The sequence below is a fragment of the Callithrix jacchus genome, chromosome 3 (genome assembly GCF_049354715.1).
Source record: "Callithrix jacchus isolate 240 chromosome 3, calJac240_pri, whole genome shotgun sequence".
In the NCBI taxonomy this organism is placed as follows: Eukaryota; Metazoa; Chordata; class Mammalia; order Primates; family Cebidae; genus Callithrix; species Callithrix jacchus.
Window position 1 is genome coordinate 139,887,220 of NC_133504.1, and position 1,153,433 is coordinate 141,040,652.

Sequence of the window (1,153,433 nt, forward strand, 5' to 3'; positions counted from 1 at the left end):
GGAACTACAGACATGCGCCACCATGCCCAGCTAATTTTTGTATTTTTAGTAGAGACGAGGTTTCACCATGTTGACCAGGATGGTCTTGATCTCTTGACCTCGTGATCCACCTGCCCCGGCCTCCCAAAGTGCTGGGATTATAGGTGTGAGCCACCGCACCCGGTCTGCAAAGGTGAATTTTCTTATAAACATTTAGCATATAATCCAGTCTCCCATTCCTAGATATTTACACAGGAGAACTGAAAACCTGTGGTACACAAAGACCCAAAAGGGAGGTGTCTAAAAGCTAGAAACAACTCAAAAGTCTCATTAGTAAATTAAAAGCAAATTTGTATCTTATCCATACCATAGCATGATAGTGTTGGGGGGAAACTTTTCCTCTATCCTCCTAGGTTTAATCACTGGGAGCATGCAAATCAAATTGACAAAAGACATACTGGCAACAGAAAAGACTGTGTGTGTGTGTGTGTGTGTGTGTGTGTGTGTGTGTGTGTGTGTGTGTGTGTTTATATATTTTTGAGACAGAGTCTTACTCTGTCTCCAAGTCTGGAGTGCGATGGCATGACTTCAGCCCACTGCAACCTCCACCTTCCAGGTTCAACTGATTCTCATGCCTCAGCCTCCGGAGTAGCTGGGATTATAGTTGCCCACCACCATACCCAGCTAATTTCTTTGTTTGTTTTTTGAGATGGAGTCGCGCTTTGTCACCCAGGCTGGAGTGTAATGGCGAAATCTCTGCTCACTGCAACCTCTGCTTCCCAGGCTAAGCGATTCTCCTGCTCAGCCTCCCAAGTAGCTGGGATTACAGGCACCCGCCACCATGCCTGGCTAGTTTTTTGTATTTTTAGTAGAGACAGGGTTTCACCATGTTGGCCAGGCTGATCTCAAACTCCTGACTTCGCATAATCTGCCCACCTCAGCCTCCCAAAGTGGTGAGATTACAGGCGTGAGCCACCATGCTCAGCCCAGAAAAGACACAACTTCGTCATATATTAAATGTGTGTAAAAGATTTGACCAGAAAATCTTATTCACAGGGCAGTTAGAATCTGGGCCTATTTACAAACTTAATAGGGGAAGGAGAGGGGAAAAAGGGTACGTACGGGAAAACAAATGAATTTTGGAAAGACAAATGGGCTTTTAGGAGAATAGCTGGGAGATATGATAGCTTTGTGACAATGTCTTATACATGTGGTGTGCAGACTTCTCTCTCTTTTTTTTTTCAATCCTTGCTTAGTTGAAAGAGACTTCTCATTAGTTGTGATAAGAGTCAATTGTCCCTGATTGCTTTGCTGGGAAGGGATTTATGAAAATTGAATTCTTTTGGGAGGCTCTCCTTTTAGGGAGATAAGAGATTTTAAGACCTCTGATGCCTTGTACTCAAAATAATTTTTATGCCACAGCTGTGTACTCTGGACTTATTCAATAGCAATAAAATAAAAATAAGGCTGGGCTTGGTGGCTCATACCTGTAATCCCAGCACTTTGGGAGACCTACACCAGTGGATCACGAGGTCAACATGGTGAAACCCTGTCTCTACTAAAGATACAAAAAAAAAGTTAACTGGGCATAGTGACACATCCCTGTCATTCCAGCTGCTCGGAGGCTAAGCTGGAGAATCACGTGAACCTGGGAGGCAGAGATTGCAGTGAGCCGAGATCGTGCCACTGTACTCCAGCCTGGGTGACACAGCAAGACTCAGTCTTAAAAATAAGAAAAATACAAAATACAAAAATTAGCCGGGCGTGGTGACGAACACCTGTAATCCCAGCTACTCAGGAAGGCTGAGGCAGGAGAATTGCTTGAAACTGGAAGGCAGAGGTAGCAGGGAGCTGAGATCGCACCACTGCACTTTAGCCTGGGCAACAAGAGTGAAACTTGGTCTCAAAAATAAATAAAATAAAATAAAACTAAAGTAATTGCATATACATGCAATCATATAGACGAGTCTCAAAAGCATTATGCTAAGAAAAAGAAGCCAGATGCAAAAGGCCACTTACCTCATAATTCCATGTATATACCATTCTGGGAAAGGCAAGCTATGGAAATAAATCAGTGGTTGCCAGGGGCTGGTGGAAAAGGAAGAGGATTGACTACAAAGGGCACAAAGGAATTTGCGGGGAGGGAGGGGTTATATAATTGTTGTATTTACTTATTTTTTTATTTAGAGACAGTGTTTCACTCTAACACTCAAGCCAGAGTGCAGTGGCACAATCATAGCTCACTACAGCCTCAAACTCCTGGTCTCAAGTGGTCCTTCTGCCTCAGCCTCCCAGGTAGCTGGAATTAAAGGCAATCATCACTCTGCCAGGGAGGTAGTGTAATGATCATCTCAACTATGGTAATGGCTGCACCGGCTGTATAAATTTCTCAAAAATTGTAAAACTAAACTACTTACACGGGTAAATTTTGCTGAATGCAAATTATACCCCAGTAACACTGCCTTTTTTTTTTTTTTTTTTAGAGACAGGATCTTGCTATATTGCCCAGGCTGGAGTGCAGTGGCTATTTTTTAAAATTTATTATTATTATTTTTTAAATAAGACAGGGTTTCACCATGTTGGCCAGGTTTGGTCTTGAACTCCTGACCTCAGGTGATCCGCCCACCTTGGCCTCCCGAAGTGCTGAGATTACAGGCATGAGCCACCAATGCCCAGCCTGCAGTGGCTATTTACGGGTGCGATCCCACTACTGATCAGCATGGGAGTTTTGACCTGCTCCATTTCTGACCTGGGCCGGTTCACCCCTCCTTAGGCAACCTGGTGGTCTCCTGCTCCTGGGAGGTCGCCATATTGATGCTGAACTTAGTGTGGACACCCAGTTGGCATAATGCACTATAGCCCAGAACTCCTGGGCTCAAGCGATCCTCCCACCTCAGCCTCCTGAGTAGCTGGGACTACAGCCACCGTGCCCAGCTAAACCTGACTTAATAAATTTAATTATAGGCCAGGTGAGGTGGCTCACGCCTGTAATCCCAGTACTCTGGGAGGCTGAGACAGGTGGGTAAATTGAGGTCAGGGATTTGAGATCACCCTGGCCAACATGGTGAAATCCCACCTCTACAAAAAATACAAAAATTAGCTGTGCATGGTGGTGTGGGCCTATGGTCCTAGCTACTTGGGAGGCCGAGGCACTATAATTGCTTAAATCCAGGAGGTGGAGGTTACAGTGAGCCGAGATCACACCACTCTGTCTCAAAAAATAAATAAACAAAAAACTATAAACAGTAGATACTAGTTTTTGTGTGAGTGTTTTGGGCATTTGCATTGTTTTGGTAAAGTGTTCAAAATCATTCCATAAAATGTCATATCTAAGACTATCTTCCCTCCTGATACAGTCTATTAACTTATACTAAAAAGTCACTTCCTATCCTTAACACTGTTTATCCGGCAGGTATTTATTAAGCACCTTCTCTGTTTAAGGTGCAAGGGTGGTGCAAGGGTGGGTAAAAAAGTATAAAATGGGTTTTGACTTTCACCAGTTCATTATCTAGTTGAAAAAATAAAATATATCCTGATTTAGTAAAAGCACACTCAGGAAGAGGGTTTCAAGTTTGAAGGTGAATTTGCTTCCAGCTAGTAGACTTGGGTAAGCTTCAAAGAGGAGATGGAGTTTGTTTTGCCAGAACCCATGCAGCCCTTGGCTGGGCATGATGGCTCAAGCCTGTAATCCCAGCACTTTGGGAGGCGGAGGCAGGCAGATCATGAAAGGTGAGTTCAAGACCAGCCCGGCCGACATGGTGAAACCCTGTCTCTACTAAAAATACAAAAATTAGCCAGGTGTGGTGGCATGCGCCTGTAATCCCAGCTACTCAGGGGGCCGAAGCAGGAGAGCTATTGGAACCTGGGAGACGGAGGTTGCAGTGAGCTGAGATCACATCATCGCACTCCAGCCCAGGCTGACAGCAGACTCCCTCTCAAAAACAACAAAAAAAGTGATGCAGCCCATGGGCACACTTTACATGGGGAGAGTTGAAAGTATAGAGATCAGTTACCATACTGTCATTCCAAATGTGTCACTCCAAGAGAGACAGAGAAACTGGTCCTCCTGAAAGATGAAAAGGCAGAAGCAGCAATGCAGGAAAAACAGCTAAACCAAGATGGTACACCAGTTGGAGATGGAGCCAAAGAAAATTGAAGGCCAAGTGCTGTGGCTCACACCTGTAATCCTAGCACATGGGAGGCCAAAGAGGGCGCATCACGAGGTCAGGAGTTCGAGACCAGCCTGACCAATGTGGTGAAACCCTGTCCCTACTAAAATACAAAAATTAGGCCGGGTGCGGTGGCTCATGCCTGTAATCCCAGCACTTTGGGAGGCCTAGGTGGGTGGATCACGAGGTCAGTAGATTGAGATCAGCCTGGCTAAGACAGTGAAACCCGGTCTCTACTAAAAAAAAGAAAAAAAATTATTAAAAAAAATACAAAAATTAGCCAGGCTTGGTGGTGCCCACCTGTAATCCCAGCTACTGGGGAGGCTGAGGCAAGAGAATTGCTTGAACCTAGGAGGCAGAGTTTGCTGTGAGCCAAGATAGTGCCACTGTACTCCAGCCTGGGCAACAGGAGTCAAACTCCATCTCAAAAAAAAAAAAAGTCCATACTCATCAAGTCACTTAATGGTTAGTAATATGCTCTTCCCAGTATTTTGATTTCTAGCCACAATTAAGTCATTTATCAACTGGTATTCTAAATTACACATCTCCTCCTACTATTCCCTAATATCTTCTGCCATATCACTTCCTTTTCTCACAGTCACTCACTAGACTTCAGCCACACATGCCAGCATTTGCAGATGCAATCATTGTTATTATTGTTACTATTTTTGAGACAAGATCTCGCTCTATCACCCAGGCTGGACTGGAGTAGTAGGATCTCATCTCAATGCAACCTCTGCTTCCCAGGATCAAATGATCCTCCTGCCTCTAAACATGTGACACCATGTCCAGCTAATTAAAAACATATATATTTGGCTGGGCGCAGTGGCTCATGCCTGTAATCCCAGCACTTTGGGAGACTGAGGTGAGCAGATCACCTGAGGTCAGGAGTTTGAGACCAGCCTGACCAATATGGTGAAACCCCATCTTTAAAAAAAGAAAAAATCTTATATATGTATATATGTATATTTGTAGAGACAGACTATATTTCTCAAGCTTGTCTTAAACCCCAGGCTCAAACAATCCTCCGAATCGTAGCCTCCCAAAGTGCTAGGATTACAGGTGTGAGCCATGAAGACTGGCCATATTATCATTATTTTAGAGACAATGTCTTGCTGTCTTGTCCAGGTTGGACATGGACTCTGGGTTCAAGGGATCCACCCCCCTTGGCTTCCCAAAGTGTGTTCAGATTTATAGTTGTGAGCCATCACACCTGGCCGAGTTGTTAATTTTGATAAACTATTTTATTTATTTATTTATTTATTTATTTATTTATTTATTTATTTATTTGAGACGGAGTCTTGCTCTGCCACTCAGGCTGGAGTGCAGTGGCGTGAACTCAGCTCACTGCATCCTCCGCTCCTGGGTTCAAGCAATTCTCTTGCCTCAGCCTTCCAAGCAGCTGGGATTACAGGCATGTGCCACTACGCCTGGCTAAACTTTATATTTTTAGTAAAGACAAGGTTTCACCATGTTGGCCAGGCTGGACTTGAATTCCTGCCCTCAAGTGGTCTGCCTGCCTCAGCCTCCCAAAGTGCTGGGATTACAGGCATGAACCACTGTGCCTGGCCCTAAACTATTTTAGTTGGTTCATAGTGACATAGTCCATCAGCAAAAGTTTCATACAATTAAAGCTAAATTATTTTTGCCAAATCCGAGAACTATTTAGTAGAGGAAGAGGAAAATGTTTGTTCACAGAATTATTTAGCACAGAGACAAGAAAGTTAATTTCAGTTCTCAAGGTAAGCAATTTTTTTTTTTAGAGTCTCACTCTTTTTTTTTTTTTTTTTTTTTTTGAGATGGAGTTTCGCTGTTGTTTCCCATACTGGAGTGCAATGGCACGATCTCAGCTCACTGCAGCCTCCGCCTCCTGGGTTCAAGCGATTCTCTTGCCTTAGCCTCCTGAGTAGCTGGGATTATAGGCATGCACCACCACACCTGGCTAACTTTTGTATTTTTAGTAGAGACAGGGTTTCTCCATGTTGATCAGGCTTGTCTCGAACTCCTGACCTCAGGTGACCTGCCCACCTCGGCCTCCCAAAATGCTGGGATCACAGGCGTGAGCCACTGCAATTTTAAAATACACATTAAGGGATTAGATTAACAATTCATGGCCAGCACAGTGGCTCACCCTGTAATCGCAGCACTTTGGGAGGCCGAGGCAGGCTGATCATGAGATCAGGAGTTTGAGACCAGCCTGGATAATAACATAGTGAAACCCTGTCTCTACTGAAAATACAAAAATTAGCTGGGCATGGTGACACGCCTGTAGTCCCAGCTACTCGGGAGGCTAAGGAAGGAGAATCATTTGAACCCAAGAGGTAGAGGTTGCAATGAGCTGAGATCACACCATTATACTCCAGCCTGGGCGACAAAGCAAGACTCCATCTCAAAAACAAAAACAAATGAAAAAAAAAACAATTCATTGGAGGGATGTGTTGGCTCATGTCTATAATCCCATCGCTTTGGGAATTCAAGGCATGTGGATTACTTAAGTCCAGGAGTTCAAGATCAGCCTGGGCAACATGGCAAAAACTGGTCTCTACAAAATATACAAAAGGTAGCCAGGTGTGGTGGTGTGTGCCTATAGTCCCAGTTACTAGGGAGGCTGAGGTAGAAGGATCTCTTGAGTCCAGAAGGTGAGGCTCCAATGAATCATGATCACCCCACTGCACTTCGGGCTGAGCCTGAGTGACCGAGCAAGACCCTGTCTCAAAAAAAAAAACAAACCAGAAACCAAAAAAACCCGTGGTACATCAACAAGAAAAAAATATTATCGCTGGGTGAAGTGGTTCATGCCTGTAATCCCACCACTTTTCGAGGTCAAGGTGGACAGATCCCCTGAGGTCAGGAGTTCGAGACCGCCTGACTAACATGGTGAAACCCCGTCTGTACTAAAAAATACAAAAATTAGCTGGGCATAGTGGTGAGCACCTGTAATCCCAACTACTTGGTAGGCTGAGGCAGGAGAATTGCTTGAATCCAGGAGGCAGAGATTGCAGTGAGCCAAGATCATGCCATTGCCCTCCAGCCTGGGTGATAGAGCGAAACTGTCTCCAAATATATACCTATATATATTATCAGCCATTAAACAGGAAAATTATTTAAAATACTGAAAAATATGTTTATATTATGTCTTATAATGGTAAATGGTAAAAACAGAAAATATTAACTTGTGCGGCTATAATAATGTCAAAATATGTGAGCACTAGAAAAAAGTATGCTGGCCGAGAACAATGGCTCACACCTGTAATCCCTGCACTTTGGGGGGCCCAGTGGGGCAGATCATGAGGCCAAGAGCTCGAGACCATCCTGGCCAACATGGTGAAACCTTGTCTCTACTAAAAATACAAAAATTAGATGGGCATGGTGGCACACACCTATAGTCCCAGCTACTTGGGAGGCTGAGGCAGGAGAATCGCTTGAACCCAGGAGGCAGAGGTTGCAATGAGCCAAGATTGCATCACTACACTCCAGCCTGACAACAGAGCAAGACTTCATTTCAAAGAAGGAGGAAGAGGAGGAAGAGGGGGAGGGGGAGGGGGAGGAGAAGGAGGAGGAGGAGGACGAGGAGGAGGAGGAGGAGGAGGAGGAGGAGGAGGAGGAGAAAGTATGCTAAAAAAAAATTAGGATGGTGGAATGATCAGCATGTCAGTCAGGGTTCTACTAGGAAACAATTTTTTCAAAGTACTTAAAAGAGGGAATTTGAAACAATGAATTATTTATGGAGATAATATAGTTTGGCTGTGTCCCCATCCAAATCTCATCTTGAGTTGTAGCTCCCATAATCCCCAAATGTCATGGGAAGGACCTAGTGGGAGGTAATTGAATCATGGGAGTGGGTTTCTCTGTGCTGTTCTGGTGGTAGTGAATAAGTCTCACAAGATCTGATGGCTTTGTAGTCAATAAGGAAACCCAGATACCACTGCTGCTTTCCTTTTTTCAGGCAACCTGGAAGATAGCGGACATTCAAACCAAGCATGCCTACAAAAAGCAGCCAACCATCTTTCAAATCAAGGAGAGGGTCCTGCTCAGAGAAACTGTCAAGGAGAAGCTCCTGCGGTACTACAAGAACATCGGTCTGGGCTTCAAGACACCCAAAGAGGCTACTGAGATCACCTGCATTGACAAGAAATGCTCCTTCACTGGTCATATCTCCATTCGAGGGTGGATCCTCTCTGTCATGGTGACCAAGATGAGGGTGCAGAGGACCACTGTCATCCGATGAGACTATCTCTGCTACATCCACAAGTACAACCACTTCCAGAAGCGCCACAAGAACATGTCTGTATACCTGTCCCCCTGCTTCAGGGACATCCAGATCAATGACATCATCACAGTGGGCAAGTGCCAGCCCTCGAGCAAGACTGTGCACTTCAACGTGCTCAAGATCACCAAGGCTGTGGGCACCAAGATGCAATTCCAGAAGTTCTGAGGCTGGACATCAGCCCACTCCCCACAATGAAATAAAGTTATTTTCTCATTCTCTCCCACCAAAAAAAAGAGATGATGGTTTTATAAAGGGCAGTTCCCCTGAACACACTCTCTTGTCTGCCACCATGTAAGAAGTACCTTTGCTCCTCATTCACCTTCTGCCATGATTGTGAGGCCTCCCCAGCTATGTGGAACTGTGAGTCGATTAAACCTCTTTCCTTTATAAATTATCCAGTCTTCATTAGCTTTGAGAGAATAGACTAATACAAAAGGCAATGAAAGTGATGAGTATTCAAATGGGGCAGTCAAGTAGTTGGGGACACTTGACAGACGTTGGAACCACCCCAGACCTGTTTACCAGGAGGTGCAGCCATAGAAGAGCTGGAGCAAAGGAGGAAGTAACTGCCCTTGCAATAGACACTGCCCAGGACAATCTCTTCCCAGCGCTTTCCACTGACCAAAACCATCCTGATGCCAACTAAACGAAGCCTGGAAAATAAAGGTGGCAAAGAGCAGCCCTGCTCAGATGCAGAGGAGTGCAGGGACCAGATCTGAGACCATATTGACAGCTTTTTGTTTGCTTTAAAAAATATTTATTTAGGCTGGTGGATCACAAGGTCAGGATATCGAGACCATCTTGGCCAACATGGTGAAACCCCACCTCTACTAAAAATACAAAAATTAGCTGGGCCTGATGACATGCACCTATAGTCCCAGCTATTCTGGAGGCTGAGGCAAGAGAATTGCTTTAACCTGGGAGGTGGAGTTTGCAGTGATCAAAGATCACGCCACTAAATTCCAGCCTGGCAAGAGAGTGCGACTCCATCAAAAAAAAAAAAAAAAAAAAGACTATCATAAAATGATGGCCAATGATTGGATTACAGTTTCTTTCTGGGCCAGGTGCAGTTGCTCACGCCTGTAATCCCAGCACTTCGGGAGGCCAAGGTGGGCGGATCACGAGGTCAGGAGCTTGAGACCAGCTTGGCCAACATGGTGAAACCCCGTCTCTACTAAAAAATACAAAAATTAGCTGGGAGTGGTGGTGCACACCTGTAGTCCCAGCTACTCGGGAGGCTGAGGCAAGAGAATTGCTTGAACCTGGGAGGAGGAGGCTGCAGTGAGCCAAGATCGCCCACTGCACTGTAGCCTGGTGACAGAGTGAGACTCCTTCTCAAAAAATAAAATAAAATAAAAAATAATAATAATATTTAAAAAAGAAATTAAAATAAATATTTAAAAAAGAAAGAACAATAACATTTTATAAAGAAAAAAACTGACTGGGCACGGTATCTCAATTCTGTAATCCCAGCACTTTGGGAGGCTGAGACAGGCAGATCACTTGAGGTCAGGAGCTCGAGACCAGCCTGGCAAATAAGGTGAATAAGTCATCAAAAATGAGAAAGGTCATGTAAAAAGACCGTCACAGCCTAAGTAGTCATAACACTAAATGCAATAATGTAGGTGCCCTGGATTGAAGTCTGAAACAGAAAAAAGGACATTAGGTAAAAAACCGAAGAAATCTAAATAATCTAAATAATCTAAATAAAGTTAATAATAATGTACTAGGCTAGTCCCAGTGCAGTGGTGTTTACAATTAATTGATCACAACCAGTTACAGATTTTTTTTTCTTTTTTTTTTTTGAGACAGAGTTTCACTCTTGTTACCCAGGCTGGAGTGCAATGGCGCGATCTTGGCTCACCGCAACCTCTGCCTCCCGGCTTCAGGCAATTCTCCTGCCTCAGCCTCCTGAGTAGCTGGGAGTACAGGCACGCGCCACCATGCCCAGCTAATTTTTTGTATTTTTAGTAGAGACGGGGTTTCACCATGTTGACCAGGTTGGTCTCGATCTCTTGACCTGGTGATCCACCCACCCCGGCCTCCCAAAGTGCTGGGATTACAGGCTTGAGCCACCGCGCCCGGCCAGTTACAGATTTCTTTGTTCTTTCTCCACTCCACTGCTTCACTTGATTAGATTAAAATAATAATCAGGATGATGATGGTATACCAATGTTGGTTTATGAATTGTGACAAATGCACCATTTTAATATAAGATGTTAATAATGGCCGGGTGTGGTGGCTCAAGCCTGTAATCCCAGCACTTTGGGAGGCCGAGGTAGGTGGATCATGAGGTCAAGATATCGAGACCATCCTGGTCAACACGGTGAAACCCCGACTCTACTAAAAATACAAAAAATTGTGGCGTGTGCCTGTAATCCCAGCTACTCAGGAGGCTGAGGCAGGAGAATTGCCTGAACCCAGGAGGCGGAGGTTGCAGTGAGCCGAGATCACGCCATTGCACTCCAGCCTAGGTAACAAGAGCGAAACTCTGTCTCAAAAAGAAAAAAAAAAAAAAAAGATGTTAATAATAGGAGAAACTATGTATGTGTTTGGGGGTAGGATATACGGGAACTCTCTGTGCTGTCTGCTCAACAGGACTGTAAATGTGAAACTGTTCTAAAAAATAGTCTAGGAGAGGTAGCTCAAGCCTGTCATCCAAATACTTTCAGAGGCTGAAGGTAGAGGATTGTTTGAGGCTAGGAGTTTGAAAACGGTTTGGGCAACATATTGAGACTCCATCTCTACAATTAAAAATAGAGAAAAAGTGGGCTGGCTGTGGTGGCTCACGCTGTAATCCAAGCACTTTGGAGGCCAAAGTGGATGGATCTCCTGAAGTTGGGAGTTCAAGACCAGCCTGACCAACATGGTGAAACCCTGTCTTTATTTAAAAAAAAAAAAAAAGAGAGAGAGAAAGCGGCCAGCTCATGCCTGTAATCCTAGCACTGGGAGGCTGAGGGGGGCAGATCTGGAGGTCAGGAGTTCAAGACCAGCCTGGCCAACATGGTGAAACCCCATCCCTACGAAAAATACAAAAATTTGCTGAGTGTGCTGGCAGGTACCTGCAATCCCATGTATTCAGGATGCTAAGGCAGGAATTGCTCGAACCCAAGAGGCAGAGGTTTGCAGTGAGCCAAGATCATACCACTGCATTCCAGCTTGAGTGACAGAGCAAGACTCAGTCTCAGAAAAAAAAAAAAAATAGTGTGCCTATACACAGTCTCAGCTACTCAGTAGGCTGAGGTGGGAGGATTTCTTTTTTTCTTTTTTCTGAGACGGGGTCTTGCTCTGTCGTTCAGCTGGAGTACAGTGGCGTGACCTTGGCTCACTGCAACCTCTGACTCCCTGGTTCAACTGATTCTCCTGCCTCAGCCTCCCGTGTAGCTGGGATTACAAGTGCACATCACCACACCTAGCTATTTTTTTTTTTTTTTTGTATTTTTAGTAGAGACAAGAGTTTCACCATGTTGGCCAGGATGGTCTTGATCTCTTGACCTCGTGATCCACCCACCTTTGCCTCTCAAAGTGCTGGGATTACAGGCGTGAGCCATTGTGCCTGACTGATGGGAGGATTTCTTGAGCCCAGGAGGTCCATGCTGAGGTAAGCAATGATCACACCACTGCACTCTAGCCTGGGCAACCAACTACAAAATAAGACCCTTTCAAAAAAAAAAAAAAAAAGGAAGGAAGAAAGAAAGAAAGAGAAAAGAAAAGAAAAATAATTTCAGCAAAATAGGTCAATTTAAAAAGAAAATGTATCTGTTGTTTTTTTTTTTTTTTTTTTTTTTTTCAAATTTTTACCTAAAGTGATTAAGGAAATGAAGGGGGGTGGGGGAGTGGGATTCCTCTCCAGATTAAAAGTCCCAGAGGAATTTTAGAGATCACTTTGAAGAGATTGGCATATGCAAACCATTGTTCTTTAGTTTATCTATTTGGCCAAAACTTTATCTCCATTTAAAGGCCTCCTTTCTGTAAATGAAGTTTTCACCTTACCCATGAAACTGCATATCACAAATTCACCAAGTTAAAAAAAGAAAAAGAGGTTTATGGAGCATTCCCTTTATTTATACTTCTATACTCACCTTTTGGACCCTTTTACTTCTGTCCTCAGAACCCCACTGTAGGGAGATGTCTCCAAGAAATTCAGTTTGGTCATTGTGTACATGAAGACCTGATTTTTGTTTGTTTGTTTTTGAGACAGATTCTCACTCTGTTGCCCAGGCTGGAGTGCAGTGGCATGATCTTGGCTCACTGCAACCTCTGCCTCCTGGGTTCAAGCGATTCTCCTGCCTCAGCCTCCTGAGTAGCTGGGATGATAGGCATGTACCACTATGCCCAGCTAATTTTTGTATTTTTAGTAGAGATGAGGTTTCACCATGTTGGTCAGGCTGGTCTCAAACTCCTGACCTCAGGCAATCCCCTGCCTTGGTCTCTCAAAGTGCTGGGATTACAGGTGTGAGCCACTGCGCCCAAGAAGACCTGGCCTTTATGTCTTTATATATGTAAAGCCTCCACATCTGGTGGATTTCTGGGAAGTTATTTAACACACTGGATAGATCTTTACATAAAAACAGATTCAGGGCTGGGCATGGTTGTTCACAACTGTAATCCCAGCACTTTGGGAGGCTGAGGTGGTAGGTTGCCTGAGGTCAGGAGTTTGAGACCAGCCTGACCAACATGGTGAAATCCCGTCTCTATTTAAAAAAACAACACAGATTCAGGCCCTGTTCAGTGGCTCATGCCTATAATCCTAGTACTCTTGGGAGGCCAAGGTGGGCAGATCACTGGAGGTGCTCCTTGAGCACATTCTCTAACGAAGGCTGCCAACCAGCCACTTGGAAAAAGGAACTCTTGCTAAAGCTGATTAATCTTTTTAACTGTCCACCAGTAGCCTCCAAGACCCAGAGATTTCAGATCAAAAGCAAATCTCCACCAGTCACCCACCTTCCACATCATTGCTTTAATAACTGTAAACTATTGCCTCTGCTTTCTATATGGTGAGGGTTTATGATGAATAACAATCCCTGAATTTAATAAAAAATAAAAATAAAAACATAGACCCTCTTCAAGGCTAACATGTAATATAAGTCATGTATAGACAACTATGCCAGCCTGGCCAACATGGTGAACCTTCGTCTCTACCAAAAATATAAAAATTAGCTGGGTGTGGTGGCAGGCGCCCATAATCCCAGTTATGGGGGAGGTTGAGGCAGGAGAATCCCTTGAATCTGGGAGGTGGAGGTTGCCATGAGCCGAGATCATGCCACTCCACTCCAGTCTGAGTGACAGAGACAGAGTTTGTCTCAAAAAAACCCACACCACTATGTGGTTACTCTTGGTGGTTTATGCAGACAGCTGTGGTGACATTATCCAATTTCAAGGAAAGGTTTTTGTGCCGGGCACGGTGGCTCACACCCGTAATCCAAGCACTTTGGAGGCCAAGGCGGGCGGATCACCTGAGGTCAGGATTTCAAGACCAGCCTGACCAACATGGTGAAACCCGTCTTTAAAAAAACAAAAAAGGAAAGGTTTTTGTAAAATAACATTCACTGATCAGAGAATGAGGGGCAGGCGGGGACTTGTAAATATTCACTTCAGTCTCACAACACTCCTTGTGTTGTAGGCATAGACTCCCATTTTACTGAAGATCCAAAGAGAGGTTCTGTGTCTTGCCCAAGGCAAGTGTCATGGAGTCCAGCAATCTAACATTGTGTATGACTGTGGCAATAGGTCCAAACGCAGCTCAGCTGAGTCTACCCTGCTGGGGATTAGTGAGCGCCATGTAAGGATGTGAGTGCCAAGAAGCCCTGGACTTCTTTCCTTTCCCAAACTGTTTGAAAGGCCTTGAAGTAGCATCTATGCCACAACAGTTTTAAAGTATTATAGGAGTCCTACACTGTTGCCCAGGCTGGAGTGCAATGGCACGATCTCAGCTCACCGAAACCTCTGATTCTTGGGTTCAAGTGATTCTCTTACCTTAGCCTCCCGAGTAGCTGGGATTACAGGCGACTGCCACAACACCTGGCTAACATTTTGTATTTTTAATAGAGATGGGATTTTTCCATGTTTGCCAGAACTGGTCTGGTCTCAAACTCCTGACCTCAGGTAATCTGCCAGCTTTGGCCTCCCAAAGTGCTGGGATTACAGGGGTTAGCCACTGAGCCCTGCAAATTATTGCTTCTTATAAAACTCATTACTATTGACATTTTCAAGCATATCAAAGTAGAGAGAATAGTGTGGTGAACTTCATATATTCATAGCTTGATAAAGCACTGCTTTTTTTTTTTTTTGGAATGACTGAATCCCAAGCAATGCTTTTTTTTTTTAATTCAAAAACTACCTGAGTCACATAGGCAGGTCCATGAAAAAAGAGGAAAAGACACAAAGTGCACTACTGAACTGTAGCTCCAACTGTGCTGTGGCGTCAGTTGTGGCTCCACTCTGGGACTCAGTTTCCTACTTAATTGAGATGGGATTTCTGGGGACTTTCCAGGCCTTGCATCCTACACTTCGGTTCTGAAGTTCATTATTCACTCCACACACACTCATGAAGCCACCATTATCTCTTGCCTTAACTAATCTCCCTTTGCCCATTCCTGCTTCTCTACATTCCATTCTCTTAGCAGCCTAAGAAAGGTCAACTTTCAGAAATGCAAATCTCATCGTCTGATCATATCATTCTCTGCTAAAATCTCCTCAGTGCCTTCAACATTTCTTTTACAGCAATGCTCGAACTGCTTAAAAAGGCTATGAGGAATTGCCCGATCTTGACCTCTCTTCTCAGCAGCTCGACCACACTGATGACTTCCAGCTTCAGCCTCCTTCTGTGTGTTGTTCCGACTACTTGGAGGATTTTTCTGGGCCTCAACACCCTACCTATCCTCATGCCAACATGGAAACACTTTGCTTGGGCAACTTGCTCTCATTTTTCAGGAATCAGCTTAAATGTCACATCCTCCAGGAAGCAAAGTCTGAACTCAGCCAAGTCCTGCTAAAGCTATATATATATATACTCTGTTTGCTCCCAGTACTTGGATTCAGTGAGCCTAAGCACCATCTTAATTAACTAGTTACTTGTGTATTTTCTTATGACTGATTCCCCCAACAGACAGTAAATCCCATAATGTCAGTATTTACTGTTTTGGTCACAACTGCAACTCCAGCACCAGCACAGTGCCTGGAATAGCCATTCAAATAAATATTTGTGGACACATGACTAGGACATGGACATCCCTGCTAGGCCTTAGGGATAAAAAGAAGCTCACAAATGAGTGAAGAGTACTGACCGAGAAGTCAATGGAAATGAAAACACATTTCTAGAAGTGCTAGGTGGGCAAAGAATGCACAGTAGCTGAGGAGACCCATGAAAGGGGCACTATATACAGGCTGGGTCAGGATAGGCCTCCAGAAGAGGAGACAGTGACTTTGTGGAGGAAATCCATCCATAAGCCTCAAATGCAGAGCTGTATCTGTAGGGTGGGGTGCGGCGACCCTTTAAGAATATTTAGAGATTCCTACTTGATATTCGCTCTGACTTATTTGGTCCATGATCAGGTGCTATCCATTAGAGAATAATCACTGAAAATTGGTCTGCTAGCAAGTATAAGGTCATCTTACACTGAAAGTCAAAACAAAATGGACTTAAGTGAAATAAGCCAGTCACAGAAAAATAAATAGTCTATGTTCTCACTCATACATGGAAGCTAAAAAAGTTGATCTCAGCTGGGCACGGTGGCTCACGCCTATGATCCCAGCACTTTGGGAGGTGGGTGGATCACGAGGTCAGGGGTTCAACACCAGCCTGGCCAAGATGGTGAAACCACATCTCTACTAAAAATACAAAAATTAGCCACACATGGTGGCAAGTACCTGTAATCCCAGCTACTCGGGAGGCTGAGGCAGGAACATTGCTTGAACCCTGGAGGCTGAGGTTGCAGTGAGCCAAGATTTCGCCACTGTACTCTACTGGGTGACAGAGTGAGACTTCATCTTAAAAAAAACAAAACAAAACAAAAAGTTGATTTCCTAGAAGTAGGGAGTAGAGGCCGTGTGCAATGGCTCATGCCTGTCATCCCAGCACTTTGGGAAGCCAAGACAGAGTTCAGGCCAGGAGTTCCAGACCACCTTAGCCAATATGGTGAAACCCAATCTCTCCTAAAAATACAAAAAATTATCCAGGCTCCAGGCGCAGTGGCATGTGCCTGTAGTCCCAGCTACTCGGGAGGCTGAGGTGGGAGGATCGCTTGAGCCCAGGAGTTCTGGGCTGTAGTGCGCTATGCCGATCGGGTGTCTGCACTAAGTTTGGCATCAATATGGTGACCTCCTGGGAGCGGGGGACCACCAGGTTGCCTAAGGAGGGGTGAACCGGCCCAGGTCGGAAATCGAGCAGGTCAAAACTCCTGTGCTGATCAGTAGTGGGATTGCACCTGTGAATAGCCACTGCACTCCAGCCTGGGCAACATAGCGAAACCCCGTCTCTAACAACAACAATAAAAAATTAGCCAGGCATAGTGGCATGTGCCTATAGTCCCAGCTACTTGGGAGGCTGAGACACGAGAATCCCTTGAGCCTGGGAAGAGGAGATTGCAGTGGGCTTAGATTGGGCCACTGCACTGAAGCCTTGGGGATAGAGCGAGACACTGTCTCAAACAACAACAATAACAAAAACAAACAAACAAAAAGAAATAGGAAGTAGTAGTTATTACACCTGGGAAAAGGGTACAGGGAGGGAGGAATAGCCAAAGTTTGGTTAATGGATTCAAAAGCATGCTACAGTGACTGTAATTAACTACAATTTATTGCATGTTTTCAAATAGTGAGAAGAGCAGAATTTGAGTGTCCTAACACGAAAAAAAGATAAATGTGTGGATGGACATGTTAATTTCCTGGATTTGAGCATTTTACATGGAACTGAAGACCCACTAGGGTATGCCTCTTTCACATTTTACATTGTGTACATGTATTGCCATATCACACTATACCCTGTAAAGACATACAATTATTATATGTCAATGAATAGCAATAAAAGCAGAAAGAAAATGGATCTTTCACATTCAGAAATAATTTTTTTTTTTTTAGTCAGAGTCTCGCTCTATCGCCCAGGCTGGAATGCAGTGGCGCAACCTCTGCCTCCTAGGTTCAAGCGATTACCTTGCCTCAGCCTCCCAACTAGCTGGGATTACAGGTTACTTTTTGTATTTTCAGTAGAGATGGGGTTTCACCATGTTGGCCAAGTTGGTCTTGAACTCCTCTGACCTCAAGGGATCCACCTGCCTTTTTTTTTTTTTAGAATGTGGTTTCACCAAGTTGCCCAGGCTGGTCTCAAATTCCTGACCTCAAGGGATTCACCTGCCTTGGGCTCCCAAAGTGCTGAGATTACAGGCACGAGCCACCACACCTAGCAGTGAGCCTGGCAGTGGCACACACTATAATGCCAGCTACTCTGGAGGCTGAAGCAGGAGGATCACCCAAGCCTGGGAGGCGGAGGTTGCAGTGAGCCAAGATGGCACCACTACACTCCAGCCTGGGCAACACAGTGAGACTCCGTCTCAAAAACAAAAAACAAACAAACAACAAAATAAAAACCCTATGTGCTCAGGAAAAAAAAGAAGCATGGAGATTCTGACACTTGTTAAACACTATACAAAGCATGAAGAGAGGCAAGAAAGAGGGTTGTGTGTTTTCAGTGTCGTACTTGAGTTCTGTATGACAGGCCTACTCAGGGATGATTGAATTCTCTAAGGAAATGATGGTTTTTGGCATGCTATTTACTATTGACTAGGCCCAGACTCTGTGAAGTTGCATGTTAACTTGTAAATTTTTGTCTGGTAAACATGCAAATGACTTCTCTTTAGTAGAAACAAATATTCCAAATGGCCATAATGCCCTGTAGGACATCAACTAGTTTCAGTCTCTAACTTAGCAAATTTACTCCAGCATATCTTTCCTAGAGACCTTTATAAATCTCTATTACTCAATTGCTCTTTGAACCAGCTTTACTATCTGCTGATTTCTTCAAATCTTTCTCTTTTTTTTTTGAGACAGAGTCTCACTCTATCACCCAGGCTGGAGTGCAGTGGTGTTATCTCCGCTCACTGCAACCTTCACCTCCCGGATTCAAGCAGTTCTTCTGCCTCAGCCTCCTGAGTAGCTAGGATTACAGAAGCGTGCTATCACGCCTAGCTAATTTTTGTATTTTTAGTAGAGAGAGGGTTTCACCATGTTCGTCAGGTTGGTCTCAAACTCCTGACCTCCTGATCCACCCACCTCGGCCTCCCAAAGTGCTGGGATTACAGGCGTGAGCCACTGCACCTGGCCAAACAAAATCTTTCTCTCTCTCTCTTTTTCTCTCTCTCACACATACTAACACACACATATGTATATATTTGTCTGGGAACCATATTTTAACTTTGGGCAAGGAGCTAGAAAGAAATTATTTAGGCAGATGGTGGAGGTAGGAGAGTCCTTGGTAAGGTTTCCTTTTAATAAAAAGCAGCCCCCAAAACATTTCTTTTCGAACAAAAAGTAGCCTGAAAAAAATTAAGCTTCAAGCACAGATAAATGAGCTAAAAGCTTGCATAGGTAAATGCTGGCATCTGTGCCAATAGAAAAAGGATAGCTGAAAGCCAGGTATATTCAAAATGGAGGTTCCCTCCTTCCTTTTTTTGTCACCATGTGTGTAGTAAAAAAGGAGGCAATAAGGCACTGGCCAGGTAAAGACTCCATCTGCATAGTAAAAGATTAGGGTAGGATGGCCAGCTGCTTTGCATGCTATGCAAATGACACACCTGGTCTGACCAATCTCCCGTGCCCTATGTAAATCAGACACTGCCTCCTCAAGCTTGTCTATAAAACCCTGTGCATTTCACCATGGAACTGAAGACCCACTAGAGTGTGCCTCTCTCACTGCCAGGGATGGAGATGTATTCTCTTTTCTCTTTCTTTTGCCTATTAAACCTCCGCTCTTTATTGAGACAGACTCCCGCTCTGTCGCCCAGGCTGGCGTGCAGTGGCACAATCTCAGCTGACTGCAACTTTTACCTCCCAGACTCAAAGCGATTCTCCTGCCTCTGCCTCTTGAGTAGCAGGGATTACAGGTACCTGCCACCATGCCTGGCTAATCTTTAGCTTTTTAGTATAGATGGGGTTGCACCATATTGGCCAGGTTGGTCTCAAACTCCAAACCTCAGATGATCTGCCCACCTCAGCCTCTCAAAGTGCTGGAATTACAGGCATGAGCCACTGTGCCTGGCCTAAACCTCCACTCCTCCACTCTTAAACTCACTTACTGGTGTGTCTGAGTCCTCGATTTCCCTGGTGTGAGACAACTAACCTTGGGTATTTACCCAGACAGTAACGTTGCTTCATTACTAATAAACATAATTTTCCTTATCCATTAGTTTTCTCCGGTAGTCAGTACCATATATGGGAAAATACCCTTTTCTTGGTAAGAGATTTGTCCAGTCTCCATAGCTACCAGATGTTTTATTTCTCAGCTCGTACTTTACAATTGAGTTTTGAACATGGGAGATTTAAGAAAGATGTCCTTGAAACATGCCAGAGGAAATTTATTTCATTTTATTTTGTAAAGATGGAGCTCTCACCATGTTGCCCAGGCTATTCTCAAATTCCTGGGCTCAGGTGATCCACCCTTTTTGCCCTCCCAAAGTGCTGGGATTACAGGCATGAGCTGCCACACCTGATCAGGAAATTTCAAGTAAATTCTGAGTTTGGAATTCAGGAGTAGGTCTGGGCTGGCAATATGTTTGGGAGTCATTGGCATCATCAATAAGATATTTAATAAAGTCAAACGGGGCCAGGCGCAATGGCACATGCCTGTAATCCCAGCACTTTGGGAGGCTGAGGCTGGTGAATCACTTGAGCCTAGGAATTCAAGAACAGACTGGGCAACATGGTGACACCCTCCTCATCTCTACAAAAAAATATTCCCTGGACATGATGCATGTGTCTGTAGTCCTAACTATTCAAGAGACTGAGAAGTTAGGATTGCTTGAGCCCCGGAGGTTGAGGCTGTAGTTAGCCCTGATCATACCACTGCACTCCAGCCTGGGTTACAGAACAAGATCTCAACTCAAAAAACAAAATAAGAAGTGAAATTCCCATATCGTTTATTTCTTTCTTTTTTTTTTTTTTAAAGATGGGGTTTCACCCTGATGGCCAGGCTGGTCTTGAACTCCTGACCTCAGGTGATCCACCCACCTTGGCCTCCCAAAGTGCTAGGATTACAGGTGTGAGCCACTGTGCCTGGCAGTTAATTTTCTTTTACTTTTTTTTTTATTTTTTTGCAGAGACTCTATTGCAGAGATATTTTTCATTTTTCCTTACAGAATCAACTGAAGCCAGTTTTTAAAATCTTTTTCTATTTGTAAAGAGCTCATCTTACATTGAGTAAGTTACCTAGCATTCCCTGTGTCAATTTGTTCTTGTACTATTTCACATAATTAAGAATTTGCTGTTTGTTTGTTTTTATAGAGACAAGGTCTCACCGTGTTTCCAAGGCTGGTCTCAAACTCTTGGGCTCAAGTGATCCTCTTGTCTTAGCCTCCCAAAGTGCTGGTATAACAGGTGTGATAGGCTGGGCATGATGGCTTACGCCTGTAATCCCAGCACTTTGGGAGGTTGACAGATCACGAGGTCAAGTGATCGAAACCATCCTGGCTAACATGGTGAAACCCCATCTCTACTAAAAAACAACAACAACAACAAAAAAACAGGTGTGACAGGCATGAGTCATTGCACCTAACCTGTTTGTTTTTATGATAAACGACTGTTTTTTTTTTGAGACAGTTTCACTCTGTTGCCCAGGCTGGAGTGCAGTGGTGAGATCTCAGCTCCCTGCAAACTCTGCCTCCCGGGTTCAAGCAATTCTCCAGCCTCAGCCTCCCAAGTAGCTGGGACACAGGCATGCACCACCACGCCCAGCTAATTTTTGTAATTTTAGTAGAGACAGAGTTTCACCATGTTGGCCAGGATGGTCTCGATCTCTTGACCTCGTGATCCGCCCACCTCAGCCTCCCAAAGTGCTGGGATTACGGGCATGAGCCACCGCGCCTGGCCAATAAACTACTTTTTATTTTCTGTGATCTTCTTGGCTTCATGGAATTTTTTTTTTTGTAATCACTTTTTTCCACAAATCTTTGTCAGGTTTCCAAATACATTTTTAATATCATTTATAGGAAACACTTTGTCAGTTTTAAATAATGCTAGGACTGGGCTCAGAAAGACATTGAGAATGATAAATGTAACTTAAACTACTTTGGCATGCTTGAAGTGTAATTAATATTGGAAGATGATGGTAGCAGAATACAACCATATTTAATATATCCAGAGGCTCTGGTTATCCTTAAAGGGAAATGACCAACAGTGGAAACTGGAGAGCAAAAATCAGCAAACAGAGCCTCTCATCCTTCTAGATGCTTTCCCTGACTAATTGGCTGTGATGGCCTGGAAATTAGGATATTTAGTAAATTGTTAAAAAGTTCATAATGAGGTTTCTCCAAAAAAAAAAAAATGAGGTTTCTTCAATAGTCTTTTTTTTTTGAGACAGAGTTTTGCTCTTGTCTCCCATGCTGCAGTACAATGGGGCGATCTTGGCTCACTGCAACCTCCTGGGTCCAAGCAATTCTCCTGACTCAGCCTCCTGGGTAGCTGGGATTTCAGGCACCTATCACCATGCCCGGCTATTTTTTGTATTTTTAGTAGAGATGGGGTAACACCACGTTGGTGAGACTGGCCTCAGATTGGTGACCTCAGGTGATCCACCCACCTTGGCCTCCTAAAGTGTTGGGATTACAGGCATGAGCCACCGCCCCCTGGCTGAAATATCTTAATCCTTCAAAAAACGTTGCTGAGTGTGGAAGGTGGAAATGGTTTATGGAGGGCAGCCTCTGGGGCAGTGTGATCACTTTAGCCAAGATTTCCTCTTTTCCCTACTCTGTCCTCTGAATTCCCCAGCTGCAGTTGGGCAATGTTAAGAATCACTTTGTGGCCAAGCACGGTGTTTTACACCTGTTATCCCAGCATTTTGGGAGACCGAGGCAGGCAGATCACCTGAGGTCGGAAGTTTGAGACCAGCATAACCAACATAAAGAAACCCTGTCTCTACTAAAAACACAAAATTAGCCAGGCACGGTAGCACATGCCTGAAATCCCAGCTACTCGGGAGGCTGAGGCAGGAGAATTACTTGAACCCGGGACGCAGAGATTGCAGTGAGCTGAGATCGCATCATTGCACTCTGGCTTAGGCAACAAGAACAAAACTCTGTCTCAAAGAAAAAAAAAAAAAAAAAAGAATCACTCTGCATCGCAGGCACCTTGGGGATCTGGCTGAGATCTGAGATTGAAATGCCACCTAAAACCGTGGGTCAGTGCTCATACACAGTAGAAATGAAAATCATAGATTTCAGGGAGATCAACGCCTTGGAAGTTCCCTTAGCTCTCAGTGTCGTTCTTAGCACAGCCTGCAGCCACTTGGCACCACTGATACTGAGGGCCTAGGGGGCTGTCACCGAGGCAATAGTCTCCATTGTTGCATGCAGCCTCCCAGGGTAATTGACAGCGACAGGGGTTAGGCCAGGGAGAAAGACCAAAGAACAGACATCAGAGGCAATTACCGCAAAACCCAGCTTGCCTTAATGGAGGTATTCACTCAGAATGTCATTTTGGAGATAAATTCCTGAGACCGATTAAAAATTTTGATAGTTACCAAGGTAAAAATAAAACCCTAGGGTTTTCTATGAAAAAGATGTTTTCGCCAACAGCACACCAGCATCTGTTTCCTGGGGTTAGATATTTCCTGGCTTGCAAATACACTCCTCTCCAGTACCTAAAACACCGTTTGATTACATTTCCGAAGTGGTCCCATCTGTTTTTTTATTCCTCAGTAAATTTATACATTCTTTTCTGCCAGCTTGCATTGAACAGTTATGCAGCATCTACTACGTGCAAAGCATTGCTTCAGTCGATATGAAAATTCTACCTTGGACATGGGCAGGGGAACACATTAATGTGAGATCTTGCTTTAATGATCACCCTGCCAATTATTTTTGTCAGTATTGGCTCCAGGCCATCAGGAAAAATTCCTCTCCAGTGGCCGAAAATCTGATAGACCAGATGTTTTGATGTTTCCTGAGAATTAAGCTCTTCCTATTTTTCTCCCTTTTTTTTTTTTTTTGAGACGGAGTTTCCCTCTTGTTACCCAGGCTGGAGTGCAATGGCGCGATCTCGGCTCATGGCAACCTCCACCTCCTGGGTTCAGGCAATTCTCCTGCCTCAACCTCCTGAGTAGCTGGGATTACAGGCATGCACCACCATGCCCAGCTAATACTTTGTATTTTTAGTAGAGACGGGGTTTCACCATGTTGACCAGGATGGTCTCAATCTCTTGACCTCATGATCCACCCGACTCAGCCTCCCAAAGTGCTGGGATTGCAGGCGTGAGCCATCACGCCTGGTCTCTTTCTTATTTATTTATTTTTTTTTTGAGTTGGAGTCTCACTCTGTCACCCAGGCTGGAGTGCAGTGGCATGATCTCGGCTCACTACAGCATCTGCAAGTGATTCTCATGCCTCAACCTGCTGAGTAGCTGGGACTACAGGTACACACCACCATGTCTGGCTAATTTTTGTATTTTTAGTAGAGATGGATTTCCATTTTGTTGGCTATGCTGGTCTCAAACTCCTGAGTTCAAGTGATCTGCCTGCTCAGCCTCTGGAAGCGCTGGGACTACAGGCATGAGCCACCATGTCCAGCCTCTTTTCCTTAATATTGGGAAATAGATGCCAAATTCAAATGCCTTCATTAATATATGTGTGTGTGTGTGTGTGTGTGTGTGTGTGTGTATTCTTTTTTCTCTTTTCTTTTCTTTTTTTGTTTTGAGGAGGAGTCCTGCTCTGTCACCCAGGCTGGAGTACAGTGGTGCGATCTTGGCTCACTGCAACCTCTGCCTCCCGGGTTCAAGTGACTCTTCTGCCTCAGCCTCCCGAGTAGCTGGGACTACAGGCATGTACCACCACACCTGGTTAATTTTTGTATTTTAGTGGAGATGAGGTTTCATCATATTGGCCAGGCTGGTCTTGAACTCCTGACATTGTGATACACCTGCCTCAGCCTCCCAAAGTGATGGGATTACAGATGTGAGCCACCGTGCCTGGCCAAAAAAAAATATTTTAATATACTTATATTTTAGTGTATGTACTTCTCAACGTTTGTTTCTTGGTAATACACATGCATATTAACTCCCCTTTTTTTGTGAGACAGGTTCTCACTGTCACCCAGGGTGAAGTACAGTGGCATGATCTCAGCTCACTGTACCCTCAAACACCTTAGCCTCTCAAAGTGCTGGGATTACAGGCATGAGCCATAGCACCCAGCCCCATTTTCATTTAACAGTATACCCTAGGCTGGGCACGGTGGCTCACACCTGTAATCCCAGCACTTTGGGAAACTGAGGTGTGTGGATCACCTGAGGTTAGGAGTTCGAGACCAACCTGACCAACAAGGTGAAACCCTCTGTCTCTACTAAAAATACAAAAATTAGGCCGGGCATGTTGGCAGGTGCCTGTAGTCCCAGCTACCTGGGAGGCTGAGACAGGAGAATTGCTCGAACCCAGGAGGCAGAGGTTGCAGTGAGCCAAGATCACTCCACTACACTCCAGCCTGGGCGATGGAGCAAGACTCCGTCTCAAAAAAAAAAGAAGGAAAAAAACCCTAAGAATTTTTTTATGCCAATAAAATATCCAAATTTGTGTTTTTTTGTTCATTTCAAATAACTAATTGATATTATTTTACTATATTATTTATCCTTAGTTCTTAGATGTCCTGCCTAGAGCATTTAAAAAAGGGGATAAAAAGACAATTAATATTTTTTATAGATCTTCTCTTACCTCTGCTTATTGTCACGTTTTCCACCATAATACAAGATCTGGAATGCAGAGACCTTGTCCAGTGTATTCCCTGTGTGTGGAACAATGCCTGGCACACAGCAGAAATGTCACAAATATTTGTTAAATGAATAACTGAAAAAACAAGTCACAAAAATCTTTTACTTTTATTTATTTATTTTTGAGGCGGGGTCGAATTCTGTTGTACAAGCTGGAGTGCAGTGGTGTGATCTTGGCTCAAAGCAATCTCTACCCCTCTGATTCAAGCGATTCTCCTGCCTTAGCCTTCTGAGTAGTTGAGACTATGGCCTCCCGTCACCATGTCCAGCTAATTTTTGTATTTTTAGTAGAGATGGAGCTTCTCCATGTTAGCTGGGCTGCTCTCCAACTCCTGAGCTCAAGTGATCCACCCACTTTGGCCTCCCAAAGTGCTGGGATTACAGGTGTGAGCCACTGTGCCTGGCTATTATCATTATTTTTTAATTTTTGAGACAGAGTCTTGTTCTGTCACCCAGGCTGTAGTGCAGTGGTGTGATCTTGGCTCATGGCAACCTCTGCCTCCAGGTTAAAGCGATTCTACTGCCTCAATCTCCTGAGTAGCTGCGACTACAGGAGCATGCCATGACGCCAGGCTGATTTTTTGTATTTTTAGTAGAGATGAGGTTTCACCTTATTTGCCAAGCTGGTCTTGAAATTCTGACTTTAAGTAATCCACCCACCTCAGCCTCCCAAATTGCTGGGATTATAGGCATGAGCCACTGCACCCAGCCAAAAATCTTTTACTTTAAATGTTAAGATGTAGCTACTATTTTATTAAATATTTACTATTGGACTTTTCTGAACTTTTTTGTTTTTTAAATAAAGATGGGATTTCACCATGATGGCCAGGCTGGTCTTGAACTCCTGCCCTCAGGTGATCCACCCACTTCGGCCTCCCAGAGTGCTAGGATTACAGGCGTGAGCCACTGTGCCCAGCCAACTTTTCTGAACTTTTAGTTTACTCCACTCACCATAAAAGATACACTCTTTCGTTTTTTTGTTTTTTTTGAGATGGAGTTTCGCTCTTGTTGCCTAGGCTGGAGTGCAATGGCATGATCTCAGCTCACTGAAACCTCTACCTCCTGAGTTTAAGCGATTCTCTTGCCTCAGCCTCCTGAGTAGCTGGGATTACAGGTATGTGCCACCATACCTGGCTAATTTTGTATTTTTCGTAGAGATGGGGTTACTCCATGTTGGTCAGGCTGGTCTCGATTTACCATGACTTATTGAAAAGAACATAAAAGATTTCAGATTGTTCTGGTTAAGTTTATTAGGATGCCTTATTTTATTTTATTTTTTGAGGCAGGGTCTCTGTCAACCAGGCTGGAATGCAGTGGCACAATCATAGCTCTCTGCAGGCTTGAATTCCTGGTCTCAAGGGATCCTCTCACTTCAACCTCCCAAGTAACTAGGACTACAGGAATGTGCTACCAGGTCCAGCTAATTAAAAAAAAAAAAAAAATTAATAGGGGTGGGGTCTCACTGTGTTGCTCGGGCTGGTCTCCAATTTCTGGGCTCAAGCAATCTTCCCACCTCTGCCTCACAAAGTGGTGGTGGGATCATAGGTCTCAGCTGCCATGTCCAGCAGAATAGCTTTTTTCAATTAAATTCTCTACATTTCCAAATTTATATTTGGAGGTAGTTCATACTTTTCTTTAAGTTATGCCCCCAAAACCTTAAAGGAATTTTCTCCAAAATGTTTACGTCACTTCCTAAAGTTTTATAAGCTGTTAGGAATATATCTTTTGGAAGGACGCAATGACTTATGCCTATAATCCCAGAACTTTGGGAGGCCAAGGCAGGCAGATCACATGAGGTCAGGAGTTTGAGACCAGCCTGACCAACATGGAGAAAACGCATCTCTACTGAAAATACAAAGTAGCCATGTGTGGTGGTACATGCCTGTAATCCCACCTACTCAGAAGGCTGAGGCAGGAGAATCACTTGAACTCGGGTGGCAGAGGCTGTGGTAGGCCATGATTGCGCCATTGCACTCCAGCCTGGCAACAAGAGAGAAACTCTGTCCTGAAAAAAGAAACAATTACTGTGGGCATTCTCAAGGTGGGGAATTTAAAGGTGTCCATGACAGGATCTTAGCCCTGGGTCTCTGCCTTTATAATTTTGGGATAAATAAATCTGAAAGCCAAGGCCAATATAAAATGAAAATGTGGGCCCCCTTGTTAAATTTTTTTAAAAAGAGAATCTCAAGACAGCGACAGTAGAGCATTATATCCAGCACAGGGTGCTTCTAACTGTGGGGCCCCATATGGCTATACATGTTGCATACTATATGGTTTGGATATATGTTGCCTCCAATCTCATGGTGAAATGTGATTTCCCCTTGATGGTGTTATATGAGTTCTCTTTCAGTGAGTTCACGTGAGATGTGGTTGTGGAAGAGTCTAGAATCTGCCCCACACTCTTTTTCACTCTCACTTTGGCCATGTGACATGCTGGCTCCCCATCACCCTGCCTCATGATTGGAAGCTTCCTGAGGCCTTGCCAGAAGCTGATGCCAGCACCATGCTTCCTGCAAAGCCTGCAGGACCGTGAACCAATTAAACCTCTTTTTAAAATTACACAGTCACAGGTATTCCTTTCTAGTAATGCAACAACTGACTAATACACATACCCATGAAGCTGTTCCTAAAGAAAACCACTAAGATAAAATAGAGGCCGATGAGGTGGCACATGCCTGTAATCCCAGCACTTTGGGAGGCCAAGGTGGGTGGATCACCTGAGGTCAGGAGTTTGAGACCAGCCTGCTCAATATGGTGAAACCCTCTCTGTACTAAAAATATAAAATCAGCTAGGCACAGTGGCAGGCGCCTGTAATTCCAGCTACTTGGGAGACTGAGGCAGGAGAATTGCTTGAAACTGGGAGGCAGAGGTTGCAGTGAGCTGAGGTCGTGCCATTGTACTCCAGCCTGGGCAACAGAGTAAGACTCCATCTCAGAAAAACAACAACAACAAAAAGATAAAATAGAATACAATAAATGCTAAAGAAATACAAGGATGCTGAGGAAATAAAAAGGAGGAAACAATTATGTACCTGCACTACAGAAAAGGGTAAAAGGCTGAACATGGTGGCTCAAGTCTGTACAATCTCAGCACTTTGGGAGGCCAAGGAGGGTGGATCACCTGAGGTCAGGAATTTGAGACCAGCATGGCCAACATGGTGAAATCCCTTCTCTACTAAAATTACAAAAATTAGCCAGGCATGGTGGCACGCACCTGTAATCCCAGCTACCTCAGGAGTTTGAGACAAAGGGATCACTTGAATCCAGGAGGCAGAGGTTGCAGTGAGCCAAGATCGTGCCACTGCACTCCAGCCTGGATGACAGAGTGAGACTCTGTCAAAAAAAAAAAAAAAGAAAGAAAAGGAGCTAATAGATTATAGACAAACATGTTGCTACCTCTCACTTCCCCCTCCTAGGGGTCTCTAACATCTCTGTCAGTGCACTTACCACCTCAAAGGGTAATTTTCTGTTTAGGAGCCAGCTTGCCCCACTACAACACTAAAACGCCTGGAGGTCCTGGCTGTGCACTGCTCCATCTCTGGCCTTGCACTAGCACAGCGGCAGCCATAAGCATTATAGTGGCAAGAGCTCATAAACGTTTCTCTATGGATGTAATTATGCATCTGTCTGGGAGTGGCAGGAAAGTTTGACTTCACTGAGTAGGAGACATTTGAACAGGTCTTAACGAGTGGTTCAAGAGAGGAAAGTAATTTTTTTTTTTTTTTTTGAGATGAAGTCTCATTCTGTCTCCAGGCTGGAGTGCAGTGGTGCGATCTCGCCTCACTGCAACCTCTACCTCCCAGGTTCAAGTGATTCTCCTGCCTCAACCTCCCGAGTAGCTGGGACTACAGGCACGTGCCACCATGCCCAGCTAATTTTTGTATTTTCAGTAGACACGAGGTTTCACCATGTTGATGGTCTCCATCTCTTGACCTCGTGATCCACCCACCTTGGCCTTTCCAAGTGCTGGGATTACAGGCAAGAGCCACCACGCCCAGCAAAAGAAGTGAAGACAGGTAAGTGTCTTCTTCTTAAGAAGAAAATCATTAGGTATAAGCAGCAGTACAGCTGTTGATTCTTTGCCTGATGAATGATCATGATCTGCTTTTCTTTTTTCTTTTTCTTTTTCTCTTTTTTTTTTTTTTTGAGACAAAGTCTTACTCTCCCACCAGGCTGGAGTGCAGTGGTGCAATCTTGGCTCACTGCAATCTCCATCTCCCGGGTTCAGGTGATTCCCCTGCCTCAACCTCCCGAGTAGCTGGGACTACAGGCACACACCACCATGCCCGGCTAATTTTTTGTATTTAGTAGAGACAGGGTTTCACCATGTTAGCCAGGATGGTCTCTATCTCCTGACCTCGTGATCCACCCACCTCAGCCTCCCAAAGTGCTGGGATTACAAGCGTGAGCCACCGCGCCCAGCTTCATGATCTGCTTTTCTTAGAAGTCTGTGCTGCCAGTCAAGATCCTTTTGGCTGCAGATGGCAGAAGCCCACCTGGAGGAGAAACAAGGAAGAGTAGAGGTGCAAGTGGGTCCAGGACTGCCTGAAATTCGACTGTCATGTCACAGGAATCTGTTTATCATGATTTCCCCCACTACTCTGCCTGTGTATGGGCTACATGGCCTCTGGGAGGCCTCCAAAAAGGAGTCTTTTTCTTGAAGAATGAACAGAAAAATTCCAGGAAAGGATTCTGCTTGGTCTAGATTGAGTCACAGGCTTGTGGTGATGGTTGGAAGTTGGAGGTACCACACAAGAACCCCTGACTTGAGTCAGAGTAGTACTACTTCCCCCAAAAAAGCAGGATGTTATTACTAATGGAAAGAGGTGTGCTGTGTAAAGACTACAAAATGGTATCTACTGGACCAGTGTCTTCCAATCTTTTTGATCTTGATTTCCAGCAAGGAATGCATTTGATCACTAAAACTTGCTATACTAGCTGGCTGGCCTCCCTGGGAAGCAGATCTGGGCTGGGGAGCTATATGCAGCTTGTTCACTGGGGAGCACCCTAGGAGCAGCCCCTATCAGAGAACAAGGGAAGCAGGACTGAGTAGAGAGAGAGGTTGAACTCTGATGCTCTTACAACCCAGGGGAAGCCTCAATTGATCCCACAGAGAGTTCTGAAGGTGGGTCATCAATGGTGTCCCAAATTGAGGCAAGAGCAGGGTGACCAATCATCCTAGATTATCTAGTTTGGCTCAAAAGAAGGCAGAAGTATCTTGGGTTCTAAAGAACATGGGATCAGGTATTTGATAGACTTGGGCTCCGAATGGTGTCCAGTTAATTTAGCCTTTATAAAAATGTTTCTAGAGGGGGCGCGGTGGCTCACGCCTGTAATCCTAGCACTTTTGGAGGCTGAGGTGGGCAGATCACAAGGTCAGGAGTTCAAGACCAGCCCCCAACATGGTGAAACCCTGTCTCTATTAAAAATACAAAAATTAGCTGGGCATGGTGGCCCGCATAGTTCCAGCTACTCAGGAGGCTAAGGCAGGAGAATCACTTGAACCCGGGGGGCAGAGGTTGCAGTGAGCAGAGATCGGACCACTGTACTCCAGCCTGGTGACAGAGTGAGACTCCATCTCAAGTATATATATATTTTTTTCTATGGCCAGGTATATATATATAATTAATGCAATATGTCAATGATAATATATTTATATTATAATTAATTATAATATAATTATATAATTAATTAATGATTTTATATATATATATATATATATATATATATATTTTTTTTTTTTTTTTTCCTGTGGCCAGGTATTGTGGCTCATACCTGTAATCCCAGCACTTTGGGAAGCTGAGGCAGGCAGATCACTTGAGGTTGGGAGTTTGAGAGCAGCCTGACCAACATGAAGAAACGTCATTGCTACTAAAAAATACAAAAATTAGCTGGGCATGGTGGCATATGCTTGTAATTTCAGCTACTCAGTAGGCTGAGGCAGGAGAATTGCTTAAACCCAGGAGGCAAAATTTGTGGTGAGCCGAGATCGTGCCATTGCACTCCAGCCTGAGCAACAAGAGTGAAACTCTGTCTCAAAAAAAAAAAAAAAAAAAATTCTGTGCTCGCTTTGGCAGCACATATACTAAAATTGGAACGATACAGAGATTAGCATGGCCCCTGCGCAAGGATGACACGCAAATTCGTGAAGTGTTCCATATTTTAAAACAAAAATTTCTTAAGCCCTTGCTCTGTACTAGCATTTTAGGTGAACAATCTCATCTGATCATCAGAACAAACCTGTGAAGTAATTTAGTTACCAGTGCTGTCTCTGTTTTAGAGATGACGAAATGAAGGACTGGAGATCTTAAATAACCTGCTGGAGTTCCCAAAGTTCGGTTTCTTTAATAGCGTTTATGAATGTCTAACGATAGAGGCTGACATATTACTATATTTATTGAGTTGTCTGAATAAATGGGCAAATTTCAACTTGAAAGACTGGAAATATGGATACAAAGTCAAAAACGGAAGAAAAGCTTTATCCACCAGTTTTAGGCAAGGGCAAAGTCAGGTCAGGAATCTATAAGCCTGGGGTTTGGGTTTCATCTTTCTTTTTGACTTGTCTTTGTCTAAGTTGATTCATTTCAGTATATATATATATATATATATATATATATATATATATATATATATATATTTTTTTTTTTTTTTTTTTTTTTTTTTTTTTTGAGATAGGGTCTCATTTTGTTGCCCAGGCTGGAGTGCAGTGGCACAATCTCAGTTCACTACAACCTCTGCGTCCTAGGTTCAAGCAATTTTTATGGTGCTTCAGCCTCCCGAGCAGCTGCAGCTACAGGTGTGTGCCACCACACTCTGCTACATTTTTTTTTGAGACCAAGTCTCTCTTTGTTATCCAGGCTAGAGTGCAATGGTGCGATCTCAGCTCGCTGCAATCTCCGCCTCCTGGGTTGAAGCGATTCTCCTGCCTCAGCCTCCTGAGTAGCTGGGATTATAGGCATGCATGAGACACCATGCCCAGCTAATTTTGTATTTTTAGTAGAGACAGGTCAGGCTGGTCTCGAACTCCCGACCTCAGGTGATCCACCTGGGCCCCCCAAAGTGCTGGGATTACAGGTGTAAGCCACCATGCCCAGCCTAACTTTTGTATTTTTAGTAGAGATGTGGGATTTTGCCATGTTAGCCAGGCTGTTCTTGAACTCCTGGCCTCAAGCAATTCACCCACCTCAGCCTCCCAAAGTGCTGGGATTATAGGTGTGAGCCACTGCGCATGGCCCAGTTTTCTTTTCTGTTGTTACCTTTGTTTTCCTTCTACAAATAACTTGTTTCAGAGGAACAATTGTTAAGAGTTCATTCTTTCTTCTGATCTTGGTATGATTAACTTCCTAGTATCATTCAGATCTCTGGTCAGATGCTACCAGCACAGAGAGCTCTTTCCCAACCACCTTATATAAAAGATCCTTTTGGTCACTCTTTAACTCCTTTTATTCTTCTTTATTTTTCAGTGAAGTACAGTAAGCCCTCTGTATCTGTGAGTTTCCTATCTGTGAGTGCAACATCTGTGGATTCAACCAACAATGGATCAAAAACATTCAACAAGAAAAAATAGGTGACTGCTGCTGTACGGACTATGTACAGGCCTTTTTTCACTTTGTCATATTGTCTAACAAGAGAGTATAAAAACTACATATATAGCTGGGCGTGGTGGTTCAAGCCTGTAATCCCAGCATTTTGGGAGGCCAAGGTAGGTGGATCATGAGGTCAGGAGTTCTAGACCTGCCTGGCCAAGATGGTGAGACCCCATTTCTACTAAAAATACAAAAATTAGCCAGACATGGTGGTGGCATCTGTAATCCCAGCTACTCAAGAGGGTTAGACAGAGAACTGCTTGAACCTGGGAGGTGGAGGTTGCTGTGAGCTAAGATTGCACCACTGCACTCCAGCCTGGGCAACAGAGTGAGACTCTGTCTCAGAAAAACAACAACAACAACAAACTACTTATATAGCATTTACATTGTATTAGGTATTATAAGTACACTAGAGATCATTTAAAGTACACTAGAGATCATTTAAAGCACATAAGAGAGGGCAGACCGGCTTATGCCTATAATCCAAACACGTTGGGAGGCTGAGGTTGGAGGATGACTTGAGGCCAGGAGTTAAGACCAGGTTGGGGAACATCAAGAGACCTTGTCTCTATAAAAAATAAATAAATAAAAATAGCCCTATATGGTGACACATGCCTGTAGTCCCAGCTACTTAGGAGGCTGTGACAGGAGTTTAAGCCTGGGGCTTTAAGGCTGCAGTGAGCTGTGTTTGTGCCACTGCACTCCAGACTGGGAGACAGGGTGACATTCTGTCTCAAAGAAAAACCCGAAGTTCTTTTTACTAAGAAAAAATGTATGCAGGAGGATGTGTGTAGGTTATATACAAGTACTATGCCATTTCATATAAGGGTCTTGAGCATCTATCAATTTGCTTATCCAGGGAACCAATCCTCCATAGATACCGAGGGACAGCTGCAATAATCAGTGCTTGAAATCTTATTATTTACTTGCCTATTCCCTGTCTCACCCATTATAATGTGAGCTTCATGAGGGTGAAGATTTGCCTGCTTTGTTCACTCAGGATCCCCAGTGCCTAGAACAATGCCTAGAAAAAAATGTGCTGGATATTCCATTAGTACTGGGAAAGGAATGAAAGAATGAATGAGCTGGGCGCAGTGGCTCAGCCTGTAATCCCAGTACTTTGGGAGGCCAAGACGGGTGGATCACGAGGTCAAGAGATCAAGACCCTGTCTCTACTAAAAAAATACAAAAATTAGCTGAGTGTGGTGGTGCATGCCTGTAGTCCCAGCTACTCAGGAGGCTGAGGCAGGAGAATTGCATGAACCCGGGAGGTGGAGGTTGCAGTGAGCCGAGATGGCACCACTGCACTCCAGCCTGGTGCCTGGCAACAGAGAGAGACTCTGTCTCAAAAAAAAAAAAAAAAAAAAAGAACGAATGAAGCATGGAAAGAAGGAAAAAAGAAAGAAGATGGAGAAAGAGGAAATGGGGAGGAGAGAGTGAGAGAGAGGGAGGAAAGAAGGGGCTGATGTAAAGACATTCAAAGACTGGGAGATGGCATTTTGTGTTTGAGGTTGTATTCATAATTCTCGCTGCTAAAGCAAATACCTCCCCACCCCATCTCAGTAGCTTAATACAGAAAAGCTTATTTCTCACTCACAATGTAGTCTAACACAGATGTTCCTGGTTGGGCAGTTCTCCTCCAGGAGTGATTCAGGGACCCACACTTCTTCCTTCTAGCTTTTTTTGCCATATTTAAAATGTAGCTTCTGGCCAGGTGCTGCGGCTCATGCCTATAATCTCAGCATCGTGGGAGGCTGAGGCAGGTGGATCACCTGAGGTCAGCAATTCGAGTCTAGTTTGGCCAACATAGCAAAACCACGTCTCTACTAAAAGTACAAAAATTAGCTGGGCATGGTGGTGCGTGCCTATAGTCCCAGCTACTCAGGAGACTGAGGTGGAAGAATCACTTGAAACCGGGAGACAGAGGTTGCAGTGAGCCAAGATCTCACCACTGCACTCCAGCCTGGCGCATGACGACAGAGCGAGACTCTGTCTCAAATAATAATAATAATAACAATAATAATAATAATAATAATAAAGTAGCTCCCAGGATTGTTCTGGGAGTTATGTTTATTCCTTCTATCCAGAGGGTTAAACAGCATGGAGTTCTAATGGGCCAGGTCAGGAAGTTATACATCTATATGACTTTTTCTTTTTTCAGGAGAGAGCTGGAGTAATTACTTTTTTGTTTATTTGGAGCCTGAGTCTTGCTTTGTCACCCAGGCTGGAGTGCAGTGGTGCAATCTTGGCTCACTGCAACCCGCGCCTCCTGGGTGTAAGTGATGCTCCTGCCTCAGCCTGCCGAGTAGCTTGGATTACAGGCACCCACCACCACGCCCAGATAATTTTTGTATTTTTAGTTGAGATGGGTGTCGCCATGTTGGCCAGGCTGGTCTTGAACTTCTGACCTCAAGTGATCCTCCCAAAGTGCTGGGATTACAGGCGTGAGTCACCGCACCTGGCCTTTTTTTCCCTCCTGACTCTGTGGCACAAGCTGGAGTGCAGTGGTGTGATCACAGCTCACTGCAGCCACAACCTCCTGGGCTCAGTGATCCTCCTATCTCAGTCTCTTGAGTAGCTGGGACTACAGGCATATGCCACACTGCCCAGCTAATTTTTGTAATTGTTGTAGAGACCTGGTCTTGCTGTGTTGCCCAACTTAGACTTGAACCCCTAGGTTCCAGCAGTTCTCCTGCCTTGGTCTACAATAGTGCTGGGATTATAGGCATGAGCCACCTTGCCTGGCTGTATGTCATTTTTTACCACATTCTACTTGGCACATCCTAAGTGCAAGTGAAGTTGAGAAATATAGTCTAGCTGCGGTGCCCAGGAGAAAAACAGGTTTGGTGAATTGCTAGCCAATATCTGCCACTATGGTCAAATAAATTGGTCCCCAGGTTTCTGTAAATAAAGAATTTGAATTGAAGTAATCCACCACTCTGTATTTGTACTGTATTTATAAAATCTCAAAATCATTTATTTCAGATAATTTCTCAAGTCTCTGTCTATGATAAAACCATTTCTTCTTTTTGAGAGCTGCCTTTTCTGTTGTCTCAGGAGAGGAAAGAAAAGAGAAACTTGAACCTGATTTTGTAAAAAATCTATTTGTATCTAAATTGCTTTACAAGATTGTGAAAGTTTAAATATAAGATGCAGTTTTGACTTGATTTCAAAACCTGTCAGAGTTGCCCCCAGATGGATTTTCTCACAGAGGGGATGCCAACACTGCGAAATACATTTCAGAGGGTTTGAACATCTTACCACATGGAAAGGAATGGATTTTTAGAAAAATTCCAAATTCTAGTTTAGGTACAGGTGAAGCCGGTGTTCCGACTTAGATTACCTTACCATAATGCTTCTTTTCTAACTTAATACTGGTCAAGACCATAAGCTCCAAAAGAATGAGTTTTAGGTCATTGGCCATGGGGTAGAAAGGTGATAATATCAAAGGAACTAACATTTACTGAGCCTTATTGTCAGGACAGTGCAAGACATCATGCCCATAGTTGATTTTCTTTCTTTCTTTTTTTTTTTGAGATAGAGTCTCACTCTGTTACCCTGGCTGGTGTGATCTTGGCTCACTGCAACCTCCACCTCCCGGGTTCAAGCAATTCTCCTGCCTCAGCCTCCCAAGTAGGTGGGATTACAGGCACCTGCCACTATGCCTGGCTAATTTTTGTATTTTTAGTAGATACAGGGCTTCACCATGTTGGTCAGGCTGGTCTCGAACCCCTGACCTCAGATGATCCACTGGCCTTGGCCTCCCAAGTGTCTGGATTACATGTGTGAGCCACCACACCTGGCCTAGTTGATTTTCTTTAATCCTCACTTCAACACTGACAGGAAGGTAGAGGAGGATAGTGTGCTCCTGGTCTTATTGGTGGGGACCCTATCACGAGGAGGTGAATTCACCCGTGATCCCACAGCCAGCAAGGGACAAACATGGATGTGGCTAAGGTTCATCTGTCTCCAAAGCCCACATTCTTGACTAGACCAGACTAAGCAAGAGAATGAAAATGAAGAACTTGGGAAATAAGCTGGAGACTCACACTAAGAAGCCATGAAACTCAACTCCTCTGTCTTTTCTTTCCTAAGAAATCTCCGAGGATGACTAATTCCTTTGTGTCTCTGTTAGCCACTAGCACTGTAGAAAGACTCAAGTCAGATGTGTGGTTAGAGCTTCAGATCCAACACGTATCAGCTCTCTGATGTTTCTCATCCCTTATCAAAATTGCCTTGCAAGGAGTTTTTCCAAACCAGCTGTGTGTGGGAGCAATTCAGTCCCAATCCTGATTCTGACGGTGAAGGTCTCGCTGTCCTGACCACACCTCCACGGGGAAAAACTGAAACTGACAGATGAAGGGAGCAATTCCAAGAATAATTTTGGCTCTCGATTTAAGACTGGAAAATAATTTTCCTTCTTATTTGGGCAAGGAAAATGCCTCAAGGACAGTAAGAGCCTGCAGGAGCGGTCCTGGAGAGAGCCCTTTTTCCTCTTCTCTGCCAGGACTCAGGTCTATAAAAGAGCTGAACTATTTGCCACCTTTCTGAGTTTTGCTCTCTTTAGTTTATAGTGCAGCTGGAAACAACTACATGATTAAAATAAAAAATTAAGCCAAAGAGCAAGACTTTGGAGTATTAGAAACAACAATCTTTACAAGTATTGTACAAGAATCAAACTAAAATTTCAGTATCTTCTATGAGGTAAGCTGTTTGAACCCTAAGAATTTTATATTTTGCAATATCAAATGTATCATTTTTGGGAAAGCCACTTCTTTAGAATCTTCTTTTTGAGTCAGTTTCAAATTTCCTTTCTCACAGCCATTGAATACAGCTTAAAAGAGATAAAGAAATATCTAGGCTAAATTTGTATAATTGCTGTTGAATCTTGATAAAGGATATTTTGACAACACATCAAAATTATAATCTTTTTGACTCAAATTTCACATTTAGAAATTTATATGCATGAATTGATATATATACATGGTTATTCTGCAGATAGTTTATATAAAGGCAAAAGAATGGAAACAATCTAAATGTCAACAGAGGACTAGCTGAATAAAGTACAGTAAGTGTACGCAATGCAGCCATCAGAATCAATAAGGAAGCTGACACTTGGCCGGCATGGTGGCTCATGCCTGTAATCCCAGCACTTTTAGAGGTCTGGGAAGATCACCCGAGGTGGGCAGATCACCTGAGGTCAAGAGTTTGATACCAGCCTGACCAACATAGAGAAACCCTGTCTCTACTAAAAATACAAATATTAGCTGGGCATGGTTGGTGGGTGCTATAATCCCAACTACTTGGGAGGCTGAGGCAGGAGAATCACTTGAACCTGGGAGGCGGAGGTTGCAGTGAGACAAGATCGTGCCACTGCACTCTAGTCTGGGTGACATGAGCGAAACCCCATCTCAAAAAAAACCCAAAACAAAAAAAACCTGAAAAGACTAGCTGGGCATAGTGATATGAGCCTGTAATCCCAGCTGCTTAGGAGGCTGAGGCAGGAGAGTTGCTTGAACTCGGGAGGCAGAGGTTGCAGTGAGCCAAGATCACACCATTGCACTCCAGCCTGGGCAACGGAGTGAGATTGCATCTCAAAAAAAAAGAAAGAGAGAAAGAAAATGTGGTATATATACACTAATGAATACTACTCAGCCATAAAATGAAATAAAATAATGGTCTTTGCAGCAAGTTGGATGTAGCTGGAGGTCATTATTCTAAGTGATGTAACTCAGGAATGGAAAACCAAATACCATAGGTCCTCACTTACACGTGGGAGCTAAGCTATGAGGATACAAAGGCATAAGAATGATATAATGGACTTTGGGGATTTGGAGGGAAGAGTTGGGGGGTGAGGAATAAAAGGCTACACATTGGGTACAGTGTACACTGCTCGGGTGACAAGTGCACCCAAATCTCAGAAATCGTCACTAAAGAGCTTATCCATGGAACCCCAAACCACCTGTACTTCAAAAGTTATTGAAATAAAAAAAAGAAAAATTTATCCATGGTTTATACCTTTTCCTTATGGGTGTCATTTTTTCCAAAGGTTAACTTTTTTTTTCTTTTTTTTTTAAGAGACGGGGTTTCACCACCATGTTGACCAGGAGGCCAGGATGGTCTCGATCTCCTGACCTTGGATCCTCCCGCCTTGGCCTCCCAAAGTGCTGGGATTACAGGAGTGAGCCACTGCACCCGGCCAAATTTTTTTTTTTTTTTGAGACAGAGTCGTGGTCTGTAGTCCAGGCTGGAGTGCTGTGATGTGATCTCACTGCAACCTCTGCCTCCTGGGTTCAAGCGATTCTCATGACTCAGCCTCCTCAGTAGCGAGAATTACAGGCACATGCCACCACACCCGGCTCATTTTTTTCCTGGCCTCAAGTGATCCACCCACCTTGGCCTCCCTAAATTCTGGGATTACAGGCATAAGCCACCATGCCTGGCCCAAAGTGACTTGCTTCTAACAAATAGAATGGGGCATGAGTAATGGGATGACACTTCCAAGATTAGCACACAGAAAGAAGATGTAATTTTCATCTTGTGTTCTCTCTCTCTTTGCCTTCATTCCGGGGAAAGTCAGCTAACATGTGGTCAGCAGCCCTATGGAGGAACTGGTGGCTTGGGGTAACAGCCAGGGAGACCCTGAGACCTGCTAACAACTACCGACTAAGCTTGGAATGGACTCTCCCCTAGTAGAGCCTTGAGATGACTATTGCCCTGGCTGACACCATAATTGCTTCCTTGTGAGAGACCTTGAGCCAAAGGACCCAGCAAAACCATGTCCAGAATCCTAACTTGCAGCAACAGTGAGATAATATTTCTTGCCCCCAAAACAGTAATCTGTTTAGCTTCAGCCTAGTCAACTCTCATCTGGATAACTTCAGTAGCCTTTTTTTTTTTTGAAACAGAGTGTCACTCTGTAGTCCAGGCTGGAATGCAGTGGCATGATCTCAGCTCACTGCAACCTCTGCAAGCCTCTGCCTCCCATGTTCAAGTGATTCTCCTGCCTCAGCCTCCCAAGAAGCTGGGACTATAGGTGTGCACCACACCTGGCTAATTTTTTGTATTTTTAGTAGAAATGGGGTTTCACTGTGTTAGTCAGACTGGTCTCAAACTCCTGACCTCAGGTGATCTGCCCACCTTGGCCTCCCAAAGTTCTGGGATTAGAGGTGTGAGCCACTGCACCCGGCCTAACTTCAGTAGGCTTCCAGCTGCCTCCTCATAAAGAAATAGTCATCCATTTCCTGCGTGTGTCAAACCCTGTGTAAGACCCCTTCACTCTAGCAGTCCCCTCACCTCAACCAATGCATTCATCATATAACAGAGTAATTTTCCTGAATGGCTTATCTGCCTAAGGGGTCAATGCCAAATTCCTTAGCATGGCTCATAAGCTCCTCCATGCTTTGGTCCTGCTTTTCTACTCCCTGCTTGCCCCTACCCTCCAGGTGAGCTGACCCATTAGATTGAGCTCACCCTCATTTATACTCATTCATTCAGAAAACATTCATGAGGCCAGGCCTAATGGCTCAGGCCTGTAATCCCAGCAGTTTGGGAGGCCAAGATGGGAGGATCCTTTGAGCCCGGGAGTTCAAGACCAGCCTGGGTAACATAGTGAGATCCCATCTTTATTAGAAAGAGAGAGAGAAAGAAAGGAACCATTTATGAGGGCCTACTGAGTGCATGGAGCTTTGAAAGGCACTCGAATTTCAGGATGAAGAAAATGGAACAGTTCTATGCCTAAGGAACTCCCACATTACTATATAGTAGGTAATATCTCTGGGGTGTTCTCCAAGTACCATGGAAAGTTAACCCAGACTTGGGGGTCCTAGAAAGGCTTTCTGGAAGAGAAATGAGGGAGGGCATCCCAGGCAGGCAGAATAGACAAAAGCCTAGACAAAACTCCTGGCCTCTGCCCAACTGGGATAACTTCCTCAGGTTTTGTTTTGTTTGTTTAGAGACAGGGTCTTTCTCTGTGGCCCAGGCTGGAGTGCAGTGGCGCAATCATGGCCTATTGCAGCCTCAAACTCACTATCCATAGAGCCAATCCTGAAACATATATCACACATCTCTGCCTGTATACGCACTTATCCTTGAAGGAAAGAACTGCAATGATTTTTAGAATGAAGCAATATTCCTGTTCTCTCTCCCTCTTTTTCTTCCTCTTTCTTCCTCTCCTCTCCTTTTTTTACTTTTCAACATCCTAGTTCCTCACCTCTACTCAATAAAAAAAAAAGAACTGCAATGTTCTTTCTTTATTTGTGTTCAACTGTTTTAAGATGGCTCCAAATGCCCAGGGGACGGAGAGGGGCAGAAGAGGGAGAAGGCCCCAGAGAGCATAGCAGAGGAGGCAGTGGCCCAGGGCTAGAGGCACTGAGCTCCTCCAAAACCAAGTTGCTAGAAGAATCCCTGAATCTCCAATTGTCTGATTCTTGGAATCTGTACATACTTTCAAGCTGGAAGGGGAATTAGCCCCTTTATGGTGCCTCTAAACTTGTTTGCTCCCTGGGGGCAGTTCTGTGATGGTCAGACTTTGAATATTTGCATATGAATGAGAAACAGAGACAACGGTTACAGAAACCTCCAGGTGGGCTGATTTGGGAGCTGAATTAAAGAAGGATTGAACTTTAATTCCTCTGGAAATATGTAGAGCAACTTAATAGACTGCAGAGTCTATTCTGGGCTGGATGGGGTCTGAATGCTTGAATTCTCTTTTATCCGCGTTTCGACTGAGAGAAGCTAGGGGCAGATGGAGCTTCTGGAAGGCCTTTGCACCATGGCCCTCACCTTCTCATTTAGACCCTGCACACTGCACTTTACTCCATAACCCAGCACTGGAGCCCCTGCCTCCAGTTCACATCAGATGTCGAATTTTCCAATGGGCTGAGTTTTTGTGGTTGTCCCTGGTCTGTGACTATATCGCAATACCAAATCTCTCTTTTTTATTTTTTATTGAGACAGCGTTTTGCTGTCACCCAGGCTGAAGTGCAGTGACACAGCTGCGGCTCACTGTAGCCTCAACTTCCCAGACTCCAGTGATCCTCCCACCTAAGCCTCCCACCTCAGCCTCCTGAGTAGCTGGGACTACAGGCATGCACAATGCCTGTAGCATGTACATAGTAATGTAGCATGCCTGGCTAATTTCGTTTTTTTTGTTTGTTTGTTTGAGATGGCATTTTGCTCTTGTCGCATAGGCTGGAGTGCAATGGTGCAGGCTTGGCTCACTGCAAACTCCGCTTCCCCGGTTCAAGCAATTTTCCTGTCTCAGCCTCCTGAGTAGCTGGGATAACAGGCACCCTCCACTACACCTGGCTAATTTTTGTGTTTTTAGTAGATACGGGGTTTCACCATATTGACCAGGTTGGTCTCGAACTCCTGACCTCAGGTGATGTGCCCATCTTGGCCTCCCAAAGTGCTGGGATTACAAGCATGAGCCACCACTCCCAGCCAAGTTTTTTTTTTTTTTAATTTTTTGTAAAGACGATGTCTTGCTATGTTGCCCAGGCTGGTCTCAAACTCCTAGATTCAAGTGATCCTTCTGCCTTGGCCTTTCAAAGTGCTGGGATTGCAGGCGTGGGCCACCCTGCCCAGTCCTTCAGCACCAAGTCTCTAACCTAACCCCATGTTTTAACCCCTTCAACAACTCGTCTCACTCAACATTGCTTCAGAGACCCAGTGTTGTCGCCTCATACAGTGGTTACTGACACTGTCAGCAGCGGTGGCTCCCACGGGTCAGAACTCCATTCTTGCCTCCTCAAAGGAAATAGTTCAGCCGCCCGGCATAAGGCAGAGAGACAGACAGAGGCAAGTTTTAGATCAGGAGTGAAAGTTTATTAAAAAGCTTCAGAGCAAGAACAAAAGGAAGTAAACTACACTTGGAGGAGGTCGGAGCGAGTGACTTGAGAGATCCAAGAGCTCCAGCTGACCATACACTGGCACGGTTCTGGGGTGTGCATTCCTCCTCCCCTGATTCCTCCCTCGGTGTGGGCTGTCCTCGTGCTGTGGCCTGCCAGTACTTGGGGAGGAACCACTTGCGCAGCGTAGTCGCTGAAGTCATGAGCATGCTCATTTGAGGCGTTCTTCCCTTACCAGTTGAGCGTTGCTAGAGAAAGGTCAAATACCAGTTAAAAGCTGCCATTTTGTCTCTTAGTGCACATGCTTGAGCCCAATCGCCCAACTCCAGAGATCTTATCAGGAAGCTGTTGATCACCAGTGTCAGGTGTTTACTATCTATTGGGAGACTGCCTTTCCTTGGTGCCCACTATAACCAATTTTTATTTTTTTTATTTAGTTATTGAGACAGAATCTCGCTCTGTCACCCAGGCTGGAGTGCAGTGGCACGATCTTGGCTCACTGCCACCTCCGCCTCCCAAGTTCAAGCGATTATCTTCCCTCAGCCTCCCAAGTAAGCTGGCATTATAGGCGCTCACCACCACACCTGGCTAACTTTTGTATTTTTAGTAGAGACAGGGTTTCACCATATTAGCCAGGGTGGTCTCAAACTCCTGACCTCGTGATCTGCCCGCCTAAGCCTCCCAAAATGCTGGGATTACAGGCATAAACCACTGTGCCCAGCTTATTTTATTTTATTATTATTTTTTGAGATGGAGTCTTGCTCTGTTGCCCAGGCTGGAGTGCAATGGCGCAATCTCAGCTCACTGCAACCTCTGCCTCCTGGGTTCAAGCGATTCTCCCACTACAGCCTCTCGAGCAGCTGGGATTACAGGCATCCGCCATCATGCCTGGCTTATTTTTGTAGAGACAGGGTTTCACCTTGTTGGCCAGGCTATCCTTAAACTCCTGACCTCAGGTGATCCGCCCACCTCAGCCTCCCAAGGTGCTGGGATTACAGGCATAAGCCGCCACCCCTGGCCCAATTATTATTTTTGAGAGACAGTTTAACAACTGCCTGGTCATCACCTGAGGGTTGCCTGATGGATCAGGGAGGGGAGTCCTCTCCTGCTCTGCTCACATCTGCCTGACTACCTACTCTAACAGTATGGTGCTGTTTTGGAATTTTAGGGTAACAATTGAACTCCCCAGTGATGGAGAAATGAAGAATGTTTCCATTGTGAGGAAAACTGGTGACCAGATACATGTGTATCTTTCTTGAATTGGGCCTCATGTAGAAAAGATTATTCATCGCAAAGCCCACGCCTGTTTCACTGCCTTCTCTCAAAGTTTCACAGGAGAGGCACAAAGCTCCCTTAGTAGTCAAGACCTTGAAGCTCAAGGCTGTGTCCTGTTTATTCCTGCAGCTGCCACACTGCAGACATTCAGTAAACATGATTGTCTATTTAGGAGACAAGAAACCACCCACATTCTCTGGGTCAATTTCTCCCTCATCCCTTTCCCTTTCTGTATAACTCCATAGCTTCTGGGGTCACACCTGCAAAACCAAACCAAACAAGCGTCCCCATAAACCACCCCTGCCCCACTTTCTTTTTCTCTTTCTAGAAAAAGAGATTAGCTCCACTTCCCCTATTCACTCCCTACACCCCAACATTATGAAATATTTCAGCTTCTGTTATTCACAGAAACCATATTTACGATATTGATCAGTAGCCTTTTTTTTTTTTTTTTTTTTTTTTTTTTTTGAGATGGAGTCTTGCTCTGTCGCCCAGGCTGGAGTACGGTTGTCCAATCTCGGCTCACTGCAACCTTACCTCCCAGGTTCAAGAGATTCCCCTGCTTCAGCCTTCCGAGTAGGTGGGACTACAGGCAAGTGCCACATGCCTGGTTAGATTTTTTTGTATTTTAGTAGAGACAGGGTTTCACCATATTGGCCAGGATGGTCTCGATCTCCTGACCTCATGATGCACTGTGTTGGCCTCCCAAAGTGCTAGGATTACAGGTGCTAGCCACCATTCCCAGCCAGTAGCAGCCTCTTAATTGAGAAACCAGTAGGGCCCTTTATCGTCTCTTAGCTTGTATTGCTGTTGACAATTTTACCTTGAAATGCTTTGATAGGCCGAGTGCATTGGCTCACACCTGTAATCCCAGCACTTTGAGAGACCGAGTAGGGCAGATCACCTGAGGTCAGAAGTTCGAGATCAGCCTGACCACAATGGCAAAACCCTGTCTCTACTAAGAATACAAAAATTAGCTGAGCTTGTTGGCGCACCTGTAATCCCAACTACTCGGGAGGGTGAGGCAGGAGAATCACTTGAACCTGAGAGGCAGGGGTTGCAGTAAGCCGAGATCGCACCACTGAACTCCAGCCTGGGTGACAGAGCAAGACTCTCACTCAAAAAAAAAAAACAAAAAAAAACAACAACAAAGAAATGATTTTGTAGTATCTTTTCCAACAACACTGTACTGGTTCTCCAAGGACCTTTTCAGGCCAAATCCCCTCTAACCTCCAGGCTCCTTCAGAGCCTCTTTTTAATCCCCCTCCTACCCTAATAGGACCTTAGGTGTTACTAAAGTTCCTAGTAAATTGAACTAAATTTGGCCAGAGACTGCCTCCATACGTTGAGTTCCTACTGAAAGAACTGCAACCTGACTTCAGCAGATAAACTGAAGCCTAATATAGAAGTTTTGTTTTGTAACCAATAGCTGAATCTCAGCCAAGCACAGCAGCTGATCTTCAGTTAGTCACAGGCTACCAACTGATCAGACCATGTCTCAATACTGAGCTGTAACCAGTCAAGCTGTTTTCCGCACCTCACTTCTGTTTTCTATAAGTGATCCTGCCTGCATTGCAGAGCGGAGCTCTCTGAAGCTCTGCTTGTTCCCAGAGCCACCCGACTCAGGAATTGTTCTTTAGGCTGGGCATGGAGGCTCACATCTATAATCTCAGCACTTTGGGAGGCTAAGGCAGGAGGATGGCCTGAGGTCAGGAGTTTGAGATCAGCATGGGCAACATAACAACATGAAAATAAATAAATAAATAAATGAAATCTGGGAATCATCACATGTGTCATGTGGTTCTAGCCACTCAGGAGTGTCCCTTGAGCCCAGGAGTTTGAGGCTGTGGTGAGCTATGACTGTGCCACTGCACTCCAGCCTGTGCAACAGAGTGAGACCCATCTCTAAAAGCAATTTTTTAAAGGAATCAGTCTTTGTTCAATTACCTTCTGTTAAATTTAATTTGTCTAGAGTTTTTCTTTTTCTTTCTTTCTTTTTAACACGGAGTTTCGCTCTTATTACCCAGTTTGCTGGAGTGCAATCGCATGATCTCAGCTCACCGAAAATTCAGCCTCCCGGGTTCAAGCAATTCTCCTGCTTCAACCTCCCGAGTAGCTGGTATTACAGGCATGTACCACTTTGCCCAGCTGATTTTATATTTTTAGTAGAGACGGGGTTTCTCCATGTTGGTCAGGCTGGTCTCGAACTCCCAACCTCAGGTGATTCACCCGCTTCAGCCTCCCAAAGTGTTGGGATTACAGGCATGAGCCCCTGCACCCAGCAGCATTTTTCTTTAAACAGTTCTAATGCTGCTCTTCTCCCTCTACTTGCCCCAACTTTGCTCCTCAAAGTGTGGTTCACCTTGGCCAGCAGTACTGTCCTCACTGAGAGCTTTACAGAAATGCAGAATCTTTGGCCCTACTTCAGGCTTTCTGCATCAGAGTCTGCATTTCTTTTCTTTTATTGAGATGGAGTCTAGTTCTGTTGCCCAGGCTAGAGTGCAGTGGTGTGACCTCGGCTCACTGCAACTTCTGCCTCCTAGGTTCAATTGATTCTCTTGCCTCAGCCCTCTGAGCAGCTTGGATAACAAGTGTGTGCCACCATGCGAATTTTTGTAGTTTTAGTAGAAACGAGGTTTCACCGTGTTGGCCAGGTTGATCTCAAACTCCTGATTTCAAGTAATCCGCCCGCCTTAGCCTCCCAAAGTGCTGGGATTACAAGCATGAGCCATCACACCCACATTCAGCCTTTGGGTGTGTGTTTAAAAAAAAAAATTTTTTTTTGGTAGACACATGGTTTTGCTATGTTGCTCAGGCTGGTCTTGAACTCCTGAACTCAAATGATCTACCCACCTCAGCTTCCCAAAGGGCTGGGACTACAGGCATGTGCCACCATGTCCAGCTACTATATATATATATATATATATTTTTTTTTTTTTTTTTTTTTAACAGAGATGGGGGTCTCACTGTGTTACCCCGGCTGGTCTTAGAGTCCTCTCACCTTGGCCTCCCAAAACACTGGGATTATAGGCATGAGCCACTGTGCCTGGCCCAAGTTATAATAACTTTTTAAAAAATAGCTTCCTGGTTGAGAACATAGGCTCTGGAATCAAACTTCCTGGATTCCAGTTCTGGCTGTGCTTTTCACTAGTTAGTGACCTTGAATATCTTGGTTAATTCCTTTGTACCTTGGTTTCTTCATCTACAAAATGGGAATAGTAATTATACTTCGTACATTTTTGTTTTTGTTTTTTGAGACAGAGTCTCACTTCTGTCACCCAGCTTGGATGCAGTGGTGCGATCATGGCTCACTGCAGTCTCAACTTCCCAGGCTCAGTTGATCCTCAACCTCCTGAGTAGCTGGGACCACAGATGGGTGCTACCACACCCAGCTAATTTCTTGCCTTTTTAGTAGAGACGGGGTTTTGCCACATTGGCTAGGCTGGTCTCAAACTCCTGACCTTAAGTGATTTATCCACCTCTGCCTCCCAAAGTGCTGGGATTACAGGCGTGGCTGTAATTACAGGTGTGGCCCCACTGCACCCAGACTGAATGAAATAAATCGTATGTACCTATGCAACAATCCTGCATGTTCTGTACATGCAGAACCTAAAGTGCAGTAAAATATATATGTTAAAAAAAAAGAAATACATGTCCATTAACTCCCAAAAAGTTTTCTGTGTCCTTTCTCTGTCAAGTTCCCATTTCTATCCCCAGGCAAAATCTGCTTTCTATAACTACAGGTTAGATTTGTGTTCTAGAGTTTCATCTCAATGGAATCATATAATAAGTACTCATTTGTGTTTACTTCTTTTGCTCAGCATAGTATTTTAGAGTTTTATCCATATTGTAACATCAATCAGTAAGTCATTTTTTTTTTTTTTTTTTTAAGATGGAGTTTCGCTCTTGTTACCCAGACTGGAGTGCAATGGCACAATCTCGGCCCACTGCAACCTCTGCCACCTGGGTTCAAGCAATTCTCCTGCCTCAGTCTCCCAAGTAGCTGGGACTACAGGCGTGTGCCACCACGCCCAGCTAATTTTTGTATTTTTAGTAGAGACAGGGTTTCACCATGTTGACCAGGATGGTCTCAATCTTTTGACCTCATGATCCACCCGCCTCGGCCTCCCAAAGTGCTGGGATTATAGGCGTGAGCCACCCCGCCCGGCCAGTAAGTCATTTTTTTTTTCAGTAAGTCATTTTTTTATTGCCAAATAGTGTTCAGGTTTATAGATAAATTACAATTTGTTTAATCATTTTCCTGTTGATGTGCACTTAAGTTGTTTTAAGGTTTGGGCTATTATAAATAAAGCTACCATAAGCATTCATGTACAAAATAAATAAATGAATAAATAAATTAATTAATTAAAACAAACTGAACATCAATGTCTATTTCACAGGTTATTGTGGACATAAAATGAGAGTAATTTGAAAGCTTTAGCACTAAATGATGCACTAGTTATGTCAATACATTTCCACTAGATGGCAATAGACCTCGCCAAAAACAACTCAGCTCTACAGGCTGTTGGAGAGCACACATTTTCAGCAAATGACTTACCTAGTCTTGGTTCTGTGATTATATTGAAATGTGGTTGGAGTTTTTGTACGATTTCAAATGAATGATCTTAGAAACATTTGTCTTTGATGTGGATTGCGAAAAATGATTATTCTTAGTAATAATCCACACTCCCCTGTTCCACACCCCTCTCCCTCAGGTTCCTTCTTCATCTTTGAATGTGCACATCTTTTTTTTTTTTTTTTTTTTAATTTTCATTTTTGAGACAGAGTCTCATTCTGTTGCCAAGGCTGGAGTGTAATGGCGTCATCTCTGCTCACTGCAACCTCTGCCTCCTGGGTTCCAAAGATTCTCCTGCCTCAGCCTCCAGAGTAGTTGGTACTACAGGTGTGCACTACCATCCCTGGCTAATTTTTTTTTGTATTTTTAGTAGAGATGGGGTTTTGCTATTTGGCCAGGCTTGTCTCAAACTCCTGGACTCAAGTGATCTGCCCGCCTCAGCCTCCCAAAGTGCTGGGATTACAGGCATGAGCCACTGTGCCCGGTCTCATATTCATTTCTTCATGTGCACATCTTTGGAAGTACTTTAACCTACCCCCTTGTTATTCAACCTATAGTACAAGGACCAGCAGCAGCAGCCTCACCTGGGAGCTTGTAGACAGGTGGAATTCTGGCCTTGCCCTAGACTCACTGAATCGGAGTGATTCAAACGGGCATCACAGTTTGAGAAACACCGCTTTGGCCACATGGAATCTCTTGGAATTCTCTAAAGGAGTCATGCTGGCCTTTGCACATGCTGGTCTTCCCAAGTCAGAAATACCACTTTCTCTATCTGCTAGGCAAGCTGGCCTCTTATTTACCCTTCTCATTTAACTCATTGTCAGGGAACCAGCAAAAGAAGAAAGATAGAAGAGACTGGTAAATATATAGTCCATGGGAAAAAGAATGCTGGGATAAGACTGCCAAATGAAATATCATTAACACTGCTTAATATTCACAGGGCAATGAAATGGTAACCTTTGGAGATATCTTTTCTACCCAACAAAATCATTTGCCACCCTCTGAAGCCACAGCCTGAGCTGTATGTTGCCACCTTTCACCCATGGCTGGAGCGGCCAGGACACAGGACACCAAGTCCCTAGGCTCCACACAGCACAGGGATCTAGGCCCAGCCCACGAAACCACTTTTTCCTCTTGGGCCTCCAGGCCTGTAATGAGAGGAGCTGCAGTATCAATGTCCCTGACATGTCCAGGAGACATTTTCTCCATCTTCCTTGTGGTCTTGGGGATTAACATTAGGCTCCTTGCTACTCATGCAAATTTCAGTAGCTGGCTTGAATTTTCCCCCAGACAATGGGTTTATATATATATATATATATATATATTTTTTTTTTTTTTTTTTTTTGAGCTGGAGTTTTGCTCTTGTTGCCCAGGCTGGAGGGCAATGGTGTGATCTCAGCTCACTGCAACGTCCGCCTCCCAGGTTCAAGCAATTCTCCTGTGTCAGCATCCTGAGTAGCTGGGATTATAGGCATAAACTGCCAAGCCCAGCTAATTTGGTATTTTTAGTAGAGACGGCATTTCACCATGGTTGGTCAGACAGGTCTTGAACTCCTGACCTCAAGTGATCCATCCTCCTCAGCCTCCCAAAGTGCTGAGATTATAGGTGTGAGCCACTGCAGTCAGCCATTTTTTTTTTTTTTTTTTAGACAGAGTTTCACTCTTGCCAACCAGGCTGGAGTGTAATGGCGCCATCTTGGCTTACTGCAACTTCCACCTCCCAGGTTCAAGTGATTCTCCTGTCACAGTCTCTCAAGTGGTTGGGACTATAGGTGTGCATCACCATACCCAGCTAATTTATGCATTTTTTGTAGAGATGTGATTTTGCCATGTTGGCCAGGCTGATCTCGAACTCCTGACCTCAGGTGATCAGCCTGCCTCAGCCTCCCAAAGTTCTGGGATTACAGGCATGAGCCACTGTGCCTGGCTGGGTTTTTCTTTTCTATCACATAGTCAGGCTGTAAATTTTCCAAACTTTCATGTTCTGCTTCCCTTATAAAACCGAACACCTTTAACAGTACCCAAAGCACCCCTTGAATGCTTTGCTGTATAGAAATTTCTTCAGCCAAATATCCTAAATCATCTTTCTCAAGTTCAAATTTCCACAAATCTCTAGGGTAGGGCAAAATGCCGCCAGTCTCTTTGCTAAAACATAACAAGACTCACCTTTACTGTAGTTCCCAAGAAGTTCCTCATCTCCATCTGAGACCACCTCAGCCTGGACCTTACTCTTCCTATCACTATCAGCATTCTGGGCAAAGCCATTCAACAAGTCTCCAGGAAGTTCCAAACTTTCCCACATTTTTCTGTTCTCCTCTGAGCCCTCTAAACTGTTCCAGCCTCTGCCTGGTACCCAGTTCCAAAGTCCCTTCCACATCTTTTAAATCATTATTAGTTTACTATATATTAGTGAATACACCAGACTGCATTTTCTCAAATGGGAAATGAGGCACATTTCTCTTTGATTCACCCAGGAACCTCAGCATCCTCTGTCTTTTGGAGGATTCGGATTCTTACATCTGCGATGCCGTCCATAGGGATACCAGTGGTGCTTAGTAGTAAAGAACATTTTGCTAAGTTGTTCTACCATAGGTCCTTGCTCAAGGCATTCAACTTTTTCTTCCAATCTGGTTTTCAGGATTTGATCGTGTGTTTCTTCATTATTGTGCACAGGATCTGGCCGAGGGACAGGTTTTGTGTGTTCATATGGAATGTCATATGGAATCATATTGTCCTGCCATCAGAAGTCAGAGCAAGCTCTACTTTGCAATTATAGCCATCTGGCAGAGGAGAGTATGTAGATTTATGACAAATACAATATAAAGCTCCGTTTGGGATTGGAAATAAATGTTTCAAGATAGTTTTCTTTGACATCACCCATTTTACTGCAGCTACAGCCATGGTGTTTCAAGATAGCTATCAAGCGGCATGAAAAAAGATGATCTAAAGAGAAACTGCTTTTAAAATCTGCTTCTAGGCATACTAATTTCTACTCCTGCTTCACAGCTTCTCACCACAAGCCCGCCATCTTGTTTCAAGCTGAGTCCCCAAATTTTGGTATTTTTTCAGCAATGCCCCACTCTACTGGTACCAATTTACCATATTACTCCATTTTCACACTGCTGATAAAGACATACCTGAGACAGGGAAGAAAAAAAGGTTTAATTGGACTTATAGTTCCACACGGCTGGGGAGGCCTTGTAATCATGGTGGGAGGTGAAAGCCTCTCTTACAGGGAGGCAGCAAGAGGAAAAATGAGGAGGAAGCAAAAGCAGAAACCCCTGATAAACCCACCAGACCTTGTGGACTTATTTACTATCGTGAGAATAGCATGGGAAAGCCTGCTCCCCCATGATTCATTACCCTCCACACACCCCTCCCGTAACACGTGGGAATTCTGGGATATACAATTCAAGTTGAGATTGAATGGAGACACAGTCAAACCATATCACCTGTCTCTACAAAAAAATTCAAAAAATTTAGTTGGGTGTGGTGGTGCATGTCTGTAATTCCAGTTACTTGCAGGGCTGAGGTGGGAGGATCTCTTAAGCCCAGAAGATCAAGGCTGCAGTTAGCTGAGATCGCGCCATGCTACTCCAGCCTGGGTGACAGAGCAAGACCTTCTCTCAAAAAAAAAAAAAAAAAAAGAATCATGCCCATTCATTGCATTACACTCTATGTCTCCTTTTGCACTGCAATGACAGAGTTTAATTGCGACAAGAAGTCAGCAGTATTTACTATCTGGCCCTTTACAGAAAATGTTTCTTGACCCTTGTTCTTGGCTCACAAATGCTGAGACAACATGAAAAGCACCTTGATAGAAAACATTTCTAAGGTATAATTATTAACTTTTTCTTTTTCCTTTGGAGACAGGGTTTCATCAGGCTGCTCTTGAACTCCTGACCTCATGATCCATCCGCCTTGGCCTCCCAAGGTGTTGGGATTAGAGGCGTGAGCCACCTCACCCGGCCAACTTTTCTTTTTAACACAAGTTCTCACTGCCATCACCCAGGCTGAAGTGCAGTGGTGCAATCATGGCTCACTGCAGCCTCCACCTCCCATGCTGAAGTGGTCCTCCCACCACAGCCTCCTGAGTAGCTGGGACTACAGGGGCGCACCACCACACCAGGCTAATTTTTGTAATTTTTGTAGAGACACGGTTTTGTCGTGTTGCCCAGGTCCAATTCCTGGGCTCAAGTAATCTGCCCACCTCTACCTCCCAAAGTGCTGGGATTATAGGCGTGAGCCACCCTGCCAGCCAGTAACAACTCTTTGAAACAAAATAACCTAAAGGCAGCCGTATCCACACACACATTTCTAAGAAATCTGTCTTGAGGGGTTATTGGCTTTTCTTTTGAAGCTGAAATTCCTACTCGCACATCTCTGAACATTGCCCTGAGTCTGGGGTCACATTTGTGTTCCCAGAGCATCAAAGATGTTTGTAAGCAAGTGCACATGTCATTTGGTAACAGACATCCAACACAGTTGAGAAGGGCTTTATATGTAAATTCTATTTTATCAGTCCTTTATAAGAATCTTCAGCAAAGCGAGCCATGTCCATTTTGTGACTGTTGTTCAAAGAACAGAATGTGATGTGACTTAGAAAAGTACTAACACTCATTTCATATTTACCACTCGGCCTCAAACAGGATACCAGCCAGAACTCAGCCGTGTATGGCACCTTGTGGAGTTGAAAACTGCACAGTGTCTTCTTGTTCCAGCCCTTGAGGTTGTTAAGGTCAAGAGGTAGGGACCACGCCAGTCACAAGGTGATTCTACATCAGCTCTGAACCCCCACTTCCATGCTCTGCTTTGTGATGCCAGTTGGCTTCCAGGTTCTGCCCATAGTGTGTGTGAGGGGGACACCAGAAGGCAGGAGGAGGGAGAAGGGACTGGCTCCTGCCTGCTGGCTGTTTTTTTCAGTAGTGCCACAGCAATAGCCTTTCATTACCCTGACAGAATCAGCTGGGTCCAGTCTCCAGCAATTTTTTCTTTTTTTTTTTGAGATGGAATCTCACTCTGTTGCCCAGGCTGGAGTGCAATGGTGTGATCTTGGCTCACTGCAATCTCTACCTCCCAGGTTCAATAATTTCTTCTGCCTCAGGCTCCTGAGTAGCTGGAATTACAGGAGTATGGGAACATGCAAGCTCATTTCTGTATTTTTAGTAGAAACAAGGTTTCACCATGTTGACCTGGCTGGTATCAAACTCATGACCTCAAGTGATTCACCCGCCTTCGCCTCCCAAAGTGCTGGGAGTATAGGCATGGGCCACCGTGCCTAGCCCCAGTCTTTGGCTTTTTCACATACTCTCAGTGCCACCAGCACAGCCAAGCAGCACCCCCTTCCCAGGGGTCTGAGTCCCAGCTTTCCAGGACCTCTCTTCCAAATTTCTGGTTCTGAGAATTCCAACTTATTCCCTTTGTTCCCCTAGAGTGAGACATGATGTCTACTTCCTAAAGGTTTTATCTCTGTGTTACCTCATTTTCCCTTTCTGCTCTTTTCAGTTCTCCCTACTAGATTAGCCAATCCCTTATATTAAATTATCTCTGGTGAAATGCCATTAAGCCTTGTGTTTTCCAGACTAGACCCTTACTAAGTCTACTATGTCTAGTAAGGGTCTAGTCTGGAATGTCACAGAATCATTTGACAAATAGGCATAAGAAGCAGAAAAAAAAAGTGGATCTGCTAATGCACTAACTGTTTTTTTTTTTTTTTTTTGACAGAGTCTCACTCTGTCACCCAGGCTGGAGTGCAGTGGCACCATCTTGGCTCACTGCAACCTCTGCCTCTTGGTTTTAAGCAATTCTTATGCCTCAGCCTCCTGAGTCACTGGGACTATAGGTGTGTACCACCATACCCAGCTAATTTTTGTATTTTTAGTAGAGATGGAGTCAGGCTGGTCTTGAAATGCTGGCCTCAAGTGATATACCTGTCTCAGCCTTGCAAAGCACTGGGATTACAGGCTTGAACCACCATGCCTGGTCAAGTGTTTTTTTAAAGATGGGGTTTCACCATGATGGCCAGGCTGGTTTGAACTCCTGACCTTAGGTGATCCACCCACCTTGGCCTCCTAAAGTGCGAGGATTACAGGCGTGAGCCACCACACCCGGCCATCTGGTCAAGTTTTTTTGGCATGGTCTCATTTTGCCACCAAAGCTGGAGTGCAGTAGCTCAATCTCGGTCACTGGCCACACCTGGCTAAGTTTTGTACTTTTTGTAGAAACGGGGTTTTGCCATGTTGCCTAGGTTCCTCTCAAACTCCTGAGCTCAAGTGATCTGCCGGGCTCAGCCTCCCAAAATGCTGGGATTAGAGGCGTGAGCCACCACACCTGGCCTTAATGCACTAACTTGCTCAGCCTCTTTGGCAAAAATTATTTCTTACAGAAATAGTGAGTAGAATAGCAGTTACTAGAGGCTGGGAAGGATGGGGGATAGGGAGAGGTTGGTTAAAGTATACAAAGTTACAGCTAGGTAGAAGGGATAAGTGCAAGTGTTTTATAGAGTTGTAGGGTGCCTACAGTTAACAATAATTTATTATGAAGGTAAAGCATGGTGGTTCAAGCCTGTAATCCCAGCACTTTGGGAGTCCGAGGTGGGTGGATTGCTTGAGCCCAGGAGTTTGAGACTAGCCTGGGCAACATGGTGAGAACTCATCTCTACAAAACATGCAAAAATAAGCTTGGCATGGTGGCATATATCTGTGGTCCCGGCTACTTGGGAGGGAGGCTGATGTGGGAGGATCGCTGGAGCCCGGGAGGTGGAGGTTGCAGTGAGCTGAGACCGTGCCACTGAACTCCAGCCTCGGCAACAGAGAGAGACCCTGCCTGAAATTTATAATAATAACTTATTATGTATTTTCAAGTAGCTAGATGAGAGGATTTTGAATGTTCTCAACACAAAGTAATAAATATTTGAGGTGATGAATATGCTAATTATCCTGTTTTGATCACTACACATTGTATGCATCCAAATATACCTATGTACCCCATAAATATGTACAATCACTGTGTCAACTAAAATAATTTGAAAATATGTTTAAAAAGGGAAAGACTGAACGCTTCCTGAGAGCAGGCACCTCCTTTGTCGAGGTCAGGGCTGTGTCATCATCAACAAAACACTTCCTGGGACCTAGTAGATGCTTAAGAAATAGGAGTTGATTGACAGAACTCCCAAGAGCTCCACTAGGGCTCCCTAGGACTTTCACAGGTTCTTGAATGCTGGAGGGAGAGGTCTATCTCGGCTGGGAGGAGAGGAAGTGGGGGAACAATCGTCCCCTCCTCTACCTCTCCGACTCCCTCCTTTCCCACGACCCCCTCCGCCATCCTCCTACCTTTCCCCTTTCCGGCTCTTCCCGGTTCTTCCCCGACCCTAGGGAAGAGGGGCTCCTCTTCCCGCCGCCCCTCCTGCCCTAGCCACCTACCGCTGCCCTGCCTCCCACTCTCGCCCCGCCCCGCCTTCCTCCCTTCCCCGCCCTCCTCGCGCCCCGTCGCGGGAGCGCCCCCTGCGAGTGGCGCAGGCACCAGAGCGCAGGGGTCCGACGGCCGGCGGCGGAGGATGGCGCAGGCGATGCTGCGTTTGATTCTGCTGCTTCTGGCCGTGACTTTCGCAGGTAGCGCTCGGAGCAATCCTGACGAGCCAGGACCTCCGGAGGAGCGCGGGAGAGGGAGTCACGCCGGCGGCGGCCCCTGCCCGGCTCCGGGCGGCCTCGGCGACGGTACCCCCGCGTCCGTTACTGGCGGTTCCCCAGCGTACTTGCTAGGTGGAGGGGCACGAACCCTGGGGTGTGGGGGTGGCTTTGTGGAGTCAGCCACCCTCTTTAGTTCTTGCTTGGGCTTCGCTCCCAGCTCCAAGGGACACCTGCTGTCTAGGGGGCTTTCTCTGTTAAAGTAGATTTTCTGGTATCCAAGATGAGGAGTTGGGTTTTAAGGTATGGCCCCCATGGGACCCCAGCGGGAGATGAGCAGGAGTGAGGAATTGTGGATGCTGACAAGAAAGGGGCTTTTGTCTAACCACACTGGACACCTCTCTTAAAATGGTAGTTTAAATGCTTCTATCTTGTATTAAATTTTGTATTTGTTACCCCGGTTGCAAAGGAAAAGAACGTCATGAACTATTAAGGGTTACTTCCTGGGCCGGGTGCGGTGGCTTAGGCCGGTAGTCTCCGTTACCCCGGAGGCTGAGGTGGGAGGTTCACTTGAAACCAGGAATTGAGGTTGCAGTGCGCGCTAGCACGACTTTTATTCCATAGCTTCAAAGTCCTTTCTCAACCAAACCTAAAGAGAACAGAAGAACCAAATGTTATTTCTATGTGCTTGTGGAGAGAAGTGCCATAAAAAACGGAATATCCTTTCTGGCCCTAGTAGGAAGGGAACAGTTCAAAGAAAGTAGGCCTTGGAGGGGAAAATAGAAGATGTGACCTGGATAAATCCCAAACTGGACTTTAAAACATCCTAATGAGGCTGGTCGTAGTGGCTCGCGCCTCAAATTCCAGCAGTTTGAGAGGCCTTGGGAGAAGGCTCGCTTGAGCCCAGGAGTTCAAGACCAGCCTGGGAAACATAGCAAGAACTTACTGAAAAAAAAGAAATCTTATGAACAATACCTTCCCTTGATCCCATACTGCAAAATGTCTATGCTTCCTTCTTGCAGGCACTCAGGCCCCTCGATTTGGTCAGGCTTCAGAATATAGAACGGTAAGTAGGAAACCACTTGCACTGTTTCTAATAATACAGTGAAGCCCAAAACCGTTTGGGCGGGAGGCTGGTTTACAGGTCTGACCTACCGCTTTTGAAAACAATTGAGGACTGCATTTAAATCTAGCTTCTCAGGCAGGCCTTTTGATTCGGAGAAAAGTGTACATTTTAGTTGAAAACTGCTCAATCTTTGTTTGGGTTAACATTTCCTTTAAAGATTCAAAAGGTCCTTGGAAAAAGAGTTATGCCTTGTACTAGACGTTTTATGTACTTTATCAAATTAAATTCTGAGGGTGTATATGGAGACCAACCACATCCTACAGTGGGATTTCCATGACACCTTTTTCAACCTCACACTCAAGCAGGTGCTGTTCTTACAGTGGCGGGAGGTGAGGTGTGCCGACACCAGCTTCGTGCTCAACGGGGATGATGACATCTTGGCACACACGGAAAATATGGTCTCCTACCTGCAGGGCCATGACCCTGGCCGCCACCTCTTCGTGGGGCAACTGATCCGAAACGTGGGCCCCACCTGGGTTTTCTGTACACCAACTGAGAACAAGCAAAGGCCATTTTTTTCAGGGCTTGGTAAAGCAAGGAGTCAGCCACTGTCCCTTGCATTTCGTTAGGGACTTGAGTCAAAGAGAGAAGTGGGAAAACTATAGTGAAAAATAGGAATGGTTTCAGGTATGGCCTGATTGGAGGCTGTTGGCACAGGGATGCTGCAGTTGGGCGAACTAGAAGCAGGACATTCTGTGGTATTGTTTAGGGGTGCATATTTGGTTTTCTCTGATTGTTTTAAGTTGGAATCCAGGACAGAAATTAGGGAAGCTGTCAGTTAATAATCAAGTCCTAACCATTTTGCAGCCGGGCACGGTGCTCATGCCTGTAATCCCAGCACTTTGGGAGGCTGAGGCGGGTGGATCACCTAAGGTTAGGAGTTTGAAACTTCCCTGGCCAACATGGTGACACCTTGTGTCTATTAAAAATACAAAAAAAGTTAGCTGGGCGTGGTGGCACATGCCTGTAATCCCAGCTGCTGGGGAGGCTGACGCAGGAGAATTGCTTGAACCCAGAAGGTGGAGGTTCCAGTGAGCCAAGATTACACCACTCCACTCTAGCCTGGATGACAGAGTAAAACTCCATCTCAAAAAAAAGTCCTAGCCATTTTGGGCTGATGGTTAAAGGGATTATTGTTTGGCTTTCTGGACTATCACTAGAGAGAGCAATCTGATTTCCTACAAGTCTGACTTACAGCCTGCTGACCTCCTGGGCTGGTTATTCTGAATAATGGTTTGGGTTCCTGGGCAGGTTGCTGCAGGTTGTGGGTCAGAGTTCTGTTTTATATAAGGTCTAGTCATTGTCTGTATATTCGGTCTCTCAATTTTCACAATGCTGTTGTAAGATAGACATTATTTGATATATGAGGGTATTGACTTCAGTAGGTTAACTTTGAGCGTTCAGCTCACAGTAGTCCTCTTCCAGGAAGCCTTCCCACCCTGTTTCCTTCCTCCAAAGCAGAGATATATACACACACATTCTCTGTGCTTACCTATACTGCATCATCATCACCATTTTAACAGTAAATACTTAGATACCTACATGCCACACCAGTGTTCTAAATGCTTCATGTATAATGACTAATTTCATCTTTCACAGTACTGTGAGGTAGAGAACATAATTTGATTATTAGCCCTTTGGTCAAGGTCACATGGAAGTGGTGGAGCTATGCTTCAAATCCAAGCAGCCGGACTCCAGATCCAGCGCTTTTCTCTATCCCATCATAGATTGTAATTGCCTGTTTGCCTATTTCTTCCAGGAAACTGTGTGTACCTGTTGTCAGGGATAATGTCTTATTTGCTATTCAGTGCTCAGTCTTCAGCATCTCATGGATGCCCAGTAACACTTTTAGCCAGTGATTCAATTTGCTTGGGTTTGATTTTCTTTTAGAAAATGGGAATTATGGCCAGGTGTGGTGGCTCACACCTGTAATCTCAGCACTTTGGGAGACTGAGGTGAGTGGATCACGAGGTCAGGAGTTTGAGACCAGCCTGGCCAAGATGGTGAAACCCTCTCTCTACTAAAAATACAAAAATTAGCTGGGCGCAGTGGTGAGTGCCTGTAATCCCAGCTACTTGGGAGGCTGAGGCAGGAGAATCGCTTGAACCCAGGAGGCAGAGTTTGCAGTGAGCTGAGACCATGCCATTGCACTCCAGCCTGGGTGACAGAGCAAGACTCCATCTCAAAAAAAAAAAAAAACAGAAAGAAATAAAGAAAATGGGAATTATGATACCTTTGTTTCAAGGCTGGGATTAGGGTGACTGAGATCCTACATGCAGAATTTAAGAAGGCACTCATACTCAGGAGCTAAGGCAAGTGCTATAGGACCTGCTGTCTTTTTGTTTTGTTTTGTTTTGTTTTTGAGATGGATCTCACTCTGTCACCCAGGCTAGTTTAGTGGCGGGAGCTCTGCTCACTGCAACCTCTGCCTCCTGGGTTAGAGCGATTCTCCTGCTTCAGCCTCCAGAGTAGCTGGGACTATAAGCGTGTGCCACTACACCCAGCTAATTTTTTTATATTTTTAGTAGAGGCAGGGTTTCACCATGTTGGCCATGCTGACCTCAAAGGATCCACCCGCCTCAGCCTCCCAAAGTGCTGGATTGCAGGCGTGAGCTACCTCCTGGCCTGGACCTGCTTTCATTTGACAGGATTGTTAAAAGGATGACCTGCACAAGAGACCTTTGGTTTGGCTGGTTTTCGTGCAGTGGTGTTTACAGCTAATTGATCACAACCACAGATTTCTCTGTTCCTTTTCCATTCTTCTGCTTCACTTGACCAGCCTTCAGAAAAAAAAAGAGAGAGAGAAAGATGTTTGGTTATCTTCCTTCCAACTCCCCTCCGCCCCCCCCATTTCTGTTGCCACTGCTCTAATTTAGGGCCCCCATTATCTCTCACCTAGATTAACATAGTGGCTTTTCAATGGGTTTTCCCCAGCCTTTTGGTATCTTCACTCCAGTTCCAGTTCCTGCTACACACTGCTGCTACAATTAGTCTCTAAAACCTTGACTGAGTGTAGCATGTCTCTGTGTAAAATCTTCAAGGACTTCTCATTGCCTGCAGAGAAAGTCTAGCCTCATTAACACAGCCTGCTTTTCTACCTGTACCTTCTGGTGCTTTCTCATAGTTTATCCTCCTCTATCCTTACTGCCACACTGTTTGATTATTGTATTTTTTTTTTTTTTTTTTTTTGAGACAGAGTTTTGCTCTAGTTGCCCAGGCTGGAGTGCAGTGGCACTCGATCTCAGCTCACTGCAATCTCTGCCTCCCTGTTTCAAGTGATTCTCCTGCCTCAGCCTCCCAAATAGCTGGGATTATAGGCATGCACCACCATGCTTGGCTAATTTTTGTATTCTTAGTAGAGATGGGGTTTCACTGTGTTAGCTAGGCTTGTCTCGACCTCCTGACCTCAGAAAATCTGCCTGCCTTGGCCTCCCAAAATGTTGGGATTACAGGCGTAAGCCACTGCGCCCAGCCTGATTACTGTAGTTTTATAGTAAGTTTCAAAATGAGGAAGTGTGAATCCTCCAACCTTCTCTTCTTATTCTTTCTTTTCTTTTTGTTTTTTCTTGTTTTTTGAGACAGAGTTTCATTCTTGTTGCCCAGGCTGGAGTGCAATGGTGCAATCTTGGCTCACCGCAACCTCTGCCTCCCGGATTCAAGTGATTCTCCATCCTCAGCCTCCCAAGTAGCTGGAATTACAGGCATGTGCCACCACGCCAGGGTAATTTTGTATTTTTAGTAGAGACAGGGTTTCTCCATGTTGGTCAGGCTGGTCTGGAATTCCTGACCTCAGGTGATACACCTACCTTGGCCTCCCAAAGTGCTGGGATTACAGGTGTAAGCCACCACACCTGGCTTCTTTTTCAATAATGTTTGGCTATTTGGAGTCCCTTACCTTTCCATCTGAATTTTAAGATCAATTTGTCAGTTTCTGGATGCAAAAAAAAAAAAAGACATCTAAGATTCTGATAGGGATTGCATTGAATTTGTATAACAATTTGGCTAATATTGCCATCTTTAAAGTCTTCTGATACATGAACATGGGGTGTCTTTCTATGTATTTAGGCCTTTAATTTCTTTCAACAATGCTTTACAGTTTTCAGTATATATGTCTTAAAGTTTGAAAATATTTATATTTAGGTGTTTATTATTATTATTTTTTTAAGGCAGAGTCTCACTCTGTTGCCCAGGCTGGAGTGTAGTGGAGCTATCTCGACTCACTGCAACCTCCACCTCACAGGTTCAAGCAAGTCTTCTGACTCAGCTTCCCAAGTGGATGGATTACAGGCTCCCGCCACCATGCCTGGCTAATTATTGTGTATATAATCACATAATATTTATTTATTTATTTATTTTTTGAGATGGATTCTTACTCTGTAGCCCAGGCTGGAGTGCAATGGAATGATCTTGGCTCACTGCAACCTCTGTCTCCTGGGTTCAAGCAGTTCTGCCTCAGCCTCCCAAGTAGCTGGGACTACAGGCACCCGCCACCACGCCTGGCTAATTTTTATATTTTTATATTTTTATTTTTTATTTTTTAGGAAGGGAGGAAGGCAGGAAGGGAGGAAAGGAGGGAGGGAGGGAGGGAGGGAGGGAGGGAGGGAGGGAGGGAGGGAGAGAAGGAGAGAAGGGAAGGAAGGAAATCAAGCAATGAGAGAGACATTGCCGACCTGGATCTAGAGGTCTACAAGTCGATTTCTTTTTTTTCTTTTTTTGAGAGAAGGAAAGAAAAAAAAGGAGTGAAGGAGAGGAAGAAAGAGGAAGAAAAAGAGGGAGAGAGAACGGAAATGTTGCTTTATTCTAAAAAAAATGGGTATTAATAATGACCAATCAATGTTTCATTTAAACCTATGAGTAGGTGTGATGTGGTATTGACAAGAATGTATATTTTGTGTATTTAAAGTGGAGAGCTCTATAAATATTAAGTTTACTTGTTCGGGATCTGAGTTTGAGTCCTTGATATCCTTATTAATTTTCTGTCTCATTGAGTCTAAGTCTCTATGTATCTGGGTGTTAGGATCATTAGCTCTTGTTGTTGCATTGATCCTTTTACCACTATATCTGTGTTGCTTTAAAATCTATTTTATCAGATCCGAGAATTGCAACTCCTGCTTTTTGTTTATTTATTTACTTTTGCTCTCCATTTGATTGGTAAATCTTCCTCCATCCCTTTGTTTTGAGTCTTTGTGTATCCTTGCATGTGAAATGGGTCTGGATGTAGCATACCATTGGGTTTTGGCTGTATCTTTTGATTGGGGGATTTAGTCGATTTAAATTTAGGATTACTGCCATTTGATGTTAACTGGCTGTTTTATCCATTCGTTGATGTAAATTCTTCTTTATGTTGATGCTCTTTACTTTTTGGTATATTTTTAGAAAGGCTAATACTGGTTGTTTCTTTCTATGTGTAATGCTTCTTTCAGAAGCTCTTGTAAAGCAGGCCTGGTGGTAATAAAATCTCTGAGTACTTGCTTGTTCATAAAAGATTTTATTTTTCCTTCAGTTGTGAAGCTTAGTTAGGCTGGATATGAAATTCTGGGCTGAAAGTTCTGTTCTTTAAGATGTTGAATATTGGCCCCCACTCTCTTCTGGCTTGTATAGTTTCTGCTGAGAGATCTGCTGTAAGTCTGATAGGCTTCCCTTTGTGGGTAACCTGACCTTTCTCTCTGGCTGCCCTTAGTATTTTCTCCTTCATTTCAACCCTGGTGAATCTAACAATTATGTGCCTTGGGGTTGCTCTTCTTGAGGAATATCTTTGTGGTGTTCTCTTTATTACCTGGGGTTGAATATTGTCCTGCTTTGCTAGGTTAGGAAAATTTTCATGAATAATATCCTGGAGAATATTTTCCAGCTTGGATTCATTCTCTCCGTTGCATTTAGGTACACCTATCAAACGTAAATTTGGTCTTTTCACATAGTCCCACATTTCTTGGAGACTTTGCTCATTCCTTTTTATCCTTTTTTCTCTAATCTTGTCTTCTTGTTTTATTTCATTAAGTTGGGCTTCAACCTCTGATATCCTTTCTTCTCCTTGAACAATTCGAGTGTTTAAGCTTGTGCATACTTCTCAGAGTTCCTGTATTGTATTCTTCAGTTCCATTAATTCACTTATATTCCTAAGTTGTCTATTCTCATTAGGATTTCATCAAACCTTTTTTCAAAGTTCTTAGTTTCTTTACATTGGGCTACAACATGTTCTTTTAACTCACAGAAGTTTCTTATTATCCATGTTCTGAAGCCTGATTCTGTTAATGGGAAGCACTCGTTCTCCATCAAGCCTTGTTCCCTTGTTGATGAGGAACTGTGATCCTCTTTAGAGCGAGAGGCATTTTGATTTTGAGTATTCTCAGCCTTTTTACGCTGGTTTCTTCCCATCATTTTGTAAATTTATCCACCTGTCGTCTTTGTAATTACCAACTTTCAAATTAGGTCTCTGAGTGGACGTCCAAGTTGTTAATTCCCAGGGCCGAAATAGGAGCAAACCACTGTGCTGGCCAAAACAGCAGCGTTAAGACTGATGGTGCTTTTCTGCCCGGGAATCTCCAGTCTGGCGTCTTTCTTGAGTCCGTAATAGGCGACTCTGCCTTCCCGGAGCTCCAAACCTCAGTCAGAAGGGGAACCAGTCCCGTTTACTCTGCACCAAGAGCTGCTGCGCCAAGGTGCCGGCACAACCGCTGCACTGGCCACAGGAGTCGCGCTGGCGACCCGTATGGCTCCTCCAAACCTCGGTCAGAAGGGGAACCAGTCCCATTTACTCTGCACCGAGAGCTGCCGTGCTGAGCTGCCAGCGAAACCTCTGCCGGCTACAAGAGTCGCACTGGCGACCCGTGCAGCTCCTCCACTGGGAATCTTCTGCTCCGTGAGCAACCAAAATTTGTCTGAAAGTGTGGCGTCCTTTCATTCTCTGTGCTTTCACTGGGAGCTGCAATCCCGAGATGTTAGCAATCAGCCATTTTGGATCATTCCCCAATTTTTATATTTTTAGTAGAGATGGGGTTTCACCATATTGGCCAGGCTGGTCTTGAACTCCTGACCTTGTGATCTGTGCACCTTGGCCTCCCAAAGTGCTGGGATCACAAGCATGAGCCACTGCACCTGGCCAAGAATTATTTTTACTTTTTTTTTTTGAGACAGAGTTTTGCTCTTGTTGCCAAGGCTGGAGTACAATGGCGCAATCTCAGTCTCAGCTCACTGCAACCTCCACCTCCCAGGTTCAAGCAATTCTCCTGCCTCAGCCTCCCGAGTAGCTGGGATTACAAGTGTCCGCCACCATGCCCGGCTAAGTTTTTGTATTTTTAGTAGAGACGAGGTTTCACCATGTTGGCCAGGCTGGTCTCGAACTCCTGACCTTAGGTGATCCACCTGCCTTGGCATCCCAAAGTGTTGGGATTACAGGCAGGAGCCACCACACTCTGCCCTTCTATAAGAATTAAAATGACATTAAGGAATAATAAATGTGCAGTGGCCCTCTTCCAGAGAGTGGAGAGGAAGTTTTGGGGAAATGTCTGCCTGGATTGAACTCTCTTCCTGTAGTTAGTATCTTGTGGCATGAAATTTGGAGCCTCCATTGATGATGAGCCTGTTTTGAACATTTTTCCTTTGGCACAAATTTGCTTCAATTGTGAATCTCCTGCTATCTTTAATGTTTTTGGTTAAATGTCAGTGTCTTAAAAATTCAGACTGAAAGATGAGATTCCTGTCTTGGCATTAAGCTAAGGGATTAAGGTGGAATTTAATAGAACATCCACATGGAGATTTTAGTGAAGTGTGGATTATGAACCTAGATGATAATAAAGTAGATACGGTGAAATGTCTCAGACTTTCATTTAAAAATCAGTCAGATTGGCCGTGTATGGTGGTTCATGTCTGTAATACCAGCACTTTGGAAGGCCAAGGCGGGCGGATCACAAGGTCAGGAGTTCAAGACCAACCTGGCCAATATGGTAAAACCCCGTCTCTACTAAAAATACAAAAATTAGCTGGGTGTGGTGGTACGTGCCTGCAGTCCCAGCTACTTGGGAAGCTGAGGCAGAAGAATTGCTTGAACTTGGGAGGTGGAGGTTGCAGTGAGCCGAGATGACGCCACTGTACTCCAGCCTGGGAGACAGAGCAAGACTGTCTCAAAAAAAAAAAAAAAAAAAAAAAAATCAGCCAGATTGAAGCCTCTGAGATCCATTTTTTTTTTTTTTTTGAGACAGAGTTTTACTTTCGTTGCCCAGCCTCCACCTCCTGGGTTCAAGTGATTCTCCTGCCTCAGCCCCCCGAGTATCTGGGATTGCAGGCATGCACCACCATGCCCAGCTAATTTTGTATTTTTTAGTAGAGATAGGGTTTCTCCATGTTGCTCAGGCTGGTCTCAAATTTCTGAGCTCAGGTGATCCGCCTGCCTCAGCCTCTCAAAGTGCTGGGATTACAGGTGTGAGCCACCATGCCCAGATGAGGTCCTCTTCTTACATAGTATGTATTGAACCGTCACACCAACATTGTATCTGATTTTTGCATTATAAAATTTTTTTCTGGAAAATAAAAATATTTTTATTGAATTAGTCTAGGAAATCAAGGGAGATCTGGAACATATTCTCCTCTGAGCTATTTTATATGAGTGTATCTCAAATCATTCTCGAATTTCGCTGTCTCTTTTTTCCAGCCAAACTGTGCTCAGTATAAATTGCCAGGATGTCCCAGGGACTTTGACCCTGTGTGTGGCAGTGACATGTCCACTTATCCCAATGAATGTACTCTGTGCATGAAAATCAGGTAATGTGATTTTACAACTGTAAAATTTTTCTTCATTTTTTTTTTTTTCGTTTCTTTGTTTCTTGAGACAGAGTCTCACCCTGTCACCCAGGATGGAGTGCAGTGATGAAATCTTGGCTCACTGCAACCTCCACCTTCTGGGTTCAAGCAATTCTCGTGTCTCAGCCTCCCAAGTAGCTGCGATTACAGGCACCACCATGCCCGGCTAATTTTGTATTTTTAGTAGATATGGGGTTTCACCATGTTGGCCAGGCTGGTTTCAAACTCCTGACCTCAAGTGACCCACCTGCTTCAGCCTCCGAAAGTGTTGGGATTACAGACTTAAGCCACCGTGCCTGGCCTCTTCATTTCTTTTGTTGGATTTTGATTACTTAGGAGGTAGTGTCTATTTTCTTGAATATAAGTATCAAAAGTGACATGGTAGTTCTCAGTTTTCAGAGTAATGGCTAAAAAGATGCAAAATCCTCAGTGCATTTTTCAAGTCAAGTTAAAGAATGAGATGTAATCAAATTATATTATTGCCCATGAATTCAAAATTTCCTAAAATTAAGAGTCTATTGAGAATTTAAACTCTGTGGAGTATTAAATTTTATTTTTAATTCAAAGGGCATGTGTGGGTGATCTGCACACCCTGTACTACTAGTCGGGAAGTAGGACTTACTGACTCTACTTAGTGGAATGCTGAGTAATGAGTGTAGCACACCTGACCAGGTCACTGTGACTGCTCCTTCAGGTATGCAGCTTTGTGTAGAGCAGGGATTCATTATCTGACTTCAGTCGGTCTTCTCTGATTCTTTTTTTTTTTTTTGAGACTGAGTCTCACTTGCCGCCTGGCTTACTGCAATCTCATCCTCCCAGGTTCAAGTGATTCTCCTGCCTCAGCCTCCCAAGCAGCTGGGATTACAGGCATGTGCCATCACGCCTGGCTAATTTTTGTATATATATAATATTTGATTTGGAATTTTGCTCTGGTTACCCAGGCCGGAGTGCAATGGCACGATCTCAGCTCACTGCAACTTCCACCTCTGGGGTTCAAGAGATTTTCCTGTCTCAGCCCGCCGAGTAGCTGGGATTACAGGCATGAGCCACCATACCCAGCTAATTTTTGTATTTTTAGTATAGACAGGGTTTCACCATATTGGTCAGGCTGCTCTTGAACTCCTAACCTCAGGTGATCCACTCGATTCGGCCTCCCAAAGTGCTGGGATTACAGGCATGAACCACACCTGGTCTAATTTTTGCATATTTAGTAGAGATGGGTATTCACTATGTTGGCCAGGCTGATCTTGAACTCCTAACCTCCAGTGATTTGCCTACCTCAGCCTCCCAAAGTGCTGGGATTACAGGTGTGCTCAGCCCTCTGAGTGATTCTTTGGGGTTAGTGTCCTGTGCCTTAGGGTTAGGGAAAAAATGTCAGAGTGGGGACTTTCACCCTGTTTCCTAGATTTAGCTTAAAAAAAAAGATTAAGTGTAGCCCTGAAGGAATCTAATGTATAATTACATGGGTGCTTTTAGTACCAGTAGTGAGGCAGTTTCAGTATGAGAGGTAATAATTGTGTTTCTATGATTGTTCAATTTGCAGGGAAGATGGTCATGATATTAAAATCATCCGAAATGAACCCTGCTAATGGAGCAGTTTACAGAAAAGAAGATGGAGAGACCACCTTGACTGGCACACTAGATAAATTGCATTTCCTTTTTTTCTCTTTTCCTATGTTTCTTTGCATGAGATTTGTTAACCCACATTTTCTAAGCGGAGATATGGAAGACAGCCATATGTAGTGATGGATAATTTAAAGAAAAAAAAGAATCTTCGTTTCTTAGCTTTTGCTCCTAGAGTTAAGCTTACTGCCTAGATGACTTGTGCATTGGTTTATTCAGCTGAAATAAAATCAGCATTGAATTCAGTTCTTACTGTTGTCTGTCAAAAATGCTGTTCTCATTTCAGGGGAGGCAGAATTTTACCTCTATCCTTTAAGAGTTTTTCAGCTGGGTCAGAGAATTAAATGAGCATGAGACAGATCAACAGGAGAAAAGCATTCAGACTTATTTAATACAAGTTTCACTTGTATTAAAAAGACATCCTATGGGAGTCTTCATAAAGAAACGCTCAAAGACACAGAGTTGAACACTTATATGCTGAATTAGACAAACTAGTGAATTATGAAAGTGTGGCATGGCAGAGGGGCTTGGGCTGAGTTAATTGGGTGCAGAAGTAGCTGGGAGGATAAAGTCTGTTTGTACACATTTCCCTTGACCTCAATTTCCAGTTTTCCCCAGTCCTTGATGATAAGAATGTTACTTTACTTCTGGCATAGGGAGGACATCTTTCACATGGGAATTTTATCTCCTGCTTTTAAGAAACAGAAGGAAAGTCAGAATGACCTTCTTGCACCTGCTGTTCTTCAAGTGTTTTTAACACAAAATAGTCAGTATTGCCAGGGCAGCGTATTTTGGGTTGGCGTGTTCTTAACACCTTCATCACTCAGCAGCCTCGCATGGCTCTGTTCCTCTCAGGCATGGATGAATTTCAGTAGGGTGAGAAGTGGAGTTGTTGAGAGGGTAAGATCTAACTCCTTTTCCTAATTCTTGGATAATTTTATGTGTAATTGGTACAGTGTTCTGCACATGGCAAGTAACTGTAAGATACTTGGATCTAACATTAACCCAAATTGGTAAACAATCAATGGAGGTACAAATATTTATTAGATTAAAAATTTCCTTTCAATACAGTTTCCATTCTGAGTTCACACAGGCTTTTCTTAAGTCAGTGGTTCTCAATCCAGGGTGATTTTCCCCAAGGGGACATTTGGCAGTGCATCTGGAGGCATTTTTGGTGTAACAGCTGAGGTGTGGAGTGCTACCCAGGGATGTTTCTAAACAACCTGCATTACATAGGCAGCCCCAAACAGCAAGGAATTTACCAGTTCAAACCGCAATAGTGCTAAGGTGAGACATCCTGGTTTAGAGTTTGATACAGCATAAGCATTTTATAATAATAACATAAGTGACCAGGGATTCAGAATGATAGCATTTTTCAGGTAGAGAATTTTGAGTTATAGGGCCTGGGTTTAAGTATGTTCCAGCACCAGGACGTGGTGAGACATGATGCAAGAGGTGGCTGGAGAGTGGTATAGTGGGAAGAACATGGCTTTTGGGGGTGAGCTAAATATGAGTTCATTTTGATTCCAATTCTTGTGTTTCCGTTTTCAGATCTGAAAATGGGGTTGATGCTTAGCTCCTGGAGCTATGGTGAGGAAACTGCTTAGCATAGTGCTTGGCATATAGAAACCACTGAAATAGGTGCTACTGTTGCTTAGGCACCTCTCCTAGAGAGAAGAAAACAGGCCCACAAAGGCAAACACATTTGCTTAAGGTGATAGAACACATTTAAAACTGAGCCCGGGCCTCCTACGGTGGCTCATGCCTGTAATCCCAGCACTTTGGGAGCCTGAGGTGGGCGGATCAGGAGGTCAGGAATTCAAGACCAGTCTGGCTGATATGGTGAAACCCCATCTCTACTAGAAATACAAAAATTAACCAGGCCTGGTGGTGTGCACCTGTAGTCCCAGCTAGTCAGGAGGCTGAGGCAGGAGAATCATTCGAACCCAGGAGATGGAGGTTGCCAGCTGGGGTGGCAGAGTGAGACTCCATCTAAAAAACAAAACAAAATAAAAAAAAAAACAAAATTCAACCTGGTCTAAGAACCTGGACCTGCAAATTTTAAGTCCTCTGTTTTTATACAAAATAGGGGCATTGAAGTGGAAAGCTGCATAACATAAATGTACCACAATTATTGTCCTGTAATTATTTTTGGCTTAAAATTTTTATGGACGTCATATATGCTTTTTGGAAAATTAAAAAGAAAAATACGGACCAGGTGCAGTGGCTAATCCCAGCACTTTGGGAGGCAGAGGCAAGAGGATCACTTGAGACCAGGAGTTCAAGACCAGCCTGGGCAACATAGGAGACCCCGTCTCTATTAAATAAATAAATAGATAGATAGATACAGAAGGATATAAAAATAGAGTGAAAGTCTTACCCATTCTAGACTCCAGAGACATTTAAAACTGTTTTGAAATGCCTTTTCTCTCTAAATACATGTGTATACAAAATTACACACATACACACAAACTGTCCTGTAAACTTGCTTTTATTCTTAAATATTGGGTTTGTTTTCATGTTGATATATATTGCTTCTTCTTCTTTTTAAAAAATTTATTATTATTTTTTTTTGAGACTGATTCTTGCTCCGTTGCCCAGGTTGGAGTGCAGTAGCGTGATCTCTGCTCACTGAAACCTCTGCCTCCCAGGTTCAGGTGATTCTCCTGCCTCAGCCTTGCAAGTAGCTGGGATTACAGGCATGCACCACTACACCCGGCTAATTTTTCTATTTTTAGTAGAGATGGGGTTTTACCATGTTGGCGAGGCTCATCTAAAACTCCTGACCTCAAGTGATTTGCCCGCCTTATTGTCCTCCCAAAGTGCTGGGATTACAGGGGTAAGCCACCATGCCGAGTCTTTTAAACAGCTACACAGTATTCTGTTACTGGACCATAATTTATCCACTTTCTATTGACCTGTATCTGGATTATTTATTAGGGTTCTCTTGATTGAAAGTGGGAAATTCCAACTCAAACTTATCTAAGCTAAAAGGGGAATTAATTACCTCCTTGATAGAGTGAAGTGACTAAGCACAAGGGCTCAAAGCTGGATGTCTACATTCACTGACCAAGTTACTGCATAACTCAGTTTCCACATTTATAAAGTGAGGAAGATAATAGTATCTACTTAAGATAATGCATGTAAGGTACTTAGGACACTTGAAATGTTGGCTGTATTATACTAAACTATACTTTAAAAAAACAACTTCCTTTTTTGACTTAATGAATATTTTTCCAAGTCTATACATTTAGATCTATGTCATTAAAAACACTTGCATAGTATTCTGTTATATGGACATACCATAATTTGTTTATTCAATCTCACTCTGATGGACATTTAAGTTATTTCTCATTTTCACTATCACAAATAATGCTGAAATTATGTCTTTTATTTCTTTATTTATTAAATGAAAACTTTTCTTTTAGTAGAGATGGGTCTCACTATGTTGTCCAGGCTGGAGTGCAGTGGCTATTCACAGGTAAGATACCACTACTGATCAGCACCAGAATTTTGACCTGGTCTGTTTCTGACCTGGGCCAGTTCACCCCTTCTTAGGCAACCTGTGGTCCCCTGCTCCCAGAAGGTCACCATATTGATGCTGAACTTAATGCAGACACCCATAGACATAGCGCATTACAGCCCAGAATACCTGGACACAAGCAATCCTCCTGCCTCAGCCTCTTGAGTAGCTGGGACTATAGGCATGCATCACCACACCTAGGTTTTATGTCTTTGTACACATGCCCTTCCTTGTTTGTGCACACTGTGTAGGATAAATTCATAAGATTGGCATTACTTTGTCAGAAGATACATAAATTTAAAACATTGAAAAGGATCGCAAAACCTTTCTGAAAAGGATACACCTGTCTACATCCTCCATGACAAATAAGTGCTTGGTTCTTCTTTCTACTACCATTGAATTATAGAAGCAGTGCTGCCCTGAATCTGCTCAGTCAGAGTTTTCTGCAAACTCAGTTTGCATCCATTCTTTTTTTTTTTTTTTTTTGACACAGAATCTCTGTCAGCCAGGCTGGAATGCAGTGGCATCATCTTGGCTCACTGCAACCTCTGTCTCCCCTGCTCGAGCAATTCTCCTCCCTCATCCTCTAGAGTAGCTGAGATTACAGGCGTGTGGCACCATGCCTGGCTATGTATTTTTAGTAGAGATGGGGTTTCACCATGTTGACCAGGCTGGTCTTGAACTCCTGACCTCAGGTGATCTGCCTGCCTTGGCCTCCCAAAGTACTGGGTTTACAGGCATGAGCCACTGTGCCTGGGCAGCATTCATTCTTTATTGATGAATTCTTTTTTCCCCCTTAATGTTCTTCTTTAAAAGTGGCATAGTAATTATAGTTGTCTCAATCAAGTAAATGGTGAGAAGAAAGTGCAACAATCTATGGATAGTTCTAGAATAGAAGCTGTGCAAGGATGGAGATCCTCCAAGTCTTGCTCATCATGGTATTTTCAGTGCTCAGAATAGCACCTAGCACAGTGCATATTTGTTGGTTGACGAAATGAAAATACAGCTTAGGAGGCTCACAAAATAATGACAATAAAACCCCTAACCTCCATGAATTTCCTTCCTGCAAGAACAGGCAAGATAACTCAAACCAGAAACCCACACACCACAAAGAAAACAAGGTTTTGACTTGCCCAACAGTCAATTTCATTTTTTCCTATGTTACTCTGAAAAAGATAACAATGCTACATGCCCAGATGATCTTGAACAGTTCCAGGAGCATACCTTAAACTGGTTTAGAGTCTTCCTTTAATTTTATTGATTTATTTATTCATTTTTTAGACAGAGTCTCGCTCTGTCGCCCAGGTTGGAATGCAGTGGTACAATCTCAGCTTACTGCAAGCTCCGCCTCCTGGGTTCAAGCGATACTCCTGCTTCAGTCTCCTGAGTAGATGGGATTACAGGTGTCCACTGCCACACCCAGCTAATTTTTAAATATTTTTTAGTAGAGATAGGGTTTCATCATATTGGCCAGGGTTGTCAGGAACTCCTGACCTTGTGATCCACCCACCTCCACCTCCCAAAGTGCTGGGATTACAGGCCTGAGCCATTGTGTCCGGCCCTTTTTTCAATTTTAAAAATTATTCTTAATTTTTGCAGAGACGTGGCTTCTCCGCATTTCCCAGGCTGGTCTTGAACTCCTGAGCTCAAGTGATCTGCCTGCCTTGGCCTCCCAAAGTGCTAAGATTACAGACGTATGCCTCAGCGCCCGGCCCTGGCTTAGATTTGTTAAATGATGAATAAAAAATCTTTACGTCTGATCGGTCACTCATTTCTGTGGTACACACTTGTAGATATCTACTGTGTGGTAAGCATGGGGTATACAATGACAAATGAACCTTAGCTCCTGTATATGCAGAATTTATAGGATCATTCTTTTTTCTCTGAAAAGCAGAACAACTCTCACTTCTGAAAAACAAGAATCTGATGTCTGCTCTAGACTGCGAGTTCCATGAGGGTAAAACCAGTATTTGTTGTGTCCCCTACTGTGTTCCCAGCACTTGGCACAGTAAGTGCTTAATAAGTACTTGTGAGCTGGCTTAGTTTCATTCTGTTGAATGAAGACAGTTTCATTCTGTTGGCTTCTGCATTCTGTGGCCAGATTTACAATAGAAAGAGTATTTTGGATAGAAGGAGAAGCTGAGCTTCAGGCAGCAAAGCAGGTGGTGACAGTTAGACATAAATCACTCTCATTTAACCTTCAGGGCAGCCATTTCCTCACTAGGTCTTGGAGGTGGGCTCACCCAGGCCATAAACCTCAAAATAAAATAAGGGGACTTATATCCTAGTTTATTGAACATTTATTTGCTGAACTATATCTATCTGTATATACACACTATAAAAAATAGTATATATATATATATATACTGTGTGAGTGTGAGTGTGTGTGTGTATACATATACAATATATATATATATATATAATTGGGATATATATATATATGTTTTTTTTTTTGAGACAGAGTCTCTGTCACCAGGCTGGAGTGCAGTTGTGCCATCTTGGCTAACCTCCACCTCCACCTCCCAGGTTCAAGTCATTCTCCTGCCTCAGCCTCCCGAGTAGCTGGGATTATAGGTGTCCACCACCACACCTGGCTAATTTTTGTATTTTTAGTAGAAACAGGTTTCACAATATTGGCCAGGCTGGTCTTGAACTTCTGACCTTGTGATCCACTTGCCTCGGCCTCCCAAAGTGCTGGGATTACTGGCATGAGCCACCAAGCTTGGCCTCTATATAGTGTTTATATATTTCAGACATGGTCTCATTGTCACCCAGGATGGGGCGAAGATTATGGCTCACTGCAGCCTTGACCTCCTGGGCTCAAGCAATCTTCCTGCCTCAGCTTTCCAAATAACTGCAACTACAGGCATGCACCATCATGCCCAGCTAACAGTTTTTACATTTTTTTGTAGAGACAAGGTTTTGCTATATTGCCCAGGCTGATCTTAAACTCCTGGGCTTAAGCAATCCTCCCATCATCCCATCTCATTCTCCCAAAATGCTGGGATTACAAGCATGAGGTACTGCACCTGGCCAACACTGTTGGTTTTATTTGTCTCTTTTTTTTTTTTTTTTTTTTTTTTGAGATAGAGTTTTGCTCTTGTTGCCCAGGCTGGAGTGTAGTGGCACGATCTAGGCTCACTGCAGCCTCTACCTCCCAGGTTCAAATGATTCTCCTGCCTCAGCCTCCTGAATAGCTGGGATTACAGGCATGTGCCACCATGCCTGGCTAATTTTGTATTTTTCGTAGAGACGAGGTTTCTCCATGTTGGTTAGGCTGGTCTCGAACTCCTGACCTCAGGTGATCCGCCCGCCTTGGCCTCCCAAAGTGCTGGGATTACAGGTGTGAGCCAAGGCACCTGGCAGTCATATTTATTTTTTTAAGATATAAAGTTATCGTAACACTGGGGTTTTTTCTTGACTAAACAAAACAGTTTTTTTTTTTTTTGCCTGGGAGACCCAAGTATATATCACAGACTCTTAGTGTTTGAACTGGGGCTGATTTAGGTATAACTGATCCAACTTTCTCATTTTACAGATGAGATAACTGAGGAGCAGATGGGTTAAGAGATTTGCCTCAAACAACATTGTCTCTCTGGCTCTGGTTGCTAGAGATCAAGTTGATAATTATAGTTAATGGCTGGCTTACAGCTTTGTAATTTTTCCCTTCCCTCTTAAGTAGCAGACAAAAGTGGCAGAGATCTAGAGATGGGAGATAGAACTGCCACATTTCCTTGGGGAGTGTGGAATTCTTTCTCTCTGTCAGAGTAAAGGTGCTCAACTGAGGTGGTAAGAGAAACCAGCAGCCAGAATGATTAGAGCTGAGAACATGATATAGGCACCTGTGACTTGGTTGGCTTTTTGCCTCCTCAGCTCTGCTGAGCTGCTTCCTGAAATATGTGGGCCTCATTTTTTTTTTTTTTTTTGAGACAGAGTTTCACTCTGTCACCCAGGCTAGAAGGTAATGGCACTATCTTGCCTCACTGCAACCTCCCCCTCCTGGGTTCAAGCGATTCTCCTGTCTCAGCCTCTGGAGTAGCTGAGATTACAGGCACCTGCCACCACGCCCGGCTAGTTTTTGTATATTTAGTAGAGACAGGATTTTACCATGTTGACTGAGCTGTTCTTGAACTCCTGACTTCAGGTGATCCACCGCCTCAGCCTCCCAAAGTGTTGGGATTACAAGCGTGAGCCACTGTGCCCTGCCAGGCCTCATTTTAAATTCTGCCTTCACACACCCTACAGTAGAATATTCTATGTTACTACTTTTTCACTTTCTTTCTTTTTTTTTTTGAGACAGAGTCTCGCTCTGTCACCCAGGCTGGAGTGCAATGGTGTGATCTCAGCTCACTGCAACTTCTGCCTCCTGGGTTCAAGTGATTCTTTTGCCTCAGCCTCCCAAGTAGCTGAGACTACAGGCATATGCCACACCACCTGGCTAATTTTTGTATTTTTAGTAGAGATGGGGTTTCACTATGTTGGCTAGGCTGGTCTTGAACTCCTGACTTCATAATCCACCTACCTCGGCCTCCTAAAGTTCTGGGATTACAGGCATAAGCCACGGCACCCAGGACTTTCTTCTTCTTTTTGAGACAGAATCTCACTCTGTTGCTGAAGCTGGAGTGCAGTGGTGCAATCTCAGCGCACTGCAACCTCCCCCTCCCAAGTTCAAGCAATTCTACTGCCTCAGCCTCCTGAGTAGCTGGGATTACAGGTGCGTGCCACCACACCTGGCTAATTTTTGTATTTTTTAGTAGAGACAGGGTTTCCCCATGTTGACCAGGCTGGTCTCAAACTCCTGACCACAAGTGATCTGCCCGCCTTGGCCTCCCAAAGTGCTGGGATTATAGGTGTGAGCCACCGTGCTCGGCCAAAACCGACTCCAGTATTCTTAATCCATAGTATTGAAATTACAGGCACATGTTTGAGGGCCTGTGATCTAAATGCTATCCTTTATGCTTTATATTGTTTAAGAGGAAAAAGTCAACTCTGTTTCTTAGTAGTCTAGCAGATTCAAAAACTGGTTTTCTTATTGTGCAGAGGATTGTGTTTATGTAACATTTATGACAAAATTAGAATTCATCGTTCTTGTAGCATTTTTCTGTCCCCAAGTAAAATTAGATTTCCTTATGTGTAGAAAGATTTAAAAATTGGGGAGGAAATACATTAAAACATGAATGAAGTTAAATAATTGTACTCAAATTTTCTTCAAGGAGCCTACACTGTTTTGCTAATTATAATAAAATGGGCGTTATTAAAAATCAGAGTGGGGGAGAGGAGGAAGAAAGGTCTGATTTTAAAAGCCATGAGATGAAGGAAACCTTATTTGAACCAACAAATCCACGAGTCAGAAAAAGCCCAGCAATAATCTTTTACAGTTGATGACCACAAATGCTTCCTGGCCCGTGCGGAGACACCAGGGGGCAGTGGTTCCCTGAGAACTGCTGCTGCTCCCAGCTCAGGCGGCTCAGCCTGCGTCACCAACCTTGGGAGTTACATTGCACTTACACGCTGCTTCGGAAGGCTCTTATGCTTCGATTTGTGAAGGCACCGTTTCTGTGAATAAAACCTAACGGTGCTCCGGCAGGGGTAGCGCGCAGTTGAGGGCCTGGGTGAAAAGATGGGACATAAACTGAAACCATTTTGCCTTCTGGAGTAGGAGTCAGGGAAATGGGTTTGAAAAGCTGCCACTGTAGGTTTCAAACATAGCGGCCCAGGTTGACCTAGCTCCCACAGACATCGGGAGGAGGGGCGTGCTTCTCTGTGGGCGGCACGTTGAGGAGGACGTTCCCACTTTTCTTCTCCAGCTTTTCTGCCTCAACGCCACGGCTGCCTGCCCCAACCCTCCAGTTCGCAATCTTACATTCTGGTGAAAACTTCTGCCTTTATGCATGATTTCAGGCAATGCATGTGACATTCTATCTTTTCTTGGTTATACTGTTTATAAAGTTGTTGATGCGTTATAAAACACTTTCATGCGTGTTTTCCACCCATGAATTGAAACGGTTTGGGTTTTCGACTCCCACGCTGAAGACCTTCACTATATTAGAAATGAGTACAGTGTAAGTGACTAAAGAAAGCCTTGGATTACTGGACCAAGCACCGATGACATCACATTGACCTGACAACACTGACCAGGCTGATGGCTAAAGCTCCTGATGTGGGCATAGTGGAAAGGCCAAAATCTCAAATGTGGAGCTTGGCAACGAATTTCTTTCTGAAAAGGAAGAGCAAGGCAATGCTGTAGAAACATTTGGTATTCAAAGACTTTCAGAGGCATCTGTGCACATCAAATTGGCAATGAATATGTGTGAGACAGATGACCCTCATTTTCAATGTGGTTTGGAGGTCTTTGGAAGAGAGAAGAATTCCTTTGTTTGCCACAGGTGATTTATTAGGGAAAGTTGTCTTTCTAAACCATATATTTTCAAAAGTTGCAACAAGTCTTACTCATGCAGAAAAATCTTTCCAAAGGCACATTTGCTGCAGAGTTTTTAGGGTGGTGTGGTTTTACACACTTGATAAATGCTTGTAAATAGATTTGGGATTTGTTGTGATCAATACGACCTTTGTTTCCTCTCTTTGCAGTGGATTTAGTGGCTACCATTACTGTGGGAAGTAGAAAAGTTCCTCTTTAAAGTTTCCTTTCTTGTTAAAGAATAAATCATAAGCGTGCTAATAACTCTTTATTAAGCCCTATCTATGTAGCCGTTAGACATGCCATGCTTACAGGCATGTGGTATATTCTATGTCCTTGTACTTTAACCACAGTATCTGAGTTGGACATGCTCACAAGCATGTCCCAGATCACCATTGCTTTTACCTGTTTAAAGAAGTTTTAAGTTGTTAGCTAATCATGTTTTAGTTTAGATTGTGATGTCTGGCTCTAACCAAGGGAGATCAGACACAGCGATAAGGACAACCCCAGATGCATAAGGGATAAATAGGTCTACTTCTCCTTTATTCATTGTCCTCTCGTGGCAAGATGGCTAGTGAGAGTACCCTTCCTGCAGTCCAGGAAGTAAAAAAAGTAAATATTGTTTGCTGAGAGATCCTTTGTCTCAGTGCTGATTTTTCTTTTCGGCACCAAGCATCTGCTTTCTTTTTTTTTTTTTTTTCTTTTTTTGAAACAGAGTCTCGCTTAGTCACCCAGACTGGAGTGCAGTGGCTCGATCTCAGCTCACTGCAACCTCTGCCTCCCAGATTCAAGCAACTCTCTCGTCTCTCAGCCTCCAGAGTAGCTGAGATCACAGGTGTGCACAACCACGCCCAGCTAACTTCTGTATTTTTAGTAGAGACAAGGTTTCACCATGTTGGCCAGGCTGGTCTTGAACTCCTGACCTCAAGTGATCTCCCCACCTTGGTCTTCCAAAGAGCTGGGATTACAGGTGTGAGCCACTGCCTCATGACCTATTTTCCATTTTGAACATAAATAAGGTACTGAAAGGATTTAGTTCTCAGTGCTGCTGAGACAGGAGCTTCTCATTTAGACTCTACTGGGGAAAAACCTCGTCCCCAACAAGGTGGCAGCACTTGGGTGGTTTATTATTTGTTGAGCACCAAAGATGTGCTCAGTTGAGTAAGAAAATCACATATGGTACCTTCCATGCCTTCTATAAGCCCACTGTCTCAGGCATCTTGGCTCACATCAGACAAAGGAGAATAAAATAAATGATTGACCCAGGGTATAATATGAAGCCTGGAAAGCTGTTGTTTTTAAAATAGAAACCATATTATTTGGCAAAATAGATCATAGCACCTTGGACACATTTTATACATTTAACCAGAATTTTGAGGAAATATTAGGTCTATAAAATGGTAGGTAGTAAGGCTAGGATAAGCAGTTTCTCTCTGCACCCTTTCAAGCTGATTCTTTCTTTTGGAACAGATGTTCCTTCCACTTTCTTCAACTCTCTCTATGGCTCCTGCAAAATGTATTTAATATATCCCACTGACCCTCTACGAATGTCTGAGCCTCCGTATTTCATCAGTCTTTTAATAAATGTTTGTCTCCTTCACATTCTTCTTTTGACATCCAAATGTCCTGTAGAAATATAATATATTAAGTTTTTAACATAGGAATGGCAAATTCTAGGCAAGTTCGCAGGCACACTGCCAATTGACGGCAGGTGTTACTAATTTATCATCACGTGCTTTTTTTACAGAGTCTGGAGTTAGCCTTAGAATCCTCAACGAGGCTGGGCAGGTGTTGGGAGGCCGAGGCAGGTGAATCACCAGAGATCAGGAGTTCAAGACCAACCTGGTCAACATGGTAAAACCCCATCTGTTCTAAAAATACAAAAATTATCTGGGTGTGGTGTGGGGCACGTGTAATCCCAGCTACTTGGGAGGCTGAGGCAAGAGAATCACTTGAACCCAGGAGGCAGAGGTTGCAGTGAGCCAGGATCGTGCTGTTGCACTTCAGCTTGGGCAATGAGAGCGCTCCATCTCAAAAAAAAAAAAAAAGAAAAAAAGAAAAAAAAGAATCCTTAATGCAGTGCTGCTGGCAGCTATGCAGGCCAGTCAACTGTGGCATATGAGAAGGGGCCTACATGGTTTCCCTCCCTACCTTAGTGCCATAATCTGGATGAGTTGCTAATATAGTATCTTCTGGGTCAGGGTTCCAGAAACCAGCAGACTAAATGATAAGGGCCTAAGGAGGACAGATATGAAAGTCAATCTTGTTCTACATCACAATTGCATCTTAAGCTCTTTGCGTAACTCTATTTTAATGGCAGAAATAAGAAGGGTGGCAGACCTATGAATGAATATTTTAGGAATATTTACTTTAAAATAGTTGAACGTTTTCAGGCCTTCCTAAGGGTAACTAGCTGACTTCAAATAGCTCATTTATCAAGTCTTGCACACAGGTAGTTTTCTATCCCTTGAGTCAGTGAAGCCTACCCATAGTGGGCATGAATCGTTGTAAGGGGAAGTGTTGAGGAGCTGCTACCAAGGAGAGTTGGATAGTGCCACCCGGAAAATAACAATGAAGTCAATGTCTCCGCACATTGCGGTAGGCTTTCCAGGTACTTCGGGTGAACTACTAGAATTGGTTCTTTTCCCCAGAGTCAGTCTACATGACCTCTCGGATATAAAAGCAGAGCAAAACTCACACATGGTGTCTGCTACCATCCCCGGCTACCTTTTGTATTTTTAGTAGAGAAGGGGTTTCACCATGTTGGCCAGGCTGGTCTCAAACTCCTGACCTCAAGTGATCCGCCTGCTTCAGCCTCCCAAAGTGCTGGGATTACAGGCGTGAGCCTCCTCTCTGGGCTGATCTGTGGCTTTTAAACACTAGCCTGCAGCCAAATCACCTGGAGGGCACACACATTACTGACCCCACCCCCAGAGTTTCTGCTTTAATAGTTATAGAAAGGGCTTGAAAATCTGTATTTTTAACGAGTTTCTTGGAGATGCTGATGCTGCTGGTCAGGGAGCACATAAGAACCACCAGCATAGAAAGTTTTCTGGACCATGGGCTCCTTAGCTGAAAGATCCTATAGACCAAATTATAATACAAGATAAGCAGCCCCTTCCATAAGATAGTATCCTAACAAGGTACATTCCTGGCTAGGGCCCTGGGCTAGTTTGCTGGGGCTGTTGTAACAAACTACCAGAGACTGGATAGCTTAAACAACAGAAACTAATTTCCTCACAGTTCTGGAGTCTAGACAGCCAAGATCAAAGTGTTCTGGCGCTGCTTTCTTCTGAGGCCTGTCTTGGCTCTGAAGATGGCCATCTTCTCCCTGAGTCTTCACATGGTTTTCTCTCTGTTCCTCTGTGTCCAGATTTCCTCTTTCTCTCTCTCTCTCTCTCTCTCTCTCTCTCTCTCTCTCTCTCTCTCTCCCTCTCTCTCTCTCTCTCTCTTTTATTTTTCAGACAATGTATCATTTTGTTGCCCAGGCTGGAGGGCTGTGGCACAATCATAATTCTCAGCAGCCTTGAACTCCTGAGCTCAAGCTGTCCTGAGTGTGGTGTGGCGATGTGAGCCTATAGTTCCAGCTATACTATAGGCTCACATCGCCACACCATGCTCAGCTAATTTTAAATTCTTTCTAGAGGCTGGGTTCAGTGGTGCATGCCTGTAGTCCCAGCTACTTAGGAGGCTGAAGTGCGAGGATTGCTGGAGCCCAGGAGCTCTGGTTGTAGTGTGCTATGTGGATCAGGGGTCCACACTAAGTTAGACATCAACATGTGACCTCCTGGGAGCAGGGGGGCCACCAGCTTCATGTGGGGTGAACCAGCCCAGGTTGGAATGGAGCAAGTCGAAACTCCTGTGCCAACTCAGATGAACCAAGATGGCTGATCGCTAACAGCTTGGGATTGTAGCTCCCAGTGAAAGCACAGAGAATGAGAGGACGCCATGCTTTCAGATGAATTTTTGTTGCTCACGGACCAGGAGATTCCCAGTGGAGGAGGCCCACAGGTCACCAGCATGACTCTTGTGGCTGGCGCGGTGGTTCTTGGTGCAGAGTACATGGGATTGGTTCCCCTTTCGACCAACGTTTGGAGCTCCAGGAGGGCAGAGTCACCTATGCAGCTGATTGAAGGGTGGACTCAAGAAGGAAGCCAGACCAGAGATTCCCGGGCAGAAAAGCACCATCAATCTTAATGCCACTGTTTTAGCCGGTGCAGTAGGTTGCTCAGATTCTGGCGCTGGGAATCAATAACTTGGACGTCCACTCAGAAACCTAATTAGAAAGGCGGTAATTACAAAGACTACAGATGGATAAATCCATAATGAAGGAAAGAAACCAGCCTAAAAAGGCTGAGAATACCCAAAATCAGAAAGCCTCTCCCCCTACAGAGGATCACAGTTCCTCATCAGCAACGGAACAAGGCCTGATGGAGAAGGACTGTGTTCCATTAACAGAAGTAGGCTTTAGAAGGTGGATGACAAGAAACTTCTAGGAGTTAAAACAACTTGCTTTAACCCAATGCAAAGAAACTAAGAACTTTGAAAAAAGGTTTGACGAAATGCTAACAAGTATAGACAATATGGAGAGGAATATAAGTGAATTAGTGGAGTTGAAAAACACAACGCAAGAACTTTGCAAAGTATGCACAAGTTTTAACCGCCGAATTGATCAAGCAGAAGAAAGGATATCAGAGGTCAAAGACCAACTTAATGAAATAAAACGAGAAGACAAGAATAGAGAAAAAAGGATAAAAAGGAATAAGCAAAGTCTCCAAGAAATATGAGACTATGTGAAAAGAACCAATTTACGTTTGATAGGTGTACCTGAATACAACGAAGAGAATGAATCCAAGCTGGACAATACTCTTCAGGATATTATTCAGGAAAACTTTCCCAACCTAGAAAGGTGGGACAATATTCAAATCCAGGAAATACAGAGAACACCACAAAGATATTCCTCAAGAAGAGCAACCCCAAGGCACATAATCGTTAGATTCACCAGGGTTGAAATGAAGGAGAAAATACTAAGGGCAGCCAGAGAGAAAGGTCAGGTTACCCACAAAGGGAAGCCTATCAGACTTACAGCAGATCTCTCAGCAGAAACCCTACAAGCCAGAAGAGAGCGAGGGCCAATATTCAACATTCTTACAGAAAAGAACTTTCAACCCAGAGTTTCACATCCAGCCAAACTAAGCTTCACAACTGAAGGAAAAATAAAATCTTTTATGAACAAGCAAGTACTCAGAGATTTCATTACCATCAGGCCTGCTTTACAAGAGCTTCTGAAAGAAGCATTACACATAGAAAGGAACGACCAGTATTAGCCTTTCCAAAAATATACCAAAAAGTAAAGAGCATCAACATAATGAAGAATTTATATCAACTAATGGGCAAAACAGCAAGTTAACATCAAATGGCAGTAATCCTAAATTTAAATCGACTAAATCCCCCAATCAAAAGATACAGCCAAAACCCAACAGTATGCTGCATCCAGACCCATCTCGCATGCAAAGATACACAAAGACTCAAAACAAAGGGATGGAGGAAGATTTACCAACCAAATGGAGAGCAAAAATAAATAAATAAATAAAAAGTAGGAGTTGCAATTCACGCCTCTGATAAAATAGATTTTAAAGCAACGAAAATATAATGATAAAAGGATCAATGCAACAAGAAGAGCTAACGATCCTAAATATATATGCACCCAATACAGGAACACCCAGATACATAAGACCTATAAAGAGACTTAGACTCCTTAGACTCCCACACAATAATAATGGGAGACTTCAACATCAATATTAGATAGATCAATGAGACAGAAAATTAATAAGGATATCCAGGACTTGAACTCAGATCCGGAACAAGTAAACTTAATAAATATTTATAGAACTCTCCACTTTAAATACACAGAATATACACTCTTATCAGCACCACATCACACCTACTCACAGGTTTAAATGAAATATTGGTTGGCCATTATTAAGAACAATTATTGGCATAAAAGAGGTTTTCAATACCCATTTTTAGAATAAAGCAACACTCCCCTTCTCTCTCCCTCTTCCTCTTCCCCTTTCTTCCTCTCCTTCATTCCCTTTTCTTCTTTCTTTCTTTTTTTTTTTCAAAAAACAAACAAATTCCCAAGAGAACAAAAGAATGAGGTGGAGGCCTCATTGTTGTCTCCCTATGTACAGACTATGATCAAGAGCTAAAGGTAACTCTGAGTTTTCCAACTATGGAGAGAAGGACCAGTTGAACAGTCAGTCAATCATTGCTCTCCCAGAGGCTGGTCTGATTCTGACACTGTCCTGGCCAGCTCAGTGTCCTCAATAGCTCTTTCCTCACTGCAATTAAAGCAGTGACACCTTCTGAAACATGCCTGCACCCCAACTACAAAATCACTTGACACAAGTTATTCATTGAAGTGTCTCTGTAGTAATGAAAGACTGAAAACAACCCAAAGGTCATCAACAGAATTGGTTAAATCTATCTATTTACATCTACACAATAGAGTACTGTGTAGCAATAAAAGAAAAGAAAAGTGAGGAGGCTCTCTGAATTATCATGAAAAACATTTCCAGAGTATATTAATTAAAAAAAAAAAAAGGCTGGGTGGCTCATGTCTATAATCCCAGCACTTTGGGAGGCTGAGGTGGGTGGATCATAAGGTCAGGAGATCGAGACCATCCTGACTAACACAGTGAAACCCCATCTCTACTAAAAATTAAAAAAATTAGCCAGGCATGGTGGCACACCCCTGCAGTCCCAGCTACTCCAGAAAAACAAAACAAAACAAAAAAACTCCTGTGCTGATTAGTTGTGGGATTGTGCCTGTGAATAGCCACTGCACCCCAGCCTGGGCAATACAGCAAGACCCTGTCTCCAAAATAAAAAGTTCTATAATTTTTTAATAAAAAATTTAAAAAATTATTTCTAGAGGTAAGATCTCACTATGTTGCCCAGGCTGGTTGCAAACTCCTGGTCTCAAGTGATCTTTTCACCTCGGCCTCCCAAAGTGCTGGAATTACAGGCATGAGATACCACACCTGGTCAACACTTGATGTTATCTCAGGGTGCCTCATTATCGCAGGGCACCTCACTCCTGGCATTCAGATGTTAGACTAAGAATTATCGATTTGAAGATGATGTATTGAACATAGAATCAGAGTAAATGGAATTAATAATCTTATGGAAATGGTGCCACAGTTTCTGATCCCTAAATCCAGATGTATCATCTTATGCATAATTTGACATGTTTTGAAAACATGGCAGAATGTTTTAAATTAGAACTCCCCAAGAATATCCTGGAATGTGAAAATGTGAATGTTCTACAAAAGGGAATCATTTACTCACTTATTTTTTTTTTCTTTTTTGACACAAAGTTTCAGTCTTGTTGCCCAGGCTGGAGTGCAATGGCGTGATCTCGGCTCACCACAACCTCTGCCTCCTGGGTTCAAGTAATTCTCCTGTCTCAGCCTCCTGAGTAGCTGGGATTATAGACATGTGCCACCATGCCTGGCTAATTTTGTATTTCTAGTAGAGACGGGGTTTCTCCATGTTGGTCAGGCTGGTCTCAAACTCCTGACCTCAGGTGATCCACCCTCCTTGGCCTCTGAAAGTGCAGGGATTACAGGCATGAGCCACCATGCCTGGCAACTTGTTTATTCTCTAATAAATACTCTATTGAACATCTACTTCATGCCAGGGATGGGGCTAGGTGCTGTAATACAATAAATAAGGACTAGGCAGGATTATGTAGTGATTAAAACACATTCTGGAGGTCAGGCTTCATGTCTCATGCCTGTAATCTCAACATTCTGGGAGGCTGAGATGGGAGGACCACTGGGAGGCCAGGAGTTTGAGATAAGCCTGGGCAACATAATGAGACCCCATCTCTATATATTTTTTTTAAGATGGCATCTTGCTCAGCCACCCATGCTGGAGTGCAGTGGCTTGATCTCAACTCACTGCAACCATTGTCTCCTGGGTTCAAGCAATTCTCCTGTCTCAGCTTCGGAGTGACTGGGATTACAGGCACCCACCATCATGCCCAGCTAATTTTTTATTTTTATTTTTTTGTATTCTTAGTAGAGATGGGGTTTCACCATGTTGGCCAGGCTGATCTTGAACTCCTGACCTCAGTTGATCCACCTGCCTCAGCCTCCAAAGTGCTAGGTGTGAGCCACCACAACTGACCTTCTATTGAAATTTTTTAAACATTGAAAAAAAAGGAAAAAAAAACCACATTCTGGAGCCAAATTGCCTGAATTCAAATTCCAACCCTACCATTTAGTAGCTTTGACAGTTGCTTAACCACTTTGTGCCTCAGTTTCCTCATCTGTAAAATGGGAATAGTAATTGCTCCTATCTGATAAAGGTCATATGAGAATTAAGCGAGTCAACATTTGTAAGAAAGCACAGTCAACTGGTGTTTAACAAAATTGACAAGAACATACATTGGAGAAAGGACATCCTTTTCAATAAATGGTGCTGGGAAAATTGGATTGCCATGTGCAGAAGAATGAAACTGGACTCCTGTTTCTCACCATATACAAAAATCAATTCAAGATGAATTAAAGACTTACATGTACCTGAAATTATAAAAATACTAAAAGAAAACCTTGGTAAAACTCTTCTGGACATTGGTCTAGGCAAAGAATTTATGACTAAGACCTCAAAAGTACAGGCCAAAAAACTAAAATAGACAAATGGGACTGAATTAAACTAAAAAGCTTCTGCATAACAAAAGAAATAATCAAATAACAGAGTAAACACACAACCTGCCAAATGGGAAAAAAAGATTTTGCAAATTATGCATGTGACAGGGGACTAACAGCCAGAAGCTGCAAGGAACTCAAACAACTCAACAATGAACATATAACCACATTAAAATGTGGGCAAAGCAGAAGTTCAAGGTTATAGTGAATTATGATCATGCAGCTGCACTCTAGCCTGGGTCACAGAGCAAGACCCTGTCTCTTGCACCACCAGGCCCAACTAATTTTTTTGTATTTTAGTAGAGACAGAGTTTCATAATGTTGCCCAGGGTCGTTTCAAACTCCTGCGCTCAGGCAATCTGCCCACCTCAGCCTCCCAGGCATTTTTCAAAACGAGACTTACAAATGACCAACAGGCATATGAGAAAATGGTCAACATCACTAATTATCAGAGAAATGCAAATTAAAACCACAGCGAGAGATCATCTTGTATTGTCAGAATGGCCATTACTAAAAAGATGAAAAGTACCATGTTGGTGAGGATGTGTCGAAAAGTTAAGGCTAATACACTGTTGATGGTAATTAGTGTGATCACTATGAAAAATAGTATGGAGATTTCTCAAATAACTAAAAATAGAACTACCAACCAATCCAGCAATCCCACTATTGGGTATCTACCCAAAGGAAAAGAAATCATTATAGCAAAAAAGACATCTGCTCTCACGTGTTTATTGCAACGCTATTCACAATAGCAGAGATACAAAATTGACCTGTCTATCAATGGATAATTGGATAAAGAAAATGTGATACACACACACACACACATTGGGATACCCTTCAGTCATAAAAAGAATGAAATCATATCTTTTGCAACAACAAGGTTGGAACTGGAGGCCATGAAGTGAAACAGCTCAGAAACAGAAAGACAAATACTGCATGTTCTCACTTATTAGTGGGAGCTAAATAATATTGACACATGGATTAAAGTGCAGAATGATGCAGTTTTCTCAATGGAGACTCAAAAGAGGTAGGGAGTGGGAGGGGCATGAATAATGAGAAATCACTTCATGGGTACAATATACGTTATTTGGTGATGGACCCTCTAAAAGCCCTGACTTAACCACTAAACAATCCATGCATGAAACAAAATTACCTTTGTACCCCATAAATTTATACCAAAAAAAGGCAAATGTAAGCATGCTTTCTTGAAGATGAATCAAAAGCTATTTTCAGTTAGTGAACATAAGTGTTTGACAGAGAAACATCTTTGGAAGCAAACTTTGAGAACATGTTACTACAACTTGTTTCTTACATACACAAAAAAAAAATTGTAAAAAGCAAAGAACATTGGTACACTGTATGTGTTTTATAAATGTTGTCATATAAATACACCAGCCCTTGGCTTTAAGAAGCTCACACTAGGCCGGGTGTGGTGGCTCACGCCTGTAATTCCAGCACTTTGGGAGGCCGAGGCAGGCGGATCACAAGGTCAGGAGATTGAGATCATCCTGGCTAACATGGTGAAACCCCGTCTCTAAAAATACAAAAAAATTAGCTGGATGTGGTGGTGCACACCTGTAGTCCCAGCTAATCGGGAGTCTGAGGCAGGGGAATCGCTTGAACCCGAGAGGCGGAGCTTGCAGTGAGCCGAGATGCGCGACTATACTCCAGCCTGGCAACGGAGTGAGACTCTGTCTCAAAAAAGAAACTGATAGTACTGGGAAGTAAAGAGTGACGGGTAAGTGTTTCAATACAATGTAGCAAAAGGTCTAACTAAGGTCTTACTAGAGCCGTGAACTTTCTCTGCAGCAGGATGGAATACAGTAAGACTGTCTGGGGCCAGATGACATGTGCTTGCCACATACAGCTTCCCTCCAACAACCAAGCTGGAGAAAATCCAGCAAGTTTTTATCCTTCCTTTTTATAGCTTCTACTATGAAAACAACCTCCATTAGGATAACGTATAATTATCACAAATGATTTTCAAAAACCTATCAAATTTAAATGACGGTGAAACTTGTTTAGGAGACCACCTGTTTGAACTTACAGAACTTACAAGAGTAATTTATGTGAAAATAGGGTTGGGCAACGTTCTGCTGTTTGAAAGCCTGGGCGGAGCACCATGTGAATTAGATGAGGCAATAACCGTATAAGTAGGATAGCCAACTTGTCCTGGTTTGCACGGGACAGTCTCAGTTTTATTTAATGTAATTAATTAATTAATTAATTTTTGGGACAGTCTTGCTCTGTCACCTAGGCTGAAGTACAATGGCACAATCTCAGCTCACCGCAACCTCTGCCTCCCCGGTTCAAGTGATTCTCCTGCCTCAGCCTGCAGAACAGCTGGGACTACAGGTGCGTACCACCATGCCTGGCTAATTTTTCAGTTTTAAAACTGAAGGTTCTCATTCCCAGAAATCCCCTCTGTCTTGGGCAAAAGTAAAAAATTGTTACAATCATTTTGATAGGATGTGAGAGCTTTAAAAAGAAAACTATTAGGCTGCTTGGTCTAGATGGAACTGGTAAGTATAGTTAAAATCAATAGATATTTACTGACTTTCTAATGAATGGATGACCACATATATTCCTGTTCTTTTTTTTTTGAGATGGAGTTTTGCTGTTGTCCCCCAGGCTGGAGTGCAATGGCATGATCGCCACCTCTTGGGTTCAAGCAATTCTCCTGCCTCAGCCTCCCAAGTAGCTGGGACTACAGGCAGGAACCACCATGCCCAGCTAATTTTTAGTAGAGACAGGATTTCACCATGTTGGCCAGGCTGGTCTGCAACTCCCAACCTCAAGTAATCTGCCCACCTTGGCCTTCTAAAGTGCTAGGATTACAGGCTTATGCCATCTTGCCCAGCCAATATTTCTGTTTGTTTGTTTTTTCTTTTGAGAGGAGTCTCGCTCTGCCACCAGGCTGGAGTGCAGTGGTGTGATCTTGGCTCACTGCAGCCTCAACCTCCTGGGTTTAAGTGATTCTCCTGCCTCAGCCTCCTGAGTAGCTGGGACCATAGGTGCATGCCACCATGCCCAGCTAATTTTTGTATTTTTAATAGAGATGGGGTTTCACCATGTTGGCCAGGATGCTCTCTATCTCTTGACCTCATGATCTGCCTACCTTGGCCTCCCAAACTGTTGGGATTACAGTCATGAGCCACTGCACCCAGCCCAATATTCCTGTTCTTAATGAGCTACGATCTGATTCAGGGAACAAGAAACAAACCACTGTAAAGTTAAATCAAGGTACATTTACATATTAGTTCAAGACAATAAGAGAAATGATGTCACAAAATGACTAATGGCCAAATCAATTTTCCACTTAGCATTGCTTTGGGAATGGATGTCAGAGGAAAGGAGCAGCTTTTACCAGGGTTGAGAAATTCATGGAAAACTATTAAAGTGGTTATACCTAGGCCGGATGCGGTGGCTCACATCTGTAACCCCAGCACTTTGGGAGGCACAGATAGGAGGATCACCTGAGCCCAGGAGTTCAAGACCAGCCTGTGCAACACAGTGAGACCCCGTATCTAAAAAAAAAAAAAAGGTTATATTTTACAATGGTTTAGAAAAACTGGAGTGATTTTGATACACAGAAATGAAGGCGGAGCGTTGCAGGTGGATGGCACAGAACAGGCAAAGTGACAGGAGTGGGAAGAAGCAGAAGGCAAATCCAGGGTGCACAGGGGATCAGCTCATTAAAAGGGAGAGGAGGTCGGGTGGGGTAGCTCAAGCCTATAAACCCAGCACTTTGGGAGGCTGAGGTGGGCAGATTGCTGGAGCCCAGGAGTTTGAGACTAGCCTGGGCAACATGAGATGAAATTCTTTCTTTACTAAAAATACAAAAAAATTAGCTGGGCATGATAGTGTGCAGCTATATTCCCAGCTACTCAGGAGGCTGAGTTGGGAGAATCACCTGAGCTCAGGAGGTTGAAGCTGCAGTGAGGCAAGATCATGCCATTGCACTCCAGCCTGGGCAATCGGAGTGAGACTTTGTCTCAAAAAAAAGGTTGGGGGTGGGTTGGTGGAGGGAGAAAAGGAGCCAGAGGAGAGAAATGCAGTGAGAGGAAGTCAGCATTTGATGATGCTTTGCAGTGTCATGCATCCTCTTACACATGGGAGACATCGTTAACAACCACTCTCTTTCCCAGTGAGAAGAAACACTACCTGCTGGATGTGGTGGCTCACACCTGTAATCCCAGCACTTTGGGAAGCCTAGGCAGGTGGATCACAAGGTCAGGAGTTCAAGACCAGCCTGGCCAACATGGTGAAACCCCATCTTTACTAAAATTACAAAAATTAGCTGGGCATGGTAGCACATGCCTGTAATCCCAGCTACTGGGAGGCTGAGGCAGGAGAATTGCTTTAACTGGGACCCAGTAACTGGGATCCAGTCATGCCACTGCATTCCAGCCTGGGCTACAGAGTAAGACTCCGTCTCAAAAAAAAAAGAAAAAGAAAAAAGGAAATGCTACCTTCTCCCCTAAGCTGTTGTTCCCCTAAGTTGGAAATACAAGCCCTAAATATAATGCAGTATGGTGGCTGTTTGTTTGGGTTATCTAGTATTCATAACAAACCACTGTAAAATCGTTTCGTGCTTTTTCACAGCAGGCTGGGCTTAGGGCAGTCATCTTTCTACAGGACAGCTGGCTTCCCCCAGAGAGCCAAAGCGGAAGCTTCCAGTCCTCAAGTCCCAGGCTCCAAACAGTACCCCTTCTGCCTGCTTCAACTGATTAAAGCTGGTCATTGGGACACTGAAATTCCAAGGCAGGGGAGTATACAAGGAGGCATAGCTCAGCCGGGCTCACAGATGTGACAGCCTACCACATTCCTTCTTTAACCTCTCCCAAAACACAGAGACTTTAGGTAACATTTAATTTTATGCACTTCTGCTTAGAGGAAGAAAGCAGCCAGCAGTCTCTCCTGAGGGAAAAGAGAACCTAAACAGGAAGTTAAGTCTATTGAGTCCTAAAATGGACAGCTGTGTGAAGATAAGATGAATCAAGGATCTGACGCTGGGCGCACCCCCCACCGCCTAGGACAGAGGATCTGGAAAGGGAATGCATGTTTGGATTTGAGATATAAGGGCTGGCCAGCAGCCCATGTCTTTCCTGCAGAACAGCCCAGGACTGTTGCCCACATCTTCAAGGAATGCTAGTGGAAGTGGAGAGTTCGCCTCTTAATCACCCACAGAGCAGAGGCTGCTGCACCACTGCAGGGTTTCATATGATTATTGACCACAGCTTTTGGCTGTGATTCTTTGTCTCTTCTCTCCCCATTCCCCCTCCCTTCCAGGACACAAAGAGAAGATAGTTGAATTAAATAAAAAGACCCATAACACCTATTTTGGAAAACATTCTTAACAACAGTCTGTACAGAGCCCTTTTTTCAATATATATATATTTTTTTAACAAGGTCTCATTCTGTCACCTAGGCTGAAGTACAGTGGGACTATCAGGGCTTACTGCTGCTTCGAACTCCTTCCTCAGCCTCCTGAGGAAGCTGGGACTATAGGAGTGCATCACCATACCCAGGACTGCAGGCACACACCACCACACCCAGCTAAATAAAAAAAAATTTTTGTGTGTGTGCAGATGGTGTCTTGCCATGATGCCTAGGCTGGTCTCAAACTTCTAGCCTCAAGCAAGCCTCTACCTTGGCCTCCCAAAGTGCTGGGATTACTAGGATTACAGGTGTAAGCCATCCTCCTTTTTTTTTTTTTTGAGACCGACTCTGGCTCTGTTGCCTGGGCTGGAGTACAGTGGTGTGATCTCACTGCAGCCTCTGCCTCCCAGGTTCAAGCAAATTTCCTGCCTCAGCCTCTTGAATAGCTGGGACTACAGGTGCCTACCACCAAGTCTGGATAATTTTTTTGGGGGGGGTACAAATACACACTTAATCACTTGACACTTTATTGAATGCAAAACAAGATTTAGCATTTTGCCTTTGTCGTACACAGCTGCAGCGGGAGCCCAGGGCAGGGAGGACTGGATGGTTTTCCTTGGCGGGGAAGGTGTGCACCTTGCAGTCCTGCCATGTTGTGGGAAGATCAGCCCATGTTCTGTGGGTCACCACAGCCCCTCAGATGGGTATCCTTCCAGCCATCCCACTCCCAAGCTCTGTACAGTGTTTGTTCATCATCCTCTTCCTCCTTTTCTTCTTGATCTTCCTGTTGCTGAGCTGCTTTTCTTAATTCCTCCGCTGTTGCCTTGATCTCTCCCTGGTCTGGTAATGCTCCATATTTCTGATGTTGCTCGTACCAGTCACCATCATAGTTGCCAGGTTTGGATAACTAGCTCCAGATACTTAGACTTGGGCCATGTTCCAAGTGAAGGGTTTCACTGGAGGCCTCTTCTGGCAAGATAAGTTAGAATTTGATGCCTCTCTTAAAGAGCTTCTTTCTCTCAGGAGACTTTATTTCCTGGTCAATGCTCTCAATCTCTTCTAAGCTGATATCAATCCACCTCCAAAGGTGAAGATAAGATTCATGAACATGCTCATCATCGGCTCAACCACTTTCCACAGCAGATTTCATTGCAGACGACTTATGCTCCAAATCATTCTTCTGCTTGTATCTCTCTATTTTAGCCTGTCTTTGAGATGCCATAGCAACGAGGCTAGGATAAGCCATAGAGGAATTAGCAGTGTGATTTTCAGCAGAGTTATTCTTGGCTTTGGGCAGCTCAGACTCTGCCACATGATAGCAATGGCACTGAGTTAAGTAGTTTATAAAGTGTTCTCGAGCCCACTGCAAATGATCTAGACATTTGCTGGGGTTGACTTATTTCATAGTGAGGGCTCCTTGAAATGCTCACACCAAATAGGTACTTCAGGTCGGTGGAAGCAATCTCTTCCAAATCTTCATTTTGGCTGAATAAGTCGAGCTACAATTACATTTCGGAAGCCTTCTCAAGGAGGTCCCGGCCCTTGAACACCTTCTCCGGGACTGTCCGGGAACCGGCAGTTTCAGTCACTATTTCTACTACGTCCAGAAGCTGTTTACTGGTTTCAAACAGCTTGGGGAGCTGCAGCAGCAATAACTCACCTTCAGCAGCCATCTTGGGGAGGGAGGAACCCCAATTTTTGTATTTTTGGTAGTGACGGGGTTTCACCATGTTGGCCAGGCTGGTCTCGAGCTTCTGACCTCAGGTGATCCGCCCGCCTCGGCCTCCCAAAGTGCTGGGATTACAGGTGTGAGCCACTGCACCCGGTCTGATCCGCCTTCTTGACCTCCCTTCTCTTTTAAAAAATTTACTTTTCAATTAAAAAAAGACTCCCTATTCTATAAATGGTGCTGGGATAACTGGCTAGCTATATGCAGAAGATTGAAGCTGGACCCCTTCCTTACACCATATACAAAAATCAACTCAAGATGAATCAAAGACTTAAATGTGAAACTCGAAACTATAAAAACCCTGGAAGATAACCTAGGCCACACCATCCTGAACATAGAAATGGGCAAAGATTTCATGATAAAAACACCAAAAGCAATCACAACAGAAGCAAAATTTGACAAGCGGGATCTAATTAAACTTAAGAGCTTTTGTGCAGCAAAATAAGCTATCAACAGAGTAAACAATCTACAGAATGGGAGAAAATATTTGCAAACTATGCACTTGACAAAAGTCTAATATCCAGCATTTATAAGAAACTTAAACAGATTTACAAGAGAAAAACAACTCCACTAAAAAGTGGGCAAAGGAAATGAACAGACACTTTTCAAAAGAAGACATATATGTGGCCAAGAAGCATATGAAATAAAGCTTAATATCACTGATCATTAGAGAAATGCAAATCAAAACCACAATGAGATAACGATTGGGTACTGGGCTTAATACCTGGGTGATAAAGTAATCTGTACAACAAACCCCCATGACACGAGTTTACCTATGTAACAGACTTTCACATGTACCTCCAAAACTGAAGTAAAAGTTGTGTGTGTGTGTGTGTGTGTGTGTGTGTGTGTGTGTGTGTGTTTAAAGATGAGCAACTTTTTGGACATGAAATCCCCCCCACCCCTCCAAAAAGTTGCTTTTCCCATTTATACCCGCCACTTCCTCCCATTGCTTGTCTCCTGCAGGCATCCCACTCTGGCATGATTGAGATGTGCTCTTGAATATACATATATCCTTGCAATGTACATAGTGGTGCCGTGTTTGTGCTTAGTATGAATAAGTAAGAAAGGGGAAGGGAAAAATATTAAGGGGCCCACAGATGAGCCATTTTCCCCTTTTAAGAAGCTTTACAGATGTTCTACTCAACAATTTCTATTCCCATCTTGCCAGCCAAAATTTTGCCACTTGCTCATGCCTATTCACCTGGGAGACTAGGAAAAGTAGTTTTCTTAAGCTGGTCATATTGACATTTGCAATAAAGTAAAGGTTTCATTGGCAAGGAAGAAAAGAGAAGTCTTAGTTTGGGCTTAGTCTGATTGTGGTGCTGAATAAAAGTCTTTTTTTTTTAATGTGCTGTATAAAGTTAGTCTATTCTGAAGCCATCTTGGTAAATTTCCCCAACAGTGTGAAGTTAGAATTCTTTCAGGGTGATGCCAGGTTCTATTTGGAATTTATATACAACCTGCTTGGGCGGAGAAGCCATTGTCTTCAGAAATCTTGGTGTAGTTGAACAGATAGTTATGGTTGTGACCTGAAGTTCACCATTAAAAGGGATTATCCAAGCAAAAATAATAATAATAATAGAATATCATAGACTATATGCTATAATGGAATATAATAGACTGAATGGTTTAAACAATGGAAGTTTGTATCTCACAGCTCCGGAGTCTAGGAAGTCTCAGATAAGGTGCTGGCAGATCCAGGTCTGGTGAGGGGCCACTTCTTGGTTTGTAGATGACTGTCTTCTATCCTCAAATGTTGGTGAGCAGAGAGGAAGATTCTGTGCCTCCTCCTCTTTTGTTTTCTCTTTTTTTGAGACAGAGTCTCACTCTGTCAACCAGGCTGGGGTGCAGTGGTGCGATCTTGGCTCACTGCAACATCTGCCTCCCGGGTTCAAGCGATTCTACTGCCTCAGCCTCCCGAGTAGCTGGGACTACAGGCACGTGCCACAACACCCAGTTAATTTTTGTATTTTTAGTAGAGACGGAGTTTTACCATGTTGGCCAGGCTGGTCTTGAACTCCTGACCTCAGGTGATCTGCCCGCCTTGGCCTCCCAAAGTGCTGGGATTAGAGGGGTGAACCACCATGCCCAGCCTCTCTCTTTTTTTTTTTTTTATTCATTCAAATATTTATTGAGCAGCTGAAAAGATAGAAAGGGGATTTAAAACATGGTCAGAGGTGAGGCAAATGCACAAGTAATAGAAAGCAAAGGGCAAGGTTCACTGAATTGCAGCAATCAGAAGAAAGTGCTTTAGGGAACCAAGAGTGAGATTGTTTCCTGAAGAGGCATGGGTGACAAATCAGAAAAGCGGATTGAGATTAAAATAGACTTCCGTCTGGATTGTTGATGACACTCATTATGGACTACATTTGTCTCTCTTTTTTCTTTCTCTCCATCTTTGGGCTTAATTTACCAGTAGTGCCCAGGATTGTTCGATGTGTTTTTTCTATACTTGCTTGCATTTTTGCTTGAATGTCTTCTACAGAACTAGGTCCTTTTGGTGTTTTAGGAGTTTTTTCCTGTTTTTTGAAGGACTCTTGTCCTTTTGATCTTGGTGTTGATGATGGTTTTGAGTTTTTTCCATTCTGATTTGACTTTCGTGCATTTTTGGCTGGAGTATCTCATATAGATTTCTTCACTGGCGCTTTTTCTTTAGTTTCCTCATCATCAAAATCATCATCATTATAATCTTCATCGACATCATCTTCATCAGTAGCAAGTTTTATTTTTTTCTGTGGAAGCTGGCTACAAATGAGATTGCAGAGATCTAGCTAGCCCCTTCCACCATGTGAGGATACAGTAAGAAGATAGCCCGCTACCGCTGGCTATGAGCTAGAGGACAGGCCTTCATCACACATCGAACCTGCTGGCATCTTAATCTTGGACTTGCCAGCATCCAGAACTGTGAGAAATAAACTTCTGTTGTTTATAAGCTACTCAATTTATGGGATTTTGTGACAGTAGCTTCAATGGACTAAGACAATGGCTATGTATTTGTTTCTAAGCCGTACCAGTGTGTCCATGACTCAGTCACTTGAACAGAAGCACAGCAGAGATGAGTTTAGATCCTTTTCATCCTGGTTGAGAAGACTCAGTTAAATGGGGTGAAGAATGGGCTCCCTGACAATCAATCTTTCCAGAACATTCTCAGACCTTCAGACTGTGCCTTTTACATCTTTGCCAGCACTATCACTGTTTCTTTGCTTTGGCAAGTGACAGCTACTTCCTGCAGTCATTAGATTTCACTCAGCAATGTCTTCTCATCAGGAAAACCAAGTCTCTAAGATGCTTACATCCATAAAATCCATTTGGCTCCAAAAAAATCTATCTTACCTCATTGCTCCTAGCAATTTGGTTTATGTGTCTAATTTCCTCAAGCCAATTGACAAGCATTATAGTCTCATAATTACATAGTTCTCTGTATCCCAAGCTCAGGAATCAATTTGGTGAGTTGGTGCATGCCCCAGGGTTTACTTCTGCTGCCATCCATCACGCCTCTCTTTCTTCTTAGAAAAGCATCAATTCATCCAAGACAGAAAACTGCTGCTAAGTAGGCCAGGACAATTCGCAAGGTGCCAATGACTAGCGTGAGGCAGTGGGGGATGGGGAGCTCCTCTATTTTCTTTCTCCAATTCTCCCAGATCCAGAACCACAGCCTGTTCTTGCCTAAGCATAGAAGGCCCTATGCAGAACTGCAAAGCCTACAAAGACTCTGTACCCCGGGCTTCTCTATTCTGTCTTTTCTCCACTCAGGCAGCCTCCTTCCCAACTTCCCTGTACCTGCTACTTTCTATCTCTCCATCCAGCCTATCTCTTGTTTTAAAAATGCAAAGCCCGGGTGTGGTGGCTCATGTCTGTAATCCCAGCACTTTGGGAGGCCAAGGCAGGAGGATCATGAGGTCAGGAGATAGAGACCATCTTGGCTAACACGGTGAAACCCCCCTCTCTACTAAAAATTAAAATTAAAATATTCCTTCGCTCTTTTGGTCAGCTCAAAGGATAAAAGGCTGATAGTAACTCAAAATATTTCTTTTTCTCAAATCTGTCTCCATTTTAGCAAGGAATAAGATTTCAGGCTAAAGAAATGGAGGGAGAATTGACAGTGGAATACCAGGTATCACCCAGCAACAGCAGATGGGGAAGATTTGCAGGGAGCTGCTTGGGTCTCTAAAATCACAGGTGGAGGCAAAGGTAAAATCCACCTACTCTAAAATCAGCCCTGTCTACAGGCTTTGAAGCAAAAATGCCTGACTTTGTTTTGGGTTAGATCCTACAGAGATGCCTCCAGCCCTGAAAAAATTCTCCATGGTTTAATAACCTTATAATCTCTAGTGATAATTACACAAAGGCACCTCTTGGGATTTCCCACAGGCTGCCTCCCCACTGCCCCTATTATCTCCTCTTTTCAGTTCCAAACGCATATGAATCCCTGGCTAAATAGATTGTGCTCTTGGAATAGTTTACCCCCCACCCCCAGGGTGTTTGGCAACATTGGATATATCATGCTTGGATAGGCATCAAATGGCTGAATCCACTGACCATATATTCAGCCTCCGTTTCAGTCTTTATGATATGCGCTAGGGATATGCTCAGTCCCTACCATTGATGAGTTTATAGCCCAGTGGGTAGGCAGTCATGTGAACAGATAAAAACTAGTGTAGCTTGAACAAATTTCAATACTCATAATTGGGTATGCAGGAAACAAAGCTTTTCTAATTTTTGTTCTACGTAAACTTGATTATTATTACTGTTACTTTTTGAGATGGGATCTCACTATGTTACTCAGCCTGGTGTCTAACTCTTGGGCTCCAGCAATCCTCCCACCTCAGCCTCCCCAATTAGTAGGTGCGCACCACTGTGCCCAGCTCAATAAACTTGATTTTTAACTTGAGTCCCCATTCTGCCTAGTGGTCAAAATGTAATTTTTAGCCAACAGGGCTTTCTCAGCCAATCAAATTCTTGCCTTTCTCCTCACCACAGGGTTGCATCTCAATTCTGGGTGCTATGTTGATGCATGCTGGTGAGGTAGGGAAGAGACTAGGTAGTGTCTAGGGCTCAATTGCCACATTTCTATTTATTTATTTTAATAAATGTTAATTTTAAAATTAGACACAAGGGTCTTGCTACATTGTCCAGGCTGGCTTGAACTCCTGGGCTCAAGTGATCCTCCTATTTCAGCCTCCCAAAGTGCTGGGATTATAGGCCTGAGCCACCATGCCTGGCCTCAATGGCTACATTTTATCTGGCCTTTGGTTGTTCTTCATCTTTTTCACTGGAATCTGTTGAGATGTTTATTTTCTCATCAGATCTCCGGTCAGAATGTTCAGGGGATTATCTGCTACCATTTCCTTCTTCCTAATCCTAAATCATCTCTCTCTCAGTTGCCTTCACATCTCTCCCAGGGAATGGAAGATATTTGGCTGCTTGTTCACCTGCCTGAAAGGCTGTTAGCTAGGGTAGTGGGGTGGTTTCATGTACTCTTGGCTTCAACATTTATGACCTATGCCCAGTCCATGCTGGATGCAAGAAGCCTATATGAGACTGACTTTTGTTTTGTTTTATTTTTTTGAGACAGAGTCTTGTTCTATTGCTCAGGCAGGAGTGCAGTGGCAGATTATGTCTTACTGCAGCTTCAATCTGCTGGGCTCAAGCCATCCTGCTTTCTCAGCCTCCTGAGATTAGCTGAGACTACAGGCACATGCCACCAGGCCTGGCTAATCGTTTTATTTTTTGTAGAGGTGGGATGTCATTGTGTTGCCCAGGCTGGTTTCAAACTCCTAGCTTCAAGCAATCCTCCCACCTTGGCCTCCCAAAGCACTGGGATTGCAGGTATGAGCCCCAAGCCTGGTGGAGACTGATGTTTAACAACAGCTTCCCTCCACTTCGGAGACCCCAGCCAATTTGGAGTTTCTTTTATTTCCCCTTGCTCCTCTTCAGGCTTGGAATGGTGCAAGAAAGGATACTCATTGGAATTGTTTCTGTTCCTCCACCTTGTCAGGGGATTTTATATCCTCTAGAGTGGGTAAACTTTTTTTTTTTTTTTGAGACAACAGAATCTTGCTCTGTTGTCCAGGCTGGAGTGCAGTGGCATGATCTCCGCTAACTGCAACCTCTGTCTTTCAGTTTCAAGTGATTCTCCTGCCTCAGCCTCCTGAGTAGCTGGGATTACAGGCACTTGAAACCACGCCTGGCTAATTTTTGTATTTTTAATAGAGACGAGGTTTCACCATGTTGGCCAGGCTGGTCTGGAACTCCTGACCTCAAGTGATCCATCCATCTCAGCCTCCCAAAGTGGTGGGATTACAGGCATGAGCCACCGCGTCCTGCCCTGAGTGGGGCAAACTCTTATATGAGCATGTCTTCTTCCAAACTTATTGATGATAGAAATACTTTACTGCTCTAAATTCTTTGGGATTTTAGCTTCTGATATTCAAAAGCCAGATTCTGATGCTCGAAAGAAAGGATTTTTAAACTAAATATATTTTCCTTCAGGCTACTGTTTCTGGAATGAGTTTCATAGTCTATTTTTTTTTTTTTTTTTGAGATGGAGTTTCACTCTTGTCACCCAGGCTGGAGTGCAATGGCACAACCTCGGCTTACTGCTGCCTCCGCCTCCCGGTTTAAGTGATTTTCTTGCCTCAGCCTCCTGAGTAGCTGGAATTACAGGTGCCTACCACCACACCCAGTTAATTTTTGTATTTTTAGTAGAGATGGGGTTTCGCCATGTTGGCCAGGCTGGTCTTGAATTCCTGACCTCAGGTGATCCGCCTGCCTCAACCTCCCAAAGTGCTGGGATTATAGGCATGAGTGATTGCGCCCAGCCTCACAGTCTACTTTTAAATGGAAAAACTAAGAAAACTATCCTTTCTTGTCTGCATTTTTTTCTCTACCAACCCTATGCTAAGGGCAGTGAACACAGAACATCATCACTACTGCTCAGATAGGAGTAGCGGGGAGGGGGCAGCAGAAAGTGTCAGATAGTCTCACTGAGATGCACTAACACCTCCACTGTATGAGCTAAAATTTAGGCCAGGCATATGGCTCACTCCTGTAATCCCAGCACTTTGGGAGGCCAAGGTGGGTGGGTCACTTGAGGTCAGGAGTTTGAGACCAGCCTGGCCAACATGGCGAAACCCTGTATCTACTGAAAATACAAAAATTGGCCAGGCGTGGTGGCACACACCTGTAATCCCAGCTACTCAGGAGGCTGAGCCATGAGACTTGCTTGAACTAGGCAGGCAGAGGTTCCAGTGAGCTGAGGTTGTGCCATTGCACTCTAGCCTGGGAGACAGGGTGAGATTCTGCCTCAAAAAAGAAAAGTAGCTGGGTGTGGCAGTGTGTGCCTGTAATTCTAGCTACTGGAGAGACTGAGGTAGGAGGATTGCTTGAGCCTGGGGGTTAGAGACCACCCTAGGCAACATAGTGAGACTCAGTCTCAATTTAAAAAAAGGAAGGGAGTGGGCCAAGAAGAGACCAATAACTGCAATACTTAAGAAGTGTCTAATAGAAGAGACACTTACTGTAAAAAGATTGGAAAGTGAGCTGAGATGGGAAGAGAATCAACAGTGAGTAGTGGAAACTAGGAGAGTAAAAAAAGATACATTCCCAGTATCTAGGAGCTCACCATCCATGGAACCAGTTAGAGCAGGAGGAAAATGTGTCTCCAGTTACAGAGAAAGAATAATCTAAGCCAAAGAGTTAGAAGATCTAAGAGTTTCTTTCTGGTTTTTCCACTTTTGCACAATTCTTTTCCCAAGGCCGGAACTCTCTTTCTATAAAACAAGCAACTAAGAAATTAGTTTATTATATATAACAATATAATTATATATAATATGTATAATATAATTAGCAGAGTTATTCTCTGAGATGAATGGAGTTATGTCTACAGGATTCTTTGAAGTCACAGGAACACAGAGCACTCTCGTTTTCTTTTTCATCATTTTTCCATCATCTCTAAAATTAACAGCTTTCAACACTTGCTACCTTCGCGCTGGACTGAAAAACAAAAATAGATCTTAAGTTTCTTGACTCCTAGATATAGCCTCTGAGGGACACATTTCAAATGACTAATATCATGCACCTCCTTATATCAAATGCATTCACGTTATTTTTCATATGTGAAAATAGCCACATTTTGGAAAATACAATGTTAATGCCTACATTTTATATGTAAGAAATTCACACTAGCCTTTTGTTTTTTAGCCCTGCAACTTCTAGAATTTATCTATTTTTATGAAATATTGGCTCACACCTGTAATCCCAGTACTTTGGGAGGCCACGGTGGTGGATCACGAGGTCAGGATTCAAGACCAGCCTGTCCAAGATGGTGAAACCCCATCTCTACTAAAAATACAAAAAAAAAAAAAAATTAGCTGGGCATGGTGGTGGGTGCCTGTAATCCCAGCTACTCAGGAGGCTGAGGCAGAGAATTGCTTGAACCAGGGAGGTGGAGGTTGCAGTGAGCTGAGATCGCGTCACTGCACTCCAGGCTGGGTGACAGAGCAAGACTTCATCTCAAAAAAAAAAAAAGAAAGAAAATATTGCTGTGTGTTCAAATGCTTTTCTTAGTACTAATCAAATATTTAGTATATCATTTGTTGCCTGGGTCTATTCAATAATTTAGCAGGTCCACCTAAGGAAATTTGCACATTGTCCTGAGGCATGGAGCATGAAACTGACCACCTTGTGAAAAATTCTGAGAAGTATTCAGGAACTAGAAAGGAACACCTGAGAGTGTAGCTGCCCCACCACCATTTTCCACCCACATTTAATATGATATAATTAGGTATTTATAAAACACTTATCATCATAACACACTGGTCACTTATTTACTTATGTCAGCTTGTGCCATTTCTGTTATTGAGAAGCGTACTTAGATTTCAAGTGCATTGTATTATTCATAAGTGGTGTTTTTGGAATAGCATCATCACCTACATTTATGACCACTTATTGATGAGAAACTTCTATTAGGCCTCTCTCTTTACAGAGATGTCACTATCATTCTTTACATTTGAAATAATTCAGGGCCACAATAACCATCATTACATGGTGCTGAAGTTATGAAAACAAATCTTACCAACCTTTATGGATGGTGGAAAGTAGCCTTATCTTCTTTTGGGAATTTTAAGGTTTTGGTGACCAATTTGATACATCAGGAGAAATAACTCTGTAAACTAAAAAAATACTCTATAATTGTTGCAGCAGTGACAGGACGCCTAGAATTGAGTTCTGAATGTTTTGAAGAGTATCTGTCCTATAATTGGTACTCATTGACTATTTGTTGAATAAATGGATGATTGAATGAATGAATAGATACACATTTTCTTTCTATAGACTTTTTTTTTTTTTTTAGACAGTCTTGCCCTGTTGCTTAGGCTGGAGTGCAGTGCCACGATCTTGGCTCACTGCAACCTCCATCTCCTGGGTTCAAGTGGCTCTCCTACCTTAGTCTCCCAACTTGCTGGGACTACAGGTGCATGCCACCATGCCCAGCTAATTTTTGTTGTGTTTTGTTTTGTTTCTTTGAGATGGAGTCTTACTCTGTGGCCCAGGGTGGAGTACAGTGGTGCAATCTTGGCTCACTGCAACCTCCACCTCCCAGGTTTGAGAAATCCTTCCACCTCAGCCTCCTAAGTAGCTGGGTCTACAGGTGCATGCCACCATGCCCAGCTAATATTTGTATTGGCAGAAGAGACAGGGTTTCATCACGCTGGCTAAGCTGGTCTGACACCCCCGACTTCAAGTGATCCACCCGCCTAAGTCTCCCAAAGTTCTGGGATTACAGGTATGACCCAGGGTGCCCAGCTTCCTCCTGTAGACTTTGAGTTGTGAGCTAGAAGTAGAAGGCCATTATGAAGACCAAGATGATGCGTCTAGTGTTAATGAGAAGAAACTAATTGGCAGAAGACAATTTGACAGCAATGTATGCTATACCCTTGCTACTGCACTTGGGTAATTAGGAATTGGCTATACGTGCATTTATTTGGACAAGTGGAGATGAAGTAATATCCTTTTGCTCTATGTTGTAAGAACATATTTTAGGTAAGACAGCCATATGACGTAACCATTGCCCCAGTGACTATTACCCTTAGGTGGTGGTCAAGATGGACTGTCTTACACCAAATGCCATGTTGTAAAATCAGATTAAAACAAAATTTTAATTTAAATTTAGTTGCTCAATATATTGCATTTTTCTATCTTTACATTTATTCCAAACCAATGTGAAATATTTTCAAATCTCTTGTCTCTGTGTATGTATTTTCTTTTCTTACCTATTTTATACTTGAAAAACATTTAATGTAATGCATGCTCTTTCCTAACTACATTTGTTTACTTGGACTTTATCAGCTTGTGTCATTTTGCCCTTAGACGAAGCATAACTATGCCCACTTGCTTCCTTTAATGGAGAAAGGCCGTGATCCTTGGAGTTATCAGTGGAAGGAAGAAGGTCTCCCATGGCCCTAACTTCAGGCCTAAACTCTCCTGTGAAAGCTTTGAGCTACACTGAGACTGACAAGGGGATTAGAAAGTGATGGTACCTGGACTTGAGCATTAGTTATAAATGAGTTCTAACATATTTGAAGTATCAAAATGGAAAAAAATATTTTGCAAGTTAAATGGCTTGGTTGTGTCCCCACCCAAAATCTCATCTTGAATTGTAATCCTCATAATCTCCATAATTCTCATATGTCAAGGACAGGACCAGGTGGAGGTAATTATATCATGAGGGCTGTTTCCCCATGCTGTTCTCATGATAGTGAGTGAGTCTCATGAGATCTGATGGTTTTGTAAGTGTCTGGAATTTGCCCTGCTTGCATTCATTCCATCCTGCAGCCTTGTGAAGAAGGTATCTGCTTCTCCTTTACCTTCTAGCACGATTGTAAGTTTCCTGAGACCTCCCCAGCAATGTGGAACTGTGAGTCAATTAAACCTCTTTCCTTTATAAATTACCCAGTCTCAGGTATTTCTACATGGCAGTGGGAGAATGGACTAATACACAGCTTTAAGCAGATAAGAGATGAGAGGTAGAAAGCTCATCTTTGGGGTAGCCTATCCTTTTTCTCTGTGAATTTCATATAGGACAACATGCTCTATTTCAATGATCAATAATCACCTAATAAGACACTTGAAACATAGTGGCTGAATAAGGTAGTCAGATGGTGGCATGGCTGGGACCTTCCAGATGGCATCATTCATATGTCTGCAGCCTCGGCAGGGATGACCAGGGACTGGGACCTCTCTCCATGTGACTAACCTCTCTATGTGGTCTGTTTGGTAGGGTAGCCTGATTTCTTCCATGCTGTTTCTGGGTTTTTTTGTTTGTTTTTTGAGACAGGGTCTCACTCTGTCACCCAGGCTGGAGTGCACTGGCGTGATCTCAGCTCACTGCAACCTCCACCTTTCAGGTTCAAGTGATTCTCCTGCCTCAGCCTCCTGAGTAGCTGGGATTATAGGCACCTGCCACCACACCTGGCTAATATTTGTATTTTCAGTAGAGACGGTTCCACCATGTTGGCCAGGCTGGTCTTGAACTCCTAACCTAAGATGATCCACACACCTCAGCCTTCCAAAGTGCTGGGATTACAAGTATAAGCCACTGCACCCAGTCGCTTCAGGGTTTTTATAAGTACAAAGACGGGCTGCCTGCGGTGGCTCATGATTGTAATCCCAGCACTTTGGGAGGCCGAGGCGGGTGGATCACAAGGTCAAGAGATCGAGAACATCCTGGCTAACATGGTGAAACCCGATCTCTACTAAAAATACAAAAATTAGCTGGGCATGGTGGTGCATGCCTGTAATCCCAGCTACTGGGGAGACTGAGGCAGGAGAATCAGTTGAACCTGGGAGGTGGAGGTTGCAGTGAGCCGAGATCATGCCATTGCACTCCAGCCTGGTGACAGAGACTCATCTCATAAAAAAAAAAAGTACAAAGACAGAAGCTTTCTTTAGGCTTAGGCCTAGAATTAGTATAATGTCATGTCTGCCATGTTCTATTGGATGAGTGAATCATGAGGTTAGCCCAGATTCTATGTGAGAAGACCACACGGATATTTAATACCAGGAGATGTGGTTCATTTTGCGCTGTCTTCAGAGACTGGCTACCATACCTTCTAGAGTGAATGGGTTTTTTTTTTTAATTTCAAAATATTTCTTGAACAAAAGAATAAACATAAGCCCCAAAGAAAGTATGACAAACTTTATATATAAAATGAAATTTTCCCCTAATTAATATAATTGCTTTCTGTTCGTGGTTTACAAAATGACTGATGCCTTCTATCCCTTTGTACCTATGTGTATCTAGCAGAAACGTTCTTAGCTCTGGCTACAGGCACACGGAAACTTGCTATCAATGATTATGTTCAAATGTTTATTTCCTTTCCCCAGAATAAACTGGGGGACTGGCACTGTCTGGATTGATCACAGGACAGATACTCAGGAAGCTCTGATCATCTTGAGTTTCACGTTTATGAGAAGAAAATGGACGCAGAGACTCAATAACAGGAGTGTCGCTGAATGTGTAGATATGGCACCCATCACTAACATGGGTTCATTTTGGGCTGTCACTCTACCACACCTTCTAGAGTGAATGGGTTTATTTTGGGCTGTCTTCAGAGACTGGCTACCACACCTTCTAGAGGGAATGGATTTGATAAGGAAATAAACTATGTAAAGATATAGATAATATATTATTCTTATTTTTGGTAAAAGTATACACACGTATTACTGTACGAACAGTTACTTACAAGAGATCAAGAAACAAGACCCTGAAAATAGCCGGAGAGTTGTCCCTTTCAATTAAAGGAGATTCTAAAAATTAACCTGGATTGAGTTTTCCATGTCTAACCCCGTTCTAGACTATGATCCTATAAAATACTGAGTTCCCTGGATCTCTTGAGAAACTGTCCAACCAGTTGGGTCCAGAATAGCCTTGCTGTCAGGGATGGCCCATTTCTGCTGTCAGTCATTCTGGGATAAGTTAGGTCCTGAAATGCTAAATGAGGCTGTTGGAAGGAGGCCTTATACTGGCATGAGTGGGCAGATCCTTCCACTCCTTGGGGCTGGACGCTTAGAAGAGAAGACATACCCAAAGACTCACTGTGAGGTCAGGGAAGGAGTGAAGTTCAGTGGCTTTACTACATGACTGCAGGCTCAGGTTTAAGCAAAGCTGCGTTTCACTGTGGGAAGTCCTAGATCTGTGAAGTTTCTAGGCCTGTGTTACAATTCCCTTATGTTAACTAGCTGCTTCTAAAGAATCTCCATGCAACACCACAGCCGAGTTCTAGTTAGTCCTCTGGAAATAAGGGCAAGGTCTGTGTCGAGTGAAGCAGTACAGGGGAGATCATCAGCTCCCGGAGGGAGGGTATTTTATAATAAAAGCCTCCAGGGCAGGCCAGGACCGTGGCTTATGCCTGTAATCCCAGCACTTTGAAAGGCTGAGGCTGGCGGATCACATGAGGTCAGGAGTTCAAGACCAGTCTAGTAAACATAGTGAAACCCCCATGTTTACTAAAAATACAAAAATTAGCCAGGGATGGTGGCAGACACCTATAATCCCAGCTACTAGGGAGGCTGAAGCAGGAGCATCGCTTGAACTTGGGAGATGGAGGTTGCAGTGAGCCGAGATGGCACCACTGCACTCCAGCCTGGGTGACAGAGCAAGACTCCACCTTAAAAAAACAAAACAAAACAAAAAGAAACCCCCAGGGCAGGGCTATGGCAGAGCACATGGTGGTCCAGGTGGTCCATGGTGGCTTAAAATAGATTGATCATTGCTGACAAGGCAAGGGGCAGCTGAGATGGATTTCAGATACAAGTTAGCATTTTCCCACTACTGATCAGCATGGGAGTTTTGACCTGCTCCATGTCCAACCTGCGCCGGTCCGTCCCTCCTTAGGCAACCTGGTGGTCCCACGCTCCTGGGAGGTCACCATATTGATGCCAAACTTAGCGCGGACACCTCATCGGCATAGCGCACTACAGCCCAGAACTCCTGGGCTCAAGTGATCCTCCCACCTCAGCCTCCTGAGTAGCTGGGACTACAGGCACATGCCACCATGTCCAGCTTTTTTTTCTCTTTTTTGAGACAGAGTCTTGCTCTGTTGCTCAGGCTGGAGTGCAGTGGCACGATCTTGGCTCACTGAAATTTCTGCCTCCTGGGTTCAAGCGATTCTCCTGCCTCAGCCTCCTGAGTATCTGGGATTAGAGGTGCCCACCACATGCCCAACTAATTTTTGTATTTTCAGTAGAGATGGGGGTTTCACCATGTTGGCCAGGCTGGTCTCAAACTCCTGACCTCAAGCAATCTACCCACCTTGGCCTCCCAAAGTGTTGGGATTACTGGCATGACCCACTGCTCCTGGTCATCTTTGAACAGAGATAGTTTTCCTTCTTTTTTTTTTTTTTCCAATCAGGCTGCCTTCGCTTTCTTTTTGTTACCAAATTACATGGGCTAGACCCTCTAGTATGATACTGAATAGAAGTAGTGAGAATGGATTCTTGCCTTGTTCCTGATCTTAGGGGGAAAAACATTCAGTCTTTCACCATTATGTATGATGTTAGATGTAGGCTTTTTGTAGATAACCTTCAGTTATCCTCCTTTTGGCTGAAAAACACAGAAAACCCTAACTTAAATGGACTAAAACCATGAGAGCTTTCACTGTCTCACGGTAAGTCCAGAGTTAGGATGGGCTCCGGTAACTGCGTGAATCAGCTTTTCAACATCATTAAGATCTCAGGCTTCTTCCACCCCTCCACCGAGGTGTCCTTAGCATCATCCTAAGGTTGGTTTTTTTTTTAGGCTATAAGATATCTGCCAAAATCATCAGAGTCTATAGTGCTTCCTTACTGAGGTTTTCCTGGAGAAACAGAGGGATATAAGAGTGGGGCCAGGAGAGAGGGAGGGAAAATCTCTCTCCCAACCACAGACTCTTTATCCTCTGCTCAGTCTGTGTAGGCTGAATGCCCAATCAGATTACATGGCCGCCCCTGGGTCATTAACAGTCATCAGGGAAGCAGATATCTTCTATTCTTCTAATGATCACTCTGCTTAGTATAATAAAGAACAAGTGGCCAGGCATGGTGGTTCACACCTGTAATTCTAGCACTTTAGGAGGCTGAGGCAGGTGGATCACTTGAGGTCAGGAATTCGAGACTAGCCTGAACAACATGACAAAACCCCATCTCCACTAAAAATACAACAAAAATTAGCCAGGCTTGGCAGTGCACGCCTGTAGTCCCAACCATGCAGGAGGCTGGGGCAGGAGGATCGCTTGAATCCAGGAGGCAGAGGTTGCAGTGCGCTGAGGTTGTACCACTGTACTCCAGCTTGGGAGACAGAGTGAGAATCTGCCTAAAAAAAAAAAAAAAAAAAAAAGAACAGTAAATAAATACAGCAGGGGACTTTTAGGGGGGTTGGGAGAGGACTGCAAATACGACTTTTCTGTTAAAATTCTATCAAATGTCATGATGATGGAATAGTTTTGTATCTTGAGTGTGATGGTGGCTACATGAATATGTCCATATGATGAAATTGCATAAACCATAAACACACACACACACACACACACAGAAGAGTGCAAGTATAATTGATGAAATCTGAGTAAGGGCCATGGCTGTACCAATGTCGATTTGATGGTTTTATAGTTACGAAAGACGCCAATACTGGGGGAGGAGAAGAGAGATGGGACTTCCCTGTATGCTTATTTAGCAACTTCCTGTGGCTCTATAATTTATTATTATTTTTTCATTCTATCAAGTAGATTATACATTGGACTTTCAGGCAGTGATCAGCAATATGTAAGGGAGCTCCATGGTAGAGCTGGGTGTAGTGCAGACACCTTTTAATTCACAGTATCACTATCAGGTAGCTTGTCTCACCCAATTCTAAAAAAAACCTGGGGTATAATCTACATACAGCAAAGTGCAAAAATCTGGTGTGAAGCTTGGCAATTTTACACACATGCACGCACACACACACTCCCACCCTCTCTCTTTACCACATGAAGGCACCCATTATTTTGACTATCACATAGATGAATCTTACTGAATGGTTCATTTTTACTTATTCATTTTTATTTATGATGGAGTCTTGCTCTTGTCCCCCAGGCTGGAGTGCAGTGGCATGATCTCAGCACACTGCAACCTCCGCCTCCCGGGTTCAAGCAATTCTCCTGCCTCAGCCTCCTGAGTAGCTGGATTACAGGCACTTGCCACCCTGCTAGTGTGTGTGTGTGTGTGTGTGTGTGTGTGTGTGTGTGTGTTTAGTAGAGACGGTTTCACCAGGCTGGTCTTGAACTCCTCAGGTGATCCACCCGCTTTGGCCTCCCAAAGTGCTGGGATTAAAGGTATGAACCATTGCATCTGGCTCATTTACATTTATATTTATTGGCACCTTCAGTGCTAGGCTGGAAAAGGAAAAGAAAACAAATCTATTGATATTGCTGCTTGTGAGAACTCTGGTTAAGAGAGGGGAAGGAAGGAAGAGAGGGAGGGTGAGAGAGTAGAAACAACCTAGGAAGTGACACTCTTCTAAAAGGAGATTAGGAGTCCCTTGCTTCCTGCTACGAAGACCAGCCTTCCACCGGGTTGTGCTGATGGGGAAGAAGAGCTCTGAGGCCTAAGCCCCACACTCAGGACTTTCACGTGCAATCCTTGATTCCATTGCTTTTTCGACGCTGGCCTGTGCTCGTAATCCCTGTGGCACATCAAACATCTGGCTCTGCTTATTTTTTTTCTTAAACACAGCAGTACAAAAAGCTGATGGCATAGCTTCCTCAACCATAGAGAGGTGGTCATTAGTGGTGTCACGGACTTTGGGGAGCCATATGGTATGAGACACCAACTGAAAGGTGTGCACAGCAAAGCCTCTTGGTTTCTTGGCTTCACCTGTCATCCTCTCAGCTGCAGAGGCACAGAGCATCTTGTTTGGGGCCGGAAATCCCAGCTGTTTTCAATGTTTTGGAACCAGAAAGCTGAATGGTAATACAGTGACTCAGTGGTATTTATTTCTGCTGACTAGGGGCTTTCCCCTCTCAGCGGCAGGTGATTGGATGTTCTCAGGAATGGGTTCAAGCTTCTCATTCTTGAATAAATATTTTAAATCCAAAGAGGTAGAGATGATACTAATGGGAATTATCTACTCTTTAAACTTCCTGCAGCTCATTCACAGGTGCCCTTGACTGTGCACAGGATCTAAAGCCAGAAAAGCAGGGCAGGGTTGCGTTCTTCACTGACTGGAAACTCAACTGTCAAAGCCAAGGGGCCTGAGGCCTGAATTGGGCCCTGCTTTTGCTTGGTGATAGGCACTCACAACTTAGGTGTTAGAGTCTTCCGCAAGAGACAGACGCTACACCTACAGAGAGCAGCAGAGGAGGGATTACTAAAGGCTGTTTACAAAGGGGTCAAGAGAAACCCATAAGGGATGCTGAGGCATGCCAGGTCTACACTATCACCTCTAGGTCAAAAGGCACTGAAGGTAGTTACAAAGCTCAGAGAGAAGAACTGAGAAAAGAAACTGACCACTTAGGTTAACAGCTGACCTGAAGCCCAGCTGGAAGGGAGGCAGGGACGCAATACTGTGACCTCCCTCTTCTCCCAACCTCTGATTGCCTGTTGTTACCTCCCATTTTCCTAACCCAATTGGAACACAGGGCTGCAGGGATCTTGGTTGATAGAGTTCATGAAGATCTGCTGACTAAAGCACAGAGCAGGGAGCAGAGATGATCTGATGGGACAGAATGAAAAGTACCTACACACTACCGTTTTCCTCATCGTGGCATAGCTGGTTCCTCAGGGGAGCAGTGCCTGCCTAGCAGCCACCCAGTGGGTTCTTCCTGCCCCCTGCACAGACAAAAACCAGTCACTGAGATGATGGCATTGCAATAAAGAAAGAGTTTAGGCTGGGCACAGTGGCTCACACCTGTAATCCCAGCACTTTGGGAGGCTAAGGTCAGGAGTTTGAGACCAGTCTGGCCAACATGGAGAAACCCAGTCTTTACAAAAAATATAAAAATTAGCTAGGCATGGTGGCAGGCACCTGTAATCCCAGCTATTCAGGAGGCAGAGGCAGGAGAATCATTCAAACCCGAGAGGCCAAGGTTGCAGTGAGCTGAGACCACGCCATTGCACTCCAGCCTGGGTGACAGAGTGAGACTCCGTCAAAAAAAAAAAAAAAAAAGTAAAAGAAAGAGTTTAGTAGGCACAAGGCTGGCCATGTTACATGGGAGTCAGAGTTATTAATCAAATCCATCTCTCCAGAAATTCAAAGGCTAGGGTTGCTCAAAGATAGGCAGTGGGGGATCCAAGAGGCCCAGGAGTGGAAAGGAAAATGGGAGTTTAAATCTACTGTGACCCTATGTGGGAGACTGGACTGAGGTTCTCAAGAAGTACTGTTGACACATTTACTTTCTTCTTTGTTTCTTTATGGCAGGTGGGAAGGAAGGCCTCCTCCTGGTGGAACTGCCTTTGCAAAAATTATAACAGTGAGACAAGGGGTAACTAGGCAGCCGTGTTTGCTGCTGATTGGTTGGGGGCACAATCGTAGAGTTGTGGCAAATGGTCTTCATCCTCCCTGAGCCCCTTCTGGGTGGGGCCACAGGAACTGTGGCCAAGCCCAGGTGAAGCCATCAGTTGCGACATGCAAAAAACCTGAAAACGTATTTCCAAAGGCCAATCTTAGGTTATACAATAGTGATGTTATCTTTAGGAGTAACTGGGGAAGTTGGATGTCTTGTGACCCCTAGAATAATGGCTGGCAATCATTTATGTCTCCACCTTAGCAGAATTCAGGCTCCTCTACTATCCCAGTCTTGTGGTCTCTGATTAGCTTTACAAAGGGGATTGAATTTTTGGGAAGGGCTACTATCAGTTAAACTCTAAACTAGATATCTCCCAAAGTTAGCTTGGCCTAAGCCTAGAAATAATTAAGGGCAGCTTGAAGCCAAAGGCAAGAAGGGGGTTGGCCAGATGAGGTCTTCTTCACTGCCATAATTGTCTCACTGTTATAATTTTTGCAAAGGCAGTTCCACCAGGAGGAGGCCTTCCTTCCCACCCGCCATAAAGAAACAAAGAAGAAAGTAAATGTGTCAACAGTACTTCTTGAGAACCTCAGTCCAGTCTCCCACATAGGGTCACAGTAGATTTAAACTCCCATTTTCCTTTCCACTCCTGGGCCTCTTGGATTCCCCCACTGCCTCTTCACATACTGGTCCTACATTCAGGTTTGATGAAACAATTCTCAGCCAGGTGTGGTGGCTCATGCCTGTAATCCTAGTGTTACTGGAAAGGGGTCCCGATCCAGACCCCAAGAGAGGGTTCTTGGATCTCTCACAAGGAAGAATTCGAGGCGAATCCATAGAGGAAAGTGAAAGCAAGTTTGTTAAGAAAGTAAAGGAACAGGCCCAGCATGGTGGCTCATGCCTATAATCCCAGCACTTTGGGAGGCCGAGGTGGGCGAATGACAAGATCAGGAGTTTGAGGAGTTCAAGACCAGCCTGGCCAGCATGGTGAAACTCTGTGCACCTGTAATCCCAGCTACTCAGGAGGCTGAAGTAGGAGAATCGCTTGAACCCGGGAGGCGAAGGTTGCAGTGAGCCAAGACTATGCCACTGTACTCCAGCCTGGGTGACAGAGACTTCATCTCAAAACAAACAATAAAAGAAAGTAAAGAAATAAAGAATGGCTACTCCATAGGCAGAGTAGCACCGTGGGCTGCTCAGCTGCTTATACTTATTGTTACTTCTTGATTATATGCTAAACAAGGGGTGGATTATTCATGAGTTTTCTGGTAAGGGGGTGGACAGTCAATTCCTGGACCTGAGGGTTCCTCCCCTTTTGAGACCAAATAGGATACTTCCTGACGTTGCCCTGGCATTTGTAAACTGTCAGGGTGCTGGTGGGAGTGTCTTTTAGCATACTAATGCATTCTAATTAGCAATATAATGAGCAGTGAGGATGACCAGAGGTCACTTTCATGCCATCATGGATTTGGTGGGTTTTGGCTGGCTTCTTTACTGCAAACTGCTTTATCAATAAGGTCTTTGTAAACTGTATCTTGTGCCAACCTCCTATCTCATCCTGTGACTTGAGTACCTAACCCTCTGGGAATGCAGCCCGGTAGGTCTCAGCCTTATTTTACCCAGTCTCTATTCAAAATGGAATTGTGCTGGTTCAAATGCCTCTGACACTAGCACTATGGGAGGATGAGGCAGGAGGATCACTTGAGCTCAGGAGTTCAAGACCAAACTGGGCAACATAGCGAGACCTTGTCTGTACAAAAAAAATAAACAAAATTACCCAGGTGTGGTGGTACATGCTTGTAGTCCCAGCTACTTGGGAAGTTGAGATAGAATTGCTTAAGCCCAGCAGGTCAAGGCTGCAGTGAGCCATGATCGTGCCACTGCACTCCAGCCTGGGTGACAGAATGAGACCCTGTCTCAAAACAAAAAACAGCAATTGCACATATTTGAAGCCTCCAAAGAGAATGGGGTAAGGGTGAATTCTATCTTTACTTAACATTTTGGTTATTTGTTCATGATCAAATTTTTGTGCATTAATTTTGATTTGCTAAAATACTGCATTAAAATACCATTTATCCTAATTACCAAGAGTCTAGGCCTTCCCTTGCTTACCTCACCCTAGGGCCAGCCCTTCAAGTGCCTCAATTTATAAGACTTACTGGTAAGAGCCCTTCAGTGAGCTCACCTGTTGCATTCTGAATAGGGATCAATTTTGTGTTTGTTTGTTTTTTTGAGATGGAGTCTTGCTCTGTCGCCCAGGCTGGAGTGCAATGGCGTGATCTTGGCTCACCACAACCTCTGCCTCCTGGGTTCAATTGATTCTCCTGCCTCAGCCTCCTGAATAGCTGGGATTACAGGCACGTGCCACCACGCCTGGCTAATTTTTGTATTTTTAGTACAGACAGGGTTTCACCATGTTGGTCAGGCTGGTCTCGAACTCCTGACTTCTGGATCTGCCCACCTTGGCCTCCCAAAGTGCTGGGATTACAGACGTGAGCCACTGCGCCTCGCCAGGATCAGTTTTTCAATGTTTTCGTATACCTTTTCAGGAAAACATTTAGTATGTAACAAAAGGAAGGCTCTCCTGCGTATTTTTCTTGGTGTTTTAAAGCCCATACATAGAAACAGATGTTGCCAATGCCACAGAATCTCCAAGTCCAGTTGCAAATCCTCTCTCACCTAACAGGCACTCTTTATTCTGAAGACAACTTTCTTTAACCCCAAGTAGGAACTAAAATTCAAGTCATGTAAAAACAACACTTTTCAAAAGTGCCAGTATTTTGCTTTCTTCCTGTCCTCTGGTATTTGTTCAAAGTGCTTTTTTAACAAACTAGTCTGACCGAAACTGCAAGTGCAGGAAGCTGGAGCCCAAAACAAACTAAGTTAGAAAAAAGAAGCACTTAGGTTCAGCTCTTAAAGAGCTAAACAGGATCACAGCAAGTAAAACCCCGTCCTCTGCAGTAAAACCGCCTACCTTCCTACCTTATTGCCAAAAGTCAAGCCCCTGCCCTCCTAACCTAGACTTTCCATCCTAAGAATCCCTCCTACTTCAAAGCCAAACGCACAGCTACAGAGATGCCTGGCTTGTCTCTGCTTCCTTCCTCCTGGAGGGCCACAGTAGGGGTTCACACTCACAGGGTGACAGAGCAGCACAGGACAGAATGACTCAGGTGGCAGGAACGCTCTGGTTGCTAGATGAACAAAGCATGTAGGGGAGGAGGAAAAGGCTTCGATCCAGCAGCGGATTAGCAGGGCAGGCCAAGAGGGTAAAAGGGAATCACATAATTCATATTTGTACTTTAAGGAGGCCAGGCACCGTGGCTCATGCCTGTAATCCCAACACTTTGGGAGGCTGAGGCGGGAGGATCATGAGGTTAGAAGATCGAGACCATCCTGGCTAACGCGGTGAAACCCTGTCTCTACTAAAATTACGAAAAGTTAGCTGGGCATGGTGGCACCCGCTTGTAGTCTCAGCTACTCTGGAGGCTGAGGCAGGAGAATCGCTTGAACCCAGGAGATGGAAGTTGCGGTGAGCCGAGATTGCGCCACTGCGCTCCAGCCTGGCGACAGCGCAAGACTGTCTGAAAAACAAAACAAAACAAAAAACCACAACCCAAACCAAAAAAACAAAGCTCAGATTCTATTTAGAGATCTCGAGACTTGCCCACAGATACTCAACTGAGTGTTCAACAATGTCTCCACCCTGCCCGGGCCAGCCGGGGTCTCTTCTCCAGCCCCTAGCTGTCAGGCTGTTTTATATGCTGGTGCTGCCTGCAGGGTCTTGGTATGGGGGGCGCTGCTGGACGACATCTTAATGTGTGTTTACTGCACAGGCTGCCTGAACAGCCTGCATTCTGGCTCTGGCCTGGTGTACATCCTCAGTCTCTGCTCATTTCCATCCTACATCTCCCAGAGCCCATAGATACCCAGGGGTGGCCTTTAAAACTGGGGCCAGGCTGGGGCTGGAGCGTACCATCCAGAGCCAGAACCAGCCTGCAGGATCCGGCCGCCTGGGGTTTGGGAGAGAAGCCTTGACAGACACTAAGCTGGCCATTCCTTGTGAATCAGAGCACACTGTGCTGGGAGCTGCATCCCTTGGGATGGGTTGAACAGTCACAACCAGAGGATACAGAGAGTCTCTTCCTTGCCTCCTTCGAGCCAACCACAGGCATTGTGTATTAGTTTTTTCATATACAAAGCTGTTAGAATAGTATGGTCGAAAGGTATTCCTTGTACCCTCTTGCTAATGCAGGATTCTAGCACTCTGTGCTTCTCATCTTAGATATATCTGAATGCTCACAAAAGTTTCTCTTGCATCCTTTTAATTAAGTCAGTTCAATTTCATTTTTTTTTTTTTTGAGACAGAGTCTTTTTCTGTCACCAGGCTGGAGTGCAGTGGCGCGATCTCGACTCACTGCAACCTCCACCTCCTAGGTTCAAGTGATTCCCCTGCCTCAGCCTCCCAAGTAGCTGAGACTACAGGCGCACGCCACCATGCCTGGATAATTTTTTGTATTTTTTAGTAGATACAGGGTTTCACCATGTTGGCTAGGATGGTCTCAATCTTCTGACCTCGTGATCCGCCCACCTCAGCCTCTCAAAGTGCTAGGATTACAGGTATGAGCCACTGGACCCAGCCTAATTTCAACGTTATGTCCTGGACTCTGTTGCCAGCGTCTGGCACTGCCACCCTGTGCTACTAAAGTGCAGGCAAAGTAGGGAGACAGCACTGTCCCCCTTTTTATAGGTTTCACTCTGTTGTTAGGATATAGGAGTAGTACAGTAGACTAAAAAATGACCCCCCAAAAGATATCCACATCAAAACCCCATATCTGTGAATGTGACCTTGTTGGGGAGAAAAGGTCTTTGCTGCTGTGATGAAATTAAGGATGTTGACAGGAGATGCTTAGTCAGCATTATCCAGGCGGGCTCTAAATGCAATCACATGCATCCTCACAAGACACACACAGAGAAGAAGACACAGACATACAGAGGAGAAGGCACTGTGAAAACAGAGATTTGGAATGATGCTGGGACAGTCCACAGCAGCCGGAGGAGACTAGGAACGGATTGTCCCCTAGGGCCCTGGAGAGAGTGCGGTGCTGCTCCCTAAATTTCAGACTTCTGACCTCCAGAATGCTGAGACCATAAATTTCTGTTGTGTGAAGTTTAGTGTGTGGTAATTTGTTACTTCAGGAAAGGAAGACAAGCAGTGTTGTTTATATTCTCCAGTGCCCCGCAGAGGTTTCTTTTGTGTCTGTTGTCTAATTGGGTGAGTGTTCTCAACTGAAAGAGCTCTTTTGGTTATTGCCCTCATAGGACTTGGATATGAATAGACGGTGATCCTGGGCTGGGACAACTGGCAGCCACCAAGCTCTCCTTGAGATCCTGTCTCCCCTCTGTACAAACTCATTCTGTCTGGTTTCCTCTTCCTTTAGGAGCGTTCTGACCACAGGGTTCCTCGGGCCCTCATGGACTAGACTTCAGATGCGCCACCCAAAAAACTCATATGGAGATCTTAATGACGGAAGGAGACTGGACTCACCTTGTAAATAACACGTTGTATAGGCATGTGTAGATGTAATGTACAAAACTTGGCTGCCTGGGTTCCTACCAGACTCAAATGCATTTGGAAAGCAGGATAAGATTTCTTTTTAGCTGGCATAAGGTAAAATTCTGTTACAAACTGCATTCCAGTTAGCCACCAGCTTCTGCTCCTCCTCCTCCTCCTTCTTCTTCCTCTTTTTGCAACAGAGTTTGCTCTGTTTTCCAGGCAGGAGTGCAGTGGCATGGTGTCTGCTCACTGCAACCTCCCCCCTCCCTCCCCTCATCCTTGGGTTCAAGCAAACCTCCTGCCTCAGCTTTCCATGTAGCTGAAATTACAGGCACTTGCTACCATGCCAGGCTAATTTTTTTTGTATATTTAGTAGAGACGAGGTTTTGCCATGTTGTCCAGGCTGATCTCGAACTTCTGACCTCAAGTGATCGCCTGCTTCGGCCTCCCAAAGTGTCAGGATTACACATGTGAGCCACTGCTCCTGGCCTTTGCTAGCTTTTTGAGTGGCCTTCATTGCCTAAAATACTCTCCTCCTCAACTTCAACAAGATGCTAAAGACTGTACTGTGAAAACCCCTTTTTTATGTTACCAGTTTGTACCATAGCATATTCTTCACCTGGAGAACCAGTTATCTCAGAGGACTGCAATTTTAAATAAAGAAACCTCAAGCCACCATTTATGATTATCTTCTTCTGGGTGCTATAGAAAATTCCTAAACAAAATGTTGTATTTATAACAACAGATTGCATTGGGAAGCATGCCCAGTGGAAACTTACTTTCTAAAAAGTAAAAAAGTGCCAGGCTCGGGGGCTCACACCTGTAATCCCAGCACTTTGGGTGGCTGAGGCAGGCGGATCACAAGGTCAGAAGATTGAGACCATCCTGGCCAACATGGTGAAACTCCATCTCTACTAAAAACGCAAAAATTAGCCAGCTGTGGTGACAGACTGTAATCCCAGCTATTTGGGAGGCTGAGGTAGGCAAATCACTTTAACCTGGGAGGCGGAGGTTGCAGTGAGCCGAGACTGTGCCACGGCACTTTAGCCTGGCAACAGAGTGAGACTGTCTCACAAAAAAAAGAAAAGAAAAAAGGCTATTGGCCAGATGCAGTGGCTCCTGCCTGTAATCTCAGCACTTTGGGAGGCCAAGTGGGGAGGATCACTTGAGATCAGGTGTTTAAGACCAGCCTGAGCAACATAGCAAGACCCCATCTCTTTTTGGTTTTTTTTGGAGACAGAGTCTTGCTCTGTTGCCCAGGCTGGAGTGCAGTGGCACAATCTCAGCTCACTTCAGCCTCCACCTCCCGGGTTCAAGTGATTCTCCTGCTTCAGCTGGGACTACTGGGATTCAGCTACTGTGATTCTCCCGAGTAGCTGGGACTACAGGCACACACCACCACAGCTGGCTAATTTTTGTATTTTTTGTAGAGATGGGGTTTCATCATATTGGCCAGGCTGGTCTCGAACTCCTGACCTCATGATCTACCCACCGCAGCCTCCCAAACCGCTGGGATTATAGGTGTGAGTCACTGCTCCCGGCTACAAGACCCCATCTCTACAAAAAAATTTAAAAATTAGCTGGGCATGGTGTTGCACTCCTGCAGTCCTAGCTACTTGAGAGACTGAGGGGGAGGATCACTTGAGTCCTGGAGTTTGAGGCTGCACTGAGCTATAACTATGCCTCTGCACTCCAGACTGAGTGACAGAGCAAGATTCCGTCTCTTTAAAAAAAAAAATGTTCTTTTTAAAAATTTTATAATATATCTCAGAGAGTTTTTACATCCATATATTGAGTGTTCTTGACCTTTCTTTGTGTCAGTATTATTCATTGTGTAGATACAACATCAGTTTTAAAAAATCTTATCCCCTGTGAGGAACATTTAGCAACAATCTAAATTTAAAATTAGGCTGAGCGCAGAGGCTCACATCTATAATCCTAGTACTTTGGGAGACTGAGGTGGGTGGATTACTTGAGCCCAGGAGTTCAAGACAAGTCTGGGCAAAACCCCATCTCTACTAAGAATACAAAATATTGGCCAAGAATCATGGTGGGTGCCTATAGTCCCAGCTACTTGGGAAGCTAAGGTGGGAGGATTGCTTGAGTCTGGGAGGCAGAGGTTGAAGTGAGCCAAGATTGCACCACTGCATTCTAGCCTGGGTGACAGAGTGAGACCCTGCCTCAAAAAATAAAAAACAGGCTGGCTCAGTGGCTCATGCCTGTAATCCCAGTACTTTGGGAGGCTGAGGGAGGTGAATCACTTGAGATCAGGAGTTCAAGACCAGCCTGGCCAACATGATGAAACCCTGTCTCTACTAAATATGCAAAAATTAACTGGGCATGGTGGCACATGCCTGTAATCCCAGCTACTCAGGAAGCTAAAACAGGAAAATGGCTTGAACCCGGGAGATGGAGGATCAGCCGAGATCCTATCACTGCACTCCAGCCTGGGCGACAGAGTGAGACTCTGTCTTAAAATAAATAAATTAATTAATGAATTAAATTTAATTAAAAAATAAAAAATTAATAAATCTAAAAAACAGGAACTAATTTCACAGAGGTCTTAGTATATTAGTAAAATATTTTCCAATGAAAAATTTATTTTTAATAGTATCTTATTTTAGAACACATACATATATATATACATATTTACTTATAATAAATCTATATGTTTTACAGAGCAACCAGATTCAGTAAACCTCCAAATGTCCCATCGGATGGGGCCATGAGGGCAGGGAAGCCATGTGAATGCCCCACAAGACTTGGGGAAGGATTGCACAGAGGGGGTGGTGCAGAGCCTGAAAAGCAGGTTAGTCCTGATCGCAGGGCTGCACCATTATCCTGGACCAATTCCAAGGCCATCTGCTTTGCCTGACAAGCCTAATGGTTTTCAAGTTTCTGTTGTTGAACAAGTAGGAATAGAGAAACTCACTTGTTAACTCCAGCTAATGAGGAAACGTTGATGTTCTTTTGAAGTTGGGTCATAAACATTTGATCATGAAGAGGAAATATATTTGTCTTAGGTAACATTGATAAAATATCCTAATCCTTTGATGTCTGTGTAGGAAACAGCTGAGTAATTTATTAGCAAGCTTATGCTTTAAGCACAAACAATTATTGTAGGAGAAAAAATGTTGATATCTGAATTTTGTTCTCAATTGCTCTCAAAGCAGTTTCTCAAGTTTATTAACAATCATATGTTTTAAAAGTTTATCTTGAGACAACATATAGATGGCATGATGAAAATGAACCAAATGCTTCTTATCTACTATGTATTTTACACATAAAAATGAGCCATTAGTTTAGATATTCTGATTCTCTTTCCACTTCACAGAAAAATGATCTATAATTGGTTTCATTTTACCAAATAAAGAATGAATTTGAAAATACTCTTTCCATCCTCCTTTTGGTAGAATGTAGAAATGTAGAGAAAAGAATCTTCTATTCCTGCCTTAACTTCTTTTTAATCATAACCTTTGCATTTGTGTGGTACAAGATGTGATATTGCAAATGGCTGAGCCTCATGCTTCCAACTCCAAGGGAATCCCTGGGTGTAGCAGAATCCTAGATCCCCTTCACCCTTTCAGGGTTCATCGAAAATCAACTAATTAACTTTACAACAGGCGGATTAATAAGAGAAAAGATATGCAAATTTGTATTAACGTGCACGGAGTGAAAACCACAGAGTGATTATCTCTCAACCCAATGGGATACAGATACTCATATACCTTTCTTCTTTTGGGGGGTAGTAAATAATTTTTAGGGGAATTCAATGGACTTGAAGAACATAAAATGGCCTGGCCAAGTCTGTTTGGGCCTGCAGAGCAGACAATGGTTTATGACAAAAGTCTATCCAGGTGTGTGGAAAGACTTCAGTATTTCTTCCTGTGATAAGAGTTTTCAGTTAATGAAAATTCAGGGAAAGGACCAGAGATTATTGTTTTCTTCTTTGGCGGGTTTGAACTTTGGGAAGATAAGGGAACTTCAGAGAACAACTTCATTCTGTGCTTTGGGAGAGACAGGAAATTGACAGGAGGGTGGAGAAAGAAGGTTAGAGAGAGCTTGAGCCTTCTTTAGTTCAGCATGTCAAAGCACCATAGTTTGGGCTATTTGTTTCTGAACTGCAACGATTCCAAATTATGGGAGTCAAGTTGCCCTGACTCAGTCAGGTTTATGACTGCTATGCTCCTGTTTTGAAAGATAGGCTGTGACTTTTCTTTCCCTGCTTAGACAAACTCAGTGTGTCTTCCCAAATAACAGAATCCTCGGTAGCTAGTGCATTAGTCCCATGATGAGGCTTTGTGTTATGTGAAAGCAGCAGTCAAACTCTCACCATCCTTCAGATTGTTTTACTGTTTCCAATTCTGTAATTGTAAGTCCCTGTTCACCGTGACTGCTAACTCTTCCTAAGGGGGATATGAATTGAATAGTGTGATTTGAATTTAAGTTTGTAAACTCATCTTCAGTGAAACTTGTTTTTGCTGTGAATTTCTCATGAGGCTCTGATGGGGAAAGTGTCTCTACTGAGCAGTTTTCTGTTTAGTTCTGCCAGACCACTGAGGATTTCAACAGTCCTGACTAGTTTTGTATTAATTTGTTACCTTACATGCTTAGAGTTTCTGCAGCACAATGGGAGTGTAAAGATCAGGTCTTAGGCTTTGTTTTCTCACAAGTGATATTTTCTTTTTTCAAGACAAAGTCTGGCTCTGTCACCAGGCTGGAGTGCAGTGATGCAATCTCAGTTCACTGCAACCCCTGCCTTCCAGGTCCAAGTGATTCTCATGCCTCAGCTGCCCAAGTAGCTGGGACTATAGGCACCCACCACCACACCTAGCTAATTTTTATAATTTTTGGTAGTTGCCCAGGCTGATCTCAGTCCTAACCTCAGGTGATGTGCCTGCCTCAGCCTCCCAAAGTGCTAGAAGAACAGGCATGAGCCACCGTGCCCAACCAACAAGTGATATTTTCTTAATGCCCAGGGTCCCAGACAGTGGGCATGTGGTGGGATCTACTTCCCCAGGAAAGTGGGAAGAGTTTTTATAGGCCATGATTTCTGGACCGAGTAGCTCCTTAATGTTTCAAGATTTATTCAGAGTTCAAATTCCAGCTCTCCTATTCCACATAAACAAAAGTCATCATATTTTCTGTCCCTAGCCCAGTCTCTAGGGCTCATAGTTGAGCCTAAAATCCATCCAGAATAATTTTGGATGGAAAGCAAGCAATAAATAGTGAAATCAAAGTTAAGCCAGATGTAGTGGGGCGTGCCTGTAATCCCATTACTTGGGAGACTGAGGTGAGAGGATTGCTTGAGCTCAGGTGTTTGAGACCAGCCTAGGCAATATAGCAATGCTCAGTCTCCAGTAGAAAACAAGCAAATAAATATAAAAGGAAAATCGGGCATAGTGGCTCATGCCTGTAATCCCAGTAGTTTGGGAAGCTGAGGCAGGCAGATCAGTTGGTGAAGGCTTAGGCTTTAATTTTTAATTTAAATTTAATTTTTTATTTTTTTTGAGACAGAGTTTTGCTCTTGTTGCCCAGGCTAGAGTGCAATGGAATAATCTTGGCTCACCACACCTCTGCTTCCCAGGTTTAAGCAATTCTCCTGCCTCAGCCTCCCAAGTAGCTGGGATTACAGGTATGCGCCACCATGCCTGACTGATTTTGTATTTTCAGTAGAGACAGGGTTTCTCCGTGTTGGTCAGGCTAGTCTTCAACTCCCAACCTCAGGGTGATCCACCTGCTGCAGGCTCCCAAAGTGCTGAGATTACAGGCGTGAGCCACCATGCCTGGCCAGGATTTTATGTTTAGTTCTCTGTGACGTAGAAATGGATTTAGGTCTTGGAAGGATGTTTAACCCAGAGCCAGACCATAGCAGGGACTCAATAAATGTTGATTGAGGTGATGACCGAGGTAGAAGAGACAAAAGAAATACATAGGAAACTTTTTTCCCACAAAGTGAGACCACATATCACCAAAAGCTACATTGTATGGCACAGCCGAAATTATGTAGGAGATTACATTGGCTATGCTACTGCAAAAAAGAAACTCAAAAATTCAGAGACTTAAAAAGGATAAAAATGTATTTCTCTTTGATAGGACAATCTGATTAGCCTAGGCTATCAAGACAGCTCTACTCATGAGGCCATTAAGAATCAATTGCTTCTTCCACCATTGCTTAGGGCTACAGTTCCTAAACTGGGTGCCAAGTTGTCCCACGGAGCTTCAGTGAACTGCTAGGGGCACCATGGAATGTTTCAAATTTTTAACAAAAGCACAGTGATCCTCAACATCGGACATGCTACAAAAACTGCTAGCTACTAGGTAGTTCACAGTATCAACTTTAGACAGCACTACTTTCCTTTTGATGACATCGTATTTTTGTAAGCTAAGTCTTTTGTGTCTGTGATGATAAAAAGTAAATATTATGAGAAAATCAGTGTGAAACAGTAAATAAGGGTGGCAGTGTCCAATGTGATTCCACGGTCTGAGGACTTGTATAGTACCCATGGGTGCGCTTCCCATTACCAAGTAATTGCAGTTGTTTAAAAGTGAAACAAAATGTTTTTATTTCAATTTATGCAAGTTATTTTTGCAAATTGCTACTAAGTGTTGGGAGACAATTCTCCACGGATTTCTCATGGGTTTGCACATGTTATAACTAAAGGCCCTAGCTGCCTTTGATCCAGATTAACTTTTCAAGATGTTTGTGTAGCTAATAGACTCAAGAGGCGAGATAGTAACTTCCTCTAGAGTAAAGAGCAGATCTGTTTACTCTCTAGTAATAAAGATAATGTCTCCCTCCAGGGCAACGATCAGGCAGACTTACTGATATTTTTTTTAGATGAAATCTTGATCTGTAGTCCAGGCTGGAGTGCAGTGGTATGATCTTGGCTCACTGCAACTTCCACCTGCTGGGTTCAAGAGATTCTCCTGCCTCAGCCTCCAGAGTAGCTGGGATTACAGGCATGTTGCCACTGCACCTGGTTAATTTTTTGTATTTTTAGTAGAGACAGGGTTTCACCATGTTGGCCAGGCTGGTCTTGAACTCCCAACCTTGGGTAATCTGTTCACCTCGGCCTCCCAAAGTGCTAGGATTACAGGCATGAGCCACCGTACCTGGCCTTACTGCTGATTATAAAAGATTCACGTTACCAAAGCTTGGTAACCTGAGATTCAGGTTACCTCTCCTATAACACAACCCACGGTGTGTGCAGGTGCCATATGACCCTCTTCATATAGCACTATAGGAATCAGGGCTCAGAAAACCAGAGCTAATGAGGACACTCTGGCTATTGCTACAAGAGTAATAAATTCCTTAGTCTCTGACCCAGGAGTCTTGTGTTTTCTGCCAGCATCCATAAAACTGTGGCAGGCTAACTTGCTAGTTTACAAATAGGATGAAATCTCAGGCCTCTCACAGTTTTGACATTAAGTTGTTAGAATATACGAACTTATTAGGTTGTTTAGATAAAACTACTCAATAAACAGAACTGTTGAGTATTTCTTTTGGCCTGGGAGCTCTGTAATAAAATTACTGAGACACTAAGGGTGCTGTGAACTGAGAAGTTTGGGAATTTCTGGCTCTGTGCAGTGTTCTCATCTGTGAGTGTTTTTGTTTGTTTGTTTTCTTTTGTTTGTTTGTTTGTTTTGAGGAAGAGTGTCACTGTGTAACCCAGGCTAGAGTGCAGTGGCATGATCTTGGCTCACTGCAACCTTTGCCTCCCAGGTTCAGGTGAGTCTCATGCCCCAGCCTCCCGAGTAGCTGGGATTACAGGCAGGCACCCCCATGCCCGGATAATTTTTGTATTTTTATTAGAGATGGGTTTTCACCATGTTGGTCAGGCTGGTCTTGAACTCCTGACCTCAGGTGATCCACCTGCCTTGGCCTCTCAAAGTGGTAGGATTACAGGTGTGAGCCACTGTGCCCAGCCTCATCCATGTGTTTGAAGATGACTGGGAAGTCATCACTTTTCAACTGGCAGAGAAGTCAAAGGGAAAAAGACAAGGGAAGCGATTTCTTTTTAAAAACAAGCCAGGCACTAGTCACACACATTTCTGGCTCACATTTTAGTTGGTGAACTTAATTGTATATCCACAGCCAGCCACTAAGGAGGCTGGGAAGTGTAATCTCTAGATAAGTGTCCATGTGCCTAGCTTAAACTCTACATTTCTGGAAGAAAAGGAGATAGATTTTGGTGGACAATTAACATTCTCCACCACAGAGATACTTCCCTATGGTTGGTTATTGCTGCTTAACTAATACTCCGAATAGAGATGTATAAACAGTCTTTTAATATCTTCACTGTGAGTTGGCACTGTGTGGTTTTTATCTGACAGGCATGTGCTTGGTTATCTCTGTGGTTTTCTTCCTGCTTTATCCTCTTTTGGCTTTCTATACTAGCCCTAATGCTCAAAACCCATTAATGAGAATCTTTGCTGATATGGTTTGGCTGTGTCCCCACCCAAAACTCATCTTGAATTGTAGCTTCCTATAATCCCCACGTGCCTGGAAGGGACGTGGTGGGAGGTAACTGATTTGTGGGGGTGGGTTTTCCCATGCTGTTCTCATGATAGTGAATAAGTCTCATGAGATCTGATGGTTTGATAAAGAGCAGTTCCCCTGTACATGTGCTCTTGGCTGGCACCATATAACACCTGCCTTTGCTCCTCCTTTGCCTTCCACTATGATTATAAGGCCTCCCCAGCCATGTGGAACTGTGAGTACATTAAACCTCTTTTTCTTTATAAATTAGCCAGTCTCAGGTGTGTCTTTATTAGCAGTGTGAGGATGGACTAATACATTTGCCTAGGCAGATTCTGGGATGCCCAGCCTACTGGGTGGCAGGTGCTGGGACCTGTGATGTGCATTCTTGGGTTTTAGAGCTCACAGTGGAGGGTGGAGCAGTGAGTAGGGCATGAATCCTGGACTCATGTCTACAGCAAAGTGGGGCAGAGCAGCCACATTTGGCACCAACCACAGGCAGGAGTGGATCCAGGCTTCGAGGACCTGAGGCTTAAACAACTTGGGGATTCTCTTTAAGAAAAAAAATGATATAAAATTAAGTATGTATAAGTAATATTTACCATGATTAAATATTAATATTAACACACATATTTATTCTTTATTCAAAATATTCATTTGGAATAAGCTAAGAAATAATAGTAATTTTTTTTTTTCTGAGATGGAGTCTTGCTCTTGTTGCCCAGGCTGGAGTGCAAGGGCGCGATCTCAGCTCACTGCAACCTCCACTTCCCAGGTTCAAGTGATTCTCCTACCTCAGCCTCCCAAGTAGCCGGGATTACAGGTGCCCGCCACCATGCCTGGCTAATTTTTTGTATTTTCAGTAGAAACAAGGTTTCACTATGTTGGTCAGGCTAGTCTTGAACTGGTGATCTCAGGTGATCCACCTGCCCCGGCCTCCCAAAGTGCTAGGATTACAGGCATGAGCCACCACACCTGGCTGAAATAACAGTACTTTTCAAATGTAGAAATGCTGGCAGATATTACAAACATTATCACATTTTTAAAAACTGTAATACTTTATTCATCATCTGTCCAACACACCTCTATACATTTTTGGTAATTTCTATATGATTTCTAATTCTTAAAAATACATAAAACTAATCTGAAATTAAAATACACATTTTTTTTAAGATGGAGTTTTGCTCTTGCTGCCCAGACTGGAGTGTAATGGCATAATCTCAGCTCACTGCAACCTCCGCCTCCTAGGTTCAGGTGATACTTCTGCCTTAGCCTCCCCAGTAGCTGAGATTATAGGCAACCACCATCTCGACTGGCTAATTTTTGTATTTTTAGTAGAGACGGGGTTTTACCCTGTTGGCCAGGCTCGTCTTGAACTTCTGATCTCAAGTGATCCGCCTACTTCAGTCTCCCAAAATGCTGGAATTAGAGGTGTGAGGCCACATCTGGCCTCAGAAGAGCAATTTTAAATTGCTTCTTGTATTGAACTGTAATTATAATCTAATTATAATTATGTAATCAGGTTACTTTACTATTACTTACGTTGATTTATTAATGAATACATATAGGACTTTTGATATAAAAAAATTCCTAAGGCCATTTTGCCATTTCTGTGTCAACGTTGTGTGCCCTTTCATCAATGAACAGACCTTGTCAGCCCAAAGAGCATCAGATGTGCTAAGAGGTAATGTGATCTGATCGAATGCATAAAATGTGGGACTTCCTACACAGATAGGCTTGCTGTTGGTGGTACTGCTACAGTTTATGCCCTATGAATCCAGGAATTGTGACCAATCCTATTTTGTGAAAGTCTCATCAAAATATATACGTGTCTTATGTGTTCATAATCGTGTACACTCTACTATCAAGTATATTTCTGATAGTAGCAAACTTTTGTCTTAACCAGGTATTCAATGAGAACTGAATCTTCCATTTACAACTGCATACATCTGATGATTGGAAACATTTTCTGAAGACTAGCTTTTGGCTCCAGGCATTTCAAACTGTGTTTTCCCTCCATTACTTATATGTATTTCTGGTGGTGGGCACTGTGGGACACGTTCACAGCACAGTTTGGCCGTTGGCTCTGCAATTTGGTGTTATGACACTAGATGAGTTCACTCGATGGCATTAGAAGTATTTCTGGAAGCCATTCCTACATCAAGAGAGCTGGTGACAACCTAACCAAACATAAAAGCAACTGCAAACCACATGAATATATGCCACTCAATCCAAACTTCATGTGTCCCCAACTCAACTTCTCCTTAGCCAGATGTCAAAAATGCCTCCTACCAACTCATCACTACTCAATAAAAGATCGATGGTGAGAAGGTCAGAAAGGAAAGACATAGTGATTTTAAACAATTGCTGTTAAAATATTTTTATTTACCAAATTGTATAAAATCACATGGTCATAGGAAAACATTCTTAGGGCTGCTCAAGGAATGTTGGATAGGGCACATGAATGTAAAGCTTAATCTCCAATAGCGTCTGTTGGCAATACTAGGTTATGAGTGACCACAGGCAGATCCATGTACAAACCAAGGCAATAGCCTCAAAAAACAACCATCATTTTGAAGCACTTTACAAAGCATTCATATTCATATTCATATTTGATCCTCAAAGCAGCCTGTAAGTTGTCAAAGCAGATACCAAGATTTTGTGAAGTAAAATAACTTGTTCCAGAAGAGCAAAACTTCTTGGACCCCAAACTGAGACCTTCCAACTTCACAACTCACGCTCTTTCATTCTACCACACCAGACAAGATTTGTACAACTCTTTGCCTGACATATATTAACAGCTCAAGAAAGATTCGTGGAACAAATGAAAGAAAAGGAAGAAGTAGAGAGGGAACCAGGAATCCTTTAAGGACCAAGGAAAGACAATCCTTTAGTGGGAAGGAAAACAGGCCAGAATCTCAGCCTTCCCAGCATCTTTTCCAGATGTAAACCTGTTTTTCTTGCCCAGCGGCTCAGTCCAGTGTAATGAGGGAACAGAACACAGATGATTACTCTATAAATGGGCTCTGGGTCCATGTGCTCCCATAAAACAGTTTCTATTTTTCTGGGTTACAAGTAGAGAGTGAGCTGGGTTTTCCTCTGTAGGTGGGGTGGGGTAATGGGGAGCAAATGGGTGAGTTTTAATTAAAGTTAATTGTGGCTTTGGTAAATGAAAAAAATGATGATTGTGTCATCTACCCATTGCATGGCTGTTGCTTCACTTGAGTTGTGTGGTGGGAGGAGGCTGGGAAGAAAATCTGGACTTTTCATTTAAATACCTGAGGTCCTGATCTTCATTCCAGATGTGGTGAGATCAGTGATGGGCTCTCAAGTTTCTCTTCTGCTTTGTCAGACTCAGGCAGGAGGAGGCTCTTCATGCTGAGTTCCAACACCTAAAAGCAGACGAGGGGATAGAAACTTATAAAAGTTGATTAAATGGGGGCCCAGTCCATTCGGGAATATTGCCGGCCTCTGGAATTTCTGACAACCCAATTTCTTTCTGTTTTTAAATTATTATTTCTTCTTGCTCCTCTTCTCCTCCTCCTTCTTCCTCTTCCTCTTCTTCCTCCTTCTCCATCTTCTTCTTTCTTCTTCTTCTTTCTTCCTTTGCAGGGGTCTGTCTGACCCATGGTTGATGCTTAATAAATATTGAGCAAAATAGTTTCCCTGACTCAGTGATGGATGAATAACCTACACTGACTCAGATATTTTCTTATCAGTCCAGCTGAGTGTCCAGGCCACTTAGTTGCAGCCATGGCCATGACCAGCCAGTGAGACTTGTGTTTCTTCAGTAAAGATTCATTGACAATGGCTTGAGTCAACACTACTAAAGGGTAATCAACACTGTGGACCTCCAGAGTAGAAAGCAATTAACCAGTAGAAAGCAATTATCCACCCACGGTAGAACAAAGGTTAGTCTTAGGACCACATGAGTAAACAAGTTAGTTAGATAAACTCCCCATATTCCTATGTTTCCACTCTAATTTATTTAACTAAGAGGACAGGGCTGCCTTCAGCCAAGTACTATAATAAAAACCCTCAGGCCTTCCAAAAGAGTTTGTGTATATTCTCTATAACTAGAATTTCTCCCACCAGTCTGACTGAATCCCCACATTTCTTCTTCCTTCTTAATCAATAGAGTTGAGGTATCTCTATGTTGCCCAGGCTGGTCTCAAACTCCTGGACTCAAGTGATCCTTCCATCTTGGCCTCCCAAAGTGCTGGGATTACAGGTGTGAGCCACGATGGCTGGCCATTGACAGCCCAATTTCTGCCCTTTTATCAGGAGTGAAGAGAAGGGCTTATTTAAAACTAGGGCCCAGTAATTTGGAGAGTTGAATGGTCAGAGAAATGAGTAGGGAGGTGTCAGTCAAGGAGGTGAGGTCCGTTCAAAATCATTTCCATTTATGTTTGAACCTTTCGTGGCCTCCTGCTGCCCTCAGAATAAAAGCCAAAGTCCTTACTGTAGCCCACCAGGCCCCAGATGTCCAGGCTCAGACCTCTTTCTCCCTTGCTCCCTTTGCTCCAGCCTGATGTCTCTCCTGGTTCCCTCCCTGTCCTGCAGCCTTTGCATATGTTGCTTTCCCAGTTCTTCATATATTTGGCTTCTTATAATCTTTCAGGTTTTTTACTTAGATTCGCCTTCTCTGTGTGGCCTTCTCTGACCACCTTATCCAAGGCAGCAGCCTCACCCCACCCTTCCAGCCACCCTTACCTACCATCATCTCCCTAGCACTTCAGTCTATAATGTTCTTGTCTATTTAGTTGTTTCCTTACTTATTACCTGCTTCCTAACTTACTAGACTGTAAGCTCCATGAGGGCAAAGGACTTGATTCTCTTATTTCCTCAGCATAACTCCAGCTCTTAGCACAGTGTCTGCCCCATGGTTGATGCTTAATAAATATTGAAAAAAATAGTTTCCTTTATGGCATTACCTGAACTACTCGTGGAAGGTTCATCTCCACAGTCAGAGTGGTTTTTCAAACTCTCAACCCCGGTCTTTGCTTTTCTATCTTAGGTTAAACCTTCTGTCCATCAGGATTTGAAGACCAAATTTAAAAAGGCTTGTCTTGGGTGGCTCTGAGGACTCTCCTCTGGTCCACTGATTAGACTGGGAAAGCAGATGTTTTTGAAGCTGATGAAACAACCTGGCTCCCAAGGGTGTGCACTCTCTCAGGCCGGACAGGACATACCCTGAGAGCTTACTAGGGCATGCTCTGTCAATAATGGAGGCACCGTTCAGGCTGCATGGGCAGAGCCCCAGGAGGATGGCAGCCAGCAGCATCCATGGGAGGCAACCCACAAGTCCAGGAGAGGTATACATAGAAAAACAAAACTTTTGCAATAGGAGCCAACCCAGTGCTGAAAATGCCACTTGGAATGAAATCCCAACAGTTGAGAGCCAAGAGAGTTGGTAAATATGGAAAAACTCCCATCCACACATACATTCTCCACTGGAGCCCATTCCACCTGCATTGGCTTCACCAGGGCCTTGCCATGAGGATGTTACCTGCATTGACTGTCAACAGCGTCAGTTCAGGGAGGAAAAAAAAGTGAAAGTGGAATGAAGACAGCAAGGCTATGGACAAGGAAGAAGGGCTGCTGTGGAAACACTTCCTGACTCTAGAGGGTGATGATCTCAGGAGTTCCTCTGGCATCTCTCCAGGATCCTTCATTCTAGAGGGGAAAGACTGTCTTTTTTTTTTTTTGAGATGGAGTCACTCTGTTGTCCAGCCTGGAGTGCAGTAGCACAATCTTGGCTCACTGCAACTTCTGTCTCCTGGGTTCAAGCAATTCTCCTGCCTCAGCCTCCTGAGTAGCTGGGATTACAGGCACATGCCACCATACTCAACCATTTTTGTATTCTTTAGTAGAGATGGGGTTTCACAATGTTGGCCTGGCTGGTCTTGAACTCCTGACCTCGTGATCCACTTGCCTCAGCCTACCAAAGTGCTGGGATTACAGGCATGAGCCACTGTGCCTGGCGAGACTATCTTTTAATGAGGACGTTGTAGCCTGATGGCCAGTAGAACTGGGGTATAGTCCCAGCTGTGCTACTCACTTTGCTGAGTAACTTTGGACAAGCCACTTTGCCTTGAAAATCAGGTTCCTTTTTCAAAAAGTGAAAAATTAATTAATTAATTTTGAGACAAGTGTCTCTCACTCTGTTACTGAGGCTAGAGTGCAGTGGTGTGACCAGAGCTCATTGCAGTCTCAAACTCCTGGGCCCAAGCCATCCTCCCATCTCAACCTCCTGAGTAGCTGGGACTACAGGTGAATGCCACCACACTCCAAGAGTTTTTAGTAGACACAAGGCTTTGCTATGTTTCCCAGATCTCAAACTCCTGCACTCAAGTGATCCTCCCGCCTCATCCTCCCAAAGCGCTGAGACTACAGGTGTGAGTCACTTGCCTGGCCTAAATTTTTTTAAATACGGTAAAATATTCATGGCATAAAATTTGCCATTTTAGCCATTCTGACAGTTCTGTGGCTATTAAGTACATTCAAATTGTTGTGCAATCATCACAACCATCCATCTCCACAACTTTTTCCATCTTCCCAAATTAAAATTTCATACTGATATGGTTTGGCTCTGTGTCCCCACCCAAAATCTCATCTTGTAGATCCCATAATTCCCAAGTGTTGTGGGAGATAATTAAATCATGGGAGCAAGTCTTTCCTATTGCTGTTCTCATGATAGTGAATAAGTCTCAGGAGATCCGACGGTTTTAAAAATGGGAGTTTCCCTGCACAAACTGTTCTTGTGTCAGTTTGCTGAGAATGATGGTTTCCAGATTCATCCATGTCCCTGCAAACAACGTAACTCATCTTTTATGGCTGCATAGTATTCCATGGTGTGTGAACGTCTATTAGCCAGAGAATCCATCTTTGGAGGAAATATTCCAGGAAGCTCTACACACAAACGACATTAGTGTAGAGGATCCAGAAGCAGTGGGGTCAGGGACCCCAACACACCCTACAAGCATCTCTAGGGAGCAAAATGAAACCTGGGTAAGGCACCCTCTAAGTCTCCTCCACACATTAAGCATTGATTATTCTACATTCATGTGATATGTTGAACTGCCAATAGGTTCAAGGCGTATTTTCTTTACCTGTGCATTACTTGTGCCACAAAGGGTGTGAGAAGACTTGAAAAACTCACACAATAGAAAAGGATAAAACACACAGTAGGGAGTATCAGGGAAAGGAAGGCAGGAGAGATGCCTGTGAGATATATGAGCAAACAGCCACTGCCTCTGCCCACAAGCTACCTTGTCTGTGAGTAATGTAGGCGAAGGAATGTTGGAGAAATCTGGGCAGAGATTACTTTATACAAATTCGGAATCTGCAGAGGCAAAGAAAGGCAAAATTGTTTATGTCAATTTCATATCCGCCTCACTCAAAGCCACACTGCAAGACTCAAAGCATGAAGGGAACAGGGAAAAATATAGCATGTTGAGGAGGCAAAGCTGGCGCTTCTAAGAATGAACTCAAGCCATACAACCTTAGGTTGAAATCCTATCTCTACCACCTGCTAATCCAGGGCAAAATACTTAACCTCTTTTAGCCTCCATCTTCCCATCTACAGAAGGGTGATGACAGAAAATGTTGTGAGGATTAAGAGAGAGAATGCATGTAAGACACTTAGTCCAGGGCCTGCTGTAGTCACTATCAGTGTTGGCAGCTACTCTTACTGAAATTGTGTGTCGGAGGTGTCCATGCCACATCTGTTTTGTTCACCCTTCTGTCCCCAGCACTTAGCAGAGTGCCTGGCTCTTAGTAGGCACTGAATGGATATTTGTAGACTTGAATTGATGTAGCTATCTCTCCTGTTGCACATGCCCTGTGACACACCCCCTCTGACAGTGGTGGGTGACAGGGTGGAAGAGCATGAGGTCAGGCTGGATAAAGGCATTGCTCATCGGGTAACACCCAAGACTAGATGTTCATGGGCTTTGATGAAACCAAGCTACGGGGTGTATGTGACCCATCCCAAAGCTTGATTTCATCATAACCGCCCAGGTCAGGCCCTGTCTCATGCTATCCCTCATGCCCTCCCTCTTCAAAGGAGTGTGTCTTGTACCATCCCCACCTGTTCCAGCAAAGTATGTGGAATAATAAATTAGGGCAGGACAGATATCAGTTCTGCAGACTTCATTTTAAATCAAATACTATTTATTAAATGTTAAACATGCATGTGATTAAGGCTCTTTGCTGCGCACTGCAGGAAATTCAGAGTTGAGCAAGAAAACACCTTTTCTCTCAGCATATTTTCTAATAAATGGGGGAGAATATTAATATATAAGAAAAATGCCAGACCGAGAGGATCAATTAGTGATATGGAAAATGAAAGGGAAGAATTCACACTCGGCTGCAGTTATCTGCAGATGTTTCTCATGGGAGGTGGCTTTTTAGATGGTCTTTGAATTTGGTAGGTGGAGGAGAGGTGAGCCAAGGGAATCGGAAGGTTTCAGACGCAGGAGGAATGATAACAGCTTGGAAGCAGAAGAGTATAACGTGCATGGCAATCAGCATCATTGATTTTGGGTGGAGGCATATGTCTATAGTACCAGCTACTGGGAAGGCTGAGGCAGGAGAATTGCTTGAACCTGGAAGGCAGAGGTTGCAGTAAGCCTCGGTGACAGAGACTGTCGCAAAATAAATAAATAAATAAAAGAGAAAAAGGAAAACATGTCCAGAAAGGGAGCTTCGAGAGTCTTGAGGTTTAGGCAAGGAGAGTAACCGAGGAGTTTTTAATGGGGAAATGTGTGATCAGACTGGTGTTTGGGAAGATTAGACTGGCAGTGACATGTGACCAGGACAACAGGGAGAGAGATGGGAAGTCGAGGGTGACTTCATGGACAGTTGAAGTGAGTCTGGGCAGAAATTATGAACAATGTGCGCGCAGCAGGAATGGATAGAGGACCTATGGAGGCACTTTGCTGAGGTGGCCGCCACGTGCAGAATTTAAAAGTCTGTTCCCTTAGGCTGGGTGCGGTGGCTCAAGCTTGTAATCTGGCACTTTGAGAGGCCAAGGCTGGTGGATCACGAGGTCAGAAGTTCAAGACCAGCCTGGCCAAGATGGTGAAACCCCATCTCTACTAAAGATACAAAAAGTTAGCCGAGTGCAGTGGCAGGCGCCTGTAATCCCAACGACTGGAGAGGCTGAGGCAGGAGAATCGCTTGAACCCGGGGTGGGAGGAGGCAGAGGTTGCAGTGAGCTGAGATCACGCCATTGCACTCCAGCCTGGATGACTGAGTGAGACTCCATCTCAAAAAAAAAAGTCTGTTCCTTGTTTTACCCTGAGAGAACGTGAAGTGTGGCTTCTCAATCTTTCCTGGAGCAGTTCTCACAGCCTTTCTGTGAACAGACCTCTGGCTTGAAAGCAAAGTGTGGATCCTGGGTCTGAGGGCTGGCAGCGGGGCTTGGTGAGCTAGCTGGAGCTGAAGGCATCTGCCCTTCCTCTCCCACCCCCACCCCCACCCTCCCTCCCCCACTCCGCCCCCACCCTCCCTCCCCCTCGACCCTCCCCCACCCTCCCCCACCCTCCCCCACCCTCCGTGAGCTTTCCCCCATTCACTGCTTCAGAGGAAACAGCAGGCTGAGCTGGATCAGGGAAGGGAAGCTTCCTTGCCACGCCCAAGACCCTCTGTGCTGTTGGGTCAGCCCACTCTGCCTGGCCCTCTATGATGATAAGGACATAGCACTTCAGTCATGCATCCCTGGGAATGTGCCAAAGACAAGAATAATTCTCTTAATTTGCTCAGCTTCTCCCTCTGCCCTACTCTCCAAAGAGAGTAGGTTTTCTGGTTTTCTTATGATACAGAAATGGGAAGAGAGAAGGCAGACTTGAGCGTTAGGAGGATAAGGGGTAAAATTCTTGGTGGCTTGGGTCAATGCTAGGATTACCCTTTTGTGTATAAAGTTCAGGCAAGGGGCTACATGAACAGGACACTAAAGAATGAAGCCAAAAGACAAAGTCAGCCTATATCATAAGGTGCCAAGAGAGAAGTACGGAAAAAGGAAAATGAAAAATAATCTGGGCTGGGTTTCAAGGAACAGTCACAGAGGAAAGCTGGCAAATGAAAGGCTCTGAGACCCAAGATGTGTTGCTGTAGGTTATAGGTTGAATCTCTTTTAATGCCAATTAAATGTTGGAATTTTATTTTGGTTGCTTAGCTATGCTTCAAATTTTTTTTTTTGAGACAGAGTTTCACTGTTGTTTACCCAGGCTGGAGTGCAATGGCCTGATCTCGTCTCACCACAACCTCCGCCTCCTGGGTTCAGGCAATTCTCCTGCCTCAGCCTCCTGAGTAGCTGGGATTACAGGCACACGCCACTATGCCCAGCTAATTTTTTGTATTTTTAGTAGAGACGGGGTTTCACCATGTTGACCAGTATGGTCTGGATCTCTTGACCTCCTGATCCACCCGCCTCGGCCTCCCAAAGTGCTGGGATTACAGGCGTGAGCCACCACGCCCAGCCCCAAATGTTTTATTTTAATGTCACACTAGGCCAGACTGGACAGTACTGTATTCCAGCTTATCTGTGCGTTGTAACAATAGCATAATGTTTCACAACAGGAATTCTGGAACCAAACTCCCAGCTCCCAAATCCCACTTCCACCACTCAGTAGTTGCATTACCTTTAGCAAGATATAATAATACTTGTTTCTCTGTAGCTCAGTTGCTTTGTCTGCAAAATAAGTTGATGAGAGTCTCTACTTCCAAAGAGCATTGCGAGGATTAAATGAGTTACTACTTGTAAAGTTCAGAGAAAGCTCATGCAAAGCCTGGCATGTAATTGGAGCTCGAGAAGCATTAGCTATTATTACTACAGGGAAATCTAAGGTCATGAGATTTTTCTGTCTTGGTTCAACCAAGGTTCACACCACTGCACTCCAGTGGTCTCAACCAAGACAACTGTCAGAAGAATTATCTTCAGCAGAGCAGATCTTAAGTTTAGGGGAAGTTTGGGCCGGGCGCAGTGGCTCATGCCTGTAATCCCATTACTTTGGGAGGCGGAAGTGGGCAGATTACTTGAGGCCAGGAGTTCAAGACCAACCTGGCTAACATGGTAAAGCCCTGTCTCTACTAAAAATACCAAAATTAGTCGGGCGTGGTGGTGCATGCCTGTAACCCCAGCTACTTGGGAGGAGGCTGAGGCATTAACATCACTTGAACCCAGGAAGCAGAGGTTTCAGTGAGCGGAGATTGTGCCACTCCACTCCAGCCTGGGTGGCAGAGTGAGACTCTGTCTCGAAAAAAAAAAAAAAAAAATTTAGGGAAAGCAAGGATTTTCTAGGCAGTTGTTGAGTTGTGACAGGCAGACTTCTCAAATGGTCCCCAGTGAACCCCACCTCCAGGCACTCGCCCTTGTATGATTTGTTCACCCTGAATGTGGCTGGACCTGCTGACTTATCTGTAACTCATAGAATACAACAATGATGACCAGATATCACTACTTTTTTCTTTTTGGAGACAGAGTCTTACTCTGTCACTCAGGCTGGAGTGCAGTGGTATGATCTCAGCTCACTGCAACCTCCATCTCCAGGGTTCAGGAAATTCTCCTGCCTCCAAGTAGCTGGGACTACAAGCACACACTGCCATGCCAGGCTAATTTTCTGTATTTTAGTAGAGATGGGGTTTCACCATGTTGCCCAGCTGTTCTCAAGGCAATCCACCTGCCTCGGCTTCCCAAAGTGCTGGGATTGTAGGTGTGAGCCACTGTGCCCGGCTGCACTTTCTTGATTTGGTTACAAAAGGTTGTGACTTCACTCTTACTGGCAGACTCTCTTCGAGTCTCTTGCTTGCTTTTTTTTTTTTTTTTTTTTTGAGACAGTGTCTTGCTCTGTTGCCCAGGCTGGAGTGCATTAGTGCCATTTTGGCTCACTGCAGCCCTGTCCGTCTGGGCTCAAGGGGCCCTCCCACCTCAGCCTCTTGAGTAGCTGGGACCACGGGTACATGTACCAACAGAGCCCAGCTAAATTTTTTAAATTTCTTGTAGATATGAGGGCTTGCTATGTCATCCAGGTTGTTCTTGAATTCCTTGGCTCAAGTGATCCTCCTGTCTCGGCCCCCGCAGCGTGCTGGCATTACAGGTGTGAGCCGCCGCACCCTGCCTCTTGCTAGCTTTGATGAGGCAAGCTGCCACGTTGGAGAAGCCCCTATGGTTAGGAACTGAGGCCAGCCTGTGGCCAACAGCTTACAAGGAATTGAGGCCTTCGATTCAGTATCCCCTGAGGAATGGAATCCTTCCAACAACCACTGAGTTAATTGGAAATGGATCCTGCCTCAGCTGAAAATTTGATGGCAGCCTTGTGAGACATCCTGAACAGAAATCCTAGCTAAGGGATCCTGTCTGGATTCCTGACCCCAGAGATTGTACAATAATAAATATGTGTTGTTTTCAACCATTATGTTTAGAAGTGACTTTTTACACAGCAGTAGATAACCAACATAACCATATACCAAAGTAGGAACGTGGGAGCTGGATTAAGGGCAGAGGTTCAGATCTAGGACTTCAGGGTGGAAGTAGGGGAGGGCTTGTGGGTAAGACCCACTATAGAAGGAGCATCCGCTGGTGCCACCCCAGGTCCTAGTTGGGAGGAGAGCGACTCCGGCTGCACCCTCCAGGATGGCTGGCAGCTGAGGCTGTTGTAATGCTTCCTGTCTCAACTGCAGATCAGTCTGGGAACATTTTGTCCTCATCTTGCGTCATCAGCCTCCCCCCAGCACTGGAGTATGTACCTTCTGGAAATGCCTGCTTATCTTTATGACACCAGTCTCTTTGTTTATTTATTCATTTGTGCAACAACTATGAGCTGGACACTTCTATATAGAGCGGATCCACCATGAGTAAGAAATCACCCTCACACAGTTAAGAGTTTCTTCAGGCTTAAGAGTTCCCTTTTTTTTTTTTTTTTTTGAGACAGAGTTTCACTCTTTTTGCCCAGGCTGGAGTGCAATGGCTATATCTGGGCTCACTGCAACCTCTGCCTCCTGGGTTCAAGTGATTCTCCTGCCTCAGTCTCCTGAGTAGATGGGATTACAGGCACCTGCCACCACACCCAGTTAATTTTGTATTTGTAGTAGAGATGTGGTTTCTCCATCTTGGCCACCGCCTCGGCCTCTCAAAGTGTTGGGATTACAGGTGTGGGCCACCGCGCCCGGCCACGTTCCCATCTTTTAAATTGTTCCTCTACCTCCACTGGGGTGCCATTTCACCACACACTCCTTAAAGGCTGGGGTTCTCCATGGCATTGTTCTCGTCTCTAATTTCTTCTCACCTCACACAGTCCTCCCCGGTTACACCAGACTTCACGATTCTTCATCACTTCTAATGATCGGAAATCTACATCTCTAGTTCAGAACTCTCTCCAAATGTCAGACTGTCGTGCTATTTACATATTCCACAGACACTTAGTTCTGGGAAAAGCATTGAACAATCAGTAAGTAAGTATTAAACAATAAATAAGATCTGTTCCTGTGCTGAAAACCAGATGTGCCAGATTAATTGATAAACTGAATATCTGCATACTGTCCTATATAGACGTTTTAAGGAATTTTCAGGGGGCTGCTCTTAACTTTATGTGATTTATACCATATGGGATGACTTTACCAAATTACAAGCTCGAATAAACTCACTTCCTCCATCTCTTCGTTCTCTTGTCCTGCCCAAACCTTCTTTTTTCCAATCTTTCCTCTCCTAACTAAGAGTACCATCATCCACCCAGGCAATATATGGAGTCATCCAAATTCTTCCCCAAGGCTTCCCTGACATCCTCCAATCTCGTTAAGTCTTGTAGAATTTACCTCCTAAATACTCATTTCCTTTTCTCCATTACCGCTGTCCTGGGCTCATTTTAAGCTTGCATCTTCTTTTACCAGGTCTGAGGTAATAACCTTCAAACTGATCTTGCTGTCTCCAGGCTCACTCCCTGTGCTTTGTCCGTCACACCAGTGCCAGCGCAGTGTTTCTCACTGCTGAACTATAACCTTCTGACTCAGCCTGTAGTGCTGCCTCCCACTGTCCACCCGGTAACGTCTGTATTCATTCACTTGGTGTTTGCAGCCCTTCATGATCTGACCCCAGCTATTTCTCAGCCTCATCTGACCTAGGCTACTTCCGCACACAAACTCTATGCTCTGCCCACAAGATTTGCAGTCTTCCTGCCATAATGTGACTTGTTCCTGTTTGCTTGGAAGGCCCTCGCTTGACCTTGTCTACCAGGTAAAGTCCAAAGTAATCCTTCAAGGCTCAGCTCACACATTTCCTGGACATTCTCAGATAGAATTGATGTGTCCTATTGTCCTATGCATCACCTTTATTGTAGCACTTTTCACACCTTCTTTGCATCCAACTCTTCCAAGTCAGTGTTCTCTACTTGTCTGTCAGCTCCTTAAAGACAGAAACCCTGTGTTTTATCTTAAATTTCAGGGATTGGCCCTCCACTAGGCATCCAGTGAAAGTGTGCTGAATGAGCACTGTTCACAACAGCAAAGACACAGAATCAACTCAAATGCCCATCAATGATAGACTGGATAAAGAAAATGTGGCACATATATATCATGGAATACTATGCAGCCATAACAAGGAATGAGATCACATCCTTTGCAGAGACATGGATGGAGCTGGAAGCCATTATCCTCAGCAAACTAACACAGGAGCAGAAAGCCAAACACCGCATGTTCTCACTTATAAATGGGAGCTGAACAATGAGAATACATGGTCACAGGGAGGGGAACAACACACACTGGGGCCTGTCGGGGGGGCGGGAGGAGGGAGGACATCAGGATAAATAGCTAATTCATGTGGGGCTTAGCAACCAGGTGATGGGTTGATAGGTGCAGCAAACCACTATGGCACACGTTTACCTATGTAACAAACTTGCACACCCTGCACATGTACCCCAGAACTTAATAAAATTAAATTAAATTTAAAAAGGAAAGTTTGCTGAATGAGTAAGTGAATGAATGAATAAGTGAATAGGTAAATGACTAATGCAGGCCTGAGTCTGCAGGTGGAAAGACATATGGGCCCTGACATGGGGACTTCTAGGAGACCAGGAGAGTGAAGCTGTTTCTCTCTGTTGTCAGAGCCTGCAGCCCAGACTTATGCTCATCTCACTACACACACACACACACACACACACACACACACACACACACCTGCCACAAAAACCTTCTAATTTAGTGAAGTCATCCCATACGGTATAAATTACATAAAGTCAAGATTAGCTCCCTGAAAAGCCCTTAAGATGCCTATTCAGGACAGTATGCAGATATTCCGTTTCTCGGTTAATCTGGCACATCTGCTTTTCTCTTTAGCACAGGAACAGATCTATTTCTTCAGCTGAGAACCACACTAAGTAGCTGGCTTGCATTCAGTGGCCCTACAGAAGAAAAATACCTATCACACTCATCACGGTGAGATACTCCTGACTACGAGAAACAGAAGGAAGCAAACTGCGTGAGAGACCAGTTGACCCTCATCTAATATATCTCACTCCCACTGGGGGCTGTATGTACTTGGTAACACCCCATTCCCCTCCTCCACCCCAATCACCCAAATCCCAAGCCCGCTCCTTGACTTCAAGGTCCCCAAGACTGGCTCATCCTTACCAATCCAGCCACATGCCCTACTCCTCCCCAGGGGCACCCTCTGGGGTGAGGTCAGCTTTCTTCCTTCTCTAGTCCCAACTCTTTCCCTCCTCTCTTTGCTGGAGCTCTGTCTTCCTTTTTCCTCTTCCTCTATTCAAATCCCACTGACAGGTCAAAGCCCAGCATGTTTCAACCTTTCCAAAGGCTCAGTTCTCTCCATATCTACATTGATCTCTTATTTTCCAGTTCTTTTTATCTTTAGGGCCAGAATCGAACCTTTAAGCTAAACCTTTAATGGTTGATCTATGAAAAATTTTCCATCACAGGGCATTTGGTAGTTCACTGACAAATATCTGCATCTCTCTATGGAAGGGTAATTGACAAATCAAGACAAATAAGTAATTAGAAGGACTCACAAAACCATGTTGGCAGCCTACATAACTAGCAGCTGAATTGCTCATACACTTTTTCTTTTTATGACATGGTCTCACTCCTGTCTCTCAGGCTGGAGGGCAGTGGGGTACTCTAGGCTCGTTGCAGCCTTGAATTCCCAAGCTCATATGATCCTCCCATCTCAGCCTCCAAAATAGCTGAGACTACAGGTGCATGCCACCACACCCAGCTAATTTTTTGTATTAGACAAGGTTTCACCATGTTGCTCAGCTTGGTCTTGAACTCCCAGGCTCAAGTGATCTGTCTACCTCAGCCTCCCAAAGTGCTAGGGCTCCAGGCATGAGCCACAATGCCTCTCTTATATACTTGTGATGAGAGTGAAAACAGTCTGGCAGTACCTACTAAAGCTAAATATTCATATATCAGCTGGGCGCTGTGGCTCACGCCTGTATCCCAGCACTTTGGAAGGCCAAGGCAAGCAGACCACGTGAGGTCAGAAGTTCCAGAACAGCATGGCCAATGGGGTGAAACCCTGTCTCTACTAAAAATAAGCCAGGCATGGTAGTGCATGTCTGTAGTCCCAGCTAATCTGGAGGCTGAGGCAGGAGAATTGCTTGAACCTGGGAGGCAGAGGTTGCAATGAGCTAAGGCAGAGGTTGCAGTGAGCTAAGATCATGCCACTGCACTCCAGCCAGGGTGACAGAGTGAGACTCCATCTCAAAATAAATGAATAAATAAATATTCATATATCCTACGATATAGCAGTTCTATTCATAGATATACACCCAAGGAAAATGAGTGTTTATATCCACCAACAGACATCCACAAATGTGTCCATATAACTTCCTTTATAAAGTCAAAAAGTGGAAACAATTCAAATGTCCATCGGTAGTCAGTTAGGTAATATTCTGCACAATGAAAAATTGTATGTCCATGAAAAAGAACAAACTGTCACTACACATAAAATATGGATGAGCCTCACAGACACAATGAGTGAAAGAAACCAAACGCAAAAGAACATGTACTATATGGTTCAATTTATATGAAGTTCAATAACTGGCAAAATGAATAATCTATGGTGTTAGAGGTCAGAATAATGGTTATGTTTGGAAATTTATGACTGGGAGGGGACACAAGGGAGCCTTTGAGGGTGCTGAAAAATATATATATTGTTGCCTTAGACTCCCAAAATGCTGGGATTACAGGCATAAGCCACCACACTTGACCTGAATAATTAAAAATGTTGATTGGGTAGTGATTACCCAAGTGTACATGTAAAAAGTTATTAATTAAGCTGTATACTTAAGATTTGAGCTGTACATGTCACTGCCTCTAAGTCATACCTGGCTTCCATTGTCCACAGTATATTTCTTTATTTGCTCAATCCTAGAATAATTAAGTCATCTTTAAAAGGAGGTAGTAACACCTGCCTCTTGGGTGTTGTTGATAGGATAAAAGAAATAATGCGGGTGAAAATGCATAACATGAAGGGGCTTGACACGCTGGGATGAATGACTGTTCCACAGACATCCAGAGACACACCCAAGTTCCACCAAAGCCTTTCCTTGACTGCTCTTCTTTCTCTCCACATCTCATTCCCCTATGATGTGGACTGGCTCTGTGTCCCCACCCAAATCTCATATTGAATTGTAATCCTCAATGTTGGGGGAGGGACCAGGGGGGAGTTGATTTGATTATAGGGACAGCTTTCCCCTTGCTGTTCTTGTGATAGTGAGTGAGTTCCAATAAGATCTGGTTGTTTGAAAGTGCATGGCACTTCCCCCTTCACTCGCTCTCTCTCCTGCTCTACCATGGTAAGATGCATATGTTTCCCCTTCGCCTTCTGCCATGATTGTAAGTTTCCTAAGACCTCCCAGCCATGTTTCCTGTACAGCCTGTGGAACTGTGAGGCAATTAAACCTCTTTTCTTTATAAGTCACTCAGTCTCAGGTAGTTCTTTATAGCAATATGAGAACAGACAGATATACCTCATAAAGGCCCCAGTCCTCCAGCATGTTGATCTCAGCTAGGTGCAAAACTTGCTAAGCGCAAGTCTTGTGGACTAGGTTCACATTTACTAGTTTGCAGACCAGGAGCTTGGGAGAGGAGGTGTCATCCAATTTGCCCCTGGCTCAGGGCTCTTCATAGTGCTCAGCTCAAATCAAGCTTCTGGATGAGTAGGGCCTAGGGCCCGCCTTAGCAAAGTGAGGAGAGCCAGCAGGTTCCAGGGAAGAGGGGCAGTTTACTGGATCCTTTAACCTACCAAGAGAACTCCAACTCCAGACCAATAATTGCTAGTTGGGAAAAAAAAGCCTTTTCTGGCAATCTATATTGTGAGAGCTCCAAGGGGAAATCTTCTCTTGAGTTGCTAACAAACTAATCCTCTATCAATTGTCCCATAAGGAGGAGAGAACAAGAATTATGGTTCCAATGTGCCACTAGGTGAACTGTATCCCTGACTGGTTGTATCTGATATTTTTAGGCCTTGTCACCAGCACTGCTCACCAGAGTCCCATCAAGTGGGCAGAGAAGTCTTCTGCTCCTCAGGGTGTATGCTGGTTTCAGGAGCTGTGATAAAAATGTAAAGTGAAACTTAATGAAAAAGAGAACATAAGAAATGGGTATGTGTATATAACAAAACACGTTGAGGTTTACCCTATCAATTTCCATAGAAAACTTATCCCAGGAGACTACATTGTTTTTCCTCAGTTTGTCTGTGGATTCTCTCTTGCCTACTCTGGTGCTTGGTCCATTTGTAGAGTGCAATGGTAGAGGGGAAATGTCTATTTCTCTCTCAATCCTCATTGTTTTGGGGCATTATTTTTCATTTAATGAAAGTAAGTTGATGCCAGGATATGCCACAGTACAAATAAATCCCAACATATAAATTGCTTAACACAACCAAGGTTTATTCTTTACTCACACAGGTCTGATATGAATTGATGTACTCTACAGGGCAGAGTCCTCCATGCAGATTGAAGAATTACATGACCACAACCTAGCTGCAAGAGAGGCAGGGCAATGTAGGAGCACTGTAACAACCATATCACATCCCCATGGCCACTTCTGATCTCAACCATGGCTACAGCGGACAGTTGCCCTATGTGAGCCCAGATGCTACTCTCACTGACAGCATCCCCTCTGTGTGAAGTAGCCTGTTCTTCAGCTTTCCACTCCAGGCTCTTCTCCAGCACCCTGGATCCCACAAGTCTGTCTAAGTCTGTTTTGTGCTGCTATGACAGAATGCTACAGATTGGCAAACAATGGAAGCACTGGGGCTCCTGGTTCTTGAGACTGGGAAGTCCAAGATCAAAGTACCACATCTGGTAAGGGCCTTCTTGCTGTATTGTAACATGGGAAAAGGCATCACATGGTGACAGAAGGCATCCAAGAGAGAGAGGGAAGGAGTCTGAGCTCACCCTATATAAGGACACCACTACTGAGATAATAAACCCACTCCTGAGATAATGGACCTAATCATCTTTTAAAGGTCCCATCTCTCAATAATGTTGCATTAGGGATAAAGTTTCCAGCAGATGAACTTTGGGGAACATATTCAAACCATAGCACAACATATTTTCATCTTTTTTTTTTTTTTTAGAGACAAGGGTTTACTATGTTACCCAGGCTCTTGAACTCCTGAGCTCAGCCTATCTACCTGCCTCAGTCCCCCAAAACGCTGGAAATACAAGGCATGAGCTGCCATTCCTGGCTATTTAAGGGATTTTATGTAGTGATTAAAGATGATGTTTGCCAGGCGCGGTGGTTCATGCCTGCAATCTCAGCACTTTGGGAGGCCAAGGTGGGTGGATCACCTGATGCCAGGAGTTTGAGATCACCTGGCCAACATGGTGAAACCCCGTCTCTACTAAAAATACAAAAAAAATTAGCCAGACATGGTGGTACACACCTGTAATTCCAGGTATTCAGGAGGCTGAGGCAGGAGAATTGCTTGAATCTGCGAGGTGGAGGTTGCAGTGAGCTGAGATCGTACCATTGCACCCCAGCTTGGATGACTAAGTGAGACTCCATTGCAAAAAAAAAAAAAAAAAAAAAGGTGATGTTTAGTTCATGGGAGAAAAAACCTTAGATTCTAATTTTATACTATGCATGAAGTAATTTCAGATAGACTAAATATTTAAACTCTAAAAATGTAAAACTCTAAAAGAAAAGATAGCAAAATTCTTTTAAATCATATTGAAGTGAGAAGGCCTTTTAAACTAAACCACGAAACTAAGAACTCATTAAGGGAAGGATATATGACTTTAATCATATAAAAAATAATTTTAAAAAATGATTCATTTCAAAAGCATAAAGAAAGAAAGAACTTATAAGTTGGGATGAAATATCTTAAAAATAAATAACAAAAGGTTTATATCCATTGTGTGTGTGTGTGTGTGTGTGTGTGTGTGTGTGTGTGTGTGTGTATAGTGTATATCTATCTATCTATCTAGATAATTAAATATAAAGAGTACTTAAAAATCAATGACCAGAGGCTGGGCACAATGGCTCATGCCTATAATCGCAGCACTTTGGGAGGCCAAGGCGGGCGGATCCCAAGGTCAAGAGATTGAGACCATCCTGGCCAACATAGTAAAACCCTGTCTCTACTAAAAATACAAAAATTAGCCCGGCATGGTGGTTTCAGCTACTCAGGAGACTGAGGCAGGAGAATTGCTTGAACTCAGGAGGTGGAGGTTGCAGTAAGCTGAGATTGTGCCACTGCACTCAGCCTGGCAACAGAACAAGAGTACATCTTAAAAAAAAAAAAAAAAGCCAGGCAAGGTGGCTCACACCTGTAATTCCAGCACTTTGGGAGGCTGAGGCAGGCAAATCATGAAGTAAGGAGATGGAGACCAGCCTGGCCAACATGGTGAAACCCGTCTCTACTAAAAATACAAAAATTTAGCCAAGGGTGGTGGCACACAACTGTGGTCGCAGCTACTCAGGAGGCTGAGGCAAGAGAATCACTTAACCCAGCAGGCAGAGGCTGCAGTGAGCAGACGTCATGCCACTACACTCCAGCCTGGGCAACAGAGCAAGACTCCATCTCAAAATAAATCAATGACAAAACAACCCAACAAAAAATTGTTACATGGGAATAAATAATTAGGAAAATAAATGCAAAAAGATGATCTGTTTTACTTGTAATTAAATAAATTAAAAGAAATAAAATATATTTTGTTCATTACACTGGCAAAAGTAAAAGTTTTTAATTGGATAATATCCAGAATTGATGAAAGTTTGGAAATTTTGTGTTTCTCTTTTAGAGAGAAATCTAATAGCATCTATTAAATTTTAAATGTTTATATCCTTTGCTCCATCATGTCCACTTCTATAGAAACACTTTTGTAGATTAATAGCAATATGCAATTTATATTATTTACAATACTGTTTCTACTAGTGAAAAACAATTACAAATAAATCAATGTCCTTCAATATAGGAATGGTTAAATAAACTGTATATTTTCACCGGATTTTTTGGGGTGTCAGTTTGTTAGCTGGAAACCTCTGTGGCCGGTGGCACCTTCACCCAAGTTTTGCTTGGGCCCACTGGGCTTGTTCCACTCACTCAGCCCAGAAGGCTGCCCTTGGCTTGTGCTACCGGCCTGGATCCCATGCCTGCCAAGGGTTAGCCAGGTGCAGAGCACCAAGGGGTGTGTGGGCAAGTGCGGGGGCTGGCCATGTGTACAGCTAGGCTTATCATCTGTGGCAGGGCAGGCAGGTCCAGGCATCAGCACAGGCACTGACTCCATGCCAGGCTGTAGCTGGACCAGGCATACTGCAAGTGGCTTCTACTGTAGGTGCTGAAGAACATGGTGGAACTCAGAAGCTTGGAGAAACCAGGCTTGGAGAAACCTGGCTCAGGGCACCCATAGGTCTGGGTTCCCTGATGGGCCACAGCTCTTCTCACTGCCTGCAAGGTGGGCAATTGTGGGGGTGTGTTTCAGTTCTGTTTGTGTTATAGTTCTTTCAATTCTGCCATTTGGTGGGTCCTGAGTTCTTGCCCCACATCCAGGAAGAATAAGGTGCATGGAAAACTGGAGAATGAATAAGGTGAAGAGGTGCTTTATTGAGTGACAGTACAGCTCTCAGGAGACCTGAAGTGGGTAGCTCTTTCCCACAGGCAGATCCCCTGTGGTCTCTGCAGCCCTCAGCAAAGAGGAGACCCAGAGTGGGTAGCTCCTGTTTACAGGCAAGTTGTCTCTGTGAGTCTAGCTGAGTCCTGGGTTTATATGGGCTTCAGAAGGGAGGAAGTACTTGCTGATTGATCCATGAGTGTGACCAGAAAAAAGACCGTAAGTTTTCACTTGGGTCCATGGAACTGGCAGCCCAGCCCCCAGGCTTCTGGCCATCCCTGCCTTGAAAGTGCGGTTTCATTGCAGACCCACCATTTTTTGCCCAGGAGCCTGTCTGCCTCCTGCTGCTGTTCATGGTGCTCAGGCTGTTCGTGCCAAGGGGCTTCTGCAGGCCTGTGCTGAGCTGCCTTCAGCACCCCCTTGGTCTCCCTCCCATGTTCTTCAGTGCCCAAAGTCGAGGGGGGACTGAGGTGGCAGAGGGCTGGCGTGTTAGCACTGCCCCAAGCATATGCACACCAGCTGGGTCTTGATAGCACCTGGGCTTGGCCACAGCTTTGCTCTGAAATTGGAGTGCGTGCCAGGAATGAGGAGAGGCCAGGTACTTCCAAGTCTGTAGGGGCAGGGGGGCTTCCCAGGCACCCAAGAGCACAGAAATGTCCTGGTCCACAGCTACAGCTGGGCGGCTGCAGTTGTGCCCGGGAGTGTGGGGCTCACCCCCCACCAACTTGGAAGCAGGTGGGGCTCCTGTCTGTTGCCAGTTCCCACCATCTCTGCAGAGTGAACAGCCCCAGCTGCACCTCTCCACCTGTGGCTAGTGCCTTTGCAGCAGCTGCTCCAGATGGGCTGCTGCCTTTATCAATATTTACAATGAAATTTCATGCAGCCACTGAAAAGAAATGTTTAAATCTATAAACATTGCCATGAAAAGAACAACTTAAAGGTGGTGTGTATAATATCCTTTTGTTGTTGTTTGGTTTGTGGTTAAAAAAGAACAGAATAATAATATGCTAGTAAATGTCTAGAAATAAAAGTGGGGAGGTCAGGGGAGAGGAGAAATATACACCAAACAGATAGTAAGTATCTTAAGTGGTGTGGATGAAATTATGGAGAATTTCCCCACTTCTATCATGTTCAAATTATTATTATTATTTTTCCTTTTAATTACATTTATTTTAATGCTGAATTTACTCCCGTGCCATAAGTTTTTTTTCTTCAGTTTCTTCTCAGGTATCTTTTTCTTCTGGGCAATCTCCACTTCTGGTTTAGGAACAATCTGGTTTTTTTTTTTTCAGTAAGGATCATCTCGATGTGGCAGGGAGAGCTTCTGTATGTGTTAATCCGACCATGAGCTCTGTAGGTCTGGCAGCGCATCTTGGGTCCTTTGTTCACTTGGATATGCCCAATGAACAGATAATCTACATCTAAACTCTTAAGTTCAGCATTACTCTTTGCATTTTTAAGTGCATGCAGCAAAAATTCAGCACTCTTTCTGGGCCGCCAACCTTGTGTCCAGCCCCACTGCTTGGCCTGGGCACCCCTGCCAACTCCACCATTGTAACTTTGGAATGGCATGCACTGTTTCTGTAAAGTGACATCTTTCAGATACTTTGTGGCTTTTTGTATGCATACCCTTGATGGCCTGGGCAGTTTCACGAGTGTCCTTTTTTTTTTTTTTTGAGATGGAGTTTCACTCTTTTTGCCCAGGCTGGAGTGCAATGGCATAGTCTGGGCTTACTACAACCTCCGCCTGCTGTGTTCAAGTGATTCTCCTGCTTCAGTCTCCTGTGTAGCGGGGATTACAGGCATGGGCACCTGTAATCCACCACACCCAGCTAATTTTGTATTTTTAGTAGACAGGGTTTCTCCATGTTGGTTAAGCTGGTCTCCAACTCCAGATCTCAGGTGATCTGCCTGCCTTGACCTCCCAAAGTGCTGGGATTACAGGCATGAGCCACCAAACCTGACCTCACAAGTGTTCTTAAAATGACATGAAGATTGGAACCTCTTGATTTGCATAATTTTGTGGGGTTCTCCTGGTCAAAAGAATAACAAACCATTTTCACAGACTACCTCAGGCTGCTTAGGAAAAGAGAGCATGTTCCAATTATTACAAACTGTAAAATTTTGTAATAATAAGAGCCAATATTTTATTGCTACCAGACAAGCTCTGTTCTCTGCATGCATTACTGCCTTTAGTTACCTCAATAGTCTTTTGAAGCAAGTTCTGTTATTTTCTATGAGGAATATGAGGCATAGGTGAGGTTGAGTGTCAGATAGCAAGACAGTAAGTGGTGGAGTTAAAATTCACACCCAGAGCCTGACTCAATAGCCATTATATTATGAGGACACACACACACACACACACACACACACACACACACACACACACACACACAAAGAGTGCAGTTAAAATCTTTCTTTACAGGGGCAATTACAAACAAATGTGTGTACCCACAAAATGTGTGTGCACTGTGATTTGTAATTGTTCCATACATAACATGAATCTGCAAAGGGGCTACAATCATCTGTATGATGGCAATCTTTTTCTTTATTTTTTAAATTGCAAAAGTAAGCACCAACCATGAACTCAGAGTTGAGCTCATTCATACACAGTTCAGATGGCCAGGCTGGATCTACTTTCCTCCTTCCTACACCACCACCCTGGGTTTATCATGGCATGGCATCACTGACAGTGTCACTGACAGCCTCCCCAAACAGTACCACAAATTTTTGAGGGAACTGAGGATCAGAGAGGTAAAGTGCCTTGGACAAGGCGGCACAGCGAGGAAGAAGCCAAGCATGGATTTAACCCAAAGATTTCTAGGTCTGGCCCCAGTTTTTCTAATTCTTACTACAGTTGCTATTTCATTTCATCATATTTCTTCCTCCTCTATCTAGGAGCAGGAGGCTATTCTCTCATGTTCTTTTCTGAGTTTCTCTGTCTCCTCCTACTCCTCCTCCCTCTGCATCTCTCCTTTCTCCCTCCTTACCTGGCTCCACTGCTTCATTGCCCTGCACATGCCCACAGTGGCCACCTTGGCTCACAATCCACATAATTTAGTATGCACCTGAAACTTCACTCTGCTTACATCCCAACCCATGTATTCATGTCAACCCCTATATCACATGGGTGTTGGTCATTGGATGTTGTTAACAGTTGGGCCTAGTTTCCATCCCAATCAACACTAAAATATATCATTACAATGCTTCTGGTTATTACCACAGAAATCTCTATTTATCTATGATACAAATTTCCACAGATTTTTAACAATAGCTTTGTTAATATTCACTCATAAAAAATTAAAGGGAGGTGGTGGGCAGAGCATGGTGACTCACACCTGTAATCCTAGTCTTTGGGAGGCCCAGGTGGGTGGATCACCTGAGGTCAAGAGTTCAAAACCATTCTGGCCAACATGGCAAAACCATGTCTCTACTAAAAATACTAAAATTAGCTGGGTGTGGCGGCGCATGCCTGTAATCCCAACTACTTGGGAGGCTGAGGCAGGAGAATCGCCTCCAGGAGGTGGAGGTTCAGAGAGCCAAGATTGCACCACTGCATTCCAGCCTGCGTGACAGAGCGAGATTCCATCTCAAAAAAAAAAAAAGGAAAATTAAAAAGGAGATCATCAGAATGGAAGTTTTAATTGTTGAGAGAGAACTAGAAGAGAATAAAATCTCCAGGCATTATTAAACACAGAGTTGCAGATACTCTACTTCAAAGGATTTTGGAGAAAACGCCAGGAGGTCAAACATTTCCAGTTTCAGTGGAAACAGAATTTAGCTAATTTCCTAGAAAAGAAATCCAAATCTGCTAATTAATCTAATAGAACACATTGGCTCTCGATGGCATTTCCCCCTTAGGGAAAGGAAAAAATAACCCTGCTTATAAATTAATGTTTTCTTAGACAGACTGAAATTTACTGCAGCTCTTCAGGGATTTTCAGCTTCAATAAACCAGTGGGAAAGTTCTTTGCTTGCATATATATGCTCTGTTGCCCCATGGGCAGAGGCCTCCCTCTCTACTTTCTCTTCATCCTCTCTTCCTTCTCCTTTCTTTCTCCCTTTCCTCTCTTCCTTCATTCCTACAACAAATACTTATTGAACACCTACTACATGCCACATACTGTTTTGTCCTGGTAATACCGCAGTGAACAAAAAGTAGTAAATAAATATGTTAGATTTGTTAAGCACTTTGGGGAAATACAGAGCAAGAAGGAGTCAGGGAGTGCTGATGGGGTGATTGGCTTGGCCATGTCCCCTCCCAAATCTCATCTTGAATTGTAGTTTCCATAATCCTCATGTGTCTTGGAAGGGACCCAGTGGGAGGCGATTGGGTCACTGGAGTGGTTACCCCCATGCTGTTCTCATGACAGTGAGTGAGTTCTCACAAGATATGATGGTTTTATAAGGGGCTTTTCCCCTTTTGCTCGGCACTTCTCCTGTCGCTACCATGTGAAGAAAGATGCGTTTGCTTCCTCTTCCACCATGATTGTAAGTTTCCTGAAGCCTCCCTAGCCATGCAGAAAACAGTGAATCAATTAAACCTCTTTCCTTTGTAAATTACCCAGTCTCAGGTAGTTCTTTATAGCGATGTGAGAACAGACTAGTACATGAGGGCACTCTCAGATTTTAAATAAATGGCCAGGAAGACTCATTAAGAAGGCAACATTTGAGAAAAAACCCAAGCAGGTAAGGGAGGAAGCTTCGCAGATATCTGGGGTAAAACCAATCAGAAAAGTGCTTTCATCAGAGTGTGGCTGGAAGTTTCAGAGCAGCTAGGACCAGGCCTGGAATTAGAGGGAGGCAGAGGAGGTGAGTCAAGCAAGTGCAGGGTTAGATCTTGTCTTTCTTTCAAATTTTTGTGATTTGTATATCATGGATTTTTTCACATTAATTTTGATATTGCATTAAAATATGACTGATTGTGACTACTGAGGTTTTGGCATCTCGAAGCTAATATTCACTAGCTTCACTCTAGTCCAGGCCCAGGAGCTGATGTAGGGGAGGAGAGCAGAGATGAGGGCGTGAGTTAGGGAGAGTGGTAGGAAATGAAGTCAGAAACAAGCAGGGGAAGATGCTGAGGAGCTTGGCTTTTACTCTGAATAGGACAGGAAGTCATTGAAGGGCTGTTTTCATTTTCTATTGCTGCCATAACAAATCACATGAATTAGTGGTTTAAACACACAAATGTGTTACCTTACAGTTCTACAGACCGGAAGTCCCACACAGGTCTCTCCAGGCTGAAGTCAAGCTCCCAGTGCTTCCTCACTGGAAGCTCCAGGTGGGAATCTGTCTCCTTGCTCTTGTAGTTTGTCCACAGACTTCAGGGCCATGCAGTTTAGAACTGAAGTCCCCTTTCCTTTTCAGTTCACTTGTGGCTCCCTTCCTCCCTTTTCAAAGCCAGCAGTGGAGGTTCAGGCTCTTTTCATGTCGTATCCCTCTGACCCACTCTTCCGTCTTCCTCTTCTGGTGTTGAAGACTCATGTGATTAGATTTGGCTGCCCTGGATAATCCAAGTTACTCTCCTCGTCTCAAAGTCCATACCCTAAGCACATGTACAAAGTCCCCTTTTTATGTGAGGTAACATCTTCACGGGTTCCAAGGATTAGATTATGAACATCTTCGGGGGTTCCAAGGATTAGATTACGAACATCTTCGGGGAACTGTCATTCTGTCCACTACAGGGTCTTTGAGCAATGGAGCAACTGCTCACTCTGCAGCTGAGAATGCGTCCCTCTAGTTGCTCTGTTGAAAATAGTTGGGGGTGGGAGGAGGAAGGCCAGGGAGGACAGGGCAAGAAGCAGGAAGCTGGTAGAGGCTAACATGATAATTCAGGGGAGAAACAGTGGTGGTTTGGATCAAGGTGGGGGTGATTCTGGAGGAGTCAAGGCTAGATAAGGTGACAATAGATTTTAGGTGTAAAGTTGGCTAAGCTACAGACCTCAGTTATTCAATCAAACCCTAATCTGGGTGTTGCTGTGAAGATATGGACGTGATTAAAGTTCCTAATCAGCTGACTTTCAGCTAGGGAAGTAATCCTAGATTCAGGGTGGGCCTGATCCAATCCGCTGTAAGGCCCTAGAGGAGCTGAGGGTTCCCTGATGAAGAAATTCTGCCTGTGGACTGTAACTCTGCCCACGCCCAGGAGTTCCAGCCTGCCCCTTCTGACAGCCTGCCCTATGGATCTCCCACTCGCCTAACCAGCCCCAGGATGATGTGAGGCAGGAGAATCAGGCCTGGAGGCAGGGAACCTAAGGACTTCCTAGAACTAAACCAAATGGAAACACTTCAGCTGTGACAGGAACTATACTTGTCATTTACATAGAATGTGCACAAAAAAGTAAATTTGTAACTTCACTTTAGCCTCTTCATTTACATAGGGTGTATACCAGGTAACCAAGGGCATTTAAACCCTAAAAAATTCTGTAACTGGCCCTTCAGCCCCTATGCTCATGCCCGCTCCTATCCTGTGGAGTGTACTTTTGTTTTCAATAAATCTCTGCTTTTGTTGCTTCATTCTTTCTTTGGTTTGTTTGTGCATTTTGTCCAATTCTTTGTCCAAGATGCCAAGAACCTGGACACCCCCAACCGGTAACATATATAGGGCAATTCCTTGCAGTAGATCTCTTAATAGGACTCTCCTACTGGTTTGGTTTCTCTGACTGAACCCTGACTGATACATCCTGAATCAGTTTGAATGTGGAGCTGACCGGCTAAGCTAGTGTATTGGAAGTGGGACATGAAAAAGGGGAGTCCAGGATGATTCCAAAGTTTTTGCCCCAAGCAGCCAGAAGGGTGGCTTAGGAGTCTCCTTAGGTAGAAATCACGAATGCAAAAGCCACCTACAAGAGCCTGTTCAAGGGATGGTGAAGGTAGATGCCCAGTTTCCCCCAAGGAAGTCCTTTCAGAGTGGGGATGTGTATAGGCAGGAATGGTGGGAGTGCCTTGCCAGCCATGATGTGGGCAAGCTCCAGTTTAGGGGAGTGAAATAGAGAATAAAGTCAGTGCTGTGCTCCATGCCACTCACCCAGAAACACTGCGGTTTTCCATTGCATTCTGGAATCCTCAGGAAATCTAGAGCAGATTTTTTTACTGTTCTTTGCTGTGAACCCCACCTTCTCTGCTGCTGTGTGCTCTGGGAACACGCTAGCTGAACCCTGAGCCAAAACCAGAGTGATGAATAGAGACTTTCTGGATCAATGTTCTCTGTGGGCTTTTTTTCTTGTGAAGGAACAGGGTGTGCTTGAAAGTAAAAAGTGAGTTCTTTTGTTTTGTTGTTGTTGTTACTGTTGTTTAAATCTTCCTAGAAGGAAGAAAGAAAAAGGAAAAAACAGCATTTGTCACTTGTAGTGCTCTGGTTAGCACAGTAACTGGGTCCCAACCCCTCTCTCTGCAGGCCTCCCAAGCTGGCACTGAATAAAATGTGAGAAATGAAAGGAACTTTTCCATGAGCCTGGCAGTGCAGACAGACACTGAGGTGGCAGAGAGGTCTGATCCCAGCCCACATGCAGAGGCCTGCAGCTCCTCCTTCCAGCCCACATCCTCCAGAGCTTCTGGGACAAGCCATGTCCCAAGAAGGACGTTACCAATGCAGATGTGTGAGAGGCTTGCCGATGAGCCAATCAACAGAGCAGATTTAATCTCAAAGGATCCAAATATTGTGCTTCTTTGGACTCATATAAATGGCGAAAGATTTAACATCAGGAAGTACTTCTTTAAGTCAGCTAATTTCTAGATTGCTCCTCCTTGTCACTCGATTCTAAATTGGCTCACCATTTAGACATCACAACCAGATCTTTCTATCCAGAGAAGTACCAGCTGGTTGTTTTTCCTTCCAAAGCCAAGTCCTCGAGTTTCAGGGAGACTTCAGTTGAATTCTGCAAGGTCTTTGCTTTCTTTCCACCAGAATACTCACTGCCGAGGAAACTGCAGAGGAGGTCCTTGGAGCCTGAGATTGGTATAGGAAAGAAAGTGAAAAACTTTTGTCTCACAGCTTTTTGCTGCTGATCCCTACAGGAAAGCAAAAACTCTGAAGAGCCCGGCTTGGAATAAAAGCATGCACCATACAAGATTTTTATAAGTATTAAATAACTTGGGCCAAAATATTTTGGAAGCTGCCAAGGGCTCTACAGATGAGCTATCCAGAGGCATTTGCTGAAAACTGCCTGGATTGACAAACACAGTGCAAACATAAGGAGCAGAACAGCCTCTGCAGTCCCCTGGGGGATGGCAGCCAGACAAGGCATGTACGATACTGGGATGATGGGAAAATGGGTGTCCCAAGAGGAGACTAGCAGAGATTCTTGGCCCAGCAAAAAAGTTAAAGAGGGGGAGAAATGGCAAATAACAAAATCAAACATAATAGTGATGTAAGATCTGTGAGGTTTCCCCTTTCTATTCACTAGGACTGTAGATGTATGAGAGACACATTCAGGGTTAAGGTCGCATTGGAGGGCACACCCCAGAGGCCTGTGCAAACCCAGCCCAGAGGAGTCCTTGTCACCTGCATCTCAGAGCATGCATGGGTGGCAGACATGCAGACGTGTGGAATTTAGGGCGTTTCTAGATATATTTCCAGACTTTCCATTGGCCAGACTTCTTCTCTGATTAAACTGGTGGTATACAGGCTAGCAAGAGGCCTGAATTGGCCATGTCTATCTCACATTTCAGCTATTCCCAGGAGTGCTTGGCGAAGGAAAATGTGGGTGAACAGCATGATAGCAAATCGCCTTGGAAGCCTGCAGAAGGGAATACTCCTAGGGAGGATGATAATAAAGCTGGTGTGTACTTATTGATTATTATGATGTGGGTTAGGCACTGTTCTAAGTATTTTATGTGTGTCAATCCATTCGATCCTCAGTACAATCCTAAGAAGTAGGATGATTGTTTTTCCCTTTTAATGGATGAGGAAGCTGAGGCACAGTAAGTAATTTGCCCTAGGTCAGACAGGTAAAGCCAGATTTCTTTTCTTTTCTTTTCTTTTTCTTTTTTGTTATGAGAGGGAGTTTTGCCTTTGTGACCCAGGCTGGGGTGCAATGGCACAATCTTGGCTCACTGAAACCACTGCCTCCCAGGTTCAAGTGATTCTCCTGCCTCAGTCTCCCAAGTAGCTAGGATTACAGGCATGTGGCACCAGCACCACACTTGGCTAATTTTGTGTTTTTAGTAGAGATAGGATTTATCCATCTTAGTGAGGCTGATCTTGAACTCCTGACCCCAGGTGATCTGCCTGCCTTGGCCTCCCAAAGTGCTGGTGGGATTACAGGTGTGAGCCACTATGCCCGGCCAGCCAGGTTTCAAACTCAGATGGCCTAGCTGCATTATCGTCCATTAAGTGGATAGCACATACTTTCCAATCAGAAAATGGAGCAGTAACAGCTAACAAGGGTGAGATGTATTTGTCTGGACTAAGGTGGCCTGTAAAGATAGGATGTTACAGCTTAGAATGCTAAACTGCTTCTGGCCACTGCATCAGTAAGGATGATTTTGGCTGCTAGTAACAGATTTATGAACCAAAAGTAGTTAAACAATAAGAACATTTATGATTTCACACAGCAATAAGCCTGGATGCAGTCCAACCTTTTAAGGTTAGGGATGTCATCAAGAATCCAGGTATTTTCCATCTCTTGACTCTGCATTCCTCAGTGTGTCTGCCATGTCGCCCTCACACTCACAAGGTGACTACAGCAGTTCCAGGCATCACATGTCAACAAGATTATATCCAGTGAAGAAGGAATTTCTCATAAGACACTCAGCAGACTTTGCAGGTAAACTGGCCAAAATCAGATATCATATCTATGTCCTAGCCTCAAGGGAGCTCAAAATGTGAATAGCTAGAATTCTCAACTCTATAGAAAGAACAAGCTATTCCAACAAGCAAGAAGAAGGTAGGGTGAGAGGTGCTGGGCTACTGATTTGACCATTTACTTACTATATTTCTTTTTCCCTTTTATGTATGTCTAAGGTGAAGATACACAAAGGATAGGTTGAGGTCATGATTTAATGCAGAATGCTGAGTCATGACAAAAAAAAAAAAAACAAAAACATCTGTAGTCAGCTCCAGCCATATTTCTGACCCAAGGCTGGGCTTGAGGTCTACACAGCTGGAAACATTCATTTCTGATGCCAGCTACATCATTCCCTAATAAGAACAGTGCCAGCAGTGAACCCTCAACACTCCCCACACCGCAGCCCCACCTCAGCATCCCCAGTTGTGTCAACCTAGAGTCCCTGAGTTTGTTCTGGCTCTGCCCCTCTCCCTCCCCATTTAGAACGAATCTATTTCTGGCCAGGTGCGGTGGCTCATGCCTGTAATCCCAGCACTTTGGGAGGATGAGGCGGGTGGATCACCTGAGCTCGGGAGTTGAAGACCAGCCTGATCAACATGGAGAAACCCCATGTCTACTAAAAATAAAAAATTAGCCAGGCGTAGTGGCAATGCCTGTAATCCCAGCTACTCGGGAGGCTGAGAAAGAATTGCTTAAACTCGGGAGGTGGAAGTTGCAGTGAGCCGAGATCATGTCATTGCACTCCAGCCTGGTAACAGAGCCTGTCTCAAAAAAAAAAAAAAAAAGAATCTATTGCTTTTTTTCTCTCTCTCTCTCCTCTGCTTCAATCTCATGTCCTCCTGCTGATTCTAAAGAGACAGCTGACCAGTGTGTGAAAGATTTAAATTGGGTTATTCTCTCTTATTAGAATTTTTGTAAAATACTATACGTGAATTTCTTCATGGCCACCAGAAAGAAGTGCTACTATTTCTAGCACCAGACTGATAGGAATGGTGCCTATTAGGATTAAGTTCAGCTGCAATGGGGACATTAAATATGGCTTAAACAAGACTGGGCTGTATTCCTCACTTATATAAAAGTCCTGGTGCAGAAAGGCATCCTGATCCAGACCCCAAGAGTGGGTTCTTGGATCTTGCACAAGAAAGAATTCAGGGCAAGTCCGCAGAGTAAAGTGAAAGCAGGTTTATCAGAGAAGTAAAGAAACAAAATAATGGCTACTCCATAGACAGAGCTGCCCTGAGGGCTGCTGGTTGGCTACTTTTATGGTTATTTCTTGATCATATGCTAAACAAGAGGTGAATTAATCATGAGTTTTCCAGGACAGGGGCAGGGAATTCCGGGAACTGAGGATTCTTTCCCTTTTTAGACTATATAGGATAACTTCTGGATGTTGCCATGGCATTTGTAAACTGTCATGGCACTAGTGCCAGTGCCTTTTAGCATGCTAATGCATTGTAATTAGCATATAATGAGCAGTGAGGACCACCAGATGTCGCCATCTTAAGTTTAGTGGGTTTGGCGTGCTTCTTTACCACATCCTGTTTTATCAGAAGGGTCTTTGTGACCTGTATCTTGTGACACCAGTCCTGCTGATCTCTTATCCTATCACTAAGAATGCCTAACCTAGGAATGCAGCCAGCAGGTTTCATCTTCGTTTTCCCCAGACCCTATTCAAGATGGAGTCACTTTGGTTCAAACGCCTCTGACAGTGTAAGCAACTTATGCTAGTGAGAGGGCTCCACAGTCATCTGACCTCGGGCTGCTCTGGCTTCTGCTTTATGGCTATATCGCAGTCCACAGAAGCCCTTCAGCCATCACATCTGCCTTCCAAGCAGCAGGATGGGTGAAGGAGGGATGACAGGCCAAAGAGCGTATACCTCCCATCATTTAAGGAAATTTCTTGGAAGCTATCACACAGTTTGCCACTTACATTCTGTTGGCCAGAACATAGTCACATGGACACATCTTGCCATAAGGGCAGCTGGGAAATAACACTGCATTAGTCAGGGCTCCCCCCAGAGAAACAGAACCAATGGGTGTGTTATATATATAGAAAAAGATTTATGATAAGGAATTTGGGGCACATTATTAAAGAAGCTGGCAAGTCCAAATCTGCAGGGTGAACAGGCAGGCTGGAGACCCAGGAAAGCTGGGTCCAAGTTCTAGTCCTCTGTAGAACAAGAAAGTACTGCGGATGAAGTCTGAAGGCAGGCTGCTGGAGAATTCTCTCTTTCTCAGGGGAGGAAGAGAAAATATTCTATTTTATTCAGGCTTTTTGATCTATTCTTTTCTTTTTGGTCTATTCAGATTTTCTACTGATTGGATGAGGTTCAACTACATAATGGAAGACAGTCTGCTTTACTCAAACTCCCATCAATTTAAATGTTAATGTCATCCAAAAGTACTCTCACAGAAACACCCATAATAATGTTTAACCAAATATCTGGGTACACTGTGGCATCCAAGATGACACATAGAATTAACCACCACAGGCATCTGTATCTGAGGCAGCCCATGGTGTCTGCACTCCAGGTGAAGGGTCAGCAAACTACAGTCCACAGGACAAATCTGTTTTTGTAAATAAGGGTTTTGGGAACTCAGCCACACACATTCATGTACATATTACCTATGACTGCTTTTGCACTACCACGCCAAAGCTGAGTCTTCTACTGAGACTACATGGCCAGCAAAACAGAAATTATGTACTGCATTTGACTCTGTACAGGAAAGCCTAGCTCATCCCTGTTTTAGGCAGTTATGTGCCCAGCTAAATACTGGGAATACCAAGAGAGAAAGGAAATTGTGGTGGGCAGATAGCAATCTTGACCCACAGCAGCATACAGGATTTGCTGGTGAGATCCTCTTAGAAATCTCCCAGCTATTCAGCAGCAAATGTTTTTGTGCGATCTATGAGATACTGAAGGAATTATAAAGAAGTACACGCCATTTCCCCCAGTCTCAGGAATTTAGTGGATTAACTGTGTGGAAAGCAATGGTCTTTGGACCCAGAGAGGGCTGAGTTAGGCTGAATTATTAGCCATGTGACCAAACTTTTCAAAACTCTAGTTTTCTCATCTCTAAAATGAGCACGATCCTATTACCTCATCAGGTTGTTACATAAATTAAATAAGGTCATTTATGTGGTGTGTAGCATTATCATAAACCCTTTCTTCTTGTCTTATAGTGAAAAAAACGATAACTAATAGTAATTAAGCTTCATCTGTGTGCCGGGCTCTGGGCAAGGGTTCTTCATGTGTTAATCCATTTAATCCTCATAACAGCCCTACGAGGTAGGAGCAATCACTATCTTCATTGTATGAATGAGGACACTGAGAGATGAGGTATCTTGGCAAAGAGTGCCTAGTTAGAGCAGAGCTGTGATTCAAACCCTGCTTGCCTGATTTCTGAACCCAAGAGCCTACCCATCAGGCTGTCCCACAGCCTTCCCATGTCACAGCCTTCCTGCCATCATCTCCTTCCCACTCTGGCTGTAAGACATTCATAGTGTAACTGAGAAAGCAGAGCATATTCAAATAAAAAGCAAATTTGTATCATAAGGCGTTGGGGACGAAGTGCCCAGTGAGTGGTATTGCTCAGATAAGGAGAGATTCCACTCCCCAAGAGCGGTCAGGGGAAGTATCACAGCAGGGCTGGGGCCAAGTTGGGTCATTTAGAAGACTGGAAGACACGGTGGCAGGTTGGGGAGTGGAGTGGGTAAGGGTTGGAGGTGGGAAAGAAATAGCAAAGTTAAGGAATAACAAGTAAACAAACCTGGCTAAATCACAGGATTCTTACTGGGAGTCCTGAGAGAGCAATCGAGAAATGAAGATTGGGATTAAATGAAGGAGCTTGAATGTCCTTCTAAAAAGCTTCACTGTATTTGGTAAACACTGAGTAGCCACTGGAAGGTTTCGAACAGTGAAATTACGTGATGGCAGCAGTGTCTTTAGGAATAACATGGTGATTTTGGGAGGGATGACTGAGGCATGGAGGCTGGGAGACTAGTTGAGAGGCTTTTGAAATGATCTAGGCATGAGGTAATGAGAACTTGGAGTGTTAGCACAGGCGTGGATGGAATGGCAGGAAGGTAGGAGACATGATGTGAGCAGACATCACGGGGCACTTGGTGACTCCATCTGGGAGCGAGGAGAGGGAGGGGCAGGATGACTACCAGGCTTTCAGCCTTGGTGGTGGGAGAATTTTGTTCTAAAGAGAAGCAGAAGGGCAGAGGGGAGCTCCGTCTGCCGCCCCATCTCCATAAGGTCTCTGTCTCCACCGAGCATCTTCTCTTACTCAGCCGTCACCAGATACCTGCGAGCAGCCAGCCATCTCCTCTTTCTTCTTTGCAGCAAGGTGCCACTTCCACCAAAGAGGAACCTAGGGCAGAGAAGAAGCATGAATAGGAATTTACATCTGTTCTGTCCACCGCTGGCACTGTAATCATGAGCACATCTCAACTTCCCTAAGATGTAGTCTTTAAAACAGGGATGACAAGTTCTAGTTGATAGAGTACTCGGGAGTTACATAACAAACACAAAGCCTTTAGTGCTGTGTCTGGCATGGAATAGATGCCCAATTATAACGGCTAACACAAATGAGCTTGAAACAGGCACTGCTCTAACTGCTTTACATGATTCACTTGTCTACTCCTCTCAACAATCCTGCAAGGTAGACACCACTCTTAATGCAACTCACAAAGGAAGGAGGTATACAGAAGACAGAACTCACCAACATCACAGGGTCTAGGCGAGGATGAACCAGGCTGCATCTAAGCAGTGCGGCTTCCGGGTCTGTATTCTTTGCCACTACCCACAACGTGTACACACACACACACACACACACAAACCCACACACACACACACACACACACACACACACACACATATATATATATATATATATATATATATAATTTTTTTTTTTTTTTTTTGAGACAGAGTTTTCCTCTTTTTGCCCAGGCTGGAGCACGATGGCATGATCTCGGCTCACCGCAACCTCCGCCTCCTGGGTTCAAGCAATTCTCCTGCCTCAGCTCCCAAGTACTGGGATTACAGCGAGTAGCTGGGATTACAGGCATGTACTACCACACCCAGCTATTTTCATATTTTTTCATAGAGACAGAGTTTCTTCATGTTGGTCAGGCTGGTCTCGAACTCCCAGCCTCAGGTGATCCACCCATCTCAGCCTCCCAAAGTGCTAGGATTACAAGCATGAGCCACCATGCCTGGCTCCCACAATGTATAATAAGCAAAACTATTGTTTGCAATAACAGGAGGCAAAAATAGCAAAAAGTTCCCTCTAAGGAGGAGTATTAATATACTTAACACCCAGAATGGCTAAAGCACTGATCTATGAGAGCAGCTATTGGTCATAGCTTGGAGCTGGTCCTTTAGGTCCTCTTTGGTACTGGATCCTGGGAGGATGGACAAGGAAGTGGTCTCAGGTAAGGGGTGAGTTAAGTGGCAGTGGAAGGTACTTAGGAGGCTCAGGGCAGCAGCGTTTTTTCCTCCTAAACTTTTATTTTAAGTTCTGGGGTACAAGTGCAGGATGGGCAGGTTCATTACATAGGTAAACATGTGCCATGGTGGTTTACTGCACAGAAAACACCATCCCTTATGTATTATTAGGCCCAGGATCCATTAGTTATTCTTCCTGATGCTCTCTCTCTCCCCAGCCCCCACCCCCCACCCCACAGGACCCAGTGTATGTTGTTCCTCTCTCTCTGTTCTCATTGTTCAGCTCCTGCCTTATAAGTGATGTGGTGTTTGGTTTTCTGTTCCTTCATTTGTTTGCTGAGGATAACAGCTTCCAGCTCCAACCACGTCCTTGCAAAGGACATGATCTCATTCTTTGTCATGCATAGGACTCCATGGTGTATATGTACCACATTTTCTTTATCTAGTCTATTGTTGATGTGCATTGGGTTGATTCCATGCCTTTGCCATTGTAAATAGTGCTGCAATGAACAAACACGTTCATGTATCCAATAGAATGATTTGTATTCCTTTAGGTATATACCCAGTAATAAGATTGCTGGGTCAAATGGTATTTCTGCTTCTAGATCTTTGAAGAATCGCCACACTGTCTTTCATAATAGTTGAACTAATTTACATTCCCACCAACAGTGTAAAAGCGTTCCTTTTTCTCCAAATCCTTGCCGACATCTGTTGTTTCTTGACTTTTTAATAACTGCCATTCTGACTGCTGTGAGATGGTGTCTCATTTTGGTTTTGATTTGCATTTCTCTAATAATCAGTGATGTTGAGCTTGTTTTCATGTTTGTTGACCACATGAATGTTTTCTTTTGAGAAGTGTCTGTTCATGTCCTTTAGGGCAGCAGCTTTAAACAACTCACACAGAAAGTTCAATATCTTAACATCCAGTGTGGCGCGATGGGTGTGCCCCAGCCGAATACCAGAACTGGCTGTCATTTTTCAGTGTTCTCCGATCAACCTGTGGACAAAACAAACTGATTTTTAAGGACAGTCTCAGAGTTGAATATTATATTGATTTTTTAAATATATTTTATTATGAACACCATGCTTAAATTATTTTTTACAAAAGACTTCAGACACCTTGTAGTTTAAAAAAAAACCCTTAGAAATAAAGTCATTAAGATATGGGTCATAATAAAAGTGTATGTAAAAGTTTTTGTTATGGGCTAAATGCTTGTGTCCCATAAAATCCTTAGGTTGCAATTCTAAGCCCCCAACGTGACAGAGAGGGGAGATGGGGCATTTGGGAGGTGAGTCAGTCACAAGGTTGGAGTGCTATGAATAGGATCAATGTCTTTATAAAAGAGACCCAGGCTGGGTGTGGTGATTCACGCCTGTAATCCCAGGACTTTGGGAGGCCAAGGCACGTGGATCACAGGTCAGGAGTTCAAGACCAGCCTGGCCAAGATGGTGAAACCCCATCTCTACTAAAAAAAAGTATAAAAAAATAAATTAGCCAGGCGTGGTGGTGGGCATCTGTAATCCCAGCTACTCAGAAGGCTGAGGAAGAGAATTGCTTGAACCCAGGAGGTGGAGGTTGCAATGAGCCAAGATCTCGCCACTGCACTCCAGTCTGGTCAACAGAGCAAGACTCTGTCTCAAAAAAAAAAAAAAAAAAGAGAGAGAGAGAGAGAGATCCAGAGAGCTCTCTAGCCCTCATTCTGCCATATGAAGACACAATAAGAAGACGGCTCTCTAGGAGCCAGGAAATGGCCCTCACCACACACTAAATACTCTAATTCTTTGATCTTACACTTTCCAGCTTCCAGAACTGAAAGACATAAATGTTTATTGCTTATGCCACTCAGCTGATGGCATTCTGTCATTGCAGCCTGAACTAAGACAGTTTTATTCTTGAAAACTTAAACTAAGAATGCATCATGAAACTGAGCACTAAATTTGTCTCTGAGTTTCTTAGTTTTAACTATGCAAATAAACCTAAATGCTTCAATCTTTATGCCTAGGATTTAGGGGTGCAGGACCAAGATGGCATTTTGATGTGAAAAAGAAAAGCTTCAACTTATTATATTCTTTCTCAAAAGCAGGTCCACTCTGTCTCCTGCTCCACATGAGAATCCTATCACCAAAGCAAAACTCACCAGCTATGTCTCTGCTGAGCCAAAGGCCAATCCCAGCTTTAAGGTAAATGAGTATAGGTTGGGCATAGTGGCTCATGCCTGTAATCCCAGCACTTTGAGAGGCCAAAGCAGGCAGATCACTTGAGGTCAGGAGTTTGAGACCAGCCTGGCCAACATGGGAAAACCCTGTCTCTACTAAAAATATATAAATTAACCAGGTGTGGTGGCCAGTGCCTGTAATTCCAGCTACTTGGGAGGCTGAGGCAGGAGAATTGCTTGAATTTGGGAGACAGAGGTTGCAGTGAGCCGAGATCGCACCACTGCACTCCAGCCTGGGTGACAGAGTAAGACTCCATCTCAAACAAATAAAAATAAAAAGTAAAAATTTTTTTAAAACGTAAATGAGTAAAGAAAAAATTAGGGAAAGAGAAGCTTGGTATCAGCAGAGGAGAATGTGATTTTGAGGAGGAATTTTGCTTCAATGACCTGCCTAAGTGTAAAATGCTAGTCTGGATGGACACCTTAAAGAAGATAATTTCCATTCCATTGAATTCCCCTCACTCAAGTATAGGACCAGCCAATTATATGCAGTCTTATTTCACCAGAGTAAAAAAAATGAGAACTTTGCAAACACTGAAAGGTGATCTGGTGCCTCTCAGCATATCTGGGGAGGCAGTCATATTCATGCCTATGATTCTTTCTTGCAGTGTCTTCCTAGAGTTAAGGAAAGTCCTTAAAGTTTGCTATTAATGCCTACTGGCTTAAGACTAGAGTGTAGGGTCTCAGGGAGCTTGTTTCTGACAGATCCTATGATGGAGAGGATTACAGTTTAGGACCAAAAGGAATACCTTCTACATCTTTTTCATTATTGTTTATGTGACCCAAATTTCCCCGATCTCACCACCCTGTAGTACAAAAGAGAGGTCAGGAGCGGTGGCTTAAGCCTGTAATCCCAGCACTTTGGGAGGCCGAGGCGGGTGGATCCCAAGATCAAGAGATCGAGACTATCCTGGTCAACATGGTGAAACCCCGTCTCTACTAAAAATACAAAAAATTAGCTGGGCATGGTGGTGCATGCCTGTAATCCCAGCTACTCAAGAGGCTGAGGCAGGAGAATTGCCTGAACCCAGGAGGCGGAGGTTGCGGTGAGCCAAGATCGCATCATTGCACTCCAGCCTGGGTAACAAGAGCGAAACTCCATCTCAAATAAATAAATAAATAAATAAATAAACAAACAAAAACAAAAGCGATTGCCCTGGAGTCCCATCTGCTGATTCAGGGTTTCATGTCCTAAAGGTTTGCCTTAAGATTTCTGAGATCTCCAGGGAGCTTTGTAAGCACTAATAACATGCCTGCTCCCAGTGGGTATCTGCTGGCCACGTGTGCTTGGCATCTGCTAACCCCTGCCTGTGTGCTGCACCTCCAAGGGCAGCAGAGAAAGGGGAAAAGTGGGCTTTTGGCTTTCTGGAAGAGGAGAAAGGGATAAGGCCGTGACAACCTTCCCTGAGTTTACACAGGACAAACTCTTACTTCATAAAATGGCAGCCGCCTGGATCTGCTTCTGATTTGTTCTGCACCTTGCGCAGGTCACCTTGGTGCTTTCTACTTCAATTTTCTTTACTGAAAATGGCAAGAATTCTCACATCTCACAAAGATATAGTGGGAACTGGCTATTTAATGATTGGTTGGTATTTTGAAAACATCAAGTGCAAGGTAAGTGCCAGGGTAGGAAAGCCAAGTATTTGTGGCTTCCTTGGTGAGCAGCTGGTTGTACCTTTTTTTTTTTTTCTATAAACATTCACAGGAAATAAATTGAGAGAGAACAATCTCAAATGCCCAAAGTCAATACATTGCTCTTTAAGCCTCTTTACTAAACTAGGTTGCTGCACAGGTGAATCCCAGGTTACGAGGGGACAGTCATAAAACAAAAACAAAAACTCCTAAGCAACCTGAAGTTATATAACTAGGAGCACTAGGACTGTGGAAAGTTTGGGAAGGGATAAGGCTTCATACCAACATTTGATAATTACATTTTAATTAAAGGAACATTTAATCCTAAACTACTCTAGTGACACTGATTGCCTTAATGAAAACCTTTACTTAAAATGTAAAGAAGGTATTTAGGAGGTTGAAGAGAATGACAAATGTCATGAAAAGGAAAAGACAGATATAACATTGGAAAATTTTACCTATTCCAATTCATGCTTTCAGAAACCATTATCAAAAGAAGCTTCTTCCTTCAGAAAATAAGAGGCATGTTGTGGGTCACCTTAAAAATCATTATGTTGAAGTCTTAAAATGCTCATACCTTAGAATGTGACCTTATTTATAAATAAGGCCATTGCCGATATACTTAGCTGAGATGAGATTACACTGAACTAGGCTGGGTGCTTAATCGGTATGACCGGTATCTTTATAAAAAGGGGAAATTTGGACACAGATGTACACATTCAGGGAGTACACCCTGTGAAGATGCCAGCAGAGATCAGGGAGATGATTTTACAGAACAGGGAATGCCAAAGATTACAAGCAAACCACAGAAGATACAGGAGAGACACGGCTTCTCTCAGAAAGAATCAGTCCTGAAAACACCTTGATCTCAGGCTTCAAGCCTCCAGAGCTGTGAGACAATACATTTCTGTTGCTTAAGTCACTCAGTCTTTTGCACTTTGTTATGGGAGCCCTAGGTGACTTACATTATTTCCCATTCTTCTAAAGAATCAGAGATAACGAGAAGAAGGGATTATAGGCAGTTGACATGGGTTCTTCAATACCTAATCTACTAGTTTAAAGATTTGCTTGGGTGAATATATTATTTTCTTAAAATATAAATATTTCCTTAAAAGGTTATGATCATCAGTTATTTACACCTGATGGCAACTGTATTTTCAAGAGATGGCCACAGTGATAGCTCTTACCCCACGTTGCCCTTCTAGAATATTATCATTCTCTATTAAGTAACTTCAAATTCCCTTCTCTTGAATCTATGTGGGCTTGTAATTCGCTTGTAACCAGTATCTTCTGAGGCTAGGTCGCCAAAGTGGATGCAACTGCTGCATTGGGAGCTGAAATGCTTGCACTGGAGCATTTCACTACTCTGAGGCTGCCATATTGTGAAGAGGCTCAACTAGCTCTTACGGAAAGACCGTCTGTGAAGAGAGAGATGCCTAGCAAGACTGCAGCTTCTTCAGCCCCTCTGCTGTCCTGGCTCCAGCCTCTCTTCTGACAACCACTTGAGGGACTCCAAACCAGAATCTCCCCACTGAGCCCTCTCTGAATGCCTGACCCACAGAAACTGGGAGAGGTTAAAAATGACTGTTGTTAAGTCACTATGTTTTGGATGATTTATTAGGCAGCAATATATAATGGACACACCTTAATGCATTATTCTGATAATCAAATTTCTTGACTTTTAAATTAACTGTTGTAGAATTTAATTTTCTCTAGGAAAGAGTGAAAAGCCCAAGGAAAAAACGATGACTTTGGTAACCTAAAAACAACGACTTTGCAGATGTCCCCACAGCCTCATGGGCAATTTTGTATAGCACTAAACACCATCAGTGTTGCTCCCCTTGGCATTTGGCCCTGTCATTAATCAGAATGTGAATGACAAGGAAGTACCTTAAGAGTTGAAACCACTAATCACACTACTGTTTATGTAAATCAGTCAATTCCAGATTGGAGGGTCCTTTTTTACTCCCTATTGCCAAAGGTGTTCTTATGCAAAATTGTGTCATCAACTGTCTTTGCCAAGAACAAGATAATTATCACTTGTGCCAGTCTTGCATGTTGAATTTGCCAACTTCTGAAGACCTCTATTTTCAATCAGAATCTGGCACTTACTCTAATGATTCTTACTTCATTTGTGATGGGGTGGGAGGACCCGGATAATAAAGGTGTTTGCACTTTGAATAATCCCCAACCCTTGGCACATAGCGCTGACATAGCTCTGCTCAATTATGCAAGGCCATTTCCCCCAGTCATTTCCTTCCCTTCAGAACAAGCCTGGATCCTTTTGACACTCTCTTGTTCCAAATATTCCCTATCTGCCTGTGGCTTGTTTTCTATGGTGTCTTTGATTAGGCCTTCTTCTATCAGGGCATTTGAATAAATAATCGCCCTGCCTCTCTTTTGTTAAGGGAGTTCTTGCCTGCCACTTCTGGTCACCAAGACAGCCCACAGCGTTTCCTGCCAGGAATTAAGATGCCTGTGAAATCCACTCTCACCCTTCAACTGCCTTGCAATGGAGTCCTTAGAAAACTTGACTTCTTTTCCTTTTTCAGCCACGAAACAGTGGTTTCTGGAAAACAGTCATTTGCAACATGGCTATTAGTTAAGAATCTCTGCAGACAATAGCCAAGGGGCAATAAAGAAAATGAAAAGAAAAGATTTCATAATCTCTTATTTGTGATTTGCAAGTGGTAGCTGCTAAAAGTGACTTCTGTGAGCAGGCAGCTGCTTCTGCCATTTACAGTTAACCACATGATCACAGAGCTGAGAGAACCCTTAATTCATCCTCTGCATTTGCCAGGGCCTGCAAGGCTGTCTGAAGAGTGTTCCAGAATCCTCAAGTGCTGTCCTCACACCTACAGTCAAAACACACTGGGGAGAGGAGACATCTACTCCTTGTCAGAACAGAAACAGAAAGACGACTTTGTCACCTAAACTTTGAATTTTCTTGGTGAACAATCTTTGAATGCACATTGACCCCAGTTCTCAAATACCATATGATGTTATCATTCCCCTCATTTCACATATGAGGAAACTAAGGCTCGAAGCGGGGAAAGTACTGGCTAAGGCCTGAAAGAGCTGGAACAGGGTGAACAAGCACCTGGGTTTGCCCAGGGCTTAGGGATTTTCTCAGATTTAGGACTTGCAGTGCTAAAATCAGGACAGTTATGGGAAAGAAAAGTTGATCACCCTAGGTTTGAACCTGGTCCAGCTTGTCCCCAAAGCCTTTTCCTCTGAACTCTGACACCACCCTAAGTTGTCTTCAGGCTGAGATTTGGGTCTGGCACATATGGGGCATTGAATGGCTGTACCATGAAGAGTCCACTTTCCCCTGTCAGAGAACAAAGTCAGGGGTGTCAGCCTCACAGGATCAACCCAGGACACCAGGCCCTCTTGCAGGTTATTCAGAGCCCACTAGAAAGACTAGTTTGGGAGCTGACTCTCTAGAGAGATGAAAGGCAGGTGCAAAAGTGTGCACCACCATTACATAATGTGCCACATCAGAAGACATTCTATAAGGGACCCTAAATTATCACCCACAGCACTGGCAGGCCTGCCTGGTTGCAGAAATCTCAGAGATGGCCATGAAGGAGGCAGGATTTTCCTGAAATATACAGGGAAGAATTTCACTGACTTAGTTAACAAAAGCTGACTAGAGCATATTTTTGCCAAAAGCAGAAATCAAAACCTTTAGACATTTTTCAGTGATGATCTATAGCCTTCCCTCCCTCTCTCCTTCCTTCCTTCCTTCCTAGCCCACCCCAGTTTTCTCTTTCAGGTTGTCTCCCTGGTCTGCAGTGGAGACCCAGGCACTGAGCAAATGCACTGTTGAGAGGGTTGTGGCTAGAGCAGAGTCCTGGTTGCCCACTTCCCTGCACATGTACCGTGCCAGGTGTTGTCCTTTAGTTCCTGGACCCTAGGAGGTCTGGGGAGGGCCAGGAGGTTGGGGAGAGAACTGGGAGGGAGGCATGGGGGTGGAAGTAGTGTCTCAATGTTGAAACAAACAGCTGGGAAAGCTGTACCCGTGCATTAGGCTTTCTCAGCCCTGAATGGGAACAGCTGTCCTACTTAGGTAGCGCTCTGAGGCCCTCCTCCCCATTCACCTGCCCCTCACCCTCTCCCCTGACAGGACAAGAGATTAAGACTAAATGGATCTCAGAGATATCACCTCTGGTTCATCACCTGGCTTGACTTTTTCCTTGTAGAGTTGAGGGACTGAGGCATGGAGAGAAGTAAGATTTTCGAGGTCACGCATGAGTCCACTTTGATGCTCTGGGGTAGAGGAGGGAGGAAGAAAAGAGTCTATAGATTCAAATCAAAACTCTTTCTCTTCCTTCAGCTGCTCCATGATATTAGCCCAAATACTTTTCAGCCCTCTCTTTCTCCACTGTGTCATGTCAGGCAGGCAATTTTTTGTTTTGTCTTTGAATTATATTTTTGCTAGCTCAGTCCTCTTTTCTGTCTCGTCTCTGTATCCAAGTAAAATCATTCACAGTAGTCAGTGTCTTAAACAGACAGAACTTGGGGTTGGGGGCACCTTGTGCAGAGGAGGTGGTACCTGCTCTTCCCTCCTACCTGGGGCTCCCGTGACACTGTTAGAAGTGGCTGCAAAGGCCATGCAGTGCAGTGGTTAGACCATGAACTGTGGAACCAGAGTGCCTGGGTTTAGTGCCCAGTCAAGCAAGCTTTTTAACCAAGTGATTTTGTTTTTCTTGTCCCCAGCTCCCCACCCCCTAGTTTCTACCAGCACAGGGCCCATCCCTGAAATTTCAGTGGTGGGTGTGAGGATTCTGTCCTCACCCTGTGTATTAGGGAATTACAATCAGGCCAAGTGGCCTCAGTCTGCAACATCTTTCCATCAGTCATGGAAGAGGCCACCTCTTAAGTGAGACACCACCCCCACCCCTCCTGAGAATGTCACCACACTGCTTCTCAGGCAGCCCCGGCTGACAGCTGTGAAGTGAAGCATTCATTCATAAGCAAAGAAAGAGGCCTCCTCCCCAACTCCTTTCACAGATGAGTGATGCCACCCCCCACCGTTGCCAAGGGCCATCCCCTTCTCTAGCCAATCACAGGAAGGGGATCAAGAAGGAAAACAATACTTGTGACCTCCTCATTCATTAAACCCTGGACAAATCTAAATGGAATGAGGAGAAACTGTGTTTCTTCAGTAGAAGAACAAATGCAACCACACCAGATGCGACAACCCTACCCAGATACAGGTGCTGTTGATGGGACAGAACGTATAACTCCAGGTCATCAACGCACCTAACACTCCATAGGACCACAGATGAATTAGAATCCACAATTAGAATCTAATATACACAGGAGTCCAGGTGCAGTGGCTCATGCCTGTAATCCCAGCACTTTGGGTCAAGGTGGGCAGATCACTTGAGGCTAGGGGTTCAAGACCAGCATGACCAACATAGCAAAACCTCATCCCTACTAAAAATACTATAGATAGATAGATAGATAGATAGATAGATAGATAGATAGATAGATAATAGATAGATAGATAGATAGATAGATAGATAGATAGATATACACTTTAGCTGGGCATGGTGGTGGAGGTTGCAGTGAGCCCCAATCGCCCCACTACACTCCAGCCTGGGCGACAGTGCAATACTCCGTCTCAAAAAAAAAAAAAGGATCTGGTGTATAGAGTTCACCAAAAGGATGACTTTATCATTACCATGCCTACAACAAACCACAAAGAATACAGAGTGTGACGATGTCGTAACTTCCACTCCCTCCTCACCAGGGAGCCTGAGAAATCCTCTTCCAGGAGGAACCAAGGGAAACGTCTCTATCCCCAGTTGGTTGGCATCCTCTTCTTTGTCTAAGTTCTCTGTGATCCTCTTGGCTGATTCTCTTCTGCTTCCCCCACCATTCTAAGTTCCAGCCAGGTTGAGCCAGGAAGGGCTCTCAGGGAGTTGGAACTGCCACAGCATCTACAGAATTCTCAACCTCTCTGCTTGCAAGTTCACACCTTGGGGGCAGAACTCTCAGCAACCTTGCCTCTGTCCTCTGCTTACCCTCTTCCTCATTTGTTCTTGTACAGGTCAGATTTGTGTCCTTGGGAGGCTTAGAGTCTTCATTGTGAATTTACTGACATGTCATTGGTAGTTTTGTGTTCCCCAAGGAATAGCTTCTCTCTCTTTGCATCATTTCTCAGGTCCATATGCTCCCTATTCATAAATCAAATTCCTGCACTTCAATAATCTCTAGTCTTTTGTAGGAAGAGAACAGCTGTCCTCACTATCCAGACATCCCTGCATTATATGTGGCTCTACCAATGTCCTGCTCGCTGTGGCACCTGGAGGTTTGGGTTTAACTAATTTGCCCAGGCTCCACACAGACGACCAAGGGTGGGAAAATCCAGCTGCTTCTGGGAACTTTTATCAGCAGCTACCATTTATTTGGTTATTGAGCCACTACTATACTCTGGGTATTATTCTAAGTGCTTTACGTATCTTATCTCTAGTACAACACTGTGAGATAATTCTTATTGGTCCCATATTACAGAGGAGGAAACAGAAGTTATATAAGCTACCCTTGATCAAATTGGTGGTAAGCAGAAGTGGTGCGACTTCATGCAAGTCTGCAGGATTGAGAAGCCCACACTCTTTCCTTTCCACCATTCATCCAGTCACAGTAAACACTTACTGAGCACCTTTCTTCTCCCAGGCATTGTTCCCCTCTCGTGGAGGAACATCTCACTACCCCATTCTTCCTCCTAATTCTCTTGATTTGAGACAATGAAGAAAAGAGTTTCTAAAACCCGTGGCAAGGAAAAGATTTAGAACAGCAAATAGAAGGAAAATAATGCTTACTGTGTGGGGTAATTTGAAGTTCGTGAATCACCAGGAGAGAAAGAACTGTGTGAGAATTACCGTCTCGGCCATACGTCTCTAGTTTACATAACCCAGGTGGCAGCTGGAGCTCTCAGGCAGAGGCAAACGTGGGATTCTGGAATTCCACTGAAATAGACTAGACAACAGGAGGACCAGGAAAATGAGTCTTAAACCCCTATAAATTGTTTTTCTTTTGCCACGTTTTTATAATTAGTTGTGGTCTTGGACTCAACTTCTCTAAGAAATCAACAGGAGCATCCAATCCCATCTGGTACAGGAGAAGACGAGAGGCTGACAGATTGTATGTGAGTTCCTGGAGACAGTGGTGATATAAATACCTAGGATCTAAACCTGCAGGAAGAAAATCAGTGGCCAATTATCTCCCTTATTTGCAGTGTTGAAATAATCTTAATTTTGCTGAGAGCCAAAGCAACTTTATCTCATTGGAAAAAAAAAAAGCACAGAAAGAGAGAACTGACATAGTAAAACCCAATTGCCACGGCTGGACTGGTGCCAAACATGAATGCAGTTTAGACTATTGTATTTTGAAGGCTGTCTTAGACTGGCAAAATCATGGGTAGCACTTTTCTGCTTCTTCACTAATAAATGAATCCTGATTTCATTCAGATATCAGAGTAATTTGTCTGGAGAAGGTGGATTCTTCCCTTAGGCCCAGGAGAGGAACCATGATCAGCCTGATCCCTTTTCTCTTTGCAAATGATGGATTTCGCTAATGTGTTGGGTAACATAACCCCATGCTCAGCAAGGAGACATAACTGAAAGACTCCTAGTGACTTCTGAAAAGATTTTCACCTGTCTTTGGATATTTTGTTTAAAGATATGATGAATGGAGCTACTGTAGCCACCTTACCACCATGAAGAAGGACAATGCTGTCACTCTGAGAGCTACAAAACGAAAGACAGAAAAAGCTAGAAGTCTTGGTTTCACCAGTGCACCCCTGAACAGTGGGCACCACATACCTGCAGAGGTGTGTGAGGCAAAAACTGCTTCATGGTTTCAACCACGTTTAGTTTCATCTCTGTGACACACCGGATATAGAGAAATAGCTTGAAGCAGGCACATTATGCAAGAGAAAAAGAAATGTCTCATCTGAACCAGGATGAGACTCTGTTGATGCCAGGACCTCTATCTTTTGGGCTGTACTGCCTCTGAAGGAATCTAGAAACTGAGCAAATGACACATATTCATTGAGCACCTACCAAGTGCCAGTCATTGTGCTGGATCACAGGAGTAGACAATGCAGAAAGGAAATTGTCATCATGGAAATCACATGGAAAGACAGGTGACAAACAAGCAAACAATTAAGGATAGGTGAAAACACTCCTGGGCTACTTTCTAAGTGTTGGTTCAAGTCAGTCCTGAGTGAAACCCTGACTCTGGAATCAGACAGAACTGGATTCAAATTCCACCCCCACCATTCACTGTGACCTTGGGAAAGTTATTTAGTCTTTCTGAGTATCAGTTTCCTCATCTGTAAAATGACAGTAATAAAAAAACTAACTCAGCCGGGCATGGTGGTAACACAGTTGTAATTCCAGCACTTTGGGAAGTCGAGGCAGGAGGATCTCTTGAGCCCAGGAGTTTGAGACCAGCCTGGGCAACATGGTGAAACACTGTCTTTACAAAAATTACCAAAATTAGCCACGTTTGGTGGTGTGTGCCTGTGGTCCCAGGTACTCAAGAGACTGAGGTGGGAGTAGCTGGGAGGTCAAGGCTGCAGTGAGCCAAGATGGTGTCGCTGCACTCCAGCCTGGGTGAAAGACAAAAAACAAACAAACAAAAAGCCTCCTAGGGTTATTGTGAGGATTACATATTAAATAAGCAAATACACTCTGTAAGTGCCTTACATGGAGCCTGACACACAGTCAGTCTAACTAGATTATAAGTCATCACCTTTGTCATCATCACAATAATTTGTGCTGTCATAATAATAATTTGTACAATAATAGTAACACAGTGGGTATCAAATGATAAGCAAGACATAGACCCTGCATTCAAGAAATCATGGCGGCAAGAATCCAGATCTGGCCATAGAACAGTCAGAAGTTAGGCAGTGAATTAGGCAGGAAACAAAAGAATTCCTCTGGTAACCAAGGTTGGGTTAACCTGGGTCCCTGTCTCAACTCTTTCCCACACATGTTTTATAACCATCACCCCCTTTTCTAAGAGGGAAAGAGATATTCTAAATGAGCACTGCTCTTCTTTCACATATGGCTACTGTTCCCAAGAGATTCAAGTGGGCTTTTTCTTTCTCCGGTGAAGTGAAAAACACAGGGTGTGGTTATCGGGATGGCACTCACTGGGTTGTGCTGCAAACCAGCAAATGCACACAGATACTCCCAGAGATGATCTCACCAGACCTCGTCTCCCTTCCCTCATTCCCTCAAAATCATACCCACCTAATAATGTGTTTAGTGCACTGCAATTGAGTATTAACTCCCATATCTAGCTAATAAAATAGATAAACATCAAACAGCTGGGCCCTCACACCCACACACATACCCTCGCCTTTAGAAACTTTTCCACTGACTGTCACCCGAGCCCCTGAACTCTCCGTCGCACTCTGCATGCATCTTCCCACAGACTTGCTCACACAGTGGCTTTTTATTTGCAAGCCCATGGGGAATCTTTCACCTCTCAGACAGGAATTTCATTAACGAAGGGGAAGGGAAGGCAAAAGAAAAGCATAGATGCCGGGAAAGAAATGAGAATCATTTTTGAAGGAAACCTAAAATTGTATCGTCCTAGCCCAAATATCTCCCTTTTAACTGTTCTTTATTTGTACATTCTGTGCCCAAAAGAAAACAACTTTTCATTAATTGGGCAATTGTCCAAGCTCTTAACTTGGCATCCAACCCACAGAGCTGTGAAATCAACCGCACCAGATCTACGCTCTGAAATGAGACAACACCTAACTGGAAACCCGTTCAAAGTAAGGAAGTGGGCGAAAAGACTCAGGGTCCCTTTTCTCTTCCCCGTCTTCTCTCAGCCACATCTCTCTTATCCAATCTTGGTGAAGAAGCTTGCTTGGCTGGGAGAGAGGTCAAGGATGAGAAGGTAGTGACAAGAAAGTTCCATGAAACTCTCAGAGGTCCCAACCGGAACATCAAACCTGAATAACCAGGAGAGACGTAACCTCGGCATACTTTGAGTCGTTTTCCTCCTGCCCATGCTGCAGGTTTTTCAGGTCCTTGCTCGAGCGTGCACTCACAGGCGTAAACAAACGTGCTATCGCAGCCTGCGTCAGCCAGCCCCAGCTATTTAAGCAGGCGGGCATCAGCAAGCACAGCTTCCAAACCGCACTTGTCTTTGCCTTTTCCACGTAAGTACCTTTCAAAGGTCTGCCTTTTATGCAGAGGAATGAGTTTGTGTAAGAGCTAGACCAAAATACTCTCGTTAACCGTATTTGCTCTTCTGTTGGAAAACGGTAGAGGTAAAAGGGAGAATAGGAATGAAAAGCTTACCCCCCAGCAGAAGCCAGAAAATGCTGCTGGGTGTAAGACATCAGCCTCTTACAAACAAATCTGCATGGGGTTGAGGGGAATTTAGAGGAAGGGGAGTCCGTGCTGGTCTTTTGGCCAGCAGGTGAGATGTTTTTCTTTCTCTCTCCTATTTCGGAAAGATAACTTTGAAACCAGCACTTGTGTGACTGTGTCAGATGCCTATGATTTTCTCATTTAGAAGCAGATTATTGTTATTCTAATCCCAGGCTTTTATCCAAAACCAGACTTAATATCATTTTAAAATATGTTTTGTGTTTGACTCAGGGAAGTGAGGGAGGTGTCTCTGGATGGAGAAGTGACTTGATTCTGAATTTGCAGTGCTGTTTATTGTTACTTCTGGTATTCATAATACTTATTTATAACAACAAAAACATTGTTTTTTTTTTTTTTTTAGATGAAAAGAGATCCCAGCCTCTGGGGTTTAGAGGAAATATAGGTTTGTGATATCTGAGTGGCATCTAAGTACTCAGGGTAAACTGTTAAGTAAAGTGGAATAGGAGTCATTGAATAAAAAGGTAGAGTCTATTGCACAGTTTAGAGGAGAAACTCTTAAAGAGAAGAGGAATGCAAGCAGTTCCCATGCAGTGGCACTGCCACGGGACAGGGCCCGGGAGTGTGTTTAGTTAAGCAGGGTTAAGTATAACCAGGGCAGGCAGAGAACAAAACAAAGGTGCTAGAGAGGAGGGAAGGGAGGAAAAGGCAGGAGCAGATTGTAAAGGATTTATAATTAGACATCAGAGTCATAAAAAAGCAGAGAGGAAATTATAAGGAATACAGCAGGGCATTAATTCCATAGTCTATCCCTTTGTGTCAAGAATCTGGTGAAACCCAAGGGCCTTTCCCAGGTATTCATTCCCTGCATCCTGAGCCTTTCCCTCTACCCCACACCCCAACCCACACCTTGACTCTCACTTTCTGGACTCCTGGAAGTCCATGGACCCTAAATTAAACTCATGTGCTTATTTTTTAAACTGGGCTGAAGCTGCCCACTGAGGAGTCTCTCCGGAAGTGGTGGGGAGTTAAACACCTTTAACATGGCAGGCACTTTTTGGCCACGAAACGGTTTTAAGTTCATGAAGGTCTTATTTCAATCAAGCAAATAATGAGCAGTATCTGAGCAAAGATAAGTTGAGCGCCAAGAGGAAGAGAAAAGAAAAAGTGGATCCTAGTCTCAAAGAGCTTGAAATCTAAAGTCCAGGAAGATAATTAGAAGTTCTATCCAGGCACAAAATAGGATGTGTTGAACGATTACATTTGTATAAAATGATAGAAAATGCAAACTAATCTATAACAAAAGAAAGACGATCCATGGTTACTTGGGAAGGTGGGGGAAGAGGAAAAAATGGTTGGGGGGATTCCCAAGGGGAAATTCCCAAGGGGGATTCCCAAGGGGAAACTTTTGGGGGTGATGGATATGTTCATTGTGGTGACTGTGACCATTTCTTATATGGGAAGATTAATCAAATTGTATAAACATTCAATATTATAGCTGATTACCCCCAACAAACAATACTTTAACAATATAATTTTTTCTTTTTTCTTTTCCTTTTTTTTTTTTTTTTTTTTTAGACAGAGTCTTGTTTTGTTGCCAGGTGCCAGGCTGGGGTGGGGTGGTGCAATCAATCTCAACTCACTGCAAACTCTGCCTCCCGGGTTCAAGGAATTCTGCCTCAGCCTCACGAGTAGCTGTGACTATAGGCGCACGCCATCACACCTAGCTAATTTTTGTATTTTTAGTAGAGATGGGGTTTCCCCATGTTGGCCAGGATGGTCTCGATCTCTTGACCTCATGATCCGCTTCAGCCTCCCAAAGTTTTTACTTTTTTGAGTCAGGATCTCACTCTATCACCCAGGCTAGAGTGCAGTAAGTAGCATGAACTCGGCTCACTGCAGCCTCTGCCTCCCAGACTCAAGCAATCCTCCCACCTCAGCCTTCCGAGTAGCTGGGACCACAGATGTACGCCACCACACCCAGATAATTTTTTGTAGAGATGGGGTTTCACCATGTTGCCCAGGCTGGTCTCAAACTCCTGAGCTCAAGCAATCTACCTGCCTTGGCCTCCCAAAGTGCTGAGGTTACTAGTGCGAGCCAGTGTGCCCCACCAACAACATAATTTTTAAATAAGTAAAAGCGTTTCTAAAGCTCAGCCTATGAAAAAATAAATAAATAAATAAATGAAAATAAAATTCAGCCTATGTAACATGCTAAACATAAATGATGAATATTTATGAAAAAAATAATTCAATAAAGCACAGAGACCAGACAGTAAGGATAACAGACTTTTATAGAACTGGGTGTGTTGCTGGAGATTATCTAACCTAGTGTTTCTGGGGCCTGGAGAACTTTAAAATTAAAAAAAAAAACATCAGCAAGTTGGGTGGGGCACTGTGGCTCATGCCTGTAACTCCAGCACTTTGAGAGGCTGAGGCAGGTGGATCACCGAGGTCAGGAGTTTGAGACCAGCTTGACCAACATGGTGAAACCCCCATCTTTACTATAAATACAAAAACTAGCCTGGGCATCGTGGCAGCCACCTGTAATTCCAGCTACTTGGGAGGCTGAGGCAGGAAACCCGCTTGAACCTGGGAGGTGGAGGTTGCAGTGAGCCGAGATCGTGCCACTGCACTCCAGTCTGAGTGACAGAGCAAGACTCCATCTCAAAAAAAAAAAAAAGTGACTGGGCCCCGCTGTGGCTCACCTCAAGGCAGAACAGGGTAGCAGCACACACCTCCTGCTCCAAGGAAGACAGCAGCCACTGGGAGTGTGCCGCTTCAGCAAGATGACTGTGCTTTATTTATTGCAATTTTATGCTGTGATTATGCATGTCAATCTATGCTGAAAATGGCAACTGTGCCCACTGTGTCTCCAAAAGAAAAAAAAAATTCTGACCAATTAAATCAGAATCCCTGGGTGTGCAGCCCTGGCATTGGTTTTTAAAGTTCCCCAGGTTAGTCTAATGTGCACCTAGCGATGAAAACCAGTGAAATCAAAACCATTCACTTGACAGATAAGGACAGTAAGGCCCATAGAGAGGATGGGGATGGCCCCATGGCACCTGGCCACCAAGTCTGGGGGCAGGATGAGGCTGGGAGGCTCAGGGAATACAGCAACAGAAGCTCAGAGGTAGTAGAGAAAGAGGCTGCTTCTGGGTCCTCAAAGTCACACTCCCAGCTCCAGCTAGGATAGGGTATCCAGAACCTTCCAAGCAAATCCGTGGAACCCAGACATGCTCCAGGGCAGCAAGCCAGAAGAATTACTCAGGGCCTCCAAGGTGCATTATTAAAGGATTGTGCTGAGTGAGAAGAGATATTTCAAAACGATAGCTTCCTTTTGTTCCCTATTAATATCTGGCATAAGCAGAGGATTAGAATTATTGAAAGGAATCTCAGTGTACACACCAGGCACTCTGCTCTGGGAGACAGCCAAGTTGTTCTTTCAAGAAATAGCATGTGTGCATTCCCAGCATCCGGATGAGTCTATCTGGCAGTACAGGGTCCTTTAATTAGGACTTCCAGGTCAGGCCCAGGCAAAAGCATGAGTGGGTGAAGTTCGTCTTTGTGACTTCTGTCCTTCCTGTCTGCAGCTCTTTAGCTCTCTCTCAGCACCTGTATGGGTGCAGGCGTTGGTTCAGAGGTGTCTGTGCGACCACAGAGCCTCACTGGCTCCACGCTCCCTCTGCTTCCAATGGGTTCTCATCTCCCCTTCAATCCAAATGTGGCACTTTCCAGGTCTCATTCTCTCAGGGCTTGTTTTATCCATCTCTGGAAAACTAATTAAACTTATGATGTTAATAGATAATACTTGTTTAATGAATTATGTCCCTCCTTGGTATATTAAGTAGGTTCCAGCAAGATCACATATCTAGGAGTTCTTTGAAATGTCATATAAATATAGGTACTATTTGACTTTTAAAATGGGGCAATCAGGAGAATCCAAGTTTTATGCAAAATGTATCCTCCTTATTGGTCAGAATTCCAAGCAACTTGCTGGGGAAAAAAATACCAAGATTGTCGGTTTTCAGTATAATTTTTCAAACAATATCCAGTAGGCAACCATCTACAGATTGTGGGCACTGTTAGATTTCTTTTTCCGAATTAGTCCATTCTTAAATCAATGCAGTCGAACTCATCAGAAGTAGCTGTATTTCCTGAGTCTTTCTGAAAAACAGAGAGCCACCTTAAGGTTACTATAATGGAGACAAAATGTCAAGAAATTTTGCTCATAGGATTTTAAAATATTACCTGCTTCTTTCTTGGGAGCAGAAGGCTGGCACCAGCAGAACAGTTTAGCTAGTCTTAGCGGCCAGGAGCCTCATTCTTCGGGAACCCAGTTTTGTAGGTGGGGCAGGGCCCCCCCTCTACCAAATTCATGTGGCTGTGGACCCATTCTAGTACTTTTGTCCTGTTTGAAAACCAAATTGCTGCAGCTCTTGAAAGCAAGTGGCAGCTGCCTGTGGCCAGTCCTGCCTCTGAAGAGGGGCATGGCTGGGTGTGTAACTAGCATCTCTTCTGGGGAGGCGGAGTCTGCTGGCAGTCAGAGCCCAGAGTAGCCCTGTAACCAAAGGACACATTGTGGGAGCAGCAGTGGGGAGGAAAGGGAGAAGGCGAGCTCCATCCTGGCACTCTAGCTCTGGGTAAAAGATTAGACCGTTGGCATCAGGGCAGCAGTCAACACCAGTTTAATGCCCCTGTTTGGAAGGCAAATGCTTTTTCCTGTTATTCAGAGTTTCCCCCAAATTTAAGAACAAAGAAAAATGAATGGCAAGTTTGCATGACTGATAAAACAAGTTTGTATGACTGACAGAATTTCTTCCTTCCTTGGATGACTTTTCTTTCAACATTTCCCCTTCATCTTCATTTCCAAATTCTCTCATTATACAATAACTTAGTTCAAGAGGTCACCTGGACATTTTTAAGGCTGTATTATGACCTAACAGCTTAATTTCTGGATGTTGTTGATGGCTTCCTTAGGATTTTTGTTGTTGCTGTTGAGATGGAGTTTCACTGTCACCCAGGCTGGAGTGCAGTGGCACAATCTTGGCTCACTTCAACCTCCGCCTCCCAGGCTCAAGCCATCCTTCCACCTCAGCCTCTAGAGTAGCAGGGACCATAGACATGCACCACCATCCCTGGCTAATTTTTTGTAGTTTTGGTAGAGACAGGGTTTCGCCATGTTGCCCAGGCTGGTCTTGAACTCCTGAGCTCAAACGATCTGTCCATCTTGGCCTCCCAAAATGCTGGCATTAGAGGTACAAGCCACCGCACTCGACCGGCTTCCTTCAACTTTTAAAACATCAAGTGAATAGGGACAGTGAACAGGGCTAAGGAAAGAGGAAATTGTTGGCAGAGGGTAACCTGTAGCTTGGAGTGGTTTATAAAGCAGTAACTGCCCTTTTAAAAACCAACACCTGAGGATCCTGTAGCAACCCCTGTTCTGTCCTGGACCACAGCCATCCTGCACACTCCTTGGGGCATCGCCTGGCAATGGGGAACAGGTTCGACAGAGGGGCAACAAGCCTGATGCTGCAAACGGAAGGCTCCTGTCTCCTGGCGCAGGAGGTGCATGCGTCTGCTGTCTTCCCGGGCCAGGGCCCTGATGTGTTTTTGGCCTTCCAGTGCTGTTGAGTTTGAACACACAGTGCAACCAAGCAGGTGCAGGTTAGGCTGTCCTTTTTAGATGCTGGGAAAGTGCCTACCTCTACCTTTTACAATATGCTGAACAATCGTCCCCAGAACTCCAGGCTGAGCTATCTCCTGGGAAGCAGAGGACAGGTCAGGTGAGCAGGAACCTGGGTCCTATTTTCTCAACTGTAATGGAATTTTTAAGCAGCTGTGAGCCTGAAAGATTCGTTGTCCCAGTGGAATTATTAACAGCACCCCCTTTTACTCTAAAAAATACCTGACCTGAGCAATAAACTATATGGTCGCCTGTGAGTGCAATCCATGAAGATTCAAGATCATAAAGTGACTTGCTGGGAATCTCAGGGTAAGTTGGTATCTGAGCTGGCTCTTAAACTCAGGCAGCCCCAGGCCTCATTCTCACCTCTGTACCAAGTCATTTACTCTCCCTGTGACTCAGGGTTCCTGTGGGAAGCATTGTATCCCTCCCACCCAGACTGAGAACTAGTATGTTTATGTTGGCTAAACCAAAAAGAAGTTCGGTATAAATGTTGGGCGTTCAAGGAATTGTTTATCACAAGATCAGGTTACTCTGATATTTGCTTCAGGCTCTTATTAGCTCATGGCCATATTTAGATAGAAATAGAAGCTCTTTTAAACGTAGAGAAGTTAGCTAGGCATGGTGGTTTGTGCCTAAAGTCTCAGCAGTTTGGGTGGCAGAGGTGGGAGGACTGCTTGAGCCTCATCTCTGCATTTTTTTTTTAATTAGCCAGACGTGGCAGCACAAACTTGTAGTTTGAGCTGTTTGGGAGACTGAGGTGGGAAGATTGCTGGAGCCCAGAAGTTTGAGGCTGCAGTGAGTTATGATCATGCCACTGCCCTCCAGTCTGGGCAACAGAGCAAGACCCCATCTCTAAAATAAATAAATAAAAAGTAGAGAAGTTGATTTTACCCATCTCCATATAATTTCTTGTAATTTGCTTCTGGTAGTTTTGATAAAATGTGACCTAATATGAAAACTCTGCCAGACTTTTTACAAATGATCTATTCTGTCCTTGTATGTTTAGAACAAAATGAAACAAAAACTTGAGGCAGACATTGATTGGTTGTAATCTCTTAGTGTATACTGGGCAGGAAACTAGCAGCAGTCATTCTGGCTGTTTGATCTAGTCATTTCATCTAGGATCAGGAGGAAAATTTCCTGGATTCTTAAGGTCATGAGAGACCTGCTTAGATAGTCTAATCATTGTTGTTGATGTATTTTTATTTTCTTCCTGCGTGGCTTCTCCCCAAGGAAATGTCTGTTAATAAACATCTTTCCTTAGCATTGATATCCCCATCAACCCTTTCCAAATTTTCAGTTTGCTGGCGCCCAGGAGTGAATCTGTTTTACAAAAACTTTAATTTAATTCAGTGGCTAATACTGAATTCAATAACTAATGTTGGAAGTATCTATCACTTTATTATATATGCTCTACGCTCTTCCTGGGAAGTACACTGCATCTTTGGAGATGGCTGGAACTGGGATTTATGAAGCAGGAATGAAGACAGCAGGAGATACCCCTACTTTCATTAACACACTGCACCTGGCTCAGGGTTCCACAGTTGAAAAGGGAGGAGAGTCCTTGAAACTAACTCAACAGTTAAACAATAGGCGACTAAACAATAGTAAAATTAGGGCCAGGTGTGGTGGCTCATGCCTGTAATCCCAGCACTTTGGGGGGACAAGGCAGGTGGATCACCTGTGGGCAGGAGTTCAAGACCAGCCTGGCCAAGATGGTGAAGAGAGACAGGAGTCTCTACTAAAAATCCAAAACAGCTGAGCAAGTTGGTGCATGCCTGTAATCCAGCTACTCAGGAGGCTGAGGCAGGGGAATCACTTGAACCAGAAAGTGAAGCTGCAGGGAGCTAAGATCACAGCACTGCACTATGGAGCCATTGAATGATGGTACTGAAAAGCATAGAAGGAGGTCGTGGAGGTCAGTCTTTTCCTTTTGAGGAAAAGATTTTAAGCCCGGGGTTGAGGGGGGCTGCATTATAAAGGACATTAAATAAGCCATGAAGTATTCTTTCATTATACAAAAAATATAGTGGAAAGAATTAAGCATACCTGAAAGATGGGGCAGTCCATCAATCTTAATTTTTTAAGCCTTTTTGTTTGTCTTTAGGCCTATGATGAGTTAACATAGTCTTCAATTAATGGCATACACGCCCCCTCTTAGGTTTTATAACTCATTCCATTTCTCCTGCTCTCCCATTCTCCCTCTTTTCTCTCTTTCTTTTCACTGAACACTATAATTTTTAGGTCTATCTATGTTCTTGATGATATTTCTAATGAATTATGATCAGTAGTCTGTTAATTGTATGTATCTTTTACTTATTAACTCCTCCAGTAATGGACATCTCTCCTGCCTACAATTCTCTGAAATGATGCTGTAATGAATATTCTCATGTATATGTTCTACCACCCTTTAGATCTGGGTGGTGGGAAATAGAGGAAGGGAAAGAAGTGGGCTAGAAGGCTTATGTTTTCTTTACACAGTATGGAATATTGAACTGTCCATGATAAAAGGAGACATAATGTAACCAGTTCTGGTTTAGTATTTCAAACATTTACAAGTTTCTCCAGGTTCTCTTGTACTTTAATAAGAGATTGAATGACAAATAATTTTCTGGAACTAAAAGAGCACAATCTTCAGTAATCTCCCCTCTCAATATAATTTTCTTTTCTTTTTATTTATTTATTTAAATTTCTTTTAGCCAGTCAGGCCAGGTGAAGTGGCTCACACCTGTAATTTCAGCATTTTGGGAGGCTGAGGTGGGTGGATCACCTGATCCGGAGTTCAAGACCAGCCTGGCCAACATGGTGAAAAGTTGTCTCTACTAAAAATACAAAAGTTAGCCAGGCATGGTGGTGCATGCCTGTAGTCCCAGCTACTCAGGGGGCTGAGGCAGGAGAACTGCTTGAGTCCGGGAGGCAGAGGTGCAGTGAGACAATATCAATGCCACTGCACTCCAGCCTGGGTGACAGAGAGAGACTCTATCTCAAATACAATAATAATAATAATAATAATTTTTTAGGTAGTCAAATTTAGCAATGTGGAGTTGCAGTCAATGTCATTTTCTTTCCTTTCATTCTTTCTTTTTTTTTTTTAGACAAAGTTTTGCTCCATCATCCAAGCTGGAGTGGAGTGGCACCATCTCAGCTCACTGTAACCTCCACCTCCTGGGTTCTAGCGATTCTCATGCCTCAGCCTCTAGAGTAGCTGGGATTACAGGCATGTGCCACCACACCTGGCTAATTTTTGTATTTTTAGTAAAGACGGCGTTTCTCCATGTTACCCAGGCTGTTTTCAAACTCCTGGCCTCAAGTGATACTCCATCCTCTGCCTCCAAAAGTGCTAGGATTACAGGCATGAGCCACCGCGCCCAGCCAAATGTCGTTTTCTTAAATTTGGCTTTATCAAACTAGAAGCATTTTATTTCTCGATATTGGTCATTGATTACCCAGAGAAAGCAAATGAAATGTTCTAAGAAATCTTATTAGTCATAAGGTTGAGTGAGGTTTCTAAAACGTTTTGCCATTTTAATGATTGCGAAACCTGATGTGATTCAGTTGCCCAATTATATCCTGAGTCACTGGGAAAGCTATATTAGAACCTTAATGATGGTACCTTATATTTAGGTAGTGTTGATAACTTATAGTGCCATTCATAAACATAATCCATCTCATCGAATCCTACTACACTGTGGGATAGGTGGGGCAGGATAATACCTTCAATAGTAAATGAAGAAATGGAGGTCTAAAGCAATTAAGAAAGTTATCCAAAGTTACTTGGAGACTATGTAATAGAGCTGGCAAGAGACTCCAGGCCTTCTGAAGCCTCACTCAGTCTCTTTCTGCGGTATCACAGCTGATGCTCAGAGAAGCAATCTATTGTAGGTTCAAAGCTATTCCCTGAGCTGGACATTCTAGTGTATCTCTGTCCTTTTCAATTATTTCATGACGTTAATGAGTCGGCTAAAGCTGCTATTTGTCCTATTAGCTGAACACCTGCTCATCAAAACTACTCAACTAGGGGAAAAAAATTAGGTCCATATCACTGAGTAGCATGGCCACAAGCAGCATGGGTGACTGGACTTTGGCATAATTTGGAGCTCTGCAAGGTACCAGCTGTGGGTCATTTTATCTGTGACCTAATTATAGTCATAAAATTGTCTCTTTGCACAAATATATATTAATAGATTATTATTTTAATGGTTGGACCATTAAAATAATAATCTATTAATATATATTTGTGCAAAGAGACAATTCCATTCTCTCAAAGACTCTTTTCTGGACTTTTCAAAATGCACACCTAACCTGAGGAAGTTCTGCCTGCTTGCATTAGACAGGGTACAATGGCCTAAGGAAAGGCATAGGACTGGGCAGCCTAAAAATCTACTGATGGTGCATGAGCAACACCACACAGGTCTCTAATGTATCTTACTACGGAATTTGAGCTCAGGCAAAAATACTGTAAACCCAGCATATATTTTCAAAAAAACCAAACATGATGTCACATCTGCAGAATTACAAACAGTTCTTTTCAGAGTCAGGCACTGGGAATGAGAACATTTTTAGAAAGAACATTTTAGCATTCTAAGTGATTGGATGTCTATAGAGCAATATGACAGTTTTATCTGCTTGATTCTCCATTGCCTGTGTAGCTTATCAGTATTTGATTTTTATTTGTTTATTATTTTTTGCACCCGGGCTGGAGTGCAATGGCACGATCTTGGCTCAACCTTTGCCTCCCAGGTTCAAGCAATTCTCTTGCCTCAGCCTCCTGAGTAGCAGGGATTACAGGGGCCCACCACCACGCCTGGCTAAGTTTTATATTTTTAGTAGAGACAGGGTTTCACCATGTTGGTCAGGCTGGTCTCAAACTCCTGACGTCAGGTGATCTGCCTGCCTCAGCCTCCCAAAGTGCTGGGATTACAGGCGTGAGCCACCACACCTGGCCTAATTAGATTTTTTAAAAATACAAGACTGATTTCTACCATCAGCATTTAAGTTTCTGAGCACTCTTCCTCTTCCATGCAACAAATACATCTCCTTATCCTTCAGTGTATTGAGCTAATTAATATTCTCCCGAACAAAACATAAGAAGTTAAATGGGCAACCAAAAATTAATAACATACTTCAAAACACAAAAGGAACATTTATTAGCTGTCATTTAAACATATTTGGGCCATTTTTCCTCTCTACAAACTATTTAGAAAGTTGATCCTTTTGTTATTTGCTTCCAAGCTTAGTAGTACACATTTCTCTTCTGGTTTAAAAGTTCTCTTTAGAAAATATTGAGACTTTCCCCCATATCAGAAATCTATTTGCCTCATTTATTGGTATATTAGGACAATAGACATTTTCAAAGAGATTTGATAATTCAACTTGTTTGACTAATCTGCCCCCTTCTCTATTATCTGGTTTGAAAAGCCCTGAGCGTGTGGCTGTGCCCAACAGAAATCTCTAGAACAAACCATTTTTGTTTCTCTGTTTATGTTTGATCACAGGACTGACTGTTGGAGATGTAATGGATATTCACACTTACTAAGCATTAGCACAACCATAGCGACAATAACCAAAGCAGGCAGAGGCCCAAGCACAACTCTATCTACCAGACAGATTCCTACCCTACACATTCAAAGTGCAATAAAAATGAAAGATCGAGAAATTTGAAGCTAAAATGTTTCCTCTTACCTTTAACCGTAGAGCTGCAACAGTATGTGTTTTTAAGAGTAAAAAACAGCCTACTGTTCATCACTGTGATTAAGTATATGTTGCTCTGTCCTCCAAGACCCTAACAGATCTGCATTTTGCTAATGTATAACAGCAGTAGCAATACCTAGGATCAACAGGAGCATTTTTGCTATTCTGTACCTAAGTGAGACATTTAACATTTTATGTATAATAAGGGGACCAGATGTCCAGGTTTGCCTGGGACACTTCTGATGTATGCCTGTTTTACTGGTATAATGGACACATTCCACCTGCATACAGGTGGACCTGTACACAGCTGTACCTGGCTACATCGAAGTCGCACTATAAATCTGTGTAGTCCTCAACAGTTCCTTGAAACCCTCTTCAATATCTGCACCAAAACCTCATTTCCCTAAGCAAGATTTTAATTCAAACTACATTTTCTTAAGTATTTTCTTTTAAATAACTTATTAAATTTCATCAGGATATTTCAATAGGATCATTTTCTACTTTTTTCCATTACAGATATAAAGCATTTTAGTATATAAATAATCTTTAGTGGGTTAGCCTAGGATCCTGTCTATAACTTATAATATTCTTTCTTGAGAAAACTTTTTCTGAATTCATAACATTCATTGTAGGGCTCGACTAGACCTTTAGAAAAGCAACCTGTTTACAAAATGCAGGACTCCTATAAGGAGATTATGGAAATGGAATTGCCTTCTTTTGTTTGCTCATTATTTCTACGAATGTAGACTAAATACTCGACTTATTTCATAGCACATTCAAAGAAGAAGCCTGAGGCTTTATGAGCATCTTTGACCATTTCCCCAGGTTTCCATATACAAGATTACAACATGAGGTGGGCTATCAATGAGAACTCAGTGCATATGCAGAATTTTATGTCCAGGGTTGACTAATGATTCATTCACTGCTGGAAGTAATTCACAGACACCCTTTCCTCCAATAGCTTTTCATAATATCTTCCTGTTTTCAGTAAGTGGCTACAGAAAGTCTGGACCACTGAGAGACTTGTTTCAACATTTCAGGAGGATCCTTAATTCAACAAAGCTCTGTACCTCTAGGGATTAAGTGGTAGCAATCATCAGTAAGCTCCAGCTGGTCTGGTTGAAGCCAGGCTTTCTATTCTATGAGGTGGTGTAACTTTTCTTGTTTGTATTCCGTATTATTCACATAATGCCATCTTTCAATGATGTCTGCACCAATTAAAGAAGAGCATATGAGAAGGAAAGCCAGCCTGGCTGGTGGTGCCAGTGGTTTTAACTGAAATCACTGGCTAATTCATTGAGTTAGGGCAGAACCATGTATGGTCACCAACACTGAGAAACATGCCACAGGGAGGGAAATACTCAGACTGGCCCCACCCCATGGGGAGCCAGGGCAGACACAGGGCACTGCCTTCCTTCTATTCTTTGAGCCAGCCGGCTCTACTGCCCCTTTTACCACAACTTCCCATCAAGGATCTGCTGTCTGCGGAGCTATTCAGTGCAAAGAGGAAAGATTAGGAACATGGATGCAGAAGTTAGATTTTCTGGGTTTGGTCCCTGCTCTATCACATACTAGATTTGTGATTTGGAGAAAACTGTATCCATCTCCTTGGGAAGGGTATATAAGTTTTCATCTGTATAAGTTTCTACATGTGTAAAATGAAAATAATAAGAACACATAGTGTTGCTGCTCCTCTGATGATAAAATGAATGAATGCATCTAAGGTACTTAGACAGGACCTGGCATATAGTAATTATTCAATAAATATGTTGTTGCTGTTTTTATAATAACAGAGGATGGGTTTCTGTAGGTGATTCAGCAATAGGAATCAACTCTGAGTTGTTTGGGGGCACTGAGGATGGTATCAAAAGGCTGGAGAGTTATTTTCTCCAATTTTGCATTGTGGCTAGTCCTTGTTGAACACAGAGCAGTCTTTTCCCAAGTTATCCTAAATCAAATCATGTCAAATACCATTAGTTAGGTTCCATTCAACGAGTATCCAAGGAGTACCTGTTAAGTACCAGACTCTTCTAATGAATACTGGGGAGATTTAAATGTATAAGAAATGACACAGCCCCGTAGGAGAGCATATAATTTAGTGGGGAAGACAGGCCCATGAACAAATCATTTCAAAACAATTTCAGCCAGGTGCAGTGGTTCATGCCTATAATCCCAGCACTTTGGGAAGCCAAGACATGAGGACCGTGCTGAGCTCAGGAGTTTGAGACCAGCCCGTGCAACATAGCAAGATCCCATCTCTACTAAAAATAAAGAAAATCAGCTGGGGGTGGTGGTGCTCACATGTAGTCCCACCTACTCAGGAGGCTGAGGTGGGAAGATCGTTTGAGCTCTGCCGTTGAGGCTGCAGTGAGCCGTGACAGGGCCATTGCACTCCAGCCTGGGTAACAAAGCAAGATCCTGTCTCCAGCAAAACAGAGAATATCCATTACTCTCTTAGGCCATGGCAATCTCAAAAAATTGACTCACCAATTTATAAAATATTTGTTCCTGCTTGTTATCAATTTCCTCACTGCTCATCTTCTGTCCTATTAATGTCTCCTCACTAACAGATGAGAGAGGATAAACTGGGGAGTGGTGGTGAGGACGGAGCAGAGAAATTATTATTTTAGTGAAAATGCTAACAACTACATACAAACCAATGCACAGTATACAAGTGCATAATGAGAAAATATACTTAAGACATCACATCCCTTCCTGCCATGCCATTCTTGAGAAAATCCATGCAGGGATACATTTTATGATCAAGCAACATATATGGCATTTGGATTTTTTAAAGGGGTCTAATTTCAACCATTGTGCTTCACCATTCCAGAAAGACAACAGATTGTAAACCAGAAGGAATGAAATTTACAAGCTCTTCCTCTACTGGTTTGCCACCCAGGGGATACTTTACTAAAATCCTAACTCATAGCTATTTAAAGAATAGTAATATCAGGCTGGGCATGGTGGCTCATGCCTGTAATCCCAGCACTTTGGGGGGCTGAGGCAGGCAGGTGGATCACTTGAGATCAGGAATTTGAGACCAGCCTGGCCAAAATGGAGAAACCCAGTCTTTACTAAAAAAATATTTTTTTAAATTAGCCGGGAGTGGTAACACATGCCTGTAATCCCAGCTTCTAGAGAGGCTGAGGCAGGAGAATCACTTGAACCAAGGAGGTGTAAATTGCAGTGAGCTGAGATCACATCATTGCACTCCAGTCTGGGCAACAGAGTGAGACCCCATTTCAAAAATCAATAATATCTTCCAAGCAAGCACTTTACAGTTGAGAGACATGTTCCCTATAATAACATCATAAGAACTTTACTAGAAAGCTGTGAACTAGGCAGAGGTAGACATCATTATATTCCTTCTTTACATAAATGAAATGGAGGCTGGAGAAAGTGACATTTCAGGTAATTAGTACTGAATACTTCTCATTATTTGACCTTCTTTCTACATTAATTCCAATTTCCTTTTGTTCTTAATTCTGCCATGTTTCTAAAACAGAGTGTGGTTCCTAAGGCAAGAGGAAAGCCAACTTAGAAAGAAGGACCTGGGAAATAGAAAGCTGGTTTAGCAACCACACAGAGTACCTATAAAAACACACATCATATATGCAGAACTGAAAAATCTAAAAAGACAGCATTTTGTATTTTTAAGAGATGTATTAACTACGAGACATATGCCATTCCATAGCAGGACTGAAACATCAAAAACCAAACCTGATGACATCTTGACCTGACAAAACTTGCAGAAATAAGAGGTACTTAGGAGGGTGTGGTCACTGGTGACCAGCGGGAATGGCATGAATTCAAGTATAGTTGTCATCTCTGTCTTCCTGCCTCAAGTCAAGTGCAGCATGTTCTAGGAGAACAGCATGCTTGCTTGTCCTGAATTAGCAAGTGGTTAGGTATGTACCTATAACTGTTACATGAGGTCAAAAGTTAAGAGCTCAGACTTTACAGAACCAAGGAACAACCTGCATAAATTGTCTGCATTTCAATGGACTCTTATGAAAAATGGAATCAGGACAAAACTCGAAAGATTTCATTATCTTTATTGCCTAATGTCAAGTAGATGTTAGGGCTTTTAAAGAGATGCATAAAAGTCTGAAAGAATGCCGCCCCAGTAGCCAAGGTCGTGAAGCAGGAGAAGGTTGACAATGGCCTGTCCCCCAGTGAGAAAGAAAAAACTGGCTGCCTCCAGTCCCAACTCTTCACTAAAGGGACACATGATGATTAAGTTAGAGCTTTAAGATTCAAATAGGGCCGGGCGCGGTGGCTCAAGCCTGTAATCCCAGCACTTTGGGAGGCCAAGGCGGGTGGATCACGAGGTCAACAGATCGAGACCATCCTGGTCAACATGGTGAAACCCCGTCTCTACTAAAAATATAAAAAATTAGCTGGGCACAGTGGCGCGTGCCTGTAATCCCAGCTACTCAGGAGGCTGAGGCAGGAGAATTGCCTGAACCCAGGAGGCGGAGGTTGCGGTGAGCCGAGATCGCGCCATTGCACTCCAGCCTGGGTAACAAGAGCGAAACTCCGTCTCAAAAAAAAAAAAAAAAAAAAAAAAAAAGATTCAAATAGGTGATTTGGGGATAGCTTAGAACCTCTGATATCAGTAGGCATAAGAATGTATATGCAGGGCTGGCACAGTGGCTCATGCCTGTAATCCCAGCACTTTGGGAAGTGGAGGCAGGCAGATCACTTGAGGTCAGGAGTTCAAGACCAGCCTGGCCAACATGGCAAAACACCGTCTCTACTAAAAATACAAAAATTAGCAGTAGTGGTGGTATGCACCTGTAATCCCAGCTTCTCGGGAGGCTGAGGTAGGAGGATCGCTTTTACTAGGGAGGCAGAGGTTGCAGTGAGCCAAGATCACACCACTGCACTCCAGCCTGGGAAACAGAATGAGACTCCATCTGAAAAAAAAAAAAAAAACATTTGGATGAATAAATCAGTCTTGATGCTTATGAAATCAAGAGCCTTTGCTGCTATAGCAAGAATGAAAGGTAGAATTGTGAGTCTTCCTCTGATGCTGTAGACAAATTAATGTTTTTTAAAGAAACCTCAAAACAGAATTAATTCCATTCTGATTTCTAAGAGAGGATTGTGAGAGAAATGATGATAACTAATATCAAACTACTTTTGAATTGTCTGTCAGCTGTTTAAACATTTAAGCACATTATTTGAGTTTACATGTATATCCTATTTTAAACCCACAGCCTAAGAGTTTTCTCTTACAGTTTCTTTTCATTTTTCTTTTATACTTTCTGTCCATCTCTCCCTTATTTCTTCTTCTTTAATTGGTCATTTTCAATCTATCTCTGTGGTTCATTTGGAGACTTTGATATTTACTTTTGTGGGAGGGATCAATAATATAGCTGACATATTTTAAAGTGCAAAATCAAATCCTGACTCTCAGGACTTCTGTAGAAGGGGAAATGGTAACATTTTTAGCATGACACAGACAAAAGGTCTTAGTAATTAATTTTCCATACATTTTATTTGTATTATTCTTAGTTACCAATGGAAATAACTGGGCTAGCCTGGAAACAGTGTCCATAACTCTCACAAAATACCTCCACTCCCCTTTTGGGCTGCAGCAGGAAATACTTCTACACAGTAAACAGCAAACGTGGAAACTTTTAGCCCCAAGACGTCATGCAGGCTGAAAACATAAATAGCTTCAAGAAGGCTTAGATACTATTCATGGATAAAAAGAATACAAAACAACTTTGACAAAAACTAACTTTGACCTACAAGTGTTGATGAGAATTTGGAGCAAAGGAAATAGTATGCACTGATGGGCAGGGGGTAGTTTTGTTCAACAACTTTATAAAACAAGTTGATATTATATTGTAAAGCTAGACAGCACACACCCTATACACCAGGAGTTCTACCTCTACTATATATCCTAAAGAAATCCTCATAGGCTTCAGAAGGCATGCACAAGAATGTTCAGAGAGGCAATGTTCAAATAGAAAAAAAAAACAAAACAGAACCTAGAGATCCACCAGTGGGAAAAGACATCTACTACATAAATTTTATATTCACAAAATGGAAACAGCATTGAATATGAATGAACTTCTCTATATGCAGAATGTGGATGACTTTTGGAAACACTGTTAAGTGAAAAAAGCAATTTATAGAAAAATTATATATGGTATGACACCATTTTTATAGAACTGAAGAGCAAACCTAAAACAAAAAAAGGGGGGGTTCTATGCATATGTGATAGAAATAATTTAAAGAGCAGTGGCATACCTGCAATCCCAGCTACTCGGAAGAGTGAGACCTGAGGATCACTTGAGCCCTGGAGTTACAGTGAGCTATGATTGCACCACTGCACTCCAACCTGAGGGAGACAGTGAGACCCCGTCTCTAAAAAATTAAATTGAAATGAAAAGCAAAGGAATTATTAATACAAAATTCAGAATTGTGTTTTTTTCTGGGGGCAGGTCAGCAAGGGGATGGGACTCAGGGAGAAGAACAGATAGCTTCCATAGTCTTAGTAATGCTTTAATTCTTAAATTGAGCGAGGTTCACTAGCATTTATTTAATCAATTTATGCTTCATAAGTTACATGTACATTACATCTGTCCACTTGATACCTAAAAGTGTTTGCATGAAAAATGAAAATATTTACTTCCCTAATCTTCTAAGTAGTCTTGGAAAACAACTCTCATACTTTTCCAAAAATGTTATTTGGTATCAATAATCAAATAAAACTTTAAGCAAGGTGGACCAGCTGATCTGATTGAGGACATTTTTATATAGGGAAAAATTTTTTTTTTCAAATCCCAAAGTCATAAATTCTTATTATTGAAAATTTGAAAAAGCAGAAAAATATAAAGAACAAAATGTTTAGATTATCCATAGTTACACGTAGATATAACCCACTGTTAGCATTTTGTGGGATTTCTCCCCAGTTTTCTAAAATATGTAAAATTGAAATCAATATAGCGTTTTAAAATGCATTTTCCTATTGAGATTTGGGATCTTGTTCCCATAAAGGTAGCAGCGATGCTATGTATTTGGGATGTATTCGAGAGTAATGTTCAATTCTAACTTCTATTAAATATATTTTGTGCATAAATAATAATTTACATTTTAGCATTTCCCTCATTGGGAAACCTAAGGAATTAGAGGAGAACAATCACACTTAAGATTACCAAACCTTTTCCATTGTGATTTCTGGCTTCTAAGTCATTTACTTGAAATATGTGTGATAAAGTGGAAGGAGTTTTCCTTCTGATGATTTGCTTTCTTAAACTCTGATCTCAACACATGAATGCATGAGTGATCTCAACACAGAATGCATTTTCCTGAAAGATTTTTGAAAGTGTTTTACTTCATTTCTGAACTTTTGAAAGCATAGGAGAATCTCTGTTTTCTTTTGCTAATTTATAATTTTAAAGGCATTTTCCCCATTTCTGACCACATATACAAAAGATTAATAGCATTAGGCTTAAATTAGTCACTCCAATATCTACTTCTTTTTTTTTTTTTTTTTTTTTGAGACGGAGTTTTGCTCTTGTTGCCCAGGCTGGAGTGCAATGGCACGGTCTCGGCTCACCACAACCTCCGCTTCCTGGTCTCAAGTGATTCTCCTGCCTCAGCCTCCCGAGTAGCTGGGATTAGAAGTATGTATCACCATGTCCCGCTAATTTTGTATTTTTAATAGAGATGGGGGTCTCTCCACGTTGGTCAAGCTGGTCTTGAACTCCTGACCTCAGGTGATCCTCCCGCCTCGGCCTCCCAAAGTGCTGGGATTGCATGCATGAGCCACTACATCCAGCCTCCAATATCTACTTCTAAAAGTTTATTCTTTTAAAACAACTTCAACCTACCATCTACTTAAATGTTAAGATGATATATAGCATTAGAGCAGGTATAAGACATCAGAATATGTATGATTGATTTTAACGATTAAATTACAAATCTTTTAAGAGCTGAAATACTTTTTGTGTCTCTCCTGTGCTAGGTTTCTAAAATGCACTTCTGGTTCAAGAGGTCTATGGTGGGCATAGACATTTCCACAGGTAATTTTGAAGCCAATCCAGGCTTGAGAACACTGCTGTTAGGTTAAGGATACCAACCACCAAGTTTATACTTAAAAGAACAATTCTCTCTCTCTCTCCAGCTCTTGTGCTAGCCTGGAGAGGCAGATCAATGCTCCACTTCTGTTTTTCAATTTTTCAATTTCTGGGGGGCCTTGATAGCCTGAGTGATGCCCCCTCCTACCTACTTCAGAGTAATTGAATAAGTGACGAAGGGGAAAATCCCCACCCCTTCCCAAGATCCACCAGTTCTCTTGTGGAACTGGCCACACATCATTTTTCTCAGGAAAATACAGAATGTTTCAAGAGCCCATTGCTTCCAGGAAGTTCACAGTGAACATAAAAGAAATACAGGCTGAAGAATAATCCACCTGCTTGTTTCCCTTTTGGCCAACTTACCACAGGACTCGATTTATGGGGAGAATCTGCCACTGATAATCTTTTTCTCTTGGTTTGATATTAGTGCTATTACAAAGCAGTCAGAATGACTGGAAGAGGCAAGATAAGATGGCAAATGTGAGCCCAACGCAATTTTTTGGTTACTACATAGGTAACCAAAGATTCCGTTGATAGTGCTTTTCGTGAGCTAGTTTATATAAGTGGATACTTTAAAAAATATATGATTATGACACAACTGTGTACCCCAGGCATTGGAATTTAGAAAAAGCCAGCAGTTTGCATTTAACTTCTTGGAAATGCTCACGCAATGTCTTCCCCCAACCACAAAGGAAAAATACACCGGACAAATTACTCTTTGAATGTTTGATGAGATATGAAGAGCCACAACAATAAAACTTGTGCTAAGATTAACATTTGAGTAGCTTCAAAGTATTTTTAGTTCTTTGAATCTGAAATTGTTTAGACTATCTTCAGAGAAATTTCTTGACTGTTGTCTTGCTGGAAATCGTTGAGAAGTTTTGTAAGGCCAAGGTTACCCAGGCAGTTTGATTTATATCTCCTCCTTTAAGAGAGACAGAGTGAGAGAAGAAACAAAGTTACAGCAAACACTTGTCAAGCAAAGGGCTGAGAGGTTTGCAGATGAATAACAGATACATTTGACTGTAGAGATATTCCACCTTTGTTTCTAGAAATCAAGTTTGTTTGGTGTACCTTGGAGAAGTAGGCACTTTCAAATGGTCCTCCCACGCGTCTCCTTGGCAGCCAACCAAGGCCAATGGTTCTCGGCCAACTAACCCAAGGAGTTCTTTAAAGTCAACCCGGACCTCCCCACAAAATCTCACACAAACTCCTCTAACAGGAAGCCATAGAAATCTAATAAAATATAATGCACTAAATTAAACATAAGACCAGTAGCAGCCCTTGTGTTTTATAATAGGAATTAAATAACCAAAAAAGAGGGGGACGTATATGCAGAATAGTCGGTTTAGAAATCTAATATTTCTGAAGGACTGAGGATTCTACAAAGGAAATGCCAAAATTTTCCTGGAATAGCCAGCAAAACTATGTTAAGTGAAATTAACTGGAACCTTTCTAAGGCCAGAAGTAAAATCGGAGGCAGCTGTCTCCCAGCCCTTGCGTTCTTTCAAGCAAAGCAAGCAGTGGTGGGTGGTTTCCATGTGCGACTTTGGCTAGACTTTGTGTCCTATTAGGGCAGTCCATGCCCATTCAAAATGGCAATGAGCTCCTGCCTGCATTATGACAACTGCCCTCCTGGTTTTTCCTACCACACTAAAGACAGACTGCCCTGCGGAGTGAGAAGGGTCTAGCGGAACACAGGTCTCTAACTGGGCAATATTCAGAAAGTTAGTTTTCCTATGCTCATTTTCCTGGGCTGTTAGAGAAGAGGACTGGAGGAGGTAATTTCCAAGGTTCTTCCCAGCTCTGAAGTTGTGTGTCAAAGGAAGGGGCAATGGGTGCATACAGAAGAGGAAGGGCTTCTGACCTGGTCTGACCCTCTCCTGCCTCAGCACCGCTACAGGAATCAGTGCTACGGATTTTTAGGTGGGAAAGCATAGAATCCCCTAAAAACATGGGATTTCATGATGGCTTGGCAAGTGCCTTCAGCCGGACTCTCACAGTAGAATGACTTCCTGTTGTGCCTCAAAGCCCCTTCAAAGTGACCTAGAGGAGAGGTAAAGACATTTATTTAGGAAGTAGAAAATGCAGGTCACAGTGGAGAAGCTTATAACAGCATTGGGTACATTCTCCTGGCCCATCAGTGAAATGTGGCTCAACCCAGGCACAAACCATATCACAACCTACTCAGGATTGTGCTGGATGGATGATTTTGCAATTGTTTGTTTAAACAACAAACCAACGTGATTCCCACACTTGCGCATGTCTTTTACTGTGAGCGGCAGTCAAGCCCTGACAGGTGTGTCAAACCCACAATCAAGAATATCTTGAAGACTCCAACTTTCTACACCTTCCTGCGTCTTAAATTAGGAGGAGGAGGTGGATGGGGGCGTTACATCTGCAAATTTTTAAAATTTTAAGTTTTTGGTCCCAATTCAGAGACCAATTCAAAGAACCCAGCAGGAAGTCATGTTGCTTTAAATTTGCTAGAGTAACGTTTGGCTCTAAAGTAAGGAGATACTAGAGATCTTGAAGCTTGCAATGGGCCCATTTTCCTGACTTTATAGTACATTTTCGTACGATCGCAAGGGAAGTCTGAAATTATAAAAGACGGTTGACTGGATCCTCCTCATTGGGTTTTGGCTCCAGCCTGCAAGTCCTCCCATCCGGGAGCAGTCAGTGAAGCAGGCTCTTTGCCGTAAATTGTGGAATAGCAGGGACTCACTAAAGTATAGTTAGAAAGAGCAGGGACAGAGGATTGAAGGAGGAGGTCGCAGATCGCAGAGTGACCCGTGAAGGCCCCGGAGGTGAAAATTTCTCCTATGGTTCAATTCCCCACCTTAAATCTCTTCTCTGCGGACCTATCTCCAGCTCTGTAAAATGGAAAGACATTAAAAGCACCTCCTCCATCTCCCCAACTTTGAGAAGTAATTGTCTTGCGGGGAACATTTTTTGGAGGAAGGGTGGGGTGTGCAGCCCTTCCTGGAAAGGGCCCCAAACCGCCAACCCACTGCACAGGCATAAGCCCGCGTACCGGGGAGCCCGGCTAGCCGCGGACTCCGGCGAACCCACCACCCTCGCGATCTGTCAAGTCTGTCCCCAGGGGAGGTCCCCCTTTCGGGAGGAAGTTTTTAAGGCAATTTCTCAAAATCATCCCCGTGCCTCCTTCACTCCTTCTTTAGAGCCGGAGGGAGGTGAGGGCACGCGGAGTCATCTTCCTCACCCAGGTCGCAGGCCGAGATCCACGGCGAGTTGCTGCAAGGAGTTCCCGGGGGGCGCGGGAGGTGCCGCACGCTAGGCTCTGCAGTCAGCCCGCAGCATCGCTCGGTCCCGAGAGGGAGGCCTGGGTGGGGGCAGTCCTAAGTCCCCCTCAGCCTGCAGCCGCCGGGGACTCGCACGGCCGTGGCACCGCGGGAGGGGGCGGCCGGGGCTGGAGCTGCACGGGTGGCGCCGCGACCGCCTCCCTTCGCTGCGTCCCGCCCGCCGCCTCGCTCACCGCCGCCGCTTCTCCCCGCCCCGCAGCGCGCAGGGACCATGTCGGCGAAGACGGCGAACGGCCCCACGGAGGACCAAGTAGAGATCCTGGAGTACAACTTCAACAAGGTGCACAAGCGCCCGGACCCCACCACGCTGTGCCTCATTGCAGCCGAGGCTGGCCTTTCGGAGGAGGAGACCCAGGTGCGTCCCCGCACGCGCCCGGAGCGCCCGACCCCTGGCCGGGCTGGGCCGTCTCGGGGCTGGGGGGTCCCGATCATCCGCCCCTCCCGCCGGGCTGCCCTCCCCGCGATCTCCCATAGCTTCGGCTCACATCCCTGTGGCCTGGACCCTGCATGGCTCCCCCCGGCGCCTCCCCCTTCCCCGCTCCCATGGGCTCCCAGTCTCCCCGCCACCCCCAGCCAGCCGCGGTTCCCAGGGAGCTGCGTAGAAACCCGGCAGTCGCCGGTCCTTGCCTGTCCCCAGCAGCCTAGGATATGGGATACACGCTTTCTCCCCCTCGGGGTCGGGAGCAGAGTCTCTCGCCTGTCCCTGTCTCGCTTTCCCGGCTCTGCCCGCTCTGGTCTGCCTGCGAAGCCTCCGGGAAGATCTATTCTAGGCGGGAATGTCAGAGCTGGACGGCACCCCAGAGACCAGCTAGCCGTAAATTCAGTCCTCCGGTTTTGGCGAACCAGGAGGCTGAGGCCGGGCGGGAGGGCGCCGTCAGGATGGCAGGAGCCGTGAAGCATGCTCTCTCCACCACATCACACTGCAGCGTCCCCGGAGCTGCAGAACTCACACTGCACGAAGCCAGGGAGATTTGGTTACCATTAAAAAAAAAAAAAAATTACCCGGCTCTAAGGTTTAGAGGCCTTTCCTGGAGTTTTATAAGGCGGCAGATAGCTGACATTACTGCTGATGGGAGAGGCTGACAGTGTCCCCCTAAGTGCATTCATTGATTTACCTATATTTTTAATACTCCCATATTGTCCCCCAAAATGCCAGGTAAAGAATACGACACTGCCTGTGGTTGTTAACCACAGGTGCAATGCTGGAGCCGTTAGCTGACTTCTCAACGCCGTCTAAACTCTGACTTCTCTTTTCCCTTTGGTCATGGAAAGACAATCCTTTATGCATGATAGACTTCTTGGACCTGATCTAGCATTTCTCCTGTTTGGCCCCAAAGCACTTCACACCTCTAATCTCAGCTCTAAAGCAGAGATGTTCTTATTTTTCCCATTTATATACCAGAGCATCGGGCACTTGATCTGTCACCACGAGTCACGCTCATTTGAGGTTTAGAAGCTTGTAATGGAGCCAATAGACCCTACAACCAAGACACTGGACCCCAAGTCCAAAATTATTTTTACTAATCAAGCCAGAGGCACACGGAGAGTCTGTCTGTAGATGATCCTGTTATTTGCAGGTCAAATAGAAAGGCAAAAATATCTATTTTTAGCAAATGGATCAGCTGTCTGACCAACCAGAACCAGAACTTAATGGAAGGTGATTTACTGTAATCCAAGTCTAACAGCTCATGTTTCTTTGCATCCCTTGGGAAGGCAGCCTGCTGAAATTTTATCATTTGAAATCCCATACTATGCTTAGAAGAGAGGAGTGATCACAGAGGCAACTTATCTTTTAAAAAGAGGGCTGTGAAATATTGCGGGTACAGCACCAACAGGAAGTCCAACCCCTTCTCGGCCCCTGATTGTCCCCGACAATTGTCCCTGAATTGCCATCAGTCGCCTTACCTATAAAGCAGCATAATTACATTGACCTTTGTAATGGCTAATACTTGCCAGGCATTTTTCTAGGCACTGTCCAAGTAGTAAATCATTTGTTTGTCCCAACAATACTGTGAGGGTAGATGCTATTAGCCCACTTGTCCAGATAAGGGAACTGAGGCACAGAAGGATTAAATATACTTGCCCAAGACAGCAGCTAGAAGGCAGTAGGACCAGGATTTGAAGCCCAGACTCAAACCACCATGCTATGCTCTCTCCACTAGGGAGGAATAGAAATCACTAGACAGAGCAGGAGGAAAGACCTGGCAACTCACTTGGTGCCATCTTTCCTCTGCATTAAACAACAGCCCTCCTAGGCTATATTCAACCTTTCCTTGAAATTTACCTGACATTAGAGAATTGAAATAAAATCTGGTTAGGGGTAAGAAGAAGGAAAGGGCACCTGAGTTTTTTTCTGTGACTGAGCTCAGCCAATTCAGATCTCTGCATAGCAGCTCCTTCTGCCTTCTCAGGCAGTCTTTCTCCCACTTCCCCTCTTCTGCCACCCTCAAAAAAACAAATGGTAGACCCAGCCCCAAAATGAGTGGATGTGGGGTGAGTCAGCCTCTTAGCAGGGCCCCTGGCTTCCTCTTCCTGCCACAAAACCAACACCTCTTTCCTCCCTACAGCGACCACAACTTGGCTTGCACCTCTGTCTTCCTACCTCAACCTGCAGGGGAGCATCTAGAACCCCAGAGCTTAGACACAGGCAGCACTTAGCAAGCTCAGGGAAAGAGACTTCCTAGGAACCTCAGGCTGCCTCCCTGCCCTTACGGGATTGGGTCTCCTCTTTCAATTTCCCATTCTTTCCCCTCCCATCCCACTACCCCATGGGCACTGGTGAATGAGAATGATTTCTTCTTTCATCTTCTCAAACAACATTTATATATTTAGAGTATCTTCTAAGAAAAAGAAAGTGTCTGGCTGGCTGGATGTGGTGACTCACACCTGTAATCCCAGCACTTTGAGAGGCTGAGGCAGGAGGACTACCTGAGGTGAGGAGTTTGAGACCAGCCTGGGCAACATGGCAAGACCCTGCCTAGCTCTAAAAAAATAAAAATTAAAAAGTCAGCCAGGTGTGGTGGTGCATGCCTGTAGTCCCAGCTACTCTGGAGATTAAGGCAGGAGAATCCCTTGAGCTCAGGAGTTCAAGGCTGCAGTGAGCTATGATCTTGCCACTGCACTACCCAGCCTGGGTAACAGAGGGAGAACCTGTCTCAAAATAAGTAAATAAAAATAAAAATATTAAATATTTTAAAATATTACAAAAAGAAAGTGTCTTCTGGAGGTATATGCTCAATGATGAACTTTCAGTCATTAAAATGATTTTTGTTTACAGCAGTTCTTGTAAGAGCCCTTTAAATAACTCCACGGAGGCCAGAGCCTGCTGGGCCTACATATAAGTAGTGTCTGGTATTGACACTTTGCCTGTTTATTTCTTTTCTTTTTTCCTTTTTTTGAGACAGTGTCTCACTCTGTCATTCAGGCTGGCATGACCAGTACAGTGGCATGACCATGGCTCACCTCAGTCTCGACCTCCCAGCCTCAGACAATCCTATCTCAGCCTCCCAAGTAGCTGGGACTACGGGCATGTACTACCACCACGCCTGGCTGATTTTTAAAATTTTTGTGGAGATAGGGGTCTCACTATGTTGTCTGAGCTGGTTTCGAACTCCTGAGCTCAAGCAATCCTCTTGCCTTGGCCTCTCAAAGTGCTGGGATTACAGGCGTGAGCCACCACTCCCAGCCTCCCCTCTGTTCTTACTAGTGTTGCCCCTTTCCATGGGAAAGGGTCACCAAAGCCAAACTAACATTTGTTTCACATGCCTGAGTCCCCATCCCACCCAGGACCACCCACCTCCAAAATGGGATCATATTCTTGACTTTCCTAGAACAAGTAATACTTCAGTACAAGAAAAATAAGCCTGGGCTGCCCAGTGCTCTTGCAGGATAGTTACTACAACTGATTCACAGGGCTGATACTTGGGCAGGGACAAGTGGGACTAAGAAGTTGAAACATTCTCTGTCTTGGGAGCTTTGCTGACCTCTTTATAACTGCAGGACAGAATTATCTATGGGGTTGGAGGTGGTACCTATAAGAACTCGAAGTAAAGTGAAGGGTGCTGTAATTGAAATAACTTTCTAAGTAGCATTTACTGGGATGTTAGAATGGGTTTTTCTCATGACAATTATCTCCTACATTTAAGTTAGATGAAAACTTACAGAATCCCAGCCCTATGTCTTTTATTTTGAAGTCAATGTTAGAAGAGGCTGGGAAGGCTCCTTCTTCAGCCCCCTGGGAGGCTGGGATGATCTGGTATATTCTATTCTCTCTCTCTCTCTCTCTCTCTCTCTCTCTCTCTCTCTCTCTCTCTCTCTCTCTCTCTCTCTCTCTCTCTTCAATTCAAGCACAATGTAACTGGAATCGGTTCTTAGGGAGGTCTCCAAGTATTTTTATCTCCTCTTGATGTACTGACCTTGTTCCCAGAACCCAGTGGTTTTAGTCACTGGGTGTTTTATCAGAGGAATAAAGACCTCTAAATGTCTCTCTGTGAAAAGAATGAAATGTTAGTTACTAGAGAAAAGGACAGGGACAATGTTCCTTTGCCCAAGCCCCTTCCCATCACAGTGTCTAATTATCATCTGTTTACTCCGAGTAAATAAATCTCCATCCGTGGGCAGGGGTAATGAGGGCATTCATTTATAAGTAAGCAAGGGATGAATGTCTTTCCCAGTGGATGACTGAAACAAAGAAGAGAAGGATAAAGCCAAGTGGAAAATTAGCACTGATGTGAGTGAGATGTGATCAGGTACAGCTCTAAAGGGAAAAAAAAGCAAGCAATGTATTTAATGATTTCTGCTGGACTGCAACTGGTTTTGCTAAATTATTACATATATACTTAATTTAAAATATGCATCTTCAAAAAATAGTGAAGCTTTTCTTGACCCTCCTCCCATCCCCCAACGCTAGGGCTCAATTTGTTCAGCATTTGGGTACCAACTCACAAAACCACAAATTGTCCCTGCCGAAGTTATTTTCACAACAGTCCATCAATATTCTGCTTCATGACATAGTGTAAAGATGTGGGTGGCTCTTTTAAATGAGACCAGCTCAACCATTTTGTCTTAAATGAAATCTGATAGAAAGTGAGATTTTCCTCCTCCAGATTTTAATTAGTCAGTCTTTACAAGGCTGCCATTTATTCAGCTCTAGTAACTGGAAATCCTATTTAATCAGACCTTGTATCCTTGAAACCCCTCACAGAGCTGCCTCATTAATGAAACTGCAGCCTTGCTGCTCTCATACCAGAATCCAGAGTTAGCTAAATACACACACACACACAGGTTACAGAAGAAAATGGGCCCCACCCTTAACAGTAGAATTTCTGTTGAAGATGCCAAAGTTACATAAGTTCTCTCTTCTCATGAAGGTTAATGATCACTAGGAGCAAAATATGGTACCCAGAAAGCAGCCCTCAAAGGGCCCCACGATAGCCTGCTGTCCTTGGCTTTAGATAACTTTTCTCTGCTGCCACCCCAATGTAAAGGTATATAAGATCTTGACAACTGGATAAGACATTTCAGTGTGTAAACTCTGCTGTACAGGTGCGTGAGGTATAGGTGTAGTCCCATGCTGTTTAGCCAGCTTAGCATTGATTGGAGCCCAAAACAGCCCTGAAGAGCCTCATCCCCATTCAAGCTCAACAGCTCTCCTCTAGGACTTGCTCCTTCTTCCCCTGTCCTTCTTACTCTTTCTTCTGATCTTGGGCTTATGCTGAATTGCCTTTCAGAGTATCTGGACAGACATCAGCCCATGCTACGTGGGGAGCCCTCTAGAGGTTTCCCACCATCTCATCTCCATCAGCACATCCCAGATCTGGCATCTCATAGCTGTGATCTTTCTGCATTCTTCCTGTTCCTGGTCCGCTTGCCCCTAGGACAGGTGAATTACAGAAGAACCAGAAGGGAGAGTAGAATCCCCTGAAGTTTACCTTTTTATTTACAGATGACTGGTGCTGTATTTTTAGGGACTTCCTCAAGTTCTCATAGCCAATTAGTTACTCCGGAGCTTCCTGTTGGCAGGGCCCAGGACTGCAGAGCCCTGGCGCGGGGAGGGGAGGGATCACCTATCCACACAGACTGCCTACACACCAGTGACACACAAATCTCATCCTTCTCAGTGTACCCCATGACATGTGAATGGTTGGGAAGCACAGGAGAACAGGGCCTGCGGGAGGTGCTGACGTTCCATAGAGCTCTCTCCTCATCCTCTCCAATGGAGGTCATTGCTTGCTGCTTCTGTTTCCTCAGTAGTCTCGCTTCAAAGTTGTTTTGTTTTGTTTTGTATTCCCAGTGTCCTCTTGGAAAACCTGGTTCAGACCCTGGCCCTATCCCCAGAATGGTTCTCCTACTCTCCTCTTTGGGGAGCTCTGTACCACCCCAGTTAGCAAGATAAAGGCAGCCATTGACGTCTCAAGTGTATAACACACTGCCTGACAACATATAGACGTAATCTGGGCCTCACATGATATTGAGTCTAGAAACATCCCATCTGAGACCTTCTGTACATCCCTTTCCACTTCCATGAAGTGTGAATATTTGAGTCCCCATACACAGTCTGAGTAAAGTGGGAAGCCCACTTTAGCTTCTCACACTGCTCAGTGGTCCTGGGGCAGGATAGATGAGGCTGACCTAATCCATGCATCTCCCAGGGAGTGCTCTGAGCTTGTGCAGTGCTCAGTTACCCATTAATCTTATTCAACACATTCTTACTAACTGCTACCAATGAGGAAGGCCTTTGGTGAGATGAACATACATTGATGAAATATAGCAGCCATAGAGACCTATCTGGGGCATTAAGAAGATGCTTTTACTTCTTTTATTTATTCAGCCAATACTGATTAATGTCTAACTCTTAAACTTTTGTACTAGGGGCTAAGGATGCAATGGTGATAAGATGAATACTGTCTCTACTTTCATGGACCTTACATTCTAGAAGGGAATATAGATTAAAAACAAGTGAATCCATAAGAAAACCATGGCAGATGCTAAAAGTTCTGTGCAAGTAACAAAGTGCTAAATTGGGAAGTAAGGAGATGAGTGTGAAACCCCCTTCAGATAGAGTGGTCAGGGAAGGCTTCATTGAGAAGGTCCTGCTTAAGCTGACATGTGAGGATGGCAGGGAGATCATCAGATAAAGAATAAAGAGAACATTCTAAACATAGCAAATAGCATGCGCAAAGGTCCTGAGACAGGAAAGGTTAGTGTCACAGTGCGAACCATCCCTATGGACTCATTCCTTCATTCTCTCCTCTCCACTTGTGCCACAGAGACTACCTTTTAGAAAGAGAATGGGCATTTCAGTTTTTCTGCATGTGATAAATACTTTTGCTCATTTCTCTCTTCCAGAAATGGTTTAACGAGCGCCTGGCCGAGTGGCGGCGGTCAGAAGGCCTGCCCTCAGAGTGCAGATCCGTCACAGACTAAGGAGATGGCCGGCATTGACAGCTTCACTCCATGAAGACCATCTGCCGTTTCTCTCTGCTTAACCAAGCTGCTGTGGTTTTTCAGTGTAGCACTGTATGTTTCATTGCTAGCTGTCCTGCTATTTAACACAGTGTTGTATTTTTTTCTAAATGTACATAACTAGGAAAGAAAATAACAATAGGAAGCTATGTGTATCTTCTGAGTAAAGCAGTGGCTTGGCTGGAAAAGTGGTGTGGCTTGCATTTCCCTTTGGGTCATGATGACAGATGGTGTGAAAACCATCTAAGTTTGCTGTTGACCATCACCTCCCAGTAACAACTTGCTTGCATAACCCATTTAGAGCAATCCAGGCAACTGTTGAAAAGATAATATGAGGGAGAAGGGAACATACTTCCTTCTGAACCTACTTCCCTAAGTTGTTTCCTTATGTTGTGTCTAATACAATGATGGTTGAGTGAGAATACAGATGGGGTGTTTGAGTATTCAGATTTCATGAAACACTTCTTTGGAATATAGCTGCATTAACTTGGAGAGAACCCAGTTAGACTTGAAGACAGAAACTCCAACTGGCAAAAAAGCAAGCATCTAAGAAAAAAATCCACCAAAGATCTTGAATTTACTGTATTTAAATGCATTGGTTAAATTAATTTTGCTAAATAAAGTGAACTGCTTTTTGTCTCTAAAATGATATTCTAAATAAAAACTTAACTTTTTGTTGAAGATACACTGAGTGAGTCCTCTACAGGTTTTTAACCAAATAAGGAACATATCAAAGAGAAACAAAATAGCTCCTATGTGGTAGGAGCTGATTGACCAGAAGAGCTGCCATTTTCTAAATCTTTGCTACTCAAAGTGTGGTCCAAGACCAGCCTCATCAGCATTAGCTTCAAGCTGGTGAGAAATGCAGAACCTCAAACCCAATTCCAGACCCAGTGAATCAGAAGCTACATCTGTAACAAGGTCCTCAAGCGGTTTATGTGCACATGGAAGTTGGAGCAGTGCTGTTCTAACAAACTCTACAGTCAACTTGCATCCATTTACTATCACAACACACTAGATGTCTGCTATGCCCTGAATGTGCCCCCACCACACCCCACACTATTCATATGTTGAGACTTTATCCCTAAATCCCTAAGGTGATTATATTAGGAGGTGAGGCTCTTGGGAGGTGACTAGGTCATGAGGGCTCCACCCTCATTAATGGGATTATTGCCTCATAAAAGAGGCCTGAGCAAGCTTATTTGTCCTACTGTGATGGGAGGATACATAGAAGGCACCTGGGAGGAATGGGCCCTCACCGACTTGAGGGTTCACCATAGCCTGCTGGTGCCTTGATCCTGGACTTCCCAGCCTCCAGAACCATGAGCAATAAATTTATGTTGTTTGCAAATTACCCAGTCTAAGATATTTTATTATAGCACCCAAACAGACTAAGACACCATTTTAATAGTCTGTCAGTTAAAATTGTGCTTATTTGCATGGAACAGTAACTTGATTACAACGGATTAAACAAATAGGCTTGCTTCTTTGTTTTCTTTTCTTTCTTTTTTTTTTTTTTCAGTGGAGTCTCATTGTGTCGCCCAGGCTGGAGTACAGTGGTGCGATCTTGGCTCACTGCAATTTCTGCTTTCCAGGTTCAAGTGATTCTCCTCACTCAGCCTCCTGAGTAACTGGGTTTACAGGTGCACATCACCACACCCAGCTAATATTTTGTATTTTTAGTAGAGATGGGGTTTTGCCATGTTGGCCAGGCTGGTCTTGAACTCCTGGCCTCAAGTGATCCACCCACCTCAGCCTCCCAAAGTGCTGGGATTACAGGCGTGAGCCACCACACCCAGCCACTTCGTTGTTTTCTTGATTGCTTTTACATAAGACATCACCAGGTAGGTAATCCCGGGCTATTAGAGTAGCTCCCTAACGTTATCAAGGAACTGGGGTAATTCTATCTTCCCACTCAACTATCTACAGCACACAGCTTCTGTATTCATGGACACCTGGACACTGGGCCTGCATTTCAAGCAAAACAGAGAGAGAGGGAAAGCATAGGGCAAATGCCAGCTAAGACTTTCCTCTCTAAAAAGATTTCCTGGAAGCCCCCACCTAGCACCTTCCACCTACATCACATTGGACAAAGTGGGTCACATGGCCACATCTAGCTGCAAGGGAGTCTGGGAATTGGAGCATTGGTAATGAGCATAGCAGTGCCTTGAGCAAAATTAGGGTTCTGTTAGTAAGGAAGAAGGGAAAGGTGGATATTGGAAAAGTTACTAACTACACCTGCTAATCCAGCCTGGAATGACACTGGTATACACTTCTGAACTCTTACCTCCAGTTCAGGAACAGTTTTTCCGGTTCTCTAAAATTAAGAGCCCAAAAGTGGAAACACTAACAATTATTTAGAATACAGATGTTTACAGGATCCTATTAAACATCCCCAGGCAAGCTTCCTCTTCCTGTGTCTTAAAACATTTCTTCTGAAAACAAATACACAGTGCACCAGGGTCTAAGCAAAACAGCCTCATTCCTAGCATCCTCTCCTGCAACCTAAGTAGTGGTGATCTGAATTGTGGACAAAGCAGACTGCATATGGTGATTAGTCCATGTCAGGCAATGAGGAGAATGCTAAACCAGGTCTAAGATCCAGGTCAGAAGTCTTTCCAACACACCAGAGACATGATTCAAGAACAGTCCAGAACAATTGCCAGGTGTGGTGGCTCACACTTGTAATTCTAGCACTTTGGGAGGCTGAGACAGGCAGATTGCTTGAGCCCAGGAGTTCAAGGCCAGCCTGGACAACATGGTGAAACCCTGTCACTATTAAAAACACAAAAATTAGTAGAGTAGTGGCATGTGACTGTAGTCCCAACTACATGGGAGACTGAGGTGGGACGATTGCTTGAGTCTGGGAGGCAAAGGCTACAGTGAGCTGAGATCATGCTGCTGCACTCCAGCCTGGACAACAGAGTGAGATCCTGTATCCAAAAAAAAAAAAAAAAAATCCAGGACAAAACCAGCTGGGCAGAGAGTATGCCTTTAGCTTGGGGCACAAAAGCCCCATTTATGGCCGAAGAGTCACTTCCTCTGCCCAATAGTCTAGAGTCCTTGAATGGCATGTGATGGGAGGAATGAGGGGTCAGCGTCCTTTTAAATGCAAATATGTTACCAGAACTAATCTCCTTGAGTTTGCTTTTTCAACTGTGAAACACTGATAGCAATATTCTACTAAATCTTAAAAAGCACTTTGTAAAGAGAGTCACAATAATTGCTACTGCTACAAAGTACCAATGGACAGGGCAAGGTTACTTCGATGCCTGTGCTAAGTCTTCACAAGAACCTAGAGCTCTAAGTTTGATTGTCAGGAGTCTCTTTCGGACACCCAGGGTCATACACCAAAGCAATAATACCCACCCTAGACTGAAAAAAACTGCACAGCGCCCTCTCTCTCCACCTTGTATCCTGCGTGTGCGGTTGCAGACACTGTTGGTTAGCTGGACTCATCATCATACCCAAGCCCCTTCTCTGTTGCCACCTTTCTCTGAGACTTCCAGAGAAACACTGGAAGGGCTGGAAACACTAAACCCTCCCTTTTCCATTCTCCCTTGAAGCTGTGTGGTCATGTGACACAGTCTAGCCAATAAGGATCAGGCCGAAGGCTCGAGGTCAAAAAGTCTTTGGGGAAGGCTGTTGCATTTCTTGATAAAAGGGACTTAGGCAGCAGGTTCTGTTCTTTACTCCTTTCTTGCCTTGTACTATTTTCATGTGTTCGTGGTAGAACTAGAAATAAGCAAAAAAAGAAAAGGAAGGCAGGGAGGGAGGAAAGGAGGGAGAGAAGGAAGGGAGGGAGGGAGGGAGGGAAAGGAAAAAAAGAAGGAAAGGAAGGAAGGAAGGGAGGAAGGGAAAGAAGAAAGAGAAAGAGAGAAAAAGGAAGGAAGGAAGAAAGGAAGGAAAGAAAGAAAACCCCAAACCCATAAAAATCACCCATGATAGGGCTCCAAAAATTAGGGGGAAGGAAATCCCTGCATAATGAAATTAATAAATGTTTAAAGCACTTTAAAAAAATTACCCATGATCCCACCGCACACAGAGGTAACCTCTTACTTACCTTAATATAACGCTATATCATATTGGGGGAAGGCATGTTTTCTATCCATAAATATACTTGCAAAGAGGAGAAGAAAATTCAGAAGCTAGCAGCAGACTGAACCATTGTTCTGAGAGGATGGAAGGATGCTTCCTAAGAAAAAATTGGCTGCCTTGTTCAAGAAAACATTTTTTTTTTTTTTTTTTGAGATGGAGTTTTGCTCTTGTTGCCCAGGCTGGAGTGCAATGGCTTGATCACTGCAACCTCCACTTCCCGGGTTCATGTAATTCTCCTGCCTCAGCCTCCTAAGTAGCTGGGATTGCAGGTGCATGCCCCCACACCCAGCTAATTTTTGTATTTTAAGTAAAGATGGGGTTTCACCATGTTGGCCAGGCTGGTCTCAAACTCCTGAGCTCAGGTACCCACCCACCTCAGCCTCCCAAAGTGCTGGGATTACAGGCATGAGCCACCACACCTGGCCAAATTCTGTTTGCCTCTTTTCTTTACATTTGGGGAACTACTTCTACTTCATGTGGTCCTGGTATAGAGCCATTAATCACAATGCCCCAGATTCCTCCCCCTGTGACAGTTAGACCCAGACTGGTCAATGACAGTGTCATATCCCTTGGCAAACATGAACTGACAAAGTATGGGCTCTCAACCTCCCAGGTTCAAGGGATCCTCCTGCCTTAACTTCTCTAGTAGCTTGGGTTACAGGCACATGCCACCATTCCTAGCTAGTTTTCTTTTGTTGAGACTGAATCTCACTATGTTGCCTAGGCTGGGCCAAAGTCCTTTGCCAGAATTGTTGCAACTGGACCTGGAGGGATGATTCTGTTATCACCTTTCATGGAGAGTTGTGAAGATGGAGGGCTGGGGTTGCAGGTAGCCTTCGACTCAGCCTCATGGAGAAAGCCGTTCTGTAAACGAAGGCTTTCGCTTACAGATGAGATAAATGAAGCCAGCCAGATGGAAATGAGGAGGTCCTGAGGCCTTGGTTCCCACTCTTCCCTGGGCTACCCCAGCCTTCCTGGCTCTGTGAACTACTGAATCTCTTTCTTGGTGTATCCGTCATTTGTAATAATAATAAAAAAGAGCACTGGCTAATTAGGGTGAATAAAGGAAGAGAGACACGCACGGAGGGAGGAGTCTCAGCCCCTAGGGTAATTAAGAATACAGAGGAAACAGAAATTCATAGTAAAAGGTAACCAGAAGTAGCACTAGATTTTTCTCAGCCAAAGGGAACTTGAGAAAAATTATGTTTGCATACCGAAAGAAAAGATAACCACTGACAAGTAGATAATTTATGGACCTCAAGAGTTACATAATTTTTTAAACTATATACAAATGTATGGCAGATATGTTACCCTCATCTTTATTTTAAGAGACTAGATCTCAGCTGGGCATGGTGGTTCATGCCTGTAATCCCAGAAATTTTGGAGGCTGAGGTGGGCAGATCACTTGAGCCCAGGAATTTGAGATCAGCCTGGGCAACATAGTGAGACCTCATCTCTACTTCAAAATTTAAAATTAGAAAACAAATAAAGACAGAATCTTGCTCTGTCACCCAGGCTACATAGAAGATGGTGGTGCAATCATCGCTCACTGCAGCCTTGATCTCCCTGGCTCAAGGGATCCTCCTGCCTTAGCCTCCTGAGTAGCTGGGACTACAGGCACCTGCCACCACACCTGGATATTTTTTTTCTTGACATGGATTTTATCTATGTCACAAACTTCTGGGCTCAAGCAATCCTCCCGTCTTGTCTCCCAGGGTGCTGGGATTACAGGTGTGAGCCACTGCACCTGGCCTGTTACCTTCTTGGAGATTTTTTTTTGCTACTCTCTCTTAACTCTTGTGCTTATGTGTAAACCTTGTTTCACATACCCTATTGTCCACTGAAAGGTCCTTTAAAAACCTCATATCAACTGTTCAAATGTATCATTGTCTCAACTCCATGCCAGAGTGACTAGCAACAATAATGGTAATAATACAAATAATTTGAATAATTCACATTCTTTTCCTATGATGGAAGTGCTAAAAGGTAGTGAAGTGGACACAAGTCAGGCAGGGAGCTGGGACATCAGCCACCACTTACATTGGCAAGGCAGGAGATAAGATATTTTGGTTTTATGAAGCCTGGCAGTATGAGCCTGGTTTGCTCTATAGAAACAATTACAGAAACAGAGGAGCAAAGGTTCCTACAGACCCTCTCCTCTAACTTCACCAAGCCAACTGTAGCGTTACAAACAACGAGTGCTCCTGCATGAGGAATGTTCTCCTGTAAACAAATGTCGATGTGGCTTCTTAGAAGAGCCTGCCAACTAAACTTAGAAAAACATAAGAAATGTTGATTTGAATCTCAACTTATGTAACTCATCCAACTACATCAATGCAATGACCAACTGACTCATAGCTCATATGAATCATCCCTAGCGTTCCAGATTAGTAATGCAGAAGGAGTTTCTTTCTTCTTTCTTTTTCTTCCAGATAGAAGCTCCCTCTTCCCACTCCTATTTAAAAAAAAAAAAATCTCTTTATATAGAAACTTGGCATTCTCTGGGAGCGAAGAAGTCAAGTGTCCTGGGATAATGACCCTAAGAGGAAGAATCCTCAGGGGCATAGGAACTGAAACCCAGAGGCATAGTTTTTTCATGTATTCATGTATGAAAAAGAGACTACATGTATATTTATGTAGCTAGAAGAGCAGGCTGAGGGACAGAATTCTGGCTGACCCCTAGCCCTTCTTCCCTTCTTTCAGTAGTTTTATCTGGGAGATGGCTGTCTGTCTAATGGCTAAGTTTTCTCGCCTATTTTATAGTTAAGTTTTTGGGTAGCCCCCAGGATGCCTCCAACAATCTCTCCCTCCTGGTATTCACACCTTTGCATAGTCCCTGCCCACATTGTGGCAAAAAGTGGTCTGTGTGACTAACACAATTAAGCAGAAATAATTCTAGGTCACCTCTGAGATTAGGTTCTAAAGGACACTAAGCTTTTTCTCTCTCTTTTACTTTCCCTCTCCCTCTCCCTCTCCCTCTCCCTCTCCCTCTCCCTCTCCCTCTCCCTCTCCCTCTCCCTCTCCCTCTCCCTCTCCCTCTCCCTCTCCCTCTCCCTCTCCCTCTCCCTCTCCCTCTCCCTCTCCCTCTCCCTCTCCCTCTCCCTCTCCCTCTCCCTCTCCCTCTCCCTCTCCCTCTCCCTCTCCCTCTCCCTCTCCCTCTCCCTCTCCCTCTCCCTCTCTCCCTCTCCCTCTCCCTCTCCCTCTCCCTCTCCCTCTCCCTCTCCCTCTCCCTCTCCCTCTCCCTCTCCCTCTCCCTCTCCCTCTCCCTCTCCCTCTCCCTCTCCCTCTCTCCCCCTCTCTTCCCCCTGGTATTACTTGCTCTGGGAGAGGCCAGCTACCATGTTGAGCAGCCCTACATGTTGAGAAGCTTATGTGGCAAAGAACACAGCCAGTGAGGAGGTGAATTCTGCCAACAACCATGTAAGTGAGTTTAGAAGTACAACCTCCAGCCCCTGATGAGCCTTCAGATAACTGCAGCCCCTTAGTCACAACAACTCAGCTAAGCTGCTCCTGAAATTACTTGATATCATAAATGTTTATTGTTTTAATCTGCTGAGCTTTGGGATAACTCGTTATGCAGCAATAGATAACTAGAACATTACATGTAGCCAAGAAAGCAACATATGCCAATTCAGGGTCATGCCTCTAAAAGGAGTAAGTATGCTCTCCTGTTTCTCCTTCCCACTTCCTAGGACGCAAGCACGGTAATGAGCCGTGGGGTGACACGTGGGTGAGAGCAACACCTTAGGGTTGGAGGAGAGCCATGCAGAACGAGCCTGAGCCTCTGCATAACTCAGGAAATACTGTGTTTAGCTGCACTAACAAATAACCTCCAGTCTCAGTGTCTTCAAAGCAGTGGTTTATTTCTCTCCCTCAAATCTGCAGCTCTGGGCAATTTTTCAGGATAGCTGTCCTTCATGTCAATAGTGCTTACACAAATCTCAGCAGAGGGGAAAAAAGAGTGAGAACGTTGCACTGGCAACAAAATACTTCCATGACACACCTCTTGCTCCCACACACACTTCATTGGCCAAAATAAAAGTTGCACGACTATCTCTAACCCAAAGGGGGCAGATATGTAAAATTCTCTTTTATTTCAGAGGATGGAGAATTGGAAACACTTTTTCAGTAAAACTGATATCTACCAAATAGCTCAACACCATCAAGTTACCACACCAGCCCTGGGCTCTTATCCAGGAAGGGACCTAGATGGAGAAATAAACTTCTGTCTTGATTAAGGTGCAGTGTTTGGGAATCTCTTATTAGAAAGCCCAACCTATATCTTAAGCAATAAAGGCATATAGCCATTAAATAATTCATCTAGGGCCCGCCTACCTACTAAATGGTTCTAAAGTTATTGACAAGGAAAAATGAAGGTACACAAATGAATTATCTCCATTTGCCCTCCCAGATTCACTCTCCATCCTTTTCACCCTGTTATGTGGCCAAGGAGACTGACATTTACAAATTGCTCCAAGCAGGCTTCCTTGCCCTCTGACTTCTGGTTAGGTTTAGCCAATGAGAGACACTAGCAGGGGTTCACAGGATAAAAGTAGATCAGTGTCAGGATAATTTTTTCCTGATTCTGTCCATCTAGAGTTGCAGTTTGACAGTGACTACGTTCTTCTTCCCAAGACAACAGCTTCTATCAGAAGCACCCTCTACACAGCAACAAGTCTCTCCGGCTTTCAGTAACACTTCCTCCCTTGGACCCTCCCCTTGACCCAAGCCCAGAGGTGGTAACTGTTGTTAGCCCCAATGCTTCACCGTCCCTTGTGGGTTTCCCTTAATATTCTTCATTCCTTTATAAAGTTCCTTTATTAAACCGTCTTCGGCCACCAGGCTCGCGCCGCAGAGGCCGGTGAGGCGCCGGCGGCCACGCCGAGGAGGTCGCTGGCCGAGCGGAGCCGGGCGCTGGGGCCTGAGCGCGCATGGAGGTGGCGCTGGCGGCCCCCTGAGGGCAGCTAGGAGACCCGACCCGACGACCTCGCGCATCCTTGGAGCCGCCACGCGCTATGGGCGCTGGGCGGCGGCGGGCCGCGGAGCCAGCGCAGCCATGGCGACCGACGGCCGGCAGAAGGAGAACACGCTGCTTCACCTCTTCGCCGGCGGGGGCGGAGGCACAGTTGGTGCCATTTTCACTTGTCCACTAGAAGTCATTAAGACGCGGTTGCAGTCTTCGAGATTAGCCCTCCGGACAGTCTACTATCCTCAGGTTCATCTGGGGACCATTAGTGGAGCTGGAATGGTGAGACCAACATCCGTGACACCTGGACTCTTTCCGGTTCTGAAGCCGATCTTGGAGAAAGAGGGACCAAAGTCACTTTTTAGAGGCTTGGGTCCAAATTTGGTTGGAGCTGCACCGTGAAGGGCTGTATACTTTGCATGTTACTCCAAAGCCAAAGAGCAATTTAATGGCATTTTCATGCCTAACAGCAATATTGTGCATATTTTCTCAGCTGACTCTGCAGCTTTTATCACAAATTCCTTAATGAATCCTATATGGATGGTTAAAACCCGAATGCAGCTAGAACGAAAAGTGAGGGGCTCTAAGCAGACGAATACACTCCAGTGTGCTTGCTACGTTTACCAGACCGAAGGAATTCATGACTTCTACAGAGGATTAACTGCCTCGTATGCTGGAATTTCCGAAACGAAAATCTGCTTTGCTTTTTATGAAAGTTTAAAGAAGTATCTGAAAGAAACTTCATTAGCCTCTTTGCAAATGCGACTGAGAAAAATTCCACAGGTTTTTTTGGTTCTTATGGCAGCTGCTGCTCTTTCTAAGGGCTGTGCCTCCTGCATTGCTTATCCACACGAGGTCATAAGGACGAGGCTCCGGGAGGAGGGCACCAAGTACAAGTCCTTTGTCCAGACGGCGCGCCTGGTGTTCCGGGAAGAAGGCTACCTCGCCTTCTATAAAGCACTCTTCGCCCAGCTCATCCGGCAGATCCCAAATACTGCCACTGTGTTGTCTACTTACAAGTTAATTGTGTACCTGTTAGAAGACCGTATTCAGTAACAGGCCAGAAAATTGTGCTCTAGAAGAATAAAACTGAAAAACTCTAGAGAAAAAAAAAACTATCTTCGATTACCTCTGCCATCTATTTTCTGTCGATATGCTGACCAATCCAATCCTTCTTCCTCAATTGATAGCTAGTAGTCAAAACAGCCAATGACATGAGAAATGGAAAGACATGTAAGTCCCAAAGGACGATCTTTTAAATTAACTGTGCAGTAAGCAGAGCAAACATGCACTAGCACTCAAGTCTCACAGTGCAGAGAAAAGATGTCTCCTTGGTTGTCATCATCAAGACAGTGAGAAGCAGTGGCATCTAAAATATTTATGAATCTAGGCTAAATTATTCCAGTAAAAAGCTATTTGACCTACTTATTTCAAAATGAAAGCTTATTCAAAAATATTTTCAGTATTCAGTTCAAGTATCATTGACATACCAACTTAATTCCTCACTGATTTCAGGCAGGAAGCTCTAAATTAGGGCATGAAGTTTGCCAGGTTTCTATTTGAATAAGTGTATTAGTCCATTCTCACACTGCTACAAAGGCACTACCCGAGACTGGGTAATTTATAAAGAAAAGAGGCTTGATTGACTCACAGTTCCACATGGCTAAGGAGGCCTCAGGAAACTTACAATCATGGCAAAAGGCAAAGGGGAAGCAAAGACCTTTCCATTACAGCAGATAAGAGAGAGCTGGCAAGAACGAGGAAAACTGCCTTACAAAACCATCAGATCTCCTGAGAAATCACTCACTATTATGAGAACAGCATGGGGAAAACCACTTGCATGATCCAATCACCTTCCACCTGGTTCCTCCCTCAACGCCTGGGAATTACAATTCAAGATGAGATTCGAGAGGGTACACAAGGCCTAACCATATCAACAAGGTTCAGCGAGGCCTCCAAAAATCTCCCGGCCACAAAGTATAGCTCACAGTCCAACTTGTTGTATAGTGAAAAACAAAGAAACAAAAAACGAAATAAACAACAAAAAAATGAAAGAGGGAGAAAGAAAGAGAGGAGAGAGGGAGGCTTATAAGGTTCATAGAAAGAAAGATGACTCTTCAAATGAGGAGACACCTCTTCTACATTAAAAACAAACAGAAAAGCCTCATTTGGAAGCGCTCCCTGAGGGACCACAGGTAGGGGACCTAGAGAAAGATAACCTCATCTAGCATAGAGCATGTGACTTTCCTCCAAACGCTTCAGCTTCCAGTAGGGAATCTGCAGCGGCCAAAGTGGGAGCTGACAAGATCATGGAATATGATTTTTGTCCACAAGCTGCCTGGGAAAGAAATTCCTGTAGGATCAACAATACAGCTAGGAAGGAAATGAAAAAGTCAGATTCTTCATCCATTTATTGAAATATTCACCCAGGCTGCATACAGTGGCTCATGCCTATAATCCCAGCACTCTGGGAGGCTAAGGTGGGTGGATCTCCAGAGTTCAGGAGTTGGAGACCAGCTAGGGAAACATGGAGAAACCCTATCTCTACAAAAAATGCAAAAAAAGAGAAAAATTAGCTGAGTGTGGTGGTGCATGCCTGTGGTCTCAGCTACTTGGGAGGCTGAGGTGGGAGAATCACTTGAGCCAAGGAGGCAGATGCTACAGTGAGTAGAGCTTGTGCCATTGCACTCTAACCTGGGTGACTGAGTGAGACCCCATCTCAAAAAAAAGAAAAGAAAAGAGAAGGAAAGAAAGAGAGAAAGAAAGAAAGAGAGAGAAAAAGAAAGAGACAGAAAGAGGGAGGGAGGAAATAAATTCCCCCATTCTAATCCACAACAAACAATGAAAACAAAACCCAAAATCATGCACACTTGTTAAGATGCTTTTTGCGGCAAGTGACTGAATATTCAAGTGAAGGTGATGTATTAGGTTTTCTGTTTCTCTGTTTTCCTGTAGGCCATTCCAGGTTTAGTTAATTCTACAGCCTGACTAGGCCAGAGCTCTCAGTCATCCTTTCTGGATTCTCTTCTCTTTTTCCTCATGGGCCTTAAAGGATTGCTCCAGTTCCAAGCATCACATCCCACATGACATCATCCAAACACAGGAAGGAAAGGCCCTGGCTTTATTTTCAGGCATCTCTCATTTTAGTTTATTTTCTGGGAGCCTTTTCCCAGAAGCTCCTTAGCAGTCTTCCCTTAGCTCACAGTGTCTGGAGGTGGGCCACATGCCCACTCCATGCCTATGATTGGTAAAGACAATCAGCACTGGGAACAGACTGGCACATAGCAGGAGACTATTAAATATGTGTCGAATGAATGAAAGGCGAACTGGATTACCATGGTTGGCTTAGACCAATTATAACCCATTTCCTAGAGCCCATTTTCCTAGAACTCATTGTTGCTTAATGGCTGAAGAAAATTGGCATTTTCTTACCAAGGAAGAAGGAAAGAATGGCTATTGGGCAGTCAATAGTGTATGCCACATTATGCTATTTCTTAAAGCAGGGAACCAGAGTAGACCCATTTAAAAGGGCTTATTATTTTCTATTGGTTACTTTGTAAAAAAAAAAAATGTTTTGGGATTTAAACAAATTGTTCATGCAAGGAGTATCTTATTAGCAAACAAGCTACAATATTCTAAAAAGAAATGGACATTTTTTTTCCTGCCCCAGCTTAGAGATCAGTTTGTACAGGATATTCTCCCTGCCTAAGCCCCATCTGGGTTGAGTATCCTTCCTTTATGTTATGAGGCACTCTACCTCCCCATGTTACAGGAGTTACCACACTAAATCACATCAACTTATTTATTCTTCTCTCCTGCAGTATAGACTGTAATGTGTTCACCAAATCCTGTTTGTGCTACCTTCTCAATCCTCTTTGCAGTTAGGTGTAGCCATGTCATTGAGTCTGGTCAATAGAATGTGACTAAAGTAGTGTATACCACTTCCAAGTCTGGCCATAAAAACCATCCATGCAATCTCCTGGCTTTCTCTTTCTTAATCTGCTGGCTTAATGGAGAAAACTGTGGACATAAAAAAAATGTGGAAGGAGGCTGGGACCCTGAATAACTGCATGGAACAGAATTCCTGTCTTCTCAGCAATCCACACTATTCTAAGATGAAATTAGTGAAGAATGCAGTTTATTGTGCTAAGCCACTGAGAATTAAGTATTTATGTGTTTCTGTTATGGCCGTTATCCAACTGTAACGAATACAGTTCCTCATTAGGATAAAAACTTCTTGAAAATATAAACCTCCTCTCCTTGTTCACCACACTCTTCTTGCCCTAGCACAATGTCCATCGCATAATAGGCATTTAAGACATTTTCAAAAAATGAAATAAACATGATTATCCCAACATGAATCCAGTACCTACTCAATGCCAAAATTGCTTGAACTTCGTAATGCCATTGAAAAAAAAACCAAAATATTTCTCCCCAAAACTTTGAGTAGTTAAGTCAAAGACACCGAAAACACGGAGGAATGCTCTGCCTCAGCCTGCATCTGCCTAGTGGCAAACCCTTCTTTCCTTACTGGGGTCCAGAGAGGGTACCAGCGGGCACCAGAGAATTCTGGGAACAGATTTTACGATCTTCCCACATTTTCCTGGCTTTTAAAAGACTGGGGCCACTCTTTCCTTTGTTTTGTCACTGTGTCGGATTTATGGCTCTTTGTAAATATACAATTTAATCTAGGCCCCAAGCTAGCTTGAGAAATACTTTTAAACCGAGGCCTCTCCTGCATGGTGGGTGCAGCATACACTAATGAGCTTCTGCTTGTTTTCCTTTTGTTAATCTGACTTTTGTTTTCAGGATAGTGTCTCAACTAAGAAATTAAAAATAGAAAAAAAATTGTGTTTTTCTCCCCTATACTATATTGGTAAATTTTGATATCACTTCATAGCTCAACACTGAAACAAATGTCAACAGAAGAATGGTGAAGTTCATAATTCAGAAAAGAGAGCTTTATTTCCTTAAAAAGTTTGCATCCTGTGGGGTGGCCATTGTGATGAGCCGGGAGCCGTAGCAACCAGCCAAGGGCCAGAAACAGCCACCTCAAGGGTAGAAAGAATAAGAAGAATTTATGCTGAGCAGGATGGTCAAATATACATATTCAATGAGGCACAGGAGGAGTGATGAATATTTATGACAGGAGGAACTTGCGCTCAGGAGCAACTGAGCTTCCTGTCTCTCCATGGGACCCATGTTCCCAAAACGGCAGTGTTAGCATTGATCTGAAAATGGAGAGAGAGAGAGAGAGAGAGAGAGACAGAGTGTGTTTGTGTGTGTGTGTGTGTGTGTGTGTGTGTGTGTGTGTGTGTGTGTGTTTGAGACGGAGTCTTGCTCTGTCACCCAGGCTGGAGTGCAGCGGCACTATCTCTGTTCACTGCAACCTCTGCCTTCCAGGTTCAAGTTATTCTCCTGCCTCAGTCTCCTGAGTAGCTGGAACTACAGGCATGCACCACCACTCCCAGCCAATTTTTGTATTTTTATTAGAGATGGAGTTTTTGGCATGTTGGCCAGGCTGGTCTTGAACTCCTGACCACAAGCGATCCACCTGCCTGTGCCTCCCAAAGTGCTGGGATTATAGGCGCGAGTGACAGCACCTGTGCCAAGAACGGAGTTTTCAGTCCTCTGAAGTCAAAAGATGGAGGAGAAGAGAAGGAAAGCCTCACTATGCATTCTCCATAGACTGGACAGACCCAATCTGTGCTCTAGTGAGGCATGTCCCACCTCCCCATCCAGTCTTGGCCGAGAACTCAGCTTCCAAGGCTTCACTGGAGTCCCCTTGGCTGAAAGATAGTCCATCCAGTCAATTAGGAGGCTTAAGATTTTATTTTTATTTCTCATTTGACAATATATCCCTTGAAAAGAAGGGCTGAGAATTATCTATCGTCATTGTCCTTTTTGGCAAAAAGGAGGGTAGGAAAAAATCTGCATCTCGTTTTTTAACCTGTAAGTGGGAATAAGAACTCCAAGGGACAAAGTGAATGGTGGAAATTTTCACCAGTTTTCATGTGTTTAAAAGGACACTCAGCAGCGCGTTTGTTGATCTGTCGATCCGTCTCTTGCTTCAACGATGCTTGGATGAAACAGACCAGGAACTCCCTCTCTTCCAGCCTCTGACTGCCCTTCCATCTCCTCTCCACCTGCAACCTCCAGAACCACCTTCTCCACCACCTCTTGCTTCTAGGGCTGTTGCAGATCTTTTTCTCAGTTCAGCTAAAGATGGGGAGGTGGGGCATCTTTGTCCCATGGCCATGAAAGTTTAGGCTTACAGACGGTTTGAAGGGTGAGTAAAGCAGGGGTTTATTGGGTGAACAAGAAAAAAGGAGGGGGAGCAGGGAGTCTCCGCCAGGCCAGAGTTCCTATTGGTGTGCTTCCCGCCTTGCAGTTTGAATCCCAGGTCCACCCAGGAAAACGGGGTCAGGCTCTTCCCTGTTGCAAACTGCGCGAACTTCTCAAGGCTCTGCCCTAGTGCACAGGCTAGTTGGAGTTTTTCTGGGAACCGTTTCCACCTGACTGTGTTAGGACCAGCCACACCATTTTTGTGGTTAGCTCCTTATAACTGACCAACCAACCGTGAGATCCCAGATGCATCAAAATTACTCCACCTAGGTGGAGGCAGCCATCAACTGCATCTGTGGGCTTTCTACAATTACTTCTCTCTGGGCTTCTATTTCAACCATAATGATATGGCTCTAGAAGGTGTGGGCCCCTTTTTTCTGGGCGGGCAGGGGGTTGGGGAACAGGGTCTCCCTCAGTTACCCAGGCTGGAGTGCAGTGGCAGTGGCACAATCATGGCTCACTGCAGCCTGACCTCCTGGGCTTAAGTGATCCTCCCAACTTAGCCTCTCAATTACCTGGGACAACAGGTGTGCACCACCACACCCAGATAACTTTTTGTTTTATTTTTGTAGAAAGTGAGTCTTGCCGAGACTGGTCTTGAACCCCTGGGCTCGAGTGATCTTCCTGCCTCACCCACCCAAAATGCTGGGGTTATAGTCAAGAGCCACAGCACCCCGCCTACTTCTTTCACAAATTGTTAGAGGAGAAGCACTAGGGTGCCCAGTGTCTCTTGAAGATGCAAAACCAGTTTGGCGGTCCTCTTCCAGGACGCCCAGAGCCATGTAAAGATAAGTCAGGTGGGCAAATGCAGTGGCTCATATCTTTCCTCCCAGCACTCTGGGGGACCCAGGAGGGAGGATCTCTGAGGCCAAGAGTTTAAGATCAGCCTGAGCAACATAACAAGACCCTGCCTCTACAAAATTTTTTTAATGAGCAGGCATGGTGACATGCACCTGTAGTCCCAGCTACTTAGGAGGCTGAGGTGGAAGGATTGCTTGAGCCCAGGAGTTCAAGGTTACAGTGAGCTATGGATCACACCACTGCACTCCATCCTGGGTGACAGTGAGACCCTGTCTCAAAAAAAAAAAGTTAAAAATACAAATCAAATTTGTCCCACCACTAGGATTATTGAGTTAGAACCTCTGCAGGTAAGGCTTAGGAATCTATATTTTTAACCAGCTCCCTAAACATCCTGATGTCCAGTGAAATATGAGAAACATTGCTGCGTACCCTGCCTATGTTTGCGTGTTTTTCCATAAGTTAATTGAAAACAATTTTAGCATCTCCCATTCCATCAGATCCCTTTCCCTTTTAACTAGCTAAGGTCCATGCTGGGAAACTGCCTAAAAATAGCTTAGGTTTTCCTTCCTGCTGGCACTGGTGGGGGTAGGACCGTTGCAGACTTCCCCTCTGACCTCTGTCTTTATTGTTTGTCTTTCATCAGTCAGCCGCAAAGCATTCTCCATATCTCACAGTTCCTTGAAAATTTCATACCAGGACTTGGCCAAGGTTAAGGTAGTGTCTGACTTTCTTTTCATCTCAAAAATGACCACTAGAATTCTCACTGTTGATGAAAGTGTAAAAATGATACAATTTCTTTGGGGAAACTGTTTGGCAATATCTACTAAAGTTAAATATGTACCCGCCCCATAACTCGGCAATTCCACTCCTAGCTATATACCCAAGAAAAGTGAATGTGTACATCCACCAGAAGGCATGGACCCCAATGTTCACAGCAGCTCATTCATAATAACTGTAAACTCAAAACAACCCTCTGGGTTTGTCCAGTAACAGGAGAATGGATAAATGTTATGACATATTTATACAATACTATATGGAAATAATTTATTTTCATATAGCAATATAAATGGACCTCAAAAACATCTCATGCAAGAAGAGCCATCTGCAAATGAGTATATACCGTATTATTCCATTGATATGAAGTTCAAGAACAGGCTAAACTAACCCATGGTGATAAACTAGAATAAGATCTATTTATAGGTGAGGGGGCTATTGAACTGGACAGGGTATGAGAGAATTTTCTGGGAAGATGGAAATGTTCCATTGATAAATCTTGATTTGGCTAGTGCCCTCAGAGGTGTATTTATGTAAAATTCATTGAGCTGTACACTTAAGATGTGTGCATTGTACTGTAATTCTAGATAGATGGCTGGATTCCATTGCTATCAAAAGACAGATCTAAAAGCACAGCTTGTTACTTCCCCACCCTTTCTTGTCTGAATTTCTTTCACTCTACAGGCCTCTATAGTTTTTTGTGTTCTTATGTACTTGCCAGACATTTCTTGCAGCCACAAGTCTCTTCTCTATCTCTCTTCTAGAGTTTTCTCTCCTTGTAGTCACCATGAGCAGCACCAAAACTGGTCCTCTGTATCCACCCCCTTTTCCTCCCACCAAGGGAGCGAAGGGTGGGTCACTAGCTACCTAGAACCCTGCAGGCGTGGCCTTTCTATAACCCGAAGTAGCTGTTGCCACTTTTTTTGTTGTTGTTATTGTTGTTGAGATGGAGTCTCTCTGTTTACCCGACTGGAGTGCAGTGGTGTGATCTCAACTCACTGCAACTCCACCTCCTGGGTTCAAGCAATTCTCCTGCCTCAGCCTCTTGAGTAGCTGGGATTACAGGCATGCATCACCATGCCTGGTTAATTTTTTTGTATTTAGTAGAGATGGGGTTTAACCATGTTGGTCAAGCTGGTCTTGAACTTTTGACCTCAGGTGATCCACCCACCTCAGCCTCCCAAAGTGCTGGGATTACAGGTGTGAGCCACTGTTCCCACTCTTTATGGCTCTTTAAAATCTTCCATTTCTATTTCTTTGCCCATTTCCATCTTTTTCACAAATTGGCTCCAGCTTCTGGGGATGAATGAAAAAACGTTCTGCTTTGATTGGTAGATTTAATTAGGACCACTGTTTTTTGGGACACAATCTTATCAAACACAGTGAATGTGGCAGCAAAGCAACTTGGTGAGCTGCTAACAATGGAGGATTTAGAACACCAAAGCTGGGAGGCCAAGACTAAAGATAGTTAAATGAACTGCTAAAGTTAGATGTTCAACACAGAAAAAAGAGCACAGGCATGTGTAAAAGTCCTCACATGTATGTCGTATCTTAATTTTTCACTCAGAACTTTACAAATGAAAAAATTCAGGTTTTTCAGAGCAGAGGTGCCAACATATTTGGACAGAATGTGACTTTTATTCCAAAGTGGACTGAATGAATCTCTGCCCACAGTTGAATCATAGCAACCTAATCCAAAAGGAGAAAAAAACTGTAAAGCTAAACTACTGAACATTTCTGAGTCACCCACAAAAGTGAAAGTATCAGTTAAACCGGAGAAATTAAGGAGCTGTCTTGACTTGGAAGGGGAGTTTGTACTTTATAGCATGCAGCTGTCTTTGCAGATTGCTGTTCTTGGATAAAAGTAGGGAGAAAGAGCAGTTACTTTTCAAGTGGCCCCAACCTGTTAAGAAGGCATGATGCTCTAGGCTGGTGGTGCTCAACCTCGGCTGCATCCTGGAACTACATGGGGAGCTTTAAAAACCACTGTGGCCTGGATCCCACCCCAGAGATTCTGATTTAAATGGTCTGGGTGTAACCTGGGCATCAGGATTCTTAAAAGCTCCCAGGTGATTTTAATGTGCAGCCAAAGTTGAGAACCACTACTCTAGATTCTAGAACCTAGACTCAGCAGGGTACCTCGCAGGCTGCTAAACATTCAGTAAATATGTGTTGTACTGGTAATAGTAATTTTAAATGTTTTCCGTTGAGATGTAATTCACATAGCAAAATCCACCATTTTAAAATTTGATTCGCTGATTTTTTGTCCATGCATCATGTCATATAACTATCACTCCTATATAATTCCAGAACATTTCCATCACCCCTGCTATAGACTAAATATTTGTGTTCCTCCAAAATTCATATGTTGAAATCCTAACCCCCAATGTGATAGTATTAGAAGGTGCCTTTGGAAGGTGACTAAGTCATGAGGGTGGAACCCTCATGAATGAGATTAGTGCCCTTACAAGGAAGAGACACAAGAGTGCTCTGCTCCCTAGTATATAAGAATACAATGAAAAGACAGTATCTACAAACCACTGACTGGGCTCTCACCAGACACAAGACTGCCAGCTCCTTGATCTTGGACTTCCCAGCCTCTAGAACTGTGAGAAATAAATGTTTGTTGTTTAAGGCACCCAGTATATGATAATTTGTTATAGCAGTCTGTATTAGACTGTTCTTACACTGTTGTAAAGAAGTACCTGAGGCCAGGCACAGTGGCTCATGCCTGTAATTCCAGCAGTTTGGGAGGTCAAGGTGGGTGGATCACAAGGTCAGGAGTTCAAGACCAACCTGGTCAAGATGAAACCCCATCTCTACTAAAAATACAAAAGTTAGCCAGGCTGGTGGCAGGTGCCTGTAATCCCAGCTGCTGGGGAGGCTGAGCCAGAGAACTGCTTGAACCCGGGAGGTGGAGGTTGCAGTGAGCCACGACAGCACCACTACACTCTAGCCTGGGCGACAGAGAGAGACCCCATCTCAAAAAGAAAGAAAAAGAAGAAGAAGAAGAAGGAGAAGGAGAACCTGAGACTGGGTAATTTTTAAAGAAAGAGATTGTATTGGCTCATGGTTCTGCAAGCTTTACAGGAAACATGGTGCCGGCATCTGCCTAGCTTTCAGAGAGGCCCCAGGAAGCTTACAATTATTAGGAAGATGGAGGGGAACAGGCACGACACATGCGAAAGCAGGAGCAAGTGAGAGAGAGTTGAGGGGGAAGTTGCACACACTTTTAAATGATTAGAGAGAGAGCTCACTTATCACCAAGGGGATGGCCCCAAGCCATTCATGAGGGATCCACCCTTATGATCCAAACACCTCCCACCAGGTCCCACCTCCAACAGTGGGGACTACAAGTCAACATGAGATTTGGGCACAACATCCAAACCCTATTACAGCCCAATATGGGCTGTGTCTCCACCCAAATCTCATGTTGAATTGTAGTTCCCATAAATCACATGTGTCAGGGGAATGACCAGGTGGAAGGTAATTGAATCATGAGGACAGTTACCCCATGCTGTTCTCATGTTAGTGAGTGAGTCCTCACAAGATCTGATGGATTTCTAAAGGGCTTTCCCTCCTTTGCTCAGCACAGCTCCTTCCTTCCACCATGTGAAGAAGAACGTGTTTGCGTCCCCTTCCACCATGACTGTTTCCTGAGGCCTCCCCAGCCCTGCAGAACTGTGAGTCTATTCAACTTCTTTCCTTTATAAATTATAATTACTGTAGGGCAGCTCTTTATAGCAGTGTGAGAATGGACTAATACACAGCCCAAACTAAGGCAATTCTAAAGAGAAACTTTATACCTATTAGCAGTCGGCCTCCATTCTCTCCTCCCCTGAATCCACAACCACTTACATATTTTCTGTCTTTGTGAAGTTGCCTGTAATAGAATCATAAGATACCTTATCTCATGTCAGGGGTTTTTTTTTTACATCTTATAATGTTTTCAAGACCCATCCATGTTGTACACCACAAGGTCAAATAGTAACCATTTGGAATCTTCTGCAGGTTTAGAGAATTCAATTCCTTTTCAATTAGGTGTTAAACAAAATTTATAGGAAGGCATTGTTTCGGACTAGCCTCCTGCACTAGGCCCCAGCAGACCACACCAAACTAAAATGGAGTCATTTATGTTAACTGAAGCAGGTAAATCCCCAGATGGACCAGTGTTTTCCTGAGAGCAAAAGACTCACAGCAACCAGAAAAGGCCACGTTTGCCTGAGTTGGCATAACGAGGAATTTCCCTCTACTTTAACCCTTGTAAGAAAAGTGACCCGTAGTAAGCTTATGTTAACCATCTACTTTTTAAAATTATTGTTTCCTTTGTTCCAATTATGTACTCTGAAAAAAAAAAATCACAAAAATTATTGTTTCCTTGTTCCCACTTACAAAACCCATTCTGCCATGCCCAGGAGAACACCCATTCTACTCTGTAGATTGAAGTGTTGCCCAGTTATAGAATAGCAAATAAAATTCATTTAGACTTTTAAATTAAATGTGTCATAATTTTATCTTTTGACATAAGTTGTTCCATTTGTACCAACAATTGAGAATTGTGAGTGAAAACCCCACCAACAGTTTTAGATTCTGTAATTAGTAAATAAATCATAGGAACTTTCAAAACAATAGCAGCAACCTAAGAGGTCCTGTGTACAGGATTAGCTGAACTAAACAAGGATAATAATCGGGGAACTTGCTTTACACTGTTGGGGCAAAAAGCCACAATAGAGAAGATCTAACACATATCCCAGAGAGGATTCCTTCTGCTTTAAGGAGCTGAATAGCTAGCCAGAGGGAAGAGAGAAACTTCTGTATTTTTTCCTGCTCTGGCCAACATCATCATTCCTTTCATCTTCTCTCATAAGGAATCCACCATGTTGTCCAGTCCCGGTACAAAATACTTATTCCATAAAAGCACATGAGTCTCCAGCCTGACAATCAGAAGGGACTTTCCCTTCACTCTCTCCTCTTTTGCGCTCTGCACTCCTTAATGCTTGGGGGATGTGGAGAGCAGTAAGAAAAGCAAAATCAAAGAATTAGGATCCCTGGGTCATTTAATGAAGCTAGTTTATTTATTTGTTTATTTATTTTACAGCCTGAGCTTTACTTGAAGATATTAAAAAGTCTGAGTTTATCCAAATTCCACAAATGTGGACTAAATGCAGTTTCATTTCAGTACAGTAAACATTGCCAGAGTCGCTACAAGGTGGCAGACACAGGGCTGGGCACTGGGGTGCAGGGACAAATGGGGCCTTGACCCTGCTCTCACTAGATGGGTTCACTCAGCATCTGGCCCGAGAATTTAAGCAGATCTCCCAGGGGCCGTGTATTTCTGTCTTATACAGTACAATTGCTCTCCAAGTCTGCGTGCACCTTCAGAGCTGAACTCAGGTTAAGGATCAAGCAGAAGCTCAGATGTGGTTTGAATAAGGGTGTTGGCCTTCCATGCTTAAAGGTGTAAAACCAGACGTGTATAAAGCTCACCCTGTGGTGAGACATCCCTGCAGAGCCTCCTTAGTTAGTTTTCACCACATTTTGATCAGGACACATCTTAGAGCCACTTACTCAGGAGGTGGAGAGGGAAAGGCTACCTCCCCCTGCCAATTCCTGCACTTTCCATTCCCAGTGAGCAACAAGAGGCTGGGAACCCATACGGCTTATCTAGGCCCAGCTGTGAGGCTAAGATGATATACTGTCATCTCTTTAGATAGGAAATGCTAGAGGACTGGAAAGGCTGATAATAAGAGTGTTAATGGCCTTGACACAGTTTAGAGCTGCAACGAACTGTGGAGAGTCCTGAGCAGTGGAAGCAGGAGGCGAGTGGTGAATGGAATGACCAGCTGGAGCAAAGAGCTTGTTGCCATTGTCCTTCTTCTCCATGGGCATGGCGCCTCCCAGTGGTGGGCCACCCACCTGGGCCCTGGGACTCCAGCCCACACGGGAAATCCTGGAGCCAAATAATGCTACTGAGGTCACCCTGCTTAGTTGAGTAGAGATCGAATAAAGTTTTCATCAGACAACTCACAAAAAAGAAAGTCAGCAGGCTCACACAATCCCCTTTCCACAGAAGCAGGGCCTATCTTGGACAAAATTATAAATTTTTGGACTGGTTTCTGAGATCCTTTTGTAACCACCCAATGGGTTCATCTTGCTGGCTGCTCAGATAGAGCCAATTTATTAGGACAGGAATTGCAGTAGAGAGTTTCATACACGCAGAAGACCAGAGTTTTATTATTACTCATATCAGCCTCCCTGAAAATTTGGAAGCTAGAATTTTTTGAAGATAGTTTGGTGGATAAGGGCTGGAAAATGGGTACTGCTGATTGGTTGGGGACACCATTCTTAGGGTGTGAAAATGGTCCTGCTGCACTGAGTCTGCAGCCACAGGACTTGTTGAGTCAGGAGTGGAGTCATCAGGTTGTCAGAAATGCAAGTCGGAAAGGACATCTCAAAAGGCTAATCCTAAATTCTACAACAGTGATGTTACTTATAGGAGTAATTGGGGAAGTTACAAATCTGACCTCTGGAACAAAGGCCGGTTATCATTTAACTATGCATACCTCTTAGCCGAATTCAAGCCCCTCTTGTAATCCTAACTTTGCAGACTTTAATTAGTTTTACAAAGGGAGTTTAGTTTGGGGGAAGGTTGTTACCATCCTTGCTTTAAGGTTAAACTATAAACTAAATTTCTCCCCAAGTTAGGTTGGCCCATGCCCAGAAATGACCAAGGGCCGTTTGGAGGTTAAAGTCAAGAGGGACTTGGTTAGCTCAGATCTCTTTCACTGTCATAGTTTTCAGTTATAATTTTTACAAAGGCAGTTTCACTTTCATATTTTATTTCTCATCCCAGTCACCCATGGGAGACTATGGTCTTTTCTTTTCCCTATCTTCGTCTTCTTCCATCAAAACTTATCTGTCCTATGTCTCATTCCTTCAGTTTCCTTTCTGCTGAACTGTGTTGAGAGGTATCTAATGTCTTCAAAGGTGACCACATATGTAATGGTTGGCACCAGCTTGGAAGGGAAGTCTTATGATTTAGCAGCAAGAACCAGTGTGACTGACCCACAGAGTAGCCACAGGCTTTCTTGAAAGCTTTGTGGAAAAACACCAGATATTGTCAGGGAAACACACCTTCTGACTTCACTCTGTTGAGAAATAACTCCTGCCATCTGGAAGCTGAAATTCTACTAGGTGAGATAAGAATTACATACAAATAAAATATATGGCCTATATTAGTCCGTTCATACTGCTAATAAAGACACACCTGAACTTGGGAAGAAAAGGAGGTTTAACTGGACTTACAGTTCCACGTGGCTGAGAAGGCCTCAGAATCACAGTGGGAGGTGAAAGGCACTTCATACGTGGCAGCAGCAAAAAGAAAATGAGGAATAATCAAAAGTGAAAACCCCTGGTAAACACATCAGATCTTGTGAGACTTATTCACTATGACAAGAATAGCATGGGAAAGACTGGCCCCCATGATTCCATTACCTGCCCCTAGGTCCCTCCCACAACCTGTGGGAATTATAGGAGATACAATTCGAATTGAGATTTGGGTGAGGACACAGTCAAACCATACATATCATTCCACTCCTGGCCCCTCCAAATCTCATGTGATCACATTTCAAAACCAATCCTGCCTTCCCAACAGTCCTCTAAAGTCTTAACTCATTTCCATATTAACCCAAAAGTCCACAGTCCAAAGTCTCATCTGAGATAAGGCAAATCTCTTCCTCTTATAAGCCTGAAAATCAAAAGCAGCTAGTTACTTCTTAGATACAATGGAAGCGCAGGTATTGGGTAAATATAGTCATTCCAAATGGAAGAAATCGGCTAAAGCAAAGGGGTTACAGGCCGCAGCAAAGGTGTTACAGCAAAAGGGTTAAAAGTCCAAAATTCAGCAGGGCAGTCAAATTTTAAAGCTCCAAAATAATCTCTTTTGACTCCAGGTCACACATCCAGGTCACCCACAAGAGGTGGGTTCCCATGGTCTTGGGCAGCTCCACCCCTGTGACTTCACAGGGTAGAGCCTCCCTCCTGACAGCTTTCATGGGCTGGCGTTGAGTGTCGGTGGCTTTTCCAGGCATGCAATGCAAGCTGTTGGTGGATCTGCCATCCTGGGCTCTGGAGGATGGTGACCCTCTTCTCACAGTTCCACTAGGCAGTGCCCCAGTAGGGACTCTATGTGGGTGCTTCAGCCCCACATTTCCCTTCCATACTGCCCTAGAAGAGGTTTTCCATGAGGGCCCCACCCTGCAGAAAACTTTTGCCTGGGCATCAGGCATTTCCATACATCTTTTGAAATCTAGGTGGAGGTTCCCAAACCTCAATTCTTGACTTCTGTGTACCCACAGGCTCAACACCACATGGAAGCTGCCAAGGTTTAGGGCTTCCACCCACTGAAGCCACAGCCCAAACTCAATGTTGGCCCTTTCAGCCAAGGCTGGAGCAGCTGAGACACAGAGCACCAACTCCTTAGACTTCACATAGCATGGGGACCCTGGGCCTGGCCCATGAAGCCACTTTTTCCTCTGGGGCCTCCAGGCCTGTGATGGGAAGGGGCTACCGAGAAGGTCTCTGACACGGCCTGGAGACATTTTCCCCATTGTCTTGGTGATTAGCATGAGGCTCCTGGCTACTTATGCAAATTTCTGCAGTTGGCTTGAATTTCTTCTCACAAAATGGGTTTTTCTTTTCTACTGTATCATCGGGCTGCAAATTTTTAGAACTTTTATGCTCTTTTTTATTTTTTAAAACAGAATGCTTTTAACAGCACCCAAGTCACCTTTTGAATGCTTTGCTGCTTAGAAATTTCTTCTGCCAGATACCCTAAATCATCTCTCTCAAGTTCAAAGTCCCACAAATCTCTAGGGCGGGGCAAAATGCTGCCAGTCTCTTTGCTAAAACATAACAGGAGTCACCTTTGCTCCAGTTCCCAACAAGTTCCTCATCTCCATCTGAGACAACCTCAGCTTGGATTTCATTGTCTGTATCATTATCAGTATTTTTGTCAAAGCTATTCAACAAGTCTCCAGGAAGTTCCAAACTTTCCCCCATTTTCCTGTCTTCTTCTGAGCCCTCCAAACTGTTCCAGCCTCTGCCTGGAATCCAGTTCCAAAGTCACGTCCGCATTTTCAGGTATCTTTTCAGCAATACCCCACTCTACTGGTACCAACTTAATGTAGTAGTCAGTTTTCATGCTGCTGATAAAGACATACCCGAAACTGGGAAGAAAAAGAGGTTTAATAGGACTTACAGCTCCACGTGGCTGGGGAGGTCTTAGAATCATGGTGGGAGATTAAAGACACTTCTTACATGGTGGCAGCAAGAGAAAAGAATGAGGAGGAAGCAAAAGCGGAGACCCCTAATAAACCCATCAGATCTTGTGAGACTTATTCACGGTTATGAGAATAGCACAGGAAAGACCAGCCCCATGATTCAGTTACCTCCCCCTGAGTCTCTCCCATAACACATAAGAATTCTGGAAGATACAATTCAAGCTGAGATTTGAGTGGGGATGCAGCCAAACCTTATCATGGCCAAATAAGACATTGAAATGTGAATTTCTTTCTTATTCTCTCTGTAGGGCTCCTCTCCCTTCCTTTGAGAAGGCTCTGGCTTCATTGCCTAGGGGAAGGAATGCAGCAAGGGAGAACACAGATAAAGGTTGAAAGTGGTTTTTTGCTCCTTGTTCCAAAAGCTTACACCCTTAGGGAATCCAAGGGGTGGGGCACTGTGGAGGAGATTAAAGAAAAAGAATCTGTGTCATCTCTAGATTGGAAAGAGTTTTCCATGGGTAGGGGTAAAGAAGAAAAAAGGAGAGGCCGTGGGTTCTAGGAGCAGAAAGGAACATGCCTGGCTTTGCCAAGTGGTCACTACTTAGGAAAAAAACCCTAGAGAGAAAATGGCTGTGTCTAAGCAGAGAGAATTAAAGGAGCTTCACCAAAGGCTCCTACATCCTGGGCAGGCTAGAAAGGCAGCAGGAAGCTGCAAGACCCAAAGGGAATATATATAGTGAAGAACATATCCTAGCAGGGTATGTGGACCAGGGCTCATGCGGACCAGAGCCCAGAGGATCATCCTGATCCACCTTCCCTCCCATAATCTCCTAATCCCAGCCCTCCAGCCCCACCGCTCAACATTTTAGCACTTGGGAGGTTCTTGAAAATTCAGAAAGGTTGGAGGCTGTTTTTCCACCAACCGGGTGGGCAGAAAAAAGGCTCAAAGTCAGAAATCAAACTGAGTTATGGAGAATAAAGTCATGCTTTTCATAGACCTGAGTTCACGACCATGATTCAAGGCAGAGAAGGCAGTGTGTGGCAAGGGGTAGAAGGATATGGGTGGCTCTCAGCCTGGAGGAGGTTGGAGTCTGATTGTGGAGAACCAATTTGAGTTCTCCTGAATTAGCCAAACTCCCACCACAGGGAGGGAGTTGAAGACTTGGTTCTTTGCCTGAGCAAAACTGTATGTTCTCAGAACAAAATGAAATGTGTTATTGCTGATCAACAAGATATTAACAATAAAGCACTTTGTTAAACACCTTCATATATGTTTGTTGATATGGTGAATCCTGTAGTGAGAATTGCTAAGATACAGTGTTTACTTAATAAATAAGCTGAGGGAGATTTGGAACTTTGCCTATAAAGGGTGAAATAGATTCATCTGGATAGATTTAATGTTCATGATAGTCAACCAAATGAGAAAGCTTATTTTGGCAATGAGTGCAAGGTATTTTTATTGCTCATTTGGTTCTTATTCCTTATTGCTCTTGCAAAATAAATAATGCTGCTTCATGCAAAATAAACTTCAAGCATGTTTTAACCTGATTTGTGTGGATGAGTCAAGATTTCCCCAAGAATCTATCCTGCCGCAGTCTCCTCTTCCACTAATGTATTTTTGTAAAAAAATTAATAGGCTTTCTTTGCTGTTTTAGCATTTTAGGTTTACAGAAAAACTTAGCAAAAAACGTAGAGTTCCCATATACACCTCCGTTCCCTACCCCCCAATTTCCCTTATTAATATCTTGCATTAGTGTGATACAATTGTTAAAAAAAAATTTGATGAGCCAATATTGATCATTATTATTAACTAAAGTCCATAGTTTACATTAGGGTTCATTGTTTGTGGTGTATATTCTATGGATGTGAATAAATGTATGATGACATGTTTCTTCCATTACAGTATCACACAGAGTGATTTCACTGCCCTAAAAATCTTCTGTGTTTCATCTATTCATTCCTCTCTCCCTTTCACCCTCCAACCCTGACTACCACTCCAATTTGCGTTTAGTAATCACACAAACAACTATACAGCAAATGAAATGAGAATCCACTGAATACACCTTTACATTGTATGTCTAACCTTTTACATCAGTTTACATTGTCCCTGTCTTTATCAGTAGGCAAACTTATTTTTTTCCATAGCTGTAATACCTGTGCATTTTATTTTGAATTCTAATTGTGTTCAATCAATTTCACTTCACAGATCTATTCCTATGTACAAGTGGAGTCCACACATATACCATCTTTTATCTTGACATAATGACTAAGAATGAATTACCTTATAGTTGTTATGATTTTTCAGGATCAATTGTCTGCCCTACAGTTACGTTTGTTCAAGTTCTAGCTCTGCAAAATGAACAACTGGTACCACCATACAATTTGATTCTTGTGAACTAAATGGTCTCATACAGAGAGGGTCATTTTTTTTTCAAAGAACAAGTTTTTGGAGCGCTCTCATAATTCAAGATTTATTTTTCCCTAGGAATAAACAAACAGTATGAGAGATGCATTCTTGGAGTACAAAAATGCATAACTGTCGGAGCACATGTTTGCTTTAATGTAGCTTTTCCTTTTTTAGCACTATTTTTAATTTTTCCTATAGGGCAGTCTCCTAAATTAATAGCACAGTAATAATTTTCCCTATTCATATCATTTTATCATATGTAACTTTTATGCTGGACTTTCTGATTTATGGTTGCATTTTTTTCAGTCCAGTTTTAGCAACATCATCACTTGAATAACATTTTTACAAGATGTGTAAAATCTTTCAAATTATAGTAATAGTAAATATTAACAATGTAATAAACACTAATCTCACAGAATTTCATGTCTGAATAATCATGGCTCTCCTGACATGGAGAATGAAGGGTTACTCTTTGCTAACTGAAGGGGCACTCTCAGATGCTAGGCAGCAAAAGAGAACAGTTTACAAGTCACTTCCTTACAGTGAGACTTAATATTTTTATATCATGCTGGATTTACATTACTTTAAATAGAGGGCATTTCCACAGCAGAATGGAGGCAGCTTTTAGCTGGCCCCACTGAATTGCCTGCACCTTAAAAACAACCAGAAAGTGGTTCTGTTCCCTTTAAGCTGCAACTCACTTTTTATCTTATCGTCCACAAAAAACAAAAATCTCTTTTGGAATATAAGCTTGGGGTTTTCTCTTCTTTCAATATAAAAACTCCTAAGGAGCTAGACAACAGTAACTCATTTAAAGAGGTTTCATCCTGGCTGTGCAAACCTCAGTCTGATTCTTGGGTCTTGACTTTCCTTGTGAAGTGACTGCAGAGTGTGGGCCAGGCTGTGGCCCTGGTCTGGCATTTCACACGCATGATTTACAGCCTTGCTGCTGAAGGGATGCCCAGTGAGATGCTTTGAAACAGCTTGTTTAGGTAAGTGTAGATGCTGCTGAGTCCCAGCCAGCCAGCCTTAGCTGTGACTCTGCAGTGCCTGGTAGAGCTGCCTATGACATTTCGCAAGTCAGTCCTGCAGACCATCCTACAATAGCTGCTCCATGGAGATCAAAGCTATGTAAGCTAGTTTTTTTGTTGCTGTTGTTCAGTTGGTTTTACTATTGAGTTGTAGGAGTTCCTTCTACATGTTGGTTTAACCCCTTATCAAATAGATAGTTTGCAAATCTTTTCTCCCCATTTCATGGGTTGCCTTTTCACTCTGCTGATTTTGTTCATTGTGCAGAAGAAGCTTTTTGTTCATTGTAGTTTCACTTACTTATTTTTTAGTTTGGTTGCTTGTGCTTTTGATGTTACATTGTGAAGATGTGGAAACAGCCTAAATGTTTATGAACAGATAAAGATAATGTGATATATATATACACACATATATATATACACATATACACATATATATAATATATATATACACACATATATATACATATATACACATATATAATATACATATATATACATATATACACATATATATAATATACACACATATATACACATATATATAATATACATATATATACATATATACTTATCTATATATATGTATATATATATACACACACACAACTGAATATCCTCCAGCCTTAACAAAGAAGGAAATTCTGCCACATGTGACAGTATGGACAAAGCTTGAGGATACTGCGCTAAATGAAACGAGCCCAGCACAGAAAGACAAGTACTGTATGATTCCACTTACTTGAGGTATCTAAAAAGTCAAATTCATAAAATCAAAGAGTGGAAGAGTAGTTGCCAGCCACTAAGGGGAGGAGGAAGTGGGAAGTTACTAACAACAGGCATCAAGTTTCAGTCTAGCCAGATCAATAAGCGCTAGAAATCTGCCACATTGTACCTATACAATGGTTCCTCCTTAACTGCAGTTTTGCTTTTAGAGATTTCAGTTACCCAAGGTCAATCACAGTCTAAAAATAGGTGAATAGGGTACAGTGCGATATTTTGACACACACAGACACACACAAAAATACATAACTTTTATTATGGTATTTTATCATAATTGTTCTATTTTATTATTAGCTATCATTGTTTATCTCTTATTGTGCCTAATTTATAAATTAAACTTTATGATAGTTGTGGTGTCCTAATTCGGGAAAAGGAGTCAGGCTTGTGGACCAGGGAAAAGCAAAGAGAATGAGCAAATAAGCTATATGTCTGCCTTTCTTCGTGGTACAGAACATATAAACAAAAAACAGGAAGCAGATAAGCTACAGGGCTGGTTTTGTTTATGGCCCAGGACATATGGCCCTCCTGCACGATAACTTACAAAACTCCTAAACTTCCTGCTTACCATCAAACGCTTCAATTTATCAAACACTCCAGCTGGCAGAAGAATGCAAGTTAAGCTCTCTGCTGCCTTGACATTATCAATCAGCCCAAGTTTCGTTCTATAAAATCCTCAGCAAGCCTTTTGACATGGTTTGGCTGTGTCCCCACCCAAATCTCATCTTGAACTGTAGTTCCCATATGGGAGGAACCCATGGGAGGTAATTGAATCATGGGGGTGGTTACTTTCATGCTGTTCTTGTGATAGTGAGTTCTCACGAGATCTGATGGTTTTATAAGGGGCTTTTCCTTTTTTGCTTGGCACTTCTGGGTTCTGCCCCACCCTGAAGAAGGACATATTTGCTTCCCCCTCCACCATGATTGTAAGTTTCCTGAGGCCTTCCCAGCCCCAAAGAACTGAGTCAATTAAACCTCTTTCCTTTATAAATTACCCAGTCCCTGGTATTTCTTTATTAGCAGCATGAGGAATGGACTAATACACCTTCATTTCCTTGCAGTCCACTCCTCTTTTGCTGGTTCTGCCTGCTGCACCCTGGCAATGTATTTTCATACTTTCTTTAATAAATCTGCCTTTCTTATCTACAACTGTCTTGGTACATTCTTTTATCCCTTACTGGTACGGGAGTGCTGGGAAGGGAAGAGCATGGTCCCTTTAAATAAAAGGGAAGTGGAGAAAGGAAATGCTAGGTAGAGGAGGGTGTGGTCCCTGGCTAGGGCTCTACCCTCACAGACCCTGGTGAGGACAGGCACTTCTGCCTTCCCACCCAAATGTTGCATTTTCCAAGACCTCGCAGGCCCTGTAAAAATCCGAGACCCTAGCAAAGCAGAGACACAGCAACTGGACGTCTTGAGGAAAAGATTGGCAGAAATCACAAGCGGCTGGCTGTCAAGAGCACACTGGCAGAAGAGCCCGCTGACAGGCACCGGCATACCAGCAGGCCATTGGCCAGCAGAACCAAGTGGAGTTTGCCCAGAGTAAGAGCCATCATTGACAGGGCTGTTCTTCTTTCTGTTTTACAGATGAGAAAATTGAAACCCAGAGAGGTTAGTTAATTTATCCAAAGACATAGATCTAGTAAGTGGTAGGTCCTGCATTCAAATCCTTTCTCATTCCGGAATGTACAATTCTAGTCACATGTCTATACTGCCTTCCCTGTACATCTGAAATCTTATGATGCAGTCACTTGTTCTTTCTCCACCAATAGTCAATCATGTGGTAATAATCCAGGAGAAGCTGGAATTTGAAATGTTTCCCTGACTTTAGCCATATTTTAAGGTTCCTGAAGCCAGCATGGTGGTGTTTTCCAATGGTCCAAGCTCCGGGACATTCCTGCCTGCTGAGATATTACACAAAAAGAGTTGTGCTAGCTGAGGTCTGTTATTGCTTTCCTTTGATGTCCACCTGCTGAGTCACAGCCACCCTTGCCTTTCCACAGAGCAGCTGCCCATCTACCATAATGATGTCCCAGCATCTGGAGGGGGTGGGGAACATTGAAGTCTACAGTTTCTTTCTGCTCCCTCCATACCAAGCCACTTTCTCCATACCCAGCCCAATGCCTGCCTTGTCTTGCAATCCTACCCAGGATGCCCAGCATCCTGGAAGCCCTAGCAGACCACACCTTGGCAATAGAGAGCAGGCAGGCAGGCAGATGCATGCAGCTGGTGGGTGGGGAAGGCACCTGGCAACCCCTCCCAGGTGGAAAAGAAAGAGCAGTGCAAACTATGGCAGAATATGTGTCTTCAGGCTCCCTCCCCTTATCGCCTGTGACATGTCTCTGCTACCAAGGGTGGCCATGGGCCAGCACCTCCTCAGACAGGCCCTTAGGAAGTAAAACCCTCTGGGAAGAAGGGGGTGAGTTACATAAGGGAGAAAAAGGCTAACCACTGAAGACAGTTAGGGACCCTTAAGGGCCTGGATGTGATGAGATGGAACAGGGACCCCTCTTAGCAGTTTACTGGGCACTCCAAGCATGGAAATAAAGAAAAGATTTTGAGTCCCTTCAAAATGCCTGGGATATTCCAAGCACCTAGCTAGGCCTTGCAACCAGCAATTAAAAAGGTAAACAGGCTGAGCATGGGGGCTCACTCTTATAATCCCAGAACTTTGGGAGGCCGAGGTGGGCAGATCACTTGAGGTTAGGAGTCCGAGACCAGCCTGGCCAACATGGTAAAACCCTTCTCTACTAAAAATACAAAAATTAGCCAGGCATGGTGGCATGCACCTGTAGCCCAGCTACTCAGGAGGCTGAGGTAGGAGAATTGCTTGTACCTGGGTGGTGGAGATGGCAGTGAGCTGAGATCAAGCCACTGCACTCCAGCCTGGGAGACAGAGTGAGACTCCATTTCAAAAAAAAAAAAAGGAAACAATTCAAGCAAGACGATAACAATCACTTAACAATAGTCACCCAAATAGGTTAGAGTCACAAGATGTTAGGTCCCAAGATGAAAGATACCAATTTGACATATGTCCTTGAGTTGTTTTTCAGAAGCTTGGACCCCCAGCAGTTGGAAAATGCTGACCACTGTCATGTAGACCTCAGGTAAGAGGGAACTGAGGACTGAACTCTGATTGCCAGTTTTTGTTCTAAATTTCTTCCTGATGGGCCTGGAGATGTTTCCAGAAAGGGGTTCTTCCAGACCCCAAGAGAATGTTCTTGGATCTTGCATAAGAAAGGATTTAGAGTGAGTTCACAGAGTAAAGTGAAAGCAAGTTCATTAAGAAAGTAAAGAGGACGGGCACAGTGGCTCATACTTGTAATCCTAGCAGTCTGGGAGGCTGAGGCGCGTGGATCACCTGAGGTCAGAACTTTGAGACCAGCCTGACCAAAGTGTTGAAACCCCATCTCCACTAAGAATACAAAAATTAGCTGGATGTGGTGGTGGGCGCCTGTAATCCCAACTACTGGGGAGGCTGAGGCAGGAGACTCGCTTGAACCTGGGAGGCAGAGGTTGCAGTGAGCTAAGATTGCACCATTGCACTCCAGCCTGGGTGACAAAAGCAAAACTCTGTCTCAGGAAAAAAGAAAAAGGTAAAGAAACAAAAGAATGGCTACTCCATAGGCAGAGCAGCCATGAGGGCTCCTGGTTGGCTGCTTTTACAGTTATTTCTTGATCATATGCTAAACAAGAGGTGGATTATTTATGAGTTTTCTGGGAAAGGGGTGGGGAATTCACAGAACTAAGGATTTCTCTCTTTTAGGCCATATAAGGTAACCTCTAGAGGTTGCCCTGGCATTTGTAAACTCTCATGGCACTGGTGGGAGTGTCTTTTAGCATGCTAATGCAGTTAATTATCACATAATGGGCAGTGAGGACAGCCAGAGGTCATTTTCATCACCATCTTGGATTTAGCGGGCTTTGGCTGGCTTTTTTTTCCTCTATCCTGTTTCATCAGCAGGGTCTCTGTGACTTGTATCTTTTACTGACCTCCTGTTTTATCCTGTGACTAAGAATGTCTAACCTCCTGAACTGTGACCCAGTGGGTCTCAGCCTTATTTTACCCAGTCCCTGTTCAAGACAGAGTTGCTCTGGTTCAAACGTCTCTGACAGAGAGTCACAGCCACAGGCCAAAACTTATCATTCCTTTCTGTTGACCCCAAGGTTTTAGACAAAGCAATGCTTCCTTAACCAATTGCAAATCAAAAAAATCTCTTTATCTATCTATGACCTGTTAGCCCCTGCTTCAAGATAGCCTGCTTTTTGGACCAAATTAATGTAAAACCTCCGTGTGTTGACATATGATTTTGTCTGTAACTTCTGCTTTTCTAAACTGTACCTCTGCCTTTAAAAACTCCTGCTTGTAAGCCATCAGGGACTTCAAGCCTTAAGTGATTCTCCTTGCTTAATGCAAGGAGACATAAGGCATCACTAAATACATGGTAAGATGTACATTGATTCAGTCCAGAAAGGCAGGACAACTGGAAGTAGGGTCTTCATGTTATAGGCATATTCAAATTTTCTAATTGGCAATTGGTCGAAAGAGTAATTATCAATAGAAAGGCATGTCCCCATTACACTCAGGGGTTGTGAGGACCAAGGCTTTAGCCTGCAGATGAAGCCTCCAGGTAGCAGGCTTTAGAGAGAACAAATTGTAAATGTTTCTTGTTAGATTTAAAGCATCTGGTCTACAGTAATTCTAAAAGGGAGGAGGATATAATGAGGCATGCCTGGCTCCCCATTCCGATCATGGCCTAAACTCATTTTTCAGGTCAACTTTGGAATGACCTTGGCCTGGAGAGGGAGTCTATTCAGATGATTGGGGGAACCTTAAAATTTATTTTTGGTTTACAGGGGCTTTGAATTCAGGCTTAAATACCATCATCCCACTGGGGGGAAAAAAAAGGTGTTGGGGAAGACCGATCATGAGGAGATGCCCAGAAAAGCACAGTCAAGGATGAGGTTTGTTATGGGGATTTAAGTCCATGCTGTCTCCATTGTTATGAGTTTCTAGTGATTTACTCATCCCTGTCTTCCTGTTACAGACACTCTTATAAGTGGTGATTTCCTTTATAAATGTAAATTTCCCTTATTGAAAAATAACTTTTACTCTGTTTTCAGAGCTTCTCCTATGTCTGCAGTTACTCAAAATAACCAGTTCAAAATAATCCTTATGCCAAAGAGGCATATTTTGGAGTAGCATATTCTGGTCTCCTACACTAAGCAAGTCACAGGCCAGCCCAGATTCAGGAAGTGGGAAGTAGACTCTACCTCTTGATAGGAGGATTGTGTTTGTATTGGGATCATAGCTCGCGAAGGAAGTAAACTCCATGATGTGGAAGCTTTTTAACATCTATTAATAATGATTGAAAACTCCACTTCTTATGTTTTCTGCTGAGATCACAGGTATGAGCCACCACACCTGGTCATGTAAATGAATTATTTTAAACTTCATCTGTCTACGTCTCTTAATTGTTCCTGAACTCTGGCAGAGAAAGGAGAGATCTAACTTATTGGGAACTTTCAAATCACAACAGTAAATACTAACAGCATCATTTCAGTGAAAAGTTAAGTACTTTGTACAAGGCTGTGGTAGGGAGGGAGTACTCAGCTCGTAGGTTCTTGGCCTCTCTAACCCCAAAGAATAGGGAAGGGGCCCTGGAGGCATGGTGAGTTTACCATTCTCATAAATATCATGGACCCAAAGATTTTTTTATCAGAGAGAAAGAAGACATCTCCCACACTGTGGTGGGAGGGAATCCAGAGAAGGAATCCGTTCAGGTAGGAGCAGCTGAAGTTTTAACCCTTGAGTTATTCCTTCCCCATTCATGTTCTCATCCAATAAGATAAGTTCTTTCAAACTTCCTCTGAATTGATTGATCTTCTTCTCTGATACCAGATTGGCTACTTGTTTTACAACCCTGAGTCACAGAGCATCCTCTTCCCAGAGCTTTCAGTGGGAATTTGGAACAAAAGAACCCTACCAAAGAATTTTACCTGACCAGCGTGGAAGTGGTGCTCAAACAGCCCCAGCCACCTGAGGCAGGGAACCAGGAAATCCTGCATTCGAAACCCCTCCCCCAGCCGACCCCAGAAGAGAAGTTTCTTTAACACCGTCCCTCAGTTGCATGGCTAATGCTCAGTTAGGCTTCATTCCAGAACTAGCCTCCTTGACTAGAAGCAGGACTGCCTTCACCCTGTCTTTGTGACTGCAAGAAGCCAGTCAACATTTATGCCACCATTTTCTTTCCTTCAACCAAATCCAGGTTAACAAACCTTTCTTAATACCTCTGCCCCCACTTCTTCGTGTACCTACCATTTATTGAGTGCTTATTGTGCAACTCAGAGGTCAGTGGAGGTTCCCGACATCTGAAAATTCAATTGGAATTTTTTTGAAACCATTCCCGCATTATAAATGTGGGGAAAGTCCTGAGTGACTCCACTCTCCCAGGATTTGGGGTGGGAGCCCCAGTTTACCTTACTTCTCCTTACTCCTAGTGGGTTATAACTCCAAGATTCCATTAAATTATAAATTATCTCACCATCTTTTATGTGCTATTTCTCTACACTGTCCCTAGACATGAAATAGAGACACCTGCCCTTGATTTCTTCCTTAAGAATTCCCTAAACTGCTCGTTGGGAGTGAAGCAAAGGTGTGGTGTGTCAGGAGGGTTTTTAATTACTCAGGCTGTTAACTCCCTGCTGATATCTGATATCTCACATTCCCAGTTCCTCTCCTCCCATATTTTTGTACTTTATTCTGCAAAGCATCACACATATCTAACAGAAGAGAAAATACTATAAAGAACTCTTATGTTCCCATTACTTGGTTTCAACAATCACCAGCTCACAACGAGTGTTTCATCCATACCCTCATGCATGGGATTATTGTAAAGCAAACCTCAGGTATCATTTCATCCATAAATGTTTCAGTGTGCATCCCCAAAAGAACTGTAAAAATATAACCACCATCTTAGTACCACTCCTAAATATAACTAATAGCAATTCCTCAGTATCAGCAAGTATCAAGCACCGTCTTGGCCTGCTCCTCTCTCATTCATATGAAGTATAGGAGACGGGCAGGATTTGTTTTCCAATCATAATCTGGCTGTCCAAAGCAGGATCTGGTCGACAGGATGAAGTGAAGAAACTGTCAGGAACCAGCAGATGGCGACAAAAGCAATCCCTAGCTGCGTGCATTGCTCATGAGCATAAGACACTCCCACCAGCATCATGACAGTTTACAGTTTACAAATGTTGTGGCAATGATCTGGAAGTTACTGCTCCTTTACTAGAAAGTAATAAATAAACCACCCCTAGATTTGCATTGACCTGCCCCTTAATTTGCATGTGATTGAAAGTGGCCATAGTGAGTATAAATACGATTACCAACAGCCCACACATTGCTGGCTCTGGGTGCACTGCCTATGAGTTAGCTCTGCTCCATGAGAAGCAGTAGTGTTCAATAAAAGGTTGCTAACATTATTGGCTTGCCCTTGAATTCTTTCCCGGGCAAAGCCAAGAACTCTCCTGTGCTAAGCCCCAGTTTGGGGGCTCACCTGTCCTTCCTCACATGAGCTTCAGTCATCACCTAGAGAAGATAACTTGCACGTTTGTGTCTCCCACAGACTTCCCACCTTGTCGCTATAACACAGACACAAATAATAATTGTCTACCTGAGCAGAGACAACTGCTCCATTAGGCACAGTGCCTACTGCCCCTCAATATTTTAGAGACTCACAAAAATGTTTTAGTCTCTTAAAATAAAAAAATAAATGTTTGAGTAAAAAAATATTTTAGTATATATTAACATGTCCATCTTTATACCAATGAAGTTATAAAATGTAGGTTTCAATATTATTTTAAGCAGGAAGTTAATTACCCAGGAAGGCAAAAGGGCCGTGGTTCCATGAAAGTCACAATGCAGGCTGTACTTGACATATCCTTTTCAGCGTTTCAAAGGCATCTTCTAATCTAAGTGTCCAGAACTGAACACATTCTTCTTCACCCTCCTCTTCCGGTCCTCACCCAGTGTCCCCTACATCAGTGAAAGGCTCACTATCCTGAAAATAAACAAAGACCACCCAAATGGAAGCATACACAGGCTACTTATTAGAGCTGGCGAGAGTAAGGGAGTCAGCCACAGTCATCTGCATTTGACAGACTCAAAGGCAGTTAGGGGGAGCTTTACAGCAGCAGGAGTGTGAGGAGGCTTTGGAAATGCTCTGATTGGAGGCTGCTTGCATGGTTGAAGAGCGCTAACTAGAACTAGAAGATCTTCTGTAATTGGCTTAGGGAGTGTATTTGGCTTTCTCTGGCTGGTCTTGAGTTAGAAGTGAAGGCAAAAACAGAGACACCATTAAAGGACCATTGATCAAATTCTGACCATTCTGGCATGATGGTTGCAGAGGCTGTGGTTTAGCTTCCTGGCATGGTTGCTGCAGAGGTTGTGAGGCAGAGTTCTGTTGCCATATGTGGCCTGGCTGTTGTTCATTTGCATATTCTGACTCTCTCTCTTTTTTCTTTTTAAATTTTTCTTACTAATTCCATGGGTTTCTTAGGAACAGGTGGTATTTGGTAAGTTCTTCAGTGATTTGTGAGATTTTGGTGCACCCACCTCCTGAGCAATATACACTGAACCTGATTTGTAGCTTTTATCCCTCACCCCCTTCCCACACTTTCTCCCCAAGTTCCCAAAGTCCATTGTGTCATTCTTATGCCTTTGCATCCTCATAGCTTAACTCCCACTTGAGAACATACACTCTATTCCTGAGTTACTCCTTAGAATAATAGTTTCCAATCCCATCCAGGTTGCTGCAAATGCCATTAATTCATCCTTTTTTTATGGCTGAGTATTAATCCATTGTATACATATACCACAGTTTATTTATCTACTCGATGATTGATGGGCATTTGATCTAGTTCCATATTTTTGAAATTGCGAATTGTGCTGCTGTAAACATGTGTGCAAGTATCTTTTTTGTATAATGCCTTATTTTCCTCTGCGTAGACACCCCGTAGTAGGACTGCTGGATCAAATGATAGTTCTACTTTTAGTTCTTTAAGGAATCTCCACACTGTTTTCCATGGTGGTTGTGCTAGTTTCCATTCTCACTAGCAGTGCTGATGTTCCCTTTTCACTGCATCCGCACCAACATCTATTATCTTTTTATTTTTCGATTACACTATTCTTGCAGGAGTTAGGTGGTGTTGCCTTGTGGTTTGATTTGCATTTCCCTGATCATTACTGATGTTCAGCATTTTTTTTCATGTTTGTTGACACTTTGTATGCCTTCTTTTGAGAATTGTCTATTCGTGTCCTTACCTCACCTTTCAATGGGATTGTTTGTTTTTTGTTACTGATTTGTTTGAGCTCATTGTAGATTCTGGATATTAGTCTTTTGTCAGATACATAGATTGTGAAGATTTTCTCCCGCTCTGTGGGTTGTCTGTTTACTTTGATGACTTTTCCCTTTACTGTGCAAAACTCTTTATTTAATTAAGCCCAGCTATTTTTTGTTTTTATTGCATTTGCTTTGCTTTTGGGTTCTTGGTCATAAAATTCTTACCTAAGTCAATGCCTAGAAGGGTTTCTCTGATGTTACCTTCTAGAATTTTTACTGTTATATCTTAGATTTAAGTTCTTGATCCACCTTGAGTTGATTTTTGTATAAGGTGAGAATCTAGTTTCATTGTCCTACACATGGCTAGGCAATTATCCCAGCACCATTTGATGAAAAGGGTGTCCTTTCCCCACTTTATGTTTTTGTTTGCTTTGTTGAAGGTCAGTTGGCTGTAAGTATTTGGGTTTATCTCTGGGTTCTCTATTCTGTTCCACTGATCTATGTGCCTATTTTTATACCAGTACCATGTTGTTTTGGTGACTATGGCCTTTTGGTATAGTTTGAAATCAGATAATGTAACACCTCCAGATTTGCTCTTTTTGCTTAGTCCTGCTTTGGCTATGTGGGCTCTTTTTCAGTTCCATATGAACTTTAGGACTGTTTTTTCTAATTCTATGAAGAAAGATGGTGGTATTTTAATGGACATTGCATTAAATTTGTAGATTGCTTTTGGCAGTATGGTTATTTTCACAATATTGATTCTACCCATCCATAAGCATTGGATGTGTTTCCATTTGTTTGTCTGACTCTCACTATCTCTCTTAGCCTATTCAGGCTGCTATAACAAAATACAATGAACTGAATAATTCACAAATAATATAAATTTATTTCTCATAGTTCTACAGCTTGGGAAGTTCAAAATCAAAGCACTGGCAGATTCAATGTCAATTGATGGCTGCTGGCTCCTTCCAAGATGGCACTTTCTTGCTGCATCTTCACATGGCTAAACATGGAAGAAGGGATGAACTCCCTCAAGCCCTTTTATAAGGACACTAATCCCGTTCATGAGGGCACAGCCCTCATGACATAATCACCTCCTAGTGGTCTCACCTGTTAATAATGTTGCATTGGAAATTAAGTTTCAACATGAACTTTAGAGGGATGCAAACATTCAAATTACAGCATTCTGCCCCTGGCTCCCCTAAATTCATGTTTTTCTCACTTACAAAATACGTTAATATCATTCCAATAGCCCCAAAAGTCTTAACTGAATTCAGCATCAACTTTAAAGTCTGAGTCCAAAGTCTCACCTAAATATCATCTAAATCAGACATGGCTGAGACTCAGTGAATGATCAATCTGAGGCAAACTTCCCCTACAGCTGTGAACCTGTGAAATCGAACAAGTTATATGCTTTCAGATTACAATAATGACTGGGCACAGTGGCTCAGGCCTGTAATCCCAGCACTTTGAAAGGAGAGGTGGGTGGATCATTTGAGGACAGGAGTTCGAGACCAGCCTGGCCAACATGGTGAAACCCTGTCTCGACTAAAAGTACAAAAATTCACCAGGCATGGTGCGGGTGCCTGTAATTCCAGCTACTGGGGAAGCTGAGGCAGAAGACTTGCTTGAACCGGGAAGTGGAGGATGCAGTGGGCCGAGATCGCGCCACTGCACTCCAGTCTGGGTGACAGAGTGAGAATCTGTCTCAAAAGAAAAAAAAATTACAATAGTGGGACAAGCAAAGGATGTACATTCTCATTCTAAAAGTGAGAAATAGGAAACATAGGAGTAACAGGTCTCAAGTAAGTCCAACACCTAACAAGGCAAACATTAAATATTAAGGCTTGAGAATGATCTTTGACTTCATGTCCCATCTTCTGAACACACTAGGGTTTACCCAGGTGGCCTCACCCCTGTGGCTTTGCTGGGCAAAACCCATGCATGAGCGGAGTTTGGAGTCATGTGGCTGTGGCTCTCCCAGGCTGATGTTGCATGTTGGTGGCTCTACCAATCTGGGGTCACAAAGATGGCCCTATTCTCATGGCTCCTTCAGACATTTCCCTAGGGGGGACTCTCTCCCACATGTATTGTACCTGGGCCCACGGGAGCCATACCCAAAGTGGTTGTGGGTCACTGCACCAGAATTTGTGAAGCAGAAACTTGAGGCAATACTAGGAAGTGGGCCCCAAGGTCCCGCAGACGCCCTGGGCTCCTGCTTTGAAATCACTCTGTCCTCAAGGGCCTGGCACTTTGGGCCTGTGATGGGAGTGGCAGCCTTGAAGATCTCCAGAATACCCTGGGGGTCATTCTTCCATTTTCTTAATTAATAGCATCTGACTTTCTTCTACCATGTTAATCTCCTTGTCAAACATTCGCTTGGTCACACTCTTGGTGTTCTCTCCCAACCATGGTTCTCATTCTTTACAACTTGACAAGGCTGAGAATTTTCCAAATATTTAAGTTCTGCTTCTTTTAATTATAAATTCCATCTTTAATTCACTTCTCTCTTCTCACAATTTATTACAACCAGTCAAGAGAAGCCATGCACTTCCTTCAACACTTTGCTTAGAGATTTCTCCTGCCAAATATCATATTTTATTGCTTATAAGAGAAACCAGGACATGAATACAATGTAACCAAGGATTTTGGGGGACCACTTATTAACTTATTTCTCTAGTTTTCACTCACTTGTTCCTCATTTCCATCTGACACTTCATCAGAATGTGCTTTACTGTCTATATTTTCTCTTCCTTTCTTTCTTTTTTTCTTTCTCTTGAGACAGGGTCTCACTCTGTTGCTTAGACTGGAAAGCAGTGGCACAATCATAGCTCACTGCAACCTCAACTTCCCAGGCTCAAGTAATACTCCTACCTTAGCCTCTTAGTAGCTGGGACTACAAGCATGCACCACCACGATTGGCTAGTTTTTAAAAATATATATTTTTAAAAAATATAAATGGAATCTCCCTACGTTGCCCAGGCTGGTCTTGGACTCCTGGGCTCAAGCAATCCTCCCACCTCAGCCTCCCAAAGTGCTGGGATTACACGCAGGAGCCACCATGCCAAGGCTACTGTCCATATTTCTGCCAACTTTCTGGTTCATGACCACTTAAGTAATCTCTTAGAAGATTGAGGGTTTCTCTACAACTCTTCTGAGTTCTCACCAAAAATCGCCCTTAATGCTCCATTCATGGCAATACAGGCTTTTTCTAGCCTGCTCCTCCAAATTGTTCCAGTCTGTGCTCATTACCCAGTTCCAACTCTGTTTTTACATTTTTAGGTATTTGTTACAGAGTACCCCATTCCTGGTACCAATATTCTGCTTCAGTTTGCTTGGGGCTACTATAACAAAACACCAAAGACTGGCCAAGTTATAAAGAACAGAAACTTATTTCTCACAGCTGAGGCTGGAAAGTCCAATGTCAAGGGGCCAACAGATTTGGTGTCTGGTGAGGGCTTGCTCCTTGCTTCTAAGACAGCACCTTCTTACTGCATCCTCACATGGCAAAAGGGAAAAAAAGATGAACCCACTCCCTCACGCCATTTTAAAAGGGCGCTAATCCAATTTATTAGGGCAGAGTCCTACCGACCCAACCGAGTCCTGAAAGCTCCACCTCTTAACACTATTGCATTGAGGATTAAGTTTCAACATGAATTTTGGAAGGACAAAAACATTCAAACCAGAGTGCTCTCTATCCTGTTTCATAAGCTAGAAATCCAGAAGTTATCTTGAATTCGCTCCTCTCTCACTCCCCATATATAATCCATCATCAAATCCCATAAATCCACCTTCTCAAATCTCTCTTGAGCCTGTCACTTCTTACCATCTCCACCAAAGTACCACCAACCTATTTTCACCTTTCACATGACCTACTAAATAACCTCCTAACTTGGCCTACCTACCTCCACTGCCCACTTCCCAATGTATTTGTCCGAACCACTTTTTCAAAAGGCAGCCCTGATCACATCATCCCTATGCTTAAATTACTTCAGTAGCTTCCCTTTAGTTTTAGGATGGAGACTAAAATCCTTAACCTGTCCTCCAGGCCCTATGTGGTCTGCTCTTGTTCCCATCCTTCAGCCTCCTCTTGCTTCACACAACCCCCAATTTCTTTCTGTTTAAGTCACACTGTAAATCTTTCAGTCCCAGATGCATCCTTCCATCTGCCTCAGGGGATTTACTGGAAGGCAGCTCCTGTGTCAGAGGAATAGCTGAAGCACCAGGGTAGGAGTCAACAGCTCCAGGACACAGGTAGTAGGAGAAAAATAAAGTGCCCTCATCAGGGCACCTATAACAGGAAATATCAGCTCCAACTACCACGCCACCCCATCACCCTTGCTTCACTATGCTTAAGATCCACAGTCCCAGAGGACAGTTCAATGGGTGTGGCTGGCTTGGGTCACATGTCCACACCTCGGCTAGGAAACTTTGAATAAAAATCCCCATAAAGCTTTAAACAACAGGAGAAAGTAATTCTCCAAGAGAAAATAGGCAGTTCTTACCGGAAGGAGGAAGAATGAATGCAGGGTGACCCCAAAATCAACAAATGTCCACTTAACATGTGTTCCCACTATCTGACATGCCTTCCTGTGTCCTCTTTGGTTAGTTAATTCTACTCAATTTTCAGAATCCCACCCAATTGTTCCTTCATTACAGTAGCCTTCTCTCACCTTCCCATGGGATCAATGTACTCTATTCTGTTATTTCATCACACTATTTCATAGCACTTGCTAGTGTTGTCGTTTTACATTTATTGGTGAATGTTCAAATGAAGTCATCTCTCCCAATAAGCTAAAGAGTTTGTGAGAGCAGAATCCATATCTGTTTGGTTCACTATGTTATCTACAGTGCCTAGCACAGGGCCTGGCAAAGCAAAGACACTCAACAGACATTCATTTAATGTAAGACTCAAAGCATATTTTCCCCACTGATATGAACCCTTAGAAGGCTAACACAGATAAATTTCTTATTTTTAATTTCAATAGTTTTGGGGGTAGAGGTAGTTTTTTGGTTACATAGATAAGTTCTTTAGTGGTGATTTCTGAGATTTTGGTGCACTTATCACCTGAGCAGTGTATACTGTACCCAATATGTAGTCTTTAATTCCTCGTTCCCCTACCAGCCTTCCTTCTGAGTCCCCAAAGTCCATTATTATCATTCTTAGGCCTTTGAGACCTCATAGCTTAGCTCACTTATAAGTGTGGACATACAATCTTTGGTTTTTCCATTCCTGAGTTACTTCACTTAGAATAATGGTCTCCAGTTCCATCCATGTTGCTGCAAACACCATTATTTTGTTTCGTTTTATAGCTGAGTAGTATGCCAGGGTGTATAAATACCATATTATCTTTATCCACTTGTTGGTTGATAGGCATTTAGTTTGGTTCCATATTTTTGCAATTGTGAATTATACTGCTTTAAACATGTGAAACACAGCTAAATTTCTAAACAAATATTTATTTCAAATTTATACTTCATTATATACATTTTATCATCTAATCTTTACAAGAATGCTGCAGAAACCCATTTTATACATAAAGAAACTGCAGCACAGGGAGTTAGGAAGTTTGTTTAAGATCACATACCTGATAAATAATCCATGACAGAGACAAACTCAGGTCTGTCTGATCCCAAAACTCAAGTTCAAAATTACTATGTGGTATTACCTCTCTAGAACACAAAGACCTTAAAGACAGAACTCATTCCTCTGTAAAATTGGCTTTCAAGTCGGTTCATTTTCATACAAATCTAGATATGCCCCATAAAACTTAGTTTAATTTGTAAAATACTGATCTATGGAGAGAATAAAACTCTAGGCAGATCCAATTTTACAGAGAATTTTAATGCTTACCAGACATCTTGCTTTTTCTGCTATTCATGGTAAGTGACCCTGAGCAGGAGTAAAGGAACAGAGACTGGTGATGGCATCATTTAAGGTAAGCTGTTCCCTAAATTTCAATTGTAAATCATATTTATAGATTATAAAAAATATTTTAATTTTCCCAAAAGAGCTTCACTTTTTCAGTGTTTTTTAAATAATAAGGGGATGCCGAAGCAACACAAAGAATGGTTTCGTTTCCCAGGACTTACTGGAGAAGGGACTGAGGCAGGATCAGCTACTGGGGAACATAGAACTCACTGGGAAAGGAAAAGCAAAACCCACAAATATAAGAAAGAGCATTTCTTCAGGTCAGCCACAGCAATGAGGCAGCCAAGATGCTTGTGAGGAGACAGTAAGGGTAATAAGGCAGTCTCTCGTTTTCTCATTTATTGCATGCTAGAGTCCTCAAGCCTGCTAAAGATTCAATGACAGGTAACAGTAACAATTGCTATTTGATGATCCTAGTGGTTTTCCTTAAAGGTCTCATTTTGTGGGAGGAGAAGCAAGGGGTGAATGTAAACTGACAGTGCCACAGTAGGAAACGAAGTCATCTAATACGTGTTCTAGATACATAACCAGGGTCTGACGTGGCTTTCTGTATTTAACGTGAAAGAGGTTGTGCCAACTCCCGGATCCGTTGAGGACACTGGGCTTTCAAAGCAGCTGGCTTAACTTTAAAGACGTCTGGATCATAATATACAATAGGCACAGGAGCCCTGAAATAAGGAAAAAGAAATCAACCTGAAATAAAGTGGAAAGAGAAGCTAACTAATGTTTCTCAAGTATCTACTGTATGTCAGGTACTGTGATATTATCGCACTTTATTTTCATGACCACCACTATATGGATAAGGGAATCAAGGCTCAGAGGAGTTAAATTAATGATCTATGGACAAATATAGATTTGCATGTCTGTCAGATTCCAAAACCTTTTCTCTTTCCCCAGAAAATAAATTCAAGAAGTTGCTCAGTTTTCAACTTGAGTTTTGAAATCAGGCAGACCTGAGTTTGTATCATTTACCATAAAATAATTTGGCAATGTTAAAACAAGCCAGAGCATTCTATAGTAGAATTAAGAAAATAAAATTTTTGAAGTTGGCCACGCTCAGCACCTTACCACCAAATAATTTTGTCACCAAGATAAAACCTTGATAACACACTTGATCATATTCTTCTCTTTGCTTTTTTAAAATTTTATTGCTTTTTTTGAGACAGGGTCTCACTCTGTCACCCAGTCTGGAGTACAGTGGTGCCATCTCTGCTCACTGCAGCCTCCTTCTCCCAGGCTCAAGTGATCCTCCTACCCCAGCCTCCAGAGTAGCTGGGACTACAGAACTATGCCACCACAACCAGCTATTCTTTTTTTGTATATTTAGTAGAGACAGAGTTTCACCATGTTTGCCCAAGCTGGTCTCAAACTCCTGGGCTCAAGTGATCTGCTTGTTTCGGCCTCCCAAAGTGGGAGCTGGGATTACAGGTGTGAGCCAACACGCCCATCCTTTTCTCTTTAATGAACAGAGAATAAGCTTCATTTCATCTGATGGCAAATTCATTTTTTAAAGGATAAATACATTATAGCAGTTTTAAAATGTCATTATATAAGACTAACGTATTTCCCTTTCCCTGAGCTCAAGACTTCCACAGCTTTTTCTGCCTCTTCTAGGTTTTGCTAATGATGCTTAAAAAGAGGGATCAGATGTTATCCTTCAAGGCAACAAAATTAATTGAGATTAGGGCAAGTTAAGAGGTCCTCCAAAAAATATATAGAAATGAGAGGCAATGTTTTTCTTTGTTAACTATATATTCTTATCTATTTTCATTAGGCCATACGTGTACATGATGCAAAACACTGGAAAAACACAAAAACCTATTTACTGAAAAATAAGTCTTCCTCCTATCCCAGTTCCCTAGACCCCCACAGGCAACCACTGTTACAAGCTTCTTGTATACCCTTCTGAGATACTACAGGCATATGCAAACAAATATATGGCACATATGTCTTTTTTTCTTTTTCTTTTTCTTTTTTTTTTGGAGGTGGAGTTTCACTGTTGTTACCCAGGCTGGAGTGCAATGGTGTGATCTCAGCTCATCGCAACCTCCACCTCCCAGGTTCAAGCAATTCTCCTGTCTCAGACTCCTGAGTAGCTGGCAATACAGGTGTGCGCCACTATGCCTAGCTAATTTTTGTATTTTTAGTAGAGACGGGGTTTCACCATGTTGACCAGGATGGTCTTGATCTCTTGACCTCGTGATCCACCCACCTTGGCCTCCCAAAGTGCTGTAATTATAGGCGTGAGCCACCGTGCCCAGCAAAGATTTTTTTTTTTTTTGGAGTGTCTTTTTTTCTTACACACATTGCAACATATTACATGCTGTGCTTAGAACTTGTTTTACTTAATTCTGTATGTTAGATAAATAATTCCATACACATATTTATAGGGCTGTCTTTTAGATCTTAAGTTTCTTTTTCTTTTTTCCTTTCTTTTTCTTAGAGCCAGGGTTGTCTCGCTCTATTGCCTGGGCTGGAGTGTATTGGTATATACCATAGCTCACTGTAACTTCAAACTCCTGGACTCAGTGACTTCCTGCCTCAGCTTCCCAAGTTGCTAGGACTACAGGCACATGACACCACACCTGGATAATTATTTTTTATTTTTTTGAATAAATGGGGTCTCATTTTGTTGTCCATGCTGGTGTAAAACTCCTGGGCTCAAGCAATCCTCCCACCTCTCCCTCCCAAAGTGTTTGGATTACAGGTATGAGCCACCATGCCTGGTCGGGTTTTTTTTAGAATTTTTTGTAGAGTCAGGGGTCTCACTATGTTGCCCAGGATGGTCTCTAACTACTAGCCTCAAGCTATCCTCCTGCCTTGGCCTCCCAAAGCACTGGGATTACAGATGTGATCCACCTGCCCCATCCTAGATCTAAGTTATAATACCTAACTTTTAACTGTAAAAGTTTTCGCTAACCTTTTAACTGTAGCGTTATGTTTAGGGTAAGAATACCACAGTTGGGTCATAATAAATGTAATGCATTAAGTAAGATGTTTTTGAATTTTTTTTTTTTGTATTTCTACAACTCTTTTCATTTGTTTTACTAGGTCAGCTTTCTCCCTCTCCCCAGAACCCCAGCCTTTCCTGTCCCACTTTAGCCTGAAATCGACATACCTCTTATTTGGATTAGCTAGTTCCTGAATCCTGGGCGATGCTTTGCAATGAGTAGCAGCATAAGATACTGGCCAGTGGGCATCGTGATCAGGTAGATAATCTTGATGAACAGACTTGGACTTAGCTAGAGCTATCGTTCGGGGGCTAGGTTTAGCTAGCATGGCAGCAGGGGTTACCTACAGTGGAAACAAAGAGACACAAAAATATATCCCAAATTTTACATTTCTCTATGTCTACAGCTGTATCCCTACTTGAGTCACAATCATTTCTCTTCTGGATTACTGCACCTGGTCTGCCTGCTCCCATCCTTGCTCCTGTACGCTGCAGCCTGCCATGACGGTTACATGAGTGTGTTCCACGAGCCAGACAGTGTTCTAAGTGCTTTACTAAATCATTCCCACTTAATCATCATAACAACTTCATGGGCTAAGTACTTTCTAGAGCCTAAATCAAATCAAGTCACTACCAGTATTGCCCTACCAGATACAGATGGAGCTGGAAGCCAAATCAGATCAGGTCACTACCAGGCTTTAAACCCATCCTGTTGTTTCCCATCTTGCTAAAAATAATACTTAGGCCCAGCCAAGCACAATGGCTTGTGTCTGTTATTCCAGCACTTTGGGAGGCTGAGATGGGCAGATTACTTGAGCCAAGGAGTTGAAGACTAGCCTGGGCAAAATGGCAAAACCCCATCTCTACAAAACACAACAAAACACCACAAAAATTAGCTGGTTTACTTTCTCACCAACAGTATAAAAGCATTCCTTTTTTTTTCTTATATATATATATATATATATATTTTTTTTTTTTAATTATACTTTAGGTTCTGGGATACCTGTGCAGATCATGCAGGATTGTTTCATAGGTACACACATGGCAATGTGGTTTGCTGCCTCCATCCCCCCAACACCTATATCTGGCATTTCTCCCCATGTTATCCCTCCCCCAGCACCCCCCAACAAACCCCAGTGTGTGATGTTCCCCTCCCTGTGTCCATGTGTTCTCATTGTTTAACATCTGCATATAAGTGAGAACATGTGGTGTTTGGTTTTCTGTTCTTGTGTCAGTTTGCTGAGAATGATGGTGTCCAGATTCATCCATGTCCCTACAAAAGACACAAACTCATCTTTTTTATGGCTGCATAGTATTCCATGGTGTATATGTGCCACATTTTCTTTGTCCAGTCTATCATTGATGGGCATTTGGGTTGGTTCCAGGTCTTTGCTACTGTAAACAGTGCCACAATGAACATACATGTGCATGTGTCTTTAAAATGGAACAATTTATAATCCTTTGGATATATATCCAGTAATGGGATTGCTGGGTCAAACAGAATTTCTATTTCTAAGGCCTTGAGGAATCACCACACTGTCTTCCACAATGGTTGAACTAATTTACACTCCCACCAACAGTGTAAAAGTGTTTCTATTTCTCCACATCCTCTCCAGCGTCTGCTGTCTCCAAATTTTTTAATACTTGCCATTCTAACTGGTGTAAGATGGTATCTCAATGTGGTTTTGATTTGCATTTCTCTAATGCTCAGTGATGTTAAGGTTTTTTTCATATGTTTGTTGGCCACATAAATGTCTTCTTTAGAGAAGTGTCTGCAGCACTATTCACGATAGCAAAGACATGGAACCAACCCAAATGCTCATCAATGATAGACTGTATAAAGAAAACGTGGTAAATACACACCATGGAATATACGCAGCCATAAAAAAGAATGAGATCATGTCCTTTGCAGGGATATGGATGGAGCTGGAAGCCATCATCATCAGCAAACTAACACAGGGACAGAAAACCAAACACCACATAGTCTCACTCATAAGTGGGAAGTGAACAATGAGAACACACGGACACAGGAAGGGGAACAACAGACACCAGGGCCTGTCAGGGGCAGGGAGTGTGTGTGAGGGGAGGGAGAGCATTAGGACAAATAGCTAATGCATGTGGGGCTTAAAACCTAGGTGACAGGTTGATAGGTGCAGGAAACCACCATGGCACATGTATACCTATGTAACAAATCAGCAAATTCTGCACATGTATCCTGGAACTTAAAATAAAAAAAAGTTTTTTAAATAATAAAAAATAATTTTGAGCAAAAAAAAAAAAATTAGCTGGGGATGGTAGTGCATGTCTATTGTCACAGCTACTCAGGAGGCTGAGGTGGGAGGATCACTTGAGCCCAGGGAGGTTGAGGCTGCAGTAAGCCATGATAGCACCACTGCTCTCCAGCCTGGGTGACAGAGTGAGATTCTGTCTTTAAAAAAATACATATACTAATACTAAATGTATTAGTCTATTTTCATACTGCTATGAAGAAATATCTGAGACTAGATATTTAATAAAGAAAAAGAGGTTTAACGGGTTCACAGTTTCACAAGGCTGGGGAGGCCTCACCATCATGGCAGAAGGCAAAGGAGGAGCAAAGGCATGTCTTACATGGCAGCAGGCAAGAGAGAGCATGAGAGCCCAGTGAAGGGGGAAGCCCATTATAAAACCATCGGATCTCATGAGAACTCACTCACTGTCATGAGAACAGCATGGGGGAAACCACCCCCATGATTCAATTATCTCCACCTGGTCCTTCCCTTGACATGTGGGGATTATTACAATTCAAGGTGAGATCTGGGTGGGGATACAGAGCCAAACCATATCACAGGTTCCTTCTGTGGCCTACAAGGCCCTACACGATTTGCCTGCTGCCTCACCCCTCTGACCTCATCTTCCTCCTCTCCTCCCCTTGATTCCTATGATTCCAGCCACACAGGACTCCTGCACTAGCTCCTTTCCTCCTGGGACCTTTGCACTTGCTAGTTCTCCTTGAAAAAACTTCCCTCAGCCTTGGCTTGGCTGCCTCTCCCTCACTCAAGTCTCTAGTCTCAAACATCACATCCTCAAGGTCTTCCCTGACTAGCCAAGACAGATCAGCCTAATTACCCTCTTTGCAGTACTTACTTAATCTTCTTCACAGCACATGTCAACACCCACATTAGCCCATTTATCACTTTGTTTATCATCTATATTTCTCCCCATTAGGATATAAGCTCCTCAAGGGGAATTACCTGTTTGCTAAAAGCTAAAATTAGGTCTGGCACATAGTTGGTACTGAATAAACATATATTGACTGACTCCTTTTGGTCTCACTTTGAAAACCACATCTACCAGATTTGTCTTTCTGTTATGTTGTTTTATTGGCAAAATATCTAGGAAGGCATCTACTATTTATCCTCTTTTAAATGCTAACTCAAAAGAATTAGGATGGGGCTAGGCATGATGACCCACACCTATAATTTTAGCACTTTGGAAGGTCGAGGCATAAGGATCAGTTCAGCTCAGGGGTTCAAGACCAGCCTGGGAAACATAGTGAGACCCTGTCTCTACAAAAAAATTTTAAAGTACTTGAGTATGGTGACACACGTCTATAGTCCCAGCTGCTCAGGTGGCTGAGGTGGGAGGATCATTTAACCCAGCAGGTTGAGGCTGCAGTGAGCCATGATTGTGCCACTGCACTCCAGCCTGGCCAACAGAGCAAGACACTACCTAAAAACAGACAAAAGAATTAAGGTGGCTAACACTGCTCTCAGTAGTCTCAAAAGTATTCTGCGGGGGGAGGACTCAAGATGGCGCTGTGAGAACAACCCAGGATTGGAGCTCTCGTTGAATCCGCAAAGAGGGACATGGATGAATCTGGAGAACATCATCCTCAGCAAACTGACACAAGAACAGAAAATGAAACATCGCATATTCTCACTCATAGGCGGGTGATGAAAAATGAGAACACATGGACACAGAAAGGGAAGTACTAAACACTGGGGTCTATTGGGGGGAAAAGGGGAGGGCCAGTGGGAGGGGGAGGTGGGGAGGGATAGCCTGGGGAGAAATGCCAAATGTGGGTGAAGGGGAGAAGGAAAGAAAAGCACACTGCCATGTGTGTTCCTACGCAACTGTCTTGCATGCTCTGCTCATGTACCCCAAAACCTAAAATCCAATAAAAAATTTAAATAAATAAATAAATAAATAGATAGATAGATAAAAGCTTATAGAATAAGGATATAAACGATAAAATATTCTTGCATAGCTGTAAAAAAAAAAAGTATTCTGCATTGCACTGGTGCAGATTTGTTTCAGATTCTAAGAGTATGATTTTCTGTAGTGGTATTACTCTGTAGTGGTATTACTCTTTTCTAAAGACCTTAAAAAATAAACCCAGACAATCCTAGCAATTAAGGAAAGGTCTGCATTACTTCCATTTTTACATACCAAAAAACTGAGAATAAAGTCATTTGCCTGACAGTCACAAGTCACTTTGGTAAACTTAAGATACTCTCTCAAGGGTGTTTGATTCCCAGAATGGTTTTCTTTCCTAACAGAATTCCATATTAAATCCCCAGGTTTCTTGAAACTGGATGAAACTGGTCCTACCTCCTTTGGCAACATGATCATTACTTATTTTTTGAAAACCTAACTGGAATATGACACCTAGTTGGCACTGAAATTGATGGTGGGGAATGTCAAGGAAGAAGAGGGAGGGAAGCCACTGAAGGTTCCAGGCTCTGCACTGAGTGCCACGACTTACCTGTTATTGCCGAACACAGCAGATCTCTCAGTGAGGACCGCTATCCCCACAATTCCCTAGCTCACCTTGCTCCACCCAACTTCAAGTGCATCCCAACTTTAGTACTTTGGCATATGCTCTTCCCTTTACTGGAATACTCTTTTAGATCTTCACTTGGTTGGCTCCTTCTTATCAGTCAAATGTTCCTTCCTTAGAGAGGCCTTCCCTGACTACCACAGGCAAAGTAGCTCACCATACCGACCCATAGTCATTCATTTTCTGTTTTATTTTCTTCATAGCATTGATCATGATCTGACATTATCTATTGACTAATTTATTGTTTGTCTCCCCTGATTAGCATAGAGCTCCATGTTGTTCACTGGGATCACTGCCTGGCTCACAGTAGGCATCCAAATATTTGTTGAATGAATAAAGCTCAGGAAGGTTGTTTCAACATCATAGAGCTTATAGAGATGAGGCTACAATTTGAACCCAGCTTTAAAACTGAACTCCAAATCCCATGCTCTTGACACTCTACTCCTTTCCCTCTTTCCCTATCATATAGCTAGGTCTCTCTTCCTGCCGCAGACCACTCTTCCCAGATTCTCTTTGCCAATGACTTTGGGCTCTGTCCTATAGAGGTAAAATAGCATCCTAGGAGCAGCCAGAAAGTGAAATGAAGGATGCCAAGGTAGCGATGGCTTACAGGACGGATGGGCAGTTCAGTTCTTTGTTTTTCATAGCACAGACCCTCTAACTTGATCCTTGGGTGGGCAAGGTCTACAATTCTTGGAGTTGGAATCGCACTCAGGGTAGAAAGTGAAATGTTGGTTTGCACCTACAAATGAAAAATAAAACAGTTCTTATAAGCATCAAATAATACACACTGTCTAGTTCAAGATTACAAAGTATAATTTGACCTCTGGGCCAGACTTCTGAAGCAGAACGGGTGAGAATCTTGCAGTAACCTATGATCACAGCTGAAAGGATCCACTTCCATCTCCCTCAAACTAGATTGCATGGATTCCAACTCACCTTTTCAGGAATTTAACTGTTAAACTAAAGACATGGAGGTAATAGCAAATAAGGTCACATACTGATTCAGAGATAAATGGTCATGGTGATTTGTGAACTGAACAACTTAGCCAAAGTGGCCAGGCTCAGGCCCACCAAATGAGAATACTATAAAGCAGTGGTCCCCAATCTTTTGGACACCAGGGACTGGTTTCAGAAAAGACTATTTTTCCATGGACAGTGTTGGGAAAAGGATGGTTTGGGGATGAAACCGTTCCAACTTAGATCATTAGGCATTAGATTCTCATAAAGAGAGAACAACCTAGATCCCTCACATGCATAGTTCACAATAGGGTTCACGTTCCTATGAGAATCTAATGCCACTGCTTATCTGACAAGAAGTGGAGCTCAGGTGGTAATGCTCACTCACCCTCCTGCTCACCTCCTGTTGTGCTGCCTGATTCCTAACAGGCCACAGACTGGTACCGGTCCACAGCCCAGGGGTTAGGGATCCCTGCCATAAAGGGTAGACTTAGTTTTGTTTGTAATTATTTTTGCCCTTTGGAAATTGGGACACATATTATCACAAATCACCACGCTTAAAGTGAATTTAAGTGTCTCTCTTCTAATTGGAATAGATAAGAAAAAGAAACCAAAGCCAATAAGAAGAAAAGCAGAACCATACATCTCCCCACTAGACTCCCAAGTTATCGTTCACTATCTGAATTGTGGCAACTTGTCCAGATTACATGATCTTCTATTTACATTACTTGTATTAAATATCAAAGCTTACCACAAAACTTGGAAGGGGAACATAATCAATAACTGGAAATAAAATAGGGCTCTAACTGTGGGTGGAAAAAGATTCAGGTATTTTCCAAATCCCTTCTTGTGCTGTTTAATGTATGATGATGATGATGACGATGATGATACTAACACTGCTAGTGTTTCACATGTATTGTGTATTAGTCCATCCTTGCACTGCTATAAAGAACTACCTGACACTGGGTAATTTATAAAGAAAAGAGGTTTCATTGGCTTGTGGTTCTGCAGGGTGTACAGGTAGCATGGCTGGGGAGGCCTCAGGAAACTTACAATCATGGCAGAAGAGCAAAGGGGAAGCATATCTTACATGGTGGGAACAAGAGAGAGCAGAGGGGAAGGTGCTACACACTTTTAAACAACCAAACCTCCTGATAACTCATGCACGACCACAAGAACAGCAAGGGGGAAATCCGCCCTCACGACCCAACCACCTCCCACCAGGTCCCTCCTCCAACATTGGGGATTACAATTCTACATGAGATTTGGGTGGGAACACAAATCCAAATCATAACATATTGATTCATTTATTCCTCACCTAAGGTATCATTTTTATTTCTAATTACCTAAGACAGAAACTAAGGTATTGTGAGAAATAGTAATTTATTCAAGTTTACATAGTAAGAGGTACAGGTAACATTCAAACTGAAGATCCTGCCTCTCTGTACAACACAACGAAGTACTAATTAAGCATTTTAAGCCCTTTTAAACATGAATGAAGCTTTCTCTCCTCCCAGGCTCTGGGAAAATCGAAAAATATATGATAACCATTGCTTTGAATTAAGGCTTATGATCTAAAAAGATTTAAAATAATCATTTACTTATTCAATGTATTAAACAAATATATCTTAATCAATTATAGTATGTAAGACACAACAAAGGATAATAAGATACAGTTCCTTTCCTTAATTAATTTTCAACTTAGAAAGAACCATAAGGCTGGGTGTGGTGGATTATGCCTGTAACACCAGCACTTTGGGAGGCTGTGGCAGGAAGATCAGTTGAGCCCAGGAGCCTTTTCAGATAACTGTGAATATTTTTCCTTGATACTACAACTTGAAAAATGCTAGTTACTTAAATGGTAGTTGCAAAAAGAACCATTTGAAACTATGTGAATGAACTTTTTATACTCTATTACCTTACAATCCATTCATTTACCTTGCACATTGAATGAACATTTTAGCCATCCATACTTTTGAACTTGATACCTGGGATTTATACCAGGGATACAGGGATGGTTTAACATACACAAGTCAATAAATGTGATACACCACATAAATAGAATTAAAAACAAAAATCACATAATCATCTCAGTAGATGCAGAAAAAGCATTTGACAAAATCCAGCAAACTCTCAGCAAAATCAGCATACAAGGGATATAACTTAATGTAATAAAGCCATCTATGACAAACCCACAGCCAAAGTAATACTGAATGGGGAAAAGCTGAAAGCATTCTCTCTGAGAACTGGAACAAAACAAGGGTGCCCACTCTCACCACTCCTCTTCACCATAGTACAGGAAGTCCTAGCCAGAGCAATCAGACAAGAGAAAGAAACAAAGGGCATCCAAATCAGTGAAGAGGAAGTCAAACTGTCACTCTTTGCTGACAATATGATCATTCACCTTAAAACCCTAAAGACTCCTCCAGAAAGCTCCTAGAACTAAATAATAAAAGAATTCAGCAAAGTTTCCAGATACAAGATTAATGTATACAAATCAGCAGCTCTTCTATGCACCAACAGTGACCAAGCAGAGAAACAAATCAAGAACTCAACCACTTTTACAATAGCTTAAAAAAAAGAACAACTTAGGAATATACCTAACCACGGAGTCAAAAAACCTCCACAAGGAAAACTACAAAATGCTGTGGAAAGAAATCATAGACAACACAAACAAATGGAAACACGTCCCATGCTCATGAATGGGTAGAATCGATATTGTGAAAATGACCATACTGCCAAAAGCAATCTACAAATTCAGTGCAATCCCCATCAAAATATTACCATCATTCTTCACAGAATTAGAAAAAACGATTCTAAAATTCATATGGAACCTAAAAAGAGCCTGCATAGCCTGAAGTAAGACTAAGCAAAAAGAACAAATTTGGAGGCATCACACTACCTGATTTCAAACTATACTATAAAGCCATAGTCACCAAAACAGTATTGTACTGGTATAAAAATAGTCATAGAGACCAATGAAAAAGACTAGAGAACCCAGAAATAAGCCCAAATACTTACAGTCAACTGATCTTCAACAAAGCAAACAAAAACATAAAGTGGGGAAAGGACACCCTATTGCACAAATGGTGCTGGGATAATGGGATAGCCACATATAGGAGAATAAAACTGGATCCTCATCTCTCACCTTACACAAAAATCAACTCAAGATGGATTAAGGACTTAAACCTAAGACCTGAAACTATAAAAATTCTAGAAGATGCCATTGGAAAAAAACTTCCAGACATTGGCTTAGGCAAAGATTTCATGACCAAGAACCAAAAAGCAAATGCAATATAAACAAAGACAAATAGCTGGGACCTAATTAAACTAAAGAGCTTTTGCACAGCAAAAAGGACAGTCAGCAGAGTAAACAGACAACTCACAGAGTGGGAGAAAATCTTCACAATCTATACATCTGACAAAGGACTAATATCCAGAATCTACAATTAACTCAAACAAATCAGTAAAAAATAATAATAATTATAAACGATCCCATCAAAAAGTGGGATAAGGACATGAATAGATGATTCTCAAAAGAAGATATACAAATGGCCAAGAAACATATGAAAAATGCTCAACATCACTAATGACCAAGGAAATGCAAATTGAAACCACAATGCGACACCACTTTACTCCTGCAAGAATGGCCGTAATGAAAAAATAAAAAAACAGTAGATGTTGGTGTGGATATAGTGATCAGGGAACACTTCTACACTGCTGGTGGAAATGTAAAATAGCACAGCCACTGTGGAAAACAGTGTGAAGATTCCTTACAGAATTAAAAGTAGAACTACCATTTGATCCAGCAATCCTACTGCTGGGTCTCTACCCAAAGGAAAAGTTGTCCTTATTTGAAAAGATACTTGCACATGCATGTTTATAGCAGCACAATTCACAATTGCAAAATCATGGAACCAACACAATTGCCCATCAATCAATGAGTGGATAAAGAAACTGTGGTATATGCATAGGATGGAGTACTACTCAGCCATAAAAAGGAATCAATTAACACCATTTGCAGTGACCTGGATGAGATTGGAGACTATTATTCTAAGTGAAGTAACTCAAGAATGAAAAAAAACAAACATTTATGTTCTCACTAGTATGTGGGAGCTAAGCTATGAGAACGCAAAGGCATAAGAATGATACAATGGACTTTCGAGACTTAGGGGGAAGAGTGGGGGGGTGAGGAATAGAAGATTTTAAATAAGGTGCAGTGTATACTGCTTGGGTGATGGGTGCACCAAAATCTCACAAACCACCACTAAAAAACTTACTCATGTAGCCAAATATCACCTGTATCTCAATAAGTTATGGAAAAATTACAAAAAGCAAAAGAAAAAAGTCAAATGAACAAATCTATCAATCAGTGGACCAATGACTAATGGATACAGTACAATTGTTTATGCACCGTAGAATGAGTAGGTTGAATGAAAGTAAAGCGTAAAAGGTAAATTTAGAAAATAAACATTTTAGGGGCAGCTATGAAAAAAGATTATTTAGGACACTTAAAATTGTTTAAAATTGCTGGAATTATAAATAAAATAATAAAACTTGCAAACCAAACTTAAAAGCCTAAGAAAAATCAACATTTAAATTTGCAAATTTAAAAACGAAACTATTAATTATTTATAGCTTACCTCTAAACAGTCTTTTCTGCATATAAATTCCATGCTCAAGGATACCTAAAAGACTTAAATCATTGGGTGTGGCAGTTTTGTTTAAGTGTCTACAAATTCTTTGACACTCTCTCATTGAAAAGCGGGATTTGTGTCCCTGCCCCCTTGAACCTGGCCAGACTTGGAACTACATTAACAAGCAGAGTATGACTGCAGTAACGTTATGCGATGTCTAAGGCCAAGCCATAAAAAACATGCAGCTTCCACTGGGTCTCTTGAAATACTCACCCTTGAAACACTCCATTTTAGGATATTCCTTCTCAGAACAGCTCTCATGACAAGAAAAGTCTAAGCCACATGAAGAGATCGTATGAAGGAACTCCTATAGATATTCCCATCTGAATCCATCTAGCTTTTAGGTTATCCCAGCATGGGCACCACGCACAGCTGTCATTGTGAACTGACTGTGTCCCTCCAAAATTCACATGTTGAAGCCCAAACCCACAATGATTGAATTAGAAGGTGGGGCTTTTGGGTGATAATTAGATTTAGATGAAGTCATGAGAGTGGAGTCCCCATAATAAGATTAATGTCATTATAAGAAAAGGAAGAGAGGTCAGAGATCTTTCTCTCTTTCTCTCTGAGAACCTACGAAGAAGAGGTCATGTGAGTACACAGCAAAATCATGGTTGTCTCCAAGCCAGGAAGTGGGTCCTCACCAAGAAGAGTAAATGCCAGCATCTTAATCTTGGACTTCCCAGGCTCCAGAACTATGAGAAATAAATTTCTTTTGCTTAATTTACCCAGACTATGGTTTCAGTTTACAGCAGTCCAAGCTGACTAAGACAAGTGTAAAGGAGCCTCCAGATGATTCCAGTCCCCCACCATTTCAGACACCCAAGGCATTACAGATTTCCTGACTGAGGCCCCAGACATCATGAAGCAGGGCAAAGCCATACCTGCTTGTCCAGTCAGAATTTCTGACTCATAAAATTCTTGAGCATAATAAAATCATTGTTGTTTTATGCCACTAAGTTTGGGAATGGTTTGGTATAAAGTAACAGACACCCAGATGGAACTTTAAGGCTGGGTTCTCTGTATTGGTTCTAGATTATCTGAAGTTTGTTTTCCAAGCTGATTAGATTTAAAGGCATTAATAATCCTATTAGTAGTGGTGAAAAAAAAAATACACCATAGTCCACAGCATGCAGTGGCAAAACAGGAAGCAAGGCTTTGAGTGATGAAGCAGCTGCTGCAAGCAAACATGTTAGTGAAATAAAGAAGCACAGTAGGATTGCTGGGTTGCTTCTAAGCGAACTGAAGAACTTGAGAAAAGCAAATGGTAAACTCAGGCCTTTAAAATCCAACTGTAGGCCAGGCGCAGTGGCTCACACCTATAATACAGCATTTGGGGAGGTCAAGGTGGGAGGACTGCTTGAGCCCAGGAGTTCAAGATCAGCCTGAGCAGCATAGGGACACTTCATCTCTGATTGTGGTGGCATGCACCTGTGGTCCCAGCTATTCAGAAAGCTGGGGTAGGAGGATCACTTGAGCCTGGGAGGTCAAAGCTGCAGTGAGTTGTGATCACATGACCACACTCTAGCCTGGGCAACAGAGTGAAACCTTGTCTTAAAAAATAAAAAAATAAAATCCCACTATAATGTCCATATACAGGACCAGAAAGCTTCTATGACTTCGCTAAAATTTTGAAAGCCTTATCTTTAACATCACAGGGCTGAACATTCTGAAAACCAGACCCAGAATCTAATTTTGTGAGTGGGTGAATTATAGTGAAAATTGAATTTCCAAATCTGTACAGTCTTTTATGTTAAAGTTAGGGCAATGATAGGAAAAGAGGGGGGCCTTGAAAATTGGAATGGGGATATATAGCCAGATTCCAATGAAGCCAGGGACTTTAAACCCCAAAATACTGCTGAACCTCCCTTGCTATTAGAATCAACCTCTCCTCCATCTGAAAAGGTTAAACACTCCTTGCCTAAATAACCTGTAGTGGCTTCCCATCATAAATGTATTCCAGGGAACTGCTGACCTGCCTCTATTACATCTCATTGCTTCTAGATACATAAACAGACTGAAGTCCCAGCTGCCATAACAGCCTTCCATAGGCTTCTCCACCAGTTCTCACAATTGCTGAAGGGCTAATCCTTATGATAAATCCTGTTTTCTACATTACTCATAGTGGTTCTGCTTCTCTGACCCAACCCTGACTGATACATTAGGCATGAAAGAGTGAGTCAGAAAAGTTCACTTGATAAGAAGGAAAAATAAACAGGAAGAAAGGAAAATACACCTAGAAAAAGAGGGTAGATAGCATGTAAGTCAATCGAACTGTTTCTTCCACATGGGCACACTTACGTTTTTTGAAGGATGATACTTTGGATCTGTGCCTTTGGCTATTGAGAGTTGTAATATCCGAGGAGAAGGATCAGAGATTTGAAGAGAATCTCTTGTTAAGTAATCACTGAACGGTCTATATGCAAGTGGAAACATGAAATATTATAACTGTTGGATGGAGAAACAATAATTGGATTTTCGATTGCTACAATTAACTTCCAATCAATTATATATACTGTTTCTATCTTAGGAACGTCTATCCCGTAATTATGCTCTTTCTATCAGATTGGTGTTTCTTACAATTGTTTTTTACTATGATCCATAGTAACAAGTACATTTTGGCCAGCACAGTGGCTCATGCCTGTAATTCCAACAGGCATCCCAACATGCCTGTAATCCCTCTGCCCTGAGAAGCAGAGGTGGGAGGATTGCTTGGGTCTAGAGTTTGAGACCAGCCAGGCAAACATGGTGAGATCCCCTCTCTACAAAAACTAAAAAGTTAGTCAGGTGTGGTGGCATGTGCCTGTAGTCCCAGCTACTTGCAAGGCTGAGGTGGGAGGATCACTTGGGCCCAAGAAGTCAAGGCTGCAGTGAGCCAAGACTGCACCACTGCATGACAGCCTGAGTGACAAATCGAGACCCCAGCCTTAGAAAAAAAGAGAAGTACATTTTATATGTTGATACAGCATATGTATCTCAAACTGAAATTATTATGAAATAATACTTATCCTATACAGTGTATTCTAATCTTTAAATTTTAATTTGATTTCATTATTTTAAAAACTGGAATTGATTTTATGATCTGTTATGAACGACTCATGACTTACATTATGAAAAGCACCTTATTTTCTACCAAAGTGTCCTCTTAAATTTCTGAAATAAAAATTCCAGTCACCACTGAGGGCCCCTCTGCAGTGGCCAGTTTCCTCTGTAATATGATTTTGAGACATTGCTGGTCATAACTGTCAGCTACTTGGTCAATTTTCATAGGCTGTTCCCCACATATTTCTTTCCCTGACCAAAAACATACCAATTAAGTGACAAACCTACAAGCCTAATATGGAATTTATTTTCTCAAATAAATATGTGATTACTCTCTAGGGATAGGCTATTAGTTTTGGATTTTTTTCTTTATTTCTTTTTTGCTGAGAAACAATCAATGTACCATAAAATTTACCCTTTAAAAGTATACAAGTCAGTGGTCTCTAAAACATTCTCAAAGATATGCAACCACCACCACTATCTAATTTCAGAATCCTGGGAACCACTAGTCTACTTTCAGTGGCCTATTCTGGAATTTCTTTCTTTTTTTCTTTTCCCTTCCCTCCCTCCCTCCCTCCCTTTCTCCCTTCCTCCTTCCTTCCTTACCTCCCTCCCTCCTTCCTTCCTTCCTTCCTTTCTTCCTTCCTTCCCTCCCTCCTTCCTTCCTTCCTTTCTTTTTGTACAGTCTCGTTCTGTCGCCCAGGCTTGAGGAAGTAGCAGTGTCTGAGCTCACTGCAACCTTTGCCTCCCAGGTTGAAGCAATTCTCCTGCCTCAGTCTCCCAAGTAGCTGGGATTACAAGCACATGCCACCATGCCTGGCTAATTTTTATATTTTTTAGTAGAGACAGAGTTTCACCTTGTTGGCCAGGCTGGTCTCAAATTCCTGACCTCAAGTGATCTGCCCGTCTCAGCCTCCCAAAGTGCTGGGATTACAGGCATGAGCCACCATGCCTGGCCAATAAATAGACTCACCCAAATATTTAGCCTTTTGTGTCTGCCTTCCTTCACTTAGCATGATTAGAAGATTCATGTATCATTACTTCATTCTTTTTTATGGCTGAATGATATTCCATTGTGTGGATTGCCACATTTTTTTTATATATTCATCACCCATTGACAAACATTTGAATTGTTGCCAGTTTTTGGCTATTATACACAATGCTGCTAGGAATATTTGTGTACCAGTCTTGTGTGAATGTATGTTGTCAATTATCTAGGATACATGTCTAGGAGTCTAATTGCTGGCTCATATGATAACTCTATACCTAACATTTTGAGGAACTGCACAACTGTTTTCTGTATCAGTTACAGTATTTTACATTCCCACCAGAAATATGTAAGGGTTTCAGTTTTTCCACATCCTCAATGACATGTTATTTTTGTTGATTTATTATTTATTATCATTATCCTTGCCATTCTTGTAGGTGTGAAGTGGTATCTCATTGTGATTTTAATTTGCATTTCCAGGAAGGCAAATGATGCTGAGCATCTTTTCATGTGTTTCTTGTCCATTTGTAAATCTTTTTGGATAAATGTCTATTTAAATCATGTGCCCATTTAAAAAATTGGGTTATTTGTCTTTCATTGTACAGTTTTCATGATTGCTTTTATATATTCTGAATAATAGTCCCTGATCAGACATATAATTTTCAAAAATGTTCTCCTATTTTGTGGGTTGTCTTTTCACTCTCTTGGTAGTGTCCTTTAATGCACAAAAGTTACTTTTGATGAAGTCCAATTTATTTTTTCTTTTGTCACATGTGCTTGGATAGGACAACAAAAGGTCATAGCTAAGACTGACATCAAAGATCATATCTAAGAAAACACTGCCTATCTCAAGGTCACAGAGAACTATCCCTGTGTTTTTTCTATGAGTTTTATAGTTTTAGCTCTTATATTTAGGTCTGTGATCAATTTTGAGTTAACTTTTTGTATGATATGAAGTAGGGGTCAAGCATCATTCTTCTGTATGCAAATACCCAATTATCACAACACCATTTGTTGAAAATACGATTTTTCCCCATTAAACTATCTTGATACCCTTGCCAAAAATCAATTGCCCATAATTGTAGGGGTTTAATTCTGGACTATCAATTCTGTTTCATTGATCTAAATGTCTATCCCTGTGCCTGTAATAAATTGTCTTGATTATTGCAGCTTTTTTGTGAGTTTTGAAATGGGAAACTGTCTTTTAACTTTATTCTTCTTATTCAAAATGTTTTGGCTATTTGAGGTCACTTGCATTTCTATATGAACTTTAGGATCACCTTATCAATTTCTAGGAAAAAAAGCTGGAATTTTTTTTTTTTTTTTTGAGACAGGGTCTTGCTGTCACCAAGACTGGAGTGCAGTGGCACCATCACAGCTCACTGCAGCCTTGATCTCCCAGGCTCAATAAATCCTCCAGCCTCAGCCTCCCAAGTAGCTGGGACTACAGGTGTGTGCCACCATGCCCAGCTAATTGTTTTGTTTTGATTTCTTTTGAGATGGAGTTTTACTATTGTTGTCCAGGCTGGAGTGCAATGGTGTGGGGTCTCGGCTCACTGCAACCTCTGCCTACTGGGTTCAAGCAATTCTCCTGCCTCAGACTCCCAAGTAGCTGGGATTACAGGTGCACACCACCATGCCTGGCTAATTTTTGTATTTTTAGTAGAGACAAGGTTTCACCATGTTGGCCAGGGTAGTCTTGAACTCCTTACCTCAGGTGATACACCCTCCTTGGCCTTCTAAAGTGCTGTGATTACAGGTGTGATTTTTTTTTTTTAATTTTTAGTAGAAATAAGATCTCATTATGTTGCCCAGGCTAGTCTTGAACTGCTGGCCTCAAGCAATCCTTCCACCTGCTTCCCAAAGTGCTGGGACTACAGGTATGAGCCACCATGCCAGGCCAGGAGCTAGAATTTCAATAGGGATGGCATTGAATCTGTATATCACTTTGGGGAGAACTGACATCTTAACAAAACTAAGGCTTCCAACCAATGAACAGAAAATATCTTCCCATTTATATAAATCTTCTTCAATTTCTTTCAGTAATGTTCGTAGTTTTCCATGTACATGTCTTATACTTCTTTTGTAAATTTATTTCTAAATATTTAGTTCTTTTATGATTTTAGATTATGGTAAAATACATATAAAATTTACCACCATAAACATTTTTAAGTGTACAGTGCAGTATGCTTAGGTACGGTCACAGTGTTGTACAACCAATCTCCAGGACTCTTTCCATAATGCAAAACTATATCCACTAAACTCCCCATTTCCTCCTTCCCTGTTCCCTGGCAACAACCATCCTACTTTCTATCACTATGAATTTGACTACTCTTGGTACTTCAAATAAGGGAAATCATACAGCATTTGTCTTTTCTGTGACTGGCTTATTTCACTTAGCATAATGTCCTCAAAGTTCATCCATACTGTAGAATGTGTCAGAGTTTTCTTCCTTTTAAAGGCGGAGCAATATTGTATATATGTAAAATTTTGTTCTTTTTGATACCACTGCAAAATTAGTTTTCCTTTCTTTTTTTATTTTTTTGAGACAAAGCTTCACTCTCGTTACCCAGGCTGGAGTGAAATGGTGCAATCTTGGCTCACTGCAAACTCTGCTTCCTGGGTTCAAGCGATTCTCCTGTCTCAGCCTCCTGAGTAGCTGAAATTACAGTCATGCACCACCACGCCTGGCTAATTTTGTATTTTTAGTAAAGATAGGATTTATCCATGTTGGTCAGGCTGGTCTTGAACTCCCAATCTCAGGTGATCCACCTGCCTTGGCATCCCAAAGAACTGGGATTACAGGTGTGAGCTGCAAAATTGGTTTTCTTAATTTCATCTTCAAATTGTTCATTGATAGTAGATAACTATACAATGGATTTTTGTATATTGATCTTGGATTCTGCACCTTCTTGAACTAATTAATTAGTTCTAATAGTCTTTATGCAAATTCCTTAAGATATTCTATATACAAGATCATGTCATTTGTGACTTGAGATGGTTTTACTTCTTTCTATCCGATCTGGATGCCCTTAATTTTTATTTATTTTTTCATGCCTAATTGCCCTGGCTAGAATATCCAGTATGAGACTGAATAGTAATAGTGAGAGCTGACAACTTTGTCTTGTTCCTGATCTCAGGAGGAAAGCATTCAGTCTTTTACCATTAATTATATTAGCTGTGTGCTTTTTGTAGATTCCCTTTATCAAGTTGAGTAAGTTTCCTTCTATGCCTAGTTTGTTTAGCATTTTTATCATAAAAGTATGTTGAATTTTTCCAAATGCCTTTTCTGAGTCTATTGAGATGATCATGCAGTTTTTGCTTTTTTCTTTCTATTCATTGGGCATATTGCATTGATTTTTGTATTTTGAACTCAATATATTCTCACATTTCTGGGGTAAAGCCTACTTGATCATGGTGTATATATTTTTTACATTTTGCTGGATTCATTTAGTATTTGGTATGAATTGTTGCATGTATATTTGGATTTGGTTTGCTAGTAGAGTATTTTAGTGTGGATTATAGCATGTATATTCATAAACTATATTGGTCTGTAGTTTTCTTATCTGGCAATAGCCTTTTCTGGTTTTGGTATTAGGATAATACAAATCCTCATAGAATAATTTGGAAAGTGTCTGATTTTTTGAGAGCTTGAAGGAATAGTATTAATTTTTTTCCAAACATTTTATGGAATTCACAAATAAAGCCATCTGGTTCTGAAATAAGCTTTTTAATTATTAATTCAATTTCTTCACTTGTTATAGGTCTGTGGAGACTGTCTGTTTCTTCTTGAGTCAGTTTCAGTAGTTTGTCTTTATAATAACTTGTCCATTTCATCTAGGTTAACTCATTTGCTGGCTTTTGTTTGTTTTCTCATTTTATTTGATTTTCTGAAAAAATCAAAATCAGGGTCTTGCTTTGTCATCCAGACTGGAATGCAGTGATGCAATCACAGCCCACTGCATCCTTGACCACCTGGACTCATGTGATTCTTCCACCTCAGCCTCCCAAGTGCCTGGGACCACAGGCACACGCCACCATGCCCAATTAATTTTTTAATTTTTTGTAGATATAGGGTCTCACTGTGTTGCCCAGGCTGGCCTCAAACTCCTAGCCTCAAGCGACCCTCTTGCTTCAGCTTTCCAAAGTGCTGGGATTACAGGTGTAAACCACCATGCCCTGCCCTTTTTAAAAATTTTAATATAGGCATTTACAGCTATAAATTTCCAAACAAGCACTACTTTAGCTGCATCTATATGTTATATTTTTTGTCCCCTTGTTCTTTCATTTCTTCCTTCTTTTGTGTTAGATATTTTCTACTGTGCCATTTTAATTTCCTTGTTATTTATTTTACTACATTTTAAAAATTATTTCCTTAGTTGTTTCTCTGTACCTCTTATAACAATCTAGTTCAAATTAATACCAAATTAATTTTTATGCTATATAATAACTTTGCTCCTATATAGCTCCATCCCCAGCCCCTCCTTTGTACTATTATTTATCCATTGTATGCCCATCAACATAAATTTATAATTATTGCTTTAGGCAGTTGTCTTTTATATCAGGTAGAAGAATAAGAGTTACAAACAAAAATATATATATTTACATTTTAATATAATTGTAACATACTATATAAAATGTACTACATTCTGTATTTACCCATATAGTTAACTCTTTTTGTGCCCTTCTTTATTTGGATTTGAGTTACTGTCAAATGTCTTTTTTTTTTTTTGAGACACAATCTCACTCTGTCACCCAGGCTGGAATGCAGTAACACAGTCACTGCAGCTTCAACTTTCCAGGCTCAAGCAATCCTCCTGCCTCAGCCTCCCAAGTAGCTGGAACCACAGGCATTCACCACTATACCCACTCAATTTTTATTTTTAGTAGAGATGAGATCTTACTATATTGCCCAGGCTAACCATCCTTTCATTTTAACCTGAAGGACTCTATTATTTCTCATAAAGCAGGTCTCCTGGCAATGAATTCCCTCAATTTTTGCTTATCCAGGAAGATCTTAATTTCTTTTTCAGTTTTGAAGGACAATTTTGCTAAATAGAGTGTTCTTAGCTTACAGTCTTTTTCTTTTAATGCTTTATTTAATTAATTTATTTATGTTGAGACAGAGTCTCACTCTGTGGCTCAGGCTGGAGTGCAGTGGCACAATCTCTGCTCACTGCAACCTCCACCTCCTGGGTTCAAGCGATTCTTGTGCCTCGGCCTCCTGAGTAGCTGGGATTACAGGTGTGAGCCACCACGCCTGGCTAATTTTTGTAGTGACGGGGTTTCACCATGTTGGCCAGGCTGGTCTCAAACTCCTGACCTCAGAAGATTCACCCATCTTGGCCTCCCAAAGCGCTGGGATTATAGGTGTGAGCCACCACACCTGGCCAATCCTTCAGTACTTTAAATATGGCATACCACTGCCTTCTGGTTTTCATGGTTTCTGATAAGAAATCACTTTTTAACGTTATCGCAAATCATTTGTATACAATGAGTTGTTTTTCTCTTGCTGCTTTCAAGATTTTCTCTTTGTCTTTGGCTCATATCTGTCATCTATTGGACAGCCCTGCGGGTCTTCCCCAAGCACTTGCTTTTTCCCTTCATACAATTCTAACAAGCTTGGTTATCTGTCTCCAATTCTCAGAAGATTTAAAAAGTGGTTGGTTAAAGACTATTCCCTTGACAAAAAGAGAAATGACACAAAAAAACTATGAGAAGCAAGTATCTCATAATTTGAAAGCACAGAAGTCAGACCACTTAGCCTAAGGAAAATCTTGGCTTTATACTTAAACAGCTCCTGAGAGGTTTCCTGTATTAAAGTATTATAAAATAGTTGCTATTCATAATAAAGAGCTTAAGCCCATGAACAATGGTTACATGTATGTTCAGCAGCAGAAAAGTCTACTTAGAAAAGCAGGGAAACATAAACTTAAAAAAATAAAAAATGTTTTAACACTGAAGGGCATTTTATTTACATGCAACATCAAACTGAGGTATCTCAAGAAGTGGTGATAAAGTATTCCTTTGTTTATAACTATAGATACATTACCAAATGTACATGTATACATAACTACCAAATGTTATGTATTTGGTACAGCAGATTTTATTGAATGAATTGATAACTAAGTAATTGAGGAGACTCTGTGGGAAGAATTGGGCCTTCTTTCACAGGATTCTATGATGGAAAAGATTCAAGTTGTCCAGTTCAATATTTCTCTGAATATAGGAATCTTTTCTAAAATCCCTGTAAAGTCATAATTCCAGCCTGGGCTTGAACATTTTCAGGAATTAGGGTGGCATGCTGGCTCACTTTCTGTTACTGGACAGTTTCCATTACCCGATAGCTAGCCAGAAAGGTTTTCCTACCCTTAGCTGACATCTGCTGCCGTCCATGTTCTACTTCTAGTTCTAGGATTAACAGAAAGTAATTTTACTTTCACCTCTTCTTCCTCTTCCAGATGGCAACACTTTAAATATTTTAACACACCTGTCACCACTTTCTTTTCTCTTTTTCAAACTAAACATGTGAATTCTCTTAACTATTTTCACATAGCATAATTTCCAGATGCCCAATGTCTCATTTCCCACCTTGTGAATAGTCTCAAGTTTATTCTCATTTTCTTAAGCACTATCCCTCTCCATAACTGTACACTGTATATATTCCACGAATGCAACCTAACATTGAATTAGCTTTTCCAGCAACCACATCACAATCTTAGCTCCCATGGAAAATGTACCACCTAGTGGTCTTACAAAGACAAGGAGAAATTCAGCCTTCAAAACAAAAGGAAGAAAAAGTATCCTCAAAAATCACAGAGATATAGGAAAACAAATTCCACAACTTGCACAAACCTGTGGTGTTTTAGTAGCGTATTTCCTTTTAACTGGCTAACAATGGTAAGGTTTAGTATAAATTTTAGTTTCACCACAATTTGAGTCAAATGTAATTACTGAGGATGATCTTCTGATTACCTATAATTGCTGCATATATTTGATTTTTCACCTGATGCTTTGGAACAAGAGTGGACTTTTAGCTCATGAAACTGCACACACTAAAATTAGAACAATACTGAGACATGTGGCCAAATTGGATTAGGATTACAGAGATTCTCAAGATACTCTACCTATTTAGTAGACACTGTCTTTTGAATCCCCTGGGCTGCGCCAGCCTCTGGAGCCTTTTGGAGGGTTGTCTAAACAACGCAGGAGGATTCATCTCCCAAATTACAGACTCTCTTCCACAGCTGTAGTAATATTGAGGCCTGCAAGTTACAGAAGAGAAAAGAAAAAAGTAACACAAGCATGATTTCAAATTACCATGGAATTTTGCAACACTGATCCCCAGGCCTAGGGGAGCAGGTAGGAGAGAGTTTATTATTGTTGAGCTATTTTTCACATGAGGAGAAATTAATTGCTTTAGAAATGGTTACAGCCATCAATTGGCTTCTATTATACTCAAAACAGATAATTTTCTGAAACAAATATCTTCTTTTTTTTTTACAACCGAGACAGGGCCATACTCTGTCACCCAGTCTAGAGTGCAGTGGCATGATCATGGCTCACTGCAGCCTCGACCTCCTAGGCTCATGATCCTCCTACCTCAGCCTCCCAAGTAGCTGGGATCACAGGCATGTGCCACTATGCCCAGCAAATTTTTTAATTTTTTGTAGAGATGAGGTTTCACTGTGTTCCCCAGGCTGGTTTTGAACTCCTGGGCTCAAGCAATACTCCTGTCTCAGCCTCCCATGGTACTAGAATTAAAGGCATGAGCCACCATGCCCAGCAATTACATTTTCCAAACACAAAAAGATATACTGATGAAGAGAAATTTTGCTTTTAAAATTGGCTTTTAAAACCAAATACTTCCTTTAGCATCTATATAAATAAAAATTTTTACTGGATTTCTACTTTATGGGATGAATTACATTGATACTTTATGTTAGAGAACTGAGTTTTAGGAATACATTCTACCTGATCATGTGCATAGATCAACCCCCATTATTGAGGGTTGTTAACTATAATTTTTTAGGATAAGTAATAATATTGTTCTTCTTTAATTTATTTATTATTATGATTATTATTTGTTTGTTTTTTGAGACGGAGTCCCGCTCTGTCACCCAGGATGGAGTGCAGTGGCGCAATCTCTGCTCACTCCAACCTTTGCCTCCCCAGTTCAAGCAATTCTCCTACCTCAACCTACCATGTAGCTAGGATTATAGGCATGCACCATGACTCCCAGGTATGTTTTTGTATTTTTAGAATAGACGAGGTTTTGCCATGTTGGCCAGACTGGTCTAGAACTCCTGACTTTCAGGTGATCCACCCACCTCAGCCTCCCAAAGTACTGGGATTACAGACGTAAGCCACCATGCCTGGCCTCAAATATTATTTTAATCTAGGGCACACTGCATTTTTCTCATCGTAAAAGAGACAAATATTCAATATAGAAAACTTGTAAAATAAAGAAGTTCAAGAGAGAGAAACAAAAAGCATATATTAGTCCACCATTCAGAGATAATAATGGATAATGTCTTGGAATAATTTGAGTCTTTTTCCCCTCTATTTACACACAAAAATACTTACCGAGCACCAAGGACTGAGTTAAGCATTAGGAGATAGTGGAGAATAAGATAATCACTGCTTTCTTGCAGGTTGTTCTCTAGGTCAAGGGGAGAATACCAAATGTAAAGTACAGCCAAGCACTGTGTAATGACCTTTCAGTCAACAGTGAACCACCTGTAGGACCAGTACACTGGATTGTGCTGGAGCTGAAAATTCCTGTTGCCTTGTGATGCTGTAGCCATCATAACACGATAGCACAATGCATTACTCGGGTTTATGGTGATGCTGCTATAAACAAACCTACCAGCACATACAATTATGTACAGTACATACTCTTTTTTTACTTCCCTGTAAAATCCAGTTTTCAACAGTACATAATACTTGGTGATAATAACTATGTTACTGGTTTCTGTATTTACTATATGTTATGAGTTTCTGTATTTTTATTGTTATTTCAGAGTATAATCTTTCTACTTATAAAAAAGTTAGCTGTATAACAGCCTCAGACAGGTATTTCAGGTACCTCAGGAGGTATTTCAGAAAAAGGCATTTTATCATAGATGACAGCTCCTAAAGACTTCCAGTGAGACAAAATGTGGAGGTGGAAGATAGTGATATTAATGACCCTGACCCTCTGTAGGCCTAGGCTAATGTTTGTGCCTTCTTAAGGTCTTGCTCTGCCACGCAGGCTGGAGAGCAGTATGATCATAGCTCACTACAGCCTCAAACTCCTGGGATCAAGCAATCCTCCACTCTCAGCCTCCTGAGTAGCTAGGACTACAAGCATGTGCCACTATGCCCAGATAACTTTCTTTATTTTTTGTAGAGATGGGGGTCTTACTGTGTTGCCCAGGTTGGTCTTGAACTGTTGGCCTCAAATTGGCCTCCCATTTTGGCCTCTCAAACCATTGAGGTTACTGGTGTTAGCCACATGTCCAGGTGGGCGGATTGCTTGAGCCAAGGAGTTTGAGACCAGCCTGGGCAACATGGCAAAGCCCTGTCTCTACCAAAAAAAAAAAGACAAAAATTAGCCAGGTGGGGTGGCTCACACCTGTAGTCCCAGCTACTCGGGAGGCTAAGGTGGGAGGATCACTTTAGTCCAGGAGGCTGAGGTTGCAGTTGGCTGAGTATGACTGCACTCCAGTAAGGGCAACGAAGCAAGACTTTCTCTGAAAAAAAAAAAAAAGTTTTAAGAGTTTAAAAAACTCAAAAATAGGGGAAAAAAAGCTTATGTTATAAGGATATATATCAAGCAGAGTCCTGTGGATTAAATAATAATAGGGATATAAAGAAAAAATATTTTTGGACAGCTGCATAATGTATTTGTGTTTTAAGCTAAGTGTTAATATAAAAGAGTCAGAAAGGTTTTTTTTAAGTTAATAAGCTTATAAAGTCAAGTCCAGGTGGCTCACACCTGTAATCCCAGCACCTTGGGAGCCCAGGGTGGGTGAATCATCTGAGCTCAGGAGTTTGAGACCAGCTTGGCCAACATGGTGAAACCCCAACTCTACTAAAGATAGAAAAATTCACCAGGCATGGTGGTGCATGCCTATAGTCCCAGCTACTTGAGGGGCTGAGACAGGAGAATCGCTTGAACCGGGGAAGCAGAGGTGGCAGTTAGCCAAGATTACACCATTGCACTCCAGGCTGGGTGACAGAGGAAAAAAATTTAAAAAAGCTTATGAAGTAAAAAAGTTATTGTGAGTGAAAGTTAATATATTAGTAAAAAATAATGTCTCATAAACAGTGTAACTTCAGTGTAACAGTGCTGGTCTCCACTGTTTCTGAAGTCTACAGTAGTGTGGAGTCATGTCCTAGGCCGTCACATTCCCTCACCACTCAAACTCACTGATTCATCCAGAACAACTTCCCCGCCTGCAAGCTCCAGTCTTAGCAAATGCCCTATTCAGGTGTCCCATTTCTTATCTTTTATACCATAGTTTTCCATGCCTTTTCTACATTTAGATACACAAATACTTCCATGCCTTTTCTACATTTAGACACACAAATACTTACCATTGTGTGATAATTGCCTACAGTATTCTGCCTCATGCTGCAGGTTTGTAGCCCAAGCGCACCAGGTGATACCATATAGCCCAGGTGTGTAGTAGGCTACACACCTACTACATACAACAACTAAATCACCTACGGATGCATTTCTCAGAACATATCCCTGTCATTAAGCAACACGTGACCGTAAATAGCTGTGGTGAGTACTATGAAGGCATCAACTATTCAGCAGAAATAGAGGCTTCTTGGGTGGTTTATGAGAACATGGAAAGTTATGCTGAAGAAAATAGTCAGGGAAGGTCTCCGTGAAAAGCTGAGACCTAAGCTGAAATTTAAAGGATCAAAATGTCTTCGTGACTTAAAAACGGGGAAAGCAATCTAGGCAGAGGAGAAAATGCAAAAAAGGCCTTCAGATGGGAAATATCTTGGTGTGTTTAAGGGATAAACATTTTTAAATAAAAGTAGGATCACACTATATATACAGCTTTATGTTCAAATTTTTTATTTAGTATTACAGCATAAATCCTTGTGTCATGAAATACAAATGATAATATATTTAAAGTAAATACTTCACTAAATTAAAACACTTAGAAGAGACTTCCACTTCCAGACATGATAGAATAATAGGGATCGGATTTATCCCTAGAAGAAAGACATCTCTAGTAACTGATTTATTTTTTTTAGACAGGGTCTCACTCTGTCACCCAGGCTAGAGTCCAGTGATGCAATCATGGCCTTGACCTCCCAGGCTCAGGTGATCTTCCCACCTTAGCCTCCCGAGTACCTGAGACCACAGATGCTCACCACCATACCCAGCTAATTGTTTGTATTTTTCGTAGAGATGAGGTTTCACCAAGTTGGCCAGGCTGGTCTCAAACTCCTAATCTCAAATGATCCACCCACGTGGGCCTCCTAAAGTGCCGGGGTTTAGAGGCATGAGCCACCATGCCCAGCCACCAGTCTCATTTTTTTAAAAAAAACTTAAAAGCAAATCTCAAAAATGAACAAAGGATTTGGATGAAGATTTCGCCAAAGAAGGTATTCAAGTGCCAATAAACAAATTAAAAAATGTTCAACATCAAAAATCATTAAGGAAATGCAAATCAAAATCATAATGAATACTACTTCACACATAGTAGGATAGCTGTATCAAAAAGATAATAAGTGTTGGTAAAGATGTGGAGATATTGAAACTCTCATTACTGGTGGGATTATAAAATGATACAGTCACTTTGGAAAACAGTCTGCAGTTCATCAAAAAGTGAAATATAGGGTTATCATGTGAAACAGCAATTCAACTCCTGCTATATTTAAGAGAAATGAAAACATATATTCACACAAAAGCTCAAACACAATGATCATAGCAGCATTACTTTTGCCAAAATGTAAAAAGAGGCCAATGTCTAACAACTGATGAATCGATAAATAAAATGTTGCAAAGCCATACAATTAAATATTACTTAGTCATAAAAACAAATGTACTGGTACGTGCTACAACACAGATGAATCTTGAAAATATTGTGCTAAGTGAAAGAAGACAGTCACAAAGAACAACATATTGTAAGATTCCATGTATATGAAATTCCAAGAATAGGTAAATTTATAGGAACAGGAAATAGATCAGTGGTTGCTTAAGGCATGGAGGTGAAGTTGAAGGAGAATAAGAATTGACTGCTAATGAGCTTAATATTTCTTTTAGGGAAGACAAAATGTTCTAAAATTAGATTTTGGTGACAATTACACAGTCCTATGGCTATACTATCAAACTCTGATTTATACACTTTAATTTTTAATTTTTTCAATACAGAGATGGGGTCTCACGATGTTGCCCAGGCTGGTCTTAGCTTCTGAGCACAGGCAGTCCTTCCACTCAGCCTCCCAAAGTATATAGGCATAAGCCACTATACTTTTATACTAAATTAAATACTTTAAATTAGCGAATTACATGGTAAGTGAATTAATCGAAATAAAACTTTAAAAAAAAAACTTCAGAAGATCAAACTGCTTAGAAATAAGGTAACTACATCCCAGAACAACGCTCCAGAATGTTTATAGGAATACAAAAACATCTAGGAGCCAGTAAGGTAAAATTCATAATATCTGGTACCCAATCAAAAACTACCAAGTATGCAAAGAAACAGTAAATTATGACCCATAATGAGAAAAGTTAATCATTAGAAACAGACCCAGAAATGATATATTATAAAATTAGTAGACAAGAACATTAAAACAGCTATTGTAACTGCACTGCATATTTTCAAGAAGGCAAAAAAAGATTGAGCAGGTTAGGTAGAGGTGAAATATAGAAATACCCAAATGAACCTCTAGAGATTAAAAACTACAATGAATAAGATGAAAAATACTCTAGGTAAACAAATATTACACTGTAGATGAAAAGATTAGTGAAGACATAGAGAGAAATAAAACATGGGGGAGGGGAACAGAGTTAATGTGCTGTGGGAAAACTTGAGGCAGTCTAATACATCTGACTAGAGCCCACAAAGGAGGAGGAGCAGAAAAACATCTGAAATAATAATAACTGAGAGTTTTCTAAATTAGATGAAAAGTCTGGGGAATACATTTTAAAAGAGATAAGATCAAGGATTTTGCCAGAAAGAAACCACATATAAACATGCATACACACACACACACACACACACACACACACACAAAAGAATACTTTTTTTTTTAAGGACAAAAGATACGTATATGCATAATTTTATTTATTTTTTCTGGAAGAAATCATAAGAAAATTTAGGATACTTTTAGGAAGAGAGATTAGGGATATGGAAAATTCAGCTTTTTTCTCCTCCTTGATCCCTCCCAAGTAAATATAATCTCTTCTTTATTGAACTCCAAAGACTTCTTAGGTATTACTTTAATTTACCTTGTATATCTCCATAATAGATGATAAACTCCTTAAAAGCAATAATTGTGTCTTGCCTGCCTTTGCCCCTGTACTATAATTTGGATATGTTTGTTTGTCTTCACAAAAACTCATGTTGAAATTTGATTCCTGGGCTGGGCGAGGTGGCTCATGCCTGCAATCCCAGCACTTTGGGAGGCCAAGGTGGGCAGATCACCTGAGGTCAAGAGTTCGAGACTAGCCTGGCCAACATGATGAAACCCCATTTCTACTAAAAATACAAAAAGAGGCTGGCCATGGTGGCAGGCATCTGTAATCCCAGCTACTCGGGAGGCTGAGGCAGGAGAATCACTTGAGCCTGGGAGGCAGAGATTGCAGTGAGCCAAGATGGTGCCACTGCAGTCCAGCCTAGGCAAAAAGAGCAAGACTCCGTCTCAAAAAAAAAAAAAGAAAAAGAAAAGGAAATTTGATTCCCAGTGTGGTGATGTTAGGAAATAAGGCATAGTGGGAGGTGTTTGGGTCGTGGGGACAGATCCCTCATGAATGGCTTAATGTCATTCTCGGTAGTGGTGAGTTCTCACTCTCTTGAGACCGGATTAGTTCTAACAGAAATGTGCCCATGAGAGTGGGTTTTTACAAAGCCAGGATGCCCCTTGGTTTTCCCTCTTCGCACATGCTTGCTTTCCTTTGACTTTCTTCTTCATGTTATGAAGCAGCACGAAAAGCCCTCACCAGAGGCTGAGCAGATCCTAGCACCATGCTTCTTATACTTCTCAGTTTATAGAACCATGAGTTAAATAAACCTCTTCTCTTTGTAAATTACTCAGCCTCAGGTATTCTGTTGTGGCAAAGTATTTGCTGAATTAAATGTAATAGTAACATGCCACCAAAAATAATGATAAAATGTCACCAAACATGCAAAGATCATTTCTATATTTTCTAGAAAGAAGATGAAATTAATCATGTACAACTGGCATTCTTGTGTTCGAAAAAGTTATCTCCATTAAGAAATTTTTAAAAATTATTGAATTCATCTTGAATAAACTTTTATAAGCAAACAAATATACCAATGATTGTAACCTGTAAATATCATTCTGAAGCAAATATCCACTTTGATATTAGATTAAAAAGCAGTTCTGGGGCCGGGCACGGTGGTTCAAGCCTGTAATCCCAGCACTTTGGGAGGCCGAGGCAGGTGGATCACGAGGTCAAGAGATCGAGACCGTCTTGGTCAACATGGTGAAATCCCGTCTCTACTAAAAATACAAAAAATTAGCTGGCATGCTGGCGCATGCCTGTAATCCCAGCTACTCAGGAGGCTGAGGCAGGAGAATTGCCTGAACCCAGGAGGTGGAGGTTGCAGTGAGCCAAGATCGTGCCATTGCACTCCAGCCTGGGTAACGAGCGAAATTCTGTCTCAAAATAATAATAATAATAATAAAAAGCAGTTCTGGCCTGGCACAGTGGCTCATGTGTATAATCCCAGCACTTTGGGAGGCCCAGGTAGTGGCTCACTTGAGGCCATGAATTTGAGACCAGACCCCATCTCTACTAAAAATACAAAAAGTAGCCAGACCTGATGGCACACATCTGTAATCTCAGCTACTGGGGAGGCTGAGGCAAGAGAATTGCTTGAACCCAGGAGGTGGAGGTTGCAGTAAGCCGAGATCAGGCCACTGCACTCCAGCCTAGGCAACAGAGCAAGACTCTGTCTCCAAAAAAATAAAAAGTAGTTCAGTTTCGAACATGCTGGCCAGGTACATTGGCTCATACCTGTAATCCCAGCACTTCGGAAGGCTGAGGCAGGAGGACTGCTTAAGGCCGTGAATTTGAGACCAGCCTGGGCAATATAGAAAGACATCATCTCAATTTTTTTAAAGAATGATACAAACATGTTGAGTTGGAGACTCCTGTAGCACCTTCCCACAGGGGACATCAACAATTCTGAGAAAAGGAGAGAGGTTTAGGCTGGGGTTAGGAGTTGGAGGTCACCACCATAAGAATGGAAGCAAATTCCTTATGAGAGGACACCTCCACGTTTGGGAAGAATTTAGAGCAGGAAGAGAAAGAAGCCAGGGACAGGACATTGGGCAACAGTGGCAGAGAAAGAGAAACCACCTCACACAGGATATTGAGAGGGCAAGGTGAAGATAGGAGGGAAGCCAGGACGGAGAGTATCACTGAAGCAAGGTGAGAACTTAGAGAAGGGAGTGTCCTCGGCAGGAGTTAGAAAGGGTGATTTCAGATATCCCTTGAACTTCTACAGTGTCTTTAATTCTAAAATTTGAGATCCTAACTTGAAAAAATATGGCTTCTGTAGAATTCTTCAACAATATCTTGAAGAGACGTCTTCCTCACTCCGGAAGTATCCTTGTATAACCCCTTCACTTTATTTTTTAAAAAATCTTCATAAACCAAAGCATTTTAAGATATTTCAAGCCTGCAATAAATATTAGATTTTGCTCTGGAAAGGCTAACCTGTAGCATCAGATTGGAAACAGATATAGAATCCCTAATTCTCAATACATTTTGACTGCACGTTGAACAATTTATGGTTTTTAGGTAAAAGTTCTATGTCTACTTTCCCTAGGAACTCCTGATAATGGCCAGATGTGGTGGCTTATGTCTGTAATACCAGCACTTTGGGAGGTCAAGGCAGGTGGATCACAAGGACAGGAGTTCAAGACCAGTCTAGCCAACAAAGTGAAACCATGTCTCTACTAAAAATACAAAAAATTAGGCAGGTGTGTTGGTGTGCACCTGTAATCCCAGCTACGCAGGAGGCTGTGGCAGGAGAATCACTTGAGCCTGGAAGGCAGAGGTTGCAGTGAGCCAAGATCATGCCATTGCACTCCAGGGCGGGTGACAGTGCAAGACTCTATCTCCAAAAGAAAAAAAAAACTCCTGATAAAGTAACATGATAACACACAGACACTAACCTGTTAGGTACATAGTGGCGGGAAACTTCCTTGGGCTGGGCAAGGTTCTCAAGTCTTTTGGTCAGCTGAATCTTCAAAGCGCCCTGGGAAACAGGGCAAATAGGATCTTGATTTCCCCAAAACAGTTTTCTGTTAAAAAGCATAAAAACAAAATGGTAAACAATTCATTGCTAATGAAAATCTTTTAAAAAATGATTCTTTTTCTGGTGTTTTGTTTTGTTTTGTTTTTTGACAGAGTCTCGCTCTGCAGCCCAGGCTGGAGTGGAGTGATGTGTGATTGGCTCAATGCAACCTCTGCCTCCTAGGTTCAAGTGATTCTCCTGCCTCAGCTTCCTGAGTAGCTGGGATTACAGGCATGTGCTACCACACCTGGCTAATTTTTGTATTTTTAATAGAGACAGGGTTTTACCATGTTGACTAGGCTGGTCTCGAACTCATGACCTCAAGTGACCTGCCTGCCTCGGCCTGTACTGGGATTACAGGCTTGAGCTACCGCGCCTGGCCAGAAATGACTATTGATGGCTTTTATACTGACTTTACTTCATTTCAAGAACTATATCACAGAGTCTTACGATTTCCAAGCATCTGAAATGGATATAATATTTACAAAGTTAAAATATTACATTTAAAACACACAAAAAGAAAAAAAAATTACTGTTTAATCTATTGTCTTAAAATGTGGCAACCAAAAACGAACTAACTAGAGATAGTTCTGTTTCTGCCATCAAGTAAACCCTGTGATTTATACTCAGGTCGTCATAAAATGAGCATTCTATCTACACTATCCACCTATTTTGGGTGAAGCCCTGTACCACGTGATCAGAAAATAAAGTAGTAACAGAATAGTATTAATAGCTGCTATTGGTAGAATCCTTACCCTTTGCCAGGCATTGTGCTCAGTACTTTACAGATATCAGTTCATTTAGTCCCAACAGCCCTGTGAAATAGGTAGGATTACTGAGCATAGGATGAACAGAAAAGAAGAAATGAGTAAGGGATTAACCTGAAAAGACTTCATGGAAGAAAGCAAAAAGCACAGGTTGCCAGAAATGAGGCACATTCCATGTTGTAATAACAATGGGAAATGGAAATGATCAAAGGCTAAAATCACATGATTATCTCAATAGATGCAGAGAAGGCCTTCAACAAAATTCAACAGCCCTTTATGCTAAAAGCTCTCAATAAACTAGGTATTGATGGATCATATCTCAAAATAATAAGAGCTATTTATGGCAAACCCACAGCCAATATCATATTGAATGGGCAAAAACTGGAAGCATTCTACCTTACTTCTAAAGACAGAAACCTAGAAATCATGTTTACTCCTCCCTCAGACTTTTATAATTCATTTGTCACTAGGTTCTGTTCATCTGTGTCTTGACTCTAACCTTTCTCTCAACACTTAAGGCCACTGTTTTAGGATAGGCTATCATTATTTCTCTTCTGCATTATTTTAATAGCCCCAAATTATCTTCTTGCCTCTGGTTTCCCATGCTATTAAAGGAACTGCGCCTTTCTAAAATAGACAGGGTGATATAATGGAAAGCAACAGGCTTTGTGGTCAATGGATATAGATTCAAATCCAAGTTGAACTGGGGTAAGTTACTTAACTTTTCTAAACTTTACTCCCTAATCAAATAATGCCTCCAATTTTTCTATTGGTTTCAAGTCAGGTTGGGGAGTGTTGCAAGATTTTAACAGTTCTAGTAATATCCATTAACATATCTCTTATCAGTGTGTATCCCTACTCAATATATATGTGCGTGTTCCTATCCATGAATAAGAGAGAATTTAATGCATAGTGTATTTTTAGTTTTAAGCCTCTTAAAACTTAGTCTTTAGAGTATAGCAAAATTGCAAGTTACAGCATTAACATACAAAAGTCTACTGATTTTTTATATGCCAACAAAGAATAGGAATTTGAAAAAAAAACCACAATGCTATTTACATTAGCATTGCAAAAATTAAATATATAAGTATAATTCTAACAACATATGTAAAAGATCCATATGAGGAAAACTACAAAACTCTGTTGAAAGAATCAAAGAAGATTTATATAAATGGAGAGGTATTCAATAGTCATGGATAGGAAATCTCAATATTAAGATATCAATTATTCCCAGTTGGTTTATATATTCAATGCAATCCCAGTAAAAATCCCAGCAAGTTGCTTCATAGATATTGGCAAACTGATTATATGGTTTATATAGAAAGACACAAGACTCAGAATAATCAACATAATATTGAAAAAGAACAAAGTCAGAGAACTAATACTATCTTACTTCAAGACTTATAAAGCTATAGTAATCAAGGCAGCATGGTATTGGTGAAAGAAGAGACAGATGAGTGGGATAAAATACAGATCCTATAAGTAGATTCACACAAATATAGCCAATGGATTGAAGACAATACAATCATGAAATCATAGTCTCAGCTGGGTGAGGTGGAGCACTTTGGGAGGCTGAGGAAGGCAGACCATCTGAGATCAGGAATTCAAGATCAGCCTGACCAACATGGAGAAACATCATCTCTACTAAAAATATGAAATTATCTGGGTGTGCTGGCACATGCCTATAATCCCAGCTACTCAGGAGGCTGAGGCAGGAGACCCTAGGAGACAGAGGTTGTAGTGAGCTGAAATCACGCCATTGTTCTCCAGCCTAGGCAACAAGAGCAAGGCTCCATCTAAAGAAAAAGAAATGATACTCTTTTCAACAAATGGTGCTGGAACAACTGGACGTCTACATGCAAAAATAAATAAATAATCTAGACACAGACCTTGCACCTTTTATAAACATTAACTCAAAATGTGTCTGGGTGTAAATATAAAATACAAAAATATAAAACTTTTCGGAGTTTTATGGAAAAACACAAAGGAGAAAATTCAGGTGACTTTGGGTTTGACAATGAGTTTTTAGATACAACACCAAAAACATGATTCACAAAAGAAAAAATCAGTAAGCTGAACTTCCGAAAAATCAAAATTTTTATTCTGTGAAACACACTGCTAAGAGAATAAAAAGCTAAACCACAGACTGAGAGACGATATTTGCAAAACAAATATCTGATAAAAAATTGGTATCCAAAATATACAAAGAACACTTAAAATTCAACAATAACAAATAGCCCAACTAAAAAAACGGGCAAAAGATCTGAACAAACACCTTGCCAAAGAAGATATACAATTAAGTAAATATGCTCAACATTAGTTTATTAGAGAATTGCAAATTAAAACAATGAGATACCATGACACACCTATTAGAATGGCTAAAATCCTAAACACTGACAACACCAAATGCTGACAAAGTTGTGGAGCAACAGGAACTCTCATTCACTACTTGTGAAAATGCAAAATGGTAGAGTCATCTTGGAAGAGCTTAGCAGTTTCTTACAAAGTTAAATATACTCTTACCATATTATCCAGCAATGTACCCAAACTAGCCAAAAACTTATGTGTACCAAAAAACCTGCATGTGAATGTTTATAGCAGCTTTATTCATAATTGCCCAATATTGGAAGCAATCATGATATCATTAAAAAGGTGAATGAATAACCTGTGATATATCTATACAATGAAATAGTACCCACATCAATAGACTATAATATTTTATTTATTTATTTATTTGTTTTTTGAGATGGGGTTTCACCATGTTGGCCAGGCTGGTCTCGAACTCCTAACCTGAAGTGATCTGCCCACCTCAGCCTCCCAAAGTGCTGGGATTACAGGTGTGAGCCACTGCACCCCACCAGAATATAATCTTAAAAAGAAATTAGCTATCAAGCCACAAAAAGACATGGTGGAACCTTAAATGCATATTACTAAGTAAAAGAAGCCAATCTGAAAGATTACATACTATATAGTTCCAACTATATGACTTTCTAGAGAAGACAAAACCATAGAGACAGTGAATAGATCAGTAGTGGCCAAGGATTTGGAGAGGGAGGAAAGAGGAAAAGAAATTAATAGTTGGAACACAGGTAATTTTTAGGGCCATGAAACTATCCTGATACTATAATGGTGGATACATTGTGCATTTGTCAAACCTATAAAGCTGCACAACACAAAAAGTGAATCTTAATGTACTTTAATCAATAATAATGTATCAATATTGGCTCATCAGTTTCAACAATTATACCACAATAATCCAAGATGTTAGTAGTAGGAAAAACTAGGGGAAGGGGTGGTAAATACGGGAACTCTGTAGTTTCTGCTTAATTTTTCTGTAAACCAAAACTGCTCTAAAAATTAAAGTACACTAATTTTGTTTAAAAAGCAATAGGACAGGCATGGTGGCTCACACCTGCAATTCCAACATTTTGGGAGTCCAAGACGAGAGGATCACTTGAGCATAGGAGCTTGAGGTCAGCCTGGGAAACATAGGGAGACCCCTATGTTTAAAAAATTAAAAATTAGCTGGGCACAGTGGCTCACATATGTGGTCCCAGATACTCAGGAGGCTGAGGTGGGAAAATCACTTGAGCCTGGGAGGTCAAGGCTACGGTAAGCCATGATTGCACCACTGCACCCCAGCCTGAACAGAGTAAGACACTGCCTTAAAAAAAAAAAAAAAAAATGCAATAGGAGATTCAAAAACATATTCAGGCTTGACTCTGGAGCCAAAGAAGAAAAAGGGGAGTCCCTTGGCCAAGCATGAAAGGACTGAAGGTCCAGCTTGCTGGAGACCCAGAGGACAGGTATGCTCTAATAAGAGGCTTAGAGGTATCAGGATTAGTGATAGCAGCCTTAGAGATACAGGCAGCAAAGCTGGACTTGAAGAATGCACGAAAAGTTTGAAAGGAGTGTGGAGTCACACCCTTGGGCAGTGGTTCTCAAGCCTGTCTGCCTACAAAATCACCTGGGGAGATTTTAACTCCCAAAGTCTGTGCTGCACCCCATATCAATTAAATCAGGATTTCTGGGGAAAGCACTCAGATATCAGTCAGTATTAAAGTTCACCAGGTGATTCCAATGTACAGCCAAATTTAAGAGCCACTGACCAAGGGTTAGCCTTTTACATGGTGACTACAATGAGGTGACAATATTGGTTCAGAGGATCTAGTTAAGTGGAGGTGGATGGAAAATCTGGAATACGGGGTTAATAATAGATAGGTAAGAATAATACTTACCTACTTGAGGTAATGAACACAATCATCACAAACAAGAGAATATAATATTGCCTTACCTATCTGGAGTTCCCCATTGCTTTTTAGGCTTTGAAAGATTTTGGATTCTCTTCCTAGAAAAAAAACTAACAAATACCAGCTGATTAATTCAAAGAGAATGCTTAAGAACTATGGTTACATTAGATGACTCCAATTCAAACAAATCCCATTGAGAGAGAAAAAAAAAGAACTAAAACCAGTGCTATATTTGATGTGATTTGAAGAGTACTGAAAGGTTCAAATATCCAAAAATACTGTGGACCCAATATTCTCACTTCTAGAATTACTAATATAATACATAATAAAATTAAGAGAATAAATTAAGCAACCAAACAAAGAACATATTGTCTCCAGAAGACCCGAGGTAAAATGCACACTTGTTAACAGGAAAAACCTCAATCAGCATATTGTCATTTGTAGATGGCTTGGGGGCACTGGATTCTGAGCAGATTGTACAGACAAATTTCAGACAGAATGTCTGGCTTTGGAAAAACGATGAAATAGGCAAAATACACTTTTGATACCACTCAACTCGCTTTGTGCTTCACTCTGCTCCCTTGAACTTTCCCTGATTTTTTTCTTTTCTTTCTTTCTTTGTTTCTTTTTTCTTTTTCTTTTTCTTTTTTTGAGACAGAGTTTCACTCTTATTACCCAGGCTGGAGTGCAATGGCGTGATCTCGGCTCACCGCAACCTCTGCCTCCTGGGTTCAGGCAATTCTCCTGCCTCAGCCTCCTGAGTAGCTGGGATTACAGGCACGTGCCACCACGCCCAGCTAATTTTTTGTATTTTTAGTAGAGACGGGGTTTCACCATGTTGACCAGGATGGTCTCGATCTCTTGACCTCGTGATCCACCCGCCTCGGCCTCCCAAAGTGCTGGGATTACAGGCTTGAGCCACCATGCCCGGCCTCCTTTTCTTTTTTTTTTTTTTGAGACAAAGTCTTGCTCTGTCACCCAGGCTGGAGTACAAAGGCATGATGGAGTGATCTCAGCTCACTGCAACCACCAACTCCCAGATTCAAGTGATTCTCCTGCCTCAGCCTCCTGAGTAGCTGGGATTACAGGTGCCTACCATCACACCCTGCTAGTTTTTGTACTTTTAGTACAGACAAGGTTTCACCATGCTGGACCAGGCTGGTCTCGAACTCCTGGCCTCAGGTGATCTGCCCTCCTCACCCTCCCAAAGTGCTGGGATTACAGGCATGGGCCACCGCACCTGGCCCCCTGACTTTTCTTAATCCACTTGTAGCAGAGAGAGTTTGTGCCCTCCAAGTATACATGTGTTCCCCTATGTTTCCCAGCCTCCTTTGCAGTTGTTTGGAGTGACATAACTGTCATGTTTAACTTCAGCAAGAGTACTGAGCATCACATAAGAGCTAGTGTGCCTCTTCCACTTTTCTCTTTCCCTGTTGCAGTAACCTGGAAGCCACATATCCTAGATAGCAAAGCTACAAGGTAGAAGAAGGCCAATCAATTCACACTAGATTCTGGCAGGAAGGAGAAATAAACTTTTATTGTGTTAAGTCATTGAGAGCTCTGTATCCTGTTTGTTAATGCAGCATTGTCTATCCTATGCAGACTAATACACCACCTATGTTGTGGCGACTCATACTACAACTGTGTATGGCCTTGGTTGCAGCCTGAAGGGCCCAATAAATAACAACCCTTTTTGTCTACCACCTTTAGAAACCAACTGAAAGCTAGGCACAGGAGTCAGACAAACAGAATAAAAATACTATCTGTTATTGACAAAACCATATTGAAATGAGTAGTCTGAATCACTGACACCCCCGAATAGAACTTACATCCCAAAGCTGCAGGCCTCCTCCTGTAGGGGCTAAGCTTGCTATGTGATAGAAAGTAGATCACAAAGATCCTTGTACAGATTGAGGCACCATTTTAGAGAACACTCTAGACAGGCAGGCCCCAAAGCAAAAGGACCCAGAAGGGACCAATTCTTGCTCCCAAACCTATCAAACAACTGTCACTCCTACTCCATGGAAAGTCTAATTAAGGAGTGAGGCAAGAGGCCAGGAGAACTACTCAAAGAAATGCTTCAAGGTACACAATGAGGGAGGTGAGAAGGAAAAGCATCCCCCTAACACTTGCCTGAGCTCTTTAATAGGCTACGAACTCTTTTAGAATAAGCCCTAGTTCCGGTGTCAGGCAGGATTCAGTTACTGACATAGCACATACAAGGCATTATGTGAGGAAATGGCCTTCCTAATTAAGTGGTGATTGATGCACCATGGGAGGAGACATCAGGGGAGAGGGGGCTCAATATTCAGCAGCTCCCAAGGTTGCGCATTTGTTATTACCTCTCGGCCTTTTTTTTTTTTTTTTTTCTTTTTGGTTAGAGATAAGGTCTCACTATGTTACCCAGACTGGAGTGCAATGGCATGTTGACGAATCCCTGCAGCCTCGAACTCACCCCAACTCAGCCTCCTGAGTAGCTGGGACAATGGACACCATGCTGGGTTAATTAGGCACAGCATATTTGCATGAGAATGAACTTTTTGGCCAGGCGTGGTGGCTCAAGCCTGTAATCCCAGCACTTTGGGAGGCTGAGGCGGGTGGATCATGAGGTCAGGAGACCAAGACAAGCCTGGCCAAACTGGTGAGGCTACTAAAATACAAAAAATTAGCCAGGCCTGGTGGTGAACGACTGTAATCCCAGCTACTTGGGAGGCTGAGACAGGGGAATCACTTGAACCCAGGAGGTGGAGATTGCAGTGAGCAGAGATCTCACCACTGCACTTCACCCTGGTGACAGAGCAAGACTCCGTCTCAAAAAAGAAAAAGAACAGACTTTTTAAAGTATACAGAAGGATAGATAATGGAGATGGCACAATTTCCTCACATGATGACCCCAAATTAGCAGATCAAACAGAAACAAGAAGCAGTAAGAAATAACAATAACACAAAACTTTTTTGAAACCACACTCATCACAGCCTTTTTAAGCATAAAAACTTATGAGACACAAACTATCCAGCCACAGGAGAGCTTGCTCACTCAGCATATATTATTTATTTGAAGTACTGTGGTATTTTTAGTGGATATTTGGCAATACTCAGTAAATGTTCATTCTACCAGCTCTACTCCTCAGCCACCAGACAATCTTGGGAACGGGACATAATTTTGCTGAATTTCATTTTCTTTCAGTAAAATCTAGTTGCTATATCTGTCCTATCTACTTTTCAGAATTCTTGTAAGAAAACCGATTTTTTAACTGCAAATCATTACACAAAAATTCAATAGTGGTATTTACTGCCTGAAAAGGAAGCGGGGGAAAAATTAGAAAGCATGGTAAATACAGCCAGGTGTGGTGGTCAACGCCTATAATGCCAGCACTTTGGGAGGCTGAGTTAGAAGGATCACCTGAGGCCAGGAGTTTGGGACCAGCCTGGGCAACATAGTGGGTCCATGTCTGGACCCATCCCTACAATAAAATTTTTAAAATCAATTTTAAAAAATAAAATACAAAATAAGTCTAAATGATAACCATACATGTAAATGAGCTAAACAATAACAGTAAATATGAATGGTTTTGACCCACTTCTTTAAAAAGTGGATGAAAAAATTATTTTCTGGTATTATTTACTTTTCACCTCCATGAACCACTGATATGAACCCTTGGTATTTCTCCCTAATAATTTTGTAGGATGACTATCTTTTATCCAAAATGCTTGGGAATGTATTTGGAATTGGGGATATTTTCAGATTTTGAAATATCTGTATGTACATAAGGAGGTATCTTGGGGATGAGACCCAAGTCTAAACACAAAATTCATTTACGTTTTATGTACATCTAATACACATAGCCTGAAGGTCATTTTATATAATATTTTAAATAATTTTGTGTGTGAAACAAAGTTTGTGGTAAGTACTTATGTGTGAAATTTTCCACTTGTGGTGTTATGCCCATGCTCAAAGAGTTTCAGGTTTTGAAGCATTCTGGATTAGGGATGCTCAACCTGCCTTCTGTCTCCTCTTCTAACTGTGTCTTAGCCAAACAAAGGGTTAAGCATCGATTTTCAGATTAGGGATGCTCAACCTGCCTTCTGTCTCCTCTTCTAACTGTGTCTTAGCCAAACAAAGGGTTAAGCATCGATTTTCAGATTAGGGATGCTCAACCTGCCTTCTGTCTCCTCTTCTAACTGTGTCTTAGCCAAACAAAGGGTTAAGCATCGATTTTCAGATTAGGGATGCTCAACCTGCCTTCTGTCTCCTCTTCTAACTGTGTCTTAGCCAAACAAAGGGTTAAGCATCGATTTTCAGGAGGCATTTATTGATGTGCAGTATATGCACATCTACACACATGCCTTTTTCTTTCTTTTCATAAAGGGCACTTTCTTGAAGATTCATTAGCTACTGTACTTGAATTAGAGGCAAGGGGGATTGGGATACATTGACCTGGAGCTTCATAAAATCTATGATCTCAGATTGTCAGTGCAGAATCCCAAGTCCCTTAAAGGCTCAGATCTACTAAGTAACAAATCAAATACCTAAAAAACAAGTGAAAAACTGAGTAAACAGAAGTGTTCTTCTACATCTCAATCTTCTTTCCCAGTATTTAATAAGTCTAAATAATAATCAGACATATAAATGAGCTAGTCAATAACAATAAATATGAATGATTTTGACCCATTTCTCTAAAAAGTGGATAAAAATAAAATCTGGTATAATTTACTTTTCACCTATATGAACCCTTGGTATTTCTCCCTAATTATTCTATAGAATGAGTATCTCTTATACAAAATGCTTGGGACCAGAAGTGACTTTTTGGTAACTGTCTTCCTTCACCCCTCTTCCCAAAGGAACTGTGATTAGAAAAGGGACGTAAGGGCCAGGCACGGTGGCTCATGACTGTAATCCCAGTACTTTGGGAGGCTGAGGTGGGCAGATCACGAGGTCAGGAGTTCAAGACCAGCCTGACCAACATGGTGAAACCCCATCTCTACTAAAAATACAAAAATTAGCTGGGTGTGGTGGCACACACCTGTAATCCCACTACTCAGGAGGCTGAGGCAGGAGAATCGCTTAAACTTGACAGGCGGGGTTGCAGTGAGCTGAGATCTCACCATTGCACTCCAGCCTGGGTAACAGAGTAAGATTCCATCTCAAAAAAAAAGAATAGGAAAGGGCCTTATGACAAAGAAGGGAAAACATAGGAATGAACCTTTTGAAAACCCCAAGGTAGACCCACTTCAAATGAATCCGACCCATCCAGATTGGCTGGTCTATTAGTTTAGGTCTGTGAAAATGGTGCTACAATTATGTCTTACCATTTCCTTACAAAGTCACAGGAAACAGGATTTGCTAAAAGAAAATAAAAGTAAAAGCAAAAAATTAGATTCAACAGGATTCAAAGATATGATCAAAACAGCATCACAAATCAAAGGAGAAAGGAGTTAGAAAAATAACTATTTGGGGAAATGGCCAACTTAATATTTCATACTATGGACCAAAATAAACCACAGGTAAAAAAGGAGTTAAATATTTAAAAACTGAATTAAAGGAAATAAGAGAATATCTACTTGATCCCTCAATTTTAATCTTCTAGCATTAAAGGTGACAAAAAATATAAAGGACAATAGAAATAGATTAAAATACTTTAAATTTCTGTGTCAAAAATTAAAACAAAGATGACAGAAAATTTTGGAGAAATATTTGGCAACAAATATGATAAAGGGTTAATGGTCTTAACATTTGAAGAATATAAGATTATAAAAAAAACACTAAGTGTCAAAATTAAACAAAGGATGGGAACAGAATTCTCATATGAAGACATATAAAGGGCTAATAAACATAAGAAAAATTCATCAGCACTATAGGAAAAGTAAAAAAAAGGGAGAGAGAGAACATTCAAACTTGCTTGTAATCAAAACAATGCAAAAAATGAGATTTTTCTTTAAATGAGCAAATTAGCAAAAATTTTTTACACAGTACAAAGATGTTAGAAGGGTAAGATGAAATGAGTCCTCTTGTTCACTGCTGGCAAAAGTCTAAATTAATATATTATCTGAAAAATAATTTGATAGTATAAGTCAGTAATGTTTACATTCCTTAGTCCAATTCTATTTCTAGAAATGGACCCTAACGAAATAATTCCAGATGTGGCCAAAGAGGTATGCACAAAAATCTTCAACAGTGGGAAATTAGGTGATCCTGAAATGTTTATAACAGAAGAAATGGTTAAGCTAATGAAAAATCACGTTTACACTCATAAGTGGGAATTGAACAAGAACACATGGGCACAGGGAGAGGAACATCACACACTGGGGCCTGTCAGGGGGTGGGAAGCTAGGGGAGGGATAGCATTAGGACAAACGCCTAATGTAGATGATGGGGTGAGGGATGCAGCAAACCACCATGGCATGTGTATACCTATGTAACAAACCTGTATATTCTGCACATGTACCCCAGAATGTAAAGTATAATTTAAAAAAAGAAAAGAAAAATAATGTTTAGAAGCTGATTTTTTTTAATGTGGAAAAATGTAGGTGATCCCATAGGCCAAAGGCCTATCATAATAGGCCTTATGATGATGGATTGCTCCAGAGTCTTTTCTTGGCAAATTTTAATCCCATCTAAGAGTTTTGAAATAACATTGTCAGAGAATGATCCAAGATGGCTGATTGCTAACATCTCGGGATTGCAGCTCCCAGTGAAAGCACAGAGAAAGAGAGGACGCCACACTTTCAGACAAATTTTTGTCATTCACGGAGCAGAAGATTCCCAGTGAAGGAGCCCCACAGGTTGCCAGCGCGACTTTTGTGGCTGGTGCAGCAGTTTTGCCGGCACCTCGGCCCGGCAGCTTTGGTGCAGAGTAAACGGGACTGGTTCCCCTTTTGACCGACGTTTGGAGCTGCGGGAAGACAGAGTCGCCTATTACAGACTCAAGAAAGAAGCCAGACTGGAGATTCCTGGGCAGAAAAGCACCATCAGTCTTAACACCGCTGTTTTGGCCGGCGCAGTGGGTTGCTCATATTTCGGCCCTGGGAATTAACAACTTGGACATCCACTCAGAGACCTAATTTGAAAGTTGGTAATTACAAAGACGACAGGTGGATAAATTTACAATGATGGGAAGAAACCAGTGTAAAAAGGCTGAGAATACTCAAAATCGGAACGCCTCTCCCTCTAAAGAGGATCACAGTTCCTCATCAACAAGGGAACAAGACTTGATGGAGAACGAGTGCATCCCATTAACAGAATCAGGCTTCAGAACATGGATAATAAGAAACTTCTGTGAGTTAAAAGAACATGTTGTAGCCCAACGTAAAGAAACTAAGAACTTTGAATAAAGGTTTGACGAAATCCTAATAAGAATAGACAATTTAGAGAGGAATATAAGTGAATTAATGGAACTGAAGAATACAATATGGGAACGCTGAGAAGTATGCACAGGTTTAAACACTCGAATTGATCAAGCAGAAGAAAGGACATCAGAGGTCAAAGAGCAACTTAATGAAATAAAACGAGAAGACAAGATTAGAGAAAAAAGGATAAAAAGGAATGAGCAAAGTCTCCAAGAAATGTGGGACTATGTGAAAAGACCAAATTTACGTTTGATAGGTGTACCTGAGTGTGACGGAGAGAATGAATCCAAGCAGAAAAATATTCTCCAGGATATTATTCAGGAAAATTTTCCTAACCTAGCAAAGCAGTACAATATTCAACCCCAGGTAATAAAGAGAACACCACAAAGATATTCCTCAAGAAGAGCAACCCCAAGGCACATAATCATTAGATTCACCAGGGTTGAAACGAAGGAGAAAATACTAAGGGCGGCCAGAGAGAAAGGTCAGGTTACCCACAAAGGCAAGCCCATCAGACTTACAGCAGATCTCTCAGCAGAAACTCTACAAGCCAGAAGAGAGTGGGGGCCAATATTCAACATCCTTAAAGAACAGAACTTTCAGCCCAGAATTTCATATCCAGCCAAACTAAGCTTCACAACTGAAGGAAAAATAAAATCTTTTATGAACAAGCAAGAACTCAAGAGATTTTATTACCACCAAGCCTGCTTTACAAGAGCTTCTGAAAGAAGCATTACACATAGAAAGAAACAACCAGTATTAGCCTTTCTAAAAATATACCAAAAAGTAAAGAGCATCAACATAAAGAAGAATTTACATCAACGAATGGATAAAACAGCCAGTTAACATCAAATGGCAGTAATCCTAAATTTAAATCGACTAAATCACCCAATCAAAAGATACAGCCAAAACCCAACAGTATGCTACATCCAGACCCATTTCACATGCAAGGATACACAAAGATTTAAAACAAAGGGATGGAGAAAGATTTACCAACCAAATGGAGAGCAAAAATAAATAAATAAATAAAAAGCAGGAGTTGCAATTCTCGCATCTGATAAGATAGATTTTAAAGCAACAAAGATATAGTGGTAAAAGGATCAATGCAACAATAAGAGCTAACGATCCTAACACCCAGATACATAGAGACTTAGACTCAATGAGACAGAAAATTAATAAGGATATCCAGGACACGAACTCAGATCCAGAACAAGTAAACTTAATAAATATTTGTAGAGCTCTCCACTTTAAATACACAAAATATATACTCTTGTCAATACCACATCACACCTACTCATGGGTTTAAATGAAATATTGATTGGCCATTATTACCCATTTTTTGGAATGAAGTAATATTTCTGTTCTCTCTCCCTCTTTTTCTTCCTCTTTCTTCCTCTACTTCATTCCTTTTTTTTTTTCTTTCCTTCTCTCAAAAAAAAAAAAAAAAAAGAAATAACATTGTCTACAATGTTTTTGGTAAAGAAAAGTGGGTCAGAAAGCTAGCATCAGAAAGACATGGCTCAAAGCTCAGTTTTCTTGCTTACTCCACTGTATAATCTTGGGTAAATTAATTTCTCTGAGATTCAGTTTCCCCTTCTCAGATATGAGGATTAATAGGTCTGTGTAAAGATTAGTGATAAACAGCCAGGTGCCATGGCTCATACCTGTAATCCTAGCACCTTGGGAGGATGAGGCGGGTGGATCAGCTGAGGCCAGGAGTCCAAGATCAGCCTGGCCAACATGATGCAACCCCATCTCTACTGAAAACACAAAAATTAGCAGCTCGTAGTGGCACACACCTGTAATCCCAGCTACTCGGGAGGCTGAGGCAGGAGAATCACTTCAATCTAGGAGTCGGAGGTACCAGTGAGTCAAGATCACACCACTGCACTCCAGCCTGGGCAACAAGAGCAAAACAACTTCATCTCAAAAAAAAAAAAAAAATAGTGATAACACAAGATTAGTGTGTACATATATGTCGCTTATATATATATACATACATGTAAAGCATCTTGCATATGGTAGATAAATGGTAATTACAGTTATTGGTTACAACTTCCGTGTATCAATGGCTTAAATAGAGCATTGTAGGAAACACAATTAACCATTCAACCAACTTGTGATTTGGCTCCTACAGGCAAGCATGGTGCCAGAATGGAGAGAACACAAATGAGGAGGGTCTCTCTTCTCAAAAAGTTTACGGTCCAATGGGAGGCAGATTATGAACTTAAACAAAAAAAGTAAATGGAACTTTTAAATTCAGATATTTTCTATTGTTCCAGACCTAAGGGAAAAGGGAGAGTAGTCTATAAAAATGTCCCTCGCAGCCATCTGTGCTGTCACCCATGAAAGTGGCAGTGCTTATTCTATGGATTTTTTAGGTATTACCAGTCTTGCCTTTCAGCTTCATGACCTGATACAGGTCAGAGAGTCAGTAAAAAACTGAATCAGTCCTAAAAGATCATCTATAAGTACTGATAATGTGAATGAATAACTCTTTGCTATTGTTCTTTCGTGCTATAATTTCTCCCATAGGTAAAGCTTTCACTCTTTACTTTAGAAAACACACTTTTGATGTTATCTCACTAATTGGGAGGATGAAATAGCGCTCAGGTGGCTGTTCTTAGCTAATGACCCAAGCAAAGCAGTGTTACAGTGTTTCCAAATTTGTCTGCAGAATAGAATCACTTGGAGATCTCTTACAACCTACAAGTCCCAGGCCACATCTCAGACCAATTAAGTCACAATCTCTAGGGAAGGGACACAGTCATCAGCATTTTTTAAAGCAGACAAGTTTGGGAACTGTTATGATATTTAGTGGCTGAGACCACTGGCTCTGGAATCAGACTTCTTGGAACCAAATTTTAGCTCTAACCTCTGATCTAGGGCAAGTATATTTAAGCTCTCTGCCACTCAGTTTTTTTCACGAATGGGTTCTTGCTTCAAAAAGTTGTTAGATGAAAGTTAAATAATACAAGGAAAGCACTCTGCATAGTGTCCAAAACAGTGAATATACAATAAAGAGTATTATTAATTCTAAGAATTTAAGAATTAAGATTCTGCTTCAATTTCTGTGAATTAAAAAAAATGTTTAATTGTTAAGGAAGTGTTTACTATTAAGGGTTCCAACTGCATTTTTTTTTTTTGAGATGGAGTTTCGCTGTTGTTACCCAGGCTGGAGTGCAATGGCACGATCTCGGCTCACCGCAACCTCTGCCTTCTGGGTTCAAGTAATTCTCCTGCCTCAGCCTCCTGAGTAGCTGGGACTACAGGCGCGCACCACCATGCCCAGCTGATTTTTGTATTTTTAGTAGAGACAGGGTTTCACCATGTTGACCAGGATGGTCTCGATCTCTTCACCTCGTGATCCACCCGCCTCGACCTCCCAAAGTGCTGGGCTTATAGGTGTGAGCCACTGCGCCTGGCCTTTTTTTTGCATTTTTTTAAAGACAGGGTAGGGTCTCTCTGTAGCCCAGACTAAAGTGCAGTGGCACAATCGTTGCTCATTGCAACCTGCACGTTCCCAGTTCAAGTGATTCCTCTGTCTTAACCTCCCGAGTAGCTGGGACTACAGGTGTTCACCACCAAGCCATGCTAATTTTATTTTTTGTAGACAGGGTCTCACTATGGTGCCCAGGCTGGTCTCCAACTCCTGGGCTATAGCAATCCTCCTACCTTGGCCTCCCAAAGTGCTGGGCACGAGTCACCATGCATAGCCATGAAAATTATTAGTAAAATGCTAAACCTAGTTTGTAAACGTGCTCACATATATTTTCATTGGTTGATGTATTTCGCTCCTCCATTCATTTCTAAAAGGATTTGAAGTTGCTTACATAGGCTGCAATAGGATATGTCTGTTTTTAGATGAAAAACTCAAGGAGAAAGAAAAATAGTCTCAGTGGAAGGGAAAGAAAAATAGCATGAAACAAGGGAAGCATATATAATAAAGCCTAGCACAGTCGTATCTGAGCATTCTACCACCGAAAGACACCAGCTGTCCCTAACATTAGAATCTTTTAGGAGGAGGGTGGAGCAGGAGCTTCGTCACTATGTATTTCTTTCTTGTTTTTATTTTCTCTCTTATAGGTTAGTCAATCACATGCAAATGTCAACAGACATTTGTAGCCAGGCCGCAGACCGTATGGGTTTACACCGACACGGCTGCGCCCGGCGGGTCTGGGTGGACAGCGCTGTCCTCAGTGACACAGGACGGGCTCGATGGCCCCGGGCGTGCTGACCGCCACCTTGCGGACACAGAAACGCGGCCTGCGATGGGCTTCCCTGTTGAGAATGCTGCCATTGTTGAGCTTTCTGGTCAGTGTTGCAGGGGACGAGGTAGTTGTGCAGGTCCGTAAGCGGGACTGGAACTGCTCCACAGTCTCCTTCCCCCGCTCCGGACAGGTGGCGCTCCGGACGGCGAAGGAACGCGTGCGGCCGGCGTCGATGCCACCGGGGGGCGCAGGTTGGCAGCGGCTGGAGGCGGCGGGGCTCGGCCTAGAGGCGCCCAGCAATTCAGGCTGCCACACATGTTGAAATCTTTCTTAAAAAATCTCTCTAATGAGGTCTTACTGAGTTATACGTGGAGTAACTTAAGTTATAAGATGATGGAAAGCCGAATGGAATCCTTTTTTAAGTTTTTTCCCTCATCAAAGTTTACTCCTGATATGTGTTGCATGAAACCAAGTTTAAAAAAACAAGGAAGTTTCCAGTAAAGTACTATAAATTACTAAGTATAAGGCATGATTATCCCCCCCAAAATTATTCTTCAGTGAAGTTTACGTTATATGCAAGCTCTTAAAAGAACCCATCTTAAAAGGTACTTTCTCAATTGCCTTATTTTCTCAACAATGAACTAAGCAAGGAAAATGTTTTGGGGCCGGGCACGGTGGCTCACGCCTGTAATCCCAGCACTTTGGGGGGCTGAGGCGGGCGGATCACTTGAGCTCAGGAGTTGGAAACCAGCCTGGCCAACATGGTGAAGCCCCATCGCTACAAAAAAATACAAATATTAGCCAGGCGTGGTGGTGGGCACCTGTAATCCCAGCTACCTGGGAGGCTGAGGCACGAGAATGACTTGAACCAGGAAGCAGAGGTTGCAGTGAGCCCAGATAGGGCCATTGCATGCCAGCCTGGGTGACAGAGCAAGACTCCCTCTCTCTCTCAGCCTCCTGGGTAGCTGGGATCACAGGCACTTGCATGTCAGCTAATTTTTTTGTATTTTTAGTATAGACTGGGTTTTGCCATGTTGGCCAGGTTGGTCTCGAACTCCTGGCCTCAAGTGATCCACCGGCCTCCGCCTCCCAAGGTGCTGGGATTACAGGCATGAGCCACCACTCTCAGCCCTAAACCTTATTTTTAAAAGCAAACTATAAACGCAAAACACAATAAACAACATAGTGATTGTATTGTAAAGGTAAAAGTACACCTACAGGGTGAATTTTTTTTAATAGTTCCTAGTTTTACATGACATGAATGAGTTCTGATGGCTTGTGATAATTTCCATGATAGCATCAAACACAGGTTCAAAGGAACCCTGTCTAACTCCTAATAAAATAATGGAATCTAGGGAATGAACAAGACTGGTTGTTAAAACCATTAGGTGGGCTGGGCGTGGTGGCTCGTACCTGTAATCCCAGCACTTTCGAGGCTGAGACGGGTGGACCACCTGAGGTTGGGAGTTTGAGACCAGCCTGACCAACATGGAGAAACCCTGTCTCTACTAAAAATATAAAATTAGCCAGATGTGGTGGTGCATTCCTGTAATCCCAGCTACTCGTGAAGCTGAGGCAGGAGAATTGCTTGAACCGGGGAGGCAGAGGTTGCAGTGAGCTGAGATCGCACCACTGCACTTCAGCCTGGGAAACGAGAATGAAACTCCACCTCAAAAAAAATTGGGTTAAAGGCGGATGGGGAACTAACATTGAGGGATCAGGCTGACCTCACCTAAACCCACTCATCAATCTTACATCCCCACAAGTGGGAGAGCCAGAGGCATGCGCCTTACTCAAGTGTGATGCCAGAGGAAGTGAGTTGCCAAAAATAATTTATTCTGAGTTAAAGCAAGCCTCTCAGTCCATAACTGTGATTTGTAAGAAGTGGGGGAGCTAGAGAAACAATTTAAAAACATCACAAAGAATGAATCAAATTCAGAATATGGGATATTTTACCAAATTTCCCTGACAAATAAATGATGCTTCAAAAAGGGAGAGAGGACAAGGTCTATTGATGAAGAATAATAGAGACGAAGAGACTATGGGGGAGAAAACAAATTCTTTTCTTCCCCTTTTTAGGATCTTAGTTGAGACATTCTCTTAAAAAAAAAAAAGATTAAATTAACAAAAGAAAAACAAGCAGAAGTTTAGGAACATGGGCCACCAAGCGGGAGAGGTCTCAGTTCAAAAGTATTTCTCTCTCAAGGCAGTGGCTTGGGGACTTTGCTTAAATAGTATTTTAACAAACAGCCATAAATGCTATACAGTGACAAGAGAAAGGAAAAAGCAGGTGTGGTCTTTTTAAAGGCAGGGAAGATAGTAAAATCTGTTCCCAGATTTCTCTGTTGCCTGGGGCTGCCTTCTCCCTGCCCATCGCCCAGCGGCAAGCGCTGTCTCCAGTAAGGAAGGGTTGATGTCCCACCACCAGGCAAATGGAGCCTGAGGCAGAGCATTCCTCCGCATTTGCATTGCCTTTTACTTAACAATCGTCAGTATTTTGGTTTCCTTAAGACATAACTCCCAAATATAATGTGAGGCCCTTAAGTCCTAATTTGAACAAGTCAACTGTAAAAATGCATTTTGAGACAATTAGGGAAATATGTATTTAGTGGGCATTAAAGAATTGTGGCTGGGCATGATGGCTTATGCCTGTAATCCTAGCACTTTCGGAGGCTGAGGTGGGAGGATGGCTTGAGCCCAAGAGTTCAAGACCAGCCTGAGCAATCTAGGAAGACTCCATCTCTAGGGGAGGGAGGGGTTGTAAATTTTGGTATTTGTGTAATTATAACATGATAATTATACTTTTATGTAGGCTTTTTAAAAATCCTTAGCAATTAGAGATGCATGCTGAGGTATTTATAGGTAAAATGACATGGTGTTTGGCAGTTTCCTTAAAACAAATGTGTCCTATAGGATGCCCAAAAATAGGGTTGGGGGCATCTAGATGAAACAAGAGTCCAAAAAAATGTTAATTATTGAAACTAGGTAATGGGTACATAGGAGTTTATTATAACATACACTATTTTGTGTATGTTAAGAAATTTCCATAATTAAAAAAATCTTTTAAGTTTTCTATCTCAAATAACTTAGAAATAAAAATAATGTGCCCTCAAAAAGTGTTACTCAAAAAATGACTAGTGATGTCAAAAATGCATGTAAAAAATTAATAAAATTGTTTTCCATGAAATATGACAATAGGAATAAATATTTCTAAATTATACCATTTATTTTACTATGTTACTTTTATTTTTTTAATTTAAATTTTTATAATACAATTATAAATAAACATTTGTCTATTTTAGCTCTATTTTTAAAAGTTTATGTATTCAAATTAGCAAAAACATTTAAATTCCTTATATTCAAGAATATATAGGGCCGGGCATGGTGGCTCATTCCTGTAATTTCAGCACTTTAGGAGGCCAAGGTGGGCGGACCACCTGAGGTCAGGAGTTCAAGACCAGCCTGACCAACATTGATAAACCCTGTCTCTACTAAAAATACAAAATTAGCTGGATGTCATGGTGCATGCCTGTAATCCTAGCTACTCAGGAAGCTGAGACAGGAAAATTGCTTGAACCCAGTGTTTGGAAAACTCTGCCCCTACTGCAAAAGCTCTCTCTCTCTCTCTTTCCCTCCCCCACAAAGAGGCTCCCTTATCTCTCACTTTACATACCGGCCATAGCCCTCCCGCCGCCCAGCTTCCCGACGCCCAGCTTCCCGCCCAGCAGTTCAAACTGACCAACAGTTGCCCACCACCTCGGCTTTTGGCTTCCCCACCCCCAGCCCTTCAGCCCCCTATAAAACAACCCTGCCCCTTTGAGCAGCGCGGCCATTTTTCCTTTTCGTCCCGGCTGGCCTGCCCGGAGGCTCTTTCCTCTCAATAAAGCCTGAACTTAAGGAATTTCCTCTAGCCTGCGGTCCGGTTTTTTCCGAACGAGCTCAGTCTTCCCGCAGAGGGTAGGTCGGACAAATGGTGCCGAAACCCGGGACGGGAGCTGAGGCCGTTGGCCCGGCCACGGCCCCCCTCCCCGACCTACCCAACACTGGCCCTGCCACCTCCACTTTCCGATTAAGGTAAGCCAAGTTTTTCTTGCTTTGCCTTCCCCCGCTTCCCGTCTCCTCTTCCTACGGCATGGTGCAGTTGCTCCCTCCGGCGTTCCGCACGGACTCCTTGCCTAGTCTCGGCCGAGCCAAGGTAGTCTTCCGTTCCGGCTCCAGGAGCCTTCCGAGGGACAGCCGCCAGACGGGGGACGCCCCTCTGACCGCTGCCCTTTCCCGTACTTAATTGTACTCCGGGGAATTTGCAACGAACGGGGACGCCTTTTCGTTGCATCTGCCCATCCGCGCCGGAGAGTCTGTAGCTGCGCCTGCCATGGGAAATTCAGAGTCCAAAATACCTCTGAGCACCCCCCTTGGGTGCTTGCTGCGAAATTTTACCAAATTGGGATATTCCCAAACCCTCAGAAAGAAAAAGCTTATTTTCCTGTCCCAGGTGGCTTGGCCCCAATACAAACTCAGTAACCAGTCACATTGGCCCCCGACTGGCACTTTTGATTTCAACACCCTCCGAGATCTCGACGATTTTTGTCGCCGCGCGGGCAAGGACAATGAAATTCCTTACGTCCAGGCTTTTTGGGACCTCCGTACCCACCCCGACCTATGTTCTTCCTGCTCCACCTACCAAATCCTCTTATCTCGAACCCCCCGTAAATCTTCCTCCACTACCTCTCCCCCTCCCTACTCCTCACCGGAGGATCTGCCTGAACATCTGTCCTCTCCTGCCAATCTCAGCAACCAGTCGCCATCAACGGCACGCCCTTCCCCCACTCCCTCTGCACCTCCTACCTCAGAGGCCATGCCTCGCTCTCCCTCTACTCCCTCCGAGCCCCCTCCCTCAGAGGCCACACTTCCTCTTGCCTCTCCGGTGGCGGCCCACACCCGCTCTCACCAGCCAGCTATCCTGGCCCCACTCCGAGAAGTAGCAGGCGCAGAAGGTTTAATCAGGGTCCATGTTCCTTTCTCACTCCAAGATCTGTCCCAAATTGAGAAATGTTTAGGATCCTTCTCAGCCGACCCATCCACCTATATTAAAGAATTCCAATACCTCACTCAAGTATAAGAAGCCCTAGTCCGGTACACTCGACTAGATCCAGCCTCCCAAAATGGGGCCACTGTATTAGCCTCCCATTTTATCTCCCAATCAGCACCCGACATAAGAAAGAAACTAAAGAAAGCAGAAGAGGGGCCAGAGACTCCCATCCAAGACCTGGTAAAAATGGCCTTTAAAGTATTCAATGCCAGGGAAGATGCGGCTGAGGCTGCCCGCCAAACTCGCATGAAGCAGAAGGCTGCCCTCCAGACCCAAGCCCTAGTGGTGGCTCTAAGGCCGGCAGGGAACCAGAAGCCCAAGGCCGAAACCCATGCCCCTCCAGGGGCATGTTTCAAATGTGGAAAGGAAGGACACTGGTCCCGAGCCTGTCCACAACCATGGCCACCAACTAAGCCTTGCCCTGTCTGTCGGCTCCCGGGACACTGGAAGTCAGACTGCCCCAGCTTCCCCAGGGTGCCGGTTCCTCAAAACAGACACACTGGCGTTACGCAGCCGGCGGTCACCCTCAGTAGGGAGGAGCCTGCTTGCCAGGAGCCGACCTCCGAGGGAGCTCCGTTCCCCAGTCTACTAGGGCTGCTAGATGACTAGCGGGGCCCTGGCTTTCCGACTCCGGTTACCCTCGCCGAGCCTAGGGTCACAAGACATGGGGGCTACCTACTCCGCACTTCCTTCTTATTCTGGCCATCTCACCCCTTCCCAGGTCTTAGTCATGGGAATCGATGGGACCCCGAGTATCCCCTATCAAACCCCACCACTCATGTGCTCATATAACTCCACTCCCTTCACCCACTCCTTTTTAGTAATCCCCACCTGCCCAGTTCCCTTTCTGGGGCGAGACATCCTTTCAAAGCTGAAGGCCGTCATAACCTTCCCCACCGCCAGCCCACACAGCCTTTTTCTCCTAGCCCTCAATACTCTGCCTCAGAACTCCAGACCCTCCAGTCTACCCCCGGGGTACGGTTCAAGGATGACTGGGCCTTCAAGCATAACCTCCTCATCCTCCCTGAAAAGCAAAGGTACCAGATAATCCAAGACATCCATAATTCACTCCACATTGGGCCTAAAGCCTTATACCGATTCCTCAACCCACTTTTTCACCCCCACCGCCTCCTCAGTACCATACAGGAAGTCCAGTCCTCATGTACTGTCTGCGCAAAAACTAATTCCCAGGGTTCCTGTCATCCCCGGCGCCAGCTTCATCAGCTACGCAGGTTCCTACCTGGCCAAGACTGGCAAATTGATTTCACCCATATGCCAAAGCACAAACAGTACCGGTATCTGCTAACCATTGTTGACACCTTTTCAGGCTGGATTGAAGCCTCTGAGTCTGCCGGGACAGTAGCCACTCATCTCATTCAAGACATCATCCCACGCTTTGGACTCCCAGCTACCATACAGTCAGACAACGGCCTAGCCTTTATCTCCAAAGTCACTAATGCCGTTTCTACCTCTCTAGGAATTCAGTAGAAGCTACATGCCGCCTACCATCCCCAGTCCTCTGGTAAGGTAGAACGGGCCAATGGCCTAATAAAGGAGCATCTGACCAAGCTCATGCTTGAGCTCCGCCAATCCTGGGTAACCTTACTTCCTATCGCCCTCACCAGAGTAAGAGCAAGCCCCCGGGGCCCATCACAGCTTAGCCCATTTGAGCTGCTGTATGGTTGCCCCTTCCTGCTTTCAACTCCCCCACCGCCAGAGACTACTCCTCTAGACAGCTACCTCCCCTACTTTACTCAGGATTAGGAGGAGGGGCACTAGTCCACTCTCACCTGGCCATAGCCCGACTGACCTCACAACTCCAAGCGGCTATTGATGACTCTACTGAGTCTTTAGCATCACTCCAACGACAGATCACCTCAGTTGCCCAAGTTGCCTTGCAGAACCGAAGAGCCCTGGACCTGCTCACTGCTGAACGAGGAGGGACCTGTATCTTCCTACAGGAAGAGTGCTGTTACTACATCAATGAATCCGGCCTAGTAGAAACCCGAATCGAGAGCCTCCAGAAACTCAAAACTAACCTGCAGAGTCAGAAGTTCTCGGCTGAAGCCACGGCGTGGTGGTCTTCCTCTATGTATACCCTCTTGTCCCCATTGCTTGGGCCCCTAGTAGCTGTTTGCCTAATCTTACTTATTGCTCCTTGCTTTCTACAGTTCCTATAGCGGCGCTTTCAAGAACTGACTCGAGTCACCATCCACCAGATGCTGCTCCAACCCTACCCTGAACGAGTGCAAGAAACAGACCTCTCCCCGAACATCCAGGCTCGTTAAGAAAAGAGACCTCTTCAGAACCCCCATCGACCCTTGTCAGCAGGAAGTAGCTAGAGAGACAACCGACGCCCCTGACCCCCTCTTTTTCTTTTCTTTAAGGAGTCGGGAATGTTTGGAAAACTCTGCCCCTACCGCAAAAGCTCTCTCTCTCTCTCTTTCCCTCCCCCACAAAGAGGCTCCCTTATCTCTCACTTTACATACCGGCCATAGCCCTCCCGCCGCCCAGCTTCCCGCCGCCCAGCTTCCCGCCCAGCAGTTCAAACTGACCAACAGTTGCCCACCACCTCGGCTTTTGGCTTCCCCACCCCCAGCCCTTCAGCCCCCTATAAAACAACCCTGCCCCTTTGAGCGGCGCGGCCATTTTTCCTTTTCGTCCCGGCTGGCCTGCCCGGAGGCTCTTTCCTCTCAATAAAGCCTGAACTTAAGGAATTTCCTCTAGCCTGCGGTCCGGTTTTTTCCGAACGAGCTCAGTCTTCCCGCAGAGGGTAGGTCGGACACCCAGGAGGCAGAAGTTGCCGTAAGCTGAGATTGCACCATTGCACTCCAGCCTGGGCAACAAGAGCGAAACTCCATCTCAAAAAAAAAGAATATATAGTAATTGCACTTTGGCAATATCTTGTTATAACAAATTAAGCAGTTGTATTAAAATAGACTCTCAACATTTGTTCATAGTGATTGGCCAGTCCAACTACCTCATTTCACTAGAAAAGAAACAGATAGACAGCTACGACAAAACGAAAAGTAAATCCCATTTCCTGACTCCTAATCCAGTGCTCTTCACAACGGAATCAAGTTTTCTCTTCTACTAAATGTATGCTCCAGTTGAAATCCCCAGTATGCAGCTGGAGTCATGGGCACAGCAGTGTTCAAACACTGAAATTTCTTTGGAAGCAGTAAGGAGAAGTTGACACATCCAATCCATCCTCACTGGCTGATTTTCCTGCAGTGCAAATTCCAGTATCACTCTCTGTCCCCAAAATGTTTCGCAGCCCACTCTTCCATGGAAAATAGCAGCAGTGTTTATTTCCTCCCATTTACGGGGCCTGACTGACCTATCTAGTCACTACGGTAGTTCACAGGCTAAGGATGAACTGATATGGCTTTTGTCTTTCTATTTCATGTGCCACTGATCAGAAGGCATTATATGGCCTTTTTTTTTTTTTTTTTTTTTTTTTTTTTTTTTTTTTGAGACAGAGTCTCACTCTGTCTCCCAGGCTGGAGTACAGTGGTGAGATCTCAGCTCATTGCAACCTCCGCCTCCCAGGTTCTGCCTCAGCCTCCTAAATAGTAAGGATTATAGGCACCTGCCACCACGCCCGGCTAACTTTTGTATTTTTAGTATAGGCGGAGTTTTGGCATGTTGCATAGACTGGTCTCGAACTCCTGACCTCAGGTAATCTCCCCGCCTCAACCTCCCAAGTGCTGGAATTACAGGTGTGAGCCACTATGCCTGGCCCATGATATGGCTTTGAATGCTGGTCCTTCACCATTTGCCTGGAGACAACATACCAAGTCTCATAATTCTCATCTGTAAAATGGGACACAAATAGTACTTACTTTAAAAGTTTGTCTTAAGAATAAAATGAGATTATGTCTGGGTGTGTTGGCTCAGGTATGTAATCCCAGCACTTTGGGAGATGGAGGTGGGTGGATCACCTGAGGTCAGGAGTTCAAGAACAGCCCGGCCAAGGCCATTTCTACTAAAAATACAAAAATTTAGCTGGGCGTATTGGCAGACACCTGTAATCTCAGCTACTTGGGAGGCTGAGGCAGGAGAATCGCTTGAACCCAGGAGGCGGAGGTTCAGTGGGCTGAGATCACACCATTTCATTCCAGCCTGGGCAACAGAGCGAGACTCCATCTCAAAATAAATCAATAAAATGAGATTACATTAAATATTTCAAACATTCAATGAAAATAAGCTACTATTAATATGAGCTCAATAACTCTTGAGTGAATCTAGGAAGTGTTCAAGAATGACTTTTATGCTGACTTTACCAATTTATTTTAAGCTTTGGAATAGAGAAGGATCAAGAAAGTTAAATCCCCGTCCAAAGTCATGCAGCTTATATTTCGGGTGGAAAGACAGACAACAAGCAAGTAAATAACTTCAGATAGTGGAAAGTGCTGGGAAGGAAATAAATGAGTGTGATGTGGCTGGTAAGGCAGAAGGAGGAGGTGCCTACCTTAGGGAGGGAATTCAGGGAAGAGCCTTTCGGAGGAAATGACACTTGAGCCGTGGAAAGACAAGCAGGTGCAGCATATGCGATGGTCTGGTGGGGAGAAGGGGAAATGAGGGAGAGCATTGCAGACAGAGGAAACAGCAAGCGTCAAGGCCCTGCGGTGGAACCAAGAGACAGGCACAGCACGACAACGGGTCAGGGTGGCCAGAGGGAAGCCAACAGGGCCGAGCACAGCAGGATTTGTGGTCAGGCCGATCCCTGTGAGCCCTGCAGGAGTTCTGCTTTTATTCTAAGTGCAACAGGAAGAAGCCACTGAAAGATTTTGAGCAACAAGATCAACAACATCAGAACATGAAAGTTGTATTACTCCCTTTCAATGTTTGTATTTGTTCTGCAGCACACAAACCGGGGCTCACATTGCCTTCTGCAGCTAACACAGGGATGGGATGACCCATCTGTGTTCCAAATCATTGGTGGAGAAGGCCGCCATCTGCTGGAAGAAAGCACGTTTCAAAAGCTGTTCTTCCCTGAAGGCGATGAGGGGCTCATTCATACACTCCCTTTGCACAGAGGAGTACATCATTCTGTAACGTGATAGGGCTAAAATATCAAAGTGTGACAGTACTCCACCTTGCTCTCTGCCCTGCCTTCTAAGGAATCTATGTTTGAATACCGAAAGGGATACAGCTGACCTTCAAAGAAAAAGCAAGCAGCAGGCCAGGCATGGTGGCTCACGCCTGAAATCCTAGCACTTTGGGAGGCCAAAGTGGGCAAATCACCTGAGGTCAGGAGTTCAAGACCAGCCTGCCCAACATGGTGAAACCCTATCTCTACTAAAAACAAAAAAATTAACCAGGCATGGTGACTCGTGCCTGCAATCCCAGCTACCCAGGAGGCTGAGGCAGGAGAATTGCTGGAATCTGGGAAGTGGAGGCTGCAGTGAGCCGAGATTGTACCCTACACTCCAGCCTGGGCAACAGAGTGAGACTCCAGCTCAAAAAAAAGAAAAAGAAAAAAGAAAAGGCAAGCAGCACCTCTCAGAACAGAACAGACCTGGGGTAGGGTGGGGACAGGAGAGGGTAAAAGAGAGGTAGACTCGAGCCTGAGAGAAATATGAAAGATATTTGCAGGGAGTGGCCATGATGATGCCAGGAACATGGGAAAAGGAATGCCTAAAGAACATTTTCGCAGGTTTTGCTGTGTTGGAAGGTGTAATTCCCTCTGAGATACTTCGGTAAGACCTACATTCCTTTTTGAAGCTTTTTGAAGTAAAATTTATGCTTGTTTTAGCTGCACGGCTGTGCAGTGCATATACTGGGTATGACTACATAAACCTGGGGACATCCTTTGATGTGACATATTAAGCTATCAGATCTGTTACTACCACTTATTCCTCCTGGCTCATGGCTAGACACAGCTCCCTAGCCTGTGCTCCCCACTGCCTTTGCTTAGGGTCATTTGAGCTAGAGATGAGAAGCAAGGACAGGGAGTGTGAGACGGCAGAGGCAGAAAGAGGAGGATCCTTCCACCTGGCCAAACAACAAACCTGAGACTTCTATTCAAATCAGTGCTCAAAAAGATCATGTCCCTAAGCTATGACAGGGTGAGCTGTGCCTCCTTTCACACCCATATGCCCCCACCCACTATTTTTATGACTATTTTTCTCTAATACCAAATCTATTTTTCATGTCCATTTGCACCATATGTCATTTTTGTGAAGATGATACAGGCAACTAGGCAACCACTAAGAATGCTAGGATTTTAACTCACCCTATACATTAGGATTAAACTCCAAATGGGTAAAAAGGGTTATTTAATTAATTTATTTATTTGAGACAGGCTCACTCCATTCCGCAGTCTCACTCTATTGCTGCAATGGTGCAATCACAGATCACTGCAGGTTTGACCCACCCCCAGGTTCAAGTTATCCTCCCACCTCGGCCTCCGGAGTATCTGGGACCACATATGCACGCCACCACATCCAGTCAACTTCTTCCTGGACTTCAGCTATCCTCTCATCTCAGCCTCCCAAAGAGTTGGGATTACAGACAGGTGTGAGCCACCACACCTGGCCAGATCAAAGAATTAAATGTTTATAAAAATGACTATGAAAGGCTGGACACGATGGCTCACACCTTTAATCCCAGCACTTTTGGAGGCTGAGGCAGGGGGATCACTTGAGGTCAGGAGTTCGAGACCAGCCTGGCCAACATGGTAAAACCCTGTCCCTACTAAAAATCCAAAATTTAGCCAGGCATGTTGGTGCATGCCTGTAGTCCTAGCTACTCAGCAAGCTGAGGCAGGAGAATTGCTTGAAGCCGAGAGGTAGAGGCTGCAGTGAGCCAAGACGGTGCCACTGCACTCCAGTCTGGGCAACAGAGAGAAACCCTGTCTCAACAATAAAATGACTATGAAAGAAAAACACATGGGTCAATTCTTTCATAACCTAGAAATAGAAAAAGGCCCTCTAATTATGATTCAATATGGAAGCCATAATAGAAATGATGGGTAAATTTTACTATTAAAATGTAGAAACAAACAAATGGTGAAACAAACAAAAAAACTAAACATAAGCAAAGACAAAGGGATTACCGACAAACTGAAAAAAGAAAGTTACACATGTCCCAGATATTTGCACAACCAAACTGCCATGGCTTAGCCATCTGGACACCCCATAGGACACAGAAGAGTGAGGTCACTGCTAAGTAGGAGTCGCTCAGTAAATGTTGAATGAAAAAAATTTTATTGAGTAGAAGCATGATGATATGCTAACTAAATATTGCCTAATGTTTACACTATCTTATGTAAATAGTATATTAAATATACTTAGTGTTTGTTGAGCTTTACTAAAGGAATTAATGAAGAGACTTATTGGAATTAACAAGGAAATTCTGGAAGACAAATTGAGAAGATAGGAAGCTTTAAAGTAGTGTTTTCTAAAGCAGAGTCTGAATACTTTTATGTCCTATAAATAAGAAAAAAACCTGTCAAACCAAAAGAAAAATAGGTAAAGGATATAAAACTATATATCAAAAAGATGCTTACTATCATTCATATAATAAGATAAATGCAAATTAAGACTTAATTGACAAGCTAGTTTATCAGATGTTCAAAAATCCAGAAGTTTAACCACACACTACAATGGAAAGACCATGGAGACAGAAAATGAATCGCCGCCTACGGAAAGAAATTTTGCTAATTCAAAATTACCAATGTATTTATCCACCAGGAATCCCCTAAGAATCTAACCCACAGATATACTTGCATCTGTACTAAACAATATACGTACTAGTCTATGGCTATAGAATAACAAGGTCCTGGAAGCAATCTGGAGTTTAAATAATGGAACATGATGCATCTGCTTTTATTTTTTTAATTTGAGGAAACTCTATATGTGCTCATACGGAAAGATACATTGTCCAGTGGAAAAAACAATAGAAGAACAGTTATAGAGGGTGCTACCCTTTGAGTAAGAAAGGGGGAAATACACACGATGGTATAGTATTTTCTTATATAAAGGTACAAGGAACTAGTGGTTACCTGTAAAAGGTGAGAGAGAGGTTAGGAGGGGACATGGTGGAAATGAGACATTTCCTTTGTGAACTCAAACTATCTGAGACAGGTCTTAGACAATTTTGAAAGTTTATTTTGCCAAGGTTTAGGATGAACCAGTGACACAGCCTCAGGAGGTTCTGAGACATGTGCCCAAGGTGGTTGGGGTAGTTTGCTTTTATAGATGGAGGGAGACATGAGACATCAACCAGTATGTGTAACATGTACATTGGTTGGGTCCCATAAGGCAGAACCCAAAGTAGGAGCTTCCATGTTAAAAGTAGCTAAGAGACAAAAGCTTTCATTCTTTTGAGTCCTTTTTTTTTTTTTTAATTTTTTGGTTTTTTTGAGATGGAGTCTTACTCTTTCACCCAGGCTGGAGTTAGTGGTACAATCTCAGCTCACTGCAACCTCTGCCTCCTGGGTTCAAGCAATTCTCCTGCCTTAGCCTCCCAGGTAGCTGGGACTACAGGCACACACCACCATACTCGGCTAATTTTTTGTATTTTTAGTACGGATGGGGTTTTGCCAAGTTGGCCAGACTGGTCTCAAACTCGTGACCTCAGGTGATCCTCCTGCCTCAACCTCCCAAAGTGCTGGGATTACAGGCATCACCCACCACGCCTGGCCTCTTTGGAGTCCTTCATCAGCCTTCCACTGAATACACAGTTTAGTCTGGTTCAGTGAATCTGCATTTTTACATAAACAATAGGGAAGAGGAAGCAATCAGATATGCATTTGTCTCAGGTGAGTCTCAGAGGAACCACTTTGAATAGAATGGGGGCAAGTTTGTCCTAAAATGTTCCCAACTTGACTTTCCCTTTTTTTTTTGAGACAGAGTCTTGCTCTGTTGCTAAGCACCAGGCTGGAGTGCAGTGGCACAATCTTGGCTCACTGCAACCTCCGCCTCCCAGGTTCAAGCAATTCTCCTGCCTCAGTCTCCTGAGTAGCTGGGACTACAGGCGCATGCCACCACACCCAGCTAATTTTTTGTATTTTTAGTAGAGACAGTGTTTCACCATGTTGGCTAGGATGATCTCGATCTCTTGACCTGGTGATCCGCCTGCCTCAGCCTCCCAAAGCACTGGGATTACAGGCTTGAGCCACCGCGCCCGGCCCAACTTTCCCTTTAGCTTAATGATTTTGGGGTCCCAAGATTTATTTTCCTTTCACATTTTGTATGACTTTATATTGCTTTTAGTTTTTGAACCATTTGAATGTCTTACAAATTTCAAAAAAGTTTTAAATTCTCAGTATGATTTCCCTCCATACACCCATATATGCCTGAGATCTTGTTTTTTTGTTTTTTTGTTTTGAGACGGAGTTTCGCTCTTGTTACCCAGGCTGGAGTGCAATGGCACGATCTCGGCTCACCGCAACCTCCCAGGTTCAGGCAATTCTCCTGCCTCAGCCTCCTGAGTAGCTGGGATTATAGGCACACGCCACCATGCCCAGCTAATTTTTTGTATTTTCAGTAGAGACGGGGTTTCACCATGTTGACCAGGATGGTCTCGATCTCTTGACCTCGTGATCCACCCGCCTCGGCCTCCCAAAGTGCTGGGATTACAGGCTTGAGCCACCGCGGCCGGCCGAGATCCTGTTTCTTTTAAAACATTTCCCTAATCCTTATAAATCTACATTAAATACTTTGGATTACATATATCTGAGATTCAATAGTCTCCATCTCAGTCTATTTTAGATAAATTACTTTAATGAGTACTTTGGGTCTATTTTTTTCCTTAGCCTTTATTCTGTTTTTAAACAGGCTCACACTGTAATCCCAGCATTTTGGGATGCCAAGTATAAGGTGGATCACCTGAAGTCAGGAGTTCAAGACCAGCCTGGCCAACGTGGTGAAACTTTCTCTACTGAAAATACAAAAATTAGGCCGGGTGTGGTGGCTTACGTCTATAATCCCAGCTCTTTGGGAGGCCAAAGCAGGCAGATCACCTGAGGTCAGGAGTTCAAGACTAGACTGGTCAACATGGTGAAATCCCATCTCTAGTAAAAAATACAAAAAGTTAGCTGGGTGTGGTGACAGGTGTCTGTAATCCCAGCTCCTCAGGAGGCTGAGGCAGGAGAATTGCTTGAACCTGGGAGGTAGAGGTTGCAGTGAGCTGAGATTGTGCCATTGCACTCCAGCCTAGGCAACAAGAGTGAAACTCTGTCTCTAAATAAATAAATAAGAGGTTATTGTTACCATTTAACTCAGAAAAATGAAGTGCTTGTCCTGTAGGATACTCAGTCCATTTTACTTTGTATGCTATGGATGTGTTATTGCTGTGGATGTGTTCAGCCTTCCCAACCTTGTAAACAGTTCTTCAAGGAAGGAATCCATGTCTTATTCATCTACAGCTCAGTACCTACACCATGAACACAGTGTGTGATCAATAAAGGTCAGCAGTGACAATGATGATTAGGTGATGATACTATTGTAAGGTCATAGAATAACAGAACCCATTCTACACATTTTTAAAATTTGGCACACAACCAGAATGCCATGTGTTAGTCATCTTTGCACCCCACAGGACAGAGAAGAGTGACTTAGTAGTCACTCAATAAATGTTAGATGAAAAAAATCATATTGAGTGAGTAGAGGCACGGTGATGTGCTAATTACTGCCTAAGGTTTACACTATTTTTTGTAAATATTATATAAATATACTTAGTGTTTGTTGAGCTTTACCAAAGGAATTAATATAAAGACTTATTGGAATTAACAAGGAAAATCTAGAAGACAAATTGAGAAGATAGAAGACTTTAAAGTAGTCTTTTCCTTACTTTTTTTTTTTTTTGAGACACAGTCTTGCTCTGTTGCCCAGGCTGGAGTACAGTGGCACAATCTTGGCTCACTGAAACCTCCGCCTCCTGGGTTCAAGCTATTCTCCTGCCTCAGCCTTCTGAGTAGCTGGGATTACAGGCCCAGCTAATTTTTGTATTTTTAGTAGAGACAGGGTTTCACCATGTTGGCCAGGTTGGTCTCAAACTCCTGAACTCAAGTGATCCACCTGCCTCAGCCTCCCAAAGTGCTGGGATTACAAGCATGACCCATCATGCCCAGCCTAAATTAGTGTTTTCTAAAGCAGAGTCTGGAAACTTTTTAGAGAGAATCTCATGACCATGTTATTTCAGGAAGCCTGCTATAGGTAGCATGGACAGGAAAAGCCTTACAAAAGATAAGCTTTCCCTTGGGCCCGGTGCAGTGGCTCACGCCTATAATCCTGGTACTTTGGGAGGCAGAGGCGGGTGGATCACGAGGTCGAGAGATCGAGACCATCCTGGTCAACATGGTGAAACCCCGTCTCTACTAAAAACACAGAAAATCAGCTGGGCATGGTGGCGCGTGCCTGTAATCCCAGCTACTCAGGAGGCTGAGGCAGGAGAATTGCCTGAACCCAGGAGGCGGAGGTTGCGGTGAGCCGAGATCGCCCCATAGCACTCCAGCCTGGGTAACAAGAGCGAAACTCCGTCTCAAAAAAAAAAAAAAAAAAAAAAAAAAAAGATGAGCTTTCCCATCTCTTAAAAATGGGCTGAGACCCAGTAATAGGAAATAGTCAAGAGAGAATTCTGGGAAAATAAGAGGCATGCCAGGTAGAGAGAACCACAAATGCAGACTCTGAAGCTGGGCAAGTATAGGGGTTCACCTTTTGGAGGAACAGAAAGGAAGCCAGTATGACTGAGGCTGGGTGAGCAGGAGGGTGAGTGGTAAGGGATGAGGTCAGAGAGCCCATGGAGTGCTACACACCCCTGCAGGAAGCTTGGATTTATTCTAAGAGCAATGGGAAGCCACAGGAAGGACTATCTGGGAAAGAGGTGATTGGATTAATTTTTTTTTTTTTGAGACAGAGTTTCGCTCTTGTTACCCAGGCTGGAGTGCAATGGCGCAATCTCGGCTCACCGCAACCTCCGCCTCCTGGGTTCAGGCAATTCTCCTGCCTCAGCCTCCTGAGTAGCTGGGATTACAGGCACATGCCACCATGCCCAGCTAATTTTTTGTATCTTTAGTAGAGACGGGGTTTTCACCATGTTGACCAGGATGGTCTCGATATCTTGACCTCGTGATCCACCTGCCTCAGCCTCCCAAAGTGCTGGGATTACAGGCTTGAGCCACCGTGCCCAGCTGGATTAGTTTTTTAAAATACCCACTCTGGCTGCAATAGTCATGGGGCTACAGGGAAAGAGAATAGAAACAGGCAGACTTGTCAGGAAACTCATGTAGAAATCCAGGTGAGAAGTGACCACAATTGGAGTGAATGTGTTAGCGGCAGAAATCAATAAATTCAGGAAGTTTTTTTTTTTTTATCTTTTTTTGGAGATGAAGTTGCACTCCTGTTGCCCAAGCTGGAGTGCAGTGGCGCAATCTGGGGGCTAACCACAACGTCTGCCTCCCTGGTTCAAGCGATTCTTTTGCCTCAGCCTCCCGAATAGCTGGGATTACAGGCAAATGCACCACGCCCAGCTAATTATATATTTTTAGTAGAAACGGGGTTTCTCCATGTTGGTCAGGCTAGTCAGACTCCCAACCTCAGGTGATCCACCTGCCTTGGCCTCCCCAAAGTGCTGGGATTACCGGTGTAAGCCACCAAGCCCAGCCAAATTCAGGAAGTATTCTTGAGATAAAACTGATAGAATTTTCACTGGTGCGTTGTACTTGAAGGTGAGGCAAGAAGAATTGAAGAAGAGTCGATTTTCTTTGGCTTGAGCAACTTCACGATATTGTCTCAGATGCGGAAGAATCCCAGCTACTGGAGGAAGAACAAGGCCAGACGGGAAATCAAAATTTCTGTTTATTTCTTTTCGAAAGTATAGTCCATTACTTGGTATATTCTCCAGAGTTTTTGGCTAAAAAAAAAAAAAAGAAAAAGAAAGTATAGTCCATTTGAGAAGCATATAATAAATTCAAATGGAGATGTCCAGTAGGCAGTTGAGTATATAAGTATCAAACTCAGAGAAGACAGAGAATATAAAAATGTAGAAAGCATTAATGCCATTTCTTACAGTTTATACAAAAAAAAATTAGAAGGCAGCAGCATAGAAATGCTAAACTCATGAGTGTGGTTATGACCACCTAGGGGTAAAAGTGTACACGTTTTTAAAAGGGATCAGTATAGAGCCTGTTAGAAATCAAGAATTTAGGGAGGGTTCAGCAAAGAAGCCTGAGAAGGAGCAACCAGTCAGGTGAATGCTAAACCAGGAGACTGTGGTGTGGAGGCCATGAGAAGGGGGTAGTCAGTTGTGTTAAATGCTGCCAAGAGGTCTAATGAGATAATAATACTAACACATTGGCCGGGCTGGTGGTGCACACCTGTAATCCCAGCGCTTTGGGAGGCTGATCAGGTGGATTACCTAAGGTCAGGAGATCGAGACCAACCTGGCCAACATGGTGAAACCCCACGTCTACTAAAAATACAAAAATTAGCCAGGCATGGTGGTGGGTGCCTATAATCCCAGCTACTCAGGAGGCTGAGACAGGAGAATCACTTGAACCCAGGAGGTGCAGGTTTCAGTGAGCCAAGATCGTGCCACTGCACTCCAGCCTGGGCAACAGAGCAAGACTCAACTCCATCTCAAAATAATATTAATAATAACACTATAGCCCTATTACTACTAGTAATAGATTACTACCAGCTAACATCTACGGAGCACTTACTATGTACCACATCTGTTCTAAGAGCTTTATGGGAATTAATTCTGAATCGTTTTGACAATGCTAAGGATAGAAAAGAAACCATTGGATTTGGTAACACAGAGGTCAAATGAAGAGATCTTTCATTCAACAATAATGCCTGACTTGTTCCAGGCAAGCTTGAGGGGTTGAGGATGAAAGACAAAGGTCCTGCCTTCATAAGAGCTTAATGTAAACAATTAAACACATAGATGTACCATACAGTCAGAGAAGTGTCTCAAAGAAAATAAGCAGGCCAAATACTGCTCTTTTTGGTACTCCATGAAAAGGAGATGACAAGTATTTGAAGGAAGGTGCCCTGGCAGAGGAAAAAGCAAGTGAAATGATCCTGAGCTCGGAGCAAGGATGCCCATGTACTTGCAGAGCAAAAGCCCACAGGAGAGTGGTAGGACATGATGTCATGGACAATCAGGTCAACTCAAGGTGAGGTTAGTGAGAGGCTCAGATCAAGTGGGACCTTACATGCCTGCTGAGGACTTTAGAGTAGGAGTCCTCAACCCCCAGGCTGTGGACTGGTTCCGTGCATGGCCCGTTAGGAACCCAGCTGCACAGCAGGAGGTGAGTGGCAGGAGAGCAAGCATTAGTCTGAACTCCGCCTCCTGACAGATCAGTGGTGGCATTAGATTCTCGTGGAAACACACACTCTACTGTGAACTGCGCATGCGCATTGAGGGACCTAGGTTGCGGGCTCCTTATGAAAATCCAACTAATGCCTGATAGATCAATCTGAGGTGGAGCAGTTCCCCCAACCCCAAGAAAAAACTGCCTTCCACAAACGCGTCCCTGGTGCCAAAAATGTTGGGGATCCCTGCCTTAGAGTACATACAACCTGAGGTGAGAACCCGCGCTGGAAGGCTGAGAGTGTAGGGCTAATGGCCCACAGGGTTGTGGGGTGTCCTTTATGCTGTGCTGAGGCACAGGATCCGAGAAATAAAGAGAAAGGACACAGAAGTACAAGGAAAACACAGCTGGGCTCCGGGGGCCATGCCACCTATAAGCGGAGTCAGGCGATGCCCCAAATGTCCAGAAGGGTGTGTATTTACTGTGTACAGGTTAGGGGCAGGGCAGTGAGTGAAATCATCTCTAAGGATAGTAATAGGGTCTTGAGCAATAAAACAAGGGGTCCACCCCCATTAGGTCGCCTAGGCTAGGAGGTGGACAGTACGCAGCAAGGGGTCCATTCCCATTACGTCATCAAGGCAAGGGTCGTGTGCAGTAAGGAGTCCACCCCCATTAGGTCACTGCGGCATGGAGGTGGGCTGTGCACAGTGAAGAGGGTGCAGTGTGCATTACCTCTATCTATGGGCAAGATACTAAGAAGATTTATAGGAGTATGCTCTAAGTCACATAGCCGTGAGAGCTGAGGGGGTCTACGCCACCTGCTGGCAGCTTTCAATGAGTTCTATAGGGAATGCTTTCCAAGCAGCAGTGTAACAAGAGCTGATAAAGTTCACAGTCACCAAGATGCAATTATCCGGAGAGGTTTTGAGCCCTTGGATGCTCGAGGGATTGCCGGTCTGAGGGCAGCCTTTCACAAGAACTGGAGCAAGGTCCTACAACTCCTTTATCAGGAGGAGTGACTCTTGCCCCAAGCCTGCCATACAGCGGGTATCTTTATGATACTGAACGCTGCCACCTGGGCCATCGATTCTTGTCCTGGTATAACTGTTTTTCCTTTAAATCATGCTCTGCACTGTGTCTGCTCCAGACATTCCTCCAACTGTAAGCCGCTTATTCCTTAATTCATGCTCTGTACTGTGTCTACTCTAGGCATTCCTTGGATTATGAACTAAAATAGTTATATATATCCACTAAGATATATACAACCTATTAGAAACTAAGATATAGTTCACATATATATATATATATACACACACATATATATGGAAATAACTGAGTGGTAAGATATTCTTTAGGCACTCATTCTATGAACTAACATATGATTATATAGAGAGGATTATATAAAAGGAAATAACTAGTAACACTATAAACTGAGATATTCTCCAAGCCCTAATTCTATAAACTAATATATGATTATATAAAGGATTATATAAAATGAAATAACTGAGTAGTAACACTGTAAACTGAGATATTCTTCAGGCCTTAATTATGCCAGGATTCTGCTTAGGTCTCCTTCCTCAGTACCTATATGGGGGTTACCCACAGAGAGCAAGAGAACTGCATGTAATTTATGCTCTAAGGGACTCCTGTGACTGCTGTAGGCACAATGAACCGGGGATAGTTCGAGACAGGAACCCAGCTGGAGGCTACTGCAGTGGACCAGGCAAGAGATGATATTGGCTTATAAAGGTGATGACATTTTAAATGTTAAGAAATGGCCATAGTTAGGACATAGATCAAAGTCACAATTTGCTAATAGTTTAAAGTCTGGGTGTAAGAGAAAAGCAGGCATCAAGAATGATGCCAAGGTTTTTGGGCACCTGGATAAATAAATGGCAGTGCCATTTGTGGAAATGGGAAACAATGAGGGAAGGGCACAATTGGCCGCTGCGGTAAGAGTTCAGTGGTGGGCACGTTATGGGTATTAACTCGGAGTCTTTTTAGCAATACTAAGGATATAGAAGAAACCATTGGATTTGGTAATCAAATGTAATCCAATTTACAGGCCAAATTGATATTCAAGCAGGGATGATAAATCAACAACTTGTTATGAAACGAGTTTAGGGGAAAAACTGAGGCTAGAGATAATTTGGGAAGTTACCAGGATATAGTTAAGGCCATGGAACTGATGACCTCACCCAGGGAATAAGGAAAGTTCTAGAAGAATCAGAGAGGACTAAGGCATTGGTCACTTCAACCTAAAGGCTAGGAAGAGGAGAATTCAGCAAAAGAAACTGACTAAAGAGCAATCAGTGCAGTAGGACAACGGAGGTAGAGGCATCCCAGAAGTCAAGTAAAGAAAGACTTCTAAGAAAGTAAAAGGTGAATGTGTCAGATGAGTAAGACGAAAATGAAGAATTAGCCATAGACCCTTACAAGGCAGAGACCATTGTGACCTCAACAAAAGCCACTGCAGCTAAATGGAGGGGATGAAAGCTTAATTTAAGTGGTTCTTAAGAGAAGGGGGGAAAGGGGAAAAGAGGATATGGAGACAATGACTTACAGGCAATTCAAATGATAAATTTTTCCTCTAAAGCAGGGCAAAGAAATCATGGTACCTGGGTAGGCACATGGGGTTCAGGGAAGGTTTGGGTTTTTTTTTTTTTAAGATAAGAGTTACTGTGCATTTTGCTGTTGCTGTTGCTTGGTTAGTTGGATTTTGTTTTTGTTTTTGACACAAGGTCCTGTTCTGTTGCCCAGGCTGGAGTGCAGTGGCATGATCATATCTCGCTGTAGCCTCGAACTGCTGAGCCTGAGTAATCTCCCTGCCTCAGTCTACAGTAGCTGGGACTACAGGTTTATTTTGTTGCTGTGGCGGTGGTGGGGTTTTTTCTCTCTTTTTTTTCTTTTTTTAGAAACGAGGTCTCACTATGTTGCTCAGGCTGGTTTTGAATTCCAGCCTCAAGTGATCCTTCCACTTCGACCTCACAAAGTGCTGGGATTACAGGTGTGACCCACTGCACCCAGTCTATTGCACATGTTTGTATGCCAGTGGGAATGATCCAGTAGAGGGAGAATACAATGCATGCAGGATAGAGAGGCTAATTTTAGGAGCAAAGAGCTTAAAGAAGTTAGAGAGAATTGACAAGGATATAGAAATAAAAATTCCATTTGATCCAACAATCTCATTACTGGGTATATACCCAAGGGATTATAAATCATTGTATTATAAAGACACACGCACACGTATGTTCACTGAAGCACTGTTTACGATAGCAAAGACCTGGAACCAACCCAAATGCCCATCAATGATAGACTGGACAAAGAAAATGTGGCACATATACACCATGGAACACTACACAGCCATAAAAAACAATGAATTCATGTCCTTTGTAGCGACATGGATGAATCTGAAAACCATCATTCTCAGCAAACTAACCAAAAACAGAAAATCAAACACCACGTGTTCTCATTCATAGGTGGGTGTTGAACAATGAGAACACATGGACACAGGGAGGGGAGCATCACACACTGGGGTCTGTTGTGGGAGCTAGGGGAGGGACACCAGGGAGTGGGGAGGGTGGGGAAGGATAACATGGGGAGAAATGCCAGATATATAGGTGATGGGGGGATGGAGGCAGCAAAACACCTGCCATGTATGTACCTATGCAACAATCCTGCATGATCTGCACATGTACCCCAGAACCTAAAGTACAATTTAAAAAAAAAAAGAGAGAATTGAAATCCAACATATAGATTGAGGGAATGGCCTTTAATACAAGCAAGGACAGTTCATCCATTATTAACAGGGAAAAAAAGTAGAGTACATATATATAGATGCTGGCAGTTTCATAGATTTCGTGGTGGGAAGATACGAAGATCTTTCAGAATTCTATTCTCAGTGAAGAAAAAAAATGAAATCACCAGCTAAGAGCAAGGAGGAAAGGATGCAGAAGGTTTGAGGAAAGAGCACTCACCATAATTTCTGGGACAGCTGGAAAATGAACTGACTGGGGAAATACAGTACGACTGGCAAGCAGCACTGCGAGCCCACATGAAGTTCAAGGGCATGGATTTAAAGGTCAATTAGCATACTTAGCATAGTTGTTTGCCTGACTCTTGCCATTATCTGTTATTCCAAGTGCAGGCAAGAATTGGATTTAACAAGGCAAGAATGACAGAAGGAGAGAGGATCAAGGGAGTGATTCCATTGTTAGTCCATGGAATATAAGGTGAGGAGAGACAGCAGGACATAAGACAGTGATATATAATGAAAAGTTAATAGGATCAGTGGATTAGAAGTCCCTTTGAAGCTGAAAATTTGATGGGGGTTCATGGAGGAGTGAGCTGGAAAGCTAAGACATGGTTAGAGATTAGAGTGCTTGAAATATTCTGGAAACGGTACAGCAATTAACAATGGCTTTGATAGTGGGTGCCTATGATGGGGTGAAGGGCAAGATCTTTCCCAGTGAGGAGGTCAAAGAACCGAGAAGCAAACCGATCATCCAAGTGGATCTGAAATCTCCATGCAGGAAGAAAGTTCTTCAGGAGATGAGAGTGGTATCTAAACCCTAAATGAAGGATTTTGCTTTTTTTTTTTTAAAGAAGCACGGTTCTTCCCTGAAATATGAGAAAAGGCGGAATTCCTGGGTACAGATGAGGGTAAAACAATAGATCCACTGTAAGAAAATAAGGGATTTCATGACTGATCACTTCCATTTTTTCAATAAAGAATGTGGAAAAGTCTTCAACTGAGTCGGGGGTCAAAGGTGTGAAGTTTAGAGGAGAGTAAAGAAGGCAGTTAGTCATCACTTCAGAGACTGGGAAAACTAACCTACTAAGGGAATAAAGTGAGCTGAAACTGAAATAAACCAGATGTTATGACTGTGCCATTTTGCACAGCAAGAGTCAACTGCTGAGGTGTAGGAAGAGAGTAGATGGATGGCTGGCTTTAACCAGGGTTGGGGTTTTTGTCAGAAGTATGGTGGATAACAAGAGAGCCAATGGAGTGGTGGAAGACGGAAGGGAGCAATTGTGATGGCAGACCATGGAATCAAGGCTGGGTAAGGAGTCAGAACATAAGATAAAAATTGGTCTTCCAAAAGATTGGTGGCCTAATGAGGACAAATAAATGTTTTGGGTTGGGTCACTAGTGAGGGGTCATAAAAGAGCTGGCGGGGTCAGAGCAAGGATGTTTATACCCAAGTCCCATCTGCTCTGTTATCTGGTGAATGTGGTGAGGATTGAGCATATCCTGAGCACATTGTAGATGCATACTCTTCGAATACTTGCTCAGTGAATGTTTTCCACATGCGACCACATGCCAAACACTGATGAAAATATTCTCTCTTCAAGGATCACTCCCTTGAGTTGAGGAGAAAGATGAATGGTGAAATACAAGATCTCAAGTGCTCTAATAAGGGTAATATTCTAAGTGCGACCCAGGGGGTTGCAATGGCTAACTGTAGAGGCGAATAAAGAAAGGCTTCAAAAGGATGAGACGATAGCTCATCAGGTGGCAGTGGAAGAGAGTATGTTTCCCTCATTATCGGCGTGTCAATTTCCCGTCTGAGTCCCTTGAAACCCCAGGACTGATGGTTGTGAAGCAACAGGCAAATGACATGAGTTCCTTTCAATATGGCAAGCTCTTGCATGCAAACCTCCACCTTAGGACCCCAGTTCTAGATGGGGCGTGGTTGCTCAGCGCGTGGGGAATGAGGGGAGGGAGGAGCAGGGGAGGAGACGTGGGAAGGGGAACACCTACCGCCCAGGAAAGACAGCTGAGGAGGCCGTGGCGGGACTCTGGTGATCAGAGATGGGGAGGTCAATACTGCGGCGCTGGGAAGCAACACGGTTTCCTTGGCCTTGCAGGGCTTGCGGGGCTCACGGGTTTGGCGGGCCTGGCGGGACTCACAGGCCTTGCGGAGTTTGGGGGCTGCACGGGGCTCATGGAGTTCGTCGGGTGCATAGGAATCCCGGGGCTCGTGGGGCGCATAGGGCGCGTGGGGCTCAAAGGGCTTGTAGTGCTCATCACATTGCTCGGAGTCGTCTGGCTGGTCTTGCTCCCGGATCTTCTCGGGCTCCTCGGCATTCTTGACTTCCTCGGGATCCTCGTACTCCCCAAGGTCGCTGTGAGTGTCGAGAATCCTGAGCACAGTGGGCTTCTGGACGACTTCGGAGCAAGTGGATATTTCTGTTGAGTCCTGCCCATCGATCACCTCGGACGGCGGAGACGAACCTGGAAACTCTTGGTTCTCCATTCGCGCCAGAAGCTTCTGTCGCACGCGGCGCTCACCCTCCCGGCTGGCTGCCCAGGCGCAGTTTGCCTCCCACGCGCTGCTCCCAGGATGCCGGGGCAGTTTGCGCCAGTCCACGCCCAGCCCCGCCCCGCCCCGAGCCCCACACAGCCCCGCCCCAGTCTCACGCCCCCCCGAGCCCCGCCCTGGGCCCACACAGCCCAGCCCTATCCCCGCCCCATCCCCGCCTCCAACCCTCCGAACAGCCCCGCCCCAGTCTCACCCTCCCGAGCCCCGCCCTAGCCCCACACAGCCCCGCCCCAGCCCCGCCCCGATCCCAACCCCCCCCAAACAGCCCCGCCCCTGCGGGAACCCAGCTCCGCCCCTGCGGGAACCCAGCTCCACCTCACGCCGTCTTCCTACGCGTTGTGGTTGCCTAGGGGGCGCACAGTTCTCCAGGACCTTCGGGGCGCATCCGGGCGGAGAAAAACCAGAGGCGCGTCGGTGGAGATAGGAGACGAGTTCCTGACCCTGTTGCCCGTGTCCAGGGCGAGAATTCTCGTCTGCTGTCTTTCGCGGAGGCCCTAGGGTAGAAGATGTCAGTTCTAATCTAGTTAGGGCGCCCCTCAGACCCCAGAGCCAATCTATATAGAGACTGTGCCCAGAGGTTCACGGATACAATCTCTATACAGGCTTTTGTCCCCTAATCATGCTGGGAGAGGATGCTGAGACTGATAATATTCTAAGACCCTCAATCTCTACCGCTGATTTCCATCAATTTCTAGTTAAATACACAGCAATCAGAATGGAGCCGGGGCGGGGCGGGGGGGGGGGCGGGAGCGGAGGAGTGCGAGGGAGCTGGAGGCACCAGTGCGACATTTGACATGAGCTTACATTCAAGAAGAGTCTCAAAGTTGGATGTTTTACTTTATCTCCACATGAAGTTCTACACACAGTCACAAAGAAACACTGGATTAAAAGAAAATTATATTCATCTACAACTTGTGTCTCATTACAGGACTCACTATCTACTGAAGTATGCTATAAACTACTTTTCATACAGGGCTGTAATTATCTTGTGAACAGTACAACTGTGTGCTGTGTTCTGTGGGTGCGTCCATTAATTTGGTAACTGTGATATCTTTTATACCACAATTTTTGTAACCCTGTTTTTGGCATTCCCCCTTTTTTGTCACTTATTATACCAAGAGACTTTAAAAACTTAGGTGGCCTGGCCCTCTCTCAATCATTGAGGAGTGCTTTCAGCTAATTTTCATGGTGGCGACAGTGTGGTAGAGGGGAATAGAAGTGGTGGAGTTTATTTTCAAGGAAAGGGACTAGAGGTGTTAAGGAATAAGTTGTCTGTTAAAGTATATAGTAAACCCAAGTACCCCTTTTGCCCATTGCTGGGTATTCCTTCCTTGTATGTACTTAATCTTATAGATGCTAAGAAAAGTTAGAAAAGAAATATTTTGGATTGCGAATGTTATCTGGAATGGAACTAAGAGATTCATTCTAGCATATGTGTATGTGAATCAGACAATCTCCTTCAACCTCTCTTTGACATAGATGTGTGTAGTAACGTATGGAAATTCAAAAAATATCGCCCAAAACTTGGAAGGAGAAATACAGCTACTTCTCAGAGAGTTTTAACTCAACCTGTAAACTCATCAGGGAGGAGTTATGCAAATCCACCTTTAATCAGTAAAACTAGTCCATGACTAAATGAAATGTCTTCAAAAGTCCAAAGAACGGGTCAATTGAGAGACAGGGATTCAGCCCACAATGGACGTACAGAGACTCATAGAGGCTGTGCCCTTTCAAAAACTGCAGAAAGGAGGGGATCTAAGCCAACACACTGCAATTGTTACAACCTGTCCTTTAGGCCCACTTGCTATGAAGGTGGTGCCACTATACATCAAAATATTCATGCTCGGCTTTCTTTCTTTTTTATTTGAGACAGGATCAAGCTCTGCTGTCCAGGCTGGAGTACAGTGACATGATCTTGACTCACTGCAACTTCTGCCTCTTGAGCTCATACAGTTCTCCTACCTCAGCCTCTTAACTGGGATTACAGGCACATGTAACCATACCTGACTAATTTTTTGTATTTTTTGTAGAGACAGGGTTTTACCATGTTGCCCAAGCTGGACTCAAACTTCTGAGCTCAAGTGATCCCACCTTGGCCTCCCAAAGTGCTAGGATTACAGGTATGAACTATTGCACCCGGCCCAGGCAGCTTTCTGACATGGCTCAGCTTCTCAAGGAGTCTGCTTATTGGGAAAGATTAGTAATGAGCACACAGAAAGAATTCTTGTCTATGTCTGTCTTAGTTCATTTTATGTTGCCATAATAGAAAACCTGAGACTGGTAATTTATAAAGAACTTATTTAACTCTCTCTCTCTCTTTTCTTTTTTAATAACGATGGGGTTTCTCCATATGGCCAGGCTGGTCTTGAACTCCTGATCTGAGGTGATCCACTCACCTCGGCCTCCCAAAGTGCTAGGATTACAGGCGTGAGCTGCTGCGCCTGGCCAAGAACTTATTTCTCATAGTTCTGGAGGCTGGGGACTCCAATCACATGGCTCTGGCATCTGGTGAGTCTTTCTTGATGCCTGGTAACATGGTGGAAGGGCAAATGGGTATGAAAGACAGGCACGAGGGGCTGGACTCACTTTATAACAACCCATTGCCATCATAATGACATCGCGATAATGTCACGGTGGGCCACTCTGGCCCTTCATCATTTCTGGATTCTACAGTGGCCTCTGAACTGGTGGAACTTCTGACTTTTACCTTTGATCACCTCTAATCATGACACCACACCATTTTTTTAAACCCTCAAGCTTTGCATTATAAGGTGTCCCATACTCTGGTCCTTCTCTCTCTCTCTGGTCTGCTTTGAGCCACTCCACATTACTGTCTACATTCTGACCTCCCTGCTCTTTTCTAAAGGGTCAAGCTTTTCCCATTTCGATCTCTTCTCACACCTGTTCCCATTGCCTGGAACCCATTTCTTCCCACTCTTTATATACCATCTCTTTTCTATCCTTTAGGGTTCAGCTTAAATATCACCTACTGAAAGAGGTCTTTCTGGGCCATATTAATTTTTTTGTTGTTTGTTTGAGACCCAGGCTGGAGTAGAGAGGCACCATCTCGGCTCACTGCAACCTCCACCTCCCAGGTTCAAGCTATTCTCCTGCCTCAGCCTCTTGAGTAGCTGAGATTACAGATGCCTGTCACCACACCTGGCTAATTTTTGTACTTTTAGTATAGGCAGGGTTTCACCATGTTGGCCAGGCGGAATTCGAACTCCTGACCTCAGGTGATCGGCCCACCTCAGCCTCCCAAAGTGTTGGGATTACAGGTGTGAGCCACCATGCCTGGACTTCCAGGCCATTTATTAATTTTTAAAATGTTGCCACCATTATTTTCTGATTCAGTTCCTTGCTGCAGCATAATTTGTACTTATTTTATCTGTTTATTTATTTTTGTGTATTTCCCCAGCTACAATGTAAGATCCTTAAAGACAGTGACATTCTCTGTCCTGGTCACTGGTATATTCCCTGTGCCAAGCACAGTGAATGACTGTAAATAGCTGTCATTATTTTGTCTTCCTGCCCAGAATCCCTTCCCTCTTTTTCTGAAGGCAGAACCCCCTCCCCTCCCACCTTCCACAGGGAACTTATTAAATATAGTTTAAGGAGCTGATCCTTCCTTCTAACCCAGGTGTGACCAATCCAGCCACAGTAATTGGTTCCAGGATGGATATGCAACCCCAGAAGAGCCAATTGGTATCCTTCCATGAGATTTAATGGAAGGCTTTTCAGAAAGGGAGGGTCCATGTTACTCTGGGATCATGAGCTATAAGAATGGCTTGTGTTAACAGCAGTTATCTTGCTACTCTGAGTAGGGAATCTGAGAATCAAACTAAGCAGAGGTTGGTGGGGCCAGGACATGGAGAAACAGTCTTATCTTTGAACTCATGAACTCCTAAATCCACCCATGTCCAGATTTTCCAGGATGATGAGGAAAAAAAAATTATTTCTTTTTGGGGTACACACAAATTTGAGTTGAATTTCCATTAAAACATTAATTTTGTAGAGACAGGGTCTTTCTATGCTGTCCAGGTTGCTCTCTACCTCCTGACCTGCAGTGGTCCTCCTGCCTCTACTCCCCAAAGTGTTGGGATTACAGGCCTGAGCCAGCGTGCCCAGTTGTTTTTTCTTTTTCTCTCTTTTTTTTTTTTTTAGACAAGGTCTTATTCCATCGCCCAAGCTGAAATGCAGTGATGCAATCACTGCTTATTGCAGCCTCCACTTTCCCAGGCTCAAATGATCCTCCCACCTTAGCCTCCCGAGCAGCTGCGACTACAGGCATGTGCCATCACATCTGGCTGGTTTTTTGCTTGTCTCTTTGTTTCTGGTTTGTGGTTTTTGAAGAGATGGGGTTTTGTCAAGTTGCCCAGGCTAGTCTCAAACTCCTGGGCTCAAATGATCTGTCTACCTTGGCGTCCCAAAGTGCTGGGATTGCAGGCATGATCCACTGCACCCAGCCTGAATTTCCATTATTTTTAACTGAAAGAGTTCTGGCACATCTTCTGGCACGTGGTGCTTCCAAAATGTTTACTGAATGAAAAGGCATGTCCGCTCTTGGTGTGCTAACTAAACCTACTTTCTGACATGACTCAACTTCTCAAGCACAGAAGGCTTGTAAGCCTGGAAGGCTGGCAACAGACACCAGGCTGTGGTAAATTCTCCAAGGTAGTATGCCACCCCAATAGGTCCATTGGGCAGAATACCAGCCAGGCAGCCTCTCTGACAACACCAACCTGTCTTGGTTGTCTAGTGCCATTTCTAAGTGCTATTTCTGTTAGAAACCCCCATGACACAAACCCTCGTCATTAGCCTGAGAGCATCTCAAGTACGGAAGCCCTGCTTTGTTAATCCTGGTGTCAGGCAATGACTGCCATGTTGGCACTTCACAGCTGTCCACTAAAGGAAAAACTCCAGCCACAACACTTGTTGCCAAAATGCAGAATCTAAAGTCAGAATCTGAGAGTAAAAAGACCACATAAGGAAGAACAGATATATTGTTCCCCATCCTGAAAGCTCTTGGTATTGTCTTTGAAATAAGCATCCAGAAACTTGTCTGTGTCTCTGATAACCTTAGAAAACCTAGAGAAGACACAAGCACATAGAATCAGAGTTTAGGGCTGGAAGTGGTCTGCATCTCACTTGATCTTTTTATAAGGACAAGACCAAGACAGACAAGGAATTTGTCCAGGGATCCATTTGCGGTAATCTTTGGGGCAGAAGCTAAAATCCAACATTTTTGACAATTCCCAATCATTGTGTGATCCACCCTCCATAGGCCAGACAAGAAGAAAGTTTTGGGGTTTTGTTTTTGTTTTTTTGAGACAGTCTTGCTCTGTCACCCAGGCTAGAGTGCAGTGGTGTGATCTTGGCTCACTACAACCTCCACCTTCCTATTTCAAGCAATTCCCCTGCCTCAGCATCCCAAGTAGCTGGGATTACAGGGATCTACCACCACACCCGGCTAATTTTTTTGTATTTTTAGAAGAGCCGGGTTTCACCATGTTGGTGAGGCTGGTATTGAACTCCTAACCTCATGATCCGCCCGCCTTGGCCTCCCAAAGTGCTGGGATTACAGGTGTGAGCCACCATGCCTGACCCTCCATTTGTATTATTTCACCACAGATTCCAAATTTTAAAAGGAGGGATTTATAGAGCAAACTCTCTTTTCAATTTTTTTTTTAAACCAAAGCAAGGCACTATAGTTACAAGTTGGATTTACAGAGTGTCTGCAAAGAAATATAGTTATCCACTCTTTCTAGTGAAGAAAGTTTGTCTATATAAAAGCAAAATGTTAAGAATTTAAAAAACAGATCCCCACAATGTTCCTCATCTAGTCTAACAGGCTCTTGGAAAAGAAGCCCTTCCTAACTCTTTCTGGATGCTGTTAATGTTTATTTCTCTGTGGGTTTGACAGAGTTCACTTTCTCATTGTCCTACCCTGATATTTATTTCCTATAGTGTTAAACAGATCCACTTAAAGGAAAGGCACCTGGTGTTTTACTTGGAAAGAGAAAACATACTCAAATATATTCAAGGCCAGGTGCAGTGGCTCATTCCTGTAATCCCAGCACTTTAGGAGACAGAGGCGGGCAGATCACTTGAGCTCAGGAATTCAAGACAAGCCCAGGCCCCATGGCAAAACTCTGTCTCTACTAAAAATAGAAAAATTAGCTAGGCATGGTGGTGTACACCTCTAGTCCCAGCTACTTGTGAGGCTGAGGTGGGAGGATCACCTGAGCCTGGGAATTCAAAGTTTCAGTGAGCTGAGATTATACCACTGCACTCCAGCCTGGGCGACAGAGTGAGACCCTATCTCAAAAAAAAAAAGTCATATAAATTTTACACCATTGAAAAACAATAAATGGAACAAATGCTTGCTAATGTTCATTTTACCTTTGTTGATTTAAAATCTCAATCCCCTCAATACACTGTTTTACAAATATCTTTAATGTTCAAAATCCAAATACAGAAGCTGTTAAAATATTAGCATTATCTTTATATAGCTGTCCTTTGGGATTCTCAGGGAGATTGGTCCTGATAGAAAATGGCATAGTATTTACATATAACCTACACACATCTACCCATGTAATTTCTTTTTTTTTTTTTTTTTGGAAACAGATTCTCACTCTGTCGCCTAGACTGGAGTGCAGTAGTGTGATCTCAGCTCACCACAACCTCCACCTCCCGGGTTCAAGCAATTTTCCTGCCTCAGCCTCCTGAGTAGCTGGGATTACAGGTGTGCATTACCATACCCGGCTAAATTTTGTATTTTTAGTAGAGATGGGGTTTCACAATGTTGATCAGGCTGGTCTCGAACTCCTGACCTTGTGATCTGCCCACCTTAGCCTCTCAAAGTGCTGGGATTACAGGTGTGAGCCACTACAGCCTGCCTCTATCCGTGTATTTTAAATCATCTTTTGATTACTTATAATACCTAATACAATGTAAACACTATGTAAACAGTTGTTATATTGTATCTTAAAATTTGTTTTATTCTTATTGTTGTGGTGTTATTCTTTAGTGGGTTTACTTTTTGAATGTTTCTGATCCACAGTTCTTGAATCCACAGATGTGGAATTCATGGATATGGAGGGCATACTATATACATTCCTGCACTGAGAAAATAGGAAACAGCTTAATTTTTATTTGAAGGTGGAAACCTTTGGCTTCAAGCCTGTCATTTAACACTGAGGACATTTCAGTCGTGAGCCTCTCGGTGGGCTGAGTCCTGGTCACTGCACATCTGCAGCCAGCTGTGCAATCAAGTCTTTGGCATCTTGCATGGTGGAGGGTATCTCTGAGCCGTTCTTAGTCACGTGGGTTCCAAACAAGAACATCTTCCTGTCATTTCCCACCTCAGATAATGCCAGCGCTTCATGGATATCTGTAATGTGATAGGCTGTTTCAAGATCCTTCATCCAGAGTGGAATAAGAACAGGACAAAGTTGGTTATTATGCAATCCTTTCAGATAAACATATTTGTTACTCTTATCTATTGCTCTCAGTGACTATACCATTTTCATATAGAGGATACTGTGACTCCATTATTATGAGCCCAGAGGTTGCTTGAATAAAAATGTTTTTTTAATCAGAATTATGCCAGCATTTATGAGTTTCTAAAATAAAGTATATTCTGGAATGAAGCCAAGCCAATATAATACCTTAATTTTCTAAACAGTGCAGTCAATTTGTTTCTAATTTTGTTTGTTCTTTGTTTAAAGACCGTCTTGCCTTGTTGCCCAGGCTGGAGTGCAGTCGCGCAGTCTTGGCTCACTGCAACCTCTGCCTCCCATGTTCAAGCAATTCTCCTGCCTCAACCTCCTGAGTAGCTGGGACTACAGGTGTGCATCACCACGCCCCACTCATTTAAAAAAATCTTTTGTAAAGAGGGGCATCTTGCTATGTTGCCCAGGCTGTTGTTGAACTCCTGGCCTCAAGCAATCCTTCCACTTAGGCCTCCCTAACTGCTGACATTACAGGCATGAGCCACTGTGCACAGTGTAAATGGATCCAATAACATGCGAATGATGTCTCAGGTTAATAAATGTACTGGTGTAACTGGAGAAAGAGGAGGGTGATGGATGGGAGAAGGGGCTCTCTGTAATAAGTCACATCAGGCAAAAATACCTGGTTTACTCCACACTTTCCTGTATGTGCCTTAATAGAGGTCATAACCCAAAGAGTAAAGATAATAGGAGGACTTTTTGAAAACCCTTATATAATCATTTGAACCAGTAAGTCAACTAAAAGCTTGGACCAAATATTTTGGCCAAGGAATATAAACAAAGATGCATTAATCTTAAACTAGAATATTCAAATCTTTCATCATTAAGGCCCAATGAAAGTTATAAATGTGATAACAAATGGCTCTGTTTATTCAATTTGATGGAGATAACAAAAAAAAAAAACACAAGGCACAGTATTGATAAATTTGACTATTAAAAATGAAAGTTGGCAGGCCAGGCATGGTGGCTCACGCCTATAATCGAAACACTTTGGAGGCCAAGGCGGGCAGATCACCTGAGGTCGGGAGGTCAAGACCAGCCTGATCAACATGGTGAAACCACGTCTTTAAAAAAAAAAAAGAAAGAAAGTTGGCTGGGCGTGGTGGCTCATGCCTGTAATCCCAGCACTTTGGTAGGCCGAGGCAGGTGGATCACTTGAGGCCAGGAGTTTGAGATCAGTGTGGCCAACATGGCAAAACTCCATCTCTACTAAAAATACAAAAATTAGCCAGGTGTGGCGGTAATCCCAGCTACTCAAGAGGCTGCTGTGTGTGCCTGTAGTCCCAGCTACTCATGAGGCTGTGGCATTGAGAATTGCTTCAACCCGGGAGGCAGAAGTTGTGGTGAGCCAAAATTGCACCATTGCACTCCAGCCAGGATGACAGAGCAAGCCTTTGCCTCAAAAAAAAAAAAAGTCGGGAGTGGTGGAGCATGCCACTCCGGAGGCTGAGGCATGGGACTCACTTGAACCAAGGAGATAATGAGCTGAGATCACACCACTGCACTCCAGCCTAGGTGATAGAGCAGGACTCTGTAAAAAAAAAAAAAAAAAAAAAAAAAAGAAGAAGAAGAAGAAGAATCCCATTGCAGATGTATACCATATTTTATACATCCATTTATCTGTGGATGGAGACTTGGGTAGCTTCCATTTCTAGCTATTATGAGTAATGCTGCTATGAACATATCATAAAACATACAAAACAAAACAATATAAATCATAAAGAAACATAAAACAGCCAAACATACAAATATCAATTTGAGTCCTTGCTTTTAATTCTTTACATTACATACCTAGAAGTGGAATTGCTGCATCATATGGGAAGTCCATTTTTTTTTTTGAGATGGCGTTTTGCTCTGTCACCCAGGCTGGCGTGCAGTGGTATAATCTCGGCTCATTGTAACCTCTGCCTCCTGGGTTCAAGCAATTCTACTGCCTTAGCCTCCCAAGTAGCTGGGATTACAGGTGCCTGCCACCACACCCAGCTAATTTTTGTATTTTTAGTACAGACGGGGTTTCACCATGTTGGCCAGGCTGGTCTCAAACTCCTGACCTTTTGATCCACCTGCCTCAGCCTCCCAGAGTGCTGGGATTACAGGTATAAGCCACCACGACGCCCAGCCTGGGAATTCTATTTTTTATTTTTTTGAGGATCTATGTTACTATTTTCCATATCAGCTCTGCCATTTTACATTCTCACCAGCAGTTCACAAGGGTTCCAAATTATCTACGTATATTTAATATTTTTAACGCATGTGTAAAATAAGTTCAGATCAGTCTGATTGACCTAAAGCAAAATGATTTCTTTATACATGGCAGCCACTCAAATATTTTGTTGAATCAAATTTAACAATTAATATATATTTATTGAAGTAAGTTCAACACACAACTGTTGAATTCCTAGAATGCACAAGACAATATGCTAGGTGTTACAAGTGACACAAAGATGAATAATAGTCTCTACCCTCAAGGTGTTTATAATCCAAAGCCTCTAATAAATATAAATTGAATTAAATATATAGCATACTGTTGACTAGCTATTAAAAGTATACATTTCTTGTATTAATAACAAAACTATTGAGTACAATTTATATTAGCATAGATTTTTACCTGTTTGTTTGCAAATACAACCAGAGGAAGTACTGGGTTTGCTGAAATTAACTGATGAAGGTATTTCTTGGCTTCAGGTAATCGTCTGTGATCTGCTGAATCCACCACAAAGATCAGCAGCAATCCCTTGGATAGGTACGTGTCCGAGTAGGAACGAAAAGGTTCACTGCCACCAACTGCAGAGAATAGTAGAGGAAGAAGACACACACACAAAAATCACAGAAGCATGCACCCAGGGAGCAGGCAGGGCACATCTAGATTTCTGAACACAAGATAGATATTTTGATAAAATATCACTGTTTTAGAGTGTATGCAGTCCTGAGTGACCAAAGGTATGTTAGCGGGAAACTGGTTGGTGAGAAGAACATTTACAAGTGGTTTATTCATTACTGTATCACAAAGGATCTGAAGAGAGATGCTAAGTACTACAGTGGATGTCTCCTGATTCCATTGTATACAGCAGCCATGTCAGCCACTGCATGTTTATCAGTTATAGATCAGAAAATGGGAGTAAGGCCAGGTGCAGTGGCTCACACCCTATAATCCCAACATTTTGGGAGGCTGAGGCAGGAGGACCTCTTGAGCCCAGTAGTTCAAGACCAGCCTGGGCAACAGGGTGAGGCCCTGTCTCTGCAAAAATAAAAACTAAAAAATGAGCTGGTGTGGTGGTGCATGCCTGAGGTGCTAGCGACTAGGGAGGTTGAAGTGGGAGGATCACCTGAGTCCAGGAAGTGCAGTGGCGTGAACACGGCTACAGTGAGCTGTATTTGCACCATTATACTCCAGAGTGAGACCCCATCTATCTCAAAAAAAAAAAAGAGAAAATGGGAGTATGCTACTAAAATAATTAAGAATGGAAAGGATGGTAGGCCAAAACCCACAATAAAATAATTTTATTTTTTTAAAGATGGTGTTTCACCATGTTGGTCAGGCTGGTCTCAAACTCCCTACCTCAGGTGATCTGCCTGCCTTGGCTTCCAAAGGGCTTGGATTACAGGCGTGAGCCACCACGCCCGGCCCAATAAAATAATTTTTAAATGAACTGAATTTATTGGCTAGTCTAACTTTGTCAAAATCCCAGAACTAACTTCTCTTAATATTGCCCTGAGAGTTAACATGATCCCGTGGGTATTCAGGAATATTTGCTTCAGAAAAAAAAAAAAAAAAGTGCCTTTTGATTACTTCATCCTGCTGATTCTTCCCGGAATAAACTTTTTGGTTAATGATAATAACATATATACAGTAGATTTTGTTTTTATTTTTGTCATAGAAGTATTGGCAAACCATGGCCCACAGTTTAAATTTGACCAGCTGCCTATTTTTATGCAGCTCACTAGGTGAAAATGGCTTTTACACATCTAAATATTAGGGGAGAAGAAAAGGAAGAATGATATTTTCTGACACAGGACTATTATATCAAGTTTAGATTTTGGTGCCCAGAAATCAAGTTTTATAGTAACACTGACAAATATATGGATATGTTTTTACCTATCATCTATGACTGCTTTCTCACAACAGAGTTGAGCATTCGCAACGGAGAGCATGTGGCCTGCAAAGCATGAGTTACTATGTAGTCCTTGACAGAAAAAGTTTTTAGACCTCTGTTTCAATAACTTAACAAAAGCATTTTAAATGCTAACAAGAAAGAATCTTTGCCTTTCCTTTGGTTTCCTTTGTATAGAGGTAGGCTAGCCATTGTTTGAAGTATTTTGTTTTTAATTCGTTAAAATAGTGGGGTGTGACCTTCTAAGTAGCTCATATGGTATTAACACACTTAGTTTAAACATCGGTGGACATGTGGGTTGTTCCCCATTTTTTGCTACAATAAACTGCTGCTCTAAACAGTTTTGTATTTGTCTCCTGAGGTCCATACATGCAAGAGTTTCTCCAGCTACCTACAGTGAACTAATGCCAAATAGGCCAAATTGTTTTCCAAAGAAGTTGGTACCAATACATACTCCACCAACAGCCAATAGTCACTAAGTTTCCTTTATATCCACATCCTCTTTTTTCCCCCCCTTGAGATAAGGTTGTGCTCTGTCATCCAGGCTGGAGGGTAGTGGTGTAATCTCTGCTCACTGCAACCTCCTGTTTCTGCGCTCAAGCTGTCCTCCTTCCTCAGCCTCTCCAGTAGCTGGGACTACAAGCATGAGCCACCATTCCTGGCTAATTTTGTATTTTCTCTAGAGCTGGGGTTTCTCCATGTTACCCAGGCTGGTCTTGAACCCTTGGACTCCAGTGATCCACATGCCTTGGCTTCCCAAAGTGCTGGGATTATAGGCATGAGCTACCGTGCCTGGCTATTTTTCAAATGTGAAGCCAACCTTTCGTTCTTGGAGAAACTCATCCGGTGATATCTCTTTAATATATTAACTGAATTTAGTTTACTACAATTTTGTTCAGATTTCTGTATTTCCATTTTTTATACTATCTGGTTTGGATATACCATGACCTCATACCTTGAGTTGGACAGCATTTCTTTTTTTCTCCTATTCTCTGAAAGAATTTATGTAAGATTAAAATTGATGAGCTTACCCATAAACCCACTGATCTGGTGTTTTCATTACTGGATGACTTTTTGCTATTGATATCTTTAAAAGTTTTAAATTATCAGTATTCCTACTTCTTCTTGAGTCCATTTTCCTAAGACACATGTTTGGAGGATTTTTGTCACTTATCCAGGACATCCTGTCTATTGGTACAAATTTGTTAATATATGTATTATACTTTTGTCTCCTAATCAATGATACACTCTTTTCTCTTCGTGACATTATTTGTGATTTCCAGATTTTCCTTAATGAATTTCACCAGAAATTTGTCTGTCTTGTTTATCTATTCAAGGAACTAACTTTTGACTTTGCTGATCTTTGCTACTGTACCTTTATAAATTTCACTGGCTTCATGTCTTTATTATCTCTCCTTCTACCTCTTTGGTTTTATTCTGCTGTTCTTTTACCTAATTTACATTGCATATTTAACCTGTAAGTTTTCAGCTATTTTTCTTTCAACTATAAGCATTTAAGATTATAAATGCTTTAAATGCCAGTTTTGATCAGTAGATTTTGTCTTTTTTGTTATTTTTTTGAGACACAGTCTCACTCTGTTGCCCAGGCTGGAGTACAATGGTGTGATCGTGGCTCACTGCAACTTCTGCCTTCTGGGCTCAAGTGATCCTCCTGCCTCAGCCTCCAGAGTTGCTGGGACTACAGGCAGGCACCACCATGCTCAGCTCATTTTTTGTATTTTTTGTAGAGACAGGGTTTTGCCATGTTGCCCAGGTTGTTCTCAAACTCCTGGATTCAAGCCATCCACCTGCCCTGGCCTCCCAAAGTGCTGGGATTACAGGTGTGAGCCACGGTACCCAGCCTGAACTCATATTTGATTAATCTCAATATGAAAATACTGGGGGTCTTTGCTCCAGAATTAGAAACTGGGGGAGCTACTGACTGGGAGCATGTTAACACCCTTCCAGGGGCCCTCATGTCATGCAGGCATCTCAGCTAGTGCTTTCCTATTTTGCCTCAGGCCCACTGCAGATTAAATACTGCCATGTGCCTCTAGAGAACACCACTGTTCTCTTTGCTCATCTCTACTGGGGCTGCCACTCCAGTTTCAACTCATGAGTTGTTTTTTCTTTCTTTGGGAGGAGGGAAAGGGCAGGAAGAGCAAAGCAGGTAGCCTTGAAAATTTGTCTTACTTGTTCCAAGTTCATCAATGCTTTAAAAAATAAATTTTAGGCCGGGCGCGGTGGCTCACACATGTAATCCCAGCACTTTGGGAGGCCAAGGCGGGTGAATCACGAGGTCAAGAAATTGAGACCATCCTGGTCAACACGGTGAAACCCCATCTCTACTAAAAATACAAAAATTAGCTGGGCATGATGGTGTGTGCCTGTAATCCCAGCTACTCAGGAGGCTGAGGCAGGAGAATTGCCTGAACCCAGGAGGCGGAGGTTGCGGTGAGCCGAGATCGCACCATTGCACTCCAGCCTGGGTAACAAGAGCGAAACTCCGCCTCAAAATAAATAAATAAATAATAAATTTTAACCAGGATTTGTGGTTTTGTCACAGGAAGGCCCTTCAGAAACTATGGTAGAAACTAAAATCTCTCCATTTATTTTTGCCACTATTTTTTAGTGCATAAACCGCAAGAATTTTTTAAAAGATTGAGATAATCTGTAGAATGTTGATGAAGAGATATAGTCAAAGCTGTATGTGAATATATCATTTCTACAAATAGGCTTATACAAGAAAACTTCATCTCCCACCAACCCCTAACATACTCCAAGTGTTACACAACCGCGTAAGAGCCCATACAGATATATATCACTGAGTATCACTGGATGCTACATCCTAAAAAATGCCTCCTTAGAAGCTCTGCCCTGTGGCATTATGAAAATTTACCTAAATTGATGGCTTAACATAGCCACTGTGCAGATACATGTTTTAAAAGTCAAAGGTTAGGCCAGGCGCAGTGGCTCATACCTATAATCCCAGCACTTTGGAAGGCCGAGGCGGGTGGATCACGAGGTCAAGAGATCGAGACCATCCTGGTCAACAGATCAAGACCATCCTGGTCAACATGGTGAAACCCCGTCTCTACTAAAAATACAAAAATTAGCTGGGCATGGTGGCGCACGCCTGTAGTCCCAGCTATTCGGGAGGCTGAGGCAGGAGAATTGCTTGAACCCAGGAGGCGGAGGTTGTGGTGAGCCGAGATCGTGCTATTGCACTCCAGCCTGGGTAACAAGAGCGAAACTCTGTCTCAAAGAAAAAAAAGAACTCAAAGGTTGCAAGTATAAACTATTCTTCTTCAGGATATTGATGGTTATTATTAAAATTGGGAACACAGTTGGCACTTAATTCATTTTTATTGAATATGTAGCATTTGCCAGACATTGGGTACGCATGGTTGAACAAAACAAGCATAACAAAATTCACCACTTAGTTGGGTAGACAGATTAAAAAAATAAAATAAAAATAAATAGTGAATGTTATTAAAAACCTTATGGAGGAAGCAAACAGCATTGGGGAACATACTTAGAAAGAATTATTTTATGAGCTGGGCATGATGGCTCAGGCCTGTAATCCCAGCACTTTGAGAGGCCAAGGTGGGAGGATCACCTAAGGTCAGGAGTTTGAGACCAGCCTGGCCAACATGGTAGAACCCCGTTTCTACCAAAAATACAGAAAAATTAGCTAGGCATGGTGATCCATGCCTGTAATTCCAGCTACTCAGGAGACTGAGGCAAGAGAATCGCCTGAATCCTGGAGGCAGAGGTTGCAGTGAGTGGAGATCACGCCACTGCACTCCAGCCTGCGTGACAGAGCAGGACTCTGTCTCAAAATAATAATAATGATTTCACGGGTGATCATGTTTCTCCAGTATTACCTCAACGAGGAGGGAGATCGGGTCTATATGCTGAAGAAATTTGACCCGATGGGACAACAGATCTGCTCAGCCCATCCTGCTCGGTTCTCTGACCTGACACTGAATCACCATCAAGAAACACTTCAAGGTGCTCATGACCGAGCAACGCACCCTGTCCTCTGAAAGTCCGTTATACTGATGTCTCTTCTGCTGCCTGTTACCCCTCAGAGACTAGATAACCAAACTCTTCAATCCATGAGCCCTGATGCCTTTTTGCCAGCCATACTCTGTGGCATTCAGTGTCATCATGGCGATTGATCATGCTTGTGTGAGCCTATCATGGCGGAATCACCCATAAAGGGAGCATGCTTGACTTTTCTCATATTTTAAATTACTGTGAGATTATTAAAGATAAAATGATTTGGAAAAAAAATGATTTCATGGGGCCATGTAAGCTAATACCTGAAGGTTGAGGAGCAAGCCCTCATGGGAGAAGCAGGGGAGGGGTAATAGCATTTCTGACGTAAGGTACACCCAAGAAGGCTCTTTTAAAAAAAAAAGAGAGGAGTGCAATAAGCCTGGAGTGAGGTAAGGTTAGGGAGGAGGCAGTTTATGAAGAGCCTCATGGGCCATAACAAACACTTTGAATTTTATTACAAGGATGAGATCTCCACACTGAAGAGTTTTAAATTAGCAAATCATGTACTTAAAAGTATGTGTTAAAATATCGCTCTTCATAAACAGATGAAAGCCAAAGTAAAAAGGTGACTGCAATAATCTTGCATGTTCTTCACATGTACCCCAAAACCTAAAATGCAATAAAAAATAATAATAATGATAATCTAAGTAATCAATGACAGAGATTCCAACTTGTATGAGGGCAGTAGAAAGGCTGTAGTCAATGAATTTGAGAAATGCATAGGAGATAGCAAAATCCAATGTTTTACTTGTGGACTGGAGGTGGGGATGCAGAAGGAGGAATCAAGGGTGACTCCCAGGTTTCTGGCTAGAGCAGCTTGGTGGGTATGGAGCCATTTACTGACCAAAGGATTATAGGGAAAAAAGGAACAAATATGGGAAAAATCAAGCATTTTGTTTTTGCCATGTTAGGTTTTAGAGGACTTGGATACGTTTGGGCTGGATAGATACATTTGGGAGTCATTAGCATATAGATGGCATTTAATGCCATGAGGATGGATGAATGTGTAAAGAGAGGACAAGAGGACTTGACCCAGCTTCAGGAGACAGTAATACTTAGAGAGGTGGTGACTCCAGAATTATTATCCAGTAGGGCCTGTGGACTGCTGTCTATTTAGAAGAGGTTTGGAGCTTGTCTATAATTTCATTTGCAGAGAAGCAAGCACACTGTACTTATACTTCTATTGCATGCTCATTTGCAGTAGTGTGGGAAGAAGGCTGATTATAGGAGATTATAGGAGGGAGGGCTAAAGCCTTCCTCTAATTTCCCCTTTACCACCACTATTGCAAGAAGGAGGACATCAAAAAAGCAAAAAGTGATTCCCCCCGACAGTGTACCTGGGTATTAAACTACACATGCATTCTTAAAGTCTAGGAAAATTTGATTCAGTGTTAGTTTTCACGAGGACCCAATGTTGATAACATCATGTCTGGCTTAAGACACAATACAATGTGGCTATCTTGTAACTAAGAAACAGAGAGCTTACTCTCCAGGAACTCCATTTGGCCATCTTCAGTGTTGATGCAAACTGCATTGAAACCTTGGGTGGGTGCCACACTGTGCTGGACTCTGTTTGAAGCTAGAGAGTGGAGGACACTGGTTTTTCCTGCTCCATCCAGGCCCAGCACTAGGATTTGCTTGTTTTTCTCCTGTGAAACAAAAGATAAATCAATAAACCCATGCTATCTGGGGCTTATTTTTCTGTCTCTTGGCAATTGTCCCGCCTGTGGTAGGATCCAATAATATTCTTGATATTATAAGCAGAATAAAACTTCACGGGCCGGGTGCAGTGGCTCATGGCTGTAATCCCAGCACTTTTGGAGGCCAAGGTTGGTGGATCTCTTGAGGTCAGAAGTTCCAGACCAGCCTGGCCAACATGATGAAACCTCATCTCTACTGAAAATACAAAAAATTAGCTGGGTGTGGTGTGTGCGTCTGTAAATCCAGCTACTGGGGAGGCTGAGGCACAAGAATCACTGGAATCCAGGAGGCGGAGGTTGCAGTGAGCTGAGGTCACACCACTGCACTCCAGCTGGCGACAGAGCGAGACTCTGTCTCCAAAGAAAAAAAAAAGGATAAAACTTCACGAATATTTTATAGATCTAGAACAAACTGTACCAATCAGCTAATATTTTTTAATTAGCTGTTGATTATGTGATATTAATCTCACATCCTTCCTCCATTCCACAACTCCTGATCAGTCTATTAAATAAATACTATCAGCATTTCTGAGCAGTGCTATAGACTGTGGGCCAATTCTAGAGTTCATTTTGCTTCTTGAATTCACGTCCATGAATTGGAGACTGCACCTGAATTCATTTTGTTGTTTGGGGTCTTGGGACCTCTGTGGTGCATGTATCGACTGTGCCACTCAGTGCATAAGGATCTAAGGTCTCAATTGTTAATTTCTCTTGTCTTCACAGTTAAATAACTGGATTGTAAGATCTTAGGGCAAGGTTTCTCTCTTATACTTTTTCACAAATGAGTATTTATTTTAAAAACTGATGAACTTGAAGTAAACTTAGAAAGAAGCATTCTAGGCCGGGCACTGTGGCTCATATCTGTAATCCCAGCACTTTGGAAGGCTGAGGTGGGTGGATTACTTGAGGCCAGGAGTTTGAAACCAGGCTTGCCATCACGGTGTAACCGTCTCTACCAAAAATACAAAAATCAGCCAGGTGTGGTGGCACACACCTGTAATCTCAGCTTCTCAGGAGGCCGAGGCATGAGAATTGCTTGAACCCAGGAAGTGGAGGTTGCAGGAACTGATATTGCACCACTGCACTCCAGCCTGGGTGACAGTGAGAGACTTTATCTCAAAAAAGGAAGGAAGGATGGAAGGAAGGAAGGAAGAAGGAAGGAAGGAAAGAAGGAAGGGAGGGAGGGAGGGGCATTCTATCAACTTATCAGCCTTAGAATTTTTTATGGCAAATGACTGAGGGACAGAAGGGTAGGCTGGTGTAAAGATCTTTCAGAGTGCTCCAAAATGTGGTTTCCAGGGTGTAAACTTTAACATAAACAATAATAAAATAAGCAACAATGTAGTCAGACTGCTGACAGGAATTCAATTCTACTTCTCAAACATCCTACTAAAGAAGTTTCTTATGCACAAAAAACTAATAATTGTCTTTAATGGCATTGGTTTAGAAATAACAATAATCTTACACCAAAAGCATTGGTAACAAAAGCCAAAATAGACAAATGGGACCTAATGAAACTCCACAGCTTCTGCACGGCAAAAGAAACAGTCACTAGAGTGGATCGGCAACCAACAGAAAGGGAAAAAATTTTTGCAGTCTACCCATCTGACAAAGGGCTGATATCCAGAATTTACAAAGAACTCAAACAGATTTACAGGAAAAAAACAAACAAGCCCATTCAAAAGTGGGCAAAGGATATGAACAGATACTTTACGAAAGAAGACATATACGAGGCCAACAATCATATGAAAAAATGCTCATCATCACTGGTCATCAGAGAGATGCAAATCAAAACCACATTGAGATACCATCTCACGCCAGTTAGAATGGCGATCATTAAAAAATCTGGAGACAACAGATGCTGGAGAGGATGTGGAGAAAAAGGAACACTTTTACACTGTTGGTGGGAGTGTAAATTAGTTCAACCATTGTGGAAGACAGTGTGGCGATTCCTCAAGGCCTTAGAAATAGAAATTCCATTTGACCCAGCAATCCCATTACTGGGTATATATCCAAAAGACTATAAATCGTTCTACTATAAGGACACATGTACACGAATGTTCATTGCAGCACTGTTTACAATAGCAAAGACCTGGAATCAACCCAAATGCCCATTGATAATAGACTGGATTGGAAAAATGTGGCACATATACACCATGGAATATTATGCAGCAATCAGAAATGATGAGTTTGTGTCGTTTGTAGGGACATGGATGAATCTGGAAAACATCATCCTCAGCAAACTGACACAAGAACAGAAAATGAAACACCGCATATTCTCACTCATAGGCGGGTGATGAAAAATGAGAACACATGGACACAGAAAGGGGAGTACTAAACAGTGGGGTCTATTGGGGGGAAAAGGGGAGGGCCAGTGGGAGGGGGAGGTGGGGAGGGATAGCCTGGGGAGAAATGCCAAATGTGGGTGAAGGGGAGAAGAAAAGCAAAGCACACTGCCATGTGTGTTCCTATGCAACTGTCTTGCATGCTCTGCTCATGTACCCCAAAACCTATAATCCAATAAAAAATTAAAAAAAAAAAAAAAAGAAATAACAATAATCTTACACATTTCTGTTTGTTCTGCTTGAACTCTAAATGTTGACATTAGACTTAAACTAGATTTCTAGAAAAAAGTGATTGTAAATAGCATTAAAATATCTATCCCACTTTCTCTTTAGAAACTTCTATGTCAAAAATATTTTTTAAGGTCTGGCCTTATAAATACTTGTAGAGAGAGCATGATTTCTGAAGCCCATATGGTGAATAACAGAAAAATAGACCAGGCATGATGGCTCATGGCTGTAATCCCAGCACTTTGGGAGGCCAAGGCGGGCTGATCACCTGAGGTCAGGAGTTTGAGACCAGCCTAACCAACATGGTGAAATCCCGTCTCTAATAAAAATATAAAATTAGCCAGGCCTGGTGGCACATGCCTGTAATCCCAGCTGCTGGAGAGGCTAAGGCAGGAGAATTGCTACAACTTAGGTTATAGTGAGCCGAGAGGGGCCACTGCACTCCAGCCTGGGCAACATGAGTGAAACACTGTCTCAAAAAAAAATTTTAAAAAGTACATATTTGTTCTTGGAGCAAATCTTTGATGGCTGTTAAATTGTATTTTCTTTTCTTTCTTTTTTTTTTTTTTTGAGACAGAGTTTCACTGTTGTTACCCAGACTGGAATGCAGTGGCACGATCTCGGCTCACCACAACCTCCGCCTCCTGGGTTCAAGCAATTCTCCTGCCTCAGCCTCCCGAGTAGCTGGGACTACAGGCGCGCACCACCATGCCCAGCTAATTTTTGTATTTTTAGTAGAGACGGGGTTTTATCTTGTTGACCAGGAGGATCTCGACCTTTTGACCTCGTGATCCACCCGCCTCAGCCTCCCAAAGTGCTGGGATTATAGGCGTGAGCCACCGCGCCAGCCAGTAAATTGTATTTTCATGTGTCTTCCATCCCGGCCTCTTCCCCATTCCCTTTATCTACATCTAAATGTTATGATGTCATTCTGAGAGTGTGTCATGGTAAGGAAGAGGGGGAAGGGAGACTTCATTGGATGGTTTACAATTGCATGCTTTAAAGCAATATTGGCACCAAGAAATGTCAACCAAGAGTGGATTGTGTTCTCTCAGTCTTCACTAGCGGGCCCATTCAGCCTACCCCAACATACTTCATTCACAGATGCACATTCCCCACCCCCACATTCCACATTTTAACATCTCTGAAATTAGGATGTTTTTGACAATTAAGAGTGCATTTTGATTGGCAGAATTTTTTTTCTTTCTTTTTGAGACACCATCTCACTCTGTTGCCCAGGCTGGATTACAGTGGCACGATCTTGGCTCACTGCAACCTCTGCCTACCAGGTTCAAGTGATTTTCCTGCCTCTGCCTCTGGAGTAGCTGGGGTTACAGGCACACACCATCATGCCCAGTTAATTTTTTTTGTATTTTTAGTAGAGACGGGGTTTTGCCATGTTGGCCTGTTCTGGAACTCCTGACCTCAGGTGATCCGCCTCTCTGGGCCTCCCAAGGTACCAGATTACAGGCGTGAGCCACCGTGCCGGCTTTTTTTCTTAGTGGTACCTAGACTAATGACATCTTAGGCCCTATAAAATATTGTGAATTAAAGACAGTTCCCAGGCTGGGCACAGTGTCTCATGCCTGTAATCCCAGTACTTTGGGAGGCCAAGGTGGGCGGATCACTTGAGCTCAGGAGTTCAAGACCAGGCTTGAACTGGCAACATGGTGAAACCCCATCTCTACCAAAAATACAAAAATTAGCCAGGCATGGTGGTGCGCACCTGTAATCTCAGCTACTTGGGAGGCTGAAGTGGGAGGATGGCTTGAGCCCAGGAGGTGTTGATTGCAGTCAGCCAAGATTGCGCCACTGCACTCCGGCCTGGGCAACAGAGCCAGATTCTGTCCCAAAAAAACAAAACAAAAACACCAGTTCCCTACTCCCTTTCCAACCACATTGCTGACCCTACACTCATCCTACCTAGAAATTCTGCATTCAGGCTTCCTCATATTTATCTTCTCCTAAGGAAAAGTTAATTTCTAAACCAAGAGTTCAAACACAAAATGTGATTCTGAACACCATTGTTCTTTGTCAAAAGTTACTCCTTTAGCCATATATAGGTCTAGGGAGTCTGTGTTTTGCCAGAGATAACATTTCTGTTAATCTGTGGTGGTTCACGCCTGTTATCCCAGCAGTTTGGGAGGCCAAGGCAGTTGCATTGCTGGAGTCCAGGAGTTTGAGACCATCCTGGGCTACATGGCGAAACTGTCTCTAGAAAAAATACAAAAATCAACCGGGCATGGTGGCGTGTGCCTGTAGTGCCAGCCACTGGGGTTGGGAGGTGGGCGTGGCAACAGGCTGAGATAGGAGGATCCCTCCAGCCTGGGAGGTCAAAGTGCAGTTCGGGCCACTGCACTCCAGCCTGAGCATCAGAGTGAGACCGTATCTCAAAAAAGAAAAAAAGAAAAAAAAATGGTTAATTATTCAAATTGTCTAGAATCAGAATGCAGCTCTAAGCCAAGGAGCCAGCTCGGGAACTCCAGGAGCACAGAGACCGTCCAGCTGAACCAAACAATGCCAGGTTTCTAAGACCTGTCAGTTAAAACTTTTCCACCGTCCATTCAGGGTACTGGTGGTCTGAAACAATGGAATCGTCCACTGCAGCGTCCCCAGACACCTCCTGCATACATTCAGGAATGCTGCCCCTTTTGACAACGCATTCAACGCATAGAAAGCCTGCATGCGGGGAGGATTCGGGGCTGGTTTCGAAATGGGGTCAGGTGGTCTGTGCGCTAGTGGTGCGCGCTGGACAGATCCAAGGGCAGTAGAGGGGCCGTTCCCCATGTCCCCATGAAGACAGAGATCTCTTGTCCCTCAACACTAGACCCGACCTAGGTTAAGACACAGGGGTAGCGGTAAGGGCGAGGGTGGGCAGGGGGCCGGGGAAAAGGGGCTGGCGATGGGTCGTTGCAAATTTGGCACATCCCTTTCACCCGTAGGTAAATAGCCCTCAGATAAGATCCATTCCCTCCCGCGGGTCCGGCCCTCCGACGCAACAGAGCCTGCGCCGGAGTCTGAATGCTGACAATGGCCTTGGGGGCTGGGGTCCTGGGCACTGGGTCTCTTACCAGCGGCTCGAGCGGGGTGTTTGTCACTGTTACGATGCTGTCCTTGTTCTCTTCTTCTTGTCCCTTAAATTGTTCTTTCTCTTTCTTTGTCTCCTTCTCTTGCTCTGTCCTCTTTTCCTTTTTATCCTCTTTTCTCTTACTCCTCTCCTGCTTCTCCTTTTCTTTTTCCTTAATTTTCTCCTCCAACTCCTTTCTTTTCTCTTCCTTTCCCTTTTCTCTAATTTTCTCCTTCTCCGTCTCCTTTCCCTTCTCTTTCTTCTTCACTTTCCCTCTCTCCATCACCAGCGCCGCGGTTTCCTTCCCTCCCGCCGCGCGCCGGTGCTGAGCCGTGGCCCTGGGCCCCAGGTGTGGCTCCCGCGGTGCACGCCCGGTGCAGATGTAGGCCCGGCGGCGTAGACAACCCGCTGGCGCCGCCAACCCGACACCGCCGCCCACCTCGCGGGTGGAGGGCTTCTTGCAGCCGATTCTCTGAACACGCAGGGGTACGCAGAGGAAAGGGTGGAGGTGTGGGGGATGGGGTGAGCCCAACCAAGCGAAACCAAGAAGTCCCAGTCAGGACAAGGGACAGCTCGGCGGGGCGGATCACTGCTGCAGGAAAAGCGTCCCTAGCGCGATTCCTTCCGGCCAGGCAGGGTGGCTGAGAAGCGCCTTTCACGCGGGCAGCATCCCAAGCGACTTAGCGCCTGACGTCTCCCAGCTCGGCCAGCCTACATGGAGAACCCCTGGGGCGCCAGAGTCCAGAGCTTCCCGGGAGGATTCCCAGCCCTCCCCCAGCACGCAACCAAGAGCCTGTAATGCGTAGTCTTGTATTTCTCCGCCCTCTCCCGAGTAAACTCCACTAGGAGTGCCTCCAGACTACCACCCAGGATTATTAGTTAGGAACAAAATAGAAAAACGTGAATGGGTTCCATTAAGTTCCCGTTGTGTTTTTTTTTTTTTTGAGACGGAGTCTCTGTCACCAGGCTGGAGTGCAGTAGTGCAATCTCAGCTCACTGCAACCTCCCACTCCTGGATTCAAGCGATTTTCCTCCCTCAGCCTCCTGAGTAGCTGGGATTACAGGCGTGAACCACCACACCTAGCTAATTTTTGTATTTTTAGTAGAGACGGGGTGTCACCATGTTGGCCAGACTGGTCTCGAACTCCTGACCTCAAGTGATCCACCCGCCTAGGCCTCCCAGAGTGCTGGGATTACAGGCATGAGCCACTGTGCCCGGCCTGTATTTCGCTTTCAAAAAAATTATTCAGACATAACCCGCCAGGATCACAGTTGCTAGTAATGCCCAGTATTAAAACCAAAACCAAATAGTGTAGTCACTCCTAATTATCTAATAAATGGTAAATTAGGCACCCAAGGGGCTTTTCAAAGGTGGTATTGTTTCTCAAACTGGCTAGGAAATATTGGGAGGGTTCCTTTTATCTTGCTAAACTGAACTCTTTAGTATATTTCATAGTTTAGCACAATTATTTTTTAATGTAATAAAACTTATTTTCCTTCATTATATCTGTTTCAAATGAACTTTTGTTGTTGTTGTTTCAAAGAAACTTTTAAGAACAATGAATGGCAGGTTCCAGAAGGCTTGAGTGATGCAATGATTTTTAAGGTTGGCTGTTCCCAATAGCACTGGAAATGCAGTGCTTAATCACTTTTTCAAAGGTTTACTTCTGTTTATACACACACCAAGATGAATTTTCAGTCAAGTACAAAACTAATCTAATGGGGTTCACTCAATCCCATTAGAGGGACAGTACACACAATTTTGATACTCAGCTTAAAAGAAAATTCTTAGTTATACTAACCAGGAAGTCCTCCCTAAAATGCCAACACCCAAAACACCTTAATCCATATTCACTGCTAAAATATTTTATTTTAAAATATACCACAGTGAATGGATGTATCCATACTGGTTTTTATAAATGTACACATACACATCCATAGATATGACAAAGTATATATATATGCACTGGTTAAAGACCTATCCAAAAGGAAATATTAGTAGAAAGTTCATGTGTTTATACTTCATTTGACAATTAATACTTATTTGAACTGAAGTTTCAGTTGCTCAGCAATGACTAATAATATCAATGCCTGCCAATAACGACGACTAAATTGAGAACTGTAAATTTCACTGCTGTGCCTTGGGTCAAAATTTTCAATGAAATCCTAAATAAGTTAGTTATTCCTATAATGGGGCATATACTCAGAAGGAATAAATATCTGCCACTGTTACCAAAAGATTGTTCTCTGTAGAGCTCAAAAAAGTATTATGCTACAATACATCATTGGTATTTAAAAAGGATCTCTTGCTTAGATGTCACTGCAGATTCTGCTTATAATAGACAGAAAGGCAGGACTCCATTTCTTTCTTGTAAAGGAGGAAAGCCTTTTATAACTCTTGGAAGAAGTTTTGGTAGATATGTTCAGAGTCAAACACAGCAGCACTTTATTAACAAGGACAGAGTAATATAATCATAAGGAAATACTTGTAAGTCTAAATTAAATGGTATCTTGGGCAGCATAAAATGAATACTAACAAGGACAGGCATCCCAATGTATCTGTCTCACAGCTGTGCAATGTGAAAGTAGCTTGTAAGCAAGGACAAGAGCAACATTTACACCACAAATTGACTGTAAAATACTTCATTACATTGAGAAAGGTAATGAATGGTCAAATTCCATAACTAGAGACACCATTTGAGTATCTATCAATGCGCCAAACAGATCTGTTGTTAGATTTGAATACTGCCTGGTATGCAACTCAGATACTGATTTCCTCTTTATGTAGGAAGCCAACGTTCATGTTCTTGATAAGTCATTAATCTTTCTGATTGAGACAGTCCAAACCCATCTGACCTCAGAACACTAGGTCTAAGAGTCAGCTTCTTACAGTGATATATTTTCCTTGAGTTCGTTCATGGTGCTAAATCAGCATGTTACCATAATCTGAAAATGACATAGGGCACAAAGGAGCCATATATAAATAGAAAAGTATCTCATATTCCAGTATCACATGACAGAAAATTTCAAATTTATGGTTAAAATTATTTAAGACATTTATTTTTCTTGTGGCCATTCATTTAATTGATCAAAGAACATCAGTGTATTAAGAAGGTCCCTCTTTATCACATGATATTTCTAAGCAGATATTCTGGAATGCTCAGAAGATTCCACTTTCAGTCTCCTAAGGCCTCCTAAGACATAATTTAAAGTGGGACTTGAACAGAAGCAAGTATCTTCAGACTCTAGCTGAAATAGAAGTAGTTTCTGTTTAAATCCTGGGAAACCTTAGATAAGGTTTTTGAAACTGAAAAAAGACCAAATCAGCACACACACATAAAGGATACAACAGATACCAAGATGGGTAAATGCCTCGTTATTTTCAGTCCTCATAACCTGTACAATGTTATGAGGCAACCAATAGGCAGACTTTGAGGAATATGTTTCCCTATTTGAAACACAAGAAATTATTTATGAAAATATGGAGATGAAGAGGGAGCAGTTCTGTGCTTCTTGCTGTGTTACCTTTATTATATTCCTAGTGTCACTGAGACTAGTTTAATAACAGCCTGCAACAAGAATATTCTCATCACCAGCCACCTTTTCCACCTTTCTTCTTTTTCTGTTGCTGTTTCTTTTTTGTTGCTGGAGCCCCTGCAGGTTTCTGGTGTCTTGGGGGTATGATGTTACTTGTAGAGGCAGATACTGTTGCTGCACTGCCAGGTCTTGGGGAGGTGGGTGGGCTGCTCACAGTTTTACTGGCATCCCTGAAACCATCAGATCAGATTACTTTTTGGTCACTCATATATTCAATAAAGGAAGAATATAAAAATGTATGTACATGGGTTTTATCACACTTAATAATCTCCCACACATTTTCTATTTCTTTTAAGGTAAGTTCCCCAACTCCCTGTCAACTTTTCTTTTGAATAAAACTGTTACTGTTTTTATTGAAGAAAAGTAAAACATGGTACACATGCCAATTTTTAGAAAGCTTAGAAGATACAAAATTGTATTATTTTTTTTAGACAGAGTCTTGCTCTGTTCCTCAGCCTGGAGTGCAGTGGCGTCATCTTGGCTCACTGAAGCCTCCGCCTCCTGGGTTCATGCAATTCTCCTACCTCAGCCTCCAGAGTAGCAGGGATTACAGGCACACACAACCACACCTGGCTAATTTTTGTATTTTTAATAGAGACAGGGTTTTACCATGTTGGCCAGGCTGGTCTCGAACTCACAACCTCAGGTGATCCACCTGCCTTGACCTCCCAAAGTGCTGGGATTACAGGTGTGAGCCACTGTGCTCGGCCAGAAAATAATTTTTTTTTTGAGACAGTCTCACTTTGTTGCCAGGCTGGAGTGCAGTGGTACAATCTTGGCTCACTGCAACCTCCGACTCCCTGGTTCAAGCTATTCTCCTGCCTCAGCCTTCTGAGTGGCTGGGATTACAGGTATGGGTCACCAAGTCCAGCTAATTTTTGTATTTTTAGTAGAGATGGGGTTTCATCATATTGGCCAGGATGGTCTTGATCTCCTGAACTTGTGATCCACCTGCCTCGGCCTCCCAAGAGCTGGGATTACAGGCATGAGCCACCACACCCGGCCTCAGAAAATAAAATTTTAAAATAACCTATCATCCACCATGCAGAACGTATTAACATTTCTAATACTTCTTTCTAGTCATACTATTTATTTATATATACTTACTAGATATTTAGTTGAATGACTCAGCGTATTTAGTTGCCTTTTGAGACTTTTTCATTTTTTTTTATTTTTCTTTTTTATTTTTTTAAGACGGGGTTTCACCATGTCGGTCAGGCTGGTCTTGAACTCCCGACCTCAGGTGATCCACCCGCCTTGGCCTCCAAAGTGCTTGGATTACAGGCGTAAGCCACCGCGCCCGGCCAAGACTTTTTCTTTAGTTTTACAATACAACTAGTTTTAAATTTTTACTACATATATTTCACAATATATATTTGATTATATTGTAAATACTTAAAACTCTGACTGTATTGTAAAAACTAAAGGAAAAACTAGTCTGAAAAGGCTAGTACTTTCTTTCATTTATGTAAGTGTAGTACAAATATTTATCAAAGATATATCACTACACTTCTCATAAGTACTTAATATATATTAACGAATTCTCACTAATGGTCTTGAGTCAATCTCAGAAACAGTGTACGTTCTAAGTGCCCTCAATTGTGGAGCACTAACTTACAGTTCAGATGAAGCTCCTGTAGTTGCTCCCTGGGTCCCTTTTCCAATCTGATCCTTCTTTTTACCCTTCTTTCTTCCCCGGTAGTAAGAACGTTCTCGCATTGGCAGCCATCTTTCTGGATCTGGGGTAACTTTTGGGTCGTAATTCTTAGGCAATTTTCCTGCATAACAATTTTAAAGAAATGAGAGATGTGTCCATAATATTTTCAAGATAATTTAAACAATGTGTCTAAGCCTGGGAATAAATAACATTAAAACTGAAATGAACTTATTTGAGATAGTTTAGTTTGTATAATCTAGCAGGGGAAAAGGCCTTATTTCTTTTTTCTATACTTTAAGTTCTGGAAAACATGTACAGAACATGGTTTATTATATAGGTATACATATGCCATGATGGTCTGCTGCACCCATCAATCCATCTTCTCTGTTACTTCTCCTAATGTTATCAAACCCCTACACCTCCACCCCATGACAGGCCCTGGTGTGTGATGTTCCCGTTCCTGTGTCCATGTGTTCTCATTGTTCAACAGCCACTTATGAGTAAGGACATGTGGTGTTTGGTTTTCTGTTCCTGTGTTAGTTTGCTGAGAATGACGGTTTCCAGCTTCATCCATGTCCCTGCAAGGGACATGAACTCATCCTTTTATGGCTGCATAGTAGTCCATGGTGTATATGTGCCACGTTTTCTTTATCCAGTCTATCATTGATGGGCATTTGGGTTGGTTTCAAGTCTTTGCTATTGTGAACAGTACTGCAATAAACAAACAAGTGCATGTGTCTTTATAGTAGAATGATTTATAATCCTTTGGGTATATACCCAATAATGGGATTGCTGGGTCAAATGGCATTTCTGGTTCTAGATCCTTGAGGAATCACAACACTGTCTTACAAAATGGTTGAACTAATTTATACTCCCACCAACAGTGTAAACGTGTTTATATTTCTCCACAGCCTCTCCGGCATCTGTTGTTTCCTGACTTTTGAATGATGGCCATTCTAACTGGCGGGAGATGGTTATCTCATTGTGGTTTTGATTTGCATTTCTCTAATGACCAGTGATGATGAGCTTTTTTTCATGTTTCTCAGCCATATAAATGTCTTCTTTTTTTGATGGAGTTGTTTTTTTCTTGTAAATTTAAGTTCCCTGTAGATTCTAGGTATTAGCCCTTTGTCAGATAGATTGCAAAAATTTCCTCCCATTCTGTTGGTTGCCTGTTCACTCTGATGATAGTTTCTTTTGCTGTGCAGAAGCTCTTTTAGATCCCATTTGTCTATTTTGGCATTTATTGTGCTTTTGGTGTGTTAGTCATGAAGTCTTTGCCCATGCCTATGTCCTGAATGGTACTGTCTAGGTTTTCTTCTAGGGTTTTTATGGTTTTAGGTCTTATATTTAAGTCTTTAATCCATCTTCAGTTAATTTTTGTATAGAAAGGAAGGAGTCCTGTTTTATTTTTTTGCATATGGCTAGTGAGTTTTTTCAACACCATTTATTAAATAGGAAATCCTTTCCACATTGCTTTTTTTTGTCAGGTTTGTCAAAGATCAGATGGTTGTAGATGTGTGGCGTTATTTCTGAGGCCTCTGTTCTGCTCCATTGGTCTATGTATCTGTTTTGGTTACTGTAGCCTTGCAGTATAGTTTGAAGACAGGTAACGTGATGCCTCCAGCTTTGTTCTTTCGGCTTAGGTTTGTCTTGGTGACAGGGGCTCCTTTTTGGTTTCATATGAAATTTAAAGTCGTTTTTTCTAATTCTGTGAAGAAAGTCAATGGTAGCTTAATGGGAACAACACTGAATCTATAAATTACTTTGAGCAGTATGGCCATTTTCACAATATTGATTCTTTCCATCCATGAGCATGCAATGTTTTTCCATTTGTTTGTGTTCTCTTTTATTTCCTTGAGCAGTGGTTTGTAGTTCTCCTTGAAAAGGTCCTTCATATCCCTTGTCAGTTGTATTCCGAGGTATTTTATTCTCTTTGTAGCAATTGTGAATGGGACTTCACTCATGATTCGGCGTTTGTTTGTTATTGGTGTATAGGAATGCTTGTGATTTTTGCACATTGATTTTGTATCCTGAGACTTTGCTGAAGTTGCTTATCAGCTTAAGGAGATTTTGGGCTGAGATGATGGGGTTTTCTAAATATACAATATGTCATCTGCAAAGAGAGACAATTTAACTTCCTCTCATCCTATTTAAATACTCTATTTTATTCTCTTGCCTGATTGCACTGGCCAGAACTTCCAATACTACATTGAATAGGAGTGGTGAGAGAGGGCAACCTTGTCTTGTGCCGATTTTCAAAGAGAATGCTTCCAGCTTTTGCCCATTCAGTATGATATTGGCCATGGTTTGTCTTAAATAGCTCCTATTATTTTGAAACAGGTTCCATCAATACCTAGCTTATTGAGAGTTTTTAGCATGAAGGAGTGTTGAATTTTATTGAAGCGGGAAAGGCCTTATTTCTAAGCATGAAAAAGAAATAAAGAAAGACTTCACAGATACACATATAAAAATTTTAAAATTTTCAATTAGCAAACAATATATTTCTAAGAAAAATTTAAAACACAAACTATATAATAGAGGAGTGGATAAAAATCTTAAAGATAGAAAGAATTCTTGCTGATCAATATGTAAATCACTCAAAGAAAAATGGACTCAGTTATAATTAAGGTATGCCAGGAGAAAGGAAAGTCATTCATTTTCTGAATAGATGTTCACCCTCATTAACTAAAAACGAGAAGGGTAAAAAAACCCCATCAGACTTACAAATATTAAAAGCAGTAATACCCAGTGTTGGTGAAATGGTAAGAAGCACTCACCAACACTACACTAGGGGAAGCATATGCTGATATACAGCCTTTGTGGAGAGCAATTTAATCTGGCAGTATCATTCAAAATTTATAGACTTCTAGAAATTTATCCTGCAGAAACTCAAGATATACAAAGTTACCGAATATTCTCTGTGATATTCTTTTTCTTTTCTTTTTTTTGTTTCAAGTTTGATAGGGCAAGGTATGGGTAGGCTAATATTATTTAAGATAGCAAAATAACTTAAATGTCTATTTCATTATAATATGCCCACACTATATATAGCAAGCTATACAATTGGGTTAAAAAGTGAAGTACATCTATAATAATTTGGAACAACTGGATTGTTCTTCACAATCCAGTCTAAAATAGAAGATTCAAACAAATTATATTATGTTCATAACAATTTTATAAAAGCTTTGTGTACCTAATGATATAATTATATATTTGATTCTATATATACAAAAATACACACACACAAGTTAATTGTCTCTGGCAGCATACGCCCTCCTGAGTAGCTGCGATTACAGGCGCACAGGACTACCACCCAGCTAATTTTTGAATTTTTAGTAGAGACCGGGTTTCACCATGTTGCCCAGGCTGGTCTCGAAGTCCTGACCTCAAATGATGCATTCGCCTCATCCACCCAAAGTGCTGGGATCACAGGCATAAGCCACCAAGCCCAGCTGGAAGCATGCATTTTGAGCAGGGAATTTTATTCTCTTTATGCTAGTCTATAATGACAGATATCAACTACCTTTGTTTTTCTTTTTTTACAATAAGCATACATCACCTGTAAATTTTAAAAATATTCATCTGGAAACTACAGAAGTAGAAAAGAAAGTAAAGTTTTAGGTTATTACTACCTACAGTTATCAGCTGTTTCCTTGCAGTATTACTAATACACAAAACAAATATTAAATATTTGCCGATTTTCAAGTACTGTGACAAAAGAACTAGTAAGACTTCTAGTTAGACAGTGAACTGAATACAAACATTAGCTTGTGTACCCTCCTCAAACTCCACTAAAATGGTAATAAACTCCTAGAAGAACAGGAGAAAAGATACTTTGGTAGCTGGAAAACAGATGAAGGAGTGGTAATAAACTTAGCTAAGACTTGAGAAACCTGTATCCTAAGATGGCAGGGAGCAAAATCAAGAAACAACCTAATTTATATCATAGATTCCTCAAAATCTGAGGAACTTGGGTGGCTCCAAGGATTACCTCTGACTAGGTAAAACAAAGCATGGTAAGGCCACCCAACATTGCCAGAGATTAAAACCACACCCCAAGCCAATCAATGTATGTTATTTTTCTGTTTAATAATTCAAGGCTGAATAATGACCTAGTTAGCCCAATCAGATTAATGAAAAATACTTGCCAAGTCTGGAGAGGCCTTCTTTGTTGTGAAGGTTACAAATGACAAGTATGTGGCCCTGACTGTTTCTAATATACACTGTATGACTCTAATGGGATTCTGTTTTATGGACAGCAGAACAAAGTGATACAAATACTGAATCGACCAACCTTGATGCTAACATTCCTCCAGTCTGCCAATTTTGTAAACAGTAAATTTTCTTAAGCCAGTTTGATGAAATTTTGTAGTATGTGTAGCAGAAACATTATAATGAGTACTTCTGTACTAGGCACAACTCTAAGAACTTTACATGTAGTATCTCATTTCATATTACAAGGTATAAACTATCATATTTCATTTTACATATGAAAGACTCTGGCAGGTATGTTAAATAACCTGTCCACAGTCACACAATAAAAGTGTGTTAGAGCGGGCGGGCGCGGTGGCTCATCACGCCTATAATCCCAGCACTTTGGGAGGCCAAGGCGGGTGGATCACAAGCTCAAGAGATCGAGACCATCCTGGTCAACGAGGTGAAACCCCGTCTACTAAAAATACAAAAATTAGCTGGGCATGGTGGTGCGCGCCTGTAGTCCCAGCTACTCAGGAGGCTGAGGCAGAATTGCTTGATCCCAGAAGGCGGAGGTTGCGGTGAGCTGAGATTGTGCCATTGCACTCCAGTCTGGGTAACAACAGTGAAACTCCGTCTCAAAACAAACAAACAAACAAACAAAAGTTTTCAAAGATATAAGAGCGGGCAGTATATTTATGTCCAAGTATTTCTATATAGGGCTAAAATCAAACAATTATTTTGTAGAAAGAAATCTATAAAGGTTTTTTTTAATGCCTTACCCTTCTTTTTCTTTTTCTTCTTTTTCAAATCTCCCTGTCTACAAAGAGAAAAAAAAATCATTACCATCTTTGTGATAAAATATTTACAGAGCATTAAGTAAGTGCTCTATAAGAGTTAGCTGGGCACTTATCATAAATATGGGTTAAGTCTTGGTATCAGCTCACCAATCTAATAAACTAGTTAAGATTTAAGATTTGATTCAGGTTAAAGTCAATTAAGCTTTAGATACTATAATTTTTGAAAGGTAGTTTAGAAAACAGAGGTGACAATTTGAAAACAGATTCAGTTTACATTGAAAAAAATTTGTCAGTGGCACATATTAAGTCTACGTAAAAAGTAATCTGCACAAGCATGTATATCTATAATCCCTTGGTAAGTTACTCTACTTTTGGCAAGACTTTAGAGAATAAATTTTTTTGCCAGAAGAATATGTATAGGTAAAATACATGCAAAGAACATCTCTGGAAGGAGATGTAAAACAAGTTACATTTGTTATGGCCCTGGGAGGGAAGAGGGTAGATAAAGATGCAAGACTTTTTACTTGCTCTTACACTTTTTTATCTTTTGTATTTTAAAACTGTGAGTTTATTAATTGTTTATATAAGTAAAATCCATAATAAGTACACTGACCAAAAAAGGTACTACAAAGGGCATAAAAATAAGCACTTCAAAATAATTGTCAAGCATTCTGAAAGTGGCTTGGCGCCACTTCTGTAATCCCGGCACTTTGGGAGGGAGGCTGAGGCAGGTGGATCTCCTGAAGTCAGAAGTTCCACACCAGCCTGGCCAACACAGTGAAACCCTGTCTCTACTAAAACTACAAAAATTAGTTGAGGCATGTGTTGGCACGTGCCTGTAAGCCCACCTACTAGGGAGGCTGAGGCAGGAGAATCCCCTGAACCCAGGGAGACGGAGGATGCAGTGAGTAAGATCACGCCACAGCACTCCAGTCTAGGCAACAGAACGAGACTCTTAAAAAAAAAAAAAGCATTCTGAAAGCTCTAATAAGAGAAAGACATAAAAAATACATCTCTCTATATACTCTTACATGCTATAACTAGAGAAATATAAAACAGTGAATTAAAAACATGAGACAGCAACAATTTCTACCAAAAATTCACTCTACAAGTCATTCAATTGTGAAAGTTCTCTTAGGATACCCCAAATAAGAAATGGTGTATCTTACTTGAGTGTTTCATCTCTTACCCAGACTGTGTAATAGTATCCTTTTAACTGTCTTCCCTACAAATTATACTCCACAGCCATACTAAAATTTCCCAAGGGTATTCTGCCATTTCTTATTTCTTTGCCTTTGCTCACCCTTTGCCTCCCTTGTCCTCCTCATCTTCCTCAGAGTCAACACAATCATCTTCTCCATGAAACCTTTCCTAACTTCCCACTGTCCTCAGGAAGACCTGACTATTCCCTCTGGTATACTCCTCTATGCCCTGTACAATTACAACAGGTGTAACCTTTATTGAAATTATTGTTTAAATATATTATTTCCTTTTGCTGGACTCAAGTTCTTTTTTTTTTTCTTGAGATGGGGTTTTGCTGCTGTTTCCCAGGCTGGAGTGCAATGGCGCGATCTCGGCTCACTGCAACCTCCACCTCCTGGGTTCAAGTGATTCTCCAGCCTCAGCCTCCTAAGTAGGTGGGATTACAGGCATGTGCCACCTCCCCAGCTAATTTCTGTATTTTTAGCAGACAACATGGTTTTTGTTGTCCAGGCTGGCCTCGAATTCCTGACCTCAAGTGATATGCCTGCCTCAGCCTCCCAAAGTGCTGGGATTACAGGAATGAGCCACCATGCCTGGCCTCAAATTCTTCTGAGGGCAAGGACCATGATTTATTTTCTGGTCAACACCTAGGATAAACCTATCACATAGTGTATTGTTAAAAGAAACTAAAACTTTGCATCTAAAATTTAGTAAAACAAAATACTAACTTTTAATAAGAACAAAGAGCATTAATAATATCTAATGAAAATACTATGCTGAATTTTAAAAGTTTAAAAAGTCAATGTCTTTCTTAATGATTGTCTAAGAAAAAAGAGAAGATTTAAAAAAAACTTTTAAAAAACCATTATTATTTTTAGAGATGGGGGTCTTGCTCTGTCATTCAGGCTGGGGTGCAGTGGGGCAATCATAGCTCACTGCAGCCTCAAACTCCTGGGCTCAGCCTCCCAGTAATTGGGACTACAGTCAAGTGCCACCATGCCAGGCTAAAGAAGGAACTGTGTGTTCTTAGTAGCTATCCAACCCTGTTTGGTGGAGAAAAAAAATAGTAAACATATTTAAATAGTCATTATTGAAAATCCACTTAAGACTCAGACTGAATTTATAATTTTATGAAATGGAATTTAGAACAATGTAACCTCTTTGAGACTCCAATTCCTTATTAAAGGTTTTAGAAGTTATTATGAGAATGATAATGCTTTTTATGAAACGCAGGGTTTGTTATGAAGAAATCAATCGTTGCTGTGTTTTTTTTTTTAAGTTCGGAAAAAATTTAGATATCAAAAGGCATTCAAAAAAGGAGAAAGCAGTAAAAACTTACAAAACTCACAAAACTAAGAAAATATTTTATCTTTTCCATGCTCTATTCATTCTGCGTCAAAAGTAAAACCTTAAACATTTTACTGTAGGTCTCTGCTAACTGTATTTTTAAGATGACAATGTAAGAAACAAGGCAAGAGTAAAAATCTGACTTGCTGGTAAATGAAATCAACTTTCCATCGGTGGGTGGATCACGAGGTCAAGAGATCGAGACCATCCTGGTCAATGAGGTGAAACCCTGTCTCTACTAAAAATACAAAAATTAGCTGCGCATGGTGGTGTGCGCCTGTAGTTCCAGCTACTTGGGAGGCTGAGGCAGGAGAATTGCTTGAACCCAGAAAGCGGAGGTTACGGTGAGCCGAGATCGTGCCATTGCGCTCCGGTCTGGGTAACAAGAGCGAAACTCCGTCTCAGAAAAAAAAAAAGAATAAATAAATAATAAAAATAAATCAATCTAGAGAAAATATTTGAGGCTAGATAGCTCATTCCTGTAATCCCAGTACTTTGGGAGGGCAAGGCAGGGAGATCATGAGGTCAGGAGTTCAAGACCAGCCTGGCCAACACAGTGAAACCCCATCTCTACTAAAAATATAAAAATTCACTAGGCGTCTGTAATCTCAGCTACTCAGGAGGCTGGGACAGGAGAAACATTTGAACCCAGAAGGCGGAGGTTGCAGTGAGCCAAGATTCCACCATTGCACACCAGCCTGGGTAACAGCGAGACTTCATCTCAAAAAGAAAAAAAAAAAGAAAAGAAAAAGAAAAACAAAATATTCGTAAACCACTTGTGTGTGTAAACACAAAGAAAAACTTCTGGAAGAATACATTAAATTAATACCAGTGGTTAATTTTGGGCTGAGGGAAAAGAGGAGGAAATAGGACAAAGAGCTGGGTACAGTGAAAGAAAAGGAAAAGAAACAGAGAGAACCAGAACTTTATTCACATGGAATTTTTATGAGAATGTATATTTTATTCTTTGTCTAATGTAAAATAAGCATTAGAGAATGTTACAATGAAAAACATACCCTTGTTCCTTTGGTTGACTATCTCCAGTAACTTTTCCACCCTTTTTCCGAATATATGTAGCACCAGGAGAATTTTCAAGAGCCTCAACATCTACTTTGAGAGACATACTATCTGACGATGGCAAGTGTTTACTAAGACTGTGATAGAACAGGAGTTCAGGAACACAAGATACGCACACACATTTATATAGATGTATATGTCTGCCAGTATAGCTATTGACACTGGAAGACTGTCTTTTCTTGATGACCTTCAACAAAAGCAAAAATCTTCCTAAATCTTCTATACAACAACAATTTCAAGTCATATCAACACAGTATTCTGAAAGGAGAACATGAAGGGTCATAATCTAATCCTCTATTACTTAACTCAGTGATGTGGAGCAAGGTGGTGGCTTAATACAGACTCCACTCCAAAACAACTATCAAGTTTACGACTTGTGACTGCTTGGCATCCACCAACCCACCGCGGTTTCAGGAACACACTCTGATTACAGCAGCACATATGATCCAAGCTCAATCAGGGCCCTGAATTCACTTATCATGTAACTGCCTGAGACAAGCAAGTGACCTAAGTAGTTGAATCCGAAAATTTCAGAATCATGTGAAACTATCCACATAAAGTATGCTTTTTCTTTTCCTTGCTGCTGAACTTGAACCTGAAAGAACAGAGGCTATCCCCTTTTGACTTCATTTTTGCTTCTGGATGAAACTAAACCCCAAGTTGGATCTATTGCTGCATTTTTCAATCACACTGATCAATAAATTCTCATTTTTGGTTTTACTAGTTAAAAGGAGGGTTAGTTGCAATTTACAATTGAAAAAGCTCTGGTCAAAACACTGATACTAGAAGAGATCTACCTGGCTACTGAGGAGCTGTATGGAGCTGTATGGAACAACAATCAAAAGGATACGCTTTGGCTTTCTCTGGATCTACAAGCGAGTAAGCAGAAATAAGCTGTGCAAGGGTGTGAATATCTTTTGGATTTTGTCTAAAAGAAGAAATAAGAAAATTACTGAACAGTTTATAAAACTGGAGAAAGTAATATAAACAAGTAACTCCCTCATATTAACTAGCAGCAATAAATGTGTTATTTCTACATCTCCACATTTTAGAGCTTACTTCCATAGCTGTTCTAGGTCACTAATTGCCTCCTTCTTCCGCCCATATTTGAGTTTGAAGTTTGCAGCTTCTCTTATCAAGGACAAATGAGCAGCAGATTTGGGCTACAGTTTCAATAAAGAGAAAAAAAGTTTCAAGCTAAATGTCTAGCAAGTAAATGCAGTTATATTCATTAGACCTTTAGATTGCTCATCTTAAATTTCATTGAATGCCTAAAACAAAATCATCCACATATGTACAAATTATTAATTGTACAAGTAATCATCAATTGATTAATTTGGAAAACAACCTATCTCTAGGGTATCTACAACTGGAAACATACCCCTATAATAATCAAAGCTTAAAGATATGCCACCATCATTCTCAAACATTAATTTAATATAATACTTTCCCAGAGCACTGATGCCCCTCCACTGCTAACAGTACTAACAGTATAAATGCCACCTGTGTGTATGTATATTTGTAAGTTGGATACTGCCCATGCAGAGATCCATACTGGAAACAAAGATATTCCTACTAGATAGAGATATGATAAATAAACAACGATTCCATGTATTAATATTGTGCTAATTACTACTACTCATGGGCTCTCTAGCTATTTAGGATAAGCTCTTAAAAATGCAATCGTGTACTATTACTATTCTTATTTCTTGAGATTACATACACAAATGCATGTAAACATACAGCAAGGTGCTTCAATAAACATAAATAAGCTATTTCTTTTTTCTATTTGCAATCACTGCTTACTTCTAATAACTTAATTTGGATCTAGTATATTGAAAAAAATGAACTTGATAGTCTAAATAGTATTTCACTTTTGAAACCGTGACGTGTAATACTTCAGTTTGTCTAAAATTGTTCACTACTACATCTTTATTTTTAGGTAAAAACATGCCTTCATAACATTTTACTCCACCTATTTACCTGATGGCTTTGATACCACTGGATAGCTTGTGTGAAGACCTCAATGGCACTATCAATATCTTCTTCATGACTATACATGGTCACTAATGCAGACACCTACACAGCCGAAGGTATAAATTAGTGAATTCCCCCTTCACTCCCAGGATACCATGTTCGAAAATTTAAAAACACTGAAGAAATAGCAAATAAAGGCTACTAGTATCCGATTTATCATAAAAACTACTCCCTTTAGAGAACATAGTCCCTTTCCTTGTAGAAATACCATGAACAATGGTATTTCCAAATATGAAGGTAGTTATCTGTAAAATAAACCTTTCCTGAAAGCAGTGCCAGTTCACAAATGGTTTGGTAAGTACAGAAGTTGAAAATAAGCCCTTAGAAATGTTTATATAAGACACTGCTGGACATTCACTGTACAATCAGTGAGGAATAAAGAGTGGCTGAACTCTCATGATGAATCCCACATGGCCTGAGCTGCTTCAAGCCAGTAAGAAAGTTGCCTAGTGTGGCTTAAGGACAGGGAGGAGGCATACACAGCTGGAGTGGAGGGTGAGGGGAATGACAAGCAGTAGGAATAGGAAAAGAAAACAAACAAAAAAAGCTGGATCTTCAAGAAAAATCAGTAAAACTGCCAGATGTGGTGGCTCAAGCCTGTAATTCCAACCCTTTGGGAGGCTAAGGCGGGCAGATCACCTGAGGTGGGCAGATCACCTGAGGTGTCTCAAGTTCAAGACCAGCTTGACCAACATGGAAAAACTCTGTCTCTACTAAAAATACAAAATCAGCCGGGCATGGTGGGGCACCCCTGTAATCCCAGCTACTGGGAGGCTGAGACAAGAGAATCACTTGAACCTGGGAGGCGGACGTTGTGGTGAGCCGAGATGACACCATTGCACTCCAGTCTGGGCAACAAGAGTGAAACTCCGTCTCATAAAAAAAAAATAAAAAAGAAAACTCAGGATAACAGATAAACCTCTGGAAAGGCTGATCAGAGGGAAAAAGAAAAAAGGAGAAGACATGAATCACTAATATCAGGAATAAAAGTGGTTCTGAAGATATAAAAAGGGTAATAAATAAAATAAATGAAGAACTTTTACGCTAATAAAGTTAGCAACCAAAATGAAATGGATAAATTCCTTGAAAGGTAAAATAAGGCTATATATTAAATATTAGAAACATTTTATTTTCAGTTATACACTATAGACTCTAAGGTAAAGTAACTGAAGCACAATCCTTTAAAAATGAATCTCCAAGGGAAAGCACTACCATATTATTACATTTATTGAGTGCCAACTGCACATAAGCCATGTTAGAGAACACAAACATGAATAAAACAGTCCCTGACCAAAAGATGCACATACAGTCACTACAGAATTCGTTTCTACTATGGAAAAGATGCTTTTACAGCTATATTAGTGATTGAAACCTGTGATACTTGAATAATCAGAAAACTAAAAACTAAATTTATTAGCCACTATTATGAAATTGTTTTAATTTAAAGAAATCAGGGCTGGGCACGGTGGCTCACGTCTGTAATCCCAGCACTTGGGGAGGCCGAGTCGGGTGGATCACGAGGTCAAAAGATCGAGATCATCCCGGTCAACGTGGTGAAACCTCGTCTCTATTAAAAAAACAAAAAATTAGCTGGGCATGGTGGCGTGTGCCTGTAATCCCAGCTACTCAGGAGGCTGAGGGGGGAGAATTGCCTGAACCCAGGAGGCGGAGGTTGCAGTGAGCCGAGATTGCGCCATTGCACTCCAGCCTGGGTAATAAGAGCGAAACTCCATCTCGGAGAAAAAAAAAAAAAAAAAAGAAATCACACTGATGAAATGGTAAAGGCTAAGAAATTCCCTACAGATCTGAGATTATTTAAGGTTGGCTTTCAGTAATAATATAAGGCCTAAATAGTGCCTGGCACATTTGACTGAATAACAAACCAATACCAGAGCAGAGAATAAAATTAAATTTATACCACACAACTATTCCTATTATAACTACTACTCCTATACCTTATGAACATATAAGTATATAAGTAGAAATTAAAGTGAATACACATTAGACATATAATCAATTCAACTACTTTGCAATTTTGTAATGTTTTAAACTCACCATGCCTGGTTTATGATTTAACTCCTGTATGCTTCTCAATATTAGACATGCTTTAGAAATATTACCTTAGGAGAGTAAACAAAATCAGCATTACATGGAAGAAAACATATTAGGGAAAAAAAAAAAAAAAAGAAATTTTACTTCCTCCCACTACTTTTCCTTAGGAAAGCAACCATAAATCATATGTTGTAACATCTTTAAATATATAAGCTTTGGGGTCTTGGGGATGGTGAACTCTATTCATTTACAGATAAGGAAATTGAGTTCTAAAGAAATAATATACCTTGCTTTAGCTCACAAAGAAAGTTAATGGCAGAGCTGCTACCAGAAAAGAAGTCTCCCAACTCCCAGTCTGTTGAGTTCTATTTCTTCTTTTTCAGACTGTAACTTGAAGGTGGGGGTCCTCCCCTAAAGGCCTTGACATATGTTACTGTCGATATAAGTGCAATGGAAAATTTCCTATGGTATTAAATTCTGATTTTGTATTCATTGCAAACCTCAATAATTCATAATTCCCAATCTTTATAAACAAACAAAAAAACCATGACAGACTCTCAGTAATTTAAAGATAATAAATAATCCTTGCAAAAACAAATACAGGAGGAAAAAGATCAAGGAAAGGGCAAGGAAGAGAAGACAGAGGGCTGAGGAGAAGGAAAAAGAGGTAAGTAAGGAAAATAAAGAAATATGAGAACTGGGTAAGAGGGAGATCAGCAGTGTGTCTCAACCCTAATCTGATTACTGCCCTACTAAGGACATTTTAAACATTTTTTTCTTAATTGCCAACTCCCTCCTCCAACTCATACAATTTTCATTTCAGCCACTGTAATATTTAAGATTTTTGTGAACTGTCACCCCCATCAAAAATGCACACTCTATACGAGAGCTGTTCGACAGAACTTTTTGTGAGGACACAAATGTCCTAAATCTGTGCTGTCCAATATGGGAGCCCCTAGCTGCATATAGCTACTAAGCTTCTAAGATGTGCCTAGCATAATCGAAGAACTGAATCTTGAATTTCATTTAATTGATTTAAACTTAAAATAGTTATATGTGGCTAGTGACTACCAAGGTTGGATCAAAACCTTGGACTAAAACATTGGCAGTTTTTATTTAAGATTTAAACACATCAGTTCTCATTAAATTCTATTAGCTTTTCCCAAGCCCAAAGACATACGTGGCAAAGTGTAAAATAAAGGATAAAGGGCCAAGCTAAGAAATTCTGAAAATTATGATGCAAAGTAATCATACAGACATAAGCATTTTTGCATGTGACACACTCAGGCAATTTGAGTGGTATGTATGGTCTTTTGGAACAGAGGAATCCTTTGCTTCAGAACTTTCAAGGCATGGACTGAAAATCATTCTAACAATTTAGGAATAATCCAAGAAAAGGGGAATTACCTCTCTGCTAAATCTGTTGGAGATCATACAATCTAGCTATATGTTTGAAACGGTGATTATTATACTTTACCATTACACAAAAAACTTAAAACCACATAGTACACAACTACAGAAGCATTTCAACCATGTTTTCATTAAAATGATATTTTAATCACGATGAAAACAACCATTAATACCTTGAGAAATTTTCAACTGTGCCATGGTCAGCTTAATTTCAGCTGCATTTTCTGGATGCTGATCTGAAAATTCCTAAATATTTTCAGTTTCAGGGGAAAAAAATCACATTTAATTTACACAACTAATTGTACACATTACAATTACTTAACTTGACTACATAAAATTTTAAATCCAGTTTTAAAATATTCTGGCTGCAGATCAAACTCTTAACTTCGGAAAATTTTTATTCAACATCTACTTTTTTAAAAAGGTATGCTCTAAAAGCAAGTGCAATAATGTCAAGTTTTCTGTAAGTCACTAACAGAGAAATGCGTCATACCTCAGCATTGGAATGGAGTATTGCTTCCAGAACCACCCCGCATTCCAAAACCCAAGGATGCTCAAGTCCTTTACATAAAAGTATAGTGTTTGTGTATAATCTACACACATCATCCTATACATTTTAAATCATCACTAGGATTGCTTGTAATACCTAACACAATGTAAATGCTATGTATATAGTTGTTATATTATCTAGGGAATAATGATTTTTTAAGTCTATATATGTTCAGTACAGAGGCAATCACGCATTTTTTCCCCCCAAAATGTTTTGTTTCTTTTTCTGAGGTGGAGTCTTGCTCTGTCGCCCAGGCTTGAGTGTAGTGGCATTATCTCAGCTCACTGCAACCTCCATCTGCCAGGTTCAAGTGATTCTCCTGCCTCAGCCTTCCAAGTAGCTGGAATTACAGGCACGCACCACCACACCCAGCTAACTTTTTTGTATTTTTAGTAGAGATGGTGTTTTGCCATGTTGGCCAGGCTGGTCTTCAACTCCTGACCTTGGGTGATCCGCCTCCCTGGACTTCCCAAAGTGCTAGGATTACAGACATGAACCACTATGCCTAGCAACCCCCACAAAATGTTTTTAATCCATGGTTAGTTGCATTCTTGGATACAAAACTCAAGGGATACAAAGGATCAAGTGTAATAAAGATTACTAAACAAATGTTTTTTTTGGCGGGGGGCAGTGTCTCTTCACTGAGTGCCCTTGTTAGACAATTTTATCTGTCAAGATGATCCCAATTGTACCTGTCCAACTTTCCAATGTAGTTTATATTCAGGAAATTTAAATATGTGATATAATAGCTGGTTTGGGTTGATGAAAACAAAGTATCTCCATAATCAAGGTTCTGGAGTGGAACACGGTGGAGATGAGACTACTGAAAAAGAGGTTAAGCATGTTCTGGTATCAGTAAGCCTAAAACAATCCCCTAACTCAGTTTAAATAGATCTCCAAACAAAACAGCATTCCTCAGCATTTATGACAAAATATTAACATTATACAAATTTATATAAAACAAAGTTATAGTCCAAGAGTTAACTAAAATGACACTGGAATTTGTGTAGTGGTACATTTCCGATTAGTTTTCCCATTACGTTTACATGCTTGTAGATTATTATAGGATGATGAAAATGTAACAAGGCTACAAACGCCTGACACCTCATTTAAGTAATTATTTTACCTGAAGCAGCTCAATTGCTTTTGTGTGCTGCTTTTCACGGCAGAGCTGGGCAGCTTGGATTAACACAGGTAAGAGATGCTCAGGGCTTTGGGACTGTAAACTGGCAGATATTCTGCGGCATTGTTCTGCCTAGAAGACACCCAACCCCCATAACAACAATAAACTGGTTAATGAAATTAAATAGTAAATGACCAAAAAGAAAATAAACATGGAAAAATCAGCTAAAACAAATATTAACGGAAGAACTACCTAGGGTGAGAGAATCCATTCACAGGATCTATTCTCAATTTTTTCCTATAAGAAAATGATTTCCATTTCTTGAATTTAATCTATAAGCTCTGAAAGCCTTTAGTAAAGGACAAGTTCTAACATTCACTTGGATGCCTAAATTCTAAAACTGTTTTAAAAAAAACAAACACGGCCAGGCGCGGTGACTTAAGCCTGTAATCCCAGCACTTTGGGAAGCCGAGACGGGTGGATCACGAGGTCGAGAGATCGAGACCAGCCTGGTCAACATGGTGAAACCCCATCTCTACTAAAAATACAAAAAATTAGCTGGGCACGGTGGCCCGTGCCTGTAATACCAGCTACTCGGGAGGCTGAGGCAGGAGAATTGCCTGAACCCAGGAGGCGGAGGTTGCCATGAGCCAAGATTGTGCCATTGCACTCCAGCCTGGGTAACAAGAGCGAAACTCCGTCTCAAAAAAAAAAAAACAAACACATCATGTGTAAGTATTTGCTTCAGAAACAACCAAATGCATATGTATTTCTTGCTAAACTATTAAGAATAACTTAACTCGGCTGGGCGTGGTGGCTCACGCCTGTAATCCCTTAAAAAAAAAAAAAAAAGAGTAACTTGACTCAATTGTAAATAATAAAAACATTACTGCCTCTCACTCTCCCATTAAAACTTCTGTTCTAAAAGAGTATAAAATTAGAATTGGAGTGCTTACTGGAGTTAGAATTGATCTCCTTAACATTTATAACTTGATGTGATGACACACAGCAAAATGAAAGATGGATCTTAAATCTATAATCACAACTAGCACCTTTGATGATTCTATCTTTTTTTTTTTTTTTTTTTTTGAGACGGAGTTTTATTCTTGCTACCCAGGCTGGAGTGCAATGGCACGATCTTGGCTTACTGCAACCTCCACCTCCTGGGTTCAGGCAATTCTCCTGCCTCAGCCTCCTGAGTAGCTGGGATTACAGGCATGTGCCACCATGCCCAGCTAATTTTTTGTATTTTTAGTAGAGATAGGGTTTCACCATGTTGACCAGGATGGTCTCGATCTCTTGACCTCATGATCCACCTGCCGTGGCCTCCCAAAGTGCTGGGATTACAGGCGTGAGCCACTGCACCGGCCTATCTTAAATCAAATTAGAAGTAAGGTAATGAGTAAGTAATCTCATTTAAAGATGTGTATACTGTTTTCTTCCCCTTAAAAGATGTCAACCCTACACCCTTATAAGAAATTAGCTGGGACTCCAAGCGTGCACCACCATGCCTGGCTAATTTTTTGTATTTTTAGTAGAGACAGGGTTTCGCCATGTTGCTCAGGCTGGTAAACTCCTGAGCTCAGGCAATCTGCTTGCCTTGGTGTCCCAAAGTGCTAGGATTACAGGCGTGAGCCACAGTGCCTGGCAAATAATATATATAATATTCTGAGGAAGGAAAAAATATGTATTTATGAGTTGAAGACAAAATATAAACAAAAACTATAATATCCTTATTATTCCTCATATACCATATTACGAAAAGCTTAGCCACAACTACCCACCTGGTTTGTATACATAGCAAGTAAAGCTTTGTTAAACTCTATAGCTTGTAGCTGTTTCTTGGAAAGCTTAAACTCTACTCCTTCCGCATTGGTTAATTTCACTTTCTTCTTAGAGTCAAAGACATTTTGGTCCTAACAAAGAAAAGTTTATCTACCATTAACACAATCTCAGATTTCAACTTATTCCTTTTTTAATTAACTTTACAAAAACACAAAAGGAGAGCTTAAATATATCTACCTGACTGGGGTCCTTAAACTAATAAGATACATATAAATTTATCTTAGTTCACAGAAGTAAATAAAATCTCTGCAATTCAAATCCACCCATGTACATATATTTATCTCAGGATCTAGCCCCACTCCTTTTAGAGCCTTCTCAAAGGAGGCTTTCCAGATATAAAAAGGCTTTACAAGTGAACTGCTTTGAAGAAATAGAGAACAAGATTTCCATTTTATTTTTCTACTATTAATTGCTTGTTTTGAGCTTTTTGAAGGAAAAAAAGGGACAGCACAAATCTTGGACTGTATTAGGACTACAAAAATACCTAATTTTGCAATTTCTACAAGCTATGCCCTCTAGAATTTATATGATCATATGTTCAAAGGTTACTTTTCTTACTTTACACTCATTTGAATTTCAAATGTGAACTTGAAATATTTTTCTAGGGTGGGTGCAGTGGCTCATGCCTGGAATCCCAGCAATTTGGGAGGCTGAAGCAGGAGGACTGCTTGAGCCCAGGAGTTTAGAGACCAGCTCGAGTAACATGGCGACTCTGTCTCTACAAAAAAATTTTTTTGTTTTTTAATTAGCTGGGCAAGGTGGTGTGTGTCTGTGGTCCCAGCTACTTGGGAGGATCGTCTGAGGCTAAAGTGAGCCATGTTTATACCACTGCACTCCAGCCTGGGTGAGAGTGTCAAAAAAAAAAAAAAAAAAAAAAAAGAAAAGGAAAAAGAAAGCTTTTTCCATTAAAAGAGTTTTCCTAATGGTGGCTAACAACATTAGTACAGTAGAACTCTAAAGTGCTTATATATTTATAATATTTTACATGGGATGGGGTATGCTGGAGGAGAAAGAGCACCTGTCCATATCCCCTAAAAAAGAAAACTCAAGAAAAAATTACAGAAAGAACACTTGCACACTCAGATTCCATAGAAGAAATCATATAAAACATGCATATACTTAAAGTCTAAAAGCCTCAATAATTTATATTTCTTACAAAGAGAGAGTCTTTATATTATTACACACTAGGAAAAGGGGAGGATCTTAAAGTCTAGGATCTATTACAAAAAAGCTGTATTACCTGAATATACCTTGTAGCATCATTATCATTAGAAGAGTTAAGTAATACTCTCCATTGTGATTTTGCTACAACTGGATTTTTTCATGTTACAATGAACACTTAGCCTATCCTAGAACAAAACTAAAATTAGGGTGATGAGCTTTCAGGGTAAAATACATCTGTAGGAAAGCCACAAATATTCCATACCTTGTTAATGGTAATGATGTTATTTGCAATTACAGCTAGTAATCCCACATCTGTTGGTCTGTGAACAACAAGCAACAGTCAAAACCAAACAAACTTAAAAAGAAACCCCATCCCCTATAAAAGATACTTCCTTTTAACAACTCACTTACTTTAGTTTTATTATTTGATTGTAAAGTTGCAAAGCCTCCTCTGTTCGACCCTGAAGCTGCAGAATATAGGCCATCTGACCATGAATGATGGCCAGTTCTGCCTGTGGGTCCTCCTCAGTCCCATCCTAAGAGAAAGAAACATTTTTCTCATATAAATTTTCCAAACTGATCTACATATTTACCAAATGACCCAAACATTCAAAAGAGATACAATCCTGAAGAAGACATACAATTTCAGAAATTTTCCTTTAGAGTCAGTTCTTTAGAAATTGCCACCATGAAAGAAGTTTAAATGAAAACAGCAAAAAGACTTCGACTTCTAAGTATCTAAAGCAAAAAACGGGCAAAAAGATCCTAGAAGAACATGATAACAAGTTTAGGAATACCATTTACTGATCATTATAATCCTCTAAAACTCAAGAATGAAAAAATATAAGTAAAAAACCAGTATGCAAGTACATCTTTTTATAATGATACCCCAAAATTCTGGAAACATAATTCTCATAAAAATCACATTTAATAATGCTTTTCTCTCTATTCTACCACACCTCTAATACAAAAACTAAAAAATTCCAACACTGTACAAAAAACTTCAAAAGCTGGAACTAATTCTGTACTTAAACTCATCCCATAATTGAATTCTGTAATTAGAGTAGTAGTTCTCTTATCTGAGGCTCCAGATTAATCCACATTTCTCCTTCTGAAAAGGCTGTACAATGAATACTCAAGACTAGGAGATAACTCTCCTTTAGCAACCCAATACTCCTGCTCTCACCTGGTGAGTATCTGCTGACCAGGAGTCAGATATGTTTGTTTTCAAACCCATTATGCAGTTGTGTTTGACGAGGAAATGATAAAACTTATATATTAAAGAGAAGAACTATTTGCTGGGCATGGTGGCTCACGCCTGTAATCTCAGTGCTTTAGGAGGCTGAGGCGGGAGGATCGCTTGAGGCCCGGAGTTTGAGACAAGCCTGTACAACACAGCGAGACTCCCATCTCTACAAAGAAAATAATTAGCTGGGCATGATGGTGGTACTCAGGAGGCTGTGGTGAGAGGGCTGCTTGAGCCAGGAGTTTGAGGTTACCGTGACCTACGATCATACCACTGTACTCCAGCCTGGGTGAAACAGCAAGATCCTGTGTCAAAAAACAAACAAGCATGGTGGCTCAGGCCTATAATAATAGCATTTTGGGAGGCCGAGGCAGGCGGACTGCCTCAGCTCAGGAGTTTGAGACTAGCCTGGGCAACATGGTGAAACCCTGTCTCTACTAAAATACAAAACATTAGCCAGGCCTAGGCAACAGAGTGAGACTCTGTCTCCAAAAAAAAATGGAGAGTGAACTATGAATTTGAAAAGAGACATAATTCAATGTAAATCACGTTGAATACTCAGAAAGACATGGTAAAGGTAAATTCCTAAAAGAAAGTTATTGTCTAATTTGTGAGCCAAAAAATGTTAAGAGATTGGTTAAAAAAAAAAAAAATCTTTAAGGACTCTAATGAAAAAATCTTTAAGGACTCTATAATGAAAAAGTGCTTACCAACTGTCTTTAAGATATTGTTACACTTAAGAAAAAAAAAAAACAACGTTGGCTGGGCGCAGTGGCTCATGCCTATAATACCAGCACTTTCGGAGCCCAAGGTGAGCAGATCACCTGAGGTCAGGAGCTTGAGACCAGCCTGACCAACATGGTGAAACCCTGTCTCTACTACAAATACAAAAAAAACTGGCCAGGTGCAGGGGCACGTGCCTGTAATCGCAGCTACTCCTTAGGAGGCGGAGGTTGCAGTGAGCCAAGATGGCACCACTGCACTCCAGCCTGGGCAACAGAGCAAGACTCCATTTCAAAAAAAATAAAAAAGTAGAAATTGGGAATGTTGAATTATGTCATTACATAAGAAATACACGTGAACTCCTGAGTAGACCCATCCTCAAAGACCTTAGCCCTACATCCTAAAATAGGAGAATAAATTTACACTGTATAAATTTATAATTAAATATTTAAGGTATATAAAAATTTTTTGTATTGTGATTTCTCACTCTAATAGACTTGATCAAATAACTGATCAAGAGGGTGGTTTCTTGTGTGATTCCTATTTATTGAATCACCATCTTTTTAAAAAAGTCAATAAATAGTATAATGAAGCCTCTCAGTAATTTATATTAGTCAGTAGTATAAAATTAAGGTTTAACAATGATGGAATACTTACAGCATCTTCTGATAATGAACGGCGGCAAAGATCTACAGAAGAAAAATTGTTTTAAAAGCATTACTGCTGGGTAAATACCATTTCTTTCACCATTTCAAAGAGCAAGATCTAAATTCCTAGGCAGAAGATTCCAAGATAAGCACAATAACAAGCAATTGTGAAATTTACATTAGCCTCAAATATACTACATATATATTATTAGTCTCTGACTTTCCTAGCTCTTTGTCACTTTTATTTGTTGTCTCTATGCTAAAAATATTTGTAAAGCATTAAAAAATATAATAAATGTCAATTGTAAAATATCAATTATAGGAAAGTATAAAAATAAATAATCCTACCACCCAGAGATAAACACTGCTAGTGTTTCAGTTATTTAGTTTTTTAATATTTTTTGTTTGTTTTAAAAGTTAGGGTTTCACTCTGCTGCCCAGGGTAGAGTGCAGGGGCTTAATCACGGCTCACTACAGCCTTGAAATTCTGGGCTCAAGTGATTCTCCCACCTCAGCCTCCCAAGTAGCTGGGACTACAGGTGTGAGCCACCATACTCAGCTTAGTTTTATGTAAATGCACAGCTCCATTTTAAAATGAAAGTGAAATACTATTTTGAAACCTCCCTTCCCCATTCAATAACCTGTGGACATCTTTCTGTTACAATAAACACAGATCTACATTACTGCATTTTTAAAAAATGTTATTGTTTGCAATGCTTGTATAGTAATTATTTTGTGATTATGGTAAAACTTAGCCAATCCTTTAATAGTACAGAAATTCATGCTGTTTCTAAATTTCTGTTTTTAAGAATATCCCTTCAATGAATATTCATAGACACATGCATAAATTTATCTAATCATTTCCTCAAAATGTTTCTAGAAGTGAAATTACTGGATCAAAGGGTATGCAAATTTTAAAATCTGCTACACATCACCAAACTGCTCACTGAAAAGTCTCTGTTACTCTTATACTCAAACCTGCAATGTATGAGAATATTCATCATTGAGTGTGTTCAAGAAACTATAATTCTCAATCATATTTAGCTGGGTGCACCCAGCTAAATATACTTTTTTTTTGTAAAAACGTGGGCTTATGGCCAGGCATGGTGGCTCATGCCTGTAATCCCAACACTTTGGGAAACCGAGGTGGGTGGATCACAAGGTCAGGAGTTTGAGACCAGCCTGGCCCAACAGTGACACCCCATCTCTACTAAAAATACAAAAAATTAGCTGGGCGTGATGGTGGTAGTTGCCTGGAATACCAGCCACTTGGGAGGCTGAGGCAGGAGAATAGCTTGAACCCAGGAGGCAGAGGTTGCAGTGAGCTGGGATCACACCATTGCACTCCAGCCCAGGCAACAGTGTGAGACTCTGTCTCAAAAACAAACAAAAAACAAGGGCTTACTCTATTGCCCAGGCTGGTCTTGAACTGCTAGGCTCAAACAATTCTCCTGCCTCGGTCTCCAAAAGTGCTAGAATTATAGGCATGAGCCACCGCAGTCAGCCAAGGAATTACAATTCTTTTTATTTTTTTATTTTTTTTTGAGACGGAGTTTCGCTCTTGTTACCCAGGCTGGAGTGCAATGGTGCGATCTCGGCTCACGGCAACCTCCACCTCCTGGGTTCAGGCAATTCTCCTGCCTCAGCCTCCTGAATAGCTGGGATTACAGGCATGTGCCACCAAGCCCAGCTAATTTTTTGTATTTTTAGTAGAGATGGGGTTTCACCATGTTGACCAGGATGGTCTCGATCTCTTGACCTCGTGATCCACCCACCTCGGCCTCCCAAAGTGCTGGGATTACAGGTGTGAGCCACCGTGCCCGGCCGGAATTACAATTCTTAAACAGGTTTTTCTTCTCATGATGCTCTAACCTTTGCTCTTATTTTAACCTTCAACATTTAACAGTAAAACTTTGCTCATTTTAACCCGATATTTAATAGAAAAACAGATTTTGTTTCACCTTTTTTTCCCCATCCCAATGGTAACTGCAGTCTCTACATCACTTTTATAGTTTCCAGGGAAAATGAATGCACAAGCAAAGCAAAATGTTTCACGTGTTAATAACAGACATAGTACTCTAATAAATTAATTTTTTTCTTAATTAAAAGCTTCAATTGGGTGTGGCAGCTCATGCCTGTAATCCCAGCACTTTAGGAGGCCAAGGCCGGTAGATCACTTGAGGACAGGAATTTAAGACCAGCCTGGCCAACATGGTGAAAACCGTCTCTACTGAATATATAAAAGTTAGTTGGGCATGGTGGCGCATGCCTGTGATCCCAACTACTTGGGAGGCTGAGGTACGAGAATTGCTTGAACCTGAGAGGTAAAGGGTAAAGTTAGCCAAGTTCTCACCACTGCACCCCAGCCTGGGTGACAGAGCAAGATTTTGTCCCCTGCTGTGGCCCACCCCAAAAAAGCTTCAAAGCATGCCAATATTACATACAGAAATATGCCAAATAGACTTAAAACATGTTTGAGGCCAGGCGTGGTGGCTCATGCCTGTAATCCCAGTACTTTGGGAGGCCGAGGCAGGCGGATCACAAGGTCAGGAGTTAGAGAACAGCCTGACCAACATGGTGAAACCCTGTCTCTACTAAAAATACAATAATTAGCCAGGTGTGGTGGCGCATGCCTATAATCCCAGCTACTCAGGAGGCTGAGGCAGAAGAATTACTTGAACCCAGGAGGTGAAGATTGCAGTGAGCTGAGTGAGATTGCACTACTGTGCTCCAGCCTGGGTGACAGAGTGAGACACCATCTCAAAAACAAAACAAAACAAAAACAAAAAAAAAATGTGCTTGAATGGTGCTATCAATACAGAAATGTAGTATATGTGTGTACACACAGATAGGCCCACCATGTTATTTCTTGAATACCTGTTTAACAACAATAACAGTAACAAATATTTACTAAATGCTTATACTATATGCCATGTACTATTGTAAATGGTTGATATTTATTAACTCAATTACGTACAGCATTCATAGTAACTTATTCAAAACCAGCTCCTCAAAATTCAAACTTCAAGGTCTGGTATGGTTGGAAACGGACTAATACACTGGTGTAGGGATTAGAAATATAGGAGACATGAGGCCGGGCGCAGTGGCTCAAGCCTGTAATCCCAGCACTTTGGGAGGCCGAAGCGGGTGGATCACGAGGTCAAGAGATTGAGACCATCCTGGTCAACATGGTGAAACCCCGTCTCTACTAAAAATACAAAAAATTAGCTGGGGACAGTGGCACGTGCCTGTAATCCCAGCTACTCAGGAGGCTGAGGCAGGAGAATTGCCTGAACCCAGGAGGCGGAGGTTGTGGTGAGCCGAGATCACACCATTGCAATCCAGCCTGGGTAACAAGAGTGAAACTCCGTCTCAAAAAAAAAAAAGAAAGAAAGAAATATAGGAGACATATGGTTAAAAAGAGAAAGACTTGTTGGCTGGGCATGGTGGCTCATGCCGGTAATCCCAGCATTTGGAAAGGCTGAGGAAGGCGGGTTACTTAAGGACAGGAGTTCCAGATCAGCCTGGCCAACAGGGTGAAATCCTGTTTCTACTAAAAATACAAAAATTAGCTGGATGTGGTGGTGTGCACCTATAAGCCCAGCTACTTGGGAGGCTGAGTCAGGAGAATCACTCAAACCTGGGAGGCAGGGGTTGCAGTGAGCTGAGATCGTGCCATTGCACTCCATCCTGGGTGACAGAGTAAGACTCTGTCTCCAAAAAAAAAAGAGAAAGACTACATGAACTTTGAGAAATTGTCATTGTATTAATAACTTCCATTTAATAATTTCACAGAGGTCAAATGCAATTTTAGAAGATACTCTACAAAGTTATATGCACATTGTATTTACAAATAAGTTTAAGAAACTTCCAACCTTCAGCTTTTTGCAGGATTTTCATGGCTTGGTTCAGCTGGCCTTGGCCTATCAGTGCACATGCAGTGTTGTAGCACAGCTCGTGTGTGCCTTCCTGGAAGCCCAAGTTCTCCTGTCAGGGGACAAAATACCAGTTAAATACTAACATGAATATTACTTCACGGCTGTATGGGTACACAAGGATACTCACCGGAACCACTTTTTCCCAATTGCTCTGAGCTGCAACAACTGCTGAAAGGTTTGTTTTCCTCTCCTCATCATAATCATCTTGGGAGTTTCGGACAAGATCTCTATATACCACTAAGCATTCATCATAGCGTTCCAAACGGTATAACTGAATAATAAATAGAAAGTAAAAAATCAGAGACAAATATGCTGTTATGTCTTTACACCATACAAATCTTTTCTGGAACCATTAAGTTGGAATCCTAGTTCAGCATAATATGAACAATCAACTGTTTATGTTTTATAATTTTTAAATTAGTTCCACATACTAGTAATACTTCCAAAAAGTTACTTTTTGAAAATACTTTTTTTTTTTTTGAGACAGAGTCTCGCTGCTGTTACCCAAGCTGGGGTGCAATGGCACGATCTCAGCTCACCGCAACCTCTGCCTCCTGGGTTCAGGCAATTCTCCCGCCTCAGCCTCCTGAGTAGCTGGGATTACAGGCACGTGCCACCATGCCCAGCTAATTTTTTGTATTTTTAGTAGAGACGGGGTTTCACCATGTTGACCAGGATGGTCTCGATCTCTTGACCTCGTGATCCACCCGCCTCGGCCTCCCAAAGTGCTGGGATTACAGGCTTGAGCCACCGCGTCCGGCCTTGAAAATACTTTTATAATGCAGTATAGTACGTCTACTATACTGCAGACCTACAGGCAGGATTCAGTTGAGAAAAGTCATTTTCTTTATCTTTCTTCTTGAAGTTAGTTAAGTCCCTAAATAGATTGTGAAAGAAAACCTTTCTACAAAATTCAACCCTGTTACCTAGATCTGAAATTACGAAATATTTTTCCACAACACAAAATAATTAGTAAAACAGTAACGAAATTATATGTTAAGAAAAAAACGTAATGTTTCCTAGCAGTTCACTACAATCTTCACTTTATCTTTCTCAGAAACCAGCTGTCACACAGGTCAGTCTCAAGTAGACACAACAGAATTCCTAGTGATTTCATTCAACTTGTGCTGAAAGAACAATTGCCACTCTAGGTCAATTAGTCCACTATGTATGACACAGATTGGTGTCTTTAATCAACCTCAAAATGCTAGAATTACCCTGAAGTTATCCAGTTTACCTTAAAAGTTTTTTATAGACCTACAATCCATGCATTTGTCCAAATCTTTCCTCAACTCATCTGTATTATTAAATTCATACTACTTCCTGAGGACAATACATTCAATGCAACATTATTTGCCCTAAATTCACATTTAGAAGTCTTTAAGAGGAGGCTAGTCGTAATGGCTCATGCCTGTAATCCTAGTACTTTGGGAGGCCAAGGCAGGCAAATCTCTTGAGGCCAGGAGTTCAAGACGAACCTAGGCAACATGGCATAATCCTGTCTCTACCAAAAATACAAAAATTGCCTGTAATCCCAGCACTTTGGGAGGCTGAGGTAGGTAGATCACCTGCCTTGAGTTTGAGACCACCCTGATCAACAAGAAACCCTGTCTCTACTAAAAATACAAAATTAGCTGAGCGTGGTGGAACGTGCATGTAACGCCAGCTACTTAGGAGGCTGAGGCAGGAGAATTGCTCAAACCGGGGAGGCAGAGGTTGCAGTGAGCCAAGACTGCGCCACTGCATTCCAGCCTGGGCAACAAGAGCAAAACTCCAACTCAAAAAAAAAAAAAAAAAAATTACCTGGGTGAGGTGGTGCATGCCTGTAATCCCAGCTACTAGGGAGGCTGAGGCAGAAGAATCCTGTGAACCTGGGAAGCAGACAGCCCTATTCTGCATTAGGCTTAATTTTATGTCTTAAATACTTTAAAATATTTTTACGATTTCATGGGCTGGAATCATTTCAACTCTTATCTGTCATGATATCCTTTATTTTAAACTTAGAATAAAATATCAGTGAAATACTATTTCAAATCTGTGTAAGTACACAAGCTCAACGTGCTGCACCTCTGTAACTAAAAAGTCCAAATTAAACAGACTAGTTCTTTCATTTTCTTTGAATTTCTAATTACCCTGAGGAAGTCATTTGTTCATAGCACATTATATACGCAACTGTTTGTATGAAGATCAAGAAGAGGGAATATATTCAAACCTCAAGGACTGGTTTGGTGGCCAGTTTTGTGGAGCATCAGGATGGGCTGGGTTTCCTCATCCCTGCTCCTTGCTAGAGGTAGTCATGCTCACTCAGGATGATTGTCAACATGTATTTAAAAGCAGTAATTACCACTTGTCCATAAAGCTCCTTCAGTTTGTCTGTCTGCTGGGTGGAATTTTCTATCGTCTTCAAGGCATTCTCAATTCTGTTTAGCCTGTACTCGCAATATGCCTTTTCAAAGGAGAGAGAGTTACTGAAGAAGGAAAAAAACCAGTATCTGATTATTATCTAACAATGCAATGTGCCCATTATATACCAGACACTGTTTTAAGCTCTGGATTTAGTCCCCAAAACAGATGAGAAAACTGACAAAGGTTAGAGACTTGTCCAAGTATCAGGCAGCTTGTAAACCTATATCAATCAAACATATAATTAAGCATTTATCAATTTCCCTAGCCTCTCTTTCATGAATATTCTTATTAGAATTATTGGCCTTTTGAAATAAACATTTAAGAAGGAAATCATTCATCTGCTAAATAATTGTCTTAGATACAAAGATAATCTGAAGGCTGTTTTAAATGGGTTGTTTTAGAAGTTTCTTAAATTCATTAACAAAGCAATAAGCCACATAATGCTTCTTTAATCTTGTTTAAGAAACAAACAAATAATTGGCCAGGTGCGGTGTCTCACGCCCGTAATCCCAGCACTTTGGGAGGCCGAGGCGGGTGGATCACAAAGTCAAGAGATCGAGACCATTCTGGTCAACATGGTGAAACCCTGTCTCTACTAAAAATAGAAAAATTAGCCGGGTGTTTGGCATGCGCCTGTAGTCCCAGCTACTTGGGAGGCTGAGGCGGAAGAATCGCTTGAAGCCGGGAGGCAGAGGCTGCAGTTAGCCGAGACTGTGCCACTGTGCTTCAGCCTGGCAAGACTCTGTCTCAAAAAAAAAAAAGAAATAAAAATTAGCAAAGAAAAAATAACCAGAAATCTTAAAAGTAGTACTTGTAACCAAACAACTGGTAAACACTACTAACATACACACATTTAAAAATTCATCTAGGGCCAGGCGCGGTGGCTCACGCCTGTAATCCCAGCACTTTGGGAGGCTGAGGCGGGTGGATCACGAGGTCAAGAGATCAAGACCATCCTGGTCAACACGGTGAAACCCCGTCTCTACTAAAAATACAAAAATCAGCTGGGCATGATGGCGCGTGCCTGTAGTCCCAGCTACTCAGGAGGCTGAGGCAGGAGAATTGCCTGAACCCAGGAGGCGGAGGTTGCAGTGAGCCGAGATCGCGCCATTGCACTCCAGCCTGGGTAACAAGAGCGAAACTCCGTCTCAAAAAAAAAATAAAATAAAAATAAAAATTCATCTACATTAATGTGACACCTCATTGTTGATGTTTCAACCATAATCCATGAGGAAAAATATCTATCAAAGCAAAGACCAATGTCCTTTATTTATTATTTGTTTACCTAACAAAAAATTTACTTTTGGGCCAGGTGCGGTGGCTCATGCCTGTAATCCCAGAACTTTGGGAGGCTGAGGCGGGCGGATCATTTGAGGTCAGAAGTTCGAGACCAGCCTGGCCAACATGGCGAAACCCTGTCTCTACTAAAAATATAAAAATTAGCCAGGAGTGGTGGTGCACATCTGTAATCCCAGCTACCTAGGAGGCTGAGGCAGGGGGATCACTTGAACCTGGAAGGTGGAGGTTGCAGTGAGCCAAGACGGCACCACTGCACTCTGGTCAAAAAGAGCAAAATTCTGTCTCAAAAAAAAAATTTATTTTTATAAATATTCTTATCCAAGACTCATTAACAAAATGTTTGTGAAAATGTCTCTTATCTCACAAAATAGCCCAAAATCAAAACACTGAATTTTAGCACAAACATATTTAATAGGAGAAAAGCAGCATCACCTCTATTTCCCTTTTATTTTAATAAAGTTTAAAATTAATTTTTAATCTCTAACATATTTATATGGCTCAAATATAAAAAGAGAAACACTAAGAGGCTTTATTCCCACTGCTACCCAAATCTAACCTGTTCCTATCATCTCCTACAAATAACTATTTATTCATTGTTTCTCTTTATACTGTTTGTTTTGCAAATACACACGTAACTTTTTATATCCTCCTCCTCTTTTAAAAGGAAGTATATTATATATTGTTTTGCACCTTATAAACCAGTATCCCATTAATATGCTGCAAACTTAATTTCAATACATATTCTTTTGGAGCCTATGTATAACAGTAAAGAAACTTCTACTGAGTTATTCTCCCTACATCCTCCTCATAATTATACCCCACAACTCTCTATGGTTAACCTCCTTAGTGGTTCAAAGGGAAGACAGTGGTTAGAAAAAAGACTCCCTAAGGATGAAAGGAACAAAAGTTACCAGTACTCCTTCCAGTTTCAGAAACACTACTGACAAGCAAAAGGAACAAGGTAAAAAAAAAAAAAATCAGCAAATAGTTGGGAAAAATCATGGAAGAGAATACGGCTATAGTAAGTGTTTCTTCTTCTTTTTTTTTTTTTTGAGACAGAGTCTCACTCTGTTGCCCAAGCTGGAATGCAGTGGCACAATCTTGGCTCACGGCAACCTCCACCTCCCAGGTTAAAGCAATCCTCCTGCCTCAGCCTCCCGGTGCCACTACGCCCAGCTAATTTTTGTAGTTTTAGCAGAGACAGGGTTTCACCATGTTGGCCAGGCTGGTCTTGAACACATATCATCGTGATCCACCTACCTTGGCCTCCTAAAGTGCTGGGATTACAGGTGTGAGCCACTGCATCCAGCCGATAGCTATACTAAGTGTTTCTAATAACTGTACAAGCAACTAACGAAATCACTTACTTGGCTAACACTTTGGTGTGAGTATTGATGACATTCAAGGCTTCCTTGAAACTTCCATTCTGGATAAGGCATACCACTTTACAATGCAGGGCAGTTACATCATCTTTGTTGCTCTGTAGTACTAGAGAACAATTTTAGAAAAGTCATTTTCCTTTTCACATTTTTACTAAATTTTCCTACAACAGAAATAACTGGTCAAAACAACCAGAAGAAACAGCAAACAAAACCAAAAAAAAACTCAAAAAAAAACTAATCTTCACTTTTAACTTAAGAAGTGACAATAAGGAGAGTTATAAACTTTCAGTGAGATAAAGATTCCCTATATGCATGTACCAAGAAAGTGCAGTGAAATAAAGAAGCAATGTCTTCAGATTTTTCATCTTGAAATGCAAGCTACATCCTACACATTTCATTACTTCACAGAGAAAAAGTTCAGGTAGAATTCAGAAGCAAATGACCTAGGTTTGGTGCAAGCCTGCCACCAAATGCCTGGGGGTCTTGGGCATATCACTTAACAGCCAAATCTCAGTTTTCTGAGCTACGAAATGATTACAAAAGTATTACCTATTTAATAAGGTTACTGACAACATGAAATGAGAATATTTTGGAAAAATAAAAGAAATTATAAAGTATAATGCAAAGACAATATATCTTGATGGCAACGTTTCCAAAAATCATTAAAATATTCCCTTTTCACCTAAGAGAACCAAAGAGAAGTATAAGGAAGAACTCAGGTGGCAAGTTTCAATGCTAACAGCTGTTCAGTGTTAAAATGACCAGGATCATAGTGACTCTTGCTCCTGCGCAACTATGGAAGTTCAATTCTCAAAGAATCAGAAGAATTTCTACCAATTAAGACAACACATTGGTGAACAAGGTTGACAACCTGTGCTGATTAAAGAATTCCTGCAAAATACTACACTACTACTAAGCATATAGTACTGGTTGGAAGGTTAGAGTTAATTTAAAAAATTTAGGGATCAAAAAACACTAATTCGTAGCTATTTTTCTAAATGTCTGAAATCACCAAAGTGCACTGTGGGCACAATCACTACTGTTCACGTTAACCCAGCACTCGAGTGTTGAAAATTATTTAGATAGGTTTTCATGTTACTGACATACCTTTTATGTTACTACTACTCTGAACAGCTAAACCCTGCCTTGGTAGTTACATTTCCAAATCTAACATGCACAGGCTGTAACTTCAGTAGAGAAGAACTGTGCACCGCCGAGAACATTAAGTAGCATGGACATATTCCAGGTATGTAGGAAAGAATAAAAGAATATGATAAATTAAACCGCACACCAAAGGCATCAAAACCTGAAATTATCCCTTACAGGACCAAAAAAAAAAAAAAACAGGCCAACTTTTCTTCCGACATTATTTCAAGTATTGGTATTTCCACACACTTATTTCCTAGCTTAACAACACTGAAGAGATTCTATCTATGGGAATGACAGGCCAGACATCCAGATCCAGCCCTTTCCTCTCGCCCCGTAGAATCCATACAGCTTCTACCTTGTCAGCAACAGCTTCTAAACTACGTGTCCCAAGCAGGTTCCTGCCCGCCCCTTCAGCGGCGAAATAGAACAAGCTCCCTCAGCAACACAGTCTGGATCACTGCGCTCAAGATGAAGAAGAAAAAGAAGCAACGTGGAATATTTGTGAAATAAAGCAGAAGAGAAGGAGTCAAATAAGAAAACAGTTTGAAATGGGCTCCAGGAGCTGCGGTCTCTTTAAAACCCTCCCTCGCTTCCCGTGGGGGCTAAAGAGGGAAGTACACGTGGCTCTAAGCAACCAGGGACCCCAGGCTGGCCTGGTGGAGCGAAGGGGTGCGACCTGCATCTGCCGGGCGTTCGGGCACGAGCCGGGCGTTGACTGGGGAGGTCTTGGGGGTCTCCCCTTCCCGAGCCTACCGGAGGTGGTCGCGCGTGCCGGAAACAGGCCGCATCCTCCCGCCGGCCTGGGCCCGCCCTAGTGCCCACCCCGACACTTACTCTTATTGACGGTCTTGAGAGCGCGCGTGAAGTCGCCGTTCTGGCCATACCGGTTCACTTCACTCCACAGCGCAGGCACTGAAACCCCCCCGCTGCCGCCGCTCGCCATCTTGGAGGAGACGAGGGGAGGGGCGGGGCGACCTCTGCCCCGGAAGAGGATCTCCTAGGCAGCCAAGTGGAGGAGGAAGCCGGTGATTGCTAAGCGTCGCGAGGTTGGGAGCATCTTCAGCCCCGAGGCAGCATCAGAGATCATAATCTGCTCTCTTGGCAAGAAATTTGTATGGATAGAGTTGATACAGCTCACCTGAAGTTGGGGTGGAGAAAAGAGGCGTCAGACTCCTGGACGGGGTTGGTCACCAGTGTCGGTTAAAATTAGCGTGTTTCCAAGAGACCGCCGTGGTCGAGGCAGCGTCCTGGTCCCACGGTGTGGGGTGGACGATCGTTTGTAGGATGTAAATAAAAAGGCTATGAGGTGGTAAATAGAAGACTACCAGCTAGAAACCGTAGGGAGTCATTTGAAGAAGAAATAGGCACGGCTCATCAGTGGTTGAGGGAAAGGGATTTTGAAAGATGATTAGGGGGCCGGGCGCGGTGGCTCACGCCTGTAATCCCAACACTTTGGGAGGCTGAGGCGGGTGGATCACGAGGTGAAGAGATCGAGACCATCCTGGTCAACATGGTGAAACCCTGTCTCTACTTAAATACAAAAAATCAGCTGGGCATGGTGGCTCATGCCTGTCGTCCCAGCTACTCAGGAGGCTGAGGCAGGAGAATTGCCTGAACCCAGGAAGCAGAGGTTGCGGTGAACCGAGATCGCGCCATTGCACTCCAGCCTGGGTAACGAGCGAAACTCCGTCTCAAAAGAAAAAGACGGTAATCTCGCTATGTTGCCCAGGCTGGTCCGGAACTCCTGGGCTCAAGCAGTCCTCCCACCACATTCTCCCCAACTGTCGGGATTACGGGCATGAGCCACCACACACCTAGACTATGTGAGTGATTCACTTGATGTGAATTTTACCGTTTTTTTTTTTTTTTTCTTTTTTTTTGAGACAGAGTCTCAGTCCGTCACCAGTCGCCAGGCTGGAGTGCAGTGGCGCCACCTCGGCTCACTGCAACCTCCACCTCCTGGATTCAAGCAATTCTCCAGCCTCAGCCGTCCAAGTAGCTGTGACTACAGGCGCGCGCCACCACGCCCAGCTAATTTTTTGTATTTTTAGTAGAGACGGGGTTTCACCATGTTGACCAGGATGGTCTGGATCTCTTGAGCTCGTGATCCACCCGCCTCGGCCTCCCAAAGTGCTGGGATTACAGGCGTGAGCCACCGCGCCCGGCCATCATTGCAGTATTATACAATGCAAAGAGCATGAAAGGTGGCTTGAACTCTAGGTGCAGGAGGGTGTAATTCTTGTGAATTAGTAAAAATCGTGAGAAGAGCTTTAGACTTTTACTGACTAGAACTGTCACAGGTTTCAAGCCAGTTGTTTAGATTTCAGGGGGTGGGAATTCCAGATGACATGGTATACCCAAAATGTGCGAGAAAATTGGGTATACCCAAAATTTTGTTGTATTTTGTTATTCTGAGAAAATGTTTTGTAGATTCCATTGTATTCTCCAAAGGTGTTTATGTCTACCATTCCCTCCAAAAGTGAAGAGCCACTCGCCTAGTAGTACTTTTTAGAACAGTGACTTTATATAAGAATTGGCAGTTTTGGTTTCTGTATCATTCTAATCCCATATACTTTTTAGCTTTTAGAAATGCCTCAGAATTCCCGCCGCTATGGATTTGTTTCTATTTCTTATGTCATTTTAATGGAGTTTTGTGGCAAACAGCCTATAATTATGGGGCTTAATCTGCCATTTTTGAAACAGGAATCTTCCAAACCAGAGTGCCAGAGCGGTGTTTTTGGTTGTTTTTGCTGTTTTAAATAAACAACAAATTTACTTCTCACATTGTGAAGGCTGGAAAGATTGTCTGGTGAGGGCCCACTCTGATTCATACATAGATAGCAACTTCTGTTTTCACATGGTGGGAAAAAAAAAATGATCTTTTCAAGCATATATCTGATGCCACTTTCCCACACTCATGACAAAATCCTAACTACAAAGCCTAGCAGTAAGGGCTTTTGTGATGTGGCCTCTGCTTGCCACCTCCCCAACTCATAGAGGTCTTCTTACTCATTTCCTAGCCCCCTTGCAAGCTATTCTCCTCTAACTTCTGTGTTGTGTGTCCCCCTACCTCCCGAATTTGCACTTTTATTCATTTGACAAGTGTTTGAATGTCTTGTATATGCCAGTGCCAGGTATTACACCAGTTGCTGGGATACAACTGACAACAAAGACAGCCCAGTGTAATAATAAATTTATTTTCTAGTTGGGAGAGATGGGTAATAAACAAATATGTACTATGTTTGGTGGTAATGTTTACTGAAGAAAATTATGGAAAGATAAGAAAGATTGAGTATAGACTGAAAAATTAGAGTCCTTTTCATTCACAATATACAATTGTTTTTTAGAGATCAGAGAGCCCTTCCTACTTTTGTGTATTTACAATACCCTATTCTTACTCCATATTAAGACTTAATAATAGTGTTTTGAAATTGTCTGCCCCAGAAGACTCCAACATTCATTGAGGGCAGAAGGTTAATTTTGTTCATCTTTGCATTCCCAGGGGACTTTCCCCCTCCCTACCCCCAGGGGTCTTATACATACATAGTAGGCTGTATTAGTTCTAATAAAAACGAAAACAAATAACAAACAAACAAAAAAACAGAACCAACAGGATATGTAGAGATTATGAGAAATTGGCTCAGCAAAATGGAAGTGAAATCCCACAATCTGTCTTCTGCAGGCTGAAGGCCCAGGAAAGCCAGTTTAGTTTCAAACCCAAAGGCTTGAGAATCAGGGGAGGCAATAATGTAAGTCCTACTCTGCAGGTCTGAGGCCCAGGAGCACCAATGTCTGGGGGCACAAAATGAATGTCCCAGCAATCCACCCTTCCTCCCCTTTTATGTTCTATTCAGGCCTTCAATGGATTAGATGATGCCCACCCACATGGGTGAAGGCAGTCTTCTTCATTCAATCTACTGATTCAAATGCTAGTCTCTTGAAACACCATCACAGATCACCTAGAAATGATGTTTGAGCAGCTATCAGGGCATCCCTTAGCCCAGTCAAGTTGACAGATTAGCCATCACGTCAGTATCTACAGCATATTTTTACATTAATGAATTTAGCCATTTATGATTTGAGAAGCTTCCATGTACAGTTTCATATGGTATCTTGTCAACTCTGAGGCAAGCAAAGGAAATAATATCTAGCTAAATTTTCTAACTTGATTTCCATCCCACTATTTTCACTGTACTGCAATGTGAGATGAACAATTCCACCCCAAGTATTTGAGGTGTGGGAAGCTGGATGCAAAAACACCATTAAAAACAACTTTCTTCAGTGGCTTTCTAAGGTCGGCTGGGCTGAAATGGCAGTTTGTGGATGCTCCATGGCACATCACACTGCCCCTTCATATTTTTAGCAATTAAATCAGCTGATGGGAATATTTAATTACAGCTAATTTTTTCTTTCTTTCTTTTTTTTTTTTTGAGACAAGAGTTTCACTCTTGTTGCCCAGGCTGGAGTGCAATGGTGTGATCTCAGCTCACCGCACCCTCTGCCTCTCAGGTTCAAGCAATTCACCTGCCTCAGCTTCTGGAGTAGCTGGGATTACAGGAATATACCACCACACCTGGTTAATTTTTATTTTAACACAGACGAAAGGCGGAGAATACTCCAAGCCGCTTCTAATTAGCTGGAGGAGCATGTTCCTGCAGATTACCAGAACCCCCAAGAGTATGGAAAAGGGGGGGTTCCTGGAAACCCCCCAGTCTGCCTGCCCGGGCCTGCAATGCGATCAGTGTGCATTCTGCTGAGAAATAGGACGCTGGAAGAAAAAATGTCCACAGTTAACTGAGGAACAGGACGATCCTAAGCAGGAGGATCCAAATGACTGTGAAGGGGCTCTGTTCAATCTAATGGAAGGGCCACTGGACTAAGAGAGGGGGGCTGGACTCATATGCCCCCAAAGAGCCCATGGTCCGGACGACAGCCCTGTAACCCCCCCATCGAAAGGAACAAGGCCAGTGGTGTTCAATCAATTAAGGTATTAAGAGGACAGACTTTCTTGTACTTAATGAATTGCCCCTGCCCCCCTTCTCCAGCAAAACCTACTGTGCAAATCGAGGGCCACTATCCCATTCAACAAAGGAGACTACCTGCAGCTAAAACTGCCTCAGTCGGGGGTCATCCAGGCTCTCACTGTCCCTTGGGAAGGAGGGTGGAGACTTCCTAGCCAGAAGCAGAAGACTGATATTATCACCCAGGCCAGTGCAGGGTTTGCGTGGCTTTGCACCCAACTTATACACGCAGTTGGGATTATTGCCAGCAGCGGATAGTTGGTTCACTTAATTGGACTTAAAAGAATACCTCCTTAGCATTGGACTGGCCTTGGAGGGTCAAAAAGTATTTGCATTTCAATGGGAGAAATCCAGAAGCAGGTGTAACCACTCAATGCACCTGAACCCAGCTTCCCAGGGGCTCAGAAACTCTCTCATCATTGATGAGGAGGCATCAGCCTGTGACCATCCCCCAGAAGCTTCTTGCTTGCATGCTGCCCCCCTATGCTGATAACCTTCTATTGGGACACCCCACGGCAGTCGGGTGCGCAAACAAATGCCTTACTTCGGCACCTGGAGGGCTGTGGGTATAAAGTGTCTAAAAGGAAAGCCCTGATTTGCCAAAAAGCAAATGCAATATCTGAGGCTCGCCATCTGGAAGAGGGAACGCAGCCCAGAAGCAGAGAGGAAGCAAGCCCCTGCAAAGTAACAGAACCTGAGACCAAAAAGCAGGTAAGAGAGCTTCTGGGAGTGGTGGGTTTTGTAAATTGTGGATTTCCAAACTTCGCAGTACTGACCAAACCCTTACACACAGTGACAAAGGGGAGAGGGGAGAAGACAAGACACCCTTCAAATGGGGCAGAAGCTAAAAGTGAAACTTCTGTTGGCCCTGGTTTTGGGGTTAGCCAATTTTAACACAGCTTTTTCATGCTGTCAAAAAAAAAAAAAAAAAAAAAGGAGGAAGAAAAATGGCAATCAAAGATTCTAGCCTCAACTCTGGGAAGAATTTAAATATCAAAGCACCCCACACAGCAGTGACTCTAATGAATACCAAAAGAACTCATTGGTAAGCCTGCCAAATACCAGGGCCCGCTATGTGCAGTGGTTGTACAAGCCATACATGAGCCTCGTTTAGGTCGAGTCACTTGAAAAGATGTTGGGTTGGTACTTTTACATCTTACACTTATCAGCCTTAACTAAAACTGTGGCACGGCGGTGTATTCATTACATGTCGGCAACACAACGTGAGGCAGTGTCCCAACTATTCTCCCTGGCATTCAAGCTTACGGAGCAGCTCTGTTTTAAAGATCTCCAGGTACTGAAATGTCCCAAGTGTGGGGGACATAAGTATTTGTTGGTCCTGTTGTGCACATACTCTGAGTAGGACTGAAAAGGCCCATGAAGTAATCCCTGTGCTCCTTCGAGATCTTATCCCTAGGTTTGGACTGTCACTGCGCAACAGATCAGACAACGGACCAGCATTTGTGGAGGATTTAGTCCAGAAAACAGCAACGGCCTTGGGTATCACCTGGAAACTGCATGCTGCCTACCGACCTCGGAGTTCTGGAAAAGTGGAAAAATCGGACCATCAAAAACAGCTTAGGGTAAGTGTGTCAGGAAACAAGGTTAAAGTGGGTGCAGGCACTTCCCTTGGTATTATTCAAAATTAGAGGCACCCTCTTTAGGAAAAACAGGATATTCCCCTATGAAGTCTTATACCATAGGCCCCCTCCCCTACTCCCGGCACTCCTAGGAACTCCTCGGGAGTGGGGAGAGATTGAGTTAGGATGCTAGTTACTAGCCCTAGGGAGAATTGCTTAGGATACTTCAACCCGAGTAAATAACAAATGTTCTGTAAGCCTTTTTCTCCCCAGTTCACCCTTTCTCACTAGGTAATCATGTGTGGATAAAGGACAGGAATACAGTCCCTCTAAAGCCACAATGGAAAGGACCTCAGACTTGATCCTGACCAATCCCAGCCTGAATCCACTACAGCCGTGTAAAACCAGCAACACCTGAGACTTGGACCAAGGCAAGGACTGCAGAATCACCTTAAAAAGGACAACAAGCCTTGCTCCAGCCACATCCTGGAAGCTGGCTGGTCCACGCATGGCCGAAGCATGAGGAAATTCACCGTGGGACTTGTTCTTAATATTTGGACTTGTACAGTAGGAGCATTAACTAATTTTAAAGAATGCCCTCGGTATGTACACCAGGTAGGGCATAAAAGTTACAGCCATTCTTTTGTCCTACAGTTCTTATAAATGTACAGGGGGACAGAGAAGGGAACCTGTTTATATAACGGTACTCAATATAAGGTGTGTAGTCCATGAAATGGACAGGTAGCTGTGTCATAGGCATCATTAAGCCCTCTTTCTTCCTATTAAGACGGGTAGGCTGTTAATGTATTCAGTCAACTCCGCTAGAGAGAAAAAGAAACCTAAAGATAGGAGAATGGACAGATAAGTGGCCACTGGAGAAAACTATTAAGTATTATGGCCTGGCCACATGGGCAGAGGATAGCTCATGGGGATACCAGACCCCTATTTACATGCTCAACCGGATCATCCAGTTGCAGGCCGTTTTGGAAATACTCACTAATGAAACGGGCAAAGCTCTGTCCCTTTTAGCCCAACAACAACAACAAAAACTCAAATGAGAAATGCGATTTACCAGAACCGGCTGGCCCTAGATTTGCTAGCAGCCTAAGGAGTCTGTGGAAAATTCAATGTAACCAACTGCTATCTGCACATAGATGACCAGGGGTAAGCAGTGGAAGGTATTGTGCGAGACATGACCAAACAAGCACATGTACCTGTACAAGTGTGGCACGGATTTAACCCTGAGTCCTTATTTGGAGGTTGGTTCTCATCCTTGGGAGGATTCAAAACCCTCACCGTAAGTGTTAAAAGAGCAGGCCAGCTGGAGCCTCCTGAATCTCCTTCCTGAAAACAACAGGCTAGGCCTTGGGGAAACTCTCCAGAAGGCACTATTTTTACTTAAAAAGAGATCAAACCAGAAACCTTTTCACGTGTGAGGCCTAAAACTGTAAACCAGAACCCTTTCATATGTGATTCCTGAAACTGTAAGCTAAAACCTTTTCACGTGAGTCCTAAAACATGAACCTAAGATTCTTCCATGTGTAACATCTAAAGTATAAGCCTATATAAAGGCTGAACCTCCCTTTGTTAGACGAGCTTGGCTGTTAGGCACCTATGCCACCTTGCTCCCAGCTGAAATAAATTCTTTCCTCCTGTATTCGGTGTCCGAGATCCTTTCCCGCAGCCGCTCCTGCTACAATAGTCCTATCTACCAGTTTAAATGAATGCTTAAAAATTTTCTACTGGATAGAAGTAGGTGGTGTCTTAAGGCTAGGTAAGGGTAAACAAGCTAAAATAGCAGCCAGTGACTTTAGAGACCATGAAACCAAAGTTAATCTTTTTAAGTCCTTTTAATTGTTCTTATAAACTAGTGTAAGATATAAACTTAAGTAGTACACATGAGTTTTATAATTTACCCATCACTGGCAGATAGCTAAGCATAGCACATCAGGGCATAACACAGTGTGAGGGAAATAAAGTGTACAATGACATCTTCTATTCTGGACCTAATAATTCAACAAAGAAAGAACTACTTGTGGTCATTGTGGTTACAAAAGGTTTCATGGAGACAGTGAAGATAAAGCTCTACTTACTAACAAATAGGTTTTAATGATAAAAATATGGGCCTTCAAAGAACTAAAGGTACCAATGTGTGACAGTCCAAAATTTATGAGGAAAATGAGTTCCCTTCATGGGTCACATCAGCAATTTTTTTTTTCCTCTTGAGACAGTCTCACTCTTGCCCTGGTTGGAGTGCAGTGGCATGATCTCTGCTCACTGCAACTTCCACCTCCTGAGTTCAAGGTGCTGCAATTCTCATGCCTCAGCCTCTGGAATAGCTGGGATTACAGGTACCCACCACCATGGCTGGCTAATTTTTGTATTTTTAATAGAGACAGGGTTTCACCACGTTGGCAGGCTGGTCTGAAACTCCTGACCTCAAGTGGTCTGCTTGTTTCAGCCTCCCAAAGTGCTGTGATTATAGGCATGAGCCACTGTGCCCAGCTATGTCATCAATTCTTAATATATAAACCATGAATAGGCTTCAGGAGAACCCAAAAACCAATGAAATCTGTTGGTAAGTTTTATTTGTGCTGTTTTCTACAGAGGGTCAACAGCATATGTATTTTCAAAGAAGTCTGTGGTGCAAAAGAGTTTGTAAAGAGTTTATTATGTTAGAAGTCCTTGTGGAATCAACTTGGAAAACAGTGGATTGAGAATAAGGACTGTCTAGATCAGAATAATTGTTGAATCTGACCCTCACTTGAGGCTTTTTGTACAGAGGAAGAGAAGACGGTAAATTCAAGGGTTAATCTGAAATTAACACCAACATGACTTGGTGATGAATGAAACGTGAAACAAGAGAAAAACATCAATGATGAAATCAAGGTTCTGACTTGCAACAGTGAGTATATCAAGAGTTACAGGCTTGAAAGAGGAATAAAATTGGAAGCATTCTGTTTTCTGTGAGAGTGCCCATGGGACGTATAGGGAGAAGTGGACAGTTGAAAATACAAGTCTAGCCAGGCACAGTGGCTCATGCTTATAACCCTAGCACTTTGGGAGGCTGAGGTAGGAGAATTACTTGAGTCCAGGAGTTTCAGACCAACCTGAGTGACAGAGTGAGACCTTGTCTCTACAAAAAATAAAATTAGCTGGGCATGGTGCTGCAAGATTATAGTTAGTCCCTGTTACTTGAGAGGCTGAGGTAGGATAATTGCTTGAGCCCAAGAGGCAAGGCAGTAGTGAGCTGAGATCATGCCACTACAGCCTAGGCAACAGTGAGACCCTGTCTCAAAAAAAAAAAGAAAATACAAGTCTAGAGACACATAGCTGGCTGGGTGTCTCATGCCTGTAATCCCAGTACTTTGGCAGGCTGAGGCGGGTGAATAACCTGAGGTCAGGAGTTTGAGACTGGCCTGACCAACATGGAGGAAACCCTGTCTCTAATAAAAATACAAAATTAGCTGGGCGTCATTGCAGGCTCCTATAGTCTCAGCTATTTGGGAGGCTGAGGCAGGGGAATCAATTGAACCTGGGAGACGGAGGTTGTGGTGAGCTGAGATTGCACCACTGCACTCCTGCCTAAGCAACAAGAGTGAAACTCCATCTCAAAAAACATACAAACAAAAAACCCAAAACAAAACAAAAGAAAAAAAGAGACACATAGCTGGGAGTTAGTAATACTAGTTTTAGTTGAGGGAGTTAAGATGATTCAATCAGTACTAAAGAAGAAACTCAATAGCAGAGACCATCAATACTTAAGGAAAAAGGGTGAAATAAGACAAAAATAATAAAGGCTGGCTGAAATATCTTGGTCTCCAGACTAAGAAAGGATGGGTTAGGTGTTCATGTTTATTAATATGGATATAGAGAAGCATTTATTCACTAATACATTTTGTTTGTATTCTCTAATTTAATATCACTTTTCATCTTGCTTGATTTTCCTTCAGCTAAATTAGAAATTTGTAGTTTTCCCCCTAAAAAATTCAATGACATTCTTTCTTATAAATTACATTCTCTGATTTTCTTGTCAGCCTGCTTCAAGGAAATCCATGTGTTCAAAATGCTTGCTCGCAGTTTGCCCCATACCAAATGGTTGTTTAATCCAAATATCTGGGCAGCAAACTGAGCTGATCCTTCTGGAGAAAGTATGGTTGAACAGCCAAGACCTATTGGTTCAGAAAGAAAAGTCAGAAAATTGAGCTCAATTAATAATGAAAATACAACCTCACGAAATATTTTATACTCGGAGCAGTACTGCCACAGAAAATAAAAAGCTACTGCATTATTCTGACCAAAAGTAGGATCTGTAGAAGAACTTTAATACCAGAGTAGTAAAGTGATTATAAGAGGAAAAGCAGTATTATCTCCGATGAAGAGAGATTTTATATATATCATCTATCACCCTTCTTATAGAATTCACTTACAAAGAAACTTACCTTTTTGAAACTTCTGTTCACATATACTATCCCTTTCAATCCCTGATGAAGAACAACTGAAGTAAAACAGGGGTCAAGGTAAATGGAGAGAAATACCTGTTCTCAGACAAACTTGAACTACGTTGTTTTCATAATTTTCTGGCTAATCTTTCTGTCTGCACTTGAACTATTAACATTTTTAGGCAATAAAAAAAGTCAAATCCACAGAATAGCCGGGTGCGGTGGCTCACGCCTTTAATCCCAGCACTTTGGGAGGCTGAGGCGGGTGGATCATGAAGTCAAGAGATCGAGACCATCCTGGTCAACATGGTGAAACCCCGCCTCTATTAAAAATACAAAAAATTAGCTGGGCATGGTGGTGCGTGCCTTAATCCCAGCTACTCAGGAGGCTGAGGCGGGAGAATTGCCTGAACGGAGGTGGAGGTTGCGGTGAGCAGAGATCATGCCATTGTGCTCCAGCCTGGGTAACAAGAACAAAACTCCGTCTCAAAAAAAAAAAAAAAGAAAGAAAAGAAAAGAAAAGAAAAGAAAAGAAAAAAACCCACAAGGCCAATCTACTAATTTGTATTAGTATGTTATTTTATGCAGCTCTACCACTATGTGGTACTGGTCAAGTTACCTCATGTTAATTTATTGTCCTCTTCTATAAGGGAATTGTAACTAGTAGCTATTGGATATGACACTTCAATGAGTTGTTTATACAGGTTAAGTGTTTAGAGCATTTTCTGGTATACAACATATGTTCCAAGAATGTCAACCATTATTTTTGGCACATTGGGTAGTGTTTTTTACTTAATATTTGAAATACCGATGCCTCTTGCCCAGGACTCCCTTTCTGGTAAAAGAATAGCTTAAATTGTTTTTTTTTTTTTTTAAAAAGGTTATCTAGTGAGCATGACATCAGAGAAAGAGAAATATGGGCAGTGTTCAGGTTACTGTACACAGTAACCTGATTTTACACAGGTTACTGTAAAACCTCTCCTCAAAAGATTATCCCCAATTCTAGTGATCATTATGTACAAGTCTTCTAGATTATTTGTCTCTCCTGAAACAGCATACCATAAAAATTGCAAATGTTTTGCTCATCATGCTCCCCATCTGTAAGCTCCAAGGATAATATCTATACAATTCCTCTGGCATAAATTTGGTTACAGCTTTATTTGTAACCACTGATTTTTTGCTTGAGACATTTGTATAGTCACGTCATGTTAAAGATAGCTGAGGCACAAAATGTAATTCTCGGAGCTTATAAAAACTGTCAAGGGAATAATGAAAACAGGCATAAACACACAAGGCCAGATAACAGCAGTAACATTTTGGTAACTGAAAGGCAAAGAGAGTGGTAACTAACTTAGCAGACCAAGAAAACTTAATCCTAGCTGGGCACGGTGGCTCATGCCTGTAATTCCAGCACTTTGGGAGGCTGAGGTAGGTGATCACCTGATGTCAGGAGTTTAAGATCAGCAGGGTCAACATGGTGAAACCTCATCTCTACTAAAAATGTAAAAGTAGCTGGGCATGGTGGTGCATGCCTGTGGTCTCAGCTACTTGGGAGGCTTAGGCAGGAGAATGGCTTGAACTCAGGAGGCAGAGATTGCAGTGAGGTGAGATTGCGCCATTGCACTCCAGCCTAGGGAACAAGAGCAAACTCTGTCACCAAAAAAGAAAGAAAAAAAAAAAAAGAAAACTTAATCCTCAACTGAAAGCAGGAAAAGATGGAAAGCAACATGATTGACATAGCACTCCCCCAAAGGTTAACTAACTTAATTAGTGGCACCAGATACCTTTGGAAGGGAATAGGGACTACTAAGAAGATAATTGATTCAAAGTCTAAGAAGCATTCAGACCCTCAAATCTCCTTTCCCACTCTATCTACCTAACTGTCCCTTTAAAGCACTGTAGCTTTTTTTTTTTTCTTTTAAACATTATTTATTTATTTGTTTCTGAGACAGGGTCTTGCTTTGTCATTCAGGTTGGAGTGGAGTGGTACAATCACGGCTCACTGTAGCCTCAACTTCCTAGGCTCCAGTGATCCTCCCACCTTTGCCTCCCTACTAGCTGGGACCACAGGTGTGTGCCACCACGCCCAGATAATTTTTATATTTATGGTAGAGACAGGGTTTCATCCTGTTGCCTAGGTTAGTCTCAAACTTCTGAGTTCAAGGAAGCCACCAATGTCTGCCTTCCAAAGTGTTGGGATTCAGGTGTGAGCCACCACACCAGGCCTTTTAATTTTTCTGAAGGTAAAACAGACTTCAGTCTAGGCTTCTTTGGACTAGGGGACACCAAACACAGACAACTTTTGTTCTTTTTTTCTAGTCAACACTTAAGAAAACACCTAGATACTAATGTAAGTGGTTAATGGAAGAACAATCCCTAACAGATCACCCCACAGTAAAGCCCAATTTTGACATGCACCACCCACTTGAAGTTTCCAATTGTTTTTTAAGTCTTTTCATTTTTATTACTCAAAAAAGTTTAATTTTTTATTTAGCTTTCTGACTCTGTGCTTGCGCCTTCAATACTTTCAAAATGATTTTCTGCTCCTTGATAAGGAAAGCACGCTTGATCCTGTCACGAACACATTTAGCACACATTCCAATTATTTTTTTTAAATAGTGTTCCACTCTTAAAAGAGCAAACAGCCAAGGACTACCAGACAGCTGAAGAAAGTAACTATATACAATAGACTATAATCATCTTCTCCAGAGCACAAAAAAGAGCTCTTGGAAATTAAAAAAAAAAACACACACACAAGAAACAACAACAACCCAGAAAACAAAAACCAAAAGAAATATAAAAACATTGTGTCAAAAGAAGCCAGAGGCAGTGGTTCCTACCCAATCCCAACACTTTGGGAGGCTGAGATGGGAGGATTTCTTAACCCAGGAGTTCAGGACAAGCCTAGGCAACATATGAAGTGCCTGTCTCTACAAAAAGTAAAAAAATTAGCCAGGTATGATGGTGTGGGCCTGTAGTTGTTGTTACTTGGAAGGCTGAGGCGGAAGGATCACATGAGCCTAGGAGTTCAAGGGTGCAGTGAGATATGATCACGCCTCTGTGCTCCCACCTGGGCAACAGAGCAAGACCCTGTCTCAAAAAAAAAAAAAAAACACAAAAAACCACAAATACACACACACACACACACACACACACACACACACCCCTGTATCCAAAATGAAGGCTGGGCACAGTGGCTCACACCTGTAATCCCAGCATTTTGGGAGGCCAAGGCAGGCAGATCACCTGAGGTCAAGAGTTTGAGACCAGCCTGGCTAACATGTGAAATCACGTATCCAACTAAAAATACAAAAATTAGTCTCGTGTGGTGGTGCATACCTATAATCCCAGCTACTTGGGAGGTTGAGGCACAAGAATCACTTGAACCTAGGAGGCAGAGGCTGCAGTATGCCGAGATCACACCACTGCACTGCAGCCTGGGTGACAGATATAACTCCACCTCAAAAACAAAAACTAATTAGTAGAGTTGGTATGTAAAATTAAGGAAATATTCCAGAAAGTATAGCAACAAGACAAATAGAATAAACAGAATAAAATACAGAGGCCCAAATTTGGATAAATTAAAAAATGTTTGAAGAGAAAATATGGAGGGGTAAGAAAATTAGATAATTCAAGAAAAATGACTAAGAAATCAGAATTTCAGATGAAAAGAGCCCACCGAAAGTCCATAATGAAAACAGACTCAGCACATCATGTCTGTGTAAAATTTAAGAACAATGAAAACAGACAAAAGATCCTGAAAGTTTCCAGAGAGAAACAAAATTCATAAGAAACCTCAAATCAGACTGGTGGAAAAGCAATGGAGTCCTTAACAACTGGATGCTAGGAGACACTGGAGTAATAATGCTCTCCAAATTCCAAGGCAAAATGATTTTCAGCATAGGATTCTATTTATAAACTATCAAATAAGTGTAGGGCTTCAATATAAACAATTTGATACCTTGGCATCAAAATTTACCTTTTGTATTCTTTTGCCACTAAGTTCAAGAATGTACTCCAACAAAATAAAAATAAACCAAGTAAGGGGAAAACATGGGAGATCCAAGCCTAGAAAAAGGCAAAATGAGTCTCTACAATGATGGTAAAGGGGGATCCTAAGAAAACAGCAGTCCATACTGGACCAGGTTGGAGAGCTCAAGGACTTAATATAATTGACAGGAATCAAGAGTGGATATATACATCTATGAGAAAAATTAGGGGTTTTAGTAATAAAGCAAATCTGCTCCTACTGAAACAATATTGATCCTCATAAATTATAGAACATCAGATCATATCTTGGATTATGATGAACAAACCATAACACTCTTATGTGATCTAGTTCCATCAGTCAAAAGGATTATTTTTTTATCCCCAATTTTTATGTTGTTATTTTTTATCCCCAATTTTCCTTTTTGAGATGAAGTCTTGCTCTGTCACCCAAGCTGGAGTGCAGTGGTGCAATCTTGACTCAATGCAACCTCCACCTCTCAGGTTCAAGTGATTCTCCTGCCTCTGAGTAGCTGGGATTACAGGTGCTCCCCACCATGCCCAGCTAATTTTTGTATTTTTAGTAGAGATGAGGTTTCACCAAGTTGGCCAGCCTTGTCTTGAACTCCTGACCTCAAGAGATCTGCCCACTTCAGCCTCCCAAAGTGCTAGGATGACAGGCATGAGTCATTGTGCCCAGCTTTATCCCCAATAATTAAGGATAAAATTTTATTCTCTCTACAGAAATAACATGATCACATATACTTAAAAAAACTCAATAATGGCCGGGCGCGGTGGCTCAAGCCTGTAATCCCAGCACTTTGGGAGGCCGAGGCGGGTGGATCACGAGGTCAAGAGATCGAGACCATCCTGGTCAACAAGGTGAAAACCCCGTCTCTACTGAAAAAACAAAAAATTAGCTGGGCATGGTGGCGCGTGCCTGTAATCCCAGCTACTCAGGAGGCTGAGGCAGGAGAATTGCCTGAACCCAGGAGACGGAGGTTGCGGTGAGCGGAGATCGTGCCATTGCACTCCAGCCTGGGTAACAAGAGCGAAACTCCGTCTCAAAAAACAAACAAACAAACAAAAAAAACTCAATACCATGAATTCTCGGGAAAAAAATATCCAAACTTGATTTTACTACAGATCTCACCATCAGTTTATTGAAAACATAGGGAATGGAACAGCATGTTTACCACCACCTAGAAATGTAATAAGCCAAATCCAAAATGTAGAAAATACTATAGGATAAATGAAAGGGAAAAAGGGAGGATGAATTGTTATACATTAAAAAAAAATTGCCAGGTGTGGTGGCTCAACTCTGTAATCCCAGCACTTTGGGAGGCTGAGGCGGGTGGATCACGAGGTCAAGAGATCAAGACCATCCTGGTCAACATGGTGAAACCCCGTCTCTACTAAAAATACAAAAAATTAGCTGGACATGGTGGCGCGTACCTGTAATCCCAGCTACTCAGGAGGCTGAGGCAAGAGAATTGCCTGAACCCAGGAGGCGGAGGTTGCGGTGAGCCGAGATCGCCCCATTGCACTCCAGCCTGGGTAACAAGCGCAAAACTCCGTCTCAAAAAAAAAAAAAAAATTAAGACACTATCAACTAAATGCAATATAAGGACTGTGTTGGAGCTGAACAAACCAACTCTATATAAACAGATGAGACATTTAGAAAACTTGGACACCAACTAAAAATTATATCTTTAAAAATTACTACTACTCTTTCTTTTATTTATTTTTAAAATTTTTTAATTTTATTTTTTTGAGACGGAGTTTCACTCTTGTTACCCAGGCTGGAGTGCAATGGCGCGATCTCGGCTCACCGCAACCTCCGTCTCCTGGGTTCAGGTAATTCTCCTGCCTCAGCCTCCTGAGTGGCTGGGATTACAGGCACGCGCCACCATGCCCAGCTAATTTTTTTGTGTTTTAGTAGAGATGGGGTTTCACCATGTTGACCAGGATGGTCTCGATCTCTTGACCTCGTGATCTACCCGCCTCGGCCTCCCAAAGTGCTGGGATTACAGGTGTGAGCCACCGCGCCCGGCCCACTACTACTCTTTCTTAGGTGTGAATACGGTATTGAAACTGTGTCCTTAAGAGTTCAAAGACAACAACTAACAGAAATTCTTGAGTTTGCAGGGATGATAGATCAAACAATATGGCCAACTAGAGTCTGCACAGAACCAGCTTACTGATGTCACAGGCCCAATTTCATACTAACTCCCCCAAATTTACACATGTGATCTCTAAGATAACATGAGATAACTGTGCATGCCCAAGGACTTTCTAGACCTCCCCTTTCCTTCCGCCAGTCACCTACTAATCCCAGAATCTACCCCCGAAACCTTTTCTAATAAAATTACTGCCTTAAAGTCAGCATAGGGAGTCAGATTTGAGCTGGACTCATGTCTCCTTGTTGGTTGACTTTAAAAAGGGTCTTCCTTTCTCAGAAACCTGGTGGCTTAGATAGTATTGGTTTCCTGTGCATCAGATAGTGTGCCCCTTTTGTTCTGTTAAGAATTTATGATTATGACTTAAAAACTAGAGCCAGCATTGCTTAAAGATAAATAAGTATAAATCACTATTATGTCTAAGATCTGCTTTAAAATAAGCCAGCAAGAGATGGCTGTAGACATAACAAGATGTTAATTGCTCAAACTAGGTCATGGGTACATGAGATTTTATTATACTATTCTGCCTACTATTGTGAATCTGTTAAATCGTTGTAATGAATAGTTTTTAAAAATTCAATATATCTTACCACTGGGTAGTCGAAGAGAAGACCACACATCCTGAGTTCCCCAGTCTGGTGTGAGGGGAGGACAGCTGATAACTGGATATGCAGTGTTCCCAGACACCACTGGTCCCAAACCATTACTTCTGCCTGCCACTGCCACAAAAACAGTAGGAATGCCATCCCCTAGGGAAATAACAAGTTTATAATTATGCTAAACATTTAAAAGAGATTTAAAGACATGGGTTTTTTTGGTTTGTTTAAGGCCTATATGTTTTAATTACTTGAGGTCCTTGAGTAGTCTCTGAAAAAAACATAAGACACTATTATTACACATATATTCAAAATATCAGGTTACTCTGCCACTTACTGTATAGGTTTGGTTGTTTCTGAGATCTACATTATAAAGGAGATAGCAGGGTGTTAGTGAGGGAAGAGCTCATAGGCCTCTTCTACTATTGCTGTGTAGGCTGATCAAAGTGAAGAATGACACCAAATGAACAGGTATCTTTCCTGACTGGGTGGTCCTTCAACCAACAGGGTGCAGGGAGACCCAGTTAATATAGACTAGGGGATTAGGGCATGTGTTGAAATAAGAGTTGAAGGAAAGTTTAATAATATAGTACCCTAAACTTTCAAGGCCCTTTGAGATAAACACACACATTTTTGAGATGGAGTTTTGCTCTTGTTGCCCAGGCTGGAGTGCAATGGTGCAATCTGGGCTCACTGCAACCTTCACCTCCCAGGTTCAAGCAATTCTCCTGCCTGAGCCTCTTGAGTAGTTGGGATTACAGGTATGTGCCTCCACATCTGGCTAACTTTAGTAGAGATAGGGTTTCTCCATGTTGGTCATGCTGGTCTCAAACTCCTGGCCTCAGGTGATCACCTGCCTCAGCATCCCAAAGTGCTGGGATTATAGGCCACTGTGCCCAGCCCCTTTGATACATTTTTAACATAATCTCTCTTTTTTTTTTTTTAAGACGGAGTTTCGCTCTTGTTACCCAGGCTGGAGTGCAATGGTGTGATACTCCTGGGTTCAGGCAATTCTCCTGCCTCAGCCTCCTGAGTGGCTGGGTTTACAGGCACGCGCCACCATGCCCAGCTAATTTTTTATATTTCTAGTGGAGACGGGGTTTCACCATGTTGACCAGGATGATCTCGATCTCTTGACCTTGTGATCCACCCGCCTTGGCCTCCCAAAGTGCTGGGATTACAGGCTTGAGCCACTGCACCCGGCCTTAACATAATCTCTTAAGCAGTTCTTTATTAAATTTGTAAATTATCCTTCTGTTTCCTAAAGCAGAGATTTGTAACCTAAATCCAAAATTTTCTGTATTTGCAATTTTCTGAAAAGTTGTAGAATTCATTAGTTTATCAAAGGAGTCTGAGTTCCCCCAACCTCCCACTCCCCCATAATTAGTAACTACACTCCCATATCGACAACCTTTAGACGAAATACTCAATCAACATTTTTTTCCAGCTGAGAAACATTTGGTTGTAAATCCAGGGCTCCATTATCAATGCTATCCCATTATTGTTTACATACCGAATTCTGAAACTGTTCCTTCATTTCCCATCTGACTGCCTCCTAGGAAAGGGTGGCAATTAAAGATTCCTGGGAGAACCTGCTGTTTCAACCTTGGCCTCGTGTAACTGTGGGTAACTATTTTGTATTGGAGTATATTAGAAGCAGTGCTCCAGGGGCTTCTTCCCAGGTAAGGATGCCAGAAATTCTCATTATTCTGGTCTTTGTTTTCTTTTCATGCTTGCATTTTAAAATCTTTCTCCCTGCTTCTTTCTTTCCTAAGTGCCTAGAGTACCTTAAGCTCTTTGGAGGTGACTATTAAGAAAGCCCAGGCCAGGCGTGGTGGCTCACGCCTATAATCCCAGCACTTTGGGAGGCTGAGGTGGGCAAATCACGGGGTCAGGAGTTCAAGACCAGCCTGGCCCAGGGTGAAACCCCATGTCCCCTAAAAATACCACAATTAGCCGGGCATGGTGGCACGTGCCTGTAATCCCAGCTACTTGGGAGGCTAAGACAGAAGAATCACTTGAACCCAGGAGGTGGAGGTTGCAGTGAGCTGAGATCATGTCACCGTACTCTAGCCTGGGTGACAAAGCAAGACTCTTTCTGGCGCGGGGGCGGGGGGGGGAGCCTAGTATATTATGTTTTCCTTTAGAAAGGTGACAAAGCTCTTTTTCAGCATTATTAGTCTAAAGTGTGTAATTACTTTTAGCAAAATCAGAAATACCTGAAATGTCCATATTACTTGTGGTTTACCTTCATACTCAGCTTTAATCCTCAGTGTTTCATCTGGTCCTTTATGTGCAGATGTTACTCGAAGTTCACATGGAATGCCAAAATTTCCACAGGCCTTTTTGATTTTTTCACAGTGACCAAGATCAGAAGTAGAGCCCATCAACACTACAACCCTGCACTGACTTTCTGATTTCAAAAGCAACTGGAGAACAAATACATGGATATGAAAAGAAAATAATAACAAAAATATATCAATGAGCTACAGTTTGTATTAAAATGACATCTGGGCACAGTATTTTCTTTCTTAAATGAAATTTAAGGCAGAGACAGAACAAAAAAGACAGAATTCAATTTTTAAAATAATCTCAGTATATAAAGGAAAATGGTCATCATTAAGATCTAAAGAACTCAATTTTTATCAGACAAATTATGTTTACTTAAAAAGTGTAACTCAAAATCTTTTAATTAATATTCAGGAAATTATAATACAAAACATTTCATCCAAAGACCTTTAGTGCACTTTGTTTAATGAAAGCTTTAAGGTATGATAAGCCAAATCAGAAGTCATGTTTTAAGTCTTTGTAAGTTAATTGCTTGGAACTAAAAATGTATCTTCCTATAAGAATAATGTTCTCAAATGTGATTATGACCCTTGCATAATCACAAACCCCATTCGACTCCCAGAATTATAGTAATACCATAAAAGTTAAAGTAACATTTAAAGTCACACGGAGTTCCATTTCCATCCATCCCATGCTAATGGAACTTTGCCTAGCAGTGGAGGTGAGTAGGAAATACAAGCTTTCTCCTATGGGGCAGGGAGGAGACAGATTCCAGGTTGGCGCAACAGGATCTGGAGGTGTGTATTGGCCCGCTTAACAGCAGGAAGTTCCGGTATACTAGGTAAGGATAGCCCTGTTGATACATTTCCTAAAAGTTCCTCACTTTCAACGTCACTGAAAAGAAAAGCCCTATACTCTTCCACTTTTTTTCTTTTGAAATAAGATTTTCTTAGAAGAAAAACACAGTTTTATTATAGAAGGTTTACCTCTACTCTCTCTGCAACCCACTCAAAATTTTTCTTTACCATTTGGAGCCCTTCAGGAGTTACTTCTTTGAGGTCCCGATAAGACTGAAAAATAAGACAGAAAGTTTAGAAAACAAGTATCTCTTGCTACCTGAAACTATTTAGTTTCTGAGTTTTGGGGAGGGATTTAAAGAGTTTTTATAGCAAGGGATACTTCTGAAAAGGCATCTTTTCACTTCCTGAATTAAACTAGAGGAAGTTCCATAGTAAAATATACTTTTATTTTCATTTAAGTGTTTTCTGTACTAGCAAGTACAATTAATTGCCTTGAGAATTCTTATAAAGTATAGAAAGGGTCTTGCTCTAATTTTGTTTTTTTAATTTAAGTTCTGGATACATGTGCAGAATGTGCAGGTTTGTTACATAAGTATACATGTGCCATGATAGTTTGCTGCACCTATCAACCCATCATCTAGGTTTTAAGCCCCATATGCATTAGGTTATTTGTCCTAATGCTCTCCCTCCCCCTGCTCCCTACCCCTGACAGGCCCCAGTGTGTGTTGTTTCTCTCCCTGTGTCTATGTGTTTTCATTATTCAACTCCCACTTACGAGTGAGAACATGCAGTGTTTGGTTTTCTGTTCCTGTGTTAGTCTGCTGAGGATGATGGCTCCAGCTTCACCCATGTCCTTGCAAAAGACATTATTTCATTCTTCTTTATGGTTGCATAGTATTCTATGGTGTGCATGTACGACATTTTCATTATCCAGCCTATCACTGGTGGGCATTTGAGTTGGTTTTATGCCTTTGCTATTGTAAATAGTGCTGCAATAAACTATGTTTTCATAGAATGATTTATATTCCTTTGGGTATATACCCAGTAAAAGGATTGCTGGGTCAAATGGTATTTCTGATTCTAGATCCTTGAGGAATCACCACACTGTCTTCTACAATGGTTGAACTAATTTGCATTCCCAACAGTGTAAAAGCTTTTCTATTTCACCACAGCCTCACCAGCATCTACTGTTTCCTGACTTTTTAATAATAGCCATTCTGACTGACGTGAGATGGTATCTCATGGTTTTGATTTGCATTTCTCTAATGATGAGTGATGATGAACTTTTTTTCATATGTTTGTTGGTTGCATAAATGTCTTCTTTTGAGAAGTCTTTTGTTTTTTATAGGAGCAGAAATGGAGCCTGGTAACATCCAGGAGACTTGGGATAGTCCAGATCTGTCCCTGACTCTAATAATTACGAAGATAACCATCTTTTTAAGATACTTAGTTTTCATTTAGCCAAAGATAGTACTTGCTGTTATTGTGAGAATGTAATTAAGATGAGACATTTGCTTCATAAATGTAAATTATTATTCCTATTATTCTTATATTAGGATACCAGAGATATTTCTCTTTAAAAATAAACATTGATCAACAAATCAGGTTCTTATCATTTGGAATAATAATTTGCTTTTCCCCTCATCTCTCCTTTCTCCTGTCTCAGCTTGATCTCAAAAAGGATAAAAGACCTGAAGCATTATCTACCTGTTTGTCTTTCTGTTGGCTTCGATCTCCTGATGGCCAGAGTCTCCAGGAATCATTATCGATAACATCAGCAAGAACAATTTCTTTGGTGGTTACATCAACACCAAATTCAATCTGGAAACAGTATATCAACAAAGTTTTCAAAACCTATTCTATGAAAACATCTCTCAACTATAACCTACTTTCAAATCCCATTATTTTATCTGTACCTTCATATCAACCAGAGTACAATTCTGGGGCAACCAGGATTTCTCCAGTATTTCAAAAATAGCCTGTGTAGCATGACTCATGATATCCACTTCAGTTTGGCCTATAACAAGTCCAGCAAAGCAAAATTTTGCAGCAATCAGCTGTTCCTCAGACCACTGTGGGTCATTATTGGCATCATCCTGTGAATAAAGTATAGTAGTACAATTAACTTAACTCTAAAATTTTTAAACTCTTCAGAAAAACTAACACCTTTTTCACCTTAAGCATGAACTCCTTAGAAATTTTCAGCCAAGTGCAATGGCTCACACTGTAATCCCAATAATTTAGGAGGCTGAGGCAGGAGGATCACTTCAGCCTAGGAGTTCAAGAGCAGCCTAGGCAACAAAGTGAGACACCTAAAGAAATTGTTTATGATACCCTTTAATTCAAAGCAATTATTACTCCTCTTTTTTTTTTTTCTAGTTAGCTCCTGCAAGCAGAAAAACTATTACTCTTAATTTGTCTACTCTCAATACTACTTTAAAATTCAAAGTATTTAGGTGAGTAACTTACTCTAGGTCATAAAGTATTTCAAAGAATTTGACCTCTCTCTATAAACCAATTTAAACAGAATTTAAATTCGTGATTTTTGATTTTCCTTAGTAGCAGTCATCAGACATGACAGGAAGGCCAAAGCACATTTTAATCAATCAAATCTTTCCAAAACCACAGTTCTCATAACCTTCTGACCTCACTTTTTATTAGAATTTACACAGGACTACAGTTTTTTAGGGACATTATTTGATAATTCAAGAGACCTCAGACAAAGTAAAGAGGTAAGTGAAAAAATGAAATAATTTCATTTTATTCTAAGCAGTGTCCCAACTTTATATGACAATATCTTTAATAAATTCTTGATCTATGTAATCACAATACACACAAGTTATGTAACTTATTGATTAAAAAGCAACACTGATATTGCTTCTCAAGCAGATCTACGCTTAACATAAATCAAGATGGTTAAAGCAGTAAAGCCTATAAAAATTCATAACCACTGATTCCTAAAACCTTTATATATTTTCACTTAAAAGAGACATTGTTAGTATAGTTTTTCTGTATTAGAATATAAAGTGATTTCAACTAAATTTTAAAAAATTAGTTAAATGTTGTCTCTTCTTCCATCTTGGTTCAAAGGTAAGTAGATTTTCAGATGCTTTCTTTTAAAATTTGATTTATCACTGCTAATGGAAGTGTACATTATTGACGTATTGGCAACTAGATACAATATACATTTTGGAATGATGTTGGCAGTACCAAAATATCAAAAACTTTGCTTTAATATTTAAACATTAGATTTTCTAATTATAAATTTATTGCTGTGTTATAGTAAAACATAAAATAGAGGCATAAGATAATTACCTTAAAAAACAACTCCACTTTAGGTGGGTAAAACTTATATCCTTCCTTGACACCAGGATTTCTTTTGAGAAAAGAACCAGTTGCTATTCTTCTGCAAACCCATTCAATTGGAATCATTTCACACTGGGGTGCAATGAAAGCTGTCTCCCCACATTTTCTGGTGAAGGCAGTTTTAATACCTATATATTGATAATTACATAAGGTTTAATGGAATTCCTAATATGTACCCTAAATCTAGTCTATTTAGAGATTTAAAAAAATTCAGGTTTACTTAGTTTCACAGTACTAGACATAAAACCTGGAAAGTATCTTTCAACATTTCCTGTGAACCAATTAAGTTTTAGCTATGTTAAATGCCAGATAAAATAGTTTAAAGACAATTATTGGAGTATTTCATTTAGGTAACCATCCTTCCCTGTTCCCCTGGGCACAGGACTCTCAGAGTTAAAACAGATAAAGTGGCCGGGTGCGGTGGCTCGTGCCTGTAATCCCAGCACTTTGGGAGGCCGAGGCGGGTGGATCACGAGGTCAAGAGATCGAGACCATCCTGGTCAACATGGTGAAACCCTGTCTCAACTAAAAATACAAAAAATTAGCTGGGCATGGTGGCGCGTGCCTGTAATCCCAGCTACTCAGGAGGCTGAGGCAGGAGAATTGCCTGAACCCAGGAGGCGGAGGTTGCGGTGAGCCGAGATCGCGCCATTGCACTCCAGCCTGGGTAACAAGAGCGAAACTCCGTGTCAAAAAACAAAAAAAAACCAGATAAAGTCCTGGACAAACATAACACAACTAAGTCACTCTAATTACTTGTTATAAAGGTCTAGAAATGGATAACAGGATGAGTGTAAATACACTGTGAAAATACATTCAAGCAAACAAAAATTTGGGCTTTATCTCCCATTACTTAATATAATCCTGTAGCTATGTAGAACTACCAAGGGTACCCAGAAACTAATCTTCTGACTGCTAACATTTTAAAGGGTTAAGCATTCTAAAAGTTTAAGTGGATGGAGAGAGAGAAAACTTGGGAAGCAAAAGATTGGTGGAACAGACCAGGTGAGGTGGCTCACACCTGTAATCCCAGCACTTTGGTAGGCCAAGGTGGGTGGATCACCTAAGGTCAGCAGTTTGAGACCAGCATGGCCAATATGGTGAAACCCCGTCTCTACTAAAAATAAAAAAAATTAGCTGGGCATGGTGGCACACACCTGTAATCCCAGCTACTGGGGATGCTGAGGCATGAGAATCACTTGAACTCTTGAAACAGAGATTGCAGTGAGCCCAAGAGTGTGCCACTGCACTCCAGCCTGGACAACAAAGCAAGATTCTGTCTATCTATCAATCAATCAATCAATCAATGGAACACTTATCTGTATTGCAAAAGAAAACTAAAATTAATTTGGTGCTCTCTTTAGAAATTACATCAGTCACTGGGAAGCCACCAACCAAGAAACCTTGAGATAAAAATCTTAGATTCTGTGACTTAGGAACTCTGGAAGATCCTTTAAATTTATAGTAATACACTCACTTTCACAGCATAGGGGGATTTATGATGTAGGTGACAATCCAGGTTTGCAATTAAATGTTTTTCACATTAACCAAAATTGTGAAATAGGATACTTTGGAATAGACAAAACTACTCCAGGAATGCACTGACAATAAATTTAAATTGCACTACCTTGCTATTTTGTGGAAGGCAGTTAGAGCTAACTTAACTGAAAGCAAAAGCATTAAATGCCCTTTTGAATTTAAGAAAGATTAGTGCTACTAGAAACTCTAAGAAATGAAAGGGCAACTGGGAATATTGAAATTAAAAGTAAGGAAAGTTATTATAAAATTAGAACTGGCAGGAATGATAAAGAACAAAGCTTTTATTTCATAGGTAAGGCTTCAAATGATCAAAACATCATTTGGTTAAATGATCCAAAGCAATGAGGCTCTTTACACTGTGGGGAAAGAGTTCAAATCTTTTCCCAGCTGAAATTTCATATACTACAGACCAACCAGCAACTGAATGAATCCCTGCAGAAAAACCCTTTATCCTAATTTCCTTTCCTTTGCTCCAAATACCCACCACACAATGTTCTGATCTTCATTTGGTCTTTAGAATCTATTTCTCTACTGAAAATAGAGCCTTTATTCAGCTTTTGAACAGGAGGGCACTCTGGAATTTTAGTTCAAATCTCTCACTTGGGGAATGGCAGAAGGTTTGGTTGCAGTCTTCAAATACTTTTCAGGGCTTTCAAGTGGAAGAGGAATTTGAAATTCTGTATTATCTCCCAGAGGCAGAACAAAGATCATTTGTATAGAACTGCAGGGGGTAAATTTCAGTCCATCTGTTAGAAGTGCTTAACATCAAAATGGGTTTCCTTCACAGTTAAATTCCTTAAGACTGAAGATGGCCTTGGAGAGGTAAGCTGCACAGAGAGCACCATGTGCCAATAAAGATTACAGCAAACTTAAGATTCGTTTTAATTCAATAACACTAATAATTCCAAACCAAATAAAGTGTTGTTGTGAAGTTTAAGAGTTCTTAGTTTGGGCCAGGCGGGCGCGGTGGCTCAAGCCTATAATCCCAGCACTTTGGGAGGCCAAGGTGGGTAGATCACGAGGTCAAGAGATCGAGACCATCCTGGTCAACATGGTGAAACCCTGTCTCTACTAAAAATACAAAAATTAGCTGGGCATGGTGGCGCGTGCCTGTAATCCCAGTTACTCGGGAGGCTGACGCGGGAGAATTGCTTGAACCCAGGAGGCGGAGGTTGTGGTGAGCAGAGATTGCGCCATTGCACTCCAGCCTGGGTAACAAGAGCGAAACTCCGTCCCAAAAAAAAAAAAAAAAAAGAGTTCTTAGTCTGATTTAAATTTACTTAGCTTGTGAGACATCTGCAAACATGTTGTTAACCTTAAAGCCAACTTCCTGTGAAAGACATCAATGTGCTTACCAGACAAGGTGGGAGGGGTGACTGTGAGGGAGCTGCTTACCTGCTTCCTGTAACAACTGAAAAATACAACTGGTGATTTTATTTGAGATTGCAGCTTTTCCTTCCAGGTGATTCTTTCTGGCTGCATTTCCTGCTGTAATCTGGTCCTTGGACTGCAGGAGGACTTTTCCTGGACTATCTAACAATTCGTAGACTTCTTTTGTTTTACCCTCATACAATTTTTTACCAATGTTCAGTACTGTGGAAATAAAATGGAAATAGATCACAATTCAGAAAGAAATTTCCTGAATACTGAAGACTAAGTCATCTAGAATGATGACTCACTAAATATACAGTGATTAAGTAATATTAATAAAAATTAAATCATCTGCATAAAATCATATACTCTACAATGTACTTCTCATTATTACATTTGAGTCACATAATTTTGTGAAGAATTTTGATTATGTAAATTATTATAGAAATTAGTAAAGCAGAAACCAAAAAGGCTGAGGGGTCATGCAGTTAGGAAATATAAGAGCTAGATAAAATTCTAACTCCTCTGACATCAAATCCTGTCCTCTTTCCACTATTAACCTGCCTCTCATGGCAGAACCGAACTAGAATTAAAATTAAGACACATTAAAAGTGACGTAAATATACTAGTATTTTCATAGACACACTCACAATATAGTTTTGAGTAGCTCCCAGGAAAAAAATGTGATTTTTGCTGATATTTGCTTTTTTGCAGGCAAAATGGGAACATTCAGCCAGATGGGTTTCTTGATTTCAAGTTAATATTCAAGGAGGCATACTATTACATTGAAGTTAGCCCATTTGGAAGCACCACTCTCTATTTCTTAATGCCTCCATTAACCCTTTCTCTTCACTAACAGTTTAAAGAAATCGTGAGGAAGTGAGCACAAAGGAATCCAATTTTGATGCTGATCACAAGAACTAAGAAGTACATGAAAGGACAATTTAGAGAAAGATTAAAAATAATAGATGTTTTGGAACTTAAAATTTCCAAAGGGAGAAATCAGCCCTCATGCCCCCAGAACACTCTCAGTAACAACATTTTCCCAATGTATCCATGTGCCAAGGGATATGCCAGTAAATAAGAATCTCTGCTCTCAAGAGACCTGAGTCTGAGGAAAGTTGATATTAAATAAGACATCATAATAATAGAATGCAATAAATACAGACTACGGAACTAGTCTAGATATTAGAAAAGGAAGTCTACAAGAAAGTGACATGTTGCGATCTGAAGAATGATCAAAATTTAGCCAAAAGAGAAAAAGGGGTAGGTAGTGTTGATGAATAATAAATACAAGGTGGTCAATGTGGATTGCAGAACTTCAGTCTGATTGGAACTGGAGCTCTGGGTATATGTACATTGCTGTTGAGCAGGGAAGGGGTGGGGACTGCAACTAAGCTGTAGAAAAGAATGGCAGGAGACAAGACTTGGGAGTTGGACAGGGGCCACGTCACCAGCTAATGGAGGTAACCATTAAATATTTATAATTTAGTTAACAGTTGCCACTATAGGGTACCTAATCTAGAGGATGAATCCCTACTCTCCCTAATGTAATGTCTAGACTCACTGACACAGTTAAAAAGCCCCTTCAAGATACAGCCCTGGCTTACTGCTCCAAATTCTTATTTGTCTATTTCCTATCTAGAACTCCAACATGTTTAATTCTTAGAACCTTCCTTCTGGGGCTTCTGACAATTTCTTCTTTCCTAGGCCTGGAAAACTTCCCCTCCATTTTGCTACACATCCTTCTGGTTTCACAAGTCATGCTGGTTGAGTTTAGACTTGATCCTAAGAAGAGCTATAAGGCTTTTAAGTGCTGAAGCAAAATGGTATTTGGAAAGATCATTATGGTTTCTGTATGGACAATGAAGGGAGGAAGGGCTGGGTGAACAAAAACTAGAGCCTGGGAAACCAGTTAGGATGTTGTTGCAGTAACTTGAACAAGAAACGTCCTGGCCAGGTGTAGTGGCTCATATCTGGAATCTCAGCACATTAGGAAGCCCAGGTGGGCGGACTGCTTTAGCTCAAGAGTTCAAGACCAGCCTGGGCAATATGGCAAAACCCCACCTCTACCAAAAATGCAAAAATTAGCCCACATGGTGGTGCGTGCCTGTAGTCCCAGTTACTTGGGGAAGTCGAGGCTGCAGTGGGCCAAGATTGTGCTATTTCACTCAAATCTTTTTTTTTTTGAGACGGAGTTTCGCTTTTGTTACCCAGGCTGGAGTGCAATGGTGCGATCTCGGCTCACCACAACCTCCGCCTCCTGGGTTCAGGCAATTCTCCTGCCTCAGCCTCCGGAGTAGCTGGGATTACAGGCACGCGCCACCATGCCCAGCTAATTTTTTGTATTTTTAGTAGAGATGGGGTTTCACCATGTTGACCAGGATGGTCTCGATCTCTTGACCTCGTGATCCACCCGCCTCGGCCTCCCAAAGTGCTGGGATTACAGGCTTGAGCCACCGCGCCCGGCCTGTTTCACTCAAATCTGCGTGACAGAGTGAGACCCTGTCAAAAAAAAAAAGAAATGTCTTGGTCTAAGCAAAGAGTAGTGGGCAAAGATGCAAGACATTTAAGACAGTGGCCTTGAGAATTCAGCATGGAGGATAAAAGAGAAGGAAGAGTATAGAGCAGTGAGCCATGTGCAGTGGCTCACACCTGCGATTCCAGCACTTTGGAAGGCTGAGGTGGGCAGATCACTTGAGGTCAGGAGTTCAAGACCAACCTGATTAACATGGTGAAACCCCGTCTCTACTAAAAATACAAAAAATAGCAGGATGCCATGCTGCATGCCTGTAATCCCAGCTACTCAGGAGGCTGAGGCAAGAGAATTGCTTGAACCTGGGAGTTGGAGGCTGCAGTGAGCGAAGATCAAGCCATAGCACTCCAACCTTGGGCTTGAGAGTGAGACTGTCTCGAGAAATAAAAAAGTATCCAGGGCAGATAAAGAAATTAACGTTTATGTAAATTAATATGCAATAAGCCTGGCAAAGTTTGTATCGGTTTGTATCGAATGCCCCTCCTCTTAATTTAGTTGAATCTGTATTACTTAGCCATTAAATAGGGTAGGAATTTCAATTAACAGGTAGAAACAACATTAAGAAACAACCATATGTGACATACGCTACCAGTGCCAAAATGAAGGCTACAAATTTGTAGATGAATTCAGAAAAGACTGATGAGGACTAAAAATGGTTCATGGAATTGAAATTTAAGAGTCTGTGAAAGCACAAAGCATTGAGAAATTCTAGGACTCTGCTGTCCAATAAGGCCAGCCACTAGAAATGAGGCTATTACAAGCTGAGATGTGTGTGATTTAAGTGTTAAAATATACCCTGCATTTGACATGAAAAAAATGCAAAATACCTAAACAGTTTTTCATCTTGATTCCATGCTGAAATGTATCTTGTGTATATAGGGTTAAATATATTAAAACTTGCTCACGTCTGTAATTCCAGCACTTTGGGAGGCCGAGGTGGACTTGAGGTCAGGAGTTCCAGACCAGCCTGGTCAACAAGGCAAAACCCCCTTCTCTACTTAAAATACAAAAATTAGCAGGGTGTGGTGGTGTGTGCCTGTAATCCCAGCTACTCAGGGAGCTGAGATAGGAAATCGCTTGAACCAGGGAGGCAGAGGTTGCAGTGAGCCTACACTGCACTCCAGCCTGGGCCACAGAGTGAGACTCTGTCCAAAAAAAAAAAAAAAAAAACCCCCCACAAAAAACACATATATGTATATATATATATATATGTGTGTGTATGTCTATATATATAGACCGACACACAAACCCATTACACCAGTGGTTTTTTTTTTTTTTTGGTTTTAAAATGTGGCTCCTAAGATAAATTTACATTATATTTCCATTAGCCAGCAATGCTCTGGGGAAAACATAAATAAAATGTATATAATGAAAAGCAAACTTTGGTGAATTAACCTGACTGGAACATAAGCTAAGGATTCACGTTAGAGAAAAATGAAAGTTAGGGGTGAAGAGGTAGAAAGGATAGCAATATTCAGGATTTGGAAGAAAAGGCATTTCAGACTGGATTTAACATCTCTAGAGACGCCATGAAACACTTTTACCTTTTAGAGACCATAAAAGTGACATTTTAGAAAAATCAACCTGCCAATGGTATGCAAAATGGAAAGTATTAGAGCAAAGATTTTAGAGATTTGTCAGTTTAGAGGTACAGGACCATGACTGCAAGAAACACTTTGGTCCAATGCCTTGATTTTAGGGAGCTGATAATATCTGAATGTTTTTTCCTGAGTCTACAACTTTCGAAAGCCGAAATTCAGTTACTTTCTATGTGGAAAAGAATGTACCGACCAGCCAACACAAACAATTTGCTTCACTACATTTATGGTAAGTGGGTGTGTGGAACAAACCAACGTTTTTGTTTGTTTGTTTTGTTTTTCCAGCATTAATAGCAAGAACAATCTTTCCTAAGGATCTGACCACCTCGGGACAAACTGATAGCGTAACTTTGTAAATTGATCAATCCAAAGTCGAAGCAAGAAAACTTTTGCCTGCGGGTTTTGGAGTTCTCCAAAGCCATCATGACATCAAAGGCTACTTCAACGCACATGCACACGCATCCTTGGCCTCAAAGACTGCTTAAACGCGCACACACACATACACACACAGACACAAAGACTACTTACACACACAACCCCCAACTAAGCTCTCGTGGCATCAAAGACTTCAGCGCACACACACACACATCTCCATGGCTTCGGACTACTTACACACACGCGCACACACACACACTCTCTCTCTCGTTTTTTTTCTTTTTTTGAGGCGGAGTCTCGCTTTGTTGCCCAGGCTGGAGTGCAGTGGTGCGATCTCGGTTCACTGCAACCTCTGCCTCCGGGTTCAAGCGATTCTCCTGCCTCAGCCTCCCAAGTAGCTGGGATTACAGGCATCCGCCACCATGCCCGGCTAATTTTTTGAACTTTTAATAGAGACGGGGTTTTGCCATGTTGGCCACGCTGATCTCGAACTCCTTGACCTCAGGCGATCCACCCGCCTCTGCCTCCCAAAGTGCTGGGATTACAGGCGTGAATCACCGCTCCTGGCCTCTAGATCGGTTTTTCAAAAGTTTCAATTATTAACCTTAGAAATGTCATTAACCTAACGGGCAAAGCAAGACTCAGGTTTGAGGAATCAACACCAGATTTGCTTCTATTTTGCAATAGCTATTGATTATTAATAATACTTCCAGACACTTTTCCAACCCCGCTATTTCTCGTTCTCCTCTGCTTTGCTCCTTCTCCCGGAGGCAGCAGAATAAGTTCAGGGAGGCCCAGGATTGCCTGGGCTACGTGTGCGCCCCAACGGAGACCTAGAGGCGCGGCCGCAGGGAGTCCGGATAGAGCTCCGGGGCTCGCAAGTGGCCGCGAGCTCACGGCCACCTCACGGCCGGGGGGTCAGGGAGACCATGGAGGGCCGGGACGCCTGTTACTCACCCTCAGCTGTCGCCATTATCCTGAGTGGGCTGAGGGCTGCGACCGCGCCGGGAAGCGAGGCAGAACTCTAGAAAAGAAGGGTGGTCAGAGAGGCTCGCGGGGCGGAGAAGGAGGCAAGGCCCACAGACACGCCCCCTGGCGGGGACGCGCGACCCTGCGCCACTCTCTTCCAGCACCGCGACAATTGCAGAACCAAGAGGGGCCTAGGCGGAGAGTGGAACGTGGACCTCTGAAGAAAGAACTCCCCGGAGGCTTCCCGCCGCGCAGGCGCAGGGACACAACCCCGCCTCCGGGCCGCCCGGCGCTGGCGCAGTGCCGCGACAGGCGAAAAGTGGCGCGCACTGGCAGCCCCTCCCCACTCGGCGGAAGCTCGCAGACCCCGGCCCTTCCTCGGCTGCGGGAGCGGCTCAGAGGTTGGAGCGTACCAAGTCGTGATTGCCTTGGGGAGGCATGTGGGGAAGGGCATATGAAAGCTAAATGCTCTGAAAGAGAAATGACATTAAATCCGTTATTCCCATTACGCTAGTCTTCGCTGCTTGAAAATAACGTAGATTTCCACGTGCCACTAATACGGCTTTCCAGACAGCTCTTAGGGGAGGGCTAGCTCCACCCCTCATCATCCGGGGCACCGCCCCTCAGCCGCGGGGCCGCCTCTCCACCTTCGCCCGTTGGTGGGCTCGGAGGGGGCGTGGCAGGGCCGAGCTGGCCACACCCACCTAGGGGACAGCGCGCGCCGCCGCAGTAGCTGGGGCCAGCCTCAGGGAAGGAAGCGCCCGTCGTGAGCGCGAGCTTCTGAGCCCGACGGGCCGAGCTGGCAGCTGGTTGGTCCTTTAACCTTGGCCGCAGAGGCAGATCCCTCCACGTGCTTTCTGCGGCGACATGGAGCTAGAAGAGTTGGGGATCCGAGAGGAATGTGGCGTGTTTGGCTGCATCGCCTCAGGAGAGTGGCCCACGCAGCTGGATGTACCGCATGTGATCACTCTGGGACTCGTGGGGCTGCAGCACCGGTGAGCAACAGGGTAGGGGTGGTAGGGGCGTGCGTCTTCATCTTTTGGAACCGCTTTCCGCAGTCGGCGTTCTCGTGAGCGTCGAGGGCTGGGAGGACCTGCCTCTCCGACCTGAACTGGTAGCTGGCTGTGGCGTCGACCTGGTTGCCTAGGTGGGCACGTGGGGCGCCTCGTTTCCAGGAACTTTAGCCTGTCCTGCCCACCTTTCCAGCCTCTCATGCCCTTTAGGGGCTCTCTCCTTCCCCGCCCCCCGGTGTGTGCATCCCTCCAGAGGCTGGCCAGCTTGTAAGGCTCTGGTTTGCTTGGTCTAGCTGGGTCAGGGCTCCTTCCCCACTGCTTGTGGGTTCTAATCTCCCCGAGCCTGTGGCTGCTCCTGTAATAGGTTAGTGTGGCGTGGCGGCCGGTCCAGGGCCCACAACACCTAAAGGTTTTCGCGCGGGGCCTCCAACCACCACAAGCTTTTGTTTGCAGTGGCAGAGCTATTGAGCAGATGGATTTCAAAGTAGTTATCGCTATGGGAAATTGAGGATCCTAGACTTAAGACCCACGGAAAGATGACTAGTTGATGTTCAGAAGGACTACCGGTAGTAGATGTCAAATAAATTAAGTGAAAATAAACCAACCATAGGGAATAGTGCATCTGGAAAAGATTCATTGATAGACGTCTTACCTAATGAATGAAAACGTTGGTAATAAGATGACAAAAAGTAACTCCCTTCTTCAAAAGGGGAGTAGTGTCTCTGACAAGATTCATACACTTGATTTTGAAAAATTGGGAGATCCCTTCGAGTTAAAAAAAAGAGTTTGCTCGGGGATCTTTCCTTTTCTTACTACCTGACTTAACTGGAAGTTGATATAAATTATTAATCTAGGGTAAGAGACACAAACCTGGGTTTGATATCTCACTGAAAGGTAATACGGTAATAACAACATCTAGTACAGTTAAGGAACTTGGCAATAACACTTAACAGCAAAATGGGTGCAACATGTATTAATGCATTCCAAATGATTAGCTTTCCCTCAACCAAACTCAAATTTGAAGTACTTTTTGCTGTTTTCCTTGTCCCAAATACTTGAATTTCAGTTACACATTGTATGTTTACTGTAGAACTGAGAATGTAGGATGAATCAAAAAGAATATTTTTTAACTTGCATAACTCCAATCTTGGATAATTATGGGTTGACCATAATAGATTTCTTTAAAAAAAAAAAAAAAACCAGCCGGGCGCGGTGGCTCAAGCCTATAATCCCAGCACTTTGGGAGGCTGAGGCAGGTGGATCACGAGGTCAAGAGATCGAGACCATCCTGGTCAACATGGTGAAACCCTGTCTCTACTAAAAATGCAAAAAAAAAATTAGTTGGGCACGGTGGCGTGTGCCTGTAATCCCAGCTACTCAGGAGGCTGAGGCAGGAGAATTGCCTGAACCCAGGAGGCAGAGGTTGCGGTGAGCCGAGGTCGCGCCATTGCACTCCAGCCTGGGTAACAAGAGCGAAACTACATCTCAAAACAAACAAACAAACAAACAAAAAAAACCCCACATACAATGAAAGGATTAGTTACATAATCCAAGGAGAAAGTAAACTCTTGATTATGTGGTAGTTCTGAGCCACATTAGTTTGTAACATTCTTAGAAGTTACCGCCTGTGCCTGTGGCGGTGGCTCACGCCTGTAAACCCAGCACTTTGGGAGGTTAAGGCAGACGGATCATGAGGTCAAGAGATCAAGACCATCCTCACCAACATGGTGAAACCCCATCTCTACTAAAAATATGAAAATTAGCTGGTAGTGTTTTTGGATACTCTGTCATGGAAGTGGGGGAGAATCTAGAGGTCTTTAGGGTTGCTTGGTGGTCTATAGAAAATATATATGAACTGTTCTCCACTATATTTACTTTTTTGCCAAAGTTATACAGGAAGTTTTCATCCCCCTTTCTTCTCCCTTTTAAATGTGTGCTTGAAGAAAACGAGGCTTTTTTTGTTTTTAAGACCAAGTCTTGCTCTGTTGCCCAGGCTGGAGTGCAGTGGTGGCAATCTTGGCTCACCGCAACCTCTGCCTCCTGGGTTCAAGTGGTTGTCCTGCCTCAGCCTCCCGACTAGCTGGCATTACAGGCACTCACCACCACGCTTGGCTAATTTTTGTATTTTTAGTAGAGACAGAGTTTCATCATGTCAGGCTGGTCTTGAACTGCTGACCTCGTGATCCTCCTGCCTGGGCTTCCCAAAGTGCTGGGATTACAGGCATGAGCTACCATGCCGGGTTGGGTTTTTTTTTTAATGAATACAATTTGATTCCTGGTTACCTGTATCTGTTTTCTATAGTTGCTTTTCTGTGAAAGAATTACAAGATTAAATAATACCAGATAAGGACAATAATGATGTGATTATGTGGTTTTGAGGAACAAATGTATTACTGAAAAACAATTTAAAGTTTTTCTTGTTTAGGCATAGAATGTTTAAGGTGTGCAAAGAGGGCTAGTTCTCACCCATAATCCAATTCAGTTCAAAATTTTACATGAGCTAAAGTGTCATCCTTTGGGAAGACTGATTCTGATTGGAAGAACAATGAAACTCCCTTTTATGTTTTGGAAACACAATTATCTGCTGCTCTAAACTGATGGATAAGGGCCAGAACAAAACTAAGAACTAACCTTTTTTTTCTTTTTTTGAGACAGGATCTTGCTCTGTCACCCAGGCTGGAGTCCAGTGGTGCCACCTTGGCTCACTGCAACCTCCTGGGTTCAAGCTATTCTTGTGCCTCAGTCTCCTGAGTAGCTGGAATTAGAGGCATGCATCACCATGCCTGGCTAATAGTTTTAGTAGAGACTGGGTTTTGCTTTGTTGGCCAGGCTGGTCTCTAACTGCTGGCCTCAAGTCATCCTCGCACCTAGGCCTCCTGAAGTGCTGGGATTACAGGCATGAGCCATGGCACCCCACCAGAACTAACATTTTTGTATGTCATTGAATCTAGGAACGTCAAAACTGGAGCCTAGTTAGGTTGTCATAGCTTAATAGTAGTTTAGTTACATATATATACATATGTGTATACGTATACACATATATACACATATGTGTATACGTATACACATATATATACGTGTATCTATATATTATCCATATCTATATCTATATCTATATCTATATATATATGTAGTATACCCTGAGAAGTCGTGGTCTGTTGCAGAAAGCTGTTTCCACTTTCTCACCCTCATTCACTCACTGGTTAGTTTTAAAACAACTGCAAAAGGAATTTATTTCTTATATATTATCTTTTTTTTTTCTTTTTGAGACAGGGTCTCACTTTGTCACCTAGGCTGGAGTGCAGTGGCACGATCTCGGCTCACTGCAACCTCCAATTCCCAGGTTCAAGTGATTCTCGTGCCTCAGCCTTCCGAGTAGCTGGGATTACAGGCACCTGCTGCCACACTTGGCTAATTTTTGTATTTTTAGTAGAGATGGGGTTTCACCATCTTGACTAGGCTGGTCTCGAACTCCTGGCCTAAGTGATCCACCCCCCCTCGGCCTCCTAAAGTGCTAGGATTACAGCCATGAGCCACCATGCCTGGGCAACTTTATCTTTATTTATTTATTTATTTTTGAGACGGAGTTTCGCTCTTGTTACCCAGGCTGGAGTGCAATGGTGTGATCTCGGCTCACCGCAACCTCCGCCTCCTGGGTTCAGGCAATTCTCCTGCCTCAGCCTCCTAAATAGCTGGGATTACAGGCATGCACCGCCATGCTCAGCTAATTTTTTGTATTTTTAGTAGAGACAGGGTTTCACCATGTTGACCAGGATGGTCTCGATCTATTGACCTCGTGATCCACCCGCCTCGGCCTCCCAAAGTGCTGGGATTACAGGCTTGAGCCACCATGCCCGGCCAACTTTATCTTTAAGAAGATGGAATCTAGAAGGTGAGATTTATACCATTTTTGCTTTGTATTTGGTTTAGTTTTTTGTCTTGGGCATAATCTAATCTAATATATTTTGTCCTGGAGTTAACAGAATACCTGGAAGGTATATTAGCTATTTCATATAAAAATAGAGTATCAGTTAGTAAACAGCCATGCACTGGATATTTCACCGAGATGGGTTCATCCAGATGTACAACCCCTTTTTAGTAATTCTGGCTATCTTCAGAGTTATTCCGTAGCTTTGCTTTCTGAAGGGGAATTTTCAAATGTCCTTTTGGCTATAAACTGTGCATACATGTGTTGTGGGTATGTTCATGCTAGATTCATATAATCACATGCTGTTTTGGTACTGAAAACATCATCTCAGTAGTTTGCAGAGTTCTGAACAAACCAGACATCCCTTCTTAGAGTAAACATATTCATCTTTAAAACACAGTCACATTTTATAGAGACCTGAATGGCCTGGACATATTTGAAGATTCCTTAGATTTATCCCATGAATCAGCTAGTTAGCCTTTCCTTGATTCATTGTGAGATAAGCATACTCTTCCCTTCAGTGAATTATCACTTCTCTGGGTTAGGATTTGAACCTTACAATGACAAACATTTTCATACTACTTCTAAAAATTTATAAGATTTACCTGATGAAGTTGAGTTTCCTCTCTGCAGAAACATTCTGTAGAATCTTTTGGTTCTGTTATTATGCTTTGAGGAAACTGATTCGTAATGATCTCAGGCGCACTTTTCTTAAGAGGTAGAGACACTGTTTCTGCAAACAAGTACAGAACATTACCACTAGAAAGGCACTTGTGAGAATGAGAGATGCACTCAGTCAAACGTCTGTGGGCCTAGTTCCCAGTTAATCTTCATTTAGTTTTGTAGAGAACACAGGATTTGATTGCCAGAGAACTTATTTTGGGCTGCCAAATTAAGGCAGGGGATATCTTATCTTAATTTTGATTTTCATGTTTGATTGAAAATGACCAAATATGTAACATTGCTGTAGTGTTTTACTTTTACACTCCCTTAATCTATAACCTGTATCTAATCAAGTAAAGTAATTTTTGGTTTGAGGAAGTGACTTATTTAAAAAGTGTCCTTTCAAATTGTTCCAGTCTTTGATTTTGAGAGAATTCTAATTATTTTATAATTCAGTGATTCTTGATTTAAAATAAGTGTTTTCGATTCTTCCATTTATAACTACTTTTTTAGAACTGTGCTTTTTGCATTAGTCTGAAGCAGAATTTACCTGCCCCCAAAAGTCTCCAAGTACCACTGCTTGGTCATTCTGGTCAATATTGGAAAGAGCTCCTTAACATACAACCTGAAATCTAGCCCCAGGTTTTCCAGTAACACCAGTTTAATCTTGGGCAGGTCTCCTAACTTCAGAGTCTGTTTCCTCATTTGTTGGTCTAGATTTGTGTATTGTAAGGGCTAATGCTCAAATTCAGTGGGCTCAGAATGATACTTTTGTGCGGTTAACCCTTAGCTGCTTCTCATTTCAGGAAAACTGCTAAGGGTTAATCGCACAAGAGTTTTATCTGACTTGCATTTATATCCAGGAGTGGAAAAATACACTTTTCAGTTCACTTGAGATTACAGGTTATAAGGGGAAGAGGAATTTGTTGAACTCCTATAATGTACATCTAAGGCACTGTGGTAGATACTGGAAATACTGTACCATACAGGGCAGATGTGGTTCCTGCCCTCGCAGAGAGGCCTCATTGGTTCAAGAGCACAGACTTCTCTATGTCTCAGTTTCCTCATCTGTAAATTGGGTATAATGATAGCACCTATGTTATAGGGTTGTGGCTGGGACTAAATATGTTAATATATGTAAAGTGCTTAGAACAGTGCCCGGATATATGTATATCCTATGACCCTGCCTTCCACTTCTGAGTATTATACTCAACAGAAATGCATACATATGTCCATTGAGAGGCATGCAATTATTCATAAAAACTCCAATCTGGAAACAACTGGAATGTCCAACAGTGAAATAGATTTGAAAAAGTTATGGGATGTACGTTTATTTATTTATTAATTAAATATTGAGATGGGGGTCTCACCATGTTGCCCAGACTGGTCTTGAACTCGTGGGTTCAAGTGATCCTCCTGCCTCAGCCTCCCAAAGTGCTGGGATTATAGACCTGAACCATTGACTGCACCTGGCTGGGATGTATATTTTTACAATGGATTATTCTACAGCAATTAAAAAAAAAAACAGACTGAGTAAAATTATGGGTAAATCTCATAAACAATGTTGAATGAAAGAAAAGTATATACTGTATGAATCCCAAACTAATCTATGGTGATAGAAGTGAAAATAGTGATAATGTTTACTGGGGCTGGAAGATGATTAATGTCTGGGAGGCTTTTAGGGTGCTAGTAAGTTTTATGTCCTGAGTGGTGGGTTTGGGGTGTTTACTTTGTAAAATTTTGTTTTACTCTTCAATTTTTTTGTGTTTACTAAAAAACAATTTCATAAATTATAAATCTATAAAACACTAAAGCTGGATTATTTTAGAGATCCAGAGAAATGCAGTGATTAGCCCTGTGTGAGCTAATCAAAGAGAGACTGGAACTCAGGTTTTCCTATTATCAGTATTGTGAGCATTTTCTTTCTTCTACATGGTATATTGCATTATATTATCTTTCTGATGTCTGTGGTGGGTTCGTTTGGAATTACAGCTCCCATTATTAGGTTGGCTTCTGAGTTTGACTTACTTTCAGACTTATTAAAATGTCATATTCATTATTGACTACCTTTGGGGAACTGTGGATTTTTTTCTTATTACATCTGTTAACAATGATTGTAACAATCACTGCAAAGTACAATTTAAAGAACCACAGTAACTGAATAGTTAATCTAACTCTGGGCAAGTTTTCATTTGCTTGCAGTGTTACTCTCACTCTTTTTCTTCCTTCTTCTTTTAAAACATAAAATCTAGCTCCTGCAGAAACTTTCACTCAATGAGCTATGAAAGAAATTATTTCTCAGCATTCTCTGCTCTAATACAGTTCATACACGATATATTTAGTCTAACTTATCAAGGACAAGAATAAATATCTCTGTTATCATGAAAAAGCAACAAGTTTTTCACTGTGTGGGAGAATTTGGCATTTCTCAGGTTCTTACCATTTTCATGCGCTTTTCTCTTGGAGCTCAAAGTTCCTTGGCTTTTGTTATGACCTTCAAATAATTCTTAAATAAAAACACAGGAAAAGAATCATTATATGACATCATCTGAAATACATTAGTTTTCAAGCGTTCAAGTATGCTAAAATAAGAACACTGAAGCAGTTGGACAGATAAAGAATGAGTTAAGAATTAAGAATATTTTGGTACAAGATTTAGAAAAAAGTTGAAACTTGGCTTAAATTAATAGGTACCTATTTCTAATGATTTAAATTAATAGGTACCTATTTCTAATGATTTTTAAGGGTCATTTGAGCATATGATAGTGTTAGGATTTTATTTTTAAAGAGTTTTTCTCTTGCTAAATGAAAATGCAAAGAGGAATATCTGGAATTTTTTTTTTGTTTATGTCAATTCCAAGGTTACCATGTTTCCAACTGGCAGTTCTGAGAGTTGGTTGTCTTAGGATGCATTCAACTTCTTCATAAAATCTCATTTTTCTTTGAGGGTTGCCATTCTTTCTTTGTAAAATGCTATATTCATATTTTAAATTTTTATATTTGGTACAACATTGTTTCCGGTCTCTGTCTATCCCAAACTGTATTCATCTTCTGGCAATTTCCTCAAATATTTTCTTGTTTCTTTTGGCCCCTTCAAGCATTCGCTTAATTTTTTCATCAGACCATATTTGTATCAATGCTCTGAACCTCATTGTCACACCAGTATTTTCCAGCCTCTGTGTCACTCACTGTTATAATCTGTAAATGACTCTTAGCATCTTCTAAAGGATTACCTACAAATCAACATGATCTATAATTATTCAAACATAGATAAATCTTGGATTTGAATATCATTCACTTAAAGCAACTCGAATGGCATAAAGAACCAAGAGTAACATAAGCAAACAATAACTCCAGTATGAGTCAAAAGAAATTTTGTGTGCATATTTAAACAGTATATTCTAAAAATTATTAGACTGTTCCCCATTATTAGTGAGAATAATTGAGCTGCTTTTCATCATAGGTGATCTTCATTGGATATTTATGAATATGGAGGGTCTCAATGTTTACTTAATTTCTTTTAGTGAGAAGTGGGTATAGACATTTTCTTTCTTACTTTACCATATTCTCTACCAACTCAGGTATAAGGAAGCATTTTTAGGTAATACACAATAGAGATCTTCTTTATAACTACTTAAAATGGTATATACTAGACTTCACATATCAAAATGACATTTAAAATTTGCCAATTTAGACCCTGCACTGGACCCAGTGTTATTTTGGGGTGCAGTGGGGCTGTCCACCACTTCCGAGGCAATACATAAAAAGTCTTTCTCTGACAGAAAATAAGCACACTAGCAGTTTAAGTTTGATGTTAACAAAACTATAATCTACTTTTGCAATTGGAGATTATGCTGAAAAAGCAGTAGGGCTGGATTCCAGCATGAAAGCTGTAACCTTAAAGCCTAGAACCTTTGCTATCTTTAAACATATTTAAAAATGACCTTAACCGGGTTGTGCTGGCATGTGTCTCTAGTCTGCTTCTCAGAGGCTGTGGCAGGAGGATCATTTGAGTCCAGAAGACTGAGGCTGTGAGCTCTTATTACACCACTGCGTTCCGGCCTTGGTGACAGAGCCAGACCCTGTCTGAATGAATGAATGGCACTGTAGGTTTATCTCCTTAAAAATCTTAGAGTATCCTGTTTTGACATCACAAGGAAGTATGCTGCACTTGGGAGTATGATGGCACTTTTAGACCCAGTTTGGTAACATTTGTTTATTGTGACACTTTAATGCTTGACTAAAAGCTCTTATGTCAGTTCTCATATGTAACTAAGAATGATCCTTATTGCAATACATATAAAGAAATAGGCCGGGCGCGGTGGCTCACGCCTATAATCCCAGCACTTTGGGAGGCCGAGGCGGGCGGATCACGAGGTCAAGAGATCGAAGACCATCCTGGTCAACAAGGTGAAACCCCATCTCTACTAAAAATACAAAAAATTAGCTGGGCATGGTGGTGCGCACCTGTAGTCCCAGCTACTTGGGAGGCTGAGGCAGGAGAATTACCTGAACCCAGGAGGTGGAGGTTGCAGTGAGCCGAGATTGTGCCAGCCATTGCACTCCAGTCTGGGTAACAACAGTGAGACTCCGTCTCAAAAAAAAAAAAAAAGAAATAAAAGACTTAAGATTTACTGTTCTTGGCAGTTTTCACATTGAGACATTAGTGGAAGAGTTTGACCAGGTCAAGTAAGACAACCAGACAGGAATATAAACAGCTAGTGGAACTTAGATGCTTAGCCCAATAAATATAATTTATTTTGGTATACCTGTATATGTATAGGATGCTAACAAGTGAACTGGGGGAAACTCCACAGCAAATGTTGATTATGTTGGATTTCTGAGCGGAAGCCTATTTAATGTGTGATATAGTACTCATCCTAGCTGTACTTTCCTATATACTGGGACATTATTATTATCATTTAAAAATACTCTATGGCCTGTGGGAAAACTTAAATTTAAAAATTCTTTACATATAAAAGATCAGAAGAAGCGAAAGAAAACTTACTCTGGGATACCTTATGAAAACTACAACCAGTAAGTGGGCATGGCAACTGATGATGTACAGCAGGGGGAGGTCTACTCCACAAAGCTTTCCAACAGTCAGTTATTCTCATCTTAAATTCTACTAGGTTTCAATTCTGAGTAATTTTTCAGGCCTTATGGAATTTTTTTTCTTTTTAAGAGATAGGCCCTCACTATGTTGCCAAGGCTGGCCTGGACCTCTTGGCCTCGAGATCCTCCTGCCTCAGCCTCCCAAATAGCTGGGACTACTCCAAATAGCTGGTGCACACCCCCATGCCTAGTGCCTCATGGAAATTTAAAAATGAGTTCAAGTCACTCTTGTTGGATATAATTTTTAAAAGATGGTGATAGAAATGTAAAATGGTAAGTCATGGTGGAAAACAGGTAGTTCCTGAGAAAGTTTAAGCGTATGCCGTATGACAAGGCATTTCCACTCCTACATATAAACCCAGGAGAATTGAAAACATGTTCACCTAAAAACATGTACCTGCTGTGGAAAAACAGTATGGCTGGTCCTGAAAAAATTAAACACAAATTACCATATGATCTGTAATTTCACTTCTGGGTATATATCCAAAATAATTGAAAGCAGGGACTCAAGCAGATATTAATACACCTACATTCATAGCAGCACTATTCATAATAGCCAAAGGCAGAAACAACCCAGATGACCACCAGTGGATGAATAGATAAACAAAATGGTGTATCCATACAATGAAATATTATTTAGCCTTAAAAAGGAAGGAAATTCTAATAAATGCTACAACATGGAGGAACCTTGAAGATAAGTGAAATAAACCAGACACAAATGGACAAATATTGTATGATTCCACTTACATTGGGTACCTAGAATAGTCAAATTTACAGAGACAGAAAGCAGAATAGTGGTTACCACTAGCTAAGGAGAGTTGGGATAGGGGAGTTATTGTTTAACAGCTACAGAAGTTTCAGTTTGGAACGATGAAAAAGTTCTGGAGATGGAGAGGGGTGATGTTTGCACAACAATGTGAATGTACTTATGGGTATAATGGTAAATTTTATGTATATTTTACCAAAATGGAAAAATAATCATACCAGAATGTTTATAGCAACAGTATTCATAAGAAGAGCCAGAAAATGGCAGCAACTCAAATATCTGTCACCTGGTGAATGGGAAAACAAAATAAAGTATATTCATAAAGTGGAATATTATTCAGCCATAAAAAGGAATGGAATATTGATATATGCTACAACATGGATGGAGTATGAAACAAAAGAAGACAGATATAAAAAGCTGTATATTGGAGGGTACAACTTATGTCCAGAATAGGCAAATCCATAGAAACAGAAAGGAGGTTCATGGTTGCCCGGGTTTACTGAGGTGTGGACAAGCAGTTAAACTACTAATGAATATGGGGTTTCTTTGTGGGGTAATCAGAATGTTCTAAAAGGATACCGGTGATTATTGTATAACTGTGAATATACGAAAAACCACAGGGTTATATGCTTTAATTGGGTGAATTTGATTTTATGTAAATTACATATCAAAAAAGAAGAGTTTGAGAATAGAAAAGTAAAGACAGGTCAAGTGTACAGATTAATGCAATGATGACTTTGGGAAGTTATAGGGGAACTAAGGAAGTGTGAACTGCATTGCACCGAGCTTCCAAATCTTCCTCCGAGCCAGAGTTTTTATGATATGATTAAGTCAACCTCCAGCCTCACTCTCCTCCGTGGAGGTCCCACTGGCACAAAGCTCCAACCCTCATCACATGGTTGGTCTTCAGTGACTAGCCTCCATCCTGAAGCTATCTGGGAACCCATCTAGAGTAGCCTCATTAACATAACAAAGATGCTATGTCTCTGGAAATTCCAAAGGTTGTTGATGCTTTGTGCCTGGAACAGGAGACCAAAACTAGATATATTCTTTATTATGCACAGCTTCTTAAAAGTTTATTAAATATTATCAACAGTACAAATTAGAAAAATCATGCCTTCATAATTAACAAGTTGCCTCTATTTAAGTTTAGCAGCACACCTATGTCTGAGCTTTCTTTTTTCACATTTATAAGTCTTGGGTTTTCTGAAGTTTTAGAAATCAGTTGTTCTCTATCTGGGTCTACTATTAGATTAAAATGAAAAGTAGTTCTCAGTAATATTGTGTCTCATATGATTAAAGTACATTAATTTATGTAACAATTTTCCTGCTAAGATTATACAAATTATAATAAATATATAAAAGTATTTAAATAGTCCATGTTTAAGGAAAATTATTTCCAATTTCTTTCTTTTGGAAGAGATAAATGAAGTCGAAGAAAACTAATTCTTGGCATACCCTTTGAGATGATAACAATAGATTCCTTAATGCCCCCTGCTGGCCATCTCATTGTGAATTTTTTGAATTATGGAAATAGTAAAGATTTTAATTTTGAAAATATGTTTTACTACAACCAAAAGAAAAATGGGCATTTTTAGGGTTATTCTTAGGTAAACATTGAGGTATTTCACTTGTGATTTTTAGGCTCAAGATCAGTGTGACCTCCTCTAATAGGATATACTTTACTACCATGGAATTTCTGTGCTTATTTTAGTGCGCCTGGTTCCACTCCTCTGACCTAAAATGGTTTAACTGTGACTGTCCTATAATAGAAAGCAGTGGCTTGCAAGAATGCACAGATAAAGAGGCATTCCAACTCATATAAATGGCAGTGATATTGGAGATGAATTAAGTCAATTTTGTTTCTCCGACTCAGAAGAGACAGGTAGGTGAAAAGATTGTCAAACCCAAATTTTCTCTTTTGGCAGAGTCCTTTCTCCTTTGATAACTTCTTGATTCCTTTTTTTTTTTTTTTAATTCTCCTGGCAACTTTCTTTTAATCTTGATTCCTTTTATCCTCTCTTGCTTGTGCCTCACAGACTGGAGAGGAAAATCAATTATGTATTAGATCCAAAGAACTAGTTAATTTAATTTTCTTGGGCCATTTTGTTTTACTTAATGTAGTAGGAATAGTCTGAAGAGTGATTCTTCTCCGTGATTAATTTCCTTCATATTCCATTAGTCATTAATTTTTAAGTGATAATTTATTGGCATTAGCAATTTCTTTTTTCCTGAATGGAATCAAATTGAAACTTCTGTGTTAATCAGACCTCTCCTGGTCTGAGCATGAGAGAACCTAGCTACGGTTTCCAGTGCTTGAGAATCGTTGAAAAGTACGGATACCTGAACTGACACCAACCTATTGGATCAAAATCTCCAGAAGCTCCAAGTTGGGAACCGATCTAGATATTCAGAATCCCAGGGGTCTACAGCTCTAGCTGGATTTTCATTTGAAGAAAGGAGTAGCTTATGGCTTATAGCATACATTTAAGATAGCAAAGAGAATACTTTTGGGGGACCAGATTTTTGGCCAGATGTCGAAGTTAACAATATGGAGCTATCATTAATAATAGCAACTCCAGTTTCAAAATTTCATCAGTGAAATAAATGAAAATGAAGTGATTTCTGTTTTTACATGTAAATACATGTTGTTGTTTTAAAGAAAGAGTGTTTCATGTAAATACATGTTGCTGTTTTAAAGAAAGTCTATTTCATGTGAATTTTTTTACCTGAGGATAAATAATCCATAGTTTTATACCTCAATACTACATTCTACATTCTTCCTAATAGGGGAGTGGCAATTTGTGAATCAATCAGTATCTATTGCAGGTGTACCTAAAATCCTTGCCTGTTGAAGTTTTTTTTCCTATATATTTAGCTGCTGAGATCCTTGTGGATTTTTATCTTTGCTTTGTATTTTCATGTGACCGTTTAATATAATTTCTAGAATAACTGTATTTGTCCTGTTTCATATTTTCTAAATATATTCCAAATATTTCATATTTGGCATGTTTACAAAAAAGAAAAACCCTTGTACTTCTGACTTAATCTTTTCCTTTTACATATAAAAAATTATCAACTGGGCGCAGTGGCTCGTGCCTGTAATCCCAGCACTTTGGGAAGCTGAGGAGGGCGGATCATGAGATTAGGAGATCGAGATCATCCTGGCCACCATGGTGAAACCCTGTCTCTACTAAAAATACAAAAAATTAGCTGGGCGTGGTGGCGCACGCCTGTAGTCCCAGCTACTCCGGAGGCTGAGGCAGGAGAATTGCTTGAACCCAGGAGACAGAGATCACGCCACTGCACTACATCGTAGGCGACAGTGTGAGACTCTGTCTCAAAAAGAAAAAAAATTATCTTGATGTTGTATTTCAGTTTCCAGAGGACTAACAAGCTAAAATCTTAATACTAAAGCTCATAACTTTTTAAATCTTTTTTCTTATTAAACAGTGTAGTAATATGATTTTCTTCCTGTTTTAAATTTTATTTTTAGTAATCTGATTTTCTTCCTATTTTAAATTTTATTTTCTTCCTATTTTGAATTTTATTTTTATGGGTTAAAAAAAAATAGAGACGGTTTGCCCAGGCTGGATTCAAACTCCTGGGCTCAAGTGATGCTTCAATCTTAGCATCCCACGAAGCTGGAATTACACAGGCAAGCACCACTCACCTGGTATAATTAGATTTTTAACTCTTAATGACAAAAGCCATTGCTGTGAAACTAAAGAATCTGTCCTATCTGGTAAATCAAACAAATAGGTTTGCCAGGAGTATAGGAAAATTTTATTAACTGGTTTGTTAAATTAACATTGAGCTTTACTCTTTGTAAGGTTATGTGAAGCTTTGGACTGAAAGGCTAGGTACAGGTCTTTTTAACAGATAAACTTCAGCTTGGAGGCTTGGTGATCTCCTCCCCAATGTGGGTTTGTGTAGAAGACATAACTATCAGCAGGCACACAATCTCACCTCCACACCCTTAGTGCCTTATACCAGAGGGTAATGGTTCTCAAACTTGCTTGCATCATTATCACCTGGAAGACTTGTTAAAACAGATTGCTAGGCCCCAACACCAGAGTTTCTGATTCTGGATGGGGCCCAATAATTTGCCTTTTAAATAGGTTCTCAGTTAATGCTGATGCTGCTACACTTGGAGAAAAACAGCCATGGGGAACATTACTTCCATTAATTATTTTCGTCTTCCATTTATGTGTTTTGAGTTGTGATGCAACAGTAATTCATACAATGTTATAACACAATTTCTTAGGTATAGTAGCATCTATTAACATATAGATATGAAATCTAAAACCCACCATGAGGCACCACTCTCATGACCTCATTGATGGAAAGCTAGTTATCCTTCAAAGGCCCTGTCTCCCAGTATATCGCATTGGGGGTCAAGGCTTCAACACATGAATATTGGTGGGAGGAACACAGCTCAGGCCATAGCAGTGTCTGTTTTATAATAGCATTTTATGTATCTATTTTGTCACACACAAAAACAAAACAAACAAAAACCAAATAAAAATCAGAATATTTTTTTACCTGTGTCAGGACTTTGTTTTGTATCTGTATCTTCTATGTCTTCTGACTTATTACTGACTGAATCACCTTCAGCTACATCTCCAGCAATAGCTGTATGAACATAAGGGGAGATATATATAGGCTTTTTAAATTTACTTCAGAATCGTGTTTTATTTATTTAGATTATTTATTTGTTTGTTTTTGAGGCAGAGTTGCCCAGTTACACTCTGTTGCCCAGGCTGCAGTGCAGTGGTGCCATCTCAGCTTACTGCAGCCTCTGCCTCCCAGGTTCCAGGGATTCTCATGCCTCAGCCTTCGGAGTAGCTGGGATTACAGGCATGCGCCACCACATCTAGCTAATTTTTTGTGTGTATTTTTTAGTAGAGATGGGGTTTTGCCATGTTGACCAGGCTGGTCTCCAGCTCCTGGCCTCAAGTGATCCACCCACCTTGGCTTTTATAGGCATGAGCCACAGCACCTGGCCCGGAATCATGCTTTAAATCCTAATGTAGTATTTTCCTTTTTAAAGGGACCCTGATACTAAATATTTGCTTTTCCATAGGTTAGATTCCCTACCCTTAAGCATCTTTTTGTCACTGTAAATATTGGGTATGTATCTAGTCTCTAACCAGATCCTCTGACATAACTAATGGAATCATCTTTAGCTGCATCTCCAGCAATGACTGTATGAAGATACCATGCCCCCGCTGTTGGGGTGCTTTATCTGTAGTCATCTTACTAGCGGAAATGTATAGTTCTCTAGCATACCAGTTTCTTTCTTGCCCACCAGTGAAATATTTTGAAATTTCTCACCAGCATATCCATTCTCAACTGTCTATTCCCTGGAAACACACTCTCATCATATAAGCCAGATAATAGAATCTGGAGACACTGTGGTTAGTAGAGGTCTTTAAGACCATCTTGGTCACTCCTTCCCATTTTGGAGTTTGGTCTAGAACAGCCATCTCCAGTGTTTTTTGGCACCAGGGACTGGTTTCATGGAAGACAGTTTTTCCATGGACCAGGGAGTGCAGGGGCTGTGGTTTGGGTATGATTCAAATGCATTACATTTATTGTGCACTTTATTTCTATTATGCCACTATATAATAAAATAATTATATAACTCTCTATAATCTAGAATCAATGGGAGCCCTGAGCTTGTTTTCCTAAAACTAGATGGTCTCATCTGGGAGTGATGGGAGGCAGTGACAGATCATCAGGCATTAGATTCTCATAAGGAGCAGAGAACCTAGATCCCTCTCTTGCATAGTTCACAGCAGTCTTCGCTTCTCCAGTGTTCTAATCTAAAGTGATAATCTAATGTTGCTGTTGATCCGACAGGAGGCAACACTCAAGTTGTAATATGCATGATGGGGAGTATCTATAAATACAGATGAAGTTCGCCCACCACTCACTTCTGGCTGTGCAGCCCAGTTCGTAACAGGCCACGGACCGGTATCAATCCAGGTGTTGGGGACCCCTGGTCTAGAGGAGACATTTGGTTACTTGAGGTTCCACAGAGCCTTAGAACTTTGATTTCCTGAATCCTGGTCTAGAACTTGTTCAGTTTATTTCATGCTGTCATGTCTTTGTATGTATGTACTGTATCTCAATCCTTTGGTTTAAATATATTTTAAAGACATTTATGATGGGTCCCAGAGAAACTTACTACTTCTAAGAAAGTCTCATGTATTTTATACTTTTCTAAGTTCTTCAGTACTGTTTTTCTATTCTACTCAGTTTTACCACAATTAGTATGAAAATTTATTTTAACTTCTGCCATCTGGGGTTGCATATATGCTTTATTAAAATTGATCTATTTTAAACTTTATTTTGGGAATCCAGTTTTATTTTCTCCTTTTAGTATAACTATACTGTTTCTGTTCTGGGGGAGATCAAATATATACTAAATCTGTTTCATAGTAAATTCAGCTAGCTTGTCAAATAGAATGTAATGAAACCTATATAACTTACATATATAATATTCTTATGCTACTGAACATTCTCAATACAGGTTGAGCATCTCTAATCTGAAATCTGAAATGCTATAAAATCTGAAATGTTTTGAGCACCAACATGATGCCACATGTGGAAAATCATACACTTGACCTCATGTGATGGGTACAGTCCAAACTTTGTTTCATGCACAAAATTTTTTAAAATACTGCATATCATTAGCGTCAAGCTGTATATATGAAACACATGAATTTCATGTTTGGACTTGAGTGTCCTTTCTAAGATACCTCACTACGTATATGTAAATATTCTAAAATCAGAAAAAATTCTAAATCTAAAACACTTCTGATCCCAGGCATTTTGGAAAAGGGATCCTTGAACCTGTATGATGTAACATGATGTTAAGATGACTTTTCTTCACCTTCCTACCTGTCTGGTCCTTTCCCATTTTTATGTTGGCACATTCTGTGACAGGTTCTCCATCTTGGGATGCCTGGTCTCGTGATTTTTCTGTTTTATTGTGTCCCAGAATGGCATCCAACTCAGTAAAAAATTTCATACTCTTAGTCATGCCTAGGTCTTGTGCTGTTCTTACGATCTTGTATTCGTGTTTTAGGTTTTTGTACTTTGTTCTGCATTGCTTCCAGTCTCTCTCTATTCCAAATTTCTGAAGCTTGGCAGCAATTTGTTCAAATATCCTTTTATTTCTCACTGTTCCCTCTAGTTGTCGTTGTATGCTTTTATCAGACCAGACGTCTATTAGAGCCCTGACTTCTGGCACAGTCCAGTGCTTTCCTCCTTCATTTGCTACAGTTGGGATAAAAGTTGTGTTATTAGAGGGTTCCAATACTGACGTAGAGATACCTGCATTAGGTGGAGAGGTAAAAGAAATACGTATTATATACATCAGCAAGGTAAATAATTGGATGCAACATTATTAAAGAAAGCAATTTCCTCCATAGGAGATGGAGTAACAAATCATAGCTTAGCTTTTCTCTTAAACAGTGGGGAAACAAAATACAGAACCTAAACCTATTCATTATTATGCCAGTTACTGGCTTTAATAAAGTTGTGTTTTTTTAGTCAGATTTTGATCATCTTTCCTCCGTACCATTTCTTTCTCTTCCATACCACTCCTTTAGTATGTAGGGTGTATATCAGTATATAGTGAACGTTCAGTATATAAATGTGTAGCATTTACTGTAGAAAGCAATCATTACATAAGAAAATGGCTCATTGTATATAATTTGTTTTGAAGTAGGACTGGTACAAACAATTTAACTCCTTCCTTTTTTCTTTATCTTATGATTTCCTTTGGCTATATATCAGTCTACTGGGAATCATTTAAAAACCACCACTCTAGTACCTGCCTCATCTCTCATCCCCAGATAGCGAATCTAATGTATAGTGAGAGTTGAGAACTGAGGCTGCTCATGAGTTGAGTCACACAGAACAGTGTGACTCTGTTCTTCAGTGCTTATGTCTTAGAAAATTACAGAAACTAAAGCCATTTTAAATGAAGTATGTTCTTTTAATGGTAGGGGAATATGTCAGAAATTTCATAATGCCTTGCTCCTACGCAGTATGTCTCCACTTAGTTATAAATCCTTTAATATGCCATGCTGCGTATTAGGTTTCTAGCACAGTTTTACACTTCATTTACATTACTGACAGTACTTGACATTATATTGTAGACGTTTTGAACAACCATATTATCTTGCGTTTTTCTCAGATTTCATGTTCATAAGATAAGTAGGTTCATTTTTTGAATTATAAAATTACAAGCACATTAACTTTTTTTTTTTTTTTTGAGACAGGGTTTGAAATTGGATGCAATATTATTAAAGAAAGGAATTTTTGGTTGGGCCTGGTGGCTTAGGCCTGTAATCCCAGCACTTTTGGAGGCCAAGGCAGGTGGATTGCCTGAGCTCAGGAGTTGGAGACCATCCTAGGCAACAGGGCGAAACCCGTCTCTACAAAAAATGCAAAAATTAGCCATTCAGGAGGCTGAGGTGGGAGGATTGCTGGAGCCCAGGAGGTGGAGGTTGCAGTGGGCCGAGAATATGCCACTACACTCCAACTGGGGCGAAAGAGTGAGACTGTGTCTCAAAATAAGATAAAATAAAATAAATTTAAAAAAAAAAGAAAGTAATTTTTTTTCACCAAGGCTAGAGTGTAGTGGTGAGAACACAGCTCATTGCAGCCTGAACCTCCCAGGCTCAGGTGAGCTTCCAGAGTAGCTGGGACCACAGGCACACTGTGGTCATCCCTAACATTAACATTTTGTTTACATTTAAAATAATCTTCAAGATTAATCATAATTTATTTTGTTTCTTTTTTTCCCCGAGACTCTGTTGCACAAACTGGAGCACAGTCATGGCTCACTGCAGCCTTGAACTTCTGGGCTCAAATGAGCCTCCTGCCTCAGCCTCACAAGTAGCTGGGACTACAGGCAGGAGCGAACTGCACCTGGCCTATTTTTAACACTTTTTATAGGCATGGGGGTCTCACTCTGTTGCCCAGGCTGGTCTCAAACTCCTGGCCTCAAGTGATCCCTGACCTTGGACTCCCAAAATATTAGGGTTACAGATGTGAGTCGCTGTGCCTGGCCATAATTTAAAATTAAATATTACAATTAATGGTTCAGTAATATTTAATTGAGTTTAGGTTTTGGCCCCCATCATTGAAATGGTATTGTAATTAATAACTTTTGTCAGGTTCACTAAGGAAGTAGTTTAGATCCCAGCATCTATAATGAGTTTAGGTCATTGAAAAAAAACTTGATAGCATTTACGTGGGGTATTTTGTGGTGTATTTAATGTCTTTGCTTTGAAATGCTTTTCTGAATTTTTTTTTCTTACTTGGGTGACAAATAAGTTTTTCTATTATTTGAGTTAGAAGTAAGGTTTTTGCTTCTAGCTTCAGTACGAAATTAGAAGCAAAGACGAATTTATATTGAATTTAATTCGTTGGGTGATTAAAATTATTCTTGATCTGGTTGTGGCTCTGATGTTTACTTTCAAACATAAAATTCTGTTTGTCTTAATCCCTTGCCATGCTCATTACTATGTATAAGTTTAGCCATCAGATTTCTTATAATAGTTAAAGAGTAAAGTTTAGAAATTAAAGAACCAATATTTCTAGGAAACTTAAAGTTGGTAAAGAAATAATTTGCTTTAGAAATAATTTTTTTCAGTATGGGTTGGTAAAAAGGGAGGAAAACATACATTAATTCTGAGTGCTTCTTCCAGGAAAAATTGTTCATTTTCTATATTAGAAACCAATCTTATCTTCCAGTTTGAAATTAGATCAGTTTCACCCATATACTGTACCTAGTTCCACTGGTCTGACATGAGAAACCAAAAGTAAAGGATTTCCTGAGACATCTTCCTTATCTTCTGATGCAATTGATATTTTACCTGGAAATATAACAGAATTCCCCTTACAAATAACATGACTAATAATGCTAATAGCTTTAGCTAATTGTGATCATATTCTTGAAAATATATTTGTGATAGACATTTTTTAACAGAGTTGTATAATATGGTTTAAATATTTATGTATTTAAAGAGAAATCTAATTTTTTCTGTCCCATTGACATAGTCTATTTTGGGCTTCTACTAGAACTGTTTGATAATTCTGTAAGTTTTTAGAGATGGTTGCAGTTAGTTTTCAAGTTAAATTACATTTTTAAAATGTGGCATTTTATTTTTAATTGTATCTTGGGTGCTTTAACAGAGTAGGCACTTGCCAAATAATACCAGTAGTGTAAAAGAGGGGTCCTGCAATGAGATAGATAATTAGAAAATTCAGTTTTATTGGTGCATATAATCAGATAGCTTAGAGTTCATAAGTACCTTATGTAATTTATTGATTGAAACATACTAATTTTCAAGAAGTTAATGTAAATTATATTTAAATAGACTAAGGAATATGTCATTTAAAAGAACCATGCCAACCATAAAAAATGAAGTCCTTCTTTGATTTCCTTATTTTATGGTTTGGATGCTTTTATATAGGCTTTCATAAAATGAGGCTACTTTTTAAAGTGATCAATAAGCTGGGCACGGTGGCTCATGCCTGTTATCCTAGCACTTTGGGAGGCCAAGGTGGGTGGATCACCTGAGGTCAGGACCAGCCTGGCCATCATGGTGAAACCCCATCTTAAAAAAATATATATATGTATATATATATACATATTAAGTGATCAAATGAGGAGGATGAATTACATCTTAGAAAGGATGTAATTCATCAACTTACATGATTTTTAACTCAATTGACACATGAGGATGAATTATAATTACAGTGAAGTTGCAGACTAGCTGGGTGGTGGATAAGTATCTTTCGATTGCTTTTTGTAATGTTTGAATTAAAAATTTACTCATCTCATTAGTCATCTCAATTCCAAATGTTTTTCCAATTCTATTTCACTGAATAACAAAAGTAGCATTGTATTTTGCATTAATAGATCATATTAGTGTGATTTTAATGGCATAAACATTCATTTAAAATCATGATTCACCATTATGTTTACAGGCATTCCCATTGAAGAAAAAGAAAAGGTAGGCTGTTTATCATCTTAAAAAGTCCATTAGGGTTTCTATATTAAAAAGTAGGAAAACATGAAAAACAAACATAAGTACAAAAAGACCTCACGGCTTTCAATATTTTTCTAAACTCATAAGGTAAAAATTTTCGAAAAATTTAAACCCGGTTTTATAATTGCTTGAGGCTAAAATGTAGTTGAGGAATGTTTTAGATTTGGTTGAAAATAGGGAAAATAAAAATCTGGAGTTATGTAAGAATTATCTTGCAGAAACAGGGGGAAATGCTAATATGCTCAGGTTATTTAACACCCGAGCTTGAGTATGAGAGCAGTAAAGAAAGGCAAGGTTTCTCTTCTCTTACCTGGTTTAGAGTCTAGATTTACCACCATAGAAAACAGTCTGGACCAAACATACAGATGATAGTGAAACAGAAAAGCTCTCTCTCCAACCTCTTCAGAGAATTTTTTCTTAAGTTGCTTATTCCACAGCATGAATCCTAAAACTGTAGACAGAGGCTCTAGGGATTTTAAACTGAAACACTTAAATCATTACTTGCAATGCATTTGTATAAAATAAGAGGAGCAAAATAGAGGGGAAACTTGACCACTGAAGGAATGTGGCTTGGCAGCATAGGCCAAAGGAATCCTGAGGCTGAGGATGATCAGATTTAGCAGAACATGAAGCCTCCTAGAATGGGTCAAAAGTGTGTTTGGGTCCTTTGCCATGGCTCTGGCTCTGGCTACTTGCTGCCTAACAAGTAGCTTCTCCTTACCACTTGCATGAGGTTTATCCCAACAGTGGAAAAGGCACTTAGATTTTCTTCCCTTCTTCAGTTTATCACACACTATTAAAAATTCTGCTGGTTCCACCATAGGAAAAACCAGAAGACATTATATAATGAGTCAAACCTGGTGCAAGGAGGGCTTCCTGAGCTTTAGAGAGAAAGCTTTGATTAGCTTAAAAATTTTTGGATTCTACAGGTCAAATAATCATAAGGCAAGAGAAGTCACGCAAATTTCTAAGAACCCCAATTGACATGAACTGTCAGTTTGTAGAAGTCAATAAATGTATACAAAAGTGTTCCACCTTACTGGTAATTAAACAAATGCAAATTAAAAGTTAAAAATTTGTGTATCTTTATAGGCCATTGTTTCTTAAATTAGCCTAATTTATTTATTTAGAGGTGGAATTTTGCTCTTGTTGCCCATGCTGGAGTGAAATGACAAGATCTCAGCTCACAGTGACCTCTGCCTCCTGGATTCAGCAATTCTCCTGCCTCAGCCTCCTGAGTAGCTGGGAATACAGGCACCCACCACCATGCCCGGCTAATTTTTTTCTGTTTTTAGTAGAGATGGGTTTTACCATGTTGGTCAGGCTGGTCTCGAACTCCTGACCTTAGGTGATCCACCCGCCTTGGCCTCCCGAAGTGCAGGGATTACAGGTATGAGCCACCGCACCTGGCCTAAAACCTTATTTATTAAATTTGGAAAGTCCCTTCTTTCCATGGCTAATGAAGTACAGTATTTTTGGAAAGCAGTTATTTTAGAAATAATGTTTGTTTCAAAGTAATGGCCGGGTGTGGTGCCTCAGGCCTGTAATCCCAGCATTTTGCGAGGCCAGAATGGGAGGATCGCTTGAGGACAGGAGTTCGAGACCAGCCTGGTCAACATAGTGAAAGCCTGTCTCTACTAAAAATAGAAAAACTGGCTGGGTGTGATGGCTTGTGCCTCTAATCCCAGCTTGGGAGGCTTAGGTAGGAGAACTACTTGAACCTGGGAGGCAAAGGTTGTGGTGGGCTGAGATCCCACCACTGTATTCCAGCTTGGATGACAGAGTGAGACTCCATCTCAACAAAGCAAAACAAACAAAAAAACCCAAAAAACCCAAAGTAATTATATCCCCCTGAATCAGTATTAGAACTTGTGTCCTAGGGTAATAATGCTAAAAATCGACAAAAGTTATTAATTGCAGTATCATTTGCATGAGGTGGGGTGAAGATCCAAACTCAGTTAAATATTATGGAACCATTGTTTTTCATATTTAATTTTAAATCGTGATTAATGATGGGTATAAAGATTATTTTTAATGCAACCAACATGTTAATGTGCTGGTAATTTTATAATTGAAAAAATGTAAATAACAACTAGAGGCATTGTGGAAGGTTTATGGGAAGAGGTTGAAAACTAGGGAGCCCAGTAAAGAGGTTACATTAATATTCCATATGAGAGATGATGAAGTTCTGGTTAGTCATAATGAGAATAGAGCAGAGAGAAAATTTTATGTAGTGTGTCACCAGATTTTTTAAAGACTTAGTGACTGACCAGAAATCAAGGATATCTCAAACATTTCTATATAAATGATTGGAAATATAGTGATGCTAAGATGGAAGCAATTTGTTTCAGGATCAAATTTGGGCTAGACATGGTGTATCATGCCTGTAGTCCCAGTACTTTGGGAGGCTGAAGTGGGATAATCTCTTGAGCCTAGGAGTTCAAGACCAGGTAGGGCAACATGGTTAAACCACATCTCTACTAAAAATACAAAAAAGTAGCTGGACATGGTGGCTCATGCCCATATAGTCCCAGCTTTTCAGGAGGCTGAGTTGGGAGAATCACTTGAGTCCTGGAAGTTGAGGCAGCAGTGAGCCGAGATTGCACCACTGCACTCCAGCTTGGGTGACAGGAGTAAAACATTCTCTCTTAAAAAAAATTGATGGGAGAAGAGAGAGTTTGATTTTGGAATTAGGGGTTTGAGGTACCTAAATATACAGTGAAGGAGGTTGGGGCCAAGGGAGTACATGAAAGGGCTCAAGATTGCTTTTAAGAAGTGGAGATACTGGCATCCACATCCTCATCAGACCAACTCCTGGTTAAAATTTGGGACTTTCAGAAGTTAAGTGATTTACTTATTTATTAATCAATATTTAAAGCACTTAAATGATGAAGAGTTGAGGATGTTTAACTGAATAAAATAATGTAATTGCTGTTGAACATGGTAATAACTGCAAAGCTTTCTCAGAATTTAGTGTCATCTCAGAATTTGGTGTCAACGGCCGGGTGCGGTGGCTCACGCCTATAATCCCAGCACTTTGGGAGGCCGAGGCAGGTGGATCACGAGGTCAAGAGATCGGGACCATCCGGGTAAACAAGGAGAAACCCCGCCTCTACTAAAAATACAAAAATTAGCTGGGCACGGTGGTAGGCGCCTGTAGTCCCGGCTACTCGGGAAGCTGAGGCAGGAGAATTGCTTGAACCCAGAAGGTGGAGGCTGCGGTGAGCCGAGATTGCTCCATTGCACTCCAGTCTGGGTAACAACAGCGAAACTCCGTCTCAAAAAAAAAAAAAAAGAATTTGGTGTCATCTCAGAAATGGAAAGAGTGTAGGCAGGGTGGATTCTTCTTTTTTTTTTTTTTCGCTCTTGTTACCCAGGCTAGAATGCAATGGTGCGATCTCGGCTCACCGCAACCTCCACCTCCTGGGTTCAGGCAATTCTCCTGCCTCAGCCTCCTGAGCAGCTGGGATTACAGGCACACACCACTGTGCCCAGCTAATTTTTTGTATTTTTAGTAGAGACGGGGTTTCACCATGTTGACCAGGATGGTCTTGATCTCTTGACCTCGTGATCCACCCGCCTCGGCCTCCCAAAGCGCTGGGATTACAGGCTTGAGCCACTGCGCCCGGCCGGATTCTTCTTTTAACAAAATGATTTGTTACTGAGCTGTAAGTATGAAAATTAGCTAACTTAAGTTAACCAGTTGTAATCATTGTCCTCTTAACCCCATTCACATTTGGTACTTTTATTATACTATTTACTATTTTCTCTCAGGTGTTAAATTTATTTGCAGTTCCATCCCTTTTGAGGAGTGCTTTGCCCATAGTACACACAGATAGTCGGTATTACGGATACTTGAATAATTCTGCTCTTAAAAATAGCATGTATAATTTCGATTGTGGTAGAAATCTCATTACTGTCATTGATTTCCCTCCCTTTGCCTATTAATGCTTCTAAGACAATGAGCAGATTCTATGTAAATAGTGTTGGGTTTCACAGCACAGTAGGTCATGAAACCCCTCTAAATCATTTAGTCTCAGATCATTTCATCTATTAAATCTTTATTTTACTTCATTGTTAAAACTGAGCTGTTCTTCTAAACAAGTAATGAAATAGTGTTGAACAGTTATTTTAAATGTGCTTTTATTTATAAATTTAGGAAAATGGAAACATTAAAGGAGAAAATTTCTCTTGTTTCAAGCTGTGGGAAAACATCAGTCGGGCAATATTTTTGATATTTTAACCCTTTTCTGCCACTCTTATAAAATTAAAACTTAAACTGTTTTGAGAACCCAATCCATATTTCAAAAACATCACATGCAGTTGGCACTAGCAGTGCCATTTTAATATGCTTTTTTCTGTGTTTTATACAGATTTTTAAAAAGTTGTAATATTTAACCTCTTTTTATTCTTAACCTTGTGGAAAATAGCATAATAAATGGGTTATTTTTCTCAATCTTGATATTTCAGTCTATATTTATCATATGGCCTCGGAAGTCCTGAACTTTTACAGTTGGTAAAACTGTAAAACAAAAGAAAAACAAAAGAGTACTTTTTCTTTTTACCTTCAGTGGTCTCTGGGGCTGTACTTGGGCTGAGCGTTTCCAGGCACCTGCCATTTGCATCTTCCTCTGTAAATTGTGTGGTAGGTTCATATTGCAGGATTGCATCCAAATCATGGAAGAACTTCATAGTTTTAGAGCTGTCTCCAGATTTATGGGCATATTTAACTGTTCTATATTCATATTTGAGATTTTTGTACTTAGCCCGGCACTGTTTCCAATCTCTGTGTACTCCTAATGATTGCAGCCTTTTAGCAATGTAAATAAATATTCCTTTATTTCTTAGTGTTCCATAAAGTTGTTTTCGTATATTTTTTTCTGCCCAGACACTTAGCAAAGCTTTAACCTCCTCCTTAGTCCAGTGCTTTCCTGCTCCACTCTCCATGTTGAAAATGACCTGGAAATGATTCACTATTTCTAGCCAAGGTTTTGTTTCCTAGGAAACCAGACGGCTGGTTGTCAATAAGCTCCAAAGAGCTGAAAGGATCTAGTTTAACTGGTTCAAGCTGCCTGAGGGAGTAACTTGAGAAACTGCCAAATAATCAGGCTTTGTGATTAAAGAAGCCTGAACCTAAATGATTCTTAACCATACTCATTTCAGCTTGGAGGAAAAACTACCCTTGAGACAAAGGGGAAAGAAAACCATTTTTTAATTTCTTTCCTTACATAATTTACTGTTTTATCAAATGATCGTTGATTTTTAAAAATTGTTTTGAACATGGTTGGCAGAGGTTCTTTTTGCCCCGAGGTTTATAGCCAATGTTAATAATACTCCCTCTGACATGAATCACTTAGTCCTCTAACACTGGTTAACTTACAGACCCCACAGCATTTCACTAAAGACATTCTAAGTCACAATTTATTTAGTTCCATATGGTATATAGTATTATGCACATCTATTTTCAGTATTTAGTGCATTTAACAAAATCATTTCTTGAGGCTTCTGTGAGCCATGATCATGCCACCTTTTTTTAGTTTTACTTACTTGGCAAACATATTTAATGTTGTAGTTTTTTGAGTTAATAAAACGGTGCAACAGTTGCAATATATAATTTTGAAAAAGGTTTCTTTTTATCAATGTATTAACAGCTACTAAAGTCTACAGGCACATGGAAGAGGTTTACTTTTTATTTCTACACTGATACATATTCTTTGGAACAAACATTGGTCAATAAACATCTACAATTTATAGCACTTGTTCAGAACTATTAAAAATTGTAAAGCAGTTGGAACCTTGATAAGAGTATATTGCATAGCGGTGCGGATGCTGTTAGTCTTTACTATGTCTTGCCCTACCTTCAGTCTAATTTTGGCTTTTTTCTGTGTGTCACCACTTAAAAACACTAAGGCAGGAAATCAGACACAGACATTGGAAAGGGTGCCTGGTCAGTAGAGGGTTTTCAGAAGTGACATTAATTTTTTTCTGATAACAGAAGTGCTATTTATTGGAGAACATTTGGAAAATGCAGAAAAACACACACAAAAAAAGGTTACAGTTTCAGTACCAACTATGCCTCTGTTATATTTGGAGATTTTCATTTACATCTACATACTCATCCTGTTGCAACCCTATTTAGAGGTGAAAAAGTATAGGGGTTAGAAGCCGGAGCTGGATCATCTGAGTTCTAATCCTGGCTGTACCATTGTCTGTGTGACAATGGAAAAGTAACCTCTTTTCTATTGCTTTAGTGTTGTTTATCTGTAAAATGGGTGTGATAATCATAGTACCTACTTCAAAAGATTGTTGTGAAAGCCAAATCAGATCACTTATGCCATCAACCTAAATAATTAAAAGGATCAGAATCTACTTTAAAGAGAGTTTATTCCAGCACCGTGTTTGAGGATGACCACCTGGCAACACCAACTCCAAGGAACAGAGTCAGCATTGCCAAGTAGGAAAGTTAAGGTTTTGTTTTGTAGGTAGAGACAGAGGAGTTTTTAGCAGAATCACCACATTTTTCATATAAGGTTAGCGCACAGTTACAGCAGTTTGATTGGTTATAGACAGTGTTTCTTTTGGGAAGAGTATATTTAATATTTTTCACAGAGGTTGTAATTGTGAATGGGTTTTCTTTCATTTGGTCTAAGCAAAGCAGGACAACAAAGTAGAAGTTAATCTTTCACAAAGGTCATCAATTGAGAAGGCAGGAGGTTATTGTCTCTGGTGTCTTAATTCTCTCTCACTGTATAGAACAAGAAAAATAAGAAAGTGAGTTAATGTATAATCTGAGAAATGAATTTGTAACCATATGTGACTCGGATCACAGTCATCTCTCTCTGAAGGCTTAAAGTATATTTGGGTTTCCAACAGCTTTTATTTATTTTTACAACATGAAATGCTTAGGACAGACTACCTGGCATGTTAGAATTAGATAAGATATCTAATTGTTACGTTGTCATCTGCGACTGCTAATCATCAGCATCAGCATCATCAATAGAAGTAGTGCTAGGACAAGTAGCATTTAATGTGTTGTCACACTAAGTTCATAGATGCTTGTTGAGAAAGTGTGCTTGATAAAGTTCTTCAAGAAGCTTATCCATCAGCAGATTTAACAGCCAATATCTTTTTATTTCACAGGGGTCAGGAGAGTGCTGGTATTGTGACTAGTGACGGCAGTTCAGTGCCAACATTCAAATCACACAAGGTAAATTTGAACATTAGGAAATGTTGATGACAAAGATAACAAAAGACAGATGATCATTAATATATGGGGAGGAGGGAGTTGAATAAATGTCAGCAGTGGAAAGTAATATTCTTTGGATCAGCCACTTTCAATTTTATATCCTAACATTTGTCAAATAGGATGTATTTCTTTCCCAATGACAATTTTTTGCCTAAGACCGACTCACTCAAATAGAGAGTTATCTATTCAGCTGCTTTAAGATGCTTTGACTTTATTTATTTATTTATTTATTTGAGACGGATATTTGCTCTTGTTACCCTGGCTGGAGTGCAATGGCACGATCTCGTCTCACCGCAACCTCCGCTTCCTGGGTTCAAGCAATTCTCCCGTCTCAGCCTCCTGAGTAGCTGGGATTACAGGCACACGCCACCATGCCCAGCTAATTTTTGTATTTTTAGTAGAGACGGGGTTTCATCATGTTGACCAGTATGGTCTCGATCTCTTGACCTCGAGATCCACCCGCCTCGGCCTCCCAAAGTGCTAGGATTACAGGCTTGAGCCACTGCGCCCGGCCTGACTTTTTTTAATGCAAATTTTAGTTTTTATACTTGATAAATTTTATTGCTTAGTACATCTGTTCTTAAATGTTTTAGTGAAAAGCATCTTATGAAACACAGCACTTCAGTATTGTGAAGGTACTAAATGCCACTATTCTCTTAAGAATGGTCAATTTTATGTTACGTGACTTTTGCCTCAATATAATATTTTTTTAACGTAAGTGCTTCACAGTTCTTGCAGTTAGGTTAAGTTTATTTTTGGCTTTTTTTAGATTAGAATTCTGAAACAAATGTACTTCATTGTCTTATTTGGATTGGCTGAGCAGAGAAGAGAGGCTTTTATTACTCACTAGTAGTACTAGTCTGTTTTTTTTCTAAGTTGCACTTTTTGATCTCTCAAGGGAATGGGTCTTGTAAATCACGTCTTTACTGAAGACAATTTGAAAAAATTGTATGTTTCAAATCTTGGAATTGGACACACAAGATATGCCACTACAGGAAAGTGTGAATTAGAAAATTGTCAGCCCTTTGTTGTTGAAACACTTCATGGGAAGATAGCTGTGGCACATAATGGTGAATTGGTAAATGCTGCTCGGTTAAGGAAAAAGGTATGTTGGTTTGTTTTTCCTAAGCCTTTTTAAATGATTAGGATGGGTTAATGAGTAAAAGCTGAGGATTTTGTAAAGGGCATTTTCTAATTGTTGCTACCTGTTACTTAACTGCAACAAACAATTGCATCAGAGTTATCTGGAGGACTTGTTAGAATTCCAGACTGTAAGATATCCTCTAGAGCTGGAGACAAGGGTGAGAATATGCATTTTAGACTCACTTTTTGAACACACTGCTTTAGAGGAGAGATTTGGGAGAGTTGATTTATGATTGGAAGCATAGAGAAATTAGAGTTGATGGACTCGCTATCTCTTTAACTCTGTTGCTGTGTTCAAAACTTGTATAACATAAGAAAAACCAAGCTGCTTTTCCTTCTCTCAGACTCAACACAGCCCACTTCTGGGACCAAACAAGGGGATCTCTTATACCAGCCAGTTTTCCAGAGGACACCAAATAGGTATCCTATAATTCGGTTGTATTCTGATAGTACCTGGAGGCAAAGTCTGGTTCCAGAATTTAAGGGCTCAGTCCCACAAAACTGTCCCCTGCTTCAGATGCCAGTTGCAAGTCCAGGCCTCTGGTACATCTGACAGCCAGTTATAAATTGGGAGTTCTGCAACAGCCCCAGCCCTGCCTTTGGCCTCAAACGTCACAAAACTGAAGAAAAGTGCTTTATTTACATTTACCAGTTTATTATAAAGGATATTACAGAGGCTACAGAAGAATAGTCTGGTGAAAGGATGGAAAGGGCAGGGTATGTGGGAAGGAGCATGGAACTTCCATGCCCTTCCCAGGGGCACCACCCTCCAGGCATCTCCAAGTGTTCAGATATCCAGAAGCTCTCTCAACCCAGTCATTGTGGGTTTTTATGGAGGCTTCATGAAGTAGGCACAATTGATTAAATCATCAGCCAGTGGTGATCAGCTCAGTCTTTAGCCCTTCTCCCCTTCCCTGGGGGTCCGGAGATGAAGCTGGAAGTTCCAACCATCTGCTTGATTCCCCTGGCAACTAGTCCTCATACTGATGCTATGCAGGAGCCCCTAGCTACCAGTCATCTCAATAGCATATGGAAGGACATCTATCATTTTGGCAATTCTAAGGGTTTTAGGATAAAAGAGCAGGATAAAAACCAACATACATATTAATTCTTATATATCACAAAAGCATAAAAATAAAATGGAGTATAAACTTGAAGATGACATAAAAAAATCAATTGGAAACAATGACAGGAAACGAGAGTCTGCAAAAAGGGACAGAGTGTTTACTTAAACTTTTGGTTCACAGCATATTGTTTAGAGCTCTCTGTGCTAATGTCAAATTTGTGCCTATGCTTTTCATTCATCATTTCATCTTTCTTTTTTTAAAGAAGTGCTTGGTACCTTTATATTTCTAGTAGCTTCCTTTTATCCATTCAGGCCATTCCTTAAAATGATTGCTGTTTTTTCAGTTTATTAACTCCCAATAATCTTGACTTGGGAACTTAAGAACCTGGTGATATTTATAGATGGTTACACGCACACCCCAACATCCTTTTAGCATTCTAGAGCTGGGCAATTCACATATGATGGAACAGTTACAGAAGCTGAATAATAATGAACTGTGGGTCAAAAATACCTAGAACCCAGGCTTTTGTACCACTCATTGTCGTTTTGTTTTCAGTTCTGTCTTTGGGCATTTCCTAGAGCTCTGTCCACCCTTGTTTGTAGGCATTATAATGACTGTATTGTGCTTTTCTGTCCCCAAATGAAAAAACTGCATGGTTCATTTAGAAATTCAGACAATCACAGAAGTATAAATATGAAGTAAAATTTCTTAAAAATTCACCACTTAGAGAAAATCACTAACTCACTGTTTCCTGACATAACCCCTTACCCAGATGCTAAACTTTATCTCTACATGTTTAGCTCCCTACTGAAAATATTCTGTAATGCCCATTCAGACTCAGTCTGTGCATGTCCATGGGGCTGCCCTTGTCCTGGTCAGTCCTGCTCAGAACTTTGTAATTATCATAGAGTACACTCAAGCAATATTTATTACATCCGCTGCATTTCATTGTTGAGTACAGTTGATTTCTTTCTTCTATCAGTAATAATCAATGAGGATGGGTAGCCACCATCACTACCACCAACAAACCCAGCTTGGAAGTTATCACTGTAGTTACTGTTTTTATAGGAATATACCCAAGTTCATCAAGAGTGTTGAGGGTGGAAAAGGTCAGACCACAAACCAAATTTTCAAGACCCCCTACCCTCTTTCAGGTCTGCATACCTTCAAATTTAGTGTTCAAAAGCTTTTGTGTACATCTCATAAAGCACTCTTTTTTTCTGCTTGGAAACCTTTTGGATTTCCTACTGCCTCCAGCCATGATCACCCGTTATCAGTATACACATACCATTAGTGCAGGAGTTCCCAACCCCTGTGTCAGGGACTGGTACCAGTCTATATGGCTTGTTAGGAACCAGACCACACAGCAGGAGGTGAGCAGCAAGTGAAGCTTCATCTGTATTTATAGTTGCTCCCCATCGCTCACTGTTACCACCTGAGCTTTGCCTCCTGTTAGATCAGCAGCGGCATTAGATCCTCATAGGAGCACGAACCCTATTGTGAGCTGTATATGCAAGGGATCTAGGTTGTGCACTCCTTGTGAGAAGCTAATGTATAATGCCCGATGATCTGTCACTGTCTCCCATCACCCCCAGATGGGACTGTCTAGTTGCAGGAAAATAGCTCAGGCCTCCCACTGATTCTAGATCATGGTGAGTTGTATAATTATTTCATTATATTACAGTGTAGTAATAATAGAAATAAGGTACACAATAAATACAATGCGCTTGAATCATCCCAAAACCATCCCCTGTCCTCAGTCCATGGAAAAATCGTTTTCCACAAAACCAGTGCCTGGTGCCACAAAGGTTGGAGTCCGCTGCATTAGTGGAATGCAGGATTTTCATAACTAGGCATCCACATAATGCCTGATTTCTTTCCATTATGGTTGGCTACTGGGTTAGGGATGCGGTGGAGCTTCCCCTCTGATAATTAAACTTCTCCTTTTTTCTATATAGCTTCTCCGTCATGGTATTGGTCTGTCCACAAGTTCTGATAGTGAAATGATTACCCAGTTACTGGCGTATACTCCTCCACAGGAACAAGATGACACCCCAGACTGGGTAGCAAGGTAAACAGAGAACCGGACTAAACTTAGAGCTCTAGTAAGGAGAGTTTTGCCTTGCATATGTTTACAACTGAAGTTATTCCTTCAATTGTTTAATTAATTCCAGGATTAAAAACTTGATGAAGGAAGCACCCACAGCATACTCCCTGCTTATAATGCACAGAGATGTTATTTATGCAGTACGAGATCCTTATGGAAATCGTCCGTTATGCATTGGTCGTCTTATTCCAATGTCTGATATAAATGACAAAGGTAATGAACTTCAGAAGGAATATCATTTCATAAGGTTTTTCAGTTATTATTCTACTGCCGTCAAGCCCTGAACTCTTTAGGTATAGAAAGTTGACGGATGGGAGGGAGCTAGGTTAAAAAAAAAAAAAAAAAAAAGGAAAATTGTATTCTTCATTTTTAAAGTACATTTCTTTGAGTACTTTTGAGGATGAGCCCCTTTTCTTTCTTTCTTTCTTTCTTTTTTTTAAACAGTTTTGCTCTTGTTGCCCAGGCTGGAATGCAATGGCGCAATCTCAGCTCACCGCAATCTCCACCTCCTGGGTTCAAGCGATTCTCCTGCCTCAGCCTCCCCAATAGCTGGGATTACAGGCATGTGCTGCCATGCCTAGCTAAATTTTGTATTTTTAGTAGAGACAGGGCTTCTCCATGTTGGTCAGGCTAGTCTCGAACTCTTGACCTCAGGTGATCCGCCTGGCTAGGCCTCCCAAGTGCTGGAATTATAGGCGTGAGCCACTGTGCCTGATGTGGTGATGAGTCCTTTTTAATGTGTGTAATGGATGTTCCTATTTTTTCCTGTCTCAATTGCCTATTCATGTCCTTTGCCTACCTTTTACATTTCTGCAGTGTGATTTTAGTGGTTTCTAGCTATGAAATCATAATATTAGAAGGAATCTTAAAAGATCATTTATTTTACCTTTGGCTTAAGTCAAATGAGGATCCATGGGCTGTTAAAGTCATAGAAATGGCTATTCTATGAGTTTTGTTTACTTATTTATTTGGTGTTAGCTGTTCTGTTGAAATAGCCTCTTAAATTTTCTTGAGTCCATTCGTTAACTGAATTGATTTGTGGTTTACAGAGAAAGAAACAGAAGGATGGGTGGTGTCTTCAGAATCTTGTAGCTTCTTATCTATTGGTGCAAGGTAAGTTTTACCTTATTTAGCATATTATCTTTTCCAACATTGAAAAGAATTTTTTAGACAGTTTTTTATTTACATGAAAGTTTTCTTTCTGATAACTGCAAGAAAAAATTTACAAGTGAGTTTTCTTAGGCATGTTATGCTCAGCAGTTGCACTGAGTTTAATGTTCTAGTAACACCTAATTCTGAAGCTGGTATTCTTTCAATATATTATGAAACTTATTTTATTTTTAATTTCTTTATTCTTTTTCGTATTTTTCTCTTTTTATGGTACAATATGAACATGGAGACATTTTAGAAAGGAAGAACTTCCTCAATGAATTATGATAGAAAAATGTAAGCCAGGATAAAATGTTTTCTTTATACTTTATTCTGTTAAAATTCAGTTCTACTTAGGGCCCTTAATTTTTGAATTCTATACTAGAATTTTGTGATAACAGAAAGATATACAGAAATCATTGCTTGGAGACATACCACTTTTTAAAAAGTCACTTCTAGATTTTATATTGAATGAATCAATTGTTTCTCTAAGGGAAGTCACTCTGAGTGCTTTCTAATTAAAGTTTTCATCAGCCTTAAGGACTAGTTTATTAAAAGTCTTCTTTTTTTTAACATTGTTTCCCAAGATATTACCGTGAAGTCTTGCCTGGAGAAATCGTGGAAATATCCAGACATAATGTCCAGACTCTTGATATCATATCAAGATCTGAAGGAAACCCAATGGCTTTTTGTATCTTTGAATATGTTTATTTTGCAAGACCAGACAGTATGTTTGAAGGTAAGTAGATTTCTTTTCTTTGAATATTCATATAAATGTTTTAGCTATCTTGTTGAAACATGGCAGTTCTTGGCTCAAAGTCTTACCTGGCTCTTTGAAGGCATATTGTTATATGTTGTGGATATAGGACTGAGCCCACAAGTCATGAAATCATTATTTTCCCCTTCCGTTTGACTCTTGGATGTTGTTTATTGTTTAGGAGTAAAGGCTATGATTTTTAGATCTATATGAAGATCAAATTTTTTAAAAACCACACAGTTGAATTCCTCACTTTATGTATTTCCACATTCGTATTTTTTATATATTGCTTTCCTTTTTATACTCAATCTATAGAATTTTAGCACTAGTTTTTTAGAATAACACTGTTATGTTATGCTAAGTAAAAATACTCTCTCTCCTTTTCCAAACACACCAGACCAAATGGTTTATACAGTAAGATATCGTTGTGGCCAGCAGCTAGCAATTGAAGCACCTGTGGATGCAGATTTGGTTAGCACTGTTCCAGAATCTGCTACGCCTGCTGCTCTTGCTTATGCAGCAAAGGTATTTTCTCTTAATTAACATGCAGTGAATTGCTCTCCTAGCTATGGAATAAGAAATCGTTGCCTATAAAGAGAAACGCATCAACATTTCTAAGGAGAAAGGAAGGTTTGGTGGTTATGTTGGTTTGTTTACAGGTATTATTTTCCAGCCTTTTTGCCTAATGGCACTATTTTAGTGAAATCCACCAAAAAGTTCACTGAAAAGAAAAAGGGTCACCAAAGGGTTCAGAAATTGGCCCCCCTTCTTTTTAAAAAGATAAAATCATGAATATACGGTTGACCCTTGAACAACATGGAGGTTAAAGGTGCCAACCCCCTGCACAGTCAAATCTGTGTATAGGTTTTAATGCCCCAAAACTTAACTGCTGATAACCTACTGTTGACTGGAAGCCTCACCAATAACATAAACAGTCGATTAACAGATATTTTGTATGTTATATGTATTATATACTGTATTCTTGCAATAATGTAAGCTAGAGAAAAGTAAATGTAAAAAGTAAAAAGTAAGCTATGAAGAAAATCATAAGGAGGAGAAAATATATTTACTATTCCTTAAGTAGAAGTGGATCTTCATAAATGTCTTCATCCCCATCGTTGCCTTCATGTTGAGTAGGCTGAGGAGGGAAGAGGAAAAGAAGGGGCTGGTCTTGAAGTCTCAGGGGTGGCAGAGATGGAAGAAAATCTTCCTATAAGTAGACTCATGCACTTAAAACCCATGCTGCTCATCAGCTATATATAGATGTCAGTGGAAAAATTTACTTAATATTAAAATAAACCTTGAATTATCTTCGCAACTCACTGGAATATTTGCTTGGTATTAAGTATGGGTAATAATAAAGCTGTTTATATTCATTTAGCATAATGTTGTTGGTATTATGCTTTATTTTCATAACCAGATAGATTGTGTAACTATAGTAATCCTGGGGTATAACATCTAATATTCACTATTTTGGATACTTTATTAGCTTCTAAAAGAATTAATATGCATACATTTTAGAAAAGGTTACCTTAAGAAATGGGTTAATTACCTCCTGTTCCTAAAAAGCATCTCATTGGTCTACTGGTTTTATTTTAATTCATTTCTTTAAAAATTATTTTGATAATGAATTTTTCTGACAGTGATTTAATCTTTGTTATATCTTCATATGCTTAGTGCTATCTTCCAAAACAGAGGAATAATATTTAAGACAAAAACGTTATGAGTCCTATCAAAACGAATTGGTTTTTCTACCAAGTATGTTATGTTTAGTGGTTTTTCTGTTTGCCTTTTTTTCCAAATATTAAAGGAAAATTATTTTGAAATTTTACTTGAATATTGTGGTGGCAACACAATCTAGAGAAAATAGTCACCTATTCTGTGTATTGCTCCTCATTGTCCTTTCATTTCTTCTCTATCAGTGTGGACTCCCATATGTAGAGGTGCTGTGTAAAAACCGATATGTAGGGAGAACCTTCATTCAGCCAAACATGAGGTTAAGACAGCTTGGTGTTGCAAAAAAATTTGGAGTATTGTCAGACAACTTTAAAGGCAAAAGAATTGTTCTTGTAGATGATTCAATTGTGAGAGGCAATACCATCTCACCTATAATAAAACTGCTCAAAGAATCTGGTGCAAAAGAGGTAAGTAATATTAAGACATATTCTAAAGCATCAATTAACAATAAGATACTGGCATAAAATTGCAATTCAGGGTAGTGAATCAAAATGGATGTTTAATATAATAAATTAACTTTTTAATATCAGTTTCGTTTAGGAATAGCTGTGTAGCAACTTGGAGAACATGTAACAGCCATACTTACATTAAATGTAATCCTTAATAGATTAAAAAGCTCAATATAAAATATTAAATTTGATTTTTTAAATGTAATATTTTAATTTAAATATTAAAATGCTGGGTGAGGTAGCTTACGCCTGAAATTCCAGTACTTTGGGAGTCTGAGGCAGGAGGGTTGCTTGAGCTTAGGAGGTTGAGAACAGCCTGGGCAATATAGTGAGACCCTGTCTTTACAAAAATAAAAAGATAATAATAAAATCAAATTTTAAAAAAACCTAAATTTTTTTACAAAATTAATTAAAAGACTAGCAACCCAAAATATGCTGGGCACAGTGACTCATGCCTATGATTCCAACACTTTGGGAGGCTAAGGTGGGCTTGAGTCCAGGAGTTCAAGACCAGCCTGGGTGACATAGTGAAACGCCACCGCTCCTAAAAATACAAAAAATGGGTGGGTCATGGTGGCACACCCCTGTAATCTGGCTGAGGTGGGAGGATGGCTTGAGTCCAGGAGGTAGAGGTTGCAGTGAGCCGAATCAATCTCAAAAAAAAAGGACCAAAAATACAAAATACAAAATAGAATGCTTTCTAAAACCAGTGGAGTATTTCCTTCTCTGCTTGAAGACATACAGCCAATCCCATTGTAATACCTTTGATTTATTTAAAAAAAAATTTTTTTTAAGACAGTGTTTGGCTCTGTTGCCCAGGCTGGAGTGGTATGGCACCATCTCAGCTCACTGCAACCTCTGCTTCCAGGGCTCAAGCAATCTTCCAACCTCAGCCTCCTGAGTAGCTGGGACTACAGGCATGCACCATTGCAGCCAGAATAATTTTCGGTATTTTTAGTAGAGATGGGGTTTCACCATGTTGCCCAAGCTGGTCTCAAGCTCCTGGGCTCAAGGGATCTACCTGCCTTGGCCTACTAAAGTGTTAGGATTACAGGTATGAGCCACCATGCCTGGCCAAGTTATTTTTTAATATCACTTTATGTCTTTTTTTTCCTTGATAGCAGGACTCACTGTGCCACCTGTTGGAATGCAGTGGTTCGATCTCAGCTCACTGTATCTCCGCCTCCCGGGCTCAAGTGATCCTCCCACTGTAGCCTCCCAAGTAGCTAGGACCATAGGCACACAATACCATGCCTGGCTAATTTTTTGTATTTTTTAGTAGAGGCAGGGTTTCATCATGTTGCCCAGGATGGTTTCAAACTCCTGAGCTTAGGCCATCCACCCACCTCAGTCCCAAAATGCTGAGATTACAGGTGTGAACCACCCACACCTGGCCTCACTTTATGTCTTGAAAAATCCGTAATTTTAATTTTTTTACGATTCCAAAGCTTATTCTATTTCAGTAGCTCATATTACAGAAGTGAGATGCTATTTACAACTAACAGTTGAGTAAATTTAAAAATAAAATCTCAGCCTAAGCAACATAGTAAGACCCCATCTCTGAAAAATGAAAAATAAAATCTGTAGAAAAAAGTGGGATGAAAAGAAGCATGCCAATTTATTTAGAAAATTTCCAAGATAATTGTGATTATGATTTTCCAGGCTTTTTTATATCTGTGTTTAGGATTATGATAATCTCACTCTGGAAGTCTGTGAAAATTATGTAATAGATACAGGGATTTAACATAAGTTCCACATTGATGGCAATAGTGAAAAAGATAAAGTCAAAGAACTTGGAAATGGCTTAAATATCTCCTTGTTGGAGAATATAATTTAGTAAATTGATATATCAGTGTGATCAAATATGATGCAGCCATTAAATACTAAGAAGACTGCATAGCACGGGAAATAAAGAAAATGTAAAAAGTAAATGTGGGTCCGGCGTGGTGGCTCACACCTGTAATCCCAGCATTTTGGGGGGCCTACATGGGTGGATCACCTGAGGTCAGGAGTTCGAGACCAGCCTGGTCAACATGGTGACACCCCATCTCTGTTTTAAAAAAATAAAGAAATAAAATAAAATGAAAAAATAAAAAGTAAATGTGAACATGGAGTATAGCCATATAAATGTGCCTGATGAAAGGCAAAAAATAATAGACAAAAACAGCTCTGTTGTAATAGTAAAGTCTTTGTTATAACCTGGTAAATAGTATTTTTCCTTTTAAAATGGTAAGATAAGGGATAGGCAAAAGTACCAGGTATTACAAGAGAAAATCTAAGTGGCTCTAGGAATGTAAAGATATCAAATGAGAAGTAGGGTATCTAGAGAAAGAAAATTCCTCGTGATCAGGTGACAGAAAGAAAAACAAGAAGCAGCTTTGTAGAACGAACCCTTTATTAGTGACTGACATGGTGAAATTCTTGTTCAGGATACTTTGGAATCTGTAGCAAGGCTGCACCAAGTAGGATTCTCTGATAATGATTTGATTTCTCTGAGTAGTTCTGACTGAACACTGCAGTTCTATGTTTACCATGTGATTTTCCAGGATTCTTTTTCATGTGTTACTCAGTGAAACAAATTCTATAGTATGTTTTTTCACCCGTATGTTGTTACTGAATATTCTGCAAAACAATTTTATATCGTATTTGCATAATGAAAGAGAATTTTGCATAGTCATTACAAAACTTGTGTGCAATGATTTCTTCCCAAGGTACACATTCGAGTAGCTTCACCACCAATTAAATACCCATGCTTCATGGGAATAAACATTCCTACAAAAGAAGAGCTCATTGCCAATAAACCAGAATTTGATCACCTTGCAGAATATCTAGGTAGGTATTAAAATTTCTATAAACTTTGATTATTAACAGAAAATCCAAAGCTTGACAGTCTTTACACAGTTAGTAAAAAGGAGTATTCAATGTTTGTTAAAAGTATTTATACATGTTAAGCAGATACTGAATATTATTCTCAACAGTGAGAGTAGTGGGCATGGGCAGACACTAGAAAGTCCTGTGTTGGAGAGATGAGACAAGGAAGAAGTGGTTTCCAGGTGGAGAAAAGTGCAGGCATATCACTTAAAACCTCCCAAAAGTCAGATCCCAAGAAAAGCCAAATAATTTAATCAGATTCTAACAGAATAATTTGGATTTGGATACAAATCACAAAGTAAAAAGTTTGTGTAGGCTCATATTCAATAATGAGATAAGGAGACTTCAAGATTGAAGTTATCCTGGATAAGACACCTTACTTTCAAAATCAGGTGATGTATAAACTGTGTAAATAACACATGCTATATCTTCATTGTGACTGGGTACCTCCATACCATTTGTTTGTGGCTGGTGTTTCTTTTGATCTGTCATGCATGTGCCTTACTGGTTAAATATTTTTAAATATCACCCTGTTGGGTGTCATACATGTTATGAGCACTCACACTTTGCCAGAAACTATGCTGCTTATATCGTCTATATTATCATGATAACATCACAAAAATTCTACATTTAGGCAATGTTTCCCACGTCTTATATAGATGCAAAAATAGACTTAGAAAAAGTAAGTGAACTTAAGCTTAAATTTGAGCCTAGATCTTTCTGACTTTAAATTCCATTTTCTCAATTAAGAAAATTATGCCCAGGCCGGGCGCGGTGGCTCACGCCTATAATCCCAGCACTTTGGGAGGCCAAGGCGGGTGGATCACAAGGTCAAGAGATCGAGACCGTCCTGGTCAACATGGTGAAACCCTGTCTCTACTAAAAATACAAAAATTAGCTGGGCATGCTGGTGAGCACCTACAGCCCCAGCTACTCAGGAGGCTGAGGCAGGAGAATTGCTTGAACCCAGAAGGCGGAGGTTGTGGTGAGCTGAGATCGTGCCATTGCACTCCAGTCTGGGTAACAACAGCGAAACTCCATCTCAAAAAAAGGAAAAAAATTATGCCCAAAGCCCTCTAATTCCCTTCTAGACTTGAAGCCTCCTCTGCTGTTTCAGACTGTTATCCCTTAGATTCCAATTTAAAATTTTAAAAATAAAGGAACTGAGTTTTATTGATTTATTTTTTCTTTTTTTTAAAAGAAAGGCTTAAGGAGAAAATTTTATCCTAGCTTATTCTGTTTGTAACCATTCTCTTTTGAAGCATTTCTTCCTTTCTAAAGGAGTTCTCATTACATTTTAATTTTTCCCTCTTTTTCCCTTTAGGAGCAAACAGTGTTGTATATCTGTCAGTAGAAGGACTGGTTTCATCTGTACAAGAAGGGATAAAATTTAAAAAACAAAAAGAGAAGAAGCATGACATTATGATCCAAGAAAATGGAAATGGTGTGGAATGTTTTGAAAAAAGTGGTCATTGTACAGCTTGTCTCACTGGAAAATATCCTGTAGAGTTGGAATGGTAGCCGGTAGGGTTGGATATGTTATTTCAATATAGAAAGTTGGTCAAGAAGTTGTAGTGGTCACACCTCATTTATTTACTGTTACTCAGTTGGTACAATGTAAAATGCCATGCTTCTGTTTACCTTTATAAGTTTTGAGATTTTTTTTTTTTTTTTTCCGAAAAGGATACCAAAGTGCGGTAACTGAACATTTCTAATTGCATATAATACAACAATATGTGGTGTTCTTTTTTTACACAAGCATTGGCTAGCCTTTTTAACTTGGTCAGAGAAGGCAGGTCTTCATTGACATTTGCCAAGTCCATGCTTTAAAGGGTTTGCAAGAAGTTAGAGTTAAGACAGGAGAGGTGACGCCAACAAGACAGGTAAGTTAAATGTAACATTTCACACAAAATTTGAATAGAATACAGTATACCTCATAGGTATCTAGCCTCTACAGTTCTGTCTGTAGTTATGACCTTGGCTTCCCTAACTGTAGACATATCTTTAAGAAAACAAACAAAAAAAACAAAATATAAGCTGTGGTGCCTCAGTTTCCCCACATGTGCAATGGGATATGTATATTATTAATTAAATAGTTAATAGAAATGTGAATAAGTGAGTAGAGCCATCATTTCACCTCTAATTTTAGGGCAGCTCATGCTTGTTAGTGTTTGAAAAGCTGCTAATAATTATTAACTTTTTTGAAACTGGTTTACAATTAAGATTTCATTATATATAATGGAAGGAAACATAAATTGGCAGATCTTTGCCATCTCTCTTTGAGATGTCCTAAAAAGGGTTGTAAAAATCTGTGAAAAAGTTTTTCTTACATTTGACTAGAAAATGTGATCCATAATATTTAATGCCCTGATAGTATAAGCTAAACAGGTAACCTGGTACATTTGAAACAACCAAATTTTTAGATTCAAACAAACCTTTTATCCTTAATTTAATTATCATATGCTTTTTTTCATGAAGTGCTTGATCACTTGCAAGCATATATACATGTAGATGTACAAATACATATTGTTGCAATTAAGTGATGAAGTAGAGACACAATAGGGGCCAATTTTAAGGGTCAAAGTGACAACCACTTTGAGGAAGTATCAATTTATAATCCAAGTCCAAGTATCATAATCCTTTTTTTCTACTTTATTAAGATATAATGAAATTGATTTCTTTTTGGAAGCTTTTTCTTGTAACATCTGAGATTTAGAAGTTTAAGATGACTTGACCCCAAACTCCTGTTTATGTAAGAACTTTTAAACATAAAAGTGTTTGTTTCTGTTATGTTACCACAATTTGATGTATATAGTGTCCAGATCCATTTAGAAATTTAATATTTATTAGTAACTGAAACTGTTTGTCTTCCTTTGGTATACAGTCTTACATGTTATATTATAGCAGGCCAAGATAAAATCTTGACAGCTCTTTAAGCCCGCATGCAGCAGTGGGTCAGATAACCCTGTGGCAGTGATATGGGCAAATTGGCATTTGAATAAAGCCCTGGGACCACCTCAGCATGTGTAGCCTCTTGTCTGAAATGTATTCCCCATGGCAGCATGGAGGAGGCGAGACCTGTGGGTCAATCTTGAACTGGCCTTACTTTGATTTTTAAAACAAGAGACTCAGGGAAAGTACTAAACCAAAATCTCTGATTTTACTTTTATGTTTTCTGTAGTTTTTATTTTGTTTTACTGAGATGCTTTTGTAAAGGAAAATAATACTGGGATAGTTTGATAATTCTACAGATTTCTTAATATTTCTCCATCATGGCCTTTTACTTCACAATTTTCTGGAGTTTTTTTGTTTTTTGTTTTTTACCAATTTAATTTCAAATGTTGTTTAACTGTTTTAAATTTATATAAGTAGAATATTATAAACTGCAGAGATGAAAAATGTGTTTTCATGGGATTTATATTGTGAACTAAACTAAGCCTACTTTTTGTGACTTCTTTGTAATGTCTTGTGGACAAATATGTGTAATAAGTATGTTTAAATATATGTGTATGCTTTTTTTTTCATAGTGACTTTTACTTAGTGCATTATGGTAAACAGCGTGAAGACAACTTCCAGGCTCTGTTCTTGGCACCAGCTAGTCATATCCTATTTCTCTGATCCAGGCGTTTCAATAAATAGGCCATCTTGTATGAACCAGGCAAAACTGCTCGTTGACTATGAGGGACAAATAAAGTAATTAGAAATGCAGTACTAAGTAAGCACCACAGTAGTGGCAAGTTCTTTGGAAGCATTGTGGGGAAAGAGAGTGTCATGGAAGAGGAGGATTAGATTCAAAGTGTGGAGTTGGGTAGGTAAATTAATAAACTGTAGTACATACAGACAATAGAATATTATTCAGTACTTAAAAGAAATGAGCAATCAGTCCATTCAGTGACATGGGTATTAAGTAAGTGAAAGGTGCCACTCTGACAATACTGCATAATTCATATTGAAGATATCCAAAGACAAAGTCTCCCATGCTCAGGATAAACTGGTCACAGACAGGAAAGATTACTAGTAGGGCACCTGACAGCGTTAAGAAAATTTCTGTGCAATTAGGTAAACCCTGGTCACTGGACTGGAGCTTTAATTCTTTAGGTTCCTCCAATCCAACTTTCTTCCATGGAATTACTAAAAATGAGACCTGTTATTTTCTTAAAGCCCAAGCTCAAAAGGGAGAAATCTCATGCCCAAAGGTTCACAAAACTGCCCAATGCTGTAACAAGAGACATTCAATGAAATGTTAACATCGGCCAGGCATGGTGGCTCACACCTGTAATCCCAGCACTTTGGGAGGCCGTGGCTGGCAGATCATGAGGTCAAGAGATGGAGACCATCCTGGCCAACATGATGAAACCCTATCTCTACTAGAAATCCAAAAATTAGCTGGGCATGATGGTTTGCAACTGTAGTCCCAGCTACTTGGGAGGCTGAGACAGGAGACTCGCTTGAAACTGGGAGGTGGAGATCCCAGTCAGCTGGGATCATGCCATTGCACCCCAGCCTGGTGACAGAGCGAGACTCTGTCTCAAAAAAGAAAAAAAAAAAATCTTCATGCTATAGGCAGCTTTTCCCAAGATGATGGAACATAACTCACCATGATAATGACTCTCTTGCCCCTCTTAATTTTTCCTTGTTTATGCATACCTCTTTCATTTGGCAGGATAATGGTGTAATTGAAATTTCACAATCAGTAGATATTGTGAGTGACTTGACAGAATCTGACCTAACAAATCTTTTAGTCCACCATAACATTGGCAGCATCCCCAGTAAACTTTTTGTTCAAATTGTACTAATGCTCTTTTTTAAAACAGTTAGCTCTCTCTGCTTTAATTCAAACCAGTCATGGAATGCTAAATAATAGGATTGCTGCCTACCATCTAAACAAAGAGATGTCTGTGCTTTTGCTCATGCTACATGCTGTACCTGGATAAATTCCTTTGGGGAATTTATGTACACAAAATACGAAAATAGGCCACGTGGTATAACAGGTCTCACCTAATTCCTCATAGTCATTTGATTTATTCAGTTGGTTACCTCTAAGCCTAGGTTCATGGCTCAAAACCATTATGCTGAGATTGCTACTATTAATTATAACTGGTCATATTACTATTAATTTTACTCTATATTTCCTTTTTTTTTTTTTTTGAGCTAGAGCTTCCCTCTTGTCCAGGCTGGAGTGCAATGATGTAATCTCGGCTCACCACAACTCTCACCTTCCTGGTTTGAGCGATTCTCTTGTCTCAGACTCCCAAGTAGCCGGGATTACAGGCATGTGTCATCATGCCCGGCTAATTTTTGTATTTTTAGTAGAGACAGGGTTTCACCAACCAGACTCCCAACCTCAGGTGATGCACCTGCTTCAGCCTCCCAAAGTGCTGGATTACAGGCATGAGCCACTGCTCCTGGCCCTTTTTTTTTTTTAAAGAACTGTTTCCTGTCAAATTTACACAGAAATGCAATGCCTAACAGAATAATGCTGTCCCAGTATTGCAGAATATTCAGGAAATCAGAGAGATCAATGGGTGAAACGAGGATTTTATCAAGGTGGCTACCAGCTCAGCAGATTAGCAGCCCAAGGCTGAGCCCAGGGCAAAGAAAATGGGGTACTTTTATACATCTAGGATGACGTAGCAGCTAACAGGTTTACAGAAGCCAGAACAAAGAACAATTAATTTGTAAACTGTCTTGTGATGTATGTTACATTTGAAAAATATTTTGAGAAACACATTATACATTCTTTGGGTGTTATTTTGCCCTGTGACCTGGCAGCTGGTCAGTAAGAAAAACAGGAGTCTTGAGATGCCTGGGAACTTTGCTAAGAATGTGGGAGAAAAGATAAGGTAGGTTTTACCGGGAATTAGTTAATTTTAAGCAGAGCTGGGGGTTCGGTTTTATATTGAACATAATATAGTAAACTTTATTATGCAGCAATCACAGACTACCATTGTTATTAATATCCTTCTTCACCAGCACTTTGAGATGATAGCCAGTGCCTATGGAACAGACAAAATTGAACTTAGCAATGGACTCCAGGTAGATTTATCCTGAGATCCACTCCCTCCAAACCTTTTTTGTTGCTCAAATGTGGCTAAAGGGTTTTCATGCTAATTCCTAGTTACCAATGACTCCCTTCAGCATGGGGGCAGACTGGCACCAAGGGACATCAAAACCTAAATACAGGATTATCAGTGATGCTTTTGAGAAAGACCTTGATCAAAAGGGGAAATGGGAAAGTTGTCAGATTCAAAATGGAGTCACTTGTGTTAAAACCCTGACAGATGGAGCCAGGAAAGGCCGTGAAGGGGAAGGGTTCTCATTCACATATGTTTGATAAGAACTATCAAAAGACTACAAAAATTTACAACCTGCACAAAGGCCACCACAACCTTAAACACAACACACTCATACATACAACATACCACAAACCACACACACATACATCTGCAAGGACATCTGCCTAGCAACTGCTTATCTAAGTTTGGGCTGACATCACCCTTGTTACTGTTAGAGCAAAGAGTGAGGTTTCTTTTTTTTTTTTTTATTGCTCTGTCACTAGGCTGGAGTGCAATGGCATGATCTCAGTTCACTGCAACCTCTGCCTCCCAAGTTAAAGTGATTCTCTTGCCTCAGCCTCCTGAGTGGTTGGGACTACAGGTGTGCGCCACCATGACCAGCTAACTTGTATTTTTAGTAGAGATGGGGTTTAACCATGTTGGCTAGGATGGTCTCAATCTCTTGACCTCCTGATCAACCTGACTTGGCTTTCCAAAGTGCCGGGATTACAGGTGTGAGCCACCATACCCAAACTTTAAGACTGCAACATAGAAACCCTGCCTTGAGCTTTCCAGCCTGCAGGCCTGCTCTATAGATTTCTGACTTGTCAGCCCCCATGAAAAAAAAATCAATCTCTTTTCAGATATTTATATCCTATTGGTTCTGTTTCTCTGTAGAACCCTAATTCAACAGACTTAACTTTCTTGCAAACTTTCTCATCCTTCCATTCTACTTTTTTTTAAGTCCATCCTTTTTTTTTTTTTTTTGAGATGGAGTCTCGCTCTGTTGCCCAGATTGGAGTGCAGTGGCCTCCTGGGTTTAAGCAATTCTCCTGTCTCAGCCTCCCCAGTAGCTGGGGCCACAGGGACACACCACCACACTGGCTAATTTTTGTAGTTTTAGTAGAGACAGTTTTACCGTGTTGGCCAGGCTGGTCTTGAACTCCTAACCTCAGGTAATCCACCCGCCTGAGCCTCCAAAAGCACTGGGATTATAGGCGTGAGCCACCACGCCCAGCCTTCCATTCTGCTTTCACAATTACGTGTCCTTTCCTGCTGCCCTGTGAAGAGGCGCCTTCCACCATGACTCTAAGTTTCCTGAGGCGTTCCCCAGCCATGCAGAACTGTAAGTCAATTAAACAACCTCTTTTCTTTATAAATTACCCAGTCTCAGGTATTTTCCTTTAAGCAATGTTAGACTGGACTAATAACACCTGTCAAAACACCAAGCCTGAAAAACCCAACCACTAATTTGCACTCTACCTTCTCCTGAGCAACTGAACACTTAGAGTAAATCACACAGTGCCTCATTATCCCAATTATATGTGCTACGAGAGCACATAACAGGAGGACCTAACCTTGTTTTCAAGTAGGGTCAAGGATTTTCCAAATTATTTTTGAAGTTTTTTTTTTTTTTTTTTGAGATGGAGTTTCGCTCTTATTACCCAGACTGGAGTGCAATGGCACGATCTTGGCTCACCACAACCACCACCTTTTGGGTTCAAGCAATTCTCCTGCCTCAGCCTCCCGAGTAGCTGGGACTACAGGCACGCACCACCATGCCCAGCTAATTTTTGTATTTTTAGTAGAGACGGGGTTTCATCATGTTGACCAGGATGGTCTCGATCTCTTGACCTCGTGATCCACCCACCTCGGCCTCCCAAAGTGCTGGGATTATAGGCGTGAACCACCCTGCCTGGCCCTGAACTTTTTTTTTTTTAAGGAAACAATGACATTGATAACTGAGAGATGAGCCCTAAAATCAGTGGAGTGTGCCAGTCAAGGTACAAAGGATCAGCAGGGTGCAGGGTAGACATTTGATATTTCCCTGCAACTGGAACAATGTAAGTGGATGGAGAAGAGTAAAAAGTTTGGGAAACAAGCTCCTAAGACATGAATCCCTGCTATAAAGGTATTTACTATTTAGTATAGGAGGTCAGATTTGGAAATAATGAAACGATAGTAACAACTGATGCTGTAAGACATATGTTGCTGTCTGGGAAGGGTTTGGAATTGAAACCTATTTCAAAGTTAATAAGAAAGCCTGTTAGCTGTTTTATGGCAGTAGCCCTGGATTTCTGGATCAGTGACAAAGAACTTTGTAACTCATGGCAAAAGCAGAAGCCAGAACTTCATGTGGATGCCAGTTTTCCATGTCCCCCAAGTCCCACTGGGATGATGAAAATGGGCCTCCATGGATGTCTGCACATGCAGTCAGTAGGTTATATTACAGGAGAGGAACACTGCGTTTACTAATTTTGTATTTAAGTGGAAGGAAGCCTACTCTTCGGGAAGAATACTTCATCTATGAAACTGATTATCCCAAACAATCCTGAAAAATGACCTGGGTAAAGATCAGTTATGACCTTACATTCTTGGCAAACCAAGCAAGAATTTGCAGGTCCTATGACAAATGACCTCTCCTGATAGTATGGTGGGTTCCTGGGATGGAGTTTGGGGGAGTTTGGATAAATTATTCTTTAGGGCTTGAAGAAAGGCATTACTGAGGAAGTGATGTTTAAGCTGTATTTTCATCAAGCAGGCATAGGGAGAGAAGGGTATTTCAGCCTGAGCCCAGCCAAAACAGGTGTGGAAACAAGATAAGGACTTTGTATGCTCAGAACTCTTACTAGCCTCTCACTATGACGAGTTTACAGTAACAGGTGTGGGGAATGTGGAATATGGTCGGGGGGAGCAGTGGCCTGCTGTGAGGGGTCAGGCTAGAAAGAAAATGAACTATCTTGTCTACCTTGCTGAAGAGTCTGAATGTTATGCACGCAATAAGGGATCATTGAAGCTTATTTCATAGCAGAATGCTATGAATATTTTGGTATGTTTTAGAATGATCACCCTGGATTATCAGGTAAACATGCTGTCTTAAACATAGTGTTCTACATTTGCTCCCTAAGACTCCCTGAAAATGATTAACAGGAATTTTAAAGAGTCATAAACCCTTAAAGGTTAAATAAAAGGAATAATGGAAATAAAATACTATTCAAGATGTGATTTTGGTTAACAGAAATAGGAAAAAAAGGAAATAAAATTCTAGAATCAATAGCAAAGGGCTCAGTTGACTTGAAAAAGTTGAATTCTAAACCCCCAGTGAGAAAAACCAACAAGCAATTCTATTTGTATCACAGAACCCCCTAAAAAGCTCAGAAACTGGTTTTTGGAAGTAGAAGTCAAGAGGGTAACTAAAAGCACTGGAAGTTCTTTTAGGAGAGTGTTACATCCTTTATGCCACCCCCAGCCTTATTCTGAAGGCTTTTTTAAAATTGTTGTTCAGAAGTAAAATGAGGTCTCTATTGGAGGACACCAAAAATAAGAGGACACCTAAAATAAGAGAATTAAGTGAAAATTGCACTAAATTCTGAGACAGACCCCACCCTCCATACCCCTCTTCCTCCCACTTGATTTTCAACAAATGTTCGATGGACTCAGGAGCTTCCCATCAACTTTTAAATATCCTACCACTTAAATACGAGCAGATAAGGACCACCAGACATCCTAGAAAAGCCTCTAATATGAAAGGTCACAAAAGCAACAGAAGAAAGAAAAAGAGGAAACTTGAGGAAAACATACTGCAAGGGAGGAAAGATTTTAAAAAGATATCAATATCAGTTGGAAGATGATAATAAAACAATCATTTTGGCAGCAATTTTGAGTCAATTAGAGGCAAACAAAACTGAAAACGTTTTAGGAAAAAGCTGACCAAGAAGACCTGAACTGAAGTAGCAGTAATGGCGATGCATGACCTTTAAAAAACGCAGGTTCGAGGCCCCTTCACTGGAAATCTAGGGGATGAACCTTTGGCGATGGAGTCCAGGAATCTGGAATCTTTTAAAACAACACCCCTGGCAAGCTGGGTGATGGTCTTGAGACTGGTCACCAGAGGACATAGGGTCTAATTGGATGTAAGAGGGTAAGAAAGTGGGAAGGTTGTTAACTGGCTGGCTGGGTGGATGATGGTGTCATCCCAATATTGAAACATAGACAAGATACGTGTTTGCCCACTTCCAACCTAAATACATAAATAAATAAGGCTGTGTTAGTTTAAGTAGCCCGTGGTACATCCTGGAAAACTATAGTTGGCATGTGGAGATATATTTTGCTTAGATTAGTGCCACAGTTTTCTTGTCACCAACAACTATGGCTGCGAGAGCGTCCTATGATTTTTTTTTCACGCAGTGTTTTGATGCAGAGCTGTCCTCGCAGTCCTTCCCTTGGCTAACCCCCTCCAAACAAAAAATTCCGATTACTCTGCCATCAGACAGTAGCTTTAAAACACCACTGATATTGCCTTTGATACTGATTGTAATAGTTGACATGTCTCCAACTGTTAGCAATTCCCTTGGAAACAAAAACGTCTATTCTGGTACATAGTTTACAAAACTCCACCTCGGACCTGCTTTAATTTCCTTTTTTTTTTTTTTTTTTGAAATTTAAAGAAAATATTTATTGAAGATCTGAAAAACAATTCCCAAAAGATTGAATTTTCCAGAAAACTACACAATGCATTACATCTATCATGTTAAAAGGTGCATTTTAACATGACAATACAAAAACCATGAAACAAGCCACCATTCTTCAACAATCTGAGCAAAGATAAAATGCCTACATAACAACATGGATGACTTGCAAAGGATGGGCTCTTTAAAAAAAAAAGGAGCACAAATGGATGAGTGTGTTCAGTTATATACACTGAATTGAACCTTTCGCACTAGGAATCAGAGCATTTTGTCTTATAGCATTAACACGTATTATAAAAGTGCGTAGTGTCAAAGGAATAGAACCACCAGCATTCAAAAGCAGCTTTGTCAACTAGGCAGTAAAACGCTCTATAGGATATCCCTCTGTTGTCCATCATTGAATACACCAGCAGCAACTTTAAAATGAAAAAAAAAAAAAAAACAAAAAAACAAAAACAGCTATTACCCCTTTTATTTTCTCTGTTTAAAATCAAACAGAAAACAAACATCAATTGTTATACACTAACATCTTCAAAGCACATCATTTGTACAAGAGATAGACTAAGAACAAAAATGTGTTTACGGAGATCCAAACATAAGCGAGTAAGAGCGCCTCTCACACAGCTTTCCGATGGTACTCAGGAGGAGCCACTTCATAATCACGGGCACTAAATAAAGTTGCTGACTTCTTTGCTACGTACTTTAGGAAATCGTGAAGATAATCCAGTAATAAAGCAAGGCTCTTCTCATCCAGAGGTGTATAGGCCAACATTGCTCCAATTCGTACAAATAGCCTCAGTAGATGTGGCGCCCCATAACGCCTGGGACATGGATGCATCAGGGTGATCTGCAAGAATTTCAGCATACTGTGTTCTCTCAAATTTGTAGAGTAGCTGGGTACCCAACATTACATTGAAGTATTCTTTTGTCCCTGCCACAACTTCATTAACCGCATACTCCTTATTATCTGTGTTTCCACGAGATTTATTGTCATTTGCATAATCCTCAAGAATGGAATCTACATTCTTCCTGAGAGGAAGATAAAAGAGCTGCTTTTGCCTGGTAATTAAGTCCCAGTCATCAACAAGCCATGATTTTAGTTCTTCAGGAATCTTTACTTTAACTTCAACTCTGTTCATGAATGTTTCATTTTCAACAGTAGGATCTACCCGGGCCCTTTTCCGAGGAGGCTGAGGGGTCTCACTGGTACTGCCACCATCTCCATGTCCCGGTGTTTTCTGTTTGTTCTTTTTTGTTTTCACTTCAACATTTTTCTGTTGCAGACCAGACGTCTTCTTTCCTGGGGCAGCCCCTCTCATCTTCCCCTCTGCATACTGCTCCTGATTGGCTTTTTGAAGTTCTCGCTGTTTCTGCAAATTGGTGTCCACATATTTGAGTACCTGGCTCTCCGGAACCCACTCATCCCAATTTTTATTCAACCACTGTAATGTATGAAGTATTTCACTTGTTTGTCCTTTATGGCAACCTTTACACACTTTGCTTCATACAGAAGAGGCCCATGAAAGCACCGCACTCGCTCACCCTCCTGGAATTTAGGCTTCGGGTCCTGCTTCGGCACCATTTATAAGTGATTCACCGCCTCCTCCTCCCACCACCCCCGACTACCGCCCCCTACTCTCTACCCCACCCAACTTCGCCTCTGCTTTAATTTCTTTACAGGTCCTAGTAAAAGCTCCAAATTCCTTTGTTATCGTTTCAATCTGCGTCTCAATTAAAATGTCAGCATCATGGTAACAGAAACTTCGTTTGCAGGCATCACTGCTGCAGCCGTATCTCCAGCAGGTTTTCAGAAAATGTCATTGGTTGAAGGCCAATAACTCTCTTATTTCACAGTGATTTCATCTCTCTACATCAACTCTAGGCGATGCTTTTATTTTCACCTTATGAACGAGAATACTGTGGCTCAAAATTCAAGTCTTGCCCAGAGCTTTTTGGCAAGTACGAAAGGGTTATGGCTCCAAGCTGGTCAGCTCCAAAGTCCTTGCAAACCCGGTCCGAGACCAGGCGCGACACCAGGGAGAGTCCGAGCGGATAACCAAAAGTTAAAAAGCCTACCAAACTCTTCTCTCAAGTTGGCGCCTCGCACTGACGTCACGCGGCGACGCGAAAGATTTACGTAAGGGGCCGCGCTCTCGAGTAGCTTTACGGCTTCGGGGAGCGGCTGTTTCGAGGTGAGAAGCGTCCGCGAGGAGCTGTTAAGGAAAGGTTCGAATGCGATTAAACCTAATCCGCGAGACTCGCTAAGTGGTCGCGTCAGGGCGCGGTGTCCAGCGGGGGGTCTGTGTGAGGGAGGCGAAGTGCCACAAGGCCTGAGGCTGCTTCCACATAGATTTGCTCTTCAGGACCACTGCCTGGTCTCCGATTGGATACACTGGAGTCTGGCATGCTGGTGCGTTTCAGACTAACCCTGACCTGTGTGTACACTCCTGAGTCACGAACCCCTGCTCCTCTGCCCCTCTATTCAAATGGAAATAAGTGTGCTCCGCTACCTCCTAGAGTGGTTTCGAAGAGCCAAGAAAGAATGTTTAGGAAGCTCTAAAGTGCATTGTTACTCGTTGCATAGCGTAAATTAAGAAGCAAGTGGATTGAGAAAATAAAGTTTCTAGATTATTTGTTCATCTTTAAAACAGCCAGTGACCTAGAGAGAGTCCCCATAGCAATAGAATTTGTTGACACTCTTAAGATCGCTGGTTACTAAATAGCAGCTTCTACAGTTGTGAAGTAGCAAATATCTTAAATTTATTCCTATTACATATAAAATCTTGCCAGAGTTTGCTTTTCTTTTTTTTTTTTTTAAATCCTTTTTAAGGTCTGAAACATTTGATCATGAATAAGTATAGTATTCTCTACTGGAGAGAATGTTATTTGATTCAATGAATGAAAATTAAAACCTGAGACAATAAGAATGGATTTTACCATAAATCTCTGTAGCAACCATTGGGAAACTGGAAATTAAAAGAAGAGAAGCATCTTAATTATCGTATAGATGTGTAGGTATCCTTCTGCACTACCTTGTATGCTGCCAAATAAACTCATTCCTCATAGTTTGAGCTCATGCTGTAGAAGGTCTTCTTTATATTTACATAACGATCATTTGTATGTCTGAGGAAGGCTTAAAAATTGTATTGTGTGCGTAAAAAAGAGCTAGTATTTATAGAAATGCTTATCAAAATAAATAATGTAAGTACTAAAGTTGCCTTATATGTTTAAACTTTAAAAATCACAGGATTTTCAAACTTATGGATCTCGGCAGTTATTGGTTCATTTTACTCTCTTTAGGATTCTTTTTTCTCTTTTCCTTTTTTTTTGAGACGGAGTTTCGCTCTTGTTACCCAAGCTGGAGTGAAATGGCGCGATCTCGGCTCACCGCAACCTCCCCCTCCTGGGTTCAGGCAATTCTCCTGCCTCAGCCTCCCGAGTAGCTGGGATTAGGCACGCGCCACCATGCCCAGCTAATTTTTTGTACCTTTAGTAGAGATGGGGTTTCACCATTTCGACCAGGACGGTCTCGATCCTTGACCTCGTGATTCACCTGCCTTGGCCTCCCAAAGTGCTGGGATTACAGGCGTGAGTCACTGCGCCCGGCAGGATTCTTTTTAATTTTTCTAATTGATGTTAATTAGTTGATATGAATGAAAATTTTGAGTCAGGAAATCAGTTCAAATAGGTATGAACAAATTAAACAAAATAAAACTTGACTAGGCCGGGTGCAGTGGCTCACGCTTGTAATCCCGGCACTTTGGGAAGCCAAGGCAGGTGGATCACTTGAGGTCAGGAGTTCAAGACCAACCTGGCCAACACAGAAACCCTGTCTCTACTTAAAAAAACAAAACAAAACAAAAATTAACTGGCTGTGGTGGCACACACTTGTAATCCCAGCTACTCGGGAGCTTGAAGTGGGACAATCGCTTGAACCAGGGAGGCAGAGGTTGCAGTGAGCCAAGATCGTGCCACTGCATTCCAGCCTGGGGAACACAGTGAGAGACTCTCTCAAACAAACAAGCAAACAAAAACTTTACTAAAGTAGTCTACTTAATAAGTCTTATTTGCTTTAAAATATGGAAAATAGAGTTCAGAGAAGGAAAAAAAAATCACCTTTACCTTCAAGGAAACACTGAGATTCTTTTTACCATTGATTTCGAGTGTTTCTTTCTTGAAATACTGTTTCAAATCTTCTTTTAATATAATCTGCATTACGAAACCCAGAGAATATTGCATTGATATAATGCTTTATTGAGTTGTAATACTATATTTAGAGTCTAAATTAATTTATTGGGAATTTAAAAATCAAATAAACTATACAATATGAAGAGTTTACTTTTTAATTATATAATATGACTTCAGCAAAATATTAATATTATAATAGTGATAATCACTGTTTTTATGTATAGTGGTCTAGAACTGAATGAATAGGAATAGGATTTTTTACTTCCGTCAAAGATTGATTTTGCTTTCATCTGAGTTTAGTTCCCACTGGAATCTAAAAGCAAACTTTATTTACCTTAGTCATTTTATTTGATTTATTTATTTTGAGATGGAGTCTTGCCCTGTCACCCAGGCTGGAGTGCAGTGCTGCCATTTCAGCTCACTGCAGCCTTTGCCTCCTAGTTTCAAGCCATTCTCCTGCCTCAGCCTCCAGAGTAGCTGGGATTATAGGCGCATGCCACCTCCCCCAGCTAATTTTTGTATTTTTAGTAGAGATAGGGTTTCACCATGTTGGCTAGGCTGGTCTTGAACTCCTGACCGCAAGTGATCCACCCACCTCGACTTCCCAAAGTGTCGGGATTACAAGTGTGAGCCACCGCACCTGGCTACATTAGTAATTTTAAAGTCACCATACAAGATTTTCACTACTTTATCTTAACCAATCTGTAACAGTTACTGAAGGAAAGTGAAAAAATTAAGTGTGGGGTCTTTTAAATTTTGTTTTATTTATTTTTTATATATTTCATATTTACATTGTGGTCAGTTGAGAGAAAAGTGTCCATTTTTACCTGCTTTATTCTCATCTGTGTATACCACTCCCCTCCCAAAGATTTTTTAAGCTCTGATCCAGCATAGGTTGACGTATCAAGTTAATTTTCAACCTCATTGTTCTCACTAAAGTTACCGTAGACATTTCATAAATTCAGATATTCTTCATTTGTGTATCTTTGATATATTTTTGTGAGACGTGATTGTAGAGAAGTTTCTACCTGTCCTTCCACCAAGCTCTCTAAAACTCCCTCTCCCCCTACTACTTACACAGGGTTCTCTGCTACAAACTGATATTTAGATAAACTTCAGTGAAATGACTCTTCAGGAATTGGTGCATAAGGCTGCCTCCTGTTATATGGACAGAGTAGCTGTATGTTTTGATGAATGCAACAACCAGCTTCCAGTTTACTACACCTACAAGACTGTGGTTAATGCTGCTTCTGAATTATCAAATTTTCTGCTATTACACTGTGACTTTCAAGGAATTCGGGAAATTGGTCTGTACTGCCAACCTGGGATAGACTTACCCTCTTGGATTTTAGGGTAATATATTTTAGAACTATACATTTGATGTTACTCTAAGCTAACATAATTTTTTAATAGAGTATATTGCAAGTTACTGTTCTGTTTACTATTGGATTTTTCTGTATTGTTTGGTCAATTGTAGAGAGGCTAAAAGAGTTCACATTTCCCCTAGTATTATTTTTAATTATTCAAATTATTTAAATTAATTATTCTGAGCTTATTTAGGAGAGACTAGAAGTTTTCACTAATAGAACATTTTAGTATCTCCAAAATATAAGGGCTTCATTAATCTGTTAAAGGAAAACAATTATAACACTTTGCTGTTAGATGAAAGAAAACAAGAATTTCACAGGCAACATGACTATCTTTTTTTGTCTGCAATTAAAATTTTAGGCACTGAGGTATTCAATAAATCAGCAAATTAGAGTTTTGGAAAATAGTTGATTTGGATTAAAATATGAACCCATTGGAAGGCACCATTCCAACAAATATTTGCAAAATGTTCAGTCATTTAAATTGTTCTAGAATATTATCCTCATATAGTGATTTCTATTCTAGAATTCTTCAATAAGTATAAACTGCCAAAGAAAGAAGTTCATTCATTCTATAATATGTCTTAGTAAATTAATTATTTAGTAATTTAATTTAATTATTTATATACTTAGTAAATTAAGTATAAAGCAAAAGATGTTCAAAAATTTACTTTCAGCTGGGCCCAGTGGCTCATGGCCATAAATCCCAGCACTTTGGGAGGCTGAGGCTGGAGTATTATTTAAGGCCAGGAGTTCAAGGCCACCCTGGTGACTTAACAAGATCCCATCTCTATAAAACAAATAACCAAAAACAAACAACAACAAAAATTTACTTTCACTCAATTATTGACAAAACTTACTGACAATTTACTATGTGCAAAGATCTAGCATCCTTAAAGTATACCTGAAACTACTTAAAATGCTTAACTTTAAAAAATCTTATATTTCTCTATATTAAGTGATAAGAATTTAACGTAGTAAATACTCAGAATTTTCATTAAGAAAAGATAAAATGAGAGTGTTTATAACCAATTATGTGTCAATGAAAACATTGGAAATTTCTTATCAGCAATAAAGTGCTCCAGAAACCATTTTTATGCTGCTACAAAAAAAAAAAAAGACATAGAGAAATAGAAATGCTAAACAAATATTAAATTAACAGACACTCTATGCTGACTATGTACTTGTTTCTTTAGAATTCTCCAAGTCCCAGCTGCTTATGTACCTATTGATCCAGATTCACCACCATCATTATCAACTCATTTTATGAAAAAATGTAATCTAAAGTATATCCTTGTTGAGAAAAAGCAAATTAATGTAAGTCTGGGTGTGTTAATTGTTCTTTTGTGTGTGTTACATTTATCTTTCAATTGAAGCATTCCTTCCTTCTCCCATCTGGATTCCTAAGTCTGGTAAATGTGGCAGGGTTTCTCAGTCTTTGCACTATGACATTTAGGGTTGAGTAATTGTTGTGAGGAGTGTTCCATACATTATAGGATATTTAGCAATATCTTTGATCTCCACTCACTAAAGAGCAAAATAAAAATATTTTTTATATTTTTAGTAGAGATGGGGTTTCTCCATGTTGGTCAGGCTGGTCTTGAACTCCCGATCTCAGGTGATCCACCCGCCTTGGCCTCCCGAAGTGCTGGGATTACAGGCGTAAGCCACCATGCCCCGCCTTGTTTTTTATTTTTAAATGATTGTCAACCAAAGATATAACCAAGAAACACTGCTTTTGGGCCAACAATTGGTATTATATATTCGACAAGATGCAGCCTATACTTCATTATTAATTTATTTATAAAACATTTTTACTAAAGAGGAAGAACATTATAAAAATATATTCAATGTAGCCTGTTTTTGCCCATTTTCTATATGAGCCAATTTGTATTGGTGTAACTTAAATGGATTCCCCCTCCCTGCCCGCCCCCCGTGTGTGTGTGTGTGTGTGTGTGTGTGTGTGTGTGTGTGTGTATAAGAAGTATCAAGAACTTGAGCTATATGGGGGACTTTCTAGAGAATCAAAGCTTTTTTTGTTTTGTTTTGTTTTTGTTTGTTTGTTTGTTTTGAGCCAGAGTCTCACTCTGTTCCCCAGGCTGAAGTACAGTGGGCAGTAGTGTGATCTCAGCTCACTGCAGCCTCCGCTTCCCAGGTTGAAGCAGTTCTTGTGCCTCAGCCTCTCAGGTAGCTGGAATTACAGGTGTGTGCCACCACACCCAGCTAATTTTTGTACATATTTTTTTAAATAGAGACAGGATTTCACCACATTGGCCAGGCCGATCTTGAAATTCTGACCTCAAGTGATCTACCTGTCTCAACCTCCCAAAGTGCTGGGAGTACAGGCGTGAGCCACCATGCCTGGCCTGGTCAATAAATATTTAAAAAATAAATATTTATTAGTGTGTAGCGAAAGTTTCCTCTACTACTCAAATTGGTTATTCTATTGTTCATAAGTAAGCAAAACTGAAATGAGGATGTGATATTTCTTTTTTTTTTAGCAACTTTAGTGAAAATTTTATTACAGGTAGCTGAGTATCAGTATTAATTGTCACTATCAAGGTATTCTTTATGACTAGGAAGAAGTTGGGCATAGCAAAACCTTGCTTCCTATCCCATGATTTTGATGATAGTATAAGTGTTGTTCCTTCATTTAGCACAGGACCAATTAGTAAGTATTTTTAAGCATCTACTGTATGTATATCCAACATCCACTAAAGTAGTAGTTGTCAACTGGGGCCAACTGGCAATGTCTAGACAAATTTTTTATTGTAATGATGGAAGTGGGGTGCTACTGGCATCTAGTGGGTAGAGGCCAGGGATACTGCTAAAACTCCTGCATGTATAAGATAGCACTCCACAAAGAATTATCTGGTCTAAAATATCAGTAGTGTTGAAGTTGAGAAACCTTTCAGTAGGACAGGATGATTGGGAGGGCATTGGTATGTAAGCCTTCCACCTTTTTTTTTTAATTGCATTTTAGGTTTTGGGGTACATGTGCAGAACCTGCAAGATAGTTGCATAGTTACACATGTGGCAGTGTGATTTGCTGCCTTCCTCCCCTTCACCCACATCTGGCATTTCTCCCCATGCTATCCCTCCCCAGCTCCCCCCAACCCCGCTGTCCCTCCCCAGCCTTCCACCTTTTCATATTGTAGTTGGAGAGAAAAGGTAAATACTCCTGAACCTACAGTATCTACGTAGTGTGATAATTGTCCTAAGTGAAGTAAGCATAACTTAATAGATATAGTAGAATTTTAGTGGGGAAGGATGGTTTTCAGCTAGATCTGAAGGGTATGTAGGCCTTTAATTTTTTTCAATGTTACAGGCCATTCCACATCTCCTACTCAATACATACATGTATGCCAAACACACAAAGAAAACACTGCAGGCTTCTGGGTTGTAATCTTTTTCTCATTATTTATGTTGATTTGTTTAATGTGAAAACTTAGATTATATTTCATTAAGCTGTTTTTGTCAACCTAAAAAGATACATTTAAAGAAACATTCCTTTCAACCTGTAGAAATTCAGTTTATCATCTCTGCCAACTCACTTCTGCATTAATTGGTCTCCATACACCAAATCACCTGAGCCAGAAACCTAACAATTTTCTTAGACTCACTCCATATCCAGAAAGTCACCATGTCTTACTTGTTCTTTGCTGATAGACCCTTTCTAACCACTCCTCTTGCAATAGAATAGTAGTTCAGGACCATGTAGTCTATCTGAATTACTGCAAAAGACTCATTAAATGGTTCTCACTTATTACTTATCTCATTTATTATTCTGTCCTTGACAGAGTCTAATCTATGCTATTGCCACCTTCAGTTGGATTCTGTCAGTTATGGGTTAAGATCTAAACTCCCTAGTACTGAGTGTACAAAGTTATTAAGGATTTGCATCTCATCTATCAACAATGCAACTCACCCTCCCCCACCTTTACCTTAATTGGAATGCTTAATGTTCACCTACCAGCTTTCCCAGGTCAGATACTCAATGTTGGCTGTTGGCCTGATGTGCCGATTTTCATTATTTGGAGAATAGCTACTTATAACAAATATTATCTGTGAAGCAATTTCTAACCTTCTAGGCAGAGTGAAATTTAGCATTCTCTGTTCCCATTAACATTTCAGGCCTGCTTCACTATCATACCACATTGCATTATAATTGCTTTTATATGTCTGGTGTTTTTGAAAGTAAGTACAGCACTTTGCTCTTGAGTTTTATTTGTCTTTTTATCCCTGGGTATATAGCAAGTACTCCACAAAAAAGTCATGTTGAATGAGTAAATGAATACAGTTGGCCCTCTGTATCTGGTGGTTTCCCATCCAAGGATTCAACCAACTGTAGATTGAAAACATTTGGGACCCACACCTGTAATTCCAGCACTTTGGGAGACGGAGGCAGAAGATCATTTGAGGCCAGGAGTTTGAGACCAGCTTGGGTAACATAGTGAGATTTTGTCTCTGCTAAAAATAAAAAAAACTAGCTGGGTGTGGTGGTGCACACCTGTAGTTCCAGCTACTCAAGAGGCTGAAGCAGGAAGTTCGCTTAAGCCCAGCAGTTCGAGGTTGCAGTCAGTTAAGATGATATTGCTGCACTCCAGCCTGGGCAACAGAGTGAGACTCTGTCTCAAGAAAAAAAAAGAGAAAATATTCAGAAAAAACAAAAAACAATGCAACAGTTAAAAACTAATACAAATTTTAAAATATAGCAACTATTTATATAGCATTTGTTTTGTGTTAGTGATAAGTAATCTAGAGATGATTTAAAGTATATAGGAGGATGTGCATGGGTTATATGCAAATACAGCACCATTTCATATAAGGGACTTGTTCATCTTCAGATTTTGGTATCTGAGATGATCCTGGAACCAATTCCCCAGGGGATACTGAAGGATGACTGTGTTTCATATTATTTCCATATAAAAAAAGTATTTTTTTAACATAATATTGTAAACTTTGTCCCCCATTTCACACAGAAATTTAAATCTTTTCATGAAACATTGAACTATGATACATTTACAGTAGAACATAATGACTTAGTGCTCTTCAGACTTCACTGGAAAAATACTGAGGTGGACTTGATGCTAAGTGATGGAAAAGAGAAATATGAAAAAGAAAAAATAAGAAACAGTGTAAGTTCTGAGCATGTCAATGAAGAAAAAGTAGAAGAACGCATGGATCTGAGGCTAGAGCATTGCTTAGCCTATGTTCTACATACATCAGGGACTACAGGAATACCAAAGATTGTCAGAGTGCCTCATGAGTGCATAGTACCCAATATCCAGCATTTTCGGTAAGTTCTATTCGTTGACTCTTTCTTAGAACCTATATTTTAAGCTAGGTGCAATGGCTCATCCCTCTAATCCTAACACTTTGGGAGTCTGATGTGGGTGGATTACTTAAGGTCAGGAGTTTGAGACCAGCCTGGCCAACATGTGAAACCTGTTGGTGAAACCTGTCTCTACTAAAAAAAATATAAAAATTAGCCAGATGTGTTGGCAGGCGCCTGTAATCCCAGCTACTTGAGAGGCTGAGGCAGGAGAATTGCTTGAACCCAGGAGATGCAAGTTGGGGTGAGCTGAGAATATACTACTGTACTCCAGCCTGAGTGAAAGAGTGAGACTGTCTCAAGAACAAAACAAAACAAAAACCCCAAACAAAAAAACCTTGTATTTTAAAGGGAAAAAAAGAATTTTAAAACATTTGTTTTTATAACTCTTGTTCCTAAATTGATAGTCCTAAGAAGTAATTAAGTATTTTTTGTTTCAGCTCTATCTGAACTTTAGTTCTCTGTAGACTAGGCCCTTCACCTGTTTCATCCAAGCCTAGGGCCAGACACAGAACAAACAAATGATATGGTTAGAAGCTTTGCATCTTAATTATTAATAAAAAGAGAGGAAAGATTTTCCTAGCAGAAGTACTAACAGAGTTATGTGAGAAAGAAGGAGTTTGTCCTGCTAGAACATGTCAGAGCAGGGCTGACGAAACAGTGAAAGATCAGGAGCATGGTATGCCCAGTTGAAGTCTGAACTTAATCCAGTAGATGATGGGGAACCATTAAAATAGTCTCATTTTATTAAGTTCACTCTTATAGTAGTATTGTGGAGTTTGACTTGCTGATGTGGTCAAGAGATAAGAAAACTCCAAAGTTGCCATTCTTCATTTGCCAAGAAAGACTAGAGGAAATGAACCTTAGGGATGTAGTCCTAGGAAATCAAAGGAGGAAACAGAAATAGAAACCTCATGAGACACATACATAATTTTATGTCATTTTAAGTTTTATGTAATTTTAAATTTTTAAGCAGTATTCGAAAGTAAAATGGAATGAATGAAAAGGGAAGAAAAATGAATCAAATGAAGTTAATTTTAACAATATATTTTATTTAATTCCTTATATTCCAAAATATTACTTCAATATGTAATCAATATAAAAATTATTTTTATGTTAATCATCTTCAAAATCTGGCATATATTTTATACTTACACATCTCAGTGTGGACTAACCACATTTTTAGTGCTCAGTGGACCTATGGTATTGGATGGCGCATGCAGGCCTGGAAAGAAGAAATAGTTAAATGCTGGTAGGAAAAGATGGCTATTGTAATTGACAATATGGTCTTTAGTGACTTCTTAAGTACCCAAGGTTGCAGCTAGATTACATTAGGCTGGCGATAAGTGAATAGGAGATAATAAAATAGAGGTAACAAAAGTCAAGCGTTATTTTCTAGAAACTGGTTTTAATGGAAAAGAAGGAGTTCTGGGATGGACATAGGTGTTTTGTCTTTAAGGGGAGAGGTTGGCTGGGCATAGTGGCTCATGCCTGTAATCCCACACTTTGGGAGGCTAAGGCAGGAGAATTGCTTGAGTCCAGGAGTTCAAAACTAGTCTAGGTAACATAGTGGGACTCTGTCTCTAAGAAACATGAAAAAAATTACCTGGGCATGGTGGTATGTGCCTGTAGTCCTAGCAGTTTGGGAGGTTAAGGTGGGAGGATTGATTGAGCCCAGGAGGTCAAGACTGCAGTGATCTGTGATCACACCACTATACTCCAGCGGTGGTGACAGAGTGAGACCCTATCTTTAAAAACAAAAACAAAGGGCAGTTTATAGGCTGAGGGTAGGGAATTGGTAGAGAAGGTTTGTTTGAATAATGAATTAGTAGTAGTAGTATTAACAAAGGAATAAGATACGTTGATATGGGAGGGAATGGCATTATTTAAAATACTGAGTTGATTGCCTCTTTTTTTGATACCTTCAAAAAAATTAGGATAATAAAGTACATACATTTCTTGGTGTTAGAAGAAGCCGGTAGGTTTTAACTTTTGTATGAAGCAGAAGGCCAAGTCATACCTAAAAGAGTGTGGGAGGTGAAGTGGGGATGAGGATGTAGGGAAGAACTTGAAGAGAATGAAGCAGATGAGGAATCTGGGGGAGGTGGAGAGACAGCCGACTAAGAGTCACTGGCTCAGCAGTGGTAAAAATGATCTAGGAAATGGGAGCAAACATTTGCTTAATGAGGATTGAAGAGTTGATTTATGACTAAAGTATACAAATTTCTTGATACCTATTTGGTGCTTCAACTTAATTCAGTTGATTTGCCTGTTAGAAATCCCTTTTGGTTTGCTTTTTTTTGAGACCGAGTCTCACACTGCCGCTGGAGTGCAATGGTATGATCTCAGCTCACTGCAACCTCCGCCTCCTGGGTTGAAGTGATTCTCCTGCCTCAGCCTCCCTAGTAGCTGAGATTACAGGTGCTCGCCATCACACCTAGCTAATTTTTTATAGTTTTAGTAGAGATGGGGCTTCACCATTTTGGCCAGGCTATTCTCAAACTCCTGACCTCAGGTGATCCGCCTGCCTCAGCTTCCTAAAGTGCTGGGATTACCGGCGTGAGCCACTGCGCCTTGCCTCGAATGTCTTTATCTTAAAATAATCTTCATATCAACTTGGGTTCTGAGTTAGGTTCCCACATAATCATACCTGCTTCATATGGTGGTTGGGAAAATGAGAAACAATATGTTAGATACCCAGCTTAAGCTTCACAAGTAATATGTTTAAACATGTGTTGCATTCCACCTTTTTTTTCCTTTAAAAATCTGTCTCTCTTTTTTTTTTTTTCCCAACTTTTCTTATATTGAATGCATCTTAAGCTGCTTTCTTGAAATGAATTACCTGGAGCATTTATCCTTCATTGCATGCGTAACCTTGCCCATTTTTGTTCATAGAATTGAGAAACTAAAAATATTCTCAGAATTTAAGCTTCATCGGAAGCAAGTTAGAAAGTTTGCTCTCCCCTGAATACCTAAGTAGGAAGCTAGATAATATATGTGAAGAATAATTCCTCTAAAACTTGAAGTTTGAGGGTAGCCTTTGTTGGGCTCAGAAAATGATACCCCAGTGTATGGCACTTTGGCATGCTAAGTACTTTGAACTGAAGGACATTGGAAGGACTTCTTTCAGACCTTCTCCTCCTCCTCTTTCTCTTGCTGCCCTTTCTCCCCAAGGCAGGCCATAGAAACTGAACCCCTCTCCCTCAAAGATAGTCCTAAAACCTAGAGGCCGGGCACAGTGGCTCACGCCTGTAAACCCAGCACTTTGGGAGGCAAAGTTGGGTGGATCATTTGAGGTCAGGAATTCGAGACCAGCCTGACCAGCATGGTTGAAACCCCGTCTCTATTGAAAATTCAAAAAAATTAGCCGGGTGTGGTGGCACATGCCTATAGTCCCAGCTACTCTGGAGGCTGAGGTAGGATTATCACTTGAACCCAGGAGGCAGAGGTTTCAATGAGCCAAGATCGCACCACCACAGCCTGGGTGACAGAGTGAGACTGTCTCAAAAAAAAAAATAAAACCTAAAAAACTATAAATAAAGTAATATTACTCCAACCTTTATATGTAACAGTTGGCTGTAAAGAAATTGCTCTTACCTTGTCTGAAAGTAGAACATAAGACTCATTACAGAAGGGGTCCTGCCCTATACCTAGGAGGAAGAAATGCCACACAGCGAGGCCAAGGATTTAAAAGGACAGGCCTTGCTGGATTTCCCCACTCAGTTTATTACTCTTTCCCTTTTGGTCCAATCACATTTCTACACAGCTGTCCATTCTATTGAATCTAAGCATTAAAGTAGAACTTTTCCCTTGGATCTTTGGGTCTTCATTCTGAAGCCTCCCATGTTTCATAACATGTTTGATTAAATAAATTTGTCATGCTTTTCTTAAACTTTTATTTATAGGAGTGTTGGCTGTGAGCCTTACAATGCAGAGCAAAAGTATTACAGCCTTTTGGCCCCTACACCTTTGACATACAATGAGTTTTTAATTTAACCCTGACACCATAAACATAGAGTTTTAAAATCTTTATACCATATTTGAAGCTCTTTTGAAATTAAGGTAATCCCTGCTCTTAGGTATAGTAGGCTTTGTGTGTTCAAATTAAACTAGTGCCATAGGCCTAACAATGACTGTCCATGCTTTATAATAGCCTAACCACATATATTCTTATTCTGCTTTTTGTTCAGATACTGAGAGAAAATGCTAAATAATGAGAAAGGGGAGTCAGAAGTTTCTGTTAAGCATCACTGAATAAGTATGACAGAATAAGAATTCTACCAGGATTTAGATCAGGGATTGATTATAAAAAATTGGTTTACACAATTGTGGGAGCTGGCTAAGCAAGTCTAAAGTCTGTAGGGATCAGTCAGGAAGGAAGAGGTGATTCAAAGCAGGCTGGAATCCCGTGGTCACGAGACTGACCCCAGGTGAAATCAGATTTGGGAGAAGGGAATTTAATTGGAGACCCAGCTGCTCTTTGAGTTTCTTCTTCAGAGAATGCCTAAAACCTCTCCTAAAGGCCTTCCAAGTAAATCCAGCCAACCCTGAATAATCTCCCCTTTGATTAAGTAAATCAGCTGATTAGGGACTACCGGGTTTGCTTAAATAACTGCTTGAAGATGAAGTGTGTGCTCCTAAACAGCAGCCTGCCTTCTGTTCTTCGGCTCTCAAAGGAATATCCCTTGTATCCTTCCCTAACAGGAAACATATTAGAGAGGGAATTCCAGGGACAGTAGTTCAATCAAGTTGACACATCGAAAGTCATCACAAATGATAAAATGTGTCTGGTAAATCACGAGGTCAAGAGATCGAGACCATCCTGGTCAACATGGTGAAACCCCGTCTTTACTAAAAATACAAAAAAAAATTAGCTGGGCATGGTGGCGCATGCCTGTAATCCCAGCTACTCAGGAGGCCGAGGCAGGATAATTGCCTGAACCCAGGAGGCGGAGGTTGCGGTGAGCCGAGATCGCGCCATTGCACTCCAGCCTGGGTAACGAGCGAAACTCCATCTCAAAAAAAGAAAAAGAAAATATGTCTGGTATAACATGGATATTGCTTTAAATGGCTGTTAATTCTTTCTTTTATTAGGAAGATTTCCTGAATTTTGATAGCACCATTTTGGCTAATCTAAGAGAGAATAAAATCTGGCCAACATTTAGAAACCTGAATACCATAAACAATTTTTTAGGGTATGTGCTTACTGAATGTTTGACATTTCTCATAACTGCATTCTGTTTTGCCTTAGGGTACTTTTTGACATCACACAAGAAGATGTTTTGTTTCTGGCTTCACCTCTGACCTTTGATCCTTCTGTTGTGGAAATATTTCTCGCTTTATCAAGTGGTGCCTCTCTGCTTATTGTACCAACTTCCATTAAGTTGCTTCCATCAAAATTAGCCACTGTTCTCTTTTCCCATCACAGAGTGACTGTTTTGCAGGTACATTTTAGTAGCAGTGAATGTTTTGTTTATCATTTTTCAATATTTTAAGTGTTTTAGAGAATATTTTTTATTCCTGTAGTTCTTTACAATGGTTTAATATAATCTGGTTAGATTATCAAGGGCTGTCTCCTCCTGATATGACTTTTTTAAATATGAAAATGAAAAGAGATAAGTGAATTCTGCCTAGAAATTTATTTAACTATGTATGTTGTGCATACTGTAATAACCAGAGGACCTTTACTTTGACTCAAATTTGTTGGATTTGAGAAGAATAGGCTGCTTCTTCTGTCTTAAAATCTATGTATATTGTTTTTCTCATGAAAACCTAGTATAAGTAAATTAAAATATAATCAAGTTAGGAATATAGATTTTCTTATTTTTACATCAATATGCTTTACATTAACCTACAGAAACAAGTATTTTTGAAATTTGGCCTTTTAAAATGTTATTTAAATGTGTATCTGGTGATTAGGTCATGCAGGTACACAAGTATATGACTGGCACACAAGTCTTAAGTTACTACATTGTATGTAGTTAAAGGTACTAGAGAATTAGCTATATTGTATGCATATCATAATATGTAGATATCTTAGTTAAGTGTTTAACTGCTGTGAACCTTAGGTTTTATCTGTAAATGGAAATAATACCCATCTCAAATAGAATTAAATGAGACAGTGTAGCTTAGTTCCTGATTGTGTGTGTACGTGAGTCCATTCAGGCTGCTGTAATAAAATACCGTAAACTGGGTAGCTTATAAACAACAGATTTTTATTTCTTGCAGTTCTGGAGGTAGGAAGTCAAAGATTAAGTCATCAGGAGATTTAATCTCTGGTGAGGGGCCTGCTCGTTGATTCATTAGACTGCTGTCTTTTTTACTGGGTCTTCAAATGATGGAAAAGGTTTTATAAGGGCATTAATCTCATTCATGAGGCCTCTACCTGCAGGACCTAATCACTTCACAAAGCCCTCACCTCCTAATACTAATACCATTGCCTTGAGAGTTGGGATTGTTTGCCTGCTTGCTTGCTTGCTTGCTTTTTTTGGACAGAGTCTCGCTGTGTCATTCAGGCTGGAGTTAAGTTGCATGATCTTGGCTCACTCCGCCTCCCAGTTCAAGCGATTCTTGTGCCTCAGTCTCCTGAGTAGTTGGGATTACAGTCGCCTACCACCACACCCAGCTAATTTTTATATTTTTAGTAGAGTCAGAGTTTCACCATGTTGACCAGGCTGGTCTCAAACTCCTGGCCTTAAGTGATCCTCCTGCCTCAGCGTCTGAAGTTCTGGGATTACAGGCGTGAGCCACGGTGCCTGGCTTGAGAGTTAGGATTTCAACATACAAATTTGAGGGGGAGACACGAACATTCAGACCATAGTGTGTTATATTTGTGTACCTGTGTGCATATGTATGTGCATCTTAATTATTACAGTCCATTGTCTTTTTTTTTGAGACAGTCTCACTCAGATCGCCCAGCCTGGAGTACAGTGGTGCGACTTCAGCTCACTGCAATCTCTGTCTTTAGGGTTTAAGAGGTTCTTGTGCCTTGGTCTCCCAAGCAGCTGAGATTACAGGCATTTACCACCATGCCCAGCTAATCTTTTGTATCGTAGAGATGTATTTCGCAATGATGGCCAGGCTGGTCTCAAACTCCTGGCTTCCTGGTCTCAAACTCCTCAATCCGCCTGTCTTGGACTCTGAAAGTCCTGGGATTACAGGTGTGAGCCACCACGCCTGGCCTCCACTTTCTATTTTGATAAACTACAATTATCAGGTTTTTATCCAGGATAATGAGAATTGAGAGGATATTAAATTTCTGCTACAAAAACAAAATTTGATACTTTGAACTTTTTTAAGGCAATGTATTTTTCATCCTACTGCATGTATATATATATATATAAATTGAACACAACAGTGTGGCTTGTTGGTGTCAGTGGATAAAAATTCTCATCTGTTAGTGAGTCATTCTATGAATTGTGTGGATCTGGGTAAGATATTACTGTAACTGTTTTATTTACCTGTAAAATTCAAGGAGCATGTTTCTCAGGGGATGTTTGCAAAGTTCCTTGATAGATTTGGTTGATAGTTACTAAAAAGGAAGGAGAATTTCCTTCTATGTTAGGTCAATGAATTCTACCTCTTTAAGTCTCATCCTCTTGTTTGATGTTTTAGCACAATCTCAGATAAATTTACTTTAGCAGTTGTTTTTAACCTTGAGATCAGATTTTTCTGAGAAACTGATAGAAACTTACTGTTATAAGAACATGACAAATTTTTCATATAGTTTCATGGTGATTTTATTTAGCTAACAATAGTTATTGGGAATATTATCAGCAGATCACATTTGACTTGATTTGAGTAATGAGGAGAGGTATAGAAGCTGACAGGCTGTCCTTTCCTTTGTGTAAGGCACGTGCCTTTTCTTATACTGAATTTTAGCTGTGTTGTCAGGGTTTATCTTCTCTTTCCTAAATCCGGTTTCTTTCAAATGATATGTAAGTCATCAAGGATTTTTGCTTTAATATATATATAGTTTTTATTTACTAAAGTGCAACTTAGATTTTATTTACAAATAAAAACCTTACCCAGACCTAATTGGACATGAAGCAGGGATCTTAAAAGCTGTCAAGGCCAGGCGCAGTGGCTCACGCCTGTAATCCCAGCACCGTGGAAGGCCGAGGCAGACGGATCACCTGAGGTCAAGAGTCCCATACCAGCCTGGCCAACATGGCACAACACCATCTGTACTAAAAATACAAAAATTAGCGATCACGTGGTGCATGGCTGTAATTCCAGCTACTTAGGAGGCTGAGGCAGGGGAATCTCTTGAATCCAGAAGGTGGAGGTTGCAGTGAGCCCAGCTTATGCCACTGCACTCCATCCAGCCTGGACAACAGAGCAAGACTCAGTCTCAAAAAAAAAAAAAAAAAACAAAAACTGTCAAACACATACTACTAAAGCTTTGAAAATTGAAAAGAATAGAATATCTTGAGTTACTATCTTGGAGGAAGGCCCCAAAGTGAAATAGACTAAGCTTTGGAGAAAATTAAAGACCTCTTTTATTTGTTTCAGGAATAAGGGGTTTCTTGGGAAAGAGAGGATTGATTTTTGGTTTATTATAAACCTAAAATATATTTGGACATTTCTTATTTATATACTCTGGGTAACAAAGTTATATTATTTAAACTTGATGCCTTTTAAAACTTGGTTTTTTGAGACAGGGTCTTGCTTTGTTACCCAGGCTGGAGTGCAGTAGTGGTGCGCTCACGGCTCATGGCAACCTTGACATCTGGGGCTCAAGTGATCTCTCACCTCAGCCTTCCAAGTAACTGGGACCATAGGTGCATGCCATCATACGTGGCTAATTTTTAAAATCTTTTGTAGAGACAAGGTCTCCCTGTGTTGTCCAGGCTGGTCTTGAACTCCTGGGCTTAAGTGATCCTCCCACCTCAGCCTCTTAAAGTGCTAGGATTACTATAGGCATAAGTCACCATGTATGGTCTAAAAGTAAAACATGTTAGAGTAAAATATTAGGTTGGTACCTAGGAATAGGTCAGCATAATAATGTTTTCCATTTTTCTTGAGTTTTTCCTTAAAAAACTTGGAAGAAGCTTTAACATTCCCTGTTTTTTCTATTATCTGCTAAGTCTCATTTTTGTATGTCTAGAATGATTTACTAGCAAAGGATGCTGACTTGTATTCTGCCCCTCCGTTTATAATTTCAGTTTATGAGTATCTGAAACGTATTTCTATTTTTTTATTTTTTATTTTTTTGAGACAGAATCTCACTCTGTCACCTAGGCTGGAGTACAGTGTTGTGATCTCAGCTCGCTGCAACCTCCACCTCCTGGGTTCAAGTGATTCTCCTGCCTCAGCCTCCTGCATAGCTGGGAATACAGGCATGTGCCACCACACCGGCTAATTTTTGTATTTTTCGTAGAGACAGGATTTCACTGTATCGACTAGGCTGGTCTCAAACTCCTGACCTCAAGTGATCCACCCGCTTCAGCCTTCCAGACTGCTGGGATTATAGGCATGAGCCACCGTGCCTGGCCTCCATTTTTTTTTTTTTTTAATCTTGCTGAGTATCGTAGATGTGCATTTATTTTTTGAGTTCAAAGTTGATATTATCCTTACAGAAGTCAGGCCAGAACATTGAAATTTGGCTTAGTGAAAATGAAGAGCCAGGACCATTTCAGCCTTTATTTTGACAAGAGATTTTCAGTACAATAAACCTCTTGGCATAACAGTTAAGAGCATGATTTAGGGGGGACGATCCAAGATGGCCGATCGCTAACATCCCGGGATTGCAGCTCTCAGGGAATGCACGGCGAACTAGAGGACGCCACACTTTCAGACAAAGTCTGGTCGCTCACGAAGCAGAAGATCCCCCAGTGGTGGAAACACACGAGTCGCCAGCGCGACTCTGGTGGTCGGCGCAGCGGTTCCGCCGGCACCTAGACGCGGCAGCTTGGCGCAGAGTAAACAGACCGGTTCCCCTTCTGACCGAGGTTTGGAGCCCGGGGAAGGCAGAGTCGCCTACTATGGAAACAAGAAGGAAGCCCGACAGGAGAATCCTGGGAAGAAAAGCACCATCAGTTTTAACGCCGCTGCACTGGCCCTGGGAACTAACAACCTGGACGTCCACTCAAGAGACCTAATTTGAAAGTTGGTAATTTCAAAGATGACAGGAGGATAAATTTACAATGACGGGAAGAAACCAGCGTAAAAAAGCTGAGAATACTCAAAGTCAGAAAGCCTCTCCCTCTAAAGATGATCACAGTTCCACATCAACAATGGAACAAGGCTTGATGGAGAACGAGCGCCTCCTGATGACAGAATCACTCTTCAAGGAATGGATAATAACAAACTTCGGTGAGTTAAAAGAACATGTTGTAGCCCAACGTAAAGAAACTAGGAACTTTGAAAAAAGATTTGATGAAATCCTATTGAGAATAGACAACTTAGAGAGGAGTATGAGTGAATTAATGGAACTGAAGAATACAATACAGGAACTCCGAGAAGTATGCACAGGTTTAAACACTTGAATTGTTCAAGCAGAAGAAGCGATATCAGAGGTCAAAGTCCAACTTAATGAAATAAAACGTGAAGAAAAGATTAGAGAAAAAAGGATAAAAAGGAATGAGCAAAGTCTACAAGAAATGTGGGACTATGTGAAAAGACCAAATTTACGTTTGATAGGTGTACCTGAATGCGACAGAGAGAATGAATCCAAGCTAGAAAATACCCTTCAGGATATTATTCAGGAAAATTTTCCTAAACTAGCAAAGCAGGTCAACATTCAACCCCAGGTAATACAGAGAACACCACAAAGATATTCCTCAAGAAGAGCAACCCCAAGGCACATAATCGTTAGATTCACCAGGGTTGAAACGAAGGAGAAGATACTAAGGGCAGCCAGAGAGAAAGGTCAGGTTACCCACAAAGGCAAGCCTATCAGACTTACAGCAGATCTCTCGGCAGAAACTCTACAGGCCAGAAGAGAGTGGGGGCCAATATTCAACATCCTCAAAGAACAGAACCTTCAGCCCAGAATTTCATATGCAGCCAAACTAAGCTTCACAACTGAAGGAAAAATAAAATCTTTTATGAACAAGCAAGAACTCAGAGATTTTATTACCACCAGGCCTGCTTTACAAGAGCTTCTGAAAGAAGCATTACACACAGAAAGAAACAACCAGTATTAGCCTTTCTAAAAATACACAAAAAGTAAAGAGCACCAACATAAAGAAGAATTTACACCAACGAATGGATAAAACAGCCAGTCAACATCAAATGGCAGTAACCCTAAATTTAAATTGACTGAATTCCCAATCAAAAGACACAGCCAAAACCCAACGGCATGTTACATCCAGACCTGTTTCACATGCAAGGATACACAAAGACTCAAAACAAAGGGATGGAGAAAGATTTACCAACCAAATGGAGAGCAAAAATAAATAATAAATAAATAAAAAGGAGTTGCAATTCTTGTATCGGATAAAATAGATTTTAAAGCAACAAAGATATAGTGGTAAAAGGATCAATGCAACAACAAGAGCTAACGATCCTAACACCCAGATAGGAGACTTAGATTCAATGAGACAGAAAATTAATAAGGATATCAAGGACTCGAACTCAGATCCAGAACAAGTAAACTTAATAAATATTTATAGAGCTCTCCACTTCAAATACACAAAATATACATTCTTGTCAATACCACATCACACCTACCCATAAGTTTAAATGAAACATTGATTGGCCATTATTAATACCCAATTTTTTTCAAAATAAAGCAATATTTCCATTGACTCTCCCTCTTTCTCTTCCTCTTTCTTCCTCTCCTTTACTTATTTTTTTTTTTTTCTTTCCTTCTCTCAAAAAAAAAGAAATCAACTTGTAAACCTCTAGATCCAGGTCGGCAATGTCTCTTTCATTGCTTGATTTCCTTTCTTCCCTTCCCTTCCCTCCCTCCCTCCCTCCCTCCCCACTTCCTCCCTTCCTTCCTTCCTTCATCCCTTCCTTCCTCCCTACCGTCCTTATTCCCTTCCTTCCTGCCTTCCTCCCCACCCCCCCAAAAAAAAAAAAAAAGAGCATGATTTAGGATGCTTTATAGTGTTGTCATCTTAATTTATTACTAAAAACCAGAATCTTAACTGGGACATAAATACCTACGAGGGAGTAGAGTCATTCTACTATGTAAAGGTTTTGACAAGCCATGACCTTAAATCATTTTTCTGAATTAAAATTCAAGTTGTCTGTTATGACTCTAGATTTCATTGAAAGAAATAATTTAAAAATCTTTATTTCCAAGAGTCTTTGGCTCTGGCCGAGTGAAGAGATTAACAGATCCTTTTTCCCAAAAAAGCAACTATAAAGCTGGGCAAAATGGATAAAAGACAAGCATTTCAACATTCGGAAATCAATCAAAGACATTTAGCAATCTTAGAAATGTTATTGTTTTTTAAAACTGCTGAATTTTATGTGAAAATAGTGGAACTTCGTGGCATTCTGGTGTGGGTCTGCTCCTATCGTCCCTGTCTCAATTCAGTCATCACACAGATTCTTTCTGTTTAAAGGGACTCACTTAATTTATAAGAGTAATGCCCATGACCACCAGCAGCATTCTGGAAATGATGATCTTGAAGTAGGCCAGTAGGGAGCCCTACAGCTCCTTAGCCTGAGAGGTCAACAGCTCCTCTAGCCTGAGATTGCAGTGGTGGTGGGATAAACATATTCCTGGCTGAGGTTGCACTCCTGTGAATCAGAGACCAGAGGGCAGATGCAACTCCTGACTGAACCTGAGGCTGTGTGCATGCATATAAGAGACACAAAAGGGCCCATAGAAAATAAAAGAGGGATCAGGCTTAAAAATGACCTCAACTTTGACTGAGTTCCCCTATTCACATACAGATTTGGGGTAGTAAGTACCTACTGGGATGTACAGTCATTCTACTTTGTAAATATTTTACAAGCCATGACCTTAAATTATTTTTTCTGAATTAAAATTCAAGTTGTCTGTCCAACCAATGACTTGATAGACTGTCTACATTTGGACAGTCCACACTTGGGCAGTCTGTTTAGTAGTGATCCTTGACTGATCACTTGCTCTCTACACATGGGATGACCCATAGGAACTCCAACTAAAAAGAACATATATTTTTAAATAAACAACTAAGTAACAACATCAGTGGCCAAATATACTAGAGGAGACAGATTTCATGGATTTAGTCCAGGCAGGTTACTAACAAAGAAATGTACTGGAAAAAAAACAAAAACAAGCAACAATAACAATTTTATAAAGATAAGACTGTCAGTACATCAATAACTACATTGTTATATCAGTAAGATGTAGCAATTATACATGTATATCCACCTAAAAATAGAGCTTCCAAATACCTGAAACAAAAATGGACAAAATTGAAAACATAAATAGACAACTCAGTAGTTGGAGACTTTAATACCCCACTTTCAATAATTGGTTGAAAAACTAGACATAAATCAGCAAGTATGATATCTAAGACTTGAACACCATTATCAACCAAATGCTATATACAGATCATTCTATCCAGTGATTAAAGAATTCTTTTTAAGCACATTGGCACATTTCATAGGATAAGTCATGCTAAGCCACAAAACAAGTCTCAATTAAAGGTGACCATGTGGGATTTATCCCAGGAATGCGTGTTTGGTTTAACATCCAGAAATTATCAATGATATATACAGCGTAAAGAATAATGAACAAAAAGCACATACCTATGTTAATATATGCAGAGAAAGAATTTGGCAAAATCTAACACCCATTTATGATTTTTTAAAAAGCTCCCAACAACTAGGAATAAAAAGGAAGTTCTCCAGTATGAAGAGGGGCTCCAGCAATAGAACCGCAGCTTATATGACACCATACTTGGTAAAAGACTGAATGCTTTGACCCTAAGATTGGAAACAAGGCAAGATATTTGCCTTTGCAACTTTAAGATTCTAGTGGTTCTTGCCAGTACAATAAAGCAAGACGGAAAAATATTAAAGGTACTTATGTTGGACAGGAGGAAGTACAAATCTCTTTATATGTAGATGGTGTGATCTTGTATATAGAAAATTTTGTTGGGGGTGGGGGTGGTGAGGAGGACTGCTAGCAATAATAAAGTTTAGTCAGGTTGGAGGATAGATGAATATACAAAAATCATTTGTATTTCTATATATATATTTGTACATGCATATTTAGTATACGTATATAAGAGAAATATCTAAATGCAAAATTAAGATAATATTTATACTAGCATCAAAAATAATAAAATAGGAATAAAGCTAAAGAGCAAGGTTTGTACACTGAAAACTATAAAACATTGTTGATAGAAATTAGAGACCTAAATAACATTTTGTCTTTATAGATTAGAAGTTTTAATATTGTTGAGATTGCATTTCTCCCCAAATTGATCTGTAAATTAAACACTCTTCCTAGCAAAGTGCAGTGGGCTTTTTTGGTAGAAATGAGTAAGTTGATCTTAAATTTTATATGGAGCTGTGAAACCCAGTCCTGATCCATATGATAAAATACCACTTAGCAATAAAAAGGAATGAACTGTTGATACACTTAGCAGCATAGATGAATTGTATCTGTTATGTTGAATGAAAGAAGCCAGGTCAAAACAGACTATTTTCTGATTCCATTATATAAATGGAATATATAATTTCCATTTATAATTCTGTATAATTATATATAATTTATATTAAAGGAATTATACAAGATTATTCTGATCTATAGTGACAGAAAATAGATCAGTGGTTGTCTGGATAAAGGGGTCCAGTTGGAGAGAAGACTTACAGTGGTACACAGGTAATTTTGAGAGTGATGAATATTGCTGTCATCTGAATGTTTGTGTCTCTCCAGAATTCATGTTGAAATCTAATCCCCAGTCTGTTGGTATTAAGATGTGGGGCCTTTAGGAGGGTGGAAACCTCATTAATGAGATTCGTGCTCTTATAAAAGAAACCTGAAGTTGTGTATTAGTCCCTTCTACCATGTGAGAACACAGCAAGAAGGTACCATCTATGAAGTAGAGTGCTCACCAGAAACTAAGTCTGCCACACCTTGATCTGGACTTCCCTGTCTCCAGAACCATGAGCACTGCATTTCTTACACAGTCTACAGTATTTTTGTTACAGTAATCTGAATTGACTAAGACAGTTATGTTCATTATTTTGATTGTGGTGATGGTTTTACTAGTATATACATATATCAAAACATATTACATTGTATACTTAAAATAGTTTATTATATATCAGTTATACCTCAATAAAGCTGTTGTTATAAATCCTTATTCATTATTGTTTTGCTTAGGCACATTTTTAAACCCTTTTATATATACTTTTTATACAGAGTTAGAAAGGAAATACAAAGTGATTTTATAGATTTTGTTCTTTTTATCCTTAAATCTTTTTGTGTAAACTGTATGATGAAACATAAGTAATATTTTTGCTTAAGTTTTTTTCTAAAGCATAACTGATACATTAGGAAGATAATGTTGGGCCAGTCATGGTGGCTCACATCTGCAATCCTAGTGCTTTGGGAGGCCAAGGTAGGAGAATTGTTTGAGCCCAGGAATTCAAGACTAGCCTGGGGAACACAGGCCCCATCTGTACAAAAAATTTAAAAAATTAGCTAGGTGTGGTGGTACGTGCCTGTAGTCCCAGCGATTCAGGAGGCTGAGGTCGGAGGATCATTTGGGCCTGGGAGGTTGAGGCTGCATTGAGTGGTGATCATGCCACTGTACTCCAGCTTGGGCAACAGAGTGAGACCCTGTCTAAAAAAAATTTTTTTAATGAAGATAATATTGCACCAGTAGTTTTCCAAATGGGATTTCCCATTTATTAAACACAGCCTTAATTTCCATGTGGGCTCTAAATGTTAACTTTGAAATAATAACTACAATGCTTACTTTTTTAAAGAAGTGAAGGGAAATAAATAAATTATTTTTAATGTATCTACAGGCAACACCAACATTGCTTAGAAGATTTGGATCTCAGCTTATCAAGTCAACTGTTTTGTCAGCCACTACTTCTCTTCGAGTATTAGCCCTTGGTGGTGAAGTGTTTCCATCATTGACGGTTCTCAGAAGCTGGAGAGGAGAAGGCAATAAAACACAAATATTTAATGTTTATGGTATCACAGAGGTATCAAGTTGGGCGACTATTTATAGGATTCCAGAGAAGATTCTTAACTCTACTTTAAAGTAAGGGTTTTCATTATACTATATAGAGAAGAGAGACTGTATATTTCCAGGATCTTAACATTGACAATGTTTTTGATAAGCATTGGGGTAATAATTTTAGAAACACGATTGTATCTAATATTTTTTTTTTTTTGAGTCTTGCTCTGTTGTCCAGCTGGAGTGTAATGGCACAATCTCGGCTCACTGCAGCCTCTGCTCCCTGGGTTCAAGCAATTCTCCTGCCTCAGCCTCCTGAGTAGCTGGGACTACAGGCATACACCACCACGCCTGGCTAATTTTTGTATTTTTAGTAGAGATGGGGTTTCACCATGTTGGCCATGATGGTCTTGATCTCTTGACCTTATGATCCGCCCGCCCAGGCCTCCCAAAGTGCTGGGATTACAGGTGTGAGCTACTGTGCCTGGCTGATTGTGTCTAATATTTTAAGCTGGGAATCCACAACCTTCCTTACTATAGCTACTGCCAAGATACTGCTACAACATTTTGTACTAAACAGTAATGAATTACATGATAACCTTTCCACCTAACCTTTTCCTCTTGTCAGTCTTTGAATTATAGCATAACAAACTTTTTTTCTTTATTTATACAGTATGATTTAAATATATTGGAAAATATTCAAATTAAAACTTTCAAATCTGCTCTGGGTCTTATTTTCATAGATGTGAATTGCCTGTACACCTGGGATTTCCACTTCTTGGAACAGTAGTCGAAGTTAGAGATACTAATGGCTTCACAATTCAAGAAGGCAGTGGCCAAGTATTTTTAGGTTGTTTTATATTTGTTGATTGGGAATTTATTTTTTTCAAGAGAAAAGATCTAATATGTTAATTTTATTATTTTCCTGTTTTTCATATGTCTATCTCATGCTTTTCAGTGATAGTTTTTAATCTCATTCATAGAGTCATGAAATAGCAAATAAGTTACAATAATTATTTCATATAATTTGTAATACACTAATAAAGGTAATTTAGAAACTGTAACTTGGACCTTCATATTTATATTTATAAGCAAAATTTAATCAGTAGTCTAATAATTTTTTAATTCCATAAATTTTAAGAAATACATTTCATTTTATCTCTTTGCTTATTTACTGAACTTTTTACGTCTGATTTTATCAGACAACATTTTAAAATGAGCTTCATTTTAATATTTAAATTTTTAAGTTTTGTCACTTAACTTTGAGAGATGTTGTTGATCTGATGGTTTTTAATATATATCCCTTGGATTTTTATGACATTGTGTTTATATCTTGGGAAGGTGGCAGAAACAGAGTGTGTTTTCTTGATGGTGAAGTGACAGTACCACTTGGCACAATGCGAGCCACAGGAGACTTTGTGACTGTGAAAGATGGAGAGATATTTTTTCTGGGACGAAAGGATAGTCAGATCAAACGTCATGGCAAACGTCTTAACATTGAACTTGTACAACAGGTAAAACTATTTAAATATTAAATACCTATTCATATATGTAGGTATTAGAAGCAGCCACCACCAATTTTCTGTGCCGGGGTATGTATTATTTATACCTGTCATTTTTGTGTTAGTGTTAAATTACAATAAAAGGTATTAATAATTCAGTGTGCCCCTTATCCCCAGCATGAAGAGATAGTTATACTTTAAGTGACAAGTTGTATATTGATATTTGTAAATGAAACTGGCTTATTTTGCTCTAGGACCTATTATTTTGAAAACTAATCCTATGTGCAAGTAATAGTAACAGTAAAAAATAATTTTTAAAAAATCTCCAGTATATTCCAAAACTTAATTCAACTGTTGTGATTTCAGACATAAAAAAGCCTTTAGGAAGCTTGTTTGTAAATATCCTCATTGGCAAATTGGGATAATCTCTCTTGTAGGTTGCTGAAGAGCTTCAGCAAGTGGAGTCTTGTGCAGTTACATGGTATAATCAGGAAAAATTAATTCTCTTCATGGTATCTAAAGATGCTTTAGTAAAAGATTACATCTTTAAAGAACTGCAGAAACATCTTCCAAGTCATGCAATCCCGGATGAGCTTGTATTGATTGATACTCTACCATTTACATCCCACGGTAATTTAAAGCAGATATGTTTCAGTGCCAAATAATACTAATTGTATTCATAATTAGCTTAATGGTCACATAAATCTTTTTATTATTTTTATAAATGGTACTAGTATTTATTGTGATAGACCCTCTTTTGAATGCTTTATATAATTAGTTCATTTTATTTTCAGAAAATCCTGTGGGTAGGTGATATTATTCCTATATACAGATGAGGAAAATAAGGCTTAAAAAGAGAAGTAATTAGATGGGGCATGGTGGTGAGTGCCTGCAGTTTCAGCCACTCAGGGAAGCTAAAGTGGAGGATGGCTTGAGGCCGGGAGTTTGAGGGTATGGTGTGCTATATTTGTGCCTGTAAATAACCACTGCACTCCAGCCTGGGCAACACAGTGAGACCCTGTCTCACAAAAAAGAAAAAGGGTGCAAATTCTTTCTTTCTCTGCCTTTTTTCTGTTTTGGCCCTCAACAGATTGGATGATGCCCAATCTACTTTACTGAGATCTTAGTTAGATTCATATACTAATCTCATCCAGAAGCACCCTCACAGACCCACCCAGAAAAATGTTCAATCTGGGCACCCTGTGGCCCACCCACATTGACACATACAATTAACCTATCGCAGTGATAGAATTGATATTCTATCTAGGACTTTTTAATTTTAATTTTTTTATTGTCTGTTTTGTCTGTCTAGGACTGTTTGACTTAAAAATATATAATCTTAGTCACCATATTATATTGCCTTCCCAATTTCATTTTTATATGCTGTACACTTTAAAATGCAGTGGTCACTCATTTCATGGAATTATTTCTTTAACTCTTGAAATTGAGATAAATTGGATAAATATTAGCTCCTTTTTTTTTTTTTTTTTTTGAGACAGGTTCTCACTTCTTTGGAGTGCAATGGTGTGCAATCAGGGCTCATTGCTGCAGCCTCAACTTCCTGGTTCAAGTGATCCTCTCATCTTAGCCTCCCGAGTAGTTAGGACTACAGGCCAATTTTTAAATGTTTTGCAGAGACAGGGTCTTGTTATATTGCCCAGGCAGTATAACACCTAGCCTTAAACACCTAGCCTCCCAAAGTGTTGAGATTACAGGAGTGAGCCGCTATGCCTGGCCTTCTTCTCATCTGTTTCTCTCTACATTCTTGGTAGCATCAAACTACTTTTTAGAACTGATTGTCGACAACAAACTCTTTACATGATTTCTGTGTTGTACAAAGAAAAATGTATATGGCTAATGAAGATATAAAGGCTTTGAGTGAATTTTAAAATGTTGTTTTAAAACATTTGTTATTTCTTTTCTATATTAAGGCAAAATTGATGTTTCTGAGTTAAACAAGATATATTTAAACTACATAAACTTGAAGTCTGAGAATAAGCTCAGTGGGAAAGAGGACCTTTGGGAAAAATTACAGTATTTGTGGAAGGTACAATTTTTATTTCAAAATTATTATTATAAAGAAGTTATTTTATGTCTTTAAGGAATGATATCCTAACAAGTTACATAAAATTTTCTGACAATGTTACTGCTACCCAGATGTTAGGTAAGTATAGCTTCATTTATCCAATTTGTATTAAAATGAAGGTTAGGTTCTCTACTGTAAGATTAGATTAAGTTCCCCACAAAGAAATTTATTGAAAGTGAAATAGTCATAAAAGGTATAAGTAGACAAAACCTGTTTTGACATAACTGTTCTCTAAGAGGATCGGTGGAATGTAGTAACACTCTTGTTAGAGCTCTGCGAAAATAGCCAAATCTTGCTATAGCACAGTGTGTTGTTTGTTATACTTAGGGCTTATTCTAAAAGAACTCAAAGTTCTTTTAGGGAGAATTTGAAAAATATATATATCTCAGTAAGTTAATAATTTTTCTTAAATAAAATGTAGATATTTCTTTTCTAAAGGGTTCTAAAAGGAGGATGGAATTGTGTAGTCTTGTGTAAAAATAGAGGTTATCTAAGATAAAAGTCTCATCTACTTCATTTTTAGATTATTGGAAAGTAATTTTGATTTATATGAAGCAGCCAAAGATAAATTATTCCCATATTATAGAAATATTGGCTGTTGGTATCTTGTGGGCTTTATACTTAATAAATCAAATGTTTTTGTCCCAATTTTATGGGTAAGAAAACCACTGTAAAGGGACGTATATTTTGTACTGTTAGATGAATTTATGACAAAATTGGTAGCACAGTGATCTCCTTTAACATAAATAAAACAATTTAAAACTTTATTTTTATTAAAAGTATTTATTTTGTATTTCTAATTGTTATTATTATTTTTGAGATGGAGTTTCACTCTGTCACCCAGGCCAGAGTGCGGTGGCGCAGTCTTGGCTCACTGCAACCTGCACCCACCCGGTTCAAGCAATTCTCCTGTCTCAGCCTTCCAAGTAGCTGAGATTACAAGCACCTACCACTATGCCCAGCTAATTTTTGTGTTTTTAGTGGAGATGGAGTTTCACCATGTTGCCCAGGATGGTCTCAAACTCCCGACCTCAGGTGATCCGCCTGCCTTGGCCTCCCAAAGTGCTGGGATTACAGGTGTGAGGCACCACACCCAGCTTTATTTCTAATTATTAATGTATTTACTCTCATCTCTATATATTACCTGTAAATGTTGAAGTCTTTTGGTTTTAGACCTTTACGTCACCATATTTCTCTATTCTCTCCTCTGTAGTCTACTCTGAATCTCCCAGATCTTTTGAAGGTTCCTGATGAGTCACGATTCTTAAATAGTGGTGGAGATTCACTAAAGTCCATGCGGCTCCTCAGTGAGATTGAAAAACTTGTTGGGACATTAGTACCTGGGCTTCTGGAAATGATTCTCAGTAGTTCCATTTTAGAGATTTATAATCACATCCTTCAAACAGTGTTTCCAGATGAAGATGTGACATTCAGGAAGAGTTGTGCCACAAAAAGGAAACTCAGCAACATTAATCAAGAGGAAGCCAGTGGAACATCTTTACATCAGAAAGCCATCATGACTTTAAGTTGCCACAACAAGATTAATGCTTTTGTTGCACTGAGCAGAGGGAGTCAAATTTTGTCTTTGAATACTACTAGGTTTTTACCAAAGTTAGGACATTGCTCTTCAGCCTATCCTTCTGATTCAGTTTCACAGACCAACACTCAAAATTTAAAAGGCCTAAATTCTCCAGTTCTTATTGGGAAGTCAAAAGATCCATCCTGTGTTGCAAAAGTTCCTGAAGAGGGGAAACCTGCGATAGGGACTCAGAAAATGGAGTTACATATGAGGTGGAGGTCAGACACAGGCAAATGCGTAGATGCTTCACCGCTGGTTGTAATACCTTCTTTTGATGAGTCATCTACAACTGTGTACATTGGTTCCCATTCTCATAAAATGAAGGCAGTTGACTTTTACTCTGGGAAGGTGAAATGGGAACAGAGTTTGGGAGATCGAATTGAATCCTCAGCCTGTGTATCTAAGTGTGGAAACTTTATTGTGGTGGGTAAGTTTTTGAATTTGAGGTTTGTGGAGTTAAATTGAATTACCATACAATAATCTTCATAGGTCCAAGTTAAATTTTTAAAAATCTATGTACGATGGGTTTGGTTGCTGTTAAAAAGTATTAATCATGTGCTGATTAACAATGTGGGCCTTGGGGTCAAGAGTCCCTGGATTTGAACCTAGTTCTATAGCTGTTACGGGCTCTGTGACCTTTAGCAAGTTACTGAACCTCTTAGAACTTCACTTTCCTTGTCGGTAAAAGGGAATAATAAATCTGTTGCTGCAGCACAAATACCCCAGAACTCAACAACCTAGAACAACACAAATGTATTGTCTCGTAGTTTCTATGGGTCAGCAATTTAGGAGTAGCTTATCTGGCAGTTCTGCTCAGGGCTTTCACGTGGCTATAGCCATCTGAAAGCTTGATTTGGGCTGGAAAATCTGCCAAGATAGCTCATTTGCATCACTGTTAGCATAAAGCCTCAGTTCTTTGCTGGTTCTTGGCAGGAATCTTCAATTCTTGCCACATGAGCCTTCTCTAGGCTGCTTGTCTGCCCTTACAACATGGCAGCTAACATTCCTTAGAGTGAGTCATCCAGGAGAGAGCAAGTAAGGAGGAAGAGAGTACCTTTTATGACCTAGACTTCCAAATTCCATACCATCATTTTTGTTTTCTTCTGTTAATTAGAAGTGTGTAACTCGGCTGGGTGCGGTGGTTCACACCTGTAATAGCAACAATTTGACAGGCCGACACGGATAGCTCGCTTGAGCCCAGGAGTTCAAGATCAGCCTGGGCAACATGCAAAAACTCTGTCTCTACAAAAAATACAAATATCAGCCAGGTATGGTAGTACATGCCTGTAATCCCAGCTACTCGGAAGACTAAGGTGGGAGGATCACTAGAGCCCAGTAGGTTGAGGCTACTATTAGTGGTGATTGTGCCACTGCACTCTGGCCTGGGAAAACAGAGGACTCTGTCTCAAAAAATGAAAAAGTGTATAAGTTCAAACCACACTCAAGGGGAAGAGAATCAGGCTCCACCTCTTGAAAGGAAGTGCATCAAAGAATTCATGGACATATTTTAGAACCACCAGAATCTTTATCAAGCTTTTGGGAGGATTAAATGAGATCATTGTTTATGAATCCATTAGTGCATTGCTAGGCTAATGTTTGGATTTTTTTTTTGTAGAGTTAGAGTTTCTGCATGTTGCCCAGGCTGGCCTTAAACTCCTGGGCTCAAGCAATCTGCCCACCTCAGCCTCCCAAAGTGCTGAGATTACGGGCATGAGCCACCATGTCTGGCGAGCATTTTTTCATAAATGCTCATTAAGTGTTAGGTACTACCTGCTGCTGAGATTCATTAAGGTATAGGTGACTTTTACTTTATTAGGAATATGGGGGTCCTGGGTATAATATCTCCCCGAGTACAACTCTCTTTTTACTCTGCCAAATATGTTAGGTTTCATTTTACATGCTCATGGAATCTTCATCAAAGCTTTTCAGACTAAAGGCTTATGAATAGCTTTCCCTACTTATGCTATCCTAGCGGCAGTCTACCTGAATCTGAATTTAATTCTTCCCTTCTTCCCCATTGTTGATATTCACTCGGGGTGGTTGGCAAAATATTAAAGATATATTAGGAAAAGTTATAGATTAGTCTCAAACTTTTTGGAAGGCCAAAAGGTTTTATTGAGGCAGATTGAAGGTAGCTCCCTCATTAACATTAGCATAGGAAAGAGAGAGAATCAAAGGCCTTCCCAGTTTAAGTCTGCTTACCCCACATCACTTTATCTCCAGTCTGTTTACTCATGTAAACTTTGTACTGGATAGCCCCCTCAGTGGGAGATCCAAGGGGAATTCACCTGTTAATAGTGTTCACTCTGGGCCTGGAACCTACAACTTTTATCATTCGTATAACCACTCTTTTAACCATGTTAATTATCTGCAAGTGTGTTAACTTAGAACCTCTGTTGTAAAATCTGGATGGAATAAATGTGTGGCTGGACAGAGGGTATTGGTCAATTGGTTGCATTTTGCCCTCTGAAAGCAGCCAACGGCCATCCCTAGCCCACTTGCATCACTGTAATGGTGTGAGAGTGCATTCATTCATCTGTGGTTCAGTCAGGGTCTGCAGGTCAGACTTCTACAGGTGGTGGGTGACGTCTCATCCCTTTAACAGTGGCATTTTTGGAAATTATACTACAGGATACTTTCAGTTATACACCTGAATGATAAGAAACTGCCAAATTGTTTCCCAAAGTGACTAAACTGTTTTGCATTTCCACCATCAATGTATGAAAGGTCCAGTTGCACCACATTCTTGATAGTTCTTGGTATTGTTAGCTTTAACTTTTTTTTGTTACGACCATTGAAATAATCATGAGTGGTATTTTATTGTGGTTTTAATTTGCCTTTACGTAGTGACCAGTGATGCTGAGCATTTTTTTTTTTTTTTTTTTTGAGACAGGGTTTGCTCTTTCACCTAGGCTGGAGTGTAATGACGTGAACATGGGTCACTATACCCTTGAACTCCCGGGCTCAGGTGATTCTCCCACCTCAGCCTCTGGAGTAGCTGGGACTATAGACATGCACCACCACACCTGGCTAATGTTTGTAATTTTTATGGAGATGGAATTTCTGCATGTATTTTCCATGTTTTCTCTCAGTCTGGGGCTTTTTATTCTCTTAGGATAGTAACATAGTGTCTTTTGAAGAGGAGTTCTTTATTTTGATGAAGTCCAATTTGTTTTTTTTAATAGGTCATGCTTTTTTGGTATCATATCTTAGCAATCTTTGCCTAATCCAAGGTCAAAAAGATTTTCTTCTGTATTTTCTTTTGGAATTAAACTGAATTGACAGAAATCTTTACCCAGCTGAGTTCTGGGCTGCTCTGCTATGTAGGACATTTCTCTTTGTCATCTCTGAGCTGGCAACTACTCTCTTGCTACTAAGTGATAACTGCCAGGAAAAAAAGCATAAAAAAGTACAGTGGGGGAACGATCCAAGATGGCCGATTGCTAACATCCCAGGATTGCAGCTCTCAGAGAAGGTGTGGAGAACTAGAGGACGCCACATTTTCAGACAAATTCTGGTCGCTCACGGAGCAGAAGATCCCCCAGTGGAGGAAACACACGGGTCGCCAGCGCGACTCTCGTGGCCGGCGCAGCGGTTCTGCCGGCACCTCGGTGTGGCAGCTCTCGGAGCAGAGTAAACAGGACTGGAGGACCCACACGGGCCCCCAGGATGACACCAGAGCCCAGCGCAGTGGCTGTGACCTCGGCGCGACAACTCTCGGCGCAGAGTAAACGGGACTGGTTCCCCTTCTGACCGAGGTTTGGACCCCCAGGAAGGCAGAGTCGCCTACTACAGACACAAGAAGGAAGCCAGACAGGAGAATCCTGGGAAGAAAAGCACCATCAGTTATAACGCCGCTGCTCTGGCCCTGGGAACTAACAACCTGGACACCCACTCAAGAGACCTAATCTGAAAGTTGGTAAATTCAAAGACGACAGGAGGATAAATTTACAATGACGGGAAGAAACCAGCATAAAAAAGCTGAGAATACTCTAAAGTTAGAACGCCTCTCCCTCTAAAGATGATCACAGTTCCACATCGACAATGGAACAAGGCTTGATGGAGAATGAGCGCATCCTGATGACAGAATCACTCTTCAAGGAATGGATAATAACAAACTTCGGTGAGTTAAAAGAACATGTTGTAGCCCAACGTAAAGAAACTAGGAACTTTGAACAAAGGTTTGATGAAATCCTATTGAGAATAGACAACTTAGAGAGGAGTATGAGTGAATTAATGGAACTGAAGAATACAATACAGGAACTCCAAGAAGTATGCACAGCTTTAAACACTCGAATTGTTCAAGCAGAAGAAGCGATATCAGAGGTCAAAGTCCAACTTAATGAAATAAAACGTGAAGAAAAGATTAGAGAAAAAAGGATAAAAAGGAATGAGCAAAGTCTCCAAGAAATGTGGGACTATGTGAAAAGACCAAATTTACGTTTGATAGGTGTACCTGAATGCGACGGAGAGAATGAATCCAAGCTGGAAAATACCCTTCAGGATATTATTCAGGAAAATTTTCCTAAACTAGCAAAGCAGGTCAACATTCAACCCCAGGTAATACAGAGAACACCACAAAGATATTCCTCAAGAAGAGCAACCCCAAGGCACATAATCGTTAGATTCACCAGGGTTGAAACGAAGGAGAAAATACTAAGGGCAGCCAGAGAGAAAGGTCAGGTTACCCACAAAGGCAAGCCTATCAGACTTACAGCAGATCTCTCAGCAGAAACTCTACAAGCCAGAAGAGAGTGGGGGCCAATATTCAACATCCTCAAAGAACAGAACCTTCAGCCCAGAATTTCATATGCAGCCAAACTAAGCTTCACAACTGAAGGAAAAATAAAATCTTTTATGAACAAGCAAGAACTCAGAGATTTTATTACCACCAGGCCTGCTTTACAAGAGCTTCTGAAAGAAGCATTACACACAGACAGAAACAACCAGTATTAGCCTTTCTAAAAATACACCAAAAAGTAAAGAGCACCAACATAAAGAAGAATTTACACCAATGAATGGATAAAACAGCCAGTCAACATCAAATGGCAGTAAGCCTAAATTTAAATCGACTAAATCCCCCAATCAAAAGACACAGCCAAAACCCAACGGCATGTTACATCCAGACCTGTTTCACATGCAAGGATACACAAAGACTTAAAACAGGGATGAAGAAAGATTTACCAACCAAATGGAGAGGAAAAATAAATAATAAATAAATAAAAAGCAGGAGTTGCAATTCTCATATTGGATAAAATAGATTTTAAAGCAACAAAGATATAGTGGTAAAAGGATCAATGCAACAAGAGCTAACGATCCTAACACCCAGATACATAAAGACTTAGACTCAATGAGACAGAAAATTAATAAGGATATCAAGGACTCGAACTCAGATCCGGAACAAGTAAACTTAATAAATATTTATAGAGCTCTCCACTTCAAATACACAAAACATACATTCTTGTCAATACCACATCACACCTACCCATAAGTTTAAATCAAACATTAATTGGCCATTATTAATACCCAATGTTTTTCAGAATAAAGCAATATTTCCGTTTACTCTCCCTCTTTCTCTTCCTCTTTCTTCCTCTCCTTTACTTATTTTTTTTTTCTTTCCTTCTCTCAAAAAAAAGATATCAACTTGTAAACTCTAGATCCAGGTTGGCAATGTCTCTCTTAAAAAAAAAAAAAGTACAGTGGGAATTGGGCCTCAAGTGAGTGGCAGTGGCCATAGGCAGAGCCATCTAAAGAGTGGGCATCAATGAAACTGCCCTAAATAGCTGTCCCCAAAGTCTACTTCTGATTATCATGATCTCCAGGGAACTTGAGTGACCTTCACTTTGGAGATTTGAACCATCTCTATTTCCAGCCAGGTTATTTTGGCTACACCAAAGTCAAGGACTCCTGCCCTGTCGTCTCATCCATAGCAGCAATTTGGGAAAAGCAGTTTAGTTGTTAAGAGCACAGGCTCTAGAGCTTGACTTCTTAGATTCAAATCTTGGTTCTGCCACATATGAGCTGTGTAATTTTTCCCTAGTAATTTAGTCTCTCTGTGCTTCAATTTTGCCATCTAAAAAATGTGGTTATATCATTGTGAGGATTAAATGAATTAATAGATGTAATGTATTTAGAATAACACCTGACACATAGTGAATGCTCAGTGAACATTGACTATTAATGTTAGCACTTCTTAAACACCTTTTGTGCACTGGGCATTTATTCACATCATCTGAATTGTCACAATGACGCTGGAAATAGGTGAATCCACATTCTGCAGATGTATAATTTGGAGCTTAGCAACAGTGAGTAATTTGCCTAGTTATAATTGTGATGAAATTTGAATCCAGATGTGTTAAAAATAGTGAAGCACTTTCTAAAAAGTATGTAAAAAAATTAGTGAAGTGCTTTTAAAATATGATACACCTACTAAATAGATATTTTACACAAGTGATTACTATTCAGTTCCTGCTTTACATTGCTAAAATGTAAGCCAGATGAGCTGATCATAGAGCCTATGTATAGAGGAGGACTGAATATAAATTACATGATATAGGCTAAAGAATTATTTTCCAGTAATATATCTATATCAAATGTTTTATGTTTTATTTCTCTGCAGGCTGTTATAATGGATTAGTTTATGTTCTGAAAAGTAATAGTGGAGAAAAATACTGGATGTTTACTACTGAAGACACCATCAAAAGCTCGCCAACCATGGATCCAACCACAGGACTCATTTACATTGGATCTCATGACCAGCATGCATATGCTTTAGATATTTATGTAAGAATTCACCTCAAATTAGCTGGGCATGATGTTACATTCCTGTAATGGTAGTTACTCAGGAGGCTGAGGTGCTTGAACCTGGGAGGCGGAGGTCATGGTGAGCCAAGATCGTGACACTGTACTCCAGCCTGGGTGACAGAGTGAGACTCTGTCTCAAAAAAAAAAAAAAAAAAAATTCACCTTGTTAGTCTTAATGCCATTAGAAGCATTAAATTTCTAATACTTAGAAGAGTGAGTAACCGTCAGGTGCAGTTAAGTCTTGGAATAGGTATTAACTATTTCCCAAGCTTATCACTGTGGTCTGGGAAGAATAAAGCATTAATTAAGTCTTAATATCTTAAGACCTTTTTAACTTCATTACCAAATTTACCACAAATAAGTGTGCTACTCAGAATTTTGGAATGTAAGGAATTTAGGATTATCATCTTGAGAACAGAAATAAAATCACAAAGAAAGATAAGCCATTTTAAGACCTGATTACATAAAAATTAAAATGTTATATAAAAACTATGAAATTAAGCTGGGTAAATTTTTGAAATAAATGTAAAAAAAAGCGGAAATTCATTTATAAGTATAAATGAAAATTAAGATCAAATATAAAATTAATAAGACAAATATAAAGACCCGGATAGAAAAATAAACAAGGGACATACACAGCACCCCAAAGAAGAGATGGCTAGTAAATGTATATAAATGCTTCATAAATTTAATAATCAAAGGAATGAAAATTAAAATCTATGAGATAGAGAAACAAATGGCATTAGATTAGAAAACATATTTGTCTTGACATTAAATGCTGATGAGAGTGGTAAGAGGTTGTAACTGGTGAAGCCTCTAATGAAAATGATTTGACCGTAGGTAACAAGATTATATACTTTGATCCAATAAAATTCTTATTTTTTAATACTGGCAAAATAATCAGAAACACAGTCAAATATATGCAATAAGGTGCCAATTTCTAAGTTGTTTATAATACCAAGAAATTCCAAAAAAATGTTCAATAAGGTAGAGAGAGAAATTATTTATGTTCATGTGGGATACTATGCATTAAAATTATATTTAAATCATTTTACAGAATCAGTGAGCAAAACATGATACCAAGTTGTATATTCAGAATGATCTCAACTATATTAAATCGTGTGTGTGTATATACACACACACACATATTCTCAGATGTATATGAACAGACATACACACACCTATACCCCAAAAAGATCAAATGAGAAAATGCTAAAATGTTAACCTTGGTTGTCTCTGGGTGGTGTCCTTTGTCTTCTTTATACTAAGCTGATTTTTCACAATAGGCATGTGTTTTATACTAAAGATAAAAACATATTAACTAAACAGATACAGTATCATGAAGGGTCAGATATATGGATTTGTTAACCATCAGCAAAACCAAATTAATTAATTTTCTTATTTGCAGAGAAAGAATTGTGTTTGGAAGTCAAAATGTGGAGGAACTGTCTTTTCCTCTCCGTGTTTGAACCTGATTCCACATCATTTGTATTGTGCTACACTGGGAGGACTTTTACTGGCTGTAAATCCTGTAGGCATAAAATAATACACCTTGATTTTATTCGTATCTTTTCTTTAAATTTTTAAAATTTTTGCTTTGAGCTCTGAAAGTTTGAATAGTTTTCAGTTAATTATAGTGGTCCACATACACCAAACTAGAATTCATTAAAAATGATTGACATGAAATCTAGAAAGATAAGAAAATTTAAGTTCCTGTATGGTTTTTTTTTTGAGATGGAGTCTCACTCTGTCATCCAGGCTGGCGTGCAGTGGTACAATCTCAGCTCACTGTAACTTCTGCCTCCCGGGTTCAAGTGATTCTCCTCCCTCAGCCTCCTAAGTAGCTGGGATTACAGGCATGCACTACCATGCCCAGCTAATTTTTGTATTTTTAGTAGAGATGGGGTTTTACCATGTTGGTCAGGCTAGTTTTGAACTCCTGACCTTGTGATCTGCCCACCTCAGCCTCCTGAAGTGCTGGGATTATAGGTGTGAGCCACCATGCCCAGCTCCTCTATATATCTTTTATCTACTTTTTAAATTGACAGAATTTTTTTTCATCATATTAAGAACTTTATGTCCATCATAGGGATAACTCTTAGGTGCTAGTTATTTCTTTGCTTGTTTTACTAAGCCTTTTTCCTAGTTCTCATAAATAGCATTGATTAATTTTATCTGTGTATACCAGCTTCATTTATAATGTCCATATTACCAATACAGCATTTTCTGATAATTTAGCTGTACCACTGGGAGATGTATAAGTTTGTTTTATAAAGGGTATCTCATTAGTCAGATGATGTAAAATGCTGTGAATTGCTTTTTCCTGCGACAGGCTACTGGGAATGTTATTTGGAAACATTCCTGTGGAAAACCACTCTTCTCTTCCCCACGATGTTGCTCACAGTATATTTGTATTGGCTGTGTAGATGGGAATTTACTCTGCTTTACTCACTTTGGAGAACAGGTAATAATACATTTTTTTTCTAGAACAATAAAATTTTATACATATAAAAATCTTATATATATAAAATAGAACTAGAAATTTTGTATATATCTCTGTAAAATATAGATATATTTTATATATCTATGTCTAGTTCTATTATATATATATATATATATTTATATATGTCTTTCCCAAAGGCAAAGCAGATGGTGACAACTGAAGTAACATTTTAAACATCATTATTCAACTCATGATGTTGAGAAGTAGTTCTGTTTTAATTGTGAAGCCATGGATTTCTTAATTTTTTAATGAAGGCATAGATTTAAAAGATATCTACCCAAATATTGTTACACTTCTTTTGCCATCTCTTTCCCCCAATTTTTAAAATATTACCAGTTTTTAGCCTGTTTCATTGTTAACTTCTATTGAGATTATGAAAGCTTAAATAAATCCCTGGTTTCTTTTAATTGATACAGATATTTGTACCTATTTATAGGGTACGTATGTGATATTTTGTTACATGCATAGACTGTATAATGATTAAGGGTGTTTGTGGTGTCCATCACCTTGAGAACTTACCATTTCTATGTGTTGGGATCATTTCTTTTAGCTATTCTGAAATAGACAATACATTGTTGTTGGCTATAGTCATCCTACTCTGCTATTGAACATTACAACTTATTTTTTCTTATGGTATGTTTTTACCTATTACCTGTTTTTTAATTTTTTTATTACCCAACCCACCCCAACTTCTTTTTTTTTCCCTTTTGAGACACAGTCTCACTCTGTCACCAGGCTGGAGTGCAGTGGTGCAATCTTGGCTCACTGCAACCTCTGCCTCCCAGGTTTAAGCAGTTCTCCTGCCTCAGCCTCCCAAGTAGCTGGGACTACAGGTGTGTGCTGCCACACCTGGCTAATTTTTGTATTTTTAGTAGAGATGGGGTTTCACCATATTGCCCGGGCTGGTCTCAAACTCCTGACCTCAAGTGATCCACCCGCCTCAGCCTCCCAAAAAGATCACAAGCATGAGCCACCACACCCGGCTCCAACTTCTATTATTCTATTCTCTTCCTTCATGAGATCAACTTTTTTAGCTCTCACATGAATGAGAACATGCAATATTTGTCTTTATAACCCATGTTATCCATCCATGTTGCTGCAAATAACATGATTTCATTGTTTTTTTTATGGCCCAATAGTATTTCACTGCATCTATTATACTACATTTTCTTTAACCACTCATCCACTGGTGGGCACTTAAGTTCATTCCATATCTTTGCTATTGCGAGTAGTGCTGCAGTAAACATGGGAGATGGGTGCTTTGATAAACTGATTTCTTGTCTTTTGGGTAAATAGTAGGATTGTTGGATCATATGATAGTTTTCTTCTTAGTTTTTTGAGAAATCTCCATACTGTTTTCCATAATGGCTGCACTAATTTACATTCCCACCAGCACTGTAAGTTCCTTTTTCTCCACATCGTTGCCAGCATTTGTTATGTTCTTTTAATAGTAGCCATTTTAACTGGGTAAGATGATATCTCATTGTGGTTTTGATTTGCATTTCCCTGATCATTAGTGATGTTGAGTGTTTTTTTCATATGCCTGTTAGCCATTTGTATGTCTTCTTTTGAGATATGTCTATTCATCTCTTTTGCCCACTTTTTAATAGGATTTTATGTTCGTTTACTGCTGTGTTGAGTTCCTCATATTCCAGATATTAGTCCCTTGCTCAATGAAGAGTTTGCAAATATTTTCTCCCATTCAACAGACTGTCTCTTTACTCTGCTGTTTCCTTTGCTGTGCAGAAGCTTTTTAGCTTAATTTAGTCTCACTTAACTGTTTTTGTTTTTGATGCCTATACTTTTTAGGTCTTAGCCATAAAAGCTTTGCTTAGACCAATGTCCTGAAGTAATTCCCTTATGTTTTCTTCTAGTAGTTTTAACTAGTTTTGGGTCTTCTATTTAAGGTTATTTTTATATACAGTGAGTGAGTTTATTTTTATATACAGTGAGAGAGTGAGTTCCAGTTTATTCTTCTACATATAGAGATCCAGTTTTCCCAGCACCATTTATTGAAGAGGGTGTCCTTTCCCCATTACGCGTTTTTGACACCTTTGTCAAAACTCAGTTGGATGTAGCTATGTGGATTTATTTCTAGGTTCTCCATTCTATTACACTGATCTATTTTTATACCACTACAGTGCCGTTTTGGCTACTTGGGCTGTATTTTGAAGTCAGTTACTGTGATGTGTCCAGCCTTGTACTTTTTACCCAATATTGCTTTGGCTATTCTGGGCCTTTTTTGATTCCATATGAATTTTATTTTTATTTTATTTTTAGAGATGGGGTTTTGCTCTGATTCCCAGGCTGGAGTGCACTGGCACAATTTTGGCTCTCTGAAACCACCACCTCCTGAATTTAAGCCATTCTTCTGCCTCAGCCTCCTGAGTAGCTAGGATTACAGGTGTGCCCCACCACGCCCAACTAAGTTTTATCTTTTTAGTAGAGATGGGATTTCACCATATTGGCCAGGCTGGTCTTGAACTCCTGACCTCAGGTGATCCACCCACCTCAGTCTCCCAAAGTGCTGGGATTACAGGTGTGAGCCACTGTGCCCAGCCACAACTCATAACTTTTTATCATTGCACATAAACTCTTCCTTTCAGCCCAATTAATTCTTTTTTCCTGCATTTGGAAAAAAGAATATACAGTTGTATGTGATAAGATACATTGAAAAGTGGTCTCAAATTTTTATTTTTTTGAGACAGGGTCTCACTCTGTTGCCCAGGGTAAAGTGCAGTAGCATGATCTTGGCTCACTGCAACCTCCGCTTCCCATGTTCAAGTGATTCTCCCACCTCAGCTTGCCCAGTAGCTGGTACTACAGGTGGGTGCTACCTTGCCTGGCTAAATTTTTTTATGTTTAATAGAGACAAGGTTTTACCATGTTGGCCAGGCTGGTTTTGAACTCCTGATTGCAGGTGATCTGCCTGCCGTGGCCTCCCAAAATGCCAGGATTACATACGTGAGCGACCATGCCTGGCTCAGCTTTTAAGATACACTGAAAACTCAATGTAGTTTTAACTTTGAACTCAGTGTCTCTGAATAATGCTCTTGAATGGGGTTCAAAATTAATTTTACTTATTATGCACATCAGTGAATCACATAATAACACTCTAGTATATTTTGTCTTGGATTTTACTGGGACAGAGGTCTAGTATGAGATTGCTGCTTTTCAGAAAAAGCCGTTTTTTCTGTGTATAGTTACCATTCGAATAGCCTATGTCTCTTAGATTTGCATTAAGAACCTCATAGAGCTTTCAGGGAGAATTGGAGCAATTAGACGAATGAATTATATTTATTTTTATTACTCTTTATAGGTTTGGCAGTTCTCTACCAGTGGACCAATCTTTTCATCCCCATGTACCTCACCATCAGAGCAAAAAATATTTTTTGGTTCCCATGATTGCTTTATCTACTGCTGTAACATGAAAGGTCACTTGCAGTGGAAATTTGAAACTACTTCAAGGGTCTATGCAACACCGTTTGCTTTCCATAACTACAATAGCAGCAATGAAATGTTGCTGGCAGCAGCATCTACTGATGGGAAACTGTGGATCTTGGAATCTCAGAGTGGACAACTGCAAAGTGTTTATGAACTTCCTGGAGAAGTATTCTCTTCTCCTGTGGTCCTGGAATCAATGCTCATTATTGGGTGTAGAAATAATTATGTTTATTGTCTGGATTTGTTGGGTGGCAATCAAAAATAATCAAATATGGTCCTTATTTATATAACAAATGTGAGCTGTTTGAAAATGTTTTATGATGATAGAGCATGTGGGTAGACTTATTTTATATTAAAATTATATTTTGGCTAAGAAACAGAAATTTGTCTATTACACTTGATTGGAGAACAATGTTTTACTTCCCATAGGGGCAAGAGAAGCTTTTACAAGGAGTCAGAGAACAAAACACATCAATATATTTAGTTTTAGCAGGACTTCTGTTTAATTAGGTGTGATGGTTAACTTTGTGTCAGCTTGACTGGCTAAGGGATGTCCGGATAGCTGGTAAAACATTATTTCTGGGTGTGTTTGTGAGGCTGTTTCTGGAAAAGATTAGCATTTAAATTCGAATCAGTAGACTGAGTAAAGAAGACCCTCCCTCACCAGTGTGCCAGTGTGGGTGGCATTGTTCAATTTGATGAGGGCCTGAATAGAACGAAAAGGTAGAGGAGGGGCAGATGTTCTCTTCTTGCTGAGATGTATCCATCTGCTCCTGCCCTTGGACATCAGAGCTCCTGGTTCTGAAGCCTTTGGACCACTTTCCTGGGTCCCCAGCCTGCAAATGGCAGATGGTGGTACTTCTCAGCCTCCATAATCACTTAAGCCAATTTCCATAATACATCTCTTCTAATCACTGTGTTTCTATGGGGAACCCTAATACATTAAGCTAATTTTATGGTTTTTTTTTCTTTAAAAAAACAAGATAGCTGTGGGGGAAAAAAAGCATCAGCATGTACTTAGTGGGTTAAAAACAGCCTTTGTATAATACGTCATTACATGAATTTGCCGTTAATGGCAAAAGGTTTTCAAAGGTAGGATCTAGTTATTAAATTATAGTCCTTATTTAATATTTTTAAATGAAGTACTAATGTAGAATAAAATACACACATACTCCTCCTCCCCCCAACACAGTACAATTTCATGTTTGTTTATATGTGGTGATTTCAGGGATTCATTGTTCCTAGCAATGCCCTTTCCTTAAAATTTTGATCTTTTGCTCATCATGGAATGGGTTTGATGTTTATTTTGCATTAATACTGATTTTTTAAAAATACTGCATTAAAATAGTATTTCTCTTCATCACTGGGCTTTCTGGAAGCCAAGGCAAGTGCTCACATACCTAACTCACTTTTCATTTCACCAGGGTCTGGCCCTGTGAGTCAGTCAGTATGTCTGGTGTGTGGTCATAAGCTGCAATTCTCATGTGTTCTCAGTTGCTGCTGCTGCTGCTGTTGCTGTTGCCGCATAGCCCATGCTGTGAGGAGGCTGTACAATCCTTTTGTCTGAGACTCAGACCATTCAACTCCAATTTAGGATTGAGACAAACATTTTATTTGCCCCTCTTCATTATTTTTCTCTAAAAATATCTAGTAAAAAACAAATCACCTTCAAGATGTTCTTGTTCAACAAAAGCTATGTAAATATAATGAGACTGTTTTGTAGATGGTCATCAAAATCAAATTCCAGCAGTGCCGAAGATCTCGTGGGTATTTTTTATTGAAAGATCTTTTCCCTTCAATAATGGACATTTTACATTAAACTTTATACAACCGAAATATCCAAATTATATTAAAATCACACTAAGGTATTTTCATTAAGTCTCTACTGTCGGTAAAAATATTGTAAGACACTTGTAACTAATGTTTCTGCTTTAAAATAAGCAATTAAACTAAACGTCACAAGAAGAGACAATACATACTATACATTTGCAGATAACTGGCTAAATGATAATTTAATAGTAATTAATAATGTTTAAGAAACAATTGCACTTGAAAAATTAAAAAAGTAAACAAAAAATCCTCTAGTTCTATATATAAGTCTATGAACAGAGGTTAATCATCTATAACCTTGCCAGAAGTGTATGTTTGTTTAAAAAAAAAAAAAACCTTGCATTTAACATAGTAATCATTCATTTAAAAAAAAGTCTTTAACTTTTTATATGTTTTTACAGAATTTCCCCATAGTTTGTTGCTCAGAAAACTGCAACACAACTAAAGCAAATAACACTTCCTTGGTATTTAGTGCAAATTTGGGGTGATTTTGAAATGAAATGTTAAACATGTACTCTTTAGAAGCTGTTAGAAGTAAGTACTGTGACTGCCCTTTAGTATACTCTTCTTTAAGACTTTGGTGGAAAAATTTTAACTGAGGTATTTCGCCCACTTTGTACGGGCACAGTGATATCCGAGCCAATACAAAGCTGACACATCTACCATTCTTTGTTACTGATCTTACTTCACCTGTTCCCTGCCATTATTGGGATAATGTCCAAAGCTGACAGGATGAAAGAAAAAGTCAATTAAGAAGAATTACTGTAGCATTATCATTCCAGGGCTCTAGGTGGAAAGATTCCCATTAAAAAGTGTTATATTAGTGAGGAAATCATTGGAACTAACAAATGCCTACGTATAAGACTTAGAAATGAACATTAGTGTGGAAGACGTGCAGTGAAATACTAACTGCTTGCCATAGCAATAAAAAAAGTTACATTGATTTTTAACAGTCTGAAGGTCCAGTATATATAATATTAAATCCAACTTGGAAGAGTACAGCTATCCACTTGACCACACATGCCAGCTGCTACAGTGAGGCTGAGCCATCATTTCTAGAAAGAAAATAGTTTCTATATGGTAAATAATTTTGCTGTCATCCTTTATTCAAGGTACATGGTAGAATAACAGCATACTGCATATTGAGCGAGCATAAAGGAAAGTAATGATGGATACTAATAAAGCATGTTTTTGTAGGAGAAGAAAAAGGATGTAATTTCCTCTGCACAGAGCAAAGGATTTGTACCTATATTTTGGAGTAAGAATCTAAGAAAAGGGGGATATGCCAACACTATGAAATAGAAGGTTAGCACCAGCAAAATGTGAGTTTGCCAGTATGTCTGTTTCATGTAAAGTAAATTTAGGGAACTAAATGTAAATATATGTGGCTTTTTAACTGTCAGGTCCCTTCTTTGAATGTACACATGCATGATAATAAAAAGGCCACTTAAAACTTAGATGTTTTTTAAAGGTAGCAAGGTGAATGCTCAAAATTAGAAATGCTACTGGACATTTGACTCTAAATATGAATTACTCAACTATAATAGTAAAGAAAAGACTTTCTCAGGAAGTCCTTATTATAAAGGCTCCAAATCTTGGCTTTCTGTTAATTTTCCCTGAAGACCAAAGGGAATTTTCAAACACGTAATGCCAATAACCTGTTGTTTCTTGTAATAAATGGCTGGCTTGGGGCGTTAGTATTTTTCCTATCTCACTGTTGCTTTTTGAGGGAATGAGGCTCCCCTTCAGAGTCTGAAAAACTAGATTACATTAGGATCAGTGTTTCCCAAAGTTCTTAACCTTTGAGATCCATCAGAATTTATCTGAAGAGATTTTGCCAGAATACATATTCCTGGCCCAGTCCCCACAGGCTCTGATTCAGTAGGCCTTGGAGGGAGCCTATACATCATAAGAACCACTGCCCTACATGGAGATTCTCAGAGACAGAAAGGGAACTTGAAGCTCTGATCTAGAGTTTCCTTTCTTCACTACATTAAATTAAAATGTTCTCTAGGAGCCAACTGGGCCAAATGCTTCACATGTCCTTAAGGAGGGTATTGGTATAATGGGGCCTCACACTGTGAATCCACAGTGCGGTAACAGTGTGAATGGATGTGCCTTCTGGGTTACAGCTTCAGAGGAGGGAAAACTCATGAAAACTAACATGGACATAGTTGGGAGCCAGATGTTCCTTGTGATTCCCAGTTACTCACTGCATTCAGGAGAATGGGCATTCTTGCTTTTAGCTATATATGATCCTTTCACCACTACTGCAGAAAGGATAAACATGCCCAAACATAGGGTAGAGTAAATGTTTTGGACAAAGAAAATTAGTGCATAGAATCAAAAGACCCATTACAAAAAGTTGGCAAAAGTACATGTTCTGAATGGTGTGTGGGTGAGTGTGTGTGCAAGGCCATGAAATGGGCATGGCAGGCTCTCATGAGGAGTGCTTAGCTTAGAGATTTTGCTTCATGTGGTCCTGTGGATGGAATTTTCTCTTGAGAACTAGGAGGCGCTCAAGGCACCAGGACCTAGGGTTGTGCAAATCCACTCTTTACAATGAACACCACCAGTTCAGTTTCTCAACATTATTTTAGAGCCTATAAAACATGCTTCTTTCCCCTAGCTTGATTTTGTTACCCCATATAAAAAATAAATTAAAAAAAGGGCAAGAGAGGAGCCAATAACTGGCAGTAGGGATGTGTGAGAGTCACTCTTTACTTAATGATCTGGGGGCAGTCGCTCCAAGCCTTTGCTTTCCTTTTGGCCAAAGCCAGCCAGGCTGGTTCTGTTGACACAGGGGCAGCATCCGGGGTGGAGAACCTCTTGGTGACTTCTTTCACCAGTGGTGCTGGGGGAGCCGAATCAGAGATCTCCACTGGGTTTTGTTTTGAAGAAAAAGGAAAAAGGAGTAAGTTCAGAGCCACATTACAAACTTTTTTAAAATTAATAAACTGTATTTGTCATGTAGAACATTACATTCTGAAATACACTGTGAAATGGTTAAATCTAGCTAACTAAAATATACAAAACCTCACAGTTATCATTTTTGCAGTGAGAGCATTTAAAATCTACTCTCTTAGGTCTCTTCAACTTATTCCTCTTATTTAACTGAACTTTTGTAACCTCTGATGAACATCTCTCCAACACCCCCCACCCAGCCATATTCTGATTTATCAGAAGCGTGAGACTGAAAAAAGAAAACCCAGTGAAACACAGAGAGGCAAGTTCCTGGACCTCCTCAGTGAGGAGAATGAAGGAAAGCAAGCTATGTGGTTATAACTCTTGCACGCAGAATTATAACAACCAAGATATAGTTAGTTCTAATTTCAAAGAACTTCCAGAGGCCTAATCTGCATACAGAAGCTATGCTTGCATGATAACCAGTCAATTCCATGAAGAAAAATATCAACCCAGCGGTCTGGATCTATCAGGCTGGTAAGGTTAATAGCTACCTTCCTGCCAGGGCATGGTGGCTCATGTAATCCTGTAATCCCAGTACTTTGGGAGGTCAAGGTGGGAGGATCACTTGAGGTCAGGAGTTTGAGACCAGCCTGGCCAACATGGTGAAACACCATCTCTACTAAAAATAAAAAAGTAGCCAAGCTTGGTGGTGGGTACTTATAACCCCAGCTACTCAGGAGGCTGAGGCAGGCGAATCACTTGACCCCTGGAGGCGGAGGTTGCAGTGAACCGAGGTTGCGCCTCTGCAGTCCAGCCCGGCTGAGAATGAGACTCCATTTCAAGAAAAAAAAGAAAAAGCTACCTTCCCCACAAAAACATCCACTGGGTGCCTCTACCTCTGAGTCTCACAGATGCTGCCAGCTCCCATGACTTTCATCCTGTCTCAAAGTTCCTTTGCACTATATCACTTTCTTTATTAGAGCGTATAGGCTTCTTAACGTGAGAAGGTGCTTGTCTTATCTTTGGGTCATATTTAGAGCCTATGGCAATGGCTTACACACATGCTTCTAGAACTCAGGAAATACTGAGAAGACAAGTACTTCAGAACAAAAACTTGCTTTATTAAGCTGGAGCCACTCCGAGTTGCATTAACCCTTTAGTACTTCTGAGAAATCAGGCAGAGAAAGATGTGACCTCTTTGACTTTGGGACTTTCACTGTATTTTGAAAGAAATTCATTCTCTCTGTCTTTCTCACTCTTTCTCTCTCTAGTTCTAAAAGGCAGAACTCTTAATTCCTATGAGTAAAATCAAATGACAAAATGCCTATGAGGTTCTTAAGAAATTACACAGTCTTCTAAAGTGGTTTTCAAATATAAAGCTTTGGGCTAGGCACGGTGGCTCATGCCTGTAATCCCAGCACTTTGGGAGGCTGAGGTGGGTGGATCACTTGAGGTCAGGAGTTCCAGATCAGCCTGGCCAACATGGTGAAACCCTGTCTCTGCTAAAAACACAAAAATTAGCCGGGTGTGGTGGCGTGTGCTTGTAATCCTAGCTACTTGGGAGGTTGAGGCAGAAGAATTGCTTGAACCCAGGAGGTGGAGGTTACAGTGAGCTAAGATTGCACCACTGCACTCCAGCCTGGGCAACAGAGTGAGATTCTGTCCCCAAAAAACAAATATAAAGCTTCCCTACTTCACCAGTAGTAAATATACCTTTTTTTTTTTTTTTTTTTTTTGAGATGGAGTCTTGCTCTGTTGCCCAGGCTGGAGTGCAGTGGTGTAATCTCAGCTCACTGCAACCTCCACCTCTCAGGTTCATGTGATTCTCCTGTCTCAGCCTCCCAAGTAGCTGGGACTACAGTCGTAAGCCACTGTGCCCAGGCTAATTTTTGTATTTTTTTTTTTTTAGTACAGACGGGGTTTCACCATGTTTGGCCAGGCTGGTCTTGAACTCCTGACCTTGTGATCCACCTGCCTTGGCCTCCCAAAGTGCTGGGATTACAGGCACGAGCCACCGCACCTGGCTGGTAAATATATCTTTAATAGTGAGACCTCTTAATATTTCCTGACCTCAGACGGCCAAGACATAGAAAAGCCTAGGTCTAGAGATTAGATGCCCTTTGGGGAATAGTGTAGCCTGGGGGAAAAAACAGATGCCCTATTAACCGCTGGGAGGGAGCTTGTTCAGAGTCATCCATCCTCCAAGTGACTGGTAATAAGGATATAGTTGGACACTATCAGATCATTTTACCTTTTAACCCAATAAAGAATATTTTCTAAATGTGCACATCTCTTACATGTTATGAACATATAAAAACTGCTGTTGTTAATTAATATCAAGGATGCTGTGCTGAGAAACCTTACTCTGTAAAGCCACAGACTATCAGAAACCTGCTTCGTGAAATCACATCAGTGAGAAGAGACCATCTCACTTTTGCCTGGAGCATCTGAGCCACATGTCACCATGACACAGAGATGCAGTTTCCATTTCCAACCTGGGTGCAGAGCTCTGGGTAGCAGTTTTCAGATACTACATTTTACACATTCCTCTTTTCTGTTTTTGAGATACTCTGTCACTCAGGCTGGAGCACAGTGGCATGATCTATCTCAGCTCATTGCAACCTCCACTTCCTGAGAGGATTCCTTGAGTCCTGGGCTCAAGCAATCCTCCCACCTCAGCCTCCCAAGTAGGTGGGACTACAGGTGTGCACCACCGCACCTGGCTAATTTTTGTATTTTTAGCTAGCACGGGGTTTTACCATGTTGCCCAGGCTAGTCTTCAACTCCTGGACTCAAGCGACCTGCCTGCCTTGGCCTCCCAAAGTGTTGGAATTACAGGCGTGAGCCACCACATCTGGCCCATATTTATCTTTCTTTCCTGTATTTTATACATATATATGGAGAGAGAGATATATACATATATAATCATACTTGTATATATTTTGGGGGTGCATGTGGTATTTTGATATATGCAAATAATGTGTAATGATCAATCAGGGTAAGTGGGGTATCCAAGACCTCAAACATTTCACACATTTATCTTAACTTTGTAGTTTTAAAGGAAACAGGACCCTGAGCACACTTTTCAGCTCAGTCTTGATATTATCTCCCTTATGTTTATGTACACCCTGACTTTGCTTTGAGCTTATTAAAATGCTACTCCATTTAATTTTTACCTAACTTCACTCTTTACCCCAAGTCCTACTATAATTTTGTCTCCTCCCTTGTTTAGAAGGTTCTTCTGTAAGTTAATAAACCCAACTTTGTCAGAATATAGGCAGTGGGTGCTGGAGATGCTGGTACTGCTGTGCTAAATGTTCACAAATGTAGTGAGCCAGTTGACATCACACTGGTATAACAGCTTTGAACTGGCCATGGTGGGAGTATTTACACTACGAAAAACTGAAGATCCTCCAAACAGAAGTCTCTCTATCCCCTGAAGAGCTAACTGTTAAGTATTCACCAACTCACCACTGATAGTGGGTTCCTGGTGGTCTTTATCAGATGAGCTTAATCAGTGTCAACATTTATGAATGAGGTTATGAGACAGCCTGTGCTTTGAAATGCCTGAGGTGCTCTGCCAGTCATTATACTGTAGGATAGAAAGCACGCTCTACAAAGAGAAACCTGGAAATACAGTTAAAAAGCAATGGACCTGCTCTCTACCTGTCACAGATGTAGGAAGCGTGTTGGCCTTTTTCAGCTGTTCTCTGCGCTCAAACCTGGACACTGCAGTCTCGGGCCTCTTCTCTTCCGGTGGAGCAGATTTGTGCAGGGAACCTGCTCTGCTGACATTGCTGCTTCCAGGCTGCGGGCTGACACTGACCTGCATGTGCAGAGAGAGTCATGGAAAGCATGTTTTCAACCTAAGACATGGAAAGACTGACTCTGCAGGCCTTCGGGGCTTCTACCTGCCAACCCCTGACCTCTGCTCCCAACGGTGGGCTGGATTACACTTAGGAGCCATGTACGTTCAACCCTGGCTACCATGAGGGAGCAACTCAGAGCCAGTGTGCCTAACAGAGGAAGTTACTTTCCCAGAAGAGCCCCATCAAACTGACTATAACATCAGGCCACAGAACAAGGCCCGTGGTTTCCTTGTGAAATGTTTGTGTTTCTCATATAACTGTTGTATATCACTGCTGTGAGCACATCATGGATTATGGCAAATCAGGTTAACCTAAGAGCATGAAGAAACCAAACCCAATTTCACACTGAAAACACTTCCCTGGTTTAATGGTGGTCAGTTTATTTACTGCTCGGCCCGTATTTTCCACCACCCCAGCTAGCCTTTTGTTTTGTATCCCTGTGACTGAAAAGAGAGCCAAGCACAAGAAGGCAGAATCACAGCTGAAGCCCAGGCTACTCACATTTTCTTTGGAGAACTTTTCTGCCTGTTTGGCCTCTCTGGCTTGCTTCCTCTCCTCCCGCGTTGCCTGCTGCTCCCGAAACCCCTTTTGCTTTTGCAGTGCTAACGTTATCCACAGTGGCTGCGCAGTTTCCACTTTCTCTGTAAGTTTGGAGCCATCTAAAGAGTGCCTGCTCTGAAGCGTCGGCTTTTCTGTGTGGAAAAAGACAAAGACCAGTTTGCAGCGAACTTAATTGCTGACTTATCTCAGTTCCGCACCCTCTAAAACTTGTGACATATTAATAACCCTATGGCATATTCAGCTAGCCTCTTACTAGAACAAGCTCTGCTCTGATGCCTGAGTGGCTCCACTGGGTGGGAAAGTAACATGTTTCATCACCAGAAAAGCAAGGGCATTTGGCTTCCTTAGAAATGAAAGAAGTTACTCTGTTAGAAAAACCAAAATAAATCTCCAGGGTCATAAAAGCTCAGGCCTCTAGTGGATCCAGATAGGTATTTGGTTCATTTTTGGTTCATCATTGTTCTTTTTTTAATTCACTCCTTTTTTTTTTTGAGGCAGAGTCTTGCACTGCCACCCAGGCTGGAGCAGTGGTGCAATCTTGGCTCACCGCAACCTCCGCATCCTGAATTCAAGTGATTCTCCTACCTCAGCTTTCTGAGTAGCTGGGATTACAGGCACCCACCACCATGCCTGGCTAATTTTTATAATTATAGTAGAGATGGGATTTCACTATGTTGGCCAGGCTGGTCTCGAACTCCTGATTGTAAGTAATCCACCCGCCTTGGCCACCCAAAGTGCTATGGTTACAGACGTGAGCCACTGTGCCCGGCCCTAATTCACTGTTTTAAATGAAATTTATTCTTAGCCATGGAACAATTATTCCCCCTCAATCAAAGAATATACTATGTGGAACTCCCATGTCAGAAAGATGAAAAAGGGGCACCACTCTGCCTAATGGGAGGGCTGAGGAACACTGTAGGAAGCCCATGATTTTGGTCCACTATGCTCATTTGATAGATGTGAGTACTCTAGCCATCAAAGGCCATGCCTACGGCCACTCACAATTAGTACACAGTTGAAGCTGGAACACAGGTCTTCTGACTGCAGTCTCGGTTTTTCTTGTGGTTGACAGTCTCACCTGTTTAACACCTCACAGCAGGTTGGTGTCACAGGTTGAGTACTAGGCTCTGAAACTGAGCAGACCTGGATTTGATCTTTGGTGATCTTACAAAAACAAGTATACTTAACTTCCCTAAGCTTTAGTTTTCTAATCTAAAAAGTAGAGATGATATTGGCACATGCCTTATTGGGTAGCCATGAAAATTAAAAGAGATCCTGGGAACCAGAACATTTACAACAGTTCTTGGCAAATTCTAGTCACTCTACAAAAGTGAGCTGTTCTTATATGCCTATGAGAATCTCCTTTTCCTTCAAGTAAAACTATGTATGTTCAGAGATAGTCATTCTGGTACTGAATCTCTTACTATCTCAAAGGAAAGGGGCTCACTATAGTATTGCTTTTGAAATCCAACAGAACTTTACACTTTGGTAGTCCAGAACTTACTGCCACGGCTCTCAGTCATCTGGAGTTTATATTGTACTCCAGGATGAGAAAAAGACCGAAGATGACAAAATAAATTCTAATTAGGAATTCAAGCAAAAAGGACCAGGGGGCAGATTCTGCTTATTTTTCTATATCCTTTAGATTTACAACACTATACAAAGAGAATTCATATTCATAATGAGCCTGGGGCATTGCAATATCCCTAAATCATCAAATAAAGATTCAGTTGTGATCTAACACAGAAATGAAAACTGACACACTTTAGAAGTATTTTAAAACAAAACTGAAATTGAAAGAGTTTTTGATTCATCTTCAGTTAACCAGAAAATCAAAAAGAATTCATCATCTCAAACATTCTGCTTTACACTGAAACTTCATGAGTTCCTGTGTTTTACTCAAGGGCCCTGTAACACTTCTTTGGAAAACTTCTAAAAACCAAGTTGCCAAGATCTAAATGATTTCCATAGAAAGCTATTATACCAAAGGGAGTTCTGATTCTGGCCAAACGTTCGATCTGAACTTGCTTGGGAAGGTCACTAAAATAACCAGCCAGTTTCCTGCCAACAACTTAGACTATTATTTACTGCAAGGATCAAAATGCCTTTAAAGTATTATTAATTAAATTTATAATTGGCTAATTTGAAAAAAGAAATCTCTGGGGAGGAGGAGGAGGGAAAATGGTAGTTACAGCACTGGAAGAGCTGGGTGCAGTGTGGACACAGAAACTGAGGTGGCTTTGGCGGGGTCTCCTTCATCTCAGTGTTTTACCCCAATCCCAGGTCCACACAAGTGCTTCCTCTTGACATTTCTCAAAAACAGGAAAAGAATAGAACTGTTTATCCTCCACAATTGCCTAGAGAACCTCAGAGACCAGCAGAAGTCTACCAATACCAAAGAAAACTAAAAGACAGCAGACAAGATGTGGTATTTGGCAAAATTGGTATGAGACATGTCCACTGACCAGGCTTAGCTCAACTGGGATTCAGCAACAAAATGGGACCCAAATCATTAAAGACGTCCTTTTAGAAACACAAGACTTGGCAGTGAGAGACCACAATGTGGAATTCAGATCCATTTATATATAACTGAGTCCACCTCAGGCGGAGGCTAGTGCCTGACAGGTTTCTGCTACCAAGGTAGAGGTTGCTTTGGGATCATGAAGGTTTACTGCCATTATTTTGTGAAGTTGGTGGAAGGACCTCCCCATCTCCATGTGAGGCACCAAAGATGGCAAAGTCACCCATACCAAAGAGTATACATTCAGAAGCTTCAACACTGGACCATCACTCACACTATGATGGGGCTGTGATGATGGAAGATCACTTAACCGAGGAAAGAACTCCTCCATGTACTGGCATTACCACGGTGGGGAATGGGCAAGTCACTCAGCTTTTTAGACACTGCTGTCCATGTCTGTAAAATGGAGCCAAGACTACCTACCTATACCTGTGCTATGAGGACTGAAGGAGACGATGTAAATAACTTTGTAAATGATGAAGCACAAAGGATGACTAATGTTTAAATCATCCAAACACAGTAAAATCTCTTATTACAGTCAAGGTTTTGAAAGATAAAGACAATTGCAAAACCTAGTTGAGGAGTTCAAAATTCCTAATTAAAAATGTATTTTGCTACAATAAAAACCCATTCTCTCTCATTCTAAACTCAGTGGACAGGAGATTCATAGTCCACCAAGTTGCCTTCTTCAAAGCCTGGGGAAATGAGCAAGGATAATAGGGTTCTAGTCACTATCCCAAAGGGCATTCCTTGGAGAAAGGGGTACTACGTTTCTGTTCTATGCACCATAAGTAGGCTAGAATTTCAGAATGAGATGCTACCTGTAATGAAAGGTTTTTTGTTGTTGTTGTTGTTGTTTGAGATGGAGTCTTACTCTATCACCCAGGCTGGAGTGCAATGGCTCAGTCTCAGCTTACTGCAACCTCTGAATTCTGGGTTCAAGCAATCCTCCTGCCTCAGCCTCCGAGTAGCTGGGATTATAGGCACCCACCACCACATCTGGCTAATTTTTGTATTTTTAGTAGAGACAGGGTTTCACCACATTGGCCAGGCTGGTCTTGAACTCCTGGCATCAAGTGATCTGCCCACCATGGCCTCCCAAAGTGCTGGGACTATAGGTGTGAGCCACCATGCCTGGCCCGAAAGTGTTTACAGCACAAGCACACAAGGATTATGATTGCTGTTTTAATTCTGCTAGGTAAATTCAGAGTCAACAACGTCCAAGCCTATGTATTTGTCCTCACTGGCTCCAGCCCTGTGAATACAGACCTCTTTATAAAGCACTGGTCTCCAAAAAAGGTTGCGTATGTCAAAGGAAATGTTCCAGGCAATTCACTGGAGTGAAAAAATAAAGATTAGAATTTCTATTTCTCTATTTTTAAATGTAAAGGGAAAAACAAAATCAAGCTTTTCTTTTTTTTTTTTTTCTTTTTTTGAGACAGGGTCTCACTGTCACCCAGGCTGGAGTGCAGTGGTGAGATCACAGCTCACTGCAGCCTCGACCTAGTAGGCTCAAGCAATCCTCCCATCTTAGCCTCCCAAATAGCTGGGACCGCAGGTGTGTGTCATGCCCAGCTAATTTTTGTATTTTTGATAGAGTTGGGGTTTTGCCACGCTGCCAGTCTGATCCTGATCTCCTGGTTGACTCAAACGATCTGCCCACCTCGGCCTCCCAAAGTTCTGGGATTAAAGGCATGAACCACTGCGCCTGGCCAAAAAGCAAGCTTTTCTAATACTTTTCTAGTACCCCATCTGGCAGTGACCCCTTGGCCCATGTATTCAAAAGCCATGTATAACAAAGTGCTATGTTTAAAGAATCTCCAGGGAAGCTGGGAAGGCTATGTGGGGCTGCATGCGGTGGGGGCTTTTTGTTTTCAGTGGTTCTTGCATTTAGCATACTGGGCGATTCTGTGGTTTGGTGAGTTTATGTCTCCTTTTAACTAAATGATCCCTTACACAATGGACAAATGGCATATGGCATAAAAAGAGTCCTGCAGACAATATACTACTACTAACGCAAGTATGAGAAAATAGCAGAGCTGATGAGCTCTTTGCCTGCCACTTAAAGAAGAAATCAGATCCAACAAGCAATTGGCCAAAGAGAATAAAAAATAGCAACATGATCTGCAATTGCAGATTTAGATCCACTGTTGTTAAGGGTAAGTGTAGCTGGTGCTCCGGGGATTTTAGTTAACAATGGTACTACATGTATATAATCAACAAATAAATTGGAGGCCCATGCTCCATATTTTTACCCTGATGGGGTGTTCAAACAAATTTGGTCAGCCCTGTCCTACAGCAGCAAGCTGCATAACAAAACCCCAGTGAATGGAGGCAGTGATCCTTGCTGTCATGCTTTTTCTTTATGGAATCAAGAAAAATTCAAATAGCAGAGTGTGGCAGCCCAGAATCTGAATACTGGGAAGGAAAACAGGGACAGTAATAGATTTGGGGAGAAAATTATAATAATCAAGGAGACAACCCTAAGAGAAAGAAGTAAGCAGAAGCCTAACTTCTTTGGAGAAGGCAAGTGACAGAACAGACCAGGCTGTGAGAATCTGTCAATGCCATGAAAGCCAGTGCCACAAAAGGTAATGGCAAAACCAGAAATGGGCCCCTCATCCAGCAGGACAAAGAGAAATCATTTGGGAGAAATGGTCTAGAAACTGCTGATCTACATGTCTGTCCAGGAAACCGGGTCAGGCAGCGGTCCATTTAAAAAGGACAACAAGCTAGGTGCAGCAGCTCGAGCCTGCAGTTCCACCTACCAGGAGGCTGAGGCAGAAGGGATACATGATCCCAGGAGTTCCAGACCAGCCTGGGCAACATAGGAAGTCCCTGTCTCTAGATAATAGTAATAATAAATAATAAAATGAAAAGAATGTGTGTGGTCTTTTGTAAAGGCAAGTAACCAGCCCAACACTCTGCAGGAAACAAATCATTTCTCTGCAAAAATCGCCCCAAATCTAAACACTTGAACAAAGGAGGAAACGATCCCTCCCAAGAAAACCTCAGGGGACAATTTCTCTGGGAAATGTGAATAACTTTTGGCTTTGACCCATACTTTACCTCCTATACTCTGCATAACAGAAAAGAAAAAGTAGTAGATGAAGGTTCTCTTGGGACACAAAAGCTAATCCAACTGACAGCTTTGCTGGCCCAAACATTTCATCTGAAGAAAGATCAGGGTCCGCCAGAGGTAAGGCTTGTTCCAAAATTTCTTTGTAGGAAGGTTCTGCAGTGACAGCTGGGGGAATGGGGGGACACAAGGCTGCATCTGCAGAGCATTTTATATAAAGTGGAGACAGTCACTTATCCCATAGAGAGGATCCATAGGCCTGATGAAGACATCTAACGACCCCTGACCTGCCAACATGGTGTCACTATTGCCCAGAGACACAGCAAGGACACTGGTTGGGGATACTCCAGTTTTGTCATCACTGCAAGGACCCCTTCAAAATAGTTAATGACATCTTCAGTCATAGGGACTATTATTTCAATTTCTACTGCCAATTGAAAAGGCATTCACCTAAGTGTTGGCACCTTGTGTAAATAAGTATCATTATCAAGAGTGAACTGCAATCACACTACAGAGTTGGTCAGCATTTCCCAAATTTGAAAAAATGAGAGAGAAGTAAAGAGCCTTACTATGACTCATGAGAGAGTGTCTTTTGGGAATCCCACACCAGCCTCTAATTAATGCAGGTGTGTCCAACACCAGTTCCACTGGCTACCTCTGGCATTGGGCACTTCTGGTTCTAGCAGTGACACAGACAATGAGCTGAGACAGACAAGGAGAGCAAAGATCACCTGGTGACCATCGAACAGACCATCCAGAGGCAAATCTCCTTATCTGGGGAATTCACAATGAAACTTCCCTAGTATCTAACACAGGCATTTGGTTCCAGGCCTTTCAACTTTTATAACTAGAATCTCTAGACATCTCTGGAATGCCATGCCAAAACTCATTTTGCAACCCTTGCTGATATTAAGGCGCCAAAATGTCTACAAATGTAATCATTTAGCATGACTTTCATGGCCAGTGTGGCCCAAATTACCCTTCCAATTACCCTTAAGCTCCCAACTTAAGGTTCATAAACGCTCCTAAGAAAATCCACCAGGGCGCTCAGTCCTCTCACTAAGGCGTTACACTGCTTTACTAATAAAACTTTCCTTTTTCAAACCTGTATATTGTTGTCGGTAAATTATTCTCACCAACGCTCCTGTGGACCTCCTCTTCTTCTTTCTTTAAAAAGTCTCGCACTGTTGCCCAGGCTGGAGTGCAATGGCGCAATCTTGGCTCACTGAAACTTCCGCCTCCCAGGTTCAAGCAATTCTCCTGACTCAGCCTCCCAAACAGCTGGGATTATAGGCATGTGCCACCGTGCTCATCTAAGTTTTGTATATCTAGTAGAGACGGGGGTTTCATATGTTGGCCAGGCTGGTCTCGAACTCCTGACCTCGTGATCCGCCCGCCTCAGCCTCCCAAAGTGCTGGGATTACAGGCGTGAGCCACAACGCCCGGCCGGACCTCTTCTTGATGCCCTGGTCTGACACCTCCCCTGGCAGCAGTTTCCCACCCCGCAGCTACCTACCTTTCCTCCCAGCCTCGGGTGTTTGGGAGGGTTTCACTTGTTGAGCGGCAGGCAGAGGTGGGGACGCAGGTTTCCTCTTTATGGCCTCTTCCTCCTCGTCCCTCTTCTGTCCCTTTCTTTCCTCGGGGCCTGGGGGCGAGCGTGGCCGGCGATCACTGCTCTCCTGGCCCTCCTTGGACGGCTCACTTGGATCTGGGTCCCGCCTCCCCGCTCTGCGAGACAGCAGCTCTACCAAGTAGGGCCTGCTCAGTTTGGAAAGTGGGGATGCCGGTGGGGTCTGACTGGTAGGCTTGGGAGCCAGTGCTGGCTTCTGTGACAATGGCATTTTGTTTGTCGCCTTGTCGTGCTCTGGAGCCGGGGTCTGGCTGCTGACCGGTGGGGGCCCAGGCTGGGCCAGAGGAGGAGAGCGGCTGCTGGGAGGTTCAGCGGAGTCCCTTCGGATGGAGGGGGCTTGCTTCCGCTCCTGGGGAAGAGATGGGCCATGCTTGAGGGACACACCCTCCGTCTCTCTCTCTCCACCCGCGCTCCCCACTGCGGGCGGCCCTGCATCCACGCTGTCTCCGGTGCTGCTGTGCCTCTTCTTTTTCTTCTGTTCGGCCTGTTGGTCGCAGTTGAAGCGCAAGGAGTAGTTGGTCCTTCTCAGTTTTATTCCAAACGGGGAGGTTTTTTCCTCTCCACCTGGCATCACAGGGTCTGGCTTTACTATCACGTTTGTGGTCTCGCTGTCCGATGAGGTCGCGGACTCTATGTGGGCCACCACTTTCTGCGGAGAGTAAGGAAGGCTTGGGACAAGGAAAGACGGGAGGTCTTTGGCAAATTTGCATCCCTCGGTGGTGTCTGCCGGCTCCCGGTGCAACTCCGACTTCTCCGGACCCTTCCCGAGCTCGCGAACACCAGCAGAAGGAGGCTGCGGGGCTGTCTCTTCGCCAGGCCCCAGTAGTGGTTTTTTTCGAATGCCTTCCGCTTCCGTGTTCTGTCTGGAGGTCTCCGTGCCACCATCGGAGAATTTCTGCCAGGCAGGCTTAATAGAGAACTTTGCATTGACTGGCGGGGTCTTCCGGAGGTTCCCGCGGGAATCACACCGGCCCCTGGGAGCGGGCTCCTCTCCAGGCCTAGATGGGTCCCTCTCGCTACTGCGCGGGTCACTCTCTGCGTTCTTCAGTATTCTGGACCGAATGGAAGCCCATTCTGCGAGCGCGGCCGCACTGCTGGGAGGCTCCTGGGGGAGCTTGGCCTTACCGGTGCCAGTCCGCGCGTCGCCGCCGGAGCCTCGGGGGGGGTTCTCCGCAGCGGGGGTGTCCGCGTGCTTCTTCTCCTCTGACAAGCCCAGGAGCGACTTGCACGCGGTATCCTTGATCTGGCTGAGGTTGACGGCCGGGCCGCAGAGCTGCGCGCCAGTGACCAGAATGGCGGTGTGGGGGACGCTCAGGGACGAGGGCAGGGCGTGCGCAGCCGGGATGGCTTTGGGGGCCTTTGGTTCCTGGGGGGCAGCGGTGAGCCCCGTGTCCTTTGCAGGCGTCACGGGGCTCAGGTTGACTTTGGGGAAGAGAATCTGCTTCCCCCCCGAGGACACCTGGAACGTGTAGGGCCGGGGCATGCTCTGCCTCTCGTCCACCTCCTGCCACCGCAGCTCCTCCACCTTGCGGCCTTGTTCAGGAGCGGCGGCTTCTTTCCTCTCCACCGGAGGCTGCGCGGCTTCCACGGTTCCCTCTGGTTTCGGAGGAGGCTCCGTGTCCCCTTCTTCTCTCTCTTTCTCCGGCCCAGCATGATCAGGCCCCTGGACATCCCCGCTCCTTTCCTGCTGCTCTCTTGCCCGCTCGTCCTCTGGGTTCTGCTCCTCGCAGATACTTGGGTCCTCCGAGGGCTCTCTTTGTCCTTCGGGTTTCGGGTGTTCCTGTTCTTCTGGGCTCTTCTCAAAGTCGCTCAGAAGTGCGTTGAGCTGGCCCCTTTTGTCCTCCAGGTGCGCCTGGCCCTGCTCCTCCTCTCCTTCCTCCTCCTCTTCCAAATCCTCTTCCGGGCCCTGCCGGGCCTCCCCGAGCTCCTCCGCCATCTCGGGCGGCCCCTGCACCTCCTCCTGCTGTTCCAGCTCTTCCCTTCGCTCGGCCTCCTCCTCTTCTTGCCTTCTGAGCTCCTCCGCGTGCCTTTCTTCTTCCTCCTCCTCCTGCCGCCTCTGCTCCTCCAGCCTGGCGTCCTCCTCCAGCTGCCGCCTCTCCTCGGCCTGGGCCTGCAGACGCCTCCGCTCCTCCTCGGCCGCCAGGCGCTCACAGTCCTCCCGCTCCCTCCGCTCGGCCTCCTCCCAACCTGGCGCTTCCAGGCTCCGCCGCTGCTCTTCCCGCCGCGCCCTTTCTGCGTCTAGCAGCGGCTCCTGCCCCTCGCCCTCCTCCTCCAAGAGCTCCTGCCTTCTGTTCTCTTCCCAAAGCCTCCTCTCCAGCGCCTGCAGCCGCTGCTCCTCCAGGCGTCTCTTCTCGGCGGCTTCCGCCTTTTGCCGCTTGCACTTGGCCTCCAGTTCTCGCCAGTAGTCTTCTTGGCGCCTTCTCTCTTCCTCGGAATCCAGCGGATTGGGTTCCTCTTCGTGCCACGTTGGCTTGTCCTCGCCTGGGTGTCCGTTCTGGTCCAGGGAGGGCCGATTCTCAAGGCCCCCTTGCTCATGCTGTGGATCCTAGCATTGGGAAGGGAAACACAATTAGCTTTTTGCTTTCTCCACCCACAGCTGTTCCTCTTCCTAGTCACAGCGCCAGCGGCCCTCTTAATTTCTCAAGAACACTTGGAAGCAGGTGTTCTCAAGTTCAGGAATAGCGAAACTCAAGCATCGGTCACCCCACGCAAGAGTCCGTCGTGGGAATGGAGGAAAGGGCGGGTACTCTGTTTTCCCCTTCAGCTCCTTTATTTGTCGTTCCCTAATTCCTTTTCTTAATATGAACAAACAAGAGGAAAACCAATATTCCAGCATTAGACAGATGAGCAAAAAGAGACTTCGACTTCATCATTGTCCCCTGAAGCCTGTGACTTGGAAGCCTACCCTAGTCAAACTGAGGGAGTGTTGGCTAAACCACTTTCCACTGCAAAGCAAACACAAGGGGTCTGGAGCCCCTCAAAAGGCAACCTCTCCCTCTGAAGTCCACCGGGCTCATGCCAGAAAGGGCGAGGAAAGTAAACATGCCTGTGTGTCCCACAGCACCGCCACACACTCAAGTTCCCGATGGGGAGACACCCAGGTCTTTCCATGGCTCCACCCCAATACCAACCCACTTGTAGAATTAGCACCTGGTCAGCTCAGGCAGGTTCTACCCACCTGGGCAAGGCGCCTGTGCTTCTTTGACACCCTCTGGTTTTTTGGCTTCACAGCCAGCTTGTGCTTGGCAGCGCTGTTGTCCAGGCGAGCAATGGCCAGGGGGATGGCATCTAAGTTGACACTTTCGATGGTGCCAGCAGAAGAGAAGTGCCTTTTTGGCCGAGATGGTTTAACAGGAGCAACCTAGAGGGGAGATTAAAACAGAAAGTCAGTTGGGATCGGAAGACCATCTGCAGGGAATTCCAGAACGGCAGCCCTCATTCCAGTCCGTGCCTCACCCAGCTTGGCCCAGGGAATGCAGGTGAACAGAGGGAACTCCTTGGAAAAATAAATGAACACTTGTTTTGGAACCAAAGGACACTGTTCGTTCTGCCAACATCCACTGGTGTTAACTTGTAAAAGTCATTTAACCTTTAGGAATTAATTTTCCTGGTTTGACTAGTATGAGTTCAGAGTAGCTCAGAGATTAGCAAAACATAGCCAGGAGGCCAAATCCTGCCCACAGCCTGTTTTGGAAAATCAGAGTTTTATCGGGCCACAGCCACACCCATTGTCTTTGGTGGCTTTGTGTGCCATGAAGAAAGAGTGGCCCAAAGGAGAGTACTTGTGGCTTCATGTCACAAAGCCTAAAATAATGAGTAGTTTGCTGACCCCTGCACTAGATCGCCTCTGTGCTAAGAACTGTTGAACTCTCAGACACTGTATACATGCCTCACTCTTACACAGGACTTCAGTCCCTTTGAGACAGGGAATGTGTCTTTTTTTCATCTTTGCATGGGTCCCCTTTATGCCCACGTAGCAAACCTCATTTGGTCAGTGCTCAATAAATATTTGTTGAAGGAATGAAGGAAAATAAAATATAACATCTATGCCTCAAACATGAAATTCCCAATCAGCAAAAATGTTTTGGTATGGCTGGGTGCGAATGCTCACACCTGTAATCCCAGCACTTTGGGAGGCCAAGGTGGGCAGATCACTTGAGGTCAGGAGTTCAAGACCAGTCTGGCCAACATGGCAAAACCCCGTCTCTACTAAAAATTTAAAACATAATAAATTATCTTGGCACAGTGGTGCACACCTGTAATCTCAGCTGTGGAGGCTGAGGCATGTGAATTGCTTGAACCCGGGATGCGGAGGTTGCAGTGAGCCGAGATCACTAAGCTGCACTCCAGCCTAGCCCACAGAGCAAGATTCTGTCTCAAAGAAAAAAAAAAAGTTTTGGTACAATCACTCCAAAGAAGTCTCCAGGTACTGAGTGCACCGAGAAGATAAAAGGAAGAGGGACCTGATGAGAAAAATGAATGGCAAAAATCTGCCACAGGGACAAGTGCGGTCCTTCAAAGGCTGAATTGTGGAATGGCCTGCAGCTCTAGCATACAGATGCAATCACTAAAAAAACACAACCTCAGATGAAGTGTAGATTTGGAAAGATCAGAGAGAGTGTGCTGCAGCCCAAACCCAGAGACCACACTAATCAGCATGTAGGAAGCCACGCCTGTACCTACAGAGAATTCACAGCCTGGTGGCAAGCAAAGGGCTGCTGGCCATACAATGCCAGAGTGCAGCCAGGGGAGCGACGCCAGCAGCTCGGCTGTGGCCAGGGTGTATCTGTTCCTGTTGTAAGCATGGAGTGGTGAGGTTTAGCAGAAGGGATCCCTTTTTGCAGTTATCTTCTATACTGATGCACAAAAGATGAAAGACCAAGCAGCTAGCTCTAACAGCAAAATAGATGCTCAGTACATATTCATTTATGACAAGAAGCACAGAGAAATCAGCCTTTGGCCTACTAGCTTTCATTTATTTATGGTTATCTTTATAATAGGTATTATATTTTGAGCTATTGCTGAATTAAACATTTGTTTCCATCCCCTAATAGATGCATGAGAAAAAGGAGTCAAAGCCAAATGTGACAGATTGAAGACGTAGATAAACACTTGACACAGATTTAAGTGCTGTGCTTTGTTTCTAGTTATCCCAGCTGGCTTCCTCATTGTCTGGGCGGCAGCACTGTCTTGAGCCATCCCCTTCTTCAGGAGCGGATCCTGCTTCCTATACTGACTGTCTGCCAGGCCTTAGGAGGCTGTCTGGCCCCTTGTGCAGATGAAAGATCCTCACTGGAGCAGATCGGCTCCTACAGAAGACGTGCCTGGGGGAGAAGGGTCTGCAGGGTTCTTACACTCCTGCAGGTTTTAAAAAAGGACACAGAAAAGTTTAAAAAAAAAACATAAAAGTAGAGAGATGCTGAAGTGCTTTTCTGTTTTGTGTCTCTATATATAAGAGGACTCTTTTCCTTACAGACAGGAGTTGGGATATTCTAGAACACCTTTCTCAATCTATTAACAGGGTCTTGAAGTACATGATCCTTTGAGGAAAGCTACCAACTTCTAGGACCCCAAACGCAGGCATGCTGGGAGGATGGCTAGTTTCCAGAGCAGGGTTCAGTTCCAGCAGTTGCCTTGCCATGGAAACAGATGCTCCAATGTCTATCACTAGTGGCATTTTGAAGGAATTTAAATACATGGAGGCAACAGTTATGAATGAAAAATGAGGCAGCAGGTTGTTAAAAAAAAAAAGGAAGATCAAAGTTAAGTAAGGAAAGACGCTAAATAAATAAGTTCAAATCATATTACCTTCTCTTCCATCTCACTTCCAGCTCCAGGGAGATTCAGAGGACTTAGAGAACTTGGCGTATCACTGGACTGGAACAGTAAGAGAGCATTCAAGTCAAGAACAGGAAGTTCTGGGCAAATAACCAGACACTGTCTATGCCTGGGTAGGGACGCCCCCTCCTCCACACAGGGGTGCAGCTGGCCTCAGAGAGCCAGCAGGAGTCCCAGCAGGGACTACGCTAATATCCAAACTCCACGAGCACTACCTGAGGCACGGAGGGTGCAACAGCCTCTCCCCGAGCTCAACGTGTTTCCCACCTGGGTGGTCCCCAGTCTTGGTCCTTTGTGTTTTTCTCCATTGCCTGAGAGAATGTGAGTAGCTCAACAGCCACTTTCCTTGGGGTGCAGGGCTGTGTCACATACATGGCCTCCAACCTCAATGCTTTTGGCCTTGCTGGCTGCCTCTGCCTCTTCTCTGGCCAGACCTCCCCCATCTAAGAAAGGAATGAGAAGAAAGAAGGCCTACCGACGCCACATGCAAAGAGCTAGGCTGACAAGGGGAAAGACCAGGGAGGGGCCAAAAAAAGAGCAGAACGAGAGAGAAGAAAAAGGCTAAAGATTCATATCCCCATGTCCTAGGCATGACCAGGAGACCCTCAGAGGTCATTTGTACCTTTCATATGGCCCACTATTATCTTCTTTTTCTTTTCTTTCTTTTTTTTTTTTTTGAGATGGAGTCTCACTCTGTCACCTAGGCTAGAGTGCAGTGGTGCAATCTCAGCTCACTGCAAACTGTGCCTCCCGGGTTCAAGCAGTTCTCTGCCTCAGCCTCCCAAGTAGCTGAGATTGCAGGCGCCCCCCGCCCACCACACCCAGCTAGCTTATATCTTTAGTAGATATGGGGTTTCACCATCTTGGCCAGGCTGGTCTTGAACTACTGACCTCGTGATCCACTGGCCTCAGTCTCCCAAAGTGCTGGGATTACAGGCGTTAGCCAAGGTACCTGGCCCCTTTTTCTTTTTTTTAAAGACAGGGTCTCACTTCGTCACTCAGGCTGGAGTGCAGTTGCACAATCACAGCTCACTGCAGCCTAGAACTCCTGGGCTCAAGCCTCAGCCTCTCAGGTAGCTGGGACTAGAGGCATGTGCCACCACACCTGGCTAATTTTTTATTTTATAATTTTTATAGAGATGAAGTCTTTACAAAATATTGCCCAGGCTGTTCTCAAACTCCTGGCATCAAGTGATCCTCCCACCTTGGCCTCCCAAAGTGCTGGCATCACAGGTATGAGCCACAGTGCCTGGGCCCTGCGATACCATCTATCCTGTATTGCCATTTCCTACAAAAGAATCTTTCCTTCCCTTCCAGAGCAATCATGTCAGCTCGCCCTACCTCTGTCCATTCTCCACACCACACTTAGAAGGATCTTCGGAAAATACAAATCAGATTATGTCACTGCTCTGCTTAAAATTACTCAGAGGCTTCCTGTTATCTTCAAAATATAATTTACCCTTTTCCTGTGGTCTATACAATCCAGCTTGGCATCCTGCTCTACCCTCCCCTACCAGAGTCCTGCTGCACTTCTCATCCAAAGAAGAGACTTCTCCACCACCAAGTTACTCACTCTTCCATTACCCTGTTTTATTTTCTGTGCAGCCAGCATTTTTCTTGATCTGAAATGATTCTATTTATGTATTTGTTGACTTCTTTGTTGAGTGACTCCTCTCATTAGGGTGTAAACTACAGAGGTGGGGGACCCCTTATAGAATCTTGCTCACCTCTAAAATACCCACAGCTGAGACAGAGCTGCTGAATAAACAGTCCCCCAGGCCACAGTGCCCAGCACTTATGAGGTCATCAGTAACAGTGAGGACATTTGCTTCGTCCTCAGTATAGCCCTGCACCAAGGTGATGGCTGTTGCTGCTGCCTAGCACTAGAGAGGTTGGGAAGAGCGATTTTAGACCTGGCAGGAGAGATGGGCCATCCCTGCTTGACCTACCACACAAAGGGTGTCAGCGAGTGGGTGCCAGGTGTCACAATGGGCAACAGGGAAGGAATATCCTTCATGTCCTTCCTCACTTTCCTCTGCAAGTCGCTTGTCTTTCTCACTATTCTTGTGACGCATCAGTTGATAAAGCATGATTTCTTCTGAGGCACACCCATTTTAATAACACCCAAATTCCAGGGGTCTTGATAGGCAGAGCCTAGAGAATGCTTTTTTTTTTTTAAACTGAGACCTCAGTGCCTCCACCTAGACTTGCTGACTTGCTACTGGCTGGACTTTGCTCCTTTTTCCCTAAGAGGCCTAAGGGCATCTTTGCTGCTGCTGTGGAGGAACTCTCATTTCAGGATATGCTCACAGCCTTAAGAGATCAAATTTAGACAGGAAGGTGCTGGAATGTGACTTTCTTTCCAGACTAGGTCCTCTTCAAGTTGGCCTGTTTGATGTCTCCTGTCTCATTGAGCCCCTACACATTTCTTTTTCCATTTCACTTTAAATTAGTCCAGTTGGACAAATAATTATGCAGTGCTGCAAAGCAGGCAGTGGCTTAGTCCTAGGGAGACATAGATGTGTCAGACCCAGTTTGTCCTCAAGGAACCCCAAGTTTAGAGATGGAGTGAAAACAGTTACATGGACATATGTAGGGAGTACAGATGTGTAAAACATGGTGAAGTCACATAGCAATGGCATGAGAAGACAGTATAGCTTGGGGTGAGGCCAGGTACAGCTTCCCAGAGGAGGTGGGTGTAAGCCTTGAAGGATAAGTGAAAGACACTGGGAAGAGCACCTGCAAAAGGCATGTCTCCTCTTCCTCCCCCTCCCCATTGCAGGCTCCAGGTCAGGACCCCTACCCAGGTGCCCTGAGCTACTAATCAGAAAAGCTCCTCTCCCCAGTTGCCCCACTGCAGACCCCAGGGTTACTGGAGGCCTAATGTCCTGCCCTGGTTTCTAAGCAATCAAGTCATTCCCTGGAGGAGACTTACCTTGTTCTCAGCGTCTGAGAGGATGATGTCCTGCTGAGTCACAATTTCCATGGGACTGGTCAGGAACAGATCCTCTTCTAAGCTAGCCTCTCCACTGTTTGCCTTCTTCATGGGAATGGCATTGGGTGGCCGCTGCCCAAACTTGATATTCCTGCCCAACTGTTGCTGGAGAGAAACAGAAGAAAGACATTCTGAAGCAGTGAAGCAGTTCACAAGCACCACAACCAGGTTCTCCGGCATATCTAGTGAGCACTGAGGCGCACCTTGTGCATCACTGATTCTAGACTCAACACCATGCCAGGGAACCACGCCGCCACCCTGTAATAAGTTAATTTGTTTTCCACTTTCTTTTCTTTTTTTCTTTCCCACCTTCAAGCCATGAGCTTTTTCATCCAGCCACCTCTTTCACGGAGATCCCAACATTTCCCAGTTGGCATGGTGGCCACATTTTCTGAACCAAAAGTTGAGATATATGTTATGACAAAAATTTTTGATTAACCTATAAATTCATTTATATAAAAAATTTTTTAAAAGTGAAAAAAATTATAGAAAACAGTTGCATGAAATGTAGGAACCACTGGGGGACATCAAGACCCTTAAGGTTGGTGCAACTCTCCAGACCCTTTGGGACATATTCCCTTTGAAGATCTATACTTCTGCAGCCTCCTTCACCAGCCCTTAGCTCGAGAGCCCAAACCAGAACATTGCATTCTGCCACACTGGGTCACTGCCAAGGCAAAGAAGGCCCCAGGGCCAGCAAGTCTTTCCATGATCAATACTGAAACCCTGGGAAGGATATAACAATTGGGATGTCCTCTTTGCCTTGCTATGGCCACCTAACCATGACAAAGGGGACAGAGGAACCAAGTGGGGAAAAGCCAAGGAGGGCCTGATTACTGGTAAGTGGCAGCTAAAACGACAGGGAGAAGGGAGGGGGAAGTGGGGTCAAAATTAGGAAGGTTAAATAGTATTTGCAAGTAGAGGAAGGTCAGATTAGAAAAGCAAAAGTTGCCCAAAGTCCCCTGGGGGTAAAATTGCCCCCAGCTAAGAACCACTGCTGTAGACCTAGGTCCTTGGGTTTCATAGTCATTATATGCCTCAAAACAGGTATTTTCTGGTGTTCATCTTTTGTTTGTTTGTTTGTCTGAGACAGGGTCTGGCTCTGTTGCCCAGGCTGGAGTGCAGTAGCACAATGTCGGCTCATTGCAACCTTGACTTCCCAGGCTCAGGTGATTCTCCCATGCTCGGGTGATCCCTCCTATCTCAGCCTCCCAAGTAGCTGGGATTACAAACGTGCACCACCATGCCCAGCTAATTTTTGTATTTTTAGTAGAGATGGGGTTTCACCATGTTGGCCAGGCTGGTCTTGAACTTCGGACCTAGTGATCCGCCTGCCCCAGCCTCCCAAAGTGTTGGGATTACAGGCGTGAGCCACTGCGCCCAGCCTAGATCTTTAAAAAATAACATTCAGTGTTGGTTTCATTGGACTCTGCGGGTGTTCATAAATTTGACATTGTACTTCTTTCTTCCAGGGGCAGAAATAAAGAGATAGAGTATTCCCCAGTGGAATGTCTTCTCTGCCTTTGAACTCAGTGGTACCAAATCCACCCACCTTTGCCCAGCTCCCCTCAGCCTTGCACAGTGTGCAGTGAGACTGCAGAGACATAACAGCAATGAGCCCAAGGCTCCCTCCCCACGCCCCCTGGGGACCCCAGCATGCCAAGTCAGGAGCACAGCCAGGCAAGGGCTTGTATTGGATCTGCTGGTATTTCAGCCTGAGCCTGGATCTCCCGGCCTCACAGGAAAGGAGCACACATGAAAAGCCAAGTTCAGCAAGGGAAGTACAGCGTCAGCAGCCTGGAAAGGTTGTGGGGAGGAGAAGCCTAAAAAGGGTTTCTTCTAAAAACAAGTCCAACAGGAAGCAGCAGGTAGTATCTACTCTACGCGAATCAATAAGCAGGCATGGTTAGAACAGCCGATGGATGGAGTTAGACAAGAGGACATGGAATAACAAGGTCACAGGCCTGTCTCACCCTGCAGCCTTGGGAGAAGGGTGGGGACCCGTGCAGAAGAGGTGGGAATGGTTTCTGTGTCCTCCCAGCCCAGCCTTCTCGAGGAGTGTTGGCCACGAGCTGGAAACTGTTCTAAATCCCCTAAGATTGAGACATCTGCTGTTGGGAGGGTCTGTTCTTTACCAATGCTGAGATGAGGACATTTCTTGTCCTTTCAGTGGAAAGGAGAATTCCTTGTTTTTTTTTTTTTTGACACAGAGTCTCATTCTGTCTCATAGGCTAGAGTGCATGATCATAGCTCCCTGCAGCCTCAATTTCCTGGGCTCAAGTGATCCTCCTGCCTTAGCATAGGACTAAGTAGTTAGGACCAAATAGCTAGGACCACATGCATCAACTACCACGCCTGGCTAATTTTAAGTTTTTCTTGTAGAGACAGGGTCTTGCCATGATGCTCAGGCTTGTCTCAAACTCCTGGGCTCAAGTGATCCTCCTGCATTAGGCACCCAAAGAGCTGGGATTACAGGTATGAGCCATTGCATCCAGCCAGAAAGGATAATTATTTAATGAACTTCCAAGGAGTACCTGACCTAACACACTAATACCATTTAATTAGGATTTTTGCCATCATCACAAAAAAGAACAAATATACTTAATACTTTGTTTTAAATTGAATTCTATTTTTTAGTCAGGGTATCCTGTTGCCCAGGCTAAAGTGCAGTGGTGCCATCATAGTTCACTGCAGTCTCAAACTCCTGGGCTCAAGTAATCCTCCCACTTCAGCCTCCTAAGAAGGTGGGATTAAAGGTGCATACCACCATGCCTATTTTTAAAAAATTTTTGTAGAGTTGGGTGGGGCCTTGCTATGTTGCCCAGGCTAGTCTAAAACTCCTGGACTCAAGCAATCCTCCTGCCTCAGCCTCCCAAAGTGCTGACATTACAGGCATGAGCCGTTGCACGTGGCCTGCTTTACTTCGTTAGGGCCCCTTTTATAATACTCATGTCGGTCTATTCTGATGCTTACAAGACAAAAAAAGAGTGTGGCAAAATGTAATCACAGTCTGAATTGAAATAATGTCCAAAGATGGAATGACTATTATATCTACAAATAGAAAAGAGAACATAGAAAGAAAATGTAATGGAGTAAGTACAGGAAAAAGAAGGTGCCTGGTACAGAGCAGGGAAATGAAGAGTACTGTTCAGAAGTGAAGTTGAGAATTAAAGAAAAGATGGAAATCCGGGGCTATGCTGGACCTAAAAAAAAAGAAAGAAAGAAAGAAAAAGAAAAAAAAAAAAGAGAATTAAAGAAAAGAGACAAATTGAGAGGAAGGGACAGGGAACAGAGAAAATGCATAGGGAAGAAAAGGGAGAAGGGGCCAGGAAGAGCAGGAGAACAGTGGCAGCTGCAACAGCTGGGGGTCGTTGGCAGGAGAGGGCAGAGGGAGAAGAGGCGAAGGGAGGGCGGGTAGTGGAATGTATCTATCATGTAGTCACAGATGTGTTCATCCTGTCAAAATCAGCATCCTGCTGCTCTCTTTTAGAATGAGAGTGTGCATCTTAGTAAAGAAGCTGACTTGAAGTCCCCCCAAAGAAAACAAGCTCAGGCTGGTGGCTGGGGAACTTAGAAGAGAAACTGAGATGAAAGAGGGGAATGTGGCCGTGACGAAGAGGAGGGCTACGGTTTCTATGTCCAGATGAAGGACTGTCCTCAAAGAATGCCCTACAGCTGTGAGGGATGAGACAGTGGACCCAGGCCAGGACAGGACTCAGGGTCCAAGGCATGGTGCTCAATCCTCAGGTACTCAAGGCCAAGGCCTCGCCCCTACAGGCTCTCCCTGTGGTATGTCCTCTGAATGCTTCCTTCAGCCGACTCAGAGGAGACTGGCTGATACTTATTATATCAACAATTAAAAGTTTACTACTCACACCTATTTGGCAGTCTCAGGTATTACGTGAGTTGACTATGTGAATATGTGTCTTTTTTTACTTTAATTCTGCCGACTATTCAGGCATTGTCATGAGAGGAACTATGAAATAAACAATGACTGAAAACCAGGTTGTTTGAGATAAACCGGCCTTTAAGTTTTCAGAGAGATAAACTACCATTCCTCCCATCTTTAAATATATATATATCCCCAGTCTTCTCTCTCTCCTTTTTTTTTTTTGAGTTGGAGTCTCACTCTGTCACCCAGGCTGGAGTGCCAATGGCACGATCTCAGCTCATTGCAACCTCCACCTCCTGGGTTCAAGTGATTCTCCTGCCCCAGCCTCCTGAGTAGCTGGGATTACAGGCAGCCGCCACCACACCCAGCTAATTTTTTATTTTTAGTAGACACAGAGTTTCACCATGTTGGCCAGAATGGTCTCGATCTCCTGGCCTCAAGTGATCCATCCGCCTCGGCCTCCCTAAGTACAGAAATTACAGGCGTGAGCCACCACGCCCGGCCCCCAGGCTCCTTCTTTATACACACGGGGAGTATAAGCAGAAGGGAGAGTGGAGACTCGTGCCTCTACGGATACTCCATGTTGCTGGTGGCCATGTATGGAGTTACTGTTGAAACTGGAATGTGAGCTACAAGGAACTATATTTTATTCATTCAAATTGGACCATTTTGTTGAAATGTGGAATGCTGGAGAATGACGTTATAGGAATGCACATCCATATTTATAAGGCTTATTCCTACAGTGTGGAAATGCCGAGCACCCCGTATTCTGCAGCTCTCTGCCAGTGTCTAGATTTTCCCATGCTTCAGACTGTGTCTGAAGAGCAAAGCAGAAAAAAAAAAAATAAAGTTGCTGTCTTCTTGAGCAAACTACAGGTATCTCCATAGTTAAAACGAATTTTTAAAAAGCATACAGAATTAAAGACATCCTGCTCTAGGAAGAAGTGGCTAAGAGTGGGTATTTATTCTTTGTGTCCTTGACAGCTGCATTAAGGTGTCAAAATCCCCGAATGTATGATTTTGGTATTTGTAAATGAAATCCAGCTTGGTGGGAGATACAAGCTACTCAGGATGGAAATTTTCCCTCCTACACCAGATAATCCATGGTACAAACAGACTAAGCATTTCCTGACAAAGCTATGGTATAATCCTAAAAATTACCTGCAGACTTGGTGTGGTACCCCTGAGGTTTATCACCAGTTAGTACATACCTCACAGCCTGGTCTGATCTTAAACAAACAGGCACCCTCCCTGATCCATGCTAGTGGGCAGCTGTAGGGAACGTTAAGGTCATTATAGCTGAAATGCAACGAAGTGCAAAGCTTCTGAAGCCGCTCAGTGCTACAACAGTGATTTTATAGAGATCACAGATCTTAAGAGCAGGAGGGGCCCTCTGATCACCCCTTGTGTGTGTGCTCCTTAGTTTTCAGAAGGAAAAAGTGTCAGTGAGGTTAAACGACTTCACCCAAAGACACACAGCCAGGTGGGGCCGGCTTTGTATTTCACCACATTCTGTCACTCATTCAAATGGTAATCATACTACCAGCCATGGAGCAACTCTGTTATGTAGAGTCCTCACAAAGGACATCACTCTTGGTGTCCCGATAACTGCCCTATATATTTATTTTCACTATGCACATGTACTATTTTTATTTTTAGGAAAAAATGGTGATTTTTCTCTTAAAACGTTCAATCTTTTGCTACAGAAATTGTGGCAGACGGTAGATTCACGTTACTGAGGAAAGGGGAGGCTGGTGTATGCTGTATTAAGTTCTTCTGTACTCAGTGGCGAGATACCAACCGGCAACCTAGGACAGTTCTCGGTGAGCTGACCATGTGCGGGCACTAGAGGGCAGCCTTTCCAAACGCAGGCATTGCAGACACCCTCCCGTGGGTCTCTAGGGGCTCCAAGGGCTGGAACTTTCTTAAGCCACAGAGAAAAATGGCATTCCAATAGACATCTCATCTCAGAAAAACGTCTTAGTAATGGTGGCTGATCAGCTTTCCAGGACATAATCTGTCAAATAGGTGTTTTCCATTACTTCTCTCTTTTTAAAAATAAACATACACACGTACACAAAGACAATTCCAAACATAAAAACATACATGCCTCAGACACAATTAAATTCTCTCATTCCATGCTGGCATCTACAAGGGGGCAGTCTCTTAGGCTGCTTACTAAGCATCAATACCAGCATCACGCTGTCATGGAAAAATGCAAAGCATTCATGCAAGTTAATAAAGTTACTATCATTTCTATGACTTACCAGGAACATACTGCTTAGTCGACTGAAAAATAAAGCACAGTCTTTTTGGGGGTGATACAGTTATATCTCAAGTCACTCCAAAAAGTAACGATTTTATTGATTATGGTCCCCATTTCCCTCCGCAAAGAGCGAACAAAGCCTTTTATGTTTTCAAAAATATAACCACAGAGCTGAAAGGAAGCTTGTGAATCCATGCAGCAGAAGCAAAACTAGGCAGACCTCATATGAATAGATACCGTCAAAATGAGCGCACACAAATTAGTTATTCTGCTTTACTCACATTTTTCTTCCTGCATTTATACAATTGTTGCTTCGGGGAAGTTAGTCATTTTACATTTTATTAATTATAACATCAGATTCTTTAAAATCATGCCTTACTGTTAACAGAAATACTAGGCACTCACTTTTTTTAAATTTTCTATCTTTCCAATATTGCAGAATTATATAGTACATTTTTTACAACACGAAATCCACTTCTTGGTGTGGCAGTGGCATGTGGTGTGATCTGACACAGCAGATAGCATTGAAGACAAGAGATTTTTACCTGATATTTTTAAAAACTCCTAAAAAGCTCTCATAAAATACAGCTGTTTTGTGAACTGAAATCTGTCAGTCATTCCTCTTAGAAAGGGGATACGATGAACCAGAAGTTCACAACTTCTTAAGAATAATATTGCAAGAATCAAAAGACTTGAAGAAGGAAAGGTAAAGAGGAGGTGGGTCAAGGTTTTCTTTGGCCATCGCCATCCTCCCCTCTTCTTCAACCCGTAAGAAGTCACAGCTTGCTTTTTCTACAAAAAGTGTAAGAGCACAGCCAGCTAGAATCAAGAATGGAAGCTGGTTAGGAAATACTGAGCTATGAAGGACATGCCTGAGGTTGGCCCTGAGGGCGGGACACCACTGCTTTGGGCAGTGGTGGCAGCAGGCATCAAGATCTAGGCAAGTCGGGTGTGGTTCTCGGTGTTAATCACGTCCCCGTCTGCCACATGCTACATTCAGCTGGGTGTTATGTGGAATATGTGACCAGTCACATGTTCCTGGTCACACATTCAGGATGAAAATTTTTTACTGAGTACAATCCTTCAGTGCATCAGCAGCTACTGAGGGCAGTTGTTCTTTTTTGTTTTTTTTTTTTCACTCGTTCATTGATTAATTCATTTATTAATCCATTGTTGTAGACTTACAGACTGGTGGCAATCAGCAGCCCAGGGCCCTCTGTTCATAACCTGGAGAGCCTCCAAGCAGCTAGCTGGAGAGCCTCAGAGAAGTGCTTGCTTGGGCCTTTCTCTTGGGTAAGTGAAGTTTTTTTCGACAAGCTCTCACTGTATCACCCAGGCTGGAGTGTGGTGGTGTGATCTCAGTTTACTGCAACCTCCACCTCCCAGGCTCAAGCCATCTTCCCGCCTCAGCCTACTGAGAAGCTGGAACCACAGGCCATACCCGGCTAACTTTTGTATTTTTGGTAGAGACAGGGTTTCACCATGTTATCCAGGCTGGTTTGGAACTTCTGAGCTCAAGCAATCCACCTGCCTCAGCCTCCCAAAGTGGTGGGATTATAGGCATGGGCCACCATGCCTTAGCCAGGTGAGAGAATTATCTGTCAAGCAACTAGGCAGACCTCATAGTCAGGCTCTAAGTGTCTTTGCTCTTTTTGCTTTTCCTGTATTGCCTGTCCTTTCAATCATATTTAGTGAAGAATTCTTTATTATATTTTCATTGTTAGGGAGGTACCACCTGAGTAAATTTTAGGTAGGAAAACTGCCCCATTCTGCAGAGTGAACTGGAAGCAGGCTTACAAGCTTTGTGATTTTCTTCTGAGACCAGGTGGCTCAGGGTAGCGAGATTTACAAAGACAATAGAAAAACAGAGCCATATTCACTGTCCAATTATAGAGACTCGGAAAGTGGATATGCGCTGTATATACTCTCAGTTGACAGCCTCAATTCAGAGATTATGAGCAATGCTTAACGGTTAGGAACTCTTCCTCACATCCAAGTCCTGTAGCTGTTTTTTTTTTTTAGATGGAGTCTCACTCTGTCAACCAGGCTGGAATGCAGTGGCATGATCTCGGCTCACTGCAACCTCCACCTCCTGGATTCAAGTGATTCTCCTGCCTCAGCCTCCCTTGTAACTGCTATTACAGGTGTGTACCACCACGCTCAGGTAATTTTTTCATTTTTAGTAGAGATAGTGTTTCTCCATGTTGCCCAGGTTGGTCTTGAACTCCTGAGCTCAAGCAGTCCACCCGCCTTGGCCTCCCAAAGTGCTAGGATTACAGGCCTGAGCCACTGTGCCTGGCCCCAAGTCCTGCAGCTTCTCTCAGGTACTTGTTCTCATGTCCAGTAAAATATGAGGGGACAATTTGAAAGAAAAGGAGAGAGTGTGTCATGCAGGTGGCTGCAATGGTGACAGTGTAGCTTTTGCAGGTAGACAGGAGGTTTCCAGGGAATAGAGCCGAATTCAAGACAGCAACAATTCTCACTAGTAGTGACCCCTGGACTTCCCAATCCATTACTCAAGGCCAAGTTCAGAACTTTACCCACTTCCCTCCATAGCTGGGCCCTTCCTACGGCTCTGACCTTCCACTCTCAAGCTGTCTTACCTGAAGAGTTTTGACTTTGCCCAGGATGTTGTCCTGTGACATTGCTTGAACTGTCTGCTCACTTTCTGCTCCCCCATCAGGGATAAAAATACTGTCATGGGAAAATGCCCGGGATCCCATAGAATAGTTGAAGGACCTGGAATGCAAATCATGTGCTTCATTTTATTAGGATAAAATTTCTTGTGGCAATTCAGTTTTCTGTTTTTCCTGATTGGAGGGACTCCACCTACATTCCCTGTCTTGCTCAGCAAGCACTTCCAGTGTTGCGTCCCTTTCTGCTAGGGGTCAGCCAAGGAGTTGGGTAGACGAAAGGGTCCCACAGGCACAGGGGGGCACATGTCTTACACAATCCTGGTTCAGAGCTACTCACCGTGAGAACACAAAGACAGTTACTTATTTGTATAGGATCCAGGACAGAAGGCACTGCAGAACTTTTAATTGGAAAAGCGTTTCTCCAGCTGAGCTGTCACTATCAGTTTTGTCCCAGTAAGTCTTGCCAGCCGGAATTTATTAAGTAACATGCAAGTCTAGAAGAGGCAAGGATTTCTTTCTTTTGGATTATAACCAAACTGAGAGAAGATATATACATCCCAAACAAAGACTTTGGAAGAGGATTAGAGAATTATTGATAGAGACGATAAATGCTTTAGGAATTTCAAGAAAATGGGAGACATTTGTGTTAGGGCCATTCTGATAGCTTTGCATATATGGAACACCTTATAGGTGGCTGGTGTTTTTAAGGAAAAGTTTTAAAATTTTTATTTTTATTTATTTATATTTTTTAGAGATAGGGTTTCATTCTGTTGCCCAGGCTGGAGTGCAGTGGTGTGATCATGGCTCAATGGAGCCTCAAACTCCTGGGCTCCAGGGATCCTGCAGAGTGACTAGGAATACAGTCGTCTGCTCCCACATCCAGCTAGTTTATCTTATCTTTTTGTAGGAATGGGGTCTTGCTATGTTGCCAAGGCTGGTTTTAAACTCCTGGCTTCCTCACAAAGCACTGGGATTACAGGCATGAGCCACTAAGTCCGGCTAAAACACTTTAGTTGAAGGGCGGGACTTGGAAGAAATCTGGACATCTACCTGACAATAAGGAATAAGCCATGTGAAAAGCATGAAGAGGGCTGGGTGCAGTGGCTCACACCTCTAAGCCCAGTACTTTGGGAGGTGGAGACAGGTGAATCATCTGAGGTCAGGAGTTTGAGACCAGCCTGGCCAATATGGTGAAACCCCATCTCCACTAAAAGTACAAAAAAATTTAGCCAGGTGCTGCCTCTGGACTGAATTACAGAATGCAGTGGGCAAGGTCCTGGGGCAGCTGTACTTGTTATCTGCCCAAATCTAGACCCTGTTGGGAACACTAATTACCAAATTTTACCATCTAGTTTGCTAAATTACAGACAACATGGTGTAAAAGTGTACGAGGTTTACAAACAAAAGACTTGGATATGAGCCTCCTGGATATGTGATCTTAGGCAACAATAATAATTATTATAAACATCAACCCTTACTTTGATTAAAAAAAAAACTGTGGAGTTTTACTTTCATTATCTCATTTAAGCCCCATCATCACCACCTTGTGACAGATGAAATTCAGTGAGTGAATAACTTATATAAAGACGTCCACATTGAAACAGTAGGGTGAGAAACTGAATTCAGATCTGCTGAGAATACTCCCATGCCAGCCAGCTGCCACATTTTAAAGTGGTAGAAGGTCTTATAGTATTGCTACCCGTGAGTGACACAGGGTATGGGAGATGGTGCAGATGCCATGGGGGCTGGAATATCAGAGGGCTGAAGATACTAAATAGCTAGAATAATGCATAAGTCTTCAGCTAAATAACACAGGGCACCATATAGCAGCAATTCCCTTTGTGAAATATAAGGCACTCTTTGAGGAAACATGCAGGGAGATTAGTATGTTATGCTTTCCCTGTCCTCAGAGAATCTGGGACCTATGTCACAAACTGAGCTTCCACGTTCACCTAAAAATGTTATGAAATAAACTTTGCATTTGAAGTTGTGGAATCGAACTTCTGAACATTCTGTCTAAACTTCTTTTTCAGACCCCTGGTTATGACTCAGATGAGAGAAGGGGTAAATGACTTCATTTCTATACCATATTTTTGCAAAGAGCATACACACACACACACACACACACACACACACACACACATTCCCAAACATATATATACATATACATATATATATATACAGGTTCCCAAACATTCATGTAAACACAAATATGCCCATGTATAAGTCCATCCTCGATGCTCAATAAATGTCTCCTAATTTCTCACAGTTGTGTGTATAGAATCCACCAGTGCTAGGTTAAGCTCCATCCCAGTCTCTAAGTCGACCTTGACTGAGTGATGACGTTTATCTCCGATCCCATTCTTTCTTTCCACATAGGCTAAGAACTGGCCCTCTTCCTGCACTTTGGTGTTGACTCCAAACATTCCTGTTGCCAGCAAAGATCTGATGTCCATCCATTACCCACTTCCAGATGATCATATTGAAAACAAGAGAAAATGAAGGGTAATCATAGTAGTAGTAGTAATTATAATAGTGGTGGTCACAGTGGTATTTATCTTAGATAAATTTTTTGAACACTTGTGATGTATCTTGCATATATGCTAACCTCTTTAACATAATATCAGAATCTTTTTGGTATAGAATATTTAAACCTTATATGGTAGGCACTGTTAGTAAGCCTGTTTTATGGGCAAGGAAACTAAGGTTTGAAGACAATGAGCAATTTGCCATAAATTAAGTAACTGTCTATGCGATAATTCTTTTCTGGCCCCTCTCCCATTGGTCTACTTGTCTGGTTTTTTGTTTTGTTTTGTTTTTACTTGTCTGTTTTTATACCAATAATACCACAGTATCTTAATTGCTGTAGCTTTTTAAAGAGTCTTGATATGTAGTAGATTAAGTTTTTCAACTTTGGTTTTCTGAGTTTTAAAAATGTATTTATTTATTTTTTAAGGTGGCTATTCTTGTCTCTTTGTATTTCTACATAATATTTTTTTTTTTTTTTGAGACAAGGTCTCAGTCTGTCACCCAGGCTGGAATTCAGTGGCATGATCTTGGCTTACTGTAACCTCTGGCTCCCGGGTTCAAGCAATTCTCCTACCTCAGCCTTCCGAGTAGCTGGGATTACAGGTGCCTGCCACCACACCTCGTTAGCTTTGGTATTTTTAGTAGAGATGGGGTTTTGCCATGTTGGCCAGACTGGTCTCAAACTCCTGGCCTCAAGTGATCTGCCCACCTTGGCCTCCCAAAGTGCTGGTATTACTGTGTGAGCCACTGCACCTGGGCCCTACATAAATTTATACATATACACATACATGAATATACTAGTGAGATTGCTTTTAGATGGCATTAAATCTATACATTTTTAAACTGATGCTTTTACAATATTGCCTCTTTTAATTCATGAACATGGGCTAACTCCTTATATATTTATATCATTTTTAATTCCTCTTAACAAATGTGTTGAAGTTTTCTGTATAGAGCTCTTGTACATATTTTGATAGGTTAATTCTTATATATTTGATGTTTCTGAATTTATTGTAAATGGTATAGACTAAAATTTCTATTTTCCAATTTTTAAATTAGTGGATATAAAAATATAACTTATTTTTGTATATTGCTCTTATAACCAGAGACTTTGCTAAGTTTATTTATTAATTATAATAACGAGACTGCTGATTCATTTTTTTTTTTTTTGAGATGGAGTTTCGCTCTTGTTACCCAGGCTGGAGTGCAATGGTGCAATCTTGGCTCACTGCAACCTCCGCCTCCTGGGTTCAGGCAATTCTCCTGCCTTAGCCTCCTAAGTAGCTGGGATTACACACATGCACCACCATGCCCAGCTAATTTTTTGTATTTTTAGTAGAGATGGGGTTTCACCATGTTGACCAGGATGGTCTCGATTTCTTGACCTCGTGATCCACCTGCCTTGGCCTCCCAAAGTGCTGGGATTACAGGCTTGAGCCACCGCACCCGACCTCTATTCATTTTTTTTTTTAAAGACAGAGTTTCACTCAGTCACGAAGGCTGTAGTGCAATGGCTCAATCATAGCTCCTGGGCAACCTTGAAATCCTGGGTTCAGGGGATCCTCCTGCCTCAGCCTCCCAAGTACCTGGGACTTCAGGCTCATGCCAGCATATCTGGCTTTTAAAATTTTTGTAGAGATGAGGTCTTGCCATGTTTTCCAGGTGGGTTTGGAACTCCTGCCCTCAAGCCATCCTCCCACCTTGGCCTTCCAAAGTACTAGAAATACAGGCATAAGCAACCATACCTGATGCATAGAATTTTTGTACATATGCTTGTATTACTGCATCTTTGAAAAGACACATGATCTACTGATGTGGTTTGGATCTGTGTCCCAAAATCTCATGTCAAATTGTAGTCCCCGGTGGGAGGTGGCTGGACATGGGGATGGATTTCTCATGAATGGTTCAGCATAATCCCCTTGGTGCTGTTTTCATGGTAGTAGTGAGTTCTTGCAAGATCTTGTTGTTTAAAAGCATGCAGCACCTCCAGCCTTGCTGTCTCTTGCTCCTGCCATGTGAAACACCTGACTCCCTCTTTGCCTTCTGCCATGATTGAAAGCTTCTTGAGGTCTCCTTAGAAGTAGAAGCCACTATGCTTCCTGTACAGCCTGCAGAACCATGGTCAATTAAACCTCTTTTCTTTATAAATTATCCAGTCTCAGGTATTTCTTTAGAGCAGTGCAAGAACAGACTAATTCAGCTATCTTTTATTTATAGCTGATTTTAAAATTAGTCTATCTTTGGTATTTAGCAGTTTTACTCTGGTATAGCAGAGTGTGAGCTTCTTTGAATTTATTCAGCTTGGGTTACACAGTGCTTCTTAAATCTGTGGCTTGATGTCTTTCATCAGTTTTAGAAAATTCTCAGTCTTTATCTCTTAAACATTGTTTCTACCCCATTTTTCCTCTAATCTCCCTCTGATCCTCCCATGTTAAATCCTTTTAACTACAAGCCACACATCTTTTATTGTCATTATTGTAACTACCATTCTTTTTACTCAATATGATCTAGACTGGATATTTCTATGGACCTGCTTCTAACTCACTAGTTTTCTCTTTAGCTAAGCCCAATTTGCTGTTGAAACCTAACTGCTGAGTTCTTAATTTCAGAAATATATTTTGGATCTCAAATTTCCACTTAATTCTCTTTAATAAATTCAAATTCTCTGCTGAAATTCTCCATCTTATAAACTATATTCTTGAATATATTAATCAGAATTATTTGAAAGTCTGTCTGAAACTCTAACATCTTGGTCACCTTTAGGTCTATTTCTATTATCTTGTTTTTCTTGTAGTCTGTTTCTTAGATGCCTGTCAATTTTTAATTAAAATTCAAACATCATGCCCCCAAAATTTTAGAGGCTGGGTTCTCTCTTTACCTTCTTCCAGAGAGAACTCACCTGATCTTCTTGAAGGCTGCAAGCAGCAAAGAAGCACATCACTTCAATCCAATCAAAGACTGAGCTGACTGACTCATTGCTGGTTAGCAATCTTTGCAAGGCTTAGACTACCTCTGTTTTGTCTCCACTTCTAGGGTACAGTACTCCCAGAGCCTCAACTGAGAGCCTAGGTTATTTCCTAAGTTTCCCCTCCTTGGCACATCTGAGCATAAACTGTTAGAAGTAGCTGCACCACATTTTAAATACTTTGCTGCTTAAAAATTTCTTCCAACAGATGCCCTAAGTCATCACTCTTCAGTTCAAACAACCACAAATCCCTAGGGAGTGAACACAATGCAGCCAAGTTATTGGCTATGGTATAACAAAGGAGACCTTGGCTTCAGTTCTCAGTAAGTTCCTTATTTCCATCTGAGACTTCATCAACCTAGCTTTCACTGTCCATATCAGTATCATATTTTTAGTCACAAGTATTTAACCAGTCTCTAAGAAGTTCCAAACTTTCCCTTATCTTCCTGTCTTCTTCTGAGCCCTCCAAACTCTTCCAACCTTTGCCTGTTACCCAGTTCCAAGGCTGCTTTGACATTTTCAGGTATATTTATGGCAATGACCCATTCTTTGGTACCAGTTTTCTACATTAGGTCATTTTTGTGTTACTGCATAGAAACACCCGATGCTGGGTAATTGATAAAGAAAAGAGCTTTAACTGGCTCATGGTTCTGCAGGCTGTACAAGCATGGCACCAATTATCTGCTTGGCTTCTGGTGAGGGCCCCAAGAAGCTTACAATCATGGTAGAAGGTACAATGGGAGCAGGCACATGGTGAGAGCAGGAGCAAGAGGGCAGCAACTTGTATAATAGTACATCTAATATTAAATCTTTGGTAAGCATGGTTACCAGTTCCAGCTCTAAACAACTCTACAACGTAGATTATTTTCTTTTTTCTGAAGGGGAAGCTGAGGCAACGCATGGATAAAAATATTGCCCAAAGTTCCAAAATTTGAGGCATGGTTGGAACTGAAACTTAATAGCCTAGGCATGGAGATCTTAGCTTGAAACTATGTTCTAATAAACAGAGAGCTTGGTGGAACCATTGTGCTTAACCAGCTGGGAATTGCAAATTACATGATTGGGAGGTGCAGCGGCAATTTACCACAAATTGTACCTTAGCAGAGTTCATCTGGATTTCTTTATTCTTGACATTTAAAGATCATTCACAGTTGATTGTGAAGCAGGCCAAGTGCACTTCTTCTCGCTTCCTTTTAAGAGGGAACCAAGACTGAGGGGCCTTTCAGCCTCAATGCTGCAACTTTCCCTCCTCACTCTCTCTCTGCTCAAATGATAGAAAATGGACTTGCTGTGTGGGAACCTTTTCTTCTGCTACTGAGAACACAGAGCAGCCTCTTGCTTGTGAGAAGAGCGGTATAAAGACCTCTAAAACCCCACTGATTTTAAACCTTGAACTGGAGGATTGTCAATATAGTTATTTAGCAATCATTTTAATTTAAACAAGATTTGAAATCAAATGGAAAGCACACATGGCAAAAGCCAACTCTACGAAGAAAGGAAGAAAGGCCCAGCTGGGAAAGGCCCAGCACTGATCTCTGAGGAACAGTTTCATAAGCCCAGAGAAGAATCATAGCCCTGACTTATAGAGGCCAGGAAAATGGTCCCTTTGGATTGGACATCCAAACAGCAGAAGTTCCTGGGGCTCTAGAAGGCAGTCAGCTCTCCTATGAACAGAAAGAAGCACAGCTGAGATGTCGTAACTGTATTTTCTCCATTTCTGTCCTGATTTGCTGTTGTCATTGATATTATTTTTATTTACAGAGAGGTTGGGCTTTGAAACATTTCATCAGGGGTTTCTAATCAGCTCAAATATACCAGCTTTTGGTCTTGCCCCTCTACTTTTCACTGCCTCCTGCAGTTATCTCTCCAGAGACATTGATGAGAACAGCCTGAGGCTGCTCTTCTGGCTTTACCTTTAAGGACTGCCTAACTCCAATACTCTCTTCTCCATATGTGTCTCCAGCTGTAGTGGACCCTGCTATGTGCCTCTCCCACTGTCTCTGCAAACTCAACATGAGATAATCAATTTTCCTATGGAACTCCTGTCTCTCCTATTTCTTTGTTACTCTCATTCCCCCATACTCTGTGCTATATTATTTTCTAAGTGAGGTAAGGTCCAGATTAGGAGGAAGATAAAGTGCAAAATCCTTAACAGGTAACATCGCCTGTGCTTTCACTTTCAGAAATACTTCAAAGACTATGTAAAAATCAATGCAGAAGACTGGAAATCCTGAGCCTGCAGATCCATTCTGAGCCTGCATTCCACTCTGCCTGCCAATAATCCTTCGCACCTGTGTCTGGAGGCCTGGCGCACTGCTCTTCACATCTCTAGTGATTCTCTATGAGTAAGCTGCCAGCAGCAAAAGACAGTGTGCTCTATCAGTGATGACAGGGACAGCCCTCACAGAGCCAACAGCCATTGCGAAAGGGCCCCTCTGTGCTCATGGAGTCCAAGACCCAAATCTTTATGGATGGAGAAGCTGAGGCCCAGCAATGTGAAGAGAGAGACTCAATCAAAACAGAACTGAAACTGGAACTCAGCCTCCTGGCTCACTGTTGACAGGGCTTAGTACAGTGTTCACAGATGTTTGGATTTCTTAGAGAACAAAGACATTGTACGAATGGCAGCTGCTGGATCATGACAAGAAAGGGGCATTAACTTAGAGGGTCCTAGTTCACCCACAATTACAAATCTTATGCAAAAGAGGATATACCAGTTTTACTTTGTTTCTTTTGTTTTTGAGACAGTCTCACTCTGTTGCCCAGGCTAGAGTGCAGTCGCACTCTGCTCACTGCAGCCTTGAACTCTCCAGGTGCAACGGATCCTCCTACTTTAGCCTCCCAAGTAGCTGGAAATACAGGTGTGCACCACTGTGCCTGGCTAATTTTTTAAATTTTTCATAGAGATGGGATCTTGCCATGTTGCCCAGCAGGTCTCAAACTCCTGGGCTCAAGTGATCCTCCTGCTTTGGCCTCCCAAAGTGCTGATATTACAGGTGTGAACCACTATGCCCAGCTCAGTTTTACTTCTTAAATACAAAATCTGTCAATACCAAATGGGATCCCAGCATCCATAAATGTTTTCATATTTATGTAATATTGATCAAGGTTTTATTATGATAAAATACAACATAAAATTTACCATTAGCATTTTTTGTTTGTTTGTTTGTTTGTTTGTTTTTGAGATGGAGTTTCACTCTTGTTGCCCAGGCTGGAGTGCAATGATGCATGCAATCTCGGCTCACTGCAACCTCTGCCTCCCAGATTCAAGCAATTCTCTTGACTCAGCCTCCGGAATAGCTGGGATTACAGGTGCCTGCCACCTTACCCAGCTAGTTTTGTATTTTTAGTAGAGATGGGGTTTCTCCATGTTGGTCAGGCTGGTCTTGAACTCCCAACCTTAGGTGATCTGCCCGCCTCAGCCTTTCAAAGTGCTGGGATTACAGGCATGAGTCACTGCACCAGCCTCATTTTAACATTTTTTTAGTATACAGTTCAGTGGCATTAAATACATTCATATGATAATGAAACCATCACCACTCTCACCTTCTAGAACTTTATCATCATCTCAAACTGAAACTTCATATCCATGTAACAATAACTCCCCATTCTTCTCTCCCTGAAGCCCCTGGGAACTATTATTGTACTTTCTGTCTCTGAATTTTACTATTCCAGGTACTTCCTTAAATGGAATCATATAATATCTGTCCTTTTGTGCCTGGCTTATTTCACTTAGCATAATGTTTTGAAAGTTCATCGACACTGTAGCATGTATAAGAATTTCCTTCCTTTTTAAGAAGGAATAATTCCAATGAATGTACATACTATGTTTATACATTCATCCATCAATGGGCATTTGGGTTATTTCTCCCTTTTGGCTATGGTAAGTAGCGCTGAAATGAACATGGGTGTGCTGATGAAGATTTTTAAAATACAGGAATGCAACCTAATGACTCATAACTATGTGCAGACATAGCTGAAAGAGTAAATAGGTGCACCGAAGTCCCCATTCCACACAGATCTACATCATCTTGATATCCTCCACCTGACAGATTAAATCCTTAGTATCTGTAAAGATCAGTAGAGACCGCATAAGACCAAAGAAGTAAAAGAAAGAGGAGGAAGAAGAGGAGTAGGAGGGTGCTCCCTTCACCAGCACATACACTAAAACTGGAATCATATGGAGAAGTTTATCATGGTCCCTGTGCAAACATGACATGCAATTAAGTGAATTAATGCAAAAACAAAAAACCAAATATCGCATGTTCTCACTTATAAGTGGGAGCCAAGTCTTGGAAACACATAGACATAATGATGGGAACAACAGACACTGGGGACTCCAATAAGAGGGAGGGAGGGAGCAGGGGCCAGAGCTGTTAAATTTCCTGTGGGGTACTTTGCTCACTATCTGGGTGGCAGGATTAAACTAAGCTCAAACCTCAGCATCATGCAATATACCCTTGTAACAAACCTATACATGTGTTCTCTGAATCTGAAATGGAAATTAAGAAAAAATAAAAGTAGTAGGAGGAAAGTAGGAAGAGGAGGAGGAAATTAAGAAAAGGGGAAGAAAGGAGGAGAACAAGAGGAAAAATACTTGACATTTGCCTAAAATCATGGGAAATTTTGAAGTCAGTTCTTGAAAAACGGATCCTGGTATTTAATGCACAGAACATTAGCCCTTGGGTTCCATCCCTGCCACTCCTACCCAAGAAGGTTCAAATACCAGGAACCCACTCCAGGAACTATTAGCTAGAGACTAGAAGCTTTGAATAGGCTGAGTCAATTCTAAGGCAAGATGTGTTTAGCACTAAGAAAAACTCACAGAGGTTTACAGAGTCCTGTTCTACCTACATCTTACAACATTTAAGCCCTTTGATCTAACTCATTATGGGTTTAGAAAGACAGCAGGAAACACACATTGCTGTTTCTCCTTTACTCTATCTCCTCTTTCCTTTCATTTACCCAGAGTCAGATGAATTAACTCTAAGATTCTACCTAGAGGCTCTAAACGGCCAGGCATGTTGGCTAATGTCTATAATCCCAATGCTTTGAGCGGGAAGAACAGTTTGAACCCAGGAGTTCAAGATTAGCCTAGGAACCAAAGCAAGAGCCCATCTCTACAAAAAATAATTTAAAAAATTAGCCAGGTTGGCTGGGTGTGGTGGCTCTTGCCTGCAATCCCAGCACTTTGGGAGGCGGAGGTGGGCAGATCACCTGAGGTCAGGAGTTCAACACCAGCCTGGCCAACATTAGCGAAACCCTCTCTATTAAAAATATAAAAAATTAACTTGGCATAGTGGTTCACGTCTCTAATTCCAGCTACACAGGAGGCTGAGACAGGAGGCTCATTTGAACCCAGGAGACAGAGGTTGCAGTGAGCTGAACTTGTGCCACTGCACTCCAGCCTAGGTGACAGAGTAAGATTCTGTTAAAAAAAAAAAAATTGGCCAAGCATAGTGCTGCACATCTGCAGTCCCTGCTACTCAGGAGGCTGAAGCGGGCAGATCACTTGAGCCCAGGAATTCAAGGCAGCGGTGAGTTATGATCATGTCACTGCACTCCAGCCTACAAGACAGAGACCTTGCCTCTAAAGATAAAAGAAAATAAAAGGCTATTTTAGAATAAATAACATGGTACTGTCAAACTCACTTTTGCAACAAATACATCAAAATACAGTGCATTCTGAAGGGCCTGTTTCTGTGCTTCAAGTTGTCAAGAGCTTAAGAAACTCAGCAGAAGCCTAGATGGGCCATTGTAATCTGCTGGAATTGTATAAGGATAGGATGATTATGCTAATACCATGCTAGCAGCAGTGGATAGGGTTCACACACTGCAACCGTAGCTCAGGTGAAGCTTTCATTTTTATTATTACTTTTTCTGTTGAAGCCGGTGCAGACTTTGTTTTCCTAGACCATTTGAGAGGAAGTCACTGGCATGATGATCATCACCCCGACCAGGGCAGGCAGTGGGGCCAGAGGACTTGCTGTTGAACACACCATAAGATGTTCATGGGAACCTGCAGAAATAAATGCAGGAACCAGGAGGGCAGTTGAAAAATCAATGAGTGTATAACTGTCATTGTTGCCCTGGTTTCACTTCCACCCTACTGCAATGCAATTGACATCTGTAAATGATCTCCCAGTTACATCTTTTCCAATTCAGTTTTCTCTGAAACCCAACAGTAATCTTTTTTTTTTTAAGACGGAATCTCGCTCTGTCACCCAGGCTGCAGTGCAGTGGCACAATCTCTGCTCGCTGTAACTCCCACCCCTGGGGTTCCAGCGCGTCTCATGCCTCAACCTCCCAAGTAGCTGGGATTACAGATGCGTGCCACCACACTCAGCTAATTTTGGTATTTTTAGTAGAGATGGGATTTTGCCATGTTGGCCAGGCTGGTCTCAAACTCAAGTGATCTGCCCGTCTCAGCCTCCCAAAGGCTGGGATTATAGTCATGAGCCACTGCACCTAGCCCCCTACATTAATCTTAACTAATTTGCCAGCTTAGAAACCACTGGTGTTTCTCTGTGCCAAAATCTTCCCATAGAAAGCTTCAGTGATTGCTTGGCACTTAAGCTTTTCATGCCAGAGTCCTAAACTACTCTGGCTCCATGAAACAGAGGTTGTGCAGTATAGGGACTTTAGTGCTTACCTCTGAAACCTAGTTCTACCATTTACCAGCTGTGTGGCCTCCAGCAAGCTCGAAACCTCCAGGTGCCTCAGTTTCCTTAACTGCTAAATGAGGATAATAATAGGACCTACCTCGCTGAGCTTTCATTAGAGTTATATTTATAATATGTAAAACACTAAAATAGTGTAAGCAGTGCTGGGCATGGTGGCTCACACCTATAACTCTAGCTTTTTGGGAGACCAAGGCAGGAGGATGGCTTGAGGCCAGGAGTCTGAGAACAGTCCTGTCTCTAAAAATAAAAAATAAAAAAATTAATGGGGCAGGAATGGCCCGTGTTTGTGATCCCAGGTACTCAGAAGGCTGAGGTGGTAGGATTGCTTGAATTTAGGAGTTTGAGGCTCCAATGAGCTGTGATCCCACCACTGCACTCTAGGCTTTGTGACAGAGCAAGACCCTGTCTCTTAAAAAAAAAAAAAAGGTTATCGACAAAACAAAGCAATGGGGAAAGGATACCCTGTTTAATAAATGGTGTTGGGAAAACTGGCTAGCCATGTGCAGAAAGCAGAAACTGGACCCCTTCCTGACACCTTACACTAAAATTAACTCCAGATGGATTAAAGACTTAAACATAAGACCTAACACCATAAAAACCCAAGAAGAAAATCTAGGCAAAACCATTCAGGACATAGGCATAGGAAAGGACTTCATGACTGAAACACCAAAAGCATTGGCAACAAAAGCCAAAATAGACAAATGGGACCTAATCAAACTCCACAGCTTCTACATGGCAAAAGAAACAGTCATTAGAGTGAATCGGCAACCAACAGAATGGGAAAAAAATTTTTGCAGTTTACCCATCTGACAAAGGGCTGATATCCAGAATTTACAAAGAACTCAAACAGATTTACAGGAAAAAAACAAACAAGCCCATTCAAAAGTGGGCGAAGGATATAAACAGACACTTTACAAAAGAAGACATACATGAGGCCAACAAACATATGAAGAAATGCTCATCATCACTGGTCATTAGAGAGATGCAAATCAAAACTACATTGAGATACCATCTCATGCCAGTTAGAATGGCGATCATTAAAAAATCTGGAGACAACAGATGCTGGAAAGGATGTGGAGAAATAGGAACACTTTTACACTGTTGGTGGGAGTATAAATTGGTTCAACCATTGTGGAAGACACAATGTTTATTGTGGCACTGTTTACAATTGAAAAGACTTGGAACCAACCCAAATGTCCATCAATGATAGACTGGATAAAGAAAATGTGGCACATATACACCATGGAATATTATGCAGCCATCAAGAATGACGAGTTTGTGTCCTTTATAGGGACATAGATGAACCTGGAAACCATCATTCTCAGCAAACTGACACAAGAACAGAATATCAAACATCGCATGTTCTCACTCATAGGCGAGTGTTGAACAATGAGAATACATGGACCCAGGGAGGGGAGCATCACACAATGGGGTCTGTCGGGGGGAAATAGGGGAGGGACAGTGGGGGGTGGGGTGTTGGGGAGAGATACATGGGGAGAAATGCCAGATATAGGTGAAGGGGAGGAAGGCAGCAAATCACATTGCCATGTGTGTACCTATGCAACAATCTTGCATGTTCTTCACATGTACCCCAAAACCTAAAATGCAATAAAGAAAGGTTATTATTTAATGTCACTCTACTTCAAGCACCCCTGAGGCAAACCTGACCTGTCAGTCCTCAAATATCATCACTGGGCTCTATCACGGCATGAGATCTTCTGCTGCAAGGACTGCCCAGTGCCAGTCTCACAATTTGGTTCTTGTCCATTGATGTGCTTTGGATTTGTGTCCCCACATGAATCTCACGTTGCATTGGAGGAGGGGCCTGGTGGAAGGTGATTGGATATGGGAGCAGATTTCCCCCTTGCTGTTCTTATGATAGTGAGTGAGTTCTCATGAGATCTGACGGTTTAAAAGTGTATGGCACTTCCCCCTTTGCTCTCTGTCTCTCCTGCTCTGCCTGGTAAGACTGCTTGCTTCCCCTTCACTTTCCAACATGACTGTAAGTTTCCTGAGGCCTCCTAACCATGCTTCCTGTTAAGCTTGTAGAACTGAGTCAATTAAACCTCTTTTCTTCATAAATTACCCAGTCTTTTTATAGCAGTGTGAAAACAGAGTAATATACCCATCCTTCAAGGTCCAGCTCAAATCTAATTAACCCCACACATCTTTTCTTGCTCCCTTTTGTCCCTCAGGAATCCTTTTGCATGAATCTCATGCTGTTTGATGCTACAGTTACTATAATCAAGCCTTTCAAGAGAGGGAATATAAAATTGCTTCGCATGTTGTAAAGTATGACACAGATATGATTTTTTTTTTTGAGACAGAGTCTTACTCTGTCACCCCGGCTGGAGTGCAGTGGCACCGTGTTGGCTCACTGTAACCTCTGTCTCCTGGGTTCAAGCAATTCTCCTGCCTCAGCGTCTCAAGTAGCTGGGATTACAGGCACCCACGAACGTGCCAGGCTAATTTTTGTATTTTTAGTAGAGACAGGGTTTCACCATGTTGTCCAGGCTGGTCTCAAACTCCTGACCTCAGGTGATCCACTCACCTCAGTCTCCCAAAGGGCTGGGATTACAGGGGTGAGCCAATGCCAATGTGATTTTACTGACAACAGTGATACCATCTTATCTCTGCCCCATAACTATGTGTGGCATGAGTTCAGGGGTCACATCTATTATCTTTGTTTTTCCCATAGTGGCTTTCTATAATAAAATTTGTCAGGATTTAAAAAAAATTTAGGATGGGTTCTTACTATGTTGACCAGGCTGGTCTGAAACTCCTGGGCTCAAGGAATCCTCCCACTCCAGCTTCCCAAAGTGCTAGGATTACAGGTGTGAGCCACTGTGCTCCATCAAACATTTTCAGTGGATGAGAAAATGATTACTACTGTAGGGTGAGCTGGTTTAACAGGTGGGTTTTCTGTAGAGAGGTCACTGAGGTGATGGAAAGCATGATGCAGATTTGTTATGGGAAAATGCAGAATATGCTCAGATCATGGGTATTTTCCCAGAGGTCACTGCAGAAATCTCCAAGAAGCTAGTGGGTGGGCAAGTCAGGAGGCTGTTCAGCCTCTCTCAACGTTTCTTTTGAGCCTTCTTTTCAACTTAAACCAGGGAAATGCTCCCCGCTTTGCTTACCACTTTCTATATCAAAGCTTCTCTCTCTCTCACCTAGTTTTCATGGTGTCTACAAGTGTCAGTTAACATACTTGGATGTAGGCAACAGAAAATGGCTTTGTCTCACTGAATCTAAAGAAAATGTACTAGAAGTACAGTGGAGGCTCACAGAACAAAAAGAAGCCAGACTGCAGGCTTGGAAAACCACTGGAGTTGGGTAGGAGAGCTCTAGAGCCTAGGCACTGGGAGCCACAGCCACCATTAGGCTGCAGGGAGAGCCAGTAACTGCTGCTCCTAGAAGTTGTGTTCCTTACATCTTTGATTCAGCTGCCAAGTTAAAGTACTAGGGGAGAACATCTGATTGGCCAGGCTGGGTTGCAGGCTCATGTCAGGCTGCAGCGGGAGGGGAAATGGAAGATCTGATCATTTTGGCGTCTGTCCTAGGAAGCAGGCACTACGTCCTATCAGAGCTACACACAGCAAGGTAAAGGCAACTCCCTGAAAGGGAAGGAGTTTTCAGGGAGTTGCCTTGACTTGAGAAGAGGAACTGGATGCTAATGGCTAAGTAACGAAAAATCAGCCACCACACTGTGCTTCTGGGTTTGAGTCTGGATTCTCTCTTTTAGTCTAGATGGATGACTCACTTGCATAACTACCTGTATCGTGATTCTGCTTCTCCCCAGGAGGCTGCCCTTCTTTCCTGGTGGCATGTGCTGCTGCCTGAGAGCAAAAAATGTCACAGCCCATGGTCCTGGGATGCTAAAACCCAGCAGGCCCAATGCTCTATGCTCATACCTATCTGGAGGAATGAGAGAGATGAGACAGAAGGTGCATGCTGGGCCTGTGGCCTGGGGCTCAGCACACTGGAAGGTCAGAGCAGAGAGAGAGGTTGCAAAAAAAAGTAAAACAAACTAAGTTAGCCCTGCAGCCATATTACTCCATCTCTCACCCACTGGGCACTTAGCGCTAAGGAGAGCAGACAGGTGTCAGGAAGAGCTCTCTTCATTTTAAGCTCTGTTGTCTGGAGCCACTATCTGCAATAGCATCTATGTGAAAGGAACAATGAAAAGCAAGGGGCAGTCTGCTAGGCAGAGTCATTTCTGAGAACGCTCTCCTCATTTACCATGATACAAGACAGGGACTGCCCTCTTTCTGTCCATGGGCTTTGTCATCTGCCTGTGACACCTGGAACTGTGACAGCCATCTTGTGACTATGAGGGAACAAGCCTGAAGACAAAGCCCCACTCCCTGAGGATGCCAGAGGAAAAGGGGACTCAGACTGGATCTTAATGATGTTGCTGGGGTGTTGCATCAACCAACCTTGGAACTTGGAAAGTCTTCCAGACTTTCTGGTCCATCAGACAATATACTTCATTCCTGTTGAAGATGAGAGTAGTTCTGATTTCCGTTACAAATGAAATCATCCTACCTGATACAGCCTTCTAGCCACTCTTCTAAGCACTGGGCACAATCTAAGACCTGCTGACATCATCCAACTTTGGAGTGCAAGCCTAGAAAGGGAAATTCTCCCCATCCAAAAAGTAGAAGGCTTTCTGCAGCTGCACAGTGAATGCATGCCTCAGGCCAGCCCTCCTATTCCTTATCCTTTGTCTTTTTTTGGACAAGAATCATGTAATTTGGGACCATAGATATTGGGTAATTACTATGGCAATGATTAGGGATTCACTTCAGGAATAAGGAAATATAATTATAGTTCCATTTCAGTTTGTTTCCATGACAACAGGGGCAACTGCAATTGATCAGCAGTTTTCTTCCTAAACAGATCCGTGAGTCTCATTCAAATGAAATGTTAAAGAGCAATTAAATAACTCATCAAGCAAACTAGAGTTGCTGGAAGAGAATGGAGTCAGATTATCTGACTTAGAGGCTCATCCTGAACTCGGGTATTTTATCGAAATACACGGCACTCAACAGGCTATAGTGTACCAAATTATCTGATAATTACAAGAGAAACAGGGTATGTCATACATACAAATTCTAGGAAGAGGAGGAAAATTTGGAATCTCAAATGAAGAATCTTAGAATTGGAAGTCAGCAGGTCATCCACTCCAGTCTGTAGGCTCAGTCCTGTGTCTATACCACCTAGAACAAGCGATCCTCTAACTTGCCTCTAAAGCCCACTTCACAGGCTTCCAGGCTATTTATTCCACTCCCCTATTTCCCCATGTGGAGAAAGATCTTTTCATGAACCTCTGTAGCTGTCATTTGAACCAATTTTCCTCTTGGTTCATGCTCTGGAAACAGTAGTCATCAACACCCTCTTTATCTCAATACTAACATTACCCTGCTTTTTAAAGTGCTTTATTGGCAGGGTGCGGTGGCTCACGCCTGTAGTCCCACCACGTTGGGAGGCCGAGGTGGGTGGATCACGAGGTCAGGAGTTCCTGACCAATCTGGCCAAGACCGTGAAACCCTGTCTCTACTAAAAATACAAAAAAGTTAGCTGAGCGTGGTGGTGGGCACCTGCAATCCCAGCTACTCAGGAGGCTGAGGCAGAGAATTGCTTGAACTCTGGAGGCAGAGGCTGCAGTGAGTCGAGATCACACCACTGCACTCCAGCCTAGGCAACAGAGCGAGACTCTGTCTCAAAATAAATAAATAACAAATAACAAAAAATTAAAAAAAGGAAGAAGAAAAAATACCAAAAATAAATAAATAAATAAAGTACTTTATTGCACATCATTGCAATGTCATACAAACTTTTGTCCTTCTAATAATCCTGGGAGATAGCATATCCAGTTAACAGATGAAGGGGTTAGCTAGGTCAGGATCACATAGCTCTCGATTGATACACCTGGCTTCACGAGGGGTCTCTAGTTCCTGTTCTGCTGCTGTTCTATTCCTCACATACTGTACCTCTAAGAATTGCTATATCTCAGCAGTCCCCAACCTTTTCAGCACCAGGAACCGGTTTTGTGGAAGACAATTTTTTCATGGACAGCGAGTGGAAGGATGGTTTCAGGATGAAACTGTTCCACCTCAGATCATCAGGCATTAGATTCTCATAAAAAGCATGAAACCTATATCCCTTGCATGCACAATTCACAACAGGGTTCATGCTCCTTTGAGAATTTAATGCCGCTGCTGATCTGACAGGAGGCGGAGCTCAGGTGATAATGCTCCCTGCCCCCCATTCACCTTCTAATGTGTGGCCTGGTTCCCAACAGGCCACAGACGGTACTGATCCACTGCCTGGGGGTTGGGGACACCTGCTATAACTGATTCATAAACCTTCTTTTCCTCTATACTTACTCAGCTCATCTCTGTTAATCTTCCTGCTTAGTCCCTAATTTTTATTTAGTGGATTTTGCACCTCTTCACCATTCCCTATTCAAGTTCAGCACATCCCAGGTTCCTAAGGATAGAAGATGAACAATCAAGTAAAAGAGGTCCTAACTTCATCCTCTGAAAAGCAGCAAGGCCAAGTGAATTGATGCACACAGTGGTAAGCAAGGAGTCTGCACTTCACTACCATTTCATTGGTGATATGACATCTCATGATACGAAATGTGATTCTTCCTTTTCCAGCAGGTCAGAGGAACAGTGATACTCTTTACCAAGGTGGGAAACTGGAGGACACATTAGATGAATGTTGACTTGTCCAATGGGAAAAGTCAGTGTGGCAAAGAGCAATAATCATGCATTCATTCGTTGAATGTTTACTGAATGCCTGCTATGTGCCAAGCCCAGCATTAGAGGATGGAAATACAGTGAATGGCAAGTCACAAGGCTTACTTCTATGGAAAGCTCAAGGAGGCTGTGAGAACAATGTCGGGAGGAGGGGCCTGATCTAGACTGAGGGAACCAGAGAAAGCTTGCTCTCCTAAGGAAGACACATTTGTGCAGAAAACTCAAAGATGGAGAGGAATTAGACAAAGGAAGGAGGTGGAGATGGGGGATGGGGCTATTCAAGAAGAAAGCACTACCATGTGCAAAATGGCCAGGCTTGGATTGTGGTCACATCTCTAACACTAACAGCACTGTCATCTCGTTGAGCCTGTTTTGCCATTTATAAAGTGAAGGTATGGGATCAGGACTAAAAATTACCCTAAACCTTTAATATTTTGTATTCCCACCAGCAATGTGTGATAAGAGCTCCAGGCCCTACGTATCTTCATCAACATCTGTTATCATTTATCTTATTTGGTTGTAGCCTTCCTAATGGGTGTGTTTGTGGTTTTGATGTGCACCTCCCTGGTGGCTAATGATGTTAAGCAAGTATGGTTTACGTGTTGATATTTTTATAACTTTTTTGTAGTAATGTCTATTCAAATCCTTTGCCCATTAAAAACATTTGAAGGGGGGTCATTTTATTATTAAGTTATGGGAGTTTTGTTTTTGTTTTTTATTTTTACCTATTCTGAATATGATTTACAAATATTTCCTTCCATTCTGTGGACTGTTTTATAACTTTCTTGAAGGTATCATTTATAACACGAAATTTAATTTCGATGTAGTCCCACTTTTCTGTTTTTCCTTTTGTCACTTGTGCTTTTGGTACCTAAGAAACCACTGCCTAATTCAAGGTCATGGAAATTTACTTTTTCCTTTAAGAGTTTTATAATTTTAATTCTTTTTTTTTTTTTAATTTTTTATTGGATTATAGGTTTTGGGGTACATGAGCAGAGCATGCAAGACAGTTGCGTAGGTACACACATGGCAGTGTGCTTTCTTTTCTTCTCCCCTTCACCCACATTTGGCTTTTCTCCCCAGGCTATCCCTCCCCACCTCCCCCTCCCACTGGCCCTCCCCTAATTCTTACATTTAGGTCTGTGATCCATTTTTAGTTCATTTCTGTATATTCTGTAAAAAGGGGTCCAGTTTCATTCTTCCGCATGTCATTACCCAATTGTCCCAGAAATATTTGTTGAAAAATTCTTCTTTGCCCATTGAATTGTCTTATCACTCTTATTGAAAATCAACTGACCACAAATGTAAGAGTTAGTCTCTAGACTCTCAATTCAATTCCATTTCATTGATCTACACATCTATCCTTATACCAATACTGCACTGTTTAGATTACTATAACTTAGAGGTAAGTTTTTTCCTAATTGGAATGTGTGAGTCTTCCATCTTTGTTCTTTTTCAATACTGTTTTGGCTATTTTGGGTCCCCTGCATTTCCATATGAATTTTAGGATTCACTTTCTAATTTCTGGGGGAAAAAGACAGATGGGATTTTGATGAGGACCACATTGAATTTGCAGATCAATTTGGGGAGTATTGACATCTTAACAATATTATGTTTACCAAACCATAAACATGGGATGTCTTTCCATCATTTCAATCTTCTTTAATTTCTTTCAATAATATTTTGTCATTCTTAGTGTACAAGTCTTGCACTTCCTTGGTTAAACTTCTTCCTAAGTAGTTTCTTCTTTTTGATGCTACGTAAATGGAATTGTTTTCCTAAGGCCATTTTCAGATCATATATTGCTAGAGTACAGATATATAATTGCGATACAAAAACACCAATCTTGCATCCTGCAACCTTGCTCAATCTTGTTTGTTAGTCTAATACCTTTCGGTGTGTGTATTCCTTAGGACTTTCTATATGTACAATCATGGCATCTGCAAGTACAGTTTTACTTCTTCCTTTTTAAGATTAATGCCTTTTTAAAAAATTTTTTATTGCATTTTAGGTTTTGGGGTACATGTGCAGAACGTTGCATAGGTACACACATGGCAGTGTGTTTTGCTTCCTTTCTCCCCTTCACCCACATTTGGCATTTCTCCTCAGGCTATCCCTCCCCAGCTCCCCCCTCACTGGTCCTCCCCTTTTCCCCCCAATAGACCCCAGTGTTTAGTACTCCCCTCCCTGTGTCCATGTGTTCTCATTTTTCATCACCCGCCTATGAGTGAGAATATGCGGTATTTCATTTTCTGTTCTTGTGTCAGTTTGCTGAAAATGATGTTCTCCAGATTCATCCATGTCCCTACAAATGACACGAATTCATCATTTCTGATTGCTGCATAATATTCCATGGTGTATATGTGCCACATTTTCCCAATCCAGTCTATCATCAATGGGCATTTGGGTTGGTTCCAGGTCTTTGCTATTGTAAACAGTGCTGCAATGAACATTCGTGTGCATGTGTCCTTATAGTAGAACGATTTATAGTCCTTTGGCTATATACCGAGTAATGGGATTACTGGGTCAAATGGAATTTCTATTTCTAAGGCCTTGAGGAATCGCCACACTGTCTTCCACAATGGTTGAACTAATTTACACTCCCACCAACAGTGTAAAAGTGTTCCTTTTTCTCCACATCCTCTCCAGCATCTGTTGTCTCCAGATTTTTTAATGATCGCCATTCTAACTGGCGTGAGATGGTATCTCAATGTGGTTTTGATTTGCATCTCTCTAATGACCAGTGATGATGAGCAATTTTTCGTATGATTGTTGGCCTCATATATGTCTTCTTTTGTAAAGTGTCTGTTCATATACTTTGCCCATTTTTGAATGGGCTTGTTTGTTTTTTTCCTGTAAATCTGTTTGAGTTCTTTGTAAATTCTGGGTATCAGCCCTTTGTCAGATGGGTAAACTGCAAAAATTTTTTCCCATTCTGTTGGTTGCTGATTCACTCTAGTGACTGTTTCTTTTGCCGTGCAGAAGCTGTGGAGTTTGATTAGGTCCCATTTGTCTATTTTGGCTTCTGTTGCCAATGCTTTTGGTGTTTTGTTCATGAAGTCCTTGCCTACTCGTATGTCCTGGATGGTTTTGCCTAGATTTTCTTCTAGGGTTTTTATGGTGCCAGGTCTTATATTTAAGTCTTTAATCCATCTGGAGTTAATTTTAGTGTAAGGTGTCAGGAAGGGGTCCAGTTTCTGCTTTCTGCACATGGCTAGCCAGTTTTCCCAACACCATTTATTAAACAGGGAATCCTTTCCCCATTGCTTGTTTTTGTCAGGTTTATCAAAGATTGTATGGTTGTAGATATGTTGTGTTGCCTCCGATGCCTCTGTTTTGTTCCGTTGGTCTATATCTCTGTTTTGGTACCAGTACCATGCTGTTTTGATTACTGTAGCCTTGTAGTATAGTTTGAAATCTGGTAGCGTGATGCCCCCCGCTGTGTTCTTTTTGCTTAGAATTGACTTGGCTATGCGGGCTCTCTTTTGGTTCCATATGAAGTTCATGGTGTTTTTTTCCAGTTCTGTGAAGAAAGTCAATGGTAGCTTGATGGGGATAGTGTTGACTCTGTAAATTACTTTGGGCAATATAGCCATTTTCACGATATTAATTCTTCCTAATCATGAACATGGAATGTTTCTCCATCTGTTTGTGTCCTCTCTGATTTCGTTGAGCAGTGGTTTGTAGTTTTCCTTGAAGAGGTCCCTTACGTTCCTTGTGAGTTGTATTCCTAGGTATTTTATTCTTTTTGTAGCAATTGTGAATGGCAGTTCGTTCTTGATTTGGCTTTCTTTAAGTCTGTTATCGGTGTAGAGGAATGCTTGTGATTTTTGCACATTGATTTTATATCCTGAGACTTTGCTGAAGTTGCTTATCAGTTTCAGGAGTTTTTGGGCTGAGGCGATGGGGTCTTCTAGGTATACTATCATGTTGTCTACAAATAGAGACAATTTGGCTTTCACCTTTCCTATTTGAATGCCCTTTATTTCTTTTTCTTGCCTGATTGCTCTGGCTAGAACTTCCAGTACTATATTGAATAGGAGTGGTGAGAGAAGGCATCCTTGTCTAGTGCCGAATTTCAAAGGGAATGCTTCCAGTTTTTGCCCATTCAGTATGATATTGGCTGTTGGTTTGTCATAAATAGCTTTTATTACTTTGAGATACGTTCCATCGATACCGAGTTTATTGAGGGTTTTTAGCATAAAGGGCTGTTGAATTTTGTCGAATGCCTTCTCTGTGTCAATTGAGATAATCATGTGGTTTTTGTTTTTGGTTCTGTTTATGTGGTGAATTACGTTTATAGACTTGCATATGTTGAACCAGCCTTGCATCCCTGGAATGAATCCTACTTGATCATAATGGATAAGTTTTTTGATTTGCTGTTGCAATCGGCTTGCCAATATTTATTGAAGATTTTTGCATCTATGTTCATCATGGATATTGGCCTGAAGTTTTCTTTTCTTGTTGGGTCTCTGCCAGGTTTTGGTATCAGAATGATGTTGGTCTCATAAAATGATTTGGGAAGAATTCCCTCTTTTTGGATTATTTGGAATAGTTTCAGAAGAAATGGTACCAGCTCCTCTTTGTGTGTCTGGTAGAATTCGGCTGTGAACCCGTCTGGACCTGGGCTTTTTTTGTGTGGTAGGCTCTTAATTGCTGCCTCAACTTCTGACCTTGTTATTGGTCTATTCATAGTTTCAGCTTCCTCCTGGTTTAGGCTTGGGAGGACACAGGAGTCCAGGAATTTATCCATTTCTTCCAGGTTTACTAGTTTATGTGCATAGAGTTGTTTGTAATATTCTCTGATGATGGTTTGAATTTCTGTGGAATCTGTGGTGATTTCCCCTTTATCATTTTTTTTGCATCTATTTGGTTGTTCTCTCTTTTCTTTTTTATCAATCTGGCTAGTGGTCTGTCTATTTTGTTGATCTTTTCAAAAAACCAGTTCTTGGATTTATTGATTTTTTGAAGGGTTTTTCGTGTCTCTATCTTCTTCAGTTCTGCTCTGATCTTAGTTATTTCTTGTCTTCTGCCAGGTTTTGAGTTTTTTTGATCTTGCTCCTCTAGCTCTTTCAATTTTGATGATAGGGTGTCAATTTTGGATCTCTCCATTCTCCTTATATGGGCACTTATTGCTATATATTTTCCTCTAAAGACTGCTTTAAATGTGTCCCAGAGATTCTGACATGTTGTGTCTTCGTTCTCATTGGTTTCGAAGAACTTCTTTATTTCTGCCTTCATTTCATTGTTTATCCAGTCAACATTCAAGAGCCAGTTGTTCAGTTTCCATGAACCTGTGTGGTTCTGCGTTGGTTTCTGAATTCTGAGTTCTAACTTGATTGCATTATGGTCTGAGAGACTGTTTGTTATGATTTCCGTTGTTTTGCATTTGCTGCGGAGTGCTTTACTTCCAATTATGTGGTCAATTTTAGAGTAGGGGTGATGTGGTGCTGAGAAGAATGTATATTCTGTGGATTTGGGGTGGAGAGTTCTGTAAATGTCTATCAGGTTTGCTTGCTCCAGGTCTGAGTTCAAGTCCTGGATATCCTTGTTGATTTTCTGTCTGGTTGATCTGTCTAATATTGGCAGTGGAATGTTAAAGTCTCCCACTATTATTGTGTGGGAGTCTAAGTCTCTTTGTAAGTCGTTAAGAACTTGCCTTATGTATCTGGGTGCTACTGTATTGGGTCCATATATGTTTAGGATCGTTAGCTCTTCTTGTTGTATCAATCCTTTTACCATTATGTAATGGCCTTTGTCTCTTTTGATCTTTGTTGCTTTAAAGTCTATTTTATCAGAGATGAGAATTGCAACTCCTGCTTTCTTTTGCTCTCCATTTGCTTGCTAAATCTTCCTCCATCCCTTTATTTTGAGCCTTTGTGTATCCTTGCATGTGAGATGGGTTTCCTGGATACAGCACACCGATGGGCTTTGGCTTTTTATCCAATCTGCCAGTCTGTGTCTTTTGATTGGTGCATTTAGTCCATTTACATTTAGGGTTAATATTGTTATGTGTGAATTTGATACTGCCATTTTGATGCTAGCTGGCTGTGTTGCCCGTTAGTTGTTGTAGATTCTTCATTATGTTGATGCTCTTTAGCATTTAGTGTGATTTTGGAATGGCTGGTACTGGTTGTTCCTTTCTATGTGTAGTGCCTCTTTTAGGAGCTCTTGTAAAGCAGGCCTGGTGGTGACAAAATCTCTGAGTACTTGCTTGTTCGCAAAGGATTTTATTTTTCCTTCACTTCTGAATCTCTGTTTGGCTGGATATGAAATTCTAGGTTGAAAGTTCTTTTCTTTAAGAATGTTGAATATTGGCCCCCACTCTCTTCTGGCTTGTAGAGTTTCTGCCGAGAGATCTGCTGTGAGTCTGATGGGCTTCCCTTTGTGGGTGACCCGACCTTTCTCCCTGGCTGCCCTTAGTATTTTCTTCTTCGTTTCAACCTTGTTGAATCTGACAATTATGTGCCTTGGGGTTGCTCTTCTTGCAGAATATCTTTGTGGTGTTCTCTGTATTTCCTGCAATTGAGTGTTGGCCTGTCTTGCTAGGTGGGGGAAATTTTCCTGGATAATGTCCTGAAGAGTATTTTCCAGCTTGGATTCATTCTCTTTGTCACATTCTGGTACGCCTATCAAACGTAGGTTAGGTCTCTTCACATAGTCCCACATTTCTTGAAGACTTTGTTCATTCCTTTTTGCGCTTTTTTCTCTGATCTTGGTTTCTCGTTTTATTTCATTGAGTTGATCTTCGACTTCTGATAGTCTTTCTTCTGCTTGGTCAATTCGACTGTTGAAACTTGTGCAAGCTTCGCAAAGTTCTCATGTTGAGTTTTTCAGCTCCTTTAATTCATTCATATTCCTCTCTAAGGTATCCATTCTTGTTATCATTTCCTCAAATCTTTTTTCAAGGTTCTTAGTTTCTTTGCATTGATTTAAAACATGTTCTTTTAGCTCACAAAAGTTTCTCATTATCCACCTTCTGAAGTCTAATTCCGTCATTTCATCACAGTCATTCTCCATCCAGCTTTGTTCCCTTGCTCGTGAGGAGTTTTGGTCCTTTCTAGGTGGCGAGGTGTTCTGGTTTCGGGTGTTTTCCTTCTTTTTGCACTGGTTTCTTCCCATCTTTGTGGATTTATCCACCTGTCATCTGAGTAGTTGCTGACTTTTCGATTGGGTCTCTGAGTGGACGCCCAGATTGTTGATGATGAAGTATTTCTGTTACTTGGTTTTTCTTCTACCAGTCTAGCCCCTCCACTGTATGACTGCTGAGGTCCACTCCAGGCCCTGCTTTTCTGGGGTGCACCTATAGCGGCTGTGGAACAGTGAGGGATGCTACCAGTTTCTTTTTCTGCTATCTTTGTCCCAGAATGATGCCTGCCAAATGTCAGTCTTCTGTATATAGAGGGGTCAGGGAGTTGCTTGAGGAGACAGTCTGTACTTCATAGGAGCTCAAGTGCTGATCTGTGAGCTCTGTTGTTCATTTAGGGCTGTTAGGCTGCTACATTTAATTCTGCTGCAGGAGAACTCATAAAAAAAACCCCTTTTTTTCTCAGATGCTCTGTCTCAGGGGGTTGGGGTTTTCTTTATGTTTCCGTTGCCCTGTCCTGCTCAGCTAGGAGGCAGTCTAGTCACTATTTGCCTGCCGAGGCTCCACCCTGCTGGTGTGAGGACCGCCCTGTTTCTGCAGGCTCTGCCCTGCTGCTGCGGTCTCCACCCTGCTGCCACAGGCTACACCCTGAGGCGGAGTCTCTCTGTTGTGGCAGGTTGCCTCAGCAATGGCAGGCTGCGTCAGCAATGGGAGTGTACCTCAGTAGGGGCAGGTTGCCTCGGTAATGGCAAACACCCCTTCCCCACCAAGCTGCACCGTCCCGGGTTTAGCTGTGCCTGCAGTGAAACTCTCCACCCGGAGCATTTGGAATCACTGTTTTGTTTGTCCCACTGCCCTGGTCCAAACGTTGTTTTCCTGGAATCTCCTGGCCTGGCTCACTGTCCAAGTCCCGTTCAATCAGATGAATATGCCAATCTGCCCTCTCAAGTCTCAGACTGCTGGTTCAACAGGGCACCCGGACCAGTGCGCTTTGTGCGGAGCACTGTGGAGTGCCGCTGTGCTGCAGTGCCGGCCGCCGGCTGCACCAGCCACCGGCTGCACCAGCCAAAACCGCTTCGCTGGCATCCCACGTCTCTTTTATACCTGGGAATTTCCCTGTTCTGTGGGCAAGAAAGATCCATCTGGAAATGCGGCCCTGACTCACCCTCCGCGCATTCACCGAGAGCTTCAATCCTGGGTTGTTCTCACCACGCCATCTTGAGTCGACCCAAGATTAATGCCTTTTATTTATTTTTCTTTCTAATTATCCCAGCTATAGCTAACAGTATAGTACTGTACAGTACAGTGTTGAATAGAAGGAATGAGAGAAGAAACTCTTGTTTTGTTCCTGATTTTAAGAGGAACACATTTATTTTTCACCATTAAATATGACATTAGCTGTGGATTTTTCAGATGCTCTTTATCAAGTTGAAGGAGTTTCCTTCTAATTTCCAGTGTTGAGTATATTTTTAATTTATAAATCATGAAAGGATGTTGGAGCTTGTCAAATAGTTTTTCTGCATTTATTGAGATGGTCATGTGGCTTTTATCCTTTAATTTATTAATATGGTATATTACATTGACTGGTTTTGTACGTTAAACCAACTTTGCACTCCTGGGATAAATCCCATTTGGTCATGGTATTTAATCATTCTTACATGCTGTTGGATTCAGGCTGCTAGTTTTTTCTTAAGAATTTTTGTGTCTATTGTCATAAAGGATATTGGTCTGTGGGGTTTTTCTCTTATGACGTCTTTGCCTGATTTTAATATGAGGATACCATGGGCCTCATAGAGTTGGAAAGTTCTCTCCTATTCTATTTGTCATATTCCTTCTTCCATGAAAATTTCTGCTTATGCCATTATCTGACAGCTTCACGCCTTCTCTCTCAGCGACTTTACATCCTGCCCATCATTTGGAGTCAGCTTAAGGCCTCCTCATTCCTGAACCCTTTTCTTACTGTTCCAGTTTGAGTGAGCTCATCTTCTCCAGAACCCCTTCACATCTCATTGTGCTTACATCTGGCACTTAATATAAAGTGTTGTAGTTATGCATGATGTAACAAGCACTGGGTGTTCAGTAAAAACTGGAAGCAGGACAAGGAAGTATCCTAGTAAGTATCAGAGCCTCAGTGAGGCAGTTGGAGGTAGGTAGACATCTGAGCCTTGTGACCCAGGACAAGTATGACGATTCAGGGCCACATGAGTAGCTCCCTACTGAGCCTGCAGCCTCTTTGAGAGGCAGAGTAGTGGATGCTTAAGAATGCACTCTTTATTGCTTGAATGGTGGCTCAGGAATTTATACGCTGTATGACCTTAGACAAATTACTTGCTAGCCTTAGTTTTCTCAACTTTGAACTGCTGATAGTAAAAGCAATCTTAAAAAGTTGTAAATTCTATATGAGTTTACCTATGCAATACACATTGTATTAACTTCAATTAATGGTAGCTTTAATACATGCCATTGGATATTCTCAGTGAAGAAAGGGTCTATGGTCAAAGAATATTGAAATACTGCATACTACATACTTTACAGGGATTCACAGGACACATTAGCTTAGTAAAAGCTCTGTGAGTCCCACATGAAGAATCCCATTTAATTTGTTTTTGTTCAGAATTCCCCAAACCTATTTACCAAGATGACTCTCTCTCACTTAAAAGTTGACAACTGTTTTAACACACCTTTGGAAACATATTAGTTGTGTTTAATTAAGAAAAGAAATCACATTAGATTGTTAAAAACGATCATGTTTTATTCCTTTGCTTTTCCCAAGGAATGTATAATTTAAAACCAGCAGCCTAGGAGAGATAGAGGCTTCTAAGCTAGAGAAAGAAAAGAACGCTTAAAAACCCAAAGGAAATGGAAATTTTCAGGCAGAAGGAGCAGATCAATAAGGAGCTATTCTTGGTCATAGAAACGTTTCTAGAATTACAGATTCTTGGGGAGTTTGACAGGATGTTAAAGTTCAGTTCCCTAAACTCCCACCTAGTTCAGAAATCCCACCTTCACTGGCCTCAATCCTTGTGGGCACATGCCCAGCCTCCTATTTTTAGGCAGCTCTAATTAGGAAATTCTCTTTCACACTGGGCTAAAACCTACCTCCTTGGAACCTCTACCCAAAGTCCTATTAATGGTGCTTTGAGTTTTGTGCTTTTGTGAGAACTGTCCATTTTGGAGATAGCAAATAAAATTTACAGAAAAATTATTGAATCATGACATAGTGTAAAGTAATAGTCTGTTAATTGAACATTGAACTAAAAATAAGAATTTCTAAAAACAACATTTTTCATTTTCTCCATCTGTAAATAGAGCAAATAACTAGAAACTCAGGTATACAACATATGTAGAATTTACTCTGTAGGTGAAATTACTTTGCAATTGTCAATTTCTTAGAAAAGAGAAATACGTTACTTTTTAATTACTTCTACTTTCCTGTGTTTCTATCTTTTTTTCCCCTACATTGTCCAGGCTAGAGTGCAGTACCTCTTCATAGACATGATAATAATGCACTACAACCTTGAACTCCTGGCTCAAATGATCCTCCCACCGTAGCCTCCCGAGCAGCTGGGAAATCATAACAAACAGTCTCTCAGACTGTAGTGCAATCAAGTTAGAACTCAGAATTCAGAAACTAACTCAGAACCACACAGCTTCATGGAAACTGAACAACTGGCTCTTGAATGTTGACTGGATAAACAATGAAATGAAGGCAGAAATAAAGATACTCTTCGAAACCAATGAGAATGAATACACAATGTACCAGAATCTCGGGGACATATTTAAAGCAGTGTCTAGAGGGAAATTTATAGCAATAAATGCCTGCATGAGAAGCAAGGAGATATCTAAAATTGACCACCCTATCGTCAAAATTGAAAGAGCTAGAGAAGCAAGATAAAAAAAAAAGAAACTCAAAAGCTAGCAGAAGACAAGAGATAACTAAGATCAGAGCAGAAGTGAAGGAGAGAGAGACACCAAAAACCCTTCAAAAAACCAATAAATCCAGGAGCTGTTTTTTTTTGAAAAGATTAACAAAATAGACAGACCACTAGCCAGATTAATAAAAAATAAATGAGAGAAGAATCAAATAGATACAATAAAAAACAATAAAGGGGATATCACCACAGATTCCACAGAAATACGAACCACCATCAGAGATTATTACAAACAACTCTATGCACATATACCAGTAAAACTGGAAGAAATGGATAATTCCTGGACACTTGCATCCTCTCAAGCCTAAACCAGGAAGAAGTTGAAACCCTGAATAGACCAATAACAAGGGCTGAAGTTGAGGCAGCAATTAATAGCCTACCAACCAAAAAAAAAAAAAAAAAAAAAAAAACAGCCCAGGCCCAGATGGGTTAACAGCCGAATTCTACCAGACATACAAAGAGGAGCTGGTACCACTCCTGAAACTCTTCCAAACAATCCAAAAAGAAGGAATTCTTCCCAAGTCATTTTATGAGACCAACATCATCCTGATACCAAAATCTGACAGAGACTCAACAAGAAAAGAAAACTTCAGGCCAATATCCATGATGAACATAGATATAAACATCTTCAATAAAATACTGGCAAACTGATTACAACAGCACATCAAAAAGCTTATCCATCACGATCAAGTAGGCTTTATCTTGGGAATGCAAGGCTGGTTCAACATACGCAAGTCTATAAACGTAATTCACCACATAAACAGAACCAAAGACAAAAACCACATGATTATCTCAATAGATGCAGAGAAGGCCTTTGACAAAATTCAACAGCACTTTATGCTAAAAACTCTCAAGAAACTAGGTATTGATGGAACGTATCTCAAAATAATAAAAGCTATTTATGACAAACCCACAGCCAATATCATACTGAATGGGCAAAAACTGGAAGCATTCCCTTTCAGATGTGGTACTGGACAAGGATGCCCTCTCTCACCACTCCTATTCACTATAGTATTGGAAGTTCTAGCCAGAGCATCAGGTAAGAAAAAGAAATAATGGGTATTCAATTAGGAAAGGAGGAAGTCAAATTGTCTCTATTTGCAGATGACATGATTGTATATTTAGAAGGCCCCACTGTCTCAGCCCAAAATCTCCTAAAACTGATAAGCAACTTTAGCAAAGTCTCAGGATACAAAATCAATGTGCAGAAATCACAAGCATTCCTATACACCAATAAAAGACTTAAAGAGAGCCAAATCAAGAATGAACTGCCATTCACAATTGCTACAAAGAGAATAAAATACCTAGAAATACAACTAAAAAAGGATGTAACGGACCTCTTCAAGGAGAACTACAAACCACTGCTCAACGAAATAAGAGAGGACACAGATGGAGAAACATTCCATGCTCATGGTTAGGAGAAATCAATATTGTGAAAATGGCCATACTGCCCAAAGTAATTTATAGATTCAATGCCATCCCCATCAAGCTACCAATGACCTTCTTCACAGAACTGGAAAAAACCACCTTAAACTTCATATAGAACCAAAAGAGAGCCCACATAGCCAAGCCAATCCTAAGCAAAAAGAACAAAGTGGGAGGTATCACACTACCTGACTTCAAACTATATTACAAGGCTACAGTAATCAAAACAGCATGGTACTGGTACCAAAACAGAGATATAGACCAATGGAACAGAACGGAGGCCTTGGAGGCAACACCACACATCTACAACCATCTGATCTTTGACAAACCTGACAAAAACAAGCAATGGGGAAAGGAGTCCCTGTTTAATAAATGGTGTTGGGAAAACTGGCTAGCTATGTGCAGAAAGCAGAAACTAGACCCCTTCCTGACACCTTACACTATAATTAACTCCAGATAGATTAAAGACTTAAACATAAGACCTAACACCATAGAAACCCCAGAAGAAAATCTAGGCAAAACCATTAAGGACATAGGCATAGGCAAGGACTTCATGACTAAAACACCAAAAGCATTGGCAACAAAAGTTAAATAGACAAATGGGACTTAATCAAACTCCACAGCTTCTGCACAGCAAAAGAAACAGTCATTAGAGTGAACTGGCAGTCAACAGAATGGGAAAAATTTTTTGCAAGCTACCCATCTGACAAAGGGCTAATATCCAGAATCTACAAAGAAGTAAAACAGGTTTACAAGAAAAAACAAACAAGCCCATTCAAAAGTGGGTGAAGAGTATGAACAGACACTTTACAAAAGAAAACACATGAGACCACAAACAAACATATGAAAAAATGCTCATCATCACTGGTCATTTGCATTAGAAATGCAAATCAAAACTACATTGAGATACCATCCCATGCTAGTTAGAATGGCAGTCATTGAAAAATCTGGAGACAACAGATGCTGGAAAGGACATGGAGAAATAGGAACAGTTTTACACTGTTGGTGGGAGTGTAAATTAGTTCAACTATTGTGGAAGACACTGCAGCGATTCCTGAAGGATCTAGAAATAGAAATTCCTTTTGACCCAGCAATCCCGTTACTGGGTATATACCCAAAGGACTATAAATTGTTCTATTATAAAGACACATGCACATGAATGTTCATTGCAATACTGTTTACAATAGCAAAGACTTGGAACCAACCCAAATGCCCATCGATGACAGACTGGACAGGGAAAATGTGGCACATATACACCATGGAATACTATGCAGCCATCAAAAATGATGAGTTCGTGTCCTTTGTAGGGACATGGATGAACCTGCAAGCCATCATTCTCAGCAAACTGACACAAGAACAGAAAATCAAACACCACATGTTCTCACTCATAGGAGGGTAATGAACAATAAGAACATATGGACACAGGGAGGGGAGCATCACACACTGGGGTCTGTAGTGAGGGACCAGGGGAGGGACAGTGGGGGTGGGGAGTTGGGGAGGGATAACATGGGGAGAAATGCCAGATATAGGTGAAGGGGAGGAAGGCAGCAAATCACATTGCCATGTATGTACCTATGCAACAATCTTGCATGTTCTTCACATGTACCCCAAAACCTAAAATGCAATAAAATGTATATTTTTTTAAAAAAGGCACATGTGACCACACCTGGCTGTGTTTCTATCCTAATTTTTTTTAACTTTTAGTTTAGGTTCAGGGGTACATACGAAGGCTTGTTATGTAGGTAAACTCACATCATGGGGTTTGCAGCACAGATTATTTCATCACCCAGGTATTAAGCCCAGGAAATTATCTTTTCTGCTCCTCTCACCCACCACACTCAAGTAGACTCCAGTGTCTGTTGTTCCCCTCTTTGTGTTCGTGAGTTCTCATCATTTAGCTCCCACTTATAAGTGAGAACATGCAGTATTTGGCTTTCTGTTCCTGCATTGGTTTGCTGAGAATAATGGCCTCCAGCTCCATCCATGTTCCTGCAAAAGACAAGATCTCATTCTTTTTTTTGGCTGCATAGTATTCCATGGTGCATATGCACCACATTTTCTTTATCCAAGCTGTCACTGATGGCTGTTCAGGCTGATTCCATGTCTTTGCTATTGTCAACAGTGCTGCAATAAACATTTGCATGAGTGTGGCTTTATGGCAAAATAATTTATACTCCTCTGGGTATATACCCACTAATTTTTAAAATATTTAAGTGACATTTTAAAAATTAATAGTTCAAAGCTTATTCTTTTACACTGTTACTTATGAGATGAGTTTATTATAAAAAGAAATGTTTAATTAAAATATAGTGCATGTCTTGGCTGGGCACAATGGCTAATGCCTGTAATCCCAGCACTTTGGAAGGCCACGGCAGGCAGATAAATTAAGGTTGGGAGTTTGAGACCAGCCTGACCAACATGGAAAAACCTCACCTCTACTCAAAGTACAAAATTAGCTGACCATGGTGGCACATGCCTGTTATCCCAGCTACTCTGGAGGCTGAGGCAGGAAAATAGCTTGAACACGGGAGGCGGAGGTTGCAGTGAGCTAGGATTGTGCCATTGCACTCCAACCTGGGCAACAAGAGAAAAACTCTGTCTCAAAAAAAAAGAAAAGAAGGAAAATACAGTACATGTCTCATAAAGGTGGGTGTGTAGACAAGGGTCAATAATGAGGATCAGTTACATTATTAGAAATGAAATGTAGCTATTTGATCCAAAGTGGAATTTTCCAAGGCTTTGTAAAACCTAAAACCTTAAGGAAAGCCCCAAGAGGTAAACAGAATAAAAGATTTAAACGGGAAGAGAACCTCCAGGGTCCAGGTCCAAGACTCCAGTAAGAGTCCAACACAGCTAGGTATGAAATCAGACTCGGCAAAACTGTGCTATACCCACTATACTACAAAAATGATTGGTTATGTTTCCACAGAACTGGTCTTCTAAGGGAGAACTTTCCAGACTTGACCCCATTACTGCCACTTAGTGTCATTTTACTATCTGTTCCTCATTCTGATACCAGGAGGCCAAAAAGTTCACACCCTTATTTTACAACTGAAAAACTGAAGTAAAATCAAAATGGATTCTCACTGCACACTCCTTGCCTATCCGCTGGGACAACATTCCAACAGCTGAGTGACTTAGCATTAGCTGTGCTCTCCTTTCAGTCACTTCTACCCTGCAGTCAAATTAAGTCATTTTCTTACCCTATAAAGACAGCAGAAAATAAACACAGGGCTGTCAAGGAAAAGAGTCAATATCGGGACTAACAAATGCTGTTGCTGAATATTTGCTGTAAAACTTAATGTGCAGCGCTGGTCTGAGGGTTTTTGTAATTTGGACACAACAGCAATGTTGAGTAGAATTTACTTACTGACATACACCATAGAGGATATTTTTGTCTCTGTCCTTGAAGCACGGTGAGAATATCACAGATGATACCATCTATTCCTTCCACTTAGCTTACGCAGTGTCAGGCATTCATAGGAAACATTTTTTTGAGCATGCAATACAAGGCTGAATGAAACCTAGTCTCTGACTTCATGAAACTGACAGTCCAGGGAGAAAGACAGACAAGCAAATCAATAATTTCCATATAAAGTGACAAGTTCTCTGCAGAAATCAGGCACATGATGCTAGAGGAACACAGACAAGGGCAAATAAATCAGATGGGGTTGTTGGAAAAGGTTTCTCAGAGGAGCTGGTTTCTAAGCTGTCAGTATCAGAGTTTAACCAGCTCTGACTCTGACTTCAATTCCCAGCACTCAGGTGAGAAAGTATTTCCTGACCCTACTTTTCTGAGTTCCTGACACTGTCACAGCCAGATTTAGTGTCTATGCTCTAAGAGGCAAGGAAAGGAAGAAAACCAGGAAGGAAGGGAAGAAAGGGAGAAGTGGGGGGAGAGACAGAGAAGAAGGGAGGGAGGGAAGAAAGAAGGAAATAAGGGAGGGAGGAAGAAAGGAAAGAAGGGAGGGAGAGAAGAAGAAAGGGAGGGAGGGAGGGCGGGCAAAAGAAACATAGACAGGCTCCAGAAGTTACTAGAGATGGCCAGGTACATGAAGGGTGACCACCTGTGCTTGAGCAACCTGCGTCCTCAACAATGGTGTAAAGTCTACCCTAGGATACCCTTTCTCTTTGTAAAGCAATGGCATAAGGGAACACAGTCTTCTTCAATCTGAGGAACCCTGGCGAGCCCAGCCAGTGAAGTGTTGCCTCCTTCCACAATCGAGAGCAGCAAAATGAATGCCCAATTCCTGTGCACTCCCAGAAAATGAGGTCAGACTCATTTGCTAACTCCTCAGGGTGACTTCTCCATAGAATGCACCCACCTTCCCAGAGATGGAACCCCCTTGCGATTCCTTTTTTTTTTGAGGCAGAGTCTCACTCTGTCACCCAGGCTGGAGAGTAGTGGTGCCATCTCAGCTCACTGCAACCTCTGCCTTTCGGGTTCAAGTGATTCTTGTGCCTCAGCCTCCTCAGTAGCTGGGATTACAGGTGCACCGAGCCACCATGCTCGGCTAATTTTTTTATATGTTTTTAGTAGAAATGGGGTTTCTCCATGTTGCCTGGGCTGGTCTCAAACTCCTGACCTCAAGTGATCTGGCTGCCTCGGCCTCCCAAAGTGTTGGGATTACAGGAGTGAGCCACCACGCCCTGCCCATTTGTGATTCTGTTCCTGTCTGCTGGAACCAAAAACAGCACGCACCTCCTCTGGGATACCATTCCCCACCTCCACCTTGGGACTCTACCAAGCATGTGAAAAGAAAGTGCAAGTCATTACCTTAGATCGTCTTCCAGGGTCTCCTCATCCGAAGAGAAGGTCCCATTGTTGACACTCTGGTGAGAATAACTCTTCTTCCCCACTGACTGCGCCCGGAAAAATGACGTGTCTTTCTTTTTCCTTTTGCCAAACAACTTCTTAAAAGGCTGAAATTTTTTCTTCTTGTCTGTGGATTATAAAATAAACACAAGCTGCAGTGTGGCAGGGCCGCACTTCCGAGCCTAAGAGCAAATTACAGCTGAGCTGCCTCTGGCCAAGGAGACAGGGCAAAGGGCAGGCATCAGCCTGAATGAGCGACCAATCCCTGTGCCAGGAATGTCAGGAACAGCCCCAGTGCAATCCATGCGCGGTAAGGCAGAGCACGAGCCAAAGGCACAGTAAGTCTTCTGTCCCTGGGCTCCCAAGAAACATCTGGGAAGAACAAGAAGAGGTTCCAAGTGGCCAGGGCACAGTGGCTCATGCCTGTAATCCCAGACTTTGGGAGGCTGAGTGGGAAGGAGCATTTAAGCCCAGGAGTTTGAGACTAGCTTGGGCAACACAGTGAGATCCCATCTCTTTAAATATAAGAAAATTAGTCAGGGTGATGGTACACACCTTTAGTCTCAGTGATTTGGGAAGGTGAGGCTGGAGGACTGATTATGCCCTGGAGGTTGAGGCTGCAGTGAGCTGTGACCATACCATTGCACTGCAGTCTGAGCAACACAGTGAGATGGAAGAAAGGAAAGAAGGGAGGGAGGGAGGGAGGGAGGGAAGCAAGGAAGAAAGGAAGAAAGGAGGGAAGAGAGGAGGGGAGGGGAGGGGAGGGGAGGGGAGGGGAGGGGAGGGGAGGGGAGGGGAGGGGAGGGGAGGGGAGGGAAGGGAAGGGAAGGGAAGGGAAGCTTCTTGGTGGCCAGCACATGCAATAAGGCAGTGCCTGCTTTCTTTAACAAAGCAGATGGCTAAATGCCCCTCTCCATGGAAGAAGCTGAGAAAAACACGTAAGTCAAACAGGTGTTTTTAACAATATTTTTATCTCTATCTATACATATCTCCAGTTTGAGGATCATTCCATTTTGGCCTTTATTAGACATAGAAGATAACTGCCAACTCTTGGCATAAGCTTTACCCCCTAATTCCCTCTATCCCCATATATTTCCAGTTTATTTCTCTTGTCTCTTTTTAAAATCTACTATGAAGAGCCCCAAAGGAGTTACTATGAACATCTTCCCATATATTCCCCTTCATTAGTCAGGACCTAGGCTTGCTGCCAACATTTGCTAGGAGGTATTTTAGGTAATACCTTTCAGTCCTCTGCCTTTGGATACGAATTCCTTCATATTACTCCACTCTTTGCTTAGAAAAGAAAGTGTAAGTCACTCTTTACCAAAAACAGCATCTTCTTGGATAGAGCCACTTTTCTAGTGGTCTGACAACCATTTTAAGAAACTTTTTTTTTTTGAGATGGAATTTCACTCTTGTTACCCAAGCTGGAGTGCAATGGCATGATCTTGGCTTCCTGCAACCTCCACTTTCCAGGTTCAAGCGAGTCTCCCGTCTCAACCTCCCAAGTAGCTGTGATCACAGGTGCCTGCCACCATGCCTGGATATACATACATACATATATACATATACATATACATATACATATACATATACATATACATATACATATACATATATTTTTGTTGTTGTTGTTGTTTGTTTGTTTAGTAAAGATGGTGTTTCACCATGTTGGCCAGGCTGGTTTTGAACTCCAGACCTCAAATGATCTGCCTGCCTCAGCCTCCCAAAGTGCTGGAATTACAAGTGTGAGCCACCACGTCTGGCCTAAAAAAATGTTTTAATCCTTACTATGGGCCACGGATCTAAGAACTTTATAAATATGAACCCAGTTAATCCTCACAACAATCCTATTACGTTGATACTATTAACATCTCCATTTGACACATGAGGAAGCTGAGACATGAAGAGATAAAACAGCATGCCTACATCACAGGAAACATATCTTTGAAGATAGAGTCAGAAGTTTTGAGAGAGAAGTAAAAATAGAAGCTTGCGACATGAATTGTAAAACACCTGCGCAAAATACAGACACAAGTCCCCTCACCTTCTACCCGGCTATCAGAGGCCCCAGAGCTCTGCTGGCCAAAATCCATAGAGGAATCCAGGTACACAAATGAGGTTAATGAGGAAACAAGCCAGACATCTCATTTCCTCTGTGATCTTCAATTATGGCTTTACTGAGATGTCACAGAAAATGTGAAGTGCTGCCAGGTGTGGTGGCTCATGCCTGTAATCTCAGCTACTTGGGAGGTTGAGGTGGGAGGATCATTCGATCCCAGGAGTTCAAGACGAGCCTGGGCAACATGTGTTCCCATCTCTAAAAAATTTTTTAAAAGTAGGCCAGGCACAATGGCTCATGGCTGTAATCCCAGCACTTTGGGAGGCCAAGGTGGAGGACCATGAGGTCAGGAGATCAAGACCAGCCTGGCCAAGATGTTGAAATCCCATCTCTACTAAAAAGACAAAAATTAGCCAGGTGTGATGGCAGGTGCCTGTAATCCCAGCTAGTCAGGAGGCTAAGGCAGAAGAATCGCTTGAACCCGGGGCACAGAGGTTGCAGTGAGCAGAGATCATGCCACTGCATTCCAGCCTGGGCAACACAGAGACTCCATCTCAAATAAATAAATAAGAAAATCTGAAAAGAAGAAGTGCTTCAAACTACTTCATCCTAAGCAGTGGCATAAGACACTGAGGATGCAGACAGAATAATAACCCATTACAAAAAGACAGTCATCTAGGAGCCTAGGACAGGTGCAAACAGCCTTCAGCATCAGTGCTCCCCTGAAACGATCCTGTGTCGGATCACATTTAGCAGGAAAGGATATTTAAAACATACTGGAGGCTTGCTATACATAGGCACTGGTGCTAGGCACAAAAAAGAATTACATTATTTTTTACTGTGTATTATTTGAAAGACAGGAAAGTGTGTGATACAGTTTAGATGTTGTTCCCTCTAGATTTCATGTCAAACTGTAATCCCCAGTGTTGGAAGTGGGCTTGGATCACTGGATCATGGGGGTGGATCCCTCATGATATGGTGCTATCCTTATGATAGTGACTGAGTGCTTGTGAGATCTGGTTGCTTAAAAGTGTAGCGCTTACAAAATTAGCAGGGCGTGGTAGCTGTGCCTGTAATCCCAGCTACTCAGGAGGCTAAGGCAGGAGAATAACTGGAACCCAGGAGGTGAAGGTTGCAGTAAGCTGAGATCGTGCCACTGCATTCCAGCCTGGGTGACAGAGTGAGACTCTGTCTCAAAAAAAAGCCTTCCTAACCTTTTTTATCATTAGCCCCTAACCTTGCTCTTGCATTTGCCATGTGTCCTGCCTGCTCCTGCTTTGCCTTTCACCCTGTAGAGCTCCCTGAAGCCTCCCCAGAAGGCAACAGATGCCAGCGCCATGCTTCCTGTACAATCTGCAGAACTGTGGGTTAATTAAGCCTCTTTTTTTTCTCTAGCGATAGGGTCTCGCTCTGTTGCCCAGGTTGGAGTGCCAGGGTGCGATCTCAGCTCACTATAACCTCCACCTCCCAGGTTCAAGCAATTATCGTGCCTCAGCCTCTGGAGTAGCTGGGATTGCAGGTGCGTAACCACTGCTCCCAGCTAATTTTTGTATTTTTAGTGGAGATGGGGTATCACTGTGTTGGCCAGGCCGATCTCCAACTCCTGACCTCAATTAATCTGTCCACCTTGGCCTCCCAAAGTGCTGGGATTTCAGGCATTAGCCACCATACCCAGCCACCTCTTTTCTTTATAAATTACCCAGTTTCAGAAATTTCTCTATAACATTGCAAGAATGGCCTAACACATCATGTAATACAACTGAGATCATATCACTTAAAAATGGTTAAAAAAAAATGGAGGGTTTGATTTCAGAATATTAGTATCTTTTCCGTGGTTATTTATTCAGGAATGAATATAGGCCAGTGATTTTCATGACACCTACTTTAGGTTCTTATGAGTAAAATCTCCAGTGAATAATATTTAAGAACTATAATAAGTAGTTTTTTAAGAAAATCCAAGAGCATTGGGCATGTGTTAAAAGAATGCCCTTACATAGGTTTATTTTTTAAAATTTAAATTTGAAAACATTCTGTAAGGCACCACAGTTATCATTATTACACTCTTCTATAACTGATCTTTGGCAATGAATGATGTAATAAGTGAAAACTTTCTCTACGACTGTCCAAGGCTGAAAATATGTAAATGATGCCTGAGTTCTAGTCTGGCAGCATGACAGGAAGTGGTCAAATGGCTGTTTATATTATATTCCACTTATTTCCAAAGTAAGATTTTTTTTTCTTTTATATCAGTTGTCTTTTCCCCACTAAATATCGAACCCCAAAATTTTTTTTAAAAAAAATTGTTTTTTACAATTGCTTCTCTTTTTTACCCAACACTGCTCCTTGACTATATCCCCAAAATTTCTAATCAGAAATATTACAAAATACAATAGCAACATTATAAGAATATCAATTATGACATCATTATCCCAGCCTGGGTCCACAGACTTAGCTTTCGAGATAAGCAGAGAATTGTAGATAATGTTAGACTTTATTGATTAGAAAAATAATTCATTACTGCCATTTTAAAAAAAGGTAGATTTGGTAATGCTCAGTTGAGCTTTGATCAGAGTTAACTCTAATTAAAGATATTAAATTATAGTTTTCTAAACAGGTTACTCATCTATTTAACCAACCGGTGCTCTTCTCTGCACGTCAGCTAAGAGGGTTGATGAGCTCCTCTGTGTCACCTCACTGTTGTGAACACTGGCATCTACTATATAAATTATTTGCTGCACTGGTCATATTGTTGGGGAAAACAGAAAGCTAACAGGCCCCGGGAGGAGCTGAATGGGATGAGAAAACGGCTGGGAGAAGATATCATCATTTAGAAGCCTTATTTCTGAGAACTGGGAAGGTTTTGGCATCAGAGAATGGCCTCCTTGAGGTGGCCCATTTATAGAGCTAGCCCACTTGAAGACTGCTTATCAAAAAGGTGAGTACTCTGTCATTCTGTGCCGCACTTTATATGGGCAAAATAACTTGACACAAGTACACACGCATCACCCTGGAAGATGGAACAAAGTTCAAGTGTGAGAGAGCATACTTATGGGTCACATGGGAACACTGTTTCAGCAACGCCTTAGCTATTACCAGGAAGGAAAAAGAACAGTAAAACCTAATTGAATTCTCCACCCAACAACCAATCCTTCTACCATCAGAAATAAAAGGTTCTAAGTCCTACAAACACCAATTTCCCTTCAAAGGAGGACCCAGAACATAGATGCTATCATTAAAAGTCAGCTCCAAAGTCTTATTAGTGTTTGGTGACATCTCAGTTATGAAAAATAATTTCCCCTTCCTCATTTAAAAAATTAATAATGTACTTTCCATCAGAAATATCTTTAAATCTTAAAAAGTTTTTCAACTGTATTATATTTTTTTTTATTATTGACTGTGGCACTTGATTAATTTTCTAGCATTGACTTCATGAAAAGACTCAGAAATTATATTTCAGCCCACCCGACATTCAGACAGCAAAACTTAAGTGACATTAATAGGAAATACAATTTTATAAACTAGGGAAGGAATTATATTCCAATTTGATTCTCCAATTGATATTCTCAAATATAAGATCTTTCATATCAAAAAGACAAGTTCCCGAAGCTTTACAGTCCCACGTCGAATGACCGTTATGAAAACCTGAGCACGTGTCTATTAGCAACCATTACGTAAACTATATTATGACCAGTTTATGATACTGGGGCAGTATTAGCAGTCTGTCTCCACAGAATCAACTGGATTAAGCGCATGGTCGTCAGTAGTAGCTATAGTCTTGACAAATAACAACCGCTGATGCAGATGTTTTTGTGGTACACAGATGGGGCCCAAATGGAAGCAGTTTTAACAATGTAGTGAAACACAGCACTTCTGCAATGCTAACGGGAAATATTCCAGAATAACTGCCATATAGAAGTACAGTTTAGCAAAGTGTTCTCCAACACTGTAGCACTTTAGATGGCGTTTTAGACTTTTACAACACAAAATTGACTTTGTTGGGTGGTTGGGCAGTGAGAAGAACGAGACAGGAGGGAAGAAATGTTACTATCAATTTATTTTTCCTCGCTGCAGCTCTAGATAAGGGTTAAGCATGTCGGCCCCAGAGACATGAGGGCTTGCCTCAAATCCTGATCCCATCTTTTACTAGCTATGAAACATCTGCTCACCAGCCTCCCTAGAAATTTGCCATCTTAAGCTGTAAGACTGAATTTATAGGAAAAAAGGCAGTGGGTGCCACATTTTCTTAATATCAGCATTTTTCTGTTGTAATTTTCCATAGGAAAGAACTTAGATGTGCATCTATACTGCTTCAGGGATCACAGTGATTTTCATTTTTTAAATCCTGAATTGAATTAATTTATTTTCATCATCCAATAATTACTTTAGGGTTTTTTTTTTCATTTAAAAAAGTGCTCATTATCCATTATTTCAAGGGTATAATTATATACTATTTGATGGCTGCATCATCGTAATTACTAGTTTATATAGAAGATTCTAAAAATTAAAAATCACTAGGCAAGTCAAGCAAATCTGATTCATTTTCCATTTGTCATAAGGATGCAATTCCTACATTTTTGTTTCTAAACCTAAAATAATAAAAGCATCCAATTCCTCTGCATTGGATTTCTAGGATATGCTTCCAAGTGAGAAACAGAAATATGCTCTGACAGTCCCTTTAAAGCATCATAAATATCTTAGTCTGAGATTTCTCAGAATGTACCCTATGGGTTGGTACCAGTACGTTTTTGAGAATCCAGGCAAAATAAAGTTAAATCTGTTTGTTTACTATGTGACCTTTCAGAGTTTTTAATATGCTGTTATCACATTTGCTCTCCAAAAGAGCAGAGGATACGCAGGGCTTCCTAAACTTGTTTGGAATTTCAGCTTTGGAAGCCTTGTTTCGCTGTGGAAACTTGACTTTCTCATCAACCAGCAGGACTAGAGTTCCTCTGAACACACTTTGGGAAGCAGCCTTCATTTTTTCTTTCAAACATCTTTTCATTTATTTGATACCATATGTTACACACACACACACACACACACACACACACATGCACGCACACGCACATCTCCTCCATACCCCAGAGCACGCTACTCAGTAAAGATGAGTGAGTTGACAAGCACCTTGAGCTACCTTGGTTAAATAAACTTAATGTTTATTTCAACTTCTGATTTCAAACATGTATACAACAATGGCCTGAATCCTATACTTTTACTAAGATAATGAGAATTCTGTAATCCTTTTCTTAGCTCTGGAGTATCTGAATACTTCTGAGAAGAAACTGCTAAGAAAAATTACTAGACATACACTGGCATGCACAAGTCTCTGTGGTTGTCATAGTTTCGCTGGGCCCCATAGTCCCAGCACATTTCCAATATGATGGAGGAGCTGGCCACTTTCAGATGGGCTGTGCTCCCCAGGGCCATGCAATGGCAAGGCTGAGGACTGAGACTCTGCTTCCAGGAGGCATGAGGGAAGGTGAACATGGCAGCTTGTCCAGTGACAAGAGGAAAGAAGAAACAGTTTTCTCTTTTTCTGGGGGAAGCATGGAGGAAAGAAGGTATTTGCTGCTGTGCTTATTCTGAAATGAAGAGATAACATCATTATTCTTTTAGAAGGGATAGGAGGTCTCTGGAACAGATGGTGAGAGGCCCAGGGGCAGCAGAGACTATGGCTTGCACAAATCAGGGGTCAGAAGCAGAGAAAATGGTGACCAGTCCCTTTTAGGGAATACCAGGTCTTGGACATTTAGGTGCACAGGCTATGGTATATTTGGTGTATGTGGTATGTGTGGTTAGGCTTCTAACGCAAGCCTAAAACTTGGATTTGCTTCCTTCTCAATGTGATGATATTCTCTCTCTCTCTCTTTTTTTTTTTAGGATGATAAGATAGACTTTATTCAGGAGGACTACTACAATGGGGTTTTGTAGTAGGGGAGTGATATGGTTTAGCTCTGTCCCCATACAAATCTCATGTTGAATTGTGATCCCATGTGTTGGAGGTGGGGCCTGGTGGGAGGTGACTGAATCATGGGGGTAGATTTCTCCCTTGCTGTTCTTGTGATAGAGTGAGTTCTCATAAGATCTGGTTGTTTAAAAGTGTGTAGCACCTCCCTCTTCGCTCTCTCTCTCCTGCCACCATGTGAATTTGTGCCTGCTTCCCCCTCACCTTCTGCCATGACCGTAAGTTTCCTGAGGCTGCCCTAGCCATGCCTTCTGTACAGCCTACAAAACTGTGAGTCAATTAAACCTCTTTTCTCCATAAATTACCCAGTCTCAGGTATGTCTTTATAGCAGTGTGAGAACAGACTAATACAGAGAGAAACGGGCACAACTCAACATGATGAAATTCTCATTCTTCAAGACCTATATCCTTAAAGTTTTCCCAAGTCCCCAAGTCCCCAAGTCCATTGACAATTTATCACACCTTCCTCCAGCTTCTGTGTGCTTTGCTCATGCTTCTCTTGTTCCAGCCTATGTGTGATGGACTGAACTGTGTCCCTCCAAAATTCATATTTGAAGTCCTAACTCCCAGCACCTCCAAATGTGAATATTTGGAGACAGGGTCTTTAAAAGGTAATTAGGTTAAATAAGCTAGGTAGGGTGGGCCCTAATCCAGTATGACAGGTGCTCTCATAAGAGGAGGAGATTAGCACACAGACACACACCAAGGGAAGGGAATATGAAGACACAGGGTAAGATGGCCACCTACAAACTAAGGAAAGAGGCCTCAGAAGGAATCATTGCTGCCAATACCTTGATCTTGAACTTTGTAGTTCTTTCTTGAACTACAAAGAAATAAATTTGTGTTGTTTAAGCCACCTAGTCTGTTGTACTGTTTTATGGCAGCCCTTGTGATGTTATAGTTGTGTGACATTAAAGAGATCACCTTGGACCTGCTGTTTTATAACTGTGCCTTCGCACCTTTACACATTTTCTTCTACCTGGAATGACTTTCTCCTCTGCCTAGAGAATTAGTAACCACTCCCTGCAAACCCAGTCTAGGCGTCACATTCTCTAGAAAGCCTGCTTTGAACACTCTAGCTAGAAAGAATGCCCCTTTCTTCACGTCTCTGCTCATGCATAGTACAGACCTCTACTACAACAGCACAGAGTGTGGTAGCCTCTCCTAGACTTCAGCTTCCCTGGGTCTACCAGGGACTGTGCCTTGTGTGTCTCTGCATCTGCAGCACCTGTTGTGATGCCAGACACAACGCAGATGCTCAACAACACAGACCTACCCTTCCCCCTTCCCTTAGGGCCAGATGTGTTTTGGAAATCGGAATTTTTCAAACTCTGTAAGTTATATTCAGACCCTCATGGGTTCTGTGACTGCACTTTAATAATCAAAGTGCAATATTTTAGGAAAACATCAATATTCACGTTAAGCTTTGCTAACAAATGAATTTGAGCCAAACTTACAAAGATCTTTCAGGATTTTGAAAGTACAGATAAAGGACAGTGATCTCTTAGCGCTCCACAGTCAGTCCTGCAATCACCCTTGTTCTGAAAATGCAAATTTGTTTCAATGTGATTGATATATGATATCTCAACCTGTCAGAAACAGTAAGTCAGGAGTGTCCAATCTTTTGGCTTCCCTGGGCCACACTGAAAGAATTGTCTTCGGCTGCACGTAAAATACATAACGCTAACGATAGTGGACAAGCTATTTAAAAAAAAAATCACACACAAAATCTCATAATGTTTTAGGAAAGTTTGAGAATTTGTGTGGGGCTGCATTCAAAGCCATTCTGGGCTGCATGAGGCCTCCAGGCCACAGGTTGCACAAGCTTACACTAGGAGAATGTAGAAAACTGCACCCAGCTGAACTGAAGTGTGTAGAAATAAGACAAAACACACACATACCTAACCCTAAATATCTTCTGGATACCTCAGATCGCTGAGGTATCCAGCGATTATGAAATATGCCTATGCCCACAACATATAGTGTAACAGGTTTCTGTCCAATTTCAGATGACTCTCCTTCCATCACCTCACAATATCACACAAGCTGCAACCCTTTGATACCCAAGTCCACAGGCAAATTTCAGGACTTTCTCCAGGCAAAGTGTCATATTTATTGTACTGATACATTTCTTAACCATCTGACATGTACAAAGCTGAGCTACATTTTTCACTAGGTTCCTAGCCTTTTTACTATGTCATTGATGACTCTTTTGGGTACAATGCTACATTTCCCATTTCTCCATAAGCCCTGCAGTTTTTGTTTCATGAGTCTGCAAAGTATGTGGATTTTTAGTAATGCATATATGGCTTTATAGCAATGCTGACTATATGCACCTAAATAGAATCTCCTGAAATAGGCTTGTACTTATTTAGGTTTAGGCAACAACATATCAATAAAAATAATAACTCTTTGGCTGTTTCTTAACCTTTCCTCCTCCAGCTCTTAAAACCACGTCAATTTTTAATTTTTCTATTCGTTCCACTTGTCTATTAGAACCTCCTTTTACATATGTTTCACAATTCACAGGAGAAATAAAATATTTAGAAACAAGTAACAGAGGGTCAGGTACAGTGGCTCATGCCTATAATCCCAGCACTTTGGGAGGCTGAGGCGGGTGGATCACTTGGGGTCAGGAGTTCGAGACCAGCCTGGTCAACATGGTAAAACCCCATCTCTATTAAAAATACAAAAATTGGCTGGGTTTGATGGCTCACACCTGTTATCCCAGCACTTTGGCAGGCCAACATGGGCAGGTCACCTGAGGTCAGGAGTTTGAGGCCAGCCTGGCCAACATAGTGAAACCCCATATCTACTAAAAATACAAAATTATCTGGGTGTGGTGGAGCACATCTGTAATCCCAGCTACTCAGGAGCATTTGAGAATTTGTGTGGGGCTGCATTCAAAGCCGTTCTGGGCTGCATGAGGCCTCCAGCCCACAGGTAGCACAAGCTTCCTGCCTCAGGAGGCTGAGGCAAGAGAATCACTTGAACCTGGGAGGCAGAGGTTGCAGTGAGCTGAGATTGCAGCCTGGATGACAGAGAGACTTCTTTAAAAAAAAAAAGAAGCAGTAGCAGAGGCAGAGATATTTTTACTGTGAAGCCTCAGTGTTTGGCCACATCTCTCCCACATGCTAGAAGATATGTGGGTTGTGCTTCCTTCCAATGCTGGTTTCTGCCACTTGAGTTTCAGAGGGTGCCATGAATCAGTGACTGATTTTGGGTGGAAAATACTGGCAGGGGACCTGCCTGCTGCCTGGCCTTGCAGAATCCGTGCAGTAGCAACCTACCTCAAACAAAGGATACCTCTATACAAAGGCTGAACACATTAAAATCATGTCAGTTCCACACACAGTGTTGAACACCCAACATCTGTAGGATCAGTGCTGAGTCCTGCTTGGCTGCACTGATGGACAAAACAAAACTTTCAAGAATATCTGAGGGGCTTCAATCAGAGAAACAGAACCAACAGGAGGGGAGAGAGAGAGGAGTGGATAGACAGACAGACAGACAGACGATATATTGCAAGGAGTTGGCTCATACCAGGAGCTGGCTAGGCAGGTCTGAAATCCATAGAGCAAAGTTATCAGGAAGAACAGGCTGGATTCACAGCCATGGACTAAAGCTGCTCTCCAAAGGCGGAATTTATTCTCTCAGGAAAGCTTCTGCTCTGCTTTTAAAACCTTTCAATTTATTGAATCAGGTCCACCCAGATTATCGTAAGTAATCTCCCTTACTTAAAGTCAACTGACTGTGGACTTTAATTACACCTATAAAATACATTTACAAGAGCTCAACTAAACAACATTACAGTCTGATTAAATAACTGGGGACTATCTCCTAGCCAAGTGGATACATTGAAAAGCTCATCACACTCCACCCGTTGTCAACTTGGCACCCATACATATGTCCTTAAGCTGTACTTAATCTCCAAGTTTTTCATAAAGCCAATAAGAAAGTCATCCTTTCACTAATGTGATACAAGTATCCCACCTACATCTGAAATCACAGTAAAATCACAGTAACCTGTTCCCCTAGAAGAGGATGCAAAGTCCTTGGGTGGTGTTCACACTTCTCTGATATTCTGCAACTTAAATACTGAGAGAGAAAGTTAACTATCATTATCATATCTTATGTTAGATGATAAGTGGACAAGAGACGGAAGAAAACAAAAATGTTTGGTTAATAAATATGCAAACACATTCATAACGAAACAAGGAAGAAAGACTTCTGTCAGAGTCCTTGCTTCTACAACCAGGCATGTGGTTGTGACTTTATAGCTATCTTAATAGCTATCTTCCTCTGCTAACCATTCTATATTCCCTATCCCTCAGCAGAAACCTCAGCTGGTTGTGATTCTTAGCTTGGTTGTGATTCTTAGCTTGGTGGGAAAACTGAAGCCTGCATCCCTGAGGAATCTGGGCCCGTAGTCATCCTCAATTGGGTTCTGATTGTTATGGTTTCCCATTGCCTTTTGTCACAGGACTTGTGAGTGCTAAAAGGTCCTGAGGGATCTCCTGTATTCCAGACATGGTCTACCTTACCTCCATCATAAAGCAGCAGCTTACCCTTGGTAATCAGGACCAATCACCCCAGCCAGTCCAGCTTTGCCTGTTGACTGAGAGACAGGAGTGCACAGGGGTCAGATGACAGTCTCAGCTTCCAGTTCAAGGGAAGCACTGTCCCTCCCTTTGGAACGAAGGGAACTCCAGAACTGGAACGCTCTCACCAGGAGATAGCCTCAAGAGACAACAGGCCATTTACAACCTGAAGTGTGTCCTGACCAGAATTCTCTCCCACCCAGGAGGATCTCAAGACAACAGCCCCCTTACAACCTATCTTTGCCCACGATGGTGCCAGCTTGACCACCTGGTAGGTAAGTGAATCATGCAGATCCCACATCTGCTTGCTCCCTTCCCTGAATGCCATTCATGCCAAGTCCCCTTTAAAAGCCCCTGCTGGCTGGGCGTGGTGGCTCACGCCTATAATCCCAGTACTTTGGGAGGCCGAGGCGGGTGGATCACGAGGTCAAGAGATCGAGACCATCCTGGTCAACATGGTGAAACCCCGTCTCTACTAAAAATACAAAAAATTAGCTGGGCATGGTGGTGCGCACCTGTAGTCCCAGCTACTCAGGAGGCTGAGGCAGGAGAATTGCTTGAACTCAGAAGGCGGAGGTTGCGCTGAGCCGAGATTGTGCCATTGCACTCCAGTCTGGGTAACAACAGCAAAACTCCATCTCAAAAAAAAAAAAGCCCCTGCTTTTTTCCCCAAAAGCGAAGCAGTGCCCTTAAAGGCAGGAGCTTATACCTCCTCCCCTAAGCTAAGCTTTGGAATAAAGTCACTTTCTTTATACCAGAATCGCTCTTGTTAATTGAACTCTGCAAGTGGTGAGTGACTGAATCTACATTTTAGTTGCAGACCCATGAATCCTGACTATGAGAGAAACAGCACCATATACTGGACTCGGAGCATATATGGTTTGGTAATATTTTCATGAACACTACATGAACACAAATATCTTAAAATTCTTTGCCCAGAGATATCTATCCACATACCTCTTCCCAAAGACCTTTCTGTCACAATTTTTCAATTATATTCCTTTCAAATCCCTGACCACCCAGCCTATGAATTGGTATAGACTTGTACCTCTGGTCATTTTTCCTTCCAAGCAAAATGAACAATCAGATGCACTGCTCAAAGCTCTACCTTTACTGGGGGGATTCCCCTTCACCACTGTCCTTCAGGGCTGTCCCAGAATGGGGGTACAGCGTTATTGCTTTTGGGCGGTGCCTGCATTATTGTGCAGAACCAACTGTAAAACAGGCCTGAGTTTTCTCTTCCTTGGCTAACTAGACATAGGAACTCCCCACAGACCTGTAAACCAAAAAGTATCTGAGATAAGTCTCAATCAATTTAGAAGTTTATTTTGCCAAGGTCAAGAACATGCTCATGACACAGCCTCAGGAGGTGCTGAGAACATGTGCCCAAGCTGGTTGGATTATAGCTTGATTTTATGCATTTTAGGGGTATAGAAATTACAAGCAGACATCAGTCAATACATGAAAAGTGCACATTGGTTTGGTCTGGAAAGGTGGACAACTCAAAGTGGGGAGGTGCTTTCAGGTGGATTCAAAGATTTTTCTGACTGGCAATTGGTTGAAAGAGTTAAGTTATTTAAAGTCTTGGAATCAACAGAAAGGAATGTCTGGGTTAAGGTAAGGAGTTGTAGAGGCCAAGTTTCTTCTAATGCAGATGAAGCCTCCTCATAGGAGACTAGATCGGAAATGTTTCTTATCAGACTTAAAAAGGTGCCAGACTCTTAATCTCTCCTGAATCATAACAAGACCTGGAAGGTGAAGGATAGTGTATATAGAACGTAGATTTCTCCCACAAGAGGCAGCTTTATGAATGAGCCATTTATGAATATAGTAGCACAATCACAGCTCACTGCAGCCTTGACATCCCGAGCTCAAGTAATCCTCCCACCTCAGCCTTTGGAGTAGCTGGGACTACAGGTGTGTGCTACGGAGTCTAGCTAATTATTTATTTATTTATTTATTTTTGGGTAGAGACAAGGTCTCATTATGTCGTCCAGACTGGTCTCAAACTCTTGGGTGCAAGCAGTCCTCCTGCCTCAGCCTCCCTAAGTGCTGGGACTACAGGTGTTAGTTACTGCACCCAGCCTGCAGGGCCATTAAAAAATACATCGAGGCTGGGCATGGTAGCTCACGCTTGTAATCCCAGCACTTTAGGAATCCAAGGTGGGTGGATTACCTGAGGTCAAGAGTTTGAGACCAGTCTGGCCAGTATGGTGAAATCTCATTTCTACTAAAAATACAAAAATTAGTCAGGCGTGGTGGTGGGCACCTGTAATCACAGCTATTTGGGAGGCTGAGGCATGAGAATTGCTTGAACTTGGGAGGTGGAGGTTGTAGTGAGCTGAGATCTCACCACTACACTCCAGCCTGGGTGAGAGAGTGAGACTCCATCTCAAAAAAAAAAAAAAAAAAAAAAAAACCATCAAAATATACTCTAGGGTAAAATATTGATTTCTTTCAGAGCCTGCTATCTGTAATTTTGTAACATATCTTATTGCCTCAAAGAGTCTGTTTTGTCAGTCTTAAGATCTCTGTTTTAATGTTAATGCTGGACAGCTGTGCCTGAATTCCAAAGGGAGAAGGGTATAATGAGGTGTGGGTGCTGGCATGTCTGCTGGGGGGCTCTTGGCCAGCAAGAGGGTCCCAACCTGGAAAGGGGGGTGCGTGGAAGAGAAGAAGAAAGAACAACGGGGTCTGGAGGGTTGAGAAGTTAGATGCTTCATCAGCAGCTTTATTGAACTCAGGGTCTGGTTATATACATTACAAGTAGAAGTGTTTACGTCATGGGATCAGTGTTTCATGAGATAAAGGGGAACAGAAAGTTTTACAATACAATCACAAGTCACCATATTTTGGATAAATATGCTGGGAACAGGGAGATACATAATCAGGTTAAAGCAGGGGGTGCAATCATCAGTCACAAGAGTCCAGGTGCAATATCTAAGTTTAGAAGTTTAAAAGAAACTATTTATCTAGGGCAGGAGTTTCACAAGAAAATCACAGGCTACATTATAAATCATTAAGTCACAAGCAGTATTGTAAATACCACATCAAGGGTCCAGGTGCAGGAAAGACATAAACAAAGCAATTTTTACTATTAGCTTGCTTTGAAAATTTAAGTCATAACTTAAAGAAGAAACTATAATGAATAGAGAACTTTTGGTTCTCTATGAGAACCAAAGTGGACACCATGAGAACCAAAAGTGGACACCATGCCTCCCATCACCTCAGCACGATAGAGTAATAACTCATGTTGTTTTTTGTATATCACATAAGCTTTCTTGCAGTCCTTCTTCCCCATAGCTCAACTACTTCCAACAGGGGGCCCGTGTCCGGGATCAAGCTCAACCATATGGTGTGAGCCACTACTTGGGGGTCTCACATGGGAGCGTTCCCACAATGAGGTATGTCTGACGCCCCTCCCTTTCCATATGGCCTGAACTAGTTTTTCAGGTCTACTTTGGAATGCCTTTAGCCAAGAGGGGGCATTCAATCTGTTGGGGACTTAGAACTTTATTTTTGGTTTACATTCCACAGATACAAGGTGACAGAAAGAAGGTAATGTAGCAAGAATGAGGACCATGGGCATTTGGGCTATTTCCTATTCAGTTTAAATGTGGCCTCAGAGCCTGCTCAAGCCTGATCTCGTGTGTACACCACTTCCATATGATGATACTGTGCATTCCTAATATGATGGTGTGGTGGGTCAGACAACATCCAGTTCACAATACGTGGCTCAGGCTTCATGGAAACTTGGTGGCCCATGATTAAGCATTCAGTCTCGACTAATATACATAACTAGGCCAAAGCTGTTTCTTAAAAGGACAGTAGTTGTATTAGTTTGTTTTCATGTTGCTGATAAAGATATACCTGAGACTGGGCAATTTACAAAAGAAAGAGGTTTAATGGACTTACATTCCGCATGGCTGGGGAGGCCTCACAATCATGGCAGAAGGTGAAAGGCATGTCTCACATGGCAGCAGACAAGAGAAGAGAGCATGTGCTGGGAAACTCCCCTTTATAAAACTGTCAGATATCTTGAGACTTATTTACTGTCACAAGAACTGCACAGGAAAGACCTGCCCCCATGATTCAATTATCTCCCACTGGGTCCCTCCCACAACATGTGGGAATTATGGGTGCTACAATTCAAGATGAGATTTGGGTAGGGACACGGCCAAACCACAACAGTAGTTATCTGCAGAGGATGGCAGAGTTTTTCTCTAAAATTCTAAGGGTGTGAGCTGTGAATCACCTATGGGGCCAGCCAAGTACTCCAAACAGCATCCCTCTCAACCAGGACCCTTCAGGCAACATTGGATCTGCTGGGTCATATGGCTCAAAATGACAGAGCAACTTGCACAGAAGTCTGGACCTGTTGCAGAACTTTCTCTTGTCCTGGGCCCTATTCAAAATGAGCAGCTTCTTGGGTTACAAGGTAAATGGGCCAAAATCACACACACAGATGAGAAATAGGTTGCCTCCAAAATCCAAAGAAAAGCCACCAGACATGATGCTTCTTTTCTGGTTATAAAGAGAGGTCAGATACTTATCTTTCACATTGGAAGGGACATCTCAATATACCTCACACCACTAGACCCCTAGAAATTTCACTGACAGGGATGGCCCATGAAATTTAATGGGATTTATTTCTCATCTTTTGGCCAGTACAGTTCTTACCAATACTTGATTGCCACTTTCTGCTCAGCAGGTCCAAGCATCATGTCTGCATGTTTGTGGCCTCTGTAATGTTATTGCTGTGTCACTGATTTCTTTTAAAAACAAGCTAACTGATTTTTTTTTAGAGTCAGTGTCTCCATTTGGTACTCTTTGAAACATGAATTGTTAACAATTTCAAGGTTTTTGTGTCTTTTTTTTTTTGAGACGGAGTTTTGCTCTTGTTACCCAGGCTGGAGTGCAATGGCGCGATCTCGGCTCACCGCAACCTCCACCTCCTGGGTTCAAGCAATTCTCCTGCCTCAGCCTCCTGAGTAGCCGGGATTACAGGCACGTGCCACCATGCCCAGCTAATTTTTTGCATTTTTAGTAGAGACGGGGTTTCACCAAATTGACCAGGATGGTCTCGATCTCTTGACCTCGTGATCCACCCGCCTCGGCCTCCCAAAGTGCTGGGATTACAGGCTTGAGCCACCGTGCCCGGCCGGTTTTTGTATCTTTACATTAGTGCCTTCATTAAATTGCGAGCAAAATGGTGCTGCTAAACCAGAAGTGAGCCCCGAAGAAAAGAATGTTTATTGAGGATTGTTGAGGAGAGGACATTTAGTAACGTTTGCGGCTATCACAGATTTAATGGGCTAAGCAATTAGACAGCTGGAAATCATGAGAAAAATTGTAGTAACTATTAGAATAGAGATTCAACACAGGTTAATGAAATAACTAGTCATAGATTTCAGAATAATTTGACCAATTTTTTTTTTGAGACGGAGTATTGTTCTGTCACCTAGGCTGGAGGACAGTGGTGCAATCCTGGTTCACTGCAACCACCACCCTCCCAGGTTCAAGCAATTCCCCTGCCTCAGCCTCCTGAGTAGCTGGGACTACAGGCACCTGCCACATTTTTATTTTAATAGAGATGGAGTTTCACTATTTTGGCCAGGTTGGTCTCCAACTCCTGACCTTGTGATATGCCCGCCTCGGCCTCCCAAAGTGCTGGGATTACTGGAGTGAGCCACTGCGCCTGGTTGACCAATATTTTTTTAAACCTAGGCGCAGGTGCAGTAATAGTTTCTGCCGGATAAAAGGTGAACTTAAAGTCAAATTCTCAAACCATGCTGGAGTATGTAAAAGCTCTTAGAGATATAGGACAGAAGTCACTAGTTCCACTATGTGAGCATCAGTTCTCGGTAAGTTCAGCAGGAGTTCTAGATGGTGCCGGTGGGAAGTGGGCCAGGGTCAATGTGATGCTAACCTTCCCTGGACCCACTGGGCAGAGTGCTTGATTGCTTACTGAATAGATGAGATTCATGAAGTACGAAACCAAGAGGCAGGAGAATGAAATCCTTAGTGTTCAGATGGTCGAGGAAAGGAATAAGAAGTCGCCTCGTCCTCTGTGCCTACCTGTGAGTAGTGCCACACTGAAATGATTTCTGAGAACAGAAAAAACAAAACAAAATCCAGAACTCTGCTTTAAAGGATTTTTTAAATGAAATTCTATAGTCTGTCTCAGGATTCCAGACTGGGTGGGACAGTCCTGTCAGGCTATTCCTCCTTGATCCTAGACTTACTCTGTTGCACTAACATAAAGTTTATGTCTTTTGGCTTCCTATTCTGCTCTCATTGGAGAGCACTATGTGTGGATGAAACAGCCCTGTGATAGTCACCATCCTCTGACCACATGCCTCTTTCCCAGACTAAATCTTAGACAATAGCTCAGACTAGTAACAGATTCCTCTGGTAGGGTCCTATTCTGGGGAGACAAAAAAAGATATAATTGCTACACGTTCTGCAGAATCTTTCAATTAACTCACGCACCAGATACTGCTGGAAGAGATGACCTTCCAATTCTGAAATTCAAAGGGTCAATGACTGAAGTTTCCACCCATATCTTGGATGTGTTACCTTTTTGACTAGTGACCACTGACTCGTGATGTAGAAGTAAAGGAAAAAACTCCAGAGCTGTCCTTTGTCCTTTTATGGTTGAGAACTGCTTTTGTGATACAATCAGTGCTCCATGGTGACAGGTGACTTAGGAATCCATGTGTTAGCTACACAGTCCTTCACTGTCCAAAGTCCTCAAAGAGAGCCACAGGAGCCCCACAGCTGGCATCAGAAAATCTCATGAAATCTCCTGAAGCACACATATTATGGTTCAAATTTCTGTGACCTAAATGCAGCCCCTTTGGGCAATGATTGCTGTGTTTTTTAGTTTTGCTTTGTTGTTTTGTTTTTTGCTTTTAACATTGCTGAGTCCATGAACAGTGGCTGAAACTATGCCATTTCTGTGTACATTTCATAACAAAGGAGAAATCCTTTTTTACTTGAAGAGTAAAAAATGAGACATGAGGAAACAAGCCTGGAGTCCTAAAGATCTGGGGTTGGCCACCTCTGCCATTTTCTAGCTTCTTAGGACCTCAGTTCTCACACCTGTAAAATGAGGTGACTGAACTATCGACTATCAAGGGTCCCTCCTAGATATAAATTCTATGAACTGTTTCTTTAAAATACTAAGAAAGTTTAGAACATATCTGGCTCATAAAACTTATAACTCTAGGCTGGGCATGGTGGCTTACGCCTGTAATCCCAGCACTTTGAGAGGCCAAGGTGGATGGATCACGAGGTCAAGAGTTCAAGATCAGCCTGGCCAAAATGATGAAACCCCGTCTCTACTAAAAACTATAACAATTAGCTGGGTGTGGTGGCAGGTGCCTGTAATCCCAACTACTTGGGAGGCTGAGGCAGGAGAATTGCTTGAACCCGGGTGGCAGAGGTTGCAGTAAGCTGAGATCATGCCACTACACTCCAGCCTAGGTGACAGAGTGAGACTCCATCTTAAAAAAAAAAAAAAACTTGTAACGTTATAAATTACGTATTAATTATATGCGTTATGTTTTCTCTGCTCCTGGTTTATTCGCCGAATTTTGCTGGTGTTGTTATTATTGTGGCTTATCTTGCAAAATAAATGACCTTCAGGGCCTGGGAGAGGCCAGAGTATAGTCTGCAAGTTGCTAAAAGAGAGCCAAGTCATTTAAGTCAGGATGCAGGTCTCTACTCCTAGGAAGAACATGTTCATGGAGAATGAGTAAGGTCACAGTCCTATAATCCAAATCCCCAACCCCCATTATCTGACTGTTACCCTGGTCAGGCCAGTGAGGTTTTCTGAGAAGAGTGACTAACATGTGAACCTCAAATCTGCACAGAATATGTGAACCTGCCTTCAGACACACTTCTAAGACATCAGGGAATTACACAAATCACTCAGGGTTCCATTTAGGTCCTGAGGTTCTACACTCAAGGGCAAAGTCAGGCTTCAGACAACCTTGGACTTATGAGCCAATGATACAAAGAGAGAGCTTCAGTCATTGACTAATTCTGCCCCAGTATATCCAGACTGTGATAACCTGTGTTTGCCTGTTTGCTTTTCTTGGTGTCGTGTATATTGAGGAATATGCACTCTGCCTGGACTCCTGCTCCACTCAATAATCCTGGAACTTTACATCCTGTAGGCTAAATCAGTCTGTCTATGGATCACCAGTGCTACTCAACACTACCTTCACAAGATCCCTGTTTCCACTGTATTCTGTCCAGATCTGGGACTATGGCCAGCCGATGAGTATTTATTGCAGTCCTATAGTCAATACTCTAATCCTGAGCGGGCACTGGCACAGCACAGAATTCTTGAGTTCCTGACGCCAGTGAACCCACAGAAAGGAGAAGAGTATGCTGCTTTTCACAATTCAAGTCGTCCTAATTCTGGCCTCCTGTGAGAAGTTGGAGGCTGCTAGGGAAAAAAAAAAATCTCTGGTAACAGCTGATCGAGTTCTGTCTACTTAGGGGTTCAAAGAGTTTGGTGGTGTTAGAGATGGTTGTGATGGTGGTATGTGTGTGTGCACTGGGAGCGAACTGAAAGAGTGTGTAGAGTTTTTCCTTGAGGGTATGTAAAGCCCAGAGAAGTAAGGTAGTTTTTTGGACTAAGAGGAATCTTAAGGCCGGCATTCTTCATAGTGGGTGACAGCCCATTTCGTGACCCTCGAATCAATTTAGTGTGTCATCATCAAAATTGCTTAATAACATTAAGTAGAATAGAAAGGAAAAGAATGGAGTGAAATACAACATAAGGCTGGATAGAAAGGAAGAGAATAGAGTGAAATACGACATAAGGTTAGTACTACTTCATGATAATTCTGTTTGCAGTTTTATATGCATATGTATACACAACTTTATATATATATATATATATATATATATATATATATATATATATATATATGTTCTGATATAAAACATATTTATTGCTCTGGATCAAGTAAAAAATATTTGAGAAATACTGATCAAGAAAAATGGCCACATTTCCCAGTAAGTTAGGCATTTAGATGCCAGAGTAAACAACTATTTATCTACACTCCATTGCATATGTGGCAGTCACTCTGCCTAAAGGAAGAGAAAGCATTGCGTGCAAAAACAAGCTGAGAGCTGCCAGAGCGATTAACTAAGCGCTCTGACATTGCCAAAGCCAGAGCTGATGTTCATACTGCTGAGATCTCAACTTTGGCTTTGATCATTTTGCTTCTCAAGTACCGAAACTCTACCAGAGTTTCACAAAATCTTCCACTTCTCAATTAAGAAAAAAAGAACGCTTTATTAAATATGAGCCTTAGTGGCCACTGAATTTGGTTTTGAGCATAACCTAAATACTCATAATTTGGGGGGCATAACTTTAAGGAAGTATTATGCTTTACTTTTCCATATATGCTTCACTTTTAACATACAATTCCTGCCTGGGCTAAAGGAAATAAAATCTGCACACACCAGACAGATCTCTGCTGAATCGCATCACCGAATAGTTTTTGAGTACCTTTCAAATATCAGTTCCAAGGAGTTGGAAGTGACAGTGAAGTCACTATTTGATTTCTACGTGAGACCAGAGAAGTTAAGGTAACTGAACAAGGTTAGATGCCAAGTAAGTGAAGAAACCAGGCCTGTCCACTCTGAGCCTGATGTCTAGACACTCGGCCAGCCAGGCGCTGAGACCAGAAGACTCAGGCGGTCAAGGCATACTCTATTCCTCTCTAGCAGTTTTTCAGGGCTTCCCTTCCTAGACCAATATCCAAAGTAACTGTGTGGCACCAGAGTATTAGGTAAAAGGTGGAAGAAGACTATTCTGGAACCATTAAATGGAAGCACTACATTACGCTCCTTCAAACATCATGTGGGAAATTTCAGAATTTGTTCCTAACCACCAGCAGCTGTGCAGGATGAAGACATGAATGGATTCAAGGAATCTTTAGACATGTTCATCAAGGGAAAATTCCCAATGGTTACTGAGGACAGTTAGAGCTATTTCAAAATATGTTTGTCATTAAATGAAGTTGGTTGGAAGGGGAAAAAATACTATTTTTTCCATAAATAGTAATATTAGTAAACTGTATTAAAATTTGGACATGTGCCAGGCTTAAAGTTTTACATGTAATACCTCACGACCACTCTGTGAGGTATATTTTCCACGTTTTATAGATGAGAAAATGGAAGTTCAGAGAGGTAAAATGATTGCCCAGTGTCACACAGTTAATCCCTGGCAGAGCTGAGACTCAAACCAAGTCTAATTCCAACTGCCATGCTCTTAACCATTTTGCTGCATTTCAAAAGTATGTCTTGGAGACACGATGAGATTGAGAGCTCATTCTTTGCAAGGCATTCGAGCTCTGGAGTTAGACATTGGTTCTGAGTCTCAGTTCTGTTTCTAGCTTACAAGACTTTGGGCAACTTCCATAATCTTTTAAGTTTCTGCTTTCTTGTTTGTAAGCCAGGAGTAATAATAATACACAGCTTATTGACTTGTAAGGAATAAATTAGATATGGTATATAAGGCACCTAGTAGAATGTCCAGCAAAAATAATTAGTTATTATATTGCTAGTATTAAGAAATGTTTTATTAGACACCAAGGATGAAACAAGAGAAAAATGAAATTTCTAAAATTAATGAATGGGTATGTTTTGACCATTATACGACATATCTTACTTATGAAAAAAGAGAAAAGAAGTTAGGAAGAGGGAAAGAAGGGAAAGGAGAAGAGTGGGATATAGAGAATCAAAATGTAAGAAGGAAAAGCATAAAGAGGAAAAAGAATATTAGGAAGTACATAACACAATGAGAAGGAAAGTTAAAGAGCTTTAGATATTTTACAGGGTAATTCAGACTCACTTTGAAGATGGAATAAGGTTTCTTTATCTTGTTTTACCCCAATCCCAGGACATATTCGACCTCACTGGCATATGGCAATATTCCGGATAGTGAGAAAACAATGTTAACTCTCGTGCAAGTTGCCTACAATTCTGGACAAACACATAAACTAGTAATGTTTGTAATAAATCAGATACAAAGGCAGCCATAGGCACATATACAATTTTAAATTACAGTTCAAAGAACCATGAGACAAGAAATTTTCCTTTTTTCTAAGATGGCCAGAAACCAAACTATCTCCTAATAATGGCCAAAACTCGGCAGGTGTGGTACAAGGCTCTGGGGTAAAGAGCAAATACATAGGCTCAGGAGGCATCTTTCTTCTTCCAAAATACTCCAAGGGGTCTCTGTGGAGATGGAGGCTTTTTACAATCTCTGAAAGATAAATGCCAAGGCAGGTGCCTGGTATTCCGATAAAATTTATTGCCTATAAATAATGTATTGAGCCTTGATTGCATTTTAATTAAAAAAAAATCTATGCGTATGACCTACCTAAATATGGGAGAAGCAAAGTAGGCACCTAATAAATACTTAGCTGACTGAGTTTTAGTTCTTGCTCACCAAAAGTGAGCAGATTAAATACTAAAACTTTAAAACACAGAGTCTTCTAGGTATGAGCAACACCCGGTCCCTCAAATGTGGATTTATCCATAGTAAGATGTCAGCTCTGAATCAGAACAAATTATTTTGAGAAATAGTTTCCAACCATTTGAACGAAGGAAGCTCTCTAAAAACAAATTGCACTGAGCTATTCTTTGCAATGCTCCTGATTCTTCAGTGGGAAACAAATAATGCTCCTAGTTTGTCTGTAAGAAGAGCCTGTATTGGATTGATAAGCTGAGTATTCTCTAATGGGATCCCACAGCCCCACCACTGGAAAGATTCATTCCACATCCTGGTGCTGCTGTGATGTTTTATTCATTTCCTTGGGTATATACCATACAGAATCCTCAGCCTCTTCGAATTCACTCTCTCAAGTTATTTATCTTGATAAAATACTGTGGAGTGCTGTAAGTATAACGCATCCCATGAAAATCCACGCCTAGGCTTCACAATAGGATTCATTCTCTCTCTCTCTCTCCCCCTTTAAGACAGTCTCACTCTGTTGCCCAGGCTGGAGCACAGTGGCACAATCTTGGCTCACTGCACCTCTGCCTCCCAAGTTCATGTGATTCTCCTGTCTCAGCCTTCCAAGTAGCTGGGATTATAGCCACACACCACTATACCCAGCTAATTTTTGTATTTTGAGCAAAGACGGGACTTCACCCTTTGCCACGTTGGTCTCAAACTCCTGACCTCAGGTGATCCACCTGCCTCGGCCTCCCAAAGTGTTGGGCTTACAGGCGTGAGCCCCCATGCCTGGCTCACAATAGGATTCTCTATGTGAGTTTTTCCTTTCTTACTTATTAATTGGAAGGCTGCCAACTACTGGAGGAGAGGAAGGCAGAGATCCTTTATGTAACTCTGAAAGCCAAAGTGGACTTTTCTTTAGATTCCTGAGTTATTATCAGCTGCCACTCAACCATTGCCAATCACGCAGCTGGAAAAGTAGCTAGCATATTATCAATTACTCCTAACACAAGAAATAAAGCCAGGACAAGAAAAGACTATCAGGAGAATACTCCTTTACTGCGTAGGACTGATCTAGCAAGAGAGACTCAAGAGCTTCAAAAGATACAGTCTACCCCTGGGCTCCAACTCTTAGCATAAATGGCAGAAGGAGAGGGTGTCATGTGCAAAACGGTCTTGTGCCACAGTGGGTTTCAGCCTTGCTTCTCCCCCAGTCCCATCACAGAGGATGATCACAGAGCACAAAGCTTGGATTATTTGCAACTCCTTTTTCCTAGCAATATCACAACTCTTTCTCTCACATTTAACAAAGCTTATAAAAGTACAGGAGAGAATGACTTACAGAGGGCTAACTATGAATGTACTCGAACTTTTTTGAATATCTAAGTCCTAATACCAGTACCCAGGTACTGACTCTTAGTACTAGCCATACCAGTACTAGCACTAATACCAGTACCTAAATATTACTAATAATAACAGTGTTGGGAGATTCATGTCATAGAAAACTGCTGCCATGGAGGCAGGAAGCTGGAAGCCATTCCGTGATATCATTAGGGTGACAACAGATGCCAGTTTCTTCCCCCATTTCCCAATTTCAGAGGGCAAGTACAGGGCCTTTACATTCCATACACTTACCTTCTGGGCTGACTGAAGCCTACAGTTTCCTGATCAAACATGAGATTCTTCCATCTGGTAAGTTAGCTCCGCTCAGAGACACCACACCATGAGAGTGAGCGTGCTCCATGTAGAAGCTCAGTAGGGCACTTGGTATGTTATGATAAAAAGCTCCTACGGTATGAGTCAGGTGAGTGCAGGTACTATTGGGTTGGCTTTGGACACGGTTCTAATTCCAGTAAGGAGAAAACAGCCAATGGGGGATCCAACCCAGGATTCTGCTCTTGACAGTTGCTCTGAGAACCCCTGTGCCAAGCAGCTCAACTGCCCGCCCTGTGGCTGTGCATGCATCCCTCCCGACCCTGCAGTTACAGACACATCAAGTAACCTAACTTGCCATCACCTTTCACCTAAGGCCCCACGTGAAGATGTAATCTTTCCATTAAAAGATATCAATGAAAAAGGAAGGTAGACGAGAGGACAGATTTGAGATGCTTTAGTCTCAGCATTTTTTACTTTCAGAGGATAGAAAAATGGCAACTCAAGGAAGTGCCTCTTCCCCCACATCTGACAAAGACTGGCTGAGAAGCACACTCAGCTCATGAGAGCTGGCTGAGAGCTCAGGCCAGCAGGTTGGGGCTCGAAATCACAGACTTAGTTACTGTTCAGGCTGTGGACAATGACTCCTGCCCATCTTCCTCCCCATCGGTATCTGCCTAGGACAAATGCAGACATTGCTTCTTGACAAAACAGACTAGGCACAATACGTAACACAGTCTACGTTTTGCTTGAATCTTATGTAAAAGAAGAGAGAAAAAGCAATTCAATGTTTGCAAGGAAAATAAAATCTGTTTACATGCCAATGACCTTGAGCACAAATTATTTGCTACCTCACCCAAACATTGAAAGTTTGATTTTTCCTTTACTTCAATGAAGGGCAATAAGAGACAGAGTGTCTGGGACAGAATATAGGTACTAAGGTACCATTAGGTATTCTGCTCTTGTATCTGACTAGGAATCACTTTGTCCTAGCCAAAGCAATGACTCATCCTATGCCACCAGTGTTACAATAGGAGCTTGATTTGCAGCAGCAGAGCAAATGGTGCAATGCTCCTTAAAAAAGCTCTGCTCCAGCATTTCTGGAAGATTAATTAAGCCAGTGCAGGAAATGGAAAATCACTTTTGCCATTTTGCATTAAGTAGAGATGACCAAAATACAACTGAAGTACCAAAGGCTTTCGTACAGAAAACCAGTCAACATTCCTGCATATGCTTGGTTTTGGCCATTGTTGTTTAGTTTAGTTTTTTTTTTTTTTTTTTTTTTTTTTGGCATGGGACAAAAGATAGTAGAGGCATCAGAGCCAGGGAGATTTTCAGGGATTCTGAGATTAGACAGTCTTAAGATGGGGTAAAATTGCTAGCAACTATAGACCAACGGTAACTGGTAGGCAGTCTTCTGATTTAGATTCATACTTGCATTCATTCAACAATTATTTATTATCTATCCAATATGAGAAAGACTTTACAGAAAATACTAAGACAATGTAATGGGTTCCTAATATATTAAATAAGATAGAGAGTGATATGCTCTATGAGAAGGGGTGGTTATTTCAAGGATGGAATTATTATTTCTAGATGAAGGCGAATTACCTGTAGAAGGGAAAATGATTGGCCTTGAAGGATGAATAAAACACAATGTTTGAAAATCAGGGAAAAGTTTGAGAAATGAGCACAAAGAAATGAAGGTGAGAAAATGCAGGGAATCAGAGGGCAGTTGGTAATTAACACTGCCTGCAGCAGAGGGCACTTATGAGAGAGATCAATCAGATTGGAAGGGCAGCTTCAGACAGGATTTATGGAAGATTGTGAAACATACTAAGCACATGGCTATGTGGGAAATGTGTTCCACTTTCATGATTTGTGAGCAGAAGTTATATTTAAAACCTTAACAAACAGAGCACACAGGACAGCCACAGGGCTGGGCAGAGTCCTGGCGGCCCACTTGTGGGCCAGGTATTAACCCTTTTGTCATGGACTGCAGGGTGGTATGGGGGTATGTCAAGAAGGGTTAGAACAGCTAGTGTGGGGGGCATGGGAGGCATTTGGGGGTCTGAAGGAAATGACCATTTACCAATAAATGCAGAGTATTTCAGAATTTTACCAACTGATACAGACAGTTTTTCTTTGTTGCTAAAATTCAGCCTGATACACACTGGCTGAATTTTAGCAACAAAGAAAAAAAAATCTATATCAAAAGCCAATATAAGCTTTAGATCTATAGCCTGGACCTCTACTTGGATGTCCGTAGGTATCTCAGTAAGTTTAAAACCAAACTCACGATGTACTTTCCTAAACACGTAACACCGTATGATTACTTCACAAAATGATACCATAAGTCATCCAGGTGCTCACACCAAAAATCTGGGAATCATTATCAGGCCCATAACATCACTGCCAGCATATGAACCACCCTCCTGGCTTTAGAGAACTTCCATTATGTAAATTTTGATGGGAGCCAGGGCTACTCTCTATTTTACACCCTATACTTCTGCCTTCAGAAATTTCTCAAATTCCCAGAACGTTAGATGATAAACCTATATAAGGTGGTCCTGAATCTCAGGTAGTCTCCCATTTTCCCAGTAAGACAATCCTCCTGTCACTTAGCAAAAAAGAAAAAGAAGAAGTCTTTGGAGGACTTTTTGGTCAATTTAAATATATACTATCTTTGAACTCATGGACAGAGAGAGTAGAAGAATGGTTACCAGAGGCAGGAAGAGTAGCAAGGGGCTTGCGGGGAGAGGGGGATGATTAATTGGCACAAAAAAACCCCAGAAAGAATGAATAAGACCTACTATTAGACTAGGGTGACTATAGTCAATACCTTAATTGCACATTTTTAAATAACTTAAAGAGCGTAAATGGATTGTTTGCAACTCAAAGGATAAATGCTTGAGGGGATGGGTACCCCATTCTTTATGATGCTTATTTCACACCCATGTACCCTTATGTCAATAGGGTGACTTATGTACCCCTATGACAAAACATCTTATGTACCCCATAAATATATACACCTACTATGTATCCACAAAAATTAAGAAGAAAAAGAAAAAAGAGAGAGCCATTTACAAAATCCAATGCTACTTTACATTGGATAATATGCTATTTTGGAGAAAACTGTAACACAGTATTTGAGCAAAAAGCCAGGTGTTTTGTTTTATAACATAGTATATTAGTTTATAGACTAAGTTGATACCAAAAAGAGGCTCCAATATACAGTGACTCAGACAAGTTCGGAGTTCATTTCTCTCTCTGCTAACATTCCTTATGTTGACAAGTGACACAAGACAAGTGGATGCTGTGGCTCTTTCTATTCTTTCTATTTTGTTGTCCCCCGTCCCCTAAGGCCTTGATCTTTGGTTGATCACCATCTCCTACGGCCCTGATCTTGCTCTATGTTTGAATCTTCCTCACGGGCACCACATCCACATCTTACTCCTGAAGGGAGCGAGAGAGAAGCAAGGACAAGCCGAGTTAAGAGAGTGAAGCAGAAACTGCTCACACCATGATAAGAATTTAGCTGGTGGACACAGCTGCTGTAGGGAAATCTGGGACATGCAGACTCTACCCAGGTATCCACATTCTTTGCCAAAACTTGGGGAAGTTCTATTAGTAAAAAGGATAAGGGGAAAAATAGAAAGTAGGGGACATTAGAATCTTCTCCAAATTCAGGACTCTCAAATGGCAGTATCTATAGGCTTTTCTCTGGGGTGATTCATGTGCTCTAGGGGTGCATCCCTCAACTCCTTACCTGGTGCCCCAGGCTGCTCACAGTCCCTGTGAAGTGTTCCATGAACTCCCTTGTTTTCACATAGGGTCCTCGCTCCCACCCTCCCTCGCCTGCCATCTCAGAGCCCGGTGGTCCTCTGGTTTTGTTTCTCCAGAGAATAAACTTCTGGTTTTATGTGGCGGCAGAAGAGGCTTAGTTCCCTATCAGTCTGGAATGGGAGTCGGAAAGTGGGGTTCAAGTTCTCCATGGATGGATTTTTCCCCTAAAATCCCTGTCCTTGACCTCCCATCACCTCTGCTTCCTGTGGCCCCTGACATCTTTATTTCTGAGCTTTTCAGGGGTTCTTCAGCTGCTCATCCTTGCAGCAACGTAGGTTTGAACTTACCATTCTCTTGCCATTCCCACACCACTGTTCAGGCTTCATAAATCCTCGTTCCGGGCTACACATGGCCCCCAGTGTCATTGAAGCTTGCATGCCTGTTTCTTGTTCTTTTTATTATTTAGGGGATTTGGAAGAGGCAAAGGAAGCGAAAATAGCTTTACTCTTTTATTGTGAAACTGGGAACATTTTTTTCATCTGTATATGATGCTATCACTGGAAATTTTATCTCCAGCCACAAATACACATTTGCTTAAAATAAGGACAGTTTTATTTTTCCGTTCATCCTGTGGCTGTATACTCATGATCTCCACAAAGTAACCACTAATTCTATTTCATTTTCGAGTGATATTTAAAAGGCTTATTGGAAATGATATTCAAGATTTGCAATTGTGAAGTCATCCCTCCCACCCCCCGCCAATACTTAACTAAATCTGTACTAAATTTCTTTGCTTCCTTTTAAGATGACCTCCATAGGCATACCAACTAACAGTGACAGAGGTAGTGTCGGGCTATTGTTTCTTACTTTGTCATTCAAAATAAAGTAAATCAGAGAGTAGCCCATAATATAAAAGATTTTTAAAACTCTACATATAAGGCAACTCTCTTTATTCTGACATATTTTTGGGGAACAAAACTTACTTTACATTTTGGCATGAAAGAACCAAACAGTCTTCACCCTCCTATTTTTGCTCAGATGAGGCCATGTACACAGAAAACACCCTTCGGTTTTTCCCTCTGGCTCACTCTTACTCATCCTTCCAAACTCATTTCTGGTGCTGCCTCCTACAGGGAGCCTTCCTTGATTGCCTGATGACCTCCAAGAGCTCTTCCAAAGGCTGATCAGGTGCTGCACTTCTGTTTCCATGGTACCCAATGTTACCTTTAAACTGCATTTCCTGTACTGTAATCTCTGCTTTATTTGTCAGTCTACCCCACTAAAGCATGAGCTCCTGGAGGGCAAGGTCCATGTCCTCCTTATCTTTACATTCCTACATCTATTAACCATGCCTGGAACACAGCAGTCTCTAGTTATGTATTCACTTTTTGAATGAATAAGAGAAATGCCAGCTTCTAAATAGAAACAAAAGTCCCTTGATGAAATTAGAGGCAGAGGAATTGGGAGGGGTAATTCACCTTAGTTGTTTTATTCACTCATTCTCTCGGTGACTTTATTAATTCAGCAAGCACAGAAAACGTCTATCAGACTCAGTGAAACAGAATTTCAGAAATTAAAGTTTATCTTGGAGAACTGAATCATTGACTGACGGTCAGATAAAAAGATGTAGTATAAATTTGTGCTTTCAGTATTTCTTTTACTCAAGGCCCTTTGGTTGCAATAAACAGAAATCCACCCAAGTTAAAACTCAGGGCTAATGGACCCAGAAAGCATATAAGCCCTGCACTGAGTAACCACACTGGAGAGGAGAGCTAAGGAAAATTTCATGAGCACTTTATAGTCTGCCCTTTTCCATATGTCAACCAGATACACAAAAGAAAATGGCAATTACTGTAACATGGACTTTGACTGTAGGCAGAACAGCTGACAATGCTCTGAGCTGCTTTTCTGCTTCCCCCACTGCAGCCACCTAATGCAGGCCCATCCATCATGCTGACAGTGTGGCAGGGCATCTGTAAACCTGGTGGGTGTGCAGATGGACTTAATCACAGCTGCACAGTGGAACTCTTGGGGGGGGCAGCACAGTTCAACAGACACATAAGAATAAGTTTCTGAAATAAGTTTAAGGAATGGTCTGAAGTCACAGAAGACAAACCTAAGAATCTTCTTTTTGAAGATCAAGGTGTGCGTGGTGGCTCTTGCCTGTAATCCTAGTGCTTTGGGAAGACTACTTGAGGCAGAGTTTTAGACAAGCCTAGGCCATACAGCAAGACCCTGTTTCTACAAAAAAAAAAAATTCAGCCAAGTGTGGTGGTGCATGCTTGTAGTCCCAGCTACTAGGGAGGCTGAGGCAGGAGGATCACTTGAACTCAGGAGTTGGAGGCTGCAGTGTCATGATGATGCCACTGCACTCCAGCCTGCATGACAAAGTGAGACCCTGTATTAAGAAGAAGAAAAGGATCAGGCATGCAGTTGGCTAAATGGAAGAGCAACTGTGACTGAGCCCCACCTAAAATTGTGATTGGCCTCCTAAGGACAGATGCTGGGTCCAAAGGCAAACAGGAAAAAATGTAAAATACACAAAACTGTGTTGATGAGTTTTGTGTAATTTGTTCCTCCAAGGAATCTCTCTGCACTACCCGCTCCCCGTCCCCAATCTGTGTTAGGAATCCCCCTACCTAACCGCCACATGCTACAGGGCAGTCCTCTATCACGGCGTTTATTGTCCATGCCCTTCTCGATCCTCCCTGCTTCCTGAGGTGGGAATAGTGCCATTTATTGTAAGCCTTTTCATATGCCTTTTGTGACAAGGAACAGTATACATATTTAATAAATGAATATTATGTCTTACAGAGCATATCAGATGGATGAATTTAAAAAGAAAAATTGAAATTAAAATATCTGGGATTCAATGGCCTTTTAAAAGTCCTGTTAAAAAAACCCATCATAGGCTTAATCATTCCTCCTTTCATCTCATTCATTTCACATACAAACATCAGCAGAACAGATGTTCATCTGTACTATCTAAAGTGTTCATATTCCAGAGGTCTATAATTTTGAGGTAATTATAAGATAAAGCTTTTTGTGTTAGTCTGGTGGTGTTATCACATAAGAATCTGAGGCAGGGGGTGGGAGCAGGGGTTCCAGGATATGGTGAAGCTGAGTGCTAACTGACTCTGAAGAGGACTAACTTTGTTATCACAAAGGTTGATTTAATTTAGTATCTATCCCAGTTCTAGATCTAGACACTTGTTTTTAAGGTGCAAAGACAACCTGAATTTGCTCCCAGTTCAATCCTGCTTATTAAATGCAATGAGATGATGTCTAGGTCAACTCATTTTAGCTGAACTTGCGGAAGAGGGAGGTTTGATGGCTCTCTGTATCATTCTTGGATGAAAATATTCTTGGATGAAACATATCAACCTATACTCTGACACTAAAGGCCAGTCTCCATGTCTGTAAATGGAGCATGATGACACCCACTTCACAAGGCCATGGTGAGGTACATGTGGGAGGATGTTGGTCCCCCATAGTGCCGGGGCATGCTGGATTCTCAGTGCCTATTTGTGGATCAGAATCCATTTAATCGAATCAGGATCTTGCCCAAAGATACTTCTATTTTTTCCTCATGGAAGGCAAGTTTTCTTACAAAGAATTTCTTTCTCAGGGGATTACAGCATAGAAAACTGGACATTTTGATGCAATAGTGGGGAAGATAAAGTCTCTGAAAAGCAGAGCCAGATGCCTTTACCATTTCCCTCTGCCTGCTCTGACCCCACGCAATTCTATTCTGCTGAGAAACCCTCTGCCTTCATCGTGTCACTTCTTCACTGATTCAAGGAATGATGAGAAGCCAAAAAGGAGCTGGGCTGCATGTCCGGGCATCTTTCCCTCCTCTGCCTACTGGAGCAGCAAATTAGGAAACCGTGTTTCACTCAACGGGTGGAAGCCTCAGCACCATGTGACACCCCTGAAGTCACCTTGACATTATGGATGAGCTTAGAAGAGCACACTAATGGGGTTCAGGACATACAACCCCAAAATCTGGCACCCTGGCATTTGAGAAAACAGCAGAAGCAGGAAGGTCACTTTCACTCCCTCTCCCCTTCTCCCCTAAAGCAAGACCCTCATTTGAGATGCACCCTCCCTATACCTGCAGGGAAGGAACATCCTTAGCTCAGAAGACACAGGGACACAGAGAAGAACCTGAATAAAAGGGCCTTGCTAAGACCCCCAGTTTAGTATCACCAGTCCAAACCCTCTCCAGTCATACTTCTCTACAACTGCCTATGCTTCATCAAATGTAGCACAAAAATACCCAGGTTTCCCTGTTGCTTTGGGTCTTCATTTCAATATGAAGGCTTTCATGACATGTCAACCTATATTTAATAAATTTGAATGCTTTTATCTTGTTGATTGGCCTTTTGTTATGGGTGCCTCTGCCATGAACTTAGCAATGGGTGAGAAAATAAGTCTTTCCTCCCAACAACATTATCAATAAAGGCTAAACGCTCAAGCACCCTGAGGACATAATGAATCAAAGCTACTACTGAAATGTGAAACAGAAGTCTTTAGCTCCTACCTCAAAAGATCTGTCCCCATCTTTGTCTGCCATCAGCCTCCCTAGTCTAAGATCCTCTCTTTTTTACAGTACCCTGCTATTTTCCTTCTCATTGTAACTTGCAGATTTACATTTATTTTTGTGACTATTTGTTTATGTCCATCTCTAACAGCAGAGAAAAATCTCCGTGAGGGCAAGGAACTTGGTTTGCATCCCATGGTGTATCCAGTACCCAAGACAGTGCTTGACTCATTGCTAAGTGAAAGCAAAAAAATCATAAAAATATGATGTATTAATCACATACAGCAGGGCACAGTGGTTTATGCCTATAATCCCAGCACTTCAGGAGGCTGTGGGAGGATCACTTGAAGCCAGGAGTTTGAAACCAGCCGGGGCAACACAGCAAGACCTGGTCACTATAAAAAAATTTTAAAAACTAGCCAGGCACAATGGTGCACCCAGAGTACCGACTACTCAGGAGGCTAAGGCAGGAGGATCATTTGGGCCTAAGAGTTCAAGGCTGCAATGAGTTATGATCACACCACTGTACTCCAGCCTGAGCAGCAGGGCAAGACCCTGTCTCAAAAACAAACAAACAATCATATACTCTTTGGTCAGTGATGTACTTTTTTTTTTTGAGGTGGAGTCTCACCCTGTCGCCCAGGCTGGAGTGCAATGGCACGATCTCGGCTCACTGCAACCTCTCCTTCATGGTTCAAGTGATTCTCTTGCCTCAGCCTCCTGAGTAGCTGGGACTACAGGCACCTGCCACCAAGCCCGGTATAATTTTCATATTTTTAGTAGAGATGGGGTTTCACCATGTGGCCAGGCAAGTCTTGAACGCCTGACCTTAAGTGATCTGCCCACCTTGACCTCCCAAAGTGCTGGGATTACAGGTGTGAGCCACCACACCCAGCCCAGTGACATACTCTTGAGTAGCACTGAAACCTTTTCTAAGACATATTACATAGGTAGGACCCCTTTACAGAAACAGGGTTCCTGTCTACAAGCTTTCTACCAGGTGTTATTTCCTTTCCATCATAGTCCAAAATGGCAAATTACCTTTCAACACTGCCACAGATATCCAAAGTGCTTACTTACAATTTGAAGGGCTGGTGTAAGCTTTATTTATCATTATTTTTTGAGACTGAGTCTCACTCTGTCACGCAGGCTGGAGTGCAGTGGCACCATCTCCGCTCAGTGCAACTTCTGCCTCCCAGGTTCAAGAGATTCTACTGCCTCAGCTTCCCGAGTAGCTGGGATTACAGGCGCCCACCACCACGCCTGGCTAATTCTTGTATTTTTAGTAGAGATGGGGTTTCACCATGTTGGCCAGGCTGTTCTTGAACTCCTGACTTCACGATCCACCCACCTTGGCCCCCCAAGGTGCTGGGATTACAGGTATGAGCCACTATGCCTGGCCCCAAAGTCCCCCTTTTAAGGACTTCAGTGATGCTGGATTAGGGCCCACCATAATGACCTTATTGTAACTGCATCACCTCTGTAAAGACCCTGTTTTTATTAGGTAAGGTCACATTCTGAGGTTCTGGGGTGGGCAGGGCATACCCACAGTAGGTAAATATGTTCTTGTCTAGTCTTAGAACTCTGGCAAGTGAAAGCATGCCCTCTTCAACTCCCCCTTCCCAGCCCTTGTCTTGTATGTGCACCTACACAGATAGAGATACAGGTAGTTTTGTCTTTTCCTGTGTGAACAGGATCTTAAAAGTTTTAAACTTTCTATAGCCAAACCAATCCATTTTTCCCTGTATGGTGCTTAAACCTTTGTTTCAAAAGCGGAATCTACTCTCAACAATGAGCATTTGTGGATGTGGAAGCAGTTAATAGACTAATCTGGACATGATCATACTTTCTCCTCTGAGCACGTGGTGAATGACCTTCAATTAGTACTTTGCTGCCCCTGTCCTGAGGGACTGTACGCTTGTGCAACTGTGAGTTCTAGACAAATGGTTTGTCTGATACCTTTGCTCAAAGAGAATATTCCACTACTTAAAGAACTTAGCTTTTACTGATGGAGATGTGAGCTGGTATTTAATGAGTCTGCAGCACTACAGAGCTTGCTAATCTTTCTTGTTTCCCCAAGGAAATAAAAATAACCTCTAAAATTATCTTCCCGTAGACATCTCACAAAATGAAAGTTTCTAAGTTCTATAATATTTCACTATTCCTAAACAGAATCTTTAAACGGTTTATGCAAATCCAGTTGACTCTAGCTTTAGATGTCTTATCTGTCTTTGATGAAAGCTCTGACTTGACAAATACCCCCAAGATGTATTGCTTGTTGGCATTTGGTCAGATAAGACTTAATAGGAGCTTTTACCGTTTTTTTCCCCTACTCCCACTGTATCTTTAAGGATATAATCATGTGAATATAGGGTAAGGCATTTATTTTTTCTAAAATCCACAGTTTGTAGTCACGTTAAAGTCTATCACAATATGCACACAAATGCAATGAATTGTTGAAAACATGCCCTTAAACACAGCAGGACCCTGCCCTGTGAATCAGATTGGAGATGGAATGGAGGGCATATCTTGCTTAAACTCCTGTTTGTGCTTAGCAGAAAACCAGTTCCCTTGGCTTTAACAGCACCACTATACTAATTTCTAAGCCTATATTTTCAGCTTTAGTCTTCCACTTATGTTATGGTTATCTAGTGAAACATTTTCACTTCAAGTCACATCATATATCATTGTCATATGGAAACGAATTAATGAATACCCCCACCGTTTCCCAATTTCTAGTACCACTAAGGCTTTAAACCTTGTGCTTACCTCTGTCCTGCTCCCTGCCTTTCCTTTACCCTATCAAATCTGACTCTTAAACCATTCTTGGTGGACCCTTTAATCATTCTTCTCTAAGCTTTGTTTCACCATTTTCCCTTTTTACAAAAATAATATTGTTATAACAAACAGTTTTAAAAATGATGGAATCACCACAGTGTTCATAGCAGTGTTAACAATCATTGTTAATAAGTGGGAACTACCTAAATAAATATTCATCGGCTGATAAATAAACAAGATGTGATATATATCCACATAATGGAAAATATTATTCAGTCATAAAGAGCAATGAAGTACTTATTCATGCTACAATGTGGATAAGCCTTTACAGTGTGTCATGTGGAAGAAGCCAGAATAATTCCATTTATTCTGATAAGGCAAAACTAGGGGACAGAAAACAGATCAGTGATTGCCAGGGGCTATGAGAGGAGAGGAGCAGGGAGTGACTGCTGGTGAGTATCAGTTTGCTTCAAGGATAGTGAAAACTCTAAAAGTGGATAGTGTGGATGGCTGCATGAATTATATCTCAGCAAAGCTATTTTTAAAAATGATGGGGTCTACTAGATCTAGTGAATCCAGAAAGATTGCAGGATATATCAATATATGAAAACCAACTGTCTTCCTATGTGATAGAGACAAACAACTGAAAATTAAAATTAGGAAAATGACACCATTTGTAAATATAACATACTTAGGGAGAAATCTGACAAAAGATGTTAAAGACCTGTACACTGAAAACTACAAAACAATGGCAGGAGAAATAAAAAACAACGTAAGTAATTGGAGAGACATACTATATACATGGGTTGGAAGACTCAATATTGTTATTAATTCTCCCCAAATTGACCTATAGAGTCAACACAATCCCAATCAAATTCTCATCAGGCAGTTAGGTTGAAGTTGACTGATTCTCAAATCCATATGAAACTGTGAATGATCCAAAGTTGCCAAAACAGGTTTCTAAAAGACGAACAAAACTGGAGAAATAACACTATCTGATTTCAAGTCTTATAAAGGTGCAGGAATCAAGTAATACAATGTGGTATTGGCATAAAGATAACTAGATAAAAGATAAACAAGAAAACAAGAAAGATAAACAGTACGGAGTCCAGCTCATGTATATACTGACAACAGATTCTTGACAAAGATGTAAAGGCAATTTGGTGAAGAAATGTTAGGCTTTTCAACAAATAATGCTAAAAAGAATCGTATATTCCCACGCACAGTGATACATGTCTGTAGTCCCAGCTACTCATGAGGTTGAGGCAGGTGGATCTCTTCAGCCTAGGAGTTCAGCCTGGGCAATGTAGCAAGACTCTGTCTCAAAAAATAAAATAAAATAAAAATTTAAAAATCTACCTTTCCAAAGACATTTTTAAGAGAATGAAATTGTAAGTTATAGATTTGGAGAAGACAGTGATAAATTCTACACCTAACACAGCATTTGAATCGAAAATATATTTTAAAACTCACCTAACTTAATATAGGTAAATGAATCATCTAATTAAAAACTGAGAAAAGATTTGAACATTTCACAAATAGATATGCAAGTCGTAAATAAGCACATGAAAAATGTTCTGCAAAACTAGTTATTGAGAAAGATGTATGTTTTAGGCCTGTAATCCCAGTACTTTGGGAGGCCAAGATGGGTGGATCACTTGAGGTCAGAAGTTTGAGAGCAGCCTGGCCAGTATGGTGAAACCCCATCTCTACTAAAAATACAAAAAATAATTAGTTGGGCATGGTGGTGGGAACCTGTAATCCCAGCTACTTGGGAGGCTGAAGCAGGAGAATCTCTTGAACCCAGGAGGCAGAGGTTGCAGTGAACTGAGATCAGGCCACCGAACTCTAGCCTGGGTGACAGATTGGTGGGGGGAGGGAAGGGAGGGAGGAGAAGAAAGGAAGGGGAGGGGAGAAGAGAGGAGGGGAGGGGAGGGGAGAGGAGAGGAGGGGAGGGGAGGGGAGGGGAGGGGAGGGGAGGGGAGGGGAGGGGAGGGGGGAGGGGAGATGTTTTAAACTATACTGCTAAGTATCTATTATATTAGATAAAACTACAAAGACTCCATATGCTAACTATAGGCAAGGAGGTGGCAAACGGGGACCTCATATACTGCTGATGGGAATGAAACTTTGGAAAACATTTGGGTAATAGCTTAAAAAGTTAAGCATACATCTATCATAGGATCCAGCCATTTCACTCCTAGGTATTTACCCAAGAGAAATGGAAACATCCCCAACTGAAATGAAAGACATCTAGAATATTCACAGAAGCCCCAAATAGGAAACAATCCAAATGTCCATTAAGAGGGGGATAAACAAATTGTGGTATATCCAAACGATGGAATACTACTTGGCAATAAAAGGTATTAATTTGGCAATAAAAAGGAATGTTATAGCATTAGTACATGCTATAACATAGAGGAAGCTGAGTTAATCAGAATTACATTGAGTTAAAGCAGGCAAACAAAAAAAGGGAAAAAACATACTATATGATTCCATTATATAAAATTCTAGAAAATATAAACTAACCTATAGTGACAGGAAGCAGATCAGTGGTTGCCTGGGAATGGGTAGGGGAGCAGAAACGCAAAGGGGCAAGGAGCAGGAAGGTGGGACTACTACACATATGCTCCTACTGTGGGACAGTTGAGTTGATTTTCATCTTTCTCCATGTTTGTAACTTATTATAACTGCAATAAACACCATTATTCACTAATTTTTTTGTACATCCTTAAGTATTTCTTTATGGTGCCTAGTATATACACAACACATGTTCTTTAGTGAATTAATCATTGGAAGGTCCATTTTATAGCTGCTTGCATATAAAGTCTGAATACCTAAATTACTGGGTCAAAGAATAGCCACATTTCGACACTTGATGAGTTTTTGAAAAATGGACACAACCAAGTAAACCAGCATCCAGATCAAGAAATCTATCAGCAGCATCTAGTAGTCTTCTCATGCTCCCTATCCTGACTCGGTTTCTCCTGTACTTTATGTAAACGAAATCAGGCAGCATGTGCTCTTTCGTATCTGGCTTGTGTATGGTTGTGGATTTCTTGTCACCATTACTGCTTTGCCTTCCTTGTGTGAATCCACGTATTTACCTCAACATACGTTGATAGGCATTTGGGTAGTTTCTCATTCTTCCTATTGTTAGTATTGCTCCTATAACATTCTCTAGTATGTCTTTCAGTGAATAAATGCATTTCTGCTGGATATTCACAGGAGTGGAGCTACTGGGTCACACACGCCTACAGTCAGCTTTAGAAGATGAGCAATAGAAGCTTTTCATAGTAGAGAACAGGCAGAAACACACTTTTTAACATTTGTGTGATATTTATTTAACAAGTAATTTCATTAGTGAATATTTGCTGAGCACCTATCATTGTGCAGGCATTGTGTGATGTGTTGGATATGTATTGCTGGACAATAGATACTGCCTCTTTCCTCGTGGCACTCAGAAAAATATCTACATTCTAGAGCTAAACAGAAAGCCAGGGATAAACTCTGTGTGTGTGTGTGTGTGTGTGTATTTCAAAACTATGTTAAAACATCATGATGTATAAGAACACAGTCTAGAAAGAAAATAAACCAGAAATATAAGAGTGATTCTCTTTAATTATCTTTAGGTAAAGGATTTATTAGCAATTTTTCTTTTTCTTTTTTTCTTTTTTAACTTTTTCTATATTTTCCAGGATAATCAATCATATTAAATTCCACATATATATGCTGATCCAAGTCCATAAGGTACCTACCTGAAGACAGCTATGACATTCAGAAGCAATGCCATTCTCGAATCAACAAGGAAGTTAGTCAGTACTAGTTGAACAACTGATACAGAATTCTACGTCACATGACCTTGCATGTAATTATTTATGTTGTTATATTTCGTAGCAGTCACAGGTTCACAGAAAATGAGAACTAAAAGAAATGCTGGGACCCATTTAGTCCACTTGCTCACAAATACTTTCAGCTCTGAAAATCTTCATTTGAAATTCTATATGGAGACCTCATACATACAGGAGAGAGACTTGCAGCACTTTGAAGACCTTGGAGCCTAAGCTTAGCCCTCTGTGATTCTTAGCCCTATGCGCCAAGAATCTTTCAGAAACACTGCTCGAAAACCACTGTTCACTTTCAATCCCTTCATTTTCTAGAAAAAGCAGCTAAAGCAAGGGTATAAGGCAAGTTAGCTGCCGAACTAGACCATCTGACTCAATTTCATCTTTTCTAACACACCACTACTTTTCGAGTAGGAACAATGCTGTGTCTATGTCCCCCACCTGGGCCACCACAGACAAATAGCAGTGCTCAGTACACGCTGTTTAATAAAACAATTGATATGTATTTGCTTTTCAACTTGAAAAGGCCAAATCGCCACCCAAGGTTCATTATATGCAGAAAAAGTCCTGCATGCTTTTTATCAAAGGAGCTAAGGGTCACTTCAGTCATCATACCTAACCTGCTTAGCTGGCACCAAGGACATACCCCAATACCAATAAGAAGATTAAAATGTTGAACAGGAAAGCAGCTGGGGTATGTAATGGACTTAAAACCACAAAGAGGAAGAAGACCTATACAGAAGAAAGTTCTTCCTGCCCAGGGCAATTAATGTGGTGAACAGATGGGGAGAGATGTGAACTATTTTCATGCTTTAATGGGATGATAAAAGACACAAGGAAATAATAAGCAGTAAATCCATTGTGCAGGGGCAAACATAAAGACATGTTTTTTGTTTTCCAAGCAATATTTTTAATTTCTAAGCAGTAATATCACTCAGAGTTTACCCTGTTAGTTCTTTTTCCATCATTATAAAGGCACTGAGTACTGGAGAGCTTTAATAGGACATCCAAAGGTAAATCAGAGTCGTGCAGAGGTAGCAGTGGAAGCAATGAAGATGGAAATGAGCTCCTGCATTCTGGTATACACCTTATCCCTGGCTGAGTTTGCAAAAAGGCAAGCTGCCCTTTATTCAGAAGGTACCATACATGACACCGATGATGATCATGAGGTGGCATTTGTATCAACTATGAAGCATCCGGTTTAATGTTCAGTACAGTTCAACTGTGGATTTCTTACTGTGTTTGAGTTATTCCTCAACTGGCAATCCATACATAGCATAGTAGAGGCCCTCTTCCATTCATTCACATGTATCTTAGTCCCTTCTAAGATATCTAAAACAAAATACCTTAGACTGTGTAATTTATAAACAATAAACATTTATTTCTTACAGTCCTAGAGGCTGGGAAGTCCAAGATCAAGGTGCCAGAATATTCAGTGTCTGGTGAGGGTCCTGTTCTTCACAGATGATGCCTTCTTACTGCCTTCTCATATAGCAGAAGGGGAAAAAAGGAACAAATGTGGTGTCCTCACAAGGCAGAAGAGATGGAAGGACAAAAGGGGCTCTAGGCAAAAAGGGCATGAATCCCATTCATGAGGGCAGAGCCATCTTCCAAAGGCCCCACCTTCTAATATCATCACCTTGGGGATTAGGAGAGACACAGAGAGAACAAAAGAGAGAGAGAGAGAGACAGAGACAGAGAGAGAGAAGGAGAGAGACAGAGGCATGAAGGAGAGGGAGAGAGGGAAGGAAGGCAGGTGCCAGGCTCTTTTTAACAAGCAGCTCCTAGGAACAAGTAGACAGAACTCACTCACCTCTCCTAGCTCCACAGGGGGGGCATTAATCTATGCATGAGGGATTCACCCCTAGCCTGACCCAAACACCTCCCATTAAGCCACACCTCCAACACTGGGGATCAAATTTCAACATGAGGTTTGGGGGACAAACAGCAAACTATAGCACTGTCTCAACAGATTTCTCAAATTTTCTCTTAGCAACATACAGAATATAATTTTACCCTTTTTTGCTGACTCAGAATCATCAAATTGAAATTTATTATAGACCTCTGGGGCCACTGAGGAATAGAGGCTAATTGAGCCAACAGAGAAGGGCCAAGAAAACTCATTTCATAGTTTTTTATCTGCATTTCTCCTCTCTCATTCTCAGCAGCTGATCTGCAGTGGAATACCAGGACTGAAAGGTGATCTAAATCACCAATCTCACAACACAATTCCTAGATCTCAAACAATGTGCCATCTAATAAGATGGTTTGGTCTAGTTTAGTTCACCAAATCATCAAATACTTATAATATGCCTCCTCTGGGACAGTCAAAGTATTACATTCAGTGATGATTAAGACATACCTAAAGTCTTATTATAAAGCAAAAAAAAAAAAAAAAAAATTGTACAGCTTATTTACCATGCTTGATTAGGTAGAAAAAGAACCATAACTCCAACCTTGGTAAAAAACCCAACGTGACATAAGAAGGCTCTACTTCTTTTGCTATTTTGTGGTCATTCAGGCCCAATATTTCACTTTCAGGGCTCCGTTCACACATTCATTGTATTTTCTGGTGACACTGAATAATATCTAAATGGACAAAAAGGAAGTTGAAGAGGAGGACGTAAAGCAAACTCAGGATTCTGCCTTACAGCAACAGCTTGAAGACGTGGCTTCCACGAATGGGTTCCACCTAAAAATGGAGACTTCCTTGTATTACACAGTAATAACTCAAAAATTACTCCACAGCTAGTGTTATGATCTTGAATTACTTCCTAAAGGTCCAAAAAGATATTAGATAGACGGGGCATGCTAATCCTGCTTCACTAACTGGTCATTCCTGTCTCACTTTCACAATAATGAACGAAGAGGAAGCCCTGAATATTTCTACCTAATCAAGCATGGCAAATTGAGCTGTACGATTTTTTTTCCTTTATATTAAGACTTTAGGCATCCCTTAGACTCAAAGTCAAATATAATACAAAGAATAAGAGGCACTTGGGGAATGAGAAATATTAAGAGAAACAGAAGATGAGAGAAATAAATGGAAGGCAGGTAAAAAGAAACGGGTTCAGGGAGGCAGAGGAGATGGAGGAAAGAGAAAAGATAAAGATCAAGAAGAGAAAGATATAGAAGAGGAATATTCAATTGAAGTATCTTTATTTAAAAAAATTCCAGCACTTTGGGAGGCTGAGGCAGGTTGATAATCTGAGGTCAGGAGTTCAAGACTAGTTTGGCCAACATTGTAAAACCCCATCTCTACTAAAAATACAAAAAAATTAGCCAGGCGTGGTGGCACATACCCGTAAACTCAGCTACTCCGGGAGGCTGAGGCAGGAGAATCGCTTGAACCCAGGAGGTGGAGGTTGCAGTGAGCCAAGATCACGCCACTGCACTCCAGCCTGAGTGAGAGAGCAAGACTCCATCTCAAATAATGGTAATAATAAACACATAACCATGTTCAGAGAAGATCACAAATGAAGAGCTAATCTCCTTGCAAGAATAAGGGTGTGGAGATTGAAGAGTGAAAACTTGAGGTGGAGACTAAAGGGCACCTGGCCTAAGGCTTGTATCCTCCGACACCCAGCCCTCTCCAGATCTTTTACCAATTGAGGACAGTTGGCTCCCAGCTTCAGGGTGAAGGAGACAGTGAAGTCACCTGCTTCCAGGAGGAGTCTTGTGCTGGAAGAGCTGGCTTTAAGCCAAAAGACAATATGTGGTAAACTAGAACTAGCAACTGAAGAAAAAACAGGGTTGAAGAAACAGGATTAAGTATGTAGATGGTTAAGCCAACACAATAGAAAGAAATTAGTTCAATATCAGACTATATAATATAGAGGTTGTGCTAATTTACACTCCCACCAGCCCTGTATAAGCATTCCCTTTTTACCACATCCATACCAACATCTATTTTTTTTTGACTTTTTATTAATAGCCATCTGGCGGGGGTAAGGTGGTAGGCATCTCACTGTGGTTTTTAATTTGCATTTTTCTAATTAATTAGATTAAACCATCACTATGTGCAGATGATATGATGAAAAACTCTAGAGCGTCACCAAAAAACTACTGAAACACAACCAAATTTAGTAAGCCTGATGCATGTGAAGTAATGGCTTCCATAAATAACAAACAGAAGATATAATGAATGAAAAGACCTCAAGTTTAGCAGCCAACACAATAAAAGACCTAGACATAAACTTAATAGGAATGTGAAAGAGATATCTAAACAAAATTTCAAGTCATTTTTAACGAACAGACAACTGACCAAATGGAAAAGCACATTGTGGTCTCAGATAGGAAAAACCGACATCATAAAGATGTCATTTCTTCTTAACCTGGAAGTCAAATGCAATTCCAATAAAAACGAATAGTGAGGAAAGCTCTGGGGAAAAAAAGAGTAATAAAAAGAAACTAGCTCTGCCAAATATTAAGATGTTTTATAGACGTTAATAATTAAAACCAGGCCAGGCGTGGTGGTTCATACCTGTAATCCCAACACTGGGAAGCCAAGGAGGGAGGATTGCTTGAGGCCAGGAATTCAAGACCAGCTTGGGCAGCATAGCAAGACCCTGTCTCCACAAAAATTAAAAAATTAACCAGGCAGGTGCCTGTAGTCCCAGCTACTTGGAAGGCTGAGGTGGTAGAATCTTGAGCCCATAAGTTCGAGGATTCAGTGAGCTGAGACTGTGTCACTGTACTTCGGCCTGGGCACAGAATGAGACCCTGTCTAAAAAAATAAAAATAGGCAGGGCATGGTGGCTCACGCCTGTAACCCCGGCACTTTGGGAGGTCGAGGCAAGCAGATCATGAGGTCAGGAGTTCGAGACTATCCTGGCCAATATAGTGAAACGCTATCTCTAATAAAAATACAAAAAATTAGCTGGGCATGGCGGCGTGTGCTTTAGTCTCAGCTACTCAGGAGGCTGAGGCAGGAGAATAGCTTGAACCCTGGAAGTGGAGGTTGCAGTCAGCCGAGATCACACTACTGCACTCCGGCCTGGGTGACAGAACAAGGCTCCATCTCAAAAAAATAAATTAAAAAAAAAATAACAACAAAACAGTGTGAAACTGTTGCATGAATAGATAAATCAATGGAATAGAACAGATGGCCCAGAAAGCAGACCAAATACACTTGAGAATTTAATATATGATAAAAATGGCATCTTAAGTCAGTGGAGAAAGGCAGACCTTTCAATAAATGTTTCTGGGACAGCTGGACAGCCAACTGGAAAAGAAAAAGTTGGAACCACACTCACACCAGACACCAGAATAGACTCCAAGTTTAACAAAGACTAAAATTTTAAAAATGAAACCATAAGTACTAGAAGACTCACAAAAATGAGGCAACCTGACATTATCTGTCCCTGATGGAAAAATATATCACCTACGAAACAGTCTTGAAAGGGAAAAATTAGCCTAAATCTGAAAGCACCTCAATCCCTACCAATTTACAGAAAATAAAGAGGACATGGGAACATTTATGAAGTACACCACAGGGATACAGCTAGCAAAATCCAGTCTGCGGGATACTCAGAGAACAAACTCAAGGTGTTATTAGAAAAGAAAAGAAACGAATCAAGAAAAAAGGAAAAAGAAAAAGAGATGAACCTTTGGATTAAAAAGAGATTTAAGAGAGTGTAAAGATACACTGCCTTAGTTCAGGTGCTTAGTATCTCTTGTCTGCCACCAATTTCTTCAGGAACTTCTATTCAGGATATTTTACCATGGTCATTAGAAGGTGAAGACCTGCTGTTTTTTTTTTTTTTTTAAGTTTACTGGTTCTTAATTTTCATTTCTTTCCTTATTTTTTTTTTTCTTTTTGTTTTTTTAAGATGGAGTCTTTTTCTCTCACCCAGGCTGGAGTGCAATGGCATGATTTCCGCCCACTGCAACTTCCACTTCCCAGGTTCAAGTGATTCTCCTGCCTGAGCCTCCCAGGTAGCCGTGATTACAGATGCACGCCACCACCATGTCCAGCTCATTTCTTTATTTTTTTTTTTTTAAGAAATGGGGTTTCACCATGTTGGCTGGGTTGGTTTTGAACTTTTGACCTCAAGTGATCCACCCTCTTAGGCCTCCCAAAGTGCTGGGATTACAGGGATGAGCCACTGAGCCTGGCCCTTTAATTTTTAAACAGGTAAGATATTCCCATAGGTGAAAAATTCAAAGTTAAAAATGGCATAAAGTTGATTCTTTTGTATTTTATATGTATATATACTTATTTCAATTGCTATTGGGGTACACATGGTTTTTGATTACATGGATGAATTATATAGTGGCAAATTATGAGATTTTAGTGCATCCATTACCGAAGTTGTATACACTGTACCCAACATATAGTTTTTGTTTTTTTTGAGATTGAGTCTTGCTCTGTAGCCCAGGCTGGAGTGCAGTGGTGTGATCTCAGCTTCGGCTCACTCCAACCTCCACCTCCCAGGTCCCGGTTCAAGCAATTCTCCTACCTCAGCCTCCCAAGTAGCTGGGATTACAGGCACAAGCCACCATACCCAGTTAATTTTTGTAGTTTTTAGTAGAGACGGGGTTTCACCATGTTGGCCAGTCTAGTCTTGAACTCCTGACCTCGTGATCCACCCACCCTGGCCTCCCAAATTGCTGGGATTACAGGCAGGAGCCACCGTGCCTGGCCCAGTATGTAGTTTTTAATCTTCACTTCCCTCCCTCCCTCCCCACTTCAGTCTCCAAAGTGCATTATACCATTCTGTATGTGTTTGCATACCTATATTTTAGATCCCACTTGTGAGAACATACATTTGATTTTCCATTCCTGTGTTATTTCAATTAAAATAATGGCCTCCAGCTTCATCCAAGTTGTTGCAAAAGACATTATATCATTCCTTTTTATGGCTGAGTAGGATTCCATGATATGTATATATATATACATACCACATTTTCTTTATCCACTCATTGGTTAATGAGAACTCAGATTGGCTCTGTATCTTTGCAATTGTGAATTGTGCTGCAATAAACATATGCATGGAGGCACCATTTTGATAAAATAACTTCTTTTCCTTTGGGTAGATAGCCAGTAGTGGGACTGCTGAGTTGAATGGTAGATCTACTTTTAGTTCTTTAAAAAATCTCCATACTGTTTCCACAGAGGTTGTATTAATTTACATTCCCACCAGAAGTGTATAAGTGTTTTGTATTCACCACATCCATGCCAATATCTACTATTTTTTGACTTTTTAATAATAGCCATTCTGGCTGGGGTAAGGTGGCAGGTAGTACACTTTGGTTTTAATTTGCATTTTCCTAATAATTGGTGATGTTGGGTATTTTTTCATATGTTTGTTGGTCATTTGTAAATCTTCTTTTGAGAAATGTCTGTTCATGTCATTTGCCCACTTTTTGATGAGATTATTTGGGTTTTGGAGGTTTTTTTTTTGCTGATTTGTTTGAATTCCTTGCAGATTCTGAATACTAGTCCTTTCTTAAATGCGTAGTTTACAAATATTTTCTCCCATTCTGTGGGTTGTCTGTTTACTCTGATGATTATTTCTTTTGCTGTGCAGAAACTTTTTAGTTTAATTAAGCCTCATTTATTTATTTTGGTTTTTGTTGCATTTGGTTTTGGGGTTTAAGTAATAAATTCTTCTTCCTACCTCATTCCTCAAGCCAGTTTCCTCTTCCTCAAATTACTGCTGTTTTATATGAATCTCTCAATGCTTTTTATGCATTCACAAGAAGACCTATATTCTTTTTTTCCCTTAATAACAAATACGTACGCCAAATATACTGCTTTTGTGTTCTTGCTTTTCTTCAGTGAAGCATTTGAATAGCTTCCGAATTATTTTCCTGACTGCAATCTTGTACTTTCCAATCCATTCTTCATGTGGCTGTTGGGTTGATCATTCTAAAATACAGATTAAAAACTTACAGTGTCTCCCTCTTAACTACGGGATCAAGTTCAGCTCCCTAGCATGGCACAATATTCAACACCTTTCATAATCTAGCTCTAACCTACCCTTTTGCCAGGGATTTGCCTTACCATTCCTCACTACAAATCCCAAACCCCAAGGACACTGGATTCTGAATACACCAAATGCTTTCTTTGTCCATGATTATTTCTCTGCCTGGAACTTCTTTTCCCTTCTCCATCTAATGAGGTTTTTTTTCTATCTGTCTTTCAAGATCCAGCTATATGATACATCCTTTTGGAAGCCCGCCCTCACTTGTCTCAAGCAGAACTACCAGGGACTATGCTCCCCTACTAGGACTAATCAATTTTCCCTTCCACTATGCCCACAGAGTCCTTCCTTCAAGCCTATAATACACTACATGTTACGAGGTACCATGCTATTATTGTACTAGTCAGTAGTGAATAAATGAAAGATCATGCCTTATGGCCAACCCAATCTCTTTTTCCAAAGAATCCTAACTTCAAATAATGGAATTCAAAAAGAATACCAAAAGTCAGGCTTGCAAAGAATTTTACCAGTCCACTAAAATGAATATATTGGTTTGCCTTCATTCCAGATTATCCTTGAACTCAACATCTTGTATTATTCAACAGCACACCAACAGCTGCAGAGGGGATTGTATCCTTCTTCCAGCAAGCCCCAGCAGGCTATCTGACTCCTTCAAAGAACACCTACTTACCCCTGGGCATACACCAATGAAAACCCCACAGTTTCATATCCTGGTGAGCAAAGTGAAGCTCCATAGGTTTATTTATGGAGAGCCAACAATTTGTTGCAAGAGCAGAGACTGGAAATCACTAGTTCCCCTAATTAGATCCCTGTGATAATCTTCCAGAAAACAAAGGACTTCAGTCTAATTTTTTTTCTTGTATGTTTAGAAGTATTTCAGCGTATGGTGAAAGTAAGAATTTGGCTTCAGAAGAAACACTTGATCAGTAATAAGAATACAGGTATGGTTGCTGATTGAAGCTGTAGGGAAGGAGCTAGTGTAACTGGCTCTCCAGACCAGTGCCCTGCCTACTGTACGAAAAGTAGGTTTCTGAGTAATTTTATTCCTTCCCCCTGCTTTCAATCTAATATAATCTTCTTATTTCCTTTCTTGTATTTTTTTCAACCAAATACTCCCAATTAGTTTTTTCAATTTATCTGCCTTCAGTATTATACTGTATGCCTGAATGCACCAAATGGTCATTTATGTTTTCACGGATGCTAAATTTTTTACCCAAAACCTTTTAAGCTTCCTACTAAACACACATATTTAAGCATTGACCTAAATCATTACTATCTAACTGTCCCTGGAACCACAGGACTTTAAGCTAGAAGGTATCTGAGAAATCACCGAGTGATCCAATGCCCACAATGAACAGTTACCAAAAAAGATGAATATATGTCTCTAAGATCACGAGTTGACTGCACAACCTTGACCAGGATGTTTTCCTAATATTCATTTCATCTGGGCATGGTGGCTTACGTCTGTAATCCCAGCACTTTGGGAAGCCAAGGCAGGTGGATCTCTTGAGGCCAGGAGTTCAAGACCAGCCTGGCCAAAGTGGCAAAACCCCATCTCAACTACTAATACAAAAATTAGCCAAGCATGGTGGTATGTACCTGTAACCCCAGCTAGTTGTGAGGCCAAGGCATGAGAATCACTTGAATCCAGGAGGCAGAGGTTGCAGTGAGCTGAGATCATGCCACTGCATTCCAGCCTGGGCAACAGAAAAAGACTCTGTCTCAAAAAAAAAAAAAAAAAAACCCTAATATAAATTCATTTCACTGTTATTTCTATCACATTGAGTTATCTCCTTTCCTTCCATTTTATTTCCTTAATTTTATTGTTCTCAATTTGTTTCATAACCAACTGTGGTCTAGCCCACCAGAGTCCTCAAATGAAGGAATTTCCTGTTACTAGGAGCATCTTCTTGAATTATATTCAAACTCCCTCTTGCAACAGTGCGTATAAGTAGAGGTAAGAAGAGAACTGGGGTTTGGGGGAGAGGCAAGTTATTAATCTTCAATTAGATTAGTCCATCTTCAATCCATCTACCAGTTAGAAAATTCTGAGTTCCCCCATTACTGATTCTTTCATAACATCGCATATTCAGTAAGCCACATTCAGGGCAACGAAGGTCAAAAGCACAACAGGCTCCTCTGCAACTACTTGGCCAAATATCAAGAAAGATGGTAAATTTATTGCTCTATGTTATAGCCCAAAATAAATTAGAAGAACAATATCATTATGAAATAAAGAATTCCTGTGAGATTCTTCCTGCAGTCATCTAAAAGCCTTTTAGACTGAAATTATTTGCAGTCATTATAGGAAGAAAATTTCTAAGCTGGGGATGGTGGCTCATGACTGTAACCCTAACACTTTGTGGGGGCTGAAGCAGGAGAACTGCTCAAGCCCAGGAGTTTGAGATTACAGTGAGCTATGATCATGCCACTGCACTCCAGCCTGGGTAAAAGAGAGAAAGCCTGTTGAAAGAAAGAAAAGAGGAAGGGAGGGAGGGAGAAAAGGAAAGAAGGGGAAGGGGAAGGGGGAAAAAGGAAGCAGGTCAGATAAGGTGGCTACTCTTGTAATCCCAGGACTTGGGAAGGCCAAAGCAGGAGGATTGCTTGAGTCCAGGAGTTTGAGACCAGCCTGGAGAACATCATAAGACCTCGTCTTTTCTTGAAAGAAAACAAGAAAATTCCTGAATATTAAAGTAGACATTTGTTAAATTGTGTCCTTGCAAAAAGATATCTTGAAGTCCTAACCCCTACTATCTTGGAATGTGGCATTATTTGGAGAAAGGGTCTTTATAGAAGTAATCAAGTTAAAATGGGGTCATTAGGGTGGCCCTAATCTAATAAGGCTGATATCCTTGCAAAGAGGGGAGATTTGGAGGCAAAGACACACCTAGAGAAAGACAATGTGAAGACACAGGGAGAACATCATGTACAAGCCAAGGAACACCTGAGGCTACCAGAAGCCAGGACAGAGGCAGGAAGCAGATTCTCCCTCACAGCCTCAGAAGGAGCCAACCCTGCCAACACTTTGGTTTTGGATTTCTAGCCTCCATAACGGTGACACAATTGTAAAACAAAAAATAAAATTCTAAGCCCACCCCCAACCAACTGAACAAATCCTTCCTCTTGGCCTAGGGCATTCCAAAGTTAATCTGAAAAACGAATTCAGGCCATGATGGGAAGTGGTGGTCAAACATGCCTCATTATTTATACCTTCCTCCAGTTGCAACTGAGGCACAGCTGACCAGCATTAACATTAAAACAGAGACTCGAATACTGACAGAACAGATCCTTTAAGTCTGATAAGAAACATTTACAATCTATTCTCCCTGAAGCCTGCTACCTGGAAGCTCCATCTGCATAAGAACTTTGATCCCCACAATGTTTATCTTTACCCAGACACTCCCTTCTACTGATTCCAGGTCTTTAAATAGACTATTTCAACCAACTGCCAACCAGAAAATCTTTGAATCCACCTAGGACTTGGAAGCCCTCCCCTCTCCCACCCCACCTCCCCTTTTCTGGACTGAACCAATGTACATCTTACATATGTTAACTGATATCTTATGTCTCACTGCAATGTATAAAACCAAGATGAAGCCCAATCACCTTGGGCAAATGTTGTCAGGACCTTCTGAGGCTGTGTTATGAGTACATCCTTAAGCTTGGCAAAATAAACTTCTACACTGATTAAGACTTGTCTTAGATACTTCTTGGTTTACACAATCAATATGTCTGTTGTTGAAGCCACCCAGTTTGTGGTACTTTGTTAGGGCATCCCTAGGTCACTCATACATTTGATGAGCAATGACCCCCCAACCAGTGGTACCAGAAATAAACTTCAGGTTTACAGAGGGATCCCTCTAAATGTTAACAGAAAAAAATACAGCTTAGCTTTCTGCAAAAGGTAAACGAGAGATTTTCCACTTCAGAGTAACTTTCATATTTATGTAAATAAATTCCATATTTACACAAAGGCCAATTTTAAATGCTGCTTCTCTTCAAATACTACACTACCACTTTTGCCAAACCAGGATATGGAACATGGAACATAGTCTCTCTCTCTCTCTCTCTCTCTCTCTCTCTCTCTCACACACACACACACACACACACACACACGATCAGAAGTTCCCACAGTTGCGGGGACTATGATTCCAACTGATGCCTGTCAGTTTAGCAGATGAGACTGGAACAGCTGTATCTTCAATACGCATCACTGTCTTAAACAGATGCTCAGAATGAATTACAATTAAATTACAGAGCTGTCAAAAAGGGTTATAATTATAGCATTTATTCACAACATTTACAAGGCCAGACATAGACAAAAGGAACTGAAGCCTGAAGAAAAAGAACAAAAAAAACACTCCACATTACTTACCTCAGCAGGAAATCTGGTTGGGGGAGAGAGGAAGATGGGTTAGTTATCATGCAAAAAGCCCGTTTTCTGCAACCATACAGCTCTGTGTTTCCAGAGGGTCTTCCATTCCAGAAGTTGGAGGTGCTTTAAGACATCATCTGGTGGCAACACATTACTTTTTTACAACTGGAAAAGGGAGGGCCAACAAGGTTGCCATGACTCACCCAGAGCTACAGACAAGCCAGGGAGGAGCTGGGACCTGAACCAAGAGCAAGGGCAACTCCCATCAGTGGGCTGAACAAAGAAAGCAAAATCAGGACAGCCAGACCTGATCCCTTGTTTTACTCTCACCTACGAGAGCATATTCATTTATCCAGCAGTTATTTATCATGCAGTTCTTTTAGGAGGCTTAGAAATCATCCTTTACTTTCTGCTAAAATGACACAAGATAAAAGAGAGGAAGAAAATCCTCAACTGCCATTTATGCTAGTCAATTCTGTTACTAATCAATAATGCATTTAGAACCACCGGAAGAATGGTACAATCTCTTAGTCACCTTCAACCTCAGCATCCAAAAGATAAATTGAGGATAGAATACTATGCAGTGAGCAAACACTTTGAATTAAAAAAAAAAAAGTGAACTAGATCATTACCCATGGTTTCAATCAAGCAATCAACAAATATCTATTGTGCCGTCTCTATGTGTGACATTGTGCTAGAGACTGCAAGGACATAGACAGGTGACAGATTTAGACTCAGACTCATTTCTCAAGGGCTTATAGTCCAGTTGAAGAGACAAGATACAAAGAAAGATAAAGTAAAACAAGGCAGTAAATACGCATTATGATAAACTGCCAATACAATCATACTCACAATACAATGGACTAAATATTTATATTGCCCCAGCATTAATATGCTAAAATTCTAACTGCCAAGGTGATGGCATTAGATGGCGGGGACTCTTGAGAAATGATTAGGTCATCAGGACAGTGCTCTCATGGGTGGGATTAGTGTCCTTATAAAGACATATGAGCCAGGCACGGTGACTCATGCTTGCAATGCCGATGCATTGAAAGGCTGAGGTGAGAGGATCACTTGAGACCAGGAGTTCAAGACCAGCCTGGGCAATGAGGTGAGACGCCCATCTCTTTAAAAACTATTTAAAAATTTTTAAAGAATTTTTAAAATTAAAAAAATTGGCTGAGTGTGGTGGTATGTGCTTGTGGTCCCAGCTACTTGGGAGGCTGAGGTGGGAAGAATGCTTGAGCCTAGGAGTTTGAGGTTAGAGTAAGCTATGACTGCGCCACTGCACTCCAGCCTGTGTGAAAGAGCAGTACACTGTCTCTTAAATAATGGTTTGTTATATCTTTTAAATAAAAAAATACACATGCAGGTTTATTATTTTTTTTCATTACAAAAAAGAATCTGAGAGAGACACCCTCGCCCCTTTTTTCATGTGGGGTTACAGTGAGAAGATGGTCATCTACAATAAAGCAGGCCCTCATCAGACACCAAATATCACAGTGCCTTGATCTTGGACTTTTCAGCCTTTAGAACTGTAAGAAATCAATTTCTGTTGTTTATAAGCTGCCCAGGCTATGGTATTTCGTTAAAACAGCTGAATGGATTAAGACAAGAAATTCACAGCAAGGAGAAAATTACCTGAGTCTTACCAACCTGTTTCTCACCCTTTCTACCCTGAATGTGACCATTCAGACTTTCTTATTATCTTCAGGTTTACTGAATGTTCTCCTAAAAATTTATTTCAGTTGGTCATTCAGCTATTAAATTAGGTTTAGCCTTAAGTTGCCTTCTTATATATTTTAAGTTGAACTAAAGGTTTTTCCATAGTAAACTGTAACCTAACTGTATGTGTAAACAGAGCATAACCTAGTCTGTGCTAATCACTAAGTATTGGCAAATCCAAGGTGATCAAGTGTTCAAACTGTGTTCAAATAAGGCAAATGCCAAACTGTAATCAACCCAGAAATAAGGCAAACAGCAAACTGTAACCAATCCAGCTGTTTCTGCACCTCACTTCCATTTCCTGAATGTCATTTTCCTTTTTCTGTCCATGCATCTTCCAACACGTGGCTGTACCAGAGTCTCTGAATCTACTCAGGCCTGGGGTTTGGGGGTGTAAAGTCTGGGGAAGTGGAGGTGATGCTCAATTCATGAATCATTCTTTGCTCAATTAAACTCTCTAATTTGTCAAAAGTTTGTCTTTTAACAGATGGCATCTAAAGTGAGACCTAAAGCAGAACTTCTAGAGACTCCCGGGAGCATCAAGTGACCAAGAGAGGTTATCTGCTAGGCCCACTGTGTCCACTGCTTTCCTGCAGCAACTAGAGGCCATGGTAAGTTCTCCCCTGGATTCCAAAGCTCCACAGATTTGTGTTATGAGTTATCTGAGTTTGTTTGACACAAACTGGGTTTGGAAGTCATGACAGAAACTGGACTGAGTCCAGGATGAAATTGGATCCAATAATCAACTGGCTTGGATCCATTTAGAGGCATTAGATATCTGACTGGGTCAGAGAGAAACTGGTAGTAAATGGCAATATTGCAGGGGTGGCAAATTTGCAGGTGTTTTTGTGTTCTATCCCCTTTGTTTCTTTTTTCTTGTGTACTTTGATAGGGAAAATCATTGGCTATGTTGATCAAGGTGATCTGAGAGCCCAAGCCAAGATTCAAAGTAAAAATGAAATCCTTAATTTCGAAAGAGTTAACTACTCCACTGTCCAGCTATGCCTACATTTACATGTGTAAGTGTTACTGGGAAGGGATCCCGATGCAGACCCCAAGAGAGGGTGCTTACCCCTTGCACAAGAAAGAACTCAGGGCATGTCCACAGAATAAAGTGAAAGTTAAGTTTATTAAAAAAGTAAAGCAGTAAATGAATAGCTACTTTGCAGAGCAGCCCTTTTTATGGTTATTTCTTGATTATATGCTAACCAAGGGGTAGATTATTCATGTGTCTTCCAGGAGAAGGGTGAAAAATTCCTGGAGCTGCAAGTTCCTCCCAGTTTTAGACAATATAAGGTAATTTCCAGATGTTACCACTGCATTTGTAAACTATCATCATGCTGCTGATGGGAGTGTTTTTTGGCATGCTAATGTATTATAATTAGCATATAATGAGCAGTGAGGATGACCAGAAGTCACTTTCATCATCATCTTGGTTCTGCCAGGTTTTGGCTGGCTTCCTTACTGCATCCTGTTTCATCAGCAGGGTCTTTGTGACCTATATCTTGTGCCAACCTCCTGCCTCATTCTGTGACTAAAAATGCCTAGCTTCCTGCGGACACAGCCTTAGCAGGTCTTTTTTCAGCAGGAAGCACCCAAATTAGGTATTTTGGGGTGTGCCCCCAGTGAAACCCCACCTCCAGACCAAAGACAGTTTAAAGCCTGAAAACCAAGTTACAAGTCAAATCCGTGAACCAGACTGAGAACCTGTCTTCCCACTTGGCATGGTTTCCTCTAATTAGTCCCTATCCTTCACCTATTTTACATATACCTACTCTTCCCTAATTGGTGTTTTATACTGTCATGCCCATGTTTAGTGGTCCCTTTGTTTTAACCTTTTTTCCATACTCACAAACCAATCAGCATTCATTCCCCAATTCTGAGCCCATAATTGCCCCAGACTCAGCCACACTGGGGGAGAACCCAGCCAACCATGAGTAGCTGACCCCCCCAGCATCCACTCTCCACTAAGAGCTGTCTCCTTGCTCAATAATTCTTCTGTCTTCCCCTCTCTTCAGTTGTCACCATATACTCATTCTTCTTGGACATGAGACAAGAACTCAGGAACTGCCAAAGATGGATACAGGCTATAACAAAGATGGGTTGAGGCACACCTGGCATAGCCACGGGCTGAGCTGGTGTGCAAGACAGGCATGGCCTGGGCAGGTCAAGTGTGCAAGCTGCCTCCTGTGGCAGGCAGTGTGACCAAGCTAGGCCTGGGTAGGGGCACTGCTGGCCCGGCTTGCAAAGTGACTGGGAAAAATCCTTTTTCAGTCTCAGCCTTATTTTACTCAGCCCCTATTCAAGATTGAGTTTCTCTGGTTCAAAGTCCTCTGACATAAGTATTACATTAGGCCCTGGAAGCAGTAATTGCTTTAGAAATGGCAAAATCTTACTAAAGGTCATTTAAAATTATAATGGATCGTTACAAATGAACAATACTGAACTTGAAGAAATGCATTTGAAAATGAGGGCTCCCAAATTAGTCTCATTTAGGGATGGCTACTGATATGCAGAAGCTTCTGAAAAGATTTCAATATTTTTAATGTTTTTGAAAGACTCTTCATGAAAAGCAAATAAAACACTTTATCCTAAAGTGTTTACAAAAGGTAAACCTTAGGGTAAAGTGGGTTTGCTTCTTTTTCAGATCTGTCCATGCAGAGACCAGGTATGGAGAATGATTTCTTTTTTTTTTTTTGGTGGAGTTTCGCTCTTGTTACCCAGGCTGGAGTGCAATGGCACAATCTTGGCTCACTGCAATCTCCGCCTCCTGGGTTCAGGCAATTCTCCTGCCTCAGCCTCCTGAGTAGCTGGGATTACAGGCACCTGCCACCATGCCCAGCTAATTTTTTGTATTTTTAGTAGAGACGGGGTTTCACCATGTTGACCAGAATGGTCTCAATCTCTTGACTTCGTAATCCACCCGCCTAGGCCTCCCAAAGTGCTGGGATTACAGGTGTGAGTCACCGCGCCCAGCCTGGAGAATGCTTTCTTTGCTCTATTCCTTAATGGGCACCACCCTAAACTCAGTAATTACAGCTAAGTTAAAGAGACCACTTACAGAACTCACATACACCTTTATTTCATTTAACTGGCAATCTTCAAGTCCTTTTGTAAAATAAATCTTCATTTGTAAGGTATCTATCTCTGCACCTAAACCACTAGGAACTTTAATTATGGGGAATACAATGGATTAATGTTTCTCTAACAAACCCTGCCTTTGTTTAAACCTGAGTTCTGTGCTTTCAGATATAAACTTTCTTTTTTTTTTTGAGACGGAGTTTCATGCTTGTTACCCAGGCTGGAGTGCAATGGCACGATCTCGGCTCACGGCAACCTCTGCCACCTGGGTTCAGGCAATTCTCCTGCCTCAGCCTCCTGAGTAGCTGGGATTACAGGCACGTGCCACCATGCCCAGCTCATTTTTTGTATATTTTTAGTAGAGACGGGGTTTCATCATGTTGACCAGGATGGTCTCGATCTCCTGACCTCGTGATCCACCCGCCTCGGCCTCCCAAAGTGCTGGGATTACAGGCTTGAGCCACCGCGCCTGGCCCAGATGTAAACTTTCTAACTTGTTTTGCTTGTGTCCTCCCTTTGGAGCTGTAAATTTAGAGCTGCCTCCCTAACAATTGTTTTAGGCATAAAAGACTTAATCAAGAGCTTGACAATGGGAAGAAACTTTGAAAACCGGCAAATGAGGAATCTTACAAATCTGTAAGATCTGCTTCTGTCTTTGTGTCTGTTATGTCTATATGTGTTATGCACATGTGATAATATGTGGTTAAGTACAGCTAGTTTTTCAATTGCTGCTAACAGAGAAATGGATCTGTACACCAAACCCTCAAGTCAAGAGTTTACGTATATAAGAAACCTACACATATATCCGTGAACCTAAAATAAAGGTTAAGGCATTTTAAAAAATAGGAATGGTTTCAAAATTATCAGTTAAACATAATTTCATACTTGCTGGATTTTACTGTGATCTTGTGTTTCTAGTTTTGAGCCTCCGAACTGAGGCTTCTGCATAGGTAGCCAAGGTGAAGTCTGGAAACAAGCTCTCGGTCCCTTGACCAGCAGCTACAAGTCAGAGTCAAGCCCATTATGGCCCCTTCTTCCTGCCTAATCTTTGCCCCTGGCTATTCTGAGAGGGGTTGGATCCTCTAAGGCATCAACTTCATAGCCCTATCTTCTGTTCTGGGCTCTCCTCCTGGCCTATAAATTCAGGACTCAGATAAGCTCTGCGCTTCATAGCCACCTTGGATGCTGTGTTATTACCTGAGACTCAAGAGGACTGGAAAAGACATTAGGGAGTGTACCTGTGTCCTACTTTCAAAATGCTTTCCAGTAATTTAAAATCTTAAAGTGATGTTATATTAAATAATAATTAAAAAATTAGAATCATTTGTAAGTTGAAATATTAAAACATTAATTATTAAACCTAAGTTTAACTTTATATAGTTTGGCATCTTTTTTTTATATGAAATAGAGCAGCTAAATATATTTACATCTGTTAATAAAATATAGAAAGAAACATTTTTCTAAAAAATCATAAATAATTTTTATCTATAAATACTGACATAAAACAATTCAAAATTACTTCCTAGGGATTTCACTAAAAACTAGGGTTAAAGAGTTAATGTAGTTAATACATGTAATTAAAATGATTAGATGTAAGAAAACAATTCTGTATAGCACATAAAAGCAAGAGTGCTTTTGATGATGGAAGTTACAAAGACATAAAATGTACATTTGTTAAAAAATTTTTGTCTAGGTAAAGTTACTAGAGTTGTCTAGTTTGAAGTCTGTCTAGTTTGAAGTCAGTTATTGGTTACTTATGTTACTTAAAGCTGGTTTCAAATTGAAGGAATAAAAAGAATGTAGATAAAATTAAAATATAAAAAGTTGAAAAAATTTTTGATTCTAAGAGATTATAAAAGGGTTATGGGAATCTGTGTGGTCAAAAGCTGACTGAGATTGAATGAGTTTCTTTATAAGGTTTTATTAAAATCAGCTTTATCGATAATACACTAATACAGAAGTAAAATTTGGATTTCTCTTTTTAACAAAACTTTTGTATACCGTTAATAAGTGATAGAAAGATATTTTTGTTCAACTTTTGAGTAAACTGCAAAAAATAAAAAAGAGGAGAGAGACAGATCCTGCCTCATGCTGTCTTTCTCAGGTCTTTAGACTGTTGGAAAACTGAGTCTCCCCTATCAAAGAGTAAATATTTTTGATTTTTAAAATCTTTTATCACTTTGCCTAAATAAATGACTATTATTTTATGATGACCTGTGATCCTATTTTGATCAAGTCTTTTAAACCTTTTACATTTGTCAGGCTTCGCAAAATCTAATTTCAACTTCAAAATTTAGTCTCTTTGGACCTCTAATTTTGGAATACGAGAACCCCTGAAACCTCCATAAGAGAGAAAATGGGATTGATATGTTAAATCATATGGGAAGCACTGCCAAATAATAAATTATGTTTAACCTTATTTAAGGCATATTTTATTGAATATGTTATTAATATATGTTATAAAACAATATGAGATTCCTAAAATTCTGTATGTCTGGGTATATGCTATCAGTTGTAAGTATGGTTGTTATGTTCAATTACTGTAGGCCATAAAATAACCCATTTCCTGGTCAACTGTGTCTTTTTTTGAGATGGAATTTTGCTCTTATTGCCCAGGCTGGAGTGCAATGGCTTGATCTCGGCTCACTGCAACCTTCACCTCCCAGATTCAAGCAATTATCCTGCCTCAGCCTCCTGAGCAGCTGGGATTACAGGTGCCCACCACAATGCCAAGCTAATTTTTGTATTTTTAGCAGAGATGGGGTTTCGCCTTGCTGGCCAGGCTGGTCTCAAACTCCTGACCTCAGGTGATCCACCCACCTTGGCCTCTCAAAGTGTTGGGATTATAGGCATAAGACACTGCGCTTGGCCTCCAATTGTGTCTTTATGCCAATTTTAAGTCATTTCCACAGTTAAAGACTTAATTCTGGAGCAGTTTCTGAAAATTTCACAAGCAAGCAAAATTCTAGAGTATTGTGTCTTCAAGGAAGTTTACAAAAAAGACGGAAAGGACTCTGACAAACACTCTTGCATACAGGTTCCTGATAACTTTTGGATCATGTAATTTGGACTGGGTAAGAAATCCTAGGACTCTAATGAAGAGATTGACTAATTTATGAAACTGCTAACCCGAGCAGGAGAAAAATTAATTGAACACCAAGAAAATACTTTGCCAGACTCAAACCAAATCCAACAGCACATCAAAAAGCTTATCTATCATGATCAAGTTGGCTTCATCCCAGGGATGCAAGGCTGGTTTAATATCCGTGAATCTATAAACCTAATCCATCACATAAACAGAACCAAAGACAAAAACCACAGGATTATCTCAATAGATGCAGAGAAGGCAAAATTTTTTGACAAAATTTGACAAAATTTTCAACAGCCCTTTAGGCTAAAAACTCAATAAACTAGGTATTGAGGAATCATATCTCAAAATAATAGGCACTATTTATGACAAACCCACAGCCAATATAATACTGAATGGGCAAAAACTGGAACCATTCTCTTTGAAAACTGGCACAAGACAAGGATGCCCTCTCTCACCACTCCTATTCAACATAGTATTGGAAGTTCTGACTAGGGCCATCAGGCAAGCCCTTTATTTCATCATCAAGAAAGGGCCATTAGGCCATCTGACTAGGGCCATCAGGCAAGCTCTTTATTTCATCATCAAGAAAGAAATAAAGGATATTGAATAGGAAGAGAGGAAATAAAATTGTCCCTGTTTGCAGATGACATGATTGTATATTCAGAAAACCCCATTGTCTCAGCCCAAAATCTCCTTAAACTGATAAGCAACTTCAGCAAAATCTCAGGATACAAAATCAATGTGCAAAAATCGCAAGCATTCCTATATACCAATAATAGGCAAACAGAGATCCAAATCATGAATAAACTCCCATTCATAATTGCTTCAAAGAAAATAAAATACATAGAATAGAACTAACAAGAAATGTGAAGGACCTCTTCAAGAAGAACTACAAACGGCTGCTCAAGGAAATAAGAGAGGACACAAACAGATGGAAAAACATTCCATGCTCATGGTTAGGAAGAATCAATATCATGAAAATGGCCATACTGCTCAAAGTTATTTATAGATTTAATGCTATCCCCATCACACTAACATTGACTTTCTTCAGAATTGGAAAAAACTACCTTAAACTTCATGTGGAACCAAAAAGAGCCTGCATAGCCAAGAAAATCCTAAACAAAAAACAAAAAAACAAAGCTGGGAGCATCATGCTACCTGACTTCAAACTACATTACAGGGCTACAGTAATCAAAGCAGCATGGTACTCGTACCAAAACAGAGATATAGACCAATGGAACAGAAAAGAGGCTTCAGAAATAATGCTACACAACTACAACCATCTGATCTTTGACCAACCTGACAAAAACAAGCAATGGGGAAAGGATTCCCTCTTTAATAAATGGTGTTGGGAAAACTGGCTAGCCATATGCAGAAAGCTGAAACTGGATCTCTTTCTTACACCTTATATAAAAATTAATTCTAGATGAATTAAAGATTTAAACGTGAGACCTAACACCATAAAAACCATAGAAGAAAATATAGGCAATACCATTCAGGACATAAACATAGGCAAAGACTTATGACTAAAACACCAAAAGCAATGGCAACTAAATCCAAAACAGACAAACGGGATCTAATTAAACTTCAGAGCTCTCCACAGCAAAAGAAACTATCAATAGAGTGAACCGGCAACCAACAGAATGGGAAAAAAATTTTATAATCTACCCATCCGACAAAGGGCTAATATCCAAATCTACAAAGAACTTAAACAAATTTACAAGAAAAAAACAACCCCATCAAAAAGTGGGCAAAGGATATGAACAGGAACTTTTCAAAAGAAAACATTTATGCAGCCAACAAACAAACGAAAGAAAGATCATCATCACTGGTCATTAGAGAAATGCAAATCAAAACTACATTGAGATACCATCTCACGCTAGTTAGAATGGTGATCATTAAAAAATCAGGAGACAGAAGCTGGAGAGGATGTGGAGAAACAGAAATACTTTTACACTGTTGGTGGGAGTGTAAATTAGTTCAACCATTGTGGAAGACAGTGTGGCGATTCCTCAAGGATCTAGAAATAGAAATACTATTAGACCCAGAAATCCCATTACTGGTATATACCCTAAGGATTATAAATCGTTCTATTATAAAGACACATGCACACGTATGTTCACTGAGGCACTGTTTACAATAGCAAAGACTTGGAACCCAAATGGCCATCAATGATAGACTGGATAAAGAAAATGTAGCACATATACACCATGGAATACTATGCAGCCATAAAAAAGGATGAGTTCGTGTCCTTTGCAGGGACATGGATGAAGCTGGAAACCATCACTCTCAGCAAACTGACACAAGAACAGCAAACCAAACACCACATGTTCTCACTCATAAGTGGGTGATGAACGATGAGAACATGTGGACACAGGGAGGGGAACATCACTCACCAGGGACTCAGGGTGGGGGCTAAGGGAGGAATAGCAGGGGGTGGGAAGATTGGGGAAGGATAGCATTAGGAGAAATACCTAATGTAGATGACAGGGTGATGGATTCAGCAAACCATCACCAGGGCGTGTATATATCTATGTAACAAACCTGCATGTTCTGCACATGTACCCCAGAACTTAAAGTATAATAAATAAATTTTTAAAAATAAATTAAGAAAAAGGAAATACTTTGCCAGATTTTCATGCTAAATCAGCCAGCACTTAAACTATTAAAATATGCAATTTCAATGAATTCCACGGTCCAAGTCAAATCACCTATGATAACCCATGATTTATCAGTACTATGTATCTAAAATGGGGAAACAAATCTGGTACTTAAGAGTATTTAAGTTCAATGTTATGCAGGGAGTCATGGAGAGCCTTGACAGCCTCCTGGTCCTTCCTGAGTTCTGAAAGATTCCATTATGAAAAGATTCCATGATTCATCATAGAAGAGATAAAATAATCCCAATTAAATATTTATATTAATATTTAATATATTACTATATTAAATATATATTATTATAAATATAAATAATATATTAATATATTAAACATATATTATTATAAATATAAATATTATATTAATATAAATATTTAATACAAATTATGTGAGAGAGAGAGAGAGTGTGTGTGTGTGTGTGTGTGTGTGTGTGTTGTGTCAGTTCTAAATTGCTAAAATAGTTTATAACCAATGTTTGGTCTGTCAAATCGTTAACCCTGGGAAGATGATCAAAACTTCAGCTGCATTTCTGCTACCTGATGGATCATGTAAACATTTATAAAGGGATTTTATTCAATTTTCTTTTTCAGTGTATGTTTTCTGGTTGTATAAAAGCATTCCCATGCAAGAAGGCTGATACTATAATATCATGGCATATAATATGTCATAAAAGGTTACTAGGAAATGTTTTCCTCATGAGACGTCCTGGAGAAATTTCCAATGATAGAAGTACTTGCTTCACGGGACAAGTTGTAAAACAGTTAAATAAGGTATTACAGATACAATAGCATTAGGCAAAACCAACTGAATTGACTGGATTTTCTTGGTCAAAGATATTGTAGATTGAAGACAATCTGATCCACCTTGTAAAGCATAAGTTGACACCTTGTGAAATGGTCACTGGAAAGCCTGTGTACCTAATAATAGAACCTCCTGTACCTTCCGCTACTAAACTCTGATATAACTAAATGCTGGAATGCTTTAATGCATATGTCAAAGTGTATTTTCACCAGGTAAAGAAAGCTTTTCACGGTCCACTGACTGAGAACGATCAACCCCTTCACAATCTAGAACCTGGAGATTGGGTCTTCTGAGAATGTCATCAGAGAAAGATGCCCTTGCCACTCAAACTGCAGCAAAACTTCAGGACCTTGAACCTTGGGTTTTTAATCTCACACCTTGGAACTGTATGCCCATTGGAGACCTTAAGGTAAAGCTAACCAGGGAAGTTTCTCCCCAGAAGCAGATGGCATCTGAGACATGAACGGCTTTCCCCCAAGATCATGAATCAAGACTTCTGCCAGGCATGGTAGGTCACATCTGTAATTCCAGCACTTTGGGAGGCCGACGCCAGAGTATTGTTTCAGTCCAACAGATCAGCCTGGGAAACACAGTGAGACCCTCATATCTACAAAAAAAATTAATTAACCAGGCATGATATGTCTGCAGTCCCAGTGACTTCAGGGAGGTTGAGGCAAGAGGATCACTTGAGCCCAGGAGGTCAAGGCTGCAGTGAGCCACGATTGTGCCAATGCACTCCAGGCTGGGTGACAGAACAAGACCCTGTCTCAAAAATAAAATAAAATAAGATAAAAAAATAAAAGAAACATATATATATATGAGAAAAAAGTTTTAAATATGTAAGAAAAAAAGACTTCTCTGCTATCATGAGAACTCTTATCTCTCAATGTTTTCCTTGCTTAGCCTCTATAATAGATCTGAAAAAGGGATCTCTTGTGTGTACTTGTAGATTATGTTTTTATTTGTGGAGGATTTTGCAGCCGGTCATATACATAGACAACCTTATGCCTTGATAGATGGAAGATGAAGGGCCACTGTGCCCAAGAAACTTCAATGGTACCTTTGTTGCTTCGTAATCAGCCAGAAACAGAACACTGGTCTACTCCCCTAACTCACATCATAGGTTAAAGAGAACATTGCCAGGAGGCCTTCACTTTCCTGGATAGGTATCATGTTAGGTCTCTTTCTCCATGATTTGAAGAAAATGAAGTAATGATTAGAAATTTACCTCTCATCATAGGCTCTATAGCAGATTCTACTGTAAAGGCTATAGTTATAGACAGATCTTAAATTCTCTTGCTAAAGTTATGCTAAATAACAGAATTACTCTAGATTACTTACTGGCTAAACAGAGAGGTGTCTGTACAGTTGCTGATACTTCTCATTGCACATGGAGGAATATGTTGGGTATCACAGAGATTCAGTTGTAAGGAATTGAAAAGGCTGGTTTTTGTTTTTGTTTCTTAATGAGAAGAATCCTTATCTAGCTCATTCTTTGATCTATTTGATTTTAGTTGGTTTGGTTCACAGGAACCTTGGCCAGGGAGCATACTCCAAACTCGTGGTATTACCCTCCAGACAGTCTTAACAGTAGTCTCTCTGGTGCACTGTATTCTCTTACAGGTTTTAAATATTTGCATGTAACCATCTCTAGAATATTAAATGGTGTCTTTTCGACAGAAACAAGAAAAACACAGAAATGTGTGACCATGAGGACACAGTAATTTATGAATGATGTGCTGAGATTGTAAACCCAAAATGATGATAAATGAGAGTGGCACTAAAACCTTCAGTTTGGGTTACACTCTCACCTAAGAAAAGAATTTTTAAAAAGAAGTATGGGATGCCATTGTTTTGGACTGAGCTTGTACCCTAGGCCCTAACAGACAAAACCAAACCAAGATGGACTCATGCTAAATGCAGCATAATCAAACTGGAACTTTAAGAAAGCAAATAGGCTCAAAACAGACCAGGTTTTGTTCATCTCCCGTAAAAAGTGATGTGATGAGCAGAACATATTGTCAAAGATAAGTGTAACAGAGACAGACCACAGTAATAATGTTAAATGCCCATGATTTGTAGCTGGGCACCTGGCTGTCTGCCATTACATTTATGGCTAAGTTCCAACCACTGACATAAAGGCAATTTCCAGGACGTATGCTTAAAGGGAAGGCATACACTGTTTTTCCTCCCTTGCCTTATCCTGCTTCTCAGGGCATGCATGTGGTGGTAAGCCATTTTGGACCATATGAGTGCCCTGGGTCCCAGATGTCCTTATGGAGTGAAGCCACCAGATTGTCCCTGAGCTCTTATAAAAGAGAGAAATGAATCATGTTATTTATGCTACTGTTATTATCAGTCTCTGCTCTTCATGGTCAGCTTACAGCCTAATAGGAAAAACAAGCACATATTAATTCATTCTAACCTAGAGAACTAGTTCTATTATCAGGAACAAAGCAATATGGAAGAGTAAAAGGATGTTTCCAAATACAAATCAAATAAAATATCTTTCTAGTCAGCTTTAAATACTTCTCATGGTGAGAACCCCATATTTCTATAAATTCCAGATTGATCTAGAGAAAAGGGAAGCAAGCATACATACACATCTATCTTTTTATATCAATCTGTTCACATAGAATATCTGTAAGTCCAGGGGTAGAATACTGAGCCACAGGATTACCAAAATCTGTTTCAAAATCATAAATCCTAAATTTTTACCAATAAAAATCACAAACAAACAAGACTGGGCGCAGTGGCTCATGCCTGTAATCCTGGAGCTTTGGGAGGCCGAAGAGGGTGGATCACCTGAGGTCAGGAGTTCAAGACTGGCCTGGCCAACATGGCGAAACACTGTCTCTATTGAAAATAGAAAAAATTAGCTGAGTGTGGTAGTGGGCACCTGTAATCCCAGCTACTCAGCAGGCTGAAGCAGGATAATCACTTGAACTTGGGAGGCAGAGGTTGTAGTGAGCCAAGGTTGTGCCATTGCACACCAGCCTGGGTAAGAAGAGCAAAACCTCATCTCAAGAAAAAAAAAAAAAAGACAAACAAATCGAGGGCCTAAACAAGTAAATAAAATAAAATAAAGTGTGTTTTTCGGTTAGGCATGGTAGCTCATGCCTGTAATCTCAGCATTTTGGGAGGCTGAAGCAAGAGGATCACTTGAGCCCAGGAGTTCAAGAAGAGCTTGGGCAACATAGCGAACCCTGTCTCTAAACAAACAAACAAATAAATAAATAAATAAATACTTTTTTTTTATTAATAAGTATTATTTTCTAAAATAGACTCAACTCTCAGCCTTCTCCCCAACATACACACATACGCACACATATTTGCACTTACACACACACACATGCATACAAACAAAACATTTAACCAGATTGTAAAATTACTTAGAACAGTTTATCAGGGCTTGCTATTCCATTTTTGACAACTGTGACTCTTTCAAGGTGTATCCCAATGGTCCCTGTCCCTCCTCAATCGATTCTTTGGCTTTACTGAAGTCTGAATATCAGGCCAGATGGTCAAGTAGCAACTCAGCATGACTCTTCTGCTACCCTAATATAATTTCACAGTAGGAGCATGTATAGTGTTTTAAAGGGCCCATGTGAACAGCATTCCATCTCTCATAACTCTTTCTGGATGTGTGCATTACTTATTTTAGGAGGGCAGCATGGGAAAGCAAGGGAATCTGATGTCTTTTTAATTATTTATGTATTTATTTTTGAGACAGGGTCTTACTCTGTTGCCAAGGCTAGAGTGCACTGGTGTGACCATAGCTTACTGAAGCTTCAAAGTCCCAGGCTCAAGCAATCCTCCCACCCCAGGCTCCCAAGTAGCTGGCATGGGAGGATGCCACCACACCCAGTTAAGTTTTTACTTTTTATAGAGATGAGGTCTTACTATGTTGCCCAGGCTGGTCTTGAACTCAATGCAAGTGATCCTCCTGTCTTGGCCTACCAAAGTGCTGAAAGTATAGGCATGAGCCACTGTACCTGGGTGTCTTTTTAATTTTTAATGTCAGAATCCAGTTTGAAAAGCCTAAGAACCTGACTTGACTTCTTTTCTTCTCTTACCTCACTCCTCACCTTTCCCCAGTTTACTCTCAAGCAAAGCCAGCCAGGAACTACACAAGACTAGAAAGATTATTGCTCTTTTTTATTAAGTTCTTTTCTTTCTTGAAAAGTGTATCATCTTAGGCATAAAACCTAAAACCCCACTGATATGATTTGAATGTTCCTTCCCAAACTCATATTTGAATTGCCATTGTGATGGCATTAAGAGGTGGGATCTTTAAGAGGTGATCAGGTCATAAGGGCCAAGTCCTCATGAATGGGCTAATGCCATTATCGAGAGAGTTCCTGATCAAAAGGATGAGTTCCCCCCATTCTGTCTCGCTCATGTGCTTTCTTGTCCAGCTGCCTTCTATTATGGGATGATGCAGCAAGAAGGCCCTCACCAGATGCAGGTCCCTTGACCTCAAACTTGCCAGCCTCCAGAACTGTAAGAAATAAATTGCTCTTCAAGTTACCCAGTCTGCGGGTATTCTATTATAGCAGTCCAAAGTAGACTGAGACACCCACCCCACCAACTTGGAATGGAAAATCAGAAGAGTCTAATGGATCTCTGTGTCTGCGACTAAAGAAACTCATTCAGCAAAGGTAGGCAGATGAAACATCACATCCCAATAACAGATAATTTTTAATCACAAGAAAAGGAATTTTAAAAATAAGTGAACAAAATAACCAATAAAAAGTGCAAAGAGTTACAGCCTAGTGCAAACCAGAGAAGCCTAGGGACTCAAGGACCCCAAATCCAGGGATTTGATGGTCATGTGGGAACTATTAAGGAGAAAGGACATACTCGCTCAGCAATCTGGTCACTCTATGGCAAGGGACCAACCAGGTTACGTTGTTCCTTGGTCAAGGTGACTGTGTGGGATCATGCAGGCTGTTCCCTGCATGAGGATGCCCAGCCAAGAATGCTTGAGGCAGATGGAATCCAGCTTTGCTGCCACTCACCAAGTGCCAGCTACATGCCCCAGCACAGGGCTGTGTCCATTTGAAAGAAGGGCAGTCTTTTTTGAATATGCACAAGGCTTCAAGTCATGGGCCCAGGGGGCTGCATCTGTCTACAGAGGACACATGTCTCTCATTCTCAAAGAGCAGTTTTTGTTCCAGGGGTTAGAAGGCCAGTGGCCTTGTATGGAGGTAGGTACTAGAAGAACTCAGCAAAGAAAAGGAGGTTCAGAGGTACTAGCTATGTGCTTGTTCTTGGTGATAGGTTACTTCTGGTCACGAGGTAAGGTTAAGGTGGTCAGAGCCAGCTTGATGGGCTTGCAATCTATACAGTCCCAAAGAGCCCTACACTTGTTTTCAAGCTGTGCTTTCATTAAGTTCTTAGTTTTTGAACAAATGGCTCCACATTTTCATTTTGCATTGGACCCCACAAAATATGTAGCCTTCCCTAAAGGTGAGGATGCCAGAGTAAAGTGCTGAGGAGTTAGAAACTACTCAGTGCTGTAGCCTCTGGGAGCACAGTTCAATATGCAATTCTGGACAGTGGAATGAAGGAAGGAACATTAAGAAGCTACTGCCCAGACCTGCCTGTAATCTATGGACTGATGATGGTAGAGCATCCAGGTCCATCATGAAAAGAGGAACACTGAAGTCATACTGCCAGGGTCAGAAGCTTTGTTTCTGATGGTTAACTCTGTAATCCAATTGCTCCTCTTATAGCTATGAGTATACTGTGAGGAATCACTCAGAGAATTACTCTCCAGGTACAAAATAGTACAGGTGCTCCAGGTGGTCGGGGCTGGTCCCTTCCATACCTACCAGCCCCTTGCTGATTATGGCTGGCTGCCAGTGCAAGACAGCAGGGGAAAGAAACAAAAGGAAATTTCTTTACTTGCTGGCTGGATCGCAGACATGTCGACTGTCTTCTTTAATAATGTGAAGTTTTAGAATTTGGTTGACCTGCTCATCTGCCTTCTTCTTTCCCTCTTTTTATCTTGTAGCATTTCTGTCCTAGTTCTTATTGCAACATGAATATTACCAAAGTTGATTTTTCTATAGGAATCATTCAGGAAATTTCATTAATATTGTACATATCCCCCCAGTTAATTCAGCAATTAGACAAATTGATTAGGATGAAGCAAAATCTCATAGTGAAAATAAAATCTTAAATTTCAAATTGATACCATAAGTTAGTCTTAAGATACAGCTACTATTGTCTCTAGGTGATAGAATCTGGTGATTTTTATTATAATCTCTATATTTATTTTTTTTTCAAAATGTTTTATAGTGATCATAAAATACTTTTATTAGAAAAAAATAATAAAAGTTATTTCAGAAGATTTAATCTGAGTAAAAACTATTTCCATATACTTTAGAAACATCTTTTTCTATATAAGCTGCTGATAAACTAATTAGAATTTTTTTAACCTATTCATTAAAGTTTGTTTCTCAAAGACTTCTATGGCAGTACTTTGCTAGCCTAGCTCAAATTGTTGCAATCTTTCATCTTTGAAAACCTTAAGAATGTCACCTGAGGCTGGGTATGGTGGCTCATGTAATCCCAGCACTTTGGGAGGCCACGGTGGGCAGATCACCTGAAGTGAGGAGTTTGAGATCAGCCTGGCCAACATGACAAAATCCCATCTCTATTAAAAAGAGAAAAATTAGCTAGGCATGATGGTGGGCTCTTGTTGTCCCAGCTACTCAGGAGGCTGAGGCAGGAGAATTGCTTGAACCCGGGAGGTGGAGGTTGCCAGTAAGCTGAGATCGTGTCACTGCACTCCAGCCTGGTGACAGAGCAAGGCTCTGACTTAAAAAAAAAGAATGTTGCTTGAAAAACAGGAAAAAGAAAACAAGTAAAAATCACTCATAATCTAGTCAATTTTTAAAAACATAAAATAAAAAGTAAAATATCTTTCATCCCAGTTTTCCTACACATAAACAACTTTAGCTACAAATATACTTTTTGTAAATAAAAGGAGAATTGTAATTTCCACTCAATCACATAAAAATACATCAAGCACACGTGTGCCAAGCGGTACATAGACAGGTACCACATACTTTTTACCGGTCATCTGTACCTTGATTTATTTGGTGAGTCTTCCTAATGCTGAACAATAATTTTTTCCAGCTTCTTACTATTCCAAATATGGCTTCAATCAACAACCTTGTACATGTGTTTTTATACATGCTCTTACTTCTGCAAAGTTCTTAAGAGTGGTATTCCTCAATTAAGAGACTAGGAATGTTAAATCTTAATACATGCTACCAAATCAGCCTCTTAACAGGGTCAATCAATTACACTGTCATACTGCATGGGTATCCACTTGCCCAAGTCCTTCATTGCACTCAACATTATCAGTTTTCAAAATTGTTTCCATGGACTTGAAAAACTGTTTTCATTCACATCTCCTGAGTATCTTCTCATGTGTTTTTTGGCCATCTGTGAAGCTTCTATAAATGCACATGATACCCACTGTCTATTTTCCCATTGACTGTCTTTCTCTTGTTGTTCCCTCATACATGCTCACTACTCAGTCCTCCCATCTATGCTAGTGGAAATCACTCCACAATGCCCACTGCCAACTTTGCCCTTAGTTGGGAGAGCATCATCTAAAGACATACCAGCTTTATGAATTAATTTAAGCTTTTACTGTTTTCATGTGCCAGAACGCAGGAATAAAGGACATTTATCAATTACCAATGAACAAAAGTCTAAAGCTTTAACAGTGATCCAGAAAGTTCAAGTACAAAAGAGACAATTTATTTTGGAAAGCGTCACACCACTGCATACGTAGCCATGGAGTTATTTTCTTCACTTGAATATTTTCATGTGTACACACAGCAGTAAAATCACAGCACACCTCAGCACACTATGAGTAGCCTTAAAGAGACAGAGCCAAAGATGCTCATAAAAATTTTTAAAAATAATTACATATAATTCTTTCACTAGTATATATAAAAATAACTGCATGTTAAGAAAACCTAAAATAAAATGCACCAAAAAATAACAAGAGTTTTGTTTGAATGGTGAGTTTTAGAAATGAGTATTTTTTTTCTCCTTTTCTTTAAACTCCCTAAATGGTATTTTAATTTCAGTTTTTAAAAGTAAACTTTAATTCTGAAATTAGTAGTGATGGTTGCACAAATATGTGAATATACTGGAACACACAGACTTGCATATTTTTAAAAGATGAATTTTAGGATATGTGCTTTATATTTCAGTAAAGTTGCTATACTTTTGAAAGTAAATTTTAAAAGTTAAAATACTATACTGTGTGGGCAGAGGATGTAGGGGAACTCTCTATGCTTTCTACTTATTTTGCTATCACCCTAAAACTGCTCTAAAAAGTAAAGTCTATTAAAAAATACTACAGTGTATTCTTTGTTAATTTCCCATTAATTTTATATTTAAAATTCTGGAAGGTAGTAGAATATATAAAAGCTATAGCAGGACAAACTTCTTTCCAATTTCTTGTTCTTGGCAATGACATCTGATGAGCGTGAAAGTGGCTTCTTAAAGGATCGGTGAAACGAGTGTCGAATATTAAAAAACTTCTGGGTGACTCATATCCTATGGCAACTTATAGACCCCTGTGTAGAGTGACTAATGCTCCCATTGTGCTTATTAGAACTAACAGTATTAATATTGAGAGAGAAAGTATAGTTAGAGATGTCCATTCCTTTTCTTTCTAATCTGACTCAGGTTCTGGGTTCCCAACTGACGATTAATGAAGATTTCATTGTGTTGAACTATTTCATGTTTAAAAAATGAAGTTCTAGTTTAATTAAAAAGCCACAGAGAATAAATTAATTCCATTTATCAATATCATAGTGTAATGGATGAGAGCTCTCTGGGGACTGGTTATTCTATTAGAACTTTCTATTTGAATGCTAAGCCACAAAGAAAGCGAGAACTTACAACAAATACTGCATCTGGAATGCTCAGAGAGAAGACAGCATAATTGCCAAGATAAAGGTGAAACTGTTTTGCTCTAATGAATTTGGTAAAAAATAACAGGCTTCTGAATGTTTGAAGTTTCTACTCTTTGAAAAGAAATATAAAAACGAAATCCATTTTTATTCCCCAAATAAGTGGGAACAAAAGAATATTTCTATGTCATCATCTAGTCTATGGAAAGAAATACCATCCCCAACTTGGGATCCTAAAAGTCGGAAGTTTAATTTGCAGTGATGTGAAATCTGTTTTTGGAAGCTCCAAGAAGAGAAAATGTCTTTCTGGAAGGAAATTTGACAAGTTCTTAGGGAGTGAGGCATAAAGCACAGCAATTTGGTTAGATTTCAAACTAAAGGGATAAAGAAATATTAGGTTCTCTTTAAGCCTGTTCCTCACACCTAAATTAACTTACTGACAAACACATGAAAAAGATGCTATGAGAATGAAAATACCTATATAACCAAAGATTTGCAAGTTGGAGCTAGTGGCCTGCGTTATACATTATTTGCCACAACATTTCAGCACTTCCACGTTCAAGATGCTACTCTGATAGTATTTTTGTGGGCTACAGCTCATTTAAGTGGCTATTTTTCCCTGATCATCTTTCCATGGCAATTTAACTCAGGAGGAACACCTGTGACACATATATATCAGGCACAACCACTCCTAAAGAACTTGTGGGCTTGCCTGCTGCAAATGCATCAGGAGTCAGGGCTAACTGCCCCTGAAATGCCACTCCACTCCAGAGCTAGTGAAAAGGGGCCCACCAAAACCTAAACAAAAACCCAGGAGCTGGTAAAAAGTAAGGAGGTAAATAATGAATGAAAAATAGGAAACTGACTACTGAATACTACATAATCCATGGCTCCTCAGATTTTATGAAATCTGAATCACAAGTGACCAAAACAAAAACCAGTCCCCTAACAATATTTTGGTCTTATTTTAAAATATATTATTTTTTCTACACCATTTATTTTCCCCTTCAACTTTAAAAGCACACATTTTTATTGTCTTTTTTGGTTTACTTTTAGTCAGCATGAGGAAGGGACACATCTTCTCTTTCCATCTCACAGACACTAAAGGGTCATGGCCATGACTCTAAGAAAAATGATATTTGTGAAATAACATAGAGCATAGTATCCGGCACAGAGTGGATAATAAAACTACCATACATAGAGAATGAGAGCTCTTCTTTGGAAGGCTTTATGCTTCTACTTCTTCACAGGTACTAACTAGTTCAGTGCATACTTTCTAATTATTTTGTTTCCACTTATTAATATTTCCATACTAAACACTAGCCCCCACCCCACTCCAGGACCAGATGGGTAGACCACCTTGCTGTATTATACAAGAGTAGGAATGAGACTATTATGGGTCTCCTTCTTCATTGATTAATGCTAGAGCCAACTTCTAATGTCAAAGACCTATGATAACACAAATCCCGTCAGGACAAAGTGCCCCTTCTCGAAGTTCATGGTCAGTGGGCTGCACATCTTCTTATATTTCAAAGAAATCATAGCTTAAGATGTATGGGGGGGCATGTACCATCATTTTATGTGTACATTTTTGATTTCCAAAAATGGAATCTGGTTTATTTGGGATTTAAATAAGAGATCAACTCCTTTATGCTCCTAAATACCAACAAGTAATCATAGAACTGTGCAGATGAATCACACAGCGAAGTAAATTAGTGATTTCTAATGAGGAAAGATAAGAAATAATGTAATCGAAGAAGTCATGGAATCAAGAAAAATAAAATACATTTCTTAAATTAAAAAAAAAATCACCCTACACAATAAGGAAATAGAGAGGTCTAAGACTTTGTAGCCTCCCTAGAGATGTGGTAAAAGCCTCATTGTCTGAGTCACAGAAAATTATACTGGGCTAGGCTTTTACAAACACACTGTAAAGTCATATATTGGCCAGAGGGTGCGTGTTGGTGGTGTGGGGTAAGAGGGAGACAAGGAGGAGAAGTTTAGTGTCAGCATGTTGCAGAATGTCTTCCTCGCTCACCTCTTCCTAATTTTGATTTCCACTTTCCTAAAGAGAAAAGTGTGTAACGCGTAAACAAGCTATTTTCAACCTACTATTTTTTCTAAAGGGAGAGAAACCCTGCTTTCAATGAACTAAAACAAGGCGAAAATAAATCCCATGGGGGAAATTAATTGGCAAGAATGAATTCAAATATACATTTTTAAAAATCTCTGCCAAGAAGTTGCAATAAATCCAATCAGCCCTGTAAGTTACTGGAAGGAAATTTTCAAGAAAAAAAAATAAAATAGGAATATAAAATCAAAATGTTCTGATCACTACTAATAAAATATATATATTTTAGGGCTTATTCAATGTAATATATTATGATAATTCTTATTTATCTGGTATTATTCAAGGATGATGTTAACTAATGTCATCCCTATCAGCATCAACATTTTTGAAAATTAAAGCATTTTGGAAGGAAGTTTTTCTATAGTAGATTATATACTGAATGGAATATTGGATGTTTCAGGGCCATTGCTATTAAGGTTTCATGCAATAAAATGATGTCTTAAGGAGAAACTGAAATAAATATACGACAGTCTGTCTCTCTCAATGGCCCTCTATTGTAAAGTATTTTGGTGCCATTTTAAAGTAAGTTTTCTGCCTCTTCCTTTCACATTTCAATTGTCATTCTTATTAGTTTGGTGAGTCTGATTCTCATAATTGCTTCTCCTTTCTAACTTATTGCTTCTTGTGGTTATGAAATAGGAAATTAGATAATCAAGCATCATAGAATTATATGTAAAGACAGAGTTACTAGATGCTAAGCAGGAGCCTAAGAGCTCCCCAAGGAGTTTAGTGCAGAGGATGGATGGCATCTGTTTTAGCTGCGTTTGCTTATATCTGGGTGCTTTGCCGCATCCTAGACAGATGAGTGTTTTGTACAAGTTATCTACTGGTAAATCCAGGTATTTTTCTATACTAAAATAATCTATAATAGAGGGCTTCTGTCTCTTTAATTTGCAACTCAGAGTCTCCACTTTGTACCATACCTGAAACATCAGCACTCACAGCCTCATTATGGACCTTCTTTGTAAGTTTAATTTCCTCCATGGCCATGATTTTGTTAAACAGCACTGAAATAAAAAGTACAGCATGCAAATCTATGAGCACAAGGCTTATGAAATTGGCAGGGGGAGTGTCCCATAGTTATCAATTCTGTCCTGTGTCCTCCATTTCTGTGAAAGAAAGTACATTACCTTTCATCATGGTGATCACATAATATGCAATAAAATGGAAGATATGGAGGGAAAAAGTGATACCTGTAATAAAACACTGACATTATTTTGCTTTTCACACTCTATAAAAACTGCATGTCCACTGAATTAGAGTCTCCATCAAACTGCTGACCCTTATGCTGATGGAGAAATTTACTGTCTTCCTCCTACCTGAAAAGGAAAGGTAGGGTTATTTCAGGGACATTTTCCTTTTTAGTATTAACATGAAACTACTTAATCCCTAAACTATGCATAAGAAAAATATATCTTGCCAAATTTACGACCCTCTCACATTGTATCTATTCATTTCAAAATGATCTCTAGTATCCAAAGATTTGTATTCTGTTATTATAGTATAATTTCTAATATTCCTAGGGTAAGAGAACAGGTTTATAACAAAGGATAATAATAATTTTTCTATTATTCTACCGTTATTTTCCCAATAACTCAAAAGTTTTCACAGATACTCATTCTTATAGAGGTTGTTTATTAGGAAAATGTATCCTGTATTCACAACCAAAGGCAAAAATAATTTTTGAAACATTTACATTTATATAAGGTCAATTTTGTCCTCCTGTATTGTGAGTTATGAAACATTTCCATTTTTAAGTTTTGTTTCCTTAGAAAAATTAAATTCCATGTGCTTTTCTATCATATGCCCATAGGTTCCTTTGACACACAGCTTCCTCCTTGATATGTGTAATCACCTAAATTGTCTTAATACCTTAACATCATTTTTTTCAGCCTTTCTTATACTTTTCCTAGGACTAAGCACATTTTTGAAGCATTCATTTCTCTGCATTTCCATAAATTTTAAACTTTTGATCTTCAGAATTTGTGTAGCTTTGACAGCTATTTCTTACAATATTTTGCCATGAAGCATTGATGCATCTTTTCCCTGCATATTTATAGCCATGTTCTGTCTGCCCTCCCCTCTAAGCCTGGAAATTCCCATATTCTGGAATGCTGGTTGTTTGTACTGAGCAAGCCATGTGTCCTCCTACGTGCCACATCACAGCATAAAGTATTTCCTTAACCCAAAATATCCTTTTATTGACCGCTTCCATCCCAAAGTCTTAATCTTTTAAAGGACTCCCATTATCCATGAAGAATCTCAAGTAGCAAAGATCCAAGTAAATACTTTCTATTAATATTACAAAAAAGTCTCACTTTTAAAAGTCCTAAATTTATTACTTCCATCCCTCTCTTAACATTACTAAACTTATTGCTACGACAACACAGTCTCTGCATAAATGTAATGTCTCCATTTGGATTTAGCCAATCTATCCCAGAGGTTCAAACTACTGGAGAGGGTCAATCTACTTCCAGAGAACTACCTCTATGTCCCATGTGTCTCTGTCCATTTGGGCTGCTATAACAAAATGCCATAAGTTGGGTAGCTTACTAACAGAAATTTTTGTATTTCTCACTGTTCTGGAGGCTGGAAATTCCAAGGCTCCAGAAGATTTGGTGTCTGGTGAGGGTCCAATTTCTGGTTCTTAGATGTTGCCTTTTCACTGTGTCTTTGTGTGGCGGAAGGTGTAAGGGAACTCTCTTGGGTCTCCTTCATAAAAGGCATTAATCCCATCTATAAAGGCTCTGCCCTTGTGACCTCATCATCCCCCAAAGGCTATACAACCTAATACTATCACCTTGAGGGTTAACGTCTTAACATAAGAATTTTAGGGGGTAAACCCATGCAGATCATGGTTTTACTTTTCATTTTGCTTGCCTCTGAAACGTAAGCTATAATATTCATGGTTCCTTATTCAATTTTGATTTCTTTTGTGTATCTCTTAGCTGCTTCCTTGGCTTAATTGCTCCATGTTGCTCACCTTAAATCCCATCACCCTAGAGCACTGGGTATTTTGAAATTTTACTGCTTTTTTCTTTACACTGTCATACTGCTGTGAATGGCACATTATTGATTTTGAATATTTCCTGGGCCTGGCTTACAAATGCCCCCTGTGGGATTGGTCTGAAATCAGTTACATGTTTTCTTTTACTGAATCTTTTGCCAGAGTGTACTGCGAAGTACTGCCTGTGCCTTTGTCCTTTACAATCAATCCATCTAACAACAGAATAGTAGTAAAGAGATAGGAAAATATATCAACGTAGTTCACTACGGAAAAGAATGTATTCCTAATCATTTTATGCCTACCCATGCTGACTTTCATAGTACTCATATTGTTATATTTTTCCATTTAATCCAAGTCATCAACTACTCGCTGAGTGCCCACAAAGCCCACAATATCAAACTACACAAACTACTACAGAGTCTCTCCTCAGTGATTTTACAACCCCAACAAAAGCAGGATAGAGGATGCTCCAGTATGGGAATATAAAAAATAGTAACTCTCTTTCCTGATCTTCTAAATAAAACACAGTAGCCTATAAGCATTCTTTGAATGAGTATATGCAAATTTGACTATTTGTAAGTGAGTCTCTAAGATTGATTATGTGTATGACACCGGGTATACAACAAGTAGCAATTTGCAATTTTGTTGAAGAATGATTCTCAAAACTTAGTATCAACATCTGAATCTCAATATACTTTTGTTATTCTCTACTCATACTGCATATGTTTTTTGGGGAAAATTATATGCTGGAGTGAAATGAACAATTTGGGAAAAAAGAAAATCTCCAGACATGCCCTCTGAAAATCTCAACAGTCTACTATATTTTACTTTTAATTTTTCTCTTCTCACACACCCTTTCTTTTGATAGTTTCTTTTAAATAGTTTTCCCCAAATGAATCAGTGCTATGACAACAAATTTTGATCATTTTGCATGGTGTATCATGTGGCTGGTGATATGGTTTGGCTGTATGTACCCCCTCCCCAAATCTCACCTTGAATTGTAATAATCCCCATGTGTCAAGGGATGGACCTGGTAGAAGGTAACTGAATCATGGGGGCAGGTTTTTTTCCGTGCTGTTCTCGTGATAGTGAATAAGTCTCATGAGATCTGATGGTTTTATAAAGGGGAGTGACCCTGCATGGCCATCTTGCCTGCTGCCATGTAAGATGTACCTTTGCTCTTCATTTGTCCTCCACCATGATGGCGAGGCCTCCCCAGCCAAGTGGAACTGTGAGTCCATTAAACCTCTTTTTCTTTATAAATTACCCAGTCTCTGTTATATCTTTATTAGCATCATGAGAACAGACTAATCAGCAGGGCACTCAAAGATTAATCAGACACTGCCCCTGCCATGGAGGAACTCATAGTCTTGTGTTAAGTGTCATCTGTGTGGGGTGAAGAGAAGCTAATATTAGTCAATCTTATCCCATTCTGTTTAATTTCATGAATCTATGTGAAATTTCAAAGATCTTTCATGCCTGTGTTTTGCAGGGATAAGTTCACTTTTTTAAGATCAGAAAAAGGTCTTCTCATTGTACTCTTCTGCTTAAAATTCAGTATCTTTCTTTGAGTACTTTGTTTCTTCTGCACAGGACAATGTTTACTTTTTTTCTCTTTCCCAAATCTTATTTTAAAACAAAATTTTTATGACATGATATATGTCAGACTTTAATCCTTTCTCTAACCCTTGGTCTGAGTTCTTGTCAACCCTCATTTCATTTCTCTACTTTTTCCTTTATGGTTCTCTACTTTTTGTGAACCTCTTCCCACAAGTCTTCATGTTAGATTTCACATCTGTATCATGCCCTTCTTAGTAACTACAGGATTAGATATATGTTGCTGAAGTCTATTGGGCACTGGCCATGACAGGGTTAAAGGTTATAATTCCCAGCACAGTATAGCCTTTTTTTTTTTTTTTTTGAGACGGATTCTCACTCTGTTGCCACTCAGCCTGGAGTGCAGTGGAGAGATCTTGGCTAACTGCAATCTGCTTCCCAGGTACAAACAACTCTTTCACCTCACATCCCTAGTAGCTGAAATTACAGGTGTGCACCACCACACCCAGCTAATTTTTGTATCTTTAGTAGAGACGGGGTTTTGTCATGTTGGCCAGGCTGGTCTCGAACTCCTGACTTCAGGTGATCAGCCTCCCACCTCAGCCTCCCAAAGTGCTAGGATTACAGGCATGAGCCACTGTGCCTGACCAGTATACCTTCTTGAACAAAGAGTAAACTTATCACAAAATGATGAATTTTGTTCTTATTTCAACGTACAGTAGGTTCATATTTATATACAGTTTAAAAGGTCTTAACTTTGACATAAAACAATTCTTCTGGGCAGTTCCAGCACACAATTTGTCTGATGTATTGTAAGAAGAAGAGCTCTACATCTGGGACTGAGAAAAGGGAGTTTAAGCAGATTCACGTACAAGAAGGTCTTTAGTGGTCTTTATTTTGTTATCCCTGCCAAGGTTACTATAAAAAGAGTTCACAGTTTATCCATAGTTATGTATCACAGATGTTCATTTGTTTTGTTCCACTGCGCAGAATTCTTTTTCCCTTAGAAATAGCGTCATACGTGGTGGTTGGGTGTCCCACACAGGTCTCAGAATGGAGGCGAACACCCTGACTGCAGGCAGTGTTGCTGCAGAACACATGTCCTGGGGCAGGTAGAATAATGGCTCTCCAAAGAAGTCCACTTTCCAATCCCTAGAACTGTGAACAGGGATCAGATGTGTTGAACTTAAGGATGTTGCAGTGGGAAGATGAGCCTTGACTATCCAGGTGGGCCCAGTGTAGTCACAAGGGTCTTTATAAGAGGGAGGCAGAAGTGTCAGACTCACAGGAGAGGATGTAATGTTAGAAGCAGAGATCACAGAGAGAGAGGGAGGGAGAAAGACTGGAGGATGATATGCAGCTAGTTTTGAAGAATGAGGAAGGGGTCATAAACCAAAGAAGGCAGGTGGCCTCTAGAAGCTGAAAAACACAAGGAAAGGAATTCTCCCCTAGAGCCTCCAGGAGGGGCCAGGTCTATTGATTCATTTGAGACTTCTGATCTCTAGAACTACATTTGTGTTGTTTTAAACCACTACGTTTATGGTACTAGTTACAGTGCCAATAGAAAATGAATACACTTTCTAGGAAAATTATCAACATTTCTTTGGTCAAATAATTTTGGGATACATTATTCATTTTATCTCCTCAATGCCTACAATTTGAGAAGTCCTGTGATATGGTTTGGCTGTGTCCCCATGAAAATCTCATCTTGAATTGTAATACTCGTAATTCCCACATGTCTAGGGAGAGACATGTTAGGAGGTGATTGGATTATGGGGGTGATTTCCCCCATGCTGTTCTCAGGATCTTAGTATGTTTATTTATTTTTTATAGACCTCACGGAGCACCTCTGCTAGGGCAGTGTGGAAGGGAAATGTGGGGTTGGATTCCCCCCAGCCCTGTCAATGGAATCCCCACTGGGGCACTGCCTAGTGGAGCTGTGGAAAGGGGACCACTGTCTTCCAGATCCCAGAATGGTAGATCCACAGACAGCTTGCACCATGTGCCTGGAAAAGCTGTGGATGCTCAACGCCAGCTGTACCCTGCAAAGCCACAGGGGCAGAGCTGTCCAAGGCCATAGAAGCCCACCTCTTACATCACTGTGACCTAGATGTGAGAACAGACCAATACATCCTGCCATAAAAGAATCCTATTTAGCCGGGCGTGGTGGCTCACGCCTGTAATCCCAGCACTTCGGGAGGCTGAGGCGGGTGGATCACGAGGTCAAGAGATCGAGACCATCCTGGTCAACATGGTGAAACCCCGTCTCTACTAAAAATACAAAAAATGAGCTGGGCATGGTGGCGCGTGCCTGTAATCCCAGCTACTCAGGAGGCTGAGGCAGGAGAATTGCCTGAACCCAGGAGGCAGAGGTTGCAGTGAGCCAAGATCACGCCATCGCACTCCAGCCTGGGTAACAAGAGCGAAACTCCGTCTCAAAAAAAAAAAAAAAAATCCTATTTCACTTTGTTTACTTCAGAATCTCCCAAAGTATTTGAACATAAACATTTTAAGAAATACTTTTTAGGCCAGGCAGAGTGGCTCATGCCTATAATCCCAGCACTTTGGGAGGCCAAAGTGGAAGGATCACGAGGTTAGGAGATCGAGACCATCATGGCCAACATGGTGAAACCCCATCTCTATTAAAAATACAAAAACATTAGCTGGGTCTGTTGGTACCCACCTGTAGTCCCAGCTACTCAGGAGGCTGAGGCAGGAGAATCGCTTGAACCTGGGAGGTGGAGGTTGCAGTGAGCCGAGATCGCACCACAGCACTCCAGCCTGGCGATAGGGCAAGACTCCACCTCAAAAAAAAAAATGCTTTTAAAATATTCCTTAGAATTACTGTTCCATGGAATCTACTTTGGGAAATAATGGTTTAAGAGAAATAATTAAGAAATAATGGTCCAATGCTATGGATAATGGCAGTGGGAAGAGAGGCAGACATTCTTGCATACATTTATCTAAGGTGAAATCCCAATCACTGAAGTTATTCACTGAATTACAACTGAGTGTCCATTACGGGTTGTTGTTTTTTGTTTTTGATTTTTGTTGTTTTTTGGGTTTTCTTTAAGACTGTGTTACTCCCATTGCCTAGGCTAGAGTGTATTGGCATAATCTTGGCTCACTATAACCTTCTCCTCCCTGGTTGAAGCAATTCTCATTCCTCATTCCCCCAAGTAGCCGGGACTACAAATGCATGCCACCATACCTGGCTAATTTTTGTATTTTTAGTAGAGGTGGGGTTTCACCATGTTTGCAAGGCTGGTCTCAAACTCCTGTCCTTAAGTGATTCACTTGCCTCAGCCTCCCGAAGTACTGGGATTACAGGTGTGAGCCAGCATGCTCAGCAGATTATGGTTTAATATTGAGATAGGTATTGGGATGAGGGTGGAGGAAATGAGTAATAAAGACATGAAGGAAAAGAGCACTGAGTCCAACGAGATGATCATTTAGTAGGGATATGACATATTTACCAAAAATTATAAGCCAGGTAGAAAATGTTAAGGGGTGTGTGTGTGTGTGTGTGTGTGCATGTGTGTGCATCAGAGAAAGTGAGAGAGAGAGCTAGCGAGCGAGAGAGAGAGAGAGAGAGGAGAGAGATGGCTAGACAGATATAAATGAGCTGCTGTAGGATTCTGGAGGGAAAACAAAACACTCACTTCCGGGAGGGGGAGGTGTCAGAGAATAAACTGTGTTGGTGTTGAATTTATCCTTTAAGGACAGCTAAGCTATTGACCAGAAAAAGAGGAGAAGAGAAGATGGGCATTTGGAATTGGCAGCATCAGGGTGAGCAATCTCATCGATCACAGGCCCTCCCCAACTCAAGCACTAAGTAGTTCCTGGATGGGCAAAGCCTGTCAAGCCTGGGTCCACATCCTTGTCTCCTAATTCTTAAGTTCTGTATTATTAGCCCAATAATAAGAATTATTAGACATCAATGTGCAAAAATCACAAGCATTCCTATACACCAATAACAGACTTAAAGAGAGCCAAATCAAGAACGAACTGCCATTCACAATTGCTACAAAGAGAATAAAATACCTAGGAATACAACTAACAAGGAATGTAAAGGACCTTTTCAAAGAGAACTACAAACCACTGCTCAACGAAATAAGAGAGGACACAAACAGATGGAGAAACATTCCATGTTCATGGTTAGGAAGAATCAATATCATGAAAACGGCCATACTGCCCAAAGTAATTTACAGACTCAACACTATCCCCATCAAGCTACTGATGACCTTCTTCACAGAACTGGAAAAAAACACCTTAAACTTCATGTGGAACCAAAAGAGAGCCCACATAGCCAAGTCAATTCTAAGCAAAAAGAACAAAGTGGGAGGAATCACACTACCAGACTTCAAACTATATTACAAGGTTACAGTAATCAAAACAGCATTGTACTGGTACCAAAACAGAGATATAGACCAGTGGAACAGAACAGAGGCCTCGGAGGCAACACAACATATCTACAACCATCTGATCTTTGACAAACCTCACAAAAACAAGCAGTGGGGAAAGGATTCCCTGTTTAATAAATGGTGTTGGGAAAGCTGGCTAGCCATGTGCAGAAAGCAGAAACTGGACCCCTTCCTGGACACCTTACACTAAAATTAACTCCAGATGGATTAAAGACTTAAATGTAAGACCTAACACCATAAAAACCCTAGAAGAAAATTTAGGCAAAACCATTCAGGGCATAGGAGTAGGCAAGGACTTCATGACCAAAACACCAAAAGCATTGGCAACAAAAGCCAAAATAGACAAATGGGACCTAATGAAACTCCACAGCTTCTGCATGGCAAAAGAAACAGTCATTAGAGTGAATTGGCAACCAACAGAATGGGAAAAAATTTTTGCAGTTTACCCATCTGACAAAGGGCTGATATCCAGAATTTACAAAGAGCTAAAACAGATTTACAAGAAAAAAACAAACAAGCCCATTCAAAATTGGGCAAAGGATATGAACAGACACTTTACAAAAGAAGACATACATGAGGACAACAAACGTGAAAAATGCTCATCATCACTGGTCATTAGAGAAATGCAAATCAAAACTACATTGAGATACCATCTCATGCCAGTTAGAATAGCGATCATTAAAAAATCTGGAGACAACAGATGCTGGAAAGGACGTGGAGAAATAGGAACACTTTTACACTGTTGGTGGGAGTGTAAATTAGTTCAACCATTGTGGAAGACAGTGTGGTGATTCCTCAAGGACCTAGAAATAAAAATTCCATTTGACCCAGCGATTCCATTACTGGTATATATCCAAAGGACTATAAATCGTTCTACCATAAGGACACATGCAAATGAATGTTCACTGCAGCACAGTTTACAATAGCAAAGACCTGGAACCAACCCAAATGCCCATTGATGATAGACTGGACAGGGAAAATGTGGCACATATATACCATGGAATATTATGCAGCCATCAAAAACGATGAGGTCGCGTCCTTTGTAAGGACATGGATGAACCTGGAAACCATCATTCTCAGCAAACTGACACAAGAGGAGAAAATCAAACACCGCATGTTCTCACTCATAAGCGGGTGTTGAACAATGAGAACACATGGACACAGGGACGGGAGCACTAGACACTGGGGTCTGTTGGGGGGAAATAGGGGAGGGACTGTTAGGGGTGGGGAGTTGGGGAGAGATAGCATGGGGAGAAATGACAGATATAGGTGATGGGGAGGAAGGGAGCAAATCACACTGCCACGTGTGTACCTATGCAACAATCTTGCATATTCTTCACATGTACCCCAAAACCTAAAATGCAATTAAAAAAAGAAATTGGGGTTCTAGTTCTATAATAGTAAAAATACCAAAATTTACCACAAAGAAATGGAAATAAAATGATATAGGTTTTTTTTTTCTTTTTTTTTGAGACGTAGTTTCGCTCGTTACCCAGGCTTGAGTGCAATGGTGTGATCTCGGCTCACCGCAACCTCCACTTCCTGGGTTCAGGCAGTTCTCCTGTCTCAGCCTCCTGAGTAGCTGGGATTACAGGCATGCGCTACCATACCCAGCTTATTTTTTGTATTTTTAGGAGAGACGGGTTTCACCATGTTGACCAGGATGGTCTCGATCTCTTGACCTCGTGATCCACCCGCCTCGGCCTCTCAAAGTGCTGGGATTATAGGTGTGAGCCACTGCGCCCGGCCCAACGATTTAGATTTTTAAAAATACATAAGTATATATAACCAAGTCCTTAATATAAAATTTGAATTCTATCTTAAATGTCCCTTTTGGGGGATATTTTTCTGCATGGAATGAACTTTCTGAGGCCTCTTAAAATATGTGCCCAGTGAAATTTAGGCTAAAGGTGCTTTCTCCTCTTCCTGGTAAATCTTCCAGTCATAAGGATAGGCTTCTTCACTGTTCTTCGGACCTCTGAACTTCAGTTCAGAATTAGTCATTTATTTCAAGAAACTTAATCTGTGTGCATGGATGTGAACAACAGATTATGCTTTAACAGTAAACGGTAGTGGAGGACATTTTCTGTGCTGACTTTAGCTTTCTGTTTGGTGTCAGTCTTGGTCTCCATGGGCGTAGAAACTGTCTTGCTGATTGTTCTTTGTGAGCCTAGAGTCCAGAGCAGTGTCTTATCTGTGGGAGGCATTCAGTGTGTGTCTGCTGAAATGATGAAAGGATCACAGGACTGAAATCTTGGCTTCACTTCGGTAATTTAGAAAAGAAAAATTATATATTTATTTTAATAAGGAAAAAGAAGATTAAAATGGGGATTGTAGGGGTAACAAATTCAATAGCTTTTTAAAAATTTGTTTGGTTGGTTTGGAGGTTTTTTTTGGCTTTATCCTCTAGAAGTACTAAGATTTGCTAGAAGAGAAGTGGGGACTGCCTGTAGGCTTGATCCAAAGCTGCTGGTGAATCAAGCATTCATTTTTCTAGTTACATTAAAGAAAGAAAGGACAGGATTTAGAGGATCCAAGGGCCTCTCCTAAGAAACATGTTCACCTAAGTGTGACCTGTGGAGATTGTGTGCCCACCCTGGGTGTCTGGCAAACACCTTCTCATCTTTCAAGACAGCTCGAATGACACCTCTGGGAGTCCTCTGGCTCCCTGTGGCAGTTGTTTATGCTGCCCTTTGTGTTCCCCAGCACTCTGTGCAAAACTCTCTCAAATATCACTATTCACACTTTCCCTGGTTATCTGTTTACATATCTGAATTCAATTCAATAAAGTTCAATTCCCATTGCAAGGCCCTAGGTATTTGCTAGGGCAATGCTAGATTCAAAGGCTCAACAGCAAATTCAAGAGCTCTGTTTTTTTTTTGTTTTGATAGGGACTTGCACTGTTGCCCAGGCTGGAGTGGTGCAGTGGCACAATCACGGCTCACCGCAGGCTCAACCCTCCAGGCTCAAGCCCTCCTCCCACCTCAGTCTCCCTGTGAGTAGCTGGGACCATAGGGGTACACTACCATACCTGGGTAATTTTCTAAAAACTTGTTGATAGAGACGAGGTCTCACTATGTTGCCCAGGCTACTCTTGAACTCCTGAGCTCATGCAATCCTCCTGCCATGGCCTCCCAAAGTGCTGGGATTACAAGCATGGGCCGTTGTGCCTGACCCCCTGGCTTTTAGAAGCTACTACTTATCATGGAGGACAGACAAGATACAACTACCTACCGTTCTCTGCTAAGAGCAGGAGAGCCTGAGGCAGCAGAGAGATGACAGGAAGGAGGAAGTGACCATGAACTCCTGGACAGTATGGCCTTACTTCATATCCTTAGCCCTCAGTACAACATCTGGCATGTAAAAAAAACTCCATGCATGTTAACGTAGGGAGGGAAGAGGAAAGGAATCAACAAAATGCTCCTACTCCATCTCCATCTCTCTGCTATGCTTGTCAAACTAGTTACTCTAAAGTTGGTGTTTTCAAGCTCCGGGAAAAGATATCTTAGAGTACAGAGTTGATGATTCAGTCCTCCCTAGCGTATAGTAGAGTAGACAATAATGACATTTGATAGAGACAAGTCATCATTTGTCCTGTGTTTAACTGTGGTCCCATGGCACCTGTTCACAAACACTATACTCCCAGGAAGTCTACAGAAAAGAGACACACACAGAGGTTGCATTTGCTGAATCACTAGCACTACACCGACCTAATTCTTAAGTTCTCTATTATTAGAGCAAGAGCTCTTTTGCTATCACAAAAGGATTTAACTAGAATGTCAGTTCCCTCAGAACCTTGTTTGCCATCCAGTTTCCCATTTCTCTGCCAGCTTCATCTGTGCAACTCATCTTGGGTTACGTCTGGCAGATGGAGAGAGGAATCTCATTTCAAGCCTCTGCTGTCTGCATCCCAGAGCCCTCCCTGAGCAGCCTGTTTCACCAAGGACAGAAGAAAGGAGGGATGGATATGATCAGCCTCCCCAAGAGATGACAGTGTAAAGTATTCCTCAAATTTTCGTCTTCAACGGCTAGTATCATTTAACTCCCTTGGGAGCGGCTGCTTTGTTGCCTAGGCTAGCAATATAATCTCTAGCTATCCCAATGCCAAAATATCAATTACAGGTTCATCTGGATGATGGGATAAACTGGAGTTCAGAACACTAGAACAATGACATAAGTCAGGGGTGGGGAGAGAGTGTACCCAAAGGGATTGAGCCCCATGATAGAAGTGAAATAAGGTAAAGTCATAATTCTCCCTATCCTTGCAGATTAAGTAACTAAATTCTAAACTGCTCTCTGTCTCATGAAGAGCAGCCTACCAGCAACTAAAATGAAGTAGGTGTTCTGGAGGGGTTTTCTTTTTGGAGGTCTTAATTAGAAAGATATTAATATTCCCATAGCACCCCAGCTCTCTCAGCATAATGATAGGAGAAGATTGAAAAAATAAATAATTGGTAACAACAATTAAGCATTTTGCCAGTCACAAAACATCACATATTGTACAATTTCATTAATACAAAGTATCTAGAAAAGGTAAATTCATAGAGACAGAAAGATTGGTGGTTGCTGGTGGCTGAGGGGAGAAGGAGATGGGGAGTAACTACTTAATGGGTATAGTGTTTTATTTTAGGGTGATGAAAATGTTTTGGAAAGAGACAGAGGTGATGGTTGCAAAACTGTGAACATGCTAAATGTCACTCAATTGTTCACTGTAAAATGTTTAATTTCATGCTATGTGAATTTCACCTGAATATTTTTAAATGTGTTATAATTAAAGGACTAATTATTTCTCATTGCTCAGCAATCTACCACTATTGGGAGAAAAGGAGGATCTTATTTCCATTCCATAGTGAAAAGAGGGATTAAATAAGTCTTTAAATTCTAGTATTACTCATCTTTGGGGCTTTCCTGTGAAAAGCCTAGTACTTACCCAAATGTTGGCAGCAGAAAAGTAATTTAAACCAATGACCCCGGATTTGCCTGGCCTATGTAGTCTAACTTTGAAATCAACAGCTGCAGGAGTAGCAAGAGCAACAGCTATATCTGCAGCTATGAAGTGCCAGCTGAATAACCAAAAGGCAGTCAAGGAGACCTGTTGATTAGACTCTAGAACCCTGGCCAGACCTGTGCGAAGAAGATATGTCCCGGGAAGTGGCATTTGGTGGTGGTGACATCAGACAAAGACTACAGATCATTTTAATTCACTAGAAGAATATGATGACCTTGCTATTTCCACACACTTCCAAGACAAAGAAAATAAATGTTGGCCAAGCATGGTGGCTCATGCATGTAAACCCAGCACTTTGGGAGGCTGAGGTGGGTGGATCACCTGAGGCCAGGAATTTGAAACCAACCTGACCAACACGCATCTCTACTAAAATATAAAAATTAGCTGGGTATGGTGGCGCATGTCTGTAGTCCCAGCTACTTGGGAGGCTAAGGCACAAGAATAGCTTGAACCCGGGAGGCGGATGTTGCAGTGAGTTGAGATCACACCACTGCACTCCAGCCTGGGCGACAGAGCAAGACTCCATCTTGGAAAAAAAAAAAGAAGAACAAATGTTAACAGAGAACAGGAGGATCTTTAGATGAGAGGCAGCTTTCTTTTTCCTTCTTTATTCTAAGATGAAGATCCAAAGCAATCTGCTGTTAAGTGCAAAGAGAAGCCCAAAAGCTTTAAAACACATTTAGAACAGAGGTTTATAAAAAGGACCTTGAAAGGAAACTACAAGGCTATATAAACAAAAACATGGCTGAATGCATACTGAGGAAAAGCAGGTGGGGGCTGCCCAGTCTCACCTGACACCCTCCCCTTTCACTCCCACACAGCACAGTCAGAGCCAAGGACAAAGAGGCCCCTGAAGCCCTCACCAGCCAACCTCTGCACCACTCACACCTTGCCTCATGCTCTACTTCTTGAGAAACCTCGAATCTTCCAGGTTTTGAGGTCAGGCATGGTTTTCCTACTATGGCTTTGTGTCGCCTCCCAGACTTAACACTTAGCTTTGAGCACTTGCTTTCCTTGACCAGGATGTAGACATTTCTCTAGCATGACTGCCTGTGGTTGCTTCTTCTACCTTCAGCCTAGCGCAGGATGTTAATCTACACCATGTGCCTGTGCACGCATGGAAAAGTGCTCAGCTCTGCTTCAGGGTAGCCTTTCTTCCTTGGGTGCAGCCCTCAAGACCATGCCTAAAATGAGGCTCTAGAGTTGACTGGAGCGGTGCAGCTGCAGGCCTAGGGACACAGATGGCTAGACGGCTCATGTTCAGAGGGAATCTTTAAACATAACGTAAAGCCAAAGTATATTCAATGCTTTCAAAATCCCCTAATTCTACTGCAATAAGCCAATGGACTCAGGGCTTATATATATGTGTGTGTGTCTGTGTGTGATACACACACACATATATTATTTTTTCCTATGTTGTGTGAGAAAAAATCATTTAATTCTGTCACAAAATGTTCTATGTTTTTTAAAATTACAGTATGATTTCCCTGGAAAACTTCCTGAAAGAGGAAAAAAAGCATCTATTTCCTATGTCTTCATAGCTGCAGATAAATAGAAGGGAGGAATGGCTTCTGATAGGAAAGCTGAGGTAGAGCATCAGTTGTGAGCCACCTTGGGGTTAAGCAATTTGGACAGGGACTGCAACGCTGTATGTGTGCAACTCTTGCCCTGGGTCAGGGCAGTGCCTTGTCAGCTCCGGCCTGATATCACGGCCCTAGTAGCACATAAGCAGCATGGTGAAATCACGCTGACAATCCTCCCACCTCAGCCTTCAGAGTGGATGGGACTGCAGGTACCGCCACTAATGCCTGGCCTTGACCTGGCTATTTTTCTTGTTTCTTTGTTGTTGCGTGTTTTGGAGTTGTTGTTTTGCTTTTTCTGTTTGTTCGTTTTTGAGACAGGGTCTCACTCTGTCACCCAGGCAGGAGTGCAGTGGTAAAATTTCGGCTCACTGCAACTTCAACCTCCCCAACTCATGATCCTCCACCTCAGCCTCTCGGGTAGCTGGGATCACAGGCACGCACCACCATGCCTGTCTAATTTTTTGTGATTTTTATAGAGACAGGATTTTGTCATGTTCCCCAGGCTAGTTTTGAACTCTTCAGCTCAAGAGACAGGATTTTGACACATTGCCCAGGCTAATTTCAAACTCTTTGGCTCCTCTGGGAGGCTGATTTGCCTGCCTCAGCCTCCCAAGGTGCTGGGATTACAGGTGTGAGCCATCACGTCCAGCCGACCTGGCTGTTACAATTACTGACTCTGAAGCCTGTTTCCCCAGTTGTAAGATGGGAATAGTAATATCTATTCCTTATTATTTAAGGTAGCTGTGATGATTTGAATTGTATCCCCCAAAAAGTAACCTGAAATCCTGACCCTGCCATACCACTGAATTCGACCTTGTTTGGAAATAGGGTTGTTGCAGATACAATTAGTTTAAGATGAGGTCACACTGAAGTAGCGTGGGTCCTTAGTCCAGTATATCTGGTGTCCTTATAAGAAGAGGGAAGACAGCCATGTGAAGACACAGAAACACAGCGAGAATGCCAGGTGACGATAGAGGCAGAGATTGGAGGGGGGCAGCTGTGGCCCAGGAATGCCGAGGATTGCTGACAACCACCAGAAGCTAGGAAGAGCCACGGAAGGTTTCCCTCTGATGTGTCTCACGGGGAGCATGGCCCTAACTTGATTCTGGACTTCTAGCCTACAGACCTGTGAAACAATACATTTCTGTTGTTTTAAGCTCTCTCTGTTTGCCTAATTTGTTATGCCATCCCTAGCAAATTAATATGGTCCTAGAGGCCTAATATATTTATTTTGTGTGTGTGTGTTGGGGGCGGGGGTAAAGTATACTGTAACTGCAGAGGAAACAGAACAAATCAGGTAGACAGGAAGAAAACAAGGACAAGGCAACCTTTCTTATGCATCTAAAGCAAGAAGTGCCATAATTTCCTATGGACCTGAACTTCCCACTCACGCTGCTCCAGCACTGGCTCCTGGCTGTGGCTAGAACACCCCAGCTGCGTTCCCCTACTTGGAGCATGCCCAGGGCCAGCTCCCGACTTCCTGCCTTTCCTCAACGAGGCCCATTCTGCAATGTGCACGCCCACCCAACTAAGCACTCCCAACCCCCTTTGCTCTACTTTACTTTTTCTTTTCTCCATATTCTCAGTGGATTCTAATATGCTACTCATGTGTTTATTATGTGCGTTATTTATCATCTCCATCCAGGCTACAACATAAGATCCATGCACGGACGTGAACAAACATCTAAAACAATACCTCATTCACTGTAGGTGCTTAAGAAAAAATTGTCTAAAAATCGATCATTCATTTTAAAATGACCACTTTATTACAGAAGCGGTCTGAGTTTATTATAAAAAGTTAGAAAAAATTAAAAGCTTCAAACTCCCACCATCTAATCAAACCTCTCACATCACAAGAAATCAAGGGGTCCTGTCTGTCCAGGAGAAATCTCATGGTAGGGGTAACACTCATCTTACAAAGCTTGCTGTGTGAATTTAATGAAATAAAGTAACCAAATATTAAATACAATGCTTACCACAGCAACTAATACAACTAATGAGCAGTTTTTATTAATAGGTAGTTATTGTAATAGGTCATTGTTGATAGGTAGTTGTCATAATAACTAATAGGTAGTTGTTATTTTATTTCCTTTCATCTTATCTTTAACATCCATCCCTTCCCTCAACTTAGAAAAAGTGGCAGACATCTGCAGTCAAAAGAATGACATGATATTATCATTACTATTTTTTTAGATGGGAGTCGCACTCTGTCACCCAGGCTTGAGTGCCGTGGTGCGATCTTGGCTCACTGCAACCTCCACCTCCCGGGTTCAAGCAATTCTCCTGCCTCAGCCTCCTGAGTAGCTGGGATTATAGGCACGCACCACCATGCCCAGCTAATTTTTTGTATTTTTATTAGAGACAGGGTTTCACCAGGTTAGCCAGGCTGGTCTCAAACTCCTGACCTTGGGATTTGCCGACTTCAGCCTCCCAAAGTGCTGGGATTACAGGCATGAGCCACCACACCGGGCTGCCATGATGTTATTTTTCAGGGGAGGCAGACATGAGGAATGCCTCCCACTCCCAGCACTCAGAAGACAAAGTTCCCCAAACTCACAGGACCAAGCTCTATGACCCAAAGCACCATGAGACGCAAGGCCACTAACTATTTCCACAGAATTTTCTAATAGCAACAAAACAATGAACAATGATAACTAATATTTTTTTTTTGAGATGGAATCTTGCTGTATCGCCCAGGCTGGAGTGCAGTGGTGCAACCTTGACTCACTGCAACCTCTGCTTTCTAGGTTCAAACGATTCTCCTGCCTAGCCTCCTGAGCAGCTGGGACTACGGGTGCCCACCACCACACCTGGCTAACTCAATTTTATTAAAGATGGGTTTCAGTATGTCACCCAGGCTGGTTTGTAACTCCTGACCTCAAGTAATCTGCCCACTTCGGCCTCCCAAAGTGCTGGGATTTCAGGTGTGAGCCACTGCACCTGACTGATAACCACATTTTTGTATTACATGTCTTCTCATTTACAAAATCTTTTCCCATGAAACTTTCTTTTATAGATGAAATAACTGGAGTTCAGAGAATTTAGGTCACTTGTCCAAGCTGACTCAGCTGGTAAGTAGAAGAGTTGGGAATTCAATCTAGGATTAGAAGATCATTGATGACAAGGATCATCTCTCTTGATATTCAGTGAAATACACTCTATTCCTAGAATCCCACTCACAACAAATGAAACATTCCTTAGCATTTTTTCCATAAGCTACTTCTCTCTCCATACTCTTTATAAAATACTTACCTATCTTAGTAGCCACAAGTCCTTTTCTTGGATAATTCTCCACCAAAATTTTCTCCTTGCAAAAAAGGAAAATTCGCCTTCAGCTGTAAATGTCAGGAAACGGGGTACATTGCTGAGGAAGCCTGGGAATCACTGCTCTTGTAAGCTGTTGAGAAAAAAACAAAACATCAAGGACTTTATGTATTCAATCCTCTCTTGGGAAGCTTTTAAAATGAATCTCTTTTCCAATCCTTGGCAGAAGTTAGTACAAAAAAGGTTTCTTCCCCCCATGAGGGTTCCAATTAGGTTTAGTAATATTAGATTTGCATTGCTTAGTTAAAATTTACTACAGAGCTTTAAAAGCATTTATTATTAACTGTTTCCCCTTTTGCGAGGACTGAAAGAATCACATCCCTGAATACTGAGACTTCCATATAGGATTCTCACATTTATTCTTCATGTAATTTAGCTAAAATTCAAGAAGCTAGAAGACATAAATCCAATTTAGCAGACAAGAGTAGGCAGGAATCATTAGGTTATTGCCTAGTGAAGGCACCTTTCTTTTTACTCTAATACGAACCACAGAGTTAACTACGTTAATGAGCTCCCCATGGGTAGAGTGTGCAATTCCTTCTAAAGCTGCCTGAATGAAAACCAGGATGTAATGAATGTAGATATAAGCTGGAATGGAAGAATAAAATATCCAAGAAACAACCTCAAATTAACACAGGCCCTTTGCAAAGCCCTGTGAAACAAGATAACATTCTGGGGCAATGATACAGGAAGAAATCATTCCATATCTCAGGATGGACACGGGTGTCAGGCCCTGATGGGGGCTGGCCTGTATGGACTTAAGAATTCTCAGTTCTGGCCATGAGGGACTAGCTTCTAGCAGACCAATGTCCCATTGAATACAACTAGAACAGCTGGCAAAAGTTATTTTTTAAATCTGTTTAAAGGCTTTGAAGGACTACCAAGGCCGCCAGGACACAAGAGGCCATGATCTTAAGGAAGAAGGGAAATAAAATTGAGGAAAGTCAAACATTTTGTACCATTTTTCCTTTGAGACACCTACTGTTATTTAGGAAGCACAGAGTGAAACTGCTGAGAAGCCTAGCAGAAAGTGGCTATTTAGAGGAATATAAAGTAAGTAGACCTGTGTCCAGCTCACAGGCTGAGGAGATCCCAGAGAGAAGGGAAATGCAAAGAAATGTGCTCAACATTCCGCCTCTGTTTAACTCTAAAAATGGTGAAATATTTTCCAGAAGTGGTTGTATCATTTTATACTCCCATCAGTAATATATGAGACTTCTAATTTACACAACCTCATCAACATTTGGCATTGGCACAATGAGAACTAGAAAAGCAAGAACAAACCAAACCCAACATAAGTAGATGGAGAGAAGTAATAAAGATTAGAGCATAAATAAATAACATTTAGACAATAAACCACCAAAGATTAATAAAATTAAAAGCTGGCTTTTTAAAAAGATAAACAAAATTGACAAACTTTTACCTAAGCTAAGAAACAAAGAGAGAAGACTCAAATAAATAAAATAAGAGACAGAAAAGAAAGCATAACAATTGGTACCATGGAAATAAAAAGGCTCATCAGAGACTGTTATGAACAACTGTGCAACAGTAAATCAGAAAAGCTAGATGAAATGATTACTCTCCTACATCCATACAACCTACCAAGACTGAAAAATAGAGAATCTGAACAGACAAAAAGTAACAAGAATCAATATCGTGAAAATGGCCATACTGCCCAAAGTAATTTATAGATTGAATGCTATCCCCATCAAACTACCAATGACCTTCTTCACAGAACTGGAAAAAACCACTTTAAACTTCATATGGAACCAAAAAAGAGCCCACATAGCCAAGACAATCCTAAGCAAAAAGAACAAACCTGGAGGCATCACGATGCTGGACTTCAAGCTATACTATAAGGCAACAGTAATGAAAACAGCATGGTACTGGTGTCAAAACAGAGACACGGACCAATGGAACAGAACAGAGGCCTCCAGAGTAACACCACACATCTACAACCATCTGATCTTTGACAAACCTCACAAAAACAAGCAATGGGGAAAGGACCCCCCGTTTAATAAGTGGTGTAGGGAAAACTGGCTACCCATGTGGAGAAAGCAGAAACTGGACCCCTTCCTGACACCTTACACTAAAATTAACTCCAGCTGGATTAAAGACTTAAATGTAAGACCTAACACCATAAAAACCCTAGAAGAAAACGTAGGCAAAACCATTAAGGACATAGGCATAGGCAAGGACTTCATGACTAAAACACCAAAAGTAATGGCAACAAAAGCCAAAATAGACAAATGGGATCTAATTAAACTCCACAGCTTCTGCACAGCAAAAGAAACAATCATTAGAGTGAACGGACAACCAACAGAATGGGGAAAAAATTTTACAAGCTACCCATCTGACAAAGGGCTAATATCCACAATCTACAAAGAACTGAAACAGATTTACAAGAAAAAAACAGACCCATCCAAAAGTGGGTGAAGGATATGAACAGACACTTTCAAAAGAAGACATATATGAAGCCAACAAACATGAAAAAATGCTCATATCACTAGTCACTAGAGAAATGCAAGTCAAAACCACATTGAGATACCACCTCATGCCAGTTAGAATGGTGATCATTAAAAAATCTGGAGACAACAGATGCTGGAGAGAATATGGAGAAATAGGATGACTTTTACACTGTTGGTGGGAGTGTAAATTAGTTCAACCATTGTGGAAGACAGTGTGGTGATTCCTCAAAAATCTAGAAATAGAAATTCCATTTGACCCAGCAATCCCATTACTGAGTATATACCCAAAGGACTATAAATCATTCTATTATAAAGACACATGCACATGCATGTTCATTTCAGCACTGTTTACAATAGCAAAGACCTGGAACCAACCCAAATGCCCATCAATGATAGACTGGACAAAGAAAATGTAGCACATATACACCATGGAATACTATGCAGCCATAAAAAATGATGAGTGTGTGTCCTTTGTAGGGACATGGATGAACCTGGAAACCATCATTCTCAGCAAACTGACACAGGAACAGAAAATCAAACACCGTATGCTCCCACTCATAGGCGGGTATTGAACAATGAGAACACTTGGATATGAGGAGGGGAGCATCACACACTGGGGTCTGTTGCGGGGGGCTATGAGAGGGATATTGGAAAGCAGGGTGGGGGAGGAATAACGTGGGGAGAAATGTCAGCTATAGGTGATGGGGGGATGGTGGCAACAAACCATCTTGCCATGAATGTCCCTATGCAACGATCCTGCATGATCTGCACACGTACCCCAGAATCTAAAGTACAAAAAAAAAAAAAAGTAACAAGACTAAAGTAGCAATAAAAAGTCTCTCATTAGAGAAAGCTCAGAACCTCATGGGTTCACTGCTAAATTCTACCAAGCATTTAAAGAAAAACTAATACCAATTCTACTCAGACTATTCCAACAAATTGGAAAGCAGGAAATACTTCCACACTTATTACAAGGTCATACCCTCATACCATAAGCAAAGACATAAAAATATGCAAAAATCCTCAACAAAATATCATCAAACCCCAGTCAACATCACATTGAAATGATTATTCACCATGATCAGGTGGGATTCATCCCAGGGAAGCAAAAATGCATCAACATACCCAAATCAATAAAGCACATTAATAGAGTCAAAGACAAAAACCACAGGATGATTTCGATAGATGCCCCCCCCCCACCAAAAGCATTCAATGAAATTCAACATTGCTTTATGATAAAAATCCTCAAGAAACTGGGTATAAAAGGAACATGCCTCAAGACAATAAAGGCCATGTATGACAAACCCACAGGCAGCATCACACTGAACAGGGGAAATTGAAAGCCTTTCCTCTAAGCTCTGAACAAGACAAGGATACAGAAAATAACAAGCATTGGTGAGGATATAGACAAAATGAAGCCCTCGTTGTACCCTGTTGGTAGGAATGGAAAATGGCACAGTGGACACAAAAAACAGTATGGTGTCTATAAAAATATTTAAGATAAAATGACCACATGATCTAGCAATTCCATTTCTGGGCATATACGCAAAAGAAGTGAAAGTAAATAAGTTTTTACCAATTATTGCAAATACATTTTAACAAGTGGGCAAATTGACAAATAAAGAATCCATAAATAAGGAGCTTTGACTGTATGTCTATGTACAGTTCCAAGTCTGAAATCTGGTTTTCCTTTCTTCAGTTTCTTTTCATTTAGGTGAAATAGGCCTGATGAAGCTCTAAACATATTTAATGATGGGTAGCAAAGTGTCAGCTAAGCTGAACTAGCTTCATGGAAACCCACTTACTGATAAGGCAGAATTTTCAACTTGTTCTCTGTTGAACGCTCAGATTTGGAGTTTAACACCCATCTCTACTCATTTCCTTTCTCATATCCTCAGGGAGACCTTCACAGAACACTTGAAATGTTAACAATCTGTAATTCAAGAATGACTATATCTGGGTACTTTTTCAAACACAACAACAAAATCAGGAAGAATGAGGCAACGTATGTTTTGAAGGAGAAGGAACAAAGTGATCCTCAGTGAACTCAGCGCATGTGTACTCAAAGATAAACTCCTTCGACTTTTTCCACTCGCTCTGGCTGTGTATAAGATGTTTCACAGCTCGCGCTGTCTGTGGGGTCACCCTAAAAAACAAGTGCTAAGAGAAAGGTGCCTGCATTTCAGATTTTCAGTCTAGCAGTCAGAAAGGCTGGGTGTTGGCTGGGCATGGTGGCTCATGCCTGTAATCTCAGCATTTTGGGAGGCCAAGGTGGGCAGGTCACCTGAGGTCAGGAGTTTGAGACCAGCCTGACCAACAAAGAGAAACCCTATCTCTAGTAAAAATACAAAATTAGCCAGGTGTGATGGCGCATGCCTGTAATCCCAGCTACTCAGGAGGCTGAGGCAGGAGAATCACTTGAACCTGGGAGGCAGAGGTTGCAGTGAGCTGAGATTGCGCCATTGTACTCCATCCTGGGCAACAAGAGCGAAACTCCATCTCAAAAAAGAAAAGAAAAGAAAGGCTGGGTGTTAGAACCATATATCCAAGATTCATTTACTTCTGCAAGTCATGATGCCTGTGACCTGGCACTTGAGAACAGACTGTAACAGAAAAAATATAGATAAATTACTCAGGTTTTTGCCCAGCAGTGGTAACTGTGCTGCTTTCTGTTTCCCATCAGGCAGAATTAGGTTCCTATCAAGATGGCTTCTGTTTTTCAGGCAGATGCAACAAGGTCACTTTGAGCAGTGTCTTCTCAGCTCATTCTCAATAGCAATTAACAAAAGAAGCAGTTTTAATGGACAGTGGGACCTAAATAGTGATACTATATTCCTTTTATTCCTCTAAGACTCCCAACCTAACAGGAAGGTACTGCAGGAATGATCTAACATTTGGGACAGGAGACCCATTTCCAGGCTTGGCTAGATTTAAAGTTATATTGTGAAGTTGAAAAAAAAAAAAAAACCCCAAAAGATACCTCCATCCCCAGCAGGAGTAGATAAATTCTGTTCCTTCATCTCCTGCCTTCCCCAGCCTCTTCCTCAACAGAACCTCTGGGAACATGCAGGTACAACAGATCTCCTTAAAGCTGTATGATTGGAGCTATAAAGGTGGAACATCTGAAACCATGAGCACATGGAAACATCTTCACAGGCGCCTTAACCACAGAAGAGAGGCAGGCATACGGTTGAAATTCCCCACCACCACCCCTAGATCTTATAATGTTCTACGATTAGTGTGCACAGGGAACATTTCTTAGCTAAGCTACAAGTGTTGGTGGTCTGCAAGCTTACTACCATCCATTATAATTTCTCTTCTTCCTTTCGCTGTTAAACTTCAGAGGAAAACTGTCCATACTTGTTATCTCCACCATTTTAGCATTGTTCACTCCTTCAGCCTCCACGTCACTCCTGGTCTCATTCTACTCAAATTGCACTTTTGAAAGTTACCAATAACCTGTGAATTCCAAAATAAAAGCCACTGCTCAATTTGCACTTGCTTTGATACCTACCAGTCTCTGATCTACAGCCCCCGAATCTGTGATGCCACCAACTGGACAACACTACTTGAAGCTGTTTTTTTACTTTGTTGGGTACTGTGTCTTCCTGGTTGCTTTTAACACTTTACATGCTCTTTTTCTTTTAACACTTTACATGCTCTTTTTCTCCTCCACTGATAAATATTCACAGCAAGTATCTGCTCCTCATCAGCTGTAATAACCATAGTCTTTCTAAGACTGTCTCTGTCATTCTGCTTTTTCATTCTTTGTCATTTTCCATGCCTGGTTAGTATTTTTTTAAATCTGATTTGTTTCTTTCTTTGAATATCCCTTTAATCTGATATCTCTGTCACCACCATGATCCAGACTCTCATCTACTCATGCCTGCCTTGCTGCAACATCCTATTATTTAGTTCGCCTGCCTCTGTTGGACCCTAAACATTACTGCCAGATTAATTCAGCAAATTCTGCTTGTGTTAAATAACTCCCTATTTACAAAACACATGATGACCCCACATTATTCACATAATAATTTTTTAAAGAGATAGGGTCTCATTCTGTTGCTTAGTCTGGAGTGCAGTGGCACAATCACAGGTCACTTGAGCTCCTGGGTTCAAGCGATCCTCCCGCCTCAGCCTCAAGCTGGGACTACTACAGGCACACACCATTACAACCAGCTAATTTTTAATTTTTTGTAGAGATAGGGTCTCACTATACTGCCAAGGCTAGTCTCAAATTCCTGGCCTCAAGCAGTCCTCCCTTCTTCACCTCCCAAAGTGCTGAGATTACAGGTGCAAACCACTGTGCTCAGTCTACTTACAGAACAAATTTCTAACTGAGTCTGCCATTCAAGTTCCCCCACAATCCATTCCCCCTTTACCTAGTCTAAATTCTCTATACCCAATACCTACCAGACCCCATCACAAATTCCCTACTCTGAAAAAATTAGTGTCCTTACTATACTGGATACCAAAAGTATCCAAAATGATACCCAGGTCTCTAAGCCTCCTTATTCTCAATGAGCAGCATAGAAAACCCTTGGTTTTTCCTGGACCTTTCACCTAACATTGCCACTACCACTGTGATTCATGGTTCCCACTCCCAACAGAGCAACTGAACATGTATCATCCCTTCAAATAACCTACACTCTTCAAAGTACCCACTCTTCAGAGCTACGTGGATTCTACCAGGATCTATCACTCCAGTCAAACCAGAAGGCATGTGACAGGCATTTGAATGTTATTCCATTACAGGGAATGGAGGAGGAAGAGGAGGAAGGAAAAAGGAGGGTTGTTGTTGTTGTTCTGCTGCTCAGTGAAAGTACAAACAGAACCTGAGTATCATAAACTGAACTCATGCAATTATTTTCAGTAAAGTTGCTCACCAGATAAATACCCCTCCTGGTTGTTTGAATTACAGATGAGTAAACTGATCTGCTTCTTTATTTTCAACTTCTCAAAGGCAACTGTTCACATGCACATCTTAGGAGACAAACTCATCTCCCTGATACTTGGCTGCAGACTACATGGCTAATGATTAACAATATTCTTAACATTCTTCTCACAGTGACTGTAATCCCAGCACTTTGGGAGACCAAGGCAGGTGGATGGCTTGAGCTCAGGAGTTCGAGACCAGCCTGAGCAACATGGCAAAATCCTGTCTTTAGAAAAAAATACAAAAGGCCGGGCGCAGTGGCTCAAGCCTGTAATCCCAGCACTTTGGGAGGCCGAGGTAGGTGGATCATGAGGTCAAGAGATCGAGACCATCCTGGTCAACATGGTGAAACCCCGTCTCTACTAAAAATACAAAAAATTAGCTGGGCATGGTGGTGCGTGTCTGTAATCCCAGCTACTCAGGTGGCTGAGGCAGGAGAATTGCCTGAACCCAGGAGGCGGAGGTTGCGGTGAGCTGAGATCGCGCCATTGCACTCCAGCCTGGGTAACAAGTGAAACTCCATCTCAAAAAAAAAAAAAATACAAAAATTAGTTGGGTGTGGTGGTGTGCATCTGCAGTCCCAGCTATTTGGGAGGCTGAGGTGGGAGGATCACTTGAGCCTAGGAAGTGGAAGTGTCCTAAGCCAAGATAGCACCACTGCACTCCAGCCTGGGTGACAGAGTCAGACCCTGTCTCAAAACAAAACCAATACTCCTAAAGGAAAATCTAAAGTTCAGGCATGAAAAGACAGGCCTGGCATGGGGTCATGAACTTGTTCACCAGGCATGGGAGGTAAATGGACCACCAATGAACCTTTTCCTTTGAGAGTAATATTCCCTGTGCTAATGCTAGAAACCCAAGGCTCCTGAATAGATGATAAAAATTATTTATACTTTATATATGATGCTTGGTTACAGTTATGTAATTATGTGTAGTTGCATATAATAGTTGAATATTATATATATCCATCAACGGATAAAACATAAATAAAATGATATATGTATGTATGTATATATAAAATTAAGACATTTTTATTTATTTTTTAATGAGACTCATTTTATAAGACCAGTATAATCCTAATACCAAAAACAAAGATATTGTAAGAAAGCTTGAGACCAATATTCTTTATGGTCATAAATGCAAAAATTAAGTTAAAAAGAAGATGGCGCTGTGAGAACAACCCAGGATTGAAGCTCTCGCTGGATGCGCAAAGAGGATGAGTCGGAGACGCATTTCCAGACGGATCTTAGTTGCCCACAGAACGGGGAAATTCCCAGGTATAAAAGAGACGCGGGACACCAGGCAGAGGTCTTGGCTGGTGTAGCCGGCAGCCGGTGTGGCTGCGGCCTGTGCCAAAGCACAGAGGCGCTCCACAGCGCTCCATACAAAAGCACACTGTTACGGGTGCCCTGTTGAACTGGCAAACTGAGACCTGAGAGGGCAGAACTTGAGACTGAACGGGAATTGGACAGTGAGCCAGCCCAAGAAATCCCAGGGACACAGCGTTTGGGGTAGCACAGTGCGACAAACAAAACGGCGATACCAAACGCTCCCGGTGAGGAGGTTTTCTTAAAGCGCAGCTCTGTCGGGGAGGGGCGTCCGCCATTACCGAGGCAATCAGCCCCTACTGAGGTACACGCCCATTGCTGACGCAGCCTGCCGTTGCCGAGGCAACCCGGTACAACAAAGAGACTCCGCTGCAGGGCATAGCCCATGGCAACAGGGCAGAGACCGCAGCAGAAGGGCAGAGCCTGCAGCAACAGGGCGAACCTCACACCAGCAGGGCGGAGCCTCTGCAGGCAAATAGTGACTAGACTGCCTCCTAGCTGGGCAGGACAGTGAGGCGGACACTCACAAGGAAAGCCCCAAACCCCCCCAGACAGAGCATCTGAGAAAAAAAGTTTTTTTTTATGAGTTATGTTGCAGCAGAATTAAACATAGCAGCCTAACAGCCCTGAATGAACAACAGAGCTCACAGCTCAGCACTTGAGCTCCTACAAAGTACAGACTGTCTCCTCAAGCAGCTCCCTGAACCCTCTATATCCAAAAGACTGACATTTGGCAGGCATCATTCTGGGACAAAGATAGCAGAAAAAGAAACTCGTAGCATCCCTTGCTGTTCTGCAGCTGCTATAGGTGCACCCCAGACAAGCAGGGCCTGGAGTGGATCTCAGCAGTCGTACAGCGAAAGGGCTATACTGGTAGAAGGAAAACCAAGTAACAGAAATACTTCATCATCAACAATCTGGGTGTCCACTCAGAGACCCAATCGAAAAGTCAGCAACTACACAGACGACAGGTGGATAAATCCACAAAGATGGGAAGAAACCACCACAAAAAGGAGGAAAACACCCAAAACCAGAACACCTCGCCACCTAGAAAGGACCAAAACTCCTCACCAGCAAGGGAACAAAGCTGGATGGAGAATGACTGTGATGAAATGACAGAATTAGACTTCAGAAGGTGGATAATGAGAAACTTTTGTGAGCTAAAAGAACATGTTTTAAATCAATGCAAAGAAACTAAGAACCTTGAAAAAAGATTTGAGGAAATGATAACAAGAATAGATACCTTAGAGAGGAATATGAATGAATTAAAGGAGCTGAAAAACACAATACGAGAACTTTGCGAAGCATGCACAAGTTTCAATAGCTGAATTGACCAAGAAGAAGAAAGAATATCAGAAGTCAAAGATCAATTCAATGAAATAAAACGAGAAACCAAGATCAGAGAAAAAAGTGCAAAAAGGAATGAACAAAGTCTCCAAGAAATGTGGGACTATGTGAAGAGACCTAACCTACGTTTGATAGGCGTACCAGAATGTGACGAAGAGAATGAATCCAAGCTGGAAAGTACTCTTCAGGACATTATCCAGGAAAATTTCCCCCACCTAGCAAGACAGGCCAACGCTCAATTGCAGGAAATACAGAGAACACCACAAAGATATTCTGCAAGAAGAGCAACCCCAAGGCACATAATCGTCAGATTCAACAAGGTTGAAACGAAGAAGAAAATACTAAGGGCAGCCAGGGAGAAAGGTCGGGTCACCCACAAAGGGAAGCCCATCAGACTCACAGCAGATCTCTCGGCAGAAACTCTACAAGCCAGAAGAGAGTGGGGGCCAATATTCAACATCCTTAAAGAAAATAACTTTCAGCCCAGAATTTCATATCCAGCCAAACTGAGCTTCAGAAGTGAAGGAAAAATAAAATCCTTTGCGAACAAGCAAGTACTCAGAGATTTTGTCACCACCAGGCCTGCTTTACAAGAGCTCCTGAAAGAGGCACTACTACGTAGAAAGGAACAACCAGTACCAGCCATTCCAAAATCACACTAAATGCTAAAGAGCATCAACATAATGAAGAATCTACAACAACTAACGGGCAAAACAGCCAGCTAGCATCAAAATGGCAGTATCAAATTCACACATAACAATATTAACCCTAAATGTAAATGGACTAAATGCACCAATCAAAAGACACAGACTGGCAGATTGGATAAAAAGCCAAAAACCATCAGTGTGCTGTATCCAGGAAACCCATCTCACATGCAAGGATACACAAAGGCTCAAAATAAAGGGATGGAGGAAGATTTAGCAAGCAAATGGAGAGCAAAAGAAAGCAGGAGTTGCAATTCTCATCTCTGATAAAATAGACTTTAAAGCAATAAAGATCAAAAGAGACAAAGAAGGCCATTACATAATGGTAAAAGGATTGATACAACAAGAAGAGCTAACGATCCTAAACATATATGGACCCAATACAGGAGCACCCAGATACATAAGGCAAGTTCTTAACGACTTACAAAGAGACTTAGACTCCCACACAATAATAGTGGGAGACTTTAGCACTCCACTGTCAATATTAGACAGATCAACCAGACAGAAAATCAACAAGGATATCCAGGGCTTGAACTCAGACCTGGAGCAAGCAAACCTGATAGACATTTACAGAACTCTCCACCCCAAATCCACAGAATATACATTCTTCTCAGCACCACATCACCCCTACTCTAAAATTGACCATATAATTGGAAGTAAAGCATTGCTCAGCAAATGCAAAACAACTGAAATCATAACAAACAGCCTCTCAGACCATAGTGCAATCAAGTTAGAACTCAGAATTCAGAAACCAACCCAGAACCGCATAGCTTCATGGAAACTGAACAACTATCTCTTGAATGTTGACTGGGTAAACAACGAAATGAAGGCAGAAATTAAGAAGTTCTTCGAAACCAATGAGAACGAAGACACAACATGCCAGAATCTCTGGGACACATTTAAAGCAGTCTCTAGAGGAAAGTATATAGCAATAAGTGCCCATATGAGAAGAATGGAGAGATCCAAAATTGACACCCTATTGCCAAAATTGAAAGAGCTAGAGGAGCATGATCAAAAAAACTCAAAACCCAGCAGAAGACAAGAAATAACTAAGATCAGAGCTGAACTGAAGGAGATTGAGATTCGAAAAACCCTTCAAAAAATAAATAAATCCAAGAGCTGGTTTTTTGAAAGGATCAACAAAATAGACAGACCACTAGCCAGATTGATTAAAAATAAAAGAGAGAACAACCAAATAGATGCAATAAAAAATGATAAAGGGGAAATCACCACAGATTCCACAGAAATTCAAACCATCATCAGAGAATATTACAAACAACTCTATGCACGTAAACTAGTAAACCTGGAAGAAATGGATAAATTCCTGGACTCCTGTGTCCTCCCAAGCCTAAACCAGGAGGAAGCCGAAACTATGAATAGACCAATAACAAGGTCAGAAGTCGAGGCAGCAATTAAGAGCCTACCACACAAAAAAAGCCCAGGTCCAGACAGGTTCACAGCCAAATTCTATCAGACACACAAAGAGGAGCTGGTACCATTTCTTCTGAAACTATTCCAAATAATCCAAAAAGAAGGAATCCTTCCCAAATCATTCTATGAGACCAATATCACCCTGATACCAAAACCCGGCAGAGACCCAACAAGAAAAGAAAACTTCAGGCCAATATCCATGATGAACATAGATGCAAAAATCTTCAATAAATATTGGCAAGCCGATTGCAACAGCAAATCAAAAAACTTATTCATCATGATCAAGTAGGATTCATCCTGGGGATGCAAGGCTGGTTCAACATACGCAAGTCTATAAACGTAATTCACCACATAAACAGAACCAAAAACAAAAACCACATGATTATCTCAATTGATGCAGAGAAGGCATTTGACAAAATTCAACAGCCCTTTATGCTAAAAACCCTCAATAAACTCGGTATTGATGGAACGTATCTCAAAGTAATAAAAGCTATTTATGACAAACCAACAGCCAATATCATACTGAATGGGCAAAAACTGGAAGCATTCCCTTTGAAATCTGGCACTAGACAAGGATGCCCTCTGTCACCACTCCTATTCAATGTAGTACTGGAAGTTCTAGCCACAGCAATCAGGCAAGAAAAAGAAATAAAGGGTATTCAAATAGGAAAGGTGGAAGCCAAATTGTCTCTATTTGCAGACGACATTATAGTATACCTAGAAGACCCCATCGCCTCAGCCCAAAAACTCCTGAAACTGATAAGCAACTTCAGCAAAGTCTCAGGATATAAAATCAATGTGCAAAAATCACGAACCTTCCTCTACACCAATAACAGACTTAAAGAGAGCCAAATCAAGAACGAACTGCCATTCACAATTGCTACAAAAAGAATAAAATACCTTGGAATACAACTCACAAGGAACGTAAGGGACCTCTTCAAGGAAAACTACAAACCACTGCGCAACGAAATCAGAGAGGACACAAACAGATGGAGAAACATTCCATGTTCATGGTTAGGAAGAATTAATATCATAAAAATGGCTATACTGCCCAAAGTAATTTACAGAATCGATGCTATACCCATCAAGCTACCATTGACTTTCTTCACAGAACTGGAAAAAACCACCATGAACTTCATATGGAACCAAAAGAGAGCCCGCATAGCCAAGTCAATTCTAAGCAACAAGAACACAGCGGGGGGCATCACACTACCGGATTTCAAACTATACTACAAGGCTACAGTAATCAAAACAGCATGGTACTGGTACCAAAACAGAGATATAGACCAATGGAACAGAACAGAGGCATCAGAGGCAAAACAGCATATCTAACAACCATACAATCTTTGATAAACCCGACAAAAACAAGCAATGGGGAAAGGATTCCATGTTTAACAAATGGTGCTGGAAAAACTGGCTAGCCATGGGCAGAAAGCAGAAACTGGACCCCTTCCTGACACCTTACACTAAAATTAACTCCAGATGGATTAAAGACTTAAACATAAGACCTGGCACCATAAAAACCCTAGAAGGAAATCTAGGCAAAACCATCCAGGACATAGGAGTAGGCAAGGACTTCATGAACAAAACACCAAAAGCATTGGCAACAAAAGCCAAAATAGACAAATGGGACCTAATGAAACTCCACAGCTTCTGTACAGCAAAAGAAACAGTCTCTAGTGTGAATCGGCAACCAACAGAATGGGAAAAAATTTTTGCAGTTTACCCATCTGACAAAGGGCTGATATCCAGAATTTACAAAGAACTCAAACAGATTTACAGGAAAAAAACAAACAAGCCCATTCAAAAATGGGCAAAGGATATGAACAGACACTTTACGAAAGAAGACATATATGAAATCATATGAAAAAATGCTCATCCTCACTGGACATCAGAGAGATGCAAATCAAAACCACATTGAGATACCATCTCACGCCAGTTAGAATGGCGATCATTAAAAAATCTGGAGACAACAGATGCTGGAGAGGATGTGGAGAAAAAGGAACACTTTTACACTGTTGGTGGGAGTGTAAATTAGTCCAACCATTGTGGAAGACAGTGTGGCGATTCCTCAAGGCCTTAGAAATAGAAATTCCATTTGACCCAGCAATCCCATTACTGGGTATATATCCAAAGAACTATAAATCGTTCTACTATAAGGACACATGCACACGAATGTTCATTGCAGCACTGTTTACAATAGCAAAGACCTGGAATCAACCCAAATGCCCATTGATGATAGACTGGATTGGGAAAATGTAGCACATATACACCATGGAATATTATGCAGCAGTCAGAAATGATGAGTTCGTGCCGTTTGTAGGGACATGGATGAATCTGGAGAACATCATTCTCAGCAAACTGACACAAGAACAGAAAATGAAACACCACATATTCTCACTCATAGGCGGGTGATGAAAAATGAGAACACATGGACACAGAGAGGGGAGTACTAAACACTGGGGTCTATTGGGGGGAAAAGGGGAGGGCCAGTGGGAGGGGGAGGTGGGGAGGGATAGCCTGGGGAGAAATGTCAAATGTGGGTGAAGGGAAGAAAGCAAACAAAACACACTGCCATGTGTGTACCTATGCAACTGTATTGCATGCTCTGCACATGTACCCCAAAACCTAAAATGCAATAAAAAATAAAAATAAAAATAATTAAGTTAAAAATTAGTAATTTGAATTCTGCAATATGGTAAAATGATAGTATGTTATGTCCAAGTGATGCTTATCCCAGGAATGCAAAGTTGGTTCCTAATCAGTATAATTTACAATATTAACAGACAAGTTTAAGGTGTTTTTTTTCCAGTTCTGTGAAGAAGGTCATTTGTAGCCTGATGGAGATAGCGATGAATCTATAAATTACTTTGGACAGTATGGCCATTTTCACGATATTGATTTTTTCTAACCATGAGCATGGAATGTTTCTCCATCTGTTTGTGTCCTCTCTTATTTCGTTGAGCAGTGGCTTGTAGTTCTCCTTGAAGAGGTCCTTTACATCCTTTGTTAGTTGTATGCCTAGGTATTTTATTCTCTTTGTAGCAATTGTGAATGGGAGTTCACTCATGATTTAACTCTTTTAGTCTGTGATTGGTGTATAGAAATGCTTGTGATTTCTGCACACTGATTTCGTATCCTGAGACGTTGCTGAAGTTGCTTATCAGTTTAAGGAGATTTTGGGCTGAGACGATGGGGTCTTCTAAATATACAATCATGTCATCTGCAAACAGAGACCCAAAGGACTATAAATTTTTCTAGTATAAAGACCATGCGCATGCATGTTCATTGTGGCACTGTTTACAATAGCAAAGACCTGGAACCAACCCAAATGCCCATCAATGATAGACTGGACAAGGAAAATGTGGCACATATACACCATGGAATACTATGCAGCCATAAAAATCAATGAGTTTGTGTCCTTTGTAGGGGCATGGATGAATCTGGAAACCATCATTCTCAGCAAACTGACACAGAAACAGAAAATCAAACACTACACATTCTCATTCATAGGCAAGTGTTGAACAGTGAGAACACATGGACACAGGGAGGGGAGCATTACACACTGGAGTCTGTTTGGGGGGCCAAGGGAGGGTCAGCGGAGGGAGTGGGGAGGTTGGGGAGGGATAACATGGGGAGAAATGCCAGATATAGGTGACAGGGGGGATGGAGTCAGCAAACCACATTGCCATGTATGTACCTATGCAACAATCCTGCATGATCTGCACATATATCCCAGAACCTAAAGTACAATTTAAAAAAAAATGATGCAGAAAAACATTTGACAGAAATCAACATCCTTTTCTTTTTCTTTTTCTTTTTTTTTTTTTGAGATGGAGTTTCGCTTTGTTACCCAGGCTGGAGTGCAATGGTGCGATCTCAGCTCACTGCAACCTCCGCCTCCTGGGTTCGGGCAATTCTCCTGCCTCAGCCTCCTGAGTAGCTGGGATGACAGGCACGCACCACCATGCCCAGCTCATTTTTTGTATTTTTAGTAGAGACTGGGTTTCACCATGTTGACCAGGATGGTCTTGATCTCTTGACCTCATGATCCACCCACCTTGGCCTCCCAAAGTGCTGGGATTACTGGAAATACAAGCCAGTTTCCTTGATCTGATAAAGAGCACCTATGAAAAACAGCTAACATTCTACTTGATAAAAGGCAGAATGATCGCCTCTCAAAATTGGCAACATGGCCAAAGTGCCTACACTAACTACTTCTCCTTAACATTGTAGTAGAGGTCATAGAAACAGACAAGAAAGAGAAATAAAAGTCACACAGATTGGAAAGGAAGAAGTAAAACCATCTTTACAGACAACATGATAATCTATGTAGCAAATCCTGAGGAATCTATAAAAGGTAACCAGAAGTGATATGTGAGTTTGCCAAGGTTTTAGGATACTAGGTAAATAAATAAAATCAACCAGCTTATTTCATTTAGCATAATTTCCTCACAGTTCATCCATACTGTGTATTACAGGATTTCCTTTTCTTTTAAGACTGAATAATATTACTGTGCATACATACGTCACATTTTTTAAGTCCATTCATCTGTTAGTAAATATTTAGGTTGTTTTCACATGTTGGCTTTGTGAATAGTTTATTCAGACTTCAAAAAGAAGGAAATCCTACCATTTGCAACAACTTGGACGAACTTAGAGGACATTATGTTAAATGAAATAAGCCAGGCACAGAAAGACAAATACCACGTGTAGAATCTAACAAGATCCAAATCACAGAAGCAGAGAGCAGAATGGTGGTTACCAGAGGCTAGGGAGAGAAGCTAACAGAGACATGCTGGCTGAAGGGTACAAAGTTTCAGTTAGACAGGAAGAATGAATGGTAAGTATTTCAGATGATGATATGTTAATTAGCTTGATTCAATCATGCTACATTGCATTCATATATCATAGCACCCTATATAACCCATAAAAATATAAAATTACAATTTGTCAATATCCAGTTTAATAAGTTAGATACACACTATCCTATACATTTCTATTTTCCCTTATAGTAACCTGGAGATCTGTTGCATATCAGTATAATGTGGGTCTATCATGTGCTTTTTTAATAGCTCTATAGATATAACACAGCCTTGTTGAAAAAAATGAAAATTTATAAATCTATTGATAATTTCATAAATTATATAATAAAGTTAAACTTATTTCCTTTCCTCATTGTAAAAGTGGTAAATAACAATCTCAAAAGAAAAGTCAAGAAGTGAAAAATATCACTCACAATCCCACTAAAACTTTGTCCATGTAGTTCTTTCTAGACAGTTGTTAGAGTCTGGTGGACGGGCATTCACACCAGCATCACCTCGGGTGCCTTCATATGAGCACATTTCAGGGCACTGTCCCATACTTATTAAGTAGGAATTTCTGAGAATGGTGCTGTATTTAGTATCGTAAAACTCACCGATGAAGTTTGAAAACTGTAGCTGAAGGCCCTTTTCTCTGCCTTAAAAAGTTTTCATTATCTTTTACATGCAATGTTGCATTACTCCTTTAAAATTTCTTTTACAGCTAATGTTTTGTATTTTTCCACATTACTAAATTGTCCTTACTACTATCATTTTAATTGCCTGTGTAATACTCCATTAAATAAGCGTTCCTTTTTTTTTGGGGGGGGGTGCGGGGAGGAGACAGAATCTCTTTCTGTCTTACCCCCAGGCTGGAATGCAGTGGTGTGGCTCAGTGCAACCTCCGCCTCCTGGGTTTAAGTGATTCTCCTAAGTCAGCCTCCAAAGTTTCTGGGACTACAGGCATGCACCACCACACCGGCTAATTTTGTATTTTTAGCAAATACAAAACACAGGGTTTCACCATGTTAGGCAGGCTGGTCTCAAACTCCTGACCTCAGGTAAGCCACCCACCTCAGCCTCCCAAAGTGTTGGGATTACAGGTGTGAGCCACTGCACCTAGCCAAATGAGTATTTCTTAATTTACTTATCTGTTCATCTGTTGTTGGGCATTTAGGATCTTTCAATTGTATTCACTTATTAAAATACCATTGCAACAAATATCTTTGTTGTAGATAACTTTTTCCATATTTTGGATTACTTCCAAAAGATAAAATCATATAAGTAAAAAAACTAGGTTAAAAGAAACAAATATGGTTAATGCTCAGAATGCAAACTGCCTTCCAAATGATATTAATTTCTATTTCCAGGTAGGTACAGTGGCTCATACCCATAATCTGGGAGGCTAAGAAGAGAGGATTGCATAAGGCTGGGAATTCAAGACCAGCCTGGGAATCATAGAATAAAAAAATCCCATATCTACAAAAAAAAATTTTTTTATTAGCTAGGTATGGTGTTATGTGCCTGTAATCCTATCTACTCTGGAGGTTGAGGAAGGAGGATTGCTTAAGCCCAGGAGTTCCAGGCTACAGTGAGCTATGATTGTGCTACTACACTGTAGCCTGGGCAACGGAGTGAGACCCTGCCTCTTACAAAACAAATTCAATTTCCACTAGCAATGCATTAGTTTTTGCTGTCTCCATTTGAACTCTTTGCTTGCTAATTTAATAAGCAAAATATTATTTTTTTATTGCTTTGATTTAAGGTAAACATTTTTCTATATGTATGTTAATTAGCATTTCCTTTTTTTGGTAAATTATTAATGGTACTTGACATTTTTCTCATGAGGTATCTGTTTCTACACAAATGGAATAGCTTTATTTAAGCTTAAAGTTATTCTCTAATGCATTAAGTACTGAGATTCTGGGTCCCTTCAAGGTATAACCTTTCTGCTGACTGGCACATTGCTCAGCCAGCCAGTGTAGCTAAGAGCATGGACTTAGCAGTGATCTGCTGCATCCTAACTGTGTGTCCTTGGGTAAGTTACTTAAATCTTAGTGCTTCAACTTCCTCACTTTTAAATGGGGATGGTGATATTATTAATAATCAATGGTTGTTTGGATTGAATGAGTCAGTACACATAATACCTGGCACACCATAAGCACTTAATAAATGAGAGCTGTTAGCCATCCTGCAGATGCACGCTCCAGAGGGGCAGGGATTTCTGTCCCTTGCTGCTACATCAGTGCCTAGCTGAGAATAGACTCTCAGTGAATGTTCTTTAAATGACTAGGCCAAGAAACAGTACTGAAGGCAATAATGCACCTGCTAAAGTGCCTGTAGTGTGCACCTTTCATGGGTCAGACTGACTATGGCAGAAAGTGATAAAATTCACCTGAACTTCCTTAACACAGTGAAACAAGAGCTGCCCAGGAGTCTGTAAAGAATGGCCAGAAACTGCCATCTGAGTCAGGACAATCCAGCTGCCTAAGTTGTTTCTCTTTCCTCCCACCTGATTTCAGAGATCAGTCCTGCCCAGATGCTCTCACTAGGTCTGTCTTTCCGGGGAAACAAATGGAGGACTCTGACCCAAATTGCATTCAGAATTTAACCTGAAGAGCAATTTAGCAGAAACTTTTACGTTGATTCTCCATTTATCTTTGCCTGAGAAACTCTGTAAGAGTTTTGATCAGGCTTACTGAGGTATAACTTACCACCCTTTCATGCATACAGCTCACATATGTACACAATGATGTCATCACACCACTATCAAGGCACAGAACATTTCCATCACTCCAAAAAGTTCCCTCATATTCCTTCTGTATCGGTCCTGTCCTCAGTCCCCAACCTCTGGTACCCACTGATCTGATTTCTGACCCTATAGTTTTGCTCTCTCCCAAATTTCATACACATGAAATCATACAGAATGACCGCCTTTTGTGCATATCACCGGGCCCACTAATTTTTGTATTTTTGGTAGACGTGGGGTTTTGCCATGTTACCCAGGTTGGTCTCAAACTTCTGGGGCTCAAGTGATCCACCCCAAAGTGCTGATATTACAGGCATGAGCCACCATGCCCAGCCAACAATCATATTTAAATTTTCTTCTGATTACCTCAAAAAAGGGTGCAGACTGCACCACATTCACTCCTATGGTATTAAGCACTGACCCACTGTGACTATCTCCTAATAGTCTGTCAGTACTCTGGCACGAGATAGTCCAAGCTGCTATTCTAACCGGGAGAATAATAAGCAAGTAATTAACCAAGTTAGGAAGAAAAGAAACAGGATTTTGATAGAGAATAATGAGGTATGGGATTAGATAAACATAACTTACATAATCAGAGAAGATTCAACTGAGTAGGGCAATAAGATGAGTGTAGCTATGTAAAGGGTAAAAGAACACCTATTCTGGTGAAGCCCTGAGGGAGAAAAGGCTCGGAATGTCTAAGGAACCAAAAGAAGGGATGCTTCCCTTGCTGTCAAGAGAAAGAGGAACATGAGATGTGGCTGAAGAACGAAGTACAAGTTGGATCATCGGCGACTTTACATTTCATTTTGAGAGGAATTACAAGACACTGCAGAAAGTTTTAAGCACGAAAGTGACATGCTCTGATTTTCACTGACAAAAGATGCATGGACATGGACTAGATGAAGCGAGAGTGGAGTGACCTAGGAAGACGCTACTGAAAGCGCCAGGAGGAAGGATGGCTCAGCCAAGAGGATTTGGAGAGAAGTGGGAAGACATATACCGCGTCTTGTTGGTAAAACATAGAAACTCTGCAGACAGAATGACGCTGGGGGTGGTGGAGAAGACTGAAAAGAATAAGGGCTGACATCGAGGTTTCTGGCCTGAAGGAGGAGGGTGATGATGCAGTTTACTGAGACGGAGATAACTAGAGGAGGAATCTAGTTAATAAATGAAGCCAGGAATTGGATTTTTTTTGGCTGAAGCTAGAAACCATCATTCTCAGCAAACTGAGAGAAAGAACAGAAAACCAAACACTACATATTCTTACTCATAAGTGGGTGTTGAACAATGAGAACACATGGACACAGGGAGGGGAACATCACACACTGGGGCCTGTTCAGGGGTGCGAGGCAAGGGGAGGGATAACAGGAGGTGGGGGGATTGGGGAGAGGTAACATTAGGAGAAATACCAAACGTAGGTGAAAGGGGGGTGGATACAGAAAACCACCATGGCATGTGTATATCTATGTAACAATTCTGCACAACCTCCACATGTACCCCAGAATTTAAAGTATGATAAATCAGAAAAATAAAAAAAAAAACCCTCATACAGAGCTGCTGAGAGTGAAAACTGGAAGAACCATTTTAGACAACTGCTCGGCACTATCTAATAAAATTAAAGGTACACATCTCCCATGACTCAACAATTGCACTTCTGGAGAATCTCTTGAATATGAGCACCAGGATGTTCACAGCAGCCCTGTTTCTAAGAATCAAAAACTGAAAATAACTTAAATATCCATCAATAGCAGAGTAGGTCAATTGTTTATGTAGTGGACTAGCATACAGCAATGCAAATGAATGAATTACAGCAACATTCACCAACAAGGATGGATCTCAAACGCAATGTTGAATGAAAGAAGCAAGATACAACCATTTAATAAAGTTCAAAACTATGTTGTTTATATGGTAAAACTAAGGTAATTATTATCACAAAAGTGAAGACAGTAGATGGTGGGAAGAGAAGAAATTATGATGGGGAAGAAGCAAAAGGGGTAGGTGTGGTTTCTGGGTGCTGGCAATGTTTCATTTCTTGCCACTAGAGTAGTAATCATTTTATCACTGTTAAAAAGTAACTATATGATCTGTGCACTTTCTGGATGTATATGATATTTCATAATTGTAAAGCTACTAAAAATGATTGCTTCTATTTCCCAATGCTTACCATGTGCTAGCTACTACACTGAGCATATATACATGTTTTATCCTATTTAAACTTCTCAAACCTGTGAAATACTATTACTATTTTCTGCCTTTTACACATGTACAAAGTGAAGCTTCATGACATCTAACATCATGGCACTAACAAATGGGGACATGAATCTATTTAGGCTGACTTCTGAGTTTGCAAATGTAACCACTAAGTGGTTTTCAAGTATTACTTTGATTGATCTCTGTTTCAATGTGTACTTTAGAATTTGGCTTTCTTGAGGGCTTTTGCTGTAACTTCCCATAGCATTAATATAGTGCTTTGCAAGTGAGGATTGATAAGTATTGCTGACAATTTGTCATTTCTGTAACAGAACCATAGACTCTTGTGTAATATTTTTCAGTCCTCCAATCAATATGGAGAGACTGAGTTTTCAATTATAAGGCAGAAGTCTTCAAAAAGTCATCAAAACCAGGAAAACACTCATGCTAAAACCAAAGTTAAGAGATTTACATGAATTTGACATCAAGAATGCGCACAAGTACATTACAGCAGTCTCCAGGAGACCAATGGACTTGAGACAGCAATCCATGCACAGCCCATCTAAAAGAATTATGTGTAGCCATAAAAATTCAAACTAGCTCTGAAAATCAGGGTTTTGTATTTGACAAAGTTCTCTATTGAGACGATTTAACTGTACTATACTTTGAACAAAATCATTGCTTTTGATTTATTGGCTTTGAACTTATATAATGTCCTTCTCCCCCCAAACCTCTACATTTTGTTTAGCTCAAACATTATTTATTTCCCATTTTTCAGGAGTTTTATGTGCAAATTTCTAGATAAGCACATGTAGAACATTTAAAAGGAACTGAATAAGGAAACGCCACAAAAGAAATCTTTTTTTCTTTCAATTTCTATTACTAATCTCAAACTAGAATTTGAGGAGTTTGAGAATTTTATCTTTCTTCGTGAAGGGCTAGAGCTTTGTACTGATTTGTAGCATAACACAACAATAGGCTTCATCTCCTGTTTAATCAGTTTTACGATAGTATAGAAACAGAGTTGACATGAATTGGCAGCACTGGACTAGCAAGAGGACGGGGGAGGAGAGAGTTGGCAGTAGTGGTGCTACAGAAGAGAGGAAAAAGACAGTTAGGGATCTCACCGTTTCATTCTTGCCATGGACAGAAAATCTAAGGATAGGCTAGGCACAGTGGCTCAGGCCTGTAATCCCAGCACTTCGGGAGGCCAAGGCAGGCAGATCACCTAAGGTTAGGAGTTTGAAACCTGCCTGGCCAACATGGTGAAATCCCATCTCTACTCAAAATACAAAATTAACCGGGCTGAAAAAAATGGCTGGCGTTATAACTGTTCTAGCTAAATCATCTTTTTAAAAATCATGTTTGGATTCGTATATTTGAGTTGACATTGCACTTTACTCTCTCTTGAAAATTACTACTTTGATGTCTTTTTTGTTTGAGAAGAAAACCTCCTCCTTGGGAGGTTGAGGGAAGAGAATTGCTTGAATCCAGGAGGCAGAGGTTGCAGTGAGTAGAGATCACACCACTGCACTCCAGCCTGGGCAACAAGAGTGAAACTCCTCCCCAACCCCCCCAAAAATCTAAGGATAAACATCACTACAGTTGAAGTGGGATATTTAACTTAAGAATGTGATCAATACAGTAGAAGACAGGCAAGAAAATAAATTGAACGATAATGAACAATATGAAATCCTTATAAATGAAAAACATAAATGATACAAGGAATAATAACAAATATAAAAAGTTGATCAACATCATTAGCCATTAGGGAAATGCAAACTAAAAGCACAATGAGCTCCAGGCACAGTGGCTCATGCATATAATCTCAGCACATTGTGAGGTCAAGACACAGGACTACTTAAGGCCAGGAGTTCAAGGCCAGCCTGGGCAATATAGTGTGACCCCCCCCATCTTCACAAAAATTAAAAATAAAATTAGCCAGGCATGGTGGTATACACCTGTAGTCCTAGCTCCTCAGGAGGCTGAGGCAGGAGGATCCCTTGAGCCCCACAAGTTTGAGGCTGCAGTAAACAATAATCATACCACTGCACTCCAGCCTGGGTAACACAGGGAGACCCTGTTTCTGAAAAAGTAAATAATTTTTTTTAGAAAAACAATAAAAGCACAATGAGGTACCACTTCACATCCACTAGGACCGTACTAGTTTGCTAAGGCTGCTGTAACAACCTTAGTACTGAATGCTAAACTTAGACTGGATGTCTTAAACAACAGCAGTTTATTTTCTCACAGTTTTGCAGATGGAAGTTCATGATCAAAGTGTTGGCGGGTTTGTTTTTTCCTGAGGCCTCTCTCTTTGGCTTGCAGATGGCCACCTTCTTGCTGCATCTTCATATGGCCTTTTCCCTGTGCCTGTGCACCCCTGGTGTCTCTGACTTTTCTTATTATAACGCCACAAGTCATATTGGGTTAGGCGCCCTACCCTATTACCTCATTTAACTTTAATTACTTCCACTACAGCCCCCTGTCAATGCTAGGGATTAGGGCTTTATCATATGAATTTTGGGGGACACAATTAAGCATATAACAGATGGCTATAATGAAAAAGGCAATAACAAGAGTTGGTGAGAATGTGAAAAAATTATAACCCTCATACACTGCGGGTGGGACTGTAAAATGGTGCAACAAATGTTGGAAAACAGTCTGCCAATTTCTCAAAAGGTTAACCACAGAGCTACCACATGACTCAGCAATTCCACTCCTACACATACACTCAAAAGAAATGAAAACATATGTCCACCAAAAACCTTGCATACAGATGCTCATGCTACAACACTGATGAACCTTGAAAACATTATGCTAAGTGAAAGAAGTGACACCAAAGGTCACATATTATATGACTCCATTTATATAAAATGTCCAGAATAGGCAAATCCATACAGGCAGAATGTAGATCAGTGGTTGCCTAAGGCTAGGTGTGGAAAGAGGTTGGAAAACAAACGCAAGTGACTGATAATAGGTACAGGGTTTCTTTCCCGGTGATGAAAATGTTCTAAAACTGATTGTGATGATGTAACCGAGTATCCCTGTCTCAAAATGCATTTTAAAACTCTTTTTGTTCTTTTCTTGCTTTCAGCCTTGAAACATATTTTGAAACTCTTTGTTTCTCTTTTTCCCACCAGGCGAACAGTGCTCACTTATCTAATTATGTGCTTGCCTAGAAATTCCAGGAGCCAATTTTGAAACAAACCAGGCAGAGAGGCCAAGCTGCAGAATCCTCTTGCTCAAGGGGTGTTGGGAACAGTTAGCCCACCTACTGGCCAAAGTCAAGATGATGCAAATCAGGCCTCCAGATGGGCAATTACATAAGATAACCATTGGAACGAGATGCTTGCCATCCCTCCCACGTATTTCCCATACCTTTTCTTTCTTAAACCCTTTCACTCAGCCCAGAAGGAGGAGATGGTTCCTTTGAATTTTGAGCCCAGCCATTCTCCCATCTGCTAGCATTTGACCAATAAAAGTTCTTTTCTTTTACCACACCTTGCTTCTCATGCTTTGACTTCTCAGCAGTGAGCAGCCCAACTAAGCCAGTTACATGATAGTTGCAAAAGACTGAATATATTAAGAATCACTGAATTACAGACTTTAAATGAGGCAAATGTATAAATTCTATCTCAATAATGCTGTTTTAAAAGAACAAATATATCATTGTCAAATATATGTAAATGAATGAAATTCCTATATTAAAAGAGCAGGGTCATCAGTATGAGATTTTTAAAATCTTATATATTAAAGGTAAGAAGTACATGGCAAAGAAAACTTGAAAACAAAATACTGGGAAAAAATACATATCAGACAAATGCAAGAAGGAAAAATTAAAAAGACTGTCAGTATTATTATTAAATAAAATAGATGATCATGTCTATAACAAAAGAATAATAAACTGAATGCATTTATATCTAATCGACTATAAATGAAAATCTTAAACAAAGTCTAGTCAATTGCTGGATATTAAAAGATACTCTTTTGAATAATTCTTGGCTCAAAATAGAAATCAAAACTGAAAGGACAGATTGTTCAGAAATTAACAACAAATGGTCCATAATAATAAAATCTATAGAATGAAGCCAAAGGTATATGCAGAGGAACATTAATAACTTTAAAACATTCCTTAAAACAATCTTGAAAGCTGCTAGCTAATGAATAAACTAGGTACTTAACTCTTGGAAACTACAAAAACAACAACAAAATAAACCAAAGAAAAGTAAGAAAAAATAGGCCAGGTACACTGGCTCATGCCTATAATCCTAGCACTTTGGGAGGCCAAGGTGGGCAGATCAGTTGAGCTCAGGAGTTCAAGACCAGCCTGGAAAACATGGTGAAATTCTGACTCTACAAAAAATACAAAAAATAATAATAATAATAACTGCGTGTGGACTCCCACACGCTTGTAGTCCCAGCTACTTTGTGGGGCTGAGTGAGGCAGGAGGATCGCCTGAACCCGGGAGATGGAGACTGCGGTGAGCCAAGATGGCACCACTGCACTCCAGCCTGGATGATGAAGTGAAACCCTGTTTTATAGAAAAAATGAAAAGAAAAAATAATCTATGAAAATAAAATAGAAATTAATGAATTAGAAAAAACAGAATTAATAAATAAAACAAGAGCTGATTCTTTGAAACCATCGAACTGTCTTCTACTGAACACTCATTTCAGGAGATATTAACAGATGGTCTATGGGGAGAAAAAGGTTTTGAAAACTATATACTAAACTTTCTACTTAAGAACTCAATGGATATTCACTTATTAAAGACTCTAAAAAGTCCTAAAAGATATAACTGTTCTAAGTTGTGTGATTTATTCTCACAAACTTTTTTGTGCATGAACATTTAGTTACCAGCATTCTTTGGAATAGCATTCCATGAAATACCCACTTAGGAAATCCTGACATGAGTAAATCTCTGGTGTGTAAAATCAAGAATCATGAGAAAATATAAATATGGAGCACTTGAAATAAAAAAATGGGATTTAACACCGATACTGATGAGGTTAATAAGAAAATTTCATGTAAGTGCTATACTTAAAATTTTTTAAAACAAAGAAAAAATGGTGGCCAGGCATGATGGCTCTTTCTTATAATCCCAGCAACTGGGAAGCTGAGGCAGGTGGATAACTTGAGGTCAGGAGTTCAAGACATGGCGAAACCCCACCTCTACTAAAAATACAAAATTAGCTGGGCATGGTGGTGCACGGCTGTAATCCCAGCACTTTGGCAGGCTGAGGCAGGTAGATCACTTGAGATCAGGAGTTTGAGATCAGCCTGGCCAACATGGCGAAATCCCATCTCTACTAAAAATACAAAAATTAGCTGGGCCTGATGGCTGGTGCCTATAATCCCAGCTACTGTGAGGCTGAGAGACGAGAATCGCTTGAACCTGGCAGGCAGAGGCTGCAGTGAGCTGAGATTACGCCACTGCACTCCAGCTTGGACAATAGAGCGACACTCCATCCAAAAGGAAGGGGAGGGGAGGGGAGGGGAGGGAGGAAGGCAGGGAGGGAGGGAAAGAAAATATACACAAAATGGATAATTTTTTAAAAAAATATGCCTTACCAAATTTTTTTCAGAAAGAGGTAGAAAAATGAAACCAGGAAGAATGCAAAAGTTTATGATCAAACACCACAGTTAGAAACCCTGGCCCAAGGACAGTCAAAATCTGTTATTCCTTCTTGGAACACAAGAGCCTCGAGTTACCTTCGTTCTCACCACTGTCATCCCTCTGCAAGAATTTCCATAACTTTCCAACTAGTCTCCTAGCTCCAGTCTTGCTTCCCCTCCTATCAAATGAGTGAGATTTCACTAACAAAGAAATCTGATCATATTATTTCTCTGTTTAAAATCCTAATGGCTCCTCATTAATTGTGGAAGAAAATCTAAACTCCAGGACATGTTCTACAAGATGCTAGAAGTTCTGGTCTCTGGGAAGCACTGGAGCCTCATCTTTCAACTCTCCCTCCTCCTCCACTTTTGCTTGAGTTCTACGGAGCATTTTTCCTTTGCTCAGAAGCATCATGTGCTCCCTCACCTGCAGGTCTTCCCCAGTTTCTTCTGTCTCTCTCCCTTTCCTTTCCACTCCTGCCTGATTCTCAAATGGACATTCCTAGGTAAATGGCAGTTTAAGGTGACTTTCTTCAGAAAGCTTTTTCTGGTTTCTCCAACTCCGTAAAACAGACTCCTGTTATTTTTTCCCATATGCCATGTATTTCCCTCATTGTAGCATTTACAACACTGTGCTTTAATTTCCTTTTTTTTTTTGAGATGGAGTCTTGCTCTGTCACCTAGGCTAGAGTGCAATGGAGTGATCTCAGCTTACTGCAACCTCCACCTCCTGGTTTCAAGCAATTCTCCCACCTCTGCCTCCTGCGTACCTGGGATTACAGGCGCCCACCACCACGCCTGGCTAATTTCTATATTTTTAGTAGAGACAGGGTTTCATCATGTTGGTCAGGCTGGTCTCAAACTCCTGACCTTGTGATCCGCCCATCTCAGCCTCCCAAAGTGCTGGGATTACAGGCGTGAGCCACCAAGCCTAGCCAACTTCCTCTTTTCTTAACTCCATCTCTCTGTAGACTACACACTCCAAGAGGGCAGAGATCTCATAACCTTGTTCACCATTTAGTCCCTAATACTTAACAGCAGTCCAGTATATGATAGAAATTCTATGTTTATTAAAATAATGAAGTATAACATTGACACTAAGGATGAAAAACATAACACCCACAATAAAACTGTAGGCCAATCTCATTTATGAGTATAGATGTAAAATCTGAAATAAAATGCTAGAAGTCAAACGCAGCAGTCTAATAAAAGAATCATAGACAAAGATGGGTTTACTTTAAGACTGCAAGCATGACACAAAATTAGGAAACCTAAAGAGAAAAAATATATAATTCTGATAATCATGAACATCTGATGACCTCAAAATTCATCATAGTAATTATCAAAAATGTAAAATAGAGTGCTATTAGTATTTAATTTTATATAAAGCATTTATTGTAAGAGAACAGAAAATATCCTCCTTGGTGAATCAATAGAAGCAAAACAAGGAATAAGACAGAAGGCCCGTGAAAAATGCTACTATTGTTTTATATATTTTAGCTGAAACGCAGTAAGACCAAAAAAGACACAGTAAAAATACTGGGAAAAAAGATAAAAATTATCAATATTTCAGCTTATGATTATCTACCCTTAAACTATTTGGACAATAGGACTAAGTTTTCATTAAGTTTTTCAAGAAAACAACTTTCCCACTTCAGCAAGGTAGAAAAGGGCAGGGGAACACTATTCATAACAACAATAACAATATAAAATTCCCAAGAATAAAGCTAACAAAAAATCCAGACCTTACATGAGGAAAAATTTTCCAAATGAATCTCTGATTTAACTCAACTCCAATCAAGCCAAGCATTTTATGTCTGGAATTAGATATTACACTTCTAAAATTTTTTTCTAGTAAGTTAAGTGATTGATAATATGTAAAAAATATATATATTTTTTGAAAGAGAAAAATCAATAAAAAGGAGCTTGCCTTACCAAATGGTAAAATGTAATATAACACTGAAATTTACATAATGTGGTACCAGAACAGTAACATCCAAAATGATCATAGAGGGATGTTAGGAAATACATGAAGAGATCTAAAAATTATTGAGATTTAGTGTAGGAATTTTTGGACTTTTAAATCAGCATAGAAGAAATTCTATTATTTAATAATTGCTGTTTTGACAATCAATAAAACATCTGGGAAAAATTAAGATAGGTCACTACTTTTAATTCATACCTAAATATAACCCATGTAGACTAAAAGATGAAATATTTCTTAAACTTATTAGAATACTAAAAAAAAAAGTTATAAATAGGGGAAAGAAGTGGTTTTTATAAGCATGAAAACAAAGCCAAGAACATGAAAGAAAAGACTGGTAGGTAGAATTACATCAACATTTAAAATTTCACACAGCCTATAACACCCAGCATAAAAGTAAAAAGAAAAAAGGATAACGCTGGAAAAGATAAATCATAATAATTCCCAGATTTCTCAAGGATATGGGGAAACAGATATTTTTCTGACAAGGCTGACAGAACAAAAAGGTACAAACTTTCTGAAGGGCACTCTGCCAACATTTCCATAAACAAATAAAGACAAAGAAATAAATCAACTTAAATGCCACCATTACTGAAGTAGCTAATTAAATTATGGCATATCCATGAAATACTATCTAGTCATTAGAGAATATCATATAGATTTATTTATTGACATGAAAGAACACCCATGGTATATTAAAAAGCAAAAATGTTTAAAAAATAATCTATGTAGGATAATCCCATTGGTGTTAAAACTTTACAAATGTATAAAAATAGAAAGACAATAAAATGTTAATGATTATTTCTGGGTTTAAGAAACTGAGTGGTTTTAATTTTCTTCTTTAAAACTTCTCAAATTCTAAATTTTCTTCGATGAACACCTACTACTTTTGTAGTTTGGAGAAGGAAACAAAGGCAAACTGGGTGGGGGTGTGGTGGCTCATGGCTATAATCCCAGCACTTTGGGAGGCCAAGGCAGGAGAATTGCTTGAGGTCAAGAGACGGAGACCAGCCTGGGCAACCCACGGTGAGACCCCCAGCTCTATAAAAATTTATTTTTAAAACTAGCCAGTATAGTGGCACATGCCTGTGGTCCCAGTTATTTGGGAGGCTGAGGAGGGAGGATCACTTGAGCCCAGGAGATCAAGGTGTCAAGCCTGGTGACAGAGAAAGGCTCTACTTCTTTAAAAGAAAAGAAAAAAAAAAAGAAAATACTTCCTTAGTTTAGATACTCACTTTTACTTACGAATATTCAGCATCTCTTTTTTTGAGTTTGCTTTTTCTGTTTAGTTTTGAGACAAGGTCTCACTCTGTCATCCAGGCTGGAGTACAGTGGCACGATCACAGCTCACTGCAGCCTCAACCACCTGGACTCAAGTGATTCTCCTAATTCAACTTCCCAAAGTGCTGGGCTTACAAGTGTGAGTCACCACACCCAGTCAAGAAGGATCATCTTTAAGGAACCTTTCTTTCAGGTTCTGGAGTATCTCTTGAAAGCACTGGTGACAGATAAATCTCTTAGATGACAAGTAACTACAAGAACATCCTCCCAATGAGTTTCATAATCAATTGTCCTCTGTTTTGCATTTCAATCGCTCCCACCAGCTGATTCCACTGCATCTTCTAGTCTCTGTTTATTTAGTGGGAAACACAGAAGGTCTGTTTGTTGTGTATCTCTGGTATGTAGGGTTTAAGCAATTTTAGTTTTGTTGTTAAATGTCTGGGTTTGGCTCTTAATGAAATACCACTTGGTGGCAGTTACCAGAAGTAATAGCAGAACACTGAAGAGAAGCTAAGCCTCGTGGCTTCTCTAGTTATCCAATCGACAACCCCTCCTCTTTCACTGATTCCTAGGAGTTATTCTGGGCCTCCATAATTTTTTATTTGTTCATAAACCGGAGAACATTACTTTTCTCAGATTATCTCATTTATTCATCCCTAGTTAGGTGACTTTTGCTAAATGAGCTCAGCAGCCTGGAAACAGGCATGGTGAAAACTAAGAGTTGGGATATACCCAGGGTTTAGTTTTTGCTGGGACTGCATTGTGGAAGGACAAGAAAGCTCAGGATGTTGCCTAAAGAGTGGCTGTTAAAATAGATTACAGACTTTAACACAGGTGTGATAAAAGTGAGGCTGAGAGAGCTAATGGACAGGGTGAATGTGGATGTTTTCAAAGAATCAGTCATGTGCAATGCTGACAAGGTTTTCAGGATTGATTTTCATTTGTCTTTCATTATCTGAGACTATGAGTACACATTTTCAGAGAACAGGTATGTCTGTGCACAAGTACTTATATAACATAGGAATATTTATGTCATTCTATTAGGAATAAGAAATACAAAAATTCAATAGTAGAAGGAAGTTCAATCATACTTTCTAAGGAATGATTTTTTCTCTTTATTGATGTGTGTATGCATGCTTCAGAGAATGAGAGAAAGAAGTTATTAAAATAGCAATACAAATGCACGCAGCAAAGGACAACTATAATAGAAGGTGCATGGGACACTAAAAAGAGCGTGTTAATAGCCAAGCAGTATGCATTAGCCAATGTGCCTTCCCCAGACCCGCTCCAAAATCATTTCCAGCCTCTGCTATGATCCAGAGCAAAGACTAGAAAACAGAAAGGTGAGGTTCCTGAACAGTGAGACCATGCCTGAAAGACGGCTAGGTCTTCAACATCTCGGCTGAAGTGAACCATAGAGAGTCACTGTGGACACAGGGATAAAGGGGAAGAGAGTTGAGACATAAAATGTTAAAAGAAGTTAAAACATGTGTTTCCAAAAAGAGAGAAGAAAATTGATTGTGTCCTCTTGTGACTATACTTTTACAAATACACATAGTAAGACAAAACTAAACAAGTTTACAGTAACCCAGAAAAAAAATTGCTGAAAACATACAAAATTTCTGTGATGCTGTCTTTTGAAAAACCTAAATACCAAATTGTATTTATGTTCATTTTTTTTCTTTTTAATGAGACAGAGTCTCACTCTGTCACCGAGGCTGTAGTGCAGTGGTGCAATGTTAGCTCACTACAACCTCTGCCTCCCAGGTTCAAGTGATTCTCCTGCCTCAGCCTCCCGAATAGTAGGGACTACAGGCTCATGCCACCATGCCCAGCTAATTTTTTGTATTTTTGGTATAGGCAGATTTTCACCGTGTTAGCCAGGATGGTCTTGATCTCCTGACCTTGTGATCCACCTGACTTGGCCTCCCAAAGTGCTGGGATTACAGGCGTGTGCCACCGCACCCGGCCTATGTTACGATTTTAACTTCCAAATCATTGTACAGGTAGGCAAGTATTGAAAGGGAATAGGAAAAAAAATCAAAGTTTAAATATGTGGAGAATGGTTACAGATTTTTTTCCTTTTTATTTATATAAATGTAATTATATTTGTGTAAAAAAGAAAAAATGCAAACAAGGCTTTTTTTTCTCTTGTGTAAGAATTTTCACATTCATTGTATTCCCAGGGACAGAAACCCATGTTCTGCCATCATGGTGGATGTTAATCATCTCAGCATATGGAAGCATTTCTCTTCCTCTCACACTGTCATTGCTTCATTTGCAAGCATGCTTTCTGAAAGTAGGCTACAGATTCAGAGGCCATGATATAAATGAAACTAAGTAGACATTGTCCCAGCATTCCCTGCAGAACCTCTTCTTTCTTTCATTGTCTATTCATAAACAGAGGAACCACTCTAAGCTTGCCAGTTGCAAGGTTTAATAACCTTTTCTCCTCTATATCTTTGCCTCTGGGGATGCAGTAGAAAGGAAAGAATAAGGCTGTTTCCCAAGTAGCGATGAAAAAGACTGAAGACTGAGAAAGCAAGATGAAGAGAGAGGGTAAAGAAAGAGAGAGAGAAAGAGAGAGGAAGGGAGGGAGAGGAGAGAAAACTATTTCCAGACTCAGAAAAGAGAAAGAGGTAAAGCAAGGTTCTTTTCTTGATCTTAAACTTTAGAGGTATGATGGTAATATTATGACATAGAATGATTATTAAATATTAAAGCAATCTCACAAGTCAAGTGGCATAAGAAAGATTTTATTGCTTAAAGATATTTGGAATTGAGTATATGGAAGCATCTTTTCATGAAAACAAACCTGAAAATGACTTTTCTGGTTGAATTTGGATCATATACAGACACCTCTGACAACTTCATAGCATTTTTCTTCATGTCATCAGCACGACTTTCATAAGAATTATAATACACACTGGCCCGAATTACGAAACCTACTAAAGTCATACTTATTGGAGGCTCTAATAATCAGAGCTTTTTGAAATCTGCTGAGAAAACAAAAGACATTTTCTGGAAAAGACAGAAACTTTGAATACCAAATGTGTTTTCTTTGCGGACTAAAAGAGGAACAGGTTATTTTTAGTTTTCTAGGTCAAAAGGTTTGAAACCAGAAGAGGCATTTCTTCTAGACTTAGGTAGGGTCATAAAACCTTTTCACAAATCTCACGTTTCAGACTCTCCTGATGCAGGATGATAACCTGTCCTTTTACAAACAGGAGTTGGAGTACAGTCACATCGTACAGGATAGTTAATAGACAAAGTCTGAATTTAGAATCAGAGAACTAAAGTGTTAGTGATTTTTTTGTAAGTTCTATAAACAATTTTCATACAAACATTCAATAGTGCACCTTTCCCATTGCTCCCAAGATTTGGTCTCCTTCTGCTGCTGTGTTAGTGATTTATTTTTTATTTTTTTGAGACAGAGTCTTGCTCTGTCACCCAGGCTGGAGTTGCACTGGCACAATCTTGGCTCACTGCAACTTCCACCTCCCAAGTTCAAGCAATTCTCATGCTTTAGCCTCCCAAGAAGCTGAGATTACAGGCACATACCGCTATGCTCCCACTAATTTTTGTATTTTTAGTAGAGACAGGATTTTATCATGTTGGCCAGGCTGGTCTTGAACTCTTGGCCTCAAGCAATATGCCCACCTCAGCCTCCCAAAGTGCTGGGATGACAGGTGTGAGCTACCACACCCAGCCAGATTTAATATTATTCCTTTTATCATCCCAGCTATCTCCTGTTTAAATCTTTTAAATCTTTAAATCACAATCTCAGAGAAAGGCACTAAGATAGGAGAGTTGTGGGGGGAGTCAATGTCACTTTTAGACTAGCATGTCTAAAACTCTGATAGGTATAAACAAAGAGAAGGCTTTCAGGAGCTAAGGTGTATTAAGGCAAAAGCTGTCCACTGAAGGGAAGAGAAGGGCCTTATCCACTTCTGTATCCCTACTCTTAAATCCAGAAAATCAGAATATGTGAAATACAATAACAATATTAACGATATTCTCTTTTGTTTGTTTGTTTATAGATGAGGTTCTTGCTCTACTGTCTGGGCTGCAGTACAGCGCAGTGGTGCTGTCATAGCTCACTGCAGCCTCCAACTACTGGGCTCATGTGATCCTCGTGCCTCAGCCTCCCGAGTAGCTGGGACTACAGACACACACCACCATGCTGGTGAGACAACATGCTTTAAATCTGCAATCTTGTTTCAACTTTTTTCATTCTTTAAAAAGTTACCTGAGGTCTGGCCATGATGAAGTAAGAGAGATACCAGATTCATTTTCTCAACTTAAACTTTAAAACTGGACAGAATATCCAAAGCAATGTTTTTGGGCACTAGACGACAGTGTGTAGGGCAGTGACCCCTGAGAGAAAGGAGATAAAGGGGGTAGCCCTAGGAATGCCCTCGTCCATTATTATCATACATCCACTTTACTTCTGCAAGATTTTTAGTTATACATCCTATAATTTATTGTTACTATTTTTGCTTCATTCTTCATACTATTTTTGCTTCATATTTGTATTCATAAAGATACTCATGAGCTGCATAACGATGTTTTGGTCAACAAGAGACTGAACGATGTTTTGGTCAACAAGAGACTGCATATACAATGGTGGTCCCATAAGATAACAACAGAGCTGAAAATTTTCTTTTACTTTTTTTTTTCTTTGAGGCAGGGTCTCCCTCTGTTACCCAGCCTGGAGTGTGGTAGCATGATCTCAGCTCATTCCAGCCTTGACTTCCTGGGGCTCAAGTCATCAAGATTACAGGTGAGCACTACCATGCATGGCACAAGCTGAAAAATTTCTATTGCCTGGTGACGTCATAGTCATTATAACAGGTGTTGGTATAAAGATGGACCTATAGATGAATGAAACAGAATAGAAAATCCGAAAATAGACCCATACATATATGTCAATTGATTTTTCACAATGGTATGAGGGCAATTCATGGAGGATATGTATAAGAAAATAATTAAATAAACCTTGCTGAATCCTTATATGACAACACAGCACACAAAAGTTAATATGCAATGGATTACAGACTTAAATCAAAGAACTAACACTATAAAACTTCTAAGAAAAATGTAGGAGAAAGTCTTTGTTATGTTGAATTAGGCAAATATATCTTAATAGAACTTAAAAAGCACAAACTTTAAAGAAACAATACAGTAGACTTCAAAATTAAAAGCTTTTTCTTTTCAAAAGATACAGTTAAGAACATGAAAAGGCAAGCCAGAAAGTGAGAGAAAATATTAATATTTGTAAAATATCTTTCCAATAAATACTTGTATCTAGATTATGTAAGACCTCTTAAAATTCAATAATAAAAAATCAAAGCACCCAGTAAGAAAAAGGCAAAAGACCTGAGACTTTGTCAAAGAAGAAACAAACACACAAGTACATGAAAAGATGTTCAACATCATTAGTCATTAGGCAAATGCAAATTAAAGTCACAAAAGATACCACTACACACCCGTTAGAAGGGCTCACATTTAAAAGACTGACAATACCAATAATTGGTGAGGACGTGGAGCAACTGGACCTCCATTACTGCTAGTGAGAATGTGTAATGGCACAGGCACTACGGCGAACAGTTTGTCCGTTTTTGTTTTCTTTTTAGAGACAAAGTTTCACCAAGTTGCCCAGGCTGGTCTCAAACTCCTAAGCACAGGCCATCTGTCTGCCTTAGCCTCCCAAAATGCTAGGATTACAAGTGTGAACCATCGCACCCAGCCAACAGTTTATCAGTTTTTTAAAATCTTAAACATACACCTGCCACACACACAGCCATTTCACTTCTATGTAGATTTGTACATGAATGTTTATGGCAACTTTAATACCAAAACTGTAAACATTCTAAATTTCCATCAAAAGGAGAATAAACAAAATGGTAGAGCCATATATTAGAATTCTACTCTAATTAAAAGGAACAAACTATTGATATACAAAACAACATGGGTTAATCTCAAACTCACCATGGTGAGTGAAAAAAAGCTCCAGCAAAAAACAATGAGTACATACCATATAACTCCAATTACATGAAATTCCACAAAATGCAAAGTAATTTATGTTGACAGCATGTCAGTTGTTTTCTGGGGTATGGGCAGAAGGAGGGAAGAGTTTCAAATGAGCATGAACATACTTTAGAGAATGAGATATCCTTTATATTAATTGTGGTGATTATTTCCTTAATACTTCCAAAAGAGCAAAGAGTAGAGCTTAGGTCTATTCCTGTCATATCTCATCAAATTGCACTCTTTAAATACGTGCAGTTCATTCCATACCAATTTTACCTGAAGGAAACTTCAAGTTACCTGAGCATGGAACTGTTCACTAACCTTTCAACCGGCAACTTCACATTTCCTCATTCACAACGTGCTCAGCAACATTGTTTTAAAAGATGAGAAGTCTGTCTGCATAGTGTGGCGTGCATCCATGAAATAAAGATACTCATATCCTCTAACATAAAACACAAGTGGACATGAAGGGGTCAGGGAACAACAGAGCAGGTATTTGATAACACTAATTGGAGGGTGGAGGGAGCAATGAAAATGGACATTTGACATTTCCCTGACAGCTGACATTTCCTTGACATCTGACATTTCCTTGTTCTTTGTCATGCTACCTGGCTTAGTCCCTTACCTCGAATTGCCTTGGAAATCCCAAAGTCAACCTATCTTTATCAAATAATGCACTGTTCCAAGAAACTGCTTGAGTGTTACATGGCTTTTAGCAAAAGCACATAACTCAGCTTGTTTTCTATTGAGGCACTACCTGCTATTTAGGGAAAAAAAAGCCAGTATGAATCTGTTCTTTCCAGCTGAATCACAGATACAGGTCAAGTTCTACTATCTCCAGGCAATCAGCCTTTCTTGACCCCTTTAGGACCTGCTCATCTCCCTTCTTCCCTGACATCTGATCTATATAGAATTCTTAGTTTGTGTCACACAATTTCTCACTTCAGTTTCTTAGCTACTGTAGTGGGATTTCTTCTAGTCTTCTCCCCAAGTTTCTGGCTTTCCCTATAAAGAACCTCTGCCCACAGTCCACTCTCTTAGGGAAATGCTGAGGAAGAAGCTTTCATGCTAATCGTTACTCATATCTCCTCCTGTCCTTAAAGAGATATAAACAGTGCTTGAGAACTTCAGTGCTGGTGCATGACCCAGCCTCTGGCTAGTTCCTTCTCTCAGACAGAGCTGCTTGCCCAGAAGCAGAGCACATTCCTTCCGGAGCTCAGCATGCAATTCTCCAGCTGTTCTGCCTTTGATGGGGTAGAGACATGAAATTAAGGGTAGCGGGGAGGGAAGGAATGTTACAGGCCACATTTCGGCCTTGGGTCCTAGCCATATTCTTCAACCACCTTGGTCAACAATACTGCTGATAATATATTTTAATCTCCCCATCAACAGGAATGAATGGGGAGTATGATTAATTAGTGCCACCAACATCCAAAATGCTTTCCCTTCCTTTATTTGACTATCCAAAATGTCTACCCTTGTAAGTTGCTTTGTTTTTTTTGTTTTTTGTATTTGAAACAGAGCCTCACTCTATCACTCAGGCTGGAGTACAGTGGTGGGATCTCAGCTCACTGTAACCTCCACCTCCTGGGCTCAGGTGATCCTCTGACCTCAGCTTCCTGAGGAGCTGGGACTACAGGTGTGCACTACCACATCCAGCTAATTTTTGTATTTTTTGTGAAGACAGGGTTTTGCTGTGTTGCTGAAGCTGGTCTCGAACTCCTGGGCTCACACAATCACCCACCTTAGCCTCCCAAAGTTCTGGGATTACAGGTGTGAGCCACCACACCCTGCCAAGTTGATTTCTTAGTCATGAAGTCTTTGACAATTCCTAAGGCTCTGATTAATCATTTTCTAGTCTTTGCCCCGAAGTATTTTTGTACTCCTTCCACGGTATTTATTCTACTTGTTATTCTAATAAATGTGTATGTGTATATATATCTTTTGACACTAAAAAAGTCCTTATGGGAAGGAACTATCTCACACCCTTGTTTCAGCCAATTCAGCTTAATTTTTATGTACATTTTCTCTGAATTATCTTTGTAATTTCCTATTTATGGTTTGTTTTCATGGAAATTGTAGGTTCAACAAGACAGAGAGTCACTTCTTGTTAGCTGCTGCATCTCTTCTTCTACCAGTGTGGGGCTTGACACAGAATAAATGCTCAGTAAATATTTGTTGAATTGAGTTATATTTTCTCTTACACATTTAAATCCATATTTATTAAATATCTGTTGGGTGATGATTGATTGATGGGAGACAGGGATATGCAGAAGATGACTCTAAAACCAAAGTACCATCTTATTTTTTGCAAAATAACACAATCAAAATGACAACAGCAAATTTGTGTTTCCTTTAAAGATAATGTTAAAAATGATAAAAATTTTTGTCTTACCCACACTGCACATTGTCCTTTGGAGTTTTCATATCTATATATTACTACTCTGTTTATTGTGTTCAGTACAAAGAATAAAACACAATTTGCATCATCACTAACTGCTCTTGTTTTAAAATAATAAATTTCTAATTAAAAATATTGGGTTTTCACATTGCAGACGTAAGAAAATCTGGGCGACAGAATCCAACCAATCTAAAAGAGTTCTGAAATGGACACTCAGCAAGGGTGTAAACTACAAGGTCAATCAGACCTCTAACAGCTTTCTGCTGTGTTGCCTGCTACTGCAAAAAATAGGTCAGATATGGGAGCGCTCTGTTGTCCAGCCCAATGGCAATCAGTGCCTCTTGGCCTCACAGAGGTCCTCTGAATTATCTCCAACAGCTCAGTAGCACTATATCATATATTTTTATTTTAGATGCTCAAATTTAGATCTATTAGCTAACTGATGAGAAGGGGAGGGGAGAAAAAGAAATCTCAGGAGAGTACCTAATAAAAATAAATATGTAACTATTAAGTGACTACAACTACTAATTGTCCTATCTCATGCTGTATCCTTTGGGAAGGATGTGTCTATCCTCTAAAAGCTTATAGTATGGTCAATTTATACAGAAACCATTACCAAACAATATGAAGTGAAATATGAGGAAGCATGGGGTTTGTGATATAGCCAATCAGAACAGAGAAGACGGATTACACTTTAGGAGGTCAAGGCAGGCAGATCACTTGAGCCCAAGAGTTTGAGACCAGCCTGGGCAATATGGTGAAGCCTTACAAAAAATACAACAACAAAAAAATAACCGAGTGTGGCAGTATACCCCCTGTAGTCCCAGCTACTGGGGAGGCTGACAGTTGGGAGAATTGCTTAAGTCTGGAAGGTTGAGGCTGCAGTGAGCCATGATCACACCACTGTACTCCAGACTGGGCGACAGAACAAGACCCTGTCTTATAAGAAAAAAAAAGTATTGGCTGGGTACCATGGCTCATGCCTGTAATCCCGGCTCTTTGAGAGGCCAAGGTAGGCAGGTCACTTGAGCCCAGAAGTTCAAGACCAGCCTGGGCAACATGGTGAAACCTCGTCTCTACTAAAGCTACCAAAAAAATTAGCCAGGCAGATGTCTGTGGTACCAGCTACTAGAGAGGCTGAAGTGAAGGATTGCTTGAGCCTGGGAGGTAGAGTATACAGTGAGTGGTGGGTGCACCACTGCACTCTAGCCACGGCAGAGCAAGAGCTTGTCTAAAAATAATAAAATATAATTGAATTTAAAGCTATATTCTTACTATTACCACATAGGACTCCCTCAAAGTTGATGAATGTTATGGAAGTTTTCCATGTATTTACATGGAAAAAGATCCAAAAATGTAGTTATATCAGAAAAGCAAAGTATCAATATTTACAGTATAACCCAAATTTTGTTAAATACATGATGTATTTGTCATATATACTATTTTAACACATATAAATACATTATAACATGTTCACTTAAAATCTAGAAAACTATAAACTGTATTAATAGTATTAACTTTGGGGGAATATTTTATAGGAGTGTTTTCACTGTCCATATTATGTTTCTGCATTTATAATAAGAATGTATTACTTCTACAACACAAAAAAAATTAAATACTTTAAAGGAAAGCATTACTCAATAAAATAAGGAGACCACAAAGGAAGGTTTGGAACAGTGTCTCCCCAGATCCATCATGTTCAGAATCCCCTGAGATTGCTGTTCACAAGACCAGACCCTTTAAACATAGACCGTATTTAAAGCTTTATTGTTCCAGTTACACGGGCAAAAGAAGATACCACTTGTACCTGCCTATATATGATTTCAAGAGCATCTTTCGATGACCTGACCAAAAAGCAATCTCTGGCCCTCACCAGAAAAAGGAAGGAAAGAAGGAAAAGATAATCTCTTAATCATCTGTATTGTGGTATTCTGTAGCACATTAGGTCAGCCCATTCAAACTCTACAACTTTGCAAAATGGATACCATCACACTTACTTGAGATGAGGAAACTGAGGCTTAGAGACATTAAGTGACTTGGACCAATCTACCAGACTCCAAAGCCTAGGTTATACCATGTTGTTGCTCAACCAGGACTTAAGAATCTAAGAATTTAAATTGATGGTAGTATATTAATTTAAACTCATACTCATGTACATACAAAAGGCTACAATAGCAATGCATTTAACATATGTTCTGCTTTATGATTCACAAAGCATTTTTCATCCACTGTTATGTTTTATTTTCTCCTTATAACAAGCAAACTTATGAGCAGTCAGACAAGCATCACTGCCTCCATTTTACATATAAGAAAATGAAATGCAAGAAGTGGCAAATGACTAATCTCTAACCCTTTCCTGAAAGTAGAGGGAAAAGGCAAGAGGGAGAAGGAGATGAAGAGGTGGAGAAGGAGAGTGGGAAGAGGAGGGAGGGGGAGGGAAAAGGAGAGAGTGCCTAGGAAAAGGCAGCTTCATGGGGTGAAATAGAAGAAAAATGTAAATAAAGTTGGCAGAAAGCCAATTTTATCCCAGACAAAGAAACAGGAAAAAAATAACAACTATGAAATTACTAAGCATTGTGTACTAACCAACTAGCAGATGAGAAAATCAAATAAGGTGAATAAACTGGAATGCAAAGACTTTTTAAAAAAAATTTCAACTTAGCTGGAAGTCCTTATTTCTAATAAGAGAAATGATAGATGATAAACAGCTAAATAAAACAGAAAGGTATGGAGTGAAAGGAAAGAAAGGTTACCCTGAGTTTTGATCTTAGAAGATTTAGGGTAATTTTAAGAGGGTTTTAAGTGAATATTAGAATAAGAATTCTTTGATAACAACTGAGGATTAATCAGAAGATAAAATATATTAAAATATCTATATTATTTTAAAGCTTACTCCAAGTAATTTTTCTATATATATTATATTAATTGTTACGGTCAGTAATTGGAGATTTAGGATTTTTAGATTTGTTGAGTTTATGGTTACAGTTTTTTGGGGTTTTTTTTGAGACAGGGTTTTGCTCTGTCACCCAGGCTGGAGTGTAGTTTATGGCTCACTGCAGCCTCAACCTCCTGGGCTCAAGCAATCCTCCCACCTCAGTCTCCCAAGTAACTAGGACTACAGGTACATGCCACCATACCCAGCTAATTTTTGTATTTTTTGTAGAGATGAGGTCTCATCATGTTGTCCTAGCTGGTCACAAACTGAGCGCAAGTGATCTGCCCGCCTCAGCCTCCCAAAGTGCTGTGATTACAGGTATGAGCCACTGAGCCTGGCCTGGCTACAGTTTTATAGAAAAACATACCTATATAGCATAAATAAGTTATATTCTGATGGAATACATTATCTGGAAGACTATCCTCAGTTGAATCAAACTCACAGTCATCCCTCATGGTACACACAGACAGAAGTTCCCTTTAGGACACGTTTCATGGTCACATTTTTTCTTTGTGCTTCTGTAGCAGTGTATGTATAATCTTATCACTTCCCTGGGTTTTGTATTTGCTTCCCACTCTACTATATGCTCTTTCTGGTACAGGATTCTGTCTTATCCATCTTTATATTCCTAGTGCCAGGCACACACAGTGCCTGATGCATAGCCGGCTCCATAAAAACCTGCTAAACTGCTGCATCACTGAGTGTCCTCCAGTGTGGACAGGTGGCCAACACCTAGGCACCAGCATCCACCTGGTGGCAGCAGCCCCATGTTGCAGCACATCAAGGGGGAAGTTAACAGTTTCCGGGGAGTTGGTCTTAAAATCCTGAATCTATAAAGTCATAGCAAATCTGTGTACTGAATATCTAAATCCATAGAACAAAGAAGCCAGTTCATGCAAGGCCCTAAGGCTTTTGTCTTTGTGTTCTCAGAATCAATCACTGATGAAAATTACAAGAAAAAAGTTTTGCCTGGGTGCGGGGACTCATACCTGTAATCCCAGCACCTTGGGAGGCTGAGACAAGAGGCTTTTGAGCCCAGAAATTCAGGACCAGCCTGGGCAACATAGGGAGACCCTTTCTCTACAAATAATTTAAAAAGTAGCCAGGCATGCACCTATAGTCCCACCTACTCAGGAGGCTGAGCGGGGAGGATGGCTTGAGCGCAGAAGGTCAAGCAGTGAGCCATGATTATGCTATCACACTCCAGCCTGGCTGAGTGAGGCCTTGTCTCAAAAAAAATTTTAATTAAATAATATAAAAATTAAATTAAATTAAAAAGCAAATTGGTTTTATGAATAGGTAAAGCAATTTCACAGTAGTATTAGCTTTTTTAAAACAGGTACCAAAAATAACTGTTTATATATTTTCTTGGCTATTAAAAAATAAATAATCGCTGAAGAAATTTTACCTCAGAAATACTTTTTCTTACTGACCCAAACAATATTAGTGAATATAGCTAAGCTTATTATTGATTTTAAACTTCCTTTAGTGGTTTTCCAGTTATCACAGAATATGGTCTTTGATTTTTTTTTTAATGTAGAAAAGAATATTTTATGTGGGAGGTTCAGAAAATTCTTTTTGTTGTTGTTTTCGAGGTGGGGGGGGTCTCCCTATCTTGTCCAGGTTGGCATCAAATTCCTGGGCTCAAAGCATCCTCTCTCCTCAGTCTCCTATGTATAGAAACTTAAGGAATATTTGCATTTATATCTTACTTGAACATCATTTATCCATCCATATCGCAAAAATAAAAATTGAGGCACCTTCCTAATTGCGTTTCCAGTTTGATTGTGTCTCAAAATATCAGAAAACGTTCCAGTCATCCTTGTTAAGAAGCTTTTACAACAATGGAACGAAGGCTCTGCCCAGCAATAAATTAACTATTACACAAGGCACTAGACCAAAGGATTTCAGAATTAGCAGTGACTCAGGATTGCTGTTCATACAAAGACAGAGAAAGAGGAACTCCATTTCATCCTCATCAGCTCTCAATCCGTGTTCTCAGAAGTCTCTAAAGCATCTGCAGATACTTTAAGCTCTACAGAAATCAGTAAATTCAAGTCATGTATTATTTTATAGACTCTCTCAATCTAGGCAGTTTGAGTTACAATCATTCCCAGCTTCACTTGCATTTAATAGACCTACATTTTCCCAGCTTTTTAAAACTTTCAGCCCCCTCCCTGGGCCACACCCCCACATACTCATTCAAGCACACATCAGGAAATATTGATAAAATGGGACATGTTGACAATTCCCATTTTATTTCACTCAAGTGCCTACCTGTACTTCAATCCATTTCTTCCACTAAAAGAAAACTCTAGAGAGAAAACAGTCATATTTTCCCTTTTTACCCATTATGATACTAAGGACAATGTGATAGGAGTGTCTCTTCGTGCAAGCAAAGCCTACAGACAGCTTCCATATGTGCTGCCTTGGAGCTGGCTTTAGCTCTCTGGAGCAAGGCTGAGATTTAATGAGGCTTTCCATATTGAAGATCACAATGGTGTGCTGAATAACAGGGTCTCTGCAGGAAACTACACATCAGTTCTAAAGAACTGCATATGGCTCAGTGACAACTGAGAATGACCCCTGACAGCATTTCACAAAGCCAGCCACACACACCCAGACACCTATCTCATGAGCCCCTAGGAAAATAGGTGCTATACAATAGAGGAAGCTCTTGTTCACAGGTAGAAAAGTTCTATCTATTGTCTTCCCAAAACATTATCTTTGGCCTCTGCCTCCAAAAGTATCAGCCACCTTTCGAGTTAAATATCAGGGTAGAGAAAGAGAGAAAAAGGAATTCTAGAAAACATAATTTCAGTAACAAAAAAAATTATCCTTTTTAAACTGGAAAACTCAGGTACCCTGCTTCTACGAACCCTTGTTCTTAAAAAAAAAAAAAAAAAAAGTACTCCTCTCTTTGCTCTATGGGCTATTTTTTCTACTTAAAGTTCTTTTTATCCTTAAATTCCAGACCTTATGGAGAGATATAAATGAGGGTGCCTTAGTCTTTTTGTGCTGCTTTAACAGAATATCTGAGACAAAGTAATTTACAAAAAAACACAAAAATTTATTTTCTCATAGGTCTGGAGGCTGGGAAGTCCAAGATCAAGGCACCAGCATCTGGCAAGGGCCCTCCTGCTGCATCCTCCAAAGGGGAGAAACAACACGTCCTCATATGGCAGGAGGCAGAAGGGCAAGAGAGAGCTGACTCCCTCCATCAAGCCCTTTTATAAGAGCACAAAACCTACTGGTGAGGGATCCGCCTCCCAAGTTCCATAGACATCTTCCCAAAAGGCCCCATCTCCCAACACTATCACATTGGGGATTAAGTTTTAACCTATAAATTTTGGAAGGGATACAAACATTCAAAGCACAGCAGGAAGGCAAACCAATTCTTTTTCATGAGAATAGAAAACAGACAAACAGTAACAAAAAGCAAACACAACCAGCCCTAGGTGCTAGTCTTGTTTCTGCTAGTCCTCCCAACTCTCATGGATCCCAAGCTTCCTTATGCATAAAATAATAATAACACAACTGGGATCATAATACATTGATTTCATAGAGAGAACTGGGCTTTAGAAGTCCAAGAACCCAATAAAATTGTAATTAAATATTTTTGGTCTACAAGCATTTTTCTAGGGCTATGATCTACTTTCATAAGATTTTCAAAATGAGCTAAGACTCAATATTGGTAAAGAACTACTGGTTAAGACAATTTCAAAGTAAAAAAGATGTAAACTGGAGAGTCTACAATTCTGATTCTTTAGATAACAACAGTGTAGGTGAAATTCTAAGTCAATTAGAAGAGGAAAAAGCCTGCAAATTGTTATTCTTAGAGAATGGAGAAACTACAAACACAGTTCATTCAACCTTCAACAATCCTAAGTGATCTGTAAGTGATTAAGGGGTTGTCGAAGAAAAGTTGAAGGGCCTGACATGTCCTTTCCACCCTCAGCTGGAGACTTAACGTTACATCAAACAGCCACAGAAGTAAGCGAAGAGTAAAGCTAGTGCCCAAATCTTGGTTTCTAAATACTGTTTCCCACTAAAAGGTGAAAATCCTTAACATAGTGAGACCATATCTCTACAAAAAATTTAAAAATTAGCTGAGTGTGGTAACACATGACTCAGCTACTTGGGAGACTGAGGTGGAAGGATCACTTAAGCCCAGACATTTGAGGCTGCAGTGACTGACTGCACCAGTGCACTTCAGCCTGGGCAACAGAGCAAGACCCACTCTGTACCCCCTTCTCCCCAAGCACAAAACAGGTTCGAACATAGAATTTTGATATGATCCAGTAATTCTGCTTTAGGGTATATCCAAAAGAATTGAAAGCAGGGACTCAAATAGGTATGTGCACACCTATGCTCATAGCAGCATTAATCACAATAGCCAAAAGGGGGAAGCAACCCCAATGTCTACTAACAAATGAATGGATAAACAAAATGTGGTATATCTATGCAATTAAATATTATTTGGCCTTAAAAAGAAAAGCAGGCCAGGTGCAGTGGCTCAGGCCTGTAATCCCAGCACTTTGGGAGGGTGAAGCGGGTAGATCACCTGGGGTCAGGAGTTCAAGACCATCTTGGCCAACATGGCGGAACACCATCTCTGCTAAAAATACAAAAAATTAGCCAGGCATGGTAGTGGGTGCCTATGATTCCAGCTACTTGGGAGTCTGAGGCAGGAGAATTGCTTGAACCTGGGAGGTGGAGGTTGCAGTGGACTGAGATCATGCCATTATACTCCAGCCTGGGTGACAGAGTGAGACTCTGTCTTGAAAAAAAAAAGAAAAAAGAAAAGAAAAGAAATTCTAGTGGCTCACACATGTAATCCCAACAATTTGGGAGGCTAAGGCAGGAGGACCGCTTGAGGTCAGGAGTTAAGATCAGCCTGGGCACCATAGGGAGACTCTATCTCTACAATTGTTTTTTAAATTAGCTGGGCATGGTGGCACACACCAAAAGTCCTAGCTACTGTGAAGGCTGAGGTGGGAGGATCACTTGAGCTCAGGAGTTTGAGGTTATAGTAAACTATGATCACCTCACTGTATTCCAGTCTCCACAACAGAGCAAGACCGTTTCTTCTTTTTTTTTTTTTTTTAAGGAAAAAAGGAAATTCTGAGACATACTACTTACACATACAACATGATTGAAACTTGAGGACATTATGCTAAGTGAAATGAGTCAGTCTACTGGATAAATTGTATACGATTCTACTTATATGAGGTGCCTGGAATAGACAAATGCAGGGAGACAAAGTAGACTGGAGGGATGTGGAAGGGGAAGTTATTATTTAGTGGGTCTATGTTGCATTTGGGATGATGGAGAAAGTTCTGAAAATAAATAGTGGTAATGGTTACACAACATTTTGAATGTATTTAATGCCACGAAATTGTACACTTAAAATGGCTAGAGGTTTATGTTATGCAGATTCTACCACAATAAAAAGCAAATTAAGGTCCAAAAAAAAAAAAGATACGGCTGAGTTCTGGTCTGGAACAGGAAAGATACAAGGTAGCCTGGCATATGTTATTGGGCTAAAAAGTAAGGAAGTGCTCAAAGACAAAATGAAATCATGTTAAAATTGGAAAGGAATTGGCTTGAAGGGATGCCTACTGGCCAAATTTGGGACAATATGAGCACCAAAAAGAATGATAAGGCTGGGTGTGGTGGCTCATGCCTGTAATCCCAGTACTTTGGGAGGCTGAGGCAGGTGGATCACCTGAGGTCAGGAGTTGAAGACCAGCCTGGCCAACATGGTGAAACCCTGTCTCTACTAGAAATACAAAAATTAGCTGGGCATGATGACGCATGCCTGTAATCCCAGCTACTCAGGAGGCTGAGACAGGAGAATCAGTTGAACCCGGGAAGCAGAGGTTGCAGTGAGCCAAGACTGCACCACTGCACTCCAGCCTGGGCAACAAGAGTGAAACTTCATCTCAAAAAAAAAAAAATTTAATTAAGAATAATGACAGTAATAGATTATAAACATTAAAAATCTGAAATCCAGCCAGGCACGGTGGCTCATGCCTGTATCCCAACACTTTGGGAGGACAAGACAGCAAGATCACTTGAGGCTAAGAATTCAAGACCAACCCAGGCAACATAGTGAGATCCCACCTCTACAAAAAATAAAATAGACTCTTGGGAGTGGACTGGGAAGATGGCGCTGTAGGACCAACTCAGGATTACAGCTCCCAGTTAATCTGCAGAGGGTGAGTAGACACTGCATTTCCATAAAGATCTTTATTGTCCACAGACTAGGAGATTCCCAGGTGTAAGAGCCCCACGGGCCACCAGTGTGGCAGTTTGGGCCAGCGCGGCTGTTTGGGCCGAGGCTATAGTGCAGCGACACTCCGTACAAAATACACTGGTTTGGTTGCCCTGTTAAACTGGCAATTGGAGATTTCGGAAGGCAGATTAGCACATTCATCTGATTAAACGGGACTTAAACAGAAAGCCAGGCCAGGAGATTCCCGGGCAGCAAAGTCGTTTCAGCTGGCGCAGTGGGTCACTGCATGGGAAATCACACAGATCCCGGCACCCTTGCAGCAGGCGACTGGAACACCTGGGAGAGAGTCAACCATTCAACTTTAAAAAAAAAAAGCGGGGGACTCTGAGGCAGGGAGCCAGGTGATCAGGCTCGGCGGGTCCCACCCCCACAAAAACAAAACAGCAATTGGAAACGTTCGGAGTTGAGAGTTTCACGGCAAGCACAGCTGAACCCAGGACGGTGCAGCTTGGTGGGGGAGGGGTGTCGACCACTACCGAGGCATGCGACTCCTACAGAGGTACTCTGCCATTGCTGACGCAGCCAGCCGTTGCTGAGGCAACCCGCCATAACAGAGAGAGTCCGCCACTACAGAGGCAGGCTACCATTGCCACTGCAGTTCTAACCACACCCATATAAACAGGGCTACAGGGAATTACACACGGCAGCAGGGCGGAGCCCACGACAGCAGGGCGGAGCCCACGGCAGCAGGGTGGAGCCCATGGCAGCTCATGATAGCCACTACAGGCAGGCAGTGACTAGACTGCCTCCTCGCTGGGCAAGAAAGTGCAACGGATACTCATAAATAAAGCCCTAACTCCCCGGGACAAAGCACCAGAGGAAAAAAAAGGGGCTTTATGAGTTCTGCTGCAGCAGACTTAAACGTACCTGCCTAGCAGCCCTGAATGAACAATGGAGCTCACAGCTCAGCACTAGAGCTCCTAAAAAGTACAGACTGTCTCCTCAAGCAGCTCCCTGACCCCTGTATATCCAAAGAGTCACCTCACAAAGGACTGATCAGACTGACATTTGATGCATCATTCAGGGGCAAAGATAGCAGAAGAAGAATCTGGTAGCAACCCTCATGGTCCCACAGCTGCTACAGGAGTTCCCCAGGCAAGCAGGGCCTGGAGTGGACCTCAGCATTCCTACAGCAGTGGGGCCAGATTGTTAGAAGGAAAACTAAGAAACAGAAATACTTCATCATCAACAATCTGGACGGCCACTCAGAGACCCAATCGGAAAATCAGCAACCACTCAGATGACAGGTGGATAAATCCACAAAGATGGGAAGAAACCAGCACAAAAAGGAGGAAAACACCCGAAACCAGAACACCTTGCCTCCTACAAAGGACCAAAACTCCTCACCAGCAAGGAAACAAAGCTGGATGGAGAATGAGTGTGATGAAATGATGGAATCAGACTTCAGAAGGTGGGTAATGAGAAACTTCCGTGAGCTAAAAGAACATATTCTAAATCAATGCAAAGAAACTAAGAACCTTGAAAAAAAGATTTGAGAAAATAATAACAAGAATGGACAACTTAGAGAGGAATATGAGTGAATTGAAGGAGCTGAAAAACACAACATGAGAACTTCGCGAAGCATGCACAAGTTTCAACAGTCGAATTGACCAAGCAGAAGAAAGGATATCAAAGGTTGAAGATCAACTCAATGAAATAAAACGAGAAGCCAAGATTAGAGAAAAAAGTGCAAAAAGGAATGAACAGAGTCTCCAAGAAATGTGGGACTATGTGAAGAGACCTAATCTATGTTTGATAGGTGTACCTGAATGTGACGAAGAGAATGAATCCAAGCTGGAAAATACTCTTCAGGATACTATTCAGGAAAATTTCCCCAACCTAGCAAGGTAAGCCAATATTCAAGTCCAGGAAATACAGAGAACACCACAAAGATATTCCTCAAGAAGAGCAACCTCAAGGCACATAATTGTCAGATTCAGCAGGGTTGAAGTGAAGGAGAAAATGCTAAGGGCAGCCAGAGAGAAAGGTCGGGTCACCACAAAGGGAAGCCCATCAGACTCACAGCAGCTCTCTTGGCAGAAACACTACAAGCCAGAAGAGAGTGGGGGGGGCCAATATTCAACATCCACAAAGAAAAGAACTTTCAACCCAGAATTTCATATCCAGCCAAACTGAGCTTCAGAAGTGAAGGAAAAATAAAATCCTTTGCAAACAAGCAAGTACTCAGAGATTTTGTACCACCAGGCCTGCTTTAAAAGTGCCTGAAAGAGGCACTACACATAGAAAGAAACAACCAGTACCAGCCATTGCAAAAACATACCAAATGCTAAAGAGCATCAATAAAATGAAGAATGTGAATCAACTAACAGACAAAACAGCCAGTTAGCATCAAAATGGCAGTAGCAAATTCACACATAACAATATTAACCCTAAATGTAAATGGCTAAATGCACCAATCAAAAGACACAGACTGGCAAATTGGATAAAAAGCCAAAACCCATCAGTGTGCTGTATCCAGGAAACCCATCTCACACGCAAGGATACACAAAGGCTCAAAAATAAAGGGATGAAGGAAGATTTACCAAGCAATGGAGAGCAAAAGAAAGCAGGAGTTGCAATTCTCATCTCTGATAAAATAGACTTTAAAGCAACATAGATCAAAAGAGACAAAGAAGGACATCACATAATGGTAAAAGGATCAACACAACAAGAAGAGCTAACGATCCTAAATATATATGTACCCAATACACGAGCACCCAGATATATAAGGCAAGTTCTTAATGACTTACAAAGAGACTTAGACTCCCACACAATAATAGTGGGAGACTTTAACACTCCACTGTCAATATTAGACAGATCAACCAGACAGAAAATCAACAAGGATATCCAGGACTTCAACTGAGACCTGGAGCAAGCAAACCTGATAGACATTTACAGAACTCTCCACCCCAAATACACAGAATACACATACTTCTCAGCACCACATCACACCTACTCTAAAACTGACCACATAATTGGAAGTAAAGCACTCCTCAGCAAATGCAAAACAACGGAAATCATAACAAACAGTCTCTCAGACCATAGTGCAATCAAGTTAGAACTCAGAATTCAGAAACAAACGCAGAACCACACAGCTTCATGGAAACTGAACAACTGGCTCTTGAATGTTGACTGGATAAACAATGAAATGAAGGCAGAAATAAAGAAGTTCTTCAAAACCAACAAGAATGAAGACACAACATACCAGAATCTCTGGGACACATGTAAAGCAGTCTCCAGAGGAAAATATATAGCAATAAGTGCCCACATGAGAAGAGTGGAGAGATCCCTAATTGACACCCTATCATCAAAATTGAAAGAGCTAGAGGAGCAAGATCAAAAAAACTCAAAACCTAGCAGAAGACAAGAAATAACTAAGATCAGAGCTGAACTGAAGAAGATAGAGACACGAAAAACCCTTCAAAAAATCAATAAATCCAAGAGCTGGTTTTTTGAAAATATCAACAAAATTGACAGACCCACTAGCCAGACTGATAAAAAAGAAAAGCGAGAATAACCAAATAGATGTAATAAAAAATAATAAAGGGGAAATCACCACAGATTCCACAGAATTTCAAACCATCATCAGAGAATATTACAAACAACTCTATGCACATAAACTAGTAAACCTGGAAGAAATGGATAAATTCCTGGACTCCTGTGTCCTCCCAAGCCTAAACCAGGAGGAAGCCAAAACTATGAATAGACCAATAACAAGGTCAGAAGTCGAGGCAGCAATTAAGAGCCTACCACACAAAAAAAGCCCAGGTGCAGAAGGGTTCACAGCCGAACTCCACCAGACACACAAAGAGGAGCTGGTACCATTCCTTCTGAAACTATTCCAAATAATCCAAAAAGAGGGAATCCTTCCCAAATCATTTTATAAGACCAACATCATCCTGATACCAAAACCCGGCAGAGACTCAACAAGGAAAGAAAACTTCAGGCCAATATTCATGATGAATATAGATGCAAAAATCTTCAATAAAATACTAGCAAGCCGATTGCAACAGCACATCAAAAAGCTTATTCATCATGATCAAGTAGGATTCATCCCGGGGATGCAAGGCTGGTTCAACATACGCAATTCTATAATTGTAATTCACCACATAAACAGAACCAAAAACAAACACCACATGATTATCTCAATTGACACAAAGAAGGCTTTTGACAAAATTCAACAGCCCTTTATGCTAAAAACCCTCAATAAACTCGGTATTGATGTAACGTATCTCAAAATAATACAAGCTATTTACGACAAACCAACAGCCAATATCATACTGAATAGGCAAAAACTGGAAGCATTCCCTTTGAAATCCGGCACTAGACAAGGATGCCCTCTTTCACCACTCCTATTCAATATATTACTGGAAGTTCTAACCAGAGCAATCAGGCAAGAGAAAGAAATAAAGGGTATTCAAATAGGAAAGGTGGAAGCCAAATTGTCTCTATTTGCAGACGACACGATAGTGTATCTAGAAGACCCCATCACGTCAGCCCAAAATCTCCTGAAACTGATAAGCAACTTCAGCAAAGTCTCAGGATATAAAATCAATGTGCAAAAATCACAAGCATTCCAATACACCAACAACAGACTTAAAGAGAGCCAAATCGGCTGGGCGCGGTGGCTCAAGCCTGTAATCCCAGCACTTTGGGAGGCCGAGGCGGGTGGATCATGAGGTCAAGAGATCGAGACCATCCTGGTCACCATGGTGAAACCCCGTCTCTACTAAAAATACAAAAATTTAGGTGGGCATGGTGGCACATGCCTGTAATCCCAGCTACTCGGGAGGCTGAGGCAGGAGAATTGCCTGAACCCAGGAGGCGGAGGTTGCGGTGAGCCGAGATCGCGCCATTGCACTCCAGCCTGGGTAAAAAGAACAAAACTCCATCTCTAAAAAAAAAAAAAAAAAAAAAAAGAGAGAGGCAAATCAAGAACGAACTGCCATTCACAATTGCTACAAAGAGAATAAAATACCTAGGAATACAACTTACAAGGAACTTAAGGGACCTCTTCAAGGAAAACTACAAACCACTGCTCAACGAAGTAAGAGAGGACACAAACAGATGGAGAAACATTCCATGTTCATGGTTAAGAAGAATCAATATCGTGAAAATGGCCATACTGTCCAATGTAATTTACAGAATCAATGCTATCCCCATCAAGCTACCATTGACTTTCTTCCCAGAACTGGAAAAAACCACCTTGAACTTCATATGGAACCAAAAGAGAGCCCGCATAGCCAAGTCAATTCTAAGCAAAAAGAACACAGCAGGAGGCATCACACTACCGGACTTCAAACTATACTACAAGGCTACAGTAATCAAAACAACATGGTACTAGTACCAAAACAGAGATATAGAACAATGGAACAGAACAAAGGCATCGGAGGCAACACAACATATCTACAACCATACAATCTTTGATAAACTTGACAAAAACAAGCAATGGGGAAAGGACTCCCTGTTTAATAAATGGTGTTGGGAAAACTGGCTAGCCATGGGCAGAAAGCAGAAACTGGACCCCTTCCTGACACCTTACACTAAAGTTAACTCCAGATGGATTAAAGACTTAAACATAAGACCTGGCACCATAAAAACCCTAGAAGATAATCTAGGCAAAACCATTCAGGGCATAGGAGTAGGCAAGGACTTCATGACCAAAACACCAAAAGCATTGGCAACAAAAGCCAAAATAGACAAATGGGACCTAATCAAACTCCACAGCTTCTGTACGGCAAAAGAAACAGTCACTAGAGTGAATTGGCAACCAACAGAATGGGAAAAAATTTTTGCAGTTTACCCATCTGACAAAGGGCTGATATCCAGAATTTACAAAGAACTAAAACAGATTTACAAGAAAAAAACAAACAAACCCATTCAAAAATGGGCAAAGGATATGAACAGATACTTTACAAAAGAAGACATACATGAGGCCAACAAACATATGAAAAAATGCTCATCATCACTGGTCATTAGAGAGATGCAAATCAAAACCACATTGAGATACCATCTCACACCAGTTAGAATAGCGATCATTAAAAAATCTGGAGACAACAGATGCTAGAGAGGATGTGGAGAAGTAGGAACACTTTTACACTGCGGGTGGGAGTGTAAATTAATTCAACCATTGTGGAAGACAGTGTGGCGATTCCTCAAGGACCTAGAAATAGAAATTCCATTTGACCCAGCAATCCCATTACTGGGTATATATCCAAAGGACTATAAATCGTTCTACTATAAGGACACATGCACACAAATGTTCACTGCAGCACTGTTTACAATAGCAAAGACCTGGAACCAACCCAAATGCCCACTGATGATAGACTGGACTGGGAAAATGTGGCACATATACACCATGGAATATTATGCAGCAATAAAAAATGATGAGTTTGTGTCCTTTGTAGGGACATGGATGAATCTGGAGAACATCATTCTCAGCAAACTGACACAAGAACAGAAAATGTAATACCGCATAGTCTCACTGATAGGTGGGTGATGAACAATGAGAACACATGGACAGAGGGAAGGGAGCACTACACACTGGGGTCTATTGGGGGGAATAGGGGAGGACAGCAGTGGGTGGGAGCTGGGGAGGGATAGCATGGGGGGAAATGCCAAATGTGGGTGAAGGGGAGGAAGGCAGCAAAACATACTGCCACATGTGTACCTATGCAACTATCTTGCATGTTCTGCCCATGTATCCCAAAACCTAAAATGCAATAAATAAATAAATAAGTAAAAACAAAATAAGCGAGGCAAAGTGATGCATGCCTGTAGTCCCAGCTACTCAGGAGGCTGAGGTGGGAGGATTGCTAGAGCCCAGGAGGTTGAGGATACAGTAAGCCATGCACCATTTGCACCATCTACACCATTGTAGCCTGGATGACAGAGCAAGACCCTATCTCTAAAAAAGTTTTTTTAATAAAAAAATTTAAAATCCATGACTATAAAATTACGAAAGAAAAAGAGGGTAGTCAGAGGGCAAATAAAAGCAAGGGGAATAAGAAAGACTTTTCTTTACAGGAGAACACTAGCTAATAAATGTAGAAGAAACAATACAATTTTTAAAAATCACCATTTTGCAACCCTCAGATCATAACCCATTTAGGCAAGAATCATCAGTAGATGCAAAAATCACTGGGTGAAAGTGATTTTTACATGGAGACAAAGACAGTCACAGGGTCCTCAAGTATCACACAACATCTTCCTTACTATCAAAGTATCCATTCCATTCCCCAAACCTAGCTTTTTAGAATGAACGTAATATTGGATATTTCTAATTAAATGATACTCTGTTTAAAGGAGATTAACTTTATTGAACACCTGTTAGCTTATCAGTTTTTTAAAAATTCAAGCATATCATTAAATATACACTCAACATCACAGAAAAAGGTCCTCACATAGTGCACTGGAATTGTCAAGCTGGCCTTTGTCTCTCTCTGCTTCCAGTGGCCAGTGGTTCCACTTGGGGACATTACAGTCCACATTTGTTCTATTATCCTGTCCTAGACTTTACAGGAATGATAAGTAACTCTACCTGAACCAAAAATAGGGAAAGATGACATAGGAAATTCTACAGGACAAATAATCATGTTTCTTCAACAAATGGTAAGAAAAAAAAGAGAGAGGTAATGTTTATGGATTAGAAGAGAATTAAGAAATACCTCAACCAAATGCAGTTTAAGAACCTTATTTGGACTGTGATTCAAACAAAGCAACTATAAAAAGACATTTGTAAAATAGAAAAATTGGGCGTTAAGAAGACATTTGTGAAACAGGAAAAATTGAACACTGATATTACATAATAAGGAATTTTTTTTTTTGGTGTGATACCTGGACCATGATTATATTTTAAGATTCCTGTTCTGATAAGATACATAATGGAGAATTTACAGATAAAATGATATAATGTCTAGAATTTGCTTTAAAATACTCCAGCAGGGGCAAGTTATATATGAAACATGATTGGTCACGTGCTGTTAACTGTCAAATCTGGATGATGGATTCACAGGGGTTTATTATACTATTTCTCTCTACCTTTGTGTATGTACAGAAATTTCCATCATTAAAAAATTATTTTGGCTAGGCACAGTGGCTCATGCCTGCAATCCAAGCATTTTGAGAGGCTGAGGCGGATGGATCACCTGAGGTCAGAAGTTCGAGACTAGCCTGGCCAACATGGTGAAACCTCATTTCTACTAGAAATACAAAAATTAGCTGGGAGTGGTGGTGGGTGCCCGTAAGCCCAGATAGTCAGGAGGCCAAGGCAGGAGAATTGGTTGAACCTGGGAGGTAGAGGTGGCAGTGAGCCAAGATCATGCCATTGTACTCCAGCCTGGGCAACAGAGCAAGACTCCATCTTAAAAAAACAACAAAAAAAATATTTTAAAGTAAAGAAGCCCTATTAGTTACAGATACGGACAGGGTGTGGTTAGTCAGGAAACACTGTTATTCAGATTCTGGATTCATAAATAATTGTTTTATTTCAGAAACCATTTACTGAATACAGGCTAGGTTCCAGCATCTCTAGAACTTGGGAATATCCAAGGGTCCCTTTAAGCACCATGGACAGTGTAGTGAGTAATACTGTGGTTTCTGAAGATGGATGCCCAGACTGGAACCTCAGGCCTTTCACCTACTAGCTGGGTAATTTGGGGCAAATTGCTTGACCTGTCTATGTTTCTGTTTCCTCACCTATAAAACAAGACTACCTACTTTCTATGGACTAAATTGCGTCTCCTCCGAAATTGATTTGTTGAAGTCCCTAATCCTCAACATAACTATATTTGAAGATGGGGCCTTTGGAAGGCAATTGGGATTAGATAAGATCATGGTGGGGGAGGCGGGGCTTCATGATGGAATTGGTGAGAAATGGAAGATAGATAATTTTCTCCCTGTCTTATAAGGATACAGAGAGAAGACAGCCTTCTGCAAGCCAAGAAGGGATCACTTACTAAGAACTAAATAGGTCAGCACGTTGATCTCAGACTTCCCGGCCTCAAGAACTGTAAGAAACAAATGTCTGCTCTTTAAATCACTCAGACTATGGTATTTTGTTATAGCAGCTAAGCCAACTAATCCATTCCCTCAGCAGATGCTAGTGAAGTGCTTAGAACAGTGCCTCACATACAGTAAGCTCTCAGCAAATGTCAGCTCTAGTTAACATTAATCAGTTGATCATATTAAAGAGAAATCTATAATTTACACTCTAAATTGTAAGTGCAATTTACACTCCAAATTTTAATGAATTGAAAATTTCTTTATAAAAAGACTAGCTTACTTTGATAACTATTAAATATTTCAATACCATTCCAGATTTCCTAAAATGTAATGGATGTGGCATTTGGCTGTGACACATCTATGCTTGTAACAGTTTGAAGAAATATTATGTTCCTTCATATTAATTGACAAAAAAGATACCAAGATACAGAATAGCAAGGAGTCACCCCAGCTGCCCTTTAGTGAACCAGTTTATTTGGAAATGCATTTCATCCTCAAGCAATATTTCACTGATATTAATCTAAGGATGTAAGGTCACACTACAATGGGCAGGGCTGGAAAATGCAAATCACTCTTTCTGTTATTGGATTTTTAAATATAATAAAGCTAAAGCACAATAAACAAGGAGGCTCTCCTGCCTGTCTGAAAGTGAAGGTTTGGAAAAACTGCTGATGTGACTGAAGACTGGAAATGAAGACAGTGGTAGATGTTGGAGGCAGGAAGAGGTCAGTGCATCCATGAAACAAGTCAGGATCCACCTAACAGTAATGTATAACGTATGCTTATCAGCGCCAGTTAAAATAAATAAAACCATGAAGCAGAAATCAAAAACAGGACTCTAATGGATGGTATACCAAGCCCAGGGCAGTGGAAGTATGCTGCCCAGGTAGAGGCAGTAAGGGGATATAATGACTACAGAGAATTTAGAGGGTTTTTTGCTTCTTTTTCCCCTTCCCTGTTTTCCTGACTTTTTTTTTTTTCTTTTTTGAATTTAAAAATTCTTCTTTTTTTTGTGGTCTACAGTTTGGAGGTTATATGCTTATATCCTTTATTTCTTCTTTTAGTGCCTGCTCTTACATTTTAACTTGTTCAATAAATTTAGTATCGCTAATCTCCTCTTGCACAATATAAGGACTTCTACTTTTTTTAAAAGATGGGGTCTCACTAAGTTGCCAGGCTAGGCTAGAGTGCAGTGGATATTCACAGGAGTGATCATAATTCACTGCAGCCTGGAACTTCCGGGCTCAAGCAATCCTTCCACCTCACTCTCTCCAGTAGCTGGGACTACAGGTGCACACCACTGTGCCTGCCTACAGAGAATTTTAAAACATGAAAAACTGACTAAAACCCAGTTTACTTTCATCATGCATTGTCAACAGAAAACAATGTCTGTTTTTTCCTTCCCCAAAAAACCTTTGTTGATCTAGGTTCTACTAAACAATTGCTGCAATCACTGTCAAGTCTTAATCATGTATGTATAAGCTTCAAATGAGCATGTTTTCAATTTTATATCTCTAATAAGCATTTATTCTACAGGTAAGTCAGTTTGCAGAATGCTCACTGATACATTTGTGGAAGTGGATTGAGCTACATGGATTCATCTCAATCTAGTTTTAGACCTCTGTTCATGGAACCCGTCATACTACATAGTCCTGCACTTAAACAGCATTTTTTTTTTCAAGACAGAGTATTGCTCTGTTGCCCAGGCTGGAGTGCAGTGGCACAATATTGGCTCACTGCATCCTCTGCCTCCTGGATTCAAGCAATTCCCCTGCCTAAGTCTCTAGAGTAGCTGGGATTACAGGCGCACACCACCACGCCCAACTAATTTGTGTATTTTTAGTAGAGACAGGGTTTCACCATGTTGGCCAGGTTGGTCTTGAACTCCTGACTTTGTAAACAGCATATACAAATAAACAATGATAGTTCAGTATTGTGACAGGAAGAAATAAAACTTCAGTTACTTCATTCCTACCATTTAAGCGACCATCTGACATTTGTGTTTGCACTTAAAACAGTGAAACATTGCAAAATGTAAGGCGCAGTGTTTTTTGCTTGAGAAGTGCAAATTTTACTTTGAACAGGAAATATTTTACTGAACATGAATATCTTTACAATTGAAATTTATTGTTTTATTAAATTAAAACTAAAACTAAAGTATCAAGACAATAATGATTATTACTAATATTAAATAACTATTTGCAAAAATAGGACTGTTATATGAAGAGGGAGCATTAAAGAATGATCCATTCCAGGTAATGCACTCTAGGTATATCACTGTTTTTGATACCCTTCTGTCCTGAGATTAATCACTAGTAGTTTAAAAAAACTCAAGACTTTGATGATAAGTATCAAAACTAGTAGCGCTGACTGGTACTATGCTGCATATGTGAAATGCAAGAACTTTCAAACCTCTGTTATTTTGTAATATCACATGCTTAAATCAATGTTTTTAAAAGGGCAGGACAACCCAAATCAAATAGATAATTATCTTTCACAAAAGAAATATGAAAAAAGATCCAAACTGCTAACTGTTGGCATTAATGTTATTGAATCATGGTTCATATATGGATATTTATAACCATTCTGCTAGTTACTATGGGATACTATCTATCTTATTTTCATGTTAGATGTAAAATTTTTCAGGTAAGAAATAATAGACCTAAGCTTTATAATCAGAGTTAGAAGGACACTTGATTACTAGGAATGAGAAGTTGGTAAGATATTAAAGCAGGGAAATCGTATATTCTGAGATGTAACAACTTCTGTGAATTGATGTGAAGAAGGCTAAGATTTTCTGAAATTATTTGGTTGGCTGCATCAGAATAGATAACAATTTGGTAATTTCTTAGAAAATTAAACCATAATTTCTCAGCATATTTGCAGTTAATTTTTTTCTTTAAAACTATGTGAATCATTCCTTTCATCAGCAAACATTAATAAATGTTTGCTCTGTGCCTGGCCGTGTGCTTGTCATTGTTGGGTGGGCTTTAAAGACATATCGGATCAGAGTCTTTGCTGTTCAAAGGAATGATGAGTATAAACAAATAGTTATGAAAACATGACTAGTGAGATCACAGAGATATATTAAAAAAAAGTTACAGGAGCAAAAAGGAGCAGGTCAAAGTAAGCTCCAAACCTCCTTACCTTGAAATCAAGACAGAATTCTAGCATGCATGTCAGAATTCAGTATGCAGCCAGTGAACACTGAATTAGCTCCACTTTTTCTTCACATCCAAGCAGTCTGATCATTTTGATTAGTTTCACCTTCACAAAAGCTAATTTATTAATTTCATCATAAAATCCTGAAATCAGAATGGTTTAGATAAACAACAAGGGGTAGTGCAAATAGTAGATGAAAGTGGAGTCGGCTATGGGTTGGTGGGAAAAAAGGAGGGGCAACAATGCTTGAGTTTTGGAGAAGAGCACAGAGAGCAATGTCATCAACAAAGTATGGAGCCGGGAGGATGAGTGAACACGGATGAGACTCTCAGCCATTTTTCATGATGTATGAAATGCCTGTGGGACAACTATATGCAAGTGTCCAATTAAAGCTAGAAAAGCAGGTGCGGAGTCATAAGAGCATTGGGGCTTGCTGATCTTTCCAGAAGTCAACAGCTGAGAGACAAGGATTAAAATTGTAGGACTAGATGAGATGTGTAAGTGGAAAAGACTGAGAATGGGGCAGGTGCGGTGATTCGCACCTGTAATCCAAGCACTTTGGGAGGCCAAGGCGGGCAGATCACTTGAACCCAGTAATTCAAGACCAGTCTGGGCAACATGATGAGACATCATCTCTACAAAAAATATATATATATACAGAAATTGGCTGGGTGTGGTGGCGTGTGCCTGTAGTCTGAGCTACTTGGGAGGCTGAGGTGGGAGGATCACTTGAGCCCAGTAGGTGGAGGCTGCAGTGAGCCATGAAGGTGCCACTGCACTCCAGCCTGGGCAACAGAGGAAGACTCCTTCTCAACAACAACAACAAAAAGAGTGAGAGTAGAACTTAATTATATATGGTTTTGTATTATTCTTTAAAAGTTTACCCCATTGTAAAAAGTCTAAAACTTTCCAAACTATAGATTCCTATCTTTTACTTCTTTTGTCCAGAGTAGTGGTTAAGAGCATGGGCTCTGGAGATAGTTCTAACTCTGCCACTCAAGAGCTGGACAATCATGGGCAAGTTATACAATCTCTCTGCCCTCAGTTTCCTTATCTATGTAAGAAGAATGTTGTAAAAACTACCATGTACGTGTTTTTTGGAGAATTATATGAGATGTTGCATATAAAATGCTTAGTACAATGTCTGGCACAAAGAAAGCATTCAATAAATGCAGCTACTATGTTGACAACAATGAATCCTCCACAAAGCTTACTACAGTTCTGGCCATATGGCAGGAACTTAATAAATACTGGCTGTATTGTTCTGTATGTTTTTAAAATCTATATGTTTTCATGTCTCAATGGATGGCCCATATAAAAAGTATTTTGTTGATGTAAGTTAAAAAAAATCTACTATATAATATAGATGGAGCACTTTCTCGGATAATATGTACACATAATTGCCATTATATAAAAGAATTTGATGGAGAAATTACTGCACTGAAGGAAAATTCTACGCTTATATTCTTTCCCCCTTTAAGAAACCTGCTGCCTCTGATACTTTTCCTATTTTTATTTTATTTTATATATATTTCAGACATAGGGTCTTACTCTGTTGTCCAGGCTGACCTCAAACTCCTGGGCTCAAGCCATCCCCCTACCTTGGCCTTCTTGGTAGCTGGGACTATAGGCAGGAACCACTGCATATGGCTTCTTTTCCTGCTTAAATATTCTAAATATCCATAAACAAAACCAAAATGAAACTCTACATTTCCTAATCATCCACCACAATGAAGGATGAAAATGTTTAGGCAGAATTAACAGTATGTCCTCAAAGCTCCTGTAGTTTATGGCTCTATTGCCCTACTTATTCGACTGTATTGTAGTTCATAGTATGTCAATCTGTTCTTCTCACAGATTTGTAGGAATCTTGAAATCAAAGAATGTGTCTTAAGGATCCAACCCAGCACTTAGCATGCCGTAAGTATAGCACCAGTTAGTGTTCCTAAGTGAGTGAATGAACAAACGAAAGTGCTCAGAAGCATGAAGCCTGGAGAAATGGAGCCTTTGGATTGTACAGAATGAGGAGAGTAGACCACGTGATCTCTGAAGTCCCTTCTGGTTCAGTAAATGTTTAGCCTAGGGCTGATGTGTATTATCTTAATGCATTACATTTGTCTCCTCTGTCATTAGTGATGAAAGTCCATCAGTTGAGTAGAAGCAAACAATACAGAGGACAGGCTTTGTTTTAGCAGCTTTAATATGCATAAAGTGGCCGGGCGCAGTGGCTCACGCCTACAATCCCAGCACTCTGGGAGGCCAAGATGAGCCTCCTAAGATCAGGAATTTGAGACCAGCCTGGCTAACATGGTGAAACCCCATCTCTACCTAAAATAAAAAAATTAGCCAGGCGTGAGGGCAGGCACCTGTAATCCCAGCTACTCCGGAAGCTGAAGCAGGAGAATCCCCTGAAACTGGGAGGTGGAAGTTGTAGTGAGCTGAGATCTCACCACTGCACTCCAGCCTGGAGGGCACAGCAAGACTCTGTGTCAAAAGATATATATATTCATAAAGTATTGTGACTTTTATGGAAAATAATTTTGCCCAATTTTTGTATTATGTTAAATACACTTAAAAGTTACCATCTTAACCATTTTCAAGTGTACAGTTCAGTGGTATTAAACACATCCATGATGTTGTGTGACCATCACCATCATTCATCTCCATAACTCTTTTCATCTTGCAAAATTAAAACTGTTTCCATTAAGCAATAACTCCCCATTTTCTTCCCCCAACCCCATCCTTTGCAATCACCATTTCTTAAACTCTTCCCAGCCTCTGGCTATCATACTTTCTCTCTCTATGATTTTGACCACTCTAAGTCTCTTACAAATGGAATCACACAGTATTTGTCTTTTTGTGACTGGCTTATTTCACTTAGCATCATATCCTCAAGGAACATTATGGAAAAGTAATTTTAAAAATAAATTTGGCCAGGTGTGGTGGCTCACATCTGTAATCCCAGCACTTTGGAAGGTAGAGGTGGGTGGATGACCTGAGGTCAGGAGTTCAAGACCAGCCTGGCCAACATGGCAAAACCTTGTCTCTACTAAAAATACAAAAATTAGTTGGGAGTGGTGGCATACACCTGTAATCCCAGCTACTGGGGAGGCTGAGGCAGGAGAATCACTTGAACCCAGGAGGTAGATTCTACATTCAGCCAAGAACGCGCCACTGCACTCCAGCCTGGGAGACAGAGTGAGACTTTGTCTAAAAACAATGAAGAAATTTAAAAATTTTGTCATGGAAAAAAACAAAAAGAAGATGCACTATGTCACATACATTTAAAATGCATAAGTTTACTTACAATAAGGAGGCTTAAAAAAATAGGGCATAGATTTGACAAACTTGATGAGGGTTGAAACTGATGTACCAAGGCCTGTGAACATCAGTCCTTTTAAGAAATCTACTATGAAGCACAGATCCCTCTATAACCTTCTATATAATCACCATGGTGCAGTACAGAGTGAAAAAAGAAGGATCTAGCATTGAATTTCACCTCCATTACTTACTCTGACCTTGTAAAATGAACAGAATAATATCTACCCCATAGAAATGAAGACAATCATGCCTACAGTGATTGTGTGAAGGGTCTATCCTGTTATGTCTAGGCTCTAGATAAAATTGTTGCATTTATTTTTTTTCTTAGGAAAGTTCCTTTTCCCCTATGCCATTAGGAGACCAGAACATCAGTGCTACCCTTTCTGAGTCAGAGCAGTAGTCATGTCACTCACAAAACTGGATTAAATAGACATATCCACATGAGAAAGAAAACACAATCTCTTACAGCCTAAGAGATGGTGCAATTTATTATCACCTTCTGCACTACACAGAGAAGATGACTGGGCTTGTTAGTTAAAGCAATTATTCAAGAGTGCAGGCAGAGAAAAACAAGGAGCTGCATACACCTAACACTAACTGGCAAGAAGACAGACAAGCTGATCTTTTTGATTCTGAAAATGGGTCACTGTATCCTCAGCAGTAACCTCAGAATTCTAACAAGTGCAAAATCCAGTTTATAAACCAGACAATGCTGACCCGACTAACACATCAGTGGGGATGAAAATAATTAACACTGGTCATTCTAGCTACATTTGTGACAAATGATTTGCAAGGGCTAGAATCATTTTGCTTCTACTAAGAATGGAAGTTTCTGAAATAGAATTCTCCTGGCTTCTCACTTCCTTATTCTTCTTAAAATTACTAACTAGGGTAGTCAATAATACGATGGTCTGGGAAGTCGATGACTCAAGTTGGGTTCCTGGCATATGCTTTACTACTGTAACCTCTTCGAATCTCCATTTCTTTCATATAATTAGGTGACATTGGACCACATGATCTCTGAAACATCTTCCTTCACGAAAACTCTGAGTCTAGGAGCATTTGGATTTTTAAATGAATTTCATTTTATTAGCAATACCAATCTCATGTTTCTATTAATACAATAGTTTTGCTTTTAGGAGCACCTATATGATTATATTCTTCTAATAAGATAAGGGCAGCAATTATTCCCATTTGCAAATGAGGAAACTAAAACCCAGAGGTAAAGATGATTTGTCCGAAAGTCACTTTGATATCCTGGGATTTAGAAAATGCAGTTATTTTTTAAAGAGGCAAAATTAATAGGTCCATAGTGAAATAAAGTTACTCTTAAAATTATAGTTCTACAACAATTTGGTTGTGATGTAACTTATGGTTAGCATATGGGTGCAAAAGCTTCAACACAAGTGTGAACAATTCCCAGTGCCATTATGGGGCAGACAATAAAGGAAGAATCTCTGATCCTTTGAATCTCAGTTCAAACATCACTGCCCACCCCATTTCCTACTCCCACTGAAATTACTCTAAATCAATTCCAATGACCTCCCACAACACTTGACTGATATCTTTTACAGCATATACAGCTTTCTTCCTTAGTATATTTTTACATTTTATCTTCTCTATTACACATATCCTACATATCCCCCAAATTGCTTGCAATAACAAATACTCATGAAATCAATGATTCTCCAGAACAATGGCTTTTAGATTTTTTGCTATAATGCACAGGCAAGAAATATTTTATATTGTGACATATTATACTACACATATAAATATACTACATATGTAAATGCAACACGTGTTGCATAAAATACATGTTCTAACCAAATGAGATGCACTCTGATATACTCTAGTCTTTTCTATTTTCCTTTATTTCATTCTTTTAATAATGACAGCAACTGACTATATTGATTACGCCCCTCTAATGAGTCCTGCCCTACAGTTTGAAGTAGTGTCCCAGGAAAGTTATTTTAAAAGAAAAAAAAATTAAGAAAAGGTCTGTTTTCCGAAATTTATTTTATAGTCTCTCCAAAGTCACTTACAATCTACTTTGTCCATGTCTTTATTCTATAGATGCTGAAAAGCTAAATATTTATCTTCCTATATCCCCCACAGCTACACACAGCCATGACCTATTTCTGGCCAATGAAGTGTAAGCAGAAGTCACTGAAGTGTCTTCTAGGAAAGGTTTTTTAAAAGGGGCCAGATTCTTCTGGCATGCCTTTCAACCCTGTGCCTTTCTTTCCCTTCTTCTTGCATGAAAAGTGGAGGTGATGCCATTCCTCCTTGCAGGCCCAGTTCTTATGCTTGCCAATAGATGTCTACATTACAATAGGTGCATATATAGCACCTACTGACAAGCACAATAATAGAACCAGGCCTATGAGGAGCAATGGAAGCACAGAAAAAGCCTAAACCTTGATGACATCATTGAGCCACCAGATCAGCCATGAGTTGTCCACCCCAGACACTTTACATGTAAGACAGATAAAGTCCTTACTTGCTCAAGTCACTGTAAGTTTTTGGTTACTTATGATGAACATACTCCAAATTAATTCTATATATTATTAATATTTTTAAGTCAATTATCCTTCACAGGAAGGATAAAAATTTTTTAAAAAGGAAGACTGCCTTTTCTGAGATTAATTGTGGAGGGCTTCAAATGCTTTTATTTATACAAGAAAGCTTTGGAGATCTCTAATATAGAAAATGCTTCTAGTGATTGGTCCAGACAAAATAATTCTTTTTGTAATTACTGATAATAATTCAATTTCATCCATAGGCATAGTGCTAGTCACTGAGGACACCACTAAGTATAGAACCCAACTCCTATCTCCAAAAGGTTTTACGATCTGGTGGGAGTAGAAAAAACATATCAGATTTGTCCAATACTATGGGATAAATGCTATGATAAAGTGCTATCAGGCCACTGAGATGACATAGAATGTTATAGGCAACAAAAACTAACAGATTTTGCTCAATCATCTTAACTCCCTCATTTCCCCTCTAGAAATACATTTAAAAGATTATTTTTCAAGTGGAACAATGTGGAGAAATATCTTCAAACAGCCTCCAATGGAATCCTTTTATAATCGCTAAAAATGTCCCATAGAAAAGAAGTTCCTTTTTTTCAATTAAATTTCCAAACAGCTTTTTGCAAACTAGGAAAAAGGCTTACTGCCTATCATTAGACATCACATTTATTTTGCTTTTGTCAGTTAAACTGGTGCAATTGTGGGTGTTAACTGACTTTTCTAATTTATCACTTTGAAAAGATCCACACACAAATATAACTGATATTGTTAGTCAGCAATACACAATAATAGAATAAACAGTAGACTACAACAATAAGACAGTAAATGGTGTCAAATTTTAAAAAGATGAAGACAGAAAATCAATAGTGAAGAATTTTTATTCACACAGTGACTAACTGAATCAAGCTATTAGAGCAAAGTCCATATTAAGATCACAGTGACCTCAATACAGTGGTTTAACATTACAACCAGATTTTTTGAACAGATAGGCCTACTTAAGTCTATCTGGGATTCTCTCTTTTTTTTTTTTTTTTTTTTTTTTTTTTAGTTTTAAAACACCTTTTGTCACAGTGATTATATTTTCAAACCAAAAATTAATGAAGTCTAATTGTTAAAATTGAAACTAACCTAAAAAACCAACAATGTGATGGAGTAGAACTCTCAGTTCAGAAGGCTGCTGGCCCCTGGAGAGACCCACTTTGCTGTTCTATCTGGGTGTCTGCCTCAGTTCCTTCAGCACTGCCTGGGTGGGGGTCTCTACGGCCGAGCTGCGTCTCGGTAAATGCTGAATTCCTTGAAGAGAAATTCCAGGCACCTAGCCAGGCTTGAATAGTAAATGGGCAACCTGATAAGCAAAAAGTAACTTAAAACAATAGCCAAGGAAAGCCAGGGAATGTTCTGGACCCCATAGAAACTAAAGATAGCATCTAATTATAACATACGTCCTTGAGTTGATTTTCAGAAACCCAGGTGTGTTGGCAGTGGACCTCAGATAGGGGGAGCTGAGGGATGAACTAAATGCTGTTCTTTCTTCCAAATTTCTTCCTCAGGGGCCTGGAAGTGGTCCCACCATCATCCAAAGCTAACATTCTTTTCCACTGATCCCAAATCTTTAGACAAAGCCTCTTCAACCAATTGCAAATCCAAAAATCTTTGAATCCATCTATGACCTGTGGGCTGCCATCTCCCTCCCCCTGCTTAGAGATGTTCCACCTTTGAGTCCAAACAACCTACAGCTTCCACGTATAGATTTATGACTTTGCCCGTACACTCTGCCTCCCCACCTTAAAAAATCCTTACCTGAAAGCCACCTAGGAGTTAGAGTCTTAAGCATGAGCTGCTCAATTCTCCTCGCTTGGTGACCTGCGGTAACTTTCTCTCCATGTTACCCAGATATCAGCATTTGGCTGTGTTGCACAGAGCAAGCAGAATTCAGTTTGATTCGACAAATCATAACCCAATACCGACAACCACCATGTCTGACTCCCGCCTAGCCAGAAGACATGGGTGAGAAAAGAGTAAAGAACTGAATCAAGGATTTCAAGCAGTATTGTTTAAGTGCAATTTCTACTTTAGCTCATGAGTGTCTTTTATCTCAAAGAAAAAAGGGTTCTGAAAAGGACTGATAACCAGGACAGTTGGCAAATTGTAATGTATGCATGCATGATCGCGTTTTCTCTAACTATACATCCTTCTGGTACTTTTATACCTTTTTCTCCCCTCTCAGGCAATTCACATCTTAGGGTGAATTTAATATTTCAAACTTTTCAGGCCGGGGGCACTGGTTCACACCTGTTATCCCAGCACTTTGGGAGGCTGAGGCAGGGCAGATCACTTGAGGTCAACTTGAGACCAGCCTGGCCAACTGGCGAAAACTTGTCTCTAATAAAAATACAAAAAAAAAATAGCCAAGCATGGTGGTGGGTGCCTGTAATCCCAGCTACTTGGGAGGCTGAAACAGGAGAAATCACTTGAACCCAGGGGACAGAGGTTGCAGCAAGCCAAGATCGCACCACTGCTCTCCAGCCTGGGAGACAGAGCAAGACTTTGTCTCAGAAATACACATATATTTTAAACTTTTCAAATGACTTACATTTGGGAGGTTCCTTTTCACTTTTACTTACTTTCCCTTTTTTATATGTATGTTTCCTTAGCACCAAAGTTATATAAACATATAAAGAATCAAGTACTTCTATTTGGCTCATTACACAAAACAACTGAGCCCTCCTCATCCCCATTTTTCCCACTTCCCACAGGCAACCACATTCACATCTTTCAGTGGTTTCTTTTGACAATGACCTCCATATCTTCCAATGCAATGTTGTATGCTACTCTCGATTTTTTAGTAATAAAGGTTTATTATTTTTTGACTTCTTACCGTGGAAGCTACCCCCACCCCCGTCCACTCCCACACTTCCTACCCTCCCGCTAGTCGCTCCACCATTTTTCGTGGTTCTATATTCAGTGTTCACATCATTACTACATAAATGCTGCTCACCACTGAGCCATGAGGTATACTATTTTCCTTTTCTTTTTAATTTTTTTTCATTTTTCATTTAATCCCTTACTCTGAGAAGCATATTTTCCTTTTCTTGAACAACTTATCTTTCCACCCAAACTGCACCCTGAGTGACTAATTGTTTCAGTTCCTTTTTTTATGTATCCAACACCAATTATCTTCAAAATTCTTCACAAATTGTTTAAATCTTCCACTGAATTTGGCTGGATGCAGTGGCTCACGCCTGTAATCCCAGCACTTTGGGAGGCTGAGGCAGGTGGATCACTTGAGGCTAAGAGTTCGAGACCAGCCTGGCCAACATGGTAAAACCCCATCTCTACCAAAGATACAAAAATTAGCAAGGTGTGGTGGCGAGTGCCTGTACTCGCAGCTACTCAGGAGGCTGAGGCACAGAATTGTTTGAACTCGGGAGCTGGAGGTTGTAGTGAGCCAAGATTGTACCACTGCACTCCAGCCTGGGTGACAGAATGAGACTTTGTCTCAAAAAAAAAAAAACTTTGAACTGAATTAAATCAAGAATTCTGTCAATTTCATCTTCTTGGAGACAAGGCCCTTGAAGACTCCTAGTATTCTCAAATTTGGACTATCCTGCTCCAGTCTAAGCCTACTTAAAAGTTGCCATCTTTACATTCTCCTTCACCATCATCCTGGGGATGTCCTTCACCTCACTTTCATGCTAAATGCACTATTTCCTGGTTTCCATGTTTTCCTCTTTTTCTTTCTTTTTTTTTTTTTTGACATTCCCTATTTTGATGAGGTATATCCTCTAGTAAGTTCCTGTGAAGTAAAATTTTTGTAACCCTGAATATGTGAAAACGTATTTCTTCCACCCTCATACACGTTTGTCTGAAGACAGAATTTTCGGATGAAAATACTTCCCTTAGAATCTGGAAGGCACTGCTCCATTTTCTTACTATACTTTTCTTTTTTGTTTGTTTTTGCTAGTTTTTTGAGATGGAGTTTTGCTCTGTCACCAGGCTGGAGTGTAATGGTTACTTGACTTACTGCAACCTCCACTTCAAGCGATTCTCTTGCCTCAGCCTCCTGAGCAGCTGGGACTACAGGCACATGCCACTAAGCCCAGCTAATTGTTGTAGTTTTAGTAGAGACAGGTTTCAGCAGAATGGTCTGGATCTCTTGACCTCATGATGCACTCGCATCAGCCTCCCAAAGTGTTGGGATTACAGGCATGAGACACCGTGCCCAGCCCTTACTATATTTTTCTGCTGCCTTCTTGTGTCTATGTGTTTCAACACTGTTGTCAAGAAGTTTGATGCCTTTGATTCTTAACTTTGGGTATGTAACCTGTTTTGCCCCCTTTTTTCTGAAAGCTTTAAGCAGCTTCTCTTTATCCCAAATATTTTTCAATGTTACACCAGGAAGCTTCAGGATGGCTGGGTCCTTCTGCATCTACTATGCTAAGTGTTCAATGGGCCTTTTCAATAAGGAAATGCATGTTCTTGTAGTTTTCTGATATTTTCTTGAATTATTTATTTGATGACTTACTCTCTCCCATTTATCCCTCTCTGTGGAGTTCCCATTATTTGAATGTTGGGCCTCATGGACTGATAGCTGAATTTTCTTATATTTTCCCTCTCGTCTTTTTTTTTTTCTCTACTTGGTAAGAGGTTTCCTCAACTGTATCTTCCAAACCCTTCATTACTTTTTTCATTTACCTATGGATTTTTAATGTTTTTACACTTAATTTTTAAATAATTTTAAATTTACAAAAAGTTAGCAGAAATTTTACAGAGTTCACATATTCCTTTCACTCAGCCTCTCATAAGGTTAGCCTATATAACCATAGGTTATATAGGTTATATATAATGACCAAAACCAATAATTAACATTTTAGGTCTATGAACTACAGACCTATTCAAATTTTGCCAGTTTTTCCCCTAATAACCCTTTTCTGCTTTGAGATCCAAGCCAGTATCCCACATTGATTTAAGCCTCTATGGCCCCTCGGTCTCTTCCGACCTGTGACAGGTCCTCCTTATCTTTATGATCTTGACACTTTGGATGAGTACTAGTCAATCATAGTACTTTATATTCTTTCAATTTGAATTTGTCTGATATTTTCTCATGCAAAGACTGAGGTGTGTACATTTTGAGGAAAATATCAGCAAAGTGATGTTGTGTCCTTCACAGTGTAGCATATCAGGGGTAGAAATAATACACGATTATACTGGTGGTGGTGTTAATCTTAATCACTTGTTTAAAGTGGTGTCCGCCATGTTTCTCCACTGTAAAAACAATATTTTCTGTATTTTTTCCCTTTGTAACTGAAAAGAGGCAGCAGGCAGGCAGAGAACTAACTAGCCACTCTGACAAAAGTAACTGCTCTGGATTAACTAGTTACTGGGGGGGTGGGTATTTTTGTCATTGCTGTTTTTTGAGATGGAGTCTAGCACTGTCGCCTGGGCTGGAGTGCAGTGGCAGGATCTCAGCTCACTGCAACCTCCGCCTCCCAGGTTCAAGCGATTCTCCTGCCTCAGCCTCCAGAGTAGCTGGGATTACAGGTGCCCGCCACCACGCCCAGCTAATTTTTTTGTATTTTTAGTAGAGACAGGATCTCACTATGTTGGCCAGGCTAGTTTCAAACGCCTGACCTCATAATCTACCCGCCTCAGCCTCTCAAAGTGCTGGGATTACAGGCGTGAGCCACCACACCTGGCCGCTAGTTACTGTTTTTCATGTATCCCCTCTAAAACACGATTCCAAAAAGGGCTCTTTTCCCTCTGAAAGCTGCAAAAATGAGTAGTTCTCCAGGGCAACAGGAAGCCCCATATGCTTCGATCTAATGTAGTCTGGGATCTACGTACACACTGTTGATGCACACAGTCCCTTTTGTTAAAGAGGAAATAAAAATGTAAGCAACTAGCAATGGCCTGTGTGAATCCCAGCTTGGACAGAAATGCAGGTATCTTTCTGCAGATTAAGGGATTGATATACAAATGTGTCTGCTCCACAACCTGTAGCATTTTCTCCATCTGAATCAACACATTCTGTCCTTGCCCACCAGCAATAAATGCCCATCTCAGCCAGGACAACCAAGTGCATTCTCCTTCCCTAAGGTAAAATGAAGATCTGGGTTGGATAATCTGAAGCAGCAGCTCTACCTTGGAAACTTGAAAAGGACAACTCATTGCCACTCTATGGGGTAGCCCTGAAAAGACCTGAAATCCCAAAGCTTTGGAAAGCCGGGGCAGGAGGATCACTTGAGGCCAAGAGTTAAGGAGCATCCTGGGTAACACTGCAAGACTCCATCTCTACAAAAGAAAAATGTTTTTAAATTAGCTGAATGTGGTGGCACATGCCCATAGCCCTAGCTACTCAGCAGGCTTAGAGGGGAGGATTGATTGAGTCAACGAGCTTGAGGCTACAGTGAGCTATGATCACGTCACTGCACTCCAGCATGGGTAGCAGAGAAAGACCCCGTCTCTTAAAAATAAATAAATAAATAAATAAATATGTCCACTGCCTCCAATAGATGTTCATGTGCACGGCTGGCAAGTTTTATCAATTATCCTTGGTGCCACCTATGGCACTATTATGAGAAGTTGTATAGTTTTAGCATGAAAACACAGGTTGGCCTTCAACACACCTTGTGCTTTTCTAGTAAATATATTTTTGCTTTTCCACCATGACAATGATCACAGCTCAATGGTGTTCGTTAACTTGCCTCATGTTCTTGTACAGCCCAAATGAGATCTGATTATCAAAGTATTAATAAGACTATTACAGAGGGACTAAGGAAAAAGAGGAAAAAGAATAATGATTTCCCTCACAGTGCTCAGATAAGCCGGCCTGCTATTTGCTTTAGGGAACTATGTGACCTGCTCTGACTATAAAACAGCTTTCGTATGGCTGATGAAAAAATTTCCACATAGCTAACAGTGAAAGGGATTGCAGATTGGAATAAATCAATCTTGCCAGCCTTGGAACTTTCCGCATATACTATTTAGATTGACAGCGACAGAAGGCCAAGAAAAATAACCATCTCCTTCAATAAGGATGAGTGCTTTTAAACACTAGCAGTCTCCAGAGTTTATTTTTATAACTCTTTAGAGTAGGAATGATGCTCGAGACTTGAACCCTGTGTCTCCTCTTACTGTGCTCTTTCAGTTGTGTAGGGTTTATAATTCAGAGTCTCCCTAGGGCCATTTCCACCTCATGTAGATGTCTAAAGGGGAGGATTCAGCTTGAAGATGTGTGGCCTGGGGACAAATCAGATTATAAAGAGTTTTAAAAAGACCAGAAGTCTGGACTTAGAGTTGGCCTCATCAGGGCTCCTCACTGGGAACCAAGGAAGGACACTGCCCAGCAAAATGCCTTATGCATCCTATCACCTGGGCTTAGAAGTCCTTCAACAGAATAACCTACAGTACAGTAGTTCAATACACACCCAGACACTCTGCAGAAAGTAGGTTTTCATGGAGACAGAGCTTGGGGATGGAAGGTCATAAAAGGGATTACTTAGAGAAACCCCCCCCCAAAAAAAATCCATTTCTCAACTTTGCCAAAGGCCAGCTCCAACCCAAAGCTCAGAAAGAAGCAATTACATTTTACAGGGATAAATTTGCAGAACAGCAAGAGCAGAAAAAAATGTAATAAATACCCAACGAACAATCTTATGATTGTATGAGGGTTAATGAGGTTTCATAAATGAGTTTATAGGTTGAGAATTTGCCTCCTACATTATAAGCTCCATGTTACATGCTGTTTGTTGTTATTTATGTTGTTATTATTATTATCTGACACCTTTCAATGCAGGAAACCTAACTGTCTTTTTCAGGTGGAGGTAGCATCCTTTCTGACCTTTAATATCATTGTTTTTTATCAAAATTTATTGAGTCCACAGATTAGCTGGAATATGATTCTAACTGTGGAATATCTATGACCAACATGGTGAAACCCCATCTCTACTAAATACAAAAAATTAGCCAGGCGTCGTGGCACATGCCTGTAATCCCAGATACTTGGAAGGCTAAGGCAGGAGAATTGCTTGAACCCAGGAGGTGACGGTTGCAGTGAGCTTGGGCAATAGGAGCAAAACTCCCACCTCAAAAAAAAAAAAAAAAAAGAATAACATCAATGAATTGTGGCTATTTGGTGTTTTAAGAATCACAGCTTGCACACAAAAAGGTAAAGATGTCTCCTCTTTCTTCCATTCTAGGTAACTCTGGAATTACAAAAGACACAGAATCTCACTGTTTGAACTCTGCCAATTCCCTTATTTTATGGACTAACGTAACAAAATGATTAGTCATATATAGAACACACGTTTGTCTTGTGCAAGTAAAAGTAACCACTTGAGGGAGGGAACAAAAACTGCTTCTTATTCTTACACTGTACCCTCATTTTGAATGATTCAAACCAAAATCTTAGAAGAAAAGACACAGCTAAGATCTATTCAGAGGTTTTCCCCTTTAAGTTAATAACAACCTATTTTGCTTAGGCTGGTCTCAAACTCCTGGGCTCAAGTGATCCTCCTGCACTGGCCTCCCAAAGTGCTGTGATTACAGGCACAAGCCACTGTGCCCAGCCCTCTCTTTTTTTTTTTTTTTGAGACAGTCTCACTCTGTCCCCTAGGCTGGAGTACAGTGGTGTGATCTCAGCTCGCTGCAACCTCTGCCTCCCGGGTTCAAGCAACTCTGCATCAGCCTCCCAAGTAGCTGGGATTAAAGGCACATGCCACCACGCCCGGCTAATTCTTTTGTATTTTTAGTAGAGACGGGGTTTCACCATCTTAGCCAGGCTGGTCTTGAACTCCTGACCTCGTGATCCACCTGCCTCAGCCTCCCAAAGCACTGGCATTACAGACATGAGCCACCATGCCCAGCCCTCTTTTTTATTTGCTTCTCTCCTACCTATCCCTTTGCCAGACCTTTGAGCAATGAATATAAATCTTCAATATAGTCCATGCAGTACTGTTCTTTTCCTGAAGAAAAAGTTTACGTCTATGCTGAGAAAGAAATGGGCAAGTCCCCTTGGATAGAGACCCTTTCGCCTCCAAGGAATTACATAAAATGGGCTTTTTAAAAACTCTGACCATTTATTCATTCACTTATTCCAGAAATATTTGTTATACTATTAAAAACGAGGGATAGGACAGTAACCAAAACAGACTTGGTTTCCGACTTTCTCATACTCAAGGGTTAGTACAGAAGACAGACTCTAATAAATAATTGTACACTATGTAAAGCTGCAACTGTGATGAGTGCTAAGCAGGGGAGTCCAGAAAGGCTTTTTGTATGCACCAAGTAGGGGAGTCCAGAAAGGCTTCACTGAGAAAGTGACAGCTGGAGCTCAGCACTCAAGAATGAGACAAAGAGGGAGAGCTGCAGGCAGAGAGAATATCAGTGCCTGTTGAGAAATGAGCTCTGCAATTATGAAGCCCAAAAAGCCAGTGTGGCTGGCAGAGAGGGATCAGCAGAGTCTGGAGAGACGGAAGGGTCAAATCCAGCAAATGATTTTAAGCAGCTTTCACTTACTGGTGAGTGATGGGAAACTGAGAAGGGTTTTAAACAAGGAGGTGATGATTTGGGTTTTCAGAAAGTTCAGATACAAGATCACATATGTAACTGGCACACACTCTCTAGTTAAACTCTTCTGGTCTGTCGGTCTAGGCCTGGACCCTATTCTTAACAGCACCAAAAAGGTAATCCGTTCAAATGGATGATTGACTATTTGGTATAACAGAAAGACTAGAGGATTGGGAGTCAAGTCTCCTGCGCTTTTATCTGTTCGGGAACACTGATGTTGTCATACATATCTCTACCCCAATTTCCTCATTTGTAAAATGAAAAGGTGAACGCTAGGACCACTCACCCCTGCTGGCTCTGAATAGAAGGGAAAAAAGACACACTTTAATAAACCCAAGTGGCTAATAAATATGAAAAGAGATGCTAATATTCACTCATAGTCAAAAAAATGTAAATGCATTAAGATTGGCAAAAAACCATTGCTGGCAAGGATATACAGAACACCAAGAACTCACTATTAAGTGGGAGTGTAAATGGATAAAACCACTTTGCAGCAGAATAATTTGGCAGTATCCATAAAGACTGATGTACATGTTCCAGCTTAGCAATTCCACCCACAAATGCATGCCCTAAATAACAAATATATACAAGGAAACATACATAAAAATATTCACAGTAGCATCATTTTTAGTAGGAACAAACTAGAAACAGCCTAAATATCAGCAGGAGATTAAAGAAATGTTGTATATTCATAAAATGAAAAACTATATAGCTGTTGAAATGAATGAAATGGTACAATATATTTAGCAACAAGGACAAATCCCTAAACAAACCTGAGTGGAATAAAAACAAGCTGAGAAGGATACATGTGACACATCCTTTAGAAAATGTTTAATATATGCACAATCATATCACACATTGTTTAGTAACACATTTTTTTTTTTTAAGACAGAGTCTCACTCTGTCACTCAGGCTGAAGTACGGAGGCACAACAATCTCAGCTCACTGCAACCTCTGCCTCCCAGATTCAAGTGATTCTCCTGCCTCAGCCTCCCAAGTCGCTGGGATTACAGATGCCCACCTACATACCCAGCTAATTTTTGTGTCTTTAGTAAGATGGGATTTTACCATGTTGGCCAGGCTGGTCTCAAACTCCTGACCTCAGGTGATCCACCTGCCTCAGCCTCCCAAAGTGTAGGGATTATAGGCATGAGCCATTGCACCTGGCCAACATACTCATTTTTAATAAAAGTACAAAGATATACATGGATGCTAAGTGCCAACTTCAACATAGCAGTCACCTCTGGGGAAGGGAGGGAAATGTGACCAGGGAAAGGGCTTAACTCAATTTACAATATTTTAATAGCTCAAAGTAGGTGGGGGATACACAGATAATTATGTTATTTTTTATGGCTCTTTGTATCTGGAAAATGTAACAGCAACAACAAAAACAAGGACAGGAGGAAGGGGAGAAAATCAGGTTGTTTTTCTAAGTCAATTCTGTCAAAACAACAGAGCTTAATTATATACAAATATATACAAGGGACCCTGCCTTGGACTAGAAAGCAAGAGCCTTCTCTATAAAGAAGAAAACTGCAACAGATGATGCTTAAGGTCTTTTCTAGATAGAAAACTCCACTTTCCTACTCTACCTGCCTCGCCATCTCAAGTGGGGGTCTGGCACTGGCGACAGAGGGACTAAGACATGGTTTTCCCCACCGAGATCATGTTCAATCCAAGTTGAGGTTTTAAAACTTGCATTTACTTACTTCCCTCTAAAATCTTGTTTTTATTCTCTTGCTCACACTTGATATATGTATTCATTTGTTTGGGCTGCCCTAACCAACTCCCACAAACTGGGTGGCTTAAACAACAGAAACGTACTCTCTTCAGATTTCTGGAGGCCAGAAGTCCAAGCCGAAGGTGCCAGCAGAGCTGGTTTCTTCTGAGGCCTCTCTCCTTGGCTTATAGGTCATCTTCTCCTCTCTGTGTGTGCTACAGCCAAATTTCCTCTTCTTACAAGGATACCACTCATACTGGATTAGGGCCTACCCTTATAATCCCACTTTCACTTAATTACCTCTATAAAGACCGTATCTCCAAATATGGCCACATTCTAAGGTACTGGTGGTTAAAACTTCAACACACCAAATTTGGTAGGGACCAAGCTTCAGCCCCTAACAATAGGGTAGCCCTAAAAATCTTCCGATTGATAGGTTTGTGAAGGTTTGTGAAGGGAGATAGTAAAGATATTCTAATTCTGTAACTATTTGCTTCTTGACACTAAAATGTTAACCTTTTTATAATTAACATAGGCACGATAAGCATATAGAGCTGATTGAAATTAATTAATTTATTAAATTTAGCTATATATACTATTCAAGCAAGATTAATCCTTTCTGATGTTGAAATTAAGTAGTTGTCTCCCCCCACACCCCCGCCAGAGACGGAGTCTTGCTCTGTCACCCAGGCTGGAGTGCAATGGCATGATTTCAGCTCACTGCAACTTCTGCTTCCTGGGTTCAAGCAATTCTTCTGCCTTAGCCACTCAAAGCTGGGATTAGACACCCACCACCATGCCCAGCCAATTTTTTTGTATTCTCAATATAGACGGGTTTCACATTAGCCAGGGTGGACTCAAACTCCTGACCTCATGATCCACCCACCTCGGTCTCCCAAAGTGCTAGGATTACAGACGTGAGCCTCCATGCCCAGGCAGTTGTCTTTATTTTAATGGAAATTATTCATTTTCTAGAAATAATTGGGTTGGAAAAACAACACACAACTGGTTTCAAGGACCAACATCTGGTGCCAAAAATGACACACATATGATTTCCCCAGGATATAATTTCAATGGTGTCTGCTAATGGAGACATGTCACAGTTTCAGAGTTAGTCCACAGCAACACATGCAGCATTGTGCGATGCACAGTTGGCCAGCCTGTCCCACTTCCAGCATAGTGCTCACTTAATTTAGCCCAGTGAGTGACAAATTGAACTCTGTTGGCTTGGCCCACGAAAGTCTCAATGTCTGCTAACTCATACAGAGCCTCCTTTCTTGAGCCTGTAAGTCATGGGAATGGGAGCCAGGTCTCATTAGAGCAAAACCATCAAAGGACACTGGAAATAATGGAAACTGGCCATTTCAGACCAGTCAATATGCCAAAAGCCTAAAATGCCCCAGTGTGAGCAGCTGAAGGACACTCTTCCTCCAAGCCACAGACACGTCTATTTTTAACTTGAGGAAATTGTGGTTTTGGGCAAGTCATACCTTACAACAAAGGCAAGTGAGTACTTCATCAAAGCAAATAACAGGTATTTATTAGGCCCAACTTCATTAGGAAAAATAAAGGAGCCAGAGGAAACAGAGAACATCAAATACTCATGTCAGATTATGAGACCACAAAATTGTACTTGAATAAGGTAGTCACTAGCAGACAAATACAAGTCCAGCCTACCAAAATCTTCCACATGACTCTAAAGGTACAATAATACTCTTGAAAGACAAAGTTTTCAAAATAGACTTTGATCACCTATTCCTCAAGTGAAATCTAAACTGTCGCTTGTTCCTCAAATAATGGACACTGAATCTATACAAATGTTGTTTCTAATGTAATTAACAGGAATTCAGCAGAGAGTTCATGCTGTTTACTTTAATAAAGGATAGATCCTGGACCAGGCACCATGGCTCACACCTCTAATCCCAGCACTTTAGGAGACCACAGTGGGGAGATTACCTGATGTCAGGAGTTTGAGATCAGCCTGCCCAACATGGTGAAACCCCATCTCTACTAAAAATACAAAATTAGCTGGGCGTGGTGGCAGGCACCTGGAGGTTGAGGCATGAGAATTGCTTGAACCTGAGAGGTGGAGATTGCAGTGAGACAAGATCGTGCCACTGCACTCCAGCCTGGGTGACAGAGCGATACTCCATCTCAAAAAAAAAAAGAATAGACTGTACCAATTTAAATGTGGAGGTCTCCTGGGAAACAAGGTGTTAATTCCTGGGAATTATCCTGTTGACACTTTAAGTTCTTGTTATTAGTAAGTGGAAGAAGTAGTGATTATATCCATTTTTAAAAATGAATAATGTTTTAAATCTGTGACAACTAAAATTACTCTTATATAGAGTAGGTCAGAAAAACCTTCAGTAATAAATTTGCTTTTTTAAACTTATCACACATTGTAGAATCACCCAAGACCATAATTTTTATTTACATTTTTACCCAAGTAGTACAAATGTATAGTTAACAATGTTTATCTATCATATATGAAAATAAAAACCTTTTAAATATTTCAAAATTTCACATATGCAAACACAAAAAATCAAGGCAGAATTTTCAAACTGTCCATACCAGAATCTTATCACTTTACTGTACCAGAAAAGCTCAAGTACTTCCTTTTTTCCCCACTGTGCTTTTTAGGTGCCAGCTAATTTTACTTTAACTTCAAAGTAACTTTATTAAGTCCCCTCGAAGTCTACAGTAAAACATGTGTCAAGTCAATGTGCTTAAATCACCAGAATTTCAAATTGGAAAGTCCAGGTTCACTGGATTTGCCAGAGAGCACTTAGAAAAATATTTTACAGGAACAGCAAAAATCAAACCTGTAAGCAAAGCATTTATAGTTAAAAAAATTTTTTTTTGAAAACTAAAATACATACCATTTTTTTTTATTCTGGGGTTCCTTTAGAAAAATTTAAGTGTTGATTTACAGAATATTAACAACTGCAGGAGAGAAATACACCAAAGAGATAATTCTTTAAAACAGTTGCCAACTAAAAACCAGATAAAAAATGAGAACGCTGCCTCTCTGAAATTATTAATGACAGTGACAGCCATTATTCCATCCTGTTCTCTGACTATCCCTTCCTTTCTTCCCTCCTGCTATCTCTCAAGCACAATTCCTTGATCCCATTGGACCTACAAGCCACTGACCCATCGCCTTTCACCATCATTCACTATTTTCTTGTCCTCAAATTTCTTCGCCAGCTTAGTTCCATAATCCATCATCATAATCATGTCCTTGCATACACCTTCACCTCCTTAGCCTCTCTTCTCATTCCATCTGCTTCACCTGTCTAAGCACTAAAACTCAATCCTTACCTCCTCCATAGCTATACAAGTTCTTTTGAACATGGCTAGAAAAACACACTCACCAGACTGACAGGTCCCATTTTCAACTCACGGTCAGTAACTTAAAGCAGCAGAGCCCTCACTGCAGTCAGGCAATCCTAACACACTTCCACACCATCCATCTTCCACTCTCCCAGAAAACAATTTCATACCTCACCCTCTTGTTCCAAGCCTCCAATAGGGCCTCCATCCTCGTCACTCTTAGCTGATGACAGAGCCAAAACTCTCACCACTGCCTCTACTTACCTGCCTGTAGCTTGGCCCAAGGACAGTATTCCGCCTTCCCTCCTATTACTATGGATGGCATGTCTGTTTCCTTGTCTAAGGCCAACCTCCCAACTTTGTGTGCCAGGCCTCATCCACTGTTATTCATTCAAAGGTAGACCTCCAGCAATTCTACCCCATTCTTCTACATCATTAATATCCTTACTTCACTTAAGCAAACTCTAGCATATATTGGAGCAAATAAACTTGCTGTTTTCCATCTTTAAAGAATAACTCTTGATCCTTGTTTCCCTTCTATAGCTTCTATTCCACTTCTCTGTTCCACATTACAATAAAAAAAGTTGTCTCTACTTATCTCCAACTTTTTCTATTATCCCTTAAGCTAATTCCAATCCATCTGTCACCACCGCTGTTCCACCAATCTGCTCTTGTCAATGTCACCAATGACCTTCATGCCGCTAAATCCAGTGGTCAGTTCTCAATCCTCATCACACTGGACCTCCCAACAGCATCTGAGACAGAGGGTCATTTCCTTTATTCTTTTTTTTTTTTTTTAAGACCATCTCACTCTGTTGACCAGGCTGGATCTACTACAGGTGCACTCCACCTAATTTTTGCATTTTTTGGTAGAGACGGGGTTTCACCATGTTGTCTAGGCTGGTCTTAAACTCCTGGGCTCAAGCAATCCACCCACCTCGACCTCCCAAAATGCTATGAATACAGGTATGAGCCACCCTGCCCAACCCATTTCCTTTATTTTTGAAACACTTTCATCTTTAGGCTCCAGAACTTCATCATCACTACCTCACAGGCTTTTGTTCAGTCTAGGCTGAGTCCTCTTCACATCCCAAACCTGTAAACACTGAAGTGCTCCAGGGCTTAGTCCTTGAACTTCTTTGCACTTGATTCTTGCTCTCTGGGTAACTTCATCCAGTCTCATGGCTTTAGATACCAACTACATGCTGATGCTTCTCCAATGTATGTTTCCAGCCCAGATCTCTCTCTTAAAACTTCCAGCTTTTATAGACCCCTCTGCCTCTTCTGCATCTCTACTTAAACCTCTGATCCTCCCCTCTAAACTTGCTCCTTCTACAATCATCCTCACCTCAATACATACCAAAACAACTCCACTCTTCTAATGGCTCAGACAGAAACCTCTGGCATCATTCTCGACTCTCCTCTTCTCTCTCATCTCCCACAGCCAATTCATCATCAAATCCTGTTGTTTCTATCTTTGAAAATATGAAATATATAAAAACCACATCTCAATGCTCCACAACTAACATTATCCTATCTCAGCTGGACGAGCAAGAGCTTCCTACCTGGTCTCTCCACATCCCCACTGCCACTCTCAACAGACATCAGAGTGACCTCATAAGTCAGATTATATCACTCCTCAGAATCCTCCAGTGACTTTCCATCTCTCTGAGGCAAAAGCCAATCTTTGCATAAGGCCTTGCATGATGGACCAGGTTACCTCATCTTCTACTGCTTCTCCCCCAACTTGCTCCGCTCTGGCCACAATGGTCTTGCTGCTTCTTGAACAAGGAAGGCGGAGCCCACCTCGGAGCCTTTCCACACACCGTGTCCTCATCTTGGTTCACTATCAGCCACATGCTACCACCTCGATTTCTTCAAGCCTTTGCTCAGATGTTATCTTCTGAATGAGGCCTCCCTAGCAACTCTGTTTATACTTGCAGTATTCCCTACTCCCTTTCCCCTATTGGTCTCTACTGCCATCACTGATATTTCTCCACTGCGATACAGATAGTACTGATAAATGGTATGCTCTTGATTTCAAGTTTATTATCTGTCTTCCCCAATTAAAATGTAAGTTCAGGAGAGCCTCAACCACCAGTGCTCAAGCAAGTCTTCCACCTCAGCCTTCCAAGTAGCTGGGACTACAGGCATGTGCCACGATGCCTGGCTAATTATTTTATTTTTAGTAGAGACTAGGTCTCACTATGTTGTTCCAGCTGGCCTCAAATTCCTGGGCTCAGGCGATCCTCTTACCCTAGCCTCCCAAAGTGCTAGGATTACAGGCATGACCAACCGCACCCAGCGTAAAGTATTTGTCAAATGAATGAAAAGGATATAACCTTAAAATAGTGTTTACCAGTAGGGAGGAAGAGATGTGAAGGCATTGCTAAGGAATACAAAAGGGATTTTAAATATATTTTAGATAATCTATATCTTAAAATGAAATATCTGAAGTAAATATTGCAAAAATTAATACTTGTTAAAGCTAGGTAGTAAGTGCATGGATAACAATATATCCATAAATGTAAAACTATTTTTACAATCTTTTAAAAACTAGAATCAGTAACATTTCTTTGCCTTTATTACCAGAATGTAGTTTATAAGATTTGTCACATAATTCTGTTAAACATAAAAATGAATGTACATGAAATCCCAGCACTTTGGAAGGCCAAGGCAGGCGGGTCACTTGGGGCCAGGAGTTCAAGACCAGCCTATCCAACACGGCAAAACCCCATTTCCATTAAAAATACAAAAATTTGCTGAGCGTGGTGGCGTGCCCTGTTATCCCAGCTACTTGGGAGGCTGAAGTGAGAGAATTGCCTGAACCCGGGAGATGGAGGTTACCGTGAACCTGAGAGATGGAGGTTTCAGTGAGCTGAGACCATGCCACTGGACTCCAGCCAGGGCGACAAAGTGAGTGAAACTATGGAATACATAGTAAATATATAAAAATCATTTTATAAATTCTATTTTTTCCTATCCTACAATTCCAACTAAAAGATTACAGTAGCCAATGGAGTAGACATCATAAACATTAAAATAATGACTTGTTAGGGAAGAAAGCACATAAGCTTGTTGAGACAGCAAGCATTCAAAAGAACCAAGTAATTATTGCAAGAAAATATGCATATAAACCAATGTAGTTTTCATTGCATCTTGAATAGTTTCTTTCAAATACAATTTTTAAATCCCTCGGATATTTAATAAAACAGTAAAACATTTTTTCTAACATTGGACTCAATCAATATAACCTGAATTAAAATTTAAGTGAACCTTTCCATCCAATGCATCTGACTTCTGTAGTGACTAACAAGGAGCCAAATGCAGTCCTCCAAGTGACACCACTTTAAATTTTCCTTATTCAAGCAAGTTATCAAAACTATTTTCCAATTTGAGGCCCAGGAACTGCCAGCCCTGGTGCATACATTACTGACAGAGAACCAGAGACCACCTGAGAAGGAAAGGTCTTTGCATTTCTGCCAAAATGAAAGGCATCAGAGTTTTCTTCCAATGAATCACTATCTAAAATTGCCTTGGGCCAGAAGGGCCTTTGGTTACCTAATCTCTTGAAGCATAAGCAAGGTCTTCAGGATTCTGATATTGTCACTTTTGTAGAACAAGAGCACTGAAAACATTCAGAAGATAAGGCATCACACAGGCACTGAAGATCTCAAATGGAACCTGTCATCAGAATTCCTATTCAGGACTTGCAGTGGCGGGCCTCGCCTACCTCGTGGAGAAAGATGACAGCCTTTAAAAGAAAGAAAGATAGCTGGCTGTAGATAACATAAGGCCAGGTTCCAAGTGCCCAGGGAAATCTACAGGGCCACTTTGGCTATAATGACATCTCTTTATTTGTAAAATGGAAATAGTTATATTCATCATCTAATAAAGACCTCCAAAACCTTAAGAGAAAAGAAGGAAGCAAAAATGCAAATGAGTACAGTGTCATGAACCTGTGCAATTTCTCAACCTGGCTCTCTGAGTTCCAGACATATCCCCAAGAACCCACAGGAGGCAGGACTTATGCTGCATCAGGAAGTGGGGAAAGGAAACTAACATTTGTGAATTATAGGCTAGCATGACTCCTCAGTGCCTAGAACACAGTAAGGCACTCAACCAAATCTGATTTAATCCTCAAAACAACCCTACTAGGTAGTATTATGAGTCCCATTTAATAGATACAAAAGGACTAAGGAGAATCAGATAAACTGTCAAAGAAAAACAAGCACTGAAACTATGAAAAAAACTCCAGAAAGTAGTAGACCTAGCACTCAAACCCACATCAGTCTGATTCCAAAGCCCACCCACTAATTCATCCATATGTTTAGTGATGTCCAACAGAAACACAGTATGAGCAACAAATGTCGTTTTTAATTTTCTAGTAGTTACATTAAAAAAGTAAAAAAGAGGCTGAGCATGGTGGCTCATGCCTATAATCCCAGCACTTTGAGAGGCTAAGGCAGGAGGATCGCTTGAGGTAGGAGTTCGAGACGAGGCTGGGAAACATAGCAAGACTCTGACCCTACACAAAATAAAATTTTAAAAGTAGCCAGGTGTGGAGGTACCATCCTGTAGTCCCAGCTACTGGGAAGATTAAAATGGGAGGATCACCTAAGCGCAAGAGTTCAAGGCTGCAGTGAAGTATGATCATGCCACTGCACTCCAGCTTGGGCAACAGAGTGAGACCCTGTTTCAAAAAAATAAAAAAGTTAAATAAAAATAAGCCAGTGAAATTCATTTGGATAATATATTTTATATAACCAATGTACCTAAAATACTATCAATTCATTGCACAATCAATATAAAACTCTGAAAAATTTTACATTCTTTTTCTCATGCTAAATCTTTGAAATTTACATTTATAGAATACTTCAATTTAGACTAGTCACATTTAGTGCTCTAGGCACTTGTGGCTAATGGGCACTGGTACTAGGACAGCACAGGTATCTACCACACTGACTCCCATAAGCAAAGAGACTATTCCTCAGGGCCCAAGATGGATAGATAATCCTCTGCCTCAGAGCTGGGGGGAAAGAGAAGCACATTTCTGGATGCACCGTGCACCTTTTTCCTTGAGTCAAGTGTATGCCAGCTGAAAAGTTTCCTCCTTGGTGATGCCTTCCCTGGCACAAGGTCACTCACCACCACTACCTGTCACCCTCCTCCACAGGTCCTCTTCTATTTTCCTCCTGACACTTATCACTAAACTGTTTTGTTCATTTATTTGTTCACTATTCATTGACCATTTTCCCCAACTCCGTGGCCAACTAAACTTTTTTTCTTTCTTTTTACAGAGACAAGGTCTTACTATGTTGCCTTGGCTGGTCTCAAATGCCTGTCCTGCAATTCTCCCCTGTCAGCCTCTCAAAGTGTAAAACTTAAGCTCCATGACAGCAGAGCCTTTTCTGTATCTTTCATTACTCCCTTTCCAACACCTGGAACAGTGTCTGACACACAGAAGGTATTCAATAAATATTGGTTGCATTAATAAATTGCTATAGCAAAAAGAGTATTAATTCCCTCCCCCACAAACCAGGAAATGCATTTATGACAGAACAATGTCATATGGAAATCAGTTTCCCAGACTAGCCCACCAAAGTCTACTTAACCCATAATGTAACAAAACCTAGGAGGAATTAACAGAGCACATGACAATGGCAGCAGGTGGTTTAGCAGATTATTCAATTATTATTAGTAGTGTGCCCATTTTAAAGATGAGAGCCTCAGAGACAGTAACTCCAAACCTCCTCCAAGGCCCAGTGCACAATAATCACTTTCACCTTCCCACAGCCCCTGAAACATAGCAGGCCTTCAATATAAACAAATGAGTTGACTCTAAAGAGAAATTCCAGCTACACTGTGGGTTAAATGATCATTTATGGGCTATCCTGGGAATCTAACCAATAATTACAGCACTGCTGTAAAAGTACGTTGCAAGTGGTGTTCCCTGATTGCTTAATTTATCTGAAGTCCCTCTGTTACATATGTCTGTGTTTAAAAAAAAACCTATTCTGGCCAGTCACAGTGGCTTAGGTCTGAAATCCCAGCACTCAGCACTCTGGGAGGATCGCTGAAGCTCAGGAAATTCAGACCAGCCTGGAAAAGACAATGAGACCTCATCTCTACAAGAAATAAAAAATTAGCTTGGCATGGTGATGTATGCCTATAGTCCTCAGGTGGCTGAGGTGCAAAGATTGCTTCAGTCCTGGAGTTCAAGGCTTAAATAAATAAGGGAAATTTATTGGAAAGATTCTGAGGACCCCAGTTGTACCTCAGAAAGAACTCTAACCAGAAACCCAAATGCTACCAGAACTTTCACTCCATCTCCAGGATCCAAACCTCTGAGTAACAGAGTCACGTCCTCCCATCCCCTAACTGTGGCTTCCTCCACTCCTTCAGGACTTATGATTAGAACTACGGCCCCTAACAGGACCAACACTTTCACACTGCTATTTAGACACCCAGGAATTCCTTCGTCTTCCAGCCTCTATCCCATTTCAAAAATCCGTGGCCCTGGCTGGGTGCAGTGGCTCACACATATAATCTCAGCACTTTGGGAGACCAAGGCAGGTGGATCGCTTGAGCTTAGGAGTTCAAGACCAGCCTGGGCAACATGGCAAAACCTTGCCTCTGCAAAAGATACAAAGATTACCTGGGCATGGTGGTACATGCCTATGGTCCCAGCTACTTGGGAGACTGAGGCAGAACTGCTTGAGCCTGGGTCAAGGCTGCAGTGAGCCAAGATAATGCCACTACACTCCAGCCTGGGTGACAGAACAAGACCCTGTCTCAAAAAAAGAAAAAAAAAAAGAAAATCCCTGACCCAGCTTGGCAGGTGCTCATCCTAGGACCCAGCATACGGTCAATGCAGTCATTTAAGCTCCCCCTAAACGTTGCACTTCACGTTCATTATCTTCATCACACATGAAACTAACTACCTGTGTAAAGTTTACCTTTCTTTTTTTTTTTTTTTTGAGATGGAGTCTTCTTGCTTTGTCATCTAGGCTGGAGTGCAGTGGTGTGATCTCAGCTCACTGCAACCTCCACCTCCTGGGTTCAAGCGATTCTCCCACCTCAGCCTCTGGAGTAGCTGGGACTACAGGTGTGTGCCACCACACTCGGATAATTTTTTGTATTTTTAGGAGAGACAGGGTTTCACTGCATTAGGCAGGATGGTCTTAATCGCCTGACCTCATGATCCGCCCCCTTCAGCCTCCTTAAGTGCTGAGATTACAGGCGTGAGCCACTGTACCAGCCAAGTTTACTTTTCTTTCCTGACAGTTTAAAAAAAAAAAGGAAAATAAAGTATACCTTTCATATTAAGGCATATGATTAAGGAAGGCAGAATATGTATTTCTCTTAGTCTCCACTGTTATCCCCCTCACTGTTATCCCCTCCACTGTTATCCCCTAGATGTCCATCAGAATATTTTGGTTAAGCAAATGAAACTATTTTAAAATAAAATTTTAAGGTGAAGCTATACAGTCAATGTCATACTCCTCATTAAGAACTTTTTATACAGACTAATTCTTAATGGTAGATAAAACCTCCTCCCATTCACAGGTAAGCACCTGGAGCAATTAGACAGGGAACCTAGGATCACAGACCATAAAATCCTATAATACCTTGACCAGAACTGCTTTGTCCAAATGGTTCCTGCACACACACTAGCTAGGTTCCTTACAGGAAGCAATGCCGCAGGCGGCAACTTAACAGGAGACACTCTATCAAGAAAAGTGATAGGGCTCAGAAAAACAAATCTGCAAAGTGAACCCTGAAGTAACAAAAGCAGCAAAGGAGTAGGGGGGAAGAGGACAGCATCGTGTTTACAGCCTAACAAAGGGCAAGATGCCCTGGGACTGCAGCAACACAAGCTTCCACCAACAAAGTGACCCAATTTAGCTGGCACAGGAAATTCAAATTCCGGTTAAGGTAGGCTCTTTACAAGGCATGTAAATGTGTGGCCCCTGACTTTTAGAGGACATTCTAAATATTGCACTTTGCTGGTGACATTAAATATTAATTCATTTACTGAAACCCAAAGTAAAATATCTCTAATTCGTTAGTAAAGAAGTTGGGATACAATACTATAGAAAAACAAGGCTGGGCATAGTGGCTCATGCCTGTAATTCCAGCACTTTGGGAGGCCAAGGCAAGTTGATCACCTGAAGTTAGGAGTTCAAGACCAGCCTGGCCAACATGATAAAATCTGTCTCTCCCAAAAATACAAAAATTACCTGGGTATGGTGGTATGCACCTGTAATCCCAGATACTCAGGAGTCTGAGACAGAATTGCTTGGACCCAGGAGGTTGAGGTTGCAGTGAACCAAGCTCATGCCACTGCACTCCAGCCTGAGCGACAGAGTGAGACTCTGCCTAAAAAAAAAAGTACAGTATATAATTTGTTCAATTATTCAACTATTAGTAGTAGTGTGCCCATTTTAAAAATGAGAGCCTCAGAGGCAGTAAGTAACTTGGCACGAATCAGTTTACCTAGAAATGGCTAAAAGAATATTTCAACCGAGGTCTTTAATACTAAATCCATTATTCTTCCTACTGCCTAAAAAAACAGATAATTTTGGTTAAAGTATTTCTTTTTTCTTTTTTTTTTTTTGAGACAGAATCTCACTTTGTTACCAGGCACCAGGCTGGAGTACAGTGGCACTCTTGGCTCACTGCAACCTTCGCCTCCTGGGTTCAAGCAATTCTCCTGCTTCAGCCTCCCAAGTAGCTGGGACTACAGGCATGCGCCACCATGTCCAGCTAATTTTTGTATTTTTAGTAGAGACGGGGTTTCACCATGTGATGAAATTTCGCCAGGATGGTCTCAATCTCTTGACCTTGTGATCTGCCTGCCTCGGTCTCCCAAAGTGCTGGGATTACAGGTGTGAGCCACCACACCCAGCTAAAAGTAAGTATTTCTTAAATGTATAATGACTTCAAGTTTTGGTTTTGTTCTGAATGCTTAACTGGTGTGCATAAATATTGACAAAATCCCAACTCTCCTATGCACTAAGTACGTGATATTGTACAAGATATTTAGCATCCTTGAAATTTAGTTTCTTTATCCATAGAATGAGTATAATAATGTCAACTGCACAGGGTTGTCATAAGGATTAAATGAGAGGGAGGCGCTGAGATTCAGTAAGGAACAAACGAGATTCTGCTGTCTTGAAAAAGTGCACAGTCCATACAGGAGACAAAGATATTGACAAATAGCTTGAACAGGTGTGGTAAGAGAAAGGAATGTATAGGACAGAAGCAAATCTGAGCTGTTTTGAGATACAGGTAGAGAATCAGTCAGGACAGAAGGCACAGAGACAGGAAAAAGGCATACCCTGCTCCAGAAATTCCAAGAATGTGGGATTACTAGAACAGAGAGTAGAAAAAGAGTCAAGAAAGGTTCTGGGGATAACTGGTTAGCCATATGCAGAAGATTTAAATTGGGCCCCTATATCTTTCACCACATACAAAAACCAACTCAAGGTGAATTAAAGACTTAATTGTAAACCTGAAAACTATAAAAACCCTAGAAGAAAAACTAGAAAGGCTTTATGTTAAAGACTCCAAAACCAATTGCAACAAAACAAAAATTGACAAGAGGGACCTAATTAAACTACAGAGCTTCTGCACAGCAAAAGAAATTACCAACAGAGTAAACAGGCAACCTACAGAATGGGAGAAAATATTTCCAAACTGTGCTTCTGACAAAGGTCTAACATCCAGAATCTATAAGGAACTTAAATCAACAAGCAAAACAGATAACTCAATTAAAAAATGGGCAACAATCACGAGCAGACACTTCTCAAAAGAAGACATACACATGTCCAACAAGCATAGGAAAAAATGCTCAACATCACTGAGGAAAATATAAATCAAAACCACAATGAGACACCATCTCACACCAGTCAGGATGGTTATTACTAAAAAGTCAAAACATAAGGACGCTGGTGAGGTTATAGAGAAAAGGGAATGCTTTTACACCACTGGTGGGAATGTAAATTAGTTCAACCCCTGTGGAAAGCAGTCTGGAAATTTCTCAAAAAACTTAGAATTACCATTCAACCCAACAATCCCATTACTGGGTTGCTCTACCATAAAGACACATGCATGTGTGTGTTTATCACAGCACTATTCACAATAGCAAAGACATGAAATCAACAGAAATGCCCATTAACAGTGGACTGGATTAGAAAAATGTGGTACATATACACCATGGAATACTATGCAGCCTGAAGAAAGAATGAAATCACACCATGTGCAGCAACATGGATGGACCTGGAAGGCCATTGTCCTAAGTGAATTAACACAGGAACAGAAAACCAAATACCGTGTGTTCCCATTTGTAAGTGGGAGCTAAACACTGAGTATATATGGACACAAAGAAGGGAACAATAGGCCGGGTACAGTGGCTTGGCCCTTTGAAAGGCCAAGGAGGGTGGATTACCTAAGGTCAGGAGTTCAAGATCAGCCTGGCCAACATGGCAAAACCCCATCTCTATTAAAAATACAAAATTAGCCAGGTATAGTGATGGGCTCCTGAAATTCCAGCTACTCTGGAAGCTGAGGTAGGGAGAATTACTTGAACCCGGGAGGTGGAGGTTGCAGTGAGCAGAGATTGAGCCACCACACTCCAGCCTGGGTGACAAAGTGAGACTCTGTCTCTTAAAAAAAAAAAAAATCACTAGTACTCTTTCAAAAAGGAAGAACAGGGAGAAACAGCATTTGTGTGGCACAGCAGGGCTGGTACCCAACAACTGTGGTAGAGAATTGAAGGGAAGGTGAAAAGGGGGATCAGTGACAGTTTCTCTCTCAAACGTGCCTGCCTGAAAATAGAGGAAACGTGTTCAGAGTGGTTCTAGGATCAAAGCCCCGAAGTCGGCCATAAAAACCATGTGGCATTGATAGGGGCCAGGCTGATTCACCAACTGCACCAGCCAACAACCTCAGTGAAGAAACAGTGAGAGGAAACTCACTAGGCAGTGCCAGGAAAATGATGCGGCTGGACACTTCCTGAGTGCCGCGGAAAACAGATAGGAGGGTTAGGGAAGAGGATCAAAATAGAAAGGGACACTGGATTAGATGGCGGAAGAGGAGAAAGGAAAGTGAGGGAGATGTCTGGAGTCCTCCAGGAAACAAAAAGTTCATCACATTCCAACATGAGCTACAGGGACACTTCAGATAGAACTTCAGACTGTTGGTTCAGTATGAGTAACAGGATTCAACACTATAGAATGGCCTGGGCTCTGTGGCTCACTACTTGTAATCCCAACACTTTTAGGAGGCTGAGGTAGGAGGATCACTTGAGGCCAGGAGGTCAAGGCTGCAATGAGCCATGATTGTGACACTATACTCCAGCCTGGATGACACAGTGAGACTCTGTCTCAACAAACAAACAAACGAACACTATCAGAAAGGAACGATGTAGGTCTTTATTAGCATGCACTCTCCGACTCCCTGCCATTCCTGGCTCCCTCCCACTCACAACCCTGCTTAGGTCTCCAGGGGCAATCAAGTGGCTGCTTCCCTTTTCGTAAGCGAAAGGTCACGTCTCCATCTGCAAAGAAAGCCAATCCTCTCATCTGTTTGCTTCTCTAGGAATGCGTACGCAATAAGAAATCTGGGGAGTGCTAGGAATGATAAATAGTAATATGGAGGGAGAGTTGAAGAATAGGAAATAGAAGTGAAATCTAATTTAAACTGAGGAAATTACAAAAGAGAAACTATACCATGAATAAATACATAATATTAAAAACCTAAGGGAAAAAGATAAATAATAACTCTTGTTTCCAGAATCTATTCTTTAGCCTGATGCTCCTCAGAACATATGAGAGTCCTATATCTAAAAATTGTCAGTTCAAGCTCCTTTTTTTTTTTTTGAGACAGAGTCTCTCCGTCGCCCAGGCTGGAGTGCAGTGGCACAATCTCGGCTCACTGCAACCTCCGCCTCCTGGGTTCCAGTGATTCTCCTGCCTCAGCCTCCAGAGTAGCTGGGACTACAGGAGTGCACCACCATACTGGACTACTTTTTGTATTTTTTAGTAGTGATGAGGTTTCACCACATTGGCCAGGCTGGTCTCGAACTCCTGACCTCATGATCCACCCACCTCAGTCTCCCAAAGGGCTGTGATTAAAGGCGTGAGCCACCACAACCAGCCCTAAGCTCCTTTGTTTCTTCCCCTCCTTTTCTTTCATGCAGATCAGGGGTCAGCCAATGAAGACAAGGGGGCAGATACAGCCCATGACCTACTATTGTGTGGCCCAGGAGCTAAGAAAGGTTTTTACACTTTTAAAGGATTATAACAAATAAAACCAAGGTAAAATACTCAACAGAGACTGCATGTAACCTAGGAAACCTAAATTAATTTGCTATCTGCCCCATTACAGGCAACTTTGCCAGCCTCCAAGACTCTGGTGCCCAGTAAGGCAGAGACTTTTTTAGCTTTTTTTTTTTTAGATGGAATCTTGCTCTGTCACCAAGGCTGGAATGCAGTGCCACAATCTCAGCTCACTGCAACCTCCGCCTCCCGGGTTCAAGCAGTTCTCCTGCCTCAGCCTCCCCAGTAGCTGGGATTACAGGCACGCACCACCATGCCCGGTTAACTCTTAGTATTTTTTTAGTAGAGAAGGGATTTCACCATGCTGGCCAAGCTGGTCTTGAATGGCAGAGACATTTTTGAGCCCACACAGCTATTCAGCAGCAAAGCTCAGACAAGAATTCGTTTATCTTGGCTCTAAGTCCAGGGTGCTCTCCCCACCACCACATCAAACATAGATGTGAAATAATTTCCACTTGAAGGTCTAAATAAATAAATAAATAAAGGGAGCCTTTAAGGCCTCCATAAGACCCACATAAATAAACTTTAAAGTAAAGATTCTACTAATTTTTTTTTTTTAGGCAAAGTCTTACTCTGTCACCCAAGCTGGAGTGCAGCAGCACGATCTCAGCTCACTGCAAGCTCCGCCTCCTAGGCTCAAGCAATTCTCCTACTTCAGCCTCCTGAGTAGCTGGGATTACAGGCACGTTCCACCAAGCCCGGCTAATTTTTATTTTTTTAGTAGAGAGAGTGTTTCACCATGTTGGTCAGGCTGGTCTCAATCTCCTAAACTTCTTATCTACTCACCTCATGTCTGGCCTTCCAAAGTGCTGGGATTACAGGCATAAGCCACACACCCGGCCTCTACTAATATTTTTTAAGGATTCCCAGGAGAGTAACATTAAATGGGAAGGAAATAGGTGCAGCACACATCTCTCAACTATCCCTTTCTCCTCTCACCTTTCACTAGTAAAGTGCCTCCTGAAATCTGTTCTAGTCTCTGTCACCTGGAGAAGAATGCTTGTGGAGAAGAGATGTCAGGAAGCATGATTTGTTCATACCAAGCGCCTGTACTCCACCCTACACACTCACAATCACACATATAAAAGCAAACTGTGGAGTCACCGGGCAACCCACAGACATCAATCATACCACCTGCAGTTAAGACCATGCCCAAAATGGTTTAACTGGTAATCCAAGTCAAAATGTGTCTATTTTTATACTTAAAGCAGTTTTATATGCAATCCAATCACCTAACCTTTGATGAAGTTATATGCCCTCATCAAAACTCACCTCCAAAATTCCAGGGAAAATTCAAATGGCAATAACCCCTGCATAGAACTTCCCATAGTAACCCGACTATTCTCCATGTTAGCTCTCTACTCTGAATGATCATTCATTAAAAAAAAAAAAAAAACTCCTGTTGTGGCAGATATTGAATATCATTTACTAGGAAAGAGCAGTGATAATTTATCTGTCTTAATAAATCAAAACACATTTCCCGTCATCTCATCAGACATAGCTCAGTGTCCACGGCCTTGTTCTGTCTTGGAGCTGGCTGGCGCTAACCCCAACTGTAAGGATATTATTAACATCATTAATATCCTAAAAGGCAAGGAGTCATAATAAATACAAATTTCACATTAAATATTATTTTAGAATGTTATATTAAAATAGATTTTAGAAACCCAGTTTAGTTTTTTTCACTTTTCTTCACAGAACTACTAAGACATAATCTTAAATAACAAAACCTAGGTACAATATCTTTATTGAGTGTTCCTTTTATGTCCTCTTTTTTTTTTTTTTTTTTTTTGAGACAGAGTTTCGATCTCAGCTCACCGTAACCTCTACCTCCCGGGTTCAAGTGATTCTCCTGCCTCAGCCTCCTGAGTAGCTGGGATTACAGGCACCTGCCACCACACCCAGCTAATTTTTGCATTTTTGGTAGAGACGGAGTTTTACCATGTTGGCTAGGCTCGAATCGAACTCCTGACCTCAGGTGATCCGCCCACCTCAGCCTCCCAAAGTGCTGGCTTGAGCCACTGCGCCCAGCCCCTTCTTGAAAAATCATATAAGAATTTTTTTTAGAAATGAAGAGAAGGCGGGAGGGAAGAAGGAAAGGATGAAATAAGAAGAAAAACCCTCAGCCAAATGTAGTTCATGACTTTTCAGCCCAATGTTGTTCCACAGCTTTTAAACTATGTAGCATTATTTTTGTTATTTGTTATAGTGTTTCACTGGTCTTTTGGGGTGATCCACAGGCATGTTTCTTGGCCTTCTAATAATGCACTTACCAAAAACCTTGTTCCGCATATCTCACTATTGAATCAATTCATTTGTAGGTTCTTGTGGATTTCTAGTAAATACACACATACATTTTTTTTGAGACAAGGTCTTACTTTGTCGCCCAGGAGTGCTCTCTGGAGTGCAGTGGCACAATCACAGGCTCACCACAGCCTAGACCTCCCAGGCTCAGGTGATCCTTCTGCCTCAGCCTCCAGAGTAGCTGGGACTACAGATGTGCACCACAATGCCCAGCTAATTTTTTCTTTCTTTCTTTTTTTTTTGTTTTTTTTTTTCTTTTGGTAGAGATGGGGTTTCGCTATGTTGCCCAGGCTGGTCTCGAACTCCTGGGCTCAAGTGATCCACCTGCCTCAACCTCCCAAAGTGTTGGGATTATAGGCATGAGCCACCATAACCAGCCTAGGAAACATATTTTTAACCAATAACCAATTTTAAGAAAATTAACAATTAGTCTAGGGTGGCTATAGATATTATTTACAAAAATCTAACAAATGAAAAAAATATAAAGTGTTTTTCTATTCTAAATAGAGCCTGTTTATGACATCAGTAAATTTAGGTAGGTGTAGGGAAGGACAGGGTAGGGTAGAGTGTGGTGTGGTATGCTGTCCTGTGGTATGGTGTCGTGTGGTATGGTGTGGTGTGGTGTGGTGTGGTGTGGTGTGGTGTGGTGTGGTGTGGTGTGGTGTGGAAGGATGTATGGATTGTGCATTTGTTTGTGGGTTTATTCCCAAAGCTCAATTTAACCAGTTAATTGAGAGTTAATTTCTCACTCTTTTCATTGAGGAGAAAGAACCTCTTTTGAGAGCCTTTTATCTTTACAAAAGTGAGTAATTGTGCACAGCCACTAATATATGTTTCTGGCCATTACTCAACTTGCTGCTTAGCTAATAAACTGTAAAACCCATTTTCATCCTGGAAATATTTCAGGGCAGAAGACCCACTCTAATAACAAACAACATAATAAAGACAACTTTCCTGTTTCAGATAAAAATTTGGTCCTATTTGCTTTTTGTCTGTATCTTATTATACTTCCGTAATTACAACAAAGAAAAAATCATTTTGATCTTACAACTGCCTCTAGCATCTCTCTCTGGTTCCAAGTGTAGAATGGAGTGGAGAGTCTGTGTGAGCATGCTTCCCCCTTCTCTTTCTAATTCTGCACATCTGTCTCTTTTTCATCTATATTTTCTCTTTTTATATCTTTATCTGTGTCTTTCTCTGACTTGCTTATTCTTTCTGTTTCTATTTTCTACTTGTTCAACTCCCCAACCTTTCTGCTGTACTTTTTCTCCTGAGGGGCCCTTCTTATGGAAACAACTATACATTTACAAAACTTTTTTTAATTTACTAAGCACAATTTGATGTCCTCTGTTCTTGGGAGCTTTGAGTAAAAGCTTTTCGTCTTTGCCAAATCTTAAACATATTTTCCATAAGCCATATCTAGTCCCAGCTCTATAACTGAAATTCTTGACTCCTTTTCTCCAAATCCCATCCTTTCTTCAAAGTTCGCCATCATGTACCCAGCTGCGTGAGCCAGAAACTCAGAAGTCATCTTTGAGTTCTGTTTCACATATGTGCATTTAAAATCCACTGGCAGGCCTGTAGGCTATCAACCCAAAACATACCCTGAATCTATCCACTTCACTCCATCTACCCTCCCATTCGCCTCATTAAAGGCACCAGAATTTTTTCTGCAGTCACTTCATACTTCCTGACATCCCTTCTGCAGTCACCTTCTTAGTACCACTGCTTCCACCGTTGCCTCTCTTCCACGGTAAACAGAATAAAATTTGAAAACATAAACTCCGGGTCCTCCTTAGCTTAAGGGCCTCTCATGGCTTACCACTGCAATTAGCATCTAATCCAAACTCCTATACAATCTGGTCCCCTCATCTTTTGGATCTCATCTTTTTGTTCCACAAACATGTCAAGCTCCTTTCTGCTTTCGGCCCTGGGCACTATCCAGAATGCCCAGATCACTGTGTGGTTGGTTTCTTATGATCATTTGGGTGTCGTTTTAAATGTCACCTCTTTACAGCAGCCTATGTTAACTTACAGTCTAAGGCAGTCTCTAGAGACAACTCTATAATGCACCCTTTACTAAGGTTCTGCAGAGCCACTATCAAATATTTCTTGTTAAATAAACTTTTCTATTGCTTCTTTCTCCAAAAAGAATATAAGCACCTTGAAAGCAGAAACCCAGCCTCTCTCTCTTTTTTTTTTTTTTTTTTTGAGACAGTCTGGCTCTGTCACTCAGGCTGCAGTGCAATGGCGCAATCCTGGCTGACTACAATCTTTGCCTCCCAGGTTCAAGCAATTCTCCTGCCTCAGCCTCCTGAGTAGCTGGGATTACAGGTGCATGCCACTACATCTGGCTACTTTTTGGATTTTTAGTAGAGATAGTTTTGCCATATTGGCCAGGTTGATCTTGAACTCCTAATCTCAAGCAATCCAAACACCTCAGCCTCCCAAAGTGTCAGGATTATAGGCATGAGCTACCACGTCCGGCCAACCTGGGTTATTTTATGTACTATCTCATGCCCAATAACCAGAGAGGTTCCGGGAACTTAGTAAGCTCTCAATAAACATTTGATAAATGAATGGATGAATGAAAATCCCTCAGTCTTCCCTTACCAATCTACCCTACAATGATAATTTTGCTTTACACATGTGCAGCATTAATTTTACGTTTAATGTCTTGCAACATCTCTTACACAGCTCACAGCTGCTTTAAATATTATCTAACATTTCATGACATTACCACCAACCACAAATATTAAATATGTACCTCCTAGAGTTGAATGAATAAGGGCAGACAACACACACACACACAGAAATGCTTTTATCAAAAAACGTATTAGCCCATTTACCTGACTGCTCTACCTCAATGGGATCCTTGTATTTCTGGGTGTCATATTGTACAGCTGCCCAGATGGTTAAAAATAAAACTACTTGTGATACGTTCTCCATAGAACATCCAGGTGGGTCTTAGGCAAAGTAGTACTATATGCAAATTGTTATTGATATGAAAGAATTTGAACAAAAGGCAGGGCCAGGAGCAGGGGCTCATGCCTGTAATCCCCACACTTTGGGTGGCCAAGGTAGGACTGCTTGAGGCCAGGAGTTCAAGACCAGCCTGAGAAACATAGTGAGACCCCATCGCTATAAAAAAAAATTTACTAATAAATAAACAAAAGACAGTCATACAGGTATTTCATTTAATCTAACGTACAACTGGAGTAAAAGAGAAAGTAAATAGATAGATCTGATGTAGCTTGAGAAATGATACCATTTAGAATTTTGTTTTTAGGGAGAAAGGCATTGCTTCTCTAAACGTATCAGTTGTTTTTGTTAATAAGCGTCTGGTGTCCTCTTTGCTAGTCACTAAAGGGTGGGTGTCTCTAAAAGTAATGAATATTTTAGGTCTCCTCACCTTGCTTTGCCACTGAAACAATCTGTTGAAGGAAGAGGGGCCTTTATTTTGTAACTCTATCTTCTAGAAAGCTGACCTTCCTAATGAGTTGGCAAGCTATCACCATTTACCACAGCACATACAATACTCAAGTTCAAAGTAGGTTCCATAAAAGTGGGAGCCACCCTTCAGTTTATAATCAGAGCCTAGCTGATAAACAAAACAAGAATTCTTAATTGCCCATGAAGTAGCATATGCACGTGCTGTAACAGAAAAAGTAAAAATTATGTAGCACTTCCTGGCAGACGGGACATCTGATCTTTGAACTTGTGTCATAAAACATCCTTAAAAGAAGTAAAAATCTGGTGCAATTTAATACCTGATTGTGTGTACTTTGTTGCTTATACAGAATATAAAATGGTTTATGGACATCAAATTTAGAATTGTTTAAATCATCTCTGGAAAAAATACCATTTTATGGGCCAGAACACATAATTGTCTTTCCAGATGTAAGCAAACACTACCATTTTGAGATAACCCCTTACAGTTCAGTTTTTTTTTTTAACCACCATTTCCTTTTAGAAATTTTTATTTATTTATTTATTTTCATTGGTATATTTATTTTTAGAGACAGGCTCTCACTTTTACCCAGGCTGGACTTGAACTCCTGGCCTCAAGCGATCTTTCCACCTCAGTCTCCCAAGTAGCTGGGATTATGGGCATGAGCCACCACACCTGCCACCACCATTTTTTTTAACATCGTTCTGAAAAGTATTCTAATATGTGAAATGCTCAGATAATAACCCAAATTGTAAACCATTAGAAAGCAGTATTTCTACACTGCAATCTTCCTTATTGTGTCACACATATCTCCCCTCAAGCCATTATTCTAGTGCTCACGTTCTCATCATTCAAATTATTAAACTGCTCCAGTGGTAAAGCTACACATGCCTTCTGTTGGAAAAAAGACAAATCTGCTACTGCATGGATTTCATTGAGGTTTTTTACAATTTTAAAGATGAAAAAGATTAAAAGAAAACAATTACAATGCCAGGCACAGGGGCTCATGCCTGTAATCCTAGCACTTTGGCACTTTGGGAGGTTGAGGCTGGGTGGGTGGATCACTTGAGGTCAGAAATTCAAGACCAGCTTGGACAACATGGTGAAACCCCATCTCTATTAAAATCCAAGGTTAGGCGGGCATGACGGTGCATGCCTGTAGTCCCACCTACCCAGGAAGCTGAGGCACAAGAATGGTTTGAACCTGGGAGGCAGAGTTTACAGCGAGCCAAGATCACACCACTGCACTTCAGCCTGGGTGATAGAACAAAACTCCATCTTAAAAAAAAAGAAAAGGAGAAAAAATTACTAGGAGGATGTTAGAAATAAGTTTGGTTTTGACCCTGATAAAATAAACATCCCTTGGAGGGAAAACTTACAGAATGATGATTTAAACATGAAGCAATTAAAATTGTTTTGAAATCTTCCTTCCAGAAATAAAACCAGAAAGGAGACATCTTTACATATATATCTTTAGAGTCAGTCATAACCTTTGGTATACACAGTGAAATGAAAAGCCTATTTGACCTCACTCTAAAGTGTTTGGGGAAAACCTCCAGAGCCTAGTGTCTGGGACAACACAGTGCCTTTAAATGGTCTCCCCTGCCCTGGCAGGACATGCTGGATTCCACATAAAAGGCACTTTCCAAGTGTCTGCAGACTTAGTCTCAGCATTTCTTGCTCTGTTCTCTGGACCTGCAGGGCCCTCTGAGACCTCCATTTGTGGATTATTCCCTTGTAACTTTGACCTGATAAATAATTCAGCCTCTCTCAGATCCCTCCCAGCCACCCTTCTGTGTAGCCTTCTTGGCTGAGCACTTGCTAGTGCCTTTATGTACTCCTTTCCCACCCCACTAATCGCCTCCAGGGTGAACTCTCTCTGCTCAACTAGGCTAAGAGACACTCCTTCTCCATGTATTTCAGCCAAATGTAACCCCCACCAGGCCTATCCTAATCTCCCAGATGAGATCCGGTCAATGGAGACTCAAAGGAAAAGGGAAACTTGGAGTCTGATTATGAATAAAAGGTCCAGGTGCAGTGGCTCACACCTGTACTTCTAGCACTTTGGGAGGCCAAGGCAGGAGGATTGCTTGAGTTTAGGAGTTCAAAATCAGCCGAGCAACATGGTGAGACCGTCTCTCTACTAAAAATAAAAAATGATTAGCCAGGCATGGTGGTGCATGCCTATAGTGCCACCTATTCAGGAGGCTGAGGCAAGAGGACTACTTGAGCCCAAGAGATTGAGGCTGCAGTGAGCTATGATCACACCACTGCTCTCTAGCTTGAGTGACAGAGTAGGACTGTCTCAAAAAGAAAGGAAAAAAGGGGCCAAATGGTATCTTCTTCTGTACCTTTTCCTAAAAACCTAGTAACAATTTAGTAAATCAGTCAGTATATGTGTTTTAATCTAGATGTTAAGTATAAACATAAGCAATAAAAATAAATTAACTCACTTTAGCTGGGTGTGGTGGCTCACACCTGCAATCTCAGCATTTTGGGAGGCCAAGGTGGGCAGATCACAAGGTCAGGAGTTCAAGACCAGCCTGGCCAACAGAGTGAAACCCTGTCTCTACTAAAAACACAAAAAATTAGTTGGGCATGGTGGTGGGTACCTGTAATCCCAGCTACTCGGGAGGCAGGAGAATCGCTTGAACCCAGGAGGCAGAGGTTGCAGCCGCCCAGGCAACAGTGTGAGACTCCAACTCAAAAAAAAAAGAGAGAAAAAATTCACTTTAATGTCCTGATTCAACAGTCACAGGCTCCTATTTCATGTTACTGAGTAAAGAAACCAATAAAACAACAACATTAAAGGCAATTCTTTTTTTTTTTTTTTGAGATGGAGTCTTGCTCTGTTGTCCAGGCTAGAGTACAATGGTGCAATCTCAGCTCCCTGCAACCTCCTTCTCCTGGGTTCAAGTGATTCTCCTGCCTGAGACTCCTCAGTAACCAGGATTACAGGCGCCTGCCACTGCACCCGCCTAATTTTTGTATTTTTAGCAGAGACAGGGTTTCACCATCTTGGCCAGGCTGGTCTTGAACTCCTGACCTCATGATCCACCCTCCTTGGCCTCCCAAAGTGCTGAGATTACAGGTGTGAGCCATCGTGCCCAGCAGGAAACTCTTAAAAAGAAAAAAAGGTATTCACAATTCTACAACTATAAAACACTAATGTACCACATGAATATATACAATTATTATCTGTTAATTAAAATAATATAATTATTTTTTGAAACATCAACTATTGATTTGGGGATACTCCTTTTCATTCTTTTATCATATATATATTAATTATGAGACAAGATCTTTTTATAATTTGGTGCCTTTATATACTCCTTTCCCTCTTTTTATCAGGCAAATTCCTGCACTCCTTTCAAAACCCAGTTCAAATATGATGCCTTCCCCAAAAACCTGCAGGCAGAGCAGCTGCTGAGCTCTTAAGGTCTCACAGCTGTTCATAACTCTATTGCAGTAGTAACCCTTTCGTGGTAGAATTGATCTGTGTTCATTACTATTCTCTGACAAATTTTATGCTCCATGGGAGTAAAAATCTTTCTTTATTCACCTTTATATCCACAGGACCTGACATATTAGCTGCTGAGTCTATATGCAAAGAAGGAATGAAATAATTATGATCATGGTGCACATAAAATCTGGATTCTGGGCTGAGTGCAGTGTCTCATGCTTGTAATCCCAGCACTTTGGGAGACCAAGGCAGGCAAATCACAAGGTCAAGGGTTTGAGAACAGCCTGGACAATATGGTGAAACCCCATCTCTACTAAAAATACAAAACTTAGCCTAGCATGGTGGCATACACCTGTAGTCCCAGCTACTCGGGAGGCTGAGGCAGGAGAATTGCTTGAACCCGGGAGGCAGAGGTTGCAGTGAGCTGAGATCATGCCAAAGCACTCCAGCCTGCGTGACAGAGCAAGACTCCATCATACACACACACAAAAAAACCTCCACTGGATTCAGCTTTAAGTTCATGCTATATCAAAATCATTATCTATTACCCATCTCCATGAACTTCTAGAAGGAAGAAGAAATTGGTTTGCATCACAGTCTCCAATAAGAGGTTACCAGGAAACTACAGAAGACTTGGACTTACATGAGGCTTTTGGTAGGCAGCATTAAATCCTTTGGTAACAAGTCAAGGTGTGAGCCAATTACACACACACACACACACACACACACACACACACACACACATCTACATAATGATATGGTTCGGCTGTGTCTCCACCCAAATCTCATCTTGAATTGTAATCCTTATAATGCCCACATGTCATAGGAGGGACCCATGGGAGGTAACTGAATCATGGGGGCAGTTCCCCCCATGCTTTTTTCATGATAATGAGTGAGTTCTCACGAGATCTGATGGTTTTATAAGTATCTGGCACTTTACTTGCTGGCATTCATTCTCTCTCCTGCCATGATTGTAAGTTTCCTGAGGCCTCTCCCGCCATACAGAACTGAGTCAATTAACCCTTTTTTCTTTATTAATCACCCAGTCTTGGGTAGCACATTGATAGCAACATGAGAATGGATTAATATCACATTGTCCAAATGTGAAGGGGCCTACAGCACAAGGCAGGGAGCAGATCCCACTAGCATGCTATTATACTCAGAGATAAAACCATGTCTATTAGGATAAGTAATTCGGATGAATTAAGAAGCATCATGTAGAGTTGAGAGATAACTGAATTTAGGTGTTTAAAAAAAACCTATATTCAAGTTATTAGCTATATGATATTATGTCCATCAAGAAAACATTTGTGCACTCTGCTGGATGCTGGAAATTCAGTGATGAAAGCTAGAGTCCCCCTCACAAAGCTGTCAGTCTGACAGACAAAACACAATAAACAGGCAATCACAGAGCAGTATGGCTGGCACTCTGGTGGGGAAATACTGAGTGCTAAGAAAGCACACTGGAGGGCCAGAGAAGCCTCCTGGAAGAAGCTAAGTCCTGAAAGAATTTAGCAAAGGAAAAAAGGTGGCATGCAGGGGTAGAGAACTGTCTTTCTAGGCAGAGGGAATGACATGCATAAAGGCCCAGCAGCATGTATAGAATAGGAATGCTGTCTAATTATCTTACAGAGCAATTCTGGGGTTCGAATTGGATGTTGATTGGAAGGGTAAATTCCTTTGCAAATGGTACTTATTCATAAGACTTTAACTTTGAAAACCAGTTTTGCAAGTCTTTAATAATTCAGAGAATCAGAAAGTAGACCTGAAGGAAAAAGAACATAAGGCAGTTACTCTACTTCAGTGCTTCTCAGCGTTTTTTCCGTATCACCCCTGTATTAGTTTACAAGGGCTGCCATAACAAAGTGCCACGGAGTGGGTGGCTTCAACAACAGAAACATATTGTCTGAGTTCTGGAGGTCACAGTCTGAGATCAAGGTGCCAGGCAGGGTTGCTTTCATCTAAGGCCTTTCTGCTAGGCGTGGCTCCCTTTACCTTCATGTGGTCTATCATTCTGTGTGTGTCTGTGTCCAAATTTCCTCTTATAACGAAACCAGTTATATCGGATTAGGGTCTGCCCATATGACCTCATTTTATTTTAATGATCTCTTTAAAAGCCCTGTCTCCAAATACAGTCACATTCTGAGGTACCTGGGGTTACGATTTCAACATACGAATTTAAGGGAAACATTCCCTCTAACAAAGGAAGCTTTTTAGACTTTTTTTTTCCTAATCAGCTCCCTTCCCAATGAAGATTAAATCTCTGTTTGGGGTTTTAGTAAGTCTGATCACAGTCGCAATGAACATACAGAAACACAGCAAAATGTGAATGGCTACCTACATTGGGTATACCCATATGATGGAATATTATTCAGCCATAAAAAGGAATGAGGCACTAACACATGCTACAACATAGGTGGCACTTGAAAACACGCTAAGGGGAAGGAGTCCATGGACACAAAAGAACTCATATTGAGATATTATATGATTCCATTTATATAATATGTCCAGAATAGGCAAATTCCATAGAGACGAGAAGCAGATTAGCGGTTGCTAGGGGATTTGGTTGCTAGGGGCTTGGGGGAGGGAGTAACCTGGAGTGACTGCTAATGGTTTCTTTTTGGGGTGATGAAAATGGACTAGAATTCACAATAAAAAATGATAAAGGGGCCGGGTACGGTGGCTCACGCCTGTAATCCCAGCACTTTGGAAGGTGGAGGCGGGTGGATCACGAGGTCAAGAGATTGAGAACATCCTGGTCAACACAGTGAAACCCCGTCTCTACTAAAAATACAAAAAATTAGCTGGGCATGGTGGTGCATGCCTGTAATCCCAGCTACTCAGGAGGCTGAGGCAGGAGAATTGCCTGAACCCAGGAGGCGGAGGTTGCGGTGAGCCGAGATCGCGCCATTGCACTCCAGCCTGGGTAACACGAGCGAAACTCCATCTCAAAAAACAAAAAATGATAAAGAGGATAACACCACTGATCCCACAGAAATACAAACTGCCATCAGAGAATATCATAAACACCTCTAAGCAAATAAACTAGAAGAAACAGATAAATTCCTGGACATGTACACCCTCCCAAGACTAAACCAGGAAGAAGTTGAATCCTTGAATAGACCAATAACAAGTTCTAAAATGGAGGCAGTAATTAATAACCTACCAACAAAAAAATCCCAAGACCAAATGGATTCACAGCAAAATTCTACCAGAGGTACAAAGAGGAGGTGGTACCATTCCTTCTAAAACTATTCCAAACAATAGAAAAAGAAGGAATCCTTCCCAGTTCATTTTATGAGGCCAGCATCATCCTGATACCAAAATCTGGCGGAGACACAACAAAAAAAGAAAATTTCAGGCCAATATCCCTGATGAACATCAATGCAAAAATCCTGGATAAAATACTGGCAATTTGAATCCAGAGCACATCAAAAAGCTTATCCACCACAATGAAGTCAACTTCATCCCTGGGATGCAAGTCTGGTTCAACACATCCAAATCAAAAAACGTAATCCATCGCATAAACAGAACCAATAACAAAAACCACATAATTATCTTAATAAATGCAGAAAAGTCTTTCCATAAAATTCAACATCCCTTCATGCTAAAAACACTGAATAAATTAGGTATTGATAGAATGTAACTCAAGATTATAAGAGCAATTTGGCGAACCCACAGCCAATATCATACTGAATGGGCAAAAGCTAGAAGCATTCCCTTTGAAAACTGGCATAAGACAAGGATGCCCTCTCTCACCACTCCTATTCAACATAGTATTGGAAGTTCTGACCAGGGCAATCAGTCAAGAGAAAGAAATAAAGGGTATTCAAATAGGAAGAGAGAAAGTCAAATTGTCTCTGTTTGTGCATGACATGATTGTATATTTAGAAAACCCCATCATCTTAGCCTAAAATCTCCTTAAGCTGATAAGCAACTTCAGCAAAGTCTCAGGATACAAAATCAATGAGCAAAAATCACAAGCATTCCTATACACCAGTAATAGACAAACAGAGAGCCAAGTCATAAGTGAACTCCCATTCACAATTGCTACAAATAGAATAAAATGCCCAGGAATAAAACTTACAAGGGACATGAAGGACCTTTTCAAGGAGAACTACAAACCACTACTCAAGAAAATGAGAGGATGCAAAAAAATGGAAAACATCCCATGCTCATGGATAGAAAGACTCAATATCATGAAAATGGACATACTGCCCAAAGTAATTTATAGATTCAATGCTTGTCCTATTCAGCTACCATTGACTTTCTTCACAGAATTAGAAACAACTACTTTAAATTTTATATGGAACCAAAAAAGAACCCGTATAGCCAAGACAATCCTAAGCAAAAAGAACAAAGCTGGAGGCATCATGCTACCTGACTTCAAACTATACAAGGCTACCGTAACCAAAACAGCATGGTACTGGTACCAAAACAGAGATATAGACCAATGGAACAGAACAGAGGCCTTAGAAATAAAACCACATATTTACAACCATCTGATTTTTGACAAATCTGACAAAAACAAGCAATGGGGAAAGGACTCCCTTTTTTGTAAATGGTGTTAGGAAAACTGGCTAGCCAATATGCAGAAAACTGAAACTGGACCTCTTCCTTACACCTTATACAAAAATTAACTCAAGATGGATTAAAGATTTAAATGTAAGATCTAAAACCATAGAAACCCTAGAAGAAAACCTAGGCAGTACCACTCAGGACATAGGCATGGGCAAAGACTTCATGACTAAAACACCAAAAGCACAATAAATGCCAAAATAGACAAATGGGATCTAATTAAACTAAAGAGCCTCTGCACAGCAAAAGAAACTATCATCAGAGTGAATAGGCAACCTACAGAATGGGAGAAAATTTTTGCAATCTATCCATCTGACAAAGTGCTAATATCCAAAATCTACTAGGAACTTAAACAAATTTACAAAAAAAAAAACAACAACCCCATAAAAAAGGATACAAACAGACACTGCAAAAGAAGACATTTACGCGATTAACAAACATGAAAAAAAAGCTCATCATCACTGGTCATTAGAGAAATGCAAATCAAAACCACAATGAGACACCGTCTCATGCCAGTTAGAATGGCAACCATTAAAAAGACAGGAAGCAACAAATACTAGAGAAGCTGTGGAGAAATAGGAACACTTTTACACTGTTGATGGGACTGTAAATTAGTTTAATCATTGTGGAAGACAGTGTGGCAAGAGGAGGGATAGCATTAAGAGAAATGCTTAATATAGATGATGGGTTGATGGGTGCAGCAAACCACCACGGCACATATACACCTGCGTAAAAAACTTGCACGTTCTGCACATGTATCCCAGAAGTTAAAGTAAAATTTTAAAAAGCATAATAAAAAAAAAGAAAATGTTCTAGAATTAGATAGTGGCGATGGCTGCACAACTCTGCAAATATACTAAAAACCACCTGTACTGTAGAGGGCGAATTTTATGGCGTGTGAATTGTATCTCATATGATTGTGTTTTTGAAAGGAGAAAAACAGAAGATACATGATGGAACTAAAGCAAATTTTTGTCTCTATTCTTGTTCATTACCAGATATGAAGCAACCCTGACAAAGCGAATCAGTCTGCATTGCCATAAACCATCTTTCACTAGTGTAGGTATCTATTCATTCACTCGGTTTTAATGAACACCTTTATTGCAGAAAAGATAGAAAGCCTTATATAAAAAGAATTTATGAGAGTATAAGGATAAACAAAAGGTAATTTATGTTTCTCATACTATGAACCTTAGCTAGAGTTCACACTTTATTTGGGCCCAAATATCCCCATTCTGAAACTTTTATAAGTATAAAAGAAATTGGCTGGGTGCGGGGGCTCATGCCTGTAATTCCAGTACTTTGGGAGACTGAGGTGGGTGGATCGCCTGAGGTTAGGAGTTTGAGACTAGCCTGGCCAATATGGTGAAACCCCATCTGTACTAAAAATACAAAAAATTAGCCAAGTGTCTGCAGTACCAGCTACTCCGGAGGCTGATGCAGGAAGAAAATTGCTTAAACCTGGGAGGCAAAGGTTGCCGTGAGCTGAGATCGCACCTCTGTACTCCAGCCTGGGTGACAGAGTACTCCAGCCTGGGTGACAGAGTGAGACTCCAGCTCCAAAAAAAAAAAAAAAAAAGAAGAAAGAAATACAACCTGTGCTAACAGTAATTGTTAACATCACAACATATTAAGGTAGCGGACACACCATAAATCTCCCGTTGACAAGGTAAATACAATTTTAGACAGAGCTGAGATAAAAACAAGAGGAATGATCATCCATTACTCTCACCACAGGAAACTGATGCTTTTGTGCCCATGAAGTAAGAAAGCATCTATCTGAACATATACTGGTCACTGCAGGTACACTTCACTGTTAACAGTGTCTTTCTTGCAAGGAATCAGTTTGTGCTCTTCCTGGGTTATCTTAAGTTTATCCTAGTGCAAAAACTTTAGGAGAATAAAAGTCTTACCAAAAGTAAGTTATTTGATTCTTAAAAGTTGTCAGTACAAATAGGGCTATTATGCCAGCTACTTTTATCTCAGATAACATTATGAGAAGGATCCAACTTCAAAAGGCTTACAAGGGTTTTTTACGACAAGGTAGTCAATGATAGCAAAATGTCAAAGAGCCCATGCCAGACACAACACACAACCTCTGTCAGCAGGGTTTTTACCAGGGCAGCTGCTAGGTAAAAATGGCAGTTCTCTGCCTTTCCCCCTGAGAACCCAAAAAGGTATATCTGCCCATGGGGACACACACACACACACACACAGCACAGCCCCTGGCATTCCTGCAGTATTTCCCCAGAAGACTCCTCCTGTTACACAGGTAGGAAAAGTCTGCAGAAACGGCAGGGGGGCTGGAAGCTAAAAGTGTTTGACCCCCAACACCATCCTCAGCAGAGCTCCCAGTGTCCTGGGAATCACACTGGAGAATTTCGAAGAGAGCTGTGTTGCTAGATGAATGAGAAGAGAATTCTCAGGTGGTGCTAGCGCCAAGAAAATGGGCAAGGACTCAGGGAGAGAAGAAGTGGAAGGAGTGTAGGCGAAGCACAACTTGGAGAAGGCACGGAACTGGGAGGAGAGGAGAGGGACGGGGCTGGCCACCCTCAGCAGAGGTCACACCAGAGAGTGCTGGGTGAAGAGCACTGACCAGAAATGCAGTGTGAACCAGCAAAGAAGGCCTTAAGTGCCAAGCTATGGACTTTCCCCTGGATTTTCTTTCTTTTTGTGGAGCTGAAGGGAATCACTGTTGGCTCCTGAACATCTGACTCTCAGTTTTCTTATCTGTACAATGAAAACTTAGGATTAAAAACCAGCTATTAACCAATAATAATTACAGAAGTTGCTCACCCATTATATGTAGAGCTGTAGGCTAAGCTTGTAGAAACATCATCACATTTAATTAAGCCCCTTCTAGTTCCAATCTGCTATGACTGTTTGAAAGGTTTCATCTCTCTAATTGATTCTCATTCCTCCTTTGATCTGGTATAGCTTCTCTTTTGGAGCAGGGGAAGAGAAAGACTGAGACAGCTTCTCTGCTGCTCCTGGACTATTCTGGTGGCTTTCTATTGCTCATTATTGAACAGGACAAAGGGTCCTCCCTATCCTTTCTTCTCCCCCTGATTTATAATGTTCCCTGAGGGGAAGTCATCTGAGGTTAGTTTAGAAAAGCTAACAAGAGCACCTTATAAGTAGTAGCTCTCTAAACCCATACCTAATTTTTCCCCTTGATATTCAGAAAGGGAGAAAGATTCAGTGCTTTCCACCAGACATCTGCCAGGATGAGCTCATTGGCCCAGTCTCTGCAGACAGGAGAGTCCCAGGACTGGGTCCACAAACTTACTGTCTTCTCTAGACACTGACCCTGAGGATTTCAGCCTTTCTCATTGCTTTAAACACCACCTCTAAACTAAACACTCTCAACTTTGTATCCCCAGCCCTCATCTTTTCCATGAAATCCAAGCTCACCTGTCATTTCAACATTGACATGCCAGTGTCTAACAGGTATTTGTATTAGTGTCCTAGGGCTGCAATAATACATGACCACAAACTGAGTGTGTTAAACAACACAGGGTTATTCTCTCACAGTTCTGGAGGCCAAAGGTCCACAATTGAGGTGTGAGGACCCTGCTTCCTCCAAAGGATCTAGGGGAGGACCCTTCCTTGCCTCTTCCACGTCCATTGCTCCTGGCATTCCTTGGCTTACGGCAGCATCACCGCCATCCCTGCCTCTGTCTCCACACAACCTTCTCCCTTGTGTGTCTCTGTGTACTCTTCTCCTTTTACAGGGTCACCAGTCATTGGATTTAGGACCCACCCTAAATCCAGGATGATTTCACCTTAAGATCTTTAACCAATTACATCTGCAAAGACCCTACCTCCAAATACGGCCATATTCTAAAGTTCCAAGTGGACATGAGTCTTGGCGGGGGCGGGGGGAGAGTAGGCTGTTAGTATTCAGCCCACCATAGCACTTATACTGTCTAAAATCAAACTCATGATCTTTATGCACAAAATCTATCCCCTGCTATAGTCTCACCACCTGAGTCAGGACAAAAACCTTAGCATCATTCTTGATTCCTCATTCTCTCACACGCCACATCCAAACTGCAAGCAAATCCTATTGGCTCTAACTCCAAAATATGTCCAGAATCTGACCCTTCTCCATCACTGTCACTCTGGTCCAAGCTGCCAGTATCCCTCTAAGTAAACAGTCTCCCTGCTTTTACGCTCCTTCCCCTAAAGTCCATTTTCAATGATAGACCAATCCTTTGAAAATATGTCAGATCATGTCACTCTGATGCTTAAAACCTTCCAAAGTATGCCTGTCTCATCTGGAGTAAGAGCCAAAGTTCTTCTGACAGCCCTCCAGTCCTATAGAGTCTGATCCTGGTTTCCTCAGACCTTTCCTGCTGTCACCTCCATTCCCTCCCCGCAGGCTCAGTGGCTCCATGCTATTCCTTAGATCTGGCAGGCAGGCTCAGCCTTGGCCCGTTACACTTGCTGTTCCTTCCTTCTGAAGTGCCTTTCCCCACATCACCATAGGACTTCTTGCTCTTCCACTGCCTGCAACTCTTTGTTTGAATGTCAGCTTCTAGAGATGCTGTCCCTGACCATCCCATCCAAAGCCACCACCACCTCTATCTTCCCAACCTCTGTGCCTGATCCTTCTTCCCTGCCTTTCTTTCCCCAGCTCTGGGCCATGACCTGAAATAAGATCTCTCTTATCCATTTGCTGTCTGCCTGTTACACATATACTGGAATGTGAGCTCCATGAGGGCAAGGACATCTCCAGGATCCAAAATGACCTCTGGCCACATAGTAGACACTTGCTAAATATTTTTGGATGAATGAGAGAATAAAAAGCAACCATCTGGTCTGAAAAATGAAGTAGATGGCTGGGCGCGGTGACTCACACCTGTAATCCCAGCACTTTGGGAGGCTGAGGCAGGTGGATTACCTGAGGTCAGGAGTTCGAGACTAGCCTGGCCAACATAGTGAAACCCCATCTCTACTAAAAATACAAAAAATTATCGGCGTGTGATGGCACACACCTGTAATCCCAGCTACCATGAAGGCTGAGGCAGGAGAACCACCTGAACCTGGGAGGTGAAGGTGGCACTGAGGCAAGATCATGCCACCACACTCCAGCCTAGGTGACAGAGCAACACTCCAGCACACACAAAAAAAATGAAGTGGAGAGAACTAAACTTGTCAGGTAATGAGGTGCAGAACCAAGGCTTGTTTTTCTGTTAGCTGATGAATGCTAATTAAATACATGAATCCATGCTAATAACAGGCTATCCCTCCCAATCAAAGAATTAGATTTTTAATAGGAATCCTTTAGAGATGGGTATCCAGATCCAAATCAAGTGATGGAAATTTGAATATGACAAAGCATGTTCTGGGGCGGGCCAGATTCTTTAGTACAAAGTCACACTAGCCGCCCACAAGAGCTCCTTATCAATAATACTCAGCCTTTCTCACCTTCCCCATCTCTAATAAATCCTCTTCTCCTTCTTCTGGATTTTCTATGGGGAAGAATCACCTATCTGAGTTTTATCTTAATTTTTCTTTCTCTCCTAGATTCACATTTTCTATTCCTAATATTCTATAAGTAACAGAAGCACCGAGATGAAGACTTCCATTCTTTCCTGAAAATGCAAGAATTCTTAATTCTTAAATTAAGAATTAAAGAATTTGCCAGAGGGTTCAGAGGGAAAGTTGCAAAATTAAGGATTAATTTAAAGAATCAATTAATTAATTAAAATGCATCTGGCTCTGATCTTTACTCTCCGTTGTCCTAAGTCATTTACTTTTCCCTGCTTTCTCCTGTCACCATCTTCTTTCCTCTTCCAGGCTGTTTTTCAGTCACATGTAATAGCCACCTACCCCCATGCACATGCATTCATTCATTCTTTCCTGCAGGGTTCAGTATGCTATTTATGCAGCCTCTTCCACATGCACAGCACTGACACAGGCCTTCCCTGTACTTTCTGTGCTGTCTGTATGGTATGGTGGGGACGGCTAAAGAGTTCCAGGCAGACATACAGGGCTGGAGCAGAACCATCCTGTTTACTAGGGAGAGTTACCACCACTATTCTCCACCCGCCACCTGCCTCTCTTCCTCACATGATGAAATGAAGACTGCAATCACAATTTTTTAAATTTATTCATGTATTTGTTTATTTCATTAGTTATTTTTGAGACAGGGTCTTATTGTGTCACCTAAGCTGGAGTGCGGTGGTATGAACATAGTTCACTGTAGCCTTGACCTCCTGGGCTCAAGTGACCTTCCCATCTCAGCCTCTCAAAGAGCTTGTATTACAGCCATGAGCCACCACACGTGTGATTTTAGATAAGCTTCTGACCACAAGCTATGATCAAAACTCCTCGTGTAAAATGCTGAGTTTTGATGTACTTAGCAATGCTCCAATTAAAAAAAAAAAAAACCCTTAAAGAGAGAAGTAATAATACAGTTGTGAGATTTCTTATCTCTTGCTGGGGTATTCAAAACTAACCAACTGTAGTGGCTTTTTTGGGGTGTTATGGCAGCCTCTGCCCTGCAATGTATGGATCCTGGGGACATCCTCAGAATTAGCTGGCTGAAACACTCTTCACAATTGACAAAAGGCAGGAAACAACCCAATTGCCCATCATCAGATAAATATGGATAAATAAAATGTGACCTAACCATACAATGGAATACTATTCAGCCATGAAAAAGGAATAAAGTTCTAGTGCATGCTACCATGTGACTAAACCATGAAAAGATGATGCTATGTGAAACCAGCCAGATACAAAAGGGATATTGAATGACCCCATTCATGAAGGAACCTAGAATAGGCAAATTCATAAACACAGAAAGTAGAATAGAGATCTAGGGACTTAGGGGAGGGGATGATGGGTAAACCCACTGTTTAACAGGTATAGAGTTTCAGTTTGGGATAATGAACAAGTTCTGGGCTGGAGAGTGATAATAGTTAGACAACATGGAACATACTTAATGCCACTGAATAGTACACTTAAAAATGGGTAAAATAGTAAAGTTTATGTCATGTATATTTCACCACAATTAAAAATAACAATAACAACAACAACAACAACAACAACAAAAAAAAAAAAACAGCTGGCCATGAGCCCAGAAAGTGAAACAGACAGTCAGTGCACACTCAGCTGAAGCTGAACTGGTTGCAGATACTACCTAAGAGTCAGGGCTTACCTATGTAACAATGAAGAAAAGGCTACGGTACTTCTCCCAGAAGCCTCACCCAACAAACAAGTAACTACAGAGGGCACGTGGTGAATCCTAGAAAGCAACAATCCCTGTGTGATCATAAAAACTCATGGCCCTGGGCACAGTGGCTCATGCCTTTATTCCCAGCACTTTGGGAGGCTAAGGCGGGTGGATCACCCAAGGTCAGGATTTCGAGACCAGCCTAACTAGTATGATGAAACCCCATCTCTACTAAAAATACAAAAATTAGCCAGGCATGGGTGGCATGCACCTGTAGTCCCAAATACACAGGAGACTGAGATGGGAGAATTGCTTTAACCTGGGAGGTGGAGGATGCAGTGAGCAAGACTCTGTCTCAAAAAAATAAATAAATACAAGACTCATAGCAAGAGGTTCCAGAGGAATTTATGGGAGTTCTAACTCTGCTGCACATGGCTTTTCTTCACCCCCTCCTCTGGAAACACAGCTGGTCATCCTGAGCTACAAGGCCAAATCTCCGATGACTTCAGCCATCTTCAAGGGGAAAGAATGACTGCAGACATCTGGGGACCCCCCAGGTCTAGATATAGATCACTGAGAGGGCACTGTATTTTTGGGGCTGTGGGTGAAACTTGGTGAATCTGTAAAAAGCAGTTTCAGTTTAAGATGAGAGAATGAATGAATGAAACGAAAAATTAGTGAAGAATTTAAAAGTTAAGGTAGAGACTTGAAGCTACAAATGTGAAAAATGTATGAGGGAGTGAAAGAAAAAAGAGGGAGTAAGATCAAGGAGTTTTTTTTTAACAACAGGTGAAGGCTAAGGATATTTATAATAAAAAAGGGAAAGAAACAGTGAGGAGAAAGGAGATAATCTCAGACCACAGCTCCCAAGAAGATGGGAGGCAAGAAGGTTAAGAGAAAAAGCAGAATGCCTGGCTTTGGAAGAAGGCAAATTTCTGAAGGAGGAGGGAAGAAGAGTTGGCTAACCCTGAAATGAGATCAGGTATATGAAAGCACCTTGAAAAGTGTGCTGGTCCACCCTAATGAAGGTATCATTATGAAGCACCTCCCAAATATCAACAGGGCAGGTGTGCAAAAACCGCCTGTTAAAATAACCAAGACCTACAGAAAACCTAAGATAGTGACATGGGTATGGGAGATACTTGAAAAGGAGAGTTGGGAAGAGAAGCATTTCATGCTGAATTTCCTGAGAAGAGCAAGAGGCTGAGTCATCCAAGGAAGGAGGAGTTGAAGGGTATGGAAAAGTTTTGAAATAACTGCTTTGAAAACACTGATAAAAGTTAAGGGCAGGCTGGGTGCGGTGGCTCATGCCTGTAATTCCAGCACTTTGGGAGGCCAGGGTGGGCAGATCACCTGAGGTCAGAAGTTCGAGACCATCCTGGCCAACATGGTGAAACCCTATCTCTACTAAAAATACAAAAATTAGCTGGGTATGGTGGTGAGCACCTATAATCCCAGCTACTTGGTAGGCTGAGGCAGGAGAATTGCTTGAACCTGGGAGGCAGAGGTTGCAGGGAGGCAAGGTCGTGTCACTGTACACCAGCCTGAGTGATAGAGTAAGACTCTGTGTCAAAAAAAAAAAAAAGTCAAGGCAGGGCAGATGCAGTGGCTCATGTCTGTAATCTCAGAGCTTTGGGAGGCCAAGGTGGGAGGATGACTTGAGCTCAGGAGTGTGAGACCATCCTGGGCAACACAGCCAAACCCCATCTCTAGAAAAAATAAAAAATTAGCCAGGCACAGTGGGCTGTGCCTGTTATCCCAACTACTTAGGAGACTGAGGTGTGAGGACTGCTTCGGGCCCAGGAGTTCAAGATTACAGTGAGCCATGATTGCACCACTGTACTCCAGCCTGTGTGACAAAGTGAGACCCTGTCTTTAAAAAAAAAAAGGTCAAGAGCAATAAAATAGTTAGTTGATGCAAGTTTTAATTAGTATATTATTGGAGACCTCTTAGTCCTGACAATTATGAAGGCTCTGTTGAGAACAGGCAATATAAATGTAAAATAGAGCCAGGGAAGAGAGCTAGGGGCAGAGAAACGCACTCCAGGATTGGCAATAATATCTGGGGTTCTAGGGGAGTGCTGAAGAGTGCTAGGAAGGCAAGAACTGATGAGTATTGAAATATTTGCTCAAGGAGGTTAAGATGAGTATGAGGGTTGGTAAAAAACCGGAAAGTGACATATTGGGAAAATGGGGAGGAGTAAAAAGGGAAAAAAGTAATAATAAAAGTCAAAAACAAAGATCATCACTATGAGTAAATGACAGAGGTGGAGGTAAAGAGCAGAAGGACTGGTCAGAGAGGGAAATTCTAGTTTGTAAGATAGTGTGCAACACGTCATACTGGTAGGCAAATATGAGTCCAGTGAGCTCACGGTTCAATCCTCAATCCCAAATATCTACATATATTGGTTTTACTATTCAAACAGTGAGAAAATATTTAAAGAGGTTGGACAAAATGAGATCTGCTAAGACCAGGACCTCAAAGTTTCAATCTATTCAAAAAGGGAAAGTTCCTATTTATTTATTCTCTTATTGCAAGAATGGTGGGTCGTATGAAATTTATATTAAACTATTCTTAGCTCTGGGACATGCTAACACATCTGTAGTAACTAAAGGAGGGAAGCCAAAAAATACTATAAGACTCTTCAATCTGAGGTGAGATACAGAAATGGCTTTTTCTTTTTTTTTTTGAGAAGGAGTCTTGCTCTGTCCTAGGCTGGAGTCCAGTGGCACAACCTTGGCTCACTACAACCTCCAACCTCCAGGTTCAAGCAATTCTCCTGCCTCCGCCTTCTGAGTAGCTGGGATTACAGATGCATACCACCACTCCTGGCTAATTTTTGTATTTTTAATAGAGATGGGGTTTCACCATGTTGGCCAGGCTGGTCTTGAACTCCTGAGCTTGTAATCCACCCAGTTCGGCCTCCCAAAGTGCTGGGATTACAGCCATCAGCCACCGTGCCTGGCCTGGCTTTTTTTTTAATTGACGGGGTCTCACTCTGGTGCCCATGTTGAAGTGCAATGGTGCAATCATGGCATAATAAAGCCTAGAACTCCTGGGCACAAGTGATCCTCCTGTCTCAACTTCCCAAGTAGCTGGCACTACAGGCATGCACTACCATACCCAGTCAATTTTTAAATTTTTTATAGAGATGAAGTCTTGTTATGTCGCCTAAGCTGGTCTCAAACTCCTAGCCTCAAGCAATCCTCCTGCCTCAGCCTCCCAAAGTACTGGTATTACAGATATGAGTCACCACACCCATGATTCATTTCTTTTATACTGAAATATTATTTGGTGCAGTAGAACTCTGAAATGTCCTCTGAGGAAATACTTGGTTCCTTATTACCTTTTAAAAGGTATGGGCTCCCTAACCAATCAAATACAGTTATTTTGAGAAGCTACTTATAAGTCAGATTCCATAAAAATAAAGTAATACACAACCATACACACACGTTTATATACATTTTTAAAAATCTAGTAACCAGAAAATTATTCCAGCAAAGAAGTTTTATGATATTACTGTATTACCTCAAGGACTGAAAACAAAGATTCAACTGCATCTGAGAACAGCCCTTGTTCCTTTGTAAGACAAAAATGCTCCCCAAAATTATATACTGGTTGATCTATTTGTGCAATAGTGGGGTTATGATATGTATCCATCCTTGAGAGCAAGACGGTACCAACACCATTCTGGGAGTGGAAGGAGGATGTGACTAACAGCTTTATTCCCACTTCGATATCAACTTGTTTGTTGATGCTAATGCTACAGCTCAGTATACTTGGAGTTGATCTCATGCACACCACACACACACACACACACACACACACACACACACACACAAAAGGGGTCTTCTATGCACCTCCCTCATCACTTAAAGATATAAGAGGTTAGGTTTTCATCTTCCATCTTTGTACTTCCACAGGGACAAGAAGTGTGGCTATTTCTAAACTCAATAACCCTCATTCACCAAGCGAATCTGTTTTGTTTTGATTTTATTACACTTAATAGAATTAAAGACAAGGTATCACTTACTGTGAACTTATGGTATTCTCCTCATGCTGTTTCTCCACTTACTACTTTGGAAAGATGATTTACTGAAAGGATGTATGTGAGTTTTTTGCTTATTTACTCAGCTTCACATATTACTGCAAAGTAGTCTTTGTTGGATTGAGAGTACCAAGAAGTAAACATTGGTGTTTTCTTCTCATGGTCCTAAGTACAGGTTTGGGACAGGGGTAAAGATATTCTTCATTTTGACAGTGAAAACCATAAGCACACCACTGTAGCTTCAGGTTGTAATCAAACACTGACATTTCCAGCCAAAATGTCAAATTTCTGGAGAAAAGTGGCTATAGCAGTTGTAAACAGAGGAATTATAATGAAAACATCTTGTAGATGGAGTTGTGAAGCACAATCCTGTCCCCAAGTGAAATGACCAGAGTAAATGCAAAGCTGGGTATTCGCTGCAGCAGTGGGCACCTTTTCTCTCAACAGCATGAGCTGTGGGCACACCTGAACTCTAGGTGGGCACGCCTGAACTCCAGGGCCAAAGTACTATTAGTGCAGAAAGAGATAAGACAAGGAAAAACAGGTGAGCACCATGGGCAGAATATCAGTGCTGAATCAAAGTAGACAGAGATATGTTTAACAAAACCAGAATGTGGTTTTGGGAAGCAACACAAAGGAAAAATGCATGGATGACTCATACCCAACTCCCCTCAATGTCAGATGCCCTGACTGCAGGCAGCCTACATCTCTCAGGATTCCCTCATGGTCTTGCCCCACTGGCTTCCCAGGAGAAACTCTTGTAAGCTCACTGGGTTCCTGAATCCAGACTGTGACTCAGAAGCTTAATGAATCAGTCTTCTCTGGGAGACTTCATCTAAGAGCAGCAATATTAACACTAGTTGAAAAGCTAAGTTTGTGTTTGCCACTTACTTTTTACATTAATCCTCTTTCACATTCATAGATAACTAACTATTACAGTTAAGAAAACATGTGAACACTATCCAGCTAATGAACAGACAACCTACAGAATGGAAGAAATTTGCAAATCATGTATCTGGTAAGTTACTGATGTCCAGAATACATAAAGAATTCCTACAACTCAACAACAAATAAACAACCCAATTCAAAAATGGGTAAAGGACTTGAACAGATGTTTCTGTTTGTTCAAAGAAGCTATACAAATGGCCATCTTTTTGTAGGCACACAAAAAGATGCCAACATCATTAGCCATCAGGGAATTGCAAATCAAAACCAAACTGAGACACAACTTCACATCCATTAGGATGGCTATTATCAAAAGGCAGAAAACAACAAGAATTGGTGAGGATGTAGAGAAACTGGAATGCTGTGTATGCATTGCTGTTGGGAAGGCAAGATGGTGCAGTTGTTGCAAAAAACACTTTAGTGGGTCCTTAAAATGTTAAGCATAAATTACAATTTGATCCAGCAATTCCATTCTTTCACATATATCCAAAAGGATAGAAAGCGGAACTCAGATACCTTTACACCAATGTTCATACAGCATTACTCAGAGTAGCCCAAAGGTGGAAACTTCGCTTTTAAAAAAGTCATACAGCCGGGCGCAGTGGCTCACGCTCCCAAAGTGTAATCCCAGCACTTTGGGAGGCTGAGGCAGGCGGATCACAAGGTCAGGAGATCGAGACCATCCTGGCCAACATGGTGAAACCCCGTCCCTACTAAAAATACAAAAATTAGCTGGGCATGGTGGCGCGTGCCTGTAATCCCAGCTACTCAGGAGGTGGAGGCAGGAGAATTGCTTGAACCCAGGAGGCAGAGGTTTCAGTGAGTCGAGATTGCGCCACTGCACTCCAGCCTGGCGCCTGGCGACAGAGTGAGACTCTGTTTCAAAAAAAAAAAAAAAAAAAAAAAGTCATACAATGAAATCTGATGCTACAACATGGATAAAACTTAAAAACATGTGACCTGAAATGCGACACAAAAGGACAAACATTCTATGATCCCACTTACATGAGATCACACTTGTATAATACGTAAATTCATAGAGACAGAAAGTAGAACAGAGGTTAGCAGGGGCCAGAGAAAATGAGGAGCTATTGTTTAATGGGTACAGAATTTCTGTTTGAGATGATGAAAAAGTTCTGGAAATGGACGGTGGTGATGCCTGCTTGACACTGTGCATACACTTAATGCCAGTGAATGGTACATTTTAAAAATGTTTAAAATGGCAATTTTTGTGATATATATTTTAACACAATAAAAAAAATTTTGGCTGGACACAGTGGTTCACACCTGTGATTCTAGCTACTTCAGAGGCTGAGGCAGGAGGATCACTTGAGCCCAGGAGGTAAGGCTGTAGTGAGCCATGATTGCACCACAGCACTCCAGCCTGGGCAACACGGCATGACTATTTCAAAAAATAAATAAATAACATTTGAAGGAAAAAAACAAGAATACTGGAAATGCATATCTAATAAGCAACCCCAATATTAATATGACCTGTTAGTTAACACAGTATCCAAACATAACTCCCTTTCTTCTTTCCCTCTTCCTTTCCTTTCTTCCTCCCTTCCTTGCTTAAGTTCTATATGAAATAACTAAACCTTCTGAGGAAGACAGATGCACAAGGGAATTATGATGAGAATTTAATTTTAAAAAAATAAATCCCATTATGACAGGGACTGGCAGAGTGAGGTAATCTACAGCAGGGACTGTAAACAACAGCAGGCTGAACCAAAGACCCAGGACGTGTTTCTATCTTCAGCAAAAGGGAAAATGAAGGAAGAACAGAATTACATTTCCAAGCCCCAAATTGGTAAGGCATTCGGTTCTATAAAAACTGCTTGCAACCGTCTTCAAGGAGAAGATGAATTAAATAATTCAGGCAAGGCTAGTTTCACTGGCTGTGAACTCCCATCCAAGGAAACAAAGCAACATAACCTGGATTCCATGTCAGCAGGTCAGAGATCACATCTTACGCTAGCTCAGAAAGTACAGTCTGCCACTCTAGCTTCCCAACACTGTGGATAGAATTTGTAGAAAATTAACCTAAAATTCCACGTGGATAATCTTCAGTCAACGGTAAATCCAGTTTGCTCACCCTGGTATCTCGCATAAAGAACAAGCCAGTTTTTAAGCATACCTTTCTCCTGCTGATTACTGCCGAACCATTTCGTATCACCAAGAAAAAGGTTTAGGGCCAGCATGAATGTTCACATTCCTCAGTCTTCCACTTGATTGAACAAAAACCATCTATAAACCAAACTATAAGACCTCAGGATAGACCCGACTAATTAGTGATGCTTCTTAAAAAAAACCATAATGACACTGTTACGATTATAAGAGGCAGAATGGTCTCCTAAGATGCATTCCAGTTGTAATTAAAACAGGGCTGTCCCAGAGCTCCCATTTAATTTTAATTTATATTAAAATAACTTAGAAGAGCTATTTGATATATTGAACAAACTGCCTTAAATCTGGTTGCTTAAATGACAGCCTCTTCCTCCTTCCACAAGCCTCAAAACTTGGGATGAATAATGTGCTAAGAAAAAGAAGCAGGATCAAAATTACCAACACAAGTGGTGTTTTTTTTCATGACATTGGAGAAACTTTTTAAAAATGAGATGATGCTGTACTTAGGCTATGTGAAAGATGGAATGCCAAAAAGGTTGTGCCCATCAACAACCATGTTGGTGGAACTAATCAAAACTGTAAGAACTACATCTGTTTGGAAACTGATTTCAATCAGTGTTGAAGAGACTGAATTCCCATAGCTTTTCACCTAATTAGGCCTACAATGCTGGATCGAGAAAAGATTCCTAATATTCTTGTGGAGTCTATTCTATTCAATGCACTCTGGGCTACTCTGTCTAGAAACATTACTACTTTTTACTCCACTCATCTGGCTTTACTTTCTTTATAGCACTTATCACAACCTGATGGTGTATTATATATGCTTATGCATACGTATACAATTTGGCACTGTTTATTGTCTCTCTCTCCCACCAGAATGTCACCTCTACAGCACAGGGAACCTGTCTGTATCCCAGTACCCACGAAAGTGCCTCATGCACAGAAACATGGAAATTACTGTTATCTGTTTACTGGCCAACTAGATAACTTGCCCCACTCTTCCACCTAATACATGAGCTATTTCGGATGGGCATGGTGGCGCTCATGTCTATAATCCCAGCAGTTTGGGAGGCCAAGGCAGATGGATCACTTGAGCCCAGGAGTTCAGACTAGGCAACATGGCGCAAGACCCTATGTCTCCAAAAAAAAAAAAAAAAAACAACTAGTGGGCATGGTGGCATGTGCTCATAGTCCCAGCTACTAGGAAGGTTGAGGTAGGAGAATCCCTTGAGCCCAGGAGGTCGAGGCTGCTGTTCACCATAATTGCGCCACTGCACTCCAGCCTGGGTGACCGAGCAAGAGTCTGTCTCAAAAAAACAAAAAGAGACAGAAAGAGATTTGAGGACCAGAAGAGTGGAGTGACTTGCCCATGGTCACTAGGCAAATAAGAGAAAAAGCTGGGCCTTTGAGCCAGGTCTCTTAACTCCTAAGTCACCCTTCACAATCAATGTGATTATGCCACTCCCTGCTCTTCAGCTCCCCATTACTCAAGTGTCAGCACTGGTCTTAGTTTATACGGGCTGCTGTAACAAAATATCATTGACTGGGTGGCTTTTAAACAACAGAAATCTATTTCTCACAGTTCTGGAGGCTGGGAAGTCCAAGATCAGGGAGCTGGCAGATTTGATGTCTGGTGAGGGCCCATTTCCTGGCTTATAAATGGTGTCTTCTTGCTGTGTCCCACATGGTTGAACAGGTGAGGGAGTGCTCTCTGTTGTCTCTTTTATAAGGGCACTTATCCTATTCAACAGGATTCCACCCTCATGACCATTATTATCATCTCCCAAATGCCCCACTTCCTAATACCATCACCTAGAGGTTTAAGATTTCGACATATGAATTTTGGGGAGACAAAAACATTCAATCCATTGTGGTACTCTTTAGTCTCAAATCTCTCCAAATTGTTCCTGCCCCACTTTTCTAGTCCTGTCTCCTGCTCCTCCCCTCCGTGCCTGATGTTCCTGCCACCTCACTACACCGTAGCCACCATGCTTTCCACACCTTTGCTTACTCTGCCCCTACTTTGGGAATACCTCTCCACCTGTTACATTTCTACTCCTTCTCCAACACCCAGCTCAAATATCACATCCTCTGTGAGCTTCCTCCTGATCTTTCCTTATTCTACCCTCTCACCAGTATTTACTCCTTCCCTGTGCTCTCACAGCATTTTATCCATCGCAGTTCACTTAAAATTTAGCCCTCTCTTTCTTCTTTACTAGATGGACTATGAGTTCTTTATTTTTACATTCTCCAGCAACTCCACAGTACCTGGCATCAATAGCTGGAGTAGGGAGGCGAGAAGAAAACAGGTGACACATGCCCCTCCTCCATGTTCAGAACGACTCCCAACACCTGACTGCCCCAGTGATCCAAAGGAACAAAAAATGATACTGCTAGAAAGGGGATATGTCATTAAACATGGCAGCCCGTGAAATCAGCTAGGGAACTCTGAAAAAACATACATCATAATGTATTTGTTTGGCAACTATGCAAGAATGCCACATTTTCTTTTCTCTGGTTATAAATTACAGGCCAGGGGTAGTGGCTCACACCTGTAATCCCAGCACTTTGGGAGGCTGAGGCAGGTGGATTACTTGAGGCCAAGAGTTTCAGACCAGCCTGGCCAACATGGCAAAACCCCATCTCTACTAAAATACAAAAATTAGCCAGGAGGCAGAGGTTACAGTAAGCTAAGATCATGCTACTGCACTCCACTCTGGGCTACAGAGTGAGACTGTCTCAAAAAAGAAAGTACAACAAAATACTTTGGGCCAAGACCTACCATTGTCACATTCAAGCAATCTGTACTTCTCCAACTCCTGTTCTTGTCATACTATGCCCATGGCACTCAATACATGGTGTATGTTCAGTACATGTTTGTTGATATAAGAGAAAACGGGTTTACCAGGACTGGCTTGGTGGAATGTGGATGGATATGGAAATTTTCTTTTCCTTTTTTTCTCCTTTTCTTTTTTTGAAACAGGGTCTCATTCTATCACCAAGGCTGGAGTTCAGTGGCACAATCTCAGCTCATTACAGCCTCAACCTTCCAGCATCAAGCAATCCACCCACCTTAGCCTCCCAAGTAGCTGGGACCACAGGTGCACACCACCATGCCCAGCTAATTTGAGGAGTTGGGGGTGGTTTGTTGTTTTGTTTGTTTGTTTTTGTAGAGATGGGGTTTGGTCTTGTTGCCTAGGCTGGTCTCAAACTAGTGATCCACCCTCCTCAGCCTCCTGAGTAGCTAGGACTACAGACAGGGACCACCATGCCTCGCCATAAATCTTCATTAAACTTCAAAACAAAGAATATAGTTACTTATTTCGCCTGCTTGAAGGTAATCATTCAGACTGCTGTCTTGCTTTATTTGTCAATATCTAGGATCAACTGGGGTTGTTTGTAACAGACAAAAAAGAAATAAATATGATAATCTGTAAATATTTTTATAAACCAACATTCCTCCAATCTTCACAATGCACAGTGGCCCTTCTAAATTGACAAATTCATAAAGGTTAATATCTAGCATGGATTATGAAATTAATTGAAGTGTCGGAGGCTCCCTGACAAAACTGTTGTTCGCTAGTTGTCACTGGGACAATGACAACAAATTAAGAGACTTGGGACTCTGCATGAGCCAGAAAGAAAGGCCAGAGCAGAAGCTGCATAAAGTAAACATCTTTAAGATGCTAATCACTACAGTCACATCTGAGCTGCCTATGTTGATTAGGAAATAAAAATCTCAACTAAAAATAGCAGAAAAAAAAATTTGATCATGAAGTTCACCTCCTTTTTATCTTTGCCAGTGAAAGACCATTATGTTCACAAAACTGACAAGAAGCCTACATTCTGAGGCCATGGGTTTTGCACCAGACAACCCTTGCTATTCTTTCCAGATTGGAACGTCAAGAACATCTGTGGTTAAGAAACAGGCACTCGCAGTTCATAGGCTTTCTTCAGAACACAGGCAAACAACCTCTCTTCATCTCAGCTCTCCTCCTTCCAAAAATGATTCAGCCTGAAAGCATTGCTGCTTTGTCCATCAAGGCTCACTCAAAAGTATCTGAGGCTGGGTGTTGTGGCTCACACCTGTAATCCCAGCACTTTGGGAGGCTGAGGTGGGTGGATCACTTGAGATCAGGCGTTCAAGGCCAGCCTGACCAACATGATGAAACCCTATCTCTAGTAAAAATACAAAAAATTAGCTGGCTATGGTGACATGAACCTGTAATCCTAGGTACTCAGGAGACTGAGGAAGGAGAATCACTTGAACTTGGGAGGCAGAGGTTGTAGTGAGCTGAGATGACGCCACTGCACTCCAGCCTGAGTGACAGGGGGAGACACTGTCTCAAACAAAAACAAAAACAAAAAACTATCTGAAATCCTCTTGTTAATAAGAACTACCTATGAAGGTGCCCACTTAAATGAGCATCATATGTGACTTACCCCTGTCACAACTGTTAGTTAATATCTAATATTTTAATACAGGACCTCTGACCTATACATGAAGGTAAAACTAAGCCTAACCATCAACATTATAAACAAGCATGGCCCTCCACCCTGTGTATGCATGTACACACACAACTGGCACAGAGAATATACACATATATACACAACTAGTAAATACCTAATAAGCAATGACTTGGGCATAGATCTTGCAATATACAATTGCCACACACTGAATGGTCCTCTAGTAGTTCAGAGTTCCCACATTCCTGAGCCCCTAACCTGTTAGCAGGGAGAGACTACAGGCAATGGAAATAATTCAGCTCAGCTACTTAACCTCTGAACCTTAGCCTTCTCATCAGGAAAATGAGGGTTGGACTAGACCAGCACTGCCCAAGAGAAACATAATGCAAGCCACAAATGTGAGCCAAATATGTAATTTTAAATGTCGTAGTAGATACATTTTTAAAAGTAAAAAAAAGGTAAAATTAATATAAACAATATTTTATTCAATCCAACATAGTCAAAACTATTACTTAAACATGTAATCAACATTAAACAACTATTACTGACATATTTTGCATTCTTTTGTCACACCAAATGTTTCAAATCCAGTATATTGTTTTCTGAAAAAGAAAATAGAGATAGGGTATCATGTTTCCCAGGCTGGTCTCCAATTCCTGGGCTCAAGGGATCCACCTGCCTCAGCCTCCCAAAGTGTTGGGATTATAGGTATGAGCCACCAGGCCCAGCATTAGTATTTATTTTATTTTATTTTTTTGAGACAGGCTCACTGCAGCCTCAACCTCCCTAGCTCAAGCAATCCTCCCACCTCAGCCCCAAGTAACTGGAACCACAGCCATGCGCCACCATGCCCAGCTAACTCTGGTTTTTGGGGGCGGGGGGTTGGGGATTTTTTTTTTTTTTTTTGACAGAGATAGGGTTTTGCCATGTTGCCCAGCTGGTCTGCAACTCCTGGCCTCGGCCTCCCAAAGGCTGGGATTACAGATATGAGCCACAGCGCCAGCCCTAGTATGTATTTTAAATTGACAGCCCATCTCCATTTGGACTAGCCACATGGGACCAGTCGGACCGTATGGGGCAGCACAGGCCCAGGTGATCTCTGATATTTCTCTTAATACTAGAAGTTATTTTAATAAAGGGAATGACAGAGTTTCAGATCAAGATCTACTTAGAAAAAAGTATAAAGCATTTTCCTAAAATTCTCAGTCTGTTCACCCTCATTCAAAATGGTGTTTAGGTTTTTTTTTAATTTTTTTTTTTAATTCAATGGAATTGGATCTGTAAACAACTAAGTGGCACGATCTACTGCTTTTAGCATGACTGTTCTCACTGCCTTAGCTACTGTCCTACAAACCTCCAGGGAGATTAAGAATACTCCGGACAAAGTATAACTACTGAATGAATGAGACATCTCAAAAATCATAACTTGAAAAGACAACTGTTCAGATGACAGTTCAACAGAAATGGCAAAGAAAAATATTTGACAACCATGCTATCGTCTAACTATCAAGATAATGCTACAAAAAATACAAATGTGCACATGCTTTCGGAATTGTTTCTCTAATTACTCAGCATCTATGAGAAAGATTCATGCTGCTGCTCCCACACTGTCTTGCTTATTAATGCCTTTGTGATCGATGATCTGCCTTCACCAGATGGCTGGCCTGGGTTAAGAGTACAATATGCACTCCCAGAACAAAGCAAAGCTAACTGGCCTTCCCAAGAATTGAACCTGTGACCCTGACCTCATTAACTCTAGAAGACAGTTAACCCATCAGAAACATGCATGCCCAGCTGCATCATACATAAAGCCAGGAAAGCCCACTGCTTCTGTCACAATGACAAGCTGATGGAGAAAAAGTCACTCTAAATGTATTAAAAACTTTTCAAAATGAAGAAAAATCCTGACTGCAATCATTTAGGGCAGCCTGGAATTCACCAGCAGTGCCTTAACAGCACTGCTGGATCTGTCACAGGCTTCCCTAAGAATATTAGCTGCAGCCCCCACCTGAGACCATAAATGGTACTGGCAATGGGGTTTGGAGTAATGATGTTTCCTCTTTCAAAGATGGTGATCTTGGGATATGGCCTTTCCTCTTTGTTTCTCCCAAGAGAGAAAACAGCCCATTGTGAACAAGGGGTTAACAATTATATACAAGAATTTTCACAGATTATTCCTTGAATCCGGCTTATCCTAGATTTAAATAATAATCAAGTTTTCAGGTAACCTGTTTCTCCCTCCCAGTCTCCTTAACCCTTCTTGCCAGCCAATCCCTCCCCGAAGTGAGTGGGGTGAGGCCAATGGGCCTCCTGACAAGACCGTTCTTACCTTCCTTGGTAAAAAACAAAACACCTTCTTAGCAAGTTGTCCTTCCTTTTTTGTAACATTCTGTCATTCCTCTTAGCAGCTGCTACCAGCTCTTAAACTCTAACTACCTGTTTCTAGTGGGCTAAGTATTTACTTCTGATTTAGATATTTTCCAAAGTGTTTCTGGGCCGCAGTTTCTGTGTCTTTACCTCACTTCATATTGAATATAGTACCAGTTTCAGAAGCAAGTTTTTTGACATTTCTTCTTAATCCCCAAAGTATGTCACTTGAAAAACACTAAAAACATCTGAAAGAGCTGGTGAAGACTTTAAAATCTAACTGAAACATTTATGCTTTCCATTTCTGACATTTTATATGAGATCACTTTTTCACATATAAAGGCTTTTACATATGGTTGTTCCATTTGTATTCTTAAATATGTGTGCTAACATGTGACTATTAGGCTGATAACATGTGGCTATAAAAACATCTCTTTGGGATTGTTATTCAGTTTTTTTATTTCCACAGTTACTTAATATGTATTTTTCTACTTTAGAGAAGAGTTTGTAACTTGGTACTTCTCATCTATGTGTGAAAATCATACATCTATGTAAACCTAAAATATGCATATGCATCTGCCTAAAAGCCACCAGTACAAGTAAATATCTAAACTGATTTTGTTCTTATCTCTACGAATCTTCACAGAGGATAAAGAAGAGCCCCTGAAGGGTAGCTCGTGCTTATAATCCCAGCACTTTGGGAGGCTGAGACAAGGCAGGTAGATCACCTGAGCCCAAGAGTTCATGAACAGCCTAGGAAACATGGACCATATCTCTACAAAAAAATCAATAGACAGATGTGGTGGCATGCACCTGTGGTCTCAGCTATTCAGTAGGCTGAGCTAGGAGGATCGCTTGAGCCCAGGAGGTTGAGGCTGCAGTGAGCCATGGTTACATCACTGCACTCCAGCCTGGGTGACAGAGCAGCCTGTGTCGATAGATTAGATAGATAGATAGATAGATAGATAGATAGATAGATAGAATAAACAGGACACAAAATGTAAAGGTAGCCAAGTTTTCTATCTGCCTGAACATACAAATTAATAACCATTCAATAGGTGGGCCATGTCCTGATGCTCGCAAAACTGTAACAATTCACTAAAGGTCAAGCAGTAGACAAAATTAATAAAATAAGCATAAAACACCGGCTTGCTGCAACTGTACACAATTTCATTAGCTGCAAAGTAATTTTTTGAGGGCCAGCCTAAGGATGAAATCTGATGTTCAAAAATAAATGCAACTATATCCAGATTTGTTTCCATCAAATCTTTTTTTTTTTGAGACAGAGTTTCGCTCTTGTTACCCAGGCTGGAGTGCAATGGCGCAATCTCGGCTCACCACAACCTCCGTCTCCTGGGTTCAAGCAATTCTCCTGCCTCAGACTCCCGAGTGCCTGGGACTACAGGTGTGCGCCACCATGCCCAGTTAATTTTTGTATTTTTAGTAGAGATGGGGTTTCACCTTGTTGACCAGGATGATCTCGATCTCTTGACCTCATGATCCACCCATCTTGGCCTCCCAAAGTGCTGCGATGATAGGCGTGAGCCACCGCGCCCAGCCTCCATCAAATCTTAATAAAAAATGATGACTGATGAACAGAAATACATGACTATTCAAACCACATAAACCATGAAACTACTGCTCTTTGTCTAACATGTCATCGTGATCTACACAAATTCAGATTTTTAAATTGTCAGCTTTGAAAACACTAACCTTAATTCAACAAATAAACTGTTTAAATATACGATTAAAAGTGTCAAGCCCCATGCACCTAGGAGTATCCAAAGCTATAATGCAAAAGCACTGGCATACTTATATTTTTTTAGGCATCTGGCAATCATCTTATTTATGAGTTACACTCCTACATGTAATAGCAATAATGCAAACCAGACACCATAAGAGTTTTAATCTGGAAGATATAAATGTGAAAAAAAGTGAAATTTGCCTTTACTTTGTTATATAAAAGCATCTATTTGTGTATTCTAAGTACTATTTATAAAACGTATTTCCTCAAAAACTCAATTCTTCCTGACAATATGTTTCAGAGGAAAGTCCCCAATATATTAAAATAATAAAATTAAAATTCTGCTACAAATATACATAAGAAACATGTAAAAAAAAACAAAAAAAAAACCCACAAGATAAAAGGATAGTAGGTTTCTTAAAGTACTTTACAAAATAAATACTTTTACCACCTTGTGATTTTAAGACCAATCAATATACTATAAAGTACTCTTTTGTAGCTCCTAAGGCTTCATTTTGTGAAAGCCTTAACAAAAGCCGACATTCATTCATAATGAAGTCTTTTTATAGTTACACAGCTATTTCATGTCTTTTAGGAAGATATATTAAACCTTTGGATGCTCAATTAAAATGACCAATTAATTGACACTATCACAAAAACCTGAGAAGCTATTACAAAATATTTACATCAAAGACCAGCTCAAGCCAGAAAGAATTACATTATTCTTCCTTAACTTCCCTAAGTTGAAAACTGACTTGAAATGAGTCCTTTCAAAGGAAACTACAAAAGATGTACCACAATGGGTAACTTCTTAATATCAACGTTCAAATTTATGTTAAGGAAGGAACGAAAGATCTTCAGAAATCACTGTGAGGGAACATCAGAAAACTGTGGGGGTTAAGACGGTAGACAGGCTTTGGGATCAGAGACCACTCAGTTTGAATCTTTGCTTCATCCCTCTCTAAATTTAGGACCTTGGGCAAGTTAATTAAAAGCTCTGAGTCTTAATTTCAATTATCAAATGTAAACACAAGGCCTACTTACAAGGCTGTTGTGAGAACTAAATTAGACAACATATATAAATAGACTGCTTAGCACACAGTAACTTGACCATGATACTCAATAAATGATCTTAATTCCCAAAAAATGTTTAAGAATCTATTTTAAGTGTAATTTAGTAATCAAATTCCAACTCATGTTGTAAACCATTTGAAGAAAAAATATGTAAGGATTCAAAAACAGAGTTTTATTAAATGCACTTAACCTGATTATCCTTTGCATTAGACCTTTTCAAAGTATAGTTCCTGACCTATTAATGGGATGCGAAATCATTTAACGATCTCAACCAGCATTTTTTAAATAAAATAGAATAAAAAATATAAGAATACATTGCACATTCAAAGTCTAAGTATTACTTCATTAATTTTTAATTACACATATTTATAATGTATCTGTATACTGAGTGGCAATGTAAAATGCATCTCTTACTGTGCAAAAATAAAAGTTTAGGCCAGGCACCGTGGTTCATACCTGTAATCTCAGTATTTTAGGAGGCCAGGGGAGGAGAATCGCTTGAGCCCAAGAGTTTGAGACCAACCTGGGCAACACAGTGAGACCTTGTCTCTTAACAACAACAAAAAAAGTGTAAAAGCCATTGCTTTAAAAAGAAAAAACAAACAAAAAAAGCCATTGCTTTACATTAAATTAATGAAAATAAAAAGTAGCTGATGCTGAGTGCTTAGTTTGTGCTAGACATTGTGCAATGCTCACATTATTTTATTTGATCCTCACAAAATGTTCTAAGTAGGATTACTTCCCCCATTTTACAGATGAGGAAACTGAGGCTTAGATTAAATCACTTGCCAAGGATGCAGAGCTAGTAGCTAGTAAAGCCAGTGTTCAAGTTCAATCACCTGCCTCAAGAACTTGAGTATTTAACCACTTCTATAAGTACTAGGTTGTAAAATATACCTTTTCTTTATATAAAAGTTATCCAAAAGGTAGACTTTTTCATGAGGTCTAATTCCAGTGTGATTTTCTGCGGAAAATCTCAGAGAAAGTTAGTGATTCAGGGGAGAAAGCTCTGGGTGTGAGATCCAGCTTCTGTCCCTGGCACTGCTGGCAAAGAGCTGGCAGGTCATTTAATCTCGCCATGTCTGGATTTCCTCACCTACAAAACGGGAGTGATAATATCTGCCCTGCCTCCCCACAGGCCACTGTGAGAAACTATATGCACATACAACAAGTGAAATGTTCTATTGTGCTACTCAGTTACAGCAGATTAAACATGATGGAAAAAAAACCACCCAAGAGGCCCCATTATTGGAAGAAACACATATCAACTATAAACTGAAAAACGAAGGTCACCAATCTTTCATAAACTGTATGTGGAAAACCTCTGAACAGTTCTCGGCACACAGTAGGCCTTCAGTAAATGTTCATTGAATTAAAAGAAGTAAACAAATTCCATCTGTACACATTTTATCCATTTGTATTTTTTTCACCTATTCATTCTTTCTTTCCATGTCTACATACTGAACACCTACTGTGTACCAGATCAGAAATGTGGACCACAAAGGAAGACTAAAAGATTGTCTCTTGTCCTGGAGAATTTCAGATTAATGTCAATTAATTGGTCTAAAATTGGGTAAGAGACACAGCTTCCTCAACTAGCAATAATAATAACTTCCATTTATTATAGTGCTTTGTAGCTTATGAAGAACTTGCTTTTGTTTCTCACACCAATTGCCTATGGTCAAGTTGGTGTTAGCTTCCTCCTCCAAATTCAGTGATCTGTAAGTACTGCTAAGTCTTTAGAGTGAAAGTTTCTCAATGTGTTAGAGACGACTGTAAAATTAAGCTTTTGAATAAAATGCATTTTAAAATCAATAGTGAAAAGGGCAATCCAGTAGCATGATTTTTTTTCCCTGCCCACTTCTGAGTTGAAGTGAGCTGTAATGCAACCATATTACATTTTTCAAAATGTTTTTTTTTCAAAGCTGCCTTTGAAATTTTTTTCATACAGGCAATTTGTTCTTGAATATACTGAACAAGAAGTCCCTTTTCCTAAAGAATACAGGAGACAGTAGTGAATGAAGGCATCTTCTCTTTGTTGACTTTTTGAAAATCACTCAAAATTGACTGTTTTATTGAGATTCCTGAGTCACAAACAATGCCAAAGAACTGTGGGTCATTTTATATATAATTCCACAACTCCTATAGTGATTTTTAAAGGAAACATTGATTTAACTCACGATTTAATGAATTAAAAATTTGCCACAGGATATTTACTAGGAATCTTTTTCTAAAACTGCCTTATCCTTTGTATTCTAACCGCTCCCTCTCCACCACTACCACTTACCACCCCCAACACACACACACACACACACACACACACACACACTCTCTCTCTCTCACCTACACCAGATCAGTTTCCCAGCCATTATTCCTAAAACCATATTAAAATTTCACAACACATGGTGGTAGTTACTAGGTTTTCTTCCCCCTCCCCCTCCACTGAATCTATGTGTCTTGAAATATATATTCTCTCTCAAAATCCAGAATTCAGAAAAAAATTACGATATCTCTAATTCAAGAACACATATTATAAAATTCAAAGTCGGCTTCTGTTTACTGATAATCATGAAAAAAAAAAACCATACCCCACACACTGTATCCATAGGGTGAGGAGGTCCAATCTCGCCACTACAGAGCTCTGCAAGAAAGGACGGTTATAGTGCCAGGAAAACCATCGCAACAAGCCCTGGGTGAAGATAAGGAAAACATATTTTACACCACGGGCAGCGCGCAGTCTCCCGGCCCCGGCCCTTGATAAACAGGAGAAACCTTTGTCTTGCCTCAGCCTCAAACTGGTGGCTCATCAGAATTGGGGCAACAAGAGTTTGTGCGAAACGGTCTAGCAGAGGTTAAACAAAGCAATGCAGCTCTGGGGGCGGTGGGGAAAGGGCTGAGCCCGGACAGCGTCCGCGATTCCGGACTGCTAGGTCTGGCTCTGGTCCCCGCTGCGGTCGGGACCGAGTCGGGGACCCCGGGACGGGATGCCGAGGCGCGGGAAGGGGAGAAGGCAGGCGAGGTCCCACGTTCTCCTCAAGTTCCCCGGGCGCAGCCCGCCGGCAGGTTCCCCTGCGGGGATCCAAAGCGCGCACCACGCGCGCAGGTTCCTCGGGCAGGGTCCACGCCTCCCACGCGGGGACGCCGCCCCGAAGTCCACCGCCAGCCGCGCCGATCCCACGCCCCCCGGGCCAGGTGCCCCGGAGTCCCGAAACGCCGCGGGGGCCCGGCCCGGAGGGGCGCGAGTGGAGGGGAGATGTCCGCCCCTGTCCCCATTGTCTGGCTCCTGCCGCGGGCCGAGCGGGAGCTCACCTGAGGTCCCCGCCTGGCGCTCGGGCTGGCAGAGCCGCTGGCAGACGACCGGCAGTCCAGGTCGGGCGGCGGACTCGGCGGCACAGCGCGCGACAGCCTCCACAGCAGCAGCCGCCGCGGCAGCAGCACCAGCAGCGCACCCGCCTCTCAGGCGGCCGCGGCCTCCATTGCTCTCCCCACCGCCGCCACCGCGCGGCACTGCGCGCCCGGCCCCGCGCGGCGTGGTCACATGCTCCGTCGGCGCCTCGGGCGCTCGGACCCGCGCCGCCGCGCCGCCGCCCCGCCCGGCTTCGTTCCGGGACCGCTGAGCGCGAGGTGCCGGCTTCCTTCACGCGCACTCCGTGAGTGGCGCTCACCGGACGGCTCCCCTCCCCAGGGGTGCTCAGAAACCCGGAGCGGGCCCTAGGGAGGGGCGTGGGGTTGACCAGTGAGTGCCCTCCTGGCTTCTGCAAAGCATGACCGAGGGAGGGCTGAACGCGTGGGGTCTGAAGTTACAGTAGTGGGCTCAGAGCGAGGCGCATCCGGCTTGAAGGAAGAACGTGGGACCGTCAGTCACCACCCCAGGGGATGCAAATTCGGCTCCTGTTACTCTCACTTAATAGGGTATACCTGGAGCCCAGGGGGAGTTTCGCCCTGTAGAGTCCCTGCCATAAGAAATGGCACTGGAACTCCTGAGAGTTGAGGAAGTGGGAAAATGCCACCTAGAAACAGGCTAGAAATTGCATTGTTGAGTCGCTGTACATCTGAACGGAGTGACGTAGACATGGGGGATTACTGTCCCCAGCCATAATGAAATTAAATATTGATTTTGATGCTTTAAGGAAAATAATTACTTATTTTGTGGGCTAACGAAGAAACCACAGTCTCTTCCTTCGTACTTTTTGCTATGACTATGTCAATGCAACTACTGAAAATCAGTTTTTGGTGGTCTTTTTAGTTTACTATGTATGCAAGGATGCTAAAAATAATTGAGTGTCATTATTATTATTATTATTTTGAGACGGAGTTTCGCTGTTGTTACCCAGACTGGAGTGCAATGGCACGATCTCGGCTCACCGCAACCTCCGCCTCCTGGGTTCAAGCAATTCTCCTGCCTCAGCCTCCTGAGTAGCTGGGACTACAGGCGCACACCACCATGCCCAACTAATTTTTGTATTTTTAGTAGAGACGGGGTTTCACCTTATTGACCAGGATGGTCTCGATCTCTTGACCTCATGATCCACCCGCCTCGGCCTCCCAAAGTGCTGGGATTATAGGCGTGAGCCTCGGCCTTGAGTATCATTATTAAACAAAGCAAAATGACTAGACAAAAGATGCAAAATATGAAAGATAGTCCTAATATATACCCAGTATTGAGCCAATGTCCCAAATGACAAAACAGAACTAGCAATTTCTCTTTTTTTCTTTTCTTTTTAATTTGAGACGGAGTTTCACTCTTGTTGCCCAGTCTGGAGTGCAGTGGCGCAATCTCAGCTCACTGCAACCTCTGCCTCCCCAGTTCAAGCGATTCTCCTCCTGCCTCAGCCTCCCAAGTAGCTGGGATTACAGGCATTGCCACCATGCCCTGCTAATTTTTGTACTTTTGGTAGAGACGGGGTTTCAAACAAACAAACAAAAAAAGAAGTTCTTAGAAGCCAAAAATCAAATTTATGAAGAACATATAGCTGGGGTGTTGTTTTTGATATATATTATAGTCTTGCCAACTACATGAAAACACGCTCAGATGTCCATATAAAAATTCAAATGTCTGTAAGTCAAATGTAGGTCTACTATCTTTTCATTTTGTAGGACAAGGCACCGCAATTCATCATATGCACCCCAAAATATTGCCAGATTTCTGGAGAAATGATGCTTATGTTGGAGCATGCTAACAACTAGACTTAGTGTCTCATGGGCCTTGGAAATCGGAAACCATCAGGCACCAGTTTTGACAGGTGCTGTTTGATCCCCTCACTTTTCAAATAGTTTGTTCATAGTGACTACATCCAGGGCTATAACAAGATTGTGTGGCACGCTAACCCCAAGTATTAGTCTACTATTCCACTTTTTTAATAACTAACTGCTTACCAGTTGAAACATTTTTCAGAGGCCATACTACAAAAAAAAAAAAGATGTAGAACATCTAGAATTTTTTTTAACTCTTAACTATATAACTGCTAAATGGTTTTAGAAATGTGTTAGGGGTTATAGAAAATATGTGGGAAAGAAACTTCATCGTTAGATTGGTAGTTTCTGTTGTAGGGATACTTGCGCTGTAGGAGACATTTTGGCAGTGTCTTGGACGTATTTTTGTTTGTCTGCACTGGGGATGGCAGGTGCTACTGCTGGGCATCTACTGGGTAGAAGCCATAGATGCTGCTAAGAATCCTACAATGCCCAGGACAGCCCCCACAACCTAGAATTATCCAGCCCCAAATGACAATAGTGCTAAGGTTAAGAAACACTGGGTTAGACCAAGGGTTTCCAAAGCTGCTTCATTCTATAATCCACCATGTCTATGTATCATCCGTTTCCATGACTTTCTGTCCCTTGACATGAGTCCTGGATAATTCAATTAACTTCAGATATTTCCTCAAATTAGTAAAATGGTGATAACTGTTCTATTTCACATACCTTCTAAATTACCATTACTTTTGTGTCTGAAAATTAAGCAATGGAAAAATAAAATAGGCAAATACTAGCATAAGAAAACAGAGAGACCACTGCATATCCATATGCAAAATAATCAATTTGGACCCCTATCTCACCATATAAAAAATTAACTCAAATGGATCATATAGATCTAAAGAGCTAAAACTATAAAACTCTTAGAAGAAAACAAATGCATAAATCATGTCCTTCAGTTAGACAGTGGTTTCTAAGATATGACATCAAAAATACAAGCAATGCAAGCGAAAAATAATATCAAAATTTAAAACTTGTATGTTGCACATGATATCAGGAGAGTGAAAGTATAATACATGGAATTGTATTATATAAAATACAATGTTATATCTAACAAGGGACTTGTATATGGAATACAGAAAGAACTCGTAACACTCAATGATAAAATGACAAATAACCCAATTTTATGGTGAGCAAAGGAATTGAACTCCAATGAAAATACACAAATGAGGGGACTCAAGATGGCGCTGTGAGAACAACCCAGGATTGGAGCCCGCGTTGAATTCGCAAACGGTGAGTCAGTGCTGCATTTCCAGACTGATCTTTGTTGCCCACAGAACGGGGAAACTCCCAAGTATAAAAACACACGGGACGCCAGGCAGTAGGTCTGCCTGGCAAAGCCGGCAGCCGGGGCGGCGGCGGCCGGCCCTACCCAGCAATCCCCACAGGGCGCGCTTGTCCGGGTGCCTTGTTGAACCGGCAACCTGAGACTTGAGAGGGCTGGACTTGAGACTGAACGAGACTTGCACAGTAGCCCAGCCCAGGGGATTGCAGGAACAGATCGCTTGGGATACCCAGTGGGACGAACAAAACCACGATTTCAAACTATCCCGGGCAGACGGTCCGAGACGCTCTGTGGGGGAAGGGCGTCCACCACTACGGAGGCAACCTGCCCCAACTGATATACGCGCCCACTGCTGAGGCAGCCAGCCGTTGCCGAGGCAACCCGCCCCAACTGAGATACACGCCCACTGCTGACGCAGCCAGCCGTTGCCGAGGCAACCCGTCCCTACTGAGATACACGCCCACTGCTGACGCAGCCTGCCGTTGCTGAGGCAACACGCTACAACGAAGAGACTCCGCCGCAGGGCGTGGCGGAGACCACAGCAGAGCCGGCAGGAACAGCGCGAATCACACAACAGCAGGGCGGAGCCTCGGCAGCCAAACAGTGGCTAGTCTGCCTTTGAGCTGGGCAGGACACCTGATCGGACATCCAAAAATAAAGCCCAAACCCCTCAACACAGAGCATTTGAGGAAAAAAAAAAAAGGGTTGTTTAATGAGCTGTGTTGCAGCAGAATCAAACATAGCAGCCTAACAGCCCTGAATGAACAACAGAGTGCACAGCTCAGCAATTAAACCCCTATAAAGTACAAACTGTCTCCTCAAGCAGCTCCCTGACCCCTCTATATCCAAAAGACTGTCATTAGGCAGGCATCATCCTGGGACAAAGAGAGCAGAAAAAGAAACTGGTAGCATCCCTCGCTGTGCCACGGCTACTAGAGGTGCACACCAGACAAGCAGGGTCTGGAGCGGACCTCAACAGTCGTACAGCGAAGGGGCTAGACTGGTAGAAGGAAATCCAAGCAACAGAAATACTTCATCATCAACATTCTGGGTGTCCACTCAGAGACCCAAACGAAAAGTCAGCAACTACGCAGACGACCAGCGGACAAATCCACAAAGATGGGAAGAAACCAGCGCAAAAAGGAGGAAAACACCCGAAACCAGAACACATCGCCTCCTAGAAAGGACCAAAACTCCTCACCAGCAAGGGAACAAAGCCGGACGGAGAATGACTGTGACGAAATGACGGAATTAGACTTCAGAAGATGGATAATGAGAAACTTTTGTGAGCTAAAAGATCATGTATTAAATCAATGCAAAGAAACTAAGAACCTTGAAAAAAGATTTGAAAAAAGATTCGAGGAAATGATAACAAGAATGGATACCTTAGAGAGGAATATGAATGAATTAAAGGAGCTGAAAAACACAATACGAGAACTTCGCGAGGCAAACGCAAGTTTCAATAGCCGAATTGACCAAGCAGAAGAAAGAATATCTGAAGTCGAAGACCTACTCAATGAAATAAAACGAGAAACCAAGATCAGAGAAAAAAGCGCAAAAAGGAATGAACAAAGTCTCCAAGAAATGTGGGACTATGTGAAAAGACCTAACCTACGTTTGATAGGTGTACCAGAAGGGGACGAAGAGAATGAATCCCAGCTGGAAAATACTCTTCAGGACATCATCCAGGAAAATTTCCCCCACCTAGCAAGACAAGCCAACACTCAATTGCAGGAAATACAGAGAACACCACAAAGATATTCCGCAAGAAGAGCAACCCCAAGGCACATAATCGTCAGATTCAACAGGGTTGAAATAAAGGAGAGAATACTAAGGGCAGCCAGAGAGAAAGGTCGGGTCACCCACAAAGGGAAGCCCATCAGACTCACAGCAGATCTCTCGGCAGAAACACTACAAGCCAGAAGAGAGTGGGGGCCAATATTCAACATTCTTAAAGAAAAGAACTTTCAACCCAGAATTTCATATCCAGCCAAACTGAGCTTCAGAAGTGAAGGAAGTATAAAATCCTTTGCGAACAAGCAAGTACTCAGAGATTTTGTCACCACCAGGCCTGCTTTACAAGAGCTCCTAAAAGAGGCACTACACATAGAAAGGATCAATCAGTTCCAGCCATTCCAAAATCACACTGAATGCTAAAGAGCTTCAACATAATGAAGAATCTACAACAACTAACAGGCAAAACAGCCACTTAGAATCAAAATGGCAGTATCAAATTCACACATAACAATATTAACCCTAAATGTAAATGGACTAAATGCACCAATCAAAAGACACAGACTGGCAAATTGGATAAAAATCCAAAACCCATCAGTGTGCTGTATCCAGGAAACCCATCTCACATGCAAGGATACACAAAGGCTCAAAATAAAGGGATGGAGGAAGATTTACCAAGCTAATGGAAAGCAAAAAAAAGCAGGAGTTGCAATTCTCATCTCTGATAAAATAGACTTTAAAGCAACAAAGATCAAAAGAGACAAAGAAGGCCATTACATAATGGTAAAAGGATCGATACAACAAGAAGAGCTAACGATCCTAAACATATATGGACCCAACACAGGAGCACCCAGATACATAAGGCAAGTTCTTAATGACTTACAGAAGGACTTAGACTCCCACACAATAATAGTGGGAGACTTTAACACTCCACTGTCAATACTAGACAGATCAACCAGACAGAAAATCAACAAGGATACCCAGGGCTTGAACTCAGACCTGGAGCAAGCAAACCTGGTGGACATTTACAGAACTCTCCACCCCAAATCCACAGAATACACATTCTTCTCAGCACCACATCACACCTACTCTAAAATTGACCACATAATTGGAAGTAAAGCACTGCTCAACAAATGCAAAACAACTGAAATCATAACAAACAGCCTCTCAGACCATAGTGCAATCAAGTTAGAACTCAGAATTCAGAAACCGACCCAGAACCGCACAGCTTCATGGAAACTGAACAACTGGCTCTTGAATGTTGACTGGGTAAACAACGAAATGAAGGCAGAAATAAAGAAGTTCTTCGAAACCAATGAGAATGAAGACACAACGTGCCAGAACCTCTGGGACACATTTAAAGCAGTCTCTAGAGGAAAGTATATAGCAATAAGTGCCCATATGAGGAGAATGGAGAGATCGAAAATTGACACCCTATCGTCAAAATTGAAAGAGCTAGAGGAGCAAGATCAAAAAAACTCAAAACCCAGCAGAAGACAAGAAATTACTAAGATCAGAGCTGAGCTGAAGGAGATTGAGACACGAAAAACCCTTCAAAAAATCAATAAATCCAAGAGCTGGTTTTTTGAAAAGATCAACAAAATAGACAGACCACTAGCCAGATTGATTAAAAATAAAAGAGAGAACAACCAAATAGATGCAATAAAAAATGATAAAGGGGAAATCACCACAGATTCCACAGAAATTCAAACCATCATCAGAGAATATTACAAACAACTCTATGCGCATAAACTAGTAAACCTGGAAGAAATGGATAAATTCCTGGACTCCTGTGTCCTCCCAAGCCTAAACCAGGAGGAAGCTGAAACTATGAATAGACCAATAACAAGGTCTGAAGTTGAGGCAGCAATTAAGAGCCTACCTCACAAAAAAAGCCCAGGTCCAGATGGGTTCACAGCCGAATTCTACCAGACACACAAAGAGGAGCTGGAACCATTCCTTCTAAAACTATTTCAAACAATCCAAAAAGAGGGAATCCTTCCCAAATCATTTTATGAGACCAACATCATCCTGATACCAAAACCCGGCAGAGACCCAACGAGAAAAGAAAACTTCAGGCCAATATCCATGATGAACATAGATGCAAAAATCTTCAATAAAATATTGGCAAGCCGATTGCAACAGCAAATCAAAAAACTTATTCATCATGATCAAGTAGGATTCATCCCAGGGATGCAAGGCTGGTTCAACATACGCAAGTCTATCAACGTAATTCACCACATAAACAGAACCAAAAACAAAAACCACATGATTATCTCAATTGACGCAGAGAAGGCATTTGACAAAATTCAACAGCCCTTTATGCTAAAAACCCTCAATAAACTCGGTATCGATGGAACGTATATCAAAGTAATAAAAGCTATTTATGACAAACCAACAGCCAATATCATACTGAATGGGCAAAAACTGGAAGCATTCCCTTTGAAATCTGGTACTAGACAAGGATGCCCTCTCTCACCACTCCTATTCAATATAGTACTGGAAGTTCTAGCCAGAGCAATCAGGCAAGAAAAAGAAATAAAGGGTATTCAAATAGGAAAGGTGGAAGCCAAATTGTCTCTATTTGCAGACGACATGATAGTATACCTAGAAGACCCCATCACCTCAGCCCAAAAACTCCTGAAACTGATAAACAACTTCAGCAAAGTCTCAGGATATAAAATCAATGTGCAAAAATCACAAGCATTCGTCTACACCAATAACAGACTTAAAGAAAGCCAAATCAAGAGCGAACTGCCATTCGCAATTGCTACAAAAAGAATAAAATACCTTGGAATACAACTCACAAGGAACGTAAGGGACCTCTTCAAGGAGAACTACAAACCACTGCTCAACGAAATCAGAGAGGACACAAACAGATGGAGAAACATTCCATGTTCATGGTTAGGAAGAATTAATATCGTGAAAATGGCTATACTGCCCAAAGTAATTTACAGAATCAACGCTATCCCCATCAAGCTACCATTGACTTTCTTCACAGAACTGGAAAAAACCACCATGAACTTCATATGGAACCAAAAGAGAGCCCGCATAGCCAAGTCAATTCTAAGCAAAAAGAACACAGCGGGGGGCATCACACTACCGGATTTCAAACTATACTACAAGGCTACAGTAATCAAAACAGCATGGTACTGGTACCAAAACAGAGATATAGACCAATGGAACAAAACAGAGGCACCGGAGGCAACACAACATACATACAACTATTCAATCTTTGATAAACCTGACAAAAACAAGCAATGGGGCAAGGATTCCATGTTTAACAAATGGTGTTGGGAAAACTGGCTAGCCATGTGCAGAAAGCAGAAACTGGACCCCTTCCTGACACCTTACACTAAAATTAACTCCAGATGGATTAAAGACTTAAACATAAGACCTGGCACCATAAAAACCCTAGAAGGAAATCTAGGCAAAACTATCCAGGACATAGGAGTAGGCAAGGACTTCATGAACAAAACACCAAGAGCATTGGCAACAAAAGCCAAAATAGACAAATGGGACCTAATGAAACTCCACAGCTTCTGCACGGCAAAAGAAACAGTCACTAGAGTGGATCGGCAACCAACAGAATGGGAAAAAATTTTCGCAGTCTACCCATCTGACAAAGGGCTGATATCCAGAATTTACAAACAACTCAAGCAGATTTACAGGAAAAAAACAAACAAGCCCATTCAAAAGTGGGCAAAGGATATGAACAGATACTTTACGAAAGAAGACATATATGAGGCCAACAATCATATGAAAAAATGCTCATCGTCACTGGTCATCAGAGAGATGCAAATCAAAACCACATTGAGATACCATCTCACGCCAGTTAGAATGGCGATTATCAAAAAATCTGGAGACAACAGATGCTGGAGAGGATGTGGAGAAAAAGGAACACTTTTACACTGTTGGTGGGAGTGTAAATTAGTTCAACCATTGTGGAAGACAGTGTGGCGATTCCTCAAGGCCTTAGAAATAGAAATTCCATTTGACCCAGCAATCCCATTACTGGGTATATATCCAAAAGACTATAAATCGTTCTACTATAAGGACACATGTACACGAATGTTCATTGCAGCACTGTTTACAATAGCAAAGACCTGGAATCAACCCAAATGCCCATTGATAATAGACTGGATTGGAAAAATGTGGCACATATACACCATGGAATATTATGCAGCAATCAGAAATGATGAGTTCGTGTCGTTTGTAGGGACATGGATGAATCTGGAAAACATCATCCTCAGCAAACTGACACAAGAACAGAAAATGAAACACCGCATATTCTCACTCATAGGTGGGTGATGAAAAATGAGAACACATGGACACAGGGAGGGGAGTACTAAACACTGGGGTCTATTGGGGGGAAAAGGGGAGGGCCAGTGGGAGGGGGAGGTGGGGAGGGATAGCCTGGGGAGAAATGCCAAATGTGGGTGAAGGGGAGAAGAAAAGCAAAGCACACTGCCATGTGTGTACCTACGCAACTGTCTTGCATGCTCTGCTCATGTACCCCAAAACCTATAATCCAATAAAAAATTAAAAAAAAAAAAAATAAAAATAAAAAAAAAATAAAAAAAAAAAAAGAAAATACACAAATGACCAATGAGCAAATGAAAAGATGCTTAACATCATTAACCATTAGGGAAATGCAAATCAAAATCACGATGAAACACCACTTTGCACCTAGGGTGGTCATAATGAAAAAGACAAATAATTACAAGTGTTGGTGAGGACATAGAGAAATTGGAACCTTCATATATTCTGGTGATAGAATAACCAATAACCCAGTAATCCTACTCCTAGATATATACCCAAGAGAAATGAAAACATATCCACACAAAAACGTATACATGAGTGTTTATAACAGTATTATTTAGAATGGCCAAAAAGTGGAAACAACTCAAAGGTCCATCAACTTATGAATGTATTAAACAAAATGTGGATATCCATACAGTGGAGTATTATTTGGCATTAGAAAGGAATGAAGTGCTGGCTGATAGATATATGCTGCATGTATGAACCTTGCATGCAACATGGATGAACCTTGAAAACATTATGCTAAGTGAAAGAAACCAGACTCAAAAGACCACATGTGATAGGATTTCATTTGTAGCAAATGTCCAGACAGTCGACTTTATAGAGCTAGTAGTAGATTATGATTGTGGGGAGGAGGAGCTGTGGGGAAATGGAGAGTGACTGTTAATGGGTATGTGCGTATGGCTTTTCTTTTCTTGAGATGGGGTCTTGCTCTGTCATCCAGGCTGGAGCAGTGGTGTGATCTTGGCTCATTACAACTTCTGCTTCCTGGGCTCAAGTGATCCTCCCACCTCAGCCTCAAAGTAGCTGGGACTACAGGCACATGCCACCACACCAGCTAAATTTTTAATTTTTTTGTAGAGATGGAGTTTCTTTGTGTTGCCCTGGCTGGTCTTGAAATCCTGGGCTCAAGTGATCCACCCACCTTAGCCTCCCAATGTGTTAGGACTACAAGTGTGAGCCACTGTGCCCAGCCAGTGTAGGGTTTCTTTTGGCGATGATGAAAATGTTCTAAAATTGCAGTAACGGCTGCATAATTCTGTAAATATACTAAAAGTCATCAAATCTTATAATTTAATTGGGTGAATTTTATGGCATGTAAATTATATCTCAATTAAGTTGTTACGAAATAGAAGACAGAATAAGTTGCAATATTAATGTCTGGTAAAAGAGATTTCATGGTAAAGAGTATAAGTGCTAAAAGGTACAAGCCAACAAAAAATATATAACAGTCCTGAAATATATGTATCTAACAACAGAGCTTTTCAGTTACTGACACAGTAAAAAATGCATAAATAAAAATAAAATTCTTGCTTTAATTAATTAAAATTCCTTACATAGTAAAAAAAAAAGTTAATAAAATTATTGCTTTAATAAACTACAGATAGTTCCCAACTTAGGATGATTTAACTTACGGTATGTCAACTTTATGATGCTCTAAAACCATTCGGGTTGTCACTTTCAGTATAGTAGTCAATAAACTTCATGAGATAGTCAACACTTGATTATAAAATGTGTTTGTGTTAGATGATTTTGTCAAACTAACATAAGTGTTCTGAGGATGTTTAAGGTAGGCTACACTAAGCTATAATGTTCAGTAGGCTAGAGATAGTAAGTGCATTTTCAACTTAAGGATATTTTCAACTTACAGTGGGTTTAGCAGGACATAATCCCATCATAAGGCAAGGAGCATTCTATATTTAAGGCAAAAGCTGAAAAGAAAAAGTAAACAACTCTACTCTCATGGTGAGAGATATTTTAATTTTTCTTGGAAATTAACATATCAAGTAGACAGAGATAATTATACAGAGAATTCACAAACTTGATCTAAACGATATCAAGACTTGCATCTGTAGTCCCAGTTACTCAAGAGACTGAGTGGGGAGAATCCTATTAGCCCAGGAGTTTGAGGATGCAGTGAGCTATGATCACATTTCAGCCTGGGCAACCAAGCAAGACCCTGTCTCCAAAAACAAAAAACAAGAAAAGTGCAGACCCAACAAACAGAAAATATGTATTTTACACAAAAATTTTTGGAATGATCACAAAAGTTAAGTTTTAAGCCAAAAAATAACAAATTTCAAAAAGCTAAATCCACAGAGGCCACTTTCTTTAATCAAAATTCAATAAATTAGAAATTCATAACAGAATCCTATCTACTTAAAAACTTTAAAACTTCCTTTTAAATAAATAACTCTTTTGTTAAAAATAGGGTGAACATACTTTCCAGTTCACCTGGGACAGGCTCAGTTAACACTTATTGTCCTGACATAACACATATACTGTCATGTACTGCAAAGTGATGTTTTAGCCAACAAAGAACCATATATACAACAGTGGTGCCGTAAGATTATAATACTACATGTTTACGATGCCTTTTCTATGTTTGGATATGTTTAGATACACAAATATCATTATACTTGCCTATGGTATTCTGTACACTAACAGGCTGTACAGGTTTGTAGCCTAGGAGCAATAGGCTATACCATGTACTCTAGATGTGTAGTAGGCTATACCACCGAGGTTTGTATACACTCTCTGATGTTCACATGTGATGAAATCTCCTGAAGGAAATTTCTCGGAACAACAAATTCCTGTGGTTAAGTGATGCATAACTGTATTTTGCTTTTCAAAGTGTCTCAATTTGTATGATAAGTTACATGGTGACCCCAATAAGGAATACCAGAACTGAATTGGACTCTACTTAGAAAGTAATGCCAAAAACGAATGACCAAAAAAATCTGTGGGGGTACAGTCCAAGAGGTTCTCAGAGGAAATTGTGTAGCCTTTAATGCATAAATCGGAAAATAAGGAAGACTAAAAATAAATTGAACATATACTCAAGAATGTGAACAAATGAAAAAGAAGGAAGAAGGCAGAAGGCAGGAAGGAATGAAAGCAGAAGTTAATGAAATAAAAAACAAATCAAACAGCAGATTTCACCAATAAAATTAAAAGTTTCCTCCCCTTGGGGGGGAGAAAAAAAAAACCATGGCTAGGTGCAGTGGCTCACGCCTGTAATCCCAACAGTTTGGGAGGCTGAGGCAGGAGGATTGCTTGAGCCCAGGAGTTTGAGATTAGTTTGGGCAACATACTGAGACCCTGTCTCTACCAATATGTATATATTTTTAAATAGCCCAGTGTGGTGGCATACACCTGTAGTCTCAGCTACTGAGGAGGTTGAGGTGGGAGGATCACTTGAGCCCCAAAGTTTAAGGCTGCAGGAGCCATAATTATGCCTCTGCACTCGTCTTGGCAACAGCAAGACCAAAAAAAAAAAAAAAAAAGACGGAAAGGGGGAGGGAGGGAGGGAGAAGGAGAAGTGAGGGGGAAGGAAAGGAAGGAAGAAGGAGGAGGAAGGAAACAAAGGAAGGAAGAAGAAGGAGGAGGAAGGAAGGGAGGGAAGAAAAGAGAGAGAAAGAGAAAAGAAAGAACAAAGGAAGGAAGGAAAGAAAGGAAGAAAGAGGGAGGAAAAAAGATAAACTGATTTCTGATCTATCAGTTAAGAGATACAAGAAATAAACACTTCACAAGAAAAAGATAACTAAGGTATGGATGACCTTTTAAACATGTAGATAAAATAGAAGATTTTCCAGAAAAAAATTAATTACCAAGCTGACTTAAAGAGGGGGAGAAAATCTAATTTGTAGAAGAAATTCAAAAGGTGGTCAGATAGTTTCCTCAGAAAAGACACCTATCCAAGCGATTTTATGAGTCAGTCCCCTGTAATGCAAAAAATTCCAGAACATGGGAAGAAAGAGGTTTTACTATCTATTCTTGGAAACTACGATACTGTGACATCAAAGCCAGACCATGCTGCTTGTACGAAACAGGAAACTACAGGTCAGTCCCACTTCTGAACATAGAGTTTTAAAATCTCAATAAAGTACTAGAAGATCAAAAGCAGTACTGCATTAAAAATAGTATTATAGTTCAGGAAATGAATAGTGGTGATAGATGTACAACATTGTGAATATACTCAATGCCACTGAAAAAATCATTAAATGGTAAGTTTCATGTATATTTTACCAAAACAAAAAATTTAATATTTTTGAAAGAGAAAATTTTCTGCTATCGCTTGTTGATACATATGTTTTGAACAAAGGTTCTGACAGTTTTTTGCTAGACTGTCTTTTTCAGATATCTGTATAGCAAACAGCTTTAGGATAAAGAGATAATGTCATCCCCAAGCAGGAAGATTTGTTTGCTGTCTCCTCCCAGGGCAAAGTTGGGGCAGGTTTGCCTGCAACCCTTTGTAGAAAGAAGGCTGAGTTTTCCTACGTTCCAGTTCTTTTGCCTGTGATGTAAACCCACTGTATGGGCAGCGTCCATCTAGGTTGACTTTCATTGTCCGTGTGGGATCTGAGGATGTGAGGAACGGGTGCAAAACTCATGCTGCTGTGCAGTACAAAGAACTTTGTCTCTGATTCAGTAATCTCCTGTCTTCTGCTAGCATTCCGGAACCTGTGGCAGGCTACCTTGATAGTTTGCAAGCAGGGTAGAATCTCAGTTCTTTACCATTTGGGCAACAAGGATAGGCTGCTGGCAGAGCACTTGCTGCTGAGAAGAGAAAGGATAAGGTCAGGGGATGTGAGAGGATTGTGCAAGATCTGGTAATGAGTGCTATCGCCCAAGTGTTGGGTGAGGAGGAGGAAATAGGAGTCCCCAATTGTCCTACCTGTTAATGAATATTTAGAGGCTGAACAATAGAGCAAGACCCTATATCTCTCTCTCTCTTTCTCTTTCTCTCCCTCTGTCTCTTTTTAAAAACAGAGTCTCACTCCAGCCCAGCCTGGAGTGCAATGGCACGATCTCAGCTCACTGCAACCTCCACCTCAAGCAATTTTTGTGCCTCAGCCTCCTGAGCCGCTGGGACCACAGGTGCATGCTGCCTGGCTAATTTTTGTATTTTTAGTAGAGATAGGGTTTCACCATTTTGGTGAGTCACTGCACCTGGCCTGCTGGTCTCTAACTCTTGACCTCAAGTGATACGCCCACCAAGGCCTCCCAAAGTGCTGGGATTATAGGCATGAGCACTGTGCCCAGCCAAGACTCTATCTCTTAAAAAATAAAATAAAATAAGCCTGTCTCAGTGCCCTTGGCTGGGGTGTTGTCATACTTACACCAGCAGATGTGGCTGGTAAACCCCAACAATATTCAGAGGGCTACTTGCCTAGTGAAGTTTCTTGAGATAATGTAGGCAGATTCATGATGCCTCTGACATTCAGGAAACAGTATTGAGGAGCACCTTATCTCTGGGCCCCCAACACCGAAAGGGAGGCTCAGCTCCCTACTGGACCTTTTTGGAGACAGTGTGTCTCACTTGGACATTCTATTTGGTCCTTTATATCAGCTAACCCACAAATCAGCATTTTTTGAGCAGAGCCCAAACCAATAGCAATGAATGTTCTCTTTGTCCCCTAGATCCTACATTGCAGTCTGGCGACAAATCATATGGTCTGCCTGAGGCAAGAAACTGCAGTGGCTGGCAATCTGACCTGCTGCCGAGCTGTCATCCCTGTCCACGTGCTATGAAAACAAACTCATGTGGGTGTGGCTGCTCTTGAACCATTTTGCTGTACCTATTGCTGTCAACGGCAGCCCCCAAACATGGACTCCACCTTGTCCACGCACAGACACACAAACAGGCACAGCTTTTTTGCAATCTCATGGATACAAATTCATATGCATCTCCTCTCTGCTGTGCAGCCTTGGGTCATGCTATGTGTGACTATCAAGGCTGCAACTACTTAGAGACATAGTCAATGTGTCTTTTTTTTTTTTTTTTTTTTGAGACAGAGTTTTGCTCTTGTCACCCAGGCTGAAGTGTAATGGCACGATCTTGGCTCACTGCAGCCTCTGCCTCCTAGTTCAAGTGATTCTCCTGCCTCAGCCTCTTGAGTAGCTGGGACTACAGACAGGCACCACCATGCCTGGCTAATTTTTATATTTCAGGTAGAGATGAATTTTCACCATGTTGGTCTGGCTGGTCTCGAGCCCCTGACCTCAGGTGATCCACCCACCTTGGCCTCCCAAAGTGCTGAGATTATAAGCGTGAGTCACCGCACCCAGCCAGTCCATGTGTCTTAACCAACCCAAGAGCCACAAAATCCAAATCGGAGTGACTTGTGACTTTTGGGTTATATGTTTGTACATGGGGGAGACAGAGCCATGAACTTTCTCTCCACTGCAGATGAGTGCTGCTTTCTGGCTTATCTATTGTCCACTTGTCAATGGCATCCGAGATTCTCAGGTCAGTGTAAACTGTATGCATCATGAAGGGTAACAGACTGGCTTTAGACTACATCCTGGATGAATAAAATACAATCCTCTGCTCTCACCACGGTAGGTATTCACAGTTGGCTATGTCTGGGCTCCTGGAAGGCACAAATGAGCCAATACTGCTAGCTGGCCTCTTCTTGCTACTTAGAATCCTGTTTATATTAAATGTTGTATGAGACAAATTGAACAGGTTTGGTCCTAGCCTGTTGACTGGATTAAGCAGGTGTTGAAATCTTATTCTTGATGCTGGAGGTGTAGCCTGGTGGGAGGTGACCGGATCGTGGGGGCAAAGTTCTAAGAAATTGTTTAGCACCATTTACCCCTTGGTTCTGTATAGTGAGTGAGTTCTCATGAGATGTGGCTGTTTAAAAGTGTGTAACACCTCTCTGGTCTCTCAATCCTGCTCCTGCCATGGAAGAGGCCTCTGCTTTCCCTTCCACCATGAGTAAAAAGCTCCCTCAAGCCTCCCCAGAAGCGGATGCCAGTGCCATGCTTCCTGTATGGCCGGCAGGAACTGTGGCCAATCAAACCTCTTTATAGATTACCCCATCTCATCTCAGCTATTTCTTTATAGCAGTTTGAGAACAGACTAATACAATGGTGGTACAATTTACTTAGCTGTTTAGTGTGACTTTGGCTTATTTAAGTGGAGATATCGAATAGGTAGTGATACAGTTTGGCTGTGTCCCCACCCAAATCTCATCTTGAATTGTAATCCCCATGTATGGAGGAGGGACCTGGTGGGAGGTGATTGGATCATCGGGGCAGATTTCCCCCATGCTGTTATGATAGTGAGTTCTCACAAGCTGATGGTTTAACAGTGTGTGGTACTTCCCCCCTCGTGCTCTCTCTGCTGTCACCATGTGAGATGTGCCTTGCTTCTCCTTTGCCTTCCACTGTAATTCTAAGTTTCCTGAGGCCTCCCCAGCCATGTGGAACTGTGAGTCAGTTAAACCTGCTTTCTTTATAAACTACCCAGTCTCAGGTAGTTAGTATCCTTAGAGCAATGTGAGAAAGAACTAATGCAGATACTCAGATATATGTGTCTAGAATTCAGAAAAAAAGGCAGAAGCAAAAGAGATAAATTCTAAAGTTAAAAAGAGAGTAAGTAGAGATGAACTAAGACCCTAGTATATGTCTACATTTAAAAGTTGAGAAGAGATTTCACAACCATGTGAATAAAACTAACACTATTGTACATTTTAAAAAGGGTAAGATGATAATTTGTATGGTATGTTTACCACACACACACAAAAACTCAAGTGAAAAAAAAAGTCAGGAAATGTTGGCGAATATGATAAAAGAAACTGAAAAACCAGTAAGTAGAAAAACCAGGATGTTTGGTATGTTTTCTTTCTTTCTTTTTTTTTTTTTTTGAGACAGTCTTGCTCTGTCTTGCTGAGGCTGGAGTGCAGTAGTGCCATCTCAGCTCACTGCAGCCTCTGCCTCCCAAGTTCAAGCAATTCTCCCGTCTCAGTCGCTCGAGTAGCTGGGACTACAGGCGTGCACCACCACACCTGGCTAATTTTGTATTTTTATTAGAGAAGGGGTTTCACCATGTCAGCCAGGCTAGTCTCGAACTCCTGACCTCAAATGATCCACCTGCCTCAGCATCCCAAAGTGCTGAGATTTCAGGTGTGAGCCGCCACACTCAGCTGTTTTTTTGTTTTTTTTTTGAGACAGGGTTTTGCTCTTGTTGCCCATGCTGGAGTGTAATGGCGTGATCTTGACTCACTGCGACCTCTGCCACCCAGGTTTAAGTGATTCTCCTGCCTCAGCCTCCCAAGTGGCTAGGATTACGGGTGCCTGCCCGGCTAATTTTTGTATTCTTATAAACTTATTTGATTTCACTATGTTGGCCAGGCTGGGCTCGAACTCCTAACCTCAGGTGATCTGCCCACCTTGGCCTCCCAAAGTGTTGGGATTACAGCCCTGAACCAACACACCTGGATGCAGAAAATGTATTTTAAAGAATAGAAAAATCAATGTGTGAAATGCTGCTGAGAAATGGAGTAAATAGAAGACTGATCATGATTCATCAGATTTGACAACATGGGGTTGGTGTCTTGATAAGAACTGTTTCACTGGAATAACGGGAGTTTAAGCAGGATTGGAGTAGTTCAAGAAAGAAAGGTGGCTGTTAAGGGGGAGATGACATGAATTAGATAACTTTTTCTGGGAATTTTTGCTATAAAGGGTATAAAAATGGAATGGTAGGGCTGGAAAGGTTTTAAAATGGGAGATTAAAAACGGGAGGTATATATGCAAGTGAGAACAAGCCAATAGAGCAAAAATGACTCAGGAATATGGGGTCTTTTTTTAATCTAATTTTAGACAGGGTCTCTCACTCTGTGTTCAGGCTAGAGTGCAGTGGCACAATCACGGCTCACTGCAACCTCAACTTCCTGGGCTCAAGTGGTCTTCCCCGTCAGCCTCCCAAATAGCTGGGACTACAGGTGCACGCCATCATGTCCAGCTAATTTTTTAAAAGTTTTCTGGATAAGGTCTCCCTATGTTGCCTAGGCTGATCTCGAACTGCTGGGCTCAAGTGTTCCTCCTGCCTCAGCCTTCCAAAGTGCTGGGATTATAGGCTGAGCCACCATACCTAGCGGAAGTCTTTTTAGTAGAAGGGATGGCTACCGATCATAACTAGACAGAATGGCCAAAGGGTAGAGATGGTTCATATCCTAATAGGAAGGAAGAAAATTAGTTGGATAGAGAACATGTTGATAGATTGGAGAGTGAGAAAGTTCTATTGCTTTCATTTTCTCATAGAAAAAAAGAAACAAAGTGAGAGGATATAATAAAAGAATACTTGCTGGGGTAGGTTAAGTGTGAATTGACTAGGGCAGTGTATAAGGACTGCCACACAGTGCTGTGGGCCTTTGATTTTCAGGGCCATAAATTTAAAGTAAAAAGATCCAGTAGGTATAGATGCAAGCAGCTGGAGTAACTGGAGATAAACCGGAGTTTTCAGATCAGAAGGGCAATAATTTAGGGGATGTGCAAGGACAATGATGCCTATGCTAAAGAAGAAAGTGAGGGTAATTAAATTATAGATAAGGGATAGATGATAGAACCAATTGTCCAAAGAACCTAGTGGAGTCAAAGAATTGTTGGTAGAGGCATAGTCAATACAGTAACCTCAAAAGAGGGGTGAGTAGGATGCTAGAAATTGGGACTTTGGAGTTGATGACAAGATCTAAAGCAGTGTTCTTCAAAACTGTAAGTTAAGTCCCATTTGTGTGTCATGAAACCACTTTGGTGCATCGGTTTCTTAAATTAACATTATTAACCCTGCTGAACATTAGTCTTCTAGAGGACCTTAAAAACAAACAAAACTACCATCCTGTCATTCTCAGCCACACGGAAGGAATTGAAGGACATTGTTAACTAAGTGAAATAAGTGAGGAACAGAAAATTAAACACTGCATGTTCTCACTCACGTATAAGCTAAAAAAAGATCTCACAGAAGTAAAAAGTAGAATAGAGGATACTAGAGGCTGGGAAGGATGGGGGGAAGGGAGCGACAGGGAGCGATTTGCTAAAGGATACAAAATAGATAGGTAGTATATAAGAGGGAGAAGTTTCTAGTGTTCTCTACCACTGCAGGATGACTCTAGTTAATATATAGCTTCAAACGTCTAGGAGGAGGATTCTGAATGTTCTCAACACAAAATGATAAACGTTTGAGATGATGGATATGCTAATTACAATGATCAGATCACTATATATTGTATGTATTGAAACATCACTACCTACCTCATAAATATGTATATTCTATGTCAGTTTTTTTAAAGTCTAAAAATTTTTTAAAGACCACACTTCAACTGCAGAATTTCTGATGTATTTGGTCTAGTGTGGAGGTTCAGACATCAGTTTTTCATTAAAATTCTTCAGATAACTACGGTCTGCAGGTATGGTCCATAACCATTGGCCCAAGAAGATACTGACATAAAAAGGCTGATGATAGAATTAATGGTAGATAGTAAACCACTTGCTAAAATATTCTAAGGATTGGGGAAAGAAGAATGAGACCACTTGTATGATGAATTACAGTAAGGTAGGGTAACTGGTGTCATAGTTTAATAGGAGTTAATGTGCTCAACAAAGAGCATTTCCAAGTGAGAAGAGCGTATATTCACACATACACGTTTAACCGTTTTGTGGATAGAAAACAAAAATAAACTTTGACTTTGTTACTATTTTGAACTAACTGGAAATAAAAGTCAGTTAAGAAAGGTGCCTGGCACCTATGTTCCGGGATTTACCCATATCGCACCATGATAAAGTTTAATTTGAATAAATTTTATTTAATTTTAGACTTAAGAATATCGGTAATATAAAATTATAAAAATCTTATTTGTAAGAAAGGGAAAATTGACTAGAAAGTTTATTGGCAAATCTAGGTCAAGCTCCATAATTTAAAATTATTTGAAACAAAATTAAAAACATCTATAAAAGGTCAGAGCATTCAGTATTTTAAGATAAAATTGTTTTTCAAAAAAAACCATGGTTATAAAAACAACAATTTGGCAGGTTATACATTTTTAAATTATAGAAAACATTAAAAATATCTAACAAAATGTCTTGCTGTTGCTTTGGGGGAAAAGGTGGGGACAAATATTTTTTATTTACATACATTTATTAAAAGATTTCCATATGGTATTGCAAACAGTCCCATGTCTTTTATATTTTGCTATAATACATGAATTCACAAAAGGAGTTGGGATACATAAAATTACAAAGGTGGTAGAAAAGCAAACCAGCCCACATCCAAATACACACTAAAAAGGGCATAATTCAGATATATAAGGCATATTCATTTTAGAAAAAGAGCACTGCCCACCCCCAGGTACGTACACACACACACACACACACACACACACACACACACACACACTCCACTTTATTAAACCACAAGAGGGAACAAAAGATATCATAAGTAACTGATCTTTCACTTTCCTATGTTAGTTTGTATGTTTTCAATCACAACAAAATATGTTAAGAGGATTTTTTTCAAATGTCTATGGTTCAAACACGATTAATTTTTGTAGCTGACATTACATTTTGTACTTCTGTTGTTTCATTAATATAGGTATACACCTAAATTCTTTAAAATTACAACTTTGAAAATTAATTGTAAAAAGCCGTTTTCCATGTATATGCCACAGTTCAGTGTTAAAATGCCATTCTGGAAAACTGGTAAATTACATCACACAGGTTTAGAAGAAAAAGAGTAGTATCACTGAATATATATTGTAATTTAACAAAATGTTTTACTGTATTTACCCCATGTACTTTTTTTCGAGATGGAGTCTCACTCCGTCACCCATACTGGAATGCAATGGTGCGATCTTGGCTCACCATAACCTCCGCCTCCTGGGTTCAAGTGATTCTCCTGCCTCAGCCTCCTGAGTAGCTGGGATTACAGGTGCCTGCCACCATGCTTGGCTAATTTTTGTATTTTTAGTAGAGACGGGGTTTCACCATGTTGGCTAGGCTGGTCTCGAACTCCTGACCTCAGGTGATCCGCCTGCCTTGGCCTCCCAAATTGCTGGGATTACAGGCGTGAGCCACCACGCCTGGCCTACCCCATATACTCTTATACTCTGAAATCTTAGATTAATAAACTGAGGAATTTTATTTACTAGAAAAATGTCCCAAATTTCTGTTCTATTGCTTTATACAAAACTCTGCATAAAGCTTTTAGTTCGATTTTGATACAATTTGTGTTATGTAAACAGCCCATATGATGATAGTTAAAACAATATTTTACATAGTATATAAAGGTATCTTTCTCATCATAGTTCTTCTAGTTGGCAGTAACACATTATATATGGTAATCATTGTTTTACCGAGACCTCTGCTATTATAAGAAGACTAGACCTGAATACCTTCCCCTTGATGACAGTAAATCTATGAATAATTTTAAGGAAAAGTTAAGCATGACAGCATAGCATTGAAGTTGACAATTCTTTGTGAATATATTAAAATATGGGTTAAACATAGGCATGAAAACTAAAGTACTGTAAGAATATTTACATACATATGTCATTGCTTATTAAGAAACAAATTATTAAAGCATGTGAGTAATACATTATATCAATTCACAGTATAAACATACTTTGAGTAATTTCTTTCAGAAATAATAAAAATATAGATACAGCATGAGTTAGGCACTATTAACACATATTCTTGTTCTGTCATATATATGAAAATATACATATACGGTTCATTTAAACCAAACTTTTTAACATAAATATTCACTGATTTAAATACAAGTTGACAGAGGTAGAATTTGTGTCCATGTTCATGATTTTCAGCAACAAGTACTTCAAATATTTCACTACTGTTCTGTTCTTTTGAAAATCCACATAAGAACTCATTGAAAGCCATTATTCTGAAAGGGGGAAAATTGAAAAGTGGGTTAAGAGAAAAATGATAAAGTTATTCAACATATTCATAAAAAACTGAAATTTAACCATGTTTTAAATGAAATTATGGACTAATAAAACTCTGTGCCCCAAATCCAGATATATCAAGAAGTACTGTTCTACTTCTTAAAGTTCAAATACTGTTTTATTCATTGTACTTTATTTTATTGATTTACTTATTTATTTAGAGACCCCGTCTTGCTGTGTTGCCCAGGCTGGAGTGCAGTGGTGTGATCATAGTTCACTGCAGTCTTGATCTCCCGTGTTCAAGTGATCCTTCTGCTTCCGCCTCCAGAGTAGCGGAGGCTGCAGGTGCACATCACCATGCCCAGCTCAGTTTTTTGGTATTTAGTAGAGATGAAGTCTTACTATGTTGTTCAGGATAGTCTCAAACTCCTAAGCTCAAGTGATCCTCGCACTGTGGCCTCCCAAAATGCTGGGATTACAGGTGTGAGCTACCCTGCCTGGTTTATACTTTTGTTTAAAAAAGTGATTTTTGTTTCCTCATTAACATATCTCTGTATTTTATGTTTCCTCAGTGAGTCTGTGTGATATTGCATTATAATAAGAAATACAGGCCGAGCGCAGTGGCTAGTGCCTGTAATTCCAGCAGTTTGGGAGGCTGAGGCAGGATCACTTGAACCCAGGAGTTCAGGACCAGTGTGGACAATACAGTAAGAACCATATCTATAAAAAAAAATACAAACATTAGCTAGGTGTGGTGCACACACCTGTAGTCCCAGCTACTCAGGATGCCAAGGTGGCAGACTGCTTGAGCAGGAGTTCAAGGCTACAGTGAGCTCTGATGGTGCACTGCACCACTTCAGTCTGGGCAACAGAGCAACACCTTGTCTCTTAAAAAACAGAAACAGGGCCAGGCGCGGTGGCTCACGCCTGTAATCCCAGCACTTTGGGAGGCCGAGGCGGGTGGATCACGAGGTCGAGAGATCGAGACCATCCTGGTCAACAAGGTGAAACCCCATCTCTACTAAAATTACAAAAAATTAGCTGGGCATGGTGGTGCGTGCCTGTAATCCCAGCTGCTCGGGAGGCTGAGGCAGGAGAATTGGCTGAACCCAGGAGGCGGAGCTTGCGGTGAGTGGAGATCACGCCATTGCACTCCAGCCTGGGTAACAAGAGCGAAACTCCGACTCAAAAAAAAAAAAAGAAAAGAAAATTTAAAAAATATATTTAGTATAGCTAAGTGTACAGCATTTTTAAAGTCTATAGCAGTGAACAGTAATGTCCTAGGCCGTCACATTCACTCACCACTTATTCACTGACTCACCCAGAGCAACTTCCAGGCCTGCAAGCTCCATTTGTGGCAAGTTCCCTATATAGGAGTGTCATTTGTTAACTTTTAAATTGTGTTTTTACTGTACATTTTCTGTGTTTAGATGCACAAATACCATTGTGTTACAACAGCCTACAGTATTCAGTAAAGTAACACGCTGCACAGATTTATGGCCTAGGAGCAAGAAGCTATACCATATAGCCTGGGTATGTAGTAGGCTATATACCATCTTTGTATATGTACATACATTCTATGACATTTGCACAATGATATCACCTAAACAAATTTCTCAGAACATATCCCGTGTTGTTAAGCAATGCATGACTGTATATATTGGGTCTCTGCCCCTGTTTCGTGGCACACAGCTCCTTGTAATTTCCAGAGTGCTAAGTGCGTCTTTTGCAAGTTAATGAAATGACTGGTGGCTAGGGACCCCTAGATAGCTTCAGGATGGGGGCTGGTCACCAGAAAGACCAATGCCTGACTAGAGAATTGGGCTGTTCAATTCTCGCACCTCAATCGCCAGGGAAAGGAGGAGCTGAAGGTTGTGTTGATCACCAATGACTAATAATCTGATTGATCATGCTTACTTGGTGATACCCGCATAAAACCTACAAAAACTGGGTTCGGGAACCTTCCATAGCTTAACACTTGGTGATGCTTGGAGGGTGGTGTGCCTTGCGAGGGCACAGAAGCTTTGAGCTGCTTCCCTGACAATTTGCCCTAGGCATCCCTTCCATTTGCCTGTTAATCTATATCCTTTGTAATAGCCTTTTCAATAATCAGGTAAATGTAAAATGTTTCCCTGAGTTCTGTGAGCTGCTCTAGCAAATTAATAGAATGTGATGAGGGGGTTGTGGAAACCTCTTCAGTCAGAAGCATAAATCACAACCTGGGGCTTGCGATTAGCATCAAGGGGAAGGGGTATCTGTGACTGAACTCTTAATCCATGGGATCTGACGCTATCTCCAGGCAGATAATGTCGGAATTGAGTTAAATGTTGAAACTGAGATCAATTGGTGTCTGCTGGAGAATCTGAAGTGGTGCTGAGTGGTGTATGAGAATTGGAAAAACACTTCTGGTATTTCCTGTCTCAAATAGTGTGTATTAGATATGATAGTCAAAAAAGAAAGAATAAAAGTTGGATTGTATATTTTAACTATCAGAGAAACACCAATCTGAGATGCCATTTTATAGTTGAGCAATTCTTTTTTTTTCCTTCAGCAATTCATTTCTGAGTGCTTAGGGAAATCCCTTAAAATTGGTTTTGGTGACAATATTCAGAATACACGAGTGGAAATGGATTAGTAAATAACAATCTCATTAATATACTTCAAAAATTAATTGTAAATTATTACAAAGTTATAAATTATGAGTTTGTTAATGGTTATAAAACTTTTCTACTTCGCATGGACTAGAATCATTGTAATTTTTTTTTTTTTTTTTGAGACAGAGTTTCACTCTTGTTAGCCAGGCTGGAGTGCAATGGCGCAATCTTGGCTCACCGCAACCTCTGCCTCCTGGGTTCAGGCAATTCTCCTGCCTCAGCCTCCTGAGTAGCTGGGATTACAGGCATGCACCACCATGCCCAGCTAATTTTTTGTATCTTTACGGGGTCAACGGGGTTTCGCCATGTTGACCAGGATGGTCTCGATATCCTGACCTCGTGATCCACCCACCTCGGCCTCCCAAAGTGCTGGGATTACAGGCTTGAGCCACCGCACCCGGCCCAATCATTGTAATTTTCAAAAATGGAAAATAACAAGTGTTGGTGAGGATGTGAAGAATGGGAACCCTCATGCATTGCTGGTGAAAATGTAAAATGGTACAGGATGTGGAGAACAGTTTCACAGTTCCTCAAAAAGTCTGACTGAATTGCCATATGACCCAGCAGTTCTAGTCTTAGGTATATACCAAAAGATCTGGAAATACTTGCACAACAGTGCTTACAGCAGCATTATTCACAATAACCCTAAGGTAGAAACAACCCAGGTGTCTTGATGAAAGGATTTTTAAAATGTGGCATATACTACAATATGGATGAACCTGGAAAATATTACTCTAAGTGCAATAAGCCAGACACAAAAGAACAAATGATTTCACTTATATGAAAATTGAAAATTGGCAAATTCATAGAGATCAAAAAGTAGATTTGAAGTTCCTAGGAGCTGGGAAGGTGAGGCCTGGGGATTAGATGGTTATTGTTTAACGGGTACAGAATTTCTGTTTGGGAAGATAAAAAATATCTTAGAATTAGATAGTGGTGATGGGTGCGGTATCATGCCTGTAGTCCCAGTTTCAGAAGGCTGAAGCAGGAGGACTGCTTGAGCCCAGGAGTTTGAGGTTTCAGTGAGCTATGATCATGCCACATTCTTACAGCATGGATGACACAGTGAGACCCTGGCTCTAAAAAAAAAAAAAAATGCAATAAAAAACAAAAGCAGTGTCTAATTCATCACAGCTTCAGGGATTGCTGGAATCTATGTTCTATATCAGCGGTTCTTAAAGTTTGGTCTGGGGGTCCCTGGGAGCCCCCAATACTCTTTCAGGGACTCTACAAGATCAAGCCTATTTTCATAAAACCAAGGAATTTTTTGCCTTTCACTCTTATGTTCTCACAGGTCTAGAGTTGAGTTTTTCCAGAGCTACATGATGTGAAGAGACAGGAAGTAAATATTTTAGATTTGTGGGCCACAGGGTCTATTGCAACTACTCAACTTTGCCACTGCAGAAAAGCAGTTTTAGACAACCTGTTAACAAATGCGTGCCAATAAAGCTTAATTTACACAAATGGGCAGTGGTATGGATTTGGCTTGCAGATCCTAGTTTACCAACCAACCCCTGATCTAAACTGCAGCTGTAAATCAAACATGAGAAAATGTCTGTCACACTCTTCCAAGGCTTTGTAACAAGAAGGTGAACCACCACTTGTTCACATTAAAATAACACAGCAACTCAAGGACACAGTGACTACAGTGAACACTGAGAAGTGGTCCTCAAAGTGAAAGAGAAAAATAAATGCCTTAATCAAACACAAAAGCAAAAGCAGAGTAATCAGGAATCATTTAAACCTAGGCCCTACAAACATGAGGGCATCACTATGTTAAAGCATAACACATAACTAATGTTCACAATGAGGATTCTGAGTCAGAGGAAATGTTTAATTATCTTCCATATATTCCTATTAAAAGAAGCAAAGAAATGCATCAATTTAAACAAGACTGGCATAACTATTTCTGTCAATGAGTATGCATTTTTCACAGTTACTACCTGTCAAAGCCTGAGTCTTGACTCATGTTCCTTTCCCATTCATTCTTATCTCCAGTGAATTAGCACAACCCTTTGACCCTTCCTCAGTCAAATGCGTCCTAGCTCTTTACAACTACTTTGGAAAACAGTTTTGCCATATCTACTATAGCTTGAACATACATATATATCCAGTGATCCATCCATTTCGCTTCTTTCTCCCTCATTATTCCCCTACAACCTGCCCTTCCTGCCAGGTTGGGACTACTGTACCATGTGCACTCCTGTTTCTATGCTTTGTCTACACTTTTACTACCTATTACTTGTGGCTTTAATTTGGCCCTTCATCAAATAAAACCCTGTGATAGCTCATACTGTCATTTAATGTTATGCTGTAGATGTCTTCTCTTTTTCAATTTGGGTATAATTTACATGCAATAAAATGCATGGACCAGCCTACAGTCCCAGCTACTCAAGAGGCAGAGGTGGGAGAACTGCTTGAGCCTGCGAGTTTGAGGCCAGCCCAGCCAAGATAGTGAGAACCCTGTCTTTTTTGGGCGGGGAGATAGGGGCTTGCTTACTCATGCAGACTGGAGTGTAGTGGTATAATCATAGCTCACTGCAGCCTGAACCTTCTGAGCTCAAGCCATCCTCCTGCCTCCGTATCTGCCCTATCCCCCGGCCAGTAGCTGATAGCTGGGACTACAGGTGTGTGCCACCATGCCTGGCTAATTTTTGTATTTTTCGTAGAGATGAGGGTCTCACTATGTTGCCCAGGTGATCTTCCAGCCTCAGCCTCTGAAAGTGCTGGGATAGCAGGTATAGCCCACTGTGTCTGGCCGAGACCTGATGTCTTAAAAAAAATGCATACACTGTAAATGGTCAGTTCTTATGAATTTTTACAAACTGTATATAACCCACATAACTACTATCACCAAGATACAGAACTTTTCCATTACTCCAGAGAGTTCTCCTGAATGTCTTTTCAGGCAATCTTCCATTTCCTGATGTAGAAAACTACTTTCTGAATTGTTACAACCACAGATGAGTTTTGCCTGTCCTTGGTGTTACATACGTACCTTTCTGATAATTACACATTGATACGTTCAGGAGAATGTGAAGGAGACCTCAGAGTAGAACTAAGGGGTGGTGTAGGAAGACCATGTCGACGCATCTCTTGGATTGCTCGTTCTCTGTTAATAAAGATCAAAAAAGAGAGATATATGGAAGCATCAGGAAAAATCAAAAAGTGGTATACAAATGTAAGAGTTATTAGCTAATTTGTTATAAATTACTTAATTATTATTACTATTAAACTTGAATCCTATGTCTTTGTACAATTTTTAAGTAGTGGACAAAAGATTTCAATTAAAAGAATATGTACTATAAGAGACTGTTCAAAGCAATTATGTTATAACCATGTCAGAATAGCAGGCTGTCATTAAAATAACACCTTAGAAGCAAAATGCTCACTATATATGTGTGTATATATACACATATATAAAAATACATATATGTAAAATATATATAATTTTGTATATATGTATATACACACATATATACACACTATTATGTGTATATATCCACATATAAATATATGTGGATATATACATATATTTATACATATTTATACAAATACACATATATTTATATAGGTGTATATATACACATATATGTGTATTTATATACATATAAATACAAATTTATATAAATTATATACAATTTATATATATATATATAGTGAAAATAAATAGGATACCAACTGAACACATAGAGAGACACACACAAACATGAGATGGCGAGATGTTAAACTCAAAAAGGCTAATGGTGACTATGGAGGGTAGAACTTACAGATAAATTTAATTTTCTTCTGTATCCTTAAAAAAATTCTAACAAACCTGTTTAATTAAATGCCTACATGCTAGACTTTCTACGGGACTTGGTGCTAGTAACCACGCTTGGTTTTCATGACACTACATCTCCTGGTTCTCTTTCTACCTAGATGACCTCTCCTTAGTTCTGTTACTGGATCCTTTGCCTATACTTTGATGTTCCCCACAGCTAGGTTTACTTATTTTTCTCCTGTGCTTTTTTTTTTTGAAATAGGGGCTTGCTCTGTTGCCCAGACTCAAGTGCAGTGGCACAATCGTAGCTCACTCCTGGCCTCAAGCGATCCTCCCACCTTATCATCCTGAGGAGCTGGGACTACAGGTGTGCACCTTCATGCCCTGCTAATTTTTAAAATATTTTTAGAGATAGGGGTCACACTATGTTGCCCAGGCTGGTCTTGAACTCCTGGCCTCAAGTGGTCCTCCTGCCTCAGACTCCCAAAGTGCTGGGATTACAGGCATGAACCACCATGCCAGACCTACCATATGGTCTTGCACATATATCTTGCCCTCTTCCATCTTTCTGCCTCAAAAGTCAGATTGGAAATAATCTATTTTCTCTATCATGCTTTCCTTCCCTGTGTCTGGGTCTGTCCCCACCTAGAATGGGGATTATGTTGCCATATCCTCTGTGGGCTATTCATAGTCTCTGGCCTACACTCTTTCTGCCTTGAGTTATTCAGTATCTGGGATTTCTAATTAGTTCAGTGCTTACAAGATTTGTTTATTATTACTCTCTCAAAGACTTTTTCCTCTCCAGGTTATCCCTCCACCCCATGAAATTTTAATACACTCCTTATGTCCTGTGGCCTTTGGAGGGACATAAACTATTCTACTAACTTATACTACCCAAAATTTTTTGCCGCCTCTATCTCTTATCCCCAGGAAATAATTTTTTCCCTTGGAGGATGGGGAGTGATACTTCACCATTTAGAATGCATGACATAGTTGGATAGTAAGGTGCAAGACAGACATGGTCATGAGGCTCAAGGTTTCATTGAGGGCTAGGGGCAAGGAAAAAGGGGAGGAATTGTGGAGAGGTCTATAACCCCGGGCAATAGCTTGATTTAGGACTTATGATTTGCAGAGAATTTAAGTTATCATTAAGAAATACAAATCATTATATATGTACAGTTTAGTACCAGAAAACTAAATCTTCTAAATTATAAGAAATTAACAATCCTGCTTCATGTCACTGCTGCTACTTAAGACTTACTTTTCTGTTTGTTTGGTTTGTGAGACAGGGTCTCACTGTTACCCAGGATGTAGGGCAGTGGCATGATGACAGCTCACTGCAGCCTCGACCTTTAGAGCTCAATCAATCCTCCCACCTCAGCCTCCTGAGTAGCTGAAACTACAGGCACCCATCACCACGCCCTAGCTAATTTTCAATTTTTTTTAAGAGATGGTGTTTCACCATGTTGCTCACACTGATTTCAAACTCATGGGCTCAAGTAAATCTACCTGCCTTGGCCTCCCAAAGTGCTGGGATTGCAGGCACGAGCCACCCCACCAGACCTTTTTTTGAAATCATAAATATTTGTTTCATAGCAAATTGTCTCTATACTTCAAATAGCACATCACTAAAAAGTTTTGAGGTAAATAGGTAAGAATAACTCAAAAACTGATCTAACATGTAATTTGACCACTATTTGAGAATGAAATCTCAGGAATGCAGATGTCTATGGTATTAATATAGTAGGAAAGAGTAATGGAAGACAAGTAACTTGGCAACTGATTTGCAAATTAGACTTCAGTTTTAATTCTTAAACCAGGTCTCATTCCGGGTTTGTAATGCTTGGGGATTAAATTTTTCAACATAAAGCAAATGAACCAAAATATGAGTGAATATGAAAATTACTAAGCTGTAGGGAATATATTGGAGAGGCTATGGGTACAGGTTTTAGAATTAAAACCTGTTTGATTTTACTCTTGGTCCTACCATTTACTATTTATGCGATCTCAGTTTCCTATAACGTGGGTATAATAACAGATTTGCTGGTAGGATTAATCAGACACTTGTAGTATCTGGTCCACATTTGCTAACTGCTGCTTCTGTCTTCAATAGCGTTACCTCTATGATGATTTGTATCTGGAGCATCGTATGTGAACCATACATTCTGGAGCCCGTGTAGGGGTTGTTGTTTCTCTATATTCTTTGAAATAATTTTGAGCTCTAATTTTGCCCTGCGAAATGCTATAGGAAGTATTTACACAATACTTGCTATTTTACTTTATTTTTCAGATTATTAAACAATTTTATTCAATAAATATTTATAAAGCATCCGCTATGTAATACTTGCTATTTTAGTTACTGTAGGGATGTTATCTTCTGCAATACTTGTTGCCTTTTTTAAAAGGAAGAATTACCAAAGAAATGTACTTTATGTATCAGCTTTTAAAAAAGTGTGCTTTTTCAAGCCATATTAAATACTTTTTGAAGATAGAGAACACATGAAAACACTGTCAAATGTAAATAAAATTTGTCTTACCGTTCGTATCTCTCAGTTGAGATCTGTCTTTTCTGAGCATCATAATCTGTTTGTAACTGTGCCACTTTAGCCCGAAGCATGGTATTTTCCCGGCTTTGACTAGTTCTTAAAAACAAATTTTTAAAAGTCAAGAAATAAATATTCTGTTTTGTAGAGTCAAGTGCTGTGAGTTTTTAAAATTAATGAAGAGAATATCAAGACCTTTCAACAAGAATTCTCTAAACTTCTACAGCTTCTATCACATTTTCTTTTTCATTCATTTAGTTTATGAAACATTTACTGAACTTCTATTACGTGCTAAGCACTAAAGCAATGCTAAGGACACTAATTTGAATGAGACATAAACTGTAACACCAAGATGTAAAGTGTCTTCATTGGCTCTTTCTTGACTCTTGCCTTGGAAAGAGAAATATTAATATTTTTAGTACCTTTCAAAAACTCATTCTTCCATGTGTACTCTAACCTGGGTTTCCTTTTCTCTTCCTATAAATATGTCTAAATCTTTCTATTCTAAAGCTATGATATCATCAATCTTTCCCAAAGTAATCATTACACATGTGGGTCAAATCTCACAGCCTTTTTAGAGTCTTTTTTCCTAATCTACAGCAGAAGACACAGCCACTTCTTCTCCTGAGAACGCGCTCTCCTTCACTGACTCCTCCTTTCATTCCTCCAATGTAGGCGCTTTCCTAACATTTCTCTTCCCATTCACTCCCACGGTACCACCTCTGCAGTGAAGATACACAGGTCTGCACATCCCAACACAGTGTTTCTCCCGAGCCAGTCTCCTGAATTTCCGAAAGCAGCAGACATAGAAGCCAAACACTGGGGATTAACTCAGGGTGGTGGTAAAAATATTAAGGGAAAAATATTAGAGAAAGTTACTGAATATAGTTTTAAACCCTTTTGGAAGGCCTAAGGGTTTTTTCTATAGTTGTTGGCTGAAGGCAGCCTTGTCCCCTTAGTTAAATAAATTAGAATAGAAACAAAGGAATGTGGGGGTTTACCTAACTAACTTGTTTATTCATTAACCTTTGATCATTCTGGATAACTCTCTCAGGGGGAGGCTGATCAGGAATATTACCCACTAATGGTGTTTGCTTTGGGCGCTGGAACCTGTCCTTTAATGTTCTCTCTAGTGGTGTTGACTCAGTTTTTGTCACTTAACGTGTGCTGAATAAAGGCCAGAGAGGCCAGCGTGTGGAGGCCAGCGGTCACAACTATTTACAGCATTCTCCAGGGTGCCCGTAAGCTGCCTGGACACACTCAGTTGAACTGGCAAAGCATAATATCTGTGTGTCAGTGTACTTTAGTCATCTATCATTGAGTCAGGGTCTGCAGGACAGACCCCCACAGGTGGTGACCCCGACACAAACATTATGGTTTTGTACTACCCTTCATATTCCTTTTGTTTGTTTGTTTGAGACAAAGTCTTGCTCTGTCACCCAGGCTGGAGTACAGTGATGTGATCTCAGCCCACTGAAACCTCCACCTCCCAGTTAAAGCAATTCTAGCACCTCAGCCTCCCGAGTAGCTGGGACTACAGGTGTGCGCCACCACGCCCGGCTATTCTTTTTTGTATTTTTAGTAGAGACGAGGTTTTACCATGTTGCCCAGGCTGGTCTCGACTCTTGAGCTCAGGCAATCCACCCACCTTGGCCTCCCACAAAGTGCTGGGCTTACAGCCGTGAGCCACTGCACCTGGTCTACCCTTCATGTTCTTAACCTTTCTTCCACTTCAAAAAAACTTAAAAATTGTCCTTCACAAGCAATTTTCTTAGCATAAGTTGACATAAGACACTTACAATTTGCTTTCAGAAAGGGTTAATTTCTCCTTAAGTAGCTGGATTTCTGTATCCTTCTCATGGGAGGTTAAGTGAGAATGAAATTCTTTATCTCTGTTTGTAGCCAACAATGATTCAAGGTTTTTAACTGTATGTCTCTCATTTGACAGTTGTTTTTTCAATAGGTCTGACTCTGACTTTACATTTTCTAATTCTACCATAACCTACGTGAAAAACAAAGTAAGATTACTTCAGTACAATTTTAAATTTACTCTGAAAAAATTATCTGACAATCTAGCTCTGTGGAACTATTCATCCATCACTTGTTTCATTTGGGTATTGGTTAAAGATTATGAACCATTTCTTTAAGTATAAGAAAAACACTTTTATTTTCAAAATAATCTTTGCTATATTTACTATGGGCTTATTTGGCTATTGAATCTACTCCAACCCTCAAATAGTTTTCAGTCATGCTGCCTTGTCAAGAGAAGGTCATTAACATAAAATCATAAGGGCAATGAGACCCTTCTGGTTGAATATGTTTACTCTGACTACATAATAAAGCCAGTATTGTAGCTTCTCAGTACCTGAAAATAAAGATACTACTAGATGAGTGAAAATTGAAAACATCCATGTTAGAAAACACACACTCGGTTATTTAAAGTAATGCCTCCATTTGGGAGTGGCAAATTAGCTAAATAGACTTGTTTAATTAAGTAAGATTTAAATACCTTGAGATCTTTTGTCGAGAAAAATATTCTACTTTGGAAGCACTGAACTGTTCAATCCTTCATTCAAGTCTTACTTTTTTCTTTTTTGACACCAAGTCTTACTCTTTTGCCCAAACTGGAGTGCAGTGGCATAATCTCTGCTCACTGTAGCCTCAACATCCTAGGCTCAAGTGAACCTTGCCCACCTCAGCCTCCCAAGTAGCTGGGACTATAGGCACACACCATATGCCCGAGTAATTCTTTGTATTTTTTGTAGAAATGGGGTTTCACCATGCTACCCAGGTTGGTTTTGAACTCCTGAGTTTAAGCAATCTGCCTGCTCAGCTTCTCAAAGTGTTTGGATTATAGGCATGAGCCATTGTGCCTGGCCTCAAGTCTTACTTTTAAACAAACAAAGAATGTATTAGGATATGTTCCTAACTTATAATCAGAAAACTCATAATCTCCTAGATAGCCATCTATTCCAAAACAGAACTCATTTTCATCATTATGTTTGCCAGAGAAATCTTGGCAAAAACTCAAGTAGTCAAATCTGGTTGTCAAAATCCTGTAGTCAAAAGTAACTACTTTAGGCCAGGCACAGAGGCTCATGCCTGTAATCCAAGGACTTTGGGAGGCCGATGTAGACAGATCACCTGAGGTCGGAAGTTCAAGACCAGCCTAGTCAACAGGGTGAAACCCTGTCTCTACTAAAAAATACAAAAATTAGCCAGGTGTGTTAACGGGTACCTGTAATCCCAGCTCCTGGGATGCTGAGGCAGGAAATCCCTTGAACCCAGGAGGTGGAGGTTGTCTTGAGTCGAGATCATGCCATTGCACTCCAGCCTGGGTGACAGAGCAAAACTTCATCTCAAAAAAAAAAAAGTAACTACTCCAAAAAGAAACAAATATGTGTACAGTGTGGTAAATGGTAAAGTAAAACAATTAGAGTAGGGCTCAATACAACAATTTGCCAAGACAATTTCTCTTTCTTACCCTCTCAAACTCAAGGTTTTTGGAATTCAGTTGCTGGGTCATAATATCTTTGCCTGAATCAAGTTTAATGCAAAGTTCTCTAAGAGATGACAAGTCATTTAATACTGTCACTTTCTCCTCTTCTTGACGTCTCAGCTCTTCTTCTAATCGAGACATGGCTTTTGCCATTGACGAGATCTGAGATTCATAAGCATGATGGGCATTTATGTGCTGAAAAAATAAAAACAAACAAGTAAAAAGTTAAAATAATCCAATAATTTTAAGAACTCGAGATTGCAGACAACAACCCCACTTTAGAAAAATATGATAGCCAACTTTTGCTTATTTTAAACTACTCTCAGGAAGCTGCCTACTATTTAAAGATGATCTATTTAATGCTTAACAAAAGGAATTGTGTGTAATTATTAATCATAATAACTAAGTACCTCATGTATATATTTATATATTTGGAAGATGTAAAAAAAAAATTATTGTGTCAGGGTGTTGTGAATATGAGGAATTTTTGAAGTTGCATTAAACTTTTCCTTTATAAAGTATCTTTGTTACAATAATGCCATTTCAAGAAAAAGTGACATATATACATATCACTCCCAACTGTCTTTAGTTAAATCTTAAATTCCAAAAATGGGGTTTACTTCAAAACTAAATACCTGAAGTCATTTAAATTTAACTTAAATAAATAGTATAAACTTTTTAATATTTTAATAACCAAAATTTAAAAAATTTCAAATACTGATAAAGATTTTTTTCTAGAAGAATCCACATTGGAAATTTCTCACAATTTGAATTATGAGTGATAAATACAAACTGATATAAACTCTACTTCCAGGTTTGGGGAAGAATTCTGCATTTGAAAAATAAAATTATTTCAACAGGCTATTACAACGGCTAGGGCAGGCGCTCATGTCTGCAACTCCAACACTCTGGGAGGCTGAGGTGGGAGGATCACTTGAGCCCAGGAGTCTGAGGCCAGCCTGCGCAACACAGTGAGAACCTGTCGCTACAAAAAAATACAAAAATTAGCTGGGCATGTTGGCACAGCCTATAGTCCTTGCTACTTGGGAGGCTGGGGCAGGAGATCACCTGAGCCCAGGAGTTCAAGGCTGTAGTGAGCTATGGTCAAGCCACTCCACCCCAGTCTGGGGTGATATACAAGACCCTGTTTCTTAAAAAAAAAAAAAAAAAAAGTCCATGGATTCACATTGAAAATCTAATATTGTGCTATGAAGATTTAATCAATTTCAACAATTGCAGAAAAGTATTTAGCTTTTTAGTGCATTAATAAAAGCTCCCCTAAACAAATATAATACTTTAGTATTGTATTGTGAAATTGGTTTATACTTAGTAAAAGCCAATTTATACTTTAGTAAAAATGAATTTCATATACCACATAAGAACAGGAACAATAATAAAGAACAAAATTAAGATTAGTTGAGAATAGTTTCTGAAAACCTCTTTTGAAGGTTGAAAGCATTCCTTTAATTAGTTATACTCCTCTTAACAGAAAAACTCTAGAGATAGAGTATGAGTTCCCCAGGGCTGCCATAACAAACTATCACAAATGGGGGCGTTAAAAAAACAAACAAACAGAAATTTATCCCTTCACAGTTCTGGAGGCTGGAAGTCCAAAATGTGGGTGTTAGCAGAGTTGGCTCCTTCTAGAGCTTCTGTGGGAGAATCTGTCCCATGCCTCTCTCCTAGCTTCTGGTGGATGCTTCCAGTCCTTGGTGTTCACTGACTTGTAGACATATCACTCCAATCTCTGCCTCCATCTTTACACAGCCTTCTCTGTACATAATGTATCTAAATTTCCCTCAACTTTGAAGGACTCTGTAAACCATCACTCACTGGGTTAGGGCCTGCCTTAATCCAGCACAATCACATCTTAACTTGTTCACATTTGCGAAAATCCGGTTTCCAAATAAGGTCATGTTGACAGATACTGGGGATTAGGATTTCAACATGTCTTCCTGGTGGTCACAATTCTACCTACCCTCTGATCCCCCAAAATTCATGTCCTTCTCATCTACAAAATATATTCACTCCATCCCAACATTCTAGCATCAACTCTAAACCTAAAATCTCATCTAAGCATCATCTAAACCACATATGGGTGAGACTATGAATATGGACCACACTGGGACAAAATTCTCCTCCATCTATAGACCTATGACACTGGAAAACAAGTAAACTGCTTCCAAAATAAAATGGTGGGATAGGCATAAAACAGACAGTCCCACTGCAAAAGGGAGAAAATAGAAGGAATTAAGGAGTTACTAGTCCAAAGTAAGTCTGCAACCAAGGAGGCCGAATCCATTAGATTTCAAAACCCAAGAATAGCCATTTGTGCCTTGATTCTTTGGTGCTCTGATGCTCTGTCCTCTGAGCTGGCCAGGGTGGTCCCATCCTCTAGTCCACAGGGACAGTCGCCTTGCCCTCTGAAACCAAGGAGACAGACAGTAGCTCCATCTTCTGGACCTATGATGTCTGGGCTTGTGGTGATAGCTACAGCCCCACTGGCCTCTGAGCTGCCTGTGGTGGCCTTGCTGGTCTCTGAGCTACCCTTAGAGTAATTCTGTCCTTTTCTTGAAAGTGAACTTGCAGCCAATTAGCTCTGTTGGTCTGTTTTCTGCTAGTAGGATCCCAGAAGTCCAACAGCCTTCCTTCATTTCATCCCATTTCTGTTTCTTTCAATCAAAGCTGGCAGTGATTCTGCTGAGATGACTAACTGGATTCATGACTCACCTATCTAATCTCTTCACCAAAATGTTTTCTTGCCACACTCCAGAGCACATTATCTGGATAGGCTAAGATTTTTCCAAAATCATCAAGTCCTAGTTTCTCTCTCTCTTTCTTTTTTGACAGGGTCTTAGCTTATTACCCAGGCTGGAGTGCAGTGGTGCAATCTCAACTCACTGCAGCCTTGACCTCCTGAGCTCAAGTGATCCTCCCAACTCAGCTCTCCAAGGGGCTGGGACTACAAGCACCTGCTACCACATTCAGCTAATTTTTTTATAGAGATGGGGTTTTGCCATGTTGCCCTGGCTGGTCTAGGACTCCTGAGCGTAGTTTTTTGGTGGTCACAGGTGGAATGCTTGAGTGATCTGCCTGCTTCAACCTCCCAAAATGCTAGGATTACAGGTGCTAGCCACCATGCCTGGTTTCAAGTCTTGTTTTTTTTTTTTTCACTTTTCAGTTCCTTCCTCCATTTCTCTCTTTCCTCTCACATTTTACTATAAGTAACAGGGAGAAACCAGGCTGTCTCTTCCGCACTTTGCTTGGAAGTCTCCTCAGCTAAATGTCCAAGTTCATCCCTTACAAGTTCTACTTCTCTCCCAACAGTAGACTGTAACTTAGCCAAGTTCTCTGTCACTTTATAACAAGTAACATCTTTTCTCCAGTGTCCACTAACATTTTTCTCAACTCTGTCTGAGACATCACCAGAGGAAACATTTGTATTTCCCACAAAATCCATTCACGACAATACATGTATTCTGTAAATGACAGAAGTTTTCTTTACAGCTCTCCCTTCTTCTGAGTCTTCATCACAATTGCCTTTAACGTCCATATTTCTCCAATGATCTCTTCAAGGCAATCTGGGCTTTTTCTGTCAAGAACTTCAAAACTCTTTCAGTCTCTACTCATTATCCAATTTTCCAAAGCCACTTTCATTATTTTTAGGTGTTTGTTACAGCAGCAACCCATTTTCTGATGCCATAATCTGTATTAGTTTCCTAGGGCTGCTGTAACAAATTGCCACAAATTGTGTGGCTTAAAAAAAATAGAAATTATTCTCTCATAATTCTGGAGGCTAGAAGTCCCAAATTCGGGTGTTGGCAGGTTTGGTTCCTTCTGGAGATTCTGAAGCAGAATCTGTTCTTTGCCTTTCTCCTCGTTCCTGATGGTTACTGGCAGTCCTTGACATTCCTTTACTTCTACACAGATCACTCTAATCTTTGCTTCCATCTTCACATAGTGTTCTCTCCAGTGTTTTCTGTGTCCAAATATCCATTGTCCTATAAAGTCATCAGTCCACTGGTTTTTTAGGGTCTAACCCTAATCCACTATGACCTGATTTTAACTTGATTCCATCTGCAAAGACATTTTTTTCCAACTAAGAGACTGGGGGTTAGTACCTCAACATGTCTTTTTGGAGGCCATAATTCTATCTGCTACTGATAGTCAATACTTTCTCCTGAAAGATAAAGATTATGAAACTATACAGACAAAACAAAACAAAAATGACAATAATGGCCAACTATTGTATATCAATTTAACTCAGGGTCCCTACATTTTAACTGAACTTGAATTCTTTATTATGAGATTTTTATCAGACTGTCTTTATGACAAAAGCTTATTTGTAAAAATTAACTCAAAATGGATCAAAGACTTGAATATATAAGCTAAAATTATAAAACTCTTAGAAGAAAACAGAGGGGAAAAGCTTTATGATATTGGAGTTAGCAGTGATTTCTTAGATATGACACCACAAGTATAGGCATCAAAAGAAAAACAATAAATTGGACTTCATTTAAATTAAAAACTTCTGTATATCAAAAACTGTTGAAAAGGCAACCCACACAATGGGAGAAAATATTTGCAAATCACATATACACTAAGGTATTAATCTCCAGAATATATAAAGAACTTGTAAGACAATTTAAAACATTCTGAATAAAAAATGAACAAAGGATTTGAATAAGCATTTCTCCAAAGAAAATACACAAATCATCAATAAACAAATGAAAAGATGTTCTACATCACTAACTGTTAAGGAAATGCAAATCAGAACCACCATGAGATACTGCTCCACTCCTATGATGATGGCTCTTATAAAACAAAAAATCAAAAAATTACAAGTATAGGCAAGGATGTGAAGCAACTGGAACCCTTGTGCATTGCTGGTAGAAATGTCAAATGGTATAGCACCTATAGAAAAACCACATGGTTATTCATCAAAAAATTAAACATAGAACTATCATATGATCCAGTAATTCCACTTCTGGGTATATATCCAAAAGACCTGAAAGCAAGCACCTGAACAGGTATTTGTATACCCATGTTCACAGCAGCATTATTCACAACAGCCAAAAGGTGGAAACAAATCAAATGTCCACTGACAAATGAGATGAATGGTGAAACACAAATGTGGTACATACACACTAGGAAATGTTACTGAGCCTTAACAAAGAATGAAATTCTGACACATGCTACACAACATGGATGAACCTTGAGGTAAAGTAAACCTTAAGGCTAAGTGAAATCAGTCAGTCACAAAAGGATAAATATTGTGTGATTCCACTTACATGAGGTACTTAGAGTAATCAAATTAATAGAGACAGAAAGCAGGGTGACAAATAATGGTGACAGTTACATAACACTGTGAGTGTACTAATGCCACAGAACTGTCTACTTAAAAATAGTTAAAATGGGAAAGTTGATGTTTGTATCTTTTACTACAAAAAAAAGTAATGGGGTTCCTATGCAAATTATGAGAATGATAGAAATTTACCATGAATTGATTTTATCAATGCTTACAACTTTAGGTCAAGAAAGTATCTTTGAGACTGGGCACGGTGGCTCATGCCTGTAATCCCAGCACTTTCGGAGGCTGAGGCAGGTGGATCACTCAAGGTCAGGAGTTCGAGATCAGCCTGGCCAATGTGGTGGTCTCTACTAAAAATACAAAAAATTAGCCAGGTGTGGTGGCACATGCCTATAATCCTAGCTACTCAAGAGACTGAGAGAGGAGAATTGCTTGAATCCAAGAGGCGGAGGTTGCAGTGAGATCGTGCCATTGCACTCTAGTCTGGGGTGACAGGGCAAGACTTTGCCTCAAAAAAAAAAAAAAGTATGTTTGTTGTTTTCTGTTTCACTAAACATCTTTACAAAACAAATAAATATATTACCTCTTGAATTTCTTTCTCTAACAGCTCCACTCTTTCTCGAAGATGTCTCCTCTCAGTGTCAATAGAAAGAAGTTCCAGCCGAACTGAGCTGCTTTCTCCCTCAGCTTGATGGGCTTTGACCTCCCAGTCTTCAGCACGGTTATGAACCATCTGAAATCTGTCTAACAAATCTTGATTTTCTTTTTCCTGGTTAAACCATAATAAAATTGTTTCTAAATTAGTAACTGTCACTTACTGGAACACCCATGTCATAAACACATACACACACTGAGCATTCTGTCCTAATTTAGGAAGCATTAGATACCTGAGCAGGCACCACACTAAGATCTATGGGGGAAATAGAAAAAGGCAATAGGCAGGATCTCTGCTTTAAAATGTTTAATATCTAATTGGAGAGACAGAATAAATAAACATGAAAAAGTTAAAAAACCCTCAGTTTTAAATCCAACCGAAATAATGATTTTCACCTTAGCAGCCATTAAGCTCTCCCATCGTGACACCTCTGTTATGTATTTATGAACTCTGCTCTTCATTTCTTCTTTTTCTTGCACTGCTGCTTCCAATTCCAGTGAGATTTCCTACAAATCAGAACATTAAAGACAATCTAAAATGAACACCACACCAAATGAATTTTATTTATACTCAAATAATTCCTTTGAAATTGGGGAATAAGATAGAGTAGGAAAAAAGAAAAACTGTTCCTAAGTGTTATTTTCACATATTTTTTCTAGCTGCTCTTGACTTTTAAAAATTTTCCAGACACAGTATTATTTTGTCACCCAGGCTGGAGTGCAATGGCATGATCACAGCTCACTGCAGCCTCAACCTTCTAGGCTCAAGAAATCCTTCCACCTCAGCCCACTGAGAAACTGAGACCACAGGCACATGTCATCATGCTCAGCTAATTTTTTTTTTAATTTTCTGAGATGAGGTGTCACTATGATGGCCAGGCTGGTCTTGAACTCCTGGGCTCAAGCAATCCTCCCACTTTGGTCTCCAAAAGTGCTGGGATTATAGGTGTGAGCTACCACACCTGGTCTGATCCTGACTTTTTAACCAAACTTTATCACACATTTCCCATAATATATCATATATATCTGCATTTACACTAAGGGCTAGCTGTAGTCAGGGGATGACAATAAAAAAAACCTTCATATTTCAGCAATATGTTTCATGCTGAATAATACTGAAAATTATTTTTATAAAACATAAAATATTTAAAACAGGAAAATCACTGGTTTTCTCAGTATAATCTTTTAAGAAATAGCACGAACAGAACTAATACCTTTCAGTATTTGCCATTTTAAAACACTTATTCATTTATCTACAGGTGTATTTCAGAGCTGACAGAAGACAAATTATTAAAACCTATCCCAAGTCTTCAAAACACAGAAATTTTGCTCTGAGAGTGATGCTGATGTCCTCACCCAGTAAGGTGCCAATGATTTCTGCCATAAAGAATTTCATGCTCCCAGCTTTAGGTTTCCTCGCAACAAAGAACAAAATTGTGAAAAGACCAGTTGCACCCATTAGACACCCTGTGACATTTAGCAGCATTCTAAGCTACTTTTTTTTAGATGTCGTCTCACTCTGTTGCCCAGGCTGGAGTGTAGCAGTGCAATCTTGGCTCACTACAACCACCGCCTCCCAGGTGCACGTGATTCTCCAGCCTCAGCCTTTCAAGCAGCTGGGATTGCAGGCACATGCCATCATGCCCGGCTAATTTTGCATTTTTAGAAGAGATGGGGTTTCACTGTGTTGGCCAGGCTGGCCTTGAACTCCTGACCTCAAGTGATCCACCTACATCAGCCACCCAAAGTGCTAAGATTACAGGTGTGAGCTACCGGGCCTGACCTAAGCTACATTTTTTAATACCCTGATAACACTATTGTCCTTAATGAATTACTTATATCACTTATATTTATATCATTAAATTTTAGAAAAAATGTTTAGAGTTTTAATATTTAGCAAACAATGACTAAATAGTATAAAACGACCAAAATTTATGCATTATGTTCATACTTGGTTTTCTCTTGCCATTGTAACCAGATCATCTTGCAATCTTCTGTTTTCCTTAAAAGCGATTTCTCTAGATCTTCCTACTTCATCGAGTTCTTTGTGAGCTGCATCAAGCTGGCGCCGGAGACTGTTTATCTCACGGTCTCGATTAGTCAGTGTTTCCTTTAGCTGGCTGTTCAATGATGTGGAAATAATGAAGAAAATTTTTAAAAACTAGTTCATTTAAAAGAAAACTGTTATAGTCTAAGTATACTTAGAATACAAATATAATGTGATTATAAGAAATTGTAACTGCTGCATTAAGATACCTGTTAATTAGGTAGAACAGATATTTTAGAGGTCTACCAATAATGAATTATATGCAAATAAAGTAAAAAAAAATGTATTATTCCAACAGTCAAGTAAGCACAGAAAACTGTCAAGTGTTAAAAGTTTAACAGCTTGAGCCCAGGAGTTTGAGGCCAGTCTGGGCAACATAGGGAGACCCTGTTTCTACAGAAACATTTTTTAAAATTAGCTGAGTGTGGTGGCACATGCCTGTAGTCTCAGCTCCTCAGAAAGCTGTGGTAGGATCAGCTGAGCCTGAGGAGGCTGAGGTTGCCATAAGCCAAGATCGTATCACTACACTACAGCCTAGGCAACAGGGTGAGATCTTGTCTCAAAAACAAACAAATAGTAAAGCATAGATTCAACTGGCAAGTATTTATTAAATGTTTATATCCCAACTATTATATAAAATCTTAAGGGTATGTAAAATAAATATAACAAGTGACTTTCTTCTTGAAGTGGCTTATAGTCTGTCTAAAGAGACTAGACATAAAATGTAAAATTTTATGACAGCGCTCAAGATAGGTTTAGAAGGACAATAAATTCAAGATTGGCTATTAAAGTAATTCAAGTTTTACTGATTAGGCTCCAAGTAGGATAATTATAGTAAAAATAAGGAACAAGTAGGTATGTAGAAGTACAGTTAATAAGATATAACTGTTTAGATGGGGATGACAGAAAACGAGAGGTTAAAGAGGATAACATATTTTCAAGCTGGAGACTGAGAAAATGATGCTGCCATTGGCAAAAATGGGAAAGCTGAAAGGAAAATTCTCCTATTGCTGAACCGCTATTGAACAGATAAAGCTGTATTCACTGACAATCTCTTAAAAAGCTGGATGTAATTTCATTAATGACTTACTTCATAGATGATTCACACTCTGAGACCATTATCTTCATATGAGCAATAGCTTTTTCCTACAGAAATTACAAAAATGTGTCAGATTTTAAACCAATATGTCTTTAGCTAAATTTATATAACTTCCATATTCACAGAGTTCAAATATGCAGCTCAATTATATAAAGTATTTCTAAAACAAAGCTCCAAGGAAACATCTCCATGTCCCAGTCGTACTTCACATATTGGCATGTTTTGACTACCCTTGAATAGTTTTCTTGAGTTTGCTTTAATGAATTCTGATAAAATCACATTCTAGAAATAGATAAAATCACATTTTGAAGATTAATATTATTTGAAGAAAATGACATTTAAACATGTTAGAAAACATGGCCCTGGGTCTTAGAAACTTGTACATGGGCAATAATAATTGCATATTTGGGAAACTTCTGGTTCTAAAATGGTGGTGTAGTCGCAAGCTGACCTCAGTCCTCACAAAGGAAACAAAAAATAAATATACAATGCTAACATTATCATCAGCACTATCCCAGGAATCAAATACAAGGATGAGTCAGTTCCTGGACCACAGAGAGGTAAAAAAACTCTGAGCAGACGATAAGAGAATCAAATTTTCACATCTGTGACACCCCTTCCCCCAATCTGCTGGCACCAGGTACATGGAGAATCTCCCCTAACTCATGGTTTCTACACTAAAAAAGGTGAGATTGAGGTGGGTAACCAGCTTCTCTACAATTTTGGGTAATTTGACAGGAGACCTGTTCCATGCCTCAACACACAGGAAATATCATGGATACCTGAAGGGAGACCTATCCCTGAGGACAGCCAGAGATAAAGCGGGGAGGTAGGAGTACCTCCTCATCCCTGGAAACTCTTCTCTATTACTTGGCCAAACACCAAATCAGAGTTGTAGTTCAGTAACACCATGCTGTAGGAGGTACATTCCACAGGTCCTGTGGGCACAAACCCTTAGCCAGCCCTTCCACACTGCTGAGACATCCCCTTTGGGACCTCCCCCATCCCAGATGGGCAGGGGTCTAGGCCACCATCTAGTGACAAAAAGGAGACAGTGATCTAGGGAAAAAAGTATAAGAAATTCAATAAAGTTTGAAGCATCTCTAAGCAAACATAACCAATAAAAACCAAAACAAGGCCGGGCATGGTGGCTCATGAGGTCAGGGGTTCAAGACCAGCCTGGCCAACATAGTGAAACCTTGTCTCTACTAAAAATACAAAAAAATAGCTGGGTGTGGTGGCAGGTGCCTATAGTCCCAGCTAGTCAGGAGGCTGAGGCAGGAGAATCACTTGAACCTGGAAGCCAAGGTTGTGGTGAGCTGAACTTGCGTCACTGCACTCCAGTCTTGGTGACAGTGTAAGACTCCATCTCAAAAAAAAAAAAAAAATCAAGCCAGGCCAGTGCTGAGGCAGGTGGATCACCTGAGGTCAGGAGTTTGACACTAGCCTGGCCAACATGGTGAAATGCCATCTATACTGAAAATACAAAAATTAGCCGGGCATGGTGGCATGTGCCTATAATTCCAGCTTCTTAGGAGGCTGAGGCTGGAGAATCACCTGAACCCAGGAGACAGAGGTTGCAGTGAGTTGAGATCGCACCACTCCACTACAGCCTGGGTGACAAAGCAAGACTCTGTCTCAAAAAAACAAAAACAACAAAAAACAAGCCTGACAGAGAAGACTAGAATAAATAACTAATCCTTCAAAGACACAGACATATATCCACAAGAAACAACAGCAAACAGGGAGCCATGAACTCTTCAAATGGACAAAGCAAGGAACCAGTGACTGATCCTGACAAGACATTGACACCTAAGCTCTCTGGCCAAGAATTCAAAATTAAGATATCAAGGAAACACAGTGATCTCCAAGATAACACAGCAAATAAATTCAGAAAATTATCATAAACATTTTTTTGAAAATTTTTTTTTTGAGACAGGGTCTCATTCTGTTGCCCAGGCTGGAATGCAGTGGTGTAATCACAGCTCACTGCAGACTTGACCACCTGGGCTCAAGGGATCCTCCTGTCTCAGCCTCCCACGTAGTTGGAACCACAGGTGCATATCAGCACACTTCGCTCATATCAGAGAAATTTAACAAAGAGACTGAAATAATGAAAAATGTCAAACAAATCTTTGAATCGAGACATCTATTTCCTGATCTGAACAATTGACTGGTGGATCTCAACAGGAGAATGAATCAAGCAGAGGCAGAAATCAGTGAGCTTGAAGACAAGCTATTTGAAATTACGCAAAGGAGAACAACAACAACAACAAAAGAATTAAAAGGACCAAAACTTGCCTACAAGATATAGAAAAATACAAATCCTAAGGATTTTGGTGTTCAAAAGGGAGCTGAGCAAGAGCAAGAGGTAGAAAGTTTATTCAAAGAAATAATAACAGAACACTTTCCAAAACTTGAGAAAGATAAATTTCCTGGTATAGGAAGGTCAGAGAATACCAACTAGATTCGATCCAAAAAAAGACTGCCCCAAGGCATATAAAAAAACTCTCCAAGGCCAAGGACAAAGATAGGTTCCTAAAAGTAGAAAGAGAAAATCAAATAACACATAAAGGAACTCCAATTCATCTAGAAACAGACTTCTCAAAAGAAACTACACAGGCCAAGAGGAAGTAGACTATCATTTTCAAAGGTCTAAAAGAAAAAAACTGCCATACATGAATATGTTATCCAGCAAAAGAATCCTTCAAATATTAAAAAAAGACAAAGTCCTTCCCAGATAAACAAAAGCTAAGAGAATTTACCACGAACAGGCACATCCTATAAGAAATGCTAGGGGAGTTCTTTAATTTGAAAGAAAAAAACTCGCTTATGTGCAAAAAGAAAACATTTAAAGATATAAAACCCACTGGTAAAATTAAATACAGAGACAACCCCAGAATACTCTAATACTGTAACTGTGATATACAATCTACTTATAATTCTAGTATGAAGCCTAAAAAACTAATCTACCAAAAAGAACAACTACAGAAACCTGTTAAGACATAGTCAATATACAAATTTGCAAATTAAGACAACTAAAAGTGAGAATGCAAGAGAGACAGAGTTAGTGTAGAATTTTTTGGAGCTTTTTCTTTGTGGGTGTTTTGCTTTGTTTCATTTGTTTGTTTTTTAGAGACTGGGTCTTGTTCTATCACCCAGACTTGAAGTACAATAGTGGGATTATAGCTTACTACAGCCTTATACTCCTGGGCTCCAGTGATCCTCCTACCTCAGGTTCCTGAATATCTGGGACTACAGGTGCATACCACCATACTTAGATAATTTTTTTTTTTTTTGTAGAATGAGGTCTCACTATGTTGCCCAGGCTAGTGTTGAACTTGTGGTCTCAAACAATCCTCTCATTAAGCAATTAAGAAGCAATTAATAATTTAAACAAATGAAAAGGGAAATATAATGTACCAAAATCTATGGAATACAGTAAAAACAGTGCTAAGAGGGAAGTTTATAGCAACAAATGTCTGTATCAAAAAAGGTGAGGCTGGGCATGGTGGCTCATGCCTATAAGTCCCAGCACTTTGGGAGGCAGAGCCAGAGAACTACTTGAGCCCAGGAGTTCGAGACCAGCGTGGGAAACATGTTAAGACACCGCCTCTACAAAAAAATTAAAAATCAGCTGGGCATGGTGGCACACATCTGTAGTACCAGCTAATTAGGAGGCTGAGGTAGGAGAATTGCTTGTGTCTGAAAATTCAAGACTCCAATAAGCCATGATCTTGCCATTGCACTTCAGCCTGGGCAACAGAGTGAGAACCTGTCACACACACAAAAAAAAGGACTTCAAAAAACAACCTAGTGATTATGTATGTCAAGGAACTGGAAAAGAATAAGCCAAACCCCAAATTAGTAGAAGGCAAGAAAGAATAAAGATCAGAGCAAAAATAAATGAAATTGAGACTAAAAAACAATCCAAAAGATCCATGAAATGGAAAGTTGGTTTTTAAAAAAGATAAACAAAAATCAACAAACCTTTAAGGTTGACTAAGAAAAAAAGAGAGACGACCCAACAAATAAAATCAGAAATGAAAAAGAGGACATAACTGTCACCACAGAAATATAAGGAATCATGAAAGCCAATTACAATCAAATGCCAACAAATTATAAAACCTAGAAGAAATGGATAAATTCCTGGAAACTTACAAGCTACCAAGATTGGACCATGAAGAAACAGAAAACTTCAACAAACCAATAACAAGTAATAAGATAGAAGCTATAATAAAAATTCTTCTACAAAAGTAAAGTCCAAGACTTAATGGCTTCACTGCTGAACTCTACCAAACATCTAAGAGAAGAAATAATACAAATTCCTGCTCAAACTCTTCAAGAAAATTGAAGAGGGTGGAATACTTCCAAATTCATTCTACAAGGCCTAAAAAACAATCCAAAAGACTAAAACCAGGCATTACCCTGATACCAAAACCAGACAGACACAACAAAAAATGAAAACTACAGACCAATATCATTGATGCACAAATGTAAAGATCCTCAACAAAGTACTAGCAAACTAAATTCAACAATATTTTTCTTCATTTTAAAAAATAATTTATTTTATTTTATTGACAAGAAATAGTATATGTTTATTGTGTACAACACGGTGTACACACGGTTTCACAGAACGGTTTGTTACATAGGTATACACGTGCCATGGTGATTTGCTGCACCCATCAATCTGTCATCTACATTAGGTATTTCTCTTAATGCTATCCCTCCGCTAGCTCCCCATTCCCTGATGGGCCTGGTATGTTATGTTCCCTTCCCTGTGTCCATGTGTTCTCATTGTTCAATTCTCACTTATGAGTGAGAACACGCAGTGTTTGGTTTTCTGTTCTTGTGTTAGTTTTCTAAGAATGATAGTTTCCAGCCTCATCCATGTCCCTGCAAAGGACATGAACTCATCCTTTTTTATGGCTGCAGAGTATTCCATGGTGTATATGTGCCACATTTTCTATATCCAGTCTATCATTGATGGTCATTTGGGTTGGTAATACCTTTTAAATGAATTAAAAAGATCATTCACCATGACCAAGTAAGATTCATCCTAAGGATGCAAGAATGGTTCAACATGCACAATCAAAAAATGTGATACATTAACAGAAGCCAGAAACCATATATATCATTTCAATAGATGCTGAAAAGCATTCGATAAATTGCAACATCCCTTTATTGCAAAAACCCTCAACAAACGGTACAGAAAGAAAATACCTCAAAATAACAAAGGCCATATATGACAAACTCAGAGCCAACATAATATGGAATGGGGAAAACTTAAAAGCCTTTCCTCTAAGATCTGGAACAAGCCAAGGATGCCCACTTTCACCGCTTTTATTCGACATAATACCAGAAGTCCTAACAAAAGCAATTAGTCAAGAGAAAGAAATAAAGAGCATCCAAATTGGAAAAGAATAAGTCAAATTAGCTTTGTATGCAGACTACACGATCTTCTATTTAGAAAAACCTTAAGACTCCACTAAAAACTGTTCGAAGTAATGAACAAATTCAGTAAAGCTGTACAATACAAAATCAAGATTACAAAAATCAACAGCATTTTAATACTCCAACATCACTCTGAAAAAGAAATCAAGAAAGCAATCTATTTACAATAGCTTCAAATAATATAAAATACCTAAGAATCAATTTAACTAAAGATGTGAAAGATCTATACAAGGAAAAGTATAAAACACTAATAAAAGAAATAGAAGAGGACATAAAAAAAAGAAGGATATTCCATACTCATGGATTGAAGTAATAATGTTGTTAAACTGATAATACCACTCAAAAGCAATATACAGATTCAAAGTAATCCCTTTAGAATACAATCAACATTCCTCACAGATATAGAAAAAGAAATATCTGCAAATAAATTGGAACCACAAAAGACCCCAAATAGCCAAAGCAATCATTTGAGTAAATGGAACAAAGCAGGAGATCACACTAACTGACTTCAAAATATACCATATAGCTATCCAATCAGCATGGTACTGGTATAAAAACAGACACACAGAAAAATGGAACAGAATAGAGGACCCAGATATAAATCTACACATTTAAAGCCAACTCATTTTCAACAAAGATGCCAAGAACATACAATAGGGAAAGGGCAGTCTTTTCAATAAATGGTGCTGGGAAAACTGGATAACCATACGCAGCATAATGAAACTGGACCCCTATCTCACACCATATATAAAAATCAAATCAAAGTGGATTAAAAACTTGAATCTATGACCTGAAACTATGGAACTAGTAGAAGAAAAGGCTGGGAAATGCTCCAGGACATTGGTGTGGGCAAATATTGTTTGTATAAGACTTTAAAAGCATAGGCAATAAAAGTAAAAACATACAAATGGGATTATATCAAGCCAAAAAGCTTCTGCACAGCAATGGAAACAATTAACAAAGTAAAGAGACAACCCACAGAATGGGAGAAAATATTTGCAAACTATCTATTTGACAAGGGATTAATAATCAAGAACATAGAAGGAGCTCAAACAACTCAATAGCTAAAAAACTCTGAATAATCTAATTTAAGAATGAGCAAAAGATTTTCATATACAGTTATCAAGAGAAAGCATACAAATGGCCAAAAAGCATGTGAAAAATGTTCAACATGACTAATTATCAGAGAAATGCAAATTAAAACCACAATGAGATATCATCTCACCCCAGTTAGAATAGCTTTTATCAAAAAGACAGGGTATAACTGATGCTGGCGAGGATGTGGAGAAATGGGAACTCTTGTATACTGCTGGTGGGAATGTAAATGAGTATAGCCACTATGGAAAATAGTGTATGACGGTTCCTCAAAAAACTAAAAACAGAACTACCATACAATCCCGAAATTCCACTACTGAGTAAACATCTGAAAGAGAGAAAATCAATATATCAAAGAAATATCTGCCCCTGGTATACGTAAACAGGAAATATTATTCAGCCATGAAAATGAATGAAATGTTGCCATTTGCAGCAACATGGATGGAACTGGACGTCATTATGTTAAGTGAAATGTGTCAAGCACAGAAAGGCAAACATTGCTTATTCTCACTCATATGTGGTGCTAAAAAGTGGATCTCATGAAGACAGGGAACAGACTGGTGGTTACCAAAGACCAGTAAAAGGAAGAGGGAGGAGACGTGAAGAGAGGTTAATTAATGGGTACCAAATATATGCTTAGAAGAAATAAGACCCAGTATTTGATAGATATCAATAGGGTGACACTAGCTAATACTAATCCAGTGTACATTTCAAAACAGCTAGAAAAAAATAATTCAAACATTCCTAACATAAAGAAAAAAATAAAGTGATAAATATCCCAATTACCCTGACTTGATTATATGTCTCAAATTATCATATGTAACCCAAAAATATGTATATCTCACATGTAACAATAAAAGTACATACATTTTTATGTATTTAATTTTTTTTTTTTTGAGGCAGGATCCTGCTTGTGTCACCAGACAGGAGTGCAGTGGCATGATCTCAGCTCAGTGCAACCTCTGCCTCTGGGCTCAAGTGATCTTTCCACCTCAGCCTCCTGAGACCTGGGGTCACAGGTGTACACCACCATGCTTGGCTAATTTTTTTTATTTTTGGTAGAGATGGAGTCTCACTGTGTAGCCCAGGCTTGTCTTGAACTCCTAAGCTCAAGCAATCCTCCTGCCTTGGCCTACCATAGTGCTGGAATTACAGGTGTGAGCTACCACACCCAACCAAAAGTAAATAAACCTTTTAAAAAAAAGAAATGCATATATGAAAATAAAATAATCTTTTCTAGCCAGGGGTAGTGGCTCATGTGTATAATTCCAATTCTTTGGGAGGTCAAGATGGGAGGATTGCTTGACCCCAGGAATTTGAGATTATCTTGGGCAACATAGTAAGACCCCATCTCCACAAAAAAATTTTTTTTAATTAGCCAGGCAGAGTGGCATACGCCTATAGTCCCAGCTACTTGGGAGGCTGAGGTGGGAAGATCGCTTGAGCCCAACAGGTAGAGGCTACAGTGAGCTGTGATCATGCCACTGCACTCCAGCCTGGGCGACAGAGTGAGATCCCACCCAAAAACAAACAAACAAAATAACTTTTTCTGTTTGGATGCTGGAAAATTATATAAAACAATCACATACTTTATTAGCTAGGTTTTCTTGCAAATTTGCGATCTCTTCTGTCTTCTCATCTACAGTATCCTGGAGAAAGTCTTTTTCTTTATCAATAACACCAATGGTCTTTTTCATTACATGAGCCTCCTCATCCTGTGAAGTCATCTTAAGGTTTAGTTCATCTATAAATGAAAAGAAATGTTTGTTAGTCAAAGTATATTAGGATTTGCAGAAAGAAAATTTTAAAACATTTACCTATTTTTTCCTCCAGTATTTTAATTTGTGCTTGGGCTGAGTCAAGTTCACTCCTTTTTATGGAAAGTCGGTGCTGACAGTCATCAAGTGACTGCTGTAGCTGCTCATTCACCATCCTAAAGAATCAGTGGAAAAAAAAAATGGTATTCTTTATCTCTCATAGAAATACTTTCAAAAAATGAGATGTCTTAAAAATATTTTGAGGTCTTATTTTTAAAGTTTCTGTTATTTTTTATTTTAAAGCTCTTCCAGTATAATCAATAGCATTATATATTATTATTTCCTGCTGTCTACCATTCATCTCCAAAATGGTTCCATCTTCCATGATTGTGCCACTGCACTCCAGCCTGACAGAGTGAGACCTTGCCTCAAAAGTAAGTAAAGTAAAATAAAATGCTGATCAATTACCTTAACAAATAAACACTTGTCATGGGGGACTAGTTACATTTGGTTTTCTGAATACATCTAAAGAAATCCTAGTAAAACAACTAATATATATTGCCTAGAGTTTATGGGTAATTTCCAGGAAAATCTGCTATAGCATTTATTTGATCCTAGATAAGAGTATACCCTCCGGTTTGGAACATACACAGATAAAGACTAAGGTCAATTGAAGACAGTCTGATAGTATTTTCAGTTCCAGGACCGTCACTATTTAGAACCTTAAAGCTGGTAGTTGTGAGGCGTAAGGATGTTTACTAGGGGTTGATTGAGAAAAGTGAGTTGTCCAACTGGGCTGGAAACAATTTTACTTGAGCAGGGGTTGACAAACTACAGCTGGCTGCCAATTTCTCTAAGGCCTGAGTAGTATGAATGGTTTTTACATGCTTAAATGACTAAAAAATTTTTTCAACAAAATATTATTATTTTGTGACATATGAAAATTATATGAAATCCAAATTTCAGTGTCCATAATGAAGTATTAGAACACAACCACACTACTTCATTTTATATACTGTCTACGGCTACTTTCAGGCTACAAAGGCAGTGTTAAGTAGGTGTGACATAAACTACGTGGCCTGCATAGTCTCAGGGTGTCTAAGGGAGTAATACAGTCATGGGTTCTTAGGTTGTTTCTGGTTGGGCCAGTAAAGTCTTTCTCATCCCTCTTTTTCACTTATTACTAGAGATAGAAACTAAAAACCATGACTTCAGGCTGCTGAAAGCCTAAAACAAAACAACACAAAACAGAATAACAACGAAATACGGTGGGTTGGATAAGCTTGGTCTAAAATACTGACTCTCGTCTATTTACAAAAAAAAGACTGTTGACCTCAAGCTCTAAAGACTGGCTAGCATGCTCTGGGAAACTATCCTTCCTGGGTAGACAGAAGCTCCCTTATAGTATCATGTAGCTTTGATCCAGGGTTTAAAATGCCAGATCTCATCAAACAATGCAATTAAAGGGAATGACAGTAATTTAAGATGTGGTTAAAAAATGAGATTTTATATTATGTCCTCTGACAATAGACAAAGAACCTAGACAAAAGATTCTCTATTTGAAGAATTAAAGATTATGGTTGATATAGAAATGTCTGTTTGTTGGTAATTTGGTGAAAAAAGCTTGACACAGGAAGGGAAATAGAAGATAGGTACCTCAAGGAAATGCCTTACCTGCCTGAGACAGTCTCACTCTGTCACCCAGGCTGGAGTAGAGTGGCATGATAACAGCTCACTGTAGCCTTGAACTCCTAGGCTCAAGCAATCCTCCTGCCTCAGTCTCTCAGGTAGCTGGGGATATAGGCACATGCTACCATGCCTGGCTGATTTTTGTATTTTTTGCAGAGATGAGATTTCCCCATGTTGCCCAGGCTGCTCTTGAATTCTTGGGCTCAAGTAATCCTCCCACCTTGGCTTCCCAAAGTGTTGACATTACAGGCATGAGCCACCATGTCCAGCCCTGAGTCTCAGCTTCTTAAATGTCTTTATGTCAAGGAAAAAGAGAATGTGATGTCATCAGAGGGGTAGCAAGAGCTCTATTAATCATGTTGAAAGGGGAAGAGGTTTGGATAACAAGATTTTGCTTCCCAAGAGTGCTGGCTATTATGGTTTGCCTTTGGTTTTGCTTTGGACCTGGATTCGATGGTTTCAACTCATGGTTCTAACAATACTTATTGATACAGAGAATATGATTGATATGCACTTTCCTGAGAGACAAGTCATATTTCTCTGTTAGGGCAAAACAAATTTTTGAAATAATACCATATCCCCAGGTTAAATAAGGTAACCTCGTAGAAAGGTAGACAAAAATTCTCACAATGGCACAGTGACTGAATCACTCCTAGGTGAAGGAAGAGGTAGATTAAGGTCACAAGAGAAAAGGATATTAGTATTAGTACAAGAAATAAAACTCCAAAGGAGCTATAGGCTAGGTTATTCAAGAGAGGGCAATGAGAGCTCTGCCTTCTAAGACTGGAAAAAACCTCGTGTGAGGAAAAAAGGTGTTTCAACTATAATTTCAAGGAAAAGCAAAATGGATTAAATGCTAGATGCAGTCAGCTGGATATGAAAGTGAAATTCTGGACGACAAGAATATACAATGTTATCTGTACTTTGGAGCTGAATCCAGACATGAGCCAGAGGAGATACTGGTCCATTTGGCTCCACTCTTGCATAAAAAAGAAAAGAAAAAAGCAGTATCTACTTTAGTTCTTCCTGAGGTTTAAGCTATCAAAACTATAGTCAAAAAAGCAAAAGAGCAAAACTGGAGATGCTCTGTAAGAGTTACTAACGCTGTATTCCTTAATTAACTAGACACACCCAGTTCTTGGTCTTATTTCATTAAGTCATTAGCTAATCAGAACCCTTATGAACTATAGTCTCAGAACTTTCTTTTCCTAATTCCTTTGATTCTCTGTTTACTGTAAACTTTTGTGATTCCTAGTTTTTTGTATATTGGATCTATGTCTTTTTTCTCATCATTTCTTTTTGTTTTTTGGAGTTCTGGGGTGACTTTCATTAGTTTGTTTTCTATTTCATCAACTCATATTTCTGCAATATCCAATGCCATTCATTAACTTTTCAGTTTTAATTTAATTTTTAAAAAAGTGTCATTATAATCCTTTCTGATCCCAAGTTGTCACTGTTTTATGATTGTTTCACAGATGTAATGTCTCGCTGACATGTGAAAATCTTTGTCTAATTCTGACTGCAAATGTAATTTAGAGAGGTATTTCCTCAGACTCTTCAGAGTGGTTGCAGCTACCCTGACCAGAAAAAAGCTTCATTTGTCTTTTGTTTCCTTGAGTCTTCTGTATTCTTAATTAATTAATGACTAACTAACAACCCAATATGCTAAGGTAAATCTTCTACTTATTGTATTTCTCAGCCCCATATTAGTTATCCAAACCTTTTGATTTTATGTAAGAGGCGTTTCTTAAATTTGATCTCTGTTCTCTGAGTTCATTACCACTGCTTCAGTACAGATCCTCCGTCTTCTTTATTTGCCATCAATCTCTAAGATTTCAAATCCATGTTCCATATTTCCACCAGAGTTAGCTTCCTAAAAGGAATACTAGTCATATGTCTCACCTCCCTACTTAAAAATTTCTAAGTCAGAAAAGGTTAAAAATAGATAAATTCTCTGACTTTACATTTCTTTGAAAGAGGCAAGAAAGAGAAAGAAAATGGCATAGGTAGTAAACAATTCTGTAATTTTCAGCAATCTTACACTATGGAACACAAATGATCTAAAGTATTTAAGAGGATTTCAAAAGGAAGGAGGTTGAAAAACCTTGCCTGCAATCATATTAATCTGTGAAATTTCTTTAGAAAAATACAGATACCCAAAACCTACCCCAGTAGATTCTCAGTGAATCAGAACCTCCAGAAATCAGCCCCCTAAATTCATACTTTTCAAAAGCTCCCAGGTGAGTCTGCTGCAAAGCCAACTTCTAAAGCTAAGGCACAAAGGCCTAGTCCAAAATGCCATGGTTATAAACTTTATATAACCACAAACACATTCCCAGAAATGAAATTAGAAAATGTTGAATAAACTTACCTAAGTGAGTTCACCTCCGTTTTCTGATGAGATGAGTCACCAGCCACATGGCTAAATTTTTGAGCTTGGACTTTTAATTTGTTCTCTAATGACTCTATTGTTTCTTTCATTATTAACACTTTAGACTTTAATTCATATTTTTCGCTTTCAAGCTATAATTTAAATTTAAAAAATAATAGGTATATATCTTAATATGTTGATTATATTTTTCTTAGGCACTCTAATAATATTTCTGGAAGAAAACTAAGAAAATATATTTACTTTCAAAAAACTTTAAAAGTCATGTGTACAGTTTAGGTTCTAGGAGTCAGAATGAGCATAAAATTTCTCTCTCCTCACTATTAAAGATACAAACAAAAAACAAAACGAGAAAAGAATATATCTATAACAGCAATGAAACACCAGAAGGGAAACCACTAGCAGAGTGAAAATTTTGAGGAATTTCTAAAACATAGTAAGTAAATAGGACTGAATTGAGGGGGGGAAAAAACAGCACAAAACACTGTAACTCAAACACAAAGTGGGCAAGATTTATGTGAAGAAACGGAGTAATTTTCCTGAAGAGCACAGAACATAACCTCACATAATGTAATGGCACATGATGTTTCTTGATGGGAGTACAATATTATAAATGTATTAAACTTTCTTCAAGTAATAGTAAATTCAGTTGAATTCCAATAAAAATTCTGATATTTTTTTAAAAGGAGAATGGCCTAGATTTGGTTCTTAATTCATTTACAAAAAAAAAAAAAAAGAAAAAACAAAAATCTTTTTGGAAAAAATACAAGTATACTTGCTTTATAAGATATCAAAACACACGATAAAGTTATTTTATGAGAGGCTGAGGTGGGTGAATCACAAGGTCAAGAGATCGAGACCATCATGGCTAACATGGTGAAAACCCGTCTCTACTAAAAAAACACAAAAAATTAGCCATGTGTGGTGGCATGCACCTTTAGTCCCAGCTATTAGGAAGGCTGAGGCAGGAGAATCACTTGAACCTGGGAGGCAGAGGTTGCAGTGAGCCGAGATAGGAACACTGCACTCCAGCCCGGGTGACAGAGCGAGACTCTGTCTCAAAAAAAAAAAAAAAAGTTATAATTAAAACAATGAGGATTTCACATACAAATGCACAAGCAAACATATGAAAGTGAAAACAGTGAAAAACATCATGTACAGATATAAATTTAGAAAAGATAGCAAATTTTGGGGAAGTAGGAAAAAGGATAAACTTAAAAAAATGAGTAGGGAGCTGGGTGTGGTAGCTCACTCCTGTAATCCTAGTACTTTGGGAGGCCAATGCAAGAGGATCACTTGAGGCCAGGAGGATTACTTGAGGTCAGGAGTTTGAGACCAACCAGGGAAACATCATAAGATTCTGTCTCTACAACTTTTTAAAAAATCAGCTGGGTATGGTTGTACACCTGTAGTCCTAGCTACTAGCGAGGCAGAGGTAGGAGGATCACTTGAGCCCCAGAGTTAGAGGCAGCAGTGAGCTATGATCATACAATAGCACTTCTGCCTGGGCAGCAGAGCAAGGCTCTGTCTCTTTAAAATAAATAAATAAGTGTAGGGACAAACCACTCATTGGAGAAAAAAAACGGAGCAGGATTTCTTCTTTATTTTACATAAAAAATAAATTCTAGACAGAAAAATGACCTATATTTAAATTTTAAAACAAATATTAGTAATAAATGTAAGTCTTCCAGTTAATAGTGTGGACTGACCACACATATTTTATCTTCCCTCCCTCTGAAAGAATTGCTAAAAAGACAGTACAGGAATAAGAATACACAGCTCAGAAAGTGAGGTTTTCAGATGAAAAAACTGAAACTGATGTTTTTATATTCAAAACATATTTAAAGGCATAAGTCTGAGACAATGGAACTCTTGAAAAAATTTAGCAATAGGTTCAAGGAAAACCAGGTAACAAAAAGCAAAGCAAACCAAAACAAAGTCAATTACTAACTAAAAAAAAAAAATCTACAAGAAAAAAGGCAGTTTTGCCAGCCCTACCACAACTCCATCATAGCACAAAAGCAGCCACAGACAATATGTAAATAAACGAGCAAAGCCGTGATGCAAAAACAGGCTGGAAGCTGCATATGCCCTGGAGGTCATATTTTGCTGAGCTCCATCAACGGTACGTATACAGAAAGGGAATTGTTGGCTCATAGAGTTTTTGTTAGTGTTTTGCTTTTGAGACAGAGTCTCATTCTGTTGCCCAGGCTGGAGTGCAGTGGCACGATCTCAGCTCACTGCAACCAGTACCTCCAGGGTTCAAGTGATTCTCCTGCCTCTGCCTCGCAAGTAGCTGGGACTACAGGTGCATACCACCTTGCCTGGCTAATTTCTGTATTTTTAGTAGAGATGAAGTTTCACCATGTTGGCCAAGCCAATCTTGAACTCCTAACCTCAAGTGATCCTCCCGCCTCAGCCTCCTAAAGTGCTAGGATTACAGGTGTGAGCCACCACACCTGGACTATTATGTCTTACTAGGACTCTAAAGGCTTCGCATCTGGGAGGGAAAGTCTAGCACCATGTTGTTCTTTAAACTTTCTATGTGATGCTTGGCTTTTTGCTTCCACATAAATTTTAAGATCTATTGTCAATTCTTCCCCCTTGCCCCCACAAAACCTTCCTGGGATTTCAACTGGAACTACCTCAGCTCTATAGATCCAAGTTGGGAAAAATTTATGTTATTTTTATAACCTTTTTTATAAACCTGATAAAATCCTCCACTTATTTAGGCTTTAACGACTTTCAATATGGTTGCATTATGTCTCCTATGAAGATTCTGTAAATGTATCCATAGATATCTTGTATTATTCATGACTACTAAAACTGTATGCATTTTCTTTTTATTTATCTTGTTTGGGATTTGTCATGCTTTTGAAATTCATTCTGAATCAGAGGGTTTCTGTGTTTTCATATCTAGAAAATCATCAATCATTATCTCTTTAAATACTGCCTTTCCCACATGCTATTATATCCTCCTTGAACTCTAAGCATTAGTCAGAGAATTAGATCTTCTCACCCTATTCTCCAACATTTTAACTTTTAAAATACTTTCTTTGTTTCTTTTCAATGACTTTCTAATACTTTCTTCAGATGTATTTTCCAGTTTATTAATTACCGCTTTTAGCTTCTGGTCAAGCTGGAGTGATAGGGACCAGATAACTCTCCTGCCTGAAATAACTAAAAAGTTGGATGAAATATATGAAACAGTGGTTTTCAGGACACTACGCATCAGGCAATGATGACCAGTGACTTCTGAGAGACAGGAAACAAATGTGATGAGCTTTACACTTGCTCCAGCTTATTGCCTGGAGAATTTCCAGACTGTGGCACAGGGAAAGGAACCCACATGGAACCCAGTGGTCTGCCCTAAGTTCAGAAGACAGACATCAGAGTCAAAGAAGGCCAAGGCAGCTCAAGTTTGCAGGACAGATATTAGAGGAGAGGTGCAAAGAGTGAGCGCTCCATAGATCTATAAAGGGTATGCTTTGAGTCTTTGGCTGAGTAGAGCTCAGCACAGAGAAAACTACCCAAGGCCAAGGAAAGAACCATGAACAAATTAGAGAGAATAATACTCAGAGCTCATGCAGGGCCAGGGAAAGTTCCTGTGCCCATCAGTCATTTGAAAACCTCATAATTCATAGGGCAATTAGGTAGCATATGCAAAAGGGTTTTATCTCAGTAGTGAAACAAAATTAGTTCAAGACTAAATGCTACTTTGATCCCACCTAAGAAAGCTTAAAGGCAAGACTAAAGGATCAGGCTACTTCCATGTAATTTAACTGCATCCCAGAACAAACCTCAAGTATTTACAGTAATACAAACTATCTAATAACCAAGAAGGTAAGATCCACAATGGCTGACATCCAAACTAAAATTAAATTACCAGGCACACAAAGATACAGGAAAATATAGTCCAGGATGAGATGACGAATCAACTAACCCAGATGACAGAAATAGAAGGCAAATAAATTAAAACAGTAAAGGATAGTAATAGAAACTAGCTAAAACAAAACACATCAAAGGTTGACAAACTATTGGGTACTATGCTCACTGCATGGGTGATGGGATCAATTGTACAGCATCACACAGTATACCCATATAACAAACCCCACAAGTACGCCTGAATCTAAAATAAAAGTTGAAATTATAAAAACAAAAATATACCAAATTAAAAATCCTATCTCTAGAGAGAGTAATAAAAAATGGAAGTAAATTTATCTTTTTACTCTATGTCTGTATTATATGATTTTTTTTTTCTTTTTTAAAAGACAGGGTCTTGCTCTGTCACGCAGACTGGAATGCAGTGGTGTGATCACACAGTTCACTGCAGCCTTGAACTCCTGGGCTCCAGTAAGAGGATCCTCTTACTTCATCCTCCCAACTAGGTGGGACCACAGGTACATGGCACCATGCCTGGCTGATTTGTAAATTTTTTGCAGAGATGGGTAAGACCTACCTGGTCTTACCCAGGTTGGTCTTAAACTCCTGGGCTCAACTGATCCACCTGCCTCACCTTGGCCTCCCAAAGTGCTGGGATTATAGGCATAAGCCACTATGCCTGGCCTATGATTTTTTATTATGAGCAAAATAGCAATAATCATAGCTAATACCTACTAAGAACTTACAATGTATCAGGAATGCTTCTAAGTTCTTTATATGTATTAACTAATTTAATTTTCATAAAACCCTAAGAAGTAAGTACTAACACTATTCTTATTTTACAAATAATAAAATCAGGGAACAGAAAGGTCAAGCAACTTGCCAACAGGTAACAGGAGACAAAGATGGATTTGAACCCAAATAATCAGCTTCAGAGTATATACTCCTAACTGCTGTTATACAACTTTTCTAGCATACTATTTTGTAATTTTTTTGTAAGGAGTTGTAGTTTTGCTCTGTCGTACAGGCTGGAGTGCAGTGGCATCATCATGGCTCACTGTAGCCTCTAACTCTTGGGCTCCAGTGATCCTCGCACCTCAGCCTCCCAAGTAGCTGGGACTACAGGTTCACATCACCATCCCCAGCTATTATAATTGTATAAAACAGTGTATTAGGCTGGGCATGGTGGCTCATATTTGTAATCCCAGCATGTTATGAGGCTGAGGTGGATGCATCAAGAGGTCAGGTCTGGCCAACATGATGAAACCCCGTCTCTATTAACAATACAAAACAAATCAGCTGGGCATGGTGGTAGGCGACTATAGTTCCAGCTACTCAAGAGGCTGAGGCAGGAGCATCACTTGAACCTGAAAGGCGGAGGTTACAGTGAGCTGAGATCATGCCACTGCACTTCAACCCGGGCAACAAGAGCAAACTCCATCTCAAAAAATAAATAAAAATAAAAACTTAAAAATAGCATATTAAAACTGTAATTGACAGTTATTTATATAACATGATATACCCCAAATCCAGTTTGATACATTACCTGATGATTAACACATGTCAAATGTTCAATAGTTTTCTCTAATTCTGATTTTCCATAAAGATCCATTTCCTCGATATGCTAAAAAAGAATGTTAAAGAAAATGTTCATTTGTATCAGATAACAAAACAAAACCATCACAGTAAGCAATGCAAGTCTACAGTTCTATTATGTTGTATTTGTCCTTTCATAAAACACAGAAATGTTTTAGAAAGTAAGACATTACTTTCTACAGAAAGTCATTAGATGTTTTACAAAAGTGATGTTTTTGGTTAAAAAAGGCACAATAGGTTGCTCATCTTTTACACTCCCTACCTCCATGTGTGATTGTAGTAGGAGACACAGATTGGTAAGGATTCATTTATAAATATTTATACAGATTAATCTGTAACAGCACAATTATAAAAGGACAAAACCAGCAGGTTAAATAAAAAGCTCAGGAGTATGCCCTCACAAGAAGAGATGTAAGAGAAACAATGCAAAGGAAGACAAGACAAGATCAGAAAGACACAGGAAACAGAATACTACAGGGCCATGTAAGAGATGCGAGTTTGAATAAGGGGCTGGTCAACAGTATAAACCCAGGGACTATTTTTCTGGTAACTTCACTTTACACAACTTACTGCTGCTAAGTCTAAAATAAACAATATAATTTGGTGTTCACTGACAGTTTTTCTAGCATGGATTCATATTTCCATCCATGTTATTCATTAAAAAGAAACAGACACATCTAATGTTTGGATTATATATTTGGTTGAGTCACTGTACTGTATGTACTTAATAAATCACTCAACTAGCATTGAGTATATACTCTATACCAAGCACCAAGTAAGGTGTCAGGAATACAGCAGTGAGTAAAGTGGATAAAATCTCTGACATCACAGATGCTGGAGCCTAGTAGAAAAGATAAAACCTAAATAAGAGCTCAAAATAAAATCCATGAATATTCTTCTAGGAAAAGGAACTTTATGCCAAAATATCAAAAGGGAATCTAGAGTTCATTTCTAGAGTTCATTTCCTATCAAAAGATATGATGTTTGACCTGGACCTAAAGGATAAATAAAAATTAGCCGGACAAGAAGACTGGAAGGTGTGAAGGAATCTTCGAGAGTCTATGCAGAAGGTTGGAGGCAAGAAAAAGTCCATTAAACTTGAAGTCTTGTGAACAGGCAAGACGAGTTTAGGGGAAAGAAGCTAGACCTTGAGGTAGGCAAGGGCCAATCACTTTAGTCCTCAAAACCAAGTAACGGATTTTAAATAGGAAGTGATATGATCAGATTAATATCTTTGAAAGATAATTCTGACTTCAGTGTAAAATATAGCCTTGAGAGAGGCAAGATTAGAACAGGGGCCATTAACACAATAATGCAGGTGAGAGAGAACAATGACCAGACCAGGATGGAAGCAGGGGAATGGAAAGAAGTAAACAAATTCTAGAGAAAGTAACAGGAGCCCAGAAGCCAGATTCTTGCAATTCGTAGCTGAGTGACCTTGGGCAAGTTATTTAAACTCACTGTAACTGAGACCTCATCTGTAAGCAGTACCTATTGAATACAGCTGGGCGAGGTGGCTAATGCCTGTAATTCCAACACTTTGGGAGGCTGAGGCAGGTGGATCACCTGAGGTCAGGCGTTGGAGACCAGCCTGACAAACATTATGAAACCCCTGTCTCTACTAAAAATACAGAAAGTAGCAGAGCATGGTGCCGGATGCCTGTAATCCCAGCTACTTGGGAGGCTGAGGCAGGATAACTGCTTTAACCTGGAAGGCAGAGGTTACAGCGAGCTGAGATCGAGTCATTGCACTCCAGCCTGGGTGACAAGAGTGAAATTCTGTCTCAAAAAAAAAAAAAAAAAAAAAAGGCTATTACAGGCTGGGTGCAGAGGCTCATGCCTGTAATTCTAGCACTTTGGGAGGCCAAGGTGGATGGATCACCTGAGGTCAGGAGTTAGACCAAGATAGTCAACATGATGAAACCCTGTCTCTACTAAATCACTTGAACCCAGGAGGCAGAGACTGCACTGACCCGGGATCACACCACGGCAGTCCAGCCTGGGCAACAGATCAGAGTGAGACCCCTGCTCAAAAAAAGGCTATTGTGAAGATTTACTAAGACAATCCATGTAAAAAGCACTTAATAGAACAAAGCCTCACATGGGAAGGGCTTAATACATGCTAAATATTATTCAAGAGATAGATAACACTTATAGGACTTGGTAATTGAGAGATAGATATGAGCTTTCAGGGAGCTCTTAGTGATAGATGATGCTTGGATTTGACAATTGGTTAGACAGTGGAATAATGGGAAACACTGGAAGAGGTTTAAGGATTGAGATTAGTTACATTTTTAAGTAAAAGATCTATCGTAAACTCACAAAACCCTGCCTCCTGTAACCCAGAAGGATTCTGGTAATATGAATCTTGTTTTTTCCAAGCTTTCAGTACTACTACATTTTAAAAATCCTATTTTTACATTCTTTGGTCATTTCGAAAGATATGGAAAAGGGTAAGTCAGTAGCTTGTGCTAAAAGCTGCCATACTGCACAGAAGTTTCCCATTTGGCAATTTTAACACTTATTTTTATAAGAAAACACTTTCTGGAAGGCAGTATTCCAAAAGATTCCAATTAAAAGTATTCTTAAACTGTTATATTTAGGGTGAAATTTTAACCGAACATTGTGACATAAAGACTATGCTTATAATGCTAAAATGTTTTTATTTCTAATTTTAGCTGCTACTTTTAAAGCATTAGTTCAATAATATTGATTGCAAGTAAACTATGGACTCTATAGTAATATAATTTAGTACTTACAATGTGCTAATCATTAAGTGCTTTATATGTATTAATATACTTATATTTTTGGAGATTACAAAAGAAACTATAAAGTACTGACTCTAGATATGCCACCAAATGTACAACCAACAAAAGAAAAAAATAAACTGGACTTCGTCCAAATTAAAAAATTTTGTTTTTCAAAGACATCATTGAGAAAGTGAAAAATGACCCACAGAATGAAAGTATTTGCCAATCATGTATCTGATAAGGGCTGTATCTAGAATATATAAAGAATGTTACAACTCAATAATAATGAGACAACTCAATTTAAAAATGGGCAAAGAATCTGAACAGACATTTCTCCAAAAAAGGTTATAAAAATGGCCAATGAGAATATGAAAAGATGCTCAACATCATTAGCTCCGAGGCAATGCAAATCAAACCACAATGGCGGCCCGGATGCAGTGGCTCACGCCTGTAATCCCAGCACCTGAGGTCTGGAGTAGGAGACCAGCCTGGCCAACATAGTGAAACCCCATCTCTACTAAAATTACTAAATTAGCCAGGTGTGGTGGTGCATGACTGTAATGCCAGTGACTCGGGAGGCTGTGGCAGGAGAACTGCTTGAACCCGGGAGGCAGAGGTTGCGGTGAGCCAAGATTGCACCATTGCACTCCAGCCTGGGAAGCAAGAGCGAAACAATCTAAAAAAAAAAGCCACAATGGAGACTACTTCACACCCACCGGAATGACTATAATATAAAAGGAAATAGTACCAAGTACTGGGGAGAACATGTAGAAATTAGAAACTTTATTCACTACTGGTTGGAATAAAAACAGCTTGGTTGCAGTGGTTAAAGATTGACTTATCATATGACCAGGAATATACCAAAGAGAAATGAAAATATATATCCACACAAAAAGCTGTATATGAGTTCCTAGCAACATTATTTATGGATGAATCTTGAAAACATTATGCTAATGAGAGAAGTCCAACATTTAAAAATCACATATTGAATGATTCGATTTATAGGAAATGTCTGGAGTAGGCAAATCCATAGAGACAGCAATGGACTGGTGGCTGCCTATGGCTGAGGGGGATGGCAGAAATGGGGAGTGAGGCTACTGTGTTTCAGAGTTTCTTTTTGTGGTGATGAAAATGCTCTAAAATTGACTGTGGTGATGGTTAGTTACACAAGTCTGTGAGTATACAGCTAGTCTCTGGTTTACAGGGTTTATAAGGACATAACCCCAGTATAAGTTAAGGAGCATGTAGACTTAACAATGGCTTAAGATTTTTCAATGTAAGACTTTAAAATGGGTTTATTGGGGTATTAAATGCATTCCCCCCATTACATGTTTTACTTACAATGGGTTTACTGGAATGTAATCCCATTGTAAGTCAAAACCAATGAATTGGTATACTTTAAGTGAGTGAATTATATAGTGTGTGAATATCTCCATAAAGCTGTCACCAAAAAACAAACAAACAAACAAACAAAGATAATGTCTTCCCATATGAGAAACTTCCTATTAAGTTCAGGGATTGGCAAATTTTTTAGGTAAAAAACCAGACAGTATATATTTTAGGTTTTCTGGGTCATACTACAAAAGCTACAAATACATAAACAATTGGGCAAGGTATTCCAGTAACACTTTATCAACAATGAAATATTCTTCTTAATCCATTCTTAACCCACAGGCCATACACAAACAAAGTGGTCTGGATTTGGAATAGTAACTTCACAGGAAAATGTATACAAATACCTCTTCTTCTCAACAAGTTACCTTTCAAAAGCATGTCAATCTTCTTACCTCTAATTTTTCTTTTAAAGCTTCCTTTTCTGTCATAATTCTTCTTAAGTCAGATAATGCAAGTTCTTTTTCCTTTTCCATAAGACTAACAATATTATGGGGTGTTGTAGTTTGGGTGGATTCCTGTCTTAGGGCAGATAATTCTTCCTGAGCCTTAAAGAATTAAAAGAAATAAATTAAAAAGGCACTTTGGCAGGGCCCGGTGGCTCACACCTGTAATCCCAGCACTTTGGGATACCGAGGTGTGCAGATCATGAGGTCAAGAGATTGAGACCATCCTGGCCAACACAGTGAAACCTCGTCTCTAATAAATATACAAAAGTTAGCCGGTTGTGGTGGCACATGCCTGAGGTCCCAGTTTCTCGGGAAGCTGAGGTGGAAGAATTGCTTGAACCCAGGAGGTGGAGGTTGCAGTGAGCCAAGATGAGATTGCGCCACTGCACTCCAGCCCGGCGACAGAGCAAGACTCTGTCTTAAAAAAAAAAAAAAGACACTTTGGTAAAAGATATAAATAAAAAATACTTTGGCTATGTTCCCAGTTAAAAAAGGCATACTGAACACATGCTACCTTCACTCTCTTCCCAAATCCCAACGAAATGAGAGTAAAAGGATTAAAATAGTAAGAATAAAAAAAAAAGACAAGGGGATCGAGGGAGGCACCAGCCACAAAATGTTGGAAACTAGACAGCAGACAGACAAGTAGAATTAACTAGGCAGACCCAAGAAAGCTGAAATGTAAGCCAGCAATGGGGAAAGCCCAGAAGTAGGTCAAATGACACTGCAAAATCCCCCAAAAACCTCAAAAAAGTGACTCTTTCAACTTGACCTTTTAACTTGCATGCCTCCTCCCCTTCTCAAAATAGCAGGATTTCATGGGAGATGGGTATGTGAACAAACATGGGTGACAGACCCCATGCTTTGCTCAGACTTACCCTGCTCTCTAACAACTGAGGCTTTGCTAATGGGGCCAAGCGAACACCAATTCCCTCTCCCCATAGTACAGTATTTATAGAATAAGTCCTAAATAGCCAAAATATCCAAATAGTGGATGCTACCCACTGTTTTGATAGACATTTCCCCACACGTCTTAATTCTAAGCATAAATCTGGCTCATAGTCAGGCTGAGACCTGTTCCAGGTAGTTTTTAAAAAAAGGAGACTATTTCTAACTGATCTGACACATAGACAGGCTAGAAAAGGGAAAGAATAAATATGAAAAAATAAGAGAAATATCTGCTTTAGAAACAGGATGATAGTAGAAACTACTACTGCTAATTTTAATTCTGAGGCAATATCACAGATCCATATATTATAGTAATGTGAAGGATATATACCAGCTCCATTATAGTTAACTGGTTCTATACAATCTATTGGCTTAATTACAATAAGTTTCTTACTTCATTATATAAGACACTTAGTTTATCTCTTTCTGCTGTCAATAATTTAATATTGGACTGTATATCCTCCATATATTTTTCAAATCTTTCTAGCATATGTTGAAGTTCATCTCTTTCTCTTGTGATCTGATGAATTTCTGAATTGTAATCACCCTGAAATAGAATTAAAAAACAAAAGTTATCATGTTATAATCATCACTACATGGTTGTCACAAGATACTGATGATGAGACTGACTGAAAGATGCTACCAGACAAAAAGAAGACAAGTGCCTTTAATGTGATTAAGGAACACAGTTTTAAAAATCTATGATGAGAGCAGATGAGAATACTGGCAGTACTGGGGCAAATTTCCTGGCCTTCAAGTTCCTAGAAGAGACTTAGCTGCCAATGACATGACTTGATCAGATCCTATGAGATGCTTCAACTTTTATTCTCACGAAGTTGTTCATACTAGTGGTACTTAAAGTGTAATCCCCAGACCAGAAGCAGCAGCAGTATCTAAAAACTTGTTAGACATGCAAATTTTGGAGCTTGGAGCCAAACCCAGACCTACTCAGTCAGAAGCTTCAGAGCAGAGCCAAGTAACTGTATTTTACCAAGCCTTCAAAGCAATTCTGATGCCTGGTAATTTTTTAGAGCCACTAGTTAGTTTATCTTCTACAGAGAAGGGGCCAGGAAGTTATCTGTGTGTCTGCTCACCCAGTACAGGTAACTCTAACAGCCTAGTACATTCTTCAGTGTTTTCTATGACTGAATCGAAATTAATACCCCAGGCATACCATCTCCCAACTGTCTCAGCTTCAGACCTACAGGAGGCCTATTTATACAGTCAAATGAATGTAAATATTTCTACCAGGCAGTATATATTAAGAATATTCACTGAATAAGCAACTACTTCCAACATTTCTACAATTTAGTACCATTCAAAAGATGCCCCCAATTTAGTACAATTCAAAAGATTCACTGTCTTCATCACTGTGGTAGAAAATAAAGATGAGGGCATTCTGATTCTCTCCACGCACGTGTAAATAAATGTGTATGTCTTTTTCCTATTTAAAAAAAAAAGATAATAAATGCAGGCTTGGGATCTATGGTATCTTAATGTTGTAAGTACTAAATGTAGAAGTGCCAAGCAGGGCTAATTTAATAATATGACACACTGAAAAGAGTCCTGGCCTTTATTATTCAGTATCTGTTGTGCCAGTATCACATACAACGTAGATTTGGTAAATAATAGATATCTGTGACGTACCTCTCACCTGCATTTGGAAATAAGTAATCTCTTAGTTAAACAAGCAGAACAATGGCATGATGGATAGGATTAGTTATCTAAACACTTTAAAGGACAAGATGTTTTATAGTACAAAAGCAGATTAGGATTTTGAGACTTAACCAAGGTAACCGTGAAAGAAACTGTGTAACATAACCATATCTACATTTAAAAAGTCTTGGCCAGGTGTGGTGATTCATGTTTGTGATCCTAGCACTCTGGGAGGCCAAGGCAGGAGGACTGCTTGAGGCCAGTTCTTGAGTTCAAGACCAGCCCAGGCAAAAGAGCGAGACCCTGCCTCTGCAAAAAATTAAACAATTAGCCAGGCATATTGGCGCACATCTGTAGTTCTAGCTACTTGGGAGACTGAGGTAAGAGGATCACTTGAGCCCAGGAGTTCAAGGTTATGGTGAGCTATGATCACACTACTGCACTCTAGCCTAAGGAACAGAGCGAGACTTTCTCTCAAAGCAAAACAAAATAATCTTCCAAAAAGGAGTCTGTACAGATTCTAGAAAAAGAAAGCTCAATAAATAAAGATTTGACAGTCTATTTTTTTTATTACTGTTTAGGTCTCAGCTTAAATGTCACTTTCTCGAAGGAATTCTTCCAGATTTTTCAATCTAATATAGATCTCCTTCTATATACTCTTATAGTATTTTTGAATCTCTTCGGCACTTTCTTCAAAAACACATTATAAATGAGGTTATAAAGTTGTTTACATGATCGTGTGTTTAATGTGTGTCTGTACTACTAAAATTTAAGCTCTATGAGGGTCACAGAAAGAACCTGGTCTTTTTCATCACCTCTTCAGTGTCCAGTATGGTACCCAGTAAAACAGGAGTTCTGTGAACATTTATTGACTGACTTTCCTAAGCAGAAACTAACTCTTCTTTAAGTATATCTGGTGTACATATTTCTGTTATTGTTAATGTATAATAATTGTGAATAACACCCTTTACTACTCCATTCATTGTCCCCTACACACACACAAGCACATGCACACACATGTGTGTGCTGAAGGCTGCAAGGACAGGAACTGTCTTCTTCATCTCTGTATTCTCTGTATTCTATGCCTCGTTCAGAGCAGGCATTCGGTATTTATCTCTGGACTGACTCTAATTTTCTACCAGAACTGATTTGCTTTGAACCAGCAAATAAGGAAATAAATCATTCACTGGTAACTAGGTGTTACACTGGATACTTATACAAATTATCTCATTGATCAAAGGGCATAAAATTTCAGTTAGACTGGAAGAATTTTTCTTTTCTTTGAGACAGAGTCTCATTCTGTCACCCAGGCTTGAGTGCGATCTCAGCTCACTGCTACCTCCACCTCCTGAGTTCAAATGACTCTCCTGCCTGAGCCTCCTGAGTAGCTGGAATTACAGGCATGCACCACTATGTCCAACTAATTTTTCTGTATTTTTAGTAGAGACAGGGTTTCACCATGTTGGTCAGGCTGGTCTCGAACTCCTGACCTCGTGATCCACCTGCCTTGGCCTCCCAAAGTGCTGGCATTAGTGGGTGGCAGGAGTTAGCCACTGCGCCTGGCTGGAATGTTTTAATAACCTATTGTGTTGCATGGTAACCAGTTAATAATAATGTATTGTATACTTCAAAATTGCTAAAAGATTTTTAACATTTGCACCACAAAAAAACAGTAAGTTGGTGAGGAAATAGACATGTTAATTGGCTAGACTGAATCTTTCTATAATGTATACATAGATCAAAACATCCAACTGTACTCTATAAATAAACATATTATTTGTCAATTAAAAATAAAACCAACAAATTATCTCATTTTGTCTTTACAAGAAGTTGTAGTCACTTTCCCCATTCTGCAAATGAGGGAAACAGGGTTCCATGAAGTTAGGTAACTTCTCCAATGTCATAAAGCCAGTTTGTGGAACTTCAACTTTTGTTAGGCTCCAACTGCAAAGCACTTCTGCCTACACCATACTCAAAACTCATAGTGGGAACCAGGGTGAATACAAGGTGAGGGGGACAGTACCCACCCTACACAGGCAATAGAGAATTGATATTAAAAAGTGTCTCCAGGCGCAGTGGCTCAGGCCAGTAATCCTAGCAATTTGGGAAGGCGAGGCAGGGAGATCACTTGAGGTCAGGAGTTCAAGACCAACCTGGCTAACATGGTGAAACCCCGTCTTTAAAAAAAAAAAAAAAAAATTTAAAAAAAAAGTGTTATTACAATCCTGAGTTTTTCTGACTTACTACAATCCTAACCAACTGTGCCTAATAGTTTGCCATAAAGCAGGTGTTGAAAACCCAGCTAGTACCAAATCCAGCTGTAGAACAGTCTTTGTCGTTTGCCAACCAAATGTTCCTGAACATGTTTAAAACAGCTAATTTTATGGTGGGCACCATGGCTCACATTAGTAATCCCAGCACTTTGGGAGGCCAAGGCAGGCAGATCACTTGAGATCAGGTGTTTGAGACCAGCTTGGGCCATATGGCAAAACCCTGTTTCAAAAAAAAAAAAAAAAAAGAAATTAGCCAGGCATGGTAGCATGTGCCTATAGTCCCAGCTACTCAGTAGGCTAAGGTGGAAAAATGGCTTGAGCCCAGGAGGCAGAGGTTACAGTGTGCCAATATCATGCCACTGCACTCCAGCCTGGGTGACAGACTCAATAAATAAATAAAGTAAAATAAAATACCTAATTTTAGGTAGGAAATGCACTTCCTAGTTCCCAGTACTTGCAACTGTCTCACATCCCACCTATTTCATTCATATATTTACCCACTATCCTCTATCATGCCTGTAATTTATTATTGGGACTCTAAAATGCTCTGAACACCCTGCTTTCCTGAACTCTAGAAAATAATTTTTTTGTCTACACCAGGTACCATTATAACTTTGACCATGTAAGTAAGTTGAGGGGGAGAAAAATTTCACCTAATTTTACTAGTGCCTTACCAATATCTCTCACACACTTGTCTTTCAAATGTGAATCCAACACAGAGCAAATGAATCAAATATTTTGGTTAAAAACTCTGAGATATTTATCTCCTTAGTATTTCATACATGATTAAACTGATCATTTTGTGGGAGATTCCTCTATAAAACAAAAATGATCAATTCAGTCACTTACTTTTCCTGAGTCCTAAATACATACAGAACTTAAAATAAATTCAGCAACATATAAATTACTAATAACTTGTACTGCATTTTTCCACCAATTTTTTTTTTTTTTTTTGTCGCCCAGGCTGGAATGCAGTGGCGAGATCATAAATCACTGCACCCTTGAACTCCTGGACTCAAGCAATCTCCTTCCCTCAGCCTTCCCAGTAAGTGGTACTAGAGGTGCCTGACAGTATGCTCAGCTAATTTTTTACTTTTTCTTTTGTAAAGAAGGAGTCTCGTTGAGTTGACCAGACTGGTCTTGAACTCCTGGCCTCAAGTGATCCTCCTGCCTTGGCCTCCCAAAGTGCTGGAATTACAAGTGTGAGCTACCACACCTGGCTTCATTCTTATAATAGATAACATAGCATAGAGTTTATACTGACAACTATAAATCAAACTTCAGCCACTAGCTTATGAGGTTAAAAAATGAAGTCTAATCAGAAGACAAAACTGTTTGACAATGAACACAAGATCTTCACGGATAATATGACAGAACTGGCAAATTCAGCCAAGGCTGAAACCAAATGTTTTGAGTTTTAATGGGCTACTCCCCACTCCCAGATTTCCCCTAATTTTACATAGTATGTAGATAAAGTAAAGTCACATAAGCCTTTCAAGACTCCTGAACTCCAAAGCTTAAAAGAAGGAATATCTGAAGAACTCAAATGATACTCACAAAACACTAAAAATAATTAAGACCTAAAATTTTATTCTCTCATGCATCATGGTCAACTTTAATACACACAATAGGAGATGCAACTAGAAAATGACATAAAGTGAACATTTTTGGATAATCAATTTCCAAATATAGTTGCAGAGGACAAACAAAACAATCTACGCAGCACCCACTTGCCATTTCTATCTATCTCCCCTAGCACGGTTAATAGAGAAGATGCTTGGCCAGCAGAATGTAACACACCTTCCTAACTGGTCCAAGGCTGGAAATGATATGAAACTATGTTGCCTGCGATGCATATAAAACCACTCTGCTATGAGAGAGAAAATGCAGCTGATATAGAAAGTAAACTATGCCTGGGCACAGTGGCTTACATCTGTAATCCCAGCACTTTGGGAGCTCGAGGTAGGCAGATCACAAGGTCAGGAGTTTGAGACCAGCCTGGTCAACATGGCGAAACTCTATCTCTATTACAAATACAAAAATTAGCTGGGCGTGGTGGCATGCGCTCATAATCCCGGCTACTCGGGAGGCTGAGGCAGGAGAATCACTTGAACCTGGGCGGTGGAGGTTGCAGTGAACCCAGATCACATCATTACACTCTAGCCTGGGCAATAAAGAGTGAAACACTGTCTCAGAAAAATAAACAAGAAAGTAAACTCTAAAAAGAGAGAGAATATCCAACAATGAGTCCTGGAAGCCCAGGTTCCACTACACTTCTTCTACCATTCAGCCTTTCCTTAATTTCCAGTAATCAGTATGTTATAGTTTGTTCTTTAGTAATTTACCTAATTAATGCTGCGTTCCTACAATACAGGCCATGGAAGAAAACAAAAAATCAAAATCAGAACTTTTTCAAAGCAAGAATGAATAAAGTTACATTTAATATAATAATAAATCAGCAAAGTTTATTCATAAAGATGCTTTCTGGCTTTATCACTTACTCTTATAAAGAGACGTTACCTTTTCTGATGTTCTAAATATTGAACTTTTTTCACGTGCGCTATAATTTGCAGAGCAAGATCTTCGCTGTATTATATGTTGGAGTCTCTCTAGCTCTTTCTTATAATAATCTCGTTCTTCTTCTATACCTTTCAGAAATGTATCTAAACGAGAAGGTGACCTGTCTCGACGTTTTATTCCATGTTCTAGTCTCATCCTCTCAACTTCCAAAGTAAGTTCTCTTTCTGCAAATTAAAGTGATTAACTCTTAAAACAGTGTTGCATATGTAATGTTGATTAGTCAAGTAAATTATATGAATAACTTTTAGAATGAGAGCTACTAGAAATCATGAACTGTTCTACATATCACCTGTAAGTACTAAATTTATTAAAGAGGTAAATATTCAGAAGAAAAAAGAAAAAACAAACAAAAATTAAAAGTTTAAATAAGGTCCAATAGGTCCAAGTCCCCCTGTTTTTGTCTTATTATAAGGTGGGTACTACTCAGTACTACAAAATGAAGCAGTAAATTACCACATGGTACTTTCCCGGGATTTGAAAATGCACTAAAAGAAAATATATCTATAAACAATCATAATATGCATAAACTTAACATTAAGCTTGAATTTAAAACAGCATACACATATACAAAGAGAGTAAAATAACTCAAATAAATATTATTATTAGCTTTTACCACAGAAATTGCCTCTTCATGAGTCAAAAGTAACCAAATACTGGCAATTTCACATAGTTGAACCTAATTTAATTTATGTTCATTGCAACTCTGAGGCATGGAAGGACTTTCCTGATGTATTCTGATTTACTCCTATTTCTTCTTTCATTCATTCAACAGATAAGTATTAAGCATTTACTATATGCCCAGCACTAGCTAAGGATACAAGTATGAAAAACATAGCCAAGGCTGAACAACTATTCTAACTGTAGTAGGATAAAACCTACAAAAGGATAGTGTGCAGTGCAAACTCGAGGATGAATTGGCAAATTTGTCCCAAGAAGGAATGACCAGAGAGGTAAAAAGAAAGTAGGAGAGTGGGAAAGAATGGCCAACTGGGTTAAATGCAATCAAATAAGCAAATGAATGAAAAATATCCACTGCATTTAGCAAAACGGAGGCGAATGATGACTTTAACAAGAGTAACTGTGTTGAAGAGGTGGGAACAGAAGCCAACTGGAGTGGACTGAGGAGCTGTGGGGTAGCCGGTGATCAAGCAGAACAGCAAGTATAGATGACCTTTCAAGATGCTAAAGCTATGAAGAGACGAGAAGAGTGGCTGGATAGGAATGGGTCAAAGTTTTTGTATTGAAATTGGTGAAGAACTTTCCTCAATAGGATGAAAGAAAAAAAGAAAAAAAATTAAAAAAACAAAAAAGAAATTGGTGAAGAGTAAGCATGTCTGAATGCCAATGGGAAAAAATAGTACAAAAATTACAATTATGGAGAGGAGATCATTAATTTGTAAGGTTTTTAAAATCAGAGAAGTTATGACCCAGAGAATAGATGGAGCCACAGGTCTTTCCTAAGAGGGACACTCCTGACTGAACAGGAAGGAAGAAGATGCACAGGTTTTTAATCTGAGGCCAGAGGACTGAGTGAATGCCTGCAATGGCTTCCCTTCTTTTAGGAAAACTGGGGGTAGGATCATCTACTCAGAATGAGGGGGAGTAATGGGACTCACAACTTTACTGACATTGCAAAATATTTCAAAATATTCCCAATGGAGAATGGAATATCAAATGCTAAGAGAAATAATGTAAGATATGGCACTGAGTGTCCTGCTGAGGTTCAGGACTATCTAATTTACAGTGCTCTCAATGTGCCTGGTGCACACTCAAACAGCTGCCCATGTGTAAAAGTGTAGAAGGCAAATTGTTTGGCTCATCCATGGCTGAGTATCTGGCAGAGGGATGCACCCAAAACACAGGGAAATGAGAGTCTGAGACAGCTGAAAGATTACGCTCAAATGATCTATGCTAGGCCACGCATAGCTATCTAAAGAAGTATATTTTAGACTTTTATACATGGTTCTAAGCACTTTAACATATCAACTCATTTAATGATCAAAACAACCTTTCAGGGTAGGTGTCATCATTAGCCCCATAGATAGGGAAACCGAGGCACGGAGAGCTTCAGTAACATGCTCAAGTTATACAGCTAGTATGCAGAGAGGAGGTCAAATAGATTATCCACATGGGCCTAGGATAGAGTCTCTTCTTAATACAGTACATTGGCTTTCTTTCACTTCCTAAGACACATCGTTTGATGGCACCAAGCTTCTGCACCTGCCATTTCCTCTGCATAGAAAATTAGACCCCCATCTTCATTGAGCACTTCATTCAATCTCTAGTACATCCTCCCATTCTAATTTAATACCTCTTATCAACTAAAATTAGCTTCTTCACTTATGTGCCACTAGTCTGTCTCCCTAACAAGAAAAAAAGGCTCTGCAAGAGCAGGGCCCTTATGTATTTTGTTTGCCACTATATACCCCAGCAGTCAAAACAGGGCCTGGCACACACCTACAAAGCAGGTGATTAATAAACACTGGTCAAATTGATGAATGAATGAATTCTTATGTTTCTTATGCCAAGTCATTCAGGGCTGGTACCTGCAGAAAGTTAGCCTATCTCAATTGTGTGTGTGTGTGTGTGTGTGTGTGTGTGCGTATTTTAAGATAATACAATTACATTTCCTTGAAAAGATTCTGTACTTCAATTTTCCACTATCAAAATAGCCTTCCTTTTAGTCTTATTTAATTCTATTATTAGTCTGTCTCAAAGAAGTACACATTTCTATTGGAAAATATTCAAGCAGGGTTCCCTGTATAAACGAGTCAAAACATAAAAATTCTAAGGTCCTTGAGGGAAAGATTTCTATTGTATCTACAGTACCTACTATGGTTTCTGGCTAATGGCAAACACTCAACAAATATTTATTGAATGAATGACTGAATGAATGAAAGATTATCTACTAAGAAAAACAATATATCAAGAGGAAATCACAAACATTTTTTAAGTCATCGAAATTTGACATCTTACCTGTAACTGCAAAATTTTCGACTTTTTTGCTAAGTCTTTGCTTTTCTTGTTCAAGCTGATGAACAACAGTTTCTAGATCTGATTTTACAAGGAGTTCATCACTTAGTCTCTCCTTTTCTTTATGGCATAAGTTCAATTCCTGCAAATTGTAATACTATAAGATTTCTAACATCTTTATAAAATACTATCATACTTAAAAGTAAAATAGATTTTTTTAAGCACATTTATATAACAGCAACTTAAATGTGTGTGCAAACAATTAGTCAAATATGTGATTCAATTAAACTTAATTATCATTTGTAGCTGAAAGTACCATAAAACACAAGTATCAACAATGTTTCTTTGTGGGTGGGAGAATTATTAGATTTTATTTTCTTCTAGTTTGGCATGTTGTCCTATTTTTTTCTAAATGAACATGTACTTATATTATGTAAAAAATTAAAGCTTTTTCATGGTTAAGAGAGCAATAGTCGGTGGCTCAAGCCTGTAATCCCAGCACTTTGGGAGGCCGAGGCGGGTGGATCACGAGGTTAAGAGATCGAGACCATCCTGGTCAACATGGTGAAACCCCGTCTCTATTACAAATACAAAAAATTAGCTGGGCATGGTGGCGCATGCCTGTAATCCCAGCTACTCGGGAGGCTGAGGCAGGAGAATTGCCTGAACCCAGGAGGCAGAGGTTGCGGTGAGCCGAGATTGCGCCATTGCACTCCAACCTGGGTAACAAGAGCGAAACTCTGTCTCAAAAAAAAAAAAAAAAAAAAAAAGAGAGCAATAGTAAGACAAAGTCTTCTAAGACCATCACATACAGTGTATCTGTAACTCTACTGGTTATTCTCTCACCCTCATCTGCACAACAAAGATAAGACCAGGACGCTAAGGATTCACTGGCCAGGATGAATCTATGGTTATGAAGTATTTTCCATGGTAACCAGCATGTCCCTATGGTAAGTACTTAATAAATGTTAGCTATCAATATCATCATTCTTATCTTAAAAATACATAGAATCTTGCATTACTGGAAAAAATAAGAAAGGTAAGAAAGTATGGCAACATGGCAACATCCTACTGTCAGCCAACACTAGTGAAACTTGGTCACAGTTCTGAGACAAGTGTTACGAATAACATCCAACATTTAGTGCACATACAACTAGCAGTGAACAAACAGCAAAAATCCCTTCCTCTCATGCTTCCTTTTAAATTGACGTATGCCACCAGAACACTCCAGCTAGACTGTGTAAAAAGTATACATAAAGAAAGAACTTGGAAATTAGTATTTACCTTTCTTTCCAATCTTAGAGGAAACTCTTCCAATTCAACAGGCTATTTTTAGGAATCCTCAATCATTTGGGTGACTACTTGGTTTCTACCTATAAGCAAGACACTCTTTCTGCTAGCTCCAGACTTTAGGACTATATGCTTTTTCTGTATGCTATATTTAGGCTTCTGTTGGGATGATCGCTTCCTTAGTCATTTGAAGACTACCAGAACAAGAAATGTGATTAGGAAAATGGTTTGTATTACCAAAAAAGCTATTAATGGCTCACGCCTGTAGTCCCAGCACTTTGGGAGGCCGAGGCGGGTGGAGCACGAGGTCAAGAGATCGAGACCATCCTGGTCAACATGGTGAAACCCTGTCTCTACTAAAAATACAAAAACTTAGCTGGGCATGGTGGCGTGTGCCTGTAATCCCAGCTACTCGGGAGGCTGAGGCAGAAAAATTGCCTGATCCCAGGAGGCGGAGGTTGCGGTGAGCCGAGATTGCGCCATTGCACTCCAGCCTGGGTAACAAGAGCGAAACTCCATCTCAAAAAAAAAGCTATTAAAAGAAGACTGGGCTGAGCACAACGGCTCATGCCTGCACTCCTAGCACTTTAGGAGGCTGAGGCAGGAGAATCACTTGAGCCCAGGAGTTTAATACCAGCCTGGGCAATAGAGTAAGACCTCATTTCTACTAAAAAAAAAAAAAAAATGCTAGGCACAGTGGTGCATGCCTGTAGTCTTAACCATGCAGAAGGCTGAGGTGGGAGGATCACTTGAGCACAGTAGGGTCAAGGCTGCAGTGAGCTATGATCATGCCACTGCACTCTAGCCTAGGTGAAGGCAAGACCCTGTCTCTAATAAATAAATAAATAAATAAATGAGGATGGAGTGCCTTTTGTAATAATCAACAAATATTTCAAGTAATTAATTTTTGGTGTTAATACTAGTAAAGTCATAAAGTAGTTACAAGAACGTAAAATTTCTAGCAACTACTATCCATAACATTAAAGAACTATAAAAATATAAACTTGCATATCCATGCAGTAGAATATTACTCAGCCATAAGAAGGAATGAAGTGCTCATACATGCTACCACATGCAAGAACCTTGTAAACATGCTTAGTAAAAGAATCCAGACAGGCCGGGCGCGGTGGCTCACGCCTGTAATCCCAGCACTTTGGAAGGCCGAAGCGGGTGGATCACGAGGTCAAGAGATCGAGACCATCCTGGTAAACATGGTGAAACCCCGTCTCTACTAAAAATACAAAAAATTAGCTGGGCATGGTGGCATGTCCCTGTAATCCCAGCTACTCAGGAGGTTGAGGCAGGAGAATTGCCTGAACCCAGGAGGTGGAGCTTGTGGTGATCCGAGATCGCGCCATTGCACTCCAGCCTGGGTAACAAGAGCGAAACTCCATCTCAAAAAAAAAAAAGAATCCAGACACAAAAATATATGACTCCCTTTATATGAAATGGCCAGAACAACAGAAATAGAAAGTAGATTAGTTGTTATCAAGAGCTGAGCAATAAAATAAGGCATAAAAAGTTTCTTAATGACAATGCTGGCAATCCAATATGACATAAACTTACCAGTTGAAGTTTTGCCATTGTTTCTTCAAGATCCCGCATTTCAGAGAGCTTTCTTTTAATCTCTTTCTAGGAATAGAAAGCCTATTAGGTATATACTTAAAAGTTTGAGAATACTTATCACTAAGTCACAACGCAAATAAGATCAAGTCATTTTGCAAGTATTTCACATTCCCTCTTACCAGTGAGATCTGAGGCTTTATTCCTAACAATCAGTTTCAATCAAGAGGCAAAATTGCGGCGTCTCTTTAATCTTTGGTATCTTGAATGTTTACAGGGGCCTGCCTGTAACATCTGAAGGCCACTTGAACATCTTGCAGGATCTTCCTTGGGCCTCAGATTTTGAGGTAATCTAATGGCACTATCTTTTCCTGAATTTCCTATCCTATTTGCTTTCTCCACACCTGCTTTTACCAACCTGGATCCCATCTATACTGTCACTGAGAGAGCAGAATGCCAGGATCAAAATATTATAACCCAATAGGAATATTTTGTTGAGACAATTTGTTATTTCTCAGCATTTGCAATGGGACATGGGACGCTGTATTTAGTACGCTGTGCGTACAGCATAGAAGATGCAAAAGGTGGTGGAAAAAGAGGGAAATGAGATACAGGAGTTTGCAATGAAACTAAAACCACAAAAACAATTTAAACTGCACTAATCATGTCCTTTTTCAAGATTGTGTTGGTGGTCTGCGGTCCTTTGAGAATCCATATGCATTTTAGAAGTTTTTTCTATTTTTGCAAAAAAAAAAACGCCACTGGGATTTTGATAGGTATTGCCCTAAATGAGCGGTATGGACACTTTAACAATATTGAGTCTTCCAATCCATCGACACAGAATGTCTTCCCATTTATTTGTGTCTTCTTTAACTTCTTTAGCAACGCTGTATAGTTTTTCAAGTATACAGGTTTTTCATCTCAATGGTTACGTTTATTTCCAAGTATTTTATTCTTTTTGATACTACTGCAAATGGGATTACTTTCTTAATTTCCTTTTTGGATAGTTTATTCTTAGTATATAGAAAAACATCTGATTTTTGTGTGTTGATTTTGTATCCTGCATTTTTGCGGAATTGGTTTATTAGTTCTGGTTTTTGTGGAATGTTGAAGGCTTTCTATATATAAAATTATGTCATCTGTAAACAGAGATAATTTTATTCCTTCTTTGCAATTTGTATGCCTTTTCTTGCCTAACTGCTCTGGCTAGGACTTCTAGTACTAGGCTGAACAGTAGTGACAAGAATGGGAATCCTTTCTTGTTCTTCATCTTAGAGGAAAAGCTTCCAGTTTTTCACCACTGAGTATGATTGTTTGCTGTGGGCCTTTCATATATGGTTTTTTAAATATTGGGGTAATTTGCTTCTAGTCCACTTAATTAGTAGAAATGGCACTGTATAAAATCAATTTGGTGATGTAAAGCACTGGTTTTCAAACTGGATTATACTTACTCCTGGGATAAAAATGAACATTTTCCAAGTATTATATAAAGCTATGATATGCACATAGTTTTAAGGAATCAGCATCAGACTCCTTAATTTGCATATTCAGTGCTTCTTAAAAATGATCTACGTAAGAACTTGTCTGTGGCCCAAGTAAAATGTGAGTTCTGCATTCCTACCCTCTCTTTTATAGCTGCCTTCCTCTCAATGTTCAAAGAAGGGCACGTACCTCATTCATGCCCCAAAAGTGCACTGTCTCAAGATAAAAAAAACTTTTGGAGTACCAGATCAAAAGATAATCTGAATGTTGGGGCTGGCCAACAGCTTTAAATAAGACACTATTTTCTCCCACTATATTTCATTAAGAGATAGATGTATTCCCAATAAAATTTTACTTTTTTATTTAATAAATATCAACATTTGTGGTATATTTGTCACTTTAACACTCTGAGATACATGTATTCCCAATAAAATTTTACTTTTTTATTTCATAAATATCAACATTTGTGGTATATTTGTCATTTTAACACTCTGATAACTAATAATTGTAATGATAATACTATTCAGATAAAAACGTTAACATCTTGAATCTTACAGTTATGGGAAACTTTTAAAAATTAAAAATTTATTTTCTTCCCATCAGATAGGCTGACAGAATATTTTTTAAACAAAAAAAATTCATTCTTTTAAAATTTGTTCTTTTTTTTTTTTTGGGGGGGGAGGAAGGCAGGAAGGAAGGGATGAAGGAATGAAGGAAGGGAGGAAGTGGGGAGGGAGGGAGGGAGGGAGGGAGTGAGGGAAGGGAAGAAAGGAAATCAAGCAATGAAAGAGACATTGCCAACCTGGATTTAGAGGTTTACAAGTTGATTTCTTTTTTTTTGAGAGAAGGAAAGAAAAAAAAAATAAGTAAAGGAGAGGAAGAAAGAGGAAGAGAAAGAGGGAGAGTAAATGGAAATATTGCTTTATTTTGAAAAAAATTGGGTATTGATAATGGCCAATCACTGTTTCATTTAAACTAATGGGTAGGTGTGATGTGGTATCGACAAGAATGTATATTTTGTGTATTTGAATTGGAGAGCTCTATAAATATTTATTAAGTTTACTTGTTCCGGATCTGAGTTCGAGTCCTTGATATCCTTATTAATTTTCTGTCTCATTGAATCTAAGTCTCCTATCTGGGTGTTAGGATCGTTAGCTCTTGTTGTTGCATTGATCCTTTTACCACTATATCTTTGTTGCTTTAAAATCTATTTTATCCGATACAAGAATTGCAACTCCTGCTTTTTATTTATTTATTATTTATTTTTGCTCTCCATTTGGTTGGTAAATCTTTCTCCATCCCTTTGTTTTGAGTCTTTGTGTATCCTTGCATGTGAAACAGGTCTGGATGTAACATGCCGTTGGGTTTTGACTGTGTCTTTTGATTGGGAATTTAGTCAATTTAAATTTAGGGTTACTGCCATTTGATGTTGACTGGCTGTTTTATCCATTTGTTGGTGTAAATTCTTCTTTATGTTGGTGCTCTTTACTTTTTGGTGTATTTTTAGAAAGGCTAATACTGGTTGTTTCTTTCTGTGTGTAATGCTTCTTTCAGAAGCTCTTGTAAAGCAGGCCTGGTGGTAATAAAATCTCTGAGTTCTTGCTTGTTCATAGAAGATTTTATTTTTCCTTCAGTTGTGAAGCTTAGTTTGGCTGGATATGAAATTCTGGGCTGAAGGTTCTGTTCTTTGAGGATGTTGAATATTGGCCCCCACTCTCTTCTGGCCTGTAGAGTTTCTGCAGAGAGATCTGCTGTAAGTCTGATAGGCTTGCCTTTGTGGGTTATTCGACCTTTCTCTCTGGCTGCCCTTAGTATCCTCTCCTTCGTTTCAACCCTGGTAAATCTAACGATTATGTGCCTTGGGGTTGCTCTCCTTGAGGAATATCTTTGTGGTGTTCTCTGTATTACCTGGGGTTGAATGTTGACCTGCTTTGCTAGTTTAGGAAAATTTTCCTGAATAATATCCTGAAGGGTATTTTCCAGCTTGGATTCATTCTCTCCGTCGCATTCAGCTACACCTATCAAACGTAAATTTGGTCTTTTCACATAGTCCCACATTTCTTGGAGACTTTGCTCATTCCTTTTTATCCTTTTTTCTCTAATCTTTTCTTCACGTTTTATTTCATTAAGTTGGACTTTGACCTCTGATATCCCTTCTTCTGCTTGAACAATTCGAGTGTTTAAACCTGTGCATACTTCTCGGAGTTCCTGTATTGTATTCTTCAGTTCCATTATTTCACTCATACTCCTCTCTAAGTTGTCTATTCTCAATAGGATTTCATCAAACCTTTTTTCAAAGTTCCTAGTTTCTTTACGTTGGGCTACAACATGTTCTTTTAACTCACCGAAGTTTGTTATTATCCATTCCTTGAAGAGTGATTCTGTCATCAGGAGGCGCTCGTTCTCCATCAAGCCTTGTTCCATTGTTGATGTGGAACTGTGATCATCTTTAGAGGGAGAGGCGTTCTGACTTTGAGTATTCTCAGCTTTTTTACGCTGGTTTCTTCCTGTCATTGTAAATTTATCCTCCTGTCGTCTTTGAAGTTACCAACTTCCAGATTAGGTCTCTTGAGTGAACGTCCAGGTTGTTAGTTCCCAGGGCCAGAGCAGCAGCGTTAAAACTGATGGTGCTTTTCTGCCCAGGATTATCCTGTCGGGCTTCCTTCTTGTTTCCGTAGTAGGCGACTCTGCCTTCCCGGGGCTCCAAACCTCGGTCAGAAGGGGAACTGGTCTCGTTTACTCTGCGCCGAGCGCTGCCACGCCGAGGTGCCAGCGGAATCGCTGTGACGACCACGAGAGTCGCGCTGGCGACTCCTGTGTTTCCACCACTGGGGGATCTTCTGCTCCGTGAGCGACGAGACTTTGTCTGAAAGTGTGGCGTCCTCTAGTTCTCCGCGCCTTCCCTGAGAGCTGCAATCCCGGGATGTTAGCGATCGGCCATCTTGGATCGTTCTCCAAAATTTGTTCTTTTTATTGCACAGATATATGATAGTGTGATCATGAAAAGATTTTCAGGTATAAAACTAGTTAAAATAGGATAAAACTTTGTGGAAATTTTAAGGACAAAGTATCATTTAGACTTTACCAGCTATAATTAAAAGAACAATTAGTTATATTTTAAGATATTATATTTAAAATAGAATGGAAATATCACCCTTTGCATTTAAACTTAAAAGATGAAAAATGTTATTATAATTACCAACTTAAAAATGTGCAAGGACGGCCGGGCGCGGTGGCTCAAGCCTGTAATCCCAGCACTTTAGGAGGCCGAGGTGGGTGGATCACGAGGTCAAGAGATCGAGACCATCCTGGTCAACATGGTGAAACCCTGTCTCTACTAAAAATACAAAAAATTAGCTGGGCATGGTGGCGCGTGCCTGTAATCCCAGCTACTCAGAAGGCTGAGGCAGGAGAATTGCCTGAACCCAGGAGGCGGAGGTTGCAGTGAGCCGAGATCGCGCCATTGCACTCCAGCCTGGGTAACAAGAGCGAAACTCTGTCTCAAAAAAAAAAAAATGTGCAAGGACATATATAGTTTTAAAAATACTTTTAAAGAATTCTTGGTGGCCAGGCATAGTGGCTTGTGCCTGTAATCTCAGCACTTAGGGAGGCTGAGGCTGAGGTGGGAGGACTGCTTAACCCAGGAATTTGAGATCAACCTGGAAAATGTAGTGAGATCCCATCTCTGCAAAAAGTTAAAAAATTAGCTGGGCTTTGTGGCATGCACCTGTAGTCCCAGCTACTCAGGAGGCTGAGATGGAAGGATTGCTTAAGCCTGGGGAGGTTGAGGCTGCAGTGAGCTATGACTGTGGCACCACACTCCAGCCTAGGCAACAGAGCAAGACCACGTCTCAAAAAAAGACAGGCTGGGCATCGTCACTCACGCCTGTAATCCCAGCATTTTGGGAGGCTGAGGTGAGTGGATCACCTGAGATCAGGAGTTCGAGATCAGGCTGGCCCACAAGGTAGATTTTAGCCTCTACTAAAAATACAAAAATTAGCTGGGCATGGTTGCAGGCACCTGTAATTCTAGCCACTAGGAGGCTGAGGCAGGAGAAATGCTTGAACCCAGGAGACAGAGGTTGCAGTGAGCCTAGATTGCGTCACTGCACTCTACTCCAGTCTGAGTTACAGAGACTCTGTCTCAAAAAAAAAAAAAAAAGATTCTTGAGCAAAAATGACATAGAGGGGAAACTTTAGAAGCTCTCTTACAATGTAGAGATAAAAGAACAGAGATTAGCTCCCTTCCCGCCGCCCAAGGTGCCGAAAGGAAAGAAGGCCAAGGAGAAGAAGGCAGCTCCAGCCCCTGCTGTCGTGAGGAAGCAGGAGACCAAGAAAGTGGCCAATCCCGTGTTTGAGAAAAGACCAAAGAATTTTGGCATTGGACAGGACATTCAACTGAAAAGAGACCTCCTCACCCACTTTGTGAAATGGCCCCACTGTATCAGGTTGCAGCGGCAGAGATCCATCCTTTATAAGCGGCTGAAAATGCCTCTTGCCATTAACCAGTTCACCCAGGCCCTGGACCGCCTTTTGAGCTGCTAAAGCTGGCCCAGAAGTATAAGCCAGAGACACAGCAAGAGAAGAAGAAGAGGCTGTTGGCCCAGGCTGAGAAGAGAGCTGCTGGCAAAGGGGACGTCCCCACTAAGAGACCACCTGTCCTTCGAGCAGGAGTTAACATCGTCACTGCCTTGGTGGAGAACAAGAAAGCTCAGCTGGTGGTGATTGCACACGACATGGATCTCATTGAGCTGGATGTCTTCCTGCCTGCCCTGTGTCAGAAAATGGGAGTCCCTTACTGTATTATCAAGGGGAAGGCAAGACTGGGACGTCTAGTCCACAGGAAGACCTGCACCACCGTTGCCTTCACCCAGGTTAACTCGGAAGACAAAGGCGCTTTGGCTAAGCTGGTGGAAGCTATCAGGACAAAGTACAGTGACAGATATGATGAGATCCGCCGTCACTGGGGAGGCAATGTCCTGGGTCCCAAGTCTGTGGCTCGCATCGCCAAGCCTCGAAAAAGCAAAGGCTAGAGAACTTGCCACTGTAGAGTTTTCTGTATATAAAAATAATTAAAATGATATAAATTTTCCTGCAAAAATAAAAAAGAACAGAGATTAAAATCTTGAAGGAAAACAGACTACAGTTTGGAGATCCATCCTAAGAACAGGTGTGCTTCAGACACACACCCAAACAACTAGAAAAAATAAAATCATTTAGGGGGTGTAAACAACGCTTCAGAAAACCCTAAATTACCAAAGCAAAAAAACAAAGAGACATACAAAATAAACCAAAAACCTGAATGCAGATATCAAAAGGGCTCAAGCTTACTGTGTGCTAGGAGAATTACTGAACACTCTCACAACCTACACATATCATTCATTACCTTTGCTTCCCCAAGCTCTTTATCAGCAGTCTCAAGCACTTCTTCTTTATGTCTTTCCAACTGCTGTGCTAACTGATCTATTTCAGTTAATTCTTGGCAGAGTTTTTCATTTTTGTTACTTAAATTAACAACTTCAGATGTCACTGTTTCCTTAGTTTCCGTGAGCTCCTGTATATGCTTCTCCAGGTCTTTATTAGCTTGCTGAAGAAAGTCAACCTAAATTGGAGTTGTAATTTAAGAGGTGTATAAATTGGAAATTTATACTAAACACTGACTTTCCAAAGAATATTTTAAAAAACTGTATTTTAAGAGATATTGAAGATTAAAACTACAGCTATTTTATATTTGAAAACTTATATTATTTGCAAAACTGACCATGTGAAATTTGATGAAAGTATATATCCATTGGCTTTGATTTTCAAGCATAGAAAGGATAAAAAATTTGTGTGAACTGTTTCCCAATACAGAGTTCTATATGACAAGAATACCATGATATCGTAATTCTGTCTGTGACCCAGGCAGCTCTGCCATACTAAAATTTCTAAAGTTCATGGGTCACGCTGTATGGAACATTCCAGCTCTTAGGTCAAATGCATGGCAAAGGAATCTACTATGTAAGTAGATAAAAGCTAGGTATTTAATTTTTATACACGTTTAATTTTTTAATGTTATCAAAGAAATACATACTTATTAAGTTTTGAAAAACAAAAAAGAAAACCAGAAAGAAGAATATCCCACCACACAAAGATAAGCTTTGTTAGTATACTTTGGTATATTCTGTTTGCTCTCTCTTTCCAAGTCCATATATACATTTTCTTAAAACCAGATTGACAATCACGTCCCCAGAGTTTATTCTCTTCCTTTAAATTGTTAATGTTATGGTATATCTTAATTACTGCCTCATTAAATAATCTTTAAAAACATGATTTTTCAACAACTCCACCCTATTTCTGAATACCACAGTTCTATCAAATTTTTCCTATTATAAATAATAACTCAGTGAAAAACTCCCACCACTTTTACAAACCAATAGACCATTACAAACATAGTGTTTATTATAAACACCATTATATACATTCAATAATTATAAAAGCCATTACCTGAATATTTAACTGAGCAATAAGCTTTTCATTGGTCTTATTTCTAGACTCCAGAGAGAGGACATCAGGAGAACGACCACCATCCATAGCAACTGACAATCGTTCTATCTCTTGTTCTCGTAGCTCAATCTGAAGATATAAAGTCATGCTGTCATTTCAAATAATCTGGTTTTTAAACAGACAATTAACACTGAACAAACATTTCTTTAGATATATTTTCTTATGTTCCGATATATACAAGAGATTAACAGTCATATTTATGCCCATACACTATATGCATATATGCAGAACAAAAATAAATTACACAGAAAATGTCAACAGAAATACCGTCAATATATCTTTCATATTCTTTTTACTACATAGATTCTTCCTAATTAAGTTTCTGTATTTTTTTTCCCTTAACATTTAACAATGTTTATATAAAAAGAAATTTCCTAGCAGATTACATACATGCTCAAGTACTGGAACTGAATCTGAACTACTTTAGTTTCTCATAGAATAAATGAATAAGTGTAACATACTAAGAAAAGTAGGTTGCTACCGAACCTTGATATTAAAAAAAAATAGGAAACTGGGATGGATTTAATTATCTGTTATTTATGTAAGAATTTGGAAAAGCTCACACTTTTAAGCTTTGCTTTTTCTTTTTTTGAGATGGAGTCTCACTCTGTCACCCATCTGGAATACAGTGGCACGATCTCGGGTCACTGCAACCTCTGCCTCCTGGGTTCATCAAGACATTCTCTGGCCTCAGCCTCCTGAGTAGCTGGAACTATAAGCATATATCACCACGCCTGGCTAATTTTTCTGTATTTTTAGTAGAGATGGGGTTTCATCATGTTGGCCAGGCTGGTCTCGAACTCCTGACCTCAGATGATCCACCCGCCTCAGCCTCCCAAGGTGTTAAGATTATAGGCGTGAGCCACCACTCCTGGCCCAAGCTTTGGTTTTCTTAAAATAAATAAATGAAAACCAAATATTCCAAACACACCAAAAAGTAACAACAACATGGTATGTTTGAGAGAGCATAAACAGCTTAATATGACTAAATGTAATTAATGTACATCAGACCTAGTAGTTGGAGATGTCTGAAGAATCAGGCAGAAACTAATTATGATTACCCTGGACTGAAAGATGAAACTGACAGGAATAACACCAGAGGCAGGGAGACCTAATGCAGGAATACATAAGAGACAATTAATGACTAAAATAAAACAGTGGTAGATGATAGAACAGAAGAATTGAGTTTAAGAAACATTTAGCCAGGAAAAATGACAGAACTTGGTGAGTGGTATGTGAAGGCAGGAGAAAGAGATCTAGAAAGACTACAGAATGTGCACTTGGGCAAATGTTGATGCTACCAAACAAAGGAGAGAATATAGGAGTTGACACCAGAAGAGAACAAGCTCAGTATACGGCATATGAGTACAGAAAGACTACACCCAAGTGGAAATGCCCAGTGTGAAGTTGGGTACATGGGTCTGGAGTTCAGCAGAGAAGTCTGAGCCAGAGAGAGATGGAGGACTCATCAACATACAGGAGTAATATTTTAAACCAAGACAGCAGATGAGGATACTTGAGGAGAGATACAGAAGAGGAGAAGGATTCTGTCAAAAACAGAATCCAGGAACAAAAGTAATTATTTCAGGGAGTGGACAGGTGAAAAAAAAGCCAAAAAAAAAAAATGTTATAAGAGGCTTAAAAAAAAAAAAAAGAAAACTGGAACAAAATGAAGTCATGGAAGAGTTTCAAAGAGGAATTATCAATAATATCTAATACCACAGAGTAGGTCAAGAAAATTAAGGCTGTAAGAATCCTTTTGGATCTAGAAATTAATGTTACTGACGTCATTAACTAGACCAGTTCACATAGTGGGTGCGGAAGACAGACTACAATAGGTTAAGGAGTGAGCAAGAAGTGGAGAAACAGACAGAAATGGAGATATCAAATAAGACAGTCTTTGGAGAAGTCTGCATGGAGAGGAAGAAGGAATCCTCAAGAGGGAGAGGTAATTAAAAGAGTTTTTTAAAAAGGGTTGTTAGTTATGACAAAAGTAGTACCTCTTCATAGGATTGTTATGAAGATTAAACGAATTAATCCTTGCAAAGTGGTTATATACTACTTGGTAAAGAAAAAAAGAACAATTGATTAAAGAAAGGTCCTCAGGAGAAAAGAGGAAATGGGGTCAAGAGCACAGGCAACTCAGCCTCAAGTAAGAAGAACAATACCCTGCCCACTAAGTCTTAAGACAACCTGAGTGCAAATATGGATCATTTTAAAGGTAGAGATAGAAAGCTGAGACAAGGTGACATTCTCAGAAGATGAGTATTATAAGCTGGGAAGACAGCTTAAAAACAGCAAAACCTGGAATACATGCTGAGAAAAACAGAATAAACTCAAGCAAAAAAAGACAAATAACTGATAGGCAGAATAAGCTCAACTAAGATTGAGAACCACAATAAATTGGTGGCTTTAATCAGAATGGTCAAGCTGTTTTCTCCGAACACTTCAGCCACCTCACAGAGATGGTAAAAAACTTTCTGTTCACAAAGTACCCAGAATAAATGAAAGTGTAATTATAAAATGCAAAATGCCAATAATACTAAACTCAAGTGCATACTGGATATTTTCAACATCTCTTCATGAAGTAAGTTTTTTGGTTGACATTATGATTTCCTTTCTTTTTTTTTTTTGAGACAGGGTCTGTCATCAGGCTGGAGTGCAGTGTTGCGATCTGGGGTCATTGTAACATCTGCCTCCCAGGTTCAAGTGATTCTCCTGCCTTAGCCTCCTGAGTAGCTGGGATTACACGCACACACCACAACCCCAGCTAATTTTTGTCAGTAGAGATGGGGTTTCACCATGTTGCCCAGGCTGGTCTTGAACTCCTGACCTCAAGTGATCCACCTGCCTCGACCTCCCAAAGTATTGGGATTACAGGCATGAACCACCACATCTGGCCAATTTCCTTTAACTCCATTTTTATCCAAATAATCTTCAAAACACTTTACAGACTTAGTTATACCAACATCTAAGTTACATCTATATTTGTTTGTGCAGATCACTCATAAATAAAAAAGCAGTCATATGCAGAAAATGAAAAACGTGTTACCCAATTAACCTTCAGGAAGCATTAAGAAAACAAGCCTGTAATTACGCAAATGAAAATTTAGCCAAGACACCAATAGAAATTATGAAAAGACAAAACTTGCTATGGTTGTAGTATAACTCTGCATCTATGAATTCTCCTGCTTCTTCGGAAAACTGTTGCATGAGGACTAGTGCTTGTAGAAAACACACAAAAAAATGGCAACACAAGAGTAACTTTCTAAGAGACTAGTGTTCAATATGACAAAATCTATAATAAGAGTAGAAAAATCACAAAATAAAATTATAAAACATACCACACTTCAATAAAATATTTCCTGAGATGAAAAATGTAATATGGTTATAAAATTATATTTGGGGAGATAAATGATTCAACTAAAAGAAAAACCAAACAAAAAACTACTATTCACCTCAATGAATAGTGAAGGGAATGTACTAAGTGCTCTAAAACCACCTAAGCCATTCCAGCTATGACTCTATTAACAAACCTGATGAAAAAGATAAAAGCTGTGTAAAAACTCAGTTTTGGTAATATCAAATATAACCCAATTCTATTTACAATCACAGCATACCTATCTCAATCCCTGCTATGCAAGTAAATAAAAATCCTACCTGCTTGCTATAATCTCTCACCCCACTTTCCATCACTGCTAACTTTTCTTGTAGCTGGTGCACTTCCTGTTGAAGTTCTTGAATCCTGAAAAGCACTTTAAATTAATGCCAATATACTTTTGTGAAGAAACACAAAATAACAAGAAATGAAACTAGATGTGTTCCTTCATAAATTCTATACTTTCAGCTTCTCAAAGATGTAGAGCATATTGTGCCAAAGGGTTCCCAAATCAACATATAGTACATCATCATGGAGAGTTGGTTTATAAGAATAGATTAAAAACTGAGTAGTAAATAAGTTGAAACTCAGATACATCATGCAAGACACACCTCACTATTGCATTTGATCCCCAGGAAAATGCTTTGAGGTACTGCTGCCAATTCTTAAGTTAAGAAAACTGGGAGTTTACTCCAAAATTTACAGGCTTAGTAAGTGAAATAAGAAACTAAAATGTGTTTTCTGACCCTAACTAACCCTCTATTGTCTAATACTACTTTGAAACCCTGGAGAGAAAGATCATGTGTAACTGTAGCAAAAAACCTATTCCTTCTGGAACTTATTAATTCTAACAGTATCAAGATTTTTTCCAAATTAGTTGTACAGGTACAATATGACACAATCCATTTTCATATTGGAAGGACAAAGTCTGAAGCCAGGTCTGGTTTTTTTGTTTTTTGGTTTTTTTTTTTAAACAGAGTCTCTCTTCGTCACCTAGGCTAGAATCCAGTGGCCTCATCACAGCTAACTACACCCTCAACCTCTACAGCTCCATCAATCCTCCCACTTCAGCCTCCCGAGTACCTGGGACCATAGGCACATGCCACCACACTTGGCTAATTTTTACATGTTTTGTAGAGACAGTTTTCCAAGTTGCCAAGGCAGGTCTTGAACTCCTGGGCTTAAGCAATCCTCCCGCCTCAGCCTCCTAAAGTGAGGGGATTACAGGCGTAACCACAGCACTTCCAGCCCCAGGTCTGCTTTTAAAAGATTTTCCATGGGGTAGGGTAAATGAGGCCAAATACAGCCTGTACCTGCTGTTATTGGAACCAACATTTTATATTAATCTAGGTTTAAGAGAAGAGTATGTATGCAACTGCACTCATATAAATGCATGAATGACTATGAATACAAACAAAATGTGCATATATAAATTAAATAGGACAATTAAAAGAGACTAATGTCACTTAGGCACACCAAATAATTTCCTAAATAATAGTAACACTTTGTCTGAGAAGTCTCATTATAAGAACAAAACACTTCCCTGTTAAGGTCAAATAACTATATAAAAATATTGGCCAGGCATGGTGGCTTATGCCTGTAATCCCAGCACTTTGAGAGGTCAAGGCAGGTGGATCACTTGAGGTCAAGTGATTCTGGTTAACATGGTCAAACCTCATCTCTACTAAAAATACAAAAAATTAGCCAGATGTGGTGGCAGGTGCCTGTAGTCCCAGCTACTCAGGAGGTTGAGATGGGAAAATCGCTTGAACCCATGAGGCAGAGGTTGCAGTGAGCCAAGATACAGTGTGCCACTGTACTCCAGCCTGGGCAACAGAGTGAGACTCTGAGAAAAAAAAAATACTATGTGACAACTGAGCAAAGAGATCTTCATCAGTAGCTTAACAGGATCTCACTCTGTCTCCCAGGCTGGAGTGCAGTGGTTCAATCTCGGTTCACTGCAACCTCTGCCTCCTAGGCTCAAATGATCTGCCTCCTAAGTAGCTGGGTCTATAGGTGCATGCCACCATGCTTGGCTAATTTTTAAATTTTCTGTAGAGACAAGGTCTCACTATAGTGCCCAGGCTGGTCTCAAACTCATGGGTTCAAGCAATCCTCCTGCCTTGGCTTCCCAAAGGGCTGGCTGGTCTCAAACTCATGGGTTAAGCAATCCTCCTGCCTTGGCTTCCCAAAGTGCTGGGATGACAGGCGTGAGCCACTGCACCTGGTCCCAAGGCACTCTTTTAGATTGATCTATTGAGATTAATTACCCCCCCCAACATTCTCTGAATAATTTAAAAAATAAAAAGCTACCTGCATAAACTATTTCCATTAGCGTATTCCATAGTTTCAAATGTTTCTCCAGCTATTACCATGGAGACTAGTGCTCATCCATTCCTTTGAGCCTCTTATAATTATCTGAATTGCATTTGGTGAACTTCTCTTGTCTCATCTCTACTACTGGGCTACAAGCTTCTCAAAAGCAAAAACACCCATCTTCTTCAAACCTTTACATCATCAGAATACTTACACAGTGCCTTGCCTAGGAGGCTTAACAAAGTTTCAATTAAATGGAATTTATATCTGATGCAAATGTAAGAAAATATAAACATAGAGCTAGAGAAACCATTAAAAAAACTGAATTTCAAATCCAGTTACAAATCTCTTCATATTTAACTGGCATTTGACATAAATCTGAAATAATAAAGATTCCTGTAAAAGATACCTCTTACTTGGAGATGACACAAAATGTCAAAGCAGCTCTACTGAAACAAGTCCTTGATGGCATTAAATTATTTTTAAGCCAGTATGAACAGAAACCTTAGATATATGATCTATTTGATCAAAGTTTCAAAACAAGTAAAAACATTTTATGTCAATCTGAAAGTACTTACTGAGTGCTTGTGCGAAGTTCTGTGCTAGACACTGGAGAGACAATAGTTAACAAGACAAAGAGGGTTCCCATCAAGAAACGTACAGCTAATTAATTGAGTGCTCAATTAACTCAAGCCAACAAAGAACTATTTAATGCACCTGTTATCAGCCACTTGTAGGAGGTCTGCAATGTAAGGGTCATCTGGCTGCGGAACTGGATATGAACTGACTTCAGAGGGAGGAACCGGTTCATCAATTTGCATACGCTGGCGCCTGAAAGCAATACTTCTTTTTTTGCCACCTAAAAAGAATGAGTGTCTTAAAAAACTAAGAAGAAACAAAACCATGTCTTAGAATTAAATATTCCAGGTTAGCCTTTTGGTTATAAAGTGTGTCTATAGTTCATATTACATATTGATAAAATATTTTTTCCATCAATATGTAAATATCCACTCCGATTTTTAACTAAACAATGCATTCCTAAAAACCTCAACATGACCTGGTTATCAAACTAGTTTTATATGCCTGCATGCTTGGCATATATGCCCAGGCTTATTGTTTGTCCACTAGATGGGGATCAGACTTTGGCAAGTTTAAAAGCTGAATGTGCCTGTGGTGTTCACCATTATGAGCTCAAGAAATTATCACTAGCAGAAAACTGGCAGTGAGAACTAAAATATACGTGCTTATTAAGTAAATCAACATAGCAGATAACTGAAATTGTAAGTAGCAAAGTTAGAATATAATGAATGGAATGTTATTTGTAATATAAAGCTGTGCTATAATCTGAATTAGGAGGGAATGTTTTCTTAATCATTACAAATAGCAGGACTAAATTTTCTTGTGACTAGATTTATCTTTTCTTGGCCAAAATACATGGATAATTTATCTTTTTAAGGATTTTGCCAAGATTAGAAATGTATTTGAAAAACTAGCAGATCCTTGTGAAGAACAAACATAATACACTGTTTTGTCTCATTAAAATTCTAACAAATTTTGTATACTCCTACCTCAGTTTTTGTTTGTTTGTTTGTTTCTGAGATGGAATCTTGCTCTGTCGCCCAGGCTGGAGTGCAGTGGTGTGATCTCAGTTCACTACAACCTCTGCCTCCCAGGTTCAAGCAATTCTCCTGCCTCAGCATCCCAAGCAGTTGGGTCTACAGGTGTATGCCACTACGCCCAACTAATTTTTGTATTTTTAGTAAAGACAGGGTTTCATTATGTTGGCCAAGCTGGTCAGGAAACCTTGACCTTGTGATCCGCCAGCCTCGGCCTTCCAAAGTGCTGGGATTACAGGTGTGAGCCACCATGCCCGGCCCCTCCTACCTCTAGTTTTAAGGATGAGAAAACTGGGCCAAAGTATTTAATTAACCTGTTTGACTTGAACAAAGCTAACCACTTGCTTCTTTCTTTATCTCCTGGTTTTTCTCCTTGGTGGCCCCTCAGTTTCTTTCAAAAACCATCTTCTTCTACCAGTCCCTTAAATACCAATTCCCCTAGCGTCTGATTTTGGGTCGCCTCTTTTCCCAGTCTACATAATTTCACTAGGTAATTCTTACTACACCCATAGCTTCAATTACCATGAGATTCCAATGACTCTCAAATTTGCATCTCCACCCAGGCCCACACTTTTGAGAACAGATCTACATATTCCACAGTTTACCAAAAATTTAGGCATGAATGTCTCGTGGATATAGCATACTCCACACATCCAAAAGTGGACTCCTGCTCTGCTTCCCACATTCTCTAACTTAAGAAATAGTATCATCCTCCACCTACTCATTCACTCTAAAGAGAAGTCTGAGAATTCCTCTACTTCCCAAATCTACATTTAGTCATCATACTGATTACACATCTTGAATCTCGCTGAAGTCTATCCCATTCTTTCCTCAGGAAACCTGATTATCCTTTTTTTGTGTGTATGCCTTAATCTTCTAGTAACTTCCAAGGTTACTAGTGACTCCCACTTTTCTCCATCTTTTCTGCTTTTGGCTCACAGTCCTGATGCCCAGCTCATTTCCTACACTATCTCATGATGCACTGAGTCTTCCCCAACCCTGGCTTCACAGTTCTCTCTCAGAAGTCTCCTCTTCACTCAGCTTCAGGCACAAAACAACATGACAACACTTTGGCCTTTTTCATCACTCAGAACTCTGCTGGCTTCTAGTTCTTCAACTTCAAAATTCCATTCTGACTGCAATCTTCATAGCAACCAAATTACTTTTGGTCCTCACAATGCTGCTTAATCTCTCCATCTTGACCTAGTCTCATGATCTGGCAGCCTCCTGTGACTCACTTACTTCCATAATTTTGATCCCATGGTTCAGATTCTTAATGATTTTGTCACTAATATTGGATTCTTCCACCAACCCATACCTGCTGAACAATCACCTACTCTGGATATGGCCCATCATTTCTTTTTCTTTTTTCGAGACAGTCTCACTCTGTCATCCAGGCTGGAGTGCAGTGGTGCAATCTCAGCTCACTGCAAACTCCGCCTCCCAGGCTCAAGCAATCCTCCCACCTCAGCCTCCCAAGTAGCTGGAACTATAGAGGCTTGTGCCACCATGCCCAGGTAATTATTGCATTTTTGGTAGAGATGGGGTTTCACTATGTTCCCACACTGGTGTCGAACTCTTGGGTTCAAATGATCTGCCTACTTCAGTCTCTAAAAGTGCTAGGATTACAGGTGTGAGCCATCGCACCTGGCCCCATCATTTCTTTTTCTTGCTCTATTACTGAGCATAATGCTAAAAATAATAAAATAAACTAAGAAGGCACATAATTTCCAAATTCTTTAATGAGTATGGATTACTTTTACAACTAAAATAATACTGGTAATAGTAAAAGAAAAAAGAATTTAAAATATTGATTAGAGAAAGCTCTGGGCATTAGAGTACTTGTAGCTAAGTAGCTAACACTACATACATTTCTAAGCACATGTTAAACTACTACCTGGATCATTAGAAATAAATCAAGAAGTTTATGGTCTATTCAATATATATTTCCAAACACTAAAGTCTAAGCATGAAAATCTAATCCGAGTCCTATTTTAGTCAATGGTTTCAATATCTTTAAAAGATCAAATGTGTACAATGTGTCTTGAGAAGGAATCAGTTTACCTGGAGTTTGTACTACAGCATGCAAATTCTTTTCTTGAAGTTGTTGAATTCTTTCATTCTTAGCTTTGCTCTCTTTCTCCAATAGTTTGAGTTTATGAACATATTGGTTATTTAGAAATTTCAGATCAGATGTTTCACGTGCACACTTCTTCAATGAAGTTTTCAACTCTTATAAGGAAAAAGATTCAAAGACCACTTTAAAGGTCAAGAAATCCATGAAGTTTTTCCATTTCACAAAATACAAAAAGTCGTATCAACTTAAAAGTCTCCACCTGCTTCTTATGAATGCTTTACATGAAGCTTATTACTTCTATAATTATTAACAAAACTGTAATTAACTCACTAAGCACAAAAAGAAATCTTCATTTTTCAGCTACTGCTGAGCCTAATGTACATCACAGCTTTTGCTCCTGTAAATTGGGTCTGAAGCTAAAGGATTTTGAATTCACACCATGTATTAGATATAATTTTCTACTAAATATAAGAATAATTCATACTAAGATAACCATATAATTACCTTTTCCCTACAACCTTTGCAACTATCCTATTCTACTTGACAGCTCAAAGACTGCCTATAAAACAGCATGATATGGCCGGGAATGGTGGCTCACACCTATAATCCAAGCACTTTGGAGGGCAAGGCGGGCAGATCACCTGAGGTTGGGAGTTCAAGACCAGCCTGATACATGGTTTTCACCTCATTTACTACTTTTATTTTCAGTAAGGGAAAAACAAAAGTTGTTTCAAGAACATTTCTTCAATTCCAATTTAATATTCCCTATGGCAATTTTAATTCTAAAAATTTAATCCACATATAGTGAAGACTATCATAGCTATAGAATGCACATTTATTTTCCTTCTCAGGAACTCTTCAGCACACCCTACAGAATTCAGGAGATATTAGCAGAAGGACTATCATATTTTCCTTTTTTGAGACAGAGTCTCGCTCTTCTGCCAGTCTGGAGTGCAGTGGTACGGTCTTGGCTCACCGCAAACTCTACCTCCCGGGATCAAGCAATTCTCCTGCCTCAGCCTCCCAAGTAGCTGGGATTACAGGCGCACACCACCACGCCCAGTTAATTCATATTTTCTTTTCTTCTTTTTTGAGACAAGTTTTCATTATGTTGCCTAGGCTGGTCTCAAACTCCTGGGCGCAAGCGATCCTCCCACCTCAGACTCTTGAGTAGCTGGGATTACAGGAACACAGCAACCAGCTGCAGGACTACCATATTTTCTAATTGATCACTTTAAAATTAGACATTAGCCTTTCCTTCATATAAAACAAAAAGGACAAAGACATTGCATTTTAAAAATTACCAAATTTTCACTTACCTTTAATGCGTTGGTCTGAATGTTCTCTCAGTTTCATTAACTCTAGGTACAATTCATTATTTTCTCTACTCAATCTTGCATTTTCAAGTTTATAGGGTTCCAAAACAAAATCAAAATTGGCACTTTCTTTTTCAGCTTTCACAGCAGATAATTTTGATTGCCGAAGGCTCTCTGTTGTATGAACTAAGTCACTAAAAGAACAGAAAATTTAAATACCAGGAAACATTTCATTAACTTTCTAACAACTAAAAACATAAAAAGAGTCATGTGCCACATAATAACATTTTGGTCAACAAGAGACCACATACAGGAAGGACAGTAGTCCTATAAAATTTATAACAGGGGGAGCTGAAAAATTTCTATTGCCTCATGAGATCCTGGCCATTGTAACACTGTAGAACAACACATTATCTTTTATATGATTACCTAGGTTCAGATACACAAATAGATACCATTGTGTTACAACTGCCTATAATATTCAGTGTAGTAATAACATGCTGTGCAGCTTTGAAGCCTAGGAACCATAGGATATATACCATATAGCCTAGGTTTGTGTAAACACACCCTATAATGTTGATACAATGACAAAATCACCTAATGAATGACACGTTTCTCAGAACCTATCCCCTTCATGAAGCTATGCATGACTGTATTTGAAGACCAGTGAAGCAGACACAGAACTTAAGGGGGAAGAAAGAACTTAAGGGAAAATTGTCTCTCAACAATATCAGATACCCAAAAAAACTATAATTCTAATCACAGAGAAAACCCTCAGAAACGTTTACTTTGAACAGTACAGCATGACTGGTGACCTTTAGAGTTCTGCAATATGGAAGGCCTGGACTAAGGACAGTGAAAAAACAGATGAGCTTCAGATGGTTTAAAGCCTTTTAGAAAATCTACCATTTTCTTTACTGAAGCATGAAGTTCAATCAGAAATAAGGTAAGTGGATTAGAGATCTTAAAACGGTATTTTTGTCTTTACCTGAAAAGTTTTTCTACCAAAGGTAAACACTCCACTGTCAGAGTCTGGCGGTATCCCAGCTGATCCAGTCTTTTTCTAATATTAATATACTTTCTTTCTACAGCTGTAGTCATCTTGTCTTCCAAAATAAGTTGTATTCACTTCCAAAAATTAAAGTCCTGAGAGAAAAGAATAAAACATTGTTATATTATAGCTATAATTGTTGTTTCACAATAAGAAGAAAAATTTCTTTTAATATGAAGCAATTATTTTTTATTTTTCTTCAGGTAGGCAGCCTTCTGGAAAATTCAGATTTAAAATCGATGCTTAATGATATTCCTATTGCTGAATTAAAATAAATATTTCTTCATACAACTAAATGTTACAGTTAAAACAATAAAGCTTCCAGGAGAAAACAAAGATTTTTCCTAAGCCTGAAGTAGGCAGAGAATTCTTGGAGAGGCCTCTCTTAAAAGCACTAAACATAAAAGATAAATTTGATAAATTAGACTTCATCAAAATTTAAAATGTCTGCCCATAAAAATACTCAATTAAGAAAATAAGGCAAACCAAAGAGTGGGAAAAAATATTCACAATATCTGACAAAGAATTTGTATAGAGAATATAAAGGAACTCTTATAGCTCAATAATAAGACAAACATCCCAATAATAACATTAATTTGGGCTAAAACTAAAATTTTGTTGTGCTAAAGACTTGAACAGACATCTCACACAGGTGTCTGAATGGAAATAATCATATGTAAAGGTGCTCAACAGTAGTCATCACAGAAATACAAATTAAAACAAGGTACAATTTCTCCCAAATTAAAATGACTAAAATTATAAGGACCAACAATAGCAAATGTCACAAAGATCTAGAGCAACTAGAATCTTCACACATTGCTGACAGGAGTATAAAATCACTTTGGAAAAAGTCTGGCAGTTTTTTATAAAGTAAAACATACTTCTAGGCTGTAACCCTATGATTCTATTCCCAGGTATTTATGGAAATAAAAAATATCCACAAAAAGACTCTACAAGAATGTTCACAGGAACTTACTCATAGTAGACCCAAACTGGAAACAACCTAAACCCCCATCAACAGCAGAAAGGATAAACTATATTTACACAATGCAACACTAAGGGATAAAAGGAACTACTGATACACATCAACAGTATGGATGAATCTCAGAAACATTATTTGAGCAAAAGAAACCAGACATACACTGTATGACTCCATATATATGAAGTTGATGAACAAGTAAAATTAAACTATGGGGACAGAAATTACAACAGTAGTTGCCTGGGGAGGTGAAGCGGTTGCGATTGTATGTTAAGAGTTAGGAGAGAAACTTTTAGGGTAATGAAAATATTACATTGATTGGGGTAGTGATTACACAGGTGTATACATTTGCAGAATGTTCTTTTCAAATAGTACACTTAAGATCTATGCCTTTCACATGTCAATTTCACTTCAATTTAAAAAAAAGACACAAGTACCTCTGTACAAGTCTTTGCCTTTTTTTTAATATTTATGAATATATTCCTATCAATCTGCCCTAAAATGGACTTTTCCAAAGATCATTTCTTTTTTACATATATTTTAATTTTTACCTTTTTAGAGGCAGGGTCTTGCTATGTTGCCCAGGCTGGTCTCCAACTCTTCAGTTCAAGCTATTCTCCACCTTTGCCTCCCAAAGTGCTGGGTTTACAGGTGTGAGTCAATACACTCAGCCCAAAGATAATTTCTTTAGAAACTTTGCTCTTTTCTAACCTTTGCTAACTGTAGTCATGATAGTCATAATTCTAAGCCAAATAAAAATTTTGTTTTATGTCTGTTGTTCTCCACAATATATAAAAAATACATTACATGCGGGCCGGGCGCAGTGGCTCACGCCTATCCCAGCACTTTGGGAGGCCGAGGTAGGTGGATCACAAGATCAAACGATCGAGACCATCCTGGTCAACAAGGTGAAACCCCATCTCTACTAAAAATACAAAAATTAGCTGGGCATGGTGGTGCGTGCCTGTAGTCCCAGCTACTCCGGAGACTGAGGCAGGAGAATTGCGTGAACCCAGAAGGCGGAGGTTGCGGTGAGCCGAGATCGTGCCATTGCACTCCAGTCTGGGTAACAACAGCGAAACTCCATCTCAAAAAAAAAAAAAAATACATTACATGCATGAGCATACATGTAAAAGTCGAACCCCACAGCTACCCTGGGAGGGAGAAAGATCAATGATATCATCCCTACTTAACTCTTCCAAAACCACGGGGCCTCAAGAAAGTAACTATTCCAAAACCACGGGGCCACAAAGTAGGTGGTCAGTCATCAGAGACCAGGTCTTCTAAGTCCCGGCCCAGCACCCTGGTTTCTGTACCATGCTGCCTCAACTTACCAGATCACTTTTAAATTAGTCGTTCTCCTTGGTTACTCCTTTCTATAAATCTTTCTCCTTGCTCTTGTTAACTTTTTCTAAATGGCTTCCTCATGAACTTCCTAGGTTCCTTCCACAAGAGACACCTAAGTGATGCAGGGTTTTCAGGGAAATTCCTTCAGACATAAGAAATACACCTGACAAATCCAGATGTATTCCTAGCAGGGTGTAAACTTGTAGGGCGTGCACCACTCAAACATTTCCCCTCTTTGCTACCAAGTCCAGTTACCCAGAGATAATACCTCCTCATATCCTGCTTTGGTGGGGAGGGAATGAGAATAAGTATGAATCAATAAATCATGACCAGGGCCTCAGGACAGATTAAAATCCTCCCAAACAAAAAAATGTTAGGCCGTCCCCACCCATGAACTATTGTCCTCCCACATAATCCCCATCCAGACATGGAGGCTATACTCTTTTGTTTCCAGAGAAGCAAAATAAAAGGTTAGGTTTGGGGGGGATCCCTCCATACATATATGTGTAGAAGCATTCACCTACTTAACTCTGGGGTTGATATCTGAAAACCAGTACATTTAATTTTTACAAAAACATTGCTGTGTATATGTACGTGTGCACAGGAGCTCAAAACATAAACAAGAAATCCCAAAATACAACAAAGGAACCTGTTAGCTGTGGTTATCTCGGAGTCCTTCCTTACTGAACTCAAAGACTGAAAAGCAGTGGTGATGCTTCAAAGCAGCTGGGCAAAGATTAATTAAAATCTGTCGTTCTATGCTTTGGGACATATTTGTTACAAAGAGTGGGTGATTGTTACGCTGACAGGGCATTTTAATGTTTAAATCGATCCACTGGTCAACAGCAAGTCTGTCTGCATGGCCCACACTGACGCTCCGTGACGAGCCGGGCCCAAGCTCTCTCCCCGCCAATCTCCGGTTTGCAACTTTACCGTCGGGTGTTGACCGGAAGCGGGTGTGGAAGCCGGGCCGGTGCGAAGAGTTCCCGCGCTCCTCCCCGCCCGGTCGGGCCCGGTCCAGCCCCACTTCCTCCGGCGGCCGCGCGGCCTCCCGGCAGCGCCCGAGCCCGATCCGCGGGGACCTCCCGGAAGGCACTACCGCAGCCGCCGCCGCCGGCCCCCTCGCTTCCGCGGCCGGACTCACCGGCAGCTCCAGCCGCCGTTCCCTTCGCCTCCAGCCGCATTGCCCTCGGGCCTCGAGTTCCCCCACTAGCTCCTTCCGCCCAGCCGCGGGCTCCGGCGCTAGAACAGTTTGAAAATGGCGCGGAGGGACTATGCGGCCGACACGGAAGAGGCGCAGCGGTTGCCTCGGTAACGGGAGCGGCGGACGATGCGCGGCGCGCAGCGGGGACGCGTGCGGCGACCGTGGCCGCGCCCTGGTGCCCGGAAATGCAACGCCGGGACAGAGCGAGGCCACGGCGCCCCCTGGAGGTCGGTGCCCGCGGCCGGCAAACGCCAAACCTCAGCTGATGCCTAAGCCGGCATCCTCTTCCTTCTGTCGGCCAGATGTGTGCATCTCCTACTGCGTGCGGGGCGAAAACGCCGCCCCATTACTGGTCCCTGCAGCGGAGTAGCCTTCACCTGCAAAGTGAACACCTGCTCACCACGTAATCCCCAAACGCAGATATCAAGTTGCCCCTGCAACTTTGCCTGACAACCACCCAAGGCAATTAATTGTCACACATTGTATTTCCCTGAGGCTCTGTGTAGAACCATAGAATTCATACATCAAAACACAATCATTTATTGATCTGTCTCTCCCTGCCGCCACCAACTATGAATTCCTTGAGTCAGAAACTATTTTACTCAGCAAAACATTTGTCAGTGGAAATAAACTGTTTATAGACCATGCACAGATGGAAAACACCTAGTAAAACCCTAAAATTCCCTTTCTCTCCTGAAAAGTAAACAGGAAAGAATGGAACTCCTAATCATCTGGAGTTCCATTCTTTCCTGTTTACTTTTCTCCCAAGTAGGCCTTCTGAGACAGGAGAATAGGGAAGGAAGTCAGAATAATGACTAGCCGCCCCTTCTCAGGAAAACAGGCATAAGGCTCCATCTATTAGGGAAGCTGAAGCAATTAACCAATCCTTTCTGCGATAAACAAATCTGTTATAAGCTGGAATGGGACATCCCTGAAAGAGGAGCATGCACATTCAGGGCAAAATGTGTCCTTAGGATAACCTTTTATTATAATAAGCTCCTTAAAGCTCATACATACGAAATGCATATCATACAAACACTTAAAATAATGGCAAACATGCGCAGCCGCACTATGAAAGAAAAACAACAAGAAAACGGATATGACGATTACAGGAAATCCCCACCCTAAGAGTTAAGGAAGAGTAGGAGGTGAATATAAAAGAACAAAGGCTATATTAATCCAGGGCTGGTGCCACTTGAAGATCAGCTAGTTCCTCTCTCTGGAACATCCTTTGCTTAATTAATCTTGCAGGGTGGTTATTTGTGTGTCTCATCCAATTCTTTGTTCATAACACCAAGAACCTGAAACTCCAACTTCCAATCCGATAACATTTTGGTGAGCCAGTCAGGAGGTAAGCCCAGAAGAACTGGGAGTTTTTATTTTCTTTCTTTTTCGCCTCAGCTCTTTTGCTTTGGTTTAAAGCTGCCTTTTGTTGGCATGGGTTGGGTAGTTAATAGCCAAAAAGGCACTGGACACTAGAAGACTTGGGTGACAAGGTAACCTGATTGGGGAATGGGGCAAATAGGTCCCATGGGGTGTAAGATCAATCCCTGCAATGGTGAGGTGCATGTTTGTGTGGCCATAATAATATTACATTATTTGCTGCTTCTTTTAATTTTTTTTCTTTTTTTCTTTTGTGTTGGGATAACATGTTTAGACCAACTAGAGATACACCCCAAACCCAAAGGGTCAGGGCAATAGATAACTGACTATGGAGAGCCCAAGGGCTAGCATGAGCCTGATGATTAGGGCCCACCACCTGGATAAGGAGAGTACCCTGCTTCTTCTGTGAGGGACCAGATCTAGATTGTTTTAGTTTAGTGGATCTGGTGCTAAAGGAAAACTCCCGGTGGAGACTCTTGGATTACTGTATAAATTGCACAGTGGATCCATGGGAAAATCACTGTGCCTGGTTTATCTCACATAGTCAGAGGGCATTCTACTTCCTTATTGAGAGGCCAGTCTCTAATAACAAATTTAAACCAGGCAGTCTGCAATTCCTGGCCGTTTAAACTATAGTTACTACAATAGTTAAGGAAACCATTTGGCAAGAAACTATTTTGGCCAGCTACAGGGATGCTAAAAGCCAAAGGTTAAACCCAGAAACTAAAGGGAAACTTATCATAGGTCACCAATTATGGCAGGATTCTTCTTCAAGTGGCACTGGTGCCCACCTAAGGCCAGAGACATCTGGCATTACAGTCCAGACCCTTTAAAAGTGGACACCCTAAAGGGAGACTCTAGATGTAAACTCATGAACCTATGAGACTCCCTTCTTCTTTTTTTTTGAGACAGAGTCTCACTCCGTCACCCAGGCTGGAGTGCAATGGCACAATCTCGGCTCACTGCAACCTCTACCTCCTGAGTTCAAGTGATTCTCCTGCCTCAGCCTCCCGAGTAGCTGGGATTACAGGCTCATGCCACCTCGCCCAGCTAATTTTTTTTTAGTAGAGATGGGGTTTCACTGTGTTAGCCAGGATGGTCTCGATCTCCTGACCTCACAGAAGATCTGCCCACCTTGGCCTCCCAAAGTGCTGGGATTACATGCATGAGCCACCGTGCCTGGCCAAGACTCCCTTCTTCTTTTCCACAGATTAGTCATGGGAACCACTCGTTCCGTCCTGCCTGACTCCCCTCTCAGCTGCATTCTCAATACTTAGAATCAGTTTGACCCTGAAAACCTGTGAAAGAAATGCCTAATATTTTATTGTAACACCATTTGGCCTCAATTTCAGCTAGGGAGTCAAGAGCAATGGCCAGTCAATGGAAGTCTCAATGATGACACCATCCTCCAATTAAATCTATTTTGTAAGAGACAAGGCAAATGGTCAGAGATACCATATGTGCAAGCCTTCTTAATTCTAAAAAGCCCACCATTTTCAAAGTCCCCAAAACTTCTCCACAGAAAGAAACTCCTAAAACTGAGCTGGACACTGTAGATAACCCTCTCTTGCAAGGGGTACCTATCTGTCAGGGCAAACAATAGCCACCTCCCTGTAATCCAGGTCCAAATACATCCTAAGCTTCAAAACAATGACAAGAGTCAAGGGTCCTAGCAAACCCTTCCCATACTAGCTTAGGAACACCATATTCAGTGATACTACCTGCCCTGTTACCTCTCAGAAAAGTGGCAGGAACCAAGGGTCATAACAAGGTATAGGTACCCTTCTTAGTAACTGATATCCAACAATGTAAGGAAAAACTGGGCAGTTACTCAGAAAACCCTAAGAAACTTGCTGATGGGTTCCAGACTTTGACTTGGCTTTCAACCTTTCTTGGAGAGACATGCAATTCATTTTGGCCACCTGTTGCACACTTCTGGAAAAGGAATGAATTTTTGAGGCTGCTAGCCAGGACACTGATGAATTGTTTTGCATGTAACCTGCAGGGCAACAGACTGGGAGCAGATACAGTCCCTACTGTTGAACCCAACTGGAAATATAATACCCCCATGAGAATGAATAATCAAACTAAATTTCTTGAGGCACCCATGAGGGGAATGAAAGAAGGAATGCATTAAACTATGATAAGCTTAGGGAGATCACTCAGGGGAAATAAGAGAATCTAGCCATGGGTTTTTTGGTTTTTTGGGGTTTTTTTCTGAGACAGAGTCTCGCTCTGTCGCCAAGTGCCAAGCTGGAGTGCAGTGGTGCAGTCTCGGCTCACTGCAACCTCTGCCTCCTGGGTTCAAGCAATTCTGCCTCAGCCTCCCAAGTAGCTGGGACTACAGGCACACGCCACCATGCCCAGCTAATTTTTGTATTTAAGTAGAAACGGGTTTTTCACCATGTTGGCCAGGATGGTCTCGATCTCTTGACCTTGTGATACGCCAGCCTCAGCCTCCCAAAGTGCTGAGATTACAGGAGTGAGCCACTGCGCCCGGCCCATGTTTTATAGTAGACTAGAAGAAGCCTTTGAAATAAATACAGACTTAGATCCTGCTTCTCCTGAAGGCAAGATATTAATGGCACAGTATTTCATTAGTCAATCTACCCTGGACATTACACGTAAGGTCCAGAAGCTGCAAATGGGACCGCAGATTAATCAAAACCAGTTCCTTGACACTACCTTTATGGTGTACAACAATTGCGAACTGGAGGAAGGAAAAGGGGACCAAAGTAAAAAAAAAACAGCAAGCCAGAATTATGGCAGCTATCATTCATGATGCCCTGAATGCCCAAAAAGCATCCAAGAGAAACACAAAGAGCCACAAAGATAATGCTAGCAAAGGCTCTTGCTTCAAGTGCAAAAAAAAGATGGGCATTGGGGAAAGGATCATACTAAGCTCCCACCATGCCCTGCCATCAATGTGAAGGCATCAGTCATGACCCTTGGCACTGGCAAATTGACTTCCCCACCGGGGTGCTTAATTGGTCAAAACTCTGGCAGTCTAAAAGGAGGAGTTAGATGAAGACTGAAGTGACCTGGAGCCTTCCTTACTGTCCCTGTCCAGGAATATCATCATTACTATTGAACAGCCCTGGGTAACTCTGGATATCATGGGCACTCAAGTTTAGTTTCTCTTTGATATAAGGGCAAATTACTCTGTCCTTACTGCATATGCAGGAAAACTTTCTTCCCAGTTCATGAATGTTATGGGAATGGAAGGGAAGCCAAAAATGAGATCCTTTACTCCTCCTTTAACTTGTCAATTTGAGAAGCAAATTTTCCAATAGGAGCTTCTAGTAATACCAAGCTGCGAGTCCCCCTGTTGAAGGCAGAGGTCATGGTTAAAATAGAGGAATTACTACAACATGAACATTGCAGGATTGATGATGGTTGGGTAAGTAAAGTGTCCCAGACCTCATTAACAAAAAGGTTAACCCACCAGCTTGGTATACCGGGAAACCAGGGAAAGCCAAAATGGCAAAGCCAGGCAAAATACAGCTTAAAAGGACTCCAGCTATTTTCCAAACTGAAAATGATATCCAATTAAGCCCGTAATTCAAGAATTTCTAACTCATGAACTTTTAAAGCCTTGCAATTTACCTTGCAATACTCACATTTTACCCATCTTAACTTCAGGGGAATATCAGCTAGTACGGGATCTCAGAACAATCAAAGAAGCTGTTATCCCCATCCATCCATTGGTGGCAGAACCATACACTGTCCTGGATTAGATGCCAGGGGATGCAGAATGGTTCTTGGTCCTAAACCTAAAAGATACCTTCTTTTCCATTCCTCTGGCGCCGGAGTTTCAGTACCTTTTTGCCTTTGAATGGGAAAATCCAGATACACACGGGCAGTGCTCCCTCAGGGCTTTCAGGATAGCCCCCATTTCCTTGCTTGAGCCCTGTAAAAGGATCTAAAAGATTTACTATTGGAAAATGGAAGCATACTTCAATATGTAGATGACCTTCTGTGTGTAGCCCAACCCAGGAAGCAACCGACTAAAATACTCTAAAAGTTTTTAATTTCATGGCAGACAGGGTATACAAAATGTCAAAGAAAAAAGCTCAAATCACCCTCCAACAGGTCCAATATTTGGGTTGTATTCTAAACCCTTGGGCCCAGCAGATATCCCCAGAACAGGTACAAGTCATATGCAGTCTAGACCCCGTTATACTAAACAGCTTTGTTCCTTTCTAGGAATGGTGGGGTTCTGCAGGATATGGATACCAGATTTTGGGCTCATCGCAAAACCCCTTTATGAAACAATAAGGGGGCCATAAATGAGTCAATGGAATGGACTCCAGAAGTGAGGGAAGCCTTTGTTAAGTTAAAACAGGCATTTGGCAAAGCCCCCATTCTTGTCATTCCAGACCTCACTAAGCCCTTTTCCTTGTATGTGGCAGAAGAGAAGGGCATGGATGTGGGGGTGCTAACCCCAAAATTAGGATCAGAACCCAGACCAACTGCCTATTTTTCAAAGAAATTGGATGTGTGGCCTTGGGGTGGCCAAGCTGCCTGTGAGCGATAGCAGCTACTGCTATTTTAGTGGAAGAAGCTGCTAAAATCACCATAGGTCAACCACTGGAAGTTTTAACTCCACATCAGGTGAAATCAATCTTGGAAATAAAAGGGCATATTTGGATAATTAGGGAAGGGTTAACCAAGTACCAGGCTAAGCTCCTGGACAATCCAGAGGTAATCCTTAAAACCTGTAATACCGTGAATTCAGCTCCATTGCTGCCCACAGGCCCAATATTTGGTCATTCGTGTGAGCAGGTCATCACACATACACATGTAAGCCAATCTGACTTAAAAGATCAGTCACTTCCAGACTCAGAGGATGACTGGTTCACAGATGGCAACAGCTTTGTGTCAAATGGGACATGTCAGGCTGGATATGCAATAGTAAATGACAACACCATCACTGAAGTCCAGTCATTGTCCCAGGGCATGTCAGCACAAAAAGCTCAAATAATTGCTTGTATCTGAGCCCTGATATCAGGGAAAGGAAAAAAGCTTAATATCTATATAGACCCTCAATATGCATTTCTTGTGGTTCAGGCTCCTGCTACAATTTTGGAAAGAAAGAGGACTACTAACTAGAAAGCACTCACCCATAAAGCATGGGCCTGAAATTATCCAGTTGTTGGAGGCAAAACACATGCCAAAAGCTGTGACTATAATCCACTGTAGAGGGCATCAAAAGGACTTGCTCCTATAGCACAAGGGAACAAAAAGGCTGACAGGGAAGCAAAAGCAGCAGCTGTCAAGGTGCAATCTTTAGCACTGCTTCCCTTCTGTGATTCCCCGATAGAACCTGAATACACATCACTGGAGGAATGGGTTTTAAGGGAGCAAGGCGGCAGAAACAAGGATCTTGGTGGTATATGGGATCAAAAGTATATCTCCCTCAAACAGCCCAATGGAAGGTTATAAGAAACGCTGCACAACTCTTTCCTGATGGGGAGAAATGCCCCATCTGGCAATGGCAAACCGGCTCTTTATTGGGTGTAATTTAGTCTTAGTAGTTAAGCAGGTCTGTCATGCCTGCTCACTGTGAGCATTTAACAATCCAGGAAACAGAATGTCTCCACTAATAGAACTAGTCCAAAGAAGGGGGACTTATTCTGGGGAAGACTGTCATTTGGACTTTACCCATATGCCAGCTTGCAGAGGATACAAGTTTTTTACCAGTACTGATAGACACCTTTACAGGATAGATTGACATTTACCCTACCAGAACAGAAAAGGCCAATGAAGTTGTATAAGTTCTCTTAAAATAATAATTCCATAGTTTGGGTTACCCCAAAGCCTCCAGAGTGATAAAGGCCCATCCTTTGTATCCCAAATAACTCAAGGAGTGGCTAAGGTGCTTGGAATTAAATACTATTTACATTCAGCATAGAGACCTCAATCCTCCAGGGAATTAGAAAGAGCTAATCAAACTCTAAAACAGGCACTAGCTAAGCTATGGCAGGAAACGTCAGAAACGTTGGTCAGCTTACTACCCATACCCCTTTTGAGAATCCGTAACTCCCCAAGGGCAAAAGTAAATATGAGCCCATAGGAAATGCTGTACAGGAGACCCTTCTGAACTAGTGATCTAATAACTAATCCAGAAACAGCTGGGCTAATAAAAACCTAGTTAATCTGGGAAAATTTCAACAAGCATTACAAAAGTTCTGTAAAGGCTCCATACCAGGAACTAACCAGCAATCCAAGATTAGGTCAGGAGATAGAGTGCTTGTTAAAACCGGGAAAGAGAGTTCACCCTCTCCGGCTGGGCTTGGTGGCTCATGCCTGTAATCCAAGCACTTTGGAGGCCAAGGCGGGCGGATCACCTGAGGTCGGGAGTTCAAGACCAGCCTGACCAACATGGTGAAACCCCGTCTTAAAAAAAAAAAAGAGAGAGTTCACCCTCTCATCAGCTACAACCCAAATGGAAAGGGCCGTTGTCAGGGGTATTAACCACACTCTCTGCAGTTAATGTGTTAGGATTAAATAGTTGGATACATCTTTCCAGGGTCAAGCCTGCAATACGTAAAGCTCCAGACCTGGAACCTGAAGCTCCCATCGATCACTACACCTTTGAACCTGTGGAAGATCCGATATACCTGTTTAAAAGACATCTAAAAGATAAGTAATACTTACCAACTTTCCCTGGTGTCTTTGTTGCATAGTTACTGTGGGGAAATAATCCTAGTTATTTATATATAACATTTATAATTTAACTGATTGCTTCCCCCCCAATGGATCCACTTTTTATGTCCATAATCCTATTTTCACCAATATTGGGGGTCCAGCCCCAATACCAAGTGTTTAAGCAGATTCAACAGTTAGCCATGCTAACTAACTTAACTTCCTGTTACATTTGTACCTCAGGGTCACTATCAGCTGAAGTTTTACCACTGTCATTAGAAGATACAGTCAAGGTCAATGCCAGAGTCACTGTTGCCATCCAGTCAGAAGCTACATATCCCAGTCCAGCTGCGGAAAGCTTATTCCTAACAGTCTTAGCTCAGACCATAAGAAACATCCCAAATTTAAATTTTACAAATGCCACAAATCCTGTAAGGGTTTTTCACAACCTAACCTCAGAGAACCAATTCCCAATTTGTTTTACTTCCCACCGAATGAATGGGACCTTTTTGGGATCCCTAAACAATTGTTCATATGAGGTCGTCCTCAGCTGGACAAATCAAGAGAAACATTATAATTCCTCAGAAACAAAAATTAATTCATATCGCAAGCCAGGAAAACAACACCAATTCCTTCTCCTTAAGTATCCTGATCCAAGGAAACCTCAGTATACAAGTAATACCAATACTTCCAATATTTCCACTGGTTGGAATACAGTTTTAATCAACAATTCATCTTTGCCTCTAGCTCAAGCTTTGGCTTGGGGGGTCCAAAGATCATTCTTAAAATTCCACCCCAGCTTATCTTTCCACTCCAGGCTTACTGCACAACTTGGTGTGGCTGGAACACTTTTATGGGAACAACTTACCGGAACTTCCTCCAGTGGTTCAGACCCACCTTTGGAACTAGCATCATGGGGATATGAGGTATCTTTGGACCCTGGGCAAGGATTGTATTTCATATGCGGAAATTCAGGGTACTTGAGTCTTCCAAGCCAATGGAAAGGGACTTGTGGCATTGCCGCTTTACTTCCAAGACTGTCTTATGCAAATGCTAGTACAAAATTCCCATTCCATATAAGACACAGCCATGCATCTGTAAAAAGGGCAGCGCCAGCGGTATTACACCCTTTGGCAACTGCAGTAACAGGACTTTCAGGAACCACACTTGGGTCCATTTCTCTTCACTTGTCTTCACAACAAACACAGGCTTTGGCAGAAATTACAGGAGCTATCCAAGAACAACAACAACATATAGATTCCCTGGCGGGCATTGTCTTACAAAACAGGAGGAGTCTAGATCTTCTCACAGCTAATCAAAGGGGATTATGCATTTTTCGAAAAGAAGAATGTTGTTTCTATGTTAACTCCTCAGGCAAGATACTGGGACATCTGACTAAGGCAACTAATGTTGTTACTAATTTAAGAACTGCAGAAAACACCCTAAATTCTGTTTAAACAATTGCAAACAGTTGGATAGCCCCTTTTACAGGACCCTTAACTGTAATTCTTCTGTTGTTAATTTTTGGCCCTTACACTGTAAATTTGTTAACCAGATTTATTTCTTCCTGTTTAGAATCTATCAAGCTACAAATGGCTCTATTGCCTGAAGCCCCAGACATCATGATACGAGAAATAAGTCTAGACTTCCTAATTTCCCCCTGGATAGAGCAGGGTGAGAGTTCTGTGGTCCCCTGTTAGGTAGGGCCAACAGTCCCACTCAGCCGGAAGCAGCTATAGAAGAAAGAACTTCGACCCTCAGCAACCCGTAGAGATTTATGGAGATCACATCTCTCAGAGGCAATTGAGGCAGGAGAATAGGGAAGGAAGTCAGAAGATTAACCAGCAGCCTGTTCTCAGCAAAAGGAACATAAGGCACCATCTGACAAGAAAACAAGCGATGAACCAATGCTTTCTGCAGTAAACATGTCTGGTATAAACTGGGATGGGACAGTCACTGAAAGAGGAGCACGTGCATTAGGGGCAAAATGTGTCCTCAGGATAACATTTTATTATAATCTACTTAAAGCCCATGCATGTAGAATGCATGTCATACATACGCTTAAAATTATGGAGTGGCCGGCATGCGCAGGCGCACTAAGAGAGAAAAAACAAGAAAACTGGTATGTCAATCATAGGCAATCCCCTCCCTAAAAGTTAAGCAAGGGTAGTAAGGCGGTATAAAAGAACAAAGGCTATGTTAACCCAAGGCTAATGCCACTCGCGGATCAGCCCATTCCTCTCTCCGAACATTCTTTGCTTAATAAATCTTGCGGGGTCATTATCCGTGTGTCTCCTCCAATTCTTTGTTTGCGATACCAAGAACCTGGAACTCCAACTTCCAATCTGGTAACACTTCCACTCTAAAAATGTGCTTACTCTTTGTATGTCATGAAACTGCTCTATTTGTTGTACCCATTCATCTATTAATGTTTCCACTTTTTGTGCCTCCTCTGTTTTTCTTATGCCTTAATGAGTTGTTTTTTGGAATTTCTAGGAGGTAACGAGTTTGGTTCTATAGATGACTTTTGTACAACATCTTGCACAGTACAATATAACTTTTTTGTGAACAATAGTTTTTTTTTGGAAAAGAGGTGGTCATAAACAGATTAATATCATAGCAAAATGGCTGTGCAACAGCATCCAGTCAAGATTACTCTTCGGCTTCCCTTTGCCCCAAACACGTACAATTAGGAAATGTAAAAATAAAACCCAAAAAGGAAATGCAAAAATGTAAGTCGGACCAAAGTCATCATTGAGCTTTGCTCCAAGTGATATGGAACGCCAGAGTCGGGGTCACTGATGAATCTAAGGGCTGAGGTCAGGGTCCCTGGATATTTTAGGCAGTTCTCATATTGCTATAAAGAAATACCTGCCGGGCGCAGTGTCTCACGCCTGTAACCCTAGCACTTTGGGAGGCCAAGGTGAGTGGATCACCAGAGGTCAGGAGTTCAAGACCAGCCTGGCCATTATGGAGAAACTTCATCTTTAAAAAAAAAAAAAGAAATACCTGAGACTGGGTAATTTATAAACAAAAGAGGTTTAATTGACTTACTAGCAAACTGAATTCAACAACACATTTAAAAGATTATCATGATCAAAAGAGATTTACCCCAGGGATGCGAAGATGGTTCAGCGTATGCAAATCAGTGTGATACATAACATTAACAGAATGAAGGACAAAAACCGTATGATTATTTCAACTGATGCTGCAAAAGTATTTGATAAAATTCAGTATCCCTTCATGATAATCCTCAAAGGGCCAGGTGCAGTGGCTCACACCTGTAATCCCAGCGCTTTGGGAGGCTGAGATGGGCAGATTGTTTGAGCCCAAGAGTTGGAGACCAGTCTGGACAACATGGTGAAACCTCATCTCTACAAACAAAATACAAAAGTTAGCCAGGTGTAGTGGTACATGCCTATAGTCCCAGCTACTTGGGAAGCTGAGGTGGGAGGATTGCTTTAGCCTGGGAGGTCAAGGTTTCAGTGAGGTGATTATGCCACTGCACTCCAGCCTGGGCAACAAAGTAAGACCCTTTCTCAAAACAAACAAACACAAAAAAAAAAACCCTCAAAAACTGAGTATAGAAGGAACTACCTCTACATAATAAAAGCCATCTATGACAGACCCACAGTTTGTATCATACTGAAAGAAGGAAAACTGAAAGTTTTTCCTGTAAGATCTAGAACGTGACAAGCATGCCCACTTTCATCACTGTTATTCAACATAGTGCTGGAAGTCTTAGCTAGAGAATTTCAGAGAAGAGAATGAAATAAAGAGCATTCAAATTGAAAACAAAGAGGTAAAATTATCCTTGTTTGGAGATGACATGATCTTATATTTGGGAAAACCTAAAGACTCCACCAAAAAATTATTAGAACTGATAAAATTAGTAAAGTTGCAGGATACAAAATCAACATATGAAAGTCAGTAGTATTTCTACATGCCAACAGTGAACAATCTAAAAAAAGAATTTTAAAAGTAATCCCACTTACAATACCTACAAATAAAATTAAATACCTGGGAATTACCTTAAACAAAGAAGTGAAAGATCTCTACAATTAAAACTATAAAATGTATGATGAAAGAAATTGAAGAGGATACACAAAAATGGAAAGATATTCCATGTTCATGAATTGGAAGAATAAATAACATTAAAATGTTCATAATACTTAAAAGTAATCTACAGATTCAATGCAATCCCTGTCAATATGAATAGCATTCTGCCCAGAAATACAAAAAAATCCTGAAATTTATATGGAATCACAAAAGACCCGGAGTAGCTAAAGCTACCCTGAGCAAAAAGAACAAAACTGGAGGAATCACAGTACTTGATTTCAAATAATATTACAGAGGTTTAATAACCAAAATGGTATGGTACTGGCATAAAAGTAGACCAGTGGAACAGAATAGAGAATGCAGAAACAAATCCATACATCCAGAGTGAACTCATTTTTGACAAAGGTGCCAATAACATGCATTGGGGGAAAAGACAGTCTATTCAGTAAATGGTGGTGCTATGAAAACTAGATATCCATATGCAGAATGAACTAGACCACTATCTCTCCTTACATACAAAAATCTAATCAAAATGGATTAAAGAGACATCTAAGACCTCAAACTATGAAACTACTACAAGAAAACAGTGGAGAGACTCTCCAGGACATTGGACTAGGCAAAGATTTCTCGAGTAATACTCCAAAAAACACAGGCAACCAAAGCAAAAAATATGAAATGGGTTCACATCAAGTTAAAAAGCTTCTGCACAGAAAAAGAAACAATCAACAAAGAGGCAACCCACAGAATTGGAGAAAATATTTGCAAACTACCATCTGGCAAGGGATTAATAACAGAAACTACATAGAGCTCAAACAACTCTAAAGGAAAAAATGTAATCCAATTAAAAATGGGCAAAAGATCTGAATAGACACTTCTCAAAAGATGACATACAAATGACAGACAGGTAAGATGAATCAATATCATTGATCAGAAGAGAAATGCAAATTAAAGCTACAATGAGATATCATCTCACTCCAGTTAAAATGGCTTATATCAAAAGTGAGACAATAATAAATGCTGGAGAGGACATGAAGAAAAGGGACTGGTGTACACTATTGTTGGGCATGTAAATTAGCACAACCACTATGGAGAAAAGTTTAGAGATTACTCCAAAAATTAAAAATAGAGCTAACATATGATCTAGCAACCCCACTGCCAGGGATATTCCTAAAAGAAAGGAAATAAGTATATCAAAGAGATATCTGCACTCCTATGCTTATTGCAGAACTATTCACAGTAGCCAAGATTTGAAGGCAACCTAAATGTTCATCGGCAGATGAATGGATAAAGAAAATGTGGTACATGTACTCAGTGGAATATTATTCAGCCATAAAAAAGAATGAGATTCTGTTATTTGCAACAAATGGATGGAACTGGAGGCCACTATGTCAAACCAGGCAGAGAAAGACAAACTTTCTATGTTCTCTCTTATTTGTGGGAGCTAAGTTAAAACCATTGAACTCATGGATATAGACAGTAGGAAGATGGTTACCAGAAGTGGGAAGAGTAGTGTGTGTGTTGGGGGAGAAAAGCAGGGGGTGAAGTGAGGATTGTTAACGGATATCAAAAAAATAATTCGAATGAGTAAGATCTAGTATTTGCTAACATAACATGGTGACTATAGTCAAAAATAATTTAATTGTACATTTTTTAAAAATTGAAAGGGTATAATTGGATTGTTTCAAAAAATAAAATACAAAGGATAAATGCTTGAGGAGATGGATGCCTCATTTACCTGATGTGATTATTACACATTTTGTGTCTGTATTAAAATATCTCATGTACTCCATAAATACATACACCTACTATGTACCCACAAAAATAAAAAATTTAAAAAACAACAGGTGGGTATGAATGAGGACTAATCAGAAAACTTTGAAATTAAAAATATAGTCATCAAAAATTTTAAAACATTTATTCAATGGGATAAACTGTAGAATACACACAGTTAAATGGGATAAACTATAGAATACACACAGTTAAAAGAATTAGAGAATTTACCTGGACCCCAGTGAAGACAAAGAAATCAACTATATGCAAAAGTAATTAAGGAATATAGACAGTAACTTGAGAGGCTCCAAGAAGGCACTAGAGGGATGGCAGCTATTGCAGGTTGAATGGCCTCCTAACAGTGTCTACCCTCCCATCAGTGGAACCTGGGACTAGGGTACTACATGGCAGGAGGGACTTGGCAGATGTAATTATGATTAAAAGCCTTAACATAGAGGGTATTTTCAATTCTGCAGGTGGGCCCAATATACTCACATGAGCCCTTAAAAATAGTGATGTGGGCTGGGTGTAGTGGCTCAAGCCTGTAATCCCAGCACTTTTGGGAGGCTGAGGCGGGTAGATCACATGAGGCCAGGAGTTTGAGACCAGCCTGGTCAATATGGTGAAACCCTGTCTTCTCTACTAAAAAATTTTAAAAATTACTGGGCGTGGTGTCACACACCTATAATCCCTGCTACTCAGGAGGCTGAGGCCAGAGGATAGCTCAAGCTCAGGAGGTGGAGGTTGCAGTGAGCCAAGATCATGTCACTGCACTCCAGCCTGGGTGACAAACTGAGATCCTGTTTCAAAAAAACAAACAAACAAAAGCAGTGAAGTATAAGAAGGCCTTGATTAAAAGGACATAAAAACTGGCTTACTGGCTCTAAAATGAAAGGGGCAGACTGCTAGGAATACAAGCATCCATCCTAGAAGCGCTGAGAGAGCCTGTTTACAGCCAGCAACTGTTAACTGAACCTTAGCCCTACAGCTGTAGGAAACGCAATTCCTTACACCAGCATGAATGAGAATGAGTTGGTCCTACCCCAGATTCTCTTAGCTCTAGATAAGAGCCCAGGAATTTTGATTTAGGGAGCAGAACCCACTTAGAGTTCTGACCTGCAGAACTGTGAGATAACACCTGCGAGTTGTTCCAAGCTGCTAACGTTGAGATGATTTGTTTTTGTAGCAATAGAAAAACAAATATAGCTGAGAAGTCAGGCTTGAAGAGATCACAGCTAAGAATTTTCCAGAACTGAATCAAGGCACAAATTTTCAGATAAAAAGTTGGCATAATCTAACTACAGAGAGCAGATTAAACATACACAGTCCTTTCAGCTCTCTCCCTGCTTCACTCCCCTAAAATTACAATAAAGGGATTAATTAATTAATTAATTATTTGACAGAGTCTTGCTCTGTTGCTCAGGCTGGAGTGCAGTGGCACAGTCTGCAACCTGCCTGCTCCCCTGGGCTCAAACGATTCTCCTGCCTCAGCCTTCTGAGTAGCCGGGACCACAGGCATGCACCACCACACCTGGCTGATTTTTGTATTTTTTTATAGAGACCGGGTTTCACCACATTTCCCAAGCTAGTCTCCAACTTGTGGGCTCCAGCAATTCACCTGCCGCAGCCTCCCAAAGTGCTGGGATTACAGGCGTAAGCCACTATGCCCAGCCAATAAAGGAATTTTTAAGGTGCTTTTAAAAACCATTAGGACAAAGAGATGGTAGAGGAGACAATACAATTTGAGGATTGCATAGCAGAAGGACAGTCAGAAATGGACTTAGCTCTGAAAATTTTGAATCTCACCCATCAGTGGGAAAAGCTCAGGAGCAACCTAACTACTCTGCAGAAACATCAAAAGGCCCAGGCGGCACCAGATAGCTCTGAAAGTGGAAATGAAGTATAGGGCTAAAGCAGCAGGATCGTCTTCAGTGGAGTGTTTCGCATTGTCTTGTGCTGTAGGGAATCGTGAGCTGGTTCCGCGCAGTTTCACCTTAGGTGGGGGTGGATGCTTTCCTTCCCCACCTTCACGACTTCTGCAGGTATCCTTAGCAGGAAGAATCTGTGGCAGCCTGAGAAAATTCTCTGGGCACAGACAGGCATTTTTCATCCTGGACATCAACAAGCTCTCTTCAGATCGCTATCAATGTGGTCTTCTCTAGGGAGTAATAAGAAAGACAGCTGACGACGTTGCTAGACACTGGTGATAGAAATGCACGGGCCAGCTTGTCTCCCCAGACTAACCTGTCTTCCAGCAGCTCCTTGGCATTTGCTTGCTCGGGGTGTGGGGTGTGAAAGGCGGGAATTTTCCGGGCCAGAGCTGATTCCATCAGGGCATGGCCCAGCTAATTTCATCCTGACTTATGCTGATTCCGTCAGTATATCTATCTGGTCCCTCCCCTATGTTTCCTCCCTCCATTAGTTTCCTCAGGTTGCTGTTTAAAATGATCAGAAATGGGCCAGACACGGTGGTTCATGCCTGGAATCCCAGCAGTTTGGGAGGCTGAGAAGCCCAAGAGTTCGAGATCAGCCTGGGCAATATAATAGGAACCTGTCTCTACAAAATATAAAAGAATTAGCCAGGTGTGGTGGCACATGCCTATAGTCCCAGCTACTCAGGAGGCCGGGGCAGGAGGATTGCTTAAGCCCAGGAGGTTGAAGCTGCAGTGAGCTCTACCCTGGGTGACAGAGGAAGAGCTTGTCTCAGAAAACAGAATACAATGATCACAAACTAGGCATCTTTATACAATAGAAATGTATCTTGTCACAGTTCTGGAGGCTGGATTACATAATAAAGGTGTCATCAGGGCTGCACTCCCTCTCCAGGCTCCAGGGGAGGAGCCTTCCTTGCCTTTTCCAACTTCTGGCGGCAGTTAGCAATCCTCGGCTTCCTTGGCTTGTGACCCCATCACTCCAATCTCGGCCTGTGTCTCCATGTTGCCTTCTCATCTGTATGTCACATCTCTTCTATGTGTCTCTGATAACGGCACTCGTCGGTGGATTTAGGGCCCACAGGGATAATCTAGATCATTTGTTCATCTCAAGACCCTTAATTGTATCTGCAAAGATCCTTTTTCCAGGTAAGGTAACATTTGTATGTTCCAGAAATTAGGATGTGGACATATCTCTTGGGGGTCCGTCATTCAACTCAGCACACTCCTCTAGGTCTTGATATTCTTATTTAGTCTGGGGGAGCAGAAAGACAAAAACCTTACACTTGCATAAAGGTTTTTCATCTTTTGTTTTCCTTTCCTCATTCCTTTCTTCCCTCCCTCCTTCCCTTCCCCCTTCTTCTCTCCCTCCCTTGCCCCCTCCTTCCTTCCCTCCTTCCTTCCCTCTCTCCCTCCTTCCTTCCTTCCCTCTCTCCCTCCCTACCTCCTTCTCCTCCCTCTGTCCCTCCTTCTTTCCTTCCTTCCTTCCTTCCTCCCTTCCTTCCTCCCCCTCCCATACCTCTCCCTCCCTCCTGCCTTCCTACCTTCCCACTTTTCCTCCTCTCTCCCTCCCTTCTTCCCTCCTTCCCTCCCTTCCTTTCTCCCTCCCTTCCTCCCTCCTTCCCTCCCTCTCTCCCTCCCTCCTTCCTTCCTTCCTTCCCTCCTTCCCTCTTTCCTTCCTTCCTTTCTTTTGTTTTTATTTTTTCCCTCCCTCCTCTCTTGGTTTTTCATCTCACTTTAAAGCTAAGGACTTTCCATCTTTGCTTATCTATTTAATTGTGGCTAGGATTGGAGAAAGGCTGGAAAGCCTGTTCAAGCAAAAGGGAAATAATTCAATGAGGTGTAAAGGCATTATTGTGCTACCGCTGCACACTGAAATAGAGTGGTATGACAAAATATGAAATAGTGTCTTACTGAAAGTGAGATTACAAAGCTGGCCAATAAGACAAATATCACATATTATCAAATATCTATATTGAAACTCAAGTCACATTCTGAGTGACTGGATGCCCACTTCCAGGCGGCACAAAGAAATTGCAACTGACTGAAGAGCAGAATCACATCTTCTGTCTCAATTTCACTGGTGGGCATAAAGTTAAAAAGTAGGCAAAGGGCCAGTTTCGGTGGCTCACAACTGTAATCCCAGCATTTTGAGAAGCTGAGGCAGGAGATCACTTGAAATCAGGAGTTTGAGACCAGCATGGCCTCAAATATGCACCACCATGCCCAGTTAACTTTTTTGTAAGGGGATTTTCACCATGAAACTCCATCTATACTAAAAATGCAAAAAAGTTAACTGGGCATGGTGGTGCATGCCTGTAAACCCAGCTACCTGGGAAGCTGAGGTGGGAGGATCGTTGGAACCCGGAAGGTAGAGTTGCAGTGAACCAAGATTGCACCACTGCACTTCAACCCAGGCTATAGAATGAGACTCCATCTCTTTTTAATTAATTAATTAATTTATTTTTTTAAGACAGGGTTTCACCACATTGGTCAGGCTGGTCTTGAACTCTCTATCTCAGGTGATCTGCCCGCCTTGGCCTCCAAAGATAAACATTAAGATAAACATTAAGGTTTTAAGTTTCAGATAAACATCAAGGTTTTAAGTTTCAGAGACTGAAGACCCTGAGATGGCATAATCAGGATGCCATCTTGGTGTGGCGGAGGGGCTGGAAAGGAACAGGTGACCAAGCTTGGATTACAGGCATGAGCCACCACACCCGGCTGAGACTCTATCTCGAAGAAAAAAAAAGTGGGCAAAGATTCCCAAATTATTCAAATTACATTTTTTTCGTCTTCTCATTTCTATGTTTCTTGGCTAGGGGCATTTTGTTGATTTTGTGTAAGTAAATGCTATATGTTAGAACTCCATTATATATTGTGATTAACTGACTTGTGTCTGCCCCAAAATTAATAAGTTAAGGTTCTATCTCTAAGTACCTCAGAGTATCAGCTTATTCAGAAATAAGGTCATTGCAGAATTAATTTGTTAGGATGAGGTCACACTGGAGTAGAGTGTGCCCCAAACCCAGTATAACTGGTATCCTTATAAAAAGCATGCTATGTGAAAAGAGAGGGAAGATCATGCAGACACATGGAGAATGCCATCTACTAGGAATGCTAAAATTGCCAGCAAACCACCAGAAGCCAGGAGAGATGCATGGAACAGATTCTCCCGCACAGCCCTCAGAAAGAATCAACTCTGATAACACATTGATCTCAGACTTCAAGTCTCCAGAAATTTATTGGGAAGCAATACATTTCTGTTGGCTAAGCCACCCTGGCAATCTGATACATGTGTGTCTAAGTACCAGTTAAGGGCACAGAATAAATGTCTTAGAAATTCAGAAAAGTAAAAAAACCCTCTGAAGACCTTCAGAAGAAGGTTTGATATGAAGACCTCAGCATAAAACTGAGCTACCTCTCAGATTTATGGAGTAGGTATGACTTGGAGTTGGACCTTGAAACAACTAGAACTTGGATGCTAAAGACGAGGAAGCAAGAGATGTGGGGATGGAAGAAAGGGAGGAGAGGAGATAACAAAATGGGAAAAATTGATGGGGAAGAATGTTTTTATCAGTATTAAATACAGCCATCTGATGGGGCCAGGGACGAGCAGAATGGCACAGATAATCACAAGACTGGAAATAAAAAGTGAAGTCAAATTACTAAAGGACTCACCAAATATTAGATTTCAGAGCTTGAATTTTATCCAGTATGTAATGGAGAATTATGGAACTTTTAAAGCTGGAAAATCACATGATGAAGTTAGTTTGGGGGAAATAGATCTGGGTAGTAGAAGGATGGAATGGTGAATGGTGACTGGTGCAGAAAACAATGTCGTCTAGGATGAGACTCAGAAGATTATTTTAATGACATGACAAAGGTCTGAAGGAAATGTGTGAAATATTACAAAGGAAGAATGGGCAGGGCTTAGTGAGGGAATGGCCTCTATGAGTGGAATGGAAGGAATCCAGATAAACATCAAGGTTTTAAGTTTCTGAGACTGAAGACCCTGAGATGGCATAATCTCCCTGAGTGGTGGAGGGGCTGGAAAGGGACAGGCGACCAACGGTAAGTTTGGTTTGTGATCCAAGGGACTGAAGGTAATATAACAGCAATGTCTGGGATATAGTTGGGTCTGTGCACATAATATGTAAGAGAAACTTAACAGAGATAAATCGAGGTTCCTTTTTTTAGGTTTCTTTGTGTTTTCAAGACAGATTCTGTGTATTTGGATGTTGTTTACCATAGTCACTGATGATCCTGTTTCTCCCATCAGACTGTGAACTCTTTAAGGGACAAAATAACTTCTTTGTACCCATAACCCAACCAGACTATCTGGCACTTAATAGAAGATCAGGAAATGTGAACTGAAATGAATTGCACTGCATTGAAGTGAATGAACCAAGCCTTCTGACACCAAGCCCAGTATTCTCTCCAGTGTAACACAGTGGCTTCCCTGTAGTGACTAGCCCAAAGATGGAACTAAAATGTCAGTGTTACTGCCAGCTAATTCAGGGCCTTTTATTTAAGCAGTAGGGACTCAATTTTCCTATTTCACAGGTGTATGGTTTGACTGGCACCCTGATTACTGGCAGATAAAGATAATGGTTACAATAGTTCAGCCTGTCTGGAGCCTTGTAGTGGAGCCTCTGTAGTACCCTGGCTACAAAAGACACTCAAGCTGTGTAAATGATCAGATGTTATAAGGAGCTGTTCTTTAGTAGCAGAGACACTGGAAAATTATATCAAGAAAGGCTCCCTTTTAAAAGCACAGCGCTGAGGCATCTTGATGATTTAACAGTTTGTGTGTCTACAACGAACAACACCAGACATTTTCTTTTCTTTTTCCTTTTTTTTTTTTTTTGAGACGGAGTGTCGCTGTTGTTACCTAGACGGGAGTGCAATGGCACGATCTCGGCTCACCGCAACCTCTGCCTTCTGGGTTCAAGCAATTCTCCTGTCTCAGCCTCCCGAGTAGCTGGGACTACAGGCGCGCACCACCATGCCCAGCTAATTTTTGTATTTTTAGTAGAGACGGGTTTCACCTTGTTGACCAGCATGGTCTCCATCTCTTGACCTGTGATCTACCCGCCTCAGCCTCCCAAAGTGCTGGGATTATAGGGAGGCCACCGCGCCCGGCCAACATCAGACATTTTCATTTCATAATCATAGCTAAAGGAATTATACCTTTTAATCACTCTTTGGGTGTCAGTAAAAAATAGAGATAGAGATTCACGGCCTCTGTATGAATGAAAGCCTTGAGAAACACTATTATATTAAAAATAACAGTCTGGGCATAGTGGCTTATACATATAATATCAGCATTTGGGGAGGCTGAGACAGGTAGATTGCTTGAGCCCAGGAGTTTGAGACAAGTCTGGGCAACATAGAGAGATTCCATTCTCACATAAAATACAAAAATTATTAGGTTGGTGCAAAAGTAATTGCGGTTTTGCTATTTTAGTGGCAAAAACTGCAATTACTTTTGGGCCAACCCAATAACTGGGTGCAGTTGCTTGGGAGGCTGTGGTGGGAGGATCATCTGAGCCTGGGGAGGCTGAGGCTGCAGTGAGCCATGATTGTGCCACTGCACTTCAGCCTGGGCAATAGAGTGCGACACTATGTGAAAAAATAAAATCAATTAAAAAATTAGAACAACACATCTGCTTCATGTCAAAAGGCTTATGGTCAAAAGACAAAAAATAATCCAGGAAAACATTGACAGCTAATATCATAGACCTGATATATAGATATCCTATAAATTGACAGTAAAATAACAAATAGTAGAATAAATTAGAAAAATAATTTAACAATAGGCGCAAGTATGAAAATATAATTTGCCAAATGGCTCTTTACCATAGGAAGAGACTCAAACTCACTGAAAATAAGAGGCATATAAGTGAAAACTAAGTGAGATGTGAAGGGTGATTAGGTAGCCAAGTGAAAGAAGGATGGAGACAGACAAGAAGCTAAGAGACTGATAAACTAATCATAGTCATTGTGTATTAAGTACTTACTGGGTTCTAGTAAGTGCTGCTTTACAAAATTCATGTTTACAAGTACCATTTCATCTCCATAATAACCCTAAAAGTAGTAAGTATTGATATTGCAACGTTACAGGTGGGATTAAGTAATTTACCAGAAATCACAAAGTAAATCATAGAGCCTTGCCTTGAACTCTGGAAGTTAAAACAACTCCGGGAATGTAGCAGACTGGCCAGAAAGGGAACTTTACAGGACAATGACCAAAAATAAAAATATTCAGAGAAAGATGAATTCAACTTTGCGGAGATATAGAGTTGTCAGAGTCCTGAAAGGTCAATTAGACCAACTTCCAACATAGAACAGATTTCCTCTGCAACCTCTCCAACAGATGGCCATCCCAGCTGCCACCCAAACACGTCCAATGACAAGAAAGCTCTTTACTTGTTAAAGTGGCTCATTGCATTGCTCAATGTCTTTGTTGGAAAAAGTCTTTTTTATATGAAGCTAAAATCTGTCTCTCCATAAGTATGAGCAATTTGTTCCAAGCAATCAAAAGAAAATGAATTTTTTCTCTCATGCATATGAAAACTCTTCAGAATAAATAACCCAGATCCTTTCATTTTTGCTCACTTGACATGATCTCCAAGCCCATCACTTATCTGGCTAACTCCTCTGGAGTAGAAACATTCTAGTTTCTCAGTTTTCTTATTAAAATGTATTCCTAGAAATGATTGTGTTACATTAAGGCTAAGTATTGAGATATACTTATTTCCCTTCATATATCTGCACAGCACATTCAATGTATATGAAGCAGTCTATTATTGTAATCACCCAATGGGTTCTTCCTGTCCACTGCACAGGCAAAACCAATTCACTGAAACCAGGGTACTGGAGTAAAGAAAGAGTTTACGTAATGCAAGGCAGCTGAATGAAGGACTGGAGTTATCATTTCAAATCAGTCTCTCAGAGAACTCAGAGGCCAGGATTTTTATGGAATATTTCATGGGCAAGGACCTAGGGAATGGGTGCTGCTGATTGGGTGGGGATAAAGTCATAGGGATGTGAAAACAGTCCTCATGTGCTGATTCTGCCTCTGGGTGGGGGCCGCAAGACCAGCTAAATAATAATTCATGGGTCTGGATGGGGTGAGTTGGTTTCCAGAATGCAAAAGTCTGAGAAACATCTCAAAAGACCAATCTTAGGTTCTATAATAGTGATCTTATCTATAGGAGCAAATGGGGAAGTGACAAATCTTGTACCACTGGCCACATGACCCCTGAGCAGTAAGGGATTATAGAAACTTGATCTATATTTTAGCAGAATTTAGGCCCTTCCCCAAATCCTAATCTTGTGGCCTTTCATTAGTCTTATAAAGGCAGTTTCAGCCCCTCAACAAGGAGGGAATCTGTTTTAGAGAGGGACTATTACCATCCTTGCTTCATAGGTAAACTGTAAACTAAATTCATTGCATGGTTAGCCGGGCCTATGCCCAGGAATGAGTGACTACAACCAGCCTGTGAGTCTAGTAGCAAGATGGAGTCAGCCATGCTAAATTTCTCTTGCTGTCATAATCTTTGCAAGGGCAATTTCAGTATTACAGTAACCTTTCTAGCATATGAATCACATATGCCCTAGTGAAGAACTCTTTCTGGAAAGAGGTCCCAATCCAGACTCCAAGAGAGGTTCTCGGATGTATGCAAGAAAGAATTGAGGGTGAGTCCATAGAGTAAAGTGAAAGCAAGTTTATTAAGAAAGTAGAAGAATAAAAGAATGGCTACTCCATAAGCAGCGCAGGCCCGAGGGCTGCTGGTTGCCTATTTTTATGGTTATTTCTTGATTATATGCTAGAGGAAGGGATTATTCATGCCTTCCCTTTTTAAACCTTATAGGGTAATTTCCTAATGTGGCTGTAGCATTTGTAAACTGTCATGACATCGGTGGGAGTGTAGCAGTGAGGACACAGAGGTCACTCTCGTGGTCACCTTGGTTTTGGTGGGTTTTGGCCGCTTCTTTACTGCAAGCTGTTTTATCAACAAGGTCTTTGTGATCTGTACTTTCTGCTGACCTCCTAGCTTATCCTGTGACTTAGATGCCTTCACCTTCTAGGAATGCAGCCCCGTAGGTCTCAGCCTCATTTTACCCAGTTCCTATTTAAGATGGAGTTGCTCTGGTTCTCACGCCTCTGACAGAACTATGCACAGTCCTCTTTCTATGGCTGATAGGTTTTTAATAGTTGTATACATTTATGTTATCCTGAATGCAAATATAAAGTTTATACAGCAGAGATGAAAGGTATTATAATTCACATCAAACTATCAGTTCCCTGGCTCCAACCCCCTAGAGTGATATGATGAAAGCCAGATGTCATCTTATATGTACTAGGTTCAGTACTAGAGGAGAGAAACACCCCTCAAAATTATGAATCTGAGAGCTCATATATGAGAGGGTCAGCTTTCTGTCTTCCCCTTCTGAGAAAGGGAGAGAAAGCTTTGCTTTCTAGTGTACACCAGTTCTCCTGCTGAAGAAAAGGGAAAGGTCTAAGCTTCTTACCTTTTGGAATGTAAATATATGTCTCCAGAGGTAAGGGAAGGGAAGCTTCTCCTGGTTTATGACTCTTCCAATGTTTTCTTGGTTGCAGGTTTTACCCTCTCCCACCCTGCTCCTCTGAAGTGTAAACACAGACCTCTGGGGAGACAAATCTCTATAGAGTTGTCTCATTACCTATTCAGTCATAGTCATAATTTAACTTCTAAGGCTTATTCTTTAACCGGGACTCCGGAAAAACTTGCTCAGAAAGTCCTAACTGTGCAGAAACATGAAAATACTTACTTGGGCTTGATATAGGTCTTTTTCCTAGGCCCAGAATGGCTTGCCCACTCATTTTCTGTCTCCTCTCTCTCTCCCTGTTTCTCTCTGTCTCTGTCTCTCTTTAAAGGAAGGAGGATCCCCAAATAACCCACAGCAAAAAAGACAGAGTCAGGTTTAAATACCTGGTAGGACCAGAGGGCAGAGGCTGGGTCATGGGAATACTGGTCAAGTGAGAGCTCTCCTGCTCTCTTTCCCTCTATCAGCAATTCGGGGAGGAGACTAGAGTGAGTGTGATGAGAGTAAAGAACGTGCCTGTAATCCCAGCACTTTGGGAGGCTGAGGCGGGAGGATCACCTGAGGTAGGGAGTTTGAGACCAGCCTGACCAACACAGAGAAACCCTATCTCTACTAAAATACAAAATTAGCCAGGTGTGGTGGTGCATGCCTGTAATCTCAGTTACTCAGGAGGTTGCGGTGAGCCGAGATTGTGCCATTGCACTCCAGCCTGGGCAACAAGAGTAAAACTCTGTCTCAAAAAAAAAAAGAGTGACCATGACCACCTCCCTTTTCTTCTCTGCTGGCAGCAGGCCCGAGGTGGAGAAGGATGAGAACGTTGATCATAAGCTGTGTTTAAAGATTTGATTATAAAAGGGAACTTAATTACTGATTAAGAACTTGCTTTACTCCAGAGGGACTAGAAAAGTCATGGGCTTTGCCTGAGTTATTATCCAGGAGCAAGGGGAAGAATTGGATGTGAGGATATAAAATTTATGTTTTGAGCCATTCTGAGCCAAGCAATAGTTGTCAGAGGTGTTTGAAGCAGAGCAACTCCATCAGGGACTGAGTAAAATAAGGCTGAAACCTATTGGGCTGCATTCCCAGGAGGCGGGGTATTCTAAATCACAAGGTGAGATGGGAGGTTGCCGAAAGGTACAGGTCACAAAAGACCCTGCTGATAAAACAGACTGCAGTAAGGAGGCTGGCGGAATCTCACCAAAACCAAGATGGCAGTGAGAATGACCTCTGATCATCTTTACTGCTCATCATACTAATTAGAATACATTTGCATGCTAAAAGACACACCCACCAGCACCAAGACAGTTTACAAATGCCATGGCAATGTCAGGAAGTCATTCTATATGGTCTAAAAATGGGAGGAACCCTTGGTTCCAGGAATGGCCCACCCCTTTCCTGGAAAACTCATGAATAATTTGCCTCTTGTTTAGCATATAATCAAGAAGGAGCTAACAGTAAGTGCAAGCAGCTGAGCAGCCCAAGGCACTGCTCTGCCTGTGGAGCAGCCATTCTTTATTCCTTTACTTTCTTAATAACCTTGCTTTTGCTTTACTCTGTGGATTTGCCTTGAATTCTTTCTTGCTCAAGATCCAAGAATCCTCTCTCGGGGTCTGGATTGGGACTCCTTTCTGGTAACATACTATCTAAATCTTGCTCACAAATAGAGTATATTTATTTTTCTTCTTAAGAGAAAAATGCATTGGAAGAGGAACGTTCTGATACAGACAGGGCCTACTTCACCTCTTTCTAACTCTCCAAAATTGGATGCTAACAAACAGAACTTTCAGAAATATCTTCTACAGAGACCTAAAGCCTCCAAGAGGTAGTATAGATGTATTAAAATGTTCAAGAAGAGTTGGATATATCAATGGATGCCAAATAGGGAATAGGATTTTTAGAGAATCTGGTCATGCTTAAAGGAATACTCTTTTTTTTTTGAGACAGAGTCTTGCTCGGTCACCAGGCGCCAGGCTGGAGTGCAGTGGCGCAATCTAGGCTCACTGCAATCTCTGCCTCCTGGGTTCAAGCAATTCTCCTGCCTCAGCCTCCAGAGTAGCTGGGACCACAGGTATGTGCCACCATGCCCAGCTAATTTTTGTATTTTTTAGTAGAGACAGGGTTTCACCATGTTGACCAGGATGATCTTGATCTCTTGACCTCGTGATCCACTCGCCTCGGCCTCCCAAAGTGCTGGGATTACAGGCGTGAGCCACCATGCCCGGCCTTAAAGGAATAGTCTCAATTTCCACTTGACAAAATGAAATCAACCATGCCCCATTGCTCCAACCCTCAGAAAATGTGTGGAGATTTCACTGGGAAGACCAGATCCCAGGCTGGATGCTCCATGGGTCTGATCCAATACAGCAATTACTTTTGTGGCCTAGAGGTCCCATAGCACCCTATGCTTCTTTTCATAGCATTTAATAGTCTGTATTGTCATTGATTTTTAAATTTATTGGATTCTTAATTTAACTCACATCGCATCTCAGAAGTATGGAGACATTGTAGTGCCTTTGTTAATGTGTCCAGCCTTCTTCCTTGATCCCACCTGCTGGTGAGGAGTAAAAACAATTAGCTTTTAAATCCTTCCTGGTTTAAACTTAATCTGATCTACTCACTTAGCAATCCCTTAAATGAAGTTAGTCTGTTTAGGAAAATAAAAGCTCAGCTGTGTGATTTCTCACCCTTGCAGCCCCAAGATGTTGACTGGGCATTTGTATGTAAGGAGGAATGGGGTTGCCTGACCCTGAGGCGGAGGCAAGACGGGTCCTTGGGAACCGTGTCCTCCACCTTGTCCACTCTTGTCCTCCTGGTAGCTCTTACTCAGCATGGCTGGCAATACAGCTGATGTCCGTGGCTGTAGTGATTCATTATCAGTTCTCTCTGATGAGCCTCTGACTCCCTTAGTCTCCCCTGGGTCCTCCCTGCAAACACCTCTGACTTCTGGCTGTGACTCCACTTTAGTCCTGGCCCACCTGGTAGTCCTTCACCCACCTCACCTGCACTGTAGATCCCAGCCGGATTCTCATAGACTTCTGGGTCACAGGGCCCCTGTGAAAACTTTAGGAGACTCTAAAGTTAAACCTCGTAACCTCCCTCTACCTGGCCATCCTGGCCCCACTAGCATTGAGACGAGGTAGCCTGCAATGAGGCCTCTTCTCAGAGTCTCAGATGGGGAGCTGGGGAGAGAACGATGCCCTCTTGTCCTTGGTGTTTCCCCAGTCACCTCATGCACAGTCAGGACACACATCTGACTGCATTGCTTCTTTCTCTCTCTCCCTCTCTCCTTTTTCTTCCCCCAGTTCTGGGACAGAAGAGGAATGACTTCCCTCCTCCTCTTCCCTCCGTAATCCATTGCCTTTCTACCTAGAGGAGTTAAACCCATGGCCCTGCTGCTCTCCCTATAACAGGAGGGTGTCTTCTCTGTAGTATGAGAGAACGCTCTCAGCTGAGTTTCCAGGCTCAGTGTGATGGTTAATTTTAATGTGTTGACTCGACTGGGCTGAGGATGCCTGGATAGCTGGTGAAATATTTCTGGGTCTGTCTGTGAGGGTCTTTCTGCAAGAAAATAACATTTGAATAGGTAGACAAGGTCTACTCTCACTAGTGTGGATGGCACCACCCACTCCGTAGAGGGCCAGAATAGAATTCAAAGCTGGAGGAAGGGCAAATTCTTTCTCTCCTTGAGCTGGAACATCCACCTTCTTCTGCCCTTGGACATTGAAGTGTCCTGTTCTGGGGCCTTCAGACTCAAGACTGAATCACACCGCCAGTTTTCCTGGTTTTCTAGCTTGCAGATGGCAGATGGTGGGACTTCTGGGCCTCCATAATTACATGAGCCAATTCTCGTATATATCTATAGTATGTAGAATATATGTGAGAGATATATTAATGTAAGTATACACATGTGAGACGTCTATGTGTGTGTGTCCTATTGGTTTCATTCCTCTGGAGAAACTTGATTAATACACTTGGTTTCTAACAGATAGGGGATGAAGGTGAATAAAATAATTAGAAAGGTTCTCTCCTAACACAATAGCTTGAGGTTAGGTGTGGTGGCTCACGCCTGTAATTCCAGCACTTTGGGAGGCCAGGGTAGAGGGATCACTTGAGCCCAGAAGTTCAAGACAAACCTGGGCAACTTAGATTTGGCCAGGTGGCAAATCTTAGAATGAGGGCAACCTCATATCTAACCCCCTCAAAAAAAAATTAGCTGGGCATGGTGGCACCTGTAATTCCCACTACTCAGGAGGCAGAGGATCCACTGAGTCCAGGAGGTCGAGGCTGCAGAGAACCATTATTTTGTCACTGCAGCCTAGGTGACAGAGTGAGACCCTATCTAAAAAAAAAAAAAAAAAAAAAATTACAATAACCTGGTTTTTAAGGCTATTGTTTGGTTGTGCAGTTTTATTTTGAAGGTCAGAAATTGAATTTAATTCTGTCCCTTTGCATTACATGTAAATTGCTTAGAACAGTGACTGGCACACAGTAAGTGGCAAATGTTGTTATTGTATAACAAATCACTTACCTCCTTCTGAGGCTCGGTAGTTTCTTGGGCCCACTAAGAAACATATGTTCCAGGAAAAGCAAAAGAGAAAAATCATACTAATAATTTCTAAGATATCAAACTCATTAACATTTACATTTTACCTTATTTTGAAATTATCAACTCATATATGCTTGCAGAGAAATTTAAACAATATACAGGTGTCATGATTACAAAGTAAAAGTCCTCACATAACTGTGTTTTTTTTTGTTTTTTTTTGAGATAGAGTCTTGCTCTGTCACCCAGGCTGAAGTGCAGTGGTGGGATCTTGGCTCACTGCAACCTCTGCCTTCTGGGCTCAAGCAATTTTCATGCCTCAGCCTCCTGAGTACCTGGGATTACAGGCACCCACCACCACGCCCCACTAATTTTTGTATTGTTAGTAGAGCCGGGGTTTTGCCATGTTGGCCAGGCTTGTCTTGAACTCCCTACCTAAAGTGATCAGCTCGCCTCAGCCTCCCAAAGTGTGGGATTACAGGTGTGAGTCACTGCCCTTGACCCCTTGCTTAACTTTGAACATTTTCCCTGTTCTGGCCCCCATTTTACTCTTTTCCTTAAAGATAAAAACTTTAAATATTTTGGTTGAATTTTTTCACTCATCTGTCTCCTCCATTACCCTATGTTTTTGAAGTAAGTAACCTACAGAGGTAGTTCCATAAGCCATCAGTAATGCTTGATGAATGAGTAAATTATTGAATAATGAATGGGCACAATTATCAAGTAATACAGAGTAAATTAAGTATCTTTAAGAAAAATGGGTCTGGCGCAGTGGCTCACTTATGTAATCCCAGAGCTTTGGGATGCCGAGGCGGGTGGATCACCTGAAATCAGGAGTTCAAGACCAGCCCAGCCAGCCTGGTGAAACCCTGTCTCTACTAAAAATACAAAAACTAGCTGGGCATGGTGGTGGGCATCTGTAATCCAAACTACTCAGGAGGTTAAGACAGGAGAATCACTTGAACCTGGGAGACGGAGTTTGCAGTGAGCCTCGATCGCGCCAATGCACTCCAGCCTGGGCGACAGAACAAGACTCCATCTCAAAAAAAAGAAGAAAAATGTACTGTTATATAAATTTGCTGGGATGTCTAATGCCTAGTTATTTTTTGAGCTTTCTTGATAGGATTATAACTGATTAAAATAGTTAAATAGAACAGAGATTAAATTAGGAAGCTTTATTTTTAAGTTTATTTATTTATTTTTGGGAACAGGGTCTTGCCCTGTCATCCAGGCCGGAATGGAGTGGCACAATCACAGCTCACTGTAGCCTTGACCTCTCCAGCTCAAGTGATCCTCCCACCTCAGCTTCTTTAGTAGCTGGGACTACAGGCACCTACCACCAAGACTGGCTAATTGAATAAAAGTTTTTCTGGTAGAAATGGGGTTGCTGTGTTGCCCAGGCTGGTCTTGAACTCCTGGGCTCAAACAATCTTCCCGCCTCGGCCTCCTAAAATGTTGGGAATTACAGGTGTGAGCCACTGTGCCCGGCCTATGACACTTTATTTACAGGTTTCTTTTAATTGCTTCCTATTATAAGTGCTTCATATATAAGTGACCTTACACTCAGTAATAGAATGAAGATATTAGATGATGACAAGGCATTTTATCACTGTTTTTACCAAGCAGTAATATTTAAAGCTTTCATGTCTTATTTTATTTTTGATGTGTCATAAAGCATAGCCAACACAGCCTCTGCTCTCTAACGTGATAACATGGAATGCACTGGTGATTGATCAACTGGATTTGTCAATGTCTTAAAAGGCAGTAATATGATTCTTTTTTAAATTAAAGAAGACATAACTTTGACAGGTTGATTAAAATGGGGACGAGTCATGCCGAGCCAGTGAATTGATTGTTGGCATAGACATAAGAAACAGGACCCAGTTTATGTCTAGTTTTCAGGACTGATGAGCTGGGCTCTTTCTGAGGTTGTTTTGGAGTATTCTAAACCAATTTCTTGGAAGGTTGGTTGAGGATAAAAGCCCTTCTTCTCTGCTTTGTCCCAAGCAGGCAGGTAGCAAATGTCTTTTCTTGGTGGCTATGTCAGGAAGCACAGCTGAAGTCAGAGAAGCCAGGGCTGGAATTGTGGCTGCATCACTTCCTAGTCATGTGACTTGGAAAACTGCTCACATGGGCAGCTGACCTCCCTTAGTGTGCTTGTTGTGAAAATTAAACCAGACAATACATTCTGACTGCAGTGCTTGGTACACTGTGCTCTGGGATAATCACAAACGACTACCCATTCGCAAACAGGGCTCTGTTTCTAACCAGTATATGTTTGGGTTGCTACATATAGGAAATCTTCACTTCCTGCTTCTGAATCCACAGTCATCTAAACCAGCTCTCATCCTTCTCCCCTTCGCTATCTCGGAGGTGGAGCGGGGAGGCTATGGTGTGGCAGCTACAGTGGTAGCAGTGGTGGAAACTGTGGATTACAGCAGGAGTGATGTCATCTTGAAGCCAAAAGTTCAGTGATGGCCCTTTGACTTCCGGCCCTCCAGCACTTCCACTGATTTTGTAAGCACAAAATTTCATGAATGAATGAATGGTTATTATTTTTTGAGACAGGGTCTTTCTCTGTCAGCCAGGCTGAAGTGGGGTGTCATGATCACAGCTCACTGCAATCCTGACCTCCTAGGCTCAAATAATCCTCCCATCTCAGCCTCCTGAGTACCTGGGACTACTGATGGGCACCACCATGCCCGGCAAATTTTTGTGTGTGTGTGTGACAGTGTTTCACTCTTGTTGCCTAGTCTGGAGTGCAATGGCACAATCTCGGCTCACTACAACCTCTGCCTCCTGGGTTCAAGCGATTCTTTTGCCTCAGCCTCCCGAATAGCTGGGATTACAAGCATATGTCACCACGCCCAGCTAATTTTGTATTTTTAGTAGAGATGGAGTTTCTCCATGTTGGTTAGGCTGGTCTTGAACTCCCGACCTCAGGTGATCTGCCCACTTCAGCCTCCCAAAGTGCTGGGATTACAGGCATAAGTCACCTCGCCTGGCAAAAATTTTGTGTGTGTGTGTGTATTTTTAGTAGAGATGGGGTTTTGCCATGTTGCCCAGGCTGGTCTCAAACTCCTGTGCTTAAGCAATCTGCCTGCCTCAGCCTCCCAAAGTGTTGGGATTACAGGTGTGAGGCACCTTGCCTGGCCTAAATCCTTCTTCAAATACCTATAATGCTTTTTATTTCCGTCACTGAACTCTGACAGATATACATGCTCAAGTTCATTTAAATAAAGTCCTGGCTTTGACTGTGAGTACTCATCTGGGTTACTACTGTTCTTTTCTTTTTTTTGACATGGAGTCTGGCTCTGTCACCAGGCTGGAATGCAGTGGCCTGATCTCGGTTCACTGCAACCTCTGACTTCCTGGTTCAAGTGATTCTCCTGCCTCAGCCTCCCAAGTAGCTGGGATTACAGGCACACACCATCACGCTCAGTTAATTTTGCATTTTTAGTAGACACGGGGTTTCACCATGTTGGCCAGGATGATCTCAATCTCCTGATCTCATGATCCGCCTGCCTCAGCCTTCCAAAGTGCTGGGATTATTGTTCTTTTCTTCATGATCAGCTTCTGGAAAGAGTGGTTCCTTAATACCCTAAACCTTCCTATGCACCTTTGCACTTAATTCTACCACAGTCAGTCTTTCTCTCTGCTACGGAAGCACTGATATGCCTTGACCAAGGTCAGCAATGACCAACCCAATGCCAATTTTAGTGGACTCTTTCCATCCTTCTCTTATTTAATCACTATTGGACGCTGTGGATCACACCTTTCTTTCTGGAACGTGTTCTCCTCTTGGTCCCTGTAGCACAGCCTCTTCCTGATTACCCCTTACCTCTTTGGCCACTCTGAGTCAACCTGCATTGTGAGCTCCTCATCCTCTCTAAATTTTGGCACTTCCCAGAGTTCTAGCTTCAGAGCTCTTCTCTTCTTAGTATATAATACACTGAGCAATCGAACAGACTTCTGTGAATTCTGCTACTGCCCCTATGGTAATGACTCTCAAATCTCTACCCCTCTGTTGTATACAAATCCCTCATGCTCTGGGCACTGTAGACTCCCGCCCTCTATCCTTCTGCCTCCAAATATGTTGAATTCTGAAAACGTCTCCCCAGGTGCTTTCATTCTCCCATGCTTTAACTTACATGGCTCTTTCCCTGTTGTTATTTCTCTCCCACACCCAAATTTTCCTTAACTATAAAAACACTTGCTTGTTAGACTTTGGTTTCTTAGATACAATACCATGAGAATACGCTGACAAAAGAAAAAAAAATAAATGAATTGGGCTCCATCAAAACTAAAATATTTTATACTAAAAGGATAACATCAAAAAAAGTAAAAGCCTTTTCTGCAGAAAATTATATATCTGAAGAGGAACTTAAATTCAAGATATGTTGAAGAATGCTGACAACTTGATAATAAAGAGATAACCCAATTTTAAAATGGGCAAACGATTTAAATACACATTTCTCTAAAGAAGATACATAAGTGGCCATAAAGCACATCAAAAGATGCTCATCATCATTATTCATCAGAAATAGATAAATCATCCATATGAGTAAATCATAATGAAAAACTATTTCACATCCTCTAAAATGGCTATAATCCAAAAGACAGGTAAAACAAGTATTGGCAAGGACATGGCAAAATCGAAACTCTCACACATGGCTGCTGGGAGTGTAAAATAGGATAGCCACTTTGGAAAACAGTTTGGCGGTTCCACAAAAAGTTAAACATAGACTTACCATATGACCCACCAATTCCTCTCCCAGATATACATTCAGAAGAAATAAAAGAGTCCTCCAGTCAAAAATATACTCAAATGTTCGGAGCAACAGAATTCACAATAGCTAAAATAAAGAACAACCCAAATTCCTATCAACTGATGAATGGATGAATAAAATGTATGTCCATAAAATGAAATATTATTTGGCAACGAAAAGGAGTGAAACTTTTGATACATGACACAACATGGATGAACCTTAAAAATATGATGTTAAGTGAAATAAGTCAATCAGAAAAGACTACCTATGATTCCAGTCATTCATACAAAATACCAAAATAGGCGCATCTACTTATAAAGAAAGTAGGTTTGTGGTTGCTAGGGGTTGGAGGGAGATGGAGGGTGAATGCTAGTGGGTACGGGGTTTCTTTCCGATAAAATATGTTCTGGAATTAGCGGTAATGGTTGCACAACTCTGCAAATAAACTAAAAGCCATTGATTGTAAAGGTCACATTTTGTATTTAAGTTGTATGATACGTGAATTATATATCTCAGTAAAGCTGTTTTTAAAAAATCTCAGCTGGGCACAGTGGCTCATGACTGTAATTCCAATACTTTGGGAAGCTGAGGTGGGAAGATCGCTTGAGCCCAGGAGTTTGAGACCAGCCTATCTCTCCAAAAAAAAAAGAAGAAGTCAGGTGTGGTGGTGTGCATCTGTAGTCCCAGCTACTCAGTAGGCTGAGGCAGGAAGATCACTTGAGCCCGGGAGGCTGAAGCTGCAGTGAGCCAAGATCATGCCACTGCACTCAGCTTGGGCAACAGAGGGAGACCCTGTCTCAAAAAAGCAAAACAAAAACCAAAATCTCAGTAGCTTGTCTTTTAAGGCTCAGAGTAAACACCATTCGTTTTTATTGATTCAGTTCCTCCCTCAACAAATATGTGCTGAACACCTACTCTGAGCCAGGTCTCATTGTGGCAGATGGAATTTTCGAAAGATAGCTGCCACCCTATATATCCCGTCCACATGCTCTTTTTACAAAGTGGCTGACACTCTCCATTGAGAGGTAGAGTGTATGTTCCCTCAATTTGAGGGGCATATCACTTCTCTGACCAAACAAATATGGCAGAAGTGAGTCAATGTGACTTTTGCAGGTAGGTCATAATCTCTCTGTCTCTGTGTGTGTGTCTCTCTCTCCTCTAACACCTTCCCTTGGAACCTAGCCACCACTCTGTAAGAAAGCACAAAGTCTTCATAGAGAAACCATCTAGAGGGGCCTGAAGCTCCCAGCCAACAGCCAGTCCTGCAAGCAAAGGAGTGTTCAGATGACTGCAGTCCCAGCCTGAGTTGCAGCAAATGAGCTTCCAGACATCATGGAGCAAAGACAGCACCAACTCTGCTGGGCCTGAATCCTCGTCCACAGAATCCACGAGCACTACAAAATGGTTGTTTTCCCTCGACTGCAGTTTGGGGTAATTTGTTACATAGCTGTAATAACTGGAACAAGTGTAAACAAGGAAGTTTGTGTGATCTGTTCATACTTTAAAATGCCATTTTGGCTCCTATGAGAAGAATGGATTATATGGAGTAGCAGAAAAAAAAGTATCAAGGCTCCCTAAAATCTCCCAGCGAGTATCTGTTCCTCCAACTTACTGTGCATACTTCTAGAATATCACCTTTAAATTGATTATACTTATGGGCCTACATCTCTCTCAAGGATCTTAAATTGTAAAGGATAATTTTTTCTCTCTAGGAAAGCTAAAGTAGATCTTGTTTTAAAAAATCCTGAAAGGGTTTTCTTATGAAAAGAAATTGGCTGGGCGCAGTGGCTCATGCCTGTAATCCCAGCACTTTGGAAGGCTGAAGCCAGCAGATCACCTGCCATCAGGAGTTTGAGACCAGCCTGACCAACATGGTGAAACACCATCTCTACTAAAAATACAAAAAATCAGCTGGGCTTTGTGGTGGGTGCCTGTGATCCCAGCTACTCTGGAGGCTAAGGCAGGAGAATTGCTTGAACCCTGGGAGGCAGAGGTTGCAGTGAGCCAAGGTCATGCCATTACAGTCCAGCCTGGGCAACAGGAACGAAACTTCATTAAAAAAAAAAATTCTTAAAATAGTTGCCTTCTAGGTCATGTTTGACCAAATATAAAAGCAACAGAGGGATAATAATTTAAGAAAGGTAGCAAACTGATGAAAATCTATTTCTTAATCTTTGGGTGATACTGTGGCCTGGGTGAAGACATTGTACCCTCTGTGTGTAAGTGATTAAGAACACTTACTTCACAGGGTTACTACAAGGTGAATGAAATGAACTTTGGCACACTATTAAAGACTCTGTGGATAATTAAAGCTTCATAACGCCCTTGATGAGATTCCGGCTATCCTGAGAAAATGTATGCATGTGTGACAGGGTAGGGGTGGGTTGGGGCTTGGATAGGAGGCAGTAAGAGGCATGGATTCCTTTCTAGTGTGGTCCTTTTCTTGGACCAACGATATTGTACCATCTCATCCATTCACCCTGGAGATTTGAGTTTGAGTTCCCAGTCATTGCCAAGAAACACACCATTGATTCATTCCTTTTTATTTTTAAAATTTAAATTATTTCTTTCTTTCTTTATTTTTGAGACAAGGTCTTGCTGTGTTGTCCAAGCTGGAGTGCAGTGGCACAAACATGGCTCACGGAGGCCTCAACCTCCTGGGCTCAAGTGATTCTCTCACCTCAGCCTCCCAAGTAGCTGGGGCTACAGGCAACAGAGGGTTTATAACACACAATGCCCGGCTAATTTTTAACTTTTTTTGTAGAGGCAGGGATCTTGCTACGTTGCCTAGGCTGGTCCCAAACTCCTGGACTCAAGTAATCCTCCCGCCTTGGCCTCCCAAAGTGCTGGGATTACAGGCATGAGCCACAGTGCCCAGCCCATTACTTTTTAAAATTGAGTACATATTAGTACTGTGCTAAGCATTTTACAAACATTATCTGATTTAATACTTAGAGTGAACCTATCATATGAGTATTAATCCTTAAGTTTTACAAATAAATAAAATGAGGCACAAAGAGGTTAACTTACCTGAATACAATTATATAACCAGACAGAGTCAGGATTTGAGCCCAAGTTTTCTCTGACTTAGAGCCTGAGCTCTTAACTCAGGCTATACTGCTATTGATCTTTCACAGATGCTGCCCAATGGATGGGCAACAGTAACTCAAAGACACATGACCCATTTCTTTTATAAAATCTTCCTTTATCAGACCACAGACATATCTAGCTCCTCTGAGCTATTACCACATGTGCTATCCGTGTCATTTGTTTGGCATCGATGATTTTCTGTATTGTCTTACTCAGTTTATTTGTTTTGTGCATATACATGTTTTATGCTTGTATCAATTGTAGATCTTTGTTTGCAAGCTACAGAAACTGGCTTCGGCTAACTTAAGTACTTCTACCACTCCTACACTCTAGCATGGAAGAATATTGGGTAATTCACAGAATGAAAGGTAAACAGAACCACCTGACCTTGAGGTGGGATAGAAACCCAGACAACTCTTGGGGGTCTTTCTAGAATAAACTTATGGGCAGTCTCTTTTGGTATGATCACAAGAAGGACTTAACTCCAACTACCTTCATTCCACCCAGCGTCACTCTGCTCAAGATTCCGATTCCCAGCAGAGAGGTAGAGTGTCTGCTTGGTCCAGTTAGTTTAGTCATATATATGCCAAGTCTTTGTTGAGAGTAGGGACAGTGGTGGATATTCCCACCAGGACGCAACATGATTCTATTGTGATACAGAATGAGAGACAGTTAGACTCATTTATAGAGTAATTTGATAAATTTTTTACTTTCTGGTGAAGAGCAATGTAATTTTTCAGACAGAAAAAGAAACCATGGGCCGGGCGCTGTGGCTCACGCATGTAATCCTAGCACTTTGGGAGGCCGAGGTGGGTGGATCACCTGAGGTCAGGAGTTCAAGACCAGCCTGGCCATTATGGTGAAACCCCATCTTTAAAAAAAAAAAGAAACCATGTATATTTGTCCAAAGAAAAGACTAGACAGCAAGAAATCATTTAAAAGACAAGGAATTCTGAGAAGCAGCAGAAAAATCAGAATGCTTAGAATGGTGCTCTAGGGAGAGGTGCATCACACAGGCTTCATCAATAAAAGTCAGAGTCTCCTTCTCTCTTTTACTTGGAGTCCTGTTCACTGTAATAGACTTCATGGTTTGATCAATCTTACAGCAGATTACTCCTTCTGAATAAATAAATATGGACATGAATTTTTATTAGCACAGGGTAGACACAGTACATTTATAGTGATCATTAATTTAAAGTAAACTTGGTTTATAAATTTCAAGGAAAGTTATAAGTAAATTTTAATACTACTTTCAGATTATTTTTATTCATATTAAATTCTGGGGTCTCCAAGTTTTCTTAGGAAAGTATGTGGTATTTTGGACTAAATGTATTCTTCCAGCACTTTAAAATCCTTTTAGAAAGTTGTCCTGGCCTCAGTGCTATAATATTGACTGTCATTGCTGACCTTGAAGTTGTTGAAGAGCAATCGATATTGGCTTAGTTGCAACTTGGCAAAGCCTGGGGGATAAACTAACTGTTTGCCCATACAAACTATCCAAGGGATAAATGTCTCTCTTAAAATATAGCAAATACCGGATATGTTAAATGAGAATGAAACAACATAAAATTTCTCCTAAATAACCCTCAAACTTTTCTGCACATATAATGATGTGTTATGTACAAGACACAAAAGTATAGTGATTGTGCTTCTCAAGACCCAAAAATGTTAAATAACTTGCCTAAAGTTACCCAGTAAATAAATGTAAAAATTTGGGTAAGAATTGTTTTTATTCTATATAATTCCTTTTTTTTTTTTTTTTTTTTTTGAGACGGAGTTTTGCTCATTACCCAGGCTGGAGTGCGGCGGTGTGATCTCGGCCCACCACAACCTCCGCCTCCTGGGTTCAAGCAATTCTTCTGCCTCAGCCTCCTGAGTAGCTGGGACTATAGGTGCGCACCACCATGCCCAGCTAATAATTTTTGGATTTTTAGTAGAGACGGGGTTTCACCATGTTGACCAGGATGGTCTCGATCTCTTGACCCCGTGATCCACCCGCCTCGGCCTCCCAAAGTGCTGGGATTATAGGCGTGAGCCACCGCTCCTGGCCTGTATATAATTCCTTACTCAATGAAACTTAAATAAAACCCCCAATGCTTAATAGCAACATCTAGATAACCCTTAAATAAATTTAAGCCCAATCTTCTAAAATTTTAAATGACTGTGCCCATATTCTACTGTTTCTATACATGTTATTTTTATATATTTGCTGTGAATGTACACATATCATTCAGTGGTCTACATTTTTCTTTGATCCCTCAGTATGAAACCTCCTACCTTTCCCCTCATGTTGGACACAAGAAACCAAACTAATACCTCTCATTTCAAAATGCTCACCAGGGCATTTGTACAGTCATCCAATAAGGTTTTCAGTTCATCTTTTCTTCCCAAACAAGAACATAGCCTCTGTTCTCTATTAGCCCTGAAGACGAACGACATGTCACTTTGAAACTAATGTGCTGGTTCGCTCAACACAGAAACAATTCCTTAATACTCTTGAGTAGTAAAATCAGGTTTATAAAACCATTAATGAAACAAAATGGTGTTCTAATCTACAATAGTGTCTGGTATCACATTTCACCTCATTTTAATTGCAAATGGCTAGAGCCAGGCTACTGTTAATTGAATATTCTCTTGCTTTTCATAGAATGCTTCTAGAAAAAAAAAATCACTATGAAGTTATAGATCTCATACTTTGGGTTGTATGTGGAGATTTGGAAGTGCAATTTTTGAATAACAAGATTTTAAATTATGATTACTATGCTTGGGAATAGTACATACATACATACTGAGCTGGTATGTATGTATGTATGTATGTATGTATGTATGTATGTGAGACAGGGTCTCACCCTGTCGTCCAAGCTGGAGTGTAGTGGTGTGATCACAGCTCACTGCAGCCTCGATCTCCTGGGCTCAAGTGATCCTCCACCTCAGCCTCTTGAGTAGCTGGGATTATAGGTGTGCACCACCATGCCCAGCTAATTCTTTTTTATTTTTTGTTGAGACAAATTTCCAGTATGTTGCCTAGGCTGGTCTTGAACTCTTGGGCTCAAATGATCTTCCTACCTTAGCCTCCTAAAGTGTTGGGATTACAGGTTAAGCCACTGCTCTTGGCCAGAGATTCTTATTTGGCTGAAGTGGGTTGCAGATTATCAGTATTTTTTTAAACATTTCCCTAGTGATTTTAATAGGCAGCAGATTGGGATCCAATGATTTGTCCCAATCTCGATTCTTTACCTTAGTCTGGGCATGTTCTGGCCTTATAAAAAGCAGAGTTCTTAGAATACCATTTGACTCAGCAATCCCATTACTGGGGATTATAAATCATTCTACCCAAAGGATTATATGCCCAAAGGATTATAAATCATTCTACCATAAAGACACATGCACACATATGCTTATTGCAGCACCGTTCACAATAACAAAGACTTGGAACCAACCCAAATGCCCACATGTGGCACATATATACCATGGAATACTATGCAGCCATAAAAAAAGATGAGTTCATGTCCTTTGCAGCGACGTAGTTAAATCTGGAAATCATCATTCTCAGCAAACTAACACAAGAACAGAAAACCAAACACTGCATTTTCTCACTCATTAGTGGGAGTTGAACAATGAGAACACATGAACACAGGGAGGGGAACATCACACACCAGGGCCTGTTGGGGGGTGGGGGCCTAGGGTAGGGATAGCATTAGGAGCAATACCTAATGTAGATCACGGGTTGATGGGTGCAGCAAACCACCATGGCACGTGTATACCTGTGTAACCTGCACATTCTGCACTGGCACCCCAGAACATAAAGTATAATTAAAATAAACAAACAAACAAACAAAAAACTACAACAAAAAAAGAGTTCTCCAGAAAGTGGAGGTTGCAGTAAGCTGAGACAGTGCCACTGCACTCTAGCCTAGGTGACAGGGGAAAGACTCAAAAAAAACCAGAGTTCTATTAGCGAGGCAGGGTAGGCAGTCCCCATGATGCATAGTGTCTAGAAGAGGGCCTTACAGAAGTAGATGCAGAAAACTGTCTTCCCAAAGAGAACATGGCTAAATTCTATAGGTGATAACATTCACTGAGTTCCTTTCATGAACTTAGTTCAATCTACAGGCATCGGTTGAATTGATACTACAGTGTATGCAAGATCTCGCATTCAGTGCTATATGAAGTAAGAATTACAGGCAGAGCACAATTTACTTTGTGGGCCAACTTCCTGATAACAACACCTTCACTCAGACCCTGGCATGAACACAGGGACTGAACTCCTTAAGCAAGGCAGCATATTAGGCTTTGGGCTTAAGCAGGGAACAAAGCAAGCAGAGCCTCCACCCAGCTGGAACTGACACTGGAGAGTATGGTTGTGCTTCAGACATTGAAGGCAATATAAAGAAATAGTGGTTACTGTCTCCTCTTTCCATGAATTAACAATGACCTGTTCACTTTTTGTCTTTTTTTTTTTCTGAGACAGGGTCTTGCTCTGTCATCCAGGCTGGAGTGTAGTGATGCCATCTTGGCTCACTGCAACCTCCACCTCCTGGACTTAAATGATCCTCTCACCTCCGCCTCACGAGTAGTGGTGATCATAGGTGTGAGCCATAATTTCTGTATTTTTCATAGACACGAGGTTTTGCCATGTTGCCAAGGTTGGTCTTAAACTCCTGAGCTCAGAGTGATCCACCTGCCTCAGCCTCCCAAAGTGATGGGCTTACAAGCATGTGCCACAGTGTCTGGCTCACCTCTTGTCTTTTTTTTTTTTTTAATTATTTTTTTTTTTTATTGCATTTTAGGTTTTGGGGTACATGTGATATTTAGGCTGGTGCTGTGGCTTATGTCTGTCATGTCAGCACTTTGGGAGGCTGAGGTGGGAGGATCTCTTGAGGTCAGGAGTTCAGGACTAGCCTGGGCAACATGGTGAGATTTTGTCTCTACAAAAAATTTTTAAAACTTGCCACGCAGGGTGGTGGTATATCTGTAGTCCCAGCTACTCAGGAGGCTGAGGTAGGAGGATCACTTGAAACCAGGAGGTTGAGGCTGCAGTGAGCCATGATTGTGCTACTGCACTCCAACCTGGGAAACACAATAAGACCTTGCCTCAAAACAAAACAAAACAAAACAAAACAAAACAAAATCTCCCAAGCCCCCAAAATGTAATATTTATTAAGTACTTACGTGTGCTAGAAAGATATTGGTAAACAGAACAGTCTTGATCCAAATCATAAACCTTGCAGTCTAAGGGTGGGGGACAAGATACTGAAGAAATAAAAAGACAAATCAATATATTTCAAAATCTGGCAAGTGCCATAAAGGAAAAGAATAGGCTCCTATGCAGGAATTACAGGGCAACATAATTTAAATTAAAGGATGACAGGAAAAGCTGCTTACAATTAAATGGAGACAAGTATAACATTCAGATCAGAACATATTCCTTCAATTTAACTTCTTCACCACCCTCTCTTCTAGCCAATTAGGCAAAATATTTAACTGTGAGAAAGACCCATCGTCTCGTATGAGATCCAGATAGGTTGACTGAGCTACTGAACGCAGAGAGGCTGCCCTCACAAGACCATCGGGCAAGCAATATGCTCACAGAGAGCCGTTGCTTTGTCTTGCTTCTTGTATTCTCCATCACCTCCTCGAACTCCCTTTTGAAACCGCCCTGTAAACTTCATAAAATTAACCAGGAAAGGAGAGAGGGAGAAAGGAGAATAAACCAAGCTTGCAGCATATTCAACATGAACTATGAGGTCAGCTTGCTCTCTGGCCTGCTCCTTCATGGTTGTTTGGTGCGTAGTGTCCAAGAATCATGTAGACCTTAGATTACCATTTCCCTTAGCTGCTCTATAGATATCAACTTACATATTGTGAAACATGAGTTTTCCCTTGGAAATAGTCCTTCAGGTCCTGCATACTGACCACACTGCTGACTCAGTTGGTCTGAAGGCCCCCATGAGGAGTTGACACCAAAGAAGGCAGTTTTCACATCCTGATGGATCCATCCCCCTTATCCGACCCCAATTTTCCAGCCCCTCACTCTCCATGATCCCCTTAAAAATTCTGGTCTGGAACTTCTCTGGGGGATGGATTTAAGCGTTTCCTCACAGTGTCTTGCTCGAAATCTGCAATAATTAATTTTAAGAAAAAGAGACAAGGTCTTTCTTGCTCTGTCACCCATGCTAGAATGCAGAAGTGCCATCACAGCCCACTGCAGCCTCAAACTCCTGGGCTCAAGCGATTCTCCTGCCTCAGCCTCCCTAGTAGCTGGGACTATAGGTGCCTACCACCATGCCCAGCTAATTAAAAAAATTTTTCTGTAGAGACGGGGGTCTCACCATGTTGTCCAAGCTGGTCTCAAACTCTTGCGCTCAAGTAATTCTTCACCTTAGCCTCCCAAAATGTGGAAATTACAGGTGTGAGCCACTGCACTCAGTCGCCTACAGTCATTAATTTCTGCTGTCTCTGCATAATTAGTCTGTTACTGCAGCAGGCACATGAACCTGTTGGTCCTATAACTTTCTCCATCATATTAATATATTTCTCTTCCCTGTTCCATCTACCCCACTGCCTTTTGACCTTCATCCCCATCCTCTTTTAAAAAAACTTTCCATAAGTTATTGGGGTGCAGGTGGTATTTGGTTACACGAGGAAGTTCTTTAGTGGTGATCTAAGGCACCCATCACCTAAGCAGTATACACTGCACCATATTTGTTGCCTTTTATCCCTCATCCCCCTTCTACTCTTACCTGCAAGTCCCCAAAGTCCACTATATCATTCTTATGCGTTTGCATCCTCATAGCTTAGCTCCTACATATCAGTGAGAACATACGATGTTTGGTTTTCTATTCCTGAGTTACTTCACTTAGAATAATAGTCTCCAGTCTCATCCAGGTCACTGCAAATGCTGTTAATTCATTCCTTTTTATGGCTGACTAGTATTCCTTCATATATATATATATTTTATATATATATTCCTTCACACACACACACACACACACACACACACACACACACACACACACACAGTTTCTTTATCCACTTATTGATTGGTGGGCATTTGGGTTGGTTCCATGATTTTGCAGTTGCGAATTGTGCTGCTATAAACATGCATGTGCAAGTATCTTTTTTGAATAATGACTTGTTTTCCTCTGGGTAGACACCCAGTAGTAGGATTGCTGGATCAAATGGTAGTTCTGCTTTTAGTTCTCCCCATCTTCTCTTAATAACAGGAATTACTCCTTAATGTGCTTAGTAGTATATTCACTCAGGTGTTTGGATAAGTGAGCATTATATCACAGTACCACTAAATATAACAATTGAGGAACCCCTTTTTAAGACACAGCATAAATATCCACTATCTCCCAAGGGAGAAAAAAATAATCCTTACTTGTTCAGAGACACAAATGATGTAACTAACTTTATTGTAAAGCTTTGCAACTCAAACTGCTGGGCCTTTGAAACAGCAGCATTGGTGCTACTTGGGGGCCTGTAGGAAATGCAGCATCTGGGCCACACAGAACCTATTGAATCATATCAACAAGATCCCAAGTTGTTTAATAACTACATTAAAGTTTGAGAAACTTACATTAAAGTAGAGGATCTCAAAGCAGATAGCTGTATTAATAATCTTTCTTCAACACCATTGATATTACAAATTTAACTTTCTCAGAAAAGCTATCTTTACTTTCTTAGTACTTTCTCATCTACAAATATTCTCTAAGTTATGACTTTCAACAGTTTAAAAGTTCTGTGTTCCTCTCTTGTAATCAATTCTAGCAAATAATAGTATGCATCTTTAAGGTTCATAAAACTATAACTGATGGGAGTTATCCACCACCTTTTAAGAGCCATACCACCATATTAAAATTAACCATTGCCTACTAATGAAGATAGGTTTTTATTATCTATTGGTAAAGATATAGGCATATCCACATATATGAATTTTTTAAATATTTAAATCAAGTGTTGAATTGATATAAAATAAGATTTATGACTGAGCACGACGGCTCACGCCTGTAATCCCAGCACTTTGGGAGGCTGAGGTGGGCAGATGGCTTGAGGCCAGGAGTTTGAGACCAGCCTGGGCAACATAGTGAAAACCCTTCTTCACAAAAAACAGAACAAAACAAAAAACTAAAAATTAGCAGGGCATGGTGGCACATACCTGTAGTCACAGCTACTTGAGAGGCTGAGGTGGGAGGATTGCTTGGGCCCAGGAGGTAAATATTGCAGCAAGCTGTGATCATGCTACTGTACTCCAGCCTGGGTAACAGTGAGACTCTGTCTCAAAAAAAAAAAAAATATATATATATGGTATATGTAGGATATAAAGTGTCAGGATACAATAAAATCTGCGTATCCACTGTCCAGTTTAAGAATATTGTAATATGCCTTTAAAATCCTGTACATCCCTGCCAGACACCATCCCCTTCCTTTCCTGCTCCTCCAAACACTCCAGAATTTTATCATTCTCTTTTCTTTAGTTTTACATTTGTAATCCCAAACCACATATTATCTTAAAGGTTTTTAAACTTTTATATTAATAGGATCATACTGCATGTATTGTGATTTACCTTTTTTATCTGGCATCATTTTCCTGTCATTAATCTACATTGTTTGTATAGCAAAAATTTACTCATTTTCACCGTACTGGTATTCTATTGAATGGCTCTATTCCTTAATCTATCCCTTCTTCTATTATGAACATATGGGTCATACGCGGTTTTTTTGTTATTACAAACAATAGTACTGATGGGAACTTCGATTAGACTTTGTATTAGGTTAGTGCAAAAGTCGTTGAAGTTTTTGCCATTACTTTTAACGGCAATGACTTTTGCACCAACCTAATACTAATTCATAATACATGAGTTTCTTTACGGCAGTGGTTCTCAATCCTCAGAGTACCAGAATTAGTGCCAAGTTTTTAAAAACCATAGATGCTTGGGCCCCACACTGGACCGATTGAAATTTAATGTCCGTATGGGGCCCAGGCACCTGTATTTATAAGCACATAGGTTGTTCTAATCTGTAAATCAGGATAGAAAGGGGATGGTATCTGGCAGGGACATACAGGATCTTAGAGATCTATTCCTTTGGGGCACATACCTAAGACTGGAATTACTGAGTCATAAATGACATGCATCTTTACTAGATAATGTCAAACGGTTTAAGTGATTGTAGAAGCGTTTGTGTTTTGGTGGCTTCACATCCTTTTAAATTCACATTTCCTTGATAACAAATAAAGGTGAACACTTCATATGTTTATAGCCATTTTGTTTCTTTCTTCTGTGAAATGCCTGTGTTTTTTGTTTTTTTAACTGATTTTTGGGAACTTAAAAATAGGCTTTGGATGCTGATTGTTTTGTGACATGTGTTACAGACTACATTTTTAATATAGTCAAATCTATTCTTTTTTTCCAATTTGCAATTTTGTGTCTTTTTAAACAAAATTCTTCTCTGTCTTGAGGCAAAAAAGATACTTTCTTACAGTGTCTTTGAAAAGTTCCATAGTTTTTGCCTTTCACATTTAGGTATTCAGTCCACATGGAATTTATTGTGAGTGTGGTGTGAGATAGGTGTTCAATTTTCACCTTTTCTCTTATGGACTACCAAATGTCTCAGTACCACTTATTCAAGTATATCGTTTCCCCACTGACTTGCCATGCCACGCCACACAGGTAATAGAGTCCATATTTGTATGGTTCTGTTTCTGCGTTCTCAGTTTTGTTCACTGGTCTATTTATCTTTGTACCAATAAAATGCTGTTTAATTGTAATTCTTGATAAGGAAATTCCTTCTATCTTCCAAGGAGAGTATTGGCTGTTAGTCTTTTGATCTTTCATATACATTTTAGAATCAGCTTGTCAAGTCCTACAGAAACAAAACCAAACCAAGACAGTTGTGATTTTGACTGGAACTGTGCTAAATCTTGAAACTTGAAAATAACTGCCAGCTGGCACAGTGACTCTCACCTGTAATCCTAGTGCTTTGGGAGGCTGAAGCAGGATTACTTGAACCCAGGAGTTTGAGACCAGTCTGAGCAACATAGTGAGACCCCATTTCTACAAAAAATAAAATGAGCCAGATGTGGTGATGTGCATCTGTACTCTCAGCTACTTGGGAGGCTGAGGTGGGAGGATCACTTGAGCCCAGAAGGTAGAGGCTGCAGTGAGCTATCATCACACCACTGCACTCCAGCCTGGATAACAAAGCAGAGATCCTCTGTACAGGAAAAAAAAAAAAGAGCAAGAACTGCCATTTCTACTTTAGTATGTGTTCGTATCTGGGAACATGAATACTTCTTCACTTATTTTGATCTTCTTTAATCTTTCAGTAGTTGTAGTTTCTCCATAAAGGTTTTATACATCTTGTATTAGCTTGGGGTTGGAAGTCTCAAATGACGCATGCTGAGAACCAGCATGGTCAGGTTCTGGTGAGGGCTCTCTTTCTGGTTTGCAGACAGCTGCTTCTCATTGTGCCCTCCCATGGCAGAGGGAGAATGAGCTCTGGTGCCTCTTCCTCTCCTTACAAGGGCATTGAGTCTAATTAAATCAGGGTTTCTAACCTTCTGACCTCATTTAATCTTAATCACCTCCTTAAAGTCCCTACCTTCAATATAGCCACATGGGGGGTTAGGGCATCAACATAAAATTTTGATATAGCCAAATTCAGGATATAGCCCATCTTTTGTTAGAGTTAGTTCTAAATACTAAACATCTTTGATAATATTATTTTTTTTAAGTGACAGTGTCTTGCTATGTTGCCCAGGATGGAGTATGGTGGCACAACCACAGCTCGCTCAAACTCTTGGGCTAGAGCAGTCCTCCTGCCTCCACTTCTTAAGTGGTTTATAGTCACGTGCCACCATACCTGGCTAATTTAGAAAATTATTTTTCTGTAGAGACAGGGTCTCACTGTGTTGCCCAGGCTAGTCTCAAACTCCTGGCCTCAATCAGTCCTCTCTCCTTGGCATCCCAGAGTGCTGGAATTACAGGCATGGGCCACTGCACCCAGCTTACCTCACCTATTATTAAACTTTTAAGTGTTTTGTGGTATGTAAATTTGCAATTAATTTTTGTATATAGATTTTGTAAGGATTTGCTTTAATATAGAAGACAGCATATAATAGACTTTAAAATATTAAAGTGTCAACTTTTTTGAAAATTTATTTCACATTTATTATTACGGTCACATAATCCTCAAAAATCTAAGTTTACAAATGATCATCACATGAACCCTTTCCTCCATATACACATTTGTTAGTGTGAAAAAACAATTTGATATAGTATTTTAGTAGTTACATGATTAGCAAGCAACAGAGAAGCAGTGAAAGCTGAACTCCAAATGCACTACTCACAGGACAACCACTCTCAAACACAAGCAGGTCGGCAATAAAGGAAAATTTCCCATCCAGTCACTGAGAAATGCTAACGGCATTTTATGATGACATAAATGCTGAAGTTAGTACACAACCTACAGGGCAAATAAAACTGCTATATAGGTTGGTAATTCTGCACTTAAATATTTGTAGTATGGTACTACCCATTTATCTAACAGTTAATAATACGTAAAATTATAAGTCTGGGTTCTCAAAACAGTTGCTTGGTATTTTGGTTCAATATCTGGTATACTCAAATGCTTCATTCACTTATCTTTCCTTCTTTCACAAGGTTTAGTGGGACTGTGCAATGCTGGAACAATAATCCAGAATGTCCTGAATAGTGAATTCCATTGTAACACCAGATCCAGGATAGCAGCGAGCTATCAAACCTTCAAAGTGCTTATACTGGCGTATAAATTCATCTTGCATGGAGTGCCACACCACCTATTATTAAAAAATAAAAGTCATTAGGCCATGAATGGAAAAATAAGTAATTTAGTATGCAGAAATAATGTCAAGACATATTCTAAGACTTTGGATACTACAGTAGCTAAGGACGTGCATTCTGGAGCCAGAATCCTTGTCACTTTTACTTACGAGATTTGTGACCTCCAGTATATGACATCACTGCTCTGTGCCTCAAGTTCCTCATCTATAAACCAAGATAATAATAAGATCTTCCTCATAATTTTGTGAGAATTAAATAAGAAATGTACATAAAGTGCTTAGAACCATGTTTGACACAAGTAAGCACTCATGACATTTTAGCTATTATCTTATATACTGTAATATCTAACACGGATGTGGATATGCACAATTATGCATAGAACTAAGACTAGTGATTACATAAAATGTAATGCTTTAATTTCCTATAAAATTTAAAATTTTTTTAATCTAAAATTGTTGATGCAAAACATTGCTTGATGCCTTGAAGGACAGCAAAATGAGTCAGACCCATGATCTGCAATCAAGTGACTTACAATCTAACAGTGGAGACTAATATGTAGACAACTATCAAGACACAATGTGATACACACATTGACATAGCTTAAAAAGATTACACTAATTGAAGCTTACTCTTTATCAGCACAGTAATGTGCTCTTTATGAATATATTATAGTAGTATTAAGTCTCATGATGACTTGGTGAGGGTGGGTATTATGATCATCTTCCCTATTTGACAGCTGAGGAAATGCATTCTTCCAAATTTTTTTTTTGTAAACCCTCCATCTCATAAATCCTAAATTCTTGTCAACAATCACTATTTCCTCAGCATTATTATGCTTTTTGCTTTTCATCACTTAGCTCATTTTATTTCTTTCTAGAATGCTACTTCCCTCATCCCCACTTTGTCTGTTAAAGTACATCTGACTTTCAGAGTTTAAAACAATGTGGGCTGGGCGCAGTGGCTCAAGCCTGTAATCCCAGCACTTTGGGAGGCCGAGGCGGGTGGATCACGAGGTCAAGAGATCGAGACCATCCTGGTCATGGTGAAACCCCGTCTCTACTAAAAATACAAAAATTAGCTGGGCACGGTGGTGCGTGCCTGTAATCCCAGCTACTCAGGAGGCTGAGGCAGGAGAATTGCCTGAACCCAGGAGGCAGAGGTTGCGGTGAGCCGAGATTGCGCCATTGCACTCCAGCCTGGGTAACAAGAGCGAAACTCCGTCTCAAAAAAAAAAAAAAAAACAAACAATGTGATATCCCTCAGGAAGTCTTCCATGATGATGAAATCAGAACTATTCTCACTCATCTCTGGGCCTTTCAATATGGTTTATAAAGAATAATGGCCTAATTTGGCCTTTAAATCTGGGCTCCACTGCCCATTAGTTATGGGAGCTTGGTCCCATTATTCCACCTCTCTAAGTTTCCTTCCCTCCCTCCCTCCCTTCCTTCCTTCCTTCCTTCCTTCCTTCCTTCCTTCCTTCCTTCCTTCCTTCCTTCCTTCCTTCTTTCCTTCCTTCCTTCCTCCCTCCCTCCCTTCCCTGCTTCCCTCCCTCCCTCCCTCCTTCCCTCCCTTTCTCCCTTCCTTCCCCACTTCCCTCCTTCCCTCCCTTCCTCACTTCCCTCCTTCCCTCCCTTCCTTCCTTACTCCCTCCCTCCCTTCCTTCCTTCTTCCTTCCCTCCCTCCCTCCTTCCTCCCTTCACCTCTCTAACCTGACTTCTCTCTCTCTCTCTCTCTTTTTCTCTTTCTTTCCTCTGTGGCCTAGGCTGGAGTGCCGTGGTATGATTATAGTTCACTGGAGCCTCAATCTCCTAGGCTACAGCGATCCTCCCACCTCAGCTTCTTGAGTAGCTGGGACTACAGGCACGTGCCACCATGTCCAGCTATTTTTTTAAATTTTTAGTAGAGACAAGGTCTTGCTATGTTGCCCAATACAGTGCCTACTATACAAGAGAGGTGTCGTTTCCACTTTTCAAATAAGGAAACCAAGGCTCAGAGAGGTTAAGTAACTTGCAGCTTAATCTGGAGCCAGATTATGAACCCATTTCTAACTCCAACCAACCAAACAAAGAAAAACAAACTTAACGCCTCACCATAATAAAGTAGAAATACAAAACAAGCAGAAATAGCCATACATGCTTATATAAACAGTATTTCTTTCTTCCGCACCATTCATTAATCTGGTCTGTACTTTAATGGAACCCTCCTTCTGTTCTAGATCTGTAGCATTTCTATAAAAATATTTTAAAAAAAGCAATATATGTAAGGATCTTAAGTCCAGATGGTCAAAAGAACTAAGAATACCTGAAGTAAGTTCTCTTCTTCACATAAATGTTTATCAACCTTCTTGTAGAGGTTGTCTAGACCTTTTTTCACTTCCTTTCCAGGGTACTCCTTAATGACTTTACGAAGTTCTTGTTTGTTAAATGCTAGTTGGTAGCTTACTTCCTCCTCTCTTATGCCCTGTGCCACACGAGCTTCAACACCTTCAAAGAAATGCTTCAAGGAAATGGAAAGAAACAATGGCTAACATTTACACTGAAAAAATCTTGATTACAAAGTAGTGTATAATCACCATGCAAAAGCCAGACAATGTGTGAAAGTATAAAGAATAAAATAACAATCACCTATTAACATACCCCTGAGATAAGCAGTTAACACTTTAGATTTCCTTCTAATCTTCTGATGCGTGAATACATATATGAGATTATAATTTCATGTCACATTTTACATTTATGCTTTTTCCTAAATATAAATTTTAATGGCTGCACACTAGTTCCTACAATGACTGAACCACAATTATCATTCATCCCTCAGTACTAGATATTTAACATCCCACCCCGCGCCTCTTTTTTTTTTGGACTTGGTAAATTTAGTGAGGCTTTAGAAAATCTATTATAAATATATTTATAACAAATATTTTTGCACTATTTACCTACCTTACTGATTAAATTTCCAGGACTACAATTACTCTATTGAAGAGCGTAACTTTAAGTATTTGAAAGATTCTTCAGTATACATACAAACTGCTTCCTAGGAAAGCTCAATCAATTTATATTTCTGCCAACAGTATATGAGGTTGCTACTTCACCATACCATCATAAGCATTATGGCATTATGACAATTTAAAACAATAGCTGCCAGAGTAAAAAAAGTTTGTCATTTTATTTTATAATTCTTTGGCTATAAATAAGGTCAACCTGCTTTCATACTTTTAGTAGTGATTCAGGTCCCTTGCCCCGTTTATAAATTGGGGTCTTAGTGCTTTTCTTATTGACTTTAATAAGATCTTTATATTAAACATACTAATTCTGTTATACTATTATAAATATTATTCCCAGGTCTTCTTTTATATATATACTTTTACCGAATGGCATACCTATATTTGAGCACAATACAAACATTTAATACTGACAGACTCAATTCCCTCTCATTACTTTTTTCTAAAAATTTTTTAGTGATTATTATTTTGTTTATTCTTCATTAAATTACCATTCTTTGGTAAGTTATTCTTAGTGCTTTAAAAATTTTGTTTCTATATAAGCTCCTAATTAGTAGACAGTTTCTACATAAGCTCTTAATGGGTAGACAGGAACTACACAGTTTTGCTTTGAATCCTGCCACTTCATCAACACCAGTCATTTCAACATATCATATATGTGATAATCTTGACTCTCTTTTCCATATCTCTTCTTTATGCTTCAGGTCTTGTTGTACTGCCTAGTGCTTCAACAACAATGTTAAATAATATAGGATCTAACAATATTTCTGCCTTAAATTGATTTCAGAGGGAATGTCTCTAATGTTGCAGTTAAGTATCATGTAAGCTTTAGGCCTGAGAGAGATCTTTTACCCAATTAAAGAAATATCTGTCTGTTCTTAAGTCTTATAAGGAATTAGTTCTGCATTTGATTAAATGTCTTTCAAGTATTTTTCTGAATTGCTGAGAGCAGATACATATTTTTTATTTTACTCTAATTTGAAGCTAAGAACTTATAAAAGATGACTAATAATACTGTAGACAAAGTTAGTTAAAAAGTTTCATTTAAGCTTCCACTATGTTGTAAAGTTTGCTAAAATCATCATTTCTTAACTTTAATTAACAGACTTGCTCTGGGAAATGACTCAAGTCAAGAAAGAAAAAGAAGGGAAAGAAAAGTAAAAGGCAATGTATAAAGCAACTTTTGGTTATCTTTTATCTGACAATACTTTTGAAATTTCCACCTAAACTAGACATTGTAAAGATTGGTCATTTATAAAGTAAGAAATGGGACAGAGTAATGGCAAAGCCTAATCTACGTTCATCCCCCAGCTTGGTAATTTATAAGCTATTATAATGTTAAGCAAGTTTTTTTTAACTTTCAGTTTCTTCATTTGTGAAACGGGGATAATATTATCTTAGCTCACGCATCACTGTTTAAAAGAATTAACAAATACCGCATAAGAGAATAGTATTAATAATTGGTAAAATTAACATTAAATATAGTAGATAATGTATAAACATAATGCACAGATAAAAGAAATAAAACATATAGCATCTAGCAGTGTCCAGCATATTGGCAGCCTCAATAACCGAGTCCCTCCTTCCTTACCCCTCTGCACCAATACATGAGAAAATTTAAGATAAATGTCTGCATGTAATTCATATGCAATCTTATGTATATAGGTTCAAAAGCAAGAAAAAAATACTGAATGAAAATATATTTACATTTAGTTTTTCTAGAGGTTGTCCTAAAGAGTAAATGACATAAGACTGAAGGTGATCTGTGTATTTTTGTTTGGCTTCTTTTTTTTCAGCTTCTAGACATGAGATTTTCAATCGAGAAAGAGTGGCAAAAATATGGTGAAAGTTTTCCATCATAACCACATCCCTGGGGGTCTTCTGGCTTTCATTTGCTACTTTCTCCACTAAAACCAAAACAGAAAAAATTAAATAACATTTCTGAGTATGACCATATTTAGTTATAAACATTCATATGATTAATTTTTCATTTTTAAGAATTAAGCATATTTCTGGAATTAATAAAATAAATCATAATAGGGTTCTTCACATCTACCTGATCATAACAAGTCATCCTAAAACAGTCCCATGTGTATATGGAAATTCATATACAATAAAAGTAGCTTTTCAAATCAATGGATAAATGATGAATTATTCAAAATTTGTTAAGGCAACCAGCTGGACCATTTTAATATATGAAATTTAGGTTCCTACTTTACATCTTGCAGCCAAATTCTGAATTGGTAATTATTAAAAATGTAAAAAGCAAACAATACAATCATAAGTACTAAAGAAAACATAGCTAATTAAAAAATAATAATTTTGTGATAATGTGACCTTTCTAAAGTCCAAAATTTAGAAGACTGTTAAAGGGAAAGATGAATAAACTGGACATAAAATTTGAAAAAAAAAAAACCCACCATACACTAAATCAATGAAATGCAAAATAAAATAGTGAGATAATTTATAGCCTTTCAGGTTGACAAAGAATAAAAGGATTAGCAATACCTAGTAATATCCAGCATTGGTACAGCTGTAACACAACTGCTCATAGCACTCAACTGACATAAGCTTTCTGCATCACAATTTGGGATAAGACTTGAGATACATAAACCCTTTGACCCAGTAATTCCATTTCTAGTAATTTACCCTAAAGAAATTATTTGACAAGTATACAAAGACACATAAACTAAAAAAACCCTAAATGTTAACTAAGAGAAGACTTGGTTAAGTGGATAATGACATAAGGATGAGAGTATAATCTTTAAAAATGATTATGGTTATTTATAGTAACTGATGAGGAAAGACACTAAGATTATAGAGCCCAGCAGCTTCAAAAACAGTGTGTCAGGCATGATAACACTTTTGTATTAAAGAAAACACACATATGTGCACTCGCGCACACACACAAACACATACACACACAATATGCACATACATAAAAGGAACAGGGAATTGAAAAGTTTGGAAGAATAAAAATTTAACATTATCTCTGCACAATAAGATTAAAAATGATTTTTACTTTCTTTTTGGGGATAAATAGTTATTTATGCTTCAGGTCTTGTTGTACTGGCTAGTGCTTCAACCACTATGCTAAATAAAGGATCTACCAATATTTTGGCTTTAAATTAATTTCAGAGGGAATGTCTCTACTGTTGCAGTTAAGTATCATGCAAGCTTTAGGCCTGAGACAGATCTTTTATCCAGTTAAAGGATTATCTGTCTGTTCTTAAGTTTCCTAAGTTTTAGTTTTTATACATGACTTCATTCATAAAGAATGAATAATGAATTAATTTATTCAGTTATTATTTATCTTTAAGACACGGTCTGGGGCTCTTTCACCCAGGGTGGAGTGCAGTAGCATGAACATAGCTCACGGCAGCCTTGACCTCCTAAGCTCTAATGATCCTCCTACCTCAGCCTCCTGTGTAGCTGAAACTCAGGCACATATCACCAAGCCTGGCTAATTGCTTTTATTTTTTTTGTAGAGACAAGGCCTCACTATAATGCCCAGGCTGGTCTTGAACTTCCTGGGCTCAAGTGACCCTCTACCTGTTCCTTCCAAAGTGCTGAGATTACAGGTTGAGCCATTGTGCATGGCCATATTACTTCAGAATCAGAAAAGAAAATCTACTTTGAAGTTTAAAAGAAAAATCAAGGCTAGGCATGGTGGCTCACGCCTATAATCCTGGCAGTTTGAGAGGCCCAGGTGGGGAGATCACTTGAAGTCAGGAGTTTGAGACAAGTCTGGCCAACACAGTGAAATCCCATCTCTACTAAAAATACAAAAATTAGTCTGGTATAGTGAAGCCCGTGTATAATCCCAGCTATTTAGGAGGCTGAGGTAAAAGAATTGCTAGCACCTGGGAGGTGAAGCGTGCAGTGAGCCAAGACTACGCCATTGCAGGCAAACCTGGGCAACAATTGGTGAGATTATTCCATTTCCTGTCAATTTTTTGACTTTCACAATTCCTGAATACATGCAATCAGATCATTTATTTCAGATGAAATGACACGTCCAGACTTTTCTGTAACTTAATTGTGGAACCTGACACAGGAAGAAAGAGAATTATAGTAGTTCAGCACTAATTTCTCTTGTATTTTAGCACTAATTTCCTTGTATAATAGATATGACAAAATGAGGCCTAAAGAAGTAAATTGATTTGCTTAAGGTTATCATATGTTAAAATACAAATGTAATCTGGAAGGTCATGTTTTTGTGTTTAAAAATGATTTTCTGGCCGGGCGCGGTGGCTCAAGCCTATAATCCCAGCACTTTGGGAGGCCGAGGCGGGTGGATCACAAGGTCAAGAGATCGAGACCATCCTGGTCAACATGGTGAAACCCCGTCTCTACTAAAAATTACAAAAAATTAGCTGGGCATGGTGGCGCGTGCCTGTAATCCCAGCTACTCAGGAGGCTGAGGCAGGAGAATTGCCTGAACCCAGGGGGCGGAGGTTGCGGTGAGCCGAGATTGCGCCATTGCACTCCAGCCTGGGTAACAAGAGCGAAACTCCGTCTCAAAAAAAAAAAAAAAAAAAAAAAAAAAAAATGATTTTCTACAAAAAATTAGCAGGGTGTGGTGGTATGTACCTACTGTCCCAGCTACTTGGGAGGCTCAGGTGGGAGGATCATTTGAGCCTGGGAGGTGAAGGTTGCAGTGAGTCAAGATCATACCACTACACTCCAGCCTGGGTGACAGAGTGAGGCCCATCTCAAAAATAAAAAATAAAAAAAGATTTTCAATTTTGCATAGTGATAAGCCCATATGAACCCTAAAATGTAAGTGGTTCCTGATGAATATAAGTAGGTTTTATGTACTCGTTATTTTTCAAATTTAAGAAATCTTTGTTAGAAAACCTAAAAAAGACTGTGAGATATACAAAATCTTATAGTCTTTTTTGTATATCTCACAGTCTTTTTTAGGTTTTCTAACATTAAAGATTAAAAAGATTGTAAGATATATAAAAGAATGAACCTATCTGTTCCTGACTTCTGAGTTACCAGAAATAAAAGCAATAACTATAACAATTCTTTAGAACATAACAAAAGCTTACCATTAACAAACACTCCTCTGATAAGTTTGGTGTATGCTTTATCTAGGTCTCCTCGACGCTCAGCATTTTTAAAGATTGATTCTGCGAGTCCAGCAAATTCTTCAAATTCAGCAACAAATGGAAGAATTCCAACTTTACTCTTCTTTGAGATCTTGACTTCTTCCATTTGCCTTATTTGGTTACTCTAAAGTTAGGCAGAAAGCAAGGGAGATAATAACCAAGCAACTTTAAAAGTACATATAATCATAAGAAAATATATAGATGTGGACATAGATGTATATAGCTAGATATCATAGAGGCAGGATATTATGTAGTACCTAGAACACTTTGGATGCTTACTTACTGAAGGTGAATCACAATAAGGATAACTAAGAAAAACTAACTCTATAGATAGTAAAACAATTTTACACTAAGTTTAAGAAAATCAAAATAATACAAATTATTTAAAACCAAATACAGGCTGGCCATGGTGGCTCACGCCTGTAATCCCAGCACTTTGGGAGGCCAAGAGTTCAAGACCAGCTTGGCCAATACAGTAAAACCTCATCTCTACAAAAAATACAAAAAAATTTAGCTGGGCATGGTCGTGGGCACCTATAATCCCAGCTACCTGGAAGGCTAAGGGAATGAGAACTGCTTGAACCCAGGAGGCAGAGATTGCAGTGAGCCGAGACTGAGCCACTGGACTCCAGCCTAGGCAACAGAGCAAGACTGTCTCAAAAAGTAAAAAAAAAAATAAAAAATAAAAAAATACAGTCAAGTCTTGTGAACTTCAAGTCTCTGTTTAAAGTAAAACAGTCAACACACATTTCTACCATTTATGAAAGATGAGTACAAGGCAATTGCTGATTTTAGGTTACATTAGAGCAGATTCCAGAGCACATATAGGATCTCTCCTGGTAACTTCTGGTTGGTGGCCACGTGGTCAAGTTTGAGAACCACAGTCATTTCCAATTTTCATCAGTCTAAAATTTCTCTCTGGATAGACAAATTCTCTATTTTGGGAGTATAGAAACACAGAGGGAGGATAAGCATTTCTGTTTGGATTTACATTATACAGCTTTCCATATATTTATTAGTCACTTATTCTTAGTTCCACAGAGTACTTGTGCCTATGACAAAATGCGAAAGAAATGTTTCATGCAGACAGAATGCTAGGTTCAAAACGATGCATGGATTCAATTATGTTCTATGGTTCTCAAGGGATCTAAACCTACTCAGTAAGAATTATTACACTGCCAAATACTTTTGTATTATTTCAACTTTCACCTAAAATTTCATTGTGTTGAGATTTGGGAGTACAACTTGAAAACCATATAACATATGGATTAGAAAAATCTCTAGGCTTCTGACATTAGTAGAAGAAAATCCTATGAGTATAGTCAATTATTTCGTATTATCTTTACTAATGTTCCACTTCATCAGTATTAGTAACTGTGATGTGTAAAAATTGATGCAGTAGAGATGGTATTGGTAAGAATGCAGGCACTAGAACCAGACTATCTGGGTTTGAATACCAGACCCATGACTTTTTAACTGTGGACTTGGGGAAAGTAAATTCCCTCTCAAACAATCTACGTTATTAGGGGGCTGGGTTTAAGATGACACAGTGTGTGCAAAGTGCCCAGATTTGTGCCTGGTATACAGTAAGCACTCTTTTATAAATCCTTGCCTACTGATCTTATTGACCAGCATTCACAAATAAGAGCTGAGATCTTATCAAAAATAAGCTATTTGTTGAGATAAGAATTCAAATAAGATATAGAGAAGGATGACAGGCAGAAGAAACCACCCTTTTCTTTAGTGGCAAACCTATGTCCTTTAGATATACAGGCAACTTAGAAGAAAATGTGAATTTATATCTTTGTCTAGATTACTTTCTCTAGTGCCATGCCTTGAGAAGTGCTCATGAAGCATTTTTTAATCTGGCCCAGTTCAATTCATACTTACAAGTATAAAAAAATGTAATGGATAGTAAGAAAGTTGTTAAATTTTTTCTATTAGGAGAAAAATGATAATTGCTCAAAGTTATAACAATTTATTCTTAAAATAATACAATTATTAAAGCTACTAAACTATTAAAACAATCAAATTAGTTTTATTAGGGTGTATTAAAAGAAGAACAATAACAATAATTCAAAGTGACAGTTTCAATTGCTTCATTAAATCAATGGTCACTGATTAGTAAACTGAGATGTCAGTTATCCAGTGGATTTTTTTTTTTTGAGATGGAATTTTCACTCTTGTCACCCAGGCTGGAGTGCAATGGTGCGATCGAGGCTCACTGCAAGGTCTGCCTCACAGTTTCATTATTCTCCTGCCTCAGTTTCCTGAGTAGCTGAGATTGCAGGCATGAGCCACCATGCCAGGCTAATTTTTGTATTTTTAGTAGAGACAGGGTTTCACCATGTTGGCCAGTCTGGTCTTGAACTCCTGACCTCAGGTGATCTGCCTGCCTTGGCCTCCCAAAGTGCTGGCATTACAGGCATGAGCCACTGTGCCCAGCCTCCAGTGGATCTCATGAACAGCTGCTGCCACTGTGCCATCTACTCCAGAACTTGCTCCAAGATTCAGTGTGGAAGAGAAACTAGCTGGCATAGTGTCACCCAACTAACTCTGTTCATATAGATGGTTTTGCCATGCCCTGCTTTGAGGGACATAAACAATAGATTCCCCCAACAGAAAGCTAGCAATCCCTCAATTTAAATACATATATCTATATTTTGCAATCAGTAGGATGGTAAGGTATTTTTTTAAAAAAGAAAACTTACAATGCATTTGTCAAAGTTCCTTTTGACAGTCACCAAAACATTTCCCAATGTAGTACTTAGAAAAGAAGCAGGGTCCACATTTTGTGCAGTCCACACATGATGACTCATTTTGACTAGCATATAAAGAGAGTTAAAGCTATCAATTTTGTCTCCTAATGCAATTAGGTTGTTCAGCTCTGGCTCAATGCAGCGAAATATTTTAATCATCATTTGGCGGATCATATCTTTCCTGTTCAGAAAACAGACAAGATGTATAAAGTTACAGCAAGCTTCAGGTGAATTCACTTTTAACTTTAATCCACTGAGTATATACAAAAAGATTAAATTTCAGTTAAAAATGTCTAAATAGCTGGGAATGGTAGCTCATGCCTATAATCCCAGCACTTTGGGAGGCCAAGGCAGGCAGATCACCTGAGGTCAGGAGTTCGAGACCAGCTTGGCCAACATGGTGAAACCCTGTCTCCACCAAAAATACAAAAATTAGCCAGACATGGTGGTGCATGTCTGCAATCCCAGCTACTTGGGAGGCTGAGTCAGGAGACGCTTGAACCTGGGAGGTGGAAGTTGCAGTGACCTGAGATGGCACCACTGCATTCCAGCCTGGGCAGCAGAGGGAGACTCCACCTCAAAAAATAACAATAACAACAACAACAGTGACAAAAAAAAACCAAATAAAAATGTCTAAATATGATTATAGTAGTTTTTGACATAAAAATATTTTATTGGAGTTGGGTTTTATCATTTGAATTAGCTTTAATTTGTAAAAGTGGGTTATGAAATGTGCTTTATGATTTCTAAGAAATACACTGCAATTCAAACGCTTCCTCCTACCAGCAAACAACAGACTGACTTCATCTTTTGTGAGTCCTGGAGCAAGGAAGAGTTGAAGAGCCATAAAATAGGACCAATTTTAAATCAGTAAAACGTTTGCTAAGACAATGGACATATATGCTAGTGCTGTGAGCGCTGTCAGGCTGCTGAGAAATATCTGGACCCCTCAATGAGTAGCAATCCATGTTTTAAAGTTTGTTGTTGTTGTTTTTTTTTTTTTTCAAAATAAACAATAGATAGTAACAAAGACATACTCAGATGAAACTGGCAGTGGTGTGCCACAATTATGTTGCCGTGATAATGTTCCTCCATCCAGGTCCTCTGCTTCAGCCTGTAAAAATTATTCAGGCACTTTACGTAACAAAAGACAACAATTTGACTAGTATTTATAGAGCAAAAGCCTGCTCAATTTAAAAATTCCTAGGAAAGAATACATTATGAAAAATAATGATTTTTAAAGGTAGCATTACTGATAAAGGTAGCTATATAATTTAGTATATTAAGACTGTTCATGAGCTACTCTGTTCTTAAATTTTATCCAAGAATTTGTGTGGGGTGAGAAGCTGTATTTGTATGTGTGCACCTGAGGGGAAGTAGGGAGGTGCAGGAAGCTGAACACAAGGTACAGGAATGGGGGCAGCTCGACAACAATAACCATAAAAATAGAAAACGTCCAAACCCAATTTTTAAAAGAGAATTTAAAAAATTACAGAAATCTCATCAAGTATTCAAATAAAACTTCAGTATTACAAAAAATGCTATACAATTTTTTATAGAAGCCAACAAACAAATTTGCCACCATTATTACCATAACAATGAACATTCTAAACTGTCTATAATAATTAATTTCTCATTTATTTAACGACTGCTGTTATATGTTGGTTTTCTGAACCATACAATTTTGAGATGATAATTTAAAACACACTTTATTTGCACTGTTTTTAAGTTCTTCAAAATTTTCAAGAAACTGTCTCCTCTTAATTCTCTTACATGTATGCTACCAGAAAGGCATGCTGAGTAGGCACTACAATATCCACTTTACAGAAGAGGAAAACTGCTGGCTTAAGATCTCGTAGCTAGTTAGTAACAAAACCAAAAGGAAGACAGATCTAAGGCCTCATTTTCTTTTATTTATCATTATGATCATTTGCTATACCATAATGTATACATTCAAACATCATTTTTAAAACTTATCTTTGTCTTGATGACTACTAAAATGTTAAAATAGCTTTTTAAATAATGTTCTTCACAAACTAAACTCAGACATTCCTCTCCCCAACTAATTTAGAGAATATTTAGGCTTATCCATATTCTGAAATATTAAATTAGATGCCCAAACTTCAATTGTCACTGTTTTTATTATCTTGTGGTATGACAAAAATTCCTTATATCCTAAATCCTTACTGCATAAATTCTTACATCATAAATTCTTTCCTTTTCTCTTCTCATAATAAAATTATGACCACATGTTAATTAAGCTAATTATGTTACAGATCATAAATACTAGCCAAAATACATTGTGAGCCATACCATAGTTCCAGGCATACTTTGATGTTGCTGCAGTTTGAAAAATTTACTTATGAAGTCCTGTTCTGCCAGACATAGGGGCTCCAGTTCACTTAGCACCTGTTCAAAGATCTGAAGAAAACCAAAGTCATCCTATAATGAAAGAACTTTTAAGCACCAAATGCTTAAAATAACACTCCACGTTTAATTCTCTTTCCTGCATGGACCATGGATCCATAATCTCATTAATCTCTATCTATAAATTTATAATCTGAATGGAATCCCAAAGACTAACTCTTCCAAGATCAACAGGACAATGGTATTAACAAGGTGTAACAAGACCACAAAACATACCTAAAATAAAACTCAGTTATTCACTTCAAATCTAGAAAGAGGAACACAAAGATCAACTTTTAAAACCATTTATGGCCAAGCATGATGGCTAACACCTGTAATCCCAGCACACTGGGAGGCCGAAGCAGTAGGATCACTTGAGCTCAGGAGTTTAAAACCAGCCTGGCCAACATGGTGAAACCCTGTCTCTACTAAAAATACAAAAATTAGCCAGGTATGGTGGCGGGCGACTGTAATCCCAGCTACTCGGGAGGCTGAAGCAAGAGAATTGATTGAACCTGGGAGGTGGAGGTTGCAGTGAGGCCAGACTGTGCCACTGCATTCCAGCCTGGGTGGCAGAGCAAGACTCCATCTCAAAAACAAAAACAAAAAAACATATTTAATGCAGTACAGAGAAAGGTTAGAATCACAAAAGCTTTATTTCCTCTTTACTTTCTAGGTGCTCAGAACAACTTAGATTTGAGATGCAAGCATTTTATGATTTATCACAAATTTTAATACATTTTTTATGTTATTTCATTGATAATTCACATTTTGCTTGCCCTTTGACTAGTTTTTTTTTCCAGATTCAATTCCATTGGGAAGTAAGATATGGTTAATGCTTAAGAGAGCCAGAAGAATCCAAATCTTTGAACACACTTAAAGCAACCACACACTGCTGTTAGAAAAGAAAACGAATGTTAGTGTTTAAGAAGTACTTGTTATTTTAGTTTACCTTGTCAAATTTGGTCCTGTCAGCAACATCGAGATCGGAGGCAGACATGTTTCCCATATCCAGCAGGGAAGATGACTGAGACCTGCGATTCCCTGAACTCTGAACACTGAGCTTATTTAGACTAGAAGTAGATCCAGTTAATTTTCCCGAACTTCCATGAAGACCTAAGAAATAATAAAACTTTGAAAGTTGTGATCTTTAGAAATAAATGATCCAAAGTATAAAGCAGGGACAGATCTTGGTCTTCCAGGGCTCATATTAGTTAGTGCACAATCTTCTATATGGGATAGGTGATATAGTTTCCTTATCTTCCATTAACATTTGTGTCCTAATCCTGAGCATATTCAACAAAGAAGCAAAACTAAACAGATCCATAGAACAGGACTGAAAGGGACCTTAAAGAGTATATTGTTTATAACCTGCCCGCTTCGTAAAGTCGCCTGGTGATATCACTAGACTAAAGTAGATGAGGGCTTCTTTTCCATTCAAAAAGATCAGAATATGGATGAAGGTCACTGAAGACCATGCTACCATATTAGCTAGCATGGCTTCAGAAGATAATTGCTGCATCTCAGTGTTACTTCCACAATAAATCAATATATTAGGTTGAACCACATGAAACTGCCCACACTTGATCATTCTGCCCACCAAAAAAAGTCAATTACATATGATTCAACTTAATATGACCCGAACTCTAAAACTGCATTTCCAGTAAGTGAACTGATTATAGTCCTTTAAAAACTAAATAAAAAGAAGAGCAAAAACACTCTGAAAACTTGTTATATTTAAAATACAACTGAAATGTAATACACACAGCACTAACCATATTAATATGGGACATCTGTGTTTAGGTAAAATTTAGGTATCCACCATAGCCATGAGGAAAAATGAGAACATAGAGCTGGGCAACAGCTCACATACACCAAGGAGCGAAAGGATTTGATGTTTAGAAGAAAATATGATATTTTTATTCAGGATTAAATACAAACAATAATTAATATATTCTAAAAACATCCTTCCTGAGTATTTCTCAGTTATCTTGTACTTTGTGCTAATGGTCAGAAAGGACAAATGAAGACAAAGTAGGAATAATTAAAGATAAACTTTGGCTTCATTATGTAAAATCTGACCATATCTATATAAGAATTTTTATAGTTTTTAAACAGCCTGAAAACAGAAGTATAATGGTTAAGTCTTTTCATAAATTCCTGTCACAAAGTTCTACTACTACTCGTCAAGTTGTTTTAACTATATCAGACATTTCTTGGATGTAGCCCCACCACTACTATCATGTTGCCTTTCTTTCACCAATACCTGGCAATTCAGAGCAATCAAACTTTTTGGTGTTACCTTTTTTCAAGACAACTAATTTCTAGACATTAAACAAACACGCATTGAGAATACCTACTAATACACTAAGCATACTCACTCTCTGTTTCCTGTTTGACAGCACTTTCTTTTCGAGGCAGTGTAGCTGTGATGGATTAGGTTGCAAGCATCAAAGACAAAGACAAGTTAATAAACTGCAATTTGCACAAACCATGCACAAGAGGAAGTTAAAGCTCTAGTTTAAAAGACACATGCAAAGAACCATGAGCATCAAGTAACAGGAAGTGCAGACATGTTTAGTTGGTCACCTACTGTTTGAGAAATTATATGAGAGAAAAAACTTTCCTTTTAATGTATTGTTTTTACTCAAATATTCAGGTAGAAATATCTATGTGTAACCCCCCTACAACTTAAAATGTTCTTTAAGTTTATAAAGCTGGTACATTTAAATTTAAAAGACTAAATTTGCAAGTTTTGGTTTCTTGAGAAAACATAATTCAAGTAAATAATAAAGTGGCAATTTATTAGAATGCAGCTGTAGATTTAAACATCAACAATCTTGTATTCCCTGAAAGCTCATGAAAGGAGTCTCCACTGTTCTAAATAATTTTATACATATGTAATAAAACATTATAAATGGGACTTTAAAACCATTAAAAAATTAAAACTAATTATCAAGCTTAATTACGTAGTACTGGCTTTTTGAGTGCCCATAATGAAAAGTAAAAATAATGATACTAACAATCAGATGTATGAATAAAAGGGTAAAGTTGAGAGAACAGATTTAATAAAATAATCTGAACTCTTTTTAGGGTCATTAGGGGCATTTCTTTTATCTAAAACTTCTCTCTCTATAATATCTATTAGATCAATATTAGAGCTAATTTTGTGAAACAGTCCAAACTCAATTTAGAAGTTGATGTGAGCCAGACATCAAGGCTTATGTCTGTAATCCCAGAACTTTGGGAGGTTGAGGCAGGTGGATCACCTGAGGTCAGAGGTTCGACCAGTTTGAGTAACGTAGGGAAATCCCGTCTCTACTAAAAATACAAAAGTTAGCCAGCCGTGGCAGCACAGACCTGTAGTCTCAGCTACTTGGGAGGCTGAAGCAGGAGAATTGCTAGAACTGGGGAGAGGCAGTGCCACTGCACTCCAGCCTGGGCAACAAGAGGGAAACTTAGTTTCAAAAAAAAAAAGAAGTTGATGTGAAAGGTGAAGAAAGATCATAGGATGAAACAGAATATCAAAGAATAAAACTAAAACCTGAAAGTATCTTAAAAACAGCAAAAAAAAAAAAAAAAAAAAAAAAAAGTGTTAGCTGACATTATCCCTGCCAAACTTCAAGGCAAAAATCTTGTCACATCAGTGACAGGTGTATCTTCCCAGCCGTGGCTACCTGAAGCTCAAAGGAACATGCAAAAACAAGGCTGAACATTAATGTGGCAAACAGGGATCACACTGGAGCTACCAGCTCTGCTAGCCAATCTGAACAGTACTATCTGGTGCCTTAAGGTGTCACGATACTATGTTCAGCAGTGCCAGAGCAAAATCTGATTCTTTTACATGGCTTATCTCTTTCTTTTTTTTGAAACAGGATCTCATTATGTTGCCAAGGCTGGACCTGAACTCCTGGGCTCAAGTGATCTTCCTACCTCAGCCATGTCTGGCTAATTTTCTTTCTCTAGTAGACAATAAGGAATACAGACTTACTAGTAGTTACTATTAATTATAACCTGGGTTCATAAAACAGTCTATATCACTTATCAGCAAATTATAATACTTAGGTAAAATGTTAAATATCTTTAAATAATCCCCACCACAACATAAACTTCATAAAGGTAGGGTCTTGGTCTACTGCTGCATTCCCAGTACTTATAACAGTGAGTTATTAGATAATATGTAATTAATAAATATCTACTGAGTTAATCTTTCATCCATCCTTGAATTCAACATTGTATTCAAGACTCTTCGGAATCAACAAGATTTCTTAGTTTAGTGGAGAAACAAGAATATAATAATTTCAGCTAAAGATTTGAAATATTAAATAAGAAGGAGGGCAATAATTATGTAGATGTATGTATTAAGGGACTAAAATCTCATACAGATGAGAAGTCATATGTATATACCTCAACTGTAGAAAGTAAAAATGGTGATTTAAAAAATAATTACTAAATTTCCTTTCCCTGTGATTTCATTACCTAAATTTGTAGAATACAAAGAAAAAAATACACTGAAATAATCCTGGGAAAAAAAATTCCATGCCTTTGAAAATATCAAAATAAATCTATTAATCAAAAAAGGCAGTAACGTACACAAAGGCCTTATCACAAAGAAAAGCTACTTCCTTGATACTTTAACATATTTTTGAATTATTTCAGCTAAGTAGATGTTAAAGACTTGATTCAAGAGTGGTTCAAAAAGAAAGGATTCTCTATTCCCCTGATTCTCTATTACTGTATTGACTATACAGTTTCTTTTTGTAAGATACATTCATTCTGACTATTTTTACCAGTATCTATTCTTAATAGCATTTGTGACCCAGAATTTTCAGAGCATCAAGTAAACAAAAAGCAAAATTAATTTAAATTTCATTTATAATGACTTAATTTTGATTCACTGAAAAGTCATCTTTCCAAAATTTGAGGTTTCTATTTTAATTATAATTACAGATGCTCCTTGACTTATGATGGGATTACATTTCTTGCCTTTTTTTTTGAGACAGGGTCTTGCTCTGTTGTCTAAGCTGGAGTGTAGTAGCACAATCACAGCTCACTGCAGCCCTGACTTCTCGGGCTCAAGTGATCCATGCACCTCGGCCTCCTGAGTAGCTGCAATCACAGGTGCACACCACCATGCCTGGCTAATTTTTAATTTTTTTGTAGAGATGGGGTTTTGTCATTATCAAGGCTGGTCTGGAACTCCAGGGCTCAAGTCATCCTCCTGGCTCCGCCTCCCAAAATGCTGGGTTAATATGTGTGAGCCGCTGCGCCAGGCTGGAGTTACATTTTGATAACCCATTACAGGTTGAAAATATTGTAAACAGAAAATGCATTTAATAGACCCAACTTACTGAGCATAGAGGTGTAGCCTACCTTAAAGATGGTGAAAACACATTAGCCTAGAGTTGGGCAAAATCATCCAATACAAAGCATATTTTATAATAAAGTATTGAATATTTCATGTAATTTACTGAATATCATACTGAAAGTAAAAAACAGAATGGCTGTATGGGTACTTGAAGTATGATTTGTACTGACTGCAGATTGCTTTCAAACCACTGTAAAATCAAAAACTCCTAAGCCGAAAAATTATAAGCCAGGACAGTCTGTAGTATTAAAAATTCATTTAAACACAATTTAAATCACCTTAAAGATCTTTGAAAAAAATTTACATTATACCTTATTCAGAACTTCTCAAGTCATTTGCATTTAACTTTAATTATTAAAATACTACCTAAAAGTTAGATTTTCAAACATGGACCAAACTATTTTTATACTCTGAATTGTTTATTTAGCTTTTCTTCTCCTACAACTATCAAAATAACTGATATGGTAATTTTCTTTTGTTTTATAGACTATTTCACAAATTAGTGTGTCATCCTTACACAGGGGCAATGCTCATCTTCTCTATATTGCTCCAATTTTAGTATATGTGCTGCTAAAGTAAGCACATTTTTCTATGCAATTGTCACACATAACTCTCCTATCCTTGCTATTTAATACGTTTAATAAAAGATATGTAATTTTAACACTTATAAAACTACAAAAGTACCTTTTAAACCTGTATTATGTTAGTTAAAAATGTTTTTAACAAGATAATTTAAGAATTTCTCAAGGAAGAAAAAAATTTAGGTTCCAGGTTAATGCAATGATAACATTAAGATACTACTGTACTTGATTTAAGTTATATTTTTATTATTTCATTTATCTTAATGTGAATCTTAGATAGGATTAATGACCTACTCAGAAGACAATTTTACAAATATTTCTTTTATCTCCAGTTTTCATATACTGAAGGAGTTCTCTCAAAATAAAATGGTTCACTAACAAGTGGTGACAGATATACTTCATGAAAACATTAAACATGTAACTGCATTAATAAATATGCTGTTTACTGAAAAAAAAAGCATAACATATCCACAGTGAAACATTAACAAGGATATAAACACATCGCTGTTTAAGAACAATTAACCTTTAGGATGAGTTAGCATTTCTGTTTCCAAAAGCGTACTGTCCCAAGATTCTTATCAGTATCTGTAAAGTGTAGCATATGTACACACAAATCCAAACCATTTCAAATGTCTGGACTAGTATGATCAATATATTAGTGTTTCTTTTTTTAAAAACAATGAGTTACAGGAATAATTACCCATTAATGACAGTCTTCTCTGTCCCACAGAAAAGAATGGAAATATGTACAATCAGTTTTCAATCCTGTTTCTTGATTATTGAAGTTGCTTAGGGCATAGGCTCCTTTCAACAGGCAAATGCTAAACTCATTATTCTAAAGGGGAGCTATGCAGACACACTGAGGAGTACACAATGTGGCCATTTAAGGCCAGGTTTTGACTTGAATAGGCACAAAACTCCATCCAAAAGGAACTCCAGAGATGGTACATGCAAGAGCGGAATGTGGCCTCGGCAAATTGCCTTCCTCATAACTTGATACTGTCACTGGCTATTCTTTCAAATAATGTTTTTGTCCATTTAAAATAGTTAGAAACAACAAAAATTAACATGCTTTAAAACATCTCTTAAGGAAAATCAGGTAAAATAACATGAGAATGTTTGGTGACTGTTTTATAGCCCTTTGGCAGGGGATATAATATTTAAACTTTCTTTTTGATTCAAAATAGCCAGTGAGAAGTAAGAAGCTAGGAATCAGTTTCATTTCTATATGGAGAGCAATGACTTAAGAGATTAGTGACTTGCCCCCAACTGTTACAAAAAGTCTTTTAGGGAATCAGAAACAACTCCCAACATCTGTCTCTCAGTCTAATACTTTTTCTACTTAACTGCACTTGATTTTCTCAACAACTGCTTTTACTATGAATATACATATTTGATTATAGCATGAATACACAATTGCTGCCATAGTCGCGTACTGTAGAATTTTAATTGGAAAAAAAAATTTACAGATATACTTATTTGTTTCATGAAACAGCTATAAATCAAGCCAATGTATTAGATCTCTGTTTTCATTCATTCTACTGGATCTACCTCCACCTTGCTTAAGACGTCTTAGAATTATTTGCTATAAATAAAACCATTTTTAATAGGAAGGTAATCAACTGACATGCCTAAGCTTACCAAACTTCTTGCTTTCTTTCGTTGTGCCGGTCATCTTGATCTTTGCAACTTCAAAGAAATCTTTGATTTCTCTTTCATACAGTCGGGATAAATAATCCATGTAATTCTTAAAATAAAAATAACACATACTTCTTATTAATAAAACACATATAACAATTTCCATTTTTAAACTCTCCAAGTCCTCCATGCTTATTTTAAATTTCCTGGTGCAAAGCTTGGATGTATTTCACAGGATATAAAAATAGGTTATTTTCTGTCTTAAAAAAACAATTGAATCAGCATCATAACATTAACAATTTACAAACATATGAAGTCAAACATAGCTATATTTATATTTTCATTTTTCTGTATTATCTTTTGCATATTTTAAATATCACTGCAATCATACTATACAGAATATCTGAATCAGAACAATCACGTTTCTCCAGTCTCACATTTTAATGACAGCACAGTATTCAGTTTTGTTGGTGTAGTGCCATTAAGTAAACCAATCCCCTAACAAAGGACAATGAAGAGGTTCCCATGTTTTGCAGTGATAGACAATGTTACAACAACCTTTTCATTTCTAATGAACTGTTTCTTTGGAATAATTCTTTAGGGGTGGAATTACAGGGTCAAGGAGTATGTGAATCTTAATTGCTTTCCTCTGTAATGCCATGCTGCTTTAAAAACAGTTATACCAATCATAAATAGTTAATGGCATTTAAAGTTTTTTCAGTTTCACTGAGCCTCTGTTAGCTTGGGGTATTACTCCAAAATAGGTTATTTTCCCTAAGAATTTAATTAGTGTATCTTATAGTTTCCAAAATTAAATGATTAATTTTCTTAAAACAGATTTGATTCTCACTTAAATAAAAACACCTATCCTTTGACATGCAAAAATCATGTCTTCATCATTTCTACTTATCATCACATAAAAATGTACTCTCAGGAAGAGTTCCTCAATAGTGGGAGACTGTATGTTTTTCCAAGTACGAAGTTAAATGCCACACATGACTAAATTTAAATAAATCCATAGTAGAAAAGTCGTACCTAGCTATTCCTTTAAGTTTATTGTAAAATCTAAGCTTGAACTTCCTATATTATTCCAAATTAATATGTCCATTTTTAGAACATGTTTACGTTACTTTAAAGATCAGGTATACCTTCCAAAGGGTATATGTTATGTAAATATTTGTCTATTGATGTGGAGGACTGAGGAGGTGAGGCAGTTCTGCCCCGTGCTGCCCTCTACCGGTTAAGACCTCCAAAATGGAAGGGCTGCCCAGGCAGAGTATGTCCCCCTGCCACCTTTGGAGGGGCAGTGCTGTGCTGGCCAACATTTGTGATACTGCTTGTCCCTGGCTCACGTGAGGTCAAAGGATGAAGACGTCAAAGTCAGTGCTTCTCACCCTTGTGCCCACTTTAACTCCTAACAGATGGCATTCACCTGTGCAACACTCCCTCTGGGCATTGTAGTTTTTAAAGAAACTCAGAGAAGAAAAAGCATGACAGTAATTGGTCGCCTCTGGCACTATTAGAAGCACATCAGTAAGGATGACTTTCAGACTTCGGCACAAGTAAGAGAATCTGTGGGTTTATGTGCAGCTTCCAAGCTTAACTCAAGAAAGCATATCAGAATGCAAAGCAATAAAAAAAAAAAAAAAAATATTTGTCTATTGATTCATAGTTTACCACAGATTTTTAAAATACTTTACAGATGTAGCCTTATAAAATAGCATTTGGACCAAACATAATATAGATCCTGCCCTTTTTCAATTTGTAGGCCATATACATTTTTCATATAATCTCTGTAAGAACACTTAGTCAAATGAGCAATTCTTTCCCATGATCTTTGTATAACTTTAAAAGCAAATATAAATTAAAATTCCTATTTCATTGGGATGTATTACTTTTTCAGTGGGACACAAATGACTTAGATACCTTTTCTCCTGGTATTCAACAGAACTCACTGATAAGAAAGTTAAACAGGTAGGTTTGACTTTATCAGTGTTTCCCCAAAACTCTGATGCCAGCCTGGGCAACATGGTGAAACCCTGTGTCTACAAAAAATACAAAATTAGCTGGGAGTGGTGGCACATGCCTGTAGTCCCAGCTACTCAGGAGGCGGAGGCAGGAGGACCGCTTGAGCCCAGAAAGTTGAGGCTGCAGTGAGCTGTGATTGTGTCACTGCATTCCAACCTGGGTGACAGAGTGAGACTCTGTCTCAAAACACCACACAACAAAAAAACAAAACCCTATGGTAAATTTTAAATTTTAAGATGATACTTTAGAACCCAAGATCAGCATCTTCTCTACTGGCTCTCTGATTTTATTTTCCTTCCACCAGCCTCAGCTTCTCTGGCTCTCTAATTAAATCTGCTTTTCCTCCCAGCAACCCTTGCCCCTACTGTTTGGCTTTTGAGTAGCAAGCGGTGGAACCTGGGTCCACTGTAGAGTCTTCCAGAGACCTCCAAGTTTTACTTTTTCTTTATACAATGTGAAAGGAAAATAAATTTGGGGGCCCCAAAATCACTAAGCTAAAAGGGAAAGTCAAGCTGGGAATTGCCATGGCAAACCTACCTCCCATTCTATTCAAAGTCATCCTTCTGCTCACTGAGATAAATGCATACCTGACTGGCTCATTTGGAAGGCTAATCAGAAACTCAAAGAAATGTGACCATTTGTCACTTATCTATCTATGACCTGGAAGCCCCCTCTCTACTTTGTTGTCCCACCTTTGCATCAAGTTGTTCAGCCTTTCCAGACCAAACTAATGCTCATCTTACATATGTTGATTGATGTCTCATGTCTCCTTAAAATGTATAGCTATGGCCCAATCACCTTGCACACATATCGTCAGGACCTAATGAGGCTGTGTCATGGGTGTGCATCCTTTGCAAAATAACTTCCTAACTTTGGCAAAATAAACTTCCTAAATTGACTGAGGTCTGTCTCACATATATGGGATTCACACCAATAGGACAAATTCTACAAATGTAAAACCGAGGTGGTGAGAAGGCATATGAGTCATTTTCAAGCCAAACTGCCAATCTCAGGAGGGTATTAGGAGAGGAAGCTCCTTTCCTACCCATGGATGGACCATCTCTACTAACTGCCCTACATGTGTGACCCAGAGTTGCAGATAGGGGTAGCAGTCCTGAGAGGAGGGAATCTGGGCAGTCCAAGCTATATCTATTTTCGGTATACCAAAAATCGGGGCTTTAATTAGATTCAGCCTCAGTAGAGCTAGAGGCAGTGGCCAGTGATTCTTATTTCCAAAGAATTTTGAACAAGCTTTTCCTGTTCCTGCCAAAAAGAGTGAACTGTGTAACCCTAACCAAGTGCAAATAGCTTTCTGAATTTAAGTATGATTTCTTGCTAAAGAAATTTAGACAGATTTGCCTGTGTCCTTCTTTTTTCCTTCCATTCCTTTCTTCCTTAAGTAAAATTCCTATTTTTGACAACTCTTCAGCAGCCCAATTAGATTATGAGGTAAAAATACATAATCTGTCAAAAGCTCAAATCACAGGATGAAGCAACATTCCTGGGAAAAGGTCATTTTCATTTAAAAAGCTCATTAATATTGTCAATCAAAAATATAGTCTGAGCAGAGAATGATTCCATAAATCTACCAGGTTGGCTATAATCTTGTTTCTTCACTTTGAATTACATTCATGAATACTGCATTATGTATAAAGATAGGGCAATAATAGTCACTGGGAACACAATTAGGTAAAAAGCTTATTGATTACTTATTTGAATATTCACTAGGGGATAAATCACTTGTTGGCACAAAACTCATAAGGAAATATAATTTATGTTTAATTATTCAGAATATTAATCCTCCTAAAACTTCAAAAGGCAAAGAATTCCACTAATGTAAATTTTTTCCTTAAGATATCTCCAAATCAGAATTCTGTTGAATGAAAACAAGACAAAACAAAATGTAACACAACAGTAGAGGTGTGTATATATATACTTAATACACTAATTCTGAGGAACTAAAATAATCTCACCTAAAGTAGCTAGCCAGATAAGAAGTATATAAGTACCTCAGGAGACATTTTTTTGATTAGCATTTTTAAAATTACAATTTAAAAGTATTATTTATTCTACCAAGGTTTATGTCCCTTTTCTTATGATCTCAGTTTAGAAATCATAATGTAAGAGCCAGATTTTACTTTAAACGAGCAAAGGCACTTCAAAGAGAAAATGCATGAAAACGGATACATAAATACGTCCTATTGTCAAATACGTCGACACAAATGCATTGATAGGAATACACAATTTGCCTTCTTCTTACTATCACACTTCTCATAAATCTCTACCTAAGCCTTCAGCTTTCTTCTGAAGCATGAATCTAAGATACCGGATAGAAGTTGCTTTTACATTAGCAATTCCAATATTCTCATTCCACAGAGACCTGAAACATACCATTCTTTCCAATTCTAGAATATCTTTTAGGGCCATATTGTCCACATAATTATTATTCATTATTAACACAGCTTATGCATTACTTAGATTTCTTATTTTTAAACTTCAAGTTTACAATAACTTACAGCAGTTAAAGGTTTTAGATGTTTCTCAGATTATTTCAAAATTTTAATCAAATGGATCTTCAGCCAGGACTATCTAGAATACTATTAGCTATTTATTTATTTCAGTAGATAGGTAGGAACTCTTTAGCTTTATTTTTTAAAAAAGGGACATAATGTCCAATTCGTAAACTAAAGATCAACAGCATAAATGCCAGAAAAGTACTATCCCTATGGTTTCCTGCTACAATGGCTATTAAATCTAAGTCGGGTCATGTCATTCCATGGCTCAAAGTCTACCAGCTCCCCTCCCTACCTTGCAATGTCATGCACAGTAAAAGATAAATCCTTACATTGTCCACAATCCCTTCCAGATCTGCCATGCCATCACCAGGGTCTGCCCCTGGCTCACAATGCTCCTACCACACCAGGAAACACTCTGCCTTAGGGCACTTGCGCTGTGCCTAAAAAGCTCTCCTCTGGAAATCCTTATCCCACACCCTTCCCCCAGTCCTGGCATTCCCTGCTTTATATTCTCTAGAGCACTCAGCAGCACCTCTTAACATACTATATAATTAACTTTTTGTCTGTCTGTCTCCTCCAGAATACATACTCTGAGATGGCAAGGTTCCTTCAATGCTGTATCTCCAAGTGCTTACAACAAGTGTTAGCATGTAATAGGTGCTCAATTCATTTGCTGATTGAATACATGAATAAATGACTTTGCTCTTCCCCAAGTGTAGAATTTTAGCCAATGGTACATACTACTGTCCTAACTTCTGAGCCCAGCAAATTTGGCATCAACCTTCTGCCATTGGAGTCTCTCTTTTGGTTTATATTTTCTCTCTATTCCTAACACCATCTTCCTGGCTCAACACTTCATTTCATCTGGATTATTACATTAGGTTCTTTTTTTTTTTGAGACAGAGTTTCGCTCTTGTTACCCAGGCTGGAGTGCAATGGCGCGATCTCAACTCACCACAACCTCCGCCTCCTGGGATCAGGCAATTCTCCTGCCTCAGCCTCCTGAGTAGCTGGGACTACAGGCACACGCCACCATGCCCAGCTAATTTTTGTATTTTTAGTAGAGACGGGGTTTCACCATGTTGACCAGGATGGTCTCGATCTCTTGACCTCGTGATCCACCCACCTCGGCCTCCCAAAGTGCTGGGATTACAGGCATGAGCCACCGCGCCCAGCCCTACATTAGGTTCTTAACTAAATTTCCCTCATCTAATCTTTCCTATGCTTAAGGAATGCTGGTACATCCCATAGCTCATCTTTTTTTAACATCATTTCTCACTGCTCTAGAATAGGAAATTTCTGCTTTGGTCACACTTAACCTCACTTTAGGTGAATAGGACAAGGGTATATTTTTCTCACCTTTGTCTGCATATCTGTCTCCCCATCCTTAGAATGCCCTTCCTCTTATTTCTGGTTTAATTACGCTCATTATTTAAACTCAACTAGAATTCCAAAAATCTTCCACGAAGTTTCACCCATGGCCTCAAGATAGGGATTTTCCTTCCCTATATTGCCATACACTTAAAACTCATTTCCAGTTTAATATTTAATTTTTTGCTGATTGTTTTATGTATGATTCTTCCCAGATTTAAAGCTCACTAGCGTAGAAACTTATTAGGTGGGGCCCAGGTTCCTGGAATAGTAGAATGCTTGCTTAATAAAGAGGCACTTTGTATTTCCTTAACAGAACAGATTATAAATCCATAGAGGGCCAATACTTCACTTACAATGTTCATACTTCCTTGTTTCTATACCGTACATAAAGAAACTTGGGAAATTAGTATAGCATTTAACTAAATTGACTGATGCTTCAGGCAACAGTACAGCTTAATATTTTTCCATACTGAAGTTTAAAATTTAGGTCTTCTTTATCCAAATAAACAAAAGGAATGTTATCACCGGTAAAAAGCACTGAATCATTTTCTGCTTTGCTAAGAATGTACAAATAGTACTTTAAACCTGGGGAACTGAACATACGATCTCTTGATTTTAAAAGGTAATGCTCTATTCTCAGTGAGAAAATGACATCAAATCCATACCTTTGTTAGTCCTTCATATTTTCCATAATCTGTACTCTTTAGCCACTCCATTAGCTTGGCATATCGGAGCAAATCTCTATGAAATGGATGATGATTGGGTAAAGTCAGTTCAACAGAGTGTTGAGCAAGAGTTGAACTCTGATCATGACCCTATAGTAAGTAAATAAGTAAATAAATATCATTGACAGTACAAAGAAACATTGTCACAATAAAAAGTCAAAACAATGACCAAAACATGGCCAAGCAAAACCAGTAAGACATAGAAAAATAAAAAACATTAAGAATAGAACACAGAAAAAGAAAAACCAAATACTTACTCAACTTTTATTATCCTGTGCATATCAAATAAACATTACCACCATGAGATAATCATAAACATGCAGTGGCACTCTGATAAATCAACTACTCATTCCGTCTTTCAAAGGAGTGAAGATGGAATGTTTTAGGGAAGCTGTCTCTTTTCTACAATATTTTACAATTTAACAAGCAAATGAACTTCCTGATATAGCTTGAATTAAGAAACACAAATAGACAAATCATTCAAAACAGTCTACATTTATGGCATTCCCATTAGACTTTATAATATTTAAAACAACAGACAAAAAATGTAGAATATAAAGTCTTAGAGCTTGGAATTGGAACCTTGGTCATCTGAGTCTTGCTTCCATCTTGGAGCAGATTCAATTTAAAAATACAATTTCCCAAAAACAAGCAAAAGGCAAAACAAGAAAGGTTTCTTTGAAGTAATTTTCATTCAATCTGATTTGCCCAGATGGTCAGAAGTTATTTGTTAGCATTTTGTGAAAACTGTATTAAAATGACACAGACTGCTAGAGTTTTAGAGCTGGTTAACTTACCTAAAGCTAATTATGAATTATACTAGTTGATATACATTAGCTTAATAAGCATCCTGAATTTAAAGAATTTAAATTATTCTAAGTTAAAAGGGACTTTTTCATCTAATTTATATACTTTATACACAAGACCTTAGTGGTTATGAATTTTAAAAACTTTTCTTTAAAATACAGAGAATTCAGAAAGAAACATTTCTGGCCTAGAGGAATGAAGAGTTCCCTAGTAACTGAAAAAGAAGGATGGAAGTATAAGACATGCCAAGTACAAAATCCCACATCATTATCCAAGTCCCTTCTTCATAAATGTTTTCAAATCCGTCTGTTGGAAAATTTTCATGTGAGAATACATCCCCAATTTAAAAGGAAATTAAGAAGAAAAAAGGAAGGACCCATTAGACAGAATTACATATAAAATGGTAGAGAACAACCAGTATACTTATCAGATACTTCTTACTGATATCTACTTAGGTTAACTTGGGAAACCAAACTAGAGATGGCAGGAAAATATCACAAAACAAGACTGACTAGTTCAAAATAACAAGAACTAGAACACAGAGGCAACAGAAGTTCACAGCTACCACAGATGTTATACACAAGATATGTTAATTAATAGGTCCATAATCACTTTCTGTAATTCTGACATCCAAAAAGCTCTGAAAACTCAGAATAAGCTTGGCACGAAAACAATCTTGATGGTAAAACTTGACCTGAATTGACATGGGCCTATTTATAGTTTTTAGAGTGACTATTCATATTTTTTGTTGCAGAAATATGTACTTGGAGTGATTATATAATATATAGTACATACACTGCATTACTCTTTTAGAAGAGCAATATTAGATAATCTGAAAAATTCTAAAAACACACTTAACTCCAAAAGTTTTGGATAACGGAGTGTGAACCTACGTGGATGTTCTTTTCTGGGTGGCTACCTGAATATAAAACAATCACATCTTCCAAAAGAATTTATGAGGTCTAAGAGCTAAAGTGTTGAAGAATGGCATAATTCTACATATTTAGAATGCCTGGGTCACCATATCTTTTCTGTAAAGGCTAACAATGAAGATGAACAAAATTAATAACATTAAATACACAGGTATTACCATTGGACTATTATCTATTTCTGTGTTGCCAAAGGTCAATATAAACATTCTATTACATAAATGGTTTTTAACTGACACACCAGAAGGATAATCAGGATTCTACAGCATTATATGCATTAGATACTAGACAGATACATGTATTATAGTTTTAAATCTACCAATGTCTCCAATTGTGTTTTATTTTTTAAAAATTTATTTTTATGAATAGAGATGGGGTCTCACTATGTTGCCCAGGCTACTTTCAAACTCCCGGGCTCAAGTTACCTGCCCACCTCAGCCTCCTGAAGTGCTGGATTTACAGGTGTAAGTCACTGCACCTGGCCTAACTGTGTGCTTTAATTGGTCACACTGATTAAAGGGGAAGAATATTAGACAGACTTATACCATACAAATGCTTTCTAAATAGTTTTTATTAGTAACAATGTATCGTTATCCAAAACATTCTTCCTCATTAATTTTTCTCAATGATTCGACTCAAAATTATTGTCTGTGTTCTTCTACAACTGTTTACTCAGGCAGAAATGTCAATTAACTCATTCAAGGTAACCCAGCTAGGAGGTAGGAGAGTCAGGCTAGTGTCCGCACTCTTAAGCACTTTGCTATAGTGACTTTTTAGAAGAAATGATACATTGGGACCTTTCAAGATTTGGAACTCTTTCTTTCTGTTACGACATATTTATTCTTGTTTTCTTAAAAAAAAATCTGAGCAAAGTTCTAACAAACCTCACAAAAATGGATCTTAATCATAAGTCTTTCTAAGCCTTTAACCAGAAATCACCAATCCATGTTTAGAAAAATGTGACATATGCTTAAGGAAATAATTTTTGTAAAAGAAATTGAATGTTGGTGGTCTACAACACAGGTTTATTATAGCTTGTTTCTGTATACATATGTTAAAAGGAAAATTTCTACACTTAAGCATATGGTAAAAAGTTTCACAACTTCAGTTTTTTACTGGTTGTAATTTTAGTTCAGTGCATTTTCATTTTCTCTAAGTTATGTGCATAATCGGTCTCAAGCCGCTAAAGGCAAAAGTAGATAGAATCATGAGGTCTCTGTAGAACCAAAGGGGGAAACAAAAGGTAGACAGCAGTTATCAAAATAAATCTTTCAAAAAACAACCCAAACAAATTTTTAAACGACATATTCTTTCTGCAAATATTTCCTGAATTTCATTAGCCTTAATTTGACTGCCTGCTTTCAATGTCATAATCCTAATTAGTGTAACTGGCCAGATTCTCATACCTGAATATCTTTCTAGATACACAACTCCCTAGTAAATGTAAAAATTATGGGTAAGAGCCTATAATTTCAATGGAAGTTGAGTGTGTAAGATCTTAAAGATCTAAAAGGAGCTAGCCATGCTCTATGTAACATTACTCTCACATTTATTACAGTGAAAGTGAGTATCATATTAAAATGCACTTCAAGTTTCACTAAAGTATAATATACAGAAGTATTAATAGGAAAGTTGCATCACAGCATGCTCTGGATCAGTGATTCACAAATGCAAGATGTTTTTCCTGTCCTACAGCAATAAGAAAACATAAAATGAAATAAGTGAGTCTTTCATAAAGGTAAATGTATTAATTTTTAAAATTTGAAAAAAAAAATCTTATTCTTTTAGTGCCGAAGTGTCATTTTTAAATCAAAAAGATAATGAAAGTAGATGGTAGTATTTATTTTTAAAGGTCTTTATTTGGTAAAATAAAAAATTGGTGATCTGGTCAGTCTCTGAATTTTATTTCTTTTAATTTTTCTAATTTGTGAATTTTAAAAAGACTGAGAATCAAGGCTTTGAAATTATGTTGTAGATAGATTATTTTCACTGGATTCTTCAGTACATTATTTGTAAATGTTATAATAACTACTCATTTGCTATAAACTGTATTGCATGGACTCAGTTTAAGTCCTACCTTATCCTCGATTCCTTCCCTATCTGACTCCTTAAAGTCGCAATAAACTTACTTTCGATTAAACCTTTTTAGCACTTAAAATCCACAGTTCTACAATTAGCAATTTATTATATACATTGCTAATGTACATTAGTCTTAACTCCTTACAAGGAGTAAGTATATTAACTCCTTACAAGCATCTTGAGGGTACAAACTATTTCTTATTCTTACATATGGAAGACAGTGCATAATAAATACACAATGAAAATTCTGTGATTGACAAAGAGGTGTACCATATTATTTTAATCAATTTTCCCAGCTTGTTCCCCTACCAGGAGTGGAAATACCCACGTTTCCCAACTCTTTTGCTAGGTGACCTGATGCACTGAATGCAACACAAAGAACATCTCTTTCTTATGTGTGGGGTATCTTCTTCCACCTTTTCCGGCACATCTCAGGTTGTCACAGCATTCTGGTTTTTAACATGCATCACTCACATGTAACAATATATATTAGCTTTTCAGAAATGGGAAGCATTCATTTTAAATGAAGCCATTAGTTTACAAGACAAGAAGCAAAATCATAAATGCATGTTACAACAAACAGGGATACAGAAAACTCTTGTTTATTGGCTGCTATTTTCAATACTATCTACAAATGTGGATAACATCATTGTCAACAGTGTCATTTTTAAAAACTAAGGAACTGTATAGAAATAGATGTTATTGAAGTAATTACCTAAGAAAAACGGGAATCAGTATTTCCTATGTGACTTCTAAGCTTACTTTTTCTTGATATTTTTCAGGTCAAGGAATCTCTCTGATTTCCCCCTACCGTGCTTTTAGTTAAGTGGCCTTCCTCTATGATCCCACGGTCCCACTATCGTAACATTTATCCCTCTGGAGTATATTATTTGTATGTCTCCCTTCCCTAGACCGTGAACTACTTGAGGGCAGGATTGGTCTCTCATTTATCCCAAGTCAATGTCTGGTATGTACCTCAATCACCCAGCATATAAATGACTACTAAAAATGAAGGAGTAATATTATTATTATTACTAAAGGAGTAATACTACTATTTATTACTAAATATATGAAGTGAGTGAAAAAATGACAGAAAGAAAAGCAAGCAGAATGAGATTAAATGCCTTTTTGGCCTGAATAGTCTCTATTATGAGACACTTAAAACTGCTACAAATATGGGTTAACAGGTAGCTTAAATCAGTAAGTTATAATCTGTAAAGATTCTGCTGCTGTTAAGTTTAGCAAACTTAATAGAAAAAAAAAAAAGAATCAGAGAAGCTTGAGCCAAATTTGATGTACTCACAGGAACCGAAAGAAAGTACGACCTGTTATAGAGTTGAAGGAGGGCCTGAGTAAACTAATTGGAAATAAAATATAGTAAATACAATTGTTTTAGAATATTGCAAAGTGAAAACAAAGTAAAAATTTAATGTTTTCAGACTGTATTTCTTGATGAACAAGATATCCCCCCAATTTTTTTCCACCCAATAATGCTAATAAAATAGGACTTTTAAAAGAGATGAAAAAAATTAGAAACCTAATTTATTACATTAGATATTATTATTTGAGGGATTCTAGTCAAATCCCTCAAAGATACTCTTAATATTATTAATAACAATATTAATACTACACTCTTAATTATAACATCGTTTTCCATATAAAAATATAGGCAAAGCATTTATATGACAATTAGATCAACTGAAATTTACAGTTAAGCTATAGTCATTTTCTTAACAAGTATACTATGTACTAAGTACATGGATCTTACAACACATTTAAAATACTGACTCAAGTTCTGAGTCTCACCTCAAAATATTGAAAAATAAATCAGGTCTAATAGTAAACATCTAACAAGTTTGGACTTACTTTTATAAATAAGAATGTCTAAGTAGTATATGCATTTAATATGCATAGTTATTTGATTTTTACAATCAGAGAGCTTCAGCTGAAGGGAACTAGACTGTCTACCTAAAGAGGCAGCTGAGGCCCAAAGAACATCTATGAGCAAAGAAGCATCTATTTCCAAATCTTAAAATTGAATATGTGAAGGAATTGACTGCAATCCCAATTAAACACATTAATATGTAGGTGGAAATTTAAGGTTAAGGTCATATATAAATAATATATAGGAACATGCTCATGTTAATAATAAGATAAAATTACCTGCTGAACAAATACATTGTTGAGGTGACTGGCCAGTCTCCGGGCAAAAAGCTCTCTCAAATCACTGAATCGCTGCTGTTGCTGTTTGACTGCCAGAAGCATGTCATGGCCTGATACAGAATGACATTTTGTGACCAGTTTAATGGGTAAAAAGATTTCCTCGATGTTTAATGGAATATTAAACATTTCCAAAGTTTTGAAGAACCCAAAAGTTTTATGGGTATATTCATTTACTTAAATGATAAAAGTTAAAACAGGAGAAAAACAGGATAGCACAGTGGTTCTTAAAGTGTGGTCCTCCCTCACCATCACCTGGGAACGGTCAGAAATGTGGATTCTAAAACCTCAGTCCATATCTGCTGAATCTGGGGTTGGGGCTAGGTAATCTATGTTTTAATAAGACCTCTAGGGATTCTGATGGATACTCAAGTTTTGAAGCCACTGCCTAGAAAAACCTTATGCTCTCTGGTCTAACCACTGCACCTACTTTGTGCTTGGTTCTGTAGACAGCACTAAATAAAAATCACTGTGTTAACTACAGTCATTGATGGTCAATTAGGAGGAGCTAAAGTGAAAAAGTTCCTAGTGTCAATAGAAATAAGTTGGGAAATCAGTGAAACTTGAGTAGCTAATAATGTAACCCTAAACCACTTGCCTCATATTATTTCTTGTCAAAATCTTTACAACAAGTGACAGGCTTAGTCTCAGATTCTTAGTCACATTTTTGTCTTTTCTAATGAACATACCTGGTCGAAGAGCTACATTCATGCACTGCAGAAGGGCATCAGCAGCATTGGTGCAGGCCTCAATGCCTCTGGAGGAAGCAAGATCTCCTTCCTGAAGGGCCTTTATATGACCTTTGGCCAAGTCCATGTGGTTCTAGATATGCAAACACACTATTTGCATGTGTAATTTTGGGAAATTTACAGGCAAGATGCTACTCAATCCTATCATTAGGTCTTTGGAATTATTTTAAATCCTGCTCTCATAAGGAAATTAGAAAATATTTACAACTGGATTTTATATATCATCACTAGTTTTTGTTGTTGTTAATTTACAATCATACTTACCACAAGGAACTCTATCTCAGATAGGAGTTTTACATTATTAGTGTTACTAAGATGAATAAGGTGGTTGCTTTCAGAGATCTGATCCATTTGTTCTTTTACACTTTGGAGCATTTCCTCATAACTGCTCAGTTTCAATTCAATCTGATCTACCTCCTTTAGAGCCTCATCTAGCAATTTCATCAGGATGTTGACTTGTTTTTCAGATGCCATGATTGACTGGATGTTAGCCTACAAAGTTAAAGACCAAAAAACAAACAAATAAACAAACAAATAAAAAAAAACCACATAAACCACACGTCATGTTATCTAAATGTGTAAAAAAAGAATACAGGTGAAATGCTGCTAAATTTCCTTGAAATTGGAGTAACAAAAATTGATATGTATCTACACATCTACTTTAGTTTATCACTTTATGTTCTTCCATGTCTTACACAGTATTTCATGCAGGTACACTTGCTTCTATATCAATATTAGGAACCATGCCTTAGGATTTTATATTTCCACAGACTGTACAAGTAAGGTGCCAGAATGTCATCAGTAATGGCACATTCTCATTTCTATACATTTTGGAGGCATTAGGCCATGTTATCACTAACATTTCCTCCAATTTTACCAGCTAGAAATTTTCTTAACATCTATATGAAACCCTAAATAAAAGCATAATCACCTATATGATATGCTAGTTGAGAAAGCAGCAGTGGTACATCAGACTCTGAAGAATATATGAAACTAACTTATAACTGTAGTATGATGGGAACTAGTAATAGGATGTAGAGGAGCATATGGCCAACAGATCCTTCTATCATCTTTTCTCTTTCATTTGCCACTCTGTTTTCTCCCCCCAGGCAATGCAGTAACAAACCACCACCCCTTATCACTATTTTCTAAATGATTCTGACTATTGATTCTGAATTCCCTGAAATAAGGAAACTGCCAAATCCAAAATTAAACTGCAAAGCCATCTGTTGACTTGGAACAGATATACAATATTAATTAGAACAAAAAATAAAAATCACTAAACCATATTAAGAAGGCAATTAGCACGGTACGATTAAAAACTTGGACAAGAAATTTAAAGAATATCATTGTACAGCTGATGCTGTGGTTTCACATGTAATTTTATATAGTATTCACAGTAACTCAAGTTTAAGTGCAATCCGACTTTAACAGTCAGCGAGGCTCAGGACCCACTGACATCTCTTAAGTAACAGAGCTGGGGTTTGAATCTGCCCAGGATAATTTCCTCCTTAACATCTTAAAATCATTTCTGGGCTTTGCTCTCAGTGATCTCTGTAAACTTGTAATCTTGGACTATTCATATAATCTCTCTGGGCTGAGCCAGACCCCATAGCTTCTGTACCTTTCATGTAGATAACACTAAAATTTAAATCTTTAAAATTTTCCTTATCCTCTGAGGGATTTCTTAAATGCTTATCTTAAGACCAGACCAAACCCAAATGATTTTAGATTATTCTAACATAAGGGGTGCTGTACATTTCATTTTTTGGTTCTGTTATGTTTTGTTTGAGACAGTGTCACTCTGTTGCCCAGGCTGGAGTGCAGTGGCATGATCTCAGCTCACTGCAACCTCTGCCTTCCAGGTTCAAGTGATTCTAGTGCCTCAGCCTCCTGAGTAGCTGGGACCACAGGAGCATACCACCATGTCTAGCTGATTTTTTTTTTTTTTCAGTAGAGATGGGTTTTGCCATGTTGGCCAGGCTCTTCTCAAACTCCTAACCTCAGGTGATCTTGTTGCCTTGGCCTCCCAAAGTGTTGAAATTGCAGGCATGAGCCACTGCACCTAGCAGGTGCTGTGCATTTGAATTACAGACTCAAAAACTGCATACAAAACAAAAAGCTCCATTCTAAGACATTTTAGCAGAGAAGTCACAGATCTTTTTCTCTGGCTCTCCTGTTTTAACCACGCACTCAATCTTTTTTGGTAAATTATTCACATATTTCAGCCACATTTCTCTCTTTATACTTCATCCCTATTTTTTTAAAAACACACACACACACACACACACACACACACACACACACGCACACACACTATTCTTTGGCACTAACTATTCCAACATGTTTCAGAGGCTGAGTGAATCAACTCCCAAGATGTTCTCTGGTCTGCATTTTACTTCCATCGCTTCATATCAAGAACCTCCCCAAATCCAGAATCTCAGCCAACTATCTTCATTGGCTTAATAAGAGTAGTTCATCTCTTGAAGAACAGTAAAATACTGATGGAAGCTGGTAACATGCTTATAGATAAAGACAGCAATAACACACTATAAAGGCTTAAGTGCTGAGGTGGTTTAATATGAACATCATTATCCTTTGCAATTCACTACACATCACTTATTCATAGATTTCAAAAAAGTCTTACCCCATCTAGCACCTGCAGCTCTCTGGACAATTTTTCTGCAAAGGCTTCCGCGTTCGAGATTGCATATTCACAGCCTTCCATCATTATTTCAATATCCTGTTCTTCTCTTGCATTTAACTCTTGGTATTCATCTACTACTTCTTCATCACCTCCTGTCACACTCTGATTTTCTCCACTTGGAACAGATTCTTAAAGAGGGTAAAAATTCAAAGTAAAATAGTCAAAAAAGTAACACGTTACATATAGCCAGGTATAGTTATAAGCACAGGTCACATTTAGCGGCTGAAAAAGAGGAAAGAATGATTCAAACTATATGAAAAATATCAAATTTTATTTTTATAAATAATTTCATATGTTAATGAAATAAAGTCCTAAAGCATAAATAAAAAGCATGCAGTCTAATGCACTGACTTACAAAAGTTAAAACAGGCTTTCACCACAATTCCCCAAAATACAATTAAGCTAAAATGCACAAGCAAAACACAAAAACAGGTGGAAACAAACCTACGCATTTTTTCGTACCAGATGTGGCTGTTGCTCTAACAAAACGACTATGAATTCGGTACACATAAAAACAATTTGCTTTCCTTTTTTTCCCAGGTGGAATTTTTCTTTTGTTACTTTTGTTATTTTCATCTTTGGTATGTATATTTTTGCCAAATAATTTTTAATTAAAATGAAAAATGCATCTATAATTCATAATTTATTTTGGTCACTAGAATATTACTGAATTTTCCATTTCTTTGTTTTAAAAATTTCACATGCATTGACAATATTTCTAAAGATGAGTTACTCAATAACTCTAATGTAAGAGCAACAACAACATGGTTGTTTCAAATTATGAAAAGTTAAACAGGCTTCATGCTTTATAGCAAAAGACCAAGAGGTCAAATCTGAAATGCTTTCTAGATAAATGTTTCTGTTCTCTCTCTGTTTTTTTTTGAGACGGAGTTTCGCTCGTTACCCAGGCTGGAGTGCAATGGCGCGATCTCGGCTCACCGCAACCTCCGCCTCCTGGGTTCAGGCAGTTCTCCTGCCTCAGCCTCCTGAGTAGCTGGGATTACAGGCATGCGCCACCGTGCCCAGCTAATTTTTTGTATGTTTAGTAGAGACGGGGTTTCACCATGTTGAAATGGTCTCGATCTCTTGACCTCGTGATCCACCCGCCTCGGCCTCCCAAAGTGCTGGTGGCTTGAGCCACCGCTCCTGGCCCTTTTTTTTTTTTTAAGGAAACACACCAGCATGTGAGCACTGTATATAAAACTTGAGGTTAGGAGCGGTAAAATGAAAGAAATCATTTTCAACTCCTAAGATGTTACTTTACCATTTTAAATAAAGTTAGTGATTTCACAGACTTAATGGAACATGATTTAAATCACAAACTCTGGATGCTTTTAGTATTCATTATTTTATAGGAAAATGAATATTTACATTCAGTATGACTTGAAATATGTTCGTTTGTCCCAGAACAAAAACCAGCTAATTTGAAGTAACAAAAGATTTGCTCTTAAGAGTGATAATAATTTAGGCAGATTGAGATAACATCCCAGAAAAAAAGAAGACTAAAACTTTTGGTACAGGCAAATTTCAGTATATAAGTTCTTCAGAGAGGTATTATCGAGCTCCTTATTCTTTCAATGAGTCCATTTAGTTTACTGCGAAAATGTTAAACTGTCATCTGTGACCGCTTATTAGCCACTAGGGGGCAGGGACTGCCCAAATCATTCTGAACAGGCTCTTACACAAGTCGACTTAAACAAATATTTTACATGATTATAATTAACTGCTTCAGAAGTATTTTCTAATGAAATGTCCTCTGAAAGCCAATAACAAACACTATCATTAATTTTATTACTATGTGGATTTTTAAAATAAATTTGTCCCGGTACATAATTTCATAAAATATACAACCAAAGGTACATAAAAATGACAACTAATAAAAACATACGGAATAGAAGAAGAAAAGGTGTTACGCACCTTCTGCAACTTTAGGCAGTTCTGGAGAGTAAAAAGGTATGAAAAAAGCAGAGGAAAGTAAGCAAAGACTATTAGCTGGGTAGAGAAGTAAACAGGCTTAAGTTTTAAAAATACTACCCATATCTCAGTTGAACTTCATGTTAAATTAAAGTTCAAAAGACATCAAAATCAACTACAAAGTGGAAAGATCCATAAGAAGCTAAATTTGCAGTGTTCATTTTTCTTATTCACTTTCTGATAGTGACTACAAATATATTTATATTTCTATTTTCTCTTAAGTCTTTTAAGAAACAGTACTAACTAACCCTTAGAGAAACCTGGGAAACTAATCATTTCCTGGGGATTATATTTAGGGCAGCTGTGACTCATGCATTAGTCTAGTTATATTACCCAAGGCCCGAAAGCTTTACCCAGACACACCCTCACAAAGGATTAGTCACAAGTTAGAAAGGACAAGATTGAGGCAAGTAAAAAAAAAATCACACAAAATAACAGTTCAAGCTGGCATTTAAGGATTCAAGTCAAAGATTTTTTGTTTTCTTAAAGCTGGTTACAAGTAACAGAATGAAAAAAAAAAAAAGGCCAAACAAAAACTTCATTCTACTTCAACTGCTGAAAAGTTCTCTTTTAAAAAACTTATTCTGCTGAGAAGCCCCATTATTTAACTTACACATTCAACTGTCAACAATAAAAACTACCAAGCTGCTATTGCTAGCATTTATAATTAAAATAGTCTTACTTGGTTATGAACTCTTAAATGGAGGCGGTAATAATTTTTTATTTGTTTTCTAACATCACCCAAAACTTAGAGACATTTATTTTTTTAACGGGAATTAACGGCTGTGATTTCAAGGCCCATGAAACAAGTAGCCATTAATAAAGCTATTCCCTGAACTCCACTAAACCAAAGCAAGAGTTATTGACGTATTGCAAGTAATTTTCAAAATGAGATCCTTAAGGATCTCCTCAGTATTCTTAAAATTGACCTCAATGAGGGTTAATGTTTATGAACATGGACATGTGTATACTCTTGTTTTATGCCCTGAAAAATTAAATGCCTTTTTTAAAAGTGAGATATTTCACTTTCAAAAACAGTAATACTCTTCTCACTGATTTTGGTTAGTATTTCTTAATGAAGCAGATCCAGGTAGGGTATGTATTTTTTTATATTAATGTCCTGAAATATACTGGCTTAAAATTATCTTACACAATAAATAACATCTGGAAATGCATTAATATTTGAAGACAGAACATCAAACTTGTGAATCACTGAGTCACTGACTCATCAGAATGTTCAATCCTGAAATGGTAAAAAAAATAAAAGCCATTCAAAGCAAATTAAACCATGATTTAAGGCATAAAAAGTTATCATATATTTCTTGAAGATCACTCCCTCAATACACTCAATTACCAACATGTTGGGGACTAATGTTGGTGAGATGGCAACCCTGGGGGCTCCTACATAAGACCAGCACTACTGGTGCCTGACAGATGTGACTTGTGTGCCAGCGTCAAGCATCAAGCCTAAAACCAGTAGCAGGCTCACTAATTAATTACTAAGTACTGTCTTACAATGTTTATATCTTTAGAAAAGAAATTTTAAAAGCAGAAAATCTCATGCTATATTTTCTTTTTTTTTTTTTTGAGACGGACTTTCGCTCTTGTTTCCCAGGCTGGAGTGCAATGGCGCGATCTTGGCTCACCGCAACCTCCGCCTCCTGGGTTCAGGCAATTCTCCTGCCTCAGCCCCATGCCCAGCTAATTTTCTGTATTTTTAGTAGAGACGGGGTTCCACCATATTGACCAGGATGGTCTCGATCTCTTGACCTCGTGATCCACCCGCCTCGGCCTCCCAAAGTGCTGGGATTACAGGCTTGAGCCACCGCGCCTGGTCTCATTCTATATTTTCAAAAATTAAACAGTAGAGTTTTTATCTTGTAACACAACATGATGTATAGTAAGATTCTTGAAGATATACTGATAAAAAATATTCTAATAAACTCCATGTCTAAGGATTTTATCCTGATAACACAATAACAGCTACTATTTACTAAGCATTTACTATGTACAGGGACATTGTTCTTACCATGTTCATATATTATGTAATTTAATCCTCATAACAACCCTATGAGGTAGATACTATTATTATCTTTAGCTCTGAGATAAGGGAAACTGAAACATAGAGACTAAGTATCAATGCAAAGTCATATAGCTAGTTAGCTGCAAAGCCAGGATTTGACCCCAAGGAGTCTGACTCCAGAGCTATGTTCTTTACCCACTACATCTACCCTCTGTACAAAAATACTGCTGTAAGGATACTTATCCCAGAGCTGTTTAAAAGAAGCAATAATTGGAAAATAAAAAATAAGTGATTAGTTAAATAAATTATGGTATATCCATATAATGGGATACTATGGTAATATTAAAAATAATGTTGGGGTAAGTATTCAATAACATGAAAAATGTTCATGATACATTATATAAAAATTATGTCAGAAAACATAATGTAAATTTCTTTATCTTAAAAAGGTATATATGCATAGGAAAAAGACAAGAAGACTATCTAACAAAGTGCTAACAATTGTTATCTCTGAAGAGTGATTTTCATTTATTTAACATAATGTATTAATAGTCTACAATGAATAAATAATTTCTGCAATGAGAAAAAAATATTTGAAAATTCTTTTACAATAAGGTAATCCAGTATTCTAATTAATCTGAATGATGTCAAATTACATATTCACCTGAAGATACACTTGATTTTATATATTCATTTTTATTTAACTTTACCTTCCAAAAGCTGTGAGCTAACATTGACAAAATCAATTTTCTTCCGGAGATATCGCTGATTCAATTTCCAAATGCAAGAAATAAATGCATTCTTTTCAGCAGTGCTGCTGGCAACCCATTTATATATCTTTTCAAAGTGTAAATCAAATTCAGGATTTTCCTAAAATAAAAATACACAAAAGATATTATTTTTGATCACATCCTTTTTCATTGTTAATGTAGAATCTACATTAAAAAAAGGAATTTACACTGTTTTTGGAAAATAAAGATGATTAAAAATCAGTTAAGCAACTAGAAGACAAGGGTTTAGAGAACTGAATTTGTTTACCACCCCAAAGAAGCTGGATGAAGAAATAACATACGGTTGTGGTCATTTTCTTCTTACGCCCTTTAGGTCTATGAGTAGAAGCATGGGATGTATTAATGGCTTTGTGGCTTAGCTTCCTCATTAGTAAGATGACAATGGTCTCTAGCTTGGACACGGACCAAATTTTTCTTTTTAAATTGCCTATAGAGTTTTAGAGTTACACATTTTCTATAATAATGTACTACTATTTCAAACTGTAATTGGACACTAACTCCCTAATAGGGACTATATCTTCTAATTATAAAACTTGAGAAAAATACAATGCATATCCTGTACTTTCTTTTTAAGAAGGAGTTTCGCTCTTGTTACCCAGGCTGGAGTGCAACGGCGCGATCTTGGCTCACCGCAACCTCCGCCTCCTGGGTTCAGGCAATTCTCCTGCCTCAGCCTCCTGAGTAGCTGGGATTACAGGCACGCGCCACTATGCCCAGCTAATTTTTTTGTGTATTTTTAGTAGAGACGGGGTTTCACCATGTTGACCAGGATGGTCTCGATCTCTTGACCTCGTGATCCACCCACCTCGGCCTCCCAAAGTGCTCGGATTTCAGGCATGAGCCACCGCGCCCGGCCTCCTGGTGTACTTTCTAAGAACAATTGAGGTGAAAAGCAGAGATTGCTCTTAATTATTTTCTATTTTGAAAATAAGGAATGATTAAAGATGTCTCAAAAGTTAAAAGTGCTGCTGGGCCTTAAAGTTTTTCATTTTTAATTTTGAGACAGGCTCTCACTCTGTTGCTCAGGTCACAGAGCAGTGGTGCAATCACAGTTCACTGCAGCTTTGACCTGGGCTCAGGCAATCCTCCCACCTCAGCCTCCTGAGTAGCTGGGCCCACAGGCACACACCAGCAGGCCTAATTTTAAAAATTTTTATAGAGACAAGGTCTCCCCATGTTACTCAGCTGATCCTTCTGCTTCGGCCTCCCAAAGTGCTGGCATTACAGGCATGAGCCCCTGTGCCTGGCCTAAAGTTCTTTCATGTGATAAAGAAGCTCAACCAATCTGAGAGAATTACACTGTACTTTCTACAAGTCTCTTAAGCCATGTTACAGCAATAATCCACACCAGGCTAATACTTCTACCTTGAATGAATAGAACTACTTGACTATTATTTTAAAAAATAGGCTGGGCTTGGTAGCTCATGCCTGTAATCCTAGCACTTTTGGAGGCTGAGGTGGGCAGATGGCTTGAGCCCGGGAATTTGAGACCAGCCTGGGCAACATGGAAAAACCCTGTCTCTACAAAGAATACAAAAATTAGCCGGGTGTGGTGGCCTGTACCTGTAGTCCTAGCTACTTGGGAGGCTGAGGTGGGCAGATGGTTTGAGCCTGTAAGATGGAAGCTGCAGTGAATCAAGATTGCTCCACCGCACTCCAGTCTGAGCAACAGAGTGAGACCCCATCTCAAAACAAAGAAACAAATAAGCAAACCAACAAACTTACGGACATATACTTTTCTTTACATCCAAGGAATTAAAAAATAGGCTCAAATATTCTTAGCGTTCTAGAAGAATATTAACATATTTGATTCATTTAAACTGTTATTGGGGGAAATATAAATACGTTAAAGGTAAGGGAAGTTATATCACACTTTTACTGTGAAGAATTGAAATATCTAAGGAATCAGCACATGATCTTTGGTACAACATCATATTACAGCAGTACAGAACGACTAATTAGTTCAATTTATAGCTTAATAAACAGAATTGAAGCATCAAAAATTAAAAACCTGTCTTTACAACGAAAAGGTAATTGCATTATTATCCAAAAAGTACAGTAAGAGTATTGGCAACTAATATGAAACTTGATGGGAAATAATCTCTTCCCTGGGAATATTTCCCATAATACCATAAAAGAAGCTGAGTGCTCCAGTGGCAACACTCACACAAATCAATGTGTGATACTAAATGGCTAACTTAAAGTTATGTATAAAAGTTTTATGTTTCCTATCCATATATAGTGTACACACACCAAGGTGCCTACATAAAATGCAAAAAAAAAAAATCCATTAAGCAAGTCAGCAAGAGGCGTCAGCTGTGAGAATGCATTCAAATAAGCATTCAGCAATGTTACTGAATTATGCAAGTCAACAGGGTTACGAAGTGCAAAACTACTGAAGGGAAAAATGCTTTTAATAAAGGTACAGTTTTAAAGAGCCCTTAAAGTGTTTTTTTCTTAAAGAGAAGCCAACCAGAAAAGTTTCTACTCTTGATCCCTCCCCATGGCAATGAAAACTACTTATTAAAGTGGTTATTAAACATCCCCTTATAATTTTCTTTCCAATCTCCATTCCTCTAAATTTCTGTCAAACCCAGTTTCTACATTTCACCTTTTTCTAAACACTGGGTGCTCCTTAGGGATAAAGCAAAGGGCCAGTATGCTTAAAATACTTAAAGAAAAGGCATGTTCTGCATTTGGAAGAAAACTGAATTATACAGATAGGCAGGGCTCTCCTCAAATTGTTCTTACTTCATTTTTTTTTTTTTACACCCAACTACCTGTCCTTTTGTCCAGATTTTTGATGCTTGGAGGTTTGTACCAAAGTACGTGTAAAACCAGAATTTAATCTTATCAGACTGTTTTACAGAGGCAGTTTTTTTGTTTTTGTTGTTTTTACTTTGTGCCTTTTTAGTAAATGTATGAGATTTGTAGAGTTAAAGAGCACCTGTAGTTTCACTAGTGTAAGCCTTGCTATATATTAGTCCTATCGACAGTACAAGTAGTTGTGGTACAAAGTATTCCCTAGTGCTCTGGAGGTGGGTTTGGGCTGCAGAGGAAGATGAGGAGCAGAGAGAGGGTGAGGAGGAAGAAGCACCCAATTTAACCAAAGGGGGCCAACTTGACTGCTTTGAAAAAAGGGTATGCTCTGAAAAGCCCCGAACTGCCAGGAATTTAAGTCACCTTTAATGTGATTATCACATTATTCAACTTCGTTGAGTTTGAGTGTGGTTTATGTATAAAGTGTAAGATTTATATATTTATAGATCTTATTCTCAAATAAGTTATGTAACTTGCTATCACTTTGTTTTTTTTTGAGCCACAAACATCAAAGCCCTCATGAAGACTAAGAAAGGCTCACTTTGGTTACATGATTTTGATTAAAACAAAACAAAACAAAAAACAAATGAAACCTCGTGACACACCACTTTAAAATCCATACTATGTATACATTTTATACAAATTAGGCTTAATCTAAACACAGAAATGTGCAGAGTCAAGGTTATATTGCTCTAGCTTATGTAGCTTGTACACAAACATAATTGTAGCTTAAAAAAAGCAAAAAACCCTAAAACAAACATATACATTAATTTGTTTTTAGACATCTTAGCGTATGTAATGCTATGTTATAAAATGAAAGCTGCTTTCTGAACACAGGCGGACTAAGAAAAACCTACTTTGATAGCATCTTTGGCATCTACCACAGCAAGATCGCGAAGGGCCCAAGCGATCTGCCTTTTGTAGAAATCTCCCTTATCGGATTTCTTGACTTTGACCACCTTCACTTGCACAGGGCGTTCAGTTGTCACTGTGAGTAGAACATACACTTTTGTTATAAATATTACTCCTTTTACTCATTCTTCATTCACTCATTATGAGTATAGCTTTCAGGTGCCTAGTAGCTGATACTAAAAGAGTGTAATACTTTATAACAAGTGCTATGACTGAGGAAAGCACAGAATCCTAATAGAAGCATCTATGTCAGACTAGAGGGTCGGAGGTAGATTCCTTGAGAAATAAAAGAATGATATATTAATATTAAATTAATTCTGACCAGTTTTAAAGTATGAGATAAAATTCTAAAGAATGATTGACATATGTAAAGCCTGTGAGAGGCTTGAAAGAGCAAAATACCATTTCAAAGAGCAACAATATATTTATACATAAAGGTCTTACTATGTTGCCAGCTTGTCTTAATTAAACTCCTGGGCTCAAGTGATCAGTCCGACTCAGCCTCCCTAAGTGCTGGAATTACAGGCATGAGTCACTGCACCTGGCCTAAGAATTTCTTTATAGCAATACAGATACATTATGATTGAGTTAGGTTTTTCCAAAAAGTCAATTTATCTTTTGAAAAGCAAAGTATAATTATATACTACACTCACAAGGGAGAAAATTTTATAATAATATCAACAATATGAAATAAGCATTTGATAAAATTCAACACCCATTCATGATTTTTTAAAAAAGTGTAAGAAACCAGGAATAGAAGGGAACTTACTTAACACTGCAAAGGATAGCTGTAAAAACCCTATACCAAATATTATGCTTAAAAATGTAGTCATTCTCTTTGAGATGGAGACTGTATTGATAGTCCTAACTAGTAAACTAAACCAACAAAAATAAATATAAGATATAAAAACTATAAAGGAAGGAAGAAAAATATCACTTCTTTCAAAGAGCCTAAAAATAATCAGAATTAATAAGGAAGTTTGACAAGATTGACAGACATCCATATAAAACACCAACAATGCATTGTAGAATTTAACAATATGATTTTAAAATGTATTAATGTTAATAAGAGCTATTATTTATAACTATCAAAATCTAAGAATAAATCAATACCTGGGAATAAATCTAACAAAATACATGCCAAACCTTTAGAGAAAATGATGAAACTTATAAAAAGTTATAAAATACCTAGATAAATAGAGAACTGTACCATGTTCATGGCACAAAGATTCAATATAATAAAAATGCAAGTTATCTCCAAATTGAACTATAGGTTCAAAACAATTCCGATGAAAATCCCAACAAAGTCTGAAACTTGAAAAGTTGTTTCTAAAATTTAGGTCGAGTATAAAACAAAAACAAAACAAAAATAAGATATAAGATGACACCCAGAAACACTCACACACACCATGACAGATGTCAACACAGGTGAACGAAGACTGAAACGTAAAAAGCAAAATTATAAAACTTTTAGAATTTAGGAAAATATTTTTATGACCACACAACAGATATCTAGGAAAGATCTCTTAAGACACCAAAGGGTAGAGCCATAAAGGATTAATTAATTTCATTTAGTTTAAATTATAAATTTCATTAAAAGTTATCATTAAAAAAAGACAAGCCACTAACTGGGATGCATACTACCAACAAAAGATTGATACCCAGATTATAGAAAGAACTTGTAAAATCAGTAAAAGGACAAGCAACACAATAGAAAAATGAGCAAAAGGCTTAAATAGGTACATTTCATAGAGAATGAAATGAATAAGAAATTCATGAAAAGATGCTCAATCTCATCATTATAGGGAAATACAATTTAAAACCACAATGAGATACTATTTCACTGTCACCAGATTGGCAACAATTAACAACCTGCCAAAACCAAGTGTTGGCTAGGAATTTGTTGACCCAATAATTTTTCCACTTGTAGAGACAATGGGGATATTCAAAACAAAGAGGAAATATCTCCTAAATAGTGAAAGGATACAAAACAAGTACTCTTTCTTACTAAATACCCACCTGTGGCACATAAAAAACAGTTCTTTTTCTTTTTTCCTGCTTTGCAGACATTCACAATGCTCAGCAGGCGTTCATCATTTGGTGTAAAAATGTCTCTTTGTAATGCATGCTTGATTGCTGTCATCTTTCCTCAGCTGAAAAATTCAGAGTATAGATATTTAGCTCATTCTCAACATTACTGCACCTTATACTTTTGAACTTTTGATTTGAAAATGATTTTTGGTTAACAAGCCTAGGGAAAATGATTTAATATATTAATACACCTAAATCACAAAAATATAAAGCTGTAAGTTTGGGAAATAAAATTAGAGAACCAGTATTATTGACTCCAATATGTTTGGAAATGCTCAGAGTATGTATATACACACACACACATACACATACACGCACACAAGATTTAAGAAAAAAATCTTCAAACCCATGCTCAATCTTTAAATATAGTTTTCTACATAAAGAACCCTTACAACTCAACACCAGAAAGACAAATAACCCAATTAAAACTTGGATAAAAGACCTGAATGGACATTTCTCCAAAGATACACAAACGGCCAATAAGCACATCAAAAGATGCTTAACACCACCGGCCACTGAGGAAATGCAAATCAAAACCACAATGAGGTACCAACCACTTTACACCCACGAGGATGGTTAAAATAAAAACGATAGAAAATAACAAGTGTTGGTGAAGATGAGAGGAAACAGAATTCTCCTACATTGCTGGTGGGATTGTAAAATGGTGCAGCAGCTTTGGCAAAAAGCTAGGTGGCTCCTCATTAAGTTAAACAAGGGTTACCTTATAATCCAATAATTCCACTCCCAGGAGAATAGAAAACATATGTCCATGCAAAAATCTGTACATGAGTGTTCATGGCAGCATTATTTGCAATAGCGAAAAAACAGAAATAACGGAAATGTGCATCAAATGATATATAAGCAAAATGTGGTATATCCACACAATCGATTATTATTCGGCTGCAAAAAAAAAAAAAAAGGAAATGAAGTAATGAAACATGTTACAATATTGATGAATCTTTAGAACATTATGCTAAGTGAAAGGAGCCAGACACAAAAGATCACATATTGTATGATTCCATTGATATGAAATATCCAGAATAGGAAAATCCATAGATACAGAAATGTAAGTGGCCTTCAGGAGCTGGAGGGGAAGGCGTAAAGAAGGAAAGGAGGAGTGATTGCTAATGGGTATGGAGTTTCTTTTTTGGGGTGATGACAATGTCTTTCAACTAGATAGTAATGATGGTTGTACACCTTTGTGGATATGCTAAAATCACTCAATTATACAATTGAAAAGGGTGAATTTTATGATACATGATCTCAATAAAACTGTTATAAAAATAGGTTTCTACTTATCTCCCTTTTCTCATCTAACTCAGCATCTTTTCAAACAACAAGTTAAAATATTTCTTAATCTTTTTCAAATCTAAATTTCTGCGGATATCTATTACTATTTTCCAATGCAAATGTGTAGTATTTCACACATGTGAGCTTGCCTAGGACACTAACTTTTAAAATACTATTTCTTTCTATGGGAAAATGAGGAAATTATGATTTTTAATACATGATTAACAACACATTTTTATAGCAAAATGACACTTTTGTAAATTAAGTCTTTCCAATATTGTACTCAATCTGTACAACTTCTATTTCTGCTCCAATTCCAAAAAATTGCTTTCTCATACAATTCACATCTTCCCACTTCCATTTCATCTCAGCCTGTAGTCTTTTTACATTCTCCTCCTTTCTGTTCCCTTAAGCTGGCCTCTCAAAGTTTACTTCTTTTCCAACCTTGCCTGGAGACAGTGCTCCTTTTCCTATACCTAAACTATCCCCTACAATTATTTCACCCTGTTTGTAGACCAGCTGATCTTGTTTTTATCAATCTCCATAAACTGTATTTTTTCTTCACTTCTCTTGGATTACCAGACGCCACTTTAAAAAGCCACATATTCGCCTGGCGCAGTGGCTCACGTCTGTAATCCCAGCACTTTGGGAGGCCAAGGTGGGTGGGTCACCTGAGGTTGGGAGTTCGAGACCAGCCTGACCAACATGGAGAAACCCCTTCTCTATTAAAAATACAAAATTAGCCAGGCGTGGTGGCTCGCGCTGAGGCAGAAGCATCAGCCTCCTGAGAGGCGGAGGTTGCAGTGACCCGAGATCGCACCATTGCACTACAGCCGGTGCAACAAGAGCAAAACTCCTACTTTAAAAAAAAAAAAAAAAAAAAGCCACATATCCATGCTCATTTCATGCAGTACAAATACCTACATCTGGTGAAAGCTAGACTTTCCGTGCTGCTCAGCAATTAATCTTTCATTTGATGAATCCTTTCCTATTCCCCAGGACTATTGTTGCAAATCCCTATTATTCTTCTTCAGTTCCCAACTCTAGCATTAGCCTCCTTCCTCTCTGCAAATGACTTAATAACCTACCTTGCAGAGAATATAGAAACACAATTATCCCCAACTGCTTTCTTCTCCATCTCTCTACACCTTCACCCATCCTAACCTCCTTTTGGTCTGTTATAGTGTGTCCATGCAGCTAATCCCTTAATATATTGTAGGGCCTAGATACTCTGTTTCTTCCTAAGCCCAAGCCCCATTGTACACTGGCCAGTTTACTTTTCTATCTCTGGGCTTTTGCTCATGCAATTTTCTTTTCTTAGAATTCTCTTCTCCCTGGGAAATTAAAATTCATCCCTCAAGAATGTGCTAAAATGTCATCTCTTTTGTAAAGTAGCCCCTCCCTGCCACCTCCCCACGCAGAGAATATTTTCTACTTCTCTAACATTTCCCATCATAAATAAAACAGCATTTATGAATTGTATTTTCTAGTTAGTTGTATTTTATCCCCTACTCAAAGCAGTACCATGTCGTAATCATCTTTGCATTCCTAGATCTTGGCAAATTAGGCATTTGGTAAATGTTTAAATTAACTGACATGACAGCTATAGATCCTCCAAGATTCCCCCTTTCCAACTTTCACACCTATAAGCAAATGTCCAGGTTCAAAATCCACCATATTTGATTCCCTCTTCTGTTGTCAAGATGAAATCTGATATCACACTCTGATTTTCCCCCATCTACATGTAATTTATTCCTTTCTTTTCCCACTGTAAATATACCAACTCAGGTTCCTATCAATTTTATTTAACCCTACAAAATCTGGTTATCTCTCTGCATGGCCCCACAACCCTAAACAACAACAAAATAATCTTAAAGACAGTTTGTATTACATCATGCTCTTACTCAACATTTTCCTAATGTTCTCAAAAACAAACCTTCCACCCCAAGCACTCTGTTCATTTTGGATGTCAAATCTTCACTTTGGTGCTTTCCATGTAAGGAATATCCTCTCCACCCTATCCAAACCCTAATTACACTCCATGGTTTACATGAAGTTGATTCAATAATCCAAATTGATCTCTCCTCTAAATTTCTACAGCACTTACTGCATTTGCTAAACAAATCAAGCATTTGCTGTCTAATGGGCTCATTAAATCATAAGCCTCTGTATCTCAAGAATTCTCTTAAAGAGAAAGAAGGGAGGAATGTTCATGATAGTTTTGTGTTTAGTGGATACTTATATCTCTTAAGGGAATTAGAACTGAATAGTAAAAACTAGTCAAATGAATGACTAATACGGACCAACGTTTACCCATATTCCTGCTCTGGCTAAAAGCAACAACTGAATTGTACAGTGAGTGGCGAAACAAGAGAGGACAGAGCATACCTCATAAAGAAGTTAGGCATAATGAAAAGCAGTATGTGACTCTTCATTCAGCAAATACTGATGCTTAGTAGATGCTAGACACTACTCTGGGTTACAGTGGTCAACATGACAGACATGTTCATAAAGACCTGAGGCCGCGTGCTTCTATGGCATTTACATTCTGCAAGTCGAGTGATTAACTTCGGTCTTTTCAGTACTTTTCAGCAAGTCTGTAAATAAATCCCTAGAAGTCCTCTAAAATTATTTTCCAGGTCTGAGAACCCATGTGTGACCACGTTCCAAAGGCAGCCGGCCACTGTTTACTCTGTACTGGTTGTTTCCTTAAACTCAGTTGGACCACCACACTGTGGTCAGTGTGAGTGCCCGTGTGCACTGGGTCCTGTATGCTGCTGAGACATATTAGTGCATGAAGTATTGTAATCTAGAAGATAAAACTGTGCATGAAAATAGGGTAATGCACTTAAGAGATGTGGGGGGCGGGGAGAAATGTGGATTTGGACAAAGGGGAAGGCACTGTCACGCTCTCCTCTCCTGGCACGCCAAAGAGCGTACGATCAGGGCCATTTTGCACAAACAAAATCTGGATCCGATAGGCGGAACCGTAATGGGGCCCATGAAGACTGCCCTCCCAGCTCCGCATTCTCCCAGACCCGAGGACAAGGGGCTGGAGAATGCTCTGACCAGACTTTGCGTCTTACCGGGACAAACGGGGAAAGGAAGGTCAGAGGGAGCGGTGTCAGACCCCGGGCGTGGAGACAGCAGCGGGACTGAGGAGCCGCCTTAGACCCTGGTGCCTGTCTGTCAGCTCGTCTGTCCGCCGCCGCCGGAACTACCGAGCAGCTGTGGCCGAAGGCTTACCGCAAGGCCGAACTGAGCCCGGCTCTGCCGAGGCGGGTCTTTCAAAACGGAGACCGGATGGGGGCCACGAGGATGTTCCCCTAAATAAAGCCTTGAACGGGAAGTGGCCGTTCCCCCAACACTTCCTATATCCGTGCACGTGACAAACTCCGCGCCGGAAGCTGACCCCGTAGAGAAGGAAAAAGATGCGAATGGGGGGGGGAAAAGGAGTGGCCAATAGACGCGGAGGGGCGGGGCGCCAGCCGACGGGCGTGGCCAGGCTGAGCAAGGCCTCACTGGAGGGGCTAGTTAGGGAAAGGCAGGGGCGGGGCCTTTTGGCACAGAAACTGACTTGGGAGTTGGGGATTTTATGCTGTGTAGTATTTATTCTCTCTAAAAGTGTTATTTATTCAGATATTTGCAGCAATTCACTTAAGAAGAAATTCGATTAAATGTTTTCCTTTTTTCATATGTAAAGCTCTATTAACTCTAGATCTTTGCTACTTAAACTTTGGAGAGCTTAAATGAGTTAAATCAGATTCTCTGCGGGTGGGATCCAGACATCAGTACTTTTAATATGGTCCCAGATGATTCTCATATACAGCTATGGTCAAGAACCACTGTTCCCATGACCTTGATACTCAAAGTGTGGTCCGTGGAGTAGCTACTTGGGCATAATCTGGGGTCTTTTAGGAAATGCAGCCTCTCTGGATCACACCAGATCTACTGAATCAGAATCTGCATCTTAACAAGATAATACTTATGCAGATTTAAGTTTGGGAGGCATAAATGATGCCAATGTTGCTGGTTGCGAGGTAGGTGTCTTATTTATTCCGTATTCCTGGCACCTTTTTCTGCACTAGACACTTTGATTCCAGGTACAGAGGTGATTCAGGCATAAATCTTACCCTAAAGGAGTTCCCAGTGTGGTAGGACTAGACAAGGTGTAGATACAAATATATATAAAATAGGACACAAAATAAGTGACCAAAGAGATACAGATCAGATAAGTGAGCTAGAAATTCAAAGGAGCAATTTCTTTGCTCCTGCTCAACACAGTCCTTTGCAAGGGGATGCAGGAATACATTCATGCATGCCATTCATTTGACAAATAACCAGAGCCACCTCTAAGCCAGGCATTGTGTTAGGTGTTCGAGATACAAAACAGGGGTCCCACTTAGAAGAAGGACATACTCAGTGGGGAGAGAGAACTAAATAAGTGCATAAATTACAGTCTAGTGAGGTAAACTCAACAACAGTGGTAGAAAAAAAAGAGACTGACTACCATGGGAATGCAAAAGAGGGAGTAATAATTCTTCCAGAGATGGATTCATAGAGCAAGTGACAAATGAACTGTGCAAAATATCTTTCAGTATTTATTTGAAGACATAATTTGGTGGAAAAAATAGCAGCAATAGCAGGGAACTGTTTGTTACTCAGATTAATATATTGTAGTCAACAGTACTTAAAATACCTTTCACTTTCATAAAATGACTTCCCTTTTAAGAGCAGGATCTGGTTATATCTTAACAAAGACCCCTTCCTGCCTGGCACCAGAATGCTTACTGTGGACACTCTTTCTATGACAATTGCATGTGTTATTTGGTCCTATTATCTTTCTTTTATTTACCTATATGTTTATAGTGCCCCTCAAATTTGGGAAATGAATTGCATTTCGGAAGCCTAGATCTCTTTCTTGAACTTCAAGATTTGTGTATATACTGCCCGTCGCCTGACATTGCCACTTGGATGTCTTAATAAGACACCTCAAATTTGTGTGTTCAAAAATTAAATTATCCTTTCTCCTCTTAGATTCCCTGCAAAGTGAGACTTATGTGTGATAGTTATTTGGGGATTTGATCCCAGGGAGCAAAAGTGAGGGAAGAGGAAGAAGACAAAACAAAGAAGAGGAAGATGCAGTATAAGAATGTGTTACTGAATTGGTCATCACCATATCTGAATGTTTTCTCAGTCTCTTAGGACCTTCTAAGAAGCTTTACGAAATGAGCCTCAGAACTGTCCGTTAAAGGAAAGAACAGAGGAAGCATTTTTGTGTCGGCTCCTGTCCCCTTTAGTTGAAGGTTAAAGCCCTTGGGCATTAACTACTCCACACTTCCAAATCGCTCAGTTGTGAACGCCAAGCTGACTCCCACATCAGAGACATACTGGGGCAGGAAGTAAGAGGAGAGGTGCTGTCATTTCACACTTGTTCAAAGCCCATCAGACTGCTCTGAGCAGGTTGCTGCAGCAGTGGTTAGAATAATAGGCTGAAGGGATTTGAAGTGGTGGCCCAAGGTGCATGGAAGGACACAGAAGGTGTCCATACCTTACACCACTCTGATCTGCTTGTGCCCTCTGTTATGTTCAGTCCTTCACAGAGGTCTCTTCAAGGTGATAACCAAATCTCAGCAAAGCCTTAATATTAAGAGAGTCAATAGAGTAAGTTTCAGTTGTTAGTGCTGCACTGATGTCAGGAGCATACTTGTATTAACTCCCTCTTCCACTACCCATTCTAACTTTCCCTCACCATTGGCCAGCACATCAGCTGTCTAGGTTGTTTCTTTGGTGAAGGCCCCCACCTTCAGCCTTGTTTTCCTTTCTCTGGTTACGCCATGATCGCTGTAATTGCCTGTTCAATTTATCCTTGGGTACAGAAACACTGAGATAAGCCCCAGTGAATTCTTTGGATTCCAAATTCCTCCGGAGTGCTTCTGCAGAGAAACAATCCCAGATCCTTTCGCTAATCACAGTTGATTAAGTATAGTAATTCCTTTCTTTATCAGCTTGTCCACTTCCATAAGAAGCACAAAGTAACCAAGTAAAAGTTTTAAGTGCAATGAATTCCATAGTGTTTATCTTGGTGGAAACATTCCCCACTCAATCCCTGTATAACCAATTATTGCAATCTAGTAAATCCTATTTTTTTTTGAGACAGTCTTGCTCTGTCACCCAGACTGCACTGGTATAATCTCAGCTCACTGCAACCTCTACCTCCTGGGCTCAAGCAATTCTCGTGCCTCAGCCTCCCAAGTAGCTAGGATTATGGATGCATGCCACCACACCCGGCTAACTTGTATTATTTTTTAGTAGAGATGGGGTTTCATCACGTTGGCCAGGCTGGTCTCAAACTCCCAACCTCAGGTGATGTACCTGCCTCCTTGGCCTCCCAAAGTGCTGGGATTGCAGATGTAAGTCACCTTGCCCAGCCCAAATCCTTAATTTGAGAGATATCTGTAAGTGGGTCACTGGGAATGATAATAAGGACCAATCTTTCTCCATTCCTGACTTTCTGGAGCCATGTCTTTAGCTGCTAGTGCACACTTTATTAGTCTATTCAGTACATTAACCACCTTTTTTAGAACAACACTCCAATCCCAAGCAGACATATTAGCCGAGCCTGTAACAGGCCATTCCATCATTTCATAAAGCTAGCTGCATCTGAGTGTTGAGGGATATGGCAATATATGTGAATAGCCATGGATTCTATGGTATATTTAATGGTATATTGTGACTTTTTGGGGGCTGTAAAATGGATTCCTTGGTTGAGGTAATGCTGATGAAGAATGACATAATTCTGGTGATTATAGTTGTTGGTAGAATCACTGTAGGCAAGAAAGGAAAATCTAGAAGCCTGTAAATAGTTTTACTTCAGGCCACTTGTCCTATATAAAGTGAACAATAAAGTGTGCTGCTCTAAGCTCTTCCAACTGGAAAGGTATTCCTACAGGCTGCCATTCTTAGAGCCATCCCTGAGTAGGTCTAAAGTGTAGCAGCCCACTTTTACCTACCCACCAAGATAATGTGCCAACCCATCTGTGAACCAGGCTCAAATGTTTAATTCTGTGTGAAGTTTTCATAAAGAACTTTCAAGAGGCCATAGTAGTGAATTGAGGAGGAGATGTCAATGCTATAAAAGTAAGTGCTGGGGGAGTCTGAGTCAGACATTCATGTAATTTACTTGTGTCTTCTGGATCTACTTAGACTAGAACCTATATGATTTCCATACTTCAGTAGACTGCTTCCGTTCTTATGATTTGGTGTGCCTGATAATATCCAGCCCTAGTTTTCCCAATGGAGAATAGTTCTCTGCCTTGGAAGGCATGGCCCTGTTTACCACTAGGGAATTGTGCTGCAACACTCTCACTGGAGCTTTCCAGAGATTTCACACAGTGCTCTTATTTATCACAGATCCTTCTAGCACCATCAGATCTGCTGCAAACAATGGCCTAAACATTAGGACAACTTTGCATCCCAACCCTTCTGAGCAACATATCCAAGTGGTGGGTATTTTCATTTCATAGTTAAGTTCATTCCAATATTTTTACTCCTGGGAAACAGAGTCTAGTGGTGATTCTTCACTCACATGTGGTAAATTCATTCTAACATTCCTGATTCCTTGAGTCTTCTGAATTCCTTCTCAATACTCATTCAAGATAGTTCTAGCATCTCAACCTCACTTAGCACAGGCCATCATCATGCCCAATATTTAAGGAAACCCCAATGTTGTTTATTAGGACTTACTCCAGGTGTCTATCAAAACATCAAATCCAGAATCATAGGTGAATGGCCCACATCATAAAATTTCCCCTGTCCAGCCTTACAATATGATTCTTGTGCTCTAACACTCTAACTGTTCATTCTCACTCATGTCCCCCTGTTTCTACTGATACATGCTAGCCCATTTCGCAGTTCCTTTTGACTTCATCTAGTTCAGCAAATTTCAAATGGGGATGATTTTTTACCCCCAGGGAGCATTTGACATTGTCTGGAGACATTTTTGGTTGTCACTCCTGAGAGAGGTCTACTATCATCTAGTGGGTAGACGACAGAGATGCTTCAAAACAATCTGCAATATATATGACAGCCATCCACAACAAAGAATTATTCAGCCCAAATGTCCCTAGTACCAAGGTTGAGAAACACTATCTAGCTCTACCTGGATCAGAGACTGCAATTCCCCACATAGGCTGTGCTGAGATTTGACCCTGGTTATAGGGTTGAGACAATCTGTGTATGTGACAAGTGGGTGGTAGTAGGGGTGGATATCGTGGAAAATGAGGCTATATTATAAAGCATTTGCCTCGGAAATATTGTTTGCAGCATTTCCAGACAACGGAGCCTTTTTTTTTTTTTTAAATCAAGAAGACTTGGTATAGAGGATAAAACAAAATCTGGGAATTTAAGATTATAAGGCCCACGCAAATGTTCCCGTTCTAGATCTCAAAGGCCTATTATTTTCCTACTAGGGACCTGATTTAGCATGAATGTTTATGGGCTGTGCATTTGCAACTATGGTTTGAATGGAGTGTAAGCATAACCCTTTTGATTAGATACTGGGATGATTTTCAGTACAATCTGCTCAGTGGCTACATTGTCTTCAAGGCTTTCATAGTGTTTCCTGATTAGATAGCTGGGTGGGTTGAGCCTGTCATTTTCTTTTCTTAAGATCTCCAAAGCAGTTAACAGAAGTCAGCTTGCTTTATAATTATAGGTGCTTCCATAATGCTCAAGTGCCATATCCACCATATAATCCAATGCCTCATCTTCTGCTTGTATCTCATTCCATTCTACTACTGCTGAGTGTCTGAGTCATTGTGACTATGGAGCATGCCAGAGGTAGCCATCACTTGCAGTTTACCACTCACCACTTACCACCAGCAGGGGTCCTTATTGTCTTGTGATCAGTGTTTTAGGGTCAGTTCCAAAATTCCACACTGAGGATTTGCTTATGAAGGTCACTTTTGGTGCCTGGATTCACCTGAAAGCAGAGCCCAAGACACAGGCTAATGTGTTGGTAGTTTGCTTGAGAATATGAATTCATGGACTAGGATTGGAATTCAGAGGTAATAAAACAGAGAAAGGAGGAAAAGTTAAGTCAAGAGTACATTATTGAATTGACTTCCGCCGTGGGCAACTAGTTGATAAAACCTGTAGCACCTTCTGAAATGTGTGCCTTATGAAATGGGTCTCAGAACTCTGGACTGGAGTGAAGAAAGAGGAAAGCGTTTATTCATTGGCTTCAGGCTGTCATTGGTTAAAGTTTTCACCACATACTTCTAGTTGTATACATGCACGTAGGGTTGACTTCTGCAGGTATTCCATGCTATGGCATGAGATGCAATATCCTATGCCATGGATAAGGGGTGAGAAAGGCAAGATGCCGTTACATGGCCTTTGACAGAAGGCAGCTGATTCCTGCACAGGATTGGTCACTGCAGCAACACCTAGAATAAGGAGTGAGGCTGGAAGGATTTAAAATGGTAAATGAGAGATGTTCAAATACTGCTCATGCCCCAGTTTTCTCTGTTTGAGTTAATGTTATCTCCATCTTTCCAGATACCCAGACTAGTCTTTGACCCCTCTATTTTTTTTTTTTTAAGAGATGGTGGTCTTGCTGCATTGCCCAGGCTGGCCTCAAATTCTTGGGCTCAATGGCTTCTCTCACCTCAGCCTTCTTAGCACCTGGGACTATAGGTGTGCACTACCATGCCTAGTTTGGACTCCTATTTTTATCTCATACTTTATGTCCAATAATTTAAAAATCTTGTTGATTCTGCCTTAAAAATATATCCAGACCACTTTTCACTATCTTTACCATTTCTCTTTTCTGGATTGTTGCCAATATCATGTCTCTTCTGAATTACTGCAAAAGCCTCCTATACTGTTCGCTTTGTCTCTCTCTTTCTCTCTTTAGAGACAGCATCTTGCTCTGTTGCCCAGGATGGCTCAAGTGATCCTCCTCCAGAATAGTTGGGATTAAAGTTGCACACTACCACACGTCGCTAGTTAAAAATGTGTGTGTGTGTGTGTGTGTGTGTGTGTGTAGACAAGTTCTCTCTATGTTGCCCAAGCTGGTCTCGAACTCCCCAGGCTCATCTCGAACTTCCCAGGCTCAAGCAATCCTTCCACCTCAGCCTCTCAAAATGCCAGGATTGCAGGCATGAGCCACCACATGCTTATCTGTTTACAGATTATTCTGAACACAGATGTCAGCGTGATCTTTTTAAAAGCATGAGTCAAATCATGTTACTCTTTGCTTAGAATCCTCCAACAGCTTCAGAATAAAAGCCAAAGTCCTTATAGTTACCTGTGAGACCTACAAGTCCTCCTTCCCCAGCCACTGGGACTTGATCTTCTACTATCCCCTTTTGATTGTTCTCCTCCAGTTCCTTTGACACCCCCATTCCACCCCGCCCTTGCACTCACTCACCATTGGTTCATAAAAAGTCCAGGCAAACTGCCTCAGGACTTTTGCACTTGCTATTCCCTCTGCCTGGAATGATTTTCCATTAAATATCTGCATGGCTTACTACCATGTCCCTTCCAAGTCTTTGCTCAAATGTGACCTCACTGAGGCCTTCCAAGAATAACCCTATGTAAGATCATTCTCCAACCACCCTACACCCAGCATTTTTTATCTTCCTTTTTTGGCTTTTGTTCTTCATGATTCTTACTACATTTTGACATACTGTATATATTATTTGTTTGTACATTTGTTTATTTGCTGTTTCTCTAGAATGAAGTTTTATAATTGCTATTTCTCTAGAATGAAGTTTTATAAAAGCAAAGATTTTTATCTGTTTTGGTCACTGATGTTTCCCTGATTCCTAGAACTTAGAACAATATCTAACAATTATATAACACTTATCATGTGCTATGTACTATTCTAAGTATATTTCATGTATTAATTAATTTAATAATCACAACTACCCTTGAGGAAGGAATCTTTATTATCCTCATTTTAAGATCAGAAAACTGAGGAACAAATTGTCTACTCCTAGGACACACAATATACCATGGTAGTCTTTCAATGAATATCTCTTTATGTTACCGCAGCCCACTGCATAAAGTAGACATGAGAAGCAACGTGAAATAATGAAAAGTATATCATTACTGCAATTGATATGGGAGGGGGGCAGGGAAGTGCTGGGAAAAGAAGGGCTTGGTCCCTGGCTAGGGCTCCACACCCCTGGGCCTGTGCCTACAGACCTAGGTGAGGACAAGCACTCCTGCCTTTGTGCCCAAAGTTACATTTTCCAAGACCACCCTGACCTGCCACAGCTCTGTCTTGTGCCTGTAAAAACCCTGAGACCCTAGCAGGCAGAGACACGAGCAGCTGGACATTGAGAGGAACACCTTGGAAGAAGAATACTCAAGAGGGTGGACATCGATAGGAGCATGCCAGGGGAAGAGCACACCAACAGACGCGGCAGGCTGTCCACCAGCAGGCCGTCCACCAGCAGAACATCCACCAGCAGGCCATCCACCAGCAGGCCATCCACCAGCAGGCCATCAGCCTGTGGAATGATACAGATTTTGGCCAGGATGGTCAGAGGAGAGCCTGGGCTCCTGAGCCGCCTGACTCCAGGAAAAAACCACCTTCCCACTCCATCTCCCTCTGGCTCCCCCAACTGCTGAGAGCTACTTCCACTCAATAAAACCTTGCACTCATTCTCCAAGCCCACGTGTGATCCGATTCATACACCAAGGCAAGAAACCTCAGGATACAGAAAGCCCTCTGTCCTTGCCATAAGGCAGGAGGTCTAATTGAGCTAACACAAGACGCATATGGCTGACTACAGTGAAAGAGCAGCCTGTTAACAGATGCCCACTGGGGCTTCAGGAGCTCTAAACATTCACCCCAAGACACTGCCATGGGGTTGGAGCCCCACAACCTGCCCGTCTGCATGCTCCCCTTAGAGGTTTGAGCAGTGGGACACTGATGAAGTGAGTGACACCCTCATCGCATGCCCTGAGAGGAGGATAAGGGAACTTTTCCTGTTTCAGAATCACACAGATCAGGGGTTCATATCTGGTCTTTACCCTTTGTAGAGTCAATGAAGACAGGGCAAGTTACTTAACTCTTCAGAGCCTCAATTTTCTCATCTGTAAATAAAAAATAATAATCCCGTCTTGTGCAGGTTTGCTAAGACATTTCTTGTAAAGCACTTGTCACGTTGCTTGGCACACAGTAAGCATTCAATAAATGGTAGCTGTTATTACATGTAGATTGGTTTAGTAGATTAAATTGGGCAGATTAACCTTCTTGAAAAACATATAATAGTTACCCAGTTCTCTGCGCAAGGAGGCTCTGAGGTTCTGCTTCCTTTACGTGGAAAGAAGGCTGCATATATTAAGATATATCACATATGAGGGAATCTTATATTAACGTAGCATGAAATAACTTTTCCACTGTTAATAAGCTCCAAGGGAAAAGTCGATGATTTATGGAAGTCGTTTCCTCAGAGAAATTACTCTTGTTCCTGTGCATCAGTAAAACAAGGCCTGAAGATTGTAAAGAGTTCATGTTCTTCTCAAGACCTGAATCCATTTTGCACCTTTTGAAGGGGGAAGGAGACATTCCTTTTCCTCAGCTTGAGGAAGGGCAGAAGTTCCCCACTCCCCCTAGGGCTCTCTCTGATGAAGCATCCATCTGTGAGAGTTCCGCTGGCTTTGAGAACATTGTTTAGTGAGAAAACTCATAGATTTCATGGAAGTAGACTTTCATATAGCCACTGTTACTGTCATCCAAACTGTCCTTTGAGGTCAGTCTAATTAATTTCAATTTGGGTATAAAGCTAAGGGATCTTCACATTTTAAAAATTATTTGACATTTATTATGACACTTATTTTGATTTTTCTCTTCGCTATTTTTTAGCATGTTTTGCTTATAATTTAATGATGTGTGTTCCTGTCTAACTTTTTTTCAGAGCTGTAAGACTGTTAGTATCAACACAAAGAATGCCAAGTTAACTCTTTGGTTGGGGGTGGACAATGAAAGTTATAGTGCTGCACTTCCCAGATTCTTTATTTTCTTTTTTTTTCTTTTTTTTTTTTTGTTGGAGACAGTCTCTCTCTGTTACCCAGGCTGGAGTGCAATGGCGTTATCTCAGCTCACTGCAACCTCTGCCTCCCAGGTTCAAGCGGTTCTTCTGCCTCAGCCTCCCAAGTAGCTGGGACTACAGCTACACTACACCACGCCCAGCTGATCTTTTGTATTTTTAGTAGAGACAGGGTTTAGTAGAGATGGGGTTTTGCCATGTTGCCCAGGCTGGTCTCAAACTCCTGGGCTCAAATGATCAGTGCACCTCGGCCTTTCACCAGATTCTTTATTTTCTAAATATCTTTAACAATTGCAGCAAGGAGGAAATGGCTTTATTGTTAAATACGTAAAGCAATTGGTTTTTGTTTTAGGTTTTGTTAGAAATAGATGTAAATATCCCCACATGATACTTCCCACTTCTTTGTAGCTTTATGGGAGGAAGTCAGGGAGCCATTAAATGAGGATGATAATTACTTATATCAATATTAAGTACATATTATAAATAAATATTAATTAGATAATAGATGCACAGTTGACATCATTATGGGAAAGTAATATAATATGACATACAAATAAATATGGAGAAGGCAAAGATTGAGTTGCAGAATCACATTGCCTCTAAATGCCTTTCTTACGCAGCACCTTATTTAATATACATATTGTAAAGTGATATTACAATAAAGGGCAGTCATTACAAATGCACGGTGCTGAATTCCCTATACACATTCTAGGAGATTCTCTCAGAAGTGTAGAGATAATCTGTTACCTAATTCATTCTGCGTGCGTCTCTTTTGGGAATTGGTCACCATTGATATCATATGCATATTTTGGCTTTAAGTGGAGGTTAATGTTTCTCAATGTGACTTTATTAATACACTTAGGTCGAGCACTGGCACTGGGGATGTAAGAGATGTAAGACTATTAGTACACACTCTTTTCTGCTGCTGGAAAGCCTAGACCTGCACTCTAGAATTGTAAGTAAACCAAGATAAAGAACTGACAAACAGGCTTGACCGTATTCATTTTTATTAAAAATCAGATTTAATGTTGAATACTCTGCTTTAAACTTATACCCCTTCTTTATCCCAGTTATTAAATTGCTCAGTGTTTGTATGGATAAAATTCAGTAAGAAGATACATTTTCACATATGCTAAGTAGTAAGTGTATAAATAGTAGTAACTTTCTGATAAGTAGCACTTAAACTATGCAAACATAAGGCTATTATTATTCAGTGACAGGTAATGTAGACCATTAACAAAGATCCTTGGGAATCAAAGGCTTCTTAGGAGAGGCATGAAATGAGTCTTTAAGACTGCAGTTGCCTTAGAATTTTATGTAAAGTCTGGTACTTCTGTAATAATCTTGTTACTTATTTTCCCACAGAATCTTCAGTATTTCAGGCAAAATATTGAAAGCTGGTAGAGAGAAAAAGAGGGATAATTAAACCATGAACTAGAAAAACACAATTGTTAGGAGAAATTAAGTGAAAGTGGTCTGTAGTAAGTCCTCCAGCCTGGAATAGCTATATTAGGAATATGTGCAAAATCTTGATATTAGGACCAGCCATCTATAAAGTTAGTTTACCTGAAACAAATTTCCATCAGCATGGTTGAAATAAAAGATTTGTTTATGACAGTTATAGATATCTGTAGACTTTGCTTTGTATTCTTAACAATGAAACATAAATGGGGATTGTCAATTTCTGATGTAGTGGAGAGTTACAAGTATTTTTACCTAGCTTAACACTCTTGTCAGTGGTAACCTTTAGGACAGTGTATGTTTTTTCTACTATTTTGTATGTAAAGGTGGGATTTTTTTAAACTTTAAATTCTAGGATACATGTGCAGAATGTGCAGGTGTGTTATATAGGTATACATGTGCCATGGTGTTCTACTGCACCTATCAACCTGTCATTCAGGTTTTAAGCCCTGCATGCATTAGGTATTTGTACTAATGCTCTCCTTAAGGGTGGGAAAATTTTTTGAAAGCACAGGAAATTTTTTTCTTAGTATTTTCAGCTATACTTTCTCTTTATAATTTTTATTGTGTTAAAACACATAACATAAAATTTACTATTTTACTCATTTTAAGTGTACAATTCAATGATAAGTACATTCATAATGTATAACCATTATAACCATCCATTTCCAGAACGCTTTTTATCTTGAAAAGTAAAATTGTATAGCCATTAAACAGTAAGTCCCCATTTCCCTCCCCTCAACCTCTGACACCCACCATCCTATTTAGTGTTGCTTTCTTTTAACAGTAGTTTTTAGGATTAGAGAATTCGATAATTTTAAAATACTGAGTCAGTTAAACAAATATTTGCCTCTTTAAGCACCACTACAATCTCTGAGAAATAATTATGTTAATTCATAATTTCTTGGCTCAAACTTTCCCACGAAGGGACAAATGACTATTCTCACATAATGAATAAGCTACTCTTAGAGGCTGTCTAGGCAGGTGGTCACAGAATCCACGAGTTCTCTTCTATCGGGACTTGACTTCACTTTACACAAGAACTGAAAATTTTCAAGCTTCTCCCACAACTAGACTTCAAGGGTAACATTTTTAAATTAAAAAAACTTAGTCAATGGATTTGTAGAATCATAGTCCTATTTGCTGGTTGAGTAAGGATTAAAGAGATGTATATGATGCAAATGGGAACTATGACAAATATCAATCAAAGAAATACCTTTAAAATTTAGGTCTCCTTGTTACAAAAAATTAATCAGATTTTCCAAATCTCACTGCCAGCAACGAGGACATAAGATGTGTATTGGGGCAGACACTATATTATGTGACATAAAGAGCCCAAATATGGATCAGTTTTCAATGTCCCTTCAAGAACCTTGAAAGGAGACTGATGACCATTGGATGTATTTACTCTGTGGGGTTATCACTTCCTTGCCCATGCAATACCTTAGTGTGACTTTAAATGAAGCATATGTTATACTTTTGTTTTTTTGAGACAGAGTTTCCCTCTTGTTGCCCCAGCTGGAGTGCAATGGCGTGATCTCAGCTCATGGTAACCTCTGCCTCCCAGGTTCAAGCAATTCTCCTGCCTCAGCCTCCCCAGTAGCTGGGATTACCAGAAACGCACCACCATGCCCAGCTAATTTTGTATTTTTAGTAGAGATGGGGTTTCTCCATGTTGGTCAAGCTGGTCTCAAACTCCTGACCTCAAGTGATCATCTGCCTTGGCCTCCCAAAGTACTGGGATTACTGGTGTGAGCTACCATGCCCAGCCCATGTTATACTTTTTAAAGTAAAAATAATAATACAATTTTAAGCAGTATGTTCTTGCACAACTTGAATAACTCCACCTGAGAGGGATTTCCAGAACCTAGGCAGGCAGAGTGCCTTCTGTGTGACCAGCCATCCTCCCAATCCCCATCTAAGTGAGGAAACAATAGCAGGTAGGGGTTGGGCTTCTGAGAGTAGCATGTGAGCAAGAGAAACAACATGAGGGGTCTGTAGATTGAATTATTCATCTTTGTTATCCCCCTTTATTTCTACTATTCATTCAAATCCTTGATATGACCTCATGGTAGGTCCCTGTTTTCTATCTTTGGGCTTGGCCTGGTGACTTGCTTTGAACAATGGATTGCTAGCAGACATAATGTGAGTAAAAGCTTCAAATGTGCTTGTATACTTGGACTTTCCTTTTGCATTCCTGTCTTTGACAATAAGAAAAAAAGTTTTGCACTGGGCATAGTGGCTCATTCCTGTATTCCCAGCACTTTGGGAGGCTGAGGTGGGCAGATCACCTGAGGTCAGGAGTTTGAGACTAGCTTGGCTAAGGTAGTGAAATCCCTTCTCTACAAAGGAAAAAACAAAACAAAACACCAAAAATTGGCTGGGCATGGTGGTGCACACCTGTAATCCCAACACTCTGGGAGGCCAAGGTGGGTGGATCACCTGAGGTCAGGAGTTTGAGACCAGCCTGACCAATATGGCGAAACCCCATCTCTACTAAAAATACAAAAGTTAGCTGGGCATGGTGGCACACACCTGTAATCCTGGCTACTTAGGAGGCGGAGACAGAAGAATTGTTTGAACCTGGGAGGCAGAAGTTGCAGTGAGGTGAGATGCGCCACTACACTCCAGCTTGGGTGACAGAGTGACACCCCATCTCAAAAAAAAAATTAGGCATGGTTGTGTGCACCTGTAGTCTCAGCTACTTGGGAGGCTGAGGCAAGAGAATTGCTTGAACCCAGGAGCTGGAGGTTGCAGTGAGTCAAGATCACACCACTACACTCCAGCCTGGGCAACAGAGCAAGACTCCATTTCAAAAAAAAAAAGAAAAACAGAAAGAAAAAGAAAAAAGAAAAAAAGGGTAATTGTTGGTACCAGGAGGAAAGGGATGTGGAACAAACCTGACCTGACTTGAAGCTTGGAGCCCAGCCCAGGCAATTTCAGTCCAGCCTAGTCCAGCCTGATCAACCATATTGCAGTCAACCTACAGATGCATGAGCAAGAGCTAACTGCTTGTTTTTAAGCCTCTCAGATTTATGACTGTTTGTCACACAGCACTATTGTGAAAACAGCCAGATTGTAACCAAGCATCTCAGCTTTGGAATGCATTTAAAAATTTTTTTCTTGGGTCTTAAAATGTGGCCTTGAAATGTACTTTTAAACTGTGTTTCTCTCTCTTTTTTACCAGACACTTGCACTGTGCATGCTTATCTAACTATACGTTTGCTTAAAATTTCAGGAGCTAATTTTGAAACAACCTGGGCATGAAGCCCTTATAGAATCCTCCTGCTTAGATGGAGTAGTGAACAATTAGTCCACCATCATCTGATTGAAGTCAAGATAACATCAACCAGACCTTCAGATGGGCAATGACCCAAGGCAGCCATGGGAACAAGACATAAAGACCCGGCAGCCTGTAGCACTCCCACATCTCCCATACCAAGTTTCCCTTTGAAAATACTACAGTAAGTCTTAAAAATTGAGATGGTATCTTAGAATGCTTGTTCACCATCTTCTCAGTTTGCTGACTCTCCAGTGAAAACCTGCTTTTTCTCCCATCAAACCACACTTCTTGTGTTTGGCTTTCAAGTGGCAAGTAGCTGAACCTGCATTCAGTTACAAGATGATACAAAGAGATGCTCAGAATGTGGCTGAGAGAGGATGCAGGCCAGGTGCCTGTATCCTTAGCCTGTAACCTTAGCACTTTGGGAGGCCAAGGCAGGAGAATCGCTTGAGGCCAGGAAATCAAGATCAGCCTGGGAAACACAGTGAGACCCAGTCTCTACAAAAAATTTTAAAAATATATTTGCCAGATGTGGTGAAATGTGCCTGTGGTACCAGTTACTGGGGAAGCTAAGGTGAGAGATTCACTTGAGTTCAGGAGTTTGAGGCTGCAGTGAGCTATGGTTGCACCACTGCATTCCAGACTGGGCAAGAGTGAGACTCTGTTTCTTAAAAAAAAGAAAAAAAGAAAGAGAGAGAGAGAGGTTAAAGACAATTGCTGGAGTGTGTACTAGTGAGGACGTTTAAGGGTGTTCTCCATGTGTGCTGATGAGGGTGTATGAAGGAGGCAGCTTTCGTCCACTGCTCCAGAACTCAGCTGGGTGACCTAAAATTGTAGCGCTCACTTGCACTTTGTCATCTGAGTTAATTTCCATGCTAGGAATGATTCTCCTTAAGGTGTGGTGTACAGCCTGGATGCCTGTATGGGTGACTCTGTGACTCTTGGTTCCTAGGCCCTAGGAGTTTCAGACTACTTGCAGTGGTTACAGCAAAAGAGGAGTAAAGGAAAAAAATATGTAAGGAAAGAGTATAGAGAAATAAAGACATTTTGGCTTACAGAGGAATTAAACAGAAAGAGTGGGGGGAGAAAAGAAGAGAGAGAATGCAAAGGGGAGAGAAAAGAAACAGAGGAAGTAGTGCTAATGTGATTAGGTTTTCAATAAATACTCAAAAGTCATATTTCCTTTATAAAAGTTATATGTCAAAACTTAAATACATATATCTTGAGTGCCTCCTGTATATAATCCAAAGGTGAATGAGATACTATCTTTATTCTCTTTATAAAGACATCACTCTAATATAGGAAGTGGTCACTTTTGTTAACCACAGTCTGAACTTTTTCCCCCAAGAAGCAAACACATAAACTATATGGATAGGTTTTTATTCACTGGAGAGGGCAAGTAAGACTTGGCATAAGATATATGAGCACATCATCATTTTCACTCCCTGCTTTGATCAAAAGTTGTTTTAAGCTCTTGCCCTCTTTGTTAATTCTCAACAATATAGACAATTCTCAACACAACTAGATACTAGATGACTTTTCAGGGAATAACATTAAACTAAGCCATTTTTCTACATTTTGATGCTGTCTGTAAGTGACAGCCTTTATATTTTAGCTCCTTCATAGGGAATAAACTCGAATAACTCTTTGCTTTTTTTATTTAAAAAAAGAAAAAGCCTTACAGAACAATTGCAAAGATAGTACAGAGAACTCCTACACACTCCTCACCCAGCTTCCCCCACAGCTAACATCTCACATAACCATGGTACAATGATCAAAACTAAGAAATTAACCTCCCTCTAATGCCACTAACTAAATTATAGACCTTATCAGATTTCACAAGCTTTTTCACAAATATATTTTTTCTGCTCCATGTCTAATCTAGCAATCTACATTGTACATCATTTTCCTGTCTCCTTAAACTTTCTTCCAATCTGTTCATCAGGGTTATGGATTGAATTGTGTTTCCTCATCTCCAACTCACACGTTGAAGTCCTACCCTCCAGTGCCTCTGAATGTGACCTTCACTGGACATAGAATCTTTATACAGGTAATCAAGTTAAAATGAGGTCAATAGAGTGGTAATCCAATATGACTGGTATCCTCATAAAAAGGGGAAATTTGTACAAAGATGTGAAGGAAGATGATGTGAAGTCAAGGAAATGATGGCCATCTATAAGCCTGAGAGAGAGAGGTCAGGAACACATCCTTCCCTCACAGTTTTCAAAAGGAACGAGTGCTGTAGCTCCTTAATTTAGACGTCTGGACTCCAGAACCATGAGACAACAAATTTCTGTTGTTTAAATCACTCTCTTTGTGGCAGTTGGTGATGGGAGTCCTAGAAAATAAATATACTCAGTTCTTCCTTGTCTTTCCTGACCTTGACACTTTCAAAGAGTGGTATCTTGTAGAATCTCTCTGAATTTGGATATTCCTGATATTGTCTTATGGATAGACTAGGGTTATGGATTTCGGAGGAGCATCGCAGAGGTGATGTGCCTTTCTTAGTGCCCCATATCCGGTGGCATACAATATGGATTTGTGCCCATACTGGAAGGTTAACCATGATCCCTGGTTAAGAAGATGTTTAGCAGGTGTCTACCATTGCAAACTTACTATTTTTTTCTACTTTTAATCAACAAATACGTTAGGGGAGACACTTTGAGAGTATTAAAATATCTCATCTCTACATAAACTTTTACCCACTAGTTTAAGCATCAATTTGTTGATCATGTCTGCAGCAGTTACTACCATGTTTGAGTTTTTGTTCTGGAGACAGAGTCTCACTCTGTTGCCCAGGCTGGAGTGCAGTGGTGCAATCATAGCTTACTGCACCCACGGTTTCCTGGGCTCCTGCCTCCTGAGTAATGGGGATTACAGGAGCATGTCACTGTACCTGGCTAGTTTTTAATTTTTTTTCTAGGGTCAGGGTCTTACCATGTTGCCCAGGCTGGTCTTAAATTTCCTGGGTCTCAAGCAACCTTCCCACTGTGGCTTCCCAAATCACTGGCCAAAATTGTATATATCTATGGTATACAACCTGGTATTTTGAAATATGTATACATTGTGCAATGGGTAAATCAAGCTAAATCTATTTCTCTTAAGTAATTTTCAAGTAAACAATATGTAATTATTAACAGTAGATATAAAAATGTATAATACAATAGATCTCTTGAATTTGTTTCACTTGTCTAATTGACATTGCATATCCTTTGAACAACGTCTCCCTAATCCCGCTAACCCTCCCAAACCCCCAGCTTCTGGTAGCCACTACTCTACTTGCCCATGAAATCTACATTTTTGGGATTCCCTATATTAATGAGATCATATGGCATTTGTCTTTCTGGGCCTCGCTTATTTCACTTAACATAATGTCTTCCAGGATTGTCCATGTTGTCACAAATGACAAGATTTTCTTCTTTTTAAAGACCGCTTGTCCCCTTTTTAATAGCTTTAGATATAATTATAGGTTATAGTTCTAGGTTATATAATCATGGAGCTACAGATATAATTCTCATATCATACAATTTACCCATTTAAAGTGTATAGTTCAATGATTTTTGGCCTATTATGTTTTTTTAAAACTTGTGGTTATATATAACATTAAATTTGCTATTTTACCCATTTTTAAATGTACTCTTCAGTGGGATCAATTACGCTCACAAGGCTGTATAACCATCACCATTTTCAAAACTGTTTCATCAGCCAAAACAAAAAGTGATAAGCAATAACTCCCCATTCTCTGTCCTCCCAGTGCCTGTAAATCTTTAATGTACTTTCTGTCTCTGAATTTGCCTATTCTAGATATTTCACATAAGGAGAGTCATACAATATGTATCTTGTTGTGTCTGGCTTATTTCACCTAGAATAACGTTTTCAAGATTCATCCATGCTGTAGTATGTATCAAAACTTCATTTCTTTTTAAGGTAGAATAATATTCCATTGTTTGGCTGTACCACTTTTTTTGTCTATTCATTCATCTTTTGATGGACACTTGAGTTGTTTACACCTTTGGCTGTTGTAAATAATGTCAGAGTGTACACTGGTGTACAGATATCTAATCAAGTCCCTGTTTCCTTTTCTTTGGTGTGTATGTATACCTAGGAATGGAAATACTAGGTCGTATATTAACTCTCTGTTTAGCTTTTTGAGGAACTGCCAAAGCATTTTCCATAGTTGCTGCACCATTTTACATTCCCACCAGCAATGTATGATGGTTCCAATTTTCCACACCCTTGCCAACACTTATTCCCTCTCACTCCTGCCATTTTTAAAACAATAGTCATCCTCGGTGATATCTAAGTGGTATTGTCAGTGGCATGAGATGAGTGGTATCTCTTTGTTGTTTTGTATTTGCATTTTCTCTTTATATCTTGTTAATGATATTAAACATCTTTTCCTGTGCTTATTGGCCATTTGTATATCTTTTTCTAGAAATGTCTATTCAAGTTCTTTGCTCATTTTAAAATTTGGTTGCTTCTCTTTTTGTTATTGAGTTGTAGAATGTGTTTATGGATATTAAACCTTTATCAAGTATATAATTTGTAAATATTTTCTCCTATTTTGTAGGTTTTTCACTTTTTGATAATGTCCTTAGATACAAAAAGATTTTAATTTTAATAAAGTCCAATTTTTTTCTTATGCTTTTGATGTCACAAAAACCCATTGCCAAATGCAAGGTCCTATTCCATTGGTTTATAGGTTTGTCCTTACATAGGTATCACACCGTTTTGATTACTATAGTTTTAGAATAAGTTTTAAAATCAAGAAGTGTGAGTTCTCCAACTTTATACTTCCTTTTCAAGATTCTTAAGCTACTTGGGGCCCCTTGATATTCCATATGAATTTTGAGGATCAACTTTTTCATTTCTGCAACAAAGGCTGTTGGAAATTTGATAGGAATTGCATTGAATCTGCAGATCACTTTAGGTAGTATTGACATCTTGATGATATTAAGTCTTCTTATCCATGAACACAGGTGTTTTTCCACATACTTAGGTTTTTTATGGTTTTTCTTGACATTCTTTAAGAGAATACTCATTTGGTCAAAACCACCCAGCTCCTCCCAAAGTTACCAAGGATCACATTGGCAAGAATCTTGAATGTTGAATGATTACATTAAAATGCATTTCACAAAGCATTACTTTATCTTTATATAAATTACAGTAATCATTGATGAAGGAAAAACAGAATTATGACAATCATATTTACTGGGGAAACCATTTTCATAGGTCACTGCTATAGGAACGTGGTACACAGCTTCAGAGTGGCAAGGGACATAGAGACAAGCACACAAGATTGAAAGCGTAAAAGCATATTCTCATAAGGACCAAACAATCCTTATTGTTGGAAGACCAAATGGAATCATCGTTAATGTATGTAGAATCAAAGTTCACGATCTGTAAGTCCTTCTTAAGATATGCATGATTCAGCTTATTTACAGTTCGAGCAAAGGCATATTTAGAAGCACAGCTATATGCTTCCAAACGGTACACTTTCTTGAAATGCAGATCAAAAAATGGATTGTCCTGGAAGAGAATGAGAGACATGATTTAGTTTGTAGCCAAGAAAGTAGCTAGGTCTCCTGGATTCTCTCACACTCTCTTGGATATGTTTATTGATTGCAAAGTATCAGTATCAAACATATTTCTAAAATCCACAAATGGGCTTTCAGAAGCTACCTGCTTCAAAGTAATTGCTTGTAAAAATCAACAACAAGAAAGGTTATTTTTGAAGCGCTTGTTTTTTTCAATTATACAAATCAAATGTGCCTCAGACTGTGCCATTAGTAAGTCTTTCCAATGTAATGAATTGAAGAGGATGAGTAGGGAATAAACAAATAAAGCAGAAAATAAACTCACAGCCTTCTGGAAAATGGAAAAGATTTATCTCCCTTTTTAGTAAGAGTTTGGTTCCTTGTGCTATTTTGAAGGTAGAAGGAAGAAATACACAATAGCTAGCTATTGGCATGCTACAGATCACCAATTTGCTGTTTTTGAAGTATATAGCAAGGAATTACTTTTGAAGGTAATAGTAAGGACTATCAAATCATCTGACTGATACTGACAAATTACTAAAGACTCCCTCTAGGCTCTTGCTCTATCTCTAGTGGAAATGTTTCAGGAGAAATGAAAACCAAATCTGATCTAGGTCCTACATATTAAAATAATAATTGCTACTCTTAATAGCAGTAACAATGATGGCTTGCATTTATGAAATTTACAAAATGCTTTTCCATTCATTATCTGCCTAACTCCTTACTCTCTTTTAGGGCAGAGATTTTGCACTATTTATCATTATGTTCTTAGTACTTATGTATGATGACTACTAATTTCTCAACAAATGTGTGTTGAACTGACCCTAAGTAGTCCTAAGAAAGGAGAAGTGAAGGCAAATATTGCCCTAAATAACAAATAGGCAGAGATGGACTAAACCAAACAGGAGTATTAATAATTCATCAGCATGTAGTATGTAACATCATATACAAGCAACTTCTATATTTGCAATTTCTTTTTTAAATAGGAAAATTCTTGCAGGAGGTAGGAAATACAGCATGTGTTTTAAAGTTAGACAATCATTTTGATACTCTGATGTAACCACATGCAAAGTGCTTGTCTGATCTGACTCTTATTTTTCTCCTTATTTTAGATAGTGCTGCTGTGAAAATTACATGAGAATAATCATATAAATGAGTGTGGAGCTTAATAAATGATAGTTCCTAAAGATTGTGATACTACCATTTGAAAAAGTTAAAAACAAAACATAATGATGCTTTTACTCCTGCACAGCAAAAGAAATCATCAGCAGAGTAAACAGAAAACCCACAGAGTAGGAGAAAATCTTTGCAATGTATACATCCAACAAAGGACTAATATCCAGAATCTACAAGGAACTTAAATAAATCAGCAAGAAAAAAAAAATCCCATCAAAAAGTGGGCTAAGGACATGAATAGGCAATTCTCAAAAGAAGGTATACAAATGGCCAACAAACATATGAAAAAATGTTCAATATCACTAATGATCAGGGAAATGCAAATCAAACCACAATGCAGTACCACCTTACTCCTGCAAGAATGGTGTAATCAAAAAATCAGAAAATAATAGATGTTGCCATGGATGTGATAAAAAGAGAACACTCACACTGCTGGTGGGAATGTAAACTAGTACAGCCACTATGGAAAAGAAGGAGGAGAATCCTTAAAGAACTAAAAGTAGAACTACCATTTGATCCAGCAATCCCACTCCTAGGTTTCTACCTAGAAGGAAAGAAATCATTATATAAAAAAGATACTTACACATGCATGTTTATAGTGGCACAATATACAATTGTGAAAATATGGAACCAGCCCAAATGCCCATCAATCAATGAGTCAATAAAAAATAATGGTATACATATATATCATGGAATACTATTCAGCCATAAAAAGGAATGAGATAATGTCATTTACAGCAACCTGGATAGAATTGGAGACCACTATTCTAAGAGAAGTAACTCAGGAATAGAAAACCAAACATTGTATGCCCTCACTCATAAATGGGAGCTAAGTTATGAGGATGCAAAAGCATAAGAATGACACAATGGACTTTGAGGACTCAGGGAAAGGGTAGGGGGCAGTGAGGGATAAAGGACTACACATGGGGTACAATTACACTGCTTGGGTGATCAGTGCATCAAAATCTCAGAAATCACCACTAAAAGACTTATTCATGTAACCAGACATCACCTGTTTCTCAAAAACCTATTAAAATAAAAATTGAAAAACCATAATCATGCTTTAAAAAAAGAATGTATAAAAGTGGTGTGTGATTTTAAGTGCAGCACTTTTATAGTCACAGTCACAATTTTTTTTTCTGGTGCTAATAACTACAGCTCGAAAGAAAATTCTGCCAAGAATCTCCATAAAGGGAAATCACATCCATTGTATCACCAGATACGAGTCATGCTCCTTAGGGATTTTTCTCTTGCAAACATTTGCTCCACATCAGGTAGAAAAATACCCCTCATGACTTTGAGATACTTGCTGAAGAGTAATATTTTCCTTCAGCCTAATAATTGAAGCCTGAGTATAGATGCATATAGCATACAAGTCTGCCAGTCTCTGTCTCTCTCTCTTTTGATAGAATACTAGAACTAAAAGGGACCTCCTGTTTTCAGCTGGGATAACACAGTAGTTTCCAGAGATGTGAAGTTCAGGTCACACATTGAGTCATTGGCAGAGCCAGGACAAAACCCAAGATCTCAATCAGCACAAGCCCAATTTTTGCTAAATCATCCTGTCTCCTGTTGCACCAGTCAGTCTCCAAATCCCCAGTCATTTTGATTTCTGTTTTATAAATTGACTTCAATTTCAATTCCATTTCATTTTTAAGTTGACAACTTTTTGGCTCAAAATTGCTCTCTTTAATACCGTGTCATTGCTATTGAGAAAAATGTAATAAATGCTGACTCCCAAGGATTTGATTCCAAAAAAGAGAAGCAGAAATTCCCAGAACAGTCAGGATATTTTTACTTCATCCATAGAAAATAAATCTTGCAAAGAATTGCTCTTTGGATATTATACTTTTTCTTCTGGCAGTTTTCATATTTTAGGTCCTAAAGTGATGAGAAAACCAGAAAAACTCAACTTTTCTTTTATATCTGTTCACTATGAAAGATAAAAATCTTCAAATTGGAGAGGGAAGAATCAACAATGTTGGGATGACATTAAAGGCCAGGGAAAGTGAGGAAAATATAGAGCATGGTTAGTTGCTTTGAAATGAGTCTAAATTGACAGTCCGGTAAATACATTCCTGGGCATTGAGCAAACCTGTAAAAACCAATGATAACATTGGCAATAGTTGAGCTGGAGAAAGAGGACAAGAAAAATGGGCCAAAGATTGGTGGGGATAGTTAATTGGGGGGGACAGTTCCTGAAGCTACAGATTAGCGAACTTGACATGCACTTCTGATCAAATTTAATGCAGTATTATAAAAAATTGGCAAGTATAGAAAAATACAAAGGAGAAACTAATAATTGAAAAATATGTAATCTTATTACAGAGATAACTTATTAAAGTACAGGTTTGTTGCACATGTTCATGTATATACACATATATATACTTACATTGTTATACATATACATGTATATACACACACATATATATGTATTTTTTGTAAAAACATTAAGATTCATATTTCAATAACATGATAGACTATGCAAAATTGACATAATATCTTAGAAAAGTTTTATATTCAGCTGATTTTTAGCAAACTTGTTAAGTGGCTGAACAATTGTGTTTTGAGATATTATTTTGAAAACATATTTTATAATGGCTGTATAATATTCTACCACATGAATATATAATAATATATTTAAGCATTTTAATAATATATTTAAACATGAATATTTAGGAAACGCAGCAATGAAATCCAGCATTCTTTTGCCAAGAAATCATGTCAAACACACCAAATTTTAGGAAAAGGATTTTAAGGTGATAAGTCAAGGTAATAGCAGATAGTATATGTTGATTTCAGTAAATGACAACTTTTAGATATTCAGATTAGATGAGTAAATAAGGCAGAATTAAGTGCTTTTGACTAATTCTCTATCCTCAGAGCCTAGCAGGGCCTGGTACACAATAAATTCTCAATAAATTAATGAAGGAATAAATTAATATATGAATTTGTAAAGGTTTTCAACAACGAATCCAAAGGAGGCAAAATAATAGATTTCTGGGTGAAGTCTAGCTCTACCACTTAATAGCTATATCACCTTGGGCAAGTCAATCTCTTTAAGTCTCATTTTCTCCATTTGTAAAATGGAATAATAGAATTGAATTCATGAGGTGTTATGATGATTATGTAAAAATATATATGAAAGGAGCTTAGCTTGATTTCTGGCACCTCATGACAGTTTACCAAATATTGGATGGTAGCAAGTAACAGTACTTCTAGCAGTAGTAATGGTAACTATTAATGATCCCCCCTGCCTGCCTCATCAATTTTACTATTGACTTGAATAAACCTAAGTGTTGTGCTCATTAAATCTGAATCATACTATAGGAATATTAAAAAATAAAGATATTTGAAGATTTTAAAAGTCGGAACAATTGGCCAAACAAAGAATATGACATTCATTAAGATTATGAAAAAATGAACTGAAAGTTCTAATTCATTCAACAATAAGACTACAAAGACTTACTGAGTGCTTAGCATCTATCAGGCTATGATAAAGTTTGAAAACCATGGTCCTAATTTTTAAGGAGCTTTTCATCTAGAGGAAATAGAGAGTAATCCAACAATTTCAGTTTGTAGGATTATGGTTATAATACATTTCCATCCTTGCCATAATGAGTGTATAAAGATGGAGAGTCAATAGGACTTTACTCAATGGGAAATCTGGGTAACAGTGAAAGGTAGTTGGGCATTTGAAGCTTCAGAAGTCAGCACTTAAGCATTGTGGATGTAGAAAGTCGAAGGGGGAAGGGCTGTCCATCAACAGCAGAGTTCAAGAACAGATTGTGAAAATCACTTGTCAGGGGTCACGTGGGGAGATTGTAGTATCTACCCTTTCTCCCCTTTCAACTCCAAGATTATAGGATTTCTATCCTCCTAGAGGATGAAGTGGGCTTGCTGATGGTAACATTTGAAGATGAGGGAAGAAATCTCCTAAATTTATAAAGGAAATTGTGGTGGGGAGAAAGTGGTGGTAGAAGCATAATATATTTGGAAAAATGGCATATAAAGTTTCAGGATTGACTGATAGATTGTGTTTAACCTGTTAAGAGGCCCTTGGGAAAGATGCTCTTAAATTTAACGACAAAATTCCACTTGAAACTCATAAAAACAGAACCAAAAAAAAAAAGGTACATCATCCCAGTAGATGAAACCATGCCACTTAAGAACAATATACTGTCATCTTAACACTTAGTACATGCCAAGAGTATATGAAGCAGAATATTGAACATAAAGATCTCCAGCATATTGATTCCACATCTGCTAATAAAATGTAACACTTACAGTATCTGCTTCTTTTCCATCAATCATCTGCAGATCGTTCAAAGACCACTTTTTTGTTACTTCATATTTTTCATCTAAACCTATTCTGTAGTGTTTCACCATGATTATTTTTACTTCTTCCTTTTTGGTCACTGTAGGACAGAAAAATACTTAGTTTACATAAATACTTAGAAGCTAATAAATTATTCAAGTCATACTTTTTGGTGTTTATGTATCCCCTTTTGATAAAATGACCTTGAACCCACATTGTAGCTGTACCTCAATTGTGAGCCCTGATGTATCTGAATCTTCACAGTATGCCCCCAAATTTGCTCAATGTATTAACTTTGTTTTTGCGACAATTGTGGTTACATACTGCCACAGTAATGTCTGTTAGAACACTGAGCTATGTGCTTTGCACTCAGAGCATTGTGGTAGAGAATAGGGTTCATCTTGGGGCAGGAAATAAGAGGCTTAGCTTTAGCATACAGTCAGTGCCAAGTGTTGATCAGAACAGGTTGAAATTTTAATTTATGGCAATATAAGAAAGTGAGGTCATGGAAGTAAACAGTACTGTTTTACAGCAACGCAGTGTCGAAGAGTGAGGGACCGAGCAAATACTGCAGTAACTGTGGACACTTACTTGCCTTTAAACTCACTGAGACTTACAAGGTAGAATCATAGCTATTGTTAACCTGCTTGAGATTGTAATCCTCTCAAGTGTGTTTCTTAAATTCTAGTATTCAAAATGTGCCACTTGCGCAAAAGGTTTTAGTACTATACTTTGAAAGATATGGGAAAATGTTTCCTTCTTTTGTGTGAACAAAATCAGGGAAATGCTGTTTTTGTCTTAAAATCATTTGTTCTTGGTCTCATATACACACATCAGAAGAAATATTTGAGCAAAGCGCTCTTATGTTGAAAATTATCAATGAGTTATTATAATAAAGGAGTATTTACTGAGTATTTGCTACTTGCATGATAGAACCATAATAGATGCCACAGGGGATACTAGTAAAAGACATGGTCACTCACTGCTCATTCAAAACAAAATTTTTTTTTGAGATGGAGTTTTGCTCTTGCTGCCCAGGCTAAAGTGCAATGGTGCTATCTCAGCTCACTGCAACCTCCATCTCCTGGGTTCAAGCAATTCTCCTGCCTCAGCCTCCTGAGTAGCTGGGATTACATGTGTCTGCCACCATGCCCCGCTAATTTTTTGTATTTTTAGTTTCACCATGTTGGCCAGGCTGGTCTTGAACTCCTGACCTCAGGCAATCTGCCCGCCTTGGCCTCCCAAAGTGCTAGAATTACAGGCATGAGCCACTGCGCCCAGCCATGCCCTCTAAAAATGTATGGTTTCTTTGGGGAGACAAGACTAACACACATGTCACATACAATAGCATATTATAAAGAGGTAGCAGGTGGGGATCGAACGCCTCAGATTTCCCTTCAAGATGAATAATGTCACTTAGAGAGTTGCAAGCTGGTTCTGTCTTCTAAGAGTGGCTCTGGAAATCTTGGTGGGAGGAAGACTCTCTTGGTTCTGAAAAGCATCACTTTTACATGCTCTCCTAGCTCTGTAGACATGAAACAATATATCACAGTATAATCATAGTGAAAGATAAGTAATGCCGAGCAGACTACATGTTCAAGAGGAGTTCTGAGAAGGGAAAGGATTGGAGTAGTTAAGGAAGGAATTACAAATGAAATAGAATTTGAGTTGGGGCATTAAATTTGGAAAAGACAGGGGTCATACTGCAAACATTTCTAGGTGAAGGACAGCATGTGGAAATGCAACAGCAATAGAAGTTAACATCACCAGGTAGAATAAAAGAAAGTGGACTGCATGGGTTGGTTGGTGTTAAGATTTGTGGGCAATAGGATTCACTAGGTGCAGAAGGTTGTGAAAATGTTTTGAAAGACTCTGGATTTGAGATGTGACAGAAACCACTTTGGACCTGTGTCTGAATCCTCTTTTCTGGATGGAGTGATGTGAGGCTGACCTGGATATTATAGTAAGGGCTCTAGAACTGGGTCTAGCAAAGGGAGTATCCATCACCTGAAGGTGCCAGAGATACTGAAATCGAGGCAACCAGTTGAGCTCAGAGTTGATGATGGAGCTTAGTCCTTGGAGTAGGAAGTCAGAGCAGTCTGACAAATCTCAGAAGAAGGCACTGTGTCAGGTGTTCAGTGAAAGCTCATATAGCAATACCTGTTCGTTAAGTCTCCCTCTTTCTGTAGCAAAAGACTAATAAAATGGTGCCCTATTACAGAAGAATTTTTCTGGCAGCAGTGATGTATAAGATACATGGGAGAAGAAATGAAAGGAACTGGAGGACCCCAGAAAATGCAGGGCAGCTTAGTGAGTTCTGGCACTAGACATTCTGGAGTTAAATCATGACACCACCTCTTAACAGTGTGGTCTGAGCAAATGATTTAATCTCTAAAGAGATTAAACATCAGTTTTCTTATGCTGCAAAATAGACATCAGAATGACACAAGTTCATAGGGTGTAAAAACTAAGGTAGGCAAAATAAAGAACTTAGGATGGTGCCTGGTTTACAGTAACTGATAAAATGTTTTGTTTTGTTTATTTTAAGAGGCTGTTGTAGTAACCTGGGCATGGGATGTGGGTAATGGATATAGAAGTGGAAAATTCAAGTAAGATTTTAAATGAGGCATTGATAACACTGGATGGATATAACATTGGATGAAAACCAAATAGGAAAGTATAGAGAGTCAGTTGATTGGGTGCAAAAATCAGTTTTGTTTTTGACTCACAGATGAAGTATCCACAAATTATCTCAAAAGAGAATGAGATGGAAGTTTATAGTTTAGGAATGGAGATACAGACTTGGGTCTTTTGTGTAGAAAGGTTTCCAAGACCAGGTTTTTTGTTTGGTTTTGTTTTTAGTTTTGAGAAAGGGTCTCACTCTGTTACCTAAGCTGGAGTATTGTGGCATGATCACAGCTCACTGCAGCCTCAACCTCCTGGGATCAAGCACACTTCCACCCCAGCCTCCTCAGTAGCTGGGACTACAGGAATGCACTACTATGCCTAGCTAATTGTTTTGTCTTTTTTTGTAGAGACAGGGTCTCACTGTATTGGCCAGTGATAGAGATAGTGGTCTCAAACTCCTGGCCTCAAGCTATGCTCCTGTCTCAGACTCTCAAAGTGTTGGAATTACAGGTGAGAGTCACCATGCTGGGCCCCAAGCCAAATTTGTAGAGAAAATTGCAGAGGAAAGAGGCGAGAGAAAGTGAGAAGAAAAATAGATACCAGGAAAGAGGTCTGAGAGACAGAACCAGCTGTGTAATGCTATGGGAATCAAGAGGATGGTGAAGTTTAAAGGTTTGGAGACAATCGCATGAAGTCCCTTTAGTAGGTAAGGTAGAGTTCAGCTCTAGCACTGAATCTGACTTGGAAGAAGATCGTGAATTTCCTCCATGAGGGCAGTTTCTCTAGAATGGTGAGGGCAGAAGATAACCTGCAGAGGACTCCTTCATACACTAACACTTTGAGTGCACATTGTTTGCCAGCCTCAAGGTTAGGTAGGATTTACAAAGGTAATAGGAAGGGAGACTAAAGGCTATGACTGAGATCACATATTCCAGGAGTTTGAAAGAGGAGGGATTACACAGTTTGGAGGTAGAGGGAGTGACTAAGGCACACCGTCCGGAGAGGACCTCAAGCAGAAGATCTTACCTTGGGCTCAGTGAGCTAGTTTAGAGTCTGACATTGTGCCAAAGTTGGTGGGCTTCTGCCCATCTATCCTACTCTAGCATTAAAAGGGTTCAATCTCCGCTGGTGCAGATATTAGCCTTGGGAAGATGAAAGGATTAAAAGTGAAGGCAGTTTTAATCTGTTGGGCAGAGGTGGTGAAGTGAAGGCACACTTGAATCTGTCATGCATACTAAGGACAAGATCTTGGAGACACTTTCCTTCACCAGGAGGGAGTAGTATGCCAGAAAGGAGCTCTGCCTCAGAACCAAAGGACTATGTTCTTGCTCCAGCTAGCTGTCTCACATGCTGCTTAGCGAGTGGGAGAGAATGGGGTTGTGGAGGTATGGAGAAAAACCTGGATGCTCTGTGAAAGTGTAAATTTCACAGAACAATTCCACTGCTTCATCTATATATTATGGTAATCATGTTATGACCATTTGTAGGCCACTTATTCATCTCATGAAATTAATAAATATTTGAGTGCCCTTTTTAGACCAAGCACTGTGTTAGGAATTGAAAACATTAATTCTCATAAGGTATCATTCCTGCTGTCGCTAAGATTGTAGGGAATGGGGTCTTCAGAAAGAAAATCTGTGCTCACAGTTCTGCGAATAAGAAATAGACAAAGTAAATGAGGAATGTGGAGGAGGGATGTCTTCATCGAAGTGGGGGTCCTGGAGAGATTCCTGAGAGAGGCACCCTAAGTTCTGAAGGGCAGTAGAGGTTAGCAGAATGAAGATGCAGTAAAGGTAGTTCTAGAAAAGCATTCGCACAAAGGCATGAAATACTTGACACTTTTAAGTCATTGAAAGCATCTGGTATTGCTGGCATGAGGTGTGAGGGTGGACAGATGACAGGGAACAAGTTAGGTAAGACTAGTTCCTGAGGGGTCTAAAATACCAGGCTGAGAAGATCAAAGGTTATTCTGAAAGCCATGCTTTTCTCTGTGTAAGAGAGAGAAGTTGGCACTGAAGGATTTAAAGTGAATGGACAGGCTGAGATTTCAAGTTTCAGAAACTTCTTCTGGGATCTTCCACAAAGGATGGGTTGGAGGTGGGGAACAAAGAGAAGAGATGTGAAGAAGGTCAAATGGTCACTGTCCCATTAACACCAAACTAAGAAAATAAAAGAGCATTCTTAAAAAGTTAATCTTTTGACAAAACAGCTTCCTTTGTAGCTAAGGAGGCTCCAAGAATTGTCTTTAGCCACAAGCCAAAGAAGTCTACTCAGCCTGGAGTCAACCCAATCCCTAATTTCCAAGCTTGAGCTTTGCTGCCAGCTAAAATTAAATGGCCGTATCCACATTAATGCAGTGGCAAAGTGGAAACCTATCACCTTGTCTTAAAACAGAAATGTGTTTATATAATCAAAATGTTAGAGAGCTGTTTTCAGTAACATCAGAGTTTCCATTATCGAATTATGATTAAGTGAATAATATCTACAGACTCAGGAAATTCCAGAGTTAACCGGCTCTAGTTTTAATATTTTAGTCAGCATTTTCAGAATTATAATTTTAACTTTATGCCAATCATTTATTTTCACTTTTAATTTTAAAATAAACTTTGTCATTAATAAATACTCTGTTACCATGGTAATATCATCACCATTATTCATGAGGCTAAATGGAAAGAACATTGCCCAATTGATCCAATATAATTTGGCAGAATAAAAGAAAACAATAGCTCACAAGTAAGTTGCACAGAATGCTTTAAATAAATAACTCTTATTTTACATCCTAGTATTATACAATTGTTTTCATCATTTAAGTTAAATAGTGGAGAGAAATCACTATAAGCTATTGAAGAAAAGCAGCATCAGTAAAATGTTTCAACGTATATGGTGCTGTCTTGGGTCACTGAGAAGACTATCATTGCTTTCATCAAAAAAGTAATTTTCTATTTTTTTTTTTTTTTGAGATGGAGTTTCACTCTTGTCCCCCAGGGTGGAGTGCAATGGCATGATCTTGGCTTACTGCAACCTCTGCCTCCTGGGTTCAGGTGATTCTCCTGGTTCAGCCTCCTGAGTAGCTGGGATTACAGGCACCCACTATGACACCCCGCTAATTTTTGTGGGTTTTTTTTTTTAGAGACAGGGTTTCATCTTGCTGGTCAGGGTGGTTTTAAACTCCTGACCTCAGGTGATCCACCTACCTCGGCCTCCCAAAGTGCTGGGATTACAGGCCTGAGCCATTATATTTTTGTATTTTTAGTAGAGATAGGGTTTCTCCATGTTGACCAGGCTGGTCTCAAACTCCAGACCTCAGGTGATCCATCTGCCTTGGCCTCCCAAAGTGCTGGGATTACAAGTGTGAGCCATCATGCTCTGCCAAAACAGTAATTTTCAAATAACATTTTTCTCTAGAGATATTTTTAAAATCAAATTTTGGGCTACACTGAGTAAAGTGAAAAAGATTGGCTATGAGCAAGTAAGGACATGAGTTGCTGATGTTTTTACAGAATAGGAGATAGAATGGAAGAGAAGGAAACTAATTTTGTGGGAATAGAAGCACCAAGAAAAAAAGGGACATCCAATGAGGCTTATGCAAGGTTTGGTTTTATGAGCTCCAATTCAACATTTCTCAGTGTCCCCACAAAAAGTATTATAGCATAATAATTTGGCACAAGTGGACCTGGATTTAAAGTCTCCTTTAGCCACTTATCAGCTGATTATCTTGGGCAAGTTATTTAGCTACCACATGCTTCAATTTTATTATACATAGATGTAGCAAATAAGATAAAATATGTGAAGGACTTGCCATAGTGCCTGGCAGGTGTGTTAAAAGCATCTACTCTTACTGGTTAGAAGCAATGTGGTAAAGAGGAAAAAAAAAAACCTCGAGTTTTAGAATTAGATTTACAAACTATGGACCTTGGACTAGTTACTGAACTTCTTGTGACCCCTGATTTCCTCATCCGTAAAACAGGAATTTTATCTATCACATAAGGCGGTTGTGAGGATTAAAAGGAATAAAGCGTAAAGCATATAAATGGTAGCAATGGACTTGTGCCTGGCACTCAGCAGGCATGCCTTACAACTATCCCTTTTCTCACAGCATCAACAATGCCACGCTAATAATGAAAAATGTTAAATATTTTCCCCCTTCAAAGCTCTGAAATAAAGTTCCTATTCACTCTACAAATGATACAAATGGCTTAGAGTTTAGAATTGGCAGATTATCTTGATTTCCACATTTAGATCTCCCAGGTAATAGATTAGCCACCGGGAAATCTGTCTCATGAGTTACTAACTGATGACGGTGATGTGGACTGTTGATTTTAGAGAAAATGATAATATCCCAACTCTAAAATCCAAGCTACTGGTTCTTTTTGAACTAAACACTAAGTCACAATAAATGCAAGGTAAGAAGAGGACTCAAATGGGAGTGTCATCATTTCCATACTGAACCTTCACCTACAATTATCCTGATTTGGAGAGTCAGAATATTTTATTTAAATTCCTTCATAGGGCTGGGTGAGGTGGCTCATGCCTGTAATCCTAGAACTTTGGGAGGCCGAGGCAGGATAGCTTGAGGCCAGGAATTCGAGACCAGCCTGGATAATATAGTGAGACCTCATCTCTACGAAAAAGACTAAAAAATTAGCCAGGTATAGCGGTGCATGACTGTAGTCCCAGTTACTTAGGAGGCTGAGGTGGGAGAATCACCTGAGCTCTGGAGGTTGAGATTGCAGTGAGCCAAGATCAGGCCACTGCACTCCAGAGAGAGTCTTGAACAAAAATAAAGTGTTTTTTCTACCTTTAGAAGATAAAGAGCAATAATTTTAAAGTACAAAATCTACTTTAATATTCAAGGTCTGTTCCACATTTGACAATTCTGATTGTAATTATTTTGTGAATTTTATGATATATGTATTTTATTTTTTAATAAAATGTGTCTCTTGGAAATCAATTCTATATTCCTTCTTTTTATAACTTTTTAACATAGAGGATAATAAACACCATCAAATTAGAATTTCTTCAAGTGTGTTCTCTTTTTGAGCACAAGATTCCTGTATTGTTACAGAACCAAATCTATTCATATTTATTAAAGGAAGTATTATAGGTCATGAAAGGGAAGATGTTAAATTATTATGTATCAAAACAGCCTTGACAGGAGAATCGCTTGAACCCAGGAGATGGAGATTGCAGTGAGCCGAGATTGCAGTGAGCCGAGATCGCACTACTGCACTGCAGCCTGGGCGATAGAGCAAGACTCCATCTCAAAAAAAAAAAAAAAAAAAGCCTTGAGTAAACTTGCAACTTGAAAAACAAAAAAGAATATACACATATACTATGTTTGGCTCTATGTTCAGAACATATGCATAGCTGGTTGGATATATTTTAGCCTGCATAATTGTTATTCTACTACTGCTAATAACGTCTTAGTTATACAAACATTTTAAAAGTATTAGTATATGTTTAATTGTTACAAAACACTGTGTATTAGGATAATTCGTTCTCAATTTAAGGCTGAAAAATTCAACTAATCTCTTTCATACAATACTATTATCTTCTGAAATGACAATTTAAAGAAAGAAATTAGTTTGTGCTCTCTGTTGTTAAGATATTGGGAATTTGCAAGGTAGCAGCAGTGGTCCCAAATGCAGTCTTTAAAATTGTTTTTAGCAACCTCATTTTCTCATTAACTTATTCTTAGTTAACAATCTTATTGTTGACATTCTTACTGTAAATGATTTGACAAAATTATTAGATTCTTTGGTTCACAGAGAAATTCTGGTCTGGCTTAAAAAAACAATATGTGTAGACAATTTATGCATATTATTTTTATAATTCTAGCAAATGTCATTTATTTTCATATTAACATCTATGAATGGAAGATGTTTTTCTAGAGGTATGAGAATACTGAAAATAATCAACATCTGAATATACATACAATTTTAAATTAATATAATATACAATATACACATTCTTCATTTTATATTAAATATATACACGTTTACTATTTTGTTTTTACTATAACTATGTATTTATAGTATATACATATATACACATATTTCAGCATGTTTTTAATAGTAAATAATTTTTTCTGTATATCTTAAAATTATAACCTTAATTTAATTTTATTTATTTAGAATATAATGTATCACATTTGGTTTTATCCTAGTAAGAATTTAACAGGGGAGCACTGTGGGCAGATATAAATGTTTATATTTCTATTTCAGAGATGTGACCACTGAGGCCACAGAGGCTAATTATCTTGCCACAGATTTCATAGCTAGTGGGTGGCAAAGCAGCACTGGATTTCACACCAAGTTTGCCTGATTCCAACTGTGTGAAGGTCTGTTCCACCATGCCCTGTTACTTTCCATCCCGTTTTGGCTAATGCTTTAATATGCTATGTCAAGTCCTTCAGAATTTCTTTAATTCATGTGCACTCTCATCATTGCACATGTGACTTATTCCTTTCTAGTGCCATGACATAACAGATCTCCGTCCTTCAGAAAAAGATGCTGCTTTTAACTTTCAGTGATAATGTTCTAGGAAGGGGAATCTAGTTCCAGGGAGAAATGACCATGAGAACCCGAAGGTGGGAGTGGGCTGAGGACCTGTGAAATCCGCCAGGTACATCCAAGCAAACCAAAAAGGGAAATTGAGTTTTTGACATCTAATTTTGACATCAACCAGGTAAACATCAAGATTTAACAGTAAGTCACAATCCTTTGGCTGCAAGACCCATGCAAAAGACAGACTCTCGTCAGATAAATAGAAAGCTTAATCATATTTAAACATTATTTTCATTAATTGAAAAAATACATGATGGAATTTGACTACACTGGACTCATGATTCTGACCAATTTAGAACTGCTAGATTGTAGGGTATAAAGAGGAAATCATAATGTGACTCTACTCCCTGAAGGTGGCCATCACTCAAAGTATAGAGTTTCATATCTCAACAATTATGTGATCTGTTTGATTCATTCCAATGGAAATTTTCTGAGTCAAGCATGGTCAAAGACAGGACTATTCAAGCAACACGCTGACTTATTTTAAATTACTGTTCCAGCAAAATGAATTTTTAATTGCCATAAAAAGTGTTACATTTGGAGAAAGTACTCTCAAATTGATAGATGTGATATAGAAGAGAGTCACGAAAAGTTAGTGAACTGATACGGCTTATAAAGTTAACTTGTATCTAGAATAGCACAATATTGTCTTCTCTTCCTCATCTCTGAGAAGATCTTGTTTTTTCCTTGCTTCTTACATGACAGAATTATTAAATTATTTTCAAACTTTAAATCTAGGATACATTTTTATGTCAGATAGAACAAGTTTAGTTAATTACATAATTTGGAGGGAGAAACTAAGATATATTTGGTAAATTATATATATAAATTATTGTGATTATTTAATTTTTCATGTTTTTCTTTAAAAATATGTGTATACTAACGTTACACAATGGAAAATCAGCTTTAAAAAGTGGAAATTACAATAAGTACAAAATTATTACATTTTAATGTTAGAATCAGCATTTTCTCTAATATATTAAGTAAAAATATTTTAAGATACAGTGACTTATGGCTAGGATACAATATAGTTTCTTACTTAAATTATTTTTAATTGACCTTTTTTGATATTTAATTTCTTTCCTTTTCCTGAGCCAATTAATTTTTTGTGTCACTAGAATACCCTTTATACTTTGTAGTTATATAGCAAAATATGCCAGATAAAGCGTCACATAAATATTACTAATGTTATTATTGGGTAAATATTACTATATTTATTAGAAATGACAGAAGTTTTAAAAATTCTTGGCACTTTCTTTAAAGACATTCTACTTCCCTTACAACACTCCCTCTTGACACCTTTGGAAAGGCCTTCTAAGTCAATGATCAGAAAGGGAATTATAAGAAGTTGTTTTCTGAAAATAGCTGTGTGCCTTAGATAGGTAAGTCCACAATGAACATAAAGTTTCCAAGCTCTTTTCTCCTAAGCCCCTGAAAAGTATTTAAAAGCATGGACCAAGAAAGGGGAATACTATGTATTATGTTCAATAACGGTATGAGCATTCCTGTCTAAATTTAACACAGAAATCACAGGTTAGGCAAATCATAGTGCAAAAGTCTATTCCTAGCTTTGGACAATTTTTATGAATTTTAGAAACATGAAGGAAAAATCTTTTAGTTAAATAGTTTGGAAGACATCCTCTTATCCTTAAAGTTCCATTTTCATGAACTAGTTTCTACCATTAAGGTATTGTTTTTGTAGACACACTTCCTACAAGAGAAAGAAGTTTTAAAATATAATTTCTCTCTTCAAATAAACCACCAGGAAGTCTAAAGCCCTCAGAAGAAAATCTGAGGCTTTTTTTTCCTAGGATGAAAAGGAAGAATGACAATTGTCCAGACTTTGCATATGGTGCTGTATAACTCAATTCTCCAATGTATTTAAAAATATACTGAGAGGTCTCTGTTGCATGTTTTAAAAATGAGCTCTTACACAATAAAATTGCATGCCATGCAAATAAATTAAACAAACATTTGGAGACAAAATAGTCAAGTCAGGAGAAGTACGTATCAGTTTCATTTTTGCACAATTAACCAAAGTATTCTAATACAATGTTTTGTTCTTTCATTTTTAACACTTAAAAAAAAATTCTGTAGCATCCAAATTCTTAACCGTGGCATAGTTAAGTTCTAATCAGAAGGTACAAGTGCTGTATAAGAAAATAAATACACAAAAATTCCCTCTATCATCCGAGCATCTTTGGGTGACTTGCTTTTTGAAATGATAACAGAAAGAACAGATTACCTGACACACAGAGGTAATACCTGTCCTGGACGGAGAACTCTATTTCAATAAACTCGTACAGATTCTGCGAGAGTGGCTTAAACAGTTTCTTCTCCAAGTCCTCCTTTACCAATGATGACATTTCCTCCAGTTCCACTTGGGCTGATGTCTTGGCTCAAGCTCACTCTTTCCTCTCCTTTTGCTCCCTAGATTTCTCGTTTGGGTTTGCAGCTCCCTAGTGAGTCCTGCCCACCTCCCTGCCCTCCCTCTCTTAACTTCTCATTTTCCTAGCCAGAGCCCAGGTTCCCGAGAGCACTCAGCGCGGTCAGACCCCTCACTGCGGTATCTGCCCAGTGGCAGCAGCCGCGGCGGCAGCCAAAATACAGCAGCCTCACTAGCCCCACCGTCAGTCTTCCGCGTCCAGCCTCAAGCAGGCTGCTCTCTGGAGCTCTTCTGTGGCTTGCTGGTGGGGAAACATATTTATGACCACCGACTGATACTCACAGTCTACTTGTGGAGTGCCCTGGCTATTCCAGTCTTGGTAGTCTTTTCCCCTTTCACAACACTATGCAAAGACCAAGATTTCAGCTTGATGCCATTATATAAATCAGCTGTCTTGTGTATTGATTGGGATCCTCTTCCATTAAGAACTTCGCTATCATCGGCAAGAGAAAAGGCATCTGTGCTTATGCCTAACACTTCCAACAAGTCTCTTTCCCTCCCTTCCTCCCCTTCTTTAATACATTCAGATCTTTGCTTCCATGACAGTTTGCACCAATTCCTGGGTCTAAATTATTTTTTAAATGGAAATTTTAAGTGGGCCCACTTTAATATGAGTTATGCCTCCACTCACAAAAATGTATTCGCCACCTCACTAGGGTAAAGTATTCTATTTTTCTTAGAGAGGGTGAATTTCTCAGCCTCAAGGAACTTGTAATTGAATGCAGATGAGTACACCAAACAGTTATCATAAATGTGTAAAAGTGTTAAAGGCACAAAGGAGAAAGAAACGTAGAATGGAAAAGGCGTTTATACCTGGAAGGTATTGGAGAAAGTGCTCTGAGAGAAGATCTGGAGCTTGAAGAATGAGAGAAAAATAGAGAGGTGTAAAAGAAGGAGCATATGCCAGTCCAGGGAGCCAATGTCCTACATCAAAAAAGCATGAGGGCTGTGCTCTGGCTTGAACAGGTCTGCTCCAAAACTCAGGTGTTGTCAATGTGATAGTATCGAAAGGTGCAGTCCTTAAGAAGTGAGTAGGCCATGAAGGCTCCTGCATCCTGAATGACTAAGGCCCTCATAAAAGAGGCTTCACACTGGTTTGGCTGGCTTGTGCTTCCGCCTTCTGCTATGTAAAGACACAACATTCCTCCCCTCTGGAGAAGGCAGCCCTCACCAGACGGCGGAACCTGTCAGTGCCTTGATCTTGGACTTGCCAGCCTGGAGAACTGTAAGAAATACATTTCTGGTTCTTATAAAGGACCCAGTCTGTGGTATTTTGTAATAGCTGCACAAATGGACTAAGGCAGAATATTTGGGAGGACAGGAAATAACCCAGACTTCCTGACTTGTAGCGTATGTGAAGGTAAAAATTAGGCTGGAAAGATACATTGGGGCCAGATGATGAAGGGCCTTAAATACCGGCTAAGCCTTTAGACTTTATTCTACAGAAGTAGAGAGCCAGTTAAGGTTATTGACATTCATTCATTCATTTATTCATTCAAGAGATATTTATTAAGAATTGACTGTGTACCAGACTCTGTTCTAAGAACTGGGGATATGGCAATGAAAAAAATAGGCCAATTCCTTGCTCTATGGAGCTCAATGTGGTAGATAGAAAATGAAAAAATGAAGCAATAGTGCATCCAGGGTGCACTCAGCTGCAAGTAACAGAATATATGACATAAAGATATGAATAATGTCATGTAATAGAAGGTCTGCAGGTAGCAGTCCCAAGAGTTAGCTCAGCACTCATAGATGAGGATCCCAAACATTTCCATTCTTCTGATCTACCCTCCTCAGATGTTGCCTTTTTCGTCCTGAGGCAGTGTAGTTCAGATCCAAAGACAGAAAGTAGAAGAGCTGGCTCTTTTTTGTTTCTTTTGTTGAGGAAACAAAATCTTTTTCAAAAACCATCAAGGAAACTTTCGTTTACATCTCGGTGGCCGTAAATGGATCATATGGCCATCCCTAGGAAAGCAAGTATAGTCATATGCTGCATAACAAGATTTCAGCCAATGATAGACTGCATACGGGATGGTACATGCTGCACAGGTTTGCGGCCTAGAAGCCATAGGCTATACCATATAGCTCACCTAGGTGTGTAGTAGACTATGTGTTTGTGTAAGTACTCTCTATTATGTGGGTGCAATGACAAAATTGCCTAATGTTGCATTTCTCAGAACATATCCCCATCGTTAAGTGATGCCTAATGGTATTTTTCCTTTTTGGCTGCTATCATCTGAGGTGGGATTTTCTTACAAATAAGAAAGGGATGGGAGTGACTATGAGCAGACAACCAAGAGTGTCTACTATGTCCGCTCTAAAGAAAAACTGTGGCATGCCTGTAGCTAGGCTGAATTGTGGAGTTCTGGGTGAGACATTTGCCTTTCTGAGCCTTGGTTTCCTTATCTGAAGAATGTTCTCTAGGATCTTTTCCTACCTTTAATATCCTCCTATTTTGTCTGTGATTATGTGAATCTATGAAAACAATTTGAGCAAGATGACCAGATGAATAGTGTGTTAGTTTATTCTCACCTTGCTATAAAGAAATATCTGAAACTGGGTAATTTATAAAGAAAAGAGGTTTAATCAACTCACAGTTACACAGGCTATACAGGAAGCATGGCTGGGGAGGCCTCAGGAAACTTAAGATCATAGCAGAAGGTAAAGAGAAGGGAGCTACAGTCTTACATGGCTGGAGCAGGAGAAAGAGAGAGAAGGAAGAAGTATAATACATTTTTTTCTTTTGAGATGGAGTCTCGCTTTGTTGCCAGGTGCCAGGCTGGAGTGCAGTGGCGTGATCTTGGCTCACTGCAACCTCTGCCTCCTGGATTCAAGCAATTCTCCTGCCTCAGCCTTCCAGGTAGCTAGGACTACAGGCGCATGCCACCACACCCAGCTATTTTTTTTTTTTTTTTATTTTTAGTAGAGATGGGGTTTCACCATGTTGGCCAGGATGGTCTCGATCTCTTGACCTTGTGATCCACCCACCTCGGCCTCCCAAAGTGCTGGGATTAAAGCTGGAGCCACCGCACCCGGCCATATAATACATTTTTAAACAACCAGATCTCATGAGAATTCACTATCATGAGAAGAGCAAGGTAGAAATCTGCCCTTGTGATCCAATCACTTCCCACCCGGTCCCTCCTCCTTCATTAGGGACTGCAATTCAACAGATTTGGGTGGGAACAGAAATCCAAACCACATCAACTAGTACTATGGTTTGGATGTGGAAATGGAGAAAGGAGGATGACTATAAAATACATCTGATGATAAAATCAGTAAGCAGCAGCACACAGTTGAATGTGAAAGATGAAAAGTGGAGTCGGTATGACACAACTGCCTTCTCCTTCCACCTAGGGAATGAGTAAATGGCCTCCCATCATAAGACACAGATTTTTGAGGTGAGATTATTTTTCAGATTTTATACTTAAAAAAGTATTTCCTGGATGTTTTCATCTTCATATGGAGAAAAACATCATATGACCCAGCAACTCATTAACAACATTGTTATTGAAATTGTAATTAGATAATTATTTTCATGATTCTTTGTATCATGTTTTGTTACCTGCTAGACTACAAGTTTCATGAGGGCAGGAACCATGCTTTTTCTCTTACTATATATCCAAGATATGTGGGCTACAGTCTCTTACATATAATGGGCATTCTTGCATTCATTTATTAATTTATTTGTAAATATTTACTAAAGAACAAATAAGTAAATCAAAACATCTTGTAATGACTTTTTAGAACTTTTTTTTTGCGTAGCTGATTTCACAGTGCTATATCCTTACAGATGGAGGGGGAATGGTCTTTATTTGTGACAGTCTCAGATGCACTTTTGGAGAAACTACTGCAACTTTCTCTTCAAGTTCTTAAGAAAAGAATGTCTGTGTGTTCCAGTGTTGTCTTAAGTAATGCTGAAATCGGCATTCAGAAACTGACATAGTGACTTTGTAGTTCCAAAATGAAATGTGTACTATCAAGTTAGTGGGTTCAGAAACTCTATGCCATTGGTTTGAATATTCTTATATTGATTTGACAGTTCATTTTCACACTTCTATAAAGAACTATATGAGAAAGGGTAATTGACAAATAAGAGGTTTCACTGAGTCACAGTTCTGCATGGCTGGGGAGGCCTCACGAAACTTGCAATTATGGCGAAAGGCAAAGGGGAAGCAAGGCACATCTTACATGTCGGTGAGAAAGAGAGAGAGAGAGCAACAGGGGAGAGGTGCCACTTTTAAACAATCAGAGCTTGTGAGAACTCTATCATGAGACAGCACTAGGGAGATGGTGCTAGATCGTTAGAAACCAGCCCTGTGATCCAATCACCTCCCACAAGGCCCCACCTTCAGCACATGGGGATTACAATTTTACGTGAGATTTGCTGGAGACACAGACCCAAACCTTAAGTCAAAGGGATAAGTAAAAAAGTCATGTTAAAATTCTAATAAATATCTTTCTTCAGGTTCTAAATATTTCTACAATCTATCAAAACATTACCTAAGTTAAATAATTCAAAGGATTCAACCTTAAAAGGGGTACAAAAGACAATCAACAAAAATGAAAATAAGAACAATTTTTAGAGACCTTGATTTCTTTGTTAATTAAGAGGAATACAATATCAGATCTTTGAAAACTAACCTCAAAAGAAGAGGTTATTGGAAAGTAACAAACATATCCCAAAACTGTTCAGTAAGCTATTTAATAGAGCTATTAAAATATTTTTTCCTCACCGCTAAAGATTATTCTATTCCATAAATTTATTTTCCGAAATGCCATAGAATTGCCAGTGGGATAAAGAGGAAACTGTGGAAACATGGCATGCTTCTGGAAAGATTCATTTTGAGAATCCCAATATCTCCCAAGTGTATTTCCTACAAGGAATAACTCCCCCCCTGCCCCCGAGATGGAGTCTCGCTCTGTCATATAGGCTGGAGTGCAGTGGCACCATCTTGGGTCACTGCAACCTCCACCTCCCAGGTTCAAATAATTCTCCTGCCTTAGCCTCTCTAATAGCTGGGATTACATGTGCTTGGCTAATTTTTTTGTGTTTTTAGTAGAGACGGGAATTCACCATCTTGGCCAGGCTGGTCTTGAACTCCTGACCTTGTGATCCACCTGCTTTGGCCTCCCAAAGTGCTGAGATTACAGGCATGAGCTACCACGCCTGGCCTGGAAGGACTTTTTAATACCTATTGTTGCACTAGTGATGCTCAGCTAGTTCACCATCTAATTAAGTGATGAAGCATGGTTGGGGAGGCCTCAGTTTATATGTATGTAGCTCTGATGGTATAGAGGAAGGCTAGTTACTCAGAAGGAAAGACCTCCTTGCATATAAGATCTGTAGATTAAACTTTGTGTTAATTAAGAAACTGAAGACTGGGTTTCAAAATATCCACAATTAAAGGAGTCAACTATAATTTTTAAGTCTAAAAATAGTCCACATCTGTTTTATCCTTATTAATTTTGATTTCAGAGAGAAAGAATGGTCTTTCTTTTAATTTTCAGTTTTGGAATCTTGCATTAATCACTTTGTAACTTAGTCATAAAATTTTCATATTTTTTGCAACCATAGAATTATTTATTTGCTTAAGAGAACTGGAAGTCCCCTACCGGTACATAAGTAACAGGATCATCATATGAGCAAATGATAATATAAATCCCCTTTGCACATTCACAAGTTATTGGAATGATAGGTCTGTACAGATTTCATAGCTAAGGTAGTTAATTGGTCTTCTGGAATTACAGAGTTGGCCTTGTTGGGAGTTTGCTAAACCAAAGTTCTTCTCAGGATTGCTCTGCAGGTGCATGAGGAGAGAGTAGAAAGCACTATGCAAACAGAGGCTGAGCCCAACTTCCATGTCTTCTTTTAGGCCCACATTCCAAAGCTTTTTTGGTTTAAGCAGTTATGTATTGCCTCACATCACTAAGTCCTTGAGTAACCTACAGGACAGGAGAGGAAATACTATTTACCAGCACTAATCAATGCCCAGGCTCTGACTGTTGGCCTTTGAAATAGACATTGTTCCATTTAATCTTCCAACAAAGCTAAGCAGTAGATACCATTGTTCACATTTTACCTATGAGGAAACAGGGTTTAAAAAAATTAATATTATTATTTTATTTCAATAGGTTTTTGGGGAAGAGGTGGTGTTTGGTGACATTAATAAGTTCTTTGGTGATGATTTCTGAGATTTTGGTGCACCCATCATTCAAGCAGTGTGCACTGTACTGTACCCAATGTGTAGTCTTTTATCCCTCACTCCCCTCCCATCATTTCCCTGAGTCCCTGAAGTCTACTGTCTCATTCTTATGCCTTTGCATCATCAAAGCTTAGCTCCCACCTATGAGTGAGACCATACACTGTTTGGTTTTCCATTCCTGAGTTACTTCACTTAGAACAGTGGTCTCCAATTCCATCCACGTTGCTGCAAGTGACATTATTTTGTTCCTTTATATGGCTGAGTAGTATTCATATATATATATATATATATTTAGTACATATATGATTTCTTTATCCACCCATTGATTGATGAAAATTTAAGCTGGTTCCATGTTTTTGCAATTGTGAATTGTGCTTATATAAACATGCATGTGGAAGAGTCTTTTTCTTATAATGACTTCTTTCTCTCTGGGTAGAAACTCAGAAGTGGGATTGCTGGACCAAATGGTAGTTCTACTTTTAGATCTTTAAGGAATTTCCACACTGTTTTTCATAGTGGTTGTACTGGTTTACATTCACACCAGCAGTGTAAAAGTGTTCGCCTTTCACCAAATCCATGCCAACATCTGTTGTTTTTTGATTTTTTGATTATGATCATTCTTGCAGGAGTAAGGTGGTATTACACTGTGGTTTTGATTTGTATTTCTCTGATCATTAGTGATGCTGAGCATTTGTCATGTTTGCTGGCTGTTTGTATATCTTTTTTTGAGAATTGTCTATTCATGTCTTTAGCCCACTTTTTGATGGGATTGTTTGTTTTTTTCTTGCTGATTTGTGAGCTCCTTGTAGATTCTGGATATTAGTCCTTTGTCAGATGTATAGGTTGTGAAGATTTTCTCCCACTCTGTGGGTTGTCTTGAGGAAACAAAGCTTTCTATGAAAACATGGTAGCCCTCCTTAAAGCCTGACAAGAAAAATAATACATCTCTGATCCACATTTGTTGCTTTCACCCTTGGTAATAATGTCTTAAGTAAAGTTGAAATCACAAGCTCAGGAGCTAGAGCTATTATTAAATCAATGTTTAGAAATAAAACGTTGCTGTAACTAAAACTTTTCTATTAATAGAGTCCTGAACTTGATGTCTTTTTATGTGTGATTATATACCAGATTGGAAAATGCCATTTCTATATTGCATTGCTTAAATTTATTTGTAAGAATCAGGACAGTGTTGTTATCCAAATATTTAATCTTCTATTACATACAAAAATTCTATTGTTGTATCATATAATTTTTAATTAATCTCAGACTTCTTTGGTGACTGTAGGAACATTTTGTGAGTGTGTGTATATGCATGTGAGTGTGTGTATGTGTGTGTGCCTGTGCGTGCTATGATGATTTAGGGTGGGTTTCAAGTGGATATACTTTGTGAAGTGTTTCCTCTTGTTTCCACTTGGTTATGGATATTTATAATCCCACAGCTCTATTGTAAGCATTAATAAAGAACCAGCCCTATCTCTGAAAGGAAAAGAAATGTAGTTGCTTCTTTTTGTGACCACTCTTCCCTGGCATTGTAACGTTCAATGATGAGAACTTGCTGAGATGCCTGATACCTCAGACATCAGTTTATCACTAATATTGCAGAATGTGTCACAGTAGGAAGGCCTCAGAGGTTCTTAGTCAGTGCCAGAGTCCTCATTATGGGTTTCTCTGACTCAGCCAGAGCTGGAGTACATCTCTTGCTCAGAATGTTCTGGTGTGATTTTAAAACATTGGTTTTACAGAGGCAGTTTCCTTTAAATGAGAAAAATAAAAGAAATCCTAAAAATACCCCATTAAAAAAAAAACACATTCTTCTGACAAAATATACACACGAATACATTTTCAGGAAGATTGTCTTTTCATACAAGTCCATGAATATTAAAATAAAGCTTATAAAGATTTGTATTTTCTTCCATATTCTATAGGAAAATAACAAGAATAAGGTTTTTTTTGTTTTTTTGTTTTTATGAAATATGATTTACGTTTGTAAAGAGGCCACTTCAATATTATAAGGTAATGAAAAGAATAAAATTATTCCTATAGAATGTCTTGTTTTGTGGGTACTAACGTATATATAGCAGTTAGATGTTTTTTCCTAATTTTGGAGATAAGGGGATTTCAAGTTAGCTAATGGAGTGAAAATTATATTACTTGATATCCAACTAATAATAACCAATTCATAATAATAATAGCTATGGCAACCAATTCATCATGATCCTTACAGTTATATAGTGCTAACTACTTGCCAGACACTGTTCTAAGAGATTTACAGATGGTATTTAATCTTTTAAACTGTCCCATGAAATAGGTATTATTGTTCAAATTTTACATGTGAGAAAACTTAGACACAAGTTGCCAGTTACATCTTGTCCACTGTCACATTTTAATAGAGCCGATTTGAATGTAGGCAGTATTATGCAATAGCTTGTGCTCTTAACTACTGTATCTACTGGTTTGCTCTGATTTGATCATGAGTAGTAGTGAAAAACTTTGCTAAAAAACTGTACACATTGAGAAAAGATTTCATGACAAAAACAGCAAAAGTGACAACTGACAAATGGGATCTAATTAAACTAAAGAGCTTCTGCACAGCAAAAGAAGCAATCATCAGAAACAACCTACAGAATGGGAGAAAATGTTTGCAATCTATTCGTCTAACAAAGGTCAAATATCCAGAATCTACAAGGAATTTAAACAAATTTACAAGAAAAAAAAACCCATTAAAAAGTGGGCAAAGGACATGAACAGACACTTCTCAAAAGAAGACATACATGCTACCAACAGGCATATGAAAAGAAGTTCAACATCACTGATCATTAGAGAAATGCAAATCAGAACCACAGTAACATACTATCTCACACCAGTCACAATGGCTATTAATTAAAAAGTAAAAAAACCATGGATGCTGGTGAGGTTGTGAGGAAAAAGGAACGCTTTTACACTATTGGTGGGAGTGTAAATTAGTGCAACCATTGTGGAAAACAGTGTGGTGATTCCTCAAAGACCTAGAGGCAAAAATACCATTTGACCCAGCAATTCCATTACTGGGTATTTTCCCAGAGGAATATACATTATTCTATTATAAAGATACATGCACGTGCATGTTCATTGCAGTACTATTCACAATAGTAAAGACATGGAATCAACCTAAATGCCCTCAATAATAGACTGGATAAAGAAAATGTGGTACATATACACCATGGAATACTATGCGTTCATAAAAAGGAATGAGATCATGTCCTTTGCTGGGACATGGATCTAGCTGGAAGCCATTACCTTCAGCAAACTAACACAGGAACAGAAAGCTAAACACCACATGTTCTCACTTATTAGTGGGAGCTGAATGATGAGAACACATGGACACATGGAGGCAAACAACACACACGGGGGCCTATTGGGAGTGGGGGGTGGGGTTGGGTGGAGCATCAGGGAGAATAGCTAATGGATGCTGGGCTTAATACCTAGGTGATGGGATGATCTGTGCAGCAAACCATTATGACGCATGTTTACCTATGTAACAAAGCTGCACATCCTGCACGTTGTACCCCTGAACTTAAACGTTGAAGAAAAGAAAAAAGGTTGCCAGAAAAATTGTACACCTATTTCTCTTGACATTTTAATCATTAAATAAAGGTACCATTTTCTTATCTTAACCTTTTGTTTGACTGTCTTTTCTTTCATTTTTAGTCCCCCCACCTCCTTCCCTCCCTCTTTCCCTTCCCCCTCCCTCCCTCCCTCCCTTCCTTCCCTCCTTCCTTTGTTTGGATACAGGGTTTCACTCTGTTGCCTGATGTGGCTCACTGCAGCCTTGACCTTCCCGGACTCAGGTGATCCTCCCACCTCAGCCTCCAGAGTAGCTGGGAATATAGGCACATGCTACCCAGCTAATTTTTGTGTTTTTGTGTAGAGATGGGGTTTGCCATGTTTCCCAGGCTGGTCTTGAACTCTTAAGCTCAAGTGATCCTTCTGCCTTGGTCTCCCAAAATGCTAGGATTATAGGCATGAGCCACCATGCCCAGCCAGACTTTTCAATTTTGCTATGTCCACAAAGATTCCCGGAGTTCGGGACTGATAAGGATGCATTCCTCTCATCATAGATGCTTAAATGAAAGAATGAACGCAGTTTCATTAGTCTTAAAGAAAGGTTTTAATTTTCCCTTTCTTATACTAACAACCTCAGATAGAACCAGACATTTTAAAGTCAACATAAAATATACAATGGATATCTATTGTTTTCCTCTGCCTAGCATTCTTTCATTCTTTCCTTTTTGCTAGTAGAAGAATCCTTCTTTTCTATGAAGAAGCCATTCCACATATAGAGGTGGAGCTGTTCCTCCCGCCCCTTGCTTAAGCATGAGTCTGGCCTGGACTTTAGCTAATCAGAGTCCTTCTTCACCTAGTCACAGTGATTGGTTCAGGGCTGTGGATATGACCCAAGCAGGACTGTGTCTAACTTACCATCTCCCAGCTTCAAACCCATCCTTCTTTTCCTTGCTTTGTGACCTTAGAAGTCAGCCCTGTAAACATTTCTCCTATGCTTGCTAGTGGAATGTTAAACTGCATCAATCGAGAACAATGGAGTGTCCCTGCAAGGCAATAGCAGCAGAAGGATCTTCCCTTCCAGGTCCTGGTCCTACATTATTATGATATACACATATATAATATGTTGCATGTTAGATGTATAATAACATTATTATTATTATTGTTAATTAGCTGGGAGCCCAGGGGCTGCAGCAGGGAGCTCTAGTTGTATCCTCAGGTCATGTGCTTCCCATCTGCAGCCACTTTGCAGCAGCTTTGCTCAGCCACACCCTCAGGCAGTGGTGGGCTGCTTCTCCAGACCAGCTGCTGCCTGTCCACACCTTCCTTCAATTGCAAGCTGCTTCTATAGACTGGCTGTGGTCTGTGCCCTATGGTAAATTGAATTACCACCACCAGGCTTCTTCTGGTTCCTGCATTAGCTGCATCATTTTCAAAGAGGTCTCAGCCTCATCCTTCAAGGGGAGAGGGCTCTTTTAGTCCTGGGTTCCTTTATTGTTATTTCATCCAGAACCTACAATTAGCAGCTGCTCTTTTGTACCTGCTATTTCTGGACTCAACAGCCTCCTTGTGTGTGTGGTGTTTTAGTCACTTATTTTAAAAAGTTGCAGGGGATGTTAAATTTTACTGAACCACCTTCTACTGCTCTGGCTAAAAATTGTTTCATTAAATTTTTCCTGTTCAAATAACCAGTGTGATTTCTGTGTCCAGACTGGATCCTTACTGATATAAATGTCCTCTGAAATTGTATAGGTTCTGTGAAAAAAATGATGATCTGTATTTTCTTACAGATCGAGAGCTGTTAAGTATAAGGTAAACAGGAGCTGCTTGATGCCATTGTCCCCAGTGATAGAGCGGGAGGCTATTTTCAGTTAAAAAAAGAAAAAGATGAGGTCATGCTCAGAGGAAGAAATAGATGTGAGATAAATGAGGATGGAGATATTTCTGATGTCATCATTTGACCCCTTGGATCCAGCCATGCCTGAAGATAGCTCTCCAGTCATACAAACCAACACATTCTTTTTCATTTTCTTAGGTAAGTTTGAGTTGGATTTCTGTCTCTCAAAGTTGAAAGAATACTTACTATGATATAAAGTAGCCTTGCCACAAAGGAAATAACCACTCATTCACCTTTCATTTTTTTGTTTTAAAAGTACCTTTAATTTTTAAAGGGATTGCTGCTTTAGCTTTTTTGCATAACCTACAGTCTGAAGGAGGCTGTCTGTCAGCCCTCCTTCACTGAAGGGGGATTGGGGCAATGCATCAGCGCGTCCACCACAGCGGTCACTTGCTTTGTAAAAGGAATCAGAGAGGGCCTCCCTGGGAAAGTGACCACCTGGCTGAGAAATGAAGGACATGTCAGAGCTGTCAAACTCTAACAGAGTTAGAGTCAAAGAGGGGATTTATGCATCTGACCCTCCAACACTGTGTGCTTTCTCTCCTTGTCATGTGCAAAGTATTTTGGTGGATGCTAGAGATAAGAAGCTGAATACACCCCCCTATTGTTAAGGAGTCTGTGTTTACTATGTCTTGTATTTTCTGTAATCCCATGCTTTGACATCTGGGGCCTTGCTGGCCCTGAAGGAATGTCCCCTCCCAGAGTTAGTTAATTTGTAGCGATGTTAAACACCTCACCTGTGAGTATAACTTTCATTTGCAAACCAACCAATCCGGATCCCATACCCTTCCACCTTCTTTATCACCCAATCTGGGCCACCTGCCCCAATCACCCCAGAGCCAAGTACTGGACAATTAGACCAGTCCCTATGCTCCAGAGCCTGCTGAAATAATTCAAACTAGCCAGTCCTAAACCTGATTACCCTGAGTCATCTGTTTCTGCCTGTGGAAATCATAATAAAAGCTCTTGCCCACAATTTCTCCCTCCTTCTGCCTCCTGACCAAACCTGGTGCTTCCCTGTGTCTTCCTGAGTCCATTGTGTGGCATGATGTGTCCCTTCCTCCTAGGATCTATGAGTAAAATGAAGCCATATTTTCTTTTTTTTTTTTTTTTTTTGGTGCAGTCGTGTGATTTCGGCTCACTGCAACCTCCCCTTCCCAGGTTCAACCAATTCTCCTGTCTCAGCTTCCCATGTAGCTGGGATTACAGGTGTGCACCACCATGCCTGTCTAACTTTTTGTATTTTTAGTAGAGATGGGGTTTTGACATGTTGTCCAGGCTGGTCTTGAACTCCTTACCTCGTGATCCACCTCGGTCTCCCAAAGTAGAAGCCATCTTTTCAATGACAATAGTCTCCCAATCTGTTGGATGTATGGAACCTCCAATTTTCTATCAATACATTATATTTTAGAACAGACCATATTAAGGAAACTTGAAAACTTTTTCCCAGTCTCGACTAGAGAACTTCTTGAAAACAGACCATGTCTGCCTTACCCATTGCTACATCCTCATTAGTAACTCACTTGTTATTATAACTGCCCCATATGTATTTTTGAGCACTGTTCACCTAGTATCACTTATATACATTTCTTCTTTCTAATTACCACTAACTCCACTCCACTTCAGGATTTTTTCTTTCTTTCTTTTTTCTTTTTGAGATGGAGTCTTGCTCTGTTGCCAAGCTGGAAAACAGTGACACAATTTTGGCTTACTGTAACCTCAAACTCCTGGGCTCAAGTGATCCTCCTGAACAGCTAGGACTACAGAGGTGCATGCCACCATGTCGGGCTAATTAAAAAAAAATTATAAAGAAAGGGTCTCACTATGTTGCCCAGGCTTGTCTTGAACTCCTGGCTTCAAGTGATCCTCCTACCTCAGCCTCCCAAAGTGCTGGGATTACACATATGAGCCACCATGCCTGGCCTCTAGGCTTTCATGAAGCTCATTTTTTTTTAAAGTTACTCCCTTTGTCTTTCCTTCATTAAGTTTTTGTCTATAATCAGTTCAAATGACACCAGATCCACAAAGCCTCTCCTGATCCTCTCAACTCAGGGCATGCCCTCTATTTCTTTAAATGATTAGTTTCATCTCCTTGTTTGACATGCTGCCTCCTGTTGTAGTTATCTGCAACCTCGTCTTATTGCTTTACAGACTGTATTCGTGAATAAAGGCATCCTGCTTTAGGCCTCACTGTATTCTCAGCTTCTAGCACAGTGCCTGGCAGATAATGTTTCATAGGTGCTGAATGCATAGAGAAATATTGGATTGTAAACTTCTCTAGGGCAGGGACTATATTTTACTTTTCTTTCTTTCTCTTTCTTTCCTTCTTTCTTTCTTTCTTTCTTTCTTTCTTTCTTTCTTTCTTTCTTTCTTTCTTTCTTTCTTTCTTTTCCTTTCTTTTTTTTTAATTGGCAGACAGTCTCATTCTGTCACCCAGGCTGGAGTGCAGTGGTACTATCTTGGCCCACTGCAACCTCTGCCTCCTGTGTTCAAGCAACTCTCATACCTCCCTCTCCTGAGTAGCTGGGATTACAGGCATGCACCACCATGCTCAGCTAATTTTTTGTATTTTTAGTAGAGACAGGGTTTTGCCATGCCTTCCATGAGTCTGGTCTCAAACTCCTGGCCTTAAGTAATCAGCCCACCTCACCCTCTCAAAGTGCTGGGATTACAGGCATGAGCCACCATACCCAGCCTGTATTTTACTTCTCTATCTAAATCCTCGGATACCTACCACACATCTTGCCTGTGGATGATGAATAAATATTTAGTGAATTGAGTAAGCCTATAAAGGAGGCAGAATAAGTAGTATTAATGGCTTCATTTGAAATAAAGAAACTGAGGTTCAGAGAAGTTAGTGCTTTTCCCAAGGGCACCAAGTTAATATGAAATGGCATAGCTGGGATTAGAACCCAAGTACTTTGCTACCTACTCTAGAGTATTTCCCACTACCCATCATTACAAAAATAGCTAGTCTAGTTGAGTAATTCCTATGTGGTAGGAAGATAAATATATCATTGAGAAGTCTGTCACAGGGCAAGATCTTGCTCTCTGTTATATATGCGTTTTTGAAATCCTCTCAAATCCCATTAAGACGATCGTGACCTTTATTGACAACAGATACTCAAATCTGTCTTCAGTATTGATTTAATAAAAGGTGAAGACAGAATATCATTGCTGCATAAGATGAAACATTGGCAGGTGTGAGGCGGTTAGCATTATTTTCTTGAGGATGTCACATTGTAAATTGATCTGATCTGTTTGTTTTCCCAGAATTTTTACTGGCTGGGTTTATTCCACACATACCTTCCCCCAACTTTGGCAATATCTCACGAGCTATTGATAACTTATTAAACTCAGATGCAAATTCAAGTACCAGAATTAACCATCAGATGGTGTATTTGTTAGGGTCTAGTCAAGAAGAAGAAAACACAACAGTTATTTTGACTTAGAAAATTCATTATGAGTAATTGTTGACTAGGTATGAGGATTGTTTATCTGCAAAGGCAAAAGAAGAACTCTGTATCGTGGAGGTAGCACAGGCAGCAAGTGTCTACCACCCCTAGGACCGAGGAAACAAGGAAAAGAGTTGAAATGATGAAAATGTAGAAATTTAGAGGAGAAGCCCCACGGAGTTGAAACTCAGGTCTCTGAGGAGGAGGTCTGTTCAGCTGAACTGGCATTTCTGAGGTCAGAGCAGGGGGCTGAGAACCGGGACCCTAACCGCTAGGGAGAGACCTATAGCCAGTGAGTGCCGGGCGTGTCTGATGAGACGGTGATTAAGGTGGTTCTAGAAATGCTGGAAAAACTGTAAACTGAATTTAGCTGCTGCTACAGGAAGGCGCTGCCCCTGCAGGGTGAAGAATCGCGGGGGTATTGCTTACTGGAGCAGGAATCCAGAGAGGAACGAGAAGCCCACAGAAGGCAGACAGGCCCCTTCTTCCTCTTCCAGCCTTGCAAGTTTCCCCTGGAGCCCCACTGGCAAGGCTAAAGACAAGCCAGTTGACACAGCCGAAATGTGGCTGGCAGAGCCCCAGCACCAGCATCACAAGGTCAGGTATAGAGGATTTGATTGAAACTGAGAGACATTAGTTTAAGAATGACCACAGAAGAAGGTTTTGCTCTGTCCCCACTGCCATGGGCTGGGATTTCTGCAGCTTCCCTGATAGTATTACTGGCTAAGAGAGTAGATTCTGGAGTCAGTTTGACTGGATATGAATCCTGGCTTTGCCCCTTTCAAGCTGAGTGAGCTTGAGCAAGTTACTGAACCATTCTGTGCTACCTTGTCTTAGATTCTTTAGTTATAAAATGTGGATAATAATTTTACCTACCTTACAGTTTGCGGCAAGGACTACATAAGTTAACTCTTGTACAGCATTTCAAGTAGTGCTTACTGTAAAAAATGCTCCGTAGATAGTAGCCGTTATAACCTGACCAGAGTGCCCAAACCAGATGCCTTGTTACCTGAGTCCTGCCCAGGTCCTCTGGGCACCCATAGCTGGACACCCAGAGCTGTGTGCTGCTGGCTCCTTCCAGGGCTGCCAGCTGCTTTCCAGAGCCTTTCTTCCTTCCCATCGGTGAAACCTCTTCCCTCCTCCAGAATCAGAGTGGGTAGCAACATCTTGCTTTCAAAGGGGAGGAAGCACCTGGCTCTCAGCATCGAATTTAATAGCAACCCAAAGATTCCACACTCTAAGTAATTGCCTGGATATTCTAGATATCCTAGAAGAATATACACATCTAGGACCTCTCCTCAGTTGAGGTCCCCCTCTCCTATGTCCAACAAATACCTGCTGAGAGCTGAAGTGTTTTAAAGCGGAGGAAAGAAATGAAGATCTATGATGAGTATTACAGATTCCTTGACCTCTTCTTGCCGCCCTCTGCGCGTCCCTTCTCCTTGACAGGGCTCAGGACATCTCAGAAAAGAAAGCTCACCCATGGCAGTTGCCAATTGAGTTTGTGAAAGGATTTTTTTTTTTGAGAGTCTTGTTCTGTTGCCAGGCTGGAGTGCAGTGGGATGATCTCGGCTCACTACAACCTCCACCTCCTGGGTTCAAGCGATTCTCTTGCCTCAGCCACCAAAGTAGCTGGGATTGCAGGTGCCCACCACCATACTGGTAATTTTTGTATTTTTAGTAGAGATGGGGTTTTACCACATTGGCCATGCTGGTCTTGAACTCCTGACCCAAAGTGCTGGGATTACAGTCGTGAGCCACTGTGTCCAGCCAAAGATACTTTGAATTTGAATTTTATTACTCCAAAACTCACCCATCGCTATGAAGCTTTTGTGATAGGAGTAGGGTAAAGTGTTCCTGCCATTGTTTTATTGGGGAGTGGAATCCTAGGGTAGCAAGACTGAAGGGCTGTATAGAGAGAGGAGCAGAACGTTACTGCACTAGAAAAAAGAAAATGAAGCTGATATTTCAGTCACAAGGATGTCTCCAGATAGGCTATATGAAACCATTGTGCCTTGACGCTGTCCATGGAAAAGTCATGGAAAAGAAAGAAAATGAAAGAAACTTATCTGTTCATTCTCTCCTGTCTTATGTCTCATCTTGGTCAAAGTTTGCCCCATTTTTGTCATGTTATTTGACTCTTTGGGACAGCTGATGGGAAATCCACATCCCACACTGCATAGCACAGAGCCTCAGAGAGTCTGTAAGTTGGATTTGATGCTGGAGCAGTTCTGGTTACTCTCCTGTGGGGCCCACAGGAGGCCATGCAGCCTCTGGCCTCCCCCCGTGCAATGAACAGTACTGGGTGGAGAGGCAACAGTGGCAGTGGCCAGGGTTTTCCACTGAGCAAGTGGCAGGGGGAAGGTGGTAAGAACTAATCTGAGGATGTGCATAAATTGAGTCTGATATTACAGATAGTAGTAGATAAGGAGTAAATCAGAGATGGAAAATACAGATGGAAGTAATTAGGGAAATGAAAAGTTCCAGAAGGATATGTCTGGAATATGAATTGATATAGCATGGGCAATAGACTCTGTTGACACATGGAACCAGAATGTGGGGGAGGCAGCCCTGCCGCAGGAAGCAGGGGACCTGGTCCCACTTGACCACCTTCTCTTAGCTGTGGAATGGTCTTGGGTTTGTCTCTTCATCTCTCTGAGCTTGTTTCCCTATTTAAGAAATGGAAGCAAATCAAAGCTAACTTTTTTCAGCTCTGAGATATATGTTTCAGAGAGGCAATTTTGTAGGAATAATTTACATGTAGTCTTTTCAAATTTTGCTATATAAAAATGAGAAATTATAGCCAAGAGCATCCCTAGACAGAAATTTGTTTTTAACTTAAAATATGCACCAGTGGATCCCAAGATAAGCTTTTGCTCTGGGCAGCCAACCAATCTGGATTCTAGGCCTGCCTCTGTCAGCCGTCGGCCATATGATCACATGTAAATGAGCTAACATCTATCTCTAGATTAGCAAAGCATAGGCTCTGGACTCCAATCACCTTGGCTATAGTCCAACTGTAAGCATTGACTAGCTATGTGACCTTGGGTACGTTACTTGACCTCCCTGATCTTCTTTTTAATATCTTTAATATGGAGTAATAACAGTACCTACTTAGAGGGGCTGCAGTGAGTAAATGCATATGAAATATTCCACATAAATATACATTCAAATATCCATTAGCATTTCCTTTAATGTGAAAAGAGGTCGGTAGACCCATGGGTCCCTAAGCCGCATTTCAGCTGTAACTTTCCATGATTCCCTACCCTGATTCATTACTTATTACAGATTCTTAAAGGGGACTTACGTGTCTAGTCTTGTACTACTTTACCCTCAAGAAGCACACAACCTGGTTGAGACAGTCACGTAAGATGAGAAACCATACACAGTAATCTACACTATTTTGATAAGGGATGGTATCCTAAAAGCATAATAGATCTTATTTAGAGTTTTCACATTGATAACTTATCAATCACATTATTCTGGGAAAAAGCATTTGTCAGTGTTGGAGGATACTCTTATGACAGGTCCTCACAGTTCTTTAAAAAATATTTCATAGATGTCCATTAGTATATATTCAACTGATAACTAACGGATTATTGTTGGAAATGCTGTGCACATAAGGGATTTATTGTAAAGTCTGAAGCATGGTAAATTATATATCATTCCTTAGTCTAAATGCTCTTTATAAAGATATCATATTTCTAATGGAAAAAATTGACATTAAAATTAATATTAGACTAGTGAGTTGAATTGAACTGGCAATGCTTTCTGTTGTGATAAAGGTGACCATGGGTAGCTTTTTGGACTCAGTACAAAACATCCCACACAAGAAATAAAGCACTGGCTAGGCGTGGTGGCTCATGCCTGTAATCCCAGCATTTTGGGAGGCTGAGGCAGGAACTTCATTTGAGGCCAGGAGTTCAAGACCAGCCTGGCCAACATGGTCAAACCTCATTTCTACTAAAAATACAAAAGTTAGCCAGGCGTAGTGGTTCACACTTGTAATCCCAGTAACTCAGGAGGCTGAGGCAGGAGAATCACTTGAACCCAGGAGACAGACATTGCAGTGAACCAAGATGGTGCCACTGTACTCCAGCCTGGGTGACAAAGTGATATTCTGTCTCAAAAAAAAAAAAAACGAAAAGAAAAAAGAAATAAAAGACAGTATCTTATTCAGCAATAGCAAAGTCTCTCCAACCATTTAGGGAGAAACACTAAACACAAACACCCCCAATTCCCATTCAATTTTAATTATGAAGATAGAGAAAAAGTCAGAAAAAGTATTATTTCAAAAGTGTATTTGGATTGGAAAAACGTCATTAATGAATAATGCTAGGCCAAATGGAAAACTCTGCAGTGTTATTAGACATTTTATAAAATATGAAGAAAAGTAATTTAAGAAGGCTTAAGGCAGGATGCCCAGATAAGTTTATTTTGGGGTACTAAGGAAGAAGCTGTTACAGACTACAATGTGTTGTGGTGGTAAGATGCCGAACTTTGATTCAGAACATACTGGTTCAAATCTTTACTCTGCCACTTGCTATTTTAGATTACTTGGCCAAAGGTCCTACTGTCTCCATGATTTGTTTTGTTTTATTTTTTTTTCCCCCTCATAAGCATTCCCTGCAGAACATGATTTGGCTATCTATGAAATTGAGGGAATTACAAATATCTTGTTTATTTATTTATTTTTTGCTCTGTGTTGCTCAGACTGGAGTGCAGTGGCGCCATCACTGCTCACTGCAGCCTCAACTTCCTCAGGCTCAGGTGATCCCCCCACTTCAGCCTCTTTGGTAGGTGGGACTACAAGTGCATGCCACTACACCTGGCTAACATTTTTATTTTTTGTAGAGACAGAATTTTGCTATGTTGCCCAGGCTGATCTCAAACTTCTGGGTTCAAGCAATCCACCCCCTTGGCCTCCCAAAGTGCTGGGATTACAGGCATGAGCCATCACGCTCAGCCTTAAAGTTCATTATTAGTGTTATTTGTTCATCACACTCAGCCTTCAAGTTCACTATTAGTGTTATCTGTAAAACTGTGAATACAATTTTACATGTGCATAATTTAAAGAGATAAATAGTTTAACAGAGCTTCTTTGAAAAACAGCAGCCCTTCCTCTGACATTTTCCCATCCTTGGAAGAAAACACTTCCAACTCTGAGTTATTTCTTTTAATATTTGCCTCTGTATCTCTTAAGTTACATGCTTAAAGTGCCAGTTTTTTTTGTATTGTGATAAAATATACATAAGATTTACTGTTTTCAGTGTACAGCTCAGTGGAATTAAGCACATTCACATTGTCATGCAGACATCACCACTATCCATCTCAATGTTTTCATCATCCCAAACTGAAACTCTGTACCTACTAAACAATTACTCCTCACTAACCCCTGCTCCCAGCCTCTCGTAGCTGCTATTATACTTTCTGTCTTCCTGTATTTAACTACTCTAGGTACCTCATGTAGGTGGGATCATACAACATTAGTCCTTTTGTGACTGGCTTATTTCACTCAGTGAATAAACCTCAAATAATGTCTTTGAGGTTTATCCATGTTGTAGCCTGTGTGAGGATTTCCTTTTTAAGGCTGAATAAATTTCATTATATGTATATGTCACATTTTGTTTATCCATCTGTGAGTGGAAATTTGGGTTACTTCTGCCTTTTGACTATTGTGAATAAAGCTACTGTAAAAATGAGTGTACAAATATTTATTTGGGTCTCTGCTTTTAATTCTTTTGAGAATATACCCAGAAGTGGAATTACCAGATCATATAGTAATTACGTTTTATTTATTGAGGAACTGCCATACTGTTTTCCACAGTGGTTGCATCATTTTACATTCCTACCAACAGTGCACAAGGGTTCCAACTTCCCCACATCTTTCCAACACTTTTATTTTCTGTTTTTTTTTAAAGAAATGCTTTATGGCAGGGGGCATCACACTACCGGATTTCAAACTATACTACAAGGCTACAGTAATCAAAACAGCATGGTACTGGTACCAAAACAGAGATATAGACCAATGGAACAAAACAGAGGCACCAGAGGCAACACAACATACATACAACTATACAATCTTTGATAAACCTGACAAAAACAAGCAATGGGGCAAGGATTCCATGTTTAACAAATGGTGTTGGGAGAACTGGCTAGCCATGTGCAGAAAGCAGAAACTGGACCCCTTCCTGACACCTTACACTAAAATTAACTCCAGATGGATTAAAGACTTAAACATAAGACCTGGCACCATAAAAACCCTAGAAGGAAATCTAGGCAAAACTATCCAGGACATAGGAGTAGGCAAGGACTTCATGAACAAAACACCAAGAGCATTGGCAACAAAAGCCAAAATAGACAAATGGGACCTAATGAAACTCCACAGCTTCTGCACGGCAAAAGAAACAGTCACTAGAGTGGATCGGCAACCAACAGAATGGGAAAAAATTTTCGCAGTCTACCCATCTGACAAAGGGCTGATATCCAGAATTTACAAACAACTCAAGCAGATTTACAGGAAAAAAACAAACAAGCCCATTCAAAAGTGGGCAAAGGATATGAACAGATACTTTACGAAAGAAGACATATATGAGGCCAACAATCATATGAAAAAATGCTCATCGTCACTGGTCATCAGAGAGATGCAAATCAAAACCACATTGAGATACCATCTCACGCCAGTTAGAATGGCGATCATTAAAAAATCTGGAGACAACAGATGCTGGAGAGGATGTGGAGAAAAAGGAACACTTTTACACTGTTGGTGGGAGTGTAAATTAGTTCAACCATTGTGGAAGACAGTGTGGCGATTCCTCAAGGCCTTAGAAATAGAAATTCCATTTGACCCAGCAATCCCATTACTGGGTATATATCCAAAAGACTATAAATCGTTCTACTATAAGGACACATGTACACGAATGTTCATTGCAGCACTGTTTACAATAGCAAAGACCTGGAATCAACCCAAATGCCCATTGATAATAGACTGGATTGGAAAAATGTGGCACATATACACCATGGAATATTATGCAGCAATCAGAAATGATGAGTTCGTGTCGTTTGTAGGGACATGGATGAATCTGGAAAACATCATCCTCAGCAAACTGACACAAGAACAGAAAATGAAACACCGCATATTCTCACTCATAGGCGGGTGATGAAAAATGAGAACACATGGACACAGAAAGGGGAGTACTAAACACTGGGGTCTATTGGGGGGAAAAGGGGAGGGCCAGTGGGAGGGGGAGGTGGGGAGAGATAGCCTGGGGAGAAATGCCAAATGTGGGTGAAGGGGAGAAGAAAAGCAAAGCACACTGCCATGTGTGTACCTACGCAACTGTCTTGCATGCTCTGCTCATGTACCCCAAAACCTATAATCCAATAAAAAATTAAAAAAAAAAAGAAATGCTTTATGAATTTGTGTGTCATCCTCGTAAAGGGCTATGCAAATCTTCTCCATATCATTCAAATTTTAATATATAGGTTGCCAAAGCAGCGCTCTATGTATTTTTGCTTTCTACTTTTGGAAGATTTTCTTAACTTTATCTTCCAACTCTTCTGTTGAGTTTTTATTTCTGCTGTTATATATGCGATATCCAAGAACTTTTAATTTCTGGAATATTTCTTTTTTAAAGAGAACATCTTATTATAGTTTTATGAATAAAATTTTTCCTATAAATACAATAATTATGGTCGTATAAGGCCTTATTCTTCCTACAGGGTCTCTATTTCTTTAATTTGCTTTTCCCCTCTATTTCTTTGTTTTAGTATCTTTGATGCCACAGCTTTCCCTCAGATAGTATCTGGTGATCTTTGGCCATTTGCTCATATTTAAGAGCTCTAAGCTTGTTGACTATGGGATTCCTGGAGGGTGATTTGCCAGGGCCATTTTGTGGGTATCCTTAATATATATTAATTAGGACTACTCATGTTCCCTAGAGAAGTATTTTAAAATTAACTGCTTAACATCTACAGCTCTGGCTTTCTTCATTCTGGAGCTCAAGAAGAGAAACTGGGAGGGATGAGGTGTCTTCTCAATATTCAGCATCTCAATGTTCTGTTACTACATCTGGGTTTAGCACAATACTCCCTCAACTGTGCCTAATAACTCCTAGTCTAGAAACTCTGTTTTGTGTCTCCAGTGAGGAAACCTCCAGTGTTTGGATGGGGTGTTGAAGAGCCATTTGATTGGCTACCCTGAGTGAGAACGAGTGATCAGAAGTTCCAGTTGCTTCTTAAACAAACCAACCCAATCTTTCAATAGCCCTGGTTGTTCCCCTACTTTCAGAGGTACCTGGTGCTGCCTATTCCAGAGACTTCCTGGATTCTGTAGTGAAACTGAGTTGCATTTAGCTTTCCCCTGCAGGTTTAGGATTGAGGTCTAAATCAGCTGTCTGAGTAAGTTGCCTCTCATCCACTCTTTTCCAGCTTACAGCGTTTCATTGCGATGTTTCCTCTCCCATGTTTATCTCATGTGTTTTACAATATTCTTTTTTACTATCGTTTTTGTGGAATTTGGAGGTAGTGAACATAAATATGTATGTGCTCAATCTTTTCTTTTTCCCCAGAATGCTATATATTTTCTAGTTCTAATAATCTGTGAGTCTAAAATATGTATGATAAATTATAAAACAAAACAAAAACAATCAACCAACCAACCAAACAAACAAAACCCTCATCTCAATTATCTGTTGTACAAGATACAAATTTTCTTGATTCCTGGTGCCTGTCTTCTTATACTAGCTGTTCACTTGCTTAGTTATACTACTATTATAGTAGATGTGGCAGAAAGTGTGGTGAAATTCCTAATAATTTGTTTTACAACTTGTCTTGGCTTGTTAAAAAGGATGCTAAAGGAAAATGTCAAGGATCTTTGCTACAAGTGAGGATTTGCTATTTTAAGTTATTTATGGTCCCTCGGCCTTAAGACAGTTTCAAACATTTTAATGTTTTAAAATCACACTTCTTTCAAAAAATAAGAAAGGAATATATTTCAAAATGCTATATTTTGTTTAAAATACTTTCACGACATTCTTTGATTACACTGATGGCATGAAGCATGTTCAGATAGATAAACATGAAACAGACCAGTCAAATGATCTCTGTGTGCATATACAGCTAATATAAATCTTTTTTGGGATTAGGAAAAATAATAGTTTTCTTCTTCGTCTGTCTCTAGTTGATGTAATAAGAGCTGCCCATGGCCAGGTGTGGTGGCTCATTCCTGTAATCCCAGCATTTCGGGAGGCCGAGGCGGGTGGATCACAAAGTCAAGAGATTGAGATCATCTATCTGGCCACTATGGTGAAACTCTGTCTCTACTAAAAGTACAAAAATTAGCCAGGCGTGGTAGCATGCGCCTGCACTCTCAGCTGAGGCAGGAGAATCACTTGACTCTGGGAGGTGGAGTTTGCAGTGAGTCGAGATCGCACCATTGCAGTCCAGCCTGGTGACAGAGTGAGACACCGTCTTAAAAAAAAAGATCTGTTCACTCTCTTGGGAAGAGTTCAGTCTGGGAGGAGCTTTAGGGCAGAAGTGCTACCAGTTGTAACTACTCTTTACTAAGTGCCTGGCTACCTGCAAAATGCTTTACACGCATTGTTTTATTAATTTTCACTACGATCCTCTTCCTTTATAGATAGGAAACAGATGCATACAGCCAGGTTAAGAAACTTGCTGAAGTGCACATAACTTGTAAATGCAAGACCTGGATTTAGATTCCAGGTCTCTCTGAGTTGAAAGCTCGGGCTCTTTCCAAATGCAACTTCCCTTTGGGCACAGGTCAGCAGCTTAATTTAGTGGCGAAATAGAGGAAAAAGTAATTATAATACTGTGTGATAAGGGCTGGTAGGGTTATAACAACCTGAGGCAGGGAATCTGAGAAGCTACCTGCAGGAAATCATCTAATCAGAGACCTGATGGAGCAGTAGGAGCTTGTCAGGGAAGAAAGAACTGAAGAGTGTTTCATGCTCAGTGATCAAAGGGACATCCTGTATCTTGGGGAAATTAGAGCAATTTAACAACAAGTGCCATTGGGAAGCAGGGATGGCAGGAGGTGGAGAGGGTAAAAACAGGCAAGAAGCAGGTGGAAGGAGTGGGGGTGAGGAGCTGAACTAGAAGGAGCCTTAAGATCTAATGAGGGAGTTAGAACTATCCTCTGGTCAATGGGGAATCATTTAAGGAGTTTTAGCAAAGGAGTGACATGTGTACAAACCTGTATTCTATAAAGATCATTCTGGTAGCCACGGAGGAAATGAATTTGAGAGTCATCAGAATGGGGAAGGGATAAAAAAATGATTCTCGGATCTCTGTCTTGGACAAATGGGCAAGTTGGTGCCATTCACTGAGATAGGGAATAGCCTCTGGAGGGTAGGGGGGTGGAGTCTATTATAGTATCTAGGGGAGTGATCTAATTGATTAGAGCTGTCAATCTAAAATAATCAAAAAGGTGAGAATCTAATTTAAAGAGAGTTTATTCAAGTGCAAAGTGTGAGAATGGACCACCTGAAAACACCAACTCCAAAGGAATGGAGTAAGCATTCACAAGTAGGCAAGTTAAGGTTTCACTTACATTGGCAGAGACAGGAGTTTTTAGCAGGATTGCAACATTATTCGTACAAGGTTGGCAAACAGTTACAGCAATTTGATTGGTTATGTGCAATATTCTTTTTTGGGAAGGATACATTTAACACTTTTTTAAAACAGAGGGTCCAACAGTCCTGAGTTTTCTATCATCTGTTCTAATCAAAGCAGGACAACAAGAGTGAAGTTAATCTATATAACAAGGGTCACGAATTAAGGCAAGAGATTTTTGTCCCTGATGCTGTTTAATTCTCTCTAGTCATGGTATAGAACAAAAAAAACAAGAACAGGATTTCATCTATAATCTGAGCACAGAAGTTGTCACCATATGTGACTCAGATCAGTGATATCTTTGTCAAGGCTTAAAGTGTTTTTTTGGGTTCCAACAGTTTTAAAATTTTATTAATTTTTACTGAGCTGATTTCACATAAGAAAAATCAGTGTTGGCCGGTCGCGGTGGCTCAAACCTGTAATCCCAGCACTTTGGGAGGCCGAGGCGGGTGGATCACGAGGTCAAGAGATCGAGACCATCCTGGTCAACATGGTGAAACCCCGTCTCTACTAAAAATACAAAAAATTAGCTGGGCATGGTGGCGCATGCCTGTAATCCCAGCTACTCGGGAGGCTGAGGCAGGAGAATTGCCTGAACTCAGGAGGCGGAGGTTGCGGTGAGCCGAGATCGCGCCATTGCACTCCAGCCTGGGTAACAAGAGCGAAACTCCGTCTCAAAAAAAAAAAAAAAAAAAAAAAAAAAAGAAAAAGAAAAATCAGTGTATATTTAAGGATAGATAGTTCTTAAATTGATGATCATTTTTTATAGCAGACTCAGAATCAGCTTAAATCTTGAGATTTGGGCATCCTTATACCCATCCTTCTATTCTTCCCCAGTTAAAAAAAATCTTCATTGTGTTCATGACTTTAGAAAAAAAAAAATTAAGGCGAGTTATAAAGGCAACAGTGGCTTTCATAGATTTATTGTTTTCGATTAGTTTCCTTATAAATTAGTCTCCTAATAAAACCATGTATATTTTCATGTGTTTCTGGCATAATTCCATTCTGAGGCCTTTTTTTTTTTTTTTTTTTTTTTTTTTTTTTTTTTTTTGAGACAGAGTTTCGCTCTTGTTACCCAGGCTGGAGTGCAATGGCACGATCTCGGCTCACCGCAACCTCCGCCTCTTGGGTTCAGGCAATTCTCCTGCCTCAGCCTCCCGAGTAGCTGGGATTACAGGCGTGCGCCACCATGCCCAGCTAATTTTTTGTATTTTTAGTAGAGACGGGGTTTCACCATGTTGACCAGGATGATCTCTATCTCTTGACCTCGTGATCCACCCGCCTCAGCCTCCCAAGGTGCTGGGATTACAGGCTTGAGCCACCGCGCCCGGCCCTCAGGCCTTTTTAATGGAACAAAAAGGTGACGTTAAATTTCTTAATGAACAAACAGTTCATTACATGGCCGTTGCTGATGGCATTGAAAGTGCTTACAGATGACTAAAGCGTTTTTAACTTCACTTCCCAGGAAATTTAAAGCAAGTGGACCTATTCTGTTATGTTGACCCACCAAAACAGCAATGACTTAATGAATCGACCTAACAGAAGGAACTGTTCTAGGGCCCCTTGAGCCATCAGTGCCGTTATCCCGGCAGCCTAAGAAGAGACCTCTGTTTTCACTGCCTAGCTGTCTAACGTTCTGCAAATGGCTTTTTATGCCCCATGGCCTCTCTGTTTTCTCCAGGAGAGCCCAGATGCAGATGACACGTTTTCTCGGTAAACGAGTTTGACCCCGGTGAAGGTCTGCGATCCCCCTTTGCACCTCGACTGTGGGGAGTCAAGGTGGATCGCAGCCGGAGCGTGTGTCCTAGACCCAGACCCAGAGCGCGCCGCGGGGTCTAGCGTCAGCAACCCGAATTTAGAAAGAAGCACCTGCGTACCTAACAGCACTTCTCAAACTTGCACCTAAGGCAACGCTACCCCGAGGGTCTCTCTCGCTCCGCTACGTTTATTTTAGTCATGCCTTCTTTTAAGAATGAATGAAGATGTTATGTTCGACCTCCTCAGTTTATCCTTATTAATTTCATATAAAATAAAAGTTCAAATGCCCCCACCTCCAAGAACGCATGGTCGATTCCACCTGCAGTATCACCGCTAGCGCTGCTCTCTCTTCCCCCATCCCCAGATCACTGCGAGGTGTGGGGTGGGGGGTCCCCTAGGATGAGCCGGTATGGAAGAGAAAAATCCAAAGGGTCCATTCGAGAGGCGGGGCTAGGAGTGTGTCCTCCCCGGACCCCGCCCTCCGGGCGCCTCCCGCACTGGAGAGAGCCCGCTGCATCCCCATGGAATGTTAAGCCCAAGGGCGTTGATGGCCAAAGGCACTGGCCCCAAGCCCTACGGGTCGCGGGAGGCCGCGCCCGCCGGGGGAGAGGGAAAGGCTGCGGCGGGCCGCGGGGGTGCTGGTGCACGTGTGTGGACTGATCCTGTGCAGGAAAAGGTAACATCAGCCCAGGTATCGGCCTGCAGCCACCAGGACCCTCCCAGTCTCCCGCGGGGACTGTTTGCGATTGGGAACCGCAGCTGAACCTGCCTTCGCGGCGAGGCCCGCCCCCTCCTGGAGTCACTGCCTTCCCTCTGCTGAGAGCTGTGCCACTCGCCACTGACCCATCCCACCTTCTCTAGTCAGGTGTGTGTCAGAGATGCCAGTTTGTTTTCCCAAACTAAAAGACAGAACTGTGGGGAGAGTCTCAAGTTTCTTATATTTGCCTCTGGAGGATGCAAGAATCAGAGAATGGGCCGCTGGACTTTGAAGTGTTGCTGCAAGCATAACTGTGCAAAATTATACTTGGGTGTTTGTGGCGACACTGTTGCCAGAGGGAAACTCTGGTTCCATGAGTGGGGTCTAGAGGCATAGGAAAACGAAGGGTTTTATTTTTCTTTGTTTTTCCTATCACAGACTAGAAGCCGAATCTGCCTACTGAGGGTCTCCACTTATGTAAAAAGCAGCCAGTGTTAAAATAGCACCCATCCCACTCTTTAAAGAGAAACACACAAAAGGCTACCCCTGTTTAACTTTTTTAAAAGTTTTTTTTTTTTTTTTTTTTTTTTAAGAGATAGGGCCAAGTGCAGTGGTGCAATCATAGCTCACCGCAGCCTCTAACTCCTGGGCCCAAGCAATCCTCTCAAATTGCTGGGATTACAGGCATGAGCCACCTGGCCTGGCTCTACACTTGTTTGATTTTGAGCTTGGAGAAATGTCAGATTAAAGGATATGTGCACGTATCTATTTAGACAGTCACCCAGATGTGGAATCTTTAGATTACCCTTAAGTTCAATATTGAGACGAAAATCTCACTCCTGGGTGTCCAGCTGTGTAGAGCACCTGGATAGCACTTGAGTCACAAGACACCTAGTGTGGGCATCTCTGAGGACAGGATAACAGCAACGACAATAAAATCTATGAGAGTTGTTGATCATTATGTGCTATGCATGACTTTAAGTAAATTACATATACAGCTGAATATAAAGTACTATTCTGAGTGCTTTATTTTGTTTAATTTTGACAAGCCTATGAAGCAACTGCTCTCATAAGCCCCATTTTGCAGATGAGGAACCTGAAATACAGAGTTAAGTAACTTTTCTAAGATTATATGATGTCTTAGTCCATTTTGTGTTGCTATAACAGAATACCTGAGACTGGATAATTTACAAAGAAAGAGGTTTATTTAGCTCACAGTTCTGCAGGTTGGGAAATTCAAAGACAAGACCCTGGCTTCTGGTGAGGGCGTTCATGCTGTATCTTAACAAGGCAGAGAAGGTCAAAGGGGCAGTGGAAAATGCAAACAGAGACAAAACACGAGGGATGTCCTCACTTTATAACAACCCACCCTCTCAAGAAGCAATCCATTCTTGCGAGAACTAATGCAGTCGGCACAGTGAGCACTTGCTCACAACCACAAGCAGGGTAGCAAGTCATTCTTGGGATCCACCTTCATGATCCAAATACCTCCCACCAGGCCTCACTTCCCAACACTGCCACACTGGGGATCAAATCTCAACATGAGTTTAGTGAGGACAAATCATATCCCTGTTCTCCAAGTGTTCCCAGCATAGGTTGCCAACAGCTCACAGCTGCACCCTCTCTCAAGAATCGTCCTTGCTGATGGAACCTGCCTGCTGGGAGATGCCTAGGAGGGTACACCTCAAGGCTTTCAGGTGTGGTCAATAGCTAAAAGATGACTGACTGACTAGGGGTACTAGAGTTAACCTTGCTGCCTTATGGGAAACACCTTTGTGGTGTCATTCATTCTCTACTGCTCCCTGTGGGATCAGGAGGGGCTGGACTGCAGCTGGCTGTACCTCTTTGCCTGGCTTCTTTCATTTCCTATCCTACTTTTTGCACTTCCTGAGAGTGTTCACTCAAGAGCCTCAAATCACTTGCACAAGAATTCTCCACTTAGGCTCTGCTTCTGTGAAACCTGACCTAAGATAATGACTCTGCTATACTGGGTGCTGAAAGTTTTCAGCATTTTATTCTTTATTCTCTAGAGATATTTCTTTATATAGAAAGATAACCCACCAATCCAGTAGTTTCAAATGTATTTTAGATGACTTTCTCTTCTGATGAGCACATTGAGATATATTGTGGAAGGTGTGCTGCTAAAATATTGCTTTATATGTGTAAAGCAGATGATAGAATAACTTCCCTTTGAGATGCTGTTTGGTCAAGAGAACTCTATTCCTACCAGCGACACAGATAGCAAGACTGGGTTAACATAAGCATTTCATCATTGATTTCTTGTTTGAGAAAATTAATTATGAGAAGGAAACATGTTAATGCCTTTTTTAAACAGCTTTATGAAGGTATAGTTGACATATGTAAAGTGTACATTTTGATACATTTATATATATATATGCCCATAAACCATCACCACATTCAAAATAATGAAGGTACCCATTACTCCCAAAAGTTACTATAATAACTCCCATACTGGCCCTGGGCAACCACGGATATGCTTTTTGTTATGGTAACAATAGATTTAAAAAGACCTTACAGATCATTAGCCTTTGTTACCAAGTAGTTCAGCATATGGTGATTTCCACGGGATAAGACCAGGAGGGACGCTGGAGTAACTGGGGCTAGGCTGCTATCTGCTCACTACAATGAAGGACTCGGTGATAACAGGACACAGATTCCAGGATACAGATTTCAAAGCATGTGGCACCTTCAGATTGGGTTCAGGGGAACTTTAAGATTGGGGTAGACTGGGGTTTTACAGGTCCTTTAAAGGAGGTCTTCAGAGAGTGATGCCATCCGTGAACTGCACAACCAACATACAAGCATACAAGCAGAACCCCTGGCCCTAACCCAGAACTTCAAGGTTGGCAGTGGAAAACGACTTTTCTGGTGAGTGGGGCAGTTGATTTCTATCCTTCAAGTTCATCATCCTCTTCGCTCTCTTATGGGTTGCCCCTGATTATGGGAGACACACTGTCTTTCCATGGTGGGCAGATCTATGCAAAATGATCTCCAGAGTCCGAGGAAGCATAGAGGCCAAAGAAAGAAGTTGACAAATCCAGTTTCTTAGAAAGAAACATTTAATAGGGACTTATGAACAGAAGCCATGTCTGTGGCTCAGGTGGCATAAGATGAGATGGTGGGTTAGCCACTGTTAACCCCATAACCCCCCAGACCATAGGGAAGGGATATGTAGAACAATTAAAGTTGTCTCCTCAGGGAAAGGCAGGAATGCTATATGAATCTACTTAAGAAGCAGGATTTATGGTCAAGGTTGTTTGCTCTAACGGCAGGTAAGTACACAGGGAGTGGTAGATAAAATATAAATCTTAGAGGCATTCCCAGAACTGAGGCTAATAAGTCAACAGCATCCAAAATGGAGTTGCTTTAGCTTCCACACCTTCTCATGTTAACCTTAACTCTAGCTCAAGTTTGCAACCAAGTAGTCCAACTCAGACATGATCAGGATGTCTTGAGGCACTGCTAAAGGCTCTGGCAACAACATCAGAGAGATAACACAGTGAGAGCCGCAGATCTAAATAATCTGGCCTGCAAAACATAGTTTTCCATCTTCGGGTTTATAGTTCTCCTCAGCTTCTACCCTGTCTCCCATGCCTGGAAGAGCTCTTCACTGACTCCCAAAGTCCAAGCCAAATTCACAGGATTTCCCTTTACCCTTTTTTTTTTTTTTTGAGATGGAGTTTCACTCTTGTTACCCAGGCTGGAGTGCAATGGCGCGATCTCGGCTCACCACAACCTCCGCCTCCTGGGTTGAGGCAATTCTCCTGCCTCAGCCTCCTGAGTAGCTGGGATTACAGGCACGTGCCACCATGCCCATCTATTTTTTTGCATTTTTAGTAGAGACGGGGTTTCACCATGTTGACCAGGATGGTCTCGATCTCTTGACCGCGTGATCCATCCGCCTCGGCCTCCCAAAGAGGTGGGATTACAGGCTTGAGCCACCGCGCCCGGCCAATTTAAAATTTTCTATTAGCCACATTTAAAAAAGGGAAAAGAAAAACAGGTAAAGTTATTTTGAATAATATTTTTTCAACCTAATGTCTCAAAAACATGGTTGTTACAGGTAGTTAGACAGGCATGAGTGGGGCAGAAGTGGGCTCTTCTCCCCGATCCACTGGGAATGTCAGGTGATGGTTCAACAATTATCACACTGCCTCTCTAAAAATGATAATTTGGCATCAGGTGCTAAGGTGAAACAAGCTCTTGATAATTCACAGCTGTAAACATTGAAGTGTTAATTGAAGGCAGATGCCAGGAAGAAGCAACTTCCTGGGCATGCGCCTTAAGAGACAAAATGGCGAAATACGACCTTTTGGCGAGACTCTACTGGAAAAGGGAAGAAAGCCTCAGATGAGCATACAACTTCCTATACACATTGCACCAGCCCCCTTCCCAAGGGTAAGGAGGGCACTCAGCATGCTGGCAGCCCACCCTCAGGGAAGAATGAATCATGGGAAAGAGGTGAGCCTATGAAGTCCTATGATCACTGTTAAACGGGGCCCTTGACCTTGGTGCCCACTTGGGTCTCTTCCAAGTGTACGTTCCTTTCCTTTCTTTCCTGTTCTAAAGCCTTATAAATAAACTTCCACTCCTGCTCTGAAACTTGCCTTGGTCTGTTTTTCTGCCTTATGCTCCTCAGTTGAATACCTTCTGAGGAGGCAAGAATTGAGGTGGTTGCAGACACCTTCCGCTAGTTAACAATGGTCATTTCAACAGGTTATCTATGTGAAAATTATTACTGAGATATTTTACATTTTTTTTTCATATTGTCTTCAAAATCCAGTGGGTGTTTCGTACATTTACAGAGAATCTTAGTTTATATTAACTACTTTTCCATATTGGCCGGCACAACTCTTAGACATAATATTATAGCCTGGATCTAAAATGTTCTAAGTGTTTTGGAGGAAAAGAGGAAGAGCATGAATTTTGGTTTGTACACACTGAGTGTGGGGAACTGTTTAGCATCCCTGTGGATGGTAACAACAGAGCATTGGAAATGCAATTCTAGAGCAACACAACACCGCATCTTCCAACGTCCTTTGTCAGAGCAATGCATAACCTCCTCGACAGTAAACTGACAATTTCACCTTGTTTTTTGAATCTATATCATAAAGTTTTCCTACAGTAGATTTATCTCAATGTTAGCTTGTTTTTGTGCAGATTTTCTCCATCAAGTAGGTACTTATATATTTTTTCTATGTGTTTATATTTTAAACGTATGTAATCTTTCCTTTAGGTACATTGAAAAGAGTCACACAGAAGAATGGGCACTTTTTTACTGAAATATAAAGAATCATTCAGTGAATGGACCATTATTTAGCATGAGCAACTTTTCCAAATATAACTTTGTTAGTATTTTTTATTTGCATCCCAATCTAGTTTTAAGAATAGCAAAATCTCTAATATATTACAATGTTTTTGTAATGACAAAATGCTGAAGAGTAATAAGATATCACATTTGGAAAGGTTTTTAAAAGGGGTAACAAGGCTCAATATTTTAAGGATATGGTAAAATGGATATACTCATTCACTGATGGTGAGGATGTAAATTCCTACAGGGATTTGGAGAGCAATTTTAAATATGTATTAAAGTTCAAAAAGCCCATGACATTTTTTCTATAAGTCCAATTTTAGAAATTTACCTCATGAGGATAATTGGATAGGTTTACAAATTTGTATGTTCAAGAATGTTCATTTGACTGTTTATGGTTTTTAAGAAGGAAACAATTTATATTTCAACAATGATTTATAGGTTACCTACCCCTGCTGGGCACTGTAGTAGGTACTGGGCTATAACAGTTAACCAGAGATAGATGATCCCTGTCCTCATATATTTCATAGTTTAGGAAAGAAGAAAGTCAGCTAAACATTAATTGAGTGCGGTGCTAGTGGTTCGAGCACATAGACTGTGGTTCGAGCACATAAGATGGGTGTTGAACCTTAACCTGGGGAGGCAGTGAAGGCTTCTTAGATGAATTGATATTTATACTGGATGCTGAGCAGTGACTGGGTTAAATATATTTTGATGTATCATATAATGGAATAAGATGCAGCTATTAGAAATAATGATATACATGCAGGAAAAAAATCAATATACCATTGAGATAAATCAGGCTACAAAACAGAATAGTATAATTTTATTTCTATGAAATTATGTTTCTATATTTGTACAAATGTATATGTGTGTGTGAATATATACTCATACTCACAAACATATTTATACATATATAAACATCTCCCTTTCTCCATCTCTTTCACTATATAGATGCACACACAGACAGAGACACAGAGAATTAGAGAGATCTAGAATGCATCAAAATATAGCAGTGATTATGGTTGGTAGAATTTCAACAAATTTTCACTTTTGAAATGTAAATGTATTATTTTTATAATCAGGCAAAATTGTAGCTATGTTTAAAAATTAAAAATAAAAGTGATATGGATTTAGCATAGGAAACTTGGAAATTATAGAAAGGTTATCAAGAAGAGAATAAAAATGGCTAAAAAATTTCATTTCCTAGATGACAGATGATTAATTTTAACATTTTGGTATATTTTCCTCCATTCTTTCTATGCACATGAATGCATTAGCTATTTTCGTAGTTACGTGTTTTTGTAGACTAGTTTGAAATTTAATATATTTAATATTAACATAATTCGAACTTATATATATGCATTCCACCACAGATTAAAACTTAATTCTGAAAATTATAGTTCATTATGCTTAATATAGTTAAATTTTTTGATATATATATTTGGGGAATATATTGACATCAAATAAAACAATTTACTTTTCTCTGTTATTTTTATTTGGTACCGTTACATTGTTATTTATTACATCAATAATAATTTTCTGCTGCTTGCTGGCATTCATTTGAGTAGATTGGACTCATTAGGGTTAGACTGGGCAAAAGTTCATTTTTAATAAGCTCATGTGAATGGTATTAGATCCTATTAGAACAATTTCAGCTATGCTGGGAGTGTTAATTTGCTTCACACTTTATGATGTATTAATAATTCCCTGTGTAGGCAAGCTGTACAGGATTATATGTGTGTCATCTTTGCTATATTTCTTTGGTAGGCTGTATGGTACGGCTGTCCTTCATTCCCTTTTTACAAATAGCTACAAAAAACCAGAAGGATTAAGTCAGAATATTGCCTGTATGTCATTCATAGGCATATTAAATAGAGGAGAGTTTCTTCCTTATACAGAAAACCAAAAAATTGAAACTGCCTTCATGAGTTAATTAAATACATATAAAGTACTTGGAATAGTGTCTAACATATTAACGCTCAATACATTATTATTATTACTATTAAGAGCAAATAGTTATCAGAATAGGTCTAGAAGTATCTTAGATCTATATTCAGATTTTTAAAATTTTTTATTTTTATTTTTTGAGACAGAGTCTCGATCTGTCACTCAGGCTGGAGTGCAATGGCATGCTCACTGCAACCTCCAACTCCTGGGTTCAAGCAGTTCTCCTGCTTCAGCCTTCCAAGTAGCTAGGATTACAGGTACCCACCAAGTATGCCCAGCTAATTGCTGTATTTTTGTAGAAACGGGGTTTTGTAGAAATGGAGTTCAAGGCCAGCTGGTCTTGAACTCCTAACCTCAGGTATTCTACCTGCCTGGACCTCCCAAAGTGCTTGGATTACAAGTGTTAGACACTGTGCCTTGCCTGTATTCAGATTTTCAATCATCACATATGTGATGTGAAGAGTAAGTTGATAGCAAGATATAGCATGGAAATAATTTTTTTTATTGTTGATACCTAAGACTCGGAATCAATAGCTAAAGATAATGCATAATTGGGATAAATAAACACAACTGAACTGAGTTGCGTTTCACCTTATGGCACAGCCTGTAGTTGGTAATACTATTTTCAAACTGAATTTCCTATATAAAAAGAAAATAATTACTATTAACCCTTTTTTATATGTACATGGAATCTATTTGGTAAATGTGAACCCTATTCAACTTAGTTGGTCTGAGGTAAGCTATATTCATGGGGTAAATCATAATCATAACTCAAAAAATAGCATTTCATTATGCAAACAACTCAATTTATTACAGTGGTCCTATTGACTTAGTTATAATTAAACTTATCTATCTATAACATGACCAGTGAATTCCATGCTTGGTGCTTCAATTGTATTAAGTAAATCTGTTTCTTACAGTCATTTCAACAAAATGTGTGTGCAAAATTCAATGTAACACCTCATATTCCCCAGGCTATAAATCCTTTCCAAGATTTTAGAAGAAACTGTGTCCACGGGGACAAGTGGGATGCATTCAATATAAATACACTTTGTTTTATAGAGCAAAGATTTTGAAAAGCTGAAGACATTGTTGTTTACTTAATCTAAGAAGCCAAGAAAATCTCAGAGATACTAAAAAAATATTTCTTTGATACATGATTATTCAAATTATATCCAATTATGCTTTTCTTTTATTATTTTAAGCAAATACTAGCTTTATGTATTAGTGCCTTTTCACATTGCTATAAAGAAATAGCTGAGACTGGGTAATTTATAAAGGAAAGAGGTTTAATTGACTCACAGTTCTGCATGGTGAGGGAGGCCTCAGGAGCTTAACAATCATGGCAGAAGGTGTAGGGGAAACAGGCACCGTCTTCACAAGGCGGCAGGTGAGAGAAGTGCAAGCAGGGTAAATGTCAGATGCTACTTATACAACCATCAGATCTCATGAGAACTCACTCACTATCATGAGAACAGCAGCGGGTAGCTGCCCCCATGATCCAGTCATCTCCCTCCCTTGACATGTGAGGATTACAACTTGAGATGAGATTTGGGTCAAGAAACAAAGAAAAACCACATCACACTGTAAACAACATCATGCCGAATTGTTTTTCTTACATTTATACTCTCTTAATCCTTCCTTTAGTTTTAATGTTTTAGAAAACAAAATGGGATTAAATAAAGGTTGTTGGGATATTTCTATTTTCTTTGGTCTAGTGAAGCAGTTCTTTCCTTTCATGTATTTCATACATTGATTAAAGAAATATTTATTCTTGAGTTCCTGATATGTGTATTTTTTTGTGGTATGTGTTTGAGATAGATAATTAATTTTGAATATAAATTAATTTATTTGATAACTGGTCAAAAGTACTGATTGATAGGAAGATATTTTAAAAAGAGAGATAAATAAACTATTAATGAATGACTTTTGTTCTAGGGTTCATGGGGCAGCAATCATTATGAACTAGTGCACTTTCCTAGCAGACTTCAGTGTTCCATTATATAGATATAGATTTCTATTCCTAAAGGATTAAGTGAACCTTTTCTGCTTCTGTGAAAATTTTTATATGCTTGGGTAAATTGGATCTACATCTGTTGTTTTTTAGCTTCCAAAGGATGTGTACTATGTTTTGTAAACCAGCTATAAAGTAAAAAGCAGTATTGATTTTTAAACGTTTTAAGATATAAAGCATTTCAGAATATCCTAAGAATAAAGTGCTGTATTACAAGTATTTTCATCATCCTTTGGCACCAGATATTTCTAAAAGTCAGTGTTTTCTCTGCTTCTGACATTACCTTGAATTCACCAACATGGTTTAGCCCAGAGGGATCTAACACTAGTAAATATCACAGCCATTTAAATTCTTGTTACTATGAGCTGAAATTCATGTGTGGGCATAGGCAGGCTTCAACTTAACAGTGAATTTGCAACTTGGAAAAAGTATAAATAAACATGATTTAAATTCAGTTCATCTTTCTTATAGAATCTATTTTAAACAGCAAATTGTAATCCTGAAGATGTAAAAATAGACACTATATTTACTCAAGTCTTTATGAATCATATGCATGTTTTGAGGTTTATAGCTTTCTTGTATATGCATAAATCAATTAAGATGACATTACATTACCAAACACTTCTAACTTACAGGAAAAGATCATGGGAAAAGGCTTTCCGGAGTAGGAAGAAGTGCTGGGGGTGAGGATGCTAATGATGGGGTAGGAGTGGGGACTTTCAGAATCAAGAGCCAAAGGCAGGGTATCTTACACAGTAGTGCACTAGTCCTAATCATTGCTGCCCTACGAACCCTGTGTTTTCAAAGCCTTCTGCTTCCTGAACAAAAGTCATTCATTAATAGTCCATTTATCTCCCTCTTTTAAAAATTTAAGACATATCTTCCTGTCAATAAGCGCTTTTGATCAGCTATTTTTTATTAATAAAAATAGCCCATATTTCCATGCTGAGTGGATGAGATTCCGGCAAATAAAATTTGCATGTTGTTCTGGGTGGCTTTATCGCAGGTAAGTAAATGATCTCATTAGACATCTGGAAATATTCCAAATCCCACTTATCCCCAACCCCCTTTCACTTCTTCAAAAAGCTCCAGCGGTGACAGGTTGGAAATCCCTATCCTGGATATCGTCAAAAAGATACTGGCAGGGATGGACAGTTTGTGTTTAATCAGATAAGAGTAATTGTCAGTTCCGGGAATAAAATTTCTGTCAGCCAGAGAGTTTCCTCTGCATCGTCGTTGAGGTAGATGCTTACCTCAATGCTGCATGCATTTTCACTAAGGAGAAAGGACAGAGCTGAGAGGATTACTGCGCTTGAACAATGTAGGGGTTTGGGGTGTCAATTCCCTGTGCGGTTGAAAATTCACATATGCCGGGCGTGGTGGCTCACGCCTATAATCTCAGCACTTTGGGAGGCCGAGGCGGGTGGATCACGAGGTCAAGAGATCGAGACCATCCTGGTCAACAAGGTGAAACCCCGTCTCTACTAAAAATACAAAAATTAGCTGGGCATGGTGGTGTGTGCCTGTAGTCCCAGCTACTCAGGAGGCTGAGGCAGGAGAATTGCTTGAACGCAGGAGGCAGAGGTTGCAGTGAGTTGAGATCATGCCACTGCACTCCAGTCTGGTTACAGAGCGATACTCCGTCTCAATAATAAAATAAAATAAAATTTATTGTGTATATTTAAGGTATTAGGATATACAACACAATATTATAAGGTACATATATAGTAAAAAAGGTTACTATAGGCTGGGCTTGGCAGCTCATGCCTGTAATCCCAGCAATTTGGAAGGCCAAGGCAGTAGGATTGCTTGAGGCCGGGAATTAGACTAGCCCAGCCAACATAGTGAGATGCCATCTGTTCTAGAAAGTTTCCCCAAATTAGCTGGCTATGGTGGCACACAGCTATAGTCCCAGCTACTCAGGAGGCTGAGGTGGGAGGATCACTTGAACCCAGAAATTCAAGGCTACAGTGTGCTATGTCACACCACTACACTCCAACCTAGATGACAGAGTGAAACCCTGTCTCAAAATTAAAAAAAGGTTACTATAGTGAAGCAAATTAACATATTCATCATCTCTTATACTTACCCATTTTTTTTGTTGTTTTAGTGGCAAGAGTAGCTAGAACCTATTCATTTAGCATGAAACCCATACATAGTACAATTTTATTAACTATAGTCTTCATGCTGTATATTAGAGCTCTAGATTTGTTCATCCTACACACCTCCTACTTTATGTCTTCTGACCCACACCTCCCCATTTCCTCCCCTGGACCCCCATACTCCTGGTAACCACAATTTTATTCTACATCTCTGTATATTGGATTTTTCAAAATATTCTACATGTAAGTGAGATCATACAATATTTTTCTTTCTGTGTCTGGCTTATTTTACTTAGCATAGTGTCCTCCAGGCTCATCCATGTTATGGCAAATGGCAAGATTTCATTTTTTTTAGAGCTGAATCATATTCTATTGTGCACGCACGTGCACGCGCACACACACACACACCCCACACAGTTTCTTTATCCATTCCTCTGTCAAGGGACATTTAAGGCCATATCTTGGCTATTGTGGATAATGCTACAATGAACATATCATATCATATTCCACAGTTCCTTTATGCAATCATCAATCAATGGATATTTAGATTGTTTCCATATCTTGGCTATTCTGAATAGTGTGACAATGAACATGGGAGTGCAGATATCTTTACAAGGTGGTGGTTTCACTTCCTTTGGGTATAGACCCAGAAGAGGGATTGCCAGGTCATGTAGTTCTATTTTGAATTTCTTTAGGTGCTTCCATCATGTTTTCCACAATAGCTATACCAGTCTACATCCCCGCCTTTTCTCAACACCCTCACCAGCATTTGCTGTCTTTTGACTTGTTGGTAATAACCATGTGAGAGGTGGTATCTCATAGTGGTTTTGATTTGTATTTCCCTGATGATTAATAATGTTCAGCACATTTTCATATACCTGTTGGACATTTTTATGTCTTCTTTGGAGAAATGGCTATTGAGAACTTTGCCCATTTGAAAAATCAGGTTATTTCTTTTTTCACTGTTGAGTTGTATGAGTTCTTTATAAATTTTGGATAGTAACCCCTATGAGATATATAGTTTACGAATACTTTTTCCTAATCTATAAGCTGCTGTTTCATTTCGTTGATTGTTTCCTTTGCTCTACAGAAGTTTTTTAGTTTGATGTAATCCTGTTAATTTATTTTTGCTTTTGTGGCCTGAGCTTTTGGTGTGATATCCAAAAAAATCATTGCCAAGGCCAATGTCCAGGAGCCTTTCTTCTATGTTCTCTTCTAGAAGTCTTATAGTTTCTGGTCTTATATATGGGTCTTTTATCCATTTTGAGTTGATTTTTGTGGATAGCATTAGAGTCCAATTTCATTATTTTGTATGTGGAAATCCAATTTTCCAAGCACTATTCATTGATGAGACTTACCTTTTCTTATTGTGTCCTCCTTGTGTGCTTGTCAAAGTTTAATTGACCGTATATATGTTTAGATTTTTTTCTGGGCTCTCTATTGTATTCCACTGGTCTATGTGTCTGTTTTTATGCCAGTACCATTTGTTTTGACTACTATAACTTTGTAATATAATTATAGAGCAGAAGTGTCATGCCTCCAACTTTGTTTTTCTTTCTCAAAATTTGTTTCAGCTATTTTGGGTGTTTTATGGTTCAGTAAAAATTTTAGGATTTTTTTTTCTATTTCTGTGAAGAATATCATTGGGATTTTGATAGAGACTGCCTTAGATCTGTATATTGCATTGGATAATATGGACATTTAAACAATAGTAATTCTTCCAATCCTTGAGCACAAGACATCTTTCCATTTATTTGTGTTTTCTTCCGTTTCTTTAATCAATGTTTTATAGTTTTCAATATACAGATCTGTTGCCTCTTGGTTAAATTTATTCCTAAGTGTTTTAATATTTTTAATGTTATCATAAATTGGATAAGTTTCTTGATTTGTCAGTTATGTTGTTATTTGTGTATAAAAATGCAACTGATTTTTGCATGTTGATTTTGTGTCCTGCAACTTTATTGAATTCATTTATTAGTTGTAACAATTTTTTGGTGGGCTTCTTAAACATAAAGAATCATGTCATCTGCAGATGCAGAGAATTTGGCTTCTTCCTTTTTGATTTGGATGCCTTTTATTTCATTTCTTTTTCTTTGTCTGATTGTTCTTGGTAGTACTTCCAGCACTATGTTGAATAGAAGTGGCAAGAGTAGGCATCCTTGCCTTGTACTGGATCTTAGTGAAAAAGCTTTTAGTTATCTCACTGATTATAATGTTAGCTGTGGGTTTTTAAAAAAATGGTCATTATTATGTTGAAGAACTTTCCTTTTATACCTAAACTTTTGAGAGTTTTATCAAGAAAGGATGTTGGACTTCGTTGAATGCTTTTTCTGAGTTATTTGAGATGATCATGTGGTTGTTATCTTTTATTCTGTTAATGAAATGTATCACATTTATTGGTTTGCATATGTTAAACCGGTCTTGCATGTCAGGGATAAATCCTGCATGATTACGATGTATAATCTTTTTGATGTTTGTTAGTTTTGGTTTAGCAATATTTTATTGAGGATTTTTACATCAATGTTCATCAGAGAAATTGGTCTGTAGTTTTCTTTTCTTATGATGATGTATTTGTCTGGCTTAGGTATTGGGGTGATGCTGGTCTCATAAAATGTATTTGAAAGTATTCCCTCTAGAATTGTTCTTCAAAAGAGCCTAAGAAGTATTGTTATTAATGCTTTGAATTTTTGGTAGAATTCAGCTGTGAAGCCATCTGGTCCTGGGCTTTCTTTTGGGGGGAGGTTTTAAAATTATTCCATCAACCTAATTATTTGTTATTGGTCTGTTCAGACTTTCTATTTCAATCTTGGTATATTTTATTTTTCTAGAACATTTTCCATTTCCTCTAGATTATCTAATTTGTTAGCATTTAAATGTTCATAATAGTCCTTTATGATCATTTTTACTTTGGAGTTTTCTGTTATTTCTTCATTTTAATTTAATTTATTTGAATCTTCTCTTTTTTCTCAGTTAGACTAGCCAAGGGTTTGCAAATTTTATTTTTTCAAGAAACCAACACTTAGTTTTATTAGTTCTTTCTACAGTTTTTCTGTTCTCTATTTGATTTATTTCTGTTCTGATTATTATTTCCTTTCTCATGATATCTTTATGTTTAGTTTATTCATCATTTTCTTATTCCTTGAGGCATAATATTAAATTATTTATTCTAGAGATTTCTTCTTTTTTAATTTAGGCATTTGCCAGTAAGTATAAACATTCCTCTTAGAACTGACTTTGATGTATCCCATGAGTCTTGGTATATTGTGTTTCCATTGTCGTTTATCTCAAGCTATTTTTACATTTTCCTTTTGATTTCTTCTTTGACTCATTGGTTTTTTTAGGAGTATGTTGCTTAATTTCCATGTGTTTGTAACTTTTCTAAGATTCTTCTTGTTGTTGACTTTTAGTTTGATACCTTTGTGGTCTGAAATGACACTAGATATGATTTCAGTGTTCTCAAATTTGTTAAGACTTGTTTTGTAGTCTAACTTAGAGTTTATCCTGTGTAATGTTCCATGTGCACTTTACAAAAATGTGTATTCTGCTGCTGTTGGATGGCATAGTCTGTATAAGTTTATTAGGTCCATTTGGTCAAAACTGTTAATTCAAGCCCAGTATTTACATTTTAATTTGCTGTCTGGTTGATCTATTAATTGTTAAAGTAGAATATTGAGGTCTCTGACTATTATTGTATTGCTGTTCGTTTCTCTCTTCAGGTTCATTAATATTTGATCTATGTATTTAAGTGCTCCAATGTTGAATACATATATATTTACAATGGTTGTGTCTTCTTGATGAATTGACCACTTTATCATTAAATAATGACCTTTGTTGTCTCTTGCAACAGTTTTTGACTTGAAGTCTATTTTATCAGATATAAGTATAGCTACCACTGCTCTCTATGGGTTACTATTTGCATGGAATATCCTCCTCCAGCCTGTCACTTTCACCTTAAAGCTTAGTGGGTCTTTTGTAGGCAGCATACAGTTGGTTCTTTTTTTAAAAAAGAAATCTAGTCAGGCACTCTATCTTTTGATAGGAGAATTTAATCCATTTATATTTAACAGTATTATTTACGGGTAAAGACCTACTACTGCTATTTTGTTATTTGTGTTCTGGTTGCCTTGCAGCTCCTTTGTTTCTTTCTTCCTTTCCTGTCATCCGTCTTTATGATTTGATGATTTATCTTTAATGCTAAACTTAGGTTCTTTTATCTTTATCATTTGAATATCTGCTGTAGATTATTGTTCTGTGGTTTACCATGAGGCTTCCATAAAAACTCTTAAAGTTATAGTCTACTATTTTAAGCTGATAACAACTTAACTTCTGTCACATAAAAAAACTAGACTTTTTTTACTCTCCCCCCTGCAATTTTGTGTTTCTGATGTCATAGTTTATATCTTTTTAAACAGTATATTTCTTAACAACTTACTATAGCTTTCATTTTTTTAATTTCTTATTTGGAAACAGTCTTGCTCTGTCATCCAGACTGGAGTATAGTGGCATGATCTTGGCTCACTGTAATCTCTGCCTCCCATGTCCAATCAATTCTTGTGCCTCAGTCTCCAAAGTAGCCAGAACTACAGGCATGAGCCACTATGCCCAGCTAGTTTTTGTATTTTTAGTAGAGATGGGGTTTCACCATGTTGGCCAGGCTGGTCTCAAATTCCTGAGCTCAAACAATCTGCCTGCCTTGGTCTACCAAAGTCCTAGAATTATAGGTTTGAGCCACCGTGTCCAGCTGCTTTAGTTATTGTTTAATCATTTTTACTTTTAACCTTCATACTAAGGATGCGTATGATTTACATACCACCATTACATTATTCTGGATTTGACTATGCATTAACCCTACCAGTGAGTGTTATACTTTCATATGTATTCATGAAAGTAATTGTCAATCCTTCATTTCTGCTTAAAGAACTCCTTTAAGCATGTCTTGTAAGACTGTTCCTTCTCAAAAATAGCAGGCAGATGCAATGTTTATATACTTCAAAACCTAATACTTTGGAAGAGGAAAAAGGGCATGTTTAAATCTCACCTCTAATGTCTTCCAGTGTAAGGACTCCTGAACACCATCTGATTTTAGTTTTCTGGTCCTTGGTTCTTCCTGTTTTGCTGGGAAATCTAAGTTCTGAAAGATTCCTTACCAATTTCTTCGTGGAGGTAGTTGACCCAGCATCACGGAAGTTCATGAATGCTCCTTACTGTATCTGATGTCTCCTTCCCTTCCATAGGAGAAGTTTTGCTTTATTAGGATCATACCAAATTCTCATGAATCTGTATAGAGAAGACTTTACTTCCTGGCATCTATCACATAAAAAATGACTAGACTTTGGAGAACACATACAAACTATTCTTGTTTTGGTTATCAGAAATACTGAAGGAATTTGAGATAATAGCAAATTAGCAAAGCATTATAATCATTTTCCTTTAGCCTTTATATAAGCTATTATTTATTTGTTTTCTTTACTTTTCTTGAAGATTAAAGTATGGCTAAAGAAGAATAGGTCATTTTTCAGTTTGCCAAGTACAGTGCAACTCCAACTTTGCCAAACTACAATCTATCAAGAGTAAGTAACACAAAAATGTTCCACTTGGGTCTTGGCAGTCCCCTAAGAAAGGCAGTTGCAGATAGTGAATAGAGTTTAACAAAACTTCAGAGACAAAAGACACATTACAAATAAATATTGACCAAAAGAAATATGTAATAATTTGAGGTTTGTTCTTTGAACTCTATAATATAATGGTGAATTTTCAAACCAGTCTGAAGGAAAGTAGAATTGAAACTAGAATAATGGGCCGGGCATACTGACTCATGCCTCTAATCCCAGCAATTTGGGAGGCTGAGGCAGGAGGATTGCTTTAGTGCAGGGGTTCAAGACCAGCCTGGGCAGGATAGCGGAACTCCATCTCTACAAAAAATATAAAAATTATTCAGGTGTGGTGGTGCATGTATGTAGTCCTAACTACTTGGGAAGCTGGGGTGGATCACTTGAGCCTGGGAGGTTGAGGCTGTAGTGAGCCAAGATTGCATTACTATACTCCAGCCTGAGTGATAGAGTAAGGCCCTATAAAGAAAATAAAGGAAGGAAGGAAGGAAGGAAGGAAGGAAGGAAGGAAGGAAGGAAGGAAGGAAGGAAGGAAGGAAGGAAGGAAATAGGATGATGACCAAACTTATTATAAGCAAAGTATCAAAACAATAAGGTGATTAGACTGCTATAATCATCCACTTATTTATCTAGAATGTGAAAAAACACGCAAAATGTATTAGGTGAAAACTTTACATTTTATGATAAATAAAATGCAGTTAACACTTTAATTTTGGGTTGTCTCAAATATCTTTAACACATTTTAATAATTTTATAGTTTTTCACAGTGTAAACACCATCATCTCAATGTAGAATCCAAACAAAACGAAAGAGAAAACAAACAAAAAGCTATCTTTCTGAGCCTACCATTTCTTTTTAATATATAATGATTTAGATTCTGACAATTAGCTCTTCATGATATTTGATTTGAGATCAGTACATTGGGGAAAAGGAAGGACATGGGGCATCAATTTTTCTGGTGCAGATATTGGCAAAAATCATGTGATTCTTTGGTCAGATGTGGTGCCCCCCCGTCCCACCTTCCTAACTATGGTGGATATATTGTGGTTCTGAGGTCTGCCCAACGTCTTCACCAGAGTTGTTGCTCGAAGTTTGGACTAGAAACCATTTTACAAACCTTTCCAAAGATTCTGTAAGCCACCTGCTACCTGCAATAAATCCTTTTGTTTTGTCTTAAACCAATCAGAGTGGATTCTGTTGTCTGAAATTCAGAACTGTCTAACAGAAGACCTGTTGTGTATGTGATTCTTTTGGAAAAAGTTTAATAGTGTAGCATTAACATGAAGTCTCATTTTAAAAATTGTGGATATCCAAAAGTTTTAGTGAAGAGTTACTTTCGGTAAGCACCAGTTCTTTCAATAAAAATGAACGTTAATATTTATTCAAATTTGCTGTTTTAAATGGAGAATAAAAAACAAAAATAAATTGATATATCTATAAGTAGCATTCATAGGCTTTTCTTAGATTTCAGTATAAAATTTACATATAGTTGTGTGTTGCTTAACAATGGGATATGTTTTAAGAAATGTGTCATTAGGTGATTTTGTCATTGTGCAAACATCGTAGACTGGACTTACATAAACCTAGATGGTATAGCCTACTACATCCCTAGGCTATATGGTATAGCCTGTTGCTTCTAGGCCAAAAACCTGGGCAGCATGTCACTTTACTGAATACTGTAGACAATTATAACACAGTGTTATTATTTATATATCTAAACACAGAAAAGATACAGTAAAAATACAGTATAAACATTAAAAATGGCACATATGGGGTACTTACTATGAATGGAGCTTACAGAACTGGAAGTTGCTCTGGGTGAGTCACTGAATGAGTAGCAAGTGAATGTTAAGGCCTAGGACATTAGCGTACTCTGCTTTAAACTTTAAGCACTGTAAACCTAGGCTACATTAAACTTATTAATTTTTTTCCCTTCTTTATATTTTTTAGAGATGGGATCTTGCTGTGTTTCCCAGGCTGTAGTGCAGTGGCAGTAGCTTGCTTCAGCCTCAAACTCCCAGACCCAAGGGATCTTCCCACCTCAGCCTCTTGAGAATCTAGATAGGACTTCAGGCATGTACCACCACACCCAGCTAGGTTTGTTTGTCTCCCTCCCTCCCTCCCTCCCTCCCCTCCCTCCCTCCCTTCCTTCCTTCTTTTCTTTTTCTTTCCCTTTCTCTTTCTCTTTTTATTTCTCTCTCTCTCTCTCTCTCCCTCCCTCCCTCCCTCCCTTCCTCCCTTCCTTCCCCCTCCCCACACTCTCTCTCTTTCTCCCTTTCTTTCTTTCTTTGAGACTAGGTTTTGCTGTGTTGCCCAGGCTGGTCTAGAACTTCTGGCACTGCTCCCACCTCAGCCTGCTAAGTAGCTGGGATGATAGCCATAAGCCACTGTGCCAGGCTCTTTCTTCAATAATAAATTAACCTTAGCTTACTGTAACATTTTACTTTATACACTTCTTAATTTTTAAACTTTTAAACTCTTGTAATAACACTTAGCTTAAAATACAAATCCTTGTATAACTGTATAAACGTATTTTCTTTCTATTCTTTTGTATAAGATTTCTTTCTATTTAATTTTTCTAAAACTTCTTGAACTTTTTTGTTAAAAATGAAGACACAAACACGCACATTAGCCTAAGCCTAGAAGGGGTCAGAATCATCAATATCACTGTCTTCCATCTCTGCATCTTGCCCCACTGAAGGGTCTTCAGGAGCAACAATAGGCATGGAGCTGCCATCTCCTGTAGTAACAATGCCTTTTCTGAAATACCTACTGAAGAACCTGCCTGAGGCTGTTTTATAGTTAACTTTATATATATATATTTATGCAGAAGGAATGTACTCTAAAATAACAATAAAATGTATAATATAGTAAATACTAAACAATAGGAATTTTTTAAGCTCCGTTATAATCTTATGAGACCACCATTGTATATGTATGTGGTCCATTGGTGACTGACATGTCAGTATGTAGCACATGACTGTATATAGCCATATGTATTATTGATGTAGACAGTTTTCTTTCTGAATGTGAACATATTAAATCTTTTTCTATTCTGAAACATATTCTGATTTGTTAGGTTGGAGCAGTTGTGTCTATAGACTTAATGAGAAAAAATTCTCAAAGCAGACAATGATTGCATTCATTTCAAATGCTCCAGAGGTGTAGAATTAAGTGTTTTAAGCCCAACAAATATATTTAGCATTGGCATTTCTCCACATCATTCAAATAGCCTGTTGAAAAATCATTTTGGGGTTACCATATAATGCAACAGGAGAGTACAGGTTTACGTGAATATTTTATGGTTTATTGTATGTCAATTTAATGCTGCAGAAGAAATGGGCAGCCCTGAAATCCTTGTGTCAATGAGATATAGATGAGGCTGGTGATCCAATTAGCATAATGGGTATCTGGCAGCCAAATGGCTCACTTCAAAGCCTGGCTGAGAATGGCTGGCCCTCATCCATACTTTTACAATACAAGAGAGAGGAAATAGGGTGTGGAATCCTCCTGCTTTTTCTGTGATGCTTTAAACCCAACTGAATCTTCAAAACCAGGATTTTTTTTATCTGGAAAAAATCTCATCCACATGTCAGTTCTTCCCTCTGTAACCTCTCCTCTCCACATACCCTCTTCTCCTTCCTTTTCTATCACATACTTCTTGTCGGCCTCCTCGTGATTCCACAGTGATCCAAAGGACTATTCTTTTCTTCTTAGTTCATAGAAACCAGCCACTATTTTGAGGATGTTTTCAGGATGTGGCAGTTACTTCAGCAACTTTTAATAATTTTTTTCAAGTCTATGGACTTCAAGTCATGGAATCTGTTAACATAAACAATCGAAAGTCAGTCGTCTCCACATTTTAATCTTTTGATCCTCTTTGCAAAGGCAGTGACAATAGCATGGTAAAATGTCCTCCTCGCATCTTTTTCCTTTGGAACTAGAATCATCATTCTTTAAGTAACCATATAGCCTTTAAAGAAGATTTTATTCCTTTTCATTGTTATGCCCTGTATGTTGAGATACAGTCCACCAGGGGCCTCTTGCGCTCTTCCACGACTTGCAAATTGTCTGCCAACATCACAGGGATTTGACTGTTTTACCTGGGTCACTTCTCTGGGTTGCTCATGTACCTGATAATCCTGAGATGATGGTGCAATGCAGTTTTACACTGCACTGGGCTTTTTCCAGACAAAGAATAGGCTTACTTAAAAGCAACACATTCCCTAAGCTTGGGTTTCTCTTTTGTGACTCACCCCACTGTATTTGCAAGCTCTACTGGGCCCTCCCTATTGCCCTGTGGGATTTGGAACTTGAGGAACTGATGCAACCGTGCTGGTACTCTCATTACTGTTCTTCTGCGGCTAAGAATGTCCTTTGTCTCTAGCTCAGGGCTCTAGTGCTTTCTGTCAGCATGAATGGAACTGTGGCAGGCTAACTGGTTAGCTTGCAAAGTTATTTCAGTGGGAATTTTCCTGCTTCTAGTTTCCTTCATACCATCAAACATAATGAAGCAGGGAAAAATCCCAATGCTTTATTTGTAAAATATCTTCATTTTGAAGAATTCGAGTAATTGTTATATGTTCTGTATTTTTTCTCCTCAAACATTTTTGAGAAGTATTATAGGTACAGGTTTTTTTCCATTTGTAAATGAAGAATTGGAAGTGGAGGATAAGTGATTTTTCTCAAGATCATTTTATGTCTTTTTGAGACAGAATCTTACTCTGTCACCTAGACTGGAGGGCAGTGGTGCGATCTTGGCTCACTGCAGCCTCTGTCTCCTGGACTCAAGTGGCCCTCCCACCTTAACCTCCCAAGTGGCTGGGACTACAGGTATGTGCCACTCCGCCTGGCTAATTTTTGTATTTTTTGTAGAGACAGGGTCTCACTATGTTGCCCAGGCTGGTCTTGAACTCATGGGCTCAAGTGATCCTCCTCCCTCAGCCTCCCAAAGTGCTGGGATTACAGGTGTGAGCCACCATGTCTAACCTTCGCAGAATAATTTAATTAATTCATAGCAGGTCAAGTGCTAGATTTCAGGCTTTCTCACTGATAACACAGGAATGGTAGTATCTTTACTATATAATATTGCCATATTTTTTCTCACTGACATTTCTCTCTGCTTAATTTGGAATATAGAAATTATCATTGCTATACTAGGAAGCAAGGATTCTGGGTAATATAATTATTAACTGAAAATCTGAAATTATGCAGACTTCCCAATGTTTTAATATTTCAACATGATCTGTTCCAGTCTTCATATAAAAGTAATGTGCTGGCTGGATGCGGTGGCTCAAGCCTGTAATCCCAGCACTTTGGGAGGCTGAGGCAGGTGGGTGGATCACAAGGTCAAGAGATCGAGATCATCCTGGTCAACAAGGTGAAACCCCGTCTCTACTAAAAATACAAAAATTAGCTGGGCATGGTGGCATGTGCCTGTAATCCCAGCTACTCAGGAGGCTGAGGCAGGAGAATTGCCTGAACCTAGGAGGCAGAGGTTGCGGTGAGCCGAGATTGCGCCATTGCACTCCAGCCTGGGTAACAAGAGCGAAACTCCGTCTCAAAAAAAAAAAAGTAATGTGCTATAGTGTTGTCCTCAAGTATCGAATGTCTCAGTAATTAAAATACTTAGAAAAAAAACCACATTTTTACCTAGTAGTGTAGAGCCAACAAATAACCTAATATGTAGTTTGTCAACATATAGGACACAAAATAAGATTTACAAATTATTGTTATATGAAAGATTGACCAGCTAAATGAATGAGTTATAAACCATGTAGCCTTGAATGTAGGGTGGTATTAACAAGTAAAATAAACATACCCCAAATAGTTATTGATTCAAGGAGCTCTTTTTGATTCTTTACAAAAAAATTATATTCTTATAAAAGATTTTATAAAATGATAAGATTTAGGCTAAGAAAGCAGCTTGTGTATAAATAATAAAACATTTCATTTCTATATTGAGTCATGGTCAGATAGGAATTGGTGACCCTCAAATCCAAACACCCCAATGTGACAGAGTCTTGGGAGATGGGAACATTTGCTGGGGTTGATTTTGGAAGTGTCACTTAAGGTGAGATAGGGGATTAGAAACTATGCTAAACAGTCTGGACTTAAGTCTACAGGCAGCAGAACTCATCGAGGGTTTCTAAGTAGGGAGGAGATGGATCAGATTAACTTCTAAATAGATGACTGTGGTGATGTGGGGGTGCTCTGAGCAAAGGGAAGGCAAAAAGGAATTGGAGAGCAGTTGGGAGACTCATCAGTGGACCCTGAACCAAGGCACTAGCCATCGAGATGTCAAATAGGAGACGGGTTCCAGATATTTTATTGGTAACAAATTCAATATGAAGGGCAAAGGAGAAAAAAAAATCATGTATTTCTAGCAATTAAAAAAAAAAAATCAAACCCAACTGGGTGCAGTGGCTCATGCCTGTAATCCCAGCACTTTGGCAGGCCAAGGTGAGTGGGTCACCTGAGGTCAGGAGTTCGAGACCAGCGTGGCCAACATCGTGAAACCCACCTCCACTAAAATACAAAAATTAGCAGGGTGTGGTGGTGTGTGTCTGCAATCCTAGCTACCTGAGAGGCTGAGGCAGGAGAATCTCTTGAACCCGGGAGGCAGAGGCTATAGTGAACCAAGATCATACCATTGCACGCCAGCCTGGGTGACAGAGCAAGTCTCTGTGTCAAAAGAAAAAAATCAAAACTTATTTTTTCACAACATTCCCATTGTTACATTAATTATATAATATTAATGGTGGATGGGAAATTTTTTGAGAGATTGAGCTGGATTTTCGTGACAAAGTCTTGCTCTGTCACCCAGGCTGGAGGGTAGTGGTGCAATCTTGGCTCACTGCAACCTCTGCCTCCTGGGTTTAAGCAATTCTTCAGCCTCAGCCTCCTGAGTAGCTGGGATTACGGGCACATGCCACCATACTATTAATTTTTGTATGTTTAGTAGAGATGGGGTTTTACCATGTTGGCCAAGCTGATCTTGAACTCCTGACCTCAGGTGATCAGCCCAGCTCCAACTCCTAAAGTGCTGGGATTACAGGCATGAGCTACTGCACCCAATATTAAAAAAAATTTTTTTTATAGAGAAGGGGTTTTGGTGTGCTACCCGGGCTGGTCTCGAACTCCCGGCCTCAAGTAATCCTCCTGCCTCAGCCTCCCAATTTATAATCATAAAAAGTGTTATGATTTTGTGTATGGTCACACTAACACTATCCCCCCTCACTGAGCATCATGGATCTCTGTCAGCTTCTCCCTTCATGCTTGTCTTCTTCAGTACAGAGAAAGCACCCCCTTTCCTCAATAACAGAGTGCTGAATGTAGGTAGGACACAGTATTATGTATTCCTGCAGATCATGCTTCTGTTTTAACACAAGAAGGATTCCATAGCCAAGAATTGTTCAACTTGAAGTTCTGTTTTAGTGCAATAGTTTGCCTAAATTAATGTGCCAAGGCTGATTAATTACTTGAAAGTAAGATCCAAACCAGTTCACATTCTTAATTCTGTAAGCTCAAGATTTATTTTTTAAAAATTATTTGCTTAAAATAATGCATACTTATAATTCCAGTTTCCCAGAGTTTATTGTAAGAATAATGTCAGAGCTGAAATGATTCTAGAAGAGATGCATTTGCTTTTATGTTTCAGGAAATCTGCCTTTCAACTAATGCCAATCAACCAACTTCAATTTTATATGAAACAGATGTAAAACTTCTGGTAATAAGTAAAGAAGTAAATATCTGATAATATTCCTAAAAAATCTAATATTTTAAGAAAACCTTCTTGGGAAACCTAGCTGAGAGCTCTATTAGCTATTTAATGGCAGGAAAGTCTTTGTGTTTTCATTAGGGAACCTAGTAGCAGCAGAATCTCGCCTTGAGACATTAATTAGTATGGTCATAAGTACTGTCCACTCTCTACTCTCAGTAGGCCATAATGGAAGCACAGGAATGTACTTGAATCTGTATTTGATTAGAATTTTTTAATGGACACTTTTGTCAATACTTATCAGATGAAACTTGTGAGATTATCTGTATATAAATCATTCTGTGACATGCTCCTCAAATTCAGAGTAGAATGTACAAAGCCCAAAATATTCACATTGAGAATGAATAGTAACAAAAATTTTGTCTATGGCGTAAATAATGTTAGCTCTTGATGCTCTGTGCTGGTAGACCAGTCACCTTACTTTAAGAACAGATTGCCTCAGACCGCAAGATGTTTTCAGGATGATCCGGGTAAATCTGTTAGGTTAGTACCTGGCAGAACAAAACTAAATAAATGGTATTATTACTGTTAGTTGTTGTTGTTAATTATAGTAAAGCGTAACAATGCTGATGATGGTAAACATGTTTGTCAAATTTTAAAAAATTGTTGGCTGGGCGTGGTGGCTCAAGCCTGTAATCCTGGCACTTTGGGAGGCCGAGTCCAGTGGATCACGAGGTCGAGGTCGAGACCTTCCTGGTCAACATGGTGAAACCCCGTCTCTACTAAAAATACAAAAAAATTAGCTGGGCATGGTGGCACGCGCCTGTAGTCCCAGCTACTCGGGAGGCTGAGGCAGGAGAATTACTTGAACCCAGGAGGCTGAGACTGTGGTGAGCTGAGATAGCGCCATTGCACTCCAGCCTAGGTAACAAGAGCAAAACTACACCTCAAAAAAAAAAATAGTCACTTGACTGTAAGTACTGTGTTGTTTAGGGAAATGGTTGACTATTTCATTGGTAGGGTTCTAGTTAGAAATTAAAATACCTCCTCCCAGGGCCACACTATGATGCTGCTGGAACACTTAATGAGGCAGGAGCTGTCTGTGACTCTGTTGTTTGACGATCACAATGCTTTTTGTTGCACAAGGCTGTGTCAAGTGGAAAGCGGAGTTTTTCATTTTTATTATTTTGGTGGAGTAATTACAAGTGTTTAACAATTTTTATAGTAGGCTCAGGGGTGTACTATAATTCCCTTTTATTTAAAAATATTTATCAGATAAATCTCGTGAGACATGCAGCCTTGCTTTGAGGGTAATGGCGATCTAACAGCAGCGACTCTAAGATGTTTTTTTATTACTCATGACAAACGGCTTTCTGAAGCTATTTAGGCCATGCCTTCCTCCTCTGCCTTATAAATCTTGATGTGCCAGGTACTGGAGGGATTGCTTAGTTGATCCCTTGGGAAACTGAAGTGAAAGCATTGATTAGACTCCTTTGGGCTGAGAGCCCTATTCAGCTATTTAACTGGCAGGAGAATGTTTGTGTTTTTCATTAGGGAACCTAGTAGCCGCAGAATCTTGCCTCAAGACATTTATTAGTATTAGTGTGGTCATAAGTACTGTCTACTCTCTACTCTCAGTAGGCCATGATGGAAGCACAGGAATGTACTTGAATCTGTATTTGATTAGAATTTTTTAAATGGACACTTTTGTCAGTGCTTATCAGATGAAGCTCATGAGATTTTCTGTATGTAAATCATTCTGTGACATGCTCCTCAAATTCAGAGTAGAATGTACAGTAATCTGATTTGAAAAAGTCATGAGAAATTTCTGGAACATTTTACCATCTGTGAATATCAACTTGGTAGATGCATGCGATGCTCTTCTTTACTGAACCAGTGCAATAAGAACTTGTTGGACTGCAGCTATCATGGCCAGAGTAAGCGCTGTATACTCAAATGTCCTATGAAAAAAACATCAGAAATACAGTGATATATAGGATGTGGTTTTCTTTTTAAGTATTATATTTGATTTATTATTTATGGACTAGAAAAGAAAGGTGAGCTCCATTAACCCAGTGACCTTTATTTTTCCCCAAGCAGGATAATTGCATTCTAATGGAAATAGAGCAACAGTGGGTATTGTAAACACAACTCCGTAAGCACTGGGGCCGCTCACTTCACCTCTGAAAGCACCCAGTGAGTTTCCGAATAAATTTATAAGCAATTCAAATTTTTTACCAAACAAAATAGAAAAAATGCTGCCAATATGTTAGCATCAAAAGATCTAATCACGTTCCTGGTGTTAATCTTGTATTTTCTTTTTGCATTTCATGTCTTTTTAAAAGTAACAGTCAAGAGTTTCATTCAAGGCTGAAATGATATCCTCACACTAAGTGTCACTGTGGTATATCTCAGCTATGGCAGGGATGTGCTCATATTTCGAGTACCATGTATACCGTGTGAAAATCGTGAACCAAGGGCTCCCTCTCAGGCTGCTCTTTGCAGACCTTCTATGTTTTCTGATCTGATCACATCATCCGGTTCTTAAGAAACTAATTTGGAGACCCTCTGGGTATCCAGCCAGAAGAAGGATGGAGCCCTCTGTTCTGCCACAGGCTCTTGGTGTTCTGAGGTCACAGAGGTAATCCCGGGAAAGGCTGTCAGTGATTCTCAAATGCACCACTGAGTTTCTCTGACTGGTCTTCATCAAACAGGTAAAATGAGAATGATACAGACAGTGTATGTGCACATTTTCACAAAGCTGAATTTATTTACATTTTTAAAGCAAAATCCTTCAGTTTTTAGATTACGCTGTTTGTGTATGTGTGTGTGTATCTATGTGTGTACTTGTGTATATATTTCAGTGATTAATATTATGTATGTATGTTTTTTAAGACAGAGTCTCACTCTATTGCCCAGGCTGGAGTGCAATAGCACGATCTTGGCTCACTGCAACCTCCACCTCCCATATTCAAGTGATTCTCCTGCCTCAGCCTCCCAAGTAGCCGGGATTACAGGCTCCCATCACCAAGCCCAGCTGATTTTTTGTATTTTCAGTAGAGACTGGGTTTCACCATGTTGGCAACGCTGATCTCGAACTCCTGACCTCAGGTGATCCACCCATCTCAGCCTCTGAAAGTGCTGGGATTACAGGCATGAGCCGTCGTGCCTAGTCAAGGTCATTTATTTTGTGAGGAGCTATGTTGATGCTCCCCAGTAGCTTTTTTTTTGTTGTTGTTTTGTTTGTGTGTTTGTTTTTTACACTTTAGGTTCTGGGATACATGTGCAGAACGTGCAGGTTTGTTACATAGTCATGCACATGGCATGGTGGTTTGCTGCACCCATCAACCTGTTATCTACATTAGGTATTTCTCCTAATGCTATCCCTCCTCTAGCCTCCACAACCCCTGACAGGCCCCAGTGTGTGATGTTCCCCTCTCTGTGCCCATGTGTTTTCATTGTTCAACTCCCAGTTATGAGTGAGAACAAGCAGTGTTTGGTTTTCTGTTCAGTTTTCTGCATATGGCTAGCCAGTTTTCCCAACCCTGGTAGTTATTTTAATACTTGTACTTGGCATGTACAAACAAAAAAGAAGTTGTCAATTGTACATAATATTCCTCTACCCCCCACCACTTAAAAATATTTTAATCTATCTGGGAAATCTTCAAATCTGGAAACTAGTACACATTGTTGACCCGTTTTGTCTTTATGGGAACTCAGATCTCAGTGATAACAAATGCTTCCTCTACACTGCTGGTTTGCTGTTATCTGTGCCATAGTGTCTATCAGAACAATATTGCCTAGTCCTTAAAAGCATGGGCCTTGAACCCAGGCTACTGGGGTTCAAATTTCAGTGCAGCCATAGTGAACACAGGGCTGCTTATTTCACCTTCTGAGCTTCAGTTTCCCATTCATAAAAACAGCAACAACAACAATACCAATCGACAGAGTGTTAACAGTGACCGCTAAGTGAGCTAATACAGATGAAGTGTTTAGAACAGTCCTGGCATGTGAGATGTATATGGACATATATGAGTTTTCAAATTGATTATATTTTCCTTCTTTGCTTTGGTAAGAGGACATTTACAACCTGATTTGCCCACATCAAGCCAGCCCAAGATTGCCTGGGACACAATTTGGTGAAATACTATAGCTAGCTTTCTATTTCCGTGTCTGTATTCTCCCCTCTCTCTGACTCTAATCTGTTTATTTTCACCATTGTATCAGGTGCATTTTTAATGAATCCAACAAATAGTAGGGATTGGGATAAAATGTAAATAAATTAAGTTAACTTTAAAAGTTTCATCTCTTGCACCAAGCCTTCCATACAGTTTCAGGCCAGAGTGACTTTACCATCCTCTGAAATCAGAGCTACTTTGATTATACAACTCACACAGCCATCTATAGGCTCTTTGAATATTAGAGCAAGAAATGTAAGTGAGGTGGCTATTGTCATGAGACACTATAGGACCCGCTCCCCACCCCGGGAATGGCTGCTACAGCAGAGGCCTTTAATAAAACCAAGTAGGAAAAGATTATAGGAGTGAATGCAGCTGTAACTCACAGTGTCCACCACTGCCATTTATAGAACATTTTTTAAAAAATGGGTTGTTCTAAATATTTTGCTTGTATTATCTCATTTAATTCTTGCAATAACCCTATTAGTGACTTTTCTTTTTACCTTTCATAGATGAAGGAAAGGAAGCTAAGAGATGTTAAAAGAAGTTGTTCAAGGTTCCCAAGATCAATAAGCAGTGGAACTGGGACTCACATCCAGAGTACCTGACCAAAGATTCTACTCCTAACCACTATGGTTTCCTGTCTGTTAAGTTATTCTCAGTGAGTGATGCAATGAAAGCTCTAGGCATCCCCACAGAGTTCCAAAAGATTACACTGGCAAGCTTGGAGAAATGGCTGAGACATCCAGGATAATAAAAAAGGGTATCTTTATTCATTTGTGCCAAGACCTACTGTATAGTGGCCCATGTGACAAATGCACCACTAGAACACTGTGCAAACCTAGATTTATAGCCTGATTCATCTTATTATTATTATTTTTTTTTTTGAGACAAAATCTCACTCTGACACCCAGGCTGAAGTGCAGTGGCACGGTCATGGCTCACTGCAGCCTGTACCTCTCACACTCGAGCAATCCTCCCACCTCAGCCTCCTGAGTAGCTGGGACTACAGGCACACACTACTATGCTGAGTAATATTTGTATTTTTTATAGAGACAGAGTTTCACCGTGTTACTCAGGCTTATCTTGAACCCCTGGGCTCAAAGGATCTGCCCACTTCAGCCTCCCAAAGTGCTGGTATTACAGGCCTGAGCCCCTGGCCCTGACTCACTGTCTTAATCAGACTCGTACACTCTGTGCTTACTGTCTGGTTCCATAGTGGGTAGAAGCATTTACTAACGATTGTATATGCTTAAAAATTTTCCATAATGAAAGCTGGGATCGGGTATTGAGAAGCAAGCAGTTGGCCCTTCTTTGCCACCTGGCACTTGGCAGCCAAGCTCCTCTCCTAGCAGTCAGGGAAACCTCAGCAGTGGAAGTTCATCCCAGGACATGAGCAAACCTCAGAAGTCAACAACTGCCTGTATTTTGGAAAGCAGCTTCATGCTGGTGCATCTAGAACCATGGTGTGTGCTCTGCCATAGCCAGGCAGTGGGACAGTCTCAGCAGTGTCTGCCTTTGTGGGAAAACCAATACTGTGGCAGAGACTGAGTGGCCACAGGAAACTTGAAGTCCTAGTTTTGTATTTTGAACACATACATTACAGGTCCTACTCAAAATGGAGCGAGTGTCTATCAGCAGTACTGGTGTGGTTTCCTAAGAAGGTTATGGGGGCCATTACAAGTCGCAATTTTCTCTTCCTGATTTTGTTTTGTTTGTTGTTTGCTCAGAAACTTGATACGTCAAAACCATTTCAGGTTTTAATGGATCTAGAGTATTAGAAAAAAGAGTTCTAAGCACTGGGAAATGAATGTCCCTCTGAGAGTGGTGATTAAGCCTGTGCAGGGATATGTTGCCGATTGCTCATCTGAGGTCCAGATTTTACAAATGCTTGTCCTTGAGTACTTTTGAAATTAAGTGATCTTTGGATATGTGTCATCTAGTTATTCACAGCATGCTTCTGGTTTTGTCTTTATTTCAAACTTGTTCAGTAGGAATAACTAACTCATTTCATTATAAGCAACTTATTCAAGAAGTCAGAAGGCAGCATGGTGTAGTGAACAGAATTTTGTAGTTGGAGAGAGCTAAATTCTAGTCCTTTGCTGCTCACTTGCTGTGTGACTTTGGGTAAATGACTTAGCCTCTCTGAGCCTCATTTAGTGGGTACAAAATTAATTCAAGAAAGCAACTTCAGGTAATACAAACAAAAGTTATTTGAAAAGGGATTTGGAGGAGAGACTTTATTCCAGTGCAAACTGGGGAGATGCAGCCTGGTGTAAAACAAAGGTGTGTTCAGAGAACAAAGGGAAGGTTTGGGTTTTATAGCAAAAGTTCCTGCCCAGGTTCCCAATCAGATCCATTTATGCAGATTAAGGGTTAAAATGCTCTTAGTTCTGATTAGCTGATACAGCTGAGTCCTGACTGGTTGGTTCAGGTGAGCTCTGAAAGTCCCAAAGTTGAGCAGAGGTGTGGGTTTTCAGGGAACTTAAAGTATGTGCATGACCTCTAGTCAGCAAGTGGCTGCTTGACTGTTTTAAATTTTGGCTCAGTTAGCCATTTGGGATCCATCTTGAAGGACTGGCTCTTTCTGGTTCACATTTGTACACAGTAGTTGAGCCCTTACAATGTGTTGGGCGCTGTTCCTGGCCCTGTGAACATCATAGTAAACTTGAGCCTCAAAGGGGAGGCCTAAACTAACAAGTGATTATAATGAAATAAGATGCAGGCCAAGATAGGGAGAAGCATGAGAGGCCTCAGGTGGTGAGGGGGAAGATAACCCAGTTTAGGCCAGTGGTTCTCTGCCTCCATTGTTGAATAAGATCCCATAGAGAAGTTTTTTGTTTTTGTTTTTTAAACAAACAATGCCCTGGTCACAGACCTATTAAATCAAATTCTAGAAGTGTAGCCAGGGATCAGAAATTTTTAAGCTGCCCTAGGTGATTCTAATGTGGAGCCAGGTTTGAGGAACACTGATTCCCACGGTGATCAGGATGTTAATCAAAAGAAGCTAAAGTCTTTAACTGAAGCCTGCCGGGTGCACCAGAATTGACTAAATGTAAGGAGGAGGGAACCACATATACAAGAAAACTTGTGTGTGTGTGTGTGTGTGTGTGTGTGTGTGTGTGTGTGTACAGCTGGAGGGGCACATTTTGGGGAAATGCAGCAATTGGACAAAGAGCTGGAGAAAAGTGAGTCAGAGTCAAGCCCAGGCAAGAACACAAGGGTGTGGAATCTCATTCCAAAGAAATGGCTTATGTAAAGAGATCTGTGCTGGTGCAAAGCTCGCCCTCGATAAATGAAGGCAATGGCTATTAGCAGCAGATGCTTGAGTTCTTAGAATAATTTATTTCCAGTAAGAGAGGGACATTCTAACTATGCTTAAGGGTCATAATGGAAGACTAATTCTCAGAGCATTTTAATATGCCTGGCATCTGAGTGGGAAGAAGAGGTTGCTGCATCTGGGTGGCTGATTTCACCCTGTTCAAACTGTGCCTTCACAAGATTTTTTTACTCACTGTATTTTTTTAATTGTGGTGAAATATATACAACATAAAATTGATGATTTTAACCATTTTAAGTGTATAGTTCAGTGGTATTAAGTATATTCATGTTGTGCAGCCATCAACACCATCCATCTCCAGAACTTGTCATTCCAAATGACATCTGCACCCATTAACCCCTCATTTTCCCTTCCCTAAGCCCCTGGTAACCTCTATTATGCCTTCTTTCTCTATGAATTTGACTTCTCTAAGTACATCATATCACTAGAACCATACAGGGTTTGCCCTTTGGTGATGGGCTTATTTCACTTAGCATGATGTCCTCACTAAATTTCAGTAAGTCTCTTTATGGACCCTGGTCTATGACCTTATAACAGCATAGGACTAGCTTAGACGTTAGGGAGCTCATAATACTTCTACACTGCATAATTCAAGATGACACAGAGGTGTCTACGGTGTGTGCAAAGGGCTTACTGAATCTCCATGACAAGCGTTTGAATGTCCTGATCGATCTACCATGGCTTATCTCATCTCTTCCCTCAGAGAGCATAAGGACAACAGCAAGGTAGCTGTTTATCACCTTCCTTTATGGGTTACTAGTCTCACTTTATTTCTTCAACATGATATTTTTGTTGAAACTTAGCTCTGTAGACTGTGTATCCCTGAGTTATATAATAGACAAGCACGGTGGACTTTCAGATGTCTTTTTTCTTCAGGCAGGATAGTAAATATAAAGAGGAAATGATTTTAAGATAACCTTAATTTATGTTTATATTGAAGCAGGAACAACTTACACCTTCATACCCTTGTACTGTAAGGAATGATCCAATTACATGATTGCTTTATTTTCACAGTTCTCTCTATCCTCCAAAAGTTTTACGAATAGCTCCTCAAAAGCAAGGAAACCGCTTGATGTAATAGTCATGTGAAAGGTCATCATGTCTCATCAGTAGTTTAATCTTCTGGAAGAAACTGGATTATTTCTTCTTCATCTCCTTTCCTTTCTTAGAATTTTGTTTATTTGAAAAATACTTCATGAGTTCCTAAAATGTCAGACACTATATGACAGGCCACAAGAAAAAAAGAGAGATATAGTATCTCCCTTGCACAGTCTAATGAATTTAATACTAGTTATCAATTATATAGTTGATTTCTAACTCATGTAATCATTTCGTACTAAATTCACAGGATACAAAGTGAATCATGTATCCTTATGTGTTTCTCTTCTTTTCTTTTTTTTTGAGGCAGAGTATTATTCTGTCACCCAGGCTGGAGTGCAATGGCAAAATCTCAGATCACTGCAACGTCTGTCACCCAGGTTCAAGCAATTCTTGGGCCTCAGTCCCCAGAGTAGCTGCAACTGCAGGTGGACACCGCCCTGTCCAGCTAATTTTCTGTATTTTTAGTAGAGACAAGGTATCATGATGTTGGCCAGGCTGGTCTCGAACCCTTGAACTCAAGCAATCTGCCTGCCTCCGCCTCCCAAAGTGCTGGGATTACAGGTGTGAGCCACTGTGCTCTGCCACATGTTTCTTTTTTTAATAACATGAGTGAGTAGAGCCACTTAAGGGGACTAGCTAACTGGCTGCCAAGCTGACTCATGGGGTGGTGGAATTCCCGTCATCTGGGTCTGATATTAAATTTGCAGTCCCGGAAGTTTCTGTGCCAATGTCTCACAGAAAGCCTCCTGAGACAAGGGGAGAAGACAGGTTCATATTAACTTATGAGTGAATGGTGTATAAATCTGATTGTTGATTAATTTCTGTGGAGAATATCTCTTTCCAGTCACTAAAATATTCATTTTTATCATCTAATGAACCGTTCCAGTATCAGGGTGACTGAGAGGCTGAATTAACAGTTGGAGAGTTGCTAAGTGAGGACAGAATTGAAGTAAAGTTACCTAAGTGGTTTTAAGGGATCTTTTATCCAGGTCAAGGGGCTACCTGGTAGAAATCATGCCCGGTAGCTAAGAGCACCTTGACTGTGAACCAACTGTATTTCCAGATTCAGCGTCTCACCAGTGCTGAGTGCTGATTGCTAACTCTTTCTAAGTCGCCATGTCCTGTGTTTTGAGGCCAATGACTTCTGAGTGACACATTCTCTCATGAGGTATACCACTATCATCAAGGTTAAGTTATAGTCAGATCATACTCTTAGCCATTCTGTCCCTTTGAAATGACTTTGCTGATTTCTGATTTAATTCATAATGAGTTATGATTATTGGCTAAACTCTTGGAGTTTTGGAGGCTTTTCTTGTAACTCTAACAAAGTGTTCTCTTTGCTTCTGTTCTCTCACTGCATTCAAAAAGTGCTATATTTCTTTAGAATGGAAACATTATCCATAAATAATCTACAAATTTTTTCTTTAGGTCTTTCAATTCCTTCATCGCTTAACTCATTTCTACTATATTTGCCACAGACTAAATTTTAGACAAGTACTTTGAACTGAATTCACTTAGGAATTCACCCCCAAGTTTTCTGAGAAAGAAAATCTGGTTCTTAATCATGACCTATACCCTAAGGGATTATTTTAAAATAAAATAATGTTGATGACTTCTATTTTTCACTCTTTTATCACTTTCTCAGGAATCCCTCTTTGCTCGTGGGCAGTGTCAGTTTCCTTCATTCTGGGTGTTCATTTCCCTCTTTTTCCATGTGCCCATTCAGGAGTGCGGAAGTCTTGACTACGCCTACTTGAGCTACAGCCATCTTGAGTTCATGGGTCCTTTTTATAAGTCTTTGAGATGTGGTAAGGTAAGCAGCCACCTGCTTCCTCTGTACTAAAGCTGGGCCTTTGCCCAGATGGCTAGTCTTTACGTTTTCAAAACGGTGTCTGACCATCACGCTTTAATATTATATACTTTATGTTCTCTTCGTAGCTGTATAAAATTGAATTTCTTCTGTTCATGGACTTCTAACAGGGAGTTCATGCCCCTGGATTTTATCATCCATTTGTTACCATTGGTTGGTAACTGCAAACTATGTAGTTTAGCGCACTTCCTTCCAGGAATCTAGTGCATCAACATCACTTTTGTCATCACTATTGATATTGCTAATTCCAGGGGCGTTCATGTGCTGACTAGCGGCATTTTCACTTCTCATTTTAGGACTTTTCGATATGATGTGTTTTTAAAAGCACTGGACAAGAGATGGTGTCATACAAGCCCATGAAGCCATGAAGATTAAGGTCTCAGGACTCAGAAGAGCAAATATTACAGAGTATGTTTTATGTCTTGGAAAGGGAGCAGATGCTATAATGAATTTTTAAGTTGGCAATTTGTTTAGTCTCCTGAGGTCCTGGCAGTTTGCTGAGGTTACAGGGGTAAAAAGTACCTGCAGAGAGGAATTTCTCAGTCAGAAACAACATTTAAAGTAGTGGTGTGTTAATGCTTAAAAAGAAATCCTGCATGCATTTTTTATGGCTTCTAGCTTTTGGAGTTGCATCTAATGAATGATGCTGCAGGAGGCTGAGCCAGCTTGCCATTTTCCAGGCTCCGGCTTCCATTATTTATGTTCTTTCCAATAGAGTTTATGGCACATTCTTAAAGACTTAGTTTTGCTGAAAGTTACAGCCCAGCACTTGAATGCAGACATGTGACAGATGTAATTAAACCTCCATTTTTTAAAAACCCTACTATTCTTATTTCAGAATGGCCAGCCATTTAACTTAAAATCAAGTCCATTCTCAAGGATTCTCAGTTCATGAGTCCATTCTTTGAAAATTGAACCCTTATATGATCAGTGTTTGATTAAATGCCCAAAGAGGACCGTTTTAAAAAAAATCGCACTATCAAGTGGAAATTTGTCATATAAAATTAGATCAAAACTCAAAGATAAATTGAAGATTCCATGAGTTTTTCTGATATTAGAATGGAAAAACCAAGTATTTTGACAGCCTTGAGGACTGGCTAAAGAAGTTCTGACCTAAATTAGAATGCAGTTCCATAAATACAGTAAACAACAGCTTTTTAAGGGGCCAGAAATATGAAAATAAGGAATCTCCCAGCAAGAAAGGAGATATGGACCATACTCTTGGACAGGCTAATGAATACCTGATAATCTTGCTTGGTAGTGAACCCCATATAGCCTCCTGCATGCCTTGGCTACAGACATAGCAATATTAACATTGATGCCCAAACCATGGTAGCTCTCATCTCCCCATTCCCGCCGTGGAAACTCCCTTCTTATTTCAGGCATCCCTAAGGTAGTGTTTGATTGTATTTAGAAACTTGTCCACTCAAAATTTTCTGCTCTTGCCTCCTCACTAAGCTCCTTTGCTGCCAGGAGAATGCCTCCGGGCAGTGTCAGTCCTACACAGTGGTCTTTTGTTCTGTTGTGGGATGGAGTAGGCTTCCTCTCCATACCCTTCAGTCATATAGTTAAGCCTTCTCTCCATTATGATTTAGAACCAGAGCCTTGGACTGTGAAAGGCACAGACTCCATCCCATCCCATTCATCTCCTGTTGTCCCTCTTCTGAGCATCCCCGCTCACCCCAGAAAAGAAATGCATCTCCTTCTTCAGTCAGACATGAGCCATCTTGATGATTAACTCACACTGACTGATTTCTGCAAGGATCACTTAGTCACCAGTGCTGCAAACCACAGTCTGGTTTGAAGACAGGACATTCTGCTGCAAATGTAGTTTTACCTGAGAAACAGGAAATGTTAGGCACAAGGGAAGCACAAAAATCCATGCAACAGTGAGTTTCCAGACAAGCTTAAATGACAAACAGGATTCATCCAATACGTCAATACGACCTTTTGGTTAAACTTTGAGATCCTCTGTTGGCCATGATCAATACAAACCTTATTTATTTATCCCCTATTCTTCTGTGCTACAATTGGACACTAAAAAAAAGATATAAAACTGAGAAAACTTAAAAATAGGACACTCAATGTTTTTACCTTGGAGAGTAACCCCTGAAAAAAAAGATCTCATCTGTCTGTCTATCTATCTATCTATCTATCTATCTATCTATCTATCTATCTATCTATCATCTATCTTCTATCTACCATCTATCTAATCTCTCTCTCTCCCCCTTCTAGTGTAGTCCCATACTGTCTCTGTCTCTTCACTTAGTAATACCTCACTGGTATATATAGATATATATTTAAATTTTTTTTAATAGTTTAACTTTTATGTTCAGGGGTACATGTGCAGGCTTGGTTTGTAGTTAAACTCATAACTCAGGTTTGGTGTACAGATATTTTTTCACCTGGGTACTAAGCATAGTACCTGACAGCTTCTTTTTTCTGATCCTCTCCCTCCTCCAAACCTCCTCCCCCAGAAGGTCCTAGTGTTCCCCTTTTTGTGTCAATAAGTTCTCACTATTTAGCACCTACTTACAAGTGAGAACGTGCAGTATTTGGTTTTCTGTTCCTGTGTTAGTTTGCTGAGGATAATGGTCTCCAGCTCCATCTGTGTTCCTGCAGAGGTACATGGTCTGATGTTGATCTTTACAAGAACTGGACTACTCCCCAGGTCTCTACTGAAGCATTCACCTTCCAGCCAGGCTCTTCCAGCTTCCAGCTTATGTGCTCCGGTTGTCCCATTCCAACAGTGCCTCAGCTCCATTGGGACCTCTCATCCACAGACACCCCCTGCCCTGTCTCTTTACCATCATGGTTTCTGCTCCTGTGGTTGGTTCTCTCCATATCCAGCTTAGATCCCTTGGTTTTTCACTGTAACCATACTTCCACAAATATCCTTCCCTCCTCCTCTCTCTCTCAAACCTGTGTAAACTGGGAACCTGAACAGTTGAATAATATGGAGGAAATACTTCTCAAGCATGTTAGCTAGTCTGTCTGCATGGTGTATGGCCATGTACCATCACTGTACTTTATTTCCTTAATATGTTAGTATTATCATTACTCGAAGTGATGATTTCACTTCTTGTCTTCTCTCCTAAATTCTCTCCTCTTGCTTTGATCTGATTGTCTTGCCTTATACAGTGTTTAGTAAAGACAAATAAGGAAGCAGGAGCCCCTCTTGATTCCCTCCCAGCTCCATTACATAGCTTCCCTCCATCGGTAACCATGGTCTCTATCACATTTCTGTCTCTGTGGAGGAGACATCCCTGAGCCCATTGAATGCCAGCCTCCCCTCACACGCCCTGGTCCCTTTCTCTGTCACGTCTCAGGAATGCAGCTTCTGTAGTAGTTTGCCTTGGCAGCCAATGCAAGTAGATGAGTTTAGGAAAATTACATAGCTTCTCTGTGCCTCAGTTGTCCCATCTGTAAAATGTGAAGTTAATGCTATTTCCTTCACAGAGTTGTCGTAGAGGTTGAAGGAGCAGGTTTCTGAGAAAAGCTCACAACAGGGTGTTGCCTGCTGCTGTGGCAACTGTGTCCCATGGTCAGCCTCTCCCTCTCTCCTAGATCCTTCCCTTCAGCAAGCAGACATACCCGAGAGATTTCATTTCTTTCAACAGGTGCAGACAAAACCTTCCATACTCCCCATCCCCAGCCCCGTAGCTACCACTCTGTTGCTCTGCTCCTCTTGACAACAGAGCTTCCTGAGAGAGTCATCGGTGGTCTCCACACCCTCCCTTCTTGGTCTCTCCTCAGTTCAGTCCACCTGCACCTCTGCTCCCACAGCTTTGGTGAAGTGGCCTCTGTCAAGTCAGCAGTGACTGCTGAGTGACCAAAAAGCCATGGTAGTTTCTAGACTTTTCTTTATTTCTAGACATTTCTGTCTTTGCTTCAGTTGTCTTAGTCTGTTTGGGTTGCTATAATACCACAGACTGGATGGCTTAGACAACAAAACCTTATTTCTCACAGTTCTGGAGAGTGGAGGTCTGAGAGCAAGGCGCCGGCTGATCGATTTCTGGTGGCCTGCTTCCTAGCTTGCAAATGGTGACTTCTCACTGTGTCCTCACAAGGCAGAGACCAGAGAGAGAGGAAGCAAGTGCTCATGTGTCCTTTTATAAGGGCACTAATCCCATTGTGACGGCTGCACCCTGATGACCAAATCACCTTCCAAAGGCCCCATCTCCATATACCATCACAGTTGTCTATTCTCTTCTTCAGAAAACGTTTTCTTCTCTTGCTTCTGGGACACATCCTACTGGGTTTCACTTCTCAAGGCCCACTTCCCACTGTGATTTGCTGACTCCGTTCTTGCTTGGTGTGTCACAGTGGAGTGTCCTAGGGCTCGTCACTGTCACTACAGTACTCATCTAGTCCCATGGTTTCAACCACCAGCAGGGTCCATCTCTATTCCCATCATTTCCAAATCTGTCTTTCCATTCTTAATCTTCCTTCTGGGCTCTAGATTTATGTGCCCAAATTGATGTGTTTCTACATGAATGTCTAGTAGGTATAACTGGAGTTTGTTGAGTCTCCCATCATCAAGACAGAAATACAAAATGGTTTTATTTAATTTATTTTACTGATTTTCGTTGTGTTGGCTTGACTCCTTTTGCTGATTGGTGGCTCCCTTAACATGATCCTGGCCCAATTCCATAATTATCCAATCATCTTCAATTATTAAAGCTTAACCTAGTCCAATCCAAAACTTCAATCCCTAAGTATAGCTTCTTATCTCTTGGCTTCTCTCTTCCTTCCAATGAAATCTGAAGCTGTTGTCCTGGCTGCTTTGAGTCCCGAGGGGTTGTGATCAGGCTTGAGATGCTAGCTCTCACTCTCCCTTGGGAGGAGGCAGAGATGAGGCATAGAGAAGTGAAAGGTTTCATTAAAGGAGCAGCCTTCCTTGGACTCTTCTCCTGGTTAGTGTGCTTGTCTTTGGCAGCTTCTTTGCCCTGTCACTGATACCTCTCAGAGAGTTGGGTATCTCACTGAGTAGGCAACCCATGGCTCCCACCCTTCTGTTCACGTACCTGCTTCTCCACAAAGAGCTGAAAGAACCTCTGTGGTCTTCCTCCACACCCTCCGAGCACTTGAAGAACTTGGAAGGATGGGAGGAACCCCATTTTCTCCCTCAGCACTTATTGCCAAAGCCTTTTTATGTCCTTTGGATACAGGCTATACCAGGAGATCACCTGGGTGAAGAAAACTCTAGATGATAAGTGGACACCAGTCTCTAGAAGACTGCAGACTTCAGGGGCAGATGTCAAGCTGTCCTCAGATCTCATTTGCCACACTCTGCTCCACCAGTATCTCCTAATGTGCCTGCAGCAAGCACTCAGCCAAGGAACAAAAGATTGGTATCCTTCTTGCAAAGGCAGCTCAAAGTGATGCTGTTCCATCGTGAGTTTCTCTTGGAGCCTCCCATCACTTACTTGCCTTAAGCTAGGAAAAGCACCTCCTCCCCAGAAGGAGTATCTCTCCACCATCACTGCTCTGTCCACAAGGCCAACCTCCCAGTCTCTACTCATTCCCTTATGGCTTCAGGAAGAAGGAAGGGAGCTGGAAGGTGGTAGATGAGTTCTGGCTCCTCTTAATAAGCCTTGTGGGGATCATCTCTAGTCACAATGCTGGTGGTTCATTGGTGGCTATCTTTAGAATGTGGGGTCCTGAGGACCATTTCTTTTCAGTACAAGTCTTGCTGGCCACTCCAAGACAAGAGAATATTCCCCGCAACTGTCTGTTAGATTAGCACCTCATAGTCAACGCAGCCAAAAGAGAACTCTAGTTTTCTCCCCAAACTGCTTTTCTGTTGGAACTCCTTAATTCAGTAAGTGGCACTATGATCCTGCACAAGTCAAAAGTTGAAAGTGTCACCATTGGTACTGATTAGATATTGCCACAGTACTACTGAATAACAAACACACTGAAAACTCTGGTATAAAACAGCTCTTTTTTTCATGGGCTTCCAGGCAGCCAGGGCAGTTCTGCCAATTGAAGCGGGTTTGCTCACATGCCTGCAAGTTGGATGGGAACTGGCTAATACAGGCTCTGTGGACTGGGCAGTTTTGCTTAACGTGGCAGGGTGACTTGGGGACATTCTGCTCCTTGTCTCTCATTCACCTCTTGGAACCAGACACCAATAGGCAGTGGCAGAGCACAAGAGGTATACCTATGTATTTGAGCACAATTCTTGTGTCACATCCACTAATATCTCATTGACCAAAGAAAATTTCATGGCAAACCCAAAGTCCAGGGGCAGAAACTGTACTCTCTCTTTCATGGGAGGTGCTGAAAAGTTACATGTCAGTTACATGTCAAAGGATACGAGTGTGTGTGTGTGTGTGTCTGTTTTGTATGGCAGATTGGGGCTAATGATGTACCACATCATTCTCTGACATCTCACACTGGTTACCTCTTCACTCACCATGCTATAGGTGTGTAGGGGGCCTTCCTTTTGGTCCTTACACACAGCAAATGCCTTCCCTCCCTAGGGCTGTTTGCACAACTTTACTCAATGCAATCAATTTATTGACTATTTTAGCATTAAAGTTTGCTTTCCAGAGGACCTCCAGTGATATGACAACTATTCCTATTCTTTCTTCATATTTTTAAGCCCTTTATTTTATTTTATTTTTGATGATCATACCCTTAGAGCACTCATTGACTTGAGGATAGATCTGAAAGCCTTTCAGATTCACTGTCGAATCAATAAAACACTTTTATTTTCCCCTAAATGCCATGAAACCTGCCAAAGATGAAAAACAAATTAATTTGCTCTACATTTGCTGGATAGGAATCGTGGGCAGTAGGCAGAACACTATCAGGGAGAAACCAGTGTAATGAGACTTTAGAATTTGGGAGTTGAGATGCCTTGGATTTTGTGAGCCTCTATATTTAATAGACGCCATTTTCTAAGCATTTTAAAGCTAATTTTGTTTTTCTTTATTCACGTGACAACATATTCTGTGATCCATGAGTGTTAATTTGTGTAGTGCACGGCAGGCATCTTGTGGAATGTTTGGTGACCCTGGAGGAGCAAGATTTGCAAAGCTGGAAGGACAAATAGAAAGTGCAGGTGTGGGCAGGGGTTTGGTTCAGGAGACACTTCAGCCCCAAGTTTGGGAATGGAAGGGACTGATGGGGAGAATTCAAGTCGTTGTACTTTTTGCTTCTGAGAGAACAAAATGAGAGTGTTCTGGGGCCTTGGAGGGAAGGCATGCAGCTTTCTTGCTCTGCTGGGTTAGGGGGAAGCACAAGAGCCAGTTTCCTGATGGAATAAAGTGAGGCTTTACAGTAGGGTCCTGAAGGCCCAGGCCCAAGGCAGGAGTGGGGAGGTGTATGGTCTTCTGTGCAGCTGAGAAGCACATCATAATTGTCATGACAACTGACATAGTGACAGCCAGCATCATTGGGTGATTTCTGCAGGTCAGGCATCATAAGCCGCTAGCTCTCACTCCCCCCTGGGAGGAAGCAGAAATGATGAAACTTAGGGCTTTCGAGGGTATTGGGTCCTTTGGTCTCCAACAGGGGCCCAAGGTTACAACGGCTCACATGTTGTTCCCAACTCAGCTGTCAACCCAGCTTTGTTTCTGCCGCAGTGGTGGGTAAATGCTTTACCACCAGAACTCACTTAACCCTTAAAATAAGCCTGGGAAGTAACTACTATTATTATCATTTCCACTCTAAAAAGGCGTTAATGGAAGAGTAAAGAGTTGTTGAAAGACGAGCACCTGGCAAGTGATGGAGTCAGGTTGGAGCTCAGGTGTATCTGATGGCTGCACCTGCATGCTTACCCACTGTGCTCCACTGCCTAGAGCAGACAGGTGGAGGGTCCAGGCAAGAGACTCTGGGATCTACTGTAGTGTTATGGACTCCCTGGGAGTGCATCACAGCTTCAGGATGGTGGCAGTCACCCAGGAAGAAACAGAGAGACTCAGCTTACAAAGTGCTACCGTCTGCATTTCAACTGCTCTAGGAGGGAAGGATGCTGTGACTATGATGACTATGGTGAGAGGAATTTACCCACCACTGTGGCAGAAACAGCAAGCTGGGTTGACAGCTGGGTTGGGAATAATAGGTGAGCCATCGTAACCTGAGGTCCCTGTTGGAGATCAAAAGGCCCAGCACCCTTGAACCTCGTTAAGTTTTATCAACTAAGGAGCACATGCTCTGGCTGGGTGCGGCGGCTCATGCCTGTAATCCCAGCACTTTGGGAGGTGGAAGTGGGCGGATCACTTGAGGTCAGGAGTTTGAGATCAGTCTGGCCAACATGGTGAAATCCCATCTCTACTAAAAATAAGAAAAAACTAGCCAGATATGGTGGCACACGCCTGTAATCCCTGTTACTCAGGAGGCTAAGGCAGGAGAATTGCTTGAACCCAGGAGGCAGAGGTTATAGTCAGCCAAGATTGTGCCACTGCACTTCTGCCTGGGCAACAGAGCCAGACTCCCTCTCAAAAAAAAAAAAAAAAAAAAAAAAAAGGCAGCAGCACATGCTCACCATTACCTGTTACACAGTGCTGTTATTTATTCAACAAGGGTTGATGTAAAGCAGGTGCCCTGTGTTCTTATCATATATTTCTATCACTATCCAGGGATGCAGCTGCACTGCAGTGTAGCTCTATGACCTGAGAGCAGATGACCGCTGGTGGGTCTCAATATGTCTCACTGTGTCCCTGTTCTGTCAGTCATCTCCCCTCTGGACCCTCCCTCTCCATTCCTGGGGATGTGAGAGAGCAGGAGGAATGGGAGCATTCCAAAGGCAGGACCCAGGGTGGATGAAACTGACAGACATGGGGGCAATTTAGAAGCAGCTGTGATTTTCCTTCTACAATTGGTATGACTTCATCCTGTTCTTTGCTGCCAGACCAACTGGATGATGTCGAAGGCCAGGAATAGCAGAAGCATTTAACGCTGATTGGTTAGTTCTGCTTAAATATTCTGTGGCACCCACTGTTGCTACCTGCCCGCACCCTTCCTGCCCCTAGCATCACATGGATATTATCAGGAGCCAGAGAGATGATGTGGATGAGCCTATTTGGTAAACTATAGTTTCAGCTGTAAGGTAATCTTAAAACTTGTGGAAGACTCTATCACTTATTAACCTTCAGTACCTCTCCCTGGGGAAAAGTTTTTCATCTGCCCTGCTGTGGATGGCAGGCATGGTCATGTGCCTTGTTTTGGCCCATGATATGTAAGCAGGGCCATTTCACAATTCTAAATGCATACATATTTTAAAACATGTTTTGTCAATTAAAAAAAATAAATGGAAATTTAAGAACAAAACAAAAAATATAAAACCCCATGTGAGTGGAAGTGGTATGTGTCATTTCCGGGCAGAAGCTTGAAGAGCCAGCATGTGGTTAGCTATGTTCTGCCTCTGGGTTTGTTAGGATGGAGCCTCTGTCAGCTTGAGGTTCCTGGTGACATCCATGAGCAAGCAGAGCTCATTGGTACCCCATGGTAGATGTGCACATGAGGGAGAAAGAAGTGTTGTTTTAAGCTGCTGAGACTTTTCAGGTTGTTCAATACTGCAGAGTATCGAATGATCCTGACTGACGCACAGCTAAGCCCTGAAGTCTTAGGATGCTTTTGGAAATTCATGTTCCTCGTAAAATATAAATGCTAATGTCAACAACCAGAGTTGAAACAAGGAAAAAGTAAGGAAAAAAAATCCTTGGTTTCTGTTTGAACAGAGGAGAAACTGACTTTTTAACCCATTGTTGTATCTTTTCTTTTTCTCCACATATTACGCTTTGGTCTTTAGCTGCCATATGCACATCATGGTGTGCAGTTAACGCAATACAGTGCATTTATTTTATGTTTTATTTACCTTTACTATTCAAATTCGGTTTTATATTGGTGTTAGGGGATATGGTAAAACGATTGTCTTTTAAAAATCATTTTATACATTTTTACTTCAGTGTCTTTTCATGTAGTATTACTTGTTGAAAAATACACTGTAGGAAATAGAATAGCTTGTTTGAAGGACCATTAATGTCACCACTTTATAAAGAAATTATTCAATTTAGAAATTAAGAAAAAGCTTATTTATTTTTAAAGATCTGTTTTTTAATAATTGAAGCTATCTGAAACTGTCATGCATTTAGTTTATTTTTAAGTAAAAATAAATTACTTAATTTAAGTGATATTTAATATTGTAATATTAATGTCAAATATTACAACCATTAAAATTATTTCACAAAATAAAGGATGAACAATTTTTCTAGCAAATTTTTACACCAAGGGAGGTATATGAAATTTTTTGAAATCATGTGACTTGGCCAGAGAAGGATAGGGTGAATGACTTTACATTGCTTCATGTATGTATGTGTGTGTGCATGTGTGGACAGAAGGAAAGGGACTCACTGTCTTTACATTGCCTTTTAGGATTTGTACTGTGTTCTTGCACAGAGAGTACAAGAACAACAAGAAGAAACATACAGCTTTCTAAGGTATGCATTTCCTACGGACAGTTCTTATGGTTTTAAAAGAAAAGTCATTGACAGGGTCATTTGAAATTTTTGATTTGAAATTCAGGCTAATCCTTCTAAATGTTTACTGTGGTGGAAGGCAAGAGGGTGTCGTGAAAACACATAGGCTTGGAAGATATACAGGCTAGAATCTGAACTGCCTGGTTACCACTTGTTGGTTATATTTATTTGGTCATGTCAATTTACCTCTACCTGTCCATCGATAAAAGGGACATAATAGTACATTTCTCATTGAGCTGCTGTGGATTAAACAAAATAAAAATATTTTTGGATCTTTATTTTATTCAGGATACCTAGAACAGTGCCTGACATTTAGTTCATATTCAATAAATAGTTGTTGAATGAATAGCGCAAGTTAAAAATTCTAAAACTGTTACATAAACCCTATGAGTTTGCATCAGTTTCTAGGTCTTCTATTCTTTCCTACTGCTTGGTCTATTCCTGGAGCATCACTGAATCAGGCAGTGCAATCACTTGTCAGAAATTAGTAGCAACTGAGCACTGTGTGTATGTGTGCTTGCACATGCAAATGTGTTCTTAACACTTAATTTCATGACACAAATGCATTTGATGTGGTCAATACATCTTCATGTATTTAATTTACATATGAGTCATGTATTTATCACAGCTGGTAAAGATTGGTCATATATTACGCTATCCAAGAATAAGTGCGTGAATTAACTAGACTATGAGACAAGTAATGGAAGCATTTTGAAAATCGAGGATAATCATCACTGTATGGTAGACACACCTGACGGGGGTAACTTAGGCATACCCCATATGGCAGGTGCACCTGACAGCAATAACTTAAGAAATGAGGGTTACCACAGAGAGGTTGCTAAGGGGAGAATGCTAAGTGAAAATGCTCTATAAACTGCATGCATTTCAGAAGTGGTTGTTGTTCATTTTGTCCAGCCCACCACTCCTAGGCCACCCTGTAAGTTTTCCCCAAATAAGCCCTATGTTTCCTTCACTGGCTGCAGGTCTCTTCTTCAGCCTCTTGAACCTGGCACCATCCCTTTGGAGGTAATAGGGGTCCAGCACTACATAGCCAAGCAGCCAAGGGCCATAGAGCTTAAAAGCAGCTCAATTTATTTTTTATTTCCTTTATGTTTGCTTGTTAGAGCAGTATTCTGAGAGCTCGTTTCTGCTCCCGCCACCCTTTAACAGCCTAGACTTTTATACGGGGAATAAAGGCCCACAGAAAGGAAAGAATGAGAAATGCAGAATACTGTTGCCAGTAAGAAGTTTGAAATCTAAGAGGAGAGACACACCACAAAAATGTATTACCCAGTTAGTGACTACATCTCAAAATGTGGAGCACATGTCAATTGTATCCAGTTGATATACAATTATATACAGTTGAGTTTATGCTTGTCTGCCTGCAGATCTGTTCATTTCTAATAGAAGGGTATTAAAGTCTCCAACTATAGTAGTGGATTCAAGTATTTTTCCTTAAGGTTCTATCCATTTTCCCTTCATGTTTTGACACTGTTGTTATGCACATACACATTAAGGATTGTTATGTCTTCCTTGATTTTTAATCCAGTATAATGACCCCTTCTATTCCTGATAATTTCCCTCTCTGTGAAGTTCTGCTTTGTCTGGAGTTAATATAGCTACTTCTGTTTTCTTTTCATTAGCCTTAGCATGGTATGTCTTTCTCTACCCATTTACTTTTTCTTTTTCTTTCTTTCTTTCTTTTTTTTTTTTTGGTGGGCTCTAGAGTTTGTGGCTCCAGACTAAATTCCAGGTAAATGCTTTCTGAAGTGAGAAGAGGCAGAGAGGTTGCAAAATGTTGTGCCTGGTGGAAGAGGTGTGTCAGGTTCATCACTATGTCAAATGTCTTGCTTGGGGTCAGGTTCCAGCCCATGCTGAGGTTCGAGAGGAGTAGGCGGATGAGCAGATAGCTGAAAGAACACTCAGAGGGCTGTGAGCAGGTGAAATGTGGTTTCATTAGCAGCTCACTCAACCCAGCTTACTCACACTAGCTCTCTCACACTGTCCCCCTTGTCTTGGCTGTCTGCTCCAGCTCTGCAGCTCCTCTCAGCAGCTGGCTCCCATACACAGCTGTGTGGCCGGCTCTCACCTGCCCTCAGGGTCAGCAGCTTAACTCTTTCTTGGGGCACAAGCCAAGCCGTGCTGTGCCCTGGCTCCCCTCTATCTGTCTGAAAAATGAACGGCTTTGACTCTCTCTTTCTCTGGGCACCAGTGCCTGTATACTGTTTGCAGGGCAATGATACCTTTTACAGACAATAGTGGCTTAGAGCCAAATGATGAGCCTTCCCATGTTATGGCTACACGGCTGTGAGAACAAGTGGAGTTATAGGTCTGTGCTCTAAACTCAGAGTCACTCTGGCTATTTACCTCGGCCTATTCTTGATCAAAGCACAGCCATGTTCCTTACAGGGTGGGTGGGCAACGTGAAGAGAAAAATAAGTAATTGCAATCTATGTCAAAATGCTGTGGTCTCAACCAGATAATTTTCAGAATTAGAAAAGACAGGTGGTTTTTCTATTCATTCAGCCACTCATTCAATAAGCATTCACCAAACACTGCATCTGTGCCAAATACTGTACCAAGAGATAAGAGATAAAGAGAAATGCTTCAAGGAGCTAATGATAAACTATTTATTATTATTTCAATAATTTGATGGGACCAGGTAGTGTTTGGTTACATAGACAAGCTATTTAGGTGTGGTTTCGAAGATTTTGGTGCACCCATCACCTGAGCAGTATATACTGCACCCAATGTGTAGTTTCTTATTCCTCACTCCCCTCCCACCCTTCCCCATCCAAGTCCCCAAAGTCCATTTTGTCATTCTTATGCCTTTGCATCCTCATGGCTTAGCTCCCACGTTTTTTTGTTTTTTTTTTTGAGATGGAGTTTCGCTCTTGTTACCCAGGCTGGAGTGCCATGGCGCAATCTCGGCTCACTGCAACCTCTGCCTCCTGGGTTCAGGCAATTCTCCTGCCTCAGCCTCCCGAGTAGCTGGGGTTACAGGCACGTGCCACCATGCCCAGCTAATTTTTCGTATTTTTAGTAGAGACGGGGTTTCACCATGTTGACCAGGATGGTCTCTATCTCTTGACCTTGTGATCCACCCACCTTGGCCTCCCAAAGCTCCCACTTTTAAGTGAGAGTGTACAATGTTTGGTTTTCCATTCTCGAGTTACTTCACTTAGAATAATGGTCTCCAACTCCATCCAGGTTGCTGCAAATGCCATTATTTTATTACTTTTTATGGCTGAGTAGTATTCCATGGTGTGTTGGTGTGTGGAATATATATCACGTTTTTAAAATCCATTCATTTGTTGATGGGCATTAATGCTAGTTCCATATTTTTGTAATTGTGGACTGTGCTGCTATAAACACGTGTATACAAGTATCTTTTTCATATGACTTATTTTCCTCTGGGAGGATACCCAGTAGTGGGATTGCTGGGTCAAATGGTAAATCTACTTTTAGTTCTTTAGAGAATCTCCATACTGTTTTCCATGGTGGTTGTACTAGTTAATTTTCCCACCAGCAGTGTAAAAGTGTTCCCTTTTTACCACATCCATGCCAATATCTATTAGTTTTTTATTTTTTGATTATGGCTATTTTTGTAGGATAAGGTAGTATCACACTGTGGTTTTGATTGGTGTTTCCCTGATCATTAATTATGTTAAGCATTTTTTTCATATGTTTATTGGCCATTTGTATTTCCTTTTTTTTTTTTTTGAGATTGTCTATTCATGTCCTTAGCCTACTTTTTGATGAGATTGTTTTTTTTTTCTTTTTGATTTGTTTGAGTTCCTTGTAGATTCTGGATATTAGTTCTTGTTGGATGTATAGATTGTGAAGATTTTCTCCCACTCTGTGAGTTGTCTGTTTACTCTGCTGATTATTTCTTTTGCTGTGCAGAAGCTTTTTAGTTTAATTAAGTCCCACCCATTGATCTTTGTTTCTGTTGCATTTGCTTTTGGATTCTTAGTCATGATCTCTTAGCCCAGGCCAATGTCTGGAAGAGTTTTTCCAATGTTGTCTTTTAGAGTTTTTATGGTGTCAGGTCTTAGATTTAAGTCTTTGATCCATCTTGAGTTAATTTTTGTATAAAGTGAGAGATAAGGATACAGTTTCATTTTTCTACATGTGGCTGCCAATTATCCCAGCACCTATTTACTTTTAATCTATATCTGTCTTTAAATTTAAAGGGGGTCTATTGTAGATAACATATAGTTGGGTCTTGATCTTTGATCTACTGTGACAATCTTTGTCTTTTAATTGCTGTATTTAGACTGTTGACATTTAGATTGGTTATTGATAGAGTTAGATTAATATCTACCATATTTGTTACAGTTTCCTATTTGTTGCCCTTGATCTTAGTTTCTATTTTTGTTCTTCAAACTTTTTCTGCCTTTTGTGGTTTTTAATTGAGTGTGTTATACGATTCCATTTTCTCTCCTTTCTTAGCATATCAATTATATATTTTTAAACTCATTTTTAGTGGTTGCCCTAGAGTTTGCAATGTACGTTTACAACTAATCCAAGCCCACTCTCTCAACACTACTCCACTTCATGGGTGGTGCAAGTTTATAATAACAAAATATTCCTAATTTCTTCATTCCTTTCAAATCATTTTCGCCATGAAGTTTGATACTAAAACATTGCACTCTATGAGTTTTTTTCATGCCAAACAAAAAGTAGAAACACAAAACCCCATGTACTATTTCCTAGAGAAGTGTAAGGAAATTTATTTTTTCTTTTCAAATATGTTAATTCCATCAACATCTTTCCTAAATCCATTAGCAATAAAGTGCTCTGATTGCCCCACTAGGGTGTATAATGAGCAGGTTTTATAAATGATCAAAACTAGAGCCCAAATATATATTTTAAACTTAAATATGAATTAATTTGTTTGGAAATACAGTACAAATCTGAAGCCTATAAACTCCATAGCTGCTTTTCTTAGCTTTGCTCAGCTGCTCCTCACTGGAGCCAAAATCTGAATCTCAGATTATTTCAAGGCAAATGTCATTCACATGAATTAAAGGTCACTGCCAGGATATCTCAATTTTCTATGATCCTATGATGTGATTATGTCAATAATAGGGGTAGAATGTGGATTCAGTTTGAGAGGTGATAGAGATCCTTGAGAATAATACAAGTCATTTGTTCAGAGAACGGAGTAGATTTTAGCCTCAGACTTATTCTTTACTCGTATCATCCAATGAGTTAAGTCTATATGCCTACCACTTAATTAATTTTTAAATATGTTTTTATTTTAATAACTTTTGGGATACAAGTGGTTTTGGTTACATGGATTAATTATATAGTAGTGAATTCTGAGATTTTGGTGCACCTGTCACCCAAGTAGTGTACCCATGTGTAGTTTTTTTTTATCCCTCACTCCACTCCCACCCTCCTCCTACTGAATCTCCGAAGTTCATTACATCATTCTGTATGCCTTTGCATACTCACAGCTTATCTCCCACTTATAAGCAAGAACATATGGTATTTAGTTTTCTATTATTGAGTTACTTCACTTAGAGAAACGGCCTCTAGCCAACGGGGATTACAGACACGATTACTAATTCCTGCAGCAGACATTGTTTTGTTTCTTTTTATGGATGAGGAGTATTCCATGGGTGTATATATATACCACATTTTCTTTATTCACTCATTGCTCAATGAACACTTAGGTTGGTTTCATCTCTTTGCAATTGGGAATTGTGCTACAATAAACATATGTATACATGTGTCTTTTTCATATAATGACTTCTTGTTCTTTGGGTAGATATTCAGTAGTGGATTGAATGGATTGAATGGTAACTCTACTTTTAGTTCTTTAAGGAATCGCCACACTGTTTTCCATAGAGATTGTACTGATTTACATTTCTACCAGCTATGTATAAGGATTCTCTTCACCACATTCATGCCAACATCTATTGTTTTTTGACTTTTTAATAATGGTCATTCTTGCAGGATTAAGGTGATATATCGTTGTGGTTTTAATTTGCATTTCCCTGATGATTAGTGATGTTAAGCATTTTTTCTTATATTTCTTGGCCATTTGTATATCTTCTTTTGAAAAATGTGTGCTCACATCATTTGTCTACTTTTGGATGGATTATTTTTTTTCTTATTGATTTCTTTGAGTTCCTTGTAGGTTCTGGATACTAGTCCCTTTCCAGATGCATAGTTTGCAATATTTTCTCTCATTCTGTGTGTTGTCCATTTACTTTGATGATTATTTCATTTACTGTGCAGAAGCTTTTTAGTTTAATTAGGTTCCCTTTATTTATTTTGTTTTTGTTGCATTTGCTTTTAGGCTTTTAGCCATGAATTCTTTGCCTAGACCAATGTCCTGAAGAGTTTTTCCAATGTGATCTTCTAGAATTTTTATGGTTTCAGGTTTAGATTAAGTCTTTCATCCATCTTGAGTTGATTTTTGTGAGATCAAATTGAGAAATGGGGATCCAGTTTCATTCTCCTACATGTGGCTAGGCAATTATCCCAGCACCATTTGTTGAATAGGGTGTTCTTTCCCCAATTTATGTTTTGTTTGCTTTGTCAAAGGTCAGTTGGTGATAAGTATTTGGCTTTATTTCTGTGTTCTCTACTCTGTTCCATTAGTCTGTGTGCCTATTTTTATACCACCATCAGGTTGTTTTGGTAACTATAGCCTTGGAGTATAATTTGAAGTTTGGTAATGTGATGCCCCCAGATTTGTTCCTTTTTCTAAGGATTGCTTTTGCTATGTGGGCTCTTTTTTGGTTGTGTATCAATTTTAGGATTGTCTTTTCTAATGCTGTGAAAAAATAATGTTGATAATTTGATGGGAATTGCATCAAGTCTGTAGATTGCTTTGGACAGTATGGTCATTTTCACAATAATGATTCTTCCAATTCAAGAGCATGGGATGTCTTTCCATTGGTTTGTTTCATCTGTGATTTCTTTCAGCAGTGTTTTATAGTTAACCTCCTTGACTAAGTGTATTCCTGGGTATTTCACTTTTCCTGTGCAAAGCTGCTTTTCTTGCAGTTGTTATAAAAGGGATTGAGTGTTTTGGTTCTTTTTGTTTTGTTTTGTTTGTTTTGGAGATGGAGTCTCGCTCTGTCACCCAGGCTGAAGTGCAGTGGTGCAATCTCAGCTCGCTGCAACCTCTGCCTCCTGGGTTCAAGCTATTCTCCTGCCTCAGCCTCCCAAATAACTGGGATTACAGGTACATGCCACCATGCCTGGCTAATTTTGAGTTCTTGATTTGATTCTCGGCTTGGTCATTGTTAGTATATAGCAGTGCTACTGATTTGTGTACACTGATTTTGTAACCTGAGACTACTGAATTTGTTGATCAAATCTGAGAGTCTTTCTGAGGAGTCTTTAGGGTTTTCCAGGTATATCATTGAACAACAGGCAAACAGTGATAGTTGAACTTCCTCTTTTCCAATTTGGATACGCTTTATTTCTTTCTCTTACCTGATTGCTCTGGCTAGGACTTTTCATACTATGTTAAATAGAAGTGGTGAAACTTGGCATCTTGTCTTGTTCCAGTTCTCAGTGTGGAATGCTTTCAACTTTTCCCCTTTCAGTATGATGTTGGCTGTGGGTTTGTCATATATAGCTTTTATTATTCTGAGATAAGTCTCTTCTATGCCTAGTTTGTTGAAGGTTTTTCTGATACAGGGCTGCTGGACTTTATTGTTTTTTTTTTTTTCTGTATGTATTAGGTGATCATATGGTTTTTGTTTGTAATTCTCCTTATGCGATATATCACATTTATTGACTTGCATATGTTAAAGCATCCCTGCATCCCTGGGATGAAACCCACCTGATCATGCATACTACTTTTTTGATGTTTCCAACACTTTAAATCAGAGGCTGGCCCATGGGCCATTTCTGGCCTGCAGGTATGTTTTGAAAATTTGCTAACATTTAAACACTTAAGGATCTTTATAAAAATAAAAATCAAGCTTTTTGGCTTCTCTTTAAAAAACTAAAAGAAGCAGCTGAATCAAGCATGCCCCCATTGACAAGCCATGAGGTCTTCAGGTCCTCAGTCTCTCCACTTCTTAGTGTCTTGTATCTTTCCTGTTCCTTTCATTCATATTACCTGTGGGTCACTGGAGATTAGATACCTTTAAGAAGGTTGCACTGAACCAACTTGCCTCTCTTTCAAAAGCTATTGAGCAGCTTACTCAGAACAACAGGCAAAAACACTGAAAATTCATCAACTTTAGGCATTATTTACAAATAAAATAGGAAAGAGGGGTTCTATTAGAATGAATGTTTGTGTGTACAGCAGGCATAGAAATAATTAAAAACTCCACCTTGGGAAAATACAGGCCCATCCCTGGGTAGAAAGATTCAGTCTATGCAAGACAACTGAATTTTGCAACTTTAAGTTTGCCTTTCTACTTGAAATTTAGAGACCTTCTAGATTTTATTAAACCAGGCCGAAATAAGTGAGCTCCTTTGCCACTCCGAGGACTCATCAATACCAGTGATGATGTAGACAAGATTTAAGGTATAAACAAAACAGGAGGGAGGAAATGACTAGGTAGGAAGTGAAAAGAGTGAGAGAAAGAGGGAGAGAAAAGGGAGAAAAAAGAGAACTAAAGGGAAAGGAAAAGAATAGAAAGGGTGAGCTTCATGAGGGTCCCAGTACTTCTTATTTCAGAGCCAGTTTTAAGATTCGTTTTTGTTTTGGACTGTTATTGTTAATTAATCCACCAGATGGTGCTCTGAAATACCAAATAAACTTCAGTCTTTAATTTTTAAAATTACATTTTCTAGACCTTCCATCAAAGGTGGAAAAGATACATGGCTGACCACCCTTTATTTGAAAATATTTTTACTATATAAATACATACAATATTTGTATTCAAAAGATGACATTTAGGAAGAAAATTGGAAATTGCTGTTTAAATTATTTTTCATTTTCTTGGACATAGAGTATACATTTTAAAAAATCAAGAGAATTGCAATACATAGTTGTACCAAAAATCTATATGTTTACATATCCTCCTCGAAGTTCCTTAGGGCTGAAGCTGGCCCCACTGGAGCCATCAGCCCCCACTGTGTGTCTGTGAAATGTTGTGGAACGCTGTGAAAAGTTCATGGGAGGAGTCCGGTTTTCTGCATCCAAACTTACCTCACCAAGCACACTCTCGCCCTATTCTCCAAGTTTTGGTTGCTGGTGTTGGTTCACCTTCATCCTCAGGGTTCATCCAACACACTGATTTCCTCTTGACTGACTGCCTCCACACATCACATGTGATAAAACTTCATAAAACTATAGACCAAAAAAAAAAAAAACCTCAGATATAGACCTTATTCATATAATATTATTCAGTTAACAATACTGAACATCAATTTCCTGGTTTTGACAATGTCCTCTGGGGATATGTAATAATTCTGTTGGGGGAAGTGAAGAGTACCATTCTCCATACTATTTTTCCAATTTCTTGTGAGAAATTATTTCAAATATAAAGATCAAATTTTAACAAATCAATGAAAGGAAGTAATTAAGTATATGAAAGGTTTTCTTTTTTAAAGAAAATTGTAAATGCCAGAATGTGAATTCTTAGAGAATTTGTATAAGGCAGTAACACCAAATGCTTTGGGAAAAAAGGAAGATTGACAGTAATCTATAGCAATGTTCTGGTAACAGTTTCCTCAATATTATTTCCTTTTAGTGTTAGTTTCCTGTCTCCCTCCTATAGGTCCAGTTTCTATCACTCTCCTCTGCTCCTGTTTAATATATGAAAGCTCTCTGGTTCTCTCTCTTTTTCACTGTCTTCTATTCCTTGTGCCTAATATAATCTCTCTCTTTTATCCTCACAAAACCCAAAACCAGGTCAGCAACTTCCATTTATAGTCATAAATCTGGTCTCTGCTCTGTGTGCACTCATACATATTTCTGAAGAGAGGATGGGGTGTTGGATAAATCTGCCTTGCAGAGGTAGGTGGGGAGAGCAGAGCAGAGAAGTTCTCTTTATTTATACTTTAGTACTGAAGGCAAGAGTCTCAGCATTTAAATGTCTGAATTATTTCTTTGCATGGCAAGCATGTGTCTAGATTTTTAAAAGCAACAAACATAACTACATATGAACAAAGGCACCTCCAGGTTGGTAATGTTTTCAGTAATGCTTGCCTTTGTCAGAATGTTGACAATATAAGAGAGCATGCAAAATTGCTAATTTTCTCATTCCAGTGCAAGATCTCCTAGTACTACAGGGTCAAAGCAGGTTTTCCCAAAGCTGTTTCAGGGTTGATGCTCATTTGAATCTTTAGAGCAGTATCATACCAAATCTGAAGACAATTATCCCTAATTGATTTTTATTCTATACTTACAAAAAAATATGAGGGCAAAGGGTTTCTGTTCAAGATTTAAGATTGGCAATTATACAAATGAACTTTGGACAGTCTCGGGAATTGCTTGCTAAACTCAGTTTTCTTTATACTTTGGGCCACTGTAAACTCTTCTCCAAAGCCTTTAGAAGTTTTAAGGTCAAGGGAAGACCTGAATAAGACCTGTTAATTGCAGCTACATCGATTGTCTGTGTAGAATAGAGAACATGACATCTTTTATTAAATACGACACAAGAAACAAATATCAGAGTGGTCCCTGGTATGGATATTTAAGGCAATGCTGGTATTCTGGAATAGTAGTAGTAATAGTACCAGTAGCAGATGAACCACAAAGTTAACATTTGTGAGACATTAATCAGGCCATTTCTTTTTTTTTTTTTTTTAAATTAATTAATTATTTATTTTTTTATTGGATTATAGGTTTTGGGGTACATGAGCAGAGCATGCAAGACACTTGCGTAGGTACACACATGGCAGTGTGCTTTGCTTTTCTTCTCCCCTTCACCCACATTTGGCATTTCTCCCCAGGCTATCCCTCCCCACCTCCCCCTCCCACTGGCCCTCCCCTTTTCCCCCCAATAGACCCCAGTGTTTAGTACTCCCCTTTCTGTGTCCATGTGTCCTCATTTTTCATCACCCACCTATGAGTGAGAATATGCGGTGTTTCATTTTCTGTTCTTGTGTCAGTTTGCTGAGGATGATGTTCTCCAGATTCATCCATGTCCCTACAAACGACACAAACTCATCATTTCTGATTGCTGCATAATATTCCATGGTGTATATGTGCCACATTTTTCCAATCCAGTCTATTATCAATGGGCATTTTGGTTGATTCCAGGTCTTTGCTATTGTAAACAGTGCTGCAATGAACATTCGTGTACATGTGTCCTTATAGTAGAACGATTTATAGTCTTTTGGATATATACCCAGTAATGGGATTGCTGGGTCAAATGGAATTTCTATTTCTAAGGCCTTGAGGAATCGCCACACTGTCTTCCACAATGGTTGAACTAATTTACACTCCCACCAACAGTGTAAAAGTGTTCCTTTTTCTCCACATCCTCTCCAGCATCTGTTGTCTCCAGATTTTTTAATGATCGCCATTCTAACTGGCGTGAGATGGTATCTCAATGTGGTTTTGATTTGCATCTCTCTGATGACCAGTGACGATGAGCATTTTTTCATATGATTGTTGGCCTCATATATGTCTTCTTTCGTAAAGTATCTGTTCATATCCTTTGCCCACTTTTGAATGGGCTTGTTTGTTTTTTTCCTGTAAATCTGCTTGAGTTGTTTGTAAATTCTGGATATCAGCCCTTTGTCAGATGGGTAGACTGCGAAAATTTTTTCCCATTCTGTTGGTTGCCGATCCACTCTAGTGACTGTTTCTTTTGCCGTGCAGAAGCTGTGGAGTTTCATTAGGTCCCATTTGTCTATTTTGGCTTTTGTTGCCAATGCTTTTGGTGTTTTGTTCATGAAGTCCTTGCCTACTCCTATGTCCTGGATAGTTTTGCCTAGATTTCCTTCTAGGGTTTTTATGGTGCCAGGTCTTATGTTTAAGTCTTTAATCCATCTGGAGTTAATTTTAGTGTAAGGTGTCAGGAAGGGGTCCAGTTTCTGCTTTCTGCACATGGCTAGCCAGTTTTCCCAACACCATTTGTTAAACATGGAATCCTTGCCCCATTGCTTGTTTTTGTCAGGTTTATCAAAGATTGTATGTATAGTTGTATGTATGTTGTGTTGCCTCCGGTGCCTCTGTTTTGTTCCATTGGTCTATATCTCTGTTTTGGTACCAGTACCATGCTGTTTTGATTACTGTAGCCTTGTAGTATAGTTTGAAATCCGGTAGTGTGATGCCCCCCGCTGTGTTCTTTTTGCTTAGAATTGACTTGGCTATGCGGGCTCTCTTTTGGTTCCATATGAAGTTCATGGTGGTTTTTTCCAGTTCTGTGAAGAAAGTCAATGGTAGCTTGATGGGGATAGCGTTGATTCTGTAAATTACTTTGGGCAGTATAGCCATTTTCACGATATTAATTCTTCCTAACCATGAACATGGAATGTTTTTCCATCTGTTTGTGTCCTCTCTGATTTCGTTGAGCAGTGGTTTGTAGTTCTCCTTGAAGAGGTCCCTTACGTTCCTTGTGAGTTTATTCCAAGGTATTTTATTCTTTTTGTAGCAATTGCGAATGGCAGTTCGCTCTTGATTTGGCTTTCTTTAAGTCTGTTATTGGTGTAGACGAATGCTTGTGATTTTTGCACATTGATTTTATATCCTGAGACTTTGCTGAAGTTGTTTATCAGTTTCAGGAGTTTTTGGGCTGAGGCGATGGGGTCTTCTAGGTATACTATCATGTCGTCTGCAAATAGAGACAATTTGGCTTCCACCTTTCCTATTTGAATACCCTTTATTTCTTTTTCTTGCCTGATTGCTCTGGCTAGAACTTCCAGTACTATATTGAATAGGAGTGGTGAGAGAGGGCATCCTTGTCTAGTACCAGATTTCAAAGGGAATGCTTCCAGTTTTTGCCCATTCAGTATGATATTGGCTGTTGGTTTGTCATAAATAGCTTTTATTACTTTGAGATACGTTCCATCGATACCGAGTTTATTGAGGGTTTTTAGCATAAAGGGCTGTTGAATTTTGTCAAATGCCTTCTCTGCGTCAATTGAGATAATCATGTGGGTTTTGTTTTTGGTTCTGTTTATGTGGTGAATTACGTTGATAGACTTGCGTATGTTGAACCAGCCTTGCATCCCCGGGATGAATCCTACTTGATCATGATGAATAAGTTTTTTGATTTGCTGTTGCAATCGGCTTGCCAATATTTTATTGAAGATTTTTGCATCGATGTTCATCATGGATATTGGCCTGAAGTTTTCTTTTCTCGTTGGGTCTCTGCCGGGTTTTGGTATCAGGATGATGTTGGTCTCATAAAATGATTTGGGAAGGATTCCCTCTTTTTGGATTGTTTGAAATAGTTTTAGAAGGAATGGTACCAGCTCCTCCTTGTGTGTCTGGTAGAATTCGGCTGTGAACCCGTCTGGACCTGGGCTTTTTTTGTGAGGTGGGCTCTTAATTGCTGCCTCAACTTCAGACCTTGTTATTGGTCTATTCATAGTTTCAGCTTCCTCCTGGTTTAGGCTTGGGAGGACACAGGAGTCCAGGAATTTATCCATTTCTTCCAGGTTTACTAGTTTATGTGCATAGAGTTGTTTGTAATATTCTCTGATGATGGTTTGAATTTCTGTGGAATCTGTGGTGATTTCCTCTTTATCATTTTTTATTGCATCTATTTGGTTGTTCTCTCTTTTATTTTTAATCAATCTGGCTAGTGGTCTGTCTATTTTGTTGATCTTTTCAAAAAACCAGCTCTTGGATTTATTGATTTTTTGAAGGGTTTTTCGTGTCTCAATCTCCTTCAGCTCAGCTCTGATCTTAGTAATTTCTTGTCTTCTGCTGGGTTTTGAGTTTTTTTGATCTTGCTCCTCTAGCTCTTTCAATTTTGACGATAGGGTGTCAATTTTGGATCTCTCCATTCTCCTCATATGGGCACTTATTGCTATATACTTTCCTCTAGAGACTGCTTTAAATGTCTCCCAGAGGTTCTGGCACGTTGTGTCTTCGTTCTCATTGGTTTCGAAGAACTTCTTTATTTCTGCCTTCATTTCGTTATTTACCCAGTCAACATTCAAGAGCCAGTTGTTCAGTTTCCATGAAGCTGTGCGGTTCTGGGTCAGTTTCTGAATTCTGAGTTCTAACTTGATTGCACTATGGTCTGAGAGGCTGTTTGTTATGATTTCAGTTGTTTTGCATTTGTTGAGCAGTGCTTTACTTCCAATTATGTGGTCAATTTTAGAGTAGGTGTGATGTGGTGCTGAGAAGAATGTGTATTCTGTGGATTTGGGGTGGAGAGTTCTGTAAATGTCCACCAGGTTTGCTTGCTCCAGGTCTGAGTTCAAGCCCTGGGTATCCTTTTTGATTTTCTGTCTGGTTGATCTGTCTAGTACTGACAGTGGAGTGTTAAAGTCTCCCACTATTATTGTGTGGGAGTCTAAGTCCTTCTGTAAGTCATTAAGAACTTGCCTTATGTATCTGGGTGCTCCTGTGTTGGGTCCATATATGTTTAGGATCGTTAGCTCTTCTTGTTGTATCGATCCTTTTACCATTATGTAATGGCCTTCTTTGTCTCTTTTGATCTTTGTTAATCAGGCCATTTCTAATGTCATTCCATGCCTGCATACTTTCTCTGCCTTTCATTCATTTTGAAATAAAGAAAAAAATTGCCTTGGTTTTAGAAAAATAAGTGTAAAAAAATCTCTGGATGTGGTTTCTTGTTGATTTTGGATTCTGATAGCTTCATCATTCCTTTCTTGGTGTGTCTCTCCAGATACCTTAAAGATACCTTAAATGATCTTAAATATTTTAAATAGCCCAAGTGATAATCTGGGAATATAGACTCCTCAAAGGCAGGGATTCTGTCTGTGATCACTGCCATGTCCTCAGTGCTAGAGCAGTGCCTGGCGCAGGTGCTCAATAGCCTTTGGTTGAGTTGGGTTGGTAACTGGATGATGGGAAAATGACTTTGTCTCTAGAGTCAGACTGACCTAGGTCAGAGTCCTGACTCTGTCACTCAGTGACCTGGGACAAAGCATATCACTTCCCAGGCTTCAGTTTTCTGATATGCAAGGTGCTGTCGGACCTCAGCAGAGAGAATATGCACAAAGCACTGAGCACAGAGCTCGGAATGTACTGGATGCTTAGTGACCATTCCTCACTAATTCACAGCCATCCTACCCTCTTCCTTTTAGAATTATCTATTTTTCTGAAAGCAACTGATTCAAAATGAAGCATTTTCAGAGAAGACTATCATGATTTCTAAGAAGCACCTCTAGGATCAGGATTCCCAGGAAACAGAACAAACCTCTCCCTGTAATTCTTAGCTTTACAAACCCTAAATCAGCCAATCACATCTCCATAGGATCTACATTTAACGTAAACATGAAAAACACCATGTTTTAGATTTCTGTCAACCTGAACATTCAGTATTTTCAGGCAGAAGAGTTGACTTGAGTTGTGTTTCTATTTGTTTTATTTTATTTTCCACTTGTCAAGTAGGTTAAGATTAATACGTAGCTCTATTTCTTTTTGGAAAGGAGAGCTTTATTTCTTATATAAGGTTGCATCTTACAGGGTGGCCATTCTGACAAGCAGAGCTAGAAACAGAGTCTTTGAGGGAGGGGCAAAGGGAACAGGAATTTATGCTGAAAGGGGTTGCCAAACATACATATTCAATAAACTACAGGAGGAGTCATGAATATTTATGAAAGGAGAAATATGCACATACCCCAATGAGCTTCTTGCCCCTTCATGGGTCCCATATTTAAAAAATGGTGGAGTTAGCATGATCTCAGGGTGTTTTCAGCCCTATGAGGTCAAAAATTGAAGCAGAGGACATGAAAAACTCACTGTGCATCCTCCATAGTCTCTTACCAGGAAGGAAGGCTGGCTGGGTATTTGGTAGAAACCACAGAAGGGAGAGGTAGCATCAGGTGGTGATATCAGTGGTGGAGTAAGTCTTTCCAAAGGGCTGGTTTCTGTTTAACCCTTAGGAAAAAGTGAGGGAGGGGTTATAATGAGGTATGTCCAACCTCCCATGTCATCACGACTGAGAACTCAGTTTTTGAGGTTTCTCTGGGGTCCCTTGGCAAAGAGGAGGTCTGTTCTATTGCTTGGGGGACTTAGGATTTCATTTTTATTTCTCGTTTTCTTCCTTTTGCCTGAGATTTGCCAGAGGCAGTATTGATGGCCAAGCTTTTATTGTGTCCCATTTTATTGCCAGCGTGGTGTGGCCCTCTTTAATGTCTAGGATGTCCTATGGGTCCAAAAATGCAGACCTTTCTTCTCTTTTTGACATTTCATGCCTGATATATTGCATTCATCTAATGTGATTTCCAAGCATTCTAGTCTTCGAGGTTGATTATGAGTTCTCACTATCACTCAGTTGTATACCTTACATGCCTTATTTATTTTATAAACTAATGTTGTAATCAGTTATTGATTGCCTACTTTGTGTCTTTGCATTTTAATGCTGTGGGAAATAAGGAAGGATAAGAAACAAGTTGAGGGTTTGGACTCTATTCTCAAGGAGAAAAGAAATACAATGAAAATTAAAAATATTAACTGTATTATATATGTTTATAAAATAGCTTACATAAATAAAGATGCTAAATTAGTGGTTATTATAATTACTAGGTCTATGGTTAAATGGAAGAGACAAATCTTGTAAACATTACACCACCAGGAAAAATTATTGGAGGATATAGGTATATGCATAACAGTATGATAGAGACTCTATTTATATATTGTTTTGAAGTGTTAGAATTACCATAAATAGGCTGGTTACATCATAGGCTATCCAGCAAAAAGGAAGTTACCAGCAGAGGCCAAAATAAACTAATGAATATAAAAAGCTGGTGCCCTCTCAGCAAGGCCCAGAGATTAAAATCACCATGTCCATGAAGGGTGGAAAACTCCATTCTGATATGGGCCAGCCACATTGTCCAAGGGGACAGATCCAAGGGGCAGGAAGGTGAGGCTAGTTCCCTACAAGATTAGTAACAGAATCTTAGGGAAATCTTCCTGTGTAAGAGGAATGTCACGGTAAGGGTGATGTTGGATGTAAGACATGCTGGGAAACAGAAAAGAAGGGCAGGATTGAAGTGGTTGAGGTTGGAGCCATAGGCAATTAATTGGGAGAAAATGTTCGAGCCCTTTTAGGAATAGAATCCCAAATTACCAGGTCTAAGAAGGTATAGCAAACTTCAATCTAGTGTTTCTCTAAATAACCAAAAGTCCTAGCAATCATCTTGGGCACTTGCTAAAAATACATGGCCAGGCCCTGCTCCGTGTCTCCCGCAGCAGAACCTTTAGGAGAGAGCTTAGGATGCTGTATTTTAATGAGTGCTCCTGATGACATTTTATGACTAGAAAAATTTGGAAAACATTGCTTTAGCCCATCCCAATCTGGCATCAGGATTCAAATTCACTCACTCAGCAGGTAGGGCAAGGCTGGGAAGCAAGGACTTTTTGGATTCAGAGGGATGCATAGATAGTACATCTGGAGGGAGTCCTGGAAGCAAGCTAGAGCCTTGAGAAATAGGACTATCATGCTCTGGATGTGGGAATTAGAGCTCCAGTAAACTGAAACTGTTTTAGGCAGGGCTCTAGTGCTTGTGGGAGACCAGAGAGGATCCTGGGAAATACAGTATCAGTCAAGCATTCAGCCATGGAGATGGGAGTGGTGGTAACTGCCTCTAGCCCTCTCAGTGCAAACAGAAGACTTAGGCTTGTGAAGTGTCCCTGTCTTGATAGGCTGTGTGGTTAGGCTGTACCCTTATGCGTAAGAATTGAGTGGTGCCTCTCTATAGAGAAGGATGTTGTTACTGGATGGCAGCCATTAGAGCAAATGAAAGGTCCTTTGGACACCAGAATTCACCAAGGAGGCTGGACAGGCCATGAGGGAACTCCAGCTTCTTTCAAAGATTCAGTCCATATGGTTCAGATGTAAAAGGATCTGGGTGTCCTTTCCTTGAAACTTCACCCTCTTAAGTCTAGCATAGTCATAGTGGGGGTGATCATGTGTTAGATCTCCCTAGGGTGAAGGAGAATCTTGGAGGGCCAGATTGTGGCCCAGGAGACTGTCCCATGATAGAGCCGTAGTCTCCTGTGGTCTTGGAGGATGCCCTGGTGATGTTCATTACTCTCAGGTGAGGCTAGAGCAGGCAGGTAGAGGTGCATGTGAGATGTAAGGGAATTATTAGTGGGTTCTGTTGAACCAAGAGTAGGGATTAATAGACTAGGAAGTAGTGCATTTTGACTTTGATCATGGAATGAACAAGAGAAATTACAGCCACTTTTAAAGAACTGAAATGGTAGCCTGGACAACAACAAATGCTGGTGAGGATGTGGAGAAACAGGAGCCATTGTACACTGTTGCTGGAAAACTAAGTTAGTACAACTACTATGGAGAACAGTTTGGAGCTTCCTCAGAAAACTAAAAAGTAGAGCTACCATATGGTCCAGGAATCCCACTGCTCAGTATACACCCCAAAGCAAGAAATTTGTATACTGAAGAGATACTGCACTCCTGAGACCAGGTACCAGGGTGTAGGGGAGGCTCAGCTCCCCTGCTAAGATGTGTTCTTCCAGGCTCTTGGTCCCTCACTCACCCAAGAATGGGGGAGAGGACCCCACCAGGTGTGGTGGGCTTGTAAGTAAATATTGGACCCCCAAAAGTTTAGCAGGAAGTGATTTATTTAGGCAGAGAGAGAGAAAATGGAGAAAGAAAATAGAGAGAGCAGCTCTCACATGTCGTGAGAGGGGATCCAGATATGGAGTCTGCCCAGATGTGGGAGAAGGGGTCTTTTAACCTGGGAGATCTTCCCACCCCATTCAAATTTTCTGTCCTATGAAAGGAGTTCCTTTAAACTTCCGCTGAAGTGATTGATGTTTGACTTTTTCCCACGTGTTCAAAGTTAAAGACCTCTAAGATCTCATATGGAGATGTGGGTGGGGGTATGGCACTGGGAAGTTCTTGACTTTGAAACTAAGCTCCTTTGGGACCCAGGAGGAGAATACATTTCCTCACTCCCATGTTTATTGCAGCAATATTCACAATAGCTAAGATTTGGAAACAACCTAAATTTTCCCCAACAGATGAATGGGTAAAGAAAATGTGGTACATATACACAATGGAGTACTGATCAGCCATAAAAAAGAATGAGATCCAGTCATTTGCAACAACGTGGATGGAACTGGAGGTTATTATGTTAAGTGAAATAAGTCAGACACAGACATACAAACACAGACATACAAAACTTCACAGGTTTTTACTTATTTGTGGGGTCTAAAATTCCAAACAACTGAACTTGTAAAGATAGAGTAGAAGCTTAGAAAAATGGAGGTGGGGGAAGTGGGTACGGTTAATGTGTACAAAAAGTAGTTAGAAAGAATGAGTAAGATCTAGTATTTCCTAGCACAGGAGGGTGGCTATAGTCAAAAATAATTTAATTATACATTTAAAAATAACTGCTTGAGATGATGGATACCCCATTACCCTGATGTAATTATTACACATTGCATTCCTGTATCAAAATATCTTATGTTCCTCATAAATAAATACACCTACTCTGTATTAAGAAACATTCAAAGAATGTTTTAAAAGCCAAATGGGACCTAAGGAAACTCCACACCTTCTGCATGGCAAAAGAAACAGTCATTAGAGTGAATTGGCAACCAACAGAATAGGAAAAAAATTTTGCAGCTTACCCATCCGACAAAGGGCTGATATCCAGAATTTACAAAGAACTAAAACAGATTTGGAAACGATCCAAGATGGCCGATCGCTAACATCCCGGGATTGCAGCTCTCAGGGAAGGCACAGAGAACTAGAGGATGCCACACTTTCAGACAAATTCTGGTTGCTCAAGGACCAGAAGATCCCCCAGTGGAGGAAACACACGGGTGGCCAGCGCGACTCTCGTGGCCGGCGCAGTGGTTCCGCCGGCACCTCGGCGCGGCAGCTCTCGGAGCAGAGTAAACAGGTTTGGAGGACCCAGACGGGCCCCCAGCACGACACCAGAGCCCGGCACAGCGGCTGTGATGGCACCTCGGGGCGGCAGGGCTCGGCTCAGAGTAAATGGGACCGGTTCCCCTTCTGACCGAGGTTTGGAGCCCCAGGAAGGCAGAGTCGCCTACTATGGACACAAGAAGGAAACCAGACAGGAGAATCCTGGGAAGAAAAGCACCATAAGTTATAACGCTGCTGCTCTGGCCCTGGAAACTAACAACCTGGACACCCACTCAAGAGACCTAATCTGAAAGTTGGTAAATTCAAAGACGACAGGAGGATAAATTTACAATGACAGGAAGAAACCAGCGTAAAAAAGCTGAGAATACGCAAAGTCATAACGCCTCTCCCTCTAAAGATGATCACAGTTCCACA

The 1,153,433-nt window shown here is 40.8% G+C and overlaps 12 protein-coding genes, 5 long non-coding RNA genes, 5 other non-coding genes and 6 pseudogenes across 106 annotated transcripts; 13 read left to right on the forward strand and 15 right to left on the reverse strand.

The window, feature by feature from the left end:
- The first annotated feature begins 2,342 nt into the window (after positions 1-2,342).
- Positions 2,343-8,583, forward strand: LOC144581688 (small ribosomal subunit protein uS17 pseudogene; annotated as a pseudogene).
- A 22,856-nt stretch (positions 8,584-31,439) lies between these two features.
- Positions 31,440-31,543, forward strand: LOC118152486 (U6 spliceosomal RNA). The gene has a single exon (XR_004741247.1). It is a non-coding gene; the product is annotated as a U6 spliceosomal RNA (small nuclear RNA).
- A 19,497-nt stretch (positions 31,544-51,040) lies between these two features.
- On the reverse strand, positions 51,041-51,706 carry LOC118152094 (large ribosomal subunit protein mL42 pseudogene; annotated as a pseudogene).
- A 4,446-nt stretch (positions 51,707-56,152) lies between these two features.
- On the forward strand, positions 56,153-68,081 carry SPINK2 (serine peptidase inhibitor Kazal type 2). Of its 9 annotated transcripts, XR_013533470.1 has the most exons (6): positions 56,153-56,276; positions 57,314-57,357; positions 57,723-57,878; positions 61,021-61,118; positions 66,065-66,174; positions 67,757-68,081. XR_013533470.1 is itself a non-coding variant. In XM_017970538.4 (5 exons), exons 1-5 carry the CDS (start codon positions 56,222-56,224, stop codon positions 67,800-67,802), a joined length of 387 nt encoding a protein of 128 aa, XP_017826027.1. In that variant the 5' UTR covers positions 56,153-56,221; the 3' UTR covers positions 67,803-68,081. The 9 variants fall into 9 exon arrangements, 8 of the variants coding, with proteins under 8 accessions (XP_017826027.1, XP_017826022.1, XP_017826028.1 ...); XM_017970538.4 differs by lacking the exon at positions 61,021-61,118 and having other exon boundaries at positions 56,153-56,381; positions 57,720-57,746; XM_017970533.4 differs by lacking the exon at positions 61,021-61,118 and having other exon boundaries at positions 56,153-56,381.
- Positions 68,082-69,325: 1,244 nt separating this feature from the next.
- On the forward strand, positions 69,326-73,089 carry LOC144581959 (uncharacterized). Of its 2 annotated transcripts, none has more exons than XR_013533472.1 (3): positions 69,326-69,426; positions 71,265-71,317; positions 72,959-73,089. It is a non-coding gene; the product is annotated as an uncharacterized LOC144581959 (long non-coding RNA). The 2 variants fall into 2 exon arrangements; XR_013533471.1 differs by having other exon boundaries at positions 69,340-69,426; positions 71,268-71,317.
- A 19,154-nt stretch (positions 73,090-92,243) lies between these two features.
- LOC100388568 (immunoglobulin-binding protein 1 pseudogene) lies at positions 92,244-93,554 on the reverse strand (annotated as a pseudogene).
- A 54,654-nt stretch (positions 93,555-148,208) lies between these two features.
- Positions 148,209-156,765, reverse strand: LOC144581960 (uncharacterized). The gene is made up of 2 exons (XR_013533474.1): positions 156,009-156,765; positions 148,209-155,538 (listed from the first exon to the last, which is right to left on the reverse strand). It is a non-coding gene; the product is annotated as an uncharacterized LOC144581960 (long non-coding RNA).
- A 7,555-nt stretch (positions 156,766-164,320) lies between these two features.
- Positions 164,321-177,438, reverse strand: LOC144581818 (uncharacterized). The gene is made up of 2 exons (XR_013533104.1): positions 176,706-177,438; positions 164,321-164,476 (listed from the first exon to the last, which is right to left on the reverse strand). It is a non-coding gene; the product is annotated as an uncharacterized LOC144581818 (long non-coding RNA).
- Positions 177,072-208,646, forward strand: HOPX (HOP homeobox). 6 transcript variants are annotated; one of them, XM_078367187.1, is made up of 5 exons: positions 177,491-177,525; positions 197,065-197,122; positions 197,224-199,983; positions 200,699-200,854; positions 207,847-208,646. In XM_078367187.1, the coding sequence occupies exons 4-5, from the start codon at positions 200,711-200,713 to the stop codon at positions 207,922-207,924; spliced, it is 222 nt and encodes a 73-aa protein (XP_078223313.1). In that variant the 5' UTR covers positions 177,491-177,525; positions 197,065-197,122; positions 197,224-199,983; positions 200,699-200,710; the 3' UTR covers positions 207,925-208,646. The 6 variants fall into 6 exon arrangements, with proteins under 6 accessions (XP_017826034.2, XP_078223313.1, XP_078223312.1 ...); XM_078367186.1 differs by lacking the exon at positions 197,224-199,983; XM_017970545.4 differs by lacking the exons at positions 177,491-177,525; positions 197,065-197,122; positions 197,224-199,983 and adding an exon at positions 177,072-177,135.
- Positions 208,647-216,914: 8,268 nt separating this feature from the next.
- On the forward strand, positions 216,915-221,785 carry LOC144581961 (solute carrier family 25 member 33 pseudogene; annotated as a pseudogene).
- Positions 221,786-221,868: 83 nt separating this feature from the next.
- On the forward strand, positions 221,869-247,260 carry LOC128931616 (uncharacterized). The gene is made up of 4 exons (XR_008480213.2): positions 221,869-223,316; positions 224,817-224,887; positions 228,538-228,630; positions 239,790-247,260. It is a non-coding gene; the product is annotated as an uncharacterized LOC128931616 (long non-coding RNA).
- A 5,968-nt stretch (positions 247,261-253,228) lies between these two features.
- SPMAP2L (sperm microtubule associated protein 2 like) lies at positions 253,229-329,934 on the reverse strand. Its single transcript, XM_002745809.7, has 9 exons — positions 329,375-329,934; positions 298,005-298,038; positions 292,739-292,804; positions 287,556-287,684; positions 278,303-278,440; positions 269,447-269,561; positions 262,099-262,230; positions 256,835-257,010; positions 253,229-254,384 (listed from the first exon to the last, which is right to left on the reverse strand). The coding sequence occupies exons 1-9, from the start codon at positions 329,868-329,870 to the stop codon at positions 254,270-254,272; spliced, it is 1,401 nt and encodes a 466-aa protein (XP_002745855.4). The 5' UTR covers positions 329,871-329,934; the 3' UTR covers positions 253,229-254,269.
- A 6,985-nt stretch (positions 329,935-336,919) lies between these two features.
- Positions 336,920-353,572, reverse strand: ARL9 (ARF like GTPase 9). The gene is made up of 4 exons (XM_035293654.3): positions 352,972-353,572; positions 347,114-347,276; positions 340,059-340,234; positions 336,920-337,357 (listed from the first exon to the last, which is right to left on the reverse strand). The coding sequence occupies exons 1-4, from the start codon at positions 353,248-353,250 to the stop codon at positions 337,178-337,180; spliced, it is 798 nt and encodes a 265-aa protein (XP_035149545.1). The 5' UTR covers positions 353,251-353,572; the 3' UTR covers positions 336,920-337,177.
- Positions 353,573-354,817: 1,245 nt separating this feature from the next.
- On the reverse strand, positions 354,818-390,783 carry SRP72 (signal recognition particle 72). The gene is made up of 19 exons (XM_002745814.7): positions 390,651-390,783; positions 388,653-388,773; positions 385,925-386,048; positions 383,708-383,851; positions 383,518-383,629; positions 379,653-379,684; positions 377,438-377,562; positions 377,289-377,346; positions 375,802-375,933; positions 374,021-374,149; positions 372,518-372,590; positions 370,938-371,002; positions 368,829-368,924; positions 367,905-368,008; positions 367,696-367,773; positions 366,785-366,922; positions 363,201-363,238; positions 358,183-358,342; positions 354,818-356,734 (listed from the first exon to the last, which is right to left on the reverse strand). The coding sequence occupies exons 1-19, from the start codon at positions 390,757-390,759 to the stop codon at positions 356,557-356,559; spliced, it is 2,016 nt and encodes a 671-aa protein (XP_002745860.3). The 5' UTR covers positions 390,760-390,783; the 3' UTR covers positions 354,818-356,556.
- Positions 390,784-390,819: 36 nt separating this feature from the next.
- Positions 390,820-398,074, forward strand: LOC108590916 (uncharacterized). Of its 4 annotated transcripts, none has more exons than XR_013533114.1 (4): positions 390,820-390,998; positions 394,250-395,548; positions 396,242-396,420; positions 396,691-398,074. It is a non-coding gene; the product is annotated as an uncharacterized LOC108590916 (long non-coding RNA). The 4 variants fall into 4 exon arrangements; XR_013533113.1 differs by having other exon boundaries at positions 396,709-398,074; XR_013533115.1 differs by having other exon boundaries at positions 394,255-395,548; positions 396,709-398,074.
- Positions 398,075-398,254: 180 nt separating this feature from the next.
- On the reverse strand, positions 398,255-449,989 carry PAICS (phosphoribosylaminoimidazole carboxylase and phosphoribosylaminoimidazolesuccinocarboxamide synthase). The gene is made up of 14 exons (XM_008993307.5): positions 449,594-449,989; positions 440,860-441,294; positions 438,496-438,585; positions 430,510-430,575; positions 428,012-428,139; positions 422,454-422,520; positions 417,012-417,209; positions 414,027-414,205; positions 412,628-412,807; positions 412,419-412,532; positions 410,898-410,981; positions 409,871-410,051; positions 407,617-407,775; positions 398,255-400,589 (listed from the first exon to the last, which is right to left on the reverse strand). The coding sequence occupies exons 1-14, from the start codon at positions 449,973-449,975 to the stop codon at positions 400,423-400,425; spliced, it is 2,430 nt and encodes an 809-aa protein (XP_008991555.3). The 5' UTR covers positions 449,976-449,989; the 3' UTR covers positions 398,255-400,422.
- PPAT (phosphoribosyl pyrophosphate amidotransferase) lies at positions 423,207-467,078 on the forward strand. Its single transcript, XM_002745836.7, has 11 exons — positions 423,207-423,460; positions 452,169-452,235; positions 453,173-453,379; positions 456,443-456,555; positions 456,659-456,804; positions 457,641-457,704; positions 458,328-458,479; positions 458,895-459,022; positions 460,420-460,641; positions 463,395-463,515; positions 464,879-467,078. Exons 1-11 carry the CDS (start codon positions 423,333-423,335, stop codon positions 465,073-465,075), a joined length of 1,545 nt encoding a protein of 514 aa, XP_002745882.1. The 5' UTR covers positions 423,207-423,332; the 3' UTR covers positions 465,076-467,078.
- A 7,674-nt stretch (positions 467,079-474,752) lies between these two features.
- Positions 474,753-475,954, reverse strand: LOC100395426 (mortality factor 4-like protein 1 pseudogene; annotated as a pseudogene).
- Positions 475,955-476,453: 499 nt separating this feature from the next.
- On the forward strand, positions 476,454-519,574 carry AASDH (aminoadipate-semialdehyde dehydrogenase). Of its 28 annotated transcripts, none has more exons than XM_035293675.3 (16): positions 476,454-476,524; positions 477,129-477,309; positions 479,568-479,839; positions 481,050-481,170; positions 484,836-485,152; positions 490,440-490,632; positions 501,122-501,363; positions 502,023-502,129; positions 502,621-502,793; positions 503,219-503,411; positions 504,713-504,828; positions 506,081-506,873; positions 513,066-513,229; positions 514,659-514,781; positions 515,583-515,714; positions 519,073-519,574. In XM_035293675.3, the coding sequence occupies exons 3-16, from the start codon at positions 479,610-479,612 to the stop codon at positions 519,460-519,462; spliced, it is 3,294 nt and encodes a 1,097-aa protein (XP_035149566.3). In that variant the 5' UTR covers positions 476,454-476,524; positions 477,129-477,309; positions 479,568-479,609; the 3' UTR covers positions 519,463-519,574. The 28 variants fall into 28 exon arrangements, with proteins under 28 accessions (XP_035149566.3, XP_035149565.3, XP_008991558.4 ...); XM_035293674.3 differs by having other exon boundaries at positions 476,454-476,490; XM_008993310.5 differs by lacking the exon at positions 477,129-477,309 and having other exon boundaries at positions 476,454-476,708.
- Positions 519,575-520,956: 1,382 nt separating this feature from the next.
- CRACD (capping protein inhibiting regulator of actin dynamics) lies at positions 520,957-818,574 on the reverse strand. Of its 17 annotated transcripts, none has more exons than XM_078367194.1 (13): positions 818,373-818,574; positions 683,743-683,887; positions 589,390-589,555; positions 553,559-553,715; positions 553,189-553,324; positions 550,121-550,336; positions 544,368-544,532; positions 541,403-541,471; positions 538,773-538,955; positions 535,481-538,139; positions 528,305-528,495; positions 527,601-527,760; positions 520,957-523,908 (listed from the first exon to the last, which is right to left on the reverse strand). In XM_078367194.1, exons 5-13 carry the CDS (start codon positions 553,306-553,308, stop codon positions 523,748-523,750), a joined length of 3,924 nt encoding a protein of 1,307 aa, XP_078223320.1. In that variant the 5' UTR covers positions 553,309-553,324; positions 553,559-553,715; positions 589,390-589,555; positions 683,743-683,887; positions 818,373-818,574; the 3' UTR covers positions 520,957-523,747. The 17 variants fall into 17 exon arrangements, with proteins under 17 accessions (XP_078223320.1, XP_078223319.1, XP_078223321.1 ...); XM_078367193.1 differs by lacking the exon at positions 553,559-553,715 and adding an exon at positions 586,446-586,601; XM_078367195.1 differs by lacking the exons at positions 550,121-550,336; positions 553,559-553,715 and adding exons at positions 550,587-550,608; positions 586,446-586,601.
- On the forward strand, positions 562,856-562,962 carry LOC118152553 (U6 spliceosomal RNA). Its single transcript, XR_004741305.1, has one exon. It is a non-coding gene; the product is annotated as a U6 spliceosomal RNA (small nuclear RNA).
- A 13,724-nt stretch (positions 818,575-832,298) lies between the features above and the next one.
- Positions 832,299-921,363, reverse strand: CEP135 (centrosomal protein 135). Of its 8 annotated transcripts, XM_054253345.2 has the most exons (28): positions 921,123-921,363; positions 919,966-920,090; positions 917,590-917,747; positions 916,605-916,795; positions 915,273-915,440; positions 912,310-912,451; positions 909,558-909,642; positions 905,838-905,966; positions 904,738-904,953; positions 897,873-897,938; positions 895,020-895,158; positions 891,984-892,207; positions 885,929-886,081; positions 884,533-884,685; positions 879,946-880,023; positions 874,500-874,651; positions 870,500-870,615; positions 870,272-870,426; positions 862,125-862,180; positions 860,939-861,107; positions 859,384-859,494; positions 858,917-859,102; positions 853,008-853,217; positions 852,762-852,857; positions 851,323-851,525; positions 849,518-849,622; positions 846,216-846,329; positions 838,452-840,562 (listed from the first exon to the last, which is right to left on the reverse strand). In XM_054253345.2, the coding sequence occupies exons 3-27, from the start codon at positions 917,700-917,702 to the stop codon at positions 846,227-846,229; spliced, it is 3,519 nt and encodes a 1,172-aa protein (XP_054109320.1). In that variant the 5' UTR covers positions 917,703-917,747; positions 919,966-920,090; positions 921,123-921,363; the 3' UTR covers positions 838,452-840,562; positions 846,216-846,226. The 8 variants fall into 8 exon arrangements, 7 of the variants coding, with proteins under 7 accessions (XP_078223345.1, XP_054109320.1, XP_054109319.1 ...); XM_078367219.1 differs by lacking the exons at positions 838,452-840,562; positions 919,966-920,090 and adding an exon at positions 832,299-832,434; XM_054253344.2 differs by lacking the exon at positions 919,966-920,090.
- Positions 898,396-904,427, forward strand: LOC108590917 (large ribosomal subunit protein eL8 pseudogene; annotated as a pseudogene).
- A 47,756-nt stretch (positions 921,364-969,119) lies between the features above and the next one.
- EXOC1 (exocyst complex component 1) lies at positions 969,120-1,022,063 on the reverse strand. Of its 16 annotated transcripts, none has more exons than XM_008993325.5 (21): positions 1,021,944-1,022,063; positions 1,017,336-1,017,469; positions 1,015,262-1,015,392; positions 1,011,504-1,011,663; positions 1,008,714-1,008,734; positions 1,006,737-1,006,924; positions 1,004,354-1,004,581; positions 1,004,030-1,004,162; positions 1,003,284-1,003,393; positions 1,002,424-1,002,477; positions 997,246-997,395; positions 990,666-990,771; positions 985,457-985,501; positions 984,028-984,191; positions 982,983-983,090; positions 981,707-981,783; positions 980,622-980,850; positions 977,851-978,034; positions 974,501-974,700; positions 972,097-972,291; positions 969,120-969,791 (listed from the first exon to the last, which is right to left on the reverse strand). In XM_008993325.5, the coding sequence occupies exons 2-21, from the start codon at positions 1,017,457-1,017,459 to the stop codon at positions 969,639-969,641; spliced, it is 2,760 nt and encodes a 919-aa protein (XP_008991573.1). In that variant the 5' UTR covers positions 1,017,460-1,017,469; positions 1,021,944-1,022,063; the 3' UTR covers positions 969,120-969,638. The 16 variants fall into 16 exon arrangements, with proteins under 16 accessions (XP_008991573.1, XP_008991572.1, XP_008991576.1 ...); XM_008993324.4 differs by having other exon boundaries at positions 1,021,784-1,022,063; XM_008993328.5 differs by lacking the exon at positions 1,008,714-1,008,734.
- Positions 988,920-989,026, reverse strand: LOC118152515 (U6 spliceosomal RNA). Its single transcript, XR_004741275.1, has one exon. It is a non-coding gene; the product is annotated as a U6 spliceosomal RNA (small nuclear RNA).
- On the forward strand, positions 991,853-991,990 carry LOC118152644 (small nucleolar RNA SNORA47). The gene has a single exon (XR_004741375.1). It is a non-coding gene; the product is annotated as a small nucleolar RNA SNORA47 (small nucleolar RNA).
- Positions 1,022,064-1,041,633: 19,570 nt separating the features above from the next.
- Positions 1,041,634-1,087,213, reverse strand: EXOC1L (exocyst complex component 1 like). 3 transcript variants are annotated; one of them, XM_054253351.2, is made up of 3 exons: positions 1,086,964-1,087,213; positions 1,047,509-1,047,639; positions 1,041,634-1,042,037 (listed from the first exon to the last, which is right to left on the reverse strand). In XM_054253351.2, the coding sequence occupies exons 2-3, from the start codon at positions 1,047,608-1,047,610 to the stop codon at positions 1,041,771-1,041,773; spliced, it is 369 nt and encodes a 122-aa protein (XP_054109326.1). In that variant the 5' UTR covers positions 1,047,611-1,047,639; positions 1,086,964-1,087,213; the 3' UTR covers positions 1,041,634-1,041,770. The 3 variants fall into 3 exon arrangements, with proteins under 3 accessions (XP_054109326.1, XP_054109327.1, XP_002745865.1); XM_054253352.2 differs by lacking the exon at positions 1,086,964-1,087,213 and adding an exon at positions 1,058,999-1,059,344; XM_002745819.6 differs by lacking the exon at positions 1,086,964-1,087,213 and adding an exon at positions 1,058,979-1,059,344.
- Positions 1,081,674-1,081,776, reverse strand: LOC118152566 (U6 spliceosomal RNA). The gene has a single exon (XR_004741313.2). It is a non-coding gene; the product is annotated as a U6 spliceosomal RNA (small nuclear RNA).
- Positions 1,087,214-1,153,433: the final 66,220 nt, after the last annotated feature.

Excerpts from the sequence above, each read along its gene's own strand:
- SPINK2 (XM_017970533.4), top strand. The coding sequence starts at position 56,222 with ATGGCGCAGGCGATGCTGCGTTTGATTCTGCTGCTTCTGGCCGTGACT. Across the intron at positions 57,358-57,722 it reads AGGCTTCAGAATATAGAACG|GTGCTGTTCTTACAGTGGCG; the intron begins GTAAGTAGGAAA and ends ACACTCAAGCAG. Across the intron at positions 66,175-67,756 it reads ACTCTGTGCATGAAAATCAG|GGAAGATGGTCATGATATTA; the intron begins GTAATGTGATTT and ends TTCAATTTGCAG.
- HOPX (XM_017970545.4), top strand. The coding sequence starts at position 177,103 with ATGAGACAACACCTAACTGGAAACCCGTTCAAA. Across the intron at positions 177,136-200,698 it reads TAACTGGAAACCCGTTCAAA|CGCGCAGGGACCATGTCGGC; the intron begins GTAAGGAAGTGG and ends CCCGCCCCGCAG. Across the intron at positions 200,855-207,846 it reads TTTCGGAGGAGGAGACCCAG|AAATGGTTTAACGAGCGCCT; the intron begins GTGCGTCCCCGC and ends TCTCTCTTCCAG.
- SPMAP2L (XM_002745809.7), bottom strand. The coding sequence starts at position 329,870 with ATGGAGAACCAAGAGTTTCCAGGTTCGTCTCCGCCGTCCGAGGTGATC. Across the intron at positions 278,441-287,555 it reads CGCCACTATGTACCTAACAG|GCCTCAATATTACTACAGCT; the intron begins GTTAGTGTCTGT and ends TGTAACTTGCAG. Across the intron at positions 269,562-278,302 it reads AGACAGTGTCTACTAAATAG|ACCGTTCAGTGATTACTTAA; the intron begins GTAGAGTATCTT and ends ACTTGCATATAG.
- ARL9 (XM_035293654.3), bottom strand. The coding sequence starts at position 353,250 with ATGGAGAGAGGGAAAGTGAAGAAGAAAGAGAAGGGAAAGGAGACGGAG. Across the intron at positions 340,235-347,113 it reads CCAAATGGAGTTCCTGGAGA|TTGGTGGCAGTGAACCTTTT; the intron begins GTAAGCTCTCTG and ends TATTCTCTGCAG. Across the intron at positions 337,358-340,058 it reads TTGTATTTGCAAACAAACAG|GATCTTGAAACAGCCTATCA; the intron begins GTAAAAATCTAT and ends CTCTGGATGAAG.
- SRP72 (XM_002745814.7), bottom strand. The coding sequence starts at position 390,759 with ATGGCGAGCGGCGGCAGCGGGGGGGTTTCAGTGCCTGCGCTGTGGAGT. Across the intron at positions 383,852-385,924 it reads AGGAGCTTTATGGACAAGTG|TTATACCGTTTGGAACGCTA; the intron begins GTAATTACTGCT and ends TTTATTATTCAG. Across the intron at positions 366,923-367,695 it reads GATCCAGAGAAAGCCAAAGC|TCTTAGTAAACACTTGCCAT; the intron begins GTATCCTTTTGA and ends GTTCTATCACAG.
- PPAT (XM_002745836.7), top strand. The coding sequence starts at position 423,333 with ATGGAGCTAGAAGAGTTGGGGATCCGAGAGGAATGTGGCGTGTTTGGC. Across the intron at positions 423,461-452,168 it reads CTCGTGGGGCTGCAGCACCG|GGGTCAGGAGAGTGCTGGTA; the intron begins GTGAGCAACAGG and ends TTTATTTCACAG. Across the intron at positions 459,023-460,419 it reads CTCTTGCTTATGCAGCAAAG|TGTGGACTCCCATATGTAGA; the intron begins GTATTTTCTCTT and ends CTTCTCTATCAG.
- PAICS (XM_008993307.5), bottom strand. The coding sequence starts at position 449,975 with ATGGAGAGTGGAGCAGGAAAGCACTGGACTAAGGAGGAGGTTAAAGCT. Across the intron at positions 430,576-438,495 it reads AAAACAAAGTCCTGACACAG|AATTATTTGAAGGTCATAAC; the intron begins GTAAAAAAATAT and ends TTTTTATTTAAG. Across the intron at positions 428,140-430,509 it reads GAGAAAAGCGCATGAAAATG|AAACAGTGTCTCTACCTCTT; the intron begins GTAAGAACCTGA and ends ACTTGTTTGCAG.
- AASDH (XM_008993310.5), top strand. The coding sequence starts at position 479,610 with ATGACTCTTCAGGAATTGGTGCATAAGGCTGCCTCCTGTTATATGGAC. Across the intron at positions 504,829-506,080 it reads AATTACAGTATTTGTGGAAG|TCTACTCTGAATCTCCCAGA; the intron begins GTACAATTTTTA and ends TCTCCTCTGTAG. Across the intron at positions 513,230-514,658 it reads CATATGCTTTAGATATTTAT|AGAAAGAATTGTGTTTGGAA; the intron begins GTAAGAATTCAC and ends TCTTATTTGCAG.
- CRACD (XM_035293656.3), bottom strand. The coding sequence starts at position 615,220 with ATGTTTGATCAGGAAACTGTAGGCTTCAGTCAGCCCAGAAG. Across the intron at positions 541,472-544,367 it reads TCTCAGACGCTGAGAACAAG|TCCAGTGATACGCCAAGTTC; the intron begins GTAAGTCTCCTC and ends TTACTGTTCCAG. Across the intron at positions 538,956-541,402 it reads GAAGTGAGATGGAAGAGAAG|GTTGCTCCTGTTAAACCATC; the intron begins GTAATATGATTT and ends TCTCCCCTCTAG.
- CEP135 (XM_078367219.1), bottom strand. The coding sequence starts at position 917,702 with ATGACTACAGCTGTAGAAAGAAAGTATATTAATATTAGAAAAAGACTG. Across the intron at positions 904,954-905,837 it reads TTGCTCAGTTAAATATTCAG|GTTGACTTTCTTCAGCAAGC; the intron begins GTAATGGCTTTT and ends ACTCCAATTTAG. Across the intron at positions 897,939-904,737 it reads AAGAGCTTGGGGAAGCAAAG|AAAGAGATTAAAAGAAAGCT; the intron begins GTAATGAATGAT and ends TTCTATTCCTAG.
- EXOC1 (XM_008993325.5), bottom strand. The coding sequence starts at position 1,017,459 with ATGACAGCAATCAAGCATGCATTACAAAGAGACATTTTTACACCAAAT. Across the intron at positions 997,396-1,002,423 it reads CGTACTTTCTTTCGGTTCCT|GGTCATGATCAGAGTTCAAC; the intron begins GTGAGTACATCA and ends TACTTACTATAG. Across the intron at positions 990,772-997,245 it reads AATATGAAGGACTAACAAAG|AATTACATGGATTATTTATC; the intron begins GTATGGATTTGA and ends TTTTATTTTAAG.
- EXOC1L (XM_002745819.6), bottom strand. The coding sequence starts at position 1,059,099 with ATGTCATCATTGGTAAAGGAGGACTTGGAGAAGAAACTGTTTAAGCCA. Across the intron at positions 1,047,640-1,058,978 it reads GTATTACCTCTGTGTGTCAG|TGACCAAAAAGGAAGAAGTA; the intron begins GTAATCTGTTCT and ends TCTGTCCTACAG. Across the intron at positions 1,042,038-1,047,508 it reads ATGGAAAAGAAGCAGATACT|GACAATCCATTTTTTGATCT; the intron begins GTAAGTGTTACA and ends ATTCTCTTCCAG.